This window comes from Carcharhinus amblyrhynchos, chromosome 6 (genome assembly GCF_965287045.1).
Source record: "Carcharhinus amblyrhynchos chromosome 6, sCarAmb.v2.hapA, whole genome shotgun sequence".
NCBI lineage: Eukaryota > Metazoa > Chordata > Chondrichthyes > Carcharhiniformes > Carcharhinidae > Carcharhinus > Carcharhinus amblyrhynchos.
In genome coordinates, this window is record NC_137329.1 from 107732665 (window position 1) to 108656374 (window position 923710).

Below are 923710 nucleotides of genomic sequence, written 5' to 3' on the forward strand. Positions count from 1 at the left end.
ATGAAGCTCCCTTCTTAATTCCAAATACTCTTATTACTGTGCTGAACTGTAAAAAGACTCATGCGTTAAACAGACCCATTTTAAGTTTCTTCTGCATTGTCAAGCAAACTTATTACTGAATAATCCAAATGTAAATCTGAAAATTGAGTATATTAGCTAGAGTTATGTTGTACATACTTATATAGGTTTTGAACAGAGAAGACTCCTGAACTATCTTGTATTTATTAAAAAAAACAGCATTATGCAATAGTTCTGAGGATACTTGATGGGGTGTTAAAATGCACATTTGTTTGAAATTCCTACATACACTATTTCAATGTAGATGTGAACTCATTTATTTTACATTGCTGAAAAGAGAGGCATGTTGCTAAAGCTTTTTCTCTTGCACTCATCAGGACAAACGCAAGAATGTCAAATTTCAAACAATCATAACAGTTTATACCACAGGAGAAAAGAGTACAGATTGGTTGACAAACTGTCTCTGGCTGAGGATTTGTCATGGAGAAAGCTATGGGCTTTCCTTGCTTCTGAGTAATTCAAAAAAATGTGCAAGGCTTGAACATGTTCCTTTTGTCTGCAGAGCATGGGCCCCTATGTATAAAAGCATGTCATTTTTCACAAACGTAAACGAACCATGACTATACAAACTAGTTTGAACAATAGGTTAAACAAGCCATTTCATGTTGCTGTTACGCAGTGGAGACATGAGTGGTGTTTTTCCCTAATCGGATGCTGCTATGAGTAAAGAAGATTTTCTGTTTGCCACGCCACAATGCAACATCATGTAGGAATTTCAGTGCTGGTATGATCAGGTATGTAGACCATGTCCCAAAGGTTTCTGATCAAATCAACATGTTCCTCTAACCAAAAGAGGGAAAATCTCAACAGGTCTGGCAGCATCTGTAAGGAAAGAAAAGAGCGGACCTTTCAAGTGCAGATGACCCTTTGTCAAAGCTGTCAAACACATTCCTCTAACTGTTCGTAATAAGTAGATCATAGACTATACTCAACCAGCCCATGCTTGGACAACCCAGAACAAAACGTCTATGGTTAGGTGTGGTTCCATGATTAGGAAACACTTGCTGAGCAATACCAAATGTGCTAATGGCTACACGAACAACCAATTTAAGGTAATGGTACAAATCTTCTGGTCTCTGGATTGTCAGACACTGAATGCAAGACTGACAATGCACATTGGGAACCTGTGGAACTCCTGATGTGGGGATCTCTGTGGGAATTGCCCAGGAAGTTTCAACTTCTGATAGGCAATTCTGCTCCTGGAGATTCTCTGCAAATATCTCCACCTGTCTGGGACTTTGGACAGTTTAGCAGTACTTGTCTGAATAGTCGTCAGGAAATGATAGGTTATAATCTATTCTTTCATCATGGGTAATTCTAAACCAACTTCCCAATCGCCACCAACCGAGTACCCACCCAACAACCTGTCTACCAACCTCAACAACCTACAACCCTCCTTGCCTGCCTACACCCAACCAAACCCGACTATTCCCCAACTACCCACCCCGCACACCACTCAACAACAAACTGACGACCTGACTGCTCCCTCACAACCGGACTACCTCCATGATCCAACTGACTACACCCTGTCCTGACACAAAAATTACCAACCTGACTACTCCCCAACTGACCAATTACCCCTTGACCTAACCTAACTATCCTTCCAAGACCTACGTACCATCTTACCCACCATCCACACAATGAGCCTACCTCCTCACTGACCTACTACCACACCCACTAACCCCTACCCACTTACCTCATCCACCTACTCATTCACCATTCCACTCATCCACCCACTGACATTAATTCACCAACATACAAACAGGACTTTAAAGTTACCATGTTCCGTAAAACTAGGGTGTCTCTTCTTCACCCGATCTTTTTCACTTTGATGTCCCTGAGGGACATTCCACCATGCATCTCTGGGAAAGTTGAGCTCAGAGGTTGCAGCAGAAATGTGCAACTTCATCAAGTTCAATTGCAGCCGCAATCAAATCAGAATTGCTGCTTCTCAGAAAATCCAGGCCTACCAGTTAAGCTCATAGCATGGCTTATTTATGCTTGCTGAAAGTGACATACATTCATATGCAAGGAACAAATCGCTGCAGAGAAAGAAATATGTTTAATCCTTGCACCTTTTTTGAATTACCAGGAAGCAAGGGGTGCCTATAGATCCCCACTGTTTTCTCCATGACAACACCAATTAGAGTTGATTTTCTAACCAATCAGCACCCCTTTTCTCCTTGGTGCAAATCCTGCTGTGGCAGATGTAGAATTCAATCAAAAAGAAAGTCCGGAATTGTGAATCTGTTGATGACCATGAAACCATTGTCGATTGTCAGAAAAACCCATCCGGTTCACTAATGTTCTTTAGGGAAGAAAGTCTGCCGTCCTTACCCGGTCTGCTCTACATCTGACTCCAGAGCCACAGCAATGTGGTTGGCTCTCAACTGTCTTCCAAGAATAACTAGGGATGGGCAATAAATGTTGGCCAGCCAGCGACACCCATATCCCACGAATGAATAAAAAAAAATTGTCATGATTGTTTGAAAATTCGCATTCTTTGGTTCATCCTAATGAGTGTAAGATGTTTAGCAATATGTTTCTGTGTCTCATTTTAGATGAATATATGGAATTTTAGAAGAATATACTAAGCATTCTATACTAGTAACCAATGTACAATTTCAGCACCGATACTAGTAGAGTTCGTGGTTTTGTTCATGGATCTTTATGTCTCACACTTCCTGAAATTAATTATTGTAATTGCTTCTCTCCAATTTTGTAATTCTTTTCAACACCCACATCAATAAAATATTGCAATTATTTTGTACTGTTGTTCCAATATTTAAGCATGTTTCAGTGTGTTTGATGGAAGTGTTTTATTGTTACATGGGTTCATGCAACTACAAGAATAAAGTCAATAAGTTGATTGACAGGCTAACAGTCGCTGTGCGCTACACCATTCCAACATCCCACACTGGACATTTTCTATGTGTTGCTTTGAAAATGGGGCCAACGGTCCCACAGGATGTTAGACAGAGAATGAAAATTTAAATTACATTCCTTTACAACCCACCATTTGTAGATCCTCAAACATCAACATAATTGCAACATAAGTATTTTAAATAACGTAAATGTTAATTTAAACAAGCCTATGTATTGTCTTTTAATATGATTCATCACACGGACCTCCATTCATATGTATTTAGCCAGGAAGTGAACCGAAGATCATAATTTACTGGATAAATAAAGGAAAACTGCACAGCATTTGTTTCAACGTAAAATCTCTGATCTATGAAAATGTAAGTTTGTTTTAGCAATAAAATGCACATTGAATTCCCATAAATTGTGTTGCTCCCAACCTAATGTGAAGCTTTTTCAATTTTGGTTAAAAAAATATTGATGATAGATAGAGCTCCAGTCAGGCTCTTATTGTTTCATAGCCAAATGGGCAGACACTATGTAGCACACAGTTTGTAGGATCTTAAACTACAAAAAATATTTGTGAAATACATGATGCTATTGTAAACATTGCACAAACAATGGTGTTATTTATTGGACAAACCTTGAATCATTAAATTGAGACCTGTATAAAACTCTCTTTGCTGATGCTTGCCACAAACAGTATAAGTTCTATGATTTTAAAACTTCATAACACTATCGTTTCCTGCAAGGTATCCAACAAAGGTGCAATTTGAACCAAGTCAAAAGGAAGGCAGGCAAAGTAACAATAAAATGAAAAGGAAAAGCTTTAGAATGAACACCCTTGCCACCGATCCTGCTGAGAAGGATGGGGACAGAAAATCCCAAATCTGAATCTAACTCAGCGATTTACAATCACTTGCATATTCACTATAAATATTGACGTGATACCTTCCAGGTAATAGAAGTGGCATATTTGGAAGTGCTATTGTAGAAGCCATGGCAAGTTGCTCCAGGGTATATTATTTATGGCAAATACTGCAATCACTATGTACTGGCGATGGAAGGAGTGAATATTTAATCTGGTGGGTGGGTGCTGATAAAGCAAGTTGCTTTGCATGATTGTAGCTAGCTTCTCAACTCTTTGTGAAGCTGCACTCATCCAGGCAAGTGGAGAATATTGCATCACATTCAAATCTTGTGCCTTGTAGATGGTGAAATGGTTTTGGAGGTGAGTCACTTGCTGCAAAATTCTCAGCTTCTCATCTGCTTTTGTAGTCAGAATATTTATCTAGTTGGTTCAGTTAAGTCTCTAGTCAAAGATAACTCCTAGCATGTTAATGGTAGGGAATGTCATAATGGTTACGCTATCAAAATTCAAGGAAAGACACTTTCTCTTATTTGGGACTGCCTTTTTTGGAATTAATGATTATTTGGCACGAGCCACAAATATTACTTGCCACTTATCAGCCCAAACCTGAATGTTATTCAAGTCAATTGCATAAGGCCACAGACTTCATTATTCATGGTGTTGCAAATGGGAGTGAACACTGTGCAAGTGTCAACAAACTTCCCTGTGGAACTCCTGCAGGGATGTTCCAGTATTGAGCTAGCTGACCTTTAACAACCACAATCATCTTCCTTTGTGCCCTGTCATGTGTCGGAAGGCCGCCTTGGAGAATGCTTACCCGAAGATCAGAGGCCAAATGCTCGTGACCGCTGATCCTCACTTCTTGCCTTCAAACAACTGCACAACCTCAAACAGACCATTGTCTGCAGCAAACTACCCAGCCTTCAGGAGAACAATGACCACGACACCCACAACCCTGCCACAGCAACCTCTGCAAGACATGTTGGATCATTGATATGGATGCCATCATCTCATGTGAGAACACCATCCACCAGGTACACGGCACATACTCTTGCGCCTCGGCCAATGTTGTCTACCTGATACGCTACAGGAAAGGATGCCCTAAGGCATAGAACATTGGGGAGACCATGTAGTCACCAAGACAACGGATGAATGAACACCACTCGACAATCACCAGGCAAGACTGTTCTCTTCCTGTTGACGAACACTTCAGCGGTCACGGATATTTGACCTCTGATCTTCAGGTAAGCGTTCTCCAAGGCGGCCTTCACGACACACGACAGTGCAGAATTGCTGAGCAGAGACTGATAGCCAAGTTCCGCACATATCAGGATGGCGTCAACCGGGATCTTGTTCATGTCACACTATTTGTAACCCATATGACTTGCCTGGGCTTGCAACAGCTCACTTACTGTCCTGTCTGGAGATAATACACATCTCTTTAACCTATGTTTAATGCAATCTCCACTCACATTGTCTGCACTTTTAACACTTGATTAGCTGTAAAGACTCACATTCTAATTAGTATAGTGTAAACTGAGTGTGTGTCTTTATATGTCCTGTTTGTGATCCGAACTCCCCACTCACCTGATGAAGGGGCAGAGCCCCAAAAGCTAGTGGCATTTACTACCAAATAAACCTGTTGGACTTTAACCTGGTGTTGTGAGACTTCTTACTTTGTGACTAGGACCAAGCTGGACAATTTGTTCTTTGGTCAGATTGATGTTTGTGTTGAAATATAGATTATTCCAGCGTAGTTTATTTTTAGCAAATTCTTGCTGAAATAGATAACAGTTTACCACTAACCCCAAATAGCACTGTTGGGAAAAGGTTGGGAAAAGGGTGGTAGATATGATGGTCAGAAGTGTTAGTTTCCAAATCAGTGTGAGTGTGGAGGGAATAAAAGTACAATGGTCCATTAGTAGTTTGATTTAGAAACAGAGATATCCATATGTCTCCCAGCAAAAAAGTCAACTGACAATTGGGTCAAATTTATCCACACTAGAAGCTATATTTATTAGGTAATTAAGTGGCAACCCTGACTCTGTGATTATATTCTCAACAGCATCCGGCATTTATGTAGTGCTTTGAATGTAAGAAAAAATTCACAAGCCAGTTCCCAGAAGTGTAATCAGACAAAATTGACAGCAAGCCAAAGAAAGAGTTATAAGAAAGGGTAAATAAAAATTAGACGTGCTGGAGAGGCGGAGATGTTTAAGCAGGAGATTCCTGAGCAGATGGATGAGATGGATTAAGCCACATATACTAATAGTGGCATGAAGGGAATGGGGAATGAGTAAGAATCTAGACTTGATAGAATGCATAATTCTTGAGATGAGATGGCTGGCAAGAAAAAGCAGAGTTAGAGAGGAGCAATGCCATGGTGGTTTAAATTTAAGAATAACTATTTTAAATTCAATGCATCGGTGATGGAAAGACCAAATCAAGACAACAAGTACAGTGATGGCTGGTAAATAGGACTTGATTAAGGTTAAGGTAAATGCAGCAGAGTTTTAGATGAGTACATCATTTTATAGATTGGAGGTCAACCAGTTGTGCATTGGAATAATCAAGCCTGAAGGTAAGAAAAGCACAGGTAAGGATTTCATCAGTTAATGGGCTGACACGTGGGTAGATGCAGATACATAGCCGAGTGAATGTAGATTTTTTTGTGTTAGAGGGAAATCAGGTCAGAAATTCAAGTTCACGTTCAGATAGGACACCAAGATTGGAAACAATGAGATTCAAGCTGAGGCAGTGGCCAGAGAGCATGATATGATTAACGATAGGGGAATCGATCCTCTGATGAGGCAAAAACAATGGTCTCAGTCTTTCCTGAATCCCTAGAACAATTCCGCTATTTTGTTTGTGCACCCTCTCAAGGACTTTCACCATTCCTAAAGTGTGACCTTTCTTAAGGTGACCAGAACAGGATACAATAGTTGGGACCTAACCAATTTCCTCTGATATTACTCTACCCGCTCTTTTCGAATGGCATGAATCCACTTTCAATATATTCGGTACATGGGATGCTCTATGTATTTATAATTTGTTGGTTAATATGTTTTTGGCATTTTGATGTCAATGAAATTATCACCCTTGCAGGTCCAAAAAAAAAGTTAATAACACCAAAGCTGTATTGATGGATGACTTTTGGTAGAACTGTGTTTAAAATTCAATGGAAGAACTGTAAGTAACAGAAACCTCAGAAAAATCCTGACTGCCATATTAATTTCTCCTTATATCCCCTTTTATTTAACCAGAGGGAGATGAGGAGAGTCTTTGCAGCCGGTTATTGTCATCTGGAATTCACTGCCGAAAATCTGGAAGCAAATTCAATACTAACTTTCAAATGGGAACTGAATATGTGCTTAAAAACGAAAAAAAAAGTGGCGTGTGGGGATAAAGCAAATAAGTGGGACTAATTAAATAGTTTTTTCAAAGTGTTGACACAAGTACCATGGGCCATCTTGTATGTTTCTCGGTGTAAGTGTAATGATTTATTGGGAAAAAAACAAAGGCATTATCGTTGACATTGATGCAGTGGTACAGTAAAGTTTAAAGATTTGTAAGCACCCTGCAGTTTGTGCAAAGTTGTTCAATAGTTTATAATTCAGTGGGCATTAATAAACAGTAATACATAAGAGTAACATCACACGCTATCCAAATAGTTGGAAAAAATGATCTGGTTCAAGACAAGTCAACTTTCACATTAAGAAAAAGGAATATTGATCAAAATATTGATCACATTTCATCTTATATTCACAGTAACAAGAAAATCTGGAACGTCTCGTTACAGGGACATGGCTTTCCAAAACGGAAAAAAAAGCAATGAGAGAAGGGTCATATGGACTCGAAACATTAACTCTGTTGCTCTCTTCACGGGTGCTGTCAGAGTGCTGATTTATCCAGCATTTTCTGTTTTTGTTATATAAGTTTAAGTGCTTATTTATCGGCATCAGTAAATTGCTTCCAAAGTGAATGAACTTACGACACCAAAGTCTAAAAGATGTTGGATGGTAGCCATGGGATCGAGTGACACGCCTTTACCTGCCACAAGTATTAACATTACACACGATTGCGTCCCCTGTTAACTACTTCTCAACTGCTGCATTCATGAAGCCAAATTATGGAGTGTAATGTCATTTGTAACATATATATAAGGCACTGAAATGCGAAACTCAGGGAAACGTGCATCAAACCTGATTTTTTTTACACATGACAATGTGAAGCGTTTGTACTTCACACTGCAGCAGTCTGCGCATGTTGAGGATCCTCTCACTTTACAGATTTATCTCTGATTCGCATTTTGAGTTTAGCAGAAAAAACGCCTCATACAAATCGTATGACTTGAGCAGCTGATAATTTAGCAGAATGGTGCCATTGAGTGAAGAACAATGGGTGCGTGTAAGTAAGTGACTGCACAGTTGGTGTCACTCTCTGGAGAGTTGAAGTTGAGAGACACAGTAGCTGTGTTAAAACTATTTAATGAAACCAGCCCTCTTACTCTGAAAAGAAACTCTTCATAAGCGCAAATCCAAAATGACCGGCTCCCAGCACTATCACCTCCACGTTTGCCCGGCGCCGGATTAAAAAGCTTAGAATATGGCAGGAGAGAGTGATAACCTCATGAATAGCAGAAGCGAGCGTCCCTACTAAATTCAGAAACAAATCAACTCCCATTGGTGACACTTTACAGGAAAGCTCGCATGCATCTGCGGGGATTGCACCTGTTCAGCCTCAGCACGTTGAGTCGAAGTTCTCAAAGTGCTGCATTATATGGAGCGATTGTTGATTTGTATTCATGTTGTACAGGAGCGCCTCAGAACAGAACCCAGCTGACTAGTTTGTGTGGTATTAGATAGCCTGCAGGAAAGCGAGGTCATCTTCAAGCAGAATTCCACCATATCACACAAAGGCTGCAATCAGAGGGGCTGGAATAGTGAAACAATCAGTAACAGGTTGTCCAGTGCCTTGTTGTGCAAATTTCGATCACTGCCCAATCTTTTACGAATACATTTTACAACGAAAATTCCTTATTTCTGAGATTAAATTGAACAATGGCCGATTTGTGGGATGCCGGATTACTGGTAGGTCTGAAATGGTTAATCACAAACCATGCTCTCTAAATTGCAAGATTAATCGAATTTATATTCGGAGCGTTTATAAATAAAACGACACTCGGTTCGAAGCTGCACATTCTAATTCAGTACCTGCGGTGTGATTAATAATTTGGGACGCTAGAGAAGGGCAGCAGTTTGGGAAAAACTGGCATATTGATCCCAAGTAATTGTCATTGTATACGGACTGTACTGATACATTTTATATTCCAAGAGATTCCCACACGCCTTTCACGCCTATTATTTCAGACACAGTGCTGGCATTGAAACAATATTGTGGGGTCAAAGTTGATTGATACATTAAAGCACATTTATCAATTCTGAATCATAGCAGACTTTCAGGAAAGATTCTCTGAAACGACCATGAGCTCTGAAATTGAATTAATATTAAATAGAGTTGAGAGATGTTTTCATTCATTCCACACACAGTATATGTCCTGAGAGTGCATCAGGAGGAAAAGCGAATAATAATGTTGTTTCATTTCTTTCAAAGACTTACTGAAACAAGGCAGCAATTTTTGACGGTTAAGTAACACACTTAAAGGGCGGAATATTGATGTGTTATTGTCCCATGTTGCACTGTGGTGGGAGCACCAGAATTGCAGCAATGTAAGGGACTACACGGCAGTTCAGTAATTAGCACACAGCACCAAGGTTGGGTTCGACTGCTGGCTTGGGTCACTGTATATTGTCAGTACATTACCCGCTCTGGTTTCCTCCCACACTCCGAAAGACGTGCTGGTTAGGTGCATTGGCCATGCTAAATTCTCCCTCCGTGTACCCGAACAGCCGCCGGAATGTGGCGACAGAAATGTCATTGCAGTGTTAATATAAGCCTACTTCTGACACTAATAAATAAACTTAAAAAAGACAACTCGAGATGGCCAATAAATGCGATGTTGTCAGCGTCACCACGTCCCCAGAACAAAGAAACGCACTCCGTGTTGTTTTGATGATATTGATGCCATTCTTAGACGATATTAATCTTAGGAAGTCAACAAGGAAAAGAAGATGGGTAATGTGGACAACCAATCAAACAATTTTGTAGCAACAATTACCAGCCAAGCTACTCTGTTCTTGCCCTGTCTTTTCTGTATCGGAATATTGGTTGATACCTCTGTGTTTACATTATTAGCTGGAACTGTTTTAGAATGCCAACGCTTGGAGTTTTTAAAAATCCTGTTATTTGTATTTTTGTCTTAGAATAGTCACTAATCACTGAAAGAGATAAAATGCGGGCTTTCTTTCTCATTTACCACCAATCTTCATTTTTCCTAGACTTTCGCTGAATCTTATCGGCAATTAATGTGTTTTGAACGGGTTTAAGTGTCTCGCCGTCTGCCACAGGAGCTTTAGTGAGTGTGCATCTGAATGCACTGTTATCCCAGTCTATTAAGACTATCTTTAAATAACCACTCGTCACTAATGCCAGGCCACAAACAGGGACTATCATTCAGGAAATGACATGGTCAGTTCTACTTCTTCGAGTATAAACTTTTTCTGTTGTGTTTGATAATAAAGAAGGGCAATTTCCATTCATCTGTTTGTTTAAAAAGTTTGTTCCTAACATAGAGGAGAGTTAATTTTGAGTCCCCCTCTTTTGTGACAAACTTGGATCTTGTTTGTGTTGTGGCAAGGTAATCCAAGGTTCGATTATTTTTTGCATGATAGGGGCCTCTTCCGAACTTTGCATCACTACAACGCAGATCTTTGCTATTCAGCACTTCTCCTGGCTATTTTGAAAAGATCAAGGCAACACTGACCTCAGCGGACGTGAGGCATTTCGATTTTAACCAAGTTTCGGTAAAAGACTAGCAATTGTGCAGAACTGAACGGGGGTCTCAATTTCCCATGGAAGGTGGAGAAGTGAAAGGGACGATATGAGGACAGACCCACGTTCCAGCAATTGTCTCAGGCATCAGTTCCTGGGCTTTAGTAAATTAATAACTTGGTGTAGGATTATTTGATACCTGCATTTTTTTCCCTCTTAGTTCATAGTCAAATCGCACATCGGGGAATAACCGATGTTGCATCGATTTAAAGGGAGGGGTGGGTTCATTTTAGGTTGTAGTTTAATATGGACGATAGCAAATCAACAGCTCATTTTATAAAACATTTAATTTTGTTTTCTATTGAAGGCAGTTGGACAGAACAACAGATGCTGTGTAAAGTAGGCTGCCGATTTGCAACATCCTGCTTTGCGTACAGCCCAAGATCCGTTTAAACTGACAGCTATTCTGGATATTTGCATTTCTCCAAGTCTCAGCAATCACATCCTAAACACATACGAACCTAGCAGGGGGGAAAAAAACAATTCACAGCCGTAAATTACAATAACAATTGTAGCCATTGTCCTTATATGGGCAACTGCGCCAGCTTAATTTAAGTAGAGCACCTCTTTACAACAACATAGAAAAAAAAAGAATAGTTAAAGGAATGGGGAGGTGATTGAGGGAAAATAGATTTTCTTTTGAGGAGGTAGATACAAAGGCTGTGTGTTCACTATATTTATTGGCTAATTGTCCTTGATAAGACAGTGCCGAACTGCCTTCTTGAACTATTGCAGTCCGTGTGGATTATAGTTGTCCATAGTGGTTTTGGTACAAGTGGTTTATAGATCATCTCAGAGGAAAGTTAAGAGCCAGCTGCATTGCTGTGGGTCTGGAGTCACTTAAAGAACAGACAGAATAAAGATGACAGGTTTCCTTCCGTAAAGGGCACTAGTGAACCCAGTGAGGTTTTACAACAATCCAGTGGTTCCCTGGTCAACATTACTGATCCTAATTTTTCAACTCCAGATTTATTTAATCAGCTGAATTCAAATTCCCCAACCGCCACAATGGTATTTGAATTAATATCTTCAGATTAATAGTCTAGAGTTACAATATCCATAGAGACTGCTAACTTTTAGAAAGAAATTCAAATAAATTTGACATGTCCGCTACAACTCTTGCCAACTTCTACAGATGCACCATAGAAAGCATCCTTTCCGGATGTATCACAGCTTGGTATGGCTCCTCCTCTGACCAAGAAAGCAAAAACTACAAAGGATTGTGAATGTAGCCATCACGCAAAGCAGCCTTTCAACCATTGACTCCATCCATACTCCCTGCTGCCTCAGGAAAGCAGCCAGCATAAGGACCACATGCATCCCAAACACACTCTCTTACACTTTCTCCTGCTGGGAAAAGGATACAAAAATCTGAGGTCATGTACTAACCAACTCAAGAACAGCTTCTTCCCTGCTGCCATCAGACTTTTGAATGGACGTACCATATATTTCTCTGCACAAATCTATGACCCTCTTCTCCACTCGATGAATGCTGTTTTGTCTGTATAGTGCCCAAGAAGCAACATGGCCAGGATTCTCCCAAAACAAAACTAAGTGTCCCTCAGCCATAAAAAGGGGATATTTCCCACCCACTTATTGGGTGTACTTACCAGAACAAATCTCCAACAGTGAGCAAATGCAGAGTGCCTCAGCGTGATTCAGTCTGAAAAGCAGAGGGTGGCGCCTCATCCCACCTGAGAGGCTGGCAGCAGAGCATTGAGCAGGGCAATGGCATGCACCATCTGTCAGTGTGGAGATTGGTGCAAGGGCAAAGCCCCCTCTCCCCGCATTGCTGGCTTCCCAATCGCTGGCCTCTGATTAATGACCTTCCTAACCCCCCGATCACTCTCCTTCTGACTGCCCCACCCTCCAACTCCCTTGACTGGTCTATGATTCTATAGAATCATAGAACTCTACAGTGCAGAAAGAGGCCCTTCGGCCCATCGAGTCTGCACTGACCATAACCCCACCCAGTCCTTACCCCCACATCCCTACACATTTACCCGCTAATCCCTCTAACCTACGCATCCTAGGACACTAAGGGGCAATGTTTTTAGCATGGCCAATCAACCTAACCCGCACCTCTTTGGACTGTGGGAGGAAACCAGAGCACCCAGAGGAAACCCACACAGACACGAGGAGAATGTGCAAACTCCACACAAACAGTGACCCAAGCCGGGAGTCGAACCCAGGTCCCTGGCGCTTGCCCCATGACCAGCCCCGATCTACCCGTGCCCCCCCCCCCTCCGCCAGTACTGATCTCCCCCCTCCGGGCCAGCCCTGATCCCCCCCACCCCGATGACAAGGCCCAATAACCCTCTTCTCCCTATGGCCCACCCCGATTGCCTCCTCCCTCCCTCTCCAACTGATCCTGCATTAGAGTGGCATCAGGTCCCCCCGATCATGCCCCAACAGGCCCCACTCCTCAGTATGTCCTGTGCTCTCTGGCCCCAATGTCTTTGCACTGCCTGGTGCCTGGTTGTCAGTGCCAGAGTACCAGGCTGGCAAAGCCAGGCTGGCACTGCTCAAGTGGCACTCTCCTTGCCCTCAACCTCCCAGGTGGTCTTCAATGGCCTCTGTCTCCACCAGTGCGCTGAGTCTGCCTTTTCCCCATTAGTAAGGAGCTGTTGTAACCCCTCCTGATGGAGAGGGGGCTGGGGGGAGAGATGCTAGTGGGCCCAGAGAATACCGTTCTGGGTATGTTAATCATATGGAAATATCAATTTCCATGTGACAATCAGCACAGAGCTAATTATACTACAAAAAAGCAGCCTGAAGACATTGCGATTGGCTGGTTGCCTGTCGCAAACCTCACTGAAGGCCCCCTTGCTGTTGTCCCCCAGCCCACTGCACTGCTCGTGCTACTTTTCAATGTATCCCAATACAGGTGACAATAATAAATCAAATCAACTCAATAAATCAAATCAAACTAATAGCTGAAAGAATGATGAAATAATTATCATATTTTAAGACTTTTACTGTAGCAACTTCTTCCAACTTCTTTGGAAGTTCTATGAATAAGCATTCTCTTCATGGACAACTAACCTTTAAACCATAAAACAGAATAGATACTCCACACTTTTATATTAGCACAACTGGAATAAACACATTTCACAGTCATATGTTACTCTATGCTTTAAGTACTCATTCAATTCTCCTGAAATTAGTCTAAAGTCACTCTTAGCTTCCACTGATTACTTTGGTTCTTTTTTCATTATAGAACATAGAACATAGAACATAGAACATTACAGCGCAGAACAGGCCCTTCGGCCCACGATGTTGCGCCGACCAGTTACAAAAACTATGACCCACTAGCCTATACCAATCCCTTTTCGTCCATAAACCTATCCAGAGATCTCTTAAACGCCCCCAAACTAGACGCATTTACAACTGCAGCAGGCAGGGCATTCCAATCCCTCACCACCCGCTGGGTAAAGAACCTACCCCTGACATCCGTCCTGTAGCTACCCCCCCTTAATTTAAAGCCATGCCCCCTCGTGCTAGCTTTCTCCATCCGAGGAAAAAGGCTATCACTATCCACCCTATCTAAACCTCTAATCATCTTATATGTTTCAATAAGATCCCCTCTTAGCCGCCTTCTTTCCAACGAAAACAACCCTAAATCCCTCAGTCTCTCCTCATAGGACCTCCCCACCATACCAGGCAACATCCTAGTAAACCTCCTCTGCACCCTCTCCAACGCCTCCACATCCTTCTTGTAATGCGGGGACCAGAACTGCACACAGTACTCCAAGTGCGGCCGCACTAGAGTAGTGTACAGTTGCAACATTACACTGCGACTCCTAAATTCAATCCCCCTACCAATAAACGCCAAGACACCGTACGCCTTCTTAACAACCTTATCTACTTGATTCCCAACTTTCAGGGATCTATGTACACACACACCTAGATCCCTCTGTTCATCCACACTATTCAAAGTCCTCCCGTTAGCCCTATACTCGACACATCTGTTGCTCCTACCAAAGTGAATTACCTCACACTTCTCTGCATTAAATTCCATCCGCCACCTCTCGGCCCAGCTCTGCAACCTATCTAAGTCTCCCTGCAGACTATGACACCCTTCCTCACAATCTACCACACCTCCAATTATGGTTCTGATCGCAGTAGGGACCTGGAATGTTTTTAATTTTTTTTGTCTGGAAATCTGAAAACCCCAGATATTTATTAACAGAATGAAGCCACAACATTCACAGTTTAAATCGAAGAATTTTACAAAATGACAAATAAAAAATATAAATAACAAAAACTACATTCCATCTTGGAAAATGAGCTACAATAAAGATATTAAAAATACAATGAACAATACTCTCTAGAATCAACCATTTAACTCAAATATCCTTTTCCTCCCAATTGCCTTACCAAATACTTGATACTTACCAAAAACTGGAAGATTCGCTATTTGGTCTGAGCACTGCTTCAAAATGTTGCATAAGGATTGAGATTTCTCAGGCACTCCATTTACTTCTGGCAATGTTTTCCCTTAAAATGCTCAAGGCCATTCACCTGACAAAGGGGCAAACCCCAAAAGTTTGTGAGTTTACTATCAAATAAATTGGTTGGACTTTAACCTGGTGTTGTGAGACTTCTTACTGTGTTTACCCCAGTTCAACGCCGGCATCTCCACATCATCAGCACACTAGAACAGATTGATTACTAATATTGCAATGGTGACTTAAATTCAGCAAGAAGTCTGACAACATTACCCCAGTCCAACGCCAGCATCTCCACATCATGACTTAAATTCAGCAGCATACTTTCTGCATTAATGACATCTCTCGAAAAATAGTATGAAATATCACTGGAAGAAATGGTAACAATAATAGAATTTACATTTATGACAGAATGGTATTGAATTTAATTCCTGAGTATGATAAATATATTTCCTTCCTAATTAATTAATATCAATAATCATCACAGATGATACATGTCTATATATAGAGTGAAGAAACATCACGCACAATTTAACTCAAGTAGCATTGCAGATTTCAGCATTGCCTCACCACGATATGTTTTACAGAAAAGCAGAGCAATAAAATTATACAGAAAGGCAAACTTCTTTCGAAGACCCCCAAAGTGTGGAGCTCCTTAATTCACACAATCCCCCTTTCCTCTCAACATCAAAGACATTTAATTTGTCCTTAGGATGATATTGGCAGGACTGTTTGTTGCTCACTCCTAGTTACCCTCTGAAGCTGATGATGCATCTTTGTCATGAAATATTGAAACCCTTTATAGAGTTGTCACACCTGTCCTCTTCAGGTGCAGCATTTCTTGGTGTTCACCAGAAATGAGCAGAAAATTAAATATGTTTTGTTGTCTTCGCTTTGCACTCCTACTCTCCTAATTACATCACATGAAAAAATGAAGCCTTGAGACAAAATATTACCTGTATTTCATGAAAATGATTGATCCCATAATTAAAATAACATTTTATTTATTAGTCACAAGTAGGCTTACATTAACATTGCAATGAAGCTACTGTGAAAATCTCCTAGCCGCCACTCTCCAATGCCTGTTCGGGTACACTGAGGGAGAATTTAGCATGGCCAATGCGCCTAACCAGCACGTCTTTCAGATTGTGGGAGGAAACTGGAGCATCTGGAGGAAACCCATGCAGATACAGGGAGAATGTGCAGACTCCACACAATGACCCAAGCCAGGAATTGGACCCTGGTCCTTGGTGCTGTAAGGCAGCAGTGCTAAGCACTGTGCCATCATGCTGCTGTGAGTCATAGAGTCATTTTCCAGAATTCTACCATCCATCATGGGAATTGGAGCAGGCAAGGGGCAGACGTTGGGAAGGTCCGTTGACCTCGGGTGGGGTTTTCCGGTCTTAGATTGAAAGAGACCATAAAATCCCGCCTATGAAGTTTCACCACAGAAAAAAGAGGCCCTTCAGCCCATTGTATCCGTACATGCCATCAAGCACCAATCTATTCTTATCCCATTTTTTAGCACTTGGTCCGTAACCTTGTATGCCATGGCATTTCAAATACTCATCGAAATACTTCCTGAATGTTGTGAGGGTCCCTGCCTCTACCACTCTTTCCACATTCCTACCACCCTCTGGGTGAAAAAGATTTTCCTCAAATCCCCTCAAAGCCCCCTGCTCCTTACCTTAAATCCACGCCCCCGGTCATAGATTCCTCTACTAAGAGGGATGGTTTATAAATTATAAAGATATATGAATCATAACTTATTACATTTGGTTAGCACTTTATTCACCGTTACTTTTCGATCCAGATCATTACCTGGATCGAACTGAGATGAAAAGAGCAGCAGTAGAGAACCGCATTCGCTAACAGTGAGGTTGATCCTAACAACACGAGGGGCTGCTGCCCAATGTCAAGGCAGTGTTTTTAACACTCAGTAGCAGAGTGTTTAGCACTGTGTTAACTGCCTGCTAGGTGAAGGGCCTCTCTTCGGTGTTGTCCAATGTTCAACGGAGTTGGCTGTTGCTTTTTCAGTCGTGGCTTTTAATCAGTGAGCAAATGTAGTCAGGTTCGCGAGCACCTGCCAGCAAGAAAGATGTATCTGAACCACCCACAATAACACAGCTCTCCCAAGTCTAATTCGCTCGGTGCGGCTTCCAGATCATCGTATTTTGTCCTTTGCCAGGTAAGTGCAATACATTGGAGAATTACCATGATTGATAACCGTCTGCTTCGTGTCCCAGGGCAACTCAATATACAATTATGCCTCGTGACATAGTGAGATAGTTGTCGGTGTAGGCTCGATGGGCTGAATGGCCTCTTTCTGTACTGTAGGCCATTTATATGATTCCATGATTCTATGACATAAAAAAAGGACACAAACAGATCAACCATAACCTTATCGAATGACAGAGCGGGCTATGTCCGTATGTTCACAATATTTTAATGCAGCAATCATCGAATTTCCATTTCTGACAGAATGATATTGAATTTAATTCGGGGGCCTGAAAGAGGGAGATATTTTCTTCCCAATGAATTAGCAATAATAATTGTCGTTGATGCACTACATATACACATATAAAGAATCGTTGTCCACAATTCAACACAAATACAGTGATGCCAAATAAACCCGTTGGCTTTTAACCTGGGGTTGTGAGACTTCTTATTGTGTTCACCCCAGTCCAACATCTCTACAACAATACAAACATATTTAAGTGTCTCAAATGATGGAGAGAATGGGGTTTGCGTTGCAATGTAGCGAACTACACATCTTATTTTCAAGATCGCTGTGTTTAAGTCACGAACAAGCCCAAAGGACAATTTAATTTTGACAAATACTGAAGGACAAAACTTTTTATATGTATATATATATCTGATGTGCCTCATTATAAAATGACATTCGGGCAAAATCAGATTCCATTCATTCCAGCAGCTGGTCTAAAATTGCCTTCCCACATTATGCCATCTCACTGATTTCTGCCTCTTGATCGAAGAGGTATTTAAACATACCTGGATTTTCCTCTTTGCTCTGGGATCCTCCAACTGCTGAGACATCTCAGGCTGTTCAACGCTTGCGCGGCATCAAATCTAAAAGCAAACATGGGTGCAGTGTATATTTCCCAAGTGATATTAACTAAATACCCCGTTAGGATAGAAGCAAAAATTAACAAGGGTAAGTATTTGCTTAAATGGCTAACAGGGCAAGGCAGAAAATAGCCCAGTTTATTCGGACTGAAACCGACAGAACATTGAAAGGAAATCTTCAACGCAGAAGAGATTATCTCCCGGAGGTAAAGGCAACACTCGGTTATCACAGAAGAAACCATGAAAGTGTCTTAGTAGCGTTTCTAAAATAGAATGGCTGTAATAATGCGAGCGGTCAGGCAGCTCTCTAAGACAAGTCTTGAGAGGTTGATGTACTGCGACAGCTAAATGTTGGATAGAATTTCACCTGCTTCTATATATATATGTATGTATGTATATATATAGCACAGGAACTTGTCATCCAACTGTTTAAATGCCATCTAGCCCCCTCTGCAATCTCTCCCACACATATTCGCAAAAAGCGACAAGGATCGACAATGATGGAGGTATTTGAAACCAACCCCTTTTATTACCACGACCAGCGGTATCTGGTCAGTGAAAACCTGGTTTTCCCTCATTTGGACGGGCCCGGGGTGTCCCCCCTTTACCCAGGGAGCGAGGACGGTCTGTCCCCGGTCGGAGATGCCAGCCAAGCCGAGCCGAGCTGTGACAGCGGCGGGGAGGAGCACGTGTACGCTCCGGCCGGCCTCAAGTCGCACTGCCCCGGTCAGTGCCTCATCTGGGCTTGCAAAGCCTGCAAGAGGAAATCGGCCACCACCGACCGCAGGAAGGCGGCCACCCTCCGCGAGAGGAGGCGGCTCAAAAAGATCAACGAGGCTTTCGAGGCGTTGAAACGCAGGACGGTGCCGAACCCCAACCAGAGGCTGCCCAAAGTGGAGATCCTCCGCAGTGCCATTCACTACATCGAGAAACTCCAGGATCTGCTCCAAAGCTTTGACCAGCAGGAGAAGATGCAGGAGAATGTGGACCCCAGCAGCGGCTGCAAGAGCTCTCACTCAGTGGTAAGCCACACTCAATGGGGGAAAAGACATCCCCCCCTTCACCCAGCGAGTGCTGCATCTGCCCATTTACACAGCCATATTCCAAGGACTCTTGATATCTAATCCCTTCAACATTTCTCCACAGGTAACCAATACAGACTGCTGGGGAACAGCCAACTGCCCTTCAGAATGGGGGAATCTCTCTGACCATTCGAATATCCCAAATAAACTCCACAAAGACGGTAAATACTCTTCTGCCAACCATTAAGCAATCCATCCATACAAATTAACTTTTTTTTAAAAGATGATGCTACAGTTACTGAACTTGTAGGAGTCCACCAGCCCATAATTAGTTAAAATATCAACGTGTCTTTTATTACCGCGTAAAATTTCCATTAAAAAAAGTCGGAATCAAGTTATTGAGAAAAGTGCCTCTGCGTTTTAGAGTTAACGTTTATTTATTAGTCACAAGTACGGATTACATTAACACTGCAGTGAAATTACTGTGAAATTCCCCCTAGTCGCCACAGTCCGGCGCCTGTTCGGCTAAATGCACCTAACCAGCATGTCTTTCAGACCAGGGCTGCAGTCAGAGTTTGCGTCTTCCAGGGGTTGGATGGGTTTGTGAAGAGACAGGGGCGGTGGAGCCTCGTTCTTCTTCGGTAGAATTAATAAAAAAGCATCAATTTCTGACTGACCTCATTAACTTTTGCCCGCTTGTCTTGTTTTGTCTCATTTTTGATCAGGAAATAGTTCGGAATCATCGGGCACCAGCAGCCTTCACTTCCTGAGCTCAATAGTAGATAGTATCTCAACGGAAGAAGCCACCACATTATACAGCCAGGACTCCAGTGCAAAGTAATCTGATTTGTTACAAACGCTTAGCTTGAACTAGGTTGATTTTGTGGTGACTGTTCGCCACAGCTGTACTTGCCTGCTGCCCAGTAATAACCTTTTTTTGCTGTGTTGTACCTAGACTATATGCATTAATACTGTTTGACTGTGTCGATTTTTGGAAAAAAAATCATTCCCTGAAGTTAAAGAAAAAGGCCAAAAAATGTTAAACGATTTATTTGACCAAGATTCATTCTAAAGCAAAGCTCTGAGTGCCGTTAAGTTGTAAATATGTTTGTAAAGAACAGGTCCGCTCGCAATATATCCCGCAAGAAGTTTCGTAATTTTATACGATATATTTTTGTTTGTGTTTAAAGCAATCTGTGTTTAGCCTTTATTGTAAAAACGGAATAAAAATTCTTTATTCAATGTTTTTTTTAATGTCTGGGCGCCGTGTTCCGCGTCCATTTCCTGAGGGGGCGCTGAACGAAAAAGATGCACCAGTATAATACCAGCGTGGACTCAACTGCACTGTACGCTTATCTGTAACATAACTCTCCCAAACTCCAGTACAGAGTTGCAAAAGCGTATTGAATCATCTGAGCTGGTTTCATATGTTGACGGATGACACTTTGGAAAAACACAACTATTCGAAGTTCTGGTTGCAAAATGATCTATTTTTAGTATGGAACTCAGTGACCTGTTTCTGGACTGTTTTCGTAAAGCATTTGCTGCTCTGTGTTTAGTTTATTGCACTGCCAGCCTCTTGCCAACCGGACACCGGTCATTAACCATTTCCCAAGCCGGTGGTATCAGGAACCCGACAATGAACAGGTTAACTCTCACAAAAAAAATCCACCACTTTGGCAACTAATAAACTGGCCAGTTGCAATATTCGCTGAAAACGTTTAGCTCAGGACACATGGAGTTATTGTTGCAGTTTGCAAACTTTGTTATACACTGTAGTCATATTGATGCTCCTAGGCCAAAACCTGAGAGGAATCAATCAGACCTAATTCCGCTCCCCCTCCCCCCGACAATTTCACTGCTCCAGCAATATCCCGGAACTTTTATGGTCAGAACTATACAACCTTTCCACAACTTCCTGATACTTCTGTTTCAGCATGGTGTATTCTACACTGCCGTTCCGGTTCCAGCATGATCAAACTGCCTTCAGGTTACCTGGCTGACCAGTGGTTGAAGCTGTATCAAATTTGACCAGAAGCGGTTTGGAGCTAACCACTGTGCACGGTGGCACAGTGGTTAGCACTACTACCTCCCAGCACTAGGGAGTCCTGGTTCTATTCCCAGCTTGGGTCACTGTCTGTGTGGAGTTCGCACGTTCTCCCGGTGTCTGCATGGATTTACTCCAGGTGCTCTGGTTTCTTTTCACTGTCTGAAAGATGTGCTCGCTAGCTGTATTGGCCATGCTAAATTCTCCCTCAGTGTACCTGAACAGGAACTGGAGTGTGGTGACTAGGGGATTTTCACAGTAACTTCATTGCAGTGTGAATGTAACCTATCTGTGACTAATAAATAAACTTTAACCTGGAACTCTCTCCCAATAATTAAAATATTACATGTTTAGATAGTGGAGGGGGAAGAATCTCTACTGTTGAAACATTCAGATGGAGGCTGCGTCTAGGGGGGGTGAGAGGTTCTTCAACATTCAGATTCGACACCACAATAGATTTCTACTTCACACAGTGTAAAGCGACACTGTGTGATATTACCACACTAGGGAGTCTCACTTCCCTTTGCTCAGGATCCAGGAGGCCCCTACCTCTGACTCCACACTGCATGCTGAGTTAATGTAAAAGGGTTCACATCAGAAGTATATATTAAAGTATATAATAATATACTTTGTTATACAATATATAATAAAGTTGGTACTAACTTTAAATGGAATTTCAAAGGCTATGCCTTGATATTCACTGGGCTTGGAGTTGAAAGGACCAGAATTTCTGACACTCATACTATAGGCAAAACCTGACGTTTTTTTTAGAAAACTATGGACACATTGCCTGGGATTTACATCAATGCAAAATTTCCTGATGTTTACTGAAATTTAACTGGAGTCCAAGTCCCAGGTAAATTCCTTCGAACAGCAATCTCAAAAATGCCTTGGAAATGCCACAATCGCTGATGGTCCTTCTGTTACAGCAGAGGTGTATCAACATTACAGTCAGGGTCCCTAGAATTCTGAGACACAACAAAGCGTAATTATAATGCAGTTACATCTGCAAACAGGTACAATTTGTGCAATTACAATTTTCTGTGGTTTTTGACACCTGGTTTTGAATACCCTCCTCTGATTTGTTTGATTATTCAATAGTTGAAATGCATTGTTACCTAGTACCACATAGATCTCAGAGAGAGGCCATTCAGATAACTCTGCCTCTGTCAACTCTTTATTACAGCTATCTAATTAGTCAAACTCATCTACTGCTTCCCCTACAGTATTTTTTTCTTCAAATATCTACCCAATTTCCCTTCAAAACATTGTTATTGAACTTGCCTTTTTCATGCATCCGGACAGTGCATTGCAGACCATAGCATCATGTGTCGCTGTTGGTTCTGCCAATTACCTTAATTCAATGTTCTCTGATTACCAATATTTTTCGCCATTGGGGAAAGACTTTCCTTATTTATTCTATCAAACCCGAACTGACTTTGACGATCTCAATCAAATCTCCCAACCCTAACCTGCTCTGTTTAGGGGAAGAAACCCAATTTCTTTTATCTTTATAAAGTAACTGAAGTCCTGTTACCATTCTAGCAAATCCTCTCTGTACTTTCTCTCTATGATCTTCCTAAAGTGTGGTGCCCAGAATTGGCTACAGGCCTACCCTGTATTTTATAATGGTTTAGCCTATCTGCCTTGATTTTCATAGAGTCCCTACAGAAGGAGGCCATTTGGTCCATCAAGTCTGCACTGACCACAATCCCCTATGCATTCTATGGGCAGAATTTTCCCAAGCTGCCTGCCATGGGAATCGTAGCAGGCAGCACACGGACCTTGCAACGTCCACTGATCATGAGCGGGATTTTCCAGTCGGAAAATCCTGCCCTTAGTGTCCAATTGTAAAGCTATGAACCCTATACACTTTTTAGCAATCTTTTCAGTTTTTCTTGCCACCTTCAAATCCTGTGTATGTTCATTTCTCTGTTCCAGCAGCCCCTTTAAAATTATACTATTTTATTCTTAGTGCCTCATCTCATTATTCTTACCAAAGTTAATCGCTTTTCATTTCTCTAAATTAAATTCCGTCTGACGTGAGTCTATCCATTTAGCCAGCCTAAGGCCTCCTTAAAACTGTAACTACCCTCCTTTTTCCTTATTCCATTTGCAATTTCTGTTTCATCTATAAATGCTGAAATTTGTTCTATATATCTAAGCTCAGGTCATTAATACATATCAAAAAGTGCAGCAGCCACAACACCTACTCCCGGCAGAGAGTATTGTGTTCCAGTCTAAAAAACAATTCACCACTAATTTCTAATTCTTAGCCAATTTTGCATCCACACAATCATTGTCTCTTCAATGTTTTAATCCTGCTAACAAATTAATCATCTCTCACCTACATTACTCAAATCACTCACAAGTTGAGTGTTTTCTTTGTCCAATGTGCACTCACTTTTCGTGCAGTACATCCACATATCTAAAACTAAAGGTCTTAGGGAAGGATTGTCAAGATCCAATGCTCACTGATCCTTAAGTGCATGTCGATTTGGTTCTGGGGTTTACCCAACTAAAATCACACAATTTATCAGAAGAAGATCATTTGGCCCATTACCTGCTGTCCAATGCAGATCTGTCCTCCTGATCCCTTCAATTAACTAGCCCTGGATTAGTCACTTGTCAACTGTCTTTTGACATATTCTTGGCCTGCCTAAACTGGGTACTAGATCAAGCAATCTCTTATGTCCCACTTCTCACCTCCTTTACCTCCCTGCTCAATGGGGATAATCAATATTTGGCTATGGACAACTGAGAAAATATAGCTGCAGAGGAGACATATATACTTCTCTCATGTGCACAATCCACCAAGAATGTGAGAATGCATCGCCTGTAGTGTCTTGCTCACTGCAAAGACAAAACTTGCCAAACAGTCACATGGAAGCAGTCCTGAATGTTGAAAACAAACTGGTTAATGTGAGTGAAACCAACAGAATAGTAATCCTATACTGATGTCAAAGTATGAAGAATGTGGGAACAGGGGTAGATGAGACATGTTACATGTCCCCTAAACAGGGCAGGTTAGGGGTGGGAGATTTGATTGAAATAATCAAAGTCAGTAAGGGTTTGATAGAATAAATAAGGAAAGCTTGCCTCCAGTGGGGAAAAATGTTGGTAATCAGAGAGCACTGAATTAAGGTAATTGGCAGAAGAACCAAAAGTGACACAAGATGCTATGGTCTGCAAGGCACTGTTTGGATGCATGCAAAAAGCAGATTCAATAATTATTTTTTGAAGGGAAATTGGGTAAATACTTTGAAGATACAATAGACTTCAAGCCTATTGTACCAGTCAGTGACATTATGGTTGATCTATGACCTGACTCCAGTTTTTGCCTCATATTCCTTTGGTGAACATAAACTTACCAATCTTAGATTTAAAATTTACAATTGATCCAGCAGAACTGCTGCTTACAGAAGAGTTCCAAACTTCCACTATCCTTTTATTTGTCAAGATGTTTCCTCACTTCATCTCTAATTTGTCCCATGGTTCAAGATTCCCCAAACACCGGAAGTAGTTTCTCCCAAATTACCGAGTTAGTTCCCCGTGGCATCTTGAAAAGTCATCCCTTAATCTTCTAAGTTTGAGGGACACAACTCCATCTTGTGTAACCTCTCCTTGGAATTTAATTCTTGGAATCCAGGTATAATTCCAATAAAGCTACTCTGCACTCCTTCCAAGGCCAAGATATCTTTCCTAAGTTGTAGTGCCCAATGCCAAATACATTATCCCAAGTATGGTTTTGTATAGTTGAAGCATGACATCTAATCTCCTGCATTATTGTCCACTAGCTATAAGGGCCAGCATTCCATTAGCCATTTTGTACCTGTCTCTGACATTTCAATGATCAATGTACATTGATTCTCCATGTCTCTTTGGAACTATACTGCATCCAGCTTTTCACCAAATAGAAAGTACCCTATTCTATCCATTTTAACTCCAAATTGGATGGTATCACAAATGTTCTTATTGAAATCCATTTTGTGACCTGTTGAATTAATCTATTAGTACCTTTTGGCAACTTTGTGTCTCCATCCGTACTGTTTACAATGCTGCCATCAGCAAAGAGTCTTCTTGTCCCATCATTTGAACTGCTAATAAATAGCAGTTTAAGTTAATTCCTCAACAGAGATCCTTCCAAGGCATCATTAGTCACATCTTGCCAATTCAAGTACCTGCTCATTATTCTACCTTCTGTCTCCTGCCACACAGCTAATCCCTTTACCAGATCAATAATGTGTCCTCAACCTCATGAGCTTCAACATTAGCTAAAAATCTCTGATCATGCGCCTAATTTTTTCTCTTCTGGAAGTAATACAAATAAAGTCTATCGACATTCCCCTGTCCATTACTTTAGGACTTACCGTTTCAAAACATTCAGTTAGGTTTATAAGACATGACCTGCCTTTTATAAATCCCTGTTGGCTCTCACTTTTCAGCTATTCAAACCTCTTAACCTTTCCATTCCTAATTATAGACTATAGTCATTTCTCTCCAAGACATGTTAGACTAATCAATCCATAAATTTCCCTGTTTGAAAGAGAGGATGTGCAATTTTCTATCTAAAGAAATGATGCCTCAAGGGAAATTTGAAAGATAATATCCGGTGCGTATATTTTCATTAACGCTGTATAAAACCACTTGGTTCTGAGATTTTTCACTCTTTAGAATCATTATTTTCTTTATTACTATTAATGTGTTCACGTTAACTTTAGTGAATCACTGTCCTGAATCAATATTAGCTTCTTTGGAATGTGTGGCATGCTGACCTTTTCCTCTGCTGTAAATTCTGAAGCAAAGTCATTATTTCACATTTCTACCATTTCAGTTGATCATGCAAAATCCTCCTCACTAATATTTGAGACATGTTCCAAAATTGGGAGTGCTATTCTACAGATAAGGTAAACAAATGTCTGACATTATCATGCTCACCATACTTGACAGCCAATGTCCCAGACACCTGCATCATTATCCCTGAGCATACTTGTCCCAAACGCAGGGTAGATTCACCAGAGGTAGCAGCATTATGACTCACGGGAAAATGGTCCTGGGAGCCTTCATCATTGACTTGAGAACCCATGAAGTTTCATGGAATCAGGTCAGCAACGGGCAAGGGAACTTCCTGCTGATTGCAACCTACCACCATCCCTCAGGTGATGAATTCGCACTCCTCCACAACAACTTTACTGAGGAGACCAAGGGCTTGGAATCTGGGTGGAGGACTTCAATCTCCATCACCAAGAGTGATTTTGCAGCACCATCTCTGACTCAGCAGGCCTCGTCCTGAATGAGATATCTGTTAGACTAGGCTTGTGGCAGGTGGTGAAGGAACTAACAACGGGGAAAATCTTACTTGACTTCGTCCTCACCAATCGACCTTTCACAGATGCATTTGTCTTTGATGGTATTGATAACAATGATCACTGTATAGTCCTTGTAGAAACACATTCCTATATTCAAGCTCTATTCTATTGTGTGGCATGATAAATGGGATATTGTTGAGGCAGAATGCGCATAGTTTTATCAGCAAAAGTAATGAACAGTATAGTTCCCAAAGCCACATTATGGATAGGGCTGTTCACATTGTCCTGATAAGATAGTTCTTCGCAGACATGAGAATGTCAACTGTCTGCCATGGACACAAATAAGAGTTGGTTGGAACAGTGAATTTAACTTTTGAAGCTAAGTGTCTGGGGTTGCTAAGTGACAGGGGTAAGAAGCATTCGGATTCTACAGCCCAATGAAATCCCATGATGTCAGAGGGTAGAATGCAATTGGCCAAGATATATGACAATTGTTCAGTGATTGATTTGTACTAATAATGACTGGTTCATAGCTATTGGAGAGGTGGGCAAAGCAAGCTTGAGAAATGTATAATAGTTTTGACGGATGTATTGTAACCTCAGAGTGGTACTGGAATCCTCAAGGTCTTCTCTTCAAGGAAGGATTTCCCAATGCTCTCCTCTCCCATCGATCGTTGGTCAAATGAAGATACATCTTTAACTGGAACACTGGCTTTTTGAGTCTTTGATTATCTGAAGTTTCAGCATTACTTAGTCTCAAAAAAGACCCTGCAACAGATATATTCATAACAGGTCTAGCAGCTCAAGATTGGGCATCCTTGAGACACTGTGGGCTATTAGTAGTTGTAGAACTGCATTCAACCATAAGCTGTAAGCGCATGGCCTGGCATATCGCTCACTCTACCATTACTGTCAAACCAGAGGATCCCCCATCATTGAATATGGGGATATTTGTGAAGCTCTCTCCTCCAGCTGTTTTATTATCCATCACTGGACTGGATTTGGCAGGACTGCGGAACTTAGGCCTGATCCATTGGTTGTGTGATCAGATCAATGTGGTTCACCTACATTGCTCCCAACAACCATCTACTTCCACACTGAGATAAAAAATAATATTCCTCTCTGCTGAAATGTTAAAATAATACCAAACATGTCTGGCAGCAATCAGTGGAGAAAAAAACAGAGTAAACATTTCAAGTCCAATATGACTTTCATTTGTCTGAAAAAGAGTCATATTGGACTCAGAATGTTAACTCTGTTTCTCTTTTCACTTCTGCTGTCAGACCTGCTGAGTCATTTCAACATTTTCTGTTTTCTTTCAGATTTCCAGTGTCTGCAGTAGCTTGCTTTTAGAATCGTAGAATCCTTATGGTGCAGAAAGAGGCCATTCAGTCCACCAAGACTGCATCGACAACAATCCCAGCCAGGCCCTATCCCCGTAACCCCACGGATTTACCCTCCTGATGCTAAGGGGCAATTTAGTATGGCCAATCAACCTAACCCGCATGTCTTTGGACAATAGGAGGAAACCAAAGCACCTGGAAGGAACCCAAGCAGACATGGGCAGAACGTGCAAATGCTATACAGACAATCACCTGGCCCCTGGGGCTGTGAGACAGCAATGCTAACAATTGTGCTGTCATGCTGTCCTTTTATTAGCAAGACATGTCTGTCAAGTTTGAATTGCAGCCTTCAGTTCCAATATTCGTATGCAGTAGCAGCTAAAATGTAATTCCAAACAGGGCGGCAACCGTAGCTATTTGTTATTTCTAATAATCTAACATTGTCAGATTTCATTGCAGTCCATTGCTTTCTTAGTTTCTTATATAATTAAATCAAGACTGCATTACATTTGCAATGTGTCATCAGAGTCAACTTTAGGATTTAAGCATTTTAAAATTTAAAATTTCAATAATTTAAACAAGTAACTGTGCAACTGAGAAAGCCAAATACATGAGAGAAATGTTAACGCTGGATGTTTGTTTCTAGACTGAAGTTTCAGCAAAACAAACTTTCTTCCTCTATCAGAAACAGCGAGTGAAAACCTATCACACAGGAGTGCCACTTTAAAATACACTGTGCACCAATTTAGAAATGATACAATTTTGAACAGGTTGCTGTTCCATTCGACAGTTTTATTTAAAGGTTAGAAATAAGATGTTCCTCTCACTTCAAGCTGAAAACACAGCCAGCTTCTGTTTCACCATCTTGGGTTGAATGCGTCCATTCTATTTTATGCCACTGGCTCAGTGGAGTCGAATTAGAAACCTTGACATTTAATCAAGGACACTGTTGGAGATCAGTGTTACTAGAGACAGACATTTACCTTCTCTTTCTGTAGGTCTGATTCATTTGTGCTTTGCCAGTGGGCAGGGGTATTTTGTGCCAATCGAACGCAGTGCAGTCTTATCATTACAACTATTTTAATGACTAATCATATTAACCATCAATATGACCAGAGTTTGTTGCTTGCACCTTTTGGGAAGCCAAACTGAAATCTACATTTACTGCTATTAGGCTTAATGGATGTCATAAGAGTGGAATGTTTCTACGTCAGAGTAATAGAACCCAGGAAAATAGATGTGGAAGTTCAAGTCATATCATTTTCACTCCAGGGTTTAGTTAACAATTTCAAATGTTTATAGATGATTCCCAGAGAATGAATAGTAATGACTGCATACCATGGCCTATTTAAATTTTTTTAGCACTTGATAAATTTTGGCAAATTTGCATAATAGATTTGCTGGCAAAATGGAAAAGTATGGAATCAACAAGCCTGTGCCAGCGTGGATATAAAATGGACTAAGCCACAGAAAGTAAATAGTAGTGAATGGTTGTTTTTCACACTGGAGGGAAGTGTATAATTTCATCACTCAGGGATTATGGATGGCACAGTGGCATAGTGGTTCGCACTGCTGCCCTCACAGCACCAAAGATCGGGGTTCGATTCCTGGCTTGGGTCACTGTCTGCGCGGAGTCTGCACATTCTCTGCGGGTTTCCTCTGGGTGATTCGGTTTCCTCCCATGGTATCCAAAAGATGTGTTGGTTAGGTGCATTCACCATATTAAATTCTCCTCAGTGTACCCGAACAGGGCCCAGGGTGTGGCAACTAGGGGATTTTGCAGTGTTAATATAAGCCTACTCATGACACTAATAAAAATAGACTTTTAGAAAAGTCTACTGTAGGACATAATTTCAAAATTAGCAGATGACATTACAGAAAAGTAATAAATAGTGAGGAGGATATGACTGAGCTCAAACAGACATGAACTGGTGAATAGGCAGGCAGAGACTGAGATTCCTGCGAATTTAAATACACAAATCCTTGAAGACGAAAGGGCAAGATAAGAAGGCAGTTAAAAAAATCTTATGGGATTTTTGGCTTTATAAATGGTGACATGGAGTACAGAAGCAAGGAAGGTACCTTTATACATTTAACCTCAGCTGGAGTATTGTGAGCAAATGCTTGACAGTAGATTTTAGGAATGATGTCGCCACCCTTACGCAAGGATATTTTGGCCTTGGAGGGAGTGCAGAGGAGGTTTACTAGGCTGATACCGGAGTTGAGGGGGTTGAACTATGAGGAGAGGCTGAACAAACTAGGCTTGTACTCGTTAGAGTTTAGAAGAATGAGGGGAGATCTCATTGAGACGTATAAGATGATGAATGGGATGGATAGGATAGAGGTGGAGAGGCTCTTCCCGCTCAGAAAGGACAGTAGGACTAGAGGGCACAGCGTCAAGATAAAGGGGGGGGTGGTTTAGAACAGAGTTGAGGAGGAACTTCTTCACTCAAAGGGTGGTGAATCTCTGGAATTCTCTGCCCATTGAAGTGGTGGAGGCTGCCTCGCTAAATATTTTTAAGACACGGGTTGATAGGTTTTTGATAGGCAAGGGGATTAAGGGTTGTGGGGAGAGGGTGAGAATGTGGAACTGAGCCACGACAGATCAGCCATGATCTTATTGAATGGCGGGGCAGGCTCGAAGGGCTAGATGGCCTACTCCTGCTCCTATTTCTTATGTTCTTATGTTCTTATGTCCTGGATTTGCAGCTTGTGGAGAGGATGTTTACTGGAAAGGTATCATAACAATACTGGGGCTACAAGAACAGATCAGGGTCTTGGAATCCTGCAGTAAATAACCCACCTCCTGACTCCAAAAACCTGTCCACCATCTAAAAGTTACAAGTCAGAAGTGTGATGGAATATTTTCCACTTACCTGGATGACTGCAGCTCCAACAACACTCAAGAAGCTTGACACCATCCAGGACAAAGTACCTCTTCCACAAGCATACATTGCCTTCGCCCCATACACACATGAGCAGCAGTTTGTACCATCTACAAGATGCACTGTACAAACTCGCCAAGCCTCCTTGGACAGCACCCGCCAAAGCCATGACTGCTTTCACCTAGAAAGACAAGGGCTTGCTGCAAATGGGAATACCACCACTGGCAGTTCCCTCCAAGTCACTCACCAGCCCAACTTGGAAATATATTGCTGTTCCTTCACCGTAACTGGGTCAAAACCTTGGAACACTCTCGCTAATAGCACTGTGGATGTACCTACACCACATGGACTGCAGCGGTTCAAGAAGGCAGCTCACCACCACCTTCTCAAGGGCAATTAGGAAGGGCAGTAAATGCTGGCCTAACCAGTGATGGCTGCATCCCGCAAATGAATAAAGAAAAGCAGGGAAAACTACTTGTCAGTATTCTTTGCCAGTTATGCTCTCAGGCTTGGTTCCATCTTAGGTAAACCTACAGCTTCTTCTATGCCCCTCTTGTTGTCCTCCAAAGGGCCCATCAAATTAATAAGTGCTGCCAGCCTTGAAGCAGCAATGTCAACTGCTCCACTGTACTTTGTCATCAATCTTCCTGCCAACTAACATTAACAATCTCCTCCAACCAACTCACCTCTCAGAGTGCTGATTCTATGCACACTGTCAGTGATTCAGCTGTTGCTGCCTCCCATCTACATCTCCCTCCAGAATGTTTGCTCACTTATGACCCAGGTCTTTGAAAGCCATGAGCTCAGTTTTGATGATTGCATCAGCACCATGGTTTTGGCTAGAGGATGGTGACTCTTTCCCTGAAGTGAAGCCCTCCCCATCCTAGCCACACCTTCCACCATATTTTCCATCAATAATGTTGCAGTGACGGTGTGGTTCTTATCACCAAATCATACTTTAGTTCCTCCCCTAACTCCTTTGAGCATCTCATCTTTTTCCACCCTTTCACCATTCATTTAAGATCCTTATTCTCTGTAGTCCACCAAAATGCTGTAAAAATTGTCTCAATAAGATATGTTCACTGCTTTCCTCCCTCAGACACTACACTGATAGTTTTCTCATCCCCTGTGATTTCAACCTTCATCTCAACTCTTCATGCTCTCCCTTCTTTCCTCCTTCTTCATGTAAAGTCCCCACTACACATTTGTGTCTACCCTTTTGAAGTTACCATCCATTATGATGATAGTGGAAAAATCCTGAATTATATACAGACTCAATGAACCTTTAAATTAGACCTGTCATTTTAAGGATGGACATAGCTGCCACAGATGGCTGAGGATGTTAGTTGAGTCACTGGCTACAATGCTGGGTGATAGTGGTAAATTGGTGGGTAAGAGACAGATAGAGACAAGGGAATGACATCCTGTCTCAAGACAAGATAAATCAAAAACACGAAAGCTATACAGAAACTATGTGCCATCTCCTATGGCGATTACAGGAGCTGATTATCATCTCAGCAGGAATTATATCGTGTGGATAATGTCAGACTGACTGGGGATTTTCATCTTCTAGGACTAATCAAAGACTGGATAAAAAACAACTACTAAACTTGGTCAGTGTTTGATTTAATTTGGTTTATTATTATCACATGTATTAACATACAGTGAAAAATATTGTTTCTTGCACGTTATACAGACAAAGCATAGCGTTCATAGAGAAGGAAATGAGACAGTGCAAAATGTAGTGTTATACTCATAGCTAAGGGGCAGAGAAAGATCAACTTAATGCAATATAAGTCCATTCAGAAGTCTGACAGCAGCAGGGAAGAAGCTGTTCTTGAGTCGGTTGGTTCATGTCCTCAGACTTTTGTATCTTTTTCCCGACAGAAGTAAGTGGAAGAGAAAATGTCTGGGATGCGTGTGGTCCTTAATTATGCTGGCTGCTTTGCTGAGGCAGCGAGAAGTGTAGACAGAGTCAATGGATGTCAACTAGATCTGGATGTATCAGCATGTAACACAAGAGGAAAGATGGCAAATCCCTGCAAATGTTGCAGGTAACTCTTTTCCTCGCTGATTGCTGAAGCAAGCAAAGTCAGCAAAGAACCCAGCTGAAAGAGGACAACTTCTCAGCCAAACTGCAGAATATGGAATCTCAAAACTGCCCGTACCCTGCTGAAGTCAATACTACTGTAATCAGAAATCGCAATGGTCAGAGGGCTGGAAAATTGCTAATGTTATGCTCTTTTTCAAATAAAGCTGTACGATAGCCCAAGCAATTACAGGTTAGTCAGTTTAACATCAGTCGATAGCAAGTTTTCAGAAACAATTATTTGGAACGGAATCAGTAGATACATGGAAAAATTTGAGTTGATTAGGAAGAGCCAGCATGAATTTTCAAAGGGGAACTCATGTTTAAATAACGTGATGGTTTATTCGGAGATAGCAGAAAGGGCCGATGATGATAATGCTGTTGATGCGGTTTACATAGGTTTTAAGAAGGCTTTCAATACAGTTCCATACACCAGACCTGTGAGAAAAGTTAATACTCATGGAATAAAAGGGACAGTAGCAGCATGTATCCAAAATTGGCTGAATAATAGGTAGCAGAGATTAATAGTCAATGGATATTTTTTGGGTTGTAGGAAGGTTTGCAGTGGTGTCCCCCGGGGGTCAGTATTGGAACCCTTGCTTTTCCTGATATATATATAAATGATCTAGATCTTGGTGTGCAGGGGACAGTTTGGTATTGTTAATTGTGAGGAAGACAGTATAGAACATTAAAAGGACGAGACAAGATGCTGGAGTGAGCAGGTAGTGGCAAATGAAGTTCAATTCAAAGAAGTGTGTGGTGATGCATTTTGCTAGAAAGAGCATGGAGATACAATACAAAATAAGGGATAAAATTCTAAAAGGGGTACAGCATCAGAGGGACTTGGCTATATATGTGCAACAATCATTGAAGGTGGCAGGACAGGTGGAGAGAGCAAAAATAAAGCATATATTGTTCTAGGCTGCTTTAATAGGGGCATAGAGTACAACAGCAAGGAAGTTATGCTGAACTTATATGTTAGTGAGACACCAGCTGGAATATTGTGTACAGTTCTGGGTGCCACACTATAGGAAGGATTTGAATGCTTTGGAGAGAGTACAGAAAATGTTTACAGGAATGGTTGCAGGGATGAAAAAAATCTCAATTGTGAGGATAGATTGGAGGGGTTGGGACTGTTCTCCATTGAGAGAAGAAAGCTGAGAGGACATATGACAGAGATGTTCAAAATCATGGGTGTGGTTGGACAGAGTAGATAGGGAAAAACTGTTCCCACTCGCAAAAAGATCAGGAACGAGACAGTACAGATTTAAATTGACTTCCAAGTAAAGCAAATGTGATGTGAGAAAAAACCTTTTTCACATAGCAAGTGGTTCAGGTCTAGAATGCATTGCCTGGAAATGTAGTGTAAGCTAGTTCAATTAAAGCATTCAAGAGGGCATTAGATGATTATTTGATAGAAACAATGTGCAAACTTGTGGATAAAAGACAGGAATGGCTCTAAATCATAATGTTCTTCTGGACAGCTGGTGCAGAAACAGTGTAGGGAATTTTTCCGTCCCACCCACCAAGGGAATCATAGCGGGTGGGGGGCAGACTATGCAAAGTCCGTTAACCTGTGGCTGGACTTCTGGGGCGAGCCTGCCTGGAAAATTCCAGCCTAGGCACTAAATAACCTCCTTCTCCACCGTATCAATCCTGTGATTCTGTGAACATTCCACCATCCATCTACTCTTCATGGAGGACTGATTCATTTTTTTTCTTTTTTACTTTTGGACTCAATTCTTATTACTAACATGAATAGTATATTTACATATGTTTTATAACTTTTCTCGCATTTAGTAGCTAAAAAACTCAATAAAGCCTAGTTAAATTGGCTCAGTTTAAAACATAAATATTGGGCTGGGAAAAGATATCCGCAAGGGAAGGGATCCTTTTCAAATTAATCTTTTTGCCACTAATTGAGGGGTTGTATAAAGAAAGGAAGCCTGTTTATTTCTCCATATCCAGGATAACAAATTCAGGTCATAACACATCTCACATAGTCTCAATACTCTCATTGTATAAATCACAGATAAGATAATCTTTGAAGATTTCCTTATGTTGTTGATGACCAACTTCTCCCCTTCCATGCCCTGATATTAACTCCTTCAGTATCCATCCCTGGCAAAAAAATCATTCCTGAATTCATCTACAAGTATACTTTCAAAGTCTCAACATTGTAACCTCTGGCTCTTTGTTCACTACCACACCTCTGGAGCTATTGATCTGCTTAGCCATAGCCTCATCTCAACTTTTGGTGTCCTCATCCCCATTAAATCTATTACACTCTCTGACCATTCTTCCTGCTGTGGTCCTCATCTCCGCTCCCTCAAGTCCAGGGAACACAAAAGCAAACAAATATGGCAGATAACTGGTTTTGCCATTTACCACCAGAAACAATAGCACCTTGTAAAGCATTATGAGGTCCTATTGTCATCCATCAAAATGGCAAGTTACTCTAGACTAATCTTCGAAAGCAAAAATTACCCCCAAATTATTTTCTTTGCTGCAAGTCATTGTTTCAACCACCATCCTCTGTCTCCTGTACCCTCAGTTCCAAAAATAGGTGGGGAGCTCATGGGCTTCTTAGTCATAAAGATCAAGATGACCGGATTGTTGGGTGACACGAGTGGATAGCACTACTGTCTCATAGTGCCTGGCGCCTGGGTTTGATTCCCGGCTTGGGTCACTGTCTGGGTGGAGTCTGCACATTCTCCCCATGTCTGTGTGGGTTTCCTCTAGGTGCTCCGGGTTCCTCTCACAGTCTGAAAGATGTCTGATTAGGTGCATTGGCCATGCTAAATTCTCCCTCAGTGCACCCAAACAGGCACCTGAGTGTGGCGACTAGGGGGTTTTCACAGTAACTTCATTGCAGTGTTAATGTAAGCCCACTTTTCTCACTAATAAAACTTTTTGTCACTTCTCTCCTTTCTTCTCATCCGCCAGGTCAACCTCCTCTAAGGTTCACCTCTGCCTAGTTGTGAGCTTGCAGTGTTGATGTATCACAGCACACACTGTCTCCTAATGGGCCTGTGTTCAGCTGACAGACACATCATCAGATGTTTCAAAGGTCCTCAATTAGTTTCCACACATTGTTTGGGAAATTACAGTATGTGGACATATTTCCATGCATAATAGAGAATGTGTTTAATAATATCTCCTGATATGAATACAGCTAGGTAGTTATTCAAATATCAAGTTTAGAAATTTCTCTGTAAACACTTGAAAGATTGCAAAATGAGGGACATCTTAACAATTCTTCGAGAAAGGAGGTCAGGGCAAGCATCAGAATGAGTTGGCTTGCTTTCTTTGGTAATAGCAATTTCATGTTGCAGAAATTTAGGAAAATGCATGGACTACAACTCAATTTAATCTGATAAACCTTTGGTCAACTTTTGACATTTACCTACCACTGTAAAGCATTTAAACCCCATTACCCAAACAGGTAATGGGGATGGCATGGTGGCTAGCAATCTTACCTCACAGGGCTCAATTCCAATCCTGAGTGACTGTGTAGAGTTTGCGACTTCTCCCCATGTCTGCGTGCCTGTGGAAGAGTCAGTGCAGACATGACGGGCCACGTGGATTCCTTCTACACTCTGTTATTTTCTAATTGCATTTGAAGTGAATAATGACCATTAGTCTTTGTGCACAAAATATTTTATGAAACCGATAATATATTCCCAGTTTGCACTGCTGGATAATACATCTACCACTTGTTAATAATTGACACAACAACTGGGGAGGTGGTGGCTAATAGATTATTAGTTCAGTGACCCTGAGAAAAACCTGAGGCCCAGGTTCAAATACCGCCATGCCAGATGGTGAAATTTGAATTTAAAAAATCATGGAATGATACCATAAAATCGTTGTGGTAAAAACCTATCTGGTTGACTAATGTCAAAGGAAGTCATCCTTACCTGGTCTGGCTGACATGAGACACTAGGCCCACAGCATTGTAATTGACTTTTAAATGGGATGAGCAATAATTATTGACCCACATCCCGTGAATGCATAATAAAGAAAAATATACTAATTGCTAGTGGTTATGGTAACCTAACATAGAAAGAATCTCTGACAAACACTATTTTAATCGAACATTTCTCTAAAATGGGATCAGTTTAAAGTGTTTTTTTTATGAAGTTAGCAGGGGTAGTTCTTATGTTTAATATTATTATCATGATTAGAATCTGACTTCACATCCAAAATAAACACAAGAATGCAAAAGGCAAGCAATAAATGTGCAGGAGATCAGAGATCAGGATTTAATCTGGGCTGTGTCTGGTGGGATTTGGTGGCAAAATTATCGGCTGAAGAATTAATGAAATGATTGGAGTTGGAGATCTTATCTTCTCGACCGCAGTGTTTAAAGAAAGATCCAAGGTCTCATTTTCACAATCTAATCTTTAATATTTCATTCGAAAGGGAGTATTTATTTTTATTTCAAAACACAGCTTAGTCCTGATTATTTCATGAAATGACCAAAGATGGTCTATCACAAACCTGAAGCCTTGGTGGTTAAAGAAGCAATTAAGCAGTCGCAGTAACAACAAACAGAACACTGCCATTTCGATGTCAGACTTAGTTTTCAGACAGTATATTCAAACGTTGGTGGTGGACTCGACCACTTCCATTGCATTTACCACATAAACCCGCAGGCCACAAGTCAATGAGTTTACCATTGCTAAACTGTGGGCCAAACTAGTGCACCTTACTTCATTGTGTGGGAACCTTGAACGAGATAAAACTTTATGCATACTGATAATTAAATAATATCCGTGAAAAGTAAAAGTTTATTTATTAGTGTCACAAATAGGCTTACATTAACACTGCAATGAAGTTACTGTGAAAATCCCCTGGTGGCTGCACTCTGGTATCTGTTTGGGTAGACTGAGGGAGAATTTAGCATGGCCAATGCATCTAATAGCGCGTTTTTTAGACTATGGGAGGAAACCAGAGCACCTAGAGGAAACCCACACAGCCACAGGGAGAATGTGCAGACTCTGCCAGATAGTGACCCGAGCCAGAATTGAACCTGGGTCCCTGGGTGCTGTGGGGCAGCAGTGCTAACCACTGTGCTGCCAGAATATTGGACATCTTTCTTTTCATCAATTGATATTCTAGGTGATTAGCTGGCTCACATTTGCCACAGGCATCCTCCCACCATAATCCTTTGTAACAAAATACCTTATTAAACTAATATTATATCTCCATTATTTCACTGTCCACATCATGCAGAGATTACAAAAACAGAAAATGCTGGAAAATCTCAGCAGGTTCTGACAGCTATGGAGAGAGAATAAAGCTAACGTTTCTAGTCTGGATGACTCTCTCTCTCAGAGCTCTGAAAATATTCAGAGATGGCCCGTTAGCGCCGGTGAATCAATGTAGGGTCACTTTGTCCGCTGCACAAGTACGCTTGGTGTACAGTGAGAATCCGGCTCCAGTTACATGTGTTGTTCACATGATTTATGGGCTGTATTTTAACCGATTTAGTGCACAAATAAGAAAAACAACGCACTTCCACAAACGGTTCATCGGTCAGCATAAAAATATGATGCCTGTCATTTGGCATCAACTACCTCACCCTTCAAAAAAAGGAAAATGCAGAGATTTTCTCTTTAGTCTTGGAAAAGAAACTCACTTGATCTATCTTGGAAGGCGATTGGAACAGCAAAAATTCAGTCTTTTCACAGAGTTCCAGTGAAGTATTGAATGGGGAAGTGGCAGGCATGCGAGTAGTTCGGAGATATGGTAAAGGTCGCAAAGACAAGTGTTTAAACGTTCTGACAGATGTATTACAAAGCTGGCTACCGTCCCCATGCAGGTCTGAACATGCACTCTGCAGTAACTTGTATGTAACTTGCAATCAGCGCGCAAATAATTGCAGACTGTGGCAATCAGTTCCAAGAAAATTGTTTAAATTGGGTTCGATTGAAGCAAAACAAAGCTGAATATGCTTCGAGACACTCAGAATTTCATACGGACGGTGTGCAGCCTATTTTAGAATTATAATTCAATTATAAATATAGAATATAATTGCCTAACACCAATTTAATTTCAGTGGTGGGGATCAGAATGCTTAAAAATAAAATAAGTAAACACACAGTTAGTAAATGCTGCCAGAAATTTGTTATCTCTGTAATGATAGGTGTCTGGAATTTGCTGCTTAAATTGGTGATTGAGACTGAAACGGTCAACTCATACAAAAGGTACCTGGATCTGCACCTGAAGTATTGTAACCTGCAAGGCTATAGACCTGGTGTGGGAAAGTGGGCTTAAAACGAGCGGCTAGTTTCTTTTTGAATCAGAACAGACATGATGGGCTGAACGGCATCTTCTTTTCTATGCTTCCATAATGTGGAGGTATTTTTACTGGGCTAGTCATCCACAGACCCAGGGTAATAGTCGGGCTCCGGGTTTGAAAGCCACCACAGCAGAGAATAAAAATTTGTGATTAAAAGTGCCGCACAATGGTTAGCACTGCTGCCTCACAGCGCCAGGGACCCGGGTTTGATTCTCGGTTTGGGTCACTGTCTGTGTGGAGCTTGCACGTTCTCCTCGTGTCTGCGTGGGTTTCCTCCGGGTGCTCCATTTTCCTCCCACAAAACGTGCTGACTAGGTGGTATTATGATGTGGAGATGCCGGCGTTGGACTGGGGTAAACACAGTAAGAAGTCTCACAACACCAGGTCCAACAAGTTTATTTGATAGTAAACCCACAAACTTTTGGAATGCTGTTCCTTCATCAGGTGAGTGGAAAGTTCTGATCAGAAACAGGGGACATAAAGGCTCACACAGTTTACAGAATACTGATTAGAATTCGAGTCTTTACAGCTAATCTGCTATTCAAGTCTTAAAGGTGCAGACAATGTGAGTGGTATTAGCCGTGCTAAATTCTCCCTCAGTTTACTCAAACAGGCGCTGGAATGTGGCGACTAGGGGATTTTCACAGTAATTTAATTGAAGTGTTAATGTAAGCCTACTTCTGATTAATAAATTTTAAAAAATCTCTTAAAAGCACATTTGATTCACGAATGTCCTTTAGGGAAGAAAATCTGCTGCCCTTACCTGGTCTGACCTGTAAGTGACTCCAGACCTATAGCAATGTGGTTGACCCTTAAGTACCCTCCGTGATGGACATTAAATGCTGACCCAGCCAGCTACTCCTCACATCCAAAGATGTATGGGTTAGGTGGATTGGCCACGCTAAATTGCCCCTTAGTGTCGGGGGACCAGCAAGCATGGGGATAGAGTGGGATTGTGGTCGGTGCAAGCTCGATGGGGGCCGAATGGTCTCCTTTTGCACTGTAGGGATTCGAAGATTCTACCCCGTGAACGAATAAAAGAAAATCACATTAAATTGCCGCCAATAGCAATGGACGACAAAGTATGGGGTTATCGATTTTAAGGGCATTTATTTGTACAGAAAGGCTGGGTTATTTTTTGATTGCTTACGGTTTTGAAACCTTGGGTGGATTGGAGGGGTTTGATCTTCCTGCCCAGCTACAATTGAAGGCTTGTGTTTGTTGGGGGTCTTTGGGTGGGACATTCAGCACCTCAATTCCTCCACTCAACAAAAGAGCAGGAGTCAGTTCCTTTAACGCCCTATTGGTCTTGTACCTTATGTGTTGACTCTCGCTGTTCTGTGATCATTGCTTGCTTGGTTTTGGATGTTTTGATAACTTCCTTCGAAAAACATACCAAGTAGCTGCAGTAAAGTGGTGCTTCCTTTAAAACCACTGTTACATGTCCCCACGGAGTTCCAAAGTGTCACCCAAAGGATGCAGCACAACCTTATTTTACAAAGAAGCTAATTGCTTTCCAACAGGTTAAGGGGCCATTTAAAATCAACAACTTTGAATGCGTTTTAATACTTACTTGGTGAGCTTTTTTTGTGGGGGGTGGGGTCTTCTGTTTCCTCATTTCATATGATTTTTGCCTCCTTCTCCAAAATCCCTTACGGAATGGGGTGCCAACAAATAGTTTGTTTTCGCAATGGCGCGTTTAAACTTAGATAAGGAAGAATGAAAATAAGCCGGAGCAGCAAATCCCACAGAAGGTTAAACAAATAAAGCGATATTATCCTCAAGTGGTGATCTCCCACTGAATAAGGCTTTTGGGTTTCACTTAACCTGCTCCTAATCTGAGAAACAGTCACTAATACGCCTCATTAAGAACCCCGATGAGATCTCAACGGCTCCCCTGACCCATTCAAACTTTTGGCCAAGTTTGGTCACCGCCGCAGTGTGAATTTGCCCCCACACTTTGGTGCGAGAGAATCTTGCACCTTTGAAGGGGAGTGGGGGCTGCTGCTGGAGGCGCAGCTGGGCCGCATCTGTAACGGTGCGAATGTTTTTCAACCATAAAATGATCCAGCCCCGAGGAGCAGTGAAAGTGCTGTTTTACACTCTGCAGCCTGAGAAGCAATTGGCCGTTTCACAGAAGGCTGCGCTGTTAATGGAAACACATTCTGGATGGAAAAGAAACGCCACAGCCTCTAAGTGTGTTTCACTGCAAAGTCTACAGATCCTCCCCCACCCCCCCACCCCGCCACAGGTTTATAAATTTAGTTATATAATCTTGAAATGAATGCCCGCGAATTTCTTAAAATCCCGAACACGCATTCAGCAATGACTTGGGCTGATTTAATTTCAAATGCTGAAATTCATCAGAGTTTGTCCCGAGTGAAACGTTATTGCTCCGACAGACACAATTGGAAGAGGCAACTGTATCCAGCGGCAATATTGTTGCAATGATCCACTGTAATGTACGTACACGACACCATACTCTCAGAACATCCTTTGATATTTGGGGGTGGCAAAGGTCAGCATGGTGGGACAGGGCAGTGTGGTGGGACAGGGCAGTGTGGTGGTACTGCTGCCTCACAGTACCAGGGACCCGGGTTCAATAGCCGGCTTGAGTCACTGTCTGTGCGGAGTCTGCACGTTCTCCCCGTGTCTGGGTGGGTTTCCTTCCACAGTTTCGATGGGCCGAATGCTGGTTAGGTGCATTGGCCGTGCTAAATCCTCCCTCGGTGTACCCTTAGCTGCATTGCCATCCTCAGTGTTCTCGAACAGGTGCCGGAGTGTGGCGACTGGGGGATTTTCACAGTAACTTAATTGCAGTGTTAATGTAAGCCTACTTCTGACACTAATAAATAAACTTTAAACTTTATATTGCAGTTATCACTGCTGATTACGAGTGGCGTTATCTGGCACTGAACATGACACAGATTCTACACTGTATTCACTAAGCGAGCCAGTCCAGCACTGTTTCGTTTGAACAGTTACGAACGAGTTGAGCAGGAGCGGGAATAAAACCTCAGTCATTGCTGCTTGAAACATTATTTTAGTCCATTAAGCAAATTGTGCACTTCAGCAATGGGCGGCCGTGTCCATATTTACGTAACTACTGGCATTTTTCGCCCATTAATATAAATCTACTAAAATACAGAAGGTAATGATTTATTTTTTGGTTAAGCAATTGTTCCTTCGTGTGAGTCTTCAACGGGACACGCTATCGAAGAGTCACAGGGACTTAACTCTTGTTTTCCTCCACAGATGCTGCCAGATCCCGCTGAGTTTAATCCAGCATTTTCTGTTTTTAATCCGACTGATTCCTTGTTGGGGAATATTTTTATCTGTGTTGTGGGAGATCTTGCCGAGCCCACGAGGGTTAATGAAGTCACCCCCCCCACCCCCCATCTAGGGTTAATGGATAGGGGGAAGGACTGGATGGTAGCCGTGTGACCGACCTCATGGTGTGTATATAAAGAGCCCTTCAGTGTAAACTCAAGGCTCTGTGTTTTGACACTAACCGATATTTGTCTTTGAACTCCAATCGCCTGGTTTTATTGTACCCAACTCTTGGGGCCAGTTCTGCATTTCAGCCGGGTGAGTCGCCACCAGTGCCGCATGGATATCATGGTTGACTGCCTCTTCTCCCCGTCCGACCTGTTTTATGATAATTCCTGCCTCTCGTCGCCCGGAGAGGCGGACTGCGCGGATGACTTTGTGTTTCGGGACGGCAACCCGGAGTCCCGCGGAACCGAGGAGGAGAAACACGTGAAGGCTCCGAGCGGCCACCACCAGGCTGGTCACTGCCTCCTGTGGGCTTGCAAAGCCTGCAAGCGGAAAAGCTCCAGCAGCGACAGGAGGAAGGCGGCCACCATGAGGGAGAGGAGGAGGCTGAAGAAAGTCAACCAGGCGTTCGAGACCCTGAAGAGGTGCACCAGCTCCAACCCCAACCAGCGGCTGCCCAAAGTGGAGATACTGAGGAATGCTATCAGTTACATCGAGAGCCTCCAGGAACTGCTCCGGGAGCAGGTGGCAAACTACTACAGCCTCCCCGACCATGTCAGCTCAGAGCCAGGGAGCCCCACATCCAACTGCTCGGACGAAATGGTAAGCAATGATTTCTTCAATCCGTATCCACTCCTCTAAACAATGTGCCTTTCTACTATTGCAAAATAAACCTTCTGTGTTGGTATTTTAGGTTAAACCAAATAGACAAACTCAAATTAAATTAGGACAAAGTAAAAGGGGCAGCAACCTTCTGTGTTAATCATAGAATCCCTACAGTGCAGAGGGAGGCCATTCCGCCCAGCCAGCCTGCATCGACAACAATCCCACCCAGGCCCTAGCCCCCTAACCTCATGTTTTCATAGTGACTTCATTGCAGTGTAAATGTAAGCCAATTTGTGACACTAATAAACTTTAAAAACTTTAATCCTCGTGACACTAAGGGACAATTTACCATGGCCAATCCACCTAACCCGAGAGAGAGACCAGGTTTGGTTCAGGACCCTTTATGATCCAGTCTACATGTCGCTCGGACGACCCTTTCTGTCATCAATACACCCGGTCCGCACTGGCGATTAGAATGTAGCGTGCTCCTTACATTAGATCAGTGTACATTTCTTTGAATAACTGGTGCAAGTCGAGATCACTGGTTCTGGTAACCCCTTCATAATAATCAAATACTTGCCCGTAAAGTTTTCCGAACGAAAACCTGATCCCCGCGAGCTGTTAAATATCGATTACAAACCTGTTCGCAAGAAGCTGTTCCGCGCCATCATCAAAGCAAGCCTGAAGTTTGCACTTGGTGACTATTTACTCCCATTCTTATAAAGATTTGTGAACGGTGGTTAAGAAGGGGAAAGTGGGGAGTTAGTTTGGCCTTCCTTTTTGTTCTTTTGTTTTACACGGTGCCATCTCCGTTAGTTCAGGCTGTGGACTAACCAACTCACCGGCTCCTTCGAATGAAATTATATTAGTAACGGGTCTCAGCGGTCACAGAGCTGCGCTCCATGTCACATTGAGGAGAGAAGGGATTGATTTTTATCAAACACTTCACGACCTTAATTATTTGTGGACCAGCTAGTGGGGTCAGTTATCAAAATATTTTTCAAATAAGCGACGCGGTGGCTTTAAACAGATCACCCTCCTGTTACCCAAAAGGGGGATCCAAGCCAGCATCAAAAATCTAACATCTCTGTTTATTCAGGTGCAATAGATCCAAGCTTTTCTTTCACTTATCAGTGCGCCGATTTACCCTAACTGCCGCCCTCCCCCCAATAATATCCAACTGCCCAACAACCCCGATCACACAGACCCTCATCCACATATTAAACTCGTGTGGAGTGCCTAAGTGTTCACTTTGATACAAGGCGGCAATGGTTGGGGTGGGGACTGTTGCATTCTACGGTTGTCGAATGTCCTTTTCCCTTAACTAACTTGGGAGACAAGAGGAGCTAAAGTTAAACAGCTTCATTAGCACTTGCTGGAAATCGGGTGAAATGTTCTCTGCGGCCTACTATTTGATTTAGGTGGCGCCTGGGTCTCATTATGTGTGACCGAGTGCTGCTGCTTGCCACTTCAGTGGGGGGAAGACGGAAAAAAGAAGTTGCTGCCACACACATTGATCTCTTTGGATGTGGGATGATGACTTTCCCACCTCTGCTATCCACGGGAGCCCGAAAAAAAAACAGCGGCAAGCCGAAGGCTGCTGTTATTATTTGAAACAACAACCAGTGAAACATTCTTCCAGGGCTACGCTCACTGACTATGGGAGCCAAGGCTTTAATACGAATTTAGTATGGGGAAAATCTGACCTGGCACAATGCATGTAGCTTCCGTTAACTGCATAGATATGCAATTCATTCTCCATGGATAACACAATGCACATTTCTGTGCAGACATACCTCATACTTTGTGAGAAAATCATGGTGTGGCAAAGAAACCAACTATGTCTAATCGACAGATGGGCTTGTTTCCGTCCAGCGGCAATCATTGTTTTACTCATTCAACTCTCCTGACGTATACAGTATAAACTCATTTGTTACGGCGAATCTGTTTCAACGGTTAACTAAAATGTTTGGAGTCTTTTTTTAAAAAAATTATTTGTGCTTTTCTTGTGTGTGTGTTTTTTTTGTTTGTAGATGGGATGTAACAGCCCAGTCTGGTCTAGAAGGAACATCAGTTTTGACCGAGTTTACTGTTCGGAATTACAGAATGGTACGTTTTATTGCTCTCATTTTACAGTTCATCGCAAATCTACCTTGAAACTGACGACATTATACCTCGCCTCTTAAGGCGCGACCCGCGAAAAACAAAATTTCCAGTTAAGAAGCCAGATAGGAATATTTCAATGAATAATAAAAGCAAATTACTGCGGATGCTGGAATCTGAAACCATATCTCAATATTCAATATTTTAATAGTAGGCGGCTTCCTAAACTATGCTCGAAATGTCAACTTATGGTTTCAACCACACCTCCCCGCCGCTGCCCCCCCCCCCCCCATTTTAAAGTAGCAACAACAAGATACTCAGTGTTTGTGGTCATTAATGCAGTATTTCCAAACAAAAGTATAAATAGTGCAACGAATTCTTCCACTTCTTAAATAAAAGTTTGAGATAAGATTGACAAACACGTTATTGCGTTATTGTGGACATTAGAAGGCAGGTTTCTGTGAAGGGGGCAGCGAATCTATGTATCTTAATTTGACCTTTTTTTTAAAGAAACACTTTACTCACATCTATATTTGAATTGTATAGGTTACCCACATAAAAACCAACAACATTAAAAGGATTATAAATGGCAGTGTAGAGAAAACAGTTAATGATTCGTTAATGCAAAATGCTGAATAGTCCAGAGTTAGACTTTTGGGAACAGTTTTAGGTGCCCAAGAATAAATAAGGGAGGAAAAAAGTGAATATCCTTGCACTTGTAAAACTCCCTTTAAAACATTCAGAAGTCTACAATCAATATGGGAACAATTTTGGGTGCCCAACTATAAATAGGAGGTGGAAAAGTTGGCATCCTTGCATTGATAAAATTCCCTTTAAAACATTCGGAAGTACCTTTGAAATGGACTCATTGTTATGATGTAGAAAATGTCTCGGCAAATATGTCCACAGTAATGCAATAATGACCAGATAATTTGTTTCAGTGATGTTGGCTGTGGGATAAACATTATCCACGCCGCGAGGGAGAACTCCCCCCGCTCTTTGAAATAGTGTCAGGGAATCTTTTATGTTCATCTCGGGCACCAGATGTGGCTTCCCTTTAACGACTGATCCAAAAGACAGCACTTGTGTCAGTGCAGTTCATGCCCAGCACCGCAATGGAGCTTCAGCATTTGAATTGCTGCTCAAGCCTTTGGAGTGAACATTGAACCATACCCTTCTGGCTCTGAGGTAAGGGCGCTGCTACTGAACTACAGTTAACATAATGTAAAAGCATTGGAGATATACACATTAGATTCAGCAGAATGGTGCTGAAAATAAGAAACTCATTAAGGGAACCCTGTGTTAAAAGAAGCGGTTAAAAGAAGATTTAATGAAGTTTAAAAAAAAGAGAAAAAAGGGAACATTGTTTTCTATCGTTCAGGAGTTGGCGTGGAATGGTCATTCATTTAAAATGATGACTGACTGGGGAGAGAGGTTAGGAGAATTGACTTTCCAAGCAGCTCAACCACAAGAATTTGTTGGAATATAGATTATTGTACCTTTGGAAATATTTGGGATATAAGCAAAATATTGTGACACAGTGAGTAGCATCCCTGCCTCTGAGCCAGACGCTCCAGGTTCCAGTCCCACCCCAGGACTTGATGGCCAAAGAAGGTGCACTCATAATGAGGCACATTGGGTTGAATATCAATTTGTAGATCCTTCTGACATGCACTTGTGGCAGACAGTAAGAGTGGGAAATATTCCTAGTCGGGCACCTGCAGAAGATATTCCTAGTCAGGCACCTTGCAAAGCAGAAGTATGGATGAACCCATAGAACAATCCATGGTCACCAGTGCCCTCTGATGCTATGATAACTGAAAAGAGAGAGAGAGAGACCAGATATAGATTGGAATCAGAGTAAGATCTGGAGCAGTTTGTCAGCCATTGCTCATTTGATAGCATCCTTACTTCTAAAACAGGAGGTTCAGCATTCAAATCCCAACCCTGCTCTAATACAGTACTGAAGGAATCAGAGAATTCCTACAGTGCAGAAGGAGGCCATTGAGTCTGCACCAACAACACTCCCCCAGGCCCTATCCCCGTAACCCATATATTTACCCTGCTAATCACCCTGCCACTAAAGGGCAACTTAACATGGCCAAACACCCAACCTGCACATCTTTGGACTGTGGGAAGAAACTGGAGCACCCAGAGGAAACCCATGCAGACGTGGGAGAATGTGCAATCTCCATGCAGACAGACAATTACTCAAGGTTGAAATTGAACTCAGGTCTGTGGTGCTATGAGGGAGTGGCTAACGCAATGTCACCTTGCTGCCCATGCATTACTGTTAAAGGTGCCATCTTTGGGCTGAGATATCCAATGAAGACCCCATTTGTCTCCTCTGGTTTAATCCCGTGACACTTCCTAGAAGAAGAGAAGGGAGTACCCCTGTTGTCCAGGCTAATATTTATCCCTCCATCAGCAGTTTACCTGTCACTAACACCTTGCTGTTTGTGGGAGCTTGCTGTGAGTGAATATGTTGCCAAGTTTCCTACATTACAACAATGGCTTTACTATAAAAGTATTTCATTGGCTGTCAAGCACTTTTGACACAAATGAAGACACTGTATGATGCAAGTCCTTTTTTACGTAGAATGAGACAGGAACCGTTGGAATTTGGTTTGGAGAGCTTTTTGAAAAATCTTTCAGAAATGATGATCCATTTATTTCTTCTATGATGTAAATTTCTATGGTTCTATTACATACTTATTATTTACATACCAGATAAGACTTGCATATTTTGCTACTACTCAATCCATTTCTTTTTTTCTATAGTATGTTCCAGTGGCCGAGGCCTTGCTGTTTCCAGTTTGGACTACCTGTCCAACATAGTGGAGCGGATTTCACCATCCCCCGAGCATTGCCCTCTTTCAGGCCAGGATGGAAGGACCATATCCCCGCCCACCAGTGATTCCTCACAGCCCACCACTCCGAGCCAGCCAGTCTATCATGTTCTTTAAACTCTCAAGCCTTCGGAATGGACGATTCCACTGCAAAACACCACAATGGCTTCAAAGCTTCAGTCATGCGTTGTTCAATAAGTTAGACCACGTTCTATTGTATATTTGTAAATAGCATAATATTCATTAGTCAACAACAAAATAATTGTATTTAAGAATTAAATAAAATGCCAAAGACCTCTTATAAAACTCGTCATTTTCACTTTTGTCTTCCAAATGTCTAGCTGGGCAAAGGAGTAATCATGTTACATTTTTAATATTACTACAAGAACGATTCACTTGCTTTAAGAGTTTAGGAATTAATTTCACCAGAGTAAGAGAGTTAGGCAAGCCTTCTACTTTTCATCAGAAGACTATTTTAAACAGTATATCTTGTTTGAAGAAATATCAAATTTCTTGAGATTTCATGTCACCTTTTGTGACATAAAGGTCTTCCTTTTTATTGAGGGAGCCAGTTTCTTAAATAAATTGATGTCTGAACCTTTTGACTATAAATTGCCTTGATTGCATTTCATTAAGTACCATCAATAAATGTAGGCCATTAGCAAGTGTACAAATTAACTAGAATCCAAGCTTCAGACTTCATCCTTCTCCATGGCAACAGTATGAGGTTAAGCCAGTCTTTTGTGGTACATGTGGGTGCCAACAACGTAGGCAAAATGCGAACTGAGGATCTGGGGAGGGAGTATGAAAACCTGGGAATGGAATTAAAAAGTAGAACTGACAAGGTGGTTATCTCTGGGCTACTGCCTGAACCGAGTGCCGGCAGGCGTAAGGTTGATAAGATTAAGGAAGTGAACGGGTGGCTCAGGGATTGGTGTGGGAGGAATGGGTTTGAATTTATGGGGCATTGGCATCAGTATTGGGGTAGGTGGGACCTGTTCAGGTGGGATGGGGTTGGTCTGAACCGTGCTGGGACCAGAGTCCTGGCGAATCGTGTAAATAGGACTGTAGTCACTATTACTTACGTGGCGAAAAATTGCAGCAGGCGACGGTGCAGAGGGACCTCGGGGTCCTTGTGCATGAGTCGCAAAAACCCAGCCAGCAGGTGCAGCAGGTGGTCAGGAAGGCTAATGGGATGCTGGCCTTCATAGCGAGGGGGATTGAATATAAAAGTAGAGAGGTCTTGCTGCAGCTGTATAGGGCTTTGGTGAGGCCACAGCCGTGTGCAGTTTTGGTCGCCGCACTTATGCAAGGATATTTTGGCCTTGGAGGGAGTGCAGAGGAGGTTACTAGGCTGATACCGGAGTTGAGGGGATTGAGCTATGAGGAGAGGCTGAATAAACTAGGCTTGTACTCGTTAGAGTTTAGAAGAATGAGGGGAGATCTCATTGAGACACATAAGATGATGAATGGGATGGATAGGATAGAGGTGGAGAGACTCTTCCCGCTCAGAAAGGACAGTAGGACTAGAGGGCACAGCCTCAAGATAAAGGGGGGGCGGTTTAGAACGGAGTTGAGGAGGAACTTCTTCACTCAAAGGGTGGTGAATCTCTGGAATTCTCTGCCCGTTGAAGTGGTGGAGGCTGCCTCGCTAAATATTTTTAAGATGCGGGTTGATGGGTTTTTGATAAGCCAGGGGATTAAGGGTTATGGGGAGAGGGCAGGAATGTGGAACTGAGCCACGACAGATCAGCCATGATCTTATTGAATGGCGGGGCAGGCTCGAAGGGCTAGATGGCCTACTCCTGCTCCTATTTCTTATGTTCTTATGTTTTGCAACCTTGGTATTATATTTGATGAGCTTCTAATCTTATTATGGGGCCATCACCAAGACCACCTATGTAATTATGTCCACCCATGGTGGCACAGTGGTTGGCATTGCTGCCTCACAGCACCAGGGACCCAGATTCAATTCCAGTCTAGGGTGGCTGTCTGTGTGGAATTTGTACATTCTCCCCATGCCTGCATGGGTTTCCTCCAGATGCTCAGGATTCTTCCTATAGTCCAAAGATACGTGGATCAAGTTGATTGGCCATGCTAAATGGCCCCTTAGTGTTCCAAGATGTGCTGGCTGTGGGATTTATGTAAGTATGTGGTTATGGGGATAGGGCCTAGGTGAGATTGTGGTCATGGATGGATCAAATGGCCTCCTCCTGCATTGTAGGGATGCCATGATTCACTCCTATCTCACCTCGTCTACTAAAACTCTCACCATGCTTTTGTCATCTCCAGTTTTGATTATTCCAAAGCACGCCTAGCTGGTCTTCAACATTCTACCTTCCGTGTATTTGAGTTTATCCACAACTCTGCTGCCTGTTTCTTAACTCCGAAGAAGTCCCACTCACCTATAACCTCTCTGCTCCTTGACCTACATTTGTCTCCCAGTCAGGCAATACCATGATTTCAAAATTCTCACCAATTTTTTCTAACCTTTTCATGGCCTCATGCCTCCCTATCTTTGTATCTCTTCCAGTCCAGAACTTTCTGAGAAATCTGTGCTTCTCTAATTCTGGCCTCTTGTGTATTGTTGATTATAATTGCTCCACCATGGCCTTGGCTTCAGTTGTCTAAGTCCCAAGCTCAGGAATTCCCTCCTTTCACCTGCCTGTCTCTTTACTATGCTCCCCTTCTTTAAGATGCGTCTTAAAACCTAATCCTTTGATATTAGGTCATCTGACCTAATATCTCCTTATGTGGCTGGAAGTCATGCTTTGTTTGATAATACTCCTGTGGAGCACCTTGAGACAATTCATAATATTAAACATGCTATATGAATTTAAGTTGTGTGGTTTAAATTATCATGAAGAAGGTTCAGAATACCAAGAATTCACCGTTATTACTAATGCACAAAAGTAGCAGTGTGTACCATCTATGAGATGGACTGCTGGAATTCACCAAGCCTCTTTGGATAGCATCTTCCAAACTCACAGCCACAATATCTAGAAGGAGAAGGATAGCAAACACATGGGAACATGATCACCTGGATGCTCTCCCCACCATCCTGACTTGGAAATCTATCACTGTTCCTTCACTGTCACTGGGTTATAACCTTGAAGATCCCACTTTATCACAGTGGTGGGTGTACCCACATGGATTGCAATGGTTCAACAAGGCAGCTCGCCACCATTTTCTTGAGGACAATAAAGGATGGGTAATAAAGGCTAGCCTAGTCAGCAACACCCTCATCCCAAGAATGAATTTTTGAAAGTCAAAAGGAGTTTATTATAATTCCCACTTTACTTGAGAATTGGGCTTCAAAGAACAAAGGACGAGGAGCAAAGAAAATTACGGCGCAGGAACAGGCCCTTTGGCCCTCCAGGCTGCACCAACCATGCTGCCCGACTGAACTAAAACCCCTCTACCCTTCCGGGCACAATATCCCTCTATTCCTATCCTATTCATGTATTTGTCAAGATGCCCCTTAAAAGTCACTACCACATCTGCTTCCACTACCTCCCCTAACAACGAGTTCCAGGCACCCACTACTCTCTGTGTAAAAAATCTGCCTTGTACATCTCCTTTAAACCTTGCCCCTCGCACCTTAAACCTGTGCCCCCTAGTAATTGATCCTTCCACCCTGAGAAAAAGCTTCTGGCTATCCACTCTGTCCATGCCTCTCATAATCTTGTAGGCTTCTATCAGGTATCCCCTCAACCTCCGTCATTCCAGTGAGAATAAACCAAGTTTCTCCAAACTCTCCTTATAGCTAATGTCCTCCATACCAGGCAATATCCTGGTAAATCTTTTCTGTACCCTTTCCAAAGCTTCCACATCCTCCTGGTAGTGTGGTGACCAGAATTGAACACTATATTCCAAGTGTGCCCTGACTAAGGTTCTATAAAGCTGCAACATGACTTGCCAATTTTTAAACTTAATGTCCCGGCTGATGAAGGCAAGCATGCCGTATGCCTTCTTGACTACCTTCTTCATCTGCATTGCCACTTTCTGTGACCTGTGTACCAGTACACCCAGATCCCTTTGCCTATCAATACTCTTGAGGGTTCTGCCATTTACTGTATATTTCCTATCTACATTAAACTTTCCAAAATGCATTACGTCACATTTGTCTGGATTAAATCCATCTGCCAACTCTCTGCCAAGTCTCCAACTGATCTATATCCTGCTGTATTCTCTGATTGTCCTCATCGCTATCTGCAAATCCACCAACCTTTGTGTCGTCCGCAAACTTACTAATCAAACCAGTTGCATTTTCCTCTGGATCATTTATATATATTCAGTGCATGTATCACCAATCCCTCTTCTCATTCATTGTCCATCACTCCTTAGAATTAATCCTGGATCACTAGAATGAAGAGAGCATTGAGGCTGCACTTTTTAAATCTTAGTCAACCAATAACAGTGAACAGCCAATTAACGTTAAAGCATTACATTTACGTTTTGATGCACATTGTAGTACCCTGCTTTAAAGTTACTTCCACTTTGCGAAAGTGGAACCTACTGGACGTGCCTCATTCTCCCATTATAGGTCATACTTAGAAAGAAAAAAAGTGCCAGTTTGTCCCATTCCAGCAGGGATTTAAATCCACTTTTTGGTGGGTCAGGAATCTCCTGAATTGTACCCAGTGATAATTGAAGAACAGGAGTTGATGGTAGACATATAGAGGAGAGGAGGCCTTTCAAAATCAGAACAGCAACATAAAGGTGTTTCAATCGCACAGTAAGGGCAATATGTTACTACACATGGTATCTGTGCCATAGCCACATAAAATGAACAGTTTATCAGGTTGGCCTCTTTATATTATGTACAAGACCTCCCAGAGAATGTAAGCACACATTGCTTTGACTTTTCACGGGTCATAGAAGCGCAGCTGGTGTAAAACAAATGTTTTAAGCTTAAATATAAAAACATTGCAGGTGGTCCCCTGAAAAAGAAAGCTGACAAATCCTTCTGCTTTTATTTACATTAAAAAGTTCACCAGCGTTATTCTGAAAACCCTGGGCAATGTAACCACATATCTCATACCAAACACCACCATCACAAATGAACAAAAATTTAATGGAAGGTTCCAAAACACAGAATGGCAACATTACAGAATAGGGAAACAGAACTGGCGGGTACACTGAAATTCATGCATTGAACAAAATTTATCTTCCTCCAACATCCAGTATATTGTTCTCTGATTAAGAATAGCAAGGGTACAATTTTACAGTTCATCAAAAACATTTCTGCAGTGACAAAAAACAACTAAAAGATAATTTTATTCCTGATTATCCTTCAATCTTTATAAATTAGCATTGAAGCTTATTTATGATTTCATTTGAAGGGAATAAAGAATTTTAACAATATCATGACTCATGGAAATGCCTAAACTGCAATATAGACAATAAAATTTGGAATGCAGATTGGTGAAGAAATATTGATCTAGACATCTGGAGAATTTCCTGCTCTTCCTTAATACTCACCAGAGATCATAGTTGACAGGATCTCAGTTTAATAGCCAGAATTTCACACTCTCCCACCTGTGGGTTTATAGGCAGGGGAAGTGTGAGATTGAAGATTTAATCCGGGTTTCCAGCTGCCTTGTGCAACAATTTTACAGTGGGTTGAGTGAGGGCTTGGACAGGAAGGCCACCCTTGCCCTAATTGAGGCTTTTAAGTGGCCAACCAACAATTACTTAAGGGCCATTTCTCACCCAGTCTAAAGTTTTAGGCTGGTGGCAGGTGGATTTATCTGGTATGGTGGAAGCCTGAAAAACTCTCAGGAGAAAGGGGAGAGACACCCTCTCCTTAAGTCAAGTGGCTACTGGACCTCCCACCCTGCGTCATAGCTTTTCCCCTGACACCCTGATCACCCCCTTTGCAACCTCCTGCCCAGTCCCTCCCTACCCTCCCTGCCGTGAAACCCCTTAAACTTACTTTGCCTTCCATTTCTGAGACTTAGGCTCTGGTATGTTATTTCATTAAGAAGTCTCATGACACCAGGTTAAAGCCCAACAGATTTATTTGGTAGCACAAGCCACAAGTTTTCAGATCATTGCTCCTTCATCAGGTGAGTGGGAGTTCTGTTCACAAATAGCTTTGGAAGTTCATGTACATCACATTAACTGCATTGTCCTCATCAGACTGGAATGGGCAAACCCTCAGTTATTTTACCAATTTTAGTCTTATCAATGAAGCAAGTACACCAACTTCATGCCATTTAATCAAGTTCAATGAAGGGCCAAATGGCAAGATGGACTTTTCATGCAGGTTTTGGAGGAGAAACACATCTTGGACAGCAATGTCTTGATTTCTGTGTTCAATTGCATATGGACTGCCTCTGGACATACTGTCTGCATACAAATAATAGAGTTCCATTAGTCTCACTTAAAAAAATATTTTACAGCAACATTTAGCCTGATCTGTAAATTTGTATTCAAATTCTATATATATACTGATTATGGTAAATGTGCCTTTTCCTTGCCAGGATCATCAGGCCCTGGATGAGTGTGAATTTTCCTCAACCTAACATCAGCAAGTTCAAAGCCATTCTGTTAGGGCTCCACCAAAAAAGCTGAACCACGGACTTTAATTTCACCCCTTCACCATCTGTTTCTTCAGACTGAACTCCACAGTATGTATTATCAACATCCTTTTGACTCCAAACGAAACTTTGAAACTAGATTCCACTTACAACCAAGAATGCCAATTTCTAACTCTACAACATAAGAACATAAGAAATAGGAGCAGGAGTAGGCCAACTAGCCCTTCAAGCCTGCCCCGCCATTCAATAAGATCATGGCTGATCTGTCGTGGCTCAGTTCCACATTCCCGCCCTCTCCCCATAACCCTTAATCCCCTCTCTTATCAAAAGCCCATCAGTCTCTTTCCTTACCGACTATTACTAAACACAGACAGGTGTCATCTTCTGAATAGTTTTCTCCAATGCTATCTCCTGGGTTACAGTGTACATAAGTAATACCATCCAAAGTATTACCACTCAAAATCTACATTGCACTAAACCATAACCTCTATCACTTCTGTTCTTCCTGAACGTCACCTAAAATTCAAATACCTTAAACTCATTTATAAGTCCCTGTTTGGCACTGGTCTTCTTACTTCTGCAAGAACTTCCATCTGATGTACCAGCTCACATCCTATACTCTTCTAAGTCTATTATCTTTCACATTGCCAATCCACCATTTAAATCAGCATCTTCGATTAGTCCCATAGTCTTCAATAATCCCACCTTGTTTATACTATCCCCACCTTTCTTCAAAACCCTTTTCAAGGTCTAGCTCTTTAATTATGACTCCTTGGGGTGGCACAGTGACACAGTGGTTAGCACTGTTGCCTCACAATGCCAGGGACTCGGTTTCAATTCCTGGCTTGGGTCACTGTCGGTGTGGAGTTTGCGTATTCTCCAGATATCTGTGTGTGTTTCGTCTGGGTGCTCCCATTTCCTCCCACAGACCAAAAATATGCGGGTTAGGTTGATTGGCTGTAATAAATTGTCCCTTAGTGTCAGGGGATTAGCAGCGTAAATATATGGGGTTACAGGGATAGGGTCGGATTGTTGTAGGTGTGAATGACCTCAATGGGACAAATGACCTCCTCTTGTACTTAGGGATTTTATGATGCTGTGATCCTCTGCTGTGATCACCTATCACTGCTTGGTATTCCTCCTTATCTTCATCAGTTGCCTTGGATGTTTTATTATATTTGAAGTATTATGTAGTGCCATTGCTAATATGAAATAAATTTCAGGTTCCAGCATCTGCAGTATTTTGCCTTTATGAAATAAAAATAGTTTGTTGAGTGAGCCAATTAACATCTCACAAAGGTTACATTTTGTGCATGATTTTACCTTTTCTCCATTTTCTATGGGTTTATCATTTTGACCAAACATTGAAGCCCTGTTTCAGTTTGAAGCATGGACTAGCTGGGTTGAGACAGAGGTGGCTGGTAAACTGTCCGGACCATTTCAATGTGGGCCATAGCAGAGAGAGCGGCATGGTAGCATAGTGGTTAGCACTGTTGCTTCAGAGCTCCACGGGCCTGGGTTCGATTCCTGGCTCCGGTCACTGTCTGTGTGGAGTTTGCACATTCTCCCCATGTCTGTGTGGGTTTCCTCTGAGTGCTCCTGTTTCCTCCCACAGTCCAAAGATGTGTGGGTTAGGTGGATTGTCCCTTAGTGTCCCGAGATGTATAGATTAGTGGGTAAATATGTAGGGATATGGGGATAGGGCCTGGGTGGGATTGTTGTTGGTGCAGACTTGATGCATTGAATGGCCTCTTTCTGCACTGTAGTGTTTATATGTTAATTTCTGAACCTCATCTACATGCACCTGAAATGACTGGGAAGCTTGCAGATAACCTGCTGGCAGAATGGGTATGGGCCAAAGCAATGGACTCCATCACTCAGGCAGTTCATTTGAAGGTGTTTTTTTTGGTGAGGGAAACCCAGAGCTAAAGGAGCAAGTATGCCCCAGAAAGTATGTAAAAAAAAATTAAAAAGACTTAATTTATTTTTTCTTTTCTTCCCTGGATCTTTTCATAGAATCCTACAGTGCCGAAGGAGTCCATTCAGCCCATCAAGTCTGCACCAACCACAATCCTACTCAGGCCCTATCCCCACACATTTATCTAGCTAGTTCCCTGACTCTAAGGGACAACTTAGCATGGCCAATCCACCTAAGCCACACATCTTTGGACTGTGGGAGGCAGCCAGAGAACCTGGAGGAAACACATGCAGACACGGGGAGAATGTGATAACTCCACACAGGCAGTGACTCAAGCCGGGAATCGAACCCGGGTCCCTGGCGCTGTGAGGCAGCAGTGCTAACCACTGTGCCTGCCTGGTGAACTTGACAGGAAAGGCACAACCATGTCCTCACTCAGGCCCATGAATAAAATAGAAGTCGGTTCCAGCTAACATCATCAGGGGACAATCTGCATATTTGAAGCAATGATCAGCACTTTTCTGCAAGTTTCGCTATCTGCAAAGAAGCGCAGGTTAAAATTGCGACACGTGGGATATCAACGAATAAGTCTCACAGGCACTTTTCACAATTTGCACAACTAGGTTAGAATTGTTCCTTAAGAATGTGTATCTAATTCAGAAAAAAATTCAAGGGTGGAAAAAAATAAAAAAGGCTAATAAATTAAGTAAGAATCTCAGCATTCTTCCATATGAATTGTTCAACTCAATGGCATTAGAGATCTGCAAGGTAATATATACAAATACATGGTTGCGATTCAATCCATGGCATTAAGAATGGGCAAGCATGGCACAGCAAGAACGATAAATGTATATTTTAAATTCAGTTTTGGTGAGAAATTTTACCACTAATTGGTATTTTACTGCTTAAAGTAGGAATTCGCTTATAATAGTTAACATATTTTCCTTGAAACATTATATGCAATGATCTTTTTATATCTGCAGTTTGTTCCAGTAGGTTATTTTGAGATCGAGTGCTGCTTCACAGTGTGTATGGTTGCAGCAGGAGTACATGTTCCACCAGAGCCCACTTTATAACTGCAAGATTATCATCATTGCGAGATATCATCTGACACTGCATAGTTAAAAAAAACAAAAATAGCAACATAATATGTTAAAGTACACATAAGCAATAATCAGACTCAGCAAACTGATTGAACAAGAAAGAGAAGGAATGAGAGCAATTAAGGGATATGAGAGAAACAACATTTCCTTCAGAAGTATGTCTTTAATTTCTAACCAAAACTAACAGGTTTGTTTATAGTAGGGTGATGTTGATAGCTTATATTAATCAAGAACACTGCTCCAAAGTCAATTGCGGGGCTGGAATCTATGAGACTGTAGGGTGGAATTTTAGTTTATGACGGTCACTAAAGTAAATCTGACATTCCCAAGGCAACAAATCAGCCATAACAAAACAGACAGCTCGTTGGCTCTTGATGTGAAATCTGTACCAATGGCAGAGATTATTTGTAGGAAAGCGGAATAAACTGAACAAGCCTGTAAGGTTTTTTGATTTAAAAAAAAGCCCTTAATTTTCCTCTTTTGTTTCCTTAAGCCTGAGATAGCTGGTTCTCCTAATTTCCCTTCTGCTGGTCTTTGTTCTTTTGTTTTTCCGCATCAGTATGGATGAAGTTAGTAACTTCCATCATCACAGACACTGATATGCCTTCACTCCACATGCAGCGATGTAGCACCAGCCAGAAACATTTATTCTAAGTTCAAAGGTTAGATCAACCATTGTGGTGACTGTTAATAAAATAATTGAGGTGCAGCCATTTTCATCCTTTTGACATGTCCAATCCAGTGAAGCCTTTACTGCTTGAACAGCACTCGCATGCTTGGGATGTTTCCTACAGAAAGGACTGGCTTCATTGGTACCTGTGTTAAGTCATGTGAGGTCAAGTGCCTGTCATAGACACAAGGGATGGAAGTTATTGAGTCCTTTTTTTCAAACAAAATTAGTCAATCAAGTTCTGGAATTCTAGAATATTAGCTAGAAATAGAAGGAAGGTTAGCAATACAGCCCTCAAGTCTATTCTACTACTTAATAAGCTCATGACTAATCTTACGCTGGCTTTAACTCTATTTTCGTGCCTGTGACTGATAACCTCAGTTCCTTTGTAGTTCTAGAATCTCAGCCTTGAATGTAATCAATGTCTCAGGCTTCGTGCCTCTGTTGGGGAGAAAATTCCAAAAATTAACCACCCTCCGACTGAAGAAATTCTTCTGCATTTCCTCCTTAAATCAGTGACCCCCTTATTTTGAAACTATGGCCCCTAGATTTTGGAGTGCCCCATGAGGGGGAACCTCCTCTTAGCATCAACCCTGTCAACATCCCCCCCTCAGAATCTTACATGCTTCAATAAGATCACCTCTCATTCTATGATTCTATAATTTAAATATTTTTGCTTTTCTAATCTTCCTGATGAAGCAGCTAACCTTACATTTTCCACCTAGCATGTTTTGCTTTTTCACTATCTCTGCATTGTCAGCAAATTTGGCTCTGTCCCATCCTCCAGGTCACTTGTATAGATCACAAGTTGTTGAGAACTGTGCACTGATTCCCATGGCACCCCACTAGTTATAGTCTGTCAATCTAATTTATCCCAACTTTGTTTTCTGTTTGTTAGCCAATCTTCCATCAAACCTAATAGATCAAGCCAACATAATGAGCTCCAAACTTTCATGTGGAACCTGATTGAATGCCTTTTGGAAATCCAGATATATTACATCAACTCCTTCCTTTTGTGGTGATACTGTGCCTTTAAGAAATATATTTATATCATGTTTCCTAGGAGAGATATGTTTAAAATTCTGCTCTGTTTCACAGGGTTTGTCTAGGAAATCCCTCAAACTGGTAGCTGGGAGAACAAAATAAGTACTAATTATAGACATGGAGTGTTTGTTTAAGCAGAGCTAATGCATTTTGTGTTTACTTAGATTTCCCTGAGTTTTCAGAGTAGAGTTTTGGTTAGGTTGATTGACAGAGATAAAGTCATGTGGTAGTGGGAGAGCTAAGCTGCAGGAAAGAAAATGTTTCAGTTTCATTTTAAAATACGAACAGTCGCTGTCTGGGCTGCCAGAGGAAAGCAGCGTCTCTCTGTCTCTGTCTCCAGAAGTGCTCTATAAGCTCCAAACTTCTCAATCTAATTCACAAGCAGGGATATCTGTGTTTTGCTAACTAATTATAAAGAGATGTTGAAGTCTTTAACATAATTTTTTGCTTGATTAGAACTCATATGACTAAGTTAGCAGTTAAGAATTTTATCTTACCATCTTTAACCATTGTTAAATTCTTAAAGTTTAAGATAATTCATTTGTTATAGTTAAATAAAATTTATTTTGATAAATACTTCTGAATGTATAGTAGAATCACGCCAGAGTGAAACATCTTGGCTGGGATTCTCCCAAAAAAATTCTAAGTGCCAAATTCATGTAAAAACTGGATAAGTCCTGTTGGTTTTTTTAACGGGAATTTCAAAATGAATCTCAACATTGTTTTCTGTTTGTTATACTCTGTACATGTACAAATGAACACTCTGTGCACTGCAGAGTGCCTCAGGGAGATTCACATTGAAAATCAAGGGATGGGCCCCAATCCCATTGGAGATGCTGGCAGCATAGCATTAAGTGGATCACTGCGCATGCGCCAATCTGTCAGAGCAGAGATTGGTGCATGCGCAGTTGCCCCCCCAACTGCTGGCCTCCCAATCACTTGCCAGTTCAATTGCTAGACAGCACAGTAACCCTGCATCAGTAGATTGCAGAGCCTGTCAGCCCCCATTGCTGGCCTCCTGGATGTCTCCAAGCCACCCCAACTTCCCCCCAGCCTGTCTCAATCTCCCTCTCACCCCAGCCCACCTCAATCATCCCAGCCTTACCCAGGAGTCCCACCCACTCCCTCACCCCGATGGCAAGTCCTGATTAGCCCTTTCCCTCCCTCAGACCAATATCCCGACTGCAGAGTGGCAGTGGGACTGCCCCCCCACCCATCATGCCCCAACAGGCTCCCCCTCAAAAGAGGCCCTGACTCCTTGGCACTGCCTGATGCCCAGTGGGCAGTGCCAAGATGTCCTTTAGGCAGTGCCAGGGGGCCAGGCTGGCACTACTACACTGGCAATGCCCAGAGGGCACCCCCCTATTACTCCTGACCTCCTGAGGGGTGTCAATGACCTCACTTCACTCCAGCAGGGTTGACCACCAGCTCCCCATTAGTGGGGAGCTTTTGTAAATGCTACTGGAGTGAACCAATCTTGGTGCAGAGGTAGAGACTAGCAGGTCCAGAGACTTCTAATGGGAGTTAGTTAGCTCGGTTGGCTGGCTGGCTAGTTTGTGGTGTGAAGTAACATTAAGAGTTTGGGTTCAATTCCTGTACCAGCTGAGGTTATTCATGAAAGCCCATCTTCCCAGCCTTGCTCCTTGCCTGAGGTGTAGTGATCCTTAGGTTAAATCACCACCAGTCAGCTCTCCTCCACAATGAAAAAACAGCCCATTGTCATCTGGGATTATGGCAATTTTAACTTTTTTGCATGGCCTGTAGACCACTCCCATCAGTGACTTATTTCCTGTGCTATTTCTTACCTTCACCCAAAACAATTCTACATCTAGGTCTTCTTAGCCAACACCATTTATCACAACTGTCCTGATCTCAGAATAAAAGCAAATTATTATGGATGCAGGAATCTGAAACCAAAAGAGAAAATCTCAGCAAGTCTGGCAAAACTCTTTTCTCTCCTTACAGATGCTGCCAAACCTGTTGAGATTTTCCAACATTTCCTGTTTTGTGTTCTGATCCTATCTTTTCTTAATGGAGTTACAGCCATCTCCTTTGCCTTTCTGTCCAACCTTCTGAAATGTCAAGTACCTCTGAATATTCAGCTTCCGTCTTTGGTTGCTCTGCAACCAACTCTCAGTAAAGGCTGTTGGATCATACTAAGTTATTTCTATTTGCACCATCAATTCATCTTTTCTGCTATAAACGGTGCATGCATTCAGATAAAGAGCTCTCATTTTGTCTTTTTATGACCCTACTTGCCGGTGCTTTCTTATGTTTGTACATTTCATTCCTTCTTGTCTTATTTATAAGAACCAGGAACAGAAGCTTACAATACAGGACCACCCTCTCATCCCAGGAAGTGTTCATTATCCCAGCTCCAGTGTAAACACATTAATGCTTGAATATGGAGATCAAACTGCGCAAATATGGGTCTCACTAAAATGATATATAATTATAGCAGGACATCCATATTCTTGATTTCCAATAACCTTGAATAAAGGACAACAAGCATTTGCCTGTCATTCAATCTCTCCAGACTTGCACCCAATCATAAACCATTCTTTACTCCTTGTCCTACCTAGACCTTACTCAAAATCTATTACATTTTTAACATTTCCCACTTCCAATGAAAGATTAAATCTGTTTCTCCCTTGCAGATGCTACCTGACCTGCTGAGAATTTCCAGCATTTTATGATTTTTATCCCGGTAACTTTCTCCCTCCCTGATTCATTGCAATGTCCAAAGGTCAGACTCCAGGTCATAAATTCTGTGTGGGAGTTTTCAAGCAGCAGGCACTTACTGCAAAACGATTGGTGTGGACCATACTCGTGTCCACCAATTCCCTGCAACACATCACTTTCCCTGCCATCTCTAACGTATTTTGTTTAACTAATTGACTTCTCAAGTTTTGAAGTATCAGACAATTGTCTAATTATAGCTTTCAATTTAGCTTAAACCTTGTTTAATTTACTTTATGGTTTAGGACATTACTGTGACTTATAGAGAATCATAGAATCCCTTCAGTGCAGAAATGGCCATTTGGTCCATCAATTTCTGCACTGAACACAATCCCAGCCAGGCCAGATCCCCATTAACCCCACTTATTTACCCTACTAGACTCCTTGATACTAAAGGGCAATTATTATGGCCAATCAACCTAACCCGCACATCTCAAAGATGATTCACATTCATTCCTGTTATTTGGTTAATCTAATTGGTGGAGTTATTTGTCTTACAGGATCATGGATGTAGAGTACAGAAGGAGGCCATTCGGCCCATCAAGTCTGTATCGATTACACTTCCACCCAGGCCCGATTCCTGTAGCCCCACACTTTTACCCTGCTAATTCCCTGACACTAAGGTCAATTTAGCATGGTCAATCCACCTAACCTGCACATCTTTGGACTGTGGGAGGAAACCAGAGCATCCGGAGGAAATCCACGCAGACACGGGAAGGAAATGCAAACTTCACACAGACAGTGTCCTGAGGCCGGAATTGAACCCAGTTCCCTGGTGCTTTGTGAGGCAACAGTACTAACCACCATGCCACTGTGTTGCCCATAACTGCTATGCCACCGTGCCACCTGTAACCACTGGCTATTAAGGCTATTCTCTAAATATGGATGTAGGTAAGTCTTCGGAAGCAGAAATCCCTTCACCAAAATTTCTTTATTTACAAACTCTAACAGCAGTACGCAGAACGCTAGTTATTAGCTATCTCCGTTACTTATCAGTTAGTTATCAGCCTGTCTTAACCTATAAACACTATAAATTAGCGCAGAGAGGATTCCCGATTCTCTACACTGGTAGAGAATCCCACCCTTCCACCTCCTCTAACCTAATTATAAGTGTGAGGGAAGTTTTTTTTTATATTTTTACTTTTCTGCTGGTAATTGATTCAGGGATGGCAGTTCAGGCTGTAAGCTGCATCTCCTGTGGGATGTATGTAGTGAGGGACTCCCACAGTGTTTCAGGTGATTTTACTTGTGGGAAGTGTGTTAGATTGCAGTTTCTGGAGGAGCGTGTAAAGGAGCTGGAAGGGGAATTAGAGGAGCTCCGTATAATTCGGGAAGTGGAGCAGGACATAGAAAGGAGTTATAAGGAGATAGTCACTCCTAGGAATAAGTCTTGGGTCACTGCCAGGAAGAGGGGCAAAAAGCAGTTGGGGGGACAATCCCCTGGGGCTGTTCCCCTCCAAAATAGGTTCTCGGTGGAGCAGGACATAGAAAGGAGTTATAAGGAGATAGTCACTCCTAGGAATAAGTCTTGGGTCACTGCCAGGAAGAGGGGCAAAAAGCAGTTGGGGGGACAATCCCCTGGGGCTGTTCCCCTCCAAAATAGGTTCTCGGTCCTGGAGGCTACAGTTGAGGAGAAATCAACTGGGGATAGCCAAAGGGAGCAGGTCTCTGGGGGTGAGCCTATTGGCAAGCCTCAGGTGGTTAGGGGTAAGAGATTGGGCCTCGTGATTGGGGACTCCACAGTTATGGGGACGGATAGGAGAGTTGGAGGTAAGGGTAGGGACTCTGGGCTGGTGTGTTGCCTACCAGGGGCTGGGGTCCAGGATGTATCGGACAGAGTATTCAGGACTCTTAGGGGAGAGGGAGATCAACCCCAAGTTATAGTTCATGTGGGGACACATGACATAGGGAGATTAAGGGAAGGGGATATTAAGCAAAGATTTATGGAGTTGGGGTGGAAACTAAAGGTGAAGTCAGAAAGAGTAGTTATATCTGGACTCTTGCCTGTGCCACGGGATAGTTTAGAGAGGAATAGGGAGAGGGAAAGTTTGAACTCGTGGCTGAGGGGATGGTGCAGGAGGGAGGGGTTCAGGTACTTGAGCAATTGGGGCTCATTCTGGGGAAGGTGGGACCTCTATAAGAGGGATGGTCTACACCTGAACCAGAGGGGAATCAATATCCTGGGGGGTAAATTTGCAAAAGCGATGCAGGAAGGTTTAAACTGATTCGGAGGGGGGGAGGGATAGTGAGGAAAGGGGGTGAAAGTGAGGGGGGCATAGTTGGGGAATGCAAGGCACGGCATAGTGGGGGTGGGGCGGAGCAGGGTTTGAAATGCGTGTACTTTAATGCGAGGAGTATTCGCAATAAAGTGGATGAACTTGCAGCGTGGATCAGTACCTGGGACTTTGATGTTGTGGCCATTTCTGAGACATGGATAGAGCAGGGTCAGGAATGGATGTTGCAGGTTCCGGGGTACAAATGCTTTAGTCGGAGTAGAGAAGAAGGTAGAAGGGGGGGTGGGGTAGCATTGCTAGTCAAGGACTGTATCACAGTGTCGGAGAGAAAGTTTGATGAGGACTTGTCAGTTGAGGTAGTATGGGCGGAGATTAGAAATAGGAGAGGAGAGGTCACCCTGTTGGGAGTCTTTTATAGACCTCCTAAAAGTTCTAGAGAGGTTGAGGAAAGGATTGCGGAGACAATCCTGGTTAGGAGTGAAAGTAATAGGGTAATTGTTATGGGGGACTTTAACTTTACGAATATTGATTGGAGTTGCTATAGTTCTAGCTCGCTAGAGGGGTCAGTGTTTGTACAAAGCGTGCAGGAAGGTTTTTTGTCTCAGTATGTAGACAGGCCAACTAGAGGTGAGGCTATATTGGATTTGGTGCTGGGAAATGAGCCAGACCAGGTTCTAGACTTGGAAGTTGGTGTGCATTTTGGTGATAGTGACCACAATTCGGTTACGTTCACCTTAGTGATGGGAAGAGATAGGCATGAACCTCGGGTCAGCAATTTTAGCTGGGGTAAGGGCGATTATGAGGCTATCAGGAGTGAATTAGGAAGCATGGATTGGATTAGGGGATTACAGGGACTGGGAACGTCTGAAATGTGGAGTTTTTTCAAGGAGCAGCTACTGCGAGTCCTTGATAGGTATGTCCCTGTCAGGCATGGTGGATTTGGTAGATCTAGGGAACCGTGGTGCACTAAAAGAGTTGAGTCGATGGTTAAAAAGAAAAAGGAGGCTTATGTTCGGATGAGATTGGAGGGCTCAGATAGTGCACTAGAAAGCTTTAGATTGGCTAGGAGGGAGTTGAAGAGTGAGTTGAGAAGGGCTAAAAGAGGACATGAGAAGACTTTGGCTGATAGGATTAAGGAGAATCCTAAGGCGTTCTATAGGTATGTCAAGAACAGAAGGTTGGTCAGGGCAAGATTAGGGCCAGTTACAGACAGCAGGGGGAAGTTGTGTGTGGAACCGGAGGAGATTGGAGAAGTATTGAACCAATATTTCTCTTCGGTGTTCACGCAGGGGGACATGAATATAGCTGAGGAGGACATTGGGTTGCAGGGGTGTAAAATAGACAGTATTACGGTTGATAAAGAGGATGTGCTGGAAATTCTTGAGGGGCTGAAAATAGATAAGTCCCCTGGTCCGGATGGGATCTACCCTAGGATTCTCTGGGAGGCTAGAGAGGTGATTGCAGAGCCTCTGGCTCAGATCTTCAGGTCGTCATTGGTCTCTGGTGTAGTCCCGGAGGATTGGAGGATAGCGAATGTTGTCCCATTGTTTAAGAAGGGGAACAGAGACTTTGCCGGGAATTATAGACCGGTGAGTCTTACTTCTGTTGTGGGCAAGGTTTTAGAAAAAATTATTAGGGATAGGATTTATAGTTATTTGGAGTGTAATGAATTGATTAGAAATAGTCAGCATGGTTTTGTAGCAGGTAGGTCGTGCCTTACTAACCTTATTGAGTTTTTTGAGAAGGTGACCAAAGAGGTGGATGGGGGTAAGGCAGTTGACGTGGTATACATGGATTTTAGTAAGGCGTTCGATAAGGTTCACCATGGTAGGCTTCTGCAGAAAATGCAGATGTATGGGATTGTGGGTAATCTAGGAAGTTGGATCAGGAATTGGCTATCAGATAGGAGACAGAGGGTGGTGGTGGATGGTAAATATTCATCATGGAGTGCAGTTACGAGTGGTGTGCCTCAGGGATCTGTTTTGGGGCCACTGTTGTTTGTAATTTTTATTAATGATCTGGATGAGGGTATAGTTGGGTGGATTAGTAAATTTGCTGATGACACCAAAGTTGGAGGTGTGGTAGATTGTGAGGAAGGGTGTCATAGTCTGCAGGGAGACTTAGATAGGTTGCAGAGCTGGGCCGAGAGGTGGCGGATGGAATTTAATGCGGAGAAGTGTGAGGTAATTCACTTTGGTAGGAGCAACAGATGTGTCGAGTATAGGGCTAACGGGAGGACTTTGAATAGTGTGGATGAACAGAGGGATCTAGGTGTGTGTGTACATAGATCCCTGAAAGTTGGGAATCAAGTAGATAAGGTTGTCAAGAAGGCGTACGGTGTCTTGGCGTTTATTGGTAGGGGGATTGAATTTAGGAGTCGCAGTGTAATGTTGCAACTGTACACTACTCTGGTGCGGCCGCACTTGGAGTACTGTGTGCAGTTCTGGTCCCCGCATTACAAGAAGGATGTGGAGGCGTTGGAGAGGGTGCAGAGGAGGTTTACTAGGATGTTGCCTGGTATGGTGGGGAGGTCCTATGAGGAGAGACTGAGGGATCTAGGGTTGTTTTCGTTGGAAAGAAGGCGGCTAAGAGGGGATCTTATTGAAACATATAAGATGATTAGAGGTTTAGATAGGGTGGATAGTGATAGCCTTTTTCCTCGGATGGAGAAAGCTAGCACGAGGGGGCATGGCTTTAAATTAAGGGGGGGTAGCTACAGGACGGATTGCAGGGGTAGGTTCTTTACCCAGCGGGTGGTGAGGGATTGGAATGCCCTGCCTGCTGCAGTTGTAAATGCGTCTAGTTTGGGGGCGTTTAAGAGATCTCTGGATAGGTTTATGGACGAAAAGGGATTGGTATAGGCTAGTGGGTCATTGTTTTTGTAACTGGTCGGCGCAACATCGTGGGCCGAAGGGCCTGTTCTGCGCTGTAATGTTCTATGTTCTATGTTCTATGTTCTATAGTATGAATTTAAATTTGTTTATTCATATCTAATTTTAATATATCAAGTAGTACCTCTTTCACCCCATGTCACCGAAACCCCTCATTCGCCAGCTTTTATTCGGTGAAACCTGCATTCAGGCGAGGCTACTCTTTATTAATACTCTTTCTGGTTAGGGGCGGTAAAGTGGTTAGCACTGCTGCCCCACAGCAGGAACCTGGGTTCAATTCCCAGCTTGGGTGACTGTGTGGAGTTTGCACATTCTCCCTGTGCCTACATGGATTTCCTCCGGGTGTTCCAGTTTCCTTCCATACTCCAAAGATGTGGGGGTTAGGTGGATTGGCCACGGTAAATTGACCCTAGTGTCAGGGGGATTAGCAAGGTAAATATGTGGGATTGCGGAGATAGGGCCTGGGTAGGATTGTGATCGGTGCAGACTCGATGGATCAAATGGCCTCCTTCTGCGCTGCAGGTATTCTATAATAATTCACTTATTGTTTGACTAATCCCAATTTAAATGTTTCAGTTCCCAGCTCTTGGTTTAAACCAGTGATCTAGCTGAGAGAGAAAAAAATGAGACATACTCACCAATCACTCACTTAGCTGCTGCCCCATAAAACACAACTTAATTTTTCATCCATTGTTTAAAAAGCCATTGGAAAACATCCACACCTATGGCTGCTCTGAATTAGCTCAGTTTGGGCCTCAAGCCGAGGGCTTTACTGAAGTGCTCCATTGCTGCCAGTTCCCTTGCAGGTCCTTCCCTCTCTTAACCTGCTCACAACTGAAACAAAATAGAAAGCTAAAATCACATTAAGGTCGGAAACTGTTATTACAGTTTAATGTATGATTCAAAATGGACATTCCCCATTTCCTGTTCCCTTAAGGTGGGTAGGACTTCTTGAAATTGCCAGGAATAAGCACTTTCCATGAGTATAGCTGTCTCTTGACTGTAAAAAGATATCAAAGTCATTCAGATGATATTCAGACACTACTTTTTTTTAGGCTGTGCGCGTATGGGGGCGCCTGAGAACGGGTCTAAAAGTCAGATCTGAAGCACTCCCAGTTTCAAGTCTGCCCAGCACTTAGAATTAGAATAGTGCCCTAAAGGTCAATTTAGCATGGCCAATCCACACGCCTGCACATGATTTTAAGCCTCTGGGTTTTAGATTTTAACCCAAATAAACCTGATAATTACCATCTAAAAGATGAATCTTAAATTAAGGATTTATTTTGATAAAAGCTAAAACATAAATTTCACCTCAAAGGTGAATAAGATAAAATAGAATTGGAGGTGAAATGTTAGCATGGATTGAGGGTTGGTTAATGGACAGAAAACAAAGAGCAGGACTAAATGGACTATTTTCAGGTTGGCTGGCTGTAACTGGCAGAGTGCTGCAAGGATCAGTACTTTGGCCTCAGCTATTTACAATTGAAATTAACTAAATGAGGGAAATGAGGGTAACATCAGTTTACTGGCCGTACAAGGTTAGGTTGGGAAGTAATTAGTGAAGTAGAAGCAAAGAGGCTGAAAAAGGATATAGACATTTTGGGTGAATGGGCAATAACATGACAAGTGGAATACAATGTGACGAAGTGTGAAGTAATCCTTTTTGGTCGAACAAATGAAAAAATAAACAGAATGTGAATGTGGATGTGGAAAGGATGTTTCCTCTTGTGGGAGAATCTGGAATTAGGCATCACTGTGTAAAAATAAAGGGTTGCCTGTTTAAGACAGAGATGAGGAGAAATTTCTTCTCTATGTTGTTGTAAGCCTTTGGAATTCTCTTCCTCAAAAGATGGTAGAAGCAGAGGGTGTGATTGTATCTGCAATCCATGCCACACTTCCACTGCAGCAATGTCAGAGAATTTGGTGGCCAGTGAAATCTTCATTCACTGCAGCGGGATAGGGAAATGTTGCTGGCGTGAATGGTGATAAGATTCCAGCTAGAATATTTTTAAGGCAAAGATAGATGATTGATAAACAAGTGGGTGAAATGTTCTCAGGGGTAAGCAGAAATGTGGAGTTGAGGTTACAATCAGATTAGCTTGATCTTATTGAATAGTGGAGCAGGCACAAGAGGCCAAATGGTCTACTCCTGCTCCTGATTCCTATGTTGGTACGTATGTTCATAATTTTTTTGGGTGATGAGTTTACTGAGGAATTGCTACATTTAGAGGGATCTGGATGTCCTTGTACATGAATCACAGCAAGTTATCATGCAGACATAAGAAGCAATTAAGAAAGCAAATGACCATTGTACCAAACGGATTGGCATATAAGAGCAAAGAAGTCTTATTACAATTATATAGGTCATTGGTGAGGCCACATCTGGAGTGTGTGAGCTAAGGCTGTGTAGCCAAAATGCAGCTCAATCTAAAAGCAGCATAAAGCACAGAGGTGTGTGTATGGCGACACCCAAGGCAGGAGGGGAGAAACCAGACGCAGGAGGGGAAAGGATTCAGAGTAAATCAAAACTGGGAATACACGAACAGAAATGGGTCATTTCGCCCTCCGAGCCTGTTTGTCATTAAATGAGACCGTGACTGACATCTGAGGCAGGAGGAGGGACATCTGAGCCAGAGGCAGTCCAGTGGCACGGTGCTTAGCACTGCTGCCTCACAGTGCCAGGGAGCCGGGTTCAATTCTGGCCTCAGGTTACTGTTTGCATGGAGTTTGTACATTCTCCCTGTGCCTGCATGGGTTTCCTGCAGGTGCTCTTGTTTCCTTTCACAGTCCAAAGATGTGTGGATTAAGTTGATTGGCCATGTTAAATTGAGGGAATCAGCAGGGTTACAGGAATAGGGCCTGGGTGGAAATATGGTTGGTGCAAACTCGATGGGCCAAATGGCCTTCTTCTGCACTGTAGGGATTCCATGTAGTGTGCAGTTTAGTCTCCTAACCTATGGATAGACATGTCTGACCTAAAGAGAGGGCAACTTGTTCCTGGGCTGAGGGGATTACCCCATAAAGTGAGTTTGTATAGTTTTGACTGCTGTTGGACATGAAGTCACAATTTCAAAGTAAAGCATCAGTGATTTAAGATGGAGATAAGGAGCAATTTCCTCACTCAAAAATCTTGTGAATCTCTGGAATTCTTTATCGAAGAGGGTTTTGGGTGCGCAATCCATGAGGATGTTCTGGAGAGTGGGATACATTCTTGGATACTTTGGGAGTTCAGGGATAGTATGGGGAAGTGAAGTTAAAGCAAAAGATCAGCCATGATCAAATTGAATGTTGGAGCAAATTCAAAGGGCCACATGGTCTACTCCTCCACCTATTGCTTCTGTTCTTATGATGTGAAACCATGCAGTAATCAAAATTACAATCCCATTTGGGTGATCAAAGTGTAAACAGGGTATAATCTATTTTTATTTTTAAATAAACACTTTCTTGTTTAAATCAATACAATGCAGAATGGAGGTGAAGTGTCATTAAGCTGACTCTTTGGACTACTTTTTAGAGAAGTTAGGGCACCAAAAATTGAACCAAGTGATAAATTCCCAGCTTTGTATTATCAGCATGGTAGTATATACTGGAAATTTGGCAAATATGAATGTAACCCTTAAATCAATGAGAATCAAAGGGGCTATTAAATAGGGTTAAACCTCGGGAGACACCGGAAAGGCAGGCTGTAAGATTAATATTTTTGTCTTTATTCCACAGGTGGAGGTCCACCTCGTGTCAAACAAGGGGCATGCACACGGCGGGTCGTGCGTGGGCTGCTCTTGGAAGTTCCAGGAGTGGCCTAGTACTTCATGTCGGTGTGTGTGCTTGATCCTGGACCGGTAGACGGGCGCCGCAACAGCTCAGTGACTAGCACTGCTGGCTGTGCAGACACATGGATTTGGGCCTGTGTCTGTGGGAGTTTGCGCATTCTCCCTGTGGTTGCGTGGGTTTCCTCCGGGTGCTCCGGTTTCCTCCCACACCCCAAAGATGTGCTCTTAGGCTAATCGGTTTTTACCAAATTGACACTATTTCTTCCCTGAATCTGACTGAGCAGGGTTCCATTTGTAGACATGCAGGGTAGAATAGGTGTAGGGTGATGCGGCGGCGCGGGCTCGTTGGGCCGAAGGGCCTGTTTCCCGTGCTGGGTTGTTCTTTGTTCTTTGGAAAGCTTCACTTGTTGGGGTCACACCAAGCACAAACAAAGATGCTTTTGGTTGTTGGAGGTCAATCAGTCCCAGGACACTGCTGTAGGAGTTCCTCAAGGACTGAGGCTCAAACACCTTCATCAATGCTTCAACATGCTTCATCAATGACATCTCCTCCATCATTAGATCAAAGTGGGATGTTCGAGGATGACTGCACAACATTCATCATTGTCTGCAATTCATCAGATATTGAGGCAGTCCATGTCCAAATACAGTAAGAACTAGACAACATCTATAAGTTCATAAATACATAAGATATAGGAGCAGAATTAGGCCACTCAGCCCATTGAGTCTGCTCCACCATTCGATCATGGTTGATATGCTCCTCATCCCCATTTTCTTGCCTTTTCCCCATAGCCCTTCAACCCATTACCAATTAAAAATCTGTCTATCTTGTCCTTAAATTTACTCACTGTCCCAGCATCCACCGCACTTTGGGGAATTTGTATACCTCAATTTGATCTCCCCTCATTCTTCTGAATTCCAGACAGAAAAGGCCTAAACTGTTCAATCTCTCTTCATACAACAAACGTCTCATCTCTGGAATCAATCTAGTGGACCTCCTCTAAACTGTCTCCAATGCCACTACATCTTTCTTCAGATAAGGGGACCAAAACTGTGCACAATATTCCAGGTGTGGCCTCACCAATGCTTTATATAGTTGCAATAATATTTCCATACCTTTATATTCTATTCCTTTAGCTATAAATGCCAACATTCCATTCACTTTCTTTATTATCTATTGTACTGCATGCTAGTTTTCTGTGATTCATGAACGAGGACACCCAGATCGCTCTGCACCAGAGCATCCTGAAGTCTCTCCCCATTTAGTAAGAAGTCAACTTCCCATTTTTCCAACCAAAATGCAAGATCTCACACTTATCCACGTTAAACTCCATCTGTCACATTTTGGCCCTCCTAACCTATCAATATCCATTTGTAAGATCCTTATTTCCTGATTGCAACTTACTGTCCTGCCTATTTTTGTGTCATCTGCAAATTTGATTATCAAGATACAATCCCTGTATCTAAGTCGTTAATATAGATTGTAAATAGCTGGTGCCCAAGGACTGTGGCAGCTCACTAGTTACTTCCTGCCATTGGTTACTAATTCAGGTTTTGGCTGATGTGGCAAATAACATTTGTATCAATGACCATCTCCAACAGGAGAGAATCTATCTTCATCCCTTGAGTTTCCATGGCATTACAATTGCTGAATCCCCCACTATCAACATCCTGGGGTTTACCGTTGACCAGAAACAGAACTTGATCAGATGATTCAGGTGATTATGGAGAAAGTAAATTGTAATTATGTATGGAAATAAGAGGATTTTAAAATGGACATACAAGCCAAAGATGGCACAGGATACCATGTCAGTCATTGGTTGAGTTGCTGCAGAATTATTCTCTAAGAGTCACCCCACGCTGTTATCAGACTAGGTACTTCTAAAAGCATCCAGAAGCTAATTGCCATTTCAGGTAGCGATGAAAGCCTTTATTTTACCAGCACACAGATTCTCCATTGGCCTTGGAGTGGGCATGTCGGTAAAATTCTGACCAAAGGAACATAATGGCTGTCTCATTTCAAAAGATCCTGTGAGTAATGCCTAGATGGAATTGTGGATTCCAACTTCCACTTGGAAACAGAATGAGCTTAAAGCCAGCTGCCCCAATTTGTCTGTGTGTGTTTTGTAAGAACAAAGTGCTTGAAAGTTGAACAGAAAGAAGAAGCCAGCAAGCACACACAGCATCCCTGCAAAACAGTTACATCTCAAACCTCACTCCCTGACGGTAGAAGCCAGCCCCAGTCAGCAAAAGGATCACAGCTAAAAAGAGGACCGAGAATCTTCTCTTCCAAACTACAGAGGAATTGCTAAATCAATATTCACCTGCTGAAGTTAACTCTACTGGAACAGTGAGTCTTAATGGCCATATTGCTTTGTCATCTGGTGCTCCCTAACAAGCACATTCCAAACCAATGACCACCACCATCTAGAAGGACAAGGGCAGCAGATACATGGAAACTCCACCACCTGCAACTTTCCCTCCGAGTCACACACTGTTCTGATTCGGAATCACATTGCCATCCCTTCACTGTCACTGGGTCAAAATCCTGAAACATTCACCCTAACAGTACTATGAGTGCCAGATGGACTGCTGCGATCAAGAAGGTAGTTCACCTCCACCTTCTCAAATGCAATTCAGGATGGGCAAAAAATGCTGACTTTGTAGCAACAACCATGAATGAATTTTTTAAAATCCAAACATCATAAAAACAAATACTTCATTTGCATTAATGTCCAGAACAGGATAGGCATCACAGGTCAAGACACCACACTTTGAGTAACTGTCACATTTAATTCTATCGGTGCATGTATTAGACAGCCACTGCTCTGGCTGCCACAATGATAGTATTCAGCCTGATAACATAGAATGAGTTTACATTGCCTAAAGAAATTGATTTGTTCAACTAAGTGTAGAATTTGTTTGCTGAAAGCATAGCTCTCAGTGAGGCTGGTAAAATTGAGATGAATTCTTCTAAACAGCATTATCTATAACACATTGGTCATGATAAGAAAAGCTACAATACAATACAACAAACACAATAAAGAATTTCATGACAACCTTGTAACAAAATCTGGGAAGGTTATAAAGGTTCTGCTGTGACTTGATCTTCATCGCGGATGAGATTAGCTCGGAACACAGGCAAAATAACACAGTAGAAGATAATTCAAATACTTTGATGATACTCCCAGGCTTTAACAATAATTCGGAGTATTCTGAGAATTGGGGCTGAATTTCCTGCAACCACTGCATTAGTGTCACAAATAGGCTTACATTAACACTGCAATGAAGTTACTGTGAAAATCCCCTAGTCTTCACAGTCTGGTGCCCGTTTGGGAGAATTTAACATGACCAATGCACCTAACCAGCACATCTTTCGAATTGTGGGAGGAAACCGGAGCACCTGAAGGAGACCCACGCAGACATGGGGAGAACATGCAAACTCGCACAGACAGTAACGCAAGTCGGGAATCAAGCCCAGATCCCTGGCCGTGATGACACAGCAGTGCTAACCACTGTGCCACCGTTCTATCCTTGATTTAGCAATCAACTACTGGACTTTACTGAATGAAGTCCTGCATCAAAGTGTAGTCCTGATTGGATAGGATGGTCTCCCAATAATAAAAAGTAATATCAGAGATGCAGGTGGATACAGGCGATGGCATCTTTCAACACAACGTAACACATAAGCCAAATCTAGGAGCAGGACGAGGACGAAATCTTACAACCTACCAATTCGCCAAGGGAATCGTGCAAACATGTGACAGCATTTTCATTTCTTTATTGTTCTTCCATATGGATGGCATCATTACAGAACCACAGCTCAGTGAATGTTGCCATCTTTTTAAATGGACAGCCAAGACTATGTTTTAACTTGTCACACACATATCTAAATGTTGAGTAAGATGCCTGTTGAACGAGGCAAATGCCAAACAGCAAGTACTATACAACATAAAATTCTTCAATGCTTCCTAATTCCTCCTCATACAATCACATTACGTAGCTATAAAAAAGTGCAGTACCAGAAAAAATCCATCGCCCTCACTAGATGGAACAATGGCTGCCTGTGTTTTCCACGTTACTGCGTGCTGCTCTCTACTCTTAATCCAAAAATAATCCCACGCCCTATTTTCTCACAATAGCTCTAAAATTTATGGGCTGGGGAATTTGATGGGCTATGACATAATTCCACAGCCCCAACAATTTTCCATCTACTTTACTCAATGCAAAAAGGCAGCATGTACCACTGGGTGCAATCCTTCCCACCAAACTTTTGTGTTTGCTCTCTGCCCAGGCCAGGCTTAATACCTAGGTATTAAAGACTAAAAGTCATCCCATTAATTTCAAAATACAGTCCTCACCACATATAGCAGGCATAGTTATTAGCAAAAGTTTATTTATTCATCACAAGTAAGGCTTACATTAACGCTGCAATTAAGTTACTGTGAAATTCCCCTAGTCACCACAGTCCAGCGCCTGTTCGTGTCAATGCACCTAACTATCACGCCTTTCAGAAACCGGGGCACCCGGAGGAAACCCACGCAGACATGGGAACAACATGCCAAGCCAGGAATCGAACCTGGGTCCCTGGCACTGTGAGGCAGCAGTGCTAACCACTGTGACACAGAGTAAAATCCTAAATAGTAAAAATAACATCCAACTCAAATTCATACACGCATCGAAAACAATGAACAGGTTTCCAGTCAAAAACACCAGTCTTGGACTGTTTACCGTGTTTCACAAATTTTACAGCTGCCTAGTGTAAGGGGTACTTTAAATTTGCTCAGAAAATACTTTCGCAATCTGTAAGGTTGCATGCTTTATTAGTCACACATTCTTGCATATTTATTATGCCCTGAGAGCAAGGCTATTCTGGAAGTGAAGCAATGAAAGAGGTTAGAAACTTAACAAATCTGGACAGCCATTAAACAGCGAAAAATCTTGAGAGTTCTTTATTCAGTGAAATAACATATTTTCTATATTTTAGCAAACATTTTGGTTGATTCAAGGCAGTAGCTTGCCATCGTAAGACACATTCAGTCTGAGTTTCTCTCAGATTCTCAGAAAGGCAAGTTCATCGACCATAAGAAGGTCCAATATTCAGATCGGAATTTAATTCTCCGGCTTATGTTACTGATGGCAGCCTGCGGCATTCATGGTCATATTTTCCATGCCATGGTTGTAGAAAATGAAAGGGATATTGGCCTAAAATATGAAAGGAGGGAACTGTTAACACGGCTTAGAAAGAAAGTTCCAGGATTGGTCACTCTGCTTTGCTTTTCAGTTTTCTTTCTGAGTGAACTTTTCTGATGGGAGGATCTCATTTCTGGGAAATGGGAAATGAATATTTCATTTTGGACATTTTGTGGCAGTGGCAAGTGCACGTTGAAAGCAATGTAATACCATGATAATCCTGGACTTTTGCAATGATTTTCCTTCCGTCAAATCAAGAGTGCGGCAAAATGCTGCCAGTGCGAGTTTAGTGGTATTAGTGAGACCACATCGATACGAACAGGAGTAGGCCATTCAGCCCCTCAAACACGTTTGCATTTTGTTTTTATTTGTCCATTTGTGTTGAATGAGTAGAAACAGTGGAGTAAGTCATCCACTGTGATGAGTGCTTGTAAATGCACAGTATAAAAGAAGTAGACTGCATTGGGATACCTTTGAACTTGTATAATGTTTGAAATGATACTTGAAACTTGTACATTTGATGTGCTAAGTGTAATTTTACAAGATGTAAATTTTAAATTTAAACTTGTGCATTGGTGGATAGGCCAGCATTTACTGCTTATCCCGAATTGTACTTGAGAAGGTGGTGGTGAGCTGCCTTCTTGAATCATTGCAGTGTAGATTATTTTTTATTCATTTGCAGAGGCAAAGCTGGCCAGCATTTAGTCCTCATCCACATTTGCCTGAGGGCTGTTGAGAGTCAACCACATTACTGTGGTTCTGGAGTCACTCATAGAATCATTTTAGAATCATAGAATCCCTGGAGTACAGAAAGAGGCCATTCGGCCCATCAAGCCAGTACCGACCACAATTCCGCCAGGTCTTATTCCCGTAACCCCACCTAGAAGAATAAAGAGCAGCAGATGCATGGGAACAGCACACCTGTAACGTGACCTCCCAACCATACATCATCCTGATTGGGAACCAAATCGCGTTTATCCTGCTAATCTCTCTGACAGGAGGGTCAATTTAGCATTGTCAATCCACCTAACCTTCACATCTTTAGACTGTGGGAGGAAACCGGACCACCCGGAGGAAACCCACACAGACACGGGGAGAAAGTGCAAACTCGACAAAGACAGTGACCCGAGGCTGGAATTGAACCTGGGTCTCTAGCACTGTGAGGCAGCTGCGCTAACAACTGTGCCATCATACCACTAGACCAAGTAAGGACAGCAGAGTTCCTTCCCTAAAGGACATTAGTGAACCAGATGGGTTTTTCTGACAACCAACAATGGTTTCATGGTCATCGGTAGATTCTTAACTGCAGATTTTTTTTCTTGAATTCAAATTCCACCAACCGTTATGGCGGGATTCAGACCTGGATCCCCAGAACATTACCTAATATTCTAATATTAATACCACCACATCATTATCTCCTGCCGTGCACCCACAATGCTGGTAGGAAGTGAATTCCAGGATTCTAACCCAGTGACACTGATATAGTTCCCAATCAGGATGATGCGTGATTGGGAGGTCATGTTACAGGTGGTGGTGTTCCCATGCATCTGCTGCTCTTTGATCTGCTAGGTGGCAGAGTTTGTAGGCTTGGAAGGTAGGCTGATCTCAACTCCACCTAACTGTCTTTGATCCATACCCATTAATAATGTGGAAAATGTGGATGTGAGGTTATTAAGGAGGAATGGAGTTATAACTATTTTCTAAATGGGAAAATGCTTCGGAAGTCAGAAACACAAAGGGACTTGGAAGTCATTGTTCATGATTCTCTTAAGGTTAATGTGCAGGTTCAGTCAGCAGTTGGGAAGGCAAATGCAATGTTAGCATCCTTGTCGAGAGGGCGAGAATACCAGAGCAGGGATATACTTCTGAGGCTGTATAAGGCTCTGGTTAGAGCCCATTTGGAGTATTGTGAGCAGTTTTGGGACCCATATCTAAGGAAGGATGTGCTAGCCTTGGAAAGGGTCCAGAGGAGATTCACAAGAATGATCCCTGGAATGAAGAGCTTGTTGAATGAGGAACAGTTGAGGACTTGGGCCTTTACTTGTTGGAGTTTAAAAGGGTGAAGGGGGACCTTATTGAAACTTACAAGATACTGCAGGGCCTGGATAGAGTGGATGTGGAGAGGATGTTTCCACTAGTAGGAAAAACTAGAACTAGAGGGCTCAACCTCAGGCTAAAGGGACAATCCTTTAAAACAGAGATGAGGAGGATTTTTTTCAGCCACAGAGTAGTGAATCTGTGGAACTCTTTGCCGCAGAAGGCTGTGGAGGCCAGGTCATTGAGTGTCTTTAAGACAGAGATTGATAGATTCTTGATTAATAAGGGGATCAGGGGTTATGGGGAAAAGGCAGAAGAATGGGGATGAGAAAAATATCAGCCATGATTGAATGGCAGAGCAGACTCGATGGGCCGAGTGGTCTAATTCTGCTCCTATGTCTTATGTCTATAATACCCTTACATAATAAAAACATCACCCTCAAACTTGAAAATATGAAAAGACCTCGCATTTAGAGCCTATAGAAGGACAGTATTGCACATTCCATTGCCTTTTGTATAAAAATAAGCTTCCTGATTTCAGTCCTGAATTCCTTAGTTTTAATTTGAAGATTACGCCCTACCTCCTGGATTCTTCCACCAATGGAAATATTTCTGTTCTGTAAAATAATTTTATAATTTCTAACACATCAATAATGTATTTTCAATTCAAAGAAATACAAACTAAGTCCATGCAACCAATACTCATAATGTAACCTCTTATCGCTATCACCATTCCAGTAAATTCAGATTCCAGTTCCTCCAAGGCCAATTTATCTATTCAGAGGTTTGTTGCCCATGACTGTCTTTGTCTTTTCTTCATCCAGATGCTGGGGGTTTATCATTTACACAACTCTCAGGTTTCAATTTAGCAACATTTTATCTATTAAAAACAGCTAACTGTCTTATTATCTTACCATGACACTATGGAGAGATGAAGATGGGATTGGAAGCAAGAAACACTGACTCTCCTAGTCCAATCCCCATTCTTGGTGCATTGTTGCATTGGGCAGCTAATTAATAGTTGGGATTCCAGCCATTTACTAGCCGGAGGTTAGGACTGAGGCATTGCCACATTGCCAACTGGTGCAGTCAGATCTGCTGCCACCATCTTTAAAGGATAGCCAGCAACAGAACGCGCCTTAGATCACCCCAAAGGATCATAAAATCCCTACAGTGTAGAAAAAGGCCATTCAACCCATTGAGTCTGAACTGACTCTCTGAAAGAGCATGTCACCCAGGCTCTCCTCTCCTCCCTATTCCCATAACCCCATGCATTTACCATAGCTAATCCACCTAACCTACACACCTTTGGACACTAAGGGGTAATTTAGTATCAATGATCACCAGTGAAAGTGGAACACACCTCGTCCACCATCATGACACAAAGATCTGTCATGGCCTCTCAGGAGAGGCACAATCTTTGGTGACACTGTCTCTCTGACATTTGCAGGTAGCTCCTCCTTTGTCTATAGACAGTTGCAAGGAGAAACTCCTTCTCCACACTGGCTCCTGTTTGCAGTATCCTCTATGGCTTCCTGCTGCTCCCCCAATCCAAGGTTACCCCTGCAGTCAACCATGAGGTTGCTGTTTTCTTTTCATTCTTTCATGGGATTTGAGTATTGTCTATCCCTAATTCCCCTTAATTGCCTGGTGAACTGCTTTATTGAACTGTTACAGCCCATGTGGTATAGGTACACCCACAGTGCTGTTAGGAAGGGAGCCCCAGGACTTCGGCCCAGTAACAGTGAAGGAACAGTGATAGAGGATTCCAAGTCAGAATGGTGTGTAGTATAGAAGGAAACTTGAAGGTGGTGGTGATCCCATGTGACTGCTGCCCTTGCCCTTCCAAGGGCAGCGGCATTGGCTTGGAGGATGCTGCCAAAGAAGGACACCAATGTTTGTTTAATGATCCTTTCATTGAATCTGGAGGATGCAGCTATGTCTACCTGTCTACCTAACAGTGGTTATTCAGCTCATCAAAGATCAACTGCATTCTCCCTCCCACCCCACCAAAGGTCAGTATTAAATATAATCCAGGTGGAAAACTCTTTAACTTCAATTGTCTCTGTGCCGAAACTGAACTGACCACCAAAGACATACATGACCTAGTTTGTGGATGACTGCAGTGTCATTGCCCACTCTGCACCAGATTTGCAAGCCATCCTCAATCTCTTCAATTATGCAGACATGAAAATTAACCTTTCCTTGAGTATTGTCAAAGCAAAGTTCATATATCAATCTCAATCCAGTCAGTCTCAGATTTTCTTCCTTGCTGAAGGATTTTGGTTTCTGCATGGCACTTGGGCACTGGCAATCTGGAGGGTCACTTTTCCAGTTATTTCCTTAGCATTGCCCACCCCACACCATCTCAGGACCCTCTCAGGTTATCCCGGTGCCAAGAGTTGATGGTGTGAAAGAGGCTCAAATGCTCCAGACCCTGATTCCTCAACTCTCCTCAAAATTTATTTCATCACAGGATACACATTAAAACTAAATTTCTGTGATAGGAATATTGCACGAAACAAAGCTTTAGATATCAGAAAAATTTCTGACAACTTATCAAGTAGCCATGAATTACAGGAATGATGGGCAGGTTGTGTATCAATGGTAAAATAGAACATAAGTGCAAGGTTGTTGTAAGAGGATACTTGTATTAAATTGTGCAGTTTGAATGATTTGATGTTAATCACTCTGTCTCCTCCTGAAGCTGTAATAAAAACTGGCCTGTATCTTTGGGTTCAGGATATAGGTCCAATAAACTCCAGATGCAGGTTTGTTCCTTAACAGGGCCTTGCATCTGGAACTAGGGACAGAAATCCAAGTATTGCCCCTGAGCTTACAGGAGAGGAACAAAAGTGTCCCACAGTGTTTCACAGGAGTGTTATCCAACAAAAATATGACACAAAGCTCTATGTTAGGACAAATGGTCAAAAGCTTGACAAAGAAAGATAGAATCATAGAATCTCTACAGTGCAGAAGGAGGCTATTCAACCCATCAAGTCTGCACCCAACTTTCCAAAAAAGCCCAGGCCCACACTTCCACAATATCCCCATAAACCGGCACATTTCCCATGGCTGATCCATCCAAGCTACACACCTTGGGACACTCAGGGGCAATTTAGCATGGCCGATCCACCTAATGTGAATATCTTTGGACTGTGGGAGAAAACCGGAGCACTCGGAGGAAAGCCACGCAGACACGGTGAAAACATGCAAACAACGTACAGAGGGTCACCCAAGGATGGAATCAAACCCATGTCCTGGCTCTGTGAAGCGGTAGTGCTAACCACTGTGCCACCACATGTTAAAAAAAAACTCGTACAGGAGCACTAGCAGAAGTTTATGAGTTGCGATATAATCTAGTTTATTTTTATACTTTTCCACGTTGGAATGTGTTTAGCTGGGCTGAGCTGAGAAGAAGAAAAGTTTACAAATCCTTCATGCCTTCAAACTATCGCACTTCACTTTGCGGCAATGAAATGGTTTTGAATTGTAGTCTGTCAGTCTTGTAGTGTAGGCAGACACGCAGCCAATTTTAACATGGAAAGGTCTCCCAAACAGCAGTGGGATATATAGAATGCCTGTTGTTGGTGCTCTGAGCAATAAATGGAAGACAGAGAATTGGGTATCTCCCCTGCTCTTATTGAAATTGCGTCACTGGGTCATTTACATCCCCTTGAAGGGCAGATGCTCGGGCTTTAAGTTTAACTTCTTAGGCAGAAGTTGGTATCTCTGATAGTAATATCTCACTTCACCTTCATCAATGCAGTACAAGCTAAAATCTTAGCCTAGAGTATGTGCTTAGGGCTGGAGTAGGACTGACTCAGAGAGATTGTATAGACAGTGCAAGCTTTCTGCCAGCAGGTGGCACCAGATCACCATACTGTTCTGCCTGAATTGATACCTTTTGATTCCCAAACCTGCCAGTGAAAAATAAGAACATAAGAACATAAGAAATAGGAGCAGGAGTAGGCCATCTAGCCCTGCGAGCCTGCCCCGCCATTCAATAAGATCATGGCTGACCTGTCGTGGCTCAGTTCCACCTTCCCGCCCTCTCCCCATAACCCTTAATCCCCTCTCTTATCAAAAATCCATCAACCCGCGTCTTAAAAATATTTAGCGAGGCAGCCTCCACCACTTCAACGGGCAGAGAATTCCAGAGATTCACTACCCTTTGAGTGAAGAAGTTCCTCCTCAACTCCGTTCTAAACCGCCCCACCTTTATCTTGAGGCTGTGCCCCCTAGTCCTACTGTCTTTTTTGAGCGGGAAGAGTCTCTCCACCTCTACCCTATCCATCCCATTCATCATCTTATACGTCTCAATGAGATCTCCCCTCATTCTTCTAAACTCCAACGAGTACAAGCCTAGTTTATTCAGCCTCTCCTCATAGCTCAACCCCCTCAACTCCGGTATCAGCCTAGTAAACCTCCTCTGCACTCCCTCCAAGGCCAAAATATCTTTGCGCAGGTGCGGCGCCCAAAACTGCACACAGTACTCCAGCTGCGGCCTCACCAATGCCCTATACAGCTGCAGCAAGACCTCCCTACTTTTATATTCAATCCCCCTCGCTATGAAGGCCAGCATCCCATTCGCCTTCCTGACCACCTGCTGCACCTGCAAGCTGGGTTTTTGCGACTCATGCACAAGGACCCCGAGGTCCCTCTGCACCGTCGCCTGCTGCAGTTTTTCGCCACGTAAGTAATAGTCCTTCCTACCATTCTTCCTACCAAAGTGGACCACCTCACACTTGCCAACATTAAATTCCATTTGCCATTTCCTGGCCCATTCGCCCAGCCTATCTAGATCCTTCTGCAGACTCTCCACACCCTCCGCACAATTTGCTGTTCCCCCAATCTTGGTGTCATCAGCAAATTTCGACACCCTACACTCGGTTCCCTCCTCCAGATCATCTATATAAATGGTAAAAAGCTGAGGCCCCAGCACCGACCCCTGGGGCACTCCACTAGTCACCATCCGCCAATCCGAATAGCACCCGTTGACCCCCACTCTCTGCCTCCTATTTGACAACCAATCCTCTATCCACGCTAACACCCTACCCCCAACTCCATGTCCCTCGACCTTCTGCAATAACCTCTTGTGAGGCACTTTGTCAAACGCCTTCTGAAAATCCAGAAAGACCACATCCACCGGCTCTCCTCTATCCACCGCCCTAGACACATCCTCATAGAACTCCAGTAAATTTGTCAGACACGACTTCCCTTTAATGAAACCGTGCTGCGTCCGCTCTATCAAGCAATTGCCTTCAAGATGCCTCGCAATTTCCTCCTTAATGACGGATTCTAACATTTTACCTACAACAGACGTTAAACTAACCGGCCTATAATTCCCCGCCTTTTGCCTGGCACCCTTCTTAAACAACGGCGTAACATTAGCTGTTTTCCAATCATCCGGCACTTCCCCGGAATCCAGCGACGTCTGGAAAATAACCACCAAGGCATCCACTATCACCTTCGCCATTTCTTTCAGAACCCTCGGATGCATTCCATCCGGTCCTGGGGACTTGTCGACAATCAGCCCCTCCAGTCTGTCGAGCACCGCCTCTCTAGTAACAGTAATGTCATTAAGACCCTCCAGTCCTACCACCTTTCCATCACTAACACCCGGCAAATTATTCACGTCCTCCTCCGTGAAGACAGAAACAAAAAAGTTATTCAATACCTTAGCCATATCCCCCTCCCCTACCACTAGGTCCCCTTTCTCATCCTCTAAAGGACCAACGTTCACCCTAGCCAGCCTCTTCCTTTTTATACATTTATAAAAACTCTTGCTATCCTTTTTTATATTAAGCGCTAGCCCAGCTTCATAGTTTCTCCTACCCTTCTTTATCAACTTCTTTGTCAATCTTTGTTGACATTTAAACCTCTCCCAATCCTCTTCTTGCCCACTACTCTTAGCTACTCTAAATTCCTCCGCTTTTAATTTAACACTTTCCTTCACCTCCTTCGTTATCCACGGCTTATTACCTCTCCTCCTACGGTCCTTTTTGACCATCGGAATAAATTTCTGCTGAGCACCAAGAAAGATCTCCTTCATAGCGAGGGGGATTGAATATAAAAGTAGGGAGGTCTTGCTGCAGCTGTATAGGGCATTGGTGAGGCCGCAGCTGGAGTACTGTGTGCAGTTTTGGGCGCCGCACCTGCGCAAGGATATTTTGGCCTTGGAGGGAGTGCAGAGGAGGTTTACTAGGCTGATACCGGAGTTGAGGGGGTTGAGTTATGAGGAGAGGCTGAATAAACTAGGCTTGTACTCGTTAGAGTTTAGAAGAATGAGGGGAGATCTCATTGAGACGTATAAGATGATGAATGGGATGGATAGGATAGAGGTGGAAAGACTCTTCCCGCTCAAAAAAGACAGTAGGACTAGGGGGCACAGCCTCAAGATAAAGGGGGGGCGGTTCAGAACGGAGTTGAGGAGGAACTTCTTCACTCAAAGGGTGGTGAATGTCTGGAATTCTCTGCCCGTTGAAGTGGTGGAGGCTGCCTCGCTAAATATTTTTAAGAAGCGGGTTGATGGGTTTTTGATAAGAGAGGGGATTAAGGGTTATGGGGAGAGGGCGGGAAAGTGGAACTGAGCCACGACAGATCAGCCATGATCTTATTGAATGGCGGGGCAGGCTCGAAGGGCCAGATGGCCTACTCCTGCTCCTATTTCTTATGTTCTTATGTTCTTATGTAAAGATCCTCCACTGCTCCTCAGCAGACCCTCCCTCCAACGCGGTCCCCCAGTCAACATTCGCCAATTCTTCTCTCACCCTACCGTACTCCCCTCTATTCAAACGAAGTACGCGTGTCCGGGAACCCACTTTCTCCTCCTCCATCTGCACCAGAAACTCCACCATACAATGATCACTCTCCCCAAGAGAATCCTTCACCGCAAGGTCCCTAATTCTACCCGCCTCATTACATAGCACGAGATCCAAGGTAGCTCTCTCCCTCGTCGGCTCCAACACGCACTGTTCCAGGAAACTATCCTGGCAGCATTCCAAGAACTCCTCCTCGAGCCCACCGCGTCCAACATGGGTCGACCAATCAATATGCAGATTGAAATCCCCCATAACTACGGCCGTCCCATTCCTGCACGCCGCACTTATTTGCGCGTTAACAGCCAGCCCCACCTCCAGATCATTATTCGGGGGCCTATAGACGACACCCACCAGCGTCCTCCTCCCTTTGCTGTTCCTAATCTCCACCCACAATGATTCCACTTTCTGCTCCTTGGCTCCAATATCATCCCTTGCTACCACCTTGATGCTATCCTTAATCAGCAGAGCTACGCCCCCCTCTTTTCCCTCCTGCCTATCCTTCCTAAACACTTGATAGCCCTGTACATTCAGCTCCCAGTCCCTGTCACCTTGCAGCCACGTCTCTGTAATGGCCACCAGATCGTATCCATTTGTGTCGATCTGCGCCACCAGCTCATCCACTTTATTCCGAATGCTTCATGCATTCAGATAAAGCGCTTTCATCCCAGCCTTCACCTGGACCCTATTTGCCGTAACGCCACCAACCATACTCACGCCCCTTACTCCCTCTATTATTGGGACATCCTTGGCCTCTTCCCTTACCTGTACCCTATCCTTAAGTTTAGACCTCGTAACGTCACCTACCCTCGCACCTTCCCCCCCCCCTAATTAGTTTAAAGCCCTGTCTACAGTCCTCTTTACTCGATTCACCAGCACTCTGGTCCCAGCACGGTTCAGACCAACCCCATCCCGCCCGAACAGTCCCACCTACCCCAATACTGGTGCCAATGCCCCATAAATTCGAACCCATTCCTCCCACACCAATCCCTGAGCCACCCATTCACTTCCTTAATCCTATCAACCTTATGCCCGTCTGCACTCGGTTCAGGCAGTAGCCCAGAGATGACCACCTTTTCAGTTCTACTTTTTAATTCCATTCCCAGCTTTTCATACTCCCTCCCCAGATCCTCAGTCCGCATTTTGCTTACGTCGCCGGCACCCACATGTACCACAACGACCGGATTCTCACCCTCCCACTCCAGGTTCCTCTGCAGCCCAGCTGCGACATCCCAGACCCGAGCACCAGGCAGACAACACACCCTTCTGTGCACTTTGTCATTGCGACAAAGGACAGTGTCAATACCCTTCACTCCACTATCCCCAATCACTACTACGTTCCTTTTCCCCTTCTCTTTGCCTATGTCCTGCTGCATCACTGTACCGTGTGCAGTTTGCTCACCAACCTCACCTGCCTCGTCCTCTTCCAGACTGGAAGCAAGAACCTCAAACCTGTTATGCAGATTAAGAGGCTGAGGCCTCCGCTCCCCACCCTCCTTCCTCCTCTCCCCACTCTCCTTCCTCCGCTCCTCACCCCCCTTCCTCCTCCCAGCAGCCCCCTCTTGTTCCTGACCCTTAGAGTTAGCCAGTCTAGGGGGGGTGGATGTCTCTTGCACCCCATTGACAATGGCACCCTCTCTCCCCCTGATGAGCCTCAGTGTCTGTAGCTCAGAGGCCAGCTCATCCACCTTGAGCTGGGGCTCCTCCAGCAACCTGCATTTACTGCAGACATGATCACTGGGATGGACCCTGGAGTCCACCAGTTCCCACATCATACAGAAACCACACATCACATGCCCCTCCATTATTCACTGTAGTAGGTTTGAAAAAAAATTTTTTTTTTTCCTTGTTTTTCAAACGAACTCACCTGGCCTTTTTCCCCCCAAGCCCTTTTTGATATTAAGCCCTAATAGCTCACTCTGCTTCCCTCTCACTCCGCTGCCCGCTGTCTACACCAGGCCTCCTTTTAAACCTGGCGCTGATTTAAAGCTGATGGCCCACAACTGCCTGCTAACCACTCCCTCAGAATTCTTAAAGCAGTAAATACAATAAATAAATGCTTTAAACAGTTCTACAAAGAACAAAGTGCTTTAAGCTTATTTTAAACAGGTTTTTAACAGGTAAAATCTTAGCTCTCTCTCTGCTCCTTCACTCGTCTGCTCCAGCAAACAATGGAAGGCTTCACCGTGTGGCCACTTGATCATTAAAGCTGATGGCCCACAACTGCCTGCTAACCAGTGAAGTAAAAATTTCCAAAATTGCATGCAACCAAAATGTGTGGCTCCAAAGCACTTGTGTGACCCGCCCTGACAAAAGACTTGGACGACACTGTAAAGCAGTCATTAAACTTCTAAAATATTCTTCAAACAATTATTGATTGTTGTTCGTCTGTCACAGCTTCCTAAATTAGTTAGATCTCACAGAAGAGAGTTTTTGCGATGTCAGATCTCTTTGATCCTGAACTATTTCAAAGACTAAAAAAAATTTTTCACTAAAACCATGAGCCCATCCTCATTCCATTTCCACCGACAAAATCCTGCAGTCTTAACGGCAAAGGAAAGGATTAAAACACTTTTACTTAATTACCAGTAACGTCACCCGTCTTGATATATAACAACAATGGGCTAGGAACATAACTTCATTGATAACCTGAGTTGCCCTAATTATCTTCAAAGGATTGAAGGGAAGAGGTAAGTGCTTAACTCTGCTGCCTCACAGCCCCAGGGGCCCAGATTCAATTCCTCAGGTGGCTCTGTGGAGTTTGCACAGTCTCCCCATGCCTGTGTGGGTTTCCTCCGGGTGCTCCGGTTCCTTCCCACAGTCCGAAGATGTGCAGGCTACTTTTATTGGCTGAAATATATTGCCCCTTAGTGCCAGGGGGGCTATGGGGAAAGGGCCTGTGTGGAGTTGTTGTCAGTGCAGGCTCGATGAGCCAAATGGCCTCCTTCTGCACTGCATGAATTCTACGATTCTATATTTATAAGATTTATAAATTTATAAGATTTCAGCAGTAATTACCAGATGAACTTCAGAGTATTACATAGAACCTATGCATTAGAAAATGCATGAAATACTCAGCAGGTCAAACAGTCGTGGTGGCACAGTGGTTAGCACTGCTGCCTCACAGTGCCAGGGACCTAGGTTCAATTCCCAGCTTGAGTCACTGTCTGTGTGGAGTTTGCACGTTCTCCCCGTTTCTGCTTGGGTTTCCACTGGGTGCTCCGGCTTCCTCCTACACTCCAACCATGATAACTTGCCCCTTAGTGTCAGGGAGATTAGTAGGGTAAATACATGTGATTACGGTGATAGGCCTGGGTGGAATTGTTGTCAGTGCATGCATGATGGGCCAAATGGCCTCCTTCCGCACTGTAGGGATTCTATGATTCATACAAATGTATGATAGAAATTAGAATACAGTCGGAGAAGCAGGAAACAGTACGAAAGGAAAAGAGTGACAGTACAGCAAACTGTTCATTGTCAGATTCTTCACCGCACTGGAAGGTTGGAGGAATAAGTGTAAAAATTCAAATGAGATAATGGAAAACGAAGGTTGCCAGAAAAAAGTGATAATTTCTTTAGTTGATACTGTTCACATTGTGGAAGCAGCACAAATATAGAAAAGAATAAAACAGCTCGAACTCAGCATTGTGTTTACACTTAAATAAACCTCCCCCACCCACCATCACCATCTGTTCTCACAGGAGTGTGAATCAGCATAAACAGTGCATGCCATTGGAAAACAGTGATTACACCTCCAGTCCTTCACCCACAGTTTGTGCGTGTGTGTGTGTGTGTGCGTGTGAGCGTCCACACATGCAAAGACAGCTTGGCATGTGTGAAGTATTAAACCACGCGAGCAAATGAAGCAAGCAACTGTCCGACCAATGAAGCCCCCCTCACCCCTCTGCTTACATGGATACAAATCCCTGGACTTCCTGGCTGCCTTTTGCACAACTGTTTGTGCGTTTGCAGTGTGCCAAAGTGCAGGAAGCATTGGAAGCCCCCTGAGATAAAAAAGTTGGCGTAATCCTTCCTTACATTGACTTTTAACCATTTGTGTTCCTTCAAACTCCGACAAGAGCACAAGGCCAATGGGGAAAGTTTCAATGGCAGACTTAAGTGAGCTGGAACTCTCACCCAAACAACTTGTATAAAATGTAAGTTTTAAACACATTCCCGTGTGTTGATTCAATATCAAAATCACCAAATTATTATAGAATCCACAATACAACAAAATTCATGCCACAATGTTATTTAATGGAAATGATCTAAAGTGACCTTGAACCAAGTTCCATGTTATTGCGAGTGCAGAGAATGTTTTAATTATATTTTTAAAAATCAGTATCCGTCCAAGGATTTGCTAACACGGAAGCCATCTCCCTTATCGGAATGCTGGGTGAGCAGAGATGTGCACAAAGATGGAAGGCCCCTCCACCCTTGGGTGGCACAGTGCCGCTGCCAGCGTCAGGGACCCCAGGTTCGATTCCAGCCTTGGGTGACTGTCTGTGTGGAGTTTTCCACGTCTATGTGGGTTTCCTCTGGATGCTCCAGTTTCCTCCCACAGTCTGAAAGATGTGCTGGTTAGATGCATTGGCCATGCTAAATTCTCCCACAGTGTACCCGAACAGGTGCTGGATTCTGATGACAAGGGGATTTTCACAGTAATTTCATATAAGCCTACTTGTGACATTAATAAATAACTTCAAAAACTTTAATCCTCCCCCACACTCAGCTACAATTTCCCCATTTGGATAGCTGTATCGGGTCATAGGATCGCTACAGTGCAGAAGGAGGCCATTTGACCCATCGAGTCTGCACCGACTCTCTGACAGAATATCTTTACCCACATCCTTTCCCCCACAAATTTACCATGGCTAATCTATACAAGTAAGAAGTCTCACAACATCAGGTTAAAGTCCAACAGATTTATTTGATAGCACACAAGCTTTTGCTTGTGACTCAAATCTGATGTTGTGAGACTTCTTACTGTGCTTACCCCAGTCCAACGCCAGCATCTCCACATCATAATCTATCTAACGTATATCTATCTTTTGGGACACTGAGGAGTAATTTTAGTATGCCATATTAAAGATTCCAGCACATCCAGAGAAAACCCACAAAGACACGAGGAAAATGTGCAAACTCCATGCAGTCACCCAAAGTTGGAATCGAACCAGGATCCCTGGCACTGTGAGGCAGCAGTGCTAACCACTGTGCCACCGTGCCACCCCCGTGCTATAAGTAATTAATGTTGATACCATGGTAAAACAGAGAGTGGCATCAAGATTGCAGCACAACTGAGGCAATATCTATCTTAATCCAACTCTGAGGCTGTTATATTCCACAGCCTCACAACAATTCCTATTTAGAACATAGAACATAGAACATTACAGCGCAGAACAGGCCCTTCGGCCCACGATGTTGCGCCGACCAGTTACAAAACAATGACCCACTAACCTAAACCAATCCCTTTTCGTCCATAAACCTATCCACGGATCTCTTAAACGCCCCCAAACTAGGCGCATTTACAACTGCAGCAGGCAGGGCATTCCAATCCCTCACCACCCTCTGGGTAAAGAATCTACCCCTGACATCCGTCCTATAACTACCACCCCTTAATTTAAAGCCATGCCCCCTCGTGCTAGATTTCTCCATCAGAGGAAAAAGGCTATTACTATCCACCCTATCTAAACCTCTAATCATCTTATATGTTTCAATAAGATCCCCTCTTAGCCGCCTTCTTTCTAGCGAAAACAACCCCAAATCCCTCAGCCTCTCCTCATAGGACCTCCCCTCCATACCAGGCAACATCCTGGTAAACCTCCTCTGCACCCTCTCCAAAGCCTCCACATCCTTCCTGTAATGTGGGGACCAGAACTGCACACAGTACTCCAAGTGCGGCCGCACCAGAGTTGTGTACAGTTGCAACATGACGCTGCGACTCCTAAATTCAATCCCCCTACCAATAAACGCCAAGACACCGTATGCCTTCTTAACTACCTTATCTACTTGACTCCCAACTTTCAGGGATCTATGTACACATACACCTAGATCCCTCTGCTCATCCACACTATTCAAAGTCCTCCCGTTAGCCCTATACTCGACACATCTGTTATTCCTACCAAAGTGAATTACCTCACACTTCTCCGCATTAAACTCCATCCGCCACCTCTCGGCCCAGCTCTGCAACCTGTCTAAGTCTTCCTGCAAACTATGACTCCCTTCATCACTATCTACCACACCTCCGACTTTGGTGTCATCAGCAAATTTACTAATCCACCCAACTATACCCTCATCCAGATCATTAATAAAAATTACAAACAGCAGTGGCCCCAAAACAGATCCCTGAGGCACACCACTCGTAACCGAACTCCATGATGAATATTTACCATCAACCACCACCCTCTGTCTCCTATCCGCTAGCCAATTCCTGATCCAATTCCCTAGATCACCCCCAATCCCATACATCTGCATTTTCTGCAGAAGCCTACCATGGTGAACCTTATCAAACGCCTTACTAAAATCCATATACACCACGTCCACTGCCTTACCCCCATCCACCTCTTTGGTCACTTTCTCAAAAAACTCAATAAGGTTAGTAAGGCACGACCTACCCGCCACAAAACCATGCTGACTGTCTCTAATCAATTCATTACTCTCCAAATAACTATAAATCCTATCCCGAATAATTTTTTCTAAAACCTTGCCCACAACAAAAGTGAGACTCACCGGTCTATAATTCCCGGGGAAGTCTCTGTTCCCCTTCTTAAACAATGGGACAACATTCACTAACCTCCAATCTTCCGGTACTATACCAGAGGCCAACGACGACCTGAAGATCAGAGCCAGAGGCTCAGCAATCACTTCTCTTGCCTCCCAGAGAATCCTGGGGTAAATCCCATCCGGACCAGGGGACTTATCTATTTTCAGACCCTCCAGAATATCTAGCACATCCTCCTTATCAACTGCAACACTGTCAATTCTACTCCCCTGCAACCCAGTGTCCTCCTCAGCTATATCCATGTCCCCATATTTGAGAGACAGTTTTCTATACCTCTGCAAGTGCTGGCGTAGGCAATCCTTTGGGATTGAATCTGACCTGCTTACGCTCTGGTTCAGCTGCTGATAGGCAGAAAGGTTCAGCACGATGAAAAGCATCTAACACCATTGCTGCATCCACTTCAAATGTAAGAGGCGCTTTAAAAACAGGAAAATAAAATAACATGAAATAAACAGGCATCACTGCATCTGTGCACTTTCCTTAGGAGGACAAGATAAGATATAATTAAAAGGAGTAATGTTCATGTAGCGATGATGTTTACTTGAGTTCAGACGAATGGATTTTGTCTTTCAAGTAAAATTAACCTAACTCCTGTATCGTGATATTATTAAATTCCAGCAATAAAAATAATTCTGAATAAAAGTTCTCCACTACAAAATATTCCCAGTCCAAAGGAGATTTGAAGGGGAAAATGGGATTGGAACTGTTTTCAGGCACGGAGGTAACAGTGCACAATTCTCCTGCCCCAGTCCCATTGAGGCAGATAACCTGTAAGCTTGGTGCTGCCGCCCCATTTCAGTGATTGCAGTTGGTTCCAGCATGGAACATATAGACTAGCATGAAACATGCTGCGGACTTCCTGCTTAACTATAAAGGGGGCCCAACCGCGGGCGTGACTAGTACCTGCTTCAGTTAGCTGGAACATTTGAAAGGCAGCCCAACCCCCTTAAGAAGAAATTGAGCTCATTGTACAGAAGCTGCTGCTAACTGTGGGAGAATTGGCCAGCAGGAGAAGTGCCCTAACTGATGCAAGAGAGAACGCTCCCCGGGTGTTCTGATTCGGTGCTGGAACCATGAGGACAGGAGGAGGAAAGAAGAAATGTTTCTGCAGGGGGTGGAGGAGGCCCTCAAGGCAGAATCTGAGAGAGGAATTGTGGACAGGGAGGTCAATTTCCCCTGGCCTGACCCTAAGGAGAAGTTTAACAACCTTCAGACTCAAGGTCGGTCAGCACAGGATTCTGAAACGGAAGACACACCACAGTCAACTCTCCAACTCGTCATGAGTCAACAGGGCATGTCTTACTGTGCCAATGAGAACCAGAATCATTGGCCAATTTTTAAAAAATTCTTGCATGAGATATGGCTGGGTCAACATTTACTGCCCATCTCTCATTGCCCTTGAACCAAATGGCTTGCCAGGCCATTTAAGAGTCAACTACAGTGCTGTGGATCTGGAGGCCAGACCAGGTAAGGATGGTACATAAGAACATAAGAATATAAGAAATAGGAGCAGGAGTAGGCCATCTAGCCCTTCGAGCCTGCCCCGCCATTCAATGAGATCATGGCTGATCTGTCGTGGCTCAGTTCCACATTCCCGCCCTCTCCCCATAACCCTTAATCCCCTCGCTTATCAAAAACCCATCAACCCGCGTCTTAAAAATATTTAGCGAGGCAGCCTCCACCACTTCAATGGGCAGAGAATTCCAGAGATTTGAGTGAAGAAGTTCCTCCTCAACTCCGTTCTAAACCGCCCCCCCTTTATCTTGAGGCTGTGCCCCCTAGTCCTACTGTCCTTTCTGAGCGGGAAGAGTCTCTCCACCTCTATCCTATCCATCCCATTCATCATCTTATATGTCTCAATGAGATCTCCCCTCATTCTTCTGAACTCTAACGAGTACAAGCCTAGTTTATTCAGCCTCTCCTCATAGCTCAACCCCCTCAACTCCGGTATCAGCCTAGTAAACCTCCTCTGCACTCCCTCCAAGGCCAAAATATCCTTGCATAAGTGCGGCGACCAAAACTGCACACAGCACTCCATCTGCGGCCTCACCAATGCCCTATACAGCTGCAGCAACTCCTCCCTACTTTTATATTCAATCCCCCTCGCTATGAAGGCCAGCATCCCATTAGCCTTCCTGACCACCTGCTGCACCTGCAGGCTGGGTTTTTGCGACTCATGCACAACATTATGTTCATTAAAAGTGAACCATTAGTCTTTTCGTTCCAGATTTTTATTGAATTCAAATTTCATCGTCTGTCGCAGTGAGATCCAAATCCTGGATCACGGGGTTATTAATCCAGTGACAAAGGCAATATTCTGCCACCTCCCCGAGTAGCCTGAAAATCAGGGTGATTTACATATCCGATTGGCTGATTTGGACATTGACCTTCGTAATTGACAAGCTGCTGCTCGGACTGGCAGGTGTTGGTGGGCAGACTCTTCTGCACGGACATTGTGAGTTTTTTTCTGCAAATTCCCTCGAACCACAGTTGAACGACCACTGCTCCAAGGAATGCACAGTGGCGATGTCTGAGTTGATGACTTTGATTGCCAGATGGAGTGACAATGGGTAGAATTTTCCTGTCCCTCCCATAGTGGTTTGATGACAGGCGGATGTGGAGAATTCAGCAGAAACCAAAAAGCCAGCAACTCATGTGTAAAAATAGTTAGAAACTCACCCAATGGTGGATGAGAGGTGAATCAGATCTTCTGCTGGTGGTGTGGACACTATTTACCTTCATTTGCATCTCATTTAAATAGCTGATCACCAAAATCTCATCAGGCCTTCCGATCTTGCGTCCAACGGGAAATCACATTGGCCCGTTTGACAAAGACTGACATTCACAAGGCAGCCCTCCGTTTGAGGTGAGTGTAAGATACATAACCCGCCTGGCATAGTTCTGCACTGATCCTGTTGCACTGAAGGCCACTCAGCTGGGTCAGGCCAGGTTGTGCCCTCCAGCTCTGTGCTGAGCTATTATTATATAGACAATGCCGGGGTATTCCTGGAATTCCCTTCTCCAGTGGATCGAAGCTCCACTGTGGGTGGTGTGTGAGCTGTGGGAGGGGCTGATGAAGACAAGGGGGGACAATGTGAGGAACTGAGGAACTCCTGCAGAGATGTCCTGGAATATGTGATTGATCTCCAACCGCCACAACCATCTTCCTTCAGGCTAGGTATGACTCCATCAGTGGAGAGTTTACCCTGTGAATCACATGGAAGTAATGGTGTTAAGCTGTATAATGGTGTTTAAATGAATTCAAGATTTGTGGAAATCAGGTTCACGCCCGATTATATTGCCGGTGGGGCACGAGGAAGATCTTAGACTGAGATCTCACTGCTGCAATCCCATTATTGCCCTCTCATGAGATTACGGGATACGTGCCCATGGCAAACGGGGCTGAGAATTGCGCCCATAAATGTTAATCATTTTGCAACATTGTCAGGGAAATTCTGTTGTTAATTCCATTAAAAAGTGCTTTGGTATATAGCGAAGTGGATCATGGAATCATGAACTTATCTGCCATAACTTTTTACTAAAGTTCATTTATAAAATTTATTTTTATGACACATTTTAGTGCAATGTGGTACTTTCCAATTTTAAGAGTCTCCTTAACGCAATGTTTACCCTTAGAAGCCTCTTGTGAATTTGATAAATGATGAAAAGGAGTTCTGCACTTAGTGTGACAAGAATGTAATTTGGCTATTTCAAATGTTTCAGGAAAGTGTGATGCTCAAGGTGACACTTGCAAGCCTCCTGGAAACTGTGATACGAAATGTCTCTGTGACAGATATTCCAGAATCCAGATTGAAAACTTGAGCTGGAGTCATGTTCAACTACTGCGGCATCACAATGGCAGCTTTGCTTATTGAAACCACACTCCTTCTCTTGAGGGCTGTAGTACGCACAGGGATCTTGTTAGGCAACATCTTTGCATGCTGAGGAAGAGAACAAATCAGCCACCCTGAGAGTGTACAAGCAAAGGACATCACATGGAATTAAGTCAGAGGAGCTGTGTGTCAGGAGACCGCGCTTCAGCAAGGAAACAATAGGACTCCTTTGTGAGATGCTGAAGAAAGACCTGAAGACAAACTTTTTTTCTACATTCATGGGACATGGGCATCACTGGCTGGCCAGCGTTTATTGCCCATCTCTAAATGCCCTTGAACTGAGTGGCTTGCTAGGCCATTTCAGAGGGCAGTTGAGAGTTAACCACATTGCTATGGCCCTGGAGTCACATGAGGCCAGACCAGGTAAGGATGGCAGATTTCCTTCTATAAAGGATATTAGTGAACCACATGGGTTTTTTCGACAATTGGCAATGGTTTCATGGTCATCAGTAGATTCTTAATTCCAGATTTTTTTTATTGAACTGGGGTCCCCAGAACATTAGCTGAGTTTCTGGATTAATAGTCCAGCAATGATATCACTACGCCATGAACTGAACCAAAACTTGAACTGCTGCACTTAACAGTGGAGATGAAACTCATGACAACACTGAATTTCTTTGCATCTTGGTCTTTTCAACATGGCACTGGTGACATATGTAACATTTCACTGAGTGCTGCGAGGACCTGCATTCACCAGGCAAAGAAGGCAACTTTCAATAGAGCTTCAGAGCTTATTTGTTTGAACATGTTCCCTGCGAAGATGAAGGAGAGGTCCGTTGTATTCCAGCTTTGCTGGTTTCACAAAAGGCATTGGCTGGGATTTTACTGCCCCATCTGCCTTGGGAATCAGAGCAGGTGAGGGCGGAACATGGAAAGGTCCATTGACCTTGATGGGATTTTATGGTTTTGGGACGAGCGAGGCCATAAAATTGCACCAATTGGGTCTGTCACTGTAACACATATTCCATTGAAGGCAACAGCAAACAGAGCTCTTTTGTTCATCAACAGAAAGGAGTTGCGTTCTTTAAATGCGATGCACAAATGAGGATCCTCAATGTAAATACTAACATCTGGGAAGTGCCCAGGACTCATTGACCCCTTCCGAACTCAACATTACGCTGGGCCATGACAACATCATTAGGAATTACAAGATGGCTAATTGGCACCATTCTGGAGCACCAACAATGAAGCACAGGTGGCAACACATCATGTGGTGGAGAGGATCATTGGGCTTTTGCAGTCATGTTTTTGACCTTTGGACAAGTGAGCAGGCACATTACAGTACACACCTGAGATAGTCTCAAAGATAGCCTCAGAGATTGCTAGCATTGCTGCCTCTTAGCGCCAGGGACCCACGTTCAATTTCGGCCTTGCGTAACTTTGTCTGGAAATTGCACATTCTCCCCGTGTCTGCATGGGTTTCCTCTGGATGTTCCGATTTCCTCCCACACTCCAAAGATGTGCAGTTTAGATAGATTGGCCATTCTAAATTGCCCCTTAGTGTTCCAAAATGTGTAGGTCAGATGGATTAGCCATGGTAAATGCACGGAGTTACCAGGGACAGGACAGGGGCAAGGCCCAGGGTAAGATACTCTGTCAGAGAATCGGTATAGACTCGTGGGCCAAATGGCCTCTTATGCACTGTAGCGGTTCTATAATTCTGTGCTTGTTGTGCATTGCACAACTTTGCCTTCCAGCAAAGTCTGAGCCTTCACTCTGAAGGTGACTTGGCACCAGTAATGGAGGAACTGGAGGAAGACAATGTGAATCCTGAAGCAGACGAGCTTCCTGAAGTGCGTAAAGAAAGGCCCAAGCTCCAGCTGCCACAGGGATAGCTCAAGATCGCCTGGTCACTGCTGCTTTTGGATATTGAGCTTTTAAAATTAATGATATGCCCCGCTATCTTTTCAAAAATAAGGCAACAGAACTGTTGCATTAACATTAAAAAATACATTTATTTCTAAAAATTTGAAAAGATTGAGGCAGTTCTTATTACAAATATCATAGCGCAGTTAAAGCTTGTTACAATGGTGTCAAAATTTTGCATGTTTCACATTATTTTTGTTAATAAGTGGTTTTCATAAACTTTACAGAATGCTACAAATGTGTTATTACAACATCAAAACACAACAGGTAACAATAAATGAATTGTAAAGTTACTGGATTGTGTAGGAAGGATGACAAACCATTACAATCCAAATAGTTCAGCAGCTCTTGCATACCATGCCTATGCCAAGACATCCGATATACTGACAATCATTTCTTGTGTACAGGTCATGGCAATGTCTGCGTGAATACACATTCTGCAGAATAACATTACTGAAATAAACAACAAATCTGAACAGGTTCATTTTCAAATGAAGGTATAAATATATTCATAAATAACACAAAATAAATATAAGTCAGATGTAACAGAGCACAATTTGCATTCAAACGTCAGCAGCCACATGCACAATAAACAAATACAGAGCAATTTTTTTAAAGCCATAACAAAAGGAGGTGGATGAGGTAGAGTAGGTAGACTGGGAGGGAGAAGCCTTGAAAATGATGAGGTTTCAGATGTTGAAGTTAGTGCTGAGGAAAATCCAGTGTTGACTCGTGGACCCTTCCCGGTGATTTTTATTCATTTTCAGAACATGGGTGTTGCTGGCTGGCTATCCCAAGTTGCTCTTGAGAAGGTGGTGGTAAGCTGCCTCTTGACCCCACGTGCTGTGGGTTGACCCGCAATCCCGTTAGAAAGGAAATCCCATGGCTTTGACCCAACAACTGCTGCTACTGAGCACTGGTGGTGGAAGGAGTGGATATTTGTGGATGGAATGCCAATCAAGCGGGCTCTTTGTCCTGAATGGCATCAAGCTTCTTGTGCATTGTTGGAGCTGCACCCATCCAGGCGATTGGAGAATATTCCATCACACTCCTGACTTGTTCCTTGTAGATGGTGGACAGTCTTTGGGGAGTCAAGAGGTGAGTTATTTGCCGCAGTATTCCTAGTCTCTGACCTAGTCTTGTAGTCACTGTGCTTACGTGGTGTGTCCAGTTGAGATTCTGGTCAATGTTTACCCAAGGATGTTTACAGTGGGAGATTCAGTGATAGTAATATCATTCGATGTCAAAGAGCGGTGATTAGATTGTCCCTTATTGGTGATGGTCATTGCCCGGCATTTGTGTGGCATGAATGTTACTGCCAGTTATCAACCCAAGACTGGATTGTGTCCAAATCTTGTTGCATTTCAACATGGACTGCCTCATTATCTGAGGAATTGTGAATATTGGTGAACATTGTGTAATCATTGGCGAACATTTCCACTTCTGACCTTATGAAGCAGCTGAAGATGGTTGGGCTGAGTACACTACACTGAGGAACTCCTACAAAGATGTTCTGGAGCTGAGATTACTGACATCCCAAACCACAACCATCTTCCGATGTGCCAGATATGACTCTAACCGGTAGAGAATTTGCCCCCTGATTCCATTGAATTCCAGTTTTGCTAGGGCTCCTTGATGCCACATTCAGTTGTGTGCCATCTTGATGTCAAGGGCTACCATTCTTACCTCACCTCTGGAATTCAGCTGTTTTGTCACTGAAAGTGACAATGCAGGTGGAGAAGGTAATCAAGAAGGCATACAGCCTCCTTGCCTTCATTGACCGACGCACTGAGTTTAAAAATTGGCAAGTCATGTTGCAGCTTAGTTTTAGGCCGCACTTGGAATATAGTGTTCAATTCTGGTCGTCACACTATCAGAAGGATGTGGAGGCTTTGGGGAGGGTACAGAAAAGATTTACCAGGATGTTGCCTAGTATGGAGGGCATTAACTATGAGGAGAGGTTGGAGAAACTTGGTTTGTTCTCATAGGAGTGCCCAGAGGAAACCCACGTGGACACAGGAAGAATGTACAGACTCTGCACCTAAGTGACCTAAGTCAGGAGTTGAACCCGAGTCCCTGGCCCTGTGACGCAGTTCAGGATCTTGAAGCATTGGGATTAACTGTAAAACACATCAGGCAATTTATGCCCCAGTTTACAAATAAATTAGCTTCATTGAACGCTCAAACCAGTGAGATATCTGCAATAAATAAGTGTTGGAGACCAAGGAATAGTTTCATGTGAAAGTGCATACGTGTATAGTCAACAGTGTGCTTAAGCATTGTGTTGTATGATTTTCCTCCTTATTGTATGTGTTTTTGGTTTTCTTTTAAGATAATAAATATTCTTTCACTAATTACTTATACAGCAGCTGGATTATTCCTCACTGGGTTGTACATCATTCCTCACATTATATCATAAAGACATAAATACCACAATGAACCGATGCTCTAAAGTCACCCTACTGGGTTTCGGGACGCCCTCATGTGCAACATCAATGGGGTTCGTACAGACCAGAAACAAACAAATGTAATAGTTATTACTTAAAATGTCAGAAAATTGGGAAAAAAGAGTGACAGACCTGTTATGCTTTAAGCTAAAATATCATATATTGATATCATGGATAAGGTAATACCTGAATTGAAGTTTAAAAAGAATGATTCAATCATGATTATGCTTGCAATTTCATGGACCACCTTATGTTCTCAGCTTAACTCTCCAGCCCAAAGAAGACAGTACGCTCGCTAATCAAATGTGTACTAATTTGCTTAAAGCACAATTTTCCCCAGTGTGTGGGTGGGAGAAGTGACTTCTGTACACGCTGCACCAGAATCACATCATATTTGTGAAAATTGTATCTTGTGAATTGAGGAAGGGGAGGGGAGGGGTAATGGTTAACAATAATATTAAATAAGAAAAGCATGTCTTGAGGTTGTGCAACATGCTGCACTTAAAAAGATTATGTGCTACAATTCAACAAAACAATACTTACAATGTAAGTTCAAAACCTGTAGTGCATTCACATTTTCATGTCTATTTACTTCTCCTGACCTCTCATATAATTAACTCAGGCATATTGACGGTGTGTTTGCAATGCCAGTCCTGAGCATAACACCACATCAACAAAACCAGCACAAGGGCACATTCTGTCAATTGCACCACTCACAATTGAAGATGTCTAAGTTTTGGTAACAGTGAATTGGAATGTTGCATCTTACTCTCCTATGGTGCTTTTAAAAACCAAATTTCTCTGAAATTTTCAACTTGTTTTACTTTAAGCAATATTGCTTCATTGTAGCCTTGCACAGTCAGCAAGCCTTGTCCCAGAATCAGAAGATTGGGGTTGAAGCTCCCCCATTTAAGAATACTGAAATACTCACCCCGGTTATTGCTGGAGACGCTGGTTTCTAGGTGTTGGACTCCACTAGCTGGTCAAAGATCCCATGGCATTTTTTGCGGAGCAGTAATTCCTGAACAAATGGAGGCATGGAGGTGAAAGTGACCTGGTCGCTTCAGAATTTGCACAGCTGACAAATAGGAATGCAGATATTGATCACAGGGTTGCCTGACATCAACACGCCAGGGGTGATCTTCAGATTGGCCAGGGCTAGAAGGGCAGTCCAACCATGACACCCCCATCCTGGCAGAGAGTGGTAAGGTCAACCCCTTGCCCCTAACCTGAGCCCAGCCAAACCCCTGCAGCCTTGAGGATACCGCCTCTGCAGCCTGGGAGCAACAGAGGGTCAAATGGCCACTGGATCTACTTTCTCGAGACTCTTCAGGGCCCAAGGTGCCAAGTCAGGGAGTCAGTGTCAAGGTGCTGAGGGCAGTGCATGATTGGCACTGCCAAGGTGCTCAGCCTGAAGAGACACTGAGTAGTCGGGAGGAGGGGTCTGAGGTGGAAGGGTGTCTGAGGGGGGAAGGTTCAGAATGTTTTCAAACCTTTCCGTCCCACAGCTCGTTTACTGGGTCTATCAAAATTCATGGGTTTTCATCCATGTTGCTGATGTGACCTAATAGATATTCATGTTTTTGCTGATGTCTGATGATGGATTGCTGAAAACTGCTAATCTTGGCATCGACGTCTTTTGTTAGTAACTGAGCGATCTTAGACTTCTGGTGCAACCTTAAGTGCGGTACCTGAAATGCTGTAAGCTACAGGGCAATGGGCCAGGTGCAGGAAGCTGGGATTAGAAAGTGCACCTGGATGTCCTTGTGTTGGCATGGATCAAATGTCCTTCTTCTGTGCTGTAATGTTTCTATAGTGTCTATTAGGCATCTTCATCCCATAATATGGCTACACCAACCAGCTCTGATGAAACCTTTGCTAGACTCAATGTTTGATTTGGCCCACTCAAGTGCATATATATGTATACATTGCGTAACAATGGCAACAATGTAAACATTCTGACAATTTTCAAGGACCCATTCTGATAAATGCTTCTCCAGATTGGGCCAGAGACTAGTCCCAGTTGTGATAGTGTATTTGCATTTGGCTTTGGACATCTTCTGCAGGGCAGGTTCCTTCTTCCATTCTCACACCAGTTCATCACTAACACTGTGAATTCCCTCACTGCCGCACAGTTCTCTGAAGAGTTAGCAAACATTGCTACTTTTAGCAGGAAACCAGCTTCATTTACTTTGTTGAAGACATGTTTCTCTTCCTCATCCTCCATGCGCGATCTCCTCTGTGTGAGCCTGTCTTAAACTCCCACATGTTACCCAGTGTTTGATTTGAATTGATTTATTATAGTCACATGGTGTACAGTGTACAGTGAAAAGTATTGTTTCTTGCGCTATACAGAGAAAGCATTCCATTTATAGAGAAGCAAAGGAGAGAGTATGGAATGTAGTGTCACAGTCATAGGCCAAAATTCTACCAGCACACCCCCCCCAGAACTGGGCGGGTGAGGCTTGGAAAGCAACATTCTCCATTGACCTTGCGGGCGCGCTGGTAAAATTCTGGCCATATTATCCCTTGCACCCAGGTATAAGGTACAGATAAGCAAAACATGCATTTGTGGGATGCAAAATTGAGGCTAATGCAAATTATAGTAACTGGAAGAGAACTGGAGAAGGTAAACTTGCACGTTCCGTATAGGCAGAAAACATGAGGTAATCTTTTATGGCAGGTTAATTTATATGCTGTGATTTACTGTGTGCTGGCTCAAAACAGATGCAAAATTAGACCCAGAAATTTAGGCACAACTAGAAGCAAATATCCTGGGTGGCACAGCGGCACAGTGATGAGCACTGCTGCCTCCCAGCGCAGGAAACCGGGTTCAATTCCAGCTTGGGTGACTGTGTGGAGTTTACACGTTCTCCCTGTTTCTGTGTGGGTTTCGTCTGGGTGCTCTGGTTTCTTCCCACATTCCAAAGATATGCTGATTAAGTTGATTCGCTGTGCTAAATTGACTCTTAGGGCCCGATTTTATCATTGCATCGTGCGCGATTTTGAGTGCAAAAACGTGGTAAAGTCGGGTGTGAAGCCATGAACGCGATCTGCGCCCACATCCATGCAGATGGCCACATTGCCCAGGACCAGGAATGGCCACGATCCAATTCGCGCCCGAAACGGGCGCAACAGCAATTTAAATGCACTTGCATGCATTTCATTTGAATTACTGAACTTCCTGCCCAATTTTATTAGCATTTCCCCCTTTACCATGGCATTCGCCAATCCGGAATCAGCCCGAAATGGACATGCTAAATAAAAGTCTGTTTCGGACGCTCCAGAGGTAAGTTCAGAGCTTCCAACGGCTCTCAGACTCAGATCGGTGGTGGGAGGAGGGAGAAAGGCCTGATCATTCTCTAGTGGGGGGAGAGAGGAGGAAGGTAGATCGTTGTCTGGTGGGCGGGGTGGGGGGCGGGGTCAGATCATTCTCTGGTGAGGGGGGACTGTGGGAGAAGGGAGGCTCTATCATTTTCAGCTGAGGGGGGGGGAGGGTCAGATGTATGTCTGGTAGATGGGGGTGATGGTGGCCCAATCGTTGACTGGTGGGGCAGGGGGGAAGGCAGGAGGCCCCGTCATTCTCGGGAGGGAGGGAGGGCCAGTTGGATGGTGGGGGCAGGGAGATCTGCTGCCACTCCAAGGGCGATTGGTGGGAGGGGGGGGATGGTGGGGAGGTGTGGAAGGGGGCAGTTATGTTGTGGGGATGGGATGATGTCTGTGGGGGCCATTGCTTCCGGGCTGCTTTATCTGCTGTTTGCACCCCGGGAGCGATGTGACAGCTACGCATTTTTCAAATTTTTTTCTAACTGCGGACGTGCAATTCGGAGCTCCGATCATTTTGGGCGCGCTAAACCCTGCCCACAGCACAATTCAGCCTCGTGATCTCTTTTCTCAGGCTGAGTGTGTATGGGAGCGCTTGAAAGCAGATTTCCAAGTCGGATCTCAATTGGGCTCAGATTCAGCACTTCAAATGAAAATAGTAAAATCAGGCCCTTAGTGTCAGGGGATTAACAGGATAGATACATGGGGTTACAGGGATAAGGTTAGGGCGGGAATATTGTCGATGCAGGATCAATGGGCTGAATGGCCTCTTCCTTCATTTTAGGGATCCTATGACTCTTTGATTTTAAAATCACTTGACTGATCTTTAAATAAAATTTCTTCACTTAGACCTACACTGCAGCCGGAATTTCACCGGCGTGCCCGCCCCCATTCCGGGAGGCAGGCTCAGCTCGGAGAACAGCATTGTCCATTGGCCTCGGGCGGGATGGTACAAACCTCAGACAGACGTGCCGGCAAAATTCAGCCCTTTTTCTTGCATGAATTTTATGCCATCTGTATGTCATGTTAAAACTTCCACAGCTTAAAACATGCTGTGCTAAATGAAAATAAATGATAAGGAGATGGTATGAAACTTCAATTTTCATACTTAACAGAGGAATATATAGCGAGAATTTGGCAGTTTCTTTGGTGATCCAATTGCTTTGCTGTGACCAACACAAATTTTATATTCTAGCTTAGTTTTGAGTGTAAAACTTTCTGATTACAGTCACATAGAAAAACCCACCCTAGAGTTGGTATTTTGGCGTTCAGTTTGTGCCTGTGAACTCAAACCATTTTTTTCTTTTTTTGGTGTCCCTGCCCCGATTGTATGATTTGCCGGTTCAAGATTTAACTTAACAAATGTCTACCAGGAAGAAAAGAATAGACAGGATTCAGAGCTTGCTGTAAAAGTATCAAAGTTAGAACAGAACTGAAATAGTTAATATATTAATGGGTATATTGCCATTCCTTTTACAGTCAATAAAATTCAATCGACATGCAATAATATTAACATATCTGACTTTTCTTCAATTTGTCAGTAACATTTTTGTTTCCTGAGTGAAGGTTAAGTTTATTTATTAGTGTCACAGGTAGGGCTTACATTAACACTGCAATGAAATTACCGTGATCAAGTTGGAGGACACACGCATTGCTATGTGACATTGTAACCAAAGTTCAGAATTCAATCCAATCTTTTTAAACACTGGTGAATGGCAACTTTTCTCCACGTTAATACACATTGTTCCAGGACATATACCAATGAAAGTGTTTTTAAGATCCACACCCTACTGTTCATTTGCTCAATTAGTTCAAAGCAACGGCGGGTGCCTTTGTGGCCAACTTGATTTTAGAGCTCCACCCCAAAAACAATCTGAGAAGTGGTCTGTGTGCAGAAGGTAAGTAAAGCTTTAGGCCAAAAATCTCAAAGAACAAAGAAAATTACAGCACAAGAACAGGCCCTTCGGCCCTCCAAGCTTGCACCGACCATGCTGCCCGACTTAACTAAAACCCTCTACCCTTCCGGTGACTGTATCCCTCTATTCCCATCCTAATCATGTACTTGTGAAGACGCCCATTAAAAGTCACTACTGTATCCGCTTCCACGACATCCTCCAGCAATGAGTTCCAGGCACCCACTACTCTCTGTGTAAAAAATCTGCCTTGTACATTTCATTTAAACTTTGGACCTCGCACCTTAAACCTATGCCCCTTAGTAATTGACTCTTCCACCCCAGGAAAAAGCTTCTGACCATTCACTCTGTCCATGCCTCTCATAATCTTGTAGACTTCTAACAAGTCGCCCCTCAACCTCCATCACTCCAGTGAGAACAAACCAAGTTTCTCCAATGTCTCCTCATAGCTAATGCTCCCCCATGCTAGGCAACATCCTGGTAAATCTTTTCTGAATCCTCTCCAAAGCCTCCACATCCTTCTGATAGTGTGGCAACCAGAATTGAACACTATATTCCAAGTGCAGCCTAACTAAGCTTCTATAAAGCTGCAACATGACTTGCCAATTTTTAAACTCAGTGCCCCGGCCGAGGAAGGCAACCATGCCGTATGCCTTCTTGACTACCTTCTCCACCTGCATTGCCACTTTCAGTGACCTGTGTACCTGTACACCCAGATCCCTCTGCTTATCAATACTCTAAAGGGTTCTGCCATTTACTGTATATTTCCTATCTACATTAGAACTTCCAAAATGCATTACCTCACATTTGTCCAAATTAAACTCCATCTGCCATCTCTCCGCTCAAGCCTCCAACCAATCTAAATCCTGCTGTATCCTCTGATGGTCCTATTTGCAAATCCACCAATCTTTGTATCATCCACAAGCTTGCTAATCAAACCAGTTACATTTTCCTCCAAATCATTTATATATGTTACAAACAGCAAAAGTCCCAGCACTGATCCCTGAAGAACACCACTTGTCACTTATTACAAAACCATGCTCCAAAATGTCAGAAATGCATGCTTCCATTGCTACCCTCTGTCTTCTTTGGCTGAGCCAGTTTTGTATCCACGTTGCCAGCTCACCTCTGATTCCATGCACCTTCACCTTTTGCACCAGTCTGCCATGATGGACCTCGTCAAAGGCCTTACTAAAGTCCATGTAGACAACATCCACTGCCCTACCCTCATCAATCACCTTCATCATTTCTGCGAACAACTCGATCAAGTTTGTGAGACATGATCTCCCCTTCACAAAACCATGTTGCCTCTCACTAAGACGTTCACTAATTTCCAAGTGGAAATAAAGCCTGCCTTGAAGAATCCTCTGCAATAATTTCCCTGCCACTGTTGTAAGGCTCACCAGCCTGTAATTACCTGGATTATTCATGCTATCCTTCTTAAACAAAGGAACACCATTGGCTATTTTCCAATCCTCTGGGACCTCCTCTCTAGCCAGTGAGGATACAAATATTTCTCTCAATGTCCCAGCAATTTCCTCCTTTGCCTCTCTCAGTGTTTTGGAGTATATCCCATCAGGCCCTGAGTACTTGTCTACTTTAATGTTTCTCAAGAACCCCAATACTTCTTCCTTTTTGATCTCAACATGACTCAAACTATCTACACATTCTTTCCCAGACTCATCATCCACCAAGTCCTTCTCTGTGGTGAATACTGACGCAAAGCACTCATTTAATACCTCACCCATTTCCTCTGGCTCCACGCATAGATTCCCTCCCTTGTCCTTGAGTGGATCAACCTTCTCCCTGGCTATCCTTTTGCTCTTTATGTATGTATAAAAAGCCTTAATCCTGCTGGCCAATAATTTTTCATGACCCCTTTTAGCCCTCCTTATTCCTTGCATAAATTTCTTTCTTCTTGTATTCCACACTTGCCTCGTGTGTTCCCAGCCTCCAAGCTTTGACAAATGCTTCCTTTTTCTCTTTGACTAAGCTCACAATATCTCTTGTTATCCAAGGTTCCCAAAACTTGCCATACTTATCCTTCATACTTACAGGAATGTGCTGGTCCTGAATCCCTATTAAGTTACACTTGAAAGACTCCCACATGCCAAATGTTGATTTGCCCTCAAACATCTACCCAAACCTACATTCTTCAGTTCCTGCCTAAAATTGTTGTAATTAGCCTTCCCCCAGTTTAGAACCTTAAGTTGAGGGCTACACTTATTTTTATCCATCAGTACCTTAAAGCTTACTGAATTGTGGTCACTGTTCCCAAACCGCTCCCCTACTAAAATATCGACCCCCTGGCCAGGCTCATACCCCAATACCAGGTCCAGGATGGCCCCTTTCCTAGTTGGACCATCAACACACTGTTTCAAGAAGCCCTCTTGGGTGCTCCTTACAAACTCTGCCCCATCCACCCCCCTGGCACTAAGTGAATCCCAGTCAATATAGAGGTCTCTTTTTAATCCTAGCTATGATGTGGTATTAATGCTTCTTATATTACAAAACCATGCTCCAAAATGTCACTAATTGGCTGTCAACTGCTCGGGGACTTCCCAAGGTTGGGAAAGGCATTATACAAAAGCCACGCTTTTTCTAATCCATCACATGAAAAACTGACAGAGTAGCACAAGGAGCAGAGAAGTGCGTTGCTGGATATTTTAGCACGCTGTAAAAGCAGATCAGAAGTTGCATTCACTTTGGGGAGATGGTCACCCAACCCAAGCTAGAATAAAATCATAATTGCATAGCGTCTCCCTACTGAGGTCACTGAGTTACAGAACAAGTTGCCAAAATGGCCCTAAAAGTAACGAGAATTGAGGTATTAGGGTCATCAAGACAATTCTAATTGCACACAGATTGTGATAGGAGAAACAGGAATCGACAGTACATAGAAACAATTACATTTCTAAAAAATCAGTCACAGATGGTGCGCATCAGCAGTCGAATAATTCTGCCTGAAGGTATTGCAGTCACACACAGTTTCAAATTAGGACCTTAGGACTTAAATTTACATATGTTTTCCCCCTATTCTCTACTCCCGCCTCTCTCTCCCCCACACCTCCGTTCTTGTGTGTGCTAACACTTATTGGGTGACACTCTGTGCAAAGACACTCAAACGTAGAGAGCCCCCAGTTAGAAAATAAAATAATGGAGCAATAGCTGCAAACTCCAAGTAATATTGCATGATCAAATGTCACTTGAGCAAGCCGCCAGGAGTTGGCAATCCTCACCAGCTGCTGCGGAGTTTCTCTGCTACCAGCTTTTACGAAAAAGAAATCCCTCCTCTCCATCCCAGTAGAGCTTTTCCTATTGTAACGATATTGAAATCTAAACTGTGTCCTCATTCTGAATGGTGTCATGTCACATCCGATTTCTATTCATATGCAGGTTTAATTACTACACATTTTACATCTTGTAATTCACCATCGGGTAAATTGCATGTTGTGAAACGCATGGGGATTATGGAAGCCTGGCCCACAATTGAATAGAAACTCAGAGACTAGTTTAACAGGTATGCAGCAAAGTGAAAAACATTGTTAACCTACACCATTACAATCCTGAACAGCAGCTCCATTATTGGTTACCTTTAACATTTAATTGCTATATACTTAGGGGAGAAAATTAGGTATTATATACCAAGTATACTTAAAAAAGTCTGCAGCCAATTTTCTCCCACTCCCAACCACTCAAAACTTCAAATATTGGATGGCATAGTGGTTAGTACTGCTGCCTCACAGCACCAGGGACCTGGGTTTGATTCCCAGTTTGGGTCACTGTCTGCGTGGAGTCTGCATTCTCCCCATTCCGTCCATGTCGGTTTCTTCCGGGTGCTCTGGTTTCCTCCCACACTCCAAAGACGTGCTGGTCAGGTGCACTGGCCATGCTAAATTGTCCCTCAGTATACCTGAACAGGTGCCAGAGTGTGGGGGCTAGGGGATTTGCACAGTAACTTCATTGCAGTGTTAATGTAAGCCTACTTGTGACAATAATAAATAAACTTTATGCTCATCTGATTTGTTATTAACCTTTCATCTGCTTCCCTGGACAGTCAGTTTCCGACAGTATAGAGTAGTTAGAGTCATAGAGATTTACAGCATGGAAACAGGCCCTTCTTGTCTATTTTTTTTAAACCACAAAGCTAGTCCCAATTGCCGTGTTTGGCCCATATCCCTCCATATCTATCTAAATGTTTTTTAAACAAATTCTGCACTCACTTGATGAAGGGGCAGTGCTCCAAAAGTTTGTGCTACCAAATAAACCTGTTGGACTTTAGCCTGGTGTTGTGCGACTACTTACTTTTTAAAGACAAAATTCTTCTACTACCTCACCTGATGAAGGAGTAGCACTCTGAAAGCTCGTGCTACCCAATAAACCTGTTGGACTTTAACCTGGTGTTGTGAGACTTCTTATTTTGCCCACCCCAGTCCAACACTGGCAACTCCACATCATACTACTACCTCTGGCAGCTTGTTCCAGACTGATTGAATCCAAACTCTTGCATACTTTCCTTCATCTAGACCTGGGCTCCTGGCCCTGATTCTAGAAGTGTTGGTATCTTGGTCATCTCACCAGCGAATTATTTTAAATTCCAGAATATTTACATAGCTTTGATCAGGAGGAAAAAATCCCAGGATTTTGAGCACCTTAGTTCAAAGATTGTGTGCTGGGTATCAGATCTGCATTAAGCGGTAATTGTTCTCGCAATCAAGAGACTAAGCACAGTAAACTACTTTTAATCATTTAAAGTGCACAATTTTTCTAAATAAATATCACCAGTTGTTTTATACAGTGTCCATAAAATATTAAAGTTGAGATATATCCCCAAACACTGGAGAGACATGCTTCATAAACTACAAAACTACATTCACATGCTGCAGAATTTGGTTGAGACTTGCTACAGAAAATGGTCTGGAGGTGCTGAAGTGATATAAACCTTGCTCTGCTATAAGCCCCGTTAATGTTGGCTTATTGGCTGAGTCAGCAATACTGGTGGAGTTCTAAGCATAATCTGAAATTAAATATTTTGATATTTATCTGTGCAGGGATGCATGGAAAGAAAAACAACAATACATGGTGCAATGCCATTGCAGACCACTGAGGATCAAATGAAAAAGAAATTGATTGCCTGCCAAAGAACAAGGAGTATGGACACAAGGCAGGACCACCAGGAGATTACCAGAGATTCTAACGTTGTTTGTAGGAAATTAAAAACACTATTTGTGTAAACAGTCCAAAGTCTTAACCTGAAATCAAAATACTAAAAAACACTATAAAAATTGGACCTCAAGTTGAGATAATTAAACACCAAGTTTGCATCACTTCACAAATCGCATGTAATGGCAGTGAAACTATAGCCTTCCATATACACATCAAAAAACTGCTCATTCCTTTGGGGCAGAGAGAAAAAAAAATCATTTCTGATTAAGCCTTGGTTTGAAAGGGAAACAGAAATTAAAATGATTGGAGCAAAAACTGTTCATCCTTATAAACATCAAACGGAACAATTTCTATTTATAGCGGAGTGCAACATCAGACAAAATAAAACAGCTATGTGGATAATTAATATGGATTCTTTTTTCAAGATTGTGCACAGATAGATTTCTAAGGAATTTGCAAATGTGCAATGCGTTTTCTGCTTCACTGCACCTTGCAAAAATACAACCACACATCTTTACAACAGTCACTATGTTGGAATAAATTTGCTATTAACGTTTTCTTCTCCCTGCAGTTACATTGTCACAGAGCTAATATTTGGGCTCAATTCGGGTGGGGGGTGATGCAGCAATGAGAGGCTTTCATTGGCTCTCACACCTGGTTTTGGATTGCAGGGAGTTGGGGACGGGGAGGGTGGTAAAGGAAAGTGTTGGGTTGGTTTTCTCTTTGAAAAATTGTGCAAAGGACCTAATGCAACTCTGACGAAGGGTCACCCTGACTCAAAACGTTGGCTGTAATCTCTCTCCACAGATGCTGTCAGACCTGCTCAAATTCTCCAGCATTTTCTGTTTTTGTTGCAATTAGCTACTGATAGCTGGACTTAATGCAATGACTAAAATATTTTATATGAAGTGAACGGATGGGATGGCACAGTGGCACAGTGGTTAGCACTGCTGCTTCACAGCACCAGGAACCTGGGTTCAGTTCCAGCCTCAGGTGACTGTGTGGAGCTTGCACGTTCTTCCGATGTCTGTGTGAGCTTCCTTCACAATTCAAAGATCTGCAGTTTAGATGAATTGGCTATGTTAAGTTGCTCCTTAGTATCGAGGGGATTAGCAGGGTAAACATGTGTGATTACAGGGATAGAGCCTGGGTGGGATTGTTGCCAGTGCAGACTCAATGGGCTGAATGGCCTCCTTCTGCACTGTAAGGAGTCCATGAAAAAGCAGGAGTCCCTTTATACTTGTGGCTACATATCATTATAGATTTAATTTTGTTTCAGATGCAGTAGCATTAAAGTTGTCTTACAGAGGTTTTCATATCAAAGTTGATAAAGTTTTTGTAATTCAGAAGAATTTTTTTTAATACAATTCAATCAAATCAAGTCCAATTCAGAGTCTCAACAAGTTGAGACATTCCCGATCCAAGCTGACAAGACAGGGCTCTCACCTCCTGTCTTGGGCTTGATCTACATGATCCAGGCTGAGTGGAGTAGACATTGCACCTCCTCCAAGGCTTAATCTCATTTGCATCTTAGCCAAAAGGCTGAGATTTAAAAATTGCTTCAAATGAAGCTAAAATGTAACCTAATGACTTCAACCAAGCACAGCATGTCGATACTACACTTGATCTCAGCCAAAAGGCTGAGAAGGAATTGCAGAAGGAGACCTCAGCTAATCAACAAAACATCCGATGTGTGAAACCACACCCCTTTCTCAATGAAGATGTCATCTGCACATCATTGTGAGCCTTTCATTGAAATTAAGTTGAGTAGGAACGCAATTTCCCACCAGAAACATCCAGGTAGTTCTCAATTAGTAGCTCACACAATAGAAAAATAAAACAAAGGGAAATGGAGCCGAGAAATGTGGGACCATTGGAGGGCAGCAGCAAGCTCATTATCCTGTCATTGCCAGAATACACAAGGATAATCAGTGCTTGGCATATCCCTTCTTTGAAATATTCGTTGTGAAAAAATTTCTCTCGCTTTAGGAACCGCTGATGGGAAGTTCTGAGCAGAGATGATTTTCTGGATCCATTCCTCTCAAGGTACCACCTGGTGTGTAAAACTTCCCATTATCAATCCATCGATGATAAAAGTTTCACCAAGGGTTTATTCTTCAGATTTTTATTTGCTGTTGAAAATTTTAAGTTTATTTATTAGTGTCACAAGTGGGCATACGTTAACACTGCAATGAAGTTATTGTGGAAATCCCCTAGTCGCCACACTCCGGTGCCTATTTGGGTACACTGAGGGAGAATTTAGCACAGCCAAGGCACCTAACCAGCACGTCTTTCAGATTGTGGGAAGAAACTTGAGCACCTGAGGAAATTCATGCAGACACAGGGAGAATGTGCAGATTCCACACAGACAGTGACCCAAGCCGGGAATCGAACCTGGATCCCTGGCACTGTGAGGCAGCAGTGCTAGCCACTGAGCCAGTGCGACTTGGGAACCACTGGCAGCTGCTGGTTTATTCAGCTGAGGCAAGATGGGGCAGAAGGAAATGGGGTCAAGATTCAAATTACGTTGATGGTGATTATAATAATGGCAGATGGAAGGAATCGCTTTGATGAGGTTTTTATCACATGCTTTTCACATCTTTTAATCGGGAGAGTAAGGGTTGGCGGCATTGCAATGCAATAGGGCTAAGTAACCAGAAACACTTTGGCCTTACTTTATCCAGTCATTTAATACACTAACTTACCATCCCTTCAAACAGGATTAAAACTATATATCCAAACATTTTTCACTATAACTATAACTTGGCTTTTATGATCAGGCACAAGGTTTTAATTAAAAAAAAGTGATTGGAAAAATAAAATCTTACAACACTGCGTATTAGAAAAAGAATCAAGATTTTGAAATCCGATGCTTCTTTAATGCTTCCTTTAGAATTACCATTTGAAAAAAGCTTATTTGTATAACAAATCTAGACTGAAATTGGTGAGTCAACATGAACAGATACAATTTTGAACAGCTGCAAACAGTCCAAACTCTGTATATTAGAGTGCGCTGAAATAGAATATCTCACTTAAAAGAAAAGTCCTAATTTGTAACACTATGATTCTTAATACTTGTGTTCTACTACTTTTCAAAAAACCTTGTGCCATTTTGATCTAAGCTACAATAAGCTTAGCTAAAACTTCACAATCATTTACAGCATGATGTACACAGTATCTGGCATTTGAATGAATTATCTACAATCATCACAAATGATCTAACTTTTTTTTTCTCCCACGGCGATGCCCACAGCCTTCGGAGATGGCAAATAACTGTCAGCAGAACAGTTTTCATCACTAACTTGATGCCTGGAAGATTTTTCTTCTTTAACCTGAAAACTGGAAAACACAAGGAGAGAATCTGAGAACAGTACTTTAAAAAAGATTTTCAACTGGGCAAATGTGTAACTAAGTGAAAAGCTATTCTCTAGGTTTGGAAGATGTCTTTCTGAAACAAGCCACATTGTTAGTACAATTCATCTCCAAAGTAACCTAACAATGCTTACATTTGTGACTCAAATTCCAAAGTTACTTATGTTTATTGAATAGAAGTGGGAGGTTTGGCAGATTTTCCCAAGCCTTAGTAGTTGAAACAACCACAAAGCTCAACAGGAAATAAAGGACTCCTGTTAACAACCCCTTTTCGTGATCTCAGGATATTCCAGAGAATTTTATGCTAATTTTGAAGTGTTGTGATGTAGGAAAATGTGATAGCCAATTTGCATTGAGTTAATTAAATAGATGATCAGCTGAGGGAATATTGGCCAGGACACCGGAAGAACTACCAAGGAATTTCTTTGCATCCACCCATTATGGTAAGAAGTCTCACAACGCCAGGTTAAAGTCCAACACGTTTATTTGGAATCATGAGCTTTTGGAGCACTGCTCCTTCCTCAGGTGTTGGACTTTAACCTGGTGTTGTGAGGCTTCTTACCGTGCCCACCCCAGTCTAATGCACCCATTATGGCAGAGGGGGAGGTCTTGGTTTAATTTCTCATTTAAAAGATAGCACCTCTGCAGGATCACATTCCCTAGTCAGGGAGTTAAGTCCATGGAGTTGAGTTCTGCTTCATTCTGGTAAATGAAATTAATGAGAAAAGGCCGACACAATGGGCTGGATTTTACGATCCTTTGAAGGATATTAAAGGGTGTCCAGAGGTAGTTGGCTGGGAGAAGAGTGTTGGGGAGTGAGTGCTCATTGCCTTCCCACCATCAGACCAAAGCTAATTTAAAAAGCAAACTAAGTAGAGATGGCTGGGCAGGTGCTATTGCTGTATGATGTGGGAACTGGCAGATCCCACTGCGAGCTGCAGTGGCCACATCTGCAGCAAGTGGTAGTTGCTCGAAGAACTTTGGCTCAGAATTAATGAGCTGGAGTCTGAGCTTCAGATGCTGCTGCACATCTGGGAGGGGGAAGAGTTACCTGGACACTTTGTTTCAGGAAGTGGTCACACCCAGTAGATTAAGTACCTCAAGTACGGCCAGTGGCCAGGAACAGTCGGATGTGTCTGCAAGTGAGTTAGTAAGGGGATCCTAAATTCAGGAACTGAGGAGCTTCAGCTCTTGACCTTATCCAACAGGTGTGAGATACTGTGTGTGTGGGGATAAGGACAGTAGGGAGGACAAGTGAACCGACCACTGTACTGTGGTACAGGAGGCCCTTCAAGAGGGGGGAGCAAAAAGACAAGTGACAGTTATATGGGACTTTATAATTAGGGGGATTGATACCAGCCTTTGTAAACTAGATCGTGACTCCCGCATGGTATGTTGCTTGCCCAGTCCAGAGTGAGGGATGTGTGTGATTGGCTTGAAAGGATATTGGAATGGGAGGGGGGAGGATCCAGTTGTTGTGGTCCACACTGGGACAAACAACATAGGCAAGACTAGGAAATAGGACCTGTTTGGGAACTAACAATACTTAGGAGCTAAATTAAAGAACAGGTCCTCAAGGATTATAATGTCTGGATTACTACTCGAGCCACGTGCGAATTGGCATAGGTTTGAGAAAATTAGGGAACAGAACATGTAACTAAAGGAGTAGTGCCGGAAAGAGGGGCTCCATTTCATGGGGCACTAGCATCATTGGTTCAGGATTCAGACCGTCCCAATCTGGGACCAGTGTTCTGGCGGAAAGGATAAATAGCGTGGTCACAAGGACTAGCAAGTAGGGGGGAAGGGAAGGGTAAAGCTAAGGGGAATATAATGATTAATGGGAAACAAAACAGCAGGTTAACGTGGGGAGAAGGTTTCAACTACATGGAAAATTACAAAAAAAGTTAAAAACAAGATGAACTCAGGGGATGTTAAGATTCAAAAAGGTATAAAAACTAACACAAGAGCACTTTGCCCAAACGCTCATAGCATTTGAAACAAGGTAAATAAGTTGACGGCACAAATCGTCATGAATGAGTATTGAGTATTATTTAGTGGCCATTACAGAGACATAGGCTGCGATTCTCCCCAAAGCGCTGAATTAGCAGGAAAACTGTTCTTGACTGGTTTGTCAATTCAGCTTCTCACCCGAATCTCTGCACTCGGTACACGGTGAAAGTCCCAGTCGTGAATATTATTAAAATCCCATGGGGGTGGGATCGATTCATGCTGGAGTCTGACAGTTCTGGACCTCTGCACATTCTCTCCGTTTCCTGGCCAGCTCGATCATTGGTCAGCCCAGGACCCCTGCAGTGCTGCCCTTCCGCTCCCCCCTCCTCCCCTCCCCCAGACAGCCTGATCATGACTCCCATAGAAATTCCCGGGCCAGCACTGACCCCCCCCAACCCTGATGCACACCAACCCCCTCCCCCCAGCAGTGGCGGTCTGGCAGACTGCCCCCCCCTCTTCACCCCCGGAAGCAGGCCTCCCCCCTACCCCCAGCAGACCACTCACCCCAACAATCGCTGCCCTCCCTCTATCCCAGACTGACTGCCATGCAGAGTGGCAGCGGGACTCCAGAGTGGCTATCGATTTCCCCTAGGCCCCAACCCTTGGGCATGGACACTTTGCCCCTTGGGGAGTGCCAGGGGTGTAGGCTGGCACTGCCAGGATGCCCATGCCCAGGGGACACCACTGCTCCATTCTGAACGTGGGGAGCTAGTGTAAACCCTGCCAGCATGAAGTACTCCTGGCGTGGTGGGAGATTCGATCAGGACCCAGAAGTTCCCAATAATCACATTTAAAACATATCTAAAATACATTTTAAAAAGGTTCAAATTACTTGCCTGTCTTCCCACCTGTTTCCAGTGTGGTCTGACTGGCGACTGTTCACTGGCTCTGGGAGATGCACGTATGTTCCCGGCACATGCGCAAATCCCAGAACAAGGCCGGCAACGTGCATCTCCCACCGTGACCCAACAGAAAAGTTGTGGGTTGCGATGGGAGAATCACAGCCATATTTGCAAAGTGCTCACGACTGGGAGTTAAATATCCAGGAAGGACAGACAAGATGATAAGGGAGCTCTGATATTTAAGGATCACATCAGGGCAGTAGTGAGAGATGATATAGGTTCTATTGGAGAAAAGAGTTAAATCTATTTGTGTGGAAATTAGAAATAGTAAGAAGAAAAAATGACTGATAATAACATCACGCTGGGGCGAGCAATAAACAAGGAACTAACTGATGCACGTAAAAATGGTATGGCAATTATCATGGGAACCTGTAATATACATGTCGATTGGTCATGGAATGCATCCACAATAGTTTCCTCGAACAGTTTGTAATGGAACCAACAAGGGAGCAAGCTACCCTAGATCTGGTCCTGTGTAATGAAATAGGAATAATTAATGATCTCACAGTTGGGGATCCTCTTGAAAGGAGTGATCACAGTATGGTGGAATTTAAAATACAGATGGAGCATAAGAAGCTAAATCCAATACCACTGTCTTGTGCTTAAACAAAGGGGACTACAATGGGATGGCGGGGGAGTTGGCCAAGGTAGACTGGGAGCAAAAACTTAACTGTAGGACAATTGAGGAAGTGTGGAGAACTTTCAAAGTGATTTTTCAGGGTTCAGTGAATGTATAAACCAGCGATAAGGCAGGATTGTAGAAAAAGAGATAATCAGCCACAGATATCTAACGAAATAAAGGAGGGTATCAAATTGAAAGAAAATGCATACAACGTAGGAAAGATTTGTGGGAAATCTTTAAAGATCAACAGAAAGCCACAAAAAAAAGCCATAAAGAAAAGAAAGTTTGATTATGAGAGTAGACTAGCTCAGAGTATAAGAACAGATAGCAAAGGTTTCTACAATTATATAAAATGGAAAAGAGTGGCTAAGGTCCTTTAGAGGATGAGAAAGGGGATTTAATGACAGGAAAGGAGGAAATGGCCTAGACATTGAACAAATATTTTGTGTCAGTCTTCACTGTGGAAGACACAAATAACACGCGAAAAATTGATGACAAGCAGGTGAGACCTAGAAATGACCATTATCACAAAAGAAACAATGTTCGGTAAGCTAATACGGCTAAAGGTAGGCAAATCTCTTGGCCCTGATGGAATGCATCCCAGGATTCTAAAAGATATGCTGGGGGAAAGAGCTTTGATTTGATTTGATTTATTATTGTCATATGTATTAACATACAGTGAAAAGTATTGTTTTTTGCGCGCTATACAGACAAAACATTCCGTTCACAGAGAAGGAAACAAGAGAGTGCAGAATGTTGTGTTACAGTCATAGTTAGGGTGTAGAGAAAGATCAACTTTATGCAAGGTAAGTCCATTCAAAAGTCTGGCACCAACAGTGAAGAAGCTGTTCTTGAATCAGTTGGTACATGACCTCAGACTTTTGTATCTTTTTCCCGAAGGAAGAAGGTGGAAGAGAGAATGCCCAGGGTGCGTGGGGTCCTTAATTATGCCAAATTTCTGACATGCCAACTTTCCTTAATCTTCTGAGAAAGTAGAGACGTTGGTGGGCATTCTAACTATACTGTCAGCATAGGGGTCCAGGGTAGGTGATCCGAACACCTAAAAGCTTAAAGCTCTTGATCCTTTTTACTTCATCCCTATTAATGAGAACAGGGGCTTAACTTGTGTAGTGGGGAAAGTGCTTGAATCTATCATCAAGGAAGAAATAGCAAAACGTCTGGCTAGGTGTCATTGGGAAGATATAGCATGGGTTCATGGAAGGCAGATCATGTTTAACTAATTTAGTGGAATTCTTTGAGTACATTACGAGCACAGTGGACAACAGGGAAGCAATGGATGTGGTGTATCTGGATTTCCAGAAGGCGTTCGACCAGGTGCCGCACAAAAGGCTGCTGTATACGATAAAGAGGCACGGTGTTACAGGTAATATATTAGCATGGATAGAAGATCGGTTAACTAACAGAAAGCAAAGAGTGGGAATAATGGGTGTTTTTCTGGTTGGCGATCAATGACTTGTGATGTGCCTCAGGAATCAGTATTGGGACCACAATTGTTTACAATTTACATAGATGATTTGGAGTTGGGGACCAAGTGTAGTGTATCAAAGTTCACAGATGACACTAAGGTGAACGGCAGAGCAAAGTGTGCAGAGCACACTGAACATCTACAGAGGGATATAGATAGTTAAGTGAGTTGGCAAGGGTCTGGCAGATGGAGTACAATGTTGGTAAATGTGAGGTCATCCATTTTGGTAGGAATAACAGCAAAATGGATTATTATTTAAAAGGTAAAAAATTGCAGCATGCTGCTGTGCAGAGGATGTTCTTGTGCAGGTGTAGCAGGTAATTAAGAAGGCAAATGGAATTTTTGTCTTCATTGCTCTAGGAATGGAGTTTAAAATCAGGGAGATTATGTTACAGCTGTAAAAGGTGCTGGTGAGGCCACACCTGGAGTACTGTGTACAGTTTTGGTCTCCTTACTTGAGAAAGGATATACTGACACTGGAGGGAGTGCAGAGGAGATTCACTTGGTTGATTCCAGAGTTGAGAGGGTTGGCTTATGAGGAGAGACTGAGTTGACTGGGAGTATACTCATTGGAATTTAAAATAACGAGGAGGGATCTTATAGAAACATATAAAGTTATGAAAGGAGTAGATAAGATAGAAGCAGGGAGGCTGTTTACACGGGCAGGTGAAACCAGAATTAGGGGACATAGCTTCAAAATAAGGCGGAGCAGATTTAGGACCAAGAACTTCTTCAGATAAAGGGTTGTGAATCTGTGGAATTCCCTGACAGTGAAGCACTGAGACTACCTCATTGAATGCTTTTAAGGCAAAGATAGATAAATTTTTGAACAGTAAAGGAATTAAGGATTATGGTGAGCAGGTGGGTGAGTGGAGCTGAGTCCACTTAAAGATCAGCCATGACCTTACTGAATGGCGGAGAAGGCTCGAAGATCCAAATGGTCTACTCCTGCTCCTAGTTCTTATGTTCATACGTTCCTTATACCCCGCTTTCCTGCCCACCCCTTAATTATCTTAAGTCCAAAAATATACTGATCTCAGTTTTGAAGATTTACCTGAAGTCCACTGGGGTATGGAATCCCAAAGATTCATAGAACTGAGTGAAAAGATTTCTCCTCAGCTCACTTCTAAACATCTAACCTGACAGTTTTAGATTCTCCAATCAGGGAACACAGCCTGTCAGTGTCTATCCCACAAAATCTTCTAGACACAAGATCAATTCTGAATGCCAGAGAGCACAGGCCCACTCTCCTCAATCTCTCCTATTTGGAAAGCCCTCTTATTCCAAGTACCAATCCAGCCAATCCCTGTTGCACCCTCTCTAAGGCAAGTGTATCATTCTTTAGTTTACCAGGCTGATTCCGGGGATGACAGGAATGATGTATGAGGAGAGATTGACTAGGTTTGGATTGTTTTTGCTGGAGTTCATTAGAGACAATTCTAACAGGGCTAGACAGGGTAGATGCAGGAAGGATATTTTCGATGATGGGGGAGTCCATAACCAGGGGGTCACAATCTGAGGATTCAGGGTGGACCATTTAGCATGGAGATGAGGAGACATTTCTTCACCCAAAGAGTGGTGAACCTGTGGAATTCATTACCAGAGGAAGTAGTTAATGCCAAAACATTGAATATATTCAAGAGGTGGCTGGATGTAGCAGTTGGGGCAAATGGGATCAAAGGTTATGGGAAAAAAGCAGGATTAGGCTATTGAATTGGATGATTAGCCATGATCATAATGAATGGTGGAGCAGGCTCATAGGGCCAAATGGCCTCCTCCTGCTCCTATCTTCTACATTTCTATGTTTCTTAGGTAAGACCATCAACACAATACACTGTGTGATCTACCGCAGCCCTATATAAGTGGAGCAGAACCTCTGAACGTAGCCCATTCCATTACGCAGATCAGCCCCCCCATCCACTGACTCCGTCTACATTTCCCACTGCCTTGGGAAAGCAGCCAGCATAGTCAAGGACCCCATTCACCCCAGAATATTCTCTTCTACCTTTTTCTGTTTGGAAAAAAATACAAAATTTTGAGGACACATATCAACTCACTCAAGCACCTACCTCATATTAAGTTGATCTTTCTCTACACCCTTTCTGTAACTGTAACACTATATTCTGCACCCTATCCTTTCCAATACATGCGACAATAATAAATCAAATCAAATCTTATCCTCCAACACCCTTGCAATAAAGTTAGCGTATTGTTTGCCTTCCTGATACTTTGCTGTGTCTGCATATTAATGTTTTGTGATTTGTGCACAGTGCACCCAGATTCCCTGGAACCTCCCATAGTGCCAAGTTCCCCAAATAGGAATAATTGAAGTAATTATATGTTACAGCCTCCTCTCCATTAAATTATGATATACTTAAAAGACTTTCTTGATAATCTCTGTTTGTAAATTGTAGAATCTAATTAAAACCCTGACACTTCATCTTCTTGCTTGCATTTCAAATCATTTTAATCTATATCATTAATACTGCTGCAGTGGCTTTATTATGGAAAGAGTCACTGAAATCATCATTTCACTGGGCTTTATAAAACAGTTCAATGTTTGATCTAACTAAATAGCGGAAGTTTTAATACTTACTTGTCAAACGGCTGATTTTTCCAGTTTGTATTCTACGGGCAACGTAAACAGAAAAAAAAACGCTAAATTTAAAAGTCACAAATGCAAATTTTCTTCAATGATAATTACAAATAATTAGCACCAGCTGGATTAAGAATTAAAAACTGAATGTAAAGTAATTTTTATGGTGTAACAGTGATGTCTTATGCAGGTCAGAAAATAAAATGTTGCCAACTTCTCATAAGATAAACTGCAAATTACTTTTAATTTACATGCATTTTGAACAATGTGATGTAAAATTATTCAATTAGTACACTTCATTTTAGAGTATATAGCAGACATTGTATGATTCTGCTTGAATTGATTTGACAAATGTAATCCACACAATAAAGTTTATTTATCAGTGTCACAAGTAGGCTTACATTAATACTGCAATTCAGTTACTGTGAAAATCCCCTAGTCACCAAACTCCAGTGCCTGTTCGGGTACTGAAGGAGAATTTAACATGGCCAATGCACCTAACTATCACGTCTTTCAGACTGAGAGAAGCAACTGGAGCATCCGGAGGAAACCCACGCAGACACGGGGAGAATGTGCAGACTCTGCACAGTGACCTAAGCTGGGAATCGAACCTGGCTCCCTGGTGCTGTAAGGCAGCAGTATTTAACCACCGTGCCATCATTTTAATTTGATTGACCAACTGAAACTGGTACCGGAATATTTGTTTGCAGAATTTATATTTAAAGATAATCTTTATGTACATCATGAATCTTTACTCAAGCTAATTAATTGCAAATGACAAATTTGATTGACTTCCAAGATATGGAATAGCACATATTCTAATATCTGATTAGAAATGCTCTGTTTAACAGTCTGTGGCGATTTTCCCGTTGGCCAAAACCGATAATGCGAAAAGATCAGAAGATCAAAATCTGAGCATGCAGTGATGTTGTGAATGAGGCTTCTCTGTAATTGCGTAATGAGCATTGTAAGCCGGTGATTGATTTAATGGGTTTGAAGGGGTGATTGATTGAAAGTGTGATTGTGACTCTGCAGTCACTTAGCCTGTGTGTACGTGCCTGCATGCTATGCGGACTTGTTTTCTTGAAGAAGTAATACTTTTCCCATGAAAAGAAGATGTGTGCATGGTGACTGATGCTGGGATGAATATCAAACGGAAATGATGCATTTGACCTCCCAAGTTGGGCACTTCCTTGAAATACAAGTGAGTATTCTGACCTATGACATGTGGTTCTGTTGGACTTGCTGCTGCTGCTGTTGCTGTTGGATCAGAAGTTGCTGCTGTTGTCTGCGTCGGGCAGTTCGCAGCTTCTCAAATCTTGCTTCCATTTCCTCCAACACCTTGGGCGTGTAGCGAACGACCAGCTTCACACTGCTCTGAGCAGCCTTTAGTAATTCCACTGCCTTTTCATGGTGCTCCCCTTCCACACTCTAAAATTGAAAGAAACATCCTTTATTCTCTGCACTGTGGAACAAAGACCGAAAAAATTGTGTCATGTTGTAAACACGTAACTATCTCCAGAGCAATCACAGCTTCAATCCCTCACATTGATGCAGAGAGAACAGAGCAGGGGTGGGGGTGAACAGAGGAAATAATTTGTAGTGTGGTCCTGAAAAACACATTGCCTTGTAAATTTGCTCAAGGGAAAAATATTCCCTTCTGTTAAATATATAAACTTAAAAATGATATTGGCAGTCCTTCATAAAAAATCATTTCATTTCAACCATATCTATATTCAGTACAAAGCCAGTGTAAAACTGAAAGAAGTAGTGTCCAAAAGCATGTAGGTTAGGCAGATTGGCCATGTGCATTTGCACCATAAGAGTCCAAAGAGGACTTCATAGTGCCAAGGATCTGGGTTCAATTCCCTGTTTGGGTCACTGTCTGTGCAGAGTCAGCATGCTCTTCCTCTGGACACTCTGGTTTCCTCCCACAGTCTAAAAGGTGTGCTGGTTAGGTGCATTGGCCAGGTTAAATTCTCCCTTTGTCTACCTGAACAGGTGGAGTGTGGTGACTAGGGGATTTTCACAGTAACTTCTTTGCTGTGTTAATGTAAGCCTACTTGTGACACTAAATAACATAAATTTTAAAATGTGTAGGTTAGGATGATTAGCAGAGTAAAATATGTGGGATTGTGGGGATAGGCCGGGGAAAAGTTTATGGGTATGATGCTCTGTTGGAGAGTCGGTGCAGACCCAATGGGTTGAATGACCCATCGGAAAAGCACATTCTTAAAATAACTCGGAGTTCTGAAGTTAGAAATGTCAGGAATTCAACTCAACACATTATGCTGAACACATCAAAAGAAACATTTTTCTTCTGCTTTTATTCACATTTAAAAGGTCAAAAAAGTGAAAAGTTTCAAAAAAAAAATATTGGCTTGGTGTTTGGCAATGCATTCAGTGAGAACTAACAACTGGGAAAAAAAGTTCAGCGTGACTGAACTCTGGGCCAGTTTCCTCTCGTTAGTCATTGCTGAAAAATTGCACCATTTTGCATGCACGGATTAGTTTGGTTCTAGTTTTGTTCACTTCAAGACATTTAACTCAAAAAGAACATAAGAACATAAGAACATAAGAAATAGGAGCAGGAGTAGGCCATCTAGCCCTTCGAGCCTGCCCCGCCATTCAATAAGATCATGGCTGATCTGTTGTGGCTCAGTTCCACTTTCCCGCCCTCTCCCCATAACCCTTAATCCCCTCTCTTATCAAGAACCCATCAACCCGCTTCTTAAAAATATTTAGCGAGGCAGCCTCCACCACTTCAACGGGCAGAGAATTCCAGAGATTCACCACCCTTTGAGTGAAGAAGTTCCTCCTCAACTCCGTTCTAAACCGCCTCCCCTTTATCTTGAGGCTGTGCCCCCTAGTCCTACTGTCTTTTTTGAGCGGGAAGAGTCTCTCCACCTCTATCCTATCCATCCCATTCATCATCTTATACGTCTCAATGAGATCTCCCCTCATTCTTCTAAACTCTAACGAGTACAAGCCTAGTTTATTCAGCCTCTCCTCATAGCTCAATCCCCTCAACTCCGGTATCAGCCTAGTAAACCTCCTCTGCACTCCCTCCAGGGCCAAAATATCCTTGCGCAGGTGCGGCGCCCAAAACTGCACACAGTACTCCAGCTGCGGCCTCACCAATGCCCTATACAGCTGCAGCAAGACCTCCCTACTTTTATATTCAATCCCCCTCGCTATGAAGGCCAGCATCCCATTCGCCTTCCTGACCACCTGCTGCACCTGCAAGCTGGGTTTTTGCGACTCATGCACAAGGACCCCGAGGTCCCTCTGCACCGTCGCCTGCTGCAGTTTTTCTCCACGTAAGTAATAGTCCTTCCTACCATTCTTCCTACCAAAGTGGACCACCTCACACTTGCCAACATTAAATTCCATTTGCCATTTCCTGGCCCATTCGCCCAGCCTATCTAGATCCTTCTGCAGACTCTCCACACCCTCCGCACAATTTGCCTTTCCCCCAGTCTTGGTGTCATCAGCAAATTTCGACACCCTGCACTCGGTTCCCTCCTCCAGATCATCTATATAAATGCTAAATAGCTGAGGCCCCAGCACCGACCCCTGGGGCACCCCACTAGTCACCAACCGCCAATCCGAATAGCACCCATTGACCCCCACTCTCTGCCTCCTATTTGACAACCAATCCTCTATCCACGCTAACACCCTACCCCCAACTCCCTGTCCCCTGACCTTCTGCAATAACCTCTTGTGAGGTACCTTGTCAAACGCCTTCTGAAAATCCAGAAAGACCACATCCACCGGCTCTCCTCTATCCACTGCCCTAGACACATCCTCATAGAACTCCAGTAAATTTGTCAGACATGACTTCCCTTTAATGAAACCGTGTTGCGTCCGCCCTATCAAGCAATTCCCTTCAAGATGCCTCGCAATTTCCTGCTTAATGACGGATTCTAACATTTTACCTACCACAGACGTTAAACTAACCGGCCTATAATTCCCCGCCTTTTGCCTGGCACCCTTCTTAAACAACGGCGTAACATTAGCCGTTTTCCAATCTTCCGGCACTTCCCCGGAATCCAGCCACGTCTGGAAAATAACCACCAAGGCATCCACTATCACCTCCGCCATTTCTTTCAGAACCCTCGGATGCATTCCATCCGGTCCTGGGGACTTGTCCACAATCAGCCCCTCCAGTCTGTCGAGCACCACCTCTCTAGTAACAGTAATGTCATTAAGACCCTCCATTCCTACCACCTTTCCATCGCTAACACCCGGCAAATTATTCACGTCCTCCTCCGTGAAGACAGAAACAAAAAAGTTATTCAAGACCTTAGCCATATCCCCATCCCCTACCACTAGCTCCCCTTTCTCATCCTCTAAAGGACCAAGGTTCACCCTAGCCAGCCTCTTCCTTTTTATATATTTATAAAAACTCTTGCTATCCTTTTTTATATTAAGTGCTAGCCCAGCCTCATAGCTTCTCCTACCCTCCTTTATCAACTTCTTTGTCAATCTTTGTTGACATTTAAACCTTTCCCAATCCTCTTCTCGCCCACTACTCTTAGCTACTCTAAATTCCTCCGCTTTTAATTTAACACTTTCCTTCACCTCCTTCGTTATCCACGGCTTATTACCTCTCTTCCTACTGTCCTTTTTAACCATCGGAATAAATTTCTGCTGAGCACCAAGAAAGATCTCCTTAAAGATCCTCCACTGCTCCTCAGCAGACCTACCTTCCAACGCACTCCCCCAGTCCACATTTGCCAATTCTTCTCTCATCCTACCATACTCCCCTCTATTCAAACAAAGGACGCGTGTCCGGGAACCCACTTTCTCCTCCTCCATCTGCACCAGAAACTCCACCATACAATGATCACTCTCTCCAAGAGGATCCTTCACCACAAGGTCCCTAATTCTACCCGCCTCATTACATAGCACCAGATCCAAGATAGCTCGCTCCCTCGTCGGCACAGCAATGCTCTTGTGGAACAAATGTCGACTGCACTTTTGGAATTTTGAAGGAAACTTCAGATTACAGAATGATCTCGTGGATGTAATAATATTCTCAACTTTGGTATCAATGATGTCGCTTTCTGGAACACACTCTAAGCAATGTGTTACACAATAAATGTCTGCCGTCATTTTTACTGTAAGTAATGATATTGACTTTTTAATTCAATTAGCCAATTTGCTGTTAATTATCAGTTGCTATAGCCACATCCTGTATTTGTCCTTCTTAATTTAAAATTACATGAACCCTACTCTTAGCAAGAAAAGGACAAAACTGTGGGTAATAATAAATGGTGGACAGCTGATGAAAAAGGGCAGGATTTTCCAACCGTGCTCGCTCCAAGACTGGAAAATCCTGCCCGAGGTCAGTGGACCTTTGTATGGTCCGTCCTCTGCTCACTACGATTCCTATGGTGAACGGGACAGGAAAATTCCTCCCCAAGTGTCTGCCGGGCCCAGGTATTTACACTATTTCAAATGTAGATTTTCTTTGTAATTTAGAAATTACTGATGAATTAAATGGCATCGCCACGTAAGTCATAAAAAAGACACTGTTTGCATTTTGGAATTGTTCAATAAACATTCGTTGCTCAAGTGTAAATGTTCACTTCAGACTAACTGGATCAATGACTTACCACACCATTGACAGACAGTAATTGGTCCCCACGCTTTAAGCTTCCATGTCTATCAGCAACGCCTCCAGGAATAATACGAGAGATGTAGATTGGAGAATTTTGCTCCTTCCCACCCATGACATTAAAGCCGAGCCCTTCTTCCGTCTTGGGTAACTCCACAACCCGAGGATGGGAATGGCCTTCACTTGCAGCAAAAGCAGCAACAGTGGCCTGAAAGAAAAGGAACAGGAATTTTGCATCTTAGCTCCACATCTTTCCATAATCTTTCGAAAATTCATATAAATGCCAATAAAGCTGGGTAATGAAATACATCCAGTACAAAAGCTATATCCATTCTCAATATATTTCCATAGAATGGAAAGTGTCCACTTTCCGTGTCACAGAAAGAGTTATGGATATTTGAATGAGTAGAGAAAAAATAGCAGGACCTGCGATGAGTGCAGTACTTTTTTATCTTGCATCGAATAAGAGCTGTTCTGAATCAACTGAAGTCAGGATGTGCGCCAACTTTTCTCAGCCAAATCACTAAATGGAGATCTCACCTCAGCTGTTTGAAAATTGGGCCTTTTGGTTAATCTATAGATTAGAAGCCAGATGGGCCAAATGGCCTATTTCTGCACTGAATGGATTCAATGATGATTATGCAGAATGCCAAAGTGTAGTGCCACATGGTGGTCAGCTTTTTAAGGAGCAATACTTAATCTATGAGGTCCAGCTGCTACCCATTCAAAGGTGTACTTTCAGTTGCTGGTAATAGTGTTGAAGTTTACTGACACATTCTTACATCTGAAATGACTGAGTCAGACACAGCTTTTGTTCTAAGATCATTTCAGTTTCTACATTCTGTAAAGGTTGCGTCAGGTTTGCAAGAGCTGAACACGATACAATTTCCGTAGCCAGGAGGTGTGAGCAGCATGCAGGGGCCTGCTTTTACATCAAATAGAAAAGCCACAACATATTCAAAGTCCAGCCTATACTTTTCAGTTCCCCACTTTGCACTGACTGCACCGTGTGACACAACTAAATGACAAGGTTAGGTGTGATAACTGAAGTTGGCATCGGTGGAGAAAAAGAACAAGGAGAAGTTTGTTCATTCTTTGGGTCAGTACAGAGGTGGTTGGAGATAAGGTATTGTAATAACTTTTCAGAGGCAGGTGTCCCTTTATCAAAATCCCTTTATTTACAATTCTAACAGCAGTACACAGAGTGCTGTCAGTCAGCAGTCTACCATCGAGAGTGCCAGAGGAACTGACGCTCTCAGTTAAATACGAGGAAAAGACTCTCTAATTGGCCTATCGATTGACTCCTTAATCAGGAAGTTCATATTCCAATTGGCCAACCTCAATGGCCTGCTTGGAGTCATTACAGCTACTGACATGAGTTTGTTTTGTAATTTGTTCAAAGGGAATGGCAGTTTGGATGTGGAGGGATGATAATAATCCCACACAATGCATGCCAATTTCTTCGAGGAGTAATGGTCAATTAAAGATGTTGGTGGAGTTTTCCACTCCTGCCAAAATTGATGGATGTTTAAATGACTGGTCTCATTTTCCACCCTCACCCGCTCAGCGATTCAGCCCAGCATGTTGCATATATTGATATGTGATCATACCTTTGTTACAGGAATGCCAGATCCATGACTTTGTCCGTAACTTTTTAAAAAAATGATAAAGGAAGGGAAAACTCCAAGTTTCTTCTTCTCGGGAAAAGCCATGTTTAGTTAATTTGATCCTGAAATGTTTCTCCCTCCTCACCAATCTTTTTCCAGGTGGAAGAACTTATTCAATCTTCTTTGGATTTTGAGAAGTAAATTGTCATTTTCTTCCTTTACTATTTCTCCCCATGTTCGAGGGAGTGCAGCGAAGGTTTACCAGGCTGATTCCGGTAATGGCAGGTCTGATGTATGAGGAGAGATTGACTAGGTTAGGATTATTTTCACTGGAGTTCAGGCGAATGAGGAGGGGATCTCAGAGACTTCTAAAATTCTAACAGGACTAGACAGGATAGATGCAGGGAGGATGCTCCCGATGGTGGGGGAGTCCAGAACCTGGGAATCACAGTCTGAGGAGTTGGGGTAGACCATTTAGGACAGAGATGAGGAGACATTTCTTCACCCAAAGAGTGGTGAGCCTGTGGAATTCATTACCACAGGAAGTAGTGGACACCAAAACCATGAATGTATTCAAGAGATGGCTAGATATAGCACTTTTGCAAATGAAATCAAAGGTTATGGGGAGAAAACAGGATTCGGCTACTGAGTTGGACAATCAGCCATGATTGTGATGAATGGTGGAGCAGGCTCGAAGGGCCAAATGGCCTCTTCCTGACTCTATCTTCTATGTTTCTATGTTTCATTTCCACCTTCTTCAAAACCCCATTCTGTAAACTTCTTCACCAGCTGTTTAATGCTCAGTGCCTCACATGTTAGAAAATGAGAGAAAAAGGATTGGAGGAGATGAGCAAATAATCAGGAAAAAAGATAAAATCAAAATGAAATGGAGACTAAAGAAAGCAAGGAAGAAAATGACTCTCGGACATGCAAGGCAGAAAATTAAGAAACAAAATAGAGCAAAAAGAAAGAATATGAGAGAGTGATGGACGGAAAGTAAAAAAAAAGAGGAAGGAGCATGGAAAAAATAAACACAACTAATGGGAACCACATCCCAAACCCAACCAAGTTATACAAGGTTCATATAATTGAATCGATTCAACACTCAGGCCAGAGTAACACATGGGATCCTCCATGCCTGAAATATTGCCCTTCCCTCTTCCATCACTAAATAAGGGATCAAACAAACTGCTGAATTTAACCTGATTGGCAACTTACCCAATCAGTCCTCAGCCCTCCTTTCTCACAAGGCAAACCAACCAATGTAAAAGCTGACAGCAAGCCATGCCCCTAACAAATGTAACATCAACAATCCACATAGGTGGCATGGTGGCAGTGGTTTGCTCCGCTGCCTCATAGCGCCAGGGACCCAGGTTCAATTCCCAGCTTGGATCACTGACTGTGCGGAGCCTGTACGTTCTCCCCATGTCTACATGAATTTCCTCCAGGTGCTCCGATTTCCTCTAACATTCTAAAGATGTGCAGGTTAAGTGGATTGGCCATGCTAAAGTGCCTCTTAGGGCGGAATTTTACTGGTACATTCGCCTGAAGTTCATATGATTTTGCCCGAGGTCAATGAAACATGCAGTTCTCCAAGCCTCGGCTGCCCCCCCGGAATTGGGACGGGCATGCAGGTAAGATTCCAGCCCTAGTGTCTAAAGATATCCAGCTTAGGGGAATTAGTGAGGTAAATGGGCTTATGGGTGGCATGGTGGCACAATGGCTAGCACTGCTGCCTCACAGCTCCATGGACCCAGGTTCAGTCTCAGGTCACTGTTTGAGTGGACTCTGCATGTTCTCCCTGTGTCTGCGTGGGTTTCCTCTGGGTGCTCTCGTTTCCTCCCACAGTCCGAAAGACAAGCTGGTTAGGTACATTGGCCTGAACAGGCACCAGAGTGTGGCGACTAGGGGATTTTCACAGTAGCTTCAGCGCAGTGTTAATGTAAGCCTTACTTGTGACGCTAATAAATAAACCTAAACATAAAATGCTCTGTCCGACAGTCAGTGCAGACTCAATGGGCCAAATGGCCTCCTTCTGTTGTGTAGTGATTCTAGACAAATTTCCCAGAATAAAACTGAAGTCCTGTTTGCATCACCCAACATATGACGTATTCTTCAACTAATCTAAATTTAAAGTAAACTTATGTTACCCTCCATGGGAAAAATTGCTCAGATCACACTGTCCTTAAAATGAAAGTAATCACATGAATTTCATCAACATATTAATACATAGAGGTGGTCTTTGTCATAACAGCAATAATCATACTTCTAGGTTATACAATCAATGAGTATTACAAGAAGATAAAGGCTGAAAGAACACACAATAACAAGATCATTAAATCTGGAAAGCCCAGAAGTGACCAGATCAAATTTGGTGCATCTATATAAAAGGTGTAAAATTAATTTCACTGTCTAGTTGCGACAGCAATTCGTCATGCATTAATGTCAGTTTGGGTCCAGCACTGTATCCACTGCACTGCAAGGAGGTTAGTACAATTGACCATGAAACGAATTTGTTAATCTAATTAGAAAATCAGTGTGAATACTGGGTCCCGTTAAACATATTACCTGGGTAGTAGCACTGGCTCTACCTTCTGGGCTGCCATTGATGTCTAAATTCTCATATATACTCTCGAACACCTGAAATACACATGTACACAAAATTAAAAAACACAATGACAACACATCAGCCAGTACCTCCACTCAGCATACCTTGGCAGTCGCACGGGCTCGGAATTCTGGACAGCCACTGATGGTTATTGTCTCATGCATGTACTGATAAACCTGAAAGATTATTGGTAAATCAAAAAAGAATACATTACTCACAACTCAATGCAGTACAGTTCATGCTCAGGTCTTGGAAACTTTCTGATTTTATTTTGCCATTGATCCCAGTTCATATCCAGGCAAGTTTTGGCTTCATGTGTAAATAATCATGGAATTGATAACCTCTCCAGCAGACTCCCTTCACGTGAAAACATTTCTATCATATCCTAATTTGTTTCCAGTTGAACGTGCAAACAATCCCTTGAATGACATTGTCGGTAAGGTGCAGTAATGGCTCCTCCCATCTCCAGGTACAGAAGGACAACTCTGGTGGAGGGATAATTTGAAGGAGAAAGAAAGATAGAGGCTGGAATATTACGGCTGTTCATGCCGGCGGGATTTTCCCATCCGGCTGCAGTGAATGGAGATTTGGCCGGGCGCCAAATACTCTGGCCTTGCTGCAGCAGGAGTGTGGCATGAACAGCCAGTAAGATTGTGCCCAGAATGAAACTGAGAACACAGTAAGTGTGTAAGAAAAAGGAATGAGAGAATAAAAGAGAATTAGAAAAGAAAAGGAAAGGAAGAGCAAATGTGAGTGAGAGTAGCGGGCAGTGTTACTGTTCCAGTTGTGAACTCATATTCTTGTTGATGTTAAATATCCTGCCCTGTTCTACGTACATAAACTACATTTAAATTTTTGCCTGAAAGAAAACCTTGTTATCCAGTATGCAAATCAAAACACTGCAAGTGTTCGAAATCTGTAACAAAAACAGAAAATGGTGGAAAAAACACATCAGGTCTGGGATCATCAGTGCAGAGAGAAACTGAATTCATATTTCAGGTATGTGACCTGAGATGGGAAAGGTTAGAATTGCGATAGGCTGAGTAAATGAATGCTTGGAGAGTGAGCAGAGGAAAAAGGGAAGGTCTGTGTTAGGGTGCAGCACAGGAGAGCTTAAACTAAAGGTTTTCATGGTCCAAGACCAAAGGGAGTGGTAATTGGATAAAAAGATTGCAGATTTGTAGAACGATTACAGCACTGATGGAGGCCATTTAGCCCATTGTGTCTGTGCTAGTCTGTAAAAGCAATTGACTAAAATGGCCCTGCAAATATTTTCTCTTCAGAGAATGATCAAATTCTCTCTTCAAAGCACCGAATTGGATGTACCCCAACAACACTTTCAGACAGTGCATTCCAGATCCTGACCACTCCCTGCATAAAAATAGGTTTTCCTCATGTTGCATAGGTTTAAAGTGAGAGGGGAGAGATACAAAAGTGTCCAGAGGGGCAATTATTTTTGACACAGAGGGTGGTGAGTATTTGGAACAAGCTACCAGAGGTAGTAGTAAATCAATTTTGTCTTTTAAAAAGCATTTAGATAGTTACATGGTTAAGATGGAAATAGAAGGATATGGGCCAAAGGTGGGCAATTGGGATTAGCTTAAGGGTTTAAAAAAAAGGGCAGCATGGACAAGTTGGACCAAAGGGCCTGTTTCCATGCTGTAAATGTCTATGACTCTATCATTGCTTCTTTTGCAAACCACACCAATCAGTGTCTCCCAGTCCTTGATGCTTCCACCAATGGAAACAATTTTTCCTGATCTACCACTTCCAGCCTCCGCAAGACTCTGAGTGCCGCTTATCAAATCTCTTCTCTATCTAAGGTAGATGAGCTTAGGGTGTGGATTGCTGCTTGGGAATGTGATGTGGTGGCCATTACGGAGACTTGGATGTCTCAGGGACAGGACTGGGTACTTCAGGTGCCAGGTTTCAGATGCTTCAGGAAGGACAGGGAGGATGGCAGAAGAGGTGGTGGAGTGGCACTGTTGATCAGGGACAGTGTCTTGGCTGCAGAGAAAGAGGATGCCGTGGAGGGACTATCTACAGAGTCTCTGTGGGTGGAAATTACGAACAGCAAAGGGTCGAAAACTTTGCTGGGTGTACTCTATAGGCCACCCAATAGTGACAGGGAAGCTGAAGTGCAGATAGGGAAACAGATTCTGGAGAGATGTATTAATAACAGAGTTGTCGTGATGGGAGACTTCAATTTCCCAGACATCGACTGGAATATCCCTAGGGTAAGGGGTTTGGATGGGGAGGAGTTTGTTAGGTGTGTTCAGGAAGGTTTCCTGACACAGTATGTGGATAAGCCTACGAGGGGAGAGGCTGTACTTGACCTGGTACTGGCGAATGAACCAGGGCAGGTGATGGATCTCTCGGTAGGAGAGCATCTTGGGAATGGTGACCATAATTCTATCTCCTTCACAATTGCATTGGAACGAGATAGGATCAGACAGGCTAGGAAGGTGTTTGTCTGGAGTAAGGGGAGATACGAAGAAGTCAGGAAGTTACTTGGACAAATAAACTGGAAGGAGGCGTTCTTAGGGAAAAGTACCGAAGGAAGGTGGCGGATATTCAAGGAATGTTTGTCTGGAGCTATGCATGACAACGTTCCGATGAGGCAAGGGGGTTTTGGTAGGTCGCGCGAATAGTGGTGCACGAAGGCTGTGTTGAACCTAGTCAGGAGGAAAGGGAAGGTGTACAAAAGGTTCAGGGAACTAGGAGAGGTTAAGGATCTTGAGGAGTATAAGGACTGTAGAAAGGAGCTTAAAAGGGAAATTAGGAGAGCCAGAAGGGGTCATGAGAAGACCTTGGCGGGTAAGATTAAGGAGAATCCCAAGGCCTTCTATAAATATGTGAAAGGTAAAAGGATGAGAAGAGAAGGGATAGGACCTATAAAAGGTGAAGGGGGAAAGGTCTGTGTGGAACCAGAAGAAATGGCAGAGGTGCTTAATGACTACTTTGCCTCAGTATTCACGGTGGAAGCTGATCTGGGAGATTTTGCTATGGATTTGCAGCAGATGGAAAGGATTGAGTTTGTGGATATTAAGGTGGAGGATGTGTTAGAACTTTTGAATTCTATCAAGATAGATAAGTCGCCGGGACCAGATGGGATGTACCCCAGGATACTGTGGGAGGCGAGGGAAGTGATTGCAGAGCCCCTGGCGATGATCTTTGCGTCGTCAATGGAGACGGGAGAGGTTCCGGAAGATTGGAAGATTGCGGATGTAGTCCCTATTTTCAAGAGAGGGAACAGAGATAGCCCGGGAAATTACCGATCGGTGAGTCTGACCTCAGTGGTTGGTAAGCTGATGGAGAGGCTTCTGAGGGACAAGATTTACGAGCATTTGGAGAGGTTTGACATGATCAGGAATAGTCAGCATGGATTTGTCAAGGGCAGGTCGTGCCTTACGAGCCTAGTTGAGTTCTTCGATAATGTGACTGAACACATTGACGAAGGAAGTGCCGTGGACGTGGTGTACATGGACTTCAGCAAGGCATTTGATAAGGTCCCCCATGCAAGACTTCTTGAGAAGGTGAGAGGGCATGGGATCCAAGGGCCTTTGGCCTTGTGGATCCAGAACTGGCTTGCCTGCAGAAGGCAGAGAGTGGTTGTGGATGGGTCTTTTTCTGAATGGAGGTCAGTCACCAGTGGAGTGCCCCAGGGATCTGTTCTAGGACCCTTGCTGTTTGTCATTTCCATAAATGACCTGGATGAGGAAGTGGAGGGATGGGTTAGTAAGTTCGCTGATGACACAAAGGTCGGTGGTGTTGTGGATGGTCTGGAAGGATGTCAAAAGTTGCAGCAGGACATAAATAGGATGCAGGACTGGGCAGAGAAGTGGCAGATGGACTTCAACGCGGATAAATGCGTAGTCATCCATTTTGGCAGAACCAACCGGATGAACGAGTACACTATCAAGGGCAGGAGTCTTAGTAGTGTTGAAGAGCAGAAGGATCTTGGGGTCCGGGTCCACAGGACTCTTAAATCGGCCTCGCAGGTGGAAGAGGTGGTCAAGAAGGCGTATGGTGTACTGGCCTTCATTAATCGAGGGATTGAGTTTAGGAGTCGGGAGGTAATGCTGCAACTTTATAAGACCCTTCAGGCCTCATTTGGAGTACTGTGCGCAGTTCTGGTCGCCTCACTATAGGAAAGACGTAGAAGCTATTGAAAGGGTACAGAGGAGATTTACAAGGATGTTGCCAGAACTGGGAGGCATGCCTTATGAAGTTAGGTTGAGGGAGCTGGGTCTCTTTTCCCTGGAGAGACGAAGGTTGAGAGGCGACCTGATAGAAGTTTATCAAATGTTGAGAGGAATAGATAGGGTGGATTCTCAGAGGCTATTTCCCCGGGTTGAAATGGTCGCTACGAGAGGACACAGATTTAAGGTGCGGGGAGGAAAGTACAGAAGTGATGTTAGGGGTAAGTTTTTCACTCAGAGGGTGGTGAGTGAATGGAATCGGCTGCTGTCAGTGGTGGTGGAGGCGAACTCGCTGGGGTCTTTTAAAAGACTTCTGGATGAGTATATGGGGTTTAATGGGATTGGGGGTTATAGATAAGTCTATAGATTGGTAGGTGTTGATGTGATCGGCGCAACTCGTGGGCCGAAGGGCCTGTTTGTGCTGTAGTGTTCTATGTTCTATGTTCTCAACAGAAAAATGTTCCAACTTTTCCAATATTTCTATGTAACTGATATTCCTTATTCCTAGGAATCATTTTGACTCCTCTGTAATGTCCAGAACTGGGTGCAATAATTCAGGTTATGGTTGTGCTATTGTTTTATAGGAGGCTTAAAATAGCTTCCTCGCTTTTGTGCTCAATGCTCCTGTTAAAAGAGTCCAGGATCACATATGCTTTTCTAAATGGCGTTCTCAATCTGCTTTGCCACCTTCAATTATTTCTGCAGATATAATCACAGGTCCTTCTGTTCCTGCATAATTTTTACAATTATACCCTTTGTTTTATCTCACTTCTCCCCATTCTTCCTACCAAGATGAATCATTTCACGGAAGGGGGTGAATTTCACGACTTCCTGATGGTCATGTTTCCTGTGGTGGGTGAGGGGGGGCATGTTAACTTGGGCAGGGGCCCATTTCACCACCTTTCTGCCCACCCCTGAACTCACCCCCATATTTTGGCAGAGGGGAGTGGGAGTTGGGGAGAATGGGTGCCAGAATTGGCAGCCCATCTGCCAGATTTAAGTGAGTAATCAATCACGAGTCAGTTAAGGTTAGGGTTATTATGCCAGCTGATCCAGGTAATATGCTGTACATGCCACAGAATAGTTGCAGTGAGCAGCTGGATGAGCGCAGAAAGCCCAATTTTTTCACTGAAATGCTTAAAGGATGGGAAGAGGGAGGGTCTCTCTTCTGTGTGTATTTAGCTGATTGTGAAGTAGCACCACACCCATTCTCTCCTCCCCCTACCCTCTGCTCCAACCAGTTCTCTCTTGGACCCACCCTTCCCCCTGCCATCTCTCTCCCGAACCTACCTAAAATCTCTCGGCCTACAATGTCGGAATTGCCTGCTCCAGGCACCCATGGGCCTTGGTTGGTCTTCTTCTGCCATTCCAGCAGAAGCTACTGACACATTCCTGTTGCTGCCGAGATTGATGGAACTGCCGGCTCATCAGATTGGCTGGCAGCTCGAGGGATTGGGACTTCCTCCCTAGTGCGGAGTAGAAGGCCCACTTCTCAGAATCCCTACAGCGCAGAAGGAGGCCATTCGGCCCATCAAGTCTGCAACAACCACAATCCCACCCAGGCCTTATCCTGTAACCCCATATCCTGTAATCCTGTTAATCCCTGGCACTAGGGGCAATTTAGCATGGCCAATCAACCACCTTTGGAGTGTGGGGGGAAACCGGAGCGCCTGGATGAAATCTATGCAGACACAGGGAGAATGTGCAAACTCCACACAGACAGTGACCCAAGGCTGAAATCGAACCCGGGTCCCTGGCACTGTGAGGCAGCAGTGTTAACCACTGTGCTGCCACTTGGTTCTCGTTAATCTGCCCCCACAGGCTTTACAGCTCCGGGGTGGGCCACTTCATTCCGGGGAAGGGGTGGGAATTGCTATATTATTCTTCCCATGGCAGGATCCTGATTAACAGATGTCTGAACTCAACATCGAGGAAGTGAGGGCGGAATGTGACAGATAGAGCAAATCTGCCAAGAGACATGAGAAAAAATGTGGACAGAGGTTATGACTGAAAATGTTCAAGTCAATGTTGAGTCCAGAAGGCTGTACGATGTCCAGCTGGAATTCGAAATGCTGTTCTCTGAGCTTGCGTGCAGCTTCACGACAGCACACTAGAAGGCCAAAGACAGGAGGATCAGACTGGGAGCTGGGTGCAGAATTAAAATAATTGGAAAATTGGGGTCATGCTAACAGCAGTAGTTGGTCCCCCCGCCAATCACCCCCCGCCCCTCCCCCCCAGTATATAGGTGACAACATTATGAGCGGTGAATACAGTAATCTAAATTGAAAACACAACAAATAAATGAGCGATTCCACTTGGAGGGAACGTTTTGGGTCTCGGTTGATGAGAAGTGAGGAGGTAAAAGGTCAGGTGCAGTGTCTCCTGCCCTTCTATGGAAAGGTGGAAATGGATGTGGTTTGGTTGAGTGATTGGGAAGGAGATCAGGGTCCTGCAGAGGGACTGGTTCCTTCAGAATGAAGAAAGGGGAAAAGGAATGACAACGATTTGGTGGTAACATCACACAGGAAGCAGCAGAAATGTCTGAGGATTTGTTGTTCACGAGAACCTTCACAACAGATAACTGAAGTTTCATTAACAACAACAGCCATTTTAAATCACTGCTTGTACAAAATTCACAGAGCGTGATTTTATTCTGAACTAAATTGTTCATTTGTAAAAAATTGAAAACAAAGTAGTAAGGAGAATGTCCCTGCACAATACTCCCATTAATCCACCCAACTCCCCCACTCTCCGGATCAGGCTACAATACAATAATAATTCAAGATAATTCTTTAAAAAAATTTCATGGACGTTGGTGCTGCTGGTTAGGCCAGCATTTGTTGCCTATCTCCACTTGTCTTGAGAAGGTGGTGATGAGCTGCCCTCTTGGAACACTGCAATCCAGGTGGTGTAGGTATACCCACAACACTGATTTGATCTGGGGACAATGAAGAAACGACAGTATAATTCCAAGCCAATTTGGAGCAGGTTGATACATTATTTTCGTCTTCTTTGCGCTGATTGCAAAGTTGAAGTTGTTGAATGCATTGGAGAGCCAATACATGCCTCATTGCATGTCCCACCCTGAACTGGCAGTCAGCGCAGGGTCATTGGCAATGGGAATTGACAAGTATGCCAGAGTTAGTGAATAATTTCATGAATATCAGATACTAGAAAGCTGATTTTAATAATATGCATCACCAGTTGTATTCATCATACAAGGTATTTTGATAGAAGAAATGTTCTTTCATCCCAAGAACTCTTCAGATTGTCTCATGATATTAATCTTTCATAATTCTATTTTGAGGTACATAACACTTCAAGACTTTATCTAAACTGTTCCGTTACTATCTGGTGAGAATGTGCATCTTATGTTGACTCATATTCTATTTCCTATTCCATATCAGGAGATAGTCTGATTTGATTCAGCAAAATTACCACAGTTCTCAATCATAATTGTGGGCCAACAAAATGGCAAGTGATTTACCTCCTGACTCCTCAAAGCCTGTCCACCACTTACAAGGCACAAGTCAGGAGTGTTATGGAATACCTTCTACTTGCCCGGATGAGTGAAGCTCCAACAACACTCAAAAAGCTCAACACAATCCAGGATGAAGCAGCCTGCTTGACTGGCAACCCATCCAACAGCTTAACCATTTACTCCCTCACCACCAGCACACAATGGCAACGGTGTGTACCATTTACAAGATGCTTTGCAGCAATGCCCCAAGGCTCCTAATACAGCAACTTCCAAACCCGTAAAATTGACCACCTAGAAGGACAAGAGCAACAGATGCATGGGAACACCATCACCTGTAAGTTCCGTCTGAGCCATACACCATTCTGACCTGGAAATGTACTGCCATTCCTTGACCTTCGTGGGATTAAATGGCCCACCCTTTCCAGCAGCACGATGGGTTCACTTGTACTAGATGGACTGCTACAGTTCAAGAAGATAGCTCACCAAAGGGGCAGCACGGTGGCACAGTGGTTAGCACTGCTGCTTCATAGTGCCAAAGATTCGGGTTCGATTTCTGGCTTGGGTCACTGTCTGTGTGGAGTTTGCACATTCTCCTCGTGTCTGTGTTGGGTTTCCTCCAGGTGCTCTGCTTTCCTCACACAGTCCAAAGATGTGCGGGTTTGGTTGATTGGCCATGCTACAGGTAAATATGTGGGGTTATGCGGATAGGGCCTGGGTGGGGTTGTTGTCAGTGCAGGCTTGATGGGATGAACAGCCTCTTTCTGCACTGTAGGGATTCTATGATTATAAGACGTCCCGTCTAAAGAAAATAAATGCTGGTCTTACCAGTGACACCCATTTCCCATGGAAGAAGATTGAAAGAATGAAGATACAAACTCTATACAGATTAAATCCTACACCATCAACTTGAGATAATACAAATACCAAGACTGTATTATATATGGCTTTTGTTGTTTCAGTACATAACTGAGCGCAGCTGATCTTTTTCAACATACTGACGAAGGTTAAATTGAACGTTATTAGTCCTCCACATTTACAATATCGCAATTTAAATACAAAGAACAAAACAAAGAACAAAGAACAACACAGCACGGGAAACAGGCCCTTCGGCCCAACGAGCCCGCGCCGCCGTCCTACTATCTCAGTGACCTATTCATGATTTTAGTCTACGCCTAACGTGCGAGGATCAGGGAGGTCCAATTTAGGGACAATTTTAGTACCCAATCAATCAGCCTAAAAGCACATCTTTGGGGGATGTGGGAGGAAACCGGAGCACCCAGAGGAAACCCACGCAACCACGGGGAGAACGTGCAAACTCCCACAGACACAGGCCCAAATCCATGTGTCCGCACAGCAACAGAGATAGTCTCTGAGCTGTCATGTTGCCCTCGAGATGGTCCAGTTTAAGCACACTAACGACATGAAGCAATAGGCAACTCCCGAAGCAACATCCAAGAGCAGCCCACTACAACCTGCCGCCTGCATGCCCCTTGCTGGACTTAAATGCCTGTGGAGACAAAAAAATTTATTATTAAACAGGCAAAGACTAACATTCCTGAGGCAAAACGTATTCCCAAGCCTACAATGTTCAGTAAGGCCTATTATATCCCCCTATATGTAGCCCGCTCATATGGCTGTCTAAGTGACTCTTAAACAACCCTAGCGTGCCTGCTTCCACCACCTTACTCGGCAGTGCATTCCACACCCCCACTACCCTTTGCGTGAAAAACTGCCCTCTAATATTTGTCTTATACCTAGCCCCCCTCACCCTAAGCCCGTGACCCCTCGTTCTATCCATTTCTTGTAGCGGAAAAAGCTTACCACCATTTACTCTATCTATCCCCTTCATAATCTTATAAACCTCTATTAGATCCCCCCTCAGCCGACGTCTCTCAAGGGAAAACAGCCCAAGTTCATTCAATCTTTCCTCGTAAGACAGCAAATCTAGGCAAAGTACAAAAAGGGTGTTTCCAAAGTCGCAAAATGTTTTCTATCCGAGAGCAGGAATCTGAACTCCCCCAATTAAAATGCTTATCGTAATATCTGGAATACAAAGAGAAGCCTTACAACCAAACACCAATCTCCTCCTAATCTTATACCAACATTTTGACACCATCATTCTTCATATTCAGTCCTGAGTTTCCCTGTTCCTCCAACTATGGCATCAGCCACAGTGTCACTTTCTTACTTACCCCCACCAATGCAGATTGCAATGGCATCCATTTTCCGTGCTTTGGATACTGCTGCAACAACATGAAGATATTCTCAATTGGTAACTGAGAACGGGGAAGACTGTCAATATTTTGCTTCTGGCTGACATAATGGATTTAGCACTTTCAATTGCCTGGCTATAGTCTATCATTGATGCAATCCTGGGATTTATACTGAGCCTGCCTCTTCAACACTGTTGATGCCAATGAGGCCCAAATTGCTCTTGCACTTCTCATCTCACAGGCTCTGCGTCCAATAGATGTACCAATGTGCCTTCATGTGTGCCAAAATCATACCGTAAATATGCAGATGAGGACCAATGGGGAAAATCAAGCACAAATGTCATTCTCCAAGGTACAGCACCTCCCACTGGACAAGCCAGTCCAGGAGAAGCCAGCTGTGTACTTTTGCTCTGCTTGCAGGAATATTCTTTTGAAGAAGGGCACTGTTTGACAGCAATACACATTGGGAGGTGGTGAGATAGGTTAATCTGTGGACATTTACAGAATTAATGGGGAGTTCAACTCTTACAGACACATGAACGTATCATATACTAACACTTCCTATGTTGGCTTTTCAAACGTTAAAAGAGAATCACACGGTTGGGAGATTTTGTGCAGGTGCTCAAAGTCTTGCATATTTAGTCGCTTACATCTCTCAGCCTCCTGACCTTTTCTAAACCTTGGTGATAAAGAACAATACAGCAGAGAATGGTCTGCACTGCAGCTGTCAGCAAACCGACATTTAGTGAGTGCAGATGTGCTCTGCTGACATCATTGCCGGCGAGCTGTGTACAATTTTCATTTCAATATGCCCTATGATTCATTTTATAAAGTGACAACAGTGACATCTTGCTTTCGCTTGGTTGAGAACACAGCAGCACTTAAGAGGCACAGATTTACGAACCAAACTAATGCTCATAAATGGTCGGCTTGCAATAAAAGCTCTGTAGGATTCAATTATCCCCCAAGGGTATTTGCATCTTCCTGCAGTGACGTTAACATGGCGCACACCATAGTATTGTAATTGTATATTCATTGAATGTTTAATTATATGCAGGTGATGGACATTAACTAGGGATTCACCTTTATTCAAAGATAACAGCACGCTGAAACCATGGCTGTGAAACTGGAGATGCACAATATGTAATGTTCAACTAAAAGCTTGCAAATATTTAAAGATAGATTCAAACTGTATCCTTCATTGCTCGGCTATATGAGTTATAACACTAATGCATTGTAACATCCACATTTGGCATCACAGCAGTAAGAACACAGATTTAAGTTCCTTCCATTGAAACAAGCCTACTCCTTATAAAAGATTGCATTCCTTCGTACAATTTTAAATTGTGATCTCTTTCGAAGAAATTTGCTTGAAAAGAAAGAATAATAATGCAGGAAGCTCAAAACGCATTCGGCATTGACCTATAGTGCTCTGAGGGGAGGTGATGGCCTAGTGGTATTATTGCTAGAGTATTAATCCAGAAACTCAGCTCATGCTCTGGGGACCCGGGTTTAAATCCTGCCACGGCAGATGGTGCAATTTAAATTTTAAAAAATCTGAAATTAAGAATCTGCTGCTGACCATTAAAACCATTGTTTATTGTCGGAAAACCCTTACCTGAACTGGCCTACAAGTGACTCCCGAGCCACAGCAATGTGGTTGACTCTCAACTGCCCTTCAAGGGCAACTAGGAATGGGGCAATAAATGTTGGCCAGCCAGCGATGCACATGTCCCACAAATGAATGAGAAAAATATTATTGATGGAATGCTGCTATCAAAGGTGTCATCCTAAAGATGAGACTTCACAAAGGGTTTTGTGTGTTTACTCAGGTAGACGTAACAATTTTATTAATTTCATATTTCCTGTTTACTTTCTAATTGTATGACAAACATTGGGAAAACTGAATTCACTGTCTTCAGTTGACCCACCATCAACTTCTCTAGCCATTGATTTCATTCCCTCCAATGCCATTGCCTCAGGCTGAAATAGAATTCACAAATTTGTCATTTGACACAGAGCTAAACTTCTAATCTGTTACCTTCTTGATCATAAAGATAGACTTAAATTATATCCTTCATTGCTCAGTTATATGTGTTAAATACTGTAATGCATTACAATATCCACAGTTGGCATCACAGCAGTAAGAACACAGATTTAAGCTCCTTCCATTGAAACTGGGCAACACGGTGCTGTCTCACAGTGCCAGGGATCCTGGTTCAATTCTAGCCTCAGGTCACTGTCTGTGTGGAGTCTGCATTTTCTCCCTGTGCCTGCGTAGGTTCCCTCCGAGTGTTCCAGTTTCCTCCCACATTCCAAAGACACGCGAGTTAGATGGATTGGCCATGTTAAATTGCTCCTTAGTGCCAGGGAACCAGCAGGGTAAATACGTCAGGTTACGGGGACAGGGCCTGGGTGAGACTGTTGTCGGTGCAGGCTTGATGGACTAAATGTTCTCTTTCTGCACTGTAGGAATTCTATAAAATCTGTTGACAACACCAGTTCCTTCTCCTGCTGCAGTTCAACGGTTGCAGAGAAATCTTATTCATGTTTTCAATGGCCTAAATTTTTTGGTGTCTCCTGGAGCAGGAGACATCACAGGCAGAATGAAAAATGTACTGGATCAGCAAAATGTCCTCTGACTTTAGGGCAGGATGGGTGTGTTTGGAAAATCCTGCCTAACTATTCCAATGCCCTTTAGTTCAGGCCTCTATTGTCTATTGTCCATAAATCTAAACTCAGGTTCTATTCACAATCCGTCCTAGGCTCACTGATTCAATGCCTCCATTTAAAAATTCATCGTCAAATTACTTTGTGGCCTCATTTCTCAACCTCTATAAATCTTCCGGAACTCTGCGTTCCTCCATATCCTGTCTTTGATGCAACTCTACTTCCTTTATTCCAGAACTGATGAAAGTTCATTTAGATTTGAAACACTGGCTCCATTCTTTCCCCACAGATGCTGTCAGACCTGCTGAGTTTCCCCTGAGGTTTTTTATTTTTGTTTCAATTTTTGCTTTTCTGTTCTCCTCTTCAGCTGATCACATCTACGGCACTCTAAGGTCTGATCTCTAACTCCCTCCAAAAACCTTGTCCGTCAAGACATACCAAGCTTTTGATCACCTGTCATTCATTGATTCCCTGTCCATTTCTTTCTAATTCAGTGCCTGAGAAGCACTTGGACATTTTAAAGTGTGTAAAGTGGACCGACTTAAAACTGGGCAACTTACACTGAAGGACAGATTGCTTTTAGAGGGCAGGGGAGTGGGAAATAGCTACAAGAGCCATTTTCATACACAGGACACTTACTATGTGATTGAACCATAGAACACCTACAGTGCAGAAAGAGTCTGCGACGTTAAAGTCACCATGTAAAATATAAATTGCTGTTGCTCGAGTCTGCTTCCAAGTGTTTTTCCTTGAGTATCATAATGCATCCTCTACTTTCCTTCTCCCAGCCTCCCATCCATTGACTCTGTCTACACTTCCCTCTGCCTTGGCAAAGCAGCCAGCATAATTAAGGACCCCATGCACCCTGGACATTCTCTCTTCCACCTTCTTCGGGAAAAAGATACAGAAGTCTGAGGTCATGTACCAACCATCTCAAGAACAAGTTCTTCCCTGCTGCTGTCAGACTTTTGAATGGACTTACCTTGCATTAAACTGATCTTTCTCTACACTCTAGTTATGAATGTAACACAACATTCTGTACTCTCTCATTTCCTTCTCTATGAACGGTATGTTTTGTCTGTAGAGCACGTAAGAAACAATACTTTGCACTGTATGATAATACATGTGGCAATAATAAATCAAATCAAATCTATGCACTCTGTGAACAGGATGTTTTGTTTAATAGCACACAAAAAACAATATTTTTCACTGCATCCCAATAAATGTGACAATAATAAATCAAATCAAATATTCATTGCTTAACATTGTACTTGCGTTCTTGAAAAATGCAATTTTAAATGAGACCTTGCTAAGTGAAGCTGATATTCCCATCACAGTTTAATTAGATTTTGTGGGATTTTCCTCATCAAAAAGCATTTTCTCCTGAGCTTAAGTAGTGTATATCCCAAAATTCCTATATTTGTAAATGAAATAACTTTTAAAGATAAAAAAAATTAATATAAAGAAATATTTTGTGCTTTCTACTGACCTCCTGCTTGCCACCACTCTCATTAACTGGCTTTGCTGTTCGCTGTCCATTCCATTCCTCAACCATCCCGCTCCCTCACACGGAGTGCAACCTTCTCCCAAAACCTTTGCGGTGAGTGAGGAGGTGGGGGGAGGGGCAGCAAGCGGGCGAGGGCTGACTTCAAAACTATGCTGATTGAGTCACACAGACAATGCTGATCTGGCATAGAACTACACTAAAATGAAAATCCTAAGTGGTCAGTGGTCCTATTCTTTCTGTCTCCGTAAAGCAGACTGACTTAAAACTGGGCAACTTACTGTCACTGTAGGGCAGATTGCTTTTAGAGGGCAGGGGAGTGGGAAATAGCTACATGATGCCATTTTCATACACATGACACTTGCTATGTGATTGAACCATAGAACACCTTCAGTGCAGAAAGAGTCTGCATCGATTCTGCGAAGAATATGTTACCCAAACCCACTCCTTCGTCCTCTCCCCATAATCCCACACATTTACCAAAGATAATCCACCTAATTTACATATAATTCAACACTAAGGGGCAATTTAGCATGGACAATCCACCTAACCTGTACATCTTTGGACTGTGGGAGGAAACCGGAGCACCCGGAGGAAACCCATGCAGACATGGGGAGAACATGCAAACTCCACACAGACAGTCACGTAAGGCTGGAATTGAACACAGGTCCCTTGCGCTGTGAGGCAGCAGTGTTAACCACTGTGCCACACATTGAAAACAGGAAATATTTCTCGGAATTATTAATATGATTTATTTGCTGAGGCAAATGTAACTAAACTGCTACTAAAACATTTAAATTAAATAGCTGTAAATTGGATTCATTGTATGGCTTATTTTCTGTTCAGTAAACCGACAAGCTGAAAGTGATGTTCACACAACTCAGCTGAAATGTATACCTGTTATTAATCCTCAGTCACAGTCAGCATAACTCATTGAATAATATACTTCAGTCAGTACTAATCTTCTTTTCACTGTAACTATAATCATTCATAGAAAAAAAGCTTCAAAAGTTGTGTTTACAATTCAATATTTTGCCAGGGTCACATATTTAACTGCATCGACGACCACAGAGTATAAGCATTTGTCTTTAATCGTCAATTCACAGATTCAGTTGTGATTTATGAAAATGAATCCAAATAGCACCTTAAGGGACAGTATTTGCAGGGCTATGGGAAGGCACGGCATGGAGGGACTAGCTAAATTGAGAGAGCTGGCACAGGCTAGAGGGTCCGAATGGCTGCCTTCTCTGTTAAAATCATTTTACAGCTATGAATATAGATGGAAGAGCTCCGATATCAATCAATTGGATGTTCTATTAAGATCGTGAGTTTAAATCATTGCTCTTATTTTGTCCTGAGCTGGTTTGCCTTATCTGGGTGGGTTTAGTCTTTCTTCCAGAAGCAGCTAACTATTAGTAACCGGAAAGGTGATTGGGAAAGATGAGATAAATCCATGTTCAATGTTCTATTGGCCTCAGAGCGGAAAAAACATTTGAGCAATTCAGAAGTCAGGAGTCGAAAATACTTTTTAACTATGAGCGCAAGCTCTTGGAGATGCAAATAATTTTCAAAGTCTGTTTTTCTATACGCCAATTGTTTCACAATACCTACATGAAATTGCAGAATGCAACACACAAAAATAACATTTCAAAAAGGGATCACTGGCTTTATTTGTGAATCTTTCTATAAGGCAAACAAACATTCAGGGCTGGAATTTTATGGAGATGGCCCAACTCTGGAGATCTTCAAAATGGTGGGCACGTCCTGGATGTTGAAGCCTGTTTTCGCTGGTGAGAGGATGGGGGTGTGGATCACATTGGTGGGACACCCAAACTCAATCAGGACCATTTGAAATTAGTGCCAAGTTCAAACAGACTCTATTTTTGCTGTTCCAAGGGCCTTAACCCACAATGTGGAAGTCACAATTTTATGGAAGAGAAAAGAATGCTCTTGAAGAGTAAACATTATCGTAACTGTTATAATCTTAAGTGATTTGAACCTCCAGCCATTTAAAGTGAAGGGTCAATATACTTCATTATTGACATTTTCCCAAGGATTATTAGTATAGCTGAGTCCATTATAAATGTTTGGCTTAGGCTCACATTTTGATTGATAGTTTTAAGTGATTATTAAAGGATTATCTGACTTTGATGTTGTAAATGCTTGTAGTTACAACAGTTGGACCTATTGAGGCAGTGTAATTTTTTGGATGATTCTGGGAACAAGACTATCATATGTGCATGAAAGAGAGCTCTCTCAGATTGCCTGGAATGAAAATATGGCAGGTAGGACCCTTTAAAGAGAGGCCCATCTGCCTTCCGGAAATTTCCCAGTTTGACCTTCTCAACCCACTGGTGAAAATCTGGCCTTTGGGAGATTACTAAACCTTCAATCTAAATCTTAGCTTGGATCGCAAGCCAACTGATAGATACATTTCAAAGATGTTTTTCCTTTGTCTATTGCATTAGCCAAACTGTTTGCAAATAAATTAGAAACTTTCAATATCATATCACTGTGAAAGCATGCCAATTTTATCTCTGGCCAAGAAGTAACAATTGTTTCAAGAAATAAACCTGAAATTTGATATTCTGAGTTAATAGGATTTCCGTAATTTAAAAAAATGCATTTAAGTTAGGGCTTTTTGGGTAAATCAAAAGTAATCCACAAAATATGTCAATAATAGGTTTCTCCCTGTATTCTAACTAATGTTTTTTGGAGAGAGGTCATTGATGCTCAAACACAGCAAAACGCCAGTTGGATCTACACAAGGCTTGGAGATATAAGCTGTAGAGTATACACTTTTTTCAGTAGTCATCCTGTTGCTCTTTGAATAAAACATTATGGGGGTGCTATGTGAAGGGGAAGAGAGAATCCTCAACCATCCTCACTAAAACAATTGTTTTTTGTGCCCTCTGCTCTGTGTAGACTGGTTGTCATATTTTTCAATTTCACCACAGTAATTACACTTCTTAACACTGTGAGGGGTTAGGTTGATAGTCCATGCAAAATTGCCCCTTAATGTCAGGGGGACGAGCAGGGTAAATGCTTGAGTTATGGGGATGGGGCCTGGGTGAGATTGTTGGTGGTGCAGTCTTGATGGGCCAAATGGCCTCCTTCTGCATGTAGGGATGCTGTGATTTGGCTATGTAGTCTTTTGAGAGATCATCCTCCATTGGAAGAAATAGCCAGACAACAGCAAAAGATGCTACGGCCTTTATCTTGGATTTGACAGAGTTGCTGGGAAACAAAAGTTCTTCCAGCAAGGTACTAGTTGGTAATTTTTGGTTTTAAAACTGACGTTTTTTTTTTATTCTTCAAGGGATGCTGGTATCACTGGCAACACGAGCATTTGATACCCATCCTGAATTGATAGGGTAGTGGTGAGCTGCCTTCTTGAACTGTTACATTCCATGTGATGTAGGTACATCCACAGTGCTGTTAGTGTTAGAGTTCCAGAATTTTCACCCAGTGATAAGAGAAGGGATGGTGATATATGTTCATGTCAGAATGGTGAGTGACTTGCAGAAGAACTTCCAGCAGATACAGTTCACGTGGATTTGCTGCCCTTGTCCTTCTAGATGGTAAAGGTAGTGGGTTTCGAAGTTGTTGTCAAAGAAGCCTTGAAGATTCGCTGCAGTGTGTCCTGCAGATGGTGCACATTACTGTCACAGTGCATCAGTGGGAGGGAGCGGACGTTGAAGATGGTGGATAGGTCGTCAATCAAGCAGAGTGCTTGTCCTGAATGATGTCAAGCTTCTTGAGTGTTGTTGGTGCTGCATTGGACAACATTCCATTACACTCTTGACTTGTGCACTGCAGATGATGGACAGGCTTTAGGGAGTTATGAGTTGAGTTACTCACTCCAGAATGGTGGCACAGTGCTTAGCACTGCTACCTCACAGCTCCAAGAACCTGGGTTCGATTCCCAGCTTCGGTCAGTGTCTGTGTGGAGTTTGTATGTTCTCCCTGTGTCTCTGTGAGTTTTCTCCGGGTGCTCCGGTTTCCTCCCACAGTCCAAAGATGTGTGGGTTAGGTTGATTGACCGTGTTAAATTGCCCTTTAGTGTCCAGGGATGTGTAGGTTAAAGGGATATGCCACCATTAAGGACATAGCATCAACATCTGAGGAATTGCAATTGAGACAGACATCATAGATTATCAGCAAACTTCCACATTTTGCACCTTTTGATGGAAGGAAGGTCCTTGGTGAAGCAGCTGAAAATGGTCATGCCTAGGACACTATCCAGAGACACTCCTGGAGCAATGTCCTGGGCCTGGGATGATTAGCCTCTTACACCTTTGTTTCAACCATCTTTCTTTGTGATAGACATGAATCCAAACAATGAAGAATTTTCCCCTTTCGTGTCCACTAACTTCAATTTTGCCATAGCTTCTTGATGTCACACTGGGTGTCAAGAACAGTCGCTCTCACCTTCCTTCTTGAGTTCAGCTCATTGGTCCATGCTTGAATCAAGACTGTTATGATGGTCAGGAGCCTAGAGATCCTGACGCAATCCAAACTAAGCATCAGTGAGCAGAATATTACCATGCAAGTGCCACCCGATAGCACTATCAAGAATACTTTTTTCAATCACTTTGCTGATTGGGCAGTAATTTCCCAGATTTAATTCGGTCCTTTGTGGATAGGATATATACCTAAGCAAATTTCCACATTGCTGGATAGATGCCAGTTTTGTAGCTGTTCTGACAGTTTGGCTGGGAGAGCAGCTAGTTCCGAGTACAAGTCTCCAGTACCATTGCCAGAATGTCGTCAGGGCCCAGGGCCTTTGCAGTATCCAGTGTCTTTAGCCATTTCTTGATATCGCATGGAGTGAATTGAATTGGGTGAGATTGGCATCTCCACTGCTGGGAACCTCAGGGAGGAGGCTGAAATGGATCCATGCCACTTCTAACAAAAGATGATTGCAAATGCTTCAGCTTTGTCTTTCGCACTGATGTGCTGGGTTTCCCCATCTTTGCAGTTTGTGATATTTATGGAGTCTCCTCCTTCTGATCTGACCCATTGGTTGTGGGATTGCTTAACCCTTAGCTCTGTTATTGAAACATGTTCCTGTTCTGCCAGGTATTGTTTCAGTACATAAAACGCTGCACTATACTGGGACCATTTAACTCAAATTTGCAATCCCAATATCTGTGCACCTTTGAACAATTATCTGTTGGCTGTGTAAAGGTTTCAGGAACATTTTATAAAATCATTCAATCACTGTATGAAGCAAGGTATGAATTTCACTACAAATATTACAGCAAAAGCAAATATAAAACAACTCTACCTGTAACAGCAATTATTCAGAGTATCATGGTATCAATTATGCCTAAGCATCCAAATAATTATATTTATTAGACTAAATTTGCTCATTTGAATAATTAATGGATGTTCAAAGAAACACAATTGCCTGCTTGATAGATCAATCTTTTCTAAAATATTATTTGTTTTATTTCAACACATAATGAAACATATTGGCCATAATTTTCCAGCTGTGCTTGCACTGAAACTGGAAAATCCCACCCAAAGTCAACAGACCATAGTGCGTCCCTCACCCACTCCGATTCCCATGGTGGGCGGAACGGAAAAATTTGCCCCATTAATTTATATGGGGCAGAATTCTACCCTCTCCTTCAGTAGGTAAACAGGCTGACAGATGATGTTAAATTGGGCATAATGCCATGGGCACCATTCCATACTTGAATTGAGAGCTCTAAGTGGGCATTTAAGAGCCTCCACCTGTCCTAACACAACTTTCTCCACAATGGATGAAGGAGAGAACCAAGCCTGAAGCCTGGTAGGCCTCACTCCTCGGGTTATTGGTGAGAGGGAATGTGGTTCCACCTTTATAGGTCCTCTGGGCCTACTGGGGACACATCAACCTTCAAAGGTCCTGCCCCTCTGTGCCTTTTCCTGCCACCAGCAGGGCCTACCACTCCATTTGGACTCCTGCCCCCACAACCCTCACCTAGGGTGTAGCCTGGCCGTACTACAACCACACCCCACTCCCATCCATCCCCCCCTCGCCCCAACGGAGCTTCCTCCCCAGCTCCACTGGGGATTGAATACAATCTCAGCAGAGTCCACAAGTGGCACTGCTGGGACCTGAGAATCGAGAGCCATCTCATTGGCAGTCAACTCAGAGTTTGAACTTCCTCCTCAGATGGGGCACAAGTCTTACCCTGAGCCAATTAACGGTCCCTTCAGGCTTTAAATGAATGTAAGGTAATCCATTAGAGCAAGCATGAACTTGGTGCCAACCTTTTCACTGGGGAAGGGGAACAGCAACCCTGGCAAAATGAAAAATGCTACTCAAGGAGTTATTGAGACAAGTGGTCTATATTCTGGCTGAAATTAAGGGTTTTGTATGTATTGTAATTAAATCAAACTAGTGGCAATATAGCTTTAATTATAATGGTCATTGCAAATCACTTACATAAAAACAAATCTACAGCACAAAAACAGGCCACCTGACCCAACTACTCCCAGGTCTCCTTCTCTAACTATCTTTCTTGCATTGAGCCTCCATTTCCCTCTATTCTCTTATCCACCCTGTACATCTCCTACTATTCCTGTCTGTAATAGAATCACAGAGATATACAGCACAGGAACTACCCCTTGAATCCAACTTGTCCATGCCAACCAGGTTTCCTAAACTGAACTAGTCCCATTTGCCTCTATCACTAAGCCTTTCCTATGCATGTACTTGTCCAAATGTCTTTTAAATGTTGCACCTGTACCTGCCTCTACCACCTCCTCTGGCAGTTCATTCGATATACGCATTATCCTCTTTGTGAAGCTTTTATTAAGTAGCTCTGATAGAAACACACAAATGCCAATATTTTGAATTTAAGATGAGACATTAAATCCACATCCTGTTCGTTTGTGCAGGTGAACCTAAACCGTGATGCTATAATTTGAAAAGAACATGATAGTTCCTCTGGTCTCCTGGCCAACATTTATCCTTCACCCAATATCACAGAAGTAATTTATCCGGGCATTTAATCTCACTGCTGTGTGAAAACTGCTCCATTTCTCTATGTTATAGCTGTGACTACACCGCAGAAAACATTGTGGCGGCTCCCCACAGGTGCAATATAAATGCAAGCTCAGTATTTGTTCACTTGTGACTGACAGTAATTCGAGTAATGTTTTTTCAAGTGGTGAAAATGTTAACGCAGGGCATACTAGTGCTGTGACTACTGCATTTTTGCTGGATGAAAATGATTCGGATCTTGTAATGGTTGTGCAGAGCAGAATTTGAAAATTTGCTGATGGCATCAAACTCAAAGGAACAGTGTGGATGATGCAAATTGCCTGCAACATGGCATAAAAGACCTTGTAGAATGGGCAGCTAAGTGACAGATGGAATTTAATACTGAGAAGTGTGAGGTGATGAATTTTCCTGGAAGGGATACAGAGAGGCGATGTAGACTGAATGGGCGGGATTTTCCGGCTGTGCTCGTTCCAAGGTCGGCAAATCCCACCCATGGTCAAGTGACCTTCCCATGGTCCGTGACCTGCCAGCTATAATTCCAGTGGCAGGCAGGATGGGAAAATTCTGCCTTAATGTCACAGTTCTGAAAAGGACCTGGGGGAGCATGTGTATCGATCATTGAAGGAAAATTGAGAGTGTGGTTAGCAAAGTATATGGGATTCTGAGCTTCATAAATAGAGTAAGAAATCTCGCAATACCAGGTTAAAGTCCAACAGGTTTATTTGGTAACACAAGCTTTCAGAGCATTTCTCCTTCTTCTTCTTCCTCGCCACTTCATAAATAGAAGCATGAGTAGAAAAGCTTTATAAAGATATGTTTAGGCCTAGAATACAGCATCCAGTTCTGGTCACCATATTTTAGGAAGGAGTGAGGATCCTTGTGATGGTGATGAAGAGATTTACCAGAATGGTTCCGGGGTGGAGGCTTTTAGTTACAGTTTAGGTTGGAAAAATTGGAATGAATCTTCTTTGCTCCCAGGAGAATGATGGATAGCTTCATAAAAGATTACAACAGGTTTGTATAAATAGACAAGGCAAAACTCTCCCATTAACTGATAAAGCCAGAGTCTTGGGGACACAGATTTAATGATTTTTTTTCTCATGTAGCAAGTGATAAATGCTCATGGGGGTGGTGGAAGCAGAAATAATAAATTCAACTTGAAGGTAATAAACCTGCAGCGATACAGGGATCAAGTGGGAGAGTGAGACTGACTAGATGGCACAATCAGAGGGAGAGTGAGACTGACTGGATTGCTCCGTGGAGAACTAACGTGTCTCTGTGTTGAATGAGTTCTTTCTGTGCCATAAACGGAACTATAACTACAGGTGGAAATTACACAAGGATGACCATGTTCAATGTGGGTGTGTACGGAGCGAACCGCGAAGGCTGACCTGCACCTGCTAGGCTCTGCTGCAAATAAGACAGAATAGTACAAATGCCAAGTCTCTGGTTTGGCCTTTCCTCACTGTGCATTTCCCTCTGCCTGTGATGTGAACTTGCTTTAGAAGGAAGCCACACCATTTTTAAATTATGTTTGTGCTAGGTATAGTGATCCTAAGCGAGCTTTTTCCTAAGCTGTGAAAACTCCTAAGTGAAGCTTGTAGCATCGGACAGTGGTTAACACTGCTGCTTCACAGCACCATGGAAACCAGGTTCAATTCCGGCCTCGGGTCACTTGTCTGTGCGGAGTTTACATATCCTCCGTGTCTGCATGGGTTTCCTCCGCACACTCCAGTTTCCTCCCATAGTTCAAAGATGTGCAGGTTTGGTGGATTGGCCTCCTAAATTCCCCCTTAGTGTCCCAAGATCTGTAGGTTGGGGAGATTAATGGGGTAAATATGTGGGCTTACAGGGATAGAGCCTGGGTAAGATGCTCAGTCAGAGACTTGGTGCGGACTTGATGCACTGTAGAGATTCTATGATTTCTTTCGGTCACCGTGAAAGAAAATTCACTTGGGTAATGTCAGGCATTGTGGCTACATGACTAGCTAAAAACTTAGTTGTGACTGATCCAATATGGTGTGAATGGCAGCATGCCAGCTTGGATGAACACTTCAATGTTTGGTATTTCACCCTGTCATCTGATCTTCCAAAGGTTCCAAAGGCAGCTCAAGTTAAAGTGGTTGAGCATCTTGGCATGATGCTGTCAAAAAAATCCATAGAGCAGAGTGGGTAGGTGTATTGCTCTGTTGATGGTTAATTTGGTGCGCAGACAAACTCCTCTTTGTTCTTTAGACTGATACTGAAAGTCTCTTGAAGGCTATGTTGGCTTTGACTTTTCTTGCTGGTGTCATGTGGTCACTATGGACAGCTTGAGAGAGTGTGATGTCAAGATAAGTGAACTTATCCAATGCTGATAGCTTCAATTCATGGACCTTGGGCTGGAGGTGGGGCTCTCCTTTGCTTCATGTCGATCATAAAGCCAGAATTGCCACAAGCATTGGAGAACATGTCCACGCCCCATTCCACGCCCAATTCTGAACACGCAGCCAGTGAACAATTATTAGCAAACGGCAGATTGTCAAGTATGTCCTTGGAGGCATTTATCATTGCCTTTGTCCCAGCTCCATCATCTACTTACTACAAGCCCAAATCAGCATTCTGGATTACACAATAACTGTATGGACAGAAGATTTGGAGCACTGCTTCTTTTACATGGCTGTAGCTAACGCCATTTTTGAATCCAAAACAGCGTGAATGCTATCAATTTTTTTGTATTTTAAAACATCAAAATATCGCAGCACAAATTCAGACTCATATCCAGGAAACATGGGCCCATGTGTCGAGTGAATGCAGGCACCCATTTATGCAGTAGATATACAAACTATTTCTCAGACAAATCATTGGATAGCTTTGCCAGAACTCTCATCATAGAATACTTACAGTGCAGAAGGAGGCCATTCAACCCATCAAGCCTGCACCAAAGCTCCCACAGAGCATCTTACCCAGGCCCTTTACCCATAACTCCACATATTTACCCCACTAATCCCTCTAACCTACAGAGTTTGGGGTACTAAGGGGCAATTTAGCATGGCCAATCCACCTAACCCGCATATCTTTGGACTGGGAGAAAAACCGTAGCACCCATTGGAAACCCATGCAAACTCCACACAGTCAGCCAAGGGTAGATCAAACCCGGGTCCCCAGTGCTGTGAGGTGGCAGTGCTAATCACTGTGCCATTGTGCCGCCCAGGATTATACCAGGTATGAGGTACCAAGATTATATACCAGTTATGCGGTTTGAACAACGGGCAGGATTTTCCAGCCATGCTGGCTCCAAAGACTGGAAAATCCTGCCCGAGGTCAACAGACCTTTGCATGGTCCATCCCCCCACTCCCCCTCACTAGGATTCCTGTGGTGGTTGGGAGGGGCATATTTCAGTCAATGATTTCTAAAATCGGAACCATGCACAGAAGCAATTCCTGCAAAACTGAAATGGGGGTTTTAAATATTAGTTAAATATCAAAGGTGCTTCAAAATGTTTGCAATTTTGAAAATTCAATTTAAATTGTGCTGCAAAAGCGCTCCCATTGAGCTCATTATTTACTTAATGGCAGTGTGCAGTGGATCTGGTGGCATTAACCAACACAAGCATTCGGACTGCACCTGGTCCCTAGTGTTATTATCAATTCATTTTGCTCCTTTTAGATTGATGAAGAGAACCTCTTCAGCTATTTGAAATTCTGCTTCAGCATCAATGAATGACTTAGAAGCACTATAGCCAAGGCATTAAAAATGTGAACCTTTTAGAAAACTGAATTCTGTGGGAAAATTAAAAGGATCAGCTGGGCACCATTTTGATCCTTCACTAATTGTTTGAATGTTTTTTTTAACAGCATGTTTCACACCCCCTGAGGAGAAGAAAGCATATTATACTTACCGTAATGAGCACTTGAAAAATGAGCTTTTGTAAATGGAATAAAACTGCAGTTGCTAAAAATAACGGACTGCATCACAGCAATCCTAAATCCTGTAAAGCTGCTCAACAAGTTGTTAGTGCGTACAACCATTAGTAGCTTTAAAATCAAGGTATAATATTTGAACATGACTTAATACAATTGGTGTGACATATTAAAATGCACTACATGTGATTTCAGTGCTTCTTCATAAATTGAGGTCATGTCACAATCTCTAAAGAAGGCTCTCCTACCCAGCAGGACTCCAAAAATAATGCATTGTGCAAATCAGTTGAGACATTTTGACGGAGTTTAAAGTTTATTAGTGTCGCGAGTAAGTTTACATTAACATTGCAATGATGTTACTGTGAAAATCCCCTAGTTGCCACACTCCAGCGCCTGTTTGGGTACACTGAGGGAGAATTTAGTGTGGCCAATGCACCTAACCAGCACGTCTTTTAGACTGAAGGAGAAAACCAGAGCAACTGGAAGAAACCCATGCAGACATGGGGGGGATGTGCAGACTCCACACAAACAGTGACCCAAGCTGGGAATTGAACACAGGTCTCTGGTCAATTGACCTGTAAATAATCTGCCAAACTTTCCATGCCACCCGTCACAATTCCTGTGGCAAGCAAGAGGAGAAAATTTATCCCTATATAAGTGCAAGACTTTGTGTGTGGGCTACATGATTTTCTGCAGCATTATCCGCATTTTCAACACCAAATAATATTTATGACATTGGCCGATTGGTGTTATATTCATGTATTATTCAAGGGGGATGGCATTTTTCTAACATCTTCAAGACAAAGTGGCTTTGAATGTTTTACATATTCAAGCAATATAGTATTGACGTCTTTTTTAAGGATTTGCAACTGAAATCAAAATCCAAACTTAATCAGTGTGCATTGTTATGTAACAAGGTCCTAAAACACTGTTTTTCAGTGATGAGAAGCATGGAATTACACAAAAACAGTGCTGGCACGGTGGCACAGTGGTTAGCAAAGCTTCCTCACAGCACCATGGATCCAAGTTCAATTCCAGCCTCAAGTCACTGTCTGTGTGGAGTTTGCATCCCAGGGTCTGTGTGAGTCTCTTCCAGGTGCATTGGTTTCCTCCCGCAATCCAAAGATGTGTGGGTTAGGTTGATTGGTCATGATAAATTGTGCCTTAGTGTCGGGGGATTAGGACTGTAAATATGTGGGGTTATGGGGACGGGACCTGGGTGGGATTGTTGTTGATGCTGACTCGATGAGCTGAGTTGCCTCCTTCTGCACTGTAGATTCTATGACATAGGACGATTAAATGATGGAAGGACAAAGGAGTGCTTTGAAGAAGGTGATTTCAAGAGGCATTTATTTTCTAGGATGAAGAAACTATCTGTAAACTTTGACTTGTAGAAATCCCTCAACATCAAATATTGCAGGGATTATACGCATGAAGATAAAGTGTCAAATTTATCTATGGCAATATCTTCATGGTCTCGCCTGCAAGTTCCATTGCAGAACCTCACAAAATGCTTGTGCCTCTGCTAATAGGGTATTGGTACAGCTTCACTTTAGTGACCCACTGAATTAAGTTAGCACCACATCAACAACACAAGTTAGCAGCAGGTTCAAAGTAATAAAGTTCACATTCATGATAGAAATGTTGTACAAGATTATATCTTGTATTGAGGTACATCAAATCTAAAGCACAGAAATAAGGCCTTTCGACCCAAGCAGTCTTTTACCAGCATTTACAGAATCATAGAATCCCTACAGTGCAGAAGGAAGCCATTCAGTCATTGCATCTGCACCAGCTCTCGGAAGGAGCATCTTGCCCAAGCCCATCCCCTACGTTTACCATGGCTAATCCAACTACACATCTTTGGACACAATTTATCATGGCCAATCCACCTAACTTGCAGGAGGAAACTGGAAGCACCCAAAGGAAACCCAAGCAGACATGAGGTGATTGTGCAAATTACACACCAAGAGTCACCCAAGACTGGAATTGAACATGGGTCCCTGTAGCGGTGAGGTAGCAGTGTTAACCACTGTGCCACCATGCTGTCCTCGTGTTCCACTTAGCCTATTCACATCCCTCCACATTGTACCCTTCTATTCCTTTCTCCTTTGTGCTCATCTAATTTAGAATTAAACACATCTATACTACAAACTCTAACAGCAGGAGGCATTTTCATCAAAATAATCCAACTAAAGACTGAATGATATAGTTTCTTTTCTTCTTTTGGAAGATTATTATTCATTGTTTATTGGAGCTTTAGGACATGGTTATTTTAAATTACATATCTAGCAATTCCGAGGAAATTAGTCTTAGCAGTATGATTGATAACAGAAAATAACTACAGAAAAGACTGGGCGTGTAAGTGTGAACAGAGCACTGGTTTTTAAAGTTGGACTATTCAAGCCAAGACACTATAGAAGAGAAAGAGGATGGGGTGCCACAGTGGTTAGCACTGTTGGGTTACAGTGTCAGGGATCTGCGTTTGATTCCAGCTTTGAAAGACTGTTTGTATGGAGTTTGCATGTTCTACCTGTGTCCGCGTGGGTTTCATCCAGGTGCTCCGGTTTCCTCCCATAGTTCAAAGATGCACCGGTTAGATGAATCGCCAAATCTAAATTACCCCTTAGTGTCCAAAGATGTGTAGGTTAGGAGGGCTAGCCATAGTAAATGCACTGGCTTACAGGAGTAAGGTGAGAGGGATACTCTTTCAGAGAGTCAGTACAGACTCGATGGGCAGAATGGTCTCCTTCTGCACTGGAGGAATTCTATGGTTCTAATAAACATGAAGTTCACCATCAAAAGGCTATTTACCTTTCAAATAAGACAAATAACGTATAGGAGTGCATGTCAGCAAAGTAACATTTTATAGTTTAATGAAGTGATAAAAACAGCAGTTTCAGAATTGGCAACCCATATTGCCTTTACTACTTATTACCTTATATATGGCAAAACTGGACTTAATGTCTGAAAATGTTTAACAGGAACTCTTGAATTTTCCAGTTAAGTCAGTTCTTTTCTTTTATACAACAAAGTGGCTTGTGTAGGATTAAAACACATTGTTTTATACCAGAACACTGATTATCTGTATAGAAAGCCACAGTTCATACCATTTGCCACATATATCTTTCAGTGGCCAGAAGATTATTGTTACAATATATGTAAATCTATTGAAGCCGACCAGCAGCAGTTTAGAATCATTGACTGAACAGATGAGGACAATGGAGCTCGTGGAAATAGAACGCAGCTGTCTCTAGCCTTCTGGTGCAAATTCCTGGATACTATACGTTGCATAAAAGCTTAGCAATCCTAGAGAGCTTTTCAGGATTTTTATAATGTCATGAATAATGGCTTCCTGCCCAGTGACAGGATAATCATGCACAGAATTGCAATCCACTTTACAAAGCCTGATTGGTTGAGAGCACGTCCTACAATTGGTGAATGTCTGATCACTGATTACGTTAGAAGCCATTGCTTAATTACAAATTAATTATAAAACCAACCCACCACTCATTTCCAGTAATTGCTGGCACACCATTCAGAAGCCCAACAAAATACTCTTTGTGAAATGTTTCTGCATGTCCTGAAATCACAGCGAGTCCAAACCTACGTCCACGAATGCTCCCCATTTCTGAGCCCTAAATTCACATCTTCCTCTTAATTTCTCTCCTACCTCCTTGTACTGCCTCTGCCATTGCACCCAGACTACTTGGCACAATGGTTAGCACTGCTGCCTCACAGTGCTTGGGACCCGGGTTCGATTTCTGGTTACGGTCACTATCTGTACGGAGTCTGCACATTCTTCCCGTGTCTGCATGGGTTTCCTCTGGGTACTCCGGTATCCTCCCACAATGTGAAAGACATGCTGGTTAGGTGCATTGGTCATGCTAAATTCTCCCTCAATGTACCCAAACAGGCACTGGAATGTGGCGGCTAGGGGATTCATTGCAATGTTAATACAAGCCTATTTGTGACACTAATATATAAACTTTACACAATACACTTTCTGTTCTCTTAATACCATTCCCACTGAACTGCTGATCTCCCAACTTCTCTTTCTGATCCCCATGTTAGCTGATATTGTTAACAGTTTCCTCCTCTTCAATTCCATTTTCATCACCTCTCTGTTCAAAAACCCAAACCTTAACCCTTCCATCCTTTTGCAAGCTACCTCTCTCCAGTAGCTGACTCCCCTGGGAATAGGATTAGGCATGATGTGGCGATGCCGGTGTTGGACTGGGGTAAACACTGTAAGAAGTCTCATAACACCAGGTTAAAGTCCAACAGGTTTATTTGGTAGCACAAGCCACTCGCTTACAGAGCGCTATCCCTTCGTTAGCTGAGTGGGAGTTCTGTTCATAAACAGGGCATATAAAGACACAAACTCAATTTACAAAATAATGGTTGGAATGCGAGTCTTTATAGGTAATCAAGTCTTAAAGGTAGAGACAATGTGAGTGAGTGCCTGGGCTTGCAAAACCCTCACTAACTGTCCTGGCTGAAGACAACATACATCTCTTTAATCTGTACTTAACCCTCTCTCCACTCACATTGTCCGTACATTTAAAACTTGATTACCTGGCTTGTGCTACCAAATAAACCTGTTGGACTTTAACCTGCTGTTGTGAGACTTCTTAATGGGATTAGGAACAGCCACTGCTTTTCAAAGCCCGAGAGAATTGCACCTTGCAAAATTTTGCTCCTGCTCTCCTGTCAGCACCCAAATTCATTTATCAACAATAACAACTTATATTTAGATACTCGTCCTTAATGTAGTAAAAGGTCGCACGCTGCTTCACATGAGAGTTATAAAGAAAAATTAGATATTGAGACCCATAAGGCAATATTAGGGTAGGTGACTCAATGCCTCGTCAAAGAGGTAAGTTTTCAGGAGTGTCTTAATGCAGAAAGGTAGTTAGTTGTGTAATTGCAACAAAATTGCCTATCACGACTTCACCTCTCTGCACATTCAGAACACATTCACAACCAGCTAAATCAATTATCAGAACATTTGCATGCATTTTAAAATTAATTTTGTATTTTCCGTTGACTATGAATGGAAAACTCATGTACCTGATTTGTGATCAGCAGGTAACTGGGGGAAGAATGCAACAGTCACAGACACCATAAAGCAAATTACAGTGTGAAATATAAAAACAGCTTACAAAACGTAAATAAATAAGTTCCAGAGTTAAGCTGTCATTTGAAAAACAATGATTGTTCATGCCCGCCATGTGATTTATGTTACCTCAAAACTCATGCCATGATTGTCCATGAAAAAGCCCTGATATCAAAATCATTCCCTAAGAGAGGATTTTTGAAAATCTGCTTGTAAAATTCTACTGAAATAGTGAGCTGTAAATTCATACCTGCACCAGAAGCCTTGGATGTTCTTGAGTCTCCTTTGGAAATGGACCTCAGATTTCATTTTAATAAAGCCCACTGCACCTCCAGAGGTAGCTGCCCTGACACTGGAAATTAATTCAGTAGCTATGTTGACTGAGACAACAGTTGCTCAAGATATAGGCTACAGCCAGGAAAAAGATTAAATAAAGTTAGTTCCCTAAAGGCCTGCAGCTGAACTAGAAAGACTAGTCTGAGCTATCAAGCTATTGTGGTTGTCCAGGAGGAAGTGGAAACAGTGCAGGAGTCTTAGAACAAAGAAAAGTTCGGCACAAGAACAGGCTGTTCAGCCCTCCAAACCTGTGCCTATCATGATGGAACTTCATTAGATGCTTGCTGAAGCCGACAAGAGATAGACTGACTACAAATACCAATTCTAAACCATTGAAAACAAATCCTTCCTTCCTTCTCTCAGATATCTTCCTTCCAGATATCCACTGCTTGCTGAAGTCCAGGTCTGAGGCATTCAAGTCAGGTGACACTGATCTATACAAAAAAGCCAGACATGATCTAAGGAGATCTATCAAAGATGCCAAAAGATAACATCGGACAAAGCTAGAGCCCCAGGTTAGCCACACCGACCCCCACCAACTATGGCAAGGTCTACAAGACTTAACAGCTACAAGGTGAAGGCATGTAAAATCGCGGGCTCCCACGCACCCCTCCCTGATGAGCTCAATGCATTCTTCACCTGTTTTGAGCAAGAGGTCAATAAGCTTACCAGAGCTTGGTATGGCTCCTGCTCTGCCCAACGAACCACAAAAGGTCGTGAACGTAGCCCAATCCATCAAGCAAACCAGCATCCCATCCATTGATTCTGTCTACACTTCCCACTGCCTCGGCAAGGCAGCCAGCATAATTAAAGATCCCACTGAACATTCTCTCTTCCACCTTCTTCCTTCAGGAAAAAGATACAAAAGTCTGTGATCATGTACCAACCGATTCAAGAACACCTTCTTCCCTGCCGCTGTCAGACTTTGGAATGGACTTACCTTGCATTAAGTTGATCTTTTCCTACACCCTAGCTATGACTGTAACACTACATTCTGCACTGTCTTGTTTCCTTCTCTATGAATGTTGTGTTTTGTTTGTAGAGTGCACAAAAAACAATACTTTCCACTCTATGTTAATACATGTGACAATAATAAATCAAATTAAATCAAAAATTCTTTTTATACTTAAGTTGGTGTGATCCTGATTTCAAGCACCTCCATTTTCATAGCAATTCCTCATAACTTGCTTCCATTCCAATTTGATAGGGCCTGAGAAGGTTGGCAAGTCCAATATGCAATCTGAAGACAGCTAGTGATTGAAGGGTTGGGCAGATGAGATGTTTAAAGGTTCATACACTCTCCCAATGTCTCAAGTTCATCTCTGGGTGTTTCCAAATGATCCTGTTCCATATTGGTCGGTCATAAATCAGGGTCTCCCACGAGCCAGCGGGGATATGAGGGGGTGCAGCCACACCAGTAGATCTCAGTAAGTTTCTGAATTTCAGCAGGGCTTCTACCTGTTACACTATGTTGCATTATTTTTCAGCTATCAAAAGGCTTTTTCAACCTTGTTCTGGAATGGGGTAGAGCTGAGACCAAACTGGACAGCGTATTGGAGAATGGAATTGAGGCTGCAACTCAAATGAGGATTGTCAGAGAAGGAGTTTTGCAACATATTCTCTCCAGTGAATACCATCACTTATGTTCACCTCTCCATGTTTGGCTCACAGCAGGATAGATAATTGAGTCATAGCTTGCCCTGACAGCATTGAATAAACCATGCACATGTTTGTCCATGAGTTGTTCTTTCACACACTTTCTACTTGCCACTTATTTATAACATTGTGGGTTTTATGCCTACAGATATCTGTAGGACTGCTGCTTTTCTCTTGAAATTTCCAGCCTGCAAAAACTTTCTGTTTATGTCCCGCATTTATGTCTTGTATTTGTTAGTCCTTTTCACCAATCCTCAATGTTTCCTATTAGGGAGGCCAATAATCTCTTCACTGAGCTTGTCATGGTGAACTTAAGGCATGGTGGGCAACTGTAGCTCCTGATGGCTGGAAGTTGAGAGATTAGCAGTGAGGCGCTGACTGAGAAGGGAAACCTTGGTGGGAACATTGAGGCCTTTGTTATTAATTTTCTTGCAACATTGCTTCAGCTGCTCTTACTGTTTGGGACCAGCTGATGGAGATGGCAAATCAAATAGATAGAGATGAAGATCAGATAAACAGTGATGTAGATCAGATAGATAATGATGTAGATCAGATAGACAGTGATCAGTCCAGCAGACATTAGTAGTTGCCATGGCACAGGTGATGTGATGTGGAGATGCCGGTGTTGGACTGGGGTAAACACAGTTAAGAAGTCTGACAACACCAGGTTTAAGTCCAACCGATTTATTTGATAGTAAACTCACAAGCTTTCGAGGTTAAACTCCTCATCAGGTGAATGGAGAGTTCTGGCCTCAGACAGAGCATATAAAGCACAGACAGTTTACAGATTACTGATTAGAATGCGAATCTTTACACCTAACCTGCTATTCAAGTCTTAAAGTGGCCGACAATGTGATTGGAAGGAGCACTGATCACAGGTTGAAGAGATGTGTATTGCCTCCAGACAGTGCAGTAAGTACAGTACAGTAAGTCTCCAGACAGTACATCTCTTTAACCTGTGACCAGTGTTCCTTCCAATCACATTGTTGGCCACTTTAAGAATTGAATAGCAGGTTAGGTGTAAAGGTTCACATTCTAATCAGTAATCTGTAAACTGTCTGTGCTTTATATGCTCTGCCTGAGGCCAGAACTCTCCATTCACCTGATGAAGAGTTTAACCTCGAAAGCTTGTGAGTTTACTATCAAATAAATCGGTTGGACTTAAACCTGGTGTTGTCAGACTTCTTACAGGTGATGTGGACAGTTCTGTCAGGCCTTCTTCAAAGAATGACATAGTTGTGCAAGTTCCAGCATTTGCACTGTGGGTGTTGCAATGATCTCTTGTGCTTGTCTTGCTGTTGGAATAGGATGTGATTATGACATGGTCACGTTCTACACATTCCGTCAGGAAGAGGACGCCAATGGAATTCATTGGCTATCAAACCCTTCCAGAGGCCAGCATCCACTGCCAATGAACAGGAACTCATGTTCAAAAAGTTGCTGTGAAGTGTATTCGTTTCACATACAAAAATGAGGGAAACTGGAGGCTGGAAATTTAATGGGGAAGGAGTTTTGCCAACACACAAAGCCCATATCTAGCCATAACTGGAGGATGATGTTCAGCTCTGCACACTGCATCTACGAAGCATCTGGTTCACTAATGTCCTGTAGGGAAGGAAATCTGCCATTTTCACCTGGTGTGGCCTACATGTGATTCCAGAGCCACAGTAATGTGCTTGATTCTTAACTGCCCTCTGAAATGGCCTCAGTTCAAAGGCAACTAGGGATGGGCAATAAATGCTGGTCAGCCAGCGACAGTTTTGGATAGAACATGAAACCGAGACTCTGTTAGTGCATGTAAAAGATCATACTTCACAATTCCAGGACGACTAGGGGAATTCTCCCAAAATGGTGCGGCACAGTGCACGGTGGTTAGCACTGCTGCCTCACAACGCCAGGGATCTGGGTTCAATTCCCAGCTTGGGTCACTGTTTATATGGTGACTGCACATTCTCCTCCGTGTCTGCATGGGTTTCCACCTGGTGCTCTGGCTTCTTCCCACAGTCCAAAAGAAAGACATGCAAGTTAGGTACATTGGCCATGCTAAATTCTCCCTCAGTGTACCTGAACAGGTGCCGGAGTGTGGCGACTAGGAGATTGTCACATTAACTTCATTGCAGTGTTAATCTAAGCCTGCTTGTGATGAATAAATAAGTAAACTTAAACTTAAACAGTTATCCCTCAACCAATAGCTAAAAGTGGTAATGTGGTTATTTACGTTACCGCTATTTCTGAGAGTTTGCAGTGCATGGATTGGCTGCTGCGTTTCCAACATTACAATGGTGCCTACATTTCTAAACTATTTCAATGTAGTCATAGAATCCTACAGTGCAGAAAGAGACCATTTGGCCCATTGAGTCTACACCAACCACAATCAGGCCCTATCTCCATATCCCACATATTTACCCACTAATCCTTCAAATTTATGCATCCCAGGACACTATGGGCAATTTAGAATGGCCAATCAACCTAGCTCACACATCTTTGGACTCTGGGAGGAAACTGGAGCACCTGGCAGAAACTCACATAGACACAGGGAGAATATGCAAACTCCACACATGCAGCGACCCAAGCCGGGATTACGAACCCAGGTCCCTGGAGCTGTGAAGCAGCAGTGCTAACCACTGTGCTACCGTGCTGTCCATTAGTCATTAAAGGTGCTATACAAGCACAATGAGTTTCATACCTCTCTGACGGCAGTGCAGAATTCACTCTGTAACACTCGCTGCAAGGACTGCAGTTTGTGGATTGGTACAGCTCCACTTTCCTGAAGCTTCTCCAGCAATTCAATGGCTCGAGCTACATCTGGAAAGAGAAGTATCAAAATAGGAAGTGGCAAGAAGCGAGGTGACTCTCATTTCTATTTCGGATTACAATGGATAAGACATTAACCCAAATGTAAAATATAAAAGTCCTCCCACTGAAGATCAAACAATATTCTGCCCTTGATACAACAACATGTGGATTGAAACAAAATGAAATAATTTAAAATCATGATTCAATAAACTCATATTAAAAGTTTAATGAATAGTTTAATTTTATATTGAGTTAATAATGTTTTACCTACTGCGAAGGAAGTGAATAGAATCTATTAAAAAGCCATACAATTTCCCACAAAGTCTTTCATACTTTCAAATCTATTAACATTTAAAACAATACTAATTCCTTTGGTAAAATGGCCTTTCTCTTCAGTCACGGTGTGGAAATGCTGGCATTGGACTCAGGTAGGTACAGTAAGAAGTCTCACAACACCAGGTTAAAGTTCAACACGTTTATTTGGTATCACGAGCTTTCGGAGCACCGCTCCTTCATCACGTGAATGTTTCGGAGCTCTCGGAGCAGTGATACCAAATACTCACTTGATGAGGGAGCAGCACTTCAAAAGCTCGTGATACCAAATAAACCTGTTGGACTTTAACCTGGTGTTGTGAAACTTCTTATTTTCTCCTCAGTGAGTCTAAACTTAAATATCACAAGGAGCCCATTAGCGAATTGCACAGTTATCTTCCAGATAATGAGTTAACTATAACAATGTGCTTATTAGCCTTTCCTTATTCACAAGCAAATGGAAGAGTTGTATAAAAAAAACGCATTATCTCAAGCTACTTGGAAGGCAATTATTTTCTCATTTACAAGTGCAGAATAAAAATTTCTGCTCACTGTTTTGCTCACTCTACTGACCATTAAGAAAGTATGGAATGAGAAAAGACAATTTGGCCCATCAATTTTATTCCTACCAAATAGATAATACATCCAATCATTGATTATTCAACTCCAACCCCAGTCAATCTAATTGGAAATATTTTTTCTTATTAATCTCAGTGTGTTGGATTGTATTTGTTACTGAACTTCAGAAACCATCCACTGGAACAGACTGAATTTACCTGGAAGTACTAACTTCAGAAGGAAATATTAGGAAAATATTTTAATTAGATCCAAGCTTAGAATCATTAAATCCCTACAAGTGCAGGAGGAGGCCATTCTGCCCACAAAGTCTGCATTGACCATCCAACACAGCATCCTACCCTGGGCCTATCCTCACATATTTATCCCACTAAACTCCCTAATCCTGGGTCAACTTAGCTCCACCAATCCACCTAACGTTTACATCTTTGGACGGTGGGAGGATGCTGGAACATCCGGAGGAAACTCACACAGACAATTCCACACAGCTACCCAAGGCTGGAATTGAACCCGGGCCCCTGGCGCTGTGAAGCAGCAGTGCGAACCACTATGCCACCTTAGATGTACAACGTCCTCTCATCAAAATCACTGATGAGTATGGTGAAAATCTGAGGGCCCAGTAAAGACCCGGCAAAGACCACTTGTCACAAGTACATTTCCTTTGTGCGTACACTCTGACTTGCTATATACACCCCCTACCTCTCAACCAGCTTATCAAGCTAAAGATAGGACCAATTCCATACGCTTCTATTTTTGCTAATAGTCTCTAGTGTGGAATCTTGTTAGATGCTTCCTGAAGTCAACAAAGAGATAGACTGACTACAATTACCAATTCTAGGTAATTAAAAACAAGTTACAACACATCTGCAATTTTGCATCCACTTGTCACAATTTTCCTCTGTTAGCTTAGATATTACTTGCAGGTTTTTATTCATGTTACCTTTTGGAACCTCTTAGTATTTGTATCCCTGTTACTTTTAGAGCTTTTTCAGTCTGGTAAGTTTCAACTTTCCCTTGCATTTGTATAATCCTTTCCTTTCAGCTTAATATTGTTTTCTACCTTATTTGTTTACCTAAGGTTTTGATTTTTATGTAGTACTTGTACGTTTTGTATTGTATCAAATACTTCATTGAATATTCATATTGTTTCTCACATCTTAATTACTTGCTCCATCAATGATGAAGTACCTTGAACCCACATTTATCATCATTATTCTGTGAAATTGAGAGCAATTCTTGCATACTCATCCACAGAGTGAAATACGAAAGTCTAAAAGTTTCTATCATTGATTTCCCATTCCAACAGAATTGAAGTCCTTCTAGGTGGAAGTCAATCAGAAATCATCGATTTGATGTAAACTTCCTTTTTTCACACTATTAATCTCATTGTAAAAACCACTGGCAAAGTGATACCTCCTTGAATGAAGTGTAGTTGGGCTTCGAATGGTGTATTAAGTCAAAACTGCTCCTGAACAAAACTCTGGGTCTGAAAAACTAACTGTATATTTTTAGAATATCAAATTTCTCCATTCCATTATAAAAATTCCAGGTACTTAAAATAATAAAAAACTCATTCAGTTTGTTTATTAATCCCACTTGTGTTTGTCAATCTTAATTTTGCTTCTCATAAAATTATAAAAAAAACAAATCTGTTTGTTACTTCCTGCTTTGCGGTCTGCGAGAATTCTTCAATGTGATTAGTTGTATGGCATGCTCGATAATGTAACTATTGCTGGAAGCCAGAAATCTCCCTATAACTGGGACCAGAGTGGAATTAGCATTAGGAAAGGTGAAATCTAGACTGATACATCCATGTACAGCTTTCCGTGAGGGCAGCTGGGTGGATCATCAGTTTGAGGTGAACTGAAAAATCTAGGCCTCCATTTTAAGTGGTTTGCTATGCTCAAGCACCTCAAATCAGTAGAGTGAGCAACACAGCAAAATTGCCATATTTGAAGACTATACTTTCAAATCAGGTGCTGCAAACAAATGTATTGTCCAAGAGTCTGGATTGTTTTAGAGACAGCCATACCAATTACTTTGCAAATGAATTCCACTAGCCATGCAAAACCTTAAAAATGCAGATATTCAATTCCATCAGATCAAAAGTAGCCTAAATATATTATAAATAACAAACCAGTAAATCTAAAGTCCAACTAGTAACTCATTATTCTACTGGCAACAACAGTTCAATAGTCCACGTGGTGACATTTATATGTTCAGAAGTCAGTCATGTTGTTCAAATAGTTGAGTACTTTTGTGTTTCAATCTTTAAATCAATCTCCCCAAATCACCATTGTTGCATCATTACTTTTGAACAAAAACAATAGCCCAGAATGGATGAGTGTGCGTCTGAATGGAGCAGCCATCATTAATGTGCAAATTGTCAGCAACTGGTGGTGAAGAAAAGATACTCCGTGGATTGCAAATTGCCAGCCAATTTGCATCATTCCACCTTTAGCTTCACAGAAACAGCATCTTGCTTTTTCTCTCATTGATTTTCATGACGTTTCTGTACATTATTTGTCCATTGAACGCACCACAAGGTTGTGCAATTAATAGTGTAATTACCCTTTCAATAACATGATAGTGGTCACAGCTGACCAACAATCTCTCTCACCAAGAACAGTCAGAATGTCAGCCACATGTTGCACATTTTGGCTATGAGATTTTTGAATTCTAAAATTTTAGGCACCCCATGAAGGCAAATATGTCTACCTGAACCTGCAATTCATGATCAAACTCCTGTGCTGCCAAAAGAACAGCAAATGAAAGCATTTCCTTGGTCAGCGGAATGAATATGTAGAAAACATACTCCAAATATCTCTCTGCTCACTGAACCTGCAATTCATGACTGAACTCTTGTACTGCCAAAAACAGGAATAACAAACCTGTCAGATTAGTCAACAATCATTCCACGAATGCTTCCTCAGTGTCCAGCTGTCTCATCTTCCCATTTACTTTCTTATTCTGATTCCACTAATATGCTCGTTCATCTTTTCTTCACACTTCTGGATCATATCCTTTAAAGGATAAGATCCAGAAATATTGACTACCCAGGTCTGGCCTGTTGTACACTTCCACATTTTTGTTTTATGGGGGTGGGTTGGTGGGGGGGCGCGGGGGGGGTGGTGGTGGATGTAATCTGTGGAAAATAACTGATCACAGCTAAATGACTGAAGTGGAAGATTTGAAACAGGAAAGTGCTAGAGTTTTCTGAAATAACTTGGGTGGTCAGGAAAAAAAATTGCAGAACGTTTCCTTCAGAGAATTAAATAGATGTGCTCAACAGGCCGAGTTCTATTTCCATCAGTCGGTTGCCGATAAGCTCCTAACCAATTACCACGGTCAGGGAAGATCAGTCAATGCCCAAACACTAGACAATGATCGACAGATACATCGTCATCAAACTGTGGAATTGCAAAAAGAATTTGAGAAAAAGTACAAACTCAATAGCCTGGCAGGTAATAGAAGATATGCATTCTCAGTGCATCTCTAAAATAATAGAAAATCATAAACCATTCGCTCCATCCTTTCCTGCATGGGCTCTGTGATGATGTAACGTGCGCAAGTAAAGCACATGAGCATAAAGAGGCTATTTGAATCATAGAATCAGAGAAACTCTACAGTGCAGAAAGAGGCCATTAGGCCCATCGAGTCTGCACTGATTGCAATCCCACCCAGGCCCTGTCACTGTATCCCTACATATTTGTCCGCTAATCCTTCCAACCTATGTACACCAGGACACTAAGGGGCAATTTAGCATGGTCAATCAATCTAACCTGCACATCTCTGGACTGGGGGAGGAAACTGGAGCACCCAGAGGAAACCCACACAGACACAGGGAGAATGTGCTCTCATCTTTGAGAAAGAATTGCCTTTATATAACACCTTTTATGACCTCAGGATGTATCAAAGTTCTTTGCAGCCAAGGAAGTACTTTTGAAATGTAACTTATATCCTAATGCTGAAAATATAGCAACCGGATTGCATGCAGCGAGAATCCGCAATCAGCAAGGTCAATATGACCAGATTATTTTCTTTGAAAAGGAAGGTGGGATTGATTGCCAGAACTCTACAGATAGCTCAACTTCTCTCCAACTAATGCTGTGACATCTTTTATGTGATTGGGAGCAGGGCCTCGATTTAATATGTCAACAGAAAAGGAACAGGAGCCACCACCTATAATGTCCTAAATGAAACACAGTGGGATAGAGAGATTCCACTGGATTGCCCCTATGTATCCTGTGCACTTTGCCCAAAATCACACATCAAGGAATTGGAAGCATACATTACAACCAGCATGAACTGAGTCAGCTCAATCCTGCGTGCAAAGCACATGCTGGAAACAGGGTTCCCCTTAAAACTATCCACAACCCAGATTGACTCAGTCACCACTGAAAGTTTCTGTCGATTATACCCACTTGCAGCCTTTCAAGGAATTTCTTTTAAAATTTTTAGGGACGAGGACACAAATAAGCAGCCTTTGTAAGCTTTTAAATATTATAAAGATTACTTGATTTACTAAGAAACACAGCCCTGTACATCAATGAAACTAGTAAATGTCTCAGTGAGTCATTCTCAAGACCTGAAAACCAAGGTTACTCACAGATGATAAACCTTTTGTTCTTATTTGCTTGTTTTCTGTGACAAACCCATTTTCAGTTGTGCTAGTAAAATTGCACCATGTTACTATTCTTAAATATTTGAATTTTTTTTATTGAACGCAGTAATATCATGTTCTAAAATGCTAGCCAGTTGCATTCGTTCATGGAAGATTTTACGCCTGTGATTGCGTGAATGAGCTTGAGTGGAAACTTGCATCATAAAATCAGCCTGGAAAAACAACAGTTTTGAGCACATTTTGGGTGCAGAGTGACATACTGGCACATTGGTTAGCACTGCTGCATTGCAGTGCCGGGGACCCGGCTTTGATTCCAGCCTTGGGTGACTATGTGGAGTTTTCATGATCTCTCCGTGTCAGTGCGGGTTTCCTCTGGGTGCACTGCTTTCCTCCCACGATCCAAAGGTGTACAGGTGAGCTGCATTGGCCATGCTAAATTGCCCCTTAGTGTCCAAAGTTGTGTTGACTAAGTGGATTAGCCACGGTAAATGCACAGAGTTGTGGTGATAGGGCGGAGGGTTGGTGAAGCCTCAAAAGGCTGAATGGTCTCTTTGTACACTGTAGGGATTCTATGGCTTGAAGCAGGATTATTGATTGCATCCATAAGGCTAGTTTAAAAATAACAAATGTTCTGTTGGGGTCCTGGACCAGATCACCAAGTTACATTCAGAAGCCAACAATTTTTCTTTTTGGTGTAAGTGGGAGGATAGGATATTTATCTCAGAAGTGATTCCACTGACAAAGTATGGATCTCTTGTTGTAAAATGAATTTTATTTAATAATGCCGTTTAACTCTAACAAATGAAGCAGTTTATTCATTAGCAGTTGAACATTAAATAAAAATGAAAAGAAGCAATTTTACTTTCTAACTTATGACCAGTTCCAAATAAGCCCCATTCATGCATTGATCAAAACCACTTTCAAATAAGTACAGTTAGCAAACCCAGGCACACTCGCTATAAAGTGTGTTAATATCTTGAAGCTTTCAGAGAGATCTTGTGGTGAATGAGCTCTCAGAAACAGCGTGCACGTGCCTCTGACTTTTGCAGGCCTCCAGCAACAATCGTCTTGCTTTTCTTTGCTCATTATCATATGACCCTGTCAATCAACTTTCCAAGGAATCTCTTGTGTAAACAAAAATCCATGAGCTCTATCGAAGTAACAAATTCCTGGCTGAAATGAGTGATTAACTTGCTTTTACAACCCTTGAACTAAATGTTTTCCAGACACATCCACTGCCTGCAGCATAAAGCTGAAATTTTAAACATTCTACAAAAACATTAAAAACTACATATATGGCAACTGCCTACTATGATCGTAATTCTTAAGATGTGGATATTATTGACATGGGCAACATTTAGTTCCCTCTCTTGCCAACCTTCAGGAGATAATGCTGGGCCTTCTTCCTGAAGCACTGTTGTTCACATGATGAAGGTGCACCCATGATACACTTTGGTTGAGGATTTCTAGGACTATGCTCACTCCTGCTTCTAGTCTCTATCTTTCTATGAAGAAGGAATGGAATTGATGATGTGTGATGGTGTTCTCATAGATTGTCTGCCCTTGTGTTTCTACATGGTGGAAATGATGCATTTGGGATATGCTGCAGAGGAAGCTTTGATATTTTTGTTACAGTATACCCTATAGATAGCATGGACAAAACCAGTATCCTAGGTCCTAGTCAAATTTTAAACTCAGCCTTGGATTCAGACAATAAGATATCTACACGTGGAAAACCATGTGCAGTTATCTCTGAACTTACTCACCAACTTCATAAGTACATTATTTTTCAAAATTGCGCATTCCTGGTTCATGTGTGATGCAATTATTTTCTGCATTATGTAAAATGACAGGTAAAATGGCATGAAGAAATGGCAGATCGCGTTGATTGGTTGTGAATAGTAACCTTGAAAAGAAATCAAAGCATCTAACATCTCTGTTTTCTGTTGGCCATTGATCAAATTTGTCCTTTCAGCTACTTTTTTGTTACATTTAATTTATTGGCTGGGGTTTTCCAGCCCCCCGCAGCATGTTTTCCAGTGGCGAAGGCAGCTCACCACATTGACTGCTGCAGGGATCTTCCAGTCCCACCAAGGTGTATGGCTTGCATACCCACCACCAGGGAACTTACTATGGCTTGGTGTGGCAGGGTGGGGTTCACCTTCAGTGAGACTGGAAGGTCCTGCAGGCAGGAACAGCTGGAAAATCCCACCCATTAGTATTTCATAACCACTTATTTACACTACAATTTGAGTGAAATCATAATTTCACTTGCATGTATGTTAAAGTAAAAGTTTATTTATTAGTCACAAGTAGGCATACATTAACATTGCAATGAAGTTACTGTGAAAATCCCCTAGTTGCCACACACCGCCACCTGTTCGGGTACACTGAGGGAAAAGTTAGCATGGCCAATGCACCTAACCAGCATGTCTTTCACACTGTGGGAGGAAACCGAAGCACCCTGAGGAAACACACGCAGACATGGGGAGAACATCCAGACTCTGCACAGACAGTGACCCAAGCCATGAATCGAACCCAGGTCCCTAACACTGTGAGGCAGCAGCACTAATCACTGTACCACCATGCGTAAATCACACACCTTCAGTTGTAAGAACAGAAATGGATTACATTCAAGTCTTCCAATACAGTTACCCTTCATATTAGTTATGTATTGTCATGATCCTAATAACAGGCAACTCTCTCTTTAAAGAGCCCCAGCTCTTACTTCTTTTAAGATGCTCTTTAGTTTTTGATCATCTGCCCAATGTTGACATATGTGGTTCAGCCTAGTGTTAAATTTTGTTTTATAACGTGCCTATGAAGTGCATTGACTCTTTAATAATGTTAAAGGTGCAACAAATTGACATTTTTCTTGATGGATTAAAATCCCAAACCATAAGGGACAAAACTCCTGTCTTTTGCAAAGTCGTAACATTTCAAAAGAAGTAAACAATATTCCACATTGGCAGGAGGAGCAACAGATATGAACAAAAGTAAGCCTTTCAGCCTTCCATTCAATCAGACCATGGCTGATCATCTACCTCTATGCCACTTTCCTGGACCTATTCTTTGAAGCCATTAGTCTCCAGAAATCTATCGATTTCTGTCATGACTACACTCAATGATTGAGCTTTCACAGTCTCTCTAGGGTAGAGGATTCCAAAGATTCACCACCCTCTGAGTGATGAAATTCTTCCTCACCTCTGTCTCAAATGACTTTGCTTCTTATCCTGAGATTCCCATGGTTTTAAACTCACTAGTCAGGGGAAGTCTCTTATCCATGTCCATCCTGTCACACCCTGTAGAAATTTTGTAAGTTTCAATTAGGTCACCTCTCATTCTTCAAAACCATAGGGGACACAGATCTTAGTCTCCTCAATCTCTTATAAAAGAATCTTACAGTGCGAGGTGATTTATGTTGGTAGGACAAATTTGAATGTAGATTACAAGGCAGGGTTCTCACCAATATGGAGGAACACAGACATCTTGGGGTTTGTATCCACAGAACTCTGAAGGTTGCCACTCAAGTGGATAGAGCCGTGAAGGAGGCCTATAGTGTATTAGCGTTTTTTAACAGGGGTTTAAGAGTCGTGGGGTTATGCTGCAACTGTACAGGACCTTGGTGAGACCACATTTGGAATATTGCATACAGTTCTGGCCACCTCACTCTAAGAAGGATGTGAAAGCATTGGAGAGAGTGCAGAGGAGATATACCAGGATGCTGCCTGGTTTGGAGGGTAGGTCTTATGAGGAAAGGTTGAGGGAGCTAGGGATTTTCTCTTTAGAGTGGAGGAGGATGAGAAGTGGCTTAATAGAGGTTTATAAGATGATGAGGGGGATAGATAGAATGGATGCTCAGAGACTATTTCCTCAGGTGGATGTAGCTGTTACTAGGGGGCACAACTGTAAGATTCATGGTGGGAGATATAGGAGGGATGTCCACGGTAGGTTCTTTACTCAGAGAGTGGTTGGAGTGTGGTATGGACTGCCTACTGTGATAGTGCAGTCAGACACTTTAGGAACTTTCAAGCAGTTATGGGATAGGCACATGGAGCACATCAGAATGACAGGGAGTGGGATATCTTGATCTTGGTTTCAGACAAAGCTCGACACAACATCGAGGGCTGAAGGGCCTGTACTGTGGTGTACTGTTCCGGGATTAATCTGATGAATCCCAGTTGCACTCCCCACTGTGCATGCATATCCCCCACACCCCTTACAGAAGGGGACCAAAACTGTGCACAATATTTCAGGTGAGGTCTCACAAATGTCTATATAACTGCAGCAAGACACCTTTACTCTAGCACTCAAATTTCCTTGTGATGAAGGACAACACACAATTTGCCTTCTTAATTGCTTACATGCTAACATTTGTTACTCATGAACAAGGACATGCATCAAATGTCATGCTAACATGTCTCGGTTTCACAAGTCCCTTGGTTGTCTAGTATTTTTGGGAGATTTACTACTTCATTGAAGCCAGACTCAAAGTTTCTCTGCTATGACCCTGTTCTTTCTGTCCCCTCCTCTGATGGGTCTACATTTGTCCAAGCTAATCTTTTCCTTTTCACCGCAATTTTTACCATCTGCTTTCATGCTCCTTGCTAGTTTGCATACATTTGGCATCCTTATAAGCCACTTCCTTTGGTCTGATTGGAATTAGACATTACACAATCCATAACATAACAGGAACAATAGCTTAAATTAGTACAAGCTTAGAATTCATTCATTGCTTCTGAGACTTATAAAGGAAAATGTTACACCTTCTGACAGATTTGTTATGCAGATGTCAATGTGATAAGCATTTTGTCTATGGTTTATGTTCTTTCTCCCACTGAGTGGTCAATAACTGGAAGGTAAATATCCTCGGACTATTGGATGCTGTAATAGAGACTCTAGGTTCATTCTGGATGGATGAACTATTAACTAAATGGCCTTCCTCATCCATAATTAACCTGCAATCCTCTGACTTGGTTAGGCTGAGTTTACACCACGCATCAAGGCTCATTACATTCTCCCTTCTCTTATTCACAGCTTCCATGAAACCAAAGATGCGAGAAGAATATAGGATACTTGTTGTCCCAGTTTATGAACAGAGGATCAATGACGCTTTTGTCCTGCAAGATACACAGTCAGGAATTTTCTAAACGTTCACGCCTTGTCATCGGGAGGACAGAGAACTTGGCACTCAACAAAATCTCCATTCACTGCAGCGGGACAAGAGAATCCTGTTGGCGTGAATGGCCAGAAAATTCTGCCCATTTTAAAGTTGCGGGCCTTTGAAATCTACTAAGCCACATGGCACCACGAGAAAATGCTATAGCATTGTGGAGGCACCAGAAACTGAACATTGACACTTTATCATTTTATCATTTTAATAATTAATACAGTGCTGCATATATATATATCTTTTTTGTCCTGATGGAATAATTTAAATTCTTACTGTGAATTTCTAGGATCATATACAATAAAGCTGATGATGTGATGGCCATCTGAAACGTGAAAGGTTAGATTCAGACTTTCAAGATTAATAGATTTCAGGAATCCTTCCATTAAAATGTATATTTTCCAATTCACCATTATTTTCTTTCTTCTCACAAGATGAATGCTATTACCTGCCAATGATCCCAATTCCAAAGAAATTAAAAATTAAAAAACGTGGTTCAAAAAATTACATTGTTTCATGCAATGAATGAATTGCAGACAATATTTACTAACTACTGATGCATCTCATTAAGGTTTAATTGTACAGTATAATTAAACTATTGATCTAAACAGAATAAATGTTAGTTCAGAGACTTAAGATCCTTGTGCACAAGATTCTTATTTTGAATGTAACAAATTAGCCTGCAGAGGTTAACGTTGTTCTATGTTGCATTCTTTGCTATTTTTAGTATCATGAAGAACCGCATGAATAATGACACTGTATATTTCATGATCCCACGTAGGAAACAGCCATATGAAATTTGCTGGCCTTTCCACTATTTCAAATATTTACATATTTTCAAACTGTTTCTTTCCTCAGTGGTGTTTAATGCAACAAGTTGATTAAATGCATTTTTAATTCTTTGGGCATAGACAAGAGGCACACCCTTCCCCCTGCATTGATAGGTGGAAACCCAATTACAGCACCCCTTGAGTAAGATTCTCTGGCCTCCCCAGGGGTGGCCACCCATTGTTGGCAAGCAGTGTGATCTTCTGGTCTCCACCGCTGTCAATGGGATTTCCTATTGAACCCACACCACGCCACCAAGAAACCGATGGCAGGGGTGCACCGTCAGTGGGCATGGAAGATCCCACCAGCATGAACAACCAGAAGATATCGCCCTCTGTTTCACAGCAAGAGTAGGGTTTTCTGGCCGCACTTGCCTCAAGGCTGGATATTCCCACCCACAGTGCATGGTCTGTGCCTCCTGCCCACTACGATTCCTGTGGTGGTGAAATGGGAAAATTCAACCCCAATTATTAGGGTCCCGCACCACAATCCCAAAGTATATTATGAAGCCAGAGTAGATGCCAGCAATTTTCTATTTTAGCATAAATGTGAGAATAGGAAAGGACATTTCTTTCCAGTAATTACTCCACTGACAAAGTAGGCTTTTTTAATTGTGAAACAAACTTTATTTAATAACACAATTTATATACAACTCTAACAAATAAAACAGCTTAACCATTTACAGTTGAACAAAATTTAAACATGAATGAAAACAACTTTACTTTCTAGCTTATGATTGTTCCAAATACATCCCATTCATGCATAAATCAAACTGACTTTTAAATAAATACAGTTGCCTGTTAACAGTCTTGGAGCTTTCAGACAGAAATTGAGTTCCAGAATCCTGCAAATTTTTCTAACTTCAACCAGATTTCAGGTGCAACTAACCGTTTCTGCAGAAGCTTTTTTCCACGCTGTTACAGACGTACACCTGCACCTTAACCACTTCATCATATGACCCTGTCAATCATTCTAATTAAACTGTTTGGGTGCACTGAGGGTGAGTTTCGCATGGCCAATCCACCTGACCAGCACGTTTTTCGGATTGTGGGAGGAAACTGGAGCATCCGGAGGAGAACGTGTGGGTTCCACATGGACAGGGGCCCAAGGCTGCAATCAAAACCACTACCCACTGTGCCGCCCCTAATAAATAAACTTAAAGTTAAAGTGAACGCTCACTTGGGTGGGAAGGACTGGAGAAAGGGGGAGGAGTAGGGGGAGGTGGAGCAAAAACATTTGGAAAGAAATTGGTGTGAATTTGCTCACCAAATGGTGCAGTGTAAATGGAACAGTACATAAGAGCTGCTTGATAAACCTTCAATGTGTGGCACAAGATTTGACACTGAAGAAAGTATCATTGTTGCAATGTAAGAAGGACTTCAAAATTTAAAATATTTGAGAGGATATAAAGTGAAGGGTTATTTCCACTGGCTCATTAATCTGCAACAAAGGACATAAACCTGGGATTAGTGCAAGAGAAAGAAAGGGAGAGGTTCAACTTTAAATTCTATTCAAATTAAAAAGGGTTATTAGAATGTGGATTGAGTTACCTCAAGTGTTTATTGAAATTGTGTTGACCACAAGGGTTTAACAGGGACAAAGAGGAGCGGTCTTGTCTTTATGAATTGAGGCATAGATTACAAAAGCAGGAAAGTCATGTTGGAGTTGTGTAGAATTTTGGTGAGTACTGTGTGCAATTCTGGTCGCCACATTACAGGAACAATGTGATTGCGATGGAGGGGGTGCAGAACAAATTCACCAGGATGCTGCCTAGGATGGAACACTTGAGTTATGAAGAGAGGTTGGGTAGGTTTCATTGGAGCAGAGAAGACTGAGGGGCGACCTAATCGAGGTGTTCTAGATTATGAGGGACATGGACAGAATGGATTGGGGGGAGGTGGGGGGCAGCTGTCCCCCTCAGTTGAAGGGTCAGTCACGAGGGGACATAGGCTCAAGGTCAAGGGCAGAAGGTTTGGGGGGATGTGAGGAAAAAGCTTTTTACCTGGAGGGTGGTGATTGTCTGGAATGTGCTGCCTCGGAGGGTGGTAGAGGCTGGTTGCCTCACATATTTTAAAAAACCTGGGTAAGGACTTGCACATCTTAACATTTAAGGCTATGGGCCACACGCTGGTAAATGAGAACAGGCGGGAGTTCAGATGTATCTCGTGTGCTGGTGCAGACTCAATGGGCCGAAGGGCCTCTTCCGCACCGTATGACTCTATGATCTATGATCTAACTCCCAGGGAAACTTAAGTAAACAATAATTGATTTGCTCTACTTAAAATAAACAACTGTAAGGTTGAAAGGATTATTCCGCTCTTCCAAAATCTGAGCTGCATTCCGTCCATACATACTGACTGTCCACATAGTAAAGCTGATTCTTAAACATTCCCCCAAATACAAAGATATCAATTGCTCTACTATCATTACACCAAGTTTCAACATGTTAGCTGTTGCTTCATCTGGGATCCTAATAACTCTTGTTGCATGTAGCAGCCTTCTACAAGGGAATTTGTCGAAGGCTTTCTGGAAATCTTGGCGCAAAAATCATAAGGTTTTCTTGGGATGTCATGGCGTTTGGAAAGCTCAATGAGGTTGCTGAGGCAGTATCTTCTCTTTCTGAAGTTCTGCTGGTTGCTAATTACTACAGTATCATGCACATAATCATCATTACTCCAGGTGCTTTATTCGATTGCTTTACCTGTTATTTATGTAAAACTAGTTGGTCTATAAGAGGTACTTCCCTGGTATATAATTAAAACAACCGAAATACTTTATGATCCATTGGCACATCACATCACACTCCCAATAGATACGTATCTTTGTAGATTGAAGTCCAGACCATTCTCAACTTATTGACAGGCTCCCTTCTCCTTATCACACCAGGGCAAGTTTTCCAAAGTCCTATTTTGCTCAGTCCTTTAAATATGGACTTCCAGCAGCAAGTGAACCTCTGTTCACTCCTTGGTCCTTACATCTTAAACAAGTTCCATCTCTTTTACAGAAAATCATTTTCCACCAGTATTTTGTTTGGTGGCAAGCACAACAGGCTTCTCCTCTGTTTCACACAGCAGCAACTATTGCTATACCTCTCTCCCAATCTCTAAATCTGAGGGTGTGTACACAGTAAACCAACTGCCTCTCTTCTTTTCGGAAGGTGCGAAACAACCATTTTTCTGGCTTTGGTCTGAGCATCTTTCCCCATGACAACCAAATCACACAGTCTGTTTCCATGAGAAGTTTTGATCAATTTGACCACCTTAAGTTAAAAGTGACCTCTTATAAAGTTATAAATTTGTAACATAAGAGTAATTACATTTCTCATTTACATCTTGAGCTTTGTCTTTTCTTTCATCCTGCCATACTATTTTAAATCGCAGGTGTAACACTTGCCCCTTTACCTCATCCTTCCTCACTGTTCAAGGCTCCAAGCACTTCTTTCAGGTTAAGTTGTGTTTCACTTGAACTCCCTCCAATTTGGTTGATTGTGTTTGCTTTCCCAAGGCAGTCTCCGCTACAATGGGCAGACTGGGTGACCACTTTGTGGAACACCTTTGCTCAGTCTGCAAGCCTGGTCCCAACCTTCCTGTTTAACCCAGCACCTCACTTTCATGCCCACATGTCCATCCTTGACCCTTGGCCTGCTGCAATGTTCCAGTGAAGGTGCAAGCTGGAGGAGAAGCATCTCATCTTCCAATTGGGTATGTTGCAGCCCTTGAGACTCAGTGTTGAGTTTGGCAGCTTTAGACATTCAAAGAATCATAAAATCCTACAGTACAAAAGGAGGCCATTCAGCCCATCAGGTCTGCAGCAACTCTGACACAGCATCCCACCCAGGTCCTATCCCCGTAACCCCACGTACCCACCTCTCTAATCCCCCTAATTTACATATCTTGGGACACTAAGGGACAATTTAGTCTGGTCAATCCATCTAACCAGCACATAAGAACATAAGAACATCTTTGGACTGTGGGAGAAAACCAGGGGAAACCCATGCAGATACGGGGAGAATGTGCAAACTTTACATGGACAGTTACTCAAGGCCAGAATTGAACTCAGGTCCCTGGCGCTGTGAAGCACCATGCTTAATCACTGCCACCATACCACCCTTTGGCCTTTCCCCTCCCTCCTAAACCCCCCTTCCTTTCATTTTTAAACAATATTCTATGCATGTATTGCCCCAATGCAAACGCCCTCCTCCCCCTCTGACCCCACACCATCTCTCTTTTGTTCTTTAATTTGCTACTTTTTGCTGCAGTTTCTACATTCTCCGTCCTTTCAGTTGTGATGAGGAGGCTACGGATTTGAAATGTTAACCATAGTAGATGCTGACAGACCTGCTGAGCTTTTTCCAGCATCCTCTGCTCTTGTTTCAGATTGTAGCATCCCTAATATTTTGCTTATTTTGATATTTTGAAAACCATTTAAAATGAAAGCATTCATTACGTTGATCTTTTTTATACTTCTGTGTGATACGTAAGCTAAGTGAAATCTGGCATTCAAATGGATCCAACAGTTCTATGAAAGTTGTCTAAATTTGTTCCTGTCACATAACAACATAATTCCTCCTCTTGTGTTGTGCAAGCATACATGACAATTAAAAACTAACTCCTCATAAAATACATTTCAAGACTATTTGTCGCATATTTCACAATAAGCAATAGCATAGGTGGACTTCCCTGCATGTCAGTAAACTGTGCACTTTCCTTCTGATACCTCGATAGATCTATTGCTATCTGAATTCTTAGGCAAAATGTAAACTTCACTGAATCCTCTGTAAACATTTCCATGCTACTATGCGAAAATGTCAAAATTTACCAAAAACTATTATACAAAACCCTGGTTAGACTCCACTTGGAGTACTGTGAGCAAAACTGGGCACCACACCTTAGGGGGGATATATTGGCCTTGAAGGGAGTACACCTTGTAGGTTTACAAGAATGAGACCTGGGCTTCATGGGCTTGATTTTGAGGAGAGATTTTACTAATTAGACCTGCTTTCTCTCGAATATAAAAGGATAAGGAGTGATCTGATCGAATTCTTCAAGATACTAACAGGAAAAGACAGGTAGATAAAGATAAACTATTGGAGATTCTAGAACCGGGGCAGAGTCTAAGAATTAGGGCCAGACCATTCAGGAGAGATGTTAGGAAGTGCTTCTACACACAAAGAGCGGTTAGAGGCTTGGAACTCTCTTCCACAAATGGCGGTTGATGATAGATCAGCTGCTATCTTTAAATCTGAGATAAATCTTGTCACATGAGGTAACAAGGGAAATGGGCCAAAGGCAGATATATGGAGTTAGGCTACATATCAGCCATGATCTCATTAAATGGTGGAACAAGCTCAGTGGGCTGAATGGACTATTCTTGTTCCTATGTTCTTACATTAGGTGATACGCTAATAAAAATGTAACATTATATGACAACATTGACCTCCAACAGTTAGCTGTTATGATGGGGTTCCCCATGAACCACAAAATGCCCAATTTCTTTCTCAGCAATTAAAACCTCTAATGTCCAATAGAAGATTTTGAACAAACAGCATGGCAGCATAATTAAATTCACCCGCAAATCATCTTTTCTATTAATCTCAAAAGCCAGGAATGAGATTGGGACTTTTCCCTCAGCCGTTAGAGCAATCAGTGCATTCCCAACATTTGCAGATTTTAAACATGTGCCTGGATCCAATCTGCACATTAATAGCTGTTTAATGGAATCCCTACAGTGCAGAAGGAGGTCCTTCAGTCCATCGAGTCTGCACTGAGAGACAGCATCTCATCCAGGCCTATCCTCATATCCTACATATTTACCACATTCATCACCCTAACCTACGCTTGAGAGACTCAGGGGCAATTTAGCATGGCCAATCCACCTAATCTGCACAATCTTTGATCTGTGACAGGAAAGCGGAGCACCCAGAGGAAACCCACGCAGACACGGGGAGAAGGTGCAGATTCCACACAGATAGTCACTTAAGGCCAGAATTGAACTGGATTCCTGGTATTGTGAGGTAGCAGTGCTAACTACTGTGCCACATGCTGTAGCATAGTGAAAGGGTATGCCTCCCTCACGCCTCCTCAACATGCAGGCTCAGTAATTTGTTTTATGACCGGAACAGATTTTTCAAGGAAACTCTCTGACTGTGAAAGGCGATCAGCCAGCAGAAATTTCACAGCTGGAAAAAGAACTGAATTCTCTCTAATGAACCACAGAACTCCTGAACCGAAAAATTGACTACTGGAATTAACTTGCATTGGGCACAACGCAACATCATCTACCCACTGCAACTCAAGAACTCCACTCTATAAAGTCTTATTTATATTTACTTACGATTGGACTCAATTCTTAAATCTAATCCGTATGAATACAGATGTGTGTGGTTTTGCATTTCTATAAATTTACTCTATCTTAACCTCAGAAAACCTGGTCAAACTGACTCCTTTATAAACAAAACTATTGGATCTGGGAAAGGTATCCAGGAAAAGGGAACCCTGTTAGATTCAATCTTTGTTGTTGCCCACAGAGGGCGGGTCATCCCTCCTCACTCAGGTTTGTACAATTTGGGGATCCCATAATATAAAGGCAAAATACTGCGGATGCGGGGATCTGAACTGAAAAATAAACAGAGAATGCTGGAGAAACCCAGCGGGACTAACAGATCTGTGGAGAGAGAATAGAGCCAACGATTCGAATCTGGATGGCCCTTCATTAGAACTGAAGGCAAAGAAAATCAGACAAAATTGATGCTATGAGGATGGGTGCGGGGGCCACTGTAGTTGGACAAAGAGAATGTAAATGGTGATGATAAAGGCTGAGAAAGGTGCTAAAAGTCCATTAAGTGATCGGAATTCTGAACGACAGAACAAAGGTACAGGTTGAAAAGGAACTGTTAGGGGTATCACAGCCGGACAGTGACAAGTGAAAGGTCTTGCTGAGGTCAACTGCTTTTGGGGAACCTCACCTGCGACTGGTCGTAACAAGCCCAACTCGGAAATTGCAGTTGCCTTCTGACAATAGGTCGTAATGAGCCTTTAACAAGCTCAACTGGTGACTTGCCATCCACCCACACCCCCAATCCAGATCCAGTGAAGTGGTCCAGGGGCCAGATTGTGCTGGCAAACAAGCAAGCTGGCCGGCTGTTCAAATGTTAGAGCTTCACCACCTCCGTACTCATCCCCATGCCAAACATCCTGTCCTGTATCCTGCCATCAAATTTCTTGCAATTCTTTGCCCAGTTGTCTGACTCTTTTTTTCCCCCTTTTAGTGCTTTATCTCAAACATCGAAGTTAATAACCGCACTGCAGATTGAAATACAGAGAATCATCGTTAAGTCATAATATTCAAATCCACCTATTTTATACATTTTGATGCGGTCTTCTGATCACAACTTTGCAAAATTACAATTCAATGTTTTGACAGTTGCATTTTTTGAAAAAGTCAGGTCCTTCTCAAATAGATATCAAACCAAAAAAGAAACGCCTGCCAGTATCTTTCTATGAAAGCAAAATACTGCATGTGCTGGGACTCTGTAACAAAGACAGAAAATACTCCATACACTCAGCCCGTACAAATTCAAAATGTTTCTCTCTTCACGGATGCTGCCAGACCTGCTGGGCTTTTCCACCATTTACTGCTTTTATTTCCATTTTAGGCAGCTCAGCACGCTTGACTAAGAATTAAGTGCCCTTCAGAACTTGCTTGTTGTCACTGTATCTATAGGTCTCCTTGGCATTCCTAATCCATAAGAGTAATTTGTGAGGCAAGCTTCAGAACACTTTCATATCCGTAAGTAAACACGTTTTCCTTGCTCTTCAGACAAGGTTGACAAAATATTCCTAAAACGGATTAACCCTTGGAATACTAGTCAGCTGCGTATGAAAATAAAAGAACTACTTGGCTACCTTTGTATTAGTTGCTCAGTAGGAAAATGCAGCATGCATAAGCAATACAGACAGGTAAATCCGAGGGTGGCACCGTCGTTAGCACTGCTGCCTCACAGCACTGGGGACCTGGGTTCAATTCCGACCTTGGGGTACTGTCTTTGCAGAGTTTGCACATTCTCCCCGTGTCAGTGTGGGTTTCTTCCGGATGCTCCGGTTTCCTCCCATGCTCCAAAGATGTGCAGGTTAGGTGGATTGGCCATGCTATATTGTCCCTAAGTGTCAGGGGGACTAGCAGGGCAAATACGCGGGGTTATAGGGATAGGGTCTGGGTGTCAGTGCAGACTCCCTGGATGGAGTGGCCTCCTTCTGCACTGTAGGGATTCTATGAATGCATATATGAAATGAAAATATGAAATGCTGCAGACACTGAATGGGAGCTCCTTTCAATATAATAAGAAAATTGTATCTGTTATTATTTATTCTCTATGATTCTCCAGTCAATGTGAATCTGCTATTAACACAGGTAATCAAATGTCAAGCTGCATTCTAACAGAATTTGATCAAATAAAAACATTCTCACCTTGTGCGGGTCATCAGTGAGACCATGCTGGATATACTGTGTGCTCTTTTAGGGTTTTACAATAGATATTTGCATTGGACGCAATGCCACTGGCTTCTCCCATTACATTCTATACAATCTACTCAATAAATACCAGTAGCCCGGGAGTTGAATCAAGAACCCTCATAACTATATTTCAGCTTAGTCGATATTTTCTCTAAGCTCTTCTGTAATTGTCTTTGGAAGAAGGGAGATTAAACAATTTGCCTGTCTGTGATTTGGTCTATAAATTACCACTCAAATTTATTGAATAATCAGATGCGTAAACAGCATAAATGTATGCTGATTTACAGTAACTGTATTTTTATTCTCATCAAAAAAAGTATAAAATTTATTTATTAGTGTCACAAGTAGGCTTAAATTAACACTGCAATGAAGTTACTGTGAAAATCCCCTCGTCACCACGCTTTGGTGCCTGTATGGGTACACTGAGGGAGAATTTAGCATGGCCAATCCACCTAACCAGCACATCTTTTAGACTGTGGGAGGAAGCCAGAGCACCAGATGGAAACCCGCACAGACACAGGGGAGAATGTGCAACCTCTGCACAGTCAGTGACCCAAGCCAGGAATCAAACCCGGATCCCTGGTGCTGTGAGGCAGCAGTGCAAACCACTGTGCCACCGTGTCGCCTATTGTGCCACCATGTCGTCCATGTTTAATGCAGTTCAAAATGCTATTCCAAAAGAGGGCAAATTGTTCCAGCAGTAAGCAAGTGGGTAAGTATTAGTACGTCAGTACAGTCGCTTAAGGGCCAGTATCCTGAAGATTTTATTTAATATACATGTTTGATTGACAACTATATTTGTTTAGACAATATCATCTGAGTCCTCTGGATAGCTGAGCAGCTACTACAGCTAGCATTCTTATATGGCGAAAAACTGCAGCATGCGACGGTGCAGAGGGACCTCGGGGTCCTTGTGCATGAGTCGCAAAAACCCAGCCTGCAGGTGCAGCAGGTGGTCAGGAAGGCAAATGGGATGTTGGCCTTCATAGCGAGGGGGATTGAATATAAAAGTAGGGTGGTCTTGCTGCAGCTGTATAGGGAACTGGTGGAGCCGCAGCTGGAGCACTGTGTGCAGTTTTGGTTGCCGCACTTACGCAAGGATATTTTGCAGAGGAGGTTTACTAGGCTGATACCGGAGTTGAGGGGGTTGAACTATGAGGAGAGGCTGAATAAACTAGGCTTGTACTCGTTAGAGTTTAGAAGAATGAGGGGAGATCTCATTGAGATGTATATGATGATGAATGGGATGGATAGGATAGAGGTGGAGAGGTTCTTCCCGCTCAGAAAAGACAGTAAGACTAGAGGGCACAGCCTCAAGATAAAGGGGGGGAGGTTTAGAACGGAGTTGAGGAGGAACTTCTCCACTCAAAGGGTGGTGAATCTCTGGAACTCTCTGCCCGGTGAAGTGGTGGAGGCTGCCTCGCTAAGTATTTTTAAGACGCGGGTTGATAGGTTTTTGATAGGCAAGGGGATTAAGGGTTATGGGGAGAGGGCGGGAATGTGGAACTGAGCCACGACAGATCAGCCATGATCTTATTGAATGGCGGGGCAGGCTCGAGGGGCTAGATGGCCTACTCCTGCTCCTATTTCTTATGTTCTTATGTTCTCGAGCATTTGATGTCTCTTTTAAGGGATTTGGAAATGTTAACAGACTATCTGACCTGCACTGTGAGCAAAGAGAAGGGGATATGTTTTTAAAATCCGTGAGCCTCAATGCAGAATTAAAGACCAAGCTTAATAATGTCTACGACTCTCAGCAAAATCAGTTGATTGGATTTTCATCAACTTTTTCAAAGAAAAAGAACTACATAAATATCCGGTTGGTTGTAGGCATAATTACAGATTCAGATAGGATTGATCTCTTATTACTAAGACGAACAGGAGGCATGCTTGCCGGAGGAGAGCCACTCGAGATTAATTAGTGGAGATGGAGAGATTTCCTGCAGGCTTGCTCAAATGAGGTCAAGAATGGTTCTGAGAGACTTTCCTTAAGGAGATTAAACAACTAGGATTCCGAACAACAGAAAGTATCCCAGAATGATGGCCCTCAGCTTGTATTTATATGATACTGTACCACAATAACACCACTCAGAAATCTGATGAATAATAAAGGTTTAGCTTAAGTGTATTTCATGATATAATCTGATCTAAACTGCATACCCAAATGGTAAATATCTTTCAACTGCTCTGAATGTGGAAAATTAATGCTTGTCCTTTTATTACCCAACACAATCTTACACGTGGAAAAATCCTATGTTCTGACTGGCTCCTAATCATGCTTTTAAACTGAACTAAAGAGTATGCATACATGGTCAAAATCAAATTCACAATATAGGGCATATCTTACACTAATTACACTGTTCCCAAGTGGAATTGAAACACAAAACTAATCATGCTTTAAGAGTCACCTTTAATACATTCAATGAATTGGCAATGGCACACATGTTTGTATACAGTACATTTGAATGAGCAGAATTCATAGTCATAAAATCATAGAGGTTTACAGGCCCTTCAGCCCAACTTGTCCATGCCGCCCTTTGATTTCACCACTAAGCTACTCCCAATTGCCCGTGTTTGCCCCATATCTCTCCATATCCATCTTACCCATGTAAGTGTCTAAACACCTTTAAAAAGACAAAATTGTACCCGCCTCTACTACCACCTCTGGCAACTTGTTCTAAAAAGTTGCCCCTCTGGGCCATTTTGTATCTCTCTCCTCTCACCTTAAACCTATGCCCTTTAGTTTTAGACTCCCCTATCTTTGGGAAAAGATGTTGATTATCTAGCTGATCTGTGCCCCTCATTATTTTACAGACCTCAAAAAGATCACCCAGAAGTCTCCTACCCTCCAGGGTAAAAAGGTCTCAGTCTATCCAACTTATCTTTATAACTCAACCCATCAAGTCCCGGTAACATCCTAGTAAAATTCAAATGAATTTAAGTCCATTGGCGCCAATGTTATTGCTGACTTTTAAGTAATTGATACAATTTTAAAGGGAATGAAAGAATAGAGTCCTGCGCATGTATGTGTACAAGTCTTTGAAAAGGCTACAAAAAAGGTATATGGTAACCTGACTTTAGAAATGGAAGCATAGGCCTGTATTTTTGCAGAATCAGGATGATCCTTGGGCCTTCAAATGTAGCAGGTAGGACCTGGGTGCATAAATACTATCCCCATTTCCAAAATATTCAGAGGCATTTTCCATTCTGGAGATTAAGTGCAGGAAAGTTGACGTGATGCCCTCTGGATGGAGGAGCGGGTGAATGTGTATTATCTTCCAATGTTCAGCTTATTAATTATGCATCAGTGAGGTGCTCAATATGAGCAATCACATTCCGGGAAACCCCGGAAAGGAGACCCTGGAGAATCAGATATGGCGGTTCTTCTCATTCATATATTATTGCGTGTGAAGACCTTGCTCTTTGACAATGGCAATGAGAGCCATGTGTAGGAAGCCTCAAGTGGACACATCTGTATTTGTCTTGCCACTTTCAGGACTCTATAGAGAGACCAGTACCTTGGCAGCATAGAAGACCAAATGCACAATCCCTTTTCAGCTATGACCATTCACCCACTTTGGTTTGGAGTCACAAATTGGCTGCCCTCCACCAAACATGCTCCTTGAAGTAAGTCATTAGCGTCCCTCCTTTCATTCTTGCCTTGGACCATGACTAAGAGGCATGTGGGACTTTAATACCTTGCTGGGATCTCGATGTTATGCGACCTATGAGTCCGGAACAACCCTGCTGCAATACAAAGCTTCACCAGGGAGCCAAACACAAGTGGGCATCTTTGACATCCAATTGACTCGTAGTTATTAATGGGAATCCCTGTAGTCAGTCACTTGTGCTAGCCTTGAACTTCACCCACCCAATATGATCCACCTCTGACATTGAGGATTCACACTTCCAGAGTAATTGTGTTGTCAAGAATAGCCTTGAGAAAATGGAGTGCAGAACTTTTCAGATGCTCTCCAACACCTTCTTGGCTCCCTGTGTCACCCATCACCACAGGCTCACTAAATAGAACCATTCTTCCTCCATCTTCTGTCATCCTTGAACCCATTACCCTAGATCCTATAATGCTCCACCTGTACATACCTTTCCTCCCCTCACAGCCAACATTATGCTCACCCTGCCCTTTCCCATTATTCACCTGTCTTGTCCCCCTCCACATCCCACACAATGCGACGTCCACTGACCAGATTCTCACCCGAAACCTCTCACCCTATCACATCCCACTTCACCTTCTTACTGTGACTGTTCTCTCCCACCACCAGTACACTGAGTCCTCCCCCAGTGGACCTACTAATGACGCTATAAACCTTTCCTTCCCTTCCCTGGGCATCTACTCCTTCTTCTTCAGGCACTCTTCTCACTGCCCCCCACCCCCCACCCGCACCCTACTCTTGGTAAGCCTGTCTCCCTGTTCAGCCTTGACAAAATTCGTGATACAAACAACCAAAATCTCATCAAAACACTCTGAAAAATTAGGCAAAAGGAATGTCTACAAATCTCATTATAAAATGGAGCTTCCCAGATATGCGGCACTTCAAGCAGTTGGGGAAGGGACTATTCTGATAATCCGTTGGCTGGGCACTTAATTTGGAGGAGGAATATAATTCCAGTAAATTGTTTTTTTCATGAGAATTAATGAATGCAAATAAAGTTCCTGATGTAGTTCAGTGGGAAACTTGAGCCACTTTTAAACATACTACAAAGCCGAGGGAGAAAAATTCCAAACTAATTTCCTGATGCAGAGAGCAGGCTTTTGCCATCATCCCAAATTTTGTGCCACAATTCCCACTGCTGACAGGAGCTGAACATTCTGCCCCCAATTTTTGCCGAGGGAAACTCAAACTCAACAGGGCCACATGAAATTATACTGAGTTCAAAAAGACCCAGTATCAGCACGTACAAATGCCTTAACCCACACGCGGGAGTCAAAAGTGCTCCTGAAGGGTAGATAAGGTTAGTTTATATGGCATGAGTTGAGATTAGTTAAATCCCCAAACATTCATACATGAAAAAAAAACAAGCTATGGGTGCCAGTGAGTTAAACCTCTACTACATTGCATTGTTTGCGATGCCAGTTGGCATATATCTGTGCTGGGCAGTTTCAATAATTGTTTGTTTCATTTTCCCAAGGGCTCTTTATGAATGCGTGGGTGAATTACAAAAGTGAAAATCTCAGTTGGAATGGGGGGGGGGGGGGACGGACGGACAGAGTGATTATTAGTTCACAGTTTGATTTGTAGATTAAAGAGCATATTAAAGGATTGTCTTTGATGTGGGGTATGCATATAAGTTTTTGTTTCAATAAAATAATACGTGCTCTAGATTTTTGAACAAAAGTTTTGAATGGGCTTTCATGAATGGGATTTTTTAAAGTGCATATCTGAAATCTGTACTAGATTTTTAGAACTTGACTCTATTTCGTCTTCACATGGCTCCTGAGGTCTGCCCCTGGTGGATACTAATTGAGTTTGTTTCTGGGCTTCAAAGGCCATGGCGAGTTGGTAGGGGGGGCACGGAGGGTATAAGCAGCCATAGAGGGTGACGGATAGGAGCATGAGGTGTCATGTGGAATATAAGGAGCCATGAAGATAGATGGGTGAATTAATTGCTTTGAATTGGTACAGAGGGAGAAGGGGCAGCGGGGGGGGGGGGTGGAAAGAGGGGAAGTGAGGGGGGCTGGAAGTCTTATAACTCAACTGGAACAGAAGTCCAAAAGAACCCAGGGCTCTGCCTGAAATTGTGTTTAATACTGTCCCTGTGATTCCCCTTGAGAAGTTGTGCCATATGTTCAAGGTAGCAGATAGATACAAGTAAGAATAAATACAACTAACTGCTGTTGACTGTAAGATGAGCGCCCATCATCCACAACTCCGACCAGCAAGAAAAAACCGGAGAACTCTCTTCAAATCAGTTCCCCATAAAAAGTCAGCAGTTATTTCTCCTCGGAACTCCAGTCACTGTCTCCTGCTCGCCGGCTGACCTTTCCAGATTTCACACCCTCCCAAAAGACACAAACCCTGGAGTGAGCAACGCTGCACTCAACGGGCAGCCAGGGCGAAATGTTGGATTGTAGCTGAAAATAATAATAATAAATCCCGATTTAAACGAGTGAAATCGGAAGGGGGGCAATCCTCGTGTGGGTGCAAAATGAAACAGACCTAAGGGTGCTTTCACTGGGAAAGCTGAGATGTCTCCCGGTCCTGATGTTACTGCGGAGTCCAGTTATCAAACAAACGCGTCTGCATTTATCGCCAAGTCACTGCGCTTCCTAAAGATTTCACTCGCTGCCCTCCATCAGCCACAAGTCCGAGGAGGAATAAAGATCTTTAAAAAGCTCCTCGACTAATCAGTCTCTTGCAGAGAGAACCCGGAGTTTGTCCTGGCAGGAGGAAATGTAACCCATCCTAGCTTTCTTACAGGTTTCACATATTTACAGAAAACATTGTTTCCCCAGCATCAATACATCTCACTCTGTCCCACCAATGCTACAGGGAGCATAAATGATGGGGGAAAAAAAGTAAAGGCTAATCCAACATCACCCTCCCCCCCCCCCGTCTTTAATCACATCAAACCTCCAGCCAGCCAAACGCAATTATATATATTTTTTTCTTCTTGTTTTGTTAAGGGATGGAAAAAAGCCCTGGGAGGGTTCAATATGGTTAAGACTCTTCCTTACCTCTCTCCAGTGTGAGCGGTTGCAGTGTTGTCGCCATGTCTGCTGCAGCCTGAGAAAGGAGGAGAGAGAGGGTGGGAGGGAGGTAGCACCGAGTGTGAGCAGGAGAATGAGGATCAGACTGCAACCACGCGGGGCTGGGGAAGAGAGAGAGAGAGAGAAAGACACACACAACACACACACACTGAGCAGCAAGCCGCATCTCTCCCAGGATGAACTGTCCTCCTCGCCTTTACCGACAATGGTCACATTCTTGGCAGGTTTGAATGACCAGGGGCACGCTACTCAATGTTAAAACACGTCCATCGAAACATTACCTACCCCATTGTAAATCGGCAGCACCAAGACACACAAGTTAATCTTGTCAACGTTTGAGAAGTTTGTGACTCCTCGAGAGATTGAAGGCATCAGAAATGTTCATTTTTCACCCAAGGTCGCCCTTCTCATCTTCAGCTGTCAAGTTTAAAGTTCGGCTATTTGCTTTCTTTAAAAAAAACAAAGCTGAGGGAAATGCAAAGGATCGACTAACTGCTTTTACTTATTTATTAGGGTCACACGTAGGCTTATATTAACACTGCAATGAAGTTACTGTGAAAATCCCCCAGTCGCCACACTCCAGTGCCTGTTAGGGTACACTGAGAGAGCATTTAGCACGGCCAGTGGACCGAGCCAGTGTGTCTTTTGGACTGTGGGAGGAAACTGGAGCACCCGGGGGTAAGCTATGCAGACACAGGAAGAACATGCAGACTCTGCACAGACAGTGACCCGACCCAGCAATCGAACCCGGGTCTCTACGCACTGCGAGGCAGCAGTACTAACCACTGTGCTACTGTGCCGCACTGCCGGCCACCAGAACTCTGACAAAGGGGCATCCAGATTTGAAATGTTTTGGCTCTATTCTCTCTCCACAGATGCTGTCAGACCTGCTGATATTTTACAGCACTTTCAGATTTTGTTTCAGATTCTTATTTTGCTTTTATCTTAGTGATCAACCCTGATTGCTTCCTCGGAGTTTTGTTATAAATTTCGAGTTCTGGGAGAAGTTCACCTCTGATCACTGCGCCTGGCACAATATAAAATTCATAGAATCCCACAGTGAAAAAAGAGGCCATTCAGCCCAACCATAATTCCACCCAGGCCCTATCCCCATAATCCCATTACCCTAGCTAGCCTCCTGGCACTAAGGGCCAATTTAGCACGGCCAATCCACCTAACCCACACATCTTTGGACTGTGGGAGGAAACTGGCTCACTCAGAGGAAATCCAGGCAGACATAGGGAGAAAATGCAAACTTTGCACAGATAGTGATTCAAGCCAGGAATTGAATCTGGCTCCCTGGTGCTGTGAGGCAGCAGTGCTAATCACTGAGCCACTGTGCCGCAGACAAAACCAAATTAGAAAATGGTGCGGCTTCCATTCAAAGCAAGTTCATATCAGAGGCAGAGAGTAAACACAAAGGGAGGAAATCCCAAGTTACCAACTCATCCAAAACTCATTTGTCTGTTATATCTTTCGTATTTGCAACCAGATCTTTTGGGCACAGGTCAACCTTAACAGTAACCAAGGTGATCACTGGAGACCTACCAAATACCCATAATGAATATGATCAGTTTCACCTCAAAGGGTGAACAAGGAAAAGGGAGGATGACAACTAGCTCATTGTCAAGCCTCTGATTCCTCTATCTGCTGTCTGGTTGCTTAAACAACATCAAACCCTACATCAGCTAGGACCTTCCTTTAACTCAATATCAACAAAACCAAGACCATTCTGCTTGACTCCGACTATATATTCTGCATTATACCTTTGACTTCATCCATTTACCCATTTATGGAATCATAGAATCCCTATAATGCTGAAGGAGGCCATTTGGTCCATCAAGTCTGCACTCTCCATAAGAGCATCATATCCGCCCCCTTCCCCCCCCACCCTGATCCGAACCTGGGTCCCTGGCGCTGCAAGGCAGCAGTGCTAACCACTGTGCCATCGGACAGAGGATATGGGAGTAGAGATGTGAAAGGCCTAGACAAGCATGGGTATGAAGCTCCTGCCTTAAAGAAGCAGAAAAATGCAAACAGTATATAAATATTATGCAAAGATCTCGTACTAACTCTTGATATTTTATGGGCACTCCATTATGTAGCCATTCAGAAAAAAAGATTGTGAATGGAAATTAGGCTTTAGAAGTGGCAAGTCTTCCTTCAGACTGGTGGATCTATACAGAGGCAGCTAGTGCATCGGCATTGAGAATCCTTGGGGTCTTGGGGCATTGAAAATATCCTGAGCTCCTCCATTGCAAAACTCCTCTGCTGATCCATTAAAATAGAAATGTGCAGTAAAACATTGAAATAAATAGGCCTGTCGAAGATTTAGAAGCTGCACTTATAATAAAGTAAATCATATCACAATCTGCCAGACAGAAAGGCCACTTAACTCAGCTAAGAGCTTTGCTCCTACTGTGCAACATTGCTGTCCTATGTGGTTGCAGTTATTTGTTTGCTGTTTCTGACAACAGCAAGCATGACAGATAAACTTAAATGCATGTTGATTTGATTTGATCTGATTTATTGTTGTCATTTGTATTAGTATATAGTGAAAAGTATTGTTTCTTGCATGCTATACAAACAAGCGTACCGTTCATAGAGAAGGAAAGGAGACTGTGCGGGATCTAATGTTACAGTCATAGCTAGGGTGCAGAGAAAGGTCAACTTAATGTAAGGTAGGGCCAATAAAATGTCTGTTGGCAGCAGGGAAGAAGCTTTTCCTGAGTCATGAACTTGGTTTCTTCAGTCTAAGTGCAAATTTCCATCTGTGCTCTGCTTGGTGAACAATAGAGCCAGCATTTTTTCTGCCTCAGTCACAGGACAGGCTTTCTGTATCTCCTGTTCTCTGCCTCTCGGTTGGCTGCAGATTGATGTATCCGTGAGTTTCAGGGATATCTTGGACATCCTGAAATTCGATACTATAGTGCACCTTTTCTCTTCCCAAAGCTCTTACCTGTGGCAGCATGAATCACGTGGACCTTATATCCAGGTAGAAATGCTGATGGTTTCATACCTGAGATCACGTCTCTTCCCTTAAGGTACTTGGGGTTTTCATTCCAGTTTCCGCCAACGCACAGCATTGTAATGACATGATGTAAGATAATACTTAAGGGCTCCTGTCAGCAAAGACTAAAGATTAGTCTACAAACAGTGTAGAGAATCCACTTGTATTACTTATCAGTTATGTTTTTCTCAGGATCCTTTTGAAATTGAAGACTGTTCATGCAGCATGCTTCTGTTAATAACGGCATGAGAATAATCATTACCTCATATTACTTCCACTTTAAAGGACATAGAGTCATAGAATCTCCCAAGTGTAGGAGAGGGCCATTCAGCCCATCAAATTTGCACTGACTAACACTGACCTTATCCAGGCTCATCTCCCCACCCTATCCCTGTAATCCCATGTATATACACTGCTAATCCATTTAACCTACACACCTGGGATACTCAATTTAGCACAGCCAATCCACATTACCTGCATACCTTTGGAGCGTGGGAGGTAACTGGGGCATCTGGAGGAAACCCATGCAGACACAGGGAGAATGTGTCAACTGCACACAGTCGCCCAAGACCAGAATTGAATCCAGGTCTCTAGTGCCGCGAAGCAACAGTGCTAACTACTCTGCCACCATGCTGCCCAATCTCTGAAGAAAATACATTACTGTATATGCAGCATATTAGTGTATGTGCAATTTGCTGACAGCTAATAGTAAGAACCTCAACATAATGCAAAATGCTGCGGATGCAGGAAACCTGAAATAAAAAGAGATGGTTGAAGGTTCATCAGAACTGGGAAAAGTAGAACTATAATAGATTTAAAGCAAGTGGGGAGATTGGATAATGAAGGAAAGAGAAAGTGAACATTAGGATGGAAAATAGGAGAGACCAAATGAAAAGAGAGTTTATGATGCAGAGCTAAATGAACAAGTCAAGAAATGTCACATATGTGTCTGGAGGAGGTGTGAATGACAGATTAATGAACAGCTGTCATCCAAAAACAATAACAAAAGAAAAATTAGAATAAACTGGAAACTCTGTAAGGGGAAAGGGACAAAATGGAGGCTCAGATTACAGCATGGAATTTTTGAACTCAGTGTTGATTCTAGAAGACTATATGCATTTCCGTGAGTTTCACTGCAGGAAGCCAAAGACAAATCATAGAGTCCTACAGTGCAGAAGGAGGCCATTCGGCCCATTGAGTCTGCACTGACTATAATTCCACCCAGGCCCTATTCCCGTAACCCCACATATTTACCCTGCTAATCCCCCTGACACTAATGGTCAATTTAGCATAGCCAATCTACCTAACCCATACATCTTTGGACTGTGGGAGGAGACTGGAGCACCCGGAGGAAACCAACGCAGGCACGGGAAGAAGATGCAAATTCCACATAGTCAGTGACCCAAGGCCAGAATTGAACTCAGGATCCTGGTGCTGTGAGGCAGCAGTGCTTAACCTTGGGGCCACCATGCAGCTCTGACCTTACAAAGAGGTTGGTATGAGGACAAAGTGCAGAGCCAAAATGACAGGTGGCCGGCAGCTCAGGGTCATACTTACAGACTATTCCTCAATGCCATTACCCAATCCATGTCTGCCTATTGTAGAGCAGACTGCAATCTGAGCAGCAGATACAGGATTCCAACCTGACATAGATACAGGCAAGCTGCAAGCTTACCTGGAAGGAGTGTTTGGGCCTTTGGACATTGAGGAGAGAGAAGGTGAAAGGACAGCTGCTGAATCTTCAGCACTTATGTAAAAAGGTGGTGTCGGAAGGGGGGAAGCTGTTTGGGGTGATTGAAGTGTGGGCCTGGGGTTACTGGCAGAGTGACGTCATTGGAATGCTGAAAGGGGAGGGGAAGAGGTATTTGATGTGACATAGAAATCCTACAGTACAGAAATAGGCCATTCAGCCCATTGGGTCTGCATTGACCACAATCCCAACCAGGCCCCACCCCCATATCCCTACATATTTACCCACCAATCCTTCATCCCAGGACACTAAGGGAATTTTTAGCATGGCTAATCAACCTAACCTGCACATCTTTGGACTGTGGGAGGAAACCGGAGCACACAAGGAAACCCGCACAGACACAAGGAGAATGTGCAAACTCCATACAGGCAGTGACCCAAGCCGGGAATCGAACCCAGGTCCTGGAGCTGTGGAGCAGCAGTGCTAACCACTGTGCTACTGTGCCACCCACATCACGCTGGAGGTGGTGGAAGTGGCAGAAGACAAATAGTAAATCCAGAGGTTCACGGTTGAAGGTGAATATGAGGCGAACCCTATCCTGGTCTGGGATGGAGGGAAAGCGGTGAGAGCAGAAGTATGAGAAATGGAACAGACGCGCTTGGGGGCCCAGTCAACCGATGTGGAAGGGCTTTCTTGGCTAAGGAATAAAGGACATAACAGAAGTGCTGGAAGATTGTACCGTCAGAATGGATGTGGCAGAGATGGAGAGTGAAATTGAGTCCTTACAGGAAGTTGGGGATGAGGAAGTGTAGCCAATGTAGCTGTGGGAGTCTTTGTGCTTACTTATTGACTGATAGCTAATCTCTAGAAATTGAGCAGCTGTGTGACAAACTGATGATTGCAGAGCTGGGTGTACATAGCTTTTGTACAGTTAATTGCAGCATATTGACGAGTGTGGAAAGTCTATCAGTCCAGCACCTGTATATACAGAATGTTTTCCCGAAACAGTTCCCTAGTATAGAGCAATGAGCCACAGAAGGATTCACTGTTAAATGGAGGACAATTTTCTCAAAATTAGTAATTTATTGCTGCTCCTGGCCAGCATTACGAGTAATGTTCACATTACGTCCAAATTGCTCAGGATGGTTCCCAGCCAGAAGAGAACATAATCCCATTTGACAATCTTTATTCATAGCATGCAGATTTGTGTGAGACCAATCAGCAGCTCCCATTGTGAGCTATTATTGACCATCTTACAGCTAACAGGAAAATTATTATATAATTTTTCTAACCAAACTGGATAAACACTTCTTAAAAATTGACAAACTAGTTTTTTTTTAACAGTGTCTTCATGCTTTAATTGTAACGTTTTGATGTATTTTTGCATACATGTCATGTAATGAATTTAAAGTCATATATCCTTTCCACATGTCCGAATATTTCTTAAATTCTCCCTGAAATTCCCTTCTATAGTGAGTCTTGAAACCTGAGATCATTGTGTTAAATATAGACTTCAGTGTGAGTTTTCTTGCCCTTGGTATTATATGGTTGCAGCCTTTATACCATGAACATACAAAAGCCCCTCGAGCTCGCTCCCCCCTTCAATAAGATCATGGCTGATGTGCTTGTGTTATGAACTCCACATTCCCCCCTACCCACAGATAACCCCTGATTCCCTTACCTAACAAGAATCTATCCACCTCTGCCTTAAAAATATTCAGCGGCCTTGCCTCTACCACCTTCTGAGGCAGAGAATTCCGCACTCACACAGGCTCTAACAGGGAGAAATAAATACATCTAACCTCTGTTCTAAAAGGGCAACCTCTAACTTTTAAACAATGTCCCTAGTTCTGGACTCACCCACTAAAGGAAACATGCTTTCCTTGTCCACCTTGTAAACATCATCCAGGATCTCATTTAGTTGAATAAAGTCACTCCTCACTCTTCTAAACTCCAGTGGAAATAAGCCTAGTTTGACTGACCTAGTTGATAAGCCAACCCGCTCATTCTGGGTATCAATCCAGTAAATTTCCTCTGAACCGTCTCCAACGCACTTGCATCCTTTTTTAAACAAAGAGATCAAAACTGCACACAGTATTCAAGATGTGGTCTCACCAAAGCCCTATATAACTGAAGCATAATACTCTTACTTTTATGTTTAATTCCTCTCACATACTTGCATACTAACTTTTTGTGACTCATGCACTAGAACACCTAGATCCCTCTGCACCTTGGAATTCTGCAGCTGTTCTCCATTCAAGTAATACTCTTTATTTATTCTTCCTGCCAAAGTGAACAACTTCACACTTTCTCACATTATACTCCATCAGCCAGATTTTTGCCTACTCACTTGACCTGTCTATATCTATCTACAGCCTCCTTTTGTCCTCTTCAGAACATACTTTCCTACCTATCTTTGGGTCATCTGCAAGTTTAGCTGCCATGCCTTCACTCCCCTCATCTAAGTCACTGCTATAATTTGTAAAAAGTTGAGACACCAGCACAGAATCCTATGGGACTTCACTTATCACATCCTGCCAGTCAGAAAAAGACCTTTTTATGCATACTCTGTGTTTTCTGCCAAGTATCAGCCTCTTACCCATTCTAAGATGATTCCCCCCACACCATGAGCTTATAGTTTCTACAATAAGAACATAAGAACATAAGAAATAGGAGCAGGAGTAGGCCATCTAGCCCTTCGAGCCTGCCCCGCCATTCAATAAGATCATGGCTGATCTGTCGTGGCTCAGTTCCACATTCCCGCCCTCTCCCCATAACCCTTAATCCCCTCGCTTATCAAAAACCCATCAACCTGCATCTTAAAAATATTTAGCGAGGCAGCCTCCACCACCTCAACGGGCAGAGAATTCCAGAGATTCACCACCCTTTGAGTGAAGAAGTTCCTCCTCAACTCCGTTCTAAACCGCCCCCCCTTTATCTTGAGGCTGTGCCCCCTAGTCCTACTGTCCTTTCTGAGCGGGAAGAGTCTCTCCACCTCTATCCTATCCATCCCATTCATCATCTTATACATCTCAATGAGATAACCTTTGACATGTCACCTTATCAAATGCTTTCTAGAAATTCAGGTACAAGCTTTATCCACAGCAAAAGTCACTCCTTCAAAGAACTTCAATGCATTGGTTAAACATGATTTACCTTTTATTAAATCACACTGACACTTACCAATTACTTTGAGTTTCTCTAAGTGCTCATGAACACAACATACAATTTTATAAGAAACAAGACTAAATAGGCCAAATATTAAAGTACATCTTGCATTTTAACAAACACCTTTCAGATTGGATACCTTCTGGATTGTCTATAGCTTGTTTTGGTAAAGTAATATTTTTCTGTTTAACTTAGGCAAATGATGAGGTGTCAAGAAAAAAAAATCTGTGCAGGGTACATTTTGCAGCATTTATTGTGCATTTGATCAGGAATATTTGAAATTATTTCTATGCTTTAATTTGTCACACAAAAACAGTTATTTGTTTTTACAGGAATTTAAATAGTCACAAAATGACCAAAGAAATGTCGCTAAAATAGACAGTAAATACTCAAAACTTGAGATTTACCACATCCATAAATTGCCACTTGAGTCTGTTCAGCACTTCACTGTTAGTCTGTAAGAAAAATCAGCACAGGCATTGGAAAAGTGTATTTGCTGGTTCCAAAAGTCTATCAAATGCAGATTTCACACAATTTTAGTTACACCCATTGTTATTCCATAACATATAGAATCAGACACACTCTCACTATATCTCCAAAAAACTTTGCAATCAATTGTCTTTGAAGTATTGCACGTTAAAGTGCCCTTAATTACCTCAAACCATGTTACAGCCAATGAAATACTTTTGAAATGGAATCACTGTTGTACAGGCGGAAGCATTGCAACATTGCGAAAATGGACTGGTTAACCTGTTTATGCTTTATAGGTCGAGCAATAAATGCTGGCCAGGTTAACATGAGAAGTTTCCTGTTTCTTCTTTGAACAGTTTAATTGGATCTTGTGAAGTAACTTAAGGTAAGTTGGTTCACCTTGGTTTAATATATCTTCCAAAAGAGAACACTTTGTTCTCCTCCAAGCTCCACAAAAATCCCAGCCAATATTTCCTTGGTTCAGTCATAAGCTGACATGACCAGTGGATGAATGAAGCACTTGGATGGACAGATGCACAAAAATGAAGGTTTGACCAATATTTGTAGTCTACCTTGAAATGTTCCTCCAAATGAGTAGGTGTAATACTGTAGAAGTTGTGAATACTCTTGCCATTGTTACAAACATCATAGAATTCCTATAGTACAGAAGGAGGCTATTTGGCTCATCAAGTCTACACCAACCACAATACCATCCAGGCCCTGCCTCTATAATCCCACATATTTAGCCTGTTAATCCCCCTGACACTAAGGGGCAATTTAGCAGGGCTAATCACCTTAACCTGCATATCTTAAGACTGTAGGAGAAAACTGGAGCAACTGGAGGAAACCTGTGCAGACACAGGGAGAACATACAATCTCCACACAGTCAGTGACCCGACGCCAGAATTGAACCCAGGTCCCTGACGCTTTAAGACAGCAGTGCTAACCACTATGCCACTCATATTTGAAAATGTTCACAATTGCTAAGAAATACCTCAAATGTATTTTCCATTTTTAAATAATGTCACAAGTATGAAAAACATTAACCTACAGATTAGTCATTTGCTTGTGTAAGTTTTTAACTTTCATGTTCATTTTATCTTTGATCTTGCAGTCTTGATATTACTTTTTGTACCTTTCCTTGTATAGTAAGTCCTTGTGTCCTCAAAATCACGACTTTAAGTAAAATGACTTTAAATGAAAAATAGGTTCCCACAGGAATAAATATTAAAATGAATTAATATCTTTTGACTTTCTTAATCAGAAAGAAACTTTAAACATTACACTGTATTGCGTAAATTGAAATACTTAACGTTGCTAAATTCCTATATTGGTAAATCAAATATCTTTTAAAATGAAATAACTTTTAAAATGTCGAAATATAACTTTTCAGTAACTTCTTGCTCACTGCTGGTATTGCCTCCTGAACCAATGGAAGTCCTACTGGTCAGTGCAGATCCTTCCCTTCCAAAACCCCTCAAACTGTGGCCTCTTTCTTTGCCTGGTCCACCCTCTCATGAGCAACATAGTAGCACAGTGATTTGCACTACTGCTTCACAGCTCCAGGGACCTGGCTTCAATTCTGGCCTGTCTGTGTCGAGATTGCACATTCTCCCCATGTCTGCGTGGGTTTCCTCCAGATGCCCCAGTTTCCTCCCACAGCCCTAAAATGTGCAGGTTAGGTTGATTGGCCATGGTAAATTGCCCCTGAGTGTCAGTGGGATTAGCAGGTTAAACACATGGGGTTATGGAGATAAGGCCTGGGTGGGATTGTTGTCGATGCAGGCTCGATGGGCTGAATTGCCTCCTTCAGCACCATAAGGATTCTATGACTTCTCGCTCCCTGACTCACCCTCTCACTGGATCTCTCTCCTGAACCTGTCAGGCACAGGAAGAGGTCAGGGAGGGGGAGAGTCTACAAGTCAGAGATTAGACTCAGGGAGAGATTAGAGAGTTAGAGAGCAGAAGTGGCCGTTCCAAAATGATGCCAATCAGATCACACAGGAAATGATGTTGCAATGAATGTCACGACACTGAACGAGATTAATTTACTGACACTAAGGCAGAGCATCGTTAAATGGGGATTTATCGGCTTATGTCAGTTGCTGTAGGCATTTGGCACAGCACACTCTGTAATTTATTGCAAGAGAGCATTAAAAACAAAGGGGTTACATGTTAACTTAGTTCAACTGACTGGTGCCACTGACTGCATTCTAGGACCCTGTAATTTGAACATAAGTTGGAAGTTAAAACATCAGTGCTAGATTCAAAGATCGTTACAGTAGCAGTTATGACACCATTTGGATGGCCAAACATGTCCCTTTATGTCTGTTCCTATTAATATTCAAGTGTCAAATGTATTATTTGAGAAATAGGGGGGCAGACATGTTCATCATTCCTCCTTCAGTCAAAATTACCTCAAGCATATTAACCAGGTTTTTGTTCATGGAATTGTGTTTTGTGAAAACAGCCATTGAAAACAAATCCATTGCATCCTTGACACATTCTGATGAGATATTACTGTATACAAGTGTGCGTCTTTTATTTTTTGGTACATGGTTGCTTTAGTAATTGTGATTCACTTGACTTGAATAAATCCCCTCTATGCTGCCTTGAACACACTTAATTGCACTGCTAATGAGATAAAGCTTGTAATGAATATCTCAGTAAGTAACCAGGAAACACCAGCATCAGCATATTGGGCTGTTCAGCCACTGGTTTATTTTTGCTGAGGGAACACTTCATCTGCTCTCCACAGCTGTGAGTGTCCTAGAACCAATCATCTTCAGCTACTTCACCAATGACCTTCTTTCCATCTTAATGTCAGAAGTGGGGATGTTCACGGCTGATTAAACAATGTTCAGCATCATTTGCATTTGCTCAGATACTGTAGCAGTCTGAGTGCACATGCAGCGAGACCTTTATGACATTCAGGCTTGAGCTAATAAGCAGGAAGTAACATTAATGCTGCAAAAATGTCAGGCGATGACTACCTCCAATCCAGTCATTTTCCCATGACATTCAATGGCACTACCAACATTGAAAAACCTACTATCAATATCCTGAGGATTACCCTTGACCAGAAACTGAAAGAGACCAGCCATATAAATACTGTGGCTACAAGAGTAGGTCAGATACTGGGAATTCTGCAGTGAATAATTTACCCCCTGACTCTCCAAAGCCAGTCCACTATCTACAAGACACAAATCTGGAGTATGATAGAATAATCTCTACTTGCCTGGATGAGTGCAGCTCCAACAACATTCACGAAGCTTGATATCGTCCATGAAAAAGCAATCTGTTTGATTGGCATCCCACCCACCATCTCAAACATTCAGTCCCTCCAACATTGACACACAGTGGTTGCAGTGCGAAACATCTGCAAGGTGCAGCAGAATAACTCACCAAGACTCCTTTAACAACACCCTTTATCCCAGCGTCCTCCTTCATCTCAAATAATTATGGCAGCAGGTGCAAAGGAACACCACTACCTACTGGTGTCCCTCAAAACCATGCACATATTGACTTGGAACTATATCACCATTCCCTCACTACCTCTGGGTCAAAATCCTGGAATTCCCTTCAAGGCAGCTCGGTGGGTGTAACTAACCACATAGACTGCAGCAGTTCAAGAAGGTTCCTCATCACCACCTCCTGGAGGGCATAGTGATGGGCAATAAATGTTGGCCTGGCCAGCAGCTCCCAAATCTAGCAAAGGAATGAATAAAACTGGCACTACTAAGGTAGAATAAATGCTTACCGATTAGCGACACATCACATGGCCAAATAATGTCCCTTTGGGAGAGTGCACTAAGCATTATATTTCACATAGAAACAATTGGAAGCATTATTGTTCAACATCTTTTAGATACCTCTCCATAACTGATTTTGGCACAGAAAGAAGAGTCACAACACCAGGTTAAAGTCCAACAGATTTATTTGGAATCACAAGCTTTTGGGGCACTGCTCTTTCATCAGGTGAGGGGAGGTTAGTTCACTAACATGGCACATACAGCAAAGACACAAGTGCCCGGAGGTGGATATCCCTTCACCAACATTCATTTATTTACAAGATCCAACAACGCTATACAGAGTGCTCTCAGTATGCAGTCTATGTCCGGAGTGCCAAAAGAACTGACACACCTGTCTAAGTACAAGCTGGGGCTTCCTGATTGGACCATCAATTTGGCCCTTAATCAGGGAGTTCATATTCAAACAGGCCAACCTCAATTGCCTGATTAAAGTAATTACAGATAGGCACAATAAGAAGTCTCACAACATCAGGTCAATATCAATACCATTCATCTGACGAAGGAGCAGTGCTCTGAAAGCTAGTGATTTCAAATAAATCTGTTGGACTTTAACCTGGCGTTATGACTTTTCTTACTGTGTCCACCCAAATCAAATGCCGGCATCTCCACCTCATAATTGATTCTCTGAGAAGAACAAGATATTGGAAAATGTTCGCATCTCTCAGATTTATTTTTCTGATTAAATGCAACTAAGATTGAAGTTTTTGATAATGAGCGATTATTTTGTTTTACGGTAAATTGGTTTTATCTGATTTTTGATCCGAATTAAAGCCAAAGAAAACCCTCAAAAATCAGAAGATTTAGTAATGATAAGGCCTCACATTTATTATACAAGAAGAAGCAGATTAAACTGCCAAGCAGTTCCTGTTTACTGTTCTGAGTAACCTCCCAGGGAACATTAATGATTCCCACAGTACTATGACATATGATGCAGTCTTGATAAAACAGGTCCCCACTGATTTGCATTAATACATGCATGACATAGTGCTCTATGTGCCACATAACACTTTCAGTGCTGTGCAGCTGCCATAGCCAAACAAAAATATTTATAGACATTAAAAAAAGGATAGTGCAAATTAAATTTCTACATCGTATCCCATACATAACTTTCGTAGGATTCTCATATAATCCATAATCAAATTGAATAGCAAGATGGGTCTGAGCAAATGAATGGCCTATACGTATGCTTGTGGCTTCAATAAAGCAGGAGTAAAGATCTTGCAATCATTTGATCTCTAATGCAAGCTCAATGGCTATACACGATTTAATTAAAAAAAGACCAGAAATGGATGCCTTGAAGACTTTAATGGCTCAGGACGTATTCCAGATCTAAATGGTTGTCAGATAAAGTGCAGAGTGGATAGATTGTGAGACCTAAGGCATTGCCATTATATGGGACAGGTTCCTGTCCATCATCATTTGTTTGTTCATAAAGCCAACTACGTCATTCCTTTGAAAACCCCTGACTGCTTTGTATTTACTCCCTCCTATCCATTATTCCCAATGTATCTTGATAAGAGATATAACATGACTGTTGGACAGAAGTAGGGAAGGTTTAGACATTCCAAGGTGTTTCATCTAATCTGGTATCTGATGCTGGGAGCACAGAGGAGTATGCAGGTAAGTCAGAGTTACCATTTTGAATGCTTTGAAATGTCAGTCTACCAAGCAAATATTATAAACTTGAAACTAGTTGAACAGATATTAACACGAAAGAGTTAAGGAAGGGACAAGGTACCTGTATATATACATAATTAATTTTGTCTTTCACATAACACTTGTGGAAAAATGCATTTTTAATGTGATGATTTTCACATCATCAATAGAATTAGGTTTTACTGGTTTAATGGTAAAATCAATAGCAGTATATATTAGAGAGGAATAATCAGTAAACTAACAAAATTATCTCCAATGTTGAAACTCTACTTTGTTTCAAATGTATTTAAAAATTAATTTGCAATGGCTTTTATTTCATAATTGAAATGTTTGTACCAAAAATAAATATTTTCAGTTTTATTCAAACAACAATTGCTGACATTTCTCTTGTAGGATTTCTGGAGTGTACAGTGCATTTCCAATAGTGACTGCTAATGTATTGGGTGGGAGTTTACAAAGAATGATTCATCTCCTTAAGCGCCAGCATGTCAGAAGTGTCTGAGAAGGGAGATTTGCCAGAGAGAGGAGAGAAGGTATGTAAGTACTGGAATAAGATCAGCATAGGTATAGAGTCACAGAATCATACAGCGCAGAAAAGGCCTTATGCTCATCAAGTCTGCACCAACAATAACTACCACTAAAGTCATGCTAATCTCATTTTCCAACACTTGTCCCATGTCTTTAAATGTTATGATATTTCAAGTGCTCAAATATTTTTGAAAAGTTGCAAGGTTTCAGGCTTTCACTACCTTCCCAGGCAGTGCATTCCAGATTCTCATTACCCTCTGAATGGAACAGCCTTTTCTCAAATCCCTTCTGAATCTCTTGCCCCTTACCCTAAAACTATGGTCCCTTGTGATTGAGAACAGCTGTTCCCTACCCACTTTGTCCATACCCCTCATAATCTTAGACACCTCAATCAGGTTCCCCCCCCCTTAGCCTTCTCTGTTTCAAAGAGGAAAGAGCAATGTGGGAAGAAACTTGAAGGAGTTAATATTGATGTTGCGAATGCTTTGGGCTCAGGGGAGAGGCAATCAGTGTGTGCAAGCATCCAAGGGGAGACAACAGGGCTTAGGAAGGAGATCAAACAAGGTACTTGAGCCTGTGAAAGAGTTTAGCTTATCACAGGATCCTGGAGACAAACTAATGGGTTTGAAGAAGTGTGATGGAAATTTGGTGTTTTATCGGGCCAAGAAAGCAAAATCAGTGTGTTAGATTTTCTGGAAGAGAGATTAATAATTGTTGAAGACAAAGTTACCGCGTTAGGAGAATATACAAAAGAGAGTTTTCCCCCCAAGAGTTTTGTGAGAAAAAGCAAGATGATTTGGGGGGTTGCAGTGGTGGGGGGGGGGGGGGGGGGGGGGACGGTGGGGGGGGTGCGAATTACTTAGGCCTCTGAATGTTAGAGACAACCTACTGTATTTTCAAGGAAGGTGAGGCAATTGCTGCAGAATCTGAAAGGAAAAGGCAGGAATAAAAGTAGATCCACATTTTAATCAAAGGCTGAAAATTATTATGAATGCTGTCTGACTTAAAGGCAAGATCAGTTATGGAACGCTTAAGAAATAATTGTTATGGAAAAAATATTTGATTAGGGCTGTTGTAGAGTCTGGAATTCCTCAGCTGTACAGCCTGTTTAGGTAGAATTTGGAAGATAGCCAAGCCAGGGGGATTGAGGGCTTGAGAAAGAAAAAAATGTGTTTGTTAAAGTTTGGGGGAGTGATTGAGAGAGACAGAACGTATTTGGTAGCTTGAAATTTATAGGCAGTGTGCTTGGGTTTCTGGGACAAGAGGCAACAGATGGCAAAATAATTAATCCCTATCACGCAGAGATTGTGAAGCTGAATCCTACTGAGAAGGTCTTGTCCTAGACTTAGTTGCACACAAACTAACTGCTTCAGAAACAATGTGCAAGTGGGTCTGAATCTGGGGTCATTATGAGTTCAGTGTAATTAAAATGGAATGGACAGTTGTACTAGTGGTATAATGTGGGTGTTACGACAGATTCCGAGGTGGGGTCCACTAATTTGTTAACTTCCTGAATGGTACCCCAATTTAGTTATGTCCATGGTTGAGGTGGTATAAGCTGACTTCCTTTTGCGATTCAATGCCCCCTTCCCCCTGTCCCCATCAGCTGATCATAACACGATTGATTTAAAAGAAATTCCTTCCCCTATGGATACCTTTTCCTAATCCAAATGCATTTACTTTTTAGAAGAAGCCAATTTAACAGGGATTTCTTGAGTCAAAGAAAGAGTAAGTTTATTAGTTACTAAAAAACCCTGAGAAAGTAATAAAGAACATAACACGCATATTCACACATTGATCAGATAAGAAGTTGAAAGTCCAGATAAAAGGAAGAAAAATATACGCTCACACACAAGTCTTTGGCTTCGGTGTGAGCATAGATGGTGGTACATTGCAGTCATTAAGTTGGGTGATTTGAGTAGACTTTGGCAGGTTAGCAGTTGGTTTGGAGACAGTGGCTGGAATTCTACCACCTTGCCCACCACAGAATAGGAACAGGCAAGGGGTGGACAATGGAAATGTCTATTGACCTCAGGTGGAAATTTCCAGTCTTGCTCGAGTGAGGCTGTAACATCCAGTCCAGTAGATTCTGCAGAGTGGCTGAAGAGTTGTTCTATTTCCTATCAATGGTGGTTGCTGCTGAGCTTTCTTCCATGATGTGGAGATGCCAGCATTGGACTTGGGTAAACACAGTAAGAAGTCTCACAACACCAGGTTAAAGTCCAACAGGTTTATTTGGTAGCAAAAGCCACTAGCTTTTGGAGCGCTGCTCCTTCGTCAGGTGAGTGGGAGTTCTGTTCACAAACAGAGTATATAAAGACACAAGCTCAGTTTACAAAATAGTGGTTGGAATGTGAGCTTTTACAGGTAATCAAGTCTTAAAGGTACAGACAGTGTGAGTGCAGAGATGGTTAAGCACAACTGAGAGAGATTTGTATTGTCTCCAGCCAGGACAGTTAGTGAGATTTTGCAAGCCCAGGCAAATCATGGGGGTTACAGATTGTGTGACATGAACCCAAGATCCCAGCTGAGGCCGTCCTCACGTGTGTGGAACTTGGCTATCAGTCTCTGCTCAGCGACTCTGTGCTGTCGTGTATCGTGAAGGCCGCCTTGGAGAACGCTTACCCGAAGATCAGAGGCCGAATGCCCATGACTGCTGAAGTGTTCCCCGACAGAAAGAGAACACTCTTGCCTGGTGATTGTCCAGCGGTGTTCATTCATCCGTTGTCATAGCGTCTGCATGGTCTCCCCATTTCTTCCATCCAGAGAAAGAAAGAGGGAGAGACCTTTTGTCTGCAAGCTTTTTGCAAGGTTGACTGACTGCTCATTCTCACTCCTGTGTCACACACACACTCTGACCACCAGCACTAGTACACATCAATCAGGTTTGCAGCTTGCTTTCTTTCCCTGTAACTATGTGTTCCTAAAAGGGAACAAACAACATGCCTTTTGCCTCCAAGTTTTCTTTGAACTCAGACCATTTCCACATTCTGAGACATAGATCAGCAGGTTTCGGATAGCTGAAGGGGTGTAACAATCAGCCTTCATTGTTTCTACAACTACAGCTGATTAAAGTTCAGCTTTTTGCATTTTCCTATCTGCCCTTTCAAGTATTTCTGCTCGTATTTGAAAAACACATCTCCCTTATGAAGTTCAATATGTCCTAATCAATTCAGGGCTGTAATGCATCATAATGACACTCCAATTTTTGGGTGGTTTGAAGTATAACTAGAGAGGTGCCTGACAGGACAAATAACACCTCACAATTTTAATGTATTCTTCTTATGGCCAAACTGTTAAAAGAATGAGAAAAGTGGGTGGCACAGTGGCACAGTCATTAGCACTGCTGCCTCACAGCACCAGAGACCCGGCTCAATCCCTGACTTGAGTCAGCGTCTGTGCAGAGTCTGCATGTTCTCCCTGTGTCTGTGTGGGTTTCCTGTGGGTGCTCCAGTTTCCTCCCACAGATCAAAAGATGTGCTGGTTAGGTTCATTGGCTGTGCTAAATTTCTTCTCAGTGTACCTGAACAGGAGCCGGAGTGCAGCGACTGGGGGATTTCCACAGTAGCTTCATTACAGTGTTAATGTAAGCCTACTTGTGATACTAATAAATGAATTTAAAAATATATTAATTTGGTAAAATGATAAATATGATAGGTTTAATTGTGCTCTATATTTCTTTGCAACCTTTTGACAGATTTGGAAAGAAACCCATTAGGATTTAAGTCCATTGAAACAACTTCTCAAATGATGATTATTGCCAACAATTAAATGTCATGTGATTACATCATGTTCCTAAAACATCATCGTCCTAAAATATGTAAGAGCTATGGCAGATATCCACAGCAGAATTGTAGAACTTTATCCAATCTGTGGGTTGTGGAATTGCTGAGCTCCATCTGTTACATGCTGCCAGGATCATTCAGCTCCAGACCTCATTACAATCTTGGAAAAAGACCCAAATTCCAGAGGTGAGGTGAGAGCTACTGCCCCTCACATCGAGGTAGTATTGACCTCACGTGAAACTAAAGGACCCAGCAAAATTGAGTTCAATGTGAATTAGGAGGAAAACTCTCCCTTGGTTTGAGTCATGCCTAACAAAAAGGAAGGTGGTTGTTTTGGTTGGATGCCAATCATCTCAGCCCAAGGACATTACTGCAGGAGTTCCCTCAGGATTGTGTCCTAGGCTCAGTCATCTTAAATTCTTCATCAATGAGCTTCCCTCCAACATCAGGTCAGACGTTGTAGAGTGTTTAGTTCACAACTCCTCAGATAATGAAGTAATCCATGCCTGCATGCAGCTAGAAGTCTCACAACACCAGGTTAAAATCCAACAGGTTTATTTGGAATCACAAGCTTTCGGAGCTCTTCTTCTTCACCAAGTGAGCTCCGAAAGCTCGTGACTCCAAATAAACCTGTTGGACTTTAACCTGGTGTTGTGAAACAAATTACTGTGCCCACCCCAGTCCAATGTTGGCATCTCCACATCGTGCACGCAGCAAGATATGGACATCATGGAGGCTGGGGCTGAGAAGTGGCAAGTACAAGTGCAAAAGACAATAACCACATCAAACAGGAGAGCGTCTAATCACCTCTGTATGGAGTGGGCGGGGGTCACCATCATCATTAACCAGAAACTGAACTGGACCAGCCACAGAAATGCATGGGGGGTGGGTGATTTTCCAGTTCTGCCCACCACGGGAATGGTAGAGGCTGGGACACAGACCATGCAAAGGTCCATTGATCTCGGGTAGGATTATCCAACCATGGGGTGAGTGTGGCTGGAAAATTTCACCCGTTGGCTCTCCATAGATGCTGTCGGACCTGCTGAGATTTTCCAGCATTTCCTGTTTTTGTTTTCAGATTCCGCAGTATTTTGCCTTAGCTGCTTGATGGCTGGTACGAAAACGATGGGCTGAAGGGTCTCTTTGCCGCAAGACCCAACTTTCTATGGATAAAATGTAACTGGCAGGGGATAACTGGTGTCCGCTTCCTTCCGTTGCCGCTGGGAGTGTCTCTCCATGCAGAGAAGGTGACATCAGCACTCTCTGAATTTTGGGTGAAGTTTGCGAAGTGCGGGCGAAAGTTTGGGTAAAAGATGCGATTAAAATGCCTGAGGGCGAGCCGGTTGCATTTGGCGAGACTGTGGTGGGATGCAGAGCAGGGAAAGATTGCACTCTCTGGGAGCGGCGAGCTGGCTGCGGGAGGAGGAATCGCGGAGAGGTTCAGAGCCAAGCCCGCCTTCCAGCGCTCTTGCAGCGGCTACAGGACCGCCTGGCTCCGCTCGCTTGCGCCTGGCCAGCTCCCCTGGCAGCGAGGGTTACACCGCTCTGCCAGCTGCCCGGCACTGGATCTGCGGGCAAGTTACGAGACAGCATTTCGCAAATCCATCCAGGAACCAGAAGAATTCTGGAGTCAGTGCGCTCAAGATATCTCGTGGTTCAAGCCATGGCAAAAGACTCTGGACTTTTCTAACCCACCTTCTGTGCGCTGGTAGGTTCTGACTCTAAACTTTAAAAAGCCTGTGCTTCCTTAGCTACTTGGTTAGTGATAATTACCACCCTCCACCCGGGTAACCTGTAGCGCTTTAATAACTTGGATTCATAAAAAAATAACTTGGACATCACTAAATTAACCTGAATTAATTTTAACCCAAGGAGTGGTTCAGATGGCAGGGAGTCACCTGTAGTGTCAGTATAGAAATTAAAACTACAGACTGTGCCTATCATTCTCCATATCATGTTGAACTTTTAAAAATTATTTTACCACCATCCACTTCATCCACCAGTGAAAATTTCCTGGGGGAAGAAAGTGGGGGGCAAGCTTGTTAAATAACAAGGACTTTTGTTGCACCTTTGACTGGAGGGGTGATCCAGTCAGCTGCTTTCCCACATTCCTTTGCATTTTACTTTTTCCAAAATCGTAGAATCCCTACACTGCAGAAGGAGGCCATTCAGCCCATTGTGTCTGCACCAATCACAATCCCACCCAGGCCCTATCCCCGTAAGCCTACTTATCTACCCTACAAATCCTCCTGACATTAAGGGGCAATTTAACATGGCCAATCAACCTAACCTACACATCTTTGGAGTGTGGGAGGAAACCAGGGCACCCAGAGGAAACCCACGCAGACACAGGGAGAACGTGCAGACTCCAGACAGACGGTGACCCAAGGCTGGAATTGAATCCGGATCCCTAGCACTGTGCCACTGTGTCACCCAACATTTTACCACTTTTTAAAGCTGTTACTCATCCTGTTTTCACCAGTGCTTTTGTCAATACATCCCATGTGGTAATGAGTCTTTTTTTTTAAAAAAAGGTTTCTCATTTTTCTTCTGGTGGTTTTCAATGTGTACAGTTTAGTTTATTTAATAGTGTCACATGTAGGCTTACATTAACACTGCAATGAAGTTACTGTGAAAATCCTCCAGTCACAACACTCTGGCGCCTGTTCAGGCACACTGAGGGAGAATTTAGTATGGCTAATGCACCTAACTAGCACATCTTTCGGACTCTGGGGGAAACCGGAATGCCCAGAGGAAACTCGTGCACTTGAGGAGAAGATGTAGGCTCTGCCCAGTGACCCAAGCCGGTAATCGAATCCGGGTCCCTGGCGCTGTGAGGTAGCAATGTTAACCACTGTGCCACCGTGTTGCCCAGAATTGACTGTCCAGTTGTCTGTTAGATTCTGTCACTTGTGTATATTTGTCTCTGAAGTTAAGCCATGAGCTCAGAGGGATGAGTATGATGCATTTGGCCCAGATATTGCGGTGGTAATGACAGAGAAACTGTTATCAGTCGCTGCCACTACTCCATTGAAATTGAGCCTGCACATGAGTGGAGTAATGTGGAAAATTCTGTGAATGATGTTGTTCTTTTCCAGAGGGTCTGGCGCTGAGGCACCCCCAGTTTTGCAGTCAGTGGAAATCAATTAAATTGAGGAGACCTATTCCCATTCTGTTGGCTTATTACCGATTATGGCCTCCCAATGTAGGCCTTCCTGCCTGACGAGCAGCCCATCAGCCATGCTGTGCAGCTGTTTTTAAGGCCCTCTTCCTTAAAAAAAAATCCTGTCAGTAAATTTGACAAGATGTCTGTGTTAGCCAAATTTCTGCATATCCTGAATACAACACACCTGCCACCCCCTCCCAGCCTGCTGTCTCCTCTGGGCCACAATGTCCAAATTCAGAGCACAAAGTTACACCCTTGCCATCCTTGTGTCAACACCAGCCATATTGCTTATCCAAATGACAATCTACATTTCCTCAATTCAGTTGAACGAGTGATCTATGACATTTCCACAGAGTGCAGAAGCAAAATGGAGCCGAGACATTGGCCAGAATTCTTCAGCTGTTCATGCCTTGCAAACAAGGACAGAGAATTTGATGCCCAGCGGGACCTGAGAATCCCACTGGCATGAACGGCCAGAGAATTCCAGCCACTATCTACAATCCCGCACTCTTGATGTATGGGAAACAAATATGGAAACGTGCTGCTTAGCAGATAGGAAGCAAAGAGTTGGCATAAGTGAGTCTTTTTCCAATTAACAGGCAGTGAGTAGTGGGGTTCTGTAGGGATCTGTGCTCGGACCCCCAACTGTTCACATTTATTCATGATTTGGAAGAGGGAACTAAATGTATTATCTCCAAATTTATAAAGAATACAAAGCTAGGTGGAGGGTGAACTATAAGGAGGATGCAGAGATGCTTCAATATGATTTGGACAGGCTGAGTGTTTGGGCATATGTATGGCAGATGCAGTACAATAGGGCTAAATGTGAGATAATCCACTTCGGTAGCAACAATAGGAAGGCAGATTATTATTTGAATGGGTATAAATTCAGGGAAGTAAATACACAGTGAGACCTTGGTGTCCACGTGCATCAGTCGCTGAAAGTGAGTAGGTATAGCAGGCAGTAAAAAAGGCAAGTGGTATGATGGCCTTCATAGCAAGAGGATTTGAGTATAGGGATGGGGATGTTTCACTGCAATTGTATAGGGTGTTGTTGAGGCCACACTTGGAGTGCTGTGTGCAGTTTTGGTATCCTTATCTGAGGAAGGATATCCTTGCTATAGAGGGAGTGCAGCAAAGATTTAGCAGGCTGATTCCTGCAGTGGCAAGGTCTGTCATATGAGGAGAGACTAAGTTGGTCAGTATTGTATTCATTGGTGTTTAGAAGAGTGAGAGGGGATCTGGGGATCTCATAGAAACTGATAAAATTCTAACAGGATTAGAAGGATGAATTCAGAAAGAATGCCCCCAATGGTGGGGGAGTCTAGAATTAGGGATCATAGTTTGAAGATAAGGGGTAAACCTTTTAGGACTGAGGTGAGGAAAAAGTTCTTCACTCAGAGTGGTGAATCTGGAATTAACTACTACAGAAAGCAGTTAAGGCCAAAACATTGTATGATTTCCAGAAGAAATTAGATGTAGCTCGTGGAGCTAAAGGGATCAAAGGATATGGGGGGAAGTAGGGATCAGGATATTGAATTTGTTGATCAGTCATCTAAATAAATGGTGGGGCGGGCTTGACGGGCTGAATGGCCTACTCCTGCTTCTGTTTTATATGTTTCTATGACTGGTGCAAGGCTGTCATTGTGATGGCACCTGTCATTGAAGGCAAGCACACGTTCTCATTAATTACAGGAGAGATCCGGGCTTGCAGACTCTGAACACACTAACAGCTACTCAAAGTCCCTTCCAATGGACTGCTGGGTGGTGCCAATGACTACTGGTTTCAACTTTGCAGAATATTGCAATGTCCTTTGACACAGAGAATGTGAACTAGGGACATGTGTGCAGGGATCTAAAAGGCAACAGGTTCATTAGCAATGAAAACAGCACCAATTGAACGTAAAGGCAGGGGAGGTTATCATTGATTGCAATAAATAGTTGGAGAGATGGGTGGAGCACAACCTTAAGTTGTAATCTCAGGAGAAAGCTGTTATCGAGGAAGCTCTGGATGCCTTAGAAAATCTGCCTGTTGTGGTTGGATTGGCCACTGAATCCACAGTGGAGGAGCTCATCAAAGGTTATTGACTTGGTTACCATGAGTAAAGCTCCAGGTACTGAAGCTGTACTGCCTCAGCTCACCAAAGACAGGAAATTGGCATTCCTGCAGCATCTGCACAAACTTCTCTGTCTCTGCTAGAGGAAGGGGGCAGTGTCCCAGGGTATGCCTGTTGCAAAGATTGCCACCTTGTACAAGAACAAGAGGAACCAGAGTGACTGCAACAATTACTTAGGCATCCCCCTGCTGGGATTCATGGGAAAAGTATTTGCCTTGTTGCCCTTGTTAGACTGCAGATCCTGGTGGAACACACTTACCGCAAATCCCAGTGTGGTTTCAGAATTGGAAGATCTACAGTTGACATGATCTCCTCAGTTCAGCAGCTGCAAGAGAAATACCATTTACAAGGGAGTCTTTGCGTATTGCCGCTATTGAACTCACCAAGGCATTTGACCATGTGAGCAAACAAGGTCCATTAATGCTGTGGGAGAAAATGGACTGCCTTTGAAGCTGGTTAGTGTGATTTCCTCTTTTGGCGACATGATGGTCAAGGTCAGAAATGATGAGACAACATTGGAATTCTTTGAGATCAACAGTGGGGTTATGTAGGGTTGTGTTCTGGCACTGACATTCTTTGACATGTTTTGCTGCTGTCATATACCTTCAGGCCATTCACACAGAGTGCCTACTCATACACCAGAACTGAGATGCAAGACAAAGGTGCACCAAGTCCTCATCAAAAATTTGTTCTATGGTGGCGATGCAGCACTAGTAATCCATGCTGAGGAACACCTTCAATGGCAATAGTCTCTCATCTTATGCATGTTTGGATTAAACATGGGCATCAGGAAGACAATCACCTTAGTCCAGGATATTACCATACCACTATATCTGCACTGACAATGTGATGCTGGAAGCTGTTGATAGTTTCATGTACCTAGGCTCCGTAATCACCAGCAATCATGTCACTTGATCTGAAATACACAAGCACATTGAAAAATCGGGATTTATTATGTCCAAGTATGTAGAACAACACTTCGGCTGAGAACACCAAACTGCAAGCCTATCAAGCCTGGGTCTTCAGCACATTCCTCTACAGTGGTGAGACCTGGACAACACAGGTTCACCAAGAGAAAAGGCTGAATAGTTCCAGCCTTCGTGGTCTCAGAAGTATATTCAGTATCTCTTGGCAAGACAAGATTACCAACTCAGAGGTCTTGGAGCGTGCTAAATCCATCAGCAGATATGCATTGCTAAGCTAATGATGTCTGCACTAGTTTGGACAAATTCATATTGTGATTGATGATGGTTGTATACAGTTAGGGGCAAAATCAGAAGCTCCAAGGCATATTATGAAATTAAACTAAACCCCAACGATTTTTGATTCTGGCATTAGTGTGATCAGAAAGTGTTTCACTCCAGGTGTGATTCTATTGATCCACTAGGAAGCTTTTATTAAAACAAGCTTTATTTAACAATATAGTTTAACTATAACAAAAATAATTAGTGTAACTTTTACCAATTGAAATACTTAACATGGCAAGATATAATTTTTAACTGCTTGCCTATTTCTACTTGTTCCAATTTAAGCAATATCCCTCATAGCCTTAAACTCCTCTTCAGAATCAGTTTGCAAAACACACAGGCTTACGTGGGTTGCCAGTCCTCAAGCCTTTTAACATCTCTGGAGGGAGATACCTATTTTCCAGAAAGTTCTGGACTTCAGTCTCCAGAGAGAGAGAGAAAAGCTGCTACTTCTTGCAAATCCAAAACAGAAACTGCTTGCTTTCTTCCTCTGCAAATTTAAACCCTCCCGTTAGTACATGGTGTGCTGTTGTCAATCAATCTAATTAAACCCTACTTTGAAATCCCAGGGTTCAACCCAAAAAGTAAACAAAACTGCATTAAGTCAGATTAAAACAAACACCCGAATATCTAGGATCAATTATACTTCTGCATCCTCAGCAGGTGGTCTTCCTGGAGCAGACAAAGCAGCACCATAATTAGAACTGAAGTTTAAAAAATTTCCTTCACAGGAACCATGGTATAAATACATTTCTTTTGTTACAATACCTAAAGACCTTGGCGAATTGTCCAAGGCATGCATATCTGCTGCAAGGACACCTGCAAGTGAGATATGAATGTGATGGGCATTGACACTGATAATTGGAAGTCGGTTGCCTATGGCTGTGCCCTCTGGAGATTGACTGTTTGGAAGGTTATTGGAAGAGGTGAGCAGAAATGAAAAGCACAGTGGCCAGGAAGAGGGCCCAGGGAAGAAAACAGGCCTGTTGTGCATCTTCTCAACCATTTGTCTTCCTCTGTGGCAGAGACTTCTATGCCGGAGTGGGGCTCCTGAGCCACACCGAGTGATTCTTAATACAGTGTTGTCTGTGCCGTTCTGTGCAACTGTCATATGAGATGGAAGGCAGTAATTTCCAATTAGCTACAGGGCATTGTGGGCACGACCTTTACTCAGATTGCTTATGGGAGTGACCAGAACTGCTGTTCCTGAGACAATGTGGAAAATAACCTGGAAACTCCAATGGAGTTGTACCTGAGAAGTTGGAATGGGGCACCTGGATGTTTCCGCATTTGGTAACACACAATTTCTTGAGAACAAGCAAGACAGAACACCTTGTAAGTTCTGTGTTAAAATGTAGTAGTTTTGTGAATCCACCATCCATATCTTCAAAAGAAAAGATAAACATAGCATGGACATACATAAATGTTTAGGGGAATCTTGGTTGACGGGTTTGTTGCAAAAATGACTAATGTCCTGATAGACTAAATCTAACCCACAGCACATAAATCACCATGGCTTGTTATCAGTATGCTAAAGGGTCTGTTTTTTAATATTCCTTCACGAGATGCAGACATCACTGATAAGGCCAACATTTGTTGACCATCTCTAATTCCCCTTGAACTGAGTGGTTTGCTATACCATTTCAGAGGACAGTGTGAGTTACATGTGGGCCAGACGTTGTAATGATGGCAGATTTCCTTCCCTAAGGGACATTATGACAATCGATGACAGTAACATGGTCAGCATTACTGAGATTACCTTTCAATTCCACGTTTAATCAATTGGATTTAAATTCTACTAGCTGCGGTGATGAGATTTGAACATATGTCCCCAGATCAATAGCCTGTCCTATGGATTGCTAGTTTGTTGACATTAACACTATGCTGTCGCTGTAAAAACAACAGATGAGTCAACCATTGCAACACCATGGCAAACAAATGGTCAGATATCAGTAGTCTTTACAGAGATAAGGTTATTTGTCATTAGACAGAGGTCTAAATTGAGCGTAGACTCCCAGCCTTTCTTAGAACTGGAAGAGGAGAATCTGAGACAACTGTATTTTTGCATCAAGTTGGACGAAGGCAGACAGCCTTTCACTTCAACGTGGGCAGAAAAAAACACTACATCCACATTACTCACAGGAAACAGTTGTAATCATTACATAAGTTCTCTAATTTGCTCGGCCCCATTTTTTATAGTGGCGTCCAAAATGCAGTCCAGTACAGTGAATGCTGGAAATGCTGTGGAATTTGAGGTTGACCTTGCAGCTAGCACAAGTGAAGCTCAGAGTAAATATCAAATAATAAATATTTCATGCTCATGTGCTGGAAATGTCACAGGATCAGGACATATTATTAGACACCAGCAGATAGAAACACAGAAAATAGAAGCAGGAGTAGGCCATTTGGCCCTTCGAGCCTGTTCCAACTCCTGTTCCAACTCATTATGATCGTGGCTGATCATTAAATTCAATATCCTGATCCCCCTCTCCCCCTCCGTATCCCTTGATTTCTTTAGCCCCAAGAGCTGTATCGAATTTTTTAAAAAATCATGCAGTGTTTTGGCCTCAACTACTTTCTGTGGTAGTGAATTTCCCACATTCACCACTCTCTGAGTGAAGAAATTCCTCCCCACGTCAGTCTTTATCCTCAAACTCTGACCCCTAGTTCTGGACTGCCCCACCATCGGGAACATATCCTAATGAAGTGCTGAAAGGTGTTAACTTCTGTGCTTTATTCCTGTATGAGCTTCACCTCATCCAGAATAACACTGCGTCCATCCTATCTTGCTTCATTTACTCATCAACATTACCCTCCATAACCTCTGTTGATTCTCAGTGCCCCCAAAACCACAAGCTGAATATTGTAATCATTGTGTTTAAATTGTTTAAATTGCTTCCAGGCCCCCCCCCATCCCACAAAACTGTCTGGGCAGGATTTTCCGGCTGCACTCGCCCCAAGGCTGGAAAATCCCGCCCAGTGGACCTTCGCATGTTCCTGTCCTGCCTGCTATGATTCCCGTGGAAAATTCCACCCTCTGATTCATCCCATCAATGGTGGATATGCGTTTAGCCACTTCAGCCTGATGTGCTAGAATTATTTCCCTAAATCACATGGTCTCTCCACCTCCCTCTCTGCTTTTGAGACAACTCTCAAAATCTACCCCTATCGCCAGATCTTTAGTCATTTTCTTTAAATGCTTTTGTTCTTGGACTCAGCACCAATTGCATCCCTGTGAAGCTTCTTCAAATGTTTCCCCCCCCCCCCCAGGTTAAAGGTGCTATATAAATGTAGTATTGCATTTCATTTCTATTTAAACATGTCACCTTTTTATAACAAGGTTTCGATTCTCTGGCCCATGAAACATGATGAGCAACTGATGCCGGTTCTGTTGCCAACATGAATGGTGCATGTTTATGAACTCCCAGAAATTGGCTGGGAGCCTGGACGCTAGGATGACAAACATCCCCCCCCTCCCCGCCCCCCCTCTCTCTCCTTTCCAAGTTATTGACCTTTCTAGGTCACTTGCAGGAAAGTTGTTCAAAACAATTAAGAGTGCGTATAGTTAAAACAAGACTAATGCCATGACTTCTTGAGAGCAGACAGCCATGCAGTTCCTGGAACTAGTGAAGGAGAATAAGGTTATAAGCCTCCTCCAACCTCACATCTAGTATCCAATGCTTTTCGTACTGTAAGTCCTCATTCATTCACATACACTCCCCGCACACAAGATGACAAAGCAGTATTTCAGCACTACACACTGAATTTCAGGCACATGTAGCTGTTTTGTAAGGAATCGCATACTATGAGCATTGTAAAATACCTAAGATTGTATGAACTTGTAAAATTGAAGGAGGTGGCAAGGCCTGTGGGGGGGCTTATGCCCAAAGGCTGAGAAATCTTTTGGAACTTCACAGATAACAACATGCATTGAAACAATTAGGAGTAGAAGTAGGCCTGGTTGGCCCCTCAAGCCTGCTCCACTGTTCAATAAAATCACAGCTGATCTGTAAGACTGAACCTCCGCTTCGCATTCCTGCCTACCCCTAACAATCTTTCAATCCCTTGATAAAGAATCCATCCAGTTAGAGTCATAGAGTCACAGAGCTCTACAGCATGGAAACAGGCCCTTCGGCCCAACTTGTCCATGCTGCCCTTTTTTCCAAACCTCTAAGATAGTCCCATTTGTCTGCATTTGGCCCATATCCCTCTATACCCATCTTACCCAAGTAATTGTCTAATTGCTTTTTAAAAGACAAAATTGTACCTGCCTCTACTACTACCTCTGGCAGCTTGTTCCAGATACTCACCACCCTTTATGTGAAAAAAATTGCCCCTCTGGACACTTTTGTATCTCTCCCTCTCACCTTAAACTATGCCCTCAAGTTTTCGACTCCCCTACCTTTGGGAAAAGATCTTGACTATCTCATTGATCTATGCCTCTCGTTATTTTATAGACCTCTATATGGTCACCCCTCAGCCTCCTACTTTCCAGAGGAAAAATGGCCCAGTCTATCCAGCCTGTCTTAATAATGTTCAGAAGCTCTACTTCCACAGCCTTTTGAGGAAGAGAGTTCCAAAGATTCATGACCTCTGAGAGAAAACAATTCTCATTTTTATCTTCAGTGGGCAACCCCTTATTTTGAAACCATGATCCCCAATCGTAGACTCTTCCACAAGAAGAAACATCCTTTCCACTTAAAGATTTCAATCGAAACACCTCTTACTCTCCTAAACTCCAGTTGATACAAGCCTAACTTGTCCAACATAAGACAACTTGCCATCCCTGGTATTTGTCTTGTAAAGTTTCTCTGAACTGCTTCTAATACATTTACATCTTTCCTTAAATAAGGAGATCACCAATATTGTACAAAGTACACCAATGTGGTCTCACCAGTGATTGTTTTAATGGAAGCATAAAGTCTCTTTGGGGGGGGATTTTATGGCCTTGCTTGACCGAGATTGGAAATTCCTGCCCGAGTTCAATGGACATTTTGGTTTTCCGCCCCTCGCCTGCTCCGATTCCGTGGCGGACGAGGCAGCACAATTCTGACATTAAGGCGCATGGGATACGAGGCCAGGTAGTTAGGTGGATTGAGAACTGGTTGGGAAATAGGAGACAGAGGGTAGATGTGAAGGGTACCTTGTCGGGCTGGAGGCCAGTGACCAGTGGTGTGCCGCAGGGCTCGGTACTGGGACCTCTCCTCTTTGTAGTCTACATAAATGACTTAGAAGAGGGAGTAGGTGGTGTGATCAGCAAGTTTGCTGATGACACCAAGATGGCAGGGTTGGCGGGTACAGAACTGGATTGTCAGGTGATACAACAGGATATAGATAGGTTGGTGCAGTGGGCAGATAGGTGGCAGATGGCATTTAATCCTGACAAATGCGAGGTGATGCATTTTGGAAGGAATAATGCAGAGAGGAGCTATGTGATAAAAGGTAGGCCGATTAGGAGTATAGACGTACAGAGAGACCTGGGAGTGCAGGTCCACAAATCCTTGAAGGTTGTGTCACAAGTGGAGAACGTTGTTAGGAAGGCTTATGGGATGTTAGCCTTTATAGGAAGGGGCTTAGAGTATAAAAGCTGCCGTCTAATGCTTCAGTTATACAGAACGTTGGTTAGACCGCATTTGGAGTACTGCGTCCAGTTCTGGTCACCTTATTACCGGAAGGACGTGGAGTCTCTGGAAAGGGTGCAGAGGAGGTTTACCAGGATGTTGCCTGGCATGGGGGGACAGGGTTACGAGGAGAGACTGAGGAGACTGGGGCTATTCTCCTTGGAAAGGAGGAGATTGAGAGGGGACATGATAGAGGTATATAAGATACTGAAGGGAATAGATAGAGTTAATAGTGAGAGACTGCTCCCTAGACTGGGTACGAACACAAGAGGTCATCACTTAAGGGTGAGGGGGGGGAGGTATAATTTGGAGGTAAGAGGAAGGTTCTTTACACAGAGAGTTGTGGGGGTCTGGAATGCGCTACCGAGTAGGGTGGTGGAGGCAGGCACGTTGGACTCGTTTAAGATGCAGTTAGATAGGCATATGAGTGAAACGGGAATGGAGGGATATGGTAGGGGCTATTAAATAGGGTTAAACCTCTGGAGACACCGGAAGGGCAGGCTGTATAACTAATATGTTTTGTCTTTATTCCACAGGTGGAGGTCCACCTCGTGTCAAGCGAGGGGCATGCACACGGCGGGTTGTGCGTGGGCTGCTCTTGGAAGTCCAGGAGTGGCCTAGTACTTCATGTCGGTGTGTGTGCTTGATCCTGGACCGATAGACGGGCTCCACAACAGCTCAGTGACTAGCACTGCTAGCTGTGCAGATACATGGATTTGGGCCTGTGTCTGTGGGAGTTTGCGCATTCTCCCTGTGGTTGCGTGGGTTTCCTCCGGGCGCTCCGGTTTCCTCCCACACCCCAAAGATGTGCTCTTAGGCTAATTGGTTTCCACCAAATTGACACTATTTCTTCCCTGAATCTGACTGAGTAGGGTCCCATTCGTAGACATGCAGGGTAGAATAGGTGTAGGGCGATGTGGCGGCGCGGACTCGTTGGGCCGAAGGGCCTGTTTCCCGTGCTGGGTTGTTCTTTGTTCTTTGTTAAATGAGAACATTCTTTTTCGCTTTTCTAATTACTCGCTGTAACTGCATAATAACCTTTTGTGATTTGTGCGCTATGACCGCCCCTCCCAGATCCCACTGAATCGCAGAGCCCTGCGATCTCTCACTATTTAGATAATATGGTCTTTTTAGTCTTCCTGCCAAAATGGCTCATATTTTGGCCCTGGAGGGAGTGCAGAGGAGGTTTACTAGGCTGATACCGGAGTTGAGGGGATTGAGCTATGAGGAGAGGCTGAATAAACTAGGCTTGTACTCGTTAGAGTTTAGAAGAATGAGGGGAGATCTCATTGAGACGTATAAGATGATGAATGGGATGGATAGGATAGAGGTGGAGAGACTCTTCCCGCTCAAAAAAGACAGTAGGACTAGGGGGCACAGCCTCAAGATAAAGGGGAGGCGGTTTAGAACGGAGTTGAGGAGGAACTTCTTCACTCAAAGGGTGGTGAATCTCTGGAATTCTCTGCCCATTGAAGTGGTGGAGGCTGCCTCGCTAAATATTTTTAAGAAGCGGGTTGATGGGTTCTTGATAAGAGAGGGGATTAAGGGTTATGGGGAGAGGGCGGGAAAGTGGAACTGAGCCACAACAGATCAGCCATGATCTTATTGAATGGCGGGGCAGGCTCGAAGGGCTAGATGGCCTACTCCTGCTCCTATTTCTTATGTTCTTATGTTCCTCCAGGTTGTTCAGTTTCCTCCCACAGTCCAGTGATGTGTGGATTAGGTGGATTGGCCATGCTAAATTGCCCCTTGGTATCAGGGGATTCTCAGGGTAAATACATGGGATTGTCGTTAATGCAGGCTCAATGGGCCGAATGGCCATCTACACTGTAGAAATGAAATTTGTTTTGTTTCAAATGTTACATGCATGCAGATGCAGAGTCTTTAGTTTTTTTCCCCTTTGTTCCTTTTGATGTTCTTAGATGTGTACTCTCTGTCCCTTCCTGTCATGGTCTGTTGATCATTTCCCATATTAAGCCCTTTCTCTCTTGCATTGTCGCTACATTTTGGTTCACCACATCTTCCCAGATTTGATCCTAGTCACCCATCCTCCTCCATCTTGCATCCTTGTTAGTGAAGGATGGATACAGTTATAGGCAAAAATATGACATAGAGCAGACCCAATTGTACATGGGAACTGAAGGCAGTTAGCTTTGTGAAGGTTAGGATAATGGGCATTACGTAGGGTCCATTAACCATCAAAGATGCCATATGTTACAACGAATGGGCCTGACAACTGTCCCATTGGTTAAAATTGATAATGCAAAAGAATAAGAAGATCAAAACCTGAGCCTGCAGTGATATTGTGAATGAGGCCTCTCTGCAATTGGCAACGAGCATTAATTGTAAGCCTTTTATTATTTTTGTGTAGCATCTAACCTTATCTGTTAATTTACTCTTAGAATTGTACTTCCTGTCTTTTGCTTTCACATTTTTGTTGATCATTCCCATACCAGTCCCTTTCTCTCTTACCTTGTCTCCACTCTTTGGTTTACCACATCTTCCCAAATTTGATCCCTTGAACCCATCTTGTGTCGCCCACATGGACATAGCATTGGTGAAGTCAGTGATTTTCCGCAAAAGCTGTTAGTGAAAGACAGAACATGAATGTGGGTGATCAGTTGGAATTGCAGGAGACACTGCTGCTCAGATGGGCAGCACTGCCGCCTCACAGCGCCAGGGACCCAGGTTCAATTCCGGCCTTGGGTGACTGTCTGTTTGGAGTTTGCATGTTCTCTGAGTGTGTGTGTGGGTTTTTTCTGGGTGCTCTGGTTTCCTCTCACACTCCATACATGTGCAGGTTAAGTGGATTGACCATGGTAAATTGTCCCTTAGTGTTCAAAGGTGTGTAGGTTAGGAGAATTAGCGGGGTAAATATATGGGATTATGGGGATAGAGCCTGGGTAAAATGTTCTGTTGGCTAGTCAGTACAGACTTGATGGGCCGAATGGCCTCCTTCTGCACTGTAAGGATTCTATGATTTTAAAGTTTATTTATTAGTCATAAGTTGCTTTACATTAACATCGCAATGAAGTTACTGTGAAAATCCCCTAGTCGCCACAATCTGGCACCTGCTCAGGTATACTGAGGGAGAGTTTAGTTTGGCCAATGCACCAAATCAGTTTTTCGGATTGTGGGAGGAAACCAGAGCACCTGGAGGAAACCCATGCAGACACGGGGAGTACATGCAAATGCCACACAGACAGTGACCCAAGCTGGAAATTGAACAAGGGCTTTGGCACTGTGAAGCAGCAGTGCTAACCACTGTGCCACCGTGCTGCCCCCATTTTAAGGCACATTCAGTGCCTCCTTCAGCTGCTATGCTTGATATTGCCCAGGTAAAACACAGTTGGTAGCTCAGTGTCATCTGTGGAGTCATTAAACAATATTTCAACTGCACTGTACAACCTTGGAGCATACATGGGGAGCCCATCATGGGTATGACATTAACTAAGTGACAGAAAGCAGAGAGTGATGATTAATGGATGTTTTCCAGACTGAAGGAAGGTATGTAATGGAATTCCCCAGAGGTCAGTGTTGGGATCCCTGCTCTTCCTGATATACTACCATGATCTTTGACCTTCGTGAATAGGGTACAGTTTCAAGGTTTGTTATAGAAGTGATGCCTGGAGGCATTGTGAGGGCGTTAGTGTCGAACTCTGAGAATAAAGAAGGCTGATAGACTGGGGGGACGGGTGCCGGATGGAGTTTTGTGCAGAGGGGTATGAAGTGATTCCTTTTGGTAGGAAGTACACGGCGAGACAGTAGGCCGGATTTTCCAGCCATGCTTACCGCAATGACAGAAATTCTCACCCGAGGACAACGCACCTTTGCACAGTCCACCAATCTTCTGTCCCGCTCACTATGATTCCCGTGGCAGGCAGGACAGGGAAGTTTTACCCTGTATAAAAGAAAAGGGTAAAATTCTAAAGAGGGTGCGGTCTGGCAGTAATTGTATGTAAGTGATTGAAGGTGATGGAATAGGTTGAGAGAGCAGTTTGCAGTGTCGTACATTTTATTAGAGACATATAAAGAACAGGAGCGAGGAGGCTGTGTTAAACTTGCACAAAACACTGGTTTGGCCTCAACTGGAGTATTGCATCCAGTTCTGGGCAACACACTCCATTGTGTTCACATCTAGGAAAGATGTGAAGTCATTAGAGAGAGCACAGAAAAAATTCACAGGAATGGTTCCAGGGATGAGTAACTTCAGTTCTGAAGATAGATTGGAAAGGTTGGCACTGTTTTTCTTGGTGAACAGAAGGTTGAGAGATTTGGTTGTTACTCAAAATCGTGTGGGATCTAGACAAAGTAGATAAGGAGAGATTGTTCCTGCAGGTGGAAGGATTGAGACTATGAGGGCTCAGATTTAGGGTAATGGGCATAATTTGATTATTCTCACAGGATGCGGGTGCTGCTAGCTAGGCCAGCATTTTTGTCCACCTTTAATTGCCAGTGACGAGGTGGTCGTGAATCATGAGGAAAAACATTTTCACGCAGAGAGTGCTTAGGATGTGGAGCGTGCCGCAGGAGGGAATTGAATTACTATCTGAGAAGGACGAACATGTAGGGTTATAGGAAGAAAAAGTGGGGAAATGTCACTGGGTGAATTGCTTATTCAGAGAAATGGTGCAGAATTGATTGGCCGAATGGCCTCATTCTGTGCTGTAACATTGCTTTGATTCTGTGATCCATTACGTTAGGATATTGGGTAATGCATGACTTAACCTTACTGCCGTCCAGTGATCTCCTACATCATTCACCAAGCAAGAGGATGTGTCCATCATCAGGTTAATAACAGGAGTTGATGGAATTGATGAAGATGTCTCTGGGCCTTCATCCACTCCATTCCAATGACGATAGATGTATGTACAACACAAGCAGATATTGCAGTAATCCCCAAGATCCCTGTTGCTGTAGGGCCATCTACTGACAAGGTTACAGAGCAACATCTACTGAGAGTTATAATAATCCATTTAAGTAATTAGACAGTGGAGGAAAAAAGGTTGCATTTCTGTTGTATTTTTCAGGTTTGTTGGTGGTGAACTTAATGTGTGCTATAATGCACTGGACCGTCATGTTGAGAATGGAATGGGAGATCAAACTGCCATCATTCATGACAGTCCTGTTACTGACACCAAACAAACCATTACCTACAAGGAAGCTTTGGAACAGGTAACTCAGAATTCTCAGTAAACTATGCTTAATGTTCTTTGAGGCTATAGATTCACTGTATTCTTGTGTTCACTACAGAGTTCCTTCAAGGCAGTCTTCACAATACATCAAAGAAGGCCATGTGTCTCTGTGCCATTCCCTGAAAGATTTAAAGATCTTGAGTTGAGCATACTGTTTGATGCTACTTTAGAAAGGGAATATCAGACAGGAATACCATGTAGATATAATGACTAGATGTGAAGAAGAATTGGACTTGTGAAGATGAGCTACTCGATCGAAGGAGAGAGTACTTAATGACTTAAAATGCTATTATTGTGTCCTCTCTCTATCTGTTCACTGACAAGATGAGAGCGGCAATGATATGGGTTAATGGGAATGGTAGTTCATTACTGTAATACTCTACTCAGGCTGGCTTGTCTTTTCATGCTCCTACCCCATTGGAATCTCTGCTGGAAGACATTGAATAGTGGCTCTTGAATGGCAGTGTGTTTCTCTTATCTTCCTGGCTATAACTATAACAAGTTAACACTTGTAAGTAATGAAAATGAAATTGAGAGTCTCCATTGGCTTTGTGTTAGAAACATAGAAACATGGAAGATAGGAGCAGGAGGAGGCCATCTGGCCTTTCGAACCTCTTGAATACATTCAATACATTGTTGAATTTTGATTAATCTCCTGTGAGAAAACTTTTCAGTTTCTGATATGTTAGGGGTGCTACTTCAATGCAAGTTGTTTGATCTCATGTGTGGAGCCATTTGGTCATTGAGAAATTTAATTTATGTGAAATTATGAAACCCTCCTTACATTGAATCTACAAGAGACGATTAGATGTTAGATGAATAACATTATATGTTTTCAAGAAGCAGTCAGATATAGCATTTGAGGCAAAGGGGATCAAAGGATATGAGGGAAATCAGGGTCAGGCTATTGAGTTGGATGATCACCATGATCATAATGAATGGCGGAGCAGGTTCAAAAGGCTGAATGGCCTCCTCCTGCTCCTATTTTCTTAGTCTCTCAATGTTATGCTTTATCTTGTAGCTTCTATAATGAAATGATTGGATTTCATCATTGAAAATATAAAATAAAGCTACTTATTCAAACACAAAAAAATGAGGTTTAACTAATCAGTGGGGTTTGGACAATTTACTTATTCTTAGCTGAGAATAGTGCCATCATTATATACAACAATTAATGAAATGGTGATAAGAACCTCTAAAGAGTGGAACTATGTATATTGTCATAGTGATCCAAAAAATAGTTGTAGTATACGCAAAAATTATTCCCTTTCCGACAACTGCAAGGATAAGTCTATTAGAAGATGGTCAAAGTTACAAATCTCCTGTCCACCAACGTTTGGATTTTGTCTTGGCTGACATGCACATCTGCATTTTGTCTCTATACATCTTTATTTCAACCTAGCAGTTGTTGCTACACCCTGACAACTGCGTTGGATTCTGTGCCTGATTTTACATTATCTCTCTTAGAAGCTGTAAACCTCGGCTATCTCGGACCTAGCACTGAGGCTTGGAGATGGGGGAGAAGTTTGCTAATAGGTGTGGTTAGTATTGCTGCCTCACATCATCAGGGGCCCGGATTCGATTCCAGCTTCGGGTGACTGTCTGTGTGGAGTTTGCACATTCTCCCCATGTCTGCGTGAGTTTCCTCTGGGTGCTCTGGTTTCCTCCCACAGCCCAAAGGTGTGCACATTAGGTGGATTAGCCATGCTAAATTGCCCCTTAGTGTCATGGGGACTAGCCATGGTAAATGTGTGGGGTTACTGGGATAGGGTCTGGGTGGGATTGTTGTTGGAGCAGCCTTGATGGGCCGAATGGCCTCCTTCCGCACTATATGGATTCTACGATTCTATTTAAATAGTGCAGTGCTAGAGAAATAGAGCACAGAGTAGCCAACAATAATGCACTTGTCTTTTTTTTTAGTTTTAATGTTTTATTATAGATTGGTTTCACAACTTAGAAAAAGAATCCGAGGATTTTTTCATCCCGTATGTTTCCGTTTGGCCTCTTTGTGGTCCATGATGCCAGTTGAGGTCGTTAGAACAAGGTACCCAAACTGACTGGAAGGCAGTAGACCATTTTGCCATCTTTCTAGTTCAGATCTGGGGCTAATGACACCACACTTGTTAAGTCGGCCTGTGAGATTGAAAACTATTTTCCCACCCCTGTGGTCATCAATAAGCTCAAATTCTCCAATGTATCCATTCTTCATCATTATAGTCAAGAATCTCACAATCACTTTGGAGCATGGTCGGATGAGAACCTGGCGTTTTCCACGATTCTCTGCATTATTGATACTTGTCGGGGCATCAGCAAGAACATTCATGTGCACCATGATGCTGCTGGGTCAAGCACGCCCTCCATCCCGGAAGCCTGGGACGAACCTGTATCTGAGGTCACCATTGCTGATGTTAGAGCAGCCCTCTCAAAAGGCAACCCACAGAAAGCAACTGACCCGGATGGGGTACCTGGATGAGCACTCAGGTCCTCTGCGGACCAGCTGACAGCGATGTCCACAGACATCTTCAACCTGTCCTTCCACCAATCTGAGGTCCTTACCTGCTTCAAGGAGACGACCACCATCCCGGTGCCTAAGAAAAGCGAGGTAGTGAGCCTTAATGAATATCATCTGGTGGCTCTGACACAGACACAAATCAGTTCCTGCCTGCCAGGCTGCTTGGATCCACTACAGTTTGCTTATCGCAAGCAACAGGTCCACAGCAGATGCCATCTCCCTGGCCCTACACTCAACCCTGGAACACCTAGATAACAAAGGCACATACGTCAGACGCCCATTCATAGACTACAGCTCAGTATGCAAGAAACAAGACTTCTCACTGTATACTAATACATGTGACAATAAATCTAATCAAATGCGATAGTTTCGGGGATACACCGACCATGTGAAAATTGAGGGAGCGTATCACCTGGAAATAAGATAAAGCCCCTACTTTTCGCACACACAGGGACATAAATTCAAATGTGAGTGTCAGTTGTATTGAACAGGGCAGCATGTTAATCTTTTACAACGTCAGTTAATTATCAGATGTTCCATAGTCATCATTAACCATGTTAGATTTAAAGTGCTGAAGAAAACACATACACTATCTCTTTGTATATACTTGGGTTGACGTGGGGTGGGATTTTACGGCCTTGCTCGATCCGAGATCGGAAAATCTCGCTCCAGGTCAATGAATCTTCCCATTGTTTGCCCCTTGCCTGCTCGGATTCCCATGGTCGGCAGGACAGTAGAATTCCGGCTCTGGAGTCACTTGGGTGCCATCTATGTTACTTAGAAGGATGCAGATTTTTGATTAAATGGAGGGGTGAAATGTTATTGGGGGTAGGCAGGAATGTGGGGCTGAGATTACAATCAGACCAGCCATGAACTACTTGAATGCTGATGCAGGTTTGAGGGGCCAAGTGGCCTACTCCTGCTCTTAATTCTTTTCTTTGTATGTATGCATGCCGTTCATAAAAGATAATGGTATAATACCCTTCATACTAAAGAATGAACACTCATATCTCATAAAAGTGTTTGTAAGTGCTCATAGAATCCTGCAGTGCAGAAGGAGGCCATTCAGCCCATTGAGTCCGCACCAACCATAATCCCACCCAGGCCCTATCCTCATAATCCCATGCATTTACCCTAGCTAGTCTCCCTGATACTAAAGGCTATTTAACATGGCCAATCCACCTAATCCGCGCATCTTTGGACTGTGGGAGGAAACCGGAGCACCTGGAGGAAACCCATGCAGACAAGGGGAGAATGTGCAAACTCCACACAGATGGTGATGCAAGCTGGGAATCAAACCTGGGTCCATGGCACTGTGAGGCAGCAGTGCCAACCACCGTGCTGCCCTACAGCAAATGACATAGCTTATTTATGGCCTGTGCAATGAAGCGAGAGGCTAGTCTCCTGTGTTAAATGCATAAGCACAGTAAGAAATTTCACAAGACCAGGTTAAAGTCCAATAGGACTATTTGGTAGCACAAGCCACAAGCTTTCAGAGCGCTGCTCCTTCATCGGGTGAATGGGAGTTCTGTTCACAAACAGGGCATATAAACACAAACTCAATTTACAAAATAATGGTTGGAATGCAAGCCTTTACAGGGTAATCAAGTCTTAAAAGTATAGACAATGTGAGCGGATAGAGGGTTAAGCACAGGTTAAAGAGATGCGTATTGTCTCCAGCCAGGACAGTTAGTGAGATTTTGCAAACCCAGGCAAATTGTGGGGGTTACAGCTAGTGTGACATGAACACAAGATTCCAGTTGAGGCCGTCCTCGTGTGCGGAACTTGGCTATCGGTTTCTGCTCAGTGATTATGCATTGCCGTGTGTCGTGAAGGCTGCCTTGGAGAACGCTTCCCTGAAGATCAGAGACTGAATGCCCACAACTGCTGATGTGTTCCCCAACAGGAAGGGAACACTCCTGCCTGGTGATTGTTGAGCGGTGTTCATTTATCTGTTGTCATAGCGCATGCTACCAGGCAGGAGTGTTCACTTCTTGTTGGGGAACAGAGTTTGTGTCTTTAAATGCCCTGTTTGTGAGCAGAACTCCCACTCACCTAATGAAGGAGCAGCGCTGTGAAAGCTTATATCTTGTGCTATCAAATAAACCTGTTTGAGAGGGGTGTTTTTCAAACTGGAGGCCCGTGACCAGTGGTGTGCCTCAGGGATCAGAGCTGGGTCCATTGTTATTTGTCATTTATATTAATGATTTGGATGAGAATATAGGAGGCATGGTTAGTAAGTTTGCAGATGACACTAAGATTGGTGGGATAGTGGACAGTGAAGAAAGTTATCTCCAATTGCAATGGGATCTTGATCAATTGGGCCAGTGTGCCGACAAATGGTAGGTGGAGTTTAATTTAAATGCGAGGTGATGCATTTTGGTAGATTGAACCAGGGTAAGACTTACTCAGTTAATAATAGGGCACTGGGGAGAGTTACAGAACAAAGAGATCTAGGGGTACATGTTCATAGCTCCTTGAAAGTGGAGTCACAGGTGGACAGAGCGGTGAAGAAGGCATTCAGCATGCTTGGTTTCATTGGTCAGAACATTGAATACAGGAGTTGGGACGTCTTGAAGTTGTACAAGACATTGATAAGGCCACACTTGGAATACTGTGTGCAATTCTGGTTACCCTATTATAGAAAGGATATTATTAAATTAGAAAGAGTGCAGAAAAAATTTACTTAGGATGCTACCGGGACTTGATGGATTGAGTTATAAGGAGAGGCTGGATAGACTGAGACTTTTTTCTCTGGAGCGTAGGAGGCTGAGGGGTGATCTTATAGAGATCTATAAAATAATGAGGGGCACAGATCAGCTAGATAGTCAATGTCTTTTCCCAAATTTAGGGGAGTCTAAGACTAGAGGACATGGGTTTAAGGCGAGAGGGGAGAGATACAAAAATTGTCCAGAGGGGCAATTTTTTCACACAGAGGGTGGTGAATGTCTGGAACAAGTTGATAGAGGTAGTGGTAGAGGCAGGTACAATTTTGTCTTTTTAAAAAGCATTTAGATAGTTACATGGGTACGATGGGTATAGAGGGATATGGGCCAAATGTGGGCAATTGGGATTAGCTTAGGGGTTTTAAAAAAAAAGCGGCATGGACAAGTTAGGCCGAAGTGCCTGTTTCCATGCTGTTATCCTCTATGACTCTATAGCTTTAACCTGGTGTTGTGAGACTTCTTACTGTGCTTACCCCAGTCCAACGCCAGTATCTCCACATTAAATGCATAAGGCAGTGAATGCCCTGTCAACATATGTTCTTCATTATTGTATTGTGACCATCGACCTGAGGTGTTGCAGCCTCAGGTTTGTGCCAAACTCACCCAATTCTTGTCGTATTACAAAGACAGCTAAAACGATTCTTATCCTTCCAACTTTAGTAGTTCTGACTTGAACTGAGATAGCAATTACCAAGAGTCCCGGAGGTGTGCCTTAACAGCTAAAGAGAGACACATTGGTAGGGAGAAATAAATATATGCCCAAGACATGATCACTGAAAAAGAAATACAAATTTTTAGTAATCAGTAAAATTACATCAATGTTACTTTAAGAGCGATTTCTGAATTGTACCCATCTTATAATGGATACTGGGTTTTGGATAAAAAGATTTGCAGATTAGGTGGATTGGCCATGTTAAATTACTCTTCATGTCAGGGGTCTAGCTAGTGTAAATGCATAGGGCTATGGGGATAGGGCCTGGGTGAGATTGTGGTCAGTGCAGACTCAATGGGCCAAATGGTCTCCTTCTGCACTGTAGGATTCTATGAAAAGAGTAATGAAATGGGTGGCATACGTGAGATTTAGTGCAGTAACTTATTTCCATTTAAATAGGGTTTGTGAATGTCTGTGATTTCAGTCTGATTTAGCCCCACACCCAAGCAGTAATGCAGTGGAAAATTGACCAGGATTTCAACTGGATACATGAGGTTTTCTGATTTGTGCCGGCTACTAATGAAGGTTGTCCAGCAGAGCTTTGAATTATCATGGTTAATATTAATTCGCTTGTTCTTAAACTGTTCAGCTATTTTTCATCACTCACTCAATTCTCAGCTTGCCACACTGCCACACTGTCTTTTGGTCCATTACATAATAATAAAAAATGCAAACTCCTGAAACCTCAACTGCTACCTCAAATAGTAATTTACTTCAATCCATTTTTAACGTTGCTATTATGTAGAGAAACTGTAATTTTAGGTGTGAAGTGTTTTAAAACAAAATGGAGCACTTGCGGATATTGTAAATTACCATGTGCAAAATTTTAAATTTCTTCCTGCCAGCGGGATCTTCCAGTCACGCTGAGGACATTGGATGTTTGAATGGCTCATTGCATTTTCCAGCCCTGCCCCACGGCGATGGGACCATAAAATTCCACCCCATAATATGCTCCTTTTCACCACCTTTCAAGTCAAAAATCCTAACAGAATCTGTCATATTCTGTGGGTGACCATTGACCAGAAACTGAACTGGACTGGCCGTACAAATATTGTGACTATAAGAGCAGGTCAGAGGCTAGAAATTCTGTGGTGAGTAACTCACCTCCCCAAAGCCTGTTTCACCATCATTAAGACAGAAGTCGAGAGTGTGGTGGAAAACCCTCCAGTGGCCTGGATGGGTGCAGCCCCAACAACACTCAAGAAGCTTGATACCATCCAAGACAAAGCAACCTGCTTGATTGGTACCCCATCTACAAACATTCACCCCTCCACCACTGATGCATAGTGGCAGCAGTGTGTACCATCTACAGGATGCACTGAATGAACTCATCAAGCTTCCTCAGACAGCCTGTCCCAAAACCATGAGCTCTGCTGTCTAGAAGGACATGGGCAGCAGATAATGGGGGCACCACCACTTGGAAGTTCCCCTCCAAGGCACAAACCAATCTGACTTGCCGTTCCTTTACTTGTTGCTGGGTCAAAGTCCTGGAATATCCTCTCTAACAACAATTTGAGTGTACCTACACCAAATGGGCTGCAGTGAATCATAAAATCCCTACTGTGCTGAAGGAGGCCATTTGGCCCATCAAGTCTGCAAGATTCTCTGACAGACCATCCCACCCAGGCCCTATGCCTGTAACCCCATGTATTTATCCTGCCACTCCCCTTAACCTACACATCTCAGGAAACTAAGGGGCAATTTAACGTGGCTAATCCATCTAATCTGGTTCAAGAAGATAGCTCACCACCAACATCTCCAGGGCACCTAGAGATGGGCAATAAATGTTGACCTAGATAGCAAAACTCACATCCCAAGCACAAGTTTAAAAGCATCCCCTTAAGATATGTCAATATTGCAACAATTCTGTAGACCCTGTGGGTAGGATATTAGCTCATGCATTTGTTACTTTTAACTTTGAATATTCTAGAACAGTCCCAGCTTTTCATCTTCCACCTTCCATAAACTAAAGCTGATTCCAAAGTTTGCAGTCTACCTCCTGTGAATGAAATAGGTTGCTTGTTCCTTGTCCTGTCTCTGCTATAATAAGAATTGGACAGGTTTGGGTAGGTCTAGTTCCTGTTTCAGACCAACTTACTTGAACGATTACACTTTTTCACATCCACTTTGCAACATCTAATTCTAGGGTATTACAATTAAAAGGTTAATTACAACATGGGGACAGACGTTCAGGCCAGCAAACATGTCGGTGTTTATGCTCTACACATGCTGCTTTTCATCTATGCTAAACAACATTTGCTTCTATCCTTTCTCCTTCCATTTGCTTATCTAGTTTTCCCCTCACATATATCCATATACTTGCCTCAGTTAGTCCCTCTAGTCATGAACAACATTTAAATGTAATTTTCTTTAATGGAATCTTAATCTGTGGAAGTAAATTGAGAAGTTCTACCAGATTGTGTAACTTTTCTCTTGGAAGTCCCTACCACAAGCCAGGACCAAGCATTCACTACTTAGAGTCATAGAGGTCCACAGCATAGAAATATGCTCTTCAGCCTAACTTGTCCATTCCACCCAATTTTATCACTAAGCTAGTTCCATTTCCCACATTTGGTCCATATCCCTCTAGAACCATCTTATCCATGCAACTGTCTAAATGCTTTTTAAAAGACAAAATTGTACCTGCCTCTGCTACTACCTCTGGCAGCTCATTCCTGACATTCATCACCTTCCAAATGAAAAAATTACATCTTTGGATCCTTTTGTATCTCTTCCCTCTCACTTTAAACCTATGCCCTCTAGTTTTAGACTCCCCTACCTTTGGGAAAAGATAGTGACTATCTACCTTATCTATGCCCCTCATTATGTTATAGACTTCTATTAGATCACCTCTAAGCTTCAAACGCTCCAGGGAAAAGAGTCCCAGTCTATCAAGCCTCTCATAACTCAAACCATCAAGTCCTGGTAGCATCCTAGTAAATATTTTCTGCATTCTTTCTAGTTTAATGATATCCTTTCTATAATAGGGCGACCAGAACTGTACACAATATTCCAAGTGTGGCATTACCAATGTCTTGTACAACTTCAATAAGATGCCCTAACTCAGGAGAGAATAATGTCTGTTTTGATACCCTGATACTTGAGTGAGGTAAAGCCCTTTCACAAATTGAACCACGGAGCAGGATTCAACTGGGATTAATCTCCATGCAGTGTGTGGTTTGAGCTGTAATTTTACACTGTAAGTTCCTAATTTTAAAATGTATGTATGTCCTTCATTTTTCAAAGCATAACATTTAAAGATTTGCCAGATTTGCTGTCCTGGAACATGAAAGCCTCTTGAAATGGTATACAGTTGGAAGTAAATTAAACAGATTTATTTGTTCAATTTTGTACACTTGATGAATGTTTGCATGTTTGGTGAGTGTTGATTTGATTGGTGGTGTACTGGAAATAGTAAGAATGAACAATTAATGACGTTTTCTCCCAGCAACACAACTTCCCACTTTATTCTGAAAGTAATAGCTGGCACTCACTTTTTAAAAGATCTCCATGTTTTTCTAGGTTTCACGGTTGGCTGCTGTCTTTGCTAAACATGGAGTCAAGAAGGGTGATCGTATTGCCATCTACATGCCAATGATCCCACAAGCGATATACACAATGTTGGCTTGCGCTAGAATTGGAGCCATACACAGTTTGATATTTGGTGGCTTTGCATCAAAGGAGCTCTGTACTCGCATTAACCATGCAAAGGTAAAGTTAGTAACAACCAGTAAAAACATAGGATGGCGTTATCCAAACATTTTCCCACCCCCCTCACTGCGGGTGTTTTCCAGCAGTTTAGGTAGCTCGCCATCTGCCACTGGCGGGATTTACCCAGCCCTGCCGGTGTCTACGGCCTTTGTGTGGTTTGCCTGTCCTGTAGCTGGGGTACCCGATGGAGATTTGGAGTGGGGGATGGTTTCTCACCTGAATTAATAGCACTTTGTGCAATTTCAGAGTGCTGGTGAGAACCACACAGCCAGCTGGAGGGGCGGGGCCCAGAAAAATTAGCAGCACTGGGAACCTGAGGTTGGCATGCCCTTTATAAAGGATGCCCCGATCACAAATTTAAAGTTAAATTTAAGGCCGCTTCCCTGCCTTTTGAATGGACATTGGGACCCTCCCCACCTGGACATGAACCCCCTTCGCAGTCACCTGCGGCCTGGCATTGTCACCACAGCTGTGTGACATCATCCCACAGGAGGAGGGGAAAAGAAAAATGTGGGTGGATGCTTCAACATTAAGTCCAGTAATTAGACTGTAATTTATTAAGATGTACGGGAATCAGGTTCTTGCCCTTTGTGGATATGACGCTGATTATGTCACTGGCTGGAGATGCGGGGAAGATCTCAAACTGAGATATTGCCAGCGCAAATCCCGTTTTTGGCTGCTGATGTGATTTAGTGGCCATTTTGGAACCAGCATCCATGGCGAATGCTAGATTACACCTATTATCTCCTTGGCGGCATGATGGCACAGTCGTTAGCACTGCTGTCTCACAGCTCCAGGAACCTGGGTTTGATTCCCGGCTTGGGATTTACATGTTCTCCCTATGTCTTCATGGATTTCCTCTGGATGCTCTGGTTTCCTCCCACAATCCAACAATGTACAGATTAAATGAATTGGCCATGCTAAATTCTCCTTCCGTGTACCTGAACAGGCGCCGGAGTGTAGCGACGAGGGGATTTTCACACTAACTTCATTGCAGTGATAATGTAAGCCTACTTGTGACACTAGTAAATAAACTTTATGTGATTCAGTGTGATATTTTGTTTTACAATACCCACGTGAAGCACCTTGGGATATTTTCATTATGTTAAAGGTGCTATGTAAATTAAGTTGTTGTTAACGCATGGTGAAATCTCTGCCTGCTCAGACTGCAACATTTTATTCATGTTAAGCAACGGCTCTAAATTTAAAAGAAACACTTAATGACAAAGCTTTTGAGAAAGGCTGTGGACTTTGCATTATGGAAAGTCCACAGTAGAATTTTAACAATTCTACTCAAGTACGCGGTAAACCTCAGATTGATCTTGGCCATGCTACTGTGGAATCTGCCACCTTTAGTACTTCACTTGAGTTGGTATTACTGGAAAGTTTGAAACCACTGCCTTCGATGCTTGTCACAAACTCCGTTCCCTAACCACTAACTCTATCCTCCCTGGCAGCTATCTGGTGATGAATCAGACTGTTTGCAGCACTGTCATATTGTATGTCACCATGCGATGAGCTTCTGACCACATATCTGCTCTATCACTAAACTGCCTGCTCTCACTTTCATAACATCACCTCTCTCTGCCGCTGCCTCAGCTGATCTGCTGCCGAAACCCTTTGTTTACCTCAGTCTATTCCAATTCTCTTCTCCATGACTAAACCTTCGTTCATCTGTCCAAATATCTTCTTACGTCATTTAGTGTCAAACTTGGTTTGATAGTGCTTCTGATAAGCCCCTTGGGACTTTTATACAATCTTAAAGGTGTTGCTTAAAGAAGGTAATTTGCTTAAGACATAATTTGGGCTGGGGAGAATAAATGGTCAAGAAAATAATTTGGAATTTTTAGCAAAAATTGCCCTCCCTGCTTCCTGTCCTAAATTTTTTACATTATCTTCTATTGATGTTCTCTTCTTTCAGACCCCTCAACCACCCGAAGCAATTCCTTTCCAACGATTCTGTCCCATTTCATCAAACTCTGACCTCCATCAAAACCTCCAATAAATTGCCCCATTACCCTTCTCCTATTTTTCAAGCTTTCATATATTTGTTTTCTCACATCAGTCTGCATCCTGTGATTAAACCCTACCAGTTAGTTACCTTGACACTTCTACAATCGTGTAGAGCTCAACACTGCAGACAGTACCCTAGTCATAGAGGTTTCCAGCATGGAAACACGCCCTTCGGCCCAACTTGTCCATGCTGCCCTTTCTTTTTAAAACACTTAAGCTAATCCCAATTGCCCACATTTGGCCCATATCCCTGTATATCCATCATATCTATGTAACTATCTAAATGCTTTTTAAAAGACAAAATTGTACCTGCCTTTACTACTCATCACACTCTGTGTGAAAAAATTGCCCCTCTGGATGCTTTTGTATCTCTCCCCTCTCACTTTAAACTATGCCCTCTAGTTTTAGACTTCCCTATCTTTGGGAAAAGATATGAACCATCTAGCTGATCTGTGCCTCTCATTATTTTATAGACCTCTATAAGATCACCCCTCAGCCTCCTACGCTCCAGAGAAAAAGGTCCCAGTCTATCCAGCCTCTCCTTATAGCTCAATCCATCAAGCCCTGGTCTCAGAAAATTACATATAGATCCTTTGCCATTTCATTTTGACTTTTTATATATTCCGTATGCCTTGCTATCAAACCATTTAAGTTTATCACAGCTCTTTCTATTTAAGGAATTACTTGTGATGATAAATTAATTACGGTGAGTTAAGAATCGCTTGCTGGTGACTGGTTATTAACTGGAACAAAAGTGGTAGTTTTGATCATTCATGCAGCCCATAACTGAGTAAAGCATAGTTTAGAAAAGTTGAATATAATTGGGAAAAGCAGAAGTTTTTTTTACATCCTTTTCTCTTGACGGATTTCTCCCTGCTCCTTCTGAAGGTGCTACCTTATTGCAAAAGATTCCATTAAAATGGGAGCTTGAGACCAATGAGAGCATTGCTTTTTTAGGAATCGTAAGAATGAATGGCTGCTGCTATTTGACTACCATTTTGTATTTTCTCCTTTAGTGTGTGTTATCTGCTTTTCATGAAAATTCGAGCAAGTTTCTGAGAGAAATGCTTTGGGATGTCAGCCTCCAAGTTAAAATGATGTAACACCTTGTTGTAAGGGTCTATAAACCACAACAATGTCAAACAATTCTGTAACAACCTTCCCACAATCTTTCGTCTTGAATTGAAGATAGGGGGTAACATTTCGCTGCAGCCTTTGCATTTTTGTTTTCGGTTTATATTCATTCATTCCATTGCGATCTCGTAAATAATAATTGGTTTAAAATTTTCAGACCACCAGATGCTTTAGAGAAGATTTCCTAAGTGACAGGCTACTAATGTTTTTGGCATGCAACTCAATACCTACCATAGAATCATAGAGAATCCTTACAGTGCAAAAGGAGGCCATTCGGCCTATTGAGGTTGCATCAATAACAATTCTTCCCATGCACTTTTCCTTTGGCATTGCCAGTTTTGTTTATATTTCCTGTCTTGTAGAAAGGAAAATTGGTGTAATTGACTAAATTAGTTCGGTGTAAAAGACTTATTATCCATTACAAAACAAATTAAACTAATGAACAGTTTGTTGCAGAGACTGATGGATTCGGGAAGATACCAAAACCTTCATTGCAATTTGCAGATGTTTTGCACTTGTTGATCGAGCATGGCCTTCTCCATCAGGCAGTAGGGTTATATTTACATGTTAATTGCATAACCACTTTTGACTAATTAGACTCATTTTTTCATGGCAAAATAAAAAGATGTTTATCATTCCTTGAATTGCATCTTGATTTATTTTCCTGTACTCCAGCCAAAACTGATTGTCACGTCATCGTTTGGAATTGAACCAGGGAGAAGAGTTGAGTATATACCATTGTTGGAAAAAGCTTTGGAAAGTGCTCAGCACAAACCAGATAAAGTAATCATTTACAATCGACGTAACATGGTGAGTATCAAGTTCGAACTGCTGGACTTTCGACATAAAACCTACACCTTTTTGACTTTTGGTCACTCCGCCTAATATCAGCTTCTCCTCACCATCCATGTGTTTGATATTTCTGCGAACTATCTTAGGCCATTTTCTGTGTTATCAGAAGGCCAGCTGCTGTTTTGTGAATGCCCATACATACCTTTCCAGGGCTGGCCATTGAATCAAAATTGTGAGTGGGTCAAATACTGGCCAATTATTCCTCCCAAATTGCTTTTTTTTCATTCTTTATTCTTTTGTGAGATGTGGGTGTTGCTGGTGAGGTTGGCACTTGTTGCCCAACCCAAATTACCCTTGAAATAGGTGGCTTGCCAGGCCATTTCAGCAGACGGTTAAGAGTCAGCCACATTCTGGGGTCAAATGTAGGTCAGAACAAGTACAAACAGACTTCCTTCCCTAGAGGAAGCAAGTGAACCAAATTGTTTTTATGCCAATCAGTGATAATTTCACGGTCAGCATTTACTGAGACTAATTTTCAGTGCTATACTTTTATGGATTTCCTCCCCATTTCCCCGTCCCCCAGTTTGTTGCTCCAGCTGATATCACCTAATTCCATATACTCCAAGGATAGAGCTTGGTAATTTTTTTCAGCTCTGTGTGGCTCAGTTAAATGTAGGACCATTTGGGAAGATTTGACACTGTCCATTACAAAATGCCCATTTAACCATTCAGGGGACAGTAATTTAGCGCAGTGCAGCTCCCTCTCAGTGACCTAGTCAGCTGAAGCTGAAGAAGTGACAGGCTTTTCTTAGGGCAAGGCTTTCTGGCCCCACTTGCCGATTGGCTCATCCAGTCCCTCCAAGAGTCAGTGGATTTCTGGCAGGGCTGCTGAATCTCCCGCAGTGGGTCCCGCCGTCGCGGGATGTCAGAAAATCCCGGCATTAGCCTCTGTGGGCTTCAAGAGTCAAAAATAAATTAATTTATGCAGTGTCAATCTAGTGCTGAGTGTGTGTTAATTCAGATCACAAAACTGGCTGTGTTTGTACACAACTTTATATTAGATTTATTGTGTGAAATTATTTGAAGGGTTGTGATGGTGCAATAAAGTACTACATCAATGTATTTTTTTTTAGTTTTTACACCGGCAATCTTCTTGGGGAGGATATTTGTTGGTTTATATGGAAAATTTATTCTAGTGCTAAATGTTTCTGATGTTGGAGTTGGATGGATTGGACAAGGGGTGGGATTTCCTAGTCCACATCCCCCCTACGTGTCTTCCAGTGGCGTAAGGCAGTTCACCATCTGCTGCCAGCAGGATTTTCCAGCCTCGCCGAAGTTTACTGTGTTGTGCGTGACTCGCCCGTCCTATCGCTGGTGAACCGAAAAATTCCAGGGGCAGGAAGGGCTAATTAATCCTGCTCAAGGTTTACATCTGACCGATGGTGAACCTACACAACTAGAATGTTCCATTTACCAGCCCTAATGAATATAAATAAAATTGAAGAGCCATTATATTATTTTATTTCGATTTCCATATCGTTCACACACTGTATAAATGATCAGGTTAAAGTCCAACAGGTTTATTTGGAATCACAAACTTTTAAAGCACTTCATCAAGTGAGTGGAGGTTAGTTCACAAACAAGATTTGTGTCGTTGCCTATATATGCCGTGTTTGTGAACCTCCCTCTCCACTCACCTGATGAAGGAACTGAGCTCCGAAAGCTCGTGATTGCAAATAAACCTGTCGGTTTTTAACCTGGTGTTGTGAGACTTCTTACTGTGCCAACCCCAGTCCAACGCCGACATCTCCACATCATGTATAAATGATCATGATCATAGCATTTATGACAATTGTGATATGCAAATACATCAGTAAATATGGATTGCTGTTGTATAGCAGGGTGAGTTCATAAACATTACTTGAATTCATTAAAATACAATTAATACAATTTGATACTTGTAGAAAATTCAACTGTGTCCATAATTTTGCAATCACCTTTTGAATAATGTGACAGGAACGAGTTCATTTGACATCTGGTCAGGAGTTAGATTGGGATGAAGAGGTTTCTGCTGCTCAGTATCACGACTGTGTCCCAGTGTCTTCGGATCATCCTTTGTATATCCTCTATACATCAGGGACAACAGGAACACCAAAGGTACAAAACTTAACACTGCTGTCTTGGCTTGGGTGTCCTGAGCAATACATTTCAACAGTACAGGCTTGTAGTTACAGTAGGTGGAATTTCCTGGCGATGGGCTTGCTGCACTAAGTGCTGATCTGACAGCAGTGCACCGACCCTGGCTCATGGATTCCTTAGAATGAACCCACTCAGAGGTGATCAGTTCTTCATTGCTCAGTGGCACCACTGGGGAGGCAATGGCTGCTGCTGGTAGTGCAACCGCCTGAAGTCCAGGATCACGGTGGGACCCAGGCCATAGATGGATGATGGCGAGAGGGAGGAATCACAGAGTGGGGTCATGTACAAGGAGGATAGTTGGCAACAAGAGCAGAAGGATGACTCTCAATGAGTTCCATCTCTTCCTGATGCTAGGTCCCTTTGAATGAGCCATTTCCCCCAGAAGCTGGCAAGCAGCCCCAACTGGTTTTGGTTTTCGGGCTTTACCCATGGTGAATCCTCCAGTGAATATCAGCAGTGGTGAATGAGGCCTTTAAATGGACATTAATTGCCCATTAAAGGACCTTAAGTGGCAGTGGAGCGGGAAGGCCGTCCACTCACCTTCACCCCATGGACTTAATTGAGGTGGAAGCAGGAAGGTGGAGGTTTCTATCCACCACCCTGCTGCCTGTTTAAATGGTTTACTGCTAACAAACTCACCTGGGAAGAGAGAATTAAATTCTGGCCAGTGTTGCATGTAAGATCATGTTAAGAGGTGCCAATGTCTTTCTGTTGCGATTGTGCAAACGTATTTGATACCTGTTTATAGACTTGTATCTTTGACATGTATACAAGTTGAAAACTTTATCAATGTGTTGCCAGGAATATTTTTTAATTTTTCTCAAATGTCATTCTCTATGAATGTGAGCATGGTGAACTATCCCTTCTCTTTCTTGATACATCTGCAGTTTTTGACAAGGTTAACTATGCCTGGCCTCTCCTCCATTGTCCAGCTGAATTGGAATTCACTTGCCTGGTTCCTATCTATCCAGTGACAGCCAGGAAATCATCTGCAATGACTGCTCTTCCCAGTCCAGCACCGTTTCCCCTTTTATCCTGCAGGATCTATCCATGTCCCCCTATTATTGCAGGGCAGCACCATGGCACAGGGGTTAGCACTGTTGCCTCACAGCGTCAGGAACCTGGATTCCAATCTCGGCTTGGGTCAGTGTCTGTGCGAAGTTTGCACTTTCTCCCCATGTTTGCACGGGTTTCCTCCAGGTGTTACGGTTTCCTTCCACAGTCCAAAAGATGTGCTGGTTAGATGCATTGGCTACATTCTCTCTCAGTGTACCCAAATAGGCGCCAGAGTGTGGTGACTAGGAGATTTTCACAGTAACTTCATTGCAGTGTTAATGTAAAGCCTACTTGTGACACTAATAAATTAACTTCCATAAAAACATTTTTCTCATCAGCATCATGCTCCTCAACTTCATTATCTGAAAACACCCAACTCTACCACCTTTCTAAACCCCTCCACTCCCTCTATGATGTCAGACTCCTTGTTCGCCATGAATAGAAATTTCCTCCAACTAAATATTGGGAAGACCAAAGCAATTTCTTTGGTCCCCACCATAACTATTTTCCCAAGCCACCAAATCCATGGATAGAATTTGCCCCAAGGGATTCTAGACCCCACCATTGGGCTCAAAGGTTGGGTGTTGGATGTCCACACTATGTGAGAGACAGTCACTCGACTGTGATATTTCCCATGACTGTCAAGTATTGGGTAAAAAACAGATGCATGCCATCCAATTAAGGAAAGTGCTGACTATCAGAGCTGAAGGGCCAACCGAGAGCTTACAGCTTGAACGGAGCAGTGATATATCGTGGTGGATAAGTGATGGTGAGAGTGCTTGACAATACAGCCACCCCCCTACTCTCCCTACTCTTCTTGAATTTAACATAAAAAATGGTTGTTGCAATCAGACTACCGCTATGGGGAGGATGCCTTCAACAGGATGGCTAATGGTTAGTGCCCAGAGGCAAGGAGGACATCTAGGTTTGCCTAGAGTGCCAGCCACCCCAATGTGCCACTGACAGTCACCCCCAGACAACTGAACTGACCCCTGCTGCAATTGGAAAATGCCAGTTAGTCACCATTAACAGGCCATTAATTAATTACCTTGCTGCCTCCATTCTGTCTCTAGGAAAATGATCAGAGGACAGTTGAGCCATTTTGACCACCCTCCATTCCCAGCCCTGGCCAGGTCTAAAGTTCGGGTCCCATCACTTTTCCTGGCAACTGTCTGAGTGTGAACCAGACCACTGTCATATTTGACTCCAAGCTGAACATCTGCCTACATGTACGGAGTCACTAAGACAGTCTGCTTCCAAGTTTGTGCCCACCTCCACTCTTCCTCATCCCATCTATGATCGAAATCTTCATCCTTTGTTTTGTTACCCCTACGCTTGACTGGTCAATGCACACCCTCCTCCCATCTTCTGCACTCCGTTTGAACTCATCCAAGACTTTGCTGCCTGTATCCTAGCTCACATCATGTCATAGAATCATAGAATCCCTACAGTACAGAAGGAGGCCATTCGGCCCATCAAGTCTGTACCGACCACAATCTCACCCAGGCCCTATCCCCGTAACCCTCATCTACCCTGCTATTACCCGCTGACATTAGGAGCAATTTACTATGGTCAATTCACCTAATCCAAACATCTTTGGAGTGTGGGAGGAAATCGAGCGCCCGGAAGAAACCCACGCAGACATGGGAAGAATGTGCAAACTCCACACAGCGACCTGACGCCAGAACTGAACCCGGATTTCTGGCAGCAGTGCTAACCTCTGTGCCACCATGCCGCCTGTGTCCCATTCACTCATTACCCCTCATTGATGTATATTTGGCCCAAGGTTAAACAATGCCTTGATTTTCAAATTCTCTTTGGTGTTTTCTAGAGGTACCCATTAGCACATCCAAATGCTTAATCAACCCCAAACAAAGAGCAGCCTAATCCTATCCTGTTCCTTTCTATAGGACCTTTATGTACACATAATTCCAGCAGGGATCACTTGTATACAATTGAGAGCAAAGATCTAATTCATTTTTGTTTAACTCGGAGATGCGCAGATCATTTGTAATGTACTGGCACCACCACGAGTGGGATGAAATGCATGTGCTAAGTGAAGTTGATTGTTGAAATGTTCCTCAGGGAATCGTGCGTACATCCGGTGGTTACACGGTGACATTAAACTGGACTATGTCACATGTGTATGGTCTCAAGTCTGGTGAGGTAAAAGTTTACTACTTATGAAAGAACTTTTTTTAACTAAGACTTCTTTCTGTGGTAAATTTATATAAAGGATTTTTTTTTTGCTTTGCGTTTTCCAGGTCTGGTGGGCAGCTTCTGACCTTGGCTGGGTCGTGGGGCATTCCTATATTTGCTATGCACCACTCCTTCACGGCAATACAACCGTTTTGTATGAGGTGGGTACAGAATCATAGGCTCCTACTGTGTAGAAGGAGGCCATTCGGCCCATCGAGCCTGCACTAACCACAATCCCACCCAGGCCCTATCTTCATAACTCCATGCATTTACTCTAGGTAGTCCCCCGACACTAAAAGGCAATTTAATATGGCCAATCCACCTAACCTGCACATCTTCTTCCTTTGAACTGGTTGCCGGGATAAGCAATTTAAGCAAGTCAATGACAAAACTTGGCCTTTGTGGTCCTCAACAATGTGTTAAGCGTCTGGGTTGCAATCTGGTAATAAAAGATGATGCAAGTCCAACTTCTTCACATAATGAACAGATGAGGTTCAGATCTAACCGCTCTCAGCTAGACGTCATTAAAGACACCATCAATAGCTGTAGTGCTGCTAAGTTACGGAAGTGAAAGATCTGTCAAGGTTTGCATTTCTGGATAGTTAGCCAGTAAATCCCCTGAGTATTTGAGTATTAAAACGGGTTTAGATTTGATGCACCTGTAGATGACCAAGCATGTTGATGGACACCCTTTAGATTCTCATGTGAAGAAGCACCGATTAGATGAGACACCCGAGAGCACGCAGTGCCTGTGGAACCGTACTCAAGCTAGGAGTTAACATCTTCAGAAAGAACATTTACAGAGAAAGGAAAGGGAAGAAGATGCCCCAGTATCTCAGGAATTTCACTGTTACCAGTAGAGAAGGTTGTAAACAAACTAAAAGCCACTCAAACTCATAACATCCATTAACTTTCATTCATTTAACAGTTGCCCATAGAAAAGCCAAACTTGAGCCTGTATATAATAATAAAAACAGAAAATGCTGGAAATACTCAGCCAGTCTGGCAGCATCTGTGGAGATGGAAACAGAGTTAACGTTTCAGTGTGTGATCTTTTATCAGAATTTTTAGTAAAATAAAGGGCACATTTCTAAAAGGGGTGCAGGAGCAGATGGGTGAGGTGTGTATGTGCAGGAGTCGTTGAAGGTGATGAGAGTAAAGTTTAGAATATCCTAGGCTTTATCAGTAGGGGTATAGAGTGCAAGAGCAAAGAGGTTATGTTAAACTGATATAAAGCACTGGTTCAGCCTCACCTGGAGTAGTGTATCCAATTTGGATACCATACTTTAAGTAAATTGTAGAGGCATTAGAAAGAGTGCAGAAAAAATTCACAAGAATGGTTTTAGGGATGAGGAACTTCAGTTATGTGAATAGATAGAAGAAACTGGAACGATTTTCCTTGGAGGAAAGAAGATTGAGAGGCGATTTGATAGAGGTACTCAAAATCACAAGGGCCGGAATTTTACGACCTGGCTCGGGCGAGGCTCGTAAAATCCTGCCTGAGGCCAATGGAGAACTTCATTCCGTGAGCCTCGCCTGTCCCAATCCCAGGGCAGGTGAGGTGGTAAAGTTCCGGCCAAGATGTCTGTGCTAAGAAGAAAGGGACAACCTGATAGTCTGGTGAAGCCAGGTTCAACAGAGACATTTAAGAAGGTAACTGGATGACCTTTGATTCCCTCGTCTGACAAGAATCTATCAACTCCGCCTTAAAACTTTTCAATGACCCCATCACCAATGCCTTATGGAGCAGAGTTCCAAAATTAGACAAACCTCTAGTAGAGAACGTTTCCCCTCATCTCTGTCCCAAAAGGGCGGCCATCTATTTTTAAACATTGCCCACTTGTTCTGGACTTACCCCCAGGAAGAAACATCCCTTCTCACATCCACCTTGTCAGTACCATTCAGGATCTTATAAGCTTCAATCAAGTCACCCCTCATTCTTCTGATCTGCGGTGGAAACGAGCCCACTTTGTCTAACCTTTCCCCATAAGACAACCTGCACATTCCAGCTATCGGTCTGGTAAATATGGACTGCAGCGGTTCAAGAAGGCAGCTCACCACTGCCTTCTCGAGGGCAATTGGGAATGGGCAATGAAAATGCTATCTTAGCCAGCGAAACTCATATCTCTTGCAAGAGTGAATAAATGGCTCACGTCCAACACATTTACATCTTTCCTTAAATAAGGAGTCCAAACCGCACATGGTATTTGCCAGTGATTATGAGGTTGCAACATGCAACTGACAGTTTCAGCGTGTAAAGTGAGGTAGATAGATAGAATCAATACCTTACTGAATCTTTCTCATCTATCAGCATAGGGTCAGTGAGCAAAGAAGACTTATTCTCAAAAGCAGTATTTTTTTTTACTCCATTCTCCATTTTCTCTGTTACAAAGCCAGTGCTCAGAGTGGACCGAGTGGACGCAAATACAATTCATGATCCTCACATGAGAGGCAAACAAGATCCAAACTGACAAGATAAGGCAGAGCCGCCCATCTTATCTGACACTTGATCTGGCTTGATCGACACTTAGCGGGGAAATTTACCATCCTGCCCACCATGGGAATCGTAGCAGGTGGGGAGGGAGGGAGGGTGTGGACCATGCAAAGGTCTGTTGACATCTGGCAGGATTTTCCGGGATTGGGGTGAGTGCAGCCGGAAAATTCCATCCTTGATCTTAACTGTTACTTTACTGCCATAAATATAAGTCAAGCCACTTGCTGTATGTAGAGGAAGTTAATGATCCAATGTGTATGTAAATATTGCTTTGTCCTAAATTTGCAAAATACTGAAGTTAAAAAGTATTGGGTGTTCAGATCATATCCACCCAAACATTTTACAGTTGGCTCAGAGGTACAGCCCTAACTTGAATAGTATTTGTTAACTTAAATGCCAATTTGCTACTTACAAATGAGAGCTTTGTTTTAGAATAATAGTATTTGCTGTAAGGCTGAGTGCTTTAACATTTTGTAAGCAAAATGACAGGAATAATTAGTAATTTCAACCTGATGTTTTCAATTAACCTTACGCTGTTAACTTTGTAGATTTCTTTAAAACTAGAGATGCTGTTACTGTTGTGTTTATGGTCTTCATCTTTTAATTCATGGAGGATCATATTTTAATATCTTAATCATTAAGGTGATTAAGAAGGCATATGGCATGTTTGCCTTCATTGGCTGGAGCATTGAGTACAAGAGTTGACAAGTCATGTTGCAGCTATATAAAATCCTGGTCAGGCCGCATTTGGAGTATTGTGTGCAGTTCTGGTCGCCACACTACCAGACGGACATGGGAGCTTTCGAGAGAGTGCAAAGAAAGTTCACCAGGATGTTGCCTGGTTGCGAAGGCATTGGTTATGAGGAGAGATTGAATAAACTAGGATTGTCTTCACTGGAAAGATGGAGGCAGAGGGGAGACCCGATAGAGGACTAGAAAATTATGGGAGGCGTAGATAGGGTAGATAGTCAGAGACTTTTTCCCAGAGTGGAAGTGTCAATTACAAGGGGGCACAGGCTCAGGGTGAGAGGGGGAAAGTTTAAGGGAGATGTGCGGGGGGAGGTTTTTCACCAGAGATGGGTGGATGCCGGGGAGCGGCTGCTAAAGGAAGCAGTGGAAGCAGGCACATTAGAGATATTTAAGAGACATTTGGATGGGTACGCGAATATGGAGGGAATAGAGGCATACGGTCCAAGTAAGGACAGAAGTTTTTTTTTAGTTTAGTTCTGGCATCATGATCAGCACAGGCTTGGAGGGCCGAAGGGCCTGCTTCTGTGCTGTACTTTTCTTTGTTCTTTCTTTTGTTCAGTTCCTACAATAAAGCAGTATAACATATGCAAGTGCTCAATAATTATTCTTTAACCAGTGTTCACCTGCTGGCACAAAAACTGCAACAGTGAAGTACAGTGTAAAATAGAGAATTGTAACAGTATCGTATCTCAGCAATGCTGCAAAAGTGTCATCACACCTTGATGTACATGAATGATATAATACTGTCTGCAAGCTATTCAGTAAGAACTCGCAAGTTTTAATATTTTAATTCTTGGACCGAGATAAAAATTGGGAACCGTTTAAAATTCATATTTGGAGGCTATATTAGAAATAATTTCTGTGAGAATTGATACTGCTTAATGATTATTATGAAATTCATCACTCAAACCAGCCTCCCATCCGTTGATTCTGTCCACACTTCCCACTAGCTTAGAAAAGCAGCCAGCATAGCCAAGGAACCCACGCACCCTGGACATTTTTTCTTCCACTTCTGCCGGGAAAAAGATACAAAAGTCAGAGGCACGTGTCAACCGACTCAAGAACAGCTTCTACCCTGCTGCCATCAGACTTTTGAATGGACCTACCTTATATTAAGTTAATCTTTCTCTGCACCTTAGCTATGACTGTAACATTGCATTCTGCATTCGCTTCTTTCCTTTTTCATGCTTTGTCTGTATAGCACACAAGAAACAATACTTTTTATTGTATGTTAATACACGTGACAATAATAAATTAGTTGAAAGCTTCCTTTAGAATTGTTGGCTTACTAATCAGATAATGCACTTTTTCAAAAGAGGATGAATGTTTTGATGGTTTGCTGGAGTAGATTTCGTTTCCCTCAATCCAGCTGTGTACTTCCAATGATCTCTTCCTCTTTACAGGGGAAGCCAGTTGGGACCCCAAATGCTGGAGCATATTTTCGTTTGCTATCAGAACACGGAGTGGCTGCGCTGTTTACTGCACCGACTGCCTTGAGAGCTATTCGTCAGCAAGATTTCGAAGCAGTACTTGGTGGACAGTACCATTTTCCAAGGTGACTTTTCACAAGCGTAAGGGCCAAATAAACTTTTATAGGTTTTCATTTAATTCTCCATTGTAAATTTCTCCCAAATTTACTTAATGCAGGGGTGTGTGGCATTCAATTTATATGGTGGACTTGATCTGACATTTTGACACCAGGCCTGCGTTGCATTCAGCCAAAATTACTCAGGCGCATCTGAGGGAGAAATTGCTGTTCATTAGCTCATTTTTGGGAGTGGAACAATCACAATCTCTGGACATGAGATTTTGCACCTCAGTCCATACAGGTTTGGATGACTGGCTATGCTCGATTGCCTCTTAGTGTCAGGAAGATTAGCAGGGGAAACACATGGGGATATGGGGATAGGGCTAGGTGGGCTTGTTGTCGGTGCAGACTCAATGGGCTGAATGGCCTGCTCCTACACTGTAGGGATTCTGTGACCTGCACCAGTGGAATGGCCAACTCTTTTTAGGCATCCCAGGTGACAGCCTGAATGGACCAATTTAAATGTATTTTACAATTTTTTGCGCAGCTTGTGAAAAATTAAGTGATGCATGTGACATGCAAGTTCTAACAAGTTTCCCAGTTTTCCAGCAGCTTAAAGCCTGGTTACAGCCGGTGTGTTGGCAGAGCTTAAAAAGCAATTGGTTTCACTTTTCGTAAGAGCTGGATTGCTTTTTATAACAAAGGCACTGGAGCTGATTGTGATTGTTTTGTTTTATCTCCAGGGAATGGGGAACTGTTTGAGTTTTAATTAAAATAATTAACTTATTAAATTGTCATTGTCATTATCATCACCGTTGTCAAAATAAATGGTGGAAATGAAAGCTTCCAGAAAATAAAGTAACTGAGTATTTTGAGATGACATGTGGTGAGTATTGCATGGTTGGGAGGATTAGCTAATTTTGATGCTGCAGTTCAAAGAACAAAGAAAATTACAGCACACGAACAGGCCCTTCAGCCCTCCAAGCCTGCACCGACCATACTGCCCGACTTAACTAAAACTCCCTACCCTTCCGGGGACCATATTTCTCTATTCCCATCCTATTCATGTACTTGTCAAGACGTCCCTTAAACGTCACTACTGTATCCGCTTCCACGACCTCCCCTTGGCAACGAGTTCCAGGCACCCATTACTCTCTGCATAAAAAATCTGCCTCGTACATCTCCTTTAAACCTTGCCCCTCACACCTTAAACCTATGCTCCCTAGTAATTGACTCTTCTACCCTGGGAAAAAGCTTCTGACTATCCACTCTGTCCAGGGCTCTCATAATCTTGTAGACTCCTATCAGGTCTTCCCTCAACCTCCATTGCTCCAGTGAGAACAAACCAAGTTTTCCCAACCTCTCCTCATAGCTAATGTCCTCCATACTAGGCAACATCCTGGTAAATCTTTTCTGTACCCTCTCCAAAGCCACCACATCCTTCTGGTAGTGTGGCGACCAGAATTGAACTCTATTTTCCAAGTGTGGCCTAACTAAGTTTTGTAAAACTGCAACATGACTTGCCAATTTTTAAACTCAATACCACGGCCAGTGAAGGCAAGTATGCCATGTGCCTTCATGATTACCTTCTCCACCTGCATTGCCACTTGCAGTGACTGTGTACCTGTACACCCAGATCCCTTTGCCTATCAATACTCTTAAGGGTTCTGCCATTTATTGTATTATTCCTATCTGTATTAGACTTTCCAAAATGTATTACCTCACACTTGTCTGGATTAAACTCTATCTGCCATCTCTCCGCCCAAGTCTCCAACTGATCGATATCCTGCTGTATCTTCTGATGGTCCTCATCGCTATCCGCAAATCCACCAACCTTTGTGTTGTCTGCAGACTTACTAATCAATCCAGTTACATTTTCCTCCAAATCATTTATATGTATTACAAACAGCAAAGGTCTCAGCACTGATCCCTGAGGAACACCACTTACTCCGGGCTTGGCACGGAGCCCTGTGCTAAGCCAGACTCAACTATGTTCTTTAACAGTCCAATCACGACATCTCCACATCATGAACACCACTTGTCACAATCCTTCACTCAGAAACGCACCCTTCCACTGTTACCCTCTGTCTGCTTTGACTGAGCTAGTTTTGTATCCAACTTGCCAGCTCACCTCTGATCCCATGATTCACCTTCTGCACCAGTCTGACATGAGGGACCTTGTCAAAGGCCCTACTGAAGTCCATGCAGACAGCATCCACTGCCTTATCTTCATCGATCATCTTCATCACTTCCTCGAAAAATTCGATCCAATTCGTGAGACACGACCTCCTCTTCACAAAACCATGTTGCCTCTCACTAATACGTCCACTTATTTCCAAGTGGGAATAAAGTCTGTCTCAAAGAATCCTCTCCAATAATTTCCCTACTACTGATGTAAGGCTCACCGGCCAATAATTAGCTGGATTATTCTTGCTACCCTTTTTAAACAAAGGAACAACATTGGCTATTCTCCAATCCTCTGGGACCTCCCCTGTAGTTCCTATTGTTGCAGCTTTTGGTGTTGTTGGCTAGTTGAAAGTGATTGATTAGTTTTTGTACCGAGCAATGATCTGGACGGTAGAAAGTGAATGAGATAGTGACAGGAATCAGGGCTGGCTGGTTGGCCAAATGCAACAGCAGAATGGCAGCGATGGGAACTTTGAGCATTGTCATCCTGAGAGAATGTACAAGATACGTGGATTGAAACCACAGCCACTTTGCCAAGGATGAATCATAAAATCCCTACAGTGCAGAACGAGGCCATTTGGCCCATCCCACCCAACCCCTATTCCTGTAATCCCATGTATTTACCCCATTAATTGTCCTAACCTACACCTCTTGGGATTCTAAGGGAGAGTTTAGCATGGCCAGTCTACCTAACCCATACATCTTTGGACTGTGGATGGAAACTGGAGCATTTGGAGGAAACCCACGCAGACACGGGGAGAATGTGCAAACTGCACAGAGAAAGTGACCCAAGCTGGGAATTGAACCTGGGTCCTGCTGCTGTGGGGCAGCAATACTAACCACTGTGCCACCCCCATGCACCTCAGCAAACCTAGTAATTGGAGTATAGATTACTGAACTGCTATGAGAAACTCCCTTTGAATACTGTGTTCCACAACCATGATGGCAGCAGATTGAGTTGGCATTGCAGTAAACTGGGTGAGAAAGAGACCATTCAGCCCATAAAGCCTGCGCCAACAGCAATCCCACCCAGGGTCCATCCCTAGGACCCCATGTATTTATCCCTGCTAATCCTGTCGACTAAAGGACAATTTAGCATGGCCAATCATCCTAACCCACATATCTTTGGACTGTGGGAGGAAACTGGAGCACCCAGACATGGGGAGAATGTGCAAACGGCACACAGTCACCTACAGAATTGATCCACTGTGCCACCGTGCTGCCCAGCTTCTACTATGGCACTTAGACATGGGGTGGGGTTGGGGGGGATTGCTTCAAGACATCAGCCATCAGCCACTACATCATGGTTATATCTATAACTGCTCTCTTGGTGCTTCCTGCCACTTCTGCATTGATAAGGATTGACTCTGGGCTTGGCAAGGAGCCCTGTGCTAAGCTAGACTAGATTATGTTCTTTAACAGTGACAGCAGGCTTCCTGGTTGGCCTGCCAATATGACAGGCATTGCCCATCAGCAGTTTTCCTCTCTGAACCAAAGCATCGATCAGCGTCACGTGCAGCAGAACTCATGGGTGTCCTCCGTGTCGCTGGAACCTGCATTAGCCTTTCCCCCTGGCCTGACTACAAAACCTTTGTTCCTGCTGGCTGAACCCGTGCAGATCTCACCTCTTCTACTTCCCTTTACAGTACATGCAATAGTGACTGTGAGTTTCCAACTGAGTGACAGTGCTTCATCCTACATCTCTCCTTCACCTCAGCCTTCAGCCTCAGGCTCCACTGGCTAGCCAGGTGACTGTGCTTGGATAGCTGAAAGCATAAAGACAAAAGGACATGGTTGGAGCGAGGGAAGGGATGTGCGTGAGGACAGGAGTGTGTTTGGCAGCATGTAAAACAGAAGAAGTTCTGGGAAGTGGGTTGGGAAGAAAGGTACTGTCATCCTTCCTGGTTTCAACCCTATTCCTGGCCACAACCTCTGCTTCTTGGAGGTGAACACATGCAACTGTGCCTGCCCCCTGCTGGTCAGCTGCTGCTCATGCATGTTATGTTCCACCTTGTCCTGCTAGAGAGGAGGAAATTTATCATTGAGTATGATGTTCCTGCCTCAGTTGATGAGTTAGCAGCTTTGGGATGTGAAACATATTAGATGGAATTTGTAAATTACGTGCATGTTGTATAGCTCTTACTATAAAGGAATGGTTGAATGCTACCACCTCAGACTGTATAATGGTGAAAAGCTGTGTATTCAGTTGGAATTTTGCTGAGTCTTGGACATTCTGTGGACCTTTAGAAAATGGTGAGCAGACACGGAAATGGAAGCCTTGTCCTCTTTTCCGATGGATCTCAATTTTGCTGTTGGGGTAAAGCCACAAATGAGGGAAACCTGAATTCAATAGAACCATTTGAACTTCAGGCTAAACCCAAACAGACCCCATTTTTGCTATAACAAGGACCTTAACCCGCAATGTGGAAGTCACAAATATTTAGAATAGACAGAAATGTTCTTGAAGGGCAGATAAGTTCTGTAAAATAGTTTATGATGTAAAGTCCTTTAAATCCCAGCCCTTTAGAAACAAAGCAAAATATAGGCTGCCTGTGTCTGTGAGAGTTGAAAAACTCTTTTATCAGTCATAATTACAATTGCTGTTTGTTGATATTTCTCGAAGTCCTATAATTATTCATTATGAGTGCTTTGCTGCTTTCCACTAACTATAATTAGCTCCTCCGGGGTTTTAGAATCATAATTTGATTGACACCCAAGGAGGTTATTAAAGGGGTAACTCGTCAGAATTCTACTGCCCTGCACGCCACGGAATTGGAGGGGGTGAGGGGCAGACAACTGAAATGTCTGTTGACCTCAGGCAGGAATTTTCAGTCTCGCTCGAGAGCAAGGCCGTAAAATCTCACCCACTATCTTTGATGTACTGGGCAGCATGGTAGCACAGTGGTTAGTGTTGCTGCCTCATAACTCCAGGAATTCGGGTTCAATCCCTGGCTTGGGTCACTGTCTGTGTGGAGTTTGCTCGTTCTCTCCATCACTGCGTGGGTTTCCTCTGGGTGCTCTGGCTTCCTCCCACAGTCCAAACGTGCAGATTGAGTGCATTGGTCATGCTAAATTGCCCTTAATGTCCCAGGATGTGTTGGTAAGAGGGATTAGAAGGGTAAATATGTAGAGTTATGGGGATAGGGCCTGGGTGGGATTGTGGTTGGTGCAGACTAGATGGGCCACATGGCCTCCTTCCTCACTGTATGGTTTCTATGATTCTATGTGGGGTTGTGAATATAAATTTGTTTTTATAATGGATTAAGCACTTGAGGAGATTCAATAGTTTTGAAGGATTTTCATGAATTGGTCTATTTTTATGATGTGGTTAAATTTACAGTAGATGTCCAGACCTTCATTTTACTTCATCACAACATGGCTTCTGGAGTCTGCTATGATAGATACTGACTGAGGTGACATGGAGGGCCAAGGGTGGTTAGTGACTGGAATGGGCTGACATTAATTTGGTATGAATGGGTAAGGGCATGAGTTGGCATGAGAACATGGAGGGGCATGAAGGTGGCATAGGGAGTGAATGGGGAGTGGAGATTGAGGTGAGCCTTTTAAACAGTCCATCGACAACTCCTGTCCACCTCTGATCTCCATCCGGGCCCAAGAGGCCTAACTCTTTTTTGCATCTGCCCTGACTGTCGGAATGAAAATGACCCCATTGTGGGATGCGAGTGTGACAAGCCAGGAAAACTCCCCACATGTGCTACTCACCTCGAAAGTGAAAATCTGGTCATCTCTTTTGGTGTGGTTGTGATAAGAACAGAAAATGCTGAAAGCATTCGCCACATCAGGCATAGCCTGAAAGGAGAGCAGATATTTTGGGCGGAATGCTCTCAAAAAAATTCTAAATGTTGAATTTGCAGGAAAGCTGGAGTAATTCACGCTGGTTTTTACATTAGGAATACACACTAGAATCCCCCACACTCTGTGTGATGCTGAGGTCACCAGTCTGAATATCATTACACTTCAAAGGGCCACCCAGGAGGCTGAAACCTGCAGTCTGCTACACATGTGCAGTGGCCCCAAACTGTCAGCCTCCCATCTGCTGGTCAGCCCTGCAACCCCCTCCTCAACGTTGCCCCTTCAGCCTCCCCATAGCCTGATCATGGTCCCCCCAACCATTTCTGCACTGAACATCACCCCACTCCCCGCGCCATCCTGGACCACCCCAATCTCCAGCCACACCACCCCCCCCACACTCCTACAATGCCATTCCAACCCCCCCTCCCCAATCTGCCAGATCACTGGTCTCCTTCCGGTCCCCACTGATCTCAATGGCACAGTGGCAAGCAGGACCCTCCATCCACACTGATTGCCCCTAGGCCCCATCCCCATGACACTGCAGTATGCCTGGTGGATAGTGCCAAGATGTCCTCTGGACATGGGCTTTTGCCCCTTGGGCAGTGCCAGGGCACAGGCTGGCACTGCCAGGGTGCCCATGCCCAGGGGTACCAAACCCCTCCTCCACCCATGAATGTGAATGTGGGTGTGTTGGGGGGGGGGGGCAGCGGGGATGATTAAATGATAAAAAGGATAATTGTACAAGGCAAAAAAGGGTGACAAATAAGGACACAAAATCTGGGTGTTGAGGAGGTGGAAATGTAACAGCGGAAGCGTTACAGATGCCTGATACCCCAAGAAGATTGATGTGGTGGTTATGATCTGAAGTGGTTGAATTCAACGTTGAGGCTGGAAGACTATCCAGTGAAGACTTTTCTGGAGCTGAGGCTGATCATGATTTGGAAACAGGAGGCTGAGAACAAAGAGTGAGAGGAAGTGAGTTAAAATTGCCAAATTCTTCACAGCATGTAAATAAATTAATACTATTCCGTTCCAGGTTCAGGACTTTGTTTGTCGCTGGTGAACATTGTGATGCAAGCACTTTGGAATGGGCCAAACAAGTCTTCAAAGTTCCTGTTCTTGATCACTGGTGGCAAACAGGTAAGAATGTTGATACCAGTTGCTAATGTGAATGCTAAACTTGGGGTACAGACTGAACTGTTTAATGCCAAAGCCATTGTTCAATGCAAAACCAGTTTTGGGAAAGACACTTCTCAAGAAGGAGTGTTGTAATTGTATTGGAAATGATCCCTTTAGTCATTGAATAGACTTGGAGAACAGCTTTATAATATATTAAGGGAGTTCACTGTAAGATGCTACTTCCATTTCTGCTTATCTGTATCATTAAATTTAAGTTGCAACTTCCACCCAAATGCATTCACATTGGACAACTGGGGCTCATCCAATTAAAAACACAAAACAATTTGGATTTTATTTCACCTTTAATAAAGATTCCTTGTGCTTCATGTCATTTCTTTTGGCCATTGACACAAATCGTTCAGAACTGATGCTTACTGGACACGGTACTCCAGTTGAGGCTGAACCAGAGCTTTCATGAAAACTTATCAGAAACTTGCTTGATGCATTTATTGATAAATCACAGGATTCTGTTTGTCATCTTAATCACGTTCTCGACCTGCCCTGCCTCCATTGACAATTTGAAGTGTAAAATCCGCGGTATGATAATGCCACTATGGCGAAGGCACTATATAACTGTTGTTGCAAGCTTAATGGAGAATTTCAGAAGATGGATGGAGAAAAGAGCATCAAACACATTTCTTCTTCATTTCACCTCACAAGGGACTCAAAGGGTGGGACTTTCTGGTCTCGTTTGTCCCGAAACAGTAAAATCCCGCTTGAGGTCAATGGACTTTCCCATTGTCCGCCTCTCACCCGCTCCAATTCCCGTGGTGGGTGGGACGATAAAATTCCACCCAAAGCTTTTCATTGCACTTAGGAGAGCAGTAGAATGTGAGGGTTTTGAATGAGAGAATGTTGTAATATTGTTGTTACTGCAAGTTGCGGTGAAGACTTGCTTGAGCAGTGTAGTGGGATGGGAGAATCGCCCTCCTAGTGTCTTAAAGAAGGGAAATGTGCAAGAGAGGCAGAGCCTCTCAAAGGGATGGAATTCCAATGTGTAGGGCCTTGGGAACAGAAAGAATGGGACCAATGATGGTGCAGTTAAATTGGAATGCTTAGGGAATTAGATGAATGCAGGAAGCTTGGAGGCTTCAATGGAAACCTGGATGTGGATGATGGCACCTTTCCCCTTGATATAGCCCCTCCCACTGGCTACATCTTCCACAATTTCCCCCTTCCAGACTGTCAAGGTCACAGTATGGCGCTTATCACCATCTCATATCCTGGCCTGACCACACCACCCCCCTGCTCCTTTACCACTTTGTCCTCCTTTGACCATCTAGATAGGATTACAGAGGATATATTAGGTTTTACCATCAACATTGTCTATTCCCTTGCCTCCAATGCTTGTCTGACCTCCCCTTAAAATCATCCACATCCGCTTCCTGTGGTAGCAAGTTCAATATTCTTACCGCATTTTGGGTAAAAAGGTTTCTTCTGAATTCCCTACTAGATCTCACCTCGTTCCACTGTATTATCATCTCATTCAAAATGCTGACATGCTACTGCTCTCCCAAGGGTGATGAAGAGTTTTGGCTGGCATTTTACAGTGCTGCCCGACACAGGAATTGGAGCGACGAGGGGCAGGCGATGGGAAGGTTCGTTGACCTCGGGTGGGAATTTACCGTTTTGGGATGAGCACAATCGTAAAATTCTGCTCTTAGCGTCCACTCTGAGGTGAATTGATGTAGAAGGAATGTGCTTGATGGTCTTTTCTCCATCTGTCTTCTGAAATTCTCCATTAAGCTTGCAACAACAGCTTTGAAGTTATATTGTGCCTTTGCCATAGTGAATGTCTCACGGTACTTCACGGGAGCAATGTCAAGAAATGTTTGATGCTGAGCCACACAGGGAACTATTTAGCATTGATGACCAAAAGCTGGGCCAAAGAGGTTGTTTTTAAGAAGTGTTTTAAAGAAGAGAGAGAATGAGAGAAACTGAGGGGTTCAGGGAGGAATTCCAGAATTTGGGTCCTCAGCAGCTGAAGACATGGCCGTCAGAAATGGAGTGATTAAAATTGGAGAGGTGGAAGAGCCTGAATTAGAGGAGCGCAGGTATCTTTGGAGGGCTGTAGGGCTGAAGGACATTACAGAGATGAGAGGGGGACAAGGCGAGGATTTGAATACAGGACAAGAATTAAATTTATCATCTTTTGGACTGCCTAAATAATGGAACAAATTTTGTGCATTAGTACAATTGTTTGAGTAATAATATGATTGTGCAGTTTTGTTTTTATATTTCAAACAGAAACTGGATCTCCAATAAGTGCATCGTGTGTAGGCCTGGGCAACTCTCTAAGTCCCCCCATAGGACAAGCTGGAAAACCTGTACCAGGATATAATGGTATAGTCATTTTTTTATCCCTTTCATTCCCTGCTAAAATGTTCAGGTAATGTGTCTTTTGTATTCGCTCAATTTTATCTTGATGAAGATTGACATCAAGAGCAAGTGCAAAGCTTTCACTGGTGAAATTTCGAAAGGTAAATGCTTTGAAATATCATAGCAATCTTGCATTCAATTTGCTTTCTTACCACAAGTAAGATTCTTTCACGGCCTTCTTTATATAATGTTGGTTCTTGCCCATTTATTTTGTGGGCCAAATTCATGTAAATAATGATTTTGATGCTAAAGTTATTTCTGGAGTGAATCTCACCAGCCTGGAATCTGCACGATTAATAAGCGATTTACCAAGAGACAAAAGCCTGAACATTACTGTGGACTCTGTTACATGAATGATTGAAGTGTTCATTCCACAATCTCTTCACAATTCCATCTAAGATATTTGTCATTTAAAAGAATAAAAAACTCAATTTATAAGTAAAACACCAGCAAGACCAGAATTCATGGCTCCTTCTGAGTTTTCCTTGAGCAGTTGGTGATGGGATGACCTTCGTTCCGTGACAGTCCATGTAATGAAGCTATTCCTGCAATGTTAAGTAGGAATTTGACCTGTGATGATGAAAGAATTGGGTCCAAGCTGTGGTGTTTTTGTGACTTGGAGATTATAATGTTTGCGTGGATCTGTTTTATTTGTAAATTGTGCTGTTTAGATGGTGGAGAGGTTCTGAGTAGCCATGAGCTGACACTTGCTGCAGAAGACACAATCTCTGTCATGCTGCAGTAGTTATGGCATTTATGTAGCTGGCCCAGTTGAGTTATGTTTTAACTAAGTATTCTGAATTGAACAGCCAGTGGACTATTTCCTGAGCTGTCAGGATCACCAATACAAATGCACAGTGGGGAATGCATGTCTTCCTTGAAACTGATAGGCTGGGAAGACTTTGATCAATGGAGTGACAGAGTAGCACAATGGTTGGCAGTGCTGCCTGATGCTAAAATTTACCTTAGTGTCAGGGGGGATAGCAGAGTAAATATGAGGGGTTATGGGAATAGGGCCTTGATGGGATTGTTATTGGTGCAGACTCAACAGGCTGAATGGCCTCCTTTTGCACTGTAGGGATTCTATGATCACAATCTCATAAATTCATAATAGTAACAAAAAGAATCTTGTACAGTCTGTTCCTCTGGGTTCTCACTTTTACCTGGAGTTCCTGCTGTGGTATCTGAGGGAGCGAAGTGTACTGATATTTCCCAATGGCAGGGAGGTGGGACAGGGGAACTGCCAATGTCAGCAGTGACTGGCTGTGAAAACCCCATTCTCTTCATGCACACACCTCTGCCTGAGAACCCTGTTTTGGGGCCTCACTTCCTGGAATTGGATCTCTGTGCCCATCTCCTCTGCCCCCATGCTGCATTCCCTGCTGTTGCCGTTCCTCTTGCTGTTGGCAGGATAGAACTGGATAAGTTTCTCCTGTACCATGGTGAAGGCTGGCTGTTAGGAAGTAAGGCTGGAGGTGAGTGAAGTTCAAGATAGGTGAAAAATCTTCCAAAGAAGTTGGCAATCATCTGACCAGCATTAAACACTCTCACTGAGAACAGCAGCCTCTTGTTTGTCACAGAATCATTACAGTGCAGATGAAGGCAATTTGGCCCATTGAGTCTGCACTGACCACAATTCCATCCACACCATAGCCACATAACCCCGATTACTTTACCCTGCTCATCCCCCTAATACTCAGGGGTCATTTACTATGGCCAATCAACCTCACCCACACATCTTTGGATGTGGGAGGAAACTGGAGCACCAGAAGGAAACCCACACAGACACAGGGAAAATGTGCAAACTCCACACAGTCAGTGACCCAAGGCCAGAATTGAACCCGGGTCCCTGGCGCTGTGAGGCAGCAGTACTAACCACTGTGCCCCCAAGCAGCCCCACGGTGCATTATAATTTTTAGGACTGTCTTTATTTAAAGGTAAAGTGAAGGGGATTGTGTGACCTGTTTTGAAGATTGCTGAGTACAAAGCTGAGTGTTCTGATTGATGAAGATTAAAGGAGGAGGTTTATTGTTTTGATGGGAAGAGAGTACATTTGGAAACAATGGCAGAGGCCTAGGTGCTGCCGATAGCTAGAAATATGTTGAGAAAATTAGGTTATAAACAGTTCTGGTTTATTTATATCCAGTGTGAAATAGAGTTAGGCTCTCAAGGATAGCTAATTAGCATCTCTACAGGATACAAAGCCAAATGCACATTGCCATGGAGATGATCTTTAAATTAGGAAGGGCAGCGTGGTGGCACAGTGGTTAGCACTGCTGCCTCACAGTGCCAGAGACTCAGGTTCGATTCCCAGCTTGGGCTGCTGTCTGTGCGGAGTTTGCAAGTTCTCTCAGCGTCTGCTTGGATTTCCTTCAGGTGCCCTGGTTTCCCCCCACAGTTCAAAGAAACGTGCTGGTTAGGTGCAGTGGCCATGCTAAATTCTCCCTCAGTGTACCCAAACAGGGACTGGAGTGTGGCGACTAGGGGATTTTCACAGTAATTTCATTGCAGTGTTAATGTAAGTCTACTTGTGACAATAATAAATAAACTTTACTGTCAGCTATTCCTGTGTTAAATGTATAGGCTTCTACTAACGTGGAGGTATCTCATGAACAAAGAACAAAGAAAATTACAGCACAGGAACAGGCCCTTCGGCCCTCCAAGCCTGCACTGACCATGCTGCCTGACTTAACTAAAACCCCCTATGTTTCTGGGGACCATATCCCTCTATTCCCATCTCATTCATATATTTGTCAAGATGCCCCTTAAAAGTCACTATCGTATCTGCTTCCACTACCACCCCCGGCAACGAGTTCCAGGCATCCACCACTCTCTGTGTAAAAAAAATCTGCCTCGTACATCTCTCTTAAAACTTGCCCCTCAGACCTTAAACCTATGCCCCCTAGTTTATTTAATTATTTTCTGTTATCCTATAATTTATTGCTGTGAGTTACTCAGCAATTTATACAATATTTTTTACATGAATAGACTCCAATAAAGGTTAATTTTCTCTTTTCAAGACGAAAAGGACTTCATATGTTGCCCTTTAATTACTTCTGAGAGGTAGAACGATGTGTACAGATTGCTTTTATATTAAATATTTTAATGTTTTGAACAATGAAACGCTGAAGATATTTAGCATGCTCAGCAGCATAGACTAACAAGTATTTAGATGGGAAAACGTTTCAAGTGACTGGATATCACTCAGACATTGCACCTATTACTGAGCATAACGACTGGAGCTTTCCAGCCATTCACAACCCGCTGCATCTGCAAGCGAGGATGAAGAATTTGGCGTTCAGCCAAATCTCTGACTGCAGTGGGACTGGAAAATCCCACTGGCGTGAATGGCTGGATTAACTGCAGCTGGAATCATTTTTTGTCCGGTTAATGATTTTGTAGATGGATTTTGCAATCCATTGTATCACCTCTAAAGAGCACAACCTTGTGGTGGCAAAGCGATACTACAAGTTATGGCCCAACAAATGGAATACGTCCTGTGGATGATGCGTTTATTTTGTGTAACGCAGTCTGCATCGTGTTACAAGTGACAACAGATCGTGGGGTGTGAGAGAACATCCTAAACTCTTGAGAGTGACACTGAAGCGGCTGAATATTAATCCAGCCTCATACATGGGGATGGAAATTGTACTCTCAGGCCTTTATCTTACATCTAACATGTCAGAAATGCAATTTGGTGTTTCTTGTAGTTTTCTTTTGATTTGCTGCTGCTGGTGAAATCTCTTGTGATGACATCTGTACCTACGTTTGCAGCTAAAGAGACCTTTTATTTGACAAGTGTTCATGTCACGTTTCATTTCAATAATTTCAATAGTCGTTTCCAAAATTGTTTTTTTTTAAAGCAGTTCAATCCCAGATACTAATGATTGTTTTATCAATGAACTGCTTTATAAATGTTCATGATAAGAAATAGTATAGATTTACTCAAAAAGTTATCCTGAATACTTTCGTACCTTTCTTTAGACTAGAATTGCCATTTTTATTGTGGTAAGACAGTTGGACATTCTTGATTTGCCCTTTCACCTATCTGTAGCCTGTTTCTTTCCCTAAGTAGACCATTAACCACTAGCAATAGGCCCACAAGGGCTGGGATTTTCCACGCCTGTTTGTGGCAGGAGTGGAAAATTTCGCAAGGAGGTCAAAGTTGTCTTTCACATCAATGTAAAAGCAGGAAGTGATTGTCCCCCTTCCCTTTTTCCCTGTCAGTTATGGGCCACATTTCCTGCCATTTATCATCAGGAACCTCAATGTAATACATTAACGTATCACGATTGGTTCCGTACACCAGTATCGTACCCCAAAGTCAAATAATACAGACATGGTAGCATGTTGACAAAATGGCACAATGCACAACTGATGTCAGAAGGCGAGCATGCAGTATTCTGAGAAGAGCTTGGAGGCGTGTGCAATGCTTTGATGGCCACCTTTCAGACTGCACCGCATATCTGATTTGTTCTTTTTCACATTTGGAGTTTGTTTTAAAAGTCTCGTAAGTGGCAGTGGGTGAAAGTGTTCGATCGATAGTGGGGGAATGGTGTCAGCTAAAGTTTTCTGTTGATCTGGGCAGCAGTCATCAAAAACATGCATCACTGATGGAAGTCACTTCCCCACTGTTAAACATTCTTTCATCGAATCATAGAATCCTACAGTGCAAAAGGAGGCCATTCGACCCATTGAGTATACACCTACCATAATCCCATGCAGACCCCATCCTCATAACCCCATGCACTTACCCTAGCTAGTCCCCCTAATACTAACACGTGTCAGTCCGTCTAACCTGTGCACCTTTGGACTGTGGGAGGAAACTGGAGCACCTGGAGGAAACCCGCTGCCAATCATATTGTCAGGGCAAGTCACTAATGAAAATGATATATTAGCTGGTTTATAACGCTGGTTCATGGCTCAGGTTTCGATCAGCATTCACATTGTCTTGAACTGATCACTTTCATTGGATTCCTTTTGCTGGTAAACCCAAATCCATTCAATATTGTTAATATTAATGGCTTTTAATAATGTAGATGACTAATGACCATTCACTTTGCAGGCATCAACTATATCAATGACAAAGTGAATGGAACTTACCTAGAATGCAAATTTTAATCCACTTTATTAAAAAAATTTGTATTCTGTTATTTTGTAGTTAAGATTCTGGACAATGATCAGAAGGAAATGGACTGCAACAATCTGGGGAATATTGTGGTTAAGTAAGTGTTAATGGTTATTTTTCAACTAAAGCTGTTATAAGATGCAATAAGGATCATTAATCCTTTTAAATCAACAGATCATATGTTCTTTAGATGGAATGTGCAAATCAACCCGTATGTATTGATCAAACTTTTTCAATCCAATCCAGACCCATGAAATGCCACACCCCTGTTAGGAATGAGAAAGAAATTTTTTTTCAAGTGAAAGTATTCACCTTGTTATGGATATATTAACATGCAAGATATGAACATCACTGGTATTTATTGGCAATCCCTAGTTAACCTTGAGAAGGTGATGGTGAATCATGTTGCATCTCTGCCATCAATGCGGTGAAAGTATTCTCTCAATGCTGTTAGTAGATATTTTCTGGATGTTTTGAGCTTCAGCGTGCAGAGGACGGCAATGCATCCAAGGCAGGATAATGTGCAATTTGATGGGGAGGTTGGGAGTATGCCCAAGCACCTATTCTTCAAGATGATAAACCTTGTAGGTTTGGAATGTACTGCTGAAGAAGCCTTAGCAAGTTATTCTAGTGCACTGTATGTTGTATGCATTGAAGCCACAGCAAGCTAATAGTGGAGGAAGTGGCTGTTTAAGGATGGGGGTGCCAATCAAACAGAACTGCTTTGTTCTGGATGGTGTAGGGTTCTTTTGTGTTGTTGCAGCTAAACCCATCCAGTGTAGAGGATTCCCTCACATTCATGCCCCCTGCCTTGTCGGTGACTGAGCAGGTTTGGGGAGTCAGGAGGTGAGTAACTCACTGCAGAATAACCCCTGACCTGCTGTAGAAACCATGGCTGGCTCATATATATGGCTGGCTCAGCTGAGTGTCTAACCAGTCGATTTAGATTGTGGGATTATTTGTTGTTGATAGTCCCATTAAATGTCAAGGGCAGATGGTTAGGCCCCCTTGTGTTACAGATGATTATTGCCTGTCACAAATGGTCACTATCATTGTGGTGGCACGGTAGCACAGTGGTCAGCACTGCTGCTTCACAGCTCCAGGGACCTGCGTTCGATTCCCGGCTCGGGTCACTGTGTGGAGTTTGCACATTCTCCCCGTGTCTGCGTGGGTTTCCTCTGGGTGCTCAGGTTTCCTCCCACAGTCCAAAGATGTGTGGGTTGGTTGATTGGCCATGCTAATAAAATTGCCCCTTAGTGTCCTGAGATGGGTAGGTTAGAGGGATTAATGGGTAAAATATGTGGGGATGTGGGGGTAGGGCCTGGGTGGGATTGCGGTTGGTGCAGACTCGGTGGGACGAATGGCCTCTTTCTGTACTGTAGACTTTCTATGATTTCTATGATATCAGTCCAAGCCAGATTGCTGCATATAGGCATGGAATGTGTCATTATCTAAAAAGTTTTGAATGGAACCAAACAGTGCGAAACAATCAGCAAACATTTGTAATGTTTTAGTGCGGGGGAGGTCTTCGGTCATGGCTGCAAATATTGATTTTGGCCTGAGGATTTATGGCAGTGAAATGGTTTGCCTGTAGCAATCACAATGGTCTAACTTTGTGCCTCTAGCCATTGGAGAGACCCCCCCCCACCTGCCATACCCCCACCCCCCACATCCCCCCTCTCCCTCCCGTCCCCGCCACTAATTCCCATTGACTTCAGTTGTACAAGAGCTCCTCAGTTGAATGTAACCTGTTGACGGGAAGTCATTTTTGGCTGAATTTAAAAACGCGTTCTCCAGTCACTCGAATTAAACATTTGCATTCTAAGGCCACTTTATGTTCAGTTCAAATTTGAATGATCAAATGATTCAAATGTGAATTACCAAGTCATTCAGATTAAATTACGTTGAGTAAACAAGAATAGATTGCAACTCGTCAACAGATTGTGGTTGATGCATAATTCATGATTAGCTGCAACTTATTCTAAAATGGTAGAGAATTGATACATGAAAATGAATTAATGGAATATTTTGTAAAGTCAGTTGAAATTGCTGTCACTCTTCTGAGGATTTAACCTGTGGACACATTTGATCTGTTTTGAGGAGTACAATATATTATCTTTAGTGTTTAGCATTCAAAAGGTCTAGTCCTTACATAATCCAATAGATGGAATATAACTGGAGGGTATTTTTTTTGTTGTCTGCAAATGTGGGCACTGGTGTGTAACAAGCAATAGGGTTGAGTAATTGTGTGAAAATCAATATTCATTTGGCTCCCTATCCATTGTGTGCAATGCACAATCTTCCAGATGGCTTTTTAAACCAGGGTGAAGTTTTCCCACATAAAAGGTATAAATGTTATAATGATGGCAATGGCAGTATAATAACAATGCAATTTTCTCATATTTCTTATGCCGGGTGTACCTTGTGCAGGTAACTGCGAAAAGGGGAGAGTGATTGAATTTCATATTGATTATTTTTGGAATTGGACTGCAGAGGACATGAATCTTAATTCTTTTGAATTTAGCAGTTTGTTACATAGGTACTTAGTAGCAGCATCTTAATTGTTGCTACAATAGTGAACAGCCAAAGCCATTCTTACCTAACCCATTGTATGTACAGACACAGACAAGCCTTCCTGGGAATTATCTGAGGAAAACTGCCATTGGATATAGCGATGGATTTTCTTATTCTAAATAGAGCTGACCTACATAATCTCTTTCACATGGATGGCAGTGCTAGCGGTTGCCACGGTCACCACAACCACAAGCTTGTGAGCTTCAGGTTCATTTCAAGCTATTACAGAGATACCAGAAATGCAAATCAGTTTTCAAGGAACAATTGCATTGTTTGCCAGGGTAAATACTTTAATTTTCTCCACGGAAAGCCGATAGGAGAATGATTCCAATTTGATTTACAATTACAATTTCTTTCACATTGTAGGCTTTCCCAAAGTCAGAACATTATTGCTAGTCTGAAAGATGGGCTGGTTAGGTGCATTGACCATGCTAAATTCTCCCTTTGTGTACCCAAACAGCCACCGGAGTATGCCGACTAGGGGATTTTCAGACTAATTTCATTGCAGTGTTAATGTAAACCTACTTGTGACACCAGTAAAGAAATTTGAACTTAAACTTACATCTCCAGCCAGCTTGCTGCTCACAATTGCATGACCTCTTTGTGCCACAAGGGGGCTCACTTCACCAATGCACAGGTAGTCTGTCAAAAGGATAAACATGGCAGCTCACTGTTTCCAACGGAGAATAATAATAGCTCTGATTTTAGGACAACCCGTCATGTGTGATCTATTTGAAGGAAAAGGCAGACAGCAACACTATCTCCCAGAAAAGCAAGTAGACCTACTTTTAGCCCTGGCCCATAAGCCAATTAAAAGAGTCAGTCATAAAGATGATTTTTGATTTGATTTATTGTTGTCACACATATCAATATACAATGAAATGTATTGTTTCTTGCATTCTATACTGACAAAACATACTGTTCATGGTGTGCATAGGGGGAAGGAAAGGCGAGGGTGCAGAATATAGTGTTACAGCCATAGCTAGAGAAAGGTCAACTTAATATAAGGTAGGGCCATGCAAAAGTCTGAAAGCAGCAAGGAAGAAGCTGTTCTTGAGTCGGTTGGTCCGTGACCTCAGATTTTTGTATCTTTTTTCCTATGGAAGAAGGTGGAAGAGAGAATGCTCGGGGTGTGCAGGATCCTTGATTTTGCTGGCTGTTTTTCCTAGGCAGCAGGAAAGTGTAGTCAGAGTCAATGAATGGGAGGCTGATTTGCGTGATGAATTCACTTACTAATGAACTCTGATGTGAAGATCAATAGATTACTTTGGTCAAATGTTCATGTATGATACACTAGCTTTCGATATGTCTGGGCACAGTATAATGTTGCTAGTTTTTATGAGAATATTATAACCTGGATGAGAATTTTGTTTAGCTTTGTTAATAGGGTTATTTAACCTCTTTCATAATGCCTGCCATAGAATTCTACCTCAAAAGGACTGCTTCAGGCAATCTTAGTGAGGGTGCAGATTTATGGTCTGAAGCTCACCTCAAGGTTAAATATGACACCAAGGTTGTGAACAGTCAGGTTCAGCCTCAAGCAGGTGCTAGGGAGAGGAATGGGGTCAGTGGCTCAGGAGTAGATTTTGTATTGTGGGCCAAAGATAATGGCTTCTGCCTTCAATATTTAGTTGGAAAAACATTTTGCTCACTCTGTACAAGATGGTCAAACAGTGCAACAATTGGGAGAAGTGTGGGGATAAAGAGAAGTGATGGTGTGGTCGTGTTGGGTGTCGTTAGCATATATGTGAAAGTTTACATTCTTTTTTTGGATGATGTTACTGTGGGGCAGCCACGTAGATGAGAAATAGGTAGGGACTGAGTTAGATCCTTGGGAGGCAGCGAAGGTATTGGATTGGAAACAGGAAGAAAAGACTGATTCAAGGATGGAAAAGATGGGCATGGATATGGGAGTTGATAGCGCTTTCAAAGTCTTTTGTGAGGTAGGAGATGTGCTGGTAGTTTGCGAGGACCAAGTGAGTTGTCAAGGGTTGGATTTTTTGAGCAGGAGGATGACCGACTTGAAGCATACTGGTCACTCAGTACCTAAGGAAGGAGAACCATTAATAGTGGCAGACCAGAAGGGAAATTGAATTGTGAACAACTTAATGGGAATAGGACTGAGATAACAGACAGTGGGTCACTTGGATGAAAAGAATTTGTCTCAGGCACGAAAGGAAAATGAGAGAAGATGCAAATTCAGACCCGGGGAAGGGGGAGGAAGTTTGGCTGGGTGGAACATGGAGGGAAGGAAAGTGGCAGAGGAGGCTGATTAGATGGTCTGAGACTTAGTAACAAGGAACTCCATGAGCACCTTGCACATCTTAAAGAAAGTGAGGGAAATGTTCTACGGCATTCTCCAGCTATTTGTATTTTCCTCTAGCGAAATGTTGCAGCTAGCATTTTCCTAGTAGAGCATATAGTAGAGCAGTGTAGTACATCCTCACAGTTTCAAAATGAAAATATTTTAATTTGCAACGAACAGGGAAAAGTGTTGATTAACAGATGCAATGTGCAGATCCACCAGAAGTTACAGTATGTCAGTGCCTATCGCGGAGGCACAAAAGGAAATAAATGTTAACCACATGTAGTGGAGCTAAAAGTTTTAATGTCTATGATTTACTTTCAATAATACGGGGATACTATGGGTATATTTTTGAACCCTGGCATTAAAGTGGCTCAGATGCAGCAGGGCGGACTGACTCCTTATCAAATTACACCTATTCAACCACTTTATATTTCCAGCAATATTGTTGAATCAGGCAACTCTCTTGAGTAAGTGACCTATTGTCAGTGCAAGTCAAAATATTGCAGTAGTCTTGAGTGTGTGAGTCTAACTGATAGTGGTACAGTTTAAATATAGTTCTCATTGGAAGCATATGATATTAGATCTCCTGTACATGGGCCACAACTGGCTTGCCCACATCACTTCCTAACCTCTGAGAATGTCCAAATAATTCCAACATGGTTATAAATTTGACTTGATTCACTTCCATTGTTTTAAAGTCAGATATTTTGCCAGTAGAGGGAGGTGTTCAGAGTTGCCACACAGAATCCCCCCATTCTTAGACACAAGTCAGGAATGAGATGAAATGCTCTCCACTTGCCTGAATAATTGCAGCTCCATTCAGGAAGTTTAATACCCCTCCCCAGAAAAAAATCCACTCACTTGATTGGCACCCCATCCACCACCTTAATCATTCCTCCCTTCCACCATCATAGACAGTACCATATACACTGCAGCCATTCAACAAGGCTTCTTTAACAGCACCTTCCAAACTTGCAACCTTTACCCCCGAGAAGGGCAAGGGCAGCAGAAACATGGGAACATCACAACCTGCAGGTTGTTCTCCAAGTCACTCACCATCCTGACTTGGAAATATATCACCATTTCTTCACTGTTTTTGGGTCAAATTCCTGGAACTCTCTTCCTAACAGCACTGTAGGTGTGCCTGCACCACATGGACTGCAGGGGTTCAAAAAGGTGGCTTATCACCACCTTCTCTAGGGTGACACGGTGGTTAGCACTGCTGCTTCATAATGCCAGGGACCTGGGTATGATCCTCAGCTTGGGTCATTGTGCGGAGTCCGCACGTTCTGCCTGTGTCTGGGTGAGTTTCCTCCCACAGTCCAAAAGACTGGTTAGTTTCATTGGCCATGCTAAATTCTCCCTCAGTGTATGCGTACGAGCGCCAGAGTGCGCCAACTCGGTGATTTTCACAGTAAACTCATTGCAGTGTTAATGTAAGCCTATTTGTGACACTAATAAACTTTAAACTTTAATTAGGGATGGGCAATAAATGACTTGGGCATTTAATGTTATGCCTTAGCTGCTGACACCCACATCCCATGAAAATATTTTTAAAATACTTTGCACACTACTGCCCCTATTTTAACACCATTTTGCTCTTTCAGGTTGCCTTTGCCTCCAGGTACGTTGGCTACACTTTGGGAAAATGACAAGCTGTTCAAGGAGCTTTACTTCACTAAATTTCCAGTAAGTATGATACTTAAAAAAAAACTCTTTACTGTGAACGTAGCCAGCAAGATAAGACAGAAATAGTGCGTTTCGCCAACATTTTTGGTGAGCTTCTCCCGGAAGTGAGGGCTGGCACACTGAGTGTTTGGAATATTTCCAAATTTTGACATCCAAGAGGAAATTTTAACATTTCACTAGTTAGCAGAAACTGTGTGGACATTAGTTAGATACTCTATGCAGCTTTCGCCTCTGAACCTGCTGCCTTAATCCCACTATTAACTGGCAGGTCAGGGGTACAACTGCAGCACAGTTGCAGGATTCTCATTTAAACATGCAGACAAGACTTTATAAGTCTTTGGAATCTATCTACAGCTTGTATCAGATTGCAGAAATTCTTCTCCAGACACCAAAACATAATCCTGGGCCTCTGTTGGCCTGGGCTTTATCTGGCCACTTGATCATGATGCTTGTCCAACACCACCAGGATATAAATCACTACTGAATAGTGGTACTAACAGCTAATCTCTATACAAACCTTTAATCACTGCACTGAAGCTGGACAGAGGAGGTCATGTTTTAGACATGTTGTTACGTCTATTTGTTCATAAATAACATGGCCAGGATTTTCACTGAGTTAGGTTGACTGGTGAACCCTTTACCTTAGGAGCTCTTTAAAAATAGAGTGTGATCCCTGACTCGTGGATGGTGTAATTTCCAGAAAGGAGCACTACAGTGCTCAGTTGAATGTGTGAAAAAAAACTTTGAAAAAATGTAACTCATTGAAAATTTTCTCCTATGTTTGAAAGAGGTTTGCACTTCAAGCTCATAAAGTTATCAATTATCCAAGCTCTTTAAAGTCACAAAAAGCTTGTACCAATTAACTTGTATAAACGTATATTGGAGTTGACAACAGAGAATAGAGAAACTGTAAATCAAACAACAATTCCTTTGGGGATCAGGTGTTTCAATATTCTAATAACTGCCTGGGCTCTCAGTTAAGAATGCAGGTGTGAAGAGTAAGGGATGGGGTGATGTCTTTGCGTTTTTGTTTTACGAAGTCCCATGGCATTGAGACAGGCCTTTTAAACAGCTCTGTTTTCACTGTACTTCTTCCTGGATTGGCTGGCTCAACTCCAGCCTGCACCTGCCTCTCAGAATGAAGACCTCACCTTTGTGGGCACTTTCTCCCGAAAAGGGTGGGCCGAGAATAACTTTTTCCAAGTCCCCCTACCTGCATCAGGGATGAAATTCCAGGCCTAAATCTCATCGTTAATGGATGAATTTTGGCAAAACTTGGTGAGCAATAGGGTGTGTTCCAAGGAAGAACTGATGAGCTTTAGGTAAAGCAATCTAAATCCTGGTTGGGAGATGAGACAAACTGGATTTCTTTTTAGTATGTTATGGGTTGTTTTATTTAGAATGCTGATTGTTTTAGAATGTTGGGGGTTCTCTCAGCTATCAAAATGTGAGCAGAGTTTTCTGAGCAGGTTGTTGTTTGTGGATTGGCCTGGAGCCTCCTGGGTAAGATGGAAATTCTTAGCTTTGCAGTGACAGTATACCATACAGGTAGGGAAAACCCTCAAGAAAGAACATTATAATTGTAATATTGTTGAGCTAACACAATGTGATGGAGATTTCCACTCTACTGAATGCTGTCTCCTCTTACATTTTGCTGTATTTATCAGAGAGGTTGAGGTGATACCAAAAAATGACACTGGGCATGTTTCATAAATTGTACTCAACAAGTAACCAGCTAATTTGAATGGTTAAAGTAAACCTGTCTCCATGATTTTAAATGTTTCCCTATATCTCTATCAAGGGTTACTATGATACCATGGATGCTGGCTATATGGATAACGATGGGTATTTGTATGTCATGTCACGGGTGGATGATGTTATCAACGTGGCTGGTCATAGGATTTCAGCTGCTGCTATTGAAGAGGTAACATTATTTTAATAACTCCATTAATATTACTAACTTTATTATCCCCATTTAGTTTTCTTTCCCTATTCCCAAAATTGTTCTTCCTGCATATAGGTGACACAACCTTGGGTAAATCATAGAATCCCTACAGTGCCATTCAGCCCATCGAGTCTGCACCAACCACAATGCCACCCAGGCCCTATCCCTATAATCCCATGCATTTACCCTGCTAATTCCCTGATACTGGCATCAATTTGGCATGGCCAAACAACCTAACACACGCATCTTTGGAGTGTGGGAGGAAACCAGAGCACCTGGAGGAAACCCATGCAGACATGGGGAGAATGTGCAAACTCCAAACAGACAGTGACCCAAAGCTGGAATTGAACCCAGGTCCCTGGAGCTATGAGGCAGTAGTGTTAACCACTGTGCTGCCCTGGATACTTCTGAAAATCATTAGTGCTGTTTGTGGTGGCACGGTGGCACAGTAGTTAATACTGCTGCCTCACAGCGCCAGGGACCCGGGTTCGGTTCCCGGCTTGGGTCACTGTGCAGAGTTTGCATGTCTCTCTGTGTCTGTGTGGGTTTCCTCTGAGTGATCCGGTTTCTTCCCACAGTCCGAAGGACGTGCCGATTAGATGCATCGGCCATGCTAAATTCTCCCTCAGTGTACCCAAACAGGTGCAGGAGTGTAGTGACTTGGATTTTCACAGTAACTTCATTGCGGTGTTAATGTAAGCCTATTTGTGACACTAATAAATAAACTTTGAACTGATAGCATCAGATAGTGATGCTGTCCTACTGGGAATAGATACTCTGCCTTGTTGCAGTATCTTTCCTCTGAACGACACTGCACTTGGTGAATTTACTGACATTTTGTCACTAATTCCTTGTTTTGTTTTTAGTTTAAAATTTAATAACAAAAAATGTAAGACTGCTTTTAAAATGTTGGACATGAGTTAATGACAAAGTAAATCATTTACTGAATAAATTTGCTGATGTGCTTTCAGGCCATTATCACCCATCCCAGTGTAGCTGACTGTGCTGTTATAGCCCTTGAGGATCCCATGAAGGGACATGTTCCACTAGCTTTATGTGTTTTAAGGACTGGTGAGATCATTAACTTTTCCCATTAAATGGTGTGTGTCATCACTTAACGTTTAAGTAAGTGGCTTCATCAACCTTTGTGATGAATATCCAACCAGGTGTGACTGAAGGATTTGAAGATCTCTCAGAAGGGATTGTGAAAATTGTTCGGGACTCCATTGGTCCAGTTGCTGCACTTAGGAAAGTGGTTTTTGTGCCTGTGTTACCAAAGACTCGTAGTGGCAAGATCCCTCGTTCTACACTTTCAGCAGTTGCAAATGGCAAACCTTACTCAGTAAGTTAGTGTTTATACTTCATTATATGGAGCAATGTGTTTGAGTTTGTTAAGTTCGTCTTTTATTAATGAAACCTTTGGATCGCCATCAGTGTTGATATATTTATTTGACATATCTTTTTGCATGGGTTTATACAGGATTTTCATCCCCCACAGAGGCTGATAATATTTAGAAAGAAATGGAAACTTTCAGTTAGTGGGCGACACGGTGGCACAGTGGTTAGCACTGCTTTCCCACAGTGTCGAGGATCCAGGTTCAATTCTGGCCTTGTGTATCTGTGCGGAGTTTGTACATTCACCTGGTATCTGTGTGAGTTTCCTCCAGGTGCTCGGTTTCCTTCCACCGTCCAAAGATTTGCAGGTTAGGTTGCTTGGCCATGCTGAATTGCTCCTGAGTGTCCCAAGATCTATAGATTAGGTGGATTAGCAGAGTAAATACGTGGGGTTACAGAGATAGGATCTGGGTAAGAGTTGGTGTAGATTCGATGGGTCAATTGGCCTCTTCTGCACTGTAGGGATTTTAAAATCTCTTGTCAGCTCTTTATTGGTGTGTTTTTTTTTACTATTAATACATCAGAAGGACTATGCACTAGATTACCAGATTACACCTGACTGATATACTTGAAGCACCATGGTCATTGATTTTGGCATTTTTCTTCTATCCTTTCATAGAATAGCAATGTAATGCTTGAACATTTGATCTAGAAAACTATGCTAGAATTGTTCTGCTAATTTTACAGAATGCTATTCTGTTAAAACTGTCATGGTTAACATTGTTCATCTTGAGTATTGCTGAAAAAAAGAGACATGCTATCAAAGCTTTTTATCTTGTACTCATCAGAACAAGCTGTCATTTTTTCTGCAGTAGTCAAGTTCTGTGCTATCAATTGATTAATTTTGCACCTTCTTCCATAGATAACATCAACTATTGAAGATCCTCATGTTTTCTCAAAAATTGAAGCAATTCTGAAGCAGAAAAGAATTTCATCTTAACATTCACTGCTGTATCACGCAATATTATCACTTTCCTTCTTGGTGATCAACAGTGCTGTACCTATATTGAGCAAACCACTGAATCTAACAGAGAGCCTTCAAATTTTAATTTCTGCCTTTATTTCCAACTTTATAACACATATTATGTCTACAATTATGCAACACTGAAAGGGTCAAATCTAGTATATGTTTATTCATATATATGTTGCACATTTAATTCACATTTTTAATATTTTACTTATTGGTTTTCATCCAGATATTGTCTGCATTATAAATAAATGACTCTTGGAGAAATTAGTGCAACTGTTGTTACACCATCTGTATGTTGCTAACTGGGATCCTTCTCCATTTTCAGTTTCCCCAAAAGATCATGGAATGAAATTAGAGCTCCAGTCAAAATTTTTATGTCCTGAATCAATGTTTAAAAAAATGACTGAAAATAGCCTTTATTTCCTATCTACCTTAAAAAATAATTTTAAGGCTCAGGCTTAAGAAAATCTAATAAAGAAAACCAGATGCCAAACATTATCATGTAAGATAGTGCAAAATTGGAATCACGTGCTTTTATAAAAAAATGCTAGAAATAATGTTTTTCATTTCCAGTTATTAATTCCAAGAAATTTGTTAAAGAAATTCAAGCCAAAATGTACAGGACAGTTTTCGGTAAAAATGTATAGATAATAGATTTGGTTAAAAGATCATTGTTGTTACTGTTGCCTAGTTTTAAAAAATCTTTAAAATAAAAACAGAAAATGCTGGATAAACGCGGCAGGTTTGGCAGCATTTGTGGAGAAAGAAACTCTACAGATCTACAGAATGGATAGAAATGTGATGAACTATACACTTTGAGAGAGGGACAGATGTTTAAATTTAGTGGTCACTTCATTCAAAGGAGAAGTCAGCATCAATTTGCATCATTCACCTCGATTGTTCTTTAAGTCATGGACCAGTTAATTCATCTGCTGATTCCAAAGAACACCATTCCTAAATTATCTGGCACAAGGTCCAATGATAATTTAAATAATTTGAATTTTTTTTTTTAATTTACAAGATTATGAAAGACATGGACAGAATGGATAAGGAGCAGCTGTTCCCCTTAGTTGAAGGGTCAGTTACGAGGGGATGTATGTTCAAGGTAAGGGGCAGGGGGTTTAGCGGGGATTGAGGAAAAACTTTTTTACCCAGAGGATGGTGATGGTTTGGAATGTGCTATCTGGGAGGGTGGTGGAGGCAGGTTGCCTCACATCTTTTAAAAAGTGTCTGGATGAGCACTTGACACTTCATAACATTCAGAGCTGTGGACCAAATGCTGACAGATGGGATTAGGTGGGAGTTCAGGTGTCTCTAATGTGTCAGTGCAGAGGTGATGGGCTGAAGGGCCTCTTCTGTACTATATGATTCTGTGAAAAGGAAACAGTCTTTTAAAATACTTCTTCTGTGGTGCATCAAAACATTTTTAAGTCAAAATTTTGAGTGAAATATTTTTCGTTGCAGCCATGTAGAAAATGTGTACTTTTTACATTTTTGTACTTTTTTATAATTTGTGCTATGATTTCCTTTTAATGTGTATTTTGTAGAAACTTCTGCTAAATGAAGGATTAATTCTGAATGTGTGTTAGGGCATATGGCAGTGTGACTTCAGTCAAATCAAAGTCACACCGTAACAGGAAGTGATAGTGTAGTGTGAATAGAAAAAGGCAAGTAGGACAGATGGCCTCAACTATGTCATCAGTTGTGATAAAGAATATGCTTTAAAATGTACAGATCAATAAACTTTAGAGCTGCAACTTATCAAAGGATCATTAATTTCAAAGTAATATGCTGTGGATGTTGGAAATCTGAATTTAAAACAACCTTCTGGATTAGGTTTGGGAAATAGTGTTAACGGGAAAACTGGAACGATGGGCTGTTTATACGTTGAAGGCATCTTGTTCAGTGTATGACCAAGGGACATTTATCCTTGACAAATGAAAGGACAAGCTTAAAGTGACATCAGAACACAGCAAGACCCCTGACTGCAGAACATAAAATAAAACATTTGAAGAGAATTGACATGCAAATTTAAAAATGACGTAGAAAGAGACAGGAGGCGAGGTGTCATGAACCGTCTGCAGCTATTGGAAACCATTGGAAGCATAGAACCACTTCAACTAGATATCATCTGCTTCCTTTTGTTAAATATAAATTTTGTTGCTTAATAAATTCTTCTTCCTCCGCATTGTCACCTCATCCGAAATTTATCGTCTAACCTCCAAATCTCTTCCAGTGGGTGACAAAAATCGTGAACTTTATCTTGGATATAAATTGTATTTGTAAATTTTAATATAGAAATATCAATTGTGATTTTAAATATAGAAATGTGAAAAGCTATAAACAGTGATAGCTGTCAATTTAAAGATAGAGGCAATATTTCAATTGTTTGTGTTTAAAGGGATGCCAAATTTAATTATTTTGCATCATCCTTCTACAAACTCTCCTCATAGATTTGTGTTGAAAGTTAATGATTGGTTTTAAGATTCTGATGCTGTGGTTGGTAAAAAAAAAAGTCATTTCTGGAATTAATTTTTATTTGTTTTGCACTCTTTTGTGCTAGGGAATAGAGTATTTCTTATTCAGACATCTGTTCATAACACAACTCCTGTTTTATTAAAATTCAAGAGGAGTTTATCTGTCCACCATGAGCTTTTGTTCACTGCACCAAGTTCAGAGAATGGATGACGTGGCACCTTACCTACCTGTCATAATATCCCCTTACGTGGCCTATGGATAATTCTGTTTGATGATGCTCCTGCGAATTTCTTTGGAACCCTTTAATAGACAAAAGGTGCCATGTAAATGCCAGTCATATCAGATTGATTTATGCTTGCACTGTACGCCCTTAAATCACTGGTGGAAATGTTACAGTACATCATACTCTTCAACAGTAAAACATTACATCCTCATTCTGAGAGACTACAGAGCCAATTTTAACCCTACCCACCAAAGACGAGTAAAGTTTAGTCATTCTGTCCCCATACAGGAAGCCCTCCCGATACACTCTTGTGACTTAGATGAATGCTGGCAGCAGTTCCTGTAGTCCACACTAGTAGCTGAAATTCTGTTCATGTGTGCTAGTCAGTAGCTGGACAGGTAAATGACCAGGAGCATGCAGTTACCTAGGACCACTGAGGTCAGAGGGGTTTGACAAGGAGTCAGCCATTATGGGGACAGACGGTGTAGTGGAGTGGAGATCACAACCAGATCAACTGTGATCTTATTGAATGGCAGAGCAAACTGAATAATCTACTGCATAAATGCTAAATCATACTACGTTCCCATATCGCATGAAATTTGAGCAATTACGTAACAAAATTACAATGAAAGCTTAATATCTTTATAAATACTATGGGGAAATTTTCGGGTTGTCGTTTGCCACGGGCAAAAATGGCAAAGTCGGCAGAAAATTCTGTGTGACTGCGGGATTGAGAATCTCGGCGATGAGATCTTGTTCTCAGATTTCCCCTGCCCCTCACTGATGATGCAACGAGGTTGCCCCAGTGCCTGTGGGAGTTGCCCAAATGCTTGTAGTGGGGGGTGGGTAGATGTTACTTCAGTACTTGTGGAGTGAATTCCTCATTGATTGTAACAAGGAGGGGTTTCCCCGGTTCCACGAGGATGGGGGCGAATATTGTTCGTTATCGGAGATCGAGGTACCCTTTTAAATGCTGCCTCCGATCTCTGTGAAGCTGGTGCTGCAGGCCTGATCAGACCCCGCTTCACCTGTGTCACCATAGAAACCCTGCCCCCAGGTTTTCTGTGCAGAGTTACAGAGGATCGGGCGAGAAATTAAGGCGGTATAGCTGGAGAGCTACTTGCTGGTTTTCCCGTCTTACACAGTAAAAAGTCTGACAACACCAGGTTTTAGTCCAACCGATTTATTTGATCAAACGCCGGCATTCCCACATCATTTCCCGTCTTAGCCAGTACTCTGTGCACAGAGAGTAAAATTCCACCCTGCAAGCACTGACACATTTGCATTGATTTTCTGGGTTATTTTGAATTGGAAAGTAAATTGTATCTGATAACAATATCATTTTAATAGCTTTATCCAAATAAAGAAAAACCATCAATATGAAAATCTTAATTAGCTTCCCATCTTGCTTGAAGTGCTGCAGTCTTAGAGTTGGTCGAGAATATATGAAAATATGGCCAAACTAACCTGCATCAGGGAGTAATTTGTGCATTTAGTCAAAAGGCACAGCATTGACTCTTGCTGAAGCAGCATTCTGAATCTGAACATTTTCCCAGCAAGAGTTCAGATATTAAGTATTGGGGGGGTGGGGTGTGGCAGCCGGTGTAGGGCGGCCAGGGGTGTGTGGCAGGGGGGAGCAGGTGGGTCCCTTGACTCTCTGCTTGTGATCAGTGGGGTGGAAGAGGGGGTGTGGGGTTCACTGCCATGCTGCCTGAGATCAGTGTTGGGAAAATGGGGGAGGGGTCCGTGATCGGTCTGGGTGGTGGAGAGGGTGACGGATAATGGGGGGGGTGGGGCAATATCTGTGGGGGCCAAGGGGAGGCATTATTTGGCCCGGGAGCAATGGGGCAGGGAAGCCGCATTCTATTATTTATTTCTGCGCATGCGTAGTTGGATGTGCCGATCAGAGTTGCAGGATTGTGGGTGTGTTAAGCCCTGCCCACAGGTTTGTGCAGCGTGATATGGAATCGCTGATATTTTTGCAGACAGAGTGCATATGGGGGCGCCAGAGAACAGATCTAAAAGTTGGATCTGAAACACCCCCAGTTTCAAGTCCACCGAGGACTTTGAATCAAAATAGTAAAATAGGACCCTTAGAATTTAGGCACACTCATGATGTAACAGAAGTATTGATGCAAATGATTTGGTTTGCCTTATCACTTTAGTTAGTGTAGATACAACCTGAAACTCTCACAGGGCCAATTTAATACTGTGTTGTCCGTGAAATATTCTATACAAACATTTTGACTGGTTTGTTACACATTTACGCAAGTGCTTTTATTTTATGAGATGGACAAAGGACTCTGGTTCAAACTTAGCTTTATTGAAAACACTCAGGTTAAAGAAACAGTTATTACGCAATGAATTAAGTTAACTTTACCCCAAACATGGCTAATTGCCTGAGAAATAGATATTACCTATCTTACCTGGGTTGGTGAAATCAATTGGGCTATTGGATTCAATTCACTGAGCTCATAGTGACAGATGAACTCAAGGTCCTCTTGGCATGAAGGTGGATCTTACACGCCTTCTTGCATCATCTCAGGTCACAGTAGGTTTGGTGGAGTCTTCACTGGAGTTTGTCTTGGATATGGCTGTTTTTATCCTCCTTCTTTGGATGTTCCCTGGTTTTTGGCCAATGGGGTAACATGGTAGGGGGATCGCAATACCCAAGGGGGTTAGGCCAGGTCATTTTAGTTATAGCCAACTTTTTCCAAGATATGGTTAATGGGGAGTCTGGCTGAAACTAGGGAATACATCATCATCATGTCTTCTAGCTGAGTACCCCCTTAATGGTTTTGGGCTATAACAACTCTTCCATTGTAAAGTTTGAGCCTCTCTATTTGATATGTAACAGATCTGGATTCTGGTTTTTGGCTCTATTTTGGTATCTGTCTCTTTGAGCAAAGATAGAAACTATAAATTGAAATAAGATTATTCTTGGACTATCAGATTTATGCTGCTATCTGATTTTAGAACTGGCAAAATTTAAGATCTTTGGAGATTTCTAAAGAGACAGTTTGGGTGGGATTTTCCAGCCTTGCTCGCCCGAAACTGGAAAATCCCGCCGAGGTCAACATACTTTTCCTCTGCTCGCTCCAATTCCCGTGGAGGATGGGATGGTAAAATTTGCCCCTTTGTGTTTGTGTTTCCCTTGTGCAACTTGCTTCTTCCGCAACATTTTTAATCAGATTTTTTCAGATCTTTTAAAAGTTCTAATTGATGCAGATATTTTTCATTGTCCAGACTGGTTTTACAGTGAGAACAATAATTAACTTCCTGACCTTAACATTGAAGCAAATAGAATGATGAATTGAAATGGTGGAAATGCATTGCTATATCACTTTATAATGTAAATTCCAATGATTATTTTCAGTGATCAATATTCTATTCCAGGAAATAAGGGCTTGGTTTCAATGCCTACTTTGTTTTAGAGATTGTAAAAACACAAATCACCAATCAAACATGCCATATTGAGAAAACAATTTCATGAAAACTAATTGGATTTTCAAGTAAATAATGTTCACCTTAACATGGTTTCAAGTAATGCCACAAGGAATTATATTTTGCAGAATTGAGTAATCTTTGAACAAATGTATATATACAAATTATTTGTCAATGAAAATTAAGAGTTACTTTTAACCTCTGAATAACCTAAACATATCAAGAACTTCTATTTATTTTCTCTCCATAGATGGATTTCAGATTAATTCCATGCAAAGTTAAGAAGGAGGTAGTGGGAGAATGGTCATTCAGTGCCAGCTAAGCTTGTACATTTATGGTGACACTTTGATTTTCTTCCACTCTGCTTGATAATGTGATGTTGGAAAATTGATTGAGAGGTGTACCACTCGGTTTGGCATGACCCCAGATGGCGATTAAGGACAGTCAGTTTCATACGAACATACAAAATAGAAGAAGCAGGTCAGTTCAGTACCTTTCGCTCTGCCATTCAATAAGATCATGGCTGAGTTGCTTGTCTTTCTGGTTCCACATCCCCATTTATCTCTGATAGGCTTTGATTCCCTTGTCCTGGATGAGGAAGTGGAGGGATGGGTTGGTAAGTTTGCTGATGACACAAAGGTTGGAGGTGTTGTGGATAGTATGGAGGTCTTGCTGCGGCTGTATAGGGCATTGGTGAGGCTGCAGCTGGAGTACTGTGTGCAGTTTTGGTCACCGTACTTACGCAAGGATATTTTGGCCTTGGAGGGAGTGCAGAGGAGGTTTACTAGGCTGATACTGGAGTTGAGGGGGTTGAGCTATGAGGAGAGGCTGAATAAACTAGGCTTGTACTCGTTAGAGTTTAGAAGAATGAGGGGAGATCTCATTGAGACATATAAGATGATGAATGGGATGGATAGGATAGAGGTGGAGAGACTCTTCCCGCTCAGAAAGGACAGTAGGACTAGGGGGCACAGCCTCAAGATAAAGGGGGGGTGGTTTAGAACGGAGTTGAGGAGGAACTTCTTCACTCAAAGGGTGGTGAATCTCTGGAATTCTCTGCCCGTTGAGGTGGTGGAGGCTGCCTCGCTAAATATTTTTAAGACGCGGGTTGATGGGTTTTTAATAAGCGAGGGGATTAAGGGTTATGGGGAGAGGGCGGGAATGTGGAACTGAGACACGACAGATCAGCCATGATCTTATTGAATGGCGGGGCAGGCTCGAAGGGCTAGATGGCCTACTCCTGCTCCTATTTCTTATGTTCTTATGTCAGAAGTTGCAGTGAGTCATTGATAGGGTGCAAGACTGGGCGGAGAAATGGCAGATGGAGTTCAACCCAGATAAGTGTGAAGTGGTTCATTTTGGCAGGTCAAATAGGATGGCAGAATATGACACCAGTAGTAGGACTCTTGGCAATGTGGAAAATCAGAAGGATCTTGGGGTTTGAGTTCATAGGATGCTCAAAGCAGCTGCACAGGTTGAAGCTGTGGTTAAGGAGGCGTATGGTGTACTGGCCTTCATCAATCGAGGAATTGAGTTTAGGAGTCGAGAGATAATGTTGCAGCTATATAGGACCCTGGTCATTACCAGGAGTAATGTGCTCAATTCTGGCCGCCTTATTACAGAAAGAATGTGGAAGCCATAGAAAGGGTGCAGAGGAGATTTTCAAGGATGTTGCCTAGATTGGGGATCATGCCTTATGAGGATAGGTTGAGGGAGCTTGGCCTTTTCCCCTTGGAGAGATGAAGGATGAGGGGTGACCTGATAGAGGTGTATAAGATGTTGTGAGGTATTGATCGAATGGACAGTCAGAGGCTTTTTCCCAGGGCTGAAATGGTTGCCATAAGAGGACACAGGTTTAAGGTGCTGGGGAGTAGATACAGAGGAGATGTCAGGGGTAAGTTTTTCACTCAGAGAGTGGTGGCTGTGTGGAATGGGCTGCCGGCAACGGTAGTGCAGGTGGATTTGATAGGATCTTTTAAGAGACTTTTAGATAAGTACATGGAACTTTGTAAGATAGAGGGTTATAGCTAAGCCTAGTAATCTCTTAAGGTAGGGACATGTTCGATACAACTTTGTGGTATTGTACTGTAGTGTTTCTATGTTTCTATGCCCAACAAGAATCTATCTACCTCCACCTTAAAGATATCCAATGATCCCCGCTTCCACTGCCTTCTGAGATAAAGGGCAGAGCTGCATTCGCTCCAAAACTGGGAAATCCCGCCTGAGTTCAATGGACCTTTGCATAGTCTGCCCCCTGCTCGCTATGATTCCCGTGGTGGATGGGATGGGAAAACTGTCCCCCTGTAGTTACAAGGATGCACAACCCTATGAGAGAAAAAAACTCTCCTTGATCAGAATTTTATTTCTCCACCTGCCACAGGAATCAGAGTGGCCAAGGGACAGACAGTGGGAAGGCCCATTGACCTTGGGCGGGATTTTACAATTTCAGGATGAGTGAAGCTGTAAATTCCCACCCAAGCTCATCTCTGTCCTAAGAGGATGACCCCTAATTTTAAATCAATGCCGCTAATTCTGAACTCCCCACAAGAGGGAACATTTCCACGTCCACCTTGTCAAGATCATTCAGGATCTATTATACTTCAATCAGGTTACTCTGCACACTTCTAAACTCTATTCTTAAAGTTACAAAGCTGGAGTGGACAGGGAGGCCTTTATTTCAAAAACCAAACTGAATCCAATTCCTGATCATGACAAGAGAGACATAGGAGATCGAAGCTGACAAGAAAAGGCATTGACCCCATCTTGGGCTTGATCTGCTGCTGGACCTTTGCCAAAAGGTGAAAACTAGTTCAGCCTGTCTAATTGTTCCACGTAAGGTAACCTGTTCATTCCAGGTATCAATCCAGTAAACCTCCTCTGAGCCACCTCCAAAGCATTTACGTCCTTCCTTAGTTAAGGAGACCAAAACTTCACATATTATTCAAGATACTGACTTGTTCTTAAATTTGTTTGCAGGATATGCCTACCCTTAGTTATCCTTCAGAAGGTAGTGGTGAACCACTGAGTTCCTTTAGTGTAGGTACACCTACCCACAGTGCTGTTAAGGAGGGAACTCCAGGATTTTGACCCAGCAACAGTGAAGGAATGGCAAAATATTTCCAAGTCAGGATTGTGAGTGGCTAGGAGGGGAAACTCCAGGTAGTATTCCCAGGTATCTGCTGCTCTTGTCTTTTCAGATGATGTCAGCCATGGGTTTGGAAGATGATGCCTAAGGAGACTGAGGGAATTCTTGCAGTGCATCTTGTAAATGGTAAACACTGCTGCTGTTTGTTGGTGGTGGAGGGAGTGAACGTTTACTGAAGGGGTACCAATTAAATGGGCTGTTTTGTGCTAGATGATGTTGAACTGTTTGAGTGTTATTGGAGCTGCACTCATCCAGACATATGGAAAGCATTCCATCATACTCCTGACTTGTAGATGGAGGTTAGGCTTTGGGGAGTCAGGAAGTGAGTTACTTGTGTTATGATTTCAGTTGATATTATAATAAGATCCCAGAATAGAACCTTGGCTCAAAAGACCATGGAGTCAATCTCACCAAAAAAAGTTGAAGGATGGGTGGGAAGATAGGGGCGTTTCAGAACCATTTTTTGGGTGAGTTCAAAGCTGCTACCTTATGCACTCAAGGCATGAAATGGTTCCTCATCAATAGGGGGAGTGGGTGGGGCTTATGTCACCTGAACACTGGTTGAGAGCAGCAGAGGGTGTCATTGCACATGTACAGGTCTTTAGCAGTAGAGACCTGCCACTCAGTCTCTGCTGCTTTTGGCCAGCCTCCATGGATTAAAAATCGCAACCCCCCACCCTCAGCTACCATGGGCATCCATGGCCTATTGCGACTCACCCCACCTGCCTAGGCTAATTTCACTCGTCCTTCTCCCCCACTATGATTGGCTGCCTGCTCCTCCCCCTGCAATTGCCTGCCTGACACCCCTGAAATTGGACGCCTGACCACCTCCTCAATCACCTGCTCAACTGCCCCCTACAATTGTCTGCCTGACACCCCCCTCCCCCAAATGGCCAGCCCTGATCATTCACCTCTCCCCTCCACTGATCCCATTGTAGAATGACAACAGGTTCCCCACACCCTCCACTCATTGAGCCCATTGCAGAGTGGCAACTGGTCCCCCTTCCCTCTCCATACCGATTGCAACTGCAGAGAGTGCAGCGCCCCCATTCCACCGACCAACCCGCACTTTCCCCATGGGACCCATCTTCATTAGGTCCTGCCCCTGAGGCCACACCCCCTGCCCCCCCACTTGCCTCTTACCTCCCCATGGAGCCTCAATGGCTTCCATTCTGCCATTGTTGGGAACCAGTTGTAACTCTTGGCAGAGAGAACCTTTCCTGGTGAGGCCACAGAAGCAAGTGAGTGCAGATGGTAGCATCCCAGCCTCATTAAATCTATGTAAAATACATTTTAAATATATCTAAATAATTATTCAGCCTCGTGCCGGAGAAGGGCCCGAGGCTAATCTCACCAGATATCTGGTGCCGGTAAGATCGCAGGAGGTGAGAAATCTGGCGCGAACCTGATTTCTTATTTCTCGCACAATTGTACAGCTCGCCCTTCCATTGGCTGAAGGGGCACAATGGTAATTCATTTAAAACAGCTAAAAAAATTATTAAACATGAAAAATGGATTGCAGTACAATCCTCCATACTCTTCCCTTAGCTTAACAAATACAGACAGAGTTTACATTAGTATGGATGACACAATACATTGGAAACTACAATGGTCTGACTAACATACAAAGTCTCTCTGATGCACACAAGCAGACTGGTCAAGGATGCATCTGCATTCAAATGACTGACTGTGGTTTTCTCCTCAGAACCCCCTCCAGATGATTGTCATATGAGAGTTTCCAAACTCCACTCCCAAAAATATGCTTAAAAACCTTCTCTCGCAGCAATCCTTTCAATCAGCAGTTCAAATTCCACACCACATTTTCCAAAGGACTCTTTTGAATAGTGTTTCTGCTCCATTTCTATGAGCAATTCAGCTTCAGTATTCTGTACAACCCCTTTAGGCTTTCTTTATCTTGATTGCTTTCGCACACACAAATATTGCTACAGATATTTTAATGCATATGTTGCAGGCTGTAGTAAAATCTCACAAACCTGAAAATTACTTCCGATGTCTTTCTGGTGTCTTCGCCTCTCGCTGAGCTCTCTCTGTCCATGGGTGGGCACAGTAGAACGCCGGTCCAACGCTGGCATACCCACATCATGGGCACAGTAGCACACTGGTTAGCACTGCTGCCTCACAGCGACAGGGACCCGGATTTGATTCCTGGCTTGGGTCACTCTGTATGTGGAGTTTGCATGTTCTTCCTGTGTCTGTGTGGGTTTTCTCCGGGTCTCCGGTTTCCTCCCAGATTCAGAAAGATGTGCTGGTTAGGTGCATTGACCCGAACAGGTGCTAGACTGTGACAACTAGGGGAATTTTATAGCAACTTCATTGCCATGTTAATGTAAGCCTTATTTGTGACTAATAAATAAACTTTAACTCTTTACTGAACAGTCTTCTGTTTTCATACCTTTAATCTCAGGCTGCCTGGAAGCTTTTCTCCCTTTCTCTAGTTTCCTTTACCAACTGCTCTTTAGATAACCATAATTCCATTGTATGGTTTTCCTACAGCAAAGCCTCTCTCACGTTCTAAAACACCTACTTTTAGCAGAGCTGTAGGTGATGTTCCCTCTCTAGCTGCAACTACCCTAGCTTCCAGCTACAAATTAAAGAAGAAAGCCCTTCCTCTCCCTTGTAGAGAGGAAGGGCTTTCTTCTTTAATCTGCTAAGCAACTTACGCACTATATTTATCTTTCATTATGCAGCTCTTGAAATGCAATAGAATCCCAGTTGGTAATTAAACTAACACCAACACATACAAATACCTTGGTCCACCATGAATCTAACTAGAGTTTTCTTCCAGATATAGCAACAATAAACTAAATTCATCCCAAAACTATACCTTATTTCTAATATTTTCTAATAGATACAATAGAGTGGTTTGCAAGACCATTCAGTTGGCATTTAAGCGTTCACCACATTGTTATGGCTCTGGAGTCACATGTAGACCAAACCTGGTAAGGACAGCAGACTTCCTTCCCTAAAGGACCTTAGTGAACCAGATGAGATTTTACAACAATAAACAATGGATTCATGGTCATTAGTCATTGTTATAATTCGACTTTTAATTCCAAATTTTTTGCTGAGTTTAAATTTGATAAATGGTAGGATTTGAAGATGGGTCTCTGGATTATTAGTTCAATGAAAACATCACTGTGCTGTGCCCAGTGTTCCATTAGCCTTCTTGATTCCATGCTGTATCTGCATACTAACCTTTTGTGACGCATGAACAAGAACACCTAGATCACTCTGCACATATGAATTCTGCAGTTGTTCTCCATTTAAGTAACCCTTTGCTTTTTTATTTATCCTGCCAAAATGAATAACTTCACATTTTCCCACATTATACTCCACCAGTCAGATTTTTGCTCACTCAACTTATCTATATCCATCTGGAAACTCCTTGGATGGAATTCTCCCAGTTAGAGACTAAGTTCTGTGGCAGGGGAGGAATGTGGAGTGTTTTCTGCTATGGATACCGGGGGCGGCGGCGGGGGTGGGGGGGGGGGGGGGGGTGGAAATTTGCCAAGTCATCTGGTCACAACCTCATTAATTATGCAACTGGATGCTTTGCATGGTATTCTGTGCTGGGGCAGGTCTGATGGTGCATAATCTGCCATGCCATCTTATCCATGCACCATATTGAAAAAGCACCAAACATCACTGACCCCATAATTGAACAAAGTAGGTGGATATTCTGAAAATGAAGATGAATGTCTGAGGTCAAAAGATGGATTTCCTGAGAAAGAAGATGGAACTGCAAGAACATTCTGAGGCTGGAAGGTGGACTGTCTTCAGGGTACAGAATCTGGAAGATTCAACAGTAGATTACCACCCCCACTCCCCATCCCACCACCTACAGCCCCTAACAAGTTAGCATGGCCACTCAACCTAACCTGTACATCTTTGAACTGTGGGAGGCATCTTCTATCCATACTAATATGTTACTTCCTACACCACAAGCTTTTATTTTTTTCTGCAATAACCTTTGATGGGGCACCTTATTAAATACCATCTAGAAATCCATGTATGACACATCTACATGCCCCCCCTTTATCAACAGCAACTGTTATTTCATCAAAGAACTCTGATAAATTGATTTAACTTGATTTCCCTTTCCCTTTCACAGGTTGGGCTTGTTTACCTATCCCTGCAGTTCTCCAGTGTAACTTAAATGCTATAAATGGACAAAGGTTGGTGCTTGAATTCACTGTTGAGAATTAGGTTGTATGGGAAGAGTGCAAGGCCCTGCCAACCAGCTAGCATGCACATAATATGTACACACTAGTGCACAGTGGCATTAGTGTATACCATCTAGAAAATCAGCAATGTGCCAAGACTCTGTCAACAGCAGCTTGGTTTGATCCACAAGTTTGTTAATGAAATTGGCCTCTACTTCCATGCTGCTCTGCACAAGGTACTGTGCCTATTTGGTGCCAGACTTCTTCATATTCCTTTACATTGAACATAAGCTCTTTGAGAAGCACGCTAATTTACCAAGTATTTTGTTGCAGACACCAACCAGCTTTTTCATGTAGGCTGCCCCAACAAATCCTCCAACTGACTCCTCTCCAACAGGACTCCTGCAATGACACCTCTCCTCCCCCTACCCCTGCCACAGGGAATTGATGTCTTTGCCCCCTTCCTGGGTACAAACCACCTCACGATGTGCAAATCCCATCTATAAGCTATCCATTAAAGCAACAGTTCTGAAACTTTTACAATTGAAGTGTTTCTTTTCAAATAACTTAGTGAACTTCAAATTCCATCCTCCCTGCCCATCCCACCACACCTGAATTATATAATTCAGGACTACTGCATGTAAAGAGTGTTCAATAATACTTCTAAGAAACGAGGTATTAACATATGGGCATCAGTGAAATAGATATGCAGCTCACTGAATTTGTTTATCTTTGGCAGAATCATAGCGAAGAATACGGACCCAAGAGAGTAGAAATTAAGTAAGCACTCTGGGCCTAGAGGGGTGGGACAGCATGTTTATTGAGGGAGCATGATGCAGAGTTAGTAGGTATATGAGGAGAGCAGAACACAAGGAAAGTGGGAACTTGGAATGAGCAAAAAAACCAGAGAGAGCAGAAGCCTGGATCACAACTCCCCTCCTCTTCTTCCCTGTACTAAAGCCTCCATTGTAGCACTGGAAAATGTTAGAGCCAGCTTTCTGACATGTGGTGCCATTTTTGACTAAAACTGAACTTAACTTGGTGAATAGTCACAAATGGCACCACATGTCAGAAAGCTGGCTCTAACATTTTCCAGTGCTACAATGGAGTGCTACAATCACTCTAAAACTGAACTTCACTTGGTGAACACAGTGATTCCTAGTATCTGCTCCAACTATAATTGCACCTTCTCATTACAATGTGGAGTCTGGCTTTAAGTAGTGCAGACTGGTTTGACTTATGTTAGTTCCTTATAATTCTGAACTATCTGCTCTGGTGGGCAGTCACTCAATTGCACCTGTAAACATGCTGCATGTCATATTCATTCAAATTAACAGTCAGTTCAAAGTTTGCAGGCTCTCTGCATTGAAAGTAATGGGTGCAAGGCAATCTCCCAATGTGACCTTCATGGTCACATTGAAAATCACAATATGTTTTTCGGCTGTCTAATTTCAAGACTTAAATATTCTATTATTTTATTCTATTAATATAGAATATTATATATTCTAAAATTAATCTGTATTTCTTAATATTTAATTGCTAGGCTGAGCTGTAATAAGTTGGTTAATATTAAGTGATATAGTTTTGGTTTGAACAAAAATTGTGCTTCAAAATTCTTTGATCCCATCAAATCTGTTTGCTGCCTGAAACTTAAAGTTTAAAGTTTATTTATTAGTGTTATTTGTAACACTGCAATGAACTTACTGCGAAAATCCCCAAGTCGCCACACACAAAGCACCTGTTCAGGTACACTGAGGGAAAATTTAGCATGGCCAATGCACCAACCAGCAAGTCTTCCAGAGGAAACCAAACACAAAGAGAATATGCAGACTCTGCACAGAAAGTGACCCAAGCTGGAAATTGAACCCAAGTCTCTGGCACTGGGAGGCAGCAGTGCTATCCACTCTGTCAGAGTTGACTGTGTGGCCTGGCTTTGCGACCTGGCTTTGCAGCCTGCCTCATCAATTTGGACTAAGGGGGACCAGAAAAGTGCTCACGGTGCATTTTCAGGTCCTTTTCCTTCACTGAAGAATAATGGCAGCGGATGTCTGGGTACACATATACAGATTAAGTTGAGAGAACTGCAATCATTGCCACATTCCCCATATAGTGATATATATTAAATTGACATGTACAAATCAGAACTTTGGACAAGAAACTGCTGTTAGGATCACAACCCAGAGTTTAAATATCAACAGAGAGAATCTCAGGTTTTCCCTAAAGAAAGGTTGATAAAACATGATTGGACACGTTCAGTCCATTTCCTGCTGAACTTTGGAATGGACAAAACTGCTCATAATTTAGTGATAAGCTAGCCCAAAGTTGCCAGTTCTCTCACTGAGACAGCATAGACAAAAAAAAAGTGGAAATGTAATTGTTCAACAAATGCATAAGCGTTGTTGTTATCATGAGTCCAAATGCAATGTTGTGGCAGAATATAGCAACCTTAACCTGAATTGGTTGTCAAAAAATGGAAGAACATTCTGAGAGACAGAATTGGGAATTAACTCCTTGATTTCCTACTTGAACTTGAATAGAAACCTGAAAGAAATAGCATGAACAACTAGTGGAATCACATCATACAAAGAAAAGGTGAGAGAAGTTGAACAATCCACTACACTGGTTCATTGAAGTGACTTTGAAGTAGTACTTGACAGCAGTACTCTTTATTAACAGTGCAAAATAATCGCATCACCATTAGCTATGATTGAAATCAGGCAGTAAACAAACCTAGAACTAAACAGTAAGTGTTTAATCATACAAAACAGCAAAGGAACACCAAAGAGAAATTACTAAAAGACAATTCATAAAGCTGAAGTCAAAGCAGCTGTAGCTTGCAACTAGAATATTAAAACGATCACAATTTTCTCCAAATTTTTACTATTAAACAATATAACAAATAATACCACAGCAGGCAATAAATCTGATCAAATAACGAACATTTTATACGCTTTATTTTGCATAACATTCTGTCTTTCAGTTATTTCTTAATTGAATTTAACAGTACAAAGTCTTTACAAGGCAAGCTTGGCAGAAGCTTGCAGACAATCTGAGAGAATTCAACAAATGTCAAGTTATAAAGACTGAAGATTTGTCATAAGTGACAACACCCAAATGTACTAGGTTGCAAAATTTTGGCACACAACTTGAGATCATGATAGCACAATTCTGACAAAAGCTGAAGAGTATAACTTGGTCCACAAGTCAAATATGTAGTGGCCTGCAGAATAGGGCCCAGGAACAATGTTCACCATCATGTTTTTTAAATAGCAGTTTAGCAGAGTAACATCACAATGTCTTTCTGCCATCTGTATACACTTTCATCATCTTAACTAGGCCTAGAAGAAAGTTTATTCTGTAATTTAAGGTTTTCAGATGTTTAACATCTGAATTGTGGCAGGATTCCAGCTTCAACTGCATGTTAGAAAGTTAAGACGATAATTGAAACTACAGTCCAAACTGCAATTGTTTACTAAATTTCAATAAAAGTGATTGTTTCCTATATATTAAATATCACAAATTCTATGGTAAATGGTGAGGTACAAACAGCAGCATTATTTGACAATGATGTGTATTTTGATTAAACCCACATGTAAATTCTGTGCAGTTTTTTTGTTTTTAGAAAATATTTATATTAATTTACATACAACAAACATGGATATAAAGAAATACATACACAGTACATATGTTCAACCAGTATTATACAATACCTTTTTTTATAAACTGTGAATTGGGAACAAATGACAATGATACAATGGTGCTAAAACACCACCATTACCACACTGTAATGTCTGAAAAGGTGAGTGCAGTACTTTTTTGTCAAACATTTACTGAACAATATCAACTCAGTTGATAGTGATATATATTAAATTGACATATACAAATCAGAACCCTTACATATGCTAATATTTTCACAAGAAAAATCTTTACACTTTGAGACTGTTCCCCGCTATCATCAATATCCAATTCAGCAAGCTGGCAAAATGCTGCCGGTCATGTCAGTCTTCAAAGGCAATGGATGTGTTTCCATACAGGCATCAGGAATGTGCTGAAAGACAGAAAGTTGATTGCTATGTAATGAAGCATTGTAACAAATTATTTCTTTTTATAGATTTTGGATTCCCTGCTGCCACCTCTCAGTACCCTATACTCCCATTATAGTAGTGTACCAATGCCATTTTATAGCATTTCCATCCCCATTAGTGGATACAATTATCAGAACGGACAAGGGATTTTTTTAATGCATGTTAGGTATCTCATTTGATTAATTAATGGATAGCATGGTAAATGTTGCATTTTTCTCAATTTAATCTGCATCTTATTTCTTACCTGAGACAGAAGGTTGCAGATTCCAAGCCTCACAGTGGAGTACTGTGGGATGCTGCGCATTGCCACAGATGATAGCATCTAGGTGAGAAGTTAAACGTCCCTAGTTTTTTAAATTTATTCTTTCATGGGATGTGCACATCACTGACAAAGCCAGTTTTTGTTGCTCTTACCCTTGAAATAAGTGGCTTGCTTGGTGCAACAGTGGTTAGCACAATGGTTAGCACTGTTGCTTCACAGTGCCAGAGACCCAGAGATGAATTCTGGATTTGAGTGACTGCCTGTGTGAAGTTTGTACATTGTCTTTGTGTCTGTGTGAGGTTTCTTCTGATTTCTCTGGTTTCCTCCCACAGTCCAAAGTTGTGTGGCTTAAGTTGATTGGCCATTGCCTCTTTAGTGTCGGGAGATTAGCAGGGCAAATACGTGGGGCAAATGGGAAAGTACCTGGGTGGGATTGTTGTAGGTGCAAGCTCAATACACTGAATGGCCTCTTTCCGCACTGTAAAGATTCAATGATTCTATGATTTTATCGGGCAGTTAAGAGTCAACCACATTACTGTGGATGTAGAGTCACGTGTAAGCCAGAATGGAAAGGAAATCCAGCAAGCTGGCAAAATTCTGCCGGTCATGTCAGTCTTCAAAGGCAATGAATGTGATTTTATTCCCTCGAGCACATTAGTGAAACAGACAGTCAAAGATAGTTTCATGATTACTGAAACTAGCTTTCAATGATTGTTTCTTAAAAATTTAAATTCCATCAGCTCATAGAATCAGAGAATCCCTACAGTACAGAAGGAGGTCATTTGGCCCATTGAATCTGCACCAACTCTTACCCAGGTTCTATCTCCATAACCCCATGTATTTGCTCCACTAATCCCCAATCTACACAATTTAGCATGCCAAAGCAACCTAACCCATGCATCTTTGGACTATTAGAGGAAACTGGATCATCGGGAGGAAATCCAAATCCATAACCCCAGAGTTGGCCCTTTGGATTACTACTCCAGCAACATTATCACTGTAATATCATGTCCGCTGATACGATAAACATAAATGATCCCAACATCACTATTTTATGAAAAGCAGGAGAGTTCTCTTAGTGTCCTGGCCAACGTTCTACCCTCATGAAGCATCACCAAAACAAACAGAACACAACTCGTTTACTGTTTTAAGATTTTACTGTATAGAAATTGGCTGTCATGTTTACCTATGGGTTGAATTTTTCCAGGCATTTGGAGATGGGCTGGCAGATGGCAGACTGGTAATATGAGGAAGGAAGGCATTGGAAAGGAAGCCTAATGGATGGCATATTGCCAGCAACAGGAAGCTCAGTTTAGCAAGGCAATTAATTGCTTAATTAAGGGCCACTTCGTGCCCCCATTGATATTTCACTAACATCAGGATGAGTCACTGTGTGGGGATTCTGCCAGGTAAACTCTTGTTCCCATCCACGGGATTTCTGGAGGGGGACCTCTTCGATGAACATTCGTTGGCTGTAGGATGGAACCCTGGAAGTAATAGAATTGGTGCAGGAGGTCATCCGGCCCATCAAGTCTGCACTGACTCTCCAACAGAGTACTTTATCTAAACGCACCCTTGGCCCTATCCCAGTAATATCACTCATTTACCCTGCTAATCCTTACACATCTTTGGACATGAAGGACCAATTTAGCATGATCAATTCACCTAATCTGTACATCTTTGAATCCTGGGAGGAAACCAGAGCACTTGGAGTAAACTTACGCAGATAGGAAGAGAATGTGCAGATTCCACACAGTGACCCAAGCTGGGAATCGAACCCGGGTGCCTGGTGCTGTGAGGCAGCAGCATTAACCACTGTGTCATCGTGTCACCCACTATGAGACTTACTTCTTACTCCTTCAGGTCAGTACAGAACATCTGCAACATCAGCCAGTTTGTATTGTTACTATCCCATATAAACCAATAAGTTAAAAAGAAATTTGAACTTCCAGTTAATGGCTGAAATGGATGACACAGCATGACTTCATTTTTTAAGATGTTTACTGTAGAAATGAGAAAAATACCATTAACTAAATACTACTTTTGTCAGCAACTTATGTTTTAAACTACTAAAATGAACATTCCTTTTTTATGCTTATCACACATTGCGTGCCACAAGATGATGAATGGGATGGATAGGATAGAGGTGGAGAGACTCTTCCCGCTCAAAAAAGACAGTAGGACGAGGGGGCACAGCCTCAAGATAAAGGGGAGGCGGTTTAGAACGGAGTTGAGGAGGAACTTCTTCACTCAAAGGGTGGTGAATCTCTGGAATTCTCTGCCCGTTGAAGTGGTGGAGGCTGCCTCGCTAAATATTTTTAAGAAGCGGGTTGATAAGAGAGGGGATTAAGGGTTATGGGGAGAGGGCCGGAAAGTGGAACTGAGCCACAACAGATCAGCCATGATCTTATTGAATGGCGGGGCAGGCTCGAAGGGCTAGATGGCCTACTCCTGCTCCTATTTCTTATGTTCTTATGAATTACAGTTCTGATAGCAAACGGTCTACAGTCACTTCGAATGGGTTCACATTTTCCCATTTTGTTAAGTTGCAACTTTGAGAGATCATCTCCAGGCATTTCTCTCAGTTTTAACAGCTTCCCAAATCCACTAACTACAGTAAAGCCCACTCCAATGACTCTGGCTCTCAATCTTTCTACCAATGGCAACAATTTCTATCTATCTACTCTGTCTTGAACCTCCACGACTTTGAGCACCACCATCAAATCTCTTCTTAATTTCCTCTTCTCTAAGGACAACACCAATCTATCCACATATCTGAATTTCCTCATTCCTGGAATCATTGTTGTAAACTACTTGGAAGAAGCATGCAGGGTAGCAAGGGCACAGAATGCACTTTTGGTAAGGGATTTCAATGTTTGTCACCAAGAGTGGCTGGCTGGTACCACACAAAACTTACCAGACTGAGTCCTCTCAGACAAACCTAATGACTGAGCTTGCAGCAGATGATGAAAAAACTAACGAGTGAAAAAGAAACAACTTGACATCACCCTCACTAATCAACCTGTTACAAACACATCTGTCCATGACAGTATTGGCAAGAGTGACCACCATATACTTCTTGTGGAGATGAAGTCCTATCTTCACACTTTGAACATTCTCCACTGTACTATCACTGTGGTAAATTGATTCAGAACACATTGAGTAGTTCAAAACTGGGGATCCACGAGTTGGTGTAGGCTATCAACAGCAGCAAAACTATATTCCACGACAATATACAGTTACATTAAAGAAATGACAGAAAAGCTGGAAGCAACATGAACTGAAGAGGATAGCAATAGATTTCAAGAAGGCATAGGCTGGTGAAATGGGCAGACAAAATTGAAAGCTGCGAAGTATGAAGTGACAGATTTTGGTAAGAAGAATGAAGAATGGAAATATAAAATAAAGCAGATGATTTTAAAGGTTGATTTGATTTGATTTATTATTGTCACATGTATTAACATACAGTGAAAAGTGTGTTATACAGACAAAGAATATCGTTCATCGAGAAAGGAATGAGAGTGCAGAATGTAGTGTTACAGTCATAGCTAGGGTGTTAAGAAAGATCAACTTCATGCAAGGTAAATCCATTCAAAAGTCTGATGGTAGCAGGAAGAAACTGTTCTTCAGTCGGTACGTGACTTTAGACTTTTGTATCTTTTTCCCGATGGAAGAAGGTGTAAGAAAGAATCTCCGGGGTGCATGGGGTTCTTAATTATACTGGCTGCTTTGCTGAGACAGCAGAAAATGTAGACAGAGTCAATGGATGGGAGGCTGGTTTGGATGCGATTGGGCTACGTTCACAACCTTTAGTAGTTCCTTGTGGTCTTGGACAGAGCAGGAGCTATACCACACTGTGATACAACTAGAAAGAATGCTTTCTGTGGTGCATCAGTAAAAGTTGGTGAGAGTTGTAGCTGACATGCCAAATTTCCTTAGTCTTCTGAGAAAGTAGAGGAGTTGGTGGACTTTCTTAATTATAACATTGACAAGGGGGGGACCAAGACAGGTTGTTGATGATCTGGACACCTAAAAACTTGAAGCTCTCGACTCTTTCTACTTCATCCCTGAAGATGTATTCAGGAGCATGTTCTCCTTTACACTTCCTGAAGTCGATGACAATTTCCTTCGTTTTGTTGACATTGAGAGAGAGATTATTGTTGCTGCACCAGTTCACCAGATTCTCTATCTCATTACTGTACTCTGTCTCATCATTGTTTGAGAATCGACACACCACAGTGGTGTCATCAGCAAACTTGAACATTGAATTGGAGTGGAATTTGGCCACACAGTCAGGGTGTATAAGGAGTATAGTAGGGGGCTGAGAACACAGTTTTGTGGGGCACTGGTGTTGAGAATGATCGTGGAAGAGGTATTGTTGCCTAACCTTATTGATTGTGGTCTGTGAGTTAGGAAGTTCAGGATCCAGTCACAGAACGAGGTGCTGAGGCCCAGGCCATAGAGTTTGGAGATGAGTTTTGTGGGACTAATGGCATTAAAGGCTGAGCTGTAGTCAATAAATAGGAGTCTGACATAGGTGTCTTTGTTAACTAGGTGTTCCAAGTTTGAGTGCAGGGCCAGGGAGATTGCTTCTGCTGTGGACATCCTGCGGTAGTAGGTAAACTGTTGTGGATCTAGGGGGATACAGGAGTAAAACGGGGTGCAGGAGTAAAGGGACTGGGGAATACGTATGCACACGTTGTTGAAGATGGCAAGCTTGGTTGAGAAAGTGATTAATAAACCATATGGGATACTGGGCTTTTTAAATGAAGGATTAGAATACAAAAGCAAGGAACCATAGAAAGATTACAGCACAAAAAGAGGCCATTCAGCCCATTGTGTCCACACCAGCCATAAAAAAGAGAAAAAGAAAGAAACTAGCAACTTATTTTAATCCCACTTTGAGCACCTGGCCACTAGCCTTGCAGGTTGTAGCACATCAGATGGAGATCCAGGTACCTTTGAAATGAGTTGAGAGTTTCAGTCTCAACAATCAATTCGGGCAGTGAATTCCAGACACTCAGCACCTGAGGATGAAAAATTTCTTTCTCACGTCCCCTCTAATCCTTCTCCCAATCACCTTAAATTTATGCCCATTGTAATTGACTTCTCAGTTAGGGGAAACAGGTCTTTCCTGTCTACCCTTTCTAGGCAACTCATAATTTTGTACACCTCAATTATTTATTTTATTAGTGTCACAAGTAGGCTTACATTAACACCACAATTAAGTTGCTGTGAAAATCCCCTCGTTGTCACATTCCGGCACATGTTCAGTTACACTGGGGGAGAATTTAGCATGGCCAATGCACCTAACCAACATGTCTTTCAGACTGTGGGAGGAAACCGGGCTACCCGGAGGAAACCCACACAAACACAGGGAGACCATGCAGACTCTGCATAGACAGATAATTAGATCACCCCTTAGGGATTTGGGAGTGAGCATGCAAGTTCAGTAGGTGATAGGGGAGGCAAATGGAATGTTAGCTTTCATTTCAAAGGGAATGCAGTATAAAAATGGGGAAGTCTTGCTAAAATTATACAAGGCACTAGTTAGACCACACCAAAATATTGTGAACAATTTTGGTCCCTTTATTTAGGGAAAGATATATCTGTATTGGACACAGTCAAAAGAAGGCTCACTTGGTTGATCCTAGGTATGGAGGGATTTTCTTATGATTAGGTTGGGCCTTTACTCATTTGAGTTTAGGAGAATGAGAGCTCACCTTATTGAGACATATAGGATTCTCAGGAGGTTCGCAGAGTAAATGCTGAGAGGTTGTTTCCCTTTGTGGGAGAGTCTAGGAGTAGAGGGCATAATCTCAGAGTAAGAGGTCGCTTATTTAAGTCAGAGATGGAAAGGAATTTCTTCTCCGAGGGTAGTGAACCTGGAATTCTTCATCACAGAGAGTTATAGAGGCTGAGTCGTTAAGTTTTTTCAAGGCTGAGATAAATAATATTTTTAATCAGTAAAGGGATTAAGAGTTATGGGGATATGGTGGGAAAGTGGAGTTGAAGATTATCATATCAGATATAATTGATTTTAACAGTGGAGCAGAGTTGATGGGCCGAATTATACTCATTGTAATTGACTTATTTCTTATGATTATAGCCTCCTCTGTTCTAAGAAAAATAATCCTAGCCTATCCAATCTTTCTTCATAACTGAAATTTTCTAGCCCTGGCAACATTCTTGTAAGTCTCCTCTGTACTCTCTCCTTTGTGTAATGTGGTGACCAGAATTGTATGCAAAACCCCAACTGGGACCTAACCAATATTTTATGCATTACATCCGCTTTTTGCATTTAATCCCTTGTCCAAAAAGATAAGCGTTCCATATGTTTCCCTTAACACTTTGTCCACCTGTCCTGCCATCTTCAGAGACCTGTGGACATGCACTACAAAGTCTTTCCCCTTCACAACCCCTCTCAATATTCTCCCATTTATTCAGTTATTCCTTGTTTTATTTGCCTTCCCCAAATGCACTGCATCACACTCCTCTGGACTGAATTCCATGTGCTACTTTTCCATGCACTAACCAAATCACTGATATAATTCTGGAGACAGTAACTATTGTCTTCACCATCAACTACATGGGCAATTTTGAATTATCTGCAAATTTCTCAATCATGCCTCACACGTTTAAACACAAATCATTAATATATACAATACCAACACTGAGTCCTGTGAATGTCACTGGAAATCACTTTCCATTCACAAAAATATCTATCGACTGTAATCCTTTGTTACCTGTTGCTGAGTCAATTTTGAATCCAAATTACCACCTTCTCCTGTATCCCATGAGATTTCACTTTTTTGGTCAGTCTGCCATCTGAGACTTATTAAAATTCATTCAGGCAGTTATTGCAAAAATTTGTAGGGTAGTGGTTTGGCGTCAACTGGAGTATTGTTTCCAATTCTGGGCATCACACTTTCAGAAGGATAGGAAGTTATTGGAGAGGGTACATAAAAGATTTACAGAAATCATTCTAAGAATGAGGAACTTCAGTTATGAGTATATATTAGAAAAGCTGGATTTGATCTCCTAAGAGAAGAGAAAGTTTGAGAGGAAATTTGATAGTGATGCTCAAAATCATATGGGCTCTAAATAGAGCAAATAGGTTCCCATTCGTAGGAGGGTTGAGAAGCAAAGGTCGCTGATTTGAAGTGATTGGAAAAAGAACCAGAAACAATGGGTGGGATTCTCTGGCTGTGCTCACCCCAAAACCAGAGAAATGCAGACCTTTGCATGGCCCGTGCACCCCTCCCCCACCCGCCCTGAGGGAGTGCAGAGGAGGTTTACTAGGCTGATACCGGAGTTGAGGGGGTTGAGCTATGAGGAGAGGCTGAATAAACTAGGCTTGTACTCGTTGGAGTTTAGAAGAATGAGGGGAGATCTCATTGAGACGTATAAGATGATGAATGGGATGGATAGGATAGAGGTGGAGAGACTCTTCCCGCTCAAAAAAGACAGTAGGACTAGGGGGCACAGCCTCAAGATAAAGGGGGGGCGTTTTAGAACGGAGTTGAGGAGGAACTTCTTCACTCAAAGGGTGGTGAATCTCTGGAATTCTCTACCCGTTGAAGTGGTGGAGGCTGCCTCGCTAAATATTTTCAAGAAGCGGGTTGATGGGTTTTTGATAAGAGAGGGGATTAAGGGTTATGGGGAGAGGGCCGGAAAGTGGAACTGAGCCACGACAGATCAGCCATGATCTTATTGAATGGCGGGGCAGGCTCGAAGGGCCAGATGGCCTATTCCTGCTCCTATTTCTTATGTTCTTATGTTCTTATTCCTGTGGTGGGCAGGATGGGAGAATTCCCCACAATATGAAGATAAACCTTGTACATAGCAAATGGTTAGGATCTGGAAGGCACTGCATCCAACGCTCCCAACCTGGTCAATTCAGTTGTGGAGATAGTTGACTTTGATTTGATTTGACTTATTATTATCACATGCATTGTAGAGGCAGATTCAATTCTGGCTTTAAAAAAGGAATTAGAAAATTATTCAAAGTGGAAATAAATCCAGGATGACGGAGAAATGGCAGAGGAATGGGATTACATGGGTCCCCGCAGAGAGCTGGCAGGGACACAATAAGTCAGTTCTAATGAATGGTCATTGATCTGAAATGTTGGCCTGGATTTTCACTGAAGCAGGTTGACTCGAGAGATCTTTAAAAATGATGGGCGGATCCTGATTCTGGGATTCATGACCCTATTTCCAAGTTATCTAATTTTCAGGAGCGACTGAAAATTTTCAGGAGTGAGTGTGGGTTGGTTCCTGTCAGAAGCCTGCATCCGACGCTCCCAACGTCGTCAATTCTGTTGTGGAGACACCTGTCTTTGATTTGATTTATTATTGTCACATGTATTAGTGTACAGTGAAAAGCATTGTTTCTTGCACGCTATATAGACAAAGCATATCGTTTATAGAGAAGGAAACGAGAGAGTGCAGAATGTAGTTTTACATTCATACCAAGGATGTAGAGAAAGATCAACTTAATGGAAAGTAGGTCCATTCAAAAGTCTGATGGCAACAGGGAAGAAGCTGTTCTTGAGTCGGTTGGTACGTGACCTCAGATTTTTGTATCTTTTTCCGACGGAAGAAGGTGGAAGAGAGAATGTCCAGACTACGTGAGATCCTTAATTATGCAGGCTGGTTTGCCGAGGCAGCGGGAAGTGCAGACAGAGTCAATGAATGGGAGGCTGGTTTGTGTGATGGTTTGGGCTACATTCACGACTTTTTGTAGTTCCTTGCAGCTTTGGGTAGAGCCCAAGCAGTGCCATCCCACGCAGTGATACAAACAGAAAGAATGCTTTCTATGGTGCATCTGTAAAGGTCTCTTACTCTTTTGCAATTTTCATGGAGTGGCCAGGTTTTAAATACTTGTGGTTCACGACGTCTGAGAGGAGTCATGGACTCCAGTGTGAATGAAGGAACATTTTAAAAGATAAGTTTAAAAAATCCTCTTCATGCCCACAATGCCACATCCTGCCCTCCACCAACCCCTTCAGGCCCCTACTGCTCTCACTGCCACACCCTGGCATTTCCATATCCACTGATCCTCTGTAAACTTTCAAGAACTGTTGAATTCCACAGTTTGTCATAGGTTGTGTAAAATAAAACTTTCAAAAATGTAATCTATTGATAACATTCTCCTATGCTTTAAAAAAAAGTATGGACTAAGGTTAAAAAAAGTATGGACTAAGGTAAAAAAAAGTGTCCACAGTAAGAAGTCTCACAACACCAGATTAAAGTCCAACAGGTTTGTTTGGCATCACGAGTTTTCAGAGCACTGCTCTTTTATCAGGTGAGTGGAGAGTTGCGTTCACAAACAGGCACATATAGGCACAAGCTCAATTAGAAGATAATAGTTGGAATGAGTCTTTACAGGTAATCAAGTCTTTACAGGTACTGAAAATGTGAGTGGAGAAGGGGATAGTGACAGGTTAAAGAGGTGAATTGTCTCAAGCCAGGACAGTTAGTAGGATTTTGCAAGCCCAAAACAAATGGTGAGGGTTACACGTAGTGTGACATGAACCCAAGATCCAGGTTGAGGCTGTCCTCATGCGTGCAGAACTTGGCTATCAGTTTCTGTCTGGCGATTTGGCATTGTCATATGTTTTGAAGGCTGCTTTGGAGAACGCTTACCCGAAGATTGGAGGCTGAATGCCCTTGACTGAAGTGCTCCCCGACAGGAAGGGAACATTTCTGCTTAGTGATTGTCGAACGGTGTCTGTTCATCCGTTGACGTAGCATCTGCATGGTCTTGCCAATGTACCATGCCTGGGGACATCTTTTCCTGCAATGTATCAAGTAGATAACGTTGGCTGAGTTGCATGAGTATGTACTGTGTACCTGATGGATGGTGTTCTCACATGTGATGATGGCATCTGTGTCGATGATCCAGCATGTCTTGCAGAGGTTGGTGTAGCAGGGTTGTGTGATGTTGTGATCGCTGTGCCCCTGAAGGCTGGGTAGTTTGCAACAAACCATGTCTGTCTGAGGTTGTGCAGTTGTTTGAAAGCAAGTAGTTGGGGTGTGGGGGTGGCCTTGGAGAGATGTTCGTCTTCATCGATGACATATTGAAGACTGCAAAGAAGATGTCATAGCTTCTCTGCTCTGGGGAAGTACTGGATGATGAAGGGTGCTCTGTTGGCCATGTCCCGTGTTTGTCTTCTGAGCAGGTCAGTGCGACTTTTTGCTGTGATGCGTCAAGACTGTCGATTGATGATTCGAGCACCCTACCCTGTTTTTATGAGGGCATCTTTCAGTATTTATTGGTGTTGCCTGTTGTGTTCCTCCTCATCTGAGCAGATTCTGTGTATGTGGAGGGCTTGTCTGTAGGGGATGGCTTCTTTACATGTTTAAAGTGGGAAGTTGGAGAAGTGGAGCATCATGAGATTATCTGTGGGCTTGCGGTACAGTGAAGTGCTGAGATGACCGTCCTTGATGGAGATGCGAGTGCCCAAGAATGGAACCGATTCTGGAGAGTAGTCCATGGTGAGTCTGATGGTGGGATGAAACTTGTTGATGTCATCATGTCGTTTCAGTGATTCTTTGCCATGAGTCCAAGGTAAGAAAATGTCATCAATGTGTCTGATGTATTGTGTCAGTTGAAGGTCCTATGCGGTGAAGAGGTCTTGTTCGAACTTGTACAAGATATTGGCATATTGAGATGTGCATTTGGTTCCCATGGCTGTTTCATATGTCTGGATAAAGAATTCGTTGTTGAAGATGAAGATGTTGTGGTCCAGGATGAAGTAGATGAATGACTTGCATCTGAAGATTGGCAGTTGTCAGTGTTGAGTACTGAGGCAGTTGCAGCAATGCTGTCGTCGTGGGGATGCTGGTGTAGGGTGCAAAGATGTCCATTGTGATGATATTCTTGGTTCAACTGCTCTATGGGTGCTGAGTTTCTGTAAGAAGTCTTAAATATCGTGACAGAAGTTGGGGGCTCCTTGCTGATGGGTTTCAGGATGCCCTTGATGTAGACTGGGAGGTTCTTACACAGAGGGCCCGATTTTACCAAAAATTCGCGCCTGTTTTCAGGTGCAAAATTGCGGTAAATTCGGATGTTGGACGCATGCATTTAAATTGACTTAATGAACTGTGCACCCAACTCTACCACCAAACCCCACTTTACCGTCTTCGGATCCATTTTGGATCCGCGCTGCTATCCACCTGCAGAATAAAAATCCGAAGCGGATTCCTATTCTGCATGGGATTCTCCGAAGCCCACCCTCCTCAAACACCCTTCACAGAACCCCTGCTAACCACTCTGGCAGACCCACTCCCCCCACGATCCAAACCCCCTGGGAGGCAGCACCTCCCCCCCCCCCCACCCCCACCCCAGGAGGCAGCCCCCCCCAAGCTCTGCTGGCATCTGCCAGAGGAGGGGGGCAGGCACAGATGGACCTCTGGCTGGGGGGAGGGGGACGGAGGGAGTTGAAGATGGGGGCAGGATAGACTTGGGAGAATCTCCACCCTCCCCCCCGACAACCAGAGATCCATCTGAGCCCGTCCCCCTCCTCCGGCAGACGCCAGCAGAAGGCCAGGAAGGTGCTGCAGGCTCTCCAACGAGTGCAGTAAGAAATCTCACAACACCAGCCCAACAGGACTTTAACTTGGTGTTGAGGGGCTTTTAATGTGTTTACCCCAGTCCAACGTCGGCATCTCCACATCAACGAGTGCAGGTCAGAAGGATGGTGGAGGGAGAGCAGCAATCCAGGTAGGTTGGGGTTGTGCGCTGCGAAGGGGGGACTTGCCTCTCGGGGGCGGGGCGGGGGGGGGGGGGGGAGTTCTGACCATTGAGGGGAGCATCTGCCAGAGGAGCCTGCCTCCCAGGGGAAGTCTGATGGGGCGGGGGGGAGCAGTGGTCTGATCGCGGCTCATTCTCCGCACCCCGCCCCCCAGCTCTGTTTCGTTTCTCACGCCTGGATGTGCTGTTTCAGATTTTTTTCGAACTGCGCATGTGCAGTTCAGAGCTCTGATCGTTCCGGCAGCGCTAAGCCCCTCCCACAGTGGGGACCAGACCGGAGCCGGTAAAAAGCATATGGGTGGCTGGAACGAGGATTCCAGGCTCAGATCCATTTTAAGTCCAGACCCAGCACTTAGCTTCCGATGGGTAAGATCTGGCCCAGAGCCTCATTGCTGATACAATGGGACGGCCAGGTGTGTTGGCCTTGTGTATCTTCAGGAGACAATAGAGATTTCCAATGCGGGGAGTACATGGGATGAGAGCACTGAGGGTGCTCTGAAGGTCTGGATCAAAGGCCTTGATCAGTCTGTTGAGTACGTGGGTGTGTTCTTTGATCGGATCTGCAGGTAACTGTCTGTAGTGTTCCTGGTTGTTCAGTTGTTGGTACACTTCTTTGCAGTAATCCATTCTGTTCAGTATGACAGTTGGCCCTCCTTTGTCTGCTAATTTGATGACAATGTTGCGGTTGGTATTGAGAGCATGGATGGCATTGTGTTGTGCTTGGGTGATGTTCGAGGCTGTCTTGTGACTGCGGCTGGTAAATTTGGCATTGACACATTGCTTGCTGGCTTGGGCAGACATGTCGAGTCAAGGGCAGCGGCCTTCTGGAGGGGTCCAATTCGACTCTTTCCTCTTCGGTTGCTGCACTGCGGATCTCTGTTGGTTGTTCTGGTTCATTGACTGTCTCAGTTGGTTCACTATTGGCCTCTTGGGATTTGTGGAAGAACTCCCAGACACTCATTTGCCTGATGAATTCTTCTGTATCCCCTGTGAGACTGATGGGGTCCATTTTGCTGATGGGACAGAAATTGAGCCCAAGGGTGAGAACTTCGATTTTGTCTGGTTGAAGGGTGTAGTCTGACAAGTTGACAATGGACTTTCGTGCAGTGGTACTGTAGATGAACACAAACATCTTGCCAAGGCCATCCCCACACCCCCACTACTTGCCTTCAAACAACCACGCAAACTCAAACAGACAATTGTTCGCAGCAAACTACCCAGCCTTCAGGAGAACAGCGACCATGACACCACACAACTCTGCCACACCAACCTCTGCAAGATGTGCTGGATCAATGACACTGCTGCCATCACCACACGTGAGAGCACCATCCACCAAATAGACGGTACATACTCATGTGACTTGGCCAATGCTATCTACCTGATACGCTGCAGGAAAAGATGTCCTGAGGTGTGGTACATCAGCGAGACCATGCAGACACTATGACAACGATGAATGGACACCGCTCAACAATCAGCAGGCAGGAGTGTTCCCTTCCTGTCAGGGAACACTTCAGCAGTCAAGGGCATTCATCCTCCGATCTTTGGGTAAGCATTCTTCAAGGCGGCCTTCAAGGCACACAGAACACAGAACCTGATAGCCAAGCTCTGCACACATGAGGATGGCCTCAACTAGGACCTTGGGTTCATGTCACACCATCTGTAACCCGCACCATTTGGCCTAGGCTTGCAAAATCCTACTAACTGTCCTGGCTTGAGACAATTCACACCTCTTTAACATGTCATTATCCCTCTCTCCACTCGCATTGTCTGTACCTGTAAAGACTTGATTACCTGTAAAGATCACATTCCAACCATTATCTTGCAAATGAGTCTGTGTCAATATATGCCCTAATTGTGAACCCAACTCTCCACTCACCTGATGAAGAAGCAGTGCTCCGAAAGTCGTGATACCAGACAAACCTGCTGGACTTTAACCTGGTGTTCAGAGACTTACTCTGCCCACCCCAGTTCAACGCCAGCATCTTTGTGTCAGTAGTGTATCTTGGAATACTGTGTGCAATTTTGGTCACCCTATTATAGAAAGGATATTATTAAACTAGAAAGAGTGCAGAAAAGATTTACTAGGATGCTATTGCGGCTTGACGGATTGAGTTATAAGGAGAGGCTGGATAGACCGAGGCTTTTTTCTCTGGAGTGTAGAAGACTGAGGGGTGATCTTATAGAGATCCTCAAAATATTGAGAGGCACAGATCAGCTCGATAGTCAATATCTTTACCCAAATGTAATGTAGGGGAGTCTAAAACTAGAGGGCATAGGTTTAAGGTGAGAGGGGAGAGATACAGAAGTGTCCAGAGGGGCAATTTATTCACACAGAGAGTGGCGAGTGTCTGGAACAAGCTGCAAGAGGTCGTCGTAGAAGCGGGTACAACTTTGTTTTCTAAAAAGCATTTAGATAGTTACATGGGTACGATGGGTATTGAGGGATATGGGCCAAATGCAGGCAATTGGGATTAGCTAAGGGGTTTTAAAGAAAAAGGCGGCATGGACAAGTTGGGCCAGAGGGCCTGTTTCCATGCTGTAAACCTCTATGACTCTATCTCCATATCAATAAAAGTGTCAATTGTGAACATCGTTTGAAGTTCCAAAAACCACAAACCCTTGAAACCACGTGAAACGCAACTTTGACCATGCGATATTTTTCGTCCTCCTCACTCAAGCCTTCTGACTCGGACAGGAGCAGAAAATTCCAGCTGACCTGTCAATAAAACAATGTTTCCTCCAGGGAGCAGATGTTTTTGCATTTTAATAGTTTTTGGGCTCTCAGTCAAGAGTGAATAATTTAAGTCAGAGTTACTAGTACATTTATGAACTTGCTAGTACAGCTATTAAGTTAATCAAGTTGAAGTCATTGCATATCACAGAATACTAAAGTGCAGAAGAGACCCTTCGGCCCAACTTGTCCATGCATCCTTTTTTTTGAAACCTCTAAGCTAATCCCAATTGCCCGCATTTGCCCATATCCCTCTCTGCTCATCATACCCATTGCCCCTCTGGAGACTTTTGTATCTCTCCCCTCTCACCTTAAACCTATGCCCTCTAGTTCCCTATGTTTGGGAAATGATAATGACTATCTAGCTTATCTATGTCCCTCATTATTTTATAGACCTCTATAAGATCAGCTCTCAGCCTCCTACGCTCCAGAGAAAAAAGTCCCAATCTATCCAACTTTTCTTTATAACTCAATCCATCAAGTCCTGGTAGCATCCTAATAAATCTTTTCTGCACTCTTTCTAGTTTAATAATATCCTTTCTATAATAGGGTGACCAGAACTGCGCACAGTATTACAAGTGTGGCCTTACCAATGTCTTGTACAACTTCAACAAGATAATCCAACTCCTGTATTCAATGTTCTGACCGATGAAACCAAGCATGCTGAATGCCTTCTTTACCACTCTGTCCATCTGTGACTCACTTTCAAGCAACTATGAACCTGTACCCTTTATCCCTTTATTCTGTAATTCTTGCCAATGCCCTACTATTAGCTAAGTCCCGTCCTGGTTCAATCTATCAAAATGCATCACCTCGCATTTGTCTAAATTAAACTCCATCTGCCATTCGTCAGTCCACTGGTCCAATTGATCAAGATCCCATTGCAATTGGGAATAACTTTCGTCACTGTCCACTATGCCACCAATCTTAGTGTCATCTGCAAACTTACTAACCATGCCTCCTATATTCTCATTCAAATCATTAATATAAGTGACAAATAACAGTGGACCCAGCACTGATCCCTGAGGCACACCACTGGTCACAGGCCTCCAGTTTGTAAAACAATTTTCTACAACCACCCTCTGGCTTCTGTCAAGAAGCCAATTTTGTATCCATTTAGATACGTCACCCTGGATCCTGTGACATTTAACCTTATGCAACAACCTACCATGCGGTACCTTGGAAAAGATCTTGCTAAAATCAATGGAGACATCATCAACTGCACTGCCCTCATCTACCTTCTTGGTAACCCCTTCGAAAAACTCAATCGAACTTATGAAACATGATTTTCCACTCAAAGCCATACTGACTATCCCTAATCAGTACTTGCATCTCTAAATGCCTGTAGATCCTGTCTCTCAAAATTTCCAACAATTTACCCACCACAGATGTGAGGCTCACTGGCCTGTCGTTCCCAGGCTATTCTCTGCAGCCTTTATTAAATGAACGCACATTTGCCACTCTCCAATCTTAAGGCACGTCACCCGTGGCTATCGATGATTCAAATATCTTGGCTAGGGGACTCTCAATTTCCAACCTAGCCTCCCACAATGTCCTGGGATACACTTCATCAGGTCCTGGGGATTTATCAACCTTGTGTGCTTTAAGACTTCCAGCACCTCCTTCTCTGTAATATGTACACTCCTCAAGACATCACTATTTATTTCCCCAAGTTCCCGAACATCCATGCTTTTCTCAACAGTAAATATTGATGAGAAATATTCATTTAGGATCTCACCTATCTCTAGCGGATCTGCACATAGATGACCTTTTTGATCCTCAAGAGGCGCTATTCTCTCCCTTGTTACTCTTTTGCCCTTTATGTATTTGGAGAAGTTCTTTAGGTTCTCCTTTGCCTTGTCTGCCAAAACAATCTCGGGTCCCCTTTTTGTCTTCCTGATTTCTTTTTTAACTCTACTCCTATACCCCCCATACTCAGAAATCATAGAAACCCTACAGTAAGAAAGAGACCATTTGGCCCATTGAGTCTGCACTGACCACAATCCCACCCAGGCCCTACCCCGATATCTCAACATATTTACCCACTAATCCCTCTAACCTACACATCTCCAGACAATAAGGGCAATTTTTAACATGGCCAAGCAACCTAACCCACACATCTTTGGATTGTGGGAGGAAACCTGAGCACATGGAGGAAGCCTACACAGACACAAAGAGAATGTGCAAACTCCACACAGGCAGCAATCCAAGCCAGGAATCGAAGCTAGGTCCCTGGAGCTGTAAAGCAGCAGTACTAACCACTGTGCTACCGTGCCACCCCAAGTGACTCAACTCTTCAAGGGATTCACTTGATCCCAGCTGCCTATGCGTGTCATGTGCCTCTCTTGTTCGGGGCCCCTATATCCAGTGTTCCCTACTTCTGCCAGCCTTGCCCTTCATTCTCAGAGGAATGTGTTTACCCTGAACGCTAGATAACACATTTTTGAAAGCGTGCCACTTACCAGGCTTCCCTTTGCCTTCCCACAGACTCCCCCAATTAACTTTTGAAAGTTCCTCTCTGATACCATCAAAATTGGTTTCACCCCAATTTAGAATTTTAACTTTTGAGCCAGACCTATCATACTCCATAGCTATCTTAAAACCAATAGCATTATGGTCACTGGTCCTAAAGTGATCCCTTACTAACACTTCTGTCACCTGCCCTTCCTTATTTCCCAAGAGGAGGTCAAGTTTTGCCCCCTCTCTAGTTGGGCCATCCACGTACTGAATGAATGAGAAATTCCTCCTGAATATATTCAACAAATTTCTCTCCATCCAATCCTCTAATACAATGCCTGTCCCAGTCAATGTTGGAAAGTTAAAATCTCTGACTATTATCACCCCCCATTTTTCTTGGAGCTATCTATAATCTCCTTACATATTTGCTCCTCAATTTCCAACCAACTATTTGGGGGCCTATAGTACAACCCTATCAAAGTGATTTCTCCCTTCTTATTTCTCAGTTCTACCCATATAGACTCAGTGGCCAAACCCTTGTATATATCCCCTCTCAGTACAGCCACGATGCTTTCCCTGTCCCTTCACAGCAGCTCCTCCACAAACCCCCTTCTGGTTACAGTGACCCAACCCCCAACCAGACACTTGCCTTCCCTTGAAGTAGGAAGGTGACTCCCAGAAACCCACCTTCTGGTTGCATTGACTGCAGTTATGCGAATGTGATCTGCAACACCAACCACCTTCACTGCTCCACTGCCCTCACCTGGACACTTGCCTTCACTCGAAGTAGGAATGTAACTACCGGAAACCCATCATCTGGTCACAATGACTGCACTTATGCAAATGTGACCTGTAGCCGCTAATCACCTTCACTGCTCTGCTGCCCTCACTTGGACACTTGCCTTCACTTGAAGTAGGAAGGTGACTCCAGGAAACTCATCTAACAGCCAGAAACATGAAAGGACTTGACCTGCCCACCTAATCCCACTTGCCAGCACTTGGCCCATAGCCAAGTTATGGTGTGCCAAGTACGCGTCCAGGTACTTTTTAAAGCATGTGAGGCATCTTGCCTCCACTACCATCCCAGACAGTATATTCCAGACTATTACCACCCTCAAATCCCCCCTAAATGTCCTCCCCCTTACTTTTAACTTGTGTCTCCTCGTAACTGACTCTTCGACTAAGGGAGACAACTGTTCCCTATCCACCCTGTTCACTCCTGTCATGATCTTGAACACCCTTCAGTCTTCTCTGCTCCAGAGAAAACAACCCAAACCTATCCAACCTCTCTTTATAACTTAAATGTTCCATCCGAGGCAACATCCTGATGAATCTCCTCTGCACCCCTTCCAGTGTGATCACATCCTTCCTATAATGTAATGACCAGAATTGCACATAGTATCCAGCTGTGGCCTCACCAAAGTTCTGTACAACTCCATCATGACCTCTCTGCTTTTGTAATTTATACTCCAATTGATAAAGGCGAGTATGCCACATGCCTTTTTCACCACCCTATTAACCTGCCTTTCTGCCTTCAGAGATCTATGGATAAATACACCAAGGTTCCTTTGTTCTTCAGAACTTTCCAGTGTCAGGCCTTTCCGTGCATATACTGAGATAAATTTAGGTTCATGCAAACTGGTGACAGATAATTGCTCATACTCTTCCAGTTTGCAAACAGTTGATCTCACAATAAAGCACATATAAAATGTTTTTGATTTTGTTAATATAAAAAGATAAGGTAAAGTGAGTAGTGGTTACCTCAAAAGGGTGCTGCTCCAATTTCTCTGGCTGTCAGCAAGAGTAAGTCCGAATGGTGGAGTTATCTATCCTTTGCATTCCTGATGTGCCAACTAGAATTTCACAAGTTACCAATTAATACACAATTAATCTTGTCTTATAATTTACACAACCACTGTACTTTGCTCTACTGAAATAAATATACCATATTTCAACACTGACTATAAATAGAAAAACTGATGATTTACAGTGATGAATTATGTGTATTACTTGTGTGATACTTAGCTGTTACAATTTTCTTTTCATTGGACTCCACTTGTGTTCAAAGAGCAGTTGTTTTACAGAATGACAATTCCACTTTTCATCAGGTGTTTTGCTTTATTTCTCATCTCCTTTCATGTATGTTCAGGCAAAACATGATTCCCGTAATTGTGACTTCAGCCTAAAAGATGCATGGATGGGTGAGCCACCCCTAAATCATCTCCAGTGTGTCAACTGGATGTCAGGAGGAGTCAAAAGATTTCACGTACACTCCTGCAGGTAAGTAGTGTACACAAACTTTGTGTTATAATAGTGAATCTGCTGGTTAACTGTGGGTAACTGTGGAAAAAATGTCATGTGCAACTATGCTTACTTTTTAAAATGTTTGGTTATCGCAACTTTGGAACCAACAGTATTTGAATGTCTGTATTGATTACATAATTGAACTTACATGCTTTAGCAGCAGAATCATGACTACACATTTTACACCTAATTACTTTGCTTTTTTATATAAAAAAAACAAAATATTTAAAATCAGGTGAGGTGTATTACTTGTGAGTTTTTTCACTGGTACACCTTTAAGGAGGTGTGTTGTGCTTGCCAACAGCCTGCTGAGGGAGTTAATGTTGACTTTCTGGATTTTGTTATTTGCATAATATATTGGAGTGGGTGTTGACACAAGATCCATGAAACATGTATGTAAAAGCTGAACTATACAGAAAATTGGGTGCATATTTCATGAACATTGTTCAAGATTCAGCAACAGAGGACAACGACGTCAGAAAAGTATGGCACTTTGCTCTCTGAATCTTACATAGCTTCACTGGTTTGTCTTATTATAATTTTTAATGAGTATGACAACACCAACACCACTCACTGAGCCATCCAGAAATATCAACCTGACATATGGAAGAAACAGCGGTGGCAATTACCTAACTCCTTCATCCCCAGAACTGCAGAACAATGTCACAAAGTTTCATATACTCAGCAGAACAAGCAAGGTAACATGTTGGACACTAATTAGACCATCCTGGACACCAAAATTTACTTTATCCTCCTAAGCAACACTCGCTTTCAACATTACTTCTTAGTTTCAGAAGTCAGTTTTAAATTCTTCAGATTCTTTGGGATGCATTTTTAGGATCCTCTGAATTCGGGAATGGAAGTAGGGTTGGGGTCAACTCCAGTAATAATCCAGGGTGGTATAGAAATCCTGTTTTTCTTCCAACTGGAGCCAATGAAAGATGTGAAAAAAGTTCAAAGTTTGTCAAAGTTTGAGGCTTAAATTTTTAAAAGGGGTGCACAGATTATCTACTGGTTTACAAATAGATTATGTGAAGGAATGTGGATAAAGGTATGGGGAGAATGCAGGAGTGTGGTGTTGAATTAGAGGATCAGACATTGTTGTACTGTATAATGGAGCAGGTTTGAAGGGCCAAAAAGCCTACTTCTGCTCCATTTTCCAGGTTTCTATGAGTTAGAGAGGCAGTCCTATCTGCCTAGAGCATCACCATAGCATCCGCAGAGGGTTGAGGGCAAAGGGGGAATTTGGCATAAGGTAAGGTGGTGCCCTTGGTGTTGTGTAAAGTGAGTGGACATTTAGTGTCAGGCACTGAATGAGATTGACACTCTGTCAGGTATCATTTGGGCGGCACGGTAGCACAGTGGTTAGCACTGCTGCTTCACAGCTCCAAGGACCTGGGTTCGATTCCCAGCTCGAGTCACTGTCTGTGTGGAGTTTGCACATTCTCCTCGTGTCTGCATGGGTTTCCTCAGAGTGCTCCGGTTTCCTCCCACAGTTCAAAGATGTGCGGGTTAGGTTGACTGGCCATGCTAAAATTGCCCCTTAGTGTCCTGGGATGTGTAGGCTAGAGGGATTAGCGGGTAAATGTGTAGGGATAAGGGGATAGGGCCTGGGTGGGATTGTGGTCGGTGCTGACTCGATGGTCCAAAGGGCCTGTTTCTGCACTGTAGAGTTCTATGTTCTATGTCCTATATAAGGGAATAAGAATAGGCAACAAAGACAATTGGGTAGCCACCCACCCAGAAGAAAATCTCCACATTGGGAAGAGAGGCACTATTATCAGGTTTTGGCTTAATGATGATGAGGGTCAACACCCTCCAAAGGAAGAGGAGTATCTTGGTATCAGAGGTAGGGAAAGAGCAGTGGGAAGGCAATGGAGGCTAACCCTCAGTACAGGATCTGCCACTGAAGATGAGCTTCCTGGAGATGATTACGAACCAGTGTCACAGGAGTCTACAACTTTCCATGAAATGGTTTCAAACACTTCTGCCCTTGCCTCCATTGACCTTACAAGTTTCAGCACCGTCACTTTGTCTGCCACTGGCTGTCAGTATCACCATGACCTTGAACTTTTTCACATCTGCTTCCTTGTAAGGATAAGCTCCTGATATTGTGGCATCTCAAAAATGGCTGCACACCACTTCAACTCGCTGGTCACTGATGCCCTCTTTTTTATTATTATTTTGCAGGCTGTGACTGTGGCTGACCATTCTGGTATTTATTACCCATTCCAAATTGCATTTGAGAAGATAGTGGGTTAGCCCCATTCTTGAACAGCTGCTATCCATTGAGTGCTGATACACCCAATAGTACTATTAGGAATGGAGTTCCAGGATTTTGACCCAATGACAGTAAAGGTATGCTGATGTAGTTCAAAGTCAAGATGAAGAATGCGATGGGGGAACTTGTAGGTGCAGGTTCCTATGCATCTGCTGCCCTTGTCTTTCTAGCTGGTAGTGTACACAGGTTTGGAAGGTGCTGTCAAAGGAGCCTTGGTGAGATGTTGCAATGGATCTTGTAAATGGTATACACTGTTGCCACAGTGAAGCAAGTAGATTTTGGAGGTGCTGCATGTGGTGCCAAAAAAAGTGGCTGCTTTGCCTCGGATGGTGTCCAGCCTCTAGAGTATTAATGGAGCAGCACTCATCCAGGCAAGTGGACAATATTGTATCACACTCCTGAATTATTCCTTGTAGATGTTGGACTTCTGGGGAGTCAGGAGGTGAATTAATCATTGCAGAATTCCCAGCTTCTGACCTGTTACTGTAGCATTGCATTAATGTGGTTAGTCCAGTTCAGTTTCTGTTGTCCCCCAGGATGTTGACAGTGGGGGAATTTAGTGATGGTAATACCATTGAATGCCAAGGGCAGATGTCTGGATTCTCTCTTGTCGGAGATGGTCATTGCCTGCCACCTGTGTGGCGTGAATGTTATTTGCTTACCAGACCAGGGCTGAATGTTGTCCAGGTATTGCTGCATATGCATGGACTGCCTCAGTATCTGAATAATCATAAATGATATTGAATATTGTGCAGTTATCTGTGAACATTCACCTATGATGGACTGTATGATGGAAGGTAAGTAATTGATGAAGCAGCTGAAGATGGTTGATTCAGGGCACTACCTTGAGGTGCCTCTGCAGCAATGTCCTGGAACTGAGAGGTTGACCTCCAACAACTACAACCATTTCCTTTGAGCCAGGTATGACTCCAACCAGTGAAGTGTTTTCCCCCGATTCCCCTTGACTCTAGTTTTGTAAAAGTTCCATGACGCTACACTCTATAAAATGCAGCCTTGATGTCAAGGGAAGTCAGTCTCACCTCCCATATTGAGTTCAGCTTCTTGTCCTGTTTGAACCAAACGTTCTGTTATAATTCAGGTCAGAAACTCCAAAGTGTTTTATTAAGTCCGCCTGGATCATACGTTTTGCAATGTGAATTTGGCTAGGGTAAGCATGATATGTTTCACTTCAGATATGATTCAAATGACCCACAAGGGAGCTTTTATCAAGCAAAGTTTATTTAAGAATACAGTTAACATGTAACAATAACTTTTACCGATTATAAACAAGAAAAAAATCAGGATATTGTATTAGCCTTAACAATTCAATGAAATGTTCAACCAAACTTCCTATAAAGAAACACCTGCCGCAGGTTCAACACAGAAAATACAAATGCTCATGTAATGCTGGAATTTAATTCTTTGGTTGGAGAATTGAAAGTCTGACTTCCCAGCCTTGTAACTTTTAGCAGCCCTCGAGGTAGAGAAAATGCCATTATTGATCTCTAGCTTGCAACCAGCAGACCACTGTAACAGATAGAATTTTCATTCCAGGAAGGCGAGAAGACCTGCTTCCAACTAGCCAGTAGAATTTACAGTACCAGGGAGAGAGAACCACTGCTTTTCAGTCTGGTGTTCAAACACCTTTAATCGAAAATGGAAGCCAACAGCCCAAAATGGAAAATCAAAGAACTTCTGTCACCTAACCTGTCAATCATTCTTCCTCCAATTATTCAGGGTCAGAAAAAAATTCCAGAAAGTACCTGAGGCTCAGAGTAAAAACAAACAAAACTCTGTTTAAACCACTGATGCAACAAATAAAGGACTGCTAAGCAGGCAGTCAGTGCCACAATGAAAAATCCTGCTTACAATCTGCAGAGAATATAATTAAAAAAAAAACATTTTTTAAAGGCACACTAGTGTCACACTTTAATGAGGTCAGCTGCTGAGTGTCCCTGGCAGAACTCATCCGAGTGTCATTGAGCAGGCTGTTCCTGAATAGGTGCTGCTTGGTAGGACTGTTGATGACACATTCTATCTCTTTGCTGATGATCACATGTCGAATGATGGATTGGTAATTGGCTGGGTTGGATTTGTCCTGCTTTTTGTGCATTGGACATATCTGGGCCGTTTTCCACATCACTGGGTAGAATCCAGTATTGTAGCTGTACTGGAACAGCTTGATAAGGGTGCAGCTAATTCTGGAGCACAAGCCATACAAACTAGGGGCAAGAGTGGACCTTTTGGCTCGTTGAGCTTGCTCCACCATCTAATAAGATCATGGTTCTTACAGGAATGGCACTCTACACTCATGGCGGAACATCTTATGTACAAATGAAGTCTTTCCCTATCATTACGAGAACATGGAACATTGGCAGTTACCACCCTATTTACTCTTTCTATGTTTTGGATTAAGTGTGCTGCTTGCTGCTACTCCTGCTTCTTGCAAACAGCACTGTGTCAGCTGTTTTTTCTCCCCAAGATTTTTTTGTTGCCTTAAATGAATATCTGATTTTGTTTTCTCACTTCTATCTGTTTTGTTAAGTAGGGCCAAATGTTCCCTTGAGTGCAGAAAATATGATCAAGTCTCCAGCACGGCTTCTGCAAAAACGTGATCCCGAATTAATTCATCTCTGGGTCAATGTTTGCAAATCTCAGCAACTCAATTAAAATCGGTCATGAAGTAATCTACAGTCTCTCCTGATCTTTTGGTATGCCTGCTGAATTTTGCCCTTTCTATAATGGTGTTTATTCTAACAATAAAATAAGTGTTAAAGGCTTTGCTGACTTCTTCGTATGTTGTGTGGCTTCATTACATTAAGGGTACTGGCCTGTTCCTTGCTAGTCTTCTTTGCTAGTCCTGAAGCTGTTCTGTACCTGGTAAATCTATGAAGCCAGTTCTGCCACATCTTGGTTGATCCAAGCCTTTCACATGATCGAAGCACTCTGATAAAGGTAAGGTTTTCTCCATGGCCTTCCTTCATGGTAGCCGTTATCCGAATTCTGTTGGTCTTTTTCTTTCCCACACAGTCCTTGTCCCACAATAATTTCTGTTGCTGCTTCTTCTAGTCAGTGGGTTCTTCCAGTACCACCTGCAAGCCATTGTGGTGGTCTACTGCTTATTACATGGTCCTCCAGAGAAGTGTATACTTGAAGACTCTGGGAAGAGATAGCTCATCATGGAAGCAAGAGATGTGAAAGGAGAAGTAAGAGAAAGCAGAAGGAATTGAGAAAAGAAGGCTGAGAGGAAACTTGATAAAGGTATTCAAGATCCTGTGGAGTATGGACAGGGTAATTAGTGAGAAACTGTTTCCTTTCAACAGTATATCAAGAGATAGAGTGCACAGATTCAAACTAATGGACAAGAGGAGTTAAAGTGATGTGAGGAAACATTTTTTCACCCAAAGAGTGGTTGGAATGAATGGGAGGTTGAATCAAGGTAATGTAAAATGAATTGGATTGCTATCTGAAAAAGAATCTGAAAAGAAAGATTGTGACAGGGAAATAGGTAAAATGTACTTTCAGAAGGCCAATGCAGACCCATTGGTACAAATGGCCTCCTTCAGCACTGTAAAGATTCTATGATTCTGATTCTGTGACACTTAACAGAGAGGTGCCCTTATTGTTGCAGGATGAGGTGGCCTCCCCCACCATCCTCCAGGAAGAGGATCTCTCCCTCGCAGCCTCCAAAATTTGATCCAGATTGTCATTGACGAAGAAAAAAGAAGCTCTGTCCCGAATGCCAAGCCACCAGATTCTCTGTAATATCTCTTTTCCCTCTGGTGAGACAGAAGGCCTTGGGGCAGTCAACAGAATTTTCCCTGAGGACATCCAGCAGCTTCTGTGATGATTGCTGTGAGGAATCCAAATGGGTCCCACATTTTATTTGATCTGCCTCCATTACCACTGCCACTTGCTTTAAGCAGCCAGGAAACCCATCTTTCTATCAATGAGGACTTCACAGAAAAAATTCAATCAGTTTCCCATGGGAGATTTCAAAACAAACCTGCTTCAGTAGCAAAAATTCAGTCCTTAGGCTCAAAATTTCCTCTTTCACCTTCATCAGATGATTCTAGCAGTTGCTGAGCCTAATATTACATTCTGACTTAACCAGAATGCATAATAGTGCAAACTGAGAAAATTTATACTCGCATTGTGACTGACCCTCATTCTGATGTGCGATATGAAAATGAGGACTCGGAATACTCAACTGGTAAATCACAAAAAAGTTCAAAAGAGCCTGTAAAAAAAACTTGTGATTGGCACAAAACAGACCAATTTACATACTTTCTGTGCTATTTGTGCATTACAAATGCACTGCAAACAGCTGTGAAATCCCCATGGACTGTTGCAAAAATAGTGAAATGTAAAGTAACACTTTAAATTGGGGTAACAGATTGCTATTATTTTGAGATCAATAGCCACAATAACCATCTACTTTGAGGGAAGCCTAACACCTCCATTGGTTAAGAGAGGGGTTCAAATTGGATCTGGCAACAACAGATAATTACAAAGGTACATGTGCAATTTAATAATACAAACCATCAGAAGATCTTTTTGTAGATGTGGTTGTTAATCTGAAACCTGCAGGAAGTGTTTCAGAGGATCCAGGCATCATGCTGATTCCATGAACTTCACGTGAAGGGAACTGTTTTCTCCAGGAAGGTCTTCGCTGAAAGTTTTTCTCATCATCCTTGCGATAATATATGTAAACAAAATGGTTGATAATAAATTAGAGGTTGTCTTTCCTTTCCTCACAGCTGAGTGTCAGGCAGACAGAATGCACAGAGGTGCCTGCAATGTCCTTATCATGACTGCATTCATCCACGTAAGTGTCTCAATTGGCATGATGGAGGTTGGAAGGTGGCAAGGACCCAACCCATTACTAGTCTACCAAATTAAATGTCCACCCTGCTTCTTAACTCACCAGGAGGAATGAGTTAAATACCACCCTTCATGCATGTTTTTAAAATGGCTTCACTAACAATCATTGCTTAAAACCACAATATAGCATGGGGAAATTACTTACATCATCAAGAGCTCTCTCTGTCCCGAGTGCAAGAAGGTTATTATATTCTCTTTCAAGGACCTGTCTTGCCTGAAGAAGAAGGAAGTATTTAATTAATCATTTTAAATCTGAATTGAATCAAATAATAATTTTAATATTCATGCAAGAGTTTAATTTGAATATGTATCAATAAGGTTAAATTTAGGAAATCAAACCAGGCGTGAGCAAGAAAGCAGCAAAAGATTTTCCAGCATTTTCTGTTTTTGTTGTCAAAGATTTTTCTTCTATTTTTATCATTTGCTGCAGGGTATATAGATTGCAAAATAGTCCACAAAAAAGACTTAAGAAGTTTCAAGAAAACAACTGTTGTTTTTCTCAGGGTGGGTGGGATAAATACAACCATGGGATTTTTTTTAACCACCACACAAATGTTAGCTTTAGGAAGGAAAATTTGAAAATTTAATTAGAGCTCTAACATAAATTGTTCATGTAGCAGTTTACATCTCCACATAAGCAGATACGTCACTGATGGTTATCACATTCAGGAGTAAGAGCTCAAGGAGAGAATGGTCAAGGGCACCAAATGCATAGCCTGTGAACTATCAAAATGCCAACCTGACAGTGCCAACCTATGCCAGAAGAAAAGGAGGGGCATTGGCTGGCCATGTCTCTCTTTTGTGAGGGCTATACTGACCTTTGCATCCCTGGAGGGAATCCCCTGACAAGTTCACACCTGAATGAACCTGTTCTGAATCTCACTGATATGACGGTATGAAAATCTCAAGAGGGGGAAAATCCAGTGAGGGAAGTGGTTAATTACATTTAATTTTATTAAAATGTATTGAATCATATTTACGCCCATTATGGGCAAAGTCAGCAAAATGCAAATCTCATGAATAAATAAAAAAAGCCATTTTAAAAAAAAGGGTAGGGTTTTCTTCCTGTTCCCACCAGCAGGATCTTCTGGTGATTACACCCACCGTGGGTTCTCAGTGGTGGAAGGCGCAAACAATGAGAACCCCACTGGCAGTGGCAGGATCAGAAGGTCCCACTGCCAGATAATGGTGGGCTGACTGCTGACTCCACCGCTGCAAAACATGCCACAGATTGGGGATGTGAGGTGAGGGAGGAAAGGGGGTGGAAGGTGAAAAATTCCACCCTGTGTTTACTGTTGAGACATGGTAACATAATGGAGTCTGCCCCTGAGGACCTGGATGCAGTGCCAGAAGTTCAATGCCCTTACACGATTGGTCAGTTAACACATTTTCAAATTTTATACCCTAGTGATTACTTCACCATATGTACAAGCACAAATAAGTTAGAACTGTATAAAACACTAGAGTTCAGCCAAAGCATTTTTAATATTCTTTTATGTGAATCTGGCAAGTCTCTGGAGAAGGGGTAGTGAAACGTGTTCTTGAACTGCTGCTGTCCAACTGGTGCAGGTAAATCTCCAGTGGCATTAGGAAAGGAGTTCCAATGACAGGTTAGAAATGGCAGGCGATAAATGTCCAAGTAAGAATGCTGTGTGGCTTGAGGGGAACTTACTAGTGGTGGTGTTCTTTCTGCCCTTTTTCTTCTACATGGTAGGGATCACAGATTTATAAGACCCTTTCAAAAGAGCCTTGGCATGTTGTTGCAAAGCATCTTGTAGAAGTTGCACATTGATGCCACTGTGTATCAGTTGTGGAGGGAATGAATGGTTCAGCTAGTGGATGGGGTGCTGATTATTTCCAGCATTGTTTTGTATTGTTTCTAGCATCTTGAATGTTGTTAGAGCATTCTTATCCAGACAATAGGCGACTATACCATCCTGACTCACTCCTTTGTAGATGCTGGATTAGCTTTGGGGAGTCAGAAAGTATTTATATGGCTAGCCCAGTTTATTTTCTGGTTGATATTAACCATCAGGATATTGCTGGTGGGGATTCAGCAAAGTTAATGTTTTTGAATGTCAAGGGGAGCTGGTTAGATTCTATCTTGTTGGTGATAGTTATAGTTGGTGTCAGCTTTGACAAAGGGTCATCTGGACTTGAAATGTCAGCTATTTTCTCTCCTTACGGGTGCTGTGAGACCTGCTGAGATTTTACAGCATTTTCTCTTTTGATTGTTGGTGATAGTTGTTGACTGGCACTTGTGTGGCATGAATGCTACAAGCCACTTATCAGCTCAAGCCTGAATGTTGCCCAGGCCTTGCTGCAAATGGAAATGAACTGCTTCAGTATTTGAGCAGTTGCAAATGATATTGAACTCTGTGCAGTCATTATGAACATTTCCACTTTATGATGGAGGGAAGATAATTTGTAAAGGAGCTGAAAATGGTTCAGCTTGGACACTACCCTGAGGAATTCCTTCAGTGATGTCTTGGGGCTGAGATGATTGGCCTCCGACACCGCAACCATCTTCCTTGACGCTGAATGAAACACTTTCTCTCTGATTCCCACTGACTTCAGCTTTGCTGCCTTTATGCCACACTAGGTCAAATGCTTCCTTGAATTCAAGAATAGTGACTCTAACCTCACCTCTAGAGTTCAACTCCTCCGTCCATGTTTGGACTAAGGCTGCAATGAGGACAGGTGTCGAGTGAACAGATTATTGTTTGTAAATGAGGTTTAATAGTACCATTAATGACATCTTCAAACAACTTGCTGAAAATAGAGAATGTACTAATGAAGAAGTAATTGACCAGACTGGATTTGTCCAGCTTTTTGTGGACAGGACATACTTAGGCAACATGACCAAATAGTCGCCAATGTCGTAGCTAGGCTGATATTGCTTGGACCAGGGTGTAGTCAATTCTGAAGCACCATCTTCCAGTAATATTACTGGGATGTTGTCAAAACCCAAACGCAATGATGCAACTAGTACCTTCAGCCATTTCATGACATCACATGGACTGAATGAAATTGTAGCATCAAGGGTTAGCAGATGGTCAAAGCAAATGTATGATGTAAATGATGATGTACCCCTCTCATCAGTCAATTATGTATTAGACTCTCTCTCAAAAAAAGAGGCTAGATTCATGCCTAGGAGCAATATCCCTACTTTGTAATGTGGTTAGAGCTAGTATTAGTGGACAAATGTTAAGCAGATACCAGAGCAAGTCTACCGTCCCATGGCTACAGTCCAAAGTAGTAGATTCTATCTCCAGAACATGGTGGCAGCTGAAGTAAAAGATACAGCAGTGTTTCCGAAGGAACCGCAGAGTGAAGAAATCTTTGAAAGCAGCTTGAGAATTTTCAATGGAAGAAGGGGGCACACCGGAGAGAGGTAACAATGGCCATATCTAGTGAGTTGTCCCTGTTCTTGCTCCGCTTGGTTTTTGCCTTGCGGCTCTGGAGAGAGGCCAGCGGTAGGAGTTACAGAAACACGATATTCTCCAGTACTGCGCAGTATCAGGTGTTCAAGAGAAGGAGCAAAAGCTTCATGTTAGTTCCTTTTTTTTGTGCAGTAGGTCCAGTAGCAGACAGCTTTCTCTTGAGGCAAGATGTACATGAGTCCCCAGGGATTTTGATTCCATTCTTAAAGCTGTTGACACCTATTTTAGCCCAAGGTAAAACTTAGTAATTGAATAAGCATGTTTTAAGCAGCACTCATAATGCTGGGGAATTAGCTGAATTATTCCTAACTGGTCTTTATCGCCTCATTAGATGGTGACACTGAATGACAGACTAACCCATGATACAGAGCCATGGGCGGCTAGGATGAGAAACTCTCTGAATTTCTTGTGACCACAGATATCCTTACTTTGGATCAAGTGGTCCAGTATGCAAGGCAGACTAAGCTTAGAACATTTAATTGGGTTGTTATTTGTGGTGAATCTGAGGCTTTGCATGACTCTGTGGATTTAGTAGTTGCATAAGCAGCAGCCAAATCCATAAGGAAGCCCGCTAAACCAAGTAAAAGGGCAGGAAAGTCCACATTGCCAGCCATTTTGAGATACTTGTACTGAGCCACAGAAATCTAACATTGTCAGCAAGACGGCCCAGCAGGGTCATAGAATGCTTCTAATGTGATAAAACTGGACATTTCAAGCATTCTGCAAATCTGGTAATTTCAATCAAAGTCAAAGATCAGCAAGTATATATGCATCTGGTAGGACAACATAATTTGCAGAATGGGACAACACTTTATCAGCATATTTGTCAGCATTGCTAGGAAGCAGAGTGTAGGTTACAGGATGACTGAACTGCAAGGAGAATAAAGACTTTTGAATGAAAGATTAATCTAAAGGAGAGGATCTTTGGATCCTCTGGGGCCAGAAGGAAAGAACTCAAGATGATCTGTGAAACGTGTTGCTCCCTTAAAAGAATCCATGAAGAAGCTTCAGAAGTGAAATCATCTTCACTCCAAGGATGACAGTTACAGCAGTGTCCTCCACTCCTCAAAAACTGAAAATGCACTGAAGACCTGAGATTTCAATTAACTTAGATGGTGAAGGAAAAAAAATGATAAAATTCCACAAGCCTTTCAGGAAAAGAAGAATAGATGATGTTCCAATGATATTTTGGGATGACTGTCTACTTTCTTCAGGCCTTCGGAAGAAAGCTATATTTCTCTGCATCAACAGGTAAACAGTTTAAAATGACTCATCTGCAAGTTGGAATTTCATGCCTTTGAATAGTGCCTTTGATAGTGATCCTTGGTGCTGCTGAAAATTTTTTAGCTGTGTGTGTTTAAGAGAGTGCTTAAGAGTAGCAAAGTCTAAAATTGGAGGTCATGTGTGAAATCAGCACTGAATATTGCATGATGTCACAATCTGCCCATGCTGCATACTTCTGGTACACAACACACTCACACTATTGCCTTCCACACCATGGCAATTGGTGTGGACCATTGTGGAAGTGTCAAGAACAATTCAATGCCATTTTTAACTTTAATTAGCTTCTGTAATGCTGAAGCAATGAACAGTACTGAGCTGAATTTTTTGGCCATTATCAGCCCCCAGGAATTTACATGAACATCTTAAAGGATAAAAGCAAGATGTGACATTATGTTACAATTCTTGAATATTTAAAAATTGGCAGTGATTGAATTCACATTTTGGTTGCTCCAGATTGATCAATATGTTTGCAATAACATTAAGGCCAGAAATGAACGCTCCTAGATTAGGGATAGCAAAGGCCATATGCACACTGAAATCAAATTGAACTGACTGCAGTCACTGATCATCCTTACTTCTTACCAGAGAAAACATGCCAACTTAATAATGATTTTGCTTGAACATAAACAATATTGTCTGAACAATCTTAATTATCAAAAGTTCTTGAAGGACAAACTGGCATAATTGTGTCCACCTAATGCTAGCTTAAGTATCAGAAGCTAAAAGGACAGTTTATAAACTCAATATTATCCTACCTTAACGCTGAAATATTTTCCAATGTGTAAGAGTGAAACTATACTTTAAAATGAATAGGTTGAAAAATGCTTAAAATATTTCAGACTGGGCTAAGTTTACCTGTGTATTTTGTGTGGGAATTTGAAGTATTAAAGCCAAACTGCTATAGTCGAAGTTTTCATCCAAGGCCAGGAGTGCTCCATGAACTCCACTTTCCATGAGGTTGTTTGCATAGTCTCGAAGGCCAATGGACAGTATCCACCTGATGACACGATCATTGCTCCATACGATTGTATCTAAAAACATAAAAATGCAATATGAACATACACTTTATTTTCTAAATTTTAGTTTGATTTAATTCTTAACTTTAAGGGTACAGACTCTTCTGTTTAATGTATACTGCAAAATTATGTACCCTGACTTTCAAATGCTTTAAATTTTTCTCTAGCTTTGTTATATCTCAACATAGTACACATCAGTCTTCTTTCATGTCAAAACTGGAACGCAATGTAAAAGTCAGCCATGGAGTTACAGGTGCACTCCTGCTGCTCCTGGCTCCATAGGAACTTTTAAATTAATGTATCTGACGTTGGGCTCAATGTTGTTCTCTCTCATGGGGTGATTAACTTCACTAAAAGATCCTTTAATAGGCATTATATCCCCAATACACATAGTTGAACAGACATAACGCAATTTTCAGGCAGCCATCCAGGACTTCTAGACACTAACTACCCATCTATATAAATTTAGAAGTGGAATGAATCTTCCTAATTCAGGCATAGGGAGGCCCATGGCAAAATACTTTGCACATATTTTACACCCAATAGATGGGTGCAATGCAAACCAATTTCTGCTGAGGACAGAAAGCGGTTTCAGAAACTGATTATGCAGGGTTATCTAGTGGCCAGAACTTACAAAAGTGGAGTGAAAAATGTTGACATCATCATTTATAATTGTAAACACTGACAGAAAAATGTAACCAAAATATGTGATGGCAGAAAGTAGTAATTTTGACATATATGGCATGCAGTTATTCTTAAATGCTGGATAAGGTATTAATAGAGCTTGTCGGGAGGTTATTGTGGAGCATGAGGCTCTGCTCCCAAATTGACATGATCTGCACAGACGCTACATGAGCTAATCTTTTCCCCACAGTTATCAGGAGAACTCATGTGTATTGGGATGACAACAATGTTGTGTGATAGAACTATTGGGAAAGGGTTTTATGGCCTCGCTCAGGTAAGACCGGAAATTCCTGGCTGAGGTCGACGGAGATTTTCGTTGTTAGACCCTCGCTCACCACAGAATTGGAGTGGGCAAGGCGGAAGAGTTCTGGCCGTACAGTTTTATCATATTATTAATATTTGTATCATGTGGTGAGCAAAGATGGATTCCAGTGAGAAAGTCTCTAGGGAAAGGACATACTACCCGTGGCTAACAAAGGAATTAAAGATAGCATCAAACTGAAAGAAGAAGCTGACAATGTAATTCCTCTACTTGAGAAAGGAGAGAAGCAGAAAGCAGGGGCTAAAGGCCAAGTTAGCTTAACTTCTGCCAGAGAAGAAATTTTGGAATCTAATTATTAAGGAGGTTATAGCAGGGCACTCAAAAACTCATTTATACAATGAGGCAGAGTGAGCATGGTTTTGTGAAAGGGAAATCATATTTGGCTCATTTATTGGAGATTTTTGAGGAAGTGCAAACAAAATGGATAAAGAAGAAGCTGTGAATGCGGTATACCAAGATTTCCAGAAGGAATTTGACAAGATGCCACACAAAACAAGAGCTCATTGTGAAAGGAATAACATGTTAGAATGACAGGGGATTGGTTAGCTGATACGAAACAGATTAGGCACAAATGAGTCATTTTTGGGTTGGCGAGATGTGATAAGTGTAGTGCTGCAGGGATCATTGTTAAGGCCTCAAATATTTACAATCTGTATTAATGACTTAGATGATAGGATCAAAGGGAGAGCTGTTAAATTTGCAAATGACACAAAGTTAGTTGAAAAGTAAGTTGTGAAGAGGACATAAAGGGTGTGATTCTCTAGCCTTGTGTACCCTGGCACAAATTGTTTTATGGCCAGAGAATCGAGCAAGATGGGCCAAATGCAATTTGCATCAGGAAGAATGCTTTTGGGACTCTTCTTGCTCCCTGTGGCATGGTAATCTCATGGCATGAGCACCAAATGCTCTGTTCTCACTGGCAGCAGTGCAGGTGTATGACACTGCCCCTTGGGCAATGCCAAGAGGCACAGCCTGGCACAACCAGGGTGCCTATGCCTAAGGGGCACCACCACCCCTCCCTCCGCTGCGTCAACCCCTGGGGGGGGGGGGCCAATTGCACCCCCCCTCTTCTTAGTTATTTTTTGGGAGAGTTCAGCCCAAGTTGTCTGGAAAGGGTTAAAGACAGATTAAGTGAAAGGGCAAAAATTTGGCAGATGGAGTATAATGTGGTAAAATGTGAACTTGACTACTTTGGCATGGAGAATCAAAAAGCAGCATATGATTTAAATGGAGATAGATTGAATATGGAAGAATCTGGTTCATGAATCACAAATAGTGTACAGGTACACCAAGTGGTTAGGAAGGCAAATGGAAAGCAGAATGAATTTATAAAAGTAGGATTATTTTGTTACAGTTTTATAGGGTACTGGTGAGACCACACCTAGACTCTCATGTACAGTTTTGGTCTCCTTATTTGCATTAGGAGCAATTCAAAGAAGGTTCACTTGATTGACTCCTGGACTGAGTGTGTTAGCCTTTGAGGAAAGATTGGGCTGATATCCACTGGAATTTGGAAGAATGAGAGGTGATATAAGATACTAAGGGAATTTGACAGAGTGCACGCTGAGAGGATGCTTCTTGCTGGAGAAACCATGGCTGTGATTCTTCCATCCTGCCAAACTAATATTTTAGCGCATTGCCTCCACCCCATTGCGCGGGTGGGGGCAATGCGCAGGATTCATGTGAGAGTTCATGCCCTGTAAAATTCTCTCTCTATGCCAGATTTCCGGCGCGGTCTGCTTCATGCTGGAAATTGGCAGGGAGGTGGGGAAAGCATTTAAATTCTATTTTAAATATCATTTAAATGTTATTAGCAGGCCCAGGACAGAATTCTCTGGGCCCAGTCGCCTCTCCGATCCCACCAGAATGTTTCACTCCAGCAGGAATTATACAAGCTCCCCACTTTAGGGAATTAGTGGTCTGGCCCCACTGGAGTGAAGCACAGGCAACTGGACCCACCCAGGGGATCGGGCGGTGGGGGGGTGGTGCCCCTTGGACATAGGCACCCTGGTTGTGCCAGCCCATGCCCCCAGCACCACCCAAGAGGCAAAGTGGCCATGCACAGGAGGCACCTTGGCACTGCCGATCGGCCATAGGGCAGTGTCAAAGGGGTGGTACATATGGCAATGGTCCTGAAGGGGGCAGGACCTAGGGGGCAATTGATGGGGGTGTGGGGATCCCACTGCCACTCTGCTATTGGGATTAATGGGGACAGGAGGGAGGCCAGCAATCAGGGCAGCCTGGGGGGCGGGAATCTGGGGACTTTCGGGGGGGGGGGGGGGGGCGGGGAGAGTGTGATCTGCCGGGTGGAGTCTGCCTGCAGGGTTGTCTGCACTGTGAGGGAGTGGGAGCATGGGGGAAATTGGCACTGCTGGAGGGTTGGGTGGAGATCGGGGAGGTCTGGGATGGGGGGTAGTTGAGGCTGGCCTGGGAATGGTCGGGGGTCAATCAAGCTGTGGGGGGTTGGGGAGGCAGCACTGCGGGGGTTCTGACCTGGCCAGCGATTGAGCTGGCCAGCAACTGGAAGGCTGACTGTTTGGGGCCACTGCGCATACACTGAGACCAGCTGGTTTCAGCATCCTGGGTAGGAATATGACCCGCCCCTGAAATCTAATGATACTCATGCAAGTGGCCTCTGCATTACACAGAATGTGGAGATTCTAGTGTGAATTCTCAATGCAAAAATCAACGTGAATTATTCCAGTTTTCCTGCTAATTCAACACTTCGAATTTTTTTGAGAGAATTCTGCCCTAGAACTGGGAGCCGAGACTATGATTCAAAACTAGGTGACCCAATTTAAAAATGTCCCATTTAAGATGGAGATGAGGCAAAATCTTTTCTCTCAGAGGGTCATGAGTCTGTGGCACTCCCGTCCCAAAGTGTGTTGGAGGCAGGGTCATTGAATATTTTTAATGCTGAATTAGATAGATTCTTTATTGACAACGAGTCAAAGGGTATCGGCTGAGGGCTGGAAGGAAAGTTGAATTGAAGCTGCAATCAAATCAGCCATGATCTTATGGAATGGCAGAGCACCTCAAATGGCCGAATGGCCTACTTCTGTTCCTGATTTATAATTTTGTATGTTTATAAAGAAGTTTTTAAAGTATATATGGTGTTTATAAAGGTAATGCAAGTATTTCTAAAGTCTGACTACCTTATATATCATATACAATGATAAGAGACAAATGCACACAATCATCTTTCTTTTATTTGTTCACGGGATGTGGGTATTGCGAGCCAGCGCATTCCTAATTATCCTTGTTTTGTCTCATTGAAGAATACCACACAGTAACTTACACATCATCAATTACAATTCCCTTTTTAATAAAGTATTAGCTGTTCCGTATATCACTTATTTATAAACTCCAGTAATAGATCTTTCACCTTTAATTTCATGTTGGCTTAATTCTCTTCTCTTTTCCAGTTCTTTTCGGTCATAGTTCAGCCGCTTCAAGCACATAATACCATATTGTAAACTTGTTCTGAATTAGAGCAATACAACAATATTTGTAATTGTTTGCAAGACATTTTCAAAACAAATTAATAAGACATTAAAAGGCAATTTGTGAGATAAATGTTTATAATATTTTGGCTTTGAAAATCTGAGGCCTTTGATCATGGTTACATGTTGGGATCTTCCTGTCAATGACTTCTGATGCTTATCCCAACAAAGCGCAAGGGTCTTGTAGGACCATGGAACTTAAATAAATCAGGTGGATGTTCACCCCATTATAGTGCATCTTAGAAACGCATCATATTATCAAGGTTGCAAATTGCAGAGAAGTGGAGTTGGTCCCTATTGGCAGGTGATTTAAAAATGTAGCCAGTAATTTTCAAATTTTTGGGGGCCTAGGCTACGATCCAGAGGCATCACAACCATCAGTGGGCTTGCTGGTGTGTTTTCACATGATGTACTGGGCTGCTGCACTCATGCCTGGCTTGGATGATGGGAACTGTTGATTTAGCTGGCATTCTTTCCTTCCTAGTTTTGTTTTTGATGTCAGTGACCTTGTTTAAAACAGTAGAGGCTCTACCATAGAATGCAATGGCGTAGTGTATCTGAAGCCTTGGAAAACTTTTGGTAGGAATGTACTGGAAGGGCTACAGATTTTAACTTCAAATCAACCTAGGAATGAAATTAACTAAAGACTTGTACATCTGCAATATAGTATATTTTATGCCCGGACAGAGGTTTTTTTTAAGATCAAGCATACCGATGAAAGCTATCCACCATTTTCAAGTGAATGCGAAGATCCTTCTTTGTCAAATGATCCAGCATTCTTGCGTCCACCAGGCACTCCATGAAGTAGCTGCGATACTGAGGTAATCCTAGACTAGGAAGCCATTCATTACCAATCCATTCATGATTCATGTCACCATAAGCCAATGTCTGATGGAAAATGCAAGAACTGGTTTATTGAAATTCTTTTGGGTTATGGTTATTTGACCATCAAAAAGGTTTTAAAATATACAAACATTTGCTCACACATGACCATGTTTCCTTGTGCTTCCTAATTTTAGCAAAAACATAAGTAAATAGTAGCAGTATGTCAACCAATAGCACTACAGAGATATTTCTGAATGTTTAGTATTATTATGCAAAATTTCAGCCTTTTAAGAATAGATTAACAAACATGAATGCAAAGCAGAAAAACGATTTACACCATTAGTAAGGAACTTGAGCAGCATTTCATAACAACATATTGAAAAAGTAGATATTCTACTCCTGGTCAAATCTAAAATTAGTGGGTAGAGATTTTTACTTGATAAAATTCTGGTGGATATTTGTTGGAATGAAATTTCCACTACACCAGCTTGTTAGATTATTTTGCATATTTTGTACCAGTGGTATGTGGCCTGTTGTAATGCAATATATTTGATAATATCTCTAGTTTACTGGAAATGTTTTGCATTTAGGAGAAAAAGCCTTAGCAAAGATATTTGATACAGGTTAAAGCCATTCTTTAATTTACATATTACCTGGAATCCTGGATGCCAAAAATGCATAGTATTTCTAGATCCAACATTACTAGGGTACAAATGATAGGAAATAAATTGAACAATATACTTTTATCAATTGTATGCTATTATAAAGAACCAACTTTTTGGGCATTTTGGAACAGCAAACGTTTAACAGATATATTGCATTCTTTTGAGGTGAGGCTGGGTATGCAGTGTAACTTCACTGGAAAATTCTATCCATTCCATTTAAAAGATGGAAAGATTTTTTTTGAATGTATAAGAATAATACAAGTGGAGAAACAGACTTTTAAAAAAAATCTCTGAAATTAGTGAATTTCACTTGAGCAAAGGGAATGGGAGAATAACATGGAAGAGGATAGAAAGGAAATATACACTCTTTACTGTTTGTATTCAATTCATGGCAACTCTAAACTATGTGCTGTTCCTATTTTGTGTGCATACAGAATTTTGTAGCTGGGGATACCGATGCAAAGTGACACCTAACCTTATGTTTGCTGTGTATTTATTGTTAATGCTTAGACAAATGAAGCATTAGAAACAACACCCCAGGAAAGAAGGAAAACTAAATGTTAAAAACTGCCAGTACTGCAGAAGCAACTCTGAGGAATATACTATTCATCTAGGTGAAACCACCTGACTTCATGCACCAAAATTTGCTAAATGATTATATTACATAGTAAGGAAACACATTTGACACTTTTTTTTTTACTCTGTGAGAACCAAATCTGACTCCTTAGTGAGGTTCTGAAGGCAAGTCTACTAGAAGTGCAGCAGAGAGAACTGAAATGTTGCCAACTCCTACATATACCACGTCTGGTCTTTGCACCATGATCCAAACATGGCCCGATAAGTTAGAGGGAATTATCTTTGTGATAACCAGCATGGTCTGCATGGGGAAATCATTAATTGGACTTGTTGAATATGAGCTGTCTAGGGATTGGTAATTAGACACCCATACACTGCACCCTGTATAAAGTAAGATCCTAAGAGGGCCCATTAACCTTTTAGTCCCGGTTGGGACCTGTTGTGTTCAATACAGGCTTGTGATCATTATTTATTTTCATTTTGTGCAATAAAAACATGGTTGTTTCACAGCTGACTCCTGGAGTTATTATAGACCTGGACGAAAGGGCCTCTCAGGTCAATAATTTTCTTGTCCCACTATTGGGTTATGCTGAGTAGTTGGTACACAGGCTCAACTAGGAATACCAGTACTCAGCCCAGTAGACCCAGCCAGGAGTCCAGTATAGGTCTTGACATACCATAAAAAAGAAGCATGTTCATTAGAGGAAAGCTAAATGGTTCATTCTACATTATTCTTACAGAAATAAAATTCCCTCCTAATCTTAGACACCCTCCCAGTGTTAGGAGTACAGTTTCTTGATGGGCTTTCTGTAGAACTGGAATTGGAATAACCAATGGAATAACCCAACAGATTCTTAGCCCATGTCTTCCACTGCTCTTTAGTACATGCAGATAACAAACCAATACTCTAAGTACACTGAAACTAGAAATGCTAGTTAATTTATATTTATTCTACTAAAACAAATAGTTCACAGCTCAAGAAATGTTTGTAGAATCAGTTAAGCATTGAGGAGTGAACCATTTAAGCACTAAAATCTTCAAACTGAATTATGTATTTTAGCATGCATTACCTGAGCCCAGCTGCCTTCTTCAGACTCCTTAGGGATTACCAGAAAGTACAGTTAATAAAAATCAAGTAATAAATGCAGAGTTAACAGGTAATATAATTCTCAAATAAAAGGAGTAAAATATGCTTTAGTTTCACAAGACTTCAGTCAAATTATAATGAAAATAGCTTTAACCCTGAATTTTAACACCTAAAAGTTTCTTTCAAAATGATACTATACTTTTCATATATAAAAAAACTAAATACTATTACACATTTATATGAGATTGCATGGAATTACATAGGATAAATGACACAGTGACAGGTCTTTCAACCTAATCACTTGTGCCTCCTCCATATTTTCTCAGCTAATTCTACCATTGTAAACAGATATTCCCTTTTTCCTCAAATTTGGGTCTATCTTCCCTTTGTGTGCTTCTAATTTATTCACTGCAACCACTCCCAAGTTCCACATTCTTAACAGTCTTTGCGCAAGGAGATTCTTCTGATTTCCCCATTGGATTTCTTGGTGATTATCTTATATTGATGACCTCTAGTTATTCTCTTCCCCAGATAAGAAACGTTCTCCAACCTTACTGGGGTTCTCTGGTCCCGTTGCAATGAATAGAGATTTGGCTGAATGCTAAATTCTCTATTCTCGCTGGCAGTGGTGGCAGGGTATCCAACATCAAAGGATTCCAGCCACTGTATTCACTTTTCAAAACATTTTAGAAATTTAAAGACCTCAAAGGTCACAATTCAACCTTTTTTCAAACGAAAAGAGGCCCAGCCTGTCAATTCTATCCTGATATGTATTCCCACACATTTCTGGTATCCTTGGAAATTTTCACCACACCCTCTCCAGTGCCTCTGTATCCTTTCTTGGTAACTTGAACTGCAGATAGTTCTCTAAGTGTGGTCAAACTAAATTTCAATACAGATTTAGTATAACTTTCACTACTTTTACATTCTATTTGTCTGGAAATAATGATAGTCCTTAGTTTACTTACTTAAAAAGCCCTGGTAACATTTGACACAATGTTTATTTAGTGTATTTGTTCTCCAAGATCCCTTTGTTCCTGTACCCTGCCTAAACTTGCACCTCCACGTAATGTGATTTCCTTCTTCCTATTAAAATGTAGTACCTCACATTTATCTGTGTTGATCTTCACTTAAACAACAACTACTCTATTCAGGCATATTCAGCTTGCAAACATTACACTCATGCTCCATCAGCATTCCATGTATCATTCAATAGGAATAAACAAGCTTATTACCCATGAAATGGCAATCCAAACCAGTAAGAAACAAACATGCATGAGTTATCACTTGACAAAGCATGTAGCATTTTAAAAGTATTCTCAATTTGCCAGTTATTTCTCTAGAAATTGTTTTTTTGTCTGAGTTATCTCATTAGGCTTTCAAATAGTCCTAAGGTAAATTATATACTTCAGAATTCAGATTCTGTGAATCATGCATAATATTAACCATCATTTTTATAGGTTGCTTAAGAACATTCTTGGTAAAAGTTTACTTATTAGTCACAAGTCAGCAATGAAGTTACTGTGAAAATCCCCAAGTCAACAGACTCCAGCACCTGTTCAGGTACACTGAGGGAGAATTTACCATGGCCAATCCACCTAACTAGCATGTCTTTCAGATTGTGGGAGGAAACCAGAGCATTCGGAGGAAATCCATGCAGACACATGGAGAACATGCAAACTCCACACAGACAGTGACCCGAGCCAGTAATCGAACCCAGGTCCCAGGCACTGTGAGGCAGCAGTGCTAACTACTGTGCCACTATGCCGCCACTGTGAACAACTAGAATTTACTATTTTTTTTAATCACGGCCACACATTAATAAGTAAGTTTCCAAACAGCGATTTCAATTAGATTATCACTGAGGGAGATGAAAGCATCAGAGTGAACATTGACATCATAGAAGGGGAAAAGAATGAATCTGATCTCTTACAAATCTGTACGTGGTTATGATCTGACATCACAATCAAACATTAAGTGTATCACTGCAGAATAGTCTAGAATGAATTTTAGATGACTGTGCTGCTCAGTTGATTAGACGTTCACAACTGTAGGACAAATTAACTGCAGAGTAGGACACAATTCTAATTTCTTAACATTTTCAACATTTTAGAAAGAGCTGATTATGACTTATGATATAATACTTCACAGAAAGAAATCTTGAGTATAACAATTATATAATTACATCTTGGAGGGCCTTAATAACTTTGGTTGGAATTCTCATGGCGGATTTGGTGGCGGGCAGACGTAGTGAATCTAGTGGGAGGCAAAAAGTCAGAAACCTGTTGGCGTAAAATCACGTTGCAATTCTCCCAACAGGGGTTGACGGCAGGTTAGTCATCCTACTGGCAGGTGGTGCGAATGCTATTTACTTTCATTTCCATCTCATAAATACTCATTAAAACAGCTGCTTGCCTATCCGGCTTTCCAATCTGGCATCATGTCAGTGGGAAAGCATGTTGGTGTTAAACATGATTGATAAAGACTGGCATGCACAAGATGGCTCCCAGTTCACTAGAGACTTTGAGGTGAGCACAACACTACCATAGTGCTGAGCTGATGTTGCACTGTTAACCTCTATGCCAAGACAGAGAGCTAGTCTTCATGGGCAGCAGTGTGCTGCTGGACCCACGGACCCATCCTGTGTCATAATTTAAGTTCAGTGTCGCATCTGGGGTTGGGGAATACACAGGTCTCCTTCCTTCTTTTCCCACTGCCACACAAACGTGTCTATCTGGATAGCATTGTGCTGTAGAATTCATGCAGCCACCGCAACAATGATCCAAAGTCTGACCAGGGATGGAATGTGAGGAGAGGGAGTGGGGTGTTCTGGTGACCTGATGAAAACACACAGCAATATGGAAGAAGGATAATGTAAGCATTTTCATTTGTGATACACCCGGATGGGCGCTATGCAACTCTGCAAGGAGCATTTCCCTCCCTGCACAGGGACGACCACCCTTGCTCCCCATAGGATGATGCCATTCTTGCAGCTAAGCTCATTTTTCATATGTGGTATGGCTTCAAATCTTCAGAAATCATTTAATTCTGCCAACCTACCAATATTTTGAGTCTTTGATAACGGTGGTTCTCTGTTGGTCCAAAACTTTATTTGCTGTGCTGACATTGATGAAGTGTCTAGGAAATTTATTCCATCGTGATTTCTTACAGTACTGGAAGAGGTGGTCTATCCTCTGGCAGTGGGAAATGACTGACTGCATCAGCATTGGTTATTTGTGCCTCTGGTTAGTGTTCAAATGTATATCCAACGGCCAGTAAGATCAGTGTCCTGAATCCTGGCCGATACAATGGATGGGATAGCCTTGTCCACCTTGAATAGATCCAACAATGACTTGTGGCCCATCACAACAGCAAAATGTCTTCCATAGACACGCTGGTGGAATTTTTTCACTCCATACACGACAGATAGCCCTTCTTTTTCTACTTGCAAATAACCTTTCTCAGCTTCTGAAAGGGTTCTTTAAATGTATACACTTGGCCTCTTAGACCCATCAACCATTCTGTGAGACAAAACTGCCCCAATGCTGTATGGGGAGGTGTCACACGTCAGTAGTAAATTCTTGGATGGATGAAAATGTACCAGCAGTTGCTTGACTGTAATAGTTGCTTGACATTAAATGCTTCTTGCAGTGGTGCTTTCCAGAGCCATCTCTGGTGTTTCTTCTCCTTCTCGAAAACATACAGGGGGCGATTTCACCACTTTGCCCTGCCCCATCACATGAAAGCAGAGAAATCGGGTTAGCATCCAATTTCTCACCTCTTGCGATCTTACTAGCATTGGATATGTGGTGCATTCAGCCTCTCACCCATTTTGGGTGAGAGATTGAATAAATTATTTAATTATATTTAAAACCTAACTTGAATGAAATTATCGAGCCTGGGATGCAATCGTCTGGGCTTACTTGCCTTTGTGGCCTCACCGGGAGAAGTTCTCTCCAGCAAGGAGCGCCTTTGGACCCCACGAATGGGGACCAGTTGTGATAGCCTTGCCGGTAGAACCGGAGGACATTGAGGCAGTTCCCACCAGGTACTAGGCAGTGCTGGAGGTGAAGTCTGTGGGGGTGGGGCCTATGCTGGAAGGGTCTGATGAGGCTGGCCTATGGGACTGCCAGGATGGGGCCTACAAGGGGTGGGGCCAGACCCACTGTCACTCTGCATGCATTTGGTCGGGGTGGGGGGTGCAGTGGTGATTGGTCTAGGCAGTGCGAGAGGGCAGGAGCAATTGGTCTGGATGGCGGGGGGGACGCTCGTGATTGGCTGTGGGGCCCAGGATAGCTGGGGGAAGGATTCGATGAGGCCGGTTGCAGCAGCAGAGAGCTGACAGGTAGATCTCTCAGACTTGTCAGTTGTCTGCTGGTTGCCCTTGTGCATATGCGACCAAAAGGTCTGCATGTGTGCACTGGTATCTTCTGCTGCTGTACAGCTTTCCTGATGGGTTAAGACCCGCCCATCCATCTAGTGGCTAGAAATGGTCTAGTTCATTTTTTCCTTCTTTGAGTGCATAAGATACTGAATTTGGACTCGCTCAAAAAATGGATCTGCAACACTCCTGTTTTCACACTAGCTAGCACTTAGAATTTTTCTCATAAAATCATCCCCACAATGTTTTGGCCTGAATTGCTTTCTGTGGTAGCGAATTCCACAGGCTTATCACTCTCTCTAGGTGAAGAAATTTCTCCTCATCTCTGTCCTAACAGATTTACCCCTTATCCTTAGACTATAACCCGTAGTTCTGGATTCTCCATCAGGAACATTCCTCTTGCATCTACCCTGTCTAACCCTGTTGGAATTTTATAAGTTTCCATGAGATCCCTCTTCAGTCTTCTGAACTCCAGCAAATATAATCTTAATTGATTCCAATCTGTCCTCATACATTAGTCCTGTCATCTCAGGAAGCTGTCTGTTAAACCTTTGCTGCACATCCTCTACAGCAAGTATATTCTTCTTCAGATAAGGAAACCAAAACTGCACACAATATTCCAGGTATGGCCTCACCAAAGCCCTGAATAATTGCAGCAAGGCATCCCTGCTTCTATACAAATCCTTGTGCAATGAAGGACAACATACTATTTGCCTAGTTTGCTGCCTATTGCACCCGTATGCTTATTTTCAGCAACTGGTGCACGAGAACATCCAGACCTCATTATACATTCCCCTCAATCAATTTATAGCCATTCAAATAATAATCTGCCTTCCTGTTTTTGTTACCATAGTGGATAAGCTCACATTTATCCACATTATTCTGCATCTGCCATGCAATTGCCCACTCACACTGAAACATCTCTGTATCCTCTTCACAGCTCACCCTCCCACGCAGCTTTGCGTCATCTGGAAATATGAAGATATTGCATTTAGCTCCGTCATCTGAATTTGAAATATATATTGTGAATAGCTGGGGTATGAGCACTGAATCACGTGATACCCCACTAGCCACTGCCTGCCATTTGGAAAAATATCCATTTATCCCTACTCTTTGTTGCCTGAGAGCCAATCAGTTTTTTATCATCATCTCCATACACTAGCCCCCACCCCAAGCACTTTAATTTTACATGCTAACCTCTTCTGTGGGACTTTGTCGAAAGCTTTCTGAAAATTCAAATAAACGACTGTAATTAGCTCTCCCTCATCAAGTCCTCAAAGAATTCTAGTAGATTTGTCAAGTATGATTTCTCTTTTGTAAATCATTGCTGTTTCAGTCTGATTCTGCCATTGTTTTTCCAAGTGCTGTGCTATAAAATCCTTGACAATAGACTCTATAATTTTCTCCATGACTGACATCAGGCTGACTGGTCTATTCCTGTTTCTCTCTACCTCACTTTTTAAATAGTGGAGTTACATAAACTGTCTTCCAATATGTAGGAACTATTCTTGAGTCTATAGAATGTTGGAAGATGACCACCAATACATCAATTATTTCCAGGGTAAGAACACTGGGATGGAGATTATCAAGCCCTGGGGATTAATTGGTCTTCAATTCCATCAATTTTCCCAACACTATTTCTCTACTAATATTGATTTCCTTCAGTTCCTCCCTCTTACTAAACACTGTGTTTCCCAACATTTGTGGTCTGTTATTTGTCCGTCCTTCATGAAAGCAGAATCAAAGCAGACATTCAGTTAGTCAGCCATTTTTTGTTCCTCATTATAAGTTCATTTGTTTCTGAAAGGGACCTACATTTGTCTTCAACAATCTTTTGCTCTTCACATACTCATAGAGGCTTTTACAGATAACTTTCATACTCCATTTCTCCCTTCCTAAACAATCCTTTGGTCCTCCTTTGCTGAACTGCTCCCAATCGTCAGGTCTGTTGTTCTTTGTATGCCTTTTCCTTGGATCTAATACTATCTCTAATTTCCCTTGTAAGCCATGGTTTGGCCGCCTTTCCCGATTTACTTTTGTGCAAGACAGGGATAAACAATTGTGCAGTCCACCCATATACTCTTTGAATGTTTGCCACTGTCATCCCTTTAAGCAATGTTTCCAATCCATCATAGCAATACCGCATCTCATACCTTCAATAGTTTCTTTTATTAAGATTCAGGACCATAGTCTCAGAATCAACTACATTACTCTCCACTCATAGCCAAACTGTTCCAATACAGCAAAAATATGGGCATCTACTCGGCAACGTGGAAAAAGCTAACAAATCCCACCTGGCCAATTATCACCCCATTAGTCTAGTCTTCATCCTTAGTAAAGCAATGGAAGGAGTCAACAGCAGTGCCATCAAGCAGCACTTGCTAAGTAATAACCTGCTAATGGACACTCAGTTTGGGTTCCACCAGGATAACTTAGCTCCTGACTTCATTACAGCCTTGGTTCACACATGAAGAAAAAAACTGAACAAAGTCATGGCACTCCCGCATAATATTTCAATTGGTGGGCACATGCAAAATTTGGAAGCATATGTCCTGACAGTTGAATGGAGAATTAAGCACGCAATAATCCTAATTTTACAAGGCGTGTGCGCTTTTCTGCTTGATGCATGGACTAAGCAGACAAGTGATGTCCAAATTTTTTCACCATTTACAAACAGGGTGGTATAAGATGTCCGGGGTCAAGTAAAATAACCAAAAATGTTTGTGGGTTGAGGTATTATGTGTTGTGCTGCCAGTTGCTTGATCCTGCATGGTAAAAAAGATTTCTTTGATGCAACTGTCATTGGAACAATACTGCTGCTCCCTGAGGCTACTGTGTGCCTTCAGCGAGCTTGTTGTAAACGTTTGCTTGCACCATCACTATGGTATCTGCACTCTTCCCATCTTCCCTGGTAGGGCTCAGCCTTTCAGAGGTGCATTTCATGCCAGTTACCCATTAATAGGCTAACCAGAGTGAAATCCAGGTGCGCTTTTGGCCAAAAGTGCTTCACGTGCCCGCATCTGGGCCCATCAAGTGAGTATGGCCAACAGATGAAAAATTCAGGGCCAACCACCTCCTCTGGACATTCAATGGCATTACTGTCCCTGAATCCCTTGTGTTTTCTGAATTCTCAGCCATTTGATAACTCATCCCTACAGCAGTTACTCACTAACCAATGAGCTTTTGTTTCTCTTGTGATGGTAGGTTCCCAATGCTAGGTGCTACTAACTGCCTGACTTGAATGCTTCTGCCTGCACGCTCTAGGTGCAGCTGGCTGCCTAACCCAGAGTCCTTCGCATGCACTCCCCTAAAGATGCTGCTGAATGCTAGTCTCAGGGTCCTCCTCTTGCACCCTCCTCTCAATGTTGCTGACTGCCTGGCTAGGTGTTCTTGATTTTTGTAACAATTGACAATGGGTCTCCCTTTAGTCTTAGGCAATGGAGCTGGGCAAGTGGGGCAAGTGGGTGAAGTAGCAATTGGGAACCATCTTGGAGAAAGTGACCAAAACATAGTTAGATTTATCACCATTATGGAAAAGGACAAAGGTAGAACAGGAGTAAAAATTCTAAACCAGGGAAAACAAATTTTACAAAGCTGAGGAAAAGCTGAAAAGAGTGGACTAGATACAAACATTAGAAGGAAAAACTGTGTTAAAGCAGTTGAGGGATATTTAAAGATGAAATTCTATGGGCAAAATATGGACATATCCCCACTAAGAAAAAAGGTGGTATTGCCAAACAGAGAGCCCCTGAATATCCGGAAGCATACAGGCCAAGGTAAAGGAGAAAAATAAAGCATATGACAGTCTCAAAAGATTTAATACTGTAAAAATCCTAGAGTATAGAAAGTACAGGGGTGGAGTAAAAATGGAAAACAGGAAAAAGAGAGGGTACCAAAAACAATTAGCAGGAGGTAAAATTTTAAAAAATCCTGGATGTCTTACCTATGCATTGAGAACAAACGAATAACTGAACAAAAGGTAAGGCCCATTGGAGATGTACATGGTAACTTGTGAGTTGATTCAGAAGATGTGGGCAGAGTTCTCAATGAGTATTTTGTCTCTATTTTCACTAAGGAGGGAGAGGGATAATTCATTCTAGTTAAAGAGAAGTATGAAATATTATATGCAATAAGCACAGTGAGACAGAATTTCTGGAGGAACTCGCACCCTTGAAGGTGGATAAGTTACCAGGACCAGGTGGATTGTATCTCAGGGCTGTTGAAAGAAGCCAGGGAGGAAATAACAGATGCTTTGAGGATCATTTTCCAATCCTTACTAGATACAGTTGAGGTCCAAGGAGATTGGCGGTCTGGGAATGTTGTACCATTATTTTAAAAGGGTGCGAGGGATAAGCCAGAAAGCTATAGGCTGGTCAGTCTAACTTCAGTGGTAGGCAAATTATTGGAAACAATCTTGAGATGCAGGATAAACAGTTACTTTGAAAGGCACGGATTGATCGGGGATAGTCAGCATAGTTTTGTTAGGAGAAGATTGTGTCTTACTAACTTAATAGAATTTTTTGAGCAAGTAAGAAGGATTGATGAGAGTAGTGCAGTGGATATCAGTAAGACATCAGACAAGGTCCCTCATCACAGACTAGTCAACAAAGTGAGATCATGGGATACTCATGGAATATAGGAAAAGGTGGTAGGTTGAATCCAAAAATTGGCTCAGTGACAGGAAACAAAGGGTAATGATTCAAGGATGCTTTTCCAAATGGAAAACTGTATCCAGTGGTGTTCCACAGGGTACAGTGTCAGGACAGTTGCTATATATTAATGATTTAAACTTAAACGCGAGTGGCATGATTGGAAAATTTGCAGATGACACAAATATTGGCCGTGTAGGTTACTTTTTTCTTTTCTTTGGCTGGTGTAGACACAATGGGCAAAAGGTCACTTTCTATACTGTCACCTTCCTATGGTTCTATTCTCCACTGTTAATATGCTGAGAGTTACCAGTGACTAGAAATTGAACTGTACTAGACTTATAAATACTCTGTCTACAAGAATAGGTCAAAGGCTCAAAGTCCTGCAGGGAATAACTGACCTCCTGACTGTCTACAATGTAGAGATGCCGGTGTTGGACTAGGGTAAACAAGTCAGAAGTCTCACAGCACCAGGTTGGAGTCCAACCAATTTATTTGATGGTAATCCCACAAGCTTTTGGAAATGGTGTCCCTTTGTCAGGTGTGTGGAAGAACCTTCCACACACCTGACGAAAGGACACCGTTTCCGAAAACTTGCGGGATTACTATCAAATAAACTGGTTGGACTCTAACCTGGTGTTGTGAGACTTCTGACTGTCTACAAGACATAGGTCAGGAGGGTGATGGAATACTCTTCATTTGCCTGGATGAGTGCTGCTCCAACAACATTCAAGAAGCTTGACACGATCCAGGAAGAAGGAGCCTGCCTGATTGTTTGTGGAAGGGTTGCCATTCACTCCTTCTATCCTTCATGGACAATGGCAGCCATGTGTACCTTGTACAAGATTCACTACAGGAAATCACCAAAGTTCATTAAGCCAGCACTTTCCAAACTGAGGATTGCTACTGAGAACAAGGGCAGCAGACACATGGAACACCACCACCTAGAACTTTCCCTCCAAGCCATTCACCATCTTTTCATGGAAATATATTGCTAGATATATTGTAACTAGGTCAAAATCCTAAAACTCCATCCCTAACGGCACTGTGAATATATCTACACCACATGGACTGCAGCAGTTCAACAAGGCTGGTCACCACCAACTTGTCAAAGGTAATAATTCCTGGCTAGCCAGCAATGCACACATCCTGTGAACAGATAAAAGGAAAATAGATTGGATTGGCATGTGTTGGAGATGCAATTTTGTTTGCTACTGTACTGGTCCACATTTTTTCTGTGTTATTTTAACATATTTCTTAAGTAATTACAGTGGCTATATTAGAACTTGCATAAAGAGTTATGCGCCCATGTCAATTCTTGTACAACACGGTAAATTGAACTCCTCTGAATTATTAATAAAAACACAAAATGATGGACATACATGGCAGACCAAACAATACTTGTACAGAAAACGAGCAAATATTTTAATCTGCAGGTTTTCATCAGAATTTTAACTTTTTCTTAACTCTGTTCTTTCCACAGATGCTGACATACTTGTTGTTTGTTTGCAACACTTTCAGATTCATTCATATTTCCAGCTCTGGTGTTTTCTCCATATAAAAAATTTAGATGAGTTATTACATCAATAGGAATTCTGGAAAGCACTAATATATTGCTCATGGCAAGAAAGAGTGTTAGATTTAGCTACTTTTTTGTTACCCAAAAGGACTTTTGTACATGCTGAAAGCCTATTCAGAAAATCAATCCAAATGCATTTATGTCAAAAGTGAGTAAAATATAGTATGGTCATAAACATGTTACTGAATGTAACTATTAAGATGGTAATGGCAAAATATTTCTGTGGGCAGCTTTTTGTGAGTCATGCTCTGACCCAAACAAGGAAATTCAAGTCAGAAAATTTCTTAAATCTGTTTCTGCTCTCATAGGCATTACCTCACCTGATATCTGGCAGAAATACTAGGGTTTATACTGCATCTTCCCACTGAAGGAATGGGAATTGCTCAGAAAAATGCCTTGGCCTAAGGAGTTTAGGTTCACTATATAATAAATAACAGTACAGTAATTAACAGAAAAAAGGAAAGTTACTCATCATTGTAATGACCATTACCATATTAGTCATATGGTTAAAAGGTTCCTTTAGTTCAAATTGCAAGCATATTAAAACATATTCATAACAATAGATTTTATGTAAAAGAATTTTGATTGCATTCAAAATATTTTGGACAAATATACTTTAAATTTTCTAAAATGAAAACAGTGAAATATAGAATAACTCAGACAAATGGTAAAATTACAGAGAAATTTATACTGTTCCTATCAAATCTCTTTGTTTGCTTTCACTTTATGGACAAAATTGTTTTACAAATCTTTCTAATCCTTCCTTGAGTAAAGGAAAAGTAAGATTGCATCAGCTGAGAGAAATGGGTGATTGTTATTAATATATTTTTATTTGAATTATCAAAACAGTGTGCTTAGTTAACACTGCTTTCATTTGTAAGCTACAAATCAAAGAGATTTGGAAGCGTAATCTTTGTTTGAAAGAGAAACTTAAAGCCTGCAAGCAGCAAATCGTGTCATGGCCAAGGTAAAGTGCATCAATGTAAATAAAACAACAAAGAGAAGACTAACCATTCTTGTAGCAGATGTTAAGTTTTCCATTTCCTCATGGGTCACCCAGACATTTCCTGAGGGCTAATTATAAAGCCCGCAGAGAACCAATGACAATCCACGTGAGGCAAGCAGTTAAAGAAGAAAGGCAGCACCACTGTAAGCCAATAGCGTATAGCATCATAATGAGAACAAAAGCCTCACTGTTAAAATGAGCAAGTTCCCTACATGTTCATGCTCTGCTTCATGAATATATTTGTGATCCCAATAACTGTAATATTAGGATTTTGTTGCATGAAAAAAGTGACTAGAAATCAAAAATTAATAACAACAAAAAGTAAGAGTATTTCATCAGAAATTTGTAAATCTCTTTATAGAAGATATCAAGTAAAGTCTTATCAGCTACCCAGAGACTTTAAAGGCAGGAGGTCAGACAAGCATTGAAATATGAAGGTAGGACTTCTCTCATGAATGCATTCTTCCCTCAAGCAATTTTGATGAAGGCAGAGTAAGACCATTATCATCCTCCTGGTTGTGGCAGGTAGCTATTTATCAGAAATTAAGTGTCCACTTAAGGCAAATTAGTGAAGCAAGTGCCTGAATGCAATACTCACCACCAGGCCAGGAGCTACTTAAGTCTTTCTAAATTTTGGACCATCATCCCATCCCCTTCCCTTCTCCCCCATAACTATGGATGCCAGAAGGCTGTAGCTGTGGCCACAAATCATTTTGTTTAGGGCTTGGTAACTTTGACTGCAATTTATTTTTAAGCATTAAATCTTAAAGTGCCCTCATAGTCTCTCATCTAGAATGGCAGTATTCACCTCCCCCCACGGGGCTGGTGGTCACCAAGAGACTTGGTCACTCCCACGGCTCTGTGAATTTCACCTACTGCCCTAAATGAATTGGGATCCTGGAGGAGGCTTATTAATTGGATGCCTCTGGGAATATCGTGCAGGCAGATGGACTTCAGAATCCATTAGAGTTGGAATCCGGAAATGGTTCCAACCTGTTTTTAAAAGCTAAGATTATGCTACTGCACAGTTAGAATTAAAATTGCAGTTCATATTGCAAAATTGCAACTCAAGGAATCCCAAATCTTTCTCAGGTTAACTTTACATGTTTCTATCCTTCCTCTCTTGTACCTATTCTTCATATTAAGGAAATTAATTTTTGTAAATGACAATGTCATATGACAAGTTTGCATGAAAAAGGTCCCTTCAGTTAACTTAATGTATAATTCCATGACCCCACTAAGTAGCTATGCATATTGAATGTACACATTGCACACAGAGCTAAAACGTTGCTACTTTGATTTCCTGACCCACACGTCCTGAAAGTTTGGCTTCTCATTGAAGGTGCAATTGTACAGTTCACCTTTTGATCTTGTCATGTCAAAATACCAATCCGACAATGTTCTTTGTATTTTTTAATTATATAATCTTTTTTGCAAATCCATCTCAAACTTCTGATCACTCTTTATAGAAAAATACATCACAATACCTGTTGTAATTGGCCATCACAGCTTTGAAACAGTGCCTACCTTCTTAAGTTGACATGCCATGTCTCAAAGTATTGCTTCAGGGTTATCTTTTCTATTCTTTTAAGTATCATTAGGTTTCCTCTGAGACATTTTCTTTCCAGTTGGAGAGTCCTAACAGATCAAATCATTTCTCGTACTTCTTTCTACATATGCTAGCCTATAGCATTATTTAAATAAATCTAGGCTTGGAGGGGCAAGTGCTAACTAACATTCACGCCATGCGCGCCCAAGGTAATGGTCAAAAACAATCTAACATAAGATCTGATCAATACAGGTCTCAGTCATCCACTGGGTTTGGTTGCTAGGAAAGGTGGTTGAAGCCAAGGCACCAAAATGAAATAGAGTTGGTATTCTGGAAGAAAAAGATTAAACGGTTTGAACATTCTTCAGCTAATATTATTCTGTGATCTTGTTTAATTCACAAGGAAGCCATGGAATCAGCAGGTAGAACCCAAAGACTTTAAATAGTCAGTGATAGCTCGAAAAACCAATCCATACTTTGGAGAATTGTTAAATGCTATTATTGATCCTGCACATTTGATTGTGGTGTATTAATAAGAAATTAACTCTACAATATTGAATAGCTTATTTGGCTTACAACACAAATTTGGATTATAATATCTATTACTGTTTTTTAAACATGATATTAATGGTCACTTAATTAAATGAAAAAAAACTTATACTAAGCTATTGTTTCTCCACAAACACTCACTGAAATAAATCACTTTGCAATGCAATAGCTGTTATGTACCAATGGGACAGTCACTGTTCCCAAAACAATCCTACAAACAGCAAAAAGATAAATGGCTAATTAATCTGCTTCTGGTGAACAATCTCTACCACATATGGTGAGAACACGGAGTCAAGATGTTTTGCTCATGTTTGCTGTAACTAAGAAAGCATGTACAAAAGTGTTGGGTCGATGTTATGCATTTGTATTTATTCCTATTGGCTCGTGCTGAGTTCTGCTGTATTAATATATGCACCAGAAGTGATGAAATAGGCCTAGCGTTGGAACCAGAGAGAGAAATAGCAATGGAAGAGTTCACACATCATAAATAAAGCTCTGTTTTTAACCAAAGTCTGAACCATGTATGACATCTCCAATACACAACAAAAACTGGTGGTGAGGACTACCGATATGTACTTGCTAGAAAGAAATTAACTGAGAAGAAGTCAAAATAGAAAGAAAACTTTCACATGTGCTGCAGAGACTAATGGGTGAAGTGAACATGAGTAAAGCAAGCTGGTTAGAGAGTTAGCTATGATTAATAGCAAGCTGAAGTTCGATTTGGTACTTTGTATGTAAGAAAAACTGCAGCAGGCGACGGTGCAGAGGGACCTCGGGGTCCTTGTGCATGAGTCGCAAAAACCCAGCTTGCAGGTGCAGCAGGTGGTCAGGAAGGCGAATGGGATGCTGGCCTTCATAGCGAGGGGGATTGAATATAAAAGTAGGGAGGTCTTGCTGCAGCTGTATAGGGCATTGGTGAGGCCGCAGCTGGAGTACTGTGTGCAGTTTTGGGCGCCGCACCTGCGCAAGGATATTTTGGCCCTGGAGGGAGTGCAGAGGAGGTTTACTAGGCTGATACCGGAGTTGAGGGGATTGAGCTATGAGGAGAGGCTGAATAAACTAGGCTTGTACTCGTTAGAGTTTAGAAGAATGAGGGGAGATCTCATTGAGACGTATAAGATGATGAATGGGATGGATAGGATAGAGGTGGAGAGACTCTTCCCGCTCAAAAAAGACAGTAGGACTAGGGGGCACAGCCTCAAGATAAAGGGGAGGCGGTTTAGAACGGAGTTGAGGAGGAACTTCTTCACTCAAAGGGTGGTGAATCTCTGGAATTCTCTGCCTGTTGAAGTGGTGGAGGCTGCCTCGCTAAATATTTTCAAGAAGCGGGTTGATGGGTTCTTGATAAGAGAGGGGATTAAGGGTTATGGGGAGAGGGCGGGAAAGTGGAACTGAGCCACAACAGATCAGCCATGATCTTATTGAATGGCGGGGCAGGCTCGAAGGGCTAGATGGCCTACTCCTGCTCCTATTTCTTATGTTCTTATGTAAAATCGAGATAGCTGTTGGGAACGTGATTGTGAAGTGTGCATACAGGAAATCTGCTTAATTGAAGAAATGGTGGGAGTTTTTGGCATCGGTGGACCTATTGGTAAAACTGGGGAGCAATGGAGCTCCTAGACCAAACATTTTGACTATTCTGCGTAGGCAAACAAAATAGCAGAAAATATTATGATGTGCACCTTCCTGTGTGTGACGGGGGAACCTTTCAAACCTGGCACTAAAACATACAAGCAGATTGTGGACATGCAGCAAGCACATTTTTCACCAAGACATCTGGTGATTGCAGAGCACTTTAGATTCCATTAAAAAAGAACAAGAAAGGGAGGCAATTGTGAGGTTTGTGGCAGTGCTTAAAAGACTTCAGAATATTGCGAGTTTGGAGATGTGCAGAATGACACTATTTGGGACAAATTTATTTGTGGTCTACGTAGTGAAGTGACACAAAGAATTCTGTTAAATGACAGTTATCTTACTCCAAAAAAGGCCATTGAAATTGCTGTTTCTATGGAGCGTTGTAAAGCAAGCTCAACAACGGAGTCTGTATACTCAAATACACAAAACATCTACTGAATCGAAATCCAGGCAAAAGACAGGGAATTATAGGCCGGTTAGTTTAACGTCTGTTGTAGGTAAAATGTTAGAATCCATGATCAAGGAGAAAATAGCGAGGCACCTTGAGGAGAATTGTTTGATAGAGCAGACGCAGCACGGTTTCGTTAAGAGGAAGTCGTGTCTGACAAATTTATTGGAGTTCTATGAGGATGTATCTAGGGCGGTGGATAGAGGAGAGCCGGTGGATGTGGTGTTTCTTGATTTTCAGAAGGCGTTTGATAAAGTGCCACACAAGAGGTTATTACAGAAGGTTAGGGGGCATGGAGTTGGGGGTAGGGTGTTAGTGTGGAAAGGGGATTGGTTGTCAAATAGGAGGCAGAGAGTGGGGGTCAATGGGTGCTTTTCGGATTGGCGGTTGGTGACTAGTGGAGTGCCCCAGGGGTCGGTGCTGGGGTCTCAGCTATTTACCATTTATACAGATGATCTGGAGGAGGGAACCGAGTGTATGGTGTCAAAATTTGCTGATGACACCAAGATTGGTGGAACGGCAAATTGTGCGGAGGGTGTGGAAAATGTGCAGAAGGATCTAGATAGGCTGGGCGAATGGGCCAGGAACTGGCAAATGGAATTTAATGTTGGCAAATGTGAAGTTGTCCACTTTGGTAGGAATAATTGTAGGAAGGACTATTACTTACATGGCGAAAAACTGCAGCATGCAACGGTGCAGAGGGACCTCGGGGTCCTTGTGCATGAGTCGCAAAAACCCAGCCTGCAGGTGCAGCAGGTGGTCAGGAAGGCGAATGGGATACTGGCCTTCATAGCGAGGGGGATTGAATATAAAAGTAGGGCGGTCTTGCTGCAACTGTACGGGGCACTGGTGAGGCCGCAGCTGGAGTACTGTGTGCAGTTTTGGTAGCCGCACTTACGCAAGGATATTTTGGCCTTGGTGGGAGTGCAGAGGCGGTTTACTAGGCTGATTCTGGAGTTGAGGGGGTTGAACTATGAGGAGAGGCTGAATAAACTAGGCTTGTACTCGTTAGAGTTTAGAAGAATGAGGGGAGATCTCATTGAGACGTATAAGATGATGAATGGGATGGATAGGATAGAGGTGGAGAGACTCTTCCCGCTCAAAAAAGACAGTAGGACTAGGGGGCACAGCCTCAAGATAAAGGGGAGGCGGTTTAGAACGGAGTTGAGGAGGAACTTCTTCACTCAAAGGGTGGTGAATCTCTGGAATTCTCTGCCTGTTGAAGTGGTGGAGGCTGCCTCGCTAAATATTTTTAAGAAGCGGGTTGATGGGTTCTTGATAAGAGAGGGGATTAAGGGTTATGGGGAGAGGGCGGGAAAGTGGAACTGAGCCACAACAGATCAGCCATGATCTTATTGAATGGCGGGGCAGGCTCGAAGGGCTAGATGGCCTACTCCTGCTCCTATTTCTTATGTTCTTATGTTATTATGTAAAATCGAGATAGCTGTTGGGAACGTGATTGTGAAGTGTGCATACAGGAAATCTGCTTAATTGAAGAAATGGTGGGAGTTTTTGGCATCGGTGGACCTATTGGTAAAACTGGGGAGCAATGGAGCTCCTAGACCAAACAGAAAGGTCAGTAGGACTAGAGGGCACAGCCTCAAGATAAAGGGGGGGGCAGTTTAGAACAGAGTTGAGGAGAAACTTCTTCACTCAAAGGGTGGTGAATCTCTGGAATTCTCTGCCCGTTGAAGTGGTGGAGGCTGCCTCGCTAAATATATTTAAGACGCGGGTTGATAGGTTTTTGATAGGCAAGGGGATTAAGGGTTATGGGGAGAGGGCGGGAAAGTGGAACTGCGCCACGACAGATCAGCCATGATCTTATTGAATGGCGGGGCAGGCTCGAAGGGCTAGATGGCCTACTCCTGCTCCTGTTTCTTATGTTCTTATGTTCTTAAAGCCAGGCATTCTGTGGCTGAATACTGGTGTAAAGTAGCAGAGTGTCGAAGCTATGGAGGAAGAGAACACAGAGCATGCCTGCAGGAGGCAAATGCAAAGTATGAATAAAAGTAAGAAACAAGAACAAATCAGGACAGCATTTAAACAAAATAGAAGGAGAAATGTTCATGTTGTACAAGCGGGTTGAGAAAAGCAAAGAAACTCACAGTCAGAAAAGGAATAATCGCTAAATGTACGAATCATCGCTGGTATTACACACAGGTACTGGGTCATTCCACTGCTAGATGGGCAGCTAGTAAGGGTGAAAGTTGACACTGGGACAGCAGTCTCACAGGTGCCAAAGACTTTCTACAATGAGAAACTCAGACCCATTCCCTTAATGCATCAAGAATAATGCTGAAGACGTACACAGGTGAAGTGGTTTCCCTGAACGGCCTCATTGAAGTGACTGTGCAACTCAATGGGCAAACAGCAGATTTGTTGCTAAATGTAATGAAGGAAAACTGTCCAGCATTAATGGGTCGTACATGGCTGGAGAATGTTCAACTGAACTGGCCTGAAGTCCACATGATGATCAATAGAGAATCAGGCCTCACAAAAATTTTAAAACAGAACACTGTTGTTTTCAAGTCTGAAGGACATTGTAGTCAAACTGAAAATTAAAGACAGAAGCTAAGCAAAATGATTGAAGGCAAGCTCTGTACCGTATGTGATTAGGCTGAAGATGGAGGCTGACTTGAAGTGACTGATATAGACTAAAGTTCTGGAACCTGTCAGCATCAGTGAATGGGCCACGCCTATTGTTCCAGTCCTCAGTAAGATGGATCCATAAGGATTTGCAGGGAATTCAAGGTCACCAAAAATCCTGAGTTATATGGTGAACAGTACCCATTACCCCACATAGAAAACCTGTTTATGGGATTAGTGGGAGGCCAACATTTCAGCAAAATTGATCTGAGCCAGGTCTATTTACAGATGAATGTGTTCATGTGCTCAAGAAGTCACAGGAAGTTCTAACAATTGTGACACATAAAACCTTGTTCCAGTACCAAAGATTGCTGTTTGGTATCACATCTGCTCTTGCGTTGTCTCAAATGACAATGGATCAGATCTTGAGTGAAGTGAGTGGAATCTAGTGCTATCTGGATGACATCCTAGGCACTGGAAGAGATGAAGAAACTTGGATGCCACTCTGCAGAAACTGGAAGACTATGGTCTGAGAATCTGTAAGGACATGTGCCCAATCTTCCACTGAGTGTTGGAACACACAATTGATAGAAAATGCAACATCATGTTCTGTTTAGACAGAGAGACAACTTGTAGTTTCTACCTCAATGCCATTTAAAGCAACCACTGAAGATGCCAGTGGGAAGACAAAGACGTCAGAGGTTCCTATCAGTGTGAAGACGACACAGATATTCGCCATCAACTGTTCCAAGAGCGATAACCTCCAGCCTGTCTTACTTATTAAAAATGACTGGCGTATTAACTATTGTTCATGTTGAATTTGTGTTGAACTTGTTTGGGCATGTTCAATTTAAGGTGGGAGGAATGCCATGTATTGTGTTTATTCCTATTGGCTATGCAGAGTTATGTTGTATTAATGTATGTACTAGAAGTGATGTAATAGGTTTAGCATAGGGAACAGAGAAAGAAGCAACCATGGAAGAGTTCACATATCATTAATAAAGCTCTATTCATTTTTAATCAAAGTTTGTCCTATATATCATGTCTCCAATACACAACAGTCTGGGAATGGAGTTTTCAAGCCCATATAAAAGGTCAGGGCAGGATTCTTCACACTGATGAGGTAGTCAGCTTATCAGTGGAGTCTTTTTGGGAATTAGTGGATTTAGTGGTCCATTTATAACCATAAACAAAAAAGATGAAAATGTGGAGGGAATGCGGGTGCCACAGTGGCACAGCGGTTAGCACTGCTGCCTTACAGAGCCAGAGATCCAGGCTCGATTCTGGCCTCAGGAGATTGTGCAAACTCCACACAGACATTCTCCTCATGTCTGTGTGGGTTTCCCTGGATACTCCAGTTTCCTCACTCCAAAGATATGTGGGTGAGGTGGACTGGCTGGCTAAATTGCCCCTTAGTGTTAGGGGGATTAGCAGGGTAAATAAATGGGGTTATGCAGATAGGTTATGGGGTAAATAAATGGAGTTATGGGTGGGAGTATTCTTGGTGCAGTCTTGAAGGTCTGACTGGCCTCTTTCTGCGTTATAAGGATTCTGAGATTCTGAGACTGATAAGCAAGTTTGTAGACAACACAAGATTGGTAGGATGGTTAATAGTGAAGAAAATGGTTATAGGTTACAGGAAGATATAAATGGGTTTGTCAGATGGGCAGAGCATGGCAGGTGGTACATAACCCTGATAAATGCAAACTGATGCATTTTGGGTGGTACAATGGCACAACGGTTAGCACTGCTGCCTCACAGTGCCAGGGACCCGGCTTCGATTCCAGCTTGGGTTACTTCCATGCGGAGTCTGCATATTTGCCCTGTGTCTGCATGGGTTTTTTCTGAGTGCTCCAGTTTCTTCCCACAGTCTGAAAGACATGCTGGTTGGGTGCACTGGCCATGCTAAATTCTCCCTCAGACCTGAACAGGCGCTGGAGTGTTGTGACAAGAGGATTTTCATAGTAACTTTATTGCAGTGTTAATGTAAGTCTACTTGTGACAGTGTCAAATAAACTTTAAACTTTAAAAAGTTTTGGAAGGAGGAACAAGATGAGGAAGTATTTAATGAATGGCAAGACTCTGGGAAGCTCAGTGGAACAGAAGGCTCTTGGTGTAATTATTCACAGATCCCTGAAGTCAGCAGAGCATGTGAATAGGATAGTTAAGAAGGCATATTGGACAGTTGCTTTCATCAGTTGTGTTATAGAGTATAATAGCAAGGAAGTAATGTTGGAGCTGTGCACAGTGTTGATTAGGCCACAGCTGGAGTACTGTGTGCAGTACAATTCTGGTTACCTCACTATAGGAAGGATGAGATAGCATTAGCGGGGGTACAGTGGAGGTTCACCAGTATGTTGCCTGGGGCGGAGCATTTGAGCAAAAGGGGAAACTAGATAGGCTTGGATTATTTTCTTTAGAATAGAGGAGGCTAGGGGGGGACATGACTAAGGTGTATAAGATTATGAGGAGTATGGACAGGGTGAGTAGGGAGCAGCTGTTCCCTTTGGTTGAGGTGTCAATCACAGTGGGGCATAGTTTTTGGGTAAGGGGCAGGAGGTTCAGAGGGGGTTTGAGAAAAACATTTTTCACTCAGGGGGTTGTGGGAATCTGGAATGCACTACCTGGAAAGGTAGTCAAGGCCAGAAACCGTACAACATTTAAATATTTGGATGACCACTTGAAATATTCAAGGGTGTGGGACAAGTGCAGGAAAATGGGATTTGGGTGCCTTTATTGGTAGATATTGTTTGTGCAGTCTCGAGGGACCAAAGGATCTTTTCTGCACTGTATGACTCTATGACTCTAGAAGGAATTGCAGGTGGCAGGAACGTTATTCCTTATAATCCACTATATTCAGAATTTTCACTTTCATCTAGCTGTATGAGAACATTTGAGGATGAGCGACCTACAACATGATTGAACTTTTCATCAAGGTGGAAAGTGACATAATTGATTCTGAGACTAGGGTCCTGTATCTTAATAAAGGAAACTACAATGATGAGATATGAGTTGGCTATGATAGATTGGGAACATTACTTAATGGAATGATAGTGGATAGACAATGGCAAACATTCAAGGAATACATGAGTGAACTGCAATTGTTCATTCCTGTCTGGGATAAAACTGGAAAGGTGGCCAAAACATGGCTTACAAGGGAAATTAGAGCTTGTATTAGATCCAAGGTGGAGGCATACAAATGGGTCCAGAAAAACAATAGATCTGAGGATTGGGAGCAGTTTGGAAGTCAGCAAAGAAGGACCATGGGGTTGATCAAGAAGGAGTAAATGGAGTACAAGAATAAGCTTGTGGGAAACGTAAAAACTGACTGTGAAAACTTCAATAGCTACTTGAGGAGAAAAAGACTGATGAAGGCAAACATAGATCTTTTATAGTCAAAAACAGGGGAATTTATAATGAGGAACAAAGAAATTGCTGACCAATTAAATGCCTACTTTGGTTCTGTCTTCACAAAGGAGGGCACAAATAACACCAGAGTGTTGGGAACACAGGGTTTAGTCGACAGGGGAACTGAAGGAAATCAGAATTAGTAGAAAAATTGTGTTGGGGAAACTGATGGGAATGAAGGCTGATACATCTCCAGGGCCTGATAATTTACATCCCAGAATAATTAAGGAAGTGGCCTGAGGAATAGCAGATGTACTGGTGGTCATCTTCCAAGATTCTATAAACTCTGGAACAGTTCCTACAGATTGGAGGGTAGCTAATGTAACCCCACTACTTAGGAAAGGGAGGCAGAGAGAAAAAGAGGAATTATAGTCAGTAGTGGGGAAAATTCTAGAATCTTGGTTTTTGTCTTTACATTATCCTTAACTTCCTTGCTTCGTCATGTAAGTTTTTCTTCCTCTTAACATCTTTTCTCCTTTCTGGAATATATTTTATTTGGGAGGACTTGAATAGTGCCTTAATATCTGCTATTGCTCATCAACTGTCTGACCTGATAGTTTTCTTGCCCAATCCAACGGGGCCAAATCTGTTCTCATGCCCTGAATGTTAGCGTGAGAGTCCAGTTTCTCGCTTTCAAACTGTATTTGAAATTCCCACATGCTATGATCACTCTTCTTTAATAATGGCATCATTTACTTGCCCTACCTCATTACATAATACCAAATCTAAAATAGCCTGGTCCCTGGTTGGTTCCACAATAACTTTTCCAAAAGAAAATCTCAAATATATTTAATTAATTCCCACTGAGGCTACCCTATTCCAGTCAATATGCATGTTACAATTACCCACGATTATTGCCGTGCCTTTCTTACAAGCCCTTGATTTTTTTTTGGTTTATACTACGTGCCACTGTGGAACCACTGTTTGTGCACCAATAGGTTACTTCTATGAGAGACTTCTTTCCCTTGCTATTTCTTATTTTTGCCCAAATTGATTCTGCGTCTTAGACTCTAATGCCTATCATTCAAAGTTTAAAGTTTATTTATTAGTGTCACAAGTAGGCTGACATTAATACTGTATGATTCTCAACTAACAAAGCTATACCACTGTCTTTTCCTTTCTACCTACCCTTCTGAAATACTGAGTACCCATGAACATACAAACCCCAAACCTGTCTTAGTATTCGCCACTAAATTATACCCATTTGTCTCAATTTGCACTGTTAATTCATAAATTTTACTCTGAATGCTTCATGCATTCAGATACAAAGCCTTCAAGTTTGCTTTATTATCCAATTTCCCTCCTCGTATATGAGGCCTTGATGTGGGATGACTTTCATGTGATCTGTTACTATCTTTTGTTTTTAGTTGAAACTCAATCAGCACTAACCTGTATCCCTACTTTCTTTAACTTTGACTTCCTAATTTTCCATGAAACTTAACCCTCACCCCCACTATTTAGTTTAAAGCTCTCTCTACTGTCCTAGTTATAGTCCGCAAGAAGGGTGGTCCCAGCATGGCTCAGGTGTGAGCCATCCCAATGGTCCATCACTCACTTTCCCCAGTATTCTGGTCTGTGCCCCACGAACTGAAACCCATTTCTCCCATGCCAGTTTTTGAGCCAGGAACAGGCTGATGGTTTGAGGTGCACAGCTTGGCACTGATTGTAGAAAATGCCATTAGAGATTTGGTTTAACATAAATTAACATGTAGGGCATAGGGACTGGGTGGGATGGTGAGGAAATGTGAAAGGTGACGACTAAATGGCATATATTTAAGAAATCAACTCAGACAAAGTCAAAGTCCCAGAGCACCAAGACAGGACTTTTAAACAGCCTATCATGGAACACAACATCTTTTTGACTGACCTGTGTCCAGAGGCAGTTGGCCCAATTCCATCATACACACACACACACACACACACACACACACACACACACACACCACCCCCACCCCCCCTCCCCCGACTCTGGAATGAAGATCCCACCATTGGGCCACTTTCACCTGAGATGGGTGTGGCAAACTGGGAGATTTCTTAGTGCTGTATACCTGCCTCAAACATGAAAATCCAGGCCTCAGTGTTCCAGTATGCAGCTTTGTTGGTGCTAGTTGCCCATAGAGTATCAACATTGTAGTCCATGTCTCAGACAGGTTTTAGGTTTCCTATCCAACTGCAATCTTAGAGGTCTACCCACCTGTTTAGCACCCAAAAGGGGGGGACACAGGATCACATTTTGAGGCTTTGGTTTTAATCAGGCAGAATTAATAATCTCAGCATCGCACTGTATATCATGAGCCCATATCTATCAGGAAAATCTTCCAAAGCTAATTTTTCCCAATAAACTGCAGAACTGAAATTAAATGAATAAATTCATGTTTATTTTACTGTAAATATTTTGTTTGCAAACATATGTTATGGAACAATGAAGATTTGTTTCACTCATTTGGGTGGATTTTGATACTTATCGTTAGATGGAGCACCATTCACAGCTTAATCTTCCAACTTTGGGAAAGGTAAAATATGCTGCATTCTGACTACTTTGTTTTCTCTGAAGTTGCATATGTCTGTTTGTAATGTGGTTGCATTCATTAGTTCAAAGAAATTCAGCCTGGGATGTTGCACTCAAATGTTGGATTCATGTGGTTAATGAAATACAGAAGTGAAAGTAAATCTAGAGAAAAGAAAAATAAAACATCTTGGACATAGCACTATTTTGTAAACCCTAATTTGTGAAATTTTGATCATGTTTGGTACAAAAACTAGATTAAAAATCATGCTTCCATCTCCATAAATGGTTAATTTTTGTCCCCTCCTTTTTTTCACAGTTGAAGTGTTGAGAGATGATACTGTTCCAGAGAATAGTTGAGGCTAGTAGGAGTTAAGTTTAATTCATCTATTGATCTTTGTGGGGACATGGCTAATCTCTATGTGGTTACTTTCCAAAGGTGAATAACTCATTTTATGTGAAATGATGGAAGCAGATTCATGGCTAACTCTTGCTGGAACCAATCAACTTCACATTAAATACTTGTCAGAATCCATAATTCAACAATGATATTGTTATCTGTTCTTCTTATGTGGAGGTATGTTACAGATCAGTTAGGGAATCCAAGTTTCTTGTGGCAACATGCACTTTTACAATCTGGAGCTGTGCATAGTATGACCAAGGCTCCAATTTTCTTTCCATTACATGGCTAATCAGGAATCTCTTCCATTCTTACCATTCACCAACGGTAAATGTTGGGAGGATTTACAAATTAATACTAGACCTGTTTGGCCGCTTTATGAACTCACCTTGCTTGGTCAACAAGTCCTGGTGTGGGACTCATAGTCAGAGTTTCTGACTCAGCAGCAGGTATGCTACCCACTGTGCCAGATGACCCCCTAACTTTTGAAGTGTAGTTCATCTGATTTAGAACATGCATGAAAGTAATCAAGGAAGATATGAATAGAATTTTTTAAAATCCAATTTTCATTTTAAAGAAAACTGTTAACCATTGGATATATTAGGAATTAAAGAATAGTAATTGAAATGATGCATATAAATTGGAGGCTTATTGTTTTGGCACAAAAAGGACAAATCATAATTAAAACAACACCATGATAAAACCATGGATACATATATTTTTACAAATTGAACAACATATTCGAAGTTGTGTTATAGTAAAAGAAACATAAAGAATATAGATTTATGATTAGACATTATGGTTCGAAATAAAAGTTATGACATCAGCAGAAACCAGAAAGAATAATTAAAATTACAAACTGCACTCCCATTGAATAAACAAGGGATTCAGAACACTGACAGTCATTGATATTACATCCATGGTGACCTGGTAAATAACAGTAGTCTATTTGAACTAACAACATTCTGATTGGTATGCTGAATTGCTAAAGCTAAATAAATTACCCTGAAAGTAGAAATTTCCAATAGTTAACAAAATTGGTTCTATATAAAATTAATTCTAAATATTATTAGAGTATTATTTTGAGCTCTCAGTTTATGTTGTTCACTGACTAAAACCAAATATTATAACACTGCAGAATATTCATATTTATAAATTAATTACATTAAAAATCATAGTTAGCCATAAGCTAACAGGCAGTGTAGAGCAATTTCAGAAATGTATTCTAAATCTCAGGTTTCAGATGATACTCAGAACTTGCTTTTGTTTCACTTATGCTGTTGAATTTGTTATCTGACTCCTTCTGATTACTTTAGATTCTTGTAATTCATTCTTTTTTTTAATCAACTATTCTATATCTTCATACACGTATTAAAATGAAAATGCCAACATAATAGAATGTCAAGCTCTGATAAATATCACTCACTGTTCTAGATGTTGGGGGTGCTGATGGGCTTGTTAGTGACACCATCTCTTGGATTGCCAGCCTGAGTTTTAACCGATGGAGTGGATTGCTGATTCCAATTTCCCTTTGGATCTCAGTGTCAGACAGGGCAGACATAATGGCACCACTCTTTACATTTGCACGACAAGCAGCAACATACCATGCAGGCATTCCAAGCCACAGCTGTAGAGGAGAAAAAGCACAATTTGTTTGTTAGCCAGGATATTAAAGTATGCTTTAATGTCTTCTAAAAATTAAATAATAAAAGATGAATGTGGATATTTATAATTAGCAAGTGACAATTCATTCTGCTCACAAAATAAGTTGATTTGTATCTGGCATATGTTTTCACAATAAATGAAATTTCACTGTATTAGTTATCACAACAAGGGATTTTCACGAGATGTAAATTCATTACTAACAGTGGTTTAGAACTTGAATATTGCTGAAAAATGAAATATGTTGCCAAAGCTTTTTATCTTGCACTCATCAGGCCAAAGCAAGGATACCAAATATCAAACAATCACAACAATTTAGAAGTCAGTAGAAAAGAGAGCTGATTGGTTGACAAGTTGACTCTGATTGGCCAATGCAATGCCATGGTCTAAGTGACAGGAAACTAAAGGCTCCCCAAGTTCCTGGATAAATCAAGATAGATACCAGGCTTAAATCTATTCCTTTTCTTTGCAGGTTTGCAGCAATGGTAGTTATTTCATTCCCTGTTATAAGATATAGTTTTTTTGCCAGGGACGTGTCATTGCAAGGCAGTGTCTGGACTACATAAATAACATAAACCCAAAAAATTCAAGTGGGTTGTTATCTGAGCAGTCGCAGTGCACTTCAATGGATTGTACCTGATGAGTTACAAGGCATAGAATGAGTGGGAAAATCTGTCCCATATCTAACAAAATCAGGATATGAAAATAATGCTTAGTAGGTACCTAGAACATGAGATTGGCTCACTTACATATAATTCATTCAGCAAAGTTGGAAGTTGCAAAGTGTATATTCTTACTCATTTAAATGGTGCATTACTTTCCATTTCTGATTCCTTTTCCTTTATTTACAAATGTGGGGAGCTATGCTGCTTTTATAGTGCAATAGGCAGGGAGACTCCAGTGGAGTCCATTTCACAGCCTCCTCCACTGGCCATTATGGCCTCCATGCATCTCCCAGCGCCGGATTTCCGGACCCTCGCCCAATTCCATGGCGGATTAGGTGGTAGAGTTCCAACCTATTTGTTAAACTCACATGAAATCTGGATAAATTCACACTGGTTTTTTCAGTGGGTGTTCAGAGAAGAATCTTCCATCCTCTATGCACTGCAGAGGCCACCAGTGTAACTATCATTAAATTTCAGGTGGCGGAGCCTATTCCCGCTGGAGAGGCTGAAATCAGTGCTAAGTGGGCCATTTCGCATGAGCCAATTTGACAGTATTGACATTGCCACATGTGCAGTGGCCCCGCACTGATGGCCTCCCAACTGTTGGCCAGTCTGATCGCTGGCCAGCATTGTGACCCCCACAACACTGGCTCTCCGCCCCCCACCCCCCTCCCCCCAAGGCCTGATCATTGGCCCTCAACCATTCCTGGACTCAACCCCAACTCCTCCCTCCAAGCCCATCCTGATCTCCAGCCTTTCCCCCCACACTCAGCTCCACCACTCCCCCGCAGTGCTGACAACATGCCTGCAATGCCGGCCCTTCTCAGCAGGCTGACTGCCCTTCCGGCTGATCCTCTCCCTACCCCCAGACCACCCTGATCGCTGGCCTCTCTCCTTCCCCCACTGATCCCTCTGGAAAATGGCACCGGAAACCCCCAGTGTCACCAATTGCCCCTAAGCCCTGCCCTCCCATCAGGCCCCACCTGTAGACCCCAACCTCATTTGCTCCATCCTCTTGGCATATGCCCAATCGGCAATGTCAAGGTGCCCCTGGATGTTGGCACTTTCCCCTGGGCTGTGCCAGGGGCATAGGCTGGCACTTCCAGGATGCCAATGCCCATGTGGCACCCCGCTCCCCCCCCCGCCCCACCCTTTGGGAGGCCCTGATTGTCCCTCCTTAACTCCAGTGGGGTTGGGCTGCTAGTTCCTTGAGACTGGGGAACTATAGTATTCCCCGCTGGAGTGAACCACTCTGGGGGGGGAGGGAGGGGGGAGGGGGCAGTATTCTCGCGGGGGCCAGAGATTTCAGTCCCGGGCCCAGTAATCGCATTTAAATTAAATTAAAATGACCATGTCAATGGTCTTTGCCCCCTCCTGCAGATGCCACCGGAAATCTGGTGCTGGGAGATGCTAGCAGAGCACGAACCCTGTGAATTGGCTGGCGCAACAATCTCCTGACCTGCTGCAGGAGGTTTAGCGCAGAGGGTTGGGAGAATCATGGCCCAGGTTTCTTATTTAATATTTCTTCCATTTTTTTCTTTTTCTGTTTTCTCATGAAAATGAATGTGACTGAAAACTTCTAATAATATTTCAATACCATTTATTTTATTTCACACCATTTTTTGATTTATGTTAATGTATTTGTAAGTTTGCCATCACTATATACTTCCTCCACATGGATGGAATGGGCCACCACTTCCTCCACAATCACAGTGTGGTTCTGATATCAGACAAGAGGAGGTGTTACTTTAGCACAATAAAGTGGGAAATACCAGTTACTTCTTCCCTTAAACAACTCGTTACTAAGTGTCATTGTTCAGAGGCATAGCAAAGAAAGAAATCACTGCAAGTCAGGAATTAAGGCACTGCCATTGAATGCCAACCCCCTGATCTGCCACAGAATAATATGGCAGTTCCAGTTAGGTTTTTGGACAATGGTGACCTTGTTGTTGATGGTGGAAGATTCAATAATGGTAATACCTTTGAATGTCAAGGGGTGGTGGTTTAACTTTTTTTTTTGAAGACGGTCATTCTTCAGCATTCTCTAATATCCAGCAAGTGGCAAGAATATAACTTATTCCAGTTGTTGGCCACAGGGAAGATTATTGCAAGAGTTCTCTTTAATTACCTTCTTTCTGTGACTGAAGAGCCCTTTCCAGAGTGCCAATTTAGATTCCGCCTATTAAGGGCACAACACACATAATCTTCACCTTGTGGTAACTACAAAAATGCAGGAAATAGCATCAACCCCAGTACATGGCCTTCAACACTGTCAACCATGAGAGATTATGGACAGTCCTCTGTTTTGGCTGCCCCTAAAAGGTTCGTCGCCATCCACTGCTTGCTCTACAATGACATGCAAGCCATGATCCTTAGCAACTGATCCAATTCAGATTCATTGGACTGGAGTCAAGCAAGGCAGTATTCATCACACCAACACTCTTCTCAGTCTTCCTTGTTACAGTGCTAACCTCAGAAAGCTGCCCGTTGGCATGGAGCTAAACTACGGAACAAACAGAAATCTGTTCCACCTCTGCCACAAAGGCCCTCCGGCAACCTGCCCTGCCACACAGCAAAATCATTACAAGGCCTTGGACAACATGGAGCACTTCCTAAACTTTGGGAGCCTACTCCCCATAAGTACAAATACTGACGACAAGGTTCTACACTGTCTTCAGTTTCCCAGCACAGCCATTGGTCACCTGAGGAAAGACACTTTAGGCAAGAGTCTAAACACTTGGACATCACACCCACTCCAAGCTCATGATTTATGGAGTGATACCTGCCCTCCTATAAGGTTCAGAGATGTGGACTATATAGGACAGACACTCAAAACCTTGGAAAACTACCATAAGTACTGCCTCCACAAGATCCTGCAAAAGGTGCACCAACATCAGTGTTCTTACCTAGGCCAACATCCCCAACACTGAAGTATTGACTACACACACTCAGCTCTGTTGAATGGGCCACATCATCTGCCTGAAACGAGACTCCTGAAACAAGCACTCAGAGCTTCAAAATAGCAAGCGAGCACCAGGAGGGCAGGGGAAACATTTCAAGGACATCCTCAAAGCTGCTTTAACAAAGTGCAACATTTCCACTGACACTGAGGAATCAGGCCAAAGTGGAGGCGAAGCATCCAGAAAAAAGTCAAGCACCCAATGTTTCATTGTCAAGAGTAAGCTAAAGTTAAGAGTCAGCAGTGAAAGAAGCGCATGGCAATCTGGGCCACTCCACCCAGCTGTTCCTCTAACCACTGTCTGCCCCATCTGTGAAGATGCGGCGTTGGACTGGGGTAAACACAGTAAGAAGTCTCACAACACCAGATTAAAGTCCAACAGGTTTATTTGGTAGCAAATGCCACTAGCTTTTGGAGCGCTGCTCCTTCGTCAGGTGAGTGGGAGGACTGTTCTCAAAAGGGCATATAAAGACACAAACTCAATTTACTGAATAATGATTGGAATGTGAGTCTTTACAGGTAATGAAGTCTTAAAGGTACAGACAATGTGAGTGGAGAGATGGTTAAGCACAGGTTAAAGAGATGTGTATTGTCTCCAGACAGGACAGCTGGTGAGATTTTGCAAGTTCAGGCAAGTCGTGGGGGTTACAGATAGTGTGACATGAATCCAAGATTCCGGTTGAGGCCACCCTCATATGTGTGGAACTTGGCTATCAGTCTCTGCTCAGCGACTCTGCGTTGTGTGTCGTGAAGGCTGCTTTGGAGAATGTTTACCCGAAGGTCAGAGGCCGAATGACCTCACAGTCTCACGACATGACCTCATGGCCTTCATGACACATGACAACACAAGAGTCGCTGAGCAGAGACTTATAGCCAAGTTCCGCACACATGAGGACAGCCTCAACCGGGATCTTGGGTTCATGTCACATTATCTGTAACCCCCACAACTTGCCTCGGTTTGCAAAATCTCACTAACTGTCTTGTCTGGAGACAATACACATCTCTTTAACCTGTGCTTAATGCTCTCTCTATTCACATTGTCTGTACCTTCAAGACTTGATTAACTGTAAAGACTCACATTCCAATCATTATTCAGTAAATTGAATTTAAGTCTTTATATGCCCTGCTTGTGAACAGATCTTCCACTCACCTGACGAAGGAGCAGCGCTCCGAAAGCTAGTGGCGTTTGCTACCAAATAAATCTGTTGGACTTTAATCTGGTGTTGTAAGACTTCTTATTGTGTTTGCCCCATCTGTGGCAGAGGCTGTAGGTCACACATTGGACTCCTCAGCCACCTAAGAACTCATTCTTAGTGTGGAAACACACCATCCTTGACGAGGCGCTTTCTAAGAGAGAAGCTTGACACTTGCAGCTTCTGATCTAAAAGAGCTGCTGACATTGCTGAGAGAAGCCTGCAGGAGAAAAGAAAGTATTGATTTGAGTTTACTGTATCACATTAAGTATGGTCAGTTAAAAATTTATTTATTAATCACAAGTAAGGCTCACATTAACACTGCAATGAAGGGCCCAATTCTCCCATCATGACCCCCAACTTTTCTGGCGGGTCCATCGGGAGAATTGCATGTTGACGTTTTGTGGGATTTGCGCATGCGCCAGGAATGCATGTGCGTCTCCCAGAGCCGGAAAACAATTGCAATCGAGACCATGCTGGAAATGGGTGGGAAGAAAGATAAGTCATTTGAATCTTTTTTTAATGTAGTTTAAATATATTTTGCATGTGATTATTGGGCCCGGCAACCTCTGTGTCAGGCCTGATAGCATCTCCCACCCCTTAATTCTGGCGCCGTTTTGGGTAGCTCCCTACGTTCGTGGAACTAGTGGGACACCCGTCTGGAATAAAGGGGGGGGAGTCAATCAGGGCCCCCCAGGAGGTCAGGCAGTGGAGGGGTGGTGCCCTATGGGCATGGGCACCCTGGCAGTGCCAGCCTAAAACCCTGGCACTGTCCAAGGGGCAAAGTGCCCATGACCAGGGGGCATCTTGGCACTGTCCATTGGGCATCAGGCAGTGCTAAGGGAGCGGGGTCTATTGTGAATGGGGTCCAGGGGTGATTGGTGGGTGTGGTCCCACTGCCACTGCACTGGGATCAGTGAGGGCTAGAGGGAGACCAGCGATTGGGGCGGGGTGGGGAGGGGGGCTGGTCTGCCTCCCACAGCAGGGGAGGCCTGACCCTACGGGGGTCTCACCCTCGGGGGGGGGGGGGAAAATCAGCTGGGGGGGTTCTTCTGGGGGAATCACCACTGCTGGGTGAGGTGGGGTGGGCTGGACATTGGTGCACTCCGGGGCGGGGAAGGGGGGTCAGCAGTGGCCTGGAAATCATTGTGGGTCTGTGATTGGGCCGTGGGGAGGGGTTGGGGAGGTTGGGCAGCACTGCGGGCTGGTCAGCAGTTGAGCAGGCCAGCAAATGGGGAGATTGACTGATCGGAGCCACTGCACATGCACAGCGTTCCAGAGCTGTCTCTGGCGTCAATAGACACCTCCCCCAGTTTTTTAATGGTATTCACGATTGTGACCTCTGCAGAGCACGGAGTGGGGAGATTCAGGTCTGAAGCTGTACTGAAAAACAGTTGTTATCTCGAACAGTTTTCTCACCAATTGCGCACTTTTGGGAGAATTGCCCCAAAGTTACTTAAAAATTTCCTAGTTGCCACACTCTGGTGGCTGTTCAGGTCAATGCACCTAACCAGCATGTATTTCAAACTGTGGAGGAAACTGGAGCACCTGGAGGAAATCCCCGCAGATACAGGGAGCACCACTCAGGCAGTGACTCAAGCCAGGAATAGAACCCAGGTCCCTGGCGCTGTTAATAACCACTGTGCTGTCCCTAATTGTGATAAACTCCCCGGTGGGGAATTGAACCCTGGTCTCCCACTTGACAGGTACAGATACTAACCACTATACTAATGAGGAAGTGAGGAAGTTTAGCTCTGTTAGCTGGACTGTTGTTGAGCAAACTATAAAAAACACTGATTGCTGATGCACATTTGTTAACTCATTTGATAGCGTACTGTTTTTATTCAGGGATGAAAGGTTTAATAATGCAGTTCTACCTCAAGCCATGCGACTACTGTTGGTCCATCCCATTGTGCAAATGGCAAACCTTTTCTCCGGGCTTCTTCTAACAGTTCATGTCTGTGAAAAACACCAAATCATACAGATATTTTGAAATCGGCAATGCTTTATACTCAGCTGATTTTTGTTGCGTGACCTAGGCGTGATTCTTAAATCAATCAAAAAAAGACTTGGGGGGGGGGGGGGTGAAGTTTATCTTCTGCAATAGCGCAAAGTGGGAAATAACACAATGGAAATGCATTTGACATCCTGTCTGATTTTCTTCTGAATGTGGAAAAAAAATTCAGAGAAATGTAAAATTCCATAATCATCGTCATCCAATGAACTACCTCTGGACGAATTTCATCTCTTTTCTGTTTAAACAACATGCTTCATGCTGTCAGGACATCTCAAAGTAGTTACTTGATTCCTTTTGAAGAATAGTCACTAACATAATGTGACCAAAATCGCAGACAATTTGCACTCAGTGGCGTCCCACAAACAGAAAAATTTCTACTAATTTATTCTTGATGTCGTTGGTTGGGGGCAATCTTTTGGCCAGAACACTCCATGCTCTTCCTTAGATGGTACCTCATATGATTCCTCATATCCAAGTAAACAGGCAGGTGACTTGTTCTAAAACTTAATTGAAAAGAAGTTACCTCTCTACATCACTTAAGTCATGTTGATTATCTGCAAAAGTGGGACGGGAAACCAAAAATTCAGACTCAGAGATCAGAGTGCTACCAAGTGACCCAACTAATGTCTCAGGTGAATGTCATTGCAAGACCAAAATGATTCAAGTGTCATTGTGGTGTTGCATAGATATCAAATTATATTGCTGAAAGACACATTTCTTGCACAGGAACAGGCTGTGATAGTACTTCCAAAAGACCACAAGACACAGGAGCAGAATTAGGCCACTCAGCCTATCGAGTCTGCTCTGCCATTCAATCATAGGTGATATTTATCTAATCTCCATTCTCCTGCCTTTGCCCCATAGCCCCTGATCCCCTTATTAATCAACCTATAAATCCAACCCATAATCCATAAACCCAACCCATAAATCAAACAGACAATATGAACTGTTTTAGCTGCCTTCATGCAAAGTACATAACTCCCAGCAAAAGCATTACAATTTCAACTCTTCTGCTTTGTTGTTCCGATTGTTGCTTCATAATGTCAGGATTAACCCTCTTCCTTAATTGAGTTTGAGATCATGTTGAAGTAAATTTATGACATTTGGGACTTTTCTCCAACACCTTTGGCTTTGCTCATTATTGAAAAAGAAGAACACTCAGAAGCAGAAATAGCATTCTTTTTAAATGTAAATCTTTATACTTCCCAGACATGTGTGAGCTTGCATATTCTCTATTATTGACATCCAGTTGGGTCAACTGGGACATCCTCCATGTTTTCCTACCTCTTCTTGAAGACATGACACCATTAGATCAATGCTAAAACTAATTATTAGATATTTAAATAAATTAATATTGAAATATAATGCAACAATAGTCTGAATCAATATAGAACTTTAAACAACAAAATTAGATTTATTTTAAAAGATTTATTTTAAAATATAATTTTGAGAGCGTAAATTGTAAGTTATAAAATTTTGGACGAAACAATAAAATTCATCACTCAGAAATGTGTTTCAGCTCAGCCACCTACACAACACTGAAGAAACTGTGATACATGAAAAACATTGGGAATTCTTGAGAAGTAGGTAACACACTGTATAAATGTATGTTCGCCCTCTATTCCTCCTAGAATTAGATATTATGGGGAATGTCCAACTACTAATAGAGTTCAAAATCTTCAAAAATCAGAGCTGTCAATCATTCCTGATTGAAGATAATATAAAGAATATTGTATGGAATGTCAACATACAGGTTACTGTGTTTTAATTGTGCATAATGTCATTCTTGATTAGCACTGAGAATGAAAACTCTGCATTTTGATTTATTACCATAAATAACTTAATGTGATTTTTTTTTAGAATTTATCTCAGGTTTCCAGTTTGAAATTGGTAAGGAAATACAACTTCCACTTTAACTTCAGCTGCTTTTAAACAATGACCAGGATTTTCCGGCCCTATAGTGGTAGGACCCCCCCATTGGATGATTTGATGGCCCAGCCTATGGCCAGTGATTTTCAGCAGGGCCAGCAGCCGAGCAGGACTGGAAAGTCTTGCCCGATGTGAAATAACTTGCTGAAAGCTCTCTGGGGAACTCAGAAACACATGTTTTGCCCCTGTAAAATGTGTGCCTTGCAGGTAAATCAGAAAAGATGGGAGAAGGTTACTTCAATTGCTCAATTAACACGCAAAGACTGTTTAATACAATATTCAAGCACAACTCTAAATGGACAAATTAACATTGGAGGGATGTAACTTAAGTATGAAAACTAGCATCCTATGCCAGTTTCACAGGCATCAGTGCTTGGTCCTCAATAATTGAAAATCTATATTAATGACATGGTTAAAAAGGCCAAGTATATTGTAGTCAAATTTGCTTACAATACAAAGAATACAAAGATAGATTGGAAAGCAAATTGTGAAACGGATACAGAGGGCTGGATTTTACCAGCTTTTGGTGAATGGACTGTAAGGCAAAAAGGCTGGCACAATGGTGCAGGAAGATAGCACGGATGGTGTCCCAATTGTCCTCAGCCACGATATCATTTGAGATTGCAGAGGGCCCATCCATCCAGAGCTAATAAAATGGCCAATTAAGGGCCTCTTCCTGCCTTCCTTGGCACTTAAACAGAAGTGGTAAACCAGGTAAACCTTGGCAGAATCTAGTACCTAGAGAGTGTGCAGCCATTGATGCACCCTCTTCCTCCAGGTGCAGGGCCAGCAGTGATCAAACAGCAACTTCTCCCATTTGGTTTCCTTGCTTGGGCTGGGTTTACCCTCTTGTTGTTCTCTCTGTTTATCTATTTAACAATCTGCAGCTGATCAGTGCATTTGTTTCTTCAAAACATTGTGGGTGGTGCAGTGGCACAGTGGTCAGCATTGCTGCCTCACAATTTCAGGGACCTGGGTTCAATTCCGGTCTCGGGTTGCATTTGCACATTCTCCCTGTGCATGCATGGGCTCCCTCCAGGTGTGCCGGTTTCCTCCCACAGTCCAAAAATGTGCAAGTTAGATGGATTAATCATGGGAAGTGTTATGAGGACAGGGTGGGGGTGGGCCTATGTATGATACTCTATTGGAGAGTCAGTGCAGACTCAATGGGGCTGAATGGCTTCTTCTGAACTGAGGGATTTGAGAATTTTGTTTAAGAAAAATGCTGCAACAGCAATATTGTACATTGACTTTAAAGTGGAAAAATATGCTGTTTTATTGAATGAAGACATCAAGACAACAAATGCCAAACCAAGAACAGAGGGATTGTGAAGGGTGACCAAAAATTGATTTTAGAGAAGATTTTGAAGGAAGAGAAGCAGATGGACAGGTAATGCAGAGAGAGAGAGACCCAAATGCCTCAAGGTCTGTTGACCGTGACAGCCTGAAATGGAGTGGATGCACAAGAGATCAGAGTTGGAGGAATAGAGAGTTTGGGAAGGGTATGACTTGTACAGTGATTTAACAAGAAAGACAGGAATAATAAATTTGAGATGTTGACATATTAGGAGCCAATGCAGATTAATGAGGGTAGGTTAATTGCTGAGTAAGCAGCATAATTTTGGTTAAGCTGGAATGAATGAATGATGAAGAATAGGAAGGGAGCCGGCAAAGGAAGCATTTTAACAACTGAGTTAAAAATTAAGAAAGACGTCCAGGGTTTCAGTGGCAGATGTGTTGATGTAAGATTTGAAGGTGGGCAACATTACAGAATTCTCCGTGATGGAGAGGATATGTGGTCAAATGTGTAGCACAAGATCAAACAGGATATTTAAGTTGGCAACAATCTGGTTCAGCTTGGGAAGTAATTGGAGTTGGCAGTGGAGATTGTAAGAATGCATTGTGTGAATAGATTTCAACCAACTAATGTCCTAAAATGCACTACAATGTTAACATTTCCCCATTCCTGTTATGTCAAGAGTATATAGTTTAGGAGTAATTTATTATATATTGAATACAAACCTGAAAGGGATCTTTAATGTTTCTTTGCATCTTCTCCAACCAGAAAATTGTTTTGTACACTGGGCATATTAATTTTAATGATGTGGAGATGCTGGTGTTGGACTGGGGTAAACACAGTAAGAAGTCTCACAACACCAGGCTGAAGTCCAAAATGTTTATTTGGTAGCAAACACCACTTTTATACAGGGCTTAGTGTTTGGTTCTGACATTTTATGACTTGACTATCCTCAGTGGTCGAGGTACCTTAATATTCAAGACATGATAGTTGTGGAACTGTGATGCAATGCAAGACAAACCATGTAAAAAAAAATGATGACATGGAATAGCACTCAAACAAATAAAACTTACCCCAATGTGCTTTTCGTTTATGGAGTTGATGAATGGAAAAGAAAAATACACAAGTATTAAATGTGAACATGAACAATAATCAACAAAATAGGGATCAGTGAATTGCATTATAGAAACCAAATATTTTACTGCAGTTGAATACACAGAGTATCTGATATTGAATGTGACCATTCACTATTCACTTACACTTGGTGAAGTGTGTAGGTCTGTACAGTTTTATAATTATTGTTCAAATGCCCTTTCTGAATGAGAACAGATTTATTTTCTGCTCGTTATTTAAAAGGGCAATTTTCAATTTACAAGGCGTAGTTGTTAATAAATTCAGAATTTACTTCCTGATATGACCTGCAACACTCAATTGTATACGTGCATACATTAGAGGGGGCTCTTCATAAAACTGTAAAAAGTGACTTAGAAAAATCAGTAGCAGAGATCTTAGATTATTAAATATCAACATATAATGGTGTTAATGTGAAACTGCAATAAATGTGTTACAGGGATGGTGGGCAGAATTTTGTTTTTTTTTCAAAGTGCTGTTTGGGGAGAAAAAGCAGAAGGCAGGACATCAGCTGTCTTAGTGGCTTTTCCCACCAAATATTCATGCACTGTGAAACGAAATGAAAAGGGTAGGACCCTTAATGTTATGTTGGCGAAGCAGGCTCTGAATGAGCAGGGAGCAGTGCTGGGGAAGTGCCAGAGCAGCGCAAAGAGCAATGCCAGGGTAGTACCCAGGCATGACCCTCTCCCCTTTGGGAGGTGTACTTACCTGGGTTGGCAGGGGAAGGGGAAATTCCTTACATGGAGGGATAATACAGCAGGAAAACCTGCCAATGAATTTAAATAATGGTAATGGGGTTCCTGACAGTTCAAAGCAGGAACCCCTTTACGTCATTGGCAGGGACGGTGGGGACAATGTCAACAGGAAATCTCACAGGCATAAAAGCTGTTTGGGGACTCCTGTTGGATTTTCTTCTTGCACCAGTTTTCCTGCTGGCTAAAAATGGGTAGTGAGATAATTCACTCCTGTAAGGGTACGCTTGATTTGACAAAATAAATGATCAAAGTGTTTCAGCTCGTCATAAACTGAGCTTCTGACACAAGTTGCAATCTGCCTAGGAATTCTGAATGAGTTTTACAGTTGGGATTGCCAACAAACCTTCGTGATTACGTGTGTCTATTCTGACAGATAAAACATTGAAAATATTGATCCACTTGCATTTAGTAAGTGACCATGCCTATTTGTAAGGGTTATCCTTTTGATAGATAAATAAAATGACTTTTGAAGCTTATTTTCAATTAATAAAGATCCAATTCAAAAAGAAACTTTACTGTTAAATTTACTGCGGATACTGGAATCTGAAACCAAAAGAGAAAATACTAGAAAACCTCAGCAAGTCTGGGAGCATCTGTAAGGAGAGAAAAGAGCTGATATTTCCAGATGACCCTTTGTCAAAGCTAAAAGACATAGAAAGTGGGAGATATTTACACTGCAGGGTGAAGGAATGAAAGATGAGTATAGCCACAGAAACCAGGGTAAAAAACTGCTAATGGCAGTCCATAGAGAGAATAAAGAGTGTGAATGGTCAAATGGCACAGAAACTGAAATCAGAGGGTAAACAGGGGAATGAGGAGAGAGCTAAAATTGGAAAAAGGGGGAAAGGGGAAGACAAGATAAAGAAAGGGGGAATCAAGTAGGGGAAAGAGTGAGGTGGATAAAATGAAGCAAAGCAATAAAAGGTCAAGAACGGTAAAGATAAATAAAGTTGTTGTTCTAAAGTTGTTGAATTCGATGTTGAGACCGGAAAGCTGTAAAATGCCTAGCTGGAAGATGAGATGCTGTCCAGTTTATGTTGAGCTTCACTGGAACATTGCAGCAGGCGAAGGACAGACAGGTGGGCATGGGAGTAAGATCATGTGTTAAAATGGTAAGCAACCAGAAGGTCAGGGTCCTGATTGCACATAGACCAAAGGTACTCAGCAAAGCGATCACCTAGTCTATACTTGGTGTCTCTGATACAGAGGAGATCACATTGGGAGTAGTGAATACAATATACCAAATTTACTGATAACAGGAATCTAAAGAAAGTAGTTAGATTAAAGGATTAAACCATGTATTCCGAGGAAAATAAAGGTAAGAGGTGGGATAGGTTAGGTACAAAAAAGTTAGTAAAAAAGGAACTGGAAATTGGAAAGAATCAGAAAAATAATGCTTAAATGGTTTTATTTTTGAACAAAATTGTATTTTCATTTATAGGTTTAATTATACTTTAACAGATCTACTTACTCCACTGAAATATCTTTATCACTGAAATATTTGTGTGTATTTCCAATGTTATGATTTTAGCTGGAAACCTGCAAATCAATTATTAATCATCAGCTGTCCATTAGTGAATACTTATTACTTACTTTTCCTAAAGCTCTCACCTCACAGCATGTGGGGTGATGGTTGTATAGTTGAAATATCATTGAGCTAATAATCTAGAGGCATGGGCTAATGCTCGAGGGAGACTGTGTTCAAATCCTCGTATGGCAGAATTTAAATTCAATTAATAAATTTGGAATATAAAGCTATAGCGATCTGAAATACCATTGATTGTCGTAAAACCTGTCAGGTACACGACCGATCTTTAGAGAAGGAAATCTACTATCCTAACCCGTCAAGCCTACTTTTAATTGCCCTCAAAAAGAGCTTAGCAAGCCACTCAGTTCAGGGATGAACAACAAATGATGGTCCTGCCACGATTCTTACATTCCATAATTGTTTTTAAAAGGTACTGTGGCTGTACCTACAGTACACTGACTTCAGTATTTAAGCTCACCACCATCTCGTCAAAACAAATGTGGAAGGAAATAAATCCTGGTCCTGCAGCAATGGCCACATTACATGGCCAAGTAGAAAAAAATGAATATTCTTGGTCATAGACTCAATTAAACACGTTAATTGTTCATCGATGGGGTATTTTATTTCATGGGTTTTGCGTATTGCTGGCATGGCCAGTGTTTGTTCCTCTTGTTTCTCATCCGTAATTGCATTTGAAAAGGTGGTTGTGAGCCACCTTCTTGAACTGTAACAGTCCATCTGGTACAGGTACATCCATAGTGCGGTAAGAAGGAGATTTCAGGATTTTGATCCTGTCACATGAATGAACAGGGATATAGCTCCAATTTAGGTTGTGTGTGACTTTGGAGGCAACTTGCAGGTGATGGTGCCCTCATCTGCTCCCTCGTCCTTCTAGTGTGTAGTGTTTGTGGGTTCACCCCTGTGCTGTTTACCCTGGCAACCCTCCCCCAAAATCTCTGCCAGGGTCTGGCAGCCTGGCCCTGGTGAGACTGCCCCCACTTATCTTTGCATCTATTCCATTCAGTGGAAATTGGAGTTGGAGACTGGGTGCAGTCTCAGCAGTAGTTGCTGCTCCCAGTGACATTATTGGGATGAGAGAGCTGCCAGCCGTTTGATTGGCCAGCAGCTTTCTGAGGTATGACTTCCTTTCCATGTGACCTAATGAGGGGCTTACTCCTGACTTTTACAACTGGGCAGAAACCCTGCTTCCCATACTGAAATCCAGTCCCATATTACAACCCAGATATACATTTTGACGGCCTTACTGAAAAATGTACAACTGAATTGGTGAATTATGCACATGAGTCCTGTGATGGTGCATCCTCAGAGTGAGTGATCTCTTCTGTGGAGCATTGTCTTTTCCCTGAACCACCCAAAGAGTCCATGGGAGATGAATGACATGTCAAGGTATGAGGTCATCATCATTTTCATAATCATATAACACTGGCTGTTGACAGGAGTGAATTTTGTAATCCATGTCATGGTGTGATATTTAATCCTGTCATCAAATAGCCAATGGCTATCGCCAATGGCTCTGCCACTGCAGCTTTGAAATGGAGATGACTGGAGGGCTATCTTCAGTTCTTTGCCACACTCCAGAATTCTATGCTCTCTTCTGCAAGGACAGGAAATAAAATAACCCATGACTATGAGGAATAGAATGAGGATGGATAGATAATATTTGTGAAGGATCACTATGAGTAATAGATTTGACACTGCATAAAGATGAGGGTGAATGTCAGTGATGGATGGTCAGGTGGGATGGAAGTGCCTAGACAGACTGAGATAGATACATCTGCAAGGTATGTTGTTATGACAAGTGAAACACATAACCTCCCTTTCTAAGATTGATGCATTTGTTGATTTGCTTCCCCAATTTTCCCCTTTACTATTCTGTCCTTGTTCTATTGATCTTCAATCTGATGATGGGTAGAAATCTGAAATGTCATTTTCTGTCTTTTCTCTTTATGAATGCTGGTTGGCCTGCTATATATCTCAAAACATTTTCTGTTTATATTTAAAATTAATTTTATCGAAGATTTCAATGTTTTGCAATGTTTTTATTTAGTAAAAATAGATATTGTTTTGCTGAACACTTACTTTTTCTTCAATCTTCTATCTTTTTCTGCTTGTGTTCCTAGTTTTCCCAGTCCAAGCGAATCTGGGTTACCAATCTCAACATCGAAGATACCTGTTGAAAGGAAGTGAGAGGTTAGAGTAAAAGGAAAAGAATGATCAATATGTTTGGCTAACTAAGTATGTATGTCATATTGCAGAAATAAAGATAACTGATGGCTTTATTTTATTTGTTTTGTGTTTGTTAATCTCAGGGCCACCAGCAAGAATTGACCATGCTTTAAAACTCTGCTTACAAGAATACCAAATTATTTGTGAAACATGATTTTCATTGTCCATATGGTCCACAATGATCATTCGATTCATGCTGATGTTATATTGTAATTTTGTGTCTCTGAAAATCAACTGAACTGTGAGTGAGTGAAATGTGAAAATTTAGTGGGTCTGGAGTTTACAGACGTTCAGTGTAAGAGCGAGTTTAGTATTGACGCACAGTTAGAGAAGGAGGATGCACAGTCCTTGAGAATGGTAAGTTAAGAGTGACAGAATGTATTACCTCGTATGTATTACCTCTTCTCAAGATGTAATGGACGAATAAGACTCTATGCTTGCTATCAATTTGTGCATTAACAATAATGCAGACAGACTAGAAATTGAACAATGTGTTTGACTGGAAGAGCAAGAGCTGATGTACATATTATTCAATAATAGTACAATTGCGCTAATCATTGGTTTTCTTATGTATCCTCAATAAGATCTCATAAAACTGCACTTTCATTTGTATTCGTGGCCCAGTCATAGTAAATGGAGATAACTAAGATGGTGCAAATAAGGACCAGCTGTCAGTTTCTCCAAGGATTCATGATTGAAACACAGGAGAAGGTATGGATCAACTCCCAAATGCAGAAAGTTCTTTTTGCAGGAAAAACAGTTTTCCTGGGTCTTTCTGATGCTGCACCATTTTTGTGTGATCTTTTGAGGGTTGGAAAGGCTTTGGCTGGAAAAAACAAACTGGTAAACTGACCGTAACATTGGCCAGAATTGTTTAAGTATTGACATGTATTACAGTACATTTTCCAGTGGAGAAAATGTCTGTCATATGCAGTGAAAACCTCAGAAAAATTGTGCTGGGAAACTCCCCTGCCATGTTTATTACTGAAATTTTAATGCCCATTTTACTTTGAAACAAAAACTTCCTTGTTATTAGTATGTTAATCATACTGGGACAGCTGGGACACTGGGTGCTGGAGGTCAAGTATGAAACTGAACTAAGTCAATAAACTGTCTAGGTAAAGAAAAGTTTTGACTGCATTAACCATTCCTAATTATGTTAATATGTTAATAAAAAATTTAAGTACCTGCTCCCCTCCATTGATCGACAGGCAATCTGCTTTAAAAAATAACATGATGGATTATTTCAATGTCAGGATCCTGGAGCTGCAACCTAATGATTTGACAGCTGTGGCTGTTAGGAATATATGGTTGACTTCAAAAAGCTGTTGGATACTTAGCTCAGCAGGTGACATATTGACATAGCTGCTTAGGAGGTCAACTGGCAGTTTTAAATGGTTGTAATAAAATAATCTGCATTTGATACGGTCTCTGACTACATGGTCATTTGTTTATACAATTTTACAGCCACTTAAGAGAAATGTTCTCTCCAGGAGTAGATTTTTTCAATATGATTGATAGAAGTTTAAGTTACTCTTTTATTAGATTGCTACAGGTATACTTAAAATAATTGCCATTGCTATTTCATAGCTCCTAAGTACTGCATGCTGTGAGTGCCAGTGAGCAGATATGGAGAACACATGTAGGTATGAAAGGCACATGGGGTGACATGGGGATCTTAGAGGGCATGGGAAACATGAGAGGAAATTGAGGGGAAATAGAGTGACAAATTGCACCACAAACCCCAACCCCCATGTGAAAAAACAAAAACCGAGGAAAAGTCAGTCATGAGTTGAGTGTGTGTTTTGGAAGCTGGGAAAGGACCTGGCCCTCATTTCACCTCCAACACAAAAATCTGGCCCATCATCTTTGAGTAACTCCAGGGAAAGCTTTGGAAAGGAATTCATGTTTTTTAAACCCTGTTATGCACTTCATGAACTCACTAAGACTCCTCACGTAGCACCTTCCAAATCCATGACCAATACCACCTAGAAGGGCAAGAGTAGTAGATACCTGGAAACAATTTGGCAGTTGTCCACTCCACTGGAACAGGACTGTGGCAAGTTCTGGTGATGTACTGCCAAGTCAAGATGATAAGTTATTGGAGGGAACCTCCAGGTGATGATATTCCCAGCTATCTGCTACTCTTGTCCTTCTAGGTAGCAGTGGTCATGGGTTTGGAAGGTGCTGCCTAAGGAGTCTTGGTGAGTTTCTGCAGTGCAACTTGTAGATGCTACACACTGCTGCCACTGTTTGTCTGTGGTGGAGGGATTGAATATTTGTGGAAGGGTGTACCAATCAAGTAGGCTGCTTTGTCTGGTTGATGTCAAACTTCTTCAGTGTTGTCACAACTGCACTCATCAAGAGGAGACTTGTCCACTATCTTCCTGACATGCCTTACAGATGGTGGACATGCTTTGGGGGTGTTAGAAGATCAGTTACCCGCCTCTGAACTACATTTATAGCCGTAGTATTTATATAGCTAGCCACTACAACCATCTTTCTTTGTACCAGGTATGACTTTAACCAGTGGAATGTTTTCTCCTTGATTCTCATTGACTCCCATTTTGCAAGGGCTTCTTGATGCCACACTTGTCAAATATTGCCTTGGTGTCAAAGGCAGTCACACTCACCTCATCTCTATAGTTCAGCTCTTTTGTCCACGTTTGAACAAAGGCTTGAATTGAGATAAGGAGCTGAATGACCGTGGTGGAATTCAAATTGATCATCAGTGAACAGGTTATTGCTGAGTAAGGGCTTTGTATTGGTGCTGTTGATGATCTCTTCCATCACTTTACTAAAAGTAGACTCTTGGGGGCGGTAATTGGCTGGGTTGGATCCGTCCTGTTTCTTTTGCACAGGGCATACCTTAGCAATTGTCCACTCTACTGGGTAGATGCCAGTGTTGTAGCTGTACTGGGATAGCTTGGCTAGGGGCATGGAATGTTTTAGAACACAAGTCTTCAGTACTATTCCCAGAATATTGACAGGGCCCAAAGCCTTCGCAACTATTAAGAGCCTTCAGCCATTTCCTGATATCAAGTGGAGTGAACTGAACTGGATGAAGAGTGATGAAGATGCTGCGGATCTCTGGAAGAGACCAAGGTGGATCTTCCACTCGGCACTTTGATTATTAGAGGAGGATATGGAACAATTGGTAAGGATATCTATAGAACTAATTCTAAAAAATAGCAGAACTCAAGGTGGACAAGTCACCAAGTCACAAGCTTTAAATGCCTGGCAACATAGATTGTGAAAATATTAATAGAGAGGCAGCGGTAGCACTGGTCACAGTTTTACAATTAAATATGACACTTGTGCTATTAGACTGAGGAGCAGCCGATGTAACACTGTTCTTTAAGATAACACCATTGTAGCATAGAAGGCTAAAAAGAGATTTGTGAAATGTTTAAGAATTATGAATAATTTAGATAAAGTAAACAGAAAACAATCAATGAAAGATTCCAGTTAAATGGAGATTCTAGAGAAACTGAAGTTGTTCTTACAGTGGAAAAGGTTAACCAGAGATTTTATGGAAATGTTAAAAACCTTAAAGGACTTTTTATGGTAAGTGACAAGAAACTGCTTCTAAAGGTAAGAAGATCAGCATTCAGCATGCATAAAATTAAGATCTGAAAAGAATTTGAGATAACATGAGGAAAACCAACTTTATACAATGAGTTGTTATGACAAGGAATACTGCCTGAAAAGGAGGAGAAATTCAACAAGAACTTTCAAAGGAGAACTGGATAAATATTTGAACAGGAAAAATGTACTGAGTTATGGGGAAAATGCAAGGGAACTGGACTAACTGGATTGCCCTTTCAAACAGTTGGAAGCATAACAATGGGTTGAATGGTCTCCTGTGCTGTATCATTTTATAATAGTGATTTTAGGGAAATATTATCTCTTAAAATTGAGTAATCAATGATGAATCAATTTTAAATTATAACAATCTAGAAGGAAGACCACGGAATAACTTACCTTGCGAAATATTAAAATATTAAATTCACTTGATCAGCTATATTATTTGAGTGCTTTCTAAACAGAAATCCTATTTTCAAGAAATACTGTTTTAAGGACATTGTGGGAGGCTAGGGAGGAAATTGCAGGTCTCCGAGCTGAGATATTTGAATCATTGATAGTCATGGATGAAGGACCTAAAGATTGTAGAGTGGCAAATGTTGTATCTTTGTTTAAAAAGGGTTGCAGGGAAAAGCCTGGGAACTACAGGCCAGTGAGCCTGTGGTGGGTACGTTGTTGGAAGGTATTTTGAGACAGGATCGACAGGCATTTAGAGATGCAAGGACTGATTAGAGACAGTCAGAATGGCTTTGTGAGTGGAAAATCATGTCTCACAAATTTGATTGAGTTTTTTGAAGGGGTAATCAAGAAGGTAGATGAGGGCAGTGCAGTTGATGTTGTCTACATGGACTTTAGCAAGGCCATTGACAAGGTACCGCATGGTAGGTTGTTGCATAAAGTTAATCTCATGGGATCCAGGGTGATATATCTAGATGGATACAAAATTGGCTTCTGAGGGTGGTTTTAGAGATTATTTTTCAAACTGGAGGCCTGTGGCCAGCAGTGTACCTCAGGGATCAGGCTGAGTCCACTATTTTTGTCATTTATATTAATGATTTGGACAAGAATATAGGAGGCCTGGTTAGTAGGCTTGCAGATGACACCAAGATTGGTGGCATAATGGACAATAAAGAAAGTCATCTCCAATTGCAATGGGATCTTGATCAATTGGGCCAGTGGGCTGATGAATGGCAGATGGAGTTTAATTTAGACAAATGCAAGATGATGCATTTTGGTAGATTGAACCAGGGCAGAACTTACTCAGTTAATGTTAGGGCATTGGGGAGAGTTACAGAACAAAGAGAGCTAGGGGTACATGTTCATAGTTCGTTGAAAGTGGAGTCATAGGTGGACAGAGTGGTGAAGAAGGCATTCGGCATGCTTGGTTTCATCAGTCAGAACATTGAATACAGGAGTTGGGATGTCTTGTTGAAGTTGTACAAGACATTGGTAAGGCCACACTTGGAATACCGCGTGCAGCGCTGGTCACCTTAATACAGAAAGGATATTATTAAACTAGAAAGAGTGCAGAAAAGATTTACTAGGATGCTACGGGGACTTGATGGTTTGAGTTATAAGGAGAGGCTGGATAGACCAGGACTTTTTTCTCTGGAGCGTAGGAGGCTGAGGGGTGATTTATATAGGTCTATAAAATAATGAAGGGCATAGACAAGATAGATACTCAATATTTCTTCCCAAAGGTTGGGGAGTCTAAAACTAGAGGGCATAGGTTTAAGATGAGAGGGGAGAGATACAAAAGTGTCCAGAGGGGCAATTTTTTCACACAGAGGGTGGTGAGTGTCTGGAACAAGCTGCCAGAGGTAGTGGCAGAGGTGGGTACAATTTTGTCTTTTAAAAAGAGTTTAGATAGTTACGTGGATAAGATGGGGTACAGAAGGATATGGGCCAAATGTGGGCAATTGGGATGAGCTTAGGGGTTAAAAAAATGACGGCATGGACAAGTTGGGCCAAACGGCCTGTTTCCATGCTGTAAACCTCTATGACTCTGTGAGGTTGTCTTGCTGAGGAGAGAGAGAACAAACAGAATTAATTTTAATGTTGGCTTTATTTCAGTTGTATCCTAACAATAAACACTCCAATCTCTCACAAAGTAAGAATGAATAGTTTAAAGGGAACTTTTGAGAAGGTTCTCATTATTCATCATAAACAAAAAGCCACAATATCAAAACACTACAATTCAGCAATTATGTACCACTAAATTGGACTGATTAAATGGACAATAATATTCTCCCTTCCGGCAAAGCAAATTAGTGTTAAAGAAAATTAGCTAAAATGAAAGCAAACTATGTACATAAAGTTATTTTATAAAATGAAAAACAAACTAAGTTAATATAGCAAATTTACTACCTTGTACTGAGGCCAGATGGTCTTTGCCAAGGTGTGCTAGTCGCCCTTTCTCTCTTTTGCCAAACAAACGGCCTATAGACGATTTGATTCCTTTCTTCTTTTGTGCTTTATGGAGTGAGTCCTGGCTACTTGTACTGCTATAGTTGCCCATTTCTGCTTCTATTGATGCTGAAAAACTATAAAAGATCCATTCAGAAGTTGACATTTCATGTTATTTTGTCTCATTCAATCTTTTATAAAAGATTGTTCACATATTTTTGCTGTTTACTTCTTTAGTTTCAACAAAATTATTTCAGTAAAAATATTTAAATTAGTATACAACCAAAATTGTTATCACTCATGTAATATGTCATGAAAAATGAGGTTACCAAGAAAATTTCAAATTACAAATTTTCACTGATGCTAAGTTAAAAAAGAGAAAAGACAAGAACAATTTATTATTGCAAGCATTTCTAAACTTACAACTGATGCAAAAGAATCACTTTTAAAGGCTAATTTTCTGATCTGATCGCTCAAAAATAAGCTCTGTATGAGGAAAAAGAACAACTTACTGGAAGGTACATAGGTTTGTTCCAAAGATAACTCCCCCTGAAGAGGGAAATATTGATTCTCTTAAATATGTCCCTACTGGAAATAATGTAACACTTCTGTGAACTATTCCTCTCCTAACGTCAGATTTATTGATAAACTAATGATGAATAACATGCACTTCAAAAAATGTCATTGGTACACCTACCAATGCAACTTTTCAAGCAAGTCTGGGGCCTAGGTACCAGATAGACTTACCTACGCACATCATCGTGGTAGGAGGGCAATGTGTGTGTCATTCTTACTGGTCTTGGCGTTGATGGAGGTGAGGTTTCACATTTTATTGTGGCTTTATCTTCACGACCTTCTTCCTGCACAGCTGCAATCTGGAATAAGGAGTAAAAGATTTAGTGTCAAACATATAGGATGGGATTTTCCAGCCCCTTGATCCTGCTGATGTCTATGATGTTTTGTGCGGCTCAACTATCTCACCGCAGGAGAACCTACTGTGGAGAGGGAGTAAAGGGTAGCGTCACCTTCAGCAAGACTGGGTGGAAAGGGTGGGAAAATCCCGCACATGTTGAAGTTGTTTAAACTTCATTATATGAATGTTTTGATAATTCTTCTAAATTACAGGTACTTGTGAAAAGTTAACTACAACATGGAAACTTACTAATAAATGATTACTTAATTAGGCATTACCACAATTGATTTGAAAATAATATGTTCAGTAATATTAAACAAATAATAACTTTAAATAAGTTAGATAAACACCTTCAAAGTTTTTAAATATCTTTCTCAAAGGACTGTATGACTAAAATTTACATCTCTACTGTTATCATGGAAAGCTGTCAAAATAATTACCTTTCTCCGATGCTTCCTTAGATCACTAGGCTGATGTTTGCAAAAGAATAAAGACAGAAATTAAGCAGAGACTGCAGATTGGCAATGTAAATATTATTTAATTTTTCAGTTTGCTTTTCAATAAGAGGTTACCACATGTCATACATAACAAACCAACAGAGATGTTTATAACCAGAATTTTAAACATGATTAGAAACCTAGACTCCTAGATTTTCCATTCAGAAATATCCTGTTAGTCTCTATGATAAGCTTGAACTATGATGATGGCCTATGCTCTCAGTGGTCTAAAAATTAGAAATGCAAAATATTTAATTGTAGATTATCTTTCGTACACATGAATGTTTCATTTAAAAAAAACACAGTAGCAGCATTAAAACATTTTGTTGATATTTGCTAGAAAAGCCAGATATAACCCGTTGCCCGAGGTTTCAACCCTAAACTCACCAATGTCATGATGCCCATACGATCAATGTCCCGGGCAGGGCTACGTGCTCTGAATTTTGGTGTTGAGTGTCCACTGATAGGAGGGGAGGAGCTAGCCAATGATGAAGCAGTGACAGAACCTGTAATAGATCTTGCTGGATGCATTCTGGCCAAATTTAGACCTTCAAGGCTAACACTACCCACTCGATTCTCAATTTCCTCGGCACGAAGTTCCGTTGACTCTTTTTCTTCCTGAATTAATCTAAAAAATTGAAAAAGAATCATACATTTCTGTGCTTTCGTATGTACTTTCATACCAAGTGTGCTTGCAGTTGGTAATACCATTATTAGCTCTAACAGACATTTCTAATTCATTAAAATTCCATTAAAATGCCTCAAAGCAAAGTTCAATTAAATGATTAATACACTGTGCCATGAGGAGCTATAATGTGGGTTTATACTAATTATTTTTCATATTGTGAAGTCACTTGAACCATCATACTATCCCAAAAGATAGGTTGAGACTTCCACACATGGAGTGAAGAAAATTGTGTGCAAATAACCTGGATTTGTTCTCTCTAGACCTCTTAGTGTCAAGATCAAAACAGGAAAGAGAGAATTCCTAAAGATGGCCATTAATGCCCTCCTTATTGTGGAATTGGGCATGGAGAGTGGTGGGGAAAGGGAGAGAAAAGAAAAGATATCTAAATTAGGAGTAGAAATGTATAAATAATTAAGTGAGGATCTATTTGTATGGAGCAGAACCCCTATTTTTCTAATAATATAATGCTAATATAAAATGTTGTCAACAGAACATAAGAAAGTCTGGAGTACTAACAAGAAAACCAAGCCATCAAATCTTCTCCAAACAAAGTCAATGGGCAGAATTTTATGGCCCTGTCAGCAGGGGCAGGGCCATAAAATGTGCTAAGCATTTCAAAAATGTATTGACTTCAGCAGGAAGAGAGAAACTCACTGGTGGGAAGAGCCGTAAAATTCTACAGAATGTATGATTCTTTAATCAGGGATCACCACTTGCATATCTTTAAGGAACCCCAAAAAAGTGAAGCAGTACTTGAGTACTTTTTTCCCTCAGTCCTTTAAGCGCTTGAATTATTCCGCTTATTCTTTGAATTATTTCTAATGGACGTATATTCTTCTGAGGCACATTTACCTATGCTGCAATATCATACATGAGAACATGACTCACTATTGATCTGTCAGTGTAAAAATTTGACTTTTAGTTGAAGGTCCTGAAGTCCATTCCCTTAACTAATTTGCCTTCTTAAAAACCTTTGAGGCAACTTGCTCGCACTGAACCACTGCAGAATAGGTACCTTTCAAGTTGCACCCATATATACAATCTTGTTCCAATATGTGCTGTCCTATATTTATATACAGTGAGAGATATCTGTCAGACCTTCGACCATCTGAAAAAGTTAATCAAAATTTCTCTTATGATAATTCCGTAATTTCCAAGGTAGTGACAATTGAATCACATTGCCACTCCGTTTGAAAGCTCTTACCTGAAAATCCAGCAAATCCTATCCTGCCCGACCTTTCGACTCATGCTGGGAAAAATCTGAGGCCTTGAGTCTAGGGCTATAGAGTAACAGGTAAATAAACCATGTCCCATTTACTTACATACTAGCCTCTGAAAACAAGGTAAATTTAAAGGTCTGGACAGGATAAAAGGTTTTCGACAAGATAAGTGCATAAAATAATTGGGTAGGATTTAGGGCAGTAGGTTTGGGGAGTCCTGTGGAAGGGGTGGTTGAGGAGGTTCTGTGGGATGGGGAGTCCCATGTGAGGGCATGGGGGAGTGTCTGTGGGGATTTAAGAAGTTCAATGCGGGAGGGGGGAGGTGGTGGTGACCATCCTGTGGTAGTGTGGAGGCCCATTAAGGAGAAAAGGGAGTAGTAAGAGGAGCAGTGGGAGTCCCCTGTGAGCTCAAGGGTATGAGCAGAGCCTTGTACGGATTGGGGGGTTGGCCATTATACAAGAGTTAACCGAAAGCTAAAAGTTGTTTTAATTATTCTATTTTTTTCTGGATAACCATTGATAAATATGTTTGGAATCATCCAAAGTTTTTGATTTAAAAACCACAATTTTTGGACGACTCCCAGAGAATTCCCAGTGCAGGGCAATTGAGGAAGATAGCACTTCCCAGGCAATTGCTGTGCAATCCTAAGCTGGAAACTTCTGGGAAGTCACACTGGTGGGAAGAGCCGTAAAATTCTGCAGAATGTATGATTCTTTAATCAGGGATCACCACTTGCATATCTTTAAGGAACCCCAAAAAAGTGAAGCAGTACTTGAGTACTTTTTTCCTCAGTCCTTTAAGTGCTTGAATTATTCTGCTTATTCTTTGAATTATTTCTAATGGACGTATATTCTTCTGAGGCACATTTACCTATACTGCAATATCATACATGAGAACATGGCTCACATGAGAACGTAGCTTCCTCAGTGCATCTTTGGAGGTACCTCCCAGATGCAACGCCCAAGAGTTCACAAGTTATGGTATATCTACTTCTTAAAATATATCATGGCTTATAGACCAAAGAACAGTAGTCACCTTATTTCATTGTTAATGGCATCAAGCTGTTCTTGTAGCATCATGGCAAGGGTTTGAGCATCAGAGTGCCCACTAGGTGAAAGGAGATCCATGGAACTAAATATGGTTTCTCTGTCATCATCATCAATGTCAGACATTTCAGTGTCACTCTCAAATTGATGGCTACTCAGCATACCAATATGTTGAGTTCTGCTCCATTCTTTATCACCAATTGTCTGTATCTGAAATGCAGAAAAAGTCAAATTTCCACAATGATTCTCCTAATCATCCTCCATATAGTCAGCAGGAGATCTGCAAAGATCTTGAATACAACTTATGATCTTTTATTGTAGTTGTTAGGAGGAAAAACTACATATTCCATAACCCTCTCATTTTGCTATTTCAGATAAGTTAAATGGAAAGCTAGACAATAACTAGTTAATATTTTTTACATTAGCTTTGTATTAAAATTTTCATTATTATATCTTGCACCTTTGTGCTGCTTGTGTAGTGCAGCGAGCCAGAAGACTCAGGCAGAGGCCATTTTGCGGGCTCCCTGCTGGGTGCCACGGCCTTCTCAAGTCTCTGGCTTGAAATCAGGGAGCTGGCGGCCTGGCCCTGCTGGAGTTAAGAGGGGGCATCAATGCCCCCCTGAGGGTAGGCGGCGAGGGGGTAGCCCCTGGGTAGTATCAGCCTTGGCCCCTGGATTAAGAGGGGGCACCTTGGCATTGCCCACCAGTTATCAGTGTGAGACCTAATTGAGGGTGGGACCTCTGGGGGAGATCAGTGGGGGTGGGGGGTCCCTCTGGCACTCTGCATTTGGGCTGAGTAACAGAGGGAGGGAGGAAGGCCAGCAATTGGGTTGGCCATCGGGGTGGGGGGTGGGACAGCCTGCAGGGGTGATCAAGGCTGCGGAAGGGCGAGGTTAGTGAAATTGGGAGATTGGGGCTGCGGGGGGAGCGGGTAACAGATGGGGGGACATCGAAGTGGTCTAAGGGTAGGGCCGAGGCTGGCCAGTGATTGGGAGGCTAGCAGTGCAGAGTCACTGTGCATGTGCCGATCTTGGCACTGAAAGATCGGTGCATGTGCAGTGGCCCACTCAGCCCTATGCTGCCAGCCTCTTAGGTGGGAATAGGCACCTCCCCCCTCCCCCACTGAATTTCAGCATGATCCACGCTTAGGCAGTCTGCAATGCACAGTGTGGGGGATTCATTTTGAAACTCCTGTTGAAAACAACAGTTTTTTACGCAAATTCGACACCAGAATTTCTCACTAACTTCCAACATTCAAAAATATTTATTATATTAAATCTGTAAAATTGCAAAATAACAATATTATTTGACACACAATGACCAAGTTACACTTTTGCACTTGTTCAATAGTCCAATTTTTGGGTTGAGATGTTTACTGGAAACTATAAGTGCAAATATCTCAGACCGAGCCCAACCAATTTGAAACTCATTCACTGCAGTTTTTACAGAGGTGAGACTGGGGGAAGTGTGGTGGCAGATGGCCAATCCATTGCCGGGAGTGTGCTTGGGGGGGGGGGTGGGGGGGTGGCGGGTTGGTCCCACATTTAAAAATCTGAATGGATCTGCATGTCACAGGTTTACTGGACCTTGGAGACCCAGCAGCTAAACGTTTGTGCAATGAACTAGTTGGTGAACTGCATCAGGGTCAGCAAAATAAGTAGCTCTCTTTCGGTCCACCCATGAAATGTTAACCACCTCCCCCCGCTCCACCGCGCACTCACGCACCCCCGCCCCACCCCAACCCCACCCCCAACAATTGATATTTCACCTTGTCTCAATTCATATCCTCTGATGTTCTCCATGGCCTGCCATCCCCTCCCAGTACCCGTCCGTTATTTTCTCTTGACCCTTTGCAATCCACTACCTTCTTCTTCTGATCTCTCTGGTCCCAAATAGAGATATTCTCTACTGACTTCTCTGGCAACTCCATTGAGGTTTTCAATTGCTCCTGGGCCCCAAATCAATGTCCCATCCTACCTTAATCACTCTTGACCCCACTCTACTGTGTCACCCCAACCCCTGTTCTCTCCCAGTCCCACTCCCACCTTGATAATCTTTCCAGCTCTCTCTATCAATATTCGTCTCAACTCCTTAATTCTACCAACAACCTGTCTGATGCCCATACTGGCCTCTGATGTCATTGCCTTCCCTATTGATGCCTCCCCATCCCCAGGGAAGTCTTAGTCTATTTGGCCTCCCCAATGATGTCATCCACACCCAAGTTTATCCCACCATCAAAATATCCTTGACTGCTGAACTTCCTGTCCTCCTTAGTATCAATGTCCTCTGAGCTCATTTATTTCAAGTACTCCAATAATATTTCCTATAAAACCTAATTTTCCCCAATTCTGCATTGATGGTCATCCGAATTCCAATTTCTCCATTTCTCCTTCTGGCTCCCTGGTTACAGCCCAGTGCTGCAGGCCTATTTGTCCAACAGCTAGCCTGGCTCTCAGCTCTGGCTCAGAAATAGATTCCAAAAACTGTACTTATAATGGATTCCAAAAATGAGACTTAATGGAAGAACATGAGGGAAACCTACGCTTCCTAGCCATAAATCTCTGCTCCCCCCATGCCTCTGTATTAATATTGGAGCTTTATTGCAATTTTCCATAGGAAATAACTTATGTAACCTACCTCTCTCTGGTAATTCTGAAATATTCAATCAACTTTTAGGTACAAATGTTAAAGAGGATTTATGAAACTGGAGAAGTATTTTCTGTTGCTGAAAACAATAATTTGAATAGTTTCTGTTGCTGTTGCTTAAGATTTCTTTTAAAGGACTAAGGCATAAGATTTGAAATAAGGCGGCTCTGGGTTACTCCTACTTTCATTTCAAGTTAAATAGTAAGGTTAATTGCTAAATAATAAAACTAAACTGTACAAAATACACCAAAAGTTTATCCTTTTTTTAAACAATAAGTTTGCATAGCAGTTTTTGGGCAGTAATTTTTCTACACATTAATTAAAAAGTCAATTTCACATATTTCCTTACCTTGTCTAATGATATATGCTCGTAGCACTTGAGCAACTTTTAAGCTGTTTTCTTTCTACTGAGGTTGCAAATTACAGTCACTGGTTTTAATCAGTGTCTTAAATTTGTACTTTGAGAGAAAGGCAAAAGATATTTAAAAAAAACCTTTATATTATACTAAATGTATTCTGATATTCCTTCAAACTTAATGGAAACATTCAAGAAAAGATAATAATTGCTTTAACAATTATTCAACTGTACATGAATTCAAATCTGAGGAACAAACCTTTGGTTCTTCTCTGTGGCCTACTGTACGCCCTTTCTGTGATCTCCTTAGCACTTTGGAAGACCTATAATGGTCGGATTGGCTATCTATCAACGAGCCCATGGAGTACCTCATATCAGGTGAAGTTTCTAAGCGTGGCCTGGAAATTAACAATGCTTTCATTAATAATTATTTCATTATTTTGCAGAAAGGAAAATGTACTGGGAACTCAGTGTTAAAAATTAAATTAATTTAGAAGAGGAATTGAATTATTGATATGTCATAAAAGTTGAAATTTTAACATAAATTGCTACAGTGACCATACTCCAATAGTATTTCATTGCCTGCAAACTGTTTTGGGTTATGCAAAGGTCATAGATCTGTAAATCAATGCAAACTACTTCTTTCTTTGTAGAAAAACAATTTGCCCATTGAGGTATCTGAGACATAGAGTTATTTGAGTCCTTATAGCACAGAAAGAGAACATTTGGCCCATAATGTCCATGTTGGCCATGAGTGGTACCTGTCAAGGAGGCTGAACCTTAGTACATGAATTTAAAAAATCTGTGGTTACCTGCAACAACTTTGTTAATTTTTCTTCCTTGATCAGTCTTCTCTCTGGACACTGAAGACATAGGTCAGAATTTTACCGCCCACCTCGCCATGGGAACTGAAGCGGGCGAGGGGCGGACAATGAGAAGGTCCATTGACCACTGGTGACAAGCAAGGCCGTAAAATCCTGCCCATATTTTCAGGTCTGGTACCAGTCTGTAGACACATTTGTCACAATGTTCTTGTGATTGCTAGCCATTTGACCAGAAGGAGGGAACCAAGGCAGGCAAGCCCAGAATTTCCTAGAACTGGTTGGCAGACTGGTTTGCTTCTGGGCCATTTTTAAAGGAGGCTGTTTAGGATGGATGATAGCTAGTCACTATAATGCTTACATTATTAAAAAGGTAACTTAAGATCAATAAGAAGCAAGCAGAAGTTGGCATTCCAGGATCAATTTGTCAGCCCGTCTCAGCTGCAATACCTACACAACCACAGCAGTAGCCTCACACTGCCTGTAGCAGGGTCTCCCTCCATTATGTGATCTGGCAGCTGTGACCATTTCTTTTTGAACAAAATAGTGAACATACTAAGAGGGCACACCATCTTTTGGCACCCTCTTTCTCCCTTACTGCACTGGCAGACCGCAGCCCATTTATTGCTAGATTTTTATGTTTATTTATTCATGTCACAAGTCAGCTGACGTTAACACTGCAATGAAGTTACTGAGAAAATCCCCTAGCCATCAGAGTCTGGCACCTGTTCAGGCACACTGAGGGAGAATTTAGCATGGCCAATGCAGCTAATGAGCATGTCTTTCGTACTGTAGAAGAAAGCCAGAGTACCCAGGGGAAACTTATGCAGACACGAGGAGAATGTATAGATTCCGCACAGACAGTGACCCAAGCTGGGAATGGAACCTGGGTCCCTGGTACTGTGAGGCAGCAGTGCTAACCACCGTGTCACCTCGGTCCTTCAGTGTCAGGAGTGACTCTCTGGGCATTTCTTTGAAAATCGTGATGAATGACTATTGCTAGCCAGGTCAGCACCTGGATACGGTTCTGATGTTAGTGCCTCAAACCCAGAAGGAAAATCCACTCCCTGATGACAGAATTATGTAGTAAGTGGTAATGCTGTCATCCCTAACTGGAATATGAGCATTTCCAAAATAGTGCCTTTTAACCCTTTCCCCATGTGATTTTTAAATTATGTCTTTCATTTTCTCAGTTCTTTGAAGTGTGAAGGTGCTGGAGGAATCTGAGGAAGCACCATCACACAAATTATGCACATTCTTTACCAGTGCAGATATGTACAACTTGATGGAATCTTCTAAGCAGTGGCTAAGTTGTCACATAGTGACAACTTAGCAGCAAAAACTGAAGCAGGGATTGCAATTTTGCTTGAAAGGAACAGGATATTCCAAGCTCTGCTCAACTGGATATAAATGCTAATACTTGGCTTAACATTTATATTCTCAAATGAGGTATTGTCAACATTTCCAGAGGCAGAATGCACCATTGGAAAGCGATGGAGTCCATCTTTAGCGTGTGCCATGATGCCACAGACCTTTGTACTAATGTCAACCTCCATGGGAATAATAGCTGCCTGCATGGATCTTCAGATGAAACAGGCAACTATGCATACTTGCCCTCACCAATTCATTGTATATTCAGTCTTCTATATTCAATAAGATGCAGGAAAGCCTAGTTTTAGCCATTCAGTGACTTGCTGAAGTGCAGCAAAGTAGTGTCCAACTTCTCTGCAGCAACAAAACGTGGACAGGCTATGACAGTAAAGATACCTCCCCATACCCCCCAGTCAGAGTCTCACATACTGATCCCTGATACTGATGATCTAATCTGAACCTGCACAGGTACATGGGCCATAAAACCCACAGTACATCCTCTACAAGCATGTCAGTAGTCTGAGCAAGGGACAGCAAGCAGCCTGCTTTTAGTTCTCCTGAAGCTACAGGGATAACAGAATGTAGAAGTAGGAAGATGATTCACTTGAGTGCAATTAAAATGTACTGAAAATGTTAATGAGCTATAAACTTTATTTCAAGTTCCATTGTCCAGTCATCTTCATTGTTACTCTCCTCTGCCAAATGGCCTTCGGCTTTGCGAACGGTATGACCCGAGTGCAGCAAAAGAGTGTGAATGAAATAGAGAGAGTATTGATTGTGGGAATTATTTATGTTGGTTGGGAGATTGATGATGGTGGTGGTGGTGGTGGGGGGAGGGGGGTGTGTGTGGTGTGGCAGTGGTGGTTGTACAGTGTGGCGTGCAGTGTGTTCAGCATTGGTGTCATACAACTTCACCCATTCAGGTTACCTGCATCATGCCTGTATCAGTTTCTTGTGGATTTCTCTGGCAGCTAGTTGAGCAGCTACAGACAGCTTGGCCTCATCATCCTGTTCTTTCTCATGCTCTTTGTTCTCTTCCAACTCTCCTCCCTTGAGGATGCAGGGCCATTGTTACCTTCCTCCCCGTTCTGCTCCAGTCCTCTCTACAGTGCTATAATGAGCAAGGCAGGGCAGATTCATTGCCATTCTGGATATCCTTGCTCTGGAGGATGGTCCCAGATCTGGCCGGGCATCTGAATTACATCTTCATCAATCCAAAGGTTTTCTCAATGACCAACTTGTGCTCATGTGACTGTGGTTGCACCTTTCCCAGATTCAGTCATTCCTTAAAGGTATCATCAGCCAAGCCCTTTGAGGATAGCTCTTATCTCTAGGGAACCATCCCTGTTGACCCTGTTTGCAAATGCAATCACCTGTGGGAGATGTGACTGCTGCGTTATGAGAGTGTCCAGCGTACTTTGTATGCACATGTATTAATACTTTCTGGTAATCATGTACCATCTGAAATTGGTGCAGTGAAATCATACATATGAGCATATAAATTAGGATCAGGAGTAGGCCTTACATCCCCTCAAACCTATCCCGCGATTGAATAAGAGCATGGCTTATCTGGCTGTGGCTTCAACTCCATATTTCCAACTTTGAATTCCTTGTTAGTCACCTCTGTCTTAAAAATATTCAATAACCTTGCCTCTAATGCTCTCCAGGAGAGAGAGGTCCAAAGACGCATGCACCTATCACAGAAACAAAATTCTCCTCATCTCCAGCTTAAAAGGGAGACCTCTTATTTGTAAATGCATTGCCTATTTCTTTCGTCGCCCACAAGGGCAAACATCATTTCAGCATCTGGGGAAGTGATGGCCTAGTGGTATTATCGCTAGACTATTGATCCAGAAACGCAGTTAATGTTCTGCGGGCCCGGATTTGAATTCTGGCATGGTAGATGGTGGAATTTGAATTCAATAAAAAAATCTGGAATTAAGGATGACCATGAAACCATTGTTGATTGTTGGAAAAACTCATCTGGTTCACTGATGTCCTTTAGGGAAGGAAATCCACTCTCCTTATCTGGTCTGGCCTGCATATGACCCCAGAGCCACAGCAATGTGGTTGACTCTCAACTGCCTTCAGGCAAGTAGGGATGGGCAATAATTGCTGGCCAGCCCATGTCCCATGAATGAATAAAAAAAATCCACTATATCAAATCCCTTGGGATCTTATAGGGGCAATCCTGCCAAAAAAATTCAAAAGGCTGAATGAGCGTGAAAAAAGGAGAGAATCAAGCACATTAGGCGAGCTTCCAGTTGCAACCGTACAGCGTTCAAAAAAGAATGAGGCAAAGTGTGATTCTTGCCTGCAGGTGGAGCTGCCAGAGTCCATTCATGCCAGGAAGCCAGCTGCTGACTGCTGAAGAGTACGCTTGCACGTGCAAGATCTCCCAGTGCACTGAATAAAGTGTACACAGTGCCCTAGGAAACCCCCCATTCCTCAAACATTGCAACCTGACGCCACAATTGCTCCCCGATCATGACGCCCCCAAATCATCACCCCAAACACAACCTCCCCAGATCAAATGCCATCCCCAATTTTTTCCTCAAATGATTACTGCTCCCAATCCCCCCCCAACTGATTGCCATCCCAATTTCGCCACTCCCCACATAATTGCCGCGCCCTGTTGCCACCCTGAGTTCCCCCACCCCAGGCGTTTGCTACTCCCAATTCTGATACCCCCCCCCCAATCGCCAGCCATCATCCTAGTGATCCCCAATGCAGAGTATACAGTAGCCTATGCCTTGTCTCCCCTTCAGGCCACACCCCCTTCAGGCCCCAATGATCCCCTTAAGTCATACCCCTTCCCTTAGGCCCTGTCCCTTTGCACTGCCAGTGTGCCAAGCTGGCACAGCTAGGTGCAGGCTGGCACTGTCAGGAACCTGGGCTGGAAGTGCCTAAAGGGCACTGCCTGCCCCTGTCCCTCAGGGGGCTTCCCCATTGATGGGAGACCATATGCGATCTTCACTGGTGAGGTTATATTTTGGCTATGGACCCAGGACACTTTTGGTGGAGTCAGGTGCCCTTTGGAGAGGTCAATGGAATTTTTAAAATTAGACCTGAATGCATGCCAAAAAAGTACATAATCTCATTGAAATTGTCAAAGTCATCAAGGATCTACAAAGCTGTTAAATAATGGTACACACTGTTAAAGAACTCTGATGCTGGCAAAGAGTTCTCAAAGAACTGGCAAGATGTCAAAGAACTCTTAAGCTATCAAAGAACTGTCAAAGAGCTGTCAAAGCATTGTCAAAACTCATTGGAATTGTCAAAGCTGTCAAGGGGTTTAACTCTTTTTAAAAATGTGATGTTTAAGGTCATAGGCTGGAGGGTTATCATTATAGGATTTGTGCGGTGTGACTGATTTTACAAACAAATGGGGTGCCTGTTAAGTGTTCAATTTGATTACTAATTCCAATTAGTTATAGATAGAAGTGTCTGTTTTCATAAGGGATCAAGTATTTAAATGAAATGCTTGATCTCATGAGATTAATTAAAGAACTTTAAATGTATTGGATTTTTAAAATCAGAAGTATATATTTTTAAATATCATCAATAGACATATTATTTTACGTCAGCATGGCTCCTGAGATTTGCCTAATGTTTGCTCAAAGTGAGTTGGGCTGGGTGCAATAAGGGCAAAAGATGTGGCAGGGGCATCAGTTGGCACTAAGTTGGCACAGGGGCTATAAAAGGCCATGGGAATATATGCCAGGCCTAGTTTGGCATCAGGAGCCATGGGGGTAGTAGAGAGGATGCAGATACGAGGGGCTGGGGTGGTGAGTGGGTGGCATAATTTGGCATCAGTGGGGCATGATGAAATGTGGGAATAAGGGGGTTAGAGGGATGAGGGCAGTAATTAGTTTTATTTCATTTTTAATAACTTCAGTAAAGTACTGGAACACAGAGGCTGACTCAGTACCCTACTGCCTCCAAATTCTGGGCACTTGCTCCTGGGTCAGGAACGTGGAGCTAGGAAATGTCTTAATTCTGCGCTCCAACCCTGCAAGCGAATATTTAATTTTGTTCTTCGGCTCTGTGAATGAATATTTAGGTAATGATCTACTTTTCTGGTATTGTTTTAGGGAGACATATTTCCCATGATCCCAAGAGAACTCCCCATTCTTTCTTTGAACTGTGTTACAGAATCTTTTGCACCTATCTGAATAAACATTTTTGGTTTAATATCTCATCTGAACAATAGCATCTCACACAATGGAACACTCCATTGTAATGCATTGAAGTATCTGTGATGGACATGTCCTGGGTATAGTTTAACTCCACAACACTTTGACTCAGAGTTCAGTGTGGTATCAGCTGAGCGAACTCCAAGCAGTTTAAAATACAAAAGAAAATACAAATAAAACTTGCTCTAACTTTATTATTTTTGGAGTAACCTGATAATTGGTTTTTCCTCATGGACTTGACAAGATGATAGACCACTACAGAGGATTTCCTGCTGAGTCCAGCTTTGTAATACTATGGAAACAATAATTTGCTTTTATATTACCTGAAGGGGTTGCTTGCAAATGACAATTACCTGGCCTGTCCCAAAGGGAGAAGCCAGTGAGCAACAGTTACCCTAGTCTGACAAAGAGGAAAAGAGAGTACAAAAATATTCCAATTAGTTCCTTGGTCAATATTGTGATAATTTGCCAATTAGCTAAAATAGTTAATTAAATTGCCTAGTACAGACAGCAATTAATTACATCACTAATTTATTTTAATGATTGAATGGCTCAACTTAACAGTTTAATTTATGAATTTAAATAATCCATATATTCAATTCATTTTACAAATAATCTTATTGCAATTACGAATCAAATTGCACTCTCAATTATATATGCTATTATACATGTATGGGGAAAAAAATCATTTAAACAGAGATTGGGATCTGGGTCTCGACCATCATGTTTGAGCAGGTGGAAGGGCACACATAATAAATTGTTCTCTGTAATTATTATTTTGTTTTACTCTAAACAAAGTCTGTTTGGCTCAGATCTAAATAGTGTAGTGCTTTTACCAGTTGAGTCACCATGGAAACTCTTAAGGCTGTCATTTTAAGAACAGGATTAGTAAATTACAGTTATAGCTTCTTCATCAAAGCATCCAGTATACAGTGGGAGGAGTGGTGGCTGATATTTGAGAACAGCAAATTCCATTGAATTACCTCACTTCAAGCAATACAACCAGACTACATTAATTATTTGAGGCAGGCAGCACCACAGATCCTTAGCTATACAACCTGTATGGTTTTCTTAATGATATCAATGAGGAAACCTGTGATGTTCTCCCATACTGTCTGGCCCTAGAGAATTGACATACATTTGCAAAACATCAGTTGAAGCGCAATGTGAACAATTTTTCCCCTCTACCTGTTTGAAAAGTTTGAATCAAGTATATATGCATTTGGTATGTTTATAAATTGGTGGGGCAGGCCTAGGTAAGATGCTCTTTCAGAGAGTCAGTACGGACTCAATGGACCAAATGGCCTCCTTCTGCATTGTAGGGATTCAATGGATTCTATGGCTATCCAATCATTACATTCTTTACTCCTAAATAAAAAAATTTTAATGTAATATACTTAGAAGAAATTCAACAATCTAAAAAACGTAAAACAAAATACATTAAGATGCCATACACATTTTTTAGTTTTGCTGATAACTCATCATCAGCTCACAACTCCCTCTTGTTATGTTCCGAATGCTTAGCCCTTGATTATTTTGGTATGTTTCTGCACATATGCAGCCTAACATTACAGTGTATCTATATGTAACTGTGCTGCCCATCAGTAACATGTGATGGAATGGTCATAGTTACAACATACTCAATGTTGATAAAGTGATGTCATAATGCATATTGACTACTCTTATAAACAAAATGACCCTTTTGTAAAAACGTCCGTTGATAAAATAGAATTTAAAATACATCAGAAATATTAGAACATGCACAGAAGAGACAGATATAAAGCTTATATTTGTAGAAAGAAACAGCAAATAAGTGAAAAACTTGACAGCAAATAGACAGGCAACACGGAAATTGTTTCAGAATCATGCATTCTGAATTTGCAAATGAAACAAAAAGAAATAAAGTGTTTAACACAAGAGGCCACCATGACACAAGATTTGGAAATTTTCCAAAATGTAGCTAGTGATGCCACAATGGCCTAACGAAGGACTTGAGCCCATGTAGGATGCAGGAACCTTAGCAATATTTTACTGGCAGAGGCCAATTAAGAAGCTGCTGCCAGAACTGTTGCCCAACTGAGGACGGAGGCTCTCTTCCACAGCTCCAGTCCTATCACTGGGCCTGCAATTTTGCAGCCTTAGGAGTGTCACTGCTAGATATAGCTACTGAGGTGGATACAGGAAGAAATGTTGAGATCCCTCGAAGGACAGGACGGATTTTAAATGTAATTTTCCAGGGCCATAAATGGCAGACTCCAGCATCCAGGCACTCTTCAGTGCCAGCACTGATTCTGCTGGAAGCCTGACAGGATTCCCTTATAGTTTATCTGGTACTCTCCCTATGTGACAGCAGCCCCTTCTGACATGGAAAAAATGCCAGTGAGGTTGGAAAGTGATGAAGGAATTGGTTTCATTGGCTATCTATTGACTAGAGATGGAATGCTGAGATTCACATCATTGAGAAAATTGTGTGTCAAGGGATCACACTTGGGTTCACTTTGAGACACTTTCTACTAACACTTTACAAGGCCTCCTGAATCACAATCTATCTCCAGGGCTAGTAAGATTCAGCCCAAGATGAGAAACATATACATGAAGAGAAAGAGGCACACGTTTTATTTTTACCAATTAGCCTTATAGATTAATAATTCCATATCATGGTGTGGTTTCAAAAAATAGTACAGGTACTTGCCAATAATTGACATTTTATTTTCAGGTTACCTGGAAATGGCTGGATCCAACAAAGCAACAGATTGCATTTTCATTTGTTGAACTTCAGAGTGAAATTTTTCAACTTCTTCTGCTAATCGTTCCTGTAAAGAACAATAATTTAGTAGGTTTCAACACCGAAACATACATTTTTAATGATCCTTTGAAGGGTCATAATTGTTGGGGACTTCAACTACCCCAATAACAGTTGGGATATGAACAGTGCAAAGAGCACAGAGGATGCAAAATTCACGTGTTGCCTTTCGAAGGATCTTTTGCCTCTATGCCTCTATTCCTTGCCCGTCCATGTATCTATCAAGATGCCTGTAAGAGGGAGTTTAGAATAACTTGGGACTAAAAACCAACAAGTCAGAGTAGATTAATTTACAGTGAAGTCACTAAGTGTCTGGAATATATTTTATAGAGGCATTGTTTGCATAGAGACACATATAACCATGTTAGAGAATTTATACATGTATTTTTGAAAGCATGTTATATTCTGTATAAAAGCCTTGGCCAAAAACACACTGCTCTAAGGCATGTTAGGTTGTAGTCCAGTAAAAAGAGCCACATTCTTTGGAACGAAACAGCTACTGAGTGAAGGTAAAAAGCAATTCTTATCAGTGACTCTAGATGGTCCAAATGAATAGAATATTCACTAAGCCAAGGACAGTACTAGAGATCTCAGACAGGTGAATGAATAGGTAATATATTACATCAGATAAGAGTTGTCTAGTAAGTATCATGAGACTGTGAGAAAGATTCTTGCAGTCCACAAATTCACATAATCCCATGCTGTCAGAGAGTGAATGTTATTGGCTAAGGTAAGTAATCCATACTAATAATGATCAGCTTATACCCGGCTGAGGTCAGCAGAGAGGTGGGCAATTGATTTTTGAAAATTGTAATACTGAGAAAAATGTAATTTCAGAATGATTTGGAACTGCCTCAAATCTCTCTTATTCATTCATTGACCAGGCCTGGAAAATAAATAAATGTATTTAACCAGAATACTGTCTCCACAAGTCTTTGCATTAACTGAGCTGTAATTAAGTGAAAACCAGTTTAATACTTAGCCTCTGATAAAAGCTCCAACAATGCCATTTGAACATTACTATTGTATCTGCTCCTACCACTTCCTCCGGCAGCGCATTCCAGGCACTTTCCACCCTTTGCATAAAAATCCTGCCTCCCACATCTCTTCTAAATTTTCCCCATTTTACCTGAAACCTATGTCCCCTAATAATTCACATTTCTACCTTGGGAAATTTGGGAAGACAAATTTTACAAGCTGAAAGATGAGCTGGCAATTGTGAACCGGATACAGCTTTTAAAAAGAAAAGCTATGTTGAAGCAGTGAGTGGCATTCACACTTGAAATTCTGAATTTCCCAGGAAGGAAAAGAATGCTGCTGCAAAATCCAGGAACATAAAGGCCAAGATAAAGCACAAAAAGAAAGCTTATGACAGTCACAAAAGACTTACACCAATAACTGTTAGGATATGAACAGTGTGAAGAAATAAAGGAATAAATGAATATTGAAAATACAGGGGTGAAGTAAAAATGGAAATTAGGAAAGCAAAGAAAGGATACGAAAAATACTAGCTTCCCTCACTTCAAAACCAGTGAATCCCACCAGAGGTCAATGGACCTTTGCATGGTCCACCCTTCTGCCTGCTACAATTCCCATAATGGGCAGGATGGGAGAATTCTGGCCAAGGTGTTATACCAATACATTCAGAGCAAGGGAATAACAAATGAAAAATAGTGCCAATCAAAGATATACATAGTAACTTGTGGGTTGATTCAGAGGATGTGGGGAAGGTTCTCAATGAGTACTTCGCCTCTGTTTTCATTAAGGAGAGAGATGATTCAGACATTCTAACTAAAGAAGCGGAGTGTGAAATATTAGATGCAATAAGCATAGTGAGAGAGGAAGTACTGAGAGACTGGCATCTTGAATGTGGGTACATCACCAGGGCCAGGTGGATTGTATCCCAGGCTTTGAAAGGAAGCCAGGGAAGAAATAACAGATTCTCTGAGGTTCCTTTTCCAATTCTCACTAGATACAGGTGAGGCATCAGAGGACTGGAAGTCTTTAAACATTGTACCATTATTTAAAAAGGCTGTGAGGGATAAGCCAAAAAAACTATTGGCTGGTCAGTCTGATTTCACTGGTGGGCAAATTATTGGAAATAATTCTGAGAGGCAAAAAAAATGTCACTCAGAGATAATCAGCATGGTTTTGTTAATGGTAGAATGTGTCTTACTAACTTAATTTTTTTTGAGGAGATAGCAGAGAGGATTGATGAGGATAGTGCAGTGAATATTGGCTACATGGATTTCAGTAAGGCAGGCTTATCAAATAAGGAAGATCTCGTAGAATGCAGGGGAAGTTGACAGATTGGATCCAAAATTGGCTCCATGATAGGAAATAAAGGGTAATGGCTAATTGGATGATTTTGTGAATGGAAGTTTCCAGTGGTGCTCCACAGGGTTTAGTCTTGGGGCCCTTGATGTTTGTTGTATATGTTAATGATTTAGACTTAAACGTGGGTGGCAAATTTACAGTTGACACAAAAATTAGCAACGTAGCTGATAGTGAGGAGGGTAGCTGTCAACTCCAGAATGATACCAATGATTTTGTTGAGTGGAAAAGGGAAGTGGAAAATAGAATTCAATCCAGAAAAATGTGAGGTGATGCAGTTTGGAAGGGCAACTAAAGCAAGGGGATACTCAATAAATGGGAAGGTATTTCAAGGGTCTGAGGAAGTAAGAGATTTTGGAGTGCATGCTTCCAGGACCTTGAAGGTGGCATGACAGGTGGACAAGATGATCAAAAAAACATATGGAATGCTTTCCTTTATTGTGTGAGGTACTGCATACAAAAGCAGGGGTTTAATGATAGAACTGTATAAAACCCTGGTTCGGTCATAGCTGGAGTTTTGTGTACAGTTCTGATTACCACATTACAGGAAGGACATAATTGCTCTGGAGAGAGTGCAGAGGACGTTTACAAAAATATTGCCAGGACTTGAAAATTGCAGCAATGAGGAGAGTTTGGATAGGCTCAGGTTGTTCTCTTAGAACTGAGGGGGCTATGTTGTGACTTAATTGAAGTGTACAAAATTATGAGAGACCTAGAGAGACCAGACATAAAATGCTTGTTTCTCTTAGCCGAGGGGTCAATTCCTAGGGGAATAGATTTAGAGTGACTGCTAGGGGGATTAGAGGTGATATGAGGAAAAAGGCTTTTCAGTCAGAGTGTGGTAGGCAACTGGAAATCACTGCCTAATTTGGTGGCTCAGGCTAAATGCTTAACTCATTTAAGAGGTACCAGGTATCTGCATCTGTAGTGCTGTAACCGGCAAGGCTATGGACAAGGTGCTGGAAAATGGGATTAAAATGAGCAGTTAGCTTCTTTTATCTCTTTTTGGCCAGCACAGACACAATAAGCTGAATGGCCTCTTTTTTTTGTTATGGTTCTAGTGAATAGTGCAAATGTTATAGCAACACCATAACTAAGGGGAATATATGTGTTATTTTACTTCAACAATCTCTGAAACCTGGGAAGAGTTAAGTGCATTTAAATTTATCAGTGCCTCCAGGAATGTCATTTTGAAAGGCACTGGCAGGTTAAGTGAATAATTCTTTTACTATTGGTTTGATTATGAAATAGGTGACTGCTGAAATTTAACATATATTTCATTAAATAATGCCATAGCAATTTTGTATAATAACTCCATTGCAATACGATACAGCGCTTCAGTGACAATGTAATCAGTTTATACTCTAAAAGCTGTTTTGCCAAGTTATAATTTTTTTTGATTCAGATTTTGGAAATACTCTTAGATTTACTATTTGAGATGTTGAACCAATAACAGAAAGGTACAGTTAAATTCTTGCCTCATTTGTGATTTGACTTGATTATTAAGAATTTCTAAATTGTTAACATATTGGAAATATCTTGTGGATATAAATAAGTAGCACATTTAACTCAAAGGCCTAGACTTTTATGACCTGACCATCTGGGAGCAAGTGACTTGAGGTCACTGGAAGCTGGATATTAGCACAGCACAGCATGCATCCAGCATCATTGATTGGTTCCCCACCTGCAAGTCAGTCTTGTTGGCAGGATGGGGAATTGATCAGTGAAAGTCACAGAGCCAGGTAAGTTCCTGTGGGGATGCAGGATGGGGGGATTGACCCTGAAGGATGCAGTGGATATCAGAAGTCAACTAGGGAGAGTGGGGCGAACATAGGGAAGGATGCTAATCCTGGAATCTTATGGAATGGGCATCAATCATAGGGTTGTGAAGTGGGGATAGCTAGGGAGCTGAGGTTGGAAGCCTGGGGAGTGGAATGTGGGGCTTCAGTGTAAGTTGGTGGGGGAATCAGAGGGGAGGAAGGTTGAGAACCTGGGTTGGGAAGTTGGAAACCTGTGGGGGGGGAGATGTCAGATGCTTTGGATGGGTGAGGAAATTGGAGGCCTTGTGGAGAAGGACAGGGGTAAAGGAGTTGTGAGGAGGGATGCTGCCTGATCATAGGAATTACACTGGCAGGCGCACTGGGTGAAGGAGATAGGTGTAAAATCACTCACCTTCTTGGTTCGCCAATACCGTAACTAGTTGCCTGAAGCTCAGGAAACCCAGCTGATCACAGTTAACTGTGAATAGCTGAATGACAATTGGGCTGACAGCCTAATTATTATACATAATATGTCAACACACTCCTTGGAGCAGATTGGTCATAGTCCACCTTCCTGTCTCAGTTAAAGCTGGGAGTGAGTGGGTTTGTGGATGATTTGGGTTAAATCCAATCTTAACCCAGCTACTCAACCCAAGCCTGACCATTTAATAAGATCAGTGGAGATAGGGTGGGGAAGAGATACGTTGACTAATTTAAAAAATAAATAATTGGCTGAATTTTATGGGGGGAAGTACAAGTTGCTTCATCTCATCCCCAGTAGAAAAATCAGTTGTGAGCGGACCAACTTTAGAAAAAAGCCTGACGCAGAACAATAAAACACTGAGGACAAGCCTTCATGTTCATGGGAAGTGGACATCGTTCACTAGCCCAACATTCATTGTCCTTCCATAATTGCCCTTGAGAAGGTAGTGGTGTGCTGCTTTCTTGAACCACTGCAGTCTATGTGGTGTAGGTACATCCACATTGCTCTTAGGGACAGAGTCCCAGGAATTTGACCCAGCAACAGTCAAAGAACTGCAATATATTTTCGAGTCAGGATGGTGAGTGGTTTGGAAGGGAACTTCCAGTTGGTGGTGTTCCCCTTTGTCTGCTGCCCTTGTCCTTCAAGATAATGTTGTTCAGGCCACATCTCCCGCAAGCCCCCAACACCTTGGCACTGCCCAGTGGGCAGTGCTAGGGTGCCAGGCTGGCACTGCCAAGGTGCCAGGCTGGTACTGTCCAAGGGGCGCTGTTGGGCCCTGTCCCTGACCACCCAGGGGGTTTCAATGGCCTCCAATCCCACTGGTGAGGCCATCACATCAGGTCCCATTGGTGGGGACAATACGTGAGGTGTGATTCTCCCACCCCGTCATGCTACTTTTCAAGCGCAGCAAGGTGAGAGAATCCTTTGGCTGGTGATTCATGCATGTGTTCCCGCTGAGAGCGCATCCCCAATTGCTGGATTTCTAACGCTATCAGATCTGCATTGGAAACCAGCAGAAAGACCAGTTAAGTCATTTTAGTATATTTTAAATGTTTTTAATGTAATCAGCGGGCCTGTGACTGAATTCTCCTGGCCCGCTAGCCTCTGCCACTGCCCTAGAGCATTTCACTCTTTAGGGTTTACAGAAGGTCCCCACTTTCTGGGAACTAATGGGACAGCCTCGCTGGAGTGAGGGGCAATTGGGACCCTGTGGGGGTTCGGGCGGTGGGTGCCTCTGGGCATGGGTACCCTGGCAGTGCTCAGGGAGAACAATGGCATGGCCCACCAAGCATAGGGCAGTGCCAAGGAGGCAGGGCAGATGGGGGCAGTGTCTAGGAGGGGTGATCAAGGGGGGTGGGGAATCTATACCTGAGACCAACGACGGCCTGAAGATCAGAGCCAGAGGCTCTGCAATCACCTCTCTTGCCTCCCAGAGAATCCTAGGGTAAATCCCATCCAGACCAGGGGACTTATCTATTTTCAAACCCTCAAGAATATCCAGCACATCCCCCTTATCAACTGCAACACTGTCTAGTTTACACCCCTGCAACCCAGTGTTCTCCTCAGCTACATTCATGTAGCAATCAAAATCCAATATAGTGAAGTTTAAAGTATGCGAGTTCATTTTGGTGAGAGAAATAATGAGGCTATTTATTCCTTGGAAGGCTGGTGTCCAGAGGGTGATGTAGGGTGCTAATTTGGCTAATAAACACATAAGCACAGACATAGGAACACTGACAGACATTAACTTTAGAATGAATGATCTTGGACTCTGGGAACGTAAGCCAGCCAGGGCTGTTGCCATCGAAGACAGCTCTGAATGATTAACAAATATTTCTTATTTAAAACATGTAATTTGAATTTACAAGGTGGATGTGTTTTGCTTTTGGTTACATTTTATGAAACTTCAATCAGTGACAAAATACAGTAAGCACTGGTAGGGCAATAATACTGTCAGCAGTGGTCAGGAACAAGATGGCTACCAATGCTAGCCTTATAAATAGGGTCATACAACTCCGGGAGACAACGCAGGTGGCGAGCAGACATAAAGAATTTCTCAGGGTTGGATGAGAATCACGTGGGTTTAATTCGGTGGAATCATTCTCCCATTTCACTATCCTGCGTCCCATATTGCTGGGCAACAGAAGGGAGGTAACGTCTATAATTTAATAACAAATGAACTCCCATTAAGTCATGATGTATATTGTTATTGGCTGGAGTTAACGACAGGATGATAATTGACTGATTTGTATTAGTCTTTATTGTATAATGCCCACTGGAAAGGTGAGCTATATGATTTTGGGAATGTATAATTGCCTTCATAAGGGCATTGTTCTTCAGACTGATATCCGGTTGCCCAGATTCTATACCTTGAGTGCAGGGCTTCCTCATATCATTCTCCCATTCCATTGTTTGGTTAAGTAAAGTCACGTCTTCAAAATCAGTACACTGTATTATGAGATTTTTTATTAGCCTTAGTAGCTATACATAGCCTCAAGAGGAAATGTTCGTCTAAGAGGGGTTCCGGGGAAAGTCAGTGATCAGAGACCGGTGATGCAGGGACCAGTGCACATGCGCCGATTTCTGCACTGACAAATTGGCACATGCGCAGTGGCCCACTCAGCATTAAGCTGCCGGTCTCTCAAGCGGGAATAGGCTCTGACCCAGACTTACCAGTATGAATCAAGCTGAGGCACGCTGCAATGATCAGAGTTGGAGATTCGTTCTGGTAAGTATACCCAAAAACAGGTGGTAAATGCTCCCTTTTTAACACCCAATGGGAGAATCCTGGCCTATTTTTCTGCATTGTCACCTGATTGAAAAACTATTTTCTTCACTGTAAAACCTCACTCTTTTTTACTGTACAAATGCGTGAGATGATGTCGCAAGCTTCTTTTCCACTTTTTCAGCATAAACTAACATTTTGTTTAAATTAACCCTTAATTTAACTATAACAAAGATAATGCTGAATTAATACAGAATTTTGCTTCACGCATGTTTGGAATACCTTGTGCAATTCTGGTCACCAGGCCATCACGAGGGCATTGAAACACTGGGGAAAGTCCAGAAGATTTGTAAGAGCCTTACAATGTACAATTTTGGTCACCCTATTATCGAAAGAATATTATTAAACTAGAAAGAGTGCAGAAAAAATTTACTCGGGTTCTACCGGGATTATATGGTTTGAGTTATATGGAGAGGCTGGACAGACCAGGATTCTTTTCCCTCAAGTGTAGGTGACTTAGGGATGATCTTAGAGGGCTCTACAAAATAATGAGAGGCATAGATCAGTTAGATAGTGAATATCTTTTATCAAAGGTAGGGGAGTCTAAAACTAGAGGGCATTGGTTTAAGGAGAGAGGGAAGAGATACTAAAAGGTCCAGAGGGGCAGTTTTTTCACACAGAGGGTAGTGAGTGTCTGGAGCAAGCTGCCAGAGGTAGTAGTGGAGGCAGGTACAATTTTGTCTTTTAAAAAGCATTTAAACAGTTACATGGGTAAGACAGTATAGAGGGATATGGGCCAAATGTAGGCAATTGGGACTAGCTTAGTGGTTTAAAAAAAGGGCAGCATGATTAAGTTGGGTCAAAGAGCCTGTTTCAATGCTGAAAACCTCTACGACTCTGTAAGAATTAAGAGATTTTATCTTATAATTCAAGATTGAGCAGACTGGATCTCTCTTCTCTGGAAAAAAGACGAGAAGGAAATCCAAGAAGGCCTTTAAAATTATAAAAAGAGTTTAAAATATTGATTGTGAAAAAACCATTTCCTCTTATGAATGAGTTCTGAACATAGAGGCATGAGTACAAGATAACTGTTTAATGATCAAATACAGAAATTAATTATCTTTGCACAGAGAATATGGGGAAATGCAGAACTTGCTATTTCATGGATTGGCTAAAGCAGATAACATTGGTGGATTTACGATTGGTTCATTGTCTGATGCATACACCAGAAGGAAGGGAATCCAGGGATAAATAAGTTGGGTGGGAGTAGATAAATAGACTAGAAGAAGCTTTTGTAGTGTATAAACACCAACGGAAGGCCCACTGGAGTTAACAGCCTTTTCTGGTGGTGGAAATCATACTAGTAGCTTAAATCTCCCACGAATATGATAGGTATTAAATAGCTTGTCTGGTTTATGTGAAAAAATATTTTCTTCAAGTTGATCTTATTTGTCTTCTACATACGCTGTCCACAGAAATCTGTTGGAATTGACTGGGCATCTTCACTCTACCCACACAGACACTTCACACTTTCACATCTCCTGCCATTCGGTCTCACTTATCAATATGATTTGGTACAGTACCAGGTTATTTCCTCTAATAAACCTGTGAGTACAGATTTGCAAATATTTGAAACAAAATACCTTACCAAACCTCTTTGCTTGTTGATATAGTTTGCAAGGAGACTTTAAAAAGATTGTATGAAAAACCTTTCAGTCAACTGATCTTACAGATAATTATATTCTCCAGCTCTTTTAGCACCGAGGCCAAGATTTATTTCTCTATATCCATCCTAAACATGATAATGAGCAACATACTGAACGTAAGAATCATAGATAATGTAACAGTAACATAAAATCATAATGTTGATATAGAAATGATGATTTGTCATTTTCTTTTAAATTATTATGCCACATCTAAACATTGTAGCAGCACCAGCTCACAATAGCGGAACATATTGCCAACAGCTCTGCATTTTTGGTAGCTGTGATAGAATATGAGGTGCAGCTAGCCAATCCAAGTTGCCATGCTGATCATAGCTTATTGAAGTTGGTGTTGAGTTCAGAGGTAAAGGGTGGAATTTTACCGGCTTGCCCCACCCATCGATGGATGGATGGTCCTGTAAAATCATGTCGGAGCAGAGAATTCAGGATCGTGCCTGATTTCTCGGTTCTCGCGATTTTACAAGACCCGGATTTTTGGCGCGGTCCAAGCTCTCTTACCTTTATGGCTTCGCTGGGAAAGGACCTCTCTGGCAAGTAAAACAACTGCTTGCTATGAACTGAAACAGTCACATTAGGCCACCGGTGGAAGTGGAGGCCAGTAAGACCATCCCCCCTCCAAGAGGCAGGGGTGCCCTTTGGGCAGTCCGAGACTGTCGGTGCCACCATAGCAACTTGACTTTACTAGCCTGGCACCTGGGCAATGCCCACTGCGCACCTTGGCACCATCCACTGGGCAGTGCCAGGGGAGGGGTCTGTAGGGACAGTGCCAGAGGGCAGGACCAATGGGGCAGGGCAAATAGGGACTTGGGGACATTGGGGGTGAGCCAAAGGGGGGAGTGGGGATGCCCACTGCCACTTTGCCTATGATTGGTGGGGGAGGGAGGGAAGGGGGGGGGAGGCCTGTTGCCACTTTGCCTGTGATTGGGGGAGGAAGGGGGGCCATAATTGGTCTGGGGGATGGGGGGCAGCAGGGGCATCTTGGGCCGGAGGCCCCGTGATTGCGGAGGGGAGGCTAGTTGAGGCTGCCTGCAGTAGCAGGAGTCTGACTACTCTCTCTCTATCAGACTCCTGCTACTGATAATGTGCATGTGCAGCATCAGAGGTAATACCTCCCTGTGCAGGTTGTCTGGTGAGTTAAACCCCGCCCACAGCCTCTCTGGCTGGAAACTGACTAGCCCATCTTTTTAGAGACAGAGTGTATAAGATTAGGCATGGAAACTGCCAAAAATGGATCTGGACCTCTCCCATTTTCAGACTAGCACTTTGGCTACAATTTTACAATCTCGCTCTGGTGATACTTGTTAAATCCCACCTGAGGCCCATGGAGAATTCCATTCTGCGAGCCTTGCCCAGTTCTTGCAGTAAAATTTCAGCCTCAGAAAAAAATCTCATTTAATTCCACCCAAAGAGCCTCTGCACATCAATATTTGGATCTTTCCCCAAGTACTTAATTTTTAATATTATGGAAATATATGACCATTCTAAATTAATAACATGTCACTAAAACTTCAATATATCATTATGTTCCATTAACAAAATGTTTCTTTACAGTATTGTGTTGTTATATATTATTGATGTTACCTTATCATGAAGGGACTCTTCCAGTTGCTTTCTTAATAGTTCTGATTCTTGGATCAACATGTTCTAAGGTAATAAAACATAATTATATGCAAAATAAGTAACAATGATGAATTTGATCAAACAAAATTACTGTTTGTTATCAGGATTTATGTATTAAGGACTTCACTAATTACAATAAACCAACTTTCTAAAACAACTGCATTGTCTAAAAACTTCTCTCTCCAATGAACTTATTAAATTGGAATTAATCATGAGCAGCCTGGTGTGATCATAACCCCAATATTCCCAATCATGTGAAGAGACCCAAACTGGGAAAAGTATTCTAACTGAGGGTTAGCAAGGGTTATGTATCAAATACCAATTGAGAAAATGCTGGAAAACCTCAGCAGGTCTGGCAGCATCTGTAAGGGGAGAAAAGAGCTGACATTTCGAGTCCAGATGATCCTTTGTCAAAGCTTTGACAAAGGGTTGTCTGGACTCAAAACATCAGTTCTTATCTCCTTACAGATGCTACCAGATCTGCTGAGATTTTCCAGCGCTTTCTCTTCTGGCTTCAGATTCCAGCACCTGCAGTAATTCACTTTTATTATGTATCAAATGGTTTATTTTGTTTTATCATGAATCAACCTGCGAGTTTAATTTGCAAAGAAGGTTCACAAGAATGGTTCCAGGTATGAAGATAGATTGGAGAAGTTAGGACTGAATTACGCTGACAACCAATTTAAGATTGTTGGTTGTGCATGCATTGTAGTGCATTTGCATGTACTCAATAGAGTCATAGAATCCCTACAATTCTGTAGGAGGCCATTCGGCTTATCGAGTCCGCACTGACTCTCTGACAGACTATCTTACCTAGGCCCTCTTCCCTACCCTATCCTCATTGATCCACACATTAACCATGCTCATCCATCTAAGCTACACATGTTGGGATACTGAAGGGCAATTTAGCATGGTCAATCCACCTAACTAGAAACTGCATATATTAATATACATGGCCCTGTTCTTTGCAGACATAAGGAACAAGTTCACACATTGCACCTGTTTCCATTAAACAAAATAAGTGACAGCAATTCATTGATTCACTCCTCAAGGCAATGTCCTGACCAATCAGGGTTAAGCTGTCAAATTTAAATTTCAAACAATGCTTGACAGTTAACTGTCAATCACCAGCAATTGGTACATTCTCCCTGACAATATCTCTAACAACCAGCATTCACTTGCCACTCAACCAGCGCTCTCTTCTCATAGAGTATAAATTGTCGTTTTCCCCTTATATTGGTATTTTTGTGACAAGTACAAGATGAAAAGCTTTGGTCTGTCTCTCTTTTTTCAGTAATACTCAAGTTCTGTACTACCAAAAGAAAAACTAATTGTTACAATTCTGTGATTCTGTAAATTTGACTTGATGTGACTTTAGTTTACGTCGGTCATGGAACTTTAGAACAGTAAGCACTAAAACATCCAGATTAGTCCCAATAAGAATTTAGCAATTTATATTAGTCAATGTTAATTTCTATGTTAATGTTGCAAAATTAATTCTTCTATTCAAATTAAACATTAAAAACCTGAATCCTGCAAATGGTGACCATAAATATTACCTTATCCTCTAATGCAGCCATTCGCTCTTTTAGATGCAGCTGAAGTCTCTCATTAGACTCTGTTAGCAATCTGTCCACTGTGTCTGAGAGTCTCTTATTGTGCTCTTCATTCATTTTCTCTCTTTGGCGAGCCTATGACACATGAAATAAAAAAGCCGTTTTACAAAACATTTAACTTCATACCGAAGATTAGCGACAGAGTTGAATAATTACTTTTTGCCATTCACTTGACAAATCCAAGAAAATAGCAATTGGTGTGTTGTAACCATTCTGTGATTTCTTTGGGTTGGGTTCAGCCAGTTGGGGCGGCACAGTGGCACAGTGGTTAGCACTGCTGCCTCACAGCACCAGGGACCTGGATTTGATTCCCAGCTTGGGTCACTGTCTGTGTGAATTTTGCATGTTCTCCCCATGTCTGTGTGGGTTTCTGCCAGGTGCTCCAGCTTCCTCCCACAGTCTAAAAGATGTACTGGTTAGGTGCAGTGACCCGAACAGGTGTCAGAATGTGGTGACTAGGAGAAGTTCACAGTGGCTTCATTTCAGTGTTAAAGTAAGCCTTACTTGTGACTAATAAATAAACTTTAACTTTTACATAATCAGAATTGTGAACTGTGAAGAAATCTTCTTTCTGCTGTTATACAGAATTCTATATTTTGTGGCAATTTGGTAGGATTTTCTTTAAGTGTTTCGTTTTTCATTTTTCACTTGCCAGATATTTTGGATCCATGTTTTCAATTTAGTTTGTCTCCTTTTACATGTTTCATTTTTATCTTTTTGATTCCACTTATTTGAAGGTATCATCCTGAAGGCATCAATCTGCTGATGACACATCTTACAGTTTCACAGCTAAATGTTCCAATTTGGAACATTTTTCAATGATTTTGCAATGGAATTGTGTCATGATCATTACAGTTTTGGAAACAAGTTCACTTCCTCCGGGATGCATTTGCTACCCATTGTACTTGTCTGAAGTAAATGCGGATGGCAGTGCATCACTGTATCATAGGTTTCCTCTTCTGCTCTGAATCCTACTGCAGAAACGCAGTAGGAGTTTTCCAAATGGACCTTTGCAGGTCCACCCTCACCTGCTATGATTCTTGTGGCAGGCAGGATGGGAGAATTCCCCCCAGGATCAATAATACTCTAAACACAGTACTATGTATCATTGCTATGTATAGACAATAAGAAAGTCAATCAGGAGGATGTCTATCTCTTTTCCTTTGTACAGCATTCTGGAATTTGGCTGTCATAGGCCCTAGAAGTCTGATCTGGAACTTCAGTAGCTACTTCTGTTCTTGAAACTAATTCTGCATCATTCTCATATGGTATAGTGGCATAGGCATAATTGATAAGTAACTCAGGTTCAACTAAGTCTTCCATAGTAGTTTTTTACAATACCAGGGACTAACGAAGTTGGTTCTTCTGGATATAACTACAAGAAATCATTCTGAGATGACAATTGGTCAGCTTCGCATCGCCGAGCTAATTAATCTTCAGTTTGAACCATATAAGAAAATGAACCTTTTTATGTTGAAACTATTGCTGGAACCCATTTCTCACTAGTGTGTGGCATTTCTTGTTGAAATGTCTGTTGTTTTGCCCTTACATCCAGTCTAGCAACTTGAGATTGTTATTGATGCTCTACAATTTCTGAAGTTCTGGAGGAAATAAATCAAACATAGTTCTTAACTTTCTCTTTAAGAGTGGTGACGCAGATGAACTTTGGGTAATCACATGAATAATGTTTCTATAAGATGTCAAAAGGCTATTTATATGGTGCAATAACAAACCTTGCTCTTCTTAAGCTCTTAAAGAATGTTTGAAGGATTGCATGAATCTTTCAGCTAATCCATTGATTGATGGATGATCAGATGCAGATTTTATATGATGTATAGCATTTAGTTTTAGAAAATACTCAAACTCAAGTAAACTCTGAACCATTATTGCTAACAATCTGTTTCGATTTACCAAATCTTGCAAAAGTTTCATCAAACTTTTCAAGGGTTTGTTCAGTTGTAGTAGATCTCATGATAACTTCTGGACACTTTGGTCCCGATTTTACCATAAAGCTGTGCCCATTTTCAGGTGCAAAAACTTGGTAAAGTTGAGCCTGAGGCGATTAGCACGATCTGCACCCGCCTCTGTGTTCTTTCCCAAGTCACAAAAATGGCTGCAATCGGAACTGCACCTGAAATAGGCTTGATTTGCATGCATTTAAATTGACTTAATGGGATACACATCCAACCTTACTGGCACTTCCCCCTTTACCATCGCATTCACCCATCCAGATTCGGCGTGAAAAAGACATGCTCAACAAAAATCCGATTTGGGTGTTCCAGCTTATGAGGAGATAAATGCCGAGCATCAGACAATTCTCTGCTTGAGATCAGTGGGCCGGTGGGGAGGAGAGGTGGATCCAATGGCTCTCTGCTTGAGATTGGTGGGGGTGGGGGGAGGGTCTGCTGCCACTCTGCCTGTGATCCCTGAGGGGGATGGGGGGGAGGTGTCCGCTGCCACTCTGACTGGGATCCGTGAGGGAGAAAGGGGGTCCACTGCCACTCTGTCTCTGATCAGTGAGGGGGAAGGGGCGGTCCGCTGCCACTCTACCTGTGATCAGTGACAGGGAAGGGGGGATATGCTGTCCCTCTGCGTGTGACCAATGAGGGGGAAAAGGGATCTGCTGCCACTCTTCCTGTGATCAGTGAGGGGCGAGGGGCCCACGATCAGTCTGGGTGTTGGAGAGGGTGGAGGGATAAGGGGGTCAGTAATGTTGTGGGTGTGGGGCAATGTCTGTGGAGGCTGAGGAAGGCATTATCTGGCCCAGAAGCAATGTGGCGGGGAGCTGCATTCTATCCTGCATGCACAGTTGGAGGCTGTAGGATTTCGGGCATGTTCAGCCCCATCCACAGGCTTCTGCAGCACGATTAGGAATCACTGATATTTTTTCAGGCAGAGTTCGTATAGGGCACCTGAGAACAGGTCTGAAAATTGGATCTAAAACACTTCCAGTTTCAAGTCCATCCAGCACTTACAATAAAAATGATAAAGTAGAGCCCTTTGAGCGTACATCAATTATGGCTAAGAATATGTAACCCTCAAACTGACCAGCAAAATCTAACATAATGTTGCCATGGCATTTTAAGCCATTTCCAAGGGTGTAAAGGAGACAAAGGTGATTGACACTGTCTCACCAAAAATAACTGCATGCCAATTTCTTCATCTGGTCTATATCAGGATGTCCTTCATGTAATTGTTCAATAATTCTTCCACACAGAGTAGGAGGAGTGATCACTCAGATTCCTCACAATGGACACCCACTTTGGACAGTCAACTCAAGATTTCTTGTCACATAAGGTTTCAAATCAGGATGTGGACTATGCTTTAGGCTAGCATTCCTTTCAATACCATACCTATCACCTTTCCAATCTCTGAACTTGAGGAACTGTCACAGGCAAATGATCTACTAAGCATGATTAGTATGGCACTCTGATTGACAGTACTTTATATCTTATGAGTGTGCAGATAAGATCAGTAACCATCTTTACAACCATTTGTTAATGAAGATATGCCTTTATAAGCTGAAAATAATAGTTAAGTGTCAATAATCATTCAATAATGTGAAATTACATAAATAATAGTGAAACTTCTGTCTGTCAAAAATTATACTCAATGCTTTTTTTCCTAGTTGAGCATAGTTGAATTTAGCATCAGTCAGTGTATGCAAAATCTATTGATTGTTCTTCTCTTGAAGGCATAATATCTGAAAATACGGCTCCTACTTCATAAGATGAAGTATCACAAAAAGTGGTAATGGTAGCTTAAAATGAGCAATACTTCAGACTTTTACAAAGCATCTTTGACATCCGTGTATTCTTTCTCATGGTCTGTTATCCAGTCCCATGACAGCTTCATGCATAGTAAATTATGCAATGGCTTCAATGATGTAGCTAAGTTAGGAATAGATTTTCCATCATAACTCATTAATCCTCGAAAGGACCTCAACTATATCAAATTACTTGGACAAGGTGCTCCTAAAATATTGTCCATTATTTTAGATGTTTAAGTAGGCCTTTACTATCAATAATGTGACTCAAATGCTGGTCTGATGTGTGGAAAAAATTATTTCTTGATAGGCATCCCATGTACTTGAAGACATTCCAATGTTGCTTCTAAATTATTCAAGTGCTCTTGTTCACAGGACCCTGTAATTAGAATATCATCCAGATATCATTGTACACCAGAGAGACCATTTAAAATCTGATCAATCATATTTAGAATAGGGTTGGTGCAGATGTTATTCCAAAAGGCAACCTTTTATAACAAAAAAGGTCTTTATGAGTAACAATGGTAAGCAGTGGTTATGATTCAGTGGCTACATTCAACTGTAAATATGTGTGTGAAAGATCAATCTTGCTGAATTTCTGCCCACCTGTTAAACCAGCAAACACATCTTCAATTAAAGGAAGCGGATATTAATCAGCACACAACACTGGACTTATGGTTGTTTTAAAATCACTACAAATATGAACTGAACAATTAGTTGCAAGACAGGTATGATGAAAGTAGCTCAGTCCCCCATTGTAACCGGCTCTAACATCAATGTTAACGTGTCACACTAATTCTTTTTCAGCCTTGGGATGAATGCATATGGCACTGCTCTTGCTCTGAAAGTTCCACTTGAGCTCCCTTCATTAAGCCAAGCATCTCTTCAAATACACTCCTGTATTTATTCAGAAGGTGCTGTAGGTCTGTATTGGCATGACCAATTTGTTGACAGCACTCCATTTCAACTTTATCTTCTCCAACCATGATCTCCAAAGTGAAGCTGGAAAATTACCATGGAGCACATGGAGAGGCAACTCTGCTGTTTGCCCACTGAATTCTATGATGACCATGATGTATCCTTTAATGACACAATCTCTTCCGTGTATGTCCTTAAAATCACATCAGCTGGTTTCAAAGGAAAATGTTTCAGCTTTTGCTGGTATGTAGCTTCAGGAATTAAAGATACAGCAGCATCAGTAATATACAGTCCAACTAATTTCAGAATCACCCAGAATTTATATGATTCACCCTGTATGGGTTACATGTTCAGTTAGAGATCGTCGCCATATTTCTGGATATTCTCTTCTTCGCAGTCATGATTCTTTTCTTCCATGTTGTACATTCTTTTTGTAGAATGCAATTTGTTTTTCTTTTTGAAGATAGCCAGATTCTTCTACTGAATATTCTTATCAGGAAAAATTGACATGGCCCAACATGTTTTTGCAGACTAACCCACTTTGCCACACTTTTTGCATTGACTATCCTTGCTCCAGCATTCATTAACTGAATGGCCAATTTTGGCATATGTGTGATATCCTTGTTCCTGTTTTGACCTCTTATGGGCAGTTCCCAATTTGTGGATCCTAATTCCTGCACCAAATTGTGAAGCCTCTTTAGCAGCCAGTCCCATCAATACTGTGATTTCTACTGTTGTCTTTAAAGTCCAAGCATGTTCACTAACTTCTTTGGATAGCCTCATTTTGGAGATCACAAACTAGATGATCAAACTAGAAGAGTATCTTTTAATGACTCGCCAAATTCACAATGTCGTGTCAGCCTTTTTAAGGTTGCCACAAACTGAACACTGCTTTTGCCTTTCATTTGATTCCTTTGTTGGAATCTGAACCATTCCGTAATGATCAATGGCTTTGGAGAGTAATGCTTTTCAAGAATGTTTATCAACACATTGTAAGTTTTGACTCCTGGCTTTGCTGGATGAACCAAATTCCAGAACAAATTGTAGGTTCTGCTTCCATTTGTACGAGAAAAGCTGGTATGAGAACTCGTTTGCTATTTTATTCGCTTGTACAAAGTACTGAAAAAGCTCAGCATAGGAACACCATACTGCATTTTCTTCGCTGAAAAGCTCCATGGATCCTAATTGACCCATCATTTCTCTTGCAGGCACTAGCAACCTGAGACTGTTCCGTATATATATTTTTTACTGTCTTCCTGGTACACCCGTTTTTACCCTGGAGATAGTTGACTTGATGCTTTTTTTTCCCAATGACCTCAACTGTACAGTAAAGCATCCCTTGATTTAGATATGCCAGGTTCTGCCTGAATCTCTGATCAGAAAACCCCCTCTTTTGAAACACACAAGGAGCTTTTTCTTACTTGTCTTCCTGCATTGGCCCTTCAATCTTTATTCCTGTGTTGCTTCTCCCCAGCCATCTAATTTTGGAAATGTGAGGACCCATAATATCTTCTTTCCTCTACTTAGGATCATTGCTTGATGTTCTTGATGAAACAAAATCCCGATTCATCGCCAATTTTCTTTCTGTAATGTCCTAACTATGTTAGGGGTTGTGGGTTTTAACAAAGAGAAAAGAATGTGGTTTGCACACATGGATTCAAAATAACAACAACAAATTTATCCTAGCAGCTTTTGTCTGTGCAGAGTACAAACTGAAAATAAAATAGCAGTCAGTGCAAGCGCTCTAATGACATCATCATCAAATCTTGTGATCAATTCTTAAATCAACCTGCAACACTTTAAAAGATAAAACTGCTATTTTTGCAATTTTCTAGGGTTTTTGCTCAAGTTCTATTGATATTACAGTATTGGTAATGGTGCCTACCTCATGGGCAGTATCCATGTAGATTTACGACTTATTTACTTCATAGGAAACCAAGCGACAAGTGATTGCCTAACTTTGAGCATATCTCTCACAATTTTTGTTCCAAATCCCTTCTTTGACAATCTGCATCTCTCTCCTAATTTACATCCCAGCAGCCCATACAACAAAGTCGTCTTCTTTCCACCAACAGCAAAACCTTGAGAGCTGTCATATCAATCATGTGCTGAATTTTTTTGCTGGGTAAGGTGGTGCATTTCAAAGTGCTAATCGCCATATTCCCCCATTGAGGTTGGGTTCTCCATTCTAAATAGGGTGAAAATCAGATTTCCTCCCATGCAACATTTTTGTTTGCTATTGTAGAGTTTTAGAATTACATGAAAAGCATGCCCACTTTGAGAATTCATGAATAGTATCTAAGCAGTTTGGAGGATTCTGAAAGATAATTGTAAAGTGCATTCATACTTTTGGATGTTGCTAAGTGCTATATTGTAATGTTGATGTGCTTTTAATGCAGTGATCTGTCATTTAAAGGTAAATTGAGCTTAAACTGATGAACCTTATGCATTTGTTCACAGTGCTACAGTGCTTTGCTTTGGAGAAAGCACAAGGATGCAGGAAACCTGTACAATCCTGTCAGCCTGTGCTTTCATAATTTCTACTGTGATTTAAATCATTCCATATCATTAAAAAGAAGCTGGTTTTGACACTTGAAAAAAACCTAACCACCTGTCCCCTTTCATTGATTGACAATCGGTCTTAAAGTTGAAATCACTACTTTCTGTTCTTTCCATCCGAGAGGGCAGTCTATTATTTGGACAGCAGCCATTAGTCACACTTGGTAAGTGTTAAAAGGTTTGAACACAGTAGGATTTCCAATTTTCTGAGACCAAATGACAATCTCAAGAATTTATAATAACAATTTGTTCTTTTGATGTGATCTCTGATTTGTTGATAAAAGTTAATAAGGTTACAAGTATTAGAAGGTTTTTTTCACATGACAGTTTTTTTAACAACATGGAGGCTTTTATTTTCTGGTGAGTGGTTTATTTTTTTTCCTGAGAAATGTAAAATATTTCCATTGATACTGCATGGAATCTGAGAATTATTGATTATTGAATCTACAGTGCAGAAGGAGGCCTCTGGGCCCATCAAGTCTGCACCAGTCACAATCCCAGCCAGGCCAGCACCCCGTCACATTTGCTCTACTAATATCCCTGACACTAATTTAGCATTCAACCAACCTGTGGATCTTTGGAGGAAACCGGAGAACCTGGAAGAAACCCACACAGGCATGGGGAGAAAGTGCAAACTCCACACAGACACTGACCCGAGGCCAGAATTGAACCTGGGTCCCTGGCGCTGTGAGGCAGCAGTGCTAACCACTGTGCTGTTGTACCGCCCTGCTGGGTGAGTGGCTATGGAGTACACATGGGGGACATAAAAGGTGAGATGTGTAATGTGAGGGTGGTATGGGTGATCTGAAAATGAATGGGCTGGCATTGGGTTTGGGTTCAGGGGGGTGAGGGAGGGGAGGTGTAAAGTTCAGGGTGCCTTCACATGCTGTTATAGAGACTGCAGTATTGTATTGGGGATCCAAAGTGAGCCTTCTAACTGGCGCACCTCCCCAACTATGCCCCTTACGCACTCCAGTATGGCTCACAAGCTGCATTGTGAGCTTAACTCCAATGTGAAAAGACAAAAATGATGCCTATAGTCACATGTGGATTTGGCATGAGACTCACAAGCCACGAAAATGCACAAGTCAGTTTTCCAAAGCCCAGAGGAAAATATGGCACTGCATATTCATGATATTGCCTTTACTTCCAATTAGGCATAAGCACGTAAGTTGTGCTGTCAAAACATCTCAGATTTTGGTATTATACAAGAGCCATAAATTAATTTCAAAATGCGGTGTAGTCAGCATGATATTAAGGCTTGAGAGCGCAAACAACCAATTCATCACCATTTACATAAGGACCCATTTTAGCAAGTAATACAATTGGTAATAATTAAAATAACTAAAACAGGATTATCTTGCATTCTCAGGATCATGTTCCTAATACTTACCCTTTGAAGTTCTTGATTCTTTTCTTCAAGCTGAGTCTCTAAGTGCCTCAAACGTTCTTCTATACTGCCATGTCTCTCTTCAGCCTATAACATAAATTGAAAAAGCTGACTAGATCTCACTTTTTTTTAAATCAAACTAATATACCCACACGTGTTTCATTTAATCAAGAAAAAACAAGCCAAGCTCAAGCCTTTGCTGTCTGTGGACTCACGTTCAGAATTAAGCAGGCAGCTAGAGAGCATTGCTTAACATTTGTTGGCTGGTCAAGCCTATAACACCTCAGCATCAGCACTACTTCATTATTGATTTCAAAAATATTTTCATGAGTGATGAGTTCAGCCATATGTAACAACATGCTGGATTTTCATGGTTAAACCACAATCCTGCTATTTTCAACAAATAAAGCTTGTCAAGCATAGAACTGAACAATGATAAATTGTGAAAAAAAATCTAATTATCAACCAGCAAGACTACCTTCCTAAGTATGGTGACCATTTCTTGCAGTTTTGCTTCCAAAATATAGGGATAATCATCAGATGAGGTAGAAGAGGTTGGGTCAGACTGACAAGTCAAGGAAAAAAAGAGGGACAAATCGAAAAATCAGAACTAAAGATACAAACGCTGAATAAAATACAGCACATAATGTTTGAAACAAAAAGAATGACTAAAGGCCAAACACTAACTGCACAAACCAATAGTACTTTCAAAAGCATGACAGGTATATTAAAACAATCACATATGTAAGTAATTTACAGAGTCTTAAATTTAAACCAATATCAAAATGTTGCTGCAAAAATGCATTTTGTTTCTGTAATTGATTTTTCTCTTGAAAGTTCAAAAGGTAAGCAAAGGTTTCATGCAAGTTTATGGGGGAGAAAGCAGTCCATTCCCCTCTGTGAATAAAATTTATTACATCCAAATTATGTAGAATTTTCCTATAATAAATTGCAATTTATTTATTATAAATATTTGTTTATGAAACATTGGGCAGAATTTAATACTCCCCCTAGGAGCAGGCCGGAAAGTGGTGGGGGCAGGAAATAGGATGAGAAAATGATGATGGGAAGTCCATCAATATTGACTTCTGCCTGGACACCAGTTGAGGTCATTAAGTGGCCAGCTCCCCCTGCAGAAGCTGGGAGCCCTAACTGCAACCAGCAGACTGCCTGATTGGGATTTAGTCCTGACAGGGCTCCTGGAAACGGTTGTGGAAGGGTTGCCACTGCTCTCCAGCTGGTGGGCAGGTCCACTACCATGACCATTAAATTCCACCCATTAACTCTGTTTCTCTATCCATTGATGCTGCCTGATTTGCTGAGTATCTCTAGCATTTTCTATTTTCCAGCATTAGCAGTATTTTGCTTTCATAAATTATTGTTCCTCTGCAAATATTCACACCACAGGATGCTTGGATAGTTGGTATTCACATTGACAACTACTGCAGGGTCATAAATAGACCAAAATGCTCACTCAAACTTTAAACAATGTGTATTATAGAATATAAAAAATCCACATTTGATTTCAAGGATCATATGCAGGACATCGGACACTGTATATGAATTATTTAATATTTACTTGTGTTCAATTCTTGATTAGATTACTGTTCTATTTCCCTACAGAAAGAAAACTTGTACAAAAAAATGACTTTCATAAAATCAGTACGTCGAGTAGACTCACTGGCCAAATGGCCATTCTGACTTCTATTTCTTACGGTCTTATGACCAAAGCGCTTTATTGTTAGGATAAAGGATAATTTTGGGAAGGATACTAGTTCACTTTTCCTTGAAATGGGATCATTTACACCATCTGACAGGGAAGCTTAGATCTTGGTCTAACACTTCATCCAAAAGGCAGCACTCTCACAGTATTGCACTAAAATACCAGACTGAATTATGTGCTCAAGGCTCTGAAGTAGTGCTTGATCCCAAGACCTTCAGAATCAGAGGCAGAAGTGCAAACTGATGCAAGGCTGACACCATAGCCCAGAAATTCAGTCTCCTATCACACACAAAGCCTAAAAATGGGCAATTTCCTTAAGCATTTTCCCAGTTACATTGTTTAATTTTACATAGGATATTACATAGGATATAGGTAGTTCATAGGATATATCGTACAGAAACGGTACACAAACAGAACATTCGGCCCAAGCAGTCGATGCCATTATTTATGCTCCACTCGAAACTCCCCCCACAATTTCTCATCTAAATTATCATCATAACTGTCTCCCTCAGATGTCTGCCTAGTTACCCTTCCTAAGCAATATTACCAACATTCACTACAACCACTTCCTGTGGTCGTGAGTTCTACATTCTCAGCAGGAGACTTTAGAAAAAGAACTGGCATTAATGTAGCGTCTTTCACATCTTCATAGCATTAAAAAGCAGTTTGCAGCCAATTGCTTAAATTTGTTGCATAGAAAAATATAGCGGCCAATTTTCACATTGTAAGGTTCCACAAATGCAAACAGGCTTACTGACTGGTTAGTTTGTCCTATTATATGTATATATATAAAATAGCACAGAAATGGCCTGGTCCGTATTGGGGTTTATGCCTACTTCAGCCTCCTCTTGTCTTTACGCATCCAACTTTACCAAAATAACCCTCTACTTCATTCTAGTTCCCTTCATCTAATTCCCCATAAATGCCTTAAGAAGAGTCTGACTTACTTATGCCCTTTATCTATCCTCCTTGGGGCCCATCTGTCAAGAGCTGGAGAATACTTTGTTGCATGTTTGTGAAGTGTTAGTTTGTTACTCCCACACTGCAGCAGAGAGCTCTTGTTGCAGCAAAAATGGAGTCTGTTTGAATGGCAAGCTGATTCAGGAGTCACATACCACCACCTTTCCCCTACTGGTGAAAATGGTATTTCAGAAATGAGGGTGGAACATCTGAATCCATGCCACACCCAGTCTCCACGACTCCACAAAAACTGAGCCCAACATTACAGGTCTATGATCTTTTACCAGAACTGACCTTGTCTGACCTCATTTGAAGAATGTGCATGGCCTCAGTAAATGTAGACAGAAGTGGTGGGCCAGACTTGCAGCCCAATGGTCCTTGATCTTGGGGGAAAACCCACCACTGGCCCGTCAAGTGTGTGAATAGAACAACAGGTGGCGGGGCTCCCCTAAAATAGGTGATACAAGGTTCTTACTGCTCTCCCAATACTTGTGCCAACCTGCTGATATTTTCCTCTGTTGCTTCAGAATTTCCCTCCTTGTGGATGGCCCCTGAGGCACAGCACCTATGTCCAGCTGAGCAGAGAATGGATTGTCCAGCTCCCTCCAATGGGAACTCAGCACTACTATCTCTGTTTCCAGCATCTGCTTTTGCTCACCTATGGGAGGAATTTGGTGTTCTCTCTTGTGGCGAGTTTGGGAGCAGGGAGGCATTTGATTAGTGCGAGGGTGGAGACTGTGCTGCCTTCCACCCCCCACTCTGACTCAGTTCTCGACAAGAAGGCCTGTGGGCAGCCTCCCTGCCCCACTCCAATTGAGTCCTTTAAGGGGCCACTTAAGGGCTTTATCATGCCACTGCTGGTTTCAAACCTGCCAAGCAGACAGCACAACAAGCAAACCCTGGCAAGTTTCCTTGCAGGCACCCAGGGCAGGGGCTTCCCAATTCAAAAGCACTCAGTACCTGATTGAGGGTGCCGGTGTCAGGAAAGGGTAGGTTTGCTGAGAGCCACCCCTGCCCTTGCTTTGATTTCCTGTTCCCCTCTTCCCTGTAACCCTCACTTTGTGACTCACCTCCTGTCATTGCACGCCTCTGGCCTGTGATCCATTCACGATCCTTGGCCTAGGCTGGATGTCACACTGTAGCAGCCACTGCCTCCCTAATGATGCTGACGTTCAACAGAGATAATGACATCTGGTTGGCTGGCAACTCTCAGTGAGGACTTCCAACCTAGTGGTCCTTGATTGTAAGGGAAAGCCTACCATCAAGTGCTCGAACAGAATAAGATGTGGCAGAGCTCCCCTAGAAGAGGCTGTACAGGCTTCTGACCAACTTCCCCAATACGTGCCAACCTGTTGATTTTACTGTCTTTCTCCATCATGATCCAATTGGCAATGGCTGCAGGTCCATCCCTAGTTCTCTGCCTTCCCTTGTGAAATGAGAGAGAAGGCATAGAGTTCTGACTATGAGAAGCATGATGATTGAATGATGACATTTGAAAAATGTGACTGTGAGGAATGGGTATGAAAGTGCAATCGGACGACGGTGAGTGCGAGTGGTGTGAGTGAGATGAAGCTTTGAGGAGTCATCTGTAGATAAATAGATGTGTGTAACTGTAAGGTGAGTTGGTCAGAGGAGTGTTATGCAGGAGAATGCGAGAAAGTGAATGAATAATGGCTGCCAACTCAAAGCTGTTCACCTTGTCAATTTTAATGAGCTAATTGTATCTCCTTATGGCATTGGATTCAGATTCAATGCACACTATTTGGCTGCTGATAGCCTTGGCAATCTCCAGTAATAACTCCTTGGTCAGACTAGTTGGCTTTCTCCTCCCATCCTCAGAAAAGATGATTTCTTGGCAAGGTGAACAGCTTTGAGTTGGCAACCATTATTCTCTCACTCTCTCGCATTCTCCTGCATAACACTCCTCTGACCAACTCACCTTACAGTTACACACATTTATTTATCTACAGATGACTCCTCAAAGCTTTATCTCATACACACCACTCACACTCCGATTGTACTTTCATACCCATTCCATCATCATATCCAGAAACGAGTTTGAGGGCTGGGGCCTAGCCTTCCCATGTCTGGCTTCATTCATGATAACGTTTCATCCTTTGCAATGCTAGATTGGTAGCTATCATAGTGACCAGATTTCCTCTGAATAAAAATTCTTCAATAATACATCTGGTCATGATTCTGCCCATCCTCCCTGATTGGTCAAAGAACCCAGATGTAGAATGTTAATGCAATGACCCAATTAAAGAGACATGACAAAGCCCATTGAAGATTTCATTGGCTCCTTGGCTTGCTGATGGTCCTACTGGGACAAGTTCAGAACATTCTGTCCTCATTGCCTAGAAGAATGCAAGAGGCAGAAACCCTCATTACAATTTTAAAAAATGAATATGCACACAACGTGATGTAACAAACCAAGAATGGGAAAGTGGAATTAGGATGATACAGGCATGTTGGGCCAAATAACCCCTTCCAAATTTTTTATATTTCTACATAAGGCTGAGTAGCCTGAAATTATTCAGACTATTCTTTCCTCTCTTTTTAAGTAACAGCACAAAGTGTCTGTCCTCCATCCCTCCAGCAGCACAGTTGTAGCCAGAGAAGATAGGAAAGTGATGGTCAGAGCATCTGTTATTTCTTACCTTGCTTCTCTAAGCAGCCTGATATACATTCCCTTCGAGTCTGACGGTATTCAAAATGCCCAGGTTTAATGCCAAGGCAGACTTATAAAGAGGTCACATGACTCCCAATTTACTCTAGATTTGAAGATACAGTCCCAAAATATAATAATCTTCTAAATTTTGTTATTGTAACAAAGTTAATATCAGACAAAAATGACACAAGAATTACAAACCAACTGGTTCAGTTGCAAACATTTGGTGGCCAATAAACAGGATTTGTATCAGAAACCAAACGGTCTTTCCAATATTTAGTTGGAGGATTGTCCACTTGTCTAGGTCTGATTGTTGATTACTTCTCTGATTTTTTTTTCTTCATCTCTGGAGATGTAGTATAGAATGCATGCTGCAGTGCAATTAACTTTCAATTCATTGTACAAATCATTCAATTTAGGAACTCATTAAGAAATAGAATTAATGATATGCATCAAGGTCTGCATTTCATGTGGTTCCACTCTATCATTGGAAGATCCTACCAACTGATCAAATATGCGTGACACGGTCAAGAAGGCTGAGATATTTTGGGGAGGGAGTCAAGCATTTGAGACATCCACCAGAGTTCATCTTTCCAACGTAAAAGTAGTTACATGAACAATGTTCAAAAAGTGTCCATTTTGATGTACGATAGTTTACAATACAACCAATGTGAAACAGTGTGTAACGGTTTCTTTAAAACCTTTAAAAATAATTTATCCAGTAAGTTAGCGATATTCTTTGTGGGGGGATGGGATGGGGGTTGTATGGCACAATTCTTAGCACAATATAATAAGGTCTCGATTAAAATTATCTTCATATCAATGCATTTACCTTTGTCAGGGCTGCAATGCGCTGGGCAAGTTCAGCTTCTACTTCAGGTAATGTTTCTGCTCTCTTCATTGTTTGCTGTAGCTTCTGTTCAGCATGTTCTAGACGTTCCTGCAACTGTCTATTTTTATCTTCTAGCTAAATTCCCATGTAACAGAAATGCAGAGTTTGAATTTAAGTGATTCTCTGAAACTACTTTTTTTCTCCATCATTTAATTTGCAAGTTTAATATTTGTAAATAATCAATAATTATCTAACCTTAAGCAAATCTCAAATTTATTTAACAGATTACAAATATTATCTGATTTGTAGCTTTTTCCTGTAATTTACCATACATTCTAAAGATGACATGCACGACTATAATTATGAAAAATTATTTTCTTAAAATTTAGAATTGCAAATCTATTCAAAACATTTACTGATCAAGTCTTAATGCATTGAATCTAAGGGTTAATAATAAAGAATACTTTTGGCTTGGTATTTTGATGGATGTGAATATTAAGAATAATGTTAACAATATATCAATTACATTGCACTCTACTGTAGCTTGTATTTATTCTAAGTGCAAACAACCTGAGACAAAAATTCCAATCATCCTGCTCCATTGGTTGTAAGTGTCCAAAGGCGTATACTCTGACCCAAACTAAGGAATGTATTTACAAAAACTATCAGGGTTGGCCAAAATTATTTACACAGACACAGAGCAGTGGAGCACCAGATATCTGTTCAGCTTCGGTATGCCCACCCAGGGACCAAAGTTTAAATAGATTTCAACTACTTCTATCTTTCTTCTCCAGGATAGGTCATCTTTGCTTGATAAAGGTAGACCTTTTATGTGACCTGAAGAGGAGTCTCACTGACAAGATTTCCACTAAAGTTTTATAAAGGCACAATGAGGAGAATTTACAGCATGGTCTCTGGTTTCAACTAGACAAATCTTTTGTGTACTTGGGGTGGAAGATCCTCTTATTGACTACTGACTGAAAAGTGACTGTCAAATATGGAACACAAGCTCCTGACCCAGAAACATTTGTTACCACTATGTACTGACATTTCAGAATAGTGCAAGTAAAAAAAAATGACATATAACTTTTGGATCCTATCTAACTTGGCAATGTCTGTGCAATGCTATCGTAAAATGTGGAAGAATAAACAATTTACATTTTGTGCTCTACAAGAAATATTCTTCCCTCAAGAATGTCTCATAACACAATAACAATCTAACCCTACAATTGAATCCTAAAAAGATGAACTGCAATAATAGAATATAAAATCAAAGAGAACCACTAATACAAACGGGAAACCAAAGCAGCTGCCTGAAGATGTACAATATTCATGCATCCATCTCAAAGCCAGGTCCTTGGTTCATTGTTGATGCTTCAAACTGAGCTGTTTTCTTGGTAGGTTTTGTTAATGGTGGTTTGACATTGCCTTCCACTCTCAAGGGCAGTGTGAGAAGGCAGGTTCCAATTTTACCTCAGCCAGAATTGAAATCCAACCTGTACTATTGCTGTAATTCTGAAACAAGTCAGCTGGGCTAACCATCCCCCGATATACAATGCATTGAAGAGGAAATTACCAGTTTTATTTACTGAAACAGGGTGGCCTTAATTTTATATATTTAAACAATAATGAGTAACAAAGAACACTTTTTATGGATAGCAAGGCATTACTTCATTAGTTTTGTTTGTGTGGTGCATTTTCAAAGCTCTAAAACAAATCAGATGCACCATATTGCCACTGCATGCTCATTCACTTATTTATATTTTAAATCGAAGAGCTATGACTTAAACAATATTGGAGAACTATTTAGGTAGCATTTAGTAAACACCTGTAAAATATTAACTGTGCGTAAAATGTTGCAAAGAATATTGTAAGCCTGAAGATTGGGCATATTCTAGAAATCAGGAAATGGTAACAAAATGTGAGAAAATAGAATCTGAGGAGAAACTTGCCACAAATACAAAAATAGACTGTAGAGCGTTTTACTATATAAACAAAGAGTATAGCTAAAGTAAACATTGATCTGTTAGAGGTAGAAACAGGAAAATTTATCATGGGCAATGAGGAAAAATTGGAGATACGTTTTGTGTCTGTCTTCTCAGGACACAAATTGCATAGCAGAAATAGAGAATAACAAAGGAGCCAAAAACAGTGAAACATTTAAGACAATTATTATCAACAGAGAATAAGTGTTGGAGAAACTTAAGAAGCCAAGTTGAGAAATCCCCAGTACCCAGGCCTAAACCATAGAGTTCCAAAAGAGATAGTTGCAGAGGATGGAATCTTTGGCCCTGGCATGGCAGGAACAGAGCTGGAAGATGTTGGATAAATTGATATGAGATTTTTGAAAATGCAAATAGACAAATGGGAACCAGTAGGCGTTGTACACAGGAATTCCAAGAAGGCATTTGGTAAGGTGTCACACAACAGGTTATTATGCAAAGTACTGGGGTTAGGATAATACATTGGCATAACTAGTTCATTGGTTATGAAGGAAGCCCCTTCTCATCCACAATGAGTGGGAGGAGTAGAGCCTGTTCTTAGCCCACTATGCACACATCTCATCTGGTATAACAATGGAAAATTTTGGGTCACCAACAACCTTGCTCAGCCATGATTATAACATTTGTACAAGGCTGCATTTCTCAGGTTTTTATAACTATGCAAATATAATTGCAGTGCTTTGGTTCACAGGGCTTGAGTGATCTTGCAGCTGAAGTGAGGTGAGAGCTGCCAGGTCCAAAAGGTAAGTGCATTCCTAGCACTGCTTATGGACTAGGTGGAGCAGGACTACTTTCCAACAGTCTATTAATATTCTGTAGGTGCCTACACTTTTGTGGCCAATGCCCACTCCGTATTTATCTCTGTGATCAGAAACTCCACTGATCTCTAACTCCTTTGCCCCCAGTGATTTCCAATTCCCTTCATAATCTTTCCCTCCAGGTCATCTGTCCCTACCTGGTGACCAGTCACTGTCATTCTCTTTTCTCATTCTTTGTGGCTGCACTCTGAGTCTCTGATCTTTTTAACAGTTAGGTGCACAGCGCTCTTCAGCGGCTACCTCATGCTGAAGATTTTCCTACTCAGCAGCTGTAAGCCTTTCATTCTGGCCAGCCACTGGGCAGGAAGCAGGGTAAAAGGATTCTAATGGCAGGCAAATTAAGCAGAATGATGATTGTGTGAGTATTTTGCTCACACCACAGCCCTATTCTTCCCTTTACTTCAAATATGTATCTTCCGTTAAAAATATGCAATGTTCTCTGCCTAATCAAAAACCCTTGGCACCATTGTTAGCAGTAGCCATTACTGAGGCTGCATCTTCAGGGAGAGGGTGCCTCAATGGTTTTACTGAATTGTTAAAAAGTACCATTTAAAATGGCATCTGTGAAAATATTATATTTCATACAACTGATTAGTGATAAAGACATTTCAGCAGTGGAAAGGAAGTAGATGCTATATGCTGGTATGTTCCTCTTCAACATTGAACATTTTCAAAAGTTGATGATGAAAGTGACCTCTCATTCATAGATTAACATGTCATTGACAAATTTACTGAACCTGGCGTAAGAATGCATCCTTATTTGCCAATTCATTTTCAAGTTTGTCATTTATGTCATGTAATGAAGTTGATTCTCTTTGCACATTAAGGTACCGCTTCTCCAATGTCGTTATCCTTTCTTCCATATCTTCTTTCTGAGCAATCACCTATGGAAAATCAATAAAGCCAATTTTACTTTGCTTTAATTTTAGACATTTTGTTGCAAACAAAAATTGTTTTAATCTAAACTGGGATAGCAATAATGTACAGGGCAGAGAGAAAAGAATTCTAATTTTTTTGATCAGTACGTTTCAACCCAACATGGAAGAACACATTGGCAGACCTTTTCTGGGGAATTAGGTCAGTAGGGGATCATTAGGTAACACTCATTATAGTATCATCAGGTTTAGATTAGCTGTGGAAAAGGGCAAGGAGCCATCTCGGGCAAAAATATTTAATCGTAGGATGGCTAATTTCAGTGGCTCAAGAATGGACCTGCCTTGGGTAAGCTGGAGTGAAAGATTGGCAGGCAAAACTGCAATGGAAAGAAATAGTTTGGGTATAGTCGAGGTATATTTAACAGCGAGAAGAATAGGGCAACAAAAGTCAGAGCTCCCTGGGTGATGAAAGGAGTTTAATACAGCCTGTTTCAATGGGAACCAGGCTGGCCAGGTCCATTAAATCATGGGAGAAGCCCTGTATCAATCTCCTGGTGAGGTCAAAACTTCTCCTAATTAAATCGGAGGACAGAAGGGGCTATTGCGCAATTCCCGCCCAACCTGGAAGTGCAAGAGGACATTGCCAAGCTATTGTCTAGCCATGCCCCTCTCCTGTGGGGGCTATACTCACTCTTACTCCCTTGGAGAACCCCCATGACAGCTTCACATCTGAATGAACCTGCCTTAAACCCACGTCAACGTGACATCCCACTGGTAAGGTTTGAAAATATGCCTCAGGCTCAATATACGGCTAGGGGAGTCATTAATATAATTTGAATGGGTTAAAAATTGATATTGAAGAAGTAAGAGAGAGGTTGGCTGCACTTAAAGTTGATAGTCCACTGGGACCAGATCAAGAGTACCTGAAGATGCTAAGGCAAATAAGGGTATAAATTGAAAGGATAAAAGGTGCAGACAATAATCTTCCAAACTTCCTCAGTTAAGCGGGAAGGTGCCACAGAGGACTGGATGTTGCAGATGTTACGCTCTTATTCAAAAAGGGTTAGAGCCCATATAACTCTACTTTTAACTAGAGAGAGAAATGTGATGGATTAGATACTATATAAGAGGAGTTGGAGTGGCTGGAGCAGAGTAGAAGTTCAATGATAGGAGGCAGCTAGGAGAGATTACAACAAAGATGTATATGTTACAGGACAGAGGAAGTGTTAATGGCAGCATGAAAGGCTATACAGTGCTAATACTGGCACAAACATAAGACATTTATTTCCTCTTTCTTCCTCTTTTGGAACGTGTCCAAAGAGTTATCAGTAAACATTCATCTTACAGTTCCTGGATTACTGTGAATTATTAAACTGAGTGAGCATCTCCCCACCGACTGTAATTCCCAACCCCTGGTAAAATCACACATTGTTTATTCCAGCCTCAACTGGACTTTTATGTTCAATTTTAGGCTCTGCACTTTAAGAAGGCTACAAAGACTTTAAAAGGGGCACGGTAAAGATTCATAAGAATGATTCCAACCATTAGATACTTTGGGCAGGATTTTCTGGCTGCGCCCACCCCAAGACTGAAAAACCCACCTGAGTTCAAAGGACCTTTGCATGGCCTATGTCATGCCTACTACGAGTCCTGTGGTGGGTGGGATGGGAAAATTCACTTATGAGAATATGTTGAAGAACTATAGTTGTTCTCAGAGGAGACAAGGTTTGGTCGTGATGTTCAGTACCACGATGACACCATATAGCGATAACTTTCCCTTTGACAAAGGGGTTATGAGAAAGCAAACACAGATTTAAGGTGATTAGTTAGAAGAACCAAGGGTGATATGAGAGAAAAAAATAGCTCTTTTAATAGCAAATGTTTTTATTTTCCTACCTCTCTGATATCCCTCTGGTATTTAGTACTCATTTCTTCTGATTTAATCAGATCCTTTCTGGCTGTTTCTAGATCCTGTTCCATTTCAGCTAACTGACCAGTCAATGTTGTCAGCCGCTCTTTTACTTGTGTCATCTCATAATTCTGTTTTTCCAGTAATTCCTGAAGTTCCATAACTTGACTAATTTTATCATTAAGGTCGATAGAACCATTAGAAAGAGGCTGTAAAGGAAAAGTAGGTGATCATCTTAGTTATAGAGTTCAAACAGTGAATGCTGATAAGAATTACACACTGAAATAATTAAAACATTGTTAAGTGGGATAAAATTATGTATGTAACTTTGATTCTCTCTGAAAGATCTTCTGATCTTTTAGCATTAGTGATGTCCATATGTTTCCTGTCATAAGTGCAGCTGTCAGTTGAATGAATGAACACCCAACACTTGTAACAGAGCTTTTTTTTTCCTGATTGTTTCTCAGCTAAGTCCAGTAGTGGAGTAGAATCCACAAAAGGCTAGTAAGGTCCTAGAAATTTGCTGATCTTACAATAGTAATGCTGGTGTTGTTCTAAGAGTTTCTTGGATAACATGAAGTCCCTGGGGGTGATTCTCCGACTGTGCCATTAGTAGCTCTCGCCAGTCCCAAAAAATACTGTGCAGGCCTAAAAATCCGTTTCATACCTGGTGCCAAACAGTTTGAGTCTCCTGGCCCTTTCCTAATGGTGTGAACACCCCGAAAGAATGCAAGTCTGATTAGCATATTTAAATATGCATAACCAGAGCAAATTGAAGGTTTTACTTCCTATTGTACTGAGAAAATTGGATATGAGCAACTTATTGCAATTTTATTCACTTGCACAAAGCACTGAAAATATTCTGCATAAGAGCTCTGCACAGGAAATGAAGTGATTCATTTTCTTCATTGAAAGGACTCAAGGCTTCTAAGTGACACATCATTTCTTTTGCAGGCACCAATGACTTGAGATTGCTCAGTATATTTTTAACTCTTCTATTCACTCTTGTTAACTTGATGTGCTTATTTTTGGTTTTAAAGGCCCTGACCATAATGCAGAGCATCCTTTCTTTTCAAATATGCCTGATGCTGCCTTGAACTTCACCCTTTTCTGACCAGAAAACCACATCTTTTGAAACTACATGAAAACTTCCACCCTTTTTCAACTGAGTGCACAATTGCGCATGAACAGGGTTTTATACAAAAATTAAAATATGTGGTTTGCACATGTAGATTCAAAATAACAACAAGTTATTGGCTGTACAGCGTATGAAATAAAACTAAACAGAAGACTGTGAAACATCCCAATGATATTGCCATCAAATAACGTCACTGGCTCTTAAAGCAATCATGCAACCACTTGGATATATAACATGTACTCTATACATTACTGCAATAGGTAAGCCAGGAGGTGAGAAGTACAGGTGAATCTGAAGAGTAGGAAGACAAAAAGGAAGGGATATCAATCCATCACTAGCTGCTCATATTGCTATCTCAGATAGCAGGAAGACAAAGGAAAAGTCCGTTGTACGTATTGTAACACCGAGAAAGAATTTTAATGCAAAGCAAAATACTGAGGATGCAATAAATTTTATATTGTCAATGGTAACTAAACCACATTAAACAATAATTTGAAAAACTGGAAAATTAATAAAAAATTTTGGTCAGATAAAGACAGCTTATCCCTGAGGTTTGCTCTGTGGTTAGCAAAATGGAGTGTTACAATTTTGGCCAAATCTCTTGTCTAATAACCTCTTGATATCAGATCCTGTAAGGCCACTGCTACCTGTGCAGGGTAGCCTCCATCAAGAAAGATGTCAGTATGTTGGATAATAACTGGGCAAAGGAGTATCAATGGATGAGAAGTGAGAGCGCTTCAAGTGGAGTTTCAACTTCCATGTTCCCTTTCACCATTATGCCTTTCATGGGCCAGCCAAATTGCAGTCCGACCACTCTATTGGACAGCAACTTAATATAGATTAGTGAGGCCAAGGTTAAGACATCTGTTAGCCTAGTTAATGCACCAGACTAAAGCAGTCCATGTCCAAATCCAGCAAGACCTGGACAATATCCAGGCTTGGGCTGATAAGTGACAAGTAACATTCATGCCACAGGTGACAGGCAATGACCATCTCCAAAAGCAAATGTAATCATCGCCCATGACAGTGGTAATAAAGAACTCCTTCATATTTATACATTAATTGAAAAGGCAAGCAATCACTTAATTTTCTGATTAAAATATCAAAAATATTGCGGCAAAAATTCAGTAATACATCAAGTGGGAAATAGTTTTGCAGAGTTGTGCATTTGGCAAGGTCAGCTGTATGAGATTTCCACCACAAAGATCTGCAGTTAAGCTCAAAAATAAAACATCTTCAGCTAGCTAATTTTCTTGCAGGTGTTCTGATTTGATTGTAATAATTTCTGAAGTGCAGCACTAGCAAACAACATTTTCTTCTGTACTTTTACAAAACTAGAGTGGGATTAAAAATATTTTTAAGACGCGGGTTGATGGGTTTTTGATAAGAGAGGGGGTTAAGGGTTATGGGGAGAAAGCGGGAAAGTGGAACTGAGCAGCGACAGATCAGCCATGATCTTATTGAATGGCGGGGCAGGCTCGAAGGGCTAGATGGCCTACTCCTGCTCCTATTTCTTATGCTGTTATGTTCTTATTAGTTCTGAGGAAGTCTCCAAGTGTCACGTCAAGTGTTGAGGGGTTGAAGGATTCACAAACATTTGAGATAAATGTTGTCAGTAACTATTTATAGAAAATAGAGAATATGAATCAACCAAGATGGAATGGTAATTACTGTCAGATAGAAGCAGATACATTAAAGTTTCTAGTAAGAAAATAAAGATTGAATACAAATAATTTGGAATTTAAGACTTTTGAAAGCAACCAAATGTCTGTATTCGAACTACTGCCGCACTTGACTAAATAAAGAATAATTGAGATGTTTCATTTACTTGCCTTTCCATGAATTCTCTGACCTTGCTCTGCTCCCTCAGGAAATTCCGATTCTGTTGATTCTTCATTTTCCTGGGCACGTAGCTTTTGCTCTTGCTGTACTGCTATCTATAAAAAATTAAACAAAACTGGTGTCACAAAAAATGAAAATTGGCAAATATTTTGTTGGGACATTACAAAATCTGCTCAAGATATCTTTAAACTAAAGTTTTCTACTAAACTGATAAATCAAATTAAGTAGATTTTTATGAATCTCAGCTTATGTTTGTTACATAACTTAACTTCTTTTGCCTCCAAAGAAGTAATCTCCAGAAGGATATATAGTTTGCAGACATTTTGAATTATTTGAAGTTGGATGAAAAGGTATAAAGGATTGGCTTTATTCCACCATCACAGCAGTAGCTGTAATAAGACAGTTGAGCAGCAGAAAAAGGGAGAGAGGATGGGAATGTCCATTACTGGATTCCCATCACTGTAGCCATTTTGAAACTATTGCTTCCCAACAGTGTTGGAAGTGGAGTTGAGATTCTGCCAGAATTCCAATTTGCATATAAAATTACGTTAAACCCCAACAAAATGAGTCACAGCCACAGTGGGATTGTGGAAAGGGATAGAAGTACCATCCTCACACTCCTCCACTTATGAAACTGACATGCAGAAATTGTAGCATATCATCAGGTTCTATAATTATTATGAAGAACTACATTGCAAGCTGGAGAAATCATATATTCAAAGAATACAAAAGTTATAGTAAACTGCAAAGCATACTTAATTAGCAGGCCATCTGAAAGAAAATCCTTTCAAATGTGAACTTTTAAGTTTAAAATAATTTTGGATGTGTACCGATATCAAAAGGCATAGGAATTAGTCTTCAAATAAATATTTGAGGTGAGCTGTTAGCATCTTGACCGATAGATCACATTAACAAAATAATCTAGGAACTTCTGCCCTGCTAGCAGAGAACCCCCGGTAAATCCAAGAGAACAAAGCTGAACAATGGGCGTGTGCTGTGAGGATAGGGTGGGGTGGTCTTCACAAAGACTTTGGAATTGTATGAAAAAATTTCTCCTCCTTGTTTCAAAAGAAGGTTTTTTTTTAAAACTTGTCTTTAGCTGTTGGATACAGGGGCGGCTAAAGAATCCTGAGCAGGTCCAATCTGGTATTTACCCCTTCACTAGTAACAAATTTTGTCAGGGGTCCTTGAACATGCATTAGCTCATACCCAATATATTCAAAGGACCAGATGTCAATTTTAAGCAGTCACTCAGGTTATCTGAAAATGGAGCCAAACAATTTTGCAGTGGGAACCAATGCTTCCACAGATTATGTATATTACTAAACTGGTATGCCTTATACTAGATTTAGTAAAAAATGCACAACACATACCAATTTCTATTACAACATTTTGTTCCCTTTTTGCACTGATTTTCAATACAAAGCAATCATAGGTCAGATAATGCTTGGATAACATACACAGTGTAGCCCCCTTAAACGTGCACCAAAAATGAATCTTGCATACAACAAAACAATAGCACCAACTCTTAAACCAATATACTTTTTCCACTTCCTGAATCTTCCAACAGCTAGTTAGTGTCAACTTTCTTCAATTTTAAATTCTGATCTTTTGACAAAGCTCAGAACCCCCATAAGAGAAGTTTCATTGAGGGCAATCTTACCAAAAGAAATTCTAAGTCCATGGCAGGCATGGAAACGGGAGAATTTCTGATCTGTTTTTTGGATGAATTCAAATTGGTCCAAAAAAATCTTCAAACAGTTTGTCGCCTATAGGTGGAGGGGAGCAAGGCTTAAATCCTGAATGCTAGCTGAGAGTAAAAGAGTGCACAATTGCGCATGAACAGGTCCCTAGCAGCAGAGACCTGTCACTTAACTTCTGCTGCTCTCAGCCAGCCTTTCACAAAGCACCCCCCAATTAATGCGGGAGCCCATGGCCAACCACGATCTCTGCACCCACTGGAACAATAAACCTTGCAACCCCTCCCAGAACAGTCCCTCACGTCTCCCCAAACTGTGTAAATCACAAGCCCAACACTCTCCCCTCCACTGCGATCGCCAGCCTGACCCACCCACCAATCTCTAATGCAAAGCACACAGATTCCCGCACCCCCCCACTCCCCCCACTGACCAGCCGCCCTCCCTCCCCAAAGTCTGGCCCAGCCTGCCAATAGGCCCTGACCCCTGGCACTGCCAGGGCACCTGGTGGGTGCTCCCAGGCTGCCACTGCCCGAGAGGCAACTACCCCTTTCCCCCAACTTCCCGGGGAGGAGGGGGCCTCAATGGCCTTTGGTTCTCCCGGCAAGGCCATCACGACTTGTCCCTGATGCTGAGAACCAACTGTGATTCTTGCTGGACAGAATATCTCCCAGCGAGGCCACAGAGGCAAGTGAGGCTGGAAGATAATATCCCAGGCTCATTAATTCAATTCAAAACATATTTAAAGATTATTTAAATAAATTAATCAGCCTCATACCGGAAATGGTGCGAGGCTTTTCATGGCAGATATCTGGTGCCGGTAAGATCACAAGAAGCAAGAAATCTGGATGATTCCCTAGTGGCTCTCCCCACCCACTGGCCGGCAGGGTGCAATGCTAAGATCGTCGCCATTGGTTAAATAAAACTGCATTTGGTTTTACAACTGCTTTTAGGCAATTCATTGCCATCTTTTCCATTCCTATGTCTTGTGGTGTTGCATTCAGAATTTCTAAAGATATTTCTAAAGAATCTGCATGTCTCTTGTTTGTGAGAGTCTTGTCTGCCGCACTGAGCATGAGGATATGTCTTATTGATTCTACTGTCACTAACAGTCTTCAGGGCATTATATCTGCTACGTAGTGTGCAAAGTGGCTCTATGACATTTTGTTGGAGAAGAGTACTAGATTCACTACTCTTTCTGACTCTTCTCAGAAGGAGTTTGTGGATGTGAAACCCAAATAAAAATGGAGCACACCAGAGGTAAAGGAAGGTTTCCAATTTGGGTTAATCAAACAATATGAAATAGTTTGGAGATGCTGAGCTCAAAATTTAAATGCCTTCATAAAATGGATACGTGTACCGCAATGCATGATAAAGCCATGCCACTTCAAAGTAAAACAGTCAACACATTAACCTTAAATGATATTTAAGTAAGCTTCCTGCTTACTTAAATGATATTAGCATGCAGCCCAGTGTAGAATTCACTAATGAGTGGCTGCATGCCTCAGCAGGAAGCCCAAGTTTGTGCAAGACAAGGACTGCCAAAATAAATCTTGTCTTTACTACTTAAAGCCAGGCAGCACTTCTTAATGGTAAGGTGCATTCTGGTTGAGAAGTAACAGAAGCAGAGGTTAGCAACTGGAAGAACCTTGAAAGATAGAGCAACAGACCAGTGAGCCTGGTCCATTGTTCTTCAGTGCAACACTCAAGGCCTTGATACAGAAGGTGCACAGAGTAGGGGGGGTCTTCTTTTCTTAGATAGCTGGGTGTCCTCTGGACAGACACTAAGACGGCGATGGGAGCACATAACCATCATGGTCAGCACCAGCATTTCAGTCCTGAGGACTCAGGTGCAGTCCCACAAGAAATGTAATGGTCTCACACAAGTGATCAAGGTCAGTGAATGCAACATCATGTGCTATTTTCTTACAAATAATCCACTAATTTCACAAACTACTCCATTCAATGCTCTCCCTTCATTTACCTACAACCAATTATTATCTATGACTCATATCTCACATTCATAACCACACCTCATTCTCACACTTGGGAATGTAAGGCTTGCAATACTACTATTTAACAGCTTGCATACACTTCCAATGATTCAATTGAGAGGCATATCACCCAAATAATGCATCACACTCATGGAGGCATTTTCCTCTCTTTGGCCAGGCAATGTGGCTCATAATTGGAGACCAACAAAATGGCATGGGGCAGCCATAGTTGCATGCTTTCACACCATGAAGACGACGGTAGTGGCAATTATTGCTGTGGCCATGACTGAGGCCAGAGGTAGGGTAGAAAACATCAAAGATTGTGGAATCTACCCAACTAATCCTCATTCTCAGAATGTATTTCAATGACATCCAGCATTTGTCATAATTCATAAGCTGCAGATGGTGTAATATGCATTTCCTCTGGCCCCATTTTCCTCACTCTAACCCTATCCTTGTATTTTTATGCTTTCAATTATTCAAGAACTATAGCCTAGTCAAGTTATAACCTGGTCAAGCAGAAGGCTGACATCCTAAAGGAACAAGGCATGAATGATGGAGGATTACCATCAGTGAGTTGATCTCACACTGACAGCCATGAGCTCAAATATCAACACTCCATAAACCTTAGTGCATAACAATTGTGGGAACTGTATGTGTTTAGTAACTGGCCATTAGTGGGCTCCAGCTAAGCCAGGAAGTAAGAATACACTGTGCACCAGCTTTATGGAGGGCAAGGTTGCACATGTTATTCTGTAGAAGATTCAGATGAGGATTGTGATGGAGTGGCACAAGGAAAAGACTGATGGGCATGCACACAGTAATGCTGGGTGTATGGTCAAGCTTGCCAGAATGCTTGCTGTTGCTTTCAATGGGCAAGAAGAATATGGTTCCAACTTGGCGCTAGAGCTTCATGCAAACCTTGGAATCCAACTTTTCTAGCATGAAAGTGATGCCTAACACCATGTAGTTACTTATGGACTCAATTACGATGCAGCACCTAATGGTCAATGTTTTGGCTTCCAGTGCAGTGCAAGCAGAAGCCACCTAACTAATATCTGAGGCTGAGGTAATGAAATCTCAGCCATTTAGGCTCAGGCTGTTGCCTTCATGGCTGCAGATATCAGTGCTGGAAGTGGCATTGTCTCACAGCTGCTCAGCAATCTATGTATTGTAGCAGTGAAAATGCTGGAAAAACTCATCAGGTCCAGCAGCATCCAAAGTAAGAAAAAGCTTTAACATCACAAATCAAGAACCTTTCTTTATGGAATTCAACTTAAATTCTGTCCTTCATGTTTCATTATAAAGATTGCCGAAACATTCAACATTCCTGAACTACTGTCCTTGTCACATCCCGAGGCCTACATTTGATGTGTACTGCAGCAGATTCCTTGGATCACTGAAGCACTGGTTTGGAGATGTGGCAGTGATTCCATACAGCACAGACTTGCTGTCCCCTCTCAGGATAATTGCCTTTATTTTTCCACAACTACCACTCCATCAGTCCCCTTGTTTTTTCCACGAAAGCAAAATGCTTCAGATACTAAAAATATGAAATGAAAGTGTAAAATACTGGAAATACTTGCAAGTCTGCCAGCATCTGTCGAGAAAAACTGTTTAAACATGTCACATTGATGATCTTTCATCATATCTTTGCCTGTCAGCTAGCTGGCCACTCATGCTGCAGTGGTGCAGTTGAAAATTGGGCTCGCCGGCCAAAGAACTGTTTGAGAGCTTCCTACAAGGATGCCTGCAGTGTTTCTTACTTCCAGCCAACAGCCTTACTCCAGGCGGGGGTAACAATGTATATGAGTGTGAAACCAAGAAAAGGCACTCTCATGTTAGATATTAAGGAAATGCACATGGATGATTAGCTCAGTTTTGTATGAAGATTTTTTTGCATTAAGTTTGTTTTGTAGTGGCTTCAATATCAGAATTGTGACCATGAGAATTCTGTGACATTCTGTAACAGATAATATGGCTTGGAAGTGTTATATAATAGAGTTGTATTCTCAGAACCTGAGACGAATGAGGTGCTCATGGTTAACCAAGCTGGAACATTGATATATTATTGGTTCCCCCCTTTCCTATTCTATGGCTTCTCCTCAGGTAGACCCGAATCTCTTGTCATAAAGGATTCCTCATCATGACCAGGTTGTGGATACTGCAGACCTCCTCGAATGAGACTTGCTCTGGACAAAGCAGCTGACGCAGCAGATTTGTTTCAGCAGCTCAAAAGTCTGATTGATGATGCTTCTTGTGGAAAATCTTTGCCTGTCACTCAGCCGGCATAGAACGCAACCACTTGTGCTAGGTGGTGCAGAATGAAGCCAGGTCTTCGAGGCTCAGAGCCGCTTAAGGGCTTCCTGCAAAGCCATCTACATGGATTGCATAATAGAGCAAAGAACTAAGAAATGTACAGCACAGGAACAGGCCTTTTGGCCCTCCAAGCCCGTGCCGATCATGCTGCCCTAACTAAACTAAGAAAAACTTTCTGCCCTTACTCAGTCCCTCCTTATGTATGTACCTATTCAGACGCCTCTTAAATGTTGTGAATGTCCCCACCGCCTCCTCTGACAGTGCATTCCAGGCACCCACCATTCTGTGAAAAACTTCTTTCACACACTTTTCTTAAACTTTCTCCTACTCACCTTGAACCTGTGCTCCCTTGTAATTGATATTTCCATCCTATGAAAATGGATGATGAGCTTGGTTGGATTGTGGAGGAGAGTCATGAGCCATGTGTAAAGCAGCTAGCCTTTGTCACCCAGCAGTCACCCTTCCACTTGATTTGTTTGCTGAAAGATTTGTGTGATGATTTTGTTACAAATAGAACTGCAGACTCTAACAGAATGAATGCAATATGAGTCCTGCCAAGATAGCATGCATGCACCAGGATGAGCTTGGCTGTAACAAACAACACTTTCAATGACGTTTTGTTACATGTCAGCATTGAAAGGAGTAAACACAAAGATATATATGTGCTAACAAATCACACCCTGCACCATAGGGAAATGCGCCATCCTGGCAAAGCCACATGTGCTCTCTGTGATCTTTCTGAATGGAAAGAAGCAGACAAAGAAGTCTCTCTCCTAACAGAAAGAGCCCCTTTCACCTCTCTGATGCAGCAATGGATGAAGAACTTAGAAATGTCAGATATATTGAATGTTCTAATCTGGAAGGGTCTCATAGAAGTTCAGTGCCACAGTCACCTTTACTGCTAGGATAACTCCATCCTCCATTGCTTAGATATCAAGTGATCTAAGCCTGTACTGCCACAACAATGCAGTAGACACAAAGACAATTCTGTGATGCCATGCTACACCTGGCATAGCAAGGGGCTTTTAAGAGGGAAAAGTCAGATTACAAAAATATTTTCTTAATTTCCCAAAGGAATAAATGGTCAGTCATTTTTAAGTTATCGTCATCTTTGGTATGTGGGCTTTGTTGGAAAGAGCAGTATTTACTGACTAATTCAACCACTGCTTCCCATATGGTGAAGCTGTTCTTACAAAGCTAGTTCTTTGATTTTGACCGAGATGAGGAAGGAATGATTGTATATATGCACATACTATGTTTTGCAATTTGGAGGACAATTTTAAGGTGATAGTGTTCCCATATGCCTGTGGCCCTTCTCCTTTCAGGTGTGGAGGTCACGGAGATGCTGGTGAAGGAGCCAGAATCATTATAATACATCCAGTACAGCATATTTCTGACAACTTTGTAGATGGGGACAAAGGCTTTGTGGAGTTGGGATATGAGTCATTCATTGTAAAATATTCCCTCTCTGCCTGGTCGAGTTATGTTTTTGGCCAAAGTGCTTGTGTCGATCATTGACATTTGCATTGCACTTATATTACGTACCATTATCAGCTCAAATCTAGACTGATCTATAATCTGAAAAATTATGGATCTAAACAGTGTAATCATTAGCCATCAATCTAATCTTATGATTGAATGAAAATCATTGATGAAGTATCTTAAGATAGTTGGGCCTAGGACATTGTCCTGAGGAAGTCTTGTAATGACATTAGAACATTCAGATGATTGGCTTCCAACAATAATATTCATTTTCCTTTGTGCCGCATCTGACTCCACCTACTGTAGAGTTTGTACCTGACCCTTTTGACTTCCATTTTACTCAATACTACTTTGATAAGGACAGTCACTGTCACTACATTTCTGGAACTTGGGTCGCGTGTCAATGTTTGGACCAAGGCTGCATATGCAGTGAGTGATTCTGATGAAATCCAAACTGAGCACAACAAGCATGTTATTGGTAAGCAAATGGTGAATTTATAGCAGGACAGGTTCTGTGGAAATGTTGGTCAGGACATAAATAGAAGTATTAGCTGTAAAATTATTCCACATGAGAAAAGAATGGAAGTAGCGCTGAAGAAACAAAAACAGCTAAACAAGAATGAAGAAAAATAAGTTAGTGCTTAGCTTTATTGAAACTCTAATTAAAATTATTTAAAGTATTTTTATTAAAGTTTAGGCCTCATGTTATAATAATACTACTTCTGGCAAGCAAATAACCTTTTTTTGAAATCCTTGTGTTTTATTTTAACATCTATTACCAATAGCAACTTACAATTCTTAAGCAACTTAATAAATCCATATCCCTAAATGAAACTGCTGAACAACTTTAAATGCAAACAATCAACACCAATATAATTGATTATTTTTCCCAAAAAGTCTAAAGAGAGTTGAACAATTTTAATGCAAACAGGAGTAATCAACTAGTAAATGTTCCTGTGGCAGAAATAGTAGCAGAAACCATGTTAATCTATTCCAGTACAGCAAAACTTCTGCCCAATCAAGTCTTACATATCTGCTTCCAGTCAAACTTGTGTTTCAGCTCCAAAACTCTCTTCCACAACTTGGATGGAGAGCACAGCTCCCACAAATGTTGCCAGCATTTAAAGATTCTCAGCCTCTTAAATTGAAGGTTATCTAGGATTTGTAGCATTGTTAACTTGAAAAGCAAAGTGATGCCCAATTCACAAATATGGAGGCGGCATCACACTGCTAACACAATTATTCAGCTTAACTGTCTTGCTCTGCAACTATGTCATCCACAAGAGAGAAAGGCTTCAAGGCTTCCTTCAAACTGCACTTTCTACTCTCACTACTGTCACATACACTTCTTAAAGGAGCTTCACACTGCACACTATAATGTAGCTGGGATGTGTGTGTGTGTCCGTGCATGCATGCACATACATTCTGGAGAGTCATGAAATTACCACTGCATGTTTTTCAAACCATTGACATCTTAACAGTAGTATTGACACAACAGAGGGGAACACACTCACTGATCTATTGTCACTGATGTCATTTGAGGAGATTTGTGTAGAGCTCATGGAAGGGATAGACAAGGTAAAGCCAGTCACATCCTCTCAGTTAAGCTATAGTCCCATATTTTTCTTGTTATGCCTTTGGCCTGCTATTTAATCACTCATTTACTATTGCATAGAAGTAGAATGTCACTGAGTACATTGCAAAGTAAGGGAGATTGGAAGGGAGGTGCAGCATTTCATCATCTTTGTTTCTCTAAATGTGCCACCTGTTATGAAATCATGCTTTATCTCAATTTTTTTTTGAATTTACTAGTTGGAAAACATTAACTGAATTAAAGATGGTTTCATATTTTCTTCACTGTACCATTTACATTACAAGACCATTAAGTGAAGCCAACCTTTATGTAATGACTCAACAGGAAAAATTGTCATGAAGGAGTATGAATGGTGGGCATCTCATTAGCAAAGCATCCAAACAACCATCTGGGAGTCATAGAATCTTAGAGTCATAGAGGTTTACAGCATGGAAACAGGCCCTTCGGCCCAACTTGTCCATGCTGCCCCCTTTTTTTAAAACCCTGAAACTAATCCCAATTGCCTGCATTTGGTCCATATCTTTCTATACCCATCGTACCCATGTAACTATCTAAGTTCTTTTTAAAAAGATAAAATTGCACCCGTCTCTACTACTACCTCTGGCAGTTTGTTCCAGACACTCACCATCCTCTGTGTGAAAAAAATGCCTCTCTGGACACTTTTGTATCTCTCCCCTCTCACCTTAAACCTATGCCCTCTAGTTTTAGACTCCCCTACCTTTGGGAATTCAACTAGATGTAGACAAACCATTAGAATGAATCATTTAAACAATGGAAACCTGGCTGAGAGAGAAATTCCCAGGCAAGAAACTTGAGTACACTAGCCATAATGACATCTGGATCCAAAAGAGAAAATGCTGGAAAATATCAGCAGATTTGGCACATCTATAAAGGAGAGAAAAGATGTTTCGAGTCCAGATGACCCTTGGTCAAAGCACTACATTTGGATCATTCGGCAGTAGGAGAGGGTCAAGTGACAAGCCAATCCTTTCAATATTGAAACCCCTGTTTTATCTGTGGGTCAGGGCAAGCTACTGAGACATTGATAGAGAGAGACTTTGGGCCCTATTTTACCAGTTAGTGAGATTTTGCAAGCCCAGGCTAGTTGTTGAGGTTACAGAGAGTGTGACATGAACCCAAGATTCTGGTTGAGGTTGTCATCATGTGCACGGAACTTGATTATCAGTTTTTGCTCGGCAATTCTGCATTGTCGTATGCCATGAAGACTGCCTTGGAGAACGCTTCCCGAAGATCAGAGGCTGAATGTCCTTCACTACTGAAGTGTTCCCCAACAGGAAGGGAACACTCCTGCCTGCTGGTTGTCAAGTGATGTCCATTCATCTGTTGTTGTAGCATCTGCATGGTCTCGCCAATGTTTCATGCCTCAGGACATTCTTTCCTGCAGCAAATCAGGTAAACAACGTTGGCCAAGTCGCAAGAGTATGTATGTTAAATGGTGGATGGTGTTCTCACGTGAGATGATGGCATCCATGTCGATGATCTGGCATGTCTTGCAGAGGTTGCTGTGGCAGGATCGTGTGGGTCATGGTCACTGTTCTCCTGAAGGCTGAGTAGTTTGCTGTGTACGACAGTCCACTTAAGGTCAGGCAAGTAGTGGGGATGTGGGGATGTCCTTGGCGAGATGTTCGTCTTCATCAATGACATGTTGAAGGCTCAGAAGAAGGTGTCATTGCTTCTCCGCTCTGGGGAAGTACTGGATGACGAAGGGTACACTGTTTGCCACGTCCTACGTTTGTCTGAGAAGGTCAGTGCGTTTTTCGCTGCGGCGGATCGCAACTGTCGATCGATGAGTCGAGCACCATATCCTATCCTTATGAGGGCGTCTTTCAGTGTTTGTAGATGTCTGTCAGCAAAAAACTGCACCAACTTGCTCAGAAGAGAAACACAGGACACGGCGGACAGAGCACCCTTCGTCGACCAGTACTTCCCTGGATCAGAGAAGCCATGACATCTTCTTCGAAGCCTTCAACATGTCATCGGTGAAGATGAACATCTTGCCAAGGCCATTCCCACGCCTTCACTTGTTGCCTTCAAACAACTGTTCAACCTCAAACAGTTCATCATCTCATGTGAGAACACCATTCACCAGGTACTTGGTACATACTTCTGCGACTCGGCCAATGTTGTCTACCTGATATGCTGCAGGAAAGGATGTCGGAGGCATGGCACATTGGCGAGACCATGCAGACGCTATGACAATGGATGAATGGATGCTGCTCAACAATCAGCAGGCAGAAGTATTCCCTTCTTGTTGGGGAACACGTCAGCAGTCAAGGACATTCAGCCTCTGATCTTCGGGCAAGAGTCCTCCAAGGCGGCCTTCAAGACACATGACAACGCAGAATTCCCAAGCAGAAACTGATAGCCAAGTTCCACAAACATTATGACAGCATCAACTGGGATCTTGGGTTCATGTCACTCTATCTGCAACACCCGCAATTTGCCTGGGCTTGCAAAATCTCACTAACTGGTCTTGGCTTGAGGCAATTCACAGCACTTTAACCTGTGATTAAACTTCTCTCCACTCACGTTGTTTGTATCTGTAAAGACTAGATTACCTATTAAGACTCGCATTCCATCCATTATCTTGTAATTGAGTTTGTGTCAATATATGCCCTATTTGTGAACCCAACTCCCACTCACCTGATGAAGGAGCAGTGCTCTGAAAGCTCGTGCTATCAAATAAATCTGTCGAACTTTAATCTGGTGTTATGAGACTTCTTACTATGTCTAGCCCAGTACAATGCTGGCATCTCCACACCATGGTAGGATTGGAACCCAGGTCCCTAGGTTTCTGAATTAAAACCACTACACCATTGCTATTGGGAAACATTAAACACATCTGAAGAAATTAGAAATAGTTTGTGATGAACTACAATTATTGGTAATACTATCACAATGCTGTTCTCCAGAAGTATATTGTGAGGATAAGGATACCTATGTGGTTTTTTTCACTTTGATAGTACACAACTTAAATATTGCTGAAAGGAGAAACATGTTGCTGAAGTTTTTCTTTTTGTAATCATCAGGATAAATACAAGGATGGCAAATTTTAAATATTTACAACAATGTATACTACAGGGGATAAGGGGAGCTGATTGGTTTGCAAGTTTACTCTGCTTGGCTTAGCCATTACCATACAGAAAGCAATGGGAAACTATAGGTTCCCCATGCTTACGAGTAATTCAAAGAAGGCACAAGACTTGAACATATTCTTTTTGCTTGCAAGGAGTCTCTGTATGTGAATGCATTCTGCATCCAGCAAACATAAATGATTCCTGTAACAAGCTTGACTTATTATCTTAAATTGTTAGTGCGGCTATTATTGCGCTTAGAATCATTGCCTAATTATGGATTCTCATCTAACAGCAGAGTTTTTGGTTGGAATCTTATTACTGTTCATGCTGGTGGGATTTTCCCATCCAGCTGCAGTGAATGGAGATTTGGCTGGCTGCCAAATTCTCCAACCTTGCTGCAGCAGGAGCGTGGCATGAATGGCAGGTTGAGTACAGACCGGTTGAGTATGGTCTGTACTCTGCTTATTTAAAATGGCTGGTGAAACAGGTTTGATTCATTCAACCAGTCATTGAGATGTATTGTTTATGTATCTGGCATTGTACGAGCGCAGAAATTCAAACAGGAAATTGTTCAATTGTGCGGACGACAAAATGTCTTTTGGGGCTGGTGGCAGCATCCTATTAGGAGAAAATATAATTTGTGTAGCTACTGTAAAGTAACAACATGGTTAAGCAAGCCAGTTCATCTGCTACTGTTATTGTCAGTCCAGAAATGTCATTTCGCGTACCACTGAATTAAGAAATATTGGCCAGAATTCTCTGGCCTTTCAGCCAGTGGGATTCTCTGGTCCCGCCAGCAGTACAGCCCCGCTAATGGGTGTGCGCTGCCTTCAATGGGAAATTCCATTGGCAGCAGCGAGACCACCACCACCGAACGTCATGTCGCCTTCCACCACCGACAAACACATGGTTGGGTGGCCAGAGAATCTTGCCCATTATCAATGAAGTTCAGTGCTAGTATGACACCTGGTACATAGGCTGCACAGCCTGGTGTGAATCCAAGCTTTCTATTTTAAAAAGTGAGTTTTGAATTCACTGGCTGAAAGACCTAACTGTTCTTAGTGAAAGATGGCTGTACTGTACAGTCTACATTCCAAAAAAAAATTGGGTGAGAGGAATTCTCAATCCTGATAATCAAGTTACAACTGGAATTTATGGGCCATTGCAATGTTTGGCAGGCCAGCCCACTGTGTGTCTAAGCACCCATTATCTCAATAAAACAAAATAAGCAACTGAGATGCTTATGGAGCAAGACCCTGACTGAGTTCTCTCTTGTTCTAATTTGTAAGTTATCCTGGTGTTTTGGATATTTTTAAAATATATTCAGCAGTGGGTTGTCTCCAGAATGTTTACATCTTTAAACCACTTTGATGCTGAAAGCAATAGGGCCACTGAATTTGACTTGAAACTAGTCACACAACATGATTAGTCACGTGACATGGCACAATGGCACAGTGGATAACACTACTGCCTCACAGCACCAGGGACCCGAGTTCAATTCCGGCCTCAGATGACTGTCTGTATGGAGTTTACACGTTCTCCCTGTGTTTGCATGGGCTTCGTCTGGGTGCTCAGGTTTCCTCCCACGGTCCAAAGATGTGAGAATTAGGTTGAGTGGCCATGCTAAATTGCCCCTTAGTGTCAGTGGGACTAGCTAGGGTAAGTACATGAGGTTATGGGAATAGGGTCTGTGTGGGATTGTGGTTGGGGGAGGCTCAATGGGCCAAATGGCCTCCTCCTGCACTGTAGGGTTCTATGGTTCTACAGTCAGCAACTTTAGTACTATGTTCCCCTTTAAATTCACTGGGCTTTACATTGCTTAATTTATCTTCATGCTCTGTAATCTATAATGTATAACTTTGAGTGTGTCAAAGATGGTAATTTTTAGAATTATTTTACTTAAACCAAATTAAGTACCATAAACAGTATCCTTTTTTCTATTTATAAACTTAAGAAAACCTGTCTTATCATTAACCTTTATGGACACCACAAGTAAACAACTAAAATTCACTGGCTGAAAGACCAGTCAATGAAAATTTGCAAATAGTGGTTTCACAAGGACAGGAAGACAGAGGAGCCATTTGATCCCTCTTCACCTGATTATAACAGAAATTTGGTGACTGTATCTGGAAACAAATACACAAACAAGAAGCTAGAAGCAGGAAAACAAATTGATTCCTGAAGTACCAGTTTTCTGGTGGTTTGCAAGGTTAGAATACCTAAAATCCACATTCAAGATTGGTACCTTCCTAGAACAGAGTGAAAAAACTTGGGACAGTTTAAATGCCCCATCAGTTTAAAAGCCCTATCCAATCCAAATTAAAGGAGCCTAGCCCAGCATGTAGAGATAAATATACAACCAAAACCCAGGAAATAGAAAAACTTGTGACCAACCATTTTTCAATTGAACTTGAAGAACAGGAGATAGGCATATAATCTAAAACAGACAGGCTAGCATGAGGAAGGGAACAGCTGGAACAACAGAGAACAGAGTTAGAATTCCAAATAAGAAAAATGTAAAGAGACCTACAGAAGGGAAACGAATTCCAAAAAATTATGAGAGAGGAATGGAGAGAGTAGTCAGAATTCCAGGAAAAGGGAAAAAAAATTAGCTTTCCAGAGAGAAAAATGTTGTACCCAGAGAGGACACCACTATTGAGCTCCTATAGTTATCACAAATGATAAAAAAGTTTGCTGAGGGGCACGAGGAGGCATTCTTTTGTCTCATCTGGAAAATGTGCAAAGCAGCTAAAGAGGCCAGCAGAGGTTTGGACCCCTTTACAGCAAAGTAGGTTAACAGAAAAAACCCATGAGTTTTATCCCCTATTGTCCAATGGGAGTACATCAAACTATGAAATGATCATGAATGCTATCCTGAGTGCATGCTGTCAAAAATTCTGAACTTTCAGAAAAGAGCATGTACATAGAGATCAAAAGGGTTAATCAGCTTACTTTCGAAGAATGTATGGGGATGCTTAAGACCCATGAGAAACTCAGAGATGTGGTTCTCCGAAGGGTTCAAAAACTCTTCGCTTTCCCATGAAGACCCATGTGGTTGAACAAAGATTCTCCAAAAATAAAGACAGGCAGATGACTGTGAATTAACACACAGATCCCAAATGCGAAGCAAACTGATATCTGGTAGTTCTTGCAGGCCAGGAGGAGATAGAAGAGATGTAGATGAAACTAAGACAGACTTGTGAGAAAAAGAATGATGAGGAAAAAATACAGATTAATTCCAAACTTTAAAAAAGGGAACCAAAATGAAAATTGGTAGGGCCCCAGATAGTGTGTTTGAAATATGGAAAGTCTGGACACTGAAGTGAGAATGTCAATAGGCCCATAAGAGGCGCTGTAGTCAAGACAATATCAGTGGCCAGGAAGCTAATAAGTCATTATTCCAATGTGGCTGAGGGCCAGAACAACTACCAGGATTTTGTGTACAAAGGGAACATGACATCTCGGGTGGGGCTTTCTGGCCATTTGTGTCGGCATGGCCTTCCGGTTGCATTGGAAGATTCCAAATACCATTTAAATGGAGACAACCTGTTTGCAAAGCTGCATCACAGACAGTGGCCTTGAAAGAGTCTCTCAAGATGTCATCAACTGTGCCATTAGTGAAGTTAAAAAACCATTACCTGGGTACCTAACTACTTAGAGACAAACCATTAGATATATATACATGAAGAGTGGAAACCTGGCTGAGGTGAATTCCCAGTTATGATCTAATCAAGTTATAGTGGGAATACATGAACTATGGCCATATTTGGATTACTGGCAGTTGGAGTCAGATGAGTATATGACAAGCTAACCTTATGTATGTGTGTACATAACTGTTTTCACTGCAAGCCAGGAAATTCAACTGAAACACTGAAGGAATAAGAACGTAAGTGAGTTCCCTCCACCCAACTTGCAAACCTTGTATCCTATCTGCTGATATTGAGTATGCCACAGAGGTTTTTTTAAAAAACTGATAAATCATCTGTCTACAGCTCTAAACAACCTCAATGTCAAAAGTAGCAGGGCCACTGAGCTTGGCCTCAAGCCAGCTATGGCACAATATTTCAGAACCGTATACCTCTCTAATTTTACTGGACTCTAAATGTTTTAATCTATCCTTCCACTTTGTAATCTATTTGTGTGTGTGAACATCGAGTGTGTGTGTATGGACAAATAAGATAGAGCATTTTCTCATTATTTTGTTAGACTGGGTTAAGTACAATTTTTTTTAAAAATCCTATTTTCTTTTTAAGGCCTTAAAATGTGCCTGTCCCTGTCCTTTACAGTCACAGGTTAAGATAGATAGGAATGGGCAACTATCCTATTAAAAAAACCTGTTGTAGTCAAACGAGAGGGAAAAGAAGCAAGTCATTTAACCTCTTCTCATCCTATTGTAATAGTTCCAATGATATTTCAATAACATGTTTGTATGGCTGAAAGTAACAGGCAGAATACAATTGTACTGAACCAGTCCATGCTTGCAAAACCCCCAAAAAATGTCAACTGTTAGATGTAATTCCGCAAGGAGTATTATTGTCTGAAAAATCCTGAATGCACTAATAGTTATAATAACAACCAATTTAAGATAATCATTCATAATGCAGTTCATTTAGACTTGCTATATAGGGATAAAGCAAATTACTGCAGGTGCTGGAATTTGAAACAAAAATAGAAAATACTGGAAAATCTCAGCAGGTCTGAGAGCATCCATGGAGAGAGATCAGAGCTAATGGCTGCGATTCTCCATAACTTTTCTGGTGAGTCACGGTGGGAGATGCACATCACGGGCCTTGCACTGGAATTTGTGTATGCACCAGGAATGCATGTACATCTCCCAGAACCAGCAAACAGTTGTCGGTCTGACCACGCAGGTAAATAATTTGAATCTTTTTAAAATTTATTTTAAATATGTTTAGCAGCTCATTATCGGGAGCTTTCAGGCCCCAATTAAATCTCCCACCCTGCCAGGAGTATTTCATTCCGGCTGGGTTTACAGTAGCTCTCCATGTTCTGGGAACTAGCAGGAGACCCCGCTGGAATGAAGGGGCGACAATCAGAGCCCACAGGGGGGGTCGGGCGCCAGGGGGCACCTTGACACAACCCATTGGGCATCGGGCGGTGCCAAGGGGGTGGGGCCTAGTGACTATCAGTGGGCATGGGGGGTCCCACTGCCACTCTGCAGATAGGATTGATCTGAGATGGAGGGAGCGCAGCGATTGGGCTGGGAGGGGACCTGCCTCTGGGGAGGTCTGAGCCTGGAGGGGATCAGCAGGGGCAGGAGAGGGTCTGTTCTGGTGAGGGGGGTGGGGGAAACGCTACTTCTGAGGGGATGTGGGCTGTACATCAGGGTGCTCCAGGGCAGAGGGGTGGCAGGGCTAGCCCGGAATTGTTGTGGGGACTGCAAAGCGGCATGGGGGGGTCTGGAAGGGAAGCACTGCAAGGCTCCTGGGCTGGCCAATGGTTGAGCCAGCCAGCAAATGGGAAGACTGACAGATCGAGACTATTGAGCATGCGCAGAGTTCTGGAGCTGTCAGACCTCGGCGTGAATAGGTCCAGCTCCCCCCACCCATTTTTAATGATATTCATGACTGGGGCTTCTGCAGTGTAAGAGATCTTATAGCACCAGGTTAAAGTCCAACAGGTTTATTTGGTAGCACAAGCCAAAAGCTTTCGAAGCCCTGCTCCTTCATCAGGTGAATGGGAGTTCTGTGCACAAACAGGGCATATAAAGATACAAACTCAATTTACAAAATAATGGTTGGAATATGAGTCTTTACAGGTAATCAATTCTTAAAAGGTACAGACAATGTGAGTGGAGAGAGGGTTAAGCACAGGTTAAAGAGATGTGTATTGTGTCCAGCCGAGACAGTTAGTGAGATTTTGCAAGCCCAGGCAAGTCATGGGGGTTACAGACAGTGTGACAGAAACCCAAGATCCCAGTTAAGGACGCCCTCATGTGTGCGGAACTTGACTATCAGTCTCTGCTCAGAGACTCTGCGTTGTTGTATGTCGTGAAGGCTGCCTTGGAGAATACTTATTTGAAAATCAGAGGTCGAGTGCCTGTGACAGCTGAAGTGTTCCCCAACAGGAAGAGAACACTCTTGCCTGGTGATTGTTGAGCAGTGTTCATTCATCCATTGTCGTAGTGTCTGCATGGTCTCCACGATGTACTACGCCTTGGGATATCCTTTCCTGCAGCGTATCAGGTAGACAATGTTGGCCAAGTTGCAAGTGTATGTACCGTGTAGCTGGCGGATGGTGTCCTCATGTGAGATGATGGCAGCCGTGTCGATGATCCGGCACATCTTGCAGAGGTTGCTGTGGCAGGGTTGTGTGGTGTCGTGGTCACTGTTCTTCTGAAGGCTCGATAGTTTGCTGCAGACACTGGTCTGTTTGAGGTTGTGCGGTTTTTTGAAGGCAAAAAGTGGGGGTGTGGGGATGGCCTTGGTGAAACGTTCGTCTTCGTCAATGACATGTTGAAGGTTCCAGAGAAGATGTCGTAGCTTCTCTGTCTGGGGAAGTACTGAACAACAAAGAGTACTCTGTCCGTTGTGTCCTGTGTTTGTCTTCTGGGGAGATCGGTGTGGTTTTTCACTGTGGCGCGTTGGAACTGTTGATTGATGAGTCAAGTGCCATATCCTGTTCTTATGAGGGTAGCTTTCAGAGTCTGGAAGTGTCTGTTGCAATTCTCCTCATCTGAGCAGATCCTGTGAATACAGAGGTCTTGTCCATAGGAGATGACTTCTTTAATGTGTTTAGGGTGGAAGCTGGAGAAGTGGAGCATTGTAAGGTTATCCGTGGGCTTGCAGTACAGTGAAGTGCTGAGGTGACCTTCCTTGATGGAGATGCGTATGCCCAAGAGTGCGACCGATTCTGGAGAGTAGTCCACGGTGAGTCTGATGATGGAATGGAACTTGTTGATGTCATCATATAGTTGTTTCGGTGATTGTTCACCATGGGTCCAAAGGAAAAAAATGTCATCGATGTATCTGGTATATGGTATCGGTTTAAGGTCCTGTGCAGTGAAGAGGTCTTGTTCGAACCTGTGCATGAAGATGTTGGCATATTGAAGTGAGAATTTGGTCCCCATGGCTGTTCCGTGTGTCTGGATGAAGAACTGGTTGTTGTAGGCGAAGACATTGTGGTCCAGGACGAAGTGGATGAGTTGTAAAACTGCGTCTGGAAATTGGCAGTTGTCAGCGTTGAGTACTGAGGCAGTTGTAGCAATGCCACTGTCATGGGGGATGCTGGTGTAGAGTACCGAGACATCTATTGCGGTAAGGAGCGCTCCCTGTTCAACTGCTTCATGTGTGCTGAGTTTCTGTAGGAAGTCCGTAGTGTCGCGACAAAAGCTGGGGGTTCTTTGGACAAGGGGTTTCAGGATTCCCTCGACGTAGCCAGAGAGGTTCTCGCAAAGGGTCCCATTGCCCAATATGATGGGATGGCTGGGTGTGTTGGCCTTGTGTATCTTCAGGAGGCAGTAGAGATCTCCAACGCAGCGAGTACATGGGATGAGAGCACGGAGGATGCTCTGAAAGTCCGGATCAAAGATCCAAATCAGTCTGTTGAGTTGATGGGTGTGTTCTTTGGTCAGATCTGCGGATAACTGTCTGTAGTTGACACACTCGTCAATTCAAGTGACTGATCAAGACCATTCTCCAGTTCCATTTCTCCCTAAACACGTTAAAGAAACCATCCCCTGTGGACAAGCCCTCCGTATACACAAGATCTGCTCAGGCGAGGAGGATCACAACAGACACCTCCAGATGCTGAAAGATGTTCTCATAAGAACAGGATATGGCACTCGACTCATCGATCGACAGTTCCGATGCTCCACAGAGAAAAACCGCACTGACCTCCTCAGAAGACAAACACAGGACATGGCGGACAGCATACCTTTCGTCGTCCAGTACTTTCCTGGAGTGGAGAAGCTACGACATCATCTCTGGAGCCTTCATCGATGAAGATGAACATCTCACCACACCCCCACTTCTTGCCTTCAAACAACCGCACAACCTCAAACAGACCAGTGGCTGCAGCAAACTACCAGCCTTCAGGAGAACAGTGACCATGACAGCACATAATATTGCCTCAGCAACCTCTGTAAGTCTACTGGATCATCGACATGGACGCCATCATCTCATGTTAGAACACCATCCACCAAGTATATGGTACATACACTTGCAACCTGGCCAACATTGTCCACCTGGTACACTGCAGGAAAGGATGTCCTGAGGTACGGTACATTTGGGAGACCATGCAGAAACTATGACAATGGATGAATGAACACTGCTCGACAATCACCAGGCAAGAGTATTCTCTTCATGTTGGAGAACACTTCAGTGGTCATGGGCATTCGGCTTCTGATGTTTGGATAATCAAACTCCAAGGCAGCCTTCACGACACACAACAATGCAGAGTTGCTGAGCAGAGACTGATAGCCAAGTTCTACACACATGAGGATGGCCTCAACCAGGATCTTGGGTTTATGTTGCACTATCTGTAACCCCCATGACTTCGCTGGGCTTGCAAAATCTCACTAACTGTCCTGGCTGGAGACAATAGGCATCTCTTTAACCTGTGCTAAACTCTCTCTCCACTCACATTGTGTGTACCTTTAAGACTTGATTATGTGTAAAGACTCGCATTCCAACCATTATTTTATAAATTGAGTTTGTGTCTTTATGTGCCCTGTTTGTGAACAGAACTCCCACTCAACTGATGAACTCCCACTCAAGCTTGTGGCTTTAACCTGGTGTTGTGAAACTTCTTACTGTTCTTATCCCAGTCTAATGCCGACATTTCCACCTCACTTCTGCAGTGCACAGAGTGTGGAGATTCAGGTGAGAAGCTGAACTGACAAAACAGTCGGGATATAGAACAGTTTTCCCGCCAATTATGCATTTTTGGGAGAATCGCGGCCAATGTTTCTTTTCTGGATAACCCAACATCCAGAGTTGAAACATTCGCTCTGTTCTCGTTACACAGATGCTGTCAGACCTGTTTATAAATAGGGACTCGTTCTCTGTAAATAAAGTCAATGGGGTGATTCTCCCAGCCCACTGCAATAAACATTATTCACATTCTGTCCTTTCAGGAAATATTGCTTGAATATTGATTGTTGCAACCAAAAGTTTGAAAATGGGGTATAAAATGCTGGCAATATCAAAATTATCTGTTCCCCTCTCCACTGATGATCTGACCTACTAAATTGGGCGGCATGGTAGCACTGTGGTTAGCACTGCTGCTTCATAGATCCAGGGTCCTGGGTTTGATACCGGGCTCGGGTCACTGTCTGTGTGGAGTTTGCACATTCTCCTCATGTCTGTGTGGGTTTCCTCTGGGTACTCCGGTTTCCTCCGGGTACTCCGGTTTCCTCCCACTGTCCAAAGATGTGCAGGTCAGGTTGATTGGCCATGCTAAGAAATTGCCCCTTAGTGTCCAGGGATGCGTAGGTTAGAGGGATTAGTGGGTATAATATGTAGGGATATGGGTGTAGGGCCTGGGTGGGATTGGATTCGGTGCAGACTCAGTGGGCCAAAGGGCCTCTTTCTGCACTCTAGGGTTCTATGATTCTAAATATTTCCAGCATTTTTTGTTTTTATTTCAGATTTTCAGTATTCACAGTATTTTGCTTTTATATTTTGTTTTATATTTGTGAAAATAGGTATTGCTTTCACTGCCTCTCCATTCCTGAGCTATGGACGACAAAGAATACAAATTATGGAACCCCCAAAATTTACTAACAATAGAAGTGGTTTATTTCCAGCATTGGTTATTGAACTGTGGTTACAAATTCAGTCACTGCTAACTGGCACTGTCTGAAGGAAATTGATATCAAAGGCTGAGATTATCAGGTAAGGAATGATGAAATGTGCTCTCTGCTGTAAATTCATCTGCAGACAGTGGCAGTTGAGGTCAAAATTTCACAAAGCATCTACGCCAATTGCTCCTTTTAAGTTTTAATTGGATCTTCTGAAACATCAGTCAGTCAAGCCACCAGTCATTGTTCAGCAGGAAATATACATTTATCACAATGTCACAGAAAAAAAAGACAGCAAAACGGCAGGGCACTGAAAATCATCCAACTAGCTTGATTCTCCATTAGGGCCTCCTATTGCATATCTCAACAGAGGCTTCTACTCTGACAATGGGCAAAAAAATTCTAAGTGGCGAATTTGCATGAAAACGGGAGTAATTCTTGCTTGTTTTTCAATGGGAGTGCAGAGAAGATTCTCCCACACTCTTCACTGCAGAGTGTACTGGTGAGATTCACTCCAGAAATCATGGGGCAGGACCTATTCCCACCCAAGAGGTGGGCAGCATAGTGCTGAGTGGGCCACTGCACACATGCTAATCTGTCAGTGCTGAGATTGATGCATGTGCAGTGGCCCCTGTCTGCCGGCCTCCCGATCGCTGAACAGCCCCGCAGCCCCTGCATCACTGGCTGTGTGACTCCCCCTGTCTCCAAGGCCTGTATGCTGGCTCCCCAAGCATACCTGGGCCATCGTCAACCACTCTCCCTCAGCCTCGATGTCCCCCCACCTACTGCAGTCCCAACCCACCTCCCCCCAACAGGCTGCTACCCCCGATCATAGCCTCCCTCCCTCCCCACTGATCCTCTCTGCAGAGTGACAGGAGGACCCACCACACCCCACCGATCCCCCCATTAGGCCCTGTTTCATCAGACCCCGCCCCTATTAGGCCGCATCCCCTTGACACTGCCCCATGCTCAATGGGCAGTACCAAGGTGCCCCCTGGGCAATGGTACTTTGAGCCTTGGACAGTGACAGGGGCACAGGCTAGTGCTGCCAAGATGCCAATGCCCAGGGACACTCCACCGCCCGATCCTCCGGGGGACTCAATTGTGACCCCCCCCACCCCCGTTCACTCCAGTGGGGTCGAGCTGCGAGCTCCCTGAAAGTGGGAAGCTATTGTAATCCCTGCTGGAGTGAAACTCTCTGGCGGGGAACAGGTAGGGATGGAAATGCTAGCGGGTCCAAAGACTTCAGTCCCGAGCTCGCTGATCACATTTGAATTGCATTCAAATTAACATTTAAATAATGTATTGGGCTCCCGCCGATTTCTGTTGCAGAGATGACACCGCCGCAAATCCGGCACTGGGAGATGCTATTGGGGCCAGACACCCAACGTGGATCCCTATGCATTGGGCACCACTTGAATCTCCCAGCCAGCTGTGCTAAAAAATGAGGATGTTTCAAAACGATCAATGGCCCACAGCAAAGAATTGTTCAGGTCAACACATCATTCCCAGGAAGAAATTTCCTGCACCATTTTGAAGGAAAAAGCAGGCTTAAAGGATGGCTCTGAAAAAACATAACTGATCATCTGCACCCTTGGCTAATGGCATCCTTGAAAGCCCTCTGGTCAGAAGGTGAAAACAATTGCAATGACAGCCATGCATTCTGCCAAGGTGTTCACAACACAACTTACTGGATCTTGAAAAAGCAAAAGCCTGGAAAGATCAAGACAAGGGATGGTCTTTCAGTAAGGCCTAAACATAGATGAAGTGGAGATCCAGCTGCAACTAGCAACTAGAGAATAACACTGACCATAATCTTAAGGTTGCTGCTGCAGAAACAATGGGTCTTATCTTCTCACCTTTGTCCCTGTTTGGTCCAGGAATCTGACTATCTGATTTGCATTCAGTGATTGCTTTCTCCAAGAGCAAACTAATTATCAACCTGCCTCTGGGCTCCGTAACACATCAGGGAGGGTAGGCAGGACAACATGTCCAATACTCCTTTGACTGACACAACTTGCTATCACACAAAGTTTTGTCTCCTCCTCAAATCTCCATCTCAATAAACAAGACACACTAAGCATCCATATATTGCACCCGCATCCCCACCTCAATCACAGTACCCTCCTCAGATGTTTACCCAGCATCCTGAGCAATCAATTAACTTATCACACTCCTAACAACCAGTCTTTTCTTATTGCAGAAATCGGGCCAACCTGATTTCAGTGGAGGTGGAAGCCCTGGAGATTGGCACGTGCAGGCTGTTATGATGGAGAGATGTGGAGGACCCATTGGCAGCATTAGATGAAGTACCGACACTTGACACTCAATTGTAACTTATGTTGAATGAATCACCAATTCTTAAGTTAAACATTGTGATCTGCACAGTGCCAGCATGGAATGCTACTTCACCTAGATTCAGCACAAATGTCTTTCATCTCCCACATGTGCATTGCAGGAGCTTGTTCAGAAGATGATTGAGGAGCGTGGATGTCCTCAGGGGAGGAGCAGCACTGTGAGGATGCACTGTTGCATGACTCCTGTGCACCCTCCATTAGCATAGATGCAGACTGGCAGATCCACCTTCTCAGTTAGACAGAGTGGCTAATGGTAAGAAGAACAACACATGAACAGGAGTAGATGGTGGAGACAGACAGCAATGGAGAGTCCAATGGAGGGCACTTCAAGCTCTGTTCAGCTGGACTCAGATGGTGAGTCTTGGAAGTCAAACAATAAGTGGGGACTTGTGGAGCAACAAAGGATAATATGCCATAATTTCTAGAGGCAAACCACATTCTTGTACAGAACATAGACAACTCCATCTCAAGCATGAACACCATGATGTCTCAGGCAGTTGCACTGATAATCATCTTCTTTGTGTATATTCCCAATAACTGAGTCTGATTCTGCACAAAGATAGATGAGCAGTCTTTGATGAGGTCTTCATGGGCTCCAAAATGAATGGACATTTGTCAAATGCATCCTCACAGTGCTGCAAAATCTCATGGGTCAGAGCTGGGTAACAAACAGACTGCCTCTAGCAATACTGCAGCCAAAGACGTAACCCAAGTGGAAGGAAGAGAAAATGTCTAAGGAAAAGGTTTTAGTTGGGTAAAGGGGTTAACTTGTTGATATCCCATTTATTTTATGCTATTTATTTGCACAAAAGGATTAGTTTTTCTGAAATCTCACTGAACCCTGCTCAGTTAAATTTAGCTAAATAGCATGAATGATGAAGGAGTAAGGCTGTGAATGTGATGAGATGGCCACATGTCTGAAGGAAAGTGGCTTAGGAGTAAGGTGTGGGGGAGGCATTTGCATAAGAGCTAGGATGGGAAATTTTCAATGCTGGAAACATAGGGTGGAATCTTACAAGAGTTTGACTGAGTGTCAATTCTGATGAGAAAACTGTTGCGGAACTTGCCAGCTCCACTAGCCAATATTTTTTACCGATCTTGTCATTTGAGTTGCCAAATGAAAGACTGGGCATGGTTGCTCTGTCACCCTGGTGAGGTTGGGACTTTTACAGCCAGGAAGTGGTTCCACTGAGATTTTTAAAGGATGTACCTATCACTGAAACAGAAATTAATCCCCCCACCGCCTGCCTTTACCCTGGAGATATCTGTTGCCTCCACCCCACCTCCGCTGACACCCTTGCCAGGCTTGGTAGTACCAACCTGTGCCAGAGGACATTGTCAGGGGCACTGCCAGGGCACAGACAAGGGGTTCTTTAAAATGGATTGGTACTTTTGCAGACTATCTATTTTGATGGTTTTTTTCTGGCATTAGATTTTCTTTGCCATCATATAGCTGAGAGGATATTGTCAGCTACTCCAGCAACAATTCAGTCTCTTATGCATTCTGACTTAAGGTCACTGTAGCCACAGTCACAGAAAGAATCAGTTGGTTCTTCAGGCCGTTGAAAACGTTTGTTGAATTTCACTCTCATTAAAATGTTGTTGCTTCATAGAATTATAGAATCTCTACAGTGCAGAAAGAGGCCATTTGGCCCATCAAGCCTGCATCAACAACAAGCCCACCCAGGCCCTATCTCCATAACTCCATGCATTTACCCTGTTATTTTCCTTGATACCAACTGCCAACTTAGCATGGCCAATCAGCTTAACTCGCACATCTTTGGACTGTGGGAGGAAACTGGAGCACCTGGAGGAAACCCAGAGAGACATGGGGAGAAAGTGCAAACTCCACACAGTCACCTGAATTGAACCCACACCTCTGGTATGTGATGCAACAGTGTTAACCACTGTGCCACCATGCCACCCTTTTTTTTGCGGCCATTGTCCCCTCCCACCCCGATCCTAGCTTCTTAGATTAAAATATGTATCAAGTGATTTTAGAACTTCATCAAATTTATCTGACTACTTGTTTATTTCTTGACCTGCAACAGTATCATTGGTTCTTGGACTTACTGAATAAAATAGTCCATTAATTTGTTCAGGTTCTGTGTTTTCATCTAATTCTGAAGCTATTGTGAATCTTAAGAATCTTTTTTGCCAAAGTCCCCAATCTGGTCCTTGGATCAGTCTAATTTGGTCTGATCCAATTCGGCAGATTTATGTTGGAATTTTACCACTCCGCCCGCCATGGGAATCGGAGCGGGCGAGGGACGGTCAATGAGAAGATCCGTTGACCTTGGGCAAGATTTTACGGTTTTGGGATGAGCAAAACCGTAAAGTCCCTCCCCCGTGTTACAATCACTTGCCATTTGATTTGTGCTCATGGTTACATTAAAATTCAGGTGAGTACAGCTTTACACGCTGGGTAAGTTTGAAAGATGGTGCTGCAGTAACCAGTTTTCAAAGATTCTTTTCGTGCTTGTTGCATTTTTACAGGTTCCTACAGTAATGCCTGTCCTGCCCGCTTTGCGATTTGGTTTCTTTTTATGCTATGATTTGTTAAACCAATGATTTGGGGCCAACCCTCTGATATTAGAGTATTTTCAGATGTTTCATAAATGATTCCTGGCTTTGATGAAATTTTTAGCTACTGATTCTGAACCCGGCCGGGCGATAGTGCTTTTGAAAATGGGCTGATCTGACCTTTTGTTTTACAGCGCTAAAGCGTTTTAAATTAGACCTGGATTAGAACTGAATTTTTGCTCACTCCTGCTGGGTACTTTGATGTTGCACTCTGTGGGCATTCATAATGGATGTCCATGAGACCTTGTGGAATCCTCAGCTACACAGAAGAATTTTTTCTAAGGCTTTCTACATCCAGTTCTGCAAAGGTGCTATAATTCAGGCTATCTCCTGCTGTGTCTTCGCTTCAGGTGCTTTCAATCAGGTCAAAATGCAGCTCCTTTAGTTTTCCAGCGTTTGAATTTCTGCTCCAGCTTCTTTGAGATTCTGTGTTTTTCGAATAGCCACCACCATGTTCTATTTTGTATACTGTACCACACAAAGTGTTTCCGAGTTTTGTATGGTTGAACAATAAGTGTTTATTGATAACACTTAACGAAGTACATACATACAGGGTATGACATAAGTTATGAGCTAAATCCATGACTGCTTCTACATAGGTGTCTGTCCAATCCAAAATTGTCTCTAATCTCAGGTCATGTGTCTCATTACATCACATTGTGGGTGATACTATTTCCCAGTCCCACATTAACCCTTGCTTTGCCAGATATCCTTATGCAACATCCTCCTCATCATCCTTTTCTGAGAATGTTGGATGCTCTTAACCTTCCTTTAACAACAATTCCAGTTCTCTCTGCAGTGCCACGTTGTGAATGCACAACAGGTAGCTGCAATCTAGAAGACCTTTGCTGGGTTGAAGAGTTCCTTTGGATCATTTAATGCAACAGAACTTCATTTTGAGCAATCAATTAACAGCTTTATTAAAGGTACTGGTGGTAGTGTGGCTCAGATACTGCTGTGTCTTTATGGACAGGTTCCTCACTGGAGGCATCAGCCAGGTTTCCATAGTCCCAGGAGCCAATTGCTTAGGCTGTTTGATAAAGAGTAAAGCTGCAGAACTTCTGAAGGATGAATGAGGCATGGAAGTTCCATAAATGTTTCATATATAATTTGTATTACCCATTTCTACCAGCTGCACATTAAGTGGAATCCTTTCTGACTGATAAATATGCCTGGCTGTACTGATGGCAGCTTCAATGTCACAACAGTGCAGCCTATGATCCCTGAATCTGTAGAAAACCTGTGAGGAAAGTGAAGCTAACAGCCTTCTGAGTTTCACTGACTGGATCATCTCCAAATTGTTATAGATAGAAGCCCTCAGAAACATGGCATTCATGATGCAGTTGTGGCTGCAGATTGTGAGATCCTTCATGTCAGCAGCTGAGCCCTGAAAGACCAGACATGATGGTTACTTGGATAGCTATGAGCAATGAGTGGAGACTTGATCCTCTTGGGCAGAGGTCTTTATTTAAGTGGCTGCAGAGGTCTGAGATAAACTGCCACAACAGCTTGAGACATTGGAGGCGCTCCTGTTCAGAGAGGCCAAGAAAGTCAATCCTTGGCCTACAGAAACTGTGCTAAGGATATCGCCTCCTTTGTGGTGCAGCCCATTGTCTATCCCCTTTTTTCTATCCAGTGGCACATGGCTGTGAGTTAGCCACTGCTGCTGCTGCAGTTGTGACCTCTTTTGTTGTGATGGCTAGCTGAATCATATTGCATCTCCTCCTCAGAGATCCAGCAAACTTCAGAATATGTGGGTCTCATGTCACAAGGAAGCTTTATAGTCAATACGGTGAGATCATCCGCTACTATGGTATCTCAGGCACTTGATATACATTGCACGAAATTACCGTTCCTAACAAATTCACGTTTAGGCTGAAAGAGCTGCTCCTGTCAGCATAAGCCTTTCATTGCAGCTGACCAGGAACATGGAGTTTCAAACTTTATATTACTTATCCCTGAAAGGGGATATGCAAAGGTTTTAGGTTTATCCAAAATAAGACAGAAATGAAGAAGAGAAATAGAACAACATGACTGTCCTCTTTTCGCCCACTTTACCAAGTAATTCCTTAATTGTGCATGAGTCGCAAAAACCCAGCCTGCAGGTGCAGCAGGTGGTCAGGAAAGCTAATGGGATGCTGGCCTTCATAGCGAGGGGGATTGAATATAAAAGTAGGGAGGTCTTGCTGCGGCTGTATAGGGCATTGGTGAGGCCGCAGCTGGAGTACTGTGTGCAGTTTTGGTCGCTGTACTTACGCAAGGATATTTTGGCCTTGGAGGGAGTGCAGAGGAGGTTTACTAGGCAGATACCGGAGTTGAGGGGGTTGAGCTATGAGGAGAGACTGAAAAAACTAGGCTTGTACTCGTTAGAGTTTAGAAGAATGAGGCGAGATCTCATTGAGACGTATAAGATGATGAATGGGATGGATAGGATAGAGGTGGAGAGACTCTTCCCGCTCAGAAAGGACAGTAGGACTAGGGGGCACAGCCTCAAGATAAAGGGGGGGCGGTTTAGAACAGAGTTGAGGAGGAACTTCTTCACTCAAAGGGTGGTGAATCTCTGGAATTCTCTGCCTGTTGAGGTGGTGGAGGCTGCCTCGCTCAGTATTTTTAAGACGCGGGTTGATGGGTTTTTGATAAGCGAGAGGATTAAGGGTTATGGGGAGAGGGCGGGAATGTGGAACTGAGCCACGACAGATCAGCCATGATCCCATTGAATGGCGGGGCAGGCTCGAAGGGCTAGATGGCCTACTCCTGCTCCTATTTCTTATGTTCTTATGTAATTCCAGATTTTTGATAAATGACATGGCGAGAGATTTCTTTTGGGCACTTATAATTTCATGGCAGATTAGGGTTATAATGGTCAACTAATATAACCCTAAAAGGAATATAACCCCAAGAAGCAATATAGGGTCATATTGATTTGATGATAGTGAAGGAACATTGCATAGAAATTGATGCTTTGCAGCAAACTTAGTAATCTAATATCTGAGGAATACAGGGCAGCAGTATACTGCCTTTCCCACTGATTTTAAAGGTTTTGATTCTTACTTGGTTTTGATAATGATAGAATTGTAAATCTAAATATTGTCAGAGGATAATATTTAGAATGGTGTACTGTATAGTGCATGTGTGAATAAATCTTTCAAAGTAGGTAAACTTGTCAAGAGGTATATATATGCACAAGAGTCTTACACACATCCCTTCCTGCCTATAGCATTAGCCAATATTTTCCCAGTCATTTAGAAGCAGGTTTGGAAGTGAGCAGATGAGAAAGTGCTGGAAAAGGACAATGGGTTGCAATCCTGATGTCCTTCACTTGCCTCAGAGTAGCTTACAAGTCTGGCAGGGAAGACCTCTGGGTGTGGGATGGCCCAGTCATTTGAATTATTTTAAAAGGCAGTGAAGAACCTTCTTATGCATGATATCACTATTCTCAACCACATGTGGATCGTTTAGTATGTCTGCAACTTGCCAGGTTGGAGAAAGTGAGTGCATAGCAGGAACTCAGCACAGAGTAAAATTGACCAGATATTATTCTGTAATATGAAGCCATGCATTTCTGTGATTAATCACATGAAGTGCCGTGACCTCTGAGGCATTTGCAGGGTGGATGCTATTTCTCTTCCATCTTACACTGTGATGAATACATATCTCAATAAACTTTGACTTTGTTGCTAAGTAATCCATGATGGCTACCTATTCTTTTTATGAGTAAACAATTGAAGGAAGAGGACAAGCAGCAGTAACTTCTTTCTACCAGTGTAATTAGCAAGACGGCCTGTTAGAAAACAGCAGATATAGGAATTGCCGATAAAAGGCTTTCTCCAGCCCACAAGTCTGTAGGATAAGAATTAGTTCCTTTAAAATTTCAAAGGAGCAGAGTATGATGATCATATATTGCAACAGTAACTATACTTCAAAAGTACTGTGTTGGCTACAAAGCATTTTTAAATGCTTGTGGTCATGAAAAGCACCATTTAAATGAATGTCAGGTGAGCTTGCACTGGCCTGATGCTTGTTGGAACAGGGTTCATGATTTGCTAATACATGTCGAAGTCACCTCCACTTTTAACTTAATTGTTAAAGGCTCCTTCCAGGACAATGAAGGCGAGACTATCCAAATCTCTATGTATACAATGATTGCATCAAGTTAATCACTAATGCCCTCTTTGACAGAGCTGTACCGAACATGGCATTCCCAATGGTTACCAACAGCTAGAGTGACAGAGAGTTTGAGATTTGCTCAGAATCGAGCTTCCTTGGGGTTCTGGACATAATAAACTATAATCATGTAGCTATCAGGGAATCAGAAGATAAACCAGAAGCTTCTGTCAACACAAACAATTTCTGTTCCTTCAAAGTTCAACCTGTGTGTGATCACAATAAAAGAATAATATAAATCTGTGCTGGTTTCACTGGCAGTTACCACAATCCCTCTATCCCGTGGTACCCATTCATCCTTCTAGTTTTCCACCCAACAAGTTTATTGCCATTATCACCTCTTCCTGCCTTACTGTTACAATTGGGACCTAAATATCGGGGGAATGCTCATATTTGTCTCCCCATCAAGCAAAGTGGATTACTTTGAGAACATGTTATTTGTGCCAAATCACAAGACTAACTTATTTGTCTGAAATTTAAAAAAAGCTTAGTTCTATGAATAAATAAATGCCCTCTACAAGACATGTTTGGAGACAGAGGTCATTTAAATGAACGTGATCCCGTTGGTGGGGATCCTGCCACCTGGCAGCCTCTACATCGAAAGTTTGTTTTTGGAAGGCTAGTAGAAGGCATTCCTATCAGCCACCACTTGAAGCCCTTAAATTATTGTGACCCACTCAAACGCCTCATCCCACTGCTGCTGGCATTCACCCAGTGGCAGGTTGGATACTCACCATGCCTTGAACCCAAAAAGTCCTGAGTTGCTTGCAATATCTTATGGGTGAGAGAGGGGGATCCCTCTTTCAACAGCACCAGTGCCCAATTGAAGGACCCAGCATTGTGAAATAGGAGAAACTCGTCGAGGGCCACTATCCTGTCGTGCCGATACCTTCCCTCCTTCCCATCACCCTCAGCAATCCTGGGCCTCGGGTGGATTCATTTCAAGCAGCACCTCATAGTTGCTCTGCTGAGAATCATAGCTGCTGGCTTCAGATTGGTCTCAGCAGCTCTCAGGAGGTAGGATTTCTGCCTCTGGGACCCTTGATCCAAGGTATGGCCTGATGCTGTCCAGATAAGTGCTTGATAGCACAATATGGCAGGCTTTCCTGAGCGTAGTAAGGTGGGGTTCTTGCTGGCTCTCTTGCTGACAGGCAAGACCCCTGTCACCTTGATTCTGCCAGCTATCTCTTTAAGATCATACGAAATTGGCCATTTGACCCTTTGAGGCTGTTCTGCCATTCTGACCATGGCTAATCTGATACTTACCTTAACTTCACTTTCTTGCCTGCACCATTATAAACCTTGAGTCCCTCATGGATCAAAAGTCTGTTGAATTCATGTATTAATTGACTCAGCCTCTACTGTTGTCTGTGGAAGAGAATTCCAAAGAGTAATGATTCATTGCAAATAATTTCCTTCAACAACTCCGTCTTAAATAGGAGATTGTGTTTTTAAACTGTACTCCCTAGTTCTAAATTCCCCCACAAGGGAAAAGAAATTTCAGCATCTCCCCTGTCAAAACCCCTCAAAATCTAACATGTTTCAATAAGATCATCTCTCATTCTTCTAAACTTCAAAAAGTATAGCTCCAACCTACTCATTTTTTCCTCCTCAGACAAGCTATTCATCTCAGAAATCAGCCCAGTGAACCTTTTCTGAATTGCTTCCAATACAAATATATCTTTCTTTAAGAAAGAGACCAAAACTGCACACATTCCTTGAGCTGCAATCTCACCTATGCCTTGCACATTTGAAACAAGATTTCCTTTACAATCCACACCCTTGAAATAAGGGCCAACATTCAAAGTGTCTTTCTAATTACTTGCCGTATCTGCACGCTAACCTTTTGTCATTCACTTATATTTGATCAATATAGATACATATATATTTTCAGAATTTTGCATGAGTTTATAATAACTCATACAACTCTATGTTATATTTTACATGGTTTTAATTATGCAATCATCGTGTGCACTGACTCTTGAAAGTTCAGGTACTCCTAAATCTGACCTGAACTCGTGAGGATTTGTTTGGTGATGGCATAATAACATGTGTCATAAAAATAATTTAGATTTTTTTGTATCTTTAAAACGATTTCAAATTTTATTTCCAGGATAACATGCAAGCCACATGACTGCCATCTAGGTTTTGGAGGCTACATTTGAAAGGGGCTTCTAGGATGTCACATCAATTCAGCACTTTGTTTTTCAACAGGGCATTAGGAATGATGGCACCAGTTCAAAAGGGTAGCTATGGTTTCATGGCAGATGCATCTGTTTTTCTTGAATGTATGAACATACAAATTAGGAGCAAGAGCAGGACATTCTACTCTTGAACCTGTTCTGTAATTTGATAAGATCAACATCCAGAGAGTCACCACTGACCAGAAACTGAACTGAACTAGCTATGTATATACTGTGCTACAAAAGCAAGTCAGAGGTTGGGGATTCTATGGCAAATAACTCACCTCCTTATTTCTCAAAGCCTGACCACCATTTACAAAGCATAAGTCAGGAGTGTGATGGAATACTTTCCACTTGCTTTGATGAGTGTATCTCCAACAACATTCAAGAGGTTCAACACTCTCCAGGACAAATGAGTTCACTGTAATTGACACCCCATCCACCAACTTAAACATTTACCCTCTCTGCCACTAATGCACAGTGGCAATTGCACCTATCATATGCAATAAACTTCCAATCTTTCTTAGACTCAGGAGTAGTGCCAAAGATTTTAAGAATTGCAAAAGAGGGTGTAAAGATAAGCCTAGCAACAACAAGCCAGTCAGTTTAACTTCAGTGGTAAGGAAGCTTCGGAAAAATAATTCAATGCAAAATTAGTAATCACCTGGGCAATTGTGGGTTGATTAAGGAAAGCCAGCAGATTTGTTTAGGAAAAATTGCATTTAACTAACTTGCTAGAGTTTTTGAAGAAGTAAAACCGAAGGCTGATGAGGGTTTTTCTGTTGATGTGGTGTACATGTACTTCCAAAAGCTTTTGATACAGTGTTGCATTACAGACTTCTTATGGCTCATGGCTCACAGTAGCAATGAGGATCCAATTTATGTTATTCTTTCAACTAGAGGAGGACTGCATTTGATTTTGGGCCATACACTTGGGAAAGATGTTAAGGCATTAGAGAAAGTGGAGAAAATTTTAATGAGAATGGTTGGGATGATGAACCTCAGTTACGTAGATAGATTGAAGTACTGTTTTCCTTGGAGAAGAGGTTACAAGGAGATTTAATAGAGATATTCAAATTCATGACAGGGCTGGAGAGAGTAGATAGGGAAAAGCTGTTCCCACTGATGGAAAGTTCAAGAATGAAACATGTAAGATAACTGGCAAAAATAATGAAGACTTGAGGAAAATATTTTCACACGTAAGTGGTTAAAATCTGGAAGAAGCTGCCTGATAGTATGATGGTAGCAACTTCAATCAAGGCATTCAAGAGAGATTTGGAATATAATCCAAATAGAAAGAATGTGCAGACTTTTGGGAAGGAGGAGGAGGAATGACACTACATGAATTGCTTATTCAAAGAGGTGGCACAACAAGATGGCTACTTCTTTGCTCAACAAATCTTCAATAAATAAGATGGATTGTGGCAACTCATCAATCTTTCTTCAATAGCACCTGCCAAACGTGCAACCTCCACCACTCAGATAAGTTCAGCTGATACATGGGAACATCACCTCTTGCAACTTCCCCTCATTTCACACATCACCCTGACTTGGAAATGTATCGCCATTCTTTCGCTGTTGCTTGGTCAAAATCCTGGTACTCACTTCTGCACAGCATTGTGGATATAACTGAACAATACGGACTGCAGTAGCTGAAGAAGGTGGCTCACCACTACCTTCTCAGGGGCAATTAGGAATGACAATAAATGTTGGCCTAACCAGCAACACCCTCATCCCATGAAATAACAAATAAAAAATAAGACAATAGGATGCCTATTCCCCTGCCAGACATTTCATTAGTAATTTTAATGATGCAGCTCAACCGGTGGCTCCAAATTTTTACATCTATAACAGAGGACTCTTCGGTCAGACTTGCTTGAGGTCATCTTCCGAGATTGTCTCATATATCCTCAATGAATTCTCAACAGCCTCCCCACAAAAAGCTGTCACCACTGTGAAAACATCTCATTGGACCACCTGGTAACAAAAAGACTTGTACTTACATAGTTACATTCATATCCTGAGGACATTCAATGAAGTACGTTGAAATGTAATCAATGATATAATGTTGGAAATGGGACAGCCAGTTTATACATAGCAAATTCCCACAAATGGCAATCTGATCATTTGTTTCAGGGATAAAATTACCAATGCTAGCATAATTAGTTTGATAAATCTGGGCCGGAATTCTCCCCCAAAAAATTCTAAGTGTCGAATTCAGGTGAAAACTGGAGTAAACCACGCTTTTTTTTTTCCAGAGGGAGTTTCAAAATGAATCTCCCACACTCTGTGCACTGCAAAGTGCACTAGTGTAATTCACTCCAGAATTCAGGTGGCGGGGCTGATCCCACCTGAGAGGCCAGCAGCATAGCGCTGAGCGGGCCACTGCACATACGCCAAACTATCAGCGCCAAGGTCAGCACATGCGCAGTGGCTCCACATTGCTCGCCTCCCCTGCCCACAACCCCCTCATTGTCTGCCAATGAGCTAATTGATGAATTAATCACTGAGCGAACAATACAGTTGGAAAATGGATTTTGCACTTTGGGAAACCATAGTTGGCAATGAAGAGAGAGAGCTGTGCTGACCATGTGACACAGCCACCTCCCACTGTCAATCAGGCCTGCTTTTATAGCCAAAATAGCAACTGTAAAATCTAAGTGTGAAATATTTAAGGCTTTAACACTTTAAGCCTGGGTCATTTCAGGTTCAGAAAACGATACCCTGGTAACACAAGAAGCTGACTTTCTATCACTTTGAGAACCACCTGCAAATGTCTGGTTGTTAAGCTCATGTAAATAGTACTTTGGATGTGAAGCATATCTTCTATCAGACTTCTACTACATTTCTTCCAAAACAAGACAACGATGTGAATTAATAATATTCCTTTTCTTTCATGATTTGTAAAACTGTACAATTCCCTCCAAATGAACATAATTATATTTGCATGTGTGAATATGTGAGTTGGTGCTGTGGCTCTTTGACGTAAGGGTGAGTGCTTAAATAATTAACCTGCTCTCTTTGTTTAAACCCAGAAAAATGGCTGCTAGTTATTCAAATCATCTTTAGATTTGATAGTTAAAGACAGACAATGCCCTATCAAAAATTCACTGATCAGAGTTAGTAATTGGACAGTATGGGGGCACAGTGCTTAGCACTGCTGCCTCACAGTGCCGGGGGCCTGGGTTCGATTTCCGACTTGGGTGACTGTCTGTGTGGTGTCCACATGTTCTTCCTGTGTTTGTGTGGGTTTCCTTCAGATGCTCTGGTTTTCTCCCACAGTCTGAAAGACATGCTGATTAGGTGCATTGGCCATGCTAAATTCTCCCTCAGTGTACCTGTCCAGGTGCTGGAGTGTGGGTACCAGGGGATTTTCACAGTAACTCCATTGCAGTGTTAATGTATGCCTACTTGTGACATTAATAAAAAAACTTTAAAAATAATTTCAGCAGCTCTCTTTCACCTTGTCCGTAATAGTGAACAATTATGTTTGAGAGCAAAACATAATACATACACACTCCTAATTAGCTTAGTAAATATTAAGTTAATTCTACTACATTGCTATTTAGTGTAAAAGATAGCAAACATTGTATTCAACTGTATTAGTATGCTTTAGCTAACTGTTAATATTCATATCAGAATAAACTACCGACAAGCCAAACAACCATATAATTAGTCATTTCACAATCATCAATAATAAGCAAAAAATCTGTAAGGAAATGATGGAATAATTTGCCATGTGCTGAAACAATGCAATACATTTCAGAAAAATAACCTGCACTGCATACTTGTTATAGTACATGCAAAATAAATCAGTGCATTCAATGTATCAGAGGTAATCCAAAATCTGTGAAATGAGTCATCACAGATTTACACAGGACAGGATGCACTATACAAAACAGACAACAGACTCGGTGGTATAATCCGAACACTTCTGTTTTCTATCATCAGGCAATCTGCTGTTGTCAGGCAATACCCTGCACTTCACACGTGCTCACCCACATGTAGTGAAACCATTGTGCTTCTTAACATATAAGCTAGGAATTTAGTGTCGGTGAAATTATTAACAGAGCATTAACTAATTCATATCAAATCCCTTCCACATAAAATTTGATGAAGCGTTGACCAACATAATGCCTTAGCCAAGATAAATATAATAGCATAACAACCAATAGCTATTTGGTAGTACAGAATTTGAGTATTGCTGAGAAAGGAGACATGTTGTCAAAGTTTTTGTCTTGCACTTATCAGGTCAGCTCACAATAATTTTCTAAATTATACTGCATGAAAAGAGAGTGCTGATTTATTGGAAAGATTTAATGGAATGATTGGTGTAGGCAGGTGGATGAGGAGACCATGGACATTGGATAGATTACGGCAGGGGTGAGGCAGCTGTGAAAGCAATGCAGAATGAATTGCATTTGTTCTTTCCGTCATTCCTTTGACCATTTGTGAACTGTGGTGCCAGAATGGGCCTTGAATGCCGGTGGAAGCTTCCCAGAAAGGGGAACCACCATGAGCTGGTTGCTGGAGCAGCTGTTTCACTTAAATAATGTCTCACCAACAGGTACAACAACAGTTGAGGAAAAGATGAGATATTTGTCCAGAAATCTCAGCCTATTGGCATCCCAGGACATTACATCAATTTATACCAATGCACGTTCCACTACTGCAGATGCATTCACATCAGCGGGTTTCATTGCACAGGTAGAAGAGCTGGCACATTCTGGTGAGAACTATACAGATGCATGGAAGGAGACAATGGAGACAGTGATAGCTGAACTCACTTCCCCTCAGAGAAGTGAGGAGCAGCTCAGCTATGTTCAGCTTCATGCAGATGGTGAGCCTTGGGCTTCATCAACAAAGCAAGGCTTCAATCACAATTGCACAGTGAACATCTGTCAGAGTTTCCAGAAGAAGTTCACTCTCAACTGTGAACAATGAAAATGTCCATCCATGTCAAGAGTTATATGATATTTCTGGCATGTGAAGACATGGCATTCTCCATGAACAGATAAATGCAGCATCGAACTGAGGGCATAGAACTGGCAGCTTTTAGAGGTGCCTATTCTCATCCTCCTTCTGAGGATGTGGCTTAATTCTTGCTCTGGCTTCAGTACTACTGCTTTCTCGAGCATTAGTTTGTGCAATAGACAACTATGATGTGGGATACCCTTGAAGGGGTATGTTGTAAGTGTCTCCCAGATCTATCAAGGAATCTAAAACTCATCTTTAGAAGGTTAATTGCCAGCTTGATGATGGTCCTTGTAATCAACTGGTAGCAATTATATGTACCCTCTGCCAGTTTGTTGTGGAGTTTTGTATGGGGTACAGTAGATATCCCTTGTCCTCCAGGATACAGCCATGATGGCTATTGTGTGGCTTGGACAACTGAAGAGCTTGAGATTGTCTCAGGAAGTATGAGTGGTAGCAGCTTCCTAGAAACCTTGTGCATATGTGCATGATTTACTTCTGTATCTGTAGATGACTTAAACATTCAGGGAATGAAATCCCTTTTTATTCTCAAAGAGACATGGCTGCTCTGAGGGAGACGGGATGGTCACAAGTACAGTCAATTATTCTCTGCATTTGGGGAATTCCAGCCATGGCCTCAAAGTGAACTGTCCTCTTGGTCTCATTGGCCAAATTGACTGTAAACTTGATGCATTGGTCAGCCCAAAGGTACATGGGTTATGTGAACTTCTTTAAGCAATGCCTGGTCACTGACCCAGAGATGCCAAATAGATCTCCAGATGATTCTTAGAAAGAACCACAGTCAAAAAGATTGAGTACCACCCACCTTTGACACTATAGGCATTGGGCTTCTGCCACTTCCCAATGGCATCAACTCCTGCTTCAGCACATGGTACAGCTCTGCCACAATCTGCCTAGAAAGTGCAGTCAATGTAAACATTGATGCTCAGGCATTTTCTTGAAACTGAGCTTCTGAAAATATACCCTTCGAGACAGATAGTGCCTTCTAAGACCATGAAGCTGCTCTCTTGCCCCCAACCATCATTGATGATGACTCCAATGGCTTCCTGAACATGCTAGCGTTCTTCTGCTCACTACATAGCTATATCATGTGGCTGCATCCTGTCACTGTCACTTTTTCTCTCACTGAAGAAGTCAAATTCTGAAAGTACAGATCACATAGCTAAATAAAGCATCCATTGTGGTGAGCCTCTGAAGAATTTTGTCCTATCTCTAATAGCTATTGTGGATTCGATAGATGTCCTTCCACTAATGACACTATAAGTTTGGACAATCTCTCCAGCATTACCAAACTTGATAACCCTCATGTCTTCAATACACAATATGCCTATCTTAGCAGACAGTTGCAAACAATGCTTGCAGGCATCAAGTTGTTGTACTAACCTTGGCGCCTTTGAATCTCCAAAAAAAACCTATGTGCCCAAAAAAAGGCAAGTTTCTTACAAAATTCACAGCCTTAATCATCTGCCCATCACTGATCTGTTAGCCATTAAATCATTGGACCACCTGCATCTCATAAAATTGCTTGGCATCAAGGTAACTTGATGCAGTTTTATACTACTCTTCAACACCATACCTCCCCTCCCCAACTTTTTCCTACTGCCACAGAGTTGGTAAAATTCTGCTTGTATTTGTTATTCATGTCACTGATTTTTTTTAAAAAGATAAATATTGGAATAAATTTTTTATTTACGTGTCTGGCAGTATCTGTGGAGAGAGAGCAGAACTAATGTTTCGAGTTGAACAGTCATCCAGGCTTGAAACATTAGCTTTGTTGTCTCTCCATAGATGCTGACAGACCTGCTGAGGTTTTCCAGATAATTAAATAATTCTAGAATGAAAAAGCTATTAGCAATTCGATGGCTGAAACCATTTGGTTCATTAATGTCTTTTAGAGAAAGAAACCTGCTGTCCTTAGCTAGTCTAGTTTAAGTGTGACTCTGAAATGTAGTTAACTTTGAACTGCCTGCTGAAATGGCCAAGCAAGTGTCAAACTGTTACAAAAAGAATAAGAAGAATAAAACTGAATGGACCAACTGGCATTGATCTAGGTATTGGATTCAGACATAACAAAGGCACACCCATAACAGTCAGCCCTGTAAAGTCACTAGCGTTTGGGAAATTGTGCCAAAATTAGGAGAACTGTTCCACAGATTAGTCAAGCTTCAGCCTGACATTGTCATCCTCACAAAGTCAGACCTCTCCATCAATATTTTACTAAACTGAGATGTGATTTAGCTAAACTGGACTGGAAACAGCTATTTAAATGTAAGTTAGTGGCAAATCAGTAGAAGCATTCAAATCAGTTATAGGGGGGGTTCAGAGTAAGTGCATTTCTTTAAAATTAAATGGTGGGACTAGCAAATCCAGAACCCTTTGAAGGTCAACGAGCATGATTGGGAGTTGAGGGAAAAACGAGAATGACAGAGGCTGGGAGCTCAATACTCCAGAAAGCCTACAGAAATATTATAAGTGCAAGGATGAAATTTAAAAGGAAATTAAGAAAGCAAAAAGAGGGCACAAGAATATTGATAAGTAAAATCAATATTTTATAAATACATAAAGAGAAAAGGGATAACTAAAGTAAGAGTAGGGCCCATAAGGGTCCAAAATTACAGGCCCAGGATAGCGTGCTGGTTTCCCAACCCCATTTCCAGCATCAGTCACTTTGAACATGGTTACGTACCTTTTACTGCAGTCACATATTCCCCTGAAACTCTGATTTGCCCTGCAGCTTCGAAAGTCTGTCTACCATCCTTAATTAGACAGTGAATATGCCAATAAAGGGAGAGTCCTAGTCAAAATTACAACCAGTAACTGTTTATCTCCTGGGTAGGTTTGGGATGCAAAAACAATTCTGACTTCTATTTCCCACTCCCAAAGTGAAAATTCAGCCTATTGGAATGCTACCACCTCAGAGCCCACCCCCAAATCACACACCATCCTGACTTGGAAATTCATCTCTTTTGCTTCATTATTTTTAGGTCATAATTCTAGAATCATCCAATGCAGCATTGTGGGAATACGTTCACCATGTGGACTGCAGCAGTTCCAGAAAGCAGCTCACTGCACCTGCTCGAGAGCAATTAGGAATGGTCAGTCAATAGCGGTCTTGTCAGTGATACTGATATTTTACTAATGAATAAAACAAAATCCAATTTTGTTCACTGCAGTAGCCTAACATCTGACTCATATTGGGTCAGAATGTGGCTTCTGAGGAATGTGATTGTGAAGTTACTCCTTGTTTTCTAAAAAGAAACTGGTTTAATGTTGTTAAATGCATGAAGAAAATGGTTGAAATATTAAAAACTTCATGAAACAATGACCATAATATCTTTTTAGGTGCTGCTAATATTGTCACAATAACATAACACACAAATGGCCATAGTAGATTTCATGTTTTAATTCAAAGGGAAATATCACAAACAAATATATCTGCCTATCATCAACATCCATCTAATTATCTAATTCTACTCTTGTTGGTATAAGTTGCTGCGATCACATGTTGGTAGCAGTGGAGCTTGGCTAAAGTCTATTGACCATAACTCATAATTTGGTGACATTTCATGTAATTGCCTGTAAGCCAGTTGGTATGTGGTAAAATATAGGCAAAAATAGTCTAACCAAAGAGAATTGTGTTTAAACTTGTTACCTCCTGGTTAGCAGCTGCCAATTCCTCTTCCAGTGTGGATACCCTCTCCAGAGCAATTCGTAGACGTTCCCTCACCTTCAGATAAAAGACAACAGATTTGTATAAATTGTAGGCATTTTTTTGTGCAAGTGTATCGTAGTGCTATTTATTGAACTAATGTAGTTCAACATTATGGTTCCATAAGTGATTAATTAGGTCCAATGTTAATGCTGATTAAGTCATCCAAATTTCTCAGTTTAGTCCACTTTTGCCTCTGTCTTGGGTATCTTCTAATTCTGTACTGATGCAAACCCAGTACACTTCAGATTCAGTTGTTTCTTGGATATATGAAGCATAATACTGCAATATTCCAACCTGGTACCGCAGCAATACTCATTTTAAAACTGTTAGGACTCCCAACTAGCACTCAAACTTCTCAACTACAAATCTAACCAGACAGCATGCAATTAAACATACAACTTTTCCAACATAATTGTTCCATCATAAATATTCATAGTAAGAAATTGAATTAACCAACCTAATTATGATTATCTTACAAGATGATGTGGATAGGATGCTAAAGATGAAGTTGTGAGGTTGACAATCAAACACTATGGACTAAATTTTGTCACAAAGGTGGAAAACAGAAACTGGCTTTGTTTTCGGGTCAGAAATGTGGCTCTGGTTGATTGCTGATTTTCACTGGGCATGAACCCTTAACTAATATGGAGGTGGGTTTCTTGTTGAATTAGAGCTTATGGGGGCATGAGTAAGGGTGGGTTAGATTAAGCATGGAAATGATTTGTACTCTCCTTAGCAGCCATAATTGAGACTGCTGAGAAATATGCTGGCTGTGCCAAAGCTTTCCACAGCACCCGAGGAAAGCAATATGTCGTGGGGAAGTTGTAGCCCTGATATCCAGACTAGGCTGCCCCTCACTTCATTGATGCTGAACTGGATATAACGTTGGAAGACACAAAGAAGCGAAGGGAGATCCTTTTTCAGCAGGCAGCAGGAATAGGCCACCATGTCAGGTGAAGTACTGAGATGTTGACTAGGATGTGTACTTTCTGTCCACTGTTGTCCTCTATTTTCATTTTAAGTCAGATGTCTGAGACTCCTTTCATTGTTCCATGACAGAAAAACTAGTATGAGCTACTGAAGGAGATATTGGGATCATCTACAGCGAGGACAACGTTTCTGGGCAGATGTGCTTCCTTCATTGGTGGTAAGTGACTAGGTATTCCAGGCTGCATGTGTTATCACAGGTATCTTAGACTTCTTTCCATAACATGTCCTGGGTTAGAGAGATTAATTTGCAATGTTCCTGAATCAGGAGATCCTGACATTCATGACATCTCTGTGAGCTCTTTGCACCCTGGGCCATGCCCAGCTACTTCATCATACAGCAGGGGCATCTCTATGTTCAGCATCACCTTCTTCCACCTCAACTTCCTCCTTCTTTTCACCTCCTGCTCTGACTCTTTTGCCAATGAGCTGTCTCCTTCCAGGATCTGGATGACATCAACATCCACACCTCTCTGGAGGACATGTTTTGAGAGTTAGCCAACCACCAAATGTTAAAGATCCTTGCAGGATGGTATTGGAAGGTGCCACCTGACTAGTCCAGGCACCAAAATCATATCTTCAAAAGCAAGACAGCCTGTTTAATGCTTGTCCTATTGAGGTGTCATTGGTTGTGTTGCCTCTTTGCCTCTGTCCTGAGTGGTGATTAGCCATGTCTTCAAGGGATATACTTTGTTCCTAGGGTCGATCCTCACATTCTGGTGCTTGGAATTAAGATGTAACGCAACTATAAATGCCAGAGAATGAAGTAGTTACATGGCAGCTGCCAGAAATGTGAATGCATATATGAAGGAAGCTCTTGTTGTGGTCTTAGATGAGTTGAATGTTTAGGGGTAGCCTTTCCTGTTGATGGATCTGACTGAGCAGTTACTGGGTGCTCTGATGGCCACATAGGTGTTATTGATGCTGCCCTTCTCCTGGGGGAATCCAGCATGGGCAGCAAAACCCAATGCTCTCTGCACCTTCATGTGTTCCAGTATTCTGGGCTACCAATATTTCGCTTTATTCTTTATTCATTTTCTTACTTTTTCTTCCCTTCAATCCATTCTCTTAACTTTTAATAAAAACAGTAAAAGTTATTGGTCCATTGTCTTATATAACTGCAATTAATAATAATACAATATAAAGGATCAGGAATTAGATAGACAGCAAACAAATAAAATAGAATATAGCAAAATAGATTGATGGTCAAATTCTCCAATCTCACCCGTGGGTGAGTTTCTCTGGTCCCACTGCTATGTATGGAGATTTGGCTGAGAGCCAAATGCTCTGCTTTTGCTGGCAGAAGTAACAGGGTGTGCAAGACTGGAGAATTCCAGCCCGAGTGTGCACTTATGACAATAATTGAGCTATACAAGTGCCAATTCTACCTGTCAATGAAGTCCAATTAGTTACAATATAAATCTATAACCAATTATTAATCTGTTTTGTGCTAATTAAGACTGGAGAGGATATGAACTTGCGATTTTCAGCTGTGCCTTAGTTTTTGTAAATTTTGTAATGTGGGATTTACATGGGGTTTTCCCAATCTCCAGTCATAATTTTAGCAGTAACCCTGGAGAAACAGTGGTCTACTACTAGAGAACCTCCTCAGAAACTTTTTTATGAGCACGTTTATGGATATATTAAACAAAATGTAATGAGAAAATCATTAAGCACTAGGATACGTAAAGTAGAAATAACCTTATACCTTATATAATTAACCAGCCGTTTGCTTCATGAATTAGCATTGGGTTCTTAAAAATTGTCAAAAAACTGAACAGGTCTAGGATCTCAAACAGACAAAACTCATTTTAATTTCAGTTTAACGAGTTAAACTGTGACTTGGAACAGATCATAAGATGGTTGCAATTCACTATTCTCTTCATTACACACATCACCTACATCCACATTCATGATATTGTCCAGCTCCATCCTTACTTTTGCCTATTTTTCCCAAAAAACCTTCAGCCATCTATGTCACTTCCACACGATGCTTGTCTGATACTTTACCCTCCATAAACTTCAACTTCAAGTCACACTGCCCTACCCTTTCTTACACCAAATTCCACTTGCCCATCACCATGTGTTTAATAACCTACAATGGCTCCAGATTCAGTGCTTCAGATCTAAACTTCTCAAACCATTGGTGCAATCTTCCCAAAAATTATCAGAGTGCAAGATCAAGCGAGAAAATCTATGTGAACCTTGCAGGTTTCACAGCCAGCTTTTCTCACCAGATGTAATGGCACTCTGTTGAATGGCACTCTGTTTCGAAGGGTTGTCACAGTTCACACAGCTAGCTATAAAACAGGGTTGGGAAGATAGCAATCTGATTTGCGTCGAGTGTGAATTGAATTTTTGGCCTTTCATGCTATCTTCTCTACTTGCCATGTTGATCAACAGGTACAGTCAGCTGGTAAGATCATGCCCAACATGTTGGGTACCTTAACCTCCTGATTTTCTCACTTGCTACTACATTGTTATATCAATCATTAAGAGTTAGGAAGTAGTTGTTATGTGGATGTATATATCCAAGGTACCACATTTACTGGTGCACTGCAGTCAGGTATTGAGCAACAACATATCAGTCCACCAGGCACATGGAGAGCTGTGAAAAAAATACACTTGCTTAAAGCTCCAGCATTCTGAGAAAAATGTGTGATTATTTTGAAGTCTGGGAACCAGAAGACAGGGACAGCAGATGTCTGTAAGACTCAAACATTTCGAATGAATTTAATGTTGAATCAGATTGAAAACATTCAATCCAAATTAGTGCTAGACAGAGAAAAGAAACAGCGTATCACGCAAAAACTAAATGACCGTAGCTGTAGGAATGAACACACAACTATAGCCCATAATTTGTTCAGTGACATTTAAGAAATTTAAAAGACTGACATTCAATTACTTTCTAAAAAGCATTAGTGAAGAAGAAAGTCAGCTATATCCTTTTTGTGGGCAGGAGAGAAATGGTTAACTGTACTTAATAGCTAGGAAATGATGAGAATGATAGCAAAAACCCAGGCAATTTTTTGAACAGGTCAGCATACATCCCCAGCAAAAGATAAATCATCTGATTCATTGCTATGAATTCCAAAGCCTGAGGCAAGAACCAGGTGAGCCTGTTGACAATTTCTTAATAAGATTGGAAAATGTACATTCAAGGAAACAGTGAAAGGCTGATGTCATCTCATTTGGGGCTCTACATACTGTGTTGCTTTTCCTTCTTGCTGAACAGAAAACCAACAACCATCCTGCATCTTACAACTGCAGCTTTTCTGTTCTTCATCCTAACAATATGGGTGGAATTCTCCCCCCCAAAAAAAGTGTCATAATGGCAGGAACATTGGAGTGATCTGCACCAATGAATCAGGCGTGGTCTGGTCCACATTTGTCTCACAGTTAGTTATTTTTTTGGGGGAGTGTTAAAGTTCGCGCTGGTTCGGGTGGGAACTGGTGGGGCAGGGGGCAATGCACTAAACATGCCACTGAGCCCGGCTGAAAAGTGCACTGCTGCCATTTTTGAAGCGCGCCCCAATCTCACAGTGCACTGAGAGACATCCCTTCCCTCCCCCATGGACATTAGGATCCTCCTCACTTTTTGGTGGCGTATTTCCCCACATCCTTCCTGACACAGATTGTCAGGATCACAGCCCTCCCAATGGGTCACCAATCATAAGCCCTGACATGTCTCTCTTCATGCTCCACCTGTGCACAACTCTGCTGCATAGCTACCTTATCATAGCTCTCCCATTGTGACCCACACTCAGGCCCTAGCCCTTTAGCACTGCCCCTGCACACTGGCAATGCTCAACTAGCACTGACAGTATGACAGGTGGACACGACCTGATGGACACTGCCCAGCCATGTCCTTGGCCACCTAGGTCTTCAATAGCCTCAGCACCCTCTGGTATGGCCATCACACCTCATCTCTGCTGATGGAGGTCAGTATTGATTCTCGCTGGTCTCATGCCATACCCGAAGTCAGAAGATCCTGGGAGCTGGGAGAATCAGGTGTTGAATAGGCAACACATATTTATATGCTACTTGAACTATGCTAATCAGCCATGCACTCAGACCTGTTTGTGCCATTAGAAAGGGACTGGGACGATTACAAACTGTTTGGCTTTGAGCATGAAACCGATTTTTAGGTTCGTATACTATTTTCCGGGATTAGCGCCAAGCACGGTGAGGTCGGAATATCACCTCCTATATCTCTCCTTCCAGGTCTCTGAAACTGAGAGTCTGTGTCCAAAAAGACCAGCTGTCCCTCTTCTGTATCTAAGTGTGAAAACTTTTCACTTGATTTTCAAAAGGTTTTGGCCTAGGCTTCTTTCACCATGACAACCAAATCAAATGGGTCTGCTTCCAGGCAGGGATCAGGATGATAACTAATCCTCTCTTCAAAAAATTCTTGTCACCTTAAATTATAGGAAAAATTTTAAAATGTAACTGTCTTTTCAAAGTCTCACATTCATAAAAATATTCAGCTTCCAATTTGACGAACTGTTTACACTAGAACATGAATCCACCTTTCTCCTTTGTGTTTGTTTTTCAGTTTTTCAAAACTTTCAGGTTTTTCGTCCATGATTACTTGAGTCCTTTTTGTACACAAGAACATGCGGGTGCTTTGAAGATTTAATGCCCTGAGATTATTATTTTTGAGAAATGGCATTGTAGAAGTCCACTTTTGAATATTATACACTTCAGATAAGTCATGTTACAAATATAAAGGTTCTAAGATTAATTTGTTTTCGACTGTCTCTTTAATATGAAATTAAGGGATGAAGGAGGTTATGTAACCTGCTCTGAATCCTGCTTGAAAAACAAGCTTGGGTGGTTTGTTTGCCTTGGGTAGAGTGAGGCCCAGACTAGTTTACTAGTAAGAAAGTGCAAGATGTTGACACCAGTAAACAATGATCAGAACAACCGTGTTGACAGATAGAATCATAGAATCCCTACAGTGCAGAAAGAGACCATTTGGCCAATTGAGCCTGCACCAACAACAATGCCACCTAGGCCCTATCCCCATCACCCCATGTATTTACCTGACACAAAGGGACAATTTGATGTGGCCAATCCATCTAATTTGCACGTCTTTGGACTATGGGAGGAAACCGGAGCACCCAGAGGAAATCCACAGAGAGAACATGCAAACTCCACACAGTCATCTGAGGCTGGAATTGAACCCAGGTCCGTGAGGCAGTAGTGCTAACTGCTGGGCTATAAGACCCATGATTGGCCCAGTGTCAATTGAGCCTTTAAGTAGCCAATCGATGATTTAAGGACCTCATCCTGCCACTGCTGCTTGTATTAATTCAGCTGCAGGCAGGTCTGTCACCATGCAGAATGCACTGCAGATTAAATCTTGTGGTCAGCTTGTGACTGTTGGGGAGTGTTCCTTGATCAAAGGCACTCAATGCTTGATAGAGGGATTCAACATTAATAGGGGTAGCTTGCTGAGAACCACCCATCTGTACTTGCTGTGGACAACAAACTGAGCACTCTCCCCCTCCCCTGCATTCATTTCCCTGTAAATCCCACCTTCTTTAATTTCTTACCTGTGACCTGGGTAACTTCCCAATCCTGGGATTCCAATGCCTGGCCTACCAGGACAGCCAGGACCTGACTCCGCAGTGGTGCTGAGCTCAAGAACTGTTGGACTCTGACTGGCTAGGTGACTTTTCTTTATTCCCATGCTGGGTCTTGATTCCAGGGGAAGGCCCCCAGCTGGCCTCACCATTGCTCAATTAATTTGGCTGGCCTCCTGAAATGAGACAGCATTGGTCTCTTACTGGCCCCAGCTAGCAGGTGATACCTGAACAAGATTCATTTCTAAAAGTGTTGAGTCTCAACTTGAGGTGTTTAAAAGGTAAATAATTATACTTTAAACTGTCTATTTAATTTCAAGATTGAATGGATAGCTAATTAGCATTTCTAACTGGTTACAGGTGGATGTGATGCACACTGAACAGAGATGCCTTTGGGAAGTGGAAGCCACAATATGATTGATTTTCTAGTTTTCTTAAGAGTTCCCTGAACTCTCACAGGCACAGTCAATCTGCAAGAATCCAGGAGAGAGACAGCAGAGTGATAGAGGCAGTCCATCTTCATTGTTCACCATACAGAATGCAGGTGAGAGCTCAAGCTCAGACTGAAGATTCACTTATTTTGGCAAGAGGGAGAAAGTCAGTTCAGGGATTAGAAATTATCCAGCTGGAAAAGGAGGAGTGAAGCAAGTCATTGGGAACTGAGAAAATCTTTGGACTGATTTCTCAAGAATAGAGTGTTCACTTAAAGAACAGAGTGAAGTATAACTGTGGAGGGGGATTCTTGACCCATCATGAATACAGAGTTGAATTAGTGACAAGAAGAACAGAGTGATAGTGAATGGGCAATTTTCAGATTGTAAAGTGGCCTGCAGTGATATTCTGCAAGAGTCATTTTTGGGTTCATTACTCTTTGCAATTTTTGCCTTTTATAATCAAGGTGTGGGGAGGGGTGTTATTAAGATGGCAGATGATACTAAACTTTATAATATAAAGGTTGATAATGATACTGTAAACTCCTGTAGTTCAGTGGACTACTATAGTTGTTGAATTGGTTATGAACTTTTGTTGTGGCTATTAATAAAGGAGCAAAACAGTAAAGCAAAGAACTTTATAAATTACTGGTTAGGCCTCAGCTGGGTAATGTGGACAATTACAGTGCTTCAGAAAAGATTTAAAGGCTTAGAAAGCATATTGAGGAGGTTTATTAGGATGATACCAGAAACACACAAACGTAGAAAATAGGTGCAGGGGTAGGCCACTTGGCCCTTCAAGCCTGCACCACCATTCAATATTGGTTGATTCAAGGTTAATCATGTACTTTCAATGTCCCACTCTTGCTTTCTCTCCATACCCCTTAATCCCATTTGCCACAAGGGCAACATCTAGCTCCTTCTTGACTATATTTAACAAACTAGCCCCAACAGCTTTCTGTGGTAGAGAATTCCACAGGTACACAACTCTCCAAGTGAAGAAGTCCTTCTTCATCTTAATCCTGAATGGCTTACCCTTTATTCTTAGACTGTGACCCCTAGTTCTGGACTTCGCCAACATCGGGAACATTCTTCCCACATCTAGCCTGTCCAGTCCCATCAGGATGGTTTCAATGAGATCCTCTCTCATTCTTCTAAATTCCAGTAAGTACAAGCCCAGTGAATCCAATCTCTCTTCATATGTCAGTCCTGCCATTCCAGGAAGCAGTCTGGTGAACCTTCGATGGACTCCCTCAATTGCAAGAATGTCCTTCCTCAGACTAGGAGATCAAAACTGCACACAGTACTCGAGGTGTGACCTCACCAAGGCCCTATATAATGGCAGCAAGACATCTTTACTCCTATACCCAAATACTGTTGCTATGAAGGCCAGCATACCACCAGCTTTCCTCACCACCTGCTGTACCTACATGCCAACTTTCAGCGACTGTTCCACCATGACACTCAGGTCATGTTGCACTTCCCTTTTTCCTAAACTGCCACCATTCAGATGATCTTTTTGCCACCAAAGTGGCTAATCTCCCATTTATCCACATTTATCCTACTCTTCCTCTGTCTGGTGGTCACCCATTCCCTATCTCCCTCAGTAATTTTTATTTGCAGTGTGACCAACTCACTGAATGTGCTATCCACAACTTCCTTGGTATCATGGATACTACAAAGTGAATCCATCTGCAACTCCAATGTAGTCAAGAGGTCTAACAGGAGCTGCAGTTGGACACGCTTCCTGCACGTGAAGGAGGGAAAGGTCCCTGAATTCCCACATCACACAAGAATTCCCATTTTGCACCAGAGAGGAAGAACTTCAGTCATGTGCAGAGGCTGGGAAAGTTAAGATTATTTTCCTTATGATAGAAAAAGTTAAGACGTGGTCTTCGAGCTTTTGAAAAATTTTAGAAGTTTTATTTGTTAATGGAATGCAGGTGTCATTGGCTAGAGCATCATTTATTGTCCATCCCTAATTGGCCTTGGAAGATGGTGATAAGCCTTTCTGAACAGCTCAGGTCCATGTGTTATGGGGGCATCTACAGTTCTGTTAGGGAGTTCTAGGATTTTGAGCCAGCAAGAGTGAAGAAAAGTTGGATGGCAGGGAAGGGAACTTGAAGGTGGTGGTGTTTTGAAAGAATAAATTTCATTCCTCCTGGCGAATGGGTCAATAGCTAGAAGACACAGAAATGAAACATTGGCAAAGTGTATTTATCTGCAAATACAAATTGCCTCAGCAAAATATCGAGGGAAATGAAAAATGTTTTCACTGAAAGCTGTCGGAATCTGGAACTCTGCATGTAAAAATGCAGTGGAAGCTGATTCCATAAATAACTTTAAAAAGGGATTGGATATTTTCTTCAGGATGAGAAAATCACAGGATTGTGGTCAAAAAGCAAAGTTGTGTGATTAAGCATGACTTCTATTTATTCTGTTGGGTATGACAGACCAAATGGCTCCCTTCTATGTCGTAGTTTTTCAATAGTCAAATCTAAATTTCTCAAAGTTACAAGAATTGTAAGTCTGAAAATTTCTCAGACAATTTAGATTTACATAAGACTCACTAAACAATATTACCAACTCAGCTACCTTTCAAAATAACATTATTCTTTGGCAGAATAAGCTGTAAATTGCAACAAACAGAATCATCAAGATTGGCCTGGTGACAGTAACACAACAATATCAGCTTCACCAGATTAATAGAACTTGACATTATGCCACTGGCAATGTAAATGTCCTGCATGAGCCAAGAAAGCAAACTTCACCAAAGTACTTAACAGAGCAGTTTTAACCATAAATTTCAAAGGAAAGAGGCAGGAGACTGCTGAAACACAAAATTATGCTGTTGAATAAAGGCATATTTGATGATCTGGTGTAGCAACTCTGTCTTCAGTACCGGTGAAAGAGTGCTACAAGGTTCATTACAGCCTAGATCTCACCGAGGATCAGAAAGTCAATGAAATTTTGGAAGCCTTAAGGGCCTGCCTTGAGCCAACCATAACACTAGGTTAAAATCCAACTAGGTTTAGGAGCTCTGAAAGCTACTTGCTTTTGCTACCAAATAAACCTGTTCCACTTTAACCAGGTGTTGCAATACTGCTTACTGTGTTTACCCCAGTCCAACACCGGCATCTCCACGTCATTTCATGTTCCTCACCAGAGGTCCAAGTTGGAGCTATACAGCTGCTTCACTGCTGTTGTAAGCTGGGAAGTGCGGATCAAAGTAAAAACAAATCCCAACTTGCAGAAATGACCTCCACAATCAAGTGAGTCCAAAGCAGTAATAGTGTTCTCTCAGAACAAGAATTTTGAGCAAAACCTTTCACTTAGACTATCTGTTTCAGTATTTAAATGTTCCTGTAATTTCACAGCCTCCTTGAAAAACTCGCTCACATCTATAGCCAGTACCCCCTTGCAAGTTAAAACTCCCTCTGGCTTCCAGGAATGAAAATGTACTGCACTAAACCTTGATTATTCATATATATTGGCTTCAATCAAGAACATGTCTACTTTGCTATTTATGACATACGTTTGGTGATCTAATTATAATGAATTTTTTGTACCACAAAACCGTGCATCTGAGGTTTTGTAATCCCTTAAGTTTTCAAAAAAGGCAAATTGACAGGAGAGCACTGCATTTCAAACCTATCAGTTAATTCTCCTGTAGCCCAATATAAAATGCTGGTCCTATGTGAGAACATATACAGTACTCAATAATACCTATATATACATATACAGTACTCAGTAATACCTTCCAAGTTAAAGTAATGAAAAATCTTAAAGCAATATTCAGCGGATGCCACATTGCACTAATAGCATTAAAATAAAACTGAGTGCTGCACAACTTTCCACAGAAAGGAAAAGCTTGTATTTTGATAGCATTTTCTCACAGTTCCACCCTGTACCAAAGCACCTCACAAGCAATGAGATACTCTTGAAGTGTTGCTGTGCAAACAAATTCAGAAGTCAATTGTGAAGTCTTGCAAACAAAAAAGAAAATATATAATCTAGCTGACTACAGTGTTGGTTCCCAAATATTCCTCAAGTCAGAATGTTTTCAGAAGTATTTTCTGCATATGAACAGAAAACGAATGCACCTTGATTCCTGAACTGTGTTCTCAGTAGATGAGACTCCCATCTGGATTCTTGTCCTTGAAGTGGGTAGGGGGAATCTGGAAAATTCCAGGTTCAGCTTGCCCGTCTCAGAAGAAAGCACCCACAAAGAGGGAATCTTGATTGCTGGGGGTGGGTGTGAATTGGAAACAGGCTAACCAACAGGTTACAGAGTGTAGAGGTGGGCTGTGTGAACTGTCCATCTCAGCGCCATGGGACTTCGCCTCTGTTAAAATAAAAACATGAAGACCCTCCATCCCTTACCCTTCACATCCCCATCACTCCCTAATCACTCGCTAAGTCCCATTCATGGCTTACTCATGTCCACACCTTGTCCCATCATGCCCTTATGCCAAGTTATGGGATTTCTATGCCCACTGACCCATTGTGCAATGAACCCTGAAGTGCACCATGGAATGTGTAAAAAGTATTGAAGAAGTTGTTTATATTGAGAATGTTCTGCTATATTTGACAAAAAAGGCTGCCCTATGACCTAATGAAGTCTGAAAAACTACAAATCCTTGAAACCAGTTAGCTTGTGTAAACAAATACTGTAAAATTGATTACAGAGTTCACAGGGACTGAGCTATCAATCAAATTATATTTCCTTTGGAGCAGCTATTCTAGTATTCAAATAACTGTCTGGGCTCTTAGCCAAGCTTATGTAATCAGGCTGTGATCATTGTAGTCAATTCAACAATTGAATGGGGGGATATTAAATAGATCTGTGCATGACACGAAGATTGGCAAGGTAGTTGATAGTAAGGAAGAACGTTTTAGGTTGCAGGAATATATAGATGGGTTCGTCAGATGAGCAAATCAATGGCAGATGGAATTTAATCCTGAAAAAAGTGACATGATGCACTTTGAAAGGAATAACAAGAAAAGGGAGTACTCAATGAATGGCAGTAAGCTCAGAGGAACAGAGGGATGATTTGGGGTTCTTGTCTACAGATCCCTGAAGGTGGCAGAATAGGTTAATATGGTAGTTAAGAAGGCAAATGGGACACATGCCTTTATCAGTCATGGCATAGAATATAAGAGCAAGGGGTATTCTGGTTGCCACACTACCAGAAGGATGTTGATGCATTGGAAAGGATGCAGAAGAGATTTACCAGGATGTTGCCTGGTTTGGAGGCTATGGACTATGAAGAAAGGTTGAACAAACTTGGATTGTTTTCATTGGAGCATTGAAGGATGAAGGAAGACTTGATAGAGGTTTACAGCTTGGATAGAGTGGATAGTCTATCCCAGGGTCAAAAGTCAATTACTCAGGGGCATAGGTTGAAAGTGAGAGGGGGAACATTTAAAAGAGATGTAAGGCGCAAGTTTTTCATACATGGTGGTGAATGCCTGGAACGCACTGATGGAGGAGGTGGTGGAAGCAGATTCCATAACAATGTTCAAGAGGCATCTGAACAGATACATAAATAGGTAGGGAATAGAGGTATATTGCCCATGTAGAGGTAAGACAATATTAGATTAGAAAGGCATCTGTGGCTGAAGGGCTTGTTCCTGTGTTGTACTGTTTTTTCTTTGTAATGTTGGAGCTGTACAAAACTTTGGTTAGGCCACAGCTGGAGTACTGTGGCAGTTCTGGTCATCTCACTATATAAGAAGGATTTGAGTGCACTGGAGGGGTTACTGAGGAGGTTCATCAGGATGTTGGCTGGGATGGAGCATTTGAGCTATGAAGAGAGGCTGGGTAGGCTCAGGTCATTCTCTTTAGAGCAGAGAAGGCTGAGAGTGACCTGATTCAGATGTTTAAGATTGAAGGGTATGGACATGATGGATAGTAAGCAGCTGTTCTCCTTAACTGAAGGATTAATTTGGAGGGGACATAATTTTAAGGCAAGGGGCAGGAGGTTTAGAGGGGATCTGAGAGAATTTTTTCACACAAAGTGGTGGGAGTCTAGAATGCACTACCTGAGAGAGTAGAAGAGGCAAGTAACCACATTACCTTAAAAGATACATGGATGAGCACTTAAAGTCAGGAGCGATTCTCCCAACTAACCCACTAATATTTTGGCAGGTTGGGTCAGGAGAGGCACACGTGCACTAATTCATGAGACTTGTGCATGCATTCCCGATACTTACGCATTTACCACCGCCGGAAATCCAGTGCAAGTCAGGACCACACAGGAAACTGGTGGGAAGACCAGGTAAACCATTTTAATCTATTTTTAATGTTATTTGAATTCATCAACGGGCCCAGGACTGAATTCTCTGGGCCTGATAGCAGTCCCAGACCGCCAATACAAATTCACTCTGGCGGCTTTTAGAGTAGCTCCCCACTTTGGGGAACTAGCAGGAGACTCCGCTGGTATGAATGGAGTGCAATCAGGACCCCCAGGGGGTAGGACGGCAGGGGGTGGTGTCCCCTGGGCATGGGCACTCTTGATGTGGAGATGCTGGCGTTGGACTGGGGCAAAACAGAAAGAAATCTCATACTGCCCAAAATGCCCATGCCCAGGGTGCAATGGGCAGTGCATGGGGAGGGGGGGGGGGTGGTCTAGGGGATGATCAATGCAGATAGGGTGTCCAGCTGCCACTCTGCATTGGGATCCGGTTGGGACTGGAGGGAGGCCAGCGAATGGGGTGGGCTGGGTGGTCTGCCTCCCTTGGGGGAATCTGTCAGGCTAAGGGAGTCTGCCTCCCATGGGGCAATGTCTTCTGGGGTGGGGGGGATTGTCATTACTGGGGCGGGGGGGGTGGGGTGGCGGGGGCATGGGGCTAGTGAGTGGCATGCACCAGGACAGCAGTGGGATGGGGGGGGGGGCGGGGGGCGAGGCTGGCCTGGGAGTGCTTGAGCGGACCATGATCGGGCCGTGATCACGCCATGGTGGAAGCTGCGGGTCAGCAAGGCAAGGGTCTCAGGCTGGCTAGCAATTGAGCTTGCCAGCAAACAGGAGGCTGACAGTCTGGAACTGTCAGACTCCAGCATGAATAGGAACACCGTCCCCAACTCCTCCAAGTTTTTAATGATGTTCATGATTGCAACCTCTGCATTGCAGAGTATGGGAGATATGAGTCTGAACTCCCACTGAAAAAACAATCATGATTTACACCATTTTTCCTGCCAATTCAGCTCTTGGAATTTTTTTGGGAGAATCACCTCTGTCATAACATTCAAGGCTATGAGCCAAGTACTGGAAAGTAAGAGTAGTAGAGATATAGTGTAGTTTTGTTGATGCAGACTCAATGGGCTGAAGGGCCTATTCTGCACTATATTACTCTATAACTCAAAGGGCCTGGACGATTGACACTTCATTAGCTTGTAGCACACGCTTTTCTTTTAAACATAACAAAGTTCTTAATGAATTACTTTATTTCAATTTTTTTTACACAAACCACTAAACATTGCAATGTTCTTTCGTTGAATAAATTGTATAGTAGGTTAATGGGCATGAGGGGCCATTAAGGATGGGTGGAAGGGCACAGCTTGGTAAAAGGGACTTGAGGGATCATGGGATGGGTGGATTGAAGAGCAGAGCTTAACACAGAGAGCATGTTGGTAGGTAAAGTGGCATAAGGGGCTTTAGGGATGGAAAGGGGGGCATAATTTGGCATAGAAGGCACAAGGGAGACCTTACTTTTTAAAGGTCCTCTCATGCAGACTAGGTTTAAGACTCCTCTGAGATGCCGTGAACCATGAGTCTTTATAAATCTTGTCCAACTCCATGAAAATTGCAAAGGAGAAGAAGATACTTATCTCCACAATGTAATCATCCAGGTTGGGAGTGCCAGATGTGGGCTTTGATAGGAACTTTAAAAGCAGTCCCAAAAATTGCACAGCCTGCGAATGGAGCTGGGAATCCCAGAATCAGAACCTGTCTGCCATATTTAAGGGGCTCCCAGGGCATCCTGACTCGGTAAAAATTCAGGCCTTCATGTCAGAATGTACACTTGAAACGTTGACCCTAATGACAGTGTGCACCCAAACTCTGAGACCCAAGGATCAATGGCAATTAGTCCTTGGACCAAACCAGCATACTTGACAGGAGCTGCTGGTGTCAACTGCACCTCCACAGGTCACCCATCCAAGTGAAGAGATCAATGTTTAGCTGCTCACCTGCAATTGTCCTCAGGTAAGTTCCAAGAAAAGGTATCATAGAACCCTACAGTGCAGAAAGAGGCCCTTCAGCCCATCAAGTCTGCACCGAACAGGTACTGGGCAAAGTTGGCATACACAATTTCTGTGGTCTTGGGAGAGCATTACTTTTTCCTCTGGTTCTACGGGATTTTTTTTCAGAATTGTATTTTACTTAACTTCCATTTGCAGCTGCTGAGGAATCATGATCGATACCTGACCTGATCATCCGCAGCTGATATTTGGATATTTACAAATATGCACCCTGCAGAAACAATGTGGCAAAGTTCCAACCTGGTCTACTGAGTCATTACATTTGGAGGCTTTTAATATGTTTACATTAAAGCTTCCCAATAAGACTATAGTTGCAAGGAGCCATTATGTGCTGTGGTGCATATACGCCTCAATGTCTTTTGCAAATGCCTCCTTGGCTTGCTCAGATCATACAGCTAAATTCTCAGCTTTTTAAATAATTTTTTGAATTTTGTTATTCTGAAAAACAGGTTGACTACAGAGTAGGGTAACCAATAGTCAAATCAAGACATCACAGGACTATGAAGACAGAAGAACTATAAACAAAATAAATACCTGGAGTAGGTTCAAAGGTCTGAAGATTTACAGTTAAGCGAGTCAGCTGAAAAGAGAAACAAATTGACAGATTTTTGCTGGACACTGGGGCGCGATTCCTCGTCTCAGCATGGAGAGACAGGAAAATAGCATGCAATGCTAAAAATCAGATTCGTGCCCAGCATCAGACAGTTTGCTAAATTCTCACACCCATTTTACTAGCATGAATTGCTTCACACCCAAAATGGGGTGTTGGTTCTAGCGAGAAAACTGGCATGTTTCTGTCCAGAGAAACCAGTCAGTTTTATTTCCAGGTTTTATCACACTCTGCCAAAATAAAAAATCAAGGGATTTAATTTGTGCCGTGGGGGATGGAGGGGTGGGGGTGTGGGGGGGTTTGGTGGGTGTGCATGCCCAAACATGCTGGCAAAGCCCGGCTGCCCAGAGATCAGGGCACCATACTTAAAGGTCATGATCATAATCTGGATAAACTTCAGGGGCTTCCCTCCCCAATCCCAGTGGGAGTAACCGCATTCAGTTCGACCACCAACCCCACCCCCCAACCACGCCCCCACCTGCGACCATCAGCTCCTTCTTCCAACTCCCAATAATTGGTCCCTTTTCCCCATAATCAGAGCTAGAAACATCCCCTCCCCCTCCACCTGCAAAGGCCGTCACCGGCATCCCCTGCTCATCTGTTCACTCCCTGCACACAACCACATTTGCAATAAACCTCATCCATGAGGCTCTCTGGGGCCTGCCCCTTGACACAGGTTGGCAACCTGACAGTGCTAACCTGTGCCAAGAGGCAGTGTTAGGGGGCATTGCCAGGGCACTGTTTGACCATGTCACTTGTTCCCCCAGAGGCTATACTTATGCCCCCAGGGAGACCCCCATGATAGGTTCAGGTCTGTGCAAACCTGTTGTAAACTGTATTGTGTGGCTTCATGTCAGCACGGTTTGAACATATGGCGAGGGGTCAAGATACAGTGAGGGGATATGTCAATTATATTAAAATCCATAGCAATCCATACAAATCATTTTCACGCCAATGTTCAAAAATGCAGAATCTGTACATGTTCCAAGAGGTTAGAAACACTCTAGGGTCTGTAACATGATCATAGGCACTTGAATCACATGTAGGAGACCCATACTACAGAACATGGGAGTCCTGAATCCTCCATTTGATATGAAACAATGAGCACTGGGCAGCTCTTAAAAACAGCAAGAAGTCTCACAACACCAGGTTAAAGTCCAACAGGTTTATTTGGTAGCAAAAGCCACTAGCTTTCACAGCACTGTCCCTTTGTTAGGTGAGGGGAGTTCTGTTCACAAACAGGGCATATAAAGACATATGCCCTGTTTGTGAACAGAACTCCTACTCACCTGACAAAGGGGCAGCACTCCAAAAGCTAGTGGCTTTTGCTACCAAATAAATCTGTTGGTCTTTAACCTGGTGTTCTGAGGCTTCTTACTGTGTTTACCCCAGTCTAACGCCAGCATCACCACATCAGCTCTTAAATAAACAGCAATTTATCAGAACACAAATATCTTCCATTTCAACAGTGAAGTTTTTTTGCTTCCTCATTCTATTTTAGCTTTAACAATTTGGAATCACACTGAACTTCAGAAAATATAACAAATGAGAAAATAATTATATAATTTACAAACAACGGGTAATAATCAGGATTAAATATTTTCTGTTGAATTTATCTGTAATTTTAAAAGGGACAAAGAAATGAAAAACAATGATTCCATGATTTCTTGAAATGCATTCCCAAGGCTCTTGTCAAACTTTATGTATATTCTACACATGAACGCGATATCTAACAACATTTAATGCATTGTATTTGTACGCTGTGCTTGTAAAGCTCAGTAAGTCTTCATTTCTTGTTAGGTTAAGCCATATAACATTTGAAATTGATTCTTCAAGTGAGCCTCTATTCTTGGTTCTATTCTTGATTCTCCAAACAAGGTTATTGATACCGCAGGTGCACAATTGCTCATCAGTGAAACCCCCACCACTGACCTCCCCCACTCCATCTGCAACTACTTTAATTAGAATAAAAAGTACAGATGCAAAAGCAGACTTCTTTAAGAGTTGCTGGTGCTAGTAGACTACTTTCAGATCTGGGGATATATACGAGACATGTTGCCAAGTGCTGGGATCACCCTAAAGATATTTTAATCTGTTGGCCTTACCTAATGCCATGTGCAAGGATTACTAAGAATCTGGGGAAAAAAAATTAGAGGTCTCTAAAAATTTGCAATAGTAGCTTATACACAACAGATTCAAGAGAGGGGAAACTGCACACAACATATATTTGGCCAAACACATAAAATATCTACATCTCAAACACAAACTCAGCATAACTGCTAGATAAAGCACAGAGTCATTTTACAGCCCTGGTGTTTATTTGGGTTCTCTGACTTGTAGTTTTGATATGGGTACAATTGCTGACAGAACTCAAATAAACAGTAATTTAGTAGGACATAAAAACCACCCATTTTAACAGTGAAACATTTGTGTTTCTTCATTCCACTCTGCTTTTAACAATCTGGAATTACAACGGACTTCAGCAAATATGTTAAGTTAGAAAGTAAACATGCATTTTACAAACAACAGATAATGCAATCAATTAGCATTAAATAATTTGTACTTAATAGATCACTAAAGGAACAAAGCATTATAAAATAATGATTCATGATTACTTGAAATGAATTCCCAACAAATGTCACATTTCTGTTGGGAACAATTGCTCATGGAATCATCTTTGTAAGCTATTCCCTTACCTTCTCATCTAAAGCTTTATGGTGCTCAAAAAGTGACTTTAATGCTTTCAAAACCTCAACTTCACTGGAAACCCCCGAAGGAGACTGAGCTTGCCGTTTCACCACTGTCATTCTCAGTGATCGTTCATGTCTTGACACAAGGCATTCCAAATGTTCCAACAAGAGCTGAAAGAAATTATATCAAACTTACATCTACTAAATCCTTTAGTTAAAAATCATTCTTGACGATACATAAATCACAAAAACTTTGTTATCTTTGCTTTGCCCACATAACTCATTTTTTAAATACCATTTATCACCCTGATAAATTTGTCATCTGCCCACATAATCTGGTATTCTAAAGACATTTTTATAATATTTCTATCTTCAATTCACTTTAGTGTGAACAGCCCTCAGCTGGATATTCTCCAGACTAAATTTATGTAATTTCTTCATCCTCACCTTCTGCTTACCACTGCCAAACTAGTTCTCAATCCACATTTTTAAGTTACCACTGATTCCACCAAATGTAGAACTTCATCAAGTTCCTTCGCAAAATTAAGTAAATTACAGGGGTTCTACAGTGGGATGCTGGCAGTATCCTAAAGAAAATGAAAAAGCTCAGTTATGTATCTACTTCTGTCTGCCCTTAGAAGAGAAATAATGAAACAGGGCAGGGGGATTGGATGCTTGGTGCCAGAGAACAAGGAGATTGGAAACCAGGTTGATACTGACTGTTTCATATCAAACCAATCTTATAATGGTAATTTTTTTCTTCAGCAGTATGATAGGCCAATTACTAGTTAGAAATGCGCGTGTACTTCTTCCCTGTCACACTGGGGATTTTTAGGCCGACTGGCGCTTGAAGATTTGCACAGCTTGACCAAATTTACACATTAGAGTGATCATAAAAGAATGGATTATGGAAAAGACACAGATATCCAGAAGGACTGGGTCCAGGAGAGTGCACCAAGATTGTATGAGAATTAACACAATTGTATGAGAATTAACGCAATATGAAGGTATGTTTCACTGCAGAAAAATACAAACTAGGTATTGAAAAAAATGCAAAAGAGAAGAAAGTTTTTAAAAAAAATGCATGTGCAATGCAGTTTGGGTCACATTTCTGGCATTTTTCTAGGCGAATCAGTGAGTTTGAATTTTGCCAAGAACCTAGGGAGAAGTATGAGTTGTGGCAATTTAGAAAAAGTATGAAAGGATAATCCAGGAAACTACAGACCTCTGACTTGACATCCTGTAGTCAGTACAACATCCTGAAAAAGAGAACAGTGAGGTTTCAGGACAAACATGATGATATGACATTATCAAGGCCAGAGTGATCTCCTGAACTAGTTTCAATTAGCTAAGAGGGTCATAAGATTAGAAGAAATAGGAGCAGGAGTAGGCTATATGCTTATTGCTCTGCCGTTCAATAAGATCATGGCTGAAGACGAATTTCCTAGATTTCTTTCTCCTAAATTGGCTGCGATTTTTATCTGTTCCTTTTCTTCTCCCTGGAGATTAACTGGCTTTCATGTGGCTTGTGCAGTCTTATCTATTGCACAAGTTATTACAATTGTATGGGACTGGCTGGATAAACAAGAAAGACTTTTCCTGTCTGCCATTTTTCACACATTCAGACAAGAAATAAGTAAATATAGCATTACAAGAGGTGGATTTTAACTGACAAATCTACTAGAGGTATTTCTATTCCAGAGCAGACAACGACAATGCCATAGCTATGGGAGGGGGTGGGGTCCTCCAGGAGTTACATTAGATTAATCTAATAATTTTTTCTAGAGGTCCAATTCAGTCCAATGATCATCAACTACATACACCTTCAATGATAATGAATATAGTATGAATGGCAATGGTAATGAAAATCCTTGGCTATGTTAAAAACCTAGCGATCACAGTCAGCAGTAAAATCTGACTCTCAAGTGTCATTGTTACAGCATGCTTCCATTTATGGAAGAAGATGGAAATGCAGAAAATCCACTGGGGATGTGTTAGATTCATATGGTTCATATTTTCCAGGGGCAGAAGAGACAAATCAATGAGAGATAGCTTCTGCCAAAGGTGCTGCGAATTTAGTGGTCATCAACTGTGATTGTGGGTTGTTGTTTTGGCAGTCACTATGGTCATGGATCATCGTGATGACACAAACCATACAACACATGACGTTGCCATTTACCTCTGTCATTGCTTGGTCATGCAGGTGTACAAATCAATATTTATGCTTGAAGGCATAATTGGTTGTTTAAGAAGGGTGCCAGGCAAAAGGCGGGGAATTATAGGCCGGTTAGTTTAACGTCTGTGGTAGGTAAAATGTTAGAATCTGTCATTAAGGAGGAAATTGCGAGGCATCTTGAAGGGAATTGCTTGATAGGGCAGACGCAGCACGGTTTCATTAAAGGGAAGTCGTGTCTGACAAATTTACTGGAGTTCTATGAGGATGTGTCTAGGGCGGTGGATAGAGGAGAGCTGGTGGATGTGGTCTTTCTTGATTTTCAGAAGGTGTTTGACAAAGTACCTCACAAGAGGTTATTGCAGAAGGTCAGGGGACTTGGAGTTGGGGGTAGGGTGTTAGCGTGGATAGAGGATTGGTTGTCAAATAGGAGGCAGAGAGTGGGGGTCAATGGGTGCTATTCGGATTGGCGGATGGTGACTAGTGGAGTGCCCCAGGGGTCGGTGCTGGGGCCTCAGCTTTTTACCATTTATATAGATGATCTGGAGGAGGCAACCGAGTGTAGGGTGTCAAAATTTGCTGATGACACCAAGATTGGGGGAACGGCAAATTGTGCGGAGGGTGTGGAGAGTCTGCAGAAGGATCTAGATAGGCTGGGCGAATGGGCCAGGAAATTGCAAATGGAATTTAATGTTGGCAAGTGTGAGGTGGTCCACTTTGGTAGGAAGAATGGTAGGAAGGACTATTACTTACAGGGTGACAAACTGCAGCAGGCGACGGTGCAGAGGGACCTCGGGGTCCTTGTGCATGAGTCGCAAAAACCCAGCTTGCAGGTGCAGCAGGTGGTCAGGAAGGCGAATGGGATGCTGGCCTTCATAGCGAGGGGGATTGAATATAAAAGTAGGGAGGTCTTGCTGCAGCTGTATAGGGCATTGGTGAGGCCGCAGCTGGAGGACTGTGTGCAGTTTTGGGCGCCGCACCTGCGCAAAGATATTTTGGCCTTGGAGGGAGTGCAGAGGAGGTTTACTAGGCTGATTCCGGAGTTGAGGGGGTTGAGCTATGAGGAGAGGCTGAATAAACTGGGCTTGTACTCGTTAGAGTTTAGAAGAATGAGGGGAGATCTCATTGAGACGTATAAGATGATGAATGGGATGGATAGGATAGAGGTGGAGAGACTCTTCCTGCTCAAAAAAGACAGTAGGACTAGGGGGCACAGCCTCAAGATAAAGGGGGGGCGGTTTAGAACGGAGTTGAGGAGGAACTTCTTCACTCAAAGGGTGGTGAATCTCTGGAATTCTCTGCCCGTTGAAGTGGTGGAGGCTGCCTCGCTAAATATTTTTAAGATGCGGGTTGATGGGTTTTTGATAAGAGAGGGGATTGAGGGTTATGGGGAGAAAGCGGGAAAGTGGAACTGAGCAGCGACAGATCAGCCATGGTCTTGTTGAATGGCGGGGCAGGCTCGAGGGGCTAGATGGCCTACTTCTGCTCCTATTTCTTATGTTCTTATGGAGTAGAGCTTTGTGCATCCTACTAGTCTTCTGGCTCCAGATACCTTATTGATATGGCAACATATCTGTCTTTCATTCCATGTATGTGCCCAAGAAAATGCAGGCAGCTATTTGAGATTATGGACAGGATCTTCTCCATTTGCCAGCCATAAGAACAAAGACCTCTTCACCTTGCTTTTGTAGATCTCACTAAAGTATTCAACACCTTGAGCAGAACCAAACTCTACAAGAGTTTGGAGAAAACTGCTGCCCACCATTGCTCCTTAGTCCCATCCACTCTTTTTCTTAACAATATGCACTGTACTGTACGGTTTTATGGCACCACTTCTCACAGTTTCTGGTGAAAAATCAAGTTGAAAAGAATAATGTCCTAATCCCCACTTTGTTTGGAATTTTCTTTTGCATGGTCCTGACCCTAGCCTTCCTGCAGGAATGCTTACAAGGTCAAGCAGAAAGGTCTACAGTTTGTCCAGACCAAAAGCAAAGACAGTCTTGATCAGGAAGGATGATGACAATGATGATGCCATGCTAGTGAGTCATGCAGCAACTCAGTCACAAAGATTAATGGAATGCCGCTCCCATGTAACTTGCTCTCGCTTATATCAGCATGAAGGAAACCAAGGTTAAGGGATGGGGTGTCATATTTCCACTGTTGGTCACACTAAATATACCGCATTGGAAATGGTCAGTAAATTCTCCTACCTTTGGTCCAGGTCTCAAATAAACCATCTCTTGATGCAGAACATGATATACCTATCGAGAAAGGAGCTATTTTTGACCAACTCACAAAACAGGCAAGTAAAAACGTCGAGCTGACTCTTAGGACCAAGACACTGATTTGTGTGGCAAGCAATGATAGGGACAACAATGTTGTTAGTAATACAGCACATCAGTGCAATAGTCTTAATGTGATAATGGATGCTGAATGCAGAAAGACTCATATTACAATGTGTATAGACCTGAGGCCTACACATATTTAAGACATGCAGCATACCAATCTCATCCAGCAGTATGTCAGGTACTTTGCATAATAGAACATAGAACATTACGACGCAGTACAGGCCCTTCGGCCCTCGATGTTGCGCCGACCAGTAGAACCAATCTAATAACCCTCTAACCTAAACTATTCCAATATTATCCATATGCCTATCCAATGACCATTTGAAGGCCCTTAAAGTTGGCGAGTCCACAACTGCTGCAGGCAGGGCATTCCACGCCCTTACTACCCTCTGAGTAAAGAACCTACCTCTGATATCCGTCTTATAATTATCACCCCTCAATTTAAAGCTATGTCCCCTCGTGTCAGCCATCACCATCTGAGGAAAAAGGATCTCACTATCCACCCTATCTAATCCTCTGATCATCTTGTATGCCTCAATTAGGTCACCTCTTAACCTTCTTCTCTCTAACGAAAACAACCTCAAATATTATAACCATAAATAGTATAATCAAAAAGTGCATGAACAACCATAAATAGTGTAAGACAAAAGAACTGAATGGCTCGGGTGAAGTGGGAGTGACTGCCCTTGACATCAAAACAGCATTTGACTGAGTATGGTATCAAAGAGCCCTAGCAAAATTGGAGGCAATTGGAATCAGGGAGAAAGCCCTCCTTTGGTTAGATTCACACCTGGCACAAAGGAAGTTAGTTGTAGTGGTTGGAGGAGAGCACCGCAGGAGTTCCTCTGGTTACAGTCCTCGGCCCAATCATCTTCAACTGCTTCATCAATGACCTTCCTTCTATTATGTGCAAAAGTGGGAATGTTCGCTGATGACTGAACAATGTTTAGTATCATTCGCAACTCCTCAGATACTGAAGCAGTCCATGTTCAAAGGCAACAAGACTTGGATAATATCTAGGCTTGGGCTGACAAGTGGCAAGTAACAATCATGCCATTACAAGTGCCAGGCAATGACCATCTCCAACAAGAGCATCTAACCATTGTTCCCTGACATTCAATGGCATTGTCATTGCTAAATCCCCCACTATCAACATCCTGGGGTAAGCATTGACCAGAAACTGAGCTAAAAACCTCTGATCTTATCCACAGCTGGGATTCTCTGGTGCCACTGTAGTGAATGGAGTTTTGGCTGAGAGCTGAATTCTCCATTCTCACTGGCAAGCAGGACAGGAACAGATGATATCGGAGAGTCTGCAGTTGAACCAGGCTAGTCATATAAATACTGTGCCTAACAGAGCAAGTCAAAGGTTTGAAATCCTGTGGCAGGTAACTCACATCCAGATTCCCAAAACCTATCCAACATCTACAAGGCATAAGTTAGGGGTGTGATGGAATACTCTCAACTTGTCTTGATGAATGCAGCTTCACCAACACTCAAGAAATTTGACACCATCCAAGCCAAAGCAGCCAATTTGATTGCTCCCCCTTTCACAAACGTTCAATCGCCCCACCATCAATGAACAGTGGCAGCCTTGTGTACCATCTACAAGATACTTTGCAGGAACTCACCAAAGTTCCTGAGGCAGAACTTTTCAAACCAACGACCACTACCACCTAGAAGCTATGGGGTAGAGAGCATTGCGTGTAAAATGTTTCAGTTGAATGATCCTTTTTCTTACATAGACCATCCTTCATTAATTGCTTGGCTTTTTTTGACCTTTAAAACTTAATTTGTTAACAACAACAACAAACCAGCATGTAGGCGGTCAATGCACTTCACAGAGGCAGGAACCTTCTGCCTAGTTAATAGCTTCAGCAAAACAAAATGGTAGCAATAGCTTGGGAAATGCAGCTTACTCTCCAAGTTTAAATCAGGCTGAGACTCAAACTTATGGAGGCTCTTCTGGAACCTTGAGTTACAGCTTGTAAGGGTTCTATGTGTCAGTAAATCACATCTAAGACAATGATAGCTCACTTTGCTTGCTGTTTTAAACTATCTCTTACCATAATTGACTCCCCAATCTATTCTGGAGGAGGAGTTGATGAAGTGACCAACAAGGTCTTGAATTTTGACCTCTTGCCAATAAAACTGTCATTAATGTCTTATTATTACAGTTCTGCAGCACTTTTGAATTGCTTTTCCTTGCTTCCTAATAGCAGTTCACACCTGATTTAGAGGGTTAAGTCAACTCTGTTTTATTGGTGGTACTGTTAAACTAGAAAAAACATTTTAGCCACAGACTGACTTATGTGTAAAATAATGTGAAAATAAATTCCCTTGAAACTGTTAAATTCAATCATCCCAAAGACACATCAATAGCAGTTTCCAGGCTATACATCACTAACTTACTCTTGTATTGTTCCTCTCAGCTTTAAGTTCAGAAATTTCTTCTTCTTTTTCCAACAGTTGTTCTCTGCAAGCATTTAACTCCTTTGTCAGTGCAGCAAACTCCTGTTAAAGAATACATTAAAATATTAATCCATGGCTGAGTTTAATGCAAAGCTAACAGGAAATTGAAGTACAGATTAATTACATTAGATATGGCTCACACTTTTATGACTTTCTTATGAGTATTAAGAACATGAGAAATAGGAGCAGATATTGGCCATATGACTCTTTGAGCCATTTAATAAAATCATGACTGATCCTCAACCTCAACTTGCACATTCTTGCCCAATTCCCATTTCTCTGATCCCTTAGAGTTCAAAATAACCAGAGCCTTGAATATACTCAGCAACTTGAATCCACATTAGATAAAAGCAAATTACTGTGGATGCTGGAATCTGAAACAAAAACAGAAAATGCTGGAAAATCTCAGCAGGTCTGACAGCAACTGTGGAGAGAGAATAGAGCTAACATTTCAAATCTGGATGGCCGAAGGGTCATCCTCCGACGAAGTGGCATCCAGACTTGAAACATCAGCTCTACTTTCCCTCCAAAGATGCTGTCAGACCTGTTGAGATTTCCCAGCATTTTCTGTTTTTGAACTTGAACCAATGCTCTCTGGAACAGAGAATTCCAAGAATTCACAACCCTTTGGGTGAAGAAATTTTGAAGAAGATGGTCATCCCCTGATCCAGTGGCCGTGCTCAAGTGTTAGATTCTCCAGCTAGAGGAAACAGGCTCTCAACATCTATTCTGCAAATCTTCTCAGAATCTTAGCACCTAATTAAGGCTAATCCACATGGATTTGTAAAAGGCAGGCTTTGCTTGACTAAGTTAATTAAACATTATAATGAAGTAACATCGAAAGCTGATGCAGGGAATGTAGCACATGTTGCCTATATGAATTTGAAGAAAGCATTTGACAAAGTACCATATAAAAACTGGTTAACAAAACTATGGCTTGTGAATTACAAGGGTCAGTGTTAGGACCACTGTTCCAGAGCAAAATTTCAAAATTTGCCAATCATAGCAAATATGGGAGAGTGACAATAAGTGAAAATGATACAAATTGGCTGCCATAGGGCATAGGTAGGCTAACAGAATGAACAAACAGGTAGAAAATGGAACTTAATACAGAGAAGTGTGAAATTATGCATTGTGGTAGGGGGATAGGGAGAAGCAATAAAGATTTACTAGTACAATTCTAAAGAGGTTGTAGGGATAAAAGGGCTTGGAATGCATAGTGTAGATTTTTGAAAGTGGCAGGACATATTGAGAGAATGATTAGCAAAGCATATGTAATCTTGGGCTTCAAAAATAAAGTTATTGAATGAAAAAGCAGGGAGGTTCTGCCAAACCTTAAAGCTCTTGTTCGACCACAACTAGAACCCAGAATAGGTTGCCATCCTTTAGGAAAGATGGGGGTCATTAAAGTTGCATTGGGGCTTTACCAGAATAGTCTCAGTGCTGGGGTATTTTAATTACAAGGTTACTTTGGAGAAGCTCAGAGAAGCCTTGGAACAAAGGAGATAGAGGTATTCCAGATTGTGACAGGTTTGGATAAGATGGACAAGGAGAAATTATTCCAATTATCTGAGGGTACAAAGACTACGGGAATATATAGCTATAGAGGCTGGATTTTCCAGCCGCCTGCAGTGGCTTTTCCCACTGTGGTTGGGCGAGTCATTGGCTGCCGTGGAATCTTCTAGGCCCACCAGTGTATGGACTTGCCAAAGCTGCCATCAGGATCGAAAAATCCTGTGGGTGGGAAGGGCAGAAAATCCTGCCTAAGGTTTTAGACTGGCGATATATGGGAGATGCGAGGAAGAATTTTTCTGAGCAGTGGATGATAATGCCCTGAAAGCTGCAACCCACAAGGATAGTGAAAGATCAATGATTTCAAAGTAACACTGGATTGTCACTTGAAGAAAATAAAGTTCACAGGATCACAGTATTGTTATGCTGCAGGAGGAGGCCATTTGGCCCATTGTGTCTGCACCAGCATTCCAAATGAGCATTATGATTTTGTGCCATTCCCCTGCCTTTTCTCTGTACTCTTGCATATTGTCTCTATTCAAATAATCATCTAATGCCCTCTTGAACGGCTCAATGGAACTTGTCTCCACCACATTTCCAAGCAGTGTATTCCAAACACGAACCACTCATCACGTATGCTTCTTTTTGCAAATCACTTTAAACCTTTATCCTCTCACTCTTTATTCTTTTATGTGTGAGAACAGTTTCTGCCTTTCCTGTCCAGATTTGTCATGATTTTGAACATCTCGATCAGACCTTCTCTTAGGCTTCTCCTCTCAAAGGAGAACAGTCCCAACCTCTCCAATCAATCCTCACAACTGAAGTTTCTCACCGCGGAACCATTCTGATTAACCGCTTCTTCATTCTCTCTAATGAATTCACATCCTTCCTGTACTGGCACCCAGAATTGTACATAGTACTTTGGCTGAGGCCTAACAAGTGTCTTGTATGAATTCAGCATTACCTCTTTGCTTTAATACTCTGTTGCCATATTAATAAAACCAGGATACAATATACTTTATTAACTGCTCTTTCTTGGACTGCCATTATAAATGATCAATACACATATCCACCCAGATTCCTCTGCACCTGCGCCCCCTTAAAAATTTTGCCTCTTATTTTGCATTGTCTCTTCATATTCTGCCTACCAAAATACATCACCTCATACTTCTCCGTATTGAACTTCACCTGCCATATATCTGCCCATTCTGCCAACTTGTCTAATGTCCTTTTGAAGTTCTACACTACTCTCCTCATAGTTGACAATACTTCCACGTTTTGTATCATCTGCATACTTTTAAATTGCTCCCCGTACACCAAAATCCAGATCATTAACTTATATCAGGAAAAAGTAAGGGTTGCAATAACGACCCCAAGGGAAAACCAATAAAAAGATTCCTCCAGTTTAAAAAAATCCATTAAGCATTACTCTCTGCTTCCTACTGTTTTGCCAATTTTGTCTCCACATTGTTACTGTTCCTTTTATTCCCACAGGTATATTTTTTCTCACATCTGTTGTGTGCCACTGTATCAAATGTTTTTTGGAAATACATGTACATCGTATCAACAGAATTACCCTTGTCAGGAAACAGAGGTTGTTTTAAGTAACCTATGTTTGTATTTGTGGGTATTAGAAATAAGGTATAGTTTTATGTAAGTTTAGTTTTGTGTTTCTGTGTAAGAAAGGATTAAAACTTTAGTAGCTTCATGTTAAACAAAGGTGTCTGCATGTCTATGGGTTAAGATTTCACTTCAAACAATACCTGTATTGTAATTAAATGGTTTGCAACATGGAAACAACAGTTTTAAAGAAAGTCCAGGCTGTTGCTTAGCAACCAGGAGCCCACACTGAAAAACATAAGCACTTGTTGTTCAGTTGAAACCAGGAACCTGAGGAGAAAACAGCTCACACACAAACAGAGGGGCTGGGCTATATAGTAAGGGGCAGAAAGCAAATTCCAGGAGCTAAAAACATACAGTTCTAAAAACCATGGAATGAAAAGAAATAAAAGTCCTAGTAAGACTTTAAGGGGCTTTGAACAAGGTACCGTTTGTTGCTCCCAGTTACAAACAGAGTTGCAAGATACAAACCTGGTGAAGTCACCAAGGTGCAAACCTGGTGAAGTCACCAAGGTGCAAACCTGGTGACATCTTAAGTAATCCTAAGGTTGGTGACATCTTGATACAGCCTGTCTACACTGTGTACAGTGATGTTCTGTTGGCGTGATTGGGTGCCTGAGAGATTGCACAGAAGCTTAAACGCATGTGGTAATCCAGAACAAAGAATACTGAAAGAATTTAATAACTGGATGTGGCTCTCTTATGAAGGCATCTAAGAAAGATCCTTATGTGGGAGAAGATTTCAAAGTGTGCCCTTTGAGAGTGGTAATTGGAAACATTCGAGTGGAAGTCAGAGTTCCAGTGAGACCAGTTGATTCATAGTATAACAAGCATCTGGGGGGATTTGGTGAAAATTTCACAAAAGATCTTTTGTTTAGTATTTGCCATTTGGGGTTTCAGAGTTATGTAGCTGACAACAATTGGCATGTCTGCTGATTTACTAAGATTGCATACTTATCAAGAATATTGTAATATAAGATAAATTTAGTAACTTGTGTTATAGTTTAAAAATCTATGGATTTATGGAGCAAAATGTGGAATAGTTGTGGGTGGAGATAAGGAATAGTAAGGGGAGAAAGTCACTGGTGGGCGTGGTTTATAGGCCCCCAAATAATAACTTTGAGGTGGGGCGGGCTATAAGTAAACAAATAATGGATACGTGCAAGAAGGGAACCACAATAATCATGGGGGATTTTAACCTGCATATTGATTGGTTGACTCAAGTCGGATGCGGTGGACTCGAGGAAGAGTTCTTCGAATGCTGTCAGGATAGTTTCCTCGAACAGTATGTTACAGAACCTACAAGGGAGTGAGTTATCTTGAATCTTGTCCTATGTAATAAGACAGGTAGAATTAAAGATCTTCTTGTGAGGGATCCTTTTGGGATGAGTGATCACAATATGATTGAATTTCTAATACAGATGGAGGGAGAGAAAATAGGGTCCCAGACCAGTGTCCTCTGCTTGAACAGAGGGGAGTACGATAGGATGAGGGCAGAACTGGCTAATGTGGACTGGGAGTGCAGACTAGTTGGTAGGACAGCTGAGGAACAGTGGAAGATTTTTAAGGAGATTTTTCTCAGTACTCAGCAAAAATATATTCCGGTGATAAAGAAGGAATGTAAAGGGGAGGCGGTTTAGAACGGAGTTGAGGAGGAACTTCTTCACTCAAAGGGTGGTGAATCTCTGGAATTCTCTGCCCGTTGAAGTGGTGGAGGCTGCCTCGCTAAATATTTTTAAGAAGCAGGTTGATGGGTTCTTGATAAGAGAGGGGATTAAGGGTTATGGGGAGAGGGCGGGAAAGTGGAACTGAGCCACGACAGATCAGCCATGATCTTATTGAATGGCGGGGCAGGCTCGAAGGGCTAGATGGCCTACTCCTGCTCCTATTTCTTATGTTCTTATGTTCTTATGTAAGCAAATGGATAACCAGCCGTGGATAGAGAAGGAAATAAAGGAGAGTATTAAATTATAAACTGATGCATACAGAGTGGCCAAAACTAATGGGGAATTAGAAGATTGGGAAAGCTTTAAAAAATAACAAAGAACGACTAAGAAAGCGGTAAAGAAGGGAAAGATAGATTATGAAACTAAACTGGCACAAAATATAAAAACTGATAGTAAAAGTTTCTATAAATATATAAAAAGGAAAAGAATGGCTAAAGTAAATGTTGGACCCTTAGAAGACGAGAAGGGGGATTTAACAATGGGAAACAAGGAAATGGCTGAGGTCTTAAACAAATTTTTTGTGTCAATCTTCACAGTAAAGGACACAAATAGCTTACCGGACATTAACGGTCATGGGACTGTAGGGGGTGAGGTCCTTAAAAAGATTATTATTACTGAAGAGGTAGTGCTTGGTAAACTAATGGGACTAAAGGTTGACAAGTCCCCAGGCCCGGATGGAATGCATCCCAGGGTACTGAATGAAATGGCAGATGTAATAGCAGATGCGTTAGTAGTAATTTATCAAAATTCACTGGACTCTGGGGAAGTGCTAGCTGATTGGAAAACAGCTACTGTTATGCCGCTGTTTAAAAAAGTAGACAAAAGGCGGGTAACTACAGGCCGGTTAGCTTAACGTCCATGGTTGGGAAAATGCTGGAATCCATCATTATAGAAGAAATAGCAGGACACCTGGAAAAGAATGGTTTGATCAAGCAGACGCAGCATGGATTCATGAAAGGAAAGTCGTGTTTGACGAATTTACTGGATCTTTATGAAGATGTAACGAGTGCGGTTGACAGAGGGGAACCGGTGGATGTGGTGTTTTTAGATTTCCAGAAGGCGTTCAGTAAGGTGCCTCACAAAAGGTTGCTGCAGAAGATTAAAGTACACGGAGTTGGGGGTAAAGTGTTATCGTGGACTGAGGATTGGTTATCTAACAGGAAGCAGAGAGTTGGAATAAATGGGTGCTTTTCTGGTTGGCAGTTGGTGACTAGTGGCATACCACAGGGATCGGTGCTAGGGCCTCAACTGTTTACCATATACATAGACAACCTGGAGGGGGGGACCAAGTGTAGGGTAACAAAGTTTGCTGATGACACGAAGATGAGTGGGAAAGCGAATTGTGTGGAGGATGAGGAAAGTCTGCAGAGAGATTTGGATAGGCTGAGTGAGTGGGTGAGGATCTGGCAGGTAGAGTATAACATTGGCAAGTGTGAGGTTATCCACTTTGGAAGGAATAATAGTAAAAAGGACTATTATATAAATGGTGAAAAATTACAACATGCTACTGTGCAGAGGGACCTGGAGGTCCTTGTGCATGAATCGCAAAAACTCAGTCTGCAGGTGCAGCAGATGATCAAGAAGGCAAATGGAATGTTGGCCTTTATCGTGAGGGGGATGGAATATAAAAGCAGGGAGGTCTTGCTGCAATTATACAAGGTACTGGTGAGGCTGCAACTAGAGTACTGTGTGTAATTTTGATCCCCTTATTTGCGAAAGGATATATTGGCCTTGGAGGGAGTACAGAGAAGGTTCACCTGGTTGATACCGGAGATGAGGGAGTTAGATTATGAGGAGAGATTGAGTAGATTGGGCCTGTACTCGTTGGAGTTTAGAAGGCTGAGGGGTGATCTTATAGAGACATATAAGATAATGAAGGGGCTAGACAGGGTAGAGGCAGAGAGATTATTTCCACTTAGAAAGGAAACAAGAACTAGAGGACAAAGCCTCAAAATAAGTGGGGGGGGGGGGGGGGGGGGGGGGCGGTCAGTTTAGAACAGAGTTGAGGAGGAACAACTTCTCTCAGAGGGTAGTGAATCTCCGGAATTCACTGCCCATTGAAGCAATGGAAGTTACTTCATTGAATATGTTTAAGTCACAGGTAGATAGATTTCTGATCGATAAGGGAATTAAGGGTTATGGGGAGCAGGCGGGTAAGTGGAACTGAACCACTTTCAGATCAGCCATGATCTTATTGAATGGCGGGGCAGGCTCGAAGGGCTAGATGGCCTACTCCTGCTCCTATTTCTTATGTTCTTATCTGTGAAGATATAGGTGGGGTGAAGGAGTACTGTATTTTAGTCAATCTTTTAATATTTAATAAATGTTTTAAAGTTTACTTATTAATGTCAACAAGTAGGCTTACATGAACACTGTAATGAAGTTACTGTCAAAATCCCCTAGGTGCCTGTTCAGGTACATTGAGGGAGAATTTAGCATCACCATTGCACCTAACCAGTATGTCTTTCGGAGTGTGGAAGGAAACAGGAGCACCCGGAGGAAACCCATGCAGACACAAAGAGAATGTGCAGACTCTGCATTGACAGTGACCCAAGCCGGGAATCAAATCCAGATCCCTGGTGATGTGAGGCAGTAGTGCCAACCACTGTGCTACTGTGTTGCTGCTTTTTGCTAAAAGTTAGTTGGCCAGGGTTTCATTCTTGGATCTGACTGTCCAGTAGTAACATCAGCGTACTAACACCCTCATCAGGAATGGATTGAAATGAGACTGATGGTTTGCTTAACAAAGAGCCAGCATTGACTCAACGGGCAAAATTGTCTCCTTCTGTGCTCTAACTGACTCTGTAACGCTCATTCTTCTGAATTCTCATTTCTCTCTTTTCCCAGCAAACAATGTGGTGAACCTTCATTACATCCCATCTAGGTAAGTATTCTTCTGTAAGCTATGGTAACGTTCCTGACTAACAGAAATGTGTGGTTGAACTTGAGATATTTTAATGAAATACAGCATGCAGTTTGCTGCAGGCAGTTGTTTAAAAATTGACCATATCTTACCAAAATGCTTTGTAAAATCACAACTTTTGAAGTCATGGAATGTTTAGCCAGAAGCCCTGTGTGGTTAGATTAGAGCTAAATAGAAAAGACAACCATGTTTCAAAGCTCTGTGAATATTACTGAAAGTAATGGGGGCAATTCTCCAACCTTGTCGGCCCTAGCGCAGATCTCTCGGCCCCTTTCTAATGGCGTGAAGCTGGCTTTAAGTATGTATTTAAATATGCATAACTGGTTCAATTCCCAGAGCAGAGAACTTTCCTTCAGGCACAACTTAATAATGGCGAGAATATTGGTCTCCATCAGTGGAGACCTGGCACAATGGTCACGCCAGAGGGTCATGATGGGGGTGGCATGTTAGGTGTCAGTCAGGGAGAATGCTCCAATGCCAGTGACCCTTGTTGGGAATGGTGTGGGGGAAAATGTCGCTGGTGAGGGGGTGGTTCTCGGTGTCCATGCAAGGAGCAAGGGGGTCTCCCATTGCACTGTGATATAAGTGCATCCTTGCAAAATGGTGCATGAGTGCTCTGAAGCTGGGTTCACTGCCATATTTAGGCCCTGTCCCCCTAGTACTGGCACAAAACTCCCAAGCCTCCAAAAAATGGCTGAGTGTGGGAGGATTGTAGTGTGAAGTGCAGCTGAAAGACTGGCATGGATCACTCCGTATTCTTACCAACATGACATTTAAAGGTGCAATCTTACAAAAAAAATTCTAAGTTCTGAATGAGCAAGAAAACAAGAGTGAATGGCATTGGTTTTATCGGCGAGCTGCAAGTCACAACCTTATGGTACTTACTGCAATAAAAAAGCCTCAATGTGATTCCCGCTGGAATGGACCTTCTGGATATGGGACTCATCTAAAGTTGCTGCAACTATATTCCGCTAACAACGCAGAGTTAATATAAGCGCTAATGAGGGACTCACAAGCAGCCATGCCAGGAAGATGGCACTAAGAAGAACTGCTTCAATGTTCATGAAGGGAGAGCTGGACCAGCTGCTGGATGCAGTGGAAGACAGGAGGGACATTTTCTTCCCCCAGATGGGTGATGAGCCAGGGGTGTGCCAGCAAAGAGCCCTGGGAAGCGGTGGCAGTGGCAGTCACTGTCCGTGCACTGGCACCCAACACCCTCTACGTAAAAATGTTTTCCTTCATGTCCTCTCTAATCCTCTGCCACTTAGCTTGAATCTATGAGCCCTGGGTTTTGAACTCTTTACCAAAGAATACAGGTTCCTCCTGTCTGTCTCTATCCCTTACAATTTTGTATATATCAATCACGTCACCTCCTCAGCCTTAACTGTTTCAAGGAAAACAACCCCAACCTCTTCAATTTCTCCTCATAGCTATAATTCTCTAGCCCTGGCAACATTCTGCTAAATCTTCTCTGCACTCCCTCCAGAGCTATTACGTCCTTCCTTTAATATGATACCAGAACTGCGCACAATATTCCAGTTGTGACCTCACCACTATCTTATACAGTTTCATCATTATATTCCTACTTTTGTATTCCACACCTCTGCCAATGAAGGAGAGCATTCCATATGCCTTCTTTAAAACTTTATTTACCTGTACTGTCAACTTTAGTGATCTATGCATTTGCACGCCAAGAACTCTCACTTCCTCTACTCCTCTCAGTTTAATCTCATTTATTGTGTATTCCTTTTTGCTGTTTGACCTGTCTAAATGTATTACCTCACATTTATCAGAGCTGAACTCCATGTGCCACTTTCCTGCCCTCTCCACCAACCTGTCTACATCATTTTGGAGTTTGTGTAGAGCTATCCTCTACACAAGCTACTACATGGCCATTTTCGTGTCACTCTGTAAATTTCTCAATTATGTCCCCCATGTTCAAGTCCAAATCATTAATATATAAAACAAATAGCAGGGATCCCAAACTGAGCCCTGCAGGACACCATATGAAACAGTTTTCCATTCACAAGGTTCTAAAGCAGCAATTGACCAATTTCAAAAATAATCACAGCAATAAAATGGGCAAAGCAGAGCAAGGCCTCTTGAAGCACTGGATTCTGATAGGCTGACTAGTCATTGATTTATTCCATCTCACTGTTGCTTGGCAAAATAGCTCATGGCCAACAGCAAAGATTGATCCTGAGATTGGAGCTGGCAGCAAAAAGAAGCATCAGGAATCAGTGAGAGGTCTTGGAGAGATGTGTGTAGGAGGACTTGGAGAAGGTGGCATAATGGCACAGTGATTAGCACTGCCGCCTCACAGTGCCAGAGACCTAGGTTCAATTCTGGCCTTAGTGGTTGTCTGTGTGGAGTTGGCTGGTTTCCTCTGGGTGCTCCAGTTTCCTCCCTCAGTCCAAAGATGTGCAGGTTAGGTGGATTGGTGATGCGAAATTGCCCCTTAATATCCTAAAATGTGTAGGTTATGTGGATTAACGATGGTAAATGCACAGGGTTACAGAGACAGGGGGTGCAGGTGGGGTGGGCTTGGATAGAGTCAGTGCAGACTCGGTGGGCCGAATGGCTATCTTCTGCTATGTATGGATTCCATTCTGTTGTTAACCAGCCCGAGGTAAGGTGTGTGTAAGAGAGTGGGGTGGGGTTACAGCCTCCTAGAAGCATATGTGGGTGTGGGGGGAAGGCATTGTTTGGGTTTTGGAGAGGCATGTGTGAGACAACGGGGGGGGGATTGGGCCTTGGAGAGGCATGTAGCAGGGAAGGGGATTCAGCCTCTTGAGAGGTGTGTTTGTGAGAGAGTGGGATGGTTTAGGCTTCGGAGACACATGTAGTTGGGAGGGAGGGGAGGAGGGGTGGGGAAAGGTGAGTGTGTGTGTGTGAGAGAGGGGGTAAGTGTGTATGTGAATATGAGAGAGAAAGAGAGAGATGTGAGTGTCTGTGTGAGAGAGCATCATTTCTCCCTGTAAAAATAACAAAAGATAATAAGTATTATTTTAGTAAGAGAGTTTTTAAAATAGTACCAGATTACCCACTTCTAAAGTGGGTACTACTTCCAGTGGTTAATGTCAAAGGGGGCATGTTGCTGCCGGCTGTATTTGTGACTGGGGACTTCTTCCTAATTCCTCATATATGCATATATACATATATATATGTATATACGTATGTAGCTAGAAAAGACTTGTTTACATTTGATTTCTATGTTAGCATCTATTTTGCAGCAAAGAAAGGGTGTTAATATTATACAAACCCTTGGGGTTCCCCAGTGCTCACTAGGCGGTCCATGGCTCAAAAAATTTGGGAAACCATGCCATAGGACATTGCTGCAATGTTGTAAGTAGTTTGCTAACTTCAACAGATATATAAAGACAGGTAACCTCATCTAGAACTTAGAATATTGCAACGTTTCGACTATAAATAGTATGATTGTATCCTCCCATACAAAGTCTTGTTCTACCTTAAAAGCCTTGTACAGTTCCATTTTGCACCAGAGAAGATTTTCATGAATGAAAAGAATTTTTGCTCAGCATGAATTGCCAATCTGTGAGGCAGTTCTTCCATATGCTATAAAACATGATACTCCTTCCTGGAATATGCACAGTCTGCAGCTCACTGATAAGATGAGAATCCTAGTATATCTACTTGCCAATATTAATAATACAAATACTCCAGCAGGATATCATAAAATTCACTACTAGGTCCCTACTCAGTTATGCTCCCCTTAGTTCTCATAAATTCAACAAAAAGAGTCTTCGTTGTTTATGGCAGTCCCACTCCAATTTCTTCAACCATCATGGGATGTGCAATTCCAATACTGCATGTAAGCCTTCTTGATTTGGATCTCTCAGATAAGAGGGTCTGATTAGAGAGGCTGAAAGGACCCTGGAGCAAGTGGAACGAATGAAGTAGGTTTGTCCTTGCAAAACACATTGGATTTTGGGACCTGGACACCTTATGACTGCTGTGAGAGCCTAGAAGCCATTCCATTTGAGATCTGCAGGGTATGATGCTGCTGATTCCTAGCCCAAAGTCTTGCCAGGGAGGCAGGTCTTTACCGGTGTGATTGGGCGATGTCACTGATCTTGGGGCCACAGTCAATTTCACTTTCTCTTGAAACCACAGATTCTCAATCAGGATTAGACTGACTATATTGTGGTCAGGAACAACAGGGTACTTGCGATGTATGAAGGGAAATCACAATAAACACAGTGATTTCTATCATCATCAAATCACTTCAGCTGACAGCTAAATCTTTTACAAGGCACTGAATATTGAGCTTGTTACAGATCAAAGGGGTCAAGTGCAATGGAGAGAATTTCAATGATTCCTGCTTGTTGGGAAGCCTTGGCAGATTCAAATCAAAGCTGTGTGCTCACAATGGAGCTCTGGTAAACTGGAAGCCCCCTCCCTACTTCCAGGTGAAATTAACATCTCCCCGTCAGACAACCTCACCCCGAGGGGGTAGGGAAAGCAGGTTGGAGTGGCATGGGAATTAAAGTTACCTGGCCATTTCAAAATTTATACAGCTGACAGGAAGGAATGTAGAAATTGATCATGGGGCTGTCTGAAATCACCATGCCTGCGTTGGACTGGGGTAAATACAGTAAGAAGTCTCACAACACTAGGTTAAAGTCCAACCAGTTTATGGAGACAATACACGTCTCTTTAACCTATGCTAATGCTCTCTCCACTCACATTGTCTGCATCTTTAAGACTTGAATAGCAGGTTAGCTGTAAAGGCTGGCATTCTAATCAGTATTCTGTAAACTGTGCGTGACTTTATATGCCCTTCTCTTGATCAGAACCTTCCACACACTTGACGAAGGAATACTGTTTCTGAAAGCTTGTGGGATTACTATCAAATAAACTGGTTGGATTTTAACCTGGTGTTGTGAGACTTCTTACTGTGAAATCACCATGCCACGGGTGATCTTCATGTTTGCCAGAGCAATTCAGCCATAACAATTGCATCCTGGCAGAGAGTGGCAAAAACAAATCCTTGCCCCCAGCCCAAAACTACCCAACCCCCAGGACCTAACCTCTGCAGCCTGGCAGCAGCAAGGGGAAAATGGCGAGTGAACCTACATCCTCGATCTCCCATGGGGCCTTATGCTCCAGGGCAGGTGTCATGCCAGGGTGCACGGGCAGTGTGCTATTGGCTTGCCAAAAGGGTGGCAAGGAGGGACCTGAGCAAAGGCTCTGAGGGAATGGGAGGGGGCGTTGAGTGGGATATCTGATGGGGAAAAGGTGCTGAGTGGGAATCTGAGGAGGGGGGAGAGGTCTGAATGGGGGATGGGTTGAGTCAAGTTCCCCTCATGCCTGCATGGCCTAGGGAGGGTTATTTATGGATGGGGAGGGAAGATGCCCCTTTTTGGTGAGGGGTTAATGGTGGCCCCCTGGTTATTGTGGGGGCCACCATTTATGTTTTTGTGGGAGGGGAGGTTTGTATATGCATGCAGAAATCAAGTCGCCATTTAAAAATGGTAGCTTAATCTCTGAACAGCAGGATGGGCAGCGGTTTGTCCGCTATGAATAAATTAGCCTTCCATCTGATAGATGCTGCTCACACTAACGGGAAACCTGGAGGGTTTCCCACTGATGTGGGCACTTAGTCCCAGTTTGGGATAATAGTGGCCTTTACCTTTATGCCATCGTCAGCCCTTTCTATGTGCAAGGCTGATTACACTGGCTTAACAGGGCTAATAATATCGAGAGGGAAGAAACTGGGCGTGAACCTGACTTTTTGCCTCTCTTGCAATCTTACTGGCTTGCCACACAGATCGACCTAGTGACAAGCCAGTAAGATCCCCCCACCACCACACCACCACCATCTGAGTTTTCCTACAATGACAGGGAGTTCTGGCTCAGAAGTACTCCACATGGGAGAAATGGGTTCATGCCACTGTCCTTGCACAGGCTAGACCTGTCTCCTACACTGGCCAGACCAGAGATGACATTACCTGGAGACATGTGGATCAGTTATTGGCTGGAAGGACAGATTCACCAAATCTAGAACCTTTGAAAATTCATGTTCAGACTTATAAAGGCCTCACTCGAACCTTCCTACAATCCCTGCGCTACCAGACCCCATTGAGGAAAGGTACGCCTCACCTTCTGTTCAGATGCAGAGACAATCTCTAGTTCTTACATCAATGCCAGCTAAACCAACCACTGATGATGTCAGAGGGAATTTGAAGATGGCAGAGATTCCCATCAGTGTGAAGAAGACGATGCCAGAGGTTCACCATCAACTATTACAAGGCCTCCAGGCCATCTAACTGATCAGTAGTGACTGACTTATTGACCATTGTTCATGTTGAACTTGTTTTGAACATGTTTGGGCACATTTAATTTAAGTGATGAGAAATTGTTATGTATTTGTATTTATTCCTATTGGCTCACTGAAGCTCTGCTGTATTAATGTAAGCACTGGAAGTGATGTAATAGGCCTAGTGCAGAAAACAGAGGGAAGTAACAGCCATAGAAGAGATCACACATTATTAATAAGCTCTGTTCATTTTTTAACCAAAGTCTGTTCTGCATATCATCTCCAATACAAAACACAAATGAGAAGCATATGCCAACACTTATATCATAAATGTATGTGATTTTCTCCACTGGCATAGCATTTGGTATTCTGCAATTCTGACGGCAAATGTTGAGAACAAGATGTTATGCATTAATTAAAGTTTGTTATAAATAGTCTGCATCTGATTTGTTAACACCCGCTGTGACAACATGTTAAAAACCTTTATGGTTTTAATGGCGTCCTGTTATCTTTGTAGTGATTCTGTTAGGTTTATAACAAAACATTGTAAAAAACAAAGTCAGCCAGAATATTTCCCAGGGCTAAGTATAAAAACAGCTTTTGTATTCATGCAAGTATCAGTATATGTATTAAAAAATATCTTCTTATAGCAGGAAGGTATAAATGACAATATCTGTGACAATTTGGAATGCACAAACTGATGTGTTATAACAGCATCTTTAAAATAACATTGCTGAGGAAGAGGTTGTTGGGGAAGAAATAGGTGGCACAGTGGTTTAAAACATCGTTATTTCATCTCTGAAAACCGGTAAGAATAAATGTCACATTTGCAAGATTAAAATTCCTTCAATCTGCTAGCTGTAATGGTGCGAAGTGAAATTGAGTGTATGCAATCACAACCCAGTTTCTAATTGATATGAATACAAATCTCAAATTTGCCTAGAATTCAGCAGTTATTAGCATCATATTGTAGTTTTATCAAAGCAAACTACAAAGATTATTATCAGGGAATATATGACAATGATACAAAAAGGGTGTTCTCTAAAATATAAAGTTAATGCACTTTTCTGTGACATTTACTCTGCATGAAACATATGTTATGGCTGTCCTAGGATCTGCCAAATGGGACACTGGGTACAAAAGGTTGCCATTAAAATCTCCATAAGAAGCCTCACAACACCAGGTTAAAGTCCAACAGGTTTATTTGGTAGCAAAAGCCACTAGCTTTCGAAGCGCTGCTTCTTCATCAGATGAGTGGGATTTCAGTTCACAAACAGGGCATATAAAGACACAGACTCAATTTACAAAATAATAGTTGGAATTTGAGTCCTTACAGGTAATCAAGTCTTAAAGGTGCTGGCATCTCCACATCATTAAAATCTCCAGCAGTGCAATTCATATTAACCTCTTCTTTGCAGTGGTGGTACATTAAAAAAATAATCAAACATGGCATAGATTACTTGTGAACTTTCATGTTGAACTTCATTAAATGTCTTTTGGAAGTTTAAATGCACAAAGTCATATACCATTAATTTCAAATGAGGCTTGCTCAATTCATTTGCTTGGATTTCAATGGAAATGCTCGACAAATGGTATGAACAGTCTTCAATGACATTTTTATAGAGTCGCTGACTTTTTTGCTGAAGTTACAATAGGAGATTGAGAAACCCCACAGAGTTTCTACCCCATAAGTTTTATCAAAGTCTTCTTAGGCTATGACCTTTAAATATCACAATACAATTACAAATTAGGAAAGTAATTCAGCCAAAAACATATGAACAAGATATAAACTTGCACTAGGGGAGGGAGGTTGGTGGTGGCAGAAGCTCAAAACAAAGGCCAGAAGTTGTTGAACTCAATGTTGATCTAGAAGGCTGAAAAGTGCTATATCGGAAATAAGATACTGTTCTACCAGCTTGTGTTGGGACTTTATTGCAAAATTAAAGCAGGCTGAGGACAGAATGTGGGCATGGGAGCAAGATTATAAATGGAACATCAAGAAACTGGAAGGTCAGGGTCATGCATAGAACATAGAGCAGTTCTGCACAGTGCAGGCCCTTCGGCCCTCGATCTTGTGCCGAGCTTTGTTCAAAACCAAAATCAAGCTATCCCACTCCCTATCATTCTGGTGTGTTCCATGTACCTATCCAATAACTGTTTGAAGATTCCTAAAGTGTTCGACTCCACTATCACAGCAGGCAGTCCATTCCACACCCCAACCACTCTCTGAGTAAAGCACTTACCTCGGACATCGCTCCAAATCTCCCACCATGAACCTTATAGTTATGCCCCCAGTAACAGCTACATCCATCCGAGGAAATTGTCTCTGAACGTCCACTCTATCTATCCTCCTCATCATCTTATAAACCTCTATTAAGTCGCCTCTCATCCTCTTCCGCTCTAAAGAGAAAAGCCCTAGTTCCCGCAACCTTTCCTCATAAGACCTACCCTCCAAACCAGGCAGCTTCATGGTAAATCTTCTCTGCATTCTCTCTAATGCATTCTCTCCACATCCTTCTTACGGTGAGATGACCCAGAACTGCACACAATATTCCAAATGTGGTCTCACCAAGGTCCTGTACAGTTGCAGCATAATCCCATGGCTCTTAAACTCTAACGCCCTGTTAATAAACACTAACACACTATAGATCTTCTTCACGGCTTTATCCACTTGAGTGGCAACCTTCAGAAATCTGTGGATATGAACCCCAAGATCTCTCTGTTCCTCCACATTCCTCAGAATCCAGGCCTATCACACCCTCATGTGATAGGCCTGTAATCCACATTAAAATGCATCACCTCACACTTATCAGGGTTAAACTCCATCTGCCATTTTTCGGCCCAGCTCTGCATCCTATCAATGTCTCTTTGCAGCCTACAACAGCCCTCCACCTCATCCACTACTCACCAATCTTGGTGTCATCAGCAAATTTACTGACCCGCCCTTCAACTCCCTCCTCCAAGACATTGATAAAAATCACAAATAGTAAAGGATCCAGCACTGATCCCTGGGGTACACCGCCGGTAACTGGTCTCCAGTCTGAAAATTTTCCATCCACCACCACCCTTTGTCTTCTATGAGATAGCCAGTTACTTATCCAATCAGCCAAATTTCCCTCTATCCCATACCTCCTTACTTTCTTCATGAGCTGACCATGGGGAACCTGATCAAAAGCCTTACTAAAATCCATGTATACAACATCAACTGCTCTACCTTCATCCGCACACTTAGTTACCTCCTCAAAGAATTCAATCAAATTTGTGAGGCAAGACTTACCCTTCACGAATCCATGTTGACTATCCTGGATTAAGCTGTATCTTTACAAATGGTCATAAATCCTATCTCTCAGGATCTTTCCATTAACTTACCGACTGCCGAAATAAGACTGACCAGCCTATAATTACCTGGGAGATTCCTATTTCCTTCCTTGAACAGAGGAACAACATTTGTCATTCTCCAGTCCTCTGGCACAATCCCTGTGGACAGTGAGAACCCAAAGATCAAAGTCAAAGGCTCTGCAATCTCCTCTCTTGCCTCCCAAGGAATCCTAGGATACATCCCATCTGATCCAGAGGACTTATCAACCTTCAGGTTTTTCAAAATTGCTAATACACCTTCTCTCAGAACATCTACCTCCTCCAGCCTATCAGCCTGTATCACATTCTCATTCTCAAAAACATGGCCCCTCTCCTTGGTGAACACTGAAGAAAAGTATTCATTCATCGTGTCTCCTATCACTTCTAACTCCATGAACAAGTTCCCACTACTATCTTTGACTGGCCCTACCCTCACCCTGATCATTCTTTTATTTTGCACATAGGAATAAAAAGCCTCAGGGTTTTCCTTGATCCGGCCCTTCAAATCTGATCCTTCAAATATCATGCCCCCTCCTAGCTCTCCTAAGCCCTTTTGCTTGAGGACTGAGTGAAAATGTTCAGCAGAAGGGGCAACCTGTCTGCATTTAGTAATTTCAATGTAGAAGAGACCGCCATGTGATCAGTGAATACAGTATTCCACTGAAAGGGTCTCCCAAATAGTAATAGTGTGCTGCATGCTACATTATATGGCAGAGTGAAAGGGTCTACAAATAGAAGGGCCCATTGCTGGGCCCAAAGCTACATCAACTGAGGAGAAAGATTGTGAGGAGCATGAGGAGGATGCCCCTGCTTGGTTCATGGATAGTCAAATATAGAGATAAGAGGGCAATGGCACACTAGTTGAGAGGCAAGCTGATATCGCTATGGCTGATGTGTGCAGGAGGGGGTCACTAGCAGATGCTTACTGAATTAGATTGATTCACCTTTGTTCATCAAAGTTCACAAATAACATTAGCCAGTCTGCGGTGAGCATCTTCCATTCAATACACTTTTCACGGCAGCCACACAGCAAGGCAATGTCCATCCCCAGAAAGGGAGAAGACCAGCTACACATAAAATTCAGTGGCACAAACATGGTTGAAACCATGACCATTATAACCCTTAGCCTCAACATTGTACACAACCGCAAATTGAGAAATCATTACAACCTGAACCCTTCAAATCTGATCCTTCAAATATCTGTTATTGACAACAAATGAGCTGCATGGACAATACTCAATGTCTGCTCAGACCATGACCACCACGCTGAGACTGGCAGTAGGAAGCAGAACTTTATATCCACTACCTACAGATATGATTTTATGTACTAACAGTACAGAAGCTTTTATATATTCTGCAGAGTGAGGCTGCAGTTGTGTTTGAACAACTTCTTTAATTACTTTCCACATTATCTATGTACTACTAGTACCCAGTTTCAGGAATGTGCAACATCTGCAATATGCAATGCTGCCAATAACCTTGGCTCTCTTAGAAATCTCCGAGAAGACAAAGAATTCCAATGTTGTAGGGAGACCACGCTTGCAGGCTTTATTGGGGCACACATAGCATCTTGACATACAGAGCTTCGACTTAGATGACTGTGTAACACATGTCTGAATGGCTGCCTTCGACACACAATTCATGCTTGAAGCACACCTGATGAACTCCATCTGATTTTTGAGTATGAACATTGACCCTCCCTTAAGGTCAATCATTGGTGGACAAGAAATTTTACAAGGAGGATCTCAATCTCCAACCTTCATGCATTTTTTTTATCTTAAGGTTTGGAGAGGGAAATAACCTTTCACTACCAATCATGCTCCAGATGGCATCAATGTGATATGGACAAGAGTGTGTAGTCTTCAATGTTACTGCTAAGAGCTGCCTTCATTTTGTAAACATTTACATTGGGGGGTTTAGTGTCAAAAGCATACAGAGACATAAGCATAAAAAATGCATAATTTTGATGTATACAATTGTGTCACCATGATTATTCCATTAGTGCTAGATGCAAGATGGCACCCCGCACTCATGAATGCTTCTACGAAGTGCCTTGTGTACTGCCTTGGAGGAATTGGAAGCTGGCTGCTCATCCCTTGTCTTCTATGATATTAAGGAGTGCAGTGACACTCCTCATGCATGGCCTTATTGGGGACCTACTTCAGACTGCAGCCTCTACATTTCTGCATGGGTAGCTGTTGTCACTGGTGCATATGGAGTAGGCATGAGCTCTGGTGGAAGGTTTGATGCATTGGGAGAAGATGAGTTGCTGAGATGCTCTCAGTACCTTCACCCTCCTCACTATCATCTAGAGCCCAAAGTTAGCTTTTGGGTGGAGTCAATGGGGCTGGCTGTTGGTATGCATTCACTCAGTCCAAAGTAACATATTTTATTTACCATGCCAACCAAGAGGAGCTTCTGATTTCTGCTACATGCTGAATATTTCTGTATTCCTGGACATTGAACACAGGCTTTCTAGTAGGCTTTCCAATTTAAAGCATTTGGTTATGTATACCCATCAGCCTTCTACTGTAGCCTAGCCAATTGAGGTCCTCATCTGTGTCTTGTGTAGCAGAATTAGTTAACCTTCTGGTGAATTAACCCTAATTTTGCTCATTTGTTTTTGTGCCTGATGTTTCACCACATTCATACCCCTCCTTTATGATGACTTCAAAATGCTTAACTCTGAGCTAGTGGCTGTCAGTGTGGAGCCATAGAAAGGTTACAGCAAGAAATAGACCATTTGGCCCATCCTGTCCATGCCAACCTGAGGACACCCAGGTGTCCTTTCTAATCCCACCTTCCTGTACCTGACCCATAGCTCTGTAGCTTACAGCTTTTAGGATGCTGCTCTGGATACTTTTTAAAAAGAGTTTAAGGTTTCTACCTACACCACCAACTCGGACAGTGAATTCTAGACACCCAGTACCCTCTGCGTAAAGAAAATTTTCCTCATGTCCCCTCTACACTTCCTTCCACTTATTCTAAATATATATCCTCTGATTTTTGAACTCTTTGCAAAGGGGAATAGATTTTTCCTGTCTACCATATCACTTCCCTTCATAACTCTTAACACGTTGATCAAATCACTCCTCAGCCTTCCTTTTTCGAAACTAACCCCATTGTGGGGGAGTCTTTTACTAGCGGCCATAGTTTGAGGATAAGGGGTAAACCTTTTAGGACTGAGGTGAGGAGAAATTTCTTCACCCAGAAAGTGGTGAATCTGTACAATTCACTATCACAGAAAGTAGTTGAGGCCAAAATATTGTGTGATTTCAAAAATAAATTAGATATAGCTGTTTGGACTAAAGGGATCAAGGGATATGTAGGGAAAGCAGGATCAGGATATTGAATTTGACGATCAGCCACAATCAAAATGAATGTTGGAGGAGGCTCGAAGAACCAAAACCTCCTTCTATTTTCTGTGTTTCTAACCTATCCAATCTCTCCTCGTAGCTACATTTTTCTAGCCCTGGCAACATTCTTGCAAACCTCCTTGGTATTCTCTCCAGAGCAATTACTCCCTTCCTGTAAAGTGCTGACCAGAACTGAACACAATATTCCAGTTGTGACCTCAACAGTGTATTACAGAATTCCAACATTATACCTTACTTTTGTATTCTATACCTCTGCCAACGACTCATGGAAATGCCCTCTGTGCCTTTTGCCACCACATGGAGGCGTTTCCTGTACGGGCTGCTGCTGCACACCTTCCACTACCGCGTCCTCGCCGTCGCCCGGATACACCTTATTGCCAGCGGGTGGCAGAGGTCCCCAGTGGAATTCCCTCTAGATCTCCCCCCACTATCTTGGGGACCTGGGATGGAAGGTGCTGCGTGCAAAAGTAGCATTCAACCATAGGTTCTTTCGATTCAAGGGCTCCCAAGTGTGTCCTTTTTCGCACTCTTGTGGAGTCCGTGGACCATATCTACGTTTTATGTTATAGGCTGCACACCCTTTTCAGTTTTCTCAAAAATCTTTTATTGATGTTTTGTTTGCACTTCGATCCCACGCTCCTGAACTACGGATGCCTGGTGCAGAGGGGAGTGGGTCAGGAGGAGAACCTCCTTGTGAACCTTCTCCTGGAACTGGCGAGGCGAGCCATCGACAGGTCCAGGCAGTGGGTGATCGACAAGGTCATCCACCCTGACTGTCTGCCCCTTTACTGCGGCTATATTCATGACCAGGTATCCCTAAAGAGGGAGCATGTGATGTCATGGGCACAGTTGATGCCTTCTGTGCCCACTGGACACCACAGGGCTGGGGTGTATTATATTTGTTTGTGCTTCGCTTTTTGGTTCGGGCTGTTCCCCCTCCTTTTGGGGAGCTGCCCTTTTTGCTTTGATCCTAAGTTAATTTGATTTTGTATAATTGGTTGGTACACAAAAAGAAGTACCTTTGCCTATAAAGAAGAACATTCTATATGCCTTCTTTACAGCCTCATCTATCTGAATGCTGCCTTTTGGGACCTGTGTAGTTGTGCACTAAGATCTCTCACTTCATTTACGCCTCTTAATATATTCCCATTTACTGAGTACTCCCTATAACTGTTTGACCTTTCTAAATGCATAACCTCACACTTCTAAGATCAAGTGATGGTATCCCTTCATTCTTTTGCATATTTCTCCACTGACTGACAAGGTTCCAGTTCTTGTGCCTTCAAAATGAGAACAGGACAGGAATTGGGTTCTAGTAATGGGAGAGGATATCCCCCTGAAATTAAACTCAAATCATTTTAACAACTCATGTCAGCTAGTTAAACATCTCCGTACACAGTATTCACACGTTTGGAGCAACATTCCTGCTTCGGCCTTCAGTGCTACTTGCTTCCCTCTTCCTTGGCATATGATTGAAACATAAAAGCATAGAAAATAGGAGCAGAATTAGGCCATCTGGCCCTTGGAGCCTACTCCACCATTCAATAAGATGATGGCTGATCCTCTATCTCAACACCGTCGTCCCACACTCTTCCCATGCCCCTTACACCTTTAGAGCCTAGAAATCTATCAATATCCTTCTTAAATATGCATATGCACTGTTCCCACCCCCTAGCTTCCAATCCATAGAGGATGTCACTCCTTCTTTTAATTTCTTCCACCAATACCTCTAGTGCATTATCTGAAAACCTTGAAACTTGCTCACTAACATGTTTGGCCATTGTTTAAAGAATCGCAGCTTTTGAAAAATCTTTCACGATTTCTTGAAACCACTTTGCAATTCCACTTTGAGAGGTGTAGCTTGTTTCTAAGTAACATTGCCACTTGCAATCTGAGCTCACCTGCTTTTTTTTCAAATTTTTTACTTCACTCAGACCTGAACCACCCCACTCTGTGCACTGTAATTGTCACAACCGTGAATCTCATTAAAAAACCGAAAGTTGGGGGGAGGGCAGGGGCAGGGCGTAAGCTGGAGGCTGACAGCTCTGGAACTCTGCGCATGCACAGTGGTCCTGATCTGTCAGTTTCCCCATTTGCTGGTTAGCTCAATCGCTGGCCAGCCTGGGACCACTGCAGTGCTGCCCCTCCAGCACCTCCCCCCATGGCCAGATCGTGGTCCCCACAACAATTTCAGGGCCAGCCCTGACAGCAGCAGCACCCCATCCCCCCCCACCCCGCCACCAGAGCACTCTGATGTCCAGCTCACACCCCAAGTAGTGGTGATTTCACCCCCCCCCCACTCCACCAATGATACCACTTCCCTCCCCCACCCCAGGTCAGAACCCCTCGGGAGGCAGGCCCCCCCAGCAGACTACCCCCCAACCTCACAATCCACCCCAATTGCTGGCCTCTTTCCAACCCAGGCCAATCCTAATATGAAGTGGCAGTGGGACCCCCCACCCCCATCAATCATTCCCCCACCCCGGGCCCTGCCCATAATAGGCTCCGTCCCCTTGGCACTGCCCGATGCCTGCTGGGCAGTGCCAAGATGCCCCCAAGGCATGGGCACAGGCTAGCACCATCAATGCCAGGGTGCCCATGTCTGGGGAGGCACCATCCCCCCACTGCCCAACCCCATGGAGGATCCCAATTGCCCTCTTCATTCCGGCGGTTTCCTGCTAGTCACCAAATGTGGGGAGCTACTCTAAACTCTGCCAGAATGAAGTACTCCTGACAGGCTGGGGAGATGCATTGGACCCAACAAGTTCCATGCCGGGCCTGATAATCACATGCAAAATATACTTAAACTACATTTTAAAAAGATTCAACTTACTTATCTTTCTTCTTGCCAGTTTCCAGAGTGGTTTCGACTGCAAATGTTCTCCGTCTCTGGGAGACACGCATGCGTTCCTGACACATGCATGAATCTCGCGAAGTAGTTGACATGCGATTCTCCGGATTGGACCTGTCAGAAAAGTTGCAGGTCGCAATGGGAGAATCCAGCCCCTTATTGCTCAGAGTTTCTACTTTTTTCTATAAACCATTCCTATAGCCCTCAAAGATGATTCAGAGGAGAAAGAAGTATGGAAACTTCTACAGAAATAGACACGGGTGATTAAAAATATATTTCCATCATCTTTTTTCTTTATCATAAAGAAAATGCAATCATATATTCTGCTAATCACAGGCATGGCAGTTCATGAAAATTTCATAAAAATGAATCAGATTTTTATAAGTTCAGATAAACATTATCATTTGCCTAAAATAAAGCAAGCCAAAAAAAAAGTGACTTAACCAGTTCATGAACACACACTGAAGTGAAATCGTTCCAAGTTTTTTCAGGATTCTCCACGTAAGATTTTTACACACTACTTTTGGAACAAAGAACAAAGAACAGTAGAGCACAGGAATAGGTGCTTCAAATCTGTGCTGACACAGATGCCTTTCTAATGTAATAGTTTCTTGCCTCTATGTGGTCCACTTACCTCTATTCCTTGACTATTCATGTATCAATCCAGATGCCTTTTGAATGTTTTATAATGTTGTTATAGAATCTGCCTCTACCACTTCCTCTGGCATTACATTCCAGGCATTCACTATCGTCTGTGAGAAAAACTTGCCCCTTACATCTCTTTTAAACATTCCCCCTCTCACTTTCAACCTATTTCCCCGAGTAATTGACCCTTTGACTCTGGGAAAAAGACTGACTATCTACTCTATCCAAGCCTGTCATAATCTTGTAAACTTCTACCAGGTCCTCCCTCATACTCCGACGCTCCAATGAAAACAATCCACATTTGTTCAGCCTTTCTTCATAGTCCATATCCTCCAAATCAGACAACATCTTGGTAAATCTCTTCTGTACCCGTTCCAATGCACCAACATCCTTCCAGTACTGTGGTGAGAATGGTATACAATACTCCAAATGTAGCCTAAGGAAAGACTTACACAGCTGCAACATGATTTTCCAATTCCTATACTCAATGCCCCAATCAAGGAAGGCCAGCATGCCATACATCTTCTTGACTACTTTGTCCACCTGAACTGCCATCTTCAGTGAACTGTGAAGCTGCATGCCTAGATCCCTCTGTACGCTAATATTTTTAAGAGCTCTACCATTTACTGTATACTTTCCTTCTGCAGTATACCATCCAAATCGCATCATCTCACATCTTCCGGGTTAAATTCCATTTGCCATCTTTCAGCCCAGGTCTCCAGCCAATTGGTAACAGGAGACAGAGAGTAATAGTGGAAGGGTCTTTTTCTAGCTGGAGGTCTGTGACTAGTGGTGTGCCACAGGGCTCAGTACTGGGACCTTTGCTGTTTGTAATATACATAAATGACTTGGAAGAGGGAGTAAGTGGTGTGAACAGCAAGTTTGCAGATGACATGAAGATAGCTGGACTTGCTGACAGTGATGAGCAGTGTCAGGCAATACAGCAGGATATAGATAGGCTGGTATATTGGGCAGAGAAATGGCAGATGGAATTTAATCCAGATAAATGCGAGGTGATGCATTTTGGAAGAAATAATGTAGGGGGCAGTTATACGATAAATGGTAGGGCTATTAAGAGTATAAAAACGCAGAGGGACCTAGGGGTGCAAGTACACAAGTCCTTGAAGGTGGCAGTACGGGTGGAGAAGGTGGCGAAGAAGGCTTATGGTATGCTTGCCTTTAGAGGAAGGGGTATAGAGTATAAAAGCTGGTGTTTAATGTTGCAGTTGTATAGAACCGCATTTGGAGTACTGTGTCCAGTTCTGGTGGCCTTACTACCAGAAGGATGTGGAGCCCCTGGAGAGAGTGCAGAGCAGGTTTACTAGGGTGCTGCCTGGTATGGAAGGACTGAGCTATGAGGAGAGATTGGGCAAATTGGGGCTGTTCTCCTTAGAAAGACAGAGAATGAGGGGAGATCTAAAAGAGGTGTATAAGATTATGAAGGGTATATATAGAGCGAACAGTGGTAAGCTTTTTCCTAGGTTGGATACAAAAATTACGAGGGGCCACGGGCTTAGGATGAGGTGGGCGAGGTATAATTCGGATGTTAGAGGGAGGTTTCTCACACAGAGGGTTGTGGGGGCCTGGAATGCACTGCCAAGTAGGGTGGTGGAGGCAGGCACGCTAGAGTTGTTTAAGGTTTACTTAGATAGGCACATGAGCGGACTAGAGATGGAGGGATACAAGAGATTGTTCTAAATAAGGATCAAGAGCCTTGGGACGTTCCTGGGGATCAATTGATTCCTATGGACCTTCCAACATATTTTATGGCTCACTTGTCTTACGTCTGAGCTTCTGGGGATTCCGTGAATGTCTGTATAAGTTGTGCATGTTTATTGATGTATTTTTTTTAATCCACAGGTGATTCAGTCTGCCTTGTTGTCCAACAACATGCGGTGGGTCGTGCAAGGGCTGCTCTTGGATGTTGCTTCGAGAGTTGCCTAGTGCTTCACGTTGTTAGTGTAAGCTTAAACTGGACCAGCTGACGGGCAACATGACAGCTCAGTGACTATCACTGTTTGCTGTTCAGATACATGGATTTGGACCAGTGTCTGTGGGAGTTTGCACATTCTCCCTGTGCTTGCATGGGTTTTCTCCAGTTTCCTCCCACACCCCAAAAACGTGCTCTTAGGCTGATTGGTGTTAACAAATTGTCCCTAAATCAGTTGTCCCTCAATCCGGTTATGGTTCCTTTATTGTTGAGTCCAATAGGCATAGACAAAGGTCATAGGTAGAACAGGGCACTCACAATGTTAAAATGGCAACGTTGGCTCGTTAGGCTGAAGGGCCTGTTTCCTGTGCTGTGTTGTTCTTTGTTCTTTGATTTATACCCTGCTATATCCTCTGACAATCCTCCTCACTATCCGCTTTTGAACCATCTGCAAATTTACTAATCAGACCATCTACATTTTCCTCCAAATCATTTGTTTATGTTACAAACAACAGAGGCCTCAGCACCGATCCTTGTGGAAGATCGCTTGTCACAGACCTCCAGTTAGAAAAGTACCCTTCCACTGCTATTCTTTGTTTTCTATGCCCAATGCAGTAAGAAGTCTCACAACACCAGGTTAAAGTCCAACAGGTTTATTTTGTAGCACAAGCCACTAGCTTTCGGAGCGCTGCCCCTTCATCAGGTAAGTTGGGGTTCGTTCACAAACAGGGTGATGAAGGGGCACGAATAAATAGATGGAAGTGGTTGTGTGTTTGGACAGTGCTGTTTAATGATCTTTGGTGAACTGCTGCAGTGCATCTTGTAAATAGTACACACTGCTGGTACTGAGCATTGGTGGTGGAGGGAGTGGATATTTGTAGATGCAGTGTCAGTCAAGCGGGCTGCTTTGTCCTGGTGGATAGACTTTGGGGAGTCAGGAGGTGAGTTGCTCGCCGAGGTATTCCAAATCTCTGACCTACACTTGTAGCCATTGTTTTTGTGCGGGGAGTCCAATTGAGCTTCTGGTCAATGGTAACCACAAGGATGTTGAAAGTGGGAAATTCAGTGATGGTAACACTATTGAATGCCAAAGAGCAGTGTTTTTTTTGTCTCTTATTGGTGATGGTCATTGCCTGGCATTGGTGTGGCATGAATGTTACTGATCGCTTGTCAGCTCAAGCCTGGATATTGTCCAGATCTTGTTGCAATTAACATGGACTGTTTCGGATGAGGAGTCACGGATGGTGCTAAACATTGTGCAATTATAGGTGAACATCCTCACTTATGACCTGATGATGGGGAGAAGGTCACTGATGAAGCAGCTGAAGATGGTTGGGCCTAGGACACTACCCTGAGGGATTCCTGCAGAGGTGGCCTGGATTTGAGATGACTGACACTCCACAACCACAATCATCTTCCTATGTATCATGTATGACTCCAACAAGCAGAGAGTTTGGCCCCTCACAGCCATTGATCCCAGTTTTGCTAGGGCTCCTTGATGCCAAACTCAGTCAAATGTTGCCTTGATGTCAACGGCTGTCACTCTCACCTCACCTCTGGAATTCAGTTCTTTCGTGGATGTTTGAACTGAGGCCGAGTGATCCTTGCGAAGCCCTCTGGACCTCACTGAGCAGGTTATTGCTGAACAGTTAGTGTTTGATAGCACTGTTAATGACCCCCTCAAACATTTTAGTGATAATTGAGAGTAGACCACAGATGCCACATAGAAAACATTCTTTCTGATTATATCACAGCTTGGTATGGCTCCTGCTCTGCCCAAGGCTGCAAAGAACTACAAAAGGTTACGAATGTAATCCAATCCATCACGCAAACCAGCCTCCCATCCACTGACTCTGTCCACACTTCCCGCTGCCTTGGCAAAGCAACATAATTAAGGACACCATGCACCCCAAACATTTTCTGTTCCACCTTTTTCCATTGGGAAAAAGATATAAAAGTCTGAGGTCAAATATCAACTCACTCAAGAATAGCATCTTCCCTGCTGCTGTCAGACTTTTAAATTGTTTGATGCTGAATTAAGTTGATCTTTCTCTACACCCTAGCTATGACTGTAATAGTACATTCTGCACTCTATCATTTCCTTCTCTATGAATGGTATGCTTTGTCTGTAAAGAGCACAAAAACAATACTTTTCACTGTAGTTTGATATATGTGACAATAATAAATCAAGTCAAATCGAATCAAAGACTGGGCGGTAATTGGCGGTAATCCACCATCATTCACGACTGGATGTGGCAGGACTGCACAGCTTAAGTCTAATCTGTTGGTTGTGGGATTGCTTTGCTCTGTCTATCACTAGCTGTTAAGCCTTTGGCACATGAGTAGTCTGTTTGGTAGCTTCACCAGGCTGACACCTAATTTTCAGCTATGCCTGGTGCTGCTCCTGGTATGCCCTCTTGCACTTTCAATTTGGTTGGTTCCCTGGCTTGATGATAATAGTTGAATAGGGGATATGCCGGGCTATGAGGTTGTAGATTGTAAGTTCTGCTGCTGTTGATGGTAAGCAATGCCTCATGAATGCCCAGTCTCGAGTTTCTAAAAATTTCATGTCCAGATCAGGTTAAAATTATATAACTTGCATAATTCATTCTCCACAATCAAGTACCAAAATTTATTTACATTTAAATTGATGTTTCACAAAGGATTTCCCATTAATTGGAAAATGTATATTTTTATTGCCAACTATGCCCACAAGAACATTGATATGCTTTTGGAAACTGACCATTTGGATACTTTGTAAACTAATCAATAGAGCTGAGCTACAGGTCTGATGGCAAAATAGTAATCTTAATGTAGAAAATGAATTAAATCATGTTTTATTTTATCACTCCAAATGGGAGAAGCAAACACACTGATTTTTACGAATAACTTAGTAATAATTGCAATTTAATGAGATTTTTAAAATCTAAAATTATCCAGTAACTTCAGAAATTCATTTGAAATCCATAGTGTAGTAATAGAGTAGATTTTTCTTCAGTCAAGTACGTTGGGAAAAATTCAATAAAAAGGTTTAAGCATTAATTAAATTCTCAGCTTAAATTGACCAAATTGAGCTGTATCATATTAAGTTACAAATGCAAATGTGTTGCCAATTCTTACTGGACAGCATTAGTGTTGTCATTAAGTAGCAAAATTAAAACTGTGAGATCATAAAAGACACTGGGGACAATTTTCCCCAAAAAAGAAATAAGTAGTGATTTTTCCACCCTTTTTTGGGCATAATCTGTTGAATTTCCGACACTCTGTGAGTACACCATGGGATTCATGTTGGTCAGTGGGGGAACGGGACATTACCCCGCCTGGGAGGCTGGCATCAACGTGCTGAGCAGGCCACTAACCATGTACTCACTAGACCTCACATCATCAGCTCCACGATCACCGGCGTCTCAAAGTCTTTCCCAACTCCCCCCACAATCACTCCCTGAACCAACCCCCCTCATCCTGGGCCAGTCCCATATGTCAGCCTCCTTGGGCCAGTCCTGAATCCCCCCTCCATCGCCGACCTCCTGATCACCTTCTCCCTCCCCCATTGATCCCTATTGTGGAGTGTGCAGCAGTCCACCCACCCACCACTACCGATCAGCCCTGCCTCCCAGGAAGCACTGCCCTCAGGCTTTGCCCCTCGGCACTGCCTGGTGCCCAGTGGGCAGTACCAGGGTGCCAGGCTGGAAGTGCCAGGCTGGCAATGCCCTAGGGGCACCCCCCACCCCAAGCTCGCAGGGAGGCCTCAACGGCCTCTGCCCCCACGAGCAAGACCATCATACCTAGTCCCCGCAAATGGAGACCAGCTTTCATCCCTGCTGGTGGGACCTTCTCCTGGCTGGGACAGGGGGCGGGGTGGGGAACATTGAAATTCAGATTTCAATATGGAGATCAATCTTGCACTGATTTCCAGTGACAGGCTGAGTATGTTTAAAAATGTGACCTAGGAAAGTTACGGTCGGCTGCATACTGTTGCGATCCCGCTATAGACCATCCGCTGACATTTCCTAGCCCCTTGCATTACTCAAGCAGCACTGCAGACCAGGAAAATTGCAACCACTGATTTTGTGAAGCAAATACTTCTCTTTCAGCATTGTACATTTCTTTCGCACAGCAAGTTGTTGTTATCTGCAATATCTGAAAGGTGGAAACATATTCAATAGTAGCATTCAAAACGGAATTCACAGGATCACAGAATTGTTACAGTGCAGAAGGAGACTATTTGGCTCATTGTGTACACCAGTTCTCCAAACGAGCATTATGGCTCAGTGCTATTTCCCTGAATTTCCTCGATATCCCTTTACAGTGTATAATTCCTATTCAAATAATCATCTAATGCTCTCTTGAATGCTTTAATTGAACCTGCCTCCATCACACTTCCAGGCAGTGCAGTCCACAGCTGAACCACTTGTTGTATGAAAGATTATTTTCTTATATCACATTTGCTTCTTTTACAAGTCTCTTTAAATTGTGTGCCTTCTCATTCTTGATCATTTTACAAGCTGGAACTGTTTCTCCTTAACTACTCTGTCCAGTCCCCTCATGATTTTGAACATCTCTATCAAATCTCCTCATAGTCTTCTTCTCTCCAAGGAGAACCGTTCCAACCTCTCCAATCTATCCTCATAACTACAGTTTCTCATTCCTGGAACCATTCTGGTAAACTTCTTCTGCACTCTCCAATGTGTTCACATCCTTCCTAAAGTCTGGCGCCCACAACTGTAAGAAGTCTCACAACACCGGATTAAAGTCCAACAGGTTTATTTGATAGCAAACACCACTTTGCTACCAAATAAACCTTTTGGATTCAACCTGATGTTGTGAGACTTCTTACTGTGTTTACCCCAGTCCAACACTGGCATCTCCACATCATGCCCACAACTGTACATACTATTCCAGCTGAGGTCTAACTAGTGTACTGTATTAATAAGTTCAGTATAACTCCTTGCTCCTGGACTCTTTGCCCCTATTAATAAATCCCAAAACACTTTATCCTTTATTAACTGCTCTCTCCACCTGTCCTGCCACCTTCAATGACCAATGCACGAATAGACCTTGGTCCTAGCAGGAAAAGCAATGGTCTCAATACAGACCCCTGGGGAATGCCACTACAAACCTTCCTCCAGCCCAAAAAATATCCATTGATATTATTCACTTATTCCTATTTTTCATTCATAAATCCATGTTGACAATGCATAATTAGACCATTATTGTCTAAGTGTCCGTTTATCACATCCTTTTTTAGAGATTCCAGCATTTTTCGTGCCACTAATGTAAGACCAGCAGGTCTGTAGTTCCCCATTTTCTCTCTCCCTCCTTTCTTAAATAGTGGTGACATCAGGTGCCTTCCAATCTACAGGAACCATCCCAGAATCTATTGAACTTTGCAAGATAATCATTAATGCATCCACTATCTCCGTAGCTATAGTTTTCAACACTCTGAGATTTAGGATATTACGTCCTGTGGAATGATAAACTTACATTCCTATTAATTTCTCCAATGTAACCTTTTTACTAATACTAATTTCCTTAAACTCCCCAGTCTCCCTAGTCCTTTGGATTTCTAATTCTGGGAGAATTCTTGTATTTTCCTCCATGAAGACAGACACAAAGGGGGATTTTCTGGCCTTTCCGTGGCATGTTTCTCACATCAGGAGGTGGTGCACTAGTCACTGGTGGTGAGATCTTCTGGTTCCGCTCCTGTCAATGGAATTTCCCACTGCTTGCATCCCCATCCACCTGGAAATCCGCGGCAGGACCAGAAGGTCCACCAGTGTAAACAACCAGAAAATTCCACAGTAATCATTTACCTTGTCAGGGGTTTCTCTATCCCATTATAAATTCTCTTGACTGACTTGAATGGATCTACATATGTCTTAGCCAAAGATTTTCTTTCTTCATAGCTATAGAAGCCTTTCATTATAGACTAGGTCACGTTATCACAATTCTTATCTTTACTATGAGGTCATTAGTGAATTCTGTTCCATTGCACTTTACTGTATCCAAACTAGTCTCACTGGTTTCAGAATTGGGGTGGCATGGTGGCACAGTGCTGCTCACTGCTCTGATGCAGTGTTAGCATTGCTACTCACAGCGCAAAGGATCCGGGTTTGATTCCCAGCTTGGGTCACTGTCTTGTGTGGAGTTTGCGCATTCTCCCGGTGTCTGCTTGGGTTTGCTCCGGGTGCTCCAGTTTTCTTCCACAGTCCAAAGATGTATGGGTTAGGTTGATTGACCATGCCAAATTGACCCTAGTTTCGGAGGGATTAGCAGGGTAAATATGTGGGGTCACAGGGATAGGGTGTGATTGTTGATGCAGGCTTGATAGGCCAAATGGCCTCCTTCTGTACTGTAGGGATTTTATAATGTATTTTTTAAGAAATTGTCTTGAATACTCTGTATAAACTCCAGACTAGATTTGTGAATCTACATGAAGATTAACACCCCATGATTATTGCATGCCTTTCATGCAAGTCCCTCTTAGTTCTTAATTTATTTTCTGTCCTACAATTTAGCTACTGTCAAGAACCTATAATGACCCCCACCCATGACATTTTTTCTTTTGCTATTTCTTGCCTCTACCTAAACTAATTCTACATTTTGATCCTGTGAACCAAGATCATTTTTCATTCCTATATAAATATCATCCTTTATTAACAGACAATCCTACCTCATTTTTCTTTCTTCCTGTCTCTGTAATGGCTATCATGTTGTCTCAGTTACTTCTATTTGTGTTCCTAATTCCATTCTTCTTGTTATGAATGTCATACGCATTCAGATAAAGAGCCTTTAATTCTGTGTTTTTACCATTTTTCCAGATTTGGATTTTATTTACTCAGGCATTATTATGTTTGTATATTCTGCCCCTTCCTGTCACAGTGTGGTTATCATTACCCACATCACTACCCTGCACTATTGCCTTGTCCCTTCACTTTTTCTGTCCAAATCTCTCTTCATGTGAACCTTATCAATTGTCCATTTCACTGGTGGGGCAAAAAGGCCACCCATGGGACTTTCCACCTCAATTTAATGAGGGTCAAAGCAGGAAGGCATTTGGGTGCTCACCTGCAACACTCTTGTTCAATTAAATGCCCACTCCACCTCTCAGCATGCCAAAACAGAGGGCAGAAGATTCCGCCCTGTACTTCCACACTCAGCTTTTGAGCTGTTGGATGCATTCTGAGTCTATTCCATGTGGCATGGTTGCACAGCCACACAACACAATGAGGGTGTCCTTGGTGTCAAGTGCCTTTGTCTTCACAGGGCTTGTATTGTGAGCATTGCTGTCATGGTCAGATGCACCTGGGGTCCATTACTGAGGAAGTAGAAGCAGGACATTTGGAAAATCATAATACAATCAAACCAAGTTAATATAGTTTATGAAAGGAAAATTATAGTTAAAATGTTTATTAGTTCTCTAAGGATATAATAAGTACGTGGATAAAGGAAAACCAGCAGAAATAGTGTATTTGAATTTCCAAGAGGCATTTGATAAGGTGCCATATAAAAGGGTTCCACACATTAAGAGCTTTTGGTTTGGAGGTCATATAATAGCATAGATAATTCTGGTTAACCCACAGGAAATAGTCAGGAAAAATGGATCATTTTCAGGTCGGCAAACTAACTAGTGGGGAGCCATAGGGATCTGTACTGGGCCCTCAACTATTTACAATTGATATTAATGATTTAATGAAAGAGCAAAGTGTATTGTAACCAAATTTGCTAACAATGCACAAAGTAAGTTGGAAGGTGAACGCAAAGACTCTGCAAAAGGCTACAGATAGGTTAAGTGAATGGACAGAAATTTAGCAGATAGGGTACAATGTGCGAAAATATGTTTCAGGTACTTAGATCGACGGCAGACAAATCATCCTCTTCAGCCTTGTTAGAAAGAAGACAAAGAAAACTTCACTCCTGGCAGAGTGTCTCCATCATCTCTGCAGTGATGAATTGTGAACTGTGGAATGTTGGCAGTGTTGCCTGTTTCTGCCTGGAAGGATCCAGTTGAATAGTTGAGTTGGACTGTGACCTTGATGGCACTGTTTTTCACCTGCTGTGTTGCAATGGATCCAGTTGATGGAGGTGGAAGTTCTGTGATGCAGTGAGGAGTGAGTTGACAGATGGCCTGACGGCAGCAAGCAATGTACAGTGGGTGGCAAGATGCTTGGTGCTGGTGAGAGCTCAACCCAGCCCAGCTTCTTGGACAGACAAAGACTCCCTGCATCATTTAAACTTCAAGGAAGCTGCACGTGATTAAAATGTCCACTTTTATTTTGAGTATTGAGTGTTTGTGCCTATCTGAGGTTGAGGTAGGAGTTCTCCCTGAAGGCCCTTGATGGATAACAGCTTCTGTGGTGAGCTCTCTTTCTTGCCCTTTTATTCATAGCTTCCCTTCTCTGTAGCTTCAGCTCCACCCTCCGTTAGACACATTCAGAAAACCCTGGGATTTATAAACTAATAAAATTACTAAACAGGGGAAATTAACTTAGAAAAAGGACTACAATGTTTCTTTTACTTATTTTATACAAAAGTACTACTTGCATAGACACAACATGATGACTGCTATAGAAACTAAACATGCATTTTAGATTTAAACAAGTATTTTGAATGTATTGTGCACCTTGGCCAAAATGCAAACTGCCCTGGACCATAATGGAGAGATTTATTCCAGACAGGCCACATTCTTTGGGAACAATAAGCCATAGAATACAGTTATATTATCAGATAAAAGTCATGGAAAGTGCAAATTCTCATACTTCTGAAAATGCACAGAAGAATTCACGATGTATATAAAGTATTCAATTCCTACTGATAATAAAGCAGAACAAGGCAGTGGGAATGTCACCTTTTCAACTCTTTGGCTTACAGTAAGAAAGCAACTTTTGAACCTTACAGATTTATAAAAGTGAGGTTGCTTAGTAACAGTGGGTACGAACTTCTGGATCCAATAGCAATAGCAATATTCAGGATTATATTCTGCATATGTGCATATAGCGGTGTGTTATTAATAAACAGCTTTGTTCAACCATACAAACCTCTAGATCTCTTCATGAGGCAAAATGCAACCTTACGACATGGTGGAAGTCAGTGACGGATCTCACCACAATCCCTATCTGCTTGAAGGACCTCAAAATTCCAAAGAATGAACAAGTAAAGAAACTGCAGCCTGACCTGAGAGAAGTACGCCCAACTTGAAGACATCAAATGCACAACTGGAGATCGCCGAAGAAGCTCATTGCAGGTGTGGAGGCTAAAAGGTTGAAAAAAGACCTACTATATAACATAGAGATTCCATGAGCGACCATGGAGGTCTGTTGCAAGACCTATTTGAAAAGCAAACCTAAATAGATCAGCAAAAGATGAGCAAACTCCAAATAAAAGGCAGAAATAAGCTTTCAAATTCTGTGCAATGATCAGGCACTACCAGCAGATTGAGTACTTCAATGAATGCAGCTTGAAGAACTATGCAGCTCAGATACAGAGTCTGAGCCATAAAATGTGGAGACCACGCACAAAAAGAAAAAGACATTTAAAGATAAGCTGGATCAAAAAATTATCTTCAGTTAGATTCTCCAAGCTCAGGAAAGTAAATATGAGGCCAAAATCATTTATCCGTAAGATTTTCTGCAGAACTGCTGAATTTTAAAATGGCCCAATAATTAAGATGGGAGGCCACCAAATCCTGAAATGTACTGGGAGAAAGAAAAATGATTATTTGGACACAACTTTTAAAAAAACACTGTTGTACTCTGTGCTGAAAACAGCCATGGGTGGTACATCAACACTAACAAAACAATTAAGGCATAGGGAAGGACCAGAAAGGTGCTATATTTGGCATTATGGAGAAGATTTTAAAGATATATGATGGCATCGGGCTTGAATAAAAAAACAGTGGCTGAACTCTATTATATTCAAGAGGTCCAATAGCCAGTGATATTATTCCCTGACAAGAAATAAATACATCTACCGTTAACTTTAAAGAGGTCATAAAGTCCTTTGACACCAACTTTAACCAAGGAAGCAATAACATTTTGGAGTGAGCAAAATGTAACAAGAGGGCCAAAAGCTAGGGAACCCACAGACACTTTCATAAATGAGTTATACAGATTGGCAGAAGGCTGTGACTATCATGATTATAAGTATTATAATGCTACCAATGATAACATTGGAATCTGTTTTCATGTAACCAGTGGTAACATGCTTTGAGGGTTAGCTGACCCAGTAGACAATGGGCCCGATTTTACCATCGCTTTGCACCCGTTTTCTGGCATGAAAACTTGGTAAATTCGGGCATGAGGCGAGTAGTGCGATCTGTGCCTGCCTCCACGCCGGTTCCCCTTTAACAATGCCTGAAAATGGCTGTAATTGGGACTGCACCCTAAACGGGCACAATGGCCATTTCATACATTTAAATTGACTTAATGGGCTGCACGCCCAACTTTACTAGCATTCTCCCTTTACCACCATGTTTGCCCATCTAGAATCGGCACGAGACATGCTCCATATAATTCCGATTTGGGTACTCCAGTTAGTGAGGAGGTAAGTGTTGAGCGTCTGGTGGCTCTCTGGTTGAGATCAATGAGGGGTGTGGGGAGAGGTGGGTTCGCTGTCACTCTGCCTGAGATCAGTGGAAGGAAGGGGGGTCCGCTGCCACTCTGCCTGACATCAGTTGGGGTGAAGAGGGAGGGCCCCTCAATTTGTCTGGGTGGTGAGGGTGTGGGGAAATAAGAGAGTCAGTGATGTTGTGGGGCGGGGGGGCAGGCAATGTCTGTGGGGCTGGGGAGGGGACATTATCTGGCGCAGGAGGGATGTGGCAGGAGAGCAGCATTCTATCTTTTTTTTGTGCCTGCGCAGTTGGAGGTGACAATCACAGTTGCAGGGTTTCAGACACATTTAGCCTCACCACAGGTTTGTGCAGCACAATTCCAAATCGCTTATATATTTTCAGGCAGAGTGCATTTGGGGGCATCTCAGAGGGTCTAAAAGTCAGATCTGAAATGCTATGAGTTTCAAGTCCACCCAGCACTTACAATCAAAATGGTAAAATAGGACTCAATGGGCCCAATTTTACCACTTGGAGTCTAAGGGCCGGATCTGGGCGTAATACAAATCCGAGCCCAGAATCCTCTTTGCAGTGCGCCCATATGCTTTTTGCCGGCTTCAGTTCGATTTGTGCTGGAGGTGGGTCAGATGCATTTCGGGGGGGAGGTGCGAGAGGGCTGATCATTGTCTGGTGGTGGGGGAGAGGACCAACTGCTCACTGCTGGGGGGGAGGCGATGGTTCTATGGTGGGGGGTGGCCACGCTGAGAGGAGGGATTTGTTCTTCCCGTGGGGAGGAGGGATCGCCTGCAGAGTGGCAGCGGACACCACTGCCCCCACCACCTCCCCCCCACCAGATATGCATCTGCTTCCCCCTCCCCCCTTCAGTGAGCAATCAGGCCTCCCCCCACCACCAGACAATGATCAGCCCTCTTGCGCTCCTCCGCCCACCGTGCCCCCCCCCCACCACCCCACCGAGATACCTCTGACCCGTCTCCTCCTCCTCCCCCCCGCAGGATGCTCTGACCTGCCTTACTGCCCTCCCCCATAGGTTGCTCTGATCCACCTCCGCTTCCCCACCCCCCCAACCGCCCTACAGATTGCTGCTCTGACCCCCCTCCCAGAGGATGATCTGGGTCAGAGAGCTGTTGCAGGCTCTGAAGCCGCTTTGGAGGTTCCCCTGCAAAATAAAAATTGGCTTCAGATTTTTATTTTACAGGTCGCTTATAGCGTGGATCCAGAACGGACCAGAAGAAGGTAAAGTGGGATTTAGTGGGAAAGTTGGGCACATGGTCCATTAAATCGATTTAACTGCAGGCTAATGCATTTAAATCATCGGCCCGCCCAATTCGGGTGTGGACCGGATCTGCACCCGAATCGGGTGTTGGTAAAGCCGCGATCTACTTGGATTCAGGTGCAGATCGCATTAAAGGCCCGATGTCCGAATTTACTGCAATTTCGCACCTGTTGTTTGGTAAAATCGGGCCCAATGTGTCAGCTGACCAGCTGACCCAGTATAAACAGAAAGCAGATTGGGATTGTGGTGAGCTGTGGACCCAGGGTAAGGCCCAAGTGTTGTGTAGTGAAGTTTCTTTATTCAATCTTTTTATTTGATTTACTTTGTGAACCTAGTTCTTTTATTGCTTGCAGTTGAAATATCCTAATTGCTGGACGAACAATAAGATGGGGCTCATAAGAAACTGAATAATACTGGGAGTGGCCAATGATGGAGTTCTGGAGGAATACAGAGAGAGTAGGAAAAAACTCAAACGGGGAATTAGAAGGGCAAAAAGAGGTCACAAAATGTTTTTGGCAGACAGGATTAAGGAGAATCCTAAGGCATTTTATTCATATGTTAGGAACAAAAGAGTTGTCAGGGAAAAAATTGGACCTCTCAGGGACAAAGGAGGGGAATTATGCTTAGAACCCAAGGGAATAGGGGAGATCCTAAATGAATACTTTGCATCAGTGTTCACAAAGGAGAGGGACATGTCGACTGGGAGTGTCTCAGAGGGAGGTACTGACCCGTTAGAGAGAATCTCCATTACAAGGGAGGAACTGTTAGGTTTTTTAGGGAACATTAAAACTGACAATTCCCCAGGGCCTGATGGCATCTATCCTAGACTGCTCAGGGAGACAAGAGATGAAATTGCTGGGCCTCTGACGGAAAGCTTTGTCTCTTCATTGGACACAGATGAGGTCCCTGAGGATTGGAGGATAGCGAAAGTGGTACTGTTATTTAAGAAAGATAGCAGGAGTAACCCAGGTAATTATAGGCTGGTGAGCTTGATGTCCGTGGTAGGGAAGTTGTTGGAGAGGATTCTTAGAGAAAGGACGTATGCACATTTAGAACGGAACAATCTCATTAGTGACAGACAGCATGGTTTTGTAAGAGGGAGGTTGTGCCTTACAAACATGGTGGAGTTTTTTGAGGAGGTGACAAAAACGGTTGACGAAGGAAGGGCTATGGATGTCGTCTATATGGATTTCAGTAAGGCGTTTGACAAAGTCCCTCATGGCAGGTTGATGAAAAAGGTTAAGGCTCATGGGATACAAGGAGAGGTGGCTAGATGGGTAGAGAACTGGCTTGGCCACAGGAGACAGAGGGAGGCAGTCGAAGGGTCTTTTTCCGGCTGGAGGTCGGTGACCAGTTCCGCAGGGCTCCGTACTGGGACCTCTGCTATTTGTGATATATATAGATGATTTGGAAGAAGGTGTAACTGGTGTTATCAGCAAGTTTGCGGATGACACGAAGATGGCTGGACTTGCTGATAGAGATGAACATTGTCAGACAATACAGCAAGATATAGAGAGGCTGGAAAATTGGGTGGAGAAATGGCAGATGGAATTTAATCCAAATAAATGCGAAGTGATGCATTTTGGAAGAACTAATGTAGGGGGGAGTTATACGATAAATGGCAGAACTATCAAGAGTATAGAAACACAGAGGGACCTAGGTGTGCAAGTCCACAAATCCTTGAAGGTGGCAGCACAGGTGGAGAAGGTAGTGAAGAAGGCATATGGTATGCTTGCCTTTATAGGACGAGGTGTAGAGTATAAAAGCTGGAGTCTGATGTTGCAGCTGTATAGAACGCTGGTTAGGTCACATTTGGAGTACTGCGTCCAGTTCTGGTCGCCGCACCACCAGAAGGATGCGGAGGCTTTAGAGAGAGTGCAGCAGGGGTTTACCAGGACGTTGCCTGGCATGGAGGGTCTTAGCTATGAGGAAAGATTGGGTAAACTGGGGTTGTTCTCCCTGGAAAGATGGAGAATGAAGGGAGACCTAATAGAGGTGTACAAAATTATGAAGGGTATAGATAGGTTGAACAGTGGGAAGCTTTTTCCCAGGTCGGACGTGACGATCACGAGGGGTCACGGGCTCAAGGTGAGAAGGGCAAGGTATAATTCAGATATCAGAGGGACGTTTTTTACACAGAGGGTTTGGGGGCCTGGGATGTGCTGCCAAGTAGGGTGGTGTTGGAAGACACGCTGGCATAATTTAAGACTTACCTGGATAGTCACATGAGCAGACTGGGAATGGAGGGATACAAACAAATGCGTTAACTAACAAGCAATATAAAAGTGGAATGTAAAGGCTTCTTTAAATACATAAAAAGGAACAGAGAGGCCAAAGTGAACAAAGGCCCCTTAGAGAATGAGAGTGGGGAAATAATAATGGGGAAACCAGAAAATGGCAAATCAGTTAAATAAATATATTGCATCAGTCTTTATGGTGGAAAACATTAATAACATTCAAAAATTCTAGCTAATCAAGGGGCAAAAGATGGGAGGAAATAAATACAATAATTATCACTAGAGAAAAAGTATAATGGAAACTAATGGGCCAAAGGCTGACAAGTTCCCTGTGCCTGATGGCTTGCATCCTAGTATATTAAAAGAAGAGATAATGGATGCACTGGTCGTAACAGTCCGAGAATCCTGAAATTCTGGAAAATTCCCAGAGGTCTGGGAAACTGCCAATGTAACTACCTTATTCAAAAGGGGAGGGAGACAAAAAAGAAGTAAGTATAGGCCAATTAGCTTAACGTCTGTCATTGGGAAAATATTAGAGTCCATTATAAAGAACATAATAGCAGAGCATTTAGAAATGCATGATATAATCAAGCAGAGTCAGCATGGCTTCAGGTAAGTGAGTTAAAGTTTATTTACTAGTCACAAGTATGCTTATATTACCAATGCAACAAAGTTCCTGTGAAAATCCCCTAGTCGCCGCACTCCGGCACCTGTTCGGGTATACTGAGGGAGAATTTGGCATGGCCAATACACCTAACCAGCATGTCTTTCGGACTGTGGGAGGAAACCGGAACACCCAGAGGAAACTCATGCGGGCATGGGGAGAACGTGCAGACTCTGTACAAGCAATGACCCAAGCCGGGAACTGAACCCAGGTCCCCGATGCTGTGAGGCAGCAGTGCTAACCACTTCATGAAGGGAAAATCATGCCTAACAAATTGATTAGAACTCTTAGAGATGGTAGCAAGCAGAATAGATCAATGGGAACTATTCGATAAGGTAACTCACAAAAGGCAAGAGCCTATGGTGTTGGGGCAACTTATTAGCATGGATAGAGGTTAACTGATAGAAGACAGAAAGCTGAGATAAGAGGGTCATTTTCGGATGACAATCTGTAACTAGGGGAGCACCACAAGGAGCAATTCTTGGGCCACAATTATTTCCAATATATATCAATGACTTGGACAAGGAAAACGAATGTACCATGGCCAAGTTTGCAGATCACACAAAAATAAGTGAGAAGGCAAGTGGTGAAGATGGCATGAAGGGAGCGATCTTACTGTTGCGCTCTATCGGTAACACATCAGACATTTGGCCAAAAACAGTATTCAGACCAAGCAGATGAAAAGGTGCGTACCAAAAGACCTGAAGCATATGAGAAGGCAGATAAAATGGCAGGATAATAACGCTTTGTTCTTTACATACAAGAAGTCTACTCGCTTTTACCAAGTCACTTGCTCGGGATAGTTTTTTTTTGTTTTCTCAGTAACATGTCTTTTGCACTCCTGGACAGCCTTTCTTTCTATGCTTCTTGAACTGAAAATGCCTAGCAACTATTGTTGCATTCAAGCTGCGTGCCGAAAAACTCCTACATACTATTCACTCCTACCATTGCTGTGGAGGTACTTCAACATTTTGTTTCATATTCAGCTGATTAATTGCTCGTCTTATTTGGAGTTCAGTACATATTGTTCATTCATACTCTCTACCCTGCATACCCAATTCTATATCTGTTATTCTGCATGCATCATTTATGATTTTTTTTAATAAGTAAATACCTAATACTTACTTTGGGCTAATTATCTTGAAAACTCATTTTGAAATGTTATCAACTCTCACAGCAGAGCTAGAAATGGGAGAATGAGCAATTTCTACCAGCATTGCATCCTTAATCAAACACATCTCATTTTCATAAACAGTGTAAACCAGAAGAACATATGGGCCCATATTTTCTTATTTAAAATGTCGAAACAAGATCATTCCTGATTATCCAGTTCTGGATTCATTAATGCAGTGTAGCAGTAATCCATGCAGACCAAGGGCCCAGGTTTGATCCCAGATTCATACTGATTTAGTTCATCACAGTTAGACAAGTAAGGAACACTGTAGTTGGCCTCATCCTTCCCAGGTTTGCTGATGAAGCACATAAATAATTAATATGTTGGCAACAGTAATAAAAATTCAGTGTTCAATGTGCTAATTTATGTGAAGTTACTTTGCATCTTAGCATAAAATGTGTGAAAAGGAAGTATTTTTGTTCTGTTAATTCAAACAAGAGTGCGTCAACAATCTAAACTAACAATGAACAAAATGCAGCCTAAAAGTCCAAAGAGTTATATATACGAATAAGATATAATTGCTTCATTATGGCCCTGAAAACCCAGAGGACTATTCTGTATTTAGGAGAATATTAGAATGTGCAACAGTGACATCTGCTCCTTACTTTGCCATGTATATGAAAAGAAAAGTGATTACCTCATTTCAATATCATTAATGGGATCTTGCTCAACTGTACATATATATTTTCAGAGCCTGTTGTGGATGATGTGGTATGAGGGTCTGGGTAAAGTAAGAAATACAACACAGGAGGATCACTCACAAGCTCCCTTTTCATAAAAGGGACAATTTCAAGAAAGAGCTTCCTAGTGTTTTTAATGGTCAAAGTATGGGATTCTTTAGCTCCTCATTTGCACCATCCTGAGGGCTGACAGACCCTGTTGAGCCTTATCTATTTACTACTTGGCATAATTCAGGTATTCCCAACCTGGAAATTATTTCTCCCAGCCCTGACCTCATTGAGATTTTATTTCAAATAAAATTTATTTTCCAGGTCTTAGACTGCATTCCTGCTGGATCTAACAATGAGTTGGATTTCTGGGCTAGCCAAGCTGAGAGGAGGGAGGGAGAATTTTTTTACATGTAAGGCTCCAGAGTTAAAGAACATCAAAACCTGAAGAGTTCTGACCCAAGGTTGTTATGCTTAACATGATAGTGATGCCTGTGCTGAATTGGGAGTCAGCAACCACAGACTGGCTAGAAGAGGTTTGAAGGGATAGCCTTTCCGAAAGTAAGTAGATGACACAAGAAATCTCAAACTCCTTTATAAATATTGCTGAAAAAATACATTTAATCAAAATTTTTCATCTTGTACTCATCAGGACAATTGCACAAATGTCACTGTCAGGGGAAATAACAACTTTATACTGCATGAGAAGAGAATGTTGATTGATTGGCAAATGGACTCTGATTGCAGAGATGCTACACGGAAAATGCACCAGTTAATGCTGACTGATAGTTAACTGCTAACCATTATTTAAAATTTTAAACTAGATAGCTCGACTCTAATTGGTCAGGGCACTGTCTTGAGGAATGAACCAACAAATAGCTATCATTTATTTTGTTAGTTGAAAAAGGCACAACATGTGTACATGTTCTTTCTGTCTACAAAGAACAAGACCCTGTGCATCAATGTATGTAACTTCCATATATGCAAATATGCCACATCATGAGCCTGACTGACAAAGAACAAAGAACAAAGAAAATTACAGCACAGGAACAGGCCCATCAGCCCTCCAAGCCTGCACTGATCATGCTGCCCAATTAATCTAAAATCCCGAGCCCTTCCGGGAACCATATTCCTCTATTCCCACCCTGTTCATGTATTTGTCCAGATGCCTCTTAAAACTATCATATCAGCTTCCACTACCTCCCCCAGCAGCAAGTTCCAGGCACTCACCACCCTCTGTGTAAAAAACTTGCCTCATACATCTCCTTTAAACCTTGTCCCTTGCATTTTAAACGTATTCCCCCTAGTAATTAACCCTGGGAAGAAGCTTCTGACTATCCACTCTATCCATGCCCCTCATAATCTTGTAGACTTCTATCAGGTTGCCCCTCAACCTCAGTCATTCCAGCAAGAGCAAATCATGTTTCTCCAACCTCTCCTTACAGCTAATGCCCTCCATACCAGGCAACATCTTGGTAAATCTTTTCTATACCCTCTCCAAAGCCTCTACATCCTTCTGGTAATGTGGCAACCAGAATTGAACTCTACATTCCAAGTGCGGCCTAACTAAGATTTTATAAAGCTGCAATATGACTTGCCAATTTTTAAACTCAGTGCCCTGGCTGATGAAGGCATGCATGCTGTATGTCTTCTTGGTTACCTTCTCCACTTGCATTGCCACTTTCAGTGACCTATGAACCTGTACACCCAGGTTCCAGGGTAATTTCACGTAGATTGAGCACTTTTCAGGAGCCTATCTGCCATTTACTGTATATTTCCTACCTTTATTAGACATTCCAAAGTGCATTATCTCACATTTGTCCGGATTGAACTCCATCTGCCATCTCTCCCCCCAGACCTCCAACCTATCTATATCCTGCTGCATCCTCTGATGGTGCTCATCGCTATCTGCAAATCTACCAACTTTTGTGTTGTCCGCAAACTTATTAATCAAACCAGTTATAATTACACATGTCAGTGTAATTATTAGCTCATTGAGGATTACTTAGCAAATGTTGTCCAATCATATCCAGTGGCGGAAACTGTGTTTTGAGTTTTACAAGTACAGGCCAATTGAGTACAGTCTATACCTTCCTCATTGCAAACAATGAAACAGACGTGCTGTTTGATACAATCCATCAATCTTTCAGATGTACGGCTAACATACCTAGCATCAGACTGGCACTCAACTTCATATACCACACTAATTATTTGGTAATAGGCAGAATGTCTTTCGGCTTGACAGCAGCATCCTGTTAATGGCAAATAGTACCTGTGTTGCTGCTGTGTAGTAGCAGAGTGAAATAGCTAGCTTCACATGGTACTCAAATTTCTGAGAAAACTTGCCTTTCCAGGGTAATTTGAGGTGGACTGAGCACTTTTCAAGAACAAAAACGATGGCAGTCGGCCCATTCATGAATTTACAGGATACACAGCATGAAATTATTTGATCAGGGTAGCATATATCCCGCAGGATGCTGCTGATGTGCCCTATTTCAGCATCAAGCTTGCATGTTGAGCAAATGCCTTGGACTCTATTTACAAGATTGCAAGTAAGGTAAATCATATAGTCTGCAGAACTGCAAGAACCCCAAGCATGTGTTGACTGTTGAAGCTAGGCTTGCAGTACAACGTGATAGAGAATACACTGGCAGATTTTGCAACCAGTATGTCAAGGAAAGGCAGTTCATTTAACTGCTCCATTTCAAAGGTAAATTCGAGTGCAGGATAGAGTCCATGAAGACTTGTATGGAAATTATTACACATTGCTAGGGATTTAAATGTATCATCAACATATCAGAAATATGCAAAAGACAGGTTAGGTTATTACAGACACGTATCTCATGGAACCCAACAAAGATATTTGTGAGTTCTTGGCCAAGAGAGGATCCCATGGCAACGTCATCCATTTGGGCATGTATGGTGTCATTAAAATTGAATTCAACTATGTGAGTTGCTGAGTTTGTAAGCTCAATGAATACTGATTCACACAATGGTGGCATATCTAGATCAATATGATATAGGCTGCAGCACAAATATCTATGGCTTCCTTCAAATGGAACATTGGTGAATAGCTAGCAAGGCCAAATAAGCACATGACACAGCATTGCTTTTGATATGCAAGTTCTGTATTATCTTCACAAATGCAAAGAATCCTTCACCATGTTTCTGGAAAACTTGTTCAAAACTGGTTGTTTTTGTTCAACCATTTGGCCACTTCAGGCTGTGCAGTTCCGGTCATAGATAATAAGGGTGTAAAGGAATATCACTTTTGTGTGTCTTAGGCAGCTCATTCATGGGAGGGGACCATCCTTGTTCTTATACTCCAAGCCTCTCTATTGGTGAAGACTGATGCTCTAATCAAAATTCCTGTGTCGGCAAGTTGTCATGCCTTTCAAGGGAAGCATGACAACACAATGGTTATCATTGCTGCCTGACAGTGCCAGGACCCAGGTTCAATTCCAGCCTTGGGTGACTGTATGGAGTTTGTACATTCTCCCCGTGTCTGCGCGTGTTTTCTCTGGCTGCTCTGGTTTCATCCAACATTCCAAAGATGTGCATGTTTGGTGGATTAGCCATTTTAAATGCGTGGGCTTACAGGGTAGAGCCGAGGGTGAATCTTGGTGCCCCTTCAGAGAGTTGATGCAGGCTCAATGGGCCAAATGGCCTCCTTCTACACGATAGGTATTCTATGATTTATGGTTTTAAGTCTGACCAATCTCGCCAGATGTTAATATGTTAGTCTATTTACTCCTCTGGTCCCCACAAGGAAAGTTTAGATCACCCTTACCCATGTTGCATGCCCCTGTAGAACATCCTCCCTTGCCATTTATCATAATTATGAAGAGCATTACTTAACCAGCTGTTAATACTACCCCACCAGGTTGCAGGCAGGAATCTGAATGAAGCCATGCAGATGAGGTCTTGAAGAAAAATATCTCCTGAGTTCACTTGCTATCAGGAAGGTTTGACTCCCAGACCAGTTTAAAATCAATTATATATAGTTTGTGTAACTACTAGAAATAATGCTTAATTGCAATGGACTTTATTTTTCTGCATTTGCTCCCAATCTATTAAATTGTGATCACAGAATTTTCAGGAATTTTCAAAAGTAATTCATGGTTGCTTTTGGTGAAGAGGCGGCGCTAGGCAATGTGCATTCCAATAATACATTAACAAAATACATCTTCAGCCATTTTATTTAAATCAGAAAACATAGGCCTATAACTTCTGATATCCAGGGACTCACACCTGGGGGTACTTAAAAGATGCCCCGCAAAATCCCACGTGAGGACTGCATACAATTGCCTGAGAAGTTCCACCTTCCATTGGGCAATAACCTTGCACTGGGAACCATCTGATACTCTGATTTAAATTGCAGACTTCAGATAGTTCAAGCTACGTTATAGGAATAGTCGCCAGGGAAAGCTAGAAGAATTAAAACCACTTCTAACTCCTGGGTCATTATGGTGCTGACCACCATAAGGGTGACAATTCAACTGTGAATGCCACTCCATGGAAGTTATGATCCTACCCTAGGAGTCTGGTGAACAAAGTGGATGAGCTTAGGGCGTGGATCGCTGCTTGAAAATGTGATGTGGTGGCCATTACAGAGACTTGGATGTCTCAGGGACAGGACTGGATACTGCAAAGTGCCGGGTTTCAGATGTTTCAGAAGGGTCAAGGAGGGAGGCAAAAGAGGTGGGGCAGTGGCACTGTTGATCAGGGATAATGTCATGGCGGTAGAGAAGGTGGACGCCATGGAGGGATTGTCTACGGAGTCTCTGTGGGTGGAAGTTCGGAACAGGAAGGGGTCAATGACTTTAGTGGGTGTTTTCTACAGGCCGCCCAATAGTACAGGGTTATTGGGGAGGAGATAGGGAAACAGATCCTGGAGAATAATAAGTGTTGTCATGGTGGGAGATTTTAATTTCCCAAATATCGATTGGAATATCCCTAGGGTAAGGGGTTTGGATGGGGAGGAGTTTGTTAGGTGTGTACAGGAGGGCTTCCTGACACAGTATGTGGATAAGCCGACAAGAGGAGAGGCTGTCCTTGATCTGGTATTGGGTAATGAACCTGGACAGGTGTCAGATCTCTCGGTGGGAAAGCATTTTGGAGATAGTGATCATAACTCTATCTCCTTTATGCTAGCATTGGAGAGGGATAGGATCAGGCGAGCTGGAAAAGTGTTTATCTGGAGTAAGGGGAAATGAAGCCATCAGGCAGGAAACTAGAAACGTAAATTGGAAGGAGGTATCCTAGGGGAAATGTTCTGAAGTAAGGTGGCAGATTTTCGAGGAATGTTTGTCTGGAGCTCTGCACAACAACGTTCCGATGAGACAGGGAGATTATGGTAGGTTACAGGAACCGTGGTGCACGGAAGTTGTAATGAATCTAGTCAAAAAGAAAAGTGTACAAAAGGTTCAGGGAGCTAGGTAATGTTAGGGATCTACAGGAGTACATGGGTTGTAGGAAGGAACTTAAGAAGGAAATTAGGAGAGCCAGAAGGGGTCAGGAGAAGGCCTTGGCAGGTAAGATTAAGGAAAACCCTAAGGCGTTCTACAAATAAGTGAGGAGTAAAAGGATGAGATGCGAAGGGATCGGACCTATAAAATGTGACATTGGGAAAGTTTGTATAGAACTGGTAGAAATAGTAGAGGTGCTCAATGAATACTTTACTTCAGTATTCATGGTGGAAAATGATCTTGGTGGTTGTAGTACAGGCTTGCGGCAGCCTGAAAAGCTTGAGTGTGTGGACATTAAGAGAGAGGATGTGTTGGAGCTTTTGAATAACTTCAAGAAAGATAAGTCGCCGGGACCGGATGGGTTGTACCCAAGGTTACTGTGGGAGGTGAGGGAAGAGATTGCAGAGCCTCTGGCAATGATCTTTGCATCGTCGGTGGAGACGGGAGAGGTTCCAGAGGATTGCGGATGTGGTTCCTATATTCAAGAAAGGGAATAGCCCAGGAAATTATCGACCGGTGAGTCTAACCTCAGTGGTTGGTAATTTGATGGAAAAGATCCTGAGAGACAGGATTTATGAACATTTAGAGAAGTTTAGTACGATCAAAAGTAATCAGCACGGCTTTGTTAAAGACAGATCGTGTCTTATGAGCCTGGTTGAGTTTTTTGAAAATGTGACTAAACACATTGACAAAGGAAGAGCGGTGGATGTGGTTTATATGGACTTCAGCAAGGCATTCCATAAGGTCCCCCATGCAAAGCTTATTGAGAAAGTGAGGGGGCATGGGATCCAAGGGGACATTGCTTTGTGGATCCAGAACTGGCTTGCCCGCAGAAGGCAGAGAGTGGCTGTAGATGGGTCTTTTTCTGCATGGAGGTCAGTCACCAGTGGAGTGCCCCAGGGATCTGTTCTGGGACCCTTGCTGTTTGTGATTTCTATAAATGACCTGGATGAGGAAGTGGAGGGATGGGTTGGTAAGTTTGCCAATGACACGAAGGTTGGAGGTGTTGTGGATAGTTTGGAGGGATGTCAGAAGTTGCAGTGTGACAGATAGGATGCAAGACTGGGCGGAGAAGTGGCAGATGGACTTCAACCCGGATAAATGTGTGGTGCTACATTTTGGCAGGTCAAATGGGATGAAGGAGTATAATATCAAGGGTAAGACTCTTAGCAGAGTGGAAGATCAGAAGGACCTTGGGATCCGGGTTCATAGGACTCTCAAATCGGCTTTGCAGGTAGATAATGTGGTTAAGAAGGCGTATGGTGTACTGGCCTTAATCAATTGAGGAATTGAGTTTAGGAGTCGGGAGATAATGCTGCAGCTGTATAAGACCCTGGTCAGACCCCACTTGGAGTACTGTGCCCAGTTCTGGAAGCCTCATTACAGGAAGGATGTGGAAGCCATTGAAAGGGTGCAGAGGAGATTTACAAGGATGTTACCTGGATTGGGTAGCATGCCTAATGAGGCTCGATCTTTTCTCATAAGAACATAAGAATATAAGAACATAAGAAATAGGAGCAGGAGTAGGCCATCTAGCTCCTTGAGCCTGCCCCGCCATTCAATAAGATCATGGCTGATCTGAAGTGGCTCAGTTCCACTTTCCCGCTTTCTCCCCATAACCCTTAATTCCCTTGCCTACCAAAAACGTATCTACCCGCGTCTTAAATATATTTAGCGAGGTAGCCTCCACCACTTCAACGGGCAGGGAATTCCAGAGATTCACCACCCTTTGAGTGAAGAAGTTCCTCCTCAACTCCGTTCTAAACTGCACCCCTCCCCCGTTATCTTGAGGCTGTGCCCTCTAGTCCTGCTGTCCTTTCTGAGTGGGAAGAACCTCTCCACCTCTACCCTATCCATCCCCTTCATCATCTTATATGTCTCAATGAGATCCCCCCCTCATCCTTCTAAACTCCAATGAGTACAAGCCCAGTCTATTCAGCCTCTCTTCATAGTTCAACCCCCTCAACTCCGGTATCAGCCTAGTGCACTCCCTCCAAGGCCAAAATATCCTTGCACAAGTGCGGCGACCAAAACTGCACACAGTACTCCCGCTGCGGCCTCACCAGTGCCCCTTACGGTTGCAGCAAGACCTCCCTACTTTTATATTCAATCCCCCTCGCTATGAAGGCCAGCATCCCATTTGCCTTCCTGATCACCTGCTGCACCTGTAGGCTGGGTTTTTGCGACTCATGCACAAGAACCCCCAGGTCCTTCTGCACCGTAGCATGCTGCAGCTTTTCGCCCTTTAAATAGTAGTCCCTCCTACTATTATTCCTGCCAAAGTGGATAACCTCACACTTGCCAACATTGTATTCCATCTGCCAGGTCCTCGCCCACTCGCTCAGCCTATCTAGATCCCTCTGCAGACTTTCTACACCCTCCGCACAATTTGCTTTTCCACTTATCTTTGTGTCATCAGCAAATTTTGACACCCTACACTCAGCTCCCTCCTCCAGATCATCTATATAAATGGTAAATAGCTGAGGCCCCAGCACCGATCCCTGGGGCATTCCACTAGTCACCAACCGCCAATCCGAATAGCACCCATTGACACCTACTCTCTGCCTCCTATTTGACAGCCAATCCTCTATCCACTCTAACACCTTACCTCCAACTCCATGCCCCCTAACCTGTAACAACTTTTTGTGCGGCACCTTATCAAACGCCTTCTGAAAATCGAGAAACACCACATCCACTGGTTCCCCTCTGTCAACCGCACTAGACACATCCTCATAGAATTCCAATAAATTCGTCAGACACGACTTCCCCTTAACGAATCCGTGCTGCGTCTGCTCTATCAAACAATTCTTCTCAAGATGCCTCGCTATTTCTTCTTTGATGACGGATTCAAGCATTTTTCCTACAACAGACGTTAAACTAACCGGCCTATAATTCCCTGCCTTTTGCCTGCTACCCTTTTTAAACAGCGGTGTAACATTAGCCGTTTTCCAATCTTCAGGCACTTCCCCGGAATCCAACGAGGTTTGGAAAATAAATTGTCTCCTTAGAGAGACGAAAGATGAGAGGGGACCTGGTAGAGGTGTATAAGATGATGAGAGGTATTGATCAGGTGGACTTTCAGAGGCTTTTCCCCAGGACTGAAATGGTTACCACAAGAGGACACATGTTTAAGGTGCTGAGGAGTAGATACAGAGGAGATGTCAGGGGTAAGTTTTTCACTCAGAGGGTGGTGGGTGAATGGAATCGGCTGCCATCGGTGGTGCTGGAGGCAAACTCAATAGGGTCTTTTAAGAGACTTCTGGATGAGTACATGGGACTTAATAGGATTGAGGGTTATAGGTAAACCTAGTAGGTAGAGATAAGATCGGCGCAACTTGTGGGCCAAAGGACCTGTTTGTGCTGTAATTTTTCTATGATTCTCTGATTCTACAATCCATCATTTCAACCTGAAGCATTCTCTGTTCAATTTCATCAAAAACTTTGAAGAAATTCTGTTACAAAATCATTTATTTTGCAATCTGAAACCAAATTATATTTGTCATGAAAATCCAAAAGACTTTGAGGAAATGATTGCTTTGTAGGTGTGAAGTCTGAGGTGATCCTGACCGTGACCCTGTCTGTGACAGCAGTCTCTCTGATCTCTGCTTTATTGATCACCTTGTGGCTGTACAGGAAGCACAAACAAACTCTGCTCAACCAGGAATCAAATGATCGATAAAGCACTGAGTCCTTGTTTCTTGTGTTTGGGAGCTGAATGATCAATTGGTCAGTCCAAAGATGTGAAGATTAGGTTGGTTGCCCCTAAGTGTCAAGGGAACTATTAGGGTAAATACATGGGGTTGCGGGGATAGGGCCTAGGTAGGATTGTTGTCAGTGTAGACTCGATGGGCCAAATGGCCTCCGTTTGCACTGTAGGGATTCTGTGATTCTATGATTCTATTCTATGATGATATGCACTGTTAAAGAATAAGAGTAAAAACATTAAGATAAATACTGAAGGTGCAATGATTGAACAATCCCCATTATTATCAAGCACACAAATTCTTTCTTTAGTTTGTCATGGTTCTATTATTAGCCTTTAATTTCATTTACCAAATGAATTAACTTTAAGAAGTCTATTTTCTAATGCTACCCAACATTTGAAAATATATTATGAAGACTTAAATCTTTTCTATATTATATGAACATCTAGCCATTTGTGTATCACTGCACACACATTTCTACAATATATACTGTAAATTACAATTCTGAAAGCTTCCTGTTTATCATCGCTATTTCCTGTAGTCACAATTTAGTAATGCCTCAGTAACACTTAGTGACATATCCATGATGTCTCTGTGACATTTGGTAATATCTCCAAGCAATTTCTAAAATATAATAGTAACACCTGTGTCTACTACTCTTAATAGGTAGCACAGTTGTGCTGTTATAGATTCCTCCTGCCTGGTGGCATAAATCACCCAAATGCTATCATTTTGTCTTTTTATCCTTTTTTGGCAACACAAGAATGTGTGTTCTGCCAGCAGGAAGTCAGTTATGCATGGAGCATCTTGAAAACTGAGGAAGGAATGAGGATGCAACTTTGAATTTAAAGGACCGATCAAGATCTTGGAAGGAAAGCTGAAATAGCTACTGATAAAGGAAAGAAAAGGAGAAGAACATCTAACTTTACTGAAGTGGATATGGATATGCTTCTGGCCCAACCTAAAGCAAAGAGGGATGCCATAATTTGAAAATGGGAATGAAACCACATGAAGGGAACTGGCTTTGATTGTGTGTTGACCCGGCATAATCTTGAATTGTTAAAAGATATTTAATGCCTTCTCTAGGTGTGCAAAGATTAAGAGTATTTTCAGATTAATAAGAAAGTATATTCAGCATAGCCTCTGCCAAGATGGTGGTACATAGCTCGGAGAGATATAGATTTCACTGGCTGTGCACCAATATCTGACAAGAGTTCAATTCATTCCTTGAAAACTTGGGAAAAATGGCAATTGCAGGAGCATCTTTAAACCTCTCACATGTCAGTCAACCCAATATAAATATACTGAATGAACATACAAAATAGGAGCAGAAGTAAACCATTTGGCTCCTTGAGACTGCTCTGCCATTTGATAAAATCATGGTTGGCTGATCTGTTTGTGTATCAAGTTCTACGTTTCCATCTGCTCCTAATATCCTTTGGTTTCGTTGTCTAACAAAGATCTATCTAGCTCTGCCTTAAAAATATTCAGGGCAGGGTGTCACGTGATGTGAGTGTGGGGAACAGTTGTGTTCCCATGAGCTTTGGTGCTGCTCATTTTTTTAATCCTTCCTTTCATTCTGATGCACAGCTCATAATCACTTTATCCTAGAGTGTACAGAATACGCATCCTGGGAAAAGATGTATTGTATTGTCGGTGCTTCTAAAGTGGTTGGGAGGGGGAAGCATCCTTTGGTGCATGCCCAAGTGTGGGGCGAAAATCCTTGGTGGCTAATATCCTGTATTTCTTGTAGTTGACTAAGAAATGGCAGTAGCTACTTTAAAGATTTGCTTTGCTCTTGGAATGTGCAGGAAGTTCATCATCCTATTAAAAGAAAAAATATTTTATCTTTTCTTAAAAATAAGAAAGTTGAATAGCTTTGTTGCAACAAACTCAACTGGATGACAGGGAATGCCTCAAACTTAAGAGAGACCTGTGGGGCAGGTAATTCTTTTTGCTTATTTCTTGACCAGCAGTCAAGAGGGAGCAATGCTGGTTAATAAGAATCTGCCTTTAAGTATAAAAAGCTGTGAAAAAGAAAGGGGATAGGTATGCAGTTATTAAGGGGCTGGTGTATAGAGAAACATGTTAATAATGAATAGGAAGAACGTGTTGATAATGAGTTTCTATGGTCCTCTTAATTATTCTGCAGATTTTTTCACTAAGGTCTTCATGGACTTTGCTGACTGGCCTCTGTTTACTCTTTTATTGGTTGTGATTTTAATTGCATCTTAACCTGCTAATTGACAAACTCCCGATTACAAGGAACCCTCATATGCAGCAAGCTAGGGCATTCGTCCAGCTTGTGAAGAGATGGGTTATTTGGATGTGTGGAAAACTCTGCATCCCAAGAATAAAGAGTTTACTTTTTTGTCGGCCCTTTCACCCGTATCACACCGAGATTGACTATTTCTTTGTGCCAAAGGCATTCCTGCAGATGGTTGCCGCTTGTAATATAGGTAGTATTGTGATTTCTGACCACGCTCCAGTCTTTTGCAAATTCCTTCTCAAGGGGGCCTATCCTTGGTCCAGATCCTGGAGATTTGCTGCATCTTTGTTTAAAGACCATAAATTCATCTTGAACTTAAAGACCGTATTCAATGTTTTTCACTCTTTTTGGTGTGAGCCTCTTTATCCTTTGAGAGACCTTTGCTAAAGATTTATTCATGTAAGTTGATAGAACAGCAGCGTCAGTTGGCTAGATGAACTAGAGTTGGCTAGATGAACTAGAGTTGGGGTTCTTTCAGAATCCTTGTCATAAGAAGTTGAAGGAAATTGGTGTGGTTAGGACAGCACTGGACTCTTTGTTGACCCAGTGTGCTGAGAAGAGTTTGAAGTTTGCTAAGCAGAAGTTGTATAAATTTGGGATTAAACCAAGTAGGTATTTGGAATTTCTTACTTGGAAGAACTTGAACTGTAGCATGATTGCTCTGGTGGAGAACGCTAAGAGAATTAGGAGCATTAAGAGAGAAGAATATAATTGAGCTTTTATACCAGTTTATATGAATTGGACCAGGCTGAGGATGCTCTGGTACTTATGGGGCATTTATTCTCTTCCCTTGAGTTTTCCCCTGTCCTGGATGACCTGAGAGCAACTTTGAATACTCCAATGTCTGGGGAGGAGGTGGTCCCTGCCATAAAGGAGCTTCAGCCTGGTCAGGCCTTGGGAATTCAAAGACTTGTTATTGGATCCACTGATTGATATATACAATAATTCATTTGACATAGGATCTGCTATGGTGGTTGCTTTGGGAGGTGAATATTTCCTGAATCCTGACACCAGGCAAGAATCCTGAGCAGTATCCTTCTTACAAACCCATTTCTTCATTGAATGTTGACTTGAAATTATTGTCTAAGGTTTTAGAGATGCACCTGGAGAAAATCCTTCCTGTGAGTATCCAAGGTGATCAGACTGAATTTGTTAAGAGTCAAAGCTCATGCAATAATATTAGGAAATTGCTGAATATTATCCAAGTCTTCCAAAAACATGCTTTAGATGGGTTAGTGATCTCTTTAAATGCTGAAAAACTTCCAATAGGATGGAATGGAATTATTTGTCCTAAATGTTGCATAAATTTTGAGGGGACTTTATAAAATGAATTTAAGTACTCTGCAGGAACTCAGTGATGGCAGTCCTTACAAATAGATTTGAGAGTTTTGATCTTCAGTGAGGGACTAGGCAGGAATGTCCCTTGTCTCTCCTTCTGTTTGCTCTATCTATTGAACCTTTGGTGGAGGCCATTAGCCTTGATCCTCAGGTTTACAAGTTGTCTAGTGAAGGTAAGCAGCATAAAATTTTGCTTTATATGGATGACATGTTGCTGTTTGTTTCTGAGTTGAATGTCTCTGTCCCTGTTATTATGGACATGGAAGCAGATTTAGTCTTTTCGCGGGTTATAAGATTAACTTCATGAAATCAAAGGCTATGCTCTGGGTAAGCTAAGCAATAGACCACCTCCCTCTTCTCATTTTCCCTTCAGATGATCCTTGTCAGGGTTTACTCATCCAGGTATTCAGACTATCCCTCGTTTTCAGCAGTCATATAAGGAAAACCTTCCTCCATTATTGGCTTATATTAAGTGGGACCTACATTGTTGGTCATCTTTACTGATTTCTTGGTTGGATAGAATTGCTTTGATTAAGATGAATGTACTGCCTCGGTCACTTTATCTTCTGCAAATGCTACTTATCCTGTTGTCTGTTAAGGTCCTTAAAAAAATTATGGGTTGCTCAGTTCTTTTGTTTGAAACAAGAAACTGCATTTGAAATGAACTTAGCTGCAGTGGCCTGAGAGGGCTGGAAATATCAAATATTTAGATGTATCAGTTAGCTTCCCATCTTCGATTAATACACAAGTGTGTTAAGAGAAACCCTTCTTCCATATGGTTTGATGTTAAAGCTGATAATTTCCTGTACGCCTTGCAGTCACTTATATTTCTTAGAGATCCTAAGGTGGTGTTAGATAAGTGTGATAATCCTATTGTTATTAAGGCTTGGACAATTGTCAGTGAGCTGAGGGGAGATCTATTTGAATTTCCGCTCTTTCTCCGATTCAGGGTATCCGGATTTCCTTTGAAGTCTTGTTATAGGACAATATCAGAGATTGTGTCTTTTATATTTTAATTGATATGTCCATTTGTATCTTATTTAATTTCAGATAATGCATGCAGGGTTACATACAGCAAGCCCAGGGAGCAAGGCTCGCCAAGGAAGGAAAGGATTAATGCAGACAGCTCGAGGCCTGCTCTGCCGACAGACAATGACTAATACATGCTATCAACTTCTGATGTGCAGGAGATCGCTCTGAATTATTACAACAATGGGAGAACCGGCATTAAGACAGCCAGGCTCAATATAGTCAAGGGAGGGTATAGACTTCCATAAAACATGATCATCTAGCAAAGGGGGATAACGATTAACATATCAGTGCAAATCCGTTGGGCAAATACAATGTTTTGACAGGTAAATGAAATTGCCCAAGAACTTGTTAACGAAGTTGTATTGAATAATGCAGTCTGCGTAACCAAGTTAAAAGAACCATTTTGTATCCAACTTGAGGAATTAAGATGCTAATGTAAACCTTTGTGACTCTAAATAGTATATTAACCTGTGCCACTCTACCAGGGGCAGAGAGGACTCACAGGCAATCTGAGATTTCAGGCCTGAGTTCAGCCCTCCCTCATGCATGTGGAATAAAAACTTTTCTTGAAGTTCAACATGATCTCCAAGGCTCGACTTGTTTTATTTCCCTCCTACAATCTTATAGATCATGGTTTTGATATCTGGAGTGATAGAGGTCTCTGTAGACCAAATGATGTGTTTGACGGCACTACCCTGTTATCTTTTGACCAGCTTTATCAATAGTTCAATATTCTGAAATACTCCTTGTTTGATACTTGCAGTTTGGGGACTTTATCCTTAATAAGACAACTCTTCTTTTTAATGCTAAGATTTACATGGTAGAAAACATCATGCTATCTGCGAAGCCCAGACATTTAGTTAATAAATTTTATGGCCCCGTATGCTCTAGATCTTGTGAAAATACATTGGACATGCTGCCGAGTTAGGAGACCTCACAGTAAATATTAACGAGGAGATGTGGGGTGATATTTGGGAATGTGCTAATAAAATTTCAGTTTGCAATAGAACAGAAGAAACTCAGTTTAAGATATTGCACCATTTGCATATTATTCCAGGCTTGCAGCAGAGGTTTGACCCCGTCATATCCTCGTTGTGTCAGACTGCTTGGTCCTGTGCCAAGATTAAAGCATATTGGCTTAATGTTCTTAAAGAATTTGAGAGGACCTTTTATATGTCCTAATGAGTTTGATCCCTTACGTCTCCTTGGTCTCCCAGAAAAAAACGTTAGTGATGTGAATGGGAAAAGGCTGCACAATATCATAACATTTAGCAGCAAAGAAAAATATTCTTCACTCATGGATTAGCGATAAGTCCCCTTCAATTCGTAATTGGTATAAAATCATTCTGGAGTGCATTCCAATGGAATTCTTGACTTGCTTACTTGAGATAAATTGGATATATTCCATAAGGCATGGGACCCTTATCTGGGATACAATTGTCTAGTGCCACACAGACATGGGGAGAACATGCAAGCTCCAAACAGTGACCCAAGCCAGGAATCAAACCCAGGTCCTGGTGCTGTGAGGCAAAAGTGCTAACCACTGTGCCACTGTCTGGCTTACCTTAACATGGCAATGAAGTTACTGTAAAAGTCCCCTAGTCGCCATACTCCGGCATCTGTTCGTGTACACCAAGGGAGAATTTAGCATGGTGAATGCAGCCAACCACCACATCTTTCAGACTGTGGGAGGAAACTGGAGCACTCGGAGCAAACTAATGTAGACACGGGCAGAACATGCAAACTCCACAGATAGTCACTCAAGCTGTGAATCAAACCTGGGTCCCTGGAGCTGTGAAATAGCAGTGCTAACCAGTGTGCCACCATGCAGTCCAGAAAGTACATTTTCTGTGCACATGCACCTATGTGATAAGGCTGGCTATTTCTTGCCTGGTATTTCACAAGAACACAAGAAATAGGATCAGAAGCATCAAGTCTTCCCCGCTATTAAATATGACCACAGTTGATCTCCATTTCCCATCCACTCCTCATATCCCTTAGTTCCCTATGAAACCCAAAATCTGAATACCCCAGCCTTAAATTTTAGTATGTACACCAAATTCTTTCAAACTCTTTTTGGTTATCAATGCATCTCCTAACTAGTTAGTGGCCTCTAAAGTTTCTTGATTAAAAGGGAGTCTACTGCTAAGGGCATTCCTATCATATTCTATGGTACTTGTTGTTTCTTATTTCTTTCTGCATTATTGCTACACAATCTTTCCCTCCTATAATCAAAATGTCTTTCACAAGTCTGTGATCTTTTCTGAGGCCCATGTTAATTTTCCAGTCCACTTTCAGAACTCATTGCATTTTCTGGCCTCTTGTCTTTGCCTCATTTTGCCAATCCATAGATCTTACCTTCAGTTCCTCATTTTATACATTCAGCCAATGATTGTATTTACATAAGAACATAAGAAATAGGAGCAGGAGTAGGCCATCTAGCCCTTCGAGCCTGCCCCGCCATTCAATAAGATCATGGCTGATCTGTCGTGGCTCAGTTCCACATTCCCGCCCTCTCCCCATAACCCTTAATCCCCTCTCTTATCAAAAACCCATCAACCCGTGTCTTAAAAATATTTAGCGAGGTAGCCTCCACCACTTCAACGGGCAGAGAATTCCAGAGATTCACCACCCTTTGAGTGAAGAAGTTCTTCCTCAACTCCATTCTAAACCGCTCCCCCTTCATCTTGAGGCTGTGCCCCCTAGTCCTACTGTCCTTTCTGAGCGGGAAGAGTCTCTCGACCTCTATCCTATCCATCCCATTCATCATCTTATATGTCTCAATGAGATCTCCCCTCATTCTTCTAAACTCTAACGAGTACAAGCCTAGTTTATTCAGCCTCTCCTCATAGCTCAACCCCCTCAACTCCGGCATCAGCCTAGTAAACCTCCTCTGCACTCCCTCCAAGGCCAAAATATCCTTGCATAAGTACGGCGCCCAAAACTGCACACAGTACTCCAGCTGCGGCCTCACCAATGCCCTATATAGCTGCAGCAAGACCTCCCTACTTTTATACTCAATCCCCCTCGCTATGAAGGCCAGCATCCCATTCGCCTTCCTGACCACATGCTGCACCTGCAAGCTGGGCTTTTGCAACTCATGCACAAGGACCCCGAGGTCCCTCTGCACAGTCGCCTGCTGCAGATTTTCGCCAAGTAAGTAATAATCCTTCCTACCATTATTCCTACCAAAGTGGACCACCTCGCACTTGCCAACATTAAATTCCATTTGCCATTTCCTGGCCCATTCGCCCAGCCTATCTAGATCCTTCTGCAGACTCTCCACACCCTCCGCGCAATTTGCCGTTCCACCAATCTTGGTGTCATCAGCAAATTTCGACACCATACACTCGGTTCCCTCCTCCAGATCATCTATATAAATGGTAAATAGCTGAGGCCCCAGCACCGACCCCTGGGGCACTCCACTAGTCACCAACCGCCAATCCGAATAGCACCCATTGACCCCCACTCTCTGCCTCCTATTTGACAACCAATCCTCTATCCACGCTAACACCCTACCCCCAACTCCATGTCCCCTAACCTTCTGCAATAGCCTCTTGTGAGGTACCTTGTCAAACGCCTTCTGAAAATCAAGAAAGACCACATCCACCGGCTCTCCTCTATCCACCGCCCTAGACACATCCTCATAGAACTCCAGTAAATTTGTCAGACACGACTTCCCCTTAACGAAACCGTGCTGCATCTGCTCTATCAAGCAATTCCCCTCAAGATGCCTCGCTATTTCCTCCTTGATGACGGATTCTAACATTTTACCTACAACAGACGTTAAACTAACCGGCCTATAATTCCCTGCCTTTTGCCTGGCACCCTTCTTAAACAACGGCGTAACATTAGCCGCTTTCCAATCTTCCGGCACTTCCCTGGAATCCAGCGACGTCTGGAAAATAACCACCAAGGCATCCACTATCACCTCCGCCATTTCTTTCAGAACCCTTGGATGCATTCCATCCGGTCCTGGGGACTTGTCCACAATCAGCCCCTCCAGTCTGTTGAGCACCGCCTCTCTAGTAACAATAATGTCATTGAGACCCTCCAGTCCTACCACCTTTCCATCTCTAACACCCGGCAAATTATTCACGTCCTCCTCCGTGAAGACCGAAACAAAAAAGTTATTCAAGACCTCAGCCATTTCCCCATCCCCTACCACTAAGTCCCCCTTCTCATCCTCTAAGGGTCCAACGTTCACCCTAGCCAGCCTCTTCCTTTTTATATATTTATAAAAACTCTTGCTATCCTTTTTTATATTAAGCGCTAGCCCAGCTTCATAGTTTCTCCTACCCTTCTTTATCAACTTCTTTGTCAATCTTTGTTGACATTTAAACCTCTCCCAATCCTCTTCTCGCCCACTACTCTTAGCTACTCTAAATTCCTCCGCTTTTAATTTAACACTTTCCTTCACCTCCTTCGTTCTCCATGGCTTATTACCTCTCCTCCTACGGTCCTTTTTGACCATTGGAATAAATTTCTGCTGAGCACCAAGAAAGATCTCCTTAAAGATCCTCCACTGCTCCTCAGCAGACCTGCCTTTCAACACGCTCCCCCAGTCCACATTCGCCAATTCTTCTCTCATCCCACCGTACTCCCCTCTGTTCAAACAAAGGACGCGTGTCCGGGAACCCACTTTCTCCTCCTCCATCTGCACCAGAAACTCCACCATACAATGATCACTCTCCCCAAGAGGATCCTTCACCGCAAGGTCCCTAATTCTACCCGCCTCATTACATAACACCAGATCCAAGATAGCTCGCTCCCTCATTGGCTCCAACACACACTGTTCAAGGAAACTATCCCGGCAGCATTCCAAGAACTCCTCCTCGAGCCCACCGCGTCCAACATGGGTCGACCAATCAATATGTAGATTGAAATTCCCCATAATTACGGCCATCCCATTCCTGCACGCTGCACTTATTTGCGCGTTAACAGCCCACCCCACCTCCTGATCATTATTCGGGGGCCTATAGATGACACCCACCAGCGTCTTCCTCCCTTTGCTGTTCCTAATCTCTACCCACAACGATTCCACTTTCTGCTCCTTGGCTCCAATATCATCCCTTGCTACCACCCTGATGCTATCCTTAATCAGCAGAGCTACACCCCCCCGCCTTTTTCCTCCCGCCTATCCTTCCTAAACACTTGATACCCCTGGACATTCAGCTCCCAGTCCCTGTCACCTTGCAGCCACGTCTCTGTAATGGCCACCAGATCATATCCATTTGTGCTGATCTGCGCCACCAGCTCATCCACTTTATTCCGAATGCTTCGTGAATTCAGATATAGTGCCTTCATCCCAGCCTTCACCTGGACCCTATTTGCCAGAACACCACCAACCATACTCATGCCCCCTACTCCCTTTATTATTGGGACATCCTCGGCCTCTACCCTTACCTGTACCCTCTCCCTAACTTTAGGCCTCGTAATGTCACCTACCCTCGCACCCTCCCCCCCCCCCCCCCCCCCCCCCTAATTAGTTTAAAGCCCTGTCTACAGTCCTCTTTACACGATTTGCCAGGACTCTGGTCCCAGCACAGTTCAGACCAACCCCATCCCGCCCGAACAGGTCCCACCTACCCCAATACTGATGCCAATGCCCCATAAATTCAAACCCATTCCTCCCACACCAATCCCTGAGCCACCCATTCATTTCCTTAATCCTATCAACCCTACGCCCGTCTGCACTCGGTTCAGGCAGTAGCCCAGAGATAACCACCTTGTCGGTTCTACTTTTTAATTCCATTCCCAGCTTTTCATACTCCCTCCCCAGATCCTCACTTCGCATTTTGCCTATGTCGTTGGCACCCACATGTACCACAACGACCGGATTCTCACCCTCCCACTCCAGGTTCCTCTGCAGCCCAGATGCGACATCCCGGACCCGAGCACCAGGCAGACAACACACCCTTCTGTGCACTTTGTTATTGTGACAAAGGACAGTGTCAATACCCTTCACCCCACTATCCCCAATCACTACTACGTTCCTTTTCACCTTCTCTTTGCCTATGTCCTGCTACATCACTGTACCGTGTGCAGTTTGCTCAGCGACCTCACCTCCCTCGTCCTCGTCCACACTGGAAGCAAGAACCTCAAACCTGTTATGCAGATTGAGAGGCTGAGGCCTCCGCTCCCCACCCCCCTTCCTCCTCTCCCCACCCCCCTTCCTCCGCTCCCCACCCCCCTTCCTCCGCTCCCCACCCCCCTTCCTCCTCTCAGCAGCCCCCTCTTGTTCCTGACCCTTAGAGTTAGCCAGTCCAGGGTGGGGGGTGGATGTCTCTTGCACCCCATTGACAATGGCACCCTCTCATCCCCTGATGAGCCTCAGTGTCTGTAGCTCAGATGCCAGCTCATCTACCTTGAGCTGGAGCTCCTCCAGCAACCTGCACTTACTGCAGACATGGTCACCAGGAAGGACCCTGGGGTCCACCAGTTCCTACATCATGCAGAAACAACACATCACATGCCCCTCCATTATTCTCTGTAGTAATATTGAAAATTTCCACACGAACTTACCTGGCCCTTTTTCTCCCCAGCCCTTTTGATCTTAAGCCCTAGTAGCTCACTCTGCTTCCCACTCACTCCGCTGCCCGCTCCGACGCTGCCCGCTGTCTACACCAGGCCTCCTTTTAAACCTGGCGCTGTTTTAAAGCCTGCTCCCCCACAACTCCTTCTAACCACTCCCTCAGAATTCTTAAAGCGGTAAATACAAAAAGCCCGCAAAAATGCTTTTAAATGCTTTAAACAGTTCTACAAGGTAAAAGTGCTTTAAACTTATTTAAACAGGTTTTTAACAGGTAATTTCTTATCTGTCTCTCTGCTCCTTCACTCGTCTGCTCCAGCAAACAATTTGATGGTAGTTTTTCCTGCTCTCCATTCGCTGCCCCCTACTAGCGTATATGTTACTCTAATGCCAAGTTTGGGTCATTGTACTTTGGGATAAATAGCTTTATCCTGTGGTGCGGTATCACTTTGTTCATATTCAATCAGCCCATTGTCTGTCATAATCTGCTCTCTGTAATTGCCCAACACATGTACATGTAAATTATATGCTATCTCTTCACTTTCTAGTACATGTTCAGATTCTGTAAATGTATAATCAGTGCCAATTAGCCCGAAGAGTGGGATTGTCCATTCACACCTGCTGAAAGTCAGTGGACCTCTGGTGGGTCCACATATTCCCCACAGTGGGTTCTACCACAGCGGGGCAAGAAAATCCCAGCCTAATAGCTTGAGTACCATGTTGTAAAATTATTGTTATTCCATCACTTACTTGGGTATTTCCACTCTTTCTGCCCTTCTCCTTTGTAATATATCATATTTTCAAGATAAGAAATCATTTCTGATGGTGTTATGTGGTGCCAAAATATGACCACTGAATGTTCTATGAAACTTCAGTCTTGATGAATGCTTTTCTCCATGAAAAACAGTAAAAAGTCTGACAACACCAGGTTTTAGTCCAACCGATTTATTTGATAGTAAACTCACAAGCTTTCGAGGGGACTGCCTCTTCGTCAGGTGAATGGAGAGTCAGGTGAATGAGAACTCTCCATTCACCTGACGAAGAGGCAGTCCCCTCGAAAGCTTGTGAGTTTACTATCAAATAAATTGGTTGGACTAAAACCTGGTGTTGTCAGACTTTTTACTGTGTTTACCCCAGTCCAACGCCAGCACATCCACATCATTTCTCTATGAATGCAGGGCATTCAAATGATCAGAAAAAATGAACTTATTATAGTCCCTTCCAAGGCTAAGGACGATCCCACAGCATCGAAGGTAGCTTGTGATTTCTTTCATGAATTAATTGATAGAGACTGTAAACTCAAAGCATTAAAGTGAATTCTTCACATGGACTGCCCACGCCAGGGCAGATGTCAGTTTGCAGCTTGATTAGTCAACAAAGATGTTATGAGGTACCTGAATGATTTATTTTGCAAAGTCCATATAAGGGGACATTCTGCTGCTGTGTTCATTGCTACGATGTTCATATTTCCACTCGTACGTTCATTGTGAGTTAGGAATTTAGCCAGTGCTGCCAGTCCAGTTTCTATCTATTCTTTTTCCATTATCTTACCTACAATTTTTGTTTTATTTATTCGTCACAAGGCTTACATTAACATTGCAATGAAGCTACTGTGAAATTTCCCTAGTCGCCACACTCCGGTGCCTATTCGGGTCAATGCACCTAACCAGCACATCTTTCAGACTGTGGGAGGAAACCGGAACACCGAGGAAACCCACACAGACACGGGAGAATGTGCAAACTCCACTCAGACAATGACCCAAGCAGGAATCGAACCCGGGTCCCTGGCGCAATGAGGCAGCAGTGCTAACCACTGTGCCACTGTGCTGCCCCAATACTGTTCACTGTACTATTTCGAAAATCCAGGTAACACTTTAACCAATCCATTCTATATACTGTGAAGGTGTACCAAAAGGCAATTACCTTTTGCCTTGACTATACATTACTGTTGACAGATTGAATCTGATTTCCATTTCTGTAAGAAGTGTAAGAGGAAAATGTTTTTATCCTTATCCCATACCTTCAAGTCCATTGCTAAAATTTCATTAAAATCCCTTGCTAACAGGAGACTCACTATGGGCCGTGATGGTTTTCTCCCATCTCTTCTTTAAGTTTAGTATATTTATTCTCCATTATATCTGCATCTTTTAGTAGATTACCCAGCAATGTAACTTGGAATCACTATTTTCTTTAGTGGCCTTAAAATATTATTGTCCTTGAACTTCAAGTTTGTAGAACTTTCATATTCCTTAACCTTATTGCTCACTGTACTATTTAGAAAATCCAGGTAACACTTTAACTAACCCACTCTACATGTACGATGTATACCAAATGTCCAACACAGTACAATTGAATGATTTTGCAACCAGAACCTCTATTACCAGACTAAAACATCTAGTAACCAGTATAATTCCTTCTGACCTATCAGTACCATCATCTTCCACTTCCAAACTTTCCATGTCAAGTGTCATTTCAGAAACTCTGTTATTCTGACTCGTACAATTCAATGCATAATAATATTTAATGTTACATCTGAAACACTTGTTGACAAGTTTTCAGTTACTCATGGAGTCAATTCACCAGCAAATTCCTGTCATCTGTTGAGGTACCAAAAGGGTCTGTATACTCATTTCTTTAGCTTGAGGTTCTTCATTCATCGTGACACTTGAACCCCATATCTAAATGATCTTGAAATGCCGCCGGCATTGAATCCTCCACCTTTTCTGTTACCGCCCAAGGTCACATTGTGGTGCCATAAAAGTGGCTGGAACCCTAGAATCATGATCTCCTTAAAATGGTTTCCAACTCAGGGATAACTTACACCTCTGACCACTGTGTACGTACTGGTGGGAATTATTTACGTTAGGTTTGAGGTGAAAGTTGGGTGAAATTGTTTGAGAAGAGACAGCCATGCCCACCATGGCGCTATTTATTAAATTAATCAAGTTCTCTCCGGTTCTTAAAAGAGTTTGTTAATTTTAGGATTATTCTGGTTCAGATTTTTGTAAAAGATTTGTGGTAATAGCCTTGGAAACTCATTTTACTCTGTTTACTGCCATCCACCCAAAATGGAGAGCAATTTGGATAAAAGTCCAGAGTTTTTTTGATTTACAGAGAACTCTATCAAATACCTTGCTTTCAAATGCTATAAGTTAAAATAACACATTGAAAAAAGGCCAAGCAGCAGATGCAGTGGTGCTTTTCTTTTAGTTTATTACTTTTGAATAGCATTTTTCACAAAATAAATCATTATTTCATCACAATTCAAAATTATTGTGAGGTTTTACAACCAAAGAAAAATGCAATTCTTTTCAACTTAATGTTGCCGATTGATTAATCAGGCAAATTTTTTGATTTGTTTTTTAAAATTTTTTAAATGTATTTTGCAATGAATATTTTGCTGATTATTATTTGATATCGTAAATGTTTTGACTGTACAACTTGATAAACAACAGAAGGTTATATTGAACAAATCACTGGAATATTGCTTAACTGTCCAGATGGCATTAGTCAATGTATTACATCGAATCATCATCAGTCTTTATAGACCTCTTCACCGAAAGAGCCAAATACTATGAAAAAGAAGTATTTTTCCTAAGGTATGTCATGGCATTGGCTTCTCTTTTCTCTGTCACTGGACAAAAGGGCCAATTTTACAAAATTATGCTCCAAATAGGAACCTCACTTGTCAGGACTTCACAGGCTAACTTACAAGACATTTCCGATTAATAGGTATAGGAATGTAGAAAGTGCAGTCACAACTTCTTGATTAATGCAACAATTGCATATTCTATCCATAGAATTATAAATCAGCTTTATTCACAGCCCAATTTGTCTAGGTGTAAAAATGCTTAGACAATGGGCTTTATCTCAACATTGCAGCATTAGTGCCAGGATGTGCCTGTCTCTGAGCTTTGGTACTCACTCTATTGAAATATGTAAGGTTGGAGAAGGTTGTTTAATGTACTATAACTGAAGGGTGCCAAACCATTGGAGTACATCTTGGGAAAATACCAGAAAGGGGAGGCCAAGAATCCCAATAGAGGCATCCATAGTGGACGGTAGAAAAAGTTCACTCAATAAGCATGTCATCATGGTTTTGTAAGAGTGATAATAGACCTTAAAAGCATTAACAATCTCCAGCACTCTAGGTCCTGGCCTTCCAGCCTCATTTCTGCTAGTTGGCAAGCTGGTACACAAACTGCCTCTCACAAAATAAACAAAATCCCTTAGAACTATTGGGATTGGATCTTGCTTATCTGGTTCCCATCCTAATTTGTGATCATTACACTGGATTTATGATGAGATGGAAAGGTCATAGATTTTCAGTTCACTTTGGGAAAAGAAGGGGAACCAGCGCAGGCTGAGGAGGGGAGGAAAGTGTAAGGAAGTAGAATTTAGAAGGGATAAGAAAAGGAAAGAAAGTTGGAAAGAAAATAGGGTAAGGGAAGGAGTGAGAGGGGGTGGAGGTGGGGAGAGGACAGCAGTACATAAGAACATAAGAAATGGGAGCAGTAGTAGACTTTCTTGCCCCTCAAGCCTGCCCCGCCATTCAGTAAGATCATGGCTGATCTAAAGTGGATCAATTCCAATTACCCGCTTGCTCCCCATAACCCCTAATTCCCTTATTGATCAGAAATCTATCTACCCGTAACTTAAACATATTCAATGAGGTAGCCCCCACCACTTCAATGGGCAGAGAATTCCAGAGATTCACTACTCTCTGAGAGAAGAAGTTCCTCCTCAACTCTGTTCTAAACTGACCACCCCCCCCCCCCCACAACTTATTTTGAGGCTGTGCCCTCTAGTTCTGGTTTCCTTTCTAAGTGGAAATAATCTCTCTACCTCTATCCAAACTATCCCTTTCATTATCTTATATGTCTCTATAAGATCACCCCTCAGCCTTCTAAACTCCAACGAGTACAGGCCCAATCTACTCAATCTCTCCTCATAAGCTAACTCCCTCATCTCTGGTATCAACTTGGCGAACTTTCTCTGTACTCCCTCCAAGGCCAATATATCCTTTCGCAAATAAGGGAACCAAAATTGCACATAGTACTCTAGTTGCAGCCTACCAGTGCCTTGTACAGTTGCAGCAAGACCTTCCTGCTTTTATATTCTATCCCCCTCGCAATAAACGCCAACATTCCATTCGCCTTCTTGATCACCTGCTGTGATCACCAGTAAAATCAGGGAAACTCAACAATGGGGATAAAGGGGAAATCAAAAGCTTGCCAAATATTCTCAGTGGGAGGGGGCAGCAATTGCTGTCAGTTAATGGGTGTGGGCATAATCTTATTGCTGAGCCAAGTCCCAAAGCTCTCAGTGAAGGAATGCCAATTGGAAGCAGCAGAATATGCCACATGCTGTGGGTGGGAGGATAGGGATTTCCAATTATTTCAATAGAATGCAATGCCAAATTTTCCAACTAGGTGGGATTACATAAGGTGCCAAAGACTCATTAAGCTGAAAGGAATTGGCTAGGCTCCTGAAATACCTTGGCAGGGTGGGTGGAAAACTCCCATTTACTTTCACCGGGTGGGGGGAGAGCATGTGAGAATGGGATGATCTCACTGTGAAGTATGGGGAACAACTTTCAAATCGTGTGCTAGGGGAGTAGTGTTCCACTACTCTCAGTGGAAGGGAGGTCACAAAATTCTGGCAAGGAACAGGGTTGACAGAGTCTTAAAGTGTTCTTAATGAGAAGGGGCAGGACTGCTGAGACTATCAGGCTCTTAGAACATAGAACATAGAAAAAACTACGGCACAAACAGGCCCTTCAGCCCACAAGTTGTGCCGATCACATCGCCACCTATTACACTTACTTATAACACTCAATCCTATCAAGTCCCATGTACTCATCAAGAAGTCTCTTAAAAGACCCCATCGAATTTGCCTCCACCACCACCAACGGCAGCCAATTCCACTCACCCACTATCCTCTGAGTGAAAAACCTACCCCTGACATCTCCTCTTTGCCTACTCATCAGCACCTTAAACCTGTGTCCTCTTGTAGCAATCATTTCAGCCCTGGGAAAAAGCCTCTGAGAATCCAACCGATCTATACCTCTCAACACCTCTATCAGGTCACTTCTCATCCTTCGTCTCTCCAAGGAGAAAAGACCGAGCTCCCTCAACCTACCCTCATATGGCATGCCACCCAATCCAGGCAACATCCTTGTAAATCTCCTCTGCACCCTTTCAATAGCTTCCACATCCCTCCTGTAATGAGATGAGGCAACCAGAACTGCACACAGTACTCCAAATGGGGTCTGACCAGGGTCTTACAATGCTGCAGCATTATCTCCTGACTCCTAAACACAATCCCTCAGTTGATGAAGGCCAGTACACCATATGCCTTCTGAACCACATCCTCTACCTGCGAGACCGACTTAAGAGTCCTATGGACCCGGACCCCAAGGTCCTTCTGATCCTCTACACTGCTAAGAGTCTTACCCTTGATATTACACTCCTTCATCTCATTTGACCTGCCAAAATGAACCATTTATCTTTTATCTGGGTTAAAGTCCATCGGCCACTTTTCCACCCAGTCTTGTATCCTACCTATGTCACGCTGCAACTTCGGACATACCTCCAAACTATCCACAACACCTCCAACCTTCGTGCTGTCAGCAAACTTACCAACCCATCCCTCCACTTCCTCATCCAGGTCATTTATGAAAATTACAAACAGCAAGGATCCCAGAACAGATCCCTGAGAGACTCCAGTGGTGACTGACCTCCATGCAGAAAAAGATCCATCCACAACCACTCTCTGCCTTATACAGGCAAGCCAGTTCTGGATCCACAAAGCAACAGCCCCTTGGATCACATGCCCTCTCAGTTTCTCAAGAAGTCTTGCATGGGGGACCTTATCGAATGCCTTGCTGAAGTTCAAATAAACCACACCTACCGCTCTTCCTTCGTCAATGTGTTTAGTAACATTTTCAAAGAACTCAACCAGGCTCATAAAACACGATCTGCCGTTGACAAAGCCGTGCTGACTACTTTTGATCATACTAAACTTCTCTAAATGTTCATAAATCCTGTCCCTCAGGATCTTCTCTATCAACTTACCAACCACTGAGGTTAGGCTCACCGGTCAGTAATTTCCTGGGCTATCCCTATTCCCTTTCTTGAATATAGGAACCACATCCGCAATCCTCCAATCCTCCAGAATCTCTCCTGTTTCCATCAAAGATGCAAAACTCATCGCCAGAGGCTCTGCAATCTCTTCCCTCGCCTCCCACAGTAACCTGGGGTACATCCCATCCGGTCCTGGAGACTTATCTATCTTGATACTATTCAAAAATTCCAACACATCCTCTTTCTTAATGTCCACATACTCAAGCTTTTCAGTCCGCTGCAAGCCTGCAGTACAACCACCCAGATCTTTTTCCACCATGAATACCGAGGTAAAGTATTCATTAAGCACCTCTGCAATTTCTACCGGTTCTGTACAAATTTTCTCACCGTCACATTTTATAGGTCCTATATTTCCTTATTGGAAATATAGAGTGGGTTGAAGTGAATAAGCAAATAAAATTTCCTGCTGGGGTTAGTATTTCACACATGGGAGGACTGCAGGTACAGTATTAAAATATTTAAGTAGTTGAAACTAGACAAGTTAAAACTAGTTGGATTAGTTCAATCAATTATTCCTGGGGAGGAAATATCCATGAGGTTAATCTCCTTGCCACACTGGAACAATGTAAGAAACTCTTATGCAAGGAAAGGCAGGTGGAAGTCATTTCTGCCCAACTCTCATGTTTAAACCACATCCCGATTTCCTCACTTTTCTGCAACTCCACCTTCAAATCTGTCAAAATGAAAGCAAGTAGTAAAATGCCAAGTTTCATGGAGTTGTACTGTTGGCACAGCAGCTGTCAGAGTCAGTTGTCAAAGACAAAGTGAGAAGTTCCTGAAACAGAAAAGGCTTTTAAATTCATATTTCTACAGGTAAGAAGCAGTTTCAGAAGAGTTTTTTATTTGCAATTCTGCCCACAGCCACCTGAAATTGCTTCCAATTGGCTCACATAGGGTCAGGCCTCCAGTAGATTTTTCGATCCACCATACTTCACCAGCTGGATTTCCTGAAAACAGATAAAGCATTCCTTATGGGCACATATTCTCAAGATTCTTTAAGTTACTATTTCAGGGCCATGATTGCTGAAGATGTTTGGTTACGTGTGCTCTACAGAAGATTAATGCGACTGTGATGACTTTAATCTCATGTCATCTTGCCCTGTGACAGCCTGATGCGATTTCACCCATTCCATCAGTATAATGCCATAAAGGAAGGGACTGAAGGCCTGGCATGTTCTACAGTCCTGGGAGATGTCTGTGGTTTCTGTGTCACTTCATTCCCTTCTTGTTCTTCACCACCATCATCTTTCTCCTCTTGTGCCACTTGATTTTGTGATGGATCTGTAGAAACGGAGGGCAGGAGCTAAAAACTGGTGAGTGTTATCCCCTTAAAATGAAGATGCAAACATAGGAATGGAACATTGTATCTGTGTGGTAGTTCATAGGATGCAAAAGTAGCAGGGTATGTTCTTTGTCAGTTACCTGGAGTAAAGGTGAGATATCCCTCTGGAAGGTTGTTTTTGGCAGATATTGTATGCCAATTTCTCATTCAAAATACATGTGAATGAGGGTAAAGCTAGCAGTTAAGGGGCATGTGCCAAAAGTTATTGGAAAGCTGAAGCTAAAGTTGAAAGGGAATGAAACTACTGAAGTGGAGGAAAAGAGTTCAGTTTTGTTCATACAAGTAATATGGTGAAGGAAGCTGATGAAGAGTTAGAAGAATAGGGATTCTTTTAAGAAGATTAAAAAAATGCTCAGAATGGGCAAGGAATAAAAGAAGCATGCAATGTGTTCCTGAAAATGTGGAATGTCTTTGTAGTGCACCTCTGCAGTCATAGATTTAAGGAAGTTCATAGAATCCTACAATGCAGAAGGAGGCCATTCAGCCCATGGAGTCTGCACTGACCACAATCCCACCCAGGCCTTTTCCCCACAACCCCATATATTTATCCCAGCTCGTCCCCCTGACACTAAGGGTCAACTTAGCATGACCAATCCAGCTATCCCGCACATCTCTGGACTGTGGGAGGAAACCAGAGCACCCGGAGGAAAGCCACGCAGACAGGGAGAGAACGTGCAAACTCCAGATAGACAGTGACCCAAGTGGGGAATTGAACCTGGGTCCCTGGAGCTGTGAGGCAGCAGTCCTAACCACTGTGCTACCCAATGTAGCAGTCAGATATGAGGGGTGATCATTTTGCATTCCCTGATTGCACCTACATAAAAGAATATGCTCATGTTGTCTTCAATGCCCCCTCAGAATGCTTGAAGATCTTAAAGAGAGGGTTGTATGTTGTTTCAGTCTGGTTTGGTGACATGCCCTGTTGCCATCTTGGCAGATATGGTATTTAAATGTTTAGAATTTTGTATCAGTCTAATAAAATATATTGCTAAGACATGTATTGAAATTATTGGTGAGTAAAGTGCAATAGCCAAGCACTGTTGTTTTCTTACCCAATTGTTCTATCTCCTGCTGAAGGAAATAAATCTCAGCTCTCTATTTAAAGGTTACGTACACACATGTTATATATGCACTAATAAGAATTCCAATGAGCAGATCCAGAAAACTCATATGCATCTCACTCCAGAACCACCAGCTGATGCAACATTTTTAAAAAGTCATTTTGTGGGAATTCTATGCTCTATCGACTACTCCCTCACAATCAAGAAACAATTAGTATAGAAATATAGGAGAAGGGGGAGGGTATTTTTATTTGTCCTTGTGATGTGAACATCACTGGCAAGGCCAGCTTATGTTATCTATCCCCAATCGCCCTTTAGAATGTAGCGGTGAGCCATCTCCTTGAACTACTGTAGTCCATGTGCTGTAGGTAGCGAGGAAGCTCCAGATTCTGACCCAATACCAATGAACCAATTAACCCCTCAAGCCTGTTTAGTCAAACATTTAATGAAATCATGGCTAATTTGAGACCTACTTACATACTTTGTCCTCTATTCCTCAAGTGTTTTTATCCAAACATTATCAATCTCAGGGTTAAATAATAAATGATCCATTTGCAGAACAGGATTCCAAATTTCTATCACTCGTGCGTAGAAATAGTTCCTAATGTCACTGCTAGAAGGACTGCCTCTAAGTTTTACACTATGCCCTCTAGTGGTGTGTCACTAAACTATTCATCAAGAGGCCCAGGGGACATGGGCTCAAATCCCACCACGGCAGTTCAGGGAACTTAAATTCAATTAATAAATCTGAAATGTAAAGCTAGCCTCAGTAATAAGTAACCATTATACTATTATTGATTGTTAAAACAAAACATTTGATTCACAAATGTCCTTTAGGGAAGGAAATCTGCCATCCTTATCACGGTCTGACTAACATGTGACTCCAGACACGCAGCAATATGGTTGATTCTTAACTATTCAGTTCAAGGGCAATTAGGGATCAGCAACAAATAGCAGTTTAACCAGCAATGTCTGTATCCCATGAAAGTATAAGTTAAATCAGCCTTTTTAACTTTACTCTGTCTCCTATTACTCAGCCAATTTCCAGGTTAATAATTTACCCTAAATTCCATGAACTTCAATTCCTTCTCACAGTTTCTTACTTCATCAAATGCTTTTTGGAAATCCACACAGATATAATCCATCAACATATCTCAGTACACTACTTTAGTCACTTCTGAAATAAATTCAATTTGATTCATAGGCATGATCCACTCTTTACAAATCTATACTGGCTCTCTCTGATCTTTAACTAGCACTAGCCATGCATGCACCGTAATGAAGATGCAGCCAGTCAGCAGCACATTTATCAATGGGCTGCATGTCACAATTATGTTGATTAGCAAGTAAAGCGCCTGCATCACCTCGAGTGATATTGCATAATTGCCTATTGAAATTTCCGATCCTAAAAACAGATATGATCTAATTCTCAGTATCAGGTGCCCCCATTTTGCTGAAAATTTTGTGTTCAGTCACCCTATCCTTAATAATACATTCTATTATTAGTAATAATTTCCTAGCAGATGTTAGGCTAACTATTCTATAATTTTCTGGTTGCCCTCTCTCATCCTTCTTAAATGGTGCTGTAACATGCACAATTTTCCAATCTAAAGGAATTGGATGATGTTCCAGTCTTGCTGACAACACACCTATGTTGCAAGTTTCCCAGTGGCAGGGGTGGGTTCAATGGGAAATCCCATTGTCAGTGGCTAACATCAGGCCGTCTCCTGCAACTGATAAACATGCCACAGGGGGCCAGAAAATCCCACCCATATATTCCCAAATTAGAGAACTTTACAACATTATAGTCCAAACATCAGCAATGTTCTCACCTACTTCGTCTGAAAATTTGGAATGGGCACTGTATCATATCAGTTCAATTTTTTGCTCCAAACTTTGCATCATTACAGAAAACGCAGATAAATGTAAACACTAAAAATGGAATAATGTCATGGGGCAAGGTAACATTGGAATTTGTATTTATTTTGAAATGGTGTAATACAATTTATCTATCAATTTTAATAGAACAAAGAATAAAGAACAGTACAGCACAGGAACAGGCCCTTTGGCCCGCCAAGCCTGAACTGGCCCCCACCACCTTCTGTGTAAAAACTTCCCTCGCACATCTCCACTGAATCTTTCCCCCCTTACTTGAACTTATGCTCCCTTGTAATTGTCATTTCTGCCCTGGGAAAAAGATTCCAACTGTTCCTCCTATCTAAACTTCTCAAAATTATGTAAATTACTATCAGGTCACCACTGAGCCTCTGACTTTCCAGGGAGAACAATCCCAGTTTATTCAATCTCTCCTCATAGCTAATACCCTCCACACCAGGCAACATCCAGGTAAACCTTTTCTGCCCTCTCTCCAAAGCTTCCATGTCCTTCTGGTATTGTGGTGACCAGAATTGGATACAGTATTCCAAATGTGGTCTAACAACGTTTTATACAAGTGTAACATAATTTGCCAATTTTTCTACTCAATGCCCCATCCAATGAAGGCAAGCATGCCATATGCTTTCTTCACTATCTTTTCCATCTTTCAAGGATCTGTGGACCTGTACTCCCAGATCTCTCTGTGTGTCTATGCTCCTGATTGTTCTGCCATTTATGTTATAGCACCTACCTGAACTAGAGCTACCAAAATGCACCATGTCGCATTTGTCCAGATTATATTCCACCTGCCCTTTTTCCAGTCTATCTATATCCTCCCGAATTCTCTGACAATGTTCATCAATTTTAGTGTCATCCGCAAACTTGCTAATCAGACAGGCTACGTTTTCTTCCGAATCGTTTGTATGTATTATAAACAACAGAGGCCTCAGCACTGATCCCTGCAGAACACCACTGGTTACAAACCTCCATTTAGAAAAACACCCTTCCACCGCTACCGTCTGTCTTTAATGGCTGAATCCATCTAGCTAGTTCACCCTTGATCCTGTGAGGTTTAATCTTTTGCACCAGCCTGCCATAAAGGAGATATGATATAATAAAATATATAATAGATATGATTAAATTTAATCTTATTATGATGAAGGTAGCATTTTGGCATTTAAGATGATGTGGACCACTTATTAGCTATGTTACACAAATATTAATGGAGACTTGGAGGCTTAAATTCAAATAAATTTGTCCAACTGGATTTTTCCAGTTTGCAGCTTTTTTTCTATTTTTGCTCAAACTATATTTGGACATTGATGTTGGGCTCTCACTCCAAAACTATTATACAGAAATAAAATGTGGGATATTATTTTTGGGTTATGTAGTGTAATGTTCAAACATGCCCCCTGCCAAGTTAATCAAGCAGCCATACTGATAACATCCATATCAATATGCAAGAACAGGATATTCTCTGTCAAGGCAAAATGGGGGTACCTGGGACTACAAGTTGGGTTATACCTTTTTTAGGATTGGCAATTGCGATGTGCAATTTCTTGGTGCCCATTCGAGGTGATGTAGGCACTTTCCTGAACTTCATACTGCCTGCTCATCAACAAAATTGTGACATGCAGCCCAGTGATAAACGCGCTGCTGACTGGCTATATGCTCAGTGGTGCATGGATGGTGAGCACTAGTTAAAGCCAGACTGCATTTTTTAAAGGGCTGATGCATCTGGCTGCTACGTGTCATGGAACTGTCTTCAAAAGTGCTTCAGAAGAAAGGGAATCAATGGACCAAAAATGCTTTTATGCAGTGTTGGAAGCCTTAGTGCCGTAAAGGAAGACAGACATAATGGCCAGGATTTATGGCCTGTCACAGGGTGTCTCCCGCCAGCAGATGCAGCAGGTCATTTAACTTGTGTTTGCTTTGGTGAGACTGTAATATCCCATGCGGTGGGAGGGGCCATAAGATCCTGGCTTTGTATTCGAAGAAGGTCCACTAAATACAATAGTAAGGAAATGAGAGCATGTAGCCATAAAAATAAGAAGTCTAAGGACATGGCCACAATGTTGGAAAATGTTTAAAAGCCTCATGACTAATTATGCTCAGTGGATTAACTTTGACACTGATCCAGCAAGCAATCATACATCTCATTAGACTGGCCCTCAGCAAGCACTAAATATGATTTCTAACTAATTAACTGGCCACATTTAAGAATTGGGCAGGTTACCAGGGCCTGCCTCCTCCCCATCCTGATAAATGTTGATGACAGGAATGCTGACAAGAACCAGCTGCATTCTGGCCGGTAGCTCTACTTTCATCTCTCACCTGGCTTGGTTCCCACCTCCAGAAGATTTAAAAGTTCTGCCTCAAGTTTCATTAAGCCCTCGGAAGGGTGCCATATTATGCAACTAATGTATAAACACCATCACTATATTCACACAACGCTCATTTGTATAAATGCCTATGTAAGGGTCAATTACAAAATGACAAAAGCTGGTACAGAAGCCACGTGGCCAATATTACTATTTTACTTCTATTTATTGCCATGTTTTAGGCAGAAAGATCCTGCTGCTATGAAATCAGCAGCATTCACAATTGCACAGCTGAGACATTTGGGCACAAAATCTTGTTCTGGTGTTCCTGGTGCATGAAGAATTACAAAATATTCAAATTTTACATATATAGTTAGCACGTCCTTTCAAGCAGCTTTCACTCAAAATACCTCCTTCAGCAGGATCACCAAAGATGTTGCATGTTTACCTTGCTGTGCCATACTGAATAAAAGTCTACTTTTCTGCCACCAGTACAACATATCTTTATGTTGAACTGCAGCCTTTCCCCAGCCAAGTGTACTAACAGTTAAGATCTCTGGACATGATTGATCCTGCCAGTGGTGTAGCCAAATCAGAGGGAAAGAGACTCATTATAAAATTTGACTTGAGACGTTTGAGTTACCAGCAGAGATAAGCCTGTGCAAAGATGCAGAAAAGGTTCACTTTTGTTGTCTAATAACATTAGACTTAGCGAACCAATGCAACAAAATAGATCTATTTTCACCACTGAAGAAAAGTAAATACTAATGCAAGCCACAATTAACATCAAATCCAATGTTATTTGCATTAAATTCAGACACACTAAAGTCCTTTCATTTAGAACCTTTATATTCATCAGTTCAGTCTAGATTCAAACCCATGCTGTTTTCTAATTTTGCTTTTACATTTTGCTCTGTGATGCCTCATTTTTGAATAACAGATTATGCTTATTTTTTCTTTGATATCTGGCTCACTATTTGCTCTTCTGATCTTGTCACAATCTCTACCATCTGTTCATAATATTTGTTTTTCTAATCTTTTCTGCACTTCTTATATTGGTCTCTTAATTTCCGGTAAATTTTTACATTCTAGCTGCTTTCGCAGTCATTCAACACTACTGTTTTATTTGACCATGTTTTCTATTCAGTGAAGAAACTGGTGAATCTGAAAATGTTAAAGTGTATGTTTGCATCTGACCCAAGTACAAAATTTACTCAAGCTATCATTTTCACATGGAGTACATGTCAGTTTGCCAATGTGCAGAGTGATCGCACTGCCCACCCGATGGCACTAGCAAGATGCTTGAATCATTTTCATGATTGATCTCATGTGAATGTGATTGACTCAACAGATGATTAAAGGCAGCAGGAAGATTGAAGATGAAGATGAGGGGGAGGATTCGGCAGTTCCTTTACAACATTTATTTCTGCTGTTGAGTATACTGCAATGCAGACATCATTCCAATCTTCACCCCTCTGATAACTCATCTTAAAATCCATTGGCCAGTCACATGCTTATAGCCATAACTCAGCCTATTTACTTAAGTTTGTGAGAAAGGTAGCAACCACAGGTCAGAAAGTTACCTTTTAAAGGAACAGGAGACAAAATTAAACAACAAGTCACACTGGAAAACTCTAAAATATCCACTACCGTGAATGAAGCACAATATATAATACCAGCTCAGTTTCAGTGACCAAGTTACCTCTGCTGCATTTCTTTCGGAGTGCCAGCTTTCTGGCTCTCAGAACACCTCAATACAAGCAAATAAGTGCTCTGTCATATAGTGTGTACACATCAGCATATATGTGAGTAAAACTTTAGAGTTTATTCAAAATTACAGCACCCAAAATGCACACTCAAAGTAATCTGCATGCAAAGACTTTTTTTTTACCAGTAACATGGTCTCAGCCCAACCTTTAATAATTAGAAAGGGAAAAATGCATTTAAATAGCATCCTTCATAATAGTAATGTATGCATTTCAACAGAGTCATTATACATTCTTCAGCATGTTAGTTTCTGCAACATGTTCTCTCCAATTTAATAAACACGACTTCAACTCTGAAAGTTTACAGACTGCACTTCCAACCTAAATTAGCCAACAGTGCAACAGGATTTTGATGTGAAGGGACCAGCTTATGCTTTAGGTTTTAGTAATACTAAACATGGCTCGTGATTCTTGGAGGCATGAAACCAGATGAGGGAATTTTCACAATGAGATTTCCTCTGTCCCAGTCTGAAATAGAAAGCAACCCCATCATTAACAGGAAGCTAGGTTTTCCAACATCATTGGGATTCCAGATGAGCAAGGAAGCCAGCAACTGGTAATGGGAGCACAATTATCAAATATTGAGACCGGTGGAGATGAGGATCAATATTCTGAGCAGCCGACACAGTGCCCCAAGCATTAATAGAGCCGAGGATAGGAATGAGAGGCAGGAAGCTAGCGGAAGCCTTACCCTCAGCATAGGATCTACTTCAAAGGTGGACCTACTTGGAATATCAGAGAGCAAATATTTCAGGAGACAGCAGAGTTTTGTGCCTTTGTTGCAAAAGACCTTCCATCTCAAGGCACTGCTTGCCATGAAATGGCAGTGGCATCAAAAATTAACATGGCATTGAACTTCTTCCTGTTGCTCCTTATGAGGAAAGACTGCGGACCTTGATGGCATCTTGCAGGTAACTGGTACTTTATTTGCAAAATCTGGACTATTCATCCAATTTGAGCAGATGGGCCTTGGAGGAACAGAGTATGCTTGCTTTCACTCCATCACAGATTTTTCCTAAGAGCTAGGCAGCATTGATTAGGGGATAAAAGGTATTCCTTGTAGAAATAGTTATTCCTTTACGTGATCCCAAGGCAGAGGCAGAGATATGCAACAACTAAAACTGTTTACTCACAAGAACCACCATTGCGCAGGCCATCAGACTTTTGAAAGTATTCCACTGCTTGGACTGGTCAGCTGGTGCCTTGCAGTATACCCATGCATTATTGTGGCTACCTATGCTCTCCATAAGGTGGCCTCCAAAGAAAGTAAGTCACTAGAATCATAGTTCATCAGAGAACGAAGAAGATACAGAACACTGAAGTGCTCAGCTGCATGAGGAGAAAACTTGGGCTAAGACTAGCAAAATCTTGGTACTCTATACCATGAATTTTCTGCCTACATTCAAATGTTACAATAAAATCTCAGTAAACATTATGGCGTAAACCAGGCCTGTCCAATGTATGGCCATGTGCCGGATACAGTCCGTGAAGCCTTTCTCAGTGGTCCTGAGCTGGTTTTCAAAATTCCAGTCAAAACAGCTAAATTGGAATGAAAGATTCCGCAAGGAGCGGCTGCGCCAATCACAGGCCATTTTTCTCCCACATTTGCAACTGATAGGCTTTCTAGTGAATGTATCAACAGCAAATGTGGAAGAAACAATCTATGATTGCAGCAACAGTGAACACCTTCAGCAATGAGTTTAGAGCCTGGGAGCAAAGTTGTGGTGTTGCCTGGGGATCAGGGAGGGCTACTAGTGTGACAGTAAGTAAGCTGTGTGGGAATGTGTGTGGAAGTGAGACTATGTGTGTAAGTGAGAATGTGGATATGTATTTGTGTATGAATAGCTGTGAAAGTGTGTGTGTGGCAGGGAGTGAGAGACTGTGTGGTGGGGAGTGAGAGAGTGTGTGGCAGGAATGAGAGAATGAGTGTGTGTGTGTGTGTGTGTGTTACATGTGGAAGTGAAAGTGTATGTAGGGCAGGAAGTGAAAGAATGAATGTGTATGTGTGGGAGCGAAAAAGTGTGTGTGGGAGTGAGTTGTGTGGGAGTGACTGCATGTAGGAGTGATTGTGAGCCAGACAGTGGATGGAATTTTCCAGCCATGCACGCCCCAAAGCTGGAAAATCCCGCCCAATTCCTGTGGTGGGCAGGATAAGAAAATTCCGCCCAGTATTCTGTCTGACAGTGAGAGTATGCACATGTGTGGAAGCGAGAGAGTGAGTGAGTGATAGTGTGTGTGTGGGGCGGCACAGTGGTTAGCACTGCTGCCTCACAGCACCAGGGACCTGGGTTCAATTCTGGCCCCAGGTCACTGTCTGTGTGGAGTTGCACATTTTCCCCGTGTATGCAAGGGTCTAGGTGCTAGGTTTCCTCCCACTGTCCAAAGATGTGCAGGTTATGTTTATTGACCATGCTAAATTAACCCTACTGTCAGGGGATTAGCAGGGTAAATATGTGGGGTTATGGGAATAGGGACTTTAAAGAGAGACCTTTGCCTTGTCATTATAGAAAGACTAACTACACACTCCCTTGTCAGACAGGTTCATTCCCCTGGGAGGATGGACGTTCAGTAAGAAGTCTCACAACACCAGGTTAAAGTCCAACAGGTTTAGTTTGTAGCACAAGCCACAAGCTTTCGAAACACCGCCCCTTCATCAGGTGAGTGAGAGTTCTGTTCACAAAGAGGGCATATAAAGACACAAACTCAATTTACTAAATAATGGTTGGAATGCGAGTATTTAAAGGTAATCAAGTCTTAAAGGTACAGACAATGTGAGTGGAGAGAGGATGGATGTTTGCAGTCGTGCGTTATTGCCTGCCCTCTTTTAGGCATCCATCTCCTTCCCTCTCTTCATCCCGAACTCTAACTGGAGCCGATAACAAATGGCTCAGAGTGAACATCTTACTGGGATCTTGTTGTAATGGGAAGCCTTGACGCTAAATTTGCTACCATGTGGGCTTCACCATACAGTGAAGATTTCAAAAGAGCAAAGCTTCAAGACAATCTCCACATGATTATTAGTATTTCCCTTTAGTTTTCCAGTTCTGCTGACCTTCAGCACCACCCATCCAAGGAGGTCCTCCTCCCACTTTAATGTCTGGCAGTTAGGAATTGAGGGCATTGCCTTTCCAGGCATGAATCCTGCCACTGGAGGGAAGGGAAGATTTTGCCCACTGAAGCAGCCAATTCCCACATGCAGCAAGACCTGGAAAACATTCAGGCTTGAGCTTATAAGCGGCAATTAACATTTATGTCACACAAGTGCCAGGCAATGACCAATTCCAATAAGAGAGAATCCAATAATCTCCCTTGACATTGAAACTACAAAATGTCGTGAATGTAGCCCAATCCATCACGCAAACCAGCCCATCATCCATTGACTCTGTCTACACTTCCCGCTGCCTTGGCAAAGCAGGCAGCATAATTAAGGATCCCACGCACCCCAGACATTCTCTCTTCCACCTTCTTCTGTCAGGAAAAAGTTACAGAAGTCTGAGGTCATGCACCAACTGACTCAAGAACAGCTTCTTCTGTGCCGCTGTCAGGCTTTGGAATGGATCTATCTTGCGTTAAGTTGATCTTTTTCTATTTCCTAGCTATGACTGTAACACTACAATTTGCACTCTCATTTCCTTCTCTACTTACGGTATGCTTTGTCTGCATAGCACGCAAGAAACAATACTTTTCATTGTATGCTAATACACGTGACAATAATAAATCAATTCAAATCAAATCAAATCAATGACATTATCATCACTAGCTCCCCTTATCAACATCCTGGGATTGCCTTTGACCAAAAACTACATTGGACCAGCCAAATAAATACTGTGGCTACAAGACTAGGTCAGAGGATAGGAATTTTGTGGAGAATCACTCATCATTTGTCTCCCCAATGTCTGGCCACCATCTAGCCCTAAAATCAATCTTTTTTTTAGTATCTCTTCTATTTCCCCATATGCTCTCTCTGAACTTATCTTATCCATGAGGCCTACCTCTTGTTCTTCCGATTCTATTTTCACTAAACTGATCACCCAACTTCCCATGCTGGCCTCTAGAGAAGCCCATATTGCTAACGGTTCTTTCTGGTATTGTCTTTCTCTCCTTTAATTCTGCCTTCATTACCCCCTTCCACACAAATAAAAGTCCTTGAACCCAACACCTTTGCAAACTACTGTTTAATCTTCAATTTCTTTTTTCTCTCTGAAGACCTTGAGTATGCTGTTGCCTCCCACATCCATTCACATTCCCAGAGTTCCATGTTTGAATGCCTCCAATTGGGTTTCCAGCCTGCTACATGACTGAAACAGCTCTTTTCAAAGATATGGTATGTCACTGTAACAAAGATAAACTTAAACTTCCCCTCCTTGTTCTTTTCGACCTGTCTGCAATCTTCTCCAATGCCTATTTATTGCTGACTACCCGGGTGGGACTGCTTTCATATGGTTCCATTATTATATATCCAATTGTAGTCAAATAATTAGATTCTCGTCCTGCTCCTGCACCATTACTGCTGGTGTCCCTCAAGGAATGATCTATGCCTCCCTCCTACGTTTCATCTCTGGCATCAACTGAGGGTACATTAGTTTTCTGGCATTTTATGTTTTTATTTTATATTAGTTTTCACCTGTACGGTGAAAACATCCAATAGCCATCTCATCATGTCTCTTGATGCCTTCACTGTTGCTAATTTATCAATCTGCTTACGAGCATCCAGAACTGCATTAAAAAAAACCTCCAATTAAATATTATGAAGAACAAAGTCACTCTTTCCTGTCCACACTCCAAAGTCAGTTCCCTCGCTACTGACTCCATCTCTCCTCCTGGCAACTGTATGTGATTAAACCAGTGTCTTCACAATCTTGGTTTCACATTTGATTTGAGTTGAGCTTCTGACCTCATATTCAGGCTTTCACTAGGATCACCTATTTCCAACTCTGTAACATTGCCTGACTTCACCTGTACAGCTCATGTGCTGCTCAAATCTCATTTATGTTTTAATTACAAAGAACAAAAAACAAAGAACAGTATAGCACAGGAACAGGCCGTTCAGCCCTCTAAGCCTATGCCGATCATGATGCCCTATCTAAACTAAAAAAAACCTTCTGCCCTTACTTGGTTCATATCCCTCTATTTCCTTCTTATTCATATACTGATCCAGATGCCTCTTAAATGTTGCTAATGTGACTGCTTCAACCACCTCCTCTGGCAGCATACACGTTCCAGGCACCCATGACTCGCTGAGTGAAAATCTTTCCCCACACATCTCCCTTAAACTTTCCCCCTTACACCTTGAACCTGTGCCCCTTTGTAATTGATATTATCTATATTCTGACTATCCATCCTGTCAGTGACTCTCATGATTTTGTAGATCTCTGACAGGCCTCCCGACAGCCTCCATCTTTCCAGTAGTTTATTCAACCTCTCCTAATAGCCAACACCAGGCAACACCCTGGTGAACCTTTTTTGCACTCTCTTCAAAGCTTCCACATCTTTCCAGCAGTATGGTGACCAAAACTGCGCACAATACTCCAGATGTGACCTAACCAGGTTTTACATTGCTGCAACATGATTTCCCAACTCTTGTACTCAATGCCCGGCTGATGAAGGTAAGCATGCCATATACTTTCTTAATCACCTTGGCCACCAATGTTGCCACTTTTAGGGAACTGTGGACCTGCACACCCAGATCCCTCTGTATGTTAATGTTCCGAAGGGTTCTGCCATTTGCAGTATAACTCAACCTAAATTTGATCCTTCAAAAGGCATCATCTCACATTTGTCTGGATTAAACTCCATCTGCCATTTCTGTGCCCAAGTCTCCAATCTATCTATATCTTGTTGCATCCTCTGACAATCCCCAGCGCCATCAGCAACTCCATCAATCGTTGTGTCATCTGCAAGTTTACTATTCAAATCCCCTACATTTTCCTCCAGGTCATTTATATATACTACAAACAACAGAGGTCCCAGCAATGATCCCTGCATGACACCACTAGCCATGATGTGGAGATGCCGGCGTTGGACGGGGGTAAACACAGTAAGAAGTCTTCAGGTAAACGTTCTCCAAGGCGGCCTTCACAACATACGACAGCGCAGAGTCGCTGAGCAGAAACTGATAGCCGAGTTCCACACACATGAGGACGGCCTCAACTGGGATCTTGGGTTCATATTACACTATCTGTAACCCCCATGACTTGCCTGAACTTGCAACATCTCACTTACTGTCCTGCCTGGAGACAATACATATCTCTTTAACCTATGCTTAATGCTATCTCCACTCACATTGTCTGCATCTTTAAGACTTGAATAGCAGATCAGCTGTAAAGACTCGCATTCTAATCAGTATTCTGTAAACTGTGTATGCCTTTATATGCCCTGTTTCTGATCAGAACTCTCCACTCACCTGACAAAGGAACAGCATTCCGAAAGTTTGTGGCATTTACTATCAAATAAACCTGTTGGACTTTAACCTGGTGTTGTGAGACTTTTTACTGGGACACCACTAGCTACAGATCTCCATTCTGAAAAATACCCTTCCACTGTTACTCTCTGTCACCTATAACCAAGCCAGTTCTGTAACCATCTAGCCAGCCCATCCCGAATTCATGTGACTTTAGTTTTCGTGTTCATGTGGGACCTTGTCAAACGCCTTACTAAAGTCCATATAAACCACATTCACAGCACTTCGCTCATCAATTATATTTGTCACCTCTTCAAAAAGCTCAATCAAGTTAGTGAGTCATGACTTTCTCTGTACAAAGCCATGCTGCCTTTCACTAATTAGTCCATTTTCTTCTAAATATCCATATATCCTGTCCCTCAGTATCTTCTCCAAAAGCTTCCCCACCACTAATGTCAGGCTCATTGGCCTATAATTTTCTGGATTATCCCTGCTTTCTTTTTTAAACAAGGGAACAACATTAGCTATTCTCCAGTCATCTAGAACATCACCTGTGGTCAAAGAGGATGTGAAGATATCTGTTAAGGCCCAAGCCATTTCTTCTCTTCTCCACAGTAACCTGGGAGAGATCCCATTCAGTCCCTGTGACTTGTTTACCTTTTGGCAATTTACGATACTCAACATTGACATTCTCTCGAGTATTCACACATTATCCCTGATCTCAATGTCCATCACGTCCTTCTCCTTGGTGAATACCAATACAAAGTACTCATGAAGCATCTCATTCACTTCCTGTGGCTCCACACATAACTTCCCTCCATTGCCCTGGAGTGCGCCCACTTTTTCTCTTGCTACCCTTTTGCTCCTAATATATGCATAAAAAGCCTTGGGAATCTCCTTGATCCTGTTTGCTAAATACATTTCACGGTCCCTTTTAGGTTTCCTAATTCTATGTTTAAGCTCTTGCCTACTTTCACTATATTCCTCAAGGGCTTTGTCAGATTTTAGATGCCTAGACCTATCACATGCTTCCTTTTTCCTTTTGACTGAGGTTACAATTTCCCTTGCCATCTTATGGAATTATGGTTGCTATGCTCAAAATGCTCCTCTATTGAAATATTGATTCCCCAAAATCAAGCCTATTATGGCCCCCTCCCTGGTTGGATTGTCAACATACTGTATCAAAACACCCTTCTGGACACATCTAATAAATTGCTCTCCATCCAAGCGCCTGGCTGTAAGGGAGTCCCAGTCAATATGGGGGAAGTTAAAGTCACCCACCACAACTACCTGGTTTTTATCACACCTTTCCCATGTTATTCATGGTTCCCGAATCGTGCCATTTCTATCCTTCATTTTTGTGGGGAAAAGCCTGTCCAGCACTTCAACCAACTGAACTTTAAAAGCCTCCCACATGCCAGATGTGGATTTGCCCTCAGATAGCTACTCCCAATCCACATTCCCCAATTCCTGTCTAATTTGCCCCTTCCCAATTATGCAAGGATGACTCTTCTCTTTATCCATGACTACACAAAATCTTATGGAATTATGGTCACTAAGCCCAAAATGCTCCCCACTTAAACATCGATCATCTGGCCCAGACTCATTTCACAATACCAAGTCCAGTATGGCCCTTTCTGGTTGGATTGTCAACATACAATATCAAAAATCCCTCCTGGACACATGTAACAAACTGCTCTCCATCCGAGCCCCTGGCTGTAAGGGAGTTCCAGTCAATGTGGGGGAAGTTAAAGTCACTCACCACTGCCCTAACTGCCATCTTAGCCCTTGTACACTTAAAAAAAAGTTATAATCTAATAAGAATCCTACCTTGCTCTAGATTACCTCCAGATTCAACTATTCCGACCCACATTCTTGTTTGGTCTCCCACATTCTATCCTCTGTAAACATGCTGTCACCCCATTCTTAACATGCAATAAGTCCAATTCCCCTATCACCCCTGTGCTCACTGGCACACCTTGGGATCTGGTTTTAAGATTCTAAACCTTATTTGCCCTCCCTATTGCTATACTCTCCTCTAAATCTGCCAATTCCATTGTCTGGGCCCCAAGCTATGGGATAGCCTTCGTCTACCTCTCTGCATCTCTTTTTCCTCTTTTAACATGCTCTTTAAGACCTACATTTTTGACCAATCTTTTGATTATCTGATCTAATATTCCATTATGTTGCATCAAACTTTGTTTTATAAAGCTCCAATGAAGCATCTTGGGATGATCCATTACAAAAAAGGCATTATATAAGTTGAATTAAAGTTTATTTATTAGTCACAAGTAGGCTTACATTAACACTGCAATGAAGTTATTGTGAAAATCCCCTAGTTGCCACACTCCAGTGCCTGTTTGGGTACACTGAGGGAGAATTTATTATAGCCAGTTCACCTAGCCTGCACATTTTTGGACTAAGGGAGGAAACCGGAGCACCCGGAGGAAACCCATGCAGACACGGGAAGAATGTGCAAACTCCACACAGACTGTGATTCAAGCCGGGAATCAAACCCACGTCCCTGGCACTGTGAGGCAGCAGGGCTAACCATTGTGCCACTGTGCTGCCCATTATAGATGTTATTGAATGAAAAAGGCAAATTGTAAAGATTGTCCTGAATTGAATTGTAAGAGCAGGACAAAGGACCATTTTAATCCAGTAACAAGGTAAAACTAAGAAGTAATACGAATCATTTTTGGAACCAAGCGATCACCAAATGAAATAGAATATCAGATTGAGTAGCAGAGGCAAATATTTCAGAAGACTGTAAAAAACAACCAAACCCTGCAATGTGCATGTCATAATGCTTCTTGATGCTTGTAATGAGTGTTTCTTGTAATAGACATCACTGGATCAGCTTAGCTAGAATACAGCTCCTACTTAAATGATTATTCATTTACAGAAAGTTGTTACAATTTTGAGATTTATAATGCTGTTATTTTTTGGACTATGTTTTTAAATTTAGGTTAAAACGAATGGAGTTACGTAACTCTTCTGAATTCTGTCTGATAACAAGCCTGGTTTAATCCAGGGACTGGCTGAGCAAGGTGCGAAGTTCTTACGCCTGGGAAGAAGGGGAAAAAGGATAGCTATGCTAACAGGTAGAATTTCTGGCTCCAAGCCTTTGGGAAGGAGGGTAAAAGAGAGCAAGGAAAAGAACAATAGTTGGCATGGTCATCAGAAAAAGAGGCTGAAGATTCTTATTGGAAGTGGGAGGGAGACAGCCTCTAGTCAGACTCTGTGGATTCTGGGAGTTTGGTCATGTCACGGCAGGGAATAGAGAAGAATCATCGGGACAGGCTATACTGCTCACAGCGAATTTGGGAAACTCTCCAAAAACTAAGGGAAGTGCTTGGAAGTGGTCACTCAAAGTTACTATTCAAGCTCCATTGGAAACTGAAAACAACTGTGAACCGTTTACTAGAAGGACTGCAATTCAGTGGAGAGTGTGATGTGTAATAAGTACAAAAGAGAGGCATTCTTTTCTGTTGTCTAAACTATAAAACTGCCTGCAAAAGTAGTGTTTATTTAATTGTGTTTTCAGTAATTTGTTACAGTAAAAATCTGAAAACATGAAATCCTTTGTCATCTTTTTCAACTATTAATTGGAAGTTTGAATTGTGTTTTAAATGTTACCAGACTCAACAGCAATTATAATAGTATTAACTTAAGAAATTAGCTGTCACCTAATATATTTAATACAGACTCTTGATTTTCATAGAAATTCTATTATAACTACATTAGAAAAGGTAATATGTGTATCATGAATAAGTATTTGGATTTTTTTTCAATTAACTACTATTTGTTTAATGCCCATGAAAATGTATACATAGAAAAACTTGAAAAGGTTATTTTTAACTTTTGCATTCAGAGTTTCAACTAGATTGGATCAAGTGCTGATCCTTTTTTTTAAATGCCCTACATTTCCTGGTGTTACTACATTTAACAATGCTGTGCCTTCTACATTGAAACATGAATTATAGGCAGCATAGCTTACCCCAAACACAAACTGTAGTGAGTAGATAACCTCCCCTCCAATAGTCTATTCTGAGAATACACTTTGTTCTTTCTTACATAATACCATTCTGCCAGAACACAAATTCGATGTGGGCTTTAAAACTAAGCAACAGGATATTTTTGTCAAGGGAAATCTCTATTGATGTGAGTAAACTAAGTCAAAATAAAATGCAACGCAACAATCAACTACTATTTTCCCTTCTGGTAAATTATTGTATTAAAATTTTGTTTGCAAAAGGATTTCTGTATCTTGTTAGATTGCTTTATGATTTACAACATTATAAGAAAAACTGTTTTATTGCTTAAGGTCAAATGGCCTGTCCTTACCAAACATCCAAGCTTTTCAATGTCATCTGCACATTACTTCTGCTAGCTTGTTACAGTCATCATTTCATATTGTAAGTTTTAACTCATTCTTTGACTGTAAAGTAAAAATAAGGCTTAACTTGGAAAGCCTCAAAAACTGATACTAGTTGAAATTACACATTCATATTTTAATTATTTCCACTTGATTATCTGTGCTAGCAGCCTTAGTGATGTTTTCAGTAAATTTGATTTTATGATGTATTTATTGAAATTATTCAGCCATAACATTATTGTAAATAAAAACAAATGCCTAGGGACGTTGATGGTGTCCATTTTGAGGAATGCAGGAGCACTGAGGTCAGAGTAGCATCTGTTTATGGGCCTCAAGCCTCAGTTCCATCAAGCCAACATGCTGGGAACAGAAACAAGCAGCTCACTGAAAACAGAGGCCTATATTTTGTAGTCAGTGATGAAAACAATGGTAATTATTGGCAATCGTTGTTGATCTTGAAAAAAGATGCCTGCAAAAATCTTGAAATTTCACCTTTGCTAACACTGAATCTGACACTGAGGCCGGAATTCTACCACCTTGTCTGCCTGGGGCTCGTAAGATCCTGCCCAAAGCTGATGGAGAATGCCATTCTGCAAGCCTGGTAAAATTCCAGCATAAGTCACAGAGATCTTTAGGCATTCAGCAACAGTGTATCATCAAGCAGGATGAGTAATCAATCATGGAAGAACACTAAGACAGCAAACCAAGAAATAAAATGCACTGATGCTCTGCTGCTTTTTACAAATTTTATAGAAAGCAGAAAAAAGATTGAGACATACACAATTAGAAGTTGCAATGTCACAAACTTAAATCTATATTAAAATTGATGGACTATTTATCATAAGAAAATTTTATTTATTCTTGATATGCAAGGACCATTGGCGAGGCCAGCATTTATTGCCTTTGAAAAGGCAGACACAAGCTGCCTTCTTGAACCATTGCAGTCTGTGTGATGTAGATGCATCCACAGTGCTGTTAGAGAGTGAGTTTCAGGATTTTGATCCAGCAATTATGGAGGAATGGTGATACTTTTCCAAGTCAGGATGGCGAGTGACTTGGAAGGGAACTTGCAGATAGTGGTGTTTCCATGCGTCTATTACCCTTGTCCTTCTAGGTGGTAGAGGTTGTGGGTTTGGAAGGTACTGTTGAAGGACAAAATTTAACATTGACAAAATATAAAATTAGTTTTCTGGGGCCTGAGAGTTTGTTCATAAATGGTTATAATTTAGTATGTCGTTAAAACTAAATTACACCTTATTAACATTAGCAGGGAATGGTAGCTGAATGGTTACATCACTGGGCTAGTGCTCCAGAAACATGAGTTCAATACCCATCACTTTAGCTGGGACACTTTAAATTCAATCAACTAAAGATATCTGGAATAAAAGCCACTCTCATTACTGGTGACCATTAAGCTACTGAGTTGTCATAAAAACCCAGTTCATTAACGCTCTTAAAAGAAGGAAATCTGGTCTGATTTACATTTGCCTCCAAATTCAATATGTTTGCCCCATGAACTGCCCTCTAAAATGGCCCAGCAAGCTACTCAGTTGTATCAAACCATTATTGAAAAGTAACAATAATAAATCAGGAAGAACTATTCAGTATTGACCAAGGTATTGTATACAACATAGGCACATCCTGTCTTTGTTGCCCTTTTTGAGCTGTCCCATGAATTGCATTTCCTTATTTATTCATGTGTCCATTGTTTTATGGTAATGTTGACATCCTATCCTATTTAGTCACTACTCTGCTGCACCAGACTTGTGGTGCTTACCCACGTTTGTCTCTGACTTTTGAACAAAGATCACAACAGCTCAAAGCTCTGCAACTTGGCATAACAGAACACTTCGCCTGTTGCACCCTTCACACCAGTTCAGACACTGTGACACCCACAACAATTTTCCCAAAGCATTTCACCCTCAGAAGATGCAACAAGCTGAGCTCCTCCTTGCCAAGCCTCAGATTGAGACCTCCTCCACACCTCTTGTGCGCTTATAACATTGGTGACCTGGGACATGGTTTGCTATCCTTTCACTAACCACATAATGATTAGGCCACTATCCTTTGTCAGCCACGCCTTTCCCTCCCTTGCTACCCACAGAGCAACACCATCTCCTCAAGACCTTTGCAGTCCAAGAGCTACATGACAAGAAAACGCAGAACATATACATATATTGAGTCATGCGACTCCTCCGACTTTATTCTAATGTGTACAGTCTGGCTTTGCTGCTTGCAGCATGACTGGTCATGTGTCAACCTAATGCACATGATACTTTGTAGTGTAGAACCAGCTAATATCTATGACCAACAGGAAACAACTTATACTCTGTGAATGGACAAAATTGGAGAGAAATATTGGAGGCATCTCAAATACAGTGCCTTAATGAGCCTACACTTCACTCATTCCATCTTTGCCTTTCAGGAAAAGAAGACCAAAATGTGAGGTTGATGGTGAGGACCAGCAGTGGGTCCCCAGAGATGCAGATAGTGCAGTCTGCAGTAAGGCAGCAATGGGTCCCTGTATGATGAGGCCAACCATCATAGCCGTCACAGCTGTAGTCAGGATGCACCAAACCAGCCTCAACCTCCTACATAACAACAAGGGAAACATTACTTTGGAGTGTCCAAGAATGGAGCAGTAATGAAATCAATGTGGTGTTTAGGTAGCATAAGTTATGTAAATAGAGCAGATAAATATCTTTATTTGAGGAAAATAATATCTACATGCAATATATTAACAGAGCTTCGGGTATGCCCATGCAGCCCAAAGTCTTTTCTGTCTCAGCTAACATAAGTTCAGCATCCACATGTGGTTCATCAATCCTCTACCTGTCAAGATTGCAGGATCCTTCCAATGGATGTTCCCTTCATATAGCCAAGCATCTACACTGGATTCCTAACCATCTTCCAGCTTCATGACAGAGCATCAAAACCTAGAGGTCACAAATTCAAAATAACTGGCAAAAGGAGTAGAAGTATTGTGAAGAAAAATATATTCACCCAGGCAGATTTCTGATCAGTAAGGAAATCAAGGCTTATGGGATAAGATGAGAAAGTTGAGTGGAGAATTGTCACATCAGATCTGTCTTGATCTCACTGAATAGCAGAGCAGATTTGGTGGGCTGAATGGCCTCCTTCATCTCCAATGTCTCATGGTGTAAATAGAAGGTGGTTGGAACCTAGAACAAACTTCCTGACAAGGCAATTGATGCAGGTTCGATTGAGGTAACCGAAAGGAAATTGGACTGTTTTCTTAAAAGAAAGAATGTGCAAGATTATGGGGATAAGGCAGGAGGGTGTAGTTTGCTAGAATCCCTACCTGAACATTTTAACATTTTGTTGCAAGTGTACTCAATGTTTTCAATTATAGTTTGACATCAATATTCTAATTTGGAATGAATTTACCAAATTTGATAGTGTAATCAATACTATGTCCATGCATGCTCAAAGCTATCCAGTGCACTCAAACCTATCCAGTGTGCTGAAAACTATTCAGCATGCTCAAAGCTATCCAGCATACTTAACCCTATTCAATATGCTGCAAACTATCCAGTATGCTCAAAGCTATCAAATACACTTAGCAACCTGCACTGAAAATTCCAAGGAAATTTCAGTTTGTCATTAGGTCGCCCCCTCCCCCCCACACACACAAAAAATATTCAGCTATATAGTACATGCTTGAGAGCACCACCTGATCCCATCAGTTCTTAATTAATATTTCTCTCACGGGAAGAAATCCTACCAAAAATGAAAGTGTGTTGTTTCTGATATCAAAAAGTGTTCCCTGTCAACGGTACCGGTGTGTTTTTGGACTGCAGCTTATGCCTCATTAGTAATGATTTTTATACCCATGAGTACCATGCCACAAATATGGCATGTTCCATCTGATTCAGGGGTCTGAGGGGTTCCTACAGAGACTTGGGGTGGTTCACCTGCCCTGGCTGAGCAAAGAAGATCATTCAACTTCTTTGGACAATGCTGTCCTGTCCTCCTCTAAAATGCATTTGCACTTACCAGTGCTGCCAGGTGACCTTCGTGACTTGCTGGAATGCCACTGGAAGCAGAGCTAGAGTGTGCCCCACCTCTGCTCCACTCGATGTAACATCCTGATGAAGCTCCCTCTGAAAAGTGCAGTGTGGGCTTCTTAGTTACCATTCCCGCAACAACTTAAATGCTGCAAACACTGAGGAGTTCCATATAAACAGCTCCCCAGCACTTGTTCCACAACAACTGCAGGATCTTCTTTGCTCAGCCAGGGCAGGTGAACCACCCCAAGTCTCTGTAGGAACCCCTCGGACCCCTAAATCTTTATCTCACTCAGCCACCTTGGCTTTTACCAGCACCAGGCACCAGATACACCCTCACTCCCACAATCATCATGTTCCCCCCAGTAGCTGCTATGCTGCACAAACTCCAGTGTCTATCAAGCCCCATACCTGCCCGACCTCATCACCATCTTAAACGTCAACACTCCCGCTTACTCTTCCAATCTGTGTCATTGCAGGACAAACTCAATCACAATAAAGCATGAGCGGGCGTAGCCATCGAAAGTAATGCTGGACGCCAAACGCTCATATGTTTTAAGGAGTTAGTCCATGAGCTTCTGCAGGCTGACAAGCAGAACAGGCCGGACCATCCTTGTGGCTTCCTGGTCCCAACAGATTTGAGCAATTCTGAGAGGGACTTATTCAACCCTACCATTGAAGAGGTATCACAGCTGTCATCCACACCGGCACTAGCACAGATACTCACTTCTCAGTGGGATCACGAAACAGACAGCTTCTGGGTCACTCACTGTTGAGCACCTCACATCTGCAGATCCAAAGCAGGCAGAGGCAGGTACATCCCAGGGAACCAGTACTCAGAGATATGCTGAGCCCACTTCCAATTATGTGCCCCTGGGTCCGATTACCCCACAACTGCTGGAGCTGCAAAGGCACAGTTGTTAGCATCGAGAAGGGATGCTAACATCCCTTCTTCAAATGCAAGACTGACTGGAGGAATTCCTTTGCCTTGTATCTGAGGAGATGGTGCAACCCTGCGAGGATGGCATCTGCACTGGAGACTTTGGCATAGGAACTGCACTCCAAGTCAGGAGATGTCCACACCATGGCTCAACTCATGACCTCTTTGTCTGAGGGCATGGCCTCCATGTACCAGGTTTCAACTGCATGGCGCAGCCTCTGGTGGGACTCCCCGAACGTCAGCAGCAGAGGACTGTGGCACTTCTGGATCTCACTCCTGCTGTTCCTCCATCCCATGGAGATGCACAGCAGCCTCCAAGAACCCGAAGGGAAGAGGAATAAAGCCCAGGGTCTCCAGCCTCATACACCAAGGAGGGTAGAAATCAAATATACATGCTGCCCGAAAGCAGGCCTGGACCCTCCAAGTCCTGCTTCCACCCCCAAGGAACACCTGCCAAGCTCATTTCAGGTAAAAGTGCTTGAAAGTCAGCAGACTGTCTTGACCTCAGCTGTGGATCCTGGGGATACACCTAGACAGAGCATGAGGGTGAAGAAGATTAAGAAAGCGTAGGCACAGGTGATATAGGCACAAATGTAAGACAGGTCACCACTGCATTAATTATTTTGCTTTAAACGTCATTTCGTTCACACAGAGCCTCAACTCTGTCTGTTAATGCCACCAAACTTGGGGAACAACAACACTCACTCGGCACCTTATCCCTGTGGAGGGTGAGAAACACAGTAAAAAGTCTGACAACACCAGGTTTTAGTCCAACCGATTTAACTGATATCAAATAAATCGGTTGGACTAAAACCTGGTGTTGTCAGACTTTTTACTGTGTTTACCCCAGTCCAACGCCGGCATATCCACATCGAGGGTGAGAAAGACAGTGCTATGTCCCTCCACACCAGTGGTGCAGTAAGAAGGTGCTGCTGCTGGCATGCCCCCATCCCCGAAGGAATTATCATCGACTTCAGGAAGCATACAGAAGAACATGCCCCTGTCTACATCAATGGGGATGAAATAGAAAGCATCAAGATCTTCAGGTTTTTAGGTGTCCAGATCACCAACAACCTGTCCTGATGCCCCCATCCCGACATTATAGTTAAGAAAGCCCACCGACACCTCTACTTTCTCAGAAGACTAAGGCATCTCAGCTACGACTCTCATCAACTTTTACAGATGCACCATAGAAAGCATTCTTTCTGGTGGTATCGCAGCTTGATATGGCTCCTCCTCCACCCAAATCCGCAAGGAAACTACAAAAGATTGTGAATGTAGCCTAATCCATCATGCAAACCAGCTTCCCAACAATTGATTCTCGCTGCCTTAGCAAAGTAGCTAGCATAATGAAAGATCCCACGCACCCTGGACATTCTCTCACCCATCTTCTTCCTTCGGGAAAAAGATACAGAAGTCTGAGGTCACGTACCAACCAACTCAGGAACAACTTCTTCCCTGCTGCTGTCAGACTTTTGAATGCACTTACCTTGCATTAAGTTGATCTTTCTCTACACCCTAGCTATGACTGTAACATTACATTCTGCACTCTCTTGTTTCCTTCTCTATGAACAGTATGCTTTGTCTGTACAGCATGCAAGAAACAATACTTTTCACTGTATGTTAATAGACGTGACAATAATAAATCAAATCAAAACAAATCAAATCTCTTCTGTCCCCAGAGCCCATCCCTGACCCCTATCCATGGATGCATGAACCTCCTCATACTCCCCCTCATTCTCCCATCATTCCCCTCTCAGATCTAAAAGCGTTGTCTTGTGATTGCAAGGCCAAGAGCTTTCAAAGAGCTGCCAGACTGCCCACTTTGGCTGTAAGATGGATGTGAACACCAGGATCCTAGACGTGGATGGTAATCTGATATTGCACATCCCCTGTTTCTAAGCTCTATGAGAAGCCCATTCGATGGTAGGACATGTTAATCTCTCTGTCAGGCTGGAGTCAAATATATGCTAAGTAATTGAAGAGCATCGCTCTGTCCTCAATGCAAGACATCATCATTCTTCTGGAAAGTCCAGTCAATAGCTTCAGCTCCCTGCCCATGATGCCTGAAAACACCATGGGAGCATACTACTGGCACCACAGTACAGGTTAGATATTGGTCCCCATGCCGGGAGAGCTCTGCACTCCCTGGATCTGCATGTCCCTAAAGCGAGTCCAATGAAACCAACTCTAGCGTATCAGCCCAGTTGGGCCCAGTCGACTACCTGGGAATCTTCTGCCTCCTTCTCTGAGTGGGCACCCTCACTGCCGTCCTCAATATCGTCCTCATCAGGAGAGATGTAGCACTCCCTCATCTCCAGTTGGTCTCCCCTCTACTGTCAGGTTGTGGAGAGTACAGCAGACTATAACGGTGCAGGAGACCCTCTGGGGCTATATTGTAACCCTTCAACACCTGAACTGCACATTCAGCGGCCAATCGTCTGCTCGATCAGCACGTGCATTAAAGCGTGAGCCTCGTTGTAACGAGTCTCTGCTGGTGTTTGTGGCCTCTGCACTGGCACCTTCAGCTGTCTTCTGAGTGGATATCCCTGTCCCTGAGGAGCTATCCCTCTAGCCACCATTCTCCTTTGAAGAGGGCTGGAAACTGAGAGCGCCCCAAGATGTAGCTGTCGTAGACGTTCCCCTGGAAATCGGCACACACACCTGCATGGTACACATATTAGGTTGAAGACAAGCTGCAAATTGAGGGAGAGTGTATCCCTTTTGGTTCATGAATGGCCCCGCATGGCACCATGGAGAGCGCAGGGCCACGTGCGTGCAGACAATCAGACTTTGCACTGGGGCAAAACCTGCTAAGCATGCAAAGCCCATGGCCCTGGTGTCTTGACTCGTCTAGTCCTGGTCCAAGTTGATATACATGCAAGCCGTCGCATAAAGGGCATCTATGACCTTCCGGATGCACTTGAGTGCAGCCGACTGGGAGATGTCACACATGTTGCCCTCACACAGAAATTCAGAGTGGCTTTGCGTTTAAGGGCCAGGGGCAGTGAGTGCTCTCCCATTGCATTTGGTGCCAGCTGTTGCAGGGTCTGGCAGAGGTTGTCCATTGTCCTCCAGGAGAGACAGTCTCCTGCGGCACTGAATCTCAGACAATTGAAGGTACAATGACTGATGTCAGAATACATTTGGCTGGTAAATACACATCTGCGGTTCTGCACCCAGAACAGCAACTGGCCCAGCCTCTCCCTCCTCTGTGTGGCATGTGGCACATCGGTGTCTCTGCCACTGCTCTATGGAAATAAGTAGGATAGCCAATTCTACATGCACTATGATATTTCGGACCATGCATTGTAAAGAAGAGAAGACCACAGTGAACTACAAGAGTTCCTGAGAGTCCCGACCCTCATCCCTCAATTCCTCTGGGACTACCACCCAATCACAACACAGTTAGTTTGTGCCTCAACGCCATCCCTCTCACCTTCCACACCGACAATAAAGGCACATCTCCACATTGATCCCAGTTAACTCCAGCAGGACGCAATGTGTGGACCCAGCAGGGTCTCAGTGACACCAAATACTCACATTCCTCCAGCCCCCAAGTCCCCCCAAAGAAACCTGGTGTCATGTTTGCGGGCAGTTGAGTAGCTGCATGTGATCAGTGTTTGCATGCTAAGTGGTGGGAGGAGGGGGGGCATTGCCAATGCACCCCCTCATGATCGCAGTTGGGTGTGTGATGATAGACATTACCATCACACCTTGTATAGGAGGACACATCAGTGTTATCTGTGTGATGTTGCAGACTTTCTGGGAATGTCAGCTCAGTGCCTGGGAAATTGGCTTGCAAAGGGTTAAAAGTTGGCTTTCACTAAATGGCAGCACTTTTTGGGTGCACACCATTTAGTAGTATAATCATTAGTGAGCGAAGGCTGCCGTGGCTGTTCAGCCAAGTATCTTCTTGATGTGGCAGAATTGTGAGAAGCTAGCAAATTGCATGTCCAGTGCACTCCAAGAGGGCACCCTATTTCTCCCAGGTCACAAGAGGTGCAGCCTTCCATGACCTATTGAGATCTACTGTTACACGCAAGCACCCCTGAAAATTGAATTGGGACTTTTGGGTAGCTTCTCCCCTTTGCCCTCACACTGCTGCCTGAGTGTGGGTTCCAATCAAACTGCAGTCATCCGCAATTGTGATGGCCTTCAGGCTGCATCATGGGAGATGCAGCCCATTCCTGAATCCCCTACTGTGCCCTGACAGACCAGACTCAGGTAGGATCCCATCTGGGCAACTCATAGTCACGCCTAATGCTAAACCTCTTGTTTTCAAATCCTCCCACCCTCTGATCAGCTCCCACTAAGGAAGGACAGTCCCTCAGCTGCAATGTAGACAGGAACCCAGGAAGGAGGACATGGGAAGTATAGCCTGCATACCAGCCTTTAAAACCCCTTTAAAGCAGAGGACAGCCCAAAATGAAAGGAAGGTAAGGCCTATAAGTAGCCCTTCTGGAGCCCTTCCCCTGATATGGTGATTCTGGGATTCCCACCTCCAGCACTTATCTGTGTCCCCAGTGTCTTCGTCAGTGCTCCCTGTGCAGGAGGTAGATGGCTACCTGAGCACTCTCCTCCAAACTCTCCCTCAGAAGTTAAGGCGCCAGGTTCACGCTTACGTAGAGCTGCTGTAAAGGGCGCCAGCATGAATCACACCGGTGCCCTCTGAGCAGGGGGGGGGCGGAGGGAGTTGAAGATCCTGGAGAGAGTGCTTGCTAATAACATGCTAATATATTAAAATGAACTTCCTGGCATCCTGTGGTGTGTTTCCCGTTACTCCACTGGCAAGAGAGCTGGAAGATTGGAACTCGGAAACTTGTCAATGCGAATTGCACTTTCCAAGTTTTGAGTGTGCACTGCCATTCCTACAGACGGCGAGAGCAGGCTCAAAACTGCCCGCAAGCGTTCAGACTTTCCACCCATCCACCCATTTCATCAATGTTAGGATCCAACTCTATCCTTGCTCCCTCCAGTCTCCAAGTACTCCCCCTTGCTCCATCTCCCCAGTCTCTCCCTTCAAACTGTCTACTGCCTCCCTCTCCCCAGCCTCTCCCTCTATCCACTCACTTCAGCTTCTCTCTCCTTCCAATCACTCCCCCACAAACTCCCCCCACCCTCCAGCCTCTCCATCACCTCAAACACTCCCCATCCCTCCAAATTCTCCCCTCATCCCTTTCTCCAGCCTCTCACATCCTCTAGTCTCTCTGTACTACCAAACTCTCTCTTTCCTCCCTCCAAACAGACCTCCAGTCTCTGGGCCCTGTGGCCCCATGGCTTTGCCGACTATCCAGGCCCTGGAGCGTCATTGACCTCTCTTGGGGTCTCCTCACTGACCTCTCTCTCCAGATCTGCTCATTGATCTCTCTCCAGCTTCAGTCTGGGAAACCTCGCTGATCCTTCTCCTGGTCTACTCACTAAACTATTTCCGGGCCTCTGCACTGATCTTTCTCCGGTCTGCCTCACCAACCTCTCTCAGGGCCTCCTTGCTGGCCTCTCTCTGGGCCTTGCTGACATCTCTCCAGGCCCCCTACTGACCTCTCTCCAGGCCTCTTCGCTGACCTCTCTCCCAGCCTCCTCACTGACCTCACTCTCTGAACTATCTCTCAGCCTCCCTGAGCTCTCACCAGGCCTCCGTGGTCCGTGATACTCCTGCGCTCCTCGTGGATCTCTCTTTTGGCCTCCTTGGTGACCTCTCTCCCAGTCTCCTCACTGGCCTTCTCAGTGAGCTCTCTCAAAGTCACCACAGTTCCCAGTGCTTCCACACAAACTTAAATCTTTTCAGGCCTGTTCTGGAAAATGTCACTTCCTGTTTACAAACAGTCCTCTAAGCAGAAATCTTATTGCTGGGGAGAGAAGGAAGGGGAAGGGGAAGAGGGGAGGGAAAGGTTTGGGGAGAAGTGGTGGGGGAGGAATGGAGAAGAGAGAGGAAGAAGTGGAGGGGAAAAAGTGGAAGAATAAGGGTGAAGAAGAGATGGAAGAAGGGAAGGGGAGAGGGGAATGAGAAACGAAAGGGAAGGTGAAGAGGAGAGGACATGAGGAAAGAGGAACAGGGAAAAGAGGCAAAGAAGAAAGTGGAAAGGGGAGGGGACAGGGACAGAGGGGAAAGGAGCAAAGCGAAAAAGGGGAGATAAAGAAAGAGAGGAAAGTAGTGGAGAGAAATATGGGAGGGGAAGGGAAAAGAAGGAGGGAAGAAAGAAGGTAGGGAAGGAGAATAAAAAGTTTTTGGAAAGAGGAAGAAGGGATGTGGTGGGAGGGAGAGGAGAGAGAAAGGTTGGGTCTGGATGGCTGTGACTCCACATACCACATACATAATCAGCCCGAACTTGGGAAACTTTTAGCCATATATAGACTATATTTTGTATAAATACGTAGTGATCATTGCAGGAGGGCAGCTGATGATAATGATGTCAGTTGACAACTATCATTTGACATCACAAATATGGCTCTGAGTGAAAATGATAGCTAAATGATCCATTCTGAGTGAACATGAAATAAAATGATAGCCATATGATTGCTTCTGAGTGTAATCAATATTAAATAATAATAAAAAGATAGCATTTGAAAACAATTGACATTAAATGATTGCAATGTGATTGCAATTGAGTATAGTTAATGTCAAATGAAAGCTGTGGAAAGCAAATTATGACAAATGATCTGAAAGTTTTCAGATAGAAACTCTCTTTCAGAGTCAGTGACAAGTGATGTTCCTGAGGGATCAGTGCTGGACTGTTTGTTGTTTGTAATATTTCATGATTTGCAGGAAAATGTAACTTGATTGATTAGTAAGTTTGCGGACGACACAAAGGTTGGTGGATTTGCAGATAGCAATGAGAACCATCAGAGGATACAGCAGAATATAGATCAGTTGGAGACTTGGGCAGAGATGGCAGATGGAGTTTAATCTGGATAAATGTGAGGTAATACATTTTGGAAGGTCTAATACAGATAGGAAATAGACAGTAAATGGCAGAACCCTTAAGAGTATTGATAGGCAAAGGGATCTGGATATACAGGTACACAGATCGCTGAAAGTGGCTATGCAGGTGGAGAATGTAGTCAAGAAGGCACATGGCATACTTGCCTTCATCAGCCGGGGTATTGAGTTTAAAAATTGGCAAGTTACATTGCAACTTTATAGAACCTTAGTTAGGCTAGGAATATAGTGTTCAATTCTGGTCGCCACACTACCAGAAGGATGTGGAGGCTTTGGAGAGGTTTCAGAAAAGATTTACCAGGATGTTGCCTGGTATGGATGGCATCACCTATGAGGAGAGATTGGAGAAACTTGGTTTGTTCTCACTGGAACGCCAGAGGTTAAGGAGAGACCTGATAGAAGTCTACAAGATTATGAGAGGCATGGAAAGAGTGGATAGTCAGAAGCTTTTCCCCAGGGTGGAAGAGTCAATTACTAGAGGGCATAGGTTTAAGATGAGAGGGACAAGGTTTAAAGGAGATGTATGAGGCAGATTTTTTACACAGAGAGTAGTGGATGCCTGGAACTTGTTGTCGGGGAGATGGTGGAAGCGGATACAGTAGAGACTTCTAAGAGGCGTTTCAGCAAATACATGAATGGAATGGGAATAGAGGGATATAGTCCCCAGAAGGGTAGGGGGTTTTAGTTCAGTTGGGCAGCATGGTCGGTTCAGGCTTGGAGGGCTGAAGGGCCTGTTCCTGTGCTGTAATTTTCTTTGTTCTTTGTTCATCCAATTTCAGAGCAGGAAAAGGTCCTTCTCATTCAATAAGATGACGTTGATTCCAATTGTAAGTTCCTGCCCACCCTGGTAACCTTTCACCCCCTTGTTTATTGAGAAACTATTTACTTCTGCCTTGAAAACAAAGACTCTGTTTGCATTGCCTTTTGAGGAAGGACTCACTGCCCTCTGAGGGAATGCTCTGGGGTCATGGGCTTGAATTCCATTTCAAGTAAAAGTCTAATGATGACCATAAAACCATTGTTGATTATTGTATAAGCACATCTGGTTCACTAATGTCCTTTTGGGAAGGAAATCTTATCTCCTTACCTGATCATGTGACTCCAGACCCATAGCAATGTGGTTGACTTTTAAATGCCGTCTGAAATGGTCTAGCAAGCCACTTGGTTGCAATTGCACCGAACCACTGAAAAGTCTCAAAGCAACAAAACTGGTTTATTCCTAATACCTGCAAAATATGAATATAGTCAAAACTATCTCTACTCCCTAACAGGGCCCACTATACCTCATGGTTGCCCAGTATTGCGTTGCTAGACCTGTTCAAAATGGGTATCCTCATTATGAAGACGGAACTTGATTGCACAAGCACTGTGCTGCGGTCACTCCTACAATGTTGTCACAGATAAACTGCAGTAGGCAGGTTGGTAAGGATAATTTAGGCCATGATCTAGGCACGTGAATGGAAAACTCAGCCCTACTGGTCTTGCAAAGTCTTCCTAATTAACATCTGTGAGCCTGTGCCAAATTTAGGAGAATTGTCTCACAGACTGTCCAAGCAACAGGCTGACATAGTATTACTAACAGAATCTACCTTACAGACAATGTTCCTGACATTATCATCAACATTCCTGGATATGCCCTGCTCCACTGGCATAACAGACCCAGCAGAGACAGCAGCATAATAGTATTCAGTCGGGAGGAAGTTTTCCAGGGAGTCCTCAACATTGACTTTGGATCTCAAGAAGTCTCAGGGCTTCAGGTCAAACATGGGCAAGGAAACCTTTTGCTGATTAGCATGTACACTACCCCCCTCAATAAGTTGAATCAGAACCCTAGCACGTTGAACACCATTTGAAACAGAAGCACTGAGGGGGCAAGGGTGCAGAATGTACTCAGGGTTGGGATTTTTGATGTACATCATCAAAAGTAGTTAGGTAGCATGACTACTGACCAAGGTGATAGAACCCAAAGGATACAACTGTTGGACTGGATCTGCAATAAGCAGTGAAGCAACCAACAAGAGGGAAAAAACATACTTGACATCATCCTCACCAACCTGCCTACTGCAATCTATCCATGACAATATCAGTAGGAATAACCACTTGTGCAGTCAAGTTCTGTCTTTATAATGAGGATACCCTCCATTGTGTTGTGTGGCACTACCACTATGCAAAATTGAATAATTTCGAAAAGATCTAGCAACGCAACACTGGGCAACCATGAGGTACAGTTAGAAAATAGAGATAGTTTTAAGTTATATTTGTATTTTGTGGGTGTTAGGAATAAAATATGGCTTTATGTTTCAGCTTGATTTATATTTCTGTAGTTATGTGTTAAGTTAACTTGAGTTTTAAAAAATTGTCTGTAAGTCTGTGGTCTGTTTTTATACTTGCATTTTAATGAGGTTTACAGCTCTTAAAGTGTGGGCGGGGGTGGGGGGGGTGAAAATTATGTTGTTACCCAGCAACATGTGGCCCACAGGAACAATTTCAATTCAGTCAAAAGAAGATGACTCAGAAGTAAGAAACCTTTCACAGAATCTGCTGGAACAGGCAGGAATACAGAGTACAGGTCTCAAACTAAAGTACAGAAAGATCCCAAATCCAGAAAGAGTGGCAGAAGGAAGTTCTAAGAAGACCTTCCAGTCAAAAAGAAAGAACAAGAATCTGAAAAAGTTTCTGTTAAATGAAGTTAAGAATGAGGAGCAGAGGTTCCAAGTTTAAAAACAGGGTTGCAGGATACAGACATGGAATAATGTGGACTTATAAAGAAACAGAGGAACCAAGGAAACCCAAAGGTTGGTGGCTCCTTACTTTGGGGCTGCGAAGCAGCGGTGTTCTGTTGGCACAGTTGGGGATCTGAGCGATTGTATGGAAGGTGAGGTTTAAATGCAGGTGGTGCTCTAGGAAAGAGTAACTGTGGAAGAAGAGGTTGAAACCCTAGAGAGTGAATCCTTAATGAAGACATTTGAAAGCTTCGTTTGGGAGAATATTTCAAGGGGTGCTTTTTGAGAGTGAAGATTGGAAATGGAAACCCTCATGTGAAATACAGAGTTCCAGTGTGACCAATAGGCCCATAGCTGGGCAAGGGCTGCGGGGGATTGCTGAGAACTCTACAGAAATTGTTTTGGGTGCATCTGCCACTTGGTTTCAGAGTGTGGTGTGTCTGACCACAGTTTGCCTATTGGTTTACTTGGGCTGTGTACTTACTGTGGACATTAGAGAATAAGCTAGATTATGTAACTTGTATTAATCTGTATATGATGTAAAGATTTTGTTGGGGTGGACAGTCATGCAATCCTGTTCTTTCCTTGTTTAATAAATGTTTTATTAGTTTGTGAAAGTATGTGATCAGTGTCTGTGACCCTATTCAGTAGCTTCCCAACACATTTCTGGACAAGTACAAAAGTTAAGATCTGTCAAGCTGGGTTCCACCCTGGGATCTGACATGTCCAGTAACAACATCAGCTGGGATCATAACAGCCATCAGCAGCAACAGAACTGTACTCAGCCACAATCTGTAACCTCATGGCCTGGCATATTCCCCAAGCCAGATGATTAATCCTGGTTCAATGAGTAGTGCAGGACGGCATTCCAGGATCAACACTATGCATACCTAAGGACGAGGTGTCAATCTGCTGAAGGTACAATATCGGGCTACTTGCATGCCAAACAATACAAACAGCAAACAGCAGGCAGAGCAATTACAAAACCAACGGATCTGATCTAAACCCTGCAATCCTGCCACGTCTAGCTGTGAATGGTGATGGACAATTAAACAACTGAAACCATTCGGAATGATAGTGCAAAACACAAGGCATTTGCTACAATCTTCAGCCAGAAAAGCCAAGTAAGTGATCCATCTCGGCCTCCTCTGAAGGTTCTCAGAATAACAGATACTAATCTTCAACCAATTTGATTCACTGCAATCGATATCAATGAGTAGCTGAAAGCACTAGAGACTCTAAAGGCTATGCACCTTCACAATATTCCAGCAATAGTAATGGAGACTTGTGCTCCAGAACTTGTCACGCCCAAGCCAAATCATTCCAGTACAGCTACAACACTGGCATCTACCCAGCAATTTGGAAAATTGCCCAGATGTGTCCATTATACAAAAAGCAGGACAAATCCAATCCAGACAAGTATCGCCTATCAGTCTACTCTCGATCATCAGTAAAGGGATAGATGGGGCCATCAACAGTGTTATCAAGCAGAACTTGTTTAACAATAACCTGTTCACTGATACTTAGTTTTGCTTCCACTAGAGCCACTCAGCTCCAGACCTCATTGCAGCCTTGGTTCTGAGTTTAGAGCTAAACTCCACAGGTCAGGTGAGAGTGACTACCCTTGACATCAAGGCTACATTTGACTGAGCATGGTATCAAGGAACTCTAGCAAAACTGAAGTCAATAGATATTAGGAGGAAACTCTCCATTGAATGGGGCCATACCTAACACAAAGAAAGATGGTTGTGGTTGTTGGAGGTCAGTCATCTCAATTCCACAGCATCATCTGGAGTTCTCCAAGGTACTGTCCATGGCCCAACCATCTTTAGTTGCTTTATCAATGACCTTCCTTTTATTATAAGGTCAGAAGTGGGGATATTCACTGATGATTGCAGAATGTTCAGCACCATTCTCAACTCCTTAGATACTGAAGCAGTCCATATCCTAATGCAGCAAGACCTTGAGAATATCCAGGTGTTGTGGGCTTTGATGTCAGCCCTTTAACTGATCACAACTTCAGCCTTCAAGTTCTCTCAAACAGCTGTTTTAATTGCAAGCTCCTGCAAGGTCCCTGGAAAGCTATTGTTCACATTCTGTAGCTAGCCAGAGTGCAATATTCCAAGATACATAAGCAATTATAATTTTCAAATTAGAGTAGAAATAATTAGCATATACCAATCACAAGCACTTTATTCTCGCTTCACTATAATATCCAATCAGCGAAGATTCAATACTTTTTTTTTGAATAAGTTATCATGGTCCAGCTCATTCCTGTGCCTGTGGATCATTCCCTTTTTCCTAGTTATAGATGTCTGATTTAATGAGTTTTGCCCAAACTAATGGCCATGGTGCCTATCTGTGAAGTCTCTTATGAGAAGACCATTTTTTTCATAGCAGCTTATGTGATTTTTAAACTTATGTGATTATTAGCCCTTTCGTCAGGTTTGAATTGGCAAGTGGCAGATAATATTCGCACCACACAAGTGCCAGGCAATGTCCATGTCCAACAAGAGAGAATCTAACCATCACCCTTTGACATTCAAAAGCATTAACAACATTGAATCCCCCATTATTAACATCTTGGGCATTACCGTTGACCAGAAATTCAACATGACTAAATATTGCAGCTACGGGAGCAAGTCAGAAGCTAGAATCCTGCAGTGAGTGACTTAGCTCCTGACACACAAGCGTGTCCATAATCTGCAAGCCACAAGTCAAGAAAGTGATGGAATACACTCCACTTGCCTAGGTGAGTGCAGCTCCAATAACACTCAAGAAGCTTGACACTATTCCGGACTAAGCAGCTCACTTGATTGCTATCACATCCACCAATATTCAGTCTCTCCACCACTGATGAACAGTGGCAGCCACATGTACCATCTACAAGATACACTGCAATAATTCACCTAGGTTCCTCAGGCAATATCTTCCAAACCCATGACCACCATCTAGAAGACCAAGAGCAACAAATACTGAGAACACAGCACCTTGAGGTGCCCTCCAAATCACTCACAATCCTGACTTGGAAATATATTGCTATCCCTACACTATTGCTGGGTCAGAATCACTACTAACACTACTGTGGATATATTTTTACCATGAAAACATATGTATACTAAAGTCAGCATCCACAAATTCCCATAATACTTGTGAAGTTTTAAATATTAAACTTAAACATTTATTAACAACAGAAAACTTAAACACACAAGATTATATTTATACATTTTAAAATGGCCTTAGAAAACGTTCATTCCCCCAAAAAGATTTCCTACTTGGTTGAACTCACAAATAAACATCCTTTGGGTAACAGTCTTTCATAGATATTTTATCCATTAAGAATTTCAATAATATTACCACTGTTGCTTTAGGGAAGGTGTGGCACAGGGCTTCTCTCTCTTACTCCCACTCTGCTGTGGAAATTAAATAAACTTTAAAACAAAACTTGTGTAATAAGACAGTTCTCTGGGTTGAATGGAGGCTGTCTGACTTTGTTTCTTCATGGTTCCTTTCCAGTATAAAACATCATTCCAGGAGATCTTACAAGGCCACTTCCTCTAAGCTCTCAGCGTCTCTTCTTAAATATTTTGTTCTCTCTTTCATCTTGATTCCACTGAATTTATCCTTCTTTGAAATTTACCTTTCTGAGAATATGCAAGTTGTTTATGTTTTCCCTATTGCCATCACTTTTGGTTCAAATAAAATTTAATAACCTTGCCTTATTTATTTATGACGTTTTTCAAATTGTAAACCATTTTTTTAATTTCCCTTTGAAATTTAACAGTTGAACACAAGTCTTCTTTATCTCCTAATGCAAATTTCTACCCATGTCTAATTTGTCTACAGAAAATTAAACTTGGCCACATTTACTTCAAGTGGCTACCTTTCACAGTTAGACTGCTTTGATGTCTTCAACCCTTTAATTAAGACATTCAGTTTAATTAAATTATATTCACACACAGACACACACACATGCCTGCTTCACAGAACAACAAAATAAACCCCAAAAATATTAAAAAATTAACCATTTTCTTCACATCAGTTGCAGAGGGAACTGGAAGAAAAGGAATGGCCCATAGCAAAGTGAAGACCCAAAAAAGGAGAAGGAATATAATTTTGATTTGAAAATGCATGTATTTCTGAGAAGCACATATCATTTATATGCAAATAATATATAAGTATCAATCTTACTTTTTCACATATTTATTGATGGGCTGAAGGGACTTTGTGACAGCTAAATATTAGTTTTGAGTGCAAGAATTATCCCTCAGATGTCATGCCTAAATTTTCAAAACCTTCATTTCACACAGACTCATGTATTAAAACTATAGGATGCAGCTCTCTTACAATCGGAGAGCACATTTAGCTGTGATTGAATCAGAAATATTATCATAGCTTCCTTAATCAAATTTTTTTTTTTACAAATAACCAGACATGAACTAGCTGTCCAACTGCTTAGATTTCAAATTAATCTGTAAAATATATTAAGTGCCATTATTTAAAATGACAGGATATCATACATTATCAAGACCTTTTTAAGCAGAATAGGAAAATTACATAAAATGTCAACAAGCATTGAGCAAAGTTTAAATTTAATTCATTTGATTAAATGCTCACTATGAATAAAAGCTCAAAATAGTTGTTTTACATGTAGTTTAGCTAGTTAAATGATCCATTTGTTCAAAATGATAACAATTCTCCACAAAACAAAAATTTCCTAAAAACTGTAAGCATTACTCTCAAAGTATGTTGCATTTAAAGGAAACACATTAGTTCTGAGAAATTAAATAGCACATCCTATATAGCTTCATACACAATTATCTTGCATTTTCTTTAAATATTACAGCAGTCAAAATATTTCTGACAATGTTACCATCCAACTAAAAAGCACAAGGTAAAATTCACAAAATAGGCAAAGAAGCGATGCATTATAACTATTCTGCAAAGTCAAAAGCAATTTCTAAAGATGCACTATTTAATTTATGGTTACAAGATAAATATATTTCTAAATGTCAATGATTTGCAGTTCCGTATCTGTATTGAACAATTCTCTACCACTGTTATACATTAACGAAGCCAAGTTTCTCACACAATAATTATTCTTTCAAAAATATTGATCTTTCAATCTTAAGTCACATAAAGCTAAATCATTTATTTCATACTAATGAAAAAGCCTTGTTCTATAATAAATAAATACATCACTCAATTAAAATAAGTAGCATTCTGGAGAAATACATGGGATATAATTTTATTGATTTTTCTATTGTTTTAACTATTTCTGTGGAGATGATTAATTAAAGTTGCAACATTATGTAACTTGATGATTGCACTTACCTGAAAGGTATAAAATCGTGTCCCATTTGGTGGATGAACCTTAACAGAATCCGTCCCCGTGCTCATATCAGAAAAAATCATTTTTGGAAGCAATGGTAATATAATCCACAAGTAGGCATAAATATAAAGATATACATAAAGCTCAGCTCACTGCTAAATCCTATCTTGTATTTATGGGCAGCTACGGTGCAAATGAAATTTGTGTTTCCTCGACGATGGTTTTCCGTGGCAGCAGCTAATGTTAACAGCATGTTCCCACAACTGTGGGTTTGATCCAAAGATAATCATTCCTTGCACCTTCTATAACAGTCACTGAAATTGAAAACTCAATGTAAAAAAAACTGATGAAATTACTGGAATCATCTGTGAATAGAGCTCATGCGGACACTGTGGAGTGGACCTACCCATCTGCTCCCAACAATAATCACCTGCTTCTATTACAGCCTAGTGATTATGCTCAGCATCAGAATTCATCTAACCAATTACACTGTGTCAGTGTTCACACAGAAAATGTACACTGTAACAGGGGACCTCTTTTGACAAACTAGTAATCTGCCTTTATTTTGCTAATTATCAGTTGCCTTTTCACCCAAACCGAAAAGAAAATTCATCTATTAAACAAATTATAAGAAACTGCAGTTTTGAAACATGGCTCAAAGAACATAACTGTACTTACATAAATGAAAAAAAATCAGTATAATTTGATGTGCTTGTAGTAATATCATTTTAATGTTTTTGAATCAGCTATTTACAGACCTTAACACAAACATGTAGAATACTTTGTTAATCCAGCCATGGATTTAATATTTATTTGAAAATATTTTATCTCAGGAAGGATTTTTTAATTAAAGGGACCACAACAAGTGCCAGAGAAGCCCACCAGCCCTTAGATTTTTCAGGCTATCACTCAGGGCTCTTATTCTTATCTGGAGGTGTTGCTAAGGGATGTGAAGTCCTCCAACTAATCAGGCATGGATGGAAGTTGCCGAGGAAGTCAGCAGTAGCAGTGCTCCCACTTGCAGGCACTGTTCACTATCAGGTTCATGTAACAAGTCAGGTACTAACACCAAAATTTTACGTCCAGCATTCTCTTACACAGCATGCCACAGGGAACACAAAGTTACACTTATTCTTCTCCCTGCAGCTAACTCACAAAAACATCAGAACAGCCAACATGACATTTACCCTCATGAGCCCTCTCATCTGCCTGCTTTCTATCATTGAGAAAGATAGCAAACGATTTGGTAACAGCACAGACTCAGGGAGGGATCAGATGAAATTGGCTGTCCAGTGACAAACATCTTGTTGGCCATTGTAATGCTCACCTACCTGGTCCACTAAAAGGGAGTCTTGTTCCAGAAAGCTGCTGAAGTCAGCAGCAAACTGCCATGAGGACTTGAGCCTTCTAAAACCCTAATGCTCAGACTTTTTGAGGGAACTGTTCTCTACCTGTGGGCATATAATGGGGATCTTGCCACCTTTCACACAGATCTCAATGTCCATCCCATTTGCTGTGTGGGGGAGTATGCAGTTGAAGAGAAGGCAATTTGTCTTGCTGCTGGTATTTCTCTGCTGCTGCTGGAGCAGTTGGCAGTGGTGTAGCCTCTTCTCCTGGCCCACAGAAGAAATGGAAGATAGAGCTGTAAAATCGTTACCAAGCTGCGCTAAAGACTGGCAACGGGATAGTATCGCTACAGATGAATGACTTTGAGTGAGTTCATAACCACCCGTCAAGTGCTGAAAGCAGTGGTTTAAACAATAGTCTGTCAATGGCCAATGTTGGCACTCTTCAATATAGCTGATCAAAGCCTTCACAGCTAAAAAGAAAAAGTTCCTTGCACCATATACTTGCCTCTATGACCCTGTGAATTGCTGACAGGTTGATGAACAACTTCAAAAGCTGGGAAATCCATGATTCAAGACTGAAGCACTTCAGAATTGGCTTCTTAACAGCCTCACGAAAAGTTCACAAATGCAATAGATCCAAAGGTGTTCCCCACTTGCCTGGGGAAAGCCAGGGAAGACTAACATCATGTCAGGATCCTGACCAAAGGTCAATTTCTGGGATTTTCCAACCCCACTCATCCACTTGAACTTTTCTCTAAAAGGCTAGGAAAATTATGCTTTATATTTCCTTTTTCCTGTCCAATTGTTTAAGTACTCATTCCTCAGTACTTCCTGCAACTGACCATGACAGTGGTCCAAAGTTTGAAATTTTATTGTGAAATGGAGATTACTGATTTTTAAAAAAGCAAATAAATTTAAGGTGCAACAATAATTTTCTTCTATAAACGGAAAACAATTTAAATAAAAGCATCCTGTGTTCCAGCTGGAGAGCAACATACACACAGAACCCACCATGAATGCATCACCATTAATATTCCCTCCAAACAAAAAGAATCATAAGTGGCTGAAAGTTCCAAGAATGCACACATTTTCTTGCTGAGAACATGAATCAGCCATAACAAATACTCCCACATATTTTTCTTTCTCATAGAGTCATAAAAGTTTACAGCATGGAAACAGGCCCTTTGACCCAACTTGTCCATGCCACCCCTTTGTTTTTAACAACTAAGCTTGTCCCAATTGCCCGTGTTTGGCCCATGTCCCTCTATAGCCATCTTACTCAAGTAACTGTCTAAACGCTTTTTAAAAGACAAAATTGTGTCCACCTCTACTACTACCTCTGATAACTTGTTCCAGACACTCACCACCTTTTGTGACAAAAAATTGCCCCTCTGGACCCTTTTGTATCTCTCCCCTCTCACTTTAAACATATGCCCTCTAATTTTAGACTCCCCTACCTTTGGGGAAAGATATTGACTATCTAGTTAATCTATGCCCCTCATTATTTTACAGACCTTTACAAGAACAAAGAAAATTACAGTAAAGAAACAGGCCCTTTGGCCCTCCAAGCCTGCACCGACCACGCTGCTTGGCCGAACTAAAACACCCTTCCCGGGACTGTATCCCTCTATCGCCGTCTCACTCATGTACTTGTCAAGACGCCCCTCAAAACTCATTATTGTATCTGCTTCCACTACCAACAAGTTCCAGGCACTCACCACCCTCTGTGAAAAAAACTTGCCTTGTACGTCTCCTTTAAACATTGCCCCTCGCACCTTAAACTTATGCCCCTTAGGAACTGACTCTTCTTCCCTGGGAAAAAGCCTCTGACTGTCCATAATCTTGTAGGCTTCTATCAGGTCACCCCTCAATCTCCATCGTTCCAATGAGAACAAACCAAGTTTCTCCAACCTCTCCTCATAGCTAATGTCCTCCATACTAGGCAACATCTTGGTAAATCTTTTCTCTTCCTTCTCTGCATCTTTCTGGTAGTGTGGCAACCAGAATTCAACACAGTGCGGCCTATGTAAGGCTCTATAAAACTGCAACATGACTTGCCAATTTTTAAATTCAATGCACCAACCAATGAAGACAAGCATGCCATATGCCTTCTTGATTACCTTCTCCACCCGCACTGCCATTTTCAGTGATCTGTGTACCTGCACACCCAGATCTCTCTGCCTATTAATAGTCTTTAGGGTTTTGCCATTTACTATATATTTCCTACCTCTATTAGACCTTCCAAAATGCCTTACCTCACATTTGTCCAGATTAAACTCTATCTGCCATGTCTCCGCCCAAGCCTCCAACTGACCTTCTATATCCTGCTGTATCCTCTAATGGTCCTCACCGCTATTCACAACTCCACCAACGTTTGTGTCATTTGCAAACTTACTAATCCAACCAGTTACATTTTCCTTCAAATCATTTATATATATTACAAACAGCAAAGATCCCAGCACTGATTTCTAAGGAATGTCACTTGTCATAGCTCTCCATTCAGAAATAAACCCTTCCACTGCTACCCTCTGTTTTTTATGACTGAGCCAGTTTTGTATCCACCTTGCCAGCTCACCTCTGATCCCATGCGACTCTACCTTCTGCACCAATCTTCCATAAGGGACCTTTTCAAAGGCCTTACTGAAGTCCATGTAGATAACATCCAGTGCCCTACCCTCATCAATTACCTTCATCAATTCCTCAAAAAACTCGTTCAAGTGAGACATGACCGCCCCTTCACAAAACCATGTTGCCTCTCGCTACTACGTCCACTTATTTCGAAGTGGGAGTAAATCCTGGCTTGAAGAATTCTCTCCAATAATTTCCCTACCATTGATGTAAGGCTCACCAGTGTGTAATTACCTGGATTATTCTTGCTACCCTTCTTAAACAAAGGAACAAGATTGACTATTCTCCAGTCCTCTGGGACCTCCTCTGTCATGATGTGGGTATGCTGGCGTTGGACTGGCGTAAACACTGTAAAACGTCTGACAACACCAGGTTTTAGTCCAACCGATTTATTTGATAATAGACTCACAAGCTTTCGGGGTTAGTCCCTTCGTCACCTGACGAAGGCACTAACCCCGAAAGCTTGTGAGTCTATTATCAAATAAATCGGTTGGACTAAAACCTGGTGTTGTCAGACGTTTTACTGTGTTACCTCCTCTGTAGCCAGTGAGAGTACAAAGATTTCTTTCAAGGCCCCAGCAATTTCCTCTCTTGCCTCTCAGTATTCTGGGGTATATCCCATCAGGCCCTTGGGACTTGTCTACCTTAATGTTTCTCAAGAACCCAATACCTCCTCTTTTTTGATCTCAACATGACTCAAACTATCTACACATCCTTTCCCAGATTCATCTTCCATCAAGCCCTTCTCTTTGGTAATTACTGACGCAAAGTATTCATTTAATACCTCATTTCCTCTGGCTCCATGCAGATTCCCTCCCCTGTCCTTGAGGGGGCCAACCCTCTCCCTGGCAAGCATCTTGCTCTCAAAAAGTCTTGGAATTTTCCTTAATCTCGGCGGCCAATGACCCCTTTTAGCCTTCCTTTAACACTTGCTTTGTGTGTTCCCAGCCTCCTAGTGTTGACAAATGTTTCCTTTCTCTCTCTGACTAGGCTCACAATACCTCTCGTTAGCTAAGGTTCCCAAAACTTGCCATACTTATCCTTCATCCTTATAGGAATGTGCCGGTCCTGAATCCCTATCAATTTATACTTGAAAACCTCCCACATGCCAGATGTTAATTAAACATCTGCTCCCAATCTACATTCTTCAGTTCCTGTCTAATATTGCTGTAACTAACCTTCCCCCGGTTTAGCATTTTTAAAGTAAAGTTTATTTATTAGTCACAAGTAAAACTTACATTAACTGTTTAATGAAGTTACTGTAAAATTTCCCTAGTCACCACAGTCTGGCGCCTGTTCGGGTCAACGCACCCTAATCAACATGTCTTCCAGAATGCGCAAGGAAACCGGAGCACCCGGAGGAAACACATGCAGAAACAGGGAAAACATGCAAACTCCACACAGACAGGGACCCAAGCCGGGAATCGAACCCAGGTCCCTGGTGCTGTGAAGCAAGAGATTACCCCTCAGACTCCTACGCTCCAGAGAAATAAGTCTCAGTCAATCCAGCCTTTCCTGATAACTCAAACCATCAATTCCTGGTAGAATCCTAGTAATTTTTTTCTGCACTCTTTCTAGTTTAATAATATCCTTTCTATAATAGGGTGAACAGAATTGTACACGGATTCAAAGTGTGACCTTACCAATGTCTGTACAATTTCAACAAAATGTCCCAACTCTTGTGTTCAATGTTCTGACCAATGAAACCAAGCATGCTGAACGCCTTCCTCACTACTCTGTCCACCTGTGACTCCACTTTCAAATAGCTATGAGCCTGTACTCGTAGATCTCTTCATTCTATAACACTCCCTAACACCCTACCATTAGAGTCATAGAATCATAGAGATTTACAGCATGGAAACAGGCCCTTCAGCCCAACTTGTCCACGCCATCCTTATTTTTTTTAAACCCCTAAGCTAATCCCAATTTCCTGCATTTGGCACATATCCTTCTATACCCATCATATCCATGTAACTATCTAAATGCTTTTTAAAAGATAAAATTATAGCTGTGTCTACTACTACCTCTGGCAAATAGTTCCAGACACTCACTACCCTCTGTGTGAAAAAAAATGCCCCTCTGGACACTTTTGTACCTCTCCCCTCTCACTTTAAACCTATGCCCTCTAGTTTTAGACCTTTGGGAAAGATATTGACTATCTAACTTGTCTATGTCCCTCATTATTTTATAGACTTTTATAAGGTCACCCCTCAGCCTCCTATGCTCCAGAGAAAAAAAACCCAGTTTACTCAGCCTCTCCTTATAACTCAATCCATCAAGTCTCAGTAGCATTCTAGTAAATCTTTTCTGCACTCTTTCTAGTTTAATAATATCCTTTCTATAATAGAATGACCAGAATTGCACACAGTATTCCAAGTGTGGCCTTACCAATGTCTTATACAACTGCAACAAGACGTCCCAACTCCTGTATTCAATGTTCTGACTGATGAAACTAAGCACACTGAATGCCTTCTTCACCACTCTGTCCAACTGTGACTCCACTTTCAAGGCGCTATGAATAAATACTCCTAGATCTCTTTGTTCTGTAACTGTCCCCAACACCCTACCATTATCTGAGTAAGTCCTGCCTCGGTTCAATCTACCAAAATGCATTACCTCACATTTTACATAGAACATAGAATATAGAACACTACAGCACAAACAGGCCCTTCGGCCCATGAGTTGCGCCGATCACATCAACACCTACCAATCCATAGACCTATCTATAACCCCCAATCCCACTAAATCCCATATACTCATCCAGAAGTCTTTTAAAAGACCCCAGCGAGTTCGCCTCCACCACCACTGACGGCAGCCGATTCCATTCACTCACCACCCTCTGAGTGAAAAACTTACCCCTAACATCACTTCTGTACTTGCCTCCCCGCACTTAGATCTGTGTCCTCTTGTAGCGACCATTTCAACCCGGGGAAATAGCCTCTGAGAATCCTCTGAGAATTTGTCTAATTAAACTCCATCTGCCGTTCGTCAGCGCACTGGCCCAATTAAGATCCCGTTGGAATTGGAGATAATCTTCCTCACTGTCCACCATGCCACCAATGTTGGTGTCATCTGCAAACTTACTAACCATGCCCCCTATATTCTCATCCAAATCATTAGCATAAATGACAAATAACAGTGGGCCCAGCACTGATCCCTGAGGCACACTGCTGGTCACAGGCCTCCAGTTTGAAAAACAACTCTCTACAACCGCCTTCTGGCTTCTGTCAAGAAGCCAATTTTGTATCCATTGAGATACCACACCCTGGATCCCGTAAGATTTAACTTCATGCAACAACCTACCATGCGGTACCTTATCAAATGCCTTGCTAAAGTCCATGTAGACAACGTCAATTGCACTGCCCTCATCTACATTCTTAGTTACCCCTTCAAAAAACTCAATCAAATTTGTGAGATATGATTTTCCACTCACAAAGCCATGCTGACTGTCCCTACTCAGTTCTTGCATCTCTAAATGCCTGTAGATCCTGGCTCTCAAAATACCTTCCAACAATTTACCCACCACAGATGTGAGGCTCACTGGCTTGTAGTTCCCAGGCTTTTCCCTGCAGCCCTTTTTAAACAAAGGCACAACATCTGCCACTCTCTAAACTTCAGACACCCCACCTTTGACTATCGATGATTCAAATATCTCAGCTAGAGGACCCACAATTTCCTCCCTGGCCTCCCACCACATCCTGGGATATACCTCATCAGGTCCTGTGGATTTATCTATCTTGATGTGCTTTAAGACTTCCAGCACCTCCTTCTCTGTAATATGCACACTCCTCCAGACATCATTATTTAATCCCCCAAGTTCCTTAACATCCATGCTTTTTTCAACAGTAAATACTGATGAGAAATATTTATTTAGGATCTTACTCATCTCTTGTGGATCCACAAATGGATTACCTTGTTGATCCTTAAGGGGCCCTACAGTCTCCCTTGTTACTCTTTTGCCCTTTATGTATTTGTAGAAGCTCTTTGGATTCTCCTTTCCTTTTCTGCCAAAACAATTTCATGTCCCCTTTTTGCCCTCCTGATTTCTCTCTTAATTCTACTCCTATGCTCTTCAAGAAATTCACTTAATCCCAGCTGCCTAGGCACATCATGTGCCTCTTTCTTCTTCTTGACCAGGGCCTCAATATCCCGAGTCATCCAGGGTTCCCGACTTCTGCCAGTCTTACCCTTCATTCTCAGTGGCATGTGTTTACCCTGAACCCTGGTTAACACATCTTGAAAGCATGCCACTTACCAGATGTCCCTGGTCCTTCCCACAGACTCCCCCAATTAACTTTTGAAAGTTCCTGCCTGATACCATCAAAATTGGCCTTGCCCCAATTTAGAATATTAATTTTTGGGATAGACCTATCATTCTTCATAGCTATCTTAAAACTAATAGAATTATGGTCATTGGTCCCAAAGTGATCCCTAACACTTCGGTCACCTGCCCTTCCTTATTTCCCAAGAGGAGGTCAAGTTTTGCTCCTTCTCAAGTCAGGCCATCCACATATTGAATGAGAAATTCCTCCTGAATACACTCAACAAATTTCTCTCCACCCAACCCTCTAATACTATGGCTGTCCCAGTCAATGTTGGGAAAATTAAAGTCTCCGACTATTACCACCCTATTTTCCTTGGAGCTATCTGTAATCTCCTTACATATTTGCTCCTCAATTTCCTGCTGACTATTTGGGGGCCCACAGTACAACCCTATCAAAGTGATTTCCCCCTTCTTATTTCTCAGTTCTACCTATATAGACTCAGTGGCCGAACCCTCAGATATATCGCCTCTCAGTACGGCCGTGATGCTTTCCCTAATCAAAAGTGCAATTCTCCCTCCTCTCTTCTATCTTTTCTATAGCATCTGTACCCTGAAACATTAAACTGCCAGTCCCATCCCTCCCTTAGCAATGTTTCAGTAATTTCTATAATATCCCAGTCCCACGTATCCATCAATGCCCTGAGTTCATCTGCCTTGCCCGTCTGGCCTCTTGCATTGAAATAAATGCAGTTTAATCTGGACTTCCTTTGTTCTCTGTCTTGCTTCTTTCTGATCTGTCTGGTTTTAGGATTACTGACACTGCCTTTACTAATTAAAGTGCTCTCTTTAACTTCCATGCTGTCCTCAAACTTCTCTTCTGTTTCCCTACTGCTTTGAATCCCACCCTCCCCTGCCAAATTAGTTTAAACCCTCCCGAGTGGCTCTAGCAAATCTCCTCGCCAGGATGTTAGCCCCTCCAGTTCAAATGTAACTCATCCCTTTTGAACAGATCAGCCCTTCCCCAGAAAATATCCCAATGATCCAAATATCTAAATCCCTGCCCCCTGCACCAGCTCTCAAGCCAGGCATTCATCAGCCTAATCTTCCTATTCCTACTCTCACTAGTGTGTAGTACCGGTAGTAGTCCTGAAATTACTACCTTCGAGGTCCTGCACATTAGTCTTCTGCCTAACTCTCTATATTCACATTTCAGGACCTCATCCCTTTTCCCACCTATGTCATTGGTACCAATATGAACAACGACCTCTGGCTGCTCATCCTCCCCCTTAAGAACGTTCTGCAATCGCTCAGAGACACCCTTGACCCTGGCACCAAGGAGGCAACACGCCATCCTGGAGTCTCAATTGTGGCCACAGAAACGCTTGTCTGTGCTTCTAACTAGCGAGTCCCCTATTACTGCTGCTCGCTTGCTCTTTACCCGACCCTTTCCCACAGCATTAACTGAGTAAGTTCTGCCCTGGTTTGATTTACCAAAGTGCATCACCTCTCATTTATCTAAATTAAACCATCTGCCATTTGTTAGCCCATTCCTTAAGGATTTACAGATAAAACACTGTACTAACACAAAGAAATATTGCCGAGGATATAATCTGTACAAATGATGCTATATATGCCATTGTAAGAAATAAACTGTACTGCAAGGAAGAATTCCTATAAGCTAAATCACAATGGCCCTGAAATGTCCTCGGACTGTCGGCTATTGCACCACCTTCATGAGAAATTAGAGTAAATACTTTTTAAAAAATCAAGAAAATTGAAATTTATTACCTCAATTCTCACTGTTTTATGTTTAAAATTAGATATGTCACATAACCTAAGTTAATGAATCATTAAAAACCCCAAGGGAAGGAAAGCATAAACCAAAAGCATTATCAGAGTATTATGCCTTCTGTAATGGTATTTCACAAATATCCCAATGATTACTATGCACAGATCTTTCAAAAGCTTTTAGATATTACAATAAATGGAAATCTAGATCTGCACCAAATTACAAAATATGAAGATACTTTGGAAGTACCCGTCAGAATCTTATGGATCACTGGTAGCAAGCTTGAAGGCAGGAAGGACATACTTTTATCAAAGACATTGGGGGATATGGGGGGAGGGAGGCGACTTTACCTCCTCGGTTTGCACCCGGTTTTTCGTCTCTTGTGATGCTACTGGTATTGAATTGCTGGCAAAAACAGCTTCACTCCCAATATTTATGATGTTTGGGATCACTTGTTCTTATTTGCTTGCCAGTTGAGGTCCTCCTCTTGGCAGTGTCAGTCTGGCACTGCCCACCAGGCACCCTGGCACTGCCCATTGGGCATTGCCAAGGGAGTAAAGCTCGAGGGGTCAGGACCTTGGCCGAGAGAGGCAGGGGGAGCTCCAGAGGGGGGAGGAATTTGCATTGGGTCTGGGGATCGACATTGGCCAGGGAGGCAATTGGGGGAGGGGGATTGGCCAAGGTGGCAATCAGAAGTGGGTGGGCATCAGCTGGAGTGACAATTGGCGGTGATGAGGAGGCAATGTCTGGGGCGATAATATGGGGATGGAGATTGGAAATGTCAGAATTGGCGATTGAGGGTGCGCTATACTGGAAGGAGTGTTGGGGGGGTGCAGAATTATATCTCCCAGTGCACTGTGTAACGGCACCCTTAGAGCTCAACAGTCATCTTCCAGGCAAGAATAAGCTCTGCCCACTTTCCCTGCTGGCGAGAATCACAACCTCTGATTGGCTTGCAGCTGCCGATAAGCAAAACTTTCACCTCCCCAGAAAACAGGCATGACCCCATCACTTCAATAAGATTTGCCTAATATTACCACTGTACCATGCAGTATTACATAATTTATACTAAAAGATGTTCTTATTGCTCTGTAAAGCTGTCAGGATCTTTGTCATTTTAAAATGCATAGAATTTATGTGTCAATTTATTTCAGTAAGAACAATATTTAACAAGTCTAAGGTTACATTATAGCAGTCATTTGTATGGAAATACTTATGGTCTGAACTTACTTTATGTTAACTGTGGCACTGGAGAAATTTTGTTTTGTAATAGCTGGAAACTTGTTATGAATTCTTGTGTATGAACAGGAAGTAGACAATTGAATAATTTTGCACTCCTGTACACACATAAGGCATGCAGGAAAAATCATATTGGACCAGTGATCTGGAAGAGTGCATAAAAGGAAGTGTCACTGGAGTCTATTAGTTGATGAAGATGTACTGCAGCATCTGCTTTAGATACAAGGGCAACAGAGGCATGGGAACTTCATCACCTGCAAGTTCACCTCAAAGCCACACATCATTCTGGCTTGGAACGATATCACTGTTCTTTCACTGTCACTGGATCAAAACCCTGTAACTTCCTTCCTAACAGCACTGTTGGTGTTCCTGCAACACATGGACTGAAGCAGTTCAATAAGGCAACACACAACCACCTTCTCAAGGCAATTAGGGATGGGTAATAAATGATGACCTAGCCTGTGATACCCACATCCCATGGAAAAAAAAATAAAAATGCTCTATTTAGTGGCGTCCTGATCACATGAAAGTTGCACATCCAGGTAATGGCAATGTATGTCTATTGTTTGAGCAAATTAATACTAGATTAATGGTACACAGAGTCATTGCGGCAATCTGGAAGAATGTGTAGCTATAACAGTTGAAGGTTGTGGTCACTTTACTGCTAAAATAAAGTAACACTAATATTTATGATGAAGTTGGAAGATTTGTCCAATGACATCCTGGAAGAGTCACAACTGTTGAATGCACCATTCCTTTTGGATCTCATGTGGTTTGTACATATGTTAACAAGGGTGGTATTTGATGGGATTTTGTTTTCTATCTGATGTCTGATTTCCCGAGCCTACACACACTGAAATTGATACCCTTGTCACACCATGACGACATAAAATTGCCTGTCTGGTTGCAACATTCAGGACAGGATTTTCCAGCCACACTCCCACAAAACTGAAAATCCTGCCCAACCTCAACAGACTTAGCATGAACCCCACCACCACCACCACCACCACCACCCACCGCCACCCCCCCCCCCCCGCCCACTAAGATCCCATGGCAGGTGGGAGGGCAAAATCCCCCCTGTAATTTGACCTGAGTGTGGGTTTGGGGATGAGTTGAATCTATCACCCAAAAGAAAACATGGAAAGAGATGACAGTGCCATGGTAAATAAAATGTCATTGTCAGTGATCAAAAATTATCAAGAGAAAAGTAAGGAAGTTCCTCAGAAGACTGCAAACCCAATAAAAACTTTTCCATTTACTGCAGCTATGTAAGAGAGCTCTTGAGTTATAAAATGCAATTTAGTATAATATTTTAAACATATATTTTGTTCACGGGATGTGGGTGTCACAGGGTAGGCCAGCATTAATTTCCCTTTAGGAGTTGATAGTGACCAGCATTCTTGAATGGTTGCAGTTCATGTAATGTAGGTATGCACACAGTGCTGTTAGGAAGAGTTCCAGAATTTTGACCCAGCAACGGTTATGGATGTGTGATACAGTTCCAAATCAGGATGTTGTACGCCTTGGTCGGGAACATGCAGCTGATGGAGCGGTGATGCTCCCATGTATCTACTGCCCTTGTCCTTCTATGTGGTAGAGGTTGCATGTTTGGAATTGTTGTCGATGGAACTTTGATGGGCTGTTGCAGTACATCTTGTAGAAAGTACAGCTGCCATTGTACATCAGTGGGGGATGGGAGTGAATGTTTAAGGTGGTGGATGAGGTACCAATCAAGTGGGCTAATTTGCCCTGGATGATGTTGAACTTCTTGAGCATTGCTGGAATTGCACTAATCCAGGCAGGTATTCCATTTCATTCCTGGCTTGTACTTTGTTGATGATGGACAGACTTTGAGGGATAATGAGGTGAGTTACTTGCCACAGAATTTCCAGCCTCTGGCCCGGTCTTGTAACCACAGTATTTATATGGCTGGTCCAATTTAGTTTCTGATTAATGGTACCACCCAGTACGTTGATTTTGAGGGATTCAGCAATGATAATCCCATTGAATGTCAAGGACAGATGGTTAGATATTCCCTTGTTGGAGATGATCATTGCCTGGCACTTTTGTGTTGCAAATATTTCTTGCCAATTATCAGCCCAAGCCTGAATGTTGTCCAAGTCTTGATGCACATGGACATGGACTGTTTCAGTATTTGAGGAGAAGCAAATACATTGAACATTGTGCAATCATCAGTGAGCATCACCACTTCTAATCTTATGATGTACAAAAGGGCATTGATGAAACAGCTGAAGATAATTGGGGACTGCTGTAACTGCTGTGGAAGTTCCTCTACCCTGAGGAACTCCTATAGCAAAATCCTGGGACAACTAGCATAAATTACTAAAATACTCCAAAATGATAATTTCTTCAATCTTTTCAATGCAATAACCTCTGTGATGACAGCATCTGTGCTGAAGATGACAAGGAAATTCAGGATCAATAAAACATTTTATTTTTAAATAAACTTGATCGAAATTTCTTATTTATTAAATCAGGACAAAGGAGCAGCAAGTGCTCCGAAAGCTAGAGGCTTTTGCTACCAAATAAACCTGTTGGACTTTAACCTGGTGTTCTTACTGTGATTACCCCAGTGCAACGCCAGCATCTCCACATCACAACTGTACTTTGTCCAGCATCAACCTGCATAGTGACAGCTGCTAAATCCATGGACCTCTCTCGCTGCTGTTTAAAACTTCATAACAGCAGAATGGGACCCTTGAATGGCCTGGGGGAGGAGTGAAAACAGACAGCAAGCAAAATGTTGAGAATTCCCTTGGGAATTTTCCCTATCAGCTGTTATAACTTTGACAGGAAATCAACTGAGAACCCCCAGATGAACTACATAAATGGGTTTCCATCAAAATTATGGCAACCAATCATGAGACCCTTTCGTAAATTGTGTGTGGAAGTATCTATTCTGATACTTCTCACTCCTTGAAAACAACAACACTCACATTGGCATGATCCTTCTCATCTCAAATGTAGCGAAGGCCTGCCTACCAATGCCCCGTTAAATTCAGCTCTCTATCTCAATCCTAGTCAAGTAAGTCAAAGAGCTTGGACTGCTGCAGAATAATGCACCATGGTAGCAGCCCGGAAATCTTGCGCCTGACTGCATCTTTTTTGGCTACAAACCAATGGAGTGCAAGCTGTTAGTGAATATCACCAACATGAGGTTCATTTGGCAGACAGAGTGAAGGAAAATCCAAAGAGCTTCTATAGGTATGTTAGGAGCAAAAGGATAGTGAGGGATAAAATTGGTCCTCTTGAAGACCAGAGTGGTAGACTGTATGGAGCCAAAAGAGATGGGGGAGATACTAAATGGTATTTTTTGCATCCGTATTTACTGAGGAAACAGGCATGGAGTGAACGGAAATAGGACAAACAGGTAGGGAGGTGATGAAACCTTTACAGATTAAAGGAGGAGGTATTGGCTGTCTTGAGGCAAATCAGAGTGAATAAGTCCCCAGGACCGGACAGGGTATTCCCATGGACCTTGAGGGAGGCTAGTTGTGAACTTGCAGGGGCCCTGGCAGACATATTTAAAATGTCAGTATTCACGGCGGAGGTGCCAGATGATTGGAGGGTGGCTTATGTTGTTCCGTTGTTTAAAAAAGATTCCAAAAGAAATCTGGGAAATTATAGGCCAGTAAGTTTGACGTCGATGGTGGGCAAGTTATTGGAAGGTGTGATGAGGGATAGGATCTACAAATATTTGGATAGACAGGGACTTATTAGGGAGAGTCAACATGCTTTGTGCGTGGTAAGTCATGTTTGACCAATCTATTAGAGTTTTTCAAGGACGTTACCAGGAAAGTGGATGAAGGGAAGGTGATGGATGTTGTCTACCTGGATTTTAGCAAGGCCTTTGACAAGGTCTCTCTTGGGAGGTTAGTTAGGAAGGTTCGGTCGCTAGGTATACTTGGGGAGGTAGTAAATTGGATTAGACACTGGCTGAATGGAAGAAACCAGACAGTGGTTGCGGAGGATTGCTTCTCTGAGTGGAGGCCTGTGACTAGTGGTGTGCCGCAAGGATCGGTGTTGGGTCCATTATTGTTTGTCATCTATATCAATGATCTGGATGATAATGTGGTAAATTGGATCAGCAAATTTGCTGATGATACAAAGAATGGAGGTGTAGTGGACAGTGAGGAAGGTTTTCAAAGCTTGCAGAGGGATTTGGACAAACTAGAAAAATGGGCTGAAAAATGGCAAATGGAATTTAACACAGACAAATGTGAGGTATTGCACTTTGGAAGGACGAACCAAAGTAGAACATACAGGGTAAATGTTAGGACTCTGAAGAGTGCAGTTGAACAGAGGGATCAGGGAATACAGGTACAGAATTCCCTAAAAGTGACATCACAGGTGGACAGGGTCGTAAAAAGTGCTTTTGGTACATTGGCCTTTATAAATTGGAGTATTGAGTGCAAAAGTTGGAGTGTTGTGGTAAGGTTGCATAAGGCATTGGTGACGCCGAATTTAGAGTATTGTGTACAGTTTTGGTCACCTAGTTACAGGAAGGATGTAAATAAGGTTGAAAGACGCCAGAGAAGGTTCACGAGGATGTTGCCGGGACTTGAGAAGCTAAGTTACAGAGAGAGATTGAATAGGTTAGGACTTTATTCCCTGGAGCGTAGAAGAATGAGGGGAAATTTGATAGAGGTGTATAAGATTTTGATGGGTATAGATAGAGTAAATGCAAGCAGGCTTTTTCCACTGAGGCTAGGGGAGAAAAAAACCAGAGGGCATGCGTTAAGGTGAAAGGAGAAAAGTTTAAAGGGAATATTAGGGGGGGCTTCTTCACGCAGAGAGTGGTGGGAGTGTAGAATGAGCTGCCAGATAAAGTGGTAAATACGGGGTCACTTTCAACATTTAAGAAAAACTTGGACAGGTTCATGGATGAGAGGGGTGTGGAGGGATATGGTCCAAGTGCAGGTCAGTGGGACTAGGTAAAAAATGGTTCAACACAGACAAGAAGGGCCAAAAGGCCTGTTTCTGAGCTGTAATTTTCTATGGTTCTATCTCTGCCTGTTATGCAATGTGTACAGAAGATGTTGCCTTCCATCTGTGTAAAGCAGCCATGCCTGCAACCCTGAGCATTTTCCCATTCTGACTGGAGTATCACAAGCAGTGACTTGTTCAATGTATTTGTGGGTAGCCTGTGGGAGATCCTGGTCAAGTCTGTGATACAAGCATGTGACCAGCAGGACACAGTTATTGGTGCTGTTGCTGGCCATCTTCATCCTCATCTGTGTTCCAATCTAATAAGACACAAACAGCACCCACCCTGATAGAACAAATGTCCAAAATGCAGAAGGTAAACTTCAAGGTGTAGGAAATAAGCTCCACAGTGTATGAAGTGATCTCTTCGCAAGGGTATTGTGATCAAACTCTTTCTCACTAGCAGATAAGATAGCAGCTGTGAGTACTGAATATTTGTTGGCATATTTCCCTGAGATTGATTCACATCCCTCAGTTGGCATTGTCCACTCATCTTGCTCTCACTGGCAAGTTTCAGGAAGCCCGGGAAACCTATGGGTCCAATGTTGAAGTCAAAATTCTGTGTCACTATCCGTCTAATAAAGTGATTAACATATGTTAATTGACAATCCACTTCTTCCAACATAGTTACATGCATCCATACTAATGTGCTGAAATGCCGAAGCTGGCAGCTTGGAACCAGCTTCGCAACCTGCTGTCAATTTCGCTAGTTTTAACACTCCACCCACATACTCCTCCACAAGAAATTCAGCCCTCAGCTATTGCATTAGCAGTGGGTGTGCAAGTAATGCAAACTGAGCAATTGCACAGCAAACAGATTTTTTATAGGTAAATAAATGGAAAAATATTTTTACTGTTACAGCGCTCTACAATAAGAACAAGAATGAAAAAGGCCATTCAACAGTGTAGTAGCAAGCCCCTTTAAGGGGCAATGTTTTGAAGGATCAGATGACACCTTTGGCCAATCGGGCCAAAGCGTGCAAATCCTGGTGCTGAGCGCGGGCTCTCCCAAGCAGTCTGGGAACGGAGTTGAAGTATTCAGTAGTATTTCCTTCACTGCGTCGCACATAGTTTTTTTTACTGTTAATAAATAGTTCTTTCTCCACTTAGTGGTCATCACTCCTTCCAAGATATTACAAACAGATAACTGCTCATTTCACAAAGTATAACTGCCCAGTCATAAACTCTGACCACATATCTGACATTACATCGGCACCGAAATTCACATGATATTTCTCAATTGTGTGGCAGGTAGAATGTCAGATATTGGTGTGATATCAGCTATGTAAGTGTTAGGTTGACTGGATCAATAGCATGATCTTTCAGTTCTTCATAATAGGCAGAGTACAAGTTGTATTCATTCAGCCCATGCTTGCAAAACCCAAAACAAAATGGGGATGATCTTAAGAAAATTGACAAGTGTGAAAATGGGAGAGTTTCAGACCCGTTCTTTCGGCTACAGAAAAATTCAAATATAAATGGGGCAAAATGTGATGAGGTGGCACAGTGACAAGCACTGGCAGCCTCATAGTACCCGGGACCCGGGTTCGATTCCCAGCTTGGGTAACTGGCTTTATGCATATTCTCCCCATGTCTGTGTGTTTCCATCAGGTGCTCCGGTTTCCTCCCATAGTCCGAAAAACGTGCTGGATAGGTGCCTTAGTCATGCTAAATTCTCTCTCAGTGTACCTGAACAGGCGCCAGACTGGCGACTAGGAGATTTTCACAGCAACTTCATTACAATGTTAATGTAAGCTGACTTGTGACGCTAATAAATAAACTTTAAACTTCTCGCCAGCAGGAGGAGTGGATGGAGTCTAGTGGGCACCTGTACATAAGTCTTATCTCCAAATGCACTAACTATGTACAAGAGTTCAGTCAGTGCACTGGAAGATTTTCACTCACCTCACTTTCTGGACATTGCCCTCCCACCCACACTGTTCTCAGCCCTCCACGATTGCTGGCACTCAACCCTCTGGTCGCTAGCCATTCCCGTTCACACCCCAAGTTGACTGCCATCCCCATTCACTCCCCCATCGATCAATAATCCTGCTCATCCCCCTCCCCCATTGATTGTCACACTAGTTTACCTCCCACAGTCAATTGCCGCCCCCGTTCAGCATCCCACCCCCACCCCCCCCCCCCCCCGACCATTGATCACCGTTCCAGTGATCTCCCATTGCAGAGAGTGCAACTTCACATGTGCTGCCTCTTCTTCAGGCCCCGCCCCTCCCATTAGGCACCACCTCTTGTTACTGCCCTGTGGGCAGTGCCAGGGTGTCCTGTGGGCAACTCCAGGGCGTCAGGCTGACACTGCCAGGGTCCAAGGGGCACTGCCCCCTTGCCCCCAACCACCCCAGGCACATCAATGGCCACTAGGCCCACTGGTGAGGCCATCATGTCAGGTCCCCTTTGCTGGTGATCCTCGCTGGTGAGAACCCCCATCAGCGAGTATGGTGGTGCAGTGATTAGTAATGCTGTCTCTCAGCACCAGGGATCCAGGTTCAATTCCTGGCATGGGTCACCGTCTTTGTGGAGTCTGCACATTCTCCCTGTGTCTGTGTGGGTTTCCTCCAGATGCTATGGTTTCCTCCTACAGTCCAAAAGACATGCTGGTTTGGTACATTGGCCATGCTAAATTCTCCCTCAGTGTACCCAAACAGGTGCCAGAGTGTAGGGACTAGGGGATTTTCACAATAACTTAAGTGCAGTCTCTCAATGTAAGCCTATTTGTGACACTAATAAATAATTATTTTGGTTAAGGTACGTGAGCCTGAACAATTGCATCCGAGACTCACTAATAATTCTAAATCAGAACTGAAATATTTAAATGAGCTTCATGTCCTTCCTAGGCATGAGGCTGATTACTCCAGCAATTCAGGGCCGGTAAGATCATGAGATATGCGAAACAGGGCGCGAACCCGACTTATCGCCTCTCTCACAACCTTCCTGGTTTGCCACACCGATTGAACAGCATGACAAGCCAGTAAGATCGCCCCCAATATTTCCCACTAAATATGATCCTGTGATTGTTCAGAACTTGCTGAACAATCCTGAGTGTGTTAATAGTTATATGACAACCAACTTAAAGATGAACAATCATGGTCATAACTTGGCTCATTTGTACTTACTGGAAATGCATACATTCATACACATTCTTTGCAAAATGAAGATATTCAAGTCTTAGCCTTTTTTTGTTACTTGGAATTTAGGGATCTTACAGTTCCCCATTACTTTCTCCATGGCAATGCATCAGCCAACCAACTGGCTTGCCAACCAAACAGCACCCTTTCTTTTCTGTGGTATAAATTGTTGCGATCATTTGAAATTTGTCATTCTGGCATTTATCCTGATAAAGGCAAGGCACAAAACCTTTGACAACAAGCCTCACGTTACAGTAATATTTAAGTTCTATACTTAAAAGTGCCTGAGTTTAAAAGAGTGAGTTGAGATTAGCAACAGATTAACTGATCTGCAAGAAGAGTGACTCCATTACTACTGATCAGCGATTTTATCATCACTGATTTAGATAGCAGATAAGAATCCGATCAGATTCTAAAAGGATCCTCATTAATAAATACATACATGGAATCTGAGTGGTTTTTTAACCCACTGAATCTATCTATCTATCCATATAGAGCCGTTGGGAAACTACTGAGGTTACTGAAGCTCACTTATAAAGCCTCTCTGCATGAGCAGGTTGCTCTGCTCCACAAAAAAGAGACTAAGTTTCTACTGTTCGGGGCTAAGCCTTCCTCCCCAACTGCAAGAATCCTACAACCGCATCTGCCCCCTGCGCTCCCTTACCCCACCAACCCAGGGAGATCCTTGCTGATGGCATTCTGATGTCAGCAGCTGGCTTCTGGGCTGTCCAATATTCATCCTTCCCCACCAGCCAATTTTCATTTTCCACCAGAAGTGTTTGGCAGCATTTAAATCAAGTCTCTCAGTTAAAATACACTGGATCCCCAAATCAAACTCTGGTGTGGTGTTATCATCCACCCGACCTCAGCAAATTTGCACAAACTATACTGCAATGAATTATCTAAGAGCACCATCTACTGGTAAATACTGAAGTTTGATATTAATTTGTTGTCTAAATACAAATTGTTGAACTGCCATTGGGATATCAAGGACAGCATAATTTTACTCACCCATATTAATTATGTTATAATGCACTTTATTTGCATGTGTACAATACCAGTAAGATGTGCTTTAAAACAGTACATTCATTTAACAAATACCTACTACCATTTCGTAATCAAGAAAATAAAGCACATCAAAAATCACTCACACTTGCTTTGGATCTTACCATTTTTTTCAACAAATGAACAAAAAATGAAAGTACACTTGTGTGAATTTGTATTGAGATCACATGTCCAACAACAGTTTCAAACGTTTATTACGAAGTAACAAAATTCTACTGATGTTAGATGCGAGGGTAATCCCAGAATGCAGAAAGGCTACTTGGAACGCCAGTTCTTAATTGTTTATTTTGCACTTTGGTTTAATGAGAGGAAAGATATACAAGAGTTGCTCTTGTTGTGGTCATTCAAATACAGGAATGTTTATTAATTGTAAAAACACACAAGAAAGGCTACAATACAAAAAAAAGTTTAACTATAATGATGGCCGCGCGCGCGCACACACACACATAGAATGAACCTCTTCTCACATCTATTTACATTCCCAAGCTCTGAGAATGTCCCTTGTCCCAAAACAACATTACCTATAGTTTAACTCAATGAGCTGAATCTAAAAAATCATATCACACACAAATTATATTTTTAATTTTGGGAAGCCTTTCTTCTGATTCAGCGTATTTGAAGTTTCAAATAGCAGTTTCGAGCATTGAATCCTACTTTCAGGAGAACTTCTGTTTCCTGCTGGGCATGGCTATGGTCATAGTTGCTCATCAGCTGCTTCTGCTGCAGTAGAGTTAAGTAACTGTGATACTAATATAGCGTTTTTTCCTTTTGATCTCATTTAATCTAATCAACGCACTTTAGAAGTCACGTTTTTATTATATAAGTGTGATATGTATTGTGTCTCCACTTTGGATTCGTATCTTTCTATACTTTTAATACTTATAATTCTACACTATTATTCTCTACTTTGCTTAAGTAAATATTTGCTTACATTGCTGCTAAGTTAATTCACAAATCAAAAACCTTCCAGCCAAACTCATCAATCCCCTTCATCAAATTCTTTAATCTTTATTTTTTCCAAGCTTCTTTAATCTTTATTTGATCCAATTCTTAAATCTTGATTTTATTCAAGCTTCTTGACAACATGACAGTACTTCCACTATCCCTCATGAATAGGTTCATCCATTCTGTAAGTGCAGTTAACATATTTTGGGAGACATATATATGACTTTCCATTGTTGGAGGCGGTTCAGGATGCCTTAAATGTAAAAGACTCAAGTCAATGAATGTGCTGGCTGGACTTTCTCACGACTCTCCTATTTTACGTGGAATGACTTTGAGACACGTGCACTGCATGCATCTCTGAACACTGAGTCTGTGAAGACCTTAAAATAATGGTGTGCAACCGGCTGCGTAATGCCACTGAGGTCTCCACGTGCAGCTTGAAAGGATTCTGTTGGAAAATAAATTCAGCACAACAGTCACCTTTATAGCAACTGGCATTGGATGACCACCTATGCTGTTGGAAGTAATCCCCCCGCCAGCATAATCTTAAAGAGAGGTTGCTGTGGATCTTGAGAGCCCACGTCTCTCGGGCACTGTGTTTCTGACATCTGAATGTCGCTCATTCTCTACCTATATACATGAGTGGCAGCATAAGTTCTTCTGCACCTCCGCTGATGCATTAGTATGTCTACATCACCTTATTGTTTCAGCGCAGCTCTGGCACCCTCATGCGTTGTAAGAAGTCTGACAATACCAGGTTTAAGTCCAACCGATTTATTTGATAGTAAACTCACAAGCTTTCGAGGTTTCCCTCTTCATCAGGTGAATGGAGAGTACTGGCCTCAGACAGAGCACATAACAGCGCAGACAGTTTACAGATTACTGAGTGTTCAGTACTCAGCAATCTGTAAACTGTGCTGTTATATGCTCTGTCTGAGGCCAGTACTCTCCATGCACCTGACGAAGAGGGAAGCCTCAAAAGCTTGTGAGTTTACTATCAAATAAATCTGTTGGACTTAAACCTGGTGTTGTCAGACTTCTTACTGTGTTTACCCCAGCCCAACACCAGCATCTCCACATCATGACCCTCATGCATCACCAATGCATCCTGGTCCTCTCCTTTCTTCATCTCCCTCTCAATCTTCCTCTTTGCTGAAGGATGTCTCTCCTACAGAGAAAACTATTCCCATGTTTTCCTTAACAAGTCCAAGGTGCAGCTGAGGGTCTAAATTCACCTGTAAGCAGGAAAAGTGAGGCCTCAAAATAACAAATGTTTACCATTCAAACATGGCTTTCTTCATTAGGCACCACCAGCAATCACAGTGTCCTGAATTGTTGAGTTCAAACTATGGATTCAGCTTGAGTCTTTAAACCCATGCTTACAAATTTACAGTTCAAATAAATAAGTTTCCCACCTGGTATAAATCACAAACTCCATAATTTTTATTCATTCCAATACATATTATTTAAATTAATTGATGCATTAACAAGCAATTTAATTCAACTTGAATAAGGTGGGGGGGTTCCTGATTTTTGAACCTGATCATCTGCCACATTATTCCAATTGGGTATAATGAAATCAGGAACATGATCCAATGTCATTTTGCACGATGATATGTTGGTGCAGGCAGATGAATAACCTGTTTCTGTTCCATTTTACTCAACCCTGCATCTCAAATTGCTATCCCAGGCGAAATCATCTCTGCTGAGGCAGAGTACTGGTGTCAAACTGAGTTAATAGTCCCAATCTGAAGATCTGTTATTTCATTTGCCAAAACAACAAAAATATTTCTGTAAATTAACACTGAGGAGTTTACACTTTTTATCTTGCTGAGCCACAAAAATATGAACTAAAGAATCTTGGTGCCATATGTAAAGTTTAAATCCATATTTACTTGCATATATTCTAAGTTTCTAATGCAGACAGATATTTTGGAACTGCAATAATTCCTATTCACCCATGAGGTAATTAACAACTGCAACATTTATTTACATATAATTCGAAAGGTTGCAACCTCATGACTGCAACTCAGCTTCCAAGATCAAACTGACTAAAAAAAAGCCTGCATGTGGTCAGGTGGTCCCCCACCCTGGTCCATGATTGGATACACAGGTCACATGACCCTCTCAGCAGCTCACCCCTTAAGAAGGGACAAATGGCACACTGAACTCCCTCCAAGTTCTTTTATACTCAGTTCCCAATTATTGGAACATTAAACACATGCATTCAGTCCATTATAAATTGAGTCTTTCAGATGGTTTCCAATTTCTAGTGATGTGGTCTAACCTCTCTGTCAGGGTGCTCGCACTAGGATGCTTTCTGCAAAAACCACCATACCCTGTATCTTCTCAGATGCTGGTAACTCAGCTTCATCCATTTACATGGGATGACAGACTAGCCTGTCTCAGGCTACCGTGATACTTCACTGCTTGGTTAGTCAATAACATTTCTTGCTGGCAACATAGTTTCAGGGGGCAGTATTGGCTGCTGGGACAACTCTCATCCTCATAAATGGTCTACATATTTCTGAATGATTCTTCCTTGTACACGCACTTCATAAGACTCAGGATAATGCTCTGGAGACCTGGATTCAAATCCCACCCAGTAAATGGTGAAATTTGAATTCAATAAATATCTGTAATTAAAAGTCTAATGATGACCATGAAACCATTGTTGATTGTCATAAAAACCTACCTGGTTCATTACTGTCCTTTAGGGAAGCATATCTGCCATCCTTACCTAGTCTGGCCGAGGGTCCAGACTCACAGTAATGAGTTTGACTCTCAAATACCCCCTGAAATGGAGGGCAGTTAAATGGACAATAAATGCTAGCCCCGCTAGTGGTACTTACATCCCATAAAAATGAATAAAAATAAATCAATAAAAAGGTTTTCTCCTGATTCCTCCAATTTTATTTAGGTTCCATATGCCACAATCAGTCAAATGCTACCTGAAGACAAGATAATCACTGATACTTCACCATGGGAATTGAGGTCTTTTGACCATTTTTTGATCATGGCTGTAATGAGATTGGAGCAAAGTGGTCCCAATGGAACCCAAATTGAGTGTCAATGGTTAGATTATTGGTAAGTAAGTGCTGCTTGACAGTCTAGTTTAACATTTCCTTCCATCATTTTGTTAATGATTGAGAATACTTGATAGGGTGATAATTAACAGTATTTGATTTGTCTGTATTTTGTGAACAAGTCATATATACCTGGTGAATTTTCCACTTTTTTGGATAGATGCCACAATGATAACATTGTTGCAACAAGCTTATAGGCCAGTGCCTCAAGTACTTAGCTGTTTAAATGCTTGAGGCAGGGCTAATTCTGGAGCACAAGTCTTCAGGAGTTCAGCTGGAATGTTGTCGGGGCCCATCACTTTTGCTCCATGTGATACATTCAGTCATTCATAATATTAAGTAAAGTGAATCAACTGTCCAAAGACTGACTTCTGTGACGATGAAGAACTCAGGAGGAGGCAAAGTTGGATCACTCAGTCATCAATTCCAATTGAAGATGGTTGCAAACCACGTCTTCTGCATTCACATGCTAGGCTTTGCCATTACATCTGACTGCAATGTTCAATGAGTCACTTCATGCCATTAATTGTTTCTTCATTCACAACTGCATGTGGCAAGATTGCAAAATCTTGATCTGATCCATTGGTTGTGAATCATTTTGAAGCGTCCATATCATGCTGTTTCTGCAGTTCAGTGTGCATATAGTCCTCCATCGTTGCTTATCAGGTTGCCATCTCATTCTAAGTGCACCTGGTGCTGCTCTTGGCATGCTGTTCTACTCTCCTTATTGAACCAAGGTTCATGATTTCATAAGGCTGCATCTAAACGATTAAATAAACATTTTGAGGCATTGATCTATGAACTTGTGACGGTTTTGAATTTGGAGTGAATTGCGAGTTGCAATATTGTCTGCTTCTGAATTTATTGAACCTGAAGAGACTTAGCAATTTGCAGATAATAGATGATGCCTTAGCTACTTTGTAATGAGTGCAGGAAGATAATAAGGGAAAAAAAACAGCTGCAATAACAGCTATAGGAGAGGCTTATATAAATGATTTGGAGGAAAATGTAGTTGGTCTGATTAGTCTGGTCTGACTAGTAAGTTCACAGACAACACAAAAATTGGTGGAGTTGCAAATAGTGAAGAGGACTGTCAGAGGATACAGCAAGAATCAAACCAGTTGGAGAATTTGGGGGAGAAATGGCAGATGGAGTTTAATCCGGACAAGTGTGAGCTAATGCATCTTGGAAGGTCCAATGCATATAGGAATTAGACAGTAAATGGTAGAAACCTTGGGAGTATTGACAGGCAGAGAAATCTGGGCGCACATGTCCAACGATCACTGAAAATGGTAATGCAGGTGGATGAGGTGGTCAAGAAAGCATACACCATGCTTACTTCGTTGGTCAGGGCATTGAGTATAAGAATTGGCAGGTCATGCTGCAACTGCACAGAACCTTAGTTAGACCTCATTTAGAATATTGTGTACAATTCTGGTCGTCACACTACCAAAAGGATGTGGATGCTTTGGAGAGGGTACAGAAGAGGTTTACCAGGATGTTGCCTGGTCTGGAGGGTATTAGCTATGAGGATAAACTTGGTTTGTTCTCACTGGAACAACAGAGGTTGAGGGGTGACCAAGATTATGAGTGACATGGACAGAACGGATAGTCAGATGCTCTTTCCTAGGGTGGAAAATACTAGGGGATGTAGGTTTAAGGTGCATGGGGAAAGTTTAGAGCAGATGTGTGAGGCAAGTTTCACCACAGAGGGTGGTGAATGTCTGGTACGGGCTGCCCGGGGAGGTGGTGGGAGCAGGTATGATAACGGTATTTATAGGGCCATTACACAAATACATGAATAGGATGGAATGGAAGGATATGGACTCCGTAAGTGCACACAGTTTTAGTTTAGGTGGGCATCATGATCGGCAGAAGCTTGGAGGACTGAAGGACCTGTTCCTTTGCTGCACTTTTCTTTGTTCTTAGCTTTCAACAGAAGGTGAAAAGCAGCCTCTAATAGTTCAGTAGACATAAGGTTCTGCTTACAGAAGATCTTATAACCCCAAGTGAACAATCAAGATATCTTTGAGGAGCAATGAATAAGGAGCCTGTGCAGGTAGTTGTTGAGCAATGTAGTCGCATATAGCAAGACCTGCAGAAAAAGGTGACTATGCCATCCATGTCTTTTGCTTTAGAAAAGTGACCATCACTCTGAATTTCTTTGCATCAGATTCTTTCCAGGCTGCTACGAGTGACATCATTAATATTTCACAGCCAGCGTTCCATAACCAGATGAATAATGCACCATTTGCCAGAATGACCCAATGCATTTCATTTCCAATTGATGCAAATACCAGAACAAGAGATCCTTGAGGTTTACAACAAGGGATATTTTCCCTGGAATGCAGGGTACAATTGAAAGCACTCATCTCAGCAAATGCAATCACAGGGCCAGCCAGCTGCTTTATCAATGAACTGCTAGCAAATGATTACTACCAAGAGAATCACGTAGCTCTGTGCCAGGTTTTGCATCTTGCAACTGAGAATCCTGAGGTGCAGCAAAGAAGAAAATCCCCCTTATCTTATTAAAATTCTGTATCATAAGCAGCTGTCAATAAAACTCAACATTTGCACGTGACTGATAATGCAATACTTGAAACTTGGGCGGCATGGTAGGACTGCTACTTCACAGTTCCAGGGACCTGGGTTCGATTCCTAGCTTGGGTCACTGTCTGTGTGGAGTTTGCACATTCTCCTTGTGTCTGCGTGGGTTTCCTCTGGGTGCTCTGGTTTCCTCCCACAGCCTAAAGATGTGCAGGTTAGGTTGATTGGCCACGCTAAAAAAATTGCCCTTAGTGTCCTGAGATGCGTAGGGTACAGGGATTAGTGCGTAAATACGTAGGGATATAGGGGCAGAGCCTGGGTGGGATTGTGGTCGGTGCAGACTCAATGGGCCAAATGGCCTCTTTCTGTAATGTAGGGTTTCTATGATTTCTAAAACTACTGGAGAAATTCAATATATCATTTGTCTTGAAATGGCAGCACCTTCAACAGAAAAAACAAATGTGTTGATTACTGATACACAAATAGGTCCAAGCAGCTATCACTGTCATCTATTGTAGGAGTGATTAAAGCTGTCAAAAGATGACTACAAAAACATGAGTGTGTTGCAATTTTACTGCACGAAGGCAGATTATTGTGCAACATTTAGTGCTAATGACTTTAGCTTTTTATATGTTGTTTCCCCATAACTTGAAGAGTAGCACTGATACCAACACTGTGAATTGAATTGCCTGCCTGTGGTCTTACCTTTCAACTCCACAAGTTGCCCTCTATTAGGATAAGAAGATAGGAATCAAGGTTGTGACAGATACCTGTTACTATAAAAGATACCTAAATACTCTGGCTATCTACAAGTTAAAGAGTTCAATACTTTAATTTTGATTTCAGAAATGCATATTTTCTTAAGGGGAATATTTCTGCCAATCTACAGGATAAAGCATAATGTAGGAAGCACTGGAGGGAACCGAGTGTAGGGTGTCAAAATTTGCTGATGACACCAAGATTGGTGGAACGGCAAATTGTGCGGAGGGTGTGGAGAGTCTGCAGAAGGATCTAGATAGGCTGGGCGAATGGGTCAGGAAATGGCAAATAGAATTTAATGTTGGCAAGTGTGAGGTGGTCCACTTTGGTAGGAATAATGGTAGGAAGGATTATTACTTACGTGGCGAAAAACTGCAGCAGGCGACGGTGCAGAGGGACCTCGGGGTCCTTGTGCATGAGTCGCAAAAACCCAGCTTGCAGGTGCAGCAGGTGGTCAGGAAGGCAAATGGGATGCTGGCCTTCATAGCGAGGGGCATTGAATATGAAAGTAGGGAGGTCTTGCTGCGGCTGTATAGGACATTGGTGAGGCCGCAGCTGGAGTACTGTGTACAGTTTTGGGCGCCGGACTTACGCAAGGATATTTTGGCCTTGGAGGGAGTGCAGAGGAGGTTTACTAGGCTGATGCCGGAGTTGAGGGGGTTGAGCTATGAGGAGAGGCTGAATAAATTAGGCTTGTACTTGTTAGAGTTTAGAAGAATGAGGGGAGATCTCATTGAGACGTATAAGATGATGAATGGGATGGATAGGATAGAAGTGGAGAGACTCTTCCCGCTCAGAAAGGATAGTAGGACTAGGGGGCACAGCCTCAAGATAAAGGGGGGGGGGCGGTTTAGAACGGAGTTGAGGAGGAACTTCTTCACTCAAAGGGTGGTGAATCTCTGGAATTCTCTGCCCGTTGAAGTGGTGGAGGCTATCTCCCTAAATATTTTTAAGACGCGGGTTGATAAGTTTTTGATAAGAGAGGGGATTAAGGGTTATGGGGAGAGGGCGGGAATGTGGAACTGAGCCACGACAGATCAGCCATGATCTTATTGAATGGCGGGGCAGGCTCGAAGGGCTAGATGGCCTACTCCTGCTCCTATTTCTTATGTTATGTCCTTATATTTCAGTTTTACATTCCAGCAAGAAATTAGTGTATTTGTATGTCAGAGGCATTCCTTAAGTTTTAAGATGGGAAAGAAGACAAAAATGTTATTGTTAAGTACAATTCAATGAATTACTTATTCTTATCTTATCTTCATACATTAAATTAACTTTGCTTCTGTTTGGACAGGATATGTCCTATGGGATATGGGGGGAGAGGGGCCAGCCATGATCAAAATGAATGGTGGAGCAGGGTCAAAGGGCTGCATGGCCTACTCCTACTTCTAGTTTCTAACCTATGTTCCAAGATGTTTAAGGAAAATTAGGTGAGAAAATTAGGGTAGAAGAACACTGGAACAGTAGTAAGGCATTCAAATCAGCACAGTGGCATAGTGGTTAGCACGTTCTCTCCATGGGTTTTCTCCAGGTACTCTGGTTTCCTCCTCCCAGACTCCAAAGATGTATGGGTTAGGTTGATTCACCATGCTAAATTCACCATGGTAAATAAATGGGATTAGTGGGGGATAAGACCTGGGTGGGATTGTTATCAATGCAAGCTCAATGGGCTGATTATTCTTCTTCTGCATTGTAAGGATTCAATGAAGTCCTCAAGATTGTGTCACATTCAATTTGGTCATGGCTGATGTGTTCTTTAATTCAATTTACCACTTGTATTCCATATCCTGTGACATTCTTACTCAAAGAAACTTGTTTGTAGACCCTTCTGATCCATATTTTTACCTTTCAAATAAATAGGCAATATAGTATAACTCAGTATAGCAGTCTTTTAATCAACATGTTTTGTTACATATTGCAAAAATTGTGCGATTCACTGAAGAGCAGTTGATCTCTGATTATTGTCAACTAAGCCCTGAGCAATGTCACAAGAAAAAAAAAACACCCACTACTAAGAAGGGTAGTATTATGCCTTTAATCATTTTTAAAATTAACATTAAAAACATAGAAATCATAAACATTTGCCGTATGGAATATTTTTGTGCTGATTTTATTTTGACTTGAGGGCTTTCTTATGGTTGTGCAAAATATTACTTAAGAGTTCTCTCCAGTACGATTTAACCAACAGGCAGCAAAAACAATGTAAACAGCTGAAAAATCTTTTGATGTTAAATATAGGAATAATCAAAATCATAAATTTTAAAGTGTTGCCAATATCTAAATATTATTTAGAAACCATAGGTCACTACTGTCTGACAATGTTTCCATGGGCTGCAGAAAGGCCCTGTAGTAGCCAGAATTTCATGAAATGTTATAATCTGCAATTTACCCCATGTAGGATGCCATTTTCAGAGATTTGTGGAATCATGGAAGGTTACACTACAGAAGGAAACCATTCAGTTAATTATGCTTGTATTAGCTCAATGGAAGAACTATCCAAATAATCCCAATCTCCTACTCTTTCCTCTTAACCTAGATTTTTTTCCCCAACAAAGCATTTATCCAAATCTCTTGAATCTGTTTCCACTACCTTTTCAGACACTACATTCCAAATCATAACAACTCATTGCATAATTTTTCTTCCTCATGTTGCTCTGGTACTTTTGTGAATTTTTTTTTTCCTGTGTATTTCCACAAATACCTTTGTTTCTATACGCAATGTATACTCCGTGTATGAGCACGGACAGGTCATTAGTTGGCATGGAGGGTATGAGGGGCCATAGGAATTGGTGATGAGCATAAGATGCATTAAAGTGCGATGACTGCAAAATGCCATGCAGGTCCCCTGTGGATTTTTGGAATGATCTGTAGGCAAAAATATTGAGTGCGACAGTGACCTTGAAGTCAATTGGCAGGGGATAGTCTCCCAGTCCATGAGGTGTTAGTTCCTCCCGAAGAATGTGATCTATCAGAGCTTGGGACAAGTATAGATATATACAGCATGTCTCTTTTTCATCTGCTAATAGGAGAATCTTCTTTAGTATGCCTTTGGTTTAGCAATTCGCTGCCATGATCTGGGTCTATCCTACTGATCCTCATGTTCTTGCTATGGTCCTCCTGAAGCTTCAGTCAGTGGCTCCTCTTCCTTTTTCTTTTCCTCCATTCTATTAGAACCCTCAAATGATAGATTCAAGACATTAATAGAAATTGAGCAAGAAGAGAGAAGCTCACAATCTTGAAACAAAAGCACCTATAATGGTGTCTATTGTGCCCTACTATCCTTGTCATTGACGCAGCCTTGAATCTGAAGCAACCCGATACATCACGGTGATCAATCAAGGTGCCATCTTTGAAACTTAACGTCTCAAACCTACAGTAGTTGAAGAAGATTTGAATGACATGCGCAACCTAACAAAGCTAAGTACTCCAATTTTAGATTTGGTGTGCTAAACAATAAGTTGCTCATTGTAAATAACTGGTAGTTGTTTGGCCCGTTATGCATGCCGATTGTGGAAAGCACACAAAAAGTTTTTCATTGATAAGTTGCCACATATGCAGCAGCTGCACTTCTAACAGTTGCTTGCATTCCTAAATTTCACATTCTTGTGTGTTAATATTTAAATAGAGCAACTGACTGTGAAGCCAGTGACTCCTATATTTTCTTGTTATGGCACGAAAAAGAGGCATGGGTTACTATGGCAATCCTGTCATAAAAGTCATCCAACTTTCTCTCAGCTCTGACTCAATTTTAAACTAATGGTACCGAGAAATTAAAGGACACCTCAAGAAAGGACCCTTCAGTACAGCAGGTCACTCTTCCCACCTCAGGCTTCTTCCATGAAGATTTGTTTCTAGTTTCAATGTTAAACTGTTCCATTACTTCATGTATGTACGATGGTTATTCTACACTATTATTTCAAGGCCAGTTATAATGCTCCCACTTCATTGACCACATCCCCTAAATTTACCTGGAAGCACACAATGTACAGGTAAAGCTCCACCCTGTTGTTCTCCAGCCAGCCCCTCAGTATTCCCCTCCCACTCATATGTGGTAACCTATCCATCCCATCGTGTGTCAGTGTTTAACTTTTCTTTGCCTGCCACTTGTGATGATACTGTGCCTTTACAAAAAGTATGTACATCATATTTCTTGGAAGGGATAATATTTAGAATTCATATCTGTTTTATGGTGTGCCGATTTGTCTAGCAAAACCGTTGAATTGATAACTAGGAGCACAGGGTCAGTACTCATTTCAGACCTGGAGTGTTTGCTTTAAGAAAGCTAATGCATTGTGTTTGCTCAATGGGAGGAGCTACACTTGCAGGAAAAATATAGTGGCCAGAATTTTACTATCCCTGATTAGCAGTTAAGAATTGTCTCTTGTTTTGTTTAAGTATTCTTCAATTGTTAAATATTAAGCTAATTCATTTGTTATAAACTTTTTTTTTAACAAATTTTATTTAACAAAAGCTTCCTAGTGCTTCCATTGAATCAAGCCAAAACAGCAAATTGTTGCGGTCTAGTCTGACTTCATAATATACCTGGGGTTTTTGACTGGGATCCTAACAAACCCTCTTGCTATGCCTTCCTGCCCCTGTGCCACACCATGTGTCTGTTATCCTTGAACCTGGTTCCAATGTTGGTCTCTGAGCCCTGCTTGAATACCACTGCACAGTGTGTCATCCAGGACTGTGGAGGTACCCATCAGGAACAAAACAAACACTCCCACCCCCACTATTGCAATGCTGAGTTCTGTTTGTATATACAGCCCTGCCTCAGTACTGCTGCACAGTGTGTCCTCCAGGACGAAGGAAAATCCACTAGGAACAGATCAGCCCTACACCTCCGGTAGTGTGGTGTTCCACTGGCATTGCAGCGTGACCAGCACAGCACTGTGGTAGGTAGGCTACAAGTGTTGCACTCACCTCAAAGCTGTAAGTGAAGTGAGGTCTGACTGCTGCATGCCACTCTTTTTCAAACCGGCATGATTTCCTGCTGGCGTGACGCAAAATTGGAAGGCACCAAGTAATTCCTGCAAGAAGCATATTTAATGAGCAATCATGAGATGGTAATGAATGCAAATGGCATTCACATCACTAGTCAGCAGGATACTCAACTGCCATCAAAGAGTTCTTGGGAGAATTGCAAACCTTTTTTAAGCAGGCAGAAATTCAATTTTTTTGTTTCACATCAATTTCTTTACTCCTGCCTGTCACAAAACTTGCCATGGGCAGAATGGAAGGATTAGGCCCAAGTTAACTGTTCACCTTTGTGCCTCCTGTAAGGGCTGTAAGGGCTTAGGATCAAAGGGCTTGGGAGAAAAGGGCCAGGTAAGTTTGAATTCTTAACTGTGTTCAGTAATTACTAAGAGACTGTGATGGAGGGGTATGTGATGTGCTGCTTCTGTATGATGTGGGAGCTGGTGGACCCCAAGGTCCTTCCCAGTGACCATGTCTGCAGTAAGTGCTGGTTGCTGGAGGAGCTTCAGACACTGAGGCTCATCAGGGAGAGGGAGTGTACCCTGGATAATGGGGTGCAAGAGACATCCACACCCCCTAGACTGGCTAACTGTCAGGGTCAGGAACAAGAGGGTGCTGCTGGGGGGAGGAAGGAGGGGGGGAGTGGGGAGGAAGGAGGGGGGAGTGGGGAGGAAGGAGGGGGGAGTGGGGAGGAAGGAGGGGGGAGTGGGGAGGAAGGAGGGGGGGAGTGGGGAGGAAGGAGGGGGGGAGTGGGGAGGAAGGAGGGGGGGAGTGGGGAGGAAGGAGGGGGGGAGTGGGGAGGAAGGAGGGGGGAGTGGGGAGGAAGGAGGGGGGAGTGGGGAGGAAGGAGGGGGGAGTGGGGAGGAAGGAGGGGGGAGTGGGGAGGAAGGAGGGGGGAGTGGGGAGGAAGGAGGGGGGAGTGGGGAGGAAGGGGGGGGAGTGGGGAAGAAGGAGGGGGGAGTGGGGAAGAAGGAGGGGGGAGTGGGGAAGAAGGAGGGGGGAGTGGGGAAGAAGGAGGGGGGAGTGGGGAGGAAGGAGGGGGGAGTGGGGAGGAAGGAGGGGGGGAGTGGGGAGGAAGGAGGGGGGGAGTGGGGAGGAAGGAGGGGGGGAGTGGGGAGGAAGGAGGGGATGACCCAAAGGCCTCAGCCTCTCAATCTGCACAACAGGTTTGAGGTTCTTGCTCCCAGTGTGGACAAGAATGCGGGCTGTAAGGTTGATGAGCAAACTGCCCACGGTTTAGTGGTGCAGACACAGGACAAAGAGGAAGAAGTAAAGAGGAATATAGTGGTAATTGGGGATAGTGTAGTCAGGGGCATAGACACTGTCCTTTGTGACAGGGATAAGGAATACAGAAGGGTGTGTTGTCTGCCTGGTGCTCCGGGCCCAGGATGTCTCATCTGGGCTGCAGAGGAACCTGGAGTGGGAGGGTGAGAATCCGGTGGTTGTGGTACATGTGGGTGCCAACGACATAGGCAACTTGGGGACTAAGGATCTGCAGAGGGAGTATGAAAAGCTGGGAATTAAATTAAAAAGCAGAACCAACAAGGTGGTTATCTCTGGACTACTACCTGAACCGCATGCAGATGGGCGTAGGGTAAATAGAGTTAAAGAGATGAATGGGTGGCTCAGGGATTGGTGTGGGAGGAATGGGTTTGAATTTATGGGGCATTGGCACCAGTATTGGGGCAGGTGGGATCTGTTCAGATGGGATGGTCTTGGTCTGAACCGTGCTGGGACCAGAGTCCTGGTGAATCGTATAACTAGAACTGTAGATAGGGCTTTAAACGAATTGCAAGGGGGGTAGGGGGGAGGGGGGCGGGGCAGTGTTTGTGTGTGTGTGTGTGTGTGTGTGTGTGTGTGTGTGTGTGCGCGCAAGGGTAGGAGAAATTACAATGTCTGAAGTAAAAGAGAGGGTACAGGCACGGGAAAAGGACAAGGATGTCCCAATAATAAAGGGAGTAGGGGGCATAAGAAAGGTTGGTAGCGTTCCTTCAAATAGGGTCCAGATAAAGGCTGGGATAAAGACACTTTATCTGAATGCACGAAGCATTCGGAACAAAGTGAATGAGCTGGTGGCGCAGATCGGCACAAATGGATATGATCTGGTGGCCATTACGGAAACGTGGTTGCAGGGTGACAGGGACTGGGAGCTGAATGTCCAGGGGTATCAAGTGTTTAGGAAGGATAGACAGGAGGAAAAAGGGAGAGGGGTAGCTCTGCTGATTAAGGATAATATCAGGGCGGTAGTAAGGGAAGATATAGGCTCCAAAGAGCAGAACGTGGAATCATTGTGGGTGGAGATAAGGAACAGTAAGGAGAGGAAGACGCTGGTGGGTGTGGTCTATAGGCCCCCAAATAACAACTTGGAGGTGGGGCGGGCTGTAAACACGCAAATAAATGATGCATGCAGAAATGGAATGGCGATAATTATGGGGGATTTCAATCTACATATTGATTGGTTGACCCACGTCAGACGCGGTGGGCTTGAGGAAGAGTTCTTGGAATGCTGCCGGGGTAGTTTCCTTGAACAGTGTGTGATGGAACCGACAAGGGAGCGAGCTATCTTAGATCTGGTGTTATGTAACGAGGCAGATAGAATTAGGGACCTTGTTGTGAGGGATCCTCTTGGAACGAGCGATCGTTGTATGGTTGAGTTTTTGATGCAGATGGAGGATGAGAAAGTAGGGTCCTGGACCTGTGTCCTCTGTTTGAACAGAGGGGAGTATGATAGGATGAGAGAGGAATTGGCAAATGTAGATTGGGGGCGCAGATTGGTTGGTAGGACTGCTGAGGATCAGTGGAGGATCTTTAAGGAGATCTTTTTTGGTGCTCAGCAGAAATTTATTCCAATGGTAAAGAAGGATCATAGGAGAAGGGATAATCAGCCATGGTTATCGAAGGAAATAAAGGAAAGTATTAAATTAAAAGCTGATGCGTTTAGAGTGGCTAAAAGTAGTGGGCGAGTAGAAGATTGGGAGAGGTTTAAAAATCAACAAAGATTGACGAAGAAGATGATAAAGAAAGGAAGGATAGACTATGAAGCTAAACTAGCACTAAATATAAAAAAGGATAGTAAGAGTTCTTATAAATATATAAAGAGGAGGAAGCTGGCTAGAGTGAATGTTGGACCCTTAGAGGATGAGAGGGGGTATTTAGTGGTGGAGGATAAGGAAATGGCTGAGGCCTTAAATAAGTTTTTTGCCTCGGTCTTCACGGAGGAGGACGCGAATAGTTTGCCAGGTATTAAAGATAGAAGGATGGCAGGAGTTGAGGGCCTGAATGCGATCACTGTCACTAGAGAGGTAGTGCTTGATCGACTAGCGGGACTGATGGTGGACAAGTCCCCAGGACTGGATGGAATGCATCCCAGGCTTCTGAAGGAAATGGCAGTGTTGATAGTAGATGCCTTAGTGATTATTTTCCAAACCTCGCTGGATTCCGGGGACGTGCTGGAAGATTGGAAAACGGCTAATGTTACGCCGCTGTTTAAAAAGGGTAGCAGGCAAAAGGCAGGGAATTATAGGCCAGTTAGTTTAACGTCTGTTGTGGGAAAAATGCTTGAATCCGTCATCAAAGAAGAAATAGCGAGGCACCTTGAGAAGAATTGTTTGATAGAGCAGATGCAGCACGGATTCGTTAAGGGGAAGTCGTGTCTGACGAATTTATTGGAATTCTTTGAGGATGTGACTAGTGCGGTAGACAGAGGGGAACCTGTGGATGTGGTGTTTCTCGATTTTCAGAAGGCGTTTGATAAGGTGCCGCACAAAAGGTTGCTTCAGAAGGTTAGGGGGCATGGAGTTGGGGGTGAGGTGTTAGCGTGGATAGAGGGTCGGTTGTCTAATAGGAGGCAGAAAGTTGGTATCAATGGGTGCTATTGTGATTGGCGGTTGGTGACTAGTGGAGTGCCGCAGGGATCGGTCCTGGTGCCGCAACTATTTACCATTTATATAGATGATCTGGAGGAGGGAGCTGAGTGTAGGGTGTCGAAATTTGCTGATGACACAAAGATAAGTGGAAAAGCAAATTGTACGGAGGGTATGGAAAGTCTGCAGAGGGATCTAGATAGGCTAAGCGAGTGGGCAAGGACCTGGCAGATGGAGTACAAGCGTGAGGTTATCCACTTTGGCAGGAATAATAGTAGGAGGGATTACTATTTAAAGGGCAAAAAGCTGCAGCATGCTACGGTGCAAAGGGACCTGAGGGTCCTTGTGCATGAGTCGTAAAAACCCAGTCTGCAGGTGCAGCAGGTGGTCAGGAAGGCAAATGGGATACTGGCCTTTATAGTGAGGGGGATAGAATATAAAAGCAGGGAGGTCTTGCTGCAACTGTACAGGGCTCTGGTGAGGCTGCAGTTGGAGTACTGTGTGCAGTTTTCGTCGCTGCACTTGCGCAAGGATATTTTGGCCTTGGAAGGAGCGCAGAGGAGGTTCACTCGGCTGATACCGGAGATGAGGGGGTTGAACAATAAAGAGAGGCTGAATAGACTGGGTTTGTACTCGTTGGAGTTTAGAAGGATGAGGGGGGATCTTATAGAGACATATAAGATAATGAAGGGGATGGATAGGGTAGAGGTAAAGAGATTCTTCCCGCTCAGAAAGGACAGCAGGACTGGAGGGCACAGCCTCAAGATAAGGGGGGGCAGTTTAGAACGGAGTTGAGGAGGAACTTCTTCACTCAAAGGGTGGTGAATCTCTGGAATTCTCTGCCCATTGAAGTGGTGGAGGCTATCTCGCTAAATATATTTAAGACACAGGTAGATAGGTTTTTGGTAGGCAAGGGAATTAAGGGTTATGGGGAGAAAGTGGGAAAGTGGAACTGAGCCACTTCAGATCAGCCATGATCTCATTGAATGGCGGGGCAGGCTCGAAGGGCTAGATGGGCTACTCCTGCTCCTATTTCTTATGTTCTTATGCTCTCCTCTTAGTGCGTGTGTTGCAGATGTCTTTGCCTGGCCAAGTGCTCGCAAGCAATGATCAATGCACAATGGTTTGTGACTCATTGAGCAACATGAGAAGTTAGTGCAGCAGGTATGAGATACTCTCTGAAGATGCATTCACTGACCTTGATCACCCATGTGAGGTCACTGTATTTCTTGTAGTAGTGCTGCCATGTGCTCACAGTCAGACTCCAAGAATTGAGTTCCCTTGTCACCTGTTCATATTCCCTTTAGAGGTTTCTCATTGAGGCAAGCCATCTCCATATCCCCAACACCCTCCCCCACAGAAACATAGCCTGTTAAGTATCATCATTAAGGCCTCCAGGACCACAACCATGAGCTTTAGAATGTTCTCTCTTCACTTGGGCTCCATTTACTATATTTAGTTTCTTCTTATAGCCAATTGAAGTGCTTACAATCAGTGACAGATTCTTTCTGTTAAGTGAATCTGTACTCTAAAAGTGGCAGGATGCCTTTAAGAGCTGGAGGCTAATTGAAACATGTGCTAGCTTTACACATTGCTCAGTCACCTGTTGAGCATCCAGCCAACCAGCAGTACTCAACTGAAAGCTACAATCAGGCAAATAAGAAGGAGGCAGCACAATATTTGTGCTGCCTACCTCACTGGCAAATCACGAATTGCAACACCTGTGTATAAAAACAGAAAGAAGGTTTTTAAGCTACTTATGTCATCTGCATTTTCTATTCGCAAAGTAATAATTCCTACATTATATGTCTGTATCAGCCTTCCCATTATAATTTCATATATCCAGGATTATAACTGAAAATTTCTCTGCAAATTGGCCCTTATTATTGTGTAATTGCAGAATTTACACACTAGGTGGCATTCAAAATAGTTGAAATAAAATCATCCAACTTTTTTCTCAGTATCAGTATTTCATAATGTCCAAATTTAAAAAGTTACACAATGGTGTGGCTGCATTTATCCATTGTATTAACCTTTTTCATCTTTTAATGACATTGATAAAGATTTTAATTAAAGGCTTCAACTGTTATGATCTTGGTAGAGACCAGTGACATTTTTTTTAAGAATCCAATAGGGGTCGCATGGTAGCACAGTGGTTAGCACTGCTGCTTCACAGCTCCAGGGTCCTGGGTTTGATTCCTGGCTTGGGTCACTGTCTGTGTGGAGTTTGCACATTCTCCTCATGTCTGTGTGGGTTTCCTCTGGGTGCTCCGGTTTCCTCCCACAGTCCAAAGATGTGCGGGTTAGGTTGATTGGCCATGCTAAAAAATTGCCCCTTAGTGTCCTGGGATGTGTAGATTAGAGGGATTAGTGGGTAAATGTATGGGGATAGCGCCTGGGTGGGATTGTGGTCGGTGCAGACTCAATGGGCCAAAGGACCTGTTTCTGCACTGTAGGGTTCTCTATCTATAAAATAAGCCTATATTTGTTAAAGGTATGAAATCACAGAATTCTCAGTTTAAATCAAAATATTTCTACTAAAGAAAAATTAAACAATATGAATATTCATAACTACATTCTATCTTAAATGGTAAGTTACACAAAAATTATTAAAGTAAGTTACTTTTTTAAAAATGTAACTTCCCTACTCAAATTTCCTTCTACACCCATCTGACTTTGATCTCCAAAATTCAAGTCAGATACTTACAATTTGGAAGATTAACCATGAGAGTACTTCATATAAGCATTGACATTTCTTGGCCTTCTGCTTTCTTCTGATCACATTTTCCCTTCAATCTGTCCAACTGTCCCATGGTCATCAACTCCCAATTTAACACCATCAAAGCTAGCCTCTTAAATGTAGCAATCTGGGTCAGAACTCTCAATATTTGTCAGCTTTTGGAATTTTGCCATAGAACCCTCACTGCCTCTTCTGAGCTTGGCTCTACATTAAATCTAATTTGTTAGGAATCTTTCAGTTAACAAGAGATTTAAATTATTTTAGCCAGCACACTAAATTTTAAGTAATCCCTGCTAGAAGGAGATGTTCCTTGCTCTGTAGCTACACTGTCCTAAAACCAAAAATCCTGTTTGAGAGCAGGGTCACACCAACACTCTACTCAGCGATGTAATTAACTTCTTGCTGACCCTTTGCTATTTTAGTTGGTCACATGATTGGTTGCCAGATGCTTCACCAGAAGCCAACTCAGAGAAAAATCTGGAGTGCAATCTTCCCAAAATTGCATCGAGTGTTGGATCAGGTGAGAAAAGCTGTGTGAAACTCGCCAGCTTCACAGCGCCGCTTCTTGCCTGATGAGGATCATACAACCAGCTGGAGGGGTGGGGCCTTAGCACACCAGCAACACTGGAAATCTGCCCAGTCACGGTGAGATTTAAGGCCACCATCCTCACATGGACAATGGGGACACACCCATTGGGACACTCCCCCCACACAGACATGAACCTCTGCAGATATCAGGAACCGCAGGTGAACAAAGATAACATCCCCAACCCCATACACAGGAAGTAAAACCCCCAACCACATGCCATTACCCCCATGGATTAGGGAAACTCCCATACCCCTGCAGTAGTGGAGCCCCCCCCCCCCCCCCACAATGGAGGAGGGTAAGCCCCCTTGCTAAAGCCCACAGGCAATGACAAGGGACACTGCCAGGATGTCAAGAGGCAATGACAAGGTATGTCTCACCCTCACGGGACTACTGACACCTTTGTGCCCCTGATGTTGTCATCACAGCTGTCTTTCATTTCTGCAAACCAGCAGTGATTCATGCCACTGAGGAAGGGAAAGAAATGTCACAGGGCGGACAATACGGCATCAAACCCTTTGTTAAGTGTTAAGTATTAAATATGTTAAGTTATTTAAAACTACGCACATCAGAAAGGGCATGAACCTGATCACATTATCTGTGAGGAGCTGGGAAAATCTAAAACTGAGACCTTGCTGGCACAAATCCTGCGAGATTTAGTTACGGGATGCGCACCCATGGCTGCATGGGCGCTAGATAATGGCCCTAAATCTTAAAGATACCAACAGATCAACATAAAATCTACTGGGTCGTAACTTCCGAGCTCTCCAGCATCAGATTGAGGTATTACCCAAAGATGCTTTGGGCAACTGCTCTCAAAACTTCACAGATAAGGATTTGCATGGCAATGGCCCAGAAGTGCAAATTTCTTCTGCAGCTTTTTTGCTTTTATTTATAATAATAACAAATTGCATTTATATGGGAATGCCACTTGCAATTCTTCTCCAAATCACACTTCATACTGACTTGGATCTATACCACTTTTTCTTCACTGGAACTCCTTATCTGACAGCATTGTAAATGTACCCACACCACATCCACCTCAGCAGGTATTCGCCACCACCTTCTTTTTCAAGGCCAGTTAAGGATCAGCAACAAATGCTGGCCTTGCCAGTGAAGCTCATGCGCCAAGAATAAATTTTAAAAAGTGGATTGTCTCTCCCAAACCTGTAACATGTTCTCTTTTACTATGCTTATCAGGAAAACTCTGGTTATGAGGGAGGATGCTACATCACCACCCTGATCTTGCTAAATAACACCCAACTAAAAGTAGTTATTAAATTCTGAATCTTAGATCCACGGTCACAGACAATCTTTTTCTAGATGTCGAACTTAATACATGCATAGGGAAAGCAGCTGTCACCTTTGACAGACACATGAAACACGTATGGAATTATTTGTAATTGATGCTTAGGAACAAAATGGCATTTATGGGGCCTAGGTTCTGAGCACCTTATTGTACTTCTGCGAAACATGGATGGCTTGCAGCTATCAAGAACAAAATCATGAATGCAACAGTTCTCTCAAAGGCATATCTCCCAAATATGTTGAAACTCAACATGTTGAGATGAATTGGCTGTAACATGTCAACAACATGCTTGCAGGGTGGACAACTAGATGGATACTCAAGGGTATGATATGGCAAGGAAGCCAGAGTCAGAAGACCAGTAAGGATCTACTTCAATGACACAAAGACCTAAATGTTAATTTTCTCACCTGGGAGACACTAGGTGACAGCAGAGAGAAATGGCAACATCACCTGTGAACTACTATGTTCCATCGTACTGACCAGTAACTAAAATGACTTGGTAATGGGCACCAACACAATGACAATGGTAACCACACTGTATGGGATATTTATGTAAAACTTATCCCTCATGGATTGGCTTCTTGAATTATCAGCAAAAAGTGCACATATGAAGCAATGCCATCCTGAATGACTTTGTTTTGCTGCATGTTCATAATTTTATATGGATGGAAGGATGCTGACAATGGAAAGTAGTAAAATATTCCAAGGTATTTCAAAGACAGTTATCAAATAAAATTGGACAATTAGCCACCTAAAGAGGAATTAGGGCAGATGGCAAAAGAGCAAAAAGAGGAACAGAGATGGAGAAGTTTAGCAAGGGAAATTCCAGGCCTTAGTCAGGCTTTGCCAACTGAAGATATAGTTGTCACTGATGGAGCAATCAAAATTGGGAATGCTCAAATGCCAGAATTTAAGGAGTTCAGATATCTCCAAGAGGTGTGAGACTGCTGGAAATTATAAAAAAAGGTGTAAAACTATTTAAAAATGAGGATGAGACTTTGAAATCAAGTAAGTTCAGTGAACACGGAGGATAGGGATGAACAGGACTTGGTGTGATTAAGAACATGGGTAGCAGACTTTTACATGACTTCAAGTTTAAAAAGGGTAAAATGTGGGAGGCTAGCCAGAAGTGCTTTGGAATAATCAAATATAGAAGTACAAAGGCATGGATGAGGGTATGATTTGGAGGTGGAAATAGGTGGTCTTAGTCACAGCATGATTGACAGTAGGAAGCTCAACCTGAGGATGCCACCAGGATTGCTAACAATCTGGTTCAGCTTTGGACAGTTGCCAGGGAGAGGGATGGATTTGATGGTTATGCAATGGAGTTTGTGGTAGGGCCTAAACAATGGATTTGATTGTTTCAAAATTTAATTGGAGGAAATCTCTGTTCATTCAGTAGTCTGACAAGTTGGAAAGAGTGGAGGGGTTGAGAGAGTTGGTGATGAGAGAGAATTGGGTATTGTTGGCATACATGTGGAAACCAGTGCCGTGTCTTCAGGTGTTATTGAGAGGCAGTATGGGGTTGAGAGAAAGGAAGGGGCAAAGGATAGCTCTTTAGTAGACACCAGGGATAATCGTGTGAGGGTCACTACAACTGGATGGATAATGGAACCAAGGTGATGCAACCTCACCCAACAAAACGAGTGTGGAGAGACGCTGGAGGACAGTGTGATCCATTGTATCAAAGACTTCAGATGTACAAACAGGGATTTGTGACTTCGATAATAACAATTTTGATATCATGACAGGGCAATTCAAACATGGCATTCCAAGAAAAACAGGCACGAATTTGGAAAGTGACAACATGCTCCAAGACTTTCAGTCTCATGGACACGTTGAGCTCAGAGAAGACATGTGAGGAGATTGGAAAGAAACTGGACAAACGTACAAATTCAGGGCTAGAGTAGGCAAAACTCTAGAGGAGATTTGGCATGGTGGGCTAGCAGAAGGGAGGGAATTTTATTTATTCTTTCATGGGATGTGGACACCTCTGGCTGGGCCAGCATTTACTGCCCATCCCACCAAATGCCCTTAAACTGAGTGGCTTGATGGATGATTTCAAAGGGCATTTAAGAGTCAACCACATTGCTGTGGGTCTGGAGCCACATGTAGGCCACACAAGATAAGGACAGCAGATTTCCTTCCCTAAAGGACATTAGTGAACCATGGGTTTTCATGACAATTGACAGTGATTTCATGGCCACGGCGCTGCTTTAGCTTAATTGGCTGGACAGCTGGTTAATGATGAGGGCAGGGGTTCAACTTCCTTATTCATGAAGACCCTGGCTTCTCAATGTTGCCCCTCATCTGAGATATGGTGATTCTCATGGTAAATCACCACCAGTCAGCTCTTCCCTTCAAAGAGGAAAGCAGCTTGTGGTCATCTGGAACTACGATGACTTTATCGTACCATGATCATCAGTTAACTCTTTAATTCTAGATTTTTACTTAATTCAAATTTAACCATCCGGTGAGGTGCGATTCAAACCCGTGTCCCCAGAGCATTACTGTGGCACAGACAGTTGATTGAATTATCTCAGTCTTAGTGACAAAATAGTTCATGAGCTCCTTACTTTTGATGTTGGAAGTGAGGATATAGGCGACAGGGGAGAGGGATGTAAAATGACATTTTTGCAGTCGAGAAAAGAAGCAGCAAGCTGTCTTTGCATTCCAGGAAAATCCTGGAAAAGGAAATGATTTTAGCAGAAGTTATGATCTCAAGAGAGTCCAGTAACTTTGGAAAAGCAATTCAACCTCAGTTATTAACAGAACTAAATTACTAGATTTCATTTTTTAAATAAATAAACTTTACTGTACAAGAGTTAAACAAGCAACTATAACACTATATTTATAAACACATTCTTTAAGCCTGAAAATCCCTACTTTTATTTCTACGCAAGAATTCCCCTATAATTTATAAGCCAACAGCGACACACAAACAACCCAAGTATCATCAGCATTGTCTTCAACAAAAATGGCACTTGTCTGCAGAATCTCCTCAACTCTTCTACAACAGTCTTGGTGGTAGTTACACTAATTGTTGTACATTTAAGAAGTTGATTGGTTGTTTTAAGAGCTACTCACATGAGTTGATGGTGAGGCCATTGGGTGTTTCACAAGTTCCAGGCTTTAGTTTCATTTTCTGCTTCACACAGGCAACAAACAATTCCTACATTAAACCTATTCTTCTACATGTTCAAACCACATCTTTTTGTTTAAAACCCATACATAGTGAAGATATTATAAAAGTAAAATTGTTGATAAGTCTGGATTTTGTTACACTGACAACATTGAGAAATGATCCCAAGTAAAACAAAAACATTATGGGTCCTTGTACTCTGAATATTAGAAGGCTGGGTAAAACCAAAAACAGCATTAAAGATTGAAATGGTAGTGAAGGAAGACCAAGTAAGAAAAAATATTGGTTTCTTACAATAAAACAAATTGATTGACTCCTCTAAGCTGCAGAGTCCATGCACATGTTACATTGTGTAGCGGCAGAGCAAGAGATTCATTATGCAGTTGAAAAAGGAAATGCTTGTATGCTTTTAAAAGAGGGGGTTTTTTCCAATCAGAGACAGGTGAGAATCCAGGCACGATCTGGTGTATTTGAAAAAAATGGATGCCCTGCTGTATGGCTGGGACCATTTGAAAAAGAAGTAAATCAAGTCAACCGTCTCCAAAGAGGAATATTGGGAAGACAGTACAAAAAAATACCGAGCAGTTGGAAGAGAAATGGTGGGTCAGTTAGGCACCATGGGTCCTTTCAATTAAGAAAATGAATCATGCAGTGTTTCCAGTACTTTGTACAAGCAAATAAAATTGCAACTGAGCTGCTCATACCAGCTTTTCTCAGTACAGCAGGAAGTAAAATCTTTAATTGGCTCTTGACAAAACCAATAACAAAAACAAATGATGACCTGACAAAGATCTTTGAAGAGCATTATTCTCCAAAGCCATTGATCATCACCCAACAGATCAGGTTCCAGAAAATAAATCACGTGGAAGGAAAAAGCAGTGCTCAGTTTGTGGCAACCTTAAAAAGGTTGGCACAACAATGTCAGTTTAATGAATCATTAGAAGATACTCTCCAAAATGAGTCTATCCAAAAAAATTGCTTACAGAACATACTTTGACTTTAAAGATGGCAGTAGAAATTGTGGAACTGGCTGCTAGAGGCTTCGCAGTTTGGTGCGGGGATTAAGATTCACAAATTGGGAACTGTCCATAAGAATCAAAACAGCAACAAGCATGTTGCAGATGTGCCGAAATGAACCATTCAGCCAGTGAATGCTGAAGCAAGGGGAGCAAGGATAGTCATGCAAGAATTGTGGCCAAATGGGTCACATTGCAAAAGTTTGTTGGCTAGATCAGCTTCCCCTGAGAAGAATTAGAGGAAGAATAATCTGAGTACTTTCAAGAAAAAGAAAAGTTGCATTCTATGAAAAGAATTTACAATATGGGAAAAAAAATTACAACTGTGAAGATGGGAATGTCCAGAAATATGATGAAGAGCTTCAACTTAACATCTTATCCATACAGGGTGAATTATATAGGTTCTGGGTGATTCCAAAATTAAGTGGACAATCTATCTGGAGGTTGATTGTGGTGCTGCTGTATCTTTAATTCCAGATGACATACCAACAAAATCTGCAGCATCCAGCTGATGTGATTTTAGGGACATATAGGAAAGAGATCATGCCTTTAAAACATAACATCAGGGTCAAAGTAGAGTTGATTGGACAAACAGTGAAGTTGCCTCTCCATGTGGAATGTGATTAAGTTTCCAGCTCTATTTGGGAGATTATAGCCCGATTTTACCATTTTAATTCTAAGTGCTGAATCTGGGAGTATTTCAGATCTGAATTTTAGACCTGTTTATAGGCATCCCATACACACTTTGCCTAAAAGAAACGCAACAATTCTGAATCGTGCTGCAGAAGCCTGTGGGTGGAGCTTATCGTGCCCGAAACATTGCTGTTCCAATCAGAGCCTTCAACTGCACATGTGCAGTAAAAAAAAAAGAAAAATGATCCCCTGCCACATCACTCCTGGGCCTGATAATGCCTCCGCCACTCTCCCCAGTCCCCACAGACATTGCCCCACTCCCACAACATAACTGTCCCCCTTATCCCCCCATCCTCGCACTACTCAGACCAACCAATTGTGGCCCCCTACCTCCCTTTGCTCCCCACTGATTGCACACAGGGTGGCAGCGGGCCCCCCTGCCCCTGCCCACCAGAGAGCTATCAGACCCGCTGCCCTCTCCCCCCACCAGAGGGCAATCTGACCCATCTCCATGCCACCAGAGAGCCATCTGACCCTCCTCCCTTGTCCCCCCCCCACCACAGAGCCATCTGACCCGTCTTCATCCCTCCCTCCTCACTAAAGAGCCATCTGACTCGCCTTCCTCCTCCCCCGCACCAGAGAATGATCTGACACACCTCCCTCCCCCCATCTACCAGAGAGCGATCTGACCTGCCTCCCCCCTCAACCAGAGATCCACCTGACCCACCTCCCTCCCCCCTTCCACCAGAGAGCCATCTGACCCACCTCCCTCCACCTCACCCATCCCCCACCACCACCAATCTGAGTCAGAGAGCCACCAAAAGCTCTGAACCTACCTCCTCAGAAGCTGGAGCACCTGAATTGGACCTTTGCAGACCATGCTCATTTCAGGCGTGGTACCGATCGCAGCTATTTTAGGCACTTGATAAAAGGGGGTCTGGTGCGGAGGCAATCACAGATCACACTACTCGCCTCATGCCCAACATAAGCAAGTATTTGCACCTGAAAATGGGTGCAACTTGATAATAAAATCGGGCCCTATGATTGGAGAAAATAAAGTTTAACTGGAGTGCTATGAACAGACTGATAGATGCCAAAACAGGCCCTACATCATCTCCTGGATAAATACAAAAGAGTATTCAAACAGACACTGGGTTCAATGAAGAGAGTTCAAGTGAAATTCAAGATGACAGAATCATAGAATTCCTACAGTGCAGAAGGAGGCCATTCAGTCTGCACTGACTCTCCAAAACAGCATCTTACCCAGGCTCATCCCCCACCTTGCTCTATCACCATAACCCCACACATTTAGGTTTGGTTTCAAATCCAGGTTTGCCTAGAAATATAAAGATTCAGTTTCCTGTTTTCATGTCTTCTTTCAGTTTTCCTTTTCAGTTGGAGTATACTTAAAAAATACAAATTTTGCAAGCACTGATTCCATCATAATAGAGACAAAAATTGACTTGAAGATGGGTTGAACATCTCAGTAGTTGCAGAAATGTGGTGCTGAATGGAGGTGCTTGATGCTTGGAATTTTGATAGCACGATTTTAAATGAACTGAAAAGATTTATTTCTAGGGGTGAATACAGAAGGAATATGATTGGGAGGAAGAAGGAGAATATGGGTAGAGTGAATTCAAAGATGGTGATATTCAGTTCACGTTTGTCATCAGAGAGAATGGCAAAGCAAGCTGAAAATCTGCAGAGAATTGGAAAGCATGATTCTCTCGAGACAGATCGCATTCCATGCTTTTCCCCACCCTTTGCCAGTGACGTTGCAAGGTTTATGCCCATTAACGGCAAGAACTTCATTTGAATGTACTAGCATAAAATTAAATATAATTATCAACTCCCTCCTGCTATATTTTCCCCCTCAACGTCGTGTGGACAAGGTTTACCATAGGTTTACCCAGACCAGAGCCTGCCAAGGTGTGTGTGTTTTTAACTTTCGTGTTCTAAAATCTTCAGAAGGACCACTAAACTGAGAAAGAGAGAAGCTTATTTTGGATGTGGCACCATTTTACACATAGCTTTAGTTAATAATCAGGGTAAGTAACTTTTTAAAACTTTTTTGTGCTGTAAAAACAATTGCCAATGATTTTATCACAGAGCCAGCTGATTTCACTTGTACCTTTTGGTCTCTCCCATGATCCAATGACAGAATTCCAAAGAAACTCTTTTATAAACATTGTAATAAGGGACAGTATTAGTACATATTAGTGTTTCCTACTTTTACTCTCACTACACTCAGCATAAGTTACAACGAAAATTATAACGCTCAACTGTTGCCAAGATCAGCTGAGACAGGTGGAAATGAAGAACTTATCAGACTAAATGACCATTTTTTTTCAAATGAACAATAGGTAAAGTTCCAATAATGATTCCTGTAACTCAGTTCAATGTTTGCACCAATGCACACCACGATTTACAGTTTCTCAGGATGTGAAATAAAGAGTTTTCATCTCCTTCATGACCAATGAAGGCCTCCTTTGGGAAACCCCTTGCATATCATTATCATGGACAGTGAAGTACAGCAGCACAAGATGGAACAAAAAGAGTCAAGCAAAATTTATGGAAGATAGAGTCCAACTGGTAATCAGCATGCAAACACACAGGTCATATAAGGAAGAAATGAATAAGACAGCTTGTAGACTGGCAGCTCCTTACGCTTCTTTGTTCTGCCCAAAAACATAAGAAATAGGAGCAGGAGTAGACAATACAGCCCCTTGAACCTGCTCTGCAATTAATTATGATCATGGTTGATTCTAGGCCTCAACACCAATATCCTGCCCGCTCCGATTCCCTGAAAGACTAAAAATATGTCTACATCAACCTTAAAATGTATTCAATGATACCACGTAGAGCACAGAATTTCAAAGATTCACAACTTTTTGAGAGGAGATATTTCTCTTCATCCTTGTCGTAAAAGATCAGCCCTTTATCCTGATTCTGTGCCACTCTGATTTAGATTCTCCAGCTGGAAAACAACCTTAGTGTCTACCATGCCAAGCCCTTTCAGAATTGTGTATGTTTAAATGAGATTACCTCTCATTATTCTACACTCTAGAGAGTATAAGCCCAATTCACAACTGTATCATGTTGCCATCCTTTGTCCTTATGTTCCCAACTCCCTCTCCACTGCTGTTAAGTTCCCATCTCTAATGACAGTTACATTTTAGCCCAAACGATAAGTTCAACTACAGGTTTAAAGTTAAAGTTAAGTATGGACTCAGTCAACCAGGCCTGATACTGCTTTTTCTTTGTTTTCTTTGTGTTCCTTTCAAGTTTTGGAAATCTACCCAAATTTAACTTTCCAACTCCTGGATTTCATTAGTATTAGGGTGATGCTGCTCTTCTTGACCGCACCTGCTGCTGTTACCTGCTGAGGTAAATTCACTGAAGTTCACTGCTTGTTGCTCAACTTTATTTTGCTGTTAATGCCTAAGCTGCTGGACTGGGGTGGGCAATCTGAACTTAACCTGCAATTGTGTCTTTGCCTACATATGCCGTGTTTGTGAACCTACCTCACCACTCATCTGATGAAGGAGCACTGCTCCAAAAGCTCATGATTCCAAATAAACCTGTTGTACTTTAACCTGGTGTTGTGAGACTTTATACTGAGCTGCTGAAGCCATCAACCTTGCTTTAGTTATCTTCAAATTCAGCTATTCCAATGCTATTCTGGGTGGTATATGAATTATACACTCCAAAATCTTAAACTCATCCAAACACTAATGCCCTGTAGCTTAACTTGCGCCAAGTTATCCCTTAACCCTCTGCTCACCGACCAGCACTAGATCCCAATCCACCAATGCCATAACTTTATAATTCTTATTCTTGTGTTCAGAACCCTCCATTGCCTCAGTCTTCTCTATCTCTGTTCTCCACCTCTACAATGTGCTCTAAGAACTTTGTATTCCTCAAATCACCTTGTGCATCTTGGACATTTATAGGAGGCGATTCCCCAAAAAAATTCTAAATGTTGAATTTGCGGAGTACATCACAGTTTTCTTCAGTGGGGTTTTCAAAATGAATCTAACACATTCTGTGCACTGCAGAGGGCACTAACGTGAATCATGTGAAAAATCCAGGGGCGGGGCCTATTCCCGCTGAAGAGGCTAAAATCAGGGGGCTGAGTGTCCCCCGCATTTGTGCCGATCTCTGGGAGATCACTAAACAAGTCCTCCCAGCCATGAAATTGCTGGCTTCAACCCTGCACGGACATTGAAGGCCTGACTCACTCACTCCATGGGCATTATTGGCTTCATCGCCAGACTCTCCCTAGTCCCCCCTCCCTGCCCCCTCACCCACAGATGTAACTGGCTTCTCACCCACCTTCCCCCACAACAAGAAAATCACTAGCCTCCTGACCTTCCCATCCCCCACTGACCCGGACATCGCTGGCCTCCTGGTTTCCCCATCCACCACTGACCTAGGCATTGACAGCCTCCCTGTCCCCCCGACCCAGACATCAGCAGCCTCCCGCTCCCCCACTGACCCGGACATTGCCAGCCTCCCTTGGGCATTACACCCCTTGGCCACAGTACTTTGTTGAGTGACAGCCTTGATCATTGCACCCCCTGGCCAGAGTACCTTGTTGAGTGAGAGCCTTGAGTATTGCATCGCCTGCCCCCTGGACATGATACCTTGTTGAATTCACCCAATCAACACCCTATGAGATGGCTCATCCTCTATTGAAACCAGATTGCCTATACATTATTCACAATGAAATTTAACTAATGGGCCCATGACTGGCCCAAACTGACTGCACCTGGACCCCCTTAACAAGCCAGAGCTGGAAATGAGCTGCAGTGATGGAAACACAGGCAGTCATGCTAGGAAGATGGCCCTGTAGAAAAGTGTTGCCAGGTTTTCAGAGATTGAGCAGGCCCACCTGCTGGACACAGTGGAGGAGAGGCACTATCTGTTGTGCAGCAAGTGTCTGCAGTCCGGAGAGTTGTACCACAAAAAAATGAACCACACTCTTTGGGCTGCAAGGGTGAGTGTGCATCCTATTCTGAAACCTGTACATGTGTTGTGCTTACAATATCAAACCATCCCCATAAACCTCAAGGGCGGTCACCAAACCAACCCCCCATCATCCCCACCCCCCGGGAACCCCACGCTGATTTTAGCCTCTTCAGCAGGAATAGGCCCCGCCCCTGGATTTTTCACGTGATTCACGTTAGTGCCCTCTGCAGTGCACAGAATGTGTTAGATTCATTTTGAAAACCCCACTGAAAAAAAACTGTGTACTCCGCAAATTCAACATTTAGAATTTTTTGGGGGAGAATCGCCTCCTATATATGTCCAAGATGCACAAGGTGATTTGAGGAATATAAAGTTCTTAGAGCACACTGTAGAGGTGGAGAACAGAGATAGAGAGGACTGAGGCAATGGAGGGTTCTGAACACAAGAATAAGAATTATAAAGTTAAGGCATTGGTGGATTGGGATCTAGTGCAGGTCGGTGAGCAGAGGGTTAAGGGGTAACTTTGTGCAAGTTAAGATATAGGCATTAGTGTTTGGAAGAGTTTAAGATTGTGGAGTGTATAATTCATATACCACCCAGGATAGCATTGGAATAGTTGAATTTGAAGATAACTAAAGCAAGGTTGATGGCCTCAGCAGCTCAGTATAAAGTCTCACAACACCAGTACTGCCTCCAATCTCTGTGGCACTGCTCCAATCAGCAACCCACAGTGGGGATCCATTTCCCCTAAACAGCCAACACAAGCTTCCCACGCCTGACACACATTGCTCCCCATGCCCTTCTGTACATCATGCTTTCAATCCCCCTTATGTCCTCATGGGAGAAAACCGCACATAACCAGTGTAAGAGGGAGAAAATTGGTGGGGGTCTTCCTCAGATGCAGCTGCTGATGGGCTCTGAGCAACGTGCCCTGGAACTGGCAGGGGAAGAATCAACACCTAGAATGGTCACCGACAATCAGGCCAGCATCTGGCATGCAAGTGAGCTTCAGCTGAATCTTATTCCTAAGTCTTTTTTGAAGTAAGTGCCATGCTGCACGGGCTGTTTTCCCTCCCTCCCCCTAAGTGTGTTGGATTCTGTTGAGCCAGGCCATTCTAGTGTCACAGCACCCCCTTGCTGCTCGGGAACCAATTCCCATGGATACCTCAGACGAGACCTCGGAGGGAGACCCAAAAGAATCCTCCAAGGACAGCAATAGTGATTCGGCACAAGTATCAACAGCACAACCCATCAACACAAAGACGATTATGATGGGGGTCATATTAGTGCTGATGCTTCTAGATCACTTACTGGTGAGCACATCACATCTGCTGATGTGGATCAGGTGGAGGTAGACATATCCAAGGGCTTGGGCACACAGAAGTCTGCCGGATGCAGCTGGCCCCAAGCCAGATGCTGGGCCTCGGGGTTCGTTCATCCAGAAGCTGGTGGAGATGCATCAACAAACCCAGTAGATGGGCTGTCAGCAACCATGCTGCGACTGCAAGGCTGTTCAGAGGAGTCAAACGGAGTGCTGTTGCAGGATGTGGTGCCAGCACAGCGTATTAACCAGGCCAACACTGCAAGGATGTTATCCGCAGTAGAAAGTCTGGCACAGGGATCTGGCCTCATGAGTGACAGGATCCAGGCCATCCAAGAGACATGGGTGTCGCCAGCATCCTGGAGGCACATTGGTCTTTGACCACAAGCGTCAGGGATGTATTGGAGATACCACTGGACATGGCTGGGGCTCTCACTGCGATTCTGGAGACACAGCAGGCTGTGGCTGTGTGCCTTATCAACTTAGCCCAGTCTCAGAGGGCTAATGTTGAAGGGCTCCAGAGCTTGACTCACTCACAGAATGCTGTATCAGAAGGAATTCAGAGCTTGGCTGGTCTCAGAGGACCATGGCTGAGGGACCGCAGGCCATAGGGTAGACACATGTGGGCCTCCAGGATCACAGAGCCAGGTGATGCTGGAGCTCAGTCCAGCCAACCTGGTCTCCCATGGAGTGCCCCTGGGGTGTATCGGCACCGTGAGGGAGGAGGAAGGACTAGAGTCCATGCTGGGGCCTTCTATCCAAGGCACTCCGGATGTTCCGAGACGTTTCAATTCTCTCCTTTGTCACACTGGAGCATCTCGGGCCCAGTTGAATGAACAGGGTGGCTCAAAAACATCAGTGTCGTCCACAAGTCATAAGAACATAAGAAATAGGAGCAGGAGTAGGCCATCTAGCCCTTCGAGCCTGCCCCGCCATTCAATAAGATCATGGCTGATCTGTCGCTGCTCAGTTCCACTTTCCCGCCCTCTCCCCATAACCCTTAATCCCCTCTCCTATCAAAAACCCATCAACCCGCGTCTTAAAAATATTTAGCGAGGCAGCCTCCACCACTTCAACGGGCAGAGAATTCCAGACATTCACCACCCTTTGAGTGAAGAAGTTCCTCCTCAACTCCGTTCTAAACCGCCCCCCTTTTATCTTGAGGCTGTGCCCCCTAGTCCTATTGTCTTTTTTGAGCGGGAAGAGTCTTTCCACCTCTATCCTATCCATCCCATTCATCATCTTATACGTCTCAATGAGATCTCCTCTCATTCTTCTAAACTCTAACGAGTACAAGCCCAGTTTATTCAGCCTCTCCTCATAGCTCAACCCCCTCAACTCCGGTATCAGCCTAGTAAACCTCCTCTGCACTCCCTCCAAGGCCAAAAAAAAAGTCGGCCGAGCCTTCCCGATCCCGGCCCCAAGGGGACGCCGCAAAGAGCATCAAAGGCAATGGGGCGTGGATCACAGCTGGGTGCTTCCACCTTCGATACGATCCTGGGGCAGCACCTAGATGAAGCTGCATAAGATTAGAAAGTTGGAGATTCACTACAAGGGCACCAGTAGTCAATTTTTTTGTTTATCGAACAGTTAACAAATACAAAATACATTACACTTTTAAAATACAAACAAGAATACAATAAATTATACAGATAACACCCGATACAATACAGTGTCAACAATAAACATGCCATTTTTAATACAATGACACAAGCAACATAGCACAGTAACGAACAGCTAGCATGCCTTGTGAGTTATCCACAAAGGGCCTTCCAAGGTTGCAAACAGCTCACAACAACTATAAACCAGCAAACTATAACATAAACACAATACCGTCAGCTAACACGCTGTCCGTTAACCAATAACAAACAACTCCCTTACAATAAGAAAGGAGTTCATTGTAAGTTATCTACAACTTTTCAGGGCTTTGCCTTCTGTATTTTCCTCTTCTCTGGGTTTCACCTCCAGGGCTCTGCTCTTCTGACTGCACTTTCTGAGGCTGCACCTTCCAGGGGTTACACCATGAAATAATAAATCAACAAACATCTATGAACACGATACACTAAGTAATGTACCCCTTCTAATACAATAACAAACAACTGTTACAGTGAAATGACCATTGTGAGTTATCCACAACGATAAGTTATAAAATAACAACTAATATTAAAACAATAGTGACACAATAATATACCCTCCTTGATACTGTAACAAACCAACTCAATTACACTAAAAAATTAACATTGTGAATCATCTGCAACCCTCCAGGGCCTTGCCTCCTGGATTTTGGGTCATCAGTAATCAGGGTTAAGTTTTGGTCAATGTTAAGAGCACAATTAAAAGTTATTTTCACCTCACAGCTGTGACTAATCTGTCTCTGATTCTCCCCCAACAGAGCTGAGTGTGTCTGAATCCCACACATCGAGGCATGGACTGTTGTACAAAAAGAACGAAGAACAACCCAGCACGGGAAACAGGCCCTTCGGCCCAACAAGCCCGCACCGCCGCATCACCCTACACCTATTCTACCCTGCGTGTCTACGAATAGAACCCCTGACTTAGCCAGATTCAGGGGAGAATAGTGTCAATTTGGTAAAACCAATCAGCCTAAGAGCACATCTTTGGGGTGTGGGAGGAAACCGGAGCGCCCGGAGGAAACCCACGCACCCACAGGGAGAATGCACAAACTCCCACAGACACAGGCCCAAATCCATGTATCTGCACAGCTAGCAGTGCTAGTCACCGAGCTGTTGCGTCTACCGGTCCAGGATCAAGCACACACACCGACACGAAGTACTAGGCCACTCCTGGAACCTCCAAGAGTAACCCACGCACGACCCACCGTGTGCATGCCCCTCGTTTGACAACGAGGTGGACCTCCACCTGCGGAATAAAAGACAAAAACGTTAATCACAAGCCTGCCTTTCCGGTGTCTCCCGAGGTTCTAACCCTTATTTAATAACCCCTACCATAACCCTCCATCCTCTTTTCACTCATGTGCCTATCTAACTGAACCTTAAACGAGTCCAACGTTCCCGCCTCCACCACCCTACTCGGTAGCGCGTTCCATACCCCCACAACTCTCTGCGTAAAGAACCTTCCTCTCATATCCAAATTATATCTCTCCCCCCTCACCCTTAAATCATGTCCTCTTGTATTTGTAACCAATCTAGGGAGCAGTCTCTCACTATTGACTCTGTCTATTCCCTTCAGTGTCTTATATACCTCTTTCATGTCCCCCCTCAATCTCCGTCTTTCCAAGGAGAACAGTCCCAGTGTCTCCAACCTTTCCTCGTAACCCAGCCCCTCCATGCCAGGCAACATCCTGGTAAACCTCCTCTGCACCCTTTCCAGAGCCTCCACGTCCTTCCGGTAGTAAGGTGACCAGAACTGGACGCAGTACTCCAAATGCGGTCTAACCAACGTTCTATACAACTGAAGCATTAGACGGCAGCTTTTAAACTCTATACCCCTTCCTATAAAGGCCAGCATTCCATAAGCCTTCCTGACAACATTCTCCACTTGTGTCGCAACCTTCATGGATTTGTGAACCTGCACTCCCAGGTCCCTCTGTGTTTCTATACTCCTAATTTGTCTACCTTTAATCACATAACTCCTCTCTGCATTATTCCTTCCAAAATGCATCACCTCGCATTTGTCAGGATTAAATTCCATCTGCCACCTATCTGCCCAATGCACCAACCTATCTATATCCTGTTGTATCACCTCACAATCCGCTTCGGTACCCGCCAACCCTGCCATCTTGGTGTCATCAGCAAACTTGCTGATCACACCACCTACGCTCTCTTCCAAGTCATTTATGTAGACTACAAAGAGGAGAGGTCCCAGCACTGAGCCCTGCGGCACACCACTGGTCACTGGCCTCCAGCTGGACAAAGTCCCCTCCACAACTACCCTCTGTCTCCTATTACCCAGCCAGTTCTCAATCCACCTAGCTACCTGACCTCGTATCCCATGCGCCTTAACCTTTTCTACCAGCCTACCATGTTGTGTTGAGTGATACCAACCCCTCGGGGTTATAGACTTCCTGCACTACTTTCCCTACCATCTACTGGATCCTTAGTCAAATACTGTTTGCACCCGCACCCCTGCCAACCCTCAGTTGAGCTCCCGACCTATTGCCCCACACGCTTGTGTTCCCAATCCTTACTGCTATGTGGGCCCAGGTACCAGTGTGCATTCGGAGAACAGGTAGGAGTCAGACTGGAGTGGCACCAGGAGCAAAATCCCAATGTGTCTTATAGTGAGTTGTCATCATCCTTTAGCCTTCACCAAAGATTCGCTACCAAGCCAGCCCAGGCCCATTGACCTGTTGTGGTGTTTCTCGAGGTCGGGGGGAGGGTATGATAGTGGGTGGCAAAGGGTGGGGGGAGTGTAGGTTGAGAGAGGGTTGGGAAGGGGAAGGGTCATGTGGAGTGGATAGCTTTGAGTTGTGGGGGGGGGAGGCAACTGCAGTGGCTCTTGGGGTGTAGTGGAAGGTGTTGGGAGCAGCCCCCACACTGGATGTCACCAGCTACGTGAAGCAGGATGCAATCAGGGCCTCCCTGCCTACCCTGCCCTGCCAGGCACCTGCCATCGCCACCTGCCCTCCATCCTCCGGCTCCTCATATGGCAAATTGTCCACTTCTGTCTGGTGTCAATCCTCCTCCTCCTGCAGCTGATCACCCCGCTGCTGCGCCATGCTGTACTGTACAGGATGTGTGAGGCACGCAAAGGGTCATATTGGAGGTGACTCCCAGAGTGGTCCAAGCAGCAGAATTGCATCTTCAACAGGCTTATGCAATGCTCTACTATGGACTTCATTGTAGTGGGCCTCCACCTCGGTCCCAGACCTCCACACTGGTATCATCAGCAATGACCTCAGCTCACGCCTTGTCCCCCATGAGCCATCCCGACAGTCTGGTCTGATCTTCAAAAAGCCCAGTGATGTCCGACCGCCTCAGCACATAGCTGTCATGGATACTCCTTAGATGGCATGCACAGACCTGCATGATGTTCATTCAATGGTTACATTCAATTTGTACACTGAGGGAGTGGAATCCCTTTCTGTTGATAATTGGTTGCCCATTACCTCATGGGGACTGGAGGATGATATGTGTTCCCTGCATATGGAGCATCCCAGCAATAGTGGCAAAGCCTCCTGCTGACCCTGTCCAACATCAAAGTGGATGTATTGGCCTACCCGGGTGAACAAGGCATCTGTCACCTGGATAACACATCTGTAGACTGAGGCCTGACAGATTCCACAAAGGTCGCCACTGGGTGCCTGAAACAACTCTAATTGCACAGAAATTAAGTGCACCTTCATCTTAACTTCTAATGGCAGCGGTTGGCCGCCCCTCCCCTCAGGTGCCAGATTTGCTAACACCTCACACAGGTGCCATACCATCCTTAGATAGGCGGAGCTGGTGACAGCACATGACCTCCAACAGTCCCTTGAATGATGTTCTGGTCCAGTACTGCCTAGGCCTCCTCCTTCTCATCCTTTCGGGAAAGTTCTCTCCCACTTCATGGCCATCAGTAGCAGCCCCCTGCTTATTTCCTGAGGGCTTGTCACTGGCTGCTCCTGCAGTGACCTACCTGCGGCCCTGTACCTGAGTTGCCTCCCCCTCCTCAGCTGCCATCATAATGGCTAGCTCTAAATCAATGAGACCAAGATCCATTCTGCACAGTGGGGGTTAGAGAGAGAGAAATTGATAGATATATGCCATTGCTTGCAACTACCGCAGCACCATCCGATACAGCCCCCATTCCCCCCCACCTTGAATCCCTCACTGGGACCAGTACCCCCGCTTGTGAATGCTGGCAACACAATGCAATCTGTGGTGCCATGCATCACCTGATTAGGTTGCCTGCCATTGGCATAGTTAACATGGCAGGCAGGGAGAGCATGCAGGTTAGTGTGCAGGCATGACCATTGCATTCCCTTGAGTCATTGCCATGAGTGCAACTACAGCATCCCCTTCCAGCACATGTTGCAGTGAGGCACACGGGGCAGGGACAGACCTCTTATTATCACAAGATGGGTTCCCATTTACTGCAGAGTATGAGTGGCTATGTCAACCAGAGCACCCCTGCTTGGAGCATCAGCTGCCTGAACTAATGAGTCCTCAAACAGTACCTGGTGCACTTCCCTGCACATCCACATCACTCCCTAAAACCTCAGCAGTCAGTCCAGTCCAAATGTGTGGCCAAATTCCCCTCCAACTCGAATTTCAAGTTTGCTGACAACACCACTATAGTGGGTTGAATCTCAAACAACAATGAGACAAAATACAGGAATAAGATAGCGAATCTGGTAAACTGGTGCAACGACAATAATCTTCCCGCAACATTAACAAAACGAAGGAGATTGTCATTGACTTCAGGAAGCGTAGTGGAGAACATGCCCCTGTCTACATCAATGGGAACAAAGTAGAAATGGTCAAAAGCTTCAAGTTTTCAGGTGTCCAGATCACTAACAACCTGTCCTGGTTCCCCCACCCCCCCCAAACCACCACTATAATTGAGAAAGTCCATCAATGCCTCTACTTTCTCAGAAGACTAAGGAAATTTGGCATGTCAGCTATGACTCTCAGCAACTTTTACAGATGCACTATAGAAAGCATTCTTTCTGTTTGTATCACAGCTTGGTATGGCTCCTGCTCTGCCCAAGACCGCAAGAAACTACAAAAGGCCGTGAACATAGCCCAACCAATCACGTAAACCATTGACTTTGCCTACACTTGCCTCTGCCTCGGCAAAATAGCCAGCATGATTAAGGACCCCATGCATCTTGGATATTCTCTCTTCCATCTTCTGCTGTCTACAAAAGTCTGAGGTCACGTACCAACTGACTCAAGCTTCTTCCCTGCTGCCATCAGATTTTTGAATGGACCTACCTCACATTAAGTTGATCTTTCTCTACACACTAGCTATGACTGTTAACACTACATTCTGCACTCTCTCCCTTCTTTCTCTATGTTCAGTATGCTATGTCTGTATAGCATGCAAGAAACAATACTTTTCACTGTATACTAATACACGTGACAATAATAAATCAAATCAAAATAATAAATCAAATCAAAGTCCCTCACCACACCACATAGCCAGAATGATGGAACATCCCAATGGCTGCAGCCAGTACTCAGTAAAGGACCCCATTCTATCCCACAGAAATACATGGAACCTGGGGCTGGGGACAGCACTTTGAACTCTCCAGGAACCTCCCCACAGCAAGCAAAAATTTTCCAAGTCCTGCCTCCAACCTCCCCTGCAACTCCAGAGGCTGCAGCTCCATACAACTTATCTCCTTACTCCTGTTCAACACTGCCACGCCAGGTCCTGCAGTAGTTATACAGCAGTTGTAATCCCTGCCAGCGTTACATCACGTCAGAGAGATGGGGAAATGCTAGCAAGGGTCTGAAATTCTAGTTGTGCACCCACTAATTAGATGATAAGGTATGTAAACGCATGCTAATATCTGTTACCCTGATTTTCAGCGTGGATCCGTTGACACCAAAAACCTTAGGCTGGGAGATGCACAGAGGCCCTGATACCCTGCACGAATTGGCCGCCGCTCAAGTCTCCCAGCCCACTGCACTAAAAATTAAAGCAGCACAATGGGAGAATCACTCTCATACTCTGATTATGTTTTCTCCTACTGGTTTGCTCTATAAGCGAGTGCAATAAAATCTAACATATGTATATTCTTAGGTCCCAAAATTTCTGACAATGCAAAGAAAAGCAGTTTCACATATCAATCACTGCACTCACAAAACATTCTTGTCATTATTGATGATTTTACCATATGCAGTATTACAGGCTAACAATCAGTCTCAAGGAACCAAGATTATAACACAGTTGTAACTCCAAGTGGGTTTTGGCAGTGTGGGGAATTGGCTTAGTACAAGATTCAACTAGGTGGAATTTCATGGCTCCTTTCACTGGTGGGAGGTTCAGTTCCAACCAAAGTCAATGGAGTTTTAAATAACTCACCATGTTTCATAGCACAGGCCCCATCTGCTCATCCATTGCCCTGCAAATCAGGTCTCCTTGGCCTCATTAGAACCTCAGAGGCAGATGGCACAACAAGCTCAAGAGGCTAATGGCTAACTTGTTTTCCTATCTTCTAAACTCCCACAGATCAGTGAAAGGGATAAGTCTCAGCCCCTGAGGAGCAACAGGTATGACACATACACCTTTTCGGCTTTTTAAAAATTCATTCAGGGGATGGGGGTGCCACTGGCTAGGCCAACATTTACTGCCCAGCTCTAATTGTCCTTGAACTGAGTGAGTTCCTAGACCATTTCAGAGAGCATTTGAGGGTCAACCACATTGCTATGAGTCTCCGAAACAGGTAAGGATGGCAGATTTCCTTCCCTAAAGAATATTAGTGATTTTGTGTTTTTTTAATGACGATCGACTGTGGTCATCATTAGACTTGTAATTCCAGATTGTTATTCAATTCAAATTTCATCACCCACCATAGAGAGATTCGAACCAAGGTCCCCAGAGCATTACGCTGGGTCTCTGGGTTACTAGTCTAGTGACAGTTCCAATTTGCCATGACCTCCCCTGTCAGCATAACTGCTTCCTTATTGATCTCTCAACCAATTTCTATCACAGTTCAAGAAAGTCACATTTATTAGAATGCCCCTGTAACAGTCAAGTACTACTGCTCTGCACTTGCGGATCACTGACATCGAGGATGGTTAAATGTTTTCAACGTTCATTATAAAGCTAAATCAAGGTATTGGTGAAGGTATAATAAGGTAAATGCCAAATGTTACTTTTTTCCACGTTTTAGGGATTGAAGAGCTAATTGAAAGCACTGAATTACCAGTGAAGCACTGAATCTACCACTCCCTATCCATTCTAGCCACAATGTGCCCTGCTGGCCTGGTTCTTCCTCAGCTTTAGCCAATTGTTCAAGATCCAAGATGTACCTCGAGATCCCTTGGCTCTCACTGTGCCTGTGTTGGCCAGGGGTATTGAAGTTGCGATGGCTGTCATCAACAATGTATAGAAGGGGTACTCATTGCCTCTTGATAGCCATCCATTAATGCTTCTCAAGATGAAGATGCATAGAAGTGGCCAGCAAAACTTGCAATGATTTGCATTATCTTTCTGCTGTGGCTATATACCTGTTGAACATTGATGGAGTAGTCTTGCTACTGATATAAGATACTCGTTAACTTAACAATGATGCCGTGGATCTGAGTGAAATCAATCACTGCTGCAAATTTCAGATTTCTCTAATTCTCACTGTTGATATCCATTGCAAAGATAATATCCTGATTTTCTCTGGCAACTCTGCACTCTATAATGCAAGTTATGGTTACATCCCCTACAGAAGCTTGGACATCATTTTGACAACCAACAATGAAGTTTAGCTGCTTGGTCTATCAGGCAAAGTCCACTTCAGTGGGCATTACATAAGTAACAAACTGCTTGGTTATTTACCCCCACATTGCTCTTCAAAACTATCCAAGGAAGTGACTTTTAACCTATAGACTTTGTGGACTGAATAAGGCCCTCCAGGAGCAGCCTTCTAACCAGCTGTGTTTTAATAGCCCTATCTGCTGCTTGCCCTGGTTCTTCAGGCTACTGCTGCTTCTCATTTTCCTCTACATATTCACAGCAAAAATCGCACCCATGAGAAGTAGAGCGCGTAATGAAAATGGATGAGAAGAAAAAAATCAGAAATAAATGAAGTAAATGCTCAAAAAGTGACCTTAGTGTCTCTAGGTGACTGCAGTGCTCTTTTGAATGCAGCTTTCCATCATGTCAATCAGATTGTGAGATCAATTTCACTAGCTTTATACTGAGCAAGTTTACCTTTGGGAAGATCTTTGTCGTTAGGAAGTGCCTGATATCAATTAATGTCATCAAACCTCAACTGGGATTTACAAATGCAGGGCACCTGTATTTCTTGGGGTAATATTCCCTACCTGAGTCAGTTCTAGGATTAAAATAGCAATCAATGGATTTCTGACTTGATTTTCTTGATTTTAAGCATTCATTTGCCATGCTCCCCTAGCAAATTAGATGAGGTCAAAAAGTTTGCAGATGTCATTTCCTTCAGTAGCCTTATTGATCAAGAGGTGTCTAACTTCATCAAGAAAGCAAATGTTTTCTTTTGATTTTTCAAAAGTGGGTAATAGAGCAACAAGACATAAAATTGTTCACAATCATACAGTTATTATTGCTCTTGTGTAACTATAAGTCTTGTATCTACAACAGAAAGCTTCTCAAACAACTTGACATATCCCAGGACGCTAACTCTATAAAATACCACAATCTTAAACGTCAAGTATTAGAATGAAGTCACAAAAATTCTGGTATGAACACTGAGGTTGGAGCAGCTGTGTGTTGAAAATGCATAAAAATCTGTTCTCCTTGGCAAAAGTGAAAAAGGAAGTCAGCACAATTAGTTTGGAAACATGATGAAATAATTTCATCTGTGCTGTGGATTGGGAATGTACCAGCATAGACAGTCAGGCCGGTAGACTGCCAGTTGCACGCTTTAAAACCCGGAGGTGGCAACCTTTCATTCTCAGAATGTGGGCATTACTGGTAGGCCAGCATTATTGCCTGTCCCTAGTTCCCCTGAGAAGTTGTTGGTGGGCTACCTTGTTCAACCACTATTATTAGAAGCTTGCTAAGTTACCTACCAGGGCAGTTATGAGTCAATTGTACTTATGTGGGGGTTACAATTATATATAGAACAGACCAGTTAACAAAAGCAAATGTCCCTCCCATTAATGAAACAGTTCTGTTTTCTAAAAATCCAACAGCTTCACAGTTGCATTGGTTGATACCGGCTTTTTTAATTTTTTAATTTACATTGAATGTTTTACTCAAACCACCATGGTTAGATTTGTACTCCCATTCTCTGGATTAGTAATCCAGACCTCTGGATACATTGCTGCATAATAGAAAGCAAAGGAAATATTCCCAAAATGCTAGTGAATATGTCACCAATGCCACAAGTACAGGCATTTGCACATCAGCCTTTATAACCTCTTCTGCACACATATGTAATGGTGAAGTTCAAATATGATCTAAACATTCCATTAAAATCTCAGTTATAATTGGCAAGGCAATCATCGTAAAAATAAATAATCCACACTACAGCTTCAAAAATGAACATAGAGCCCACAGAGTACATGAGAAAGAAATGTGTTACCTGAAAATTGGTCTCACAACAGCAATACTATACTGAAATACAATCGTGCTACGTGCAATCCTTATTTTATACAATGCAGTTTCAATACATTAGCACTGGTAAAAATCCATGGGTATAAAATAAATAAACTTGTGCCTTTAGGTATTATTTCATAACATATCTCAATGACTTCAAAAGTAATTCTTCCATAAATTCCAAATCCGTTCTTCCCTTCAAAAAGACTCATGCCAACTAGCTGTATACTCTGGACACTAACATAGTTAGTTGATAAGTTATATATTTTAATAAAACATTAATGATTGGGTTCCTTTTCTTAATGTTTTAGATCCTTAAAAATAAGACACTGACTATGTGAGATATCTACATCAGTGATTTAAAACTTTCAACATGTACATATTGAGTTCAACTTTGACCATCTGCCTTTTGAATACAGGTGACATGTCTTCATTTTTCACTAGAATTTGGTTAAAACAATGACAATGAGAATGCTTATTACTTTTGTACAGGATTACCATGAAACAATTACATAAGAATTCTACGAAATTATAGGAACATATAATTCAATCTAATATTTCATCATAAGATAATTTCTATAATAGTTTATCTTTAAAAGGTAAAACCTTGGTCATTGCTTGACATTTCAAACAATCTAATTGTTTATACATTTTATATAGAGCATTAAGAATTTTTTTATTAATTCAAGTTCTGGATTTTGAGAAAAATTTCAAATTTATTGAACACAGTACGTTAATACACGATTTAATTATTCATTAAATTGCACATTATTAACTAAACTAACATTTGAATTTATATCATATGCTTTGAAAAATAGCTAAGATTTAGTTTGCCTATGAAAAGAAAATCACAGTGAACCAGACCATTTTATATCCTCAATAAAAATGCAACTTTAAATTAATACATTGGTAATTTTTCGTTCATCAATTTCTCCCTTTAAACCATTGCATACAGTAACATAATCGCAATACACCTGTCAAACTATATGGCACTGATGAATTCAATGGATACTGCACAGCAACCAAGAGCATCACATCATGCACCCACTTCAGAGAATCTCATGCCAACATCTGGACGCATCTAGTGGTAAAAGGCATGACAGAAAAATAGAATCGTGTACGCGAAAAAAAAGCGGAAAGATGGCTCCATGGTTGCAATAATGCACATTGCTGTTAGTGACTGGAGATTTTTATTTAAGCAAGGCTTTCAGAAGTCGGAGGTGCCTACCTGGGGCAGTGCAGAGTTAAGCTGGCGCTGCAGCGAGTCCCTATCGTAAATGACATCCTGGAGTTTGCCTTGTGCCAGCGCCAAGCTCTCCTGGGTCTCCCGCAGGGTGTCAAGCAGCCGGTCCCGTTCGTCCAGCATGTTGACCATCAGCTGCTCGAAATTGGAGTCCTCCGAGCTGCTCTGGGAGCCCCTCTGGCTGAGGGTGTCCTCGCTGATGGTGGGCATCACCTCGCACATCATGGTGGTGCCGAGTCCCAGCCTCTCCGGCTGGCGGCCGGGGCAAAGGAGCTTCCAGCCGGGGGGAGAAAAAAGATAAACACAGAATCAAGTCAAGATCCACGGGCCAGACACACACAAACACCAAGAGGTATGCAGTTCAGCTCGCCATTCCTCCTCACCGTCCAAGTGGCATTTTGACATCTCTGACACTTCCCCGTCACTTGATGCCCCCACCCCTTTTTTATTATTTATTTTTTTAAAAGCTCGTTAGGTCATTTTCTCTATCTCTCGCTTCAGATAAGAATGACAATTGCAGCAGGCCCGCCGCTGCCGCTTGAATCTTGAGCATATCTCGGCTCACATTCTCTCCCGGCCGTTAGCTTCCAAATTTTAAACGGAAAGGTCGCGCGGCGCTGCCGTTAACGGTCGCGCGGAGGCGAAGGCTTCGCTCTCCAGCAGCGAGAGAGAGAGACTCCAGCCGATTGGTCCCCTTCGCCTTTCCTCCGCCCGCCTTAATGATCACGGAGAGCTCGGTAATCTCGCCGTAATCACTCTTGAGAGCGAGGTAAAGAAGAATCAATGGATAATTATTTTAATTTATTATGTGTATGTGTGTGGTATGTATGTATGGGGGGAGGGGTGGGATCTGACTGGAAGCGGTGCTGCAAAGGACACAAGCCGGCTGATGGGCACAGCATCAGCTCGAACCCACAGCACCATCCCTAACAGGGGCGCTTCTGCAAGCTTCATACATCTCGTCCCTCCACCTCCCCACCATCTCATCCCCTTTCAGTGTGTGCACGTTATTTCTTTTTTCGTTTCAATGCAAATACAACGACTCGCCCGGTTCTTTGAAATTGTGCAACTTATTGCATTTTTGTTTTACTCACCTACTCGTCTGGCATCGTTGCCATCCCGTTTATATGTATGTGATGTGTGTGCAACATGTGACGGTGAACGGTATGTCCACATTATACTCTCACAATATGGGCGGATCCAGAGTTTATTTGGCATTACCTCATGTTTCCCCTCCTCCACCGCCCCCCACCCCCCGAGCAGACTGCAAACCTACACACATACACACACTCATCCAGCTGTTTAGCGTCTCCCCTCTTTTCGAGGGGGGAGGTCAGCTGCCTGTAGGTTGCCTCGAGCATTTTTTTTTGAGGATGTGTTTGTTATATGTGATTTCTGTTTCGCTGCTTGCTGCAAATCGGCCGGGGACGCCGGGCATTGTAAAACATCACGTTGTTATCGGGTGAGATTTTAACTAGGGGGGCCGAGAAGGCTGATGTAAGGCGTGTGCCACTCCCTAGATCACTACGGTAGAAATATTTGTAATATCTGCAAATGTCCACCCGCTCGGTGAGCGCCCTCTAAAGCAGCTGCATGCCTCCTGAACAATGATGTCATTGTTAAGTATGGATCCCAAATGTTGTATGCATGCGTTAGAATTAATCTAACATGCATGGCCGGTGTTTTTTTTCCCCCTCCCTTTAATTTTCAGACAGGTAGGAGGACATTCAGTACAATGAGCGGGGTAGGGTACGTGTGTGTGAGCATCAGATGACATAGGGATGAAGAGAAGCAACGATGGTTTGCTTGTCAAGAGGACCGTTGCAATCCAAATGAAATCAGAGAATACAAAACACAAAGCACAAAAATGCTTTTTTTTGCAGTCTGAGGTGCTAAAGAGACTTCGGATGCTGGAGCGGGTCGGGCAACAGCCATCAATCTCACCACTTCAAAATTAAAGAATTCATTGTTCCGTATAAATCATCGTGTCGTAATGATACAAATTCGTCCCTAACATGATCTATCTCGAAAAGTGATAATGCTACGTGCAAAATGTAAGAGTATTTAAGATTTTGTCCCCTAAAAACTCATGCATTATTTGATTGGATTGCTCACAGACTCATGCCACTTCCGCGGTCTGTGGGTAATCCAGCTCGGGTTAACAACACCCTACTATTAAATATGGATGAGCAAGATAATTCAGACAGATATATAGAATGCATATAACGCGCGATCGAAATTTGGGTGGGTATTTTTCAGGTGAGGTTTCAACACTGAAACCTGGGGGGGGGGGGGGTGGCACGGCACTGGTCGGAAAAAAGGGGCAACTATCGTATAAAATTACGAGAGAATGTGATACTTCCGATTGTCAAATGCGAAAAGTGTAATGCGCTAGCGGAAATAAAAATATTAATCAATCGCAATGCACCTGGAATAGTGATTTTTTCGTGTATAAGAAGCAACCAATAGCTTCCTATTTTTGCTTAAATTTAGGCATCCAACTATTATGGAAGTTGGCTTTTTTGGATACACCCAAGATAATATTAGCCCGAAACGGAAGTAAGCACTGTTTGACTTGGTTCTGGGAAATAAAGTGAGATACATAGCATGTGAAAATAGAAGTATAATTGGGAAATAAAGATTATAACGTAGCTAGTTTCATTCCAAGTATTGAGAATAATAGTGGAGAGTTAATAAGAGTGCTGGAGAGCTAAAGAACAGAAATTCAGCAAGATAAAATGCCATTTAACTAAAGTAACTCAGCAAAAAAGTGATCAATTAGGTTTACTGATTAGCAATGGGAAATTTTAAATCTGAAATGCATAGAGGACTAAATAAATATATTCCTCAGAAGTGACAATCAGGCATATCAAAGTATTGAGCTTGAAAACTGAATTGAAACTTTAAAGCATGAACGTATACAATAAATTTAGAGCTCTCTTACAAAATTGAAGAAAGTATAGTGGAGAGATAGAAAGTAAAATTCGAAAAACTGGAGGGAAGCATGACACAAAATTAAATGATATAAAAGGAAATAGTAATAATAGTTTCATATGCAAAAAACAAAGCAAATAGTTCAAGAGAAGATACAGCAACTCTACTGAAAGCCAGCAATATCATATCAGCCTTGGCTCAATGAAAGCACTTTTGCCCCACTCCATAGATATTGGGCTGAATTTCTTCTGCCTATTAGAGGTGGGTTGAGAGGCAGGACGGGTCACAATACCTGATGGGAAGATGATGGGACAGAAGCCCACTGTCTTCTCGCTGTCACCGAATATTGTAAAGGGTGAAAGGCGTAACAGAGGATGTCGCACCTCCATGAGATAGGCAGGTCATTAAGCTGATTGAAAGGGCAATTAACCTGTATTTTACAGGTGTTTTCACATTTTTCCAGGCCTGCATGTATGCATGAAGTTTCAGTGCCTCACCAGGCATAAAATAAGCAGGTTAGTTCTGGTTACAAATGGCAGCTATTGAGCAATTGGTGAGCCTTAACACCGAGGATAGCGGGCATTGGCCTGGACAATATAGAGAAAGGGGAAAAGGTGCAAGAGCTGTAGGGCATTCTGCCAGAGTAGTATATTAAAGCTAGTACTTTTGTGGGTAGAGGCCCTGGAAACTGAGTGAATCTACAAGCCATTGACCTTCTACATTCATGCTTGACTCCTCCTGTGGAGTGCAGCAACATACAGCAAGACATCAACAGAAGGGCAGCAGGAGTGCCAGCCTTGGAGGAGGAAGGGGAAGGGCAAGCAAGCAACCGCTTGCATGCAGAAAAGCCACCAAAGGAGGGTATATAGACCGTGGCTCAGCTACCTTTAGGCGTCAAAGTAGCAGTATTTCCAAGGACTGATACTCTCTGGGGAGGCCATCACAGGCTGTATGTCATGCTAGAGGATAGTCTGAACCCCAGTGTCTGTGGGGTTGAACTTACATCCCTCTGTCTTCATCTGGGTTATGTGTGGGATCTCCCAGTCTGTGGCATTTCACTGCATCAAGCTGGTCATTGATGCTGTGTCCAAGAAGACTGCCAGCACAAGAAATTTTGCACAGATACAAGTAGTCAGGTGAAGAGGTCCATTGGATTTGAGGTAACCTTTGGATTCCACCAGGTGCTAACAGACATCATTGCACACATGTAGCCATCAAGTCTCCCACAATCTATAGCCTTCATCAACAATATTACAATCTCCATGAAGACCAATAACTAAGCAAAATCAAACTTCCTGTGACTGACTGAAAAGATCACATATCAAGATTTCAAGTTTTAAGATTTTTATTGCTACATATAAGCTAAAAGCAATACTAACTAAACATTATTTCAGGAGACAACTTATACTTAAAAATACAAAAGAAGCTTCCCATTAACTTCTAAAACAACTGAAAATCCCTCTCCATGGTCAAACTCTATCCCTTAAATAAACTCATCATTTTCCAGGAACTAGTCCAAGGCGATTGTTAGCTCCCAAGGGCTAGCTTTTTTTTCCTTTTCCAAGTGAAAAATTACTAATCCCAGAACAGACTTTCATGGTGAGGGATGAATTGGAGATTCTTCCCTCTAGCCAAACCAAGGTGCATACTCCAGCCATGTTCAAACTCTCACATAGCTGATCTCTTCAATCTGAGTGCAACTCCCACCTGCATTCTGCATGGTGAACAACAAAGAGCTGTTGCTTCCATCTCTCTGCTCTTTCTCAATTGATTGTGCCAGTGAGGCTCCATGATACTTTTGGAAAAGCTGCACTCTGATCCTACAACAGTTTCATATGGACTCGCTGAAAGCCCATCTCCATGAAAACATGAATTATATTGGTCTTGTATCCTGATATAAATACTAATCAGCTATCCTCTAGACCATAACTCCATATACCTTGGAATTAAATAGACAGTTTAAAGTACAATCAATAATAAAATCTGACTTTCCTAACACTATTCCGGGACTTGGAGACTGTCCACAGCACCACAACAGCTCACTTCATTATAAATATCTTGCAACTTCTTCCAGTCAAGGCTTGTTGTCAGTAGAATTCAAAGCAGGTAACACAAACCTTTAATTCCCCTTTTTATCTTAAATTAAAGACATAATCCAAAAACATAACATTCTTATAAACTTTGTATTTGTAGCAAAAGTTCCCACTCACTCAACGTAGTAACATCTGCAAATCTGCAAACATTTCCTTCAGGTGTGTGTTTCATTCCCTGGAAACAGTTGTGGTCACCTGCGTACAAATGCAGTCCCAGATAGCTGACCTTTTCAGACCCAGTCCCCTAACAACATCCCCTCCCCCTCCCCCTCCTTCCAGCACCTCTGACAAATGAATACTCTGACAAAGGCTACTCAGTGAAGATGTAAGTACTGATGTTTGAGGAGCCTTCACTTTGGTACAGGAGAACGATATAACATTTGACTCGGCACAAATGGAACAACCATCAAGCAGGTCACAAGGATTCTATCAATGCAGTTCAGATGTACCTGATGGACACCTAAATTATGTCCCAGCAAGAGTCTCCTATTTCATTGTGATGTGCCTTAAACAACCTGGAGCTATAAAGTTTATTTATTACTCACAAGTAAGGCTTACATTATCACTGCAATGAAGTTACTGTGAAATTCCCCTATAATGAGGAGATGGACCTTCCCCATGATGAGGAGATGGATTAAGATGATGACCAGATGCAAGTTTCTGGTGGAGCCACAGGGACCACAAGAAAGATGCCATGCCTCACATTAAGTTGATCGTTCTGTACACCTAGCTATGACTGTAACACTAAATTCTGCGCCATCTCGTTCTCTTTGAACAGTATGCGTTGTCTGTATAGCGGGCAAGAAAAAATACTTCTCATTATATATTAATACATGTGACAATAAAATTGAATCACTGTGCTGGGCACATATCGCTGCAACAGACAGATTAATGTGGGTATGATAGAATTATAGAATCCCTACAGTGCAGAAGAAGGCCACTCAGCTCATTGAATCTGCACGGACTCTCTGAAAGAGCATCTTACCCAGTTTTTTCCCTGACATTAAGTTGATCTTTCTCTACACCCAGCTATGACTGTAACACTACGTTCTGCACCATCTTTCCTTCTCGCTATCTCCTGGAAGTTCAGTCTGGACTGGATGCCAGATTAGAGCAATATTAGCATCATTGTTCTTTCCAGATCCCAAAATGCAAACTAAAGCTTTTCAATTGGGTGCATACTCTGAATTGACAGTTAGTCAAGATGAAATGGTGACCAAAAATAAATGCCACTATAATCAAGTATTGGGTCGCGAAAAAAGGCAGGTTGAGGTTGGGAGTGACAGAGATCACTATTCTCAGCCAATCTTGTGCACCTTCTAGCAGCTGATTGCAAAAGGACAATGCAGAAAGGACAGTAGGACTAGGGGGCATAGCCTCAAGATAAAGGGGGGGTGGTTTAGAACGGAGTTGAGGAAGAACTTCTTCACTCAAAGGGTGGTGAATCTCTGGAATTCTCTGCCCGTTGAAGTGGTGGAGGCTACCTCGCTAAATATTTTTAAGACGCGGGTTGATGGGTTTTTGATAAGAGAGGGGATTAAGGGTTATGGGGAGAGGGCGGGAATGTGGAACTGAGCCATGACAGATCAGCCATGATGTTATTGAATGGCAGGGCAGGCTCGAAGGGCCAGATGGCCTACTCCTGCTCCTACTTCTTATGTTCTTATGTTCTTATGCATTAGGGATACTTGGAAAATGTTAATAAAGGCAGCATTCGCATGATTCTTAGTGACAGATCCATGCAATACAATAAAAAATATCACTACATATCAGCCTTAGTAATGCCTCCTTCATTAACATTACCATTTACCTGGTCCCATTGAAAGGGACATTATGGCGCAGATTATCACAACCTCACAGTTTGCTCCCATCCATCAAAATTTTTGTGGGGGCCACAGTGGTTCTGAAGTCCAAATGGTCTGCTAAGAGGTGCAAGGTGAATTCAGGCCTCAACACATCAGAAATGTAATGGTTTTAATAATTTTAAAGGCTTTGTGAATTCAAAAAAACAAGGAACCCTCACACCCCTTGCTGCACCATGGTGTTGGATGACATTCACCATGATCATTTTAACAATTTTAAAGGCTTTGTGAATTCAAAAAACAAGGAACCCTCACACCCCAAGTGCAGTTAGGTCCTCTCCTTAAGCTACTTCCACGTGCTCTTAAAACCTTTGCTTTCTACTTTCAGCTGAGTTTACAGCAGGCTGCTGACCTTGCTGCACCATGGTTTTGGATGACATTCACCATGATCCACTGATTGCCTGAAGCCCAGAGAGTTGTCGTCAATTGAGGGCCACTTGCACATGTATAGGAGTCTCCTTGTTCTCAGGCTCCGCCAAATATTCCTTCAAGTCCCGATGTAGTTCAAATATCTGTGCATCTGTCACTTTGCTGACCATTCCAGAGGTACATCTGAGCTTTAGCATTGCTGGCCTTCCAGCAATGTTCCAAATGTCAGTGATCTAGACTCTCACAGCCTCGGTCAACTGCTCAGGCTTTTCTATGATGTGTCTACTAGGTTGTGATCTGAGATCAACATGTGAACACATACCCACCAGGTGACTATGCTTACCTTTGATCTGTATGCCTACCCTTCAAAAATAATTTGTTTGCCATGAGTCAACTGAGATGCTCTGAGGTTATGAAAGACACAATAGAAATGCAGGTTCATACTTTACAATTTTGTAAGATAAAGTTAGGGTAGCTTTATTAAATTAAAAAATTGCATTAGTTTTTACAGATGGTTTTAACAAATGTTGATGGAAGTTAAAATATGGGATAGTTAAAATTTTAAATTGTGACACACCCTACACTGGCAATATCCTCTTTAACTACACAAATCAGGTTCTGGTAAGGCTAGATAGATGGCACATACATTAGTCATGACTATGGCTAAGATTATCATATGAATGATCTATGACTAAGATCATCGTATGAATGATTATAATCAGCAACTGCCCAATGAAAATTATAGTGAATGCCCAGAACAAAAATTGGGAAACAAAATGCTAGAAGGTCCAGAAAATGGACGTCAGTTAACCTTTTACTGATGTAAATTAGTTATCAGTATTCTGTAAACATGTTGGGCTCTCTCTACGCACCCCCCTCTCTCTCAACCACAATGTTTTTTGCCACCATTTTCCCACCCTCCCATTTCCCAGCTTGTCTCCAATATGCTGATAAAAGTTGGTCATGGTTTCCTTCCATAAAAGTACAATCTAGTGATAATTTTATTTTTCCAACTATCAATAAAAACAGTTAGTGGATTAATCCACAATTATCCCACTCATTACTAAAAGTTTATAAAAACATAGTGCAAATATTTAACCTGAATTTATCTTGCACCAGACGGACTCCCATATGTCCTTATCAAGACAGCAACTGAAATTTTTTTCACAGATGTTCTTCAGTGTGGCAATCTTGTGACAGCCAAATTTACTGATAAAGTACTGACGTAGTAAACCAACACTGTAATGTGGTTCTTTATTCATGGCTAAGAGATTTATGCACAAAAGATAAATAAATCAATGAATCCAATCAAATGTTATTGACGTCTGAAGAAATGAATGAGAATCAGTGTGCAATATTGTTAAACTTTTGCAAAGCCTTTATTATAGGAGGTAACTTGATAAAGTAGAAATAAATTCAGGCTAGTTTTTATAAACTGAAATTAGTATTAACCAGGCAGCAAGAACCTCAAAGTAGGATTTCTAGACTTGCTTCCTTAATAATATTGAAGCTTTCGTATCTGCCATTTTGATCTTCCTGGCTCCAGAAAAATAATGCAGACTCCTCTGCTTCATCTCCCTTCACACCTCCCCAGTACCTAGCTGAGGTGGCACATTCAATGTAGGAGCCTGCTAAAATTCCTTAAGGCTCAAGCCCAAAACTGGTGACTTGCTTGATACCTGAGGTCACAAACTGCATTTATATGAGGCTAGGTTTCATAATGGCTCCTGCTTCTTCTACCCCAAAATGGGCAGTCAGCTGAAGTTCTCCACAAGTTTCCCATCCAAAAGTTAAAATGTTTTGAATTGGATAGTTACCTAATAATGAAGACTGTGACTGTTATGGAGCAACACAGAAAGAGCACAGAACTGATTTGGTTCTAGGAACATTGATGTTTTCAATATGTATTAATGATTGAGAAAGGAACATGAACCAAGGTTCCAAATGACACTGGAAAAGTAGGAATGGGGAACAGAGAAATGATGGAGGAATTGAATAGGTCAGTCTTCATGATGGAAGCCACCAGTAACACACCAAAAGTCCAAGAGAATCGTGAACTAAGGTTCCAAATGACGCAGGAAAAGTAGGAATGGGGAACAGAGAAATGGTGGAGAAATTGAATAGGTCAGTCTTCATGGTGGAAGACACCAGTAACACACCAAAAGTTCAAGAGAATCATGGACAGAGGTGAGCAAAATGGCCATTACTAAGTAGAAGGTGCTAAGGAAGCTGAAAGGTCTGGAGGTGGATAAATCACCTGGACCAGAGTTCTGAAGGAGATAACTGAAGAGATAGTGGAGGCATTAGTGGTGTTCTTTCAAGAATCACTGGAGTCAGGGGGGACCCCAGAGGACTTAAAAATTGTTAATCTAACATCCCTGTTTAAGAAGGAAGGGAGGCAAAAGATGGGAAGTTACAGGCCAATTAGTCAGACCTCAGTCGTTGGGAAGATTTTAGAGTCCATTATTAAGGATGAGATTTCAGAATATTTGGAAATGCATAGTAAAATAGGGCAAAGTCAACATGATGTCATCAAGGGAAGGTCATGTCTGACAAATCTGTTAGAATTCTTTGAGGAGGTAACAAGCAGGTAAGCCAAAGGAGAGCCAGTAGATGTTATCTACTTGAATTTCCAGAAGCCCTTCAACAAGGTACTGCACAGGAGGCTGCTGAGTAAGATAAGAGCTCATAATGTTATAGAGATAAGGTACTTTTGATTTGATATGATTTAGAACAGAATCCATAGAATGTTACAGTGTAGAAGGAGGCCATTCAGCCCATTGAGTCTGCACTGACCACAATCCCACCCTGGCTCTATCCCCATAACCTGATGTATTTACCCTAGCTAGTCCTCCTGACACTAAAGGGAAATTTAGCATTGCCAATCCACCTGACCTGCACATCTTTGGACTGTGGGGGGAAACCGGAACACCCAGAGGAAACCCACACAATCACAGGGAGAATGTGCAGACTCTGCACAGTGAACCAAGCCAGGAATGGAACCTGGGTTCCTGGCACTGTGAGGCAGCAATGCTAACCACTGTGCCACCATGATTTATTATTGCCACATGTATTAGTATACAATGAAAAATATTGTTCCTTGCACCCTATACTGACGAAGCATACCATACATAGAGAAGAAAGGAGAGAATGCAGAATGTAGTGTTACAGTCATAGCTAGAGTGTAGTGAAAGATCAACTTAATGCAAGGTAGGTCCATTCAAAAGTCTGATGGCAGCAGGGAAAAACTTTTCTTGAGTCAGTTGGTACTTTTCCCAGACGTTTGTATCTTTTTCCCATCGGAAGAAGGTGGAACTGGGTATGTCCAGCGTGAGTAGTGTCCTTATTATGCTGGCTGCTTTTCCAAGGCAGCAAGAAGTATAGACAGTGTCAATGGGTGGGAGGTTGGTTTGAATGATGGACTGGACTTTCATTCACGACTCTTTGTAATTTTCTCCAGTCTTGGACATAGATAGAAGATTGACTGACTGGCAGAAGGCAGAAAAAGGGAGTAAAAGGATCCTTTTAAGGATGGCAACTGGTGATTAGTGGAGTTCCGCAAGGGTCAGTGTTGGGATCACAGCTTTTCACTTTATACATCAATGATCTAGATAAAGGAACTGAGGAGAAGTGATACTGAGTAAATTGTTGGAAATGTGGGTTGACAAGTGCCAAGTCCAGATGAACATCATCCTAGAGTCTTAAATGGCTAGTAAGATAGCTGTTGCATTGGTTTTAATTTTCCAAAACTCCTTAGATTCAGGAAGTCTCATTAGATTTGAAGTTAGCAAATATATTGCCTTTATTCAAAAAAGGAAGAGAAAGTGAGAAACTAAAGACCAGTTAGCTTAACATCTGTCACAGGGAAAATTTCAGAAAGTATTATGAAATAAGCTACAGCAGGGCACTTGGATAAGTTCAAGGTAATCAGACAGAGTCAACAGTAAAAAGACGTGTTGGTTAGGTGCATTGGCCATGCTAAATCTTCCCTCAGTGTATCCGAACAAGTGCCAGAATGTGGTGACTAGGGGCTTTTTGCAGTAACTTCATTGGAGTGGTTATGTAAGGCTACTTGTGACATGCATAGATAAACTTTAAATGTGGTTTTGTGAAACAAAATCATGTTTAACCAACTTGTTGGAGTTCTTTGAGGAATTTAGATGTGCTGTGCATAAGGTGGATGTACTACTCTTAGATTTCCAGAACGCATTTGATAAAGTGCCACACCAAAGATCATTGCAGAAAATCAAAGCTTGTGGTAATGGGCATAATATATTGACATAGAAGGAAGATTAGCTGGCTAAAAGGAAGCAGAGAGTAGGCACAAATGGGTCTTTCACAAAATGTGGAATTGTCCATTTTGACAGGAAGAATAAAAGAGAAACATATTATCAAAATGGTGAGAGATTCCAGAGTCCTGTGATGCAGATGGATCTGGTTGTCTGAGTGTGTGAACCACAAAAGGCTAGTCTGTAGGTAGAGAAAGTAATGAGATAAGCTGGTAGAAAGTTATCATTTATTGTGAAGGGAATTTAATACAAAAGTAGGGAGGTTCTGCTTCAGTTATCTGGAGTATTGTGTACAGTATTCGTCACCTTTAAGAAAGGATGTAATGTACTGGAAGCTGTTCAAGGAAGTTTAATCAGACTAATATTTGGAATGGGTGATTTGTTTTATGAGGAAAGGATCGACAGGCTAGACTTGTATCCATTGCAGTTTAGAAGAGTAAGAGGCCACTTGATTGAAGCATGTAAGATCCTGAGGGGTCTTAATAGGGTGGATATGGAGAGGATACTTCCTTTTGTGGGAGAATCTAGAACTAAGGGTCACAACTTAAAAATAAGGTGTCATCCATTTAAAATGGAGATGAGTCTAAAAACTTTCTAGAGGGTCATCTCTGTTCCTGAAAAGGTTGTGGAAGCAAAGTCTTCGGATTATTTTAAGGCAGAGGTGGATAGATTCTTGGTGAGCAAAGAGCTGATTTGTTTTTGGGAATAGATGGGATGTAGATTTGAGGTTACTATCGGATCAACCATGATCTTATTAATTGGCAGAGCAGGTTCAAAGGGGCAATTGACTGCTCCTGCTTCTCGTTCGTATGTATGTTCGTAACAATCCTGTACCTGAGGCAAGAAGAATACCATGAAGTTGGCCTCAGACTCAACAGATGCTCAGCACAAGCGTTGGTGAGCTGGAACCCAGTAAACCATTGTATCATTGCTGGAAGATTCTATACAAGGTATGCCAAAGTCAGAGTCATGCAAGTTTATTCACCAACAGAGACAGACATAAAGGAGACAAAATATAGGCCGCGATTCTCCCAAAAGTGCTTAATTGTCAGTAAACTGTTTTAGATCCCAACTGTTTTAACAGTTCAACTTCTCACCCGAGTCTCCCCACTCTATGGTCCCAATCATGAATCTCATTAAAACGAGGGAGGTGGAGCCTATTCACACTGGAGTCTGACAGTTCCGGAACTCTGCGCATGCGCAATGGCTCAATCTGTCAGACTCCCCATTTGCTGGTCAGCTCAATCGCTGGCCACCCCAAGACCCCGCAGTGCTGCCCGACTTCCCCCACGGCCCAACCGTGGCCCCCACAACAATTCTTGGGTCAGCCCTGACCCCCTCACACATCCTGGAACATCCTGATGTCCAGCCCACCCCCCCCTCCCAGTCGTGGCATCCCCCGACCCCTCCTCACCCTGGCAAAGCCCTCCCCGCTGACCCCCACCAGGACCAGACCCCCCCCCAGGAGGCAGGCCCCTCCCCGGCAGACCACTCTCCCCCCACAGCCCACCCCAATCACTGCCCTCCCTCCATCCCAGACCAATTGCCATGCAGAGTGGCAGCGGGACCTCCCACCCCCACTGATTGCCCCATAGGCCCTGCCCACAATAGGCTCCACCCCCTTGGCACTGCTCGATACCTGATGAGCAGTGCCAAGGTGCCCTCTGTGCATGGGCTCTTTGCCCCTTGGGCAGTGCCAGGGCACACAGGCTGGCACTGCCAGGGTGCCCATGCCCCCCCTAGTGCCAGACCCCTGGGGGCCCTGTTGCCCCCCTCTTCATTTTGGTGGAGTCTCCCGTTAGTTCCCCAAATGTGCTAAACCCCGCTGGAATGAAATACTCCTGTTTGGGTGGGAGATTCAATCGGGACTGATAAGTGCCCAAAAATGAAATGTAAAAGACCTCTAAAACATCTTAAAAATAGATTCAAATTACTTACCTAACTTCTCACCAGTTTCCAATGTGGTCTGGCCTGCAACTGTTCACATGCTGTTCCCTGCGCATGCGCCAATCCCGGAACAAGAATGGCATGCACGTCTACCACTCCAATCCGCCAGAAAAGGTGCAGGCTGTGGGACATGCACATCTGTTCCTGGCACATGCGCAAATCCCAGAACAAGGATGGCGCACCCATCTACCACCCTGACCCACCAGAAAAGGTGCGGTTTGGGATGGGAGAATCACAGCTCTAAATTCTACCACGTTGGATGAGGTATCTAGCTAATATTTCAAACTATTGATCCGTGACTTCAATGTTAAACTTGATGGCCAACAAGGACTGAACAGAATGATTGGGCCCCATGGGTCAGCAAGCATGCTCAATGGAAATGGCAAGCATCTACTACTGCAAAAGCAATGGGATGAAAATTTGGAATACCTCTTTCAAATACAAGGATATCAACAAAAAGACTTGGCGATCTCCTGATGCTAAAATCCTGAACGAGATTGATTATAAATGCCTCAGCAGCAGATAAAGGATGTCCCTATATGACATCTGGTCGATATGCTGATTTAGGATCTGACCACCATCTTGTTAAAGACAAGATCCATCTGAAGCTGAAGAAGGCAACAATCACAAAGTTACAATGGCCATTTGCAACAGAGAATCTGGAAGACAGTGACATGTCAGACAGTTTCTGGCTGGCCCCTTCTAACAGATTCAAAGGACTAATAAAGTCAAGCAACATTGAGGAACAGTGGGCAATGGAGAGAAACCATGAAAGAACAATGGATCATTAACACAATGTGCAAGTTGATTTATGAAAGAAAGCTGGCAAAGAGGGTAAGATGGACTAGGCCAGGAACATTGAACAAAGACAAGACAATGAGACAAAGACTGAATAAAGCTGTGAAGAGCTGCAGGAGAGACAAATAATGAAGGATAGTGTAAAAGCAAAGAGGCACAAGAAGCAGCAAAGCGGAATGATTCCAAAATGCTGGGGAGCATTGTTTGGGAACTGACTGATACAAGAAGCTACAGTATGTAACAGTCAAGGGCAGCAGGATGTTTTTGAGGATATGGAACTGGAGGCAAGGTGGGTAGAACACGTCAGGAGATCATCAACCAGCCTAACCCCACATCAGAGTTCAATTATAGCACTGCCCAACAACAGTTGAATGTCAATCTGAGATAAATTGTCCAATCACAGGACCAAAGAGCCACCAAGACTCTGAAGAACAGCAAGGCACCTGGGATCAATAAAATACCAGCAGAACAATTGAAATATGACAAGAACACAATCAAGATGTGGAGTTGCTGGCGTTGTATTGGGGTAAAACTGAAAGAAATCTCACAACACCAGCTTAAAGTCCAACAGGTTTATTTGTAGCAAACACCCCAAGCTTTCAGAACACGCTGTTCCTTCATCAGGTGGGTGAACTCAGGTACTTGTTTAACAAGATCTGGATTGTGAAAGGCATCATGGATGACTAGAATCAACGAGTAATTGTAAACCTTAATGACAGTAACAGTTGGCAGCAGTCTCCCGGATAACTAGAAGCAAGGAGCAATTGTGAAATTGCTAAAGAAAGGGAACTTAGTGAATGTAAAAACTGGAGGTGCATAACACTGCTGTCAGTACCTTGCAAGGTCTTCAGCTCAGTGCTCCTCAACAGATTGAAAGCAAAAGCTGACGTATCTTTGCGAATAACAGGCCAGTTTCCAGCATGGCAGATCATACTGTGAGTGGGTCTTTACACTTAGGAACATCATTGAGCAGAGCTTAGAGTATTAGAAGCCATTTGTTATCAACTCTACTGATTTCATGAAGGCTTTTAATAGCATCAATCAGCAGTCACTCTTACATAAGACCATAGGAGCAGAATTAGACCACTCAGCCCATCGAGTCTGCTCCGCCATTCGCTCATGGCTGATGTTTTTCTCATCCTCATTCTCTTGCCTTTTCCCCATAACGCCTGATCCCATTATTAATCAAGAACCTATCTATCTCTGTCTTAAAGACACTCAATGACCTGGCCTCCACAGCCTTGTGCAACAAAAGGTTTCGGAGTCACCATTCTCTGGTTGAAGAAACTACCAACTGTTACTGTCACTAAAGTGCCCTTTCTTTGGTAACTTTACAATTATTCATTGATTCCAGTCATCCATGATGCTTTTCACAATTCCTCCTAATTTCTTTTTAAAGGATTGTCCCTTGAGTCTGAGATTGTGCCTTCTAGTTCTAGTTTTTCCTACTAGTGGAAATATCCCTCCACATCCACTCCATCCCAGGCCTTGCAGTATCCTGTAAGTTTCAATAAGATCCCCCCTCATCCTTCTAAACCCTAATGAGTACAGATCCAGAGTCTCCAACCGTTCTTCATACGACAATCTCTTCATTCCAGTAATCATTCTTGTGAACCTTCTCTGGACCCTTCTCAAGACTGGTACATCCTTCCTTAGACACGGGGCTTAAAACTGCTCACAAACTCCAAGTGGGGTCTGACCAGATCCTTATACAGTCTCAGAAGTACATCCCTGCTCTTGTTTTCTAGTCCTCTCATTTTGAATGCTAACATTGCATTTGCCTTTCTAACTGCCGACTGAACCTGCATGTTAACCTTAAGAGAATCTTGAACAATTACTCCCAAGCCCCATTGTGTTTCTGATTTCCTAAGCATTTCCTCATTTAGAAAATAGTCTATGTCTCCGTTCCTCCTTCCAAAGTGCATAACCTCACACTTTTCCACATTGTATTCCATCTGCCATTTCTTTGGCTACTCTCCTAGCTGCTCCCCTGCTTCCTCAATACTACCTGTCTCTCTACATATCTTTGTATCATCTGCAAACTTAGGAATAATGCCTGCAGTTCCTTCTTTCAAATCATTAACATATATTGTAAAAAGTTGTGGTCCGAGCACTGATCCCTGAGTCACACCACTAGCCACTGGCTGCCATCCTGAAAAGGACCCCTTTATCCCCACTCTTTACCTTCTGCCAATCCTCTATCCATGCCAGAATCTAACCTTTAACACCACAGACTCCTAACTTATTTAACAGTCTCCTATGTGGCATCTTGTAAAAGGCCTTCTGGAAATCTAAATAAATCACATTCAATGGTTCTCCTTTATCTAACTTCCTTGTTACCTTCTCACAGTTGTTACCTACATGTCACAATTTAGTGAGGCATCCTGGAGCAGTATATTAACACCTTCAAAGCTTTATACTGCTTTATACTGCAACTGCAGCTGCTGTGTCAAGATTAGCATAGACACCACAGATTCCTCCAACCTTTTCATTAGAGTAAGGCAAGACTGTATGCCCTCCCTTTTCGTTTTCCTCTTGGTTATTGATTTCATAATGAGGAAGGCAATGATGGGTGTAACTTTGGCTTTCCATGGAGACATCACTGATTGACAGATTTGGATTTCACAGCCAACATTGACCTGTTAACTGAATAATCATGCACAAGGGCAGCACTTTGATACAGTAGTTAGCACTGTTGCCTCACAATACCAGGGACTCAGGTTTGATTCCCAGCTTAGGTCACTGTGTGCAGTCTGCACGTTCTCGTTGTGTCTGCATAGATGTGCTGGTAAGATGCATTGGCCGTGCTAAATTCTCTCTCAGTGTACCTGAATAGGTGCTGGAATGTGGTGACTAGGGAACTTTCACAGTAACATCATTGCAGTGTTAACGTAATAAATAAACTTTAAAACTTTAAATACTCCAAGACTTGACCACCAATTTTGAGAGTCAGCAAAGTTGGTCAATGCATTAGTTGCAAGAATACCAAAACAATAATGATTGTCCAGCAACAAAGCCCTCCCAATCTACTGGATAACAGAGCATTGAGGACAATGACCACTTCATCTACCCAGGGAGCAACAACTCCAGGAAAGATGATGTAGAGATGAATGTCCATCCAAGAATCAACAAAGCAGCAAAGGTGTTCCAGTGGTCCCACAATGCCTGGGCAGCCAACACCATCAGCATAAACTATAAAGCTGTAACTTTGGTTTGTCCACAGTAATCTTTGCCAGCAAGACATGTAAGAGGACAGCAAAGGTGTCATGTAAGTTGGATGTCTTTCACCAGCATTGCCTTTGTAAGACTCTAAGCATCACATGAAGAGGCATCACCAATGAAGGCATGTTATGAAGAACATAAGAATATAAGAAATAGGAGCAGGAGTAGGCCATCTAGCCCCTTGAGCCTGCCCTGCCATTCAATAAGATCATGGCTGATCTGATAGTGGTTCAGTTCCACTTACCCGCCTGCCCCCCAGAACTGGCAAGAGCTGGTGGAACGTTGTGACAGAGGGACAAATGAGACTGAAATCAGACAAGTGGTTGACCTCCTAGATATAAATCCCACCACAGTGGCAGAAGAGTGAACACCAACAGATGGAAGTGAAGCTGAGGCCAAGCCAAAGAAGACAAGGCAAAGTACATTTGAGGAGGACTTTCAAAAGTAGGATGGATATGGGCTGGTCGCAGAGTCTTGTTACCCATTGTCACATTAATTAATTAATTAAGTAAGTAAGTAATTTTTGCTATTAGCACCGTCAGGGTTGTCCAGTAAGTGCAGCCCAATGATGAAATCATATCTTACAGTAGACTTTGGACTTTGCAAGCATAAATAGATTAGGTATGCTTTGTAACTCTGCCTGTTATGATTCCATGGTTTAGATTATTTGAGTTTTTGTCCAGACCATTTAATTGATTGACATTAATTATCATGCTGTAAGGTAAGCTATTAACTACCAGTTTTAACTTTTGTAATATGTTCAATGGATAATTAATCTACAAATCCAACAGGTAAAACTAATGGAAGAATGTTTTTTTCACAAAGCTAATGGCATCAAGGTGCAAATTGACCAGCTCCTTGTCGTGGTTTATAATTAATGGAGTATGACAAATACCAATAAACAACATGATTTTGACAACAAAATTTTACCTCAGTTACAAGATGTCACACATTGTGAGAAAAAGTTAAAAACTTATTTGAACTATTCAGGAGAAAAGGGTCAAGGAAACCGAGGAATGATCATGGGCCCAATCTTTCCAGGTTGGTTTTTATAGTTTTTGCTCAATATAACCAGGAATGGATAGCTATAGGTGTAAGACTAGGCTAAAGTGCAGTGAACTGACTGCCATTTTAAAACTCAGCTCAGTTGCACAATTATTCTGAATACTTGCACAATCTTTGACTTGTGCATGGATCAGTTGCAAGCAAAGCTTCTGTCCCTACAAAATTTACTGCTCTGACCTGGAGTCACCCTTAAGTGACTAATATCATATTTTTTATTTCCTCTCTCAGTCTTCATCTAGAGTTGAAGTGAGTCTGCTACTTGCAAAATGGTGCCAGATTAGATGCTTTGATTGCAAACCAAATAGGAATCATGTTAAGAGTCACAAAATTATTTATTTAGTGACATCCATGGGGAATTGTTTTAAAACTGCACATTTCAATTCCAATTACAACAATCAAAAACAGCGGTTTTCTATAACCAGTCTTCTATATTGGAATTCATAATCCGGGGATGATCCTGTAATTCATGAATTTTCAGCAGGGTCTGCTGCCTCTTAGGGGTCCATAATAAAATTACAAGATGCCCGTCAAAAAAATTCTAATTAATTTTGTCCTCCTTCTTAGCACGACCGCAAATCAATGGGAGCCACAGTAGTTAGCACTGCTGCATCACAGTGTCAGAGACCCGGCTTCAATTCTGCCCTCAGGTGACTGTGTGACGTTTACACATTCTCCCTGTTTCTGCATGGGTTTCCTCCCGTAGTCCAAAGTATGCAGGTTAGGTTGATTGGCCATGCCAAATTGCCCCTTAGTTTCAGGGAGTTAGCAGGGTAAATACATGGGATTAAGGTGATAAGGCCTGGATAGGATTGTGGTCGGTGCACACTCAATGGCCTCGTTCTGCCATTGTAGGGATTATATGAAATTGCCGAATGGTGATGATGTTCTTTGCATCCTTCTATATAGTGGGATAGCAGAACTGTGTGAAACACTTTTATGCAACCAATAAGGATTGAGGACAAGGAACACTGAACCTATCAGAAGTCTAGAATACCTACCTGGTACACAATACCCTACCTGTCAGCTTATTCAACCTGTATCTGTGTTGTCCACAGCGGCGACACAACATATCCCTGGAATTGAACAAGTGGTTGGTATTGAATTATTGACTCTTAATACATACATACCAAACTGATGATGATTGCTAAATTAAACAAAGAATTCTTTTTGAATTTGAAGAGAGGTATTCAATACCTGATGATCAATGCTGCTACAGCTATATGACATATCAGCTTTCCTGTGATGATGTATTCCAAAACAATGTACATATTCAGTAATATGTAATTTGTATGCTAAACAATATGCTGTTCAAAGCAGCAATATTGCAAAGGTTGGAGCTTCTCGCCCTAATAGAGATGGTGAGAAGCCAGTGCAGCCACTCCAGAGTAAGTATCACAAGGCAGACATACAGGGAACTTGATACTAACTGCGGCTGAGAGCCGAACACATGAAAACCATCAACAGAATCTGAAGAGTATATAGAACTAGTGTCACATGTAAGAGTAAATCCAGCTTCTAGCAATGAGAAATACTGATGAGGGAAGGGACCACAGTCAAGTTGAACTTAACATGAGGCTACATGTTGTTTGTGCTATTTCACTTTCAGCTTCAATTCTCATAGTGGATTTCAATGTGATAACTATTGGTAAGTAAACCAACAAATATGAAGATATTTCTTTAAATGACTGAGAAAGAATTGCATTTATTTTACTACCACAAAGCTGGCTGCTATTTCTTATACTGCATCTGGGCCTTCTAAGTAAGCCTGTTCAACTCTTGGTCACAAATGTTCCAGCAATTAACAATTAATTAAAACTCTTTGGAAATGTTGATACTTCTCCCTACCTTTAAAAGGATATTGAATATTTATTCGTATTTTATACACATCTCTGCTTATTCTGAATTCTGCACAGGTTTAGGAACATGCAGCTCTCTTTAAGCTTTCTTATTTATGTAATTTTATGATTAAAACTGGGGCATAATATTTGCCTGCCATGTTGCAAGCTTAAATATTTCTTGGTCTTAGTGTACCAGAATTGTTCTGTAACTTGTCCTTTGAATGTCATGAGACTGCCACTTAGAAACTTGACTAAACTGATTTTAGTGCTAATGATGTGGTCTTAAAAGCTTTCTACAGGATCATGAAAATCATAGACTGGGGGATGGGTTGGGGGGGTAGGGGGGGCGGCTTTTGGAGCAGAGAACCCTGCCACAATGCACTGTGCCATCTTGTCACGCAGATAAATATTCTTCAAGTAATATTGAATGCTGTCCTGAGATGCGTAGGTTAGAGGGATTAGTGGGTAAATATGTAGGGATATGGGGGTAGGGCCTGGGTGGGATTGTGGTTGGTGCAGACTCGATGGACTTTCTGTACTGTAGAGATTCTATGATGATTCTATTCTATGGTGAAAGGGAATATTTTTGAATGCATTTATGTGGTAAAAGTGATCACAGATACACTTAACTGTACAATTTGTTCAACTTGTGAGTGTCTGTGAGTGTGAGGTAAGTCTAGTAGGTAGGGATATGTTCGGCGCAACTTGTGGGCTGAAGGGTCTGTTTGTGCTGTAGTTTTTCTATATTCTATGTCTTCATTATTTTTGAAGCACCATCTGTCCTTTTGAACAGAAAATGTTTCTTCTATCCCAGACCACACTATATACAATATATATTATGTATATGTATATAATAGTCATTCTCTCTGTTGTATTCATAATCTCCATTGTTGTATCAAGTACTAATTCAAGATTCCATCAGAATTCAAAGTTGAGGCCCTTGCACTTTTCTGTTTTAGATATGACAACGAAGCCCCATTTTTATTCACTCATGATTTGAGTATAGAAATGGTACTGCAGGTTCTTTGCTGCTATACAATTCACTGTTATTCTATTTTTAGATTTTGATTGATGGCAAATGACATCAGGGTTTGAGGATCCTACAAGAGTGTGGAGTTCAGAGGAAAAGAAAAAAAAGGCACAGCTGCTCCTTAGTATTGCAGAGTTCTCTCAAATCAGGATTTTATAAACCACACAGATAAAAATTAGCTAATTTTTCAAGACTTTCTATTAACCTAATCCGACATTCATTCTAAATTAAATAATAATGGGCTAAATTTGGTAGCCCCCAAAAACGGGGCATGGTGATTGTGATGCGGGATCAAGCTGTGCCCAAAGCTTCTGATGCAAGAAACATGCCAACTTCATGTTCATTAACACGATTACAGCATGCAGCCAGCAATGCTCCACTGTTAAGTGGCTGTACATCTCAGCAGGAGCTTTAAAACTGTGAGAGGCTAGCACCTGTTAAGCTGCACTATTTAAAACCAGCCTGCACCTCTTAAAGGGATGTGCATGCAGGCTGCAGAAAGTGCTGCAAGTCATTTTGCAACTGTCTCTGACCCGCTAGAGACTGAAAAAAGTTACATGAACAGAGAAAGTGGGCTTCAAATTTGTTGACGCTGCTGTGGAGGCCTTAGTGTAGGAAGAGAAATCTGATCCAGGACGTCCTCTAGACAAACTTCACAAACACGGTGAGACCAGTTAGCTGTGGCATTCAATACCTAGAGTCTAGCCCTGAGGATTTGGGTACAATGCTGCCAAAAGTTCAACCATTTCACACAAAATGCATCTTCTACTAACTACATGATTAGCTTCATACATTACTTAATGCACCACATCTCCATCATTCAGCTATCAATAATGTCTGTTATTCAGGACTTGTACCACACATATATATATTTTCACTCACGCCCACACATTTAGCTGCTGCAAGCCTCACGTCCACCTCTCTCAGTTTGCACACAATACCAATAATGAAACAAATACAGCCATATCTCCCAACAGATTGCAATTCACCGCTCAGTTATATTCATATATATGTCTAGCAAGACAAGATTGTATACATCTGGAAGTGGTAGGTGCTAGTGGAGAATTGATGTGCTGAATCTTCATGGAGGAGATTACTCTCACCATCATTTGACTTGCACTTGTGGCCATTGGAAGAGCTGAAACCATTGAAGATGATGGCATTATCTTTCTGAATTTTCCTTCTCATATCCACCTGACTAATATCTTCTGGTTTAGAAGCTGCAGATGGGATTAACGTGTATAACTTATATTTCCCTTTCTCACACAACAACTCTACTCTTGTGTCTTATACCTTTCAAACACACTGGAGCTGCATCTTGACCAGGGAGTGGTAAATTAACAAAAATTGGAAGAACAAAGCGTGGAAGAGCAGGAAGGTAGTTATCATTTTTGGAGGCCGAGATGCAGGTGAAAATAGAATGTTACCACCTTAGGAGGAAGTGCCTCTGATTGGCAAGGGGGACTCCTCCAAAGAAAATATTCTCCCCTTCTTAGGCCTTTTAGCCTAAGCTGTTAAAGTTATGGGAAGGCCACCTTCCTTCTGTCTTCCCCCATCCAAGCTATTATGGTAGCAGATGGGAAATGAAGTTCTTAAATGGGATCTAATTCGCAACTTAAGCGTCTCAATAGGGTTAGAGGCAGATTAGCTGACTGACCCTTTACCACCCCGTGTAAGTTCAGAGATGAGCAGGAAAGTAGTGGGATTACTATCCACTTTTATGTGGCCTGGCCATCAAAAACATGGTGAGGGCTGTAACGTTCCCCTTTGTTTTCCCACTATTTCCTATATACTTTTGTGTCTTCTATGTTGAAGGTAGATTAAAAAGTTTTGTTTAGCGTCTCTGCCATTTTCTTCTTCCATTTTGTAATTTCTACTCTACAATGTTTGCTTTCTGTAATTTCTTCCTTCTTAATCTTAGTCTTGAAGGCACCAGTTCCAATGTTCTCATAGTTAAAGTGTAAATAAGGGCTAGACAATTCACCTGGATAAAGTTCTTCTTGCTGCTGCCTGCTTGATGGTAAGATGGTGGAGAGCAACAAGCTGTTTGCCTGCCTGGCGTTACTGCTCTCTTCATAGATCAAATAATGAATGGTGATAAGATCCAATGGCTTATTAATTAAAGAAATTTAGACAACTCAAGTTTCAATCATATGACAGTGTGATTTTGGGGTTGACTAGTGAGGATTCTGGTTGAAACCCGTTGTGTTTTGGAGCAGGTCATGATTGGGCCATTAACCCCACATTGCATATTAAGAGTCACAAACAGCTGTCTTTGTGTTTAGAGACACAGCGTCACTGGTGGCCAGAATTTTTATTGAGAAATGCAAAGAAGCTTTGTGTGGCTCCAGGCAGGGGCATTAGTCCCCAGTTTAAAGATAACAGGACTCTGCTAGTTTGTATGAAGGTTAGTAATTCCCTTGATATGAGTCATGTCTAGTCAAGGTAGCCTTTTCCATTGTTGAAAATAAGAATATGATTTATTATACAGTAGTTCAGTGGATTTATTTATCTTTTTCCTTCCTGTCTCAACTGGGGGACAGCCTTTATGAAGTTTAAGATTTATGGAGATGATTACTGTATTATACTTGCTATGTTCACCTCTTGTTTTCTGATTTATTTTCTTCCTTACACTACTACAACAGTTAGGGATCCATAAAATACACTCACAAGTGTGTTTCTGGCCTTTGTTATTTTGATTTCATCCAAATTGACACTACGGATGGGAGTTTCTGACCATGCTCATCCAAGGTTGAAAATCCCACCCAAGGTTAACGGATCTTTGCATGGTCCTTGTTTTGATTCCCAGTGGCCGGGATGCGAAAATTCCGCCCTACATCTTGATTCTCTAAGCTAAGATCTTTTTCCTCTACTAACTTTGCATAAAGACCAACATGCCATTTACCTTCCTAATTGCTTGCTGCACCAGTATGTCGATGTTTGTGTTCCCTGTATAAGTACACACAAGTCCGTCAAAACAACATTTATAAAAACTCCACATCTTTTTATATATATTCTGCTTTTCTGTTCTTACCATCAACGTGAATAACATGCATGACATTTCCACACTTTATACTCCATCGGATAATAAGTCAACACTATCCAACCTAAAAGATGTGATTGCCTTCAGGATCAAAAATTGAGGTAACTGTCCCCCCTCTAATGCCCTACAGTGCCTGTGCCTCAAACTCCAGCTCAATAACTTTGAGCTGAAATTTTTGGTGTTGCAAAAAGTTACTGCAGATGTCATTGGTTGGGATTCCGTTGATGTCCATAAACTTGCAAGTGCTGCAGTTCTGGCACACCACCTCTACTGCCATGCCTATATAGCCCTCTTTTACGTTTTTAATTGTTTAATTAAATTAAATTAAAATTCAGGATTATTTTTGAATCCTCCAGTTCCTGCATATTTGGTCTGTTTCTTGGCTTTTGTTTATTTCATTCTTTACTTAATTATTTATACAATAATTATTTATATATGTCCAATTTTAATTCAATTAAAATTCTGAAACTTTCATATTTAATTGTAATTTATCCCTTTTTCTGATTAATTTAATGGTACAATAATAAATTGTATAATAATTTATATAATAAACTCATCTTAGCTATGAAATAAATTAATCACGTGTCTTTGGTTCCTCTGGCTCCACCACACCCCACAAATCACTCTTCGAAATTAGAATTTTTTTCAAATTCTGTTCTGTGTCACAGAGAGACTGCTCCTCATCATTCCTTTTGTGATTCATGGTCGCTTCTTTCTCATTATCAATGACTGGGCCTCCTCGCACTTTGTGGCCACTCCATCCATAATTATGACTGCTCCTCAACTCTACCTACACAATTCATCGTACAGAAAGGCATGCCAGAATGCCTTGTGCAAAGTCAAGGAGCATGTAGGATTCCAGCACTAAGTTTGCACAAGGTTTGGTGCAGAGCTTGGAGCCCATCCTTTCCAGCATAAAAATAGTATCAACTCAATTAGTGTACTTGTGCAATCTAAAGCTAAGCCTTCTAGGCCAAAACCTTTTGCAGTCAACCTATAAGGCCATCTAAAATCTTTGCTTCTGAAATTTAGCAGCCTTCTGTTGGCATTTTGTAGCTACTGTGGTATCATTGCTTAGGAGTATCAGTGCAAACAAAAGCATATAGTAGACAGGTGCTAGAAAATGCAGAAAGATGATTTGTTGATGTTTGTACACAACATGGAATTATTTAATTTAAACATTGGGGATGAGATTCTCTGGCCTGGTTAGCTTCAGGAACAAATTTAATAATTTTAGCAAGGTTAAGTCAAATGCAGTAGCATCCCTGTATGATCCTGCCCCCACCAGCCAGAAATTATCTGGGTGCCAATCATTACAGGTCCCTAAAAGTGGAGGCCAGGCATCGTGGACTCCAAGGGGCTCAATACTCACCTCCAGCGTGCCTATCAGTAAAGTACCTGCTGCCAGAATGCAGAGAAGTGTCCTACAAGGAAAGTAGGGATTGGGAGCAGGAGGCTCAGGCTGGGCTGGAGGGGTTCAAGTCAGAGTCTCCATTGGGAAGCAGTCATAGTTCAAAAACTAGAGAAAAAAGTAGCCTATCTCAGCATGTCAATTTCAAAGCGTTATCAGGTTGCAGGGGCTAGTCTTCCTGCTGTAGCTTTTAAAGGCTTTGAGGTGCTTTGTTTACATTCCATTTCTTGTTCCACCTTAACACCCCCTTGAGTGGCTGCTCCTGGCTCCCTCAAAGGAGAACATAAGAACATAAGAAATAGGAGCAGGAGTAGGCCATCTAGCCCTTCGAGCCTGCCCCGCCATTCAATAAGATCATGGCTGATCTGTTGTGGCTCAGTTCCACTTTCCCGCCCTCTCCCCATAACCCTTAATCCCCTCTCTTATCAAGAACCCATCAACCCGCTTCTTAAAAATATTTAGCGAGGCAGCCTCCACCACTTCAACGGGCAGAGAATTCCAGAGATTCACCACCCTTTGAGTGAAGAAGTTCCTCCTCAACTCCGTTCTAAACCGCCTCCCCTTTATCTTGAGGCTGTGCCCCCTAGTCCTACTGTCTTTTTTGAGCGGGAAGAGTCTCTCCACCTCTATCCTATCCATCCCATTCATCATCTTATACGTCTCATACGTCTCAATGAGATCTCAATGAGGAGGGATTATGGTTATTTATTTATACGGCACTTCACGGTCCATTAACTCTGAAATGCTTCCTCAAAAGCGCAGCCGTTCAAAAAGTACTTTCTAGAAATTGTAAGTGTACAATTTTTTAAAATGGGATTTTTTCTGCCTGTTATACCTGAACAGCATGTGTTCACTGGAGGTTGGTTATAACCAATGCAAGCAACTGACAACACTCAGACATTGAAGTGCAAGGGTTCCTCAAAGAGGACATTCTTGCAGCCACTGTTGAATTCAGACATTCTTACAGAAGGTGGTGAGTGCCTGGAACAAGCTGCCAGTAGTAGTAGTAGAGGCGGGTTCAGTTCATTCTCGCAGCCACCGTTGAATTTGAGTCCAGACATGATGACCATGGGCAGGAGACTCAGAGGGCATTGTAGCCCCTAGCTGGTCAGGTACATGGCTGGACAGTGCCATTGCACTGCTCCCTGGAGAGATTTGAATGTGAAGTTGAGCTGAGAAAACAATCGTGATTTAGAACAGTTTTCCCACCAATTCAGCACTTTTGGGAGAATCACACCCCCCTCATTTTGAAAGTTTTGGGAGCATTGCACCCTTGATTTGATGCTTACTTTGTGATAGCTTTTACTTGTGTATTTGACCAAAGACATGCTGTAATCATTGTTCAGTTATAGATGGCCCATCACTTTCAGCAACTTTGTATAATTGTAGCAATAGACTTAGAAATCAGTCAGTTGGAACACTGAGAATCTGCTTACTCTGCATAATTCAGAAAAAGGGCATTATTCATGTGAATTTGATCTTGATAGACTTTAAAGAAACACTGATAGACACAAAGTAAGTTTTTTATTCACAGGAGAATTTTGGAAGTATTTTGACTACATTTACACTGTTGATCAAGGTTAAAAAATAAAACAAAAATTGAAAAAAAATACAGTCATGAGTAGAAATATGTTTGGCATTTTGGAATTCTATACTTGGTTCTGGAATTGAATAGAGTCTCAAATCTTGTCATATACCTTTAAAGGACATGTTTAAAGGATAGGAGCATGCCGTCACGAGCAAGGAAGTGAGTCGCTGAAAATTTAAAAAAGCATGACGTGGTGGCAGCAGCTATTCAAACAGCATGGCAGCACCATTTAAATACAAGTACAACATGATGAGCAGCCTTAGATCATGCTATATGGTGTGAGATGACTCTCAGTGTTTTAGTCAAAAAGCAACAATTTTGCAGCATTACACAATGTTGAAAATGTAGCAATGCTGACTGCACAGAAAAGATTTGAAGACACAGGGCTGAAATAAAGAGCTGGTAAGCAGATGGATTCCTTGTGGTGAGATTGCAGTGCATAGCCTGTCAGTTCTGTGAGGTGGGATAACATGTCGAGGGGACCAGCACCTGGTTAGCTCAATCAGGAAAGTTGAACGACTGAGGTATGGGCTGGATCAAAAGCTTGTAGATGAGAGACAAATAGAAGAAAAACAAACAACCATTATAATCGGGCCAGAGAAGATTGTGATTTAAATGGGTGCTTTCAGGAGTTGCTGGACAATAAATTGAATGAAACAAGAAGGATGGTTAAAGAGATATTGTCAAAACATGTACAAAATTCCCCATGGGATGTAGCTAACCTACTATGCAAATTCAAATATTTAAAAGCACAGAGAGCTATGGTTTCTTGATTCATGTGTGTTTTAATCAGAGAAACAAGCCGTAAAATTGTGCCTAGGAACTGTGAATGAAGGTTTGCATAAGGTGAAGACATCAGGGTCAACAGCAGAAGAGCTAAAAGATCCCCAAAGGATATGGGGCACAATTTTCTCAGACCATTGCACTGCTTGAGTACAGCAGCAGGCCCCGAAATGTCAGTGGAGGGGGGGAATTGTAGGACGCCAGTCGTGACTTTTCTGGGCCATTTTTTATGGCATAATTAGCCTTGCACTGGAAAACAGAACAAGGCTGATTGCAATATTTAAATCTTAATTTCAATGTCATTAGTAAGCTTGGAATGGCATCATCTGGGGTCATTAATGTTCCCCCATCCCATCTGAGATTCTCACCAGCGGGGATTAAAACTGGTCCTCATTAACGGGGACCAAGCCTGGCACCCTGGAAGTGGCCACTGGGCACCCTGGCACTTCCCACTGGGCAGAGCCAAGGGGGCGGGTCTTGAGTTAGTCCTTCTAGGGAGATGCTGTGCATTCTGCATTAGGAATTGGTGGAGGTGGGAAGGGATGATCAAGGCTGAATGTGGGAATCAGGGCTGGCCCAGGAGAGTTGGCAATCGGATCTGGCCCAGGAGAGTTGGCAATCGGATCTGGCCCAGTGGGGGGAGGGCCTGGGCTGGAGGGGTTTGGGAAGAGATAAGATGGCTGGGAAATCATGGAGGATGGGGTTGGGGAAGACGGCAGGTGGCTGGCAATTGGGAGGCTGCCATTCCCGGGACCTGTTGCATGTGCGGATCTCGCTGCTGGCAGATTGGCACATGCACAGTGACTTACTCAGTGCGCTGATGCCAGCCTCTCGGGCCAGATTAGCCCCTCACATCCCCACACCCCACCCCCTCCCCAACCCCCTCAACCCACCACCACCACCACCACCACCACCACTGAATCCCCCAGCAGACTCTGTGAAGCACGAAGTGTCGAAAATTCATCCGACCAAGAATGCCCAAAAAAAAGGTCGTGAAAAGCTCCCATCTTCCTGACCATTGGGCACTTAATTTTGTTTTGGGAAAATCACCCCGCTGGACTACATTGAAAGACTGGTTCAGAAGTTAAGCTTCTATATTTATCAACTAGAGTTCATAGGGGGCATGGTTAGTAAGTGTGCAAATGACACCAAGATTGGTAGCGTGGTGGACAGTGAAAAAGGTTATCTCCAATTGCAGTGGGATCTTGATCATTTGGGCCAGTGGGCTGATGAGTTGCAGATGAAGTTTAATTTAGACAAATGCGAGGTAATGCATTTTGGTAGATTGAACCAGGGTGGGACTTACTCAGTTAATGGTGGGGCGCTGGGGAGGGTATCAGAACAAAGAGATCTAGGGGTAAATGTTCATAGCTCTTTGAAAGTGGAGTCATAGGTGGACAGGGTGGTGAAGAAGGCATTTGGCATGCTTGGTTTCATCGGTCAGAGCATTGAATTCAGGAGTTGGGATGTCTTGTTAAAGTTGTACAAGACATTGGTAAGGCCACACTTGGAATACTGTGTGCAATTCTGGTCACCCTATTATAGCAAGGATATTATTAAACTAGAAAGAGTGCAGAAAAAAATTACTAGGATGCTACCAGGACTTGATGGATTGAGTTATAAGGAGAGGCTGAATAGACTGGGAATTTTTTTCTCTGGCTGAGGGGTGACCTTGTAGCAGTCCATAAAATAATGAGAGGCATAGACAAGGTAGATAGTCAATATCTTTTCCCAAAGGTAGGGGAATGTAAAACTAGAGGGCATAGGTTTAAGGTGAGAGGGAAGAGATACAAAAGTGTCCAGAGGAGCAATTTTTTCACACAGAGGATGGTGAGTGTACAAACAAGCAGCCAGACGTAGTTGTAGAGGCGGGTACAATTTTATCTTTTAAAAAGCATTTAGATAGTTACATCAGTATAGAGGGATATGGGCCAAATGCAGGCAATTGGGATTAGCTTAGGGATTTAAAAAAAAGGGCGGCATGGACAAGTTGGGCCAAAGAGCCTGTGTCCATGCTGTAAACCTCTATGACTCTATCTCATTTTGACTAAAGCCGATAGATTTCATAGACCATTTCATCAGCAGTTGCAGAGAAAATGATACATACAATGATTTTTCAAATACAGAGCTAGCAGACAAGAGTTGTTGCCCTGGTGATTGCATCATCCACTTCCATGGTGACATTCCAGAATGATATGTCAGGCAAGCCCAAAACATTGAAGAGCTACTCAAGGATGGACATAAATGCAAAGTAATCCTTGTAAGTCAATGAAGCTCAAGTGTAATCCCAATTTTTGATGCACTTACTAAAATACCTAAATCTAGCACACCATGTGCATTCCTTCTATATACACCAAGGAAGTAACTAACTTTCCACCAATCCTGTAAGGCATTTGGCAGAAAAGGACCAGTGGCAGCAGTACAAAGAGCAAAGGCTGATACAGTTATAAAGATCAAAATTGAGATATCTTCAAGCAGTAAGAATGACCATTCGATATCCTGTCAGAAACATATATATATATATGAGATGCCTGAACATACTTGACTGTTACATTCTGCTTCTGGCACTAACAGAGATACCGAACATTCTCATGGTCTAAGTAACATTTTTTTTGAAACAGTATATCTTTGATTGGACTCTACCCAAAAGCAAGGCTGGCTTAAAGAAGCCTGTTTCAATTGGATGATAGACAACTGTTGACTTGTTTCTTCTCTCTTCAGTTTCCTGCTAATACTTCGAACAAGACTGCACGACTGCTTGAGTTCATAAGCTGGAAGGCAGAGACACAGATAAGACAGACTGTACAATTTCAACTACATCAGAAGTAACACTAAATTAATTTGTCATCCCTAAAATTTTGTGACATGCTATCAAATAAAAATAATTTGAGCATCTAGTAAGCAGGAGATTGTCATGTGAACAGTATAAAATGCTTTTTTTTATCCTAAGTCAATGGAAGCTTATTTGGAATAGAATGTTTGCTCATTAAACTCATATTTGGCATATTATCAGGCATTCAAACTGAGAAATCACATGTTTTGTAAAAGTACTTGCTGATTTAAATACAAAAACTACAACTGTCACAGATTAGTATAAATGTTAACAAATACACATGAAAAGTGTACATTCAAATCTCTACATTCTGCCGAAATACAATGTACAACATTATTTTGTATGGGTTTTTTGACAGAAAGGGGTGATAAAATGTTCAGAAAAAAAAACTCAGATAGTCAGAAAAAAAATCAAACTGGAAAATGAAAGGAGAATCCAAAAACTTCATGGGTCTCTTGACAAAATAGCTGTAAAAAAATTACAAAATGCATCAACATTTGCTATTGGAGTTCATCGAACAGTAATTAATAAATTATGTACACCTTGACTGTCACACTCACAAAATCATCCCTTTCAGCCAACCATCCCTGCATATGTCCCACTGGCAGGTCAAACATACCAGAGGTGGCACCACAATATATAGTTGAGAGGGAGTAACCCCGGGAGTTCTGAACACTGACACCAGACCCCTCAAAGGCTCATGGCATCAGGTCAAACATAGCAATGAAAGCTCATGCTGATGATCATCTCCCTCCTCTGCTGAATATTCAGTGCTATTCCATGTTGAATGTCACTTGGAAGAAATATTGAGGAGAGCAATAAACTCTGGATGAAGAACTTCAATGTCCATTACTACGCGTGGTTTGGTTACGCAATGACTAAAGAACATAGACAAAAGCAAATTACTGTGGATGCTGGAATCTGAAACAAAAACAGAAAATACTGTAAAGTCTCTGCAGGTCTGACAGCATCTATGAAGAGAGAATAAAGCTAACATTTCAAGTCTGGATAACCCTTTGTCAAAGCTCAACAATGATGGTTATCCAGACTCGAAATGTTGGCCAGGATGCTCCCAAAAAGATGCTAAGTCCCCAATTTGTGTGAAAATGGGAGTAATTACCGCCGATTTTTTAGCGTGATTTTCAGAATGAATCTCTTGACACTCTGTGCATTACAGAGTGCCCTAGCAGGATTCACTTTGAAAATTAGGGTTTGCTGAGAGGCCGGTAGGTGGGATGGTGGCAGGGGGGACATTGGGGCTGGCCCGGAGAGATTTGGAGGCTAGTGATTGGGTGGGTGGGGGCGGGGGGGAGGGGCTCTGCAAGGCCAGCAGTGGGGGATTGTAGGGAAGGCCAACAGTCAGGCAGGCCAGTGATTGGGAGGCCAGCAATGCGAGGCCATTGCAAATGCTCCAATCTTCGTGCTGACAAGATTGGTGAATGTGCAATGGCCCGCTCAGCACTAATGGGAGCATTAACGGGAGATTAATGGGAGCATTAATCTCCCATTTTTCTCCCCAGCAGTTTCGATCCCATCCGCCCACCCCGAGCAGCCCTGACCGTGCCCCCACCCAAATGGCTAGCCCCAATCACCATTTTCCGTCCCTTTGCCAGCAATCGCAAATGCAGAGTAGCAGTGGGACTCCATACCCCTGGCGATCACCCCCCTCAATAGGCCCTGTATCGCCAATAGGCACCACACCCTCTGGCTTCGCACCCTTGACAATGCCTGATGCCCTGTGGGCATTGCCAGTTTTCCCCTTGGGCAGATCCAGGGTGCCAGGCTGGTACTGCCCAAGGGGCATCACCTTTACCCTCAACCTCCTGTAGGGGGCTCAATGGCCTTTATTCCCTCTAGTGGGTTTGGCCGCCTGTTCCCCATATGTGGGGAGCAGTTGTAAACCCTGCTGGAGTGAACCACTCCTGGCGGGGAGTAGGGGGGAGGGGGGTGGGCTGCGGGAGATGCTAGCGAGCCCAGAGACTGAAGTCACTGGGCCCGCTACGATATGGAAATGAAGATTTCCTTATTGTAATCAACTCCACACTGATTTCCGGTGCAGTGAAAGTGCTGGAAATATTTGGCTGGGAGAGGTGCAGAAGCCCAGGCGTCCAGCGGGAAACCCATGAAACATCCTCCGCTGATGTCTCCCAGCCTGCTTCGCTGCTACAGCAGCACAGCGGCTCGAAGAATTGCTCCCATTAGCTTGATTCTCTCTCCATAAATGCTGTCAGACCTGAAAGACAGTTTTTTTTCAAAAATATTCTTTAAAAAAATGTGTTGTTAAATTTGACTTTACAAAATTGAAACAAGATCAGTTGCTTTCAATATACAATAAGCAATACCCTGAAGTAACTACTGCATTTACAATTACAGCCTATATTTACAATATTTATTCAATGTCAATGTTGCAACCCAAGGAATTTTACATGATTTCCAACCTGTGTTAAACAGCAGACGGTCTTAGTGGCCCTTCCCTATTGCGCTTTTGTGGCAGCTACCTCAAGCTTATGTGGGGCCTTCAACTCATAGTTCTTGACTTTGAAATGTACCAAATTACAAAACCCAGTCACTGACAGCATTTCTGCACTGGAAGAACAAATTTCAGGCAGGCTAAAGATCATCTTTCACCAGGTTCATGTTCCTCCAGTCTCGGCCTTTTGGCTAAGATCAAGTGTAGTATTGACATACTGTGCTTCGTTGAAGTCATTAGGTTACATCTTAGCTTCATTTGAAGCAATTTTTAAAAGCGGCATATCGGACTTTTGGTTTAGATGCAAATGAGATCAAGCCTTGGAGGAGGTGCAATACCTACTCCAATCAGCCTGGATCATGTAGATCAAGCCCAAGACAGGAGGTGAGAGCGCTGTCTTGTCAGCTTGGATCAGGAACGTCTCAACTTGTTGAGACTCTGAATTGGATTTGATTTGATTGAATTGGAAAAAAAAAATTGTCTTTGCATGGTGGCTTCCCTGGGAACTGTCCACAGAGAATAAAGTCATACGTTGTGGAGCTGTTCAGTATGAAGCTCAACTAAAACCACTGCAATTTTTTCCAGACCTGCTTTGCAAAGGCACGTTCCAAAAGGAAATGTGTGACAGCCTCTCCCCCACCACAGCCATCTTGAGGACAAGTGTGAAAGGGGTGAGATTCCATGTGTGCCAGAAGGAACTGATGAGGGGCACTCCTCTCAGCACCATTTAAAGTACATTGTGATGCTAGTTTGAAAGTTCTGGCAAGGAGGTATTCTTCCAAAGGACTGACAGTCTTTTCAGGCAATCATCTGACAGGATACACTATAATTTTCCACAGGGCTTTGAGGACATTACATGTGGGCAACTGTTGGATGCACTGGGGTCAAAGGTAGTTTTCTGTGTAAATGTCTCCATGAGGGCAGGTGGTATGGCATGGTCTGACTGAATGGAGTGTTCTACGCCAATGTGACCAGACCCACCCAGCATAACAGTCAGGTAGAACCTCAGCACTTAGTTTCACTTGATGATTACATACCAAATGTCTATTTATAACTTGATGCAAACACACACACCATCAGAACGAGGATGTCATCTTGTACATTTTTTGTCTTTATTCTAGAGATTTATACATCTTGTCCTTGTGACATTTTTGACAATCAGATAAATCAAAATGAGGCTCCAGTGACTGCTATGCAGCAGGAATAAGATGCATGCCAGACCTGTGCCCATTAAAGCAATATCTGATGCCCAGGTTCTTACTTGCAATGGAAAGGGAGCATTGCTCCCAAATACCCAATTTGGTTTACTATGGCAAAATGGTCCTTCCAGTTTTTAAGCACACCCAACCCCTTTGAACCATGATCCCATCATGTACAGATGATCTGACCTGATGGTGAAGGGAGCAAAGGAATGTTCAGCCCAATTCCTAAAAAAAAAACATAGACTTGCTTTTGCCATGATTTGGCTCCCAAGACCAATCCAACTTCCCTTTAAAAGGGATAGCCTACATTGGAGAACAGAGTGTTGGCTATATCACATCACAGCACAACACTGTTTAGTCCCATGCTGAGCACAAAGGTAACAGGCAAAAAATGATCCCACTTGGCTGCATTTTACAATCTGGTAAGGGAGGCGGGAGCACCAAGTTTGCATTCTGCCCACCTCCAACTGAATCCGCCTCAGCAGTTCACAAATTGTGAACTACATGCCCAGAAGAGGGCCAAACAAATTTTTAGCTCAAGATTTTATTGTTTGTTGTTTAAAAACGTAATACACTTCACAACTTCTATTCCTCATCTGTCAACAGAGAAGGCAGGAAGCTCAGGATCAAAGACATTAGTCACAGGTATGTCAATAATATCCCAGACACAAGCATAGCTGTGATTCCATTCATTGTTTCAGGAGGCTGACGTTAATGTCAGTTCCAATAAATCAGAGCTTCCATTTTGGTCAACTGTACAACCTCAGTCATGTTGCTACAGAAGGCAACTGACTCCATACATTTTTTCAGGAGGTTTCTGGAAAATAATATGAGTGATTTACTGTTCCATTTCTTGGAAATTGCTCAATGCATGGTGTCAGCAATAAGGGCAAAACTTTTCCTTTGGAGATTTATCATTCTGAATCCATGACCCGAGCCAACAAGTCTGAAACAATATGGATAAGTACCGGGCTTCAACACCATCAGTTAAAAATGATCTTGTGATTATTTCTGGATTCGGTGCTTTTGACTCATGAAGAATCCACTTATCTTCTAACACAGGAGCATTAAGTTTTCTCTGGCTAGCTCCAGAAGAATGTTACTTTTGTCTCTGCAGTATTTAAGATCTCCTGATGTCTGGAGGAAACAATCTAAATATCTCTACTATCGTGACCATCTTTGAGCACAATAGATGGTTGCATCAAGTCCTTCTGCAAGACCGGGAAGCACTTCTGGAAGTCTTAAGTCTTACTACATCAGATAATGAAATATATGTTGCATTAGATGTAAAGATTAAAAGCTAGAGTTAGAATTCACTAAAATGTGATAAAATAGACTTTAAAAGGCTAAACTACCTCGGTGTTTATCAAAGGACGAGATTCTGAATTGTCTCAAAAAAAATCCTTATTCCATTAAGTTACAATAAATTCTAAAGCAGACACTTCAAAAAAGCTCCAAAGTGTGTTTTTTATCTGCTTACAAAGAAAAATCTAAAAGCTTTAAGACAAGGGAGATAATGCATTTTGTGCAATATTTAAACATTGCAAAGAAAAATAGATCCAATAAAACAAAATACATCTTTATATGTGCCATGTACTGGCAGTAAATAATAGAACTCTTGAGCTGACATTTTCTGGGCTCCAAGAGTAGTGTCACAGAAAATGTGGAGCTGTTACCTAATTGCCTATCAAAAGGGTCAATGGAATTGACAGAACATAAGTCTATATAAAAAAAAGAGGCCACTGGAGTTACTAAGCAAATGAATTTTTAGTTCCTGATGTGCTGGAAACAGGATCAGAAGAAGGACCGAGCAGAAAACTCTCACGTTTGTCAGTGCCATTTTAACTGAGCCAGTGTAATGCCATACTGTTTCCAGGAGCAGGTTATTGCTGAGTATGTGCTGCTTGACAGCACTGTTCATAACACCTTCCATTATTTTGCTGATAATCAAGAGTAGACTGATGGGATGGTAAATGGCTGGGTTGGATTTGAACTGGAAATACCTGGACAATTTTCCACATTGCTGCGTAGATGCTGGTGTTGTAGCTGTACTGGAACAGCTTGGCTAGTGATGCAGTTAGTTCTGGAACACAAATTTTCAGAACTATTGCCGGAATGTTGTCAGGGCCCATATCCTTTGCAACATCTAGCGCCTTCAGCTGTTTCTTCATATCATATAAAGTGAATCAAACCAGCTGAAGACTACGCGCTGAGTACCCAATTCTCTCGATTTATATCCATTCAAATAATAATCTGCCTTCCTATTATTACTACCTCACATTTATCCACGTTACACATTTGCCCGGTCTCTGTATCCTCTCCACAGCTCAGCCTCTCGGCCAACTTTGATTAACCTAGAAATTTGGTGTATTTCCCTCATCCTAGTCATATTATATATGTGAACAGTTGGAGTCCTAGCACAGATGCCTTTGGTACCCCACTAGTCACTGCCTGCCAGTCAGAAAAAGACCCATTTATTCCAACTCTTTGCTTCCTGTCTGCTAACCAGCTTTCTATCCACCTCAAAACACTACCTGTAATCCCATGTGCTTCAGCTTGACCTCATAATCTGCTATGTGAGACCTTGTCGAAAGCCTTTTGAGTGTCTAAATAAACCATATCCACCAATTCTTTCTGGTGAATGCTACTAGTTACATCCTCAAAGAATTCCTTTAGATTTGTCAAGCATGATTTCCGTAAATCCGTGCTGATGTTGTCTGATTATGCCACTGCCTCTCAAATGCTGTGCTATGAAATCCTTGATAATGGACTCTAGCAACTTCTATACTATTGATGTTAGGCTCACTGGTCTATAGTTTTCTCTCTGCAAAGGAGATTTCATTGCCCATGGAGGTGTCTGGGAATTGTTTATAAGGTGTGGTTCTGTAAGTATGATTATGTTGCTGTTGCTTGACTAGTCCATGGGACAGCTCGCTCAAATTTGGCTCAAGCCCTTAGATTTTAATAAGAAGGTCTTTGCAGGATCAATGGGTCTGAGTGTGCCATTGTTGTTTCCAGTGCCTCAGTTGATGCCAGATCCATGCGACTGCATTTGTTTTAGACTTTGTAGCAGGGCTTGCTGCAGAATGAATTAATTTTCAAAAAAACTGATTGCTTGCTCAATTATATATTTACATGGCATATGGCTTTCCTTGTGTCACTTTGATGAGAACCAGTGGTTGGGTGCCTCATGGGTATTATCAATTACATTTGAAGTAGTATCCTTGGACTCCAAGCTTGCTTTGAAGTGTGAAGAGACTGGGTAGGTGGAGCGCTGTGCTGTAGGAAAGCATCATGGCAGTTGCCCAGAGATCTTGCACACACCCACCTAAACATTATTTTTGCTTCAACACTAGCTGCACACTGATGCAATGGAAATCTTTGCAGTTAATGAATATTCTTGGGTGATCTAATGATCTAGGGATGCCTTAATTGCACTTGATGATGCCCCACACATCAGAAGTCAACTAGACCTGAAAAACTGAATGTCCGCTCGCTCACTTTCACTGGCATTATTAGGGACAAAGTTGACATAATTTGCTGTCCCTGAAAAACAAGCCATCAATCACCTGTCTTATGCCCTTGTGGGTTGCTGCTGTGAGATCCTATAACTGTCTCTGGATGAGCCCTGAAAGGGGACAAAGTTAAAGTTGAGGGAAAGGATGACTTTGACAGTGACAGTGCAACATCTGCATTGGCAGCAGATTTTGATCCAGCAAACTTCAAGGCCAATTTCTCCACCCCCATTTCTGGCAGATGGGAAAGCTGGTGGGGGCAGAAAATTCAGTAAGCATCACCAAACAGCTTTTATGCTGGTAAGATTTCCTCTTCAGATTGTCCCGGCCCCCACCAATGATGTAATGGGGTTCCATTACATGAAAAGTCATGAACCCTGTTACCATACATTAATATATTGTTAGAGGGCTTTTGCACTGTACTATCCCCCCAGTAGGATATCCCCCACTCACTGATGTGATATGACATCAGTGGGGTTTATAATAAGGCTGGACCAACAGGGACTTGACAAATGGCTCCTGCCAGGGACCCACTGGCAGGTATGAGCACCTGGGAGAAAAAGGATATGATTGGGTAGTTTTCTGGCATTTCCCTAGCATTCCCTTGTTAGCATAAAAGTGAAAGTTCACAGGCACTGCACTGCCGATGGGAAGGAGGTGGAATTTATGATTGAGGCACCCTGGTCACTCAGCAGCAGAGGCTATTGACAGGGTGGGCTCTGACAGGATGACATTGTGGGACCCTGCTTTTATCTTTTTTTCCCCCTCAGTGTTTGAAAATATGGTAGGAAAACACAGCAAGGCTACCCTCTGCTTTTCCAACCTGAGGCAACACAGAGAAAAAGGGAAAATTTCACCCAAATGTCTGACACCCTGGCCAGGATTTCCAGCCCCATCCAGGGCAGGAATTGGCGCAGGCAGGATGGGAAAATTTAGAGAACAGCAAAAAATCTGTAGATTTTGGGTGAGAATTTCCAAGCCACTCCACAAACACGATATCAAACATTCTTCACAGGAAATCTTACCAGAGTAAAAGCTGTTTGGTGACTCCTATTGAATTTTCTGCCCCCACCAGCTTTCCCACCTGCCAGAAATGGGGATGGAGACATTGGCCTCCAATTCAATTTTCAGGTTTGCTGATGACATCACTGTTGTGGGTTGAATCTCAAACAATGACGAGACAGAGTACAGGAATGAGGTAGAGAATCTAATGAACTGGTGTGGAAACAGTAATCTCTCCCTCAATGTCAACAAAATGAAGGAAATTGTCATCGACTTCAGGAAGCATAAAGAAGAACATGCCCCTGTCTACATCAATGGGGACGAAGTAGAAAGGTCGAACGCATCACGTTTTAAGGTATCCAGATCACCAACCTGTCCTAGTCCCCCGATGCCGACACTGTAGTTAAGAAAGCCCACCAACACCTCTACTTTCTCAGAAGACAAAGGAAATTTGGCGTGTCAGCTACACCAACTTTTACAGATGCACTATAGAAAACATTCTTTCTGGTTGTATCAGTTTGGTATGGCTCCTTCTCAAGACCGCAAGAAAGTACAAAAGGTCATGAATGTAGCCCAATCCATCATGCAAACCAGCCTCCCATCCATTGACTCTGTCTACACTTCCGATGCCTCGGCAAAGCAGCCAGCATAATTAAGAATCCCACGCATCCCGGACATTCTCTTTTCCACTTTCTTCCTTCAGGAAAAAGATACAAAAGTCTGAGGTCATGTACCAGCCAACTCAAGAACAGCTTCTTCCCTGCTGCTGTCAGACTTTTGAATGCACTTACCTTGCATTAAGTTGATCTTTCTCTACACCCTAGCTATGACTGTAACACTACATTCTGCACTCTCTTGTTTCCTTCTCTATGAACAGTATATTTTGTCCGTATAGCACAGAAAAAACAATACTTTTCACTGTATGTTAATACATGTGACATTAATAAATCAAATCAAATCAAAAATCCTAAACTTTCAAAGTTAAAGTTAAAAGTTAAAGTTTATTTATTAATCATTAGGTTTAGGTTTACATTCACACTGCAATGAAGTTACTGTGAAAATCCCCCAGTCACCACACTCCGGCGCTTGTTCGGGTATATGGAGGGAGAACTTAGCATGGCCAGTTCACCTAATCTGGACATCTTTGGACTGTGGGATGAAACCAGAGTACTCGGAGGAAACTCACGCAGACACAGGGAAAATGTGCAAACTCTACACGGACAGTGACCCAAGCTAGGAATCGAACCCAGCTCCTGGTGCTATGAGACAGCATTGCTAACCACTGACTGCTCCACCCCCCCAACCGACAAAACACCGCACACCCCCTCCCCAGCTCCTCCATTGTCTTCCCTCCTTCCCCCACCGATCCCTATTTAGAGTGGCTGCAGGGCTCCCCCCCCCCGTCCCACCAATCACCCCCTAGCCCTGCCCCATCAGGCCCTGCCCCCTAGGAAACTTATCCTCTGCCTATACAGCCTGGGTTGTCGCAACAGTTTCCTGTGTATTTCCTTTCTCTACTTGTCCCCTTTTTCTTATAGAGCAGCAGGTTTGTAACAACAAGGTTGATGCTGCTGTTCCTCTTGCTGCAGCTCTTTCTCCTGCTGGTGCTCTTCTGCTGTCCTCATCTGGAAGCCAAAGTTAAAACAACATAAGCAGCACCCATGTTAATCTACTCCAGTGTGGAAATCAGGGCGGTCATTCTCCCAGGCCGGGAGATTCTCGTGTTGGCCAATTCGCAGGGTTTGTGCATGCATTCGCGCCCTGTTAGGGTCTCTCAGCACTTGATTTCCAGTGGTGTCACATCTGTGCCAGAAATCGGTGGTGAGGTGCAAAGAACATTTAAGTGGTCATTTGCACATAATTTAAATGTGATTAGCAGGCCCAGGACTGAAGTCTCTGGGCCTGCTAGGATCTGCCACTCCACTAGAGGGTTCACTCTAGTGGGGTTTAGAGCAGCTCCCCATTAATGGGGAACTAGCATCTCAACCCTGCTGGAGTGACTGTGGGGTAATCGGGCCATCCAGCGGGTTGGGTGGCAGGGGGGTGCCAGCTGGGCATTGGCAGTGCCCCGAGGGGCAAAGTGCCAATGCCCAGGGGCACCTTGGTATTACGCATTGGACATGGTGCACTGCCAAAAGAATGGAGCATACTGGGGGGTGGGGCGGGTCCTCGGGGGTGAGGCATCCTAAGTCACTCTACTTAGGGATCAGTGGGGAAGGAGGGAGGGCAGTGATCGGGATTGGGGGGGGGGGGGGGTATGTCAGCCAGTGGGGGAGGAGGAACAGTCAGCCTGCTGGGGGTGTCAGCACTACGGGGGGGGGGGGGGGGGGGTCAGGACTGCAGGGTGTGTCAGGACTTGGAGAATCAGGGAGGCTGGAGATCAGGGTGGGCCAGGAGGGCGGGGGGTTTGGGGATAGCCCTGGAATGATTGGGGAGCTAGCAATCAGGCCCTGGGGGGCAGAAAGGCAGTATTATGGGGATCACGGGGTTGGCCAGTGATCAAGCTGCCAGCAATCAAGAGTCCATCAGTGCAGGGCCATTGCGAATGCACTGATCTTGGCATTGACAGATCGGCACATGCTCAGTGGCTCACTCAGCATGCTAACTTCAGCCTCTCCAGTGGGGGTGGGCCCTGTCCCTTAGTTTTAATGATATTCATGCTGATGGCCTCTGCAGTGCACAGAATGTGGGAGATTCTTCTCTGAACTCCCATTAAAAAAACCACCAGTTTTCACACAAATTCGCCAGTTAGAATTTTTGGGGAAAATTCCGCCCCAGATGCACATATCTCTAAAATTGTGAATGTAACCTCTCAGCATAAGTATTATGAACTTCTAGCCTTTCACATAGTGAGGTTACCTAGGGATCAGTAATAAGATCCTTGCTCTTTCTGATCTAGGTGTTGGGGACAATATCAAAGTTTGCAGATTATACAAAATTTGGAAGCATTGTGGACTGTGAGGAGGGCAGTGTAAAACTTCAAAAGAAGCTAGACAAGTTGGTAGAGTGAGCAGATAGATGGTAGATGAAATTCAATGCAAAGAAATGTGAGATGATTCATTTTATTGGAATGAATATGGAGAGGGCAATTAATAAAGCATATAATATTTGAGTACAAGAGCAAGCATTTGTGATGAATTTGTGTAAGTTAATTACAGTGATGAAATTGCCGAATGTAGTTAAAAGGGAAGTCAGTAGATTAGAGTTGGTTGCGCAACAGGTTGTCAATTTCCACACTTTTAATCCTCTCTACCTGCTCCCAAGCCAATGGGCTTCTGCAACACAGAAGTTAAAAAACAGTAAAACAGGGAAATAAGAATACTGGTCCAAACTTATTTTTCCTGATGGGAGGCAAAACCCTAAGGGTCTCTACTTTGTGGGTCTCTCTGGGTTCCTAGCATTATTGGAAATTGTATAATGGAAATGATTAATATTAACAGCTCAGTTTAATGCTACTGATATTAATGGTGGAAAAAATAAGCCTAATAGGGAACAATCCTTCAGCTGAGTCCTAACAGGGTGAATATAGATTTTCACATAACCACCAATATTCACGTTCATTTTTTTTGCACTTTGATTGGAATCAGTAGATCACAAACTAATTACTGCAGCTAACTGAAATTTACTGTGGAAATACTGATTTCTAAAGTAAAAAATACAAGAAAGTCTATTTCATTAATACATGTCTACTCAGTTGACAGTACATGAGTATATTGTAAATTACAACAGTATTAACTCATTTATATTTCTCTGAATATTTTGGAAAATATATTCCAAAATATATTTTTGGATATAGACATCAGTGTTGAGCAGTGGAAGTGATTCGATTTTATTTATACTCAGCATTAAGCAATCCTCAGTTAGATACAGCAATAACCACACAAGGAATGTTATCTTGTTATTGTCTAATGACAATCAATTTTGATCTTAAACTTCTAACAAGCAGGATCTATCAGAGAGAAAAGACTTTCAGCTCATTAGACTGTGCTGAATTCAATGCCAGGTAACAAGAGGTGAAAAAAGTGTTCTAATCTACTCTATCACCCAGTTCTTTTTGGTTTCTTGGTGACAGCTGTGACTCAGTTGGCAGCTCTCTCACCTCTGACTCACAAGCTTCTGCGTTCAAGTCCCACTCAAGCACAAAAATTAAAGTTGGCACTTGACTACTGAACTGTCAGAGATGCCATCACTTGGATGAGGCACAAAACTATTATTGTCTACTGTCTCAGGTCAGTGAAAAAGATTCCATACACACAAATTGACTGCTCTGTTTCCAACATTATAGAAGTAATTACACTTTAAAAATATTTCACTTGCTGTGATGTGTTATTAAATGCAAGTCTTTTTTTATAAATAGTAAAGTTGAAAAAAAGAACCATGTTCTGGAACATTGTAATTATTGCAATTACTACATTCTGTTTTACTTTCCCTTGAGAAATATGCATTAATCTTGGAGTACGATGCAATACTGTAAAGAATTATGTCCCCATAAAATAACACAAAAGCAAATGTAAATGAATTGAAGTCTTCAGGGAAATATACATAAAAAGCTGATTATATACTGTACAGGAGTAAATGCTACTTACTCTTTAATAAATCAATTATCTCTTTTGTAAAACAACCACTCTCAATCCATTCACGATAATCTTGAATTAAATCAAACGCACCAATACCTTGATTGTTCTTCTGCTGTATATCTGCCCCTAGAGAAAAATAAAATGTCTGTGTAAACTGGAAGTATTACAGCTCTGACTTCATTCTTTAAATTCTGTTTCACCCAGATTTTACACATGATTGTTTTTTCTATGTTACAGTAGATGTAATCAGTAACTTGCACAATTCCAGTAGAAAAAAAACATACAGAGAAAATGAAATGTTGCCGATTTTCTGAACAGAACATAACTGTATTTTAACCAAGAAACCCAGAGTATATTTAACAAAAAAAAAGTCAATGTTGATAACTTATTATTCCAATCCCCAGCTTTCTTGGAAAATTTTTCTGTTGCTATCAATTATACCTCTGATTTCAACGTTCACATTAAGTTCTAATATTAGTTTGAGCTAAATCTTAGTAAAATCTGTTCATTCCTTTATTGCAACCTTTTATCTTGAATGTTCTGACAGGATATAATCATTTTAATATTGACAAACAAATAAAAGCACTAAAAACATGTTTTGACACCTCAGGAGCTAAATGTAGCATATTTGTATTGTTAAATCTATCAGGCCAAGAAAAGTCACAGATTTAATCTGTGGTACTGTGTTGAGTCAATTGATCCTGATCAGGCAACAAATCCCTGGGCTAAGGTAAAGATGTTAGGAAAAGACTTTTTTAATGAATCAGAGTTCTAGAGTTGAATTTTAACTTTCAAATCCTCTTGCAGCTGGAGTGGCTGACAGCATACTGGAAACCCAAATTTTTGAGCAGTATATTTGTCAGATTTTTTTTTAAACTCAAGTCATTTTATTTGCATCTGACTCCTAGGTTACCTGACCAATAACAGCTGGCAAGTGTGATGACTACCTGCATAAAGGGACCCCCTAAGGATGACGCATTATAAAAGTATTACATCACAGCCTGGAACTTCACAAATGAAGGCTCAACGTGAAATGGCAACACAACCTTTTAGGAGGATACATTCCTGAACAGCATGCTATGATGGTTTGCAAAGATCTCCTGTTCCCTGCAGACAGAAGGAAGAGAGCAGCCTCAGAGGACCAGCATGCATGGCTGAAAGTTGGCAAGGAAGTGAGCATCAAGAATCTGGTGCTTTGCTGCTGAATGCAATGTTGTAACAGATCAATGGCTTGATAACAGAATTATTAGGCTGCAGGAAGCCATTTGACCCATCATGTCTGCACCAGCTCTTTGAATGAGAATTATAAATTTAATGCCATTCTCCTGCCTTTTCCCCAGAACCCTATACATTGTTTCCATTCAAATAATCATCTAATGTCCTCATGAAAGTCTCAATTGAATGTACCTTCTGGCAGAGCATTCCAGACCCGAACACATCCAGACAGAGCATTCCAGACCCGCACCACTCAATGTGTGATAAAGCTTTTTCTCATATCATATTTGCTTCTTTTGCACATTATTTGAATCTGTGCCCCCTTGTTCTTTATTCTTTTACAAGTGGGAACAGTTTCTTCCTATCTAGTCTTTTCAAACCCCTTACGATTTTGAGCATCTCTACCAAATCTCCTCTCCAAGGATTAAAGTCCCAACTTCTCTAATCTCTTTTCGTGTAATTTTCTCATCTCTGGGACCATTTTTTAAACCTCTTCTGTGCTCTCTCCAATAAATACACGTCCTTCCTATATTGTGGCACCTAGACCTGTACACAATACTCCAGCTGAGGTCTAATTAGTATCTTATGCAAGTTCATCACAACTGCCTTGCTCTTGTACTCTATACCACTATTAATAAAAGCCTTGGATGTATGCTTTATTAACTGCCCTCTCCATCTGCCCTACCACCTTGAATGAATTATGAACATATACTGCCAGAACCCTCTGCTTTTGCATCCCTTTAAGAATATCACCCATTATTTTATATTGTCTCTTCATATTCTTTCCAATAAAATGAATCATCTCACATTTCTTTGCATTGAACTTCATTTGCCACCTATCTGCTCACTCTATCAACTTGTCTAGCTTCTTTTGAAGTTTTACACTGCCCTCCTCATAGTCCACAATGCTTCCAAATTTTGTATAATCTGCAAACTTTGATATTGTCCTCAACACCCCAAGACCTAGATCAGAAAGAGCAAGGATCTTATTACTGATCCTTAGGTAACCTCACTACAAGCCTTCTTCCAGCCTGAGAAAAATCTATTAACCGTTATTTTTTGTTTTCTACTACTCAACCAATTCTGTATCTATGTACCTACTGTCCCTTTTATCCTATGAGCTATAACTTTGGTCACAAGTCTATTGTGTAGCACTATATTAAATGTCTTTTGAAAATCCATCTACATCACAGTTACAACATTACCCTCATCAACCGTCTCTGTTACCTCATCAAAAAAACTCCTGCAGGTTAGTTTAACATGAATTTCCCCAAAGAAATCCATACTGACTTACTAATCTCATATTTTTCCCGTGTGACTATTAATTTTATTCTAAATATTTGCTTTTAGAAGCTTCCCCACCAATATTTGCAGGGGTTATGCAGCAACAATTGTCCCCTCCATCAGCTTAAATACACACACCTTGGTGTGGACTAAGGCAAGTAGTGACATTGTCACACAACCAGGTGCACATCACAAGTGAGCACAAGCATAAGAACATAAGAAATAGGAGCAGGAGTAGGCCATCTAGCCCTTCGAGTTTGCCCCGCCATTCAATAAGATCATGGCTGATCTGTCGTGTCTCAGTTCCACATTCCCGCCCTCTCCCCAAAACCCTTAATCCCCTTGCCTAAAAAAAACCTATCAACCCGCGTCTTAAATATATTTAGCGAGGCAGCCTCCACCACTTCGACGGGCAGAGAATTCCAGAGATTCACCACCCTTTGAGTGAAGAAGTTCCTCCTCAACTCTGTTCTAAACTGCCCCCCCTTTATCTTGAGGCTGTGCCCTCTAGTCCACAGAGAGTTCCTGCAAGAGGGCACAGGAGGCTCCAAGCTGTATTCACTGGATGCAAATGCTGAACCTTGGTGGGGGTGGTGGTGGGGTGGTCATCAATAAAGCAGCAGCAAAGAATGTTCTGAAGTTCTCTCAGTCTTTGCAAAGGACACTGTTCATGACCGGAGAGAGACTGAAGGAGCATGAGTTCCTGAGTGTCTCAGACCTTTGTCTTGATTTATACTTATTTCAGATGATCTTATCAAATGGCAGAGCAAGCTTGAGGGGCCAACTGGCCTACTACTGTTCCTAATTCATATGTTTGTATGCACTGCATCCATCGAAAAAGTGGAAAATCCTTTTTCATCATGATAGTGACACACCATGTCATGTATATGGTGCCCTAGACACAGTAAAGAGCTGAGATATGTTTAAATATTTTAATGCAAAATAGCAATGGAAGTTACAAAATAAAAGTGGAAAATCCATTAGCTTCTAAAGAATAGCAATACCTAGGACAGGTGCCAATAAATTATGAAGATTGTAAAGATTCAGTTAGACAGCATATTTTACCTTGTGACTTTTGAATGAAAGTTTTATCCATGCAGCAGAACGTTTCATCTCAAAACATGAGGTCAAGAAAGGTAACATCTTCTGATCTGTTACATATCTGTTGAAATAGAGACCCAGCTATTCTGGTCTCCAAATCTTCTGAGACAGGATGTAAAAACACCACAGAAGTCCTGCACTGATCTCTGTGGGAAATTTAAACTTCCAATGTGCAGTTTCCCTGCTCTCTGGGACCTTCTATAAATGTCTCTCCAAGTTAGAGATGGGGGCTTCAGAGAGCCCCATTGTACTTACCTGGATAGTTACCCAGGAAATATTAGACAGATTAGTCTAACTATAGAATTGACACCCACCAGTCATCCATGCTAACCCTCAATTCTACACTGATACCCCCAACCACGCCACCATTCAATTATCATCCGACTATCCCACCCTCTCAACCACCCAAGTACCTCTCCCAATCAACCCTGACTACTCCCTATCACCTCTTCTGATTAGCCTTAGACATCTCTATCCCTCTCAACTTAACCATCCACTGACCTAGATACCCTTTTATCGAACTATCCACCTACCAAGACATCCACCTAATCCCGATGCACCTGCCACCCTATTGATTCACTTGCCATGGGTAAAGCTCTGGGAATGCAGGAAACTAGCACTCCTGCAGCATCTGTGCAAACTTCTCTGTCTCTGCTGGAGGATGTGCCCATCCCAAAGATATGCCTGTTGCAAAGATTGTCACCCTATACAACAGCAAGGGGTGTCACCCTATACAACAGCAAGGGGCACTGCAACAACTATTGAGGTGACGCCCTGCTGAGCATCATGGGAAAAGCATTTGCCTTGTTGCCCTTGTCAGATTGCAGATCCTAGTTGAATGCATCAACCCCAAAACTCAGTATGGTTTCAGAATTGGAAGATCTACAATTGACATTAGCTTCTCAATTTGTGAACTGCTAGAGAATTGCTGTTCACATGGGAGACAACTTCATCAATCTCGCCAAGGCTTTCAACCATGTGAACCGAGCTAGGTTATTTAAGCTGCTGAAGATTATTGGCTGCACAGTGAAGCTACTCAATGTGACCTCCCCTTTCCATGATACATTGGAAAAGCTATGGTGAGGCAGCATTGGAATCCTTTGTAATCTGCAGTGGAGTCAAATAGGGTTGTGTTCAGGTACCGATAATCTGGCATTTTCTTTACTTTGCTGCCATGATAATGCCTTCAGGTCATCTACTGAGGGTGTCTGCTTACATATCAGAACTGACAGAAAGCTCTTCAACCTTGCTTAGGGACCTAAGACAAAAGTGCATCAAGCCCTCATCAGAGAGCTGTTCCACACTGATAGATGCCGCACTAGTATTCCATACTGAGAAACACTTTCAGTGGCAAAAGTAAAACTCTCTAATGCTTCTAAGGAGGTTGGTTTGACAATCCAGGAGAAAATGTCATAGTTCAGGATGTTGCCATATTGCTATGTATCACCAATCACCAGCAATCTGTCACTTGATGCTGAAATCGACACATGTGGCAAAATCTGCAGCTGTTGTATTCAAGCGGAGTAAAAGAATGTGAAACAACAGCAATCTGACTCAGAGCCGCTGCTAGTCATCCAAGCCTGTGTGCTAATTCCACTCATTGCAAAGACAATATCCATGCTGGGTCAGTCATATTCATGGGATGGATAATGGCTGTATGCCCATTGACCTTAATAAACTGGCCACTGGATTAATGACCTCCTGGGCGTCCAGACCTCCGCTACAAGGAAACCTGCAAGGCAGACAGTGACACTGGTAACTGGGAGACAGCTGCTGACTGCCATGATCTCTGGAGGCTGATAGTTTGGAAGGGCTTGAAAGAGATGAAAATAAATGAAAAGCTCAGCCAACCATGATGAGACCCCAGAGAAAACAGAAACCGGTGACTTGTGCATCTTCTCAGCCTACTCTCCTCCTCTGCAGCAAATGTAGCAAAGACTGCCATACCAGAGGGGAGCTCCTGAGTCACATGAGGCAATGCATAACACAAAGTTAACCACCATAGTGCAAATCATCTCAGGCTGCACAAAATAACGTAACACTTAAGTCATAATGCTCTGGAGCAACTGTGCTCGAATAATGGTGAATGCTGTAGATGAGCCATTACCATGTACATGTTTTCAGGAAAATGTGAGCATGCAATGAGAAGCTGTTTGGGCCAAGCCAAAAGACACACCAAAGACAATGAGAGAATGTGTATGACTGACAAAGACAAAATAACTGGAGGACAAAGGTACAAAAGGAATAACAGCGCATGACAAGGGGAACAGAAGGAAAACAAAAAATGTTTCTTTTCTTTTACATCTGTTGAGAAGCAATGCAACAAAACATTAACTGTATTGTCAACAAAGAAATAAATGCCTTCAGTACCATGGTTTATTAGAAGACTTGCCCCATAATAGTTCGATGCCTCAACTGCAAAAAACAGTGGCGTGCAGTGATCACAATTCAGTATATCCACTTTGGCATTGTTCGATAGCAGTAATATTAACACGTCACTGCAAATATTTTTACTGACAGCAAGGTGCAAAGCACTGTGTGTGGGAAGCAGAAGAAATTTTATTTTATGTTTCATAAAAGAATAATTCACATAAACCAACAAAGTATTAGAGCTAAACGTAATAAATAAAAAGAGCTAATTGATTAGTTTCTTTCTCACACCTTCATGAAGATCAAATCAATAAAACCTATCTGGTAAAAAATACATAATTTTAGGATTGAAGCACTTTTGAAATGGTAACAGATCATTGACTAAATAAAAAATATCTAGAAAAGCCCTCATCCATTCCTGGAAGGTCAGGGAGTTAGCGTAGGCGTGATTGGGGTTGAGCTCAAGTAGATCAGCTGAGTAACACTGAAAATCTGTCTGAGGCCTAGCAGGGGTGGATATGAGAAATAATAGAGGTGGATCTATTTAAAGAGAAAATAACAACCCTTAATGTCAAAGGCAAAGTAAGGGGGGGTTGTGATGATGTGCCACAACAGTAACATGTTTTGATATTTAGTTTTGCCATTTTGGTGTCAAAACCCCTGTTTTATCCATGCTTTCTCTATTTTACATAATTTTTAAGTCAGCATCAGAATAAAATTGGATGGCGTCTTGGCACAACATGATTTGGAAGCACCACAAATGGGAGATATTAACTCTAAAACTGCCATTCAATTATATCAGTGACACATGGATTAAGATTTTGATTTTTCCTAAATTAAAAGCTGATCCAACTGTTGTCTGTAGGAAATGGTAACACAGTACAAGAAGTATGTATCTTTAGAACATTCATGATTAATACTGATCTCAAATATCTTCTAATTGTAACACAATAGACTCAAGCAACTGACTGGGTGCAGAATGATTAATCAAACAAAAACAATATTAATCTCATCTGTGAAAAGTAATTAAACTTGCTTGTTCCCACATGACCGTTGGTGGTTGATTAGAACAGGAAACTATTCAACCCAAATCCAGATGCAAATTGTTTAAAAACTACACTAAAGGCGCAGTTTATCTGGATGACTGAACAATATCTAGAGGTCTTCCCTGTGTTTTTTTTCCTTCATTACAAACATTTGGATTTAAATCTTAGCATTTGAAATTTAGGGCACATTAAACTGAAATTTATCACAATGACTCAAAAGTTAACACATGTTTCCGTTTGTCTAAAAAAAATGGAACATTTAATTATTCTTACCTATTACTATGTTTATCAACTGCATTAATATTGACTCCTTTCTTTATAAGAAATTCCAGACTCTGAGCTTTTTGTGGCCTGTATCAAAACAAGTATTTTTAAAACATCTATTACATTTCTGCATCAGACCAATCATTTCAGGTGCAAACTTACGATAGTCAGAAACTGATAGTGGGTGACATACAATTTTATTTCATCATGCAACAATCCAAACATCAGTTCTTCCTGCTCTTCAGCTTTGAAATCAAAGCCCCTTGCACTGAGCCTGTAAATTAAACCAAAGCACAATTAACAAATTAAAATGTTAATGGAAACTAGAAATGTACTCATTTTGAATATTATGCCATTGATGCTTCTTCCCTTTTTTCAATCTTAAATATAAGCATTTATTATGTGATTAGGAAGTTAATTAACCAATCTTTGATGCAAACTCTCCTGTTATTTTTATTGTAGGTGATGCAAAATAGTCCCTTAAGCAAAATTAATTTTTGATGTAATTTAAACAAAACCTGATTCAGATTTGTAAAAATCAATTCATAGGAGGTTCTCCAGGAATTTCAGGAATGATAAAACAATGATAAATGTCCAAATGAGGACAGTTTGCAAAGGAACTGAAGGTACTGGCATTCTCATGCATCTGGTACCCTTGTCCTTCTGGATGGGAGGACCTTCCCATGTACAGGAGTTGCTGTAGTACATCCTGTAGACAGTACAACTTACAAAGAACAAAGAAAATTACTGCATAGGGACAGGCCCTTTAGCCCTCCAAGCCTGCATCGACCATGCTAAAATCCCCTACCCTTCTGGAGACTATATTCTGGGAATATTAGGGGGGGCTTCTTCACACAGAGAGTGGTGGGAGTGTGGAATGAGTTGCCGGATAAAGTGTTAAATGCAGGGTCACTTTTAACATTGAAGAAAAACTTGGACGGGTTCATGGATGAGATGGGTGTGGAGGGATATGGTCCAAGTGCAGGTCAGTGGGACAAGGCAAAAAATGGTTCAGCACAGACAAGAAGGGCCAAAAGGCCTGTTTCTGAACTGTAATTTTCTATGGTTCTATTCCCATCCTGTTCATGTACTTGTCAAGAAACCCCTTAAAAGTCACTACAGTACCTGCTTCTACTACCTCCCCCGACAACGAATTCCAGACACCCACTACTCTGTGTAAAAAATCTGCTCCATAAATCTTTTTAAATCTTGCCCCTCGCACCTTAAACCTATTCCCCCCTTGTAAATGACTCTTCCACCCTGGGAAAAAGCTTCTAACTATCCATTCTGTCCATTTCCATTTTGCTCAGATTGGAGTGTTTGTGTTGAATATTACTCCCTGTAAATGCAGACTGTATAAGTAAGGTTCAAGAGTACTTCAATTAAACTTAGAAGCTAGCCCTGTTTCACACTTTGATAGTGATAAGTAAGCTTTGTTTTTACTTAACAATAAAGAAATCAAAATCATTTTTCATTAATCTGATGAATTTAAAATCTTGTAGATTTCTATCAGGTTGCCCCTCAACCTCCATCGTTCCAGTGAGAACAAACCAGGTTTCTCCAACCACTTCTCATAGCTAATGCCCTCCATACCAGGCAACATCCTGGTAAATCTTTTCTGCACTCTCTCCAAAGTCTCCACATCCTTCTGGCAGTATGGCGACCAGAATTGAACACTGTATTCCAAATCTGGCTTAACTAAGATTCTATAAAACTGCAACATGACTTGCCAATTTTTAAAGTCAATGCCCCGGCCAATGAAGGCAAGCATGCCACATGCCTTCTTGACCACTTCTCCACGTACATTGCCACTTTCAATGACCTGTGTACCTGTACATCCAGATCCCTTTTCCTGTCAATACTCTTAAGGGTTCTGCCATTGACTGTATATTTCCTATTTGTATTAGATCTTCCAAAATGCATTACCTCACATTTTTCTGGATTAAGTTCCATCTGCCATCTCTCTGCCCAAGTGTCAAACTGATCTATATCCTGCTGTATTTTCAGATGGTCCTCATCGCTATCTGCAAATCCACCAATCTTTGTGTCATCTGCAAACTTACTAATCAAACCAGTTACAAATCATTTATATGACAAACAACAAAGGTCCCAACACTGATTCCTGAGGAACACCACTTGTCACAGCCCTCCATTCAGAAACGCTCCCTTCCACTGCTACCCTCTGTCTTCTTTGACCGAGCTAGTTTTGTATCCACCTTGCCAGCTCACCCCTGATCCCATGCAACTTCACCTTCTGCACAATCAAGGTATCACCACCTTAAGAAATAGGAATGTTTAAGCTAATGGATCAGGTGCCAATGAAGTAGACTTCTTTGTCTGGGTGATGTTGAGCTTTTTTTGTCAAATTGAAGTCTAAAATGCATCCTGGTTTATGTGAATGAAATCAAAATTTGACAAGATGTCCCATGGCTCTGCTACACTACCTCACTAGGCATGTGTAGCTTGTACTGCACAAAGTTCATGTTTTAATTTGGCCCCTATGTTACAACTAATCCCTATATCTGAATTGCAATTTTTCTATCAAATGAGTTTGAGGTGAAACATCAATGATCTCGTAGGTGACATGATAGAGAATGTAGTATTAAAATGAATGAGGAACAAAGTGAAAATGCTTTTGAAACTAGTGGGTGTAATTTAATGACAGCAATGCAGGTGCTGATGGGGGTTCAGAAGTAGGTAGCAATGCATCGGCAGCTGAAGCAGCCGCCTGACTATGATCTTATGGCAGCCATGTCAATTAATGATCCACATGCTGAATCACTCATGGTGTACAGGTGGCCATCAACTTGTGATTGCCCTTTGCTAAGAATTAAATTCAGGAGGCATCATGTGATTGCATTCAGTGATACACAAATAACATAAAATGCCTTTTCAATGGTCTTAATTGGCTTCCCACCGCTTGCATATGGCTCTGCCATCTTGCCACATTCCCACTGCTGACATGATTCCTCCTACTGTACCTGACATTAGATCTTCCACACTCTGCCTCTCACCCAATTCTATATGACACCACTGTGATTCTAACATTTTCCAGCTGCATTAAATGATGCCCAACATTTCAGATTAACAAACTGAAAGTATGATTTAGTGCAAACAATGCACAGAATCTTTTCGAATGATGCAGTAGAGCAAACCATCTCCGATAAAGCAAAAAAGAAAGAGATTAAGACAGTCACTTTTAGAGATATTTCAGGTGAAAAGAGAGATGGATTCCTCCCACATGAAAAAGACAATGAAAGGATGGGCATCTCTCCAAAAGAGAAAATGCTGGAAAATCTCAGCAGGTCTGGTAGCATCTGTAAGGAGAGAAAAGAGTTGATGTTTCGAGTCCAGATGATCCTTTGTCAAAGGGTCATCTGGACTCGAAACATCAACTCTCCTCTCCTTACAGTTGCTACCAGGTCTGCTGAGATTTTCCAGCATTTTCTCTTTTGGTTTCAGATTCCAGCATCTGCAGTAATTTGCTTTTGTCTTTTATAGACATGTCTTCAATTCTCCTAAGTTGACAGGTTATCCTACACATAACAGTGTGAGGGAAAAATAGAGCTTTAATATTTATGTTTCACAATATCAATGTCATATCATCACATACCTGGAAACAAGCTTGATATAACTGGTGTATTTGAATTGGAGACAGATAAACTGCAATGGTCAAATATCAATAAGAGGTGTGAAGGCAAATGAATTGATCAGAGAACCAGGAAACTATGAATAGGAATTTACATAAGGCAAATGAAATAAGTGGTTTAAAGTTCACTGTTATATTTCAAAAGGAATATATATATTTGGGTGATTGTAAATAGATGAACCAAAATAATATAAATTTACTTTTAAAACATATTTACCATAATGTAAAAATGTGATTCTGGGAAAAAGAACTTCTGAAGGATAGTGGAAACAATAGAGTGCAAGATAAATCAAAAGGGAAAAAAAGAGATTTAAGGAAAATTGAAGACTGTTTTAGAGTGGATGCTGTGCAATCTTGAACAACACAATGTGTATTGAAGCCAGGCCCGTGAACAACAGTTTGCTGCCACCGTCAGAGAGCACAGTGAGAGCAGCAGGGAGTTATGTGACGACATTACTGGAAATTTATAGATCAGAAAATCTATAAGGACAGTAGTCATTAAAAGAGGGTTTAGTACTGAGCTCACTTAAGCCAAAATATTTAAGAAATGTTTGAGAAGTACTGTTAGCTGTGTAAAGGTATTCCTGAGTTAAGTGTTATTTTCTTCATTCTAGATTTTAATATATAAAATCTTCACAAATGGTCAGAGAGTTACTCATCTTGCCTTCCGAAAACTCCTCATAATGTACAAATTACAAAATCATTCTGGCAACTGATTCAAGTTTAATTTTGGAATGTGGGCAGCCTGGCACTTACCATCGTCTCTGTGTAACAACAGGGACAGTTTGACAAGTGAAGAATAATACTCGCATTGGGTTTTTTGGAGACAGAAAGAAATTGAAGAGAATGATTAGAGACTGCCTGACATCTGAGGTCTCACAGTACAAAATATTCATTGAAACATTTCCTTAGAAGGAATATTTCTTCAGCCACTCTTGCATGTTTGCTCAGTGAGAATAACTGGATAAATGGGACATTTTTGTTTAAATTCCATTAAAAATTACAGTAGAAACAGTTCTTTGATGGACAGCAAGTGCAAATCAAATTCTGCTGTAACAGGTATAATCAATATTTTCCTTATTTATAATTAGAGCCTCTCTATGGTTGCAAAGTGATTTCAGGAGGTAATTCCACAACTGGCCTCATAAACTTAAGTGAGCAGTAACACCAGACAGTGATTCCAGCAGTCCTAAATGTAGTTCAATGCAATCAGTTGAAGAAAGGAACAAGTTTTTAAAAATCTCTTGGTTGATGTTACAACTGGGCAGGAAGGTTCCAGAATGCAACCCTCACTCAAAAAATATAACTTTTTTCAGAAAACATGGAGGAATTGAATCACAGATTGTTAATTACTTTTTGCCAACAATGAAAAAATCATTTATTACTCATGGAGAGTTTGTTATAATACAATACTCCTTACGTATAAATTGATTCTTTTAGCCCCAAGAGCAATATCTAATTTATTCTTGAAAAAAATCAGATGAAGTTTTGGCCTCAATTACATTTAGTGGTAGTGAATTCCACACATTCATTACCCTCTGGGTGAAGAAATTTCTCCTCACCTCAGTTCTATAAGGTTTACCCCTAATCCTCAAACTAGTCCTGGACTCCTCCACCATTGGGAACATTCTTTCTGAATCTACCCTGTCTAACCTTATTAGAATTTTATAAGTTTCTATGAGATCCGCTCTCACTCTTTTGAGCTCCAGTGAATATAATCTGAACCAATTTAGTCACTCCTCATACGACAGACCTGCCACCCCAGAAATCAGCCTGGTAAAACCTTTGCTTCACTCCCTTTACAGCAAAAATTGAGATCTAGCTATCAATTCCACATTTTTTTTCAAATAGCATCTCACAAAGTGTACTAAATTCTTATAAACCTTAGAACGATATCAAGTATCATTCTGGCTTCTCATGTTCTAATGCCTTTTCAACTCACTAACTTTATAGTACTTTAAAGTACTTTACTTTTCTAGTCCCTGTTTCTTCTGTTCCTTCAACTTCAGACTTCTTGGAAACGTATCTTTATTTCTCTAGTTGCCTTAATCAGTTGTTCAGTAAGTTTTCTACTGGCTTTCTTACCATTACTCCATTCTTCACTCCTTCACTCCAGTGACGTCGGGCTGCCAGCTCCCCGCAAGTGGGGAGTCATTGTAAACTCCGCTGGAGTGAAACATTCTTGGTGGGGAAGAGACTCTAATGGGCCTAGAGATTTCAGTCCCAGACCCACTAATGAAATGTAAATTCTAATTTGAATAATTTATACAGTTCCATGCTGATTTCTGCCACGGAACAGACAGTTCCAGTAATCCGGCAGCCGGAGACTCATGGAGGCCGTGGCACCCAGCAAAATGGCCTCTGCTTGAGTCTCCAGGCCCACTGAGCTGCTAAAGCAGCACAGTGGGCTAGGGGAATCACTCCCCTAATCCTTATTTCTAAAGTTTAACAACACAAGTATAAATCCTTGAAAATGACCTGTTTTCCTGACACTCATTACAAACACAAATAAGTGTTATTATGTAATCTTACCATTCAGCACACTCAATGTGATTATTGGCCATTGACAGAAAGAGAAGACTTGGAGCACTTCCCTTCATCAATTTTGTGATCATTTGTTCCTCTGAGTCAAACTGCTGCAGAAGTTGAATAACATCAATTCTACCTTGCATGGCAGCACAGTGGATTGGCATTAGCTCTTTATTGTTCCATCTGTCTATTGCAGCCTGATGAGACAGCTATGTACATGGAATAATTAATTGCAATTAGTTTTGTAACAGTTGCTGGCAGCATCTTGACTGGAGCTATTTTAGTAAGATACAATAACAGAGTAGCACCAGATACAAAGCCAGCATTTGCTTTGATTTGGACTGATCCAGTTATACAGTTTTTCTGATGAGTATTCTGCAGCTGGTTTTTCAAACTGATGTTCCCATTAACTAATGATGTATCAACTTGCAAATATGTATTTTAAAATATTAATGCAAAATGCCAGAGAAAGGTAAATGGTAGGATGTTTAGTGCAGGTTTTGCACCCATTATTGCATTATTCCATTCCTGTCAGATAGTAAGAGACAATTTTAGTAAAATGACTCTGCACTATACCATATGTAAATCTCATTTTTCCCCAAAATATGTACTTGTTAGATAAAAAGGATTCACATGGAGATTAACTCCTTAAGTGGGGGAGTGGAGGCAGGAGCAAAAACAGAAAATGTTGGAAAACCTCAGCAGCTCTGACAGCATCTGTGAAGAGAGGACAGAGCTAACATTTCAAGTCTGAATGACTCTTTATCAGGCTGAACATAGAATGAAATTTATATTGTTGTGGCAGGGGCAGGAATGAAGTAGCAGGGGCAGGAATGAAGTAGTAGGGGCTGAATGAAGCTCCCCCCTAGCCCCCACCCTGCTCCCACAACACTACCAATCTCATTTTTTGTTTATGTTTCAGATTCTTGCTAGATTTGCTTTTACCCTCAATGTGGGGTTTGTCTTATAAAAATGGGATTTCTCAGTCCAAAACTAACATGGAACACTAATCCATTTTAGTACACTATACTTTGATTGAAAAGGTTCCTCAGATTAACTCATTATATAGTGCACCTCTGCTTTCATGTAAGTTCCATTAACATTTCAACTTTGAAACAGCATGGAGTTCTTACCAAAAGTTTTAAACAATCCAATCTAGCTGGTTTGATAATTTCACCAAAGCACAGTATATGCAATGGTGTATTTCCATCCATATCTGACCCGTTTACATCAGCACCATGGTTGATCAGCAACTGAAATGACAAAGCATAAAGCAAAATATGGATTCTTATCTAATTAGGAGTTAAAATAATCACTCAAAACAGTCCAGCAGAGCAATAAAGTAAGAATTTAGAAAGAAGAAAATCAGAACATGGCTCTTTTGAGCAACAGTATATTTAAACTTAAGTTCAAATCAATTAAGGAAAATAAGCACCAGTTTCTAACGCCCCAGTTCAAAAGTTTCTCATTTCAATAAACTAACTTGCATTGTCTCTATATCCCTTGATCGATGCAGTGGGGTTGCTCCTTTGTAATCCAACAGATTAACAGCAGCGTTCAATTGCAGAAGTAACTGAAAAAATAAAACGAACAATATACACAGATATGTGGGCAAGGTTAAAAGAAAATCCATTGTTAAAAAGCTCAACAACATACAAAAAAAAAAGCAACCTGCTTGGCTGGCACTCCATCCACTATTTTCAACACTAATGTCCTCCACCATCGATGTGTATTGTGTACTACCAAAAAAATGTACTGAAGCAACTCACCAAGGCTCCTTTAACAGTACTTTCAAAACCCTACCACCAGGAAGGACATGAACTAGTTTCTTGCTAGTTTCCCTCCAAGCCTACACACCATCCTGACTTGGAACAATAATCACCATTTCTTCATTGCCGCTGGGTCAAAATTGTGGAACTCCTATCTTAACTGCACTGTGCCTACACCATATAGACTGCAGTGATCCAAGAATGTGGCTCACCATTTCCTTCTCAAGGACAATTAGGAATGGGCAAGAAATACTGGCTAAACCAGCGACCCCTACACCCCATGAAAGATTTTTTTAAAATCTTGAGCACACAGAATGGAAAATTATGAGACAATCTTGGATGGGTGAGCATGAGAAATGGGGATGTAGAGGCCATGGCATGTGTTTCTTCTTTGGGCACAGTGCAAATTGCATTTAAAATTGGTTTCATAGGGTTTGTTTTTGCTCAGTTTTTCACCCAAACTTGTTTGAATATCTCTAGAAACAAAATCACCCATGAACCAGAGCAATCAAGCCACATTTTCGAGTGCATACTAAAAAGTGCATTACAAAATATTCCTTTACATATTTTAAGGTTTAAAATATGGTCTAGTTTTATCAATACATAGTTTAAAATGGGTTCGTCCTGTCTGCCATTTGTAGGGTAACTGAATTGTAAATAACTGAAAATGAAGAGTAAATTTTAAAAGCAGATTTAAAAGCTTTTGAAAGGTGCCTATTGGCACACTTGCACCAATAAAAGCTTAATTTTAACAGCTTCTTTGGAGGCCCACAAATGAGTGCAATTAGTTGACATATGAAATTGTGATTGACTTGATCTGAGAGTGTGGCTGGTTTGTGGACAGAGTAACAATGCCTTTTAATCCAATGCAACAGATCCTGGAAATGGGATTAGTACTTCAAATTCTTCAACTCATCATCAATTTTGGGCACATTGCGTTGAAAAAAGCAAGCAGTCAAGCGATAACTTCAGGCTTAGTGCCCGATTTATATTTCAAATGCTGTGCTCCAAGTTTAACATTAGGCCTGAACTAGAGTGTTGAAGGCTCATAGCAAGCTGTCACAGTAATGACATAATGTTAGCGTTCTGCACAGCAAGCCCATTGTATTCTCTTGCACGCGTTCCACCTGAATGAAACATTTGACCTACTTAAAGCATCCTCCTCCTTTACAGTCTTCATATTTGGGTCAATTTTTGCTTCTTTTGTTTGCTGATATTGTAGTATTACTGTTTGCTTTTGATACAGATGCTTGTTTTTCCTGCTGTGATTTCATTTTCACATTTAAAATTCAAGAGTTCTTTTTACCGAAGAAATTCCATTTATCTGCTCTGACATTTACCCTCAAAGCACAAAAAAAGACTTAAATTTACATAGCACTGCTCACAACCTCAGAATGCCCTAGTGTCAATTAAGTACATAATTGAAAGAGTAGTTGTAATGCAGGAAACTTCTGCACAGAAAAGTTCAGAGGAGCGTACGACTCAGGAGAAGGAGTAGGCAGACCATTCAGCCTGGCCTCATCTGAGCCTGAAGGAAACTGCATTGAGTGAAAGTTTTCAATTTTATTTCCGGTAATAATATTAATATCAGGTACTGCATAGCCAATCTGATCTGCCTGTTCTGCGCCACCATCTGAGGCACAATGGCAGAGTGATTGGCACTGCTGCCTCACAGCACCAGGGACCCTTGTTCGATCCTTGGCTTGGGTCACTGTCTGCAGAGTTTGCATGCTCTCCCCGCATCTGCGTGGTTTTCTTCCGGATGTTCCGATTTCTTCCCACAGTCCGAAAAATGTGCTACTTAGGTGCATTGGCCATGCTAAATTCTCCCTCAGTGTACCCAAACAAGTGCCTGAGTGTGGCGACGAGGGAATTTTCACAGTAACTTCATTGCAGTGTTAATGTAAGCCTCCTTGTGACACTAATAAATAAATTGCTACCCCTACATCTCCAAATTTTTTCATTCCACTTTTTCCATTTTTAAAAGCTCAATTTCTCCCAAGGAGCGGGACATTCAGCCCTTCCAGCCTGCTCCATGATTCAGTAAGATAATGGCTGGACTACCTGTCTCAGCTTCACTTTCCTGTCTGCCCCTGAAAAATCTAACTCTGCCTTGAGTTAATTCAATGAGCAACCACCACTGCTCTCTGAAGAAGAAAATTCCACATGTAAACAACTCTCAGGAAAAACAATTCTCCTTATTTCAATCTTAAAAGAGAGACTGCTTGTTCTTAAACTATATTCCGTAGATCTAGTCTCCCTCATATATGGAAACGTCCTCCCAGTATTTACCCCATCAAGTTCTCTCAGCAATTTCTTTTCTTTCAGTAAGTCCATCAAACAGTAATGTGATGAAGATCAGGTAACCTGTTTTAGTGACCTTGATTGAAGGATAAACATTGGCCAGAACACCACATCCTTTTCTTCAAAATAGTGCTATGGGATCTTTTATGTCCACAGAGAATCTAAGCATGGGAGATCAGGTGGTGTTGGGTGCAGGTGAGAAGGTTAAATGGTCAAATGTTCTGTGTACCATGGGTTTTATGGAGGTGAGAGGTGTTTTGGAGCCAGGGACAGCACAATCCATCCGAGCCATCTGGAGACACAAAGATTCCTGGCCTCAGGCAAGCTTGGAGGAAGTTGCACGTGATGAAAGTTCTCACATTTAATTCCAATCTTAATAAGGAACCATTAAACAATAGAAAAATTACATACAGAGGTCATTCAACCCACTGTGTCTGCATCAGCCAGAAATAAACTAACTGGTCACTTTAATCCCATTTTCCAACACCTGGTCCATAGCCTTGCATGTTGTTTAAGTATTAGTGTCACAAACAGGCTTACATTAACCATGCAATGAAGTTATTGTGAAAATCTCCTAGTCGCCATGCTCCAGCACCTGTTTGGGTACCCTCAGGGAGAATTTAGCATGGCCAATGCACCTAACCAGCATATCTTTTGGACTGTGGAAAGAAACTGGAGCACCTGAAGGGAATCCATGCAGACAACATGCAGACTCCACACAGTCAGTGATTCAGGCTGGGAATTGAACCTGAGTCCCTGGCGCAGTGAGTCGGCAGTACTAACCACAACATCACCATGCTGCTTAGTACTTCACAGAAAGAAGTCTCATGACACCAGCTTAAAGTCCAACAAGTTTATCCTTTAACCTTTAAGACTTTAAGCTGATGTTGTGAGACTCCTTTCTGTTTTTACCCCAGTCAAACACTGGCATCTCCGTATGAGTACCTCACATACAGACCCTGGTATGAGTTGAGTATTTCAGTCTCAACCACCAATCAGGCAATAAATTCCAAACCACCACCATGCTCTGGGTGAAAAGGTTTTTTCTCATGCCCCCTCTTAATCCTTCTAACATTCATCTTAAATCTATTTTGTCTGATAATTGACCAGTTAGAGGAAAACAAGTCTTTCCTGTCTGCCATTTAATTTTGCACAGCTCAATTAGTTCACCCATTAGCCTCCTCAATTCTAAGGAAAATAACTCTAACCATTTGAATCTCACCAGCTGCAATTTTCAAGCCCTGGCAACATTCTTGTAATTTCCACTGCATTGTCTCCAGAGCAATTATATCCTTCCTTTACTGTGGTCAGCAGAACTGTAGATGCCTGTACACAGCTACAGCCTAATCAACATCTTGTACAGTTCTATCACTACATCCTTTCTTCTATATTCAATACCTCACCCAACTAAAGAAAGTATTCCAAATCAGGCACTGCATAGAATAGATGGCCAATCTGATTCTGCCTGTTTTGTGTCAAAGCCTCAGTTGAATTCCTACCCCTAAATCTCCAAAACTAAGTCAATGTTCCCATTTTTTAAAGCTCAATTTGTCCCAAGATGTTCAAAATCATATTACATTCATAAGTTTTACAATTCACTGTTATCCATCCATGTGCTATGGGCTGATAGGTGGCAAGCAATATTCATGCTACACAAGTGCCAGGTATTGACCATTCCCAACAAGAATCTAATCATCACTTCTTGACTTTCAACAGCATTACCATCATTGAATCTTCCATCACCAAGATCTTGATACTCAACACAATTGGGAATATTTTCTTTTCCCATTTCTTCCTTTCCCATTTTTGAACAAATCTGAACAAAAAGTGAAGGAAATTTTATTTCTGAATACCGATATATAGCACACTCACATTTACTTTCTCAGTTCTGCAAGAGAAAATCCAAGCAAAATGAAATGAGATTTAAATGCTTTAATTACTTTACAAATTACTACACATAAGACCATAAGGATCAAGAACAAGGAGGGGGTCACTCAGTCGACCAAGCCTGCTCCATTAGTCAATAAGATCGTTGCTGATCTGATATGACCTTAACGACTTAACTTTCCCCTTAACTCGGGAGTCCCTGGTCAATCAAATCGGTTCTTAAATATAACTATGTAGGGTGAAGACTTGGGGGCATCAGGACATAATGTAGTATAAGGAGCAGTGAGGGTGGGGAGAATGGGAAGCATTTTGATCTGAGGCCTCACTTCTATGTCCCATTTGACCATTATCCCTCTCATGGCACAGCTATACTTCTCAGATAGCAGTGAGTTGGAGAGCACTTTGCTGAAAATCAGTGTGCCGATGCATAAGGGTAGAGTTTCATAAATCTTATATTTAAATGGTATTCCTAGTTTATATTTGTGAGAGCTTGTACACAATTATCTGATTGTCGTCTTTGATATTCCATGTAAGTTACCACACTTTTATTGGACAAAGGCTTCATCACAAAGGCCTACAACATCATGCCCTTCTTGCTTGAGACAAGCTCTCCAATCTCTCACTCTAGACTGCATTACTACCTTGGTTCAAACATGGACACAGAAATTGAATTCAAGAGGTGATGTGAAAGTGACTACCATTGACGTGAGGGTAGCATTTGTGTGTCAATAAAGAGCCTTAGCAAAATTGAAATCAATGAGAATTGTATACCGCTAATTGAGTCATATTCACCACAAAGTCGATGGTTGTGGTTATTTGAGGCCAACCAGCCCCAGGAGATCACTGCAGGAATTCCTCAGGGTAGGCTTAACTCAGCTGCTTTCTCAATACTCAAATGCTAATCTCGACTCTTACTTCAACACAATACTGAGAATGTTAGGAATGGTGTTTTTGAGATGAGACATTAAACTGAGCTCCATGTACCTGTTTACGTACATGTAAATGTTCAACTGCTGCTACTGAATGGCATTTAGACCTCAACTAACAAATTAAGTGATGAGTTTTTTTTTCACTTTTGAGTAGGGGAACTTGCTATGTACAAAGCCTTCTCCTTAAAGGTATGTGCCAGTATCCATTTAATAAGTCAATCTTTGTGATGTACACTGCATTACCTACTCTAACTACGCAACCTTCCAGGCGGCAGCTAGAATAGGAGTTGGCTTTGGTTACTGATCCAATGTGTACATTTTTGGGCGCCGCACCTGCGCAAAGATATTTTGGCCTTGGAGGGAGTGCAGAGGAGGTTTACTAGGCTGATACCGGAGTTGAGGGGGTTGAGCTATGAGGAGAGGCTGAATAAACTGGGCTTGTACTCGTTAGAGTTTAGAAGAATGAGAGGAGATCTCATTGAGACGTATAAGATGATGAATGGGATGGATAGGATAGAGGTGGAAAGACTCTTCCCGCTCAAAAAAGACAATAGGACTAGGGGGCACAGCCTCAAGATAAAAGGGGGGCGGTTTAGAACGGAGTTGAGGAGGAACTTCTTCACTCAAAGGGTGTTGAATCTCTGGAATTCTCTGCCCGTTGAAGTGGTGGAGGCTGCCTCGCTAAATATTTTTAAGACGCGGGTTGATGGGTTTTTGATAGGAGAGGGGATTAAGGGTTATGGGGAGAGGGCGGGAAAGTGGAACTGAGCAGCGACAGATCAGCCATGATCTTATTGAATGGCGGGGCAGGCTCGAAGGGCTGGATGGCCTACTCCTGCTCCTATTTCTTATGTTCTTATGTTTCCATAATCCATGCAGAGCATTATGGAGCCATGCATGGGTTAGGCATGAACACAATTGGGGATTAGTTCATGCTCCAGCATATTATCTGATTTCGTCCCTAACCTGGGTCAGTTTCCCTGGACGTAAAGGGATTCTGTTCCATGGAAAGAGTCGCTCCCATATCCACATCAAATAAAGCTAACATGGTGCAGCCAGGCTCATCCCTACAGGTGATGTTAGATGTGGTGAGCAGCCCTGTTAGGGTGCTTTCTTATTCCACATTTAAGTGGTTGAATATGGTGTCTAATTTCTCTACAATTTCCATGTTTGTTACCTGGACATATGAGTTCCAGAACAAGGAATGCTGGAAAAAAACTCAGCAGGTCTGGCAGCATCTATAGGAAGAGAGAAAACCAAGCTAACGTTTCGAGTCCGTTTGACTCTCCATCAGAACTAAAGAGAGGGAAAAGGCATTAGATATTAAGCAGTAACTGGGAGAGATTGCAACAAAGATGTTGCAACCTTAAGAACAATATTCCAACATCCACGGTATTTTACTTATTTTCAGTAAGTGATTCAATTTGGACCTCACCCAGACCTCCCAAATTTATCCTCACTGCCCCTTTCGTCCACCTGTCCTTTTGCTGTCTAACAGATGCTTCTCCCCTTTCTGGCTGTGGTACTCTGTAGCATGTTGACATTTTCTGACATGTCGATGTGACACTGCAACAGGCGATCACTAACTTCTTGGCAGGTACATGATTCTGTCTTAACACACCATCAGCTGTACTTCCTTTCTGCCAACCTCAAGCACAACATGGGAGCAGCATATGCAGCTCTTCCTTGCACCTTTGGTGAGGATCAAGAGCAGACACCACACCAGCTGCCTTCGCCTTAGCCTCAGGCCCTCCACAAAGCACAGGAGATGGGCACCCAGATCCAGTTGAAAGATGCTGAAACACCCGACACAGGCTTTACTGGCAGGGAATCAGTTCCATTGATACATCCGAACATCAGCATCTCAGAGGGCTCAGACTCTCACAGTCAATCTCCTGGAATAAGATTTCCTTCCCAGTGGAGCAGGTGGACCGGCATTGCAAGTCATCAGCAACATCTTAGCAACTGGAGGGAGAGGCATCACTACACTCTCACTTTCTCACTTTCCTAACAGCCAGCTCATTGGAGGCTGTTCTGTATCTTTTTTCTATACTAACATGAGTTCCCCTACACAATGAAATCCAAGCAAAGGTCTTTGTGAAGGCATGTTTTTAATAGGAATGTTTCCTCCAGCACTAATTCATTCCCCATTCACTCTTAAAGAAGTGGATAAAGTGTTTGCTCACCATTAAAGGGCTTCTGCTGTATAATAATGAGAAGTAAAGTGATATGAAATAAGCAAAAAGTAGTATCAGGGCTACGCATTTGTAGGTAGAATGGATCTGAAACATGAAAACCATCCATTACCACTTCCTTTAAAAATGAATGTTCCCATACATTTCAAACAGCTCTGAACAGCCTGCTGGGTAAAGCTTCCACCTCATCCGTTACGAAGCATAAAGACTTAAACGAATGTCTGTGCTTCATCAGTTGATCTCTTTCAAGGCAGGAATGCTTTAATTGATCTCAGTGCATCCGGATTAGGAAAGGGAAAGCAATTAGCTAGATTCCCTGCGTCTAATTGCTAGCCAGTGACATATGCTGGGAAGTGTGCATCTGCAGGTGTTGGATGAGAACTGGATATGGATTGGCTGTGATTCTCCACAGGCTTAAATTGCCTGTTCTTGATCCTAGTTTAGTTTCATACCTGAATCTTGGACAAGGTATCAGAGTGATTCTGGTGCCAATTGAACCATAGGCAAAAATATCAGCAAAGGAAGATAACATTTGAAGATAAAAGTCAAGAATACATCAAAGGCAAAATATACAGGCAAAAATATTTTTAAAATATCCATTTATCTACAAAAAAAACTGTATTTAGTGTGCATCCTGCTGTGAAATAATTAGTTTGCTACAGATGCAGAACATTTTTTCTAAAAAGAGGGAGAAAGCCAGTTAACCCTAGGTGGCTCTAATCTTTAGCCTGAATCACACATTTTTTAATCTGCATCGTTCCTTCTCTAAATAATTGAATTCTGAAAGACTTGGGGAGGTTTATTTATGTAACAACAGTCAGGTACGATGGCCTTAAAGACATAGATGGTGGCACAATTACAAAACATAACCCTCTGGCCGTTACAAACTACTGCAGTGTCCAACATATTATTTGCACATCGTGGGGGGTCTGCTAGGAAAGAAAAACTGGAAACTGGAATGTTATAAACAAATTTCTCTGCAGCAGATCGTTATAGAAAACCTGCATTCCTGATCATTTTGTTGATATTTCCCCTATTAAAATTGGTCCATTTAGCCTCCAACATAAATTACAGGAAACATCCAAATTAAAATTGTATAATGAAAAAAAATTCTTGATTCTTATGTTAGTAATAATAAATAATACCTTACTTCAACGGTATTTGTTTTCCCAAAGTAAGCAGCAGTATGCAACAAAGTGCTACCGTTAATGCACCTACACAAAATGGAGAAGTTGCAATTAGAATATATGCCTGGTTCTATTTTATTCAAAAGCTGGAGTTATAATATGTCTAGCAGTCTAGATCTAATCTTCAAGTGTGCTTACACTATATTGTGGTATCTAAGTGATATAACACAAAGAAAGACAAATTCAAAAGGCCTCATAACTTTTAATGTGTAACTAATTCTAAAAGTAACCACAATTCATCCACCATCACATTACTAGGAAACAGCCACAGTCTAACCAAATAAAAACAAAATGGGTTCAAATCCCACACACAATTTAACTGCAACATTTAGATGCAAATTCAATCCAAGTAGAATAAGCATCAGCTTGTGAACACTCAGCTCCCAACCCAGAGACACTCAGTTCCTGACCTTGTTACAGCCTTGGATAAAAGAGTTGGATTCCAGAGGTGAGGTGAGATTGACAGCTCTTGGCATCAAGGCCGCATTCAACTGAGTGTGGAATCAACAAAACTGGAACCAATGAGTATTAGAGGTCAAACTGTCCACTGATTGGAGTCAAACTTGGTACAGAGGAAGGTGGTTGAGGATGGGGGGGTGTGAGGGGGGGTGGTGGGGGGGGGGGGTGAGGGTGGGGGGGTGGTGAAGGGGGGGGGGTGAGGAGGGGGTCAGTCATTTCAGCTCCATCACATTGCTGCAGGAGTCCCTCAGGGTAATGTTCTAGGCCCAACAATCTTCACAACTCCCCAGATACTGAAGCAGTCTATGTTCAAATGCAACAAAATCTGAACAATATCCAGGCTAATAAGTTGCAAGTAACATTCATGCCACACAAATGCCAGGCAATAACTATCACCAATAATAGACAATTTAACTACTATCCCCTTGGCATACAGTGTTACTATCACTGGATCCCCTACTGTTTCTGTGGCCTAGGAACACATTACTGATTAGTGCACACAATGCTTGTTCTTTGAACTAACATATATGGTGCTCATCTAGGGCTCTATGCCTGAACTATGGCCTCAACCTCCAGATTTTTAAACTTCTTAGAAACAATTTGTCGTCCCAGCCACTCTAGATGAGGCCGTGTTTCCCAGACTGGAACCACCAGTCAATGCCCACATCCAGACCCATCCCTCCCCACATCCCCTCCCAGACAAAACAGACCACCCCATTTTTCAGCAGCCATCGATTCTTGGGGTAGTGACACAGATACTTAACAGATTGAACTTTCTCCCTTAGCCGCCATACTCTGCTGTGGGTTAGTGCTGGTGGTTCCTGTGGACACATCCTGGTACTTTGAGAGCCATTCTTTCAGTCGAGTTTTTGCTCAGCTTTCCTCCCTCAATCCTGACTCGTTTCTCCTCCCTACAATAACCTTTGGGATATTTTCAACATTTTGAGGTTCCAAGCGACAAAGCTTGCTATCAGGCCAAGGGGTGTTTGTCATGTTTGTATCGGATGACTCAAATTTTACAGTTAGATTTCAGTCACAGATGTACAAGAAAACTTACCTGCTTCTTGGACTGCTCATGAAGCTCAACTTTTTTAAGTGATTGTGAACGATATCTTCAAGAATGCCTGTGTCCCCGTGGATGATGAGAGGGATTACTGATGACCAATACGCATAGTAACCTGGGTACAAATAAAAAGCACATTACTGAGCAGAAAGATTTCAAACATATTGAATGCAGTACACAATAGAATAATAGCATGATGTTTCCAGTATTTGATGCCACACTGAAAATAAGAACAATTTAAGAAATTGCCACGACATCATTTATATTTTTAGAACATTAATTTCTGTTTGTCATCATTTACTAGGATCATAGAATCCTACAGTGCAGAAAGAGGCCATTTGGCCCATCGAGTCTGCACCAATCACCATCCCACCCAGGCCCTATCCTCAAAACCCCATGCATTTATCCTAGCTAGTTCCCCCAGATACTAAGGGGTAATTTAGCATGACCAATCCATCTAACCCACACACCTTTTGATTTGCAGGGTGCAAATGATGAATTTCAATCACCATTCAGACTTGGAAAATGAAAGCATGTTTACTACAGGGGCGCTCCGTGAGATTCCAAACAAAAATAAATCTCACCATCCATACTTCTATTAATAACTAAATTGTGACCTCCTTTTCACATGAATGCAGTTTTACCCTCTGTGAGAGACAAGCGGCAGTCAATGGTTGATAATCACAGAGACATGCGACATTTTTGAAGACTATCAGAACTCATGTTTGGACTACACATGGTGTGCCTCAGGTTATTCTGTTGAAAGGGGAATATTACTGGGCGAGGAGGCGAGTGAAATATTACAATTTGGTCTTGACCCAAAACACTTTATTCACGCTCATTGAAAAAGGCAGTTTCCATGGACTGGGCTGCGTGTCCTATGAACTGAAATGTATTCTTTACACGGAATAAACAAGATGCACCATGCCTTACAGCTAACAGCTTACCCTTCACACTGGAAATAACGTTGGATTCCTGTCAAATACCCTGATCTCCTGAGTTGTTGTAAAAGCACTGTACTGTAATCTAAGTCAGCTCATGCTAACACTGAATTAAAATATAAAGCAAGACTAAATTTATATTGAAACCACTGATACTTCAATCTGTTTTCTGAGAACGCTGGAATTTTACTGTGCCACCTGCCACGGGAATCAGAGCAGGCGAGGGGCGGACCACAGAAACGTCCATTGACCTTGGGTGGGATTTTAGAGTTTTGGGACCAGTGAGGTCTTAAAATCTCATCCAAAATGTTTCGAGGATCATAAGAAATAGAAATAGATGTAGGCCATTCAGATCATCGAGCCTGTCCCACCATTCAATAAGATCATGGCTAATCTGATTGTGGCTTTAATCCCATTCCCCTGCCTGTTCCCCAGAATCCTTAACTGCCTTGTCAATCAAAAATCTGTCAAACTCATCCTTGAATATATTCAATGACCCAGCCTCTACTACTCTCACTGGGAGAAAATTCCCAAAGGCTAATGACCCTCTGAGAAAATAAATTTTGCCTCATTTCCATCTTAAATGGTAAATCCCTTATTGTTAAACTGGTGGCAGTCGAGGCAGGAAGCTTCTAAAACATGCAGCACATAATTATCCATTATAACTAGCATGATCTGTGGGGCTACTGCCAAGGGCTGAAAAATGAATCTCTTTCAGCTGGCAGGCATCTGATGGGCTGAATGGCCGCCTCCTCTGCTATTATTTTCTATCAATCCATAGCCAATTTCCTCACTTCATCCAATGAGACTCTCAGAAGGACCATTCATATTAGTTAAATAAGACATCAAAATAAAGTTGTTATTAACATAGAGATGATGGTGCAGAATCTTGTCCATTTGAACATTGGCTCATTTGATGTTTCATCGGCCCCTAAAAGCTTCCCAAGTCTGAATTTTGTTGTGGTTCCTTTGGCTTTGAGATTGACCTTAGAGTTATGACAATACCACACCTAACAAATATGTCAGACCCTACATACGAAGACTATGAATTAAAACATATGTCTGTTTCTACATGATTTTGCTTTCTCCTCAACAATGTGTGCCTTCTTAAGAGCCATGAATAATATTTTGATGTGATCCATTGGTACTCTGGAACATGATAAGCTGCTATGCCAGAATGCAAGTCCTTTTATGATGGGTTTTCTCATCATTTTCAGAATGTATGAGTGAGATTGTAAGCAATTGGTCACCATGAGTCGTGTAAGGGCTGCTATTGGGCTAACTCTCCCTCCCTCTGTGGGGAGTATTTACCTTCCAATGATTAGATAAAATTGGAAACTCATGAGACTCTATGTGTGCTAATCTATATCTCTCTACCTTATTGTTTACAAGCTGAAACCCCAGTGTACTGTGCCATCTCAAAGCTTCTGCACTAGATGCAATTTTAGAATTAAACCTCATTCTATTATCATGGGTATGTGTGAAAGAGAGAACCATTGAGACGCAGTTGTCATGGAGAAAACTACAGGTTGGGTTCAGTTACATTAGATATTTCAAATGGACACTGCGTGGAAGATCTAATTGGTTTTGTGATGAACTACATTTTTGGAGAGTAGTTCAGTTACTGGCTCCAATGATTTTTTTCTAGATTTTTGCTGCAGTAGAAGCTGTCAGAGGTAAATCCACGGTTATAACTCAGAAAGATTGGTCTCATAAAAGATTAACATGAAATGCTTCCTGCATTAATGTGAGCCTGGGTTATTCTTCCTTCAGTTATTCTAAGAGAAGGAAAAGCAGGAAGCGCTCCTGAACGTCAACTAGACAGCTGATTGCCTATTCATGAGGCTCACACATCTGGCGTGTTTGCTCTGTCATGATTCATGGGGGGAGCATTTGTTTCTGTTTTAAAGTTGTTGAATCCCACCTCAGTAGCATTGCCAGTGCCAGTGGGAAATGCACTGATGCTCCCCCTGGCAGCAGCACTTAAATTTCATTCAGGAGAATTGTGGCCTTAATTATTTTTTCATCTCCATTTCATAAATGTGTCCTCTGAGATCTGTCCAGAGTGGATGTTGGGTGGGTAGCTATTGCAATGCCATGGGGGAGCATAGAGAGGACATGGAGAAAATAAGGGAGCATAGGGATTATAGGGAAAGTAGAGGGGACAGAGAAATGTGAGGAAACGTGGTTTGTGGTGAGCTTTTGGGGTTGGGGTGACAGTAGGATTTGGGGTCATCATTAAAACCAAGCTGAGGTACCAGTAAACAAAGGAAGAAGATCTAACCTGCCAGCCTGGCTATTCAATCAACTCCTCAGGCTAGCCTCAGGATGCAGCAGGCCCATCTCCATTTGCCCCACCCAGCTAGAGTGAAAAAAATGGCAGATGGGAAGCTGTTTATGTGATAGCGGGCTGCCAGGTTGGTAAGTTTCTCAACTCGAGCTTCCCACTCCTCCATAAAAATCCTGTCCAGAAACTTCCATTCCTTCTTTTACACCTGTTGGTTGAGTATCAAAAGACAGGTGTCTCTCTCTGTCTGTCTCTCTCTCTCCAGAATGTTCAAAAGCTCTAGGACTGGTAACAAGTCAAAACACATAACCCTGTTATTTGCTAACTAATTTGAAGAGGAGTTTAACACTAGAGAAGGATTATTTCTTAAATTGGAACTAATAGAGATAGGTTATCAGTTAAGAATTTTGTTTAAGTATTAAATATTTTATCAATTGATAAAAGTTAAGCTAATCCATTATAGTTAAACTGTATTGTTAAATAAAGTTTGTTTTGATAAAAAGCTTCCTAGTGTGTCATTAAAATCACACCTGGAGTGAATTACCTTATCCTTACACTAATGCCAAAATAGAAAAATTGTCGGGGTCTGGACTAACTTCATAAAACACTTGGGTTTTCTGCTCTGGTATCCTAACACTAGCTAAGACTTGCCCTGTTTTTGTACAATGACCTTTACTGGAGTTGTTATATAATAACACCAAACATTTAGAAATGAGAAGATAAAACAATGTGACTGCTTCAGATGTAATTTTTCAGAAGAAATTGTAGACAAATGGAATTATTGTCCTGAATCTATAGGTTTAATAGTCTTTGAGCTTGGGAATCATTTTGGAAATAGTCAAAGCCAAAGGTCCAATGTGAAAGAGAAACATCAATGCATTTTACAACCAACTACAGAAAAATAAGCCATCTTACTCAGTACAAACTTGCTGAATTTTTCACTTCGAATGCCATCAAATGCTGTGTGGTTTTTCAAATCTTTTGCTTGCACATCACATCCCCATTCAATTAACAGCTGTTAAATGAAACCATAAAATAAAAACAATGTTAAAAAAAATGCAACTAAACTTGATCAAAATGTACACTATATACAAATAACATTTAGGCATGCTATAATGGCTTCATTATATGCAAGAATAACAAATAATTAAGAATTCAAGATAACTGAGATGGAACAGTGCTCATAAATATGTGAGCATACTCATACATCAGCTAAACTTAAAGTAAAGTTTATTTATTAGTCACAAGTAAGGCTTACATTAGCACCAATGAAATTACAGTGAAATTCCCCTAATCGCCACACTCCAGCGCCTGTTTGGGTCAATGCACATAACCAGCACATCTTTCAGATTGTGGGAGGAACCAGAGCACCTGAAGGAAACACATACAGACACAGGGAGAATGTGCAAACTCCACACAGATAGTGACCCAAGCCAGGAATCAAACCCAGGTCCCTGGCACTGTGAGGCAGCAGTGCTAACAACTGTGCCACTATAAATTGATGACTCCATTCTTGAAACTTTTTAAATGTGGAAAAACATTTTCAAAACTCTTATTATGATTCAGGTCATGGCTTTTTGAACTTTCTAAAATATTGCAACTTACTGTGGGGCACAATCCTGAGATTGTGGGATCACAACTCACAAAAGTGTTGGCCTAAATGTAAAATTATTGTAATGACATTGAGCGGGATTTTCTGGCCGCGCTCACCCCAAGACTGGAAAATCCCACCTGAGGTCAATGGACCTTGGCATGATCTGTGTCCTGCTTGCTACAATTGCCGTGATAGGTGGGATGGAAAAATTCTGCCCATTGTCACTAAAATTTAAAATTTATAGTTTATTTATTAGTGCCACAAGAGGGCTTACATTAACACTGGAATGAAGTTACTGTGAAAATGCATAGCAGGTAATGGAGATTCACATGATATATTAAGATTTTGTGTACTCTGACCACATTGTAATTTTGAACTATTTGTTTTTTTGAAAGTCATTGCACTTGTGTGAAATCAGATGCATCCTTTCCATTTGAATTAATGACAAACCACAAAGCATGCAATGAGAGCATTTCTGTAATTAATGCCTTTTACTCTCAGTGGTATTTTAATTATATTCTCTCAGAAAGGTCTCTTTGGTTTATTTTTAGCCTGCACATGATAAATTAGTAATTAAAAAAGGTAACGCTTCTTTATTTTGTGCAAACTAAAACATCATTTTACACAAACCGTGTCATCATTCTATGGACATCAATGTTCTCTCAGCCTGCCACATGTAAGAGAAATAACAAAAATCTCAGTCAGTCCACATTTTGGGGTGTTGATCTATTGTGCTGTTTTATTTAATTAAAAAATCTAACAACTCACATGTCTCTAAAAGTTAACCTTCGCAGAGAATGTAGAACATAGGACATAGCCCCAAGACCAGAAAAGGTCAATATAGAGCTTTGCCTGGTCTGCCCCCTCTCGCTACAATTCCTGTGGTGGATGGAATGGGAAAATTCCCCCCTTATTGTCCTTCCTATATAAATTTTATTGCTAGCAATACAGTTATGCATGTTACTATGACAAGTAGGAGATTAATTAGCTCAGTTAGCTAGATGCCAGCTTCATGATGCAGAGTAATGCCAATAGCATAGGCTCAATACCTGTACCAGCTGAAAGCCCCAACTCTCAACCTTGCCCCCTGCCTGAGGTGTGGTGACCCTCAGATTAAAATCACCACCAGTCAGATTTCTCTCAAAGGGGACAGCAAACCATGGTGACATTTCTTTAATTATAATAAAATGTAAAAGCATATTATTGTACTCAAAGCATAGCCACATTTCACCCTTCAAGTGATTCATGAAGCTTAACCAAGAATTAATATTATATCTATATATTTATCATTGCATACTCTGTTCTTGTCACTGATCTGTATATTTGCAGAAGCTATGATTAGTGTTTTTCAGCAGTGCAGATCTCACTTGATAGGTAAATTTGACATTAGAAATAGCAACCAGAGAAGACCATATGACCATCTGCACCTTCTTGAATGAGGTGATTTGAGTGTTCACTGAAAAGAGTGCTTTCTTGATTAATAAGAATTAATAAAAGTAGTCATTACATTTATATTTCATAAAATCATAAAATCCTACAGTGCAAAAATAAGCCATCTGACCCATTGAGTCTGCACCAACTCTCTGACGGACTACCTTACCCAGGGCCTTTCTCCCACCCTATCCCTGTAATCCTAGCATGGCTAATCCATCTAACCTACAAACCTTGGGACACCAAGGGGCAATTTAGCACAGCCAATCTAGCTCACCTGAGAATTCAAATTGAGAATTGTACTTCCTCCTTATAATCACCACTTCTAGTGAATACCTGTTAACAGAACTGTTTTACAAAGTTATAAAATGTTTCCCACCTGGCATATTTTACGATGTTGTCTCGCTGCTGCAATGAAGAATGGAGTTAATCCATTGGCATTTCTTGCATCAAGGGAGGCTCCATTCTCTAACAGTTCCTGAACGATATCCTGTTAACCAAATATAGCATCCAAATATAAATCCACTAAACATTCATTGAAAAGTGAGCAATGTTAACCCTTCAAACATTGAAATGCAATTCAGAAATAGCTGCTTTGTTTTTGACTCTGAAATTTCTCAGCCATCACACCCCAAAATATTTTGCATGGTTGGCAAGGGCAAGGTTTCACTTGATGCTTTAAGGAAGTAAACACCCCAAAAGTCAGAAGAATGTGCTGGATCATTGCAACATTTAGGAAGGGAGATGCCCTATATATCAGAGACATGTAGGAGGTAAAGCAAATAGATTCCATACAAAAAGAGAGGCTACACCACAAAATATTTAGCATGAATGGTTCCAATGCAATTGGAGCCAAATATAACACATTGCTGCAGAGCATAACTAAAAAACAAAATAGACAAACTTATAAGCCTCAATAAAAGGAAAATCATTGCCACTATCTTTACATTGGATATATTTATGTGGCAGTCACAAACATTGCCCGTACTTATTCATGTTTACACATTTTAATCCTTTCATTCGCATAGCTTGAATGATGTCAGGACGTACTTTAATATTTACTATTTAATTACAAGCTTCTTCTCATTTCTCTCTAGAGATGACTGACTGATATTTTAATTGCTAAGTGGGAATAGAATCAAAAATAGCCAGATACAGCCTCAGAAACGTTTACATCATTCTGTGGTGATAACCCATTGTTAGCAGTTGGATTTTAAAAACAATAGTTAGCAGGCCTTCAGGAAGGATCATGCTGCCATGTCGCTCTCCCACAATTCTTTGTTTGCTGGCCAAATCATATTTTCTGTTGATGTGTTCCCTTGGTCAGTAGAATTGAGCACCTTCCAACATCAATCCAAGTTACAGTGACCAGCAGAAATTATAGGGCTAAAATCAGTGGGGAGTGGTTTCACCATCCATCACTTATAGCAGGTAAATTGCATGAACAACAGTCTGCTACAAGCAGTGGGAACAGTATTAAGCTAGTAGATCTTGTTAATTAATACACTTCATTGTCCAATTCAATTTCAAGTATAAATCAAGTTGCACCTTATTCAGCATTTACTGTAACTGGTCTGGCATAGGTACAAGGCAGCACGGTGGCACAGTGGTTAACACTGCTTCCTCATAGTGCCAAGGACGCAGGTTTGAATCCCGGCTTAGGTTACTGTCTGTGTGGAGTTCGCACGTTCTCCCCGTGTCTGCATGGGTTTCCTTTGGGTGCTCCAATTTCCACCCACAGTCTAAAAGAGTGCTGGTTAGGTGCATTGATCTGAACAGGCACAGGATTGTAGTGACTAGGGGAATTTCACAGTAACTTCATTGCAATGTTAATGTAAGCCTTACTTGTGACTGATAAATGAACTTTCACTTTAAATATCAATACAATTATATATTCCAGATATGAATGGCAGGTCCCAATCCAATTTCCTATACCTATGATTTAGGAAAAAGGGAAAAGATTACCTGATATGATGGATAAAATATGTTATAAACTGAGGCATTTTGATACAGTAAGAGTGAAATTAGATAGAGCTAGCCTACTGATGCAATGTGGACAGAGAACAATCACTTTACTTTAATTAGGCCTCAGGCATGCACAATATCGACACTGTGCCTTATATTAATTAAACTAGAAAGCTGCAGAATCTTGCTGTGAGAGTCGAGCAGCTTGCTAGTGAAATCAGTATAAATTTCAGGCCCTCGGGTAGATCAAGCAAGGAGTTAGGCCTGCCAGTTTGAGAGGCTAGGTGCACTGGGGAAGAAGAAAAGGTTGGGGATCGAATCTAGCACTTTCACATTTCTGCGATATGAAATAATTCCTCTGGCTGCTACATGTGCTAATGTCATATGATAATTTAACAAACAGCAGTTGTATTTTCTGGGTTTAGCTATGATTCAATTGGTAAATAGCAAGTTCCTCCCACTCGGCAGAGCAAGTACCAGTAATGTTTCTCTAAAGCACATCAAGCACCATCAGCTTACCGATGGTAGGTGTTAATGGCTTTGAGAAACAAAAGGAAAAATCAGCAACCTGCTTGCACCTGTTAGCAAATGGACTATGCTGGGCGTAAATGGAAATATACTGGTGGCAAAACACCACAGGAAAATATATTTCTAAAGAATATAAGATGCAGGTGAATGGAAACATCATAGCAATACTTACAAAATGGCCTTTCCGACATGCCAAATGCAGAGGCCCATTGCTGGAAGCTGCTTCTTTTGAATGGATAACATCAAGATCTGAATCCTTGAAAAACTGAAGCATATTTTTCACAACTTGGAAGTTACCGTTTTTCACAGCTTGGAAGAAAAGTTGCTGCCAGTGGTCTGGACTGCCAGGAAATACTTGGTACAAAATGCTGTTATAAAAATGTCTTTTAGTTTTTGTCATAGGAATGTTTTCCTTTAAATAAAGGAATTGGGTGAACTTCAAATCTCTCACATTCAAATCTCTCACAATACTATGGAGAGTATATAAACTATAAATCTAATGCACAGATACATGTGTTATAAACAGCATATTCATCTATCCCAAGACATTGGATACATTTCCAGACCTTTCAAAAAATAGGTAGAAATATGTCAGTCAGGATTTCAAGTAACTCGTTGAATAAATACACTCACTGTAGACAATCAAGCCATAAAAACAGATAGGTCCTTAAATCAATCTATGGCGATCTCCCCTCTCTTTAACCTTCAGATTAAGGATGGGGTAGATGGACTAGCCAGGGATCCTGCTCTTAGGCATTACCAGTATTCTCCTCATGTTGTTGAAAACGCATAAGTACTGGATGGGGCAGGGTTGGGCTAGGTTGCAATGTTCCCACAACAAAGTATCCAATCTCTCTCCCATGTCCTCACTTAACATTAAATCACTAATTCACCAGGCTACAGGCTGAAATATTCCAGCTGTTCATGCTGGTGGGATTCTCCAGTCCCGCTGGCAGCGCACCCCACCCATGGGTTTCACCCCGACGTGGATAGCATGAATGGGAATTCCCACGGACAGCTGTTGGACCAAAGAACACTGTCCCCCCCCGCCCAGGCTCGCTCTCTCTTGCTGCCCCCCCACCCCGGGCTCTCCCTCTCCCTCTCCCTCTCTCTCATTCCCCCTCCACCAGGCCCTCTCTCTTTCTCGCTAATAACGGTATCGCATTACTAGCAAGTAACGCAATACCTCCCACTAGTGGAAACACGTGGCTGGGAAACCGGAGAATCTCACTCACAGGCTCTGCTTTGAGTACACACACTGATTCCAGTGCAAACTGTACCGAGTTTGCACCTGTTTTAAAAAGTATGTACTTTCCCTGAGCTTCTGCTCCAATTAATTTCCACAGCACCAAACACAAAATTTGCCATGAGTCTGCACTCATGGTAGATTTTCAAATGCAATATAAGAAGTGTTTTAAAAATATTGCTTGGAAATGATGCCCAATATCTTGTGGGAAAGAGAAGAAAATACACAGGATAGAAACAAAAGCAATATCCAACTGAGTGCATTCAATTCAGAAAGCTAATCCCAAGTTTGTTTAGGAAAGGAAATCTGCCATCCTTACTGGGTCTGACCTATATGTGACTCCAGATCCACAGTAATGTGGTTGGTTCTTAAAATGCCCAATGAAATGCACTAACTTCAAAGGCAATTAGGGATGGACAGTAAATGCTGACCCCACAAGTGATGTCCACATCCCATAATGAATATAAAAACACCATTTTGAAAGACTTCTCTGAACTGCAATAGAATGCGATACAAGTGATTATCAGCATTCTTACTGTACTTACCACGTGTTCACCTTCAGCTTCTTATTTTTTCTTTTGCATTCAAAGAATAACTATCAGCAAAACAAAATGAACTTTAGTCTACATAATTTAACAAAATTAATACACAACACAAAATGAGGTTATCTCAATATTGTACTTACATGATAATCTGGATAAGCATTTGGATTGATCTCAACCACACCAGTTAATGGAAGTTTCAAGATTTTTCGAACTGAAACTAGGTATGAAAATGTAATGAAAATAAGTCATTGCACATAATCGACTCTTTCACAGAATTCTTACACCATTCCAAAATATACAAAATCTTCATCTTTCCAAAACTTGATAAAGAAGAAAACGATTTCTCCAGAATTTGCTGGAGCAAGGTATCTTATGGAAATTTTTATCTTCTTTAGCCCTGGTTGCTAGAAGTGTGAGGTGATAATGGTGGAAAAGGCAATGAGAAATCTCGGACCTGAGTGAGTGACAGCAGCAACAGTGTATCTTCCAATGATCAGTTCCAATTTTCCAATATAACCAACGAGTTTTAAGAGTTGAGAAATAAACAAGAGGAAGGAATGAGAAAGGGGGTTCAAAATTTATGTCCTTTTCACAGCAAGTTGCTTGAATTGTGTGACAGGATTTTGCAACTTGCTGATCTAATTACAATGAGGCAAGGTGTTATTAAATGTGCTTCAAGCCTAACCATTTTGTTGCATTGACTGTTCTCTGTCCAAATGCTCATTGTGTAATATGTATCGAAGACACTGGGGATGAATCCCCTACTCTTCTTCAAAATATCGCCACAGGATCTTTTGTGTCTACCTGAGAGGACAGACAGAACCTTGGTTTAACATCTCATCTAAAAGCTAGTGCCTCCAGCACTGTAGCATTCCTTTAGTACTGTACTGGAATGACAGTCTAGATTTTTGAGCTCAAATTGTGGAGTGGAATTTGAATCCACAACCTACAGATTCAGAATCATGAGTGCAACCAACTAAGTAATCACGAACACCGTAAGAGTAAGCCGACATCAGTGCCCAACTTTCAAAATTTAAGTTGAGATACACTGTACATTTTAATACAATGAGATGAATAGATCATTCAGTAAAAATCTTCCACAGAAATAATGTACAAATCATTGGACCGTGTTGACAAAATACACTATTCTGCTTTTGAAATCTGAGTGGTTGATTTAGTAATCTGCATTCCTGACAGGTATTAGTTGGAGCCCCTTTTAAATTTGATTCAGAAGTACATAAGGAATACCTGAAGTGCCTTTTTCTCTGAAACAAAATTGTGTATCATCAAGATACAATGAAATGTTAATTTTGGAAAGAGAAGTGGAAACTGGACATTCAGCAAATTCCATATCATAAAACTATTTTAGGGTGCAGATTAATTTGTCACCCCAACAATTATAAATGTGCAATATAGGCAAATGTTGATTTGTGATTATTACCATTAGATTGATATTCTGAAAAATCTTCTGTAAATTTCTTAGTCTTCTTATCTTGAAGGACTATTTTCCTGCTTTCTGGGAAGGTTTCTTTCTCAGTTGCAAGATAGAAGTAATTTGTCTGGGTGGGAGCAATTGTCAATGACAAGCACAGATCATTCATTGATATATTTCTGAAAGCAGAAGAAACAAAAACACAAAAATAAATTCCAATCACTTCCTCCTCTCTTCAATTCCCATCTCCTATTGTTTAGGTCTTCCCCATAAGGTGAATCATTCCTTGACTGAGGCAGAAAATATACAGATCCAAATGTCACTTCCAAGGTGGCTACGGAGGCTGGCCCACTAAGGGATGTTTCTGAATGTCAGTTGCTCCTGGGAGGGATAATAGTTGGCCCTCTCTGGGGCACCTTCCAATAGAACGAAGAATGGTTCCTGCTATGCTCACTGTGTGCATGGATGGTCTTTAAATATGGTTCCTGGATCATTGAAGTGCTGACTTGATGGAGAGGGGTGGTGGGAGGGTCAGGGAGATGGCAGGGGCAGGGGGGTTGGGGATTGGTGGTGGTGAATCAGAAGCCACCTGTCAACGATATATCACGGAACCCCCGCATGGTTTCATTTTCAACTGAGTCCCACAATATATGACGTAAAACACCACCATTGCCATTGGCAGCCTCAATGTTGCTTTTCCCGCCCGATATCGGACTTTGACAGTATTGGAGAAAGTTCCGGCCAATGAGCTTCAACTAAATTGGCTAAAGTCAGACAATATTACAGAAATGGAAATATGCCATCTTGTCAGTAGTTAGGAAATGGATTTGAAGTTCAGTTGAGGCTCAGATGGGACACAGAGCTTGTATACAGCCTGGTTTGGCTTGAATGAGTGCTCAGGAAGAAGGATGGAAGATAGAAGGAGTAAGCATATCCAGTATTGTGGGAAACTGAAGGTAATAGTTTTGATCTTCCCAGCATTCAACTGGCAAAATGTTTGGCTTATCCATTGTGCTGAGAGAGTAAACTGGAGATCTGCATTGCCATCTAATATTTATATTATTGCAAAATCACATTAACAGGGTGCTTAAACACAATGCAATATTAATCCAAAACTAATAGTCCGAAATGTATGAAATTTCCTGGAACAGGGTATGAAATAAGGTTCCTATCATGTTATTCAAGCAATACTTAATTAAAACCTTATGAGGAATGCCAAGGAGATGAACAGCTGGACCTACATCTGTGAATCTATTTGCCTCTATAAGGTTCCTCCATGTATGAATAGATGCATTATCATTAACAAATGAAGATACTTCCCTTTGTAATGCATGTAGATTTAGCAACAGAAAAATTGGCATCCAATGGCTATGAGCCATTGACAGCAGCAGGACTAAACATGACCACAATCTCATGATCGACCACATCTCTTAGTCCTGCATTATTGACAAACTGACCATCAACCTTTGTTCAATGGGAATTCATAAGCATGTGCCAAAACATCTTCATCAGATTTACCAACTCATCCAAAATTGCTCAACCATTTTCCTGAATGGGGGCATGAATCTTGCAGATGTTGCTGCTGGGTTTTTATATGTGTGCTATCCACAGGATGCAGAAAAGCAACTCAGTAAACATGTTTGGACAGCACCTTTCAGACCCATCTCTTCCACTACTAAGGATAAGAACAGCATGTCATGGAAACAGGTTTGCCTTGCCGTTATATATTATCCCAAAGTGCACACATCCTGCTATTCCTTGGTCACAACCCTGAAATTTCATCTATTGATTTGATTTGATTTATTGTTGTCACATGTATTAGCATAGTGAAAAGTATTGTTTCTTGCGCACAATACAGACAAAGCACACTGTTCATAGAAAAGGAAAGCATAGCTAGGGTACAGAGGAAGATCAATTTAATGCAAGGTAGATGCACTCAGAAGCCTGATGGCAGCAGGGAAGAAGCTGTTCTTGAATCAGTTGGTACGGGACCTCAGACTTTTGTATCTTTTTCCTGATGGAAGAAAATGGAAGAGAGAATTGTAGGGAGCACCTTCCGCAAAGTGAATGCAGAGGACTAAGGAGAAAGCCTTCCACCACTTCATCAGGATTTCTGGGGATGGTCACAAATGAGATTTCTCAGCCATGGCCAGAATTCTCAGGGCCATTCACATCCCACGGCCATTGCCAGAGAGAATGGAGAATTCGGCTCATAGCCAAATCTCCGTTCATTGTAGCGAGATTGAAGAATCCCAGCTGCCAATCAGGCCAGGAGAATCTAGTTCCATATCCCAAGTACAAGTTTTTGCATTTCATTCCAGCTCTCGTTACATCCTCGTCAATATACCAACAGTGATTTTTTAAAATGTTATTTGCCACTTGCTAATGATTTGCTGGCCAAAATAGTTTATTTTGTTTTAACCAGAGAGAACCCATGTTAAAAAAGCTGTAAAATCATAGAATTCTGACAGTGGCTTTCCTAAGGAGGCCATGTGGCCTATCGAGTCTGTACTGACCACAATCCCACCCAGGCCCTATTCCCATAACCCCAATGCATTTACCCAGCTAATCCCCTGACACTAGGGTCAATTTAGCATGGCCAATCAACCTAACCCGCGCATCTTTGGACAAAGATGGATAAAGATATCTTACTCCAGAGGATAAACAAATTCTTGGTATAAGCTTGAGCAGCACTTGATCGCAAAGGGTCAGGTACAGCATAGTTTACCAGATAAAAGGGTGGAGATTGAGGGATAAATATCTGATGTAAGCAAAGTTGGATAATTGCGTTGTGACTCAGCACAGTGCTGGGAAATAGCTCATTGCCAGGCTAGCTGTAGAGTGAAATGTGAAGGAACACTCATTCAGTGTTGAACAATGGGTTTATGGACAAAATAAATGTTCTGTCAAGAATCAATGACATTTTTGAAATTGACATTGGTTTCTTGTTGATAGACAATATCGAACATAGACATAGACATAGAAATTGTAAATCCCCATACGAAGAAAAGAATATGGAATGGATTCTCTTGCTTTGATTACAGATGTACAGGACATGACCACAGGCTTTTCCAGCCTTAATACATCTATTCAAATGCTTTCAAGCAGTACCAGTTACAATTAACATTCGCCTGCAAGCAAAGTACACCCTTTTACCATCACAATAAACTTGTCTGATTTACAGAAAGGTTTAATTACTGTTAGACTATTACAGTCAGCAAAGCATTTTGTGCTAAAAGATGCATTACACCATCCTTTTTATTCCAGGCATAAGATTATTTTGACAGTGCTGACAGCAGTTCCTGCTGTTGGGAATGCCCCCAGGAGATCACTGTGACAACCATACACTGCAAGCACGCTGACTCAAATAGGATCTGCCTAAAAGGCAACATTTATGTTTTGTTTTTCTTTTCTCCAATTATTATTTTCTCTTTTGTTTTTGCCTTCTCACTCTCCATTCCTACACTAAAAATGTGCATCATTACCCGGAGGAATTTGCTGGAATCAACTTCGCAGCATCTGCCAATCCTGACACATCAGGAGATGCTGAAAGAGTGATCCAGGTTACTCCCCTCCATTCTGTGGGGAGCCTTCAGTTTTTTGTTACCACTCCCAATCAGCAGGGCTGGAAGCTAAAAACTTGCCACGTAGCAGGGGTTGGGGGAAGGGAACTATGTCTTATTCAGTAAACTTGTGCATTGCTGAAGCATTCACGACCAGAAAATGATCTCATCTGTTCTCTCCACAGATGCCGCCTGACCTATTTATTCTATTTCAATCCCCAACTCCCTCTTGCCTGTCAGGGTTGGGGTTGGAGGGAGTGGTGAGGGAGGGGGAGGGGGTACTGAAGGATGTTGTTGATAGTTAAAATTGAGCTGCTTATTGCAAGTACTTGATGAAAATATTTCCAGAGGCGGATTGGACATGATTCTTAGAAACTTCTCAGCCCATGGGGGGAATTCTACTTACTGGGAGCTAAGACCATGGCAGGGTAGGAATGTGGAGTGTTTCCCACAGCGGAGGCTGGCGGGGAAACATGCCAAATCCTCTGGCACCAACCTAATTAATTATGCAGCTGGGTGTTTTATATAATATTCTGTGGAGGGGCGGGCCTGGATGACACATGGTCTGTCGTCCTGTCTGGGCGCCATATTGAAAAGACATCAACATCACTGACCCACTGATGAAGAAAGAAGGTGGAGCTCCTGAAAACGAAGATGGATCTCCGGGAGAACTCCGAGGCTGGAGGTTGGACCCCCTGAGAAAGGTGACAGATCTCCAGAAACAGTCCAAGGCTGGAAGATGGACCCCCTCCAAGACATCGAATCTGGATGATCCACCACCTGTTGACGCTTCCCCAAAGCCAATGGCTGTTTCAGGGACTAGGTTCGCCATCAGTCTTCATTCTGAATTCCCAAGGCATGGTTCAAGTGAGTCCCGACATCGGCACCCCACATTGTTCTAGATGTGTTTTACACCAGCGTGTTTTCCTGCTGGCACCACAAAGAATCAGGCGTGTGTGGTCAGATGTTTAGCTGCATCCACTAGCGGGACACAAATTTTTGAGTTTCATACTGGCCTTCAGAAAGTTTCACGATATGCCACGGTGGGCAGCAATGGAAGATCCCATTGTAAATTCACGCTGATATTTGGGCCCCCTGCCGGGCTTAGGAGAATTCCACACTATGTTTCCTTCACTCATTTGCAATATATCAGGGTTGTGGGGCAGGGTCTGGACAAATCCATGTAGATCCTTTCTTTTCATGTTATGTATGAATGTCTCCACAACTGTCTTCAGTGCTTTTGATCTTTGTAATATCTCATGGAGCTTCTTTGATTTTTACCAAATGTTGTCTTTCGAAAACCGCATTAGTGTAGAAAAATCTATTTTTTGATCAAGACAATGCCATTGCCAACAGTGAATTTAATCTTTTCTTTGATTTGAGCAGTGATTGGAAGAAGTGACTATTGTGTTAAATTGTTTCCTCAACAGAGTTGAGATTAGAATTTAGCAAATGGGAGTCTTCAAGTCAATGAAAACATATCCTTCATTCCACAAAGGCTACTGTACAAGGACACCATGAATACAGATCAATATTATTACTGCTCTTCCTTGTAAAACTAATTGCAAATAAGAATAACAAAAGAATGGGGGAAATAATTATATTGGAGTGTAGAATAGCACCATCTCCTGGTGTAGGAAGTCATTCCTACTGCACAAATGTCCTGTCATTCGGCTTTGGTTTGATGGTGCACTGTCGCCATCAGTGCCCCTCTGAAACTGACCACAATATCAAGGTGCAAGGGGATGAGCAGATTAGCATGGAATTCCTGATAGTTGTGGCCTAGTGGCTTAGGGTTCTCACACAGGCTGCACTGTTGACAATCTATGAAATCAGCTAGAAATTCCCCATCTTCACATTGTGGTTAGAAAGTTCTCAAAAGACTGCATCTTATTCAATCAGGTATAACTGAATTCTTAATGGTGATGTGATTAATAAACATTGATGAACAACAGCAGTGGGCCTGAAAATTTAATGTTATGATTATGCAGAGTTGTTAAATGATTAATCAGTGGGACCTTTAAGCTAATTGTTTTCAATCTTTTTAAAATTCCAGATCGTTTTTGGATGATTTATTTTAATTGCTTGCATTGTTAATTTTAAAAAAATTTTCTTCAACGCGTGTCACCTTTTGAAATTACCCGTCCACTCACAGCACATACCCGTGAGGCTAAGAAACAATTTCTAGGCCTCTGCCAGTGAAGCTTAATAACCAGCTGCTCAGAGGCACACAACAGTAATTTGAGCCTACTCACCCTTCAATTTTCTCTCCATTATGAAAGCCAGCGCTGATACTTAAAAGAAAAAAAAACTGTTGATAACAAATATCCCTATTGAGCACATGAAAATGCCATCCCACTCGACTCAATCTTCAATACGTGCACTAATTTTGTTTAGTTCCATGAAACAAAGAGCTGCAATTTCTGCTGGAGCTGATTTTCCGAAGATTTTGGCATTTTGAGCGAATGTGCTGGGAACTTTGCACTTTCGCATACTGCACATGGCTGGTCTTAAGGCCAGCCTTAATTATACATTCAGGAATGCTGCTGACAGACCTTACAATGGAAGAACAACATAATCCAGTTTTGCTGCCATGAACTAATGTGAGCATTTAATAATAAGAGGTGGCATGTGAAGGGCAGCATTTTATCAATCTGCCCAAATTCACTGTGTGGCAAAAATGAAGGGCAGTGAAATGATGTCGGAGATCAAAACGTATTCAGCTAGGAGGAGTCTTGCCAACAGGAAAATAAATCGCTGGTTGAAAAAAAGGAAAGCAATAAATGGAGTCCCCAGACAAAATATAGAACCACCCCATTTGAAGAATGGTGAACTAGATATGCCGCCGCATAAAATGTTATCAAGTCATAGAGGCATATGGTGGGATTTTCCAGCCGCACACACCCCAAAACTGGAAAATCCTGCCTGAAGTCAATGCCCGTTTGCATGGTCCATTCCAGGCAGGACGGGTCCACCCCACAGAGTCATGCAGTGCAGAAAAGATTCTTCAGCCCATCAAGCCTGCATTGAAAACAACTACCACTAAAGTCACACTAATCCCATTTTCCAGCACTTGTCCTATATCCTTAAATGTTATTCTATTTCAAATGCTCATCCAATTTTTTTTTTGGCCTCCACTACCTTCCCATGCTTTGCATTCCAGATTCCCACAAAGCTCTGAGTGAAAATGTTTTTTCTCAAATCCCCTCTGAATCTCCTGCCCCTCACCCTCAATCTACTCCTCCTTGTGATTGATGCTTCAACTAAGGGGAACAGCTGCTTCCTATTCACGTTGTCCACATTCCTCAGAATCTTATACACCTCAGTCATTTCCTCCCTTAGCCTTCTCTGCTTTAGAGAAAACAATCCAAGTGTATCCACTCTCTCCTTAAGGCTCAAATGTTCCATTCCAGGCAACAACCTGACATTAAATCGGTAATTTGAAAAAAAGTTATACGTGTTTTATCTTTTTTATATCGATTTTTATATATTTTTAGGTATTTGTGCAGACTCAATGGGCCAAATGGCCTCCTTCTGCACGATAGGGATTCAATGAGTCTATGTGTGGGATCTTCTGGCCGTGCTTGTCAAAAGACAGAAAATTCCGTGCAAGGTCAATGAACCTTTCATGGTCTGGGTCCCGCCCGCTACATTACCTGTAGTGGGCGGGAGGGGAAAACTCTGTTGGGTGAGTCTGTTATAGAATCGTAGAATCACTACCGTGTAGAAGGAAGCCATTCGGCCCATCAGGCCCCCACTGACAACTACCGCACCCAGGCCCTATTCCCGTAATCCCACATACTTACCCTGCTATCCCCCGACACTAGAATTAATTTAGCATGGCCAATCAACCTGTACATCTTTGGACTGTGAGAAGAAACTGGAGCACCCGGAGGAAACCCACTCAGACACAGGGAGAATGTGCAAACTCCACACAGTCCCCCGAGGTCAGAATTGAATCTGGGTCCCTGGCACTGTGAGGCAGCAGTGCTAACCACTTGCCACCGTGCCGTCCATATGAGTGTTCTATGACCATATCCCTGGGCTGTAAGTTTACAATCTACCCCTGAGTTTATCATCACATACACTCCATGCAGTGTATTGAGCATCTGATACCATCCCATTGTAAAGGACAAGAAATCCGTGCTAGCTCATTTGCAAACAAGGTATCTTGAAAAATTATATAGGAAATTATTTTTGCAACTTCAATAAACTGTTTGATCCATAACTCATAAGAACATAAGAAATAGGAGCAGGAGTAGGTCATCTAGCCCTTCGAGCCTGCCCCGCCATTTAATAAGATCATGGCTGATCTGAAGTGGATCAGTTCCACTTTCCCACTTTCTCCCATAACCCTTAATTCCCTTGTCTATCCGAAATCTATCTACCCGTGACTTAAATATATTCAACGAGGTAGCCTCTACCACTTCAGTGGGTAGAGAATTCCAGAGATTCCCCACCTTTTGAGTGAAGAAATTCCTCCTTAACTCCGATCTAAAGTGCCCCCCGCCTTATTTTGAGACTGTGCCCTCTAGTTCTGTTTTCCTTTTTAAGTGGAAAGAATCTCTCTACCTCTACCCTATCCAGCCCCTTCATTATCTTCTATGTCTCTATAAGATCCCCCCTCAGCCTTCTAAACTCCCATGAGTACAAGCCCAGTCTATTCAATCTCTCCTCATAAGCTAACCCCCTCATCTCCGGTATCAGCCTGGTGAACCTTCTCTGTACTCCCTCCAAGGCCAATATATCCTTATGCAAATAAGGGGGCCAAAACTGCACACTGTACTCCAGTTGCGGCCTCACCAGTGCCCTGTACAGTTGCAGCAAGACCTCCCTGCTTTTATATTCTATCCCCCTCGCTATAAAGGCCAACATTCCATTTGCCTTCTTGATCTCCTGCTGCACCTGCAGACTGAGTTATTGCTATTCGTGCACAAGGACCCCCAGGTCCCTCTGCACTGTAGCATGCTGCAGCTTTTCACCCCTTAAATAATAATCCCTCCTACTATTATTTCTACCAAAGTGGATAACCTCATATTTGCTAACGTTATACTCCATCTGCCAGGTCCTCGCCCACTCACTCAGCCTATCCAGATCTCTCTGCAGACTTTCCACTCCCGCCATGCAATTTGCTTTTCCACTCATCTTCATGTCATCAACAAATTTTGTTACCCTACACTCAGCCCCCTCCTCCAGGTCGTAAATGTAAATGGTAAACAGTTGAGGCCCTAGCACCGAACCCTGCGGCACGCCACTAGTCACTAACTGCCAACCAAAAAAGCACCCATTGATTCCAACTCTCTGCTTCCTGTTAGATAACCAATCCTCAATCCACGCTAACACTTCACCCCCAATTCCGTGTACCCCAACCTTCCGCAGTAACCTTTTGTGAGGCACCTTATCAAACGCCTTCTGGAAATCTAAAAACACCACATCCACCGGTTCCCCTCTGTCTACAGCACTAGTCACATCCTCATAGAAATCCAATAAATTTGTTAAACACGACTTTCCCTTCACGAATCCGTGCTGCGTCTGCTTGATCAAACCGTTCTCTTCTAGGTGTCTTGCTATTTCTTCTTTGATGATGGATTCTAACATTTTTCCAACTACAGACATTAAGCTAATCGGCCTATAATTCCCTGCCTTTTGTCTGCTACCTTTTTTAAACAGCGGCGTAACATTACCCATTTTCCAATCCTCCGGCACTTCCCCAGAATCCAGCGAATTTTGATAAATAATTACTAAGGCATCCGCTATTACTTCTGCCATTTCTTTCAGAACCCTGGGATGCATTCCTTCCGGTCCCAGGACCTTGTCTACCATCAGTCCCATTCGTCTACCAAGCACTACCTCTCTAGTGACAGTAATTGCATTAAGGACCTCATCTCCTACCATCCCTCTATCTTTAATATTCAGTAAGCTATTTGTGTCCTCCTCCGTGAAGACCGACACAAAAAACTTATTTAAAGCCTCAGCCATTTCCTCATTACTCACCGCTAAATCCCCCCTCTCATCCTCCAAGGGTCCAACATTCACTCTAGCCAGTCTCTTCTTCTTTATATATTTGTAAAAACTTTTACGATCATTTTTTATATTTAGAGCTAGTTTAGCTTCATACTCTATCTTTCCTTTCTTTATCGCTTTCTTAGTCATTCTTTGTTGTTTTTTAAATCTTTCCCAATCTTCTAATTCCCCACTATTTTTAGCCACTCTGTATGCATCAGCTTTTAATTTAATACTCTCCTTTATTTCCTTCGATAACCATGGCTGGTTATCCCTTCTTTACCATTGGAAATTTTGTCCATACTCAACTGGAAGAGCTGTCACTTCAGAAGGGGAAACATCAAGATGATGGGGCAGAATGTGTCTGTGAAGGAATGGATTGACAATTGTGCTGTAAGTCACCTAGGCTACCAGGCAGGCATGGTGGCACAGTGGTGAGCACTGCTGCCTCACAGCACGAGGGACCCAGGTTTGATTCCTGGCTTGGGTCACTGTCTGTGTGGAGTTTGCATGGTCTTCTTGTGTCTGCATCGGTTTCCTCCCACAGTCCGAAAGACATGCTGGTTGGGTGCTTTGGCTGCGCTAACTTCTCCCTCAGTGTACCTGGACAGGTGCTGGAGCATGGTGACTAGGAGATTTTCATAGTAATTTCATTACAATGTTAATGTAAGCCTACCTGTGATACTAATAAATAAACTTTAAGGTAGGCAGCGTGATACTGAACAAAACAGTAGGCCGACTTCAGCCTGTAAAACCACCTGCTGCTGCATCAGAGGTTGTTTTTGTATAAATACAATCTGCGTAATCATTTTGAGGACATACTCATCCACAATATGGAGTAAGTCACAGAATTACCACTTTGCGGACAGTAAACATCATATAGTAAACAAATTGCAGGGTGTGAATGAATGAATGCATCTGCAAGTAATCAAAGATCAGTAAAGCACATTAATTGTGGAAGAATTAATAAAATACTGGTTGCAGTTCATTACCTTGGCACCATAACTGTCTCAAACCGCTCTCTCAATTTCTGAGAAATAGTCTCCTTTGTCTGTTTTTGTACCTTGTAAGCAAGTTCAGTCCAATTCTGACAGAAACGCACATCATATGCAGCATTAAGCCATCTCAGCTCTGCAATACAAATGGTTAATTTTCAATATTACACCAGGTTTTCTGTGCCATTGCTTCCAGAAGTCAGTAGGTATGTTATTCTATTACACATACTATGCAACATATTTTTTAATGGCTCAGGTAAATGCAGGAAAACACCAGAAGATTTTGTCTCCCACTGCACCTTAAAATCTGGTAGTAATTTTAAGGGAGTCTCTAAACAAATATAGTTGTAGAAAACTCGTTTAAAGTTTTGAATAACTTGAGGACAGATCAATGTAAATCAATTGGCCCTTAATAATTATTTTACAGTTGTTTACAGAACTTGCTGCATTCTGGACAACAGGCTCTCAAAGTGGTTGAGGAGGATGTTCCAGGTTGTAAATAGGTAGTAGATGGATAGCTGTAATGGGAGAGACAGTAACTTCATGTGAGAGTGGTCATTGATTGTGGTATCTATTTACATTGAGTGGGATTGGTGGGAAAGCAGATCATTATGGGCGACGGGGTTTAAAGTTTATTTATTAGTGTCACAAGTAGGCTTACATTAACACTGCAATGAAGTTACTGTGAAAATCCAGTAGCTGGCTGGAAATTCACTGGTGGTTCAGTGGTTAGCACTACAGCCTTACAGTGCCAGGGGGTCAGGTTCAATTCCAGCTTTGGGTGACTACCTGTGTGGAGTTTGCATGGTCACCCTGTGTATGTGTGGGTTTACTCCCACAGAACAAAGATATGCAAGTTAGGTGCACTGGCTAAATTGTTCCTTAGTGTTCAAAGATGTGTAGGGTTATGGGAATATGTCTTGGCTGGGATGCTCTGTCAGAGAGTAGGTGCAAACTCACTGGGCCAAAAACCCTCTTTCGGCACTGTAAGGATTCAATAACTATTGGGATCTGGACAAATCGCAAAGGATCTCCTTAAGTCCGGGAGATTTGTGTTTTTTCATTCGCGGCATGTTGGCATCATGGGTGAACAAACGTGTATTGTTGAACACGAACCATCTAGGACATAACAGGGTAAGGCCATTTTAGAGACAATTAAGAGTCAACTACTTAACATAAGAAATAGGAGCAGGAGTAGGCCATCCAGCACCTCGAGCCTGCCCCGCCATTCAATAAGATCATGGCTGATCTGTCGTGTCTCAGTTCCACATTCCCGCCCTCTCCCCATAACCCTTAATCCCCTTGCCTATCAAAAACCTATTAACCCGCATCTTAAATATATTTAGCGAGGCAGTCTCCACCACTTCAACGGGCAGAGAATTCCAGAGATTCACCACCCTTTGAGTGAAGAAGTTCCTCCTCAACTCTGTTCTAAACCGCACCCCCTTTATCTTGAGGCTGTGCCGTTTAGTCCTACTGTCCTTTCTGAGCGGGAAGAGCCTCTCCACCTGTATCCTATCCATCCCATTCATCATCTTATATGTCTCAATGAGATCTCCCCTCATTCTTCTAAACTCTACCGAGTACAAGCCTAGTTTATTCAGCCTCTCCTCATAGTTCAACCCCCTCAACTCCAGTATCAGCCTAGTAAACCTCCTCTGCACTCCCTCCAAGGCCAAAATATCCTTGCGTAAGTGCGGCGACCAAAACTGCACACAGTACTCCAGCTGCGGCCTCACCAGTGCCCTGTACAGTTGCAGCAAGACCTCCCTACTTTTATATTCAATCCCCCTCGCTATGAAGGCCAGCATCCCATTAGCCTTCCTGACCACCTGCTGCACCTGCAGGCTGGGTTTTTGCGACTCATGCACAAGGACCCTGAGGTCCCCGAGGCTATAAGACTGCAGAAATATGGCAAGTTTCTTTCCCCAAAGGATATTAGTGAAACAGATGGGTTTTTGCAAGAAACCATTAGTTTCAAGGTCATCATTACTGGGTACTAATTTTTTTATTCCAGGCTAGCTTAACTGAAATTAAGTTCTTTAACTTGGCCATATTTGAACTCAGATCTCTAGATCATGGTCTCTGGATAACAAGTTGAGTGATAACCACTCTGTTACCTTACCCAAATGTGGGAAGCTGTTCAAGGATGAGAAGTAGTGGGAGTGATACACTGGAAGCAGAACACTGTGGCTATAGCAAGGGGTAATGTTGGGATGTGGAGCCATAAGGGTTGGCAGTTGTGGGTGTGGAAGGTGGTTGAGGAGGGGTTTATCTGTATGTGGAAGTATTGGAAAGGAAATCTTGTAGGTGGCAACAGGAAGAGGAGGCAGTTTTCAGGAATACAAAGGGCAGAATTTTCCATTCCAGGCTTAGGTCCTGTGGCAGGGGCAAGAATCGGGAGTGTTTCCCACCATGGGGGGCAACGCCCTAGTGGTATTATCACTAGACTATTAATCCAGAAATTCAGCTAATGTTCTAAAAACCCAGGTTCGAATCCTGTCACGGCAGATGGTGGAGTTTGAATTCAGTAAGAACATATCTGGAATTAAGAATTTATTGATGACTATGAAACCATTGTTGATTGTCAGAAAAACCCATCTGGTTCACTAATGTCCTTTAGGGAAGGAAATCTGCTGTCCTTACTTGGTCTGACCTATATAAAACTCCAGAGTCACAGCAATGTAGCCGACTCTCAACTGCTCTCCAAGGGCAACTAGGGATGGGCAATAAATGCTTGCCAGCCAGCGACACCCATGTCCCACAAAATAATTTTTAAAAATGGAGACCAATGTGAATTTGTGCTGAATCGCACAATGCTAGTCTAAATAATTATGCAGCAGAGGGTTTCCCAACATATTGTACAAAGGGTGTGATGTGTGCCCTGCTATCACATACAGACATTGTACTTAAAAGGCACCTGGACATTAACTTCTTTGTCATGTTCCACTATTGAAGGAGGAGATGGCCTACCAATCCAGGGAGCTTTGACCTCCAAATTCACCAATGCTTCCCTCAAAGTGCCACTCAACACAGTGGAGGCCAAAACGGGTGTCCTCAACTCTGAGGCTGGAAAGTGGAGGTGAGCTGTGTGACCAACCCTACATGGCAGAAAGGCACCAGGTGGTCAGTGCCAACAGCCTCCACCAGAAGGCTGCCCTGCAATGCTGGAAGTGGCCTCATCTGCACTGCCAGTGTAACTGAATCCTCAACTTCTCATACTCACCTCACTGAATAGCACAGGGAGCATGGCCTCTGTGACAAGGGCTCCATTTGTGCAGCCATGTGTAAGAGTTACTGTGATAAGGTGATCCCTCATAGACCCATTGCAGTCTAGACGTCTGGAGGTTCCCATGGAACCTTCATTGCCTCCCATAAAGGGACGCAAGACGGCTTCACAGCAGTCACTGGGTAAATGATGATTTGCCATGACAGGCAGGAGAATATGTTCCCACCATCATTTCATGCTGGCTAAAAATGGATTTTTCAGCTGCATTGTCCATGCATCCCACAACCCACAATTAAACCTGTTGTGGGTGGGATTGGAAAATCCACATCAAATAATATTTTGTTGAAGGGCTGACACGAGGAGAATGTGCAAACTTCACACAGACAGTGACTCGCGCCGGGAATCGAACCCAGGTCCCTAGAGCTGTGAAGCAGCAGTGCTAACCACTGTGCTGCCGTGCTGCCCATTTTAGGCCCATTCTTTCCTCCCAACTTGTTTCTCTCCAGCACAGCCACCTGCAGATCGAGCTTTTTGTAATCCACTTGCTTATTACTGTCACATATAGTGAAAAGTATTGTTTCTTGTCCGCTATATCATTCATAGAGAGAGTGCAGAATGTAGTGTTACAATAGTCTGTGTGCTAGTGCTTTATTTTAACTCCTGGGAAATTTCTGTGCAAGATGCATTTTAGTGAAGGGAAATCTCCATCCTGATGAACAGGTGTTGTCACAATTATACAACTCAGCAAAACTATTCAAACCAAACCTATTTTTTATACATTGCCTTCACTTGTCTTATACTGAAAGGGGCTTGGAATAAGGAAGCCTTTTTAGAAGGGCTTTGGGAGGGCCACAGCTGGAGTCTATGCTTATTTAAAGGACAGATGTACTTGCATTGGAGGCGATACATCAAATTTTCACTAGATTGGTTCTTGGGATGACAAAGTTGTCCTGTGATGAGGCTGAGTCACTTGGGCCTAGAACCTGGATGTTTAGAAGAATAAGCATTGAAACAGAAGGCTCTAAAGAGGGCTTGACATTGTTGGCTCTGAGAGATTGTTTCAAGGGGCAATGAAAACAGGAGCCTGAGAGAAGCAGATTGCTGCTGGATTCTTCAATCACTAATGAAGAAGATAGTTGGACTTGGGCTTTCCGTTAGGGGAGTCCTGGGCAGGGCGGGGGGGGGGTGTCGGGGGGGGGGGGGGTGGTTGGTCAATCTCATTCCGCTGGTCGACGGGCAGGGTGAGCCAGTAAGATCATGCAAGAGGCAAAAAACTGGATTTGCATCTGTTTTCTTGCCTCTCACAATCTTACCACACACAATTTCTGGTGAGATCAGCCTCATGCCTAGGAAGGGTGCGAGACAGATCTCAATAATTAGATCAATGGATTTAAATATTAGTGATTCTGGGACAGAATTGTCCAGGATTACTTGCCTAAGCAGCCTTGTTGGTGGAGGCCCTCACTGGCGAGGAGCATGTATGGTCCCCATCAACAGGGGGAAACACCTGTCGTGATGGCCTTGATGGTGGTACCGGAGGCCATTGAGGCCTCCCAGGAAATCAGAGGAAGGTGGGCCACGCCCCTTGGGCAGTGCCAGCCTAGACACAGTGTGTCTAGTGGGCATCCTAGCACTGCCCACTAGACACACTGGCACTGTCAGCCCTGGCACACTGGGCCACTGGGCACTGGGCAGAGCCAAGGTGACGAGGCCTGAAGGTGGCCTAAGGGGAGGGGAGGGGTGGGTCCTGGATGGGAGTGGAGCCTAAGGGGTCATGGGTGGTGGGGAACCTGTGCATTCTGCAACAAGGATCGGCCAGGTGGAGAGGAAAGCTGTACACTCTGCAACCGGTGATTGACCAGGCCAAGCTGGTGGTGGGGGAGGGGGGTGGTTTCTGCTAGGCCTGCCACACCCTCTACTATGAGCTGCCGGCTTTCTGGCTATCAGCCAGAAATAGCCTCCCCGACAGGTAGGAAACAGATTGTGCATTATTTTTTGCACAGCATGGTGTAAGAATGGACTTGTGGCCTCGCCAAAAAAAGTAGATGTGAAACCCTCCCATTTTCATTCTCGTTCAGGGCTTTTGGTAAGATCGTCTCCTTGGGTTCTGAACACATTGGTGATGGTTCATTGACTTGGAGAAGTCAAAGGATTTGGGAGATTGCGACCGTGGTTCAAAGGGGAAAGTTATAGCAAGTGGGGATGAGAAGAGGTTGCAAATAGGAGTTGGGAGAAAAAAAGTATTTGCGTTGGACAATGGATCCAATTTTCACAGGGTTCAAGTGGATTGGAATGTAGAGAACAACATCACTCATGTTGGAGATATATTTTGGGAGCTGAGAAGTAATGGAGCAGCATTCAATCATATAGGAGCAACAAGCTTGCATATATTTCAATTTAGGTAGGTATTTTTCTAATCATCCCACGTAACATTGGCAGGAGACTATGGAAAATCTGGCAAAATAGCATAAAGCTGTTGACAACATTCCTCCAGGGTTTCAACAGATATTTCATCAAAATTGCGACAAACAATAGAAGATATCCCCTGGAAACTCATAGTCAACAAATGTAGGCGTGACAGCCCGCAAATGGACAAATTGAATGAAAATATCAGGAAAGGCAAGTATTATTGGACCTACGCAGCATAAGCAAGATAAATTACATCTTATTTATCCATGCTTCATTTCATGGACTGTAATCTGTAAATTGCACATGTTGGAATGGGTCCCATTGGCACAGAATCTTGTAAGTGGTCAGCTAGCAAAATGCTCAAGAGCCATACAATTTAAAACATTTTAACAAACAAACTAAATGACATGCAGATCCCTACATTTCTGTTTGACAATTCGAAATCCTTTGAATAAAATTCACCTCTCTTGCATTATTGAAAGTTAAAATAAATGTCTAAAAGGAACAGATATTAAAATTGATAGGCAAATAGGTCATACACAAGGTGAACAGTTTGTACTTTTGTAATGTAAACAATCAGTCCATTTACCATTTTTTGTTTCCTCTAGCTTCTTCTGTAACTTGTCCTTTTGAATAGACTGATCTGACTCCAGGTCATTGACAGCGAAGGTTTTCAGTTGTGACTCTAACTTATTCATTAAAAGATACAGCTCTCTCTGACACAAAGAAAGAAATGTTTATTCCCAAACAGCTCACCAAACGCACCACATCAAGTTTTTAGATCGACTGTTTGCACTCAAGTTTCCCACCATCAATTTAACTTAACTGAAAGTAACTTTGTGTCTGGTGAAAGGATGTGGGGTCAAGCGTCCATTCAACAACTGATTGTACAATTTAGGCTGAAACACTTCTGCAGTGCTGAATAACTGCTGTTCTTTTGGATGTGACAATCCCTTGTGCCAGTTATCATAGCCCTACCTAATGTTAAAAATCTAACAGCATTATATTCAAAGGTGAACAAAATTCACCCACTGGCTTCTTAGTAAAGAATGGGTGTTGCATTTTTCTACAGTAAAACAGTCACTGCATTAAGTGAAATAAAGTCCAAAGATGTGCAGGTTAGGTGGATTGGCCATGCTAAATTGTCTCTTGGTGTCAGGGGATTAACAGGGTAAATACATGGGGTGCAGTGATGGGGTCTGGGTGGGAATGTTGTCGGTGCAGGCTCATTGGGCCGGCATGGTGGCACAGTGGTTAGCACTGCTACCTCACAGTGCCAAGGTTGCAGGTTTGATTCCCAGTTTGGGAATCTGCATGTTTCCTCCTTGTCTGCATGGGTTTCGTCTGGGTGCTCCGGTTTCCTCCCATAGCCCGAAAGGTGTGCTGGTTAGGTGGATTAGCCATGTTAAATTCTCCCTCAGTGTAGCTGAACAGGTGCTGGAGTGTGACAACTAGGGAATTTCACAGTAATTTCATTTCAGTGTTAATATAAACCTACTTGTGACAATAAATACTTAAACAATGGGCTGAATGGCCTACCCCTGCACTGTAGGGATTCTATGTTTTGATTTCAAATATTGCAACATAATAATTGACATTACAAATATAAGCATTATTTATTATGTTTTGTTTGAATGTTTCTTTTTTTTTACTTATGTATGTTACAGGGTTGTTAGAAAGGACATTTTTCCAAAGAAAAGCAAAGAATTCCCTGAGCTGGATTGGAAGAAAGAATTGGAAGTCTCCTAACTGGAGCATTAAATATTCTGTTTGTGTGTCTATCCAGGATTTCTGCCAAAGTTACTGCAGAGCCCTGGAGTAAATTCCTAGTATAAGATTCATAGTGGGAGATATTTAATTCACTGCCTCTATTTTGCATCTGAGAAATGAATAGTTAGGAGTGACCCCTGAAGGTCGAGGCTCATCCAATGCCATAATGAATGCAGTCTGTAAATAAGCAGGCAGCTAGCTTGCCTGAGAAAGAGGCAAAGTTGCTTTCTAATTGGTGTTCCATGGTGGTTGTCGGAACACAATGCTTACATCACATAAATTCTGCCAGGTCTTAAATGACCAAACCACAGTCCTTAAAGTAGTACTCTGGACGATGCTCAAAAAACGGCGACAATATTGTTTTCAAAGCTTTTTTTCTGGATTCAAGAGGAATTGGAGTGTCACTACTGGCCTTAGAAAATCAAAGTGGCTCAATGGCCTGAGTCCAGCAATCTTGGCACTGCTACCATTTCTCTCTCTGTATCCAGGAGTCTTTCAACCAGCACCCTTGGTGTTAAGGTTAGCTAAAGGTTGTCAGGCCTTGACTGGTGAGCTTCATCAGGACCCCAGTTCACTGCTTCCATTCAATTGAACTCAACTAATGGGTTTGAACAAGTGTCAAAATTTTGCGTCATGCATCAGAGTGACAGAGAGTTGGAGGGGTGTCAGCACATTTAGAGCTGGAATAGAGGCAGAAAAGATCACTGGAAAGGCAAATGGGATTTTGATATATACAGGCACTGAATGTAACTGCAAGCAAAGGACTTGAATTTTTACAGCTATTTATTAGGATACATTTAGAGCATTGTGTGCATTTCTGAACACATTATCAGCAGAATATCAGAACCATGGAGAGAGTGCATTGAAAATTAATTTGAGCACTGAAGGATTAGAGAACCTCGAAATATTGGAGATTTTCCACTGGAACAGCAGAAGTCAGGGCTGATCGAATATATGCTTTCAAAATTATGAGAGATTTTGTCAGGATAAGTTTCCACAGGTTACATGGGGCACAGTTTCAGTTTTATCAGTAGTTGACTATGAGAATTAGCAGTGACTGTTCTCCGACTAATGGTCATTGGAAGAAATATACTGATGGAGAGAATAAAATTTAAAAGGAAAGTGAATAAGTATCTGAAAAGGCAAAGTATAAAAATTCACAATGAAAAGGCAAGAAAATGAGCATAGAATAGATAGCCCTTCAATGAAACCCAGACAAATGCAATGGTACAATGGCTTCTCGCTGTTTGTAATTTCTACGATTCTACTCACAATGCAGTTTGTAACTGCTCTGGATTGTTTGAACTTGTAGCCGCATATAAAGATAAAACACATATAGGCACACAGAGCCTTAGTATCTGCCTTCAAAGAAAAATAAATGAAAATTAATTTTAAAAACGTTAAATGACAGCAATACAAAGGTAATTTTTCTTGCTTTTTGGTCCCTATGCAATTTTCATGTTGTTACCTCAAGCAGATCTTGTGATGTAAAAGAGGTTGAGGCAGAAATAAGTTCTTCCATTGTTTTTAGTGCAAGATTTGTAGTCCATCTATGAAATTAATCACATTTGAAGGATAAAAAATGAATGGAGAAAAAAATAAGTCATGCTATACTAGGGTGGCATTGTCGCACAGTGGTTAGCGCTGCTGCCTAACAGCACTAGGGATCCGAGTTTGATTCCCAGCTTGGGTCACTGTGTGGAGTGCATGTTCTCACTGTGCCTGCATGGGTTTTCTTCTGGTGCTCCAGTTTCCCCTCACAGATTGAAAGACATGCTGGTTAGATGCATTGGCCATGCTAAATTCTCCCTCAGTGTGCCCGAACAAGCGCCCGAGAGTGGCGACTTGGGTATTTTCACAGTAGGTTCATTGCAGTGTTAATGTAAGCCTACTTGTGACACTAATAAATAAATAAGTTATCATGAAGAGTCTGACCTGTCTTTTGGCAGCGCTTCCACGATAAATGTGCCAGGCATGAAAGAATTTACCAGACAGCACCAGGCATGACTATCTACCAAGTCACTTAAATCTTTCACAAGGATTGTTTGGCTTGCTGACGCCATCTGTATTAAGGATAGAAAATCAGGAATGAACTTTAATGGATTGTGACAAATTTGATAAAAAGTCATATTCTGAAGGAGGGACTGGTGAAACTTTGGGCCAGAAATTCACAATATTGAACAGTGTTTCAGAACATTCAGGTGGAGCAAGATCTAAAAGCTTTGAAGATGAGGAGAGTTTAGCAGCATTGAATAGGAGTGAAACAGAATGGGACTGACAGCAGCCAGGTATTTTGTCTGTGGGTCTCCTGCATGTCAGGCCACACAAAAATAAAAATTATAAACATATTCAAACTATGTTTGAGTGGCCTTAAAACAGACGAGTGTTTGGCATCAACTAATATGATGGTATAATCAAGAATATTCAAAAATAAACCTTACAACAGTTTAACATTGACTTGAGATCAACTTTGCTTTAAATAAAACTGGACACTAATGTCCAAATGCTGCAATATCATTAATAATACAACAGTAATTACATTTTATAACATTTCAGTAATGATATTTGCACTATATTCTATGACTATATGAAAAATAATTGCTGCTGTGTTGAATGAAAGCACCTGTAGATGAGCATTAATGAGATCCAGAATACATTCAAGTGCAGAAGGATAGTAATCCCAACCACTTTTAGGAATCTTCTTGTTAAATATTTTAGCCAGCTCACGACCTTGGAGATAGAACGCATACAATAAAAATTAATTTATACTTCTTAAATCCTTGGACAACTAGCAGTTCTCATAAGGAAACATTATGGGTAACATTATGATAAGAGGTTGTGATCTCGATGCCAACTATTGCCTGGAGACTGAACACACCAATGTGCGTGCCAAATATTCCATGCCAGACTCCTTAACCACAGTGCTATGTCCCACAAAATTGTATTCACTCATAAATAGAAAATAAAAAGCACTGGAATCAATTAGGAAATACTTTACCCTTCCTCTAGATGTTAGAAAATAATGGCTGACATCTTCATATAAAGGGAGAAATTTTACCAGCTTATCAGGTGGTAAGAAAATAGCATGAGAGGCTAAAAATCCAATTCACACCAGGAATATGGAAGGTACGCGGGAAAGCGAAGTCGAGGCAGAAAGTCAACCATGATCATGTTGAATGGCAGAGCAGGCTCTATCTACTCATGTTCCTATTTCTCATGTTCTTAATACAGCAGAAACTAGTTAAGGCAATTTATCAATGTATAAAACAATAAACACCAAAATTCTACTGTTCTGCCTGCCAGACAAGAGAGATGTTTGTTGACCTCAGGTGGGAATTTCCAATCTCACTCGAGTGAGGCCTTAGAATCCCGTCCATAGTATTTGTGCTTAAAGTCTAAGAATGTGACAAATTACCTGGAAAAGGCTCAAAGACTTCCTGTTGTAATGAGTCAATCAGCGAAGAAATAGAGGATATTTCTGTATCACTTAATGAGGTTTCAAGATCAGCAAAAAAGGATGGAGGTGCTCTCATTTGTTGCTCAGGCTTCTCTTGGTCTGGTGATTGAACAATTGGGATGCACTAAATCCAAAACACAAACACAATTTCCTTACCCTGGATCCCTATTCCATAATTATCACAGAAAATAGTGACAACATCACAAGAAATGTGTGTCCCATTCAGCAAATTGCTTCTACTTGAATTATATAATCCTGCAGTGCAGAAGCAGACCATTTGGCCCATCAAGTCTGCACTGACCACAATCCCACCCAGACCCTATCCCCACAACCCCATGCATTTACCCTAGCTAGTCCCCCTGACACTAAGGGGCAATTTAGCATGGCCAATCCACCTAACCCGTACATCTTTGAACTGTGGGAGGAAACTGGAGCACCCGAAGGAAACCCACACCGACATGGGGAGAATGTGCAAACTCCATATAGACAGTGACCCAAGCTGGGAATCAAACCTGGGCCCATGGTGCTGTGAGACAGCAGTGCTAACCACTGTGTCACTGTAGCTCCCCATTTGTGTTAATAATATTTTTTACATTAAAAATGGCCAATACTATCAAAATTCTACATTTCTGGCTTTAACGTGCCTGCTGTTAGCAATGATATTTTAATAAACATGCTAAGTTTGATTCAAAAGGAAACCTTCAAGGATTATAGCAAAGTTTATATCAATGATGGAATAGACAGAAATATTGCAACATCATACTCAAAAGCAATTATTTAAAGTATTGCTTCAAAATTCCAAACCCCATTATCCCAAATTTGAATTTAATATGAATAGGTCAGATATTCAAAAAGTAAATAGATTATATTCATATTCCATACCGACAATATGTCGAATGAGTAGCTGTGAGCATTTAGAGAATGCCAATAGTCATCTTTGTACCTTGAAACAAACAGAACAGACCAGTTTGTTGTTGTTGAGCTGCAGTTGGCTTGATCTTTCCCAGGTGAATTGGATGTCATACACTATTAATTTCCACAGGAGTTCTGCTATCTGAAGCACAAATCAAAATGCATTCCTCACAACATATGCCGACATTATGCAATCTAAGTGTTAATTGTCAAGAATCAATAAATAACACTGGTATCAACTGATCCATTTAAGTAAAATAGTCACACAAATACATTAGCCTGGACTTTGCAGTTGTAATGGTGTCACAATTGTCACTATTCATTGTTGTAATCCTGGAAATTAACAACAATGTCTGGTGTCCACAAGTGTGCAGTTAAATGTTCAAATCCAGAAGTAGGTGCTCAGATCACCAACAATCTGTCCCGGTCCCTTCACGCCGTGCCACAGTTACAAAAGCCCACTAACACCTCTATTTTCTCAGGAGGCTAAGGAAATTCAGAATGCCCGCTACGATTCTCACTAATTTTTACAGATGCACCATAGAAAGCATCCTTTCCGAGGTATCAACAGCTTGGTATGGCTCCTGCTCTGATTAAGACCATGGAAAGCTGCAAAGTGCAAAGACAGCCCAGTCCATCACGCAAATCAGCCTCCCATCCATAGACTTTTTTTCACACTTCCTGCTGCCCCGGAAAAGCAACCAGCATAATCAAGGATCCCACACACTCCAGACATTCTCTCTTCCAACTTCTGTTGGGAAAAAGATACAGAAGTCTGAGATCACAGGCTAACTGATTCAAGTACAGCTTCTTGCTTGCTGCTGTCAGACTCTTCAATGGACCTACCTTATACTAAGTTGATCTTTCTCTACAACCTAGCTATGACTGCAACACTCCAATCTGCACCCCCTCCTTTCCTTCTCCCCCACGTACTCTATGAACAGTATGCTTTGTCTGCATGGTTTGCAAGAAACAATACTTTTTACTGTATACCAATACATTTGAAAATAATAAATCAAATCAAATCATTAAAGTTGTTGTGATGAATCCTTGGACATCCATTGGATGCCTGTTATATATTTGGTCATTGAGCAGATGTAAAATTACTTTTAAAACTGTTAAAAATATGAAAAGGATACATATGACGAATGTAGTAAAACTGGTTTTTAATGGCATATTAAGTCATACATATTGCAAAGCAATCTCTCTGACCCAGGCAAACTAACATTATGTTTGCAGAGTATCCCAATCTTTATTTTGCTCTCTTTACAGTTTATAAGAAGTGAAAGATAATCAGTGCATTTTACTTCCAGGTTTATTGTCTGGGTATTACTTCACTTTCATGACTGCAATCCTTATTACAATGGCAGCAAGAGCAATGAGGAGCAATTTCAGTATTCTTGCAGTCAACAGGCTGTTTACTCTGCTTGATGATATCACAGTTACTAGATGCCTGAAGATCCTTTTGCCTTGGTGCCAGATTAACATTAGGAAAGATAGAAACCATGTCACAGAGATTGCTATATTTTTTGAGGGCAGCTTTCTTTGTGGTCAGCACTGAGCACAATTGATTTGTCGCTGAGAGAAAAATTTGGGTCAATAAATCATTTTAATATTTTTCCATCAATAATGAAGTAATACGGAATTGCATTTTTTGCAATGCAACATTGAAGAATAAATGCATCATCATTGGAAGAATTTTTGGAGGACATTGGGGGGGATGAGAACAGCAGCAAATGGTCATGAATTTCTCACCGTTGACCAACATGGCAGCTTGTCAATTCCATCCCACCCACTGGGCCATTTTCTGGAATGTCATGTAGCTTCTTCAATTAATTAACAAATCAGTTAAGGCCATTGATCAGGGATCTCCTACAGACCATCCTGCAGAGAGAGTCCAGCTGCCACTCTTAATTGGACAATGAGTGAGCATTCTGGCCAATAACTGGCCAATCAATAATCAATGTCGAATGACTGCTCTGATACAGTGCTTTTAATCCTGGCAAAACAGACAATCCTGCCCCATGCTAACAAGTTGTACACTTGCAAAGTTGAAGGATATGTAACTGGAATATGGAACTTGCAGCAGGGTGGCACAATGGTTAGCACTGCTGTTTCACAGAGCCAGAGTCCCAGATTCAATTATAGTGTGGAGACTGTCTGTCTGAATTCTATCTGTGCCTGTGTGGGTTTTCTCCCACAGTCCAAAGATGGGCAGGATAGGTTGATTGGCCATGCTAAATTGCCCTTTACTGTCCCAAGTGGTGTAGGTTATATGGAATAGGTCTGAAAACTATCCATTGAGCTAAATGTGATTTATCCAGCAAAAAAATGTCAATATATAATAGGAATTCATCATAATCTTATTAAAATAATAACCTTGGAGTTATATTCTTTTAAACTGCAACAGTTCTTGAGGTGGGGGCAGTTAGTTAGATGGGCTAGCATGTGTGTGTGGGATGAATGCCAACAGTGCAGGGTTCAATCCTTGTTCTGACTGAAATAGGTTCCGGCGCCTACCTCCTCACTCTACTCATATTAAAAAACAACAATGTTTCAGTGCAAGTTCACAAAGTGCCTGCCCTCAGAGAGACAACTGAAGAAGAAGACCAGCAGAATGGCTGGTTTAATCTTGGGAACTCTAAGTGGGATGAGGAAGATACTGAATTAGAAAATTAAACAATGCATAGGATTGTGACATGGAACTAGTCTGATGGAAAAATCTGAACAGTGATGTGCAAGTAAGCATATTATAAATATCCCACATTTTATTTACCCAATTGCTTTTTAACATTATAGAAAATTTCAGATATCACTGTATGTGCAGTTTGGTTGGTAGAATTCTTAACTAAATCGGAGATTATGGGAATTACAATCCCCTCTCACAACTTGGTCACTGAAAGTCAAGGCTGACATTCCAGTGCAGTACTCAGTACTGTCAGACTTGCTGGGGACGATTCTCCCAAAAAAATTCAAAGTGTTGAAGTTGCGAGAAAACTGGAGTAATTCATGGTGTTTTTTTTCAGTGGGAGTTCAGGCTAGAATCTCCCACACTCTGTGTAATGCAGAGGCCACCAGCATGAATATTATTCAATTTCAAGGGGCGGGGCCTATTCATATTGGACAGGTTGAATACAGGGGGCCTCTGAGCATGCGCAGTGGCCCCGAAGTGTCAGCTTCTGGTTTGCTGGCCAGCCCGGGATCCTCATGTTGCTACCCCCCAACACCCCCACTTGGCCCAATTGCGGCCCCCCTCAACCATTCCCAGGCCAGTGTCAATCCCCCTTCCCTGGTTCCAGACTACCCCCATCTCCAGCATTCTCCTCCCTCACCCCTCCCCACCAGTGATGATCCCCATGCCTTCCTGCAGATGCTGCCGGAAATCTGGGTCAGGGGGACGTAAGCACGGTGCAAAACATCACAGGAATCCCATGAATCGGCTGACATGCGATTCTCCTGGACCCCTGCGCTAAAATATTAGTAAGAAGTCTGACAACACCAGGTTTAAGTCCAGCCGACTGGTGTTGTCAGACTTCTTACTGTCTTTACCCCAGTCCAACGCCAGCATCTCCACATCTAAACAATTAGTGCAGTGGGATCGGAGAATCGTGGCTGCTATGATTTTGGATGAGACATTAATTCAAGGCCCCATCTGCTTTCAGAGGTGGACATGTTCTTAGAATCCCTACAGTGCAAAAGAAGGCCATTCAGCCCAACAAGTCTGCACCAATTCTTCAAAGGAGCATTTTACTCAGACCCATCCCCCTTCTCTCCCTGTAAAAACATAAGAACATAAGAAATAGGAGCAGGAGTAGGCCATCTAGCCCTTCGAGCCTGCCCCGCCATTCAATAAGATCATGGCTGATCTGTCGTGGCTCAGTTCCACATTCCCGCCCTCTCCCCATAACCCTTAATCCCCTTGCCTATCAAAAACCTATCAACCTGCGTCTTAAAAATATTGAGCGAGGCAGCCTCCACCACTTCAACAGGCAGAGAATTCCAGAGATACACCACCCTTTGAGTGAAGAAGTTCCTCCTCAACTCCGTTCTAAACCGCCTCCCCTTTATCCTGAGGCTGTGCCCTCTAGTCCTACTGTCCTTTCTGAGCGGGAAGGGCCTCTCCACCTCTATCCTATCCATCCCATTCAACATCTTATACGTCTCATTTAAGTCTCAACGTGCAATTACCATGGCTAATCCAACTAACCTAACATACTTGGACACTAAGGGGCAGTTTAGCATGGCCTATTCAATACCTTTGGATAAAATCCATGCCACAGGAATGGTGTCCTAGCCAATATCTATTCTTCAAAGAAGATAACAAATAATAGATGTGGTCATTATGATATTGGTATTTGTGGGAGCTTGGTGTGTGCAAATTGGGGTGGAATGTTTCCATCACTTTGCTGATGGAAGGTATTGTTAACAGTGCTATCAAGTAGCACTTACTCAGCAAAAAGCAGCTCCCTGATATGTTGTTTGTGTTCTGCCAGGGCTACTCAACACCTGACCTCATTGCAGTCTTGCTCCAAACATGGACAAAAGAAATTAACTCAAGAAGTGAAGTGAAAGTGACTGTCCTTGAATCGAGGCATATTTGATCATGTGTAGCATTGAGAAGACCTTGCCAAATTGTAATCAATTGGAATCAGGGGAAAACTCTCCAATGGTTGGAGCTCTTCAGGGTAATGTCCTTAACTCAACCATCTTCAGCTGCTTCATTTCTGACCTCCCCTCCATCATAAGGTCAGAAGTGAGGATCTTCACATGTTAATATACAAAAAGTTTATTTATTTTAGTAAAAGCGTACATTGATTAATACTGCAATGAAGTTACTGTGAAATTCCCCTAGTCACCACACTCTAGTATTTGTTTGGGTCAATGGACCTAACCAGCACATCTTTCAGACTGTGGGAGGAAACTGAAGTACCCTGAGGAAACCCATGTAGACACAGGGAGAACGTGCAAACTCCACAGAGAGTGACCCAAGCCAGAAATTGAACCCAGGTCCTTGGTGCTGTGACGCAGCAGTGCTAACCACTGTGTCACCATACCATCCAATGTTTATATAACAGGTGAATTGGAATACCATCACCATCCAAGATCTCTTCCAAACCACACACCTTTCAGACTTGGAACTATATCACTGTTCCTCCACTGTCACAGAGTCAAATTCTTGGAACTCCCTCCTTAATTGCACTGTGGGTGTGCCTACACAAAGTGGATTGCAGCAGTTCAAGAAGGTAGATCACCACAACCTTCTCAAGGGCAACTAGGAGTGGGCAATAAAAATGCTGGTCAACTAGGTAATGCCCAATTCCTGTAACTCCTCAAACACTGAAACCGTCTGTTCCCACTTACAGTAAGATGTGGACAACATTCAGATTTGGCTGGTAAGTAGCAAATAACATTCATGTCACACAAGTGCCAAGCAATGACCATCTCCAACAAGAACAGCCAATGATTTCCCCTCGACATTCAATGCATTACAATCGCTGAATTGCCACCATCATCAATGTGGAGATAACTCCCCTTCCAAACAGCACTGCCGCTGGAACATGGACTGCAGCAGTTCAAGGAGGCGGCTCACCATCACACTCCCAAGGGCAATTTAAGGTTGGGCAACGAACGTTGGCCTAGCCAGCAAACAAAATTAAAGAACAATAGAGGAGTTATCCCTGTTCTTTCGGCCAATATTTATCTTCCAGTCAAGATTACAAAAATTGGATTATCTGGTCATTATCATGTTGCTGATTTTGGCAGTTTGGCATGTCAAATTGGTTGGCATGCTTCCTACATGACCACACAAGCCACACTTCAGAAAGTACATTGTCATTGACTGTTAAGCACTCTGTGATGTTCTGTGGTTAGGGAGGGTGCTCTGGGAATACAGATTATTTATTAGTCACAAGTAAGGCTTACATTTACACTGCAATGAAGTTACCGTGAAATTCCCCTAATTGCCACACTCCAGTGTACACTCTTCGAATCAACGCACGTAACCAGCACATCTTTCAGAATGTGGGAAGAAACTGGAACACCCGGGGGAAACCCATGCAGACATGGGGAGAATGTGCAAACTCCACACAGACAGTGACCCAAGCTGGGAATTGAACCTGGGTCCCTGGTGCTGTTAAGCAGCAGTGCTAACCACTGTGCTAAAATACAAATTTTTTTTAAAGTATAGATTTATGCATATCAGGATAAGGATTATTTCTTTAAATGTGAGTTATTTCTAAATAATACCGATTTATTCCAGTGTTTGTTGAAGTTTGTTCCAAATGCAATCCTGAAAATGAATAAAAATTCTTGAATCTACAACTCATATTTTTCTATATCAGACAGTTTAGAAGAGGAACCATCTGTATGATAGGAATATTAAGACATTGCGTACATGTCAAAATAAGGGTTAATGAAAAAGGCTATGCTGTTAGGCTGATGGAAAATAGTTCCCATGAATGTACCTTACAAATGGAACACTGTTTAAAGGAAGAAAGTCAATTAAGAAGCACAGTAGGTGAGGGAAGCTTGTTGTAGTCTCAAGTTACTTGTGGGAGTTCATTTGATTGGTGACAAATGGATAACATCCAAATATAAAACTACCTAAGGGATTGTAATTGAAGAAACATATTGCCTCTAGTTGAACCGATTGACTGCATAAATTGCAAATACTTAAAAGAAAAACCACTACTTCTGGTTCAATTAGAATAACTATTTGAATTGCAGGCACAGATTTGTGTAGCTATTCTCAGCATTTTAACTTGTAATTATAATGACCTAGCAATTGCAATTCTGGACACTTTTCAATCTTATCAACCTATTTGTAGGTCTCTTTATTACACTCACCAATTACAACTGCTCACGTAATTAAACATTTTCTTTTTAAAGTCTGAAGGGCTAAGCGAGAGATAGAACCAACAGCCCTGCAACTCTATTCAGAAGTGAACATGTGAATTTGAAGTATTAGAACTTACTGAGGGAAATGGGATGAAAACTTATAATATTTGATAATTGTTCTACTATATGCAGATTAGGTGCACTGGCCTGGCTAAATTGCCCTTTAATGTCCCAGGATGCACAGGTTAGCGGGATTAATGGGATAAATATTCGGGATTATGGGAATAAAACCTAGGTGGCATTGATGTCAGTGCAGACTCAATGGCCCAAATGGCCTCTTTCGGCACTGTAAGGTTTCTATGGTTCTATGATCCTAACTGTATGGCATGAGGGAATGAATGTGCAAGCAAAAAGAAGCACAAAATGACTATTTGTTCAGACCCTAATTTTTGTTATAGTTGTTAGCACTGCTGCCTCACAGGGACACAGGTTCAATTCTGGCTTTGGGTTATTGTCTGTGTGAAGTTTGCATGTTCTCCCCATGTCTGTGTAGGTTTCCTTCAGGTGCTCTAGCTTCCTTCTGCAGTCCAAAGATGTGCTGGATAGATGGATTGCCCATGCTAAATTGCTCCTTAGCTTCAATAGATTAGTCATGGGAAAGGTATGGTGTTACAGGCATATGGAGGGGAAGATAGCCTGGGTAAGATACTCTGTCGGAGAGTTAGCGCAGACCTGGTGGACCAAATGGCTTCTTTCTGCAATGTAGGGCTTCTATGATTCAATGATTCTGTATGTTACATTTACTGTGAGTCACATGAGAGTCAGCCACAAAGAACACTGCTTGTATATAAGCCAAAAGCTCCATTCCCTGACCAGCTAATTTTCAATCTTGTGAGAAACCAGAGTGCACTGTGGGTAGACGCAACATTCACTTTCTTCCAACTGATAAAACCCATTCACTCTGTGTGTTATACAAGTTCACCATCTGTGGGCATTGGAATGTTTTAAGGCACAGCATTTTCCAATGTCGGTACTGTGGCACCTGGCAACCGATAAGGGTGGGACCTGCAATGAATGTGTTGATAGTTTGCTCTGAGTGTTGATAGTTTGTTGATAGTTTGCTCTGCTCAAGAGTCAGTGACGAGCAATTTAGGGCTTAGTCAGTTTGAATTCAAAGGGAAGTGCCCAGAAATCAAGTGTGGACAAATGTGCCATGGGTTGGCTATGCAACTGGAACTCAGGAGAAGTCGTAAGAATTATTTGGTGGCTCCACATTGTGGAATTATTAGGGTTAGAAGGAACCATGGGAGGCATTAACATTGAGTGTGTTTGTACCAGACAGCAGAGACAGAAAGTCTGATCTCTAGAAATAAGGGCTGAAATTTTACCTTTTTGTCTTTTTATTCCGCAGGTGGAGGTCCACCTCGTTGTCAAACGAGGGGCATGCACACGGTGGGTCATGCGTGGGCTGCTCTTGGAGGTTCCGGGAGTGGCCTAGTACTTTGTGTCGGTGTGTGTGCTTGATCGTGGACCGGTAGACGGGCGCCACAACAGCTCGGTGACTAGCCCTGCTGGCTGTGCAGATACATGGATTTGGGCCTGTGTCTGTGGGAGTTTGTGCATTCTCCCTGTGGTTGCGTGGGTTTCCTCCGGGCGCTCCGGTTTCCTCCCACACCCCAAAGATGTGCTCTTAGGCTGATTGGTTTACTAAATTGACGCTATTCTCCCCTGAATCTGGCTAAGTTAGGGGTTCCATTCGTAGACATGCAGGGTAGAATAGGTGTAGGGTGATGCGGCGGCGTGGGCTCGTTGGGCCGAAGGGCCTTGTTTCCCGTGCTGGGTTGTTCTTCGTTCTTTGTCCCACCTGTCACGAAAATCGGAGCAGGTGAGAGGTGGACCATGGACAAGTCTGTTAACTTCAGGCAGGATTTTACAGTTTCGGGATGGGCAAGGACATAAAATTCCACCCAAGAAATCTCACAAAAGCCTTGTTAAGGAACTGAGTTTAGGGAACTCATGTATTTGCTCTGAAGTTAAACCGATAGTGAGTTCAGATTTCAGTTTTTTTGTGAGGTCTCAGTGAGCGGTCCCAACTGAATCAAGCTTAGAGGTTTGCCAGAAAAACTTGTATGAAGCAGAGTTAACCCAAGCAAATTATGATCTTTCAAGCCAAGTATTACATCAGCTGGGTTGCAACACTAACATTAGGTTTATAAAATCCAGTGGAGAAATGGGGCACTTTTAAAATATAGTTTTGCATTTGGCTGGAGTCATAGTGCAACTCATACAGGTGAGTGTCCAAATTAGGAGGAGGATAGGTTATTTGGCTCCTCATTCCTACTCCATCATGCATTAAGATCATGGCTGATACAATTGCAATCTCAACTCCAAAAATTTTAAAAGACTCTGCTTCCACTGCCTTTTGAGAAACTGAGTTTCAGAGAGTCTTGATTTTCAAGAGAAATAATTTCTCCTTTGTCTTAAATGAACAAGCCTTATACATTGCCCCGTGCTTTGAGATTCTCAAATAAGAGGTAATTCCCCTCATGATAACATTATGGTGGTGCAGTGGTTACCACTGCTGCCTCACACTGACAGGGACATGGGTCCAACTCCTGGCTTGCGTCACTGTCTATGTAGAGTCTACATATTCTTCTTGTGTCTGCTTAGGTTTTCTCTGGGTGCTCCGGTTTGCTCCCACTTTTCGAAAGATGTGCTGGTTGGGTGCATTGGCCATGCTAAATTCTCCTCAGTGTACCGGAACAGGTGCTGGAGTGTGGCGATTAGGGAATTTTTCACAGTAACTTCATTGCAGTGTTAATGTAAGCCTACTTGTGACTAATAAATAAACTTTAAACTTTATGTGCTGGCATTTGAACTCAGGTCTCTGGGGCATTACTCTGGGACTCTGGATTTCTAGTTCAGTGACAATACCACTGCATCACTACCTCCCTGATGATTGAAGGCATGGCCATCAAGTGTGAGGCAAAGAAAATTGGGGACATACAAAAGGCCAGAACTGAAAGAATGCAGAGTTCCTGTAGGTAGTAGAATAGAGGTTACAATAGGAAGAGATGAGGCCATGGAGGCAGAGCCATGGAAGCAGATGGAAACAAGGGAATTTATGTCTTAAAACTGCTGCAAAATTGTTCCCTGAGGGGAATTTCTTCCAGCATCGGTGTACTCATAAGTCTAGTTTCTAAGTTTCCCATCTGATAAATACTGGCTGGAATTTTGCCACGGGAATCGGAGCAGTGAAGGACGGACCATGGAAAGGTCCATTGACCTTGGGCGGGATTTTACGATTTTGGGATGAGCGAGGCAGTAAAATCCCACCCAATAAATGTGTTCAAAAGAGATGCACACTAAAGTAAAGCAGCATCTTAATAACAGTCAGCTGTTTTTACAGTAAGGAAAAGCAAAGTTGTTTCAATTTACAATTCATACGTACAGTTGGACTGATGCAACCTTTAGAAGGGAACCCTTGGGGCATTAAACCTTAAAGCAAAGTTACCTTTCAAGCTTTTAAATTTAATTAACTTTCATATTGCATGAGTGGTGATTATACTGCAAGAGGTGCAAAGCCAAAATAACGATATACGATCGCCTAAGGTGTTGCCAATCATTATCGTTATGCAGCAGATTCCAAATCTAAGTTGTAGCAAATTGCTGTGAAAGTCTGATGTGTAATTCTCCTGGGGGAAGCCCAGATCACAATGGAGAGAGCTACAGTATTGTAGTCCCTGATTCCCTGATTGCTGGATGCATAGGATGTGCAATTACCCCCTCAGCATAAATTGCCTTTTAAACATGATTTCAATCAACCCAATGGCATTGGAATGCAATTACATGATGATGAGAATTATCAAAAGATCAACTATCAAGATATCAGTGTGGTATCGACTGAGCAGAAAGTTAGCTGAAAGAGACCCTGTTACGTACACATTTAGTATTTTTCTTGGCAATCATGTCACAGTCAAATTTGCTATTCTCTGGTATGATGCCAGCTGCCCGCAATTCATCTAAGAGCAACTCCAATTGTGCAGCATGTTGTCGGTGTGAGTGGCAGCAGGTCAGGCTGTGCATATTGTTAGAAGACTTTCCGAGAAAACCTAATCAAAACAGAGATCAAAAAAAGCAATGAATCTCAACCAGCAATGAGCAGAAAAAGCAGTTAAATTGGAAATCATAGCATCATAGAATCCCTATAGTGCAGAGACAGAGGCCATTCGGCCCATCAAGTCTGCACTGACTGTCCGACAGAGCAGCTTACTTAAGTGGCCTGAGCCCACCAACACCCCTCCTCCCACCCTATCGCCGTAACCCCCACACATGTACCCCACTACTAATCCTCCTAATCTACACATCTTGGGACATTAAGGGGCAATTTACCAAGGCCACTCTACCTTACCTACACCTCTTGGGAACTAAAAGTTTGCATTGATTAAAGAATAAATAATTCCATTGAGCCAATCAGTGCTACAGTTCCTTACTTAAATGTGTAAAATCAACTTACAGAGTCACAGCACAGAAAACAACTGCTACAAAACAACTCAAGAATATTTGATATAATATTATACAAACATAAATCATGTTTTTGATTATTCCACTTCAGATATTCCAAGTTTGGGAATTGACAACACATTCTGCCTCTTCACTTGCTTCTATCAGTTATACTGCCACCTGCCCTTCCAGTTTATTTTCATAAAAGCATACTTGGTGTACCAGCTATAGACTAGAAATTATAGCAGTCACGTGGCAAAATAATTTTTTTTGCAGAGTTTTGTTTAACTACTTTGCAAAGAGAAATGCTTAAAATTTTTCATGTAAATATTTGAACAATGAAAGACATAAAGTCTATTTATTAGTCACAAGTAAGGCTTACATTAACACGGCAATGAAGTTACTGTGAAATTCCCCTAGTCGTCACCTGTCTGGGTCAATGCACCTAACCAGAACATCTTTCAGACTGTGAGAAGAAACTGCAGCACCCGGAGGAAAGCCATGCAGACATGGGGAGAACATGCAAACTCCATACAGACAGTGACCCAAGCCGGGAATCAAACCTGGGTCCCTGTCGCTGTGAAACAGCAGTGCTAACCACTGTGCTACCCACTGTGCTACCATGCTGTCGCAAATGTGATATATATACCAAAACAAAACAAATGGCCTACAGTCAAGTTCTATGGAGTTTTTTTTTAAATGATATACTTGAACCTACCTTCTAAGAAGGATTTCAAGTGAGTGCCTGTGAATATGTCTGTAAAGACATTACTGAATGGTCGGTCAAGTGGTGGACATCGCAGATTGGCCCAGGCTGTGTAGGCTGTTATTTTTGACTGGAGAGGCATTTAATCATATATTTCCCAAATCAGTAATCTGAAATACCTTCAATATCTGCAAATAAATAATAAATGTTAAGAAAAGCACCCACAAAATAGGAGCATAAACAGCCCTTTCGGCCGCTCAAGCCTGCTCACCACTCAATAATCTGCTTATGCCTGGAATTTCACATTCCCATCTATGCTGAATAATATTTGATTCCCTTGCCTAACAAGAATCTGTCTATCTCTATCTTTAGCATATTCAATGACCGCACTTATACTGCCTTCTTTGGCAGAGAATTTCAAAGTCTTCACATCCTCAGAGAGAAAATATTTCTCCTCATCTCTGTCCTAAAAGATTGACACCTAATTTTAAATCACTGCCTCCTTGTTCTGGACTCACCCACAAAAGGAAACATCCTTTACATGTCCACCTTGCCAAGGCTGTTTAGGATCTTAAAGACTTCAATCAAGTCACCCCTCACTTTATAAACTCCATTTGAAATAAGCTCAATCTGTTCAGCCTTCCTTCAGAAGTTTCTGTCAGTCTGTTTTTTTATTGCCCTTGAGAAGGTGATGGTGTACCACCTTCTTGAACTGTTGAAGTCCATGTGGTGTAAAGGAAGAAACGCCAAAATTTTGGCTTAACCTTAAAGCTCATGGATTTGAGCTGGTTGTAAAATACAGAGAGTAATAATGGAGCAAATGACGAGCTGTATGCTATAAAGATATGCACTCGGGCCTCAACTACTCACTATTTTTATCAATAATTTATATATCGCAATAGAGAACCATATATCCAAGTATGCTGATTACCTGAAAATTGATGGTAAGTAATGTGGATGGGAACATAAAATTATATACAGATATTGATAGATTAAGTGAGAGGACAGATATATGACAGATGGCTATCAACCCAAGCAAGTGTGAGGCCATTTATTTTTGACCAAAAATTGATATATCTGATTTTATTGAAATAGAGAAAAACTAAAAATAATAGCAGTTCAAGAAGATTTAAGGATCCATGTATACTGATCACTAAAATGGAGCAGTCAGGTCCAAAAAATAGGCAAGAATGTTAATGGAAAGTTTGGCTGTATAACTAGAGGGCTAGGATATAAGAGGGGGGGTGGAATTTTGCACAAATATATAAAACCTCATTGCAGCAAATCTTCAGTACTGTGCACAGTTCTGGCACTGCACCTTAAAATGGATATATTGGCCATGCAGTTTACATTGGCCTTCGAATGAATGCAGCGATTATTCACCGATATATTCCAAGTGCTCCAGGGATTATATTGTGAGGAAACATTATATAAACTAGCCTTGCATTCCGTGAAATGTAAAAGGTTAAGCGTTGATTCGAAGGGGGGTGTGCAGAATTTGAAATGTATTAATAGGGTGGCTGGAGATAATTCAATGAATAATTAGGACCAGACTATTCAGGAAGGAAATTTAGAAACACTTGCCCATTCAAAGGGGGTAAATGTGTTGAACCATTACCGACAAAACTAAGATCAATAGATTTGTTTTCAAGACGTAAGTATGGAAGGTATGGAGCAAAGGTAATCTTGCTGGAGATCGGTAACTGTTTTGTTTAAAACATTAATTGGAAATTTAAGTTATTTGCTAAAAGAATGAAGCCACAAGAATTTTTTACTATGCAAGAGTCAAATTAAGCAAACACTAAATGTTATCATAGATAACCTCCAATCCTCTATCCAGAATTGATGTAAGTTAAGCATAAATTAACAGGCAAATTGTGGTGGATTATAAATTACATGTTAATTGGTAGATCCAAATTAGGACAAATCTTACAATTTGGCTCAACAGTCCACTCGGCATAAATGTTGTCACTCTCAATCACAAGGCCCTTCAGTAGCCTTTCTTCCATATGAAGAATTTCAATTCCTCTCCTTTTCGGGTGCTATCTGATCTCCAGCTGAGAGCAATGTAAAATCAACCCAAGGTCCATGAGAGACCAAAAGAGAAAATGCTGGAAAATCTCAGCAGGTTTGGCAGCAGCTGTAAGAAGAGAAAACAGCTGACATTTTGAGTCCAGACAACCCTTTGTCAAAGCTCAATTACTTTGTCAAAGTAATTTGCTTTTATTCAAGGTCCATGAATATGGTCTTCACCACAAAATAGCACATCCTGCAGAACCTCCTCAACTTGGTTTGGATGGGACAGATCCACCAATATTATATTCCAATAACTTCTTAAGGACAACTCGGGATGGGCAATAAATGCTGGCCAGCCAGCAACGCCCATGTCCCATGAATGAATAACAAAAACCCAGCTGCAACTGCTTATTCTCAGCTCATGGAGTGAATGCTTCAGCTTGCCAGTTACTGCTCCACTGGGCTTGTCAGCTGTGGCTACTGAGCTTGGGTGGCCTCTGTATCCCTCTTTATATAGCCTTGTTTTCCGGTTTTCCTTTTTAGTTTCTGTTTCCCGCTTTCATTTTGCTGTAGGGTCTGCCTCAAAAAATACAAATTTTGGAAAAGCAGATTCCATTACAGTAGATGGAAGGAATTAAGATACAGATCAGCCATAGTCTCCTTAATTGGTGGAAAATGGGCCTGATGGTCTATACCCTGTTCCTACGATGTTAAAAGTCCTCCATCCATTGACTCTGTCTATACTTCCTATTGCCTTGGAAAAGTAGCCAGCATAATCAAGATCCCACACAACTTGGACACATCGCTTCCACTTTCTTCCATCGGGAAAAAGATACTAAAGTCTGAGATCATTTACCAACTGACACAAGAACAATTTCTTCCCTGCTGCCTTCAGACTTTTGAATGGACTTACCTTAAATTAAGCTGATCTTTCTCTACACCCTAGCTATGACTATAACACTACATTCTGCACCCTCTCTTTCCCTTCTCCCATATGTACTCTACGAAAGGCATGTTTTGTGTGTATAGGGTGCAAAAAACAATACTTTTCACTGTATCCCAATACATGTGACAATAGTAAATCAAGTCAAAATTAAAATTCAGGGTGTGGTTGACTTGCAATTTCGGAGTAAAGTTTTTTATTAATGTCACAAGCAGGTTGACATTAACACTGCAATGAAGTTACCTTGAAACTCCCCTAGTCACCACACTCTGGTGCCTGGGTAACAAAGCTAATAGAATGTTACAGAATTGAAGGAGTAGAGGATAAGTCAGATAAGTCAGGGGAATTAATGATCAAAATATGTGGACCTTTCAGAATTGTGTCAAGTTCAGGACATCAGGAAACAAGATGGGTTTTTTCGTTCTGAAGGCAATAAGTAGATCAGAGTGGTGAGGAAAGAGTGTAGATACTGGAGCTATTCAACTTCAAAAAGGAGGTGCCTGAGAGTTTAGTTATAAAGCATAGAGAAAGGCAACCCCAGAACACTGAATTAAACTGTAATATACTCAGTATATATACATTAAACTAGTCAGAAGGTAATGTTTGGACTGATGTCAGGGAATTCTTCTTCACACAGATAGAATGGTGAAGGAAGATACTCCGGAACCAATTTAAAACACCTGAATGCTACAAATTTGATGTGTATGCTGAGAGAGTGGGTGGATGGTGGTGGTGGCTAGCATCCTCCAGATGGTTGAATTAAGGTGGGCCAAATAACCATCCTCACCTGTGCTTATCTCATGAAAAACATACTGACAAGCTGGGGTTGAGGCTTTGGAAGCTGCAGTAGCTTCTGTCTGATCTACAGAGAAGGAGTGCAGTACGCATCAGCCCCTTACCTCACAATTGAAAATGGTCCATCCCCATGTGTTCTATTTCTTTTACAGAGGCTGGCACATCTTTCATCATTAAAATCATGGCACAGTGGTTAGTGCTGCTGCCTCACAGTGCTAGGGACCGGGGTTCGATTCCCAGCTTGGGTCACTGTATGGAGTCTACACATTCTCCCCATGTCTGCATGGGTTTCCTCCGGGTGCTCTGGTTTGCTCCCACAGTCCGAAAGACGTCCTGGTTAGGAGTATTGGCCATGATAAATTCTCCCTCAGTGTACCAGAACAGGTGCCTGAGTGTGGCGACTAGGGGACTTTCACAGTAACTTCAACGCAGTGTTAATGTAAGCCTACTTGTGACACTAATAAATCAACTTTAAAAAATTGGTCCATCCCTATGTTTCCTATTTCTTTTACAAAGACATATTTCATCATTAAATTCTCTAAACTTCGCTTTAACCCGGAATGACCGACGGAGAGAGCTGTTACCCGCAATTTGACGATCTCAATGTGAAATGTTTGCTTTTCGCTGGTGAGTAAGGCAGCTTGACGGAGAAAACAACATTCGGAACCTCCCGGCAACCACGGCACTTTTGTCCTTGTGATTCGTCCATTGAGTCAATGGATTCCGTGTCAGAGAGAAAGGTGCGGTGTTGTTTGCGGTTACTATGACTCCGAAATAATCCGTTCTAACTCGCCGCTTGAGTGGAGTTTCACTCACTTTCCAACATCCTTTGTTCCGTTCAACTATTGGGCTGGATGTTCATATCGCCCCAATGCTGTGACATCCCCATTGTTAAAACGCCCGCCATATCCCTGCCCCTTGTTACCAGAAATGTTTAGACAAACTTGAAGAAAACAGATCTACCGCATCCCGGCAGCTGGGCAACTGTATGTACAGAGTAATACTTTGGGCCCGATTTTAAAGTCGCAACCTGAGGGAGTTCGAAGTGACATCTTGCATGATTAAAGATCCAATGGTTTATAAATTTCCACTGTAAAATCCGAGAATGTCCACAGACAGAAAGAGCTAAAAGCAAATTCCTGCAGAATCTGAAACAAAAACAGAAAATGCAGGAGAATTTCAGCAGGTCTGACAGAAAGAGTCAAAGTTTAGAATCTGGATGACCCTTTATAGAATCATAAAAGCCCCACTGTGCAGGAGCAGTCCATTCGGGCCATCGCGTCTGCACCAACCAGGCCCTATTCCCATAACGCCACATATTTACCCTGCTAATCCCTCTAACATCGGGGTTAATTTAACATGGCTAATCAACCTAACCCACACATCTTTGGAGTATGGGAAGAAACCTACGCAGACACGGGGAGACTATGCAAACCCCATGCAGATGGTCACCCAGGGCTGGAATTGAACCTGAGTCCCTGGTGCTGTGAGGCAGCAGTGCTAACCACTGTGCCACGGTACTGAAACATTGGCTCTATTCTCTCTCCACAGATGCTGTCAGACCTGCTGAGATTTTCCAGCATTTTCTGTTTTTGTTACAGAAAGAGGCCATTCAGGGCTCATTGCAAGTCTCACTACAAAAGCAACTTGGCTATTTGCATTTCCCTTCTCTCAGAGCTCTGTATTTGTTCTCCCCTTTTGAAAATAAAATGGAATCTGACTCTAACAAGTTGCCAACTAGTGCATTCCAGAAATCCTTCCAAGATAAAAAGAACAAAGAACAACCCAGCACGGGAAACAGGCCCTTCGGCCCAACGAGCCCGCGCTGCCGCATCGCCCTACACCTATTCTACCCTGCATGTCTACGATGGCATTGGAGTGAGGTGACTTCTTGCAAGCTGTGCCCAGCATACCTTCTAATTCTATCTTTTACTCTTGTTACACCCTAGCAATGACTGTAACACTACATTCTGCACTTTCTTGTTTTCTTCTCTGTTTTGTCTGTATAGCGTGCAAGAAATAATACTTCTCACTGAAAATAATAGATGTGACAATAATAAATCAAATCAAATCAGATTCTAAAAAAGATTTTCCTCATCCTGCCTTTGATGCTTTGGCTTTTCATCTCCAATCTATGACCTCTTGTTCTTGATCCCTTCCTCAATTGTAAAATTCACTCTGTCTACTCTATACAGACCCCTCATGATTTTGGAACCGCCATCAAATCTTCTCTCAACTTGCACATGTATATCCCCAGGTTCTGCTGTTCCGAGGCCATTTGGCCCATCAAGTCCATTCCAGCTCTCTCCAGAGCAACACAATCAATCCTATTCACCTGCTCAATTCCCGTAAATTAATTTGTTCCAAGTTCCCATCTAATTTCCTTCTGAAATCATTCACCATCTGTTTCTAGCACCCTCATATGTGGTGAATTCCAGCATCTCCTTTAGAATTTTATTTTATATTGCCTCTCTTTGTTTTCCTAGCAAAATGCATTACTTCACACTTCTCTGAATTAAATTGTATCTGCCCTTTCCACCAGCCTCTCTATGCCCTCTGGGGTCTATCACTATCTCCCTCATAAATCTCAGTTTACAATATATACTTCCAACTTTAGTGTCATCCACAAATTATGAACTTGTGCCCTGCCCACCCAATGCTTGGTCAAGAAAAGCACTGGTTCAAGCAGTGGCAGCACAGCGGCATAGTGGTCGGCACTGCTGCCTCAGAGGACCAGGGATCCAGGTTCAATTCTGGCCTTGGGTCACTGACTGTGTGGTTTGCACATTCACCCCATGTCTGCATGGGTTTCCTTTGGATACTTTGGTTTCCTCCCACAGTTCGAAGATGTGTGGGTTAGTTGATTGGCTATGCTAAATTGACCCTAGTGTCAGAGGATTTGTGGGATAAATATGTGGGGGTACAGAAATGGGGCCTGGGTGGGATTGTGGTTGGTGCAAACTCAATGGGCCAAATGGTCTCCTTCTGCACTGTTATGATTCTATGAAATACCCCACCTCTGGGTAACCCCACTATAATATATATATAATCCCCCTCCAGTCCAAAAAAACTGTTCATCGTTACTTTCTGTTTTCTGTCACTCAGCTAACTTTGTGTCTGTGCTACTCGTATTCCTTTTTTCTATGGGCTTTAGCTTTGGTGACCAGCCTGCTACATGGCACTTTATCAAATGCCTTTTGGAAGTCCATGTACACCACATCATTACTTCATCAATCCTGTTACCTCATCAGAAAATTCAAATCAAGTTAATTAAAATATTTCTGGTTAGTTCAAATAGATAATGGATTATTGCCATCACTCCCACATATTTAAAGCATTAGTTATAGTTATTATTGGGTAATTTTATTCAATCTTGGGTCTATTTTACTGAAATCACAAGCCTTTATCTTCCACCACAATCACAATTTTTGTACTGATTTCTAATTTCACATCCAAATTATTTTAGTGCTTGTAAACAATATTAAATATAATCTAATAGGAATAAATTATTATTCCTTATTTCAGATTTCCACAATTTGTTGTATTTTGTTTTGATAGGAATCAATGGTGGCATGGTAGTTAGCACTGCCTCCTCACAGCTCCAGGGACCTAGGTTTGATTCCTGGCTTGTGTCACTGTCTTGTATGGAATCTGTACATTCTCCCCTTGTCTGCTTGGGTCCGCCCCCCACCCAACACAATCCGAAAGATGTGCAGGTTAGGTGCATTGGCTATGCTAAATTTTCCCACAGTGTATCTGAACAGGCACTAGACAACTAGGGGATTTCTACTGTAACTTCATTGCAGTGTTAATGTAAGCCTGCTTGTGATACTAATAAATAAACTTAAATAATTTAGAGGAATAGGTATTTTGTTATGTGGAAATACGCTTTTTGGATTAGCAATTTATTCAGGTAGGAACTGGTTTCATTTAACTTAAGGACTTAATTAGATTCCACTACTGACACGAAATGAAGTTGAAATTTATAACAAGCTCAGTCTTAAGACATCCCAATGAGCTACACACCTAATGGATTACTTTCTCAAATATAGTCACTGTTGATTTATCATCAAACATGACAACTAGTTGTGCAAAATCTTATACATTTGAGATAAATGACTAATCTTTTCCTGGTGTTGGGTGAGATAAATGTTTGCTTGCACACAGAATATCGCTATTTTTCTTGGAATAACGCCATGGATTTTTTATGCCCACATAAGCAGACATGCCAAATTTGGGTTAACATCTTACGTGAAATATGCCACCTAAGTACTGCAAGTACTGCATTCCCTCAGCAAAAAAAAACTGAAGGGCTCATCTAGATCATATCTCCCACTGAGAGAATTGAGCAGATAAACTTGTCGCTCAGAGACAAATTTGACCACTGAATCAGGTCCTGAGAAACCTTCTGCATTGAAATTGAGGCACAGTGGAGTACTCCTTGTAACTAATTGTTTAACTAAAATAACTTAACAGATTACCTAATTTATTTAATAGGGCACAACCTTACCGGCTGTTCAAGTCGCTCTCCCGCTGCAGCAAGGTTGGAGAATCTGGCAGCCAGCCAAATCTCCGTTCACTGTTGCGGGATAGGAAAATCTTGCTGGTGTGAACGGCCATAACATTCTGGACATTGTCCTTATGTGATATTTTGTTGTATGTAAATTGGCTGTTGCATTTCCTCACATTACTACAGTGACTAAGTGCACTGGACACCTCGATGACCTGAAAATTGCTATCATACATAAAAGCCTTCTCTTTCATGCCAGTATCTTGTCGCAAAAATGTCTACGCCGGACTGAAATTTTCCTGCCAAAATGCAAAACATTTATTGTTTTAACTAGTGTATGTGTTTCTTAGCCATACAATGTTAAACCCAGTGCACTTCTGAGGAACACATCTTAACTGCACAGCACCTTTCTGGTTTGCTGAATTTTAAAATTTCAATAGCATCATATCAGCCTTAGCGCCTGGGCTTTCAATTTGCTTTCTGTACGTATTAAAACATCTCTACCTCTGAGTGTTTGGACTTCAGCAGATGGTTCATAACGTATCTTCAATCCATAATTATTTTTTGCCATTATTACAAGCTAAAATAAATTCAGAGGACAAAATTAAAAGAGTGCCAAGATTGTCTGTAATACTAATTGAGACTACAGGATCAAAACACTCTGTAACAATGATTTGAGCTTTCTCCTCAGTTGATACTTTCTTTTTTAAGCAAAAGTTTCTGAAAAACTACTAATAACACAAATCGTTAATTTTTACAATGGAAAACTTACAGGTAATATCTGCCAACGTTTTTGCAAATGTTGATCTAAGAACGTGTCCAAAGCAAAATTAATTTGGAAATTTTCAATCCTTCCCCAGTGAATGCAAACTTATGGCACAAAACTGGCAGTAACCAATATTTTCATTCAGAAAAACAAGACTGGTACAGTTAATGAAAATATATGGAATGTCAAAAGATCAGGTAAAACCCTCGACTCTTTTTCAACCATTTAGGTCTAAGCTGTTTACTTCAAGAGTCTAATTTAAAGAAAATCTTTTGCTTTTAGAATAATGTAATTATTGTGTAACAGACTGAGGACTCTTTCAAGAATTCTGGTGGGATCAGATAGTGTGCTCTGCTGATTGCAGTGTTCTCCAGGTTATCATGAACAATCTCCAAGGTCCTGTCTGGCAAAAGCCTTCTCTAGATCTTTGCATTGTGTTTGTGCACAATGTTCTCGCTTCACTCTTAGCAAATACTTATTTGCGGACTTATATTTTTCACCCTTTCATTAGCTGGATCAAATCCTTCACATACTAAGCAATAACTTGAAACTACTTGAAGTTGCCAATGGGTAGAATATGTGGAAATGTCTCTCAGTGCCAATCTAATACATACTTGCACAGGCACAAAATCAAATAGTAGCTGTAATTTATATACTGATTGACAAAAACAGCAGTCAGCTATGAGTATGGACTCTGACAAATCTTAATGATTTGAAAGCTGTTTTGAGTGTCAACTTTTTACATATTGCTTAGACAAGGTTGTGATGGGTCTTAAGAAGATAGAGGCCTGAATTCTCCAGCCATTCATGCCCCGTTGCCACTGCCAGAGAGGATAGAGAATTTGATGCTCAATCAAATCTCTGTTCACTGCAGCAGGACGAGAGACTCCTATTGGCGTGAACAGCCAGAGTATCCTGCCCAGAATCTGAGCTTATATGAAAAAAGATCGGGGGCTGGTGTCTTCAAGTTAACTATAACAGGTACAAGGTGGCATCCTGAGCTTTCACATGTTGCATTTCCGTTTCAACTCGAAGAATTGAAATCCATCCCAGATGGAGAGAATGAAAGTACTGCTGCTGTGAGAGTCTGATGAAAAATTAATTTGACTGGACTTAATCAGTTCTTAGTGGACACTTTTCTGCAGAAACAAAATACTGGCTACAGCTCGGTTCAAAGTGATGTGAACCAGCAGAGTTAAATGGATGGCAAAATTCAGACTAATGCACGAGGGAATGTTCTTCTGAGATTGGGCGAAAACATACTTTTGGATATTCTTCATCTAGTTGTGTTACTTTTGATTTCCAAATGCAACACTGTATGGCAAATGCAAATGTTCAGTTCCCCAACTCAAAAACATCATTCAACTTCACAAGTACAAGAATAACAAACTTTTTATTGCATTTTCAGTAGTTTAATATCAGATGGCAAAGAAAAGCTGCTTGGCCCGTACGGGTCCCTCTTTACAACAAAATCAATAATACTTTCCATAGGAAAAATCTCCTTCAGCAAAGGGACAGAAAAACCATTGATCCTTTAGGTTAAATCTTTTAGGCGAATACTTCAAAACTTGCAAATGTTAAATATATCCTGCACATTTCAATGTTCAGGCAAGCTATCTTGATGCACAAGTATTTTTTCCAAGTTGCAAAGGACAAGTTATTTTTCCAGGAGTACTTTTGTCTTGCTTGATTAGCAACTTCTTTGTATTGGACCAACTACATCAATTAGCTGCAAATGAACAATAATGCCAGCCATGTCAGTGTGCATATGTTACAGCTACCCAAGCCGAGGGAGCATTGCCGATTAAGGGAAATTTTTTAGAAAAAAATCACAATATGGGATACAGAAAAGATCAAAATGGTGCCTCTGTTGAGGTCAAAAGCGTGTTTTCTTATTTTATGCTCTGATTATCTTCTATTTTTTGAAGCAGATATTCCAACTGTACGTTCAGGTTCGGCTGCCCTTTCCTTGTTTTCTTGCTCAGAATTTTGTACTTCTCCAGTTTTTGCTCCTTGTACTTCCTCTGGGCCTCTTCCCTTGCTCGTTGATTTTTTTCAGCCTCCTTTATTAAAAAATATTTAGAAAGTTAAGTACACTTTGAATTAATAACTCTGGAACATTATTAGTTCAGTGGGATTAAGAGATTTATGACAATCCTTTGCAAGTATTCTCGGATACAGCATGTTCATATTTTGGCACAGCATGGAGTAGTAATAAATAGTTACAAGTCACAGATAGAGAGACTGATTAAATAGCAGCTGACTAATGGCCACATTTTCTTTTTCTGTTCTTTTACGAAATGTGTACTTTGCTGGCAAGGCCAGCACTTACTACCCATCCCTAATTGCCCTCAAGAAGGCGGTGGTGAGCTACCTTCTTGAACTGTTGCAGTGCATATACTGTTGGTATGCTCACAATGTTGTTAGGGAGGGAGTTCTAGGCCAAAATTTTCTGACCGTTCATGCCAGTAGGATTTTCCCATTTTGCTGCAATGAATGGAGATTTGACTTGTCGCCAAATTCTCCGTCTTCGCTGTGGCAGGAGCGTGGCGTGAGCGGTAAGATCATGCCCCTAGAGTTTTGACCCAGCAATCGTGAAGTGGTGGACTATATCATTGGTGAAATAGTTTCAAGTCAGGATGATGTATGACTTGGATGGGAACTCGCAGGTGGTGGTGTTTCTATGTGCCAGCTTCCCTTGTCGCTCTAGATGGTAGAGATTACAGATTTGGAAGAGACAGCAGATTTGCTGTTGAAGGAGGCTTGATGATTAATAAATTTAACTTGTAGGCGGCACACATTGCTGACAATATGCACTGGTGGTGAAGGCAGTGAATATTTAAGGTACTGGAAAGAGGGTCAAGTGAAAGTGGGCACTGACTTCAGATATGATGAATCTGTTGCAGAAATACTGATATCTACGCAATCTTTTTGGCAGTGTTATTATAGATTTACGAACTTTTAGGTGGTAAGTTGGCACAAATCAGAGTTATGTGGCAGGTTTGCTTAGTGTGCTTGACAGCTATAACAATAAGGATGGCAATAGGGCAACAATGTGTATTGGATTTTGGAGAAGTTAATATCTAAACTAGAAGCAGCGCCTTCTCCGCCATTTATTTTGATCACAGCTAATCATTGAATTCAATATCCTCTTTCCCCCCCCATATCCCTTGATCCCTTTAGCTCCTAGAGCTATATTTAATTTCTTCTTGAAATCAGGCAACATTTTGGCCTTAAAGGTTCTTCAGGTTCAGCCTCAGAATGTATGTTATTTTCTCAGTGTGGGTTAATTTACATTTTGCCTTAACCCACATGGACTCATTGAAATGGGGGTGGGATGTGATGGGCTGCAAGGAGGAAGGGCACGAGTTCTCTGCCGCAAGTCTTTCTCCAATACCTTCATGACAGAGTGTCAGACATAGACTTGCAGTACCTTTGTAAGCGAGCTGCTAGAAGCTGCAGCACCTTGCAAGAGAGCCCCCAGAAGCTGGTCTCTTTGGAACTGCTACGTCAGTGAGGTTCTAGCCATCTACTACTTAACCTCATCAAGACTCAAGAAACGCATTATAGGAGAAGATTAGGAATACAAATAAGTCAGTTGGTTGACGCAAAAGTTAGAGATGATATTAAGGAGTAGCTGTAGACACAAAAGGTTGTGCAACATAGCAAATAGTGAAGAGAGTAATAACTGGCTTGAGGAGGACACAGACGCACTAAAACATGGGAAGAGGCAAGGCAGATAAAATGTAATGCATTTTGAAAAGAACGAGGAGAAGCAACATTGTACACTGTACAATTTATAATTTATAACTGTACATTTATAATACACTGGTACAATTATAAAGAGGATACAAGAACAAAGAGACCTGAGGGTTCACAAAATCAAATCATTTAAGGTTTCAAGACAAATTGATAAAGCTGCTTAAAACTAAAACATGTTACTTATGGTCCTGTCAATTTCATTCTTGCAGACATTAAAAGATCAATTTTGCCTTCAGAAAGTTTTAAAGCTCTAGGGATAAAAAATGATTTCAAGTACTTATATGTGCACTGGGATTAAAAAGAAATCCTTGTTAATTCAGAACATTTAAATTCTATTTCTAATTATCATAATTCCATTTCATTAAACCCTTGCTGAACGTCTGCACTGATTCTACAGTTTAAAATCTTGGCACATTCTTGCATTTTTAAAACCATAATTGGGAACATGATCTAAATGATAGCTCACAGAATCACTCTTCAATTTCGAAAACATACTGCATGGCACTTACCTCTTTTCGTTTTATACGTTCTGCCTGTCTTCTTTCATATTCCTCTTTCATCTTTTGATATGCTGACTTACTCTTTTTCCTAAAATCAGAAAGTGCAATGGAAGTAAAAGATATCCTTTGCATTACATAAACATCTTCAGCTAAGGGACAACTACCACAGACCTTTCTTCCAGAACTTAACCATGATCGAAATCAGCACACTGTAATTTTACAGATTTGGTACACAGCTCAGTCAGAGAATCATGGATATTTTAGCAGATGACTGTCATTTAACCCATTCTACCAGCTCCATATCACAGCTACCTATTCTCAAATAATTTTGTGTTCTCTCGACATGCTCGTCATATTGCATTTTACATGTTGGGATTTATTTAGTTTCAGGTAGCCACACTGCATATTCGAATAACTCCTGCATGAAAGAAAATCCTAACATTTCCCTTTATGTATTTAGTAATAATCAACAACATATGCTCCTGGTATCGATGCATGATGCTATCATTTACTGTTTACCTTCAAATCCTTTCAAAATGTTGAGCCCCAACAATAGATCTTCCATGACCATTTCTGATTCAGTAAATTCAACCCTAGTTTCTCATGATGTAGTAACCCTCACCTTTCAAGTGAGCTCATAGTGCACCTTTTCCAGTGCTTTTGCTTTGGAAAAAAGATTGTCCAGAAGTGCATACACTATTCCAACTGTGGCCTAATCAGTATTATACACGGTCTTCATATTCTCATTGTTCTTATGTTCAGTGTTCCTACAAATGAAATCCATAATTCTGTTTGCCCTTATGGCTTTCTCAATACTTTTATTCTTTCAGCTTCTTCCACTTTATTTGGGATCACCAAAGTGCTTGTTGATCACCCTTCTCCATTTTCTGCCAGTCACCTATTCCTCTTTCAATCCAGCTGTGTTGCAATCTCATGCTGCCACATCTTTCCATCTGGTCTTAGGCCTTTCTCTTCTCCACCCTGACGATCTTATCTCCGTCACTCACCTCTCCTCATTTCCTCTCCAAAACAGATGCCCAGACTATTTCAATGTCTACTTGGCTACTTTCTTCGCTGCTCCCCTGATCTAAAGGTTCCTGATTTTATCCTTTACTCCACACATTCATCTCACTGTCCACATCTCATTAATATTCATTCTTGCACTCTTCTTGATGTTGGCCTAGTGTCTGCACTATATAACAAGGTCGACCTCACAACAGTTTCATTGATTCTTCCTTCCAGTCTCAGCAATTTTTTTTTTAAATGGCACTTCTATTATTCCAGCCACAGCCAATATATTGATTACTTTCCATATTTTCACCTTCCACCACCATTGACCATGGGTACTTAAAACTACTCACTTTCTCCAAATCTTCATCTACAATCTTCACACTTCCACTCTGATCCTCTTCCATAAGCTTAAATTAACCACTCATATGTTGAATCTTTTGTCTACCAATCTTCATGTCCTTGTCTTCTAGTGTCTTTTCTTCAGATATTCAGTCATGTTCCCATCATCTATATCACATCACTCAAAATCACCTGCAAACATCATTGGCTATGGCACCCTCCATCTCATTTGCTCAGTTAGGACATTTAGGATAATCAGGAACGGGTGTGATCCAATTTTGGTTTTCAAACTCTTCCCCCATGCTTGTCTGGCACTCCAATAATAGCCATATGTACATGTCAGGGACTCTGCAAACTCTAGCACATCTCCAGACTTCCTCCCTAGGCACCCAGTCATAAGCTACTCCAGATGAGTGAATACAATCTTTATGTTCGAATCCCTAAGCTGAAGGAGGTCATTTGGTCCATCAAGTCTGCACCGACTCTGACAGAGCATCTCACACAGGCCCATTCCTCCCCTCCCACCCTATCCACGGAACCCCACACATTTACCCCTTAACCTACACATCTTGGAACACAAAGGTGCAATTTGGCCTGGCCAATCCACCTAACCTGCACATCTTTGGACTATGGGAAGAAACTGGAACACCTGGAGGAAACCCACACAGACACGGGGAGAACGCACAAACTCCACATAGACAGTGACCCAAGGCTGGAAGCGAGCCTGGGTCCCTAGCATTGTGAGGGAGCAGTGGTAATCACCGTCCCACCATGTTGCATTGGTATTCCGAGTATTCTTACATCACTTTTCTCAAAATAAAATGGGATTGATGGTGCTTCTTTATAGCTTGAATCTGGATTGACCTTAATGGATTCCCAGCATCCTTCCAGTCTCAGGTCCATGACTGTCTCTCCCATCTCTTGAATGTATTGGGAGTTTAACTCCTTGAAAGTTTTTCCAATCTTGGATGTCTCCTTTTCCTTCAAATATGGATACCAAAATGTTTTGTCTCCATGGCGTTGGATATTCCCTTTTATCATAACGCAACAGAGTAGCTGGACCCTATATTCGCCCAGGCTACATACCTCAGTTGGTGTCTGATCTGGTCGTAGTGCTTTGCTGTTTTTTCATTCATTTCAATGCTGTTCTGATTTCTTTCACGTTCAGATTCATGCCAGCTGTCATTCCTAGACTTGCAACTACCTCTTCTGTCTTTGTTCTCAAGTTTTCTTCATTCATCAAGTCAATTGAAGTATTGGCCCCAGCTCTTTGATTTATTTCTCTTTCACTAAGGTCACTCTACCTGCATCCTTGACTGCGTGCATATTTCCCACACCTCATGCTCACCTACCTTCAGCAACTCTCTCTCTCTCTTTGGTATCCAACTTTCCTCCATGGTCAGGGATCTTTCGCTAATGATCACTTTTTTTTTCCTTTCAGTCCTGTTTCCACTTTTCTTTTATTGCACTGTGTTTCCATTCCACTATTAAGTTTATTTTCTAGTTTTTCTCCTCCTTCATGATTTTATACACCTTTTTTTGCTAGCTTTCCCAATCAACCTGGCACCTGGTTCCACCAGCTTCCACAAGTCTGTCGTGACTCCCATTTCTCTTTGCAGGCTCTTCATCTGCTCTCTGAATTCTCCCTTCACTTGCAGATCTTTGAGCCTCCATCAACTGATTTCCTATCTACCTCTCGTCTGCTGCTGTTTTGTTTTCTTTGCTTTCAGTTCTGCCTCAGCACTCCATGTTGGGGGTAGTCAGTGCTTCACATTAGTGTACTTTAAGAAAGTTTTTAAAAAAAAATCATGTTCTCTGCAGTTCCCACAGCTTCAGTGTTTTTCATTGCAGCACCAGGTTGATTCTAGAAGTCCTTTTATTGCTACTTAAATGGGGTTTGTTTATTTATACTTTGGGACCTTTTATGCCGCTGCATTGTGAGGAGGAAGGTCATGTGTTTTGGACAGTATTTTTTGCCTTCCTCATGACTTAAAGGTTTCATTTTCTATTTGGCTGGCAGAGTTTAGTTTTAGAAGGGAGTGGACATCAGTCTGAAATCAGCGTCTGTCTCTCTCTCTCCCTCTTCTTCCCCCACTGGGTTTTGGAAGATCTGCTGATTAGCTGATAGCAAGGCTTATTGCTTTCCTGGAGTAAAGAATCTACTATTGTTGGTTTGACCAGAATGTCTCCCTGGTGTGCTGAGGAGCTGTTCTGATTTCAAACTGTTCTGAGTGTATCCAGAGGACTGCTAGCAGTTACAAGGCTGAGAAATCATATTTTTCAATTCTCCAACCAAAGGACTCAGTTGCAGTACCAGATGAGCATTAGTCTTTGCTGCATTAAACCTGTGGCAAGGGATGTTTATGGGATTGGTTGATTCGAATAGCTTAGATATATTTAAGAGTTATACATTATTGTGGTTGTTTTGCTTTTGTCTCTAGCTGATAAAAGTTATTGCTAATTTTCTTCCCATACATGTCAACTATATTCTTAAATAAACTTTATTTGATAGTGGGTCATTTGACTAACACCCGAGGTAAGATGTATCATGCTTATGCTAGCCAAATTCAAACTTATGATCCAGGCCGTTCCATAAAACACTTCGGAGTTTCTGATCTGAACCATAGCACTTAGGAAAGACCTAATAGTTCTTTGCATTCTTTGTATGTTCTTTTCGAACCATGATTATATTTCAGCTGTGTTTCTATATGACCACTGTTGTAGATTATAAGCTGGTTTTTGTGATTTTGTTGCCAGGTGTCATAGAATCCCCACAGTGCAGAACAGGCCTTTTGGCCAATCGAGTCTCCATTGACCCTCCAAAAGAGCACCCTACCTAGGCCCAATGCCCCACCGTAACCCCATGCTTGGCCAATCCACCTGACCTACACATCTTTGGACTATGGCAGGAAACCGGAGCACTCAGAGAAAACCCAAGCAACCCGTGAATGTGCAAACTCCAAAATGACAGTCATCGTAACTGGAATTGAACCCGGGTCCCTGGCATCAGTAGTGACTTTTAAGGGGTGTCTTGACAAATACATGAATAGGATGGGAATAGAGGAATATGGTCCCCAGAAGGCTAGGGGGTTTTAGTTCAGTCGGGCAGCATGGTTGGTGCAGGTTTGGAGGGCCAAAGGGCCTGTTCCTGCGCTGTAATTTTCCTTGTTCTTTATTTATGGATTTGCAGACGACACAAGAAAATTTAGACAAAATTAACAAACCAGCCATTTTGAGGGAATGCGCCCACGTGAGACAGATGTTTTTCAATGCAGATGCGGTTTCTAAACTTAGGATGGAAAATCTCCAAGCATGTTTAATCTACCATCTAGGAAACAATACTTGACTGTCATAATGTGTCATTATGGACTACTACTTTATGGGCCACATAGTGGCACTGCTGCCTCAGTCACTACTGTATCTGCTTCCACTACCTCCCCCGGCAACAAGTTCCAGGCACCCACTATTCTCTGTTTAAAAAAATCTGCCTTGTACATCTCCTCTAAACTTTGCCCCTCACACCTTAAACCTGTGCCCCGTAGTAATTGACTCTTCCACCCTAGGAAAAAGCTTCTGACTATCCACTCTGTCCAGTGTTCTCATAATCTTGTAGACTTCTATCAGGTTTGTTAACCACGCAATTCAGGAAGTTGAAAATTTTCCATTTTGGGTGACTAGAACCTAAAAAAAGATTAGGCAAATGTTAGAGCAATTCCGTCCTCAGAATACTGCCTGTATGGAGCTTGCACATTTTCCCTACATTTGTGTGGGTTTCCTCTGGTTTCCTCCCACCGTCCAATGATGTGTTGATTGACCATGCTAAATTGACTCTAGTGTCAGTGGGACTAGCAGGGTAAACGTATGGGGTTACAGGAATGGGGCCTGGATGGAATTGTGGTCAGTACCGACTCGATGGCCTCCTCCTGTATTGTAGGGATTCTACGATACTAACAGCCACTTATTATATGCTAGTGATTAAATTAAATCAAGAATTACAAACCATTCATAAATTACAACAGTGACCACAACTTAAAAATACTTAATTGGCTGTGAAATGCAAAGATAGGGAAAAGTCTAATGTAAAAGCAAGCTTTCTTTGACATGAATTTCCTAACTTTGAATGTGAAAAAAAAACCTACTTTTTTCTCTCCTCTTCTTGGGAGTCTGGTTGATTTATTGCTACAGTTTGGTTCTTTCTGGCTTTCTTTGAATGGTTCTTAAGCAGTTCTTCTTCAGCTAGATACAGGTGGCGCAAATGATCTGGGTAATTCTCAGTGTATTGTATTTCTTGAGGATGCTGTGCCTTGTCTTTACTCACTAACTTCTTGAACTCATGCTTGACTTTCTGCTTTTGTTGGAAAGCAAAGCCTTGCCCTGTAAGAGGACAAGAGAACAATATTATCAGGATATTACCAAAACCTAGACTCTAGAATGACATCAAATGAATACTAACATGCGATTTATACTCACCTCGAACTGGTCAAGGATAAACAATTTAAAATAATTAACAAAACATTTACCAATTCGCAGAAGATAATTAAAAACTTGGGAGTAGATCATAACAACATACATTACAGTTTACTCAAGTGATGCCCCCACCAATAATTTAAATAGGGATAACAAATTTCTTGCTAATATAAACAGTACTTTTATGTGCAACGATTTGATATTGTAGAAAAGTTTTTAAGAGGAATACAATATGGTTGGACTGGCAGGACAAGTAATTTTTTTCACTACAGTAAATTTCCTTCCTTCACACCACCTAGGACCCCAAATGATCATTCCAAATGAAAGAGTAATTTACTTGTATACCTTTCAGTAGTGAATAATCTCTTCCCTGGGAGACCAAACACATGTTGGGTGACCGCTTCATTCAGTCTGTGAGCTTTCGGTCACCTATTATTTTAATTACCCCTAAATTCCCACTTTAAACATGCCATCCACAGCCTCCTAAACCATTCCAAGTGAAGTTCAACGTAAACTTGCAGAACAGAACCTCATTTTTCCATAAAGGGCTATAATTTGATTACAATAATTTCAGAATACAATCACTGCCAAATTTGTTCAGACACCAACTGTAGGTACAGATTCTGCTATTTCCAGTTACAGCTCCTGTAGACCCATCTGCTTCTCTACTTATTCCATTACCTTTCGCCTTGTGCTATTTTTTGTCATTTAACCATGCCTGTCTTGCACCTTGATGTGGAGATGCCGGCGTTGGACTGGGGTAAACACAGTAAGAAGTCTAACAACACCAGGTTTAAGTCCAACCGATTTGGACTTAATCAGTTGGACTTAAACCTGGTGTTGTCAGACTTCTTACTGACTTGCACCTTACCATAGAATCATACAATCCCTACAGTGCAGGACGAGGATATTTGGCCTATTGAGTCTGCATTGACTCTCCGATAGAGCATCTTACCCAAACCCAACCCCTCCCTATCCCCGTAATCCCAGGTATTTACCCCTCCTCCTGCATGATGAAGAGGTAGTATTGGACTAAGATGGGACGATGTGAATTAATCTGTAAAGTTCAACTTCAATATTCACAGGTGAAAATGGGAAAATGGGCAAGGAAGAGATGAATGGCTGGGAGGAATAGGTAATTTTGTACTATTTTTTATGGAATAACAGGGGGCCAAGCATGGGGCTCTTCGAGGCCCATTAAGGTCAAAACATTGTGATTTTAAGAAGAAATTAGGTATAGCTTTTGGGGATCAAGGAATTATTAGGGATGGGAGGGCAGGGAAAGACAGGATCAAGATACTGAATTTGATGATAAGCCCTGATCAAAATGAATGGCAGAGGTGGCTCAAAGGGCCAAATGGCCGACTTTTGCTTTGTTTCTACAACGAGCTTCCACAATGAGCTTCCTTTGCCATTCGCCAATACCTGCTGACCTCAGATCCAACTTCTTGCACAGAGGTCAGTTTAGCTCAGTGGACTGGATAGCTGGTTAGTGATGCCAACAGCGTGAGTTCAATTCCTATACCAGCTGAGGTGATTCATGAGGACTCCACCTTCTCAACCTTGCTCCTCACCTGAGATGTTGTGACCCTCAGGTTAAATCATTCAGCTGTCCCTATCAGAAGGGGAGAACAGCAGATGGGCATTGGTGAGGCCGCAGCTGGAGTACTGTGTGCAGTTTTGGGCGCCGCACCTGCGCAAAGATATTTTGGCCTTGGAGGGAGTGCAGAGGAGGTTTACTAGGCTGATACTGGAGTTGAGGGGGTTGAGCTATGAGGAGAGGCTGAATAAACTAGGCTTGTATCGTTAGAGTTTAGAAGAATGAGGGGAGATCTCATTGAGACGTATAAGATGATGAATGGGATGGATAGGATAGAGGTGGAGAGACTCTTCCCGCTCAAAAAAGACAGGACTAGGGGCCACAGCCTCAAGATAAAAGGGGGGCGGTTTAGAACGGAGTTAAGGAGGAACTTCTTCACTCAAAGGGTGGTGAATCTCTGGAATTCTCTGCCCGTTGAAGTGGTGGAGGCTGCCTCGCTAAATATTTTTAAGATGCGGGTTGATGGATTTTTGATAAGAGAGGGGATTAAGGGTTATGGGGAGAGGGCGGGAAAGTGGAACTGAGCAGCGACAGATCAGCCATGATCTTATTGAATGGCGGGGCAGGCTCGAAGGGCTAGATGGCCTACTCCTGCTCCTATTTCTTATGTTCTTATTATGTTCTTATGGTCATCTGGGATTATAGCAACTTTACCTTCTTGCACTATTCCCCAATCTCATCAATTGGCCACTCTGCTGGGTTTACCTCATGCCATGCCGGGACAGATTGGATTTCCTTCTGTATTAAATAATAGATAAATAACAGGGCAGCCTAGTGGCACAGTGGTTAGCGCTGCTGCCTCACAGTGCCAGGGACCTGGGTTTGATTTTCGGCTTGGGTTACTGTCTGTGCGGAGTCTGCATGTTCTCCCTGTATCTGCATGGGTTTCCTCCGGGTGCTCCGATTTACCCCCAGTCTGAAAGACGTGCTGGTCAAGTCATTGCGCATGCTAAAATTCTCCCTCAGTGTACCCAAACAAGCACCAGAGTGTGGCAACTAGTGGATTTTCACAGTAACTTCACTGCAGCATTAACGTAAGCCATTAATAAACAGACTAAACTAGAGATTTACTGCTCTGATCAAGAGACGCAAGGGCCTAATAGTATTATTGCTAGACTAATAATCCAGAAACTCAGCTAATGTTCTTGGGTTCAAATCTGCCATGACAGAAGTTGAATTTGAATTCAATGAAAAAATATGAAATTAAGAATCTACTGATGACCATGAAACGTTTGTCAATTGTGGAAAAAATCCACCTGGTTGACTCACTTATGTCCTTTGGGGAAGGAAATTTGCCATCCTTACCCGATCTGGCATACATGTGACTCAAGAGCCACAGCAATGTAGTTGACACTCAACTGCCCTCTTAAATGACCTAGCAAGTCACTCAGTTCAAGGGCAACTAGGGATGCGCAATAAATACCTACCAGCCACAAATATCCCACAAATGAATTTTAAGAAATGAAAAGTTTACAACTGAGTTATTGACAACAAATGGTCAAAGAGGCACAGTGGCTAGGACTGCAGCCTCACAGCACCAGGAACATGGATTCAATTCCCAGTTTGGGTCACTGTCTGTGAGGAGCATGCACATTCTCCCCATGTTTGCAAGGGTTTCTTCTGGGTGCTCCGATTTCCTCCCACAGTCGAAAGATGTATGGGTTAGGTGGACTGGCTGTGCTAAATTGCTCCTTAGTGTCAGGGGGACTAGCAGGGTAGTATGTCATGTACAGGGATGAGGTCAGGGTGGGATTGTTTTCAGTGCAGGCTTGATAGGCTGAAGGGCCTCTTTCTGCACTAGAAAGATTCTGTGGCTCACTCGCTGGGCTCCGGCCCTCCAAGCCCAACTGTAGCCGAGATGGATACAGTAAGAAGTCTCACAACACCAGGTTAAAGTTCACCAGGTTTATTTGGTAGCAAACACCACTAGCTTTCGGAGTACTGCCCCTTCATCAAGTGAGTGGGAGTTGTGTTCACAAACAGGACATATAAAGACACAAACTCAATTTACAAAATACTGATTGAAATGTGAGTCTTTACAGTTAATCAAGTCTTAAAGGTACAGACACTGTGAGTGGAAATAGCGTTAAACACAGCTAAGGGATGTGTATTGTCTCCAGACAAGACAGTAAGTGAGATTTTGCAAGTTCAGGCAAGTCGTGGGGGTTACTGATAGTGTGACATGAACCCAGGCTGAGGCCATCCTCATATGTCCACACCAAGAAGGACAGACAGAGCTCACCTTCTTTCACACTGCCCCAGCCTTTCTTAAAGTGATTGGCTTTCCAGCGACGCTTTCCTTTGGAGATGTTTCCCCCTTGTACGCCGCCGAGAGGGGGGCCTGAGGAACTTTTCCCTTTGGCGGAGCCGCCGCCGCCGCTGCTGCTCCTCGAGCCGGGCGCCATCTTATCCAACACGTCATCAACAGGCGACCGCCAGCAGGGCGACGACGGAAGCCGGGGACGATCAGGAGGAGCGGGAAACGCGCCCGTGAGCCGCCGTCCCCGTTCAGGACGGAACCAGGGGGACGTTTCAACCGACTGAGGGAGAAGCTCGGCCCCTTTCTGCCGGGGTTTCAGTTCAATCCTTGTGTGTGTGTGTGTGTGTGTGTGTGTGGGGATTCTGAGGCACCCCCCTCCCCCACCAACTCCCCATGTTCGCCTCCACTGATGTGACCCTCGAGCTGGTCAAAAGCAAAATCAAAAGCCTGACCGAGTTCCTGGACGTCTACCTCCGGATAGCCAACGTGCACACGGTGGATTTTTACACCCAGGACGTTTGGAACCAGTTTGTGGCCCTGCCGCCCGAGGCTGTCATCTCCTATCTCCTGTGTGAGCAGCAAGGCAGCACTGCACCGGGTAAGGAGGGTTTATCTCACAGTGCATGGTGCAGAGCTGTCTGTAACGTGGACCAAAACAGCAATGATGATGGAAGGAGGGTTCTTGATGAATTAGCTGAGGATGGTTGGGCCTAGGGACACCACCTGAAGAGCTCCTGGAATGATATCCCGGAAGTGAGATGATTGATCTCTTAAACACCACAACCATCAGCCTTTGTGCTTTCTATGAAACATTGAATCCCGACAGTGCAGAAACAGGCCATTCTGCCCATCGAGCCTGCAGTGACAACAATCCCACCCAGGCCCTATCCGTATAATCTCCTATATTTACCCTGCTAGTCCCCCTGACACAAAGGGGCAATTTCGCATGGCTAACCCATCTAACCCGCACATCTTTGGACTGTGGGAGGAACCTGCAGCACCCGCAGGAAACCCACATAGACACAGGGCGAAAGTGCAAATTCTGTACAATCATGCAAGGCAGGAATTGAACCCTGCTCCCTGGTGCTGTGAGGCAGCAGTGCTAATGACTGTGCCACTCTGATCCAATCAGCAGAGAGATCTCTCCTCCTCTCTATAGATGCCCCCCAACCCCCAGCTGCTTGATTCCCATTGTCTTCAGTTTTGCTGGGACTCTTCAATGCCATATTTGATCAATTGCTGCCTCGATATCAAAGACAGTCGCTCTCACCTCATCTCTGGAATTCAGTGCATTTGTGAAGCAAGGCTGTAATGAGGTCAGGAACTGAGTGATCCTAGCAGAATCCACACTGAGTGTGAATGAGCAGTTTATTGCTAAGCAAGGGTGCTGCTTGGTAGCATTGTTGATGATCCTTCCATCACTTGATTGGTGGTTGGAAGTTGACCAATTGGCAGTAATTTTTTTTATTCATTTATGGGATATGGGTGTAATTGGCTGGCCAGTATTTATTGCCCATCCTTTGGCTGGGTTTGTCCTGCTTATTGTGTATAGGACATACAGGGCAATTTTCCACATTGCTGGGTAGATGTCAGTGTTATAACTGTACTGGAACATCTTGATGGCAAATTCTGGAGCAGAAGTCTTATGTATCCTACTGTGATAGTGATTGGTTGTGAAATCAGTTATGCAAAACTAATCTTTTAATGGAAGCCCTCAGGCTTATGTTAACAGAAATGGTGAAATAGTAAACATTTTTTCTCACATTCCAGATATTTTTAGTAAAGATTTAAAGGGCAGGTATTTTAAATGACTTGACAGCTTAGTAGGTCCTTTTGACAGGGTGCTTCTGGCAGTTAATTTTATCAGTCTGTTGGCAGTTTCAATGAGCTTGACACAAACAAGTTTGTGCACTTTTTACGCACATCTATTCCTACTTCTACCAATTCTATAGGATATCTGACCTTCCCCAAAGGTGTTCTGTGACTAGATCCAAAAAAGACTGTACTTCTCCAAAGGGGTACCTTGGCTGCCCAAATGAATCCACCAAGTTCAGATTTGCTGTTACATCATCTAATCTGCACACTTTGTGTTTTACACTACCAGCCTACCAAAATTTGACTTCACTTGATGATTTAACTGACCAGCTGCTTTCATTTGTGCATGAATTGTGCCCTGCCCTTAAGCCTGCGCCCATGATAATAGTGCCATGTTTAGGAACTGGGACTTCTGATGTTCAGGCATTTCTGCTATTTTCACCATGGTGGAGAGTCACTGCTCTATCGTAGTAAAATTCTGTGGCTACAAAAGCAGATCAGAGACTGGGAATTTAGCAATGAATTCACCTCCTGACTCCCCAAAGTGTGTCCACCATCTATCAGGCACAACTCTAGACTATGATGGAAGAGTCTCCACTTGTGTGGATGAGTGCAGCTGCAATAACATACAAGAAACTTGAAACCATCCAAGCAGCCTGCTTGGTTGGCACCCCCATCCACTATTTTCAATGTTCACTTCCTCCATCATAGATGGACAGTGGTAGCAGTGTGTACCATCTACAGGATGGTAGACTTCTTTGGCAGCACTTTCCAAACCTACCCCTTGGAGGAACAAGGCCAACAAGCCCATAGGAACATTATGACTTGCAAGTTTTCTTCAAATCATACACCATCCTGACTTGGAAATATATCGCTATTCCTTCACTATCACTGGGTCAAAATCCTGGAACTCCCTGCATAGCAGCACCGTGGTGTACCTACACAAGATGGACAATAGCAATTCAAGAAAGCTATCATTGCCAGTGCACTCACAACCCATGAATGATTTTTTTTTTGAGAAAACCACCCATTTATGCTTTGACTGTGAATAACTTGCAGCTGTCCTGAGAATCAATATTCCTTCCTGATGTTGTCTGATAGTTTAGTATACTGTTATGTGTATTAAAGAGTGGCATGAGCCACTGAATTCTAAAATTACTCTTCATGCCTTTGAAATTGTTTCTAAAGTTTACCACAAATTAAATTTTCTGTTGACATGTACTTTATATTCTTCATTGGATATGGAAAATAAGCTTTCAGACTCTTATGCAAAAAAAAATGTGGACTTTGGTCTTATGAAATGTATAACAGATCCAGTGTGCTCAAAAGAATTAAAAAATTATTTTAAATTTTTTTCTTCTCTAAGCAACAGTGGTAATTAGAGCTCAGATTTAATTATTGTTTACATTATCTTTATTCATGACCAGAAAGACGGGGTGTCTCCGTATGGGATGAGTCCCAAAGACTTAGCGATGTGGCTGCCTACAAGAGAGTTACTCAGGATCACTCTTTGCCAAACCTTGGAGTGTGCACACCGCTAGATGATTTGCTCCAAGATATGTGGGGAGATAAGCAAAAAGGTTTGGAAATCGCATGTTCTGTATTGAATTTTTTTTAATGCAATGTGGATTGCAGTGCACATTACACATGTACATCATAGAAACAGACCATTCAATTTGGTTAATGACAATTTTTTCTGCGTAGATGTTTTCCCTCACCATCTAATCCTAGCAACATGATCTTCTATTACTTTCTCCCTTATGTGCTTATCTAACTTCACCTTAAAGCATTGTGGGCAGCATGGTAGCACAGTGGTTAACACTGCTGTTTCACAGCTCCAGGGACCTTGGGTTCGATTCCCGGCTTGGGTCACTGTCTGTGTGGAGTTTGCACATTCTTCTTGTGTCTGCGTGGCTTTCCTCCAGGTGCTCTGGTTTCCTCCTACAATCCAAAGATATGCGGGTTAGGTTGATTGGCCATGCTAAAATTGCTTTTCTAATCACTACTTTTCCCCATTGAAAGTGTAACTATTTCTTCTTTGAACCAAATTGTGCCCATCTCACATTTAACATGTTGAATTCTTTCCAGCACCATTTTGGCAAATCCATCAACTTATAAATTTCTACATTTACTGTATGGCCTATTTTAGTATTGTCTACAGATTTGGATAGTATTCCCTCCAGGATTTGCCCAAATCGTCGATGTACATGGTGAAAAGAAGCAGTCCCAAAACAGAACTCTGTGGGGCACTGCTTCCTACTTCACAACACTCTGAGCAATGTTCTACTTTGTTTCTATTTTCCAATTAATTTTAAATTTAATTTTCCATAATTTGCTTAATATCATATCATCCTGAGATGCATAGGTTAGAGGGATTAGCAAGTAAATGTGTAGGGATATAGGAGTAGGGCTTTGGGATTGTGGTCGGTGCAGACTGGATGGGCCAGATGGCCTCTTTCTGCACTGTAGGAATTCTGTGATTCTATGAAATGCATCATGCTATTAACTTCAGCTACTCGTGATAATGAGTTACACAATCTAACCACTCTCTAAGTAGAGAAGTGGCTTGCAGTTGGATGGGTAGCATTCTAGAGAAAGTCACGGGTAATCCCCAACTTCGAAGATGGAAGTTGGCCCTATCCTAGGGAAGTGGTGAGGAGTGTGGGGGTGTAATCTCAGGGCAGATTTGACCCCAAGTGGAGGTCGGATCCCTGATGAGAGAGGGCCTAATTCCTGACCCCAGGGAAACCAATCTGTTATGGGGTTTGTGGGCGGGGGGGATAGTGGTGTTGGCAGGTGCATGGTCTGAACTAGGGGTCTGGGAGAAAACATACCTGCTTTTCCCAGCCTACAAGGAGTGTTGTGATGGCACTCATTTTTTCCCTGAGACTTTGCATTGCTGTTGTCTGGCTTCTCGAGGCCTGGGAAACCCAGCTGGCTGCAGGCAAACCTGCAAAGCTGGTTAAATCTGAAGCTTCCAACCTCATTAACATACATAAAATATCAACTGGCCTCTGGAAATGGACTGTTCATTTATCCCTTGTCTCACTTGGATGTTGGAGAGTTGAAGCCCCTTTCCTGATAGCCTTGGAATTTTTTGCCCATTTAACCCTGAATCCCATTCAATCCCGCCCTCTCACTCCATGTTAACATACCTCCTCCAAAATGTTCTTTTGAGAAAAATGTAGAAAAGTTGAGTAAGCTTGGTGATGCTACAGGGATCTGACACAGTGCATGGCTTGGTATTTAGACATTGGCTCCAAACATATATATAGTACATGTATTATATAGTTATAGAATTACACAGAAGTTGTTTAAAAAACACAAGAAAACAACACGTTAGCCTCAACTGGACCATGTTGATGCTTACGCTGCATATAAGCAACGATTTTAATTTCAAGCACTCCTCTGTTCTCATATCCTTTTACTGCCATTTGCATCAATCATCTATTTAAACTCATCTTAAAAATTGACATAATCACATCTTTAATTATTAACTGTGGTCGTGTATCCCATAGCATTACAATCCTCTGCAAAAATATTTCCCTTGCTTCCTGTCCGAAATGTTTATACATTCCCTTGTTCGAGACCCCTCAATCACTGGCAACAAAAATATCCCGTGATTCATTTTAACAAAAACAGCTGCGATTTTTCAAGCTTTCCTTATGTTTGTATTTCTTCCTACTGAAACATCTTAATGTATCTGCTTTACACTCTCTCTAATACTTCATCGTCCCTTCCACTGTATGGAGGTGAAACTGTGAACTATGCTCTAACTCCGACCCCAAAAATCTAACTAAATTTGTACATGAATTTACCATTACATTGCCATTTCTTTATTCTACACCTCCTCCATAAAGCCCAGCATTCCATTGGCTTTTTATGTTTTTGTGCATTTGAGGTGACACTTTTATTAACTTGTGAATCTGAAAAGCTCCCAAATCCTTCTGCTTTTCTAATCACTACTTTTCCCCATTGAAAGGGTAACTATTCCTTCTTTGAACCAAATTGTGCCCATCTCACATTTAACATGTTGAATTCCTTCCAGCACCATTTTGGCAAATCCATCAACTTATAAATTTCTACATTTACTATATGGCCTATTTTAGTATTGTCTACAGATTTGGATAGTATCCCCTCCAGGATTTACCCAAATCGTTGATGTACATGGTGAAAAGAAGCAGTCCCAAAACAGAATTCTGTGGGGCACTGCTTCCTACTTCACAACACTCTGAGCAATGTTCTACTTTGTTCCTATTTTCCAATTAATTTTAAATTTAATTTTCCATAATTTGCTTAATATCATATGTTTTAATCATCTCTTGTTGTCTCTTAAATGGTTGTTTCTCAAAAGCCTGTGTACACAAAGCACATGTATACCAGATCCACATTTCCTTCATCTGTATTTAAAGGATAAACAAGCTTTAGGACCTGCAGTTGCTGCTTCCTGTACCCTCACCCCTGTCTCCCATTTTTCCACAACTGTCTTCTCACCTCTCAACTAGAATGGCTGATAACCATCTTGAAAATCTTCATAGTGAGAATCAAATATTAAATCCATTGAGAGACAAATCAATCATAAATTCTGCTTTACATCATTGTGATAAAGTCTCACAACACCAGGTTAAAGTCTAACAGGTTTATTTGGTATTAAAAGCTTTCGGAGCGCTGCTCCTTCATCAGGTGAGTCACTCATCTGATGAAGGAGCAGTGCTCTGAAAGCGCGTGATACCAAATAAATCTGTTGGATTTTAACCTGATGTCATGAGACTTCTTACTGTGCCCATCCCAGTTTAACACCGGCATCTTCACATCATTAGATCGTCACGGTTATGGCAACCAAAATATGTCTTGATGTAATTAGCACACGTTAGCAACATTTCAAAATCTTTGGCCAGGATTTTCCAGCCCTGCCCGTCAGCAGGATCTTCTGGTCCCATTGAAAATGACCCTGAATGCTGGGTTCGCCAGCGGTGGGGCAGGCGAGCAACACAAATGGCCATTGACTTCGGCGGGATTGGAAAATCTGTTGGTGGCCAATGGTGAGCTGTCCCCACCACCAGAAAACATGCCCTTGTCCCATGTGGAAAGAAGAATATTCTTATTTGTGTGACAGGCTACAGGTATGCTCCTGTTATTGTCTAATTTTAATCAAGATTACACTTATCTGCTATGGAAATGGTGAGCAAAATTGTTTTGGATAAGTCATTGGCCAGAATTTTCCTGCCCCTACCCCAATCCGAGACAGGGCTGGTGAGCCTTTGAAATCTCTGTTCACATCGGTGAGACCGGAAAATCCTGTCAGCATGGACAGCAGGAAAATTCCAACCATTGTCTGTGTATAATAACTGAGAACTGGTGTATAGAAAGTAACAAAACACCCATATTATACACAATGCCTACTGCAAACGTAAGATTTCAAAACAGTGATAGCTTAATTATTAAAGAAAGTCTTTCAGTTTTGTACATGTGTTTTTTTTCCCCCCGATCTCCTCCTCCCCACCCAACCTCCCATCCATATAGGCTGGTACCTTTATATCCATGTCATCATCATGTTAAGTGGAAAAGTGCAAATGTAAACCTAGATATCATAGAGATTCTGATATTGTGGATGGAAATTTAACTTGCAATTAAAAATGGGGTGGGGGGAGGTAGGACTGCAGAATTGGCCCACTTAGTGCCAGTCTGCTCATTCAGTAAAATGCTGTTAGTCAGCCATGGGTGCCAAATAGATGAACCGCCATCGCTCATGAGCTGGGGTCAATGGGGTGGGGAACTAAGATGGGAAATGTTCTTGCATTGAGCTGGGAGACTGGGCCTTGGTAGGGAAAGAGCAGCAGGGAGGGGGAAGTGACTGTGGTGAGGTGATCTGGTACATGTCAATAGATTTTTTTTAATGGGCCCACAAATAAAAAAAAACTGGAAGTGACTTGGCCAATTAAGAACACTGGTAAGATCACTCAAGGTACATTCCAACCAGACGGAGCACAAACCCACGCCCATAAGCACCTGCATTTCACAATCACATTTCCTCTACACCCTAGCTCTGACTGTCACACTACATTGTGCACTCTCTCTCGTTTCCTTGTCTATGCACGGTATGCTTTGTCTGTATAGCGCGCAAGAAACAATGTTTTTCACTCAATGCCGGTACATGTGACAATAATAAATCAAATCATTTTATAACATTTTTTGGATCACATTTGCATGGTAACAGCTGTTCCAATGGTGACTGCAAGTCAAGCGAGGAAATATGACCTGTGGCACATTTCTGATCTAGATTAGACACAACTGATTGTGATGCAAAATTTGGAAGCTTAATGCCCATTTTACAGTTGGCTGTAAATTGAATTTCTTTTCCTGTGTTGCTATAAGGTTATTGTTGAGCTAGATTTTTGTTATATATTGTTGTTACAGCCTGTATTTCTGGGAGATGATGAGAGGCACAGTTAGTCTCCTTTTGTGTAATCTTCAGGCAATTTTTCAGTATTTTGTCTTTCCACTTAGACAAGTTCCTGAAAACCAGCACGTTTATGAGCTCAAAGAAGTCCCATGAGGTTGAGGTGATGTCTAAAGTCGTAGCATCTTTTGCCAAATATTGCAATATTCAACAGGTAAGAGAGAACTTCCCACCATATTTGTAGTGTAGTCACAGGTGAATTTCCAAGCCTACTTAAAAAAACAATTCTTGAAGATGATACAGTGTCCTTGAAGTTAATAGTCTTGGATCTTTTTAACCTCAACCAAGTTGAGTATGCCAAGAAAACGTGAGTCCTTATTCCTGAATTAATTTCCTTTCACTGAGGTTTTTTCCACATATGGAGCACGAGCTGGTGAGAAAGTAGTACTGGTAGAATGCCAGTTTTTCAGCTTTAGTGGACATTAATATGTTCTGTATTTTGCTGATTTAAATAAACCTGCAGATTTAGAACATGGTGCAAAGGTGATTGTATAATGGAACATTAAATCTCTTCTGCAAACTCACCAAAGTTCATATTCAATGAGGATAATTTTATCTCCTGCGTAGGAAGTACGTGAGGCAGCCTTTGCTGATTTTAAAAGCTGTCCCTCATTAGTGAGCTGCTTCCCAATCTCACACTTTTCCAGATCTGCCACTTTATTGTCCACCCCCTTAGCCTGGTTATATTTCTTTGCAATCTCTTCGTGTCCTCTTCGCTACTTGCATTTCCACCTAGCTTTGTATCTTTAGATACTCTACCCACTGTCTCTTCGTCAAAGTAATTGATATAGATTGTAAAAAGCTGCGACTTCTGTAGGACTACATTAGTCACAGCCTGCCAACTTCAAAATGCCACATTTATCTCTATTCTCTGTTCCTGTACCCAAGCAAATATATCCCCCCAACTCCATGATGTCCATTTCTTCCCTCCAAAAGAAAAATCCTGTCCCATAAATTAATTTAAAAATATTTTATGTATTTGCTATGGATCCATAATTAACATCTAAATTTGTCTTTATCTAGTCCAAAATAACACCAATAAGTAAAGAAATAACCCTGAAAATTTAAGAGTCGGCACCAGACATTGAGTAGTTTGGATGGTTGCAGCAAAAAAGTTGTACGTTCATTCTGGCTCTCCGGTGCAAAGAGATTAGAGTTGATTAAGCAGAATGATATGAGGGCACTTCAGTGCAACAAAATGTCCTGCAGTGTCTGTGTTTAAAATAGTTCCTGTTTAGGTATACTATTGTGGAATCTTTTTAAGGTTTATTGATTTGTGTCACAAGTAGGCTTACATTAACACTGCAGTGAAGTTACTGTAAAAATCTCCTAGTCGCCACACTCCAGCACTTGTTCGGGTACACTGAGTGAGAATTTAGCATGGCCAATTCACCTAACCAGCACATCTTTCAGACTGTGGGAGGAAACCCATGCAGACACAAGGAGAATATGCAAGCTGCACACAGACAGTGACCCAAATCAGGAATTGAACCCGGGTCCCTGGCACTGTGAGGAAGCAAAGCTAACTACTGTGCTACTGTCCCACCCTAAAGATCCAACGGTAAGTTTGGATATTAGAATAGAATCCCTACAGTGCAGAAGGAGGCCATTCAGCTCATAGAGTTTGCATCGATAGCATTCCCACCCAGACCCTAACCTCATAACCCCACATATTTATTCCACTAATCCCTCTGATCTACACATCCCAGGAATCAAAGTGGCAATTTAGTATGGCCAATGCACCTAACCTGCACATCTTTGAGAAAACTGGAGCCCCTGGAGGAAACCCAAGCCGACATGGGGAGAACATGCAAACTCCACACAAACAGTGACCCAAGCCGGGAATAGAACTCAGGTCCCTGGTTACTTTTAAGAAGTGTTACTCAGGAAACAGTGAAAATTATAAGGAGGCTCGGGATGTTTTGTGCAATGTATGGCACATAAAACAACCTGAACCTTAATATGCTGGCTGCAGTTACTCTGTATAATAAATAGCTCATGCATGCTTATGAAATTCCAATGTGTGCAATTATATAAGATCCACAAAATGCCTGTACATTTGTCATGATCATTATATTTATGGATCTCTCTGGGGCTTTTTACATAAAGGTATCTGACGATTGATTTTTTTTGCCCATTGGTTCTGAATAATGCAGAGAAAAAAATTCTTGCACATATTTTATCGATTCATGCATTTAATTTACAAAATCAATTTTATGTGCACCCAATCGTTTGATGAAAGTTGACAAATGGATTGACTAACTTTCCAGTTAATGCTTGTTGTAGATAGATACGAGCTAATCCTGAGTTGTTAACTATTGTTGAAAGATGAAGTGCAAAGGGAAGAAATTGGGTGGTGCAGTAAATTAGCACACAGCTCAAATCTCGGTGGGATTGAGTTATCCTCGATGTCAGCCAAGAAGGCTGTGACATAAAATGAGCTTGAGCAGTATAACCAAAAACTGGCACAAACTGTGAATCTTAATGATGGGATGCCCAGGGGGATTTAGTGAAATGTCAGTGGTGCCATGAGAATGTCTCCTCAGACTTTAATGAAGGTACATGGAGCAACTTCACACATAATCAGATAATGTTGAATTTCATTCTAACAATGGGTGGAAAGAGTAAGGAAGATGTTCCCTTTCATAGCATTGACATGACTCCCATTACAAAGCAAAGTACAATTCACCAAAAAAGTAATAATAAACAAAAAAAACTTGTAAATCTAAGTTAACTTTGAAACCAATATTAAAGGTCATCAAACAGTATCTGATGTATACATGTAAACGACCAAATATATTCCTATAAATTTAAAAAAACATTTCAACAAGAATTGAGGCAGTTTATCTTGGCTCCAGATGTTTCCAATATGAATATTATTCAAATCTCAAAAATCTCCAGATGTGACCTCATCAGTGATATCATAACCATTTGCTAATATGAAACATGTACTGACCATTTAAGAAAATCATACCTCTAATATCATTTGACAGCATTAGTTGCAACTTTGGCTGCAGCACTATTGATGTTATCATCTTGTATCTCCGAAGGAACAGTATTGAGTAACTTTTGGAGATTAATGGGGGAAGGAATTCACCAAACCTGTTCGTCGCTCGCGGGAATCCCAATAGTCCACTGAATAGGGCGTTAGCACTAAATTGGGATTGCCATCGGACATCAAGGCATTTCCAATACACTCAGCTGACTGTGCAGGTCCTGATTAGCTTCCTGACCACAGCAAGCAGGGACCTGATGATTATGTAAAAGTATTGATTTAAATATCAAAAGAGGGCTTGAAGTCCAATTCAGTACACTCCTGCCATTCACCCGCTTCCCCAGTAGGAACTGTACCAGGCGGGCTTTGGTACTGGTCAGGACCAGAATGGACCTGGCATGATGGACCCTAAAGGGGATCAGGGAGATAAGTGCCGAGTCCACCTGCCCCTCTGATGCTGCCAGGCTGCAGAGGGAGGGGCCCCCAAGGGTTCTGGGGGTTGGGTGGGCGGGCTTGGGGCTGGGAGCAAGGGGTTGACCTTGGCACTCTCCCCTGGGTTAGGGGCCTAGGCTAGCTAGACTAGACTGCTCTTTCTAGCTGTGAGCCAAAGGTTCTGGACCCTCCCTCTGCAGCCTGGCAATGGTAGAGGGGCACCTGAGCACTGCCCTTACCTCCTTGACCTTCTGAGTACAAGGTGCCTGATCAGGACGTTACTGCCAGGGTGGAAGATGCCAGTGCAATGTTGGCACTGGGAGCTCTGAGTTACGTACAGAAGGGGCTTCTGGTGGGAAGTGGGGGGAAGGGGGGTGTGGGGGAGGGCGGGCACCTGGCTGTTTCACATTTTGCATTAATTTAAATGGCTAATGTGGGTGAATCCCATCTCACAATCTATTAAAGACCATAGGACTAGGAGCAGAATTAGGACCCCATCGAGTCTGCTCCACCGTGCAATCATGGCTGATATTTTTCTCATCCCCATTCTCCTGCCTTTTCCCCATAACTCCTGATCCCCTTATTAAACAAGAGTCTATCTATCTCTGTCTGAAAAATGCTCAGTGACCTGGCCTGTATAGCCTTCTGCGGCAAAGAGTTCCACGTGTTCACCACTCTCTGGCTGAAGAAATTCCTCCGCATCTCAGTTTTAAAGGATTGTCCCTTTAGCCTGAGATTGTGCCCTCTGGTTCCAGTTTTTCCGACTAGTGGAAACATCCTCTCTGTGGGAAATGCTCTGCTGATTGTTGTTCTCCTGCTCGTGTCGTCACTTAGAGGCGATTCGGTTGAATCACACCCTGAGGCTCTGTTCAAGTATACAGATATGTTGAAATTTTCTCATAAACAAACAGCTAAAGTCTTTTGATGCGGGTTGTGGTCAATATTTTTGAAGGGTTATAACAAGTAGGTGGATGTACGATGCATCTGCTGCAGAAATAAAATTAGGATGAGTCGTCATAGACCACTCTTTCAGTCAGCTCAAAAACTGTAATCGATCCAAGGATAACTGATTCCTGTCTACCGAGAAATTATGCTTTGCTTGGGAACAGCAACAGGAGGGGAGGAAAGAAACACACAATAAATATATGGCCAGGGTGCCCTTTCTAAAAGGTCAGTGCTGAGTGTATCACTGTGATTCAGTACAATGGGAGTTTGTCACAGGAGACAGATTTTTTTTCACTTGAATTGGTTGGTTTGTTCCAGGAAATTACTCATGTGATAAATTAGTGTGAGACATAAATTTGAAATCTAAACACTATTCTAACTCATCAGTCTTTCTGTGGTGGTGTACAACCATTAACTGTTAACATGCATTTTATACTATGCCCATCCTAAAGAAGTATTTTGAGAAAAGACTTTTGATTTCAAAGTCTCAGCTCACATACACAAGGCATAGGATGGATTGAGGCTTTGGGAGATCATTTATATGACATATTTGAACATTGATTTAAAATTTTAAGGCAATTTCTATGTGATCCTTCCAAATTATTTATCCTCCATAATGTTTCATGTTTTTATCTTTGGGGGCTTGGGACCTGTAAGAACATGTTGGACACGGAGTCTTAATTAGGTGGGAGCTGAAATCTTAGTTTCCCAATGGCGTGTTGAGGTTTAGAGATTGGAGCATGGCAGGAGCAGGTCAGGCCTCTTGCAATCTGGTGGCTGGTTCCTATTTTGAATATATTTGTACCACATCGACACTCTTTACCTTAAAACTTCTTTGAATTAAGCCCTACCTTCAAGATTAAGGGTGAGATTCTCTGATCTTCCCTCAGCGTTTTTCAGCCTGCAGAAAGCAGCATGCCATTCGCTGGGTATGGGATCTTCGCTGGCTGCTGTCGATGGGAATTAGCATTGAACCTACCCCACGTAGATGCAAAACTCGCGCAGAGAGGCTAGAGAATCTCACCAGTGTGAATGGTTGGACAATTCCAGTCTCAGAGTGAACAAGAAACTTGTGGCACTGGTTTCATTGTTATTTAAAAGTAGCATGCGTTAGTCGTGTTTGTGGAAATCTATGGGAAGGGAAACAGGAGACAGCCCACTTGGATGGAGGGTCAGAAGGGGTAAGGATGATTTGGGGGAGAGAGTTGTTGGGACAGGGAGCATTTATTAGGCCAGAGGTCCCTGAGGAAGGAGACCAGGTGAGGTCCGGCTGTGTAACAGGAAGGGTCTAGTGTCTCGAGTGTGGTCAGAACAGTTGCAATCTTATCCTTTTGCCTGGACTTCCAGCCTCACAGTCTGTGATCGTTCAACCATCCTCCTCCTGCAATCTGCACCTCCGGAGGGATACGCACCTTCAGTTCAGGCACTCTACCTCCAGTCCTTGCATTCTCCCTTAAGTTGTGGATCTGCTTCTCCTGCAAGACAATGGCTGGAATTCTCCAACCATTCATCCCCCCACCCCATCACCACCACTGCCAGCGAGATCAGAGAATTTGGCACTCAGCCAAATCTCTATTCACTGCATTGGGATGCAGCTATGGGCAAGGTTGGAGAATCCCACCCAACATCAGAATTAATGACATTTCAATCAACACCTCACCCCATTGTTTGTGCACATCCCCATCACACACACTGGCTCATCAATAGTGAATTGGATCCAGGTACTCACAAAAGCCAGACTGTCACATGCTTTGGCCTCAACTGTTATCCGGGATTGAGGCTGATCATGCATTTATTCACCTAGCCAAGCTTCTCTCAATCATCTCCTCTCCTGCCATCTGCAAAGCCTTTTCCTCTGCAGGGATGCACATCTTAAGTTCAGGCATTCCAAGTCTGGTCCTCACCTTCTCCTTCTGCTTCTCCAGCAGGACAGCGTCAGATACACTGCTCGATGGCTCCTCAAGAACCCTTTGGGAACACACGACCTGCAACTTATCCTGTCGGATCAGAGCAGGTCATTGAGCCTTTTCCTTCCCTGGACCTGGAGCCTTTGTATGGCCCTGTGGTTATGGTTGCTCACCTCCTCTGTGATTTCAGTCCAAGCTGCTTTGATCAGGTGAAAGGGTTTTCAATTGCCATCTATTAGAAAAGAGCACCTCCTGCTGTTACCTGACAGCTTGGAGGTGAATTAGCAGGGAGTTGTTCCTAAACGGTGGTGCTGGTGTTTGTCTAGGCTCCAGCGCACGAAAGAATAATTAAGAGTGGTTTGATGTGGGGAGAGTTGGGAGTAGGGGAGGAGGCTGGTGTGATGAAGGATTGCAACAAGAAATGGAACAAAGTACTGACACAATGGAAGTGGATGAGCAAGTTGTGACCATTATGCAGGGTCTTCTTATTTGTCTTATTTGTTTTTTATAGTGCTGACACCTAATGGCAGAATTCACCAATGAAAACCTGCCATCACAGTGTAATCACGTGTCTATGCCAACCCTTTAAATTTTGATTTGAATCGTATGTGCACCGGGTCCCAACATACTTGTGGTGCCCACCTTTGGTTCTGTTTTGGAACTTGCATGTCTCTTAGCAAATTCAGCCCTTTCTCTTTTTTTATAGCATATTTCAAAATCGAAAAATATTCTACCTTTTAACTTAGGGAACAGAAGTGACTATACTACACAAGCACTGAATGGCTTTTCTCTGTCATTTAACAAGATATCAGTTAATCGATTAATAGAATCATAGAATCCTCACAGTGCAGAAGGAGGCCATTTGGCCCATCGAGCGTACAGTCCTTCCCAGCTCCTTTCCCTGCCCCACGTATTTACCCTGCCAATGCGCCTAATTCACAAATCTTGGGACATGAAGGGGCAATTTCGTATGGCCAATCAACCTAACCTAATCTTTAGACTGTAGGAGGAAATTGAAGTACCCGGAGGAAGCCCACGCAGAAACGAGGAGAATGTGCAAACTCCACACAGACAGTGACCTGAGGCTGGAATTGAACCTGGGTCTCTGGCATTGTGAGACAACAGTCCTAACCACTGTGTCACCGTGTTATCACCTGTGTCACTGTGCAACCCCTTTCCCTTGAACATAATTAATGCTTCCATTAAAATAGCAGAGAGAAACATTTGGTATAAGCGTGCTGAATTCTCATGCTAACAGTATTAGCAGTAATTTTTAACCTTACCTGAGGGAACTTGGATTCAATTGCCTTTCCCTCCTGCTCCTCCACCTGCCACTATCATTTGCTATTTCCTTTAGCTTACATAGCTCTCCAACCAATAATTCTGCACACTTCTTACGTAACTTTTAATTTTCTTCCCTGTTTTTCTGATTTATCACTCTCCTCATTGCCTGCTTCTTATTTACACTGTCTCCATTTTGTTCCATCTGCTCTTTTACCAAACCCTACCTTTGCATTTCTAATGTCTCTCTGCTTTTGATCACATTTCTTCTTTCTGATAATTTCTGCATGGTTTGCACCCTCTCTAACACGTCACCTTTGCCTATATGTTGCTTCAGAATAATCAATTGTACATGATGTTTGGAATTTTATTGTCCTGCCCAACATGCGAATTGGAGCAGACGAGGGGCGGACCATGGAAAGGTCCGTAGACCTCGGACAGGATTTTACGGTTTTGGACAAATGCAACTGGAAAGTGTCACCCGTTGTTACTGATAAATACAGTTTTTGTTTTACCTGCTGCTTGCATCCTCCAACTATAACCATAGCCTCTGCTGGTTCTTGTTTATTCTTTTTCTTGTCACTTACCACGTGAGTTAGGATTATGTTTTGGAAGGTAAAATGTATTTTGTATCCATTAGCCATGTTTGAGGATTCTTTACCAACAACACTTTGGAATGGAAGCTTACTTTTTTGTGCTCACATCTCTGGTGGGGAACTTAAACCCACAACTTTACAACTTAAGAGGAGAGTGTAGTTGACACTCCAATATAGTACTGAGAGAGTGCTGCACTGTTGGAGATACAATGCTTCAGATGAGATGTTAAACCAATGTCTACTCTCGCAACTGAATTCAACGGGAAGGTCCCAAAGCAATACTTCGAAGAACAGAAGGGATATCCTCAATGTTCTGAGCAAAATTTTTCCATCACATAACATCACAACAAATTCCAGTCATCTGGACAATATCACATTGGTATTTGAGAGACCTTGCTGTGTGCATGTTGCATGCTGTATTTCCTACATTACAACAATTGACTATACGTCAAAACTAATAAATTGGCTGTAAAGCATGCTGAAGTTGTGATGGTGTGAATACTTACCTTCTTTCCATTCTGGATGATTTCCCGTTAATATCTGCTTCAAGTGGGAGTGAGGGGAGTGGTACTTTGTAGCTGCACTCACTCAAATACTGAGCTCACTTTGCTCTATCATAAAACAATGATACAATGTTTTGAATATCTAAGTGCATTTACCTATTTGAATACTGTACTCTCATTCTATGCATTATTGTTTGTTGATGGAAAATCAGGATGCATGCTTCAAGGGCAGTTAGGGGCGGAGAGCAAATGCTGGACTTGCCTGTGACGGCCAAATCCCATGAAAGGATAAAGAAATGTACTGATGTAACATATTATCCAAATGATAGAATACATAGCACCATTCAAACCTTGCGTCTCCACAGTATATGAACCTAGTGCTTCATTTCAGGCAAGTTTTATGTGGCACCAATTCCCTGATGTTGTAGGATACACCATCTGTTCTACTCGGTTTCTCCTGTTCGGTGTCAGATTTGATTACGAAAGTAAGAGCTATAGCTATCCAGATAGTGTGATTGACACGTGAAAATTTCTCCCTGTAGTGTATTAACATTAATCTTTGGAAGCCACTCAGCCCCACGATTTTGTTAGTACATTCTAATGCTCAGTGAAACCATACTTTTTTCCAGTTTTTCACTCAGAGTAAAATTTAGTGTCTGGGTTCCAAGACGTTGCACATGAATGTGAAATAGGATGTGAAGGGTAAAGGTGGAAAGCAGAGGGAGCCAGGACTGGGACAGTGAAAAATGGAGGTAGCTAGCCATTTTAAGCTGAAGCCAGAAATAAAAACGTTAAAGCCCAGCTCCTTTACAGCTGAGACATTCCATAAGGGTGGATTATTCTTTGACAGACTTCATTGGCACTGTTTAAATTCAACTTGTGTCCAACCGTGTAATATGGAAACATCAATGCACTTTGATAAATCAGTGACTTATTAACTTTCAGTGCAGTAACTTGTAATAGTTGCCGGTTTTTTTTTAACAATTTAAATGTACTGAAGTCAGATTTTGTACTTTGCTGGTTTATAACATGGTGTCAATAACCGTCATGGTAGGCTGGCCTTGAATAAAATTAGTCCCACACAATGACCCATTATATTCCTTGAGATACTCTTGAAAAAATATACAGGAAGTAATTTGATCCACAAATATTATAGTTAGAAAACTTTTTTTTTCAAATTAATGCCCAGACAATCTTCCAAATAAATCTGGTAATATTTATCTCACTGTTGTTTGCCTTAAAGATAATGGTTTCAATGCCCACAAATGAAAAATATAAAGAAATCGAAACAAAAACTCTGTGGTTTCATTATATGGGATAAAAGATTCACGATCCAGACTGTTTGATGTCAATGACATACAGTATTTCTGTGGATACTGACCTTTGTTTCAACTGTAGTTAATTTTAACTTGATGCAGTGTTGTTCTTTGTAGTCTAAGGTGTTCCAACTTCTTTCTGCACCATCTACCGGCTTTCTGTTTCTGAGTCATGTCCAAGTTCAAATCCAAATGTACAACATACATTTAACCTTTATAGCAGTTTTCATTTCACTATTTCCGAATTGAACTGCAAATTCCCAAGCGTGGTGGGTTTAATCGAGTTACTTCTATTTCAAAGATTTGTATAAAAGGGAGAAAGGTTTCGTCATATCAGTGCTGCAAACAGAGCAAAGAAAAATGTAGATCAGCATGTTTGTAGTTGCCTTTACTATAGCTAAAGGTCCCAAGAAACTGCCAAACATATAAATGAATCATTTGGCATGTGGGCACTGATTATTTCAACCATGAACATTATAGAGACATTGTCAGGTTTGCTGACAAAAATTAGTACTAACTAGGTCCTCCTCTTCAGGTGCAGCATCTGCATGGATCCAACCATTGATGGGTGTGATTCTGGCTGGAATTCTCACAGGAGCAGCAATTCATAATGCGAATCTGCAACAGCCAGAATCACTTGTATTAGCAGCAGGACTTGGGTAGGAGTAGTGCGGAAGACAGGGGAGAAATAAACCGTAAAGAAGGAAAGAGGGAGAGGATAATAAAAGGGGAGAAGGATTAGCATGCGGTGGAGAAAGAAGAAAGAACTTGGTGGCAGTGAAAAGAGAAAGACAGGGGATGGCAATGGATGGTGGGAATGCAAAGGATTTTTTAGCTCAAGCATTCAGCAGAACTGTACCCAGAAGTTCTGGGGAATTCTAAATTCCCTCATAACACTGAAAAGCACCTTAGATGGAAAACATTTGTGAATAAATCTGTTTCTCTGGCCTGGACCCCTTTCTCATGCAGCCCTGATGATGCCTTGCCTGGAGCCAGTATGCCTTATCTGACTTTGTGGCTTGCTTCCAGCTCTGCACCAGGTCCCTATCGGCTAGAGAAACAAGAGGTCCCAATATTAGACCTGGTATATTCAGGTCCCATCCCATTTCTCTTGTGTTCTGCTGAATCTATTTTTGAAGTTATGACAGGAGTCAGTTGGACTGGCAGAGAACATTTGACCTGCTATTTAGAATCAATTCTGAATCACATTTTGAGATTGATTCAAGGCTGCAACACGGAGATCAATCAGATTCTTCTGTCTGTGCAGCAGTAATGCTGAATCATTATTGAAGTTCTGAAAGCACAACAGATTTGCTGGTGCAGGTTTTTGTACAGGAATTAAAGGTCTGAAAATACTTGCACTGCATAAAAAATTAGCCAAAACTTTGCCACAAATCTGCCACAACATTCCATTATTTCTACTTTGAATCTTGAAAATTTCTGAACATTTTGACATGTTGGTCAATATGACAAATGTTCAACTTTACATTAATTTAGTTAATTTGAAACCTGTCTATTTTCATTCAGACATTTTTCTTCAGTGTGAGGTGGCGATGTTAGTGTTGGACTGGGGTGGGCACTTGAAGAAGTCTCACACCATCAGATGAAAGTCCAACGGTTTTATTTGGAATCACGAGCTTTCGGAATGCTCACCTGATGAAGAAGCAGCGCTCTGAAAGCTTCTGATTCCAAATAAACCTATTGGATTTTAACTTGGTGTTGTGAGACTTCTTACTTTCTTCAGTTTGACACTGATATTTTGGTTTAAGGTCTTTTTGGTATGTGGATGTTGCTGGTGTGTCAACATTTGTTGCCTTTCAATAATCGCCCTTGTGAATGTGGTGCTGCGGTACATTCTTAGGCTGCTGCAGTCCATTTGGGACTACCAGGATCCAACACAGCTGTTGGGACTACCAGGATCTTGACTCAGTGACAGTGAAAGAACAGCAATATAGTTCCAAGTCAGGATGATGCATGACTTGGAGGGAAACTTGCAGGAAGTGGTGTTGCCATGTCTTTGCTACCCTTGTCGCATGTTGGTAGAAATTAAAGGTTTGGAAGCCACTGTTGAAGGAGCCTTAAATGAGTTGCTGCTGTGCATTTTGTATATAGTACACACTGCCACTACTGTTTGGCAGTGGTAGAAGGAGAGAGATTTTAAGGTGGTGGGGAGGGGAACTTTGTTTTGGATGATGCCAAGCTTCCTGACTACCGTTGGAGCTGCACTCATCCTGACAAGTGGAGTGTATTCCATCACAGTCCTGACATGTGCCGTGTAGATCATGGACAGCCTTTGAGGGGAAGTGAGTTAGTCATCTCAGAATTCTCAGTGCTTAACCTGCTCTTATAACTACAGTATTTTTATGACTAATTTAGTTTCTGGACACTGTGATGACTTAAGGAGGCACATGAAGTTGGCCTCTTGGAGTTTGAACCCTCTGATTGGGCAGGCAATTATGACCTCAGTCTGGGAGTTCATACTCCGAGGCGAACCTCATGTGCTTCGTTGAAGTTATTACAATCACTGGTAACCCCAGCGTTGTTAGTGGGGAATTCAGTGATGGTAATGCATTGAATGTCTAGGGGAGATGGTTGGGTTCTCTCTTAATGGAGATGGACGTGTTACCTGACACTAGTATGGTGCGAAGCTTACTTGCCGTATATCAGGCCCAGCTCAAATGTTGTCCAGGACTTGCTGCATGTTAACGCAGACTGTTTCAATATCTGAGGAGTTACTAATCATACGGAACATTATGCAATCTTCAATGAGCAAACCCCTTCTGATCTGTGATGGGAGGGAAGATCATTGATGAAGAAGTTGAAGATGGTTGAGCCTAGGAACTGCTGCAGTGATGTCCTTTGTCTGAGCAATTGATTATATTTAGCGGTGGGCATTGACAAGCAAAAATTGGATTGTTAACCTTCTGTGAGAATGGCAGTATAGATCAATGGCAAATGCATAAAACATTCATACTGTTTATCTCATTGTGTATTTTCAGATTCCTTATATTTAGTTGCATGCATTCTGCTCTTTATTTTTTCATCACCAATTTTCTATTTGTAGCAAATTATGTCTTGCTCACTCAGTTTCACTGACTAGAATATCAGCTGCTGTAGATAACAAGTAGCTGATCCAATAATGCCCAAATTTGCACCATCACCTGAGACAAATTTCTATGGCTTTTACTTCGAAATACGTCTTCTGACATACATTTGTTTATGGACTATGGATGTGAGCTAGACACAAGACTTGTTTATCTGTATTGATGGAGTTCCTATTTTTGTAATCTCCATCAGCCCTAGAACCCTTTGAGATCCAGGAGCTTTTCACTTTGACCTGCCAATTATTTCAGGCCAAAGTTCTGGAATCTGCTTCCTCAACCTCTCAGCCTCTCTACTTGCCCTGCTTTAAGATGCTCCTTAAAACCAACATCTTTAACCCAGCTTTTGTTCACCAGTCTTTATATCTATTTATGCATTTGATGTTTTTCCTTTTAATTCTGCTGTGAAGTGTCTTAGGTCATTTTACTCTGTTATAGACACCGTATAAATGCGAGTTGTCGTTGGTGCTTTTCTAAGAAGTAACATACAGATACTTCCTTTTTGCTTTCTTTTAATGAAAGTCAGTTTGCTGATTCTTATTCCCAAGAAAACATCCGATACAACAAGAGGGTGACCAGTCCTAAAGTTTCTGACAGTGTTATTCTGGAAAGCGGCTTACCCGAGATTGTCAGCGTCCTTTCATCATTTCAGCGTGTCCATTCCTTTCCTTAATCCTGCTTTTCACTTGCTCAAATTCATGCTCACCATTCATTTACATATACTTTGATGCAATATGCTATTTTGTTTTTAATTATTTTAAAAGATATTTATTTATTTTTGTAGAGTAAAATTCTTGTTCAGGTTATGGGAAGTTTAATATCATGAAATAGGTCAAGGATTTTAGGGCGAAGAGTTCCTTTTTCGTAAGTCAGCACAGTGTGGTGATTTCTGTCCTTATTTATTTACCACTTAACATCCTGCTGCAGGGGATTATCACGTCCTCCTGAGATCCACTTGTCTGTCATTAACACCATTTCACGTGTTCTTACCTTTTTGTGACAAATTTGATTGTCAAAATCAGTTTTTATTGGACCGAGCTGCAGCTTTATTCATTCTGAAAAAATATTCAACCAGCTGCCAAAGAGGAAGCAAGCGTGGAAAGTTCCTGCTGTGAACAGTTGTGAGGGAGGCTTTTTTTGCTGCTATTTGTCATCTTTTTGATTCCGTAGGCTTTCATTGCTGATGAGAATTAAAACAGCATTTCGTGCGACCCTATTAAGTACCTTTGATAAAGCATGCAATGTTTTATTTCTCAGCAATCTGTCCCCGCCCAGTTCCAATCCGTGATCTTATAGAACCAGTCATGTGATGCTACACAGCTTCATGTCTTGCATCCCAGTTGATTTGGTTACATTTACTTGCCTTATAGTTCCACCACTTTCCATGGACTCTCTGAGAAAAGAAAGCTGAGAACTTTTTGTCAAGACATTTCAATGTGTTTTATGAAAACGAACTCAATATAAAGCAGTAATTCAATCTCTGAGACTCTGCTGAGAATCAGAAATGCTTAAGCTTCACCCTTGCGGTTTATGATGTGATTAGAATGGCTTGATTGAATCACTGCCTTGTAACTGTGTTACATGCAATGAAATAAAACTTGATATCACTGCAGTACAAATCATATAGTATGATGGAACTGTAGTTCAATTTCAGCTTAACTGCCTTCAATTGTCAGCTGCTTTTTGTCTGAATGTTCCACAACTGTCTTCACCAATGCCATGTTTTCCTCATAAAATTTCATAATACAAAAAAAATGTCATGTACCATTTATGGCGATGGGATCTGGCATATAGGCAGCTTTAGTCTGTAGTCATACTAAATAAGTTACAGATTAGAGATATAGGCTACATAATGATCTGTCCTTTAATGCACACTCTGCAAATGAATAAATTTACTTTATATAATTTAAATAGTTTATACATTTTTACTTAATTTTTTCCATTGCCAACTAAATTTCCTCCTCAATCTCTCCCTGATTTTAGTCGTACAGTATATCACCCAAATTATGTTGGAGATGCTCCTTGAGTGGCCCAGGTTTCCATTTTATTCAAGGTCTAGTCAGCGTCATAACAGTGGCAGAAACTTTGTGCAGGACATCTAATATCATAAAATCCCTACAGTGCAGAAGGAGGTCATTCAGCCCATCAAGCCTGCACTGACAACAATCCCACCCAGGGTCAATCCCTGTAACCCCAAAGATGGCTGTGCTGTATATGAGAACAAATGGTTTAGTGTACATTACAATAATCTGCTGTAATATTTTCAGTTATTAAAGGCCAAAACAATAATGAAGGAAAATTTAAAAGGCAAATTATTCTGCCAGCTGGCTGCCCCAAAGTGTGATTATCCCCCATACTTGTTTGCTTTTTTCCCTATTTCTTTTATCCCTATTCCTTTTTATATGTTGATGTTATGTCAACACGTTGGAGGGTGGGCAGGTGGACACAAACATTTGTGCCAGAGTGCTGTGACCCCCATTTGACCCCAACATCGGGGTCCCATCCTAAAAGGCAAAATCCTGCCCTACTCATCAGCTTATTGTTTGGTAAGGGTTAATATTAAAAATGTTCAGTTTATTTATGCAACAGTCCGAGGGATGACATTGCATAGTGCTAATTTCTCTGTCTCATTTCCAACGCAATGTATTGAAAATGCTGTTATAATATTATTGCTCCAGACATGAACGAATTAAAGTTAATACCATTCCCACCCCCCCCCACCCCCTAGGTCATTTTCCCAGAGACATGATTGGTTCACAAAAGGCTGGAGATGGCCCAGCTGCTGTGGGCCATCTTTTAAAATAAAAGTTCAAAAATTTGGACGAGGTTTCTTCGAAATGAAGGCTCCTATTCTTTCTTACCTGAATTGCAGGTTTATTCTCCTGAGTTGGAGAGACTCTGAGTTGGAAAGCCTTCCAGTTTTGAGGGCCCAGTTGATGTCCATAATTGGATGGTGAGCTCGCCCGTTGGCCGCTAATTGGCCATTTGGGGGTAGATCATTGCTGACTAACTGTTTCCCTCATGGTGTGTGGTTATGACCCCTATTTGACCCCAACATCAGGGTCCCATCCTAAAAGGCAAAATCCTGCCCTATGAATCAACTCATTGTTTGGAAAGGGTTAATATTAATAATGTTGAGTTTATTTATGCTGCAGTCCTGGGGATGACATTGCATAGCACTAATTTCTGTGTCTCCTTTTCAACACGATGTATTGAAAATACTGTTCTAATATTATTGCTCCAGACATGAATGAAGTATAGTTAATGCAACATTTTTAGATAGTTCCAATTTTCTTAATCCAATGTGTAATACCTTACATTTCAAGCCCTGATTACAGTATTCCCTTGTGTCCAATATGGATAATAATTAGAAATGAATTATATTTTAAAAAAACATGATGTTATTCAGCTATGAATACACATTTGGATTGCAATTGAGAACTGTTTACCTTAGGGTATTATAAATGTGATTGATGCTGTTGTAAATTGTGATAATGAGATTGAACCTTTTGTTTTGATTTCCTGTAGGTAATTGATATAGGATCAGGAAAAGGCTATTTGAGTTCTTACTTGTCCATGCAATATGGCCTAACTGTATATGGCATCGATTCTTCCAGCACCAACACCAGTGGGGCAAATGAGAGGAACAGAAAATTAAAAAGATACTGGAAAGTTTATCAACGTCAAATAAAGCATCTGAACCAAGAATATCTGGAGGAAGAGCCAATGAATAAAGTGGAAAATTTTAAGGAAACCAAGGAACAGATTGGCAGTGAACAAGAGAATAGTCCTCAAAACCAGCCACCTGTGCAGACTCCTAGTCCTGCCACATTTTTAGAATCAGCGACAAATGAGGAAAACAATAGAGATGTGTCTGCCCCGATTGTGGGATCAACTGAAGATGAATTTATTGACTCTGAATTTAATGAGAATCTGTTTCTGGAATTTCTCTCAACTGACGCTGTGGAAATGAGTTCACTGTTGTGGAAAAAGAAAGATCTGGATGAAGAAGAAAAAGAGAGAAGGAAAACTGCAAGCTTGGAGGCCAAAGCAAAGCGAATTAAAGAGGCTAATCTGTATTCCCCATTAACGCTGCATGTTACTTCACAAACAGAACTCCAAGACATTATTTCTGAAGTAAAGGTTAGTCTTCCTTTGACGAAGTACAAGTCTTAAGATGTATATTAAGATTGTGTGAGTGACATGATGAGTTAATTCACATTCCATTCACTTTTGCAACCCAATTTAAAATTAAGATGATGGCTTGAATTGTGAATTATGATAGCCATCCCAGTTCTGTGTTGTGTGTGCATGCGTGCATTTGTGTATGTATGTGTACCCTCCTATCAATGAACACATACGATGGCTGTGGCTGTTGTGAAACATAGGAAGATTCATATGGCTACAATCAGAAGATGTTTTTCTAAGATTTGGAAGTTGGGATTAAAACATATTGTTGAGTTATGAAAAGTGAGCTAAGCCTGCATCAAGTTTTGTCGTACTTGACTTAGGAGTCCACTATAGGAACCTTGAGTAGTAAATATAGAAAATAAGATTTCCTTTCCTTAGCACTCTTATTCCTCAAATTGATGAACTCCAAAAATATACCAGCCAAGTAGATATGACATTGAGGCACTAAACCTAATTTGTTAGTTCTGTATTTTGTACTATTTCAAAAGGTTAAAGTATTTTTACATGATGGGCTATTTTATGCATCATAGTGTGACTGCCACAAGGTGGCAGGCAGTTAACTTGCCTTTCTTTTACAACTCTAAGCAGCATCCAAACAACTTATATCAAATACTTTTGAATTGATTTTAAATGGGTCATTTAATGAAAATTGAGATGTTTAACAGCTGTTCTATTACAACGTAAAGACAATATTTTAGTGGAATTTAGTCATTGAAATGTTACCAAAATTAGAATAAATGCATTATTCCACATTACTTCCACTCGCTGCAATCTAAAATATGGTTGAGATCATTGCGAGCAAGAATGAGTTTTTTAGATAGTAAATGTTTTGTGTGGTGTAGTAGTAATCAATACAGCCCTAGGAAATTTCTTAGTTAGCAGCCCACTGTGTTCTCAGTTACCTAGTTTCAGCCAGGGAATTGGTGAGGTTATGGCGGTTGACTACACTATGTCCCGGTCTTAAAGGAAAATAAATTGGTCAGGGCTCCTACTCCTGTCCAATGACTGATAACATGCACAATGATAAGTATAGATGAGGGAGATTTTAGACCATTTAACTCACCCTTTCATGGAAACCTACGCTTTTCCAATCTCACCATCTTAACTGCCTATTAAATGATGAGTGAGTGTATTTTTGAAATTACACCCACTAGAACGTGACCATGTGGGATGAGCACCTAGAAGGACTGCACTTTTTGAACTGTAATTAGCACATGAGGTTTGCTGAAATTTAACATATCTTTTTATCTATGGTACTTAAGAATCAGTCTTCAGGGGGCTGCTCCTCGACAGATGCTCCAAGCCATTTTTGTTTGGTTTGATTTGTCACAAAAATGGAACGAGGACTTTACTGCTTACTTTCCAGGATTCTATGATGGTTGGTCTGCACACCTGCGGTGATCTTGCCTCAGATACTTTGCGCATTTTCATGACTAAACCGGAGCTCAAAGCTGTTTGCAGTGTGGGATGTTGCTACCATCTTCTTTCGGAGGAGTTTGAATTATCAGGTGACAGCAAAGGTAAGTAAAGGACTGCCAAGCAAAATAAGGTGTGTGATTTACCAGTAGAGTGTTACATTTGGAAACTCCTAAACCTAATGAATGTACAGAGTGTGCTGTGGGAGTTAGATTCCTGGTGATGTTGGTAGCAGCAATATACAGCATTGTGCATTTTAACAACAAATAATTAAAAGCAAGATGGGAAAACAAACATCAAGGTATTAGAAAACTAATGGATAAAATTTATTTCCCTGGAATAAAAATGTTTAATTAACTAGTGGCATGAATTTGCCCATTACTGGACAAACGGAATGAGGCCAGGGGATGATTAAACATGAGGTTGGGAACTTAAAATTGCAGCTTTGGACTAAAAGCCAGTGTAATGGCATGGACACGGATGGTGGTTGCTCAAGATAGGATGCAGGCAACAGAGATTTTGACGAGCTTAAATTTATGAAGGTCAGAGCTTGGCAGGCTGACCAGGAGAGCATTCATCAGTCAAGCTTGGAAGTAACAAAGACCTGGACGAGGATTACAGCAGCACACAGGCTAAGGCAAATATGGAATGGGACAATATTACAGATGTGGAAGTAGGTGGCTATTATGATGGAGAAGCGATGGTGCTGGGGGTCCAACCTGGGATGGAATAGAATTCTAAAAGCTGTAATTAGTTTGACTCAGCCTGAGATGGTAACAATGGAGAGATATATAATCATTGACAAGGGGGCAGAGTTTTTGAGACAAAAGCAGTAATTATAGTTTCTTGATAACTGAGCTGGAGGTAATTGCAGTTCATCCAATACTGTCTGGACAACCTGTCTGACAACACAGGCACAGCGAGGTCTCAAGAGAATTGGAGGAGTGAGTAGAACTGAGTGTTATTAGTATATTTGGATAAATTGATTTTTCCCTGCATTTAGGTGCTGCCAAAACCTAAGCCAACTTCTTTGGCTCCTGCTGGTATACTTGGCCCCAAGCTGTAACATCCCCAGTGCCACCCGAGTCTTAGTTTGGAGATGAGAAACCTGAACGCTCAGGATTCAAACTCACTTCCAATTCTGAAGTTGTGTGGCTGAATATCATACAATGTGGTGCATTTATCACTGAGTGATTACAAGGAGCTAATGCAACATTTACCAGAAAATCTCCAATTCACAGCTGAGAGGCTAAAAATCGTAAATTCATGATGTATGCCTAAAAGCAACTTTTTGTTTTTCAGAATAAGTTATCTGAGAAATAAGCTGTGTAGCAGAAAGTGGTGAGTGAGGCCAACATAATTTATGTGAAAATATGATTTGAAGTTGAAGTTGCTTTCAGGATGCTAAGATATTTCAGGACAACCACATGCTGGGGATTTTCTTCCCAAATTAGACAAATTACCTATCCATTTGCCCTGAGGCAATGGAGGTAACATCCCATCAAGCATTCATGTCATTGGAGTTAGAATGTCTCATCATTCTGACCTTGCAAAAGCTGAACAGTGAAATTAGCTGGTTTAATTGGCAACACTACTGGACAGACCCAATAGAGAGAATGTATCATGGATCAACCTTGCACATTTTACATGTCAATTTGTAAGGCCTGTTGAGACATCGGCACAGTAAAACCCAGCCCGTAGTTTTTAATCTATTCTTTCAGGGGATGTGAGAGTTACTGGCTAGGCCATAATTTTTACTGCCCATCTCTAATTGCCCTTGAGAAAGAACTGCTGCAATCTATGAAGTATAAGCACACCCGCTTGTTGTTAGAGGGGGAATTCCAGGATTTTGACCCAGCAACAGTGAAGGAACTGCGATGTAGCTGCAAGTCAGGATAGCATGTGATTTGGAGGGTAACCTACAGAGTCTGATGTTCTCATGCATTTGTCTTTCTAGATGGCAGAAGTCATGAGTTTGGAAGGTTCTGTTGAAAGAGCCTTGATGATTTCCTCTAGTGCACTTACAGATTATGATACTGCTGCCACTGTGCATTGGTGGTGGAGGGAATGGATGTTGAAGGTGGTGGATGGGGTGTCAGTCAAATGGGCTGCTTTGTCCTGGATAGAGTCAAGCTTTTTGAGTGTTGTTGTTGCTGCACTCATCCAGGCAAATAGAGTATTCTATCATATTCCTGACCTTTGCCTTGTAGATGGTGGACAGGCTTTGGGGAGTCTGGAGGTGAGTTACACGCCATTGTCGTCACAGTATTTATATGGCTGATTCAGTTCATTTTCTGGTCCATGCTAACACCAGGATGCTGATAATGATGTCAAATGCTGCCTTGAACTCAAGGGCAGTCACTGTCAAGTCGCCTCTTGGATTGAGCTGTTTGGCCCATATTTGGGCTAAGATTACAATAACGGCAGGAGTTGAGTGACCCTGGTAGAACTGAGTGTCAGTGAGCAGGTTATTGCTGAGTAAGTGTTGCTTCATATCATTTTTGATGACTCTGTTAGTCACTTTGATTAAGAGTAGATTGATGGCGTGGTAATTGGCTGGATTGGATTTTTTCTGCTTTTTGTGGACGTCACATAGCTGGGCAGATGACAGTGTTGTAGCAGTTTTGAAACAGCTTAGCTTCAGACACAGCTAGTCCTGGAGCACAAGTCTTCAGTACTATTACCAGGATGTTGCCAGGGCCCATGGCCTTTGCTGTATCCGATGCCTTTGTGTTAAGTGAAGTGAATCAAACTGGCTGAAAACTTGTAGTTTCGCCAGGTCATTTTTAGGTATGCCCCTGGTATGTGCTCTAGCACTATCCACTAACTCTTAGGAACCAATGGGCCCAGACCAAACCTTGAACTGATCTAGTAATAGGGCTATCCAAAAGGAAGTGTTTGCTTTGGCAGCTTATGGGAATAGATCAGTGTGTTGTTGCGATTTTCTTTGTCAAGGAAGGAGCAAAATTACATTGAAGTATGGTAATATATTTGCTGTAAGTGGTGTCCTGTATATTTACCGGCAGCTAATAATTGGGAATTTTGACCATGTTCCACTGATGTATCAATTGACCCCTCCTGCAAAGTGTTGGAGCAGTACACATCATGTTTATCAGGGGAAAGAGAGCCAGTGAGGGTGGGAAATCCAATGTGATTGCCCAAACAGCTTTTATGTCCGTAGGACATCTTGTTGTCATTGTCGCCACCACATGCCCCCCACTCTGTGAAAGGATGGCATCCCCATTTTCCTAGCTTCCCTGCTGTATTATCCCCATCATATAAGGGTGACAAAAGAAAATCATTCTATTCATCATTTTTAACTCCTAACCTTCCCTCTCGCCACCCACCCCCATGGGCGGGGTTTTGGTGTCAATACCCATAGGATCCCTATAGTGCAAAAAGAGACCATTTGGTCCACTGAATCTTCATTGACTCTCCGAAAGAGCATCCCACCCATGCAATCACCTGCACCATATTCCTGTAACCCTGCGCACCTACCATGCTAATCCACCTAACCTACATGTGTTTGGACAGTAAGGAGCAATTTAGCATGGCCAATTCAACACTAACCTGCATATCTTTGGACTGTGGGAGGAAACCTGAGCACCTGGAGGAAACCTGCGTAGGTTAAGGCTTTTGATCAGAGGTCAGCTGTCATTTACTTGTCAGTCTGTGATGTTGGGAACGCAGGAAATGTCAGTAGGTAGACTCCTGGGAGCAGATCGGAGGGCCAGCACTCCAGGATCATTTTCAGGCCCTCATTCCCACACCTCCTGCAGCCACAGTACTTACCTGGCTACATTTGTGGCTGCAGACCACCCTGTGAAGAGGTTTCTCTCCACAACACTGGTCCAGCTGCTGAGGCCACTTCTTTTCCTCAATTCTGTACAGAGTGCTGAGAGAGCACCTCAAAATGGAGGCTCCCTGTCCTTCACCTGCAACAGGAGGCTGTAGCTCTTATTGGCCCTCCAGGTTTCAGAGTCCGCTTGCCATGCTTAGTTGGATGGTGAGCACCTATTTGATCAGTGCTGCAAAGTTGTTGTCGGATGCCTGTTCCTGACATGACGCAGGGTTGGGACCTGGATTTGGTCTCAACATCAGTATTCTGACCTCAGACAGAAACTTCTGCTCCACGTTTTACTTCATATTGGAAGAGCAAACTCCTGATCATGAGGCGTGTAGGTCCACAAATGGGAGATACCCAGACAGGCCCAACATTTGGAACCAGCAATCGTACTCATGAGGACCACATCACAAAGTGGTTTATTTTCTCTAATCTTTCCATCCTTTAATGTTTCATTGGCACTACACACTTTTTTTAAGCTCTAATTTTCTTCTGAAGTACATTTATAAAGATTTATTTGCTTGTTTTGGCTAGGCATACTTCTGCACACTGGTTCCCAGTGATGTCATGCTGAGTGTCACGGTTTGACTGCTGTTTTACAGCCCAGATCGAGTGTTTGATGTAAACTTCAGCAGTGATTTGCAGAAGGCACAAAGTACTGGTCAGAAGCCATTGTTAAAGCTTCCCATATTTACAATATAGCTTAAAACCAGCCAAAATGACAGTCCTGATTAGTGCCTAAATTAGATATTTGCCTGTCTTCGCAGAATATCAGACTGCAAAGTCAGTATAATGCTCAAGAAAGGCACTGCAGAGTGGCCAGTCTGCTTTGATGAGATGTATTCAAGAGAAGAAAACACCCTAATGTGATTATCCCACTGACATGACATTAAAATTATGCGGGCATATGGCTTAATTGAAACCAACCATACAGTCCTCTTGTGATGTTGATTAGTGCTTAGCTGATACATGAGCACAGCAATTTTAGATTTTTTGTCAAATATCCTGGGAGGTAAACCAAAAGCTTCTGTTTTATTTGTGCCCTTTGTTTTGAAGATTGCGATACCTGATAGGGTACAAACAAATATATTTGAGGTGACTTGAAGTTTCCTCCTGATAACCATGGTAAATTTTGAAACACGTTCTTGTTTGGCTGGAGTGACATCTGACTGCTGGGGAAGAAATGGCCTCACAAAATGCAGGAAGTTTTAACAAGCTGCTTCCTCCACAAGTGTAGGCCCAGGAATAAAAATGAGGCAGGAGGACCATTGGGGAACTCAATCCTTTGGGATGCGAGGTCCATAACTTAAAAATCATCTTAATTTTCTTCCTATATTTCTGAATGTCCCACAGTGTTGCCCACCCACCATCTAGTCCCATGCTTCTGCTTTTGTTGCCAAGGGGCCATTTGCCAGCCTTATGCAGGACCAATCTAGGCTAACTCCACTCAGCATCTCCTGCGATGGCATGTTGCAGGTCAGTAGCTCACTAGCAGAGCATTAGCAGAGCAAAGTGTGCAGAGGATGCTGAAAGTCTGCAAAAGGATATAGATAGTCTAAGTGAGTGGGCGAGGGTCTGGCAAATGAGAGTACAATATTGATGAATGTGAGGTCATCCATTTTGGTAGGAATGACAGCAAAATGGACTATTATTTAAATGGTACAAAATTGCAGCATGCTGCTGTGCAAAGGGATCTGGGTACCCTTGTGTCTGAATCAAAGTTGGTTTGCAAGTGAAGCAGGTAATTAAGAAGGCAAATGGAATTTTGTCCTTCATTGCTAGAAGGATGGAGTTTAAAAACAGGGAGGTTATGTTGCACTGTATGAAGTGCTAGTGAAGCCATTCCTGGAGTACTGTCTATAGTTTTGGTCTCATTACTTGAGAAACGATATACTGGCACTGGAAGGAGTGCAGAGGAGATTCATTAGATTGATTCTGGAGTTGAGAGGGTTGGCTTATGAGGAGAGTCTGAGTAAACTGTGGATATACACATTGGAATTCAAAAGAATGAGGGGAGATCTTATAGAAATATATAAGATTATGAAGGGAATAGATAAGGTTGAAGCAGGGAAGTTGTTGCCACTGGCGGGTCAAACTAGAACCAGGGGGCATGGCCTCAAAATAAGGGAAAGCAGATATAGAACTGAGATGTGGAGGAACTTCTTCACACGAAGGATTGTGAATTTGTGGAATCCCCTGCTCAGTGAAGCAGTTGAGGCTATCTCATTGAATGTTTTTAAGGCAAGGATAGAGAAATTTTTGAACAGTAAAGGAATTAAGGGTTATGGTGAGTGGGCAGGTAACTGGAGCTGAGTCCACAAAAAGATCAGCCATGATCTTATTGAATGGCAGAGCAGGCTCTAGGGGCCAGATGGCCTACTCCTGTTCTTAGTTATTATGTTCTTATGTTGAGAGTAAGGAGCGTGAATCACTTTGTTGACTTATACCACAGCGTAACGAATGTCCAATATACTGTAGAGCAATGGTTAGCACTGCTGCCTCGCAGCGCCAAGTTAGATTCCTGGCTTGGATCACTTGCCTTGATAAAGAAATGAATAAAAAAGAACCTACATGTTTACAGCGCCTCGTAACATATCTGAGAAACACTCAAAGCACATTTTGTACATCGCATTATTTTGAAATGTATTAACTATTGGTAGTATTCACAGCTGACAACTATTCTGTGCACAACATTCAGTGCCGGTAACTGTAGTTAGGGTAGATTCAGAAAGAATGTTCCCAATGGTGGGGGAGTCCAGAACTAGAAATCACAGTTTGAGGATATGGGCTAAATCTTTTAGAACGGAGGTGAGGAGAAATTTCTTCACCCAGAGGGTGGTGTGGAATTTACTACCACAGAATGTAATTGAGGCCAAAACATTGTCTGATTTCAGGAAGAAATTAGATATAGCTCTTGGGGCTAAAGGGATCAAGGGAAAGGGAAGGAAGGGTGGATCAGGATATTGAACTTGATGATCAGCCATGATCAAAATGAATAATGGAGCAGGATCAAAGGGCCAAATGGCCTACGCCTGCTTCTAGTTTCTATGTTTCTACAACTAGAGCTCATGATCAGCATTGAGAAAAGTGAGGAGTTCGACTTTTTTTGGTGCTCGCAGTGTAGAATAGACAGTACACTGATCGAAAAGGCTTGCCATGTTACTTTTCCTCAACTTGAATAATGGGGGAGGAAGAAGAGTACTCTACTTCAGATTTATTGCACGTTGAAGACTAATTGTAGTTACGGAGAGAATAGTTCAGAGCTGATTTTGGGAAATATTTTTATCTTTCCCTTGCGTTATCTTCATCATAACTGCTGTCAAATCAAAAAAGCATCCTAATGCTTGGTATTGAGCTAATGATTCACCAGTGGTGATATTACTTTGGGACAGCATTTATGAATCTTATTTATGAGCATTTAGATTGAGCTCTAGTGTTGTCGACCATCTCCATTGTGACTGTAATCACAGCCACATCACTTAATTTCAGGTCTCAAGATGGAATCTACAAATGTACATCAAAGCATCACATTGCGCTGACAGAATTAAATATTACCCCACACTTAAGTATTCACTGATTGCTTACACACTGGACCAAAACCATAGAACTCACCATTTTCGCATTATCCCAGTTACCTCCAAAGAATTCTTTGTTATAATTAAAGAGCAGAGAAAACTACTTGATTCCAGTCTTGTGGATTCAGCTGCATTCATGCTTTTCCACCCTCTCATATTACTCCCCATAGTTTGAATTTGGCTTTCGTTCCAACATAATCCCTGCCAGTGACTGGATTTAATGATGTACTGAGTCTTGTACTACTACCTCACTTGCAGCTGTGTCTGATCCTTGGTTGGTTCTGCTTTGCATTCATTTTTCTTTATTCCATTTATCTGGCAGCAATTTAGCCATTTTCTTTCTTTCTGTAGCTGTCTTTGTGCTGTTTCGTTGGCTCCCACCATCATTTATTTCCCACAAGGTGCCTTCAGAATAGGCAGTAACTTGACTATGATATCTTACCTTTGATATAATTTTGACAAAATATTTGCAGTCTGCATTGCACATATAGTTTGAATTCATCAAGATATGTTTTTTATATTAAATACTATTATCACAGAAAATTGATATGGTTCCTACATTGATATGTAGAAGTGTATTTCACTGAGAGGTCACACGACCCTCAGTAATAGGACAGGAGATATATTACTGTCTTTTAACAATTATTTTGTGTTTTATCTTTCGCTTTAAACTACTAGTTTAAGGCAGACTTGGAATAAATGTATACATTCTCACTGACATCTAATGAATAGTTTGGTTGTTTCCAATTTTCTCTCCAAAATGATGATTTGTGGTGGAAGAATCAGTACTAAGTCCAATATAGCTTCCAGACTGTGCCTACGGCAGGTGCTGAGGGAAGCAACAAGAGGGAGTAACCTACTTGACCTTGTCCTCACCAGCCTATTTGTCATAGGTGCATCTGGCTATGACAGGAATGACCATCGCAGAAGCTTTCATGGAAATGAAGCCCTGCTTTCAGATTGAGGGTACCCTCCATTGTGTTGTTTGGTAATATCAACATGCTAAATGGGATAGATTTATAAAAGCGCCTCAGCTGAGCAGAGAGCAGTGTGGGCCGTCAGCAGCAGAAGAATTGTACTCAACAAAAATATTCTTCACTTTACCGTTAGCATCAAGCTGAGGGATTAACCCTGATCAATGAAGACTGGAGAAAGACATGCCAGGACCAGTGCTAGGCATGCTTACAAGTGAGGTGAAGCCACAACACAGGACTACTTTCATGCCAAAGAGCAAAGCAGCATGTGATATAACTAAGCAATCCATAACCATCAGATCAAATCAAAGTTCTGCAGTCTTGCCATATCAAGTCATGATTGGTGATGGACAATTAAACAATGGCTGAAGGAGGAGGATCCACAACTATCCCCATCATTAATGGGGATAATCAACTGGAGTACTGTGTGCAGTTTTGATCGCCGCATTTGCGGAAGGATATATTGGCCTTGGAGGGAGTGCAGAGAAGGTTCACTAGGCTGATACCGGAGATGAGGAGTTAGCCTATGAGGAGAGAGTGAATAGACTGGGTCTGTACTCGTTGGAGTTTAGAAGGCAGAGGGAGGATCTTATAGAGACATATAAGATAATGAAGAGGATAGATAGGATAGAGGTAGAGAGATTCTTCCCGCTTAAAAAGAATAGCAGAACTAGAGGGCACAGCCTCAAAATAAGGGGGGGGGGGGTGCAGTTTAGATGGGAGTTGAGGAGGAACTTCTTCACTCAAAGGGTGGTGAGTCTATGGAATTCTCTGCCCATTGAAGTGGTGGAGGCTACCTCGCTGAATATATTTAAGTCATGGGTAGATAGGTTTCTGATAGACAAGGGAATTAAGGGTTATGGGGAGAAAGCGGGAAAGTGGAACTGATCCACTTCAGATCAGCCATGATCTTGTTGAATGGGGGGCAGGCTCGAAGGGCTAGATGGCCTAGTCCTGCTGCTATTACGTTCTAATAAGGGGGATAGGGGCAAAAATCAGTGCAAAAGAAAAAGTTGGAACATTGCAGGCATCTTAAGCTAGAAGTGCCAAGTGTGAACGATCTATGTCAGCCTTCTCCTGAGGTCCTCTGCGTTACAAATGGCAGTCAACAAATTCAGTTCTCTCCACATGATGTCAAGAAATGGCTGAAGACTCGGGATGCTGTAAAGGCTGCATGACCTGACAACATTCCGGCATTACTGAAGACATTTGCTGCAGAATTTGTTGCACCCTTAGCCAAAACTGGTCCAGCACACAACACTGGCATCTACCCAACAGTGTGAAAAATTGCCCAGGTATGGCCTATCCACGGAAAGCAGGACAAATCCAACCTGGATATTTACTGCTCCATCAGTCTACCCTTGATCATCAGCAAAGTGATGGAAGGTGTCATTGACAATGCTACAAAGCACATATGCTCACTACAGTAAATTTGGGTTCCATAGGGCCACTCAACAAATAACAACATCACAACCTTGGTCCAAATATGGATAAAACAACTAAACGCAAGATGACATGACAGTGGGTGCTCTTCATATCAAAGCAATATTTGACATCAAGGAACCCTAGCAAAACTGGAGTCAGTGGGGATCAGGGAGGAAACCTTCTACTTGTCAGAGTCATACCTGATACAAAGGACGATGATTGAGGTTGTTGGAGTTCAATTATCTCTGACCCAGTACTTACTGCAAGAGTTCCTCAGGCTCGTGTCTTAAGCCCAATTACCTTCAGCTGCTTCATCTTTAACATGTTCCCTTTAACATAGGTCAGAAGAGGAGATGTTTGCTGATGGTCGCACAGTGTTTGGTACAATTTGATTTTGAAGCAGTCTGTCGATATGCAGCAAGATCTGGACAACATTCAGGCCTGGGTTCATATGTGGCGAGTAATGTTCATGTGACGTAAATGCCAATTAATCTCTAACAGGAGAAAATCTAACAGTCTTGCCACGGCATTCAATGACTTACATTTGCTGAATTCTCCACTATCAACATTGTGGGGTTACCACTGATCAACCATATAAATACTGTGGCTACTAGAGTAGGTCAGAGGCTAGAACTTCTGTGGCGCATAACTCACCTCCTGATTCCCCAAAGCCTGACCACCACCTACAAAGCACAAGTCAGGAGGAATACTCTAGTTTCCTGAGTGACTGCAGCTCTAACAGCACTCAAGAAGCTGAACATCATCCAGGGCAAAGTAACCCACTTGATTGGCACCCACTCACCACCATAACCATTCACTCCTTCCACTGCCAACGGAAAGTAATAGCATTTACAAGTTGCACTGAGGTAAATTACCAAGCCATTTTCGACAGCGCCTTCCAAATCCACAACTACTACCTGCTAGAAAGACAAAGACAGAAAATACATTGGGGACACCACCACCTGCAGGTTCTCCTCCAAGCCACACACAACTCCGATTGGAATTATAGCGCTGTTCTTTGATTGGCTGGTTCAAAATCCTGGAACTCCCCTACTAACAGCATTGTGGGTGGACCTACACCACATGCACAGCAATGGTTCAAGAAGGCTGCTTATCACCACCTTCTCAGGGCAGTTAGAGATGGGCAGCAATTGTTGGCATAGCCCATATCCCATGAATTTAAAAAAAATCCTGGCCATGTGCTTTGTTCCATGTCTGCAGTTTCCAATAGACTATGTTGACGAGAGATTTATCCTTTCCGGTCTAGGGACAATCAGGCCAATTATAGAGCTGTTAGTGTTGGCACAGCTGAGATTAGTTAACTCGGGCATAACCTAAAGATAAATAGTTGGCCTTCCTAGTCTGTATGGTTCAGTACCCCCAGAAATTGTACTTTTATCTATTTCACCATATTTGGGGCCACTAAACAGCAGCTTTGAAGCATACAACACAATACAGTAGCAAGGACCAGATAAAATGTATCAGGAGGTATGTACACATTTCCCTTTGAACATTTAGAATTATAAGACATTTCAATTTCAGTTTTCCTTGAAGCAAAAGGATTTTCCAACTACCTTAGTCTTTAATTCAACAGATTTGAATACAAACCAACGTTTAGGTTAAATCAAAATTGGTGATTTTGTGAGGGGGAGTTTTCCTGTTCCCCCTGCGCCCCCCCCCCCCCGCCCCCTCCAACCATCACTTCAGTTTTATTCTGTGATTTTATTGCATTGCTGCATAAAAAGGAGAGATTTCATAATACTTAAAAAAAAAGTCACTGTAGAATAGTTTCTAAAATAATCTTAAAAATCTGCCTTTTTATCTCAAAAGATCTGTGTTTCAATCTAAACCACACCATATTTACTCTGACGAAGAGTCATCCAGACTCAAACCATTAGCTTTGTTCTCTCTCCACAGATGCCATCAGACCTGCTGAGATTTTCCAGCGTTTTCTATTTTTGGAATAAATGTTTTTTTTCTGCTGGTTTGCTAGGATTGTACTGAAATAAATTTGGGCACTTTAAGCCCATTGACAGTCCATTCCACTAAACTTCCCACAACTCAGCAAAGATTGGTACCAAGTTTGATATCTCCCCAAAAGAGGCCAAGGAGAAGGCTTTTTTGAGAAATGGCCACTGTAATGAGCATTCTTCTCATGCTAAACTTAGGGCATATTGATGGGACACAGCAATGTTTGATACTGGCATTTGGGAGGCAGCTATAGGAAGAATTGCATTCTCTGATATTGACCATCTTTCAGGCTGTGGAACACAAAAGTAAAACTTGTCATATATATTGTACTGCAGAATATTGTAAACAGCATTGTAATCAAGTTAACTGAAAAACAAGTAAGGCCAAATAACTTAAGAACCATGGGTGACCATATAGTATCATAACACTGAGAACAAACACCTTTTAAATTTGAGTTATTGCACTGTCTTCAAGTACTGGTTTGTTGATTTCTTTTTTTTTGGATTAACTGATGTAATAGCAATTACTTATCCGAAACCAGTATTTTAAATATACTACAGAATTTGAATGCAAATGAAGAATAATGAGTTCTTCATTTTTCTTTCTCTGCAGATTGCTGTCTGGGACCGTGGGGGTTTCCTATGAGCCAGTACTTAAGAAGCAGCGTCTGGCATTGTGGACGGAATGCTAGAATGTCTGCATGTCTGGTACACTTTCACATCAGCCTTGCAATTTACTGCATATGATGCATCAATTTTAGCAAATTATAGGTTTATAGAGTCATCCAATTCAAAGCTTAAAAATCTTATGTTCATCTCACTTTGTAGCCATTGGAAAGAGTGACAGTTGGCCATGGGGTAAGTGTATCCATTTATATTCTAACTTTGACACCAACGAATATGGTAATTTCATTTTAAACTTCACTATAATTGTGATTTATGGAACTTTAATTGCCCTTTCTTCGAGTCAAACAGTATGCAACTTTGAATACTAATAACATTATAGATTCTCTTGGACATGGAATAATTTAGCAGCTTTGGAACAAAGTACACATGTTGTGGACTGACTGCAACAGTTCAGAAAAAATAACTACACTTTCCATTGAAGCCACTGATTGCACGGTTCCTTTCCTTCTGCATAACAACCGAGGATTGAAATTCTCATCATGTGAGATTTGTCCAGTACTCGGGTAAAGTCCAAGCATTTTTTTTTTGTAAAGAAAACCATTGGAATTGACTGATATAATGCGTGGGTTCACAAATTTAACATCAGGGTTGCTGCTACCTAACATGTGTTAAGGATGTTCCCAGATTAGCCTTCTGTTCTAGGCTTGGTTATCTGATCTCAGTTGAACCAGTGGTGGGCAATTTTATTATTCACAGACTGGAGGAAGAATAGTTATGATGTGGATATGCCGGCATTGGACTGGGGTAAACACAGTAAAAAGTCTGATAACACCATTTTCACGTGACGAAGGGGCTAACCCGAAAGCTAGTGAATTTACTATCAAATAAATCGGTTGGACTGAAACCTGGTGTTGTCAGACGTTTTACTGGAAGAATAGTTAGCCAGGGTTCCTGCTCCTGATCATCATCTCCTGCAGGAAAGAAGAAATAGCATATGCTTGAGCAAATGTGGTGCACAACTGGTTTTGTCACCCATCAGCAGATCTAGCTGACTAGATCTGACACTCTCAGGCCTTGCCAAGCTGTTCACTTCTCCAGGATCATCCTGGAGAACAAAGATAATTCCACCATTTACAATCCTTTTTAAACTACCTCTTTCCTTCCCCCTGCATCCCCACCTCCAACAAAACGTGTGATGAGCTTATGGATTTCCCTCATGATAAGATTAAGACCGTCCATTCAACTGCATGTGTCACATTTCCTTCCTTCTCACTTGTCCACCAAACATGTTTTCTTCCTCATTAACATGCTGCTCCTTCATGGCAGTATCTGAAAACAACAAGATTTGGCTTTTTCCATATGCTAATGACACCCAACTCTGCCTCACCATTAACATCTTGAACCTTCCTATGCAAGTACATTCAGTCTGGGATAAGCTACAATTGACTCCATCTTATGTAGAAGAGGAAAGCCATCTCCATTTCTAGTCATTCAGAATCCATATGGTGGCACAGTGGTTAGCATTGCAGCCTCACAGTGCCAAGGACATGGGTTTGATTCCAGCCTTGGGGGACTGTCTGTTTGGAGTTTGCACATTCTCCCTGTGTCTGCGTGGGTTTCTGCGGGGTGCTCCGGTTTCCCCCCACAGTCCGAAGATGTGCAGATTAGGTGGATTGGCTATGCCAACGCACTCCCTAATGTCACAAGATGTATAGGTTAGGGAGTAAATATGTGGGGTTATGGGGATAGGTTTGTGGGTGGACCTGGATAGAATGCTCTGTTAGAGGATCGGTGCACATTCACTGGACCAAATGGCCTCCTTCTACATTGTAGGAATTCTATGATTCTATTTATCCCTATCGCAACAATTGCTTTCTTCCATCTCTGTAATATCACCCATACCTTTGTCAATTCAGTCTAGTTCATTGCAATAGTTTCCTGTCTGGCCTCCAGAAGTTCCAGCTCATCCTAACCACATGTCCATATCATATCCTGTTTCAAGTTCCACTCACCCCTGTGCTTACTGAGTTGTATTAACTCCTAGTTTCCCAGTGCCTCAATTTTAAAACATCAATTTTGTCATTATCTCTTATTTTTCTTCATGGTCTCACCACTCCCAATCTGTGTTGTCTACTGCAGCCCAACAACCCACCAAAAACTCTGTTTACTTCTGCCTCTGGCCTTCAGTCTGTCATCTATTCTTTTCACCCCACCATTGGTAACAGTTACTTGGCTCAGCTATTCTCAATGCTGTGGAATTTCCTCCTTGAATTTCATTGCCTTTCCCTCTCTCCCTTAAAATCTCCTCCCTTGATCAAACAAAGACTGAATGTTGACTGGGGGAGCGCATTGGAGGGAGGGTCTGCTGAGGAGCAGTGGAGGATCTTTAAGGAGATCTTTCTTGGTGCTCAGCGGAAATTTATTCCGATGGTCAAAAAGGACAGTAGGAGGAGAGGTAATAAGCCGTGGATAACGAAGGAGGTGAAGGAAAGTGTTAAATTAAAAGCGGAGGAATTTAGAGTAGCTAAGAGTAGTGGGCGAGAAGAGGATTGGGAGAGTTTTAAATGTCAACAAAGATTGACAAAGAAGTTGATAAAGAAGGGTAGGAGAAACTATGAAGCTGGGCTAGCGCTTAATATAAAAAAGGATAGCAAAAGTTTTTATAAATATATAAAAAGGAAGAGGCTGGCTAGGGTGAACGTTGGTCCTTTAGAGGATGAGAAAGGGGACCTAGTGGTAGGGGATGGGGATGTGGCTAAGGTATTGAATAACTTTTTTGTTTCGGTCTTCACGGAGGAGGACATGAATAATTTGCCGGGTGTTAGTGATGGAAATGTGGTAGGACTGGAGGGTCTTAATGACATTACTGTTACTAGAGAGGCGGTGCTCAACAGACTGGAGGGGCTGATTGTGGACAAGTCCCCAGGACCGGATGGAATGCATCCGAGGGTTCTGAAAGAAATGGCGGAGGTGATAGTGGATGCCTTGGTGGTTATTTTCCAGACGTCACTGGATTCCGGGGAAGTGCTGGAGGATTGGAAAACGGCTAATGTTACACCGTTGTTTAAGAAGGGTGCCAGGCAAAAGGCGGGGAATTATAGGCCGGTTAGTTTAACGTCTGTGGTAGGTAAAATGTTAGAATCTGTCATTAAGGAGGAAATTGCGAGGCATCTTGAAGGGAATTGCTTGATAGAGCAGACGCAGCACGGTTTCATTAAAGGGAAGTCGTGTCTGACAAATTTACTGGAGTTCTATGAGGATGTGTCTAGGGCGGTGGATAGAGGAGAGCCGGTGGATGTGGTCTTTCTAGATTTTCAGAAGGCATTTGACAAAGTGCCTCACAAGAGGTTATTGCAGAAGGTCGAGGGACATGGAGTTGGGGGTAGGGTGTTAGCGTGGATAGAGGATTGGTTGTCAAATAGGAGGCAGAGAGTGGGGGTCAACGGGTGCTATTCGGATTGGCGGATGGTGACTAGTGGAGTGCCCCAGGGGTCGGTGCTGGGGCCTCAGCTTTTTACCATTTATATAGATGATCTGGAGGAGGGAACCGAGTGTAGGGTGTCGAAATTTGCTGATGACACCAAGATTGGGGGAACGGCAAATTGTGCGGAGGGTGTGGAGAGTCTGCAGAAGGATCTAGATAGGCTGGGTGAATGAGCCAGGAAATGGCAAATGGAATTTAATGTTGGCAAGTGTGAGGTGGTCCACTTTGGTAGGAATAATGGTAGGAAGGACTATTACTTACGTGGCGAAAAACTGCAGCAGGCGACGGTGCAGAGGGACCTCGGGGTCCTTGTGCATGAGTCGCAAAAACCCAGCTTGCAGGTGCAGCATGTGGTCAGGAAGGCGAATGGGATGCTGGCCTTCATAGCAAGGGGGATTGAATATAAAAGTAGGGAGGTCTTGCTGCAGCTGTATAGGGCATTGGTGAGGCCGCAGCTGGAGTACTGTGTGCAGTTTTGGGCGCCGCACCTGCGCAAAGATATTTTGGCCTTCGAGGGAGTGCAGAGGAGGTTTACTAGGCTGATACCGGAGTTGAGGGGGTTGAGCTATGAGGAGAGGCTGAATAAACTAGGCTTGTACTCGTTAGAGTTTAGAAGAATGAGGGGAGATCTCATTGAGACATATAAGATGATGAATGGGATGGATAGGATAGAGGTGGAGAGACTCTTCCCGCTCAAAAAAGACAGTAGGACTAGGGAGCACAGCCTCAAGATAAAGGGGGGGGGTGGTTTAGAACGGAGTTGAGGAGGAACTTCTTCACTCAAAGGGTGGTGAATCTCTGGAATTCTCTGCCCGTTGAAGTGGTGGAGGCTGCCTCGCTAAATATTTTTAAGACACGGGTTGATGGGTTTTTGATAAGAGAGGGGATTAAGGGTTATGGGGAGAGGGCGGGAAAGTGGAACTGAGCCACGACAGATCAGCCATGATCTTATTGAATGGCGGGGCAGGCTCGAAGGGCTAGATGGCCTACTCCTGCTCCTATTTCTTATGTTCTTATATTCATTTATTTGTTATTAGTGTCACAAGTAAGCTTACATTAACACTGCAGTGAAGTTACTGTAAAAACCCTTAGTCACCACACTCCAGTGCCTGTTCAGGTACGCTGAGGGAGAACTTAGCATGACCACCTAACCAGCACGTCTTTCGGACGGTGGGAGGAAACCGGAGCACCCGGAGGAAACCCATGCAGACATGGGGAGAACGTGCAGACTCCGCACAGACAGTGACCCAAGCTGGGAATTGAACCTGGATCCCTGGCACTGTGAGGCTACGGTGCCAACCACTGTGCCACTGTTAAAGCCCCTGTGTAAATGAGCAAACTTGTTGCCATTTTATAGATGATGTTGTAGAATGGGTTCAAGCTTGATAATAAAACATCTCCCATTGTTGAATTGTGTGCATTTGTGAGGAATTACTTTTTAGTGTGATTCTACAGATTTGCCAATGCCTTTGGAATCATATTCCAGCCTAACTCTGAGAGGAAAATCAGAGGAAGAATTATCTTGGTTGTGTGAAAATGCTGAACTCCTTGATTCAAAATACTTTCATCTTAATGAGATTTGAAAATGCTGGACAAAACTTTTGTTTTTATTTTCTGTTTGAATTTTCAGTTACAACAGGGGTTCTGCTCTTAGAATTCTTAAAGGATTAGCTAGTTTATGTGTAAGTTCTAAAGAAATTCCTCTCCAACAAGGATCAATGTAATTTCTGTCTTGATGGCGCAGTGACACAGCGGTTAGCACTGCTGCCTCTCAGCACCAGGGACTTGGGTTCGATTCCTGGCTTGGGTCACTGTCTGTGTGGAGTTTGCTCCTTTTCCCTGTGTCTGTGTAGGTTTCCCCTGGGTGCTCCGGTTTCCTCCCACAGTCCAAAGATGTGCAGGTTAGGTTGATTGGCCATGTTAAATTGCCCCTTAGTGTCAGGGGGATTTGCTGGGATAAATGTGTGAGGATAGGGACTGGTGAGATTGTGGTTGGTGCAGACATGATGGGCCGAATGGTGTCCTTCTGCACTGTAGGATTCTATGATTCTATGACATATGTTCCACATTATTTTGTGGTAGAAGGATGTGTGATTCCTTTAAATTGGGCGTTTTGTGGTCCCTTTGCTAATGTGGTGAACATAAGAACATAAGAACATAACATAAGAACATAAGAAATAGGAGCAGGAGTAGGCCATCTAGCCCTTCGAGCCTGCCCCGCCATTCAATAAGATCATGGCTGATCTGTTGTGGCTCAGTTCCACTTTCCCGCCCTCTCCCCATAACCCTTAATCCCCTCTCTTATCAAAAACCCATCAACCCGCTTCTTAAAAATATTTAGCGAGGCAGCCTCCACCACTTCAACGGGCAGAGAATTCCAGAGATTCACCACCCTTTGAGTGAAGAAGTTCCTCCTCAACTCCGTTCTAAACCGCCTCCCCTTTATCTTGAGGCTGTGCCCCCTAGTCCTACTGTCTTTTTTGAGCGGGAAGAGTCTCTCCACCTCTATCCTATCCATCCCATTCATCATCTTATACGTCTCAATGAGATCTCCCCTCATTCTTCTAAACTCTAGCGAGTACAAGCCTAGTTTATTCAGCCTCTCCTCATAGCTCAACCCCCTCAACTCATTGATAAGGAATTAATTTGACCCTTCTCTACCCATGCTTTCAACTGTAGTTTAGTTCTTTGTGCATAGATATGTAGTGAATTTGAGAAATGTTTATATGGTTTGTGATATCCTTTACTGTGAGTGGTAAAGGAAATGTTTTGCAACATAAAAGTAAAGATAGTGTCATGAAAGTATGCTTTATGTTAAATGATTTTTAAACCTCTGGCTGTAAACTCGAATAGGTAACTTTAAAACTGAATATAAAGGTGACTTGAGCTCGCAGACAAAATTGGCTATGCAATTGTATCATGGTACCTCTTGTGTTATAATCCATTGCACTGGAGACACCAATGTCCTAAAGTTTCAGAATAACGCAGATCTTCTCCATTGTGGTTAAAATGGTGAAAGAGGCCTAAACCTGAACTCCCAAACACAGCGCCCACCATTTATGTGTGTGAGGAAATGGACCCAGGTCAGGATTCATGCATGCACATTTCACGGAGGAAACTGCCCATAGAAATCAGCTGCTGTCTTCAATCATGTCTGATTCAGATGTGTTCAGTGCCTAAATCCATTGTGTGCAGATTAGGCCTGGTAGGAGCAGGTCTGAACTTTGTGGGATTGTTTGGAAAGTCAAGGTATCCTTTTGGAGAGGTAAGATACTCCTTTAGATGTGATTGCAGGACACCTTCAGAGAGGTGAGATGCACTTTGGGAGAGATGAGGTGAACTTTAGGAGCGTTAAAAATTAAGCATGAATGTGTATTAAAAGCACGTAAACACCTTGGAACTGTGAAGCTCGTTGGAACTGTCAAAAACAACTGTCAAAAGTGTCATGATGAACTGTCAAGAGGAGCTATAAAGATTGCTGTCTAATGTGTCAAGATGAATGTCAAAGGGAGTTGCCAGGGCATTTAAAACTCCTGCCCTTTAATCCTTTGGAGAAACTGCAGTGCTTAGAAAAATTATTGCTTGTTATTACACTCTGTTATTGATTCATGCCTTTGGGCTACCATTACTGGATTAGTGATGCCTGACTGATTTCACAGCTGTCCGTTTTAGAGTGGGGTGTCTGCCGTTAACAGCTAAATGACAGCTTGAAGTAGATATGGGCTCTCTGAAGGGATACTATTAATTCTGATGCTTGTTTGTATAAGGGACGGTCTTGTCTAGTTTCAGTGCAGAGCGTGATTTACCCTTGCTCCTATTTTTTGTGTTCTTAAATCCTTTCAAACCTTCTTTGCTGATCGTGACCACACACATGGAGCTACCTTGAAGGAAATCTACACTACTGTCTCCAAATGGAGAGCCAAATCAGCCAGCTACATTTTTAAATTGCATTCACGAGGGAAACAGCAGAATCAGAATTTATCCAGAAGCCAGCCAAGTCACCAAATTCCACAAACTCTTAATTTGGAGTTATTTTATTATTTTTACTAAAACCAGATTAAGTGCAAACCGATTTCCTCCTACAGTCCAAAGATGTGTGGGTCAGGTTGATTGGCCATGCTAAGTTGACTCTTGTGTCAGGGGATTAGCAGAGTAAATATGTGCAGTTACAGGGATAGGTGGGATTGTGGTTGGTGTAGACTTGATGAGTTGAGTGGCCTTCTTCTGCACTGCAGAGTTTCTATAGTTCTATGAAAAGCTTTACTCTCTCTTTGTTAAAACTCAAGAAAACCTGTCAGATTGTATATTTTATAATCACTGCACCTGAACAGTTAAACACTCAGAGAATCAAAGGATCATAGAATCTCTACGATGCAAAATAAGGCCATTTGGCCCATCAAAACTGCACCAACAATCTCACCCAAGTCCTATCCACATAACCCCACGTATTTACCCTCCTAATCCCCCGACACAAAGGGGCATGGCCAACCAACCTAAGCCGCACATCTTTAGACTGTGGGAGGAAACCGGAGCACCCGAAGGAAACCCACGCAGACACGTGGAGAACGTGCAAACAGCCACCCAAGGCTGGAATTGAACTTGGGTCCTTGGCGCTATGAGACAGCAGTGCCAACCACTGCACCACCCATTGAATTGCCAGATATATCCTTTTCAAAAGAAAACGGTTGCGGTCAAACAAGAGAGGGAAAAGAGGGGACCGTCTAACCCCTTGCCACCTGATCGTAACTGTAGATTCTGATTTTACTTGCTGATGAATAGTTATTTAATTGTCTCGTTGCTTATCCAGAGCATGAATTGTTGCCCAATTTTGCATAAAAGCACTTTGTACAATTTACTGTTGCTCCCACTATTTCTGTGGGTGTGACGCCATTTTCAGAATTCAGCTGGCCACTCAGTATTTCATGTGAACATCCCAGAATTCCCAAAGCGATTCCAGCAGTGTGGATGTTTTATAGAAAACAGCAGCAAAAACCACAAATACAGAGACAGAATGAAAACTCAAAATGGCGTTGGCTTTCGGCATGATGAAAAATTAAATATATAAACAAACACTGCGCTTTAGATAGTTGGCACTCCTTTGATTATGCAATTTTTATAGTATTTTTACCAGCTGTTGAGATGACTGGTGATTGTTATATCAAACCCATTACACTCTTAATCCTCATACTGTGTGAATATGCTGAATTATATTTGTCCATTTGTTCTGAATTGACAGTGATTGTTCTTTTGTTGTTGGCAGCTTCCTTCTGAATCCTTATTTTATCGTGCAGTTCTGCAAGTTATCATCAAAGAACACTTTGGAAATGGAAAGACATGCGCCACATTGCAAAGAACAAAGTATGTTTTGGAAGTTAGATCTCTTGGATGTTTTCTGACATAGACTGCAGGGAGGACACAGTTCATTGCACAGCATCTGAGGACAATTACTTAGAACAAAACTAAGGGTCTGGGTGGCAGGATGGGCTTGTACATTCTCCTTTCATCTTTAATTAAGTTTCAAGTGATGGGACAACAAAGCTTTTCTTTCTGATGGCTGTAATGGTCCTATGTAGGAGGAGCTTGGAAAGTTTCAATCTAGCTCCAGTGAGGATTTGTTCACAATTTGATGGTAGATTAGTTTATTTCACAAATAAGTGAACATTTTGTAATAAGGGTGGTCTTCTGAGCTGGGCACTAGTGCACATCTTTGGATCATAGTGGCAGTATAACTTGATCTTGCTAGTAAATGCAAATTGCAAATTTCACACGACACCAAACTATCTCACAATTTTAGAAACAAAGGGACAGGATTAAGCCATTCAGCCCCTCTAGCTATTGCATCATTTAATCATGACTGTTTTTATTTACTTACATATATTCCTGCCTCTCAGAAATCTCAGTTTTGCAATTTTCAGTTGACCAAGCCTCATCAAATTTCTAGGGGCAGAGTTCCAGATTTCCATTAATTGTTATATCACCCTGAACAGTTTAGCTCTAATTTTAAGGTGATACTTGTCCTTTATGGATTAATTCACGAGAGCAAATTACCTCTGTCTATCCTTTCACATCCTTTAATCAATTCGATCACCCTTTCCTGTCTCTCTCAGTATTACGTTGTCCTAACTTTCCATTCCATCACTTTTCACATTCAAAGAATTATCTCCACCATTTCCACCACCTCCAGTATATTGCCACCTCCAAACACATCTTCCCCTCTTCCTTTAAAGGACTTTCCATTCTTCAACAACCTAGTCCATTCCCCCATTCCTCCACCCACGGCAGCTTCCCACGGCACCTTCTCATGCAATTATTTCAGGAGGTGTAACACCTGTCCTTTTACCTCTTCTGTCTTCACCATCCAAGGCCCTCCACATGAAACAGCAATTTACTTGAACCTTTCAGTTTAGTCCATTTGCTGCTCACAATATGCTCACCTCTGCATTGGGGAAACCAAACGCAAATTGGGTAACCACTTTACAAACAGCTCTGCTCATTCCATGAACATGACGCATTTATCCAGTTGCTTGTCATTTTGATTTACCACCTTGCTCTCATGCTCACATTTTTGTTCTCGACTGCTGCACTGCTCCAGTGAAGCTCAATGCACTTGAAGAACAACACCTCTTTTTCCCATTAGACACTTTACAACTTCTGGACTCAATACTGAGTTTACCAAGTTCAGACAATGAACTCTGTCTTCCACTCTTTGTTTTGCCATGTGCTGATTTGAACCTTGACTTGCATATTTTTGCTTTTGGACTGGGCTGTCCATTTTTCTGGCATTTGCCCTCTGGACAAAATGTCTTGTTTCTTTACTACTTATCACTTCTTTTGTTCCACGATATTTTTGTCATTTAATCTCTCCTGCCCTTTATCCTACCCCAGGCATTTCCTTTTGTCCTTCCTCCCCTTTTGACAGCATAACTCATCACATTTCTACCTTCACTTCTGAAAAAGTCATATTAACTCTGTTTCTCTCCCCACAAATGCTGCCAGACCTATTGAGCATTTCCAGCACTTTAGATCACCCCCTTGCATTGTCCTACATTGATGCAGGACATTCAGTTTTAGAGTTTATCCCTCATTGTCCACAGGATAAATTACAAGTCTGTGTGCCTCATCCCATGTTCCAGGAAATTCCCACGCAGCCTATCCTTGTGGTATCTTGTAGAGAGATTGCTGAACTCTCAACTCGTGCAAAATTTGAGAATGTTTCTTTTTGGGGGGAGGGGGGGGATTCCACTGGGAACTGGCTTGAGATTAGCTGAAATAATTTCACATGGAATCCATTGTTATACTCTGAAACAGGACAGACTTTCATCTCTCTGGGTGGAATTAGAGGGTGGTCATGCATATTAGAGGGTGGTCAGGCTTATTCTAATAGACTGCACCACTTAGTTTCCTTAGGTTTTGTGGATTTTAATGAAACAAAATGAAATAGCTGATAGTAAGAGTTGTTAAGCACATTAAACTTGAACATAATATTGCCGTAAAACTCTTACTACAGTTTGGAAGCATTTCAGCTGGAAGAACAATTTTCTATTGTGTGTATGTGTCAGCAGTAATGAAAAATGTTTTTATGGGCATTGATGGGTTTCTTTTTCCACAGCTTGCAAAACTAAATTTATTTTAAAAATGTTTTATATATATATAAAAAAATGTGAGCAGCTGAACTGCATGCTAATTAAGGAAGGCCTTTTATTGATATGCTTCTGATCAAATGAATGACCCGTATGAACTTTGTTCATCTCGGAAAGTCCTGTACAGTAGTAAATTACTCATTTCCGTTAAACTAATGAAAATTTACTTAAATAAGGTTTCCCATGTCAAAATGAATGACTGCAATTAAAATGTCTGCAGCTCTTTTAGTCGTAAATTCAACTGAAAATGATTTGTGTTTTATGACACTTGATAATTTACAGCGGCAAACATGTTGGCAAGATCTATTCTAAGTCTTCATCCTTTGTGGATTACACCAGAAAATCAGTGGAAAAACTGGGAATGGATAGCTCAAAGGTTTGTAGTTTTTGTTTATTAATTCATGCTATTCCTTCGATTGAGATTGGCACATTGCTCCAATTTATTGTCAGGCAAAATACCATTTTCTTCTATAAAAGCAAATCACTGTGGATGCTGGAATCTGAAACAAAAACAACAAATGCTGGAAAGTCTCAGCAGGTCTGACACCATCCGTGAAAAGAGAATAGAGCTAACTTTTTGAGCCTGGATGGTCCAGTTATCCATGCTTGAACAATTAGTTCTACTTTGATTTGATTTAATTTATTATTGTCACGTGTATTGATATACAGTGGAAAGTATTGTTTCCTGTGTGCTATGCTGCCAAAGTATACCATTCAGAGAGTACGTAGAAGAGAAGGAAAGAAGAAGGTGCAGAGTGTAGTATTATAGTCATAGCTGGGTGTAGAGAAAGATCAACTTAATACAAGATAGGTCCATTCAAAAATCTGATGACAGCAGGGAAGAAGCTGTTCTTCAGTCTGGGAATGGTTTAGGTGCATTAGCCATGCTAAATTGCCCTTTAGTGTCTGGGATTCAAAGGCTAAAGGTATTAGTGGGGTAAATATATGGGATTATGGGGAAAGGGTCTGGGTGGGATTGTTGTCGGTATAGACTCGATGGGCCTTCTGCATTGTTAGGTTTCTATGTTTCTGTGGTATGTTTTTTGTATCATTTTCCCAACGGAAGAAGGTTGAAGACGGTGCGTGGGGTGCTTGATTATATTGGCTGCTTTTCAGAGGCAGAATCAATGGATGGGAGGCTGGTTTGCATGATGGAGTGCGTTACGTTCACAATCCTTTGCAGTTTTTTGCAGTCTCTATTCTCTCTCCACAGATACTGTCAGACTGGCTGAGATTTTCCAGCATTTTCAGTTTTTGTACCATTTTCTTCTGCCACTTGCTGTTGCTAGAGTGTTAAAATGCTTTGTCAGTCTTGTGCAAATACTTAAGGGTCTAGTAATAACTTCCTCTGTATGGTTTGAAAAGAGGTGTTAATCTGTTTAAAATCAATTGATTAATGCCTGTGTTCAAAAAGCACACAGAGAAAATTAGTACAGGCACAATAAGTATTAGTGTGGGAACTGGGCTGGTTAGAATGGGTTGGAATCTGCATCTCTGCTGTGACTGAATTGGACAATCTTCTGTGAATGAGTTTAATTGTATCAAATCTAGTCATGGATGCAGTGCATCTGCACCAATCAACAGAAGAATGTATCTACTTTGAAGTTTATATCTTCGTGGGCCATTAAAATTTACAGGCCACACAGACTTCTGCACTTTGTACATTCCTGGAGGACAGTTGGAAAGTGGAGATCATGATAAGGGTACATGTAGAACTCAGCAAAATTAAAGGGAAAAATAAGTAATTTGCACCCTGTAGCAATAACATTTCAACAAGGAAGTCTAATAAATCTTTAGATTGAGTAGCAAGAAATTATAAAGTATGACTGGTTATTTTGGCTATTCTCCAAATACAGCAATCCATCAAATGTTGCCAATGAGAGATTGGACTTCATGATGAGAATTATATGCTTGCAGTTTCTTCAACTAGATTGTAGGTTTCTTAAAGGCGAAGTATTTTTTAATATATTACACAGTTCTTCTTCTTCATGGCCCTGACTGTGATTCTTCCAGGAATGACCAACTCCCTCTTAGCTCATGATGCAAATAATGGCCAGAATTTTACCGGCACACCCATCCCAATTCCGGGTGAGGCTTGGAGAATGGCATTTTCCATTGGCTTCAGGTGGGATCCTACAAACCTCGGGCAGACGTGCCAGTAAAATTCTGCCCAATGCTTCTGCGCAAGGATATTTTGGCCCTGGAGGGAGTGCAGAGGAGGTTTACTAGGCTGATACCGGAGTTGAGGGGATTGAGCTATGAGGAGAGGCTGAATAAACTAGGCTTGTACTCGTTAGAGTTTAGAAGAATGAGGGGAGATCTCATTGAGACGTATAAGATGATGAATGGGATGGATAGGATTGAGGTGGAGAGACTCTTCCCGCTCAAAAAAGACAGTAGGACTAGGGGGCACAGCCTCAAGATAAAGGGGAGGCGGTTTAGAACGGAGTTGAGGAGGAACTTCTTCACTCAAAGGGTGGTGAATCTCTGGAATTCTCTGCCCGTTGAAGTGGTGGAGGCTGCCTCGCTAAATATTTTTAAGAAGCGGGTTGATGGGTTCTTGATAAGAGAGGGGATTAAGGGTTATGGGGAGAGGGCGGGAAAGTGGAACTGAGCCACGACAGATCAGCCATGATCTTGTTGAATGGCGGGGCAGGCTCGAAGGGCTAGATGGCCTACTCCTGCTCCTATTTCTTATGTTCTTATGTTCTTATGTTCACAAACTTCTGAAATTTTTTAAATTATTTAAATCACATTTGTGATTTGAAGAACTGGTAGTAATATGCAACTAAATTAGTTTAGTTCAAACAGTTTTTTAAAAATTTTTTCCATGAGAACTCCACTTTGTGGATTAAATATGAAGGAGACAAAAACTGACAGGAGAAGAAATGTCAAACTTCAAGTTGGCCAGCTTCAACCTATTTCCAGACACAGGGTGAAATTTTCCCAAAATGGCATAGGGTGCTGGATCAGACAGAAAAGCAGCGTGCAACTCGCTGGTTTCAGAGCTGCATTTTTTCACCTGATCAGACAGCACCCTGTGCAGCTTATGTTGTCGCAACAGTGTTAGCGAGGATCATACAGCCAACTGGGGGAGCAGGATCTAAACTGGGATTCAAAGATTGGGTACCATTTTTAAGGAGAACCCTGATCAAAAGTTAAAGGCCTCCCTCCAACTCCCCACAAGAACATCAGGATCCCTGGCTGACGTGGGGAACACCCCCAACCCTCACACACAAAACGACAATTCCTCCCCTCCCGCCCAGCCACTGAAAGATGGAGGCACACCCCTGAAACCAGGCAAGTATCAGAGCATCAGGATAACTCAACCCTCCACTCTTACATCACCCCTCTGCTCCCATAGTCTCTGCACTTCATCCCTACCCTCAGGCACAACTGCCTCCCCATGGTCCATTGGCCCCCTCCTCTCCCCACACACACACACACACACACACACACACAAGGTATGAGGGGAACCCCGCCCCCCATAACTGGGGAAACACCAAGCCTGTCCCTGCCGTACGATGTCCCTCACCACCAGGGGCTTTATTTACCTATGCCCCCAAGTGGTTTTCATTTTTCAAAAATAGTGAATCCTGCTGTCATGACATAATGCCAGCAGCAGGGGAACATCTAACGATGCCGGTATCAATGGCATTAAGCCTATAATGATATTAAAATTATTTTAAATTCATGAAAATCAGGTTCATGCCCTTTCGGCTCTCTCATGAGAGTTGGCAACCATGATGGGATTGTGTCTGCGTCAAACAAGCCCTGTGCATTGCACCCGTGATGAATTTTTGCAGGGGTTTAATGAGGTTTTTCAGGGATTTCTACCACTCCCCTGGTGAAATGATGATAGGTGATCAAGAGGGTCCAATCTGGAACTCCAAGGTCCTGATTTTACCAGCACGGCCGCTGCGAAACGGGGCAGGCGAGACTTGCAGAACGGCATTCCCCGTTGGCCTTGGGTGCTATCTTATAAGTCTCGGGCAGCAGTGCCAGTAAAATCAGAGCCCAAGTGTTTGTTGAACTCTTTGCCTGAAATTTAATGATGCCTGTGCTTTACAGATCTCACATATTTTGTATTGAGGAGTTGCTCATCTGAGGTGCTCACCAGGAGGGCTAGTGCGTGTTTCCTTTCTAGTCCTGAATGCAAGAGTTAAAACATATAGTGACAGTCAAGTAGAAATGATTTGTCAAAGAGATTATATAAGCATATTTGCTAAGGTGAAAAGATTAAAATGCTGCAGGATAGTTAGGCGTCATCTTTAAGCCAAGTACTGGAATCCACTTATCTGGCATGTTATTTATTTTCTCTTGTGCAGAAATGAATTATACAGATTGAATTGATCAGAACGGATGTTTGGTATGTTCCTAGTACTGTGAAATAAGGCAGAGCAGTGATTTATATCTGACTTTAGTCTCACTAAATGTTTGCTCCTGCCTTCGAAGAGATTGAAAAAATATATGTGCAGGAGACACAACTGTTCAGTCTAAAGCATTGGTAGTAACGTTGCGCACCCACATTTTATTATTGTGCACACTGATCCAGGGCAGGGCGAGTCAACACCAATAAAAGTAAGATGCACAGATTCCTTATGCAAGTGACTGATGCCACTGAACTGTGGTGGTGGGGGATGGCTGGTAGAGTCATCGTTAGATAGGAAATTCCCTTGGAGGTTTGAAAAAAGAATTCAAACCAAATTAGAATTTCTATGTTGGATGCACTTTGTCCCAGATTTCCTGGTTTAAATTATGCATTGAGAGATTCAAGTTCCTGAATATCCCCAGATTAGAACTGAATGAGTTAATGGTGATACAAATTCATGTTGAAAAGCATTCAGAATTGTCGGCTTCTTAGGCGTTCAATATGAACTAATAAATAGATTGTGTTGCAGCTGTTTTTAATGGGAAAAAAGACAAAAAGAAGAGCTTTGAAAGCAAATCTGAAACGCTCCTTATGCATATTATTAGGGCTTTGTTGAATATGCAGTGGTTTGTCAAATATAATTTGTTGTAGAAAGCATTCTTTAATATAGAAGTAAGCCTATTCACAACTCATTTACAAGAAAAAGAGTCTTCAAAAACTTCACATTTTATGTTGTCTGTTATGACAGCTAAGGGGGAATAGATATTTGGCTAGATATATGATTAAAGTTTTGATGCCACCAGCATATAAGAACATTGTCAGTATGTTGCCTGTAACTTTTCAAGAGATGCAAAGAGTCTGTTATGACGCAGACTATCTGTGTCTGAGTGACAAACATCTCCTTTTGAATTCCTTTTCAGTGTAATTGTTCTCTGTTGTGAGTGATGATGGCAGAACTACATTTGTCCTTAGTTGTCATGGGTTGGAGTCTATGATGCTCTGCTGATGAGTTTGAAGGTGGGTGAGTGGCGGGCTTCCCACTAGCTCCCCTAACCTGTAAGAAGTTTTATGAGGGAGGCATCAGGCAGCTCTTCTGCCCTTGGGCCTATTGGTTGACCATTTACGGCAGATACTGATATGATACTGACGATGGGGGCTGAGGCAATGCAGGAAGTCTTTGGAGACCTCATCATTCCATCAGAGATAACTGCAGTCAAAAGTCATTCACCTAACTTTAGCCCTCCTCCTGGCCTCTTAAACCTCTCTCTGCACCCTCACTCATCCAAAGAATCCCTACAGTGCAGAAGGAGACCATTCAGCCCAGTGAGTCTGCATTGATTCCCTGAAAAAGCATCCCACTCAGGCCCTCCTTTCCACCCTATCTGTGTACATTTACCATGGCTAATATACCTAACCTACACATCTTTGGATACTAAGAGGTAATTTAGCATGGTCACGCTGGCACCCACTGAATGTCTGTTGAGGAGGGAAGTGCTGGAGAGAATGCTCATTAATTACATGCTAATGGGTTAAAATTAGCTTTCTGAGGTCCCACAGTGTGTTTCACGCCACTCCACAAGCGAGGGGCGGTAACATCGGGACTCGGAAACTTACTGGCATAAATCACGCTCTTCGGATTTTGAGCACGTGCTGCATTCCTGCAGGCGGAAAATGTGATCTCAAAATGATGTCCATTGGGTTTAATGGGGCCAGCCAGCACGGGTAGTGGACAATAGGCTGAAACCAGGAATCCGCTCACTGGCTTAGGTTACTTTCCCTGAGACCACCGAGATTTAGTGTTGACTCAGGGATTCTCATCATGGGTTACCCATGCTTCCTGAAGGCTGCCCAACAAGCCCTATTGTATTTGGCAGTGATATCCCAGGGGGTCGCTCTTTCCAATGCACTCAGTTAGTGTATGATCAAGGAACCTGGCATCAGGAAGGGAGATGCTGAGAGTCAAGTCCCTGCCCGTGCATCAGACCCTTCTTTTTTTTCTAGCAGCCTCTCCCTGTGCCATCCCCATCCACCTCACTCACCTGCAATCTGAGTTGCCTGTTGAACTGAGGCATGTGGTGTGTTTATTACTAGCAGCAGCCACTGCTCCTAGTGGCACCGATGGAGAGATGGAGAGCTGCGACCTCAATATTGCAGGTGCTGATTGGCCGGCAGCTCTCACTGGGTGGGACTTTTGCTGCTGGGGTCCTAAACCTCATTTAGGTCCCATGTTGGTCACTTTAAATGCCTGGTTGGTGGGGCCTACCACCCAGAAGCAATGTAGATCTCCCACTGCGTGTCCAAACAATGGGAGGGACCTCCATTAGGGACACTGAATCCACTCCAACATTTCAGGTCACTGACCCTTCATCAGATGCTGTCTGACCAACTTTGCATTTCCAGTATTCTCTGTTTTTATTTCCGATGATTTCTGGTGTCTGCAGTATTTTGTAGAAATGTGCTGAATTGATACCAGTTGCTTATCCATAGAGAGGGAACATAAGTCCATTCAGGCTGCCTTAAAGGACATCCAGGAATGCAGTTTAAGAACCTGGAAGCATAAAGACTGGTCCCTTCAATAGGATTTGTAGTATATTCTGGGAAGCTGAAAATTGACTACAAATTAATAAGTATCTTTCCCCCACTTCCTAAGAAAACTAACCTACCGAATTTGATCATGTTTTATGTTTTAACACTGTAGCTTGTTTCTCATTTTCAATTTGAGATATTTCTCTCCCCAGCTGCCTGCCCAATTTAATTGGGAAACTAAGAAAAGATCTTTTAATATAATTTTGGCAGACTCCTTAATAACTTTACCGCAAATCTAAACTAAATTAATAATATTACTTTTTAACTTTTCTGTGGTATTGTAAATGAGCATGTAGCTGTTCTGATGCTGAGGGGTCTTTTTTTTGTTTCCAACTTTTACAATTAGCCAAACCCTTATCAACCATAATGGAAGAGCTGGAGAAACCAATTAGTCCTCAACAAATAGAAAATGCTATTAATATACTTCCATTATATAAAGCTCCTAGTTCAGAATGATGCTCATCTGGATTTTATTTAAAGAAAAAAATTGGCACCTTCCTCTGTACCTCTCTTGTTACAGAATTTTAATGAAGCCAGCGGCAAAGGCTACCTACCGGATATATTGCATCCAGCTATCCTTCCTCATTTTTAAAAAGATAGAATATAAATTGGTTCAATTGTAGCCACATGTCACTCAACAAGAACCACCTGCATTTATATGGAGCCTTTATCGTAGTAAAACATTCCAAGGTGTTTTACACATAAATATTGATCCAAAAATCTTCTTAAACTTGGTTATTGAAGTCCTTAATGAGTGTGTTTTGTTTTAGTTAGATGCACTGCTGAAAGAAGTATGACAAGTGTAAATTGTGCAAGGAATAAATGATATCAGTATCTGTGGTTTTCAGTAATGGCAAAAGATTACTTGGCATAGTGGAGTGGACTTGTCCGTTTTGGGTGCTGAAAATTTGGTTTTCCAAATAAAGTTTGAAGTTGGATTGAAACAATGGGAGATACCTTTGTTGATGCAGGTATTGTGGTAGAATACCAGAGAATTGCAAGACATATCTTTGATCTTTGTTCCCAAACAAAAGATGAGCTGCATAGATGGTTGTAGAAACATAAACAGCAGCTGTTAAAGTTCACCAGGGTACTGGATATGCCAAGACTAGAGACAAATAACATAAGGGGGTGGATTCTCTGGCCACGGAAGTCTAAAAGCTGGAAATTCTCATCTAACTGTCAGTGGGCCTTCACATTGTCCACAACCCACTTGCTACAATTGCAGTGGCGGGCAGAGTGGGAGAACTCCGGCCCTAGGTAGATCTTCCTGTATGTTAATAAATACCTCTTGTCCACATCTTACAATCCTGATTTCTCTGTCGTACAAAATATTTAACAACTTTTCAAGATAGCAGATTTAAGGGCTTGCGGTCTGAAGTTTGGGATTCTGAATAATTTATTTGTTATTTTCCTTCAGCTATGTCCTCTAAATTGCCTCTGGAAGGACTAATGTATCTGGTGTATTAGATTCCTATAATATTAATGAGCTTACTCTTTAAATCTGAACCCAATATTCTGTCAAATGGGACCTGATCTCACTCAGCAACAAAGGCTGAAGCATTTAAAAAATCTTTTCCACTGCTTTATATTTAGTAACATTTTCTCTTTGCTCCTGTTCTCCGTGTTACTTTTTAGAATCTTTATAATTTTCTGAAGAAAATCTGTTTATTGTTTAATATGCTCGGTGGGACATAACTAAACCAAGAACTGAGCGTGGTAAAGTTACAACCTAACAGAACAAAAGGACCCAGGCCTCTTATTTCAACTGTCAGTAGTTGTAGGTTTTTTTTATACCTCTTCTCCCAAGCACCAATAAACCACCTGATTATTTATGGGGTAGTTGCAGCTCCTGCTCTTGCACTATGCTACTTGATGTATCAGCAAGTATTATTTAGGAAGTAATACAATCAATTTGTTGCATTGAATACTGGGTTTTTCAGAAAACTGCAAATTATTAAGACGGATTGTTCGTCTCAGGCAAAATAACTTGAAATGGAGGGAATTGTACGAAACAGCCTGGAGCTCCTCTAACAACTAGCTATTTGTGAAAGGACAATAACATGTTAAATATCAGTAATGTAAATGTGTCTACATCGTTTAAAGTCTTGAGTCCCGTGTGTATCCATAATTTGTGGGAATTGGTCCTCAAAGCATAACATGTGCAACAGACCTGTCAGTCTTGCATTTGGTTGGTCTAAATAGCCATTATCTGTTTAGTTAACCACACACATTTGCTGAAAGACAGACAAGTTGGAAATACTACCCAGCACAAATCAACACACTCTGTCTGAAAGGAAACAACTAATCAGGTTTACTCAAATATTTTCAAAGTTGCCAGTCAGCAACCAGCAAGTGCACTTTTTTTTTCAAACTGGCCATATTATTTCCCTCAGTCAGCTGATTATGTATAACAAATAAAAGTTATAATATAAAACAACCAGTCATTACCAATTATTAAACTAAGCCATAAGATGACCGAAGTTCTGTTGGAGATCTGTCCAATCGACCTACCTTCAGGGGCATGACTTCACTGGAGTGTGGCCCATTCTGCAAGGACTGCTACATCTCGTCTTCCCGTGCCCAGACCACACGATCGCTGATTATTCCCAGTCCCTGTCCTTCCCATGTGCTCCAATGTCCTGCTTCCTCGAGGCCACAACTTGCACCTCAGTTTCTCCTGGCTTGAACCTGAGTTCCACGTGTTGTCCTGTTTACCACCCTTAACAGCCTCTTTTTGCCAAATCTAGGTATTCTTATAAATCCAGCATATACTGCTTATTGCCGCACACTGTCTGTTCCTGCTGGCAGCGAACACCCACCCCGGGTTCCCCAGCAGAGGAGGGTGCACACCATGGGAAATCCCATTGACCAGAAGATCCTGCCACCAGCCAATGGTGGGAATCATCTGCTGTCACAAAACATGCAAGGGATGCAGAAAATCCCACCCCACCTCTTTAAGAAAGATGACGTACTAAATACACCAGCCATATAAATACAGTGACTACAAGAACAGGTCAGAGGCTGGGAATTCTGCAGCAGGTAACAAATCTCCTGAATGTCCCCCATCTACAAGACACATGTCAGGAGTGTGATGGATAAGTACAGTTCCGACAACACTCCAGAAGCTCAACATCATCCAAGTCTGCTTGATAGGCACCCCATCCATGACTTTAAACATTTCACTTCCTCCACTACTTGCACACACTGGCAGCAGTGTGTGCCACCAACAAGGTACACTACAGGAACTCACCAAAGCTCCTTTGACAGTACCTTCCAATCCCATGACCTCTACCACTTAGAAGGACAAGGACTGCAAGTCATGGGAATGCTATCAGTTGCAAGTTCCCAACCAAGTTACACCCATGCTGACTTGGAGCTTTTATTACCTGGGTTACTGTGGCAGGGTCAAAATCCTGAAACTTCCTGCCAAACAACAATATGGACGTACCTACACAGGATGGATTGTTGCAGTTCAAGAAGGAAACCCGCCACTACCTTCTTCAGAAAAATTTGGGTGGGTAACAAATGCTTGCCTTGATAGCGATGCTCACATCCCCAGAGACAAATAAAAAAGCATTTTGTGGGTGCCCTGTTGTCGAAAATGAAGAATTGAAAAGAATAAATTTTAAAGAGTGATATAAACATGCAGCAGTAAGAAAAAGAGTCAAACATAGTTAACGTGACAGCTTCTTCAGCACTTACGATATTCTGCTAAAAGGATCCAAGGATAATTGCATTTTGCCACATTTGGTGCGTTTGTGCAAATGTGCTAAACACAGGTTTCTTCATCTTTTTAACTGAAAGCCTTCAGTCTGTCATAGTCTCTCAATAAGAAGTCTCACAACACCAGGCATCTCCACATCAAAGTCTCTCAAGACTCATTTGAGTAGCTGCACTGTTTTTAAGCACGTAGAATATTTTTGCCTGGTTACAAACTACACTCAGTCTATGTTTACAACCCTCAAAATTGATTTGCCAGTTTCTCCAATCCCTTCAACAAAGTGTAAGTGAGGGGTTAGTGAGGTGCAGATAGCTCCAACTTCACTTACTGATGACAACATTCCAATGAACTTACTTTTGAACTATTTTTTCACAGTTTTTACCTGTTCTTAATTTCACTGTAGTGCTATCTTCATTCCCAGTAAAAAGATACATGACTCCAAACTTTCTGCATCTCCAAACCCATACCCAGACCAACTTCAGCCATGGGTTATCTTTCCTTGTAAGCTCACAATTCAATGCAATTATAATGGAGGAGGAGTTGCAGTATAAGACCAGGAGAGTCAGGCAGGATGGTTATGGAAACTGGCCCACCATATGTTGCACATACATTGCACCAGTCCTATGGGCCTTCTTCAAGGATCTGTGCAGCCAGCTGCACCTATCGCGGGATGTCGTAGAATAACCCTGCTAACTTCATCAGGAAGATTACCAGCTGCCACAACTGTTTCATCCACAGCAGTGAGTGTGGTAGCAGCCTTCAATGTTTGCAATTTTGCTTTTTTTTTTCCAGCCTGTTACCAAGCATCTGTACAACATTAGCCAGGCAGCTTTTTGTGTCATGCATGTGTAGGAATTAGACGCCCTCTTTCATAGAGCAGCCTAATTCCTCCACTTGGGCATCACCCTCGGGCAGCAGAGGCACAAAGCCAGGGACCTCGACAGAATAGCTGCGTTCCTCAGGGTGCGTAATCGTGTGAGCTTACCTCCTTTATGTAACCTTAAACCACTTGTTAGAATGTGAAGTGCAGCCAATTTGGCAACTTCGCTCAAGTTCTACTGCTAGGTTTGCAAAATGGCTTTGGAATCAACTGGTGGTATAACCTGATCTTAAAAGATAACCAAGAAAATGTCAAAAATCTGTCGTTCGGCAGAATCATACTTGTAAAAGTGTCTTTTATTTCCTGCTGCTCCTCGCTCTTCTCCCTGTCTTGCCCAGTTTCACACTGAAATATTTCTCCATAAATTACTTGAGGAAGCACGGAAACTTTGAGGCCTCACAGAATGAACCAAGGACTTTGACTTAGTTGCTAAAAACTCTTGGAGATCCGTCTAAGTCATTTTTCTACCTTTTGTTGTGTTTAAACGGAGTCTTCATATAAGCATTTTATATTGTGTTTCTATAAAAAGTACCTATAAAATTATACAAATTAAACTGTTTTGAAACTGCCAAATATTCCCTGTCACTATCGACAAAAATTATTTCGAAAAATGTGCATTTAATGTGCTGAAGTCATTTTATGGTAATAAGATGCTCCGGATAATTATTCCTTAAATAGAAATATTACAAAACTAGCACTGTTGATACTTGTACATTTTTAAAATTTCATTTATAAACACTGAATGGTATGAAATAATCTCAACTAAATAAGTGAATCTGTGAGTGAAATAATGTGATTAAAGTGATAAGAGATTGTCTGGAATTTTCCCAAGCAAGATTTTTTTTCCACAAAGCCAGTGCCCCTAAAGGTAAGTTGACATTAACTATATTCTGTTGTGTCTTACTTGACTAAATGTGGCAGCGCATGGCACCATAGAAAGGAAGGCATGTCTGCAAAAATTTACTTGACCTCTATCAAATCAAATTGTTTAAGCAACAAGCTTTAAGTCAAAGCTATGTCTTATTATCTGTATGGGGTACACCAACTACATATTGTAACAATTGTACTTTGACAGGTATGTTTATGACATTAGTTGGAATAATGCCAGTTGATCGCATGGTTATAATTGGACTTAGATGTGTGCCTTTTTTCCATTTTTCAGATGTCAGACAGTTTAATACAAGGTTATTATGACAGATACATGCCCCGAATGAAAGAGTTGGAAGCATTTAACCTGGTAAGCTTTGGGGAATAGACATAAAAAGACTTTGCACATGAGAAACAAAGGAAGTATGCTTATTTCTCCAGAATCGCTGCTCCTAACGCTGCTGGCCTGACAGTGCAGCCAAAACAAAAGTTTGTTGTGATAGCAATATTTTTCTAACATTGTGAAGATCTGCAATGAGCTAAACACATTGCAGAACCATCAAGCGCAGAGTAAGGATTTTTTAATATCTTTTGAATAATAGTTCAGCAGTTAATTTCTCTTCAGCAAGAATTCCTGCTGTCTGCAGAAAGGAGACACAATCCTTTTAACACTGGTTTCTGGAACTCAATCAGCCCATACTGTTGGGATATAAAAGCCTACTTGCTTTGATGGCTGTAGGAGATCATAAGTCAACGGAATTTGGACCTATTCGAGCTCGTTCACATTGAACACGGATCCTTGGTACAAATTTGTAGTTTGACCTGAAATGCTAATCCTATTCTAATAAGCCACAGGGTCCAAATGAAAAACAAACCTTGTAGGCTCTCTGGTGCCAAAGTGTACCAGATGCAAGACTGCTTAATGCTGACACTGGCTGCCAGAGTAAAGAAATCTTCCATCCTCCATCGCTGACATCTTTTACCTTAGCCAGAACAAAAATAAAATCAGCCAAAGAGGTCTTTTTTAATTCAATCTGAATGTAAATGGATACAGAAACAGATAATTGAGCTAAATTTGCAACTGCTGTGACAATTAGCTCTGCTCAGGCACCTTGACCATGAGAAACTTATTCATGAGAAACTTACTCATCACATACAAGTAGATGTCTTCTATCTTGTAATATCACTAGATGCACTTATAATTAAACAGATAATTTCTGTTTGCCTATTGATTTCTCACAATGTGGTCTGCCTTAATGACGTCACTCAGTTCTTGGACTTAACTAGGAAGGTTTTGAGCCACAAAATGTAGTTAAGTAGAAATTGTGTTGTTGAGAAAAAGATACATGTTTTAAAACATTTGGATATTATACATTTAAGGCATAAAAACGTCTGTAATATTTAGTTTTATTGATTGTTTGCTGCTGTCCAAGGATTCACCACTAACACAACTTGCAGTACTGGTGAACAAGCCATAAATTCTTCCAGAATTTCTAACGACCGATTGTTATCCTTGGGAGCTGTGTGCCAGTAGAGTCTGCTGGACAGAGTAACAAACAATTTTACATTCCTGGCTGTCCATCTGAAAACAGTCCTAACAACACATATTATTGCTCAGACATTCTTAATAGCGTAAAGGGAACACTTTAGCAGCTATACTACAGTGCCTCTCTGCACAAACTGTATTTGCAGCTTTGTTGGCAGCTAGTCTAAGGAATCCAACAAAGAGCATACTGTGTCTCTTGGTAAAACATATTGTGTCTTGTATATTCCAGAATTCTGTTAATTAGGACAAGGAAAAGGAAGAGGTCATTTTCTCATATAATGTGTTGGCATATTTATGTATAGCATTCTTAATTAACTTTTACTAAGACCTGCTTGATGCTCAAATACTTTGGAATTTCAGAATATTATATTGACATAAGAATCTATACCATATGAGCAAAAGTCGTGAACCTGAGTGAAAAATACTTTCTATTAAGTACAATTAGGGACAGCTGTTTAAATAGATTAATAATTAAAACTATTGAATACGTCATTCAACTTGGGTATCTGAGGAGCTGATACTTATGAACTACTTAAACAGGCAATTGAAACTGTTTTATGCATCTTTTTTTCAGCTGAAAGTAGCCTTAGCCCCTTGTATAGAGGGATTGATTCTTTTGGACCGGCTTTGCTACCTCAAGGAACAGGTAACTGTGCCTCTCACTGGCTGGTGCATGTGGGGTAGTCTATTTACACCAAAGATTTCATTCCCATAATGTAATTACAGGGATTTTCAGAAAATGCTGTATTTCTTTGAATTGATCTCTATAACTTTGCATCCTTTAAAACGTATGGCTAGTAAATGTTCTTTGTATTTGATACAGTCACATTTGTTTGTCTCACTTAATCAAAAATGCTAGCAAATGAAATAAAGCTATTAGACAGAGGACAGTGCATAATCCTATTGCGATAAATACAATGATGGGGTAAAAACAGAACAAAATAGTGAAATTACAATACTTTAATTGTAGTGAATTATCTATATTAGTTACAACAAATTATTTACACATGGTAACTACTGTAATTACTATGATTTCATCATTAAATACAAGATTGCATGTGCAGGGACACACATGTATTCAGTGTAAAATGGCATGTGTTTTTGCTAATGCCTCATAATGAACCATCTGAGAGATTTCTAAAACTTCTGTCTTTTGCAGGACAACATAGCTTGGTCAGCACTGGTACAGCTATTTGATCCCCTGAAGTCCCCAAGATGTTATGCAGTAATTGGTGTGAAGAAGTAGCACTGTTCCAAGTTCACTTATCATATTATTGATACATGATAAATCTTCATTCCATGTCTTTTGGTTTATCTATTCCTTAACTTAAATTCCTGAAAGTATGAAGTCCAAAGATGCCAGGTTTTCCATTATATTTTTAAGTCGTTGATTTACAGATTTTGCACACACGAGAATGTAATGAACAAATGGAAAGCATTTGAGCGGGAAAGTCATTTTTCCAGGTTCTTGGCAAGACTTGCTCGGCTGAAAGAGCAAAGTTGCTGTCAACTTTTCATTGTACAAAAAAAATAAAGATTTTAGTTCAGAAGCAGCAAGACTATATGGGCCTCTTCATTCTGTGTAAACAGAAATGTGTTATTATTCATTCCTAATGGAAAATTAATTCAAATCTACTTGCCTGCATGTTTTTGTTAGAGAACTTAAATGATGCTGAATAAGTGGTAAATGGAGATGCCAGTTAGCTCAGCCAGTGTGTGACTCAGAATAATGGCAACCATGCAAGGTTCAATTCCCATTCCGAGGTAGACTTTATCTAATCAAACCTAGCCATTGCTTTCCTCATTCCTATGAAATTTGCTATGTTTGATATTCTTATTTTGGACTCAGGTATGTCACTCTCAGCACGATAGCACAGTGATTAGCAGGAACCTGGCTTGGGTCACTTCCAGTGTGGAGTCTGTACGTTCTCCCCATGCCTGTGTGGGTTTCCTCTGGGTGCTCCGGTTTCTTCTCACAGCTCGAAAGACATGTTAGGTGCATTGGCCATTCTAAAGTATTCCTTAGTGTAGCCAAACAGGCACCGGAGTGTGGTGACTAGGGGATTTTCACAGTAACTTCATTGCTGTATTAATGTAAGCCTACTTGCGACACTAATAAATAAACTTCAAACTTAAACTTTAATTTAGTATGGAATTAAATTGTTTTGTGGTCACTTTTTCCAATTTGTTTCATGAGGATCTTTTACCATGGTTGTTAATTAACCCTGCCTCAGTATACAATACACAAAATAGGTTTATCTCTAGTTGGTACCACAGTCTATTTTTCTAGGAAACTGGCAGAAGTACATTCTGCAAACTCATCTTCCAGATGCCTTTGCCAATTTAATAATCGCAATCTATTTGAAGATCAAAGTTTCCCACATTGGAACCTCCAATTATTTCTTGCCTAATACTCTCACCAGCAATGAAAAAAGTGGACAATGAACATACTATTAGAAGGAGTATTTGAGGTGACTAGCATAAATAAGCACGAGACGGTGAGGAGTAGAAGAATCTGTTGAAAAAGGGTGGATGGTGCTTCATGGGGAGCATAACACACACATAGATTGTTGGGTTGATTTGGTCTGTTTCTGTGATGTACATAGAAATATATTTAATTCTTGTGTAATTAAGTAGGATGTGTTGAATCTTGATTCTTGGTGTATCCCAATGGAGAGGTTGATGGCCTGCTGACACTTACGTCCTTTTGTCTGTGATTACCGAGACTTGGAAGGCTCCAGCCTGCTTTTGGGGCACTGCTGTGTGGCTGTACCACCTTCCTTGCCCTCTGGAGCTGGAGTTGAAGTGGTCACAGGAAGAGGGAATTTGGATAGGCGGGACAATCCTGGAGTCACCAGGATAAATGACCCTGGGGCATGCACCAACTGATTCTTCTCCTTGTGGATGTCCAAGGGCCCCAGGCTGCCTCCTTAAGAGGGGAGAAACTGGAGTGAACTTGAGAAGCCCTGTTCCTCCTTGCTGTTGACACTAGCAGATGTCAGTAGGAGCCTCTGCATGGAGTGCAGCTCCTGCAGCAGGGAAGGACAGAAGTCTTGGATTAAAGTCTCTCTAGTGGCTGCCATCCTAGTGGTGTTGACCTTGATGCATTTATCTGTCAGTGCGATCAGCTCAGTCTGAAGGTGGATCTTGTCTATGGAGCCTTCCAGTCTGAGGTGTGCAGAAGACATCACTTTTTAATTTTCCTGACCTTGCCTGTGGAGCTCCAGCAACCGAAGCATGACTGCCTCCAGCGGCTCGTCATCTGACTGGGACTCAGCAGATTCCTGATCTCCAGCAATCCGCCGAATGCTCTTGGATGCCCCTTGCTGCTGTCTGTTGCAGATTTGAAAGTGCAATGTGCTTACCAGATTGTGACCCCCCCAAGGCTATTCTTGAACTAGGTCCCACCAAGGTATGTGTCTCTGTGCTGGTGGTCGGTGTAAATGAACACTGACAGTTCTTCCATTTCAGGGTCTGTGAATTGATAAGAACAGGAGTGGTTCACGTTCTCAATGACTAGTTGAACAGCCAGCTCTGTGAGGACTTTCAGTTCTGGCATCCCTCCAACCTATTTGGGAATTCTTCCTGTTGTGAGCCAATGTTTCCCACATGAAGGCAGATAGAGTGTGATAAATATGGCACCTGGATCATTGAAGCGGTGAGGTAGTGCTGGGGTGGGCAAATCAGAGACCGCCTGCCAACGAAACGGCATGGAGCCTGTCCCTGGAAATCACTTTCATCAAATGGAGTTGTGCCTATCTGATGGTAGATAATTGCCATGGTCTGCCATAAGTACCTGCGGCAGTGGGAGGAAAAAGCATCTGGTGATGGGGTCTTTATATGGATATGTTCTGCCCATTTATGAATGGGCACTGGGGGTCTAATTAATACCCCCAGCAGTAGAGTCAGTGCAGAAGAAGCCCATTCAGCCCATCGAATTTGTTCTGACAACAATCCCACGCAGACCCTATCCCTGTAATCTCACATATTTACCCTGTTAATCCCCCTGACACTAAGGAGCAATTTATCATGGCCAATGCACCTAACACACCCATCTTTGGACTGTGGGAAGAAACCGGAGCACCCAGAGGAAACCCACGCAGACATGGGGAGAATGTGGAAACTCCACACTGACAGTGACCTGAGGCTGGAATTGAACCCAAGTCCCTGGCACTGTGAGGCAGCAGTGCTAACCTCTGTGCCACCTCAAGTTGTGCCCCTTCAGAATAGAATCTTGTAGGTTTCAATAAGATCATTTCCCATTCTTTTGAACTCTTGAGGGCATAAGCTCAATGTACATTCCCTCTCAACACAGGGCAACAGCCTCATCCCAGGGACTGACTTAGTGAACCTTCACTGTTCTACCTCCAATGCACTTGTTTCCTTTCTTAAATATAGAGATCAAAACTGCACACACTATTCAGGTTATGGTCTCACCAAAGCCAATTGTAGCAATACTTCTTTATTCCTGGACTCCAATTCTCGTAAAGGTCAAACTGCTGCACCTCATAGAATCCCTCCATTGTAGGAGCCAGCTTCAACAACAATTCCTTCCAGACCCAATCCCACGTTTTCACCTTGTAAGTTCCCCTGATACTCGGGCAGTTTAGTGTGGCCAATCCACCTAACCTGCACATCTTTGGAGTGTGGGAGGAAACCAGAGCACCCAAAGGAAACCCATGCAGACATGGGGAGAAAGTGCAAACAGCACACTGTCATTTGCGGCAGGAATTGAACCTGGGTCCCTGGCACTGTCAGACAGTCATACTAACCACTGTGCCACCATGCCACCTTCCTGCATGCTAACATTCCACATTCCTTGTGTGAACACTCCCAAGTCTCTTTGAACGTCAACACTTACAAGTTGCACACTTTAAAAAAAATTCTGCTTTTACAGCTAAATAACTTGAGACAGCTCCACATTACACTCCATCTGGTTGCCTGTTCCTTCGTCAATCAAGAATCTATCCAACTCAGCTTTAAAAATATTCAGTGACCCTACCACCACTGCTTTCTGGGGAAGAGAATTCCACAGATTAACAATCTTCTGAGAAAAAAAACATTTTAACTGGGAGACCCTTTAATTTTAAACTGTACCCCTGAGTTCTAGTCTCTCCTATAAGGCGGCACAGTGATTAGCTCTGTTGCCTCACAGGGACCGTGGTTTGATTCTTGGCTTGGGTCACTGCGTGGAGTTTGCAAGTTCTCCCCATGTTTGCATGGGTTTCCTCTGGGTGTTCTGGTTTCCTTCCACAGTTTGAAAGATGTCTGAATAGGCACCAAAGTGTGACGACTAGTGGAATTTCACAGTAGCTTCATTGCAGTGTTAATGTAAGTCTTGCTTCTGATTAATGTATAAACTTTAAGGGGAAACAGCTTCTCAGCTTTCAGTTTCTCAATTCTGTTCAAAATTCCCCTAATATTTCTTTGGCTTTGACCCACAAAGACAGAAGCAACTAATGTCCTAACTGTGTTAGGGATTGTGGGTTTTAAACATAAATAAAAAAAATGTGGTTTGCACATGTAGATTCAGACTAATAACAACAAGGTTTATTGTAAGAGCTGTTGCCTGTACAGAGTAGAAACTGAAGTTAAAACAGCAACCTGTGCAACACCCTAATAGCATCACTATCAAATCATGTGACTGGTTCTTGAAGCAATCATACAACTAATTAAACATAGAACAATAACTTAACATAACATAAGAAATAGGAGCAGGAGTAGGCCATCCAGCCCTTCGAGCCTGCCCCGCCATTCAATAAGATCATGGCTGATCTGTCGTGGCTCAGTTCCACATTCCCGCCCTCTCCCCATAACCCTTAATCCCCTCGCTTATCAAAAACCCATCAACCCGCGTCTTAAAAATATTTAGCGAGGCAGCCTCCACCACTTCAACGGGCAGAGAATTCCAGAGATTCACCACCCTTTGAGTGAAGAAGTTCTTCCTCAACTCCGTTCTAAACCGCCCCCCCTTTATCTTGAGGCTGTGCCCCCTAGTCCTACTGTCCTTTCTGAGCGAGAAGAGTCTCTCCACCTCTATCCTATCCATCCCATTCATCATCTTATATGTCTCAATGAGATCTCCCCTCATTCTTCTAAACTCTAACAAGTACAAGCCTAGTTTATTCAGCCTCTCCTCATAGCTCAATCCCCTCAACTCCGGCATCAGCCTAGTAAACCTCCTCTGCACTCCCTCCAAGGCCAAAATATCCTTGCGTAAGTCCGGCAACCAAAACTGCACACGGTACTCCAGCTGCGGCCTCACCAGTGCCCTATACAGCTGCAGCAAGACCTCCCTACTTATATATTCAATCCCCCTCGCTATGAAGGCCAGCATCCCATTAGCCTTCCTGACCACCTGCTGCACCTGCAGGCTGGGTTTTTGCGACTCATGCACAAGGACCCCGAGGTCCCTCTGCACCGTCGCCTGCTGCAGTTTTTCGCCACGTAAGTAATAGTCCTTCCTACCATTATTCCTACCAAAGTGGACCACCTCGCACTTGCCAACATTAAATTCCACTTGCCAGTTCCTGGCCCATTCGCCCAGCCTATCTAGATCCTTCTGCAAACTCTCCACACCCTCCACGCAATTTGCCGTTCCACCAATCTTGGTGTCATCAGCAAATTTCGACACCCTACACTCAGTTCCCTCCTCCAGATCATCTATATAAATGGTAAATAGCTGAGGCCCCAGCACCGAGCCCTGGGGCACTCCACTAGTCACCAACCACCAATCCGAATAGCACCCATTGACCCCCACTCTCTGCCTCCTATTTGACAGCCAATCCTCTATCCACGCTAACACCCTACCCCCAACTCCATGCCCCCTTACCTTCTGCAATAACCTCTTGTGAGGTACCTTGTCAAACGCCTTCTGAAAATCAAGAAAGACCACATCCACCGGCTCTCCTCTATCCACCGCCCTAGACACATCCTCATAGAACTCCAATAAATTTGTCAGACGCGACTTCCCCTTAACGAAACTGTGCTGCGTCTGCTCTACCAAGCAATTCCCCTCAAGATGCCTCGCTATTTCCTCCTTGATGACGGATTCTAACATTTTACCTACAACAGACATTAAACTAACCGGCCTATAATTCTCTGCCTTTTGCCTGCCACCCTTCTTAAACAACGGCGTAACATTAGCCGTTTTCCAATCTTCCGGCACTTCCCCGGAATCCAGCGACGTTTGGAAAATAACCACCAAGGCATCCACTATCACCTCTGCCATTTCTTTCAGAACACTTGGATGCATTCCATCCGGTCCTGGGGACTTGTCCACAATCAGACCCTCTAGTCTGGCGAGCACCGCCTCTCTAGTAACAATAATGTCATTGAGACCCTCTTGTCCTACCATCTTTCCTTCGCTAACACCCGGCAAATTATTCACGTCCTCCTCCGTGAAGACCGAAACAAAAAAGTTATTCAAGGCCTCAGCCATTTCCTCATCCCCTACCACTAAGTTCCCCCTCTCATCCTTTAAGGGTCCAACGTTCACCCTAGCCAGCCTCTTCCTTTTTATATATTTATAAAAACTTTTGCTATCCTTTTTTATATTAAGTGCTAGCCCAGCTTCATAGTTTATCCTACCCTTCTTTATCAACTTCTTTGTCAATCTTTGTTGTCTTTTAAACCTCTCCCAATCCTCTTCTCGCCCACTACTCTTAGCTACTCTAAATGCCTCTGCTTTTAATTTAACACTTTCCTTCACCTCCTTCGTTATCCACGGCTTATTACCTCTCCTCCTACGGTCCTTTTTAACCATCGGAATAAATTTCTGCTGAGCACCAAGAAAGATCTCCTTAAAGATCCTCCACTGCTCCCCAGCAGACCTACCTTCCAACATGCTCCCCCAGTCAACATTCGCCAATTCTTCTCTCATCCTTCCATACTCCCCTCTGTTCAAACAAACGACGCGTGTCCTACTGTACAAGTGTGAATAGGAAGAATTCTTATTGCAACATTCTGGCTTTTGAAAACCTAGATTATTAAATCATCTCCTTCTGAGTAAGATTATGTCTAACTTAATTGGTGAGAGAGCCAAATATGACATTCAGTGTCAAGGTGGCTGCACCAGGACATCCTGGTTGCCAACAGTTCTGACAATATCCAGTGCATCCTGACTTTCACAAGTGAGGATCTCCATCCTGGCAGCCTCGTGTTGCCAAAGGTGACAATATAGAAGTATGGATGGGGCAGAGTAACAGCTCCAACAGGGTCAGTACTATCTGAAGCAAGAGAGTTTCTGTCTGTTTCTACTGGAATACCCCGATTCCAAACTCTAATCCAATTGCCTGACAGCTCTTGCACTCCCAGCAGTGCTGGAACTCAGTAATGGACAATGCTGGGATTGCAGAGAGGCCCTGGAGAAGCGGACCATGGCATCCAGACTCAGGTAAGCTCTGGGCTTTTAGAGCATGGAGGGATCGCGCACCTGGGGATGAGTACAAGGGTGTGGGAGGCAGGTTTGGGAGAGCAGATGAGGAGGCACAACATGTGGCGTATTGGAGACAGGCAATGTCCAAAGGATGTACCCCTCCCCAACTTCCTTTCTGCGTTTTCACTAACTTGGATTAAAAAAATGGCCCTCGCCTGCTGACCACTAAATTGAAGTAAATCAATTAACCAAGTAAACTAAATTAAATAAACTGAGGGGTCAAATAAACTGAGGGACAGTCCCTGAAAGGGATACTGCCTTAAACAAAAACAAATCACAAATGAAATTTAAAACATCAAACCAAAATGTAATGAAGAGGATCGAACAGACACTAATTCCCATGCCCATTGAACACAGAAGGTTTCAAAGGTGTCGATGGACTCTGCACGCTTCCTCTCCAGTGCCACCTGGCTGCCAATGTAGCCACAGTAGAGAGGCAGAAAGACCGGTTGGATGACACCTCCTCCCCTCCGCCCCACCCCTGTCAATTACCCACTGTCTGAACCTGTTGGTGGCAAGTTTGGCCAAGCACAGGAGCAAGTTCATAAGGATGTCCTCCTCCTTCCCCATCTCTCTCTGCACTGGGTGGCCCAAGATCAGGAACGTTGAGCTGAAGTGCAAACAAAACTTCAACAAAAGGTTTTTAAAATAACTAAAAAAGAAGTGCAGTCTAAAACAGCCTATATAGGCATGGTCCATAGACTCCACAAGGCTGCAAAAAGGGCACGTTTTCTTAGTCCATGAACCAACACAGTCTACAGTTGTATGGGTCTGCTATAAGTATCATAGCACCCCCTCCCCCGCTCTCCCCGGTCTCCAATATAAAATTGCCCACTGACAGGCCTCAACAAGCCCAAGAGCAAGTGGGCTAGTGGATGCCTTACCTTCCATCCCTTCCTCCCATTATGGGGACCAAGTCAGGGGTGAGCAGGAAGGCAGTGGACTAACCACCAAACATATTCTGGATGACAGTTCCCCATCCCTCTAAAAATAAGCCCCATGAGGTGCGTTGGAAGGTCTATACAGTCCAACCCACATTTCAAGTCGGTGACACTTTATCAGAATTGAGAGACCTTGAAGGTGTAAGAGTTTTTAACCAAGACACGGAAAGGTGGATGGGAGAGGGATTGGCAGCTGTTGATGGTGATTCTCTTTTTTCCCATTTACACCGCCTCTAGACAGATTTTTTTCTCTCTTGTACGTTTCCTATTAGCATCACCACTTGACTGTTATTCCTTTTGCCATTTAATCTCTCCTGCCTTCCAGCCGAGAGAACTTCTCGTTTGTTCTTTCTTTCCTTCCACACCACCACCCCCGCCTGCACCTCTCAATTCCACACTCCTGTCTCGCTTAAAACTGTTCCATCTTCAAGCATTCTCAATTCCTGTAGCAGGGTCATTGGCCTCGAATATTAACGTTTTTTTATCTCACACAGATGCTGTTAGACTTGCTGAGTAGTTCCAGCACTTTTCTGTTTTTATTCCAATCTTGGCTACTTGTCAAGTTGGGGGTGCGGGAGAGAAACGAGGCTCTTTCCATGGAGAGGGGGGTTGGGCAGGATAGCGAATCGTTTGGTTTTACTTTGCACTCCATCCTCATTCGCATTGACTCTGCTTTATCGTATCTCCTTTTTCACCTCCTCACTGAGCTTTCCATGTTCAGCCTGACATTGTCCTAGCTTCCTCAACGATTCTTGTGACGTCTGTGCGCGATTAAATGTATTTAATTTGTCATATTGTACTTTTTACCATGCCATGCTATTATCACTAACCACTAGATTATCTCCTGTTTACTTTTCATGTGTGTGTGTGTGTGTGTTCACCCCGCCTTCCCCACCCATTCCCTTTGATATGTCTCTTTTATAAATGCTGTTCGTCTGTACTTTTCTCCCGTGTTCCGACGAAGGGTTACACCTGGAAGGTTAACTGGTTTGTTCTCACCACAGATGTTGACTGGACTGTTAAGCGTTTCCAGGATTTTCTGTGTTTGTTTCGGTTTCCCAGTGCCTGCAGTTTTTGGTTTTAACCTCTTTTTTGCTGGCAAATCTCTGCCCACTGCTTGCTACCTCTCCAGTGGGACAGCCCGTTTCAAAAGCATTGCTTTTCAACCTGGAATCAGTGATGCAGAATGAAGAAATAGAACCAGTGAGTTTGCCACAATGGAAAGAGCAATGTGGAAAAGAATACAAATGTGAGATGATGAATTACAACAAAAAGATTTTAAAAAACAGAAACAAGGCTAACAAAGATCTTAAAACACCTTGGAATTATGCATATTTTGCATAAAAATGAGATGAGATTTAACGTATTGGTATACAGTGAAAAGTATTGTTTCTTGCATGATATACGATAAAGCATAATGTTCATAGAGAACATAGGAGAGAAGGAAAGGAGAGGGTGCAGATTGTAGAGTTACAGTCATTGCTAGAGTGCAGAGAAAGATCAACATATCAGGTAGGTCCATTCAAAAGTCTGATGGCAGCTGGGAAGAAGCAGTTCTTGAGTCAATTGGTACGGGATCTCAGACATTTGTATCTTTTTCCCCATGAAAGAAGGTGGAAGAGGTCAGGAGCAATAACTGGTATGTCATGGGGTCCATGATTATGCTGGCTGCTTTCCCGAGGCAGCGGGAAGTGTAGACAGAGTCAATGGATGGGAGGCTGGTTTACATGATGGACGGGGCTATGTTCATAATCCTTTGTAGTTTCTCATGGTCTTGGTCAGAGCAGGAGCCATACCAAGCTGTGATACATCCAGAAAGGATGTTTTCTATGACACATCTGTAAAAATTAGTGAGAGTCATAGTAAGCATGCCAAATTTCCTTAGTCTCCTGAGAAAATAGAGATATTGGTGAACTTTCTTAACCATAGCGTCAAGACCTCTACTATGAAAGGACATTGTGTTTTTAGAAAAGGGGATAATGAGAAGGGCCAGCTATTGTTATTGTGGCAATGTCACTCAAAGTAACCTGATCTGTTTTGGAATAGTCTATACGCTTGACTTGAGCAACAAAATCGATCTGATATTTATTGCTCCTGATGTGCTCTCCCGTTCATGCAATGGCAGATATTTTGTGGAAGTGAAATACCAAGCACTTTGAAGCTACAAAGGACAATAATGCACCCATCTTTTGCTAGTGTTTTTCTCTTGCTTTTTCCTGCTTTTTTCTCCTTTCCAGAAAGCGATGATACTTTCTGTGAACTCTTACACTGATGCAGCCAGCAATTCTTCAAAGGCAAAGTGAATTGTTGAGTGTAAGGTATTCAATCATAGGGAACCTCCCAGCCAAGGACAATCCTACACACACACACCCCAGCAAAGGTGGCTGGATAGAGGTCAGAAACTGGAACCGAGCTACATCAACCCCTCCTGAGTGCTGCAGTTAACTGTAGCATCATTACTAACTCAGCGAATTGTATAGCATAGCAGTAGATTCTACCTATTTACTGATGAAGCCAACTCACTTTTCAAAAAAATTAATTGGGTGATGGCCAACTCCAGTGAGATGAGAGAAAATCTGCTCCAGGTAAAGTGGAAGCAAATTAATGGAACAAACAGCCTTCAGTTTGGGTACAGTTGAGGTACATCTTCACAAAGGGGAAAGGTAGGACAAACAAAACTAGAGCTCCTTGGGTGAGGACACTGTTACATAAGAACATAAGAAATAGGAGCAGGAGTAGGCCATCCAGCCTTTCGAGCCTGCCCCGCCATTCAACAAGATCATGGCTGACCTGTCGTGGCTCAGTTCCACTTTCCCGCCCTCTCCCCATAACCCTTAATCCCCTCTCTTATCAAAAACCCATCAACCCGCGTCTTAAAAATATTTAGCGAGGCAGCCTCCACCACTTCAACGGGCAGAGAATTCCAGAGATTCACCACCCTTTGAGTGAAGAAGTTCCTCCTCAACTCCGTTCTAAACCGCCCCCCCTTTATCTTGAGGCTGTGCCCCCTAGTCCTACTGTCTTTTTTGAGCGGGAAGAGTCTCTGTTGGTAAGATAAAGCAGAAAAAGCTGGCTAATAACAAATAGATGGATAATACAACTGAGAACCAGGCTGAACGTGAAAAGTTCAGAAAGGAGGTGAAAAAAGAGAAACAAAAAACAGACTGAATGGGAGTAGCCCCCTCCAAGCCACAGCATTTTTCCTGGTGACAGAGGTGACCCACTATTGGCTAGCAGTGGGCTCTTCCGGTCCTGCTGATGTTTACAGGGTTTTGCATGCCATGTGCCACCAGGGAACACACCACAGGGATTACCATTGATGGGACAGGAAGATCCCACCAGTGAGTGGAAAATTTCAGCAGTATGTTAAGAGACTGGTAGCTGTAAGGTAAGGGAATCCAAAAAAGTAAAATGAAGGAATGGTGGCGGGGGGGTGGGGGGGGCGCAACTGAAAAGCGGTTTATGCATAGTTTGGCTCAGATACTAAATGAGTACTTTGCATCTGTCCTTAGCAAGAAAAAAGATTCTGCCAGGCCATGGTGGAACAGAAGGTATTTAAGACATTGGATGGGCAAAATCCTCCTTTGTAAATCTCTGGTTGGCTCTGACTTATTCCAGTCCTTCGATTCTCCCCCGTCTCCTCCATCCACTCCAACTATATCATTCATCACATTTTTATCCCTCATCTCTTCCGTAGAAAGGTCACATGGACCCTCTCCACAGATGCTGCCAAACCTGTTTATCTAGCACTTTCTGTTTTCATTATTATGAAAAAGGAAATTTTGGATTGGCTATGTTTAAAGTTGATAAATCACCAGGACTAGATGAGATGCATCCAAGGATACTGAAGGAAATAAGGGTGGAAATTGCAGACGCACAAGTCATAATCTTCCAATTCTCCTTCGGCATAAGATGATGCCAGAAGACTGGTGTAATAAGTCTTCAGTGGCAGAAGTCTCTTCATCAAAATCCTTTTATTTACAAATCTGACAACAGCATACAAAGTGCTTTCAATTAGCAGTCTACATTAGGAATCCCAGAGGAACTGGCACTCCTGGTTAAATAGAAAGCAAGAGGCTCCCTGATTGGCCCATCAATTTGGCCCTTAATCAAGGACATCTTTTATTGTCCAACCAAATAAACAAAATCAAATTAACTTAGGGACAACTCAAAAGGGCATCTCCCTAAAAGAAGGGGAACCGCCCGAACCAAAAGACAAAGTGGAAAGGAAACTTAAAATGTGATTAAGAGGGTCAATAATGCACCCCAGTCCCCGTGGTGGTGAACAGGCATGGAAAGTGTTAACTGTGCCCACATACACCACTTGCTCCTTTACCAGGGACACCCAGCCACAAATATAGCTGCAGTAGAGGGGCCCTTAATCAGGGACTTCAGATTCTAATAGGCCAACCTCAGTTGCCTGATTAGAGTCATCACAACTGGATAATTTCATTCACTGTTTCCTGTCACTCAGCTGACTTTGTATCCATGCTCCCACTCCCGATTATTCCAAGGGCTTCAGCCTTTGCTCTTAAGCCTCTGGGAAGTCCATGTATGCTCCACCAACAATATTTTGCACCTTTATTCAAAAATGGGTGTAAGAATAAGTCCAGCAAGTTTGTTTTGTTCTTTCAGTGATCCGGGAGAATGTTAAATAAGCGACAGGCTAGAATCTCAAAACTATTATAATTATTTATTGAAAAAGAATAAATAATGAATCTCAAGGCCTTCTGCCTGTCGGGGAACCCAGCAATGACACAGCTGTTCTGGAGCTCAAGTGGTCCTGGCACTGTTCATGATCCCAGTCTGGGGTAAAGTCCAACATACTGGGTCAAAGCCCCCCTTTTACAGTGTGGCACAAACAGCCTCTGTGTGAGACTCGGTATAAGCATACTTGGAAAACAATACTCAAAAATATCACCCAAAGGTTAGCTTGTTATTGTAGTCCAGCTGCATTTTTAGATTTTCATAATATGAATATTACTGAGTTGACTGATGAATATCTTGGGCGGCACAATGGCAGAGTGCTAGGGACCTGGGTTCAATTCCAGCCTTGTGTGGAGTTTGCACATTCTCCCAGTGTCTGTGTGGGTTTCCTCCAAGTGATCTGGTTCCCTCCCACAGTCCAAAGATGTACAGATTAGGTTGATTGTCTATGCTAAATTGCCCCTTAGTGTCAGGGGGACTAGCTAGGGTAACTAGGTAGAGTCTGGGTGGGATTGTGGTCAGTGCAGACTCAATGGGCTTAACGGTCTCCTTCTGCACTGTAGGGATTCTATGATTATTTAAACCCACTCTATGATTAACTCCTTACTTTGTATACAACAGGCCAGTCAGTTTAACTTTGGTGGTGGGAAAGCATTTAGAAACAATAATTTGAGCCAAAATGAACAGTCAACTTGGACAGACTTGGATTAATTTAAGGTTAACATGAATTTGTTATAGGAAAATTATAGTAGACTAATTTGCTTGAGTTTTTTGTTGAGGTAACAGAAAGAGTTGATGAAGGTCATGTGGCTGATGGAGTATACATAGATTTCCAAGAGACTCTTGTTGACAAAATTGAATAACAGGCATGGATACAATATTGGCTGAATGACAGGAAACAGTGAATGAAATAAAAAGAAAATGCTGGAAATATTCAGCAGGTTTGGTGGTATCAGTGGAGAGAGAAACAAGAGTTAATGTTTCAGGTCAAGGACTTTTCTCCAGAATTGTTTTAGTCTCAGGAAAGGGGTGCCTGATCTGAAAGGTTAATGCTGTTTCCCTCACCACAGATGCTGCTAAATTTCCAGCATTTTCTATTTTTACTTTAGATATCCACCAACTACAGTATTTTGCTTTGGGGGTGAGTAATGGTGAGTGGTTGTTTTTCTGGACTGAAGAGATTCCCCAGGGACTTGTATTAGGACTACTGCTTACCTCAATCCATATTCATCATCAAGATTCCGATATAAAGGGCACAGTTTCAACACTTGTGGTTGACACAGACCTAGAACTGTGAGGAACATTGTGATAGAAGACTTAGTAAAGCTAACAGAATGGGCAGACAAGTTCAGATGAAATTTCATGCCAAGAAATGTGAAGTTAATTTTGTTAGGAAGAATGAGGAGAGGCAATTTGAATTCTAAAGGAGGTTCAGGAGTAGATGGACCTGAGGGTGCACAAAAAGTGCACAAATCATTGAAGGTGGCAGGATAGGTTGAGAAAGTCTTTAATAAAACAGATAGGATCCTGGGCTATATAAGTAGGAGCGTAGAGTACGAAAGGAAGGAGGTTATAATGAATCTGTGTGAAACACTAGTTCAGGAGTATGGTGTCTAATTCTGGGCATCACAGTTTTGAAAGTTTGTGAAGGCTTTAAAGAGGGTGCAAAAAGATTCATGAGAGTGGGTCCAGCCTTCAACTACATGGCTCGATTGGAAACTCTGGAATTGTTTTCCTTGGCGAAGAGAAAGAATCATGGAATCTCTACAGCACAGAACCAGGCCATTAAGAACATTGAATCTGTATCGACCACAATCCCACCCAGGCCCTATTCCTGTAACTCCACACATTTACCTTGCTAATCCCCCTGACAATAGTGTCAACTTAGCATGGCCTATACACCTAACCAGCACAACTTTCAGACAGTAGAAGGAAACTTGAGCACTCAGAAGATACCCATACAGATGCAGGGAGAATGTGCAAACTCCACATAGACAGTGACTCAAGGCCGAATTGAACATGCGTGCCTGGCACTGTGAGGCAGCATTACTAACCACTGTGCTGCCCAAGATAAGAGAAGATTTGTTGGAAGTTTTCTACATCATGAGGAATCTGGATGGAGTGGATAGGGAGAAATGGTTCCCCTCAAGAAGATGTTCAAGATGACATTGATTTAAGGTGATTGGAAAAGATACACAGGTAATGTGAGGCTAAATGTTATACACAGCAAATGGTAAGGATTTGGAATGCATTCCCTGCCTTCGAAAGAGATTTGGATCATTACCTAAAGTGGAAAAATTGCAGAACTTTGGAGGGAAAAGAAGTCAGGGAGTGGGATTAGGTGAGTTGCTGTTACAGAGAGTCAGCATGGTCACAATGAACAGGATTTTCCACACTCCTTATGGTGTGTTCCTCAATGGAGACCCACCACTGACTGGCGGAGGGATCTTCTAATCTTGCCCCTATCAAAGGGATTTCCATTGTACAGACCCCTCCCTGCCCCATTCATCACCGGGAAACCTGCAACAGGGATTCACATCAGCAGGGTTGGAGGATCGTACCAATGGGAATAGCCAATGTATCAAAGGGCTCCTGTACTGTTACCATTCTATGATTCTATGACTATTGTACATTAGAAGATGTTGTTTGCAGATCCAGTCACTAGGCACAATGTTAAAAGTGCTCTTCAATATCTGATGTTTATTCAATAATTAGTGCTTGTGTGCAAATTGAGTTACAAATGCTACTTATTGGAAATTTTAATTTAATATTTTTGCTTTCTTCTCCCTCCCACAATCACCCCAACACCACCCCAACTGCCACTTGTGGGGACCTCCACAGGCAGCAGGGCACATGCATACAGTTCCCCTAACCTCAGCCCTAGGCTATGTCATATCTCCATGCTGGAAAGCCTTCCTTTAATGCTATTTGCACAAACTTCCTTTCCCAACTACTGGCCAAATGTTTTCCTCCCGTTTATGGTGGGCAGCTGACTGACTGAGACCCAGGAGTTAAAGCCCCCACCCCCTCCCCCCCGGTTTCAACCTAAGGCCTGAAGATATGTTTTGCACTCACTTGTCCACCCAAACCTGCAGGGGGGGATGGGGAGGTTAAATTGGACCCTGAGTTCCCTGAGGCAAGTGGAGGATGTGCCATTTTGTAACAGCCCTTTCCCTGCTAATGCTACTTGTAATTGGGGAAACCAGTGAAAAGAGGCCCATGTGTTGTCGTTTTGTTATAACTGAACAAAACAAGGGGAGGTAGGGAGGAGAGTGGGGGTGGGGGGGAGTGGGGGAGGGGAGGGTAGGGGGGAGGGGAGCGTCGGGTCCAGCAGACTGTGATAGATTTAACTCTGCACATTTTTGATTTTGATTTGGAGACACTCTGCCGGGACGAAAGTGGCGTTGCAATACCTGTAAATGGCTTAGGATGCTAAGACGTCTGAACTCTCAATCTTACAGTTGAAAGGTGCTTGAGAAATGCCTGGTTTGTAAACCAAGTGCAGCTGTGACTGCTTTTAAATCAGGAGAAATCGTCTAGCTTCTCCAGCTAGATGTTCCAGTCTAACTTAAATAAATGTGTGATTGATAAAATTGTTGCTTAAAGTGAGCAACAAGGTCAAATTAGCTCACAGTCTGAGAACTTCAGGAAGTTACGGTAATTTGATACTTCAAATGTCCTGTTTTTTTCACAAGCTGAAGCTCCTCTTCAAGTGCTATACTGTCAAAAGCCAGATCCTGGTTGTGTAATGTACACCAACATTTTGCATTTATATAGCAACTTGAATGCAGTAAACATCCCAAGGGGCTTCACAGGAGTGGCATCAGGCAAAATTTGTTACGTAAGGAGGTATTAGGATAAGGGTGGCACAGTGGTTTACACCGCTGCCTCACAAAGCCAGGGATTGGGTTCAATTCTCGACTTGGGTGACTGTCTGTGTGGAATCTGTACATTCTCCCTCATGTCTGTGTGGGTTTCTTACAGGTGCTCCGGATTCCTCCCACAGTCTGACAGACATGCTGGTTAGGTGCATAGGCCATGCTAACTTATCCCTCAGTGTACCCGAACAGGCGCTGGAGTTCCCAGTAACTTCAGTGCTTGTGACACTAATGAAATAAAGTTTTTGAAAAGTGACCAAAGTATGGATCTGAGTTAGTAACACTGCACACTCATAGCATTTTTCTTGCTAGCAGCTGGATCCCAAGTGTAGGTAGACTACATTAGCCCAACTGCTTTGAAAATGGCTTTACTGAAATATGTTGAAAGCTCAAACCTGCCATATGCTTTGACTAGACAGAGCAGTGTGTGCTCATGGACTGAGATTCCAGCAGGAGATCACACTTCACACTACCTAGCAAGGCATGAAACTGGGGACAGGCAGATCTATCATTTTTGGTGAGTCTTCCTTTATATGGCAACAGGTTGTGAATAATCTAGTTCCTCTTCTGTCAATTACCAAGGTAGGGATGGTTCTGGATGAGATTTATTGGTAGGGATCAAAGACAAGGGATTGATGTATGAAGAGAAATTAAACAGTTTGAGCTTATACTCACTGAAGGATGAGAGCGGATCTGATTGAGGTATATCAAATTTTAAAAAGGATTAATAGAGTAAATGTAGGTCAAATGTTTCCTCTTATGGAGCAAGCTTGAACAAGAGGCCACAGATATAGGGTGTGAGGCAGTAAAACAGAGATTAGGAGGAACTATTTCTGGCAGAGGATGGTGAATTTGTGGAACTCATTGCCCCATAGCGCGGTGGAGTCTGAATGGTTTTAAGAAGGAGATAGATGTATTTCTAATAAAAAAGGGGACAAAGGAATATGGGAAAGTGGTGGTGAAGTGGATTTGAGACCAGGGCGAGATCAGCTATGATTTAACTGAATAGCGGAGCAGGCTTGAAGGGCTGAATTTGCCTACTTCTGCTCCTACTTCCTATGTTCCTATGACAATAGTTGGGAGGAGAAAATCTCTCCTCATCCAATACTGCATGTCAGACAAGAGGTTTTAACAATCTTTAGACAGTGGGGGACTCGAGAAAGTTGTTGGTGAGGTCGTGCTGGATGTCATCAACTTACATGTGTTAACTGATACTGTATTTTTAACCAATATCACCAATGAGCGACAGACATGTAGATGAGAAGTAGGAGAACGACATTCTTGGACAACACCAGATTTAACGTGTAGAAGCAGGAAGAGAAGCCACTGCAATTAAGAATCTGGTTATAATTAGATAAGAATGGAACCATGTGAGAGCAGCCCCACTGAGTTCGATGTGGAGAGCAAGTTGGTGTGATAAACAGTCATAGGCTACAAACAGCTCAAGAAGGATGAAGAGGGATATTTTAGCTTTGTCACAGTTATGTAAGATGTCAGGGGCAGTTTTCTCAGCCTGCGGGCCGGGAGATATCAGCGGAAGCTGTTTCGCGAAGATTTCCAGCATCATCAGCTCTGCATTGGAGATCGGCGAGGAGCTGATTACAATGTGGAAATGTTCACTCCAGCGGGGCTTACAACTGCTCCCGCTGGAGGGAACAGAGACCATTGTGGCTCCACCAGGAAGTCGGGGGTAAGAGAGGAGGGGTCGGGGTTGCCTGGCGGGGGTGGGGACTGCAGGTGGGGCAGTCTAACCATGCTGGTGAGCCCGGCTGCAAAGCAGTCGGCACCGTTTTGGAAGGGTGTCCTGATCTCACAGTGCACTGGGGATCTTCTCACTCCCCCCACCGACACTAGGATGATCAGTCCCACCACTGGCGGCATGTTTCCCCACTCCCTCCTCAACATGGATCATCAGCATTGGGGAATTGTGGCGCTCCCAATGGGTCCCTCTTTGTGCCGCCTTTCCTGCTCCACTCCTTCATGCCCCACCCCTTCACAATCCCCCCCATGAACTCCCCTTCATAGTCCCCTCCCCCGCCCCCCCCCCACCCCGCATAGCTCTCCCATCATAGCCCTCCTGTTATCCCCCATTCCTCCGACCCCCCCCGCCCCCTCCACATTATAACCTCCTGTTTTAGCTCCCATTCAGGTTGGGTGGCACAGTAGTTAGCACTGCTGCCTCATAGCATGAGGGACCCGGATTCAATTGTGTCCTTGGGTGACTCTCTATGTGGAGTTTACATGTCCTCCCCGTATCTGTGTGGGTTTCCTCCTGGTGCTCTGGTTTCCTCCCAGACTCCAAAGGTGTACGTGTTAGGTTGATTGGCTGTGCTAAATTGCCCCTTAGCGTTAGAGGGATTAACAGAGTAAAGATGTGGGGTTACGGGGATGGGGCTTGTATGGGATTGTTGTCAGTGCAGGCTTGATGGGCTGAATGGCCTCCTTTTGCACTGTAGGCATTCTATGATTCTACCAGTAGTGATTCTCACCAGCCTCACACCAAGGTTCGGGTGATCCCTGGAGCTGGGAGAATCCAGCTACTTTAAATATGCTAATTGGCCTTGCACCCTTTCTAGGCGTGATCTGTCTTGCACCATTGGAAAAGGACTGGACCATTTGCAAACCATTTGGTGCCGGGTGCTAAACCCCTTTTCAGGCCCGCACGCAACTTTCCGGGAGCAGTGCAATGTGCGTCAAGCATGGCAAGGCTGGAAAATCGCATGGTTGAACTAACAGGAGTGAAAACATTACCTCCATCCAATCTTCAGTGGCAGAGCTAATTAACTTACTCTAGGGTATTTCATAACTTGTGGCATTGTTTTTAGTGATGATTGATGACACATTTGATTCTGGCCATCATTTTTCAGCAGTGTTGCAACTTTGGATACAGTGCTGTTATGTGGTAATGGAACAATGGGAATTTGTGGTTTTCATAGTATATCCTTCCTTTACATGATGCACTTGTGAGTGTTTCAGTGTTTATGAAAAAGGAAATCATCAATCAAATCATTTGAGATTAAATGCCTCAGACATATGAATACATTTAGTATTTTCTAACTCAAATAACTCTGACGCAGGCAGAACAAAGAGTGCTTGACTGTTAATGGCGAATATGCTTGTCTCATTTAAAATGCCCGTCGAGGAGAACAGTGGATTAGCTCTTTGTATGTAGTTATCTCTGAAATTGACATAAATCCATAGCATTGCTGGTTAATTTTAGCACAATTTTTAACTTAATAGTATTGCACAAGCTTTAAGGAAGTGAATAATCACAGTAATCATTAGTGATAGAGAATCTGGCGAACTGGTGTGACGACAATAATCTCTTCCTCAATGTCAGTAAAACAAAGGAGATAGTCATCGACCTCAGGAAGTATAGTGGAGGACATGCCCCTGTCTACATCAACAGGGATGAAGTGGAAATGATCGAAAGCTTCAGGTTTCTTGGTATCCAGATCACCAACAACCTGTCCTGGTCTCTCCACGTCAACATTATAGTTAAGAACACCCACCAACACCTCTACTTTAGTCTCAGAAGGCTAAGGAAATTTGGCATGCCTGTTACAACTCTCACCACTTTTACAGATGCACCATAGAAAGCATCCGTTCTGGTTGTATGACAGATTGGTATGGCTATTGCTCTGTCCAAGACTGCAAGAAACTACAAAGGGTTGTGAACGACCTTTCCGTAAACCAGCCTCCCATCCATTGACTTTGTCTGCAATTCCCGCTGCCTCGGAAAAGCAGCCAGCATAATTAAGGACCCCATCTTCACTCTTCCACCTTCTGCTGTTGAGAAAAAGATACAAAAGTCTGAGATCACATACCAACTGACTCAAGAACAGCTTCTCCCAGCTGCCATCAGTCTTTTGAATGGCCCTACCCTATACTGAGTAGGTCTTTCTCTACACCCCAGCTATGACTGCAACACTACTCTCTGTCCCCTTTCCTTTCCTTCTCTATGAATAGTATGCTTTGTCCGTATAGCACTCAAGAAAAAATACTTTTCACTGTATGTTAATAGATGTGACAATAATAAATCAAATCAAATCAAGGTTTCTCAGCTGCTCAGGTCACTAAAGTGGCAGGACAAGATTGCAGCTAAATACCCAGATTTTTCAAGGCCATATAGAAAATTATATTCAACGTCCAACCTGCATTGGGAAAGTTCTGGGAGCTCAACTTAAAAGGTTACAGTTAACATTATTATGACTAGGTGAGTTGGGATTAAATTGTTTCCATCCTATTCAGCCTCCTTGGTTGGTCACAGCAAGGGTTTAAATTTCTTTTTCACGAGGATGTGTCTTTTCCAAATCCAAATGCATTCATTGTTTAAGCTATGCGGGATAAGGAGCAACAAACAAGGTTTTCTTGAATTAAATAAAAAACAAATTTATTAACCTGAGAGGAAAGATATTAAAAATGCAACATCAAACACAGTGGTATCAGAAATAAGGAAAGTTAGAGTGCAATAAAAAAGGTTAAAATAATGTATGGTTAGGTCTCCCTTGATCAAACACAGAAGTGTCAGAAATAAGGGAAGTTAGAATACAATATAAAAAAAGGGAAAATGACATGTTGTTAGGTCTCCCTTGATCATGCTGGAGGCATGATTATAAACATGATCATTATAACATTTATAATCATAATTTTAAATGTTGCAGCCAATTTGGATTAACTGGTTTGTGGGTACTATTTGATGTTGGGAGATGTTACGAGATCGCAGTTTGTTGGTTAATTTCCTGTAACATTGGCTTCTAAACCAGGCAACTTTTTCCAAGAGAGAGAGGGAGAAGGACTTTTGCTGAAGTTTTTCTCACGATCTCCCTGCAGTGGCTGCAACCTGGCCTGTTACACTTCACCATGCTATATTTCCAAGGAATTTTAGGTGACTCCATCTGTGCATTTTAGCGTCTCTTCCTGAGCCAGTGATTGAGTTTTGCTGGGTCACTGAATGATAGGAAATACCTCTCTTTTCACACTCCCGTGCGTGTGGCTTATTTGGTTTATTTTTTCAATTTCACCTCCTATGTTTCTATTAAAAGGAGCAAGGGATATGGAGGCGGGGAGGGGGGAATGGGGGATCAGGATATTGAATTCGATGGTCAGCCATGATCAAAATGAATGGCAGTGGAGCAGTGAAGGGCTGAATGGCCTACTTCTGCTTCTAGTTTTGATATTTCACTGTGGAAGATATCCTTGCATTTTTAGTAGTTTGTACTATCTCATTTCAAATTGCAAAATTTCCAATCTACTGAAAGTTAAAATCATATTTTCAGAAGTGAAAAGTCATCACCTCATGACAAAGTTTAGAATTGTCAGATAACACAATGGGGAAGGAGGCCAATTAACCTGCACTGGGTCTTTCAAAGAGCAATCCAGTTATGCCCACTTGCCCACCTGCCCCACATCTAACAATATTTCTCCTTCAGGTATTTATCCAATCTCCTTTTCAATGTTACTATTGAATCTGTATCCACTGTTCTATCAGGCAGTGCATTTCAAATGCTAACCATTTAAACATTTTCCCTCATGTCGCCTTTTTTTTGCCAATCACCTCAAAATGTACCCTTGGTTATCAACCCTTCAGCTTTTGGAAACAATTTATCTTTATTTACACTATCTAAACACTTCGCTGTTTTGAACAACTATATCAAATCTCCCCTTCGCCTTCTCCGCTCTAAGGAAAACAACCAAAGCTTATTCTGTCTATTTGCCTAAGTGTAATCCCTCATCTTTAGTCAATCTCTCCTGAACTCTCTCTTGTCACTGCTGACCCTACTGTTGCAAACCAAACTAAGCCCATTGTTGAAAATAAGAACATAAGAAATAGGAGCAGGAGTAGGCCATATAGCCCTTCGAGCCTGCCCCGCCATTCAATAAGATCATGGCTGATCTGAAGTGGCTCAGTTCCACTTTCCCGCTTTCTCTCCATAGCCCTTAATCCCCTTGCCTTTCAAAAACCTATCTACCCGTGTCTTAAATATATTTAGCGAGGCAGCCTCCACCACTTCAACGGGCAGAGAATTCCAGAGATTCACCACCCTTTGAGTGAAGAAGTTCCTCCTCAACTCCGTTCTAAACTGCCCCCCCCTTATCTTGAGGCTGTGCCCTCCCCACACCATCGCAGACATCAATCTTGTCTTTTATTTTGCTTCAAATATTTATGCACATTTTCCATCAAAATATGAGTTGGTAGAATAAATGACTATGGCCGGAATGCTATCACCGTTCGCACTGGTGGGATTTTCCCATCTTGCTGCAGTGAAGGGAGACTTGGCTGGCCACCAGATTCTCAGACCTCACTGCATCAAGAGTGTAGCGTGAACGGCAGGTAAGAATGCTCCCTATATCCAAAGATATAAGCAGACCAAATTTTATAAAGGCAGTAAAAGTATGTTTCAGTGTTTGCAGAAACTATTTGGACCTGAATGTTTTTCCCATTGGGAGCTCACACTTGGTGGGCCGGGAAATTGGTGTGAAAAGTGGTTCCAGCTACGCTCAGCCCTGGAATGCAGTTTCACACTAACTGGCCAATTAACGGGCAAGAAACATATACTGGGAAAGACTGAGCTCTGCCAGGGATGGTGGGTATTGAGAAAAGGGAGAATCTGGGCTGATGCTTCTAACATGCTCCCTCAGGGCTACAACCATTGAGGAGCTGTCTTAGGGATGTTACTGAATCAAATACCCATGGTTTCTAATTTCAGTGCATATTTTAATTTTGTTTACTATTGCCAGCCACTGCATGGCAGCAGAGTGGTTAACACTGCTATCTCACAGCGCCAGGGATTTTACATTGCTCAGGTGGACACACACCCAACCAGGAAGTGCGTGAAATCACCTGAGATGCTGTTGGGCGCATGTTCCAATGTCGTAACACATTAGAAGAATATTCTGGTCAGTGGGCAGGTGCGGGAATCAGAAGCATGCCCGCTGACAATCAAGAGGGTAATTTTGCCCCTTCAGAAACCAATTGGACGTAATTATTTGTAGTCTGTCTTTAAGGTCGATGGGTGGCCCCATTGGCCAGGCAAGTTCAACCTCAATCTGGGGAGGAATGAATTGTCAGGACTGAAATGAAATTTCAAAAGATGTCTGGGGACAGAGGTTTGTGTTTCCTAGACTGTCTTTGCATAATTTTTACATTGCAAGTTACTGTGAAAATCCCCTAGTCACCACACTCTGGCTCCTGTTCAGGTACACTGAGGGAGAATTTAGCATGGCCAATGCACCTAACCAGCGTGGCTTTTGGACTGTGCGAGAAAACTGGAGCACCCAGAGGAAACCCACGCAGACACAGAGAGAATGTACAAACTCCACACAGACAAGTGATCCAAGCTGGGGATTGAACCTGGCGCTGTTAGGCAGTAATGCTAACCACTGTGCCACCATGCAGTGGCTGTCAACAGTTAAGAAAATAAAAATATGTACATAAATTATAAACCATGTAGTAACACAGATCCACTCTGAAAGTTGGTGGCTATTGTGTAGGGTGGGGCATTCTGAGGAGGATATCAATGCAGCTTACAGAGCAGCTCAGAGGTAGTAGTGAGGGTTAATATTGTGTACAGTACTCAGAAGATCTAGGAACAGATGTGGGAGATAAGGTAACTGCCAAAGGAATCCTGTCCAATAGCATTATTTGCCAGGTACAAGCCTGCAATGCCACTGAGCTCCACTTATCAATCTGTTTCATATTCATTGCTGCCCCATGCCAAGCTTTCGCACAACCTTTTCCCATCCCTTCTCAGGTGCAGGCTGCACATTTGAGCTTCAAGTTACACCCTTTCACACTCAGATTTACAAGGATGTTTGTAAGTTTATGGTAAAATAACCCATTTGTAATGGTCATATCATACAGTGGAGATGTAGGATGTGCTGCTGGAACAATTGCATGGCTGGAATCAATGATCCCTCACCTGGAAAAGTGGAGTGTCATTGGACAGCTGTTTGATACTGTTTTTACTGTTAAATTGGATGAGAGTTTGAAATTTTGGCCATTATGGCCAATGCAAAAGTGACATTTGGTGCATGTGTGGTGTAACACGTGGACTAACACTGATGATTCTCCTTATAATTGTCTAGAAGTCCACAAAAATAAGGGCAATTCAATTCACTGTTCAGTGATTAATTCCCAAATACAAATTTCTTCACATTATCAATTGTTCATTGTGATGGATAGACTGCCAGTCAGTCACTGCCTCATGTTGGATGTGATGGACACATTCACAACCAACTCCTGTGGGATTAAACACCTATGGACATGAAGAGGCAATTTTTCATTGCCAATTCTCCAGCACATCTTTGGACTGTGGGAGAAAACAGGAGCACCTAGAGGAAACGCACACAGACACAAGTAGAATGTGCAAAGGCCACACAGATTATCACCCAAGGCCAGAATTGAACCCAGATCCCTGGTGCTGTGAGGCAGCAGTGCTAACCACCGTGCCACCGAACCATCCCAGGATTTTTGTGTGCAAGGTGTTGGAGTTCCACCGTCAAGCATGAAGCATTGTGGTAACCTCAGTGCGTGCTATTGCTTTGCCCTGTGGTCTCAATAATATCATTTCTCAGAGATGCTCATGCTCTCACTGTACAGGCTGTGGGCTCTATGATCTCCTCAACCTCAGAAAATTCTTGGGCCATTGAATGAAAAGGGACTTCAGTCTTATCACAGCTCTGTTGCAGCCTGCTCTCCATACACAGTGCAGAGGTTGAACTGCAGCCCCACAATACAATCATGCGTAAAGTAAGATTTGAAAATATTACTATCTCTCAGGGTAACAGCAATCCGCACCCTCACCATGGCCTCTGAAAAAAGTCACATTGAACTCAAAACATGAAATCTGTTTCTGCCTCCACAGATGCTGTCAGACCTGCTGAGTTTTACCAGCACTTTCTGTTTTCATTTCCAATTTCTAGCATAATTGTTTTCCTTTTATCAACTATGGATGCTGGAAATGGTTGCATAGTGGCATGGTGGCAAGGTGGTTAGCACTGCTCCCTCACAGCTGCCAGGGACCCGAGTTCAATTCCCGGCTTGGGTCACCGTCTGTGCGGATCTACATATTCTCCCCGTGTCTGCATGGGTTTCCTTCCACATGCCAAAAGATGTGCTGGTTAGGTGCACTGGCCATGCTAAAATTCTTCTTCAGTGTACCCAACTGCTAAGACACCTTTTACCCATTCATTCATGGACCATGAGCATTGCTGGCAAAGGCAGCATTTATTGCCCATTCCTCATTGCCCTCTAGAAGGTGATGATGAACTACCTTTTTCAACCACTGCAGTCTGCCTGATGTAGATACACTCACAGTGTCCTTAAGGAGAGAGTTAGAATTTTGACTCAGCATTAGTGGGGGAATGGCGATATTGTTCCAAGTTGGGATGGTGCGTGGTTTGGAGAGAAACTTCCAGGTGGTGGTGTTCCCTTGCCTTCTCACCCTTGTTCTTCTAGGTTGTAGAGGTCGCATGTTTGGAAGGTGCTATTGAAGGATACCGCTGCCACTGTGGCAGAGGAAGTGAGTGTTTAAGGTAGTGAATGTGGGGCTAGGTATGCTTTGTCCTGGGTGGTGTCAAGCTTCCTGAGGTTTGGAGTTCACTTATTCAGGCAAGCGGAGAGTATTCCATCACATTTTTGACTTGTGTGCTGTAGATGGTAAAAAGGCTTTGGAGAGTCGGAATGTGAGTCACTCGCACAGAATCATCAGCCTTCAATTTGCTCTCATAGCCACAATATTTTTATAGCTGGTTGTTTTGTTTCTGGATAATTTAACACGGAGGGCGGGATTTTATGGCCTCGCTCGGGCGAGATTGGAAATTCCTGCTCGTGGTCAATGGAGATTTCTGTTGATAGACTCTTGCCCGCGCCAATTTGGTGGTGGCCAAGGTGGTAGAGTTCTGACCGGAGACCGTTAATGGTGAGGAACTTAATTGATGGTTGTGCTGTTGAAAATCAAGGGGAGATGGTTGAATTCTCTTTTATTGGAGATGGCCATTGCCTGGCACTTGTGCAGCACAGATGTTACTTGCCACTTATCAGCCCAAGCCTGAACATTGTCCAGGTCTTGCTGCATGTGGACGGGGTCTGCTTCAGTATCTGAGAAGTTGTGACTGGTGCCAAACATTGTGGAATCAGCATCCTCACTGACCTTACAATGAAGGGAAGACCATTGTTGAAATAGCTGAAAATGGTTGGATCTAGGACACCATCCTCAAGAGCCCCTGCAGTGATGTTCTGGAGTTAAGGTGATTGGTCTCCAACAACGGCAACAACCATCTTCCTTTGTGCCAGGTTTTCCTATTGATTTTCCTTTGACTCCAGCTTGCCAGAGCTCTTTGATACTGTATTACCATCAAGCGTCTGTGTGGAGTTTGCACATTCTCCTCATGTCTGCGTGGGTTTCCTCCGGGTACTCCGGTTTCCTCCCATAGTCCAAAGATGTGCGGGTTAGGTTGATTGACCATGCTAAAATTGCCCCTTAATGTATAGGGATGCGTAGGTTAGAGGGATTAGTGAGTATAATATGTAGGGATATGGGGGTAGGGCCTGGGTGGGATTGTGTTCGGTGCAGACTCGATGGGCCGAAGGGCCTCTTTCTGCACTGTAGGGTTCTATGATTCTATGATTCAAAAGGGCAGGAACTCACACCTCACCTCAATTTCAATTTTTTCGTCCACGTTTGGACCGAAGCTGTAATGAGATCAGCAGTCAAGTGGCCTTGGCAGAACCCAAACTGAGCAATAATGAACAAGTTATAGCTGAGTCTAAATCCCACTTGATTGTACTGTCAACAACTTTGCTAATGATTGAGAATAGGCTGATAGGTGGTGATTGCAAGATTGGATTTGTCTGCTTTTTCTGGGCAGGATATACCTGGCATTTTTCCATATTGTTGGGTAGACGTCAGTGTTCTGACTGTACAGGAAAACCTTGGCTTAGATGCAGCTAATTCTGGAGCACAGGAGTTGATTGCGAGAGCTGGAAAGATGTTAGCCCATAGACTTTGCTGCATCCATTGCCTTCAGCTGTTTCTTGATATCATTTGGAGTAACACACTTGAGCTGCAGCCCAAACACCACCAGAGAATTCATCTGAATAATAGAAATCTTACACCTCTTATGGGACTTGTACAGTAAATCACTTAAGAAAGTCACAACTGTCTCACACTTGGATAGTATTTTGTTAGTAGTTATAAAATCTGTTGAAATCATTCTGTGTAAAGTCATCCTATGGTAGCTGATGGCTTTGCAATGTCAGTCGCAATTATGTCAATGCTGATCTTTAGGCAGAAGTTATTAAAGTGAACAGATTGATCAGATGCTGGAATTTTTTTGTATTGATTCATGGGACATGGGCGTCGCTGGCTGGCCGGCATTTATTCCCCATCCCTAGTTGCCCAAGGGCAATTGAGAGTCAATCACATGTAGGCCAGACCAGGTAAGGATGGCAGATTTCCTTCCCTTAAGGGCATTAGTGAGTTAGACTGACAATCGACAATGGTTTCATGGTCATCAGTAGATTCGTAGCTCCAGACTTTTTTTACTGAATTCAAATTCCGCTATCTGCCAAGACGGGATTTGAACCCAGTCCCCAGAACATTAGCTGAGTTTCTGGATTAATAGTCTAGTAGATAGTACACTGGGCCATAGTCTGATGGAGATGTGAGTGCATGGCAGGAATAGTTCAGCTGCAGTGCTGAATGGCTGTTGAAAATCTCTGGCTTTGGGCTTGTCTTGAATCCTTCCATTCTTTGTTCTGCCCCTAACTAGTTGATCTTCCAGTGCAAAGAATTGTTCTCTAGTGGCACATTGCAAGGCCCAGAACTATGGGCTGAGGGATGCACTCAAGCTTGGGACAGCTGCCGCCAAGGTGCAAAAGGCAACTGCGGAAGGTCTTTCAGCCAATGTATACCAAGGAGTTCGTAACCAGGTAAAACCTCTCAGACTGTGTGTTTAATTCTAACTGTAAAAACTTCATTGAAACACCGCAGAGTGCAACATGACCGATGTAGATAGTTTGTAAAGAATTTTGCTCTGTATAATGCATACATTGAAATACATGTAATGTTCACATTACTGAACTGAAGCACCTCGGAATCCATCTTGATCTCTGGAGACAATGAATATCATTGCATTTTACTGTTATAACAATTTGAAATGTTTTGTAATGTGTCTTTCCAATTTTATCTGAATAAAGTGCATTTTTTGCAAAAATAATTCTTGACAACATTTGGCATAATTTTTGTTGCCTTCATGAGCTCGTTTATGGATGGGATTTTATAGTCTCACTCATCCTGAAACCATAAAATCCCATCTGCAATCAACGGATCTTTCTATGGTCCGCCCCTCGCCCGCTCCAATTCCTGTGGCGGACAGGGTGGTAAAATTCTGGCCTGTGTCTCTCATTGAATGGTCACTCCAAGTATTGTCCCCAGTGCAGAGTTGTATTGGACTAAACCACCAGGCCTGTCCAGGTAGTGGGAGAATAGCATGAACACTCCCAGCGATTGACATAGCTACAGGGGTAAACCATTCAATCCCTTGAGCCTGTCCCACAAGTCAGTTAATCTGTATCTCAACTTCATTAACCTGTTTTTTTTCTGTTTCTTTTTGAATCCTTACCCTAAGAAAATTGATTAATCTTAACTATGGAAATGTCCACATGGTTAAAAAAAAGAGGCGTGATTGCAATGAAATTGGAAGGATGTATAAGGAAAATATTAGTCTAGCGCGGCACGGTAGTGGTTTGCAGTGCTGCTTCACAGTGCCAGGGACCCAGGTTCAATTCTCGTGCTTGGATCACTGTCTATGTGGAGTTTGCACATTCTCCCCATGTCTATGTGGGTTTCCTCCGGGTTCTCTGGTTTCCTCCCACATTCTGAAAGCCGTGCTGGTTAGGTGTACTGACCTGAATAAGCGCCAAATTGTGGTGATTACAGGAATTTCACAGTAACTTCATTGCAGTGTTAATGTAAGCCTTACTTGTGACGAATAAGTAAACTTTTAAAAAAAGTTTTGATTATTTTTGTTCCAATGGAAACTGAAATAGGAACTACAAACAAAAAGTGCTGAAAACACTCAGCAGGTCTGCTCGCATCTATGGGGAGAGAAACAGTTTAATTTCATATTTGTGCTTTCATCAGGGCCCCACTTGAAATCAAAACTGAAATCAACTGTAAACCACATAAATTTTTAATGTACAGCCATTTTTTAAACAAGTGCACCATGATATCAGTGCTAAATAGCCCTGTTTTAATTTGTTTCAACCAATGTGGCATCTATCACTGGCTTGATGCAAACACAAATGGCCACCCATGCTGATATTGTCTGTTGCACCTGGGGGACCTAAAGGCAAAAGGTTGAGGACTTACTGGCCTTGACTGCATCATGATGTGGAGATGCTGGCAGTGGACAGTAAAAAGTCTCACAACACCAGGTTAAAGTCCCGCAGGTTTATTTGGTATCACGAGCTTTTGGATCTCCAGTGCTTCATCAGGTGAGTTAAGTTTTGGATATGATATACCTCGATCTCAGTCATGAGAAGAAGGAAAGAGGCTTAAAACCCTTCAAGTCCACCTGGAATAATATGCTAACCTTCTTATGCACTATTCCTCTGGGAAGCAGTGGCGGCACGGTGGCACAGCAGATTGCACTGCTGCTTCACAGCTCCGGGGAGCCAGGCCCAGTTAAGGTCTTGGGTGATTGTCTGTGTAGAGTTTGCATGTTTTCACCATGTCTGCATGGGTTTTCTCCGGGTGCTTTGGTTTTCTCCAACAGTCACAAGATGTGCGGGTTAGGTGCAAAATTGCCCATTAATGTCCCAAGATATGCAGATTAGGGGGTTCGTGGGTAAACATATGGAGTAAATATTAGGAGATTAGCAGGGTAAACGTGGGATTACAGGGATCGGGTCTGAGTAAGCTTCTCTATTGGAGAGTTGGTGCAGACTCAATGGGCCGAATGGTCTCCTTCTGCACTGTAGGGATTCTGTGAGAAAGCCCACTTACATAATTCTATGCCCATACACCCTATTAGGAGGGCAAGGATCTACACTTCTGTATTGTCACTTGGCAGTTGTAGCTCCATGTTTTCTTTACCTGTTGCAACTATTCCTCTACAGTATTTAGCACTGCTGCTTCACAGAGCCAGGGACCCGGTTTCAATTCTGGGCTTGGGCCACTGTCTGTGCGAAGCCTGCACATTCTCCACTTGTCTGCATGGGTTTCCTCTGAGTGCTTCGGTTTCCTCCCACAGTCCAAAAAACATGCTGGTTAGCTGCATTGGCCATGCGAAATTCTCCCTCAGTGTACCCGAACAGGCCCCGCATTGTGGTGACTAGGGGATTTTCACATTAACTTCATTGCAGTGTTAATGTGACACTAATAAATAAACATTAACTTTAAGCCAGAAGGATTCCAATTTTCCGAAGAACGAACCTTAAAGTGGTTGTTCAGGTACTATAAGCGCAAGGTTACACATTGGAGAACATCCCAGAGTCACTAATCAAGATAAATTAACTCCTGGAGTTCGTAGTTGAATTGTGAATTTGCTGAGGGCTTGGTATTGGAAGGGTTTAAGCCTCCTTCCTTTTTCTCATGACTGAGACAGAGGTACGTCATACCCAAAACTTCCTTCACTTCCCTACGTTGTTCTTCTTGTTTGTCTGCAGCCCAGATGTATGATGTCCACTTCTGTGCCTGAAATACTCATCTTACGTTGAGCTGATCATTAATGTGCTGAAACTTGTCCAAGTATAATGATTTGCTTTCCTTATTCTAACCACTCTTGAAAACATCAGGTTTCAATAAGATTCTATGATGCTCCTTGGCTTAGACCTTAGCAAGATTATTACCACAGAACCTCTTGCTCTAGTTATGTTAACCTCAGGTATTTCACTGTTTAAGACATTTATTTGTTGTTTACCTACTGTAAATAGTGTAATATTGTTCTTTTTTAATCGTAGTTTGCTTTTACTGTATTTTTGTGAGTTTTTTTCTTAGTTGCACTTTGTGATTGGCAATTGGACATTCTGAAACAAACAAGTCTTAATTTAAAGCAGCAAACTTATGTTGATGTCACAACTAATATCATCATAGGATGGCATGGCGGTTAGCACTGCAGCACAGTGGAACAGTGGTTAGGTATGGTGGCACTGCTACCTCACAGCACCAGGGACCTGGGTTCAATTCCAGCCTCTGGTCACTGTCTGTGTGGAGTTTGTATATTCTCCCCATGTTTGCATGGGTTTCCTCTGAGTGCTCCGGTTTCTTCCCACACACCAAAGATATGCAGATTAGGTTGATTAGCCAAGCTAAATTGCCCCTTAGTGTTTGAGGGACTAACAGTTTTTAAAGTTTATTTATTAATGTCACAAGTAAGCTTACATTAAGACTGCAGGGTAGGGCCTGGGTGGGGATTGTTGTTGGTGCAGGCTCGATGGACTGAATGGCCTCCTTCTGCACTGTAGGAATTCAATGATTGTTGCAGGGAATAAATGATCAAAACGTGTAGTGTGGAATTACATGGTGCATGATTCGTGAGTGCCCTACCTACACAAACTTGACGCCCAGTCTGTCTTTCTCAGTGTGCTGAACTTCTATTGCATTTGACAAAAACTCATTACCTCCAAGAGAAACATAGATCTGAACAGAACGTAGGCTTGTAACTGTGAGACATTCACTAAATAAACAAATGTTTGATAAAGAACGGAGCACTTGTAAAGAATTTTAAAGTGTGTATTTACAGCCTGTTTATTACACTGCACCATGACTGCGGAACCTCTACTAGGCGTTAAACTGCCATGTTGCCAATAAAATATACAAAAAGCACTTTGGATGAGAACGTATTACTATTAAATCATGGCACACTGCAACTAGTATTCTTATATTGGGGTCTGTGCGATATATTATGCCTTTTGATAGATTTTATGGTGAATATGAACATCTGAAACCCTTGACTGAAAAATCTTCTAAATAAACGCTGATAATTTCTGCAGCAAGGGAACAGCTGCCCTTGTCACTTCTTGTTTTGTGTAAGGCATATTTAAAGAAGGAACACAATTTTCTCTTGCTTTAAGTAATATTTGATTTGTTATTCGGTTATTGTTTTACTGATGTAGCAGATTTTAGTACAACATGAGTTTTTATTTTAAAATTTATGTCGTTGACCATTGATTTCAGTCCTGATTTCAGGCTGGGTTCTGATGAAAGTAAGAAGTCTTACAACACCAGGTTAAAGGCCAAAAGGTTTATTGGGTAGCAAATGCTACCACCTTTCAGAGCGCTTGCTGCTCCTTCATCAGGTGACTCACCTGACGAAGGGGCAGCAAGCGCTCTGAAAACTAGTGGCGTTTGCTACCAAATAAACCTGTTAGACTTTAACCTGGTGTTGTGAGAGTCCTTGCTGTGTTTACCCGAGTCCAACGCCAGCATCTCCACATTCTGATGAAAGCATAGGCATTAAATATTAAAACTTTTTCCCTCTTCACAGATGCCAGCAGACCTGCTGAGTGTTTTCAGTGTTTTATTTTTAGTTTCAATTTTACTTTTAATTTGAACAAAAATATTCTAATCTTCTAACTAGTGCTTTCCTTTTGTAGCCCTCCCAGTTCTTTGCTACTTTGCCTCCTTTTAATCATGGCAAGATTTTTTTTTGACTATTAATTACCTGCACAATGCAAGGCTATATCATGTTCTAATATTTAAATACAGCAAAATTTTAAACCTACATTAATTTAACAAGCACCGTAAAGGCTACAAACTGTTTGCAACTTAGAAAGTGGGCGGACAGCCGTTAACTATGTTGTCTCTAGTCTGCTTATCATAGGTATATAAGAAATTACTTTCCAATTTTCATCTTTTCCTTATACTTGATATCTGCTTTTACCCATTTCTATGCTACGATGAAGTATAAATATTAACTAATTTCCTTGAACTCCATTAGATTATATTAGTTCAAACATCTTGCACTATCAGAGTGCTTTATAATAGAATCATAGAATCCTACAGTGCACAAAGAGGCTGTTCGACCCATTGAGCCTAAAGTGACAACAATCCCACTCCCACCCTGTCTGCATTACCCCATGTATTTACCCTGCTAATCTCCCTGAAACTATGGGGCAATTGAGCATGGCCAATCAACCTAACATGCACATTTTTGGACAGTGGGAGGAAACCGGAGGAAACCCACACTGAAAAAGACAGAAGACAGAAGATATGGAAAAAAACATGCAAACTTCACGCAGTGACCCAAGGCCAGGGTTGAACCCAGATTCCTGGTGCTGTGAGGCAGCACTGCTAACCGTGGGGCCACCGTGCCGCTCAATGCATATTTTAAAGTGATGATTTGATGATCATTACTGCAGGAGTTTTTCAGGGTAGTGTCGAAGACCCAACCATCTTCAGTTACTTCATCAATGATGCAGTTCAGAGGCTGAGTATGTTGCAGTGACTCCTGGCTCTCCAAAGACTTTTCACTATCTGCAAGGCACAGGTCAGGAGTATGATGGAATAATTTCCGCTTGTTTGATTGATTGCAACTCCAACAACACTTAAAAAGCTTGGAACAAATACAGAGAGTGCTGGAAAATTTCAGCAGGTCTGACAGCATCTGTGGAGAGAGAATAGAGCCAACTTCTTGAGTCTGCATGACAGACTCAAAACTTTGGCTCTATTCTCTCTATACAGATGCTGCCAGGCGTGCTGAGATTTTCCAGCGTTTTCTGCTTTTGTTTCAGATCCCAGCATCTGCTGTATTTTGCTTTTATTTAACATGCGTGACACCATCCCAGACAAGACACGCTGGTTGATAGTCACCCGAACCCATCACTTTTCTTCAACAACAACTTCCAAACTGGCAATCACACCTGTTGTGATCTAAAGCACAATGATTGCAATAGTTCAGCAAGACGCCTCACCACATTAGGGATGAGTAATAAATGCTGGCCTTGTCAGTGAAACCCACATCCCATGACTGGAAATAAAAAAAAGTGCAGCAGGTTGAATCACAACCAACTTTTCAGAGGAAGAGCTGATTTAATTAGTGATTGATTTTTTCATATGCAGGAAAATCAAGCTCATGGCCCATCACTCAAGCTACTCTAGTACACCTCCTTGTGGCTCTTCAGAAAATATTACCCTGTACCTTGGAAAATGGTGTATAATTATTTCAAAGGAGAAACAGTGACAGAAAAATTGCAAAGCAGGAGAATATAAATGCCTAATGCTTAATCATAAACACACAATATAATATTTATGTCTTATATCTGGAAAATTCAGGTATTTGTAACAACGTCTAATTTTAAAGCAATTGTTTTAATTGGCACAAACTACCTCAGGCAGGATATTCAGCTCAAATACATTTTTTTTGTCTTTTAGGGCAAACCAAATAAACTAACTCAAATGAACTCAGGGACAAAGTAAAAGGGGCAGCTCCCCAAAAGGAGGGGAAACAGCCCAAACAGAAACAAAGTGCAAAGGAAACTTCAAAACATGAAATCAAAATATAATTATCGCGGTCTATGATGCACCCTCAAATAAATGTTATTGAAACCAACAAGATTAAATGTTATTTCATCTTGTCAGTATTTCTTCATGTGACCCTAAACATCCTGGACGTACCCTCTTCCACCTTCTTCCATTGGGATAAAGATACAAAACTCTGAGATAATGTACCAACTGACTCAAAAACAGCTTCTTCCCTGCTGCCGTCAGACTTTGAAATGGATCTATCTTGGACTAAATTCATCTTTTTCTGCACCCTAGCTATGACTGTAACACCACATTCTGCACTGTCTCCTTTCCTTCTCTCTGAACGGTATGCTTTGTCTACACAGCATGCAAGAAACAATATTTTTCACTGTATACTCATACATGTGACAATAATAAATCAAATCAAATCAAATTGTAGACAAATATTCACATTAGGATCACTGACCAAGGACCTTGCCCACAGCCTACCCTCAATTTGTCAGTTCTAACTGCAGCTGATTGTGAATATGAATCTCAATGTGATGCAATGCTTTGAACTTGCTTTACATTTGTCTGGCTGCCACCAATGGTTACAAACTCCTGCCAATGGACTGGCGTGGCATAAGTCAGATTCAATTCCTGGAATTAAAAAAATGTTGGAAATATTCAGCAGGCCTGGCAGCATTTGTGGAGAGAGAAACAGAGTTAAAGGGTGGAATTTTCCTATCCTGCCAGCCACAGAATCGTAACAGGCAGGACACGGACCATACAAAGGCTCCTCAGGCAGGAGTTTCTGGCTTTGGGGTGAGCATGGCCAGAAAATCCTGCCCCATGTTTTGAGTTCATATGATTTCTTCAGAGTCTACAACCCCTGATTTAGTTTGCCTTGGCTGGGGCAACAGTTGGGTTAATCATTAGTTCCAGATGCGGTTAGAAGGAAAACTGACCCTAAATAAAGTTGATTTATTAGTGTTACAGGTAGGCTTACATTAACACTGCAATGAAGTTACTGTGAAAATCCCGCACACTCTAGTGCCTGTTTGAGAATTTAGCACGGCCAATGCACCTAACCAGTGCATCTTTCATATTATGGGAGGAAACTGGAGCACCTGGAGGAAACCCATGGAGAGACAGGGTGAATGTGCAAACTCCACACAGACATGGAATCAAACCCAGGTCTCTGGCGCTGTGAAGTAGCAGTGCTAATTGCTATGCCACTGTGCCCACCCACTGTTGGTTCAGTTGGCTGACCAGTGACTCCTGCTGGTGTGAGACCTTCCATAAACTTAAACCTAGTTGACAATCAAAGCTAGTTAGGAGTCAGTTGGCTGGATGACTGGTTTGTGATGCAGAACAATGCCAATAGCATGTGTTCCATTCCCATATTGACTGAGGTTATTCATGAATGACCTTTCTTCTCAACCTTGCACCTCAACTGAGGTGTGATGATGCCCGGATTAAAATCACCACCAGTCAACTCTCCCGCTCAAAGGAGAGAGCAGCCTGTGGTCATCTGAGACTATCTATGGTAACTGTAAGTTTTACATGAAGAATGGCCATTTGAACACCAGGGGAACCACGTACCTCAATGTCAGTTTGGAGGAATCTATGTGATGAAAAAAAACTCTGGAATCACTGAAACAAGAATTGAATAAGATCTGAAGTAATATTTAAGGATGAATTTAAGCAAAACTTTCAGAAGGTGGGAATAAGATGAGAATTAAACCTGCAGCTGGTTCTCTAAAAAGCTACAAGGCATCTGGCTGATTAGATGGGACTGTAATATACAGCTCACAGAATTGAAATCATGCTGCAATTCAATAAATTAATGACAGCAACAACTCTTTTTTGAGAGGATAGAACGGTGGCACAGTAGTTAGCACTGCTGCCTCATAGCGCTAGGGCTCGTGTTCGATTCCTGGCTTGGGTGACTGTCAGTACGAAGTCTGCATCTTTTCCCCATGTCTACGTGGGTTCCCCCCACCCCCGTGCTCCGGTTTCGTCCCACAGTCCAAAAGACATGCTGATTAGGAGCATTGTCCATGCTAAATTCTCCCTCAGCGTATCCAAACAGGCGCCGGAGACTGGCGACTAGGAGATTTTAAACGGTAAGTTAATTGCAGTGTTAATGTAAGCCTACTTATGACACTAATAAATAAACTTAAAAAAAACCTTATACTGTACCCTGCTTCCTCAAAATTGTGCGTTTAAGAGAAACCTGGAGGAGAAAATCGCCGCTAGAGGGCATAACCGATACAAGTCTTGGTACGAACATCAAACTGATGTGGAATAGAAGAATGAAATTCATTCTGAATAAAATAAGCGAAACAGACTTAAAGCTGTGGATTCTGTTTTTTTTCCATGTCACTCACATCCTCGATTGAAGTTTAGCCATAACCAATGCTCTCCAACATGCTGCCTAGACAGTAGTGAGAAGAAGGCACTGAACGGGAGGGTAGCTGGAAATACCCACAAACCACAGGGTGTTCTAGAGAAAACAAACACATTTGGAAGAATTATCTGCTTCCCTTTGTTATTTCCTGTTTTCTGTATGCTCAGCGGCACCCACAACAGTACTTACTCCCCCGTTAGCGTGCAGTTAGGAACAGAGGTCAGGAAAGGGAAATGTTGAAGGGGAATAAAGTTTGTCTAAGTTTTCTTTATTTTTAAAAGGAGCAGTGCTTTTGAAGTTTCAATTCCGGAGCTGGTGTGCAACCGAGCACAGAAGAGTGTCCTAAATAAATGGAGAACGTTAAGAAAGTGGCATCCCAGTAGCTCAGTGTGTGGTACAGAAGTGCGTGTGTTGGGTGTGTACGTGTGTGAGAGAGAGACGCGATTCCTTAGTCACGAAATCACCCAGCCCATTTCTCGTGATGACTCTGGAGTTGGCAAACAGTAAGATGTGAGTGACATGGAAAATACATGCAAGATATATTTTTCTGTCTCTCTCTTTCTCCACGGATGCTGCCAGACTTGCTGGGTAGCCATCCTCCTGTTTGTTTGCCTTACAGATGTTTTGTGCTTGTTTTGCACTCGGTGGGGGTGGGTGGGGGGGGAGGTGATAGGGGCGGTGGGATGGGGTCTGGATATTGAGAACGGAGACAAAAAAATCCGGCCAAAAATAAATCGCGGATGCTGCAGATCCGAAAAAGTGGACAGCAAATGTTTGGAGTCACTCAGCCTGAGAGAGTAAATCATGAAGTTTTTACACAAATTGGCCTCTGAGTTTGAATGTTAGCTTCACAGTTGCTGCTTGAATCTCTGAGTATTTCCAAAAATTACTGCTTTTCTTTCACGAAGTGCGTGTTTCACACAGAAAGGGGATGTTTTAACTGCTGACTTTTGGGATTGAGTGTGGTGGATTATATTTGAAGTATATTTGTGGGCAGCATGTTGGTACAGCGGTTAGCGCTGCTGCTTCACAGCGCCAGGGAGCCGGCTTGGGTCACTGTCTGTGCGGAGTCTGCACGTTCTCCCCATGTGTGTGAGGGTTTCCTCCTGGTGCTCTGGTTTCCCCCCACAGTCCGAAGATGTGTAAGTTAGGTGGATTGGCCATGCTAAATTGCCACTTATTTTTCGGGGAACTAGCTAGGGTAAATGCACGGGGTTAGGGGCTTGGGTGGGATTGTGGTCGGTGCAGACTCGGCAGGTGACACAGTCTACTTCACCGTGCTAGGGACCGGGGTTCGATTCCTGGCTTGTGTCACTGCCTGTGTGGCGTTTGCACGTTCTCCCCGTGTCTGTGTGGGTTTCCTCCCACATTCTGAAAGATGTAGTGATTAGGTGCATTGACCCGAACAGTTGCCAGACTGTGGCGACCAGGGGGAATTTCACAGTAACTTCATTGCAGTGTAAGCCTCACTTGTGACCAATACATTTATCTTCTCACTTTCAATGGGCCGAATGGCCTCCTTCTCTACTGTATGATTGGATGCTGGAATTTTACTGGCGGACCTGCCCCTGTTCTGGGGTGGGCGACGGAGAACAGTATTCTTCATTGGCCTTGGGCGGGACTGTACGAACCTCGGGCGGACGTGCCAGTAAAATTTGGTAAAAATTTTAAAAATTTAACATTTAAAAATTTAAAATTTAAAAATTTAAATTTAAAATTTGGTAAAATTTTAAAAATTTAAAATTTAAATATTTAAATTTAAAATTTTAAATTTGGTAAAAGTTTAAAAATTAAAAATTTAAAAATTTAAATTTTAAATTTGGTAAAATCTGCCGGACGCTTAATTACATTTGAATGAGTAATCAGAAAGTAATATCATGGCCAACTCATATCTGTCCACATACTGCAAAATCAGTGCAAGCTACGCCTTTGTGACAGTCTATTGCCCCATAATGTTTGGGTGTGAAGTGAACACTGCCATATTAATGCTGTGTTTTCATTTGTCTATCAAGCCAAGTGTTAGAGTCAATATTTGTGACGCTACGTGCAAATTGGTGAAGCCTTCTAGCGGAATTATTCATAAAGATTAATTTGTATACAGGGGAGATTCTGTCTGCATCTTTAAAGGTGCGCTTAGCCCAGTCCAAGAGGAGAAAGCAGCATCAAGAGCTGTAGCTAAAGACCCCAAATACTCTAGTGCAACTTTATTGCGATCTCTCCTCCCCGCTTATTTTAACCCCCAGTGTGTCCACTCGGTGCGTTTTTCAAATTCTAAAAATGGGGCTACCTAAGTATCCCTTTCAGGTACTTACGTCGCCCGTCAACTGTTTAAATTCCCACCACCACCAAGGAAGTGTGACAGCAAGAAGCCAAACAGATCAGGGGTTGATCTGCAAGGACCACCAGAGACAGGGCAGAATATTGGTCCCCGAGTCGACCCAGCAGGACAGTGCTCAGTAGTCCGAAGATGTACGACCCGAAATAATGCAAGTGATGGTGTATCCCTGAGAACGACAGGCGGAAATCTGCAGAGAGGGACATTGTTCAAAGGAACACATGTGTGCGTGTTGTGGGTGGGGGGAAGGGGGTAAACGGCCCAGTGTATCCAATCATTAACAAATCATTGTTGGTCTAAGGGGTGTGTGTGGGAGGAGGGAAGGGCCTCTGGCAAGACTATAGAGAGGGGATAGTGGGGGAGGTGGGTGAAGAATCTTTCATCCCGTCAGATAGCACCGGATCGACCTGTGTGAGGCCGGGACACGCTCTGTATACCAGCCCTTTCCTCGGAGCAAGCCAGTTCAGACACACACACAGTGGGAGCCAGTGCAGACAGACAGGCAGACACACACACTGGGAGCCGGTGCAGACAGACACACACACGCACTCACACACTGGGAGTCAGTACAGACAGACACACACACGCACACACACACAGGGAGCCAGTGCAGAGAGACACACACAGGGAGCCAGTGCAGACAGACAGGCAGACACACACACTGGGAGCCGGTGCAGACAGACACACACACGCACTCACACACTGGGAGTCAGTACAGACAGACACACACACGCACACACACACAGGGAGCCAGTGCAGAGAGACACACACAGGGAGCCAGTGCAGACAGACAGGCACACACACACACACACACACAGGGAGCCAGTGCAGACAGACAGGCACACACACACACACACACAGGGAGCCAGTGCAGAGAGACAGGCACACACACACACACACACAGGGAGCCAGTGCAGACAGGCGCACACACAAACACACACTGGGAGCCAGTGCAGACAGACAGACAGACACACACTGGGGACCAGTGCAGACAGACACACACACACACAGGGAGCCAGTGCAGACAGACAGACACACACACTAGGAGCCAGTGCAGACAGACACACACACACACATACACACACAGGGAGCCAGTGCAGACAGACAGACACACACACGCAGGGAGCCAGTGCAGACAGACACACACACACACATACACACACTGGGAGCCAGTGCAGACAGACAGACACACACACGCAGGGAGCCAGTGCAGACAGACAGACACATACACAGGGAGCCAGTGCAGACAGGCACACACACACACTGAGCCAGTGCAGACAGACACACACACACACACTGGGAGCCAGTTCTGACACACACAAACACTGGGAGCCAGTTCTGACACACACACACACATGTTGGGAGCCAGTTCTCACACACACACACACACACACAAAACTCTGGTGCAGCCTTACTTGGAGTATTGCGTACAGTTCTGGTTGCCGCATTATAAGAAAGATGTGGAAGCATTGGAAAGGGTGCAGAGGAGGTTTACTAGGATGTTGCCTGGTATGGTGGGAAGGTCTTATGAGGAAAGGCTGAGGGACTTGAGTTTGTTTTCATTAGAGAGAAGAAGGTTAAGAGACGACCTAATTGAGGCATACAAGATGATCAGAGCATTAGATAGGGTGGACAGTGAGAGTCTTTTTCCTCGGATGGTGATGGCTAACACGAGGGGACGTAGCTTTAAATTGAGGGGTGGTAATTATAGGATCGATGTCAGAGGTAAATTCTTTACTCAGAGGGTAGTAAGGTCGTGGAATGCCCTGCCTGCAGCAGTTGTGGATTCGCCAACTTTAAGGGTGTTCAAATGGTCATTGGATAGGCATATGGATAATATTGGAATAGTTTAGGTTAGAGGGTCATTAGATTGGTTCCACTGGTCAGCACAACATCGAGGGCTGAAGGGCCTGTACTGAGCTGTAATGTTCTATGTTCTAGACA

The 923710-nt window shown here is 42.2% G+C and overlaps 8 protein-coding genes, 2 long non-coding RNA genes and 2 pseudogenes across 20 annotated transcripts; 4 read left to right on the forward strand and 8 right to left on the reverse strand.

Moving 5' to 3' along the window:
* Positions 1-4460: 4460 nt before the first annotated feature.
* LOC145344200 (uncharacterized) lies at positions 4461-18302 on the reverse strand. The gene is made up of 3 exons (XR_013886844.1): positions 18226-18302; positions 15161-17573; positions 4461-5231 (listed from the first exon to the last, which is right to left on the reverse strand). It is a non-coding gene; the product is annotated as an uncharacterized LOC145344200 (long non-coding RNA).
* Positions 18243-20564, forward strand: myf6 (myogenic factor 6). The gene is made up of 3 exons (XM_080191155.1): positions 18243-19322; positions 19447-19543; positions 20048-20564. The coding sequence occupies exons 1-3, from the start codon at positions 18684-18686 to the stop codon at positions 20161-20163; spliced, it is 852 nt and encodes a 283-aa protein (XP_080047281.1). The 5' UTR covers positions 18243-18683; the 3' UTR covers positions 20164-20564.
* Positions 20565-42741: 22177 nt separating this feature from the next.
* On the forward strand, positions 42742-48874 carry myf5 (myogenic factor 5). Its single transcript, XM_080191735.1, has 3 exons — positions 42742-43400; positions 45437-45512; positions 48288-48874. Exons 1-3 carry the CDS (start codon positions 42912-42914, stop codon positions 48470-48472), a joined length of 750 nt encoding a protein of 249 aa, XP_080047861.1. The 5' UTR covers positions 42742-42911; the 3' UTR covers positions 48473-48874.
* Positions 48875-110270: 61396 nt separating this feature from the next.
* On the reverse strand, positions 110271-193223 carry lin7a (lin-7 homolog A (C. elegans)). Of its 3 annotated transcripts, none has more exons than XM_080191158.1 (7): positions 193132-193223; positions 166307-166425; positions 131497-131568; positions 127320-127529; positions 122917-123129; positions 121699-121730; positions 110271-114049 (listed from the first exon to the last, which is right to left on the reverse strand). In XM_080191158.1, the coding sequence occupies exons 1-5, from the start codon at positions 193166-193168 to the stop codon at positions 122917-122919; spliced, it is 651 nt and encodes a 216-aa protein (XP_080047284.1). In that variant the 5' UTR covers positions 193169-193223; the 3' UTR covers positions 110271-114049; positions 121699-121730. The 3 variants fall into 3 exon arrangements, with proteins under 3 accessions (XP_080047284.1, XP_080047283.1, XP_080047286.1); XM_080191157.1 differs by lacking the exon at positions 131497-131568 and adding an exon at positions 131641-131712; XM_080191160.1 differs by lacking the exons at positions 166307-166425; positions 193132-193223 and adding an exon at positions 128932-129215 and having other exon boundaries at positions 131497-131563.
* Positions 112194-112362, reverse strand: LOC145344670 (U2 spliceosomal RNA; annotated as a pseudogene).
* A 19052-nt stretch (positions 193224-212275) lies between the features above and the next one.
* On the forward strand, positions 212276-281780 carry acss3 (acyl-CoA synthetase short chain family member 3). The gene is made up of 16 exons (XM_080191156.1): positions 212276-212992; positions 228466-228610; positions 238103-238291; positions 242114-242248; positions 244247-244387; positions 247571-247651; positions 247750-247845; positions 252332-252483; positions 259493-259596; positions 261883-261978; positions 267176-267239; positions 273632-273713; positions 275515-275637; positions 276630-276729; positions 276825-277000; positions 277916-281780. Exons 1-16 carry the CDS (start codon positions 212598-212600, stop codon positions 277991-277993), a joined length of 2157 nt encoding a protein of 718 aa, XP_080047282.1. The 5' UTR covers positions 212276-212597; the 3' UTR covers positions 277994-281780.
* Positions 230609-230962, reverse strand: LOC145344542 (small ribosomal subunit protein uS8 pseudogene; annotated as a pseudogene).
* A 12379-nt stretch (positions 281781-294159) lies between the features above and the next one.
* Positions 294160-678878, reverse strand: ppfia2 (PTPRF interacting protein alpha 2). Of its 5 annotated transcripts, XM_080191161.1 has the most exons (31): positions 678782-678878; positions 677673-677960; positions 503402-503503; positions 496475-496639; positions 477840-477914; positions 435949-436053; positions 432966-433187; positions 430932-431078; positions 427374-427508; positions 421191-421274; positions 412498-412629; positions 410900-410962; positions 400210-400301; positions 391360-391498; positions 388089-388309; positions 385532-385772; positions 385088-385117; positions 384482-384609; positions 383696-383871; positions 377597-377687; positions 368717-368798; positions 361787-361987; positions 347285-347347; positions 335648-335674; positions 333224-333399; positions 332394-332491; positions 327842-328017; positions 322405-322473; positions 321918-322068; positions 314552-314643; positions 294160-295545 (listed from the first exon to the last, which is right to left on the reverse strand). In XM_080191161.1, exons 2-30 carry the CDS (start codon positions 677910-677912, stop codon positions 314585-314587), a joined length of 3690 nt encoding a protein of 1229 aa, XP_080047287.1. In that variant the 5' UTR covers positions 677913-677960; positions 678782-678878; the 3' UTR covers positions 294160-295545; positions 314552-314584. The 5 variants fall into 5 exon arrangements, with proteins under 5 accessions (XP_080047287.1, XP_080047291.1, XP_080047289.1 ...); XM_080191165.1 differs by lacking the exons at positions 677673-677960; positions 678782-678878 and adding an exon at positions 645608-645666; XM_080191163.1 differs by lacking the exons at positions 477840-477914; positions 678782-678878 and having other exon boundaries at positions 677673-678442.
* Positions 678879-706876: 27998 nt separating this feature from the next.
* LOC145344204 (transient receptor potential cation channel subfamily A member 1-like) lies at positions 706877-778286 on the reverse strand. 4 transcript variants are annotated; one of them, XM_080191166.1, is made up of 20 exons: positions 778216-778286; positions 778020-778109; positions 775567-775693; positions 769337-769475; positions 758788-758957; positions 757487-757563; positions 757347-757396; positions 755728-755923; positions 753442-753552; positions 750953-751052; positions 746804-746924; positions 745251-745314; positions 736500-736589; positions 736150-736269; positions 735020-735225; positions 729032-729112; positions 728848-728925; positions 727529-727692; positions 721568-721684; positions 706877-708730 (listed from the first exon to the last, which is right to left on the reverse strand). In XM_080191166.1, the coding sequence occupies exons 1-20, from the start codon at positions 778267-778269 to the stop codon at positions 708549-708551; spliced, it is 2337 nt and encodes a 778-aa protein (XP_080047292.1). In that variant the 5' UTR covers positions 778270-778286; the 3' UTR covers positions 706877-708548. The 4 variants fall into 4 exon arrangements, with proteins under 4 accessions (XP_080047292.1, XP_080047294.1, XP_080047295.1 ...); XM_080191169.1 differs by lacking the exon at positions 706877-708730 and adding an exon at positions 709201-709670; XM_080191167.1 differs by lacking the exon at positions 706877-708730 and adding an exon at positions 718439-718606.
* A 14892-nt stretch (positions 778287-793178) lies between these two features.
* LOC145344543 (uncharacterized) lies at positions 793179-797588 on the reverse strand. Its single transcript, XR_013886882.1, has 3 exons — positions 797501-797588; positions 795096-795302; positions 793179-793350 (listed from the first exon to the last, which is right to left on the reverse strand). It is a non-coding gene; the product is annotated as an uncharacterized LOC145344543 (long non-coding RNA).
* A 5978-nt stretch (positions 797589-803566) lies between these two features.
* On the reverse strand, positions 803567-816291 carry ccdc59 (coiled-coil domain containing 59). Its single transcript, XM_080191172.1, has 4 exons — positions 816114-816291; positions 811944-812178; positions 806464-806542; positions 803567-804255 (listed from the first exon to the last, which is right to left on the reverse strand). The coding sequence occupies exons 1-4, from the start codon at positions 816274-816276 to the stop codon at positions 804085-804087; spliced, it is 648 nt and encodes a 215-aa protein (XP_080047298.1). The 5' UTR covers positions 816277-816291; the 3' UTR covers positions 803567-804084.
* Positions 816292-816327: 36 nt separating this feature from the next.
* mettl25 (methyltransferase like 25) lies at positions 816328-882660 on the forward strand. Of its 2 annotated transcripts, none has more exons than XM_080191170.1 (12): positions 816328-816729; positions 819374-819526; positions 824454-824560; positions 841011-841625; positions 843040-843193; positions 855491-855585; positions 855706-855735; positions 864249-864346; positions 866911-867004; positions 879353-879427; positions 881178-881249; positions 881763-882660. In XM_080191170.1, exons 1-12 carry the CDS (start codon positions 816525-816527, stop codon positions 881847-881849), a joined length of 1785 nt encoding a protein of 594 aa, XP_080047296.1. In that variant the 5' UTR covers positions 816328-816524; the 3' UTR covers positions 881850-882660. The 2 variants fall into 2 exon arrangements, with proteins under 2 accessions (XP_080047296.1, XP_080047297.1); XM_080191171.1 differs by lacking the exon at positions 816328-816729 and adding an exon at positions 817125-817447.
* The last annotated feature ends 41050 nt before the right edge of the window (positions 882661-923710 follow it).

Excerpts from the sequence above, each read along its gene's own strand:
- myf5 (XM_080191735.1), top strand. The coding sequence starts at position 42,912 with ATGGATATCATGGTTGACTGCCTCTTCTCCCCGTCCGACCTGTTTTAT. Across the intron at positions 43,401-45,436 it reads CCAACTGCTCGGACGAAATG|ATGGGATGTAACAGCCCAGT; the intron begins GTAAGCAATGAT and ends TTTTGTTTGTAG. Across the intron at positions 45,513-48,287 it reads CTGTTCGGAATTACAGAATG|TATGTTCCAGTGGCCGAGGC; the intron begins GTACGTTTTATT and ends TTTTTTCTATAG.
- ppfia2 (XM_080191161.1), bottom strand. The coding sequence starts at position 677,912 with ATGATGTGCGAGGTGATGCCCACCATCAGCGAGGACACCCTCAGCCAG. Across the intron at positions 412,630-421,190 it reads AGAATCAAGAACTTCAAAGG|GCTCGCCAAAGAGAGAAAAT; the intron begins GTAAGTATTAGG and ends CATGTGTCATAG. Across the intron at positions 383,872-384,481 it reads TACCACGATGATGTGCGTAG|TTTTTCAGCATCAATAGAAG; the intron begins GTAAGTCTATCT and ends GATCTTTTATAG.
- acss3 (XM_080191156.1), top strand. The coding sequence starts at position 212,598 with ATGCGATTAAAATGCCTGAGGGCGAGCCGGTTGCATTTGGCGAGACTG. Across the intron at positions 247,652-247,749 it reads ATGGTCTCAAGTCTGGTGAG|GTCTGGTGGGCAGCTTCTGA; the intron begins GTAAAAGTTTAC and ends TGCGTTTTCCAG. Across the intron at positions 275,638-276,629 it reads CAGCTGCTGCTATTGAAGAG|GCCATTATCACCCATCCCAG; the intron begins GTAACATTATTT and ends ATGTGCTTTCAG.
- myf6 (XM_080191155.1), top strand. The coding sequence starts at position 18,684 with ATGTATGTATGTATATATATAGCACAGGAACTTGTCATCCAACTGTTT. Across the intron at positions 19,323-19,446 it reads GCAAGAGCTCTCACTCAGTG|GTAACCAATACAGACTGCTG; the intron begins GTAAGCCACACT and ends ATTTCTCCACAG. Across the intron at positions 19,544-20,047 it reads AAATAAACTCCACAAAGACG|GAAATAGTTCGGAATCATCG; the intron begins GTAAATACTCTT and ends ATTTTTGATCAG.
- mettl25 (XM_080191170.1), top strand. The coding sequence starts at position 816,525 with ATGTTCGCCTCCACTGATGTGACCCTCGAGCTGGTCAAAAGCAAAATC. Across the intron at positions 819,527-824,453 it reads GTGGGGAGATAAGCAAAAAG|ACAAGTTCCTGAAAACCAGC; the intron begins GTTTGGAAATCG and ends CTTTCCACTTAG. Across the intron at positions 841,626-843,039 it reads ACATTATTTCTGAAGTAAAG|GATTCTATGATGGTTGGTCT; the intron begins GTTAGTCTTCCT and ends CTTACTTTCCAG.
- LOC145344204 (XM_080191166.1), bottom strand. The coding sequence starts at position 778,269 with ATGGAAGAACTTATTTCTGCCTCAACCTCTTTTACATCACAAGATCTG. Across the intron at positions 755,924-757,346 it reads AAGCTGAAGGTGAACACGTG|CATTTTGTACCAAGTATTTC; the intron begins GTAAGTACAGTA and ends TTTTTATAACAG. Across the intron at positions 736,270-736,499 it reads GGGATATAGAGACAATGCAA|TTGCTGATCAACCATGGTGC; the intron begins GTTAGTTTATTG and ends TTGTCATTTCAG.
- lin7a (XM_080191158.1), bottom strand. The coding sequence starts at position 193,168 with ATGGCGACAACACTGCAACCGCTCACACTGGAGAGAG. Across the intron at positions 131,569-166,306 it reads TCTGCACTGCCGTCAGAGAG|GTGTTCGAGAGTATATATGA; the intron begins GTATGAAACTCA and ends TGTGTATTTCAG. Across the intron at positions 127,530-131,496 it reads GAGCCAGTGCTACTACCCAG|GCCACTGTTGCTGCTTTTGC; the intron begins GTAATATGTTTA and ends CTTTTCTTTCAG.
- ccdc59 (XM_080191172.1), bottom strand. The coding sequence starts at position 816,276 with ATGGCGCCCGGCTCGAGGAGCAGCAGCGGCGGCGGCGGCTCCGCCAAA. Across the intron at positions 806,543-811,943 it reads CAAGAAGAGGAGAGAAAAAA|GAAAAAGAGTAAGTCAGCAT; the intron begins GTAGGTTTTTTT and ends TTCTGATTTTAG. Across the intron at positions 804,256-806,463 it reads AACGTATAAAACGAAAAGAG|GAGGCTGAAAAAAATCAACG; the intron begins GTAAGTGCCATG and ends TTTTTAATAAAG.